The sequence below is a fragment of the Sorex fumeus genome, unplaced genomic scaffold (assembly GCF_029834395.1).
Source record: "Sorex fumeus unplaced genomic scaffold, SorFum_2.1 ptg000030l, whole genome shotgun sequence".
Taxonomy (NCBI): domain Eukaryota; kingdom Metazoa; phylum Chordata; class Mammalia; order Eulipotyphla; family Soricidae; genus Sorex; species Sorex fumeus.
In genome coordinates, this window is record NW_026606087.1 from 16,616,324 (window position 1) to 17,762,535 (window position 1,146,212).

Below are 1,146,212 nucleotides of genomic sequence, written 5' to 3' on the forward strand. Positions count from 1 at the left end.
TTATAAAATTGGTTACAAAGTTTGTCCTACCAGTGCTCTATCTGATCTCTGAGACTCTTGGTAACTAAAATTTCTAGGGCTACTTAGTAATAAGTTGTATTGAATTAGTCTCAGATGTCAGCCTGACAATTTGAAGCCATAGCATTGCTTGTCTAGTGCTTGAAAGTGCATGCTATTATTTTGATAATTTTATTTTATGCCAAGGTTTGTCTCCAGGTATCAACCTAGCCCTGACCTGAGATGCTTTCTGTTTCATGGTAATATATGAGTGTTTTAATCTTTTTGTATTTGTGTTTTCCTCTAAATCAGAATTTTAAGATGTCTCCTGGTTAGTTTCTAATGTAAAGTGATCTTTTGCCCAGTGGATATACCTTGTAAAAGCTTTAATTGTGAGCATTTTTAAGCATTTTGAATATCTATGGAACTGATCTAATGCTTTTGAAATAGTACTGCAGAGTACAGTTTTGTCATGTTAAGTGAGATGGTTGGTAACTTGTGTCTAAATTTGGGAGATCACATTGTACATTGTACTACTATAGATGTATGCCATAAGTCAGAAAGATAATGGATGGAGATATGGTCAGTGGGAAGAAAGGAAAGGAATTCTGTTAAAGTGAAATTGATTTTTAAATGAATGAAAGTTACAGAATGTATGTAAAGGAATGTGTAGAAGGTTTGAGGTTGTTCTAAAGAAAAGGAACTGGTCAAACTGTTATAAGAAACGCTTTAAATCACATGCAGAATTCTTCTAGCACCTTTGTGGTAAGATCTATGGTAAAGATGATTGATGGATTATCTGGACTCCTGTTACAGTGCTCTTAAGATCATTGAATTTTTCAAAAGTTGCAGAAATCAAGGGTTTTGACATGGGATTAAAAACATGTTAAACGGTATGCTTTATCTCTACAGATTTTAGCTTCTCTGACTAGGACCCACAGCAAACAGGTGTATTACATCTCTGTGAGTAAAGTGAAATACTTGCTTTTCTCTTCTTTTGTACCTTCAGTATGTTTTTTGATGTTTCATGGCACTATGTTGGTTTGCATAAATCCAGATAAGTCTTTCCTCTCTGTAATAGGGTCTACCCCTCATGCAGACAGGAAAAACCAGCCATGGGACCCCAAAGCCCTCTTCCAGGGAAACAGTCAGGGGATCTGTCTAAATGACAGGAGCAGGGATTTAACAGGTACTGTTTCAAGAACCCTACAAACCTCAGAGCGACCCTAGAGGCAGGCTGGCTCGAGAAAAGACTGGAAACCATCACTGCTATGGAGAATGAGGAATCTAGGACTCTGCAATGACTAACTCAGTCTGGGCCTACTCTCAGCGTCAAGGAAAAACCTGGAAACCAGGATTTCTCCCAGCCCTGAAGAAGGGATGGGATGGATTCCTTTCTGCCAGGACATCTCTGTGGAAAACGAGGACCAAAGCCACAACCCAAGGGCTCGAGACATCGCGGGACATCTTCTGGCCAGGCCTGGGTAGCTCTGATGTGCCAGATAAGATTAATGAAGATTAATGCCACTATTGTTGTGTCTCCTGTCTTTAGCTGATCCCCAGGACTTCTCAGTAAATAATTGGATATCCCAAATGGAGAGTTCTCTAATCTTACTGTGTTTATGCAAAAGAACAAGCCAGGTTTGTTAAACTATCTTGCAACGTTTTAAAATGAAGGTGGAGAGAAAACCATGTTTCTGTAACTTGCTTTTTGTAAGAATCAGATTCTAATTCTACAGAGGTGATTGAATAAATGTATTCTAATCTTGATCTAAAAGGTACCCCCTTTGGGGAAATTTAGATAAAACTTAGTTTACTGTCTGTAGGTAAAACAGCCTAATCTGTAAAGGGAACTCAATATTATACATGCTGTCACTAGTCTGATACGAGCATTGAAAGCCAGAGCTTTACTAGGGTGAAGCTCATCTCAAAGTGCAGAATTGCTTTCCCCCGGTCTGAATTGGCCAAAGTGTCGAGAAAGGCATCTAAACTGATCAAATTAGAGTAGATTAATATCTAGTTCTAAAATACTGTGAATTTTCTTTCTATACTTTATTGCATCTCATTTTCTGTGAACAGTCATTTGGAGAGAACAAGAATATTATCGGCTCTTAATTTCTGTTGCATCATGGGATTAACAACTCCTGAACCAATGCAATGGAATATTATTAAAGGGTTATGTTTTAACACTAGTGAGAACCATCTTCCATGGGGAGGAACTGAACAGCAAGTAAGATAGAAGTAATTCAGAACTGTGCTTTCTGTGCCATTAATGAACCTAGTGGAAATCCTGAGCCTCCTCTCCTAACACCTGTTCAGCATCAAGGAACTTAGAGGTGAATCGGCAGCTTGACCTTATACAAATGATCAAATGTTCATATGTTCAAGGTATAAATATATGTTGGTTCTCATTGATAGCTTCAGTATATGGGCAGAAGCTTTTCCAGTCTGTACTGAGAAAGCCAGAGAATGGCTTGGTGTTTCTGTGACCATTAGAAAAATCTGAACACAGGAAGTTATATTATCAACCAAACCTGTTTGTAGAGTTAATCCTTTTCATTGTTTTAATGATAGAGATGGGTATGGCATTATGTTGCTTTGGTTTCTGTTGCTTTAACTCTTTTTAAGACCTCATCGAGAAATCTCTCACATCCCTGTTCGAGATAGTCTCCCAAAACCTGAGAGGACTCGACCTTCGACCTGTTGTTCCTCAAGAACAGAGGGCTTTGCTCTGATCTGGTGGAGGGATGCTGTTTCTACGCAGACCACACTGAGGTTGTCAGAGACTCTATAGCCAAGCTACGGGAAGGCCTTGAACGACTGAACGACGTCGGAGAAGCCTGGGAGAATTGGTTTGAGTCTTGAAGATCCTCCTAATTCGGGGCAACAATACCAGACTCTACCCACTGAGGGAAGCTACTCTTAACCACGGGTCCTTGAATTAGGCCCCGACCCCCCCACGATCTCTAGGATTAGAGATGCTCATGAAAAGAAGTGGGGAATGAAAGAATCCATATTAGGGCATCAAATTTTTGTGTACTTTAGCTAACTTGCAACATTGCTTTCTGTAAAACTGCTTGGCTGCTTTGCACCTGGGGGAGAGGGGACTTGCAAAGTGAACAGGGCATAACTTCTTTCTACAAGATTCAGGTGTATTTACTGTCCCTGAAATGTATTGTCTCAGTAAAGCACCCTGCAGATTTGGGTAAAGGCTAACTCAGGATGCTGGTGGTTGGGGGAAATTGCCCTTTCCTGGAATGTATTGTCTCACTAAAGCACCCTGCAGACTTGGGTAACACAAAACTGAGGATGGTCAAGGGAGATTACCTAAGGCTTAATGATTCCAGCTATAACCTTGCTTGTGCTGACAATCGATGTACGTAAATGCTGATCTTTGAATCTATAGGCTAAGGAGTGAGGTACTTTTAAATGGATTGGTTAAGAAAGTATATGTTGTTACAAATCTATTGGCTATGAAATGCGCGGGCTTTGCTGTAACGGCCAGTGAAGGCCTATATAAGATCCCCTTTGAAGAAGTTCGGGGCTCTCAGCCACTGCCCGTTTTTGGGGTATGCTGCGGAGCCCCAGCATGCTGGTCTAAATAAACCCCGTTTTTACTCCTGCAGGAATTGTGTCTATCTGGTCTCTCCGCGCCTCCCAGGGCCAGGGAACTCCCGATCCCAACAGAACAAAGCCAAGTAGTAGGGATGTGTGGGCCATTACCCCAGAAATGCACCCTAAAGTAAGATAGTGAAGAAGGCAGCTTCAGTTTCCCCTTGCCAGTGAGAGAGGAAGCCACAGTTTTCTTTTGTTTTTTGCTTTTTGGGTCACACCCGCCGATGTGGGTGGGTTACTCAGGGGTTACTCCTGACTTTGCACTCAGGAATCACTCCTGGCGGTGCTCGGGGGACCCTATGGGATGCTGGGAATCGAACCCAGGTTGCCCGCGTGTAAGGCAAAACGCCCTACCCACTGTGCTATTGCTCCAGCCCCGGAAGCCACAGTTTTCATTGCAAGATTCCCCCCTCCACCTAACACATACTTCATCCCCAAGGTCCAGTCTTAGCATTCCAGAAATTCCCCAGGACTATAAAATTCTGTCCTGGAGCTTAGGCTCACAGGGAATCCACAATGTCTGAGGCAAATGGCTAGAAAGACAAACCTTCTTTACATACCTTCTTATGTCCTCTGTGATGAATTGATAAGAAATGTAAGGATCCCAATTTCCACCTAAAGGGTCTACAGGAGGAGCCTTTACCTGTAATTTCCTTGCATCCTCTGTAACATTTGTCAATTGACCAGAAAGCCTTTAAAAGATATTACACAAAACTCCCTTTTAACTTAGTCTAAGTTAAACCAAGTTACTCCTTTTCCTTTTTTCTTTCTTTTTTTGCTTTTTGGGTCACACCCGGTGATCCACAGGGGTTATCCTGGCTCATGCACTCAGGAATTACACCTGGCGATGCTCGGGGGACCATATGAGATGCTGGGAATCAAACCCAGGTCAGCCGTGTGCAAGGCAAACGCCCTACCTGCTGTGCTATCACTCTAGCCTCTTTTAATTAAGTTCCTCCCCACTTGGGGAACTCCTTTTCTTTCCTTTCTACTTTCCAATAAACTCTTCTACTTTCCAGCTCCTGAGTCTGACCATCTTTATTATTCAATATTTTCATTCTTGAAAATATTGAACAACCTGGGAATTGCGAACAGAGACCTGCTGTGGCCACTTCTGCCTCCCCTGCATCAATAGTATACAACTCAGGCAGATGCGGGCCAAGGCGGCAAGACAAGGCTCAGAAAGTCTCAGAGTGGAGAGTTAGAAAGAGTGTGAGGCAGGGCACATGCCTTGCATAGGGCCTACAGGGGTTCAATGTCCAGCAGCCCAGATGGTTCCTCCCAACCTGCCAGGAGTGACCCCCTGAGCTCAGATCCAGGAGTAGGGCCTGTACATTGCCAGGTGTGACCCCAAACAACAATCAAACAGAAAAGAAAGTACAAGTAAGTACACATCTAGGAAGGAGATGCAGTCACGTGTGCGCCTCTTCCTCAGCCAAATTTCTAAGTTTCTATAAATATAATTTTCCCAAACTACCCCTCCCCCCCACCAGTCTGTCGCAATAGGGAGACTGCCCGGGGGAGAGGCTGGAAGGCTGGAGCTCCGATGGTCTTTGGATTTTCTTTGCAACGCCTTTGTTCGACATCCTCTCCTCCCTGGGGGTCCAGTCACCTTCCTTCCAGGTGGCCTGGAATTCTGCATCTCAATGGTTTTCCAGTTCCGGAAGACCTAGGCTCTGCTTAAGGTTTCAGATAATGTTTTCCCTGAATATACATTACCAGCCGCACCCGCCCACCCCCCTCCCCTCCACACTCCCTGCCTGTACACAGGTGAGGGTTGTCCACCCTGGAAGACTCTCAAGAGTGAGACATCCCTGACACTCCCATGGGGAACTGTGGAGGGTAGGGAGGGAAATGGTTCTTTTCCTTCTTTCTCAAGCCTATCGCCTCCCTGCTCCGTTTCACACAAGCGAACCCCAGCATTTGTAGTCAGTTTGTGTTTGAGTCACACCAGCTGTGTTCAGGGCTTACTCCTGCCTCTGCCTGCATTCAGGGATCACTCCTGGCAATGCTCAGGGGACCATATGGGATCCTGGGGATTTAGCCTGGGTCAGCCACATGCAGAGCAAAAGCCCTACCCACTGGACTATCTTTCCAGCCTGGCTTCTGCATACTGGGGCCACAGCCTACCCATTTCACTGTGGAGCTTGAGCCTGTGTTCACAAGGACCCACACTTTTAGTTGAGGGGCTCAAGTGATGGTTGTAGTGCTGGCGAGGGGCCATGCAGTGCTCACACTACACTCTCATCTAAGACTGCACTTTCTGTCCCGAGCGCTCCCACAGTTTCATCACTGTGGTGCTCCACAGAGGCCACACACACCTATTTGTGACGTGGCTGTAGATCACTTGTGGCGCCAGAGATTTCAGACGGCAGAACCGCCAGAATTATGTTCCTCTCCTGTGGCACACTGGGAATTGAACTCATGATCACACACCTGCAAAACAGGGACTCTAAGCCTCTCTACTGCTCCCCTGAGGCCACATTTTATTTAGTTTATTAATTTGGGGGGCCATACGTGGTGATGCTTTGGGGCTACTCCCGGTGCTCAGAATCTCTCCTGTAGGGAACCTCGTCCTGCCAGGGATTGAGTCCTGGCAGGGGGATGGTTTCCCATGACTTTGTGTGTGAGCCTAAAGTAAGAGCTGAGCACCACCAGTTTGTTTTGCTTTTTATTTTGGGGGGGGGGGTCACATCCAACAATGCTCAGGGGTTACTCCTGGCTTTGCACTCAGAAATTACTCCTGGCGATTCTTGGGGCACCATATGGGATGCCAGGGATCGAACCTGGGTCAGCCGCGTGCAAGGCAAACACCCTACCCGCTGTGCTATCACTCCGGCCCCTAAGCACCACCAGTTTGATGCACCCTACCTTCTCCCCACTCCCAGAAGCTAATGTCTTAAGTACTTTTTTTTCTATGGAGTTGTGTTATAGTTATAGTAATGGCTATCTGAGTCCATTAAAGTTATAAGCCACGTTGTTACTCATAGTCTAAATAAGGCAATACTAAGTATCATGGTCTTACCAATGACCTAAGTTGCATTTGAAAAAAAAAATCACTTGGGGGGGGGGGGTTTATTGTTGCAGCAGGTTGTTTAGTGGATGAAGTATGATGATAATATATATATATATATATATATATATATATATATTTCTTTTTGGCTCACACCCGGAGATACTCAGGGGTTACTCCTGGCTCTGCACTCAGAAATTACTCCTGGCAAATGCTCAAGGTACTATCTGGGATGCTGGGAATTGAACCCGGGTTGGCCGCATGCAAAGCAAAAGCCCCAACCACTATACTATTGCTCCAGCCTCTGATGAGAATATTTATCAAATGTCAAAGTATCTTCCCTCACAAAAGGAGAATTAATAGCCATGTGATAGAGAAACCATTGCCCTCTCCATTGATTAGGAGCAAGGAGACCTCATGTACCACCTCATGGGTCCCATGATAAGACAGAGAGGGGGACATTGCTTCTCTGAGATTTTTGCCCAAAATACATCATCTCAGTCTATTTATAAGACTGTACCAGTGGCTGGAGGGATAGTAAAGTGGGTAGGGCACTTGTCTTGCACACAGCTGACCTAGGTTCCATCCCTAGCACTACTTATGATCCCCTGAGCCCTGCAAGACTGATCCCTGAGCACAGAGTTGGGAATAAGCCCTGGGCACCCCCGGGTGTCGCTCAAAAACAAACAAAAAGGAATCTATCAGATGAACTTATGATGAGGAGAGTAGCGGATCTAGGGGCCAGGGAGGCAGCTCAGGGGTCCAGTGAGCGTGCTCTGTATGCCAGACACCTGGTTCCACCCCCAGTATGGCACCAGAAGCACGCCCTGAGTAATGCAGGCTCTGACCCCAAACCAATACACACAGACAAACAAGCCGCGAAAATTAACTGCTAATATTTCATGCTTGATGCTTTGTCAGTTTGGAGGCTGAGGATGTGGTTCATTGGTAGGTGGCACAGCCTCACATGCAGACGGTCACAAGCCTGATCTCACCAGGTATGATCCCTGGCACCACAGCCAGTGTGTGAGCCCCAAACATGGCAATGATGACAAAGGGAGAGAAAGCAAATAAATAACAGCAAGGCCAGTGCGCTCTTTGGTTTATAAAAAAGAACAAGGGGGCCAGAGCGATAATATAGCAGATAGGGTGTTTGCCCTGCACATGGCTGACCAGGGTTCGCTCTCGGGCATCCCATAAGGTCCCCTGAGCACCGCCAGGAGTAATTCCTGAGTGCAGAGTCAGGAGTAACCCCTAGCATCACCAGGTGTGACCCAAAAAGCAAAAAAGAAAAAGTGGGGCCAGAGAGATAGTATAGTTGGCAAGTCACCTGCCTTGCTGTGACCGTTCAGGGTTTTATTGAAGTATTACTTGTACCCCCTGAGCACTACCAGAAGTGATCCCTGACTCAAAGTCAAGAGGAAGCCCTGAGTGCTGCTGGGTGTGGGGAAGGAAGGAAGGTAGGAAGGAAGGAAGGAAGGGAGGGAGGGAGGGAGGGAGGGAGGGAGGGAGGGAGGGAGGAGGGAGATGGAAAGGACTGAAGGGAGAAAGAGGAAGGGGAAGAGGGAGGGGGAAAGGAGAGAGAGAATAAGGATGTAAATGTCATAGAAGACCCAACAGTCTGAAGAATCATAAAAGAGGAATCAGGATAGTTACGTATTTATTTATTGATTTGATATTTTTGGACAGTTGTGGTACTCAAGGCTTACTCCCAGCTCTGTATTCAGGAATCACTTATCATGGAACTTAGGGAACCACATGGGTTGCTGAGGATTGATCTCATATTCATTGCATACAAAACAAACACCTAACTGACTAAACAATCCTCCTGCGCCGACCTGATTTCTGTTTTCTTGTTTGTTTGGTTTTTTGGGGGTTTTTTTGCCTTTTTTTGGGTCACACCCGGCAATGCACAGGGGCCGCTTCTGGCTCTGCACTCAGGAATTACTCCTGGTGGTGCTCGGGGGACCATATGGGATGCTGGGAATCTAACCCGGGTCAGTCGCATGCAAGGCAAATGCCCTACGTGCTGTGCCATTGCTCCAGTCCCCTGACCTGACCTGATTTCTTATCCTGTACTTTGGCTTTGTAAGATACTCAAATTTGAAGAAACTCAATGAAAAGTCACAGTGACTCTCTTTACTACTTTTTCCATTTTTTCTGTAACTTGAAGATCTTTTAAAAATACAGACTGAAAATAGAATAGGGGCCAGCAGGGGTTAATCACCAGCCTAGCACACAGCTGCAGCTGCAACAGTTTGAATCTCTGCACCATGCAGAGTGCCCTGAGCACTGCGGGATGTAACCCTGAGTAACACCAGGTGTACCTCACCCCTACCCCGATCCCAAATAGGATAAAACTAAGGTTTAAGGGCGAGGGATGTGGCTCAGTGATAAAATGCTCACCTCACAGATGTGAAGCCAGATTAGATTCCCAACTGGACAAGATTAGGGGCCCAGCACAGCTGAAGAACACCTGCTGGTCCAGGCCCAGGGGCTGGCAGGATGCAGGTGAGAGGAAGATCCTGTGGTCATGTGAATAGAGAGCTCAACATTTGCTGTGGGACTAGGTTCTTGGGAGTGGGAGAGAGGGGCAAGTAAGATGATCCTCAAGCATCTGAGCAGCTGGAAGCCAGGTGCTGAGAAGAAGAGGCTGGGAGTGGGGAAGAGACTGGGAGGCCAGAATATTGAGATTGAGGAAAGTAGGGAATTCAAACAAAACCCTTAGGATCTGGGAACTACGGGGGTGTTGGAGGGAGGGAGAGAGGGAGGGAGGGAGGGAAAAAAACCCAGAGCTATCAAGTTCTTGGTGATGGGGCCATTTTTAAGATAGAGCAGAAGGGAAAGTGCCTGCTGGTACTCCTATAAAATTTGGGAATCAGAAATGGGCAGCAGGAGGCTGGAGCCATAGTACAGCAGGTAGGGCGTTTGCCTTGCACGTGGCTGACCAGGGTTCGATTCCCAGCATCCCATATGGTCCCCCAAGCACTGCCAGGAGTAATTCCTGAGTGCATGAGCCAGGAGTGACCCCTGTGCATTGCCGGGTGTGACCCAAAAAGCAAAAAAAAAAAAAAAAGAAAGAAATGGGCAGCAGGGGGGGCTAAGCGATAGTAGGGTGTTTGCCTTGCATGTGGCCGACCTGGGTTTAATCCCTGGCATCCTATATGGTTCCCCAAGCACCGCCAGGAGTAATTCCTAGTGAAGGGTCAGGAGTAACCCCTGAGCATCACTGGGTGTGACCTAAAAAGCAAAAAAAAAAAAAAAGAAAAGAAAGAAAGAAATGGGCAGCAGGGGCCAGAGCCATAATAAAATGGGTAGGGCTCTTGCCTTGCATGTAGCTGACCCAGGTTCGATCCCCAGCATCCCATATGGTCCCTGGAGCACTGCTAGGAGTGATTCCTGAGTGCAGAGTTAGGAATAACTGAGCACTGTTGAATGTGGCCCCCCAAAAAAACAAAACAAAGAAAAGGAATGGGCAGCAGCTTCCGGAAGTGATAATCATTCCTGTCTGGAAATCTTTCCTCGCGTCTACCTGGCTCTCTCTCTTGTTCCTTTGGGAATCTACCGAAACCTTTTAGGGAAGCTCTTCCTGCACATCTCCTCTGGGTGACGACGGTGTCATCCACTCCAGACCTGGCCTTGGCTGCTTTCGCCCCTGATGTCACTTCCTGTGTCTGCACCACAGTGAGGGGCCTAATAGGAGGGCTTGGTGTTCATTTTCTTTTTTTTGCCTTTCTTTTCTTTCTAAGAAATTTAAAAACATTTTTTTTCCAAATAAAAAAATTTAGAGGGCAGAGAGGTCATACAGCAGGTTAAATTGCTTGCCTTACAAATGGCTGACACGGATTTGATCCCCTGAGCCCCAGATGAGCCCCCAAGGACTGCCAGGAGTGATCCCTGAGTGTTATTCGTCGATTGCCTCGAGCAGGCCCCAGTAACGTCTCCTTCATCCTAGCCCTGAGATTATATTCAAGGCTCTTTAGGAGAATGAGACCCATCATTGTTACTGGTATTTGGCATATTGGGTATGCCACGGGGAGTTTGCCAGACTCTGCCGTGTGGGCAGGCTACATTGGGTAGCCTGCCAGTTTGTCCAACCCCCGAGTACCGCCAGGTATAGCCCCAAAGCAAAACAAAGAAAATTTTTTCCCTGTGTTTTTCTTTTCTGTTCTTTTTCCTCTTCTCTTTATTATTTCTTGTTTGGGGGTCACACCCAGCTGTGTTGGGGCTTACTCCTTGATCAACGCTAAGGGATCATTCCTGGGGACTATATGGGGTATCAGGGATCAAAGCAGGTGAACTGCTGGTCAGGCAAGCGCCATACCCCTATCCTAGGTCTCTGGCCCTTCTGTTTGTTTTTTAATCCAGTCTTGGTGTGCTAAGATGCTATTCCCATCTCTGTACTCAGTGGACCATGACGTACTAGATGTGGACCCTGAGCCTCCTATATCCAATGTCAGTGCTCATTCCATGGAGCTATCTCCTCGTATCTATTTTCCTGGGCCTGGTATCTATTTTCTTCCCATGTTGAGTGATAGCACAGCGGTAGGGCTTTTGCCTTACAAGCGGTCAACATGGCCAACCCGAGTTCGATTCCTCTGCCCCTTTTGGAGAGGCCGGCAAGCCACCGAGAGTATCTCGCCCACACAGCAGAGCCTGGCAAGCTACCCGTGACGTATTCGATATGCCAAACACAGTAACAAATCTCATGATGGAGACGTTACTGGGCCCGCTCAAGCAAATCAATGAACAACGGGAGGACCGTGACCGTTTCTCCCCAGTATCTAGCTTGGTGATTAGCATGGAGGGAGGAGGTTCAGTCCTTATTTCTTGTCTAGTTGAATGGATGAGAAGCCAATCAGGGCCAGGACAGCCTCTCTCTCCCTCTCCCTCTCCCTCCTCTCTCTCTCTACCCCTTCTCTCTCTCTCTCTCTCTTTCTCTATCTCTCTCTCTCTCTCTGGAGTGTGGCCCATACCTGATGGTGCTCAGGGATTACTCTTAGTGGGCTCAGGGGATCATTTGTGGTGCTGGGACCTAACTGGGTCTGCCACGTGCAAGGCAAGAGCCCAAGCCCATCCTATCCCTACTGTCCTGGTTTTACTATTTCTCTGTACACCACAGATGAGTGAGGTCTTCTTGCTCTGATTTATTTTGCTTAACATGGTACCCTCCAGTTCCAGCCAACTTGAAGCAAACAGTTTTCATCTTTTCTTATAACTGTGTAATATTGCATTGCATAAATAAACTACAGCTTCTGTCATCATCCATCTACTCTGGTTCTGGGGAGAGTCTGTAGGTCTCCTGATTATCTTGAGATTATGCCCAGCTAGGTTTCAGTGACTCTGAAAGACCTGGCCCGAGGGGGAAAAGGAGATGTGGGTCCCAGGAGAAAAAAAAAAATGGCCTCAGTGCCCTTGTCCTCTGCCCTGGAACTTGGAACCTAAGAAGGTGACATTGAATGGCAAAAGGAATGTGAGTAAGATACAGATTTTGGTTGGTTTGGGGAGATCATTCAGGACTTTTGGGAAGAAACTGAGAGACTCACAAAGATCCTATAAGGAGAAAAGGCAGGAGAGCTTGGTAGGAAGGATAAGGTGGAATGAGAGGTTGTGGGGATGGGGAAGGGGTGACCATCAACACATTTGGGTGGGCTCTGAGCAAATCTCTCTTGTGTCCGAAGCAGAAAAAAATAAGAAGTTTGGGGGGCTTGGGCCAACAGAGCTCCTGCTTTGCCTGTGAGGGGTCAGGTTTCAATCCCATGTACCTTCTGATCCCTGAGTACAGTCAGGGAGTGACCCAAGCAGCTACCCAGGATTAGCCCCCAGCACCACCAGCTATGGCCCAACCATCCTTCCCCTGATGCCCCCAAGACATAAGTAAAATAAAACCATCACCCCAGAAAGTTTAGAATAGTACAGTACGCTACCATTTGCATATACAGGTTGTAGATGGTGTGAGTGTGCAGGATTTTTCTGAAGGGAAATCAAGGAACTAGAACTATTGGTGGCTCTTGTTGATTTTTATTTATTTGGGTTTAGGGATCACTCTTGGTGGTGCTCAGGGTGTCAGTTTTGGGTACTGACCACGGTTGGCCATGTGCAAAGACAAGCTCCTTAATTTTCATACTATCTCTTCAGTCCCCATCCTGGTTTTTATTATTATTTTGGTTTGGGGGGCCACTTTTGGCAGTGCTCAGAGGCTATTCCCAGCTCAGTCCTCTGGGTACCATACAGAACTGGGGTACCATATAGGGTCTCCTGCACGCAGAACATGTACCCCAGCCCACTGAATTATCTCTTCATTCCCAGGGGAATCCTGTTTTTCACGTTCACAAATACAGTATCTGTAACCGATATGCAGCATTCGTTGGCTCTGACCTTTATTATTGGAATTTCCATAAACGGTATCAAATCTCCCTGGGGCCTGGTCCACCTCTGATAGGTGATTTCCTGGCAGGAACAAAGGGACACGGCCGGCAGATGACACACTGCTGCTTCTGGCTTTGTCAGCTGCTTTGTGGGGCACCAGCCCAAGACTCGGCAGACTGAGACACACCTGCCCCGCCAGCACAGATGCCAAACGCCACAGCTGAACCAGACCCTAGGACAAGCTGTCTGCCAGGAGAGGCTGGAGCAGGCTCCAGGTGGGGGAGATGGCTGGCCCTAAAAAGGGAAGTTAAGGGGATGGGAAGGTCACCTACTTCGTGCTGAAGGCGAGAGGGTGTATGGGATCATCATAGCCTTTCCTAGGGGATCACCAAGGCTAGTCATGGGGAAAGACGTTTGATCTAGTTCCACTCTGAGCAGTGGGTCTGCCCATCTTTTACTGTTTTGGGATTTTTTTTTTTTGGAGGTCACACCTGGCTGTGCTCAGGGCTTACTCCTGGCTCTATACTCAGGATCACTCCTGGCAGGCCTTGGGGAATTATATGGGTGCCAGGGATTAAACCCAGGTTGGCTGTGCAAGGTAAGTGTCCCACCTGCTGTGCTATTGCTCTGGCCCCTTAGTGATCTTACACAAACAAGGACATCTGGGACCCAGGCTCAGGAATTCAGAGGCCACTCGCTTACCACGCCTAGGAAGGAACGGGAAGTGTCTTTCCAATCTGAATGATGTGCCCGGACACTCAAAGCCAAGTTAGGGGAGACAGATGGAGTGCTCATGTCATGATCTGGACGGGCTGGGGCCACGGTTCAGCATCAGAGCATTAGTGTGTGTGAGGCCCCAGGTTTGGTCCCCAGCAGTGCACACAGAAAAAAAAAAAGGAAGAAATTAAACAGGACCAGAGAGGTCAGCGCCCCCACACCTATCACGTTCCACAGAGACAATAACAAATAAGATACTGTAGTACTTCCCAGAAAAAGCTTGGCCTTGAAGGACAAGGAAGAGTTTTCCAGGAAAACAAAGCAGGAAAGGACAACCTGGCAGCAACATTGTGTCCTCTGGCCAGAGGGTGACAGCTAACCTGGGTACTGTGGGTCTGGGGTTTGTTATATTGTTTTTCTTTAATGGTCCACAGCTCTAAAAGTGCTCAGGAATACAGTATCAGGGATCAAACCCGGGCTTCCTGCACACAAAGCTTGTGTTCCAGCTCATGGAGTTACCAAACCAGGCCCTGGTTTGGTTTTGGTGTTCTGCAGTGATGGGGATGGAACCCAAGTTCTCACACATGGATGCAAGTGCTGTACCACTGGGCTGTGTCCCCAGCCAGTGGCAGAGCTCATGTGCCCAGTGAGAAACCAGAGGTCCCTCTTCTTCCTCAAGACCCCTGAAACCGCTCAGGGAATCGGAGCTTGCAGTTCAAGTCCAGGCTATTAGAGACACCAGTGTCTCACTCCTTGGGTTTTCTCTGTGGTTTCAAAAGTTTCACATTGCAGGAAAGCTGGGAACATTCACTGGGAAGAATGTGGTGTGTGGACAGACTCCAGGGGCCTAACATGAAGAGAGGCTGCCCAATAGTCCTGTGACATTTAAGTCACTGCAATGTTTCATCTGCTTTGTGTACGTGAGTGTGCGTGTGCATATGTGCATGTGTGTGAGTGTATGAAGGGTTGGGGTGTTAAGGTAAACATAAAAATTAGGCTGGAGAGTTAGTAAGGCAGAGGGTAGGGCACTTACCTTGCATGTAGCTGATGTGAGTTCGATTCCCAGCATCTCACAAACTTCTCCAAACCTGCCAGGAGTGATCCCCGAGCACAGAAACATGAGTGAACCCTGAACACTGCTGGGTCCCCCCCCCCACCACCACCTAAAAAGATAAATGTAAAAAACATTTCAAGGAGGGTAAAGCACATATCCAGTTGCCTCGTATTTATGACACAACCTCTGATAGGCATCACAATAGAAGAAAAACTTTCTGGTTGTTTGCTGTGTGTGTGGGTGGAGTCTTGGTGATGCTTAAGTACGGCTAGGCCAAGAATGTCTGTCCCACTCACCACACCCCACCCCACCACACCCCCCAAAAAGAGGAACTAGCAAAAAGATCAGCATGAAGTACATTTACACTATTAAACATTGCTTGTTTTGAATTTGGGGCCACACTCAGGGGATCTCCGGGGCTACTCCTAGCTCTGTGCTCAGGTGGTGCATGGGGACCAGATGTTATCGTGCAGGGAATCAACTGCATGTTAGGCAACTATCTTGACGCTGCACCATCTCCACTCCAGCCCCCCAACTTTAGGTTCTAAAGGTGCCTCTAAGCATCCTCTGTAGCAACCAACCAAGAAACAGAACAGACACAGTCATCTGCAGGAGCATGACGTGCTTCATGGGAGCAGCTCTTTCTGTGGGGTCTCTAGTCTAGGCCAGGCAGTGCATTCCATTAAGTCTCTCAAGGGCTGACACTGGCTGACTGGAGTTTATGAGCTAGCGGTTTTGCAAGGAGATGGGAAGTCCTGGAGGCCTAGAACATGTCCTGGTCTGCCCTGTGTCCACCACCCCCAGCTTGATTCAGGGGTCACAGAGAGGTGGGTTTGTCCCTACACCCTGGGGTTTCCTTCCTTTGTCCTGAATGCCCTGACCTGTCGCCTCCCTTTTCTCACTCCAATCTGGGTGCCTGAGTTCAGTTCACATGCACATACAATGTGCACAACATCCACGGAACTGTATGAATGGTCCATGCACCTGGTAATCCATGCACCATGGCGGTCCATGCATCGTTGGTCCATATAGGCAGGCTCTGTCCCAGTTGAACCAGGATCCTGCATCTTCTGTGCCTCCCTCGAGGCAAGCACAGCACTTGTGGGTCTGGGGCCTCTCATGCCGCAGAAGACAGAATGTCTCAAGCCATCTTGAGTTCCACACGCACCCGTGTACACTGTCCCCACAGCAGCTGGGCGACTCTGCTCAGCTGGAAGGCACACACACCACTTGTGTCCGTATCCGTGTCATGGTAGATAGAAAAGTCATCTCGGAGATTTGAAGCAACCGGCTGACTCATGTGTTTGGTTTTGCTTTTTAGTGGTGCGCAGAGATGGAACTCGGGTTTCCTGCATGCTGGCCTGCCTGTACTTCACCACATCCTGGCGCGCAGCCGGTCTATGATCATTTAGCGGTTGAGTCCCACCACAGTGATTTCTGCTACGTTTCATTCCATTTTATTTGAAGCGCCAAGGTTGAAAATACAGTTGATGACGGGGTTTCATATGCTCATATTCCAGTGCCACACCCTCCCTCAGAGTGTCCTTTTCCCTCCACCGTGGTCTCAGGGACCCCGTTCCCACCCCCGACACATGGGCAGAAATTTCCCATTTTACCTGCCTTGGATTTAGTTTTCTCGGGTTGTGTCCACACATGCAGGCCCATGTCTAGGCCCGTAGCAAGTCATCGCACCTCTGTCACCCGCAGCATCCTGGGGCTTCCTGAACATCTCTGGCCTGGAGCGCTGGTCCCCAAGAGAACCGAGCAGCTCTATAGCCATTTGTCCCCACAACCTGGGACTGTGCTCCTCTCCTCCAGGCCTGAGTGAATGAGCATCTGAATGGCTCTGTGTGCTGAGAAGACAGTGCAAACGTCCCAAGAACTGTGCTCGCATCCCTTGGTTCTTTCCTTCCTCCCTTCCATTCTTTCTTCCTCCCTCCCTCTCTCCTTCCTTCCTCCCCTCCTTCCCTCCCTCCCTCCTTCCTTTCTTTCCCTCCCTCCTTCCTTCCTTCCCTTCCTTCCCTCCTTCCTTCCTTCCCTCCTCCCCTCTTCCTTCCTTCCTTCCCTCCTTCTTTCCTCCCTCCCTCCCTCCCTTTCACTCCCTCCCTTTCTTTCTTCCTTCTTTTCTTTCCTCTTTCCTTCCTTTACTATTTTTCTTTCTTTCCTCCCTTCCTCCTCCCCCCCCCCCCCCAATAATGCTCAAGGGTTACTTCTAGGTCACTGCTTGAAGAAGACCTTCAGGGGTGCTCAGGGGATTCTGTGGTGCTGGGAATTGACCCCAGGGCCTCCCCCAGGCAAGGCAAGTGCCCTCCCACTGAGCCACATCTCTGACCTTGCATCTGCTTCTCATGCCTCCAGTGTGTTCCGTCTCCCTGGCTCTCAATAAGATAACCCACCCTCACATTCCCAGCATGACAGCACCTCATGGTAGCATAGGCACTCAATTAGGACTGATTAGATGCAAAAAAAGGAATAATATCAACATCCACAGTGTCCTCCAGTGAAATAATTCTGTACGAGCTGTACTAATATTTGCCCCCAGACAGTGGCTCCCCAGGATTTCCCCGGTGTTACTGTAGTTGGAAACTAGAATCTTAACTGCCTCTATCCTCAGTGGGGGCGCAGGGCCAGCAACAGAGGGGCTCTCTGGATGACCTCCCAGAGGCTGAGGAGACAGAACAAGGCGGGGTGATGGTTGTGGGGAGGACTCAGTGCTATGCCTGCCTACCCAGTGCCACCACTGGAGGAAGAGCACCTGGGCCCAGCACACACATGTGGGAGAGTCAAGGTTGGGCCAGGGCACCAGGGCCCCATCTGCTGCACTCTCAACCCCTGTTCCCCAGACGGCCACCAGGAGTGAGCCCCACCTTTCCTCAGCCCTGGCTGGATGCTCTCTCTCTGCGGACATGGGGAAGTTGAGGCCGTCTTCCTGGCTTGTAAGGACACATCCGAGCTCGGCTCTCTCGGACAAAGGTTCCTGTCATGCCTTGGTCATTGCTTCCAGATGCAAGACGGGTCCCCTGGGGATCCTCTGACAGTCTGTGCTGATAGTCAGGCCCCTGTGTCTTATCTATCTTTTGGGCCTGAGTGGGTGGGAACATGCTGTGTGACTGCATCATTTCTGCAGAGAGGTCTAGAGAGGCACTAGGACTAAGTTGAAGTTCACCAGGAAGTAGGAACTGGAAGTGATGCCTCAGTCAGGGGCTCTCCCCTCTGCACGCCCACACTAGGCTGGGGACTTGCAGATGGCCAGTAGGGTTTGGGATAGCAACAAAGTTTTTTTGTTTGTTGGTTGGTTTTGCTTTTTGGGTCACACCCTGTGATGCACAGGGGTTACTCCTGGCTCTGCACTCAGGGAGGTGCTCAGGGGACCATGTGGGATGCTGGGAATCGAACGCGGGTCGGCCGCGTGCAAGGCAAACGCCCTACCCGCTGTGCTATCTCCCCCAGCAACAAAGTGTTTAAAAATTTTTTTTTAAAAATTTATAAAGTTGTTCGCAATAATTTATTACATTTGATGTTCAAACACCAATCCCACCATCAGTGCACCTTCCCACCAACATACTTCCAATGTTTCCACCCCAAATCCCTAAACCGTGCCCCCCAAAGCAGAAGCAAAATAATTAATTTTGTATTACTCAACAAAAGTTTCTTTTCCCTTCTTCCTCTTTCCAGTCCTGGGCTTAGGTGGGTATATTTGCAGGAAGAGCCCAGAGATGAACAATTGTGTTTTGTTCTTTGTTTCAAAGAGCAAATCATGGGCTGAAAAGACAGTTCATCACTAGCCTTACATGTTGCTGACCCTTGCCTGGCACCACACAGGGTCTCCTGGGCACAGCCAAAAGTCACTCCTGAGTACAGAGGAAGAAAAAACCCTTAAGGGCTATAGCGTGTGGCTACTACCGCCCCTCTCTCCAGCCAAAATGCCACAGACACGGGACGAGAGGGAAAGATAGCACAATGGGCATTACATGTCCTCTGCATGGAGGGGGCCCAGCGTCATGCCCAGCACCACATCATCCCCAAACCAGTCTCAGGAGGCAGCCACCAGAGCACAGGGCTGGGAGTGGCCCTGAGGATGACTGGGTGGCCCAAAGAGCAGAAATAAAGGTAAACAGGGGCCAGGGAGAGAGTAAGGAATTGACTTTGCATGTGCCCCACCAGGTTCCATCCCCAGCACCCCAGATGGTCCCCCAAGCACCACCAGGAGTGATCTCTAAGTGCAGGGTCAGGAGTAAGCCCTGAGCACCATCAGGTGTCACCCAAAACAAGACAAAAGCCAAAAGCCAAAAGTGTTCTACTTGATCACAGTAGAACACTATGCTTAAATTCCAAGTGGGATTTTTGGATCAAGACTTATAATTTTATACTGACTGCTTTCCAGGGGGCTGTATCCAGTGACTCCTGGCCTACACTGCTGGACACTGCTCAAGAGTGACAGGACCTGGGAGTGCTTAGGGGACCAATCGTGGTACCAGGGTTCTAAGGAGGCATCAGTTGCATGCAAGGCAAACACCTCACCTCCTGACTATTTTATCTTGTAAGCTTTTTTTTTTATTAGTGAAAGACAATGAGGTACAGTTGTAGGTGTACAAATTTTCGTGCTTGGGTCTCAATTATACAACGATCAAGTACCTATCCCTTCACCAGTGCCCATTTTCTACCACCACAGGTCCCAGTATCCCTCCCACCCCCCATCTGCCCCATCCAACCCTGCCTCTGTGGCAGGGCATTCCCTTTTGTTCTCTCTCTTGTAAGCTTTCAAACTTAACTTTTTTTTTCTTTTTGGGTCACACCCGGCAATGTACAGGGGTTACTCCTGGCTCTGCACTCAGGAATTACTCCTGGCAGTGCTCAGGGGACCATATGGGATGCTGGGAATTGAACCCGGGTCGGCCGCGTGCAAGGCAAACGCCCTACCCGCTGTGCTATTGCTCCTCAAACATAACTTTCATTTGTCCTGTGTCTTATTGTGAAAACAGTTTCTGAGAGCTTTCCGTATTGATCTATTGAGATGCAGCTCATTCTCTTTAATTGGTGGATAATGGTTGAAGTCAAGGTCACATTTAATTCAATTGTCTACTCATGGATATTTGAGGGAGGAAGGTTCTTTCATAACCTTGAATATCATAGTTTTTGAAAAACACAGAATTCTCTATTGGGTTGGGGTGGAGGCTAGGCCACACCTGGTGGTGGTCAGGGGCTCTGTGCAGTAGTGCTGGGAACCATGTGGTGCCTGGAATTAAACTTAGGATTCTAGCATGCAGAACATACACTACAGTCCTTTTAGCCATCTCCCCAAATCCCCAATAGACGCCCGCTTTCTTGGGTGGGGGGGGGGGGGCTTGAGGGTCACACCTGGTGGTGCTCAGAGGTTACTCTTGGCTCAAAACTCAGGAATTACCTCTGGCAGTGCTTTCTGGATCCTATGGGATGCCTGGGATCAAACTCAGCTTGGTTGCTTGCAAGGTAATTACCCGCTGTACTATTGCTCCAGTTCCTGGATTCCTCCCCTTTAAAAAAAAAGTTTGGGGGCCACACCTGGAGATACTCAGGGGTAACTCCTGGCTCTGCACTCAGGAATCACTCCTGGCAGGCTCGGGAGACCATATGGGATGCCGGAGATCAAACCCGGGTCAGTAATGTGCAAGGCAAGTACAGTATCTGCAGTACTATTGCTCCAGCCCCTATATTTGGCTTCTAGGCTACACCCAGCAGTGCTCAGGGCTTCTCCAGCTCTTCCTCAGGGATCACTTCTGGCAGAGCTCATGGGACTGGATATGGTACCATGGATCAAACCAGACTAGGTTCCATGCAAGGCAAGTACCTTCCTTACCTGCTGAACCTTTTCTTAGTACATCACTCTGTGAGGGGAAACCTGGTTCCGAGACCCAGTAGAGGGAAATTTGTGCCATTCAGCACAGCGGGTAGGGCGTTCGCCTTACAAGCAGCCAGCATGGCCGACCTGAGTTCGATTCCTCCGCTGTGCTCGGAGAGCCCGGCAAGCTACCGAGAGTATTCGATATGCCAGACACAGTAACAACAAAGTCTCCAATGGAGACGTTACTGGGCCCGCTCGAGCAAATCGACGATCAACGGGAGGGCCTTTACCTTTACCTTTACCTGCTTGCCACAATATCACCCTACCTATGTATACGGCCCCCCTGACGCGTTTGTGTATGTTTTGGTGCTACATCATCAACCGGCTCTGTCTCAGCCAGATCATCCTCCTGCCCTAGGATGTGGCCCTGGCTAAGGGTAACCTGAACCCTGGAGGGGGGAAGGGCTGGGGGGATGGGGGTGGGAAGCGGAAGGGGAAACAGCTTTTGGAGGCCTTTACTGATGCTAAATACACATTTTTTTTCTTGTTCTTTTTTCACTTCTTCTCTTTGTTGGGCTACTCCCTCAACAGCTGGAGTGCCCCAGAGCAGACAGATCTCCATCTACCAAGTTTTGAGTTTTGTTTTTTTCTTTTTGGGTCACACCAACGACACACAGGGGTTACTCCTGGCTCTGCACTTAGGAATTACTCCTGGCCTTGCTCAGGGGACCATATGGGATGCTGAGAATCGAACCTGCGTCGGCCTCGTGTAAGACAAATGTTCTCCCCACTGTACTATCGCTCCAGCCCTCCATCTACCAAGTTTGTCACCTGGCTTTTCCCTAACAAAACATACATGTGAAAGCTGGGTCGAGTCAGTACCATTCTGTGCTCAGAGACATCTGTGCTCTCCTTCTGTCCTTGAGCAAGTACCCACTGACAGCCAGCCTGCTGGACCTGACCCGCCAGCAGAGAACAGAGAACTTGGCCCACACTGGCCTCGTGCACACAGACAGGACTGGAGAACCGAGGACTTAGAGGAACAAAGATCTGAGACTTTGCTGGAAGGAAGCACAGAGAATGGGGGGAGTTCTAGTCAAGCCTACAAAGATTCAGGAAGTCTCCCAGAAGAGCCAGTCAAGTTTGCCAAGATGAAGTTGGCCACAGAGAGGGTTCAACAAGTACAAAGACTCGAGGGAGTAGAAGCGTCAGCAGGATTTCCAGGTGTCAAAGACCGAAGCTACTAAGGGCCCAGGAGAGCTTAAGAAAGAGCGTGGGCTGGAGAAAGAACTTTGTGGGTTTGAGCCCAGCACCACATGCTCCCCAGGATGCCAAGCACAGAGCCACAAGTAGCCCCCAACACTCTCGGGTATTTCCCTTCCCTTCCCCCACCTCCTCGAAAAAAGAAATTAAGTTGGGAGTAGACTGGAAAGGAAGGTCACAGAAGAAACTCAGGGTCTGCATCATACCCTAAGTGCTGTCCCCCCACCCCCTTCCTCCCTGGCTCTCTAGCAGCTGTTTCCTGGAAGAAGTTTAGGCTTTGGAATCCGACTCGGAGCTGAATCCTGCCCCTTCCTGCTGGATGGAGATTAGGGACAGCGAGTGTTGTGAGCTCCCAAGAAAAGCTTTTGGGGGGGTTATTTGGGGCAGCACTTGATGATGCTCAGGGCTGGCTCTGCACTCAGAAATCACTTCTAGGAGTGTTTCAGGGATGATATGGGTTGCCGGGGATCAAACGCGGGTCAACCACGTGCAAGGTAAGTGCCCTCCCCGCTGTACTATCGCTCCAGCCCCTCGAGAAAATCTCTGGCTCTCCTGCCTACCACACACTCACTGCCACCGGCTGTGGTCCAGGTACCCACCCAGGCTGCTGCAGCACCTTCCCTGGTCCGGGGCAGCCTCAGTGCCAAAGGATGCCCTGGGTAACCTTGTGAGGATGAAGCTTTGGGGAGGGGCCCGCAGGCCTAGGCAGGCCCAGGCCAGAAAACCTTCAAGCCCTTGCCCCAGGCCCAGACTCGCTGGGAGCTCAACACCGGGCACTCCTGCTTTGGGGACTGGAATCTACTTTCCAAGCTCACACCCTGCCTGCTCGGGGGAGGGCCTCAGAAGCCCCCTGGGGCGGAGGAGGGGCATCACCAGCAGGTCCCACCCAGAGGTGTTCCCACCTTCCTCAAAGACAGCTGCTCGGGGTTGCAGAGACCCGGCTCTGGAGATCTTCAGGAGATTGGCGCTCCCCACACAGGCTGCTGCAGACTCGGGTAAGGCTCGTGGCTGGGCCAGGGGGAGCAGGGCAGAAGCTGGGGCCTCCCAGGGGCTGTTTCTGCAGATCCTCAGACCACCCTCGCTGGTCCTCTGACTTTGATCCATCTGCATCCTCTCGTTCCCAGACCCCAGTCCTGGGTTTCTTAGGGTGACCCCTGCTTTCTCACCACCCTTCCTGGGCTAGTTGCTCCCACTTCTGCCTCCAGTAGCCCCAGCCCCAGGGCCTTTGCCTGCACTGCTACAGCAGGAAAGGCCGGTCTGGGCTAAAGCCGGCAGGCACTGATCTGGGGAACAAGTCCACTTGACTATCCCAGGGAAGAACTTCAACGACAGCCAGAAAGATGCAGACTAGGGAAGGGGGGCTGGGGAGTGGCTCAGAGGAGAGAACATTTATTTGCCTTGTATGTGCGGCTTCCCCACCCCACGCTGCAAAACAAACGGCTTCTTGGAGAATAGGAAACACTCAGGACTCAAGAATGCAGGCCTACTCAAGAACCTGCAGCATGGTTTCTTTATTTTCTGCCTTTTAAATTACTTTGGCTTTGGGACCACAGATGGTGTCAGGGATTACTCCTGGCCAGGGCTCAGGGGAACAAAGGTGGAGCTGGAATTCGTGCTGACTACCACATCACCCCAGCAGCGATGGTGTGAAATAACTCTGCAAAGGAAAAACAAAGACACATAGTAGGAGGGACAAGAAAAAAAAGTCAGCTGCAGAGTCACCTCCAAAGGCTGAGCGCCTGGCTCAGGGTTCAGGTTACACTTATCCCGGGCACATCGGGGCTGGGGAATGAATGGTCTGTGCTGGGAACTAGCCACTGGGAAGGCGTGGGGATGGAGTCCTGGGGGCGGGGAGGGGGCGGCAGAGTTACACGTGACAAGGGGAAAGAGTACGAGGACATGTCTGTGTGATTTAGTACATGGATACGGTCAATGCAGGACCTAGAATCGGGCTCCCCTGATTGTGGTGATATAGTGACGAGTAAAAATCGGGCAGGGGGGCTGGAGCGATAGTATAGCGGGTAGGGCGTTTGCCTTGCACGCAGCCGACCTGGGTTCAATCCCCGACATCCCATATGGTCCCCCGAGCACCACCAGGAGTGATGATTCCTGAGTTCAGAGCCAGGAGTAACCTCTGAGCATTGCTGGGTATGACCCAAAAAGAAAAAAAAAAATGGGGGCAGGAACCAGAGCTTCCTTCCTCGGAATCCGACCCGCCCTCAAAACACCGGTGCTGTAACAAGGGCTTCCCTACACACTGGGCTGTACTCTGTTGTGCTAGGGGGCTCTGTGTTGGGGTGGGGGTCCAGCACTGCTCCGGCACCCCCACTGTTGTGCTACCTCCCACCCAGGTGTCCTGTTTCTAGTAAGGTAGTTCGCTGGAAATCACAGTACACATGCAGAGGCTTGGGGGGCAGCCGTGAGAGCAGCCCCATTTCTCCACACGTTTGTAGGCTTAGACGGGTAAAGAAAGGGATAAGGTCATAAGGGGTGAACTGTGAAGGGATTGTGAAGGGAGAGGTGTCCCCAGAGTCAAGGTTCTAATCATGCTGGTCACTTCTGCAAGTGCTAAGATATCCTAGCTGGGGTGGGCATTGGGTGGGCATGACTTTTATCCTATCAATATTCGAACGTCATCTAGCCATCACTTGGTCCTTCACCTTATTTTGTTTTTGGACCACACCAGTGATGCTCAAGGTTTAATCCTGGCTCGGTGCTCAGGGACCACTCCTGGCTTGGTGACCCTATGGGGATATCAGGGATTGAACCCTACTCTGCCACAGGCAAGGCAAGATAGCCCTACCTGCATATTGCTCCAGCCCCTGGAAAAAAAAAAAAAGATGAATTTTAGAACCAGGGAATTTTTTTTGGGGGGAGGGACATTTTGGACCGCACTCTGTAGTGCTCAGGGCTTACTCCTGGCTCTGAGCTCAGGAATTATTCCTGGAGGGGCTCAGAAGACCATATGGGGTACAGGAGATTGAATGAATCCAGGTCAGCTGTTTTTTTTTGTTGTTTGTTTGTTTGCTTTTGGGTCAACACCTGGCAATGCACAGGGGTTACTCCTGGCTCATGCACTCAGGAATTACTCCTGGCGGTGCTTGGGGAATCATATGGTGGGATGCTGGGAATTGAACCGGGGTCGGCCACGTGCAAGGTAAACGCCCTACCTGCTGTGCTATCACTCCAGCCCCAAACCCGGGTCAGCTGTGTGCAAGGCAAAAGCTATACTATCTCTCTGGCCCCTCAAAATAATTTCTAATTGCAAGAATTTTAGAGAAATTTGAGGGAGAAAGAGATAAATGTTCTAGAGACACGAACTTCTCCCGAAGAAAGTCAGGTCCGAGGTCTTAAGTTCAACTCTGAATAACCAAGAAGTTGGCCAGAGCAGCCCATCTCTGGAGACAATTCAGCTGGAAGTAAGAGCTGAACTCTGAATGCAGATCCTCAGCACTCAAAATCCTTTCTCCTTGACTCAGTCCTAGCGGGGAATCTGATCTGCATAAGAATAGTACAGTGGGTACTATTTGACCAACCTACTTTGATACACTTGACCAACACTTGACCAACCTCCTTGATACACTTGACCAACCTACTTTGATCCCAGATCCCCAGCATCCCATACAGGAGTGATTCCTGGGTGTAGAGCCAGGAGTAATCCCTGAGCATTGCTGGGTGTGACCCCAAAATGCCAAAACAAAAACAACAACAACAAAAATCCCTTGGTTCTAAAAGGCACACAGACGTCTGTGTGTCTCTGCCTGCCTCTCATACTTTTTGCTTTTGGGCCACACCTGGCGTCTTTTGAGGACTTCCTCAGGGCTTAACTTCTGGCACTGTGCTCAGATCTCTCCTGGTGGTGCTTGTTGGTCCATATGGGGTGCTGGGAATTGAGTACGTGTCGGCCGCATGCAAGGCAAGCACCTAACCAGCCATACTATGTCTCCTTACCTTTTATATGTCTGTCTCCTGAAATTCTTTTCAATTGGCCAGGGGATCAGTATTTGAGCTACACCCAGCTGTGTGCAGGGCTTATTCTTGTTCTATGCCCAGGGATCACTCTTGGTGATGCTCAGGGGACCATATGTGGTGCCAGGGACTTCAAGGTGTGGAGGACAATGACAAAGACACTTGGTTAATTGACCATATGTAAATCAAGCATCTTCCGGGTTGTACTACTGTCTCTCAGGGTCCTCCTGAAATTCTTTTCTTTAGGGTAAACTATGAACCTAGGGAAATTAGGTGGAAGTCAGGACGGGCTCTGTCTTCCTGCCAAGTGCAATCCCTTGCCGCTGCCTGAGACCAAGGCTCCCCAAAGATTCCAGCTCCCATGTCCTACAGACTGTGGACATTAGGTGGCCTGATTGAGTTGGTGGGCACTAATGTCCCTGCTGTGCTCACCTCAGGCACCTCGGAAGGGGGGGGGACCCGGAATAGCCAGAGAAGGATAGTGGCACTCTCCTCCAGAGGCTCTGACCTCCCTGCCCCCCAACACCTCCCACCACAACAGCTCCCATTGTTCTCGGTCTCCAGTGGTCTGTATCTCCCTGTCTCGCCTTTTGAGGTATTCAGCCCTTTGTAACTCATTAATTCCATGGACAGAAATGCCAAGCTTTCAGGTTTTGTGTGAAGGTTTGTTTGCAAGAAAAACCTGATCAGAGACGGAAAGTGAGGGTAAGTGGACCGGTTTAAGGACAGCGTAGAGGACTTACCAGGCCTTGTATAAGCACCACGATGCTGCTTGAGGTAACAGCAGAATATTCCATGGCTAAGCTTTGCAGTGTCTGCACACAGGGATCTTTTTTTTTCCCACGAGAAGTCAAGCTTTCTGATTCCTTCCCCACTGAGGTCACTCGTACGTACGTCCTGTTTACAATGACTCCTCCCCGATCCCACACGACTCCAGTCTGCACATACACTCTTCCCTCCTGACAGAACTGGCTCCTTCTCTTTTCTGTCTCCCACCACTGCTACCACCGGTCTCAAGGGTGAGAAAGGAAGGCTTTGGCCGGGCACTGGGGAGGAGGAGATGGCTGGGGGGGAGGTGGGGGGAGTTGAGGCCAGGAGAACTGAGAATTGGGTCCTTAAGCACTAACTGTGTGAGCTGGAGTTGGGTGATGCCTGGGGACTGATAAATTTGATTTTCTCTCTCCTGGGGGAGCTGTAAGCAATTTGCTCTTTCCATAAAGCTGGGAGGTGGGAAGCATGCCCCCAGGCCAGGCACTGAAATTGGCTTGTCCAAGTTCTCTTGTCCACGTTCTCTGGTCATGTTCTCTGGTCTTCGTGACCAGATTGCTGCGGAAATGGATGTGAACCAGATTATCTGAGTGGGGGAGGAGTGAGGAGAAGGCTTTGGGCCACATTTGGCAATGTGCTTGGGGGGGTATCATTCCTGGTGGTGCTTGGGGCATGGGATGCAATGCCAAGGATGGCACCTGGCTGGCTGCTTAACCCCTGTACTATTTCTTCTGCCCTGCACAGATAATTGAGTCATTTATTTTGGTTTTGGGACCATACCTGGCGATGCTCAGGAGTTACTCCTGGCTCTGTACTCAGGAACCACTCCTGGTGGGCTTGTGGAGTGGGGGGAGCATATGGGATGTTAGAGGTTGAATTTGGGTGAGCCGCTTGCAAGGCAAGTAAGTGCCCGACCCACTGTACCTGGGCACCTTTGCCCAGATTATTTAAAAGGATCCCAGTGACACCTCTGTTCTGGGAAGAAAAACAGGTGCTGGCACATTGGCCTGAGGTCTACGCTATTAATCCACCTCCACCTCCAACCCCCCACTCTCCACCCTCCCCACTCACACACTGACTGGTGCCCACGTGCAATAATTAACTGCTGAGCGGGCTTCGCTCCATCCCAAGTTCCACTCCTGGGCTCCATTCCCAGTCGCTGCCCTCCTGCCCGTCTCCTAGGCCACTAAACCCAGCTGTCCCCTGGAGTAAAGTTGCAGGCACTGCAGAGCCTGTGAGAGCCACCACCCCAGGTATGCACACCCCACCCCCATCACAGGCACACCCCGGGGCTTGCAGGTTTGAAGGACCAGGAGGGACAACTTCACTGTGAAGCTGAGAATCCGGAAGTGAAGCCTGAGGGCTAGACGGGGTCTGGCCTGCTCAAGGTTAAACTCCCAGCAGTTTCTATCCAGGATCGAGATCTGGAGCCCAGAGATTCAGGTCTGGGGAGGGCAAGGGTGGGGGTGACTGGTAGGTTGAGGGTGGTTGCTGGCAGGAAAGTGGGAAGGGCGTCCAGAGCAATGAAGGATGCAGACAGGAAGGGAATTTGAGTTCTGGCTTTAGAGGATTTTTTTCTTGGTGGGGGTGGGGGGGTCACACCTGGAGTTGCTCAGAGCTTTCTCCTGGCTCTGTGCTCAGGCATGATTCTTCGGAGGGCTCAGGGGACCAGAGGGGATGCCAGGGCTTGAACCTAGATGGCCTCATACAAGGCAAGCGCCCTCCCCGCTGTACTATCACTCTGGTCCTCAGAGTCCTGGGTTTAGAGAATATGTGGTGAGAATCCCTACTCACCAGGTCAGACACCTTTCTCAGCACTCCTCAGGATCTCCCAGGGACCCAGCTGCTCCCATCAGAGCCTTGGCAGAGCTAAGGAAGCAGGGATAAAAGCTGAAGGAGGGCCCAGGAGATAGTTCAGGGGTTGGGTGCTTACTTGCATGGTAGCCCTGGTTTGATCCCCAGCACCCAGGAACTCTCCTGAGCACTGAGGACCAACATGCAGCAGAAGCTGTTTATAGACTAGACGGCCCTGAGGCAGAGTTGGGGGGCTCCTAGCTGTGTGGGGCTAAGCTGGCTCCCGTTTGTTGAGGCTTCCCCATGAAGTTGGTCCTCCTGTACTGGCCCTTCAGAGGAGAAAAAGTCTAAAAATAATAGAAGTTGTTTTCCCTCAAGGTCAAGTGTGGTCACTTAGCACAATAAAGCCAATCAAACTGGCCCCTTTGCCCTTGGTCCCACAGGGTTAATCTCAAGAAATGAGACAGCTATTGCTGTCATGGCAGCCTGTTGCTCATCCAGGCTGCAAACTATCTCAACAGCCCTGAGTAAGGGGGCTGTGGGGGCCCATGAGCCATTTTAAGGAGTTCAGTAATTCTGCACCCTGCCCCTGCCCACCGTTGCCCCACCCACCCACCCAAATTGTGAGCTGCTGTTCACATTATCAAGTACAGCAAGGACAGTCAGCTGCGATGGTAAGGGTCATCTGGAACATCAAGAACTAACAGGTACATTAAGGCGGGGATTGCCATAGCTGTGGTCCTAGGGCAAAAAACAATCAACAAACACTTTATTCTTGTCCCACAGCAGATGGTGCTCAGTGCTGATTCAGTGGCCGCTATATGCAGGCATAAAATCAGAACCCCAGTGCCTGTCTTTTAAGTTTTCCCTCCATGCTAAAGGATATCCTTCCCATTTATAAGCAAGTCATCAGGCCAATAAAGCCTCCCTCCCTCCCTTCTTCCCCCTTTTCCCCTCCCTTCTTCCCTTCCTTCCTTCCTTCCTTCCCTTCTGGTGGGATTTGGGGATCAAACCTTTATGGGCAGCATTCAAAGCAAGCGCCCTACCTCACTTTCAGATGTCAGCGAGTTCGGTCAATAAAGAGATGACTGGGTCCTAGAAATAATCAGCAAGTAAGAGAATGAATGACTTCCGGGAGAGTAGCAGAAGAATGGGTCAAGTGATGGGGTAAATGCTCTGAGAGTACAGCTGGAAGGGCGTTTGCCTTACACGAGGTTGACCTGGGTTCAATCCCCAGCATCCCATATGGTCCCCTGAGCACTGGCAGGAGTAATTCCCGAGTGCAGAGCCAGAAGTAACCCCTAAGCATCTCAGGGTTTGACCCAAAGTTCCCCTCTCCCCAAAAAGATCACGTCACTTTGAGTGACCAAGTGGATTGGTGAGCAGCAAGGACACAGAAACCTTAGCGACTCCTGGTTGGAGAATGGCTTTAATGGAGACTGATATCAAAAAAGCAGAGAAACGGCTGACTAAAAAAGACGGGCCAGTGGTTAGAGTGTTTGCCTCGAACATGGCCAACCCAGGTTCAATCCCAGCACCATACAGGGTTCCCCAAGCCTGCCAGGCGTGATTTCTGAATGCAGAGCCAGGAGTAAGCCTTAAGCATCAGTGGGTGTGACATCCCCTTCAAAAAAGAAAAAGCGGGGGCTGGAGTGATAGCACACTAGGTAGGCTTTTGCCTTGCATGCGGCCGATCTGGGTTTGATTTCCAGCATCCCATATGGTCCTCTGAGCAGTGCCAGGAGTAATTCCTGAATGCAGAGCCAGGAGTAACTCCTGAGCATCGCTGAGTGTGACCCAAAAAGCAAAAGAAAAGAAAAGAAAAGAAGAAAAGAGAGGCAAGAAAAGAAATCTTTATTGGCATGATGACACGCTAATAAATGGGAAGGATGTTGACCAGCAGGGCTAGAGGGCAAACTTGGAAGAGGAAGTGGGGGTGGGTCTGATAGCCACAGAGCTAGTAGTTAAGGTAATATAAAAGTTTGTACATATTCTAGCAAATTTTCAGGAAATGATGCATTTTTATGAGGAGAAAAGGTGAGGCTGAGCAGCTGAGAATCATGCTAGTGATGTCAGTGCAACTCGGGTGACGTGCCTCACTAGGAACATATCTCAGGAAGAGAAAATGACAGAAACATCCTGGGCTGTGCTGTTCAGTGCAGTCACGTAAGGGGTTAGTGGAGGCGAAGGGGAGCTCCTTGGCACAGGTGCTACCAACTGGGGCTGTCTGTCCAGGGCCTGGGGTCCCTGTCAATACAAAGCTGCTCTTGGTCCTGTTTTGCTCCATTCAGGTCAAAATAAAGCTGTGGAGTGGCTTCTTCCAGGAGAGGTTAACTCACCTCCAAATCAGAGGTCTGAGGGACCTACGGAGCCAACTCAAAGGGCTGGAGCATATTTTACACGTGGGAGCCCCAGATTCAACCTCTGGCACTACATGGCCCCCAATACTATGCAGGGAGTAGCCTCCAGAACTTCAGAGTGTGACCAAAAAAGAAAAAAAATAAGATCTATGGACTGGGGAGAACAGAAGCAATAAGTAAGGCAATAGGATATGGAGCCAAGCACCCGGCCATCATGCAGCAGATCAGGATTCAATTCCCGGCACCATATGCAGTTCCCTGAGCCCAGCAAGGGGTCACAGAAGCACAGAGCCAGGAATAGCCCCGAGAGACACACACACACACACACACACACACACACACACACTCACACACACTCCAGCTTACCTGAGAGACAGCACAAAGCCAGGAAAAGCCCCAAAACACACACCTCCAGCTTACCTGAGAGATAGTAGAGAGGTTAAGGTACGAGTTTTGAATGTAGCAGATCAGTCAGATCTCTGGCACCACAGAACGTCCCCCAAGAATCACCTGGGGTCAATCCTGAGTTCCAGAGTACAGAACCAGGAATAGCCTAGAGCACCTCTGGGAGTGGCCCACAGTTAAAACCGAACAAAGCAAAACAAAACAAAAAAGGGAACTCCTCCAGGCTGCTGGTTTTAGCCTTGCCAACCCTAGAAAGTCCTAAATTTTGAGTGGGATTAGAGAGAAAAGGGTAAAGTCACACCAAAAATCTTGAATTATTTGATTACAAGAGGCAGAGAAAATGCTGAACACTGTAGCCGCTGGCTGTGAATTCTGGAGCCCAGCAAGAGCTCCCTCAGAGTCTGAACTCAGGTTTGGGGTGTGCTGGGGATTGAGGGGAGATGATTTCTGGAAGAAGGCTCTGGACCCCTCAAGGCCCAGGGACTGCCCCTCCCAGGACAGCCCACCTCAGCCTCTGCCCAGCGACTCACCCCAGTTACAGGGTCTTTGGAAATGCTGAGGCCGCAACCAAGGATGTGTGCGCATGTAGCTGGGTTCAAACCCCAAATGAAGCTATTTCCCGAGCTAATGGAAGCTTGATGGTTGAGTGCACGTACACGTAAACCCTGTCACCTTCTATTGTATAACCCATTATGAAATCCCCCCCCCAAAACTGAACTCTGAAACGGGCCTCAAGATAACCAACAAGGGAATGTAGACCTAGAGGACCTGGCATGCCGTCCAAAGTCCAAGCTTAGCTTTGGTTTTTGCCTTCTGTAGACTTAAATGATTCACTTTCTTTCTAGTTTGGGGGTGGGGGAGGGGGTGGGGGGTGCAACTCCTCACGGTGTTCGGGGCTTTCTCCTGGCTCTAGGTTCCAGGATCACTCCTGGCCAAGCCAGGATCCCCACGTGGTGCTGGGGGGAGCCCAGCTGAGCCTCCTGCTACAGAGCCCTACCTGCTGTCCTACCTCTCCCACCCAATTCATTTTCATTGAAGCCCCAGTGAGTTCAGCTACAGTTAATTACAGATATCCCGGTACACAGCATTCCAGCACCACACCCACCACAGTGTCTGTGCCCTCCTATGAATGCCTCAAGGGCCCTTTCCTACCCAGCCCCCCTGGCTCAGTAGATCTTGAGATCACCAGAAGCCTCCCTGGGGCCAACCCTGCGGGTGGTTCCTGCTCCTCACCCCTCCGGGGGCTAGGAGGAGGAGCTGACCACGAGGTGGGGTGTGGCTACGAGGTTGCTCCTCCCAGTGGCCTCTTCCCATACCTGGAGGCCCTACAGCCACATTCCTAAGTGTCACTGACCTTGCCACTGAGCTCTTGCTTCAGGGACAGGTATGGCCCGAGGGGCGACTACGCAGCTGTTGCTCCTGCTAGTGTTGGGGGCCATGGTGTGGGCCACGCAGCCCAGGACGCCCAGGACGGAGCTTCTCAACGTCTGCATGGACGCCAAGCACCACAAGGAAAAGCCTGGCCCTGAGGATAAGCTGCACCAGCAGGTGGGCAGGGGGGGTGGGCGGGTAGGCGGGGCTTTCTACGGAAATGAAGGCGGGAGGTCTGGGTCTGCAGGAAGGGGTGCAGTGCCAGCAGCTCCGGGACCTGGCTGGCCTTGCTGTTCCACATTATGCCCGTCGGAGAGGAGGCCAGCGAGAAGTCTGGGAAATAGCCCAGAGCCTTTTTTTGTGGGATGGAGGCGACGGTGATTTTGGTTTCCGAGTTTATACTGCACTGAGCCCTCCAAGGAAGGGAGGGGAGGATGTCTCTCTCTCTTCTCTCTCCCGCCTCTCCCCCTTTTCTTCCCTCCCTCCCCCCTCTCATTTTTTTTGCCATCATCTGGCGGTGCTCAGAGCTTACTCCTGGCTCTCTTCACTCAGAGGTCAGTCCAGATGGGCTTGAAGGGACCACAGGGGCATTGCTGGGATGAGAGATTACCCAAGATGTCTCCAGCACACTTGTATGCCAAACTGAAGAGCCTTTATTAACCTGCAGGGGCTGTTGAGCCTGAGAACAGTGGTTTAGGCACAATGACCAGCTCCCAACCACACTCCGGGCAAAGTTTTAAACACTCCTTATCACATTCTGCCTGACTACATCAATCAACTTTGTCATTAGCTAAAGTGAGCAAGCACAATTACTGTACAGAAGCCAGATGCTCTCGGTTAGCCTTGAACGATTAAAGAATTTTCTACTTGGCAGCTGAAAAGAGCCATGCATGCTAGTTACTTAGTCTGGACTTGGGTTTTCTCTGAGCATCCTGTCCCTGCATCCTATCCCATCCCGCTTTCCAGCTGTTAGCTTTTGTGCTAACTTTGGGTCATTGTTAAATGGGGCTAAGATCTCCCCAGAGGAATCACACGAAGACAAGTTGTGATGGGTCTATATTGGCTAGCTCGAGCTAGGGCCTTCCTTCGGCTCACTGACCCAGTGGCAGCCTTCTCGGAACGAGCGGCCCCGAGTCTCAAAAGTGAGGGGCTTTTATACCATAACATTATATAACAGGGACTTTCTGTGGACCACCCTTTGGCTGAGGGGCTTTCCACTACTTGTACTTAGCTGATTCGTTATAAGTTGGAGTTACATAAGGGTTACATGGGGTCTTCCCTACCTGCATCTGATCGGTAACCCTTGGCAACATGCATGGCCCAAGCATTCCACCAATCTTGAACTTACCAGAACATTTTTTTGAAATCCATATGATACCATTAACTATAAAGAATAAAAGAAAGTCTGTTTTTAATGCATTTTTTAAATTGTTTTTTGTTTGTTTGTGGCCACATCTGGTGATGTTCAGGGGTTTCTCCTGGCTCTGCACTCAGGAATCACTCCTGGGAGTGTTTCGGAGACCATGTGGGATGTGGGGGAATCTAACCTGGGTCAGCCACTTGGAAGGCAAACACCCTCCCCTCTGTGCTTTCTCACCAGCCCCTTCTATTGTTTGTTTGTTTTTTGCTTTGTTTTGGGGCCACACCCAGTGTAGGGGTCACCCCTGGAGGTGCCCAGGGGACCATATGTAGTGCTGGGGTTTGAACCCAGGTCAGCCCTGTGCAAGTCAGTCACCCTGCCCACTGCACTATTTCCCCAACCCCACATTTCTTTATATAAATGATCCCTGTGACCTGGTTAGCAGATAGTGGTCAAAGTCTGGCTGTGTGGGGCCCTGAACTTAGCTGGAAGGGCAGGAGCTGGAGCAAATGCTTTGTAAGCAGGAACACTTCTGTCTTAAGAGATCCCTGGGTATGACCCCAAAGCTAAAACTCCAAACTCCAAGACCGAAACTCCCCTTCTGTACTCATTTTAAATTGCTTAGCCCAGAGCTGCGTGTGAAACGTGATTGGTGAGATGACTTGGAATCCTTCCAGCAGCCTTGACTTAGAAGTTCCTCAGAGCCTCTTTTTCTTTTTTCTTATCTTTTTTCTTTTTTTTTTTTTGCATTTGGCAATGCTCAGGGCTCACTCCTGGCTTTGCACTGAGGGATCACTCCTGTTTTGGTGCTCAGAGATCATATAGTGCTGCCAGGAGTCAAACCCAGGTTGGCCACATACAAGACAAGTACACAACCCACTGTACTATTGCTCCAGCCCCCCTCCCCCCTTTTGGGGGTCACACCCAACATAGAGCTCACTCTTGGTGGGACTCTGAGAAGAAAAGGACTCTCATTCATTTATTGTTGGTGGTAATGCTGACTTCTCCAGCTCCATGTAGAACTTCTCGATTTCTCTTTCATCATAATGAGATGTTGGTGCGTAGACAACGAAGATAGAAACTGCAGGCAGTGAGCCACATCTATTCAAATGTAAACGTCCGATTCAGGTTGTTAGGTATTCGAATGAATCAATACTCATGGCCAAGTTTGTGTTGACAAGGACACCGACGCCTCCAACACCTCTTTTATCGTATGTTCCGAGGAACAATTCTTCTCCAGTGTCGAAAACGGCATGGTGAGATTCGTGCCTTCTTGTCTCGGTCAGACCAATGATGTCGTACTTGATCATTCGCGCTTGTACCATCAGGTCCTCGATGGATGCATCTGATGCTAGCGTACGTGCATTGAAAGTACAGACGATCATTTTTGACTTCCTTCGTTGTGGCAGCCTAGGTTGGCCTTGAGATTTTGTCGGCCTCTCCTTTCTCATCCTTCTCAGTGCTGCCATGTCGGTGAAGCCTTCAGGGTCAGGTGAATGAGACCAGTTGTAGTTACTGGTTTTGGCATATCGAATACACAACGGATAGCTTGCCAGGCTCTTCCATGCGGGCAGAATACTCTCGGTAGCTTGCCAGTCTTTCCGAGAGGGATAGAGGCTTTTGGGGCGACCTCTAATCACCCTTGTAGGTGTTACCATATTTGAACCCTATCAAATATGGTATGACAATTCCGGAAGATGGGTATTTAGTGTCTTATGATGTGTCGCGCGGCCACGCGGGTCCGGAAAGCGTCCTGGAGTGTGGCGATGGCTGGGTAGTGGAGGTAGTGACTAGAGCTGTTACTGACTGGATTCCACGGGATGTCAAAAGACCGCGTGGCCGCCCACCTACCAGATGGTCAGACTTCTTCGTGAAGATCATGAACGATCGGTTTGAGGCTCTTCATGTTCTCAGAGCGAACAGATGCCATTGGGCTACACTAGCACGCCACAGGGACAAATGGGGACGTTACTGGCGCCCGCTCGAGCAAATCGACGACTAATGGGAAGTGAAGTGATTAAGTGAATGCTGACTGGTTCAGCCTTCTTGGAAAACAATATGGATGTTCCTCAAAAAACTAGAAATTGAGCAGCTATACCACTTCTGAAATTACCCGGGCGGCCCAAAAACACAACAGAAACACCATCTGCACTTCTGTGTTCATTGCAGCACTATTCACCATAGCCAGAATCTGGAAACAACCCAAGTGCCCAAGAACAGATGAGTGGATGTAGAGACTATGGTACATTTACACAATGGAATGAGAATTTGCTTATGAAACGTTATGAAATTTGCTTATAAATGGATGGACATGGAGATATTATGCTGAGAAAAATGAGTCAGGAAAGGGACAGAGAATCATTTTGGGATATTAAAAAAAAATTGTATGAGACGAATCTTAGGCCAGGAGAACGGGGATCAGGAGGACTGACCAATGGTTGGAAACTCACCACAAGTGTGTGAGGGATGAAGGGCAGTTAGGATAGAGAAGGGACCAGTATGACAATAATAGCTGGAAATGATCACTTTGGATAGGAACTGATTGTTGAAAGTAGGTAAAGGGATATATCTGATAACCTTTCAACATCTGTATTGCAAACCATAATGGAGAGAGAGAGAGAGAGAGAGAGAGAGCCTGCCATAGAACGGGTGGGGGTGGGAGGGAAATGGGACATTTTTTTTCTTTTGGGGTTATACCTGGTGATGCACAGGGGTCACCCCTGGTTCTGCACTCAGGAGTTACTCCTGGCGGTGGTCAGGGGACCATCTGGGATGCTGGAAATCGAACCTGGGTTGGCCGCATGCAAGGCAAATGCCCTACCCGCTGTGCTATCTCTCCAGCCCCGAAATGGGACATTTTTAAAGAAAGGTATTAAATATCAATAATTAGAACTAGTCTCAGGTTCAGCTTGTTTTCTCCTTTCAATATTCCTAAATCTTTGCCACATTCCCCATGAGACTTAATTTCTCCACTCTGTAAAGTGCTTTCCTCATCCCAAGTGTCTCCTCTTTTCCCAAGCGATTATCCTGACATAAGTGGTCATGGTTGTATTCCCAGTATCTAGAAATGCACCTGGATTTCAGTAGTTGTTTAATGATGGTTTGAGTTAGTTTTGTGATGGTTGTGTCCCTGGACTCTCAGTCTCAAGAGAGCCTTCCGCCTCCCCCAGATGCCCAGTCCACTGGAGATTATTCATACAGAGTGTCCTACACCATGTGCGGCGTGCGGTTCAGATTCTTGTCTTCTCTGTCCAGTGCAGTCCCTGGAAGAAAAACGCCTGCTGCTCCGTCAATACCAGCCAGGAAGCCCATAAGGATACTTCCTACCTGTATAAATTCAACTGGAACCACTGTCCCGTCAAGATGACACCAGAGTGCAAGCGGCACTTCATCCAAGACACCTGCCTATATGAGTGTTCCCCCAACCTGGGGCCCTGGATCCAGCAGGTCGACCAGAGCTGGCGCAAGGAGAGGATTGTGGACGTGCCGCTGTGCAAGGAGGACTGTGAGGTCTGGTGGGAAGACTGCCGCACCTCCTACACCTGCAAGAGCAACTGGCACAAGGGCTGGAACTGGACCTCAGGTGAGGGTCAGGCTGGCCCAGGAGGGAGGAAGGCGCTGGAGGTGGGAGTGTGCGGGCTTTGGCCAGCGCGGGTGAGAGGCGAGGGAGCCGGGGGAATGGTGCAGGTTGAAGTCGACTGGCTGAAGATCTTTCATTCTCTTCTAGGCTCTAACGAGTGCCCGGTGCAAGCCGCTTGCCACCCCTTCGACTTCTACTTCCCCACCCCCGCTGCCCTGTGCAATGAAATCTGGAGTCACTCCTACAAGATGAGCAACTACAGCCGAGGCAGTGGCCGCTGCATCCAAATGTGGTTTGATCCAGAGCAGGGCAACCCCAACGAGGAGGCGGCCAGGTTCTATGCGAAGGCCATGAGCGGTGCTGAGCTCTGCAGGGCCCCTCTTTTCTTGCTTGCCCCTGCCCTGGTGCTGCTCCGGCTGCTGCTTTGAGATCCCTACACCTTCAGACCCGAATAACCTCACCCCATCTATCGCCAGCTCTAAGCCCTTCCGCTCTAGAACCACGCATAGATCAGCCTTGTGAATAAACCAGAAGCCCCACGTGTGTCCTGTGAATTATTGGGTGGGAATGGGGATGTAACAGCTTTGCCTCCTCGTGCCCCTTCACCGAAGTCGGGAAAACAGACTGTTCTCAGCTGTTTGCATGAACTTTGCAGATACTAAGCCATCCTTCTGACCTTGGGCGTCCACCATCCTATTTCGTCCTGTTGCAATTTTCGTGATAGCTCTAATCTAGAGGCACATCAAGGATTTGTTTTACCATTGGAATTGCAGTCTCCCTCAGCTGACTGTTCTGCCCTATGCTTAAGCTGTCCCGAAAGAGAGGGGTAGGGGCCAGTGAGGTCTGTCTGGGGGAGAGGGCCGGCCTGTCAGCAGGTGCTGTATTCACCCGACAGTGGATATCTGCCTGGTATTGTACCAGCCATGGATTCCTCAGAGATGTCTTGACTGTTAATTGCAGTTCACATGTGTGGAAACAGGCCCATACCTTAAGGAAGGTGATCAGAGCCATCCCCTGAACTCTATTTTGGCAGGTGGGCACACTCAGCCGTTCAGGCTTTACTCCTGGTGTTGTGCTTGGGTGCTGGGGATTAAACTGGAGTCTGCTACATGCAAGACAAGTGCCTTACCCGTTGTACCCCCAACCCCCATACCAATCTCTTGAAAATAAGCTTTTGCTCTGGAGCAGTAGGTAAATGTGGTTTCTTTGTTTTTGTTTTGTTTCGGGGACATACTCTGTAGTACTCAGGGCTTACTCCTGGTTCTGCACTCAAGAATCACTTCTGAAGGTGCTCCGGGACCATAAGGGAGTCAGGGATTGAACCAGACAGACTGCGTCAAGGCAAGCACCTACCTGCTGTACTATCACTTATAGGCCCCATTACAGGGATAATGGATGTGCACTGAGTGGGTGTGTCAAGTGCACAATCCCAAACAGACTCTGAGAGCAGGTGTCAAGCTAATGATCTGGCAGATCTTTATTGTGTGTGTTTTTTTGTGTCCTGGTTTTTGGGCCACACCCAGTGAAGTGCAAGGATTACTTCTGACTGTACTGAGGATTTACTTCTGGTGGAGTTTGGGAGCGATAGCACAGCAGGTAGGGCGTTTACCTTGCGCACAGCCAGCCTGGCCGAGCTGGGTTCGATTCCTCCACCCCCCTCAGAGAGCCCGGCAAGCTACCGAGAATACCTAGTCCGCACAGCAGAGCCTGGCAAGCTACCCATGACGTATTCAATATGCCAAACACAGTAACAAGTCTCGCGATGGAGACGTTACTGGGCCCGCTCGAGCAAATTGATGAATAATGGGAGGACCGTGACCGGAGTTTGGGAGATCATACAATGCCGAGTCTCAACCCTGAACTCCTACAGGTGAAGCATGTGCTACTATCCTTTGAGCCATTTCCCCATTCCCAGTTCCACTTTTTTATGGGGGGTGGGGTCTAGGGGATTGGGTCATCCCTGGCTGTGTTTAGAAGTGATTCTTTGCAGCGCTTGGTGACCATATCTGGTGTTGCAGATTGAGCTAGGATTGGTATCGTATAAGGCAAGCACCTGAACCCTTGTACTGTGTTCCCAACCCCCAATTCCACTTTTCTTTTTTTTTTGGCTACAGCTGAGTATGATCAGAGATTACTTCTGGCTCTGAGCTCAGGGATCACTCCTGGTAGGGCTCAGAGTGGTACCAGAGACTGAATTTATGTGGACCACGTACAAGGCAAGTGCCATACTGCACTATATCTCTGGTCACAATTCAGCTTACTATATATTCAGGAGGAAGAAAAATGTAGATCCCCGCAAAGTCTGGCTTGTGAGCATCCTTAACCGCTAATCAAAGTTGCCTCAAACAGATAACCAAAAGGTTCAACAACTACACAAAATGAGCTCTAGCCACATGCAAACAACTTGTTACTTAATGATCAAAAGGAATAGATTTGGGGGCTGGAGCTCTAGCCCAGTGGGTAGGGCGTTTGCCTTGTACATGGCCGACCTGGGTTCGATTCCCAGCATCCCATATGGTCCCCTGAGCACCACCAGGAGTAATCCTGAGTGCAGAGCCAGGAGTAACCCCTGAGCGTTGCTGGGTGTGACCCCAAAAGCAAATTAAAAAAAGTAACAGATTTCTGGGGTCAGAACTATATAGTACATCAGGTAGGGTGTGTGCAGCTAACCTGGGTGATCCATGGCACCCACTATGATCTCTGAGCCCTGTTGTGGATGACCCTTGGGCACAGACCAGGAGTAAGACCTGAGCTCAGCCGGGTGTGGCCCCCAAATAAATACAATCATCTGAGACCAGCTTTTTTTTGATACAAACTTTGAGCAATTGCTTGTAACAACTCAGTATTCAAGAAGAGAGTTTCTTACTGGTGCAGATTTAGACAATACAAGGAGAAATTTAGCACACTGTCCCAGTGACCAAGCATTTTTAAAAAAAATAATGTTTGTTCCAGTTGGCAGAAATAAGGTCTGCTAAATTGCGGGTTAGAGACTAGAGCCAGGGGAAAGGAAAAGTCATCATATGACTATTCAGAAAAAGAAGATGAAGCATATTGCCAAAAACACCAACACAATAACCACAATCATATATTATTAACTAACTTTGCTCATTGTTTGAAAATTATTTCTTATTAACCTGTTTGTGTGTTTGCATCTCTCTCTAGAAGTCTTCTCTTTGGCCACTCAACCAACTGGAGCATAGACTCTGCAGGTTGAATTATTTTCACTGTATGGTCCCCAAGCACAGCCAGGAGTCAGGAGTAGTCACAGATCACACCAATACCTCACCTTCCCCCCCCCCCCCAAAAAAAAAGGTCTACTGTACTGAGGCTGGAATTTCCTTTACATCTATCTCAGGGCTCGGATAGGTTGGTGATGAGTATGTTTTCCTGATGATTAATTATGGTAGGATTGTTAGGACTACAAAGGGAAAAACTGGAAACCACTGGGGCCAGGGATGAAGTTCATTGCTGCAGTGTTTCATCTGCATGTGAGAGCTCCTGGGTTCATTTCTGGCAAACAGCCCCCATCCACATGTATACGTGTGTGTGCGTGGGCACACAAACACACACACACACACACACACACACACACACACCTGATTTCCACTATACATATACATTTTTCAATATCAGAATGAAAGAAGAATTTTTGTTTTGACTTAATATAAAAGAGAATGAACCAACTTGTAACTGCAGTTTCTCATGAGGCTATTATTATTATTATTATTATTATTGATTTTTGGGTCACACCCAGCGATGCACAGGGGTTACTTCTGGCTCTGCACTCAGGAATTACCCCTGTCGATGCTCAGGGGACCATATGGGATGCTGGGAATAGAACCTGAGTTGGCTGCATGCAAGCTAAACGCTCTACCCACTGTGCTATTGTTCCAGCCCTCTCATGAGGCTATTGTTGATGACTACTTTAAGGAGACTATATTATTAAAATTTAAAGAAGAAGAGATATATAAGGAGAGTTAGTCTTCTCAACCAATTAAATCAGCTTATTGTTGTGGTGGGAGGTGGGGTTGGGGATAGGTGTTTCAGGTGAATGTTGTTGGGGCCATTCCTGGCTCTGCACAGGACTGACCCGTACTAGTGCCTGACCATATACAGTTCCTGGGAGCCAATCAGTGTCAGCTGCATGTGGGGGAATGATCTCTTCTTTACCTCAACCATCTAGTTTTGAGGAGGAGGAGGAGGAGGAGGAGGAGCCACACCCAGTGGATCTTAGGGGTTATGCCTGGCTCTGCACTCAGGAATCACTCCTGACAGCTTTGGGGAGCCATATGGAATGCTGGGGATCAAACCAGGTTGGTTGAGTGCCAGGCAAGTACCCTACCCACTGTACTATCTCTCCAGTCCTTCAAAACCAGGTAATTTTGGGCAATTCCATCTTTACTTTGCATTTTGGAGGTGATATTATGAGTGGATGTACTTAAAAATTTTGTATGCCCAAACCACTATACGCTATAAAAAGATTGTGCATGTGTGGTTCTGAGCTCAGGGATCATTCCTGGCAAGCTCAAGGAACCATGAGATGCCAGGGATTGAATCCAGGTTGGCTGCGTGCAAGGCAAGTGCCTACCACTGTGTTGTCTCTCTGGTCTCTGAATTTAAACTGGGTTTGATCCCCAGCACCATATAGTCCCCTAAGTCTTTCCAGGAGTGATCCCTGAGCATAGAGCCAGAGATGTAAACTTTCAGAACAGCCAGGCATGTTCCCCCCAAATGAAACAGAATAAAATTACCTGGTAAATAAACTTGTTGAGATCTTCATGGATGCCCCCACATGTGACCGTAAGCCTATCTGTTGCTGTCTGTGAAGACCCGATCACAGGACACAGTGTGCCAATGCATTCTCTTCTCTGCATTGTCTTTGTTGCACTGAGCGAGGGTTGCACACGTGCCTGGCTGTTCTGCTTTCCCTTCTTTGGGGGCTTGTTTGGGGATCACAACCACTGGTGCTCAGGGGCTCCTCTGGTTCCTGTGTTCTGGACTCACTCCAGTTGTACTTGGGGGACTATGTGGTGCTGGGAATCAAATCTGAACCTCCAACCTGCAAAGTGCTCGCTCTAGCCTGTGGCACTTCTTCTCTCTGGCCCTGGTGCTTGCACATTTTTAGTGCAGCGTGCATTAGGGTCGGGGGTCGGGGATCACACAGCAGGTTGCAGTGCTCACATACCGCTTGGTCACGGTGCTGAGGTTTGCAGACTTTGAGTTGCTGGTGCTCCTCTGGAAGAGCACTCACAGTAGGGGTACACACAAGTCATGGTGTGGGGCTGGTCACAGAGGGTCGCTTGGTGCTCAAGAGGTTGTACTTCTTTTTTTTTTTTTTTGCTTTTTGGGCCACACCCAGCGATCCTCATGGGTTACTCCTGATTCTGCACTCAGGAATTACTCCTGGCAATGCTTGTGCACTGTATGGGATGCCAGGGATCGAACCTGGGTCGGCCATGTGCAAGGCAAATGCCCTATCGGCTATACTATCTCTCCAGCCCCTGAACTTTCTTTTTGTTGTTGTTAAATTTGTTTTTAGGCCAAACCCATCAATGTTCAGGGCTTACTCCTGGCTCGCTCTGTGCTCAGGAATCATTCCTGGCGGGATCCAAGAACCGTAAGTGGTTCTGGGGATCGAATCCCCGGGTTGGCTACAAGCCAGACAAGTGCCCTTCCTGCTGTCCTGTGAATCTCTGACTGTGGTACTGCTCACATACATAGTGGCTTGTGCCAGTGATTGGCAACAGCAGAGCTTCCGGGAGCAAACTTCAGGACCTTTGTCTCATGCTGGGGGCAGGTGGGAGCACAGGGACTGGAACCTTGATCACAGGCTGGCAAGGCAGGTATCCTCAGCGCCTGCACTATCCCTCACAAGGCCACTGTCATAGTGCTTTAGCTCAGAGTAAAATCAAGAAGGGATGAAGTTCTCCCATTCACTTTGACATCTTTCTCTGCATGGCTAACCCTTCTTACAATCCTCATCATCTCATTTTGTTTGTTTCTTTTTTTATTTTTTGTGGTGCCAGCATCATGCCCAGCTCTCCTGCCGAGAAATCCCCTGCCTTGCTTCTGAGCCATCTCCAGCCCTGCTAATTTTAAAAACATGGGGCTTACCAAATCTACCTGATTATTTTTAGCATCTCTCTTATGAGTGCCAGGCTGTGAGGAAGCAATTTTTTTTATGCATTCTAGCAGCTGTCTGGGAAATGCCAAGATGATTTTGGTATAAACTATGTCTTGATGGTTTTGTAGGGCCTGAAGGAAGAGAAGGGGAAACAGAAAAAGTGTATTTTTTCTTCTTTCTTTCATCCTCCTCCTCTTACTTCTCCTCTTCCTTCTTTTTTGCTATAAAACTATTTTAAAAATAATATTCCCCTAAAGGGATGAATGTTGGAACATTGTATGACTGAATCCCAGTCAGGAACAACTTTGTAACTGTGTATCTCAGGGTGATTCAATTAAAAAATTATAAAGTTACATATTTTTTCTTCTTTCTCTCATCCTCCTCCTTTTCCTTCTCTTCCTTCTTTTTTACTATAAAACTATATTTAAAAATAATATTCCCTTAAAGGGATGGGTGTTAGAACATTGTATGACTGAATCCCAGTCAGGAACAACTTTGTAACTGTGTATCTCAGGGTGATTCAATTAAAAAAACTATAAAGTTACATATTTTTAAAAAATCCCCCTTGGGCTATGACCAGCAGTTCCTAGGGATTATTCCTGTTGGTGCTCAGGGGCCTTACCATGGACCTCCTGCTAGCAAAGTATCCATTTCAGCCCTTTCAGTTATTTTCCTGACCCTTTACATTTCCTAAAATAGAATTAATCTGAAGAAGTACTTCTGAATGGAAAAGACCGGACCTCTCTTTCACAAGCCTGAGCAAAAGTGGTTATGTCCAGTACTCCCAGGAGCAACAGTACAGCAGATAGTTTGTCTTGCCTGTGGCTGACCTGTGTCAGTTCCCCATGTGGTCTCTCAAGCACTGCCAGAAGGGATCCCTGAGTATCCAGACAGGAGTAAACCACGAGCACGGCCCTCAAATAAATAAATAAATAAATAGTCTAGTACTATTCGAACTTACATTTCAAAAGCCTAGGAAAAATTTAAAAAAAAAATGGCCAAGGGCCAGAGAGATAGTACATGGGTTAAGGGGTTTGCTTAGAACGAGGCTGACACTGATTAGATGCCTGGCATTGTGTTTGGTCCCCCCAAGCACTACCAGGAGTAATCTCTGAGCTTAGCCCAGGAGTAAATCCTGAGCACCCTGGACCTGGACCAAAAACAAACAAGAATAAGGGGAAGGGGAAAAGGAGGAGGAGGAAGGAGAGGAGGAGGAGGAGGGAGAGGAGGAGGAAAAAAGAAAGAAAAGAAAGGAAGGAAGGAAGGAAGGAAGGAAGGAAGAAAGAAAGAAAGAAAGAAAGAAAGAAAGAAAGAAAGAAAGAGAGAGAGAGAGAAAAAGAAACCCAGTTGAATCTCAGTAAAATAGTAAATTTTTGTGTACTCTGAGTTACTTTTTACCCCAGCCTCTGGGTCAACCTTAGTTACTAGAGTAATAGTCTAGTGACTGGGTAAAAGTCACTATCTCAATGGTCTCATCAGAGTAAATATGGAAGCCACTGGACTAGCAGCCACTAGATGGGCAGAGTAGGTTAGTAGTGCTGCACCTAACTTGATCAGTCAAGAACAGTCATTGTTCGACTTGTCCCAAAGGCCTCTTGAAGAGAGGCAGCATTGGAAATGATCTGCCTGACCTAACTCTGAGCTTATGTGAGAGACCCTATTCCCCAGATGTGTGTCCCAACAATCAGCCGTCAACTGTTCAACCTCAGCTGCCTGGGTAGGAATATCTGTGGAGCTGAACAAGAGGCTGGCCACAAAAGTCATAAGGGGCGTTGGGAATACGGTGTTAAATTGGGGGCTGGAGAGATAGTACAGTGGGTAGGCGCTTGCCTTGAATGAGGCCAACCCAGGTCCCATCACTGGCATCTCATCTGGTCCCCCAGAAATGCCAGGAGTGATTCCTGAGCACAGAGTCAGGAGTAAGCACCGAGCAATGCCAGGAACAGGCCAAACAAAACAAAACAAAACTAGATGTTAAATTGAAGACTGAAGACTTTGAGAAGTTCTGACATCTATCTGGGCATCTACAGAATCACATGTATTCCTTGGAAATACCTGAGCCTGTCCTAGTCTCTCCACACTGGTGACCCAGGGGTCCTGCTCAAGCAGGAAGTGAGGGATAAGGCAGAGGAAATGGCCCAAGGCTTGCCTGACCAATGCGGAGTCTCACTTTAGTGACTGCATATGGCAAAAAAACAAACAAACAAAAAAAAAAAACAGACTTGACAAAATTAAGCCAAGAAAGCCAATAAACAAGCAGCAACAATAAAAAGCATCAGTTTGGGAGACCCTGATTTCCAGAAGTACCATATTATATTAATAACCAGATTTCAACAACAAAAAAGTTGTGACATTCTCTGTAGCATATTTGGGGCAGGAAGCAGGGGCGGGGTTAGGAAACTGTCTTTGAGGAAACCCAGACTAGGGTGAGGAGGAGTGAGAGAGAAGCCAACGTTTGGGCATGGATGAGGCTTAGTGGTAAATGTTTTCCTTGCTTATGTAAGGAAGTGCCTGCACGCGCGCACGCGCACACATACTGCAGCGCGCGTGTGTGTGTGTGTGTGCGCGCGCGCGCACACACACACACACACACACACACACACACAGAAGTCCAGCTGTAAATTTAATAAAGAATGCTTTGTTTTGGGGCCACTTCACCTAACTTTGCTCAGGGCTTGCTGACTCTTGTCCTCCCATCTGTTGTCAGAAATCACTCCTGGGTTGGTGAGAGGGACCATATATATGTTGCTAGGGGTCGAACCCCAATCAGGCACATTTTATTTATTTTATTTATTTATTTATTTGGCTTTTTGGGTCACACCCGGCGATGCTCAGGGGTTATTCCTGGCTTTGCACTCAGGAATCACTCCTGGTGGTACTCAGGGGACCATATGGGATGCTGGGAATCGAACCCGGGTGGGCCGCGTGCAAGGCAAACGCCCTACCCATTGTGCTATTGCTCCAGCCCCCCAATCAGGCACATTTAAGACAATGTGCTCTACTATCTTTATGGCTCCGATATATAAAGATTTTTGGGGGACTGTCGTACCTGGCTGTGCTCAGGGAAGTGCTCATTGAATCACTCCTGGTGGGGCCCATATGGGATGCTGGGGATTAAATCCTTATCAGCTGCATACAAGGCAAATACCCTACCTACTATACTATTTCTCCAATCCCTCAATAGATAAAGACTTTATTTTTATTTATTTATTTATTTATTTATTTATTTATTTTTTGCTTGTTGGGTCACACCTGGCAATGCTCAGGGGTTGCTCCTGGCTCTGCACATAGGAATCACTTCTGGCAGTGCTCAGGGGACCATATGCGGATGCTGGGAATGGAACCCGTGTCGGCTGTACACAAGGCAAACACCCTACCTGCTGTACTATTGCTCAGGCCCCCTTTATTTTATTTCGTTTTTATGGAAATGCTTCATGTGTGTGGAGAGTGGTCTCAGCATGGTGGTGGCTGGTCCTGGAGGTCTTCAGCTGCCGGAACCCTGGTCGGGGTGGGGAGGAAAGCTCAACCCGCTCCCCCCAAAGGGGTCCCGGCGAGGACAGCCAGGCGAGTGGGCAGGAGACACATGAAGGTACTGGCAGAGGGACAAAGCCACACGGGTTCCGGGGCCGAGATCTCCAAGCCTACATCTTATTATGACATCTTATTATCTCATGTTTTATGAGAAACAGCCTTGTTCCTGACGCCCCATTCGCTCTCAATGGAACGACCATCTCCGAATGCAACAGCTATGTGTACCTAGGTTGAGAGGTCAACATGACAAATGACCTGGCACCCGAGCTGCGCAGGAGGAAGAGAGCGGCTTGGAACGCCTTCAAGAACGTCGAAGAAATAGCTAAGAGGACGAAGAACCTCCGGCTCCGGGCACATCTCTTTGATTCCACTGTTCTTCCTGCATTAACATATGCCTCAGAGACCTGGGCCCTACGCAAACAAGATGAGAACACCATTCAGGTCTCCCAAAGAAGAATAGAAAGAGCTATGCTTGGAATATCACGTTTCACTCAAATGAGAGAAAGAATCCGGAGTTCTGACATCCGTCGACGATCAAGGATCAGGGACGCTGTCTCATTTGCCAAGGTCTCGAAAATCAAATGGGCTGGTCACGTAATGAGATTTAAAGACAACCGTTGGACTAGAGCTGTTACTGATTGGATTCCACGGGATGTCAGGAGACCGCGTGGCCGCCCACCTACCAGATGGTCAGACTTCTTCGTCAAGATCATGAACGATCGGTTTGAGGCCCTTCATGTTCCCGGAGCGAACAGATGCCATTGGGCTACACTAGCACGCGACAGGGACAAATGGAGACGTTACTGGCGCCCTCTCGAGCAAATCGAAGACTAATGGGACGTTAAGTGATTAAGTTAAGTGATTAAGTGATTATCTCATTCCTACTTTGGACAAACTGGCAGGCTACCGTATGTAGCCTGCCCACACGGCAGAGTCTGGCAAACTCCCCGTGGCGTACCCAATATGCCAAATACCAGGAACAATGATGGGTCTCATTCTCCTAAAGAGCCTTGAATGTAATCTCAGGGCTAGGATGAAGGAGACGTTACTGGGGCCTGCTCGAGGCAATCGACGAATAACAGGATGATTTGTGATTGTGATTTGTGATGGAAATGCTTGGGAGGATACTCCCTTCTCTGTGTTCATGGGTGGTTCTTAGGGGTCCATGAGGTGCCTGGGATCAAACATGGGTATCCAGCAGGTAATGCATGTGCTTTGGTTCTTTGAGCTATCTCCCCCAGCCTCAATGAAAGATTTAAAATCAACTATTTGGGCCAGAAAACTAATTAAATAGAGTGGAGTACATGCTTTGAGTGTAGGTGTCCCATTCGATCCATGGCACCACATGGTCCCCTACACAATGTCAGGAGCAGCTCCTGTCAGGTGTGTACAACCTCACCACAAAGAATCACTGTATCACTGTCATCCCATTGTTAATCGATTTGCTTGAGCGGGCACCAGTAGCATCTCCATTCGTCCCAGTCCTGAGATTTTAGCAGCCTCTTTTTTTTTTTTTTTTTTTTTTTTTTTTTTTTGCTTTTTGGGCTGGAGCAATAGCACAGCGGTAGGGCGTTTGCCTTACAAGCGGCCAACATGGCCGACCCGAGTTCGATTCCTCCGCCCCTCTCGGAGAGCCCGGCAAGCTACCGAGAGTATTCGATATGCCAGACACAGTAACAACAAAGTCTCCAATGGAGACGTTACTGGGCCCGCTCGAGCAAATCGACGATCAACGGGAGGGCCTTTACCTTACCTTGGGTCACACCTGGCGATGCTCAGGGGTTACTCCTGGCTCATGCACTCAGGAATCACTCCTGGCGGTGCTCGGAGGACCATATGGGATGCTGGGAATCGAACCTGGGTCGGCCATGTTGGCTGCGAACAAGGCAAACACCCTACCCGCTGTGCTATCCCTCCAGCCCCTTTAGCAGCCTCTTCTTTCTCATTATTCCCAATGCTGCCGTATTGGAGGCTCTTTCAAGGTCAGGGGAATGAAACCGTTATTGTTACTGTTTTTGGCATATCGAATATGTCACGGGGAGCTCGCCAGGCTCTGCCAGGATACTCTCGGTAGTTTGCCGGGCTCTCTGAGAGGGATGTAGAATGTATGTAAGAGAATACAAGCAGGTATGTTAAAACCAAACACACATGTGTTGCTTTAGGTACATCAGTGGGCTAGACTGATGTAGCGGCTGCATGCTTCCAGGAGCTTTGTCTTATAGTCTCTGGATCTTGACCATTGATGGGATTACATGGCGCCAGGGCAGTTTGTGGGTGTGACTGCCAAGCTACTGGAAAATGGGGGATCTGGGTGGAGGAGGCCCAGTCCCAATCTGAGCAGGCTTGGAGATCTCAGCCCTGGGAACCACAAAGAATAATAAAATAAAATCAGCTATTAGACTTAACATGAGAGGAAACTAACTCGAAAGGATTCAAGAAAGACACATAAATTATTTTATACCAAATAATCAATAAAGGAACAAATGATTTAAAAAATTAGGAAAAAGGCCAGAGAGCTAGGACAGCAGTTAAGTCATTTGCCTTGCCTGTGGCCCACTGAGGTTCAATTCCCGGTACTACATATAGTTTTCTGAGAACCTTCAGGAATGATCCCTGAGCACAGAGTCAGAAGCACTGAGCACTGCTGGGTATGGCCCAAACCCAAGCCCACTCCCCCAAACCAAGTAGCATTGGAGAGATAGCTAGGTGTGTTGAGAGTGCTTCTCATATAGAAGGCCTGGTATGATCTCTGGCTCATGGTTCTCTGAGAACTACCAGGAGGGATCCCCAAGCGTCGAGCTTGAAGTAGTTCCCAACTACTACCAGGTATGGTCCAAAAGCAAACAAACAAAAAATTTAAATCGAAAAAATGACAAAAACCAAAACAGGGTGACAGTACAACAGTAGGGCGTTTGCCTTGCACACAGCCGACCCTTGTTCCATCCTCAGCATCCCATATGATCCCCTGGGCACTGCCAGGAGTGGTTCCTGGGTACAGAGCCCAGAGTAACCCCTGAGAATCACCAGGGTTTTGTTAGAGTGACTCTAACAATATAAAAACAAAACAGGGCTGGAGCTATAGCACAGCGAGTAGGGCATTTGCCTTGCACGCAGCTGACCCGGGTTCGATTCCCAGCATCCCATATGGTCCCCTGAGCACTGGCAGGGGTAATTCCTGAGTGCAAAACCAGGAGTACCCCTGTGCATCGCCAGGTGTGACCCAAAAAGCAAAAAAATAACCAAAACAAAACAAAACTAAGCACAACAGTGTTAATGAGGTTCAGTGATAAGAGTGCTTGCTTTGTATGTGTGAGGCTCCAACTTTGATCCCTAGCAACACAAAAATAAGTTAATAAGTATAGAAATTCTGGAATTAGGAAATACAATAGCTGAAATAAAATATGTATTAGAAGTCTCATGAGGTCTAATAGATACTAAAAGGATTAAGGCACTTGCACTGCATGCAGCCAATCTTGGTTTGATCCCTGGCACAGCAGTTAGATCCCTGAGCCTGATGAAAATGACTGATAACTCCTCACCCCCACCTGCCGGTACAGAGCCAGGAATATCCCCCAAATGCTGCCCAGTATTATCCAACACCGCCCCCCCACCAAAATTTACTAGAACTTCCTAAAGTTGACAAAGGGTACAAAAAAGGTACTCAGATAAACAACAGGTCTATGAAAAGGAGCTCAGCATCATCAATCATTGGGACGAAAATAAAATGCAAATAAATGCAAATGAAAACAAACAATGCAAATACAAATCAGAATATATCTTCTTACATTTGTTTGGAATGGCTATTATAAAAAGATGAGAGATACCAAATGCTGTTGAGCATGTGACCAGGGAAACTCTGTCCTTGTTGGTACAATTGTGTATTGTTAGAGTCACTGTAAAAGAGGAAGGGGGGCCCTCAAAAAAGATAAAAATAGAACAATCACATGATCCTGAAATTGGACTTCCATGTATATATCCAAAGGAAATAAAATCACTGTGTTGTAAAGAGATCTGTACCTCTGTGCTCACTATAGCTTCGTTTACAATATCCAAATCATAAAGCAGTAAGCTATCTATCCACAGACAGATAACAGATAAAATAAATGCTGTATGTAGCATAGACACAGTGCACATGCACATACATACGCGCGCATGCACACACACACACACACATGCTAATTCAGTCATAAAAAAAATGGGGTTGGAGTGACAGTATAGCGGGTAGGGCATTTGTCTTGCTAGCAGCCAATTCCGGCCAATCCCTGGGTTCAATCCCTGGCATTCCATATGGTCCCCCAGGCACCACCAAGAGTAATTCTTGAGTGCAGAGCCAGGAGTAACCCCTGAGCCCTGCCAGGTGTGACCCAAAAAGCAAAAGCAACAACAACAACAATAGAAACTACAAAAGTCACGGGACCAGATAAAGCAGGTAAGGTACTGCCTTACACATGGTTGATTCGGGTTTGATCCCTTGCACCCTGTATGGTCCCCAAGTCCTGCTAGGAGCAATACCTGAGTGCAGAGTCAGGAGTAAGCCCTTAGCACATCCAGGTGTGCCCCTAAAACTGAAAAAAAAAATAAAGAAAATAAAGAAAATCCTGCTAGTTATGGCAACTTGCATAGACCATAAAGACACTCTGCTAAGTGAAATGTCAAACAGAAAGGAAAGTGTTGTATGACTTCCATTTATTTATTAATTAAATTGAATTAATTAATTAATTTATTTTGCTTTTTGGGTCACACTTGGCGATGCACAGGGTTACTCCAGCTCTGCACTCAGGAACTACTCCTGGCAGTGCACAGGGGACCATATGGGATGCTGGGGACCCTCTGTGCTACCACTTCAGCCCCTGAAAGTGTTGTATGATCTTTTAAATTTATAAGTGGAATTTTTGTTTGTTTGTTTTGTTTTTGGGCCACATCTGTTGATGCTCAGGGTTACTCCTGGCTATGCAGTCAAGGATTACTCCTGGTGGTGCTCAGGGAATTATTTGAGATGTTGGCCGTGTACAAGGCAAGCGCCATACCCACTATATTATCACTCCGGCCCCCTAGTAGAATTTTTTTGTTTGTTTGAGTCACATCTGGCAGTTCTCAGGGCTTACTCCTGTTTTGTGCTCAAGGATCACTCCTGGCAGGGCTTGGAGGGACCACAGGGGTGCTGGGGGTTGAGCCTAGGCCAGCCGCATGCAAGACAATCACCTTTACCCACTGTACTCTCAGTCCGGCCCCTAAGTGAAATATATATATATATATATATACACACACACATATATATGTGTGTGTGTGTGTGTGTGTGTGTGCGTGTTGTGTCTTGGTTTGAGGACCACATCTAGTAATGCTCTGCACTCAGGAATTACTCCTGGCAGTGCTCAGGGGACACATGGGATGCTGGGGATCAAACCCAGGTTGATTTGCATACAAGGGCAAATACCCTACCTGCTGTACTATTGATCCGAGCCCTAAGTGGAATATTTTTAAAGGATATTCACAGCAGCCGGGGAGATTGTGCAAATGGCTGGAGGGCAGGCTTTGTGTGTCAGTGCTCCGTTTACTCCTAGGGGAAAATCTAGGGGGTCCTTGAGTTTGGTTATGACATTTTCTTGTTTTGTTTTGTTTTTTGGCTTTTTGGGTCACATCTGGCAATGCACAGGGGTTACTCCTGGATTTGCACTCAGGACTTACTCCTGGCAGTGCTCAAGGGACCATATGGGATGCTGGGGATTGAACCCGGGTTGGCCGTGTGCAAGGCAAACGCTCTACCCCCTATACTATCGCTCCAGCCCAGGTGATGACATTTTCAATACAAACCAAAGGCATGATCCATGAAAGAACCCATATGCTAAAGTAAACTATTGCAGGTGACTGACATGAAGCGAGGAGAAGAGAGGTTGTAGCCTGCTGGGGGAGTGCCCCCTTCCCTCTCTGCACAGTCCACTCACCGGAAGCGCCTGGGAACATCAGTACTGGTAAGTTTGCCCTGAGCTCCTGTGCAGCGTGGATGCTGGCATCCCACCAGCTCCACTCGGCAATCATTAGCCTGTGCCTGAGTCCTCCTTCATCTTGGCAGTATAAGAACAATTCCCCACGCCCTGATTTCTCAGAGAGACGTGAAACCCAGTTTGGAATAGGGAACTGCTCTTTGCAGGAGAAGGGAAGTTAGCCTTAACCTTTGTCCAGGTTTTTATCAGGCCCATTTGCTTCCCTCACAGAAAAGAATTTCAGGAGGAGAGGAACTGTGAGACAAAAGAGTTTTTTTTTTTTCTTATTATGAATCACCAGGAGATACAATTACATACTTTAAAACTTTTCTTTTTTTGTTGCGTCATACCCGGCAATGCTCAGGGGTTACTCCTGGCTCTGCACTCAGGAATTACTCCTGGCGGTGCTCGGGGGACCATATGGGATGCTGGGAATCGAACCCAGGCTGGCCATGTTGGCTGTGTGCAAGGCAAATGCCCTATGCGCTGTGCTATCGCTCCAGCCCCTGATACTTACAAACTTTCATGCTTGCGGTTCAGTCATACAATGATCGAGTACCCATCCCTCCACCAGTGCCCATTCTCCATCCCCAATGATCTCAGTATCCCTCCCACCACTCCCACCTCATCCCCCCTTCCTCAAGGCAAAAGAGTTTTATTTGGAGATTATAAACAGGGAGAGAGAGGAACATGCTCATGAAAGAACACAGGCTCTTCCAGAAAGGAGAGAGCACAGGGTGCCCCATAAAGTGAAAAAGAGGAATTACACATCACAAGCTGAGATGTGGGTGACCTCCCAAAGAGGGAAGCATGCCATTTGCTTTTGAAAAATTGGTTTCATAGGCTTTCTCTCAAACCACACATATGTTGGAGCTTTCTACGTAGAAAAGAGTTGTATTAGGGCATTTTGTGTATCAAGGGAATAGAAACTAAATGAGTGACCCAAAGTACCAAGTACCCCGATAACCAAAAACCTAATAAATAGAGTCTTATTAACCTCAGATCCTGTGTTGACAACATGTTTCTGTCCTTCATATCTTTTTCATTTTTTAATTTTTTGTAGGGGATGGTGGTTTGGGCCCTTCTTGGTGGTGCTCAGGACTTACTCCTGGCTCTGCCCTCAGGGGTCACTCCTAGAGGGACTTGAGGGACCAAATGTGATGCCTTGGATAGAACCCGTTTGGCTTCATGCAAGGCAAGTCCCCTGTCAGCTGTATAAAGCCCCCACAAAGTAATTTCAATGTTTTGAGGTCACCCCTAGCTGGGCTCAGAGGTGGCTTCTGACCCTTCATTTAAGACTCACTCCTGGCTGTGTTTAGGTGCTAGGAGTAGGAGCTGGGTTGGTAGCATTCAAGACAAGCACCCTGCCTGCTCTGGCTCCAAATCACATCTTAGTTTTATTATTTTTTGAAAACTCATTGCCACAGCCCCTAACTACGTCATTAATAAACATTAAAGATTTCTGTTTTATACAAGATACTATCAAAATAAAGGCATCTGCCTTATATGTGGCTGACCCTGGTATAGTCCCTGGTACAACAAGGTCTCCTGAGCACCACTGGGAATGACGCTTTGGCACAGAGCCAGGCGTAGCCCCTGAGCAACACGAAGTATAACAATAACAAAAACAATAATAATAATATTGACTGAAAAGATGTTTGAAACTCAAACGGCTGAGCATATGCTTTGTATTTGGGAAGCCTGTTTTTGACCCCTGGCCCTGTTAGTTCTTCTGAGCACTGAACTTGGAGTAATTCCTGAGAACCACTGAGTGTGGTCAACCCCTCCCCCCAGATGCTGATAAGACAAACCTCAGACTAGGAAAACTAATTTTCTGTTTGCTTGTTTTTGTTTTTTGGGCCATCCCTACCTCTGCACTGGGGGATCACTCCTGGCAGGGGAGGGACGAGCATGTGTGGTGCTGAGGATCAAGCCTGCGTCAGCTGCGTGCAGGGCAAGTGCCCTTCCACTGTACTGTATCTTCAGCCCCAGGAATTTTTTTTTAATGGTGACTGAGATCACACCCAGGGACTGACACACACCAAATGAGTGGTCTACCATTGAGTCACATTCCAGTCTCGGTGGGGGGAGCGGGGGGAATGTCAGATAAAGGACACTATCCAAAATATACAAAAGCTCTTTAAACTTCACAGCTAGTGAGACAGAGAGATGGCTCAATGGGATGAGCAAGGACTTTGCCTGTACAAATCCTGGATCTGATCCCAGCACTGCACGATCCCCAGAGCACTGCTAGGAGCAACCCCTGAACACTGAGCCTGGAATAACCCCTTAGCACTACAGAGTGAATTCCAAAAGTCAAAGACCAAACAAATAAAACTATCTTTGCAAAAAGAAAACAAATAATCTGATATAAAAATGGACCAAAAAAAAAAAAAAAGGACCAAAGGAGCTGTCGAGATAGTACAGTGGGCAGGGCCTTGCCTTGTATATGGCTGATTTGGGATTGATTCCCGGCACTATAAATGGTACCCCAAGGCCCACCAGGAGTGATTCCTTAGTGCAGAGCCAGAAGTAAGCCCTGAGTATCAGTGGGTATGGCCCAAAACCAAAAAAAAAAAAAAAAAAAGGAGGGGAGTAAAGACCTTAATAACAGAATCCTCAGAGTCAAGACATAGCTCAGTGATAGAGTTGCCTTGCATGTGTGAGTCCCTGGGTTTCATCCCCAGCAATGCAAAAATGAACAACAAGAAAAAAATCAGAAACACTTTATTTTTTTAATCTCTGTGAAAAATATGGAACGCTTCACGAATGTGTATGTCACCCTTGTGCTGGGGCCATGCTAATCTTCTCTGAATCATTCCAATTTTAGTATATGTGCTGCCGAAGCAAGCACAAAACCAGAAACACTTCACACACACACACACACACACACACAAATCTACAGACAAATAAAACATAAGGAAAGATGCTTTGAGGCCAGAAACATTGCAGAGGGGGAACGGTGCATGCCTTACCTATAGCTGAGCCTGGCTTGAATCCTCAGCATCACATACAGTCCCCTAAGCACCGCCACTGATTTCTGAGCACAGACTGAGCACAGAGTCAGGAGTAAGCCCTCAGCACAGCCAGGTGTGGCCCCAAAACCAAAAGAAAAGATACTTCATATCATACGTGACCAGAGAAATGCAAATTAAAACAACCACGAGATCCTATTATCCACCTTTTGGAATGGCCTGAATTCTCTTCCAATGGGGATTGGAGCCAAAGGCTCATTCACTGCTAACCGCCCTAAGCCTGTATCACCACTTTGCAAGACAATTAGGCAAATCCTTCTTTTTTTTTAGATCACACTTGGCTGTGCTACCACTGCCTTAGTGCCCAGCCTGTGCTCAGAGATCACTCCTCATTGGAGCTCTGAGGACCACATGCAGTACTGAGAATCAAACCAGGTTGCCTACATGCAAAGCAAGTGCCTTAACTTCTATGCTACCTCTCAAGCCCCAATAAAACCTGCCTATGAATTTCTTTTCAAATTCTAATGCAAGTGCAAATAATCCTTAGAGACACATAATTTCCATTCTCCAGACATCATCCTCAATCCAGGCATTTTTTTCTTTGGTTTATATGCCCAGTTTAGCAACATGTATCTCATTGGATCACCTCACTGAACTATAACTGTGGGCAGCATGGCAAAAAGGAAGCTGAGAAGCCCAAATTGTTTTCTTGCTAACATTCTCTTATCCAGAATCATGGGAGGTTGACAAACAAGATTTTAAAAGAAGTTCTCTTTGTGTGTGTGTGTGTGTGTGTGTGTGTGTGTGTTGGGGGGGCGTCAGAACAATAGTATAGCAGGTAGGGCACTTGTCTTGCATGTGGCCAAGCTAGGTTCAATCTCCAGCATCCCATAGGGTCTCCCAAGCACTGTAAGGAATAATTTCTTTTCTGTTTTTAATTCATTAAAATTTTTAAATCGAATTACTGTAAGATAATTACAAAGCTTTCATGTTGGAGTTTTAGTCATACCATCATCACACACCCATCCCTCCACCAGAGCGCATTTTCCACCACCAATGTACCAGCATCCCTCCTGCCTCTGTGGCAGGCAACTTACTTCTTTCTCTCGCTCTACTTTTGGGCATCATGATTTGCAGTACAGACACTGAGAGGCCATCATATTTGGTCCTTAGTCCACTTTCAGCACACATCTTCCATCCTGAGTCACCCCTGCCAGAAGTAATTTTTTAGTGCAGAGTCAGGAGTAGTCTTTGAGCATCGTCAGGTGTGGCCCCCAAAACCAAACCAAACCAATAAGCCAAAAAAAAAGTGGGGCTTGTTCTTCAAACCAGCATTCTCCCTTGAACACGTATCTCACTTGCATCTCTGTTTCTTTGCCTTTTTTAAATCACTCTGGAGAAGCTCTGTTTTCTCTCAAACACACACTTCTCCCTTTTTCTCCCCTCTTATCTTTCAAACTTAAGTTTCAATAAAAACGGACTCTTTCATCTTCCTTCCTTCCTTCCTTCCTTCCTTCCTTTCTTTCTTTCTTTCTTTCTTTCTTTCTTTCTTTCTTTCTTTCTTTCTCTTTGGGTCACTCACCCGTTCTTTCCTTTTTTTTCTTTCTTTTTGAATCACACCTGGCAATGCTCAGGGGTTACTCCTGACTCTGCACAAAGGAATTATTCCTGGAGGTGCTCAGGGGACTGTCCCTAAAAGAAAAGAAATAAAAAGCATGGAAACAGAAACTTTTTGACAACTGTATGGCAATAACACTCATGGAATGAATAAAATCCTAGAAAGACACAAACTACTAAGGATGGCTAAAGAAGAAGTAAAAAATATGTAAAATAAATATTGAATTAGTAGTTTAAAAAAACTCCCAGAGGGGCTGGAGAGATAGCACAGCGGGTAGGGCGTTTGCCTTGCACGCTGCCAACCTGGGTTCGATTCCCAGCATCCCAGATGGTCTCCTGAGCACCGCCAGGAGTAACTCCTGAGTGCAGAGCCAGGAGTAACCCCTGTGCATTGCCAGGTGTGATGTTCGCATCACAAAAAAAGCAAAAACGAATAAAACAAAAACAAAAACAAAAACAAAAAAACCTCCCAGAGACTGAAAAACTAGTACAGGATTTAAGGCACTTGCATTGCATTTGACCAAGCCCAGTTGGATGCCCAGCACCACATGGTTCCCTGAGCACTGCTGGGTGTGATCCTAGAGGCGTTCACCACCAAGAGTGACCCCCAGGTTACCTGAGCATGTTTTGGGAGACCCCTCAAAATAAGTAAAAATAAAAATTTCCTACCAAAAGATGTTCAGTCCTCACTGATCTCAGTGGTGCATTCTACCAAAGAATTAAATAACAATAATATAACAATAATAATTAAAACCAATTCTTCACAAGTCCACCACAGTAAAGGAGAAGGGAAATACTTCCCAATTCATTTCATGAGACCAATGTGACCCTGATACAAAATCAGACAAAGGTATCGCAGAGAACTGGAAGGATTGTGCAACAGGTTGAGGGGCCCTTTGCAAGAAGGAGCTCCAGGTTTGATCCCTGGATACTGCCTGGTATCCCCCATACTTGGAGGGACCCCTCTGCACTGAGCTGGAAGCAGTCTTAGCCATGTGTGGTCCCCAAACAATACAAAATAAAAAACATAAAAGAAAAATGAGAACCAGTGTTCCTTTTGAATAAAGACATGAATTTCTTCAACAGGGGCCAGAGTGGTACGGAAGGTAGAGTACTTGCCTTGCATGTGGGTTTGACCCCTGATATCCCATGTGGTCCCCCAAACTTGTCAGGAGTGAAGTCCAGGAGTAACCCCTGAGTACTGCCAGGTGTGGCCCAAAACAAAAACGAAAACAAATTTCCTCAAGCAAATTAAATCTAGCAACATATGTAAAAATAGTATAGACCATGCCAAAGTAGGATATACTGAATGCAACTTCCAATGTAAGTTAGTTTAACATCCCAAAATCAAAGTCATGTTCCATGTCACTAGAAAAGGGATAAAACCTATGCGAACATCTCAATTGATGCAGAAACACCGCTCTGTTGCACTGTCCTCCTGTTGTTCATCAATTTACTCGAGCGGGCACCAGTAACATCTCCACGGCGAGACTTGTTGTTACTCTTTTTGGCATACCAAATATGCCACGGAGAACTTGCCAGGCTTTGCCGAGTGGGTGGGATACTCTCGGTAGCTTGCCGGGCTCTCTGAGAGGAACGGAGGAATCAAATCCGGGTCGGCCACGTGCAAGGCAAATGCCCTACCTGCTGTGCTATTATTTTACAAAATCCACAATTGCTTTATGATTGAAAAAAATCAAATAAATAAATAAATTGATTTTCTAGACAAACTAAGAAGAGAATTTTCCCATCCTGATAAAGGATCTCTGTAAAAAAAAAAATAACAAAAAAAACAGGGGCTGAATGGATAGCACAGTGGGGAGGGCATTTGTTTGGTCCCCGCATCCCATATGGTTCCTCAATGACTGCCAGGAGTAACTTCTGAGTAAAGAGCCAGTCATAACCCCTGAGCATCGCTGGGTATGGCCCAAAAAACAAACAAAACAAAACAAAACAAAACAAAACAGGGGCCCATAGGAGAAAGTACAGGAGGCAGGGTGTTTGCCTTGCACGCAGCCATATGGTCCTCTGAGCACTGCCACGACTGATCCCTCAGCTCAGAGGCTTGGGTGAGTCCTGGGTACAGCTGGGTGGGTTCAAGAAACAAAAGAGAAGCGTACAACTGCATTCTCGGTAACACAAAAAAGAAAAATGACATAGGAATTCATTGAACAAAATAAAAGACGTACACATGGAAAACTACAAATCATTACAACTTAAATTAATGAAATGAATTCCCTCGTTCATCCATCACAACGTCCTGGGGATGGCTCATGGCTCATGGCTCATGCTCATGGCACCTCTTTGCCAGCTGCGGCCGAGTCCCCGTCCCTGCTGTGACTGCCGGTTACCTCCAGCAGGTGTGTGCGAGCGCGCGCGGCAACGAAAGGGTGTGCCTCCACGTGAGCATCATCACAGTTAGAGAGACTGAAGTGCCAGGAGGCGGCTCAAAAGTAGCGGACTGGCACCGGGGAGGCCCTGGGTTCTATCTTCGGCCCTGCAACAGAAACCAAAAAAGAGGAGCGGACACTGCCGGGAGGATGAGCACGCGCGGGGCGTTCGAGCACGACACCCCGCCAATCCGCCAGAGCAGAGAGCCGACGTGCTGCTCAGGTGTGCAGGCGCCTCTGAGAAGCCTGCGGAGCTGGTGAGCACCTGCGCCAAGAGTGCAGAGTCACCAGGCACCCGTGCAACCCCACGGCACCAACAGAGGGAAAGGTTTGGGCAATGATGAAGAATTTTGTTTTGCCTTTTTGGATTACTCTTTAGTCAATCGTTTATAACAAGCAATACAAAAGAAATTATTTAGTATCTGCCTTTGGGGCAGGCTTGGATGGTGTCGAAAGAATGGTGATGGGAAGGTGTAATGGTTGGTGTTGGAATATTGAATGTAATCAATTACTGTGAACAACCCTATGAAAATAAAATAAAAAAAAAGAATCTTGCTTTGTTTTGTGGTCACAACAGTGCTCAGGGGCTATTCCTGACTCTGTGCTCAGGGGTGACCCTGGTTGTGCACGGGGACCATATGTGGTGCTGAGGATCAAAAAAGGACCAACTAACTGCCTTGCTCACTACGTTTTCCCTCTGACATATCTTTTTTTTTTAATTGTTTTTTCTTTTTTGGGCCACACCTGGCAATGCACAGGGGTTACTCCTATCTCTGTACTCAGGACTCACTCCTGGCGGTGCTCAGGGGACCATATGGGATGCTGGAAATCGAATCCGGGTTGGCTGCTTGCAAGGCAAATGCCCTCCCGACTGTGCTATTGCTCCATTCCCTCCCTCTGACATATCTTGATATACAAACAATTAAAAAATTTTTTTCAGGGGCCAGAGCGATAGCACAGCAGGTAGGGCATTTGCCTTGCACGTGGCCGACCCGGGTTCGATCCCCGGCATCCCATATTCTCCCCTGAGCACTGCCAGGAGTAATTCCTGAGTGCAAATCCAGGAGTAACCCCTGAGCATTGCTGGGTATGACCCAAAAAGGAAAATAAATAAACAAATAAATAAAAAATGTTTTTCGGGGGCCTGGAGTGATAGTATAGCAGGTAGGGTACTTGCCTTGCAGCTGACGCAGGTTCAATTCCTGGTATCCCAGATGGTCACCCAAGCCTACCAGGAGTGATCCCTGGTAGGAGCCAGAAGTAAGTCTTGAGTAATGCCTGGTAGGCATTACAAAACAAAACAAAACAAAATCTTCAGTACTCTATATGTTCCTATTTATTATGTTTCTTCGGGGTGGGGGGAGTGGATAGGAAGGGCCACATCCATCACTGGTCGGCCTCTGGGGCCATACTTGATGCTGGGGATCAAACCTGGGTCACCATTGTGCAAGTCAAGCTCCCTATCCACTCTATTATTTCTCTGTCCACCAATAAGCTATTTTTAGAAAAGACAGTAATCTAAAAGGTGATGTCTAGATTCAACTTAGTCTTTATCAAAAGCCCAGCTGGCTTTTGGAAGAAATTGGCATTCTGAGCCTAAAATCCTTATGGAAATGCAAGCAACCTATAGTGACTAAAACCATCTTGAAAAAAGAACAAGATTGGAGGATTTTGACAAAATTGAAATCCTCCAGTTTTGTTCTCAATTTCAAAACTTACTGCGAGGCAACAGTAATCATGATAATGCAGTAGTAGCATAAAAATAGATCTACCAGTGAAATTGAACTAAGAGTCCAGAGTTTTAGCATATCAGTGCAGGAAAGAACAATCTTTTCAGTATATGGTGCTGGGACACAATTAGTATTCACATTAAAAATGCTAAGTTCTGGAGCTGGAACGATAGTGCAGAGAGGAGGATTGCCTGATATGCGGCTGACCTAGTTTGATCCCTGGCACCTCACAGAGTTTCTCCTCTACCCAGCCCTGTCAGGAATAATTCCTGAGGGCAGAGCTAGGAGAAGCCCCTGAGCCTCTGAGCATTGCCAAGTGTGGCCCCCAAACAAAAACAAAAATAAAAAAGCTAAGATAAAAAAAAGAAAGGTTAACTTTGTGAAATCTGAGTTCAACAGGCTGCATGTATATTTCATACTTGCTGGTGACCCAGGATTGATTCCCAGGAGTGACCCTTGAACACGAAACCAAGAATAATCCCTGAGCACTCCTGTGTGTACCCAAAACCAAAAAATTAATCAGATCATCAATTAATTTTGGGGGGGGGCGACACCCAATGGTGCTCAGAGCTTACTCCTGGCTCTGCACTCAGGAATCCCCAGCACCCCAGATGGTCCCCCTGGTGGGGTTTGGGGGCCATCTGGGGCGCTGGGCATCAAACGTACATCAGCCACATGCAAGGCAAGTGCTCTCCCTGTTGTAGTATCTCTGAGGCCCCCTGGATACTAATTTTATATCAAAATAATTTTAAAATTCAAAATGGGTTAAATTAAATTGTAGGGCAAAGAGGTAATACAGTGGGTAGGGCGCTTGCCTTGCAGATGCCAAGCCGAGTTTGATTTCTTGTAACCACTTATGATTCCTCAAAAACTCCACCAGGAGTGATCCCTGAGCACAGACAGTGATGGCCCAAATCACTCCCCCAAAGCCTAACAACTACTTAAGGAAACAAGGGAAGGTGGATATGCTGCGGAGACCATTTGCTGCTTGTGTCCACGTGGCCAAGCACATGTGTCCCCTGCATCCCCCCTCTTGAGAGGTGTACTTTCATATCTAATGCTGGGATGTGTGTAGAGGCTCTTTCTGTCTCTGGAGAAAACTGTGCTCTCTCTTGAGCACGTTCTCTCATTTTCTCTCCCTCCTCCCCCTTCCTAAAAACCTCCAAATAAAATCAGTTTTTACTTAAAAAAAAAAAGAAAGAAAAAGAAAACAGGGGAAGAGCTTTGTGACATTATATTTAGCAACAATTTCTTGAATATGCCAGCAAAAGTACAAGCCCAGAAGAAACAGATAAGGGCCCTAGAGATAGTACAGCGAGCAGGGCGTTTGCCTTGCAAATCCCTGACCCAGGTTTGCAAATCCCCAGCACCCTATATGGTCCCCCAAGTCTGCTAGGAGCGATCCCTGAGTGCAGAGCTAGGAGTAGGCCCTAAGCACTGGTGGGTGTGGCCCCAAAACAAAGAAGATAAATTGATGAGTTGAAATACATCAAAAATTTTTTTCATTTCAAAATACGCCAAAATTTTAAACTCCTCTATATTAACAGAGTAAAAGGCAATCTACAGAATGGGAGCAAGTATTTGCATTTTTTATCTGATAAGTGGCCTATCTAGAAGACAACAACAAACAAACCTATGAGAAGATGCCCAACCTCCCCCCCAGTCAGTAGAGAAATGTGGGAAGTTATCCACAGCAGTCCATGCCTCAAACCCACCCAAGCATATCCAGCCAAATCTACAGAGGCAGGAAGTGGCTGCCGGGGAGAAGGGGTGGGGAAGAGACAGGGAAACTGCTGGTAGCAATGGAAACTGAGTTTCAGGACGAAAGAGTTCCGTAGGAGGCACTGAATAATTAGGTGAATATATTTAACATTACTGAATTATATACAAAACGTGTTTGTTTCTTGGGTCACAGTGCTCAGGGCTTAGTCCTTTTTCTAGGGGGTGAGGGGGTCACATCCGGATGTGCTCAGGGCTTACTCCTGGCTCTGCTCTCAGGAATTAGCCCAGGCTGGAGATCCTGAAAGGAAGCTGAAGCAAGAGAAGATCCAGATGCCACAATCAGAGCTGAAGGCGGGGCGAGCTGGACTCTACGTGGGAACATTGGCCAGGAAGCCCAAAGGCCCAAGTTCAGCCTGCCATGTGACCTCACGTGTCACACAGGGCCCAGGAATGTTTGGCCCTCATTCTCCAAGTCTTTTTACTTTTTTTTTTCTGTTATTTTTGCCATACCTGGTAATGACCAGGGGTTAACCCTGGCTCTGCACTCAGAAATTATTCCTGGCGAGTGCGTGAGGACCATTTGGGATACAAAGGAATGAACCTGAGAAGGCTGCATGCAAGGTAAGAGTCCTACATGCTGAACTATCTCTCAACCTCAAGGCTTATTCCTGACTCTGCACTCAGGGGTCACTCCTGATGGGCACAAGGGATCATGCATGGTTGGAGATATAACCTGGGTTGGCGGTGGGCATGGTGAGTGCCCTACCGGCTCATATCTTCAGTCTCACATGCAAAGTGTTTAAGAAGGTAGTTGTAAGGGCCAGAGAGACAGCCCGAGGGCTGGAGCACATTCCATGCATGTGAGACTGCATCACACAGTCCTACTGAATGTGGATCCCATGGCCACAAGCACCTCTGAGCAGCGGAGCTGCATCTGGGGGCAAAGCACCTGACTGCCAGGCTCGACACTACTGGATCTGGCACTGCAGGGATGGAAAAGGGTATCAGCTAAGGTAGCACTGTAGCACTGTCCTCCTGTTGTTTATTGATTTGCTCAAGCGGGCACCAGTAATGTCTCCATTGTGAGACTTGTTGTTACTTTTTTTTTGGCATATCCAACATGTCACAGGTAAAGGTACAGGCCCTCCCGTTGATCGTCGATTTGCTCGAGCGGGCCCAGTAACGTCTCCATTGGAGACTTTGTTGTTACTGTGTCTGGCATGTCACAGGTAGCTTGCCAGAATTTACCATGCGGGCGGGATACTTTCGATAGCTTGCTGGGCTCTCCAAGAGGGGCAGAGGAATTGAACCCAGGTCGGCCGCGTGCAGGGCAAACTCCCTACTCACTGTGCTAATGTATATTATGTCAATGTGTATTTGACCATGATATTTTTGGTTTTGTTTTGGGGTCACACTCTGCAATGTTCAGGACTTACTCCTGACTGCGCTCGTGCTTGGGTAACCACACGGGAAGCTGGGGATTGAACTTGGGTCGGCTATGTGTAAGGCAAACTCCCTACCTCTTGTACTGCTATTCTGGCTCCAATGTTAGTATTTTAAAAGGCTTAAGAAAAGGGGGGGCGGGCTGGAGCAATAGCACAGTGGGTAGGGCATTTGCCTTGCACACAGCAGACCCAGGTTCGATTCCCAGCATCCCATATGGTCTCCCGAGCACCATCAGGAGAGATTCCTGAGTGCGTGAACCAGGAGTAACTCCTGTGCATCGCTGGGTGTGACCCAAAAAGAAAAAAAAAAAACGGGACAAGAGCGATAGTACAGCAGGTAAGGTGTTTACTTTGCATGTGGCTGACCCAGGTTTGGTCCCCAGTATCCCATATAATCCCCCAGCACCACCAGGAGTGATTCCTGAGTGCAGAGCTAGGAGTCACCCTTGAACATCGCTGGGTGTGGTCCCCAAACAAAAACCAGAAGGTAAGAAATCATTTCTCAGATTTGAGAATATTTTCCCCTCTTAATTTAGACTTCTGTCTCAGCGTGGACTTGTATCTACCCTCATAAATGAACAGAACCTACTCAGTAAACCTACTCAGTATGAGCCACGCTTTCTCCCATATAACTTTTGTGTTTTTCTTCATTTTGGTGGGGGTGGGGGTGCCACAGTCTGTGGTACTTGAGTGCTTTGCCTGGCTTGGTGCTCAGGGGTTGCTCCCCTGTGGTGCTCAGAGGACCGTAGGTGCTGGGGACTGAATGAAGCATACAGTTTGCCCTGTGGGTTCTCTCTCCAGCCAGTTCCTACATACTGACTTATTTATTTAGTTAGTTTTTTTTTTTGCCATACCCAGCAATACACAGGGCTTATTCCTGGCTCTGCACTCAGGAATTACTCCTGGTGTTGTGGGGGAGGGGGTCGGGGGGGTATAAGAAGCCAGGTCTGCACAGCAAGCACTCTACCAGTTCCAGCAACACCCAACTTCATCGTGTCCTCTGCCCCCCCATCCCAATCCCCGCATAGCTTTTTTTTTTTGGTCACACTCAGCAATGCACAGGGGTTACTCCTGGCTCAGCACTCAGGAATTACTCCTGGCGGTGTTCGGGGGACCATATGGGACGCTGGGAATCGAACCGGGATCGGCCGCGAGCAAGGCAAACACCCTACCTGCTGTCCTATCACTCCAGCCCTAGTTATTTTAAAAAATTTGTTGATTTTTGATGGGGCTGGAGTGATAGGACAGCAGGTAGGGCATCTGCCTTGCAAGTGGCCGACCAGGTTCGATTCCCAGCATCCTATATGGTCCCCTGAGCACCACCAGGAGTAATTCCTGAGTGCATGAGCCAGGAGTAACCCCTGTGCATCGCCGGGTGTGACCCAAAAAAGCAAAAAAAAAAAATGTTGATTTTGAGTCTTTTTTTGGGGGAATTGCAGGGGATTGAATAACATTTGTACTTGTTCAGGGGATGTTCTTGCTTAGTGTCCAGGCATTGCTCCTGGGGTGCTGAGGTCACCATGTGGCCAGGGATAGAACCCAGGGTCTCTGTGTGCAAGGCAAGTGCTCCAGTCCACTGAGTTAGCTCTCGGGCCCAAATTGTTCTGCTGTTGTTGCTGTGTTTGGGTCCCACCCCGTGGGGCTTGGGGGATACCCCTCGCTGTGCTCCTCCCAGACGCAAAGCAGGCTTAGGAAAGATGTCTCGAGAAGGTGACTGAGGGGAAGGAGGATTTAAGCAGAGAGAAAGTATCTCTCTTGTGGAGTTCCTGTGGGGAAGGGGAAGAAAGCACAAGAGGGGAGACCCAATCCCACCCACAGGCAAGGAAATTAATTTAAGAAAGGTGCTTTAGTTTGGTTTTAGTTTTGGCTTGGGGGCCACACCTGGCAGTGCTCAAGGCTTACTCATGGCCTGTGTCCAGGGGTCACTCCTGGTTGTGCTCAGGAGATCACATGCGGCACTGGGGATTGAACCTGTTAAGTGGGTAGGACCCTTGACTTGCATGTGACTCACTCGGGTTCAACCCCAGGCATCCCACATGGTCCCCTGAGCACCACCAAGAATAATTTCTGAGTGCAGAGTCAGGAGTAAGCCCTGAACATCTCTGGGTATGATCCCCCTCCACCAATAAAAACAAACAAAAATTTTAGTGTTTAAGTTATATGCTTATTACCGCCTCTCAACCCCCATTATCCCGTCCCCAATGTATTACAGGTCTATAGCTTGGCTCTGACACTGGAGTTCCTAATTGCTGAAAGTCCCTAAGACCTCCCTCACCGTCTGCACATACAGTGGGTCATCAAGCCCTGGACAGGGTCCCTCCTAACACCCTTCTTGGAATCTGAGAGATAGTTAAGGGTTAAGGAATTTGCCTTGCATGTGGTTCACCCGGGTTCCATCTTGATTCACTTATTTTATTTTTGGATTTGGGGGCCATACCTGATGACATCCAGGAGCTATTCCTGGCTCTGTGCTAATGATCTACCCTTGGTGTGCTCAGAGGACCAGATGTGGTGCCAAGGATTCAAACCTGTCAGCCAAAGCAGCTGTGTTCAAGGCAAGCGACTTATCTCCTCTATCTCGCTGGCCCCTCCACAGAGAACTTCTGCCTTGTGTCTCTCGTGACTCTCGGGCTCTCAGACATGGGAGACATTTATTTCTTTTCGAGTCATACCTGGTGGTGTTTGGGAACCACTCCCATTGGTGCTTGGGGGACCATGAAGTGCCAGAAATTGAACCTGGTGTTACTGAATGCCAGTCATGCATTTCAGCCCTTTCAGCTACTCCAGGCCCACAACAACGTGGGATTTTCTTGTCATCCCTCGGTCCAAAGGGCTTTTAAAATAAATTTATTTATTTACCCAGGTTCGATTCCCAGCATCCCATATGGTCCCCTGAATACTGCCAGAAGTAATTCCTGAGTGCATAAGCCAGGAGTAACCCCTGTGCATTGCTGGGTGTGATCCAAAAAGAAAAAAAAATTATTATTATTATTATTATTTGCTTTTTGGGTCATGCCAGATATTCGCAGGGGTTACTCCTGGCTCTGCACTCAGGAATTACTTCTGGCGGTGCTCGGGGGACCATATGGAATGCTGGGGATTGAACTCCTGTCGGTCGCATGCAATGCAAAAGCCCTACCCACTGTACTATAGCTCCAGTACCCAAATTTATTAATTTTTTTTATTGAATCATTGTGATATAGATCCTTGCAAAGCTGTTCATGATGAAGTTTCAGTCATACAGTTCCAACATCTGTCTCTGAACCAGTGTACATTTCCCAGCACAGGGGTCCCCAATTTCCCTCCTTTCACCCCCCCAATCCCACCCCTCCACCCCCAGCCTGCCTTTTTTTTTCCCCAGCCTGCCTATACACCTCTCTCTCTCTCTCTCTCTCTCTCTCTCTCTCTCTCTCTCTCTCTCTCTCTCTTTCTCCTTCTGGGCATATGGTTTGCAATAGATACAGAAAGGTTTTCATGTATATCCCTTTACCTATTTTTTCAAGTTTCTTTTCTTTTTGAGGGGTGTTGAGTTTCTGTGCTCAGGGGTCACTCTTTTTTTTCTTTTTGGGTCACACCCGGCAATGCACAGGGGTCACTACTCCTGGTTCTGCACTCAGGAATTACTCCTGGTGATGCTCAGGGGACCACATGGGGTGCTGGGAATCGAACCTGGATCAGCCGGGTGGAAGGCAAACACCCTACCCGCTGTGCTATCACTCCAGCCCCATCAGGGGTCGCTCTTGGTAGTGTTCATGCGGTGCTGGGGATCAAATCCGCCTCCTGCCTGCTGAGTTCTCATTCCAGCCCCAAGGGGCTTATGTGTTTGTCTTCCTGATGGATGTGTGTGGGGGGCATCTTCTAAGCAATGCTCAGGGGCTCTGGGGCTCCTGGTAACTGGGTCAGGTCCAGCTGTGATGAGGATCTACCAGATCTACTCCGAGCGTGAAGTTTTCTTGGCAGCCATGCAGTGCTGGGGACCGAAGTTGGGGCCTTGCACAAGCGGGTCAGGCCTGTGTTCCGTTCCTTTGAGCTCTCTCCTCAGCCCCTCAGTTCTTTTTTTTTTTTTTTAAGAGGAATCTGGTGCATTAGTTCAGAGAGAACTGAAGAGGTCAGAGTTACAAAGGGGTAGGAGGGGAGAAGGGGAGTGAGGACATGGTTTTCAGAAGAGGGAAGGGACAGGTTTGAGGAAGCAAAGATTCTTAAAACCTACCACACTTTCTATTTCTGCCTCCTTTAAGCAAATAACATCCTCCTGGTGCTCCCTCGCTGGCTCCCCAGGTCCCTCCGGAGAAGTCAGCAGAGCAGGGGTTGGCCCAGGATGACACTCAGGGCCAATCAGTATTTCCCTGCAGAGCCCGGGATGGGGTGCTGTGCCGAGTGTCCCTGGCTCTCTGAAGAGGAGCAGGGCCTGGACCCGAGTAGTTTCATCACTGTGTAAAGCCCCGAGAGAAGGGGTAGGCATAAGGCGTCTCCTCCAACTCCAGAAAAAAATTCCCTTCCTCTAAATCCCAGATACCTTGTTGAACGTGCTTGGGACCAAATGGAATGGTGTGGACTAAACCCTGTTCTGCCACTTGCAAGGCAAGCGTCCTCCCCGCTGTCCTATCTCTCCGGGCCCTGCTATTTCTACATAGTCTTGGGGAGCCTCACTCAGGTAGTCAGGAATGAAGGCAGCAGGTCTGATCCCATGTTTCCGGTGGACATGGGGAGGCTAAGGCAGGGTTACTGGGGTTCTCTGCATGGTGCTCTCATCCCTGGCATCCTTCAGAGGCAGAGATGCTCCTGCCACTGCTTTGGAACTGGTAGCTTCCCTGGACAGGACAGATGACTCAGCATCTGTACAGACGAACGGACAGACTGACAGATGGACAGATGGGCAGACACCTAGCTCCATGGGACAGAGGCAGACTCTCGGATGTGTGGTGTGACCAGACCCCTCCCCCTCCCCCTTCTGCTCCTCCCACACACACACCCTGAGTTATTGCTGTGGGAGAGGAAGGAAGGGTGGGAGCAAAGGGGTGCCTTCACCGATTTTCTTCAGTGACTTCCTGAGAAAAGAGGATCTGTCAGGTCGGGGCTGGGGAGATTGTTAAAGAGGTGAGGTAGGCAGGCAGGAGGCCTGGGTTTGATCCCTGGAACCGTTCGTTTCCTGAGCACAGTTGGGAGTGACCCCTGAGCACTGTACCAAGAGCATCCCTTCCACCCTGAGGTGTGGTCAAAAGCAAGCAAATAAAAAAAAAGGGAATCTGTCAGCACAAACATCTCCCCCCACCCACTCACCCCCCACTGATCATGCCCTGTGCCCATGGGGCACCAGGCTCTCGCCAGGATTCTATGCTGGGTCGTCTGGGGTGGGGTGGCATGGATAACCTTCTCCTCCACCTGAGGCCAAAGAGGAAACTGAGGCCCACAGAAGCAAACACGCACAGGGGAACTGTGCATGCCTGGCTTGGTGATGGGGGAGGGTATGAGCAGGCTGGTTACCCCGAGGGCTGGGAGAGGGTCAGCCTTTGGGGAACGGGTCCTTTGAGTGTGACCCAGGGCACGGTGGGGACAGTCTCACATTACATAAAAATGTGACCAGTCTTCTGCAGCCCTGCTAGATTCCCTTGTCTCCTTTACCCCCCTATAAGTACAATCTCAATGGTTGATTTTTTTTTCTTTTTGGGTCACACCCGGCGATGCACAGGTGTTATTCCTGGCTCATGCACTCAGGAATTACTCCTGGCGGTGCTCAGGGCACCATATGGGATGCTGGGAATCGAACCCGGGTCTGCTGCGTGCAAGACAAACACCCTACCCGCTGTGACATTCATTGCTCCAGCCCCAATAGTTGATTTTTAATTCCCTCATTTTCCTTCCTTCCTTGTTGTTGTGGGTTTCTTCTTGGATAGGGGGCGGAGGGGGACTACTACCACTCAGGGCTTACTCTTAATTCTCCTGGTGAGGGCCCCTATGTGGTGTTGGGATCAAACCCAGGTCAGCTGTGTGTAAGGCAAGTGCCTTTAACTCTTATACTATGGTTCCCACCCTGTTGATGTTGTTTTTATTGTTGTGATGACTCGAAGTGGTGACACACATCAGAACTCACTCGAGGCACCTGGGCTCACATACCACAGAGCTTCCAGGACTATGTTCTACACATGTGGGGCACCAGGGGCACCAGGGATTTGAACTCATGACCATATGCTTGCACGCAGGTGCTCTAAGCCCCTGGGCTGTTCCTCCAAGTCCTCCAGATCTCTGTTTTTATGTAGAGAGGCTCTCCTTTCTGTCCTGAAGTGAAGCTAAAACCTAATTAATAGAAACTGTTCACACATTTGATTAAAAAAAAATCAACAGAATTCTTTATCATTAATAGATAAATAGAAGAAAAGTAACTTACAATAAGTTAGCATATATTTCAGTATGTATTCTCTGATGGGCTGGAGCGATAGCACAGCAGGTAGGGTGTTTGCTTTGCAAGTGGCCAACATGGCTGACCCGGGTTTGATTCCTCCGCCCCTCTTGGAGAACCCGGCAAGCTACCAAGAGTATCTTGCCCGCATGGCAAAGCCTGGCAAGCTCCCCGTGACGTATCCGATATGCCAAACACTGTAACAATTGTCACAATGGAGACGTTACTGGGACCGCTCGAGCAAATTGATGAACAACAGGAGGACAGGGACAGATGGGACAGTATTCTCTGGTGTGACTAGAAGCCTAATAAAATAGGATGTTTGTGTTTATTCTCAGAGTCATGATGAGACCTCTACAAAGGAAGACAGATGAGCTCTATTGGCAGCTTACATGAGCTAAGATAGAGGCCGGTGCCATAGTACAGTGGGGAGGGCACTTGCCTACACATGACCAACCCTGATTCAATTCCCGGCACCCCATACAGTCCTCCGAGCCCTGCCAGGAGTGATTCCTGAGCACAGAGCCAGCAGTAAGCCCTGAGCACTGCCGGATGTGGCCCCCAAATAAAACATAAATAAATGAATACTGTTGTAATGTTTTAAAATAGCAAGTAAGGGGCCCGGAGTCACTGAACACCAGATAGAGTCTCTTCCAAAATAAAGGGCGAAAGATGAAGGGACCCTCACCACGAGTGCTTCTAGGACAACCAACCAACCAACTCAGGGCAGCCCCTGCTGTTCAGTCAGCTCCAGCCACACCCCCAACAAGGACACCGCCCTCCTGTACAACTTCAAGTGGGACCAGGTTGACCAGAGGAAGCCTGCCTGCAAGTGCCCTTGATGGAGCAGGTACTGGGCATCCCATTAAGTTCCCTCCCGGCAACATCCCTGGATGAGGGTGGCCCTCCCCTTCTTCCCTCTCTGCTTCCCTGCGAACTAGAGCTGGTGTGAGATCCTATGCTGATAAAGAGGATTGTGAGCACTGAGGGAGGATTTCAAGGGGAGGATTGTGAGTGCTGCGGAGGACCTTAAGCACTCAAGGAGGACCGTGAGTACTGGGGAAAGACTGCATGGGGAGGACGAAGGGAGATGAGGGAGGACTCTGAGCGCTGGGGGAGGACTGCCACACCACCTCCACCTGCAAGAGCAGCTGGCACAACGGACCTCAAGTGAGGGTCCGGAAGACTGATGGAAGAGGTGTCTGGATAAAGGAAGCCTGAGAATTTTGGGGTGGAGTGAGGATTTCTGGGTGTGACCATAAGTAAACTTTGGACTTAGATGCTGGACATTTATATCTCCCTTCTCCCTCTATAGGATCTAACAAATGTTCCACAAGAATCAGGGGCCGCACTTTTGAGTCCCTCTTTGCCACCCCTGACACCCTGTTTGGGAGTCTCTGGAGTCAGATCAGCAAGGTCAGCAGCAACTACTGCACGACCTGGACCAAGGCAACCCAATAGTGAGGTAGCCAGCTTCTACGCTGAATGAGGGGCTATGAATGAGGTGGCGATTCCTCATGGGACTGGACATCTCCCAGTATGGATGATGTAGATGTGAGCATTCTGGTTTCATGCCTGAGTCCAGCCCTCCTCAAGCCTGGCCCCACTGGCCTGGCCCCAGCTTTAATGACTAGGCTGGATCCCACAGAGTGCCCACAAATGAGGGCGCCCTATGTGTGCTTCCATCCATTCCCCATCTCTCTGTCATGCAGTTCCTGCTCTGGGTGGGGTTGCTCTGACAGCCAACCTACTAAATAGACTGATACATTCATGCCTGATGCATTTTACTCAGGATGTAGTGGGTGGGTCGGGGAGAGATTCCATTGCTTTTGGATTCCTTCTGATTAGAGTAATGAGACTTGGGTTTGAAGCCCAGTGCTGCTACGTAGGGCATGAAATAGTGCTTGACTGCTCTCAACCTTTGTTTCCTCCTCAGCAAAATAAAGGTAACAGTTCTTCCTTGCTTCAGGACTGTGAAAGATAAAGATGCTTTAGGCTAAACATCTTTTGTTGTTGTTGTTTTCCCATTTGGGGGCCATACCAGGAGATGACCAGCGGTTATTCCTGGCTCCGGACTCAGAATTACTCCTGGCAGTGCTTGGGGACGACATCAAACTGTGCCATGTGCAAGGCAAACACCCTACCTGCTGCACTATCGCTCCTATGCTAAAAATCTTGTGAACCCAGTCTGCAGTAATTCCAAATCCAGATCCAGGTCTTTATAACGAAACTGGTTCTCTCTTATGCCCCTTTCCCCAGTTCTGTCTGTCTGGCTCTGGGCTCAGGTCTGCAATGGAAAAGCTGGGGACGAATCCAGGGAAGGTTCTGAATTCCCACTGGGAGTAAAAAAAAAAAATAGACACTCGGGGGGGGGTGGGGGGGGGTGGGGGGTGCTGGAGCAATAGCACAGCGGGTAGAGAGTTTGCCTTGCACACAGCCGACACAGGTTCGATTCCCAGCATCCCATATGGTCCCCTGAGCACCGCCAGGAATGATTCCTCAGTGTATGAACCAGGACTAACTCCTGTGCATTGCCGGGTCATGGTCACGGTCACGGTCCTCCCGTCATTCATTGATTTGCTTGAGCGGGCCCAGATGTGACCCAAAAAAGCAAAAAAAAAAAAAATGGACATACGGGGCCAAAGTGATAGTACAGTGGGTAGGGTGACAGTATAGTGGGTACAGCATGCAAGGTAGCCTCATGCTTTGGATTCCCGGCACCACATATGCCCCACCCCCAACCCCCAGCCCTCCAGAAGTGATCCCTCAGTGCAGCCAGGAGTACGCTCCTGAACACTGCCCGGTGTGACCCCCAAACAGACAAAAAAGCAAACAACAACAAAAAACGGACACGTGGTTGGAGAGTTAGTACAGAGGTTAAAGCACGTGCCCTGCATCCCTCTGATCCAGGGTTCAAAACCCCGGTATCACATATGGGCTCCTCAGCACCGCTAGGGGTCACTCTTGAGCACAGCGGGGTGTGGCTCAACCCTTCCCCCCCTCTCCACGCCCCCCACCAAAAAGGTGCCTGGGAAGAGCAGAGTTGTGGCTTGGAACCCAAAGAAGGCGAAAGAGAACCAAATGGAGGGAGCAGTTTGGAAAGTCCTAGGAGAAAAAATACTCAAGTAATTGGAAGAGGGCAGGAAACTTTAATTTTGTTTTAGGGTCACACACTCCTGACTCGGTGCTCAGGGATCATTCCTGGTGGGATGGGGGGGCCACATGGGATACGGGGTGGGGGGCGTTGTCAAACCCGGGTAGCCACGTGCAAGGCAAGAGCCCTATCTGAGCGCAGGAAACTTTTAGGGATTTACTCAGGGGGCGGGAACCGTGCCTCCCCAGGGCACCTATGTTCCCTCCCAGGTAGACAAACCTATCTCACAAGGCTGTTCTGTGTCTGCACAACGCCCAGGAGTTAATCTCAGGGTTTTTCCGCTTCCCTTCTCCTGCTGGGGAAATCTCTTGTCTCCACATCTCAACAGCAGTCAATCAGTCTCAGAAGACCTCCGCGGAACTCGTGTGAAAACACCAGGTAAGCCGGTGATGGGTGCAGTCAGGAATACATAAGCCAGCTGCGGGGACTCCAAGTCCAGGACTCTCCCTGCGGGTCCCCGGTGCGCCCGCCTCGTGCCAGACTCCCCTTTCCTCCCCATATGGCAAGGGGTGACTGGTAGGGAAAGTCGGGCAGAGATTGGGAGGTGGAGGAGTTACTGGGCCCCTGCAGCGGCCAAGAGCGACACTACCGAGTATGTGGGCAGGTGAGGTCTCTTGGTCATTCTTTTGCCAGGTCTGGGCGGCCCCTTCCCAAGAGACCCTCTGCGACGTCCCAGGCTTTGTTCCAGCCACTTGCATGCTGGAAATCGACGAAGGTTGCGCCTTGAGACGGGCTCCACTGGGCAAAGCTCAAGCTCCCTCCCAGGTGCCAGGGTCAGCGGCGAGCGCGAACCCGGGAGGCGGCGGCTGCGGCGGGCGCTGCGCCTTTAAGGAACCGTTGGGGGGGGCGGAGGGGCGGGGCAGGAAGCGGGCTCCCGGGAGACGCCGCCCCCGGCTAGGTCTTTTTTGGGGAAGGGGCGGGACGGGCCCCTAGGTAGGCTCGGTCCCGGGTCCGGGCGCCGCGCGCCGCGCGCCCCGCCCACCGCGGCTCAAGTTTGCGGAGCGGGAGGGAGTCGGCGGGGCGGGTGCTAAGAATACCCGGGTGCACGCAGCTGTCACCTTCCGTACTCCTCGGTCCCCCGAGCCGACGGCCGCGGCGCGGGACGGGCGCGGGACCACCGCGGGGCGCCCCCGCGTCACTCTCCCCGCAGCTCTCGGGGCGGGGCGCGGCGGGAGGCTGGCCGCGCGGCCGCGCCTGGCCCCGGGTCACCCGCGCGCGGGGCAGCGGCTCCGCGGCCAGCCCGGCCGAGGCCCGCGCGAGGCGGGGCGCGGCGGGGGCCCCCCGGGGGGCGGAGCGGCGGGCGGGGCGGAAGGCGACGGGGGCAGCGGCGGCTCCACGATGGCCATCTTAAGTGGCCGCTGAGTCCAGCGCCGCTTCCCCGGGGACGGGGACACCGGAGCGGCGCCGGAGCGGAGGGCCTGCGAGGGGCGAGGTGGGGGACGCGGCGCGCGCGCGCGCGGGACCTCGGGGTATGGAGGGGTCGGGGAGCCCCAGGCCCCGGCCTGCGGCAGTGGGGCAGCGGGGGTGGGTGGGTGGGGGGGTCGGTGCCCCGGAACTTGGCCGGGCCGGGGCTGGGGGAAGGGCTCTGGGGAATCCGGGGACACGGGGCTCGGGAGAGGGAATCTGTCCTCGGGACTTGTCGGGAGTTGGGGGGGCTGCGCCCGGTGGAGTTTGGGGCAGTTGGGGGTTCGCCTCTGACTTTCACGGGAATTGGGGGGCCCGGCTGCTCCGATGACGGCGGGCAGGGGGTTCAGCCACGATAGCCGGCGTGCTCGGGGGGTGGAGGGGAATAGGGTGGGGGACCCTCCGAGGCTCCAGGTGGGCCAAGTGGAAAGGATCTGGGGTGCCCCGACATTCATGGGGAGCGAGCGGATTGAAGGGTAGCGACCGCGGGGAGCGGCCCTGGACCCCGAAGTGCTGGGGCGCAGAACGGGAGGGGGCCCGCCTTTAGCGGCTCTCCCGGGGCCGGGGGTGGGGGCAGGGTTTCGGGGGGCCGGGGGCTGGGAGGCCGGCTCCCGTGGGGTTTGGAGCGGCGCCGGGCCCCGCGGGAATGCGGGGGGCAGGGGCGGGCCGGGCGGGGGGCCGAGCGGGGGGCGGGGGCCGGGGGCCGGGCTCCGCGCCGCGCGCCCGCCCCTCCCCCGCCGCGGCCGAACAAACTTTTCTTTCTCTTCAAGTTGGGGCCGGCGCTGCAGGCGGCGGCGGCGGCGGCGGCGGCGGCTGCGCGGCGAGCGAGGCGGCCTGCGCGGCGGAGCGCGGAGCCCCCCCTCCCCCGGCCCGCTCCGGCCCGGCTCGCGGGGGGCCGGCGGCGGCGCCCCGGGGCCGGCGCCCCCCGCTGCCCCCCGCGGCTCCCCCGCGGCCCGGGCGCGATGGAGCGGGGAGCGGGGCGCGCGCGGCGCTGAGCCCGGCGCGGGCCATGGCCTCGGCGTGCGGGGCGCCGGGCCCCGGGGGCGCCGGGCCGGGCGCGGCGCTGGGCAGCCCGGCCCCCGCCTGGTACCACCGCGACCTGAGCCGCGCGGCCGCCGAGGAGCTGCTGGCCCGCGCAGGCCGCGACGGCAGCTTCCTGGTCCGGGACAGCGAGAGCGTGGCGGGAGCCTTCGCGCTCTGCGTGCTGTGAGTGGGGTGCGGCGGGGGGCGGGCGGGCGCGCGACCCCGCGGTGGGTGCCGGGGGCTTTCAGCGCGGGCCCGGGACGGCTGTCAGGACGGAGGGGGTGGGGGTGGGGGGTGCCTCGCTGCCCCGGTGGCTTCCAGAGAAAACGTTGCAGGGAGCCCTTGGCAGACCCTCCCTGGCACGCTCCGGGCAGAGCACCCGCGGGGTGCTAAGTGCATGCCACGGTGGGTGTCCCTGTACTTTTGTGGGCCAGGCTGGCTGAGTGGCAAGCAGAGTGGGGTCGGAGGGACTGATCGGTGCCCGAGGATGTCCAGCAGCTCCTTAGGGGATCTTCCTGTCTCTCCCTAGGACTGAGCTTGGGGGGGGTCTTCCTAAATGTGTGTGTAGCTCGGGCTAAGGGGGTGCGGGGCTGTGGAGTGGGTTGTTCTTTCACGAGTCAATGAATGAGGTGTGTGGGGGCTCAGCTACACCCGCCCCCTCTCCCCCCACAGTTAAGACTTAAGACTTGGAAATCCCCTGGGTGGGCACTCCCAGTTGTGTGGTGGTGGGGTTGGGGCGGGCTTGGGAGTCTTCTCCCTGACCTGTCCCCCACCCAGAACGCACACTCTGGAAGTGCCTGCCTCCCGAAGCGGGGGAGGTGGGAGTGGGAGAGGGCCAGGCTCTTTGTTTAGATCTAGTTCTGTGCCTCTGCTCCTCCCTCTCCCCTTCCCGCTTTGTCCTCACATTTGGTGGGGTACTTTTGCCTCCCCAAGTCGGACCCTAGGGTAAAATGAACCCTTTGGCATTGTCTGGGGACCTGAAATGGGCTGGTACCAGAACACTGTTTCTTCTGGTGGACAGAAGCCAGGGGATGAATCTAAATACTCTCCCTACTCAGGACAGCCCGACAACTGAGTCCCATGTCCCGAAATGTTGGGGTGCCGAGGGGGGTAGGAAACCCTGGTCTAGGCAGTGGACCCAGAGAGGAGGACGGTTGTAAGCCCCAAACCTAAGGCCCAGAAGAGGAAACTGAAGAGGGTCAGCCGAGGCAGACAAATCTAGAATCCTGCCTCCCAGGCCCTTCTAAGGCACACCCCCGGTTAGGGAGGGGAGCAAGGCAGGTGCTGGGTCAGCTGTTGAGTGGGAGGGGGACAGCTGGGCCCAGACTGGGTGAGGAACATTATATTGTCCCAGGAGGGGAGAGTCAGGGAGGGTGTGGGTGGGGCGAGGGTCTGTCTGGGGAGCTTCATCTTGCCCAGCGCTGTTGCAGCCTGGGGCCTGGCCAGCAGGAACCTCCCTGCTTACCTGGATACACACCTGTCTGCAGGGGGAGCGTTCAGACTCACCCCCATCCGGCAGGTGCTGGTGGAGTCTCAGGCCCAGCCAGCCTGCCTCTGCCCTGGCTTTCCAACCCCAGCTCTGGCCCGTTTTGTTTTTTTTCCCCAGGGGTCTTAGGCCCAGCACTTTTCCTCTTTTGGAGAATGAGGGACATAATACTACCTGCCTCACAACATGAGGCTTGCATGGGACCAGGTCGGTAGGACGCAGAGTACTTGGCCTGTCCCAGAGACAAGGCCCAGATGCGGTGGACGCTGTTCCTGCTGTAAGCGGCCCCCTGGGTTCACAAACACATCCGCAGTCACATTCAGGCACTCACACTGCTGGTGCTGATGGAGACCCGGAGAACCTCAGAAGAGGCATTTCTTTCTTTCTTTTTTTAATTTTTTTTTCTTTTTGGGGTCACACCTGGCGATGCACAGGGGTTACTCCTGCTCTGTACTCAGGAATTACCCCTGGCGGTGCTCAGGGGACCATATAGGATGCTGGGAATCGAACCCGGGTTGGCCGCATGCAAAGCAAACGCCCTACCCGCTGTGCTATTGCTCTAGCCCCAGAAGAGGCATTTCTTGAGGGAAGGGGATAGCCGTGCGGACAAGATGGAGAGTCTCCTCAAGCTGGCCTTTGGTTCTCTCTGGTGCCCTCACCCCACTGCCCAGCACACATGTGTTCGGTTGCGTGGGCTGGGTCGGAGTGCCAACCTGAGCTGTGGACTGCAGAGGGAGGCCCATGTCCCCCACCCTGCACCTCACTGAGTCAGGCTTGGACTGCCCGTCCCCCTCAGCTGTTACCTGTCAGCTGTCCCTGCCATCTGTCGGCACCCCACTCGCCCCCTCAAGGCGTGGGCTCCTAGAGTCCTGGACCTCCCATAGAGTACCTCCCGTGGGGTCACCTCATTTCCTGGTACCTGGCGATGGATGAGGAAGGCCTCAGGGTGATCCCCTCATACACTCTCCAGTGAAACTGTCCCGGATACCACCCAACGCCACAGAGCCAGACGCCAACATAAACACATAAGCAAGCGTACATGTGTGAGCGCATGCACACACACACACACACACACACACACACAGTCACACAGAGGTTAGCCAGGCGGTCAGGACGCTGGCAGGGGGCCCAGCCTGGTACCACAGCCCTGAGGGGCTATTTAGACAGCTGTAGAGGCCACAAAAGAGATGCTTGTTGCTTCCTGAGCCCTGCGGTGGGTGTGGAGCCTGGAAAGGTCTGGGTGGGGTGGCGGGGAGGCTGGTCATTCCTGTGGGCCACACTAGACCGGCCCCACCAGTAACCCACTGCAGCCTGGGCAGATGGTTTCGGGGCAGTCAGCTGGGTGCAAGGGCAGAGCCTGGAGGAGAAGGTGCTTTGGGGCTTACACCCCAGGGGTGAGAGGAGCTAATTTTGATCCCCCTCCTTGCTGTCAGGTATCAGAAGCACGTGCACACGTACCGAATCCTGCCTGATGGGGAGGATTTCCTGGCCGTGCAGGTAGGCACCGGGCCCCAGGGTTCTTGCCTCCAGTCCAGCCGGAGGTCTGGCGCTGGTAGGCTGACCCTTTTCCCGGCCCTGCCCGCCCGCAGACCTCGCAGGGCGTGCCAGTGCGCCGCTTCCAGACGCTGGGCGAGCTCATCGGCCTGTATGCGCAGCCCAACCAGGGCCTGGTGTGTGCCCTGCTGTTGCCCGTGGAGCGGGAGCGGGAGCCTGAGTCCCCGGATGACCGCGATGCCTCAGGTGTGCCCGGTGTACTGGGGGGGGGGCACTTCCTTGCCCCCGTCCCATTCTGGAGACCTCCTGCTTCTTCCCTCCCACTTTTCCTAGTCCCCCCCACCCAGCCCTCTGCCCCTAAACATTAAGCCTGAGACTCATGACAGCTATGTCAGGCCCGCCCCCCCCCCATCATGGAGGGCAGGAGGCCCTAACCGCTGCCTCACTGACCCCTGTCCACAGATGGGGAGGATGAGAAGCCCCCGCTGCCCCCGCGTTCTGGATCCACCAGCATTTCTGCCCCCACGGGGCCCAGCAGCCCCCCACCAGCCCCTGAGACCCCCACCACTCCAGCTGCTGAGAGGTGAGACACGGAACCTCCAGTGACTGGAATGTCCCTCTCCCCTCTGAGACCTGGGACCCCCATTTCGGCTGCAGAGGCAGATGCCCACCCCTGGACACTCACTGCCCCTCGGGCTGGGCTGGGGCAGGTAAGCAGGACCTCCACTGACGGGTTTTTCCTTCCTAACTCTGGAATCCCTCTCCAAAGTGCTCCCAACGGGCTGAGCACCGTCTCGCACGAGTACCTGAAAGGCAGCTACGGGCTGGACCTGGAGGCGGTGCGGGGCGGAGCCAGCCATCTGCCCCACCTCACCCGTACCCTTGCCACCTCCTGCCGGAGGCTGCACAGGTACCCGCTGCCCTGACCCATGCACCTTTACCTCTGATCTATCCCCAACCGTTGCCTGCTGATGCAAGTGCCCTGGCCCCTGACCTGTGACTCCTGGCTCAGGCCGGGGGATGGCAGTGGCCTCTGGTCTTCCCGCTCCTGTCCCCTGCGTCCTCCGAGCAGAGGCAGAACTGTGCCCTCTGGCTGCCGTGCTGTTCTCGGGCCGCGGCAGGAGCTCTGGTCCGTTTCCCCTAGTGAGGTGGACAAGGTGCTCTCGGGCCTGGAGATCCTGTCCAAGGTGTTCGACCAGCAGAGCTCGCCCATGGTGACCCGCCTCCTGCAGCAGCAGGTGGGCCACTGGGGACAGCTGAGGGGGACGGGGGCACACCCTGGGCGGGTTTGGTGGCCCCAGGTAGCAGCCCCAACCTTGTCTCTCCACAGAGCCCGGCCCAGACCGGGGAGCAGGAACTCGAGAGCCTGGTGCTGAAGCTGTCCGTGCTCAAGGACTTCCTGTCAGGCATCCAGAAGAAGGTGGCTGACCTCTGACCTTTGACGCCTGACATGCCCTCTTTCACCCCAGTCTCAGTTGTGCCCTGGCCTGCCCCTGCCCTCTGCATGTGCCCTGACCTGTCTTCCCCTCCAGGCTCTGAAGGCCCTACAGGACATGAGCTCCACCGCGCCCCCGGCCCCCCTGCAGCCATCCACGCGGAAGGCCAAGACCATCCCGGTGCAGGCCTTTGAGGTGACTGGCTGGGCAGCCGGGTGCAGCCTCGGGGGCTAAAGGGCAGCTGGAGATAAAGGGAGCCGGCCGGCCTGCAGTTCCCTCTAGAAGCTTCCCCTTGGCGGCCTGCAGGTGAAGCTGGATGTGACGCTGGGTGACCTGACCAAGATCGGGAAGTCCCAGAAGTTCACGCTGAGTGTGGACGTGGAGGGGGGCCGGCTGGTGCTGCTGCGCAGGCAGCGGGACTCGCAGGAGGACTGGACCACCTTCACGCACGACCGCAGTGAGCTGGGGCAGGCCCGGAGGGCGACCGGGTGGGGGGCAGGGGCCGGGGCCTGGACACAGCAGGGTGACACGGTCTCCGTCCCCCCAGTCCGCCAGCTCATTAAGTCCCAGCGCGTCCAGAACAAGCTGGGCGTCGTGTTCGAGAAGGAGAAGGACCGGACCCAGCGCAAGGACTTCATCTTTGTCAGTGCCCGGGTGAGCATGGGGTCAGCTGGGCCGATGGGGCCACAGGGGCCCACAGTGGATGGGAAGATGCAGAGCGCACGATGCAGGTGGGGGCGATTCTGGAGCACGGCTCCTGGGCTCATGTCGTGGTGAACAAGAGGCGCGACCCGCCCTCACAGGGTGTCCCCGAGGATGGGGGTTCCTGGTCGCTTCTGACTACCTGCTGTCCACCCCCCTTCCCCCACCCAGAAGCGGGAGGCCTTCTGCCAGCTGCTGCAGCTCATGAAGAACAAACACTCCAAGCAAGATGAACCCGACATGATCTCTGTCTTCATTGGCACCTGGAACATGGGTCAGGCCTGGGTTCGGGAGTGGGGGATGGGGGGAGTCGGGGCGCTGGGCGGAGGGGGGTGCCTGAACCCCATTTTCTCCCTTCCTCCCCTGCAGGCAGTGTCCCACCTCCAAAGAACGTGACGTCTTGGTTCACCTCTAAGGGTCTGGGGAAGACCCTGGACGAGGTGACGGTGACCATCCCCCATGACATCTACGTCTTTGGGACCCAGGAGAACTCGGTGGGGGACCGCGAGTGGCTGGACCTGCTGCGCGGGGGCCTCAAGGAGCTCACTGATCTGGACTACCGCCCGGTGAGGGGTCATGCGGTCCAGCTTGCAGCCCCCTGCCCGTAGGGACCACCATGGGGGCGGGGGAGGGGCACGCTGCCCAAAGGAGACAGGTACCAGTGCCACATGTGGGACTGCAGGGGCAGTGGCCTCCCCCCCTGCCCGTAGGGACCACCACGGGGGTGGGGGAGGGGCACGCTGCCCAAAGGAGACAGGTACCAGTGCCACATGTGGGACTGCAGGGGCAGTGGCCTCCCCCCCCCCGCCCGTAGGGACCACCACGGGGGCGGGGGAGGGGCACGCTGCCCAAAGGAGACAGGTACCAGTGCCACATGTGGGACGGCAGGGGCAGTGGCCTCCCCCCCGTGTTTACAGAACCCTCTAGAGCACAGGCCAGGGCCCCGCCCAGGGCAGGGGTGACCCCGCGGTCTCCTCCCAGATTGCCATGCAGTCGCTGTGGAACATCAAGGTGGCCGTGCTGGTCAAGCCGGAGCACGAGAACCGCATCAGCCACGTCAGCACGTCCAGCGTGAAGACGGGCATCGCCAACACCCTGGGTGAGTGGGCACTGCCCTCAGTGTGTCACTTTCCCCCTTCCCAAGGCCTCAGTACCCCCATTACGTGGCGCTCCTTGTTGCTTATCCCTCCTCAAAGCTTCTCCAGCCCCACCAGCAAGGCAGGGCTACTACATCCTGTTCAGTGAAAGATCAAACCCAGGCCCCGAGGGACTGAGTGCCCTCTCCAGTGTCACGGCTCTAAAGTGGTGGAGCCGGACATAGTGTGTATCCCCTCCGGGGCCTCAGAATCTGCAGGGCCTCTCAGCTATGCCCTTGGGCCCTGCAGTCACTGTCCAGGGGCTCTGCCCTGACACACACACATTCTTCAGCCCTGGCCTGGACCCCACCCACCCAATGGGGAACCCGGGATGGACTAAGTGTCTGTCCAGGTGGCTGCCCACCTGCAGACACTTGGGGGACACTTCCCACGGCTGCTTGGAGGGGCATAGAGGAGAGTGGGGACCCTTCCAAGGGTGACATGGACCTTTTTCTCTTGCTGACCCCACAGGAAACAAGGGGGCCGTGGGCGTCTCCTTCATGTTCAATGGCACCTCGTTTGGCTTTGTGAATTGTCACCTCACCTCGGGGAATGAGAAGACGGCCCGGTGAGGGGTCCCTCCCTGGTACCCTCTGTCCCCTGCTTCCCTGGACCAGCTGCTCCCTCCCGCGCTATGTCCCGGCCCAGGGCCCTGAGAGAGCCCCCCATCTCCAGAACCTCCCATCTATCCCCAGTCCAGGGACCTGTCTGACCCCAGTACAGCAGTCCCAGGGACCCCACAGCCCTAGGGGCTTCTCCCCAACTTTGTACCTTGCCCCAACTCCTGACCTGGGTGCTCCGTCCCGGCACAGGCGGAACCAGAACTACCTGGACATCCTCCGGCTGCTGTCCCTGGGTGACCGGCAGCTCAGTGCTTTCGACATCTCGCTGCGTTTCACTCACCTCTTCTGGTTCGGGGACCTCAACTACCGCCTGGACATGGACATCCAGGTGCGCCCAGGCCCCCACAGCGTCTGGGGTGGGGTTGGGGGGAAGGCCAGGCGCTCTCCCCCAGCCCTGGCTCGAGAGGGACCATGTCCACCTGTGTGTCCCTGGCCCAGGAGATCCTCAACTACATCAGCAGGAAGGAGTTCGAGCCTCTGCTCAGGGTGGATCAGCTCAACCTGGAGCGGGAGAAGCACAAAGTGTTTCTGCGATTCAGTGAGTGTGGGCCTGATGCGGAGGTGGGGGGGGGTGCCGGGGGGGGGACGCAGGTCTCCCTGGGACTTGGGGCCAGACCCCTCTTGTCCCCTGCTTTCCCCAGGTGAGGAGGAGATCTCCTTCCCTCCCACCTACCGCTATGAGCGGGGCTCCCGGGACACCTACGCCTGGCACAAGCAGAAGCCAACTGGAGTGAGTGAGACTAGTGTGGGTCTTTGGGGACCCACCCCCGACTGCACCCTGCCCCCACAACTGCAGTGAGGTCAAGGGTCAAGGCCTCTGCAGTTTCCTACCCCTCCACCTTCTACCACCTCACGGTAATTTTGGGTCTGGAGAGGATCCAGGGAGGGAGGTGGGCCTCGGGACCTGGCGTGGTGAGAGTGGAGGTCCCCTTGGCTCTGTGTGGAGGCTTACACTACCCTCCACAGGTCCGGACCAATGTGCCTTCGTGGTGTGACCGCATCCTCTGGAAATCCTACCCCGAGACGCACATCATGTGCAATTCCTACGGTGAGATGCTCCTGGGCAGGGCATGGGGCTGTGGCAGGGAAGGGTGTGTGTGTGTGTGTGTGTCTGTGTCTGTGTCTGTTTGTGTGTGTCTGTGTGTGTGTGTGTCTATCTGTGTGTGTGTCTGTGTCTGTGTGTAAGGGTGTGTGTGTGTCTGTGTGTGTACTGTGAGGATTCTGGACAGGGCATGCAGCCGTGGTGGGGAAGGAAGGATGTGTGTGTGTGTGTCTGTGTTTCTGTCTGTCTGTGTATGTGTGTGTCTGTGTTTCTGTGTGTGTGTGTGTGTGCGCGTGTGCGCTTGCGCGCATGCACGTAGACATGTGCATGTGTGTGCTGGTCCGCCCCTCCCTGGGCATGTGGGAACGGCCATGGTGAGTGTGGTCCCCTGACCTTTGTTCCCGGTTGTCTCCTCCCTAGGCTGCACTGACGACATTGTCACCAGTGATCACTCGCCAGTGTTCGGGGCCTTTGAGGTTGGAGTCACCTCGCAGTTTATCTCCAAGAAAGGTGGTGCCTCTGCTTGTGTGCATGGGCTTGGTGCACGTTTGGGCACGTCTGGGCGGTGGCCTGGGGCCATGCCTGGCGCTGGGCTTCCTGCACGTGTCCAGTGGGCTGGTGTGTGAGGGATTCTGGGTATTCGCCTGTGGGGTGTACAGAGGGGGCACCTGGGGCTGCTCTGTGCTGTGTCCCTGGGGGGTGGCCAGTGAGCCAGCCCTGTAGGCACTCTGTCCCGCAGCCCCTCCCAAGTGACCTGGCCTTTCAAGCTTGTCTCTGCCTGGGTCCAAGGTCTGGACCTTGGGGCCTCCCTACAGCTTGTTTATTGGGGGTTTTTTTTGTTTGTTTTTTTGGCTTTTTGGGTCACACCTGGTGATGCTTAGGGGTTGCTCCTGGCTCTGCACTCAGGCATCACTCCTGGCAGTGCCCAGGGGACCAGACGGGAGGCGGGGATCGAGCCCCTACCTGCTGTACTTTGGCTCTGGCCCCCTTCCTACAGGTTGTTTAGGACTAGGGCGGCCCCTCTTTTTTTTTTTTTTTTTATTTATTGAATCACTGTGGGAAAGGTTACAAAGCTTTCAGGTTTATGTCTCAGTCATGCAAATATCAAACACATTTCCCTTTACCAATACTTATTTTTTACCATGAAGAACCCCAATAAAACCCCACCCCCCACCCCTCCCCGTCCCTGTGAGGCAGATGAATTCTAGTTAACACTCTATCTGCTTTGATTAGATTCATTGTTTCAATAAAAGATTCACCACTATTATTTAGAGTTTACCCCCCCCCCCCCAAATCAGACATGCTGAAAAAGCATTGTGAGGTGATTTGCTTTCTACGGCTGGGTTCAAGAATTAAATGTTGGTTTTGGATTTCTGCTCTTTTACCTATTGACCCTGGAAGTATTTCTACTGAAAGTCAGATAGTTAAGAAATTGGTTTCTGTGTTCTGGAGTTCTGGCCGTGCTGGAGAGCCGCTCGCAGGGGGCAACTGGTGGCCTCGGTAGGGCGTGAAGGGCGGAGCGAAACGCCCCCCTTCCCATGAGGTTTTAGTCGCCCCCACACTCCCGGCTCATACCTGCTGTCCACAAGGTTCCCATGTGGCCGTAGGGCGGCCCCTCTTCCTCCTAGTCTCCCTGCTCTTCCTGGGCCTGGTTTCCTGTCCCAGGGCTCCATGTCCCTGTCCCGTTTCCTCGCTGCTAGCCTCTCCCCTTTGCTCCTCAGGACTCTCAAAGACCTCGGACCAGGCCTACATCGAGTTTGAAAGCATTGAGGCCATTGTAAAGACAGCCAGCCGCACCAAGTTCTTCATCGAGTTCTACTCCACCTGCCTGGAGGGTTAGAGCCGGGCCCGGGGTGGGCCGCAGCAGGGGGAGGGAAGCGGGAAGCAGCACTTAGTCGGATTGTCTGCATCCCTGCCCCCGCAGAGTACAAGAAGAGCTTCGAGAATGATGCACAGAGCAGCGACAACATCAACTTCCTCAAGGTGCAGTGGTCCTCGCGCCAGCTGCCCACGGTGAGGCTGGGCGGGAGTCCGGGCCTGGGGTGGGGTGCCTGTCTCCGAGGGGGAGCTGCCTGGGAGCTGTGTGGGGCTAGCAGAGCCCATGAGGAGTGCGTGGGTCAGGGTGGGGGTGGGCATGAGTGAGAGTAAGGACATCTGCTTTATTTGGAGGGGTCGGGGGGGAAGCTGCAGTGTGTTCATTCATTCATTGGTCCATTTCTTGAGCCTTTAGTGAGAGTCACCCTCCATCCTATAATGAAGGATGCAGAAAATCAGTTGCCATGACATTAAGCCATACGGCCCCCGTAGGACTGTGCCTTCTGCACTATGGACTTGGCATCTTGAGCTGAGCGAGCCTGCAGGGAGGGGCGGAGGGCGCTGGGCTGGGGCCTCACCTGAGCCCTGCTCCCCAGCTCAAGCCCATCCTGGCGGACATCGAGTACCTCCAGGACCAGCACCTGCTGCTCACGGTCAAGTCCATGGACGGCTACGAATCCTACGGTGAGGGGCTGGGCATGCCGAGGGGTGCCGGGAGTCGGCCGGGCCCTGGACAGCCTCAGCACCGTGCCCTCGCGCCCCCTCTGCCCACAGGGGAGTGCGTGGTGGCGCTCAAGTCCATGATCGGCAGCACGGCCCAGCAGTTCCTCACCTTCCTGTCGCACCGAGGCGAGGAGACGGGCAACATCCGCGGCTCCATGAAGGTGCGGGTGCCCACAGAGCGCCTGGGCACCCGTGAGCGGCTCTACGGTGGGGGCTCCACGGGAGGGGCGCGAGCGGGTGGTCGGGCAGCTCGGGGGCGTAGGGCGGGCCTGCTGGGATTCCCTCAGACCGTCTGGAAGTCGGGCCAGCACAGCTGGGAGTGGGCCTAGCCCGGGTGGTGTCTGATCTGGACTGCATGCCTCTGCTGAGCCCCCTCGTCCCCTCCCCTTCCTGTCCCCCCCAGAGTGGATCAGCATTGATAAGGATGAGGCAGGCGCTAAGAGCAAAGTTCCCTCTGTGTCTCGCGGCAGCCAGGAGCCCAGGTGAAGGGGGAGGGGAGCTGGCTGGGTTGAAGTGACGACATGAAGGTGGACTTGGGGGCCGTTAGCAACCCCTTCTCGTCCTCCTTGCACCCCGGTAGGTCAGGGAGCCGCAAGCCAGCCCCCACAGAAGCCTCCTGCCCGCTGTCCAAGTTATTTGAAGAACCAGAGCGACCACCACCAACTGGCAGGCCCCCCGCCCCACCGCGAGCTGCTCCCCGGGAGGAACCCCTGACCCCCAGGTGAGAGAGGACATTGGGCCACCCCTTTCGCTCTGCTGCCTGGGGCTCTGGCTGCAGGCTGGAGGTGTTGGGCCTTCTGGGCCTCGCTTTTTGAGTAAAGGGAGTATAGTCAGCCTTTCAGCTCAGGAGTCAGTGTTCCAACACCCCTCCCTCCATTTCCAGCACCAGTGTCCCCAGGTTCCCTCCCATCGTCTCCCCCAGCCTGCCTCTATGGCAGGCGCTTTCTCTCTCCGCCCCCCCACCCCAACTCCCCGTCCAACTCTCCCGTCCAGCTCCCACTTCTTGGCATTGACTAGTCCTCCGATATGTCTTCTCCTGTGTGTGTGTGTGTGTGTGTGTGTGTGTGTACAATTTGTTTTTTCCCCTTCAGAAAAGGTTGAGTTGGGTTTTTTTCTGTTTGTTTTGGGGCCACGCCTGACAGTACTCAGGGATCACTCTCACAGCACGGAGACTAAGTGAGGTGTTTGAGGTGGAATTTGGTTTAGCCCTGTGCAAGGCAAGCGCCCTACCCACTGTACTATAGCTCTAGCCCCCAGAAGAGTTTTTTTCCCCTAAGGGCTACTGCTTTGTACAAAACATAATCTTGAGCCCTGTTTGGAGGAGGCACAGAGCTCTCTGTGGACTTCCTGGGGGCACTCTGTGGGACACTGTCCTTCAGCATGGCCTAGCAGCAGTGGGCTTGTGGTCCAGCAAGGCTGAGGAGAGGTTCTCGCTAGATTCTTTTCTTAGATATCCCCAGTACTTGTGAGTGTTAGCAAAGTTCCGAGCACATGGACAGGAAGGAAACTCTTTTAAACAACTCTGTTTAATATAGTTTCCCAAACTAAATGGGCCAGGAAACTTAGTTTCTACACAATAACTATTAATAATCCAGGGAACTAGTGTTCTGTGGCTCATACTTTGGGAAGGGAAGCTTCCTTTCCACCTGTATCCAATGTCACCTGAACTTAAAGGTTCGGAGGTGGAGTTTGGTGCTTTTATGTTCATCTTCATTGGTCACCTCTCACCTTGGTGTCCTTCCTAGGCCTGGAGGAAAATGAACCTGAGTCCCAGAGTAAGATTCCTCAGTCAGTGGCCCTCAGGGGAGGACTCCAGAGGCAGCCCAAGGGTGTATAGCCCTTCTCAGGAAGAGCTTTAGTCTGCCTTCCAGCAACTGTTTGCACAATCATTTCAGCTGACGCTTCACAGTTAAAAAAGCCATAAATGGCCTTGGAAATTTTTGGGGGGAGGGTGAGTCACATCCGGTGATGCTCAGGGCTTACTCCTGGCTCTCTGTGTAGGACTCACTCCTGGTAGTGCTCTGGAGACTATACTGGCTCTGTGCTTAGGGCTCACTCCTGGTAGTGCTCACTCCTGGTAGTGCTCTGGAGACTATACTGGGTGCTGCGGAGGTCAGCTGCATGCAAAAGCAAGCAAGCACCTTAAGTCCTGTATTACCGCCCCATCCCGCCCCGCCCCCGCCCTGCCAGTCCAGGGAATTTTTGCAGGAAGCTTAAGGGTTATGCATTCTGCTGCTCATCACCAGGGGCCAGAGCTCAGCCTGGATGTGTTCAGGGTGGCGAGCAGGGCATGGAGCCGGGCTCACTTCCCCGACACCTCATGTAGTTCCCTTCCGTGGCACCTCTGTCTTCACCAGGGCCTTCTGGGTACTGACTTCGTTACCCTGCTCCCCAAACCAGGTCCAAGCCAGAGGGGGCTCCAGAGACGGAGGGGGTGGCAGCCCCCCCACCCAAGAACAGCTTCAATAACCCTGCCTACTACGTCCTTGAAGGGGTCCCACACCAGCTGCTCCCCCCGGAGCCACCTTCACCAGCCAGGGCGCCTGTCCCACCGGCCACCAAGAACAAAGTGGCCATCACTGTGCCTGTGCCACAGCTGGGGCGCCACCGGACACCCCGCGTGGGAGAGGGGAGCTCGTCCGATGAGGAGTCAGGGGGCACACTGCCCCCTCCAGACTTTCCGCCCCCACCCCTGCCGGACTCGGCCCTCTTCCTGCCCGCCAGCCTGGACCCTTTGCCAGGGCCTGTGGTCCGGGCCCGCAGTGGGGCTGAGATCCGTGGCCCACCACCTCCCAAGGCCCACCCGAGACCCCCGCTGCCTCCAGGCCCCGTGCCTGGCAGCACTTTCCTGGGGGAAGTGGCCAGTGGAGACGATCGCTCCTGCTCGGTGCTGCAGATGGCCAAGACGCTGAGCGAGGTGGACTATGGCGCGACAGGGCCCAGCCGCTCCGTGCTCCTGCCAGGGGAGTTGCAGCCCTCCCGGGCGCTGCCCTCCGACTACGGCCGGCCCCTCAGCTTCCCTCCACCTCGCATCCGAGAGAGCATCCAAGAGGACCTGGCAGAGGAGGTGTGTGAACCGGGTGTAGCTGGGTATCTACCAGATGTGTGTGCTTGCAGGCCATGCAGTCCCCGGGGTTGCTCTGCTGCCCCCGCTCCCCAACAAGGAAAGCTGGGGGTTGGAGGAACAGGGATTGGGTGGGGCGAGCACTGATCCTGGTGGTGGTGCCTCCTTTCCATGAGCCTGTGGCTGTCAGCAGGTGCTTTTGTGTGTGTCGCCCTCAGTGCTCCCCGTAACATACCCTACTCCCCCAGGCTCCATGCCCGCAGGGTGGGCGGGCCGGCGGGCTGGGCGAGGCCGGCATGGGCGCCTGGCTGCGGGCCATCGGCTTGGAGCGCTACGAGGAGGGCCTGGTGCACAACGGCTGGGACGACCTGGAGTTTCTCAGGTGGGGGCGGGGCTGGAGGCGGAGGGGCGGGGCGGGGGCGGGGCGGAGCGGCGGCATCCCCGCCCCACCCGGCGGCGTCCTAGCCTGGCTCTGTCCCCCCCTTACAGCGACATCACGGAGGAGGACCTGGAGGAGGCTGGGGTGCAGGACCCGGCCCACAAGCGCCTCCTTCTGGACACCCTGCAGCTCAGCAAGTGACGGCGGTGGCGCCGAGAAGCTGCGCGCTCGGAGCCCCGGCGCCCCCACACCAAGGCCCCCCGAAATGTCCCGGGGTGGAAAAGTTCTGAGGGCCAGGGCGGAACCTCCGCTTATTTATTGGGGATCGGCATTCCCCACGGCCTGCCCATTTGAAATGCTCTAATTAGGATGTCCTGCCCCTCATTAGGATGCCTCTTGCTCCCGGGGCTCGTCTTCAAGGACCTCGGTTATTCTTGTGCTTTTCTGGAACCCTCTCCTAGCCCCGGGGGTGCCCGTGGCCCCCCACCGTAACCGCTCTTCTCAGCCAGAACCACAGGGGGAGGGGCTCATCCAGGACCTCTCCCGACCCCCACAGCGGGGTGTCTGTCCGGAAATGAAGGAATCGCCCGAGGACCGGGCTGGGGGTTATTTAAGCTCTTCTGCGTGGGTTAGGGAGGGGCGGGGGGAGGGGAAGCTCTGGGCCGGGAAGGGCCCGTTTCCGCTCGGTTCTGTCTGCAGCTCCCGGACCGCTAAGCGGCGGGGCGTGGCAGCCACGGTTCCCCGCTGGTCTCGAGGGGCACCGGGCCATGCAGGCAGTCTGTCCCCGGCCTGGGTACGCAAAGGGTGCCAGCGTGACGTCTTCAATAAATTAAGTTTTATTTGGATTGAGCAAAACTCACCTCAATAAATTACAAGATTTTCAAAGGAAAAGAACAATCGAGAAAAGAAAAAAAAAAAGAGGAAACGCCTCTGTCCCGTCGCCCAGGCCGCCCCCACTTTCTTCCCGGTCCACGGTCCACCCTCTGCGCCAGAGCGGCTGGGGGCGGGCGGGGACGCGAGGGACACCGTGTTGGCGGGATCCTTACGATCCGCTGAGCCAGGGGACAGCGGCGGCCTAGCCCGGGCAGGGTCAGCGAGGTGAGCCCGAGGCGGGCAGCCGGCCGGTCACCAGGGTGCGGACGGGGAGCCAGGGGAGGGGGCGCCTGGCAGATCCTCGCGCTCGAGACTGCGTGGGGAACAGGCGTCTTTTGAACCCGCTTCCAAAGAAAGCCGAGTTAGAAGGGGCTCCGGGCTCTCCTGGAGGGGGCGGGGTTCCAGCTAAAGGCCCCCCACCCCCGCTCTGCTGGGTGGGTGTGTGGGGGAGAGGAGAGTGGCCCCTATTTATTTGGTCTCCAAAAAAACGAGGGCGGGCGCGCGGCGGGGTGGGACACAGCGGGGCGAGGGATGGGGGAGGGACAGTCGGTCCTGGAGGGGCAGGGACGTCCGTGGGGGCAGCCCGGAGCCTCCCGCGTCCGTCTGTCCGTCCGTCAGTCCGGCGGCTAGAAGAGGTTGGTCTTCAGCGCTGGGCCGGGTTTCCGGTGGAAGGAGGACAGCACCCCCGAGAAGGGCCCGGGTCCGGGCTCCGCCGGCTGCCAGGCCTTGAGCAGCTCGGCCGCGCCCGCGCCCGCGCCCGGCCCGCCGCCCCCGCCGCCCGCCACGCCGGCCCACAGCGGGCCCTTGAGCGGCTGTGGCCCCGCGCCGGGGCCGGGCGCCGCGCCCAGGGCAGCGGGCAGCGGGCTGGGGCTCAGGCGCGGGCTGGCCAGGCCGGGTGCGGGCGGCGGCGGCAGCGACGCGGTGCTGTCGGGCGTGGGGCTGCACGTGGACTCCTTGGAGTCGTCGTCCTCGGACGAGCAGCGCGCCTCGCCCTTCTTGGCGCCCGCCGCGCCCTTGGCGCTGGCCGCGCGCTCCTGCTTGCGGAACTTGGCCCGGCGGTTCTGGAACCAGACCTGCGGGCACAGGAGCCGCTCAGCGGCCGGCAGGACTCCGGGCCCTCCAGCGCTCGGCCCGCGGCCCGCCCCGTCTCAGCGCCCCAGCCCAGCCCGCCCCGGGTCTCCAGGAGCGATTCGGCCCCTGCTCCATTCAACACCCACAGCCCCTCCCCACGCATTCCCTCCTCAAAAGAAGGTCTCCGAGTCCCCGCCGGGATGGGCGGTTTAGGGACCCGGGAAAGCCTTTTGTCCCGGGCTCCTTAGTGGTCGGGCAGCTGTACTCTGGGTCTGTACCACGACCACAGCCCTCCTCCGCGGCTCTCCGCGGTCCTGCGCCTGCCCAGCTTGGGGGTCTCATAGCTGCAGAACTGGCGCCGAACGGCTCCCCTCCCCCGACCCCTTCCACTGCCTTGCCTTGAGGTGGGGGGTCTCCTACGCCGCCCGCGCCCGCAGTTCTCAAACCTCACTGTCTGCCTTGTTCTACCCGGGAAACTCAGGGAAATCCAGTGGCGGGAAATGCAATTCACCAAATCGCTTCAGAACTGCGCAGTCCTGGGCCCCGCCGCCTTCAGTCCCTGCCTCTGCTGCCCAGCCACCCCTGGACTAACCTCGATCTCTAGGCTTCACCTGCCACTCAGCCCCGTGAATCCCCTCGGTCCGGTCCCGCGGACTCCCCAGTATTTATTGGGTGCGACTTGCGCGCGCACTCACTGCCGTCCACCTAAGCGCCAACACGCACCTGCACGCGAGCCTCAGTGAGGTCGATTTTGAGCGCCAGCTCCTCCCGCGTGTAGATGTCAGGGTAGTGGGTCTCGGCGAAGACGCGCTCCAGCTCCTTGAGCTGCGCGCTGGTGAACGTGGTGCGGATTCGCCGCTGCTTGCGCTTCTCGTGCAGGCCCGACGGCTCCGGGAAGAACTTGTAGGGCACTAGGGGATTGTGCGGAGGAAGGGGAGACGAGGGGGCGTGTGAGGGCAGCCCAGGTCGCTCAACACTCCCTGCCCCTGGCCGCGTTTCCACCTCTCAGCCCGGATCGCGCCGGGCCTCCCCGTTATGTCCCGCGGCCTCGGATGCGAGGGCAGGGAGGGAGCAGGAGACCAGAGCCAGGACCAAAAACAGTGAGAGGTCGGATGACCCGGCTCCCTCCACCTGCCTCCACTCCCGTGCTCCCCTGCTCTCCCGATTCAGCCCCTGTCTCCTCGCTTGACCTCAGGCCCTACTCTGTCCACCCTTGATCTCATCACATGTGGGCAGCACAGACAACGCCCAGGGGCCGCTTCTGCCACTGCCAGGTTCAAGCTCAGCCTGGGCGCACTGGCTGCTCCCCCTCTCTGTGCGCCCTCTCCATTTCCCAGGCATCCTGTACTCAGCCCTTCTCAACAGCCCGTGTCCCCCACTTCTCTGGGTATGCCCTTTCCCCAGCCTCCCTTCCCATCCCGCCCCCCCTCACCATTTCTCAGCATTTTCCCCTCTGGACCACCCTTCTTTTTGTTACTACAGAGAAGGACCCTTATTACTTACTCCCCACCTAGCCCCCCCAGCTTTTTTTCCCTGTTTCTTCCCCCTTTTTCCTCCCCAGCATCTGTGTCTCAACTTTCCCAAAGCCGGTTACCACCCACTTCCTGTTCCAGTCTCCTAACTATCCCATGGACCCCCAGGGCCCTACAGTCAGAATTTCTGTCATTTCAGTATTTGACGGTGGCTCAGGGCTCTGTATCCTCCCGGGTCCCCAGTATTTTTTCATCTTTATCTTACTCCCCTAGTTCTGCATTGCCCTCATCATCGCCTCCCACACTCACCCTCGCCCCATCTTTCTCATTCCGGTTTTTCACATTCCTTACTTCCATCTTCTAATAATCCTGGTACCCGTCACTTGCTTCTTATCTCCATCTTCTCAATCCTGGGTTCCCCTTTCTCCCAGAGTTCCTAACCTTCCCATCACCGCTCACAATCCTCAGTACCAGTCCCAATCTTCCCCATCACAGGACTATTTACCTGGGGACCATTCCCCATTTCTTGTGTCCATCTCATGTGTCCATCACCACCGCCCCCCCCAACTCCCCGCTCATCTCAATCTGGCCCAGAAAAACCCACCTCCCATCCCTAGACCAATTTCTGGTTCCAGCGCCCAGGTTCTCATTTCTCCAAATCTGGATCCCTGTCTCACCCCCCATTCCCGCCCCCAGTTCTTAGTCATCTCCTAGGCTCCCAGTGACCTTCCCGGGAGGAAAGAGATAAGGAGGCTGGGTGGGGCAGGCTGCACTCTAACCTGGGGGGGGGGTGCTGAGGTTGAGGGTTCAGATGTGCCCCGGATAGAAGTCACCAGGTTGCTTTTGGGTTCTGCAAGACACTAACTGGGAATCTCCAGTGGGAAGGGGGAAATGGAAGCGGGTTCATGACCTGGACACCTTTTTCTTTGGTGGGTTACGGAAGGGTTATGGAAAGGTGGTACTTAAGCATTTTGGGCTCAAGCAGGATGGGTCTAAAACTTGGGGTGGAGGGTTTTGGGGTTCTAGGAGGATTCCTTTCTTGCAGCTCACCTGCGGTGGAGGTCTCTGCTGGGGTAGGCATGAAGTTGGGGTGGGAATGATTGAGCACTAGGGTCTGAGTAGCCAGAGTGCTCTGTTGGTGGGGAAGGGAGGGCCTGGTGGGGGGCTTGGGGTTAAACCCTGGTTCTAGTTGACCCGCAAGGCAAGGGACCGGGACACATCAAGGAGAGGAGAGGGAAGAAGAGAGGGTGGGGCTCAAGGCGCCCTAAGGGAACCTCCTATTTATTACGGGGACAGGGATCCCGCGGGGTGCTGGAGGGACCGGCCTGGGCAGGGCAGGTGGTGGTTGTTGAGGGCATCGCAGTCCTGGCCGAACAGTGCCCGGGCTGAGTCCCAGGGTCTGGGGGAGAGCCGGGGCGGGTCTGGGCTCACCTGCCGAGTAGGGCGCGGGCTGGTGGTCGCGGAGGGCGCCGAGCGCGCAGTTGGAGGAGCCGAGCGCGGGGCAGGGCGGCCCGGCGGCGGGGAAGGCGGGCCGCAGGGGGCTGTACTGGAAGCCTCCGGGCTGGCTGCAGGCGCCGAAGTCGCCGTAGGCGGACGCCTCCATGGCCGCCACGCACGAGTCGTACGAATTGAGGTAGGAGTAGTCCATCGGCCCGGGGGGTGGAGGGATGAAGGCGGGGGCCGGGCCGGGTCGGGGTCGGGGTCCCGGGCCAGGGGGAGGTCAGGTTTGGGGGTGCGAGCGCCCGCACGTCCCGCAGACCCGAGGCCGGCTCTGAGCGCCCGCACGTCTGCCCGCCCCGTCGCGGCCGCGCTCCACCCGAGTGCAACGCAAGTGCCGGGCGGCCCGGCCCGCGCGCCTTTTAACGCGCAGGACCCCGCAGAGGGCGCGGGGCGGGGCCTGCGCGACCGAGACCCCGCCCCCGGCCCTCGGAGCCCCGCCCCCAGGGGGGTCCCGGCCGCCCGCCCAGGGCTGGGAGGGGCTGGGCGGGGTCCCCATCCCGCCTCCCACCCCGAACCTTCGTCCTGTCCTTTCCATCTCGTGCCGGGCCCGAGGGTCCCGACCCCTCTCCGTGGCCTCCCACCTGCGGCCCCGCAGAAGGGAGGGGAGACGGGCCCGGAGGCGCTCGTGTGAAGAAGTTAATTCGATTCTCCCGGATAACCGAGTTATTCCCATCCAGCCCCTCGGCCCCGCCCCCAGAGAGGTACCCCGGCGGCGGGGACCGCGGAGGCGTCCCGGCAGCGGGTGATGGAGAGGAGGAAGAAGCGGAGCCAGGGACAGGGACGAGGCTGCGGAGCCAGGACTCGAGACGAGCCCGGGAGAGCAAGGGACGGAGACGGGAGCAGGAGACGGACGGGGGCCCCGATGGAGCCAAGCAGGCGGCGTGGACGGCGGACGGCAGCCGGGGGCGGGAGCGGCGGAGACGCGCGCGAGGTGAAACGTGCGGGGGAGAAAGGCCAGACAGGACCAGCGGGGCGGCGCGATGTCCAGCAGACTCCCGGGTGACACCTGCCTGGACAGCAGGACTGAGATGGACACCGGGCGTGCAGTGAGTTGGGTGGGGACAGAGCAAGAGAAACTCGCCGGCACGGAGAGCAGCTCCAGGCAGGGTTGCGAAGGCAGCGAGGCTGAATGCAGGTGTGTGTGGGGGGGGGGGGGCACCAGGGTGACCCCCTCTTTGCCCCTTGTGGTGGAGGGGACAGTGCTGGGAATCAGAGCCCTGAGTCTGACTTATCCTAGAGGCCCCGCGAGACTGCCCTGCCCCATCTGGGTCCTGCCGAGTGTGTCCCCCCCCACCCCGCCCCAATCGCTGAACCCCGCCCCCCATCACTCCCAGAACCCTCCCAGCGGCAGGCATCTGTGATGGGTATACGGATGGGGAGCACGGAGTGATCCTTCCCTCTCCTGATGCCTCTCACCCCCTTTCTTCTGGGGAAGTGTGGCCCTGGCCCCAGACACCCTGGGAGCGAGCCCTCAGCCCAGCCCAGGGTCAGGACGCTACCACTGCCGCCTTTTACAGAGGTGGATTTGGGGCTTCCGGCCCAGTCCCAGTCTCAGCAGGTACTGCGACTGGGGGTATGATGGGACAGGAAATCAAGGAGTCATAGTCTGATGGAAAGAATCCTGGGGAGTTGAGAGAAGGGCCTCCAGCACCCTAGGAAGGTACCTCTTCTCAGCCTCCTCTCCCCACTCCCCATTGTTTGTTTCAGGCAAGAACCACCCTACCCAAATTCTGTAACTGCTCCTTACCAGGCATTTCTCAAAAACATTTTAACCAACTATTTTTTTTTTAAATCAAAACTTATTGTTTCTTTTGTTTGGGGGTTACATATGGCTGTGCTTTGGATTACTCCTGGCTCCCTGCTCAGGGTCACTTCTTATGGAGCTTGGGGGACCCTATGTTGGTGCTGGGGATTCAACCCTGGTTAACCACATGCAAGACAAGCACCTCAAGTCCTAGTGTCGAATTCCAAAACTGCTTCAGAATTTTCCCCCACTGGTATGTGAGGTTCATCTCTCCTGCTCAAGGGCTACTCCTGGATGGATGCTTAGGGACTGCTCCCAGCAATGCTCAAGGGACCATGCAGTGCCAGGGATGAACAGGGCCTCCTGCATGCCAAGCCTGTATTCAACCCACTGACTCTCTAGCATCTATCTTGTTTTAATTTTTTTTTGAGGGGGAGGAGTCACACCAGTGGTGCTCCGGGGTTACTCCTGGATCTGTGCTCAGGGATCACTCCTGGTGCTCAGGGATCAGGGAGCATGTGGAGTGTCGAGAACTGAAGCCAGTTGGCCTTCTTCAAGGCAAGTGCCCTCCCGCTGCAGTGTAACTCCGGCTCCTCTCTCCCACTCTTTTTTTTTTTTTTATTCAGCCACTGATTAGCTGATTGAATTGGGCATGAACTCCACTCTCTCCCACTCTTGACCCACTTCTTTCCGGAGGAAATCTCAGAATTGGGAGCTCAGACAGTCCCTCACTGCTCCCTAGATCCCCTGTAGGTCTCTGTTGCTCTGAGAATCAGATCTATGTCCTCACCATGACCCACAGCACCAAGTGCTCCAATCTGCCTTCCCCTCCTGTGGCTTCCTTTATGGTCCTTGTATCCTGACCAAATTTTAGCTCAGAGCCCTTCTCTCTGACTGGATTATTCACTCCACCCCTATCCCACCCCCCAAACTGGTCTACCCAAGCCTCACTTTGTTCAACACTGCTTCTTGGAAGCCTTCCTTGATGCTCCTAGGAAAGGTTGGATATTCCAGAGTACCTCTTTTTTAGTCTTTTTTGGTTACTCATGTCACCTCATTGAAGCAGTCACAATGAAATGCAAATTCTAGGGCAGAGCTGTGTCCTTTGGTTGATCACTGTCTCCCCAGCCCTGCCAGGCAGCACCCACCCTGTACATCCTTGGTCTTCTTCACACATCTGTGGCTGGGCTCATGAAGGTTAATCTGAAATCTTTATGTTGGGGAATACTGCCTTCATTTCTAGGTAAGAAATCCCTGTGCCTCAACTTCTCTCTCTCTCTCTCTCTCTCTCTCTCTCTCTCTCTCTCTCTCTCTCTCTCTCCTTCCTTAGTTTTTTTGGCCACACCCAGCGATGTTCAGGGCTTAGTCCTGGCTCTGTGTTCAGGGATCACTCTGGGCAGTGCTTGGGAGACCATATGGAGTACTGGTGTTGAACCAAGATCAGCCACGTGCAAGGCAAGGACCGTACTGCTGTTCTATTGCTCTGCCCTCTAGTTCTACTTGCACCCTCAGGAAAGACATTATCTTCTTACTTCATTCCATCCCTAGGAACAGGAAACTTCCTACATCTGGACCAGTCCAGTGCTTGGAAGGAAGTTGTTCCCTAGCTGAGGGATATGCCGGTCACCATAGCTATCTCCAGTGCCACACTGAAGCAAGAGAGCCACTAATTGGCGCTCTTGAAGGAGAGCTTGAAGGTGGGCTTCTGATCCTTGCAACCAGTTTTGACCAGTGCAATCTGCCAGTACTCTCCACGAGTTCACCCCGCAAACAAAGGTGATGGGAAGGGCCTTTAACTTTTTTTCTCTGCAGGGGCTGGAGTGATAGCACAGCGGGTAGGGCATTTGCCTTGCACGTGGCCAACCCAGGTTCGATCCCCATATTACTCCCCCAAACACAGCACTGCCAGGAATAATTCCTGAATGCAGAGCCAGGAGTAATCCCCTGAGCATCACCAGGTGTTACCCAAAAAGCAAAAAAACAAAACAAAATGAAACAACAACTTTTTTCTCTGCAGGAAGCCATTTGCATTTGCTGTGTGGCAAGGAAGCTAAGACCATAAGACCATCCCAGGCAAATGCTCTAAACTCTTTCAGATGTGGTCGTAGGGGACTTTGGCTGTAGTTGAGAGTGTGTGTGTGTGTGTATGTGTGTGTGTGTGTGTAAGTGGAGGCAGACAAGGGGACTTTCTGAGAACCTCCCTCAAAAAGAGGAGCCAGGCAAAAGAGCAAGATGGAGGCCGAAAGGCTCTCATGTGGAGGAGGCTGGTGCTGGAATGTCTGGGGTGGTCATCTCCACAGAGACCCTCCCTCACGTGCAGGCACTCCTAAGGGCATGAGAAAGCACTATGGACTCCTCGTTGTGGAGCCCTGATGTGATGGTGTGACTTCCATGAGAGATTTGAGTCTGATCACTGGATTCCCATTCAGGAACTGTTTGACTTACGGTAAGTTATTAAACCTTTTTTTTAATTTAATTTAATTTTTATTTAAAAAAATTTTTTAAAGGTCTACACCTGGCAGTGCTCAGGGATCACAGGGATTACTCTTGGCTGTGCACTCAGGGATCACTCTTGTTGGCACTTGGGGGAACCATAAGGGGTGTTGGAGTTTGAACCCAGGTCAGCAGTGCAAGGCAAGTGCCCTGCCTGCTGTACTATTGCTATGGTCACTTTTGTTGTTGTCATTTTGTTTTGATTTGGGGGCACACCAGAGTTGCTCAGGGGTTACTCCTGGCCCTGCACTCAGGAATTATCCCTGGCATTGCTCAGGGGACTATATGGGATGCCAGGGCTCAAATCCAAATCGGCTGTATAAAAGGTAAGCACCTACCTACTGTTTTCTCTCTCTCTCAGACCTCCAATTTGCTCAACCTTTGTATCTTCATCTTTTTCCTTTGCACACTGGCTAATTAAATTTTTCAGTTTTGGGGCCATAGTGAGCAGTGCTCAGGGGTCATTTATGGTGGTATTTGTGGAGAACATATGTGGTGCTGGGGTCCAGGCAAGTACCTTAACCCCTGTTCTATCTTTCTGGCCCCAAACTGGCTAATTTTGATAATTAGGTGTATTAAAGTTGTGTTTTTTTTAATTAAAAAAAATTAATCACCGTGAGATACAGAGTTACAAAGCTGTTCATGGTCAGGTTTCAGTCATACAATGTTCCAACACCTGACCCTTCACCAGTGTACATTTCCCACCACCAATGTCCCCAGTTTTCCTACCCCCACGCTTCCCCAAGCCTGTCTCTATGGCAGGCACTTTCCTTCTCTCTCTCTCTCTCTCTCTCTCTCTCTCTCTCTCTCTCTCTCTCTCTCTCTCATTAGAATAGTCATTTAAAAAAGAGCCCGGGGCTGAAGTGATAGCACAGCGGGTAGGGGTAGGGCGTTTGCCTTGCATGCAGCCAACATGGCCGATACAGGTTCGATTCCCAGCATCACATATGGTCCCCCGAGCACCACCAGGAGTGATTCCTGAGTGCATGAGCCAGGAGTAACCCCTGAGCATCGCCGGGTGTAACCCAAAAAGCAAAAAAAAAAAAAAAAAAAAAAAAGAGCCGGGCCCATAATCCACATTGAATAAATCAGTCTCCATTACTTTACTATTCTCTCTCTCTCTCTCTCTATCTCTCTCTCTCTCTCTATCTCTCTCTCTCTCTCTCTCTCTCCCCCCCCCCCCTTTATGGGCCACACCCAGAGGTGCTCAAGGCTTCTGTCTCTGAACTCAGATCTCTCCTGGTGGTTCTGGAGAACCATAAGGGATGCCTGGGATCAAACCCGAGTCTGCCTGCTGTTCCGTGGCTCTGGCCCCACTTCCAATACCAGGTGACAGAGCCCAGTGTAACTACAGCCTCGGGCTGCACCCTGATCTGCCTCACCGCATTCTAACACCTGGCACATCTGGGCACAGATCCATATCTACACCGCAGCACCACTTCTCTTTCACTATCTAGATTGCGGAAGTCATCTAGCCCTTGTGGGTTAGCCAGCCTGACACACTATAAATTTTGTTGATAAAGAGTCTGAGGTACAAGGAGGAGTCTTGTAGGTAGAGTGAAAAGACAGGGTGGGAGGCCAAAGTGCCTGGGGTGTGGGACTGGAGAGATAGTCTCAGGGCTAAGGCATATGACCCGTCTTGGTTTGGCCCCTGGGACTACATATGGTCCCCTGAGCACCACTGAGCACGGAGCCAGGAGAAGGCCCTGAGCCCGCTGGGTGTGGCCTCTCTCTCTCCAAAAAAGAACCTGGGGAGGGAGCTTGTGTGGCGACTGTCTGTCTTCTTGCTCTGGCCCCAGCATCCTCTAGGATGACCCGTGTCTTGAGAACTCCCTGTCAGCGTCTGGAGGGAGGAGCTAGAGCAGCACTTGATCCTGGCTCCCCTCAGGCCTCTGGGCTCAGGTGAGGCACTGTGGCCGATGATGACTCGCTGGGCCCCCTCAGTTCTTCAGTCCTGGGGGGGGGCCGATGGATCACACATCCACGTTAAATCCACGTCACTCATCTATTTTTTTTGGGGGGGGGATCACACCCGGCGATGCACAGGGGTTACTCCTGGCTCATGTTACCCCTGGCTCATGCACTCAGGAATTACTCCTGGCGGTGCTCGAGGGACCACATAGGATTCTGGGAATTGAACCCGGGTTGGCCGCGTGCAAGGCAAACGCCTACCCATTATGCTATTGCTCCAGCCCCCACGTCACTCTTCTAGAGATAACAAATGAAAGGTGAACAAATCGGCCCTGCTGAGAGCCCCAGTGCCTCCTCATCCTCCTCTGTTCTCATCTGCTGTGACTCTCGAGGGTTGAGGCAACCCCAGTGGTGGTTTAGTGTCCCCATTTCTCTCCCAGAACCCCCAGGCTCACGTTTCTCTCCTCTCTGGGAACCAGCCTGGAGGCCATTCTTTTCCTCCTGGGAGGCCCTCAATGACCCAAGCTTCCATTTTTGCTTTTGGTTTCAGGATGAGGCCTTTGCAGAGCCCGGCATGTTCAACCCTCGGGGATTGGTGGGGAGTGAGGAAACACCTCGATCCCTGTCTGTGATAATGTTTCCAGCTCTGGAGAAAAAATCCATCTACTAAATGAAGGAGTTGTTTGGACAAGAGAAGGTAGCCAGGAAAGAGAAGAGAAAGGTCTGAACCTGCCATGTGGCAGCACTCCAGGTGCTAGTGCTGGTTCTTCTTCTTCCTCCTCCTCCTCCTCCTCCTGCTTCTTTTTCTGCTGCTCCTCCTCCTCATCTTCCTCTTCTTCCTCCCATTTTTATCCTTCTCATTTTCCTCTTCCCTCTTCTCTTTCTCTCTCCTCCTCCTCCTCCTCCTCCTCTTTTGTTTTATTTTGTTCTTTGAGTCACACACACCTGGCAGTGCTCAGGGATTACTGCTGGCTCTGTGCTCAGAGATCACTCCTGGGGGACCATATGGAGTGCTGGGCATCCAACTGGGGGTGACCCTGTGCAAGGTGAGTGCCTTACTCACTGTACTGTCTCTCGGCTCCTCATCTCCAAGTTCTGGAGCCGTGGGAAGGCTGTCTAAAGGCCACCATGGTGTTGGCCAGCACGATTCTTTTCTCTTGTAAATGGTCTCCTCCATTCACCTGGCCATCCAAGGAAGCATAGTTGTACATAATACTCCCCTCAGCCACCCCCTTATCTAAAGATGGATTAATAAAAGTTTCCTGACCCATTTTTCTTAGTTGAATTGAGAAACAAGTCAGTCTCTTCTGAATGCTGAAAGCCACAGATGTCTAGTTCAGAAAGCTTGCATGCAGGCTTCCCTCCTGGAGAGAGGGTAAGTGGTCTGTTGTAAAGAAAGAATAAAGAAGCCAAGGCCAGTGACATGGAGATTCAGACTAGAACTAAGAAGCCTCTTCTCAGTTATTCCTGAGACATTCTTGCTGCTTTTTAAGTTTTGTTTTGTTTGGGCCCATACCTGGTGATTCTCAAGGCTTACTCCAGGCTCTGCACTTAAGGATCACTGCTGATGGTTTTCGTGGGATTTTGGGGATTGAACCCAGATCAGTCACTTGCAAGGCAAGAGCCCTACCCATTATAATATTGCTCCCTCTCCACTTTGCTTTCTATTTGGCAAATCAGTTGTTCATCCTTTTATTATTATTATTATTATTTTTGGGGGAGTGACACCTGGCAATGCACAGTGGTTATTCCTGGCTCTGCACTCAGGAGTTACTCCTGACAGTGCTCAGGGGACCATATGGGATGCTGGGAATCGAACCTGGGTCTGCTGCATGCAAGGCAAATGCCCTACCTACCCGCTGTGCTATTGCTCCAGTCCCCAGTTTTTTTTCTAATCTAATACATTCTTTTTTTTATATTTAATCTATTTCGAGTTGGATTTTTGAGTTTGATTCACTTCTGAATCAAACAGTGACCCGAGGTTGGCAGGGATTTTTTTTTTTTCCAGTTTTGGGACCATACCTAGTATCACTCAGGTCTTACTCCTGGTTCTGTGCTCAGGGATCACTCCTGTTGGGCTCAGGGGACCATGTGGTGTTACTGGGATCAAATTCTAGTTGGCCACTTGCAAGACAAGTGCCCAACCAGCTGTACTATCTCTCCAGCCCCTGCTCTCGCCTTTTTTTTGTTGGGGCAGGGAAGCGCACTGGGTGATGCTCAGGGATCACTCTGGGCAGAGGTCAGGGTACCATATGGGGCACTAGGGACCATGCCTGAGTTAGCTGTGTGCCAGGCAAATATACCCTACCAGCTGTATTATCTCTCTGGCCCCAGGCACAGATATTAATGGCAGATTCTGAACCCTGCATTGGGCCTTGTGGGAGGCAGGAGGGAAGGCGGTGAGATCTGCTCCATTCTGAGCTGAGATGGAGATAATAAAGTGTCTGGGAAAACCTCACACGTGGTCTCTGAGAATTTGACCTCAGCCCTCACTTTTCCCTGCAGCCACAGCGTTGGGAGAATAAGTGGAAGAGGGTAATAACCCAAATTCACTGTCTCCATAACCACCTTAGAAGGGTGTTTCAAGAGGGGACATGCTGACTGACAGGACATGACATGCCGGCCAGGGTGCCTTTGCAGGTGTCGGCAGTTTCAGGCTGAAACTAGCCCCAATCAAGTTCTCTGCCACATCCCATATTAGAGTCAGGGGCCGGGGTGATAGTATAGTGGGTAGGACGCTTACCTTGGATGCGGCCAATGTGGGGTCGGTCCCCAGCATCCTGTATGGTTCCCCAAGCATACCAGGAGTAATTCCTGATGCAGAAGCAAGGAGTAACCCCTGAGCACTGATGCGTGTGGCCCATAATAAACAAACAAACAAAAGAATCCCCAAACAAACAAATTATAGTGAAGACAACTGTTGGGAAAGTGTGCACATCCCACAGGGAAAAGAGACAGAGCTAGGAAGATCTAGAGGAAGCAAGGAATGTGAGCCCCAGGCCTCTGCCAGCACTAACAGCAGGACATTTCTTAGTCTTTCTTTGCTTTTTCATCTGGCACCAGAAACCACTTTCTGAGGGGAATCCCCCCGTCCATGAGGTGCCAGGTGCTTGCTTTCGGGACTCCTTCACTGTGTACTGCACACTTGGCCAGTCATGGTGGCTGCTCCCAGACTAAGCTAAGGCATCTGGGAGAGGATGTGAGGATGCGTGGGCCTTGAGAACTCTCTGAGGACCAGTGGGGCTGCAACCACATCTAGTTCGAGGGTTAGCAGAGGCTTGAGAGAGCCTATTCGGGGAGTACCGAGGCTTCGTTGCCAACCACATAGGCTGAACGATGGGCAGGTGGCAGCACTGTCCTTCCCAGAGTGACAGCTGCTTAATCTAGGGCATTGATCCTACATGGTTCTCTCTGTGATTCTCCAGGAGCCCCAAGACACAGGCCCCGAGAAATAGTACAGTGGGTGGAGCACTTGTCTTGCACGTGGCTGATCCATTTTTGATTCCTGGAACTGCCAGGAGTGATCCCTGAGCACAGAGCCAGAGCACAGTTGGGTGTGGCCCCAAGATCAAAACAGGGAGGGGTTATGTGAGATAATCACAGATCTTAGCCACATCTCTGGCCCTTGTTCTGGTTATTATTGTTTTTAGTATAATATTATGTTCTGGAAATTTCAGGAACATTGGTGATATGGGGTTTAAAAAAGATAAAAGGGATTTACAACTATTTGTGGGATTGCTATTCATTCTGCAAGTTTTTGAGGATTTTTTTTTATTGTTGTTGTTGTTGTTGTTTTGGGTCACACCCAGCAGTACTCAGGGGTTACTTCTGGTTTTGCACTTAGAAATTACTCCTGGTGGTGCTTGAAGGACTGTATGAGGTGCTGGGGATTGAACCCAGGTCAGTCATGGGTAAGGCAAACACCCTACCCGCTGTGCTATTGCTTTGAGCCCTCATTCTGCAAGTTTTGATACTGGAGATTTCTTGAATTCTTTTCTAGAAGGTATACAGAAAAACAACTTAGACAGTATCCTAAACTTATTCTCTCTCCTTCTCTCTCTTTCTCTCTCTTTCTCTTCCTCACACCCCTCTGGCTTTGGGGTTACCCAGTGGTACTCAGGGACTATTCCTAGCTCTGTGCTCAGGGTCATTCCTTACTGGTGTTTGAGAGATACTCCCCACTTGGTGCTCCATGGTCTTTCCAGTGGTGGAGACCATGCGGTGCTGGGACTTGAACCCAGAGCTCCTTCATACATAGTCTATGCTGCCTTTTGGGCTATCTCTCTGGCCCCTTAACTCATACCCTTTACTCAGGAGGCCCTCCAATGCTGTTGCTGGAAGTGTCCCAGAGAGGCTTCATCTGGCCATACCACTAGCAATGACAATCATGTTTCCACATGGTCTTTCTGTACTGGCCATTGCCTGGCTGACAGGGGTCCTGATGGATCCTGATTTCAGATTTAGTTGTGAAAGCATGGGCATTTTGGATTTCATTTAAAAAAGAAACTGTAGTTGTCTACAAATTTTAGTTATGTCAACATTCATTTAGACTTTATATCTGAGTTTTGAGTGTATCATATGTGTATCATGACTGCATCAAAATTTTTTTTTTCTTTTTGGGTCACACCCAGCAATGCTCAGAGGTTACTCCTGGCTCATGCACTCAGGAATGACTCCTGGCGGTGCTCGGGGGACCATATGGGATACTGGGAATCGAACCTGGGTCGGCCATGTTGGCTGCGTGCAAGGCAAACACCCTACCCGCTGTGCTATCGCTCCAGCCCCCGACTACATCAATTTTTACTTTGAACTTTTTCTTCCAGAATAATGTTTCATTTTCAAAGTCTGTACACTCTCCTAAGAAATTCTAAAACTTTTTATTTTATTTTATTTTTTTGCATTTGGGCCACACCTGGTGATGCTCAGGGGTTACTTCTGACTTTGCACTCAGGGATCACTCCTGGTGGTGTTAGGGGAACCACCTGGGTTCCCTAGGACTCAAACCTAGGTTGGCCACATGCAAGGCCCTACTCCCCACTATACTATCGCTCTGGCTCAAGAAATTCTAAAACTCTTAGAGATGTTCTATTCCACACAAACAAGTTATCAGCCCCCTTAATTTTTTTCCCTTGAGACATCTCTGATCTCTTTGTTTTGTGAAGCTTTCTGAGGAGACTGGATTAATATTTCCAGTTCTTCTCTTTCCTCCTGGCTATAGAATTTTACCCTCATGTGTTTTGCCATGAAACTTTACGTTATCTCCTGCTAAAGTTGGGGAAGGAATTTTCCTGCCTGGTTGATGTGAGTTTGGTCCTGTGCTAGCGTTGGCCCCCAAATGTTTATAGACATGAGAAGAACCGAGGACTTCAAAGTGCATGTGCAGTTGGCTTGTTTCTAGTACTTCTACAATGTACCATGAACGGGAAATTCCTTGAGTAGCTGTTGGCTCAGGATTTTTTTTGGTATTGTTTTGTTTGGGGGTCCACACCTGGTTCTGTGCTCAGGGGGGGTCCCTCCTGGCTTCGGGGAACACATGTGGATCCAGGTTGACCACAAGCAAGGCAAGCACCTTTCCTCCCTGCTCTGCTGTCTCTCTAGCCCTGCCTGATACTGGTTCAAAGAGAGTAAGAAAACATGGAGGTAATAGGCGAGAGCTGAGCGCAGGTCTGCCTGCCCTAACCCCAGACGGTGTGCATGCAGAGAGCCGTGCTGTGGGGTCTGAGAGACAGGACAGGGTTGGGACAGGTGCCTTTGATTTTTCTTTTAGAGAGGAGGCTATACCCAAAGGTGCTCAGGGGCTATTCCTGGCTCTGTGTTCAGGGTCCCCCTGGTGGTGCTCGGGCGACCATATGGGGTGCCTGGGATCAAACCCGGGTCGGCTGCATGAAAGGCAAACACCCTACTCAATGTGTCATCTCTCTGACCCCAAGGAATATAACTTTCATTCAGCCAACCCCAGTTTGATCCCTGGCACCACTGGTCTTATGACATTGTCAGTACCTTGTCGAAAGTAACCCCTGAGCCCTGGTAGTTGAGACCCTCATACAAACAAAAATCAGTTAGTAGAACTTAAATTAAACAAAAGACTTATTTCTGTTCTGCTATTCTTTTGTGTGTGTGGGGGGGCTGGGGATGGGGGGACACTGTGGTTGCTCAGGGCTCAATCCTGGCTCTGCATTCAGGAATTATTCCTGGTGGTGCTCAGGGAGGTGTACAAGCTTTGATCGATGCTGCGGATCGAACCTGGGTTGTCCTTGTGCAAAGTAAGCACCTACCTGCTTGTATTATTTCTCTGGCTCCAAGTCTTGTTGCATTTTAAAAATGAGTTTTTCTTGGGGGCTGGAGAGATAGTACAGCAAGTGTGGTGCTTGCTTTGCACACAGCCAATCTGGATTTGATCCCCGTCATCCCATATGGTCCCTTGAACACCATCAGGAGTAATTCCTGAGTACAGAGCCAGGAGTAAACCCTGAGCATCGTTGGGTGTGGCCCAAAAACAAAAGCAAAGGATTTTTCTGCACTTCCTCCTTGTTCACCCGTGTTCTCTGGGCACCTGTGTCTCCATACCTGGGTTGTTCTGCAGTTCTGTGTTCTTAGTTGGTTCTCTCACTGGGACAGCCACTCTCTGGAGAGTGGGTGTTCAGTTTTCTTAGTTCTATTCTTCCCTTGTCTCAGTTCTGCTTTTTCTGGTTTTTTTTTTTTGCAGTTTCCATTTCTAACAGGCTACAGACAAAAATTAAAGCAAAGAGGGTTTTTAATTTCACTGACCAAATAATACCAAATAAAAATACAGAAACTAGACTAGATGATTTTTTTTTTGGTTGCTTTTGTTTTTTAAATCACTCCCAGCAGTGCTGAGTGTTTACTCCGGCTCTAAGTTAAGGGATCACTCCTGGCTTAGCTTTGTTGAGGGACCATAAGGGAGTCTGGGGTCTGGGGATCAACCCTGGGTCAGCCATGTGAAAGCCAAGTGCCTTATCCACTGCTGAACTAAGCTGTCTGGCCTCCTGTGTGAACATTCTCTCATTTATCTTTTTCTTTCTTTTTTTTTTTTTTTTTTGCTTTTTGGGTCACACCCAGCGATGCACAGGGATTACTCCTGGTTTATGCACTCAGTAATTACTCCTGGCCGTGTTCGGGGGACCATATGGGATGCTGGGAATCGAACCCATGTCGGACTGCATGCAAGGCAAACACCCTACCCGCTGTGCTATCACTCCAATCCCTCATTTATCTTTTTCCTTCTTCTTTCTTTCTTTCTTTCTTTCTTTCTTTCTTTCTTTCTTTCTTTCTTTCTTTCTTTCCTTTCCTCTTTCTCTCTCTTTCTTTCTTTCTTTCTTTCTTTCTTTCTTTCTTTCTTTCTTTCTTTCCTCTCTCTCTCTCTCTCTCTCTCTCTCTCTCCATTTGGGGCCATACCAGCAGTGTTCTGTCCTCAGGAGTTGCTAAGACGGGAATCAGGGGACCCTATGTATTGCTGAGAGCACAAAAGAATCAGCTGAAAGCAGGGAAAGAGCTTATCTCCTGTACTATCTCTTTGGCCCCAAATCCTATTCTTTTTTTTTTTTGTCTTCAATTTTTTTTATAAGTTTTATTAAGGTACTGAAATTTTTTGTTTTGTTTTGTTTTGGTTTGCTTTTGGACCATATCCAGCAATGCTCAGGGGTTACTCCTGGCTCTGCATTCAGAAATTAATTCTGGTGGTGTTCAGTGGACCAGAAGGGATACCAGGGATCAAGTGTGGGTAGGCCGTGTGCAAGGCAAGTACCCTACCTGCTATACTATCTCTCTATGGGATTTACATGGTTAATCATGTTTTTCATGCACACATCATTCCAATACCCATCACAGAGAGCATGTCTCCCCCCCAGCTAGTGTCCCCAGGTCTCTCCTCCCCACCCCCAGTCCATCTCATTCTTTCTTTTTTGTTTTGGTGCCAACCCAGTGGAACTCAGGAATCACTACTGGTGGGCTCAGGGGACCATATATGGTTCTGGAGGTTCGACCAGGGTCAGCCGCATGCAAGGCAAGCACCTGATCTGCTATACTCTCTCCCAGCCGCTCTTATTCGTTCTTATTAAATTTCTTAGTATTTCTTTCTTTTTTCTTTTTGGGTCACACCTGGCGATGCTCAAGGTATTACTCCTGGCTCTGCACTCAGGAATTACTCCTGGCGGTGCTCAGGGGACCATATGGGATGCTGGAAATTGAACTGGGTCGGCCGCGTACAAGGCAAATGCCCTACTCGCTGTGCTATCACTCCAGCCCCTAGATTTCTTAGTATTTCACTGTAGCATATATTGCAACTTATTGCCACACTGGCTTAAATTTTATTATTATTTTAAAATTAAAATTATTGCTCGAGCGGGCCCAGTAACTTCTCCATTGGAGACTTTGTTGTTACTGTGTTTGGCATATCGAATACGTCACGGGGAGCTTGCCAGGCTCTGCCGTGAGGGCGAGATACTCTCGGTAGCTTGCCGGGCTCTCCGAGAGGGGTGGAGGAATCGAACTCGGGTCGGCCATGTTGGCTGCGTGCAAGGCAAACGCCCTACCGCTGTGCTATCGCTCCTTTATTATGTCATCTATTTTCTCCCTCCTTCCCTCCCTCCCTCCCTCCCTTCTTTCTGGTGTTGACATTGAAATCGTCTCACATGCCTGGCAGTGGTGCTGGCTAGGGATAGAGCATCATCAGATTATAGCATGTGCACACACACACTCGGTCATGGGGGCACCAAGGTTCTCCCTGCAATGTACTGGTTTTGTTTCTTTGGGGGTCACACCCATCAGTGCTGGCTGGGTGCACTCCCATACTCTGGACTTTTTGCTTGGACGTCTTGCTCAGAATGTGCTTGGCAGAACAGGCGGTGCTGGGGATCTAACCCCAGTCTCCTGGTGCTCAGTCCGTTGTGCCATCTCTCTGATCCTGACATGTTGAATTTTATTTTATTTTTTAGAAAGATTTTATTTTGAGTCACAACTGGTGATGCTTATGGGTTACTCCTGGCTCCACACTCACGAATTAATCCTGGCATTGCTCAGGTGAACCATATGGGATGCCAAGTATCGAACTCACATTGGCCAGTGTGCAAGGCAAACGCTCTCTGGCCCCATGTTGGATTTTAAACCACTCTAGTGCACAAGGAAAAATACAGTGGGAAATAGTTCCCTTAGCTGGAGAAAGCAAGAAGGACTGAGTGCAAGTTTTGCATGCAGTAGCACCAGGGTTTTTGTTACATTTATTTTTGGGGGGAATTTGGATCACAGTGGGCAGTGCTCAGGGGTTATTCATAACTCTGCACTCAGGAATCACTCCTAGGAGGTGGGGCTCGGAGGACCATATGAGATGCCGGGGATCCAACCTGTGTTGGCCACATGCACAGCAAATGCCCTACCCGCTGTCCTGTCGCTTTGGCCCCCAGACTCCCTCAGGCCTGAGTGTCAGCACTCACAGTGCCCCCAACACTGTTTAGGCCCCTGAGCGACACAGTGAGAATCCGGAACAGCCTCTGAACTGCTCCCAGAAAGAAATTCTAGGTCCTCTGGACTAAATTCTGTTGATGGGGCAATCACTCCAGTACAGTAAAATATTACCCAATTAATTTATTTATTCTTTTAGGTTTGTAAACTTCTATTTTTAAAAATTGAGAGGGCTGGGGCTGGAGAGATAGCACAGAGGGTAGGGCTTTTGCCTTGCACGCAGCCAACCCAGGTTCGATTCCCAGCATCCCATATGGTCCCCTGAGCACCGCCAGGAGTAACTCCTGAGTGCAGAGCCAGGAGTAACCCCTGTGCATTGCCAGGTGTGACCCAAAAAGAAAAAAAATTGAGAGGGGCTGGAGAGATAGTACAGTGGGTAGGATGATCGCTTTGCACACTGCCAAGCTGGATTTGATCCTTGACATTGCATATTTGTCCCTTAAGCACCTCCAGGAGTAATTACTTTTTAATACTTTTTTCTTTCTTTTTTAAAAATTGAATCACCTTGAGATACAGTTACAAAGTTGTTCATGATTGGATTTCAGTCATACAATGTTCCAACACCTGTTCCTTTACCAGTGCACATTTCCTACCACCAGGAATGATCCCTGAGCGTAGAGCCAGGAGTAAGCCCTGAGCACTCCAGGTGTGACCTAAAAAACAAAAAATAAATAAATAAAAAATTGATTAATTAATTGGGGGCCAGAGAGACTGTACATCAGGTAAGGTGCTTACCTTGCATGCAGCCCGTCTCTGTTTGATCCCTGGCATCCTGTATGGTCCCCCAAATACCACCAGGAGTAATTCCTAAGTGAAGAGCCAGGAGCAATCCCTGAGCGTCGCTGGGTGTGCCTATTTCCCCAAAAATTGCAATACAGGAGCTAGAGAGATAGTATGTGCGTTGGGCATTTGCCTTGTCCACAGCTGACCCAGATTGGATCCTCAGAACCCTATACGGTTCCCTAGACTTCCAAGAGTGATCCCTGAGGGCAGAGCCAGCAGCAAGCTCCGAGCACAGCTGTGTCTCTCCTCACCCCTGAACTCTGATATAATCTACACAAAAACTCCCCGTTAAGGTATAGGGTTCAGCAGTCATAGCATCCTATTACTCAGGAGTCACCTTTCCTGCTCTCCTAGTTCCTGCAACTATCAAACTATATTCTGTGCTTATTGATTTGCCTTTGTGGGCATTTTTCTGTAATGAAACAATATTCTTTTGTAACAGGTTTCTTTCGTTTACTATAATATTCTCGTTATTTATGTTGAAGCAGTAATTGGTAATTTTTTTTTTTTTTTTTTTTTTTTTTTGCATTTTGGGTCACACCCGGCGATGCTCAGGGATTACTCCTGGCTTTGCACTCAAGAATTACTCCTGGTGGTGCTCAGGGGACCATATGGGATGTTGGGAATCGAACCCGAGTCAGCCACGTGCAAGAAGGCAAATGCCCCACCCGCTGTGCTATCACTTCAGCCCCAGTAATCGGTAATTCTTTATGATTGAATAATAAACACTGGGGAACATCACAATTTGCATATTGAATGAATAGGCAAGCTACCGAGAGTATTCGATATGCCAGACACAGTAACAACAAAGTCTCCAATGGAGACGTTACTGGGCCCGCTCGAGCAAATCGACGATCAACGGGAGGGCCTTTACCTTTACCTTTATTCAATAATTAATGAATAAACTAATGAATGAATATTCATTAGTTTGGTAGGCGTTTGGGTTGTTTCTACCTTATTTAAATTTTTTGTTTGTTTTTGGGCCACACCCAATGGTGCTCAGGGGTTACTCCTGGCTCTGCAGTCAGGCATCACTCCTGGTGGGGTGACCATATCCAATCCAGGTCAGCCTCATGCAAGGCAAACACGTTGGCCACTATATTATCTCTCTGGCCCTCTACATTTTTGAAAAAACATTCATGAAACGTGTGTGTGTATGTGCATGTGTGTGTATTTCCGATTTCTTTAGTTGAGACATGGGAATTGTATGTTCAAACTTTTGAAGGTTATTATTGTTATTATTATTGTTATTATTGGTTTGGGGGCCACACGTGGCTGTGCTTAGGGATTACTCCTGCTCTGCACTGAGGAGTTACTTCTACTGGTAACTCAGGGAACCATATGAGATGCTGGGGATTGAATGTGGGTCAGCCACGTGCAAGGACGCACTCTACCTGCTGTACTATTGCTCTAGCCTAAGATTCTTTACATTTTACAATCTCAGTTTTTCCCCATCCATCCTTGCCAACACCTGTTGCTACTTATCTTTTGTCTTTAAAAATTCTTTTATTTTAGGGGGCTGGAGTGATAGCACAGCGGGTAGGGCGTTTGCCTTGCACGCAGCCAACCCAGGTTCGATTCCCAGCATCCCATAGGGTCCCCCCGAGCACCGCCAGGAGTAATTCCTGAGTGCAGAACCAGGAGTAACCCCTGAGCATTGCCGGGTGTGACCCAAAAAAAGCAAAAAAAAAAAAATTCTTTAGGTGCTAACCAAAAAGTGTTTCAAAATAGCAACTGCTTAGGACAACATAAGCCAAGGGTTGGAGAGATAGTAAAATAAAAGAATTTTTTTTTCTGCTGAGATTGTAAAATGTAAAGAATCTTATTCCTGGCTTTGTGCTCAGGAATCACTCCTGGCAGTGCTTGGGGAACCATATGAAAGCCAGGGTTTGAACCTGGGTCGGCTGCGTGTAAGGGCAAATGCCCTACCCGCTGTACTATTGCTCTGGCCCCAACAGGCACATTTTTTTTCTTTTTGGGTCCCACCGAGCGATGCACAGGGGTTACTCCTGGCCTTGCACTCAGGAGTTGCTCCTGGCGGGGCTCAGGGAACCATATGGGATGCTGGGAATCGAACCCGGGTCAGCCGCGTGCAAGGCAAACACCCTACCCACTGTGCTATCTCTCCAGCCCCCAGGCACATTTTTAAGTTCAGTTTTTGTGGTCTAGATCTGCTGTCAGTGTTGTTGACCCTGGTTTGGATAAACAGCTCTACCACTCCTCTACGCCACCAATGTACCTGAGGCCCATGATCCCTACCCTCCATCTTTTTTATTTGTTTGGAAGCCCGGGCCATATCCAGTGTGCTCAGGGCTTACTCCTGGGTCTGTGCTCAAGGATCACTCTTGGAAGGGCTCGGGGTACCATATGGAGTTCCGGGGATCAAATTTGGATCAATTATATGAAAGGCAAGTGCTCTACTTGCTTTACTCTCTCTACAGCACCTTAATTCCATTCAGTTTTATTGCTGAATAATATTCCATGTCATGGGTTGGGGCTGTGATCAGTGGTACCGATTGTGTCTTGTATGTGCCAGGCCCCAGGGTTTGATCCCTGCCATAAAAAACAAATTCAGAATATGGCAGTGCCATACTTGTTTATCCAATGCTGGTCATCCTGGCTCTTGGCTGCAGTAAATAATGCCGTGATGAACAGTGTCAATGTTCCTTTGTGTCAAAACTGCTGACGATCCCTTTTAAAACAATGCCCCAACTAAAGAAATGGATAGACCTATCACATTAAAGAGAGTTTGAAACCCCAAAATAAATTGTTTTGTTTTTGGGCCACACCTGCCAGTTCTCAGGGCTTATTCCTGACTCTGTATTCAAGGATAACTCCTGGAGGCTTCAGGGGACCATATGGGGTGCCAGGGATCAAACCTGGGTCAGCTGTGTGCAAGACGAGCGCCCTGCCCACTGTACTCTCTCTCTCGCCCAGGGGCTTCAACTCTTCTGAGGGTCAACCCATGGAAGAAAGATTTTGCCATTGCTCCCCACCGTCAGAGCTCATTCTCCATTACTTTGTGTTTACGTCGAACTGCAAGCAGCCTCAAAGATTCTGACTTTCCCAGGACTGGAACGGCAGCAGTGACACTCCGTTTTCCCAGCATTCTTAACAGCACACTCTAAGGTTGGCTGTGTTCCAGCATCTGTGTGGAAGAGCTTCGTGAGCTGGTGGAACCCTGGGTACCAAAATGACAGTGTAACTCATCCTTTTCCTTGCAGTGCTGACCTCCACACGGACGCAACGCTGCTGGCGTCTTCCTGCAGAACATACCACAAGGCCCTGGGCTCATCTTTGAGCATGATGTCAGGAGGTCCAATTTCATGCTTTTCCTCATGGCTATCCACTTACCCTGGCCCCATGTTTCCGCTGTCCCCATCTCATTTTGTAATTTTGGGTTGAAAGATGGGTAAAACCAAGATGTGATAACTAGTATTTATGCCTAGCAATGGGCAGCTCCTGTCTGCCGGGCTGTTAGTGTGGGTAATTGAGTTAAACTTGTCAAGAGTTGAGCGGGGTTCAGGTTTTATTGTGTCTGTGACTACCTCCTGTGCGCCATCACCTGAAGACTCCATGAGCATTACCTTACTCTTTCCAGAGAGTCTGGATGGCTGTAACTTGATCAATTTTTTATCTTTTCAAAATTTGATGGCATTCATCATCTTCTCTTGACTCCTTTTCTGTTACTTTTTTTTTTCTTGTGGGTAGTTAAATAAAAGAACTAAAAGATGGCTTTTCTTTTCTTTTTTTCCTTTGGTGGGGTTTAAGGAAGAGAGCATTCTAAGTGTGATCTCTCTTGGGAAGAGTAGAGCATTAAGGCCTTGCACGGGGCTCTGGTAGCGACGCTGACTCCAGTCCCCAGCATTGACTGTTGTTCCGTGGGCACAGAGCCAGGTATTCCCCTTGGCACTGCTGGCTGTACCACCCACCCTCCCTGGCCAATTCCCCCAAGCAAGAGTAATCAAGCTGCCTTTTTCATTTCCCTCTCTTTGCCACTTGATTTTAGGTCATTTCAAACTCCCATCTCAGTGCTGAAGTCCCGGCACGTGGCTTTGGTTTTCAGTCTCTGTTGGTTCCAGCCCTCCACTCACTACATTCTGAATTCATTGGTGACACCTTGGCATTCCCTGTTTCTAGCTGCAAGTACAATATATCTTAAACTCCTCTTACTGTCATATGTTAGCCAATATTTATGTTTGAGGTAGGAAGGCAGTTTGCCTACAACTGTCCTGTGTATTGCACATTATAAGTTGTCCCAAACTATCCCATATAATGCAATCAAACACTTTTTTTTGCTTATTTTGGGGCCACATCTGGTGGGACTTGAGGGCAACTTCCATCTCAATGCTTGGGGGGGTTCTTCCTAGTGGTACATGGGGGACTATGTGGTGATAGGGGTGGAACCTGGGGGCTTCCACATGCCAAGCAGGAGTGCTTTCTCCAGCCTCTCAGAATTTTTTTTTCTTTTTGGGTCACACCTGGAGATGCAGAGAGGTTACTCCTGGCTTTGCACTCAGGAATTACTCCTAGCGGTGCTTGGGGGACCATATGGGATGCCGGGAATCGAACCCAGTCGGCCGCGTGTAAGGCAAACGCCCTACCAGCTGTACTATTGCTCCAGCCCCGCCTGTCAGAAATCTTAACATGAAAAAACTTCTTGGACAGGAGAAAAGAGGAGAAAAGGCACTTGCCCTACATGTGCCCAATTCTGGTCCCACCCTGCACCCACTATGGTCCCTCCCAGGAATAGACTCCTGAGCACAGAGCGAGGAGTAAGCTCTGAGCACTGCTGGGTGTGGTTCCAAAACCCAAATAAAAAAAGCCTTTAATTTTTTTTTTTTTTTTTTGCTTTTTGGGTCACACCTGGTGATGCTCAGGGGTTACTCCTGGCTTTGCACTTAGGAATCACTCCTGGCGGTGTTTGGGGGACCATATGGGATACTGGGAATCAAACCCAGGTCGGCCGCGTGCAAGGCAAATGCCCTACTTGCTGTAAAAAGCCTTTGATATGGTCGTTTAATTCCCTTAGCATGACAAACTACGAAGCACCTGCCATAGAGGCAAGCGGGGGTGGTGGCGGCGGGAGGGAAACCAGGCACATCCATGGTGAGGAATGTACACTGGTAATGGGTGTTGGAATTGTATGACTGAAATCTAATCAGAAGCAACTCTGTAACTGTGTTTCCAAATGAGTCAATAACAGAAACAAAAACAAAACAAGACAGAATGCTTTGCGGGTGGGGGCAATAGTACAGTGGGTAAGGCACTTGCCTTGCATGCAGGCCACCTAAATTTGATCTCCAACATCCCATATGGTTCTCCAGGTCCACCACATGCAGAAGCAGGAGCAAGCCCTGCGCACCACTGGGTGTGGCCCTCTCCTGTCCATTTCCCACCACTTCCTCTTCTATACAACTATGTATAGCCTCTATGCTCCAGGCAGGCAGTAATGCTTCTTCCCTTCATTTCATAACTGAATAGGGTATGTTCATGGTAGTTGAAATGACCCAGTTTGCCTACTAAATGGGATGGGACTGTCGTCACTGGCAGGGTTAGTATCTGTACCCGTACCTCTGGAGCCCAGAGCCTCAAATGGGAGCTGCAGAGGGATCCACTTGGGTACGTGGCAGTGGAACCTGACTCTGCTTAGGGATCACTCCTGGAGGTGCTTGGGGGACCATATGGGATGCTGGGGATTAAACCTGGGTTGCCTGCATGCAAGGCAAGTGCCTCAGCCAGTGTACTATTTTTCTAGCCCCTGACTGTGGTCATTAATTTTTCAATGTTGTCAAGGGCTGGGGATGTGCCTCAAAGATAGAGCACTTATTACTTTTTGTTTTGTTTTGTTTGTGGCCAACCCGGCAATGCTCAGGGGTTACTCCTAGCTCCGTATTCAGGAAATGCTCTTGGCGGGGCTCTGGGGACTATATAGGATGTTGGGGCTCAAACCTGGGTCTGCCATATGCAAAGCAAGTGCCCTACCGCTGTAATATCATTCTGGCCCCTAGCACTTATTTTGCATGAATCAGGCCCTGGGTTCAATTCCTGACACCACAAGAATAAAGTAAAATGCTGTCAAAAGTTAAATTAGGTTTGCAGTGAATTATATATTAATGCAAGAACAGGTATTTTTGGGATACTATTAGTATTGTCTTTTTTTTTTTTTTGACAACATCCAGCAGTGCTCAGGGCTTATTCCTGGTTCTACACTCAAGGTTATCACTTTTGGTGGGCTGGGGGACCACATGAGGTGCCAGGGGTTGAAGCCAGGTTGGCTGCATGCAAGGCATGCATCCAGCCTATTGTACCATCTCTCCAGCCATTCTGTATTCTCTTGGACCTAGAACAAGGGCTCAAGAGGTAAGGTGCTTGCCGTGGCTAACGCCGTGGCCTTGTGTGCAAGAAGCACCCTGCCTGCTACACTGCTGCCCGAGTCCCTCACCTAAACTGTTTACTTTTTTTTTAATAGTAGGTTTATCATTCCTTTAATTATAGTTTATGCCTCCATTTTTTTTTTTGAGTGCTCCCCAGTGACCAGAGACCTTGGTGCCATTGTTCCTTTAAATACAAGGCGCATGCAGAGTAACTTTGAAATCCACCAAATATGTATTAAGTGAATTATATCTAAATATATGAAAATGTAAACAAGCAAACCAACAATTAAAGATAATGATAATCAAAAGGAAGGATGATTTTATTTTTAACTGGGAAAGAAATATCTTAGAAATAAACTGTTTCCATTCAACTGAAATATTATTTTAGGGTCAGGAGAGAGCTCAATGGATTGAGTATATGCTTTGCCTGCAAGAGCTCTGAGTTAAATTTCTGGCACTGCATGTGATCCCCGAAAACCTTCCAGGAGTGAGTCATGAGCACAGAGCCAGGAGTGAGCCCTGCTGGGTGTGCCAACAAAGCCAAAACAAAACAAAAAACTACGGAAACAGAAAAGTAGCAAAAATAAAGAATTCTTGTACACCTTTTATTTAGGTTTCCCAAATGTTGTTACTTTATTTTCATTTTATCATTCTGTGTGTATATGTATATTTAGAAATGTGTATGTATTTTATAATTTAAATTTTCCTGTGTATCGCTTAATACAAAAATGTAAAATTAGTTTCATGGAGCATTTGCAAACTGTTTTTGCATTCAAATTCTAACTAGAATATATTTCCTAAAAGTAGTCTTGTATAATCTTACCTAAAAACATCTCTTAAGTAACATTAACTTTAATCTATAGACATGTAAATAACATACATTAAGTCTTCTGATGCCGAGGTGTGTGTTGCTGAAATAAATACGTGTTCATGGTTTACAGTCCAATTTTATTTTATTTGGAATTTCCACATCTATAGTCATAGGTGAGATTAGACTGGGATATTTTTTTCGGCACTTTATCAGGTTTGAGCATTAATCTGACACTTTAATTTGAAAAATAAATTGAACATCTTAATTTTTTTCTCATTCTCAATTTTAGTCTAAAGCAGCTAATTAACAATGACAACTTTGGCTGTGGGTGGAGGAAAATAGCTCAAAGGATTTAGAAGTGCACGTCTCACAGGCTTGAGGCTTTGAATGCGATCCTTGGAACCCCATCACGGCCTCCCCTGAGCCTCTAGCTCCATTGGGCATGACCCTGGTGGTCTTCAAGTACTGCTGAACAACCCTGCATCTAGCCTGCACGCTCGGGCCCTGAGCACTTCCGGGGAGGGCCCCCAAATGAAGAAAATCATGACTCATCTATTTTAGGGAGTCGGTGATGGCTTCAATGGGTTTTCATTATGTGCTAATTCACTGGATGACATATTTGCAGTTCATAGACTTTTCCAGATATAGTTCAATTAAAAAGTGTAACGGATTTCGGGGCTGGAGCAATAGCACAGAGGGTAGGGCGTTTGCCTTGCACATGGCCAACCCGGGTTCAATTCCCAGCATCCCATATGGTTCCCTGAGCACCACCAGGGGTAATTCCTGAGTACAGAGCCAGGAGTAACCCCTGTGCATCGCCGGGTGTGACCCAAAAAAAGAAAAAAAAAGAAAAAAGTGTAATGGATACCTTTATCACCATTCCAATTTCTTCTTTGGCAATTAATCTGTTTAAACTATATCTTTGTCACTGTTTGCTAGGAAATTACCTACTTGCTGTTTTCAATTCTGTGGATCATCAAGCGCTAAAATAAAAAACTTCACCCAGAAAACAAAATCCATCCATTTATCTGGCTATGTCTGATGTCTTATTTCTAACCTATTTTGTTTTTGCTCTTCTTGCTTTTTTCTTTACTTTTTGATTCTCGGGCCATACCAGGCTGTTCTAAGGGTTACTCCTGGTTCTGCACTAGGAACCACTCCTGATGGGCTCAGGCGATCATATGGGATGCTGGGAATCAAACCTGGGTTGGCTACATGAAAATCAAGCGACCTACTTGTTGTAGTCTCTGCATCCCCTTTCTCTTACTTTTTTCGGTGCTGGGGACAGATGTGAGGGCTTTGTATGTACAAGGCAAGTGCTCTCCTGTGGAATGCCTGATCCTTACTTTTTCCTTTTATCAGGCTGAGATTTTTTTTTTAAAATCTATTTTGATGCCTTCAAAACACTGTTGTTTTCTTTATTTTTTCTCTTTATATTGGGTTTCTTATTTTGTTTACTTTGAGCTTTAATTTTTTTTTTGTTTGTTTTTTGCTTTCTGGGTCACACCCGGCGATGCACAGGGGTTACTCCTGGCTCTGCACTCAGGAACTACCCCTGGTGTTGTTCAGGAGAACATATGGGATGCTGGGAATCGAACCCGGGTCGGCCGCGTGCAAGGCAAACGCCCTACCCGCTGTGCTATTGCTCCAGCCCTAAGCTTTAACTTTATTGGTCGATTTTCTTGTGTTTTTTCTCCCTAAATTTCTAAAACAATCATGTCACACCCTAGAGATCTTCCTCTTTTTTTTTTTTTGGCTTTTTTGGGGTCACACCTGGTGATGCACAGGGGTTACTCCTGGCTCTGCACTCAGGAATTACCCCTGGTGGTGCTCAGGGGACCATTTGGGATGCTGGGAATCGAACCCGGGTTGGCCGTGTGCAAGGCAAACGCCCTACCTGCTGTGCTATTGCTCCAGCTCCAGAGATCTTTCTCTTGAACAATAAGGCAGTTCCTTTTTCTTTCCATGTCCTGGTTCACATTCCAGGATATTCAGGCCTTCCTGGGCCCCATTTGCTCAGGGTTCAGTTTTGATGCATTCTACTGCCTGGCTACAGGTATATGATAAACACATGTGTGCTGGCAGCACAAAGGATAGCATCCTGCCTTTAGGTGCACAGCAAGACATGTGCTTACTGGGGCTGGAGCGATAGCACAGAGGGTAGGGTGTTTAACTTGCACGTGGCCAACCTGGGTTCGATTCCCAGCATCCCATCTGGTCCCTGAGCACTGCCAGGAGTAATTCCTGAGTGCAAAGCCAGGAGTAACCCCTGTGCGTTGCTGGTGTGACGTCCCCGCCCCCCCACAAAAAAAGCATGTGCTTGCTGTGGGGCCAACACCCCTCAATACCTAGGCTCAATACCTAGGCTCCTGGGCTCAGTAATAATGCCAGGCTCTAGAACAGGGGAGTGAGCTGGACAATCGGCTGTCTTGACACTTATATTCTAGTCACAAAACACACAAGTAAAGCAAGGGGTGGGGCACCGCTATGCAGGGGGGCAGGAGGCACCACCTCACCAAGAGGCTGAGCAAAGTGTTCCCAGAAGTAGCAAAGCACAAACACCTCAGAATCAGAGGGTCCACCCTGCACCTTGGCCCCCCTCCCAGGAAGGTGGCCAGTGAGTTTTCCTGTGTGAAAGTTACTCAGATTTAGAGCAATGTTTCCCAAAGGATGTGAGCCTTGGGTGCAACAGGGGGACACTCTGCTTGCTTAAAGAAGACATATTTTGGAGCTGGAGAGATAGTACAGCAGGCAGGGTGCTTGCCTTGCATGCAGCTGCCTGGGCACTCAGGTTCCATCTCCAGTATCCCATATCAACACCAGGAGTAATTCCTGAGTGCAGAGCCAAGAAGATGCCCTGAGCATCACCAGGTGTGGCCCAACAACAACAACACACACACACAGACACAGATACACACACACACACACACACACACACACAAAATCAACTGTATCAACTGTATCAACTGTTCCTGGCCAGGGCTGATTAAACCAAGGGATGGTTAAGCAGGTATAAGAACTTTATCCAGAGGAAATGTTTCATCTAGGGTCACTGAGTTTGGGTTAATCTTTATGAAAAGTCTGAAGACCAAAAACAGGTGAAAGCAGAAGATATGGGGATGGAGTTTCATGATGTGATGTCATGATCATGACTGTTCTATCTCCTAGCTATTGAGTAGGGTCTGTAGCTCTCAATATAAAGTCATGTCGTCTACTAATTAATTTTTAAATGTTGGGACTATATCTAGCAGTGCTCAGGGAGTGACCCTGGTGGTATTTAGGGGATATATGCAATGCTAGCGGCTGCAGCATTCAAGAGGCTTACTTCCTGGATTGTCTCTCTGCCCGGAAGGCCTTGAACAAGGTGCAGGTGCAATAAAATTCAGATGTGTGCATGTGATACAGAAATTTCTTAGGTTTGTGTACTAAAAGGACCCAGAAACAATGTCACTCTAGCAGCAATGAACATATCTAGCACCCAGCTTCTGGTTTCTAAGTACCATTCTCAAGTCACCAGAACAGGAAGTGCTTGGAGAAATGGCTGACATCAGGGCTGGGATGGGAAAGGGAAGAGAGAGCCTGGAAGAGAGACCCCTGTTGCCAGGAAGTGCTCTGTCACTGTCACTGTCCTCCCGTTGTTCATCGATTTGCTTGAGTGGGCCCAGTAATGTCGCCGTATTTTTTTTTTTGAGACTTGTTGTTACTGTGTTTGGCATATTGAATATGTCATGGGTACCTTGCCAGGCTTTGCCGTGCAGGTGAGATACTCTCGGTAGCTTGCCGGGCTCTCTGAGAGGGGCAGAAAAATCGAACCCGGCTTGGCCAGGCTGGCTGCGTGCAAGGCAGACGCCCTACCGCTGTGCTATCGCTCCAGCCCAGAAAGTGCTCAAAAAAATAAAGATAAAAACAAAAAAGAAAGGGAGTGACATGGAAAAGCAACACAGGAGTCAACTTGTAAGAGCCTCTGATGGCCAAAAGTAGGCCAATTTTAGCAACAAAATTAACAATATTCATACTGATCATAAGGCATAGAATAAAACAAATATCCACTGGTTTAGACTGATATGAATCATTATTGAATAAATAAATGAGGGGAAATAGACAGCTCTTCCTTACAGCAGAATACCAGTTAATAAATACCGGCGGAGGAGGGGAGAACATCGTCATCAGGCAAATACAACATTCACTTCCTGGGAGCCAGGCTGAGTTCAAAGGGCACAATTCCAAGGAGAAAGAAGACATGGGCACAGTGCTGCCTTGCATGATTATTAATAGTTTCAAAGGGAATCAGTAGTTTTACAGTGAAGAAATGTAGAACACATCCACTCAGTAAAGTGACCCAATTGTGCCCCCCGCCCCCCTGCTGCTGTGATGGTGCCTTTTGTGGCTGTCTTGTGCAAAACTGATCTCCAACATGTTGGACAATCGATCAAAAGCCAGAGCCAGGGGAAAGTGAACCGGCCCAGTCATTTCCAAAAGTGCCGTTGTTACAAGAGACAAAGATGGAAGAACTGGCACAGGTCAAAGGAGACAAAAGGAATTGCCATATGTGGGATCCTGGACCTCCCCCACAAAAAAAACAAAACAAAACAAAAGAAAACCAAAAATAAAATAAAATAAAACAAAACCTAAGTGGAAAACGGACAAAATCTGAACGTCTCCAGATTAGTATCAACATCTGAATGATCACACTATGTCTGAATGACCACACTGTCTGAATAGTCACAGTATCTGAAATGATCACTGTGTCTGCATGATCACACTGAAAGGCCACACTGCAGGTCTGGAAGCTTCTCTTAGGAGAAGCTAGCTGGTGGGCATGTGGGGACGCTTAAGCCCAAAATGATTTCAAAACAGGACGTTAATAAAAATCTTAAAAAAATAAACTATAGCAGTCACTGAGGTAGGGAGCAGCAGCCACAGTTCCCGAAGGGACAAGACAGTGACAGGTGGAGCACCGCTGGGGTGGCCCCCAGGCTCAGTGGGCCTCACCCCTGCCCTATTGGTGTGACTCTGCTCCACATCCCAAGGGAGTCTGATTCCGGCCCCGCTTTCTGCTTCCTGAGACAAAGCTGGCGCACCAGGGAGGGTTAAGGGAGCGACAGGGGATGCTACTACAAGGGCTCATCTGCTACTGAGGATGGTGTTCAAGCTGGGTGGAGGGTAGCCCAGGGAACACACTTGGGGGATGGTGCCAACCCTGTTCTTGGTACCCCCCATGCACGCGGTCCCCAAAGCTGCTGAGGGCCAGCGAGCTGGAACCGCGTCCAAATAAGGCTGAGACACTCTTCAGGGCGACCTGGGTGGAGCCCGGCCCCATGAGCCCCCTTGGGAGCCCCCACATCAGCAGTTAAGGCTCCCAAAGGAGGCCTCCACGGAGCAGCTACTGCTTGGTTCTGGTACTTCCTGTCCAGTCCCAGAGTGGGGCAAGGCCACGGCCATCAGCCTAGGGGTGCTTCGCACTGTCCGAGCCCCAAGGTTGGAGAATCGCGGTCTCCGCTGGTGTGTTACCTCTGTGCCGGGCCTCTGCCCTCTCCCTCTACTCCCTGGGGAGACCTTTTTTTTTGCCCGAGGACAGCAGATGGTGGCAGGTCACGGCTGGGTCCCCATCCTTCCAGCCAGCTCTGGTCTCAGCGGCTATACTTCAGGGCTTTCCTGGGGACGGGATAATATTCCAGAGACTGGGGGGCCCGGGGAGCATGCAGGAGAAGAGAAATAAGGGTGCCCCAGTTTTTCCTCCTGCCTCAGAGGATGGAGGGGCTGCATCTCTCCCGGAGACCTGTTGGCAGGTTGGGGGGCCCGCGAGAAAGGGGCTGGGGTGGGGATAAACGGCTGCCTCTGCCCGGGCCAAGGAGCAGAGGCCGAAGGGAAGGAGGTCAGTTGTCACGCCTCAGCTGAGGGGCCTTTATTGGCTGCCGAGGGCACAGAGGGGAGGGCGGTGCTAGAGCGTGAAGCACACCTTCTCGGGGTGGAGTGGCGCCTGGATGTCCAGTTTGTGTGTCTTGCTGTCCTTGTCGACGATCTCCAGCCGCAGCTTCGGGAGGCGCTTCTCGGCCTCGGGCGAGGTGTGCTCGGGGCTCTTGAGGAGCTGCTTGTCCGAGTCCTCCACGGTGATGCGCAGCGTGCAGCCCCCGGGCAGCAGGTCCTGCTCGTAGGCCGCGGCCAGCTGGTTTACCACGCGGCGCTCCACCTGCAGACGGCAGGGGCCAGGCCGGCAGCGTTGGGTCCAGGCCAGCCTGGCACTGACGGGCAGCTTTGGGCCTTTCCCCAGTTGGGTTTTGTTTGGGGGGTCACACCCAGTGATGCTCAGGGGATACTCCTGGCTCTGCCCTCAGAAGCCACTCCTGGTGGTATTGGGGGGGACTCTATGGGATGTTGGGATCAAACCCGGGTGAGCCGTGTGCAAGGTCAGTGCCCTCCCTGCTGTGCTATCGATCTGGTCCCTGGCCTTTCTGCACTTGGGCCCCAATGCTCTGAAGTGCAGCTTTCTGCCCTGCAAGGTGGAGCTCCTATGACCACTCAGGATGGCAACCCGAGGCTTGGTGCATCCTTCTGAGGTTCCCCGCTCAGTTGTGTCTCCCTCTTATCCCCCCAGGAGGTTCCAGCCAGAACCTCAGTGCCCTTCTGGGATAAGGGTCTGACTGTCCCATACAGTGTCTGGGCATCTGCTCAGCACATGGATAACCCTAACGGCCAAATTCTAGGGAGATGGGCCAGGAGCTCCGGGAGTGGGTGGGGGTGGGGCGGGGAAGGCGGGCTCCAGGGCTCACCTCGTGCTTGATGGAGCGGGCGCCGTAGTGCACGTTGTAGCCGTCGACCAGCACGTCTGCCACCTCCCGGTCCCAGAGCAGAGTGATGTTGTGCCTTTGCTTGGCCTGAGGAGTCGGAGGGGAGCACGGCTGAGGGGCTCCGCGCTCTCCGTGCTCCTCCTTCTGCCTGAAGCCCCAGCCTGGGGTGCCTTGCTTTCCCATCCCACCCATGCCAAGTCCTGCTCTTACCCTCTTGGCCCAGAAGTTCAGTTCCTTGTTGACGAGCTGGATGAGCTCCGAGTGGCAGAAGGGGAGGAAGTAGACGATCTCATTGATTCTGCCGAGAAACTCGTCCCTCCGGAAGTGAGCCTGTGGCAGAGGGGGGGAGGGCTGAGCACAGTGACCCCATGGGAATGCCTGAGGTCCAGTGGGGAAGTAAAGGGGCTTGAGGAGGTTTGTGGGTGGGTGCGTGGGGGTGTGTGGGGTCTCTCCTGCCCGAGGATGCAGCAGGAAGGACAAAGACCTCTTACCTTCAGGATGGGGCGAATCACATTTTCCTTGAAGTTCTTTGAGATGGTAATCTTGTCACTGATCTGCACATCCCCTGCAGAGAGAATCCAAACTGCCGGCTCCGGGCAGGCTGCTCCTGGGGCCTGAGCCGCCAGGCAGAACCCCAGCCCTGCTCCTACGGGCTGCAGGAAGCTGGTCCAGTCAGTACCATGGGGCCTCACTGTGGTCCCCTCACCTGAACGGGGGCACTGTGCTGGGTTCTCACTGAACCCTCCCAGAGCCTGTGCAGTTCCTTCTGCAGGTGGGCGCTGTGAGAGGGAGCGGGCGGGAGAAGGGCCAGGGCTCAGGCTGCAGTTGCTGACTTGGGTTTTGGTTTCTCTGGGCCACCCCAGTGGTACTCAGGGCTTACTCCTGGCTCTGTGCTCAGGGGTCATGTTTGGCAGGGCTTGGGATCCTACGTGGTGCCGGGACTGAAGTAGGATCAGTCGCATGCCCTGTATTGTCTCTCTGGAGTTGGAAGAATGGGGCTGAGGACCTCACTGGGGCCCCACCCACCCACACAGGAAGTCTTCCTGGGGGGATGGGCAGAGCCCCCCCCCCCCCCTCCAGTTTCTGGCTGTCCCAGTTCTCTTCAGCCTTCAGCCTTAGGGTCTCACCTGCAGTATCCGTGCCCTGTCCACAGTGGGACTGTCACCCAGGAGAGGCGGCTTTCTTGAGGAACCCAGTCTCCTAGTCTCTCTCCCTCTACCCACCCTAGGCTGGGGCCCCAGAACCCCCACCCTCCGCTGCCCAGACACCCCGGACCATGTGGCTCACCAAGGTTCTCTGCGATGCGGTTGTGGCTCATCTCCAGAGCTTCCTGCCTCAGCTGCAGGGCGTGCTGCGCGATCTCATCGCTTGCCACGTTGGAGGTCATGATGAAGATGGCATCCTTGCAGTCGATGGTCTTCCCTTTCCCGTCCGTCAGTCGGCCCTGGGAAGACACAGTAGTGGCATGGCTGGGAGCTGACAGCACTTTTCTGGGGGGGTGGGCAGTGGTTTGGGCCACACTTGGCGGTGCTCAGGGCTTACTCCTGGCTCTGCACTCAGGAATTACTCCTGACAGTGCTTGGGGACCATCTGGGACGATGGGGATTGAACCCCCATCGGCCTTGTGAAGGCATGAGCCCTCCCCGCTGTACTCTAGACACAGCACTTCCCTGACTGCTGGGGGCACCTCTCAGGGTGGCCACCAGCCTCGGGGCTGGGCCTTTGTCATGCAGCCAGGACAGAAGCAATAGCACCAAGGGGGTTAGTGTGAGGAGAGGGAGGCTGGTCGGTGGGGAGCCCTTGGCACAGCCCATGGTGCTGTAGTGAGAAGAACCCCCTGCCAGAAGTGAATGGCAAAAATGCATGTGATGCAGACAAATGGAACGAACCGAAACACGTCCCGTCTCTATCTTTGGAGCTGTTCTCTGGCCTGACAGAACAAGAGAGGAGAAAGGACACAACGTGGCCTGTTTCCATGGACTGTCTAGTGCTTTCTAGAAGCGACATAGGGAAAAGCATCAATAACCAGCAGCATATGCCGGAAGGAGAGAGAAGAGGCAGGAGAGGAGGGAAGGCCAGAAGAGGGAGCAGAGCAAAGTGACTAGGGGATGACTGGCTTGGGACATAGAGCGCGGCTCACTCAGGGACGCCCAGGGAGCCCAGCCTGCAGGAGCAGATGCTCCCGGTAATGGAGCAAGGGCCCCACTGAGATGCACAGCAGGGAAGGCACTGGTCCTGCAGTCCAAAGACACCGGCTCAATCCCGAGTAACTCCAGGGGTGGCCCCACCTCACGCCCATCCACTCAAAAAGAGCAAGGACACAGACTTGGCTGAAAGCCTCTCTGCTCTTCTGGGCAGGACGGGTGGGGAGGCTTCCCCACACCCCCAGACTGGACACAGCGCATGTGTACTCATACATGCCTCGGGGCCGAGCTGCTTCTGCTGCCTCATTCAGGGACAGAGGCAGGGGCGGGTTCGGCCTGGGTCCCCACTGCCCCACATGGGGCCTTGGGCACAGCTGAAGCCCCTGCTCATGTCTGTCTCCTCTTCCTCCAGCAACTCCCTCTTGGCCCCTCTCTGGACAGGTCTCCAGGCTGCTTCCACACCCCTCTGCCCGTCGCTGTCTGCCTGGCCCAGAGACCTTTGCTGAATTAACACTGGGCTTAGTTCTCCAGCGCAGCTGCCCTGAGTTTCTGGACTCTGGGCAGGGCTGAAGGAAACTCCCTTCCTCAGGGCAGGATCAGAGACGGGCATACAACTGGAACCAAAGAGTTCTCCATTGCAGTTCCAGCTCACGTGGTAATGGGAGCACTGTCTGGTCTGGTGATGGTGAGCCTGCAGCTCTTCAGAGGGAAGATTCTCAGGGGCAGGTGCCACTGGCACAGTGATGCCACGACTGGCGCCTCCAAGAACTGGTGGACACCACGGCTGACACACAGATTTCAAGTCCAGAAGGTTCTCGGAACTGGTGCCAGAGGGGTAGCACAGAGGGCAGGGCGCTTGCTTTGCATATGTCTGACCTGGGTTCGATCCCTGGCATGCCATAGGGTCCCCAGGGCACCAATGGGTGTGATTCTTGAGTGCAGAGCCAGGAGTAAGCCCTGAGCATCTCCGGGTGTGGCAAAAAAAGAGAAAAGTCTCAGAGTTTTGGGTTCAGCTTCTTCCTTTGTCCCCCAAACTCCCGAGGCTGAGGTGAACAATGCTGGCACTTAAGACTCTGCGCACGCTCGCTCTTATTCTCTGGCACCTCTGTCACCTCTTGTCTGATGCGGTCTCTTAGTGAGGTGCACCTGGGCCGAGCATGAGGGCGAACACAGCAGCGACAGCTGTGAGCACAGCCAGAACTTGCATGTCTCAGGTAAGAGTGTAAACCCCGGCAAGCACCACGACTGCGGTGCAGACCCCAGTGAGCACAGTGCGAGTGACGGACAAGCACTGTGGCCAGGTGTGCCAAGCTGGTCATTAGGACCACAACAATGAAGGGGATGTGGGGGGGAAATACATCCAAAAGAAGGCACCGGGCCTGGGGAGAGCAGGTAAGAGGCTTGCCTTCCACACAACCGACTGGGTTCGATCCTCAGCACCCCATATAGTCCCTCGAGAGATCCCTGAGCGCAGAGCTAGGGGTAAGATTTGAGCACCTCTGGGTGTGATTCAAACTGGGGCAATACTTAAGTGACCATCTCGGGTCCTAGTCTAGAAAGGGGGCTTAGCTCACTTGCTAATAGGCTGGCCACACAGAGGAGGAGCAGGACGTTGAACGGGACGCAGGTGGGCGGTGAACCCTGCTACTCACAGCCCCGCCCCTCCAATCTCTAGGTGCCCCCCCCACCTCCCAGCCCCACCCGCTTTTCACACCTCGTCAAACAGCTGCAGCATGATGGTGAGCACATCTGGATGGGCCTTGTCTACCTCGTCGAAGAGCACCACGGCATTGGGGCACTGCTTTAGCTTCTTGGTCAGCTGACCGCCCTCCTCGTGGCCGATGTAGCCTGGCGGGGACCCAATAAACTTGGCCACCTGGTGTGAGGAAGGGAGCACGTCAGGGGCCTTTGCATGCCTGCAGCATGCAACGTCCCAGCAAGGACTTGCTGCTAGAAACCCACGAGCATGCCCCCCCCAAAACCCCCAAGCCGCTGGAGCGGTCTCAGGCCCCCATAACGGGACAGGCAGCATGAACAGGCCCTGGGACCACTATGCCGAGGACTCTCACCTCGTGTCGTTCCTGGAACTCGGACATGTCGAGCCGGATGAAGCCCTGTGTGGAAAGGAGACGCTGAGTGTCCTGAGAGGTGGGAAGGCAGAGACAGGGCTGGAGGCGAACAGCGCGAGGGGCCTCGCTGCTTGGCGCCATGCCACCCCCAGACCTACGGGCGCATGTGCCTGCTGTTTCCTTCTGGTCGCTTTTGTCCTGTCCACTCATCCTCACATGAGCCCCTCAGGCCCTGAATGACTAACTAACCCCAACCATGGACCTGGATGAGCTCCTGTCCTAAAATATGACTCAGAAGTTCATTTCATTTTGTTTTGTTTGGGGGACACACTTGGCTGTGCTCAGGGCTTCTTTCTGGCTCTGTGCTGAGGGACTGTTCCAGGCAGGGCTTGGGGGGGTCCATATGGGGTGCTGAGGACTGAACCTCGGTTGGTGACAAGGCAAGCACCCCACCCTTGCTATCATCTCTCCAACCCCAAATGTACAGTTTTGCTGAGTAATGTTACCTCAAAAACAAAACATGAATGGTTACGTTGGGCTCCTTATGCCACTCAGAACCCCAAGTTTTCACGTGGAGCCCAACAGACAAATTTATAATCTACCTTCCAATGTGGCTGAGAGCAAAGGTATTGACAGAGGATTTGAGGCTGGATTCTGATTTCACTTTTTTCCTTGACAAGTGGTTTTGGACCAGTTCCTTCAATGTCGTAGGCCTCAGTTTTTGTTGTTGCTTTTTTTTTTTGTTTTGTTTTTTTGGGTCACACCCGGCAATGCACAGGGGTTACTCCTGGCTCTGCACTCAGGAATCACTCCTGGCGGTGCTCGGGGGACCATATGCGATGCTGGGGATCGAACCCAGGTCGGCTATGTGCAAGGCAAACACCCTACCTGCTGTGCTATGGCTCCAGTTCCTGTTGCTGGTTTTTTATGTTGTTGCTGTTTGTTTTATTTTTGTATTTGCAGGTGGATAGTAGCCACTGTACCCTGTGGTACTTGGGGGCTAATCTGGCCCAGTGCTTAAACAGTGTTGGGCAAATGTGCAGTGGTGTGGACTGAACCCTGCTTTCTGCATGCGAAGCTTGCACTTAGTGACCTCTCTGGTCCCTGTAGGCCTCATCTGAAAAGTAGTTCTCTGTTGGCATCTGAGCTCTGCCTGAGGACAGATCTGAGGAGCAGACAAGACAGCAGTTGGTGAAGAAGTGGTCCTGGGGGCAGCAGGAGTCCACTGGGACTAGTCCACCTATGCTGACATAGGTGCTGCCTTCTGAGAGGCGCAGGGGGTGAGGCTCATATGAAGCACCTGCTCAGGGTGCAGAGCTCAGGGGCCCTGGAGGGGTGGGAGGCGGGGCTACAGAAGTCCGCCCACAGCCCCGCCCCAGAGCGGGGCAGCCAATGGCCGAGATGCCTCCAAGGAAAGAGGCAAGAGGTGTGCCCACGGCCAAGGGACTTGCATCATCAGCCTTTTAACAAGCCCCTTCTCCTTTCCACACCCGCGAGTCAGCAGATACCTTCCTGCTGCGTCTACTGTGGATGAAGACGGATTAGACAGCTCGGATAAGGAGATTATAATTTGTAATTAAATATTAACCTTTCTGACAGTATTAAAATTAAACCACTCAGAATTCAGAATCTTTCATCCCTAATCAGGTGGTCCCTGCCCGTAACTGCATCTTCCTAATAGTCTCGCTAGTTTATGGCCCTTTCCAGAGTGCTAATTGTTTCAATTGCTGCCAACCTGATGAATTATCGTAAGAATGTGATTTCTGCTGAGCCTCCTAGGATGCAGTGGGCGCTGCTTCTCGCTGGTGCCCCGCAGCCCACAGGTGGGCGTGCTCTGGCTTCGACTCTGGGGGAGGTCACACACAGCTCCTGGCAGAACAGAGTGCACAGGAGCCTTTGGCCAGTTGGCAGAAGGGAAGTGGCCAGGGTCAGCTAGGCAGCAGCAGGACACAAGGTGCCCGGGGGTGTTTACAGGACAATCTGTGCTGCTGGGGCCTGGTTGGCAGAGACTTAAGTGGCTCCTCACCCGAGAGGTGTGTGGCTTATTCCTGGCTCTGCATGCAGGGATCACTCCTGGCGGTGCCCAGCGGATCATATGGGATGCCAGGGACTGGATATGGGCTGGTCTCGTGCAAGGCAAAGGCCCTACCCACTGTACTATTGCTCTGGCCTGGGGGTGGGGGTGGGGTGGAGGGGGTTGCTTTTTATAGCAACTAAGCAAGGGTAACTGGGGTGACGGCCAACTTCTAGCACGGGCAGAGGGACCTCGCCTCTGTACGGGTGCGCAGGTGGAAGAATGCTTGGCTTTACTTGAACTACTTTTTTTTTTTTCTCCAAGAACTCCTCTCTCTGACATTTCTTTCTGCAGGAAAGCATTTCTGGTCAGCCCAGAGAGTCCAACTGAGCAGGCATTGGACAGCCTGTCTGACTGGCCCCCATGATGTTTAAAAGCTCAGAGAGGCTGAAGGGAGCAAGAGGATTCCTCTGACCTCCTACTTTTTTCTTCTTACACACCCAGGCGCCCTTGCTGGCACTGGACGGTAATGGTCAATCTCCTGCACTGTCTCCCCCTCTAGTCCGAGTTCTTCAGGGCAGGGTGAGCGTCTTAATAAATTCTGTACTATAGGGTTTGGTTCAGTGACACTGCCTTGCCTGCATGAGCCCACGAGTGCCATCCCTGGCACTGCGGGGGCCTTCCTGGTACCCTTACTATGTGACCGCCATGCCTCATTCTGGCACTATCCCAAGCACAAGCCAGTCCCAAGCACAACAATAAGATGGTTGTTCGCAGCACTCAGCGCCATGTCCAACAGAGCAGAAGCCCGAGACAGCGCACGGAGGGCTCTCGCTGGTCTCCCAGAGGCCCCAAAAGTCTATTTCACAGATGCGGAAACTGAGTCCCAAAGAGGTGGGATGATTAACTGGCAGCTGAGCTGGGGCCTGCTTCCAGGGACAAGCCCACCTTTTCTGATGGCTCTGGCCAGATTTGGGAGTCCTAAGGGCTGGGGACTGCAAGAGTGGGGGGCTTCAGAAGACCTATAGTTTGGGGATGGCCCCCCTCACCTTTTTGGCGTCTTTGTGCATGTATTTGGCTGTCTGCTTGGCCAGCTCCGTTTTCCCTAGTGAGAAAGAAAGGAGAAACGTTTGGTTAGGACCAGATCAGTACCTTTTGAGAGAGAACTGATTCAGATGGGAGGGGACGCTGGGAAGCAAGGTATCTTATGGACAGGAATGTGGAGGCTCAGTGAGGGCAGAGAGGGTGGGTGACGGCCCCCCAGTCACCGCGGGGATTATTGGCTAAGCTATGAGCGCCATCAAAGTCTGTCATGTCTTGATTCTTCTGTGGGAGGCCCTGAGACTTAGACTTCCTCTTATGGCGGTATCCTAAGCCTTAGGGCTTGGCACATGTAATTCAGAGTCAATTTGGTGTTGGAGAGATTGTACAGTGGCTGGCAGCCGACCTGGGTTCGATCCCCAACATCCTGCATGGTCTTCTGAGCACCGCCAAGAGTAATTCTTGAATGCAGAGGCAGGAGTAACCCCTGAGCGTGGCCAGGTGTGACCCAAAAAAGAAAAATCAATAGACAAACAGCACCCCCCACCAAAAAAAACTCAAACCAAAACAAAACAAAACAAAAAACCCCAAAAAACCCAAACCCCCTATTCCAGAGTCAGTTTATCCTTTGAAGCCTGGTCCAAACCTCCCTAGGAGCACTCTGAGACCTCACGGCATGGCGTCTCTCCAGACACCTACAAGCTCGCCATCAGCCAGGCCCTGGAGACACACGCTACAGAGGCAGACAAAACCATCCCTGGATTCCCAGTCTTCCTTGGGACTGTGACAGGAGCGTGGCAGTCCGGAGGAGGGGAGGCTCCGAGGGCACAGCCTCTGGAAGCCAGGCTTCATGGTTCCCTGCTGAGGCTGAGCTGGGCCAGGAAGAAGGGAAACAGCAGCAACAAAAGCACAAACTGCCCCACGGAGACAGTGAGACAGTGGGAGGTGGGGGCGCCAGTGTGTGTGGGTCTGTGAGGGTGAGATGAGGCCCCTTGGGTTATCCTGTCAACAGCCAGAAACGTGCCCAGACCGTAGGATGGCAGCCAACGGGGTCACCCCCACTCCCCCCGCCCCCTGACCACACTGGCCACCAGCGACTTCCATTCACTTACGGAAGACACAGGCCAGGCTGCCCTGGGCAAAGCTGGCATAGGGGGCAGTGGCGGCCTGCAGGGGTGCAGAGTCACTGGACGAGGATTAACAGGCCCTGCAGGGTACAAAGTCCCAACTTTTGGAGGGCCAGATGACCACGACACCAAGTGGTCGGGCTGCTCTGTGGTTTGGAGCTAGTGCACTGGGGGGCTGGAGGGAACTAGGAGTGGGCTGCAGCGCGGTGCCCACAGTGGTGGGGCTGCTGGGCTGGGAGCGCCCATCCCCAGGGGCGGAAATGCTTCCCGTTACCTATTCCCGATGATCCCAAGAAGAGGAAGACCAGAGGGTGTTCTTCGTCATACCAGCCATTCTCCTTCCTCCGGATCGCTACGGCCAAACACACAAGACGGGGGAACGGGGAGGGAGGTAGATAAATCAATGACACAAAAGGCAGGATAATTATCACTAAGTATACAATATGTTTTACTGCTCTGCGCCCACTCAAAGTCCTCACTACCATTAGTGCTGCCTAATCTGATTAGCTGGCAAGGCCCCTAGAGACACCTAATCAGGTTAGCATGGATTTGGAAAGCTGCCCAGAGCAGATTTCGGATAAAGTTTTCCAGGATGAGCACTCAGCGTTGCCAGGGCAACTGAGAGGCGGGTGGATGGTGAATGGAGGTGAAGGGGATGGGGGTTGGTAAAGGAGAATTCAGGGGGAACTTCAGCTCTCGGCTGGTCACCCCTGGACTCAACGGCTGCCGGAAGAGAGGCAGAAGCGCATTGCCAACCCTTGGGTGTATGGGGTCTGCACCCTGGACTCTTCCCCGTGTGGGAAAACCACGGGTCTGGTACGCTGTCTGGAAATACAGCCAAAATGCTCTTTCTGGAAGTAAATCATGGGCAGTGTGGTGTGAGGGGCAAGGGTGGAGGGTTCCCTGGGTGGGAACGTCACTCGGCAGGGTGTCCAGTGGCAGGGGAGTGGGACAGACCCACAGCACGTTCCTTGGAGGCTCAGCTGTGCAAGAATGAGACTGACCTCTCCTCCCCGAGGAACCCTACGGCCAACCACTCAGCAGCTGAGATGAGGATGCTGAGTGCCCACTGCGGAGGGAGGCTGGCGCTCCCTCAGTGGGGCAGAGCTCAAGTCAAAGAGCAGGCAGACGGGTGAGGAAGAACATCTGCCGAAAGTGCTCTCTGCTAGGCACAACAGAGCAAACGGGCCACGCCAGCTCCCCCAGGAGAGAATAGCTACTCCCGACCGAATTCCATGGGCGCTGAGGCGCGAGACAGACCAACCAGCCCAAGTCACACAACCAGCCCAAGTCACACACAGGCAGCAGAGGAGCTTCTCTCTCCGAACCTCTTTTTTTTCAATTTTATTGGTTTATTGCCCCATTTGCCCCCCCCCTTCTCCCAGGACTCCTGAAAAAAAAAAAGTGAATATCCAGTTGGGTTCCATTATTGGAAAACATGAAGGTCAAAAGCAGGAAGGGGGGAGGGGGGGCAGAGTCTCAGGCAGCATGCAGGTTGGGCTGCGGACAGAACAGGATGTCTGGTCTGTCCCAGAATGCCAGGATGAGATTAGCAAGGAGAAATATGTCAGCGGGAAGGTCTGGAACACCAAGTAAAACCAAAGGCAGGCTGGCAGTCTCGGGGCCATGCCGGTCAGTCCTGGGGGGCCGGGGGTGTGGCTGGGATCCTCCAAGAAGCAGCTGCAGGGGTCTGGGAGATACAGGATTGCTGGGCAGTGCCCGCAGAGGGAAAAGTGGCCGGCAAGAGGACCAGTGGGAGGATGCCAGGGATGCATGATGGTGATGATGGACAAGAGATCAAATACCAGGCAGAGTGTTCAGGCCCACACGGGGGTCCCTCTCACCCAAATCTCTGCCGTGACCTAAAATGCTTGCTTACTAGTTTAACTGGAGGAGGAGCCCAGGGTTTCTGACGGAAATGAGGGGACTTCGAGGAGTGGGACTTCGGCAAACACTGTGTGGCTGTGTGCTGGGTGGGGGTGATATGGGCGGCCTGAAAGAAGTCACATTTCCCCCAAACTTGACTAGACTGGGTGCCCAGGGGAGAGGGGAAGAAGCCGGAGCTTGATCCAGACTGAGGCTCTGTGGGGGACCCGGGAGGGCAGTGGGGCTCCCCCGGTGTCTGGAACCTGGGGTTCTCGTCGTGACCTCTCTCTCAGGGCAGCTTCTCGGTGCTGGCCTCTGCAGTTCAGAAGGCCCTGAGCTCGGAGAATTAGATTACGCCTGGGGCCATCCTGCCCCCTTCTCCTCTAATAGGGCACCTGGGAGAGAGCTTTGTAACGCCAGACCAGCTCCACTGCACAGCTGTCCCTGGCCAATTCTGCCAGACCCAGGGCACGAGTCGGGGGTGGGCTCGATCTGAGCCCCCTGTGAAACAGGCGAAATGCCAACCATTAAGCAATTACAACTCGGGACATTTCTAATAATATCTGAAGAGAAAAACGGCCAAGCAGATGGAGTCCGACAGAATGAAAAATGGAAGCAAGAGGCAGGCCCAGGAAGGCTGGCCGCGGTGTGCGGGGCGGAGAACCCAGGCTGGGTGCTGGGTGCAAGGGCCCAGGCAGCGGCTCGGACACGCAGGCCTGGAGGAGCTGAGGACATGGGGCTGGTGACATGGCTGTGGGTGCCTCCAGGGTGGCTCCATGCAGCACGCACTCGGTGGCTCTCTGTCTAGAAGGAATGTCCGCAGGCAGAGCTGCATCTGAGTTTTGTGATGATCCCGAAGCTGGTGGGGCAGGGAACACGGCTCCCACTTTATTGACAAAGAAACATGTTTTTGGGCTACACCAGCAGTGCTCAGGGGTTATTCCTAGCTCTGCGCTCAGGAATTACTCCTGGTGGTGCTTGTGGGACCGTATGGAATACCCGGGGGTCATTTGGGATGCCAGGGATTGAACCTGGGTCGGTTGCATGCAGGGCATGTCCCCTCCCCGCTGTCCTATGGCTCCGACCCCTTGCTGAGGAAATACCTACAAAGCAGTTAGTGAGCTGCTTGAGGACACAAATAAAGTCTGTGGGCTTCACCCCAGCCTGGCTGGCTCCTTGACCCTGGCCTGTGGCTTTGGTTCTTGGAGAGGAGCTGCTCTTCCTGTGCCTGCCTGGGAGCTCTCCTGAAGCAGCCCTGCAGCCTGGGACTTCCGGAGCCTTGTATCTCTTGATGGTCCCTGACCACTGCTCTCAGGGCTCACGAGGGGGCTGGGTCTCCAGAGCACACGGCTTGGTCCCTGCCCATCTCTGCAGGCTCCCACAGGTGCAAGGCCCTCTCCTTGCAGTGCCCTGGCCCTTACCAGAATGTTCTTCCTGGCCATGTGTCCCTTGTGGGGGCCATTGTAAAACTCCCGCCACAGCCCTTTCAGCAAACGCCACCACACTGTGCTCTGCACGAGGGCTGGGCGGGCTGTTAGGAGCCCTATTTGCTGACCTTCTTGTTTTGTTTTTGGGTCACACCTGCCTGAGGGACTCAGCTAAGTGCCGGCTGATGACAAGAATGAACCCTAGGTCTTCTGGGACCACAGAGGGAGAGCAGAGATTTCAGTTCCCATTGGGCGGGGAAGTGTGAGGTCCAGCCCAAAAGACCTGTCTGGCTTCGAGTAAGGCCTTTCTATTTTTCTTTTATGGTGGTGCCAGGGATCGAACCCAGGACCTCACACATGCAAGGCAAGTGGTACTCAGCTTCCCCTCTCCTCCTGACCCCTTTCCACTTTTCCATATCCACTGGTACAGCAATCCAGTCTGCATCTCTGGGGTGACGGCTGCTATGAGCCATTGTGGGCTCCAAGTGGGAGGGACGAATGTGGCAAGAGCCCTTTGTGCCAGCAGCCCTGGGGGGTGATCAGGTGGCCGAGGGGGCCGTGCCAGGGTCTTCAAAGCCAAAGCTCCTCCATCCCTCCCAGGCCTCTGCGGGAGCTCTTGCACCTGAAAGTCACCCCAATGTCTCATAGCCATGTCCCATCCGTGGCGTGGAACCTGGCACAAGAATGAGGGCAAGTGCTCTGGCCGGGCCACCACGTGGCTGCTTAAGGGGCCGCAAGGATGGTTCTTCTGAGGAAGGAAGGACTCATTCTTTGGTTTGAGTTGGGGCTGTTCCCAGCAACGCTCAGGGGCCACTCCTGGGGTGGTGCTGTCGGCTGACTCCCCTGTGCTGGGGACCAAAGCACGCGCCCCCGCCTGGAGTCATCTTCCTGGACATGGTGATAGTGCTAGCCAGAGAGGCAAGCGTACGAACTGTCCAGGGATTGATCTGTGATGAGCCCCTCCACAGGCCACGTGTGTGTGTGTGCGTGCATGCGTGTATTTGGGTTGAGATCACTGGAGGGAAGCCCGGCATCCTCCCAGAACTCTGCTGTCATGTCTTGAGGAAGGTCACAAGGGCGTTTGACTTCATTCACCTTCATTCAACAACCTTCCACTTGCTGTGCGCCCCACCTGGGAGAGGGAACCCCGAGACGGGGAGAGCCCCCGCCTTGGAGGGGACAGTTTGGGTAAAGGAGCCACATGACCCACAACAGACGGGGAGGGGACTGAAGCGAGGTGGTGTGGAGGCGGGAGGGGCCAGTCACCGCCACTCCAATGCAGGGGTGACCCTCCTGGTTTCCAGCTCACAGAGCAGGACTCAACGGAGGGCCCGGAAAGGGGCAGGCTTGGGACGACGCCCTTTCTGGAGTTGGGAGATAGGGAAGGGAAGGATGAGGACAGAATGGTGCCACTTGGGCTACAACCGAGACCCTGAGTTTGGGGTCAACCCCAGTTAGGAGCAGGGGGAACAGAGTTCCCCCAAGGGAGTTCATGGGCCTGAGCCCAGGTGCCTGGGTGTTGGGGACAGGTCTCAAGGCCAGAATGAGCTACTGGGACGCTCCAGGTGGGAGGGCTGCTCCACGGCCCCCATGAGACCTCTGGGTGCAGGTCAGGAAGGGGTGGGTCCAGGTAGGGGTCAAAGGTTAGGTGGGGGTAGCATGATCAAACATCTGGCTGAAGTCACATGGCTAGCTGGCACATGAGCGAGCAGAGAACAGACGTCCCTCTTCTGTCCTTGAGTGGGCACAACTCGGAGAGGAACCAGGACTGCCCCAAAGTCCCTCATTCAACAGACAGCACGGGGCACCTACTCTGGACGCAGTGCTCGGCTCAGAATGGCTCTGCTCTCTGCCCGCAGGATCCACAGCCCGCAGCGTGGGCTGGACAAAGGACACAAGAAGGGACCCCAGCGGAGCCGGGGACACCGAGCACAAACAGATCATGCGGCGTGGAGGTGCAGGGGAGGCTGTGGGGCTGAGCGCTGCTGAGGGCTGTGGTCCAGAGTGGAGGGGGGGGGGGGTGGGTTCCAGAGGCCCCATGAGGGTGGGAAGGCGCTTGCAAGGACTTTTCTCCTGTGGTATCAGAGATGGAACCCAGGGCCTCAAATGTGACTTCCTTGACCCACTTCCCTGGCCCCCCAGGATTTCAAACAGGAGAGCTGTTGTATCTTCCAAACCTCACTCCAGCTGGGGAGATGAGACTCTATGGGAAAGGAAGGAGGTGGGGAGACAATGGGGAGAGGGACGGGGGGATCAGGGGGGTCTGTGGTTAGGGTGGGAGAGGCCGAGGAGCGGATCTGGGGGCTGAAAAGGCCAGGTCTGAGACCTGCTGAAGAGTTGGAGGAATATGGTCTCATCGTGGATGGACTGACGGGAGTGAGAGGCAAGAAGGGGCCGGGAAATGCCTAGGCCTGCGCAGAGAAGACGGGGAGTAAAGACGTGCTCACAGAGGGGGAGATGGGGAGCTGGGCGCTGAGGAAGGCAGTGGGGTCGGGCAGGAAGAGGTGCGTGGACACAGCCTGGGCACTCCCAGGAGTGGGGCCCGGAAGGTCAGCCTGACAGGGTAGGCGCCCCTTTGGCGACCAAGAACAGCTCTGGGTTCTGGAAGGAGAGCCTCAGGTGACTGGTCGGCCTGGCGTGTGGGTGACCCTGGCGAAGGAGGAGGCCAGGGGGCCCGGGCCGGGGGCTTGGTGCGGTGCTGCCACCATTTGCAAGGTGGCAGTCTGCGCCAGCTTTGCTAGAGGCCCCGCAGCTGGGGATCACGCTGATAAATTCACTGTATTACTTTGCACAAATCAATATCCCAGCACTTACCAGGGGTTGATGTGACCGAAATTGGTTTCAGCCAATTCGTGAGGGTAATAAATGGCCATTTATCAAATCAATTCATTCGGCGGCACTTCTCTGGCTGCCCATCCTCATGGTACCCGTGGGGTGCCAGGCTCCACCCGACCCATCCCGGGCACATGCCCGACACTGGCATGGACACACCTGGGAGGACGATAGTTCCCACACCTGCGGGGCCTCGAGGGCCAGAGGCCCCTACTGCTGCCGACCACCCACCATAACCTGGAGGATGCTGGGGTTGGGCGGGGCTCTGGGCATGGGAGCCCGATGTCATCAGGGCGGCCTCACCGCCCGCTTCTCTACACACAGGGGCAGCCCTCGCTGCCAGAGGGATGAGACAGGATCCCCCCTCCCCACCACCACCAGGCAGCTCAGGCCTAGCACCTCACTGTCTTGCCTGGGCACTGCTCTGGCAGCCCTGGCTGGCTCAGGGTCGCTCTGACTGTGCAGACCTGTGATCCGAGGGGGTACTGGCACAGGCTTTCTGGCAGGTGCTGGGAGACCTGCACTGGGCTCAGCACCCGCTATGGCACCAGGGGAAAGGACACACAGGACACACAGGCTACGGAGGGCGTGGAGGGCCGGCAGTGCTGTGACCAGAGCAACAGCTCGAGCAGGTGCTGGGGCAGGATCCGTGTCCACTCCCCAGAGGGTTTGGGTCTTGGCCACTGGGGACCCTCTCACCAGCCCCGCTGATGGGAGCTCTGGCTAGGGGTGCCTGGCCTCTGGGGTCGGGGACAGAGGTCAGGCTGGGCCCAGGTTGGCAGCCGCCTTCCTTATTTCGACCCCTCCTCTGACCAGTGTCCTGGAGCTGATGGTGCTGACCCTCAGTGTCCCAGAGGACACTCCCAGTGCAGCCTGATGTCTCTTTCTACCAGGAAACTGGCTGCTATCCCGGCAGCTGCTGGTCGGTGCTGGGAGGATGGGTGTGTGTGACAAAGCAAGACAGCTCGGATGGAACTGAGCCCCAGGCTTGCCTGCAGCCTCACCAGCCATGGGGCCCACCCTGGGGAGTCGGACTCCACAGGAGCAGGGTGATACATTTCTAGAAAGCTCTCAGAGGATGTGGCTGCTGCTGAATCAGAGGCCATGCTTTCTGAACCCCGTCTCAGGGGCCCCCTCGTCTGAGCGAGCAAGAGGTTTCTGGGCATTGGCTGTGCCTGCCTGAGATCAGCTTCCGAGCCGAGCTCCGAGTCAGGTGAGGCTGCTCTCTTGGGAGAGAGAGCATTTGTTTTCACCAGCTCTAGGGTCATCCTCAGTGGTGCCGGGGACCAAACTCAGCCTCCCCCGTACAAAGCATGTGCTCAGTCCCATGAGTCATGCGTCCAGCCATGCAAAACCCTCCTTCTCTCTCTTTCTCTAGCAGAATGCACTGGGGCAGCAGGGCAGCTCTCAGGCGAGGAGGTACACCAGCTGGCCCCCAGGGTCAAAATGTGGACACAGCAAAGATAAAAACATAGTACAGTGGATGGGATGCTTGTCTTCCTCAAAGCATCCCCTAGGGTCTCCCAAGCCCACCAGAAGTCATTGCCAAGGCAGGAGTAACCCCTGAGCATCGCTGGGCATGACCCTCCCCAACCCTCCCCCAAACCCAAACAAAAGAGAACACAAAAACCCAGTGCTTCTGTGGGGGAGAAGGTACAATCAGGACTTGCTCAGGAAGTGCCCCCCCAGTGCTGAGCAGAGTTCAGGCAAACTGGACTGCGAGGTGGCCGAGTCAGGCTGGGCACCAAGAGCTCACGCTCCAGCTCAGCTGCCTGTGGCTGGCGTCGCTGGGCCTGTGTCCCTCCAGAGGAAGGTCAGAGCTCGAGTCTCAGCCCGGGAGAGCCGCCACCGAGGGGCCCCACGCCTGGGACACAAGCCTCAGGGACATGCTCCTCACATGCCAGTGGCCCCAGCAGCATCTCTCTGCAGGGACAGCAGCATCTCTCTGCAGGGACCCCGCACCACTCACCAGCCCCCACCGAGGCGATGGCGCTCTCTTGGCCGATGATGTGTTCCTTCAGCCGCTGCTCCAGGGGGAAACGGCGCCTCTCCTCGGCCTCTCGCTTTCGCTGCTTCTCCAGGTACTGTGGGGAGAGAGGGAAGGGGGCTTGGGGCACCAGCCTGGTGGTGGCCTCGACCCCACGGAGAAAACCCAGACACGGATTTCCCGGCCTGTCCCTCCCGCTGCACCCCTGTCTCGGCTCTCTCCTTCTGGCCTTCCTTCAGGTAGCTGCCAGCCAGGGTCCTTGCTCACCCCACCAGCAGATGACCCCCTCCCCGCCCCCTGCAGCTCCAATATGAGGCCTGGGCTGGAAACCCCACCCCAATCGCTTGGGTGCTATGCTTCTCAGCGACACTGAGTGACTTGCCTCAGTTTCCCCAGCTGTCCACGGTGTCCCGAGTAGAGAGAACATGTCTCACATGGGGCATGCAGCGAGAGGTGAAGGGATGGGCCTATCCTTTTCCTCCTGAAACCATTTTGGTGTTTAAGCACCAGAATGGGGCACTGGGGGAACCGGGGGCTGCCCCAGGGAGTGTGTGTGGGGGGCTCCTTCAGAAAAGGCAGGGGGAGGGAGCCTGAGCTGCAAACACGGCGAGGGAGAAGGGGACAGCCAAGCCACGCGTGACCTCAGGGAGGTGAGCGGGGCTGGTACGGGCACTCGTATAGGAAATCGTCTCAGGCAGAATCAACCACCTGGTTCAAAGGCCTAAGTGGCCAGTTCTACCCCAGTACCAACCTGAACTCTGAAAGCAAGTCTGCTGCCTGTTTGTGCTTCTGCAGCTCCTGGGGGCAGGAGTCTGGACCTCACGCTGCCTCTGCCCATGTCCAGGCAGAAGGCATCCGAGAGTTTAAGGGGATGGCAGGGAGGGAACCGTGAAGTGTGGTACATGGCACAGCGAAGGGGAGGACCCACAAAGCATGGATATTTCTTCCTCTTTTTTTTTTTTTGGAGGGGGGTACCCTGCAGTGCTCAGCAGTTACTCCTGGCTCTGTGCTCAAGGATCACTCCTGGTGGTTCTCGGGGGAACTTGTGTGGTGCTGGGGATCGAACCTGGGTCGGCCACATGCAAAGGCAAGCGCCCTCCCTTGCTGTGCTATCGCTCCAGCCCAAACATTTCTGATGGGGGCTTCCTGGGAGGGGGCAACTGGAAGCAGAGGAGCATCTGGGGGACCAGGCGGGGAGGCAGGTGAGCGCATCTGAGTGTAGACGAAGGAAGAAGTGGAAGGCCAAGGAACTGGTGACAGTGGGTCTGTAGGAGTCGGCCCGTGCCTCAGACACCGCTAACTTGGGCGGCTTTCTAGAAAGAGCGGCCAAGGTAAGGCAGGCCCTGTCACAAGAGTTGCCGCTTGCAGATTGCTCTTGCGGGCAGAGTGGATGAAAAATCCCTGCTGCCCGGGCAGTGTTTTCCTGTTACAGGAGTGACCTTGACAGAAGTTAAAAAAAATAAATAGCAAACAATCCAATTTTGGCTGTTGCTATCAGTCTGTAACTGAAAGCTCCCATCAGTCCTGGGGTTTCATATGCAGCAATAATTCGGCGCCGATCCCAGTGGAGCGACGCTTGCCGGCTGGAATCCGAAGTGTCACCGTGCAGCTCCCTCAGGCGCCACATACATCACCTGGCGCTGACGACTCCCGCCGTCTAGCTGCTCCTCCTCCTCCTGTGCCCCCCGACCCGGCCGCCTGCCTCGGCCCACCAGGCTGGAAGGCTCTGCACGCAGCTCAGGGCCCAGGCGGCCCACCCAAGCACGGCTGTCCCCCCTGCCGTCCCCTTCTCCCCCCCCCCCCCGCCCGCCACCCGAGGGCGCTCTAGGAACTGGTGGCAGCTCAGAGGGATGGAGGCAGTCTGGCCTACGGAGGACCCGAGTCCTCCAGCACTGCTCAGCCCGAATGCTGGACTGTCCAGCCACACCGAGTGTCACCAGGTGTGGCCCTGAGGCCTCCCCTTGCCCCCTGCAAACCAAGTCTCCTCTATTTCCAGCTGCCTCCAAGTGCTCGCACAGGAGGTCTCAAGTAACAGGTTCTAAGGAGCCCCTGTGGGCCCCGCGCCTGCCTCCGCCCCGCTCCCAGCATTCACTTCACTGTGTGCCGGTCCCTCTGCTCAGCCACGAGGTCCTAAGTGAGGAAGTCATGTTTATTCAACCCTATGGCTCGGCTGGGCACCGGGAAGAACCATGTGCGAGAGCGGCCATGTGTCCGGCGCTAGCCCTGCTCTGGACACGCGGTGGGGGCCTCCTGTTCTTCCGGGGGTTATACCTGCAGCCTGGCTCCCTATGAGCTCGGAGGGCAGCAGGTGTGGGGCAGGAAAAACAAGTTTTCCTAGAGTGCCCTGGATGCCACCCTCCCCTCACCAACTTACTAGTTTTGTGTCCTCCCTGGGGACAGGAGTCCAGCTGTACCACAGGGCCAGGACTCACGCCCGTCTGGGGCCTCCCTGCAGGACACCAGGCTGGCTGGCCTGTGGTTTGGCGCATAAGGGGCGTGGCAGCCTGTGCTGGGAGTGACCAGACTCAGTGGGAGCTGGTCCTCAGGGCTCCGGGACAGACTCTACTTACTGTCTGCCTCCTGCAAGGAGACAACCGCCTGTCCAGGTGTCTTGGAACTCTCCAGAACCCAGAGCGGAGCTCATCTTCCTGAGGCAGCACAGATAGAGAAGAGGGGTCCTGCCCGACGTTCTTGTGGCTGCTCTCCGCTCCTTCTTCCTGGTACCCCTCTGAGCCGGGCACCGTTTCCTCACATGATGCAGAGTCCCAACTTCTCAGCCACTGACCCAAGGGGCTTCCCAGAAACAAGCTTCTTCCTTTCCACGGCCAGAGCCTGATGCGACTTCCCTCAAGATGATGCTGAATCGGGGAGCAAGCCTTGAGGCTGAAGTCTCCTCCAGAGAAACTCCTCTTTGGCCTGTAACTCTTCTTCGGCCGTCACAGCTGTCGGTTAGCTTCGAGGTCCTGCTGTTTTCCTGGGACCAGCGAGGGTGAGCAGGCGGAAAGGTACCACAATCTGCTGGTTTGTCATGAACTTTGTGGATGGCTTGGGAAAGACACCAACGAGGGTCTGAAATGAGTCCAGCCTAATGCTCTCCCACTTGGGAGCCTCAGATATCTACTCAAAAAAAAAAAAAACCCCACAACTTCTGAGGGGCTGGAGTGATAGTAGAGCTGGTAAGGCATTTTGCCTTGCAGGCAGCCAATCCAGGTTCGAGCACCGCCAGGAGTAATTCCTGAGTGCACAGCCAGGAGGAACCCCTATGCATCACCGAGTGTGACCCAAAAAGCCAAAAAATAAAAATAACCCAACACTTCTGAAACTGTTTGGTAAAAATATAAAGTATACTTGAATTAAATCAGGTAGAAAGTTACTGCTTCATCCTCTTCCCAACACTCAATACAGGTTTTCGTTTGCTTTGTTTTATTTGGGGACCATTCCCAGCCCTGCTCCCAGGGTCGGCACTTGGGGGCTGCTCCCAGGGTCCCAGGTGCAAAGAAAATGCCCCAGCGTGTCTAGCTCTCCCAGATCCCTCTTGGGGGCCAGAGAAGCTACTCAATGGGCTGAGCACAGGCGTTGATGCAGGAGGCTCAGGTCCCCTGAGCACTGCTGGGAGTGACACCCCACGGCTCCCGCAAGTGTCCGGGGTTTGCAGCTGAACCTAGTGGGTGTGGCCCCCAAACAAAAAAACAAATGAACCGAAAAGAAGTGCTAAGTGATGTTTACTGATGAGACATGAATCCAGGCTCAGAAAAGGTCCATGGATGCATCTAGGAAAACAATCTAAATGGCTTGTACGGACTCTGTTTAAGGGTGAGGCTCTTGCTAAGGGGCTCCCAGCTGGAGGCCAACACTGTGTGTGGCTCTCCAAGGAGGGGAAAGGGCTACCCCTCTAGGGCAGGCCAGCAGCTGGGCCAGGGCACCGGGCAGAGAGGCGGCAGGAAGGAGCCCCCAGCAGTGCACGGGTGGGGGAGCCATCATCTTCTTAATAAAAGCCAAGTGCAATTAGCTTCAGAAGCCCTCACCTGGAGCCGGCAGCCGCCCGCACCCCGCGCTGTGTCTCCGCTGGATAATCGCGGCCCTGGTTTCCATCAGTCCTGATTTAATATGGCACCCTCCCTCCTGGCTGTGAGTGCGTTTACAGGAAAAGGCCCGGGCGGAGTCTAGCTGGGCTCGTGTCAAGGTGGGTTGCCAGGGGGAGAGGCTCTGGGGGGAGGACGGCGGGGAGAAGGGGTCTGGCGGGTGCCCTATGTGTGCGGCGCCCCTAGGGACCAGCCTCTGCCAAGAACCTGGCAGAGTGCCCTGCTGAGAGGGCAGCTAGGGTGGGGGTGGCCGGGAGAAGGAGACCTGAGCCAGAATGGCAGCGGGGTGGGGAGGGGAAGGGGACGGAGGCCAAGCCACGGGTCGCCTCTCTGGGGATGCCGAGTCTGTCCCACACCCAGTCAGGCCCCGGGCCTGCCCTCCACACGGAGCCAGGCAGCAATGGCTCTACCTAACAGAGGACCAGGTGGGAGGCTGGGGCGCCACACAGTTGGCCCGGCATGTGTTGGGGGATAAGGCGAACCCCCAGCAGGGAGACCGGTATCACGGAAGGACATGGGGGAAGCAGAGCAGAGGGGATCAAAGAGGGACCGAGGGACCCCAGGGGCTTCAAAATCCTTTGTGGTGTTGTTTTGGGGCCATACCCGGCAGTGCTCAGGGGTTACTCCTGGCTCTGCACTCAGGAATCACTCCTGGTGGTGCTCAGGGGACCCGATGGGATGCTGGGGATGAAAGTCTTGGAGCAGCTCGTTAAGTTCCCACCCTGTAGGGGGAGGCGGGGGCGGGTCCCCCCCAGTAGATGTCAGTCCCAGGAGACTGGGCGTGGGGTGGGGGTGCTCACTGCTGCGCCAGCCCCTGACCCCGTTCCCCTCTCTTCGAGGCTGTCCTCCTGCTGTCGCCAGAGCCGGTTGCTGACACACCAGTGGGCCACGGCCCCTCTGCGGGAGGCAGCTCCAGGATGAGACTGCTGAGCGGTGGTTAACAGGAGCAGAGGGGGCTTCCATGCGTGTGCGAGGGAAGGGGGGACGCACGTCATGCCGAGGGGGCTTTGATCCCTGAATTAAGGTGCTGCCTGCCAGATTTTCCCACTGTCGTCTTTTTCCCTGTGTCATTAATAAGTATCTTGGGGTGGGGGTGGGGGTGGGGAAGACAGACCATGGAAAGATCCTGCGATTTCTCAAATTCCCACTCAAGAGCGTCAGCATGGCCTGCCCCTGGGGCCGCTTCTCACATTCCTGGCTGTGTGGAGACAGGGCTGGCCCCTGCCCACTGGCCCTGCGAGTGAGCTCTTCATTCCCGGAAGAGGACACTGCAGCAAGCTCATGGTCCATAAAACCATACCACACACGGGGGGGGGGGGGGGGGGGGGGGAGGGGGGGGCTGGAGTGACAGCACAGTGGAGTGACACCCTGACCCTTCACACACCGCACAGGAGCCCTCGAGTTGGCCAGGAGTGATCCCTGAGCAGAGAGCCAGGGGGTAAGAGCTGAGCACTGCTGGTTGTGGCCCCCCAAACAAAACAAAACAGAAAAGAACCACCATGGTGATGTCCCTACTCTAGCCTTGGGCTCTGTAATGAGTTTATTGCAAATGAACTCCACAGGCGCTTCTTACCAGAAAGGCATATCCTGAGCTGAATCATAAGGAAAAATTAGATAAACCCGAACAACGGAGGGACAGTCAACAAAATAACTAGCTTGTACTTGTTCAAATGTCAAGGTCGTTAAAGACGAGGGAGGAACGGGTCCAGACTAAGGCGACTCGAGAAACAGACCCAGGGAAGGGGGTCGTGGATATCAGGAGCCAAGCATGCGGAAGGCTCTGGGTTTGAGTCCTGACACTGCCAACAAAATAATAAAACCAAATAAATAAGTAAATAAATCCCACAAACCCAGAGGTTGGGCTTAGTCTTTTCATATAAAGATAATATCTGGAACAGTTGGTAAAATCTGAGTTATAGTTACAAATTAGTTAATATCAATGTTAGTGTTCTGATCTTGAGGATAGTATTTCTTTCTGTTAAAGGGGAAAAACCTGTTCTTAAGAAAATAATACACGTTCTTAAGAATAAAGAGCAATCATATGTATAACTAACTCTCACATGATTCAGAAAAAAAGCTGTCCTATATATCCATATAAATTATGTATGTATATGTAAGTAATAAAACAAATGTGATAAACTGTTAACTACTGGAAATCTGTGTGAGGGGCTTGTGGGCATTCCTCATAATATTTCTGAAATGACATGCAAATAAAAGCAAAAAACCCAGGATAACGCTCTTCCTTAGGGCCTGGGAGTGCCTGGAATAGTTCATCTTCTGATCAGGCGGCTGTAGTCTGCGGGAGTCCAGTGAGCTGCAGATGAAAGCTAGGTGCCTCTTAGACAAATATATTTTGATAAAAAGTTTTTCATCCTCGTGGTTAATTAATTTATATTTTATGTTTTGGACCATACCCGGCAGTGCTTAAGAGATTGCTCCTGGTGGGGCTCAGGGTTGGCTGAGCGCAAGGTAAGCGCCTTAACGTCTGTACTAGCTCTCTGGCCCCAACAATAAAGTTTTTAAGGGGAGGTGCTGAAGAGATAGTACAGTGGGGAGGGCGCTTGCCTTGCATGTGGCTGACCTGGGTTCATATTGTCCCCTGAGCAACACCAGGAGTGATTCCTGAGTGCAGAGCCAGAAATAACCCCTATGCATCACCGGGTGTGCCATGCACCCCCCCCCCCCCAAAAAAAAAGTTTTTAAGAAGTTGAAAACAAAGGAGAAAGCAAAAGCATGGGGCCTAAAGCAGGCGGTGCTCTGTGGGGCCCCCGGGCCTGCAGTGGAGGCTGGGCTGGGCACGGGGCACTGGCGGAGATGACCTGGGCAGAGAGCAGGGGAGGCACGGGAAGGCGCTGTGCCGCAGCCGACGGCAGGAGGGAAGGGACCCCCTTGCCCCTTCTTTCCTGCAGGCTTCCCTCAGCGCTGTGGGGGGCACCCAGCTCTCTAGCAGGCGGCCCCCCGGGGAGTACCGCTTCCCTAGCTACCCCTGCAGCAAATGAAGAGCTATGGCGCTCAGAATGGTGCTTGTGATTCTGTCACTGGGATATGCAAATAAAATATATATGATGGGCCTATCTGCCTAATATCCCTGCCAATTCATTCTCTGGGCGTGATTAAAATGAGCAATAAATTCCGCGCGGGTCTCGGCGGAATGAGGATCTGGGAACGGAGACGCAGGCTGGCACCAGCCTGTCCCCCTCAGCTGCATATTCATCACGGACGAGCGCCCCATATTTCTGTTTTATCTGCCATCGTGTGCACAGAGATATATTTCTACCTCTCCTTCCTCTATTAGTTAAGACTCAAAAATGGTGTAAGCTCTCAATATTACACAGCGAGACACTTCAACGGAGACCTCAGGCCGCTGCTGCCAGCCTACTCTGCTCATTCTGCCCAAGGGAAGCCCTGCTTTCAGGGGGCCCCAGGCCCCACTCAGGTGAGTCTCTCTGAAGACACAAGCCAGTCTGTAGGGGGGCCCTCTCCAACCTTCTCTCCCAGATAAAGTCAAGGGGACCCAAGGAGGCGCCTAAAACAGAATGTTGAGAAGTCCAAGAAGAAAAATCCTAAAGAACACGTGAGGGACAGAAATTCTTAGAAAAGCAATCACTTTATTCTATTTTCATTAATTAATTTGGTTTTGGGGGGGCCACACCTGGTGATGCTAAGGGGTTACTCCTGACTCTGCACTCAGGAATTCCTGGCAGTGCTTGGGGGAACTTATGAGATGGTGGGGATTGAACCCGGGTCCGCCATGTGCAAGGCAAGTGCCCTACCCGCTGTGCTATCCCTCTGGCCTTGAAAAGCAACAGATTAAAAAAGGCAGAGTGAAATGAAAAATCAGACTTATGAAGAATTTTGTGAGATAGAAAATAATAAATCACCAAGAAAAACTACTGTGAAAAAAAAAAGTCAGATTCAAAATATGGAACTAGCGTCATAATCCAACACCTCAGGACCAAACAGGACAGAGAAATACCTGACAGGCAGAGATGAATGAATACCACATGTAATGGGGGTCACAATGATAGCCACATCTGAAAAATAAATACTGAGTTGGCAAAATAAAACCTAGGCATAGGGGGCTGGAGCAATAGCACAGCGGGTAGGGCATTTGTCTTGCACGCGGCTGACCTGGGTTCGATTCCCAGCATTTCATATGGTCCCCTGAGCACCGACAGGGGTAATTCCTGAGTGCAAAGCCAGGAGTAACCCCTGCGCATCACCGGGTGTGACCCAAAAAGAAAAAAAAAAAACCACCCTGGCATATATAGTAGGCCATCAACCAGGTTGGAAAAAAAGGTCATTAACATAATATTTATATATATACAGATGTGGCCCAGAGGAGGCAAATAAAGTATCACAAAAGAAAAGACCTGATTCAAATCTCAACAGTTACTTAGAACAAGTGGATTTTCCTGATCTCTTCTGCTTCCTGCTCTCAGGTCCAGCTCCCCCCCCCCCCCCCCCCCCCCCGAAAGAGCTGCTTCATAGGTTTGTTACAGGATTAGGGAGAACCTGGCATGGTGCCCCCACACACTCAGTGCTCGCTCCCTGACACAGGAAGAGACTGAGGACGTGAATGCTGGTTAGACACAGGTGGTCAGCCTTGGACCGAGACTTAGCACAGCTCACAGTTCTTCCGGGAAGTGTTCCCTGATCTCCCCGGCAGGACCAGAAGCGAATGTGGGACTCCTTTGTCCTGGGCTTGCAGAGGCTGGCCATTCTGCAGCAACAGTTCCCTGACTTGTCCCCTGCTGGGACGGGAACTTCTCAAGTGTTTCAGTCACTTGCCTGTTTCCCGCCTAGCCCAGAACCTGGTACACACGTGTCCTGTGTAAAGACGTTCCCACTGATTGAAATTTCTTCACCCTATGAATTTTCACTTTCCAAACTTCCTGCAATGAGACCTAGGGCTTCTATAATGACAAACTGTCTAGGACAAGCGCGTCTTTGATGGCAGGGGGAGGAGATGAAGTAGAGGGCTGCGGGGTGTGTGTGTGTGTGTGTGTGTGTGTGTGTGTGTGTGTGTGTGTGTGTGTGTGTGTAATGGCTCCAAGGGAAGGCAGATAAGATCAGAGTGGCAGAAAACCATGTCTAGACAGAGAGCCAGGAGGAAAGGGCTAAGGCCCCCGACAGCTCCAGGCCTGAGTCATTACGCTACAGACGGAGCCTGCACTCAGTGCAGCAGTGTGGCTGACTCAGGGCAGAGGGAGACAGAACCTGGGTCTAAAGCAGTGTCCCTCCTACAAAAAACCGCTGCCTTCTGATGTGAAGAGTCCCCCCCACCCCCCCCCCCCCAGCTTGGAGGAATGAGGCAGCGCAAAGGACAGTAACTAGGGTGGGGAGATAGTACAGCAGGTAGGGGGCTTGCCTTGCATATGGTCGACCCAGGTTCCAGCCCTGGCATCCCATACAGTTCCTGGAGCACCACCAGGAGTAATTTCTGAGGGCAGAGCCAGGAATGAGCCCTGAGCACATCTGGCCCCCAAAACAAAACAAACAAACAACAAGAGTGATGAGCAATGAGATGATTTTGAGGGGGAGCTGAGAGGAGGAGGCAGGGGTAGAACCTGGCGGGACAGTCGTGCAGGCAGGAGCAGAGCTCAGTGGCTGGCAGGACTGAAGGGATCAGCGAGGACTGAATCAGCGTCTCCCCATGAGAGGCTACAAGAGTCTGGGGTGGGGGGGCTCTAAAGGCCGCCCCTCCACTGTGAGGGAGCTCCTTCCTGTGCTGGCCTTGTCCTGCTTTGGTTCTGGATGAATCTTTGGCCCTCTCACCGAGAGTCCTTCCTGGTCCGTTTTGGTCCTGGGCTCCCCAAGCGCCCTCCTCTGAGCAATCCCTGTACAGATCTACAGAAGCCAGGTCTGGAACTGCCTGGGCTGCAGGGAATGCCCCTGTCCACTCTGTCAGGCCACTGACTGAATGCAGGTGGCCAAGGGCACCATTTGTCAGGTTTTGGTGCAGGTTCCTCACCAGCCCTGCCTGTGTCATGTGACAGACCGGCAGCCACCCTGTGCCATGCCACCTGACAAACCCTGGCTACTACAGGCAAGTGACCCCAAGCATGTCTCTCTCAGTTTTTTTCTCTCAGGATACAGCAGTTTTTTTTTCTTCTCCCTCTTTTGGGCCAGACCTGGCAATCCTCAGGGGTTATTCCTGGTGCTGCACTTAGAGATCACTCCTGGTGGTACACGGGGGATCATATGGGGTGCCAGGGATCAAAGCCGGGTCAGCCACATGCAAAGCAAGCATCCTATCTACTGTACTATTGCTCTGGCCCTATTATGGGCAGTTTCTAAGGGGCAGAGAGTGGCGGGAGGGCAGTCTCCGTGGCTCTTTGAAACCAAGCTGAGAGTTCTGTAGGGGCCACAGGGGGTGGTGGGAAACCCTAGGAAAGGAACACCAGCTCCTGGGTCCCAGCGCTCCCTCTCCACTGTTTCAGTCTTGGGGGGAATAAGGCAGTTATAAGTACCCCAGGGTGAAGAACTGGATGGGATTAGTGCTGTCCAGTGAGTGGAAGTAAGTAAGTAAGTAAGTAAGTAAAGGCCCTCCCGTTGATCATCGATTTGCTCGAGCGGGCCCAGTAACGTCTCCATTGGAGACTTTGTTGTTACTGTGTCTGGCATATCGAAGTGGAAGTAAAGGGTCTTATTTCCAGGGATCCCTTCACATCTCTCAGCTCCTGATGCCTTTATCTGCCCAGGTGATGCTCTCCAGAACATTCTCTCCCCTCTGGCCAGCAACACTCCTGAGGGCTCCAGAGTCAGCTCCCTGTGTGCAGATAATGAGCAGTGCCTCCCGGCCCCCTGCTGATCCACAGTGAACAAGTGCAGGAGGAAAACGGAATCTGTGCTGTTTTAACCCACTGACATTCTGGGTTGTTACAAGAGCTAATTGACTTTATTCTGACTGATACACGGGCGCATGCTGAGTGGAGGCCAAAACACGAGTTAGCCCACTGGTTCCACTTCAGAGGGAAGCGGAGCTCCGAGAGGAGGTGACAAGCCCAGGCCAGTGATCAGAAGCCACATCCTGCTGGGCTCAGCAGCGGCCTGTGCTCTCTGTCCTCAAGACACAGACAGTATTTGCCACTAGGTGGGAACCCGCCACACCGGGTCGGGTCAGAGCCTGTCAGCTGATTTGCCTCTCTCTGTGTGCCGGAGAGGGGGAGAATCCGGGTCCTCAAATTCCAGTCCTGTCACTGAACCTACAGCGCTGGAGGTTTCCATCTTGGTGCTAACACACTTCAGGACTGAAGGCAAGTCACGTGCGGTCCCTGCTTCCTCCGGAGCAGAGCAGGTCAGCTGGTTTAGATTTCAGAGGTTGAAGACATGTGCCCACAGCAGCGCCTCCTGGGAGCTGCTCCGGATGGAAGAGGGGCCAGAGGGCCAGAGGGGGGTGGGGCCGATGGACCTCTGCTTCAACCAGAACTGCCCTATTTCCTTCCAACAGTTCTGTGAAAGTTCGGGTAAGAGTTCCCATCACTGAGCCGGAGAGATAGTCCAGTGGGAATGCACCTGCGGTGCACATGGCTGACCTGGGTTCCATCCCTGATACCCTATATGATCCCCCAAACACTGCCAGGAGTGATCCCTGAGCACAGAGGCAGAAGCACTTATGGGTCTGGCCCCCCAAAAACCAAAAAGAGTTCCCATTGCTGACCTTAATGATTTTGAGGTTCTTGCTAGCTCTGAAATGGTGATTCAGGTTCTTGGGTTCTGTCCAGGAGCTTGTGAATTAGGGCTGGGGAAGCAGAGGGTGGCCCGTTTTTCAGAGTGTTCCAAACTCTGGCTGAGACAATCAAGCCAAGACAGTTTTGGGGCTCTCGGGGTATATGTATAAGAGGGTATACCCAGGATCTGGCCTTAGGAGTGGAGTTGGAAAGGGGTGCTTGATGATGCCATCGAGTGCACGAAGCAGAGGGTTAGAGCACGGTGGGCTAACAGTCTCGTCTTGGGCAGAAGAGATGGTTCATCGGTTAAGGCATTTGTCTGGACCAGGATTCGATCCCTGGCAACCTTTAGTCCCCTGAGCACTGCCAGGAGTGATCCCTGAGTGCAGAGCCAGGAGTAAGCCCTGAGCAATAAAGATTCAGTCCTGTTCTCTCCTCTTCTATGGCAAGGAGCTTGAGGCCATCACCTCACAGACAGAAGCCAGCAGGGCAGCTCTGGGGCCCGCTCCACTCCCTGAGACCTACCTTGACTTCTGACGACCTTAGCAGCTTCATCACCTCCCCCTCGCGGGCATAATCCAAAGGTGTGTGTCCCATTTCATTCCTCTGCACGGGGTTGGCTCCTGGAGGGAGGAGAGAGAGAAACAGAGGCTCAGTCTTCCCTTGGAGGTAAAGGGTCCTGACTTCAGGGGAAGGAAAGTCCACGAAAACAGAGGAGCAAAAAACCCTGTGAGGCAGCAACATGATGGGGAAACTTTCTGAGAATTCTTAGTTGGCTTCCGGAGGTCAGGGGACTGGGGCTCCCATGCATGGGTGCACACGTATGTAGAAATACATCACCTACCTCCCAAAGATGGGTCTGTACACGTGCCAGGCACAAACCATACGCAGCTGAGCATGACAATATCACACACACACACACACACACACACACACACACACACACCCATACTCTAACAGTGCATTATTAACATGCCACATATCAAAATCATTTGCATAAAGATGACATTTATAAAAATCATGTAAGAGTTCCTTTCGAAAGCATAAAATACAGGAAATAACCATAAAAAGGCAGGTCAGGGAGAGACCTCAAAGGGCTGGAGCACATGCTTTGTATACCGGAGGACTGTTTGATCCCTGATACTGCATGGTCCCTTGAGCACCACAGGGACCAACTTTTGAGTGCTGAGTGGGGCTAGACATACTCCCCCCCCCGCCATGCAAACGCTTTAAGGTGTGACCCCAGAGCCAAAACAAAAACAAAAACAAACCCCAAATCCCAGAACACTGAAAAGTGGCAGAGCAGAACTCCTTTCTCCTGCTCTCTGCCCTTTCTCTCCTTTAGTGCTCTCTTCCATCCGGGCACTCCCTGCCTGCAGGTCAGTGAATCCTCTGGTGCATGGGATGCCGGTGAGCTGGGTCACACCAGCCCCTGGTTCCATGCCTTTGCTAAACCAGCTATGTGACTGTGAGCAAGCATCCTCCCAGCCTTTAGTCCAAAAAGAAGGGGCTTTCTGGGGGATACACAGCTCCTTCCTCTTACTTCTGTTGACTGCATATGCAGTCCAGGCTGGGGCATCTTATGCTATGCTTCAAAAAATCCAGCATACAACATGAAATACGTGTGTTATCTGCCTGCCAGGGGCAGGCCGAGGGTAGGAGGGAAGCTCGGCCATTGGTGGAAGAAGGGCACACTGGTGGTGGGGTTGGTGCCAGAACACTGACGACTGACACACTCTCAGGAACTGCTTTGGACATCAGTGTCTCAAGGGGACATTTCTTGATCTTTCTTGCTAGGGAGAAGTTACCTAGAATAGTGGTTTTTCAACTGCCATCCATGGAGCTGATCCAGCCTACAGGAGTGAAAAGGCTGAAAACCACTGGTCTGGTCAAGAAGTGAAAAAGGGTAAAGACTTGTTCAATGCTGTGAGGATGGGGGGCGGGGGCTGGCTGTGGCGACCAGTACATACACAAGAAAGGAGAACTCAGCTTGGGGCCTGGCCCTACTGATTTACTATTCACTGCTGGACTGTTAAATCCCTGTTTATCAGTATTAGGCAGTGAAAACATTTATTTCATTTATTGATGAAGCTATTGGGCTGGAGCGATAGCACAGCGGTAGGGCGTTTGCCTTGCACGCAGCCAACATGGCCGACCCGAGTTCGATTCCTCCGCCCCTCTCGGAGAGCCCGGCAAGCTACCAAGAGTATCTCGCCCTCACGGCAGAGCCTGGCAAGCTACCCATGACGTACTCGTATATGCCAAACACAGTAACAACAAGTCTCATGATGGAGACGTTACTGGACCCGCTCCAGCAAATCGGTGAACAACGGAGGACTGTGACCGTGATGAAGCTATTACTACTGAATCTCTCATTTTAAAGGCCTATCACTTAAAAAATCATATATATATATACATACATATACATATATATGCCTTTCAGAGAGCCTGGCAAGCTACCGAGAGTATTCTGCCTGCATAGGCATAGACTAGCAAGCTCTCTGTGGTGTGTTCAATATGCCAAAACCAGTAACAATAACAGGTCTCATTCTCCTGACCCTGAAAGAGCCTCCAATCGTTGGGAAAGATGAGTAAGGAGAGGCTGCTAAAATCTCAGGGCTGAAAATTTGGAAAAAACCCGAGCGCCCGAGAACAGATGACTGGTAAAAGAAACTTTGGTACATGTACACAATGGAATACTATGCAGCTGTCAGAAAAGAAAAAAAATCATGAAATTTACATACAAATGGTTCTACGTGGAAAGTATCATGCTAAATGAAATGAGCCAGAAAGAGAGGGACAGACATAGAAAGACAGCGCTCATCTGGGGAATATAAAGTAACAGAATGGGAGTTGAACACTCAAGAATAATTGAGATAAGTACCAGGAGGCCTGCTCCAGGGCTTGGAAGCCGGCCTCACATGCTGGAGGAAAAGACAGCTCAGATAGAGAAGGGAACACTGAGTAAAGGGTGTCTGGAGGACTCGCTCGGGATGCGACATGTGTGCTGAAGACGATGGCCACTCAAAACCTCTATTGCAAACTACAACACCCTAAAGGAAAGAGTGAGCAAAAGGGAATGCCCTGCCACAGAGGCGGGGTGAGGTGGGGGGGAGGTGGGAGGGCTACTGGGATTATTGGTGGTGGAGAATGGGCACTGGTGGAGGAATGGGTACTTGATCATTGTATAAATGAAACCCAAGCATGGAAGTTTGTAAGTCTACAACTGTACCTCATGGTGTTTCACTAATAAAAAAAAGAAAAAAAGAAAAAATAAAAAGAAAATCTCAGGACTGGAATGAACAGAGACATTACTGGTGCCTGCTCAAGTAAATCGACGAACAACGGGATGACAGTGATGCAGTGATACAGTGATCACTTAACAATAATAAACATTTATGAAGTGTCTACACAGAGCTGGGTACTGGCTCCCAGAGGATGAAGGATAGGAAGGATAGACAGCATGAAGTACAACCCAGGCCAAGGACACTTATCCATAATCCTCTAATAGGAATATAGTACAAAATATTAATGTATATTATTCTATTGATCATATATGATAGAAGCTCAACCTATACTTCAGTAACTTTAGACATAGTTAAAAGATTATCCAACCATCATCACCACTAATTCCTGATCATTTTCATCACCTTTTTTTTGGGGGGGTGGCTATATCCAGCACTGCTCAGGGCTTACTACTAACTCTGCACTTGGTGGGGGTAAGGGGGATCACTCCAGGCAGTGCTCGGAGGATGACATGGGGAGCTGGGGATCGAACCTGGGTCAGCTGTATGCAAGGCAAATGCCCCACCCACTGTACTATCTCTCTGGCCCCCATTTTTATCATCTCGACAAAAATGGTCCCCTCACCATCCCCAGTCTCCCTAACCCAACCATCTGTCTTTCTGTCCCCACAGATCTGCAGGTACTTGGCCTTGTGGGTCTAAGAGGCACCTGAAGCCTGACATGGGACTGGCCTCTTCCATGAAGTGTAACATTATGTCAACAAGTGATGATCAATTTACTAAAAAGTTTCATTTAAGCATCTGTGGTGGTGGCCTCGATTCCTGGCTCAGGAATCGAGGTAACATGGAGGTAACATACTTAGCAACCTTGACTGCAAGTCAGTGGGTTGCCTGTGGACCTGGCCTTGCGGATGCCCCAAGTCTGAGATCCTTCACCACACTGGGGGGCGGCGGGGGCTCCTTGGCAGTGACACACAGGTTTTTGTTTTGGGCCACATCCTGCAGTGCTCAGGACTTATTCCTGGCTTTTGCCTGCAGGAATCACTCCTGGAACGCTTGAGGGACCATATGGGATGCTGGGGATTGAACCGGTTGCCGTGTGCAAGGCAAACACCCTACCCACTATACTGCCACACTGGTCCCCAGTGATGCAGTTTTGGTAGATGTCTGAACTGGTTCTTTCAGATCCATCCCCTCTGTGCTACTGATCCCAAGTTAGCACACGTGCACAAGTGTTCCCACTGCAGCTGGGGGGAGCCAGTTTAACTCGACCGGTCACTACCCCGGGCCACAGGGTGTCTTTCCATTCAATTTATTATTATTGTAGCTTTTGGGCTACACTCCTCGTGGCGCTCAGGGAACCGTATGTGGAGCCAGGGATTAAACCTGAGTCAGCCACATGCGTGGCCCTAAATCCTGGACTACTCTCTCTTTCCAGTATCTTCAAAAGCCGTGACTATGGTGGCTTCCTGGGAGATTTACTCCTCAGTGACAGAGAGCAGCGGTGACTCTGAAGAGGAAATGACAGCGAGGAGCTGCACAGTATTATTCCATTTTGTGCACACACCCCTTCTGCTTGTCTGTTCACCAGCTTCTGGACAAGTGGGCTGTTTCCCTTCTTTGGTTACTGTGAGTCCTGCTGCTATGAACACGTGTGTCTGGGTCATGTGGATGGATGTTTGCAAGCCCAGTGGGCAAATATCTTTGAGTCAATGATGACGATGATGTAACAGACACTGGTAGTTGAGCACTTATTAGGGGTCAGGCACGGTGTGCCACACTCTATTTACATCTCCTCCTTTCATCCCAACAACCACCCCCAGGGACAGGAATTAAAATCCTCAGGCTACAGAGAGTAATTGGACTCAACTAACCCCAGGCCTGCTAGCTTGGATTAGGAGTCAAATCACACCTAGTCCTTTTTTCTTTTAATTTCTTTTTTTATTTTGTTTTGTTTGTTTCAATTTTTGGATTACATCCAGCTATGCTCAGGGATTACTCCTCTCTCTGCACTTAGAAATTACTCCTGTCAGGGCTCAGGGAACCATACGGGATGCCAGGGTTCGAACATGGGTCAGCTGCATGCAAGGCAAACACACTCCCCTGCACTGCACGAACTCTTCGGTCCTAAATAATTTCATTTTCCGTATTTATTTATTGGGAGTGGTCATAGCCGCAGGGGTCAGGGCTACTCCCAGCTCTGTGCTTGGCTGCTCATGAAGATTTGGGGGACGGGGGGGGGGGGAGGAAACTTGGTAGCCCGCTTGCACATGTCCGCTTGCCCAGAGAGCCAGCTCTCTGCCCTCTCTCTGCCCTGCAGTCACCAATCCCTTGACCAGTCTCTCCCTGGAGTGCTGTAAAAAAATCATGTTTTCACAGGTCACACAGTCCTGTGACCTTCTATCTCTTCTGCGAGTTTCTCTTCCTACCTTCAGAGCTTTCTCTTTGTTTTGTTTTAGGACCACACCCGGCAGTGTTCAGGGACCGTATGGGATGTTGAGGATGGGATCTGGGTCTGCCTTTGCGATTCTGAGCTACTTAAGGCCCGAGTCAAGGCACAACTCCAGCTTTCCAAAAGGTATCAGGGAAAAGCGGGGCCCACACAATAACCCTTCAGGGGAGTGACGGGTGTGCTAGAGAGGGGACAGACGGAGGGCCGCACTGTGGGGGTGCAGGAAGGAGGCTAAAGGGCTCCTCCACCTGGTTTGGTTTCCCAGCACACCCGCTCTCTGGTGAGGGCTGAGGTCTCAAAGCTCCTGGGTCTAAAGGCAGCTCCAACAGCGCAGTGGGCCCACCCACCTTTCTCAGACAGCGCTGGAGTGGATGGAGGGCCCTGGAGGGACCTTGGGAAGGGAAAGGAGAGTTGAGAGAAACGGAAGAGGGAAGGTGAGATGGGAAAGGGAGGGGGAACAGGCCAGGGAGGGAAGGAGGAAGACGGTGGGAGCACCGAGAGGGGTGAGCTTAGCTGCTTCAAACAAGGGCTGTCAGTGATCTATATTTGCTTACAGAATGAAAAATGTGCACCATAAACATTGGCCACTGAGTAATTTCTAGTAGGAGTCACGTCACTTTTCATCAAGGACTGGATGGGGACAGGTGGGACATCCCCGCACCTGGGCCAGGGGGTCTGCAGCCCAGGAAGGTCTGAGCAGATCCCGCCCCAGCCCTGGCCCTGCCCAAGGTGGGGAGTCAGCCAGGGCGACCCTGGTCCAGGCGCTGGAGACCAGGGGCCTGCTCCTGCTAGACAGTCCTGGGGGTGGGTCTTTTGGCTTGTGTCCATCCGATATTAGCCCCCCAGCCCCCGCACCCTTGCTCGGGAGCTCCGACTTGACTAATTGCTGTAATAATTGATAGAACCTGACTTCTACAACTGATCGATTTCACCTCCACGACCAACGGCCACAAACCATTACACTCCAATAAATAACCACGCCGGGCCTCACCCGCCTGCCCTCTCCGGGGGCACCGGGATGGCCCATGCCCTGGCCTGACCTCCCCTTGCCTCCCACCCAGGGCCCCTCCAGGCCGAGCAGCTGGCCTAGAGGGTCAGACCTCTGGGAGCGAGCGCGAGGGCCGGACGGAGGTGGGGTACGCTAATCGCAGGCCATCCGTCACCTCCCACTGGCTGTCTGGGGCCGGGGCCAACACCTGGAGCACCCCAGGCGCTGAGGCGCGGGACCCCTCCCCTCGGCCCCCCGCCGCTCCAGATCAGTGTGTCCCAGCTTATAATATTTGATAAATAGCAGCCCGGCTCCCTGGCAGTGCGGCTGCGGCTGCGGCTGCCCGCTGCCGCCGTGGAAGGTCACTCATTGGGGAAATATGTTTCTGTCAGTGGTATTGAAAAAAGTTTAGTGGAGTGACAGGCCTCAATTTTTCAAATTTTATTAACTCCATCCTCTTAACCATTTGTCTTGAATTCCTTCAGATTCTGGGGGATCTGTCAATAGGGTTTGGGCCAGGAGGGTAGGGCGGGAGTGGGTGGTCGCGGGCCGGTCCCCTGGGTGCCAGTGGCTACTTGGGTGTGGTCACCGCAGAAGATGGGGGAGACGGGATGGGGCGGGGTGGGGGAGAGGCCTGGCCCACTGCCCCCAGTCACGGCTTGCAGCAGGCATGCTCCTGCCTTCAGGACCGTCCAGTCTGCTCTCAGCTGCCCTGAATGTGCCCAGTGCGGAATACAGGGAGCACTACTGGCAGTGCTCAGGGGACCATATGTGGTACCAGGGATCAAACCAGAGTTGGCTGGTTGGGTGCAAGGCCAAGACCTTAGCTGCTGCACTTTCTTCTTGCCAGGCTTGGCTGCTGCAGGAGACGGCCCCAACCCTTCCGGCTCTGGGCTGTCTCCGGTGTCCGCTGAGGAATTCTGAGGAGTGCGCAGCTCTGCCCTGTCCACACCTGCCACCCGCTCTCCATACGGCCGATTCTCCGCATGACCGGGCCTCATTCAGGTGCGTCTCTGCCGGCCAGTGCTGGCCCAGCGTGTCTCGCTGCCCCTCTCTCTGCCCAGGCCATGTTGGCATCCACCAAGCCCCAACAGTTGCTGCAAGCAAAGAGGTGGGGCTGTTGTTTACTTGCAGGGACTCAGCTCTCCCCCAGGGTGGTTGAACAACTCGGAGCCCACCTTTTCTGCCCCTCGACAGACTCTGTTCCCTCCTGCTTTCGTCCACAAGTATCAACGATACTGCCTCTAGGACAGTAAAGAAAACCACCAGGGCTGGAGCAATAGCACAGTGGGTAGGGTGTCTGCCTTGCACGCAGCTGACCCGGGTTCGATTCCCAGCATCCCATATGGTCCTCTGAGCACCACCAGGAGTAATTCCTGAGTGCAGAGCCAGGAGTAACCCCTGAGCATCGCTGGGTGTGACCCCAAAAAGCAAAAAAGAAAAAAAAGAAAAAAGAAAACCACAGCACGGCCCTATGCAGATGTGCCCGGTGTTATTTATGATCCTTGATCTCCACATGCCCCCCCAGCCCCCTCTCCCCTTCACACAGAGGCATGCTGAGGACTAAGATCTACCCCCGCTGCAGTTTCCATGCAGCTGGGGTGTTGTCTGGGTGAGGGGGACTCCCCCTCTTTGTAGGGCTCGGGGCACCTGCTCCAGTTCTCTAGGGATTTTGTTTGGATGGAAGAAGATGAAAAACTTGAAAAATGAGGGAAAGTATTTCTTTGCAGGGGCCAGAGAGACAGCACAGTGGGTAAGGCGCTTGCACCCGGTTCCTGGGGCAGAGACGGTGGGACACACCCACCCCCTCCTCATGGCTGAGGCAGTGTCTGTGCAGGGGGGGAACAGACTGACCCCCCTGGGGAGGCCAGGCGGCTGCCCGCCTCCGCTCACCTGCCCTGCCAGGCCCACCCCTGCTCTGGGCAGCGCCCGGCCTACTCAGCGCATGCTCTCAGTCTTACCCCAAACTCCCGCCTCCCCCTCCTCCTGAGTACATGTTCAGTACCCCGTCCCCCCACTGTCCCTCCCACTCCAGCACGTGCTCTCAGCCCCCCCCCTTTATTCCTCCACACCCCAACCCCCACCCCTGTTGTCCTCCTACCGGGGGCGCATGCTCTCCACCCCTCCCCCCACCCCTGACCCCAATGTCCTCTCCTTGCTCTCCCTTTCCCGGGAGTCCAGGCCTGCCGGGTCTTCCTGGGGCTGGGGTGAAAGGTCACACCTGTCCCCGAGTAAGCAGGCAAGCGGTAGGAAGCACAGCAGCCCGGGCTGCAGCCTGTCCAAATCTTTCTGGAGCTCTCTCCGATGCATAGCATGGAGCATGTATATGTGGGTTTGTGGGGCTTATGGTTCCTCCCCTGAGACCAAGAACCTTTCGAGTTTGTTTATATGGGGGGAATCACCCCGGTGGTGCTCAGGGTTGCTTCTAGAGGTGCTTGGGGAGGCCACGAGGACTGAAGGAGGGACTGTGAAGCATGTGCTGGGCCCTTTGCTCTGCACCATCGCCCTGAGCCCGCAATCAATCTTTACTGAGCACCCATGGGCCATAACCGAAGCCAACTGGTTTGTGCCTCAATTCCTAACAACAGTCTGAGAAAAACAGAAGAAATACCGGAGGGAGGAGAAATACTGTAGGGCCTTTTCTTGGCGGGGGGGGGGGGGGGGGGGGGAGGAGGAACAGTGTTTTGTTGTGATGTTTTGAGCCACAGCTGGCAGTGTTCAGGTGACTCCTGGTGTGGTGCTTACAGAGCCACATGAGGGGTGGGTCAGACCCACTTCTCCTGCATGCAACCTGCATGCAACTCCTGCAGGCTTCTGCATGCAACCCTCTCGTGCACTGGCCAGAAAACTCTTCCCCATAGAATAGATGTTTTGTTTGTAGCTTGCTTGTTTTTGGGTCACACCCAGTGATGCTCAGGAGTTACTCCTGGCTCTGCACTCAGGGATCACTCCTAGCAGTGCTCAGGGACCAGACAGGAAGTTGGGGATTGAACCTGGGCTGGCTGCATGCAAGGCAAGCACTTTGACAATTTTACAGATCTTTTAACAAAAGCTGGTAGAAGAACAGGGCAGAAGGGCAATCGTTGAGAGTAAGGATTTTTCACATGGTATCTGGATTACTCTTCATACAGACTGCAAAAGCAGACTCAGGGAGCTACGATGATTTTTCCACCACCACAAAGAGTATGAATTGTACAGCTGGGATTTCAAGGGGGCCTTATTATACTAGTCTTTCCTTGTATGAGTTTTTGTTGGTTGGGCCACAACCAGCAGCACCTGGGGGTACTCCGGGGCTGGCGCTCCGAGGTCACTGCTGGCATTGCCTGGGGACCATATGGTGATAGAAATGGGGCTCCTACATGCAAAGCCGGTGGCATTCCAGTCCACTGAGTCAATTTCCCAGCCCCTAAGTTTGAACTTTTTACTTGATAAAAGGTTTCTGTTTTTCTGTTTTTGCTTTTAACAGAAGGCAGGTTTGGCTTTCCACCACAGAGGTCCCCTTTCAAAGGGCAGATGACTCAAAAAGAAGGGACATCACTTTCCTGCTGCCTTTCTGGGGTGCTCAGATGGTGTGTGTGTGTGTGTGTGTGTGTGTGTGTGTGTGTGTGTGTAGAGAGGTCTGGGGTGGATGGCTGTGAAGTAAGGGAGCAAATTGGGGCTCCTTTGTGTCGCATTCACTGCTTCCGTCTGGGGCCAGGTGGATGGAGACCTAGGCCGCCTAGAAACCACCCCAGAGTCCAGCAGAGGTGTGTCCACAGACAAAGCGCTGCCCGAATGGCCGCAACCAGCCCTGCCCCTCTGGGAGACAGCACGAGGGGGTGGGGGTTGGGGGGGGTCAGAAACAGTGAGAGCACGGTGTAGGTGAGGGGAGCTTGGAGCAGGGAAGGGCGGAAGTGGAAAGCCACTGCCCAGAGGCATTTCCCCAGTAAGCACCAGGGAAAAGGAGGGGAGGGGAGCGCAGGGAGCGGGGTGGGGCCACATTCCTGGAGGCTGCTCTCAACTTTCCCACACAGCTCCCCCAAGTAGCCAGCACTGTCCCGGGCCCACTCTTGGGTTTGGTTCTAGCACACAACTGGATATGGGGCGGTTTCCTGGGTGCCACACTCGCCCATGCCCCCACCCCCGCACATTTCTACGAACCTCAGCTCTACTGCCCCAGCCCCAGAGCGTCCCTACACTACTACAGGCCACCGCCCAGACCAGTCCTTTCCCCACCCGCCACGCAATGCTCACTCCATCTGCACATAGCACCTGCAGCCTGAGTGCCTTCTCTTCTAGAGGGATGCTGTATGCCTGAGGAGCAGTGGTGATGGGATGGTGGATGGGGCTCAAGGGCTCGGGGACAGGTGTGGCTACAGGGGAGGTCACAAATTCAGTCCCTGGCATCACGTGCCCCCACCCCAGCATTGCCAGGGGGCCCTGACCATCCAACATGGCTGGGCTGAGTACCAGAAATGATGCGGCATGCGGTCAGGCCAAGGATTGCCTGGGGTGCTTCCCAGGACCCCCATGCATGGCCAGGGAGTGGCCCCTGACCCTAAATAAAAGATGAGGAAAGGAATGGTGGTGAGCATGAGGCACGGGGCTGGGTCTGGGGAGCCAGTCACTCCACAGCCACTGTGCTGCCCTGGCTTCTCGGGACTCCCGTGTGTGGAGTCAGGTGTGGTTGGGGAAAACATGGGCCTCACCAGACACCGGACACCGGACAGGATGACTGAGCAACAGGGGCTGGACCCCAGGGTGGTGTGGTGGGAGTGACCGGTGGGCTAAACAGACCATGGAGGGCAGAAGGAACAGACGGGACAGGAAGAATTCTCACGTGGCCGACAGGCCTGCTCCTGTTCAGTGTCTCTCTGACGTGGGTCTATGGGGAGATCAGCCCCCGACCCTGCTCACCACACCTGAAGAGCCCAGGTGAGGGGGGGAAGGGCACAGAGCGTATGAGGGGAGATAGACTGTAAGGCCGAAACAAAGGAGACAGAAATGAAGGAGACATATGGGAAGTCGAGGGTTTTCGGAAGACAGACGGTGGAGATGGACTGGGAGAATGATTGAGACAGGAAAGGGTCAGAAGCTAGGTGAGAATAATCATTTGGAACTGGAGCTTTAGACGGTGGAAATAGAGCTCAGGACATGCCTGCAGTTATAGGTGGTTAACGAGCCATCTGGGGGCTGGAGAGAAGGTACAGGGCCAAGGCTTTGCCCTTGCATGTGGCCAACCCCCATTGATCCCTGGCACCACACGTGGCCCCTAGAGCACTAACAGGAGTGATCCCTGAGTACATAGGTGGGAGCAACCCTGAGCATAGCTGGGAGTGGTCCAACAACTCCCACAGACCCTGTTGTCCCCCCACAGACGGGCCATTCTGTAGACTGGAATTTGATTCATCCTACGTAAGCCTGAAGGTAAAAAATCAAGGCCTTCAGAAACCGATTTTGACCGAACATATGTAAGTTTTAATCACCAGAACATCCCAAGACAGAATCAGAGCCAAGCTTGGAACAAACGAGTTCCCAGCGCCGGGCCCTGTTCCAGCATGGAGCGGATGGTCACTCGGCTGGTCTATTCCACACTGGTTTACAGAAGCTTTTTCAAGACCAGTTGTGAGTCAGCATCCCTCCATTCTCAGACACTCTGAGAGCTTTCTTCTCTCTGCCTGGCACTGTGCTAGGTGCCGGGATGTCCAGGGGCATAAGCAGGCACTGTCCCGGCACCCAAAGAGCTTCTGATGGTGCCAAGAGATGAGCAAGTCCGCGTCAAGAGAATCTCGAGTCCCCGTTAGAGGCCTCCTCGGGGGAAGGCCGGTTCTGCTAAGGCTAGGAGTCCCCGTGGAAACTTAAATGCAGATCGGGTTCCTCGAAGCTCGATCCAGGCCAGACCACTTGCTCCAACCACCTCCTGACTGTAGGAACGAAAGTGTGAACTGAAACACAACTTGGGAACCTTTGTGGATGCTGTTTTCCTGCCTCTTACGGGCTGAGTTTTGGTCTTTGGCTGGGACTTGTTAATGGGCCCACAGATTGTCTTCCAAGTGGCGGTGGTGTCAGGGTGAAGTGATTTAGCCAGCAGGGCTCCCCAACTCTCCATTTCTTACCCAACCTATGGGGACTGCTTCAGCACAGACATAAACATGCTCCTGCCGTTACCTTATTGCACTCGTCACAGGGGGAGGCTGCGAGGCTTGATTCAGGGATATGATTGGATTTTAAATCCCAGTCTCACAGGATTTTAATTACTGGTCTGGGGCAGCAGGGCGAGGTGCTGGCTGCCTTTGGATGGAGGAGGTCGATACGCCACTCCACAACATATTGAGCCACAATGCCTGCAGACTCTATTGCTCTATTTAATCATCTTTTGCAAAATTTACAGTGGAACAGGAGAGATCAATACGGAATTTATCACATTCTCTTGTAAATATGAGCCAGGAAAGAGTTCCAGGCAGTTTGTTACTGAGCGGGAGAGGACAGGGCTGTGTACAGCTGGGCATTAGACGATGAGACAAAATCCATACTTCTTGGCATAAGCGACAGATACCCGGCCGGTCCCTCTTACGCCTGCGGGCTAGTTCAGTGAGAAGAACATGGATTCATTCATTCAGCCAAGCAACCTGCATTCCAGGGCCCCTATCTTATGCAGAGTCCGCAAGGCCCTGGGGACCAGGCTGGCATTTTGCTCTTGAAATCACCACCACAGTGGCTTGCCCCTGAGCAGCAGTGGGACCTGGCAAGTCATGGACCAGCTGAGTGCCTCTGTGCAGGACTGGGGAAAATGGAGGCAGGATGAGTAGCAAAGATGCAGGGTTATTTTAAGGTGTTTTTTTTAAATTCTTCTTTTTTTTTTGGGTCACACTTGATGATGCTCAGGGTTTACTCCTGGCTTGGCACTCAGGAATTACTCCTGGCGGTGCGTGAGGGGACCTTATGCGATGCTGGGGATCGAACCTGGGTCAGCTGCATGCAAGGCAAACGCCCTACCCACTGTACTATCACTCTGGCTCCTATTTTAAGTATATAAGAGAGAGGAAACCTTCGCATAAAGCTTGGAATGTCGAAAGACCTCAATATGAGTTACTGTTACCTTTACTACAACCACTGTTATTCAACATTCAATCCCCGCCTATGGCTCTCACCTGGGCTGTAGGGACAAAATGGTGTGGTGGGCTGGAAGCGGGTCACCCCATTTCTTTAGTAGATAGAAGGGAGCCTGGGTGGCTTCCACAGATTCTAGACCTGGCCTGGGAACTAGCGGCTATATATATATATTTTAAATTTTTTAATTTTTATTAGTGAAACATCATGAGGTACAACTGCAGACTTACAAATTTTTGTGCTTGGGTTTCAATTATACATTGATCAAATACCCATCCCTCCACCAGTGCCCATTTCCCACCACCACGGATCCCAGTATCCCTCCCACCCCCCATCCCCCTATCCCACCCTGCCTCTGTGGCAGGGCATTCCCTTTTGTTCTCTCTCTCTTATTGGGTGTTGTGGTTTGCAAAAGAGGTAACGGGTGACAATCATGTTTGGTCTATAGCCTACTTTCAGCATGCTTCTCCCATCCTGGGAGGATCCTCCCAACACCCTTTATTTGGTGCTCCCTTCTTATCTGAGCTGCCTTTTCCCCTAGCCTGTATGGCTGGCCTCCAAGCCATGGAGTAAAATTCCTGGTACTAATCTCGGCCATTCTTGGGTGTTAGTCTCCTATTTTGTTACTTTATGTAGCAGCTACATTTTGAAGCTTCCACTGTGATCTTCTGTTGTTGTTCTTCAAGGTGCTGAGGTTCCAGCCCAGGGGCAAGGCGAGTGTGCTGCCGCTGAGTTACAGGTCCTTTGGCTGACACTTGGCAGAGGGCCAAGTAACTCACGGCAAGTGGGCAGCCCCGGAAAAGCGCCCTCCAAGCGACAGAAGTGACTTGGAACTTAAAAGCAACGCAGAGGCTGAGAGGTGAGAGATGGGAAAATGATCAGAGAAACAAACGAAAGTAAACGGCTCCTGTGGAGAATGCCGCCCCGTGGGAACATAAGGCAGGGGTTTTCTCCATGTCGCTATGCTCGGAACAGCTTATGACATGGGACTGGAAGATCGGGGCACCTTGGCTCGTTTGCAGCAAGGTTCCTGGAGGGCCAGCCCTGCTCTTCACCTTCCGGTTCCTGACCCCCTGCTCCAGGTGGCCGTGGTGGGCTCTGCCCCAGAAGCAGCTGGGCACGGCTGTCAGGAGGAGAGGGCTCTGGATAAAGCAGAGTCCAAAGTGGACTGTAATGAGACCTGGGTCCCTGGGCTTCTGCAACGCTCCCCCCACCTCCTCCACAAACGCCAGCTGAGACCAAGGCGGCCAGGTCTGGGCTGCATTTGCAGTCATAATTACAGCACTGACGTCGGGGCCAGAGCACAGGCTGCAGAAGGCGGCAGCTTTTGTTCCTGCCTGAAAACACAGCGTCTCCCAACATGCCAATCGCACGTCTGCTTCCGTCTAACAGCATTGAGGGGAGGCCGAGGCCAGGGCACACAATGCCCACACATCTGGCTAATTCGGTTAGGAGGCCAATCAATCTTGATGGGTTGTCTGTAAATTACCAGCCACCCCCCTGGACGGTGCTGACCAGATGTTTAAGTTTCTATTGGCCGGTCCCGGCCGAGTGTCCAGAGTGGGGAAGAGGGGTTAGTGGGGCACGGCTTCTGTTTGCAACCACGTGTCTATTCCCCGTGGAGGAGAAGGAAGGAACAGACACTGAGGCCAGGCCTTCACACAGCAGACTCACTGCCCCAAGGCAGGCACAAGGCCTGAGGTATTTGTGGGTAGCTGTGAGAACAAGCGCTTGTAGACACAGAAACCAGTGACATCTTTTTGCAAGTTGCACTTCCCAATATGGAGAGGAGATATTTTTTTAAAAAAATTTTGAAATTGGTATTTTATTGATTATGTTTAGAATTTTATTGTACTTTAGGTGACACGGCTGTAATAGTGAAAAATTTTGTGGTACTGATGTACAAAGTCACTGCCAACCCCACCCTCCCTCCTCCGACAAAGTGCCCAAGACTGGAGGGCCGTGAGCCTTGATGATAAATGCAACAGGCTCTAGCAGCACAGGGCCAGAGACTGTCCATCTGCCGACACCAGCTTTTCAAACACCCATCAGGGCACAGGGAGTCACTCATCTCCTGTGTATAACTGTTGCTGGTCTCACAAACAGGGCCAGGGATATAGCTAAAAGGGCAGGAGCACCCGTCTGGCATGTGGAGACCCCAAGTATGAGATGCTGGAGATCAAACCCAGGTTGGCCGCATGCAGGGCAAACACCCTCTGGCTGTATGATTGCTCTGGCCCCTGAAAGTGCATCTCTTGAGCATGGCCAGGGTGGACTGGGACCTTCAGCACTGTGGGGTGTGAGTGTACTGCACAGCTGGGTCATGTGGTCCAGAGAGATCCCTGGGTCCCCACGAGCACTTCTTGGGAGGCCTTTTCCCAACAACTTAAAAAAACACACAGCAGCTGGCAAAGATGATTCCAGTTTGTGCTCCCTTCCTTCATGCCCAAACCAATCACCAGGTAACAGTCACCAGGAAAGAAAGCGGGAGAGTGGCGAGAGGTGAGGAAGGAGAAGGGGAGCAGACTGCCAGCTGGGGCCATTCCCAGAACTCCCCTTGGGGCTACTGAACCCAGGATTTTCAACAGCGTGTTCTCCTAACTTATTCTAAGAATTTTGTCGGGAGTGTCCCAGAGGCGAGGCTCCGTGACAAACCAGGAGGATAGATGGGCCAGAGTGACAGTACAGTGGGGAAGGCATTTGCCTTGTATACAACCGACCCGGGTTCAATCCCCAGAAAGGCGAAGGGTCCCCTAGCTCCCTAGGAGTGATCCTTACTCCAGGCTCTGAGCTCTGGTGGGTGTCGCTCCCCAAACAAATAAACAAACAAACAAAAACCCAAACTAACAAAACTAACAACACACCAGAAAGATGGCCATGGGCAAAAGAAGCCTCTAATTTCACAGAAAGTGGCAAATGGAAGATGAGATCCTTGCTGTACCTGGAAGGCCCCCGGGAGGACCTATCTGGGCAAAGTTCCTCCTGTCTCTGTCAGGTGGGGTAGAGCTAACCTGGCAGTCTGGTCTCAGCGGGGGTGAGCGTGTGAAGAGGGAGAAGCTGGACTTCACCATCACCCCTGCAACAACCAATACCGCAGCCAGCCCTGCCTCCCTCCTGTGGGGGCCTCCTGATCTTATTTCAATGATGCTGCTACGACGTTATCTCCGTGGATGTCTTCTCTCTCCAAACACAGGGCCCGGGAGAGGAAGGACAGGGGGCTAGGATGCTAACCTTGCATGTGGCTCACCCTAGTTAATTTTCTTCTTCTTTTTTTTTTGCTTTTTGGGTCACACCCGGCGATGCATAGGGGTTACTCCTGGCTCTGCACTCAGGAATCACTCCTGGCAGTGCTCAGGGGACCATATGGGATGCTGGGAAGTGAACCCGGGCCGGCCGTGTGCAAGGCCAAATGCCCTACCCGCTGTGCTAGTGCTCCAGCCCCTACTTCAGTTAATTCTCTGGAGCACTTCCAGGCGTGAACTCTGAGCTCAGAGCCAGGAGAAGTGCCTGACCATCACTGGGGGTGGGTGGCCCAGGTGATGGGGGCTGGTGTGAGTACACCAGAACCTGACATGTGACTGAAAGCAAGCACCACAGCCAGGCGCAGGTGGGGTCCAGTCACTGCAACCTCACCAACCACAGGTGGGAGGCTGGGGGAAACTAGAACAATCCCCCAACCCAGTCCTATTTGGCACAGTTTCAAAGACCTCAGTAGTTCTCAATTCTTTTTTTTTTTTTTGCTTTTTGGGTCACACCCAGCGATGCAACGGGGTTACTCCTGGTTCATGCACTCAGGAATTACTCCTGGCCATGCTTGGGGGACCATATGAGATGCTGGAAATCAAACCCGGGTCAGGCCATGTGCAAGGCAAACGCCCTACCCGCTGTGCTATCACTCCAGGCCCCGTTCTCAATTCTTGCTATCAACTGGGATTATGCAGGAAGTACTGACCACATTAACCCAGGGCCGGGGAGATAGGAGTGCAAGCAAGCCAGTCATGAGACCCAGGATCCTTGGCACTGCAGGGCCCCCTGAGCCCTATTGGGGGAGGTTTTGGAGGGGGTCCCAGTAAAGCATTGAACCACCATTCTGCACAGTGGGGTCAAAGACCTCTGTGAGCGTCCTGGGTTCCCTGAGCACTGCTTAGGAGGATCCTTTCAGTCAAAAATAAAATGAAAACAAGATGAATATCTTGTTATACTTGAAAATATGGATATATGGAAAAAAGCTGCCCAAATGTGAGACAATTTTAGCATCAATGTAAAAGTGAGGACAGGAATGAGATCTGGAATATTAAAGCAATAATACTGGGGCTGGAGAGACAGTACAGTAGGTAGGATGTTTGCCTTGCACGCAGCTGACTCCGGTTTGATCCCTTATGATCCCCTGAACACTATCAGGAATGATTCCTGAGTGCAGAGCCAGGAGTTACCCCTGAGCATCACTGGGTGTGGCAAACAATCATGCAAACATACAATAAAGCAGCAATAACCATGAGTACATTTTGGCAATGAGCAGCAGATTGGGGGTGAGGGGGTCCAGGTTCACTGTGGAACGTGCCATGGGAGGTTCGGGGCGGCTAAGGTGGCGTGAGAGCTGCAATGAGGAAGATGAGAAATACTTTGCATCCAGTGCCCTGGGTCTAGAAGGGCATCATCAATGGATGCTAAGGGCGCAGCGGGCAATGTGGATGATGAGCAGGGTATTTGCTTGGTCTTAAAAAAGCATCTCCCTGCAGATCAAAACCACAGTGAGATACCATCTCACACCTCAGAGACTGGCCCACATCCAGAAGAACAAAAGCAACCGATGCTGGTGCGGACATGGTGAGAAAGGGACACTCCTTCGCTGTTGGTGGGAATGTCGACTGGTTCAGCCCTTCTGGAAAACAGTATGGACGATTCTCAAGAAATTAGAAATTGAGCTCCCATTTGACCCAGCAATACCACTCCTGGGAATATATCCCAGAGAGGCAAAAATGTATAGTCGAAGTGACATCTGCACTTGTTTGTTCATTGCAGCACTCTTTACAATAGCTAGAACATGGAAAAAACCCGAGTGCCCGAGAACAGATGACTGGTTAAAGAAACTTTGGTACATCTACACAATGGAGTACTATGTAGCTGTTAGAAAAGATGAAGTCATGAATTTTACATACAAGTGGTACCACATGGAAAGTATCATGCTAAGTGAAATGAGTCAGAAAGAGAGGGATAGACATAAAAAGATTGCATTCATCTGGGGTACATAAAGTAACAAAATAGGAGATTAATACCCAAGAATAGCCGAGATCAGTACCAGGAGGATTACTCCATGGCTTAGAGGCCAGCTGGGCACTCTAGGGGAAAGGGCAGCTCAGATAGAGAAGGGAGCACCAAATAAAGGGTGTTTGGAGGATCCTCCCAGGAGGGGAGATACATGCTGAAAGTAGTCTATGGACTGAACATGATTGTCACTCAATGCCTCTTTTGCAGACCACAACACCCAAAAGGAGAGAGAGAACAAAAGGGAATGCCCTGCCACAGAGGCAGGGTGGGATGGGGGGATGGGTGTGGGAGGGATACTGGGATCCATGGTGGTGGAAAATGGGCACTGGTGGAGGGATGGGTACTTGATCATTGTATAATCGAAACCCAAGCACAAAAATTTGTAAATCTACAAGTGTACCTCATGGTGTTCCACTAATAAAAATTAAAAAAAAATAAAAAGAAAAAAGAAAAAAGCATCTCCCCCATGACTTGCTTACTCACTTCCCAGGACAAAGGTAATGATGATAACGTGGAGAAATCTGATGCCACCTGGGAGGAGTTGTGTTGGGAGTAGGGATTTATCACAGAAGGAAGATCCTTCTGAATTGGCTCTTTGCACAAGTACTAACGGTTCAAAGTCAGAGCGGCAAAGCATTTACAAAGCATGTCTGAGAGCATGGAAGGAAGAAATCAGGTAGTGCCCCTGGGATACCAGCCTGCTAGCCCCTGGGATATGGTAAAAGGAACAGCAAAGGAAAACTGAGGCTGCTGACAGCTCATTTTGAGGTGGGAGGAGTACCTAATTACAGTACTCTAATTACAGTCTCAGTAGTACCCGTATTGTGGGGAAGAGTCCACTAAGACCCCCAGGGTCCCTACAAGTGAAATCAGGATGCCAGAGAGCAGTGTACAGGGGAGGCCATGGAGAAGGCCTGGGCTGGGTCTGACTTGCAGATGGACTTGGCCATGGACGAGGAATATGAGCAATTTCTAGCAGCTGGGAAAGGCCAGAAATAGGATTTTCTCCAGCAAGAAACACAACAGATTCTGCTGACACTTTGATTCTGGCCCAGTGAGATCTATCTCTAGCATTGTAAAAAGAAAAAAAATTGGGGCTATAACCTCACAATGCTTTGTGTCACTTGGGGTACCTATGATGCTGGGGATTGCACGGGGCCCAGCATGTAAACCATGTGCTCCATCCACAAATATGTTTTTTTGAGTCACTAAGTATAAGTTAATTTGGTGACAGCCGTAATGGGGGAATATATCCCAGAGAGGCAAAAAAGTGCAGTCAAAATGACATCTGCACTTGTATATTCATTGCTGCACTGTTCACAATAGCCAAAATTTGGAAAAACCCAAGTGCCCGAGAACAGATGACTGGTTAAAGAAACTTTGTTACATCTACACAATGGAATACTATGCAGCTGTTAGAAAAGATGAAGTCATGAAATTTACATACAAGTGGTTCTACATGGAAAGTATCATGCTAAGTGAAATGAGCCAGAAAGAGAGGGACAGACATAGAAAGACTGCACTCATATGGGGAATATAAAGTAACACAATGGGAGATGAACACCCAAGAATAGTTGAGATAAGTACCAGGAGGTCTGCCCCAAGGCTTGGAAGCTGGCAGCACACGCTGGGCGAAAAGACAGCTCAGATAGAGAAGGGAACACCAAGTAAAGGATGTTTGGAGGATTCGCTTGGGATGCGAGATGCGTGCTGAAAGTAGACTATAGAAAGAACATGATGGCCACTCAATACCTCTATTGCAAACCACAACACCCTAAAGGAAAGAGAGAGCAAAAGGGAATGCCCTGCCACAAAGGCGGGGTGGGGTGGGGGGAGATGGAGTGGGGGGTGGGAGGGCTACTGGGATCATTGGTGGAGGAGAATGGGCACTGGTGGAGGGATGGGTATTCAATCATTGTATAACTGAAACCCAAACACTGTATAACTGAAAGTTTGTAAGTCTACAATTGTACCTCATGTTGTTTCACTAATTAAAGAAAAAAAATAGAGAAGTTACAGGGATTGCCTTGAGGAGGTGCAGGAAAGCAGGGAAGCGGAGGGGAGATTTCAGTTCTGCATGTTGTGGTGATGCTTGAAATTTGTGGGTGGGGGGTTGGGGTGTTGGAAATTAAACCCAGGGCCCCAAATATGTGAAGCATTCACTCAGAACTGAGTGAAACTGGGGCCATACCCCCAGCCCAAGTGATTTTTTTTATCTTGTCTTTTCAATTCAATGATCTATTCTGAGGCTACACGCAGCGGTGCTTTGGCTCTGTGTTTAGGGAACGACCCCGGTGGTGTGCAGAGGTGCCCATGTGGTACCGGGGGTAGAACTAGAGTTAACTTCATGTAAAGAAAGTGTCTTAATCTCTCTACTACCTTTCTAGCCCTCCTGTGTTTTATATTTTGGTTTCTGCAAGGGTGCTCAGGAACACCCTGGCTTCATTTTCGGGAATCACTCCTGGCAGGGCTTGGGGGGCCATATGGGGTGCTGAGGATTGAACCTGGGCTGGCCCTCCAGTGGCTTTTTAAAAAAGTGTTCACTGCTTTAACTGTTTCTACTTCTAATTGTTCACTGTTTTCTCCATTTCAGCAGAAAGGGGAGAGTTGGGCTGGAACAATAGCACAGCGGGTAGGGCATTTGTCTTGCACGTGGCCTACCTGGGTTTGATCCCCAGCACCCCATACGGTTTCCTGAGCACCACTAGCAGTAACTCCTGAGTGCAGAGCCAGGAATAACCCCTGAACATTTCTGGGTGTGACCCAAAAAGAGAAAAAAAAAAGTGGAAAGTTTTACATTGCATAGTAAAACAGAAACAAATCAAAAGATCTTCTTAAAATGTGGGAAATGTCTGAAAACAACGCTAATAAAAAGGAAAATGTACTAAGAAACAAAATAAATATTCACTGACCTGCTCTTTCCTCCCCCCAAGCCCCAGGGTTTTGGGGCCACACCCAGCAATGCTCAGGGATCATCCCTGGTGGTGCTTGGGGAACCATCTGGGCTGCCAGGGACCAAACCAGGTGAACTGCATGCAAGCCAAGTGCCCTATCTGTTGGTCCTGAACTGGTTTCTTCCTATTCTTCCCATTCAGTGAGCAATGCGGCCGTTCTCTAGGGTGGTGACTGAAGGAAAGGCTTGGAGCTCTGAGTGCGAGTAATGCCTAGTGTTCTCTATAACGAAACCGATTCACCAAGTATTTTCTGAGCACCTACTAAGGGTGATGAAGAGTGCAGGGGGCTGGGAACAGAAGTAGTGTAGACCCGGATCCCTTGGGAATGCATTACGTGGTGAGAAGAGCACTGTGCACCACAGAACTATATAACTGCACTCTGTGGTGAGTGTGAAAAACCAAGCATCCAGGATGCTGACCATGTGTGTATCAGAGGAAGGGAGATGCCGGTGGTCAGCTGCCGGAAAATAATTAATAGATGCTGAATGAATATGAATACTTAAGATCTGCAATTAGATAAACAAGAGGACGCTCATTCACTTAGAATCACTGATGTGAGAGCGAGCTTTGAGACTGCAGCCCAGTGAACCAACTGTCTGGATGCAGGGAACGTGAGGCGCGAGGCTTGCTGGCGGGGAACGGCAAAGGCTCAGAGTGAGGCACGGTGGGCGCCAGGCCCCCCCGCCTTCCGCCACGCAGGGTTCATCACTTCAGGGACAAGTGCCCCCTTTTTCTGCACGGGTCCACTCCATGCATGCAGGAAGAGTCTGGTGACCACTGACAGTGAGGTCACAGTCAGCCTCTGACTCTGGGGGTAGGAACTTCACCTTTATTTCCTTTTTGTCTTTTTGGGGCACAGTCGGCTGTGCTCAGGGGTTACTCCTGGCTCTGTACTCAGGGATGACTCCCAGTGGGCTCGGGGAACCCTATGGGATGCTGGGGATAGAAGCCGGGATTGCCATGGGAAGGGCAAACGCCCTCCCCTCTGTACTGCTGCTAAGGCCCCTTCGCTCTGATTTTTTTTTTTTGGCTTTTTGGGTCACACCCGGCAATGCTCAGGGGCTACTCCTGGCTCTGCACTCAGGAATGACTCCTGGCAGTGTTCAGGGGACCATATGGGATGCCTGGGATTGAACCCAGGTTGGCTGCATGTAAGGCAAACGTCCTCTTCACTGTGCTATCGTTCTGGCCCGAGGCTCTCTTGTAGGCCTTCTCTTAGATTTAGGGTCCCTCTTAAAGCTGCAGTACTGCTGGCTCTCTGCATCCTGCCCGAGAGTACGCACACTGGAGGCCCAAGGGCAGCTGTTCCAGGACCCTGGAATTGGCCTCAGCTCCTGCTGCAGGCCCAGGGCCAGTGGACGAGCGTGGGAGGCAGAACAGACCTGGCCCCGCCACTGCCACTGCCACTGACCTCTCCCTCACCCAAGGGCGCCTTGGCCCCTGGCTGCTCCTGCGGGTGGTGATGAGGTCATGCCGGATAACAGCCAGGCTCAGCTGAGCACTGCCCAGAGCCGATTAGAGCCTTGATGAAATGCGGGTGCCTGGAGGGAGGTGGCTGGGCAGAGGGTTGGCTGGAAGGTGCTCTGGGGATCAAGAGCTCATCTCAACTCCAACAGGAAGTGGAGATGACTTCCAAGAAGCAGGGTCAGGGCCATAGCAGTGCTGCCTCCGGCACAGGTAGGGGTAACAGTCCTGGGCAGGGGACAGGGAGGCTGACCTCCCACCCGGCGCACACTACCAATGCCACAGACTGTCACTGCCCACTGTGCCCTCCAGTGGCCACTGAGTCCATGGCGGACTAACGGCCACCACGCTCCAAATGGTCTCCTCAAACGGGGTTACAGGCTCCCCATCCCCCCAACTCTGCAGGCCTCCAATCTGTCTCACGCCACATGCTCAGGGAGGACATCCGTCAGGGCACGGAGACGCTCTCAGGGTACCCTGAATTTCGCCCCAGTAATACCTGTCTCAACAGTAGTATTAGCTAACTAATTAGCTAACTGGTATTAGCTAATACTTTTGTGATGTCTTCATTCCTTCCCTCAGCCAGACAGTAAAGCTCCAAAGGATGGGTGAAAGGAAACCAATAGGAAGTCCAGCGTGGGCAAGAGCATCTTGGATGGATATGCTCGGACTGGTTCTCTGCAAGGAGAACGTTTCCCTGTGACAGAGCGGCTTCAAGCCCCCAGCTCAGGGATGAGGCTGGCAGGTTGGCCTCGCTTTCTGGCCAGCCCAGTCTTCCTACTTTTTGTTGTTTTTTTTTTTTTGGTTTTTTGCTTCACACCCAGGGATGCTCAGGGGTTACTCAAGGCTCTGCACTCAGGAGTTACTCCTAGCAGTGCTGAGGGAGGGGGAGGACCATATGGGATGCTGGGGATTGAACCCAGGTCGGCTGCATGCAAGGCATAAGTCCTCCCCTCTGTACTATTGCTCCAGCTTCTTTCCTCGGTTTTAAGAGGCATGGACAATTTCCTTTCCTTCCTTCCATCCTCAGTAAAGCTACAGCAATGATCGTTTTACTGAGATATATTTTACATACGTGGCTGGAGAGATGATCCTATGGGCTGAGCAAAGGCTTTGCTTGCAGAAAGTTGGGTTTGATCCCTGTTACCTGAATGCAGACCGAGGTGGGAGTAGCCCCAGCACCTCCAGGTGTGGCCCAAAGTCCCCCTTCCAAAATTCCCAGTAACAAAGCTCATCCATTTAAAAAAAATTTTTTTTAAACTTTTTGGGTCACACCTGGTGACACACAGGGGTTACTCCTGGCTTTGCACTCAGGAATTACTCCCAGAGGTGCTTGGGGGACCATATGGGACTCTGGGAATCCAACCAGGGTCGGCAGCACGCAAAGCAAATGCCCTACCCATTGTACTATCGCTCCAGCTCAAAGCTCATCCATTTAGACAATTTAATAGCTTTTTTTTTTGTATATTCACAAAGTAATGCTTGTCTGCATCACCATAATCTAATTAAAGCCTCCTCCAACACCTCTCTGCAGCCAATCCCATCCGTCCCCTGAACAAGCGCCCGCTGGGAATGTTTTCAGCTCTGTAGCTAACAATGGGAAGCCTTTGGTGGCTGATCACCCGACACGTGCCCTTCACCATATAGATGAAGAAAGTGCCACCAGCGAGAGGCCAAGATGGGTCGAACATTCTCCAGAATGAGCCAGTGGCAGTGCTGGGCTGAACCCTGGTCCCCGGAGCCCGCCACCAAGTGGCTGTGCCGACCTTGCTGTAGTGCTGTGTGATGGCTTGTCTCCAACTATTGCTCCAACCAGGATGTGAGCCACTTGAGGGCAGAAGCCACATTCTGCTCGTCTGTCTTCCTTCCTGCCCTTAAAGTATCATCACAGCAGCTCGGAAGTATGTGGCAACTGTATCCTGGTTACGGGTCCTCAATAAGGACAGCCGCGAGAGGAACAAACAGAGCCTGGGAGCTTCCACAGCGACTCGTCACGGTTCTGTTATCTGCTGAACCCAATGTCAAATCTGGATGCATTTTGTATGCATTTTTGAGAACATGACATTCTTTTTTGAGGGGTGCAGCTTGGGCCCCACCCGGCGGTGCTCAGGGCCGAGACTCCTGGCTCTGCACTTAGGGATCACTCCTGGCGGGGCCTGGGAAATAAGATGTGATGCTGGGGATCAAACCTGCATCAGCGATGTGAAGAAAAGCACCCACCTGCTGTTCTATCTCTCCAGCCCCTTGAACAGTAAGTAAGTAAGTAAAGGCCCTCCCGTTGATCATCGATTTGCTCGAGCGGGCCCAGTAACGTCTCCATTGGAGACGTCGTTGTTACTGTGTCTGGCATATCGAATACTCTTGGTAGCTTGCCGGGCTCTCCGAGAGGGGCGGAGGAATCGAACTCGGGTCGGCCATGTTGGCTGCGTGCAATTTTCCTAATAACTCAATTTCACTGATTTTTTTTTTGCGACAAACTGCAAGTTCAAACAACAGACACATGAGCTGCATGGCATGCATGACCTCGCCCTGGCGAGCAACCCATCCTGGCTCTCCTCTGTGATCCTTTGCCCCAGGGTTTCTCCCAGCTTCTTACTCTGCCTGACCTCATGCTTGCACCTAAAATGGAGCTCCTCTCAGTTGTGTCCTTGGGCCTCCTTAGGGCTACAACTTGCCATGGACAACTCACACACCCAGTCAGGGTCAGCCATCCCCGTAGTCAGACAATGCTGGAATATTCATGCCCAGCCCAGAGTCCTTTTCTCTCCCGAGCGTCAGACCCTTTAACCCGGCTGCCTGCCACATTGTCCTATGGCACGTTCCCACAAGCCCTTGGCGAGCCACAGTGAATTTCTGAACCCCCCCCCCCCCCCAGCTGCATGCCAGTTGTGAGCCTGCCTTTTCTAGGAGCAGTGATGACAACAACAAAATACAGTGACCACACACTCTGTATGTGGGCTCGGTCCCTAGCACCCCGTGATCTCCTGAGCATCCGGGCTCACACGCTAGAGATAATCGCTAGAGGCAATGCCGTCTCCTATCAGATGGTACACATGCAACAGGTTCATCTTAAGGACCGCAGGAACAAGAAGAAGAAATGGCCAATGCAACAAAAGGTAGCTGGGGAGCTCCTCTGACTGGGGTGTCCAGGGAAGGCATCTCGAAGGCATCACCTGAACTGACACCTGGCTGAGGACTGTCAGCCTGCGTGGACTGTGTTCTGTCACTGGGAAGATGCTGAGTGTCTCGAGACCAGGGAAGAGTGAACGAGGGCAAGATGGTCAGAGGGAAGGAAGCAGAGACAGAGACAGCCGAGTGGGCTCTGGTGAGGAGTTTGGATTTTTGGGCGGAGCGGGAGGCAGGAAGTCACACCCAGCTGCTTAGGGCTTGCTCTGCACTTCGGGATCACTCCTAGGGGAGTTTGGGCAATCAGATGTGGGGCCAGGGACTGGACCCGGTCACTTTGTGCAAGACAAGCATGTTACCTGTTGTACGATCTCTCAAGCCTCACACTCTGGTTGCTGTGGGAAGCTAAGGAAGGTTTGAAGAAGGGATCTCTGTTAAAAGAGACACCCCCCACCCCGTCCCCTGCTGTCACTGCTGGAGGTGGACTTAGAAAAATAAGAATGGAAATGGGCCAGAGAGCGCTCACTGGGCTGAGCATGTGCTGTGTGTGTGGGTTCGGCCCCTGAGCACCATGGGAGCAATCACCAAGCACAGTCAGAAGTAGCACTGCGTCATTGCCCTGACCTGGACAAGTTACAGTAGTGGAAATGGCCAAAAAACACAAGCATGGAGCCAGAGTGATAGCACAGAACAGTGGGTGGATGTGGTGTTTACTTTGCATGCAACTAACCCAGATTTGATTCCCAGCATCTCGTATGGTCCCCCAAGCACCTCCAGGAGTAATTCCTGAGTGCAGAGCCAGGAGGAACCCCTGAGCATCACTGGGTATGACCCAAAAAAGAAAAACAGAAAAAACAAAGGGCCTGGACTCAAGGTGCTCATTAGGGAGACAGCAGTGGCATTTACTGACAGGCTGGGGAGCCAATGCAAGGGGAAGGACACTCAAGAATGACCAGGAGCCAGGACTGAAGAACGGGGAGGTGGTGGTGATCCTTTTCCAAGACATGGAAGATCAGGGACACCAACTCTGGGAGAGAAGTAAGTATAAATTTGCCATCTCTGTACCAAGACTGAGGAAATGATCAAGAGCGGGGGGAGCGGGTTTTTTTTTTAAAAAAAAAAACAACAAATTTTATCATGAAGGAATGCAGAGAAACGAGGGGTGAGAGGACAGCAGATGTGGGGCTTGTGGGGGGGTGTTATTTTTTTTTTCAATTTGCTTTGCTGCTTAATCTGAGTGAGAAATAAGGCATGTTTATGGGGCCAGAGAGACAGTACAGCACGGAGGGCACTTGTACATGGCCAACCCGGGTTCTACTCCTGGCACTCCATTTGGTCCCCTAAGATCTGCCAGGAGAGATCCCTGGCGTCAATCAGGAGGGAAGACAGAGATGCTGAGAAGCAGGGGCTGGCTGCAGGGAAAAGGGCTTTGAGAAGTGACGAAAGTGGAGCCAGACCTGCGTGCAGGGCTGCTTTTAAGAATGCCCGCTGGATGAGGGCAGCTCCCGAGAACATTAGGGGGGCTCGAACCCGATGGTGGGGACAGGCAGGAGCACGCTGCTGAGGTGAAAGCATCGTCTTGGGACAGAAAGGAGAGTGCCGGGGAGCTGAGGAGAAACAAGGTATGGAGCACTGTCCCTGTGGACCGACGCACTGAGCCCGCCGGGTGATAGGCAATGATGATCCCTGAGTCTCATGGCCGGAGCTACAAAGTGAGTCCAGTCAGCATGGTTGGGTGGTTGCTGTGTTCCTTCTCCAGCAGGGAAGAATTGGGAAGGAGGTAATATTCACAACAGGATTGGTCTTTCTGTCAGGACCTCGAGTACCCCCATGCCTCCTCCTGGTTACTTTTCTTTGAGGGGGGTGGGGGAAGGGCCGAGGGGTGACCACTCTGGGCTGTGCTCAGGGCTGACTTCTGGTTTTGCACTCAGGGGTCACTCCTGATGGGGCTCAGTGCGGTAACTGGGATCGAACCCAGGTGCGTGCAAGGCAAGTGCTCTACCCATTGTATTATTTCCCTGACGCCATCCTGGTCACGGTTAACCCCAGGACCAGAGCATCTGAACCCGGCAGGGTCATCTAAGCAGGAACCTGGGCCACAGCTGGTGCTGTCTCTCGCCATCGGGCCAACTGACAGAGCCCTGAGATCCTCTTCTCTCCTTCCCCCCCTGCAGCTGCCTCACCCGGATATTATAGTAGCTCTACAATAAAGTTGTTTTCCTTTTTCCAATTGCTTCTCTTCCAATTCATTTTATTTTATTATTTTATTTTTTTGCTTTTTCGGTCACACCCGGTGATGCACAGGGGTTACTCCTGGCTCTGCACTCAGGAGTTACTCCTGGCGGTGCTCAGGGGACCATATGGAATGCTGGGAATAGAACCTGGGTCAGCCGTGTGCAAGGCAAACGCCCTACCCACTGTGCTATGATCATTTTATTATTTTTTTTAACTTCTTTCATGTAAAACATGAACTCAGTAAAGTGTAACAATCATACAAGGGAGGGGGTGGAGCGACAGTACAGTGGGTAAGGCACTCATGACCAACCTGGATTGGATCCCCGGGACCCCATATGGTTCCCTGAGCACTGCCAGGAGTAATTCTTGAGTACAGAGCCAGGAGTCACCCTGAGCACTACCAAGTCTGACCCCAAAACAAAACAAAGCAAAACAAATATACAAGGGAGCAGCTGATTGAAATTTTACAAGGGGGCATGCCCACATAAGCAGCACTTACATAAAGAAATAGAACATTCCGGTACTCCCTCCCAGCCACTGTCTGCAACCCAGCAGGGCAACCACTATGCTGACTTCTTGCCTCCTTGGATGCTCTACGTTGAACCCCATTAACATACATCAGTGTCGTCACACAATTAAGACTCTTCTGCAACCTGGCTTGGGTGCAGAATGCTGGGTTTGTACTATTCTTCCCTGTTGTCGGGGAGAGCAAGAGTTTGGTTGGTGGGTTTGCTCCTTTGCTTCACTTTATTATTCTGTAGCTAATTTATCGATCCACTCAACTACCGACAAGCATTTCTGTGATACGGATACTATCTTTCACATTAAATCTAAATCTGGCCCTTCTTGCTCTGGAATCTCAGTGGTTTCTGGGTGGTGGGTAAAGACCAACTTCGTGAGCAGAGTTTATGTCACAGGCTTTCATTAGGGGCTTCTGCTTCCCCTCTGACCTCTGCCCCATCGAGGCCTGGCGAGTTCAGTGAGGCTGTCACTTCTCAGCCTCCTCCTGCCACTGGTCTGCTGGCCAACGAGCACTCACCCTTCAGGAGCTGGTGCCATCATGGCCTGTCACTGCATCAGGCTTTCCCTGGCCTCCCTGGAGATTCGGATTCCTCTGGGATCCTGCAGTACCTTGGCCACAGCGCCACTAATGCCAGAGAGCAGGTCTGGTCTCATGGAGCCCAGAGCTCCACAGGCAGGGCTGGCGCCATCTCTGCTTCCCTGGGCAAGATGTGATGAGACACAGTCGTTTTCAAAGAGGGAATGAAACAGATTTGCCCAGGAGTCAGGAGAGTGACATTTTGGGGTCTCGGGACTCAGCTCACTCTGTTTTATTTTCTGGAGTAGAAAAAAGTTGTTAGTAGGTGTCAGAGTGATAGTACAGCGGGAAGGGAACTTGCCTTGCATACAGCTGACCCAGATTCAATTCCTGGCAATCTGGCATCCCATAGGGTCCCCCGAGCATCACCAGAAGTAATTCCTGAGTGCACAGCCAAGAGTAACCCCTGAGCATCACCAGGTGTGACCCAAATAGCAAAAAAAAAAAAAAAAGAAAAGAAAAGAAAGAAACTGCTAGTGGCAGAGTCTGTTAGTAGCAGACTTCGGCTCCTTAGTCCGGCGCTCCTGTCCCTTCTCTGCTCTGCTGTCCTGAGTCAGAGGTCCAGGCTGGGGCACGGGCTCAAAGGGTGGGAGTCTATGCTCTGCATGTGGGAGGCCCAGGGGTGACCCCCAGTACTGTACGGCTCCCCCAACACCACTGGGAGTGACCCAGTCACCGGATAGGGGCACCACTGTCTGTTGTCCCTCCCTCCCCGTCCAATAATGAGAATGAGGAATCAGCGCCCAGATTTCCACCAAGGATAGCCTGAGGCAAAGCTGGTTTCTTCAACATCTGGTAGCACAGCCAGGTGGACAGACAGTGGAGTGGGACAGGAGACGGAGCTAAGAGTTTTGGGCCGTGACAGGGAAGAGAAGACTCTGCCTTCAGTGGGAAATTCAAGGGCTCGTGCTATGACGGCCAGTTCACAGTGACAACTGAGCTGGGTGCTAGGAGAGAAGGTCCACGGAGGGCCTGGAGAGCAAGTGGCAGAGAGGCTGAGGAAGGCGCCACCATGTTCCACAGAGCCCAGTGCTCCTCAAGGGACAGCCCCGGGGGCGGCTGGCACTGACTCTGAGGAGAAGGCAGCTGGGAAAGGGGAGGCGGCTCCTGAGAGCAGCCGCCGTGGTAGAGCAGGAGAGATACAGTGGGGAAGGCGTTTGCCTTGCACAGGTGCAAGCCGGGGTCGATGCCTGGCATCCCATATGGTTCCCTAAGCACCACCAGGAGTGCAGAGCCAGGAGTAAGCCCTGAGCATCGCTGGGTGTGGCCCCAAACCAAACCAAACCAAACCAAACCAAACCAAACAGATAAACAAGAAGGAAATGCCGCCGTGGTCTGGGAGCTGCTGCAGCCCGTCCACGCACCCTGTTCTCTTCACACGCGAGACATGGTGGAAGAGGTGGTGGGGATCAAGACAGTCTCACCCGCAGTCCACCTCAGCCGACGGGGGGCCCACCCACCCGGGACACAAAGATGGTAGCAGAGGGGCTGGAGCAATAACACAGAGGGTAGGGCGTTTGCCTTGCACGAGGCCGACCCGGGTTCGATTCCCAGCATCCCATATGGTCCCCTGGGCACCGCCAGGAGTAACCTCTGAGCATCGCTGGGTGTGACCCAAAAAAGCAAAAAATATATATAAATAAAAAAAAAGATGGCAGCAGAGCAAAAATAATCCACCGGGTGGAGAGACAAAGTCCGAACGGGAAACAAGGGGCATGAATACTGGCCGGGGTAAGGCCTGAACCCGAAGACTCAGGCCACGAGTGTGTTGCTGGAGTGGTGGGCAGGGGCGGGAAAGCTGAAGGAAGCATCGGGCTGGAGTGACCAGCGAGCAGGGGGAATGAGTCGGGTTCTTTCCCCAGTGTGGATAACAACGGACGCTGTGGCACCTACGTGTCCTGATTCTGACCAAACCTTTGTGAGCAGGTGCTCGGCTCCTTTCGGCCCTCAGAGAGATCACACCCCTGCAAGAAAGTGGCCACGGCAGCCCTGGAGCAGCCCAGGCCTATGGTCTGAGAGGACTCCCGAGAGGAGGCGACGGCCACCTTCCCTCACCCTCCTGCCTTCTGTCCCCCAGCTCTCTGACCCTGGCAGCTGGACCAATGTAGGGCCTTCCTGCTAAAGCCTCCACCACAGGTGACGAACACCAGCCAGGCAGGACGCTCAGTCCAAGGGCTCATGCATCTGGGCGTGAGGCCCTGTGTTCAACCTCCATCCCATGAGAAGCTAAATAGACAAGAGGAGCGCAGGGACCCGCATTACTGAGGTCAAACCTGTCTAGAGACTCCCTCTGGGAGGACCTTGCTCCTCTTCCCCACCAGTGGCAGCATCTCTTCCTCCCAGAAACTTCCAGTAACAGACTCACTGCCCAGGACACCTGGAGGAACCAGGTCCTTCCTCCAATTCACCCCCAAAGCCCCATTAGTCCCCTGCTGGTCACCCCAAGGTCCCTGCCTGCTTCCACACCTGCCTCCTCCACTAGTGACAGTCGTGGGGCCAAAGCAACAATGCAGTGGGTAGGATGCTTGCCTTCCAGGCAGATGACCTGGGTTTGACCCACCCCCATATGAGCCACCAGGAGTGATTCCTGAGCGCAGAGCCAGGAGTAACCCCTGAGCATTGCCGGGTGTGGCTCCCCAAACCAAAATAACCAAAATACAAACAATAACAACAAATAACAAATAACCCAAAACAAAACCACCAGTGCCAGTGGCCCAGGGCAGGTGCTGTCTGTCCGATCCCCAGGCCCCTGAACTCCAGGGTCTGAGGGGGCTGGAAGCAAACCAGCCAGTCACAGGCCAGAGCCCAGATTCAGCCCACCCATCTGACTCCCAGACTGATGTCCTGCTCACTCTTAAGGGACCCTGGGAAGAAGTGACCTTCCTGTGCGGACAGCTGGGCCCCACTGCATTAAGAGGGAGTGCACTCCCAGTGGCCAGGAGCTTCCGAGCTGCTGGGCGGGTCCGAACATCTAGAAGAGAGGAAACACCTTGGGGTTGGAGTTGGGGTGGGATGCTGTGGCAGAGACAGAGTTAAGGAGCCTTTAGAGATGGTATAGCACGCAGCCAACACAGGTTCGACCCTGGCACCCGACACGCTCCCCTGAGCCCTGCCTGTAGTGACTCTGAGCACGGAACCAGGAGTAAGCCCTGAGCACCGCTGGGTGCCCTCCCCCCCCCCCCCCAAAGCCTCCAGGAAGAAGCACAATCTTCATCTGGGGAGGAGGGGGTTTGTGGTTGCCCACTAGGGGAACTTTTAGTCCTCTATGGAGAAACAATGATAATCACAAACCAAGGGACAGCTACCACATGCCCAGGACTTCGGGGAACATTATTAATCACCTTCACACTAACCCCATGATACTTGCCAGGTATTTATAGGTAAGAAATGAATGCTGGGGTCATGATTCAGAGACTCAGAAATAAATGTCGAAAGAGATCTACAAGTAGCAGAATTTCTCCTGGATCCCGCACAAGGCTGAGTCTTCCCAAACAACCTAGAGGGGTTGAATCCCTGCACCTGACAAACAGAGCCCTGGCAGCAGAAAACCTCCACACCCTACACTCACTGCCAAGCTCCCAGCCGGATCCCACTTCGGACGAGCCTCATCCAGAAATTAATCTGTGGTAAAACTCAGGTATGCGGGTTTGTGACTGAAATCTTCAGCTTTCACGGGGCCAAGGACAGGCGACCTCCCCCCATCTCCCTGTACTTCCGGAAGCCTGGCAGTCGCGCACAAAGCCACCAGTTAAGAATCTAACTCCAGCTGTATCACTCTGTTAGAAATTTTGGACACCTGGAGCGCGCAGCTGCAATCTGGACCTCGAGACACCTCAAACTCCGTAACACTGATAAGCCAGGAGCAGCACACCAGATTGGCTGTGAGAGAATGTAGAAGGCAGCCAATTTCAATTAACAGGATATAAACACAGAGGCTTAACCTGTAACAGCATCTCTGTAACCTCTTGTACAAGGGCTTAAGAGCTCCATGGTGAGATACAACAATCTTTACTAACTTTCTTCTAAGGAAACATTTTTTTGATCATTCTTTTAGCAAATTATTTATAATAAGCAATGTAAACTAAATGATTGTGAAAACTGGAAATAATGGTAGTGGGGAGGAGGTGGTGGGATTGGTGTTGGAATATTGAATGTCTAATTAAACTAAGGATGTAATAAAATGATTTTTTAAAAAAAGAAATGAAAGCTGGGATGGAACTTAATAACTCATAATTCAAGAGGCTGGAGCACAAGCTTCGTATGCAGGAGGCCCAGGTTCAGCCCCCAGAACCTCCTGGTCCCAAGGACCACTGGGAGCAAACCCAGAGTAGAGTCAGGAGTAGCCCCTGAGCACTGTTGGGTGTCACCCCCCCACACACCTTACTCCCCACAAAAAGCCCCCAAAGACATAAAAAAAAATAAGCATTAACACTATGGTAGACATATGACATAAACAATAATTAATCAATAAAAAAAGGAAACATGAAAAATAAAACAGGCTTAGGGAGTTCAGTGAAACGCTGAAGGGAGCTGGGGCCCAAGCCCAGGAATCTGGCCCGGTGCTTCCGGTGTGAGTTCTGATGCTCAGCCACCTTGGAGCAGGCCCGGAGGTTCTGCACAGCGGTGCTGCTGGGCACTGGGCAGGACAGTGGCCTGCCTGGCTCCAGCTGGGGAAGATCCGGGGACCCGCATCCTGGGGGTTCACACAGCCTGAGGGCACTGGCTGGCCCCTGTATCACTCCCGCTTGGTCCTACAAGAGCACCTCTGCCGGGGTGAGCACTGGCTAAGGAGGCTGGCTGGCCGGAGAGGGGGAGGGAGGCGCTGGCCTTCCTGGAAGCCCTCAGGAGAAGGTCAGCTGAGGTCAGGAGACTTTGGAGAGGTGACTAAAAACAGCCGCTGGGACAAGGGAGCGGGCCCCTGCCTCTCGGTTGGCTGCTCACAGACACAGGCGGGCCAGGAAGGCGAGGGGGCGGGGGTGGCAGGCCCTGAGTGACAGGCAGGGAGGAATCAGTGGGTTAATGTCTTTGGCCCTTGAGGCTGGGCAAACAGGCAGGTGGAGAGCTGGAAAGGTGGGGGCTCCGGGCGTCTGTTCCACGTCACCAGGCAGGAACCATGCGCTGGAGCAGCTCAAAGGGCCCGTCCTGGCCTGGGGGTGAGGGTGGGGAGCGGCATGAAAGACCCTAGCGCCTCTTCATTTCAAAGGTGTCTGATATGGAAGGCTGGGAGAGGCCTCTCGCTCTGGGGGCAGTTCAGGGGCTGAGGGGCCGTGGAAAATGTCACCCCCTGGACAAAGGCTGAGAGTCGATCGATTTTGAGGAACGGCTGAGAGAAGCCCTATGGTGGGAGCTCTGGTTCCAGCTCCGACCGTCTTTTTTTTGCTTTTTGGGTCACACCGGCAATGCACAGGAGTTACTCCTGGTTCATGCACTCAGGAATTACTCCTGGCGGTGCTTGGGAGACCATATGGGATGCTGGGAATCGAACAGAGGTCGGCTGCTTACAAGGCAAACGCCCTACCCGCTGTGATATTGCTCCAGCCCCCAGCTCCGTCTTGCTGGAAAGCTTCCCAAAGGCCAAAGTGAGGTGCCCTGTGCTCGGGGGACCCTTCTGGGGCTTGTGCCTATAGCGTGGGGCAGTTGTCTCGGAAGCAGCTGCCGCTCGGGCTCTGTGCCCGCTCCTGGCTCACTGCCATGAGGTGCATGCTCTGGGGGGGAGGGGGTGTCCTGGGAAATCTCTCTGGTTAGCGGGTGTGCTGGGGGTACCAGGCAGGCTGTCGAGGCGGCAGTGCTGGGGCTGAGAACTCTCTCCCAGAGGCCAGCCAGCAGCCGGGACGGTCTCTGCGGGGTAGGGGGAAGCAGCCCGCAGGCCTCTGCCATGTGTCAGCTCACAGGCGCTCTGAACAGTGACCTCTGCCGGAATGGGGGCCTGCTCTGGTGCCTGGACATGACACACGGTGGCAGATGCTGCCCTCACTGTCCCGAGCAGAGGCTGGCATGGGCGGGCCGATGCGGGGAATGGGGCCTCTCCCCATGGGAGGGGAGCCAGTCACCCCATAGAACCAGGAGGCTGACTGTGTGCCAGGACTAGCCAGGGGTTGGGCATCTGTCAGCCACGGTCCCTTGCCTTGCTCTTGGCATCCAGTCAGGAAGCAGGCCTGCCCCTCCCGCCCCCCAGAGTTCAGGGGCCATGACAGCAAAGGACCACCAGCTTCTGACCCCATATCCAGGAGGAGGGGGTGGGGAGGCAGCCTGGGAGACACAGGCTAGTGGAGATGGAAAGGTCTCCCCTGTCCCCCAGACCTGCCCTGTGATCACCGGGATAAGGGGACACTGGGGCGATCAACACTCAAAAACTCTCGCAGGGCAGGAGTGATGGTGCAGTGGGTAGGGAGCTTGTCTCGCACATGGCAGATCTGGGTTTGATCCCCAGAAACCCATATGGTGCCCTGAGCACTGCCGGGTGTGACCCAGAAACCAACGCAAATCAACAAAAAGAACTCTCCCGGAGCCCACCAGCAAGGGGCTGGCAGGGCAGCGCACGCACAGACCGAACACACCAGGGCCCACCAGTGCTCCCCCACAGTGGCTCCCGTCCTAGGCTCGGCTCTCGGCGCAGCCTGCCCTCACCTCCCTCCAGCAGCTCCTTGACGGTGCGGTAGTCATCGGCAAGCACGGCGTAGTGCAGGGCGGTGCAGCCCTTGAAGCTGGCGCGGTTATTCAGCCGGTTGTTGAAGTCGTCCTCTCTGGTGACCAGCACTGTGGGGAGAGCGACATGGGATCTTCCGTTAGCCAGACACCGCGAGAACCCATCTATGCCCTCTGGCTCGGGGCACTCACCTGCCAAACACACAAAGGCACCTCATAGGCGGCTGACCTGCTGTGCAGTGTGAGGACCAGCTGTGCAGAGGCTGAGAGTGGCACCTGTGTCCACGCACGCATGCACGCCTGCTGGGAGGAAGGGCCACCAGCATACTGGGACCGTCCCTGACCTCCCCCAGTGAAAGGAACAGACAACAAACAGAGGGGGATGGTTCTGCTGCGATAAATGCTGTGTTAGAGTGAAAGGGGCGCTTAGCTCAATGTGGGCCTGGGGAGAGCGTGAGATGACCAGAGATTTGGAAGGGGGCAGGGAGTCATCTGTGGGGAGAGGCGTGTACGGGGCAGAGGAACCACACGCCCTCTGCTTTGGAATGTTTAAAAGCGAGTGAGTCGGGCCTGAGGAGAGTTTGCGGGGAGCCTGCCCCAGCGCCACAGGGTCCTCTAAGCCCTGAGCACACAGCAGCACCATGCACGCTCACGCACACTCACACACACACACTTGTGCGTGCATGATGTGTGCATATGTATAGTGAGTATCAATATTATTTTGTAAGCAACTTTTAAAATTTTGTAAACAACTTTTTTAATTTATAAAAGCCATGCCTAAGGCCGGAACAATAGTATGTCGGGTCAGGCGTTTGCCTTGCAAGTGGCCGACCGGGTTTGATTCCCGGCATCCCATATGGTTCCCCCAGCTCCGCCAGGAGTAATTCCTAAGTGCAGAGCCAGGAGTAATCTCTGAGCATCACCAGGTGTGACTCAAAAGCAAAAAAAAAAAAAAAAGTCTGTACCCATAATATTTGACTATAATCACGGTCCTCCTGTTGTTCATCGATTTGCTCGAGCAGGCCCAGTAACGTCTCCATCATGAGACTTGTTGTTACTGTGTTTGGCATATTGAATACGTCACGGGTAGCTTGCCAGGCTTTGCCGTGCGGGTGAGATACTCTCAGTAGCTTGCTGGGCTCTCCGAGAGGGGCAGAGGAATCGAACTCGGGTCGGTCATGTTGGCTGCTTGTAAGGCAAATGCCCTACTGCTGTGCTATCGCTCCAGCCCTTGACTATAATAAAATTTAAAAAAAAGTCATGCATAATTTTTTTTTTGGAGGGGGTGGTGCACAACCAATTATGCTCAGGGCTTACTGCTGGCTCTGGCCTCAGGAATTATTCCTGGTTGTGCTCAGGAGACCTTATGGAAAGCCAGGATCAAGCCCGGGTGGGCTGCATGCAAGGCAAGTGTCCCATCGACTATACTGTTCTCTGGCTCAGTCATACCTGTTTTGAATCTACATAAAAGTACAACGACAGAGGGATAAATCTCAGAAACCTGAGCACTGACATGATTTGGGCCTACCTCTCTGAGACTGTGTTTATCCTGCATGTCCCACTTACTTTTTTTTCCCTGCTCAAGCCAAGGTCATCGAGCGGTGATGCCTGTGGGACTGGCCTCGGCCCCCTGGCCACAGTCAGCACCAACCTAGGGATGCCGCCCTGCAAGCCTCTGGCAAGAATGAAGTCCAGGACGCACGTCGCCAGAGCACCATCCTACTTTCTTTGGGTCTACTGAGTCACAGTGAACCAGCTGTTCTGCAGTGGAAGGGGGCTCTGTGCATGGACCCCACACACACACCACCACCACGAAGTGTCTGCTGACCTTTCCCATCCCTGTGAAAGTCCCGCAGTGCCTATACACGGGGGCCGAGCCATGTGTGCAGGCACTGAGCTGGGTGGTGCTGTCCAAAGTCAACTGTGAAACATTTCTCAATTTCTGAATCATCCCGGGAGCTGCACCCACTTTACAGAGGAGGAAGGTGAAGTTCTGAAGGGAGCCATGATGCATCGATGGGAGAGCCAATCTGGTCCAGCCCCTGGCAGTAAAGTTCTCGGCCCAGCATCCCGCCTCACGAGCCCTGTCCACATCCTGCAGAATCCTGTGCTCCTGAGCACTCTCGCTCTGCTCTGCCAAACGAGTGACCACGGGGGTGGGTGGGGGTGGGGAGGAGGGCTGAGGCGGGGAGGCACTGCATGGCGGCCCCCCCAGGGCCGCAGAGACAAGGCTGACTCACCAGTTGGCCACCAACGTGGTCTTTTGAGGGCCCACGTTTACAGCTGGCTCTCAGCCAGTGAAGCGTCCCCTCCCCAACAAAGACATCGGGCGGCCTGTCGGCGCCTCCCGTGCTGGCCCTCTCCAGCAGGCCAGAGAACTGAGCCCGGACACTACCCCATGGCTGGGAATGGGATGGGAGCGAAGGCACTGGATCTGGGCTCTGCCACTGACCCAACCCCTCAGTCTGCCAAACGGGTCTGACCTGCAGCGACCTGAGGAGAACTGAACATTTATTTTTCTTGTGCTTTTTTTAAAAAAATTTTTATAGAACCGAACATTTTAAGTATTGTGAGTCTAAATCTGATTGAAGCTTATGAAAAGCATCATCACAAACATTTACTAATGTTGCTTCCTCCCTTGGGTTGGGTTCCGGGGCAAGGCTCCTGTGCTCAGGGGGCTAAGTCTATTAGGGGAGATGTGGGGTGGGGGGAAGGTAACTGAGGGACTGGAGTGGGTAGGATACGTGCCTGGTACACAGAGCCAACTGAAGTCCAATTCTCAGCATCCCATGTGGTTTCCAGAGCCTTGCTAAGGTGATCCCTGAGCATAGCCAGGTGTAGCACAGAAAGGAGGGAGGGAAGGAAGGAAGGAAGGAAGGAAGGAAGGAAGGAAGGAAGGAAGGAAGGAAGGGAGGGAGGGAGGGAGGGAGAAAGAAAGAGAAAGAAAAGAAGAGAAAGGAAAGAAGGGAGGAAGAAAGGAAGAAAGGAAGGAAGGAAGGAAGGAAGGAAGGAAGGAAGGAAATAGGAAAAGGACAAAGGTATATGAATGGTGGTCTCCAGACGCCAAAGGTTTAGTTTCCTAGAGCTGAAGGTGGAGCAGGCAGCTGCTGATTAAAGAACTCCTCTCTCAGGGCTGGAGAGATAGCACAGCGGGTAGGGCGTTTGCCTTGCATGCTGCCGACCCGGGTTCGATTCCCAGCATCCCATATGGTCCTCTGAGCACCGCCAGGAGTAACTCCTGTGCATCGCCGGGTGTGACCCAAAAAGCAAAAATAAATAAATAACTCCTCCCTCTCTTTCTGAGTCATTTCACTTAACATGATACTTTCCATGTAGTACCACTTGTATGTAAATTTCATGACTTCGTCTTTTCTAACAGCTACATAAGAGTGCACTCATCTGGGGAACATAACGTAACAAAATAGGAGACTAACACCCAAGAATGGCCGAGATTAGTACCAGGAATTTTGTTCCATGGCTTGGAGGCCAGCCACACATGCTAGGGGAAAAGGGAGCTCAGATAGAGAAGGGAGCACCAAATAAAGGGTGTTGGGAGGATCCTCCCAGGATGGGAGAAGCATGCTGAAAGTAGACTATAGACCAAACATGATTGCCACTCAATGCCTCTTTTGCAAACCACAACACCCAATAGGAGAGAGAGAACAAAAGGGAATGACCTGCCACAGAGGCAGGGTGGGGTGGGGGGGAATGGGGGGTGGGAGGGATACTGGGATCCATGGTGGTGGGAAATGGGCACTGGTGGAGGGATGGGTATTTGATCATTGTATAACTGAAACCCAAACACAAAAATTTGTAAGTCTAGAACTGTACCTCATGGTGTCTCACTAATAAAAATTAAAAATAAATAAATACATAAAAAAAAAAAAGAACTCCTCCCTTAGGCTCAGCCTCTGCACGCTGGGACGAGCTTAGACTACGGAGCATCTCCTAGTGCCCTGGATGTCAAGTCTTTCCTTGTTTTCTTTTTTAAGAATCAGATAGTGACTAGGGTACTAAGAGCCTAATCATGCAGAGACGTTAATCACGAATCATGTGGACTCCAATCATGATGTACTATCTGCCCCCTGAATGGAGGAATAGGTAAGGTAAGGGTTAACCTACCTGACGATCATGGTTTTTTTTTTGTTTGTTTTAATGGGCCACATATGGCGGTGCTTGGGGTCTGGGGATTGACCCCCAGCCTCCTGTACGCAAGGCCTGTACAGTAGCTCTGCGAGCCATCTCCTGGGTCTGGCCTGGACATTTCAGGATGGGGAGCATGTCCCAGGAGAGTGCCGCTATGGCTATGACGATAGACATGAGAATGGACCCTTCTTTCCATCGGTGCAATGGAGCTCACTGTGGAGCACTGGCTGTGCCCAACTGAGGCTTTGGATTTGATTCTTGACAATGGGGGAAAAATTTTTTTTAAGGATTTTTATTTTCAACAAATCATGTGTGTGCACTTTACAGGCCAGAGAGCACGTCAAGATAAGTGCTCCCTGCCCAGAGGGTGACTAGTGCAGGGGGAACAGTAGATGGTCTCCAGTGAACAGAGGGAGGGAGACAGAAGAGTTGAGTGGCCTGTCCACCTCACACGGCTGGCTAGAGGTGGCCTTGCCCTGGAGGGTGCCCCAGCCTGCTGGTTCTGGGTCCCTCCTGCACAGCCCTTGCCAATGCCTCTAGGGTCAGCGGGGCTGACCGGAATGCAAGCTCAGGGTCTAAGCCAAATTCTTTTCTGTTGTTTTTCTACTTGGGGGGCCACACCTAGCAGTGCTCAAGGGCTGCTCTGTGCAGGAATGAATCACTCCTGGCAGTGGGGCTGCGGGACCAGGTATAGTGCCGGGGACTGAACGTAGGTTGCCTGCTTCTGAGCCAAATTCTCATCTAGAGTCTCCAGAAAGACCAGGGAGACAGTTAGGTGGGCTGAGCGCCTGCTTTGCTTGCGGGAACCTGGGTTTGATCCTGGCACTGCAGCGGGATTGATCCATGGCACAGCTGGGAATGGGCCTAAACACACACACACACACACACACACACACACACACACACACAAACACACAGATACAAAGATATAAACACTGCTGCCAGGGACTGGTCTTAGGGTTGGTGCCTGAACTCATGGCTTTCTCAAAACCAGGCTCACTGATTCTGTCCCTGTGAACACTATCCTGTCCCTAGGCCTGCAGCTGCCTCCTGGGCCTCTGTGCACAGAGACGGCCCAGGGACAGACAGAGACGTCTATTCAAAGCTTATATTCCAGTGAGGACTTGGGTTGTTTTCCACCAAGGGCCGGGTGAGAAGGCGCTTCCTGGAGAGAGCAAGGCCTCCTTCCTCCCCAAGCCCTACCTGTTCTCCAAAGCCCGAGACCAGGCGGCCTCTTCTAGGAGGCTCAGCCCGGGACACTTGTCCTGTTGAAATGTTTTAGAATTTCCCTTTGGTTCTGATTCCCCAGTTCAAGTCTAGGTTCCTTCGGGATGAGAGTAACTTCCAGCATGTTGCCTGAGCACCAGGCACACATGAGACTTCACACAATAAGCCCGAGAGTGTGCGCGGCCAAATACCTCCCTCTGTGCATCCCATGTGAGGAGATGCACATGCCCAGGCTCTGGCAGCAGCCAAAAATGGGCACGCCCCTTGGAGAGCAGTCTCTCAGAACTGACCTGAGGGTGAGGTCACGCTTCTCAGTGGAGAGGACATGGCGTTGGCAAAGGCCAGAGGGGGTTGAGTGCAGAGCCTGAAGGCTGACAGAACAAGTGGGGAGAAAGGAGGTTGTCCAGGCTGGAGAGCACTAACCCCACGAGGGCCCTGGGCTTCCCTGAGAGCACACAATGTGCACACAATGGTCCTTGTTAAGAAATTAAACAGCACTGGGGATAAGATGAACAGTAAACCAGGAATCAAGATAAGTGGGTTCATAAAAAGCGTCTTGACAATATCTGTACCTCAGATACCCAATCTTACTTCGTTAATTTTATCTTTTCTTAGCAGGGTGCAGTGCACTAACCCTGAGGGGCGAGAAATCATCAGGCCACCTGGAGGTGCAGATACCCTGTGTGCACTAGACTCCAAGCTCGCCTCCTTGCGCCACATGGCCCCTCCATCCTAACTAGCTCTAGGTGTGGTCCTAGTGACCCTGGAACCACATATGGGCACTGAACTGTCCAACCTGCACGGCTGGGCTGAGAATTGGAGAAGGTTCCAGATACTCCCCCAGAATGTTGCGTGGGAGGCATCTCTCCTCCCCACAAAACACATTCAATGCAAACCTAACTGAAACATGGATTTAATTAGATATTTATGGGCAATGCATCTAAGTCGATATTTCTGCAAAGAAAATATACCAAAAAAAGCGTGTAAGAAGATGCTCAATATCATTAAATCATTGGGAAATGCACATCGAACTCACATGGAGATAAGACTTCACAGTCACTGTAATGACAACTAAATGCAAATATAGACACAGTTGTCGGAGCTGATCTTTGATGAGAATTTAAATTGGGGAAGCCCCTATGGAAACAGTATGAAAATTCCCTTTTAAAAAAAGGGAGATGGAACTATGCTAGCAGTGGAACATGACTGAGCCATTAAAAAGATAAAATGTTGGGGCTAGGACGATAGCACAGTAGGTAGGGCTTGACTGCTGTACTCAGGAATGATTCCTGAGTGCAGAGCCAGGAGGAAGCCCTGAGCACTGTCGGGTGTGGCCCAAAACAAAACAAAATAGAAAGATGAAATGTGCCATGGGAACCAAAATGACTGGAATTTGGGGTGATTAGGCTGAAACAAGGAAATGAAGTGTGCCAGAGTTCCACTCATTTGTGCAACATAAGTTACAAGGCAAGTGACCTGGCAAACAATGGCAGCGAGGCTGCAGAAACCACAGAGGTTACTGGAGAGAAGGGGATGGTGGTGGGAGGGTCAGGGGAGGGACAGGGGAGTGATCTTTTGGGGTGGGATGGTTCTGGGACTTAGGTGGTGGCAGAGTTGAATCCTGTACACCTAGAGAGGTGTCACGTCATTCTCTTTGAATTCTATAATATTTTAATCTAATAATAAATCCATTTTTATTTATTTATCTATGTATTGCTTTTTGGGTCACACCCAGCGGTGCTCAGGGGTTACTCCTGGCTCTGCACTCAGTTATTACTCCTGGCGGTGCTGGGGGATCACATGGGATGCTGGGAATTGAACCTAGGTTGGCCGCATGTAAGGCAAACGCCCTACCTGCTGTGCTATCACTCTAGCCCCAATAAATCCACTTTTAGAGAAGAAAAAGCAGGGGCTGGAGTGATAGTACAGCAGGTAAGGCACTTGCTTTACAAGCAGCTGACTTGCATTTGATTCCCGGCATCCCAGATAGTCCCCAGAGCCCACCAGGGGTGATCCTTGAGTGCAGAGCCAGGAGCTAGCTCTGACACTGCGGGTATGGCGCCCCCAAATAAAACAAAGCAAAAGAAAAGCATAAGGAAATAATAAAATCAAGCTGTAAAAAATAATTTGCAATAACATGATATGTAAGAGTTATTGATAAACTTAAAATACAGCAAATGCTAGTGAGATTGGGAGAGAGTGAATCCCTCAGACATGGTTGGTGGGAATCTAACAGTGCACTGGAAAACAATCTCTAAAGGCTAAGCACACAGTTACAATATGACCCAGGTAGTCTACTCCTTAAGTGTAAGTCCACGAAAATGGGAAAGATTACATCTACATTAAAAAAAAAAACCTGACCATAAACATTGTAGTTGTATTATTCACAGTAGTGATAAGTAGAACCAACTTAAATGTTCCTTGATTGGTAAACAAGTTGGCAAAATGGATAGACAAAATGCGGTATGTCTATTTGTGAAATATTACTCAGGCATAAAAAAGAGATGAAGTGCTGATAGTAGATTCACACATTCAATATGAATGAAGAGAAAGAAGCCAATCATGAGAGACCACACATTAGATATTTCAGATATCCAGAAGGGGCCAATCTATGGAAAGAACCACAGAAAGTGGGGAGGTATTTGTCTAGGGCTAAGGGGAAGTGGGAAAATGGAGAATGACTGGGGGTAATGAAAAATGTTCTAAAATGGACTATAATGGTGATGTTCTAAAATGGTAGTGGGAGGGGGTAGGAGAGACAGTACAGAGGGTAGGGCATTTGCCTTGAACCTGGTCAACCCAGGTTCGATCCCCAGCAACTTATATGGTCCCCGAGCCTGACAAGAGTGATCCCTGAATCCAGAGCCAGAAGTAAGCCCTGAGTGTGGCCAAATACCCCAAAGTAAAGAAATAAAAAATAAAATGGTGCTAGCAGCCTCACTCTTGCAAATATACAATAAAGCCCTAGATGACATGCTTTAAATGACTGAAATATAGAAACATCAGTGGCAAATCACTTCATCGCAAATAGGAACCTCTGGGTTCAATCCCCAACACCTTCGCCCCTTTCCCTTTCAAGAAAAATGCATGTATGAAAGGAGCTGAGCACGTTACATGGCATGTCATGTGATTCCATGAATGAGAACATTGAAGAATCCTTTCTTCTGTGCGCCACTGTAACAATGGCAAGAACCACCAAATACGTCAGCAGGGGGTCACAGAGCGTCCAGTGGACTAAGCCCTTCTCCAGTACCCAAACAGAACCGTAACAGAGAGGAGCCGGAGAGACAGCACAGTGGCGAGGCCACTTGCCCTGCACCAGCTGACCAGGTTCAATCCCCAACATCCCATATGGTCCCCTGAGCCCAGCAGGAGCGATACCTGAGCACAGGGCCAGGAGTAAGCCCTGAGCAATGCCAGTGCAGCCCCAAAACAAAACAAAACAAAAAAAAACCCCAAAAAAACAAGAAACTCGGGGCTGGAGCAATAGCACAGCGGGTAGGGCGTTTGCCTTGCATGCGGCCAACCCAGGTTTGATTCCCAGCATCTTTCATGGTCCCCTGAGTACCGCCAGGAGTAATTCCTGAGTGCAGAGCCAGGAGTGACCCACAAAGCAAAAACCCAACCAACCAAACAAACAAAAAACAAAAAACAAGAAACTCAACACAGAACTTGAAGTCATAAGGAAATGGCAGCCTTCCTTCATCAACTACTAATTCTACACCAGGGGCTGTGCTAGGCACACCACAACTCTTTTCCTTGCAAGAGCCAACACCAGGCTGTTGTTATTACTGCCGTTGGCATCAGTGTTTGGACTGAACAAACAGAGACGCTGGGGCTTAGAGAGGTGAGGCGACAACCTCAGGTCACACCCCCAGTCAATGAGCGAGTCAGATGCTTCCGCTCTGGAGCCCATACTGGCTCTTGATGTGATTAAAAGGTTTCACCCTTTTACATTTCTCTACTTCCTATCGATCTTCTCTGAATCGAGCAGCTTGGTTTTCGCTGCTTTCCCTCTCCTCTCTGCATCCGAGGAATGTCTCGCCTCTGTCCAACTCGTGACCATTTTCTTTGGCCACAGTTCCGTGTATTTGTTGGCTGCTATGTGGCACGTGCTCGATAAAAACACTGCAGTGAACATGTGGGTTCCCGTGAAGGACAGTCACTGTGCTTCACAGAGAAGCTGACAGGGACAAAAGAGGCAGAGGGCGCGATGAGGAATACGGCCCTGAGGAATCACCCAGGTGGAAGATGGAAGGTCACCGGGTACCCTAGGTTGATACTGGATAGCCTGGATGACTCAAGGACAGCCTTCCCCTGTTTTACCGCCCCCCCCCCCCACTTTATTTATTAGTGGGGGGAGGGCGGGGTGGAGGGAATAGGGCCCTATATGGCAGTGTTCAGGGTTTACTCCTGATTGTGCTCAGGGATCACTACTGGCAGTGCTTGAGGGACCATATGAGATGCTGGGAATCAAACCACAAGCAAGGCAAGTGCCCTGACTGCTGTACTATCGCTCTGGTCCTACCTCACTTTTAAAAAAACGCAATGAGGGGCTGGAGCAATAGCACAGCAAATAGGGCGTTTGCCTTGCATGCGGCCGACCTGGGTTCGAATCCCAGCATCCCATATGGTCCCCTGAGCACCGCCAGGGTAATTCCTGAGTGCAGAGCCAGGAGTGACCCCTGTGAATTGCCAGGTGTGACCCAAAAAGCAAAATAAACAAATAAACATTTAAAAATACAATGAAAAATGCTCACATAGTTCCCCCCACTCCAAAGGGGGAAGGGTTTCTGCCTTTCTCTGGAATCTAGGTTTAAGGAGACCCCACAACCACAAAAAAAAAAAAAAAGACTCCTCCCTGTTTTCCTTTCCCCAGGATCTGTGTGGCTGGGAAGAGCGGAAAGGGTTAGCACCAAACTTGGTGCACACAAGGAGCCATCCTTTCTCTTCGTTAAACAAATTCTTCTATGAATTCCACCACTTTCTCTCTGGTCCCTAACTTTCAATGATGTTGTGCACGCCTGTGCCCGCCTGTGCACACCTGTGCCCACAAAGCTACTGGTGACTCCCAGGAATGGCTGTTAGAAGCTCGTTCTCACAGACCCATGCCCTCTGCTTGGGGGCAGCGAGCTTCCTCCTGAAGAACAGGAGCCCAGGGGCTGGGACCCAGCTCAGAGGCAGAGAGTTTGCCGGGCATGCATGAGGCACTCGCTTTAGTCCCTAGCTCTGCAAGAAACAAAACAAAACAAGAACCTGGGGTGGGGGGGGGGGGGTCAGGAAGACTGGCAAGGGCTGGTGCCACACCTGGCGCACACAAGGAGCCAAATTTGACCTCTGGCACCTCACCACCAGCCCACAATGAAACCAGCGGGTCACACCACGAGGCTGATTGTCCGCGAGAACCACAGACCCCCAGGTACTGCTGGGGAGCCCCCTCTGAAATAAACAAAAGTACCAGCCCCTGCTTATTTCCTTACTACCTTAAACCCAGAGGAGGTCACACACAGTAGAGTTAAGAAAAAAGGTGGGTGATTTGGGGACCAGAGCAGCAGTACAACAGGTAGGGCACTTGCCTTGCATGCTGCCAACCCATGTTCGATCCCTGGTATCTCATATGGTCCTCTGAGCAATGCCAGGAGTAATTCCTGAGCATTGAGGCAGGAGTAACCCCTGAGTATCAGGTATAACCCAAAACCCAAAACAAAAACAAAAACAAAAAACAGTGGATGACTTCAACAGATTTCATCACTCACTCCAGTGACGACACCCCAGGGCCATCTTCCCACTTTCACCCCAAACCCAACTTCTGCCCCCCGCCCAGGAATGGGAAGGGGAGAGTGGGGAGGCTGGCTGGCCTGCAGCTTTAAGGCAGGTGGGAGTCCTGCCCATGACTAAAAAGCTAAGATACTGGCTCTGGCCCAGGTCCCCCCTTTGCCTGGAGACACAGGTGGCACCTTCCATAGTCCAAGTCTCACTTTACAAACTTCAAATCCGAAGAATGGGGGTAACTTCTACAAAGTTTGTTACTCTGGGAGGTGGCAGATGTGGTTCAAGTGGCAGACAGTGTTTTCTGCATGTCTGAAGCTGGGTTGAACCCCCAGCTCCACGTGGCCCCTCAGTAGCCCTGCTGCAAACCTGTGGCTGTTAAGCAGAGCTGGGGGGGGGGTGGCCCCTTCAATGGGAAAAAAAAAGTCAGGGTTTTTTTTTTTAAAACCTTATTACCTACACACCCTTCAATACGCCATGAGTACCCGAACTCCCTGAGCAGTGGCAAGCTCGCAAGCATCTGCTTCCTTTTGATTTGTCTTGTAATTACTCTGAGCACCCCCAGCTGCTCCCCGTGACACCCCCCAGCCCCACTCCCCAGACCCCACCCGAACAGAGGCACTACTCTTTAGCTCCGGGGTCCCAGGGCACGGCTGGTAGAGAGGAAGGCGCAGACCCGCCTGGCCACTCTGCCCGCCTGCTCCTGGCTTAGCCAAACTTGGTCCCGCTGCTCCCAGCCCATGCCCACACCTGCTCGCTCGGCTCTGCCTTTTCTTCAAGATGTTTAAAAACTCCCAATAAAAAACAAATACAAAATGCTGTAATTAATAGCCAATTCCAAGCCAACCCAGCATCGCTACTAATAAACCTCAACACTTGCAAAAAGAACAATAAATTCTGCCCCTCTCTGGTTCGGAGGTGGCCTCTTTTATGCACTCCGTGTGTGTCTGTATGTATACGGGTAAGTGTGTCTACATATATATTTATTTCCCTTTATTTCCCATCCAGGGAGGGGCAGAATAATGAACCGCGTGCGTCAGGGAAGATGAATCTGAGATACTAGGGAGCAGTGCAGTAAAAAGATTAAAGTGTTATTATTGTTGGGTTTTTTTCCCCCATGGTCCATTGTGACAGCTCGACCGTCATCTGTAAAAAATGTCTCGGCGAGAGATAATCATCGGAAACTCAATAAAGCGTCAGGGGGAGCCTCAGCCCCCATCAATCACTGGGTGCCTGGAAAATTTCAGCCCTCTGTCTCCCTTCCTGCTATCCATATAAATGTCTCTAATATATTTTGTGTGGTGTGTGGGACCCATCCTTGACTTGGAACTTTTGATGAAAAAAATATTTATACACAAAATATGTAAATCAGTTCCAAATCAGGAGGCCACTTCTTGGCTACCCAGCCTACTTTTTCTTTTCACAAGTGCATCAAATTTATTAATCAAAGACGCCGACTCGTCTACTCCCTTGCCGAGCCTAATGCGTCCGTGGGTTTGGAGGTCTAAAAGGGCGGCGACAATGAACCCAACGGCTGATACACTTAATCCTGAAGCTGGCCACAGGCTGATGGCGTGGGAGTGCCCAGGTGATTCCTGCTGACTCTGGCGTGGCCAGTGCCGCAGAGACACAGCACGTGGAATCACAGGCCCTGCAGGTGCGACAAGGCTCTGACAACGACGAGGAAGAGATGGGGACGTTATTAGAAATAATAACTTGTCCGAACTGCTTGTGGCCTGGCGGATTCCCAAGCCTGCCCGGCCTTTGGACAAGCGGGGTTCTGAGCTGCCTCAGTGGGGCATACGCAGGCAGGGATGATAGCAAGGCTCTCGACAGGGGCAGGACGCAGTGCCATAGCTCTCTGCCTCAGTTTCCTGTAGTGCTGACATCTGCTTGCTGTGAGCATCAGAGTTCAAGGGCAATTAAGTGTCACCCACTGGAGCCAGCATCTTTCTCATCACCAACCTCACAGTCATCACTGTCACCGTCATCGTCATCATCATCATCATCATCATCATCATCATCATCATCATCATCGCTGTCAGTATCGTTGTTAATATCGTCAAAGCACTCAACACCATCATTGTCGTTGCCCTCATCAGCATCAACATCCACTTCCGTTTGTCCTTCCTTCCCCACCTCCGCCTGGAAGGAATCAGCTCCTGTGGGGGTCTCTGCTCCAAGACCTTGGGGCTTGTCTCTGTCGGCTGGGTCCCATGTCCTAATTTGGCTCTACTGCTAGTTCCTCGGGATGGATCTGGGGGGGTGCATTACTCCCCATCAGGGGGCCACCCGCGGGCCCCAGATGCCTTTTCTGCTTCCCGCCAGAGTGCTCTGGACAGAGCACTTGCTCTCTGCTTACACGCAAGCCCATCCACCCACAGGCCCACCATAAAGCCTCTCAGCAGTCAAAGTCAAAACACAATTTCATGTCTATGAATTGCTTCAGAGTCTCTTCTGAGTTCGGGTCATCCGGCGTCTCCCTCCGTGCCTCTTACTTGATCCTCACCAGAGAGTGTCTTGTTCACATCTCCAGTCCTTTATGACTTCACTGGGGTCACTCCTGGAGGTGCGTGGGGATTACTCCCAGCTTAGGGCTCAGAATGGAACCTTTGCCTTGCTCCCACGGGCCACGCATGTGCTCCAGCCCTTTGAGCTACCAGCCCCATATTATCAGTCTAGGTTTTTTTGGGGGGAGCCTTTAACTTTACATCATGTCGCATTTTCTCAAGGTCTTTCATAAGAGCTTCAATTTTTGTCTTCTTTCATTTTTATTAAATTGTTCAGGGGACCAAATGTGGTACTAGGGATCAGTCATATGGAAAGCTATAGCTCTGGCCCACTCAATTATTATCTTTACAACAGGACTGTCGTGTTGAAAATATTCTGGACTAATGAAAATAAAACAAATGAAAAAAAAGGAGGGGAGAGAGAAAGAGAGCTAGTTGCCCAAGGTCACTACTTTTTTTTGTGGGGTGGAGGGGTGGGGGGCACACCCAGCAGTGTTCAGGGCTTATTCCTAGCTGTGTCCTCAGGAATTACTCCTGGCAGTACTAGGGGGACCATATGGGATGCTGGGGATGGAACTTGGGTTGGTTGTGTGCAAGGTAAGTGCCCTATCTGCTGTACTATCTCTCTGGCCTCCCAAGATCACCCAGTTAAGTAGCAAAACACACCTCAGGCTATAAGAAATCATTGGCTCAGAGTGGATAGCAGTTTGCTACCACTGAAAAGCCTTTGGAAGGGCTGAAGCAATAGTACAGTGGGTAGGGTGTTTTTTGCACATGGCCAACCCGGATTCTATTCCCAGCATCCCATATGGTCCCCTGAGCACTGCCAGGGATAATTCCTGAGTACAGAGCCAGGAGTAACCCCTGTGCATCGCCGGATGTGACCCAAAAAGCAAAAAAAAAAAAAAAAAAAAAACCTTTGGAAGGCTCTATCAGTCTTCCAAATTAAGGAAATGTCATACCTTAGAAAGATTGTGATCATATGTAAAGACATGGGGCCATAGCATTGCACTTGCCTCGCATGCAGCAAACCTGGGCTCCATGCCCAGAACCCCAGAAGTCCCCAAGTCCCATCAGCAGTGATCCCTGAGCACAGAGTCAGGAGAAAGTCTGAGCACCACCACCAGAGCAAAAAACAAAGCAAAACAAAACAAACCCCCAAAACCAAAATAAACACCCCCCCCCCCCATACATACACAAATTCACATGAATGGAATGCCTTCTCTGTTGTTGATTTCTTTTCTTCTTTTTTCTGCAGAGGGGGCAGAGCCAGCAATGTTGGGAGTGGCCCCAGGTCACTCCTGGGGATGCTGGGCCTGAGGGAGCCTTGCAGTGCTGGGATCAAACCCAGGGTCTCTACCGTGCCGGCCACACCCTTGGCCCCAGTGTTCTGTGCTTTTGATTGGGGATAGATCTAGTCCCCCGGCTCTCCCCAATGCTGGAGAACATCTTGAACATGGTTCCAACGTCCACGGGTCTGGACCACCACAATACCACTGCACTACTCGACAAGGGAGGTTTACAGGGGAGAAACAGGGTTTCGGAGAAGGAAACGGTCTTGCCTGGGCATCTGAGAGCCACTGTCTCATGCCCAACACCTGCTGTGCCTGATCACACTGCTCCAAGAATGGGGCCTGTTCCAAATGCACAATCTGGGCCCCACTAGATATTATGATGGAGTTCCGGGGGAAGGGTCAGGCTGACCCTTATCGCTCTCGAGGGCGATTCTTATGAGCCTGGGGGCCTTGTTTCTCCAGGCTGCCTCCAGGCTCCCCAGGGGCACACAAGGGCACAGTGTACCCCGAAGAGATGCGCTAGGACAAGACTGCTCTGGTGTGTCCCACGGGAGGGAACGATGCCACAAGCGCTGTCCCTCCAGTGGGGTTCTGAGCCTCTCCTGGGCCCCAGGGAATATCCCCACCGGCATGTGACAAGCCAGCTTGCTCTGTCCCTAAACCAGCCCCCTGCACCCCAAAATCTGAAGACACAGAGATGGGTGGAGGGTCAGCTGCATGGGCCTGGGAAGTTGGCCTTGGTGTGTCCCACCTGGTGGGCCACACCTTCTCTCTCTCCCTCAAAAGGCCCTCGGCCAACCCTGTTTCTGCCCACTGCCCCCATCTTTATTCAGCTGCCACTCGGAGCGGAGAAGAAAAGCTGATTGAAAGCCTGCTCCGGCCACGCTCCCACCGTGTTTTATTGTTTTAATTGTACATGCGAGAGGCGCTCGGAGTGCTTGCTTGCATCTCTGACAGCCCCAGACACCCAGTGTTTATAACAGTTACTTACAGGCAGCCTGCGGCATCCCGAGCCAGCGACTTGTTTACTCTTGCCATGAATTTATGGCCTCCTCCACCTGAGGATCGGGCCACCCCTCGGCCAGCCACAAGTGGAAGTGTCCTGGAGTGAGTCCAGGTGGGCGCAAGGCACCAAACAGAAAGGAACATGGGCCTGAGCGTGTGTGCCCACCCCCTGGCCCCCATGCTGCACCCCTGCTCAAACTGGACCTCCTGCCCAGAGACCCCTGGCTACTGGCCCCGTCCTTGTCACCTTCCGCAGCTCTGCACGTCACTCGCTTTGAGACTGGACCAGAGGGTCTTGGGTCCCAGAATCACACGGCTGACGGGCCCTGGAGGTCAAAGACTCCTCGGGGCCCTGCAGATCACCGTGGCTCCGATGCAGACACACAGCCTCCAGCGGGGCTCCCGAGGGAGCAAGTTACTCGGGGCTCTGAGCAGGTGGAGATTTGGCTTCATACTGAGCTCGAGCCACCGTGTCTATGAAGAAATGCTTGTCTGGGGCCAAGGCGATAGCTCCAAGGGTTGCAGTGTAGGTGCGAGGTCCGAAGTTGAACCCCCACGACTGTCTAGCCAGGGGGCACAGTCAAGGTGACACCGGTGGCCCCCAGTGCTATCAGACTGCAGATACTCCGTGGCACCAGGCCTGAGCACCGAGTACTGAACCCTCCAGCCCACACTGGGGAGCCCCTACTTCGAGATGGGCTGGGGAAGAGCACAGAGGGCTGGAGCACATGCTCTGGGTGTTTCTCACTGAGTCTCCCACGGGGTGCTGCAGATCAAACAACTCCTGGCCAAGGAACGGAAGCAGAATCGTCCCATTCCCCTCTAGATTTGGACGAGAATGGGTAGTAAAACAGGCCCACATTCAAGAGGGGACAGCGCGGAAGAACAGAGCTGGGTCTGGAGGGATGTGCGTGGGAGGGACACATACGCACCGTCATTCTCCCCAGCCAAAGACACAGCTCTGGCAAATCAAGCTCTTCCGTATGCTTCTGTAGCTGGTTTGCAACCCGGTAAAAGTAACACACAAGACCCTTGGGGTCTCGGCTGGAGTGACAGCACAGTGGGTAGGTCACTTGCCTTACAAAAGGCCAACCCGGGTTCGATCCCTGGCATCCCATATGGTCCCCTGGAACCTCCAGGAATGATCCCTGAGTGCAGAGCCAGGAGTAAGCAAGCCCTGAGCACTGCCAGGTGTGACGCTCCCTCCTTCCCCCAACCAAAGGAAAGAAAAAAAACAGGTATGCTAAGTGAGGGTGGCTCTTCTCACCCCTCCCATAAGGCCCTTCCTGGGCAGTTCCTGGCACATCTCTTTTAACTGCCAAACAAACGCAGATGATTTCGACATCCCCATCTCCAGCCAGACTTTCCATTTAAACTCCAACCCCCCACCTCCAGCTGCTGACTCACATCAGAAGTCAAGGTGTCACCACGGGAGAATCCCATTTCACTGAGAACCCCACCTGGTCCCAGAATTTCTGTCCCATTGGTTGCCTCCAAAGTTCACTTCTGGGAAAGTCCCAGAAATCCTAAGTGCGTTTGGGGGTGAGAGGGGCATAGTTTCCCATCCGATGAGTTCATCATCCCTGAAAGTCCAGCACCACGGCTCATCCCCCACCTCTCTGACGTCACCTGCTGCCTGCCACCAAGGCCCCGCTCCAGTATAGAGGCAAACCGAGCGCAGACCTGCAGAAGATCCTTCCCCAGCTCGAGAAAGCAGATGGCTCTTCTGGGCTGCCTGGGAGGGCTCTCCGGCTGGAGGCCTGCCTTCCTCTGTGCTGTGACTGGCTCCTCCCTCAGAACTGTGCCCGCAGAGTACCCCTGACCGGTCAGTGGTAGCTCTCCTGCTCTGGAGGCGTGAGACCCTGTGAGGTCACGGGTTCACTCTCCGAAACTATCCCCATACCTGGTGCAAACCCAGTGGATCTGTCTGCCGCTTGGGACTCCTGAAAATGTCATCTCTGGCACACAGTGACCAAGCGTGCATGCCAGCATGACCAAACCGTGGGACCCATGGAGAGCACCACCACAAAAGGTGTGGCATGGTAGGAAAGAAAGGAAACGAAGGCAGCTGAGAATCTGCCTGCCTGCCCCGGGTCCCTGCACGAGCTGCTCCTTCTCTGGGGCGTCCACTGCTCCTCACATCTGCCCATCCCGGGCTCTTCCTGGAGACTCAAACTGCAGCCACTGACTCTGCCCAGCTGCCTTGACACCAGCCTGCACCCAGGGCGACCTCTGCCCTTTGCATCTCTGTCTCAGCATTTATCAGGCCGCAGGGCACTCCCGGCTTCACAGGCCGACTTCTTGCTGGCCAGGGAGCGCGGCTGAGGGGCCAGGCCATGTATATTCATTTTTATATTCCCAGTTTCTGGCTGCATGCCGGATGCTCCGTAAGTGCAGTGCTGAATTATACATAAATGAAACTAATCAGCAATTACAACCGTGGAGCTCTTCACAACAATACTGATAAGGTAGACAAGGGATAAATTACTGGGGTTAAGGAAGTCTTGCCAAGGTCACAAGCTACAACTCACCACCTCCTTTCAGTACGGAGGGCCCTGGGCACAGCGTGCAGGGCTTGGCTTTGACGCCGACTCCGCTCCCACAGTGCAGATCATCATCCGATTCTCCCGAGCGTGTGGCTCTCCTGCAAGTTGGTACACACACACACACACACACACACACACTGTCTGGGGGCTCAGCCCCTCCTGTGTCATGCGGCCCTTCTCAGATACCCCCTCAAGCCCGGGAATGTCCCGGGAAAGAGCCAATTCAATCCAGAGAAGAGAAACACTGAATTCTTGGGTCTCTGTCTCCGGCAACTCTGAGACTGACCAGCAGGAGCATACAGGACACTGCCTAGGGGAGGCAGACTATTAATATGGGTGGACTGCCGGGAAGAATCAGCTATCTTCCAGGAGAAAAGTAAAAGAAAAACGGAGCAAGTAAAGAGCAGAAGCGCAGGTGGGAAAGGCAAGAGTCCTGGGTTCCAGTGAAGGAACTAGGTGTGACCAGGCCAGGGTCACAAAGCAGTAAACCTTCCTGGGCTCTACTTTGTGCTCAGGGATCACTCCTGGCCATACTCAGGAGACTACATGAGGTGCTGGGTTGATCACATGCAAGGTAAGCACCCCAACTGCTGCACTGTGTCTGGTTCATGGATTTAAAAAAATTTTTTTTCTAAAGAAGTGAAGGCAGGTAGTCCTTGAAAGCTACAAAATAGAGAGTTTATCAATGATTTCTCCAAATTATAGAATTAGGGGGTGGTATTTAGGTCATATCCGGATGGCTGTGCTCAGGGCTTACTCTCCTCAGAGGACCATACCCTGTGCCGGGATTCCAACTGGGGCCAGTTACATGCAAGGCAAGGGCCCGAACCCCTGTGCTACCTCTCTGGTTCTTAGAATGTACTTCTGGTGGTGACAAGTGTGTAGTGCGGGCACGAGGGGCCAGGAATCAATCAGGGCCTGCACACGCCAGGAATGAGCTCTTCCACTTGTTATCTTCCTGGCTGCAGAACATACTTTTTAATTTTTTCCCAAATGGCTGTCATACACAGAGGTACTCACACTGGGTACCAGAATGAGTTCCCTAATAACTGAAGATTGTGACAGAAAAACTTCATATCCGCCCTTTTAGGAAAGGGACACCATACAAAATATAAGAAAAAATGCTCAACACATTTGAATTTTAGCGAGACATTTAAGAAGGCCATATAAAATTTGTTAGAAAACCTGGGCCAGAGTGAAAAAACAGCAAGTAGGGAACTGCCTTGTTAGGTCAACCTGGGTTCTATCCCCAGCATCCCATATGGCCCTCTGAGCCCACCAGGAGTGATTCCTGAGTTTAGAGTCTGAGCATCGCAGGGTGTGCCCCTCCCCCAACCCCAAAAAAAGAAGATCTGTTCCACAATCCTTTACAATTTTATAGCATGAATGGACGTTACCAGAAACATGAAAGCTGGTCAGTAGTAGTGAACGCTGACTAACGCTTCAAATTCATCCTGATTATGTGCCCCAGGTCTCTGTGCTTAACTGAATTCTCATTGGAGGAGAGAGCTCAAAGGGGTGGGGCACATGCCTTGCAGGCTTGAGGTTCCGAGTTCAGTCCTGTACCCGTCCCGTCCCCCCCACCCCCCCAGCACACACACACACACACACAATACACACACTCAACACCACTCACTGGGAACCTATTTTAAAAAGGCGCCTACAAGAATGTGTTAATGAAGCAGCAGCCTGCACAGCCCTTGGTAACAGAGTCTGTCTAACGCAGCAGAACCCATGGAACAGTACCTCTGGGTGCAAATGCGAGCAACAAAATTTCTGAATCAATCCGTAGAGATTAGTCCCTAAATCTGTGGATTTGACAAAGTAAGAAAAGATCATTCATAGTTGTATTTCATGAGAAATAGCGTGAGTGGCCTTTTCTAATATTTTTGTTCTCTACAATGGATTGATCATTCATTCTATCCACAACATAGGATGGTTAGCATTAAGAGTTAAAAAAAAAATAACTTCAGAGGGGCCAGAGAGACAGTACAGTGGGTGGAATATGTGTCTCAGACACGGTCAATCTGGGTTCAATCCCCACCACCCCAGATGGCCCCTGGAGTCCTACCAGGAGTGAACCCTGAGTACAGAGATGGCCCTAAGCACAGCCAGGTATGGTCCCCCCAAAACAAACAAAAAACCCCAAAAATAAACCCAAAACCCAAAATTCAGAGACTGACCTAAAGAATGAATGAAAGAAATAAAAGGAATGCAAAGAAGAAGAGAGGCAATGAGGGAGAGAGAGAGAATGAGAAAAAAAGGAGAGGAAGGGAGTTGGCAAATTCAGAGGGCCTTGAAGCAAATACAGCTAGTAAGCCCATGGGCACGACTGAGAGAAACTGGCCCAGAAAACCCCAAATGCCAACTCTGGGGTATGTTAAGGCAGATGCTGAACCAGAGCACCACTGAGGGCAGCATCAGAACACTGGGCTCACGCTTCATTCTGTTTACTCTTGGTTTGTTTGTGGGCCACCTCCTAGCAGACTCAGGGAACCATACAGGGTCCCAGGGATCCAACCTGGGTTGGCCCAGGACAGGAAGCGCCCTCCCCACTGTACTACCCGCTGTGCTACTGCTCCAACCCCAGGTGACACGCTTTGAAGGAAGGGGACAGGACTGGCGCAACAGCAGTGTCCGGACAAGATGGCCCCGAGGTGCCTGAAGAGTGACATCAGACACTCCCTGAGCCTTCCTCTGCGGAGAGCAGCAGACATGGCGCATGGACCCCTGTCCCCTTGTCCCCCAGAGCCCGCTCAGCCTAGGCTCCTTCCTGCTTGCTGTTGAGAGCAGCTGAGGAGGCAGAGCTGACGGGGAAAATGCTCTCCCTAAGAGAGGAGGGGACAGCAGAGCAGCTGGCTCCAAGGATCAGGCAGGCGGATGCTCAGAAAACCAGGAAATATGCGATATAGGTCTGTGTGAAACAAAAGGCTGACACAACCCTGACAGTTGCACGGGACGGGACGCTGGGACGGGGGCAGGGCCTGTGCGTGGAACTGTTGGGAGGGGAGTTTAAACAGACTCCAGGGGTGACCGAAGTCCCGGGCACAAGGCTCTGCCCCTTAGGACTACTCCCTCGTGCAGATCGGAGGAACCATCAAGCTGGGCTGCAGCAACGACACCTCCGCTGAGCCCACATCCACCCATCTGGCAGCCTCCCTGCTGCCAGACCCCAACCTGGAGTGTTGGGTGTCCCTGTCTCTCAGAACCTCCCTCCAACCCTCAGGCCAGCCCAGGGGGGCTGCCCCACAGCACTGCCGAGACACACAGGAAAATTCAGCTTCCATGAGTCACAGCAGCCGTGGACAGGCAGAGGGGCCTGGGGGAGGCCGAGCATGAGCTCAGGTGTCTAAATCCTTGCTTTTGCCTGTACCCACATCACCCGGCCTCTTCTCCAGCCCACTCTTGGAGAACCCCTTCCAGAGGCAAAGTGGCTTGATTTGCCTCAGGGACCCTCCAAAAGACACGCCACCAGACCAGTCCGGTGCATGCATGACTTTATTTTTTCTGCAGAAGTAAACACACACACACACACACACACACACACACACACACACACGCCAGAAGGCTTTCGTGAGCTGCTTGCTATGCAAGCACAAATGTCAGGGATAGGGGACTGGAGTGATGGCACAGCAGATAGGACGCTTGCCTTGCATGCAGCAGACCTAGGTGTGATCCCCGGCATCCCATATGGTCCCCCAAGCACTGCCAGGAGTGATTCCTGAGTGCAGAGCCAGGAGTAACCCCTGAGCATCGCCGGGTATGGTCCCTCAAATGAAACAAAACAAATGTCAGGACACAGAAGGCAGATCTATTGTCATAATAGACCAAGATCTAGTATCACTCAGTCATGCAGTATGTGAGGGCCAGAAGCAGGGGGTGGATTTCATTTCACATACAGGGAGGGCAAAGCCAGCAGAGTGTGGAAGAGCAAGAGGGTTCAGGGCTGGGAGAACCAGCGAGGTGGCTTTGGAGACGGGGCAGCGTTGTTCAGGAAGTTGAGGCACGTCCCTCAGTCCATGCAGCTACTTGTCCACCCATCTGAGGCCCTTTCAGGAGGACACAAGGGGACCCCATCCTGTGCTGCTCCCCACTCAGTCCCCTCCCCCAGGTCCTCAAATAGGAACTCCTTACACCTCCCTTTGAAGTGACGAGAAGGACCGCGAAAGGCATCAGTGGTCAGCCCTGGAGGTTCCCGAGGGAGGTCCCTGAGGAAAGGGTACCTGCAGGCTCCCAGTCCAGAGCAAGGCTTCTGGAAGCTGAGGTAGAAGGAGAGGGGAGCCTCCCAGAAGGTAGACGGAGCCCTGCTCACCTTCCAAAGAATGGATCCCCTGCTCCTTGGCGGTTTTGTACACGCTGCTGAAATCGTCTCCAAGGTTAGGGTCAGCACCAGCGGCCAGCAGGACCTGCACCACGCTAGGAGAAATCAGAAAGACCGAGAAGGGTCAGGAGCAGGGACGGCCTGGGGAGCAGAGAGCCAGAGTCTCACAGTGGGGGGGATGCGACCCGCCTCTGCTCTCATGAGCGGCGGAACGGGAAGACCACGAACTCTGGGCGCAGGAAAGCCAAGAGGAGGCTCTGAGCCTCCTAGCAGCGGGGCTCCGGGTGCACTGTCCAACACCCCCATGGGGCTCAGTTCCCACAAGTCTAAGATTAAGTGTTGATTCCACTGTCCCGGGGCGAAGTGTATATGCCCTCCCGGCCTCACAGTGAGGGAAGGGCAATGGTTTAGTGGAATCGCAGCAAAGTCAGGCAAACAGCTCTGATGGGAGAAGCTCCCTGTGCAGTGGGAAACCAGAGTCGTACTGAAAGCTCTGAAGACACGAAGGCTGGGCAGGCGAGAAAGGCCAACAGAAGCCCGGGCTCTGCATGCGGGAGGCCTGGGTTCTGTCTTGACACCTCATGGCTCCCCAATCACCGCCAGGTGTGATCCCTGGGTACAGAGCCAGGAGCAGTTCCCTGAGCACCGCCGGGTGTGGTCCCAAGCCCCCACACCCTCACCCCCATACCTGAAGGAGAGGGGGAACATCTGGCGTGATGAGAGGATCCCAGGCATTTACGATCCCGGAGGCCAAAGAGCACCAGCTCTTCCCCTGAAGAAATGGGGGCTTAGGGGAAGGGAGTAGTATGGAGGGAGGTGACCCTGCCAGCTGGGGGCTGAAGGGGAAGGGACAGGACAGTTGTGTCCTTCCACCACGCTTCGCTAGGGGCCATTCTCACAGAAATGCAGCCTGTGCAGAGAGAAGGCCCATGACAATGATCTTCCATAGCCATCACCTTCATTTCAATGCAAGAGGAACCGCCTGACAGTTTGGAATGTTTCCTCAGCGTAAAGAAGAATCAATCCAGTGGCTGTGTGCGAATGGACTGATGGGCAGGACAAAGGTAGGGCCCGAGGACTGCCATGAGGGTAAATTAGGTGAATGTGTTAAGCTTGATTCAGGAAGTGATCCGATGTCAACTTCTCTTCCATCTCTTTTTCCCTCTTCCTCCTCCCTTCCCTCCTTTTTTTGGGGGGAGGGGTGGGTGGGGAACAATACCCGGTGGTACTCAGAGATCACTCCTGGCAGGCCCACATGGGGTGCCAGGGATTGAACCTGAACTGGCAGCATGCAAGGCAATGCCCTTATTATCTCTCCACCCGCCTCTCTTATTTCTTCCGTCATGTAGTATTCTTGCTCATGGTTTGCCTTGCACACTTCCAACCCAGGTTCAATCTTCTGGTAACACATATGGATCCCTGAGCACCGCCAGGAGTAAACCCTGAGAACTGAGCAGAAATAAGCCCTGAGCACTGCTGAGCCAGGAAGAGGAAGAGGAAGAGGAGGAGGTGGTGGAGGAGGAGGGGAGGAAGGAGGAGGAGGAAGAGGAGAAGAAGAAGCAGAAGCTTTTCTTTTGCTTCTGATACTTTAAACTACTAATGATTTTTGTGGCATAAAAGGCAGGCATTTCAAAAAATTACTCTATTAAAAAGTCAAACAAGAGATTTGGTTTCCCTTTCTTTTTAGAATCGGTTTTCTAATACATACAATTAGCAAAATTAATGGCCTTTACTGTAGCACCTAGTTTGCATTGTATTACTTCAGAATGTCCAGAACCTGGTTGGAGAGAGAGTGCAGAGGAGAGGGAACTTGCCTCACACGTGGCAGACCCAGGTTCAATCCCCAACATGCCATATGGTTCCCCAGGCACTGCCAGGAGTGATCTCTGAGCACAGAGCCAGGAGTCAGCCATGAGTACTGCTGGGTGTGGCCCCAAACCCAGCAAACCAAACCAAACAACTTCAATAAATTTCCTCTCTCTCTCTCTCTCTCTCTCTCTCCGCCCCCCCACCCCCACCCCGCACCACCACCACCACTCCCCTCCCCGGAAAACTGAAGAGGATTCCCCTCCCATGCACCCAGTTCTTCCACATCTGCTCTAACTACCCTGCCCAGGTCAGAGGAGTGAGAATGATCTCTTAAGCAGATAAAATCCACCTCTAAAGCTCTAAAATTTAGTTCATGGCAGAGCCCGCCAGGTTCTCACTTGGAGGCCATTTGCTCCATTTACACACAACTGGGGGAAAATTGGCACTGGTCTTCCTGTTTCCCAGAAGATTAAAAGCTAAGCGGAGACAAGAAGGCAGATTAGCAAACTAGCTGAAGGCAGGAGAGGCAGCAGCCAACAGAGGTAGGATGAAGGGGTTCAGGACATTGGCTTTAGAGCTGGGACAGCCTAAAGCACAATAAATCACGACAGTAATGGATTACAGCCCATTGAGTAAAATAAGATTCCACGAGTTCATATTAAAAATAAATTAATAAGTCAAGGGGGACGAAGGAAAAGCTTTTCCATGCTGTGGAATGACAAATAATGACTGTAGAAAGAATGATGAGATTAGAAAATCATCATTTTGCAATCTCTTAATAATGATCTGCAATTGGCAGAGTCTAGTTCCCATGGCTGTATGAACGCAAGGAGAATGATTGGAACAGTGCCTGACATAGAATAAGTGTTCTCCAAATGTTTACTAGACATTTGTATCTAATTTGTCCTTGCTAGACAGCAGGACATTTTCTTTTTCTTTCTCTTCCCACCAAAAGTTTACTTTGTTAAAGCACCATGAATTATAAAGTTATTCATCCTTGGGTTTTTGACATACAATGTTTCATCACCAATCCCTCCGCTTGTGTCAACTTCCCTCCACTGGGGCCAGAGCAGTAGCATAGCGGGTTTGCCTTGCATGCATGCGGCTGACCGAGGTTTGATCCCTAGCACCCCATATGATACCGCCAACACCTGTCACTGTCACTGTCCTCCCCGTTGATCATCGATTTGCTCGAGCGGGCCCAGTAACGTCTCCATTGGAGACTTTGTTGTTACTGTGTTTGGCATATCGAATACATCACGGGTGGCTTGCCAGGCTTTGCCGTGCGGGCGAGATACTCTCGGTAGCTTGCCGGGCTCTCCGAGAGGGGCGAAGGAATCGAACTCGGGTCGGCCATGTTGGCCGCTTGTAAGGCAAAGGCCCTACCGCTGTGCTATCGCTCCAGCCCAATATTCAGGTGAGGAAGATATTTACCTTTTGCATAAAAGAAAATGGTACCTAAGATCAAGATTATGGGTTTTCGAGGCTGAAGTGATAGCACAGCGGGTAGGGCATTTGTTAAGCATGCGGCCAACCAGGTTCGATTCCCAGCATCCCATATGGTCCCCTGAGCACCGCCAGGAGTAATACCTGAGTGCATGAACCAGGAGTAACCCTTGTGCATCACCGGGGGTCACCCAAAAAGCAAAATAAATAAATACATTATGGGTTTTCAAACTATTTATCAAGTTACTTCCAAAATATTTTAAAGAATTTTTTTTTTTTTAACACCACCAGGAATAATTCCTGAGTGCAGAGCCAGGAGTAACGGGTATGACCCAAAAAGGGAAAAGAAAAAAAAAGTAAAACTACAAATAAAAAAAACTTCCCTTCACTAGTGTTCCCAGGTTCCCTCCTTATTGCCCCTTTCCCCGAACCCCCAGCTTCAGCCTGCCCTCTTGACAGGCACCTTTTAAATCTGGTCATTAGAATTTGAGTTTTATAGTCGAAAGGAGGGATGTCTAGATCACCCTGGCCCCAGAGTTTAGGGAGGAAGAAGGAAAGAAATAGAGTGAAGGGGAAGGGGACGAGAGATAGATAGATGAGAAGCAAGGGGACGGGGTTAAGGGGACTACTGGGGTAGTGTCAAGGAATGTATCACTGTCATCCCATTATTCATCGATCTGCTCAAGCGGGCGCCAGTAACGTCTCCATCCGTCCCAGTCCTGAGATTTTAGCAGCCTCTCCTTACTTGCCCTTCCCAACAGTGCCGTATTGGAGGCTCTTTCAGGGCCAGGGGAATGAGAGCCACTATTGTTACTGTTTTGGGCATATCGAATACGCCACGGGGAGTTTGTCAGGCTCTGCCATGTGGGCGGGATACTCTTGGTAGCTTGCCAGGCTCTCCGAGAGGAATGACAGAGCTAAATGCCCAAGCCACAGGGACAGCAGGACATACAAGCACAGTGAAAGCTGCGTTCAGACCAAAGTTCTGTCACTTACTGCCTGGAACCACAGACAAGTGACCGCAGCTCTGCACCAGGACAATGGCAATGATGAAGTGTCCCTTTTAGGTCATATGCTTGTAAAACACTGTGGTCCCTGGTCCCTAGAAAGAATTCCACAGACACAAGCATCTTTGCCCTTTGCCCACAGCATCTCTAAAATCTCCGTGTGACAGCCTGGGCCTGGGCTGGAAACGGGAACCAGGCTCAACCCGACCGTCACCCCCCCCCACCCTCATGATTCGAGGTGGGCACAGGAGACGGCTCTTCTGTATTCCGCACAAGTTGGCCTGTTTCAAAAATCCAAGTGAGAAGGGTTTGTCGATCTAAACTCAAAGGGACATAATTTGGTTATTCCTCAGCTGCTGGGTCCAATCACCGTTCAATCACGCCCCCTCCCCTGGCAGGCTGTCCCTCCAGGCAGCGACTGTCACTAACCGTGCTACCTGGGCCTCTTCAGGTTCATGAGTATTGATTCCATCTGTCTAATTTGCAGGCTGCAAGACGTGTCCAAGCAACCAAGTCCGCGGCCCGGGGCCCCGGAGGGCAGAGCGTGGTCTGGCAGGCTGGACAGGGAGAGCTGCCGGGGCTCGGCTCTGGGGCTGCTAACCCAATCAAGGGCGATGGGCAATTCACCTCACAGACTCGGAGACCGAAGCGGGTAAGGCATCCAGGCCAGAGCCTCACTCGGCCACCCTGGAGAAGACCCCCCTCCGGATTCCTAAGCCACGAGAGGTAGCAGCCTCCATGGGAGGGGAGCGCTAAGACGAAAGGGGTCTCGGCCAGCGGGAGCCCCGAGTGGCACCAAGCACCTTGCCGATGGCTCATGGCCTTTCACCCCACAGCCACCCGCGCTCACAAAGCCTCGAACCTGGCGCTCAAGGCACGGGCCCTTCTCAGGGAACCAGCCGCAGTCTGGCTCCAGGGCTATGGTGAGGATGTTAGCGTTGGTGCCCCACACAGCTGCAGAGACCTGGGGCCTGAAGCAGGGCAGAGATAGAGTCGGCAGCTGCCAGGTGAGAAAACTATGGCAAGACTGAGGAGGAGAACAGACGTCAGGCACTGGCCCGGCTGGGGCGCAGCAGGGAACGCAGAGTGCACATAAAACAAGGATGGCGACAGTTGGCGGAGGAGAGAGCAGCGTGCCACAAACCAAGTCAGCCGCCAGAGACCAGGAGATAGGCTGGCCCAGGGGACGAAGAGGTACAAGCCAGGTAGCAGTGAGGAGGCCCCAGAAGGGAAGTGATTTCTGTCTCTAACTCTTTGGTTTGGTTTGGTTTTGGGGCCACACACAGTAGTGCTTAGGGCTTACTCCTGGAAGCTCATGGGGAAATCATATGGGGTGCCGGGGATTGGACCCTGGGGGTTGGCTGCGTGCAAGGCAAAAGCCCTGCCTGCTGGACTATCACTCCAGCCTGTCACTGTCACGTCCTCCCATTGTTCATCGATCTGCTCGAGTGGGCCCAGTAACGTCTCCATTGTGACACTTGTTACTGTGTTTGGTATATCGAATACATCATGGATAGCTTGCCAGGCTTTGCTGTGTGGGCGAGATACTCTCGGTAGCTTGCCGGGCTCTCCGAGAGGGGTGTAGGAATCGAACCTGGGTCGACCAGCTCAGCCGCGTGCAAGGCAAATGCCCTACCCATTGTGCTATCGCTCCAGCCTATATCTGACTTTCTTTTTACTTAACAAAAGCTGAAACATATCCCCGGATTTAGAACTTCATCTAGATGGTTTACCCAGGAGCTGATGCGTTTGGGCCCATCTGGCTGACCAAGGGAGTCCTGGGTCCACTATAAAGTCAGAATCCGGAGGAAACAGAAAGGGCACTGCTGTGGAAGAAGAACCCCAGAGGCCAGCAGCCGGCCCCCTGCTCTGGTGGCATGGGAGTCGCCACTGCTCTACTGAGTGTGCGATGTTGGTGCCGGGACGGTACTGGCCAGGCCTTTGCGGTCTAAGGGGCTGGACTAAAAACAGCACCAGATCCCCAACCCACTCACTGCAAAGGGTCCGCCTCTACGCAGAGAACTCCCGGGGAAAGGATCTGCAGCCAAAGCCTCATCCACCAGTGCCACCCTCACCATCAGAGGCCAGAACTCGGCAGCACAGGCCCCACAGCCCCGATGCATCTGGAGCCCAAGAGGATGGGGCTCTGGGTGAGCCTTCGGGTGGGGCTCTTGGCTCTGCCTGCCTGTGGGGAGTCCGTCACAGTCAGCTCTTCTCTTCCACCTCACTTCACCCACAGGCCCAGGCCCGACAGGAAGGTGACAGTGGTGGGGAAGTGTCCAGCAGCCAGAGATCAGCCACAGGAGGGAGCTAATCATGTGTGGAGCGGCCTAGAAATCTTAAGAGTCAGGGCATGAAGGCTGGCATGAAGGTTGGCCTGAGATGGGAGGAGAACACGGGTTTAGAGCCTGCGGCCTTGGCAAGAGAAACCCATGGAAGTAGGAGCAATGAGCTGTTTGTCTCTGTTTTCTTTCTTTTGGGGGGGGGGGGAATGGGGGCACACCTGGCAGTGCTCAGGGCTTACTCCTGGCTCTGCACTCAGGAGCCGCTCCTGTTGGGCTCCTCTGGAGACTGCTATGTGGTGCGGGGGATGGAACCTGGGTCAACCATGTGCAAGGCCAGTGCCCGGCCCCCTGTGCTGTGGCTCCAGCCTCAGCAGCAGTGAGTTCTGGCCCTGCGCAGAGAGCTGTCTTCTCTCTGCCTTGTTTCGACTGCCTGCTGGCATAGACATCTATTTTTACAAGGGGACAGAGTGTGGCTTAGGAGACCAAGAGTCTGATAATGACAGTTAACATTTGTCTCTACAAATGTCACTTCTTACAAACCAGGTGCCGATTTAAACAATGCTGATTTACTGATGCAGTTCATCTTAGCAACAACCTGATGAGGCAGCTCCACGAAAAAAAAATATGAAGGCACTGAGAGACTAAGTTAGGTGCCCAATGCCCCCACGCTGTGGGGACTGGAATGAACTGTGGGCCCAGCACCCAGGCTACAAGGTTCAGGCCACTCTGCTCTCACTCCCCTACTGACCCCCCCAGGGAATGAACAGGGCTGCACACTTCACCTCTGCTCAGGATTCAGCCCCAATTCTAGGAGCAAGAAGCCCAGCAGAAACACGAAACAAGGATAGGACTAGCTAATTCCCAGAGGAAAAAATAATCAAGTGATTGCTAAGTAAATGAGGAGAACCTCAAACTCACTTGTTATTAGAGAAAGGAAAAATCAAAATGATAAGCTATTACTTAAAATCAACATACGAGAGACTCATAAATAAATCACTAAAGAGACTAACATGTTGCAGAGATTCTTCTGACCCTGCACAAGGCTGAGTTGTCTGGGGCACCCTGGAGGGGGAGGGTCAGCCCAGTGCCTGCCCACACTCCACAATTGTCGCCATGCTCCTGGCTGGACTGCCCCGCTTGGGAGGAACCTCACCAGAAATCTTCACTCTCACCCTGAAAAACTAAGGAACGCGAGTTTTGTGACTAAAATCTTCCATGGAGTCAGGGATGGGCTACCTTCTTCCATCTCCCTGTACTCCTAGAAGCCCCAGCAATCACACATATGCCCCAAAGCCATCACCCAGTTAAAATTTGAACTCCAGCTGTATCACCCTGTTAAAATTTTTGAACTTCTTGGAGCAACATCTCAAACACTGATAAACCAGGAGTAGCACACCAGATTGGATGTAGTGTAGAAGGCAACTAATCTAGATTAACAAAATATTTGGAGATGGAGTGATAGCACAGCGGGTAGGGAGTTGCATGTGACCGACCACGGTTTGACTCCCTGCATCTCATATGGTTCCTTGAGCCCCACCAGGAGTAATTCCTGAGTGCAGAGCCAGGAGTAGCTCCTGTGCATTGCCTGGTGTGACCCCCCCTTCAAAAAAAAAGCCAAAGAAGTATATAAACACAGAAGGCTTAACCTATAAATCTTAGTAATCTCTTATATAAGGACGTAAGGGCTCCATGGTGAGATACAACAATCTTCATTAACTTTCATCTAAGGAAACATTTTTTGATCATTCTGTTAGCAAATTATTGATAACAGGCAATATAAAATAAATTATTGAGGACTTGCTATGAGTGCAGGCTTAAGTGGTAGTTGGGAAAATTAGAGACAATGGTGGAAGGAAGGTGTAATGGTGGTGGGTTTGGTGTTGGAATACTGAATGCCTGTAACAAATCATGATTCACAACTTTATAATCCACAGTGTTTCTATATAAAGTGTAAGGGGAGAAAAAAATCAACATATTGGGGTTGGAGAGATAGTCTAGTGGATAGGGTGCTTGCCTTGCACGTGGCCAACTTTGGTTCAATCCCCAGCATCCCATATGGTCCTCTGAGCACATTCAGGAATGATCCGTGAATGCAGAGCCAGGAATAACCCTATAAATCTTTTGGTGTGGCCCCAAAGTCAAATATATATGTACTATATATTTATATAGTATATAGTATATAATATTTATGTATATTTATATACTATACACACATATACATATACATATACATATACATATACATATACATATACATATATATATGGGGTGGGAAGGACACTGGGATGAGTGGTGGTGAATGGGCACTGGTGGAGGGACGGGTACTCGATCATTGTATAACTGAAACCCAAGCACAAAACTTTGTAAGTCTACAACTGTACCTCATGGTGTTTCACTAATAAAAACTAAAAAAAAAAACAAAAAGCGTGAATCTCAAAAAAAAAAAAGTGTCTGTCTAGCGAGTAGCCAACCTGGGTTCAATCCTCAGCACCATATGGTTTCCCAAACCTGATTACTGAGCAGGAATTTCTGAACAGAACCAGGAATAAGCCCTGAGTACTGCTAGGTGTGGTCCCAAAATAAACACACAAGTAAAAAAATCAACATATTAATAAAAGTTAGACAACCAAACAATGCTAATCAAACAGTTGATTCCTGGGGCAGGGATAGTATAGCGGTTTTGGCACTTGTCTTGTATGCAGCTGACCAGGGCTCAATACCGGGCATCCCTTATGGCCCCCTGAGCAGCACCGGTAGTAATTCCTGAGTGCAGAACCAGGAGTGGCCTAGGTGTGGCCCAAAAGCAAATTTAAAAAAACAAACAAATAAACAAACCAGTGAGTTTCTCCAGCAAGTTTCCTCACTGTAGAACATCTCTTTCCAAAACTATCCAGGAAGAATGAAGGACACCAAGAAAGCAGTAAATTCCTGAAGAGAAGTCCAGACTGTCAGACACCTCACTTCCAAACCTCAAACTCCTGCCAAGTGTATCCCCCACTGCCTCAGCTGGCTCCTGCTCACGGACTTCTAGGGCTCCTTATTGATGAAACTGGCACCCTAAACTTAGCTCGGGCTTCCCAGACTCCCAGTTCCTAGCCTGTGTCTCCTTCCTCTTCCTGGGGGGTGTGCCAGGGCCAGACCCCAGAGCCTCCTGCCCGAGGCCCGTCTCCAGCCCCCTGCTCAGACTCTGTCTCTCCCTGGAGAGACTGGCACAGGCCGTTTCTAACTCCGTCTGCAGGGCCTCGCCCAGAGGTTTTCTGAACGAGGGCTGAATAAAATGAACAAGGCGAATAAATGAACTTGTTATTTGGTGGGAAATGGGGCAGAACATGGCAGACAACTGTTGCGGCCCGGCCCCACCTTCTCCCACCCGAGGGTCCAGACCAGGCTGCAGGGGCTGCGCGGTGGAATCCCCTCGGCCCTCCTGGTCTGCAGCGGTCCCCAGACAAAGCTGAGAAAGGAGCGTTTCACTCAGATTAAAGTGGGGGCTGGGGCTGGGGGACTCTCAGGACAGTAGGGAGCCACAGCACATGGGGAGCCGGTGGCTGCCGTCCGATCGATGCTGAGGCTTTCTGCCCTCAGTGGCCGGAGGGGCTCAGGCACATTGTCTGGGGAAGAGCAGGGGGCCGGCGCGTGTCAGGGCCGGCTGCGGGGCAGCTGGGGTTGGTGAAGCAAGAAGGGTGGTGATGTCCGCGCCCGCTCGTCCAACTCCGCCTCCTCTCTGCCCCCCACATACCCGGGCCAGGGTCACAGTGCTGTGTGTCACGGGTCCCAGGGAGAGGACAAAGGGGGACCTATTCCCCAGCCCATGTACACACACCTCGGTGACGGAGGAAGCAGAGAGGTCATAGTTCAGGGGCTCTGCTGCAAAGTCAAATGGGCTGCAGCTCATTCACCCCGGAGGTGGCCAACGAGTGGCCGGGGAAAGCAGGGTGGCCCACCCAACAGCAGTGGCTGGCTCAGGCTGGAGGGCCCGCGCCAGGGATGGAGAGGCTGAGGAGAGTACGTTCCTCCCTAATGCCAGATTCCTTAGGACACGCACAGCCGGGGACCTCTGCTCCGATCCCCTCCTCTGTGCATGATTCACCTGCTGAGCCCAAGGGCCGGTAGTCACAGTCAGATGAACGTGGAGACTTTGCACGGACATTCTCAGAGCTGTCCGGCTACTCACCATGAGGGAACAGTTCCACCCTGCAAGGGTTCCACGGGGGCTTGGTCACAAGGCAGGAGTCACACTAGAGGGGCTGGAACCACCTTTCCCATTGAGGTCTGCACCCCGACCCGCCACCAGGCTGCTTCCCTCCCTGGCACCCGGAAGTCCATCTCCCCATCCTGGAGTTCCCGAGCCCGCGACAGTCACACTGGCAGAGGGCAGTGGAAGAGAGCAGGTCACAGCAGTAAGCTAGGGGAAGCAGGAGCCCGAAGGAAAAGGACACGGGACAAAACCAAAAGCGGGTGGGGACAAGGTGACTCATTTGGGGCCAGGCTTAAGGAGGGAAGTCCTGGCACGACCCCCACCCCCAGCCTGCTCTTCCGCTGGATGTTCATGCACATTTAATCACAAACTGGCCCTTCACACTCCTCAGCCTTGTGTGTGTGTACACCATACTGCGTGCACGGGCCATCATGAGACAGCCCAAGTTCTTGCTGAGACCCAGGCCCGTGCATGCTCCCTGCAAACCAGGAACCACAGCCTAGCAGCCCTCACAGAACCAGCAGCTGACGCCAGGGCCTAGAGTCTCTCTGAGAAGCGGTGCAGGGGCCAGAGCAGTAGCACAGGAGTTCAGGTGCTTGCCCTGCACGAAGCGGACGATCTGCGGAACCACACAACCCCCTGAGCACAGAATTGGGAGCAGCCCTGGAGCAATATTGGGCAAGGTCTAAAACTCCCCACCATACACCCGGCACCCCGCAAAAAAAAATAAATACCCACCCCACATGCCCATCATTGTGCAGCAGACCTGGGCGGGCAGCAGCTATTCTCCTGGCCCCCACCTGCCTGCTCCAGGCAGCTGGTCTGGAGCGCGGAAGCCCAAGAGAGAAGAGAGAGAAGAGGGTGGAGGCAGGGTGCCCCCCCCCAAGACTGTCACGTTAGGCAAATGAGCTGGCCCTGCTTCCCACAGCGCCGTAACTCAGGCTGCGGGAGGTCAAGGCATGCGCCTGCCAAACTAGAAATGGGCACAGGCTGGAACTGGAATATCATTACCACAAAACAGGATTATGCGGAGCAACGACTCCAAATGGGATTAGCAATGACTCTGTTACTCAGAGATGATGGGCCACAGCAGCGGCGGCGGGCTCGGCACACTTTGCGGGGGGCACCGTGCTGGCACCTGGCCAGCCCTCACCCACCCTTCCTTGCTGGGAAATAGTGGGCACTGCCTGCATTCGGCAGGTGGCCATCAGGGACGAGAGCTGGTCCCACGGGGGGGGGGGGGGGGGGGCGGGGGGCCTTTTCCAAGCTTCTCTGACTTTAAGATGTGGAGAAGAAAAATCACCAAAGGCTGCCTTGGTGTCACCTGTGAGGGCAGGTGAGAGACAAGAGCCTCTCCTCCATCAAACATAGGCTTGGTGGTTTGGCTTGTTTTGGCTTGGTTTTGGCGCTGTACCCGGTGATGCTCAGATGTTACTCCTGGCTCTGCACTCAGGACTCACTCCTGGCAGGCTCAAAGGACCATATGGAATGCTGGGGATCGAACTCAGGTCTGCTGTGTGCAAGGCAAGCGCCCTAGCCGCTGTGCTATCCCTCCGGCCCCAGTCAGAGACAGGCTTACCTGCAGGCCCTGCCTGAACTTCCTGCTGGCAGCCTGAGGAACAGCAGTAACGAAGGCACGGCTCCGACTTCACTCCTGTGAACTCCAGGTGACCCACTGCCAGGGCCCACTCTAGGGCCAGGGCTCTTCTAAAGCCTTCCCTCTTATTTCTACACTGTCATTTCCAAACAGCCTCTAAAGGTTCAGGTAGAACTAGAAATGGAAGACCAGAGGAAGGCCGGGGATGGAACCCAGGAGACGGCCTAAGTGATAGGGCACACGCCTAACACCTGATAGGCCCCGAGTTTGATCCCTAAGGCCGCTGCCCCCTAGCCCAGCACTACTGGGTGGAGATGGGCCTTTTGGCCCAACAGTCCTTGAGGCAGCAGCGTCAAAACTGTCCCAGCCCCGCATGGAAGAGCTGCCTCGCTGGCTTGGCTCCAGAAGAGCCTGGGTTTGAACCCAGACTGCTCATCGGCTTGCAACCCGCCTTGAGGGAGGCCGGCCCTTCACACGCTGCAGTTCCTCCCGCTAACTGCGCATGTGTCTTCACTCTCACCCATGGGTCTAAGCTACTCATGTTCCTCGCAGAAACACTGTCCTCCTCCGTCTGTCCATCTGTCTATCCAACAACATCCATTTTTCAGGGCCTGCTCCTTTCATGATCCTCCCGCCTGACCCTCTGAGGCCGGACCACAACCTACCTACCTTATCTAGAGAGAGTGAGTAGGGCTGGTTTCACAGCTCTGTGTATGTGTGTGTGTGTGTGTGTGTGTGTGTGTACACGCACACACATGCAGGACTTAGGCCTGGCTCTGCACTTAGGGATCACTCCAACAGCATCAGGAGACCATCTGGGGGTGTCTGGGATTGAACCCAGGTTGGCTGCGTGCAAGGCAAGTGCCCTCCCTGCTCTGCTATCACTCGGGCCCGTGTAACCCCTTTCTGACAGCTCTGCAAGGACGTGAGAGTGGTTTGCCGGTTATTTCAATCTCTCCAAACTGCCTGGCACCCAGGGGGTGATTTACTCGGTACCAGGTTCTCTGCTCTGCAGTGAGACCCAGCCTGAGCCCACTCAGCTCCGGCGCCAGCCGGACTCGGCCTGGCTTCTCTCCGCTTCTCCGCTGGCTGGCTCTCTGCTCCTTCCTCTAACTGCAGTATAGTCGGGGGGAACGAATGAGGGCTCGGGGTTCAGAGAAGCCTGGTTCCCTCCTTCACAGCCTGGTCATTCATGGGCTATGCTGAGCTCCACACACCTCACATGTGAAACAAGAATGCTAACCCCTTCCTGTCAGGATGGGCATGTGGGTGGTGCCTGCCACGTGCCTGGCTCATGATGGGACCCAAAGAGCTGTGGCAGACCCCCGCCCTGCAAGCCAGGAGGCGGCCAGCACCAAGCCATAAGCCCCCCACTCACTCTGCAGTCCAAGGCCAGGCCGAGGGTGGTGGGGCAGATCTCTATGTGGCAGACCCCGAAGGCTGCATCTAAACAGTGCCCCGTGCTCTCCCTGTTGGAAGGACACCTGTGGTGTGTGGCCACCTTCCATGAAAGGCCTGGAAAAAACTCTCAGAGCACAGCCGCCAACTGGCTTGGGCGCTGGGCTTAACAGACAGGACTGAGGCCCCCCATTCTGTAATAAGGTGGAGGGAAAATACGCAAATGGGGAAATGAATGGCTGCAGGGGTGGGGTGGGGGCGTAATTCAATGGTCATCTGCCAAGGAGGGGAGCATTTTAAAATTAACGAAGCCCAGGTACCACATCCAGGAAGGCCTTGGCACACGCGTGTTATCCACTCATTAGCTCAGCTCCCCGGGAGCCCGGCCAAGCAGGGAAGGCAGTGCCGGGAAGCGGGCTGATGAGATGCACTTGCTCCGGGAGCAAAGGCAGGAGGGAGGGAGACGCTGGTGGGGAATTTCAAACAGTTGGGCTGGGGGGCCGCGTGCTCGCCTGGAGGCTCTCACTTTCTCAGGGCCAGGGAGCGAAGCAATTCGAACCACCCCCCCTCGCTGCGGGGCTGAGCTCCCTGAAGTGCCACTGTCCCCCCAGGGGGCAAGGAGCCCCAGTCTGAAGTGGGACGGGAGGCGAGCTCCCAGTCTGGTGCCCACCGCGTCCTCCCTGCTAAATTAATGGAACTTCACTCCTGTAAGTCCACCGCAAACACTGCAGATGGTGAATTTACCCGGTCTGCTCATCAGTACTAAAGACTTCAAAACAGTACGACTGGTGTGAACCTGCAAATCCGTGTTCACCAGCACACACAGTACTCTACTGTGAGACACACAGAGTGCAGGCTGGCCGTGGCGAGGCAAGTGCCCTCCCCACCGTTCTACTGCTCTGGCCTCCACTGGACATTTCTGTCCGTTAGGGCTGGAGAGACTGTACACCAGCTAAGTGCCTGCCTCGCAGAGTGCGGACCTAGGTCAATCCCTAGCACCCCACATGGTTACCATGAGCCCTGCGTATCACCAGGCACGGTCCAAACACCATTTCCCTCTGCCGTGACAGTAGTTACGCATATTTGTCAACACTAAGTATTGTCAGTTTTCTAAAAGTCTAGCCTTTGTAAGCAGATCTCTGGTGGTAGCTCACTGTGATTCTGATTTGCATTTCCCTAAGTGATTAATCCTGAGCATCTTTTTATGCGATTATCTGCTATTTGCTTTTCCCTTTGGTCAAGTGTCTGCTCCATTCTTTTGTCCATTAAAAAAAAAGTGGTATCTTCCTGTGTTGGTTATATTAGGGCCACAGCCGGCAGTGCTCGGGGGCTATTCCTGGCTCAGGACTCAGGTTCTAACTCAGGCTCCCGCATGCAGAGCGTGTGCTCAGTCCACTGGGCTCTCCCCGGCCCCTGGGCTGTCCTTTTATTGGTAAGAGTTTTCTATGTGTCCTGTATTCTATTTCTTCCTCAGCCATGTACATCATGGTAGGGTCTTTTGAGGGAGAAATTAGAAACCTACTACTTCTCTTCTAAACCACGAGCCCCCCGCACCGTACATGATGAAGGAATAGGAAAGAATTCAGCTTTCCATGGACAAGTATCTCAGTGCCCAGAGCGCCCAGCATCTGCTGAGACCCCCAAGGCTCTTTGTACCTCCCTACACCGGCCCAGCCCACATCAGGCTGGAAGGAAAGCTCCATCTGGGGAAGTGGTCATCCCATAAACAGCTTTTGGCCCCCCAGGCTCTTCTCCTCCTAAAGGCCTGTTCTGGTCGGCCAGGCTCCTGGAATGGTCAACAGTCGTCACACTTCACTGCTGGCCATTGTCCACCGGGGAAGGTAGGAGGCTCCCGGTCCATCCCTCAGTGAAAGAGCAAACAGTGGGCCCCTGCGGCTGCTCGGACATCAAAGTTGAGCAAACAGGCCTGCAGGCTCTGCCTCTTGGCCGCACATCCTGCAAAGGCCCTCCGAAGGGGCTTCCCCGAGGAGGTCTTGACTTTCAGCTTGTCACAGCGCACATCAAAGTTTGCACCACACACGAACTGGGCGCATGGGCTCGAATCAAGTTGCCCAAGAGCGGATACTCAGCTATTGTGCCCAGGTTTAATCCTGTGTTTTCCCAAGTAATTAAGCCTTCTTGCTTATGAACTTGTGACTAAGTAAAAGCACCACGGAGAGGTTGTAACATCAAAGTGACCTTCCACCGTCTGTCCGTGTTTGGTAAAATTGGATTTCTTTCCCTTCTGAAAGGAAAACTAATCGAATTTAGTGGAGGACTGGATAGATCTGCACGAGCCGGTGAAGGCTACGAGGAGCCACAGTGATCATCTGGGGACACCGTGGATAAGCCTCCTTGGGGCTGTGTTGGGAGCAAGGCAGCATGGAGACACGGAGACTCGGGCTGAACCAGGCCTGGGGTGGAGGGGCAGGCAGCAAGGGGTCAGTCCTAGGACTGCTCTTCTGGTGTCTACTATACCCAGGCCGCACTAGGATAGGCAAAAGAACTGTCAGAATCAAACATTTGTAGGTCTTTGGCAGAAAGGCCATCACGTGGCCGTGGTCCAAGTAAACTTCCCAAAGCAAAGACTGTGGCTGCTTATTCTTCAAGGATTCCCGCCCGCCCCCCAATGCAGTGCACACATCGGTACAGAACACAGCCTAGATTTTTAAAAGTTTGCTGAGGGGCTGGAGTGATAGTGGGTAGGGCATTTACCTTGCACGTGGCCCCACCAGGTTGGATTCCCCGCATCCCATATGCTCCCCCGAGCACCACCAGGAGTAATTCCTGAATGCATGAGCCAGGAATAACCCCTGTGCATCGCTAGGTGTGACCCAAAAAGCAATAAATAAATAAATAAATAAATAAAATTTTAAAAAATAAAAAGTTTGCTGGATGCTGAAAAAGGGATGTCAAATAAAGTTCTCTCCTGGAGAACCAAAACTCTCTGGATCCTCTTTCTTTGCTTTGCTCTTTGGGGAATGTCTACCTAGACAATACTCACTTCCAGGGTCTAGAGTGGGTAGGGCATTTGCCTGGCATGTGGCCGACCCGGGTTTGATTCCCAGCACTCCATATGATTGGTCACCTGAGTTCAACAGGAGTAATCATTGAGCACAGAGCCAGGAGTAACCCCTACCCCTGAGCATTGCTGGGTATGCACCCTGCCCCCTAAACAAAATTCAATTCCACATGACTTATAGTGAGAACAGCATGATTTATACATACCTGCGTGCGCACGCACACGCACACACACACACCCACACACACACACACACACACACATCTATCTCTAGGTAGAGGGAATTCAAGTAGCTGCTACTTTCTTCTCTATATTAACAAAAACAATGAACTTATTTTCGGAAAAGAAAATCTCTGGTTCAATCCTGATAAGATTAGCCTTGCTTTTACCGATATGATTTCTGATCTTAATCCAGTTTTAATTCTCTTGTGTACCTTTATATCTGTGTTTTAATTTAAGTAATAGCAAATCCTTTTTGGGGGGAATTAAAAGGAGGGAATAAACTATTAATTAAGTTTCCATGCATATTCTGAATACTGCTCAACGGTGCTGTAGTTGCTAGTGAAAAAAAAGAAAAATAGTATTCTTTCAACTATATTAAAAATAAAATAATAAATATATCCATAAATGAAAATTCACAAGAAGCTAATCCTCTTAAGGGGAGAGAGAATCGTGTTCTCCCTGAACGCCTAAGGACTGAACCATTAACCTGGCACTCACAGAGGCAATTGAGGGAAAATGATGGCGCCAGTTTCAGCATCTCTCCATTGAGCAATGGCTGTCAAGGTGCTAACTGACATGGGGGGAGGGAGGGTCTGTGGTTTCAGCCTTGAATCAAGGCCTGCTATTCCACTACCTTCCCTTCATCCAAATGTGATTCAGAGACAGCGACATTTCAGGTACGGCCAGGGCGATGCCAGAGGGATGTGGTGATACCATACTGAGTACCAGCAAGCTTCCAGGGAGGAGAAACTTGCAGTTCAATGGAATTGCTTTGGCTTTGATAGTCCTCCAAGACCACCTCCTTGGTGCCTCACCTACTTGGCTGTGACCAGCTGCTGCTGGCATTCCTTCACCTGGCTGCATTTTCCCTCTCGCCCAGAGCACTTCTTACCTTCTACTATATTAAGTTTATTGCCCGTCACTGCCTCTCTCTGAGGGAACACTGCCAGGACAGGTATAAGCTTCCTGAGGGTGGGGAACTCTGTCTACACACCACAGTGCCAGGCACAGGTAAGTACCCTGCTAATGCAACACAGTAAGTCCAAGTGGAGATGGTGCTATGTAACGTGGAATAAAATCTGTCCTCCCTGGACACTAAAAGGAAGAGGGCGTAGAATGACCCATCATTCATCTAGGAACTACAGTATGTCACACAAGTCAACACTTTCACTTTGCTCAAGGAACATCACTGATTGGCTAATGACCCTGAATAAAGACAGAGCAGTCAGTTAAACCAACACCTCATTAAACTCGGAGAGGAGCGTCCCCAAAGCACAGCCCTAGCCCACAATACTTGCCAGTACAGGCTCTTTCCTTTTTGGTCTCCTTAACACTGGAAATAAACCAACGACCTAAGCCTCTACCCTGTTATTGCTCTCATTGCACTTTCTTTACCAGATGATGTGCTTGGGGGTCACAGGAGTAATTAAGGAACAGTGCAGTAAAAACAAGTTGATGAGAGAGTATTGAGACTGCGCTCTAGTCTGGCAGAAGGGGGTCTGCACTGAGGCACAGAAACACACACCGATCCTGCAGAGGGGCTCCAGCTGTTTGGGTTCCCCCCTTTCCTCAACTGTAAATGAGAACAGTGTGTACTTTCGGGGGTGGCTGTGAAAATTTGAGGTTACTTTTTGGGTTTGGAAGCCACAACTAGTAGTGCTCAGGAGCTACTCCAAACTCAGTGCTCTGGGGCTGGCTCCCAAAGGTCAGGGGGAAGGAAGGAGGGTGGTGATTATGCAGGGCCAGTGATTGAACCCAGGGCTCCCTCAGGCAGAGCACATGCTCAAGAGAGCAGAAAAGAGCAAAATCTTAAAGGGAGGGAGAGAACTACCCTCCATCTCACACACACACACACACACACACACACACACACACACACACACACCCCAAGGTCTTCACTGGGCGGTGTTTTTTCAGTTTCCACCTAAGATACAATCCAGTGAAGTCCTTGATGGGTCAATTCATGTAACACAGCTCACACATGTTCCCTTGACCCTTTACAACAGCTGCCTCAAGAATGAAAATGACTTCACGAAGGTGACGAAGCCTGTGACAGCCGGAGCTGGGACCCAAAGCCTGGAGCACTTTGGTACCGTCCACTGCACCAGGCGTAGCCCAGTTCCTCAGGCCAAGGCCCCCCTCCCTGACTCTGGGGAACATGGGGGGGGCAAGCAGACAAGGACAAGGTTTTCAGAGCACGGTCTGCCAGGATGGCACAGAGCCGTGTGTGTGTGTGTGTGTGTGTGTGTGTGTGTGTGCCTGTGTTGGGGGTGGGGGGGATGGGGTGTCTCTCACCTGTCATTTCGGCTGATGGCTGCCACCATGAGTGCCGTCCAGCCAAGTTTGTGCCTCGCGTTGACATTCGCGCCTTCTGACAACAGCCTGGAGAGACAAAGAGGAACAATTTCAGTGGAAAGCTCTCCGTGAAGGTACAAGTAAAGAAAAAGGAGCGTCACATAACAGGCAGGCGCCCAAGCAGGTCCCCAGCAGCCGCTCCCACACCCATAGTCCACACACACACCCAGTGTAAACTGTAACTCCAGCCGCACTGCCCTGTTAAGAATTCTGGATTTTCTGGCGTGGATGTGGGGAGAAAGAAACTCTCCCTCACTGCTGGTGGGAATGCCGACTGGGTCAGCCCTTTTGGAAACAGTATGGACGCTTCTCAAAAAATTAGGAATTGATGGGGGTATGGTGCCGCCAGCAGGTCAACCTGTACCTGTGAGGCGAGTGCATCAGCAGCCTGATGACGCCTTCAGACTTCCAGATACCCCAAAATTGCTGCTGTGTCTTTGGCCAGACCTCAAAAACTTGGGGCAAAGTTCACCAACAAAGTAAACGGCCAAAAGTTAGGTATGTGGGAGACACTCACACAAACCACCTCAGGCTCAGCTATATAATTGGAGGCATGGCCTCTCTGGTTCCTGATCGAACTGCTTAATGGCCATGATCCCGGAGACTCAGAGACAAATCTCGGAACCCAGCAGCTTTTGGCAGGGATGCATTCGGTCCCTGCAATGGGTTACCGGCGCCAGACCACCCCACGGGGGAAAGGGTGCTGTCCCTCCACCTGCTCCCACTTGGCGACTCGGTGGCCACCATCCGCCAGAGGCCATTGGACAGTCAGGTCTGGGCCCACAGTGATGAGACACATGTGGCCTCATGGGATGGGGGTGGAGCCAGCCCTTTCCTACCCGCCCCAACGAGACCCCAAGTTGCTGCCCACGAATGGCCTCTCTGGCTCCTGATCAAGCTGCTTAACGGCCATGATCCCAGAGACTCAAAAGCAAATCTTAGAACCCAGCAGCTTTTGGCAGAAATGTGCCCAGACCCCGCAGCAGGTTACTGTCGCCGGACCACCACAGGGGGGAAAGGGTGCTGTCCCTCTGCCTGCTCCCCCTTGGCGTCTCGGTGACTGCCATCCTCCAGAGGCCATTGGACAGTCAGGTTTGGGCCCACAGTGACGAGACACACGGGGCCTCGCAGGATGGGGATGGAGCTGGCCCTTTCCTCCATGCCCCAACAAGACCCCGAGTCACCATCCACAAACGGCTCCTGATCAAGCTGCTTAATGGACATGATCCAAGAGACTCAGGAACAAATCTTGGAACCCAGCAGGTTACGGCAGAAATCCTTCCAGATTTAATTGTTAAAATTTTGGAACACCAAAATTGCGCGGCCACTACTGCAGCCGCATGACATCTTAAGTTATTCATAACCAGCAATAGTAAACAAATTGTCTATGGTTGCCTTTTTGGTAGATCTGAGTGTTGGGGTAAAATTCCAAATAATAATGGTGGGTCTGGTGTCAAAATATTGAATGTAATCAAAGTAGAGAGAGAGTAATGTGGAAATCATCTGCCCCACAGGTAGGGGGAGGGTGTGGGATGGAGGATATAATGGGGTTTTTGGTAAATGGGCACTGGTTAAGGGACAGGTGTTTCATTGTATGACCGAGACTTAAACCCGAAAGCTTTGTAACTGCTCTCACAGTAAATCAATAAATAAAATTATAAAAAAAAGGGGGAAAAAAGTAAGGTGGAGTTCATGTCCAATTCAATCAGCCTAGTCAATGGATGAAAAAATAGCAATACTCCAACATTTAAAAAAAATTTAGTTTTGTATTAAGATTGTGAAAGTGGGATTAAAAAAAAATTAGAAATTGAGCTCCCATTTGACCCAGCAACACCACTTCTGTGAATATATTCCAGAGAAGCAAAAAGGTATAGTCAAAATGACACTGCACTTGTACGTTAACTATTTACAATCGACAGAATCTGGAAAAAAACCCGAGTGCCTGAGTACTGATGGCTGATTGAAAAAACTTTGGTACATCTACATAATGGAATACTATGCAGCTGTTAGAAAAGATGAAGTCATGAAATTTGGATATAAGTGGATCAATATGGAAAGTATCATGTTGAGGGGCTGGAAAGGTAGCACAGTGGGTAGAGCATTTGCCTTGCACGCAGCCAACCCGGGTTCGATTCCCAGCATCCCATATGGTCCCCCGAGCACTGCCAGGAGTGATTCCTGAGTGCAGAGCCAGGAGTAACCCCTGAGCATCACCAGGTGTGACCTAAAAAGCAAAAAAAAAAAAAAAAAAGTATCATGTTGAGTGAAATGGGTCAGAAAGAGAGGGACAGACATAGAAAGATTGCACTCGTTTGTGGAATATAAAGTAACAGAATGGTAGACTAACAGCCAAGAATAGTAGAGATATGCACCAGGAGGATTACTCCATGGCTTGGAAGCCAGCCTCACATGCTGAAGAGAAAAGCAGCAAAGATAGAGAAGGGACCACGAAGTAAAGGGTGCTTGGAGGGCCTGCTCGGGATGGGAGATGCAATCTGAAAACAGACTATAGACTGAACATGATGGCCACTTGATACCTCTATTGCAAACCATAACACCCAAAAGGAGAGACAGAGAGAGCAAAAGGGTATGACCTGCTACAGAAGCAGGGTGAGGTGGGGGTTGGAGTGGGGGTGGGGGAAGGCACACTGGGATCACTGGTGGTGGAGAGTGGGCACTGGTGGAGGGATGGGTACTCTATCATTGTATGACGGAAACATAACCATAAAAGTTTGTAAATCTGTAATTGTACCTCACGGGGATCCATTTAAAACAATAAATGAAATTTTAAAAAAAAATTCTGGATTTTTCTGGAGCCCACTGCTGCATTTGCAGCCATGGAACATCTCCAATATCTACAACACCGACATGCCAGACTATATGGATGGGATGAAATGCAGAAACCCAACAATCTTGACCAACAAACACGATCACAGAAGGCTAATTTGCAACAACAGCTTAGTAAACCCTCACACAAGGACTTAATATCCCCTTGGTGAAATACAACGATTTCCACAAATTTTCAACAGAAACATTTTGTGATCATTTCATTAGTCATTTAGTGGTAACGAGCAATATAAAATAAATTACTGCTAGGGGGGCAGGCTTGAAGGGTGGTTGGGAAAATGGAGACGGTGGAGGGAAGGTGACAGTGGTGGCGGGACTGGGGTTGGAATATTGAATATCTGTAACAAATCATCACGAACAACTTTGTAAACCATGGTGGTAAAATAAGGTGGTGAAAACATTTCAAGAACTTAAAAACAACAGGGGAGGCTTAAAGAGCGTAATAGAGATCGTGGGGGCCTAAGCTCTCTCCAGGCCCCTCCTGCCACTCCCCAACACCCCACCTCAGCCTTCTCCCATCCCTGCAGTGGGCCTGCCCCCTCCCTGCTGTTCCTAGAGGAGGAACTGAAGCTCCTCCCCACCCCAGTACCGGACACTCCCATCCCTGTCCCCTAGGTCCAGCCTAGGCCCAGAACACTCTCTTTCGCCTCCTGACTTACTCATTCCAATCTTTCTGTTCTTTTCTTTTTGTGCTGGGCGGTAGGGAGGGGTACTTGGGCTACACCTGTCAGTGTTGAGGGATCACTCCTGGCTCAGTGCTCAGGGATCACTCCTGGCGGTGCTCGGGGATCTAATGCAGGCTGGCCACGAGCAGGGCAAGCTCTGTTCCTGCTGCACTGCCTCTCAGGCCCCTAATTCCACTTTCACCTTCTCTGGGGCTGCGCGCTCTCGCTAGAAGGCTCCCAGATGCACCGGCTCCCAGATCTCCCCTTGAACCACCCCAGGGCTAAGCACTGAATGCTGCAGCGTTTCTTACCTAGGTCACTCCCAGGGTACTTAAGGATCGCACATCTCCAGTTTATCTATGAGGAACTGTTAAAAATCTGGAATCCTTGAATCCAAGGATGTTAGGAAAGCTGGATGAGAGGAGCCTGACTGCAAATTTGAGATCTGGCACATGACAGAGAGGCACTATATCAAATACAGTCGCTGGAGCGCTGGAAAGAGAGTACAGTGGATAGGGAATCTACCTTGCATGCAGCCGGATTTGATCCCTAGCACCTATGGTCTCCTGAGCGCATCAGGAGTGATCCCTGAGTGCAGAGCTACGAGTAAATCTTACACACGGCTGGGTATGGCCCCAAATCAAACATAAACAAAGTATTTCATTGTTGGATAAGTTGTTGGCCTATATTTTGGTCTGTATTTTGGGGTGGTTGGGCCACACGTGGCTATTCTCAGCACTCCATAGTTGCTGAGGATCTAACCTGGGTTGGTCATATGTGAGGCAAACATTCTACAGAGAGATACTCTGGTTCCATGGGGTATACGCTTTAAAAAAAAACCCTGAAAACCCTGAATAATGGATATCAGGCACAGGGAGCCCGGGGAGTGAGGAGAACTGCCATCCTGTACTGGGGACCCACCGCAGGGACAGGCCTCAGAGCTTTCCATGCATGCTTCTCCTTTATCCTTTGTTTGTCCATAAGGGGCTGACGTGTCCCTCAAGGACAAGGAACTGGCTCAGTGAAGTGAAATGCGGCTCTGAAGGCCACAAACTACTCAAGAGCCAGGACAGAGGCTGGACCCAAGGTCCAGAGTGACAGCCTGAACACTTCTCACCTCTGTCCTCCTTCCCCAGCCACGGAACTGGCTCCAGGCAAACATGAAAGATAAGAAGCTAAACCTATTTCGACCAGGAATAGGCTAATGTACGGGGTCCTGTGCTGAACATGGGAGAGGGGTGAGGAGAAGGCCCCGGGTCTGCCTGAGGGAAGAAGACTGTTCAGTCGTGGGGGGATGGGGGCTCAGGACGGCAGGAAACCGGAGCCTGTAAGTATGGGCTGCAGGTCTGCAAACGGGGACCCTTCAAGTCAAGACACTTCACCAATAAGCATGATCTTCTTTTCTCTGGGGGGAGGGGACTCCCAAGTGGTGCTCAGGAGGTCGGGGAGCCCCATGAGTGATTTTTGGTCATGTGGACTGGCAGTTCAATGCAAGGGCCAGAGGACGTGATGGTGTTTGGGCTCCAAGGGCCGGAGGTACCAGAGTCACCTGGCAGCGCTACAGGCTTCAGGGCTGTATCTGACGATGCTCAGGGGACCATGTGGTGCTGGGAATTCAATCTAGACCTGGTCCTGGTGTGTGCCAGGCACGAACCTAACAGCTATACCATCTACACCACCTCTCAGCCCCAAACGTGATTTTTTCTTTTGTTTGTTTTGGAGCCACACCTGATGATGCTCAGGGTTTACTCCTGGCAAGTGCTCAGAGGACCATACAGGATGCTGGGAATTGAACTCTGGTCGGCCGCATGCAGGGCAAGAGCCCTACCCGTTGTACTATAGCTCCAGTCCTGTAAGTGTGAAATTCTAATGAGGAATGGGCAAGTGACAAATAGGGGAAACTGGGAGCTGTTGACTCTTAAGGGGGGGTGTGCCTGAAAGGGAACCGATAGGGAGTCCACGCACTGTGTTTATGCCAGAGACACATCTACCGGATGTCTCTAGACCAGGCATTTACCAATGACACGTCTGTGCTGAAGGAGCTTAGGGAGGGGAGGAAGGGAAGGTACATGCCGGCCTAAGTGGGTGCAGAGAGAGAGAGAAGGGCACTGTCAATGTGGAGGAAGGCTGCAGCAATGGCCCAGCGGGTAGGGCACTTGCCTCACACTTGGGTTCGAGAGTCACCATCCTATATGGTCCCTCAAGCAGAGCCAGGAGTTACTCTTGAGCACTGCTGGGTGTGGTGTCCAAACCAAACCAATCAGAAACAGGGGACAATCAATGATGATAGCAGGGAGAAGAAGATAGAGGATACAGGTACGTACACTCCTGAGAAGCCTAACCCCAAATTTTAGTCGCAGGGAAATCTCAGGAAGCCTCTCAGAGTTGGGATGCTTGGCCTCACCCTTAAGAAAGAAGAGGGGCTAGAGAGGCCGTGCAGTAGGTAAGATGCCCGCCGTGCATGCAGCCAAGGTGGGTTTGATCCCCAGCAGATGGTCCCCCAAGCCCCGCCTGAGCAGAGAGTGACCCCTACGCACAGAACCAAAGAATTAGCCCTGAGCACTGCCGGGTGTGCTCCCATCCCCTCAAAACAAACAAGCAAACAAAAGCAATCAAAATTAATTACTTTTCCAGAAAACTGCAAGAAGTGCGCCCGCCCAGCCACACACACACAAAGTTTTACATACAATGTTTTACAATGTTTACATACAATGTCTGGGGGTTGACAGGCAGGTCCCATGAAATCAGTAAGAGGACCAAGAGTTAAAAACCATTCCTAAGTGGGCAGTGGGGTGGGGGTGGGGGGAGTCAGCTCCTGCCCTCCCAAAGCCCTCCCCCACCCCACCCCCGCACAGCCGCCATGTCTCTGGCCGAACTCCACCACCTCAGGAATGAACTCCACAGCGATCCTAACCAGCCAAAAATTTCAGGTACATGGAATTTTTTCTGGCTAAAAACTCTGTACTGCAAACCATAATGTCCAAAAATAGAGAGAGATAATGGGGAATCTTGTTTGCCCTGGAGGCAGAGGGAGGGTGGGAAAGGCGGGTATACTGGGGACATCAGTGGTGGGGAATGTGCATTGGTGGAGGGATGGGTATTTGATCATTGTGTGATTGTAACCCAAACATGAAAGCTTATAACTTTCTTGGGGTGGTGATTCAATAAAATAAATAAATAAATAAAAACACTCTGGACCTTCTCAGAGTTAGGCTGGGCGACCTCCCTCCAAGTCCCTGTACTTCAGAGACCTGGCAGCCACACCCACACCCCCCTGCAGCTGCCACGTGAACTCATCATCCGACCTTCAACCAGAGACTCATAAACAAATCTTGAAAGAGGAAAAAAAAAACCCTAAAGGGCTGACAGTGCCCACACCCCACTCTGTCCTATACTCTGCAGCTCGGGGAGGACCCCAGACCCCTGCTTCAGTGGCTCCCTCCCAGGGGGCCCAGAAATGGCCTCTGATCCCTCCTTCTTGCAGTTCCTCTCAGCCACTATCAATCAACCGAAACTGGCACCCAAAAATAGACCCACCTAACATTGCCGCACACAGGCAAGGGGGTCATCACAGAAGGGTCATCACATAGCAACAGCAGGAGGAAGGCCCCGTGTGCAGCTGCCACTCTGGTTCGAATTCCCGAGCACCACTAGTCACTCCTGAGTGAGAGCCAAGAGCAGCCTCTGAGCACCACCAAGTATGGCCCCAAGCTCCCAAATAAACAAACTGGGGGCTGGAGGGATAGCACAGTGGGTAGGGCGTTTGCCTTGCATGCGGCCAACCTGGGTTCGATTCCCAGCATCCCAGGTGGTCCCCCCAGCACCACCAGGAGTAATTCCTGAGTGCATGAGTAACCCCTGTGCATCGCTGGGTGTGACCCAAAAAGCAAAAAATAAACAAACCAAAAAAAAAAAAAAAACAAATAAACTAAAAATTAACTGAAAAATGGACTGCAAACTGGGTGGAGCCAGGACAGAGTAGCAAGGGCTGAGGACAGTGCTGGGGTGCTGGGCTGGTCAAGCCCGCCCTCTCTTCACCCGGGCCGGGGCTCTTGAAGCAGCACCCGTGCAGGCAAGTCACGGGGCACGGGCGCCAGAGTCTCTCCTCCAGTCCCTGGAGCACTGAGCAGTAGGAAACTCAAGACGAGTGAAGGGCTTCGGAGTAACTCAGGCCTGAACTCAAACCCTGGCCCAGCTAGACGGGCCCAAGCCAACCAGTTCCCCCTTCACCAGGGATGGCGAAATCTTACCCCAGAGCCTGCTCACACACCGGTCTGCACCCCAAGCTCCGGGGCACGGTCTGGGGGGACCCTCACAGGCTCAGCACCCCTTTGCTGCTTTGTCTGCGCCTGCCCCTGCCCACTCCTGTCCGAGCTGGCCCCTGCAGACGGGGCATTAGACGGATGGCTTCCTTGCCGGGGCCCCAGACAGCTGCGCTGCTGCTGTGAGGTGCGTCTTTATTACCTCCCGACTCCCCAGCCCCTCAAACATGGTGTCTTCAGACATGCCCACATTGCCTGAGGAAGGAGCACAAAGGGAGAGCAGAGCCTTGAGGGCCTGGCAACAAAATGAAAAAGTTATGCTCAGACTGCTAAGTGGACAGTAATGCCACTGCTTTCAGACTGTTTTGTTTTTTTAAGTGAAATTGTTGTATAGAGGAAATATGAAAGAGAAGACAGGAAAAGGGGAACAGGGAATCCCATAGAGTTTAAAAAAGAAAAGAAATTTCAAGTTAGGATATAGGAGATTCCAGATGAAATGTACTAGTCTTTTCTTTCCCTCCCTCCCTCCCTCCCTCCCTCCCTCCCTCCCTCCCTCCCTTCCTTCCTTCCACCCTCCCTCCCTCCCTCCTTTCCCTCCCTCTTTTTCTTTCTTTCTTGTTGTTTTGTGAGCCACACCCAGTGGAGCTCAGGGATTACTCCTGGTTCTGTGCTCAGGTAGCCCTCATGGTGAGGCTTGAGGGACCATATGGAATATTGGGGAATCAAACCCAGGTCAGCCACATGCAAGGCTGTTACCTTATCCTTATCCACTGCACTACCTCTCCGACCACTTAAATCTCCACCTAATTCCCCACGAATATCTGCCTATGACTTCTCCCTCCCAGCTACCAAAAATGACACCTCAAGAATATCCTCTTAAGGGTTCCTTTGGGGAACTGTGTCGGCATTTTCTGGGCATGCCATACCCTCGGAGTGGGTTCCCAGAACCTAAGGCTTGTGCACGTCTGATTAGACTAAGCAGAGGCAGGGTTCTCTCCAAGGTCCTGCTCCAACTCCTGGCATTCCCAGCGGGACAGCAGAGTTCCTGTTCCCGGGCAGCCCTCTCCCTCTGGGGCAGCAGTCAGCTTTTTAAGTACAGTCTATCAAGAGAGTGCAGAGGGACCCTGCACCGTCCTGCTACTCTACACAAGGGATCCCTCCTGTCGCTGCTTGGGAGACCATATGCAGTGCTGTGGATTGAACCCTGGTGGATCTGTGGCAAGGCAAGTGCTTTACTCACCATGTCTGGGCCCAGCAGTTGTGAGCTACTTAATACTATCAGCATGTGGGGCCGTCTCTTCCCGAACCTTCTAAGGATTTCTTGTCCCAGGAGGGTCTGCTGGGAGAGAAAACCTCTCCAAGGAGCTTCCCCTGGCAGGAGTAGAGCAGGGGAGGGCGCACAGGGCAGCTAAGGGGCAGTCAGGAGCCGACTGCCCAGGGGTGAGATCCCTGCCGGCCCCACCGGCAGAGACAACGGGAGACACGAGCTCTGTGCCCCGCAGGGCTTCTCCCCAGACAGGCTGTCCTGGTGGTCCCCGGGGGCTGCGAGTGCAGAAAGGCTGCCGGAGGCCATTCCAGACACATCCTCCGTAGCCTCATGGGGCTGAGGAGTAAAGGGAAAACCCGTGACCCACGGCCCAAAGGCTGTGCAGATTCTTGCTCTACCACTCACTCAGGGCCAAATGGGGGGGTGACGCTCCCTACTGGGCAAAGTGGCAGTGAGGATTAAGAGACCCCTCAGAACTCCAATGAGGACAAGAGGCACCTGCGAAATCAAAGCAGGGCGGGAGCAAACACTTCCCCTCTGCCTCATTCCAACCCCAAACCACTCTTCCCTTTCAGAGCAGGCCCGACCCTCCCCCACACCTCTCCAGAGCCCCAGGCCGCCCTCAAAGTTAAGGATTTCCCCCACCCAGGTCTCCTCCATTTCAGCCCATTGCTTTGCAAGTGAATGCCCAGCGGGCAGTCCTTTCAAAGTCTCCGGCCAGCTGGGCGGTGACGGCCTGCAGTGAGCCCGCTGAAAGGCCGCTGAGGCCCGAGAGACCCACCCTTGCTCTCCCCTGTGATCTTCACCAAGGGACCCAGCGAGGCAAGTGAATTAATCTCCTTTAAAAAGAGCAATGCCTGTGACAGAGCACGGTGTCTCGGAAAAGGTTAGGATTCCATCATGCGGGAGATGATGGGTGGAATGCTTAATGCAGGCTGCCACTCCGGGCAGGGCGGCCTGTGGCCGGGCCCGGGTGGGGGGACGCCGCAGGCCTTGCTCGGCTCCCTCCAGACCGCACAAGGCCCTGCTCTAATGAACTAGGTCTGCTGCGTGGCGGGGCAGAGGTGGGTGACCCGGGGGGTCTGGCAGAGAGGAACCCACACACTCCCCCGCAGGCCTGAGTAAATTCCAGCTCTGGGCAGCACAGTGCTGTGGAATGATGCCGGGTGGGTAAGGAGGGCAGCTGTGTAGCTGTTACCTACTGAGACCAAGCCCACTGGGTCTCCGCATCCGTGCCCTGCATGACGCCCTACCCTGGCACCCACCCAAAGATGCATGCAGGGAGAGACAGAGCTCCAGGAGGCGACAGAACCCCAATATGAGAACGAATGCGGGCACGGGCGCACGCCTGTTCACACCCCACCATCTTCACATGCAGAAGAGCACCTCAGGAGCCCAGGGGACCAACCCAGTGAGCGGGAGGCCGGGGTCCATCTCCAGCCACCACACTAGTCCCCTGAGCACTGAGCCAAGAGTGAGCCCAGAGTATAACTGAGGCCCGAGGTTCTGGGTGAGGCCCCCAAACAACACAAGTGAACCAGAATGTTCTAGGAAAGGGATACACAGAACTCGGAACCGAGAATGTTCTGTTGACTGGTAACTAAATTCAAATTCCCTGGCAAAGGTATCACGGTATCACGGTCCTCCCGTTGTTCATCGATTTGCTCGAGCGGGCCCAGTAACGTCTCCATTGGAGACTTTGTTGTTACTGTGTCTGGCATATCGAATACGCCACGGGGAGCTTGCCAGGCTCTGCCGTGCGGGCGAGATACTCTCGGTAGCTTGCCGGGCTCTCCGAGAGGGGCAGAGGAATCGAACTCGGGTCGGCCATGTTGGCTGCGTGCAAGGCAAACGCCCTACCGCTGGGCTATCGCTCCAGCCCCTGCAAAGGAGAGGTAGAATAAGACTGTGAGAGGAGAATGATAAAGGAGAGAGGGAGAGAGAGAAGGAGGGGGAGAAGAAGGGAGACAGCGCGGGGGGGGAGGGGGGGCACCGACCACCTGAGGGGAAGGAGCAAGTCTGGCCCCTCCTGTTCTCACTCTCTGCCAGGAAGGCTGCTGTGTTGCTCACAATCTTACAGGTTTTGTTTGCTTGTTTCTGGGGCTCCCAAGAGGAGCTCAGGGCGCAGAGGCCGCTCTCAAAGATCCTCTGCCTACCAAACTGACAGTTCAAGGCGGGCCGAGCATACGGTGCTGGGGGGTCCCCAGTGCACCGCATTGTGCCGGGGCTCCGGGCTACACCCTGGGAGACCATGTGGGGTCAGAGACTGAGCCGGGGACGCGCATGCATGCACCCTGACCTCCTGCGCTCTCCCTACTCCCCCTTCTGAAAGACACACAGTGGCCACACTCTACTACTCTTTTTTGTTAAAAATGAAAAAACAAAACAGATGTTTCTTAGGGAAAACAAACCCATGCAGTTCTCCTAACACTTCCTGAAAACCGGCTAACGGCCTGTGCCAAGAGCTGTCCCACTGTCCCTTGCCTCACCCAGAGCTGTCATTCGAGCAACCAGGAGAGGTCTTCTGCCTTCATGGTGGCACTGGAAGAGGCCACTCCCCCCCCCCCCCCACACACACACACACACACTCAGGGACAATAGTGTCTGTAGCACTTGTCTATATAAACCCTTCGCCCGTTCACTCATCTGGAAGCAACTTGTTCCTTACCTGCGTTGGGGTGCGTGCGTGCGTGCGTGTGTGTGTGTGTGTGTGTGTGTGTGTGTTGGGGTACAGCTTTTCCTCTCGGGGATCAGGACACTTAGACACAGGAGGGACAGGGGCACGGCCTCCAGCCACAGCTCCAAGTTATGAGCAACCATGCAGAATCGGGGCCTCACTTTCCTCTGCAGGAAGGCTGGGAACTGAAGGAAATGACTTCTTTAGTCCGGAGCACTTGTAAGTCTTTGGTTGTAAGCTGGCACCATCAAGGCCGAGAAGGAGATCCCAAGAAGCCAGGCTCAGGGCAAGAGCTCCCCAGCTAAGACAATCCCTCAGGCCAGGTCGAACTGTCTGTGAGAAGGGCAGGAACGCAAGCCGGTTCCAAGCTGGTTCCGGGTGATTCTGCCTCATCAGCTCCACCACTCTGGGGAGGGAGGTGCCACTTGCTTCTCCTTCCTCCTCCTTTAAGTCCTAATCAATACAAAGCGGCCACAGAACTTCAATCACGCATTGTTCCGACTGATTTCCGGATCCTCACAGGACGGAGCCCTCAGCTGCAGCTGGGGAGGGTTGCGGGGTAGGGAGCCCTTGGCCCACCTGCACCAGAGGCCTGGGAGCAGTGAGCCATGCAGACTCAATCATGATTGCTATCTGGGCCACAGGGTCCTGGCTGGAGCCTCACAGAAGGCCCTGTTTACAGTAATAACAGCGCCAGGCCAGCTCTGGGGCAGAGGCAAGCCGCCCGGGGCTACAGCGCGCACACAAGCCTCCATCTGGGCCTTATCTGCCCAGCTGGGAGGGGCGGTGGCAGAGGAAGGCTGCTCCAAGCCCAGGACAGCACTCTGCGAACTCTGCGCAGGCAGACCCTCTCTGGCAGCGCCAACGTTTCCCCTCCCCCACCCCGCCACTAAGTTCTCTTTCCCAGCCTGGTTTAGGACCCTTCCTCCAGGGAGCAGTCCAGGCACTCACACTCCAGGCACCCAGCCCACCCCCATGGCCACGCCCAGGCTGGCGTCTCTATGAACACAGGTGAGTGTGTGCCTTGTGACCAAGCAGTTCTTTCGGGGTGGGGTAGGCGGGGTGGGTGGCCACATCCAGCGGGTGCTCAGGACTTACTCCTGGCTCTGTGCTCAGGGATCACCCCTGGCGATGCTCGGGAGACTAACCCTGGGTCTGCTGCATGCAAGGCAAGCGCCCTCCCCGCTGTGCAATTGCTCCCACCCTCTAAGGCACATCTTTTTTAAGTTTCTGCATTGAAGCACAGTCTGCAGAGGCCAACGTGCCCCACTCTTTCATACACACAGGTGTGGTGGTGTTAAAACAACGTGAAGTATTTGATCCCAGGGTCCCGGGCATGGGCCTCAGTCCCAGGCGCTTGCCAGTGTGCCAGGCCTGTCTAAGAGGGGAATGGGCATGACCACAGGGCAGAGCGGACACACTTAACAAGTGTTAGGCACCATTATTACTAATGTTCGCTTTGTTCCAGGACCACAGTAAAGGGACGGATCAGGTCAGCGAGTTCTGCTGTATTTAAGAGAACCAAATCCAAGGCTGCGGCGAGAACATCCCATGTCACATTTGAGTACCTTTCCACCAGGAACGTGGCACACATTATATACTGCATACATTATTTTTCAAAAAATGATTTCTTTCAAAATACTTTCAAACTTGGGCTGGAGAGATAGCACAGCGGGTAGGGCGTTTGCCTTGCACGCGGCCGACCCGGGTTCGATTCCCAGCATCCCATATGGTCCCCTGAACACCGCCAGGAGTAACTCCTGAGTGCAGAGCCAGGAGTAACCCCTGTGCATCGCCAGGTGTGACCCAAAAAGCAAAAAAAAAAAAAAAAAAAAAAAAAAAATTAAAAAAATACTTTCAAACTTACAGAGCAAGGAGCTGGAGAGATAGTACAGCGGGTACAGTATTTGTCTTGCACATGGGGATCTGGGTTTGGTCCCCGGTATGCCATATGGTCCCCCCAAGCACACCAGGAGTAAATAGTGAGTGCAGAGTCAGGAGTAGTAATGGAACGTCACTGAGTGTGAGCCCCACCCCCCACAAAACCAAAACAAAACAAAACAAAAACCCTTACAGAGCAATTACAAAAGCTGTACAAAAACTGGGGCCAGGGGCTGGAGCAATAGCACAGCAGGTAGAGCGTTTGCCTTGCACGCGGCCAACCCAGGTTCGATTCCCAGCATCCCATATGGTCCTCTGAGCACCGCCAGGAGTAATTTCTGAGTGCAGAGCCAGGAGTAATCCCTGTGCATCACCCAGTGTAACCCAAGAAGCAAACGAACAAACAAAAAAAACTGAGGCCAAAGCAATATTACAGCAGTTTGTCTTGCATGCAGCTGACCCAGGTTTGATCCCTGGCATCCCAGATGGTCCCCTGAGCACTGCCAAGAGTAATTCCCAAGTGCAGAGTCAGGAGTAACCCCTGAGCATCACTGGGTATGACCCAGAGTCAAAAAATAAAAAATAAAAACCCAACCCAGAAACAAAAATTGCACAACCTTCATATAACCTTTATTCCCATTACATTTCACCTTGCAATAGCACGGCGGGTAGGGCGTTTGCCTTGCATGCAACCAACCCGGCCGACCTGGGTGATTCCTCTACCCCTCTCAGAGAGCCCGCCAAGCTACCGAGAGTATCGCGCCCGCACGGCAAAGCCTGGCAAGCTACCCGTGATGTATTCGATATGCCAAAAACAGTAACAACAAGTCTCACAATGGAGACGTTACTGGGCCTGCTCGAGCAAATCGATGAACAATGGGAGGACAGTGACAGTGACATTTCACCGTATTTCCTATTTCCTTTTCTCTCTCTTTTTTTTCCTCGATCGTGTGACAGTTTCAGTTCCCAAAACTTCAGCACACATGACCTACTACAAGAACTGTCTCTTCACATCAATACAACCAACGAAAAAGTCAGAACACTGAACACTGACAAATATTTTCTCCCCAACACTTAGCCTATATTCTAGCTTCTTTAATGATCCCAATAAATGCTCTGGAGCAGTTTCTCCAGTGATATCCCTGTCAGGATCAAGGTCCAGACCGGGCGCTGCAGTCTTTGGCTTCCCCTGGGAAGCTTCTCAGTCTCTTATATCCTGATACTTTGGCAGAGCAACACTCATTCGTCACAGGCTATAACTTTTTGGAGGAACTGTGTCTTATTTATTCCTTCATTCCACAAACTCTTACTAGAATTGGTTATTGCAGTACCTGAGGGCTAAGGCTCTCGACAACTCTGCAGGGTCCTTGTCTCCAAGGCCCTCCTGGAGCAGAGACTGCAAGCAAAGGCCCTGGGGCCCAGGTCAGAGCCGCGGAAACACATGGCACCTTCCAGCGGGCACAGGCCTGAGCAGGAGAACAAGCTGCATGCTGAAACGTGGGGATCCTCCCAGGGAACATGTCTCCCCAGGCCATGTGTGCCCTGCCTGCACTTACAACACAGAAGACGAGCAAGGGGAGGGCAAGGCACAGGGCTCCCTCATGTGGGCACTTCTGCCAGGCTCTGAGCTTGGTCCAGGGGAGGCGGTCAGCGGCTGCCTTGGTGTCAGGAAAGGCCTAGCGGGGAGACGAGCGTGGGAAAGGGCCATGGGCGCCACCTACTGGCACCACAGGACTCCCGGCTGCCTCGCGGGTCAGCGAGGGAGCTGGCACCTTGCCTGAGAGTTAGTCACACTGTGGCAGGGAGACAAAAGTGACTCAAACTTCTCAAACAGGGCTGGCACTCAAGACACCACTTCCAAGCTCCAGAACCCCCCTTAGATTTTCAGTAAAGAACAGACTGTGCAAAGCCGATCCTCACACCTGCCGGCCAGACCAGTGGGGGGCAAAGACGTGACCCTCATTCATTCAGGTTCATTCTTGCACTGAAACGCAAGCTAGAGCGTCCCCAAACTGGGCTGCAAGGCACAGAGATGAATCCTAGATGGCCCGCTCATAGGAGCTGCTTACGAGAACATGGAAGGACTTGAGAGATTATGCTACCAGGAGCCTGTCAGAAGAAGAAACGCGAAACAAAGATGATTTCACCCACAGCTGGAAGATAAAGCAAGCCGGCAAAGCCGCAGACAAAACCAAACCCGTATCAGCCCCTGGGTTGCAGAACTGAGGCTCCCAACGGGAATGTGATGTAGTAACACACATCAGGAGAAGTATGAACCTGGGGCCTGAAACAGACTCAGAGTTTAAACCCATCAGAAGGAGTAGTGAGTGTTTTCAGCCCTGGGGATTCGGGGAGCTGTGTGCTCACGTGCGTGTGTGTGTGCACACTGGCTCTTCCTGTCTTGCACAGCTCCTGATGCTACTCAGGAAGCTGACACCTGTGGGCAGCCTACTATGCACCAGGTATATAAACTTTTGACATTTATAGTTCCAGCTGACCTGTGATGAAAAAAGGAACTGAGTCTCACAGGGCATAAGTAACTGACTCTCCACTGCACCACACTGCTTTTCCAGCACACAGCACATCTTCCTCCCTGCGGGACCCTGGAGCTGACCTGACAGAGACCATCAGATAGAGGAGACTGACCAGCATCATCCGCCCCAATCCAGAGCCCCCCACCCTTTTTCTGACGATAAAGGAAAAACCGGAAGTGGAAAGGAAATTATTTAAGACACAGAAATACTCTTTGATTAGTTCTGCTCTCTACAGCTGTCCTCCTGGGAGAGAACCTCTTCCAGCTCAGGTGAGAAAGGCCGCATCAATCCCTTCCTCGTGGCAGTCTCCATTTTACCACCACTTTTCATCATGCGAACACAATGCTTTAAAAGAGGTCTTGCCTCGAGTTAAGGCCTCAAGGGCGGCAAATCCCACCGAAAGGCTACAGAAATAAGCGCACTGCAAACTTAGCAAACCTTGGCGTACAATGCAGCAGCCAAGATAGGGAAAGCAAATTTAGGGGTATTAACAGAAGCCTAAAGTCTAACCAAGGGAGGATGCCCAGCTCCTCGCAGCAACCGTCACACCATGCACATGCAGAGAGCCAGATAGGTGCCACAATTGGTGGCCACTTCATTAGATGAGGACGAGGAGAGGGGACTTAAGAGTCAGCAAACTGGGTTTGATCCCTGGCACCATCTGTGATCCCTGAGTCCCACCAGGAGCAGTGCCTCGGCAGAGCCAGAAGTAAGCCCTGACAAACACCAGGTATGCCTCCCCCAAGAGACACATATAACACACCGCCAAAAAATCAATTTAAGGGCAGAAAAACAGGTGCTTGCCTTGCACGCAGTGAACCCCTGAACCAAATCTCCAATGCTGCATGTTGTCACCCAAACACCACCGTGTGGCCCAACCCCACTGTCCCTCCCCCCAAAAATTTAGTTTAGGGGAGGGAGCAATAGTACAACAGGTAGGGCGCTTGCCTTGCATGTGGCCGACCCAGGTTCTATCCCTGGCACCCCATGTGATTCTCTGAACCCCACCAGGAGTAATTCCTGGTGTAGAGCCAAGAGTAACCACTGAGCACTTCAGTGTGACCCCAAAACAAACCGTCCCCCTCCCCTGATCAGTTTAAGAAACCAAGGCTTATCTGGTTTACAACTGTGTCCTAAAACTTAAGGGTCTAATAAGAAAAAGAAAGCTGTGTAGTCCCTAAGGACAGACTACAACAAAGAAGGAAAGTTGTGGAGCATGAAGGGACAGTCCACTATGAGTTCAGGGCATTGCCAACCTGCACCTCCAGAACTCCACAGGAGGATGCTCTGAGGGGCTGGAGAGATAGTACGGCAGGGAAGGCACTTGCCTTGCATGCAGCTGACCAGGGTTCGATCCCCAGCATCCCACCCATTCCCCAAGTACTGCCAGGAGTGATTCCTGAATGCAGAGTCAGGCATAGGTCCCAGAACCAAAAAAAAAAAAAAAAAAAAAAAGAAAGAGAAAAAGGAAAAAAATTTTCTTTTCTTTTTTTTTTTTAGGTCACACCTGGTGATGCACAGGGGTTACTCCTGGCTCTGCACTCAGGAATAACCCCTAGCGGTGCTCAGGGGACCATATGGGATGCTGGGAATCAAACCCGGATTGGCCGCATGCAAGGCAAACACCCTACTCACTGTGCGATTGCTCCAGCCCAAAAAGAATAAGTTCTAAGCACCTCTGCCTGCTACCAAAAACAAAAAAATGAAATAAAATGTTAAACAGTGTTACCATACATTCCCCCAGACCCCCACAGGTGACTGTTCGCACAGCATTATTTACCAGAGTCTAACGTGAAAACATGAATGTTCATCAGCTGGTATCAGAGTAAAGTGTATCTACACACCAATTGTCTCTGGGATATAAACGGGAATGAAGCACCGATACACACGACGATGGGGCGAACCCCGAGGATATGAGTGGAAGAAGCCAGTCTGGCAGAGAAGGGAGCACAACATTCGCCTCTGTTCTGGGGCACTGGATGAAAATGCTATGAAATTAGACCGTGGTGATGATTACCTAATCCTACAAATATTCTGAAAACATTGAAACACTCGAAGACTTGAATCTTAAGGTATCTCAATGGGAAAAGGAAAGAATGAATGAATAAATGAATCAATCAATCAAAGCTTGTTCAGTTCCAGTTGTCTTGACCTTCAGGAGGCAGAGACCTCCTATTCCCGGCGATATTCAACGGAGAGCTGAATGTCACCATCAGGAAGGCAGAGATGAGCCAGGAAGGCCAGCAGGAAGTGAGTCGGAGACAAAAACCTGGGTCCTCTGACCAGCGAGAATCCCAAACCATCCTGCCCTGCCAGTCAGATGGACTTTGAACCCCTGGGAATTCCAGAGGTTCCTGGATTGTTCCTGGATTGTTTGCACTCCACATCCTGTCCCGGCTCAGGTTCCTTTGCAAAGCCTCCCCGGGGGTCCTGGGTGCTGCCCCAGGAGAACAAAGGGGCATTGAGATGCAGGGCCCGGCTCCACCCACCCGGAGAGGATTCTTATGCAGCAGGCACAGAAACGGAGGCTCTGGGAGGCTGGTCAGCCGGGACAGCTGCTGTCCAGGGTGAGGAGCCCCTGCTGGGCAGCCTCGGGGAGCAAACAGGGCCCCTTCAACTAATCAATCAAGTAGCCAAACTCTGTTTGTGCTGTGCCGCTCAGTGCCCACCGAGTCTCCTGTGTCATGATATGGGGGGCGGGGGAGGGCAGGGAGATGGGAAGGAGGGAAAGCTAGCAGCCTGTCTCCAGGGATCCTGACCAGAAAGCTGAACACGGGGTGGGGGTGGGGGGCTGGGAAGACGGCTCCCCGAGTGTCCCCGTCCACACCCCAACACAGCGGGGTCAAGCCCTGAAGGCCCTCCCCCACAACACTGCCAGGTGAGGCCCTGGAGACCCCAAGGCTCCCCCCCACCCCCGCCCCCGCCAACCACTTCCGGGATGACCCAGGTGGTCCCCTGATACCTACCACAGGGCCCCAGCTCTAAAGTACATGACCTGGTCTACTGTGTGTCTCCTGGAGAGATCTCCAGGTCAGCTGAGGGGAAGGAAAGGGGATGAAGGAGGAAGGGAGGAAGGAAGAGAAGCAAGAAGGGAAGGAGGGAGAAGGGAGGGAGGGAAGGAGGAAGGAAGGAGAGAGAGGGAGGGCGGGAGGGAGAAAGCAAACATGTTAATAACTAACAAGCAATGATCAAGGCAAGTGCACACTTTGGATTCTCATAGGCCCTGACTCAGAGCTCTGACTTACTAGCTGTGAGGTGAAAACGGGATGAAATCTGACAGAGCCTCAAGCTTTCTCATCTGAAGGATGGACACAACACACCTGTTTGGCAAAAGTGGAGGAGAGATGAAGATAACACGCACATGATGTCCCATACCCTGCATCAGTAAGAGTGGGTGCTCGGTACCTGACAGCCATACTGAGAGGCAGAGTGAGGGCTCTGGTCCCTCATGCGCCACTAGAAGGAACCCCCAGCACCTTGCTTGGTGTGGCCCCAAAACCAAATCAGAAAAGGAAATAAAGGGGGGCGGGGAGGGAGATGTAGAGGACAAAACACATCCAGGGGCTGGGAGATATCGTCGGGAGGCACTTGCCTGCCATGCGGCTGACGCAGCTTGCTCCCTGGCATTAGAGATGGTCCCTGAGCACTGCAACGAGCGACCCCAGAGCACAGAGCCAGGAGTGACCACTCAGCAGCACTGCGTGTGGACCCCCAAACCTCAAAAATTCTGTTTGTTTCCTGAACTTATTTCTACAGGGGCAAAAGTCCTCCCGTCTTTAAGACAATCCTTAAGAACACTGCTAAGGGCCAGCTCGGGCAACACAGTAGCCAGCTTCCTCCGAGGTAACAGGGCCATCACCATCCCCTTTGCAGATGGAGACTCTCAAGCTTAGAGATGCTGGGAACCGTTCCCGAGGACAAGGAGATGACAAATGGCACAGTGGAGACCCAGGCCTTGTGGTCAGATGCGCTCGGGGCTGGGGTAGGGGGTTGAGAGGGCCTCCCAGGAGGGAAACATCGTCTCATCACAGCATCACTAGAGAGGCCTGGAGCCTGGGGGCCAGGATAGGGGAAGAACAGCCTTGGAAAGCGTAAGGGAGACTTTCCAAGACCTCAGACAGGACCCCTATACGACAGGGCCTGGGAGGCACCAGCTAAAGCAAAACAGGCCGGAAACACAGGCCTCGGTCTGGAGTCTGTCTGGGCCTCACATTTGCCACGGGCGCCCCCACGGGGCAAATACGCTGCTGCCTCAGGAAGCCCCGCCCCCTCGGCCTCTCGGCCTACTCCATCCAGGCCATCCGGGCCCTTCCTCCCTTCCTGCCCAGGACTACCAGACACCCTGGAGCATCTCTTGACCAGCCTTTCTCACCCCTCCCCCTCCCAGCCTCCTTTCCTTGTTGGCCCTCCCACTTCCCCCCTCCTCAGCCCCATGCCACAGGTTGGTCTCCTAGACTTGTGCTGTGGTCCCTCCGTTTACACAAACTTTCACCTGTAACCCCTTTGGAATATGCTGGGGGCCCACGGGGGAGAGGGGCAGATGGCCCAGGCTGAGAAACGTGGCTCTCCACAGCGTCTGTCACAGGTGTCCACGCCCATCTGCTCGCTTAACATCTGTCCAGGCTTCAAGTGCCCCGCGGTGAGCCCAGGTGAGCCCTGTCTGTCTGTCTGTCTGTCCGGCCGCACATTGCAGACAAAGTTCACGCCCTCCAGCTCTCAGCCCTCTGCTAACCAGCCTTCAAGGGCAGGAGAAGGGGCTCTCAGGGCGGGGGTGCTTGCTTGGCACGCGAGAGCCCTGGGTTTGATGCCTGGCACCACCAGGTTCCACCAAAGACAGCCGGGAGCAGCCCCCAGGCACTGCCCTTGTGTCTGGCTCCAAAAGCAAGACAACAAAGAAAATGACTAACGGCTGCCTAACTCCTTGCCATTCACGACACATTTATGCACTACTCAATACTTGGCAACTGCTTGCAGAGAGGACAATAAGCAAACGGCTGCCACCTCCCAGATTCTCAGTGCCCTGAGAGAGACAGTGTGTGTGTGTTGGGGGGGGGGGGGGGGCGCTGAGGGGACAGCCTGGCTCACGGGATGTTCCAGGCTGGCAGAGAGAAACAGAAGTCCTGGGGGTGGGGGAGGCTTCCTGGAAGATGTGACCCAGCTGACCCAAAGGATGAGGAATTTCCCAGAACACAGGAGTTTGCCTGCCTGCATGTCCCTGAGACCCTAGAAGGACACTTGGGATCCTCGGGGGCACTTCCCAGTCACCAGCAAGGTGATGACAGTCGAGGCTCATTCCCTAGTGGACTGAGGGAGGACAGTGTTCCTCCCAGGGTGCTCCCCTTGCCACCAGGAGGGGGCACCAACAGTCCTCTGCTTGTGGCCGTGGCCACCCTGCTGGGTCTGCGGGGGCTCTGGACAGCTGTTCACCTCACAACTTACTGGCGCACACTGTTCATGAAACACCAGGTCCGTCTTCCCCACTGCTTCCCTTTACCAGGCAGAGAGGGAGCAGAGATTCAGCTCTTGGAAACCTCCACCAGGGCCCGGATGGTCCTGCTGCTCAGGTCTGCGCAACTCCCCGTGCATCAGGGTGTGACCAACCCTGCAAAGGGGACACAGCTTTCTCTGCCCAGCTTCACTGACACAAGGAACTGTACTGTCAGGCCCTCAGCGGCAACAAGACTCAACCGTATTTAAAAGTTTGGCAGGGATAGGGAGGTGGACGCACAGTGATCGCACAGTGGGGAGGGTGCTTGCCTTGCACGTGGCTGACCTGGGTTCGATCCCTGGCATTCCATATGGTCCTCCAAGTCCACCAAGAGTGATCCCTGAGTACAGAGCCAGGAGTAAGCCCTGAGCCCTGCTGGGTGAGGCCCAATAAAAAAAAAATAAATAAAAGTTCTCAGGAGGCCAGAGAGAGTGCAGCAGGTAGGGGTCCTGCCTTGCATGTGGCCAACCTGGGTTCAATCTCTGGCACCCCATAGAGTTCCCTGGGGGCCTCACCACCAGGAATGAACCCTGAGCACAGAGCCAGGAGTAAGCCCTGAAAGCCGCTGAGGGCGGGCCCCAAACAAACAACAAAAGTTCTCGGTGAAGGTTTGCAAAGCGTGTGCCTCACCAGCATGAAGCCTCGCCACCTGAACCCTCTCCCACCCTTCCCCACTCCACCACAACTAGAACAAGATTTGGAAACGGGGTCAAAGAGAGTACAGGGTAAAAGCTCCTGCCTTGCACATGGTGACCCCTCGTCGATTCCCAGCACCACACACGGTCCCCCGAGCACTACCAGGAGGGATCCCTAAGCATAGAACCAGGACTAAGCTCTGAGCACTGCCAGGTGTGGGTCCGCCAAAAACAAAAACCAAAAAACTTAAGACTGAAAAAGGGTCATTCGAGGTCAGAGAGCCAGCAAGTGTCTAATAAACAGAAAGTAGGTCTCTGTCCTTCTAGAAATCTTCTTTCTATCGTATTAGGCTGCCTTCCAACATTCTAGTATTCAAAGACTGGCCGGGTTATGGTCTAGCTTTCACACTCCAGTTGAGAATGGATGGAATTCTTCCAAGTAGCCAACCACAACCGGGATAATCACGGTACAGTTAGGTCTTGACCTTTGGTCCAGGGTAAAGCTTTATCTTTCTCTACTGCAAACCAGAGGGATATTTCCGTATTTCCTGGTTAGGAGAGCTGGATGTTTTGGTTGCTCTGATGCCATCATTATTATCTTCCCCACCTGCCAAAATGATACAACAATCGATAAACAGACAGCCTCTCTGAGGCGCTGAGACAGCCAAATGTATTTACCAGCCAGGGTTTCTGCTAATCAGATCAGCCCGGATCGATGTGCAGGACATTTACCTATGCTGCAGCTAAGCACATTCTGGACACCTTCATCCTGGCACCCGGACAGCAAACGCCTCGAGCCCAAGCTCGGGCACCCAGGGACAAGAACCCAACCAAATGTCGATGCAAAGTTAGATTAAACATGCTTAGCCCGCCACAAAACCCAACTCTTCCATCTTTCCTGAATTGAAAACCAAATCATGCTGTTTCCAAAGGCAGTGAGGAAAAAAAAGGCAATAGGAGCAAATCTGCACTGGGAAGAAGTCTTTTAAAAAAAAAAAAAAAGATCAAACAAGCCAGAAATCAAAGAGAGACAGCTACACAATTTCTGAATTGATCACTGAGATCTTTTTTTTTTTTTTGAGAGGCAGCAAGATGAGGAAAAGAGACAACAACATGTTCATTTGGCTGCCTTGGTGACATCGCCCTGTGCGCCGCTCACCTGCGTGTTCAACTCAGCCTGCTCAAAACTGAACTCAGGGCCAAAGCAATAACACAGTCGGGAGGGCGCTCGCCTTGCACGCGGGTGACCTGGGTTCGATCCCCGGCATCCCACACGATCTCCCAAGCCTGTAAGGAGTGATCCCTGAGTGCAGAGCTAGGAGTAAGCCTTGAGCACCGTTAGGTGTGGCCCCCAAATAAATAAACAAACACACACAGGGGCATGAGGAAAGGGAGACAGGCACACTTGCTGGGGATGAGGTGACTATCTACAACCAAGACCATAAATATCAACACCATTACAAACACATTAACAATAATAATAAAAACGATGAACCTGAGTCATGTCACCATGTCTATTATTGTAGCATCCCGGCTGCCCAGACATACATCCCCCCTCCACCAACTGTCTCATACACACAGAGCCTTAAAATCCTTCCCACTGCTCTTCAGATCAAAACCTAAATAAGGAACATGCTTCCAGACCTGGCTGAGTTGTCACACTTGCTACTTTTCATACACACACACACACACACACACACACACACACACACATTCTCTCTCTCTCTCTCTCTCTCTCTCTCTCTCTCTCTCTCTCTCTCTCTGAGCATTACCCACTCTCATTCCTCACGCCGCCCTATCTACACTCAGGGCCTCCTTCCTGGCTTCCTCAGACCTGAACATTCTCCTTCCTTTCTCTCCAGCTTTCTGATTCCCTTCATTCTCACCCATCCCCATAGGGGGTGATTCTTTGCCGAGACAGTCTGACTTCCCCTCTCCCCCCTACTCAAAAGCAAGGCATCCCAAGTACCTTGCATGTCACTGCAGAAAAAGCTTCATGAGCCAGAATTCACAAACCCACTCACTGAATGTGTTACAATTCAATTGTCTTTAGTCTATTCGGAGCTGGGCTACATGAACTCCAAACACAAGATTCTCACCATCCCCCAAAGAAACTATTAGCAGTCACTTCACTCCCCCCACCCCCCACCTCCCTGGAAATCACTCCTCTACATTCCATCCCTAAGGATTACCCAGCCATCCCGGACATTCTAGATAAACTAAAGCCAATAACGGAGTCTTTCGTCTGTGACTTCTCTCTCTGGGTATAGATCTGTCGAGGTTCACTTGTGTTATAGTGTATTTATCAATACTGCTATTAGTGAATAATATCCCCTGGATGACAAGAACGTATTTTAAGCCACCTCTGCTTCAGTTAATGGGTTCACAGAGGCTGCTTCCTCTTCGGCTGCTGTGGCATACACACAGAGCCTTAAAATTCTTCCCACTGCTCCTCAGATCAAAAGCTAAATAAGGAACATGCTTCCAGTTGTCACACTTGCTACTTTTCACACACACACACACACACACGCACATGCACACGCACATGCACACGCGCACAAACACACACACACACACACACACACACAAAGTCCACTACTACACATACTTTCCCTTCTCTGGGGACAGACCCAGGAGCAGATTTGAGGAACTCTGTGTTTAATATTTTGAGGAACTGTCAACTGTTTTCCAGCCAGTCACTCCATTTCACATCTCCACCAGCTTCCTCGATTATCCCTCTGATCACAATCATCTAACAGGTGCAAAGGGCACCTCCTTGGGGGCTGGGTCAGTCTCTTCCTAACAACACACACTGCGGAGCACCTAGGCAGGTAAAAATTGGCCATGTGAATATCTTTGAAAAATAAAATGTCATTTTGGATCCTTTGACCAAGACTATCTTTATAAGATAGCACAGCGGGTAGGGCATTTGTCTTGTACGCAGCTGACCCGGGTTTGATTCCTCTGTCCCTCTCAGAGAGCCCGGCAAGCTACTCATGGTGTATTCTATATGCAAAAAACAGTGACAACAAGTCTTACTTCGTGTTCCTGGAGCAAGCAGATGCCATTGGGCTATACTAGCACGCGACGGGGACAAATGAAGACGTTATTGGTGCCCGCTGGAGCAAATTGATAAACAATGGGACAACAGTGCTACAATGCTACAGTGTTGCTTACACAGGGGCTGGAGCAATAGTACAGGGGGCAGGGTGCCTGGCTTGCAAGCAGCCAACCTAGTTGGATTCCCAACACCTAGTAATGGTGCCCCAAGCCCCACCAAGAGTGATCTGTGAGCCCTGAGTAAACCCTGAGCAAAACTGGGTGCTTGCATACATGCACACACACACACACACACACACACACACTCTGCTTTGAGGTATTTTTTTTATAGCCTATATGAATGTCTTTTCACACAAGACGTACAAGAATTCTTTCCCATCTGAGAGTCTTTGACATGATGGTGTCATCCTTTAAACACACAGCTTTTAATTTTTTTTTTTTTTTGAGCCACAGTCAGCAATGCTCAGAGGTTACTCCTGGCTCTGCACCCAGGAATCATTCCTGGCAGTGCTCAGGGGACCATATGGGATGCCGGGGATTGAACTTGGGTCAGCCAAATGCAAGGCAAGAGCCTTACCCCTTGCAATATCTCTCCAGCCCCCACAAGACTTTAATTTTGATGACATCTAAATAATATTTTTCCTTCCAGTTCCTTGTGCTTCTCATGCCATAACTGCCTAAGCCAAGGTCATAGCGACATAATCCTAGAGCTGAGGAGACGGTCTGGGGGTTACCAGCCCATTAGATCCCCAACCCCATTAGACCCACAGCACCACATGGCCTCCCGGGTACCACCAGGCCTGGCCCTGGCACACCCCATCCTCAGGCCCTAGCATGGACCACCTGTCCATTTAGTTTAGCAATGCTTGGAGTGGTCCCTGGGTTCCCTTGAGCACCATCTGGAAGCCCCCTCTCAACAATACAATCCTTTGCTTTCTTCTAAGTTTTACAGTTTTCACTCGTCCACATGGGCCTCTAGAATCTGTTCTGAGTTTATTTCTGTGGCTGGCTTGAAACAGGGTTTCCAACGGCAGGTTTTGCTTAAGAATATGTGTTGCACTGCTTGCTGGAAAACGAAAGTTTTCCTTTACTCTGATCAGCACACGACCAGACCTGTCACGTCATCTGACTTCCAGTTAGACCCTCAGACCCAAGGATGGGGCTGCGTGGCCCGTGCATGCAGCAGTGCCCAGGCCTGGCGGACACCTACTCAGACGCGGGGCGGCCGCAGCGAGAGTAACACCCTGGGAAATAAGAGCCTTCCCATGCCATGGCTGGACTCTCCCTGGCTCTCCGGTGTGGGCTCAGAGAAGTTGGGAGCCCGAGTCACGTTTTGCTAGTTCTTCACTGGTGACTCGTGGTCCCCGGGAAGGGCAGAGGGCAGCCCCTCAGATGAGGACCCCTCCCTGTCCTCACTATGTTGTCAAGGCCAGAAGGACACAGACGGACACAAGGCAGTGACCTCCAACACAGGCTCAGACCCATCGCCTGACTTCTGGGGCTGGGCCAAGATGTGGGAACATGGGGCAGGTGTGCACTCGCCCTGCTCACCACACAGTAGGGCGCTTTCTCTCTCAACACGCAGTAGGGCACTTTATCCCTCACACACAGTAGGGTCCTTTCTCAACACGCAGTGTGGCGCTTTCTCTCTTATGACTCAGTAGGGCGCTTTCTCCTTCACACGCAATAGGGAGCTTTCTCCCTCACCACGCAGTAGGGTGCTTTCTCTCTCACCATTCAGTAGGGTGCTTTGTCCCACACCATGCAGTAGAGTACTTTCTCAACACTCAGTAGGGCGCTTTCTCCCTCACACGCAGTAGGGAGCTTTCTCCCTCACACGCAGTAGGGAGCTTTCTCCCTCACACGCAGTAGGGCGCTTTCTCAACAAGCAGTAGGGTGTTTTCTCTCTGAACATGCAGTAGGGCGCTGTGTCCCTCACATGCAGTAGGGCGCTTTCTCTCTCTGGTCTCCCAGGCTAGCTAGGGCCCTTTCTGGATTCCTGCAGCCCAAGTCCCAGCCCCAGAGCCCTGCTTATACCGAGTTGCCCAGTTACCCCCAAGCCACCAGGGAAGACAGTGATCAGGCCAGATCAGAACCCACCCGCCCTCCCCTCCACCTCACACCCCCTCACCACCAACTCCTGGTCAACCGCAGGATGGGAGCGCATCTACTGCCATCAAAAGAACAGATGAATGCGGAGCATGACCTCCAAATTCGGAGTCTGAGACAGATGCCCTCAGCCCCTGAGTGGTCGGTCACGCCAGGATGAGCACGCGGGAGGGGCATCTTGGGAGAAGGGAAGAAAGGGGGGTGGGTGTAGTCTTTCACCCACTTGGTGCTGGAGGAAAGGTGATCTGGAGGGGAACAGCCCCCACCTGCAGCCCATGAGCGCCCTGGACAGCTCAGCCTGGACAGATGGGGCTGGAGTCTGCCCGGTGACCCAGGTTCCGGGTGAGGGGCTGCTGAGTCTGAAGACCAGGTTTGGGCTGGGGTCGGAAATGGGGTCCCCTGAGCGTGCAGTAAATGGATGGGGGAGGGGCTGCGGGCCAGCTGCCATCCCCAAAATGGCAGAGCTGAAGATTCCAGCCAGAAGAGAATGAAGGCGCCTGGAGAGAGAAGGAGGGAGAGGGGAGAGGAAGGGCCGCCAGGTCCCTCGGGGAGTGCTGAAAGGTTGCCCAGGATGCAGCACACTGGCCAGTGGGAGGGACCATGAGTACAGCAGTTAGGCGCTTGCCTTCACATGGTCCCCACATAGTCCCCCAAGCCCCGCCAGGGGTGATTCAAGAGCAGGGCCAGGAGTAAGCCCTGAGCACCGCCGGGTGTGGCCCCAAAGCCAAACTTCAAACTAAATCAATGCGGTGCGAAGCAGCGGCAAACTCACAGCTGTCGGCGGCCACTGGACAGGACGCTAGTGGGCACTGCGAGGTGAGCACAAGGGCTGAGGCCTGGAGGCATCAGGGGGGCCGAGGCCCAAATCTCAGGGCTGGCCCCCTGTCCTGCCAGTCAAAGCTGTCCCCCACCCCTCCCAGACCCTCCCAGAAGGAAGCACCCAAGAACACGAGGGGCGCCACACCGGGGGGTGGGCTTCCCCCAAGGGCTGCAGCTGTGCTGGGCAAGGGAGTGCCAGAGCCCCAGAACCAGGAGGGCAGATGCCACGTGTCCAGGCGGCCCACAGAGGCACCGCAGGCTTCTAGAAGCACGCAGCTGGCTGGCTCTGGAAGGGGGCAAGGCCGAGACTGGGGGAAGAAGGGGACCGGACGGTCTCACTCTCCAGGTCTGAGTTTCATTCTGAACCCTGACGTCACTGACCACACTGCTCATGTGCGCTGACCCACGGGAACACTGTCTGAAAGGCGGGAGAGGGGGGCTGCGGGGAGCCACACAGGGGCATCTGCGCAGGGCCAAGCCCCTCCCCCGACCTGTTTCCTTCCTGACTGCAGGTAAGGGCATCCCCACCCCCACTCCGGGACAAACTCTGCTGCTGGAAGAACTGATTGGGAGTAAGCCCCCACCCAGCGGTGCTCAGGACTGACTCCTGACTCTGTGCTCAGGGACCATTCCTGGCAGGGCTGGGGGTGGTGGGGGTGGAGGAAGGGAATTGTATGGGTGCCTGGGATTGTACTCAGGTCAGCCGCGTGCAAGGTGATGAGCACCCTCCTGCTGTAGTATTGCTCCAGTCCCCAAGAACAAAGTATTATTAGGTGACACGTCTGTCTCCGTGAGTCTGGGGATCCCCGTCTCCCGCTCACTGGAGCCCAGCCCAAGCGCCCTCTTTCAGGGGTATGCAGAAACTGCTGGGGGTGGCTCCCTACTCCAGGCCTTCAGCCTTCCAGAAATCAGCTCGCCCCTGCCTTCTGCAGGCCCCCAACCCTCATGCCCCTGCTGTGAGCACTCCTAGTCCCGTCACAGCCCCCCATCACCCTGCCACAAATACCACTTCCGCAACACCCACTCAGGCCTCCAGGCCCGGGGTCAGCACGCCTCTCCTGCCGCCCCCGCCCCTGCCCTTCCACTTGCTCCCTGCTCTTTGCTTGCAGGAGGTGCTGCAGGTTAGGGGGGGGAGGGGGTGACCCCCTCACAGGGGCAGAGGGGAGAGTGACCAGGACAGGGGGAGAGGAAGCAGGAGAAATGGGGGTTCGAGTCTGAGACCTGCCACAGACCCCAGCCATGGCAGCAAGAACGAAGGCCGAGGAGAACCCGTAAATTCAAGCACTTCCTGTATTCCTGGGGAAGCAACGGAACTGCATCAGAGAGCCGCAAAGGGCAGCGTTCGGGGCGCACTGGGGACGGGCAAATGCGGCCTTCCCTGGCTTCCAGACACTGCCTGCTGACGCGGGCAGACAAGACTCGGGGTTGCAGGGCCACCAGCCCCTGCCGCGGTGGGCGGCAGCAGGGAGAGCGAGGCGCATCCGTCTGTGGGGGAGGGAGAGATGCGGCCTGCGGTTATGGATGGCTCTGACACCAGAAAGCCGACATCCGCGCTCGGAGTTTAAGATGCATCATCGCATGTTTATTAAACCATTGCTCCGTCGTATTTATTTGGCTGTGAAACAACTCCCAGCCCATTCTTCCAAAAGTGGTTTATTAAAAACTACGCCTCGAACATTAATACTCAAAAGCACCCTAGAGAATCAATAATAATGCTGCAGATAAAATGAAAGGGAATCAAAGCAGTAAGTCTTGACGGTGGGGGGGGGGTTGTGTGGCTGCCTTTCAACATCTCACACGTCCCAGAGGCTGGGCAGGGGTGGGGGTGGGGGAGAGCACGAAGCGTGTGGGGTCAACCCCAGCAACACCCCACTTCCTGTCTAAAATGTGAATGCACGGTCCGAGAGACAGCACGGTGGCTAGGGGGATACCTGCACGCAGTTGACCAAAGTTCAGTCCCCAGCGGCACGCATCCCACAAGCCCCAGATGGAACAGCCCTGGAGACCACCATGCACCCCCAGAGTGCCTAGGCTGATCCTCAGCACCCCAGGGCCTGAGCCGCCCATCCCCTGAAATATCTGCCTGATGGGTGACAACTGCCAGGAGGCTCAGGCTGGGCACCGTGAGCACCACTTGGGAGCACCACCCACCCCCTACAAAACTTACAGTGCTGCGGTGGCAGGGGAGGGAGGGAGTGTCCTAGAGGTCCGAATCTACACAAGAGACTGAGAAGGCCAAGATGAGGCCCAGTGGGGTCCCCAGTTGACCGAGGATAAGCCCTCTGTCCCTGACCAACAGCCCAGACCCACAAGCTAGGCTGCACCCCCAGGGGAGGCCAGCCACACCCAAGTACCAGTCACAAACCCATCAGCCAGCTCTCAGAAGTGACCCGGGGGGCTGAGGGGGGGTGGAAGGTTCAGGGATATTGTGACACCCTGGGGCCGGGCTCCTTCCAACCCCCTGCACCTGTCCTGGGAGGCCCCACAAAACAGGCTCAGCATGGGCATGGGGCCAGCTCCAGGGAACCAAATGCAAAAGTCCCCAGAAACCTGCAGGGTGGAGGGCACCGCGCTGTCTGTCGGGGGTCAGGAAACAGGAAGGAGAGAAGGGGGCGACCTCTGATGGGAGCCCCGATTCTTGCCACAAGAAGGGGCTCAGGGAGCAGAGCCTGGGGTGAGGGGGCCCACAACTCACCTTTCCACCTCCTGGACGTTGTTGGCACGAGCAGCTTCCACCAGGGCTGCATCTGGGAAGAGAGAGGCGCAAGGTCAGAGTCCCATCTGGGAGCACCTCAGGAGCATGGCCTGCATGGGGGCGCAAGGTCGGGACAGGCAAACCCACAGTCCTCTGCTGGCCCGGGCCCAGGAGCTCCCCCTCCGGGTCTCCATCCCTGTGCCTGCACCCACAGCAGCTACCCTGCAGTGCCTGTCTCTACTGCCATCCAGGTCATCTTCCTGCCTCACCTCCCTGCCACGAGTCCAGGCCCAGTGGGAGGGAAAGGATGTGGAGGAGCAGTGGGGAGAGGCCCCTCTGAGGGTGCCCTGAGCTTGAAAAGGGGTCTGGGGGACCCGGGCCCAACACACGCCGCCTTCCCTGGAAAGTGGGCGCTACAGTCATGGCCTGGCCAGCCTAAATAGGGTGCTGAGGGCCTTGAGTGATAGTTCAGCCGGGAGGGTGTTTGTCTTGCACACGGTGGTCCTGGGTTCAATCCCCAGCATCCTACAGGGTTGGCAGAGCACTGCCATGAGTGATTCCTAAATGCAGAGCCAGGAGTAACCAACGGGTGTGGCCTCCTGGGTGTGGCCCAAAAAACAAACAAAAAAAGACACCAGTTGAAATGATGCGTGAAAACACCCCAGTGAAGCAAACGGCTGCAAGTCCTGGGAACTGGGAATCGTGGTCCTCCAGAAGCCGCCCTCACCCGGGCCTGACTGGGGGAACCCGTGGGCTGTTGGCGCCACCTTGTGGCTTTAAAGGAAAACGGCAAGAAGCAAGAACATTCTAAACGGCTAGGGCAAGTTTTTCAACAACTGCAATATTTAGGAGCTCTGGGGACCCGTGGAGCTGCCAGGCACTGAGCTCCATTGTGGGGCACCAGAAAGACTCCTACCCAGCCCTGCTTCCAGGACGCCGAGAGACTCGTAACCGGGAGCCCTGGGTCCAGTCAGAGACTGGCCCACAGCTAGGTGAGGCTGGTCTCCGGGAAGTCAGGCTCCAGTACAAGAGCCAAGTACCACCCACACTGTGAGCCTCAGTTTCCTCATCAGTCCCGCAAGGATGAGAAATCATTGCAGGTCAGGCCAGGAGGTTAGTCAGGCAGGCCAGGAGGTTAGTTAGGGAGTGGGGGCGCCAGGGGGCTGAGCAGGAACCCGCCTCATCACTGATCTGCACACATGTCCTGGGCTTCTGTCCATCCTGTGTCATGCACACTTAGGCGGGCCCCAGCTGGACGCGGATCATCCTGGGGTCAGTGTCCCTGCCCCCTCCGTGGGCAAAGAGGAGCAGCTTCAGCAAGCTCATGAAGGAGAAGTGAGGATGGAAGCCGGGCTGGTTCCACGCACTACCTATTCAGGCAAACAGACTCTGGCACCCTCGGTGGGGGCGTACACGCCACAAAGCCCGGACTGAAACTTTAAGGCAAAAATCTGGGCAACCCCTGCTCCAATCAATCTAAATGCATTGGCTCCGGGACAGATCCTACACAGAACCTTCCGGGCTTCCATGCTGTCTTCTGCAGGAATTTCAAAAAGCCCAGCCATCTGCCTGACAACCGGGCCCCACTCAGTAGCTCATCCCCTTTCTCTCCAAAGCAGCCCCTGACTCTCCAGTCAGGCTAGCCATCCGGGAGCTCCCACCCAATCCCCCCAGTCAGGCCGCTCCCTGGAGGACGGCCTAAGACCCTGGCCTGACCTGCAACTGATTTCTGATCAGGCAGGAGATCCACAGAGTCACCCCCAAACGTCGCAAGTTATAGAATTGGAGGTGCCCTTAAGAGTCTATCTCTGTCTCCTGATCAAGGAGCTAGAGGAGAGAACCAGAGAATCACAACGGGAGCGCAAGATAAAAGCAAAACAGGGTCCCAAGGGTGCCCACTTATAGTCCAGGCCTCTCCTTTAGAGCTGCCCACCTGTTGAATGAATTTATGAACAACAAAGCAACACCCCCCATCCCCCCACCCCCCCCATCCCCAACCATCCCATACTCCTCTGGGGCAGCCCTTCCAGCAGTTGCGGGCTCCGTGAGCACTACCCTCCTATCATCTCGGACCAACACGGCTGCTGGTCAGGACTGGCTCACCGCCTGCTCCAGGCACCCAGGGGAGCTGCCACTGTGCATCAGCTTTGGGTACCCACAGATCTCTCTTTTTCCTGCCACCGCCCCCCATGGCAACATCTGAAACCAGGGCCTGTCAAACCTGGGGAGTCCCACAGCCCCAGACCCCTGAACTAGAGGGGTCCACATAGAAGCCCCTACCGTGGGACCGTGAAGAAAAGCCACTCTTCACATGGAAGGGGGTGAGTGGTGTGGCCCAGCTGGCATTGCCAACAGCTCTTCCCTTCCCTTCTTGGACCATCTGCTAGCCACGAGGCAACTTTCGCTAGCGATTGGTTACACTTTGACACACGCTGAGGTTTACTGGAGGCCTCTCGGGAGAGGAACTGGATCCCTGGGTCAGGGCACAAAACGCTCCCACTGGACAGGTAGACGAGGACTCCCAGTTGTCCTCGGGAGACAACTGGGAGGGCTGAGCTCCCCAGTGCAGCCGTGGGCTCTGCTCCCACCCTCCCGGAGCCGCGAGGTCAGGACGATGCCCCCGCCCAGACGCTCCCGATAATCACCCTTGCTGGACGGGTTCTTGCTGTAACAGTGAGCCACGAGGGCAGTGGCCAGGGCCCACATGCCCAGCCCGGCTCTGCTGGGGACCCCGTTCCAGCCGTCCCGACCGGGGAGTGTTTCTTCGGGGCTCGGACGGTGTCTCCGTGCGGCGGCCGCGAGGTAGCGGGTCTCGGCGCGCCCGCCCCGGACCCCCGCGGGGTGCAAGGCGGCAGGTGTCCGCTGGCATCCCTCGACGGCTGCCCTCGGCCAGGGCGCCTCCACGCCGTCCCCGGGGGCTACACGCCGGCCGGGGGCACTTCCATGGCTCCGGAGTGATGGCGATCTCAGCAGCTGGAGAAGGAGCCTGGACGCCGGCGCTGTTCTCTTCAACACCAGGGAGCCCAGCATCGTGACAGCTGATTACCCCCTGGTGCCGGCCCCGGTGCTGGCCACGTCCAACATGGCTGCCGCGGCGCGTTCGAAGACGCCGCGGAGGGGGCGGAGTGACGCATTGCCTCACGGGAGTGGTAGTCCACGGCCTCGGCGTTTCCGGGAGCGGGAGAGAAATGGAACTACATCTCCCAGAAGGCTGCGGAACGCGAGTCATAAAGGCGGCCGACCTACCGGGGCCCGGGGCATGCTGGGAAATGGAGTTCGGAACGGGAGGCGTGGCACGGAGGAAAGTAACCGGGTGGGGCATGACCATTAGTTTATCATTCGAATCCCAGAAGTCTTAATTTAGAAGCGCGGCGGGAGCCAGCATTGTAGCTTAGCCGTAGAGCCTCTGCCTTGCCTGTATAAGGCTTGGGTGAGGGCCAGAGCGATAGCACAGCGGGGAGGGCGATTGCCTTGCCCGCGGCCGACCGGAGTTCAGTCCCTGGCATCCCGGCATCCCATATGGTCCCCCAAGCACCGCCAGGAGTAATTCCTGAGTGCAGAGCCAGGAGTAAACCCCTGAGCATCGCTGGCTGTGGCCCAAAAAGAAAATAAATAAATAAAAGACTTGAGTGCAAGCCCGAGCACACCATGTCCTTTTCAAAAAACAAAGAAAAAAAAAGCCATCGTAGTTTCTCACTGTTATAAATTAAGCAGGAATATTCAGCAAAGGCCAATCATGAGACTCAGCTTCCCTCCCTTCTTCCCTTCTTCTTTCCTTCCCCCCTGCCTCCCTTCCCTTCCTGGACCCGGTAAAGAGCTTTTGGGAAATCAACTTTAAGAAGCACCTGCCCAGCCCTAAAATAACCAAATGTCATAAAGAGCTCATCAAGCCTTTTAGTTATGCAAATTCTGAGCTTAGCTCTTTATAGAGAAACAGAGACACTACTCAGATATAGAACTGTGAGGCTTCACCCAGAGAAGGTTGGACCCCTCAGAAAAGGAGAAGCTACAGAAGAATTTAAAGGTCCTGATGAGATTCTGAAAGGACCATCAACAGTGCAAGGCTTTCCTGTGACAATGCCATTCCTGGCTGACTTGCTTTTTCAAGCTTGTGTTCTCTCTCTCTCTCTCTCTCTCTCTCTCTCTCTCTCTCTCTCTCTCTCTCTCTCTCTCTCTCTCTCTCTCCTTTCTTTCTCTCTTCCCCCACCTCCTCTATCTCCTCCCCACCCACTTACACATTCCCTAAATTTCTTTCAATAAAACTATTTTGATTTAACATTTAGCTCCTCCTGAAGTTCTTTTCTGTGAAGTAAGTCACTGGACCTGTACTGCCTGTGTCAAGCTCAGGACTGACTTTGCGACTCTGCCTCTGGCCCATCTGCTGTGGGTGTGGAGGGTTCTGCCTGTCATCTCAGACTGAGGAAGAGGAGGAGGAGGGACCTCTGCTGTCCCTGGCTGGGCTCGTGAGTGGGGCAGTGCCTCCCATTCTGGAGTTGGTGTTCTTGACCTGCCCCATCATGCCCCTGGCAGGCATGAACAACTGGAAGGCGTCATCGCCACTTGGAACAAGGATGCAGAATCTGGGGCTGTGCTGAGTCATGGCCTCTGGCTGGCAAAGGTTTGTGGAGGGTAGAGCATGGATCCCCAATTCCACACCCCCTCCCTCCAGTTTGGAATGTGAACTAACCCCCCAACCCCTTCTGCCAGGCAGTACGCCTTTAGGACTGGGTTGTGGCATCATGGGCAGGACGAAGAGACTGGGAGAGTATGGTGTCAGACCAGCCAGCCACGAAATGCAAGCCTACCTCAGCTGCAAACAAAACCAAAGATATCTGTAATGATAGAAAGTATTTTCATTGCATTTATTATCTTACACAGATTTCATTTTGATTTGAAAACTGACCACTCGTCTTGCTTTTTCACTTGAGTTCTTTTTTTGTGTGATTTTTATACATTTTGTTTTCATAAACTAATCTCAAAATTCAAACCTCATTTGAAAGTGAAGGCTGTTGGGGCCGGAGCGATAGCACAGCGGGGAGGGCGTTTGCCTTGAACGCGACCGACCTGGGTTCGATCCCCGGCATCCCATATGGTCCCCCAAGCACCGCCAGGAGTCATTCCTGAGTGCAGAGCCAGGAGTGACCCCTGAGCATTGCTGGGTGTGACCCAAAAAGCAAAAAAAAAAAAGAAAGAAAAAGAAAGTGAAGGCTGTTAACTTCTATCACAGTAAGGGGAGAAATTCTCTGTATTATTTGTAACTGTAACACTGTAGCACTGTCCTCCCTTTGTTCATCAATTTGCTCGAGCAGGCTCAGTAACATCTCCATCATGAGACTTGTTGTTACTGTGTTTGGCATGTAAAGAAATCATTTTTGTTTGTATTTTTTAAAAAATAGTTTTTCACAATAGTTCATTACAGATAATATTCAAACACCCACCCCACCAGCGAGTATCTTCCCACCACAATAAGAGGGAAGTGTGTGAAGGTTGTTGTATTTCATTCTGGAGCCATTAGGCCCGTATATAAGAGAATACAAGCAAGTATGTTAAAACTAAACAAATGTGTGATACTTTAGTTGCATCACTGAGCTAGAGTATAAGGGGTCCCACAGCCCTGAATGTGGTCTCGAGCTCCAGGAAAAACTGCATCGCTCTCTTCCAGGAGCTTTATTTTATAGCCTCTGGATCTTGGCCATTGATACAGCATGGTGGGGGACGTCGAGGGGGGCAGATTGTAGGTGTGACTGCCAAGCTACCAGAACACTGGGGACCTGGGTGGAGGAGGCCCAGTCCTGATCCGAGCAGGCTTGGAGATCTCAGCCACAAGGCCTGCATACCTGGGTTCCCACTTGAGTTATTTTCAAGGAGCTTTTGGCTTATTTCTTCTCATCCTCAGAACAGCTGCATGAGGAAAGCTGGGCAAAACACCGTTATTCCTGTCTCCAGGAAAAAAATTTGGTTTCAAAGGTGAAATGATTTGCCAATAAAGTTCAGGTCTCCTGACTCAGAGAGTCTGTCTTCTCCATGAACATCGGCACCCTCCTGCCCTTTCGCTGCCTGCATGCGCTCTTGCTTCTATATTTACTTAAATCTCAATCCAAATGTGGCTATTCCAGGGACTTTTCTAAGCATTTCCTTTCTCTTCATAAGATAAGGCGCTCAGAACTCAGAGAATAAGTGATTGAATGCTCCCCCTTTGTGGTTATTGCATTAGGGCCCAAGGGCGTGGCACACACTTGGCCTCTGTGCTGTCAGGAGGCTGTCCACCTGTTTTGATGCTCACATGCCTGGCCTCAATGGAAACCATGATCCATGCATATGGGCAGACCTGGGGATCAAACACTCAGCCCCACACTTGCAAGGGAGGCACACTGGCTGGTGAGCCATCCTTCATCCCGTATGAATATTTTTTCTGTTGTTGTGGAGGTCAGGATAAGTCCCCAAGGCACCTCTGAGTGCTTCCCTCAAACTGCCCCTTCAAAAAGAAAAGAAAGTGAAAACACAATGAGATATAATTGAACACTTACTAGGGTGTCTAAAATTTCAAAGACTGGGGCTAGAGCAATAATAGAGCAGGAAGCACACTTGCCTTTGACATGGCCAACTCAGGTACAATCCTCCACACTGCACGTGGTCCCTCGATTTCTCCAGGAGTGATCCCTTAGCACAAAACCAGGAGCAAGCCCTGAACACCATGGGTGTGGCCCACCTCCCACCCTCCTCAAAAATTTTTTGGGAAGATAGACATATTTATGCACATATACAGATTATAGGCTTGGAACGCCTTCAAGAACGTTGAAGAAATAGCTAAGAGGACGAAGAACCTCCGGCTCCGGGCACATCTCTTTGATTCCACTGTTCTTCCTGCATTAACATATGCCTCAGAGACCCGGGTCCTACGCAAACAGGATGAGAACGCTATTCAGGTCTCCCAAAGAGGAACTGAAAGAGCTATGCTTGGAATATCACGTTTCACTCAAATGAGAGAAAGAATCCGGAGTTCCGACATCCATCAACGATCAAGAATCAGGGACGCTGTCTCATTTGTCAAGGTGTCAAAAATCAGATGGGCTGGTCTCGTAATGAGATTTGGAGACGACCGCTGGACTAGAGCTGTTACCGACTGGATTCCACGGGATGTCAAAAGACCGCGTGGCCACCCACCTACCAGATGGTCAGACTTCTTCATCAAGATCATGAACGATCAGTTTGAGGCTCTTCATGTTTCCAGAGCGAACAGATGCCATTGGGTTACACTAGCACGCGACAGGGACAAATGGAGACGTTACTGGCACCCGCTTGAGCAAATCGACGACTAACGGGAAGTTAAGTGATTAAGTGATTAAGTGATACAGATTATATAGATATAGATATACAGATAGATAGATAGATATCACCATATCACTGTATTACTGTCATCCCATTGGTCATCGAATTACTCTCGAGCAGGCCCCAGTAATGTCTCTATTCCTCCCAGCTCTGAGATTTTAGCAGCCTCTTTTTACTTGTCTTTTCTTAGCGATTGAAGGCTCTTTCAGGGTCAGGGGAATGAGACCTATTGTTGTTACTGTATTTGGCATATCGAATAAGCCACAGGGAGCTTGCCAGGCTCTGCCCGTGCGGGAGGGATACTCTTGGTAGCTTGCCGGACTCTCCACTGTCCTCCCGTTGTTCATCGATTTTCTCGAGCAGGCCCAGTAACGTCTCCATCATGAGACTTGTTACTGTGTCTGGCATATCGAATACATCACGGGGAAGTTGCCAGGCTTTGCCGTGCGGGCGAGATACTCTCGGTAGCTTGCCGGGCTCTCCGAGAGGGGCGGAGGAATCGAACTCGGGTCGGCCATGTTGGCTGCGTGCAAGACAAACGCCCTACCCGCTGTGCTATCGCTCCAGCCCGCTGGGCTCTCCAAGAGGCATATATTTATGTATTTTTCTCTATAATTTTGTTAGGGTCGAGATGCTTGCCGCCCGTGAAGGAAGACTCCAAGAGACTTTCTTATGCAACACACACAGGGTTTATTGTCCAAGCATGCTGGGGCTCACTACACGTCCCGAAAACAGGACAGAGGCAGAGAGCCCCGAACCAAAGTACAGTGGGTTTTTATAACCAAGAATAAACAAAGGAATCTTACAGTACAGCAATCTGCAGCTTTACCAAGAACAGCACGACACTTGCACAAGATTAACTTCTTCGGAACATCTGAGCCCATGTCCCCATATCTGGTCCAACCACAAGATCATAGCAGGGTATAAGTGGGAGCTACATTATAACTCTTTCGAAGCCAGCTTTTGCAACTCTAGCTTTCACAGCTTTTACAGTTTTCTGGTTAACTCTTTCCTATCACTTAGCTCTTTAATGACTATTATCTTGGGCGGCCCTTACAATATGTTGCCTACTGTCTGAACCCCATCAGATATGGTGTAGTAATTGTGGAAAATGGGTAGGAAGTGTCTTATAATGTGTCACACGGCCACTTCGCAGAAAGTGGCCTGGAGCGTGGCAGTGCTTGGGTAGTGGAGGTCGGCTTCTGGGGCTGGGTCCCTTGGGCTCTCACCCACCCCACAGCCTGGCGCAGAGTCCGCCATATAATATATAATTGCTGGTTGGTATGAAAAATGGTGTATTCACTTTAGAAAGTAGCTTTTGGAGATTCTTTACTTGTTTGTTTGGGCCATTTCAGCTGTGCTCAGGGGCTACTCCCAACTCAATAACTGGGGGTTGTTCCTAGTGGTGCTTGAGAGATTATGCAAAATATGTGCTCTTACTGATGTCGGTGGACCCCACGGATGATTTATGTGAAATGGGGAGAAGAAAGACATTCACTTTCTTCCGATCCTTTTTGCCGGTCCTTTTTGGGTCCTGGCAAAAAGGAATTTCAGGAGTAGACAAATAGATTTTATTTGAAGGGTTTTTTTTGGGGGGGGGGAGGGAGGGAAAGAGAGAGAATATTGCGCTCAAGAGAGAACGCGCTTCTCCAAGTGTAGAGAAAAGTGCAGAGATGAGGGCTCAGCACATGTGCTCAGGCACCACATGTGCTTGGCCACGTGGGCAGAAACAACACACAGACTCAGGCAGCATATACATGCCCTTCCTTTGTTCAAGGTGTCTTTTTTTCTTTTTTTTTTTTTTTTTTTACCTTTTGGGTCACACCTGGAGATGCGCAGGGGTTACTCCTGGCTCTGCAAACGCCCTACCCCGCCCTATGTTCAAAGTGTCTTTTATAGGCTCTTCCCGGGTTGTCTTGATCCAGAAGTTCTGGAGTCTTCTCGGTGCTGAATCACATTTTAATCAGATTAAGGGAGAGGTCCGGAGCGATAGCACAGCGGGTAGGGCGTTCGCCTTACAAGCGGCCAACATGGCCGACCCGAGTTCGATTCCTCCGCCCCTCTCGGAGAGCCCGGCAAGCTACCGAGAGTATTCGGTATGCCAGACACAGTAACAACAAAGTCTCCAATGGAGACGTTACTGGGCCCGCTCGAGCAAATCGACGATCAACGGGAGGGCCTTTACCTTTTACCTTTAAGGGAGAGGTCCAAGGGTTTGAGGAACTTCCTGGGGAGGAGTCCAACCTCCTCAGGGTTGGCTGAAGATCTTATCAGGTCTGTTTTCTTTATCCACAGGGTCGATCAGTCATAGGATTTTCCTCCCAAAAGTTCTGTTGACCTAAGTTTTATTGCTGAGAGCCTTTCCCTGTTTACCTGCCTACATCATTACCACTGAGCTCTCTCTCTCCAGTGCCTCTGGAAATTTCTCGAAAGTTGAACATACCTACCAATGATCCAGTCATTTCACTTCTAAGCGTTTTTACCCAAGAGAAATAGAGATAACTGTCCATACAAAAACTTGCTCATGAAAGTTTTATTCTAATAATTACAAACTAAAAATAACATAACATGTGAAAAAGAATAGAACCATACAATGGAGCACGCTCGGTGCTAAGACACAGTTTACTGGGCTGGGCCAGGGAGATGATACAGAGGTTAATGCACTTGCCATGCATGCAGCCACCCCCAGTTTAATCCCTGGTACTAGATCTGGAGGAGTGACCCATAACACAGAATGAGGGGTAGCCCAGAGCACTGCCAGGCGTGGTCCACCCTCCCCCCACAGAAGCAATGAACTACTAACTGACACTGAACATGGATGGATCTCAAAATAATGATGAGGACAAAAAAAGCCTGTGTTGTTGTCGCAGTGAGTCACATATCAGCAAGCTGTGGGGTGCACATTCTAAGGAGGTGCTGCCCAGGCAGTCCTATCTGGCCATAGTACTCTATTGAGGCTGCGCCTGCTTACGGCGCCCCCGGGGGTGATTGTGGTGCTCACGCATTGCGCTTGCCAGGATGCACTTCCGAATTTAGTTGTGGAGCTGATTGGGGTTTACACCTCTTTAGGCTTTGGCCGGAATTTGCCTGTGGTGCTGCGGAGTCACACAGAAGGGTTTCCCAGACTGCAGAGCCTCCAGGATCTCACTGCATGCCTGTGATGGTGTGGGGCTATGTGGACAGTCTCGCCCACTGTTTGGACAAACCCACTGTTTAACCTTCTGGGTTTAGTTTGTCTAGGGACAGTCTAAAGAAAAGCTTCAACTCCTAAACGTTTTCCACGCATGACCCCTTTCTTCCCAAGAAATAACTTTGGTTCTTTGTATTATTATTATCATTATTTTGTTTTATTTTTGGCCACGCGCAGCGGTGGACCATAGAAGGTGCTGGAATCTGAACCTACACACATACAAGGCAAGCACCTTACCCACTGTACTATCTCTCCTGCTCACCAAGAAATGCTTTTTTTGTTTAATTTTTTATTTTACTTTATTTTGAGATCCCACTTGGCAGTGCTAGGGGATACTTTAGGCCCTATTTTTGGGGGACCACGCATGACCAAGGATCAAACCAGAGCGTCCTGTATGCAAAGCGTGTGTTCCAACCCATTGAACTTGCTTTTTGGCCCCATGCCCAAGGAACTTTGTGTGACCCTGAGTATACAGGTATACAAAATATCTATATGAGTCAGACATTTATTGACAATAAATCATAAATAAATTTATTTTAAAATAAATACTTAAAAAACTTTTCACATTTTAAGAAGCTGATTCTAAGCCACTGAGCCTGAGTTTTTTTGTTTTGTTTGGGGGACACATCTGGTGATGCTCAAGGGTTACTTCTGGCTCTACACTCAGGAATCACTCCTATTGGTGCTTGGGGACCATCTGGGATGCCGGGGGTCAAACTCCTGTCAGACATGTACAAGGAAAACACTACCGGCTTTACTATCAATCCAGCCCTATCTGAAATATTTTTTTCCTCTGCTAGAAACACTGACATCTTGTGGACTTTTAAGGCAATGCTGTTTAACGTTACTAAAATCAGAATTTTCAGAAATAAGATAATACAGAATTGTTAGATTAAAGGCAGTAGAGTAACTGGTGGGCAGTGGGATACTTGGAGAGTTGGTGACCACAAGGGACTGGAGAGCGCTGTGAAAATTCTTTTTTTTTTTAAACTTGTGAAAAGGAGAGACTCCAGCAGCTGAATTATTCCAGGAAGGCTCAGCCACCCCCGATCTCTGGACCTTAGGCGGTATGGGGGCAAACCGAGTCCCCACCCTGCCAAAGGCCCAAGTTATCCCATCCACATCTGGCTTCTGCTGTTGCCAGAGAAATGGCCCAGCTTCAGGACTGATCTCAGAGAGGCTGAGAGACCCTTGCAGCTGATTGTCCCAGCTCCAAAGCCCCTGAGGCATGCAGCCACATGAGGGATCACATAACACCTCCAAACTTTACAGAGCCACAGCCCAGGAGGAACAAGAAAATTAGATGAAGAAACTGAGTAGAAGCCCGCTGAGCTCAATGAGTGCAAACAATGACACAGAAGGCCCAGCTCGCATCTAACAGCCCAGGAAATCCTCAGGCACGACCATAGCAACAACATTACGAGATATATGTTGTAATAAACAACATAAAGTGAATTAATTAATAAAAGGTAAGGGGGCAGGCTGGCACACTGGCAGAAGGAAGGGCACAATGATGGTGGGACTGGTGATAGAATATTGAATGCTGAAACAACTCGACTGTAACCAACTTTGTAAGTCATGGTGTTCAAATAAAGTTAATTTTTTTTCTTAACTTGTGAAAAAAGAATATGTAACACTTTGATGCCGCGCTCCAAACAGGAGCTCCAAATTGCAGTGGAAGTCGTCATATTGCTCATTGCACATCCTCACAGCCAAACCAATTTTACTTAAGAGTATCCTTGATGAGGGCCCAGGGATATGACTCAGGTGGCAGGTGGCAGAGCACAAGCCTGGCATCTCATAGCCTTAGGTTTTCTCTCTGACCTACATCAGCCCTGAGCACAGCTGGGTCCCAACAGGTATGACACCTCCTCTCCCCCAGCCACTAATAACAAAAGGGTTTTAGGGGTTTTGTTTTGGGTTCATACCCAGGTAGTGCTCAGTGCTACCCAGTGCTCACTCCTGGCTCTGCACTCAGGGGATCATCCCTGGTGCTCAGGGGACCCTAAGGGATGCTGGGGATCAAACCTTGGTCAGCCACCTGCAAGGCAAACTCCTCCCTGCTCTACTATCTCTCCAGCCCCAGGATTACATTTTAAATTCTGAGTTTCAAAATGTATCACAGGGTTGGTGATGCAGTCTTTTGGTGACTGGTTGCTTTGATGGTGCTGCTGTGGGTAGTGAGAAGCTCTTCGGTTTTGAAAATCAGAAAAACAAACCACATTTGAAGTGGTGGTTGGGCGGGGGGGGGGGGGGGGGGGGGGGTGTCGGTAAATGTGGAAATGTGGAGTGCCTTACCCACTGTGAGTTTTTATCTCAGGAAGTAACAAGCCAAATTGTGGATTAAAGAAGTCAGTTTGTATCCTGTCCAGAGCAGCTGCCAAACAGGAAGGCTGGAAACCCACTGAGATGCAGAAACAAAGGTTGGACCTCCTAGGAGGACAGGCCTAACCGAAGCATAAAAGGCAATGGAAGGAGAGGTGGAATGATAATGAGGTGGGTAGGGCACTTGCCTTACACCGGGCTGACCTGGTTTCAGTCCCTGGCATCCTTGGTCATCCCCTAACTACAGCCAGGAGTGATCTCTGAGTGCAGAGCCTTGAGCTCAGCCTTGAGCATTACAAAGTGTGACCCTAAACCCCCCCCCCCCCCCCAAACCAAACCAAACCAAAACAAAACAAAAAAACAAATAAGGAAGAAAAGTACCTCATAAGGAAAAAACCCTAGCAACAGACTCTTACCCACATAGAAAGCCCCACGTGGGGGCAGTTCAGGAAGACCCTATCCCGCTAGCCCTGTGGAACTAAGCAGGGTGCATTCCTGACTGGGTTCCTCCCCCAGTTGAGCACGGGTTGAGGATTCTCAGCTGTGACCCTTCTGGAGCAGCCCGCATTCCCTCTTACACGTTTCCCCCTCTTTCTCTCCCCTCCTATTTTCTAAATAAAGACATGTTATTTTGCTGTTTATCTTGCTAAAATTCTCTTCTGCGCGGGTCGCTGAGGGATCTGGCAGCCGGCAGGAGGCTGCGGGGAGGCCTGGGCTGACTCTCGATGCCTCGTTCCATCCTGAGGCCACAGCTCCCTGAGAACACAGGTGGTGGGGACCAGCTCCCTGTGTCCTGATGACCCAGTGGACCTCGGGTGCAACTTGATAGCTGCCCAGTGGGGCTGGTGGGACATTGGCATCCGCAACAGGTGATGCTTGTGGCTGAGCCCTGACAGGCTCCTTCCCGGTAACACAGATGGACCTGATAGGAAGGCAGTGCCCTCCCCACCCGCCCCTCTTGGGGCTATTTCCTCCCTCGCTCCTCACTTCATCCACGTCACCCACAATGCTTGGTGAGACAGACAGAAGTCAGAGAACCTGGGACTAGAGCTATAGCACAGCAGGTAGAGTATTGCACGCCTTGCACGCGGCCAACCCGGCTTCGATTCCCAGCATCCCATATGGTCACCCCAAGCACCACCAGGAGTAATTCCTGAGTGCATGAGTCAGGAGTAACCCCTGAGCATTGCTGCGTGTGACATACACACACACACAACACACACACACACACACACACACACGAAGTCAGAGGACCTGCAGGAGACCCAGGAGACCTACTCCTTTTAGGGACCCCCCTTCTCCTGCCGCAGCAACTCCAGAATGCAGTGAGTTGGACCACCGCCTTCAGTGTGGTAGGTTTGATGTGCAATACCAAGGGGCTGAGTGACAAAGTCTGAGGTGCGCCCCGTGTCACTCACCTTAGCTGACCCCTGACTTTAGCCTCTGCTGTAATGGACAGCTCCTTAATATTCTATTTCAAGCAGGAATCTATTTGCATTTTTATCAGTGAATTTTTCTTTTTCTTTTTTTGATCTTTACTTTGATAGGTCAGAGAAATGAGTATAAGCAGAGAAATAATAAAATCATATGAGACAAGAGAATGAGGAAATGAAACTTGATTCCACCTAAGAGCAGAGGGCCTGAGATCATCTAAGGATAGAGATGAAAAGATAGGGCGGAGGGAAACAAAGCAGGCTGTTACCCAAACAAACAGTAAAGACAAATGTTTGGCACGGACAAGGCTTTTCCTCCAGATAGTTAGATACTACCTAGTAACAGAGATGTAAATCTACAGTGGTGTACAAGGCAATGTCTTGCATATCTCTGGAGAGTGTTTCCTGGGGAGGGTATTATTTCCTGACCATATGGTATTTGCAAGATGTGAGGTGTTCTAAAGTGACCCTGTGCTTCAGGAGTCTGTTTCTGGTGTCCTGGTGAGAGAATTTATGAGCTTAGCTAACAAGGTTCCATCACGGAGAGGCCCTCTCAATCCCTACCAAATCCAGGAGCTGTTACGATTTGTTTTTCAAAAGAGGGTAATCATTAGAAGAAGATTATCAGACTCCAAACTCAAACTCCTGATAAGCTACACTGATTCTCAAATTGGGGTTCTGCAGAGGCTCCCACACAATTTCTTCTTTCTATACCATTGGACTGCTGGGTCTCAAGACCCGAGAGGGAAGGCAGTTGGAATGACTTCTCAACACGCTGTGGAAACTTTTCTTTCTCTTTTTTAACTTTTTTGGGGGGTTTTGGTCACACCTAGTGATGCTCAGGGGTTACTCCTGACTCTGCACCCTGAAATTACTCCTGGCAGTGTTCAGGGGATTATATGGGATGCCGGGGATTGAACCTGGGTCAACCACATGCAAGGCAGATGCCCTATCCACTGTACTATCCCTCCAGCCCCTGGAATATTTTCTATTCTTAAAACTGGCAGCCTCTTCGATTACTTGATAAATAGGTTAGAGCAAAATGTTCTAATTAATATATGTTGTCTCCAAATTCCAAACTATCCTACCAAGCTTTGTGCTTTATTGATGTTGGTTAAGGCAAGGTGAAACAATCTGTATTTCTTTTGAAAAACTGTATTTCAACATGCCCCAGGCAATTAAACTCCTGGTAACTTCATCTGTGAATTTTCGGGTTTTATCTTCCCATCCTCTGGAATGCATTTGTTATACCAAAGTATCTGGGGTGCTTGCTATTACCTGCTCACCAGGTTCTACTAACATCATGTGATCTTTGTCATGGACTCTCACGCAGTTCTTTGGGTTATCAAGATCACTGAGGCTCACTCTGGCTATGTTATGCTAGAAAGCAGGATGTTGACATAGTTCTGAGAAAAAAAAATCAATACAGCTGTCAAACCACATTAAGGCAGACTGCTTTTGGATTGAAAATAAAACATTACCAGCACCACCAGAGAGATGTACAGTGGGTAGGGTACTTGCCTTGCCCATGACTGAAGGGGCTCAATCCCCAGCATCTCATACGGTCCCCCAACCCTGTGAGGAGTATTTTCTGAGTACAGAGCCAGGAGTGTTAGAGTGTGGAGTCGACCAACCCCTCAAGGACAGAGAACAGAGCAGATAATGCAAATTAAATAGCGAGGTTTATTGTTCCAGCTAGCTGGGGTCCAAGTATCTGCCCGATGCAGCGGGTTTCAACAAGGACCCCAGCACTAGGTTCAGCAAGTTCTTATACTTTCATTTTGTCAAGTAAGCATTACTCAGCAATGTTCTATTACCTACAGAATACACATATATTTTGTTGTTGTTCTGGCCCGCAATATCCAGCCCACCTCCCTGACAGTTACATTCCAGAGACCCAGTCTTATTCTGGATATGTAATCTTTGAAAAAAACATCTGGTTTTTCGCTTTTCTTGTTCCTAAAAGAGGCCTAAGTTACTCAGAACCTGTCATGGCAGTTATTCAGCTAGGTGGGTCCTAACAGGAGTAACCCCTGGGCATTGCCAGGTATGGCCCCCCTGTCCCCCCAAATTCCTAGATGCCAGGCTCTATATTGACTTGCTCCAACAAAGATACCACAACCAGGTTGCAGTTGTAATTCACTACCTTATTATATTTACAATAATAGTCCATAGTCATTCTCCCAAATCCATCACACTTGTACATCTGCCAGAAGGAATGTAGGTAGGAATCTGTGGTAGGAATCTGTTCTAGCCAGGAATACTCTGTCTCTTTTAAAGTCTAGTGAAGGTGGGAATCATTGTAATTCTTTTAGGAATACATTTCTTTTCTAGTGCTGGGACAGGAGTGGGGGGTGGGGGGGTGCATGGTGGTTTTTGTCTTCCCTATAGTTAAAATACAAAGATATGGGCACTGCATGTTAGTAAAAGGTCTTAATTCCCATTACACCCAAATGACCTACATGTCGTTAGGGTGTTATCAAGGGGAAGACTGGACTATTGATGGTCTTCATATATATATATATATATACATATACATATATATATACATATATATAATTAGCTTTTTTGAATCACACCCAGTGATGCTCAGGGGTTACTCCTACCTCTGCACTCAGGAATTACTCCTGGCAGTGCTTGGGGAACCATATGAGATGCCGGGGATTAAACCAGGGTTGATGGGGTGCAAGGCAAACTCCTCACCCCCTGTACCATCCCTCAGGCCCTTCTTTGATATTTCTCTCTTTTTTTTTTATTGAATCACCATGAGATAGTTACAAACTTTCATGTTTGGGTTATGTAGTGAGTGGGCTCTTGGGTGCATAGCTTTCGCAAGAATATTTACAGGGTTAAGAAAGGCATTTTACAAGAACAGGATGGTTGGCCAACAGGAACTTAAAAACAGTACGTGACATTCTTGATGTCGGCCTATGGTTTAATGAGTAGCCTTCTGAACAGCCCCTGACTACCCTTTATTGCCTCTGCCCCAAAGCTATGAGGAACAAAGCTTAAACTTCAGTTCAATATATATAAGTGCTGTTGAATTTACAATAAAGTTTCTTCAGATTTCGGCTCACTATACTCTAATCCTGCTGTCTGTCTCTTTCTTTCATTCTCGCACCCTCTCCCTGTTACCCACGTTGAGTAGTCCCGTGGGACGGGACAGGGTTACAATCACACAATGATCAAACACCCATCCCTCCACCAGTGCACATTCCCCACCACCAATCTCCCCAGTATAACCCCCTTGCCCACCCTCCCCCTGCCTCCATGGCAGACAATATTCCTCCTACTATCTCTCTACTTTTGGGCACCATGGTATGCAATACAGACACTGAGAGGTCATCATGTTGTGGTCCATTATCTACTCTCTGCATGCATCTCCCATCCCAACTGATTCCTCCAGCCATCTTTTTTTTTTTTTTTTTTTTTTTTTTTGCTTTTTGGGTCACACCCGGCGATGCTCAGGGATTACTCCTGGCGGTGCTTGGGGACCATATGGGATGCTGGGAATCGAACCCGGGTTGGCCACATCAAGGCAAACACCCTACCCGCTTTGCTATTGCTCCAGCCCCCAGCCATCATTTTCTTAGTAATCTCTTTTCTATTCCATCTACCTTCTCCTGCTCATGAGGCAGGCTTCCAGCTATGGGGCAATCCTCATGGCCCTTGTATCTACTGTCCTTGGGTGCCAGCCTCATGCTATATTATTCTATACTCCACAAATGAGTGCAGTCCTTCTATGTCTGTCCCTCTCTTTCTGATTCATTTCACTTAGCATGATACTCTCCATATCTATCCATTTATAAGCAAATTCCCTGACTTCATCTTTCCTAACAGCTGCATACTTTGTTCCTGCAGTGGAGTCTCTCCTCTCAGCAGGTCCAGCCTTCTCCAGGGCTAGCACTTCCGCATTTCAAAGGGTTTCCAGCCTTCTCAGTGGGGTTCTGTATTTCAAAGGCTCTCGTGCCTTTGGGCTGGTTTCGCTTACAGAGACAGTGATTTTTAAAAAATTTTCTTCACCAGAATCTCATCTGTCCGCCTGCCTGCAACAAAGCACTGGGGGGTGGGGGATGAGGGGGGCAGGAATCACGAGCTAAGGGATGAATGGAGCATCTCTTGATGCTTCTCTGTGTGGGTGAAGCTACTAGAGGCTACTAGATAGGGATGAACCCCCATGGTAATGAATTCTTGGGAAGTAATAAAATCAGCAGCCCTAAGGCTGCTAAGAACCCACCTTGTGAGCACAAGAACTAAGGCCAAATAAGGTCTTTACCTGGCACCAGCAGGGACCCAGAGAAGACTCCCCTCCCTCCCTCCTTCCGAGGGCAACTCTAGCAGGAACAAAGACCAGGAAAGGAAAATCAAAGACCATCAACTGCTCCTAATCTACCCCCTTGACAAGCACCCTAGCAACGGACTCTTCCCTAGGTAGAAAGCCCCCAGTAGGGCAGTTTGGGAGAAGTTGTATAAAAGCCAACTTGACCAAAGGAAGGGCGTGTGTGTGCTGCTTGTACCCACGTGGCCCCGCACATGTGATGTCTGAGCACACTTGTCGCCTGCTCTTCCCTGCCTGAGATGTGTATTTGATGTAGGCAGGTAGATAGGGCAAGGCTCTTTGCAATGAAACAGTTTCATGGAAGAAGAATTCTAGGAATGACCCACCTTGTGGATACAGAAAACAAAGGCCTGATAAGACCATCCGCAGACCCTCAGGATATAGGCCTCCCCATGAAATTCCTCTTTTTGGACCTCCCTGGTAACCCCCTTAGCAACGGACTTTTACCTGGGAAGAAGCCCCATGTGGGGGCAGGTTGGAGAAATCCTATAAAGGTCACCTGGAACAAAGGACGCACGCGCATATGCTGCCTAAGCCCATGTGTGCTTACGCCCACGTGGCTGAGCACATGTGGTGCCCCAGCACATGTGTCGCCCGCATCTCCCCTCTTGAGATGTACTTTCATGCTTTCGTGTCTAACGTTACTCTCTCTCTCTCTTACTATCTGCTTATCCCTTTCTCTCCCTTTCCAAAAGCCTCCAAATAAAACCTGTTACTTCACTGCTCGTCTACTCCTGAAATTCTTTTCTGCGAGCGAGACAAGAACCCAGTAACCCTGGGTCCCGGGTGGCAGAGGTGGGTGGGGAGAAAGTGACCATCTTTCTCCTCCCTGCTTCACATAAGTCACCCGTGGGGCCCACCGACATCATACTGAGGCTCTCTCCACCTTTGGAGAAGCCCTCGTTCTCACTTGAGCATGTTACTCTTTCTCTCACTTCTCTCCCTCCATCTCCAATGATGGAGCTGCTCAAAGAACACAGAGGGAGAGAGAGAAACCACACTTAGGAGCAAAGCTTATTCTCACACAAGGCATAGCACTGAGGGTTCACAAGCCCAATAGACGTGGAAGCCTGAGGATTGACAAGGCAAACAATCTATACTCTTCTTCAGGTTATACAGCAGGATGCAGCAGATCAAATCTTGTCCTTCCTCATGTCGGCTGTATTCTAGGCTTGCGTAGGGCACAGCAGGTGCAGAGGTACATTCCCACATTCCAAGATTTTTCTCTTCTCTGCTACATAGAGCAGAGAAGCTTCTGCACAGGCATTTTCCACCAGTCCTCCTATCTTACCATCATCTTCAGGGGAACATTTTGTTTTTTTATTGAATCACCATGAGACACAGTTACAAAGCTTTCATGTTTGAATTTCAGTTATACGATGATCGAACACCCATCCCTCCACTCCATCCTTCATATCCTTTCTTCCCAGGAACACTTTCCACAGCTGCTTGACCTGGAGATGGGGGACAGGGACAGCGATGGCAAGGAGGCTGCTGGACTGACAAGCTCAGGGCTCCAGGGCTGTGGAGGCTCCTTCTGCTGGGTCCAAGGGGCGGGTGGCGAGTGTTCAGGAGAGGAGTGGGAGTCATGCACAGAGGGGCTCCTGCTGGCCCCGTGGGAGAGGCTGAGGGGCATGGGGGCTGCTGGAAGCACCATCTCCTCCCTCCCACAGGCTGCAGCCTGGGTACCTCAGGCTGGAACAGGAGCTCACCCAGGGCCATCCCAGGGACAGACATGCCCCCTCCCCTGGGAGGTCTGTCTGCTCTGCGTGCTTTTGACAGAACTCTGCTTCTTTCTCAGATGCCCTGAAATTTAGACAAGCCTCCCATCCTTTTGTTCTTCTTGTTCCCTCGCTGGTTTTACGTAATCCCTTTGTTTCTCTATCTTCTTGTACGGCCTATTTTTAATGTCTTGACATTTCTCTCATAACCTGCTGTTCCCCTTGCTGCTGCTCTGACTCCCTCTCTCACCTCAGTTGACTTTGTACTTCGGGAGTTAGTTCAGCCTCACACAGCTCATCCAAACTGTTCTCTGCTTTCCCCAAGCAAGCGCAGACCCTCTCTTGATGGACTTTTCTTGGTGACTTGTCCGCAAGAAGCGGACAGACTGACTTCTTACATTTTGTTTCCATGAACTAACTTGATGCTCCCCTTCTTCCACGCAGGGAACTTCCTCTCTGCTTCATTGTGGCTTCCATTATGATGGAAAATAATGGAGAGGTTATCCCCACCCACAAAATTATTCTGGTCCTTTTACAGATACCCTTCATTTTCAATCCTCATCCTTCCACCTCTCATGAATAGTTATCATGTTTGTTTTGGTTAGGGGCTACACTGATGGTGTTCAGGGTTTACTCCTGGCTCTGTGCTCAGGGATCATGCCTGGCAGGCATGGGGACCATATGGGGTGTTGAGGATTGAATCCTTGATTGGTTGCATGCAAGGCAAGCATCCCAACCACTGTTTTATCTTTCCAGCTCTAATACTTTTCATGGTTTTTTTTTTTTTGGGGGGGGGGGCCACATCTGGCAATGCTCAGAGTGCTGGCTCCTGAGTCTGCACTCATGAATTACTCCTGAGTACTTCTGGTGGGCTCAGGGTTGCCTGTGATTGAATCGTGGGTAGCTGCTTGCAAGGCACGTACCCTACTCACTATATTAACTTTGTGGTGCCAGGGATCAAACCTGGGACACCAGCAAACTAAGCCTGCACACCAGTTCTCTGAGCCATCTTCCCAGCCCGAATTCAGGGTTCTTTGAAGAGATTGGACTGAAAATGGTCCCCTGGGCCACTGATTCCCTCTCTGGGATGCTGGTCCACACTTAGGCCACTCATCGCCCTGTTTTCAGGCTGGCCTTTCTGGCTTTGCCAGTCCTGTTCAGAGATCTCTGAGTGCAACCTGTGTTCTTGAATGAATGACCAATGCCCCGGGGTCCATTAGAAATGCTTTCAATTCAAAGCAACTGAGTCTGGGTGCTTCTTTCCCAGACTCCTAGCTCATCCTCTGGAAGAAAAGCATTGAAGTGCAAATGGGCAAGCTGGAGGTATGTGTTAGCTGGTACTCCTCTTCAGCTGGACGACATTGATCGTCACTTTGACACCATAGAAACGGTTGTTTTCCTTTTGGTTTTTTTTTGCTGCTTCCTTTTTATAAGACATAAAAAAATTATCATGTTTTAAAGTTTCAGCTTAAGCATCCTCCGATTCCGATTCCAAAGTGTGCATATCTAGATGAACTGACCCACCAGCATCACTGATGGACCAATCTGCCACATATCCACATATAGTGGATAGTACCTACTGTACTATCGCTCCAGCCCCTACACATCTTGTTCAATCAGAGTTAAAAATAGAGTAAGAGAAAAAGTACAGTGGGAAAAGCACTTGCCTTGCACACAACTGACCCAGGGTTCAATCCTCAGTACCACAAATGGTCCCTTTAGCACTGTCAGGAGTGATCCCTGAGCACAGAGCCAGAAGTAAGCTTTCTGCAGAGGTAGGTATGCTCCCTACTAAAAAAATTGGACGCAAATAGGCTTCTGACTCTGCTCCTCTCTGAGTGTTAGTTTCATTCTCAGAAAGCCATTCTGGGAACTTGAACTATACTTGAACAACGGGTAAGTTGTTTGTCTTGCACGTGGTCAACCAGGGTTTGACCCCTGGCCTTCCATATGGTCCCCTGAGCACTGCCAGGAATAATTACTGAGTGCAAAGCCAGGAATAACCCGTGAGCATCACCAAGTGTGGCCTAAAAACCAAAAAAAGCTAAAAGAATAAAAAGCAAGTAAGCAAGCCATTCTGATATGACTGCTAACAACTTTGGTTCATCTTCTTGCTGCATTTGTGGGTGGATTTGTCGGATTTTTTGTTGTTGAGGTTTGAGAGTGCTGTATCGATCTTGGATATCAATCTTTTATCTATGTATTGTGTGCAGATACTTTCTCCAGTTCAGCAGTGTGTCTTCCTATTATAAATCAAGTTTCTTTCATGGTGCAGAATCTTTTTAATTTAATGTAGTCTCATTTATTTGTTTTTGTTTTGTTTGTCATGGTGGTCATCTCATTGAAGACTCCACTGAAGTCAATTTCCTGGAGAGTTCTGCAGATGTTTTCTTCAACGCTTTTTATGAATTCTGGCCTAATCTTGAGATCTTCAATTCACTTTGAGTTTATTTTTGTCACTGGTGTGAGGTACGGATCTAATTTCTTTCTTTCTTTTCTTTTCTTTTCTTTTCTTTTTTTTACATGTGATCATCCAGTTTCTCACATAACTCTTGTCTCTTGAATACTGGTCTTCAGGCAGTGAGTACCTAAACTTGGGAACACTTGGAGATAAAGTTTCTGATTCCTTCTTTGTATAAATGGCTGTTTTGTTGTTGTTGTTGTTGTTGTTGTTGTTGTTGTTTAACCTTGCACTTTACAGAAACTTTAGTTTGACAAAAAATTAAACTTGTTTCCCCCTCAGAACTCCTAGGGGCATTATTCTCTTATTCTAGCTCCTAGAACTATGAATTAGCAGTCTAATGGGAGCTCTTTTCTTTTCTTTTAGTTTTGATTTGGGGGGGGGGCACATCCATATAGTTAGTGCTCAGGGCTTACTCCTGGATTTACTCTCAGGGATCACTCCTGGCAAGCTCAGGGAACCATATGGGATGCTGGGAATCGAATCTGGGTGAGCCATATGCAAGGCAAATGCCCTATTTGCTATGCTATATCACTCCAGCTTCAGCCATAGAAGTAATTTTTAAAAATATTTATTTATTTATTGAATCACTGTGGGGAAAGTTACAAAGCTTTCAGGCTTAAGTCTCAGTTATGCAATGATCAAATAAATTTCCCTTCAACAGTACTTATTTTTCACCACCAAGAACCCCAATATACCCCCTGCCACCCCTCCCCAATGCCTGTGAGGCAGATGAATTCTACCTTACACTCTATCTACTTTGATTTGCTCATTATTTCAACAAAAGACGCACCTTTATTGTTTACAGTTTACACCCAACAATCAGAACCGCTGAAAAGGCATTGTGAAATAATTTGTTTTCTACAGTTAATTTTGAGAACCATATGATGTTGCACAGCCGCGATAGTGGCTGGACAAATTTGGATTTCTGATATTTTACTTATTAAGCCCGGAGGTATTTATGCCACAAGCCAGATAATTACGAGATTGGTTTCTGTGGCTCCGGAGCCATTGCCGTGCTGGAGAGCCGCTCGTGGGGGGCAACTCTTGACCTCAGTAGGGCGTGAAGGATGAGCCAGGAACTCCTTCCTTTCCATGAGGTTTCAGTTGCCCTGTCACCGCGGGCTCATACCTGGCTTTCCAAAAAGCTCCGAGGAGGCTGCCACCTTGCTGTCCAGGAGGAAAAGGGTGGAAGGAAGCAACACCCTTTCCCTCCCAGGCAGGCATGGTACCGTGGATTAACGCATAGTCCATTCATTTTTCTGCCACAAGCTGCTGGGCTCTGCATTAGGTCCTTGTGCTTCTGGAGCCATGGCCATGCCAGAGAGCCGCTCGTGGGGGGCAACTCGTGACCTCGGCAAGGCGTGAAGGACAAGCATGGAAGTAATTTTCAAGTCAACTTTTTTCTTCCATCTTTGAGATCTTTTAGATTCCTTTTTATTCACAGAACTCTGATATTTCACAATTGGGCTGGAGCGATACAACAGCAGGTAGGGCATTTGCCTTGCATGCAGCTGACCAGGCTGACTGGAGTTCAATGCCCGTCTTGGAGACCCCAGCAAGCTACTGAGAGTATCTCGCCCACATGCAAATCCTGGCAAGCTACCCATGACGTATTCCATATGCTAAACACAGTAACAACAAGTCTCACAATGGAGACATTACTGGGTCCTCTTGAGCAAATCGATGGAGGACAGTGCTACAGTGCTACAGTCTTTAAAAAATTAATGTGTTTGGAATTGGGTGGATTCTTTCAGTTTGGTAATTTGGGTCCTTTAGCTCTGGTCAATTCTCCTGTGTTGTCTTAGATTATTTCCCACTGTTTGTTTTTTTTCAATTTGTAAATTCTGGAATTTCTTCTTCAATAATCTTTGTCTTTCCTATTTCCTCTGCCCTTATCATATCATGCTTTATTGGATGGTTAATTCCATCCGTGATAAATATAGTTCTCAGGAGCTCCGTCTGGCTTCCTAGCCATTCTTTCTTAGAGTTCCTACTGCTTCACTCCTTTAAATCTTGCAGACTTTCTCATTTCTGGCAATATTTAGTCATTTATTTTTAGGAATGAGTCATAAAGGCCAAACTGGAGAACCCGCAGGGGCTTGTTTATGGGAGGGCTCTGCTTTAGGCGGACATGCTCGCCTGTTGTCCAGAGTATGGACCTGAGAGCCTGCTCTTCAGACCTATAGGAGAGACCAAGGCCTTCTGGCTCTGCTTTCTGTATGGGAATGGGAGCCGGGAGGGAACAAGGACACAAAGAAGCTTCAGTTTGTTACATTTGGGGCTGGAGGTGTAGCTGGGTGGTAGAACATGTTTGTGGTCCTGGGTTCAACTCTTCATCCCACTCAAAACACACATACACACACACATCACACACACATACATGCACCATACACATGCACTACACACACACACACACACACACACACACACACACACCCCACATAATTTACTTCCCAGTTATCATGTCCAAGACTTCTGGCTCTGCACTCAGGAATTACTCCTGGCGGTGCTCAGGGGACCATAGGGGATGCTGGGAATTGAACCTGGGTCAGCCGCGTGCAAGGCAAACACCCTACCCGCTGTGCTATGGCTCCGGCTCCCCAAGAATTCTATTCTGACTGTTTCTGGTGTTTCGGCTCTTTGGGTTCTTTGGGGTTCTGCCTTTACTCAACATAGTTCCCTGCCTTGTACATTCCAGGCACCATGATTCCTCAGTCACTTCCTTTTGCAGAAATGTTCTGAAATTTCTATTCCATTGATACCCTCTCTGAGGCATTGCTGCAAGTTTGGATCCCCTTCCCATGGGTTTTTAGGTGGAAAAGACTTATATTTGTATCTTTTGTCTTGAATTAGATGGCAATGGATTGCGTTATTGTGCGCACAGGTGAAAAGGAGAACAAAACTGGAAGGACTCAGAGGCATTCAGTACACCTGGCTTCTTAGCGCTGTGTGCATGTGTCCTGCCAACATAGATTTCCCCTAGATTTGGCTCTTTATGGGGATGCTGGTCATGGTGCCCTGAACCCTGGCTCAGCTCATTGGCCTCCATTTGCCTATGTGAGGGAGCTCATAGGAGAAGGTGGCAAGGATCTTCCTGATTGGATAATGCAGCATAAACCCCATGGCCTCGGACTGTCACCAGGACTCAGATACTTACAGAATCTTCTCTGTCCCATGTCATACACCAGCTCCATCCCAGGCACTTGCCTTTTACAGTGTCAACCCAGGTTTGATCTCCAATATCCCTTATTATCCCCTCAACTCACCGAAGCACAGAGCCAGGAGTAAGCCCTGAGAAAATGCCAGGTGGGTCCTCACCTCAACAAATAAATAAATAAAACAGAACCCAAAAAGATACTGCATAAGATGTTTATAGAATATTATTTTTAGCATTGGAAAACCAGAAACAGCCTGACTAATGCTAGGAAAACAGGGGCAGAATAATAATAATGCAGTATTTTAAAATATAGATTCTAGGGAGAGAGAGAGAGGGCTCAGTGGAGCACATGTTTAGTATGTGGGAGCCCTGAGTTTAAGCCCCCACAACACATGGTCCCCCAATGCCTTGAGGCATAGCACTGGAGGCCTCTGAAACTGTCAGTATGACCCCCTTTATTTTATTTATTTATTAAATTTTTATTAGTGAAACACAATCTGTAGACTTACAAATTTTTGTGCTTGGGTTTCAGTTATACAATGATCGAATACCCATCCCTCCACCAGTGCCCATTCTCCACCACCACCAATCCCAGTATCCCTCCCACTTCCCCAAATCCCCCATCCCACACTGCCTCTGTGGCAGGGCATTCCCTTTTGTTCTCTCTCTCTTTTTGAGTATGCCTTTCTTTTAAAAAGATATTTTATTTATGATTATTATGGTGGTGGTTGTGCCTGGATCAAGCCCAGTTCTCATGCATGCAAGGCATCTACTTTACGACTGAGCTATATCCTCGACTCTAAAAACAGGCTTGACATTTTAAAGAACAGTTTTCGATTTACAGAAGAATTGAGATATATGGGGAGTTTCATATAACCCACACCCACTCTCTCAGGTTATTGATATCTCACACCAATCTGGTACATTTGTTACAATTAATGCTTGAATATTGGTACCTTACTCACTAAAACCCCAGCTTTACTTGGGTTTCCTTAGGTTTTTACCTAATATGCTCTTCTATTACAAAACTCACCCTGAACAATGTTATATTTATTTAGTTGTCATGTATCTTTTTAAAAAAATTTTTATTTATTGAATCATTGTGAGATATGCAGTTAGAAATTTGTTCTTGATTGAATTTCAGTCAGCAATATTCTAACACTAACCCTTCACCAGTGCACATTTCCCGCCACCAGTGTCCCCAGTTTACTGCAACCCACTCCCAACAGCCTGCCTCAGAGGCGGTATCTCTCTGTCTCTTTCTCTCTCTGTCTCTCTGTCTCTGTCTGTCTCTGTCTCTGTCTCTCTGTCTCTGTCTCTCTGTCTCTCTCTTTCTCCCCCCCACCCCCATCTCTCACTTTCTCTTTCTCATCTTCCTTTCAGGCACTGGGGTTTGCAATACTGGTACTGAAAGGTAATCATGCGTATTCCTTTACCTCCTTTCAGCACTCAATTTTTTTTCTTTTTGGGTCACGCCCGGTGATGCACAGAGGTTACTCCTGGCTCTGCACTCAGGGATTACCCCTGGTGGTGCTCAGGGGACTATATGGGGTGCTGGGAATCGAACCCGGGGCCGGCCACGTGCAAGGCAAATGCCCTACACACTGTGCTATTGCCCCAACTCTACAGCACTCAATTTTTGTCCAGAGTGATATTTCCAACCATCATTGTCCCAGTGGTCCCTTCTCTGTCCTAACAATACTCCCCATCTCCCTTGGTGGCAAGCTTCCAACCATGGACCAGTCCTTTTGACCCTTATTGTCATGTCTCTTCAGGATCCTTTTTGCTGAGACAGTAGCTACCATGTAATTGCTTTAATGATGAATCAGTAAAAATACAGGAGGTATTTATAAATGGGGGAAAAACTTAAAAGAAATGAAGGAGATAAAAATACTGCATTGAAGCTCTAAGGTTATGGTTGACATGACATAGTTACATTATGTCCTTTTTAATTACTTTCTCCTGCGGATTCTGTTAAAACTTCTCAGTTCCTTACCATTTCACTGCATCACTTTTTTATGTAATTTCTGACTCCAATCAACAACTCACAGATACCACCTCCAGAGTCACAACTGGGCACCTGCCACAGAACTCTAAAGGCTCACAGAAGGCAGTTAGTCTTCAAGCCCTGAGCAGAATAACATTTCCTCCATGCTTTTTCTCTCCTCCCCACTTATACTTTGAGACTGAGATAGATATTTAGTGCCTCAGTTCTGGCAGGGAAATTTTTCCTCAGTTTCTGTTTGGAGTTAGCCCTGAGCAGAGCCATTGTGCTCCCCAACCCATGAATTAAAACTAAATAAATAAAATATAACCTAGAAAATATTTATGCATCCATTTATTTGGGGTTGCACCTGCTGGTATTTGGGGTTTTCTTCTGGCTCTGTGTTCAGGGCTTGTCCCAGTGGTGCTGGGGGACCATTGCGATATGGGTATTTGAAGTTGTGGCTTCTATCTACAAAGCCTGCCCATACTTTCTTGTCAGGTGAAGAATGCACTGTAGCACTGTCCTCCCGTTGTTCATCGATTTGCTCGAGCGGGCCCAGTAACATCTCCATTGTGAGACTTGTTACTGTGTTTGGCATACTGAATACATCACGAGTAGCTTGCCAGGCTTTGCTGTGCGGGCAAGATACTCTCGGTAGCTCAGGTCTGCTGGGCTCTTCGAGAGGGGCGGAGGAATTGAATCGGGTAACCCAGGTCTGCTGGGCTCTTCGAGAGGGGCGGAAGAATTGAACCGGGCTCGACCAGGCCAATGGCTTGCAAGGCAAATGCCCTACCGCTGTGCTATCGCTCCAGCCCAGGTGAGGATGTTAAAAAAAAATAAATAAAAAGAAGGAGATCAAATGCTCATCATGCATGCCTCTACCCCCTTCCCCACATCACCCACATGCCATCTCACACCAGTGGGCGAAAATCCAGTCTCACGCTACTTTCTAACCTGCCCAAGTCATAATCCCTGGGTACTATCTGTCTCAGGCCAGGATAGGTTCTTTGATCCCATCAATTCCTAGGTGAAGTAATAAGGGCACCTTACCGTCACCCAGCAGTTCTAGCCTTGTTCAGTCTGTCACTAGCAACGCACCATTTCTTTCTTATTTTGAGGGGAGGGTCACACTGGGTGATGCTCACAGGTTTACTCCTGGCTCTGTATTTAGGAATTATTTCTGGTGGTGTTCAGGGGGGATTCTATGGGATGCCGGGAATCAAACCCAGGTCTGCTGGGTGCAAAGCAAGTGCCCCATCAGCTGGACTATGGCTCCGGCCCCAGCAATACACTATTTCTGTCATTGATTTCTATATTACAAGTCTTCCTAGGTGACAGAAATCCAAGATGTTTGGCAAAAAGAAAACATTGAGAACATGAGAGAGTTAAGTTGGTTTCTGGGTGTTGTAACATCTGAAGCATTTAAACTTGGGAGCTCAGGGCAGTGATAGAATTCCATAGGGTCTGAGAAACAGGGTGGGAGGTGGGGACACTGAGAGAAGTGAATAAATGAATGGAGAGCACTTAGCAAGCTTATGCCTAGAGCTTTCAGCAATCCCTCCTAGGTGCGACTATGTTTCCCCTCTTGGATTCTGTGAGAAGCTTTGTATTTTTCTCATAACTTAGCTCCTCCTTTCCATTTCCTTATTCTTCTTGGGCATAATTAGCTGAAAATGGTTCTTGTAATTTGTAATAGGAGATATTTTTTAAATTAAAGATGAGACCTCAGTGATAGTACAGTGTGTAGGCCATTTTTCTTGCACAAATCCATCCTGGGTCCAATTCCAGGCACCCCTTATGGTTTCCTGAGTCCACTAGGAGTGATCTCTGAAAGCAGAGCCAGGAGCAAACCCTGAGCAATGCAGGTTATGGCCCCTTGCCCCCCCCGCCCCCCGTCCAAATGAACTGTAGTTTACAAAGTTATTGATAGATGAGTTTTAGGCATATAATATTTCAACACCAATCCCAATACCAGTGTCAACTTCCCTCCACCAGTGTGCCCATATTCCATCCCCACTCAACCCAACTTCAACAGGCACAATACAAAGCTCAAAGTTCAAGTGGTTGAAGCTTAGATCTCATGTTGTTGAGTGTTCTTGAGTCTGTGGTTTGGATCTATGGCTGTACCCCTCACCCATGTCACTTATATAACTGAAGCCCTGATGCCTGTTCACCCATTATTCCCATTCTCTTCTTACCCTCTTTTTTTTTTTTGGCTTTTTGGGTCACACCCAGCTGATGCTCAGGGGTTACTCCTGGCTCTGCACTCAGGAATCACTCCTGGCAGTACTCGGGGGACCATATGGGATGCTGGGAATCGAACCCGGGTTGGCCACGTGCAAGGCAAACGCCCTACCCGCTGTGCTATTGCTCCAGTCCATCTTCTTATCCTCTTGATTCCTTCCCTTTTCTGTCCTTCTCTCTAAACACTGGGGTCAAGGGTGATCTACATATCAGAAAATAGTAGGAACAGTCAAAGAATTCTAACTGATAGAATGAAGTGAACTCTGGAAACACAAAAGTAAGGAGACACCTGCTACTAACAAGATGGTTTTGTTTCGGGGCTGGAGCGATAGCACAGTGGGTAGGGCGTTTGCCTTGCACGCAGCCAACATGGCCAACACAGGTTCGATTCCCAGCATCCCATATGGTTCCCCGAGCACCCCCGGGAGCAATTCCTGAGTGCATGAGCCAGGAGTAACCCCTGAGCATCGGCCAGGTGTGACCCAAAAAGCGGGGGGAAAGAAAAAAGAAGATGGTTTTGTTTCTTTCTTTGACTCTCAGAAAGGATTCCAAAGGCAGATATTTGAAACTCTCTCATACTTTCCAGCTATTTTCTACACTTTAGAAATTTCTTCTTGGAGATTTACGTGAGCTCAATAATATATTTAATTGATGGACATTTCATTAAGTTTAGAGATCCCTGCTAGAAAGTCTTGATTGATTTCAGAAACACTTTAGGTGAAACATCTTTACCATCATTCACTCCTAATAGCCTCAGTTTTGCCGCAAGGACTGGATTTCTGGAATTGAATAGATGCAGAATAAACTAATAGGATAGACTTTGAACACAAAGAATCAAACTAGAATGCAATTACAATATTTGCATTTGTAAATACAAGTATTTTAACTTTTGCAAGGGAAAACAAAAAATGTCTTCTTGATGACAGGAAGGTGAAAGAGGGAGTGGGCAAATGAACAGATTTGGGAGATGAAGGGATAAGCAGCAGTAAGTGAGAGGATTCAACAATGGAGTCGGTGGGAGGCAGGAAAGAGGAGCTGAGTAAATGAGAGCTCAAGCCCCATCTGCAGCATCATTATTGTGTTGCTGCATAATTAAAATGAAGAGTGCCATCACTCTTTATCCTTTAGAGTGGCAGAAAACTAGAACGTTAATTAATGCAGAGTCGTTAGAGACTCTCAGACACTGCTGGTGACAGAACAGACTGGTGCAACCCTTCTGGGGCTCAGCCCTGCTGCACCGAGTAAAACCAAGGTTCCGTGTGTCTTTATTCCTCTGTTAACCCCTTCCTGAGTCTGTGTTCAAGGATATTCTCACACTCTTCCAAAGGGGAGATCTACAGGGGTGTTCATTGCAAGTTATTTTTGCATTTAAAGAAATGAGATGAAGGCTGTCTACTTAACAATCATGGAGCAGAAGGAGGGAGGGAGAGTTGACTATGTAAATGTGGGGGACATATTCATGGAACATTACAAACAAGTTAGAATCTACAAGACACATTTACATCCCGCACCAGACTTAGATCTTAGAGTCAAAGTAATTAATGAAGAAGAAACAGTGAGGCATAGTATCACACCACTGATGTCAATGAAAATGCTTGCACTTAGAATCCTATATTTTACAAATAAAAAGATGCATATGAAACGTAAAAAGATGCATTCTAACTGTTTGGAGAGAAGCATGGGAGTGAGGCATGGAAATCAAAGGGAATAAATTAGCGAATTAACAAAGGGCGAGATGTCAGGTACACCCATGATGGGAAAAAGACTTCAACAAAGGAGATAAATATCTCACAATTAGCACTGAGGCTAGAAGCCTTCATCTGGCGCTCTTCCACGGAAGGTGAGCTTTAATAAATAGGAACATACCATACAAGGCAGGGGGGAAGGCTTGGGTGTCCTACGTTACAAGCAGTGCCTGAGTACAAGAATGTCTAGGAAGCTGAGATGCTGGGCATGATATGAGTGATTGGAGTTAGATGAGATAGACAGAGAGAGACAGTGAGAGACAGAGAGAGACAGAGAGACAGACAATCAGACAGAGAGACAGAGACAGAGAACATGATGGAACTCAGATCCAGATTTCCTGATTGTGTAAAGAGAAAAGATAACATGTCCCTGAAAGATAGCAATATGGGGATACCCAGTTACAAAATTAATTTGAGATGCTTTAGATTTTAAAGAGAGACAGTAGCAATCAAGATATTTGAGTGGATAATTGAGTGAACAAAAAATGACTATAATTCATTTAAATTGAGGGAATGGATGGTTAGGGCACTTGCCTTGCATGCAGCCAACCTGTGTTCTATACCTGGAATCCCATATGGTCCATTGAACACCATCTCTGAGTAAAGAGCCAGAAATAAGCCCTGAACGTTGCTGGGTGTGATCCCCTACCCCACTCTGCAAAAAAATAAAAATAAACCCTGAGAATATCTTTGTGATTCCCTAAGTCTGGTCTCTGGCATTCAACCCATAATAAAATGCCAAGTTAGTGACTGCCTATTAATAACCATTGAATTAAAACTGCTTGAGTATCTCCTACTGAAACTCAGGATTCACTCTCACTTCATGGAATAAGACTCAAAATGCAGTTTGGAAGAACTTGACTGTGGAAAGGGGTTTCAAAGGCTAGAAATGAGGAGGCCTTTTCCAGCTTTAGAATATAGAAATGACCAATGATTGCCAACTTCCCAACTTGCTGTTCACAAATATCTACCAACAATATGTTTACAAAAAATTATCTGTGAAAGCGAAAAGCAAGACGCAGTCTTGACTAGTTACTGGAATCTTATGGAGGTGTTACTGTGATGATGATGTAAAAACTGCATGTGCATATTCATGATGAGGAAAAACTAAAGAAATCACATCTGCATAATACGTAGGGTGTGGTTCAGCAATAGAACACCTGCCTTGCCTATGTGAGGCTCTGATTTCGCCACACCCAGCACTATAAAAAAACAGGAGGAGGGCAAAGAAAACACTCAATTATAAATATTTAAAAGGAAAAAGAATTCACTGAACCCTTTCCATTTTTTTTTCTTGGTCAGAGAACAAAATATTAGCTTGCGAACACCAGGTGAGAACACATTAGAACTACTACTTATTTTATTTATGTGTTTTTTTTTATGGGGGGGGCATATCAGGCAATGCTCAGGGGTTACTCTGAGCTCTGCACTCAGGAATCACTCCTGGTGGTGCTTGGGGGACCATAGGGGGTGCTGGGGATCAAACCCGGGTCGGCCATGTGTAAACCAAACACCCTACCTGCTATACTATCACCAGGCCCCTTACGTTTTTTTGTTTTGTTTTGTTTTGTTTTGTTTTGGGGTCACATCTAGTGTGCTTAATCCTGGCTCTATACTGAGGGATCGCTCCTGGAGGGGCTGGGGACCATATGGGATGCTGGGGATCAAACCTGGGTTAGCAATGTGTAAGGTAAATACCCTACTCCCTATCCTATTGCTATACTATTGCTCCAGCCCCAGGACCTCTATTAAAAAAAATAATAATAACTTGCCATATTCTCTGAATAGTGGTTAGAATATTTCTGACCAATTTTTTACCTCCTCATGTTATTTTTTTTTTTTTGCTTTTTGGGTCACACCCGGTGATGCACAGGGGTTACTCCTGGCTCATGCACTCAGGAATTACTCCTGGCGGTACTTGGGGGACCATATGGGATGCTGGGAATCGAACCCCTGTCAGCCGCCTGCAAGGCAAATGCCTTGTTGTGCTATTGCTACAGCCCCATCTCCTCATATTACCTTGAAGATAAAATAAAAAAGGTTTTTGGCACATCAAGCTTAGGTGGGGATCTTGTTCCGTTGTCTGGGAAGTCAGTGGAAAATGTTTTGTAGCCCACCATCCCACCCCCACCCCAGCCAGGAAGAAGAATTTAGGGAAGAGAGAGGTGCAGGAAACGACCATGTTACCTTTTTTGCTTTCCTCTACCCCTCACATCTGTCTCCACTGGTTCCAGACCCCTACATTCACCTTCCCTTTAGTCACAAACACGTTATTCAACACAAGAGAAGCTGCTGCTGATCTTATCTAATCAAAGAATGGCTTGAGGAACCCTGTGATCACAGTCAGTAGAGAATTCTGACTGAGCTAGGGAGAAAATCTAACCCCCACATCACCTCCCCTGACCCACACACTGTTTGTCTGGGGTCAGAGCTGTTTCACAAGGAGGCAGCACTGTCTCCCCTACAAGGATACACACCCCAGAGACCGCTCTGTCCCCCTTGATCATGTAAAGGGTCACACTGAGATGCCGCAGTGCTGAAGTTTCCTAGTTCTTTTACAGTTCTAAGGAGCACGCAGCTTCATACACAGCATCATGAGATCTCCAAATTTCACAGGACTGACAGCCCAATCAGAGCATAAAAAATGAGATGGGAAGGTTGCACAGAAGCCCACTAAACTCAGTGAGAAAAAATAATAACACAGAAGGCTCAACTGGCACTTCAAAGCTCAGTGAATCCTCAGAAAATGAGGTTAGCAACACCATTTTGAGATATATGCTGTACCAAGCAATATAAAGTAAACTATTTCATGCCTGTGAAGGAGGCAGATTTGGATTTGGGGGGTAGGTAGGAAACTGGGGACACTGGTGAAGGGAAGGTCACACTGGTGATCACAGTCAGTAGAGAACTCCTGACTGAGCTAGCTAGGATTGGTGTTGGAACCTTGAAAATCTGAAACAACTGTATTATGGACAACTTTGCAAGTCACAGTGTTTAAATAAAGTTCCAAACATTTAAAAATAGGACTCGGTCTGCACAAAGGGGAAAAAAAATAAAATAGACTGATATATAGAGCTGGAGAGATAGTACAGGGCATAGGTTACTGGCCTTACGTGAGGCTGCCTCTGGTTTGATTCCTGGAGCAGTGTAGGATCTTTGGAGCGCCAGCAGGAGTGATCCCAGAGTACAGAATACAGCTCTGAAAACAGTCAGGTATGCCCTCCCAAACTAAATAAAATAACATAAAAGTACAATCAACAGTTGTTGGAGCAATCGTACAGCAGGTAGGGCACTTGCCTTGCATGCAGTCGACCTGGGTTTGATCACCAGCACCCCATATGGTCCCCTAAGCACAGCTAGGAGTGATTGCTGAGTGCAGAACCAGGAGTAACTCCTGAGTTACAAAATACACAACTCCTGAGTTACAAAAATAAATAGAAATTCAAATAAAATAAATAAAAAGCACTCCCCTGCTATCCAGTCTGAACAGTTGCTTATCCTTTAGGATCTGCCCTTCATGAGTGAGCTCTAATAAATCTCTATTCTTACCCTCTATCTCTGGTAATTTTATTTTTTTAATTGATAATTTTTTTGATCTATACAGTCTGCCTGTCCTTCCCTAGTTGTCCTGTGGGTGGTGCCCTCATTCCACAAATTAACTCCCAGCTGAACAGAGGCAGGTCTACACTGAGGGGGAACTGGGTGCGTTGGTGGGGTAGGGTGAGAACAATTTGTTTAAGGACTAAGTGATTAGAAAGAAACTTTAGACTTGATGTAGGAGATGTGTGTGTGTGTGTGTGTGTGTGTGTGTGTGTGTGTGTGTGTGTGTGTGTGACCACAGCTGGCTGTGGGCTTACTCCTGGTTCTGAGCTCAGGGATCACTTCTGGAAGGCTGGAGGGGCAGGGGGTGGGGAACATACGGGATGCCGGGGATCAAATCCAATCGCATGCAAGGCAAATGACCCACTCACTGTACTATCTCTCTGGCTCCCAGTTCTTTTTATAGCATAATTTCCTCATTTAATGACTCATCCCTAGATATCTAGAAATCTTTCCCTTTCCATTGAGTTCTGGTTCATAAAATCTTGTTTGAAGTGAAAAACTGCAAACATCTTACATATCTGTGGCTCATAAAAAGAAACTCTTGGAACAGGAAGATAGTACAAGGGTTAAGGCACTTGCCTTGCATGCAGCTGACCTCGGTTTAATCCCTGATACGCAGAGGCTCCCCAAGCATTTCCAGGAGAGACCCCTCCCCACTGAGTACAAAGCCAGAAGTAAATCATGAGGACCCTGGGGACCAAACTCTCCCATAAATAAATTTTAAAACTTGAAGGAAAAAAAAAAAAGTCGAGTGAATCCTGGAAGACAGCAGCTCACTGGAGATCTCTCCGGACCCTGTACTGAGTCCATTCCACCGGGACACCTCAGATGGAGCAGGTGTGTTCCCTCCACCTACTCCAGATGAACTCCTGGTGGCCACATGCTTCCAGAAGAAAAACACAGGTGTGCAGGATCAGGAATTAAGATTCCAGCCACATGGCGGGCTGAGATAGGCCACCCCTTTCTATCTCCCTACCCACTTGGGGTCCTGGCTGTCATGCCCACCAACTGCCTCCAGACGACATCTCAGCACATCAATGGTCTTGATCCAGAGACTCCCAAATGAATTTCAAAATAGATTAGCTCCCTACAGAGATGTATCTGGACCCCAATCACTTACAATTTTAGAATTCCAGAAGCGCGTAACCGCTTTTGCGGCTGCGCAACCGCTCATGATATTCATAGTAAACAATAGAAAACAAATTATCTAGCATCTGCCCCTGGCAGGCAGGCTTGAATGGTGGTGGAAAAATTTGAAATAATGGTGGTGGGAAGGTATAATGGTGGTGAGATTGGTGTTGAAATATTGAGTGTAATCAATGAATGTGAACAACCTTATGAAAATAAAATTAAAAAAAAAAACAGTCAAAGTCTCAAAGGCAGGACCAAGATGTCCAGCAAGAAATAGTCTCAAAGGCAGGGCAAGATGTCCAGCAAGCAACAGTGCTGTCAGCTCTACCATGACATCAATACACACACACATACACACACACACGCACACACACACATACACACATATGCACCCCACATGCCTAAAAGTAAACGGGCCACAGCCTCAAGCAAGAAGAGTCATTCCCTCAGACAGAACTAGGGGCATTCAGAGACCAGGCACACACAGATCCCTGAGGTAGGGGGAAGGGAGAAGCAGAGATTGAAAGAGCAAAGCGGCTGTAAATCGGGTACCCAACAACAGATGCCAACCACAGTGGGAGCTTGCTGAATGCAAAGGACTTCGAGAAGATGGGGTTTCTTCTCACACTCGCTCGCACCACCAACTCCAGGCAGACGTGGTGCTGCAACCCTGTGCTGCAGCTCCTGACAGAAAAAGGGAGTCGAGGGGAGCCAGGCCCAAGTTCGCAGGCTCCAACAGGCTCGCATCACAAGCTGGTCCCACCCCTGCCAGACAGATTCCCACTGAGCCATCAGGCTATTCGAGGCTTCATTTTTGCACTGCATCTCACTGGCTGCAAGAATCTCAAGCTTAAACCCAGCGAAGGCTGGTGAGGTCACACCCGGGAGCAGCCGTTCTGGAGCTGAGCACCCTCAGGCAGGCCTCCAAGCCTCAGGTCTGCCCAGGATTCGGGAGGTGTCCCAGTCACCACCCCACTGAGCTCCTAGCTTCAGCTCTGTCTCTACAGGCCCCACCTTCATATTCTAGCTGTTGTGGCAGCCAGCTCAGAAGGAAGGGAAGCACCTCCAAAGCAGGCCTAAGTTGCAGTACTCAGAGCTTACTCCTGGCTCAGTGCTCAGGGCTCATCAGGGCTCACTCCTGGTGGTGCTTGGGGGACCAATATGGGGTGCCAAGGATCGTACTTGGGTTGGCTGCTTGCAAGGCAAGCACCTTACCCATTGTATTATTGGTCTGGCCCCTCAAAAGTTTTGGTTTTGGGGGCCGGAGTGATAGCACAGCGGGTAGGGCGTTTGCCTTGCACGCGGCCAAGCTGGGTTCAATCCCCGGCATCCCATATGATCCCCCAAGCACCGCCAGGAGTGATTCCTGAGTGGAGAGCCAGGAATGACCCCTGAGCATCACTGGGTGTGACCCAAAAAAGCAAAAAAAAAAAAAAAAGTTTTGGTTTTGCGCCTTTATCACCTTGTCCAAAAGATACTAGAGGCGTCAGTGAATCAGTGAACAACACAGAGTACAGTTGTCTTTGAGCCACCGCTGTGAGCAACCATTGCCGAGAAAGCATCCAAGAGCTGCCATCTCGAAAGACAAACCCCCAGGAGGGGAGCTCCACCCATCAGACCAAGCTTCAGAGGAGCCCCCTGAAACTGGTCCTGGCAAATGCAAAAATCCCCCATCACTGCAAAGATTAGCTTGCCCAACAGTTGTGCTTTGGTATACATGCATATGATCCCAAGACACTGCCCCAGTCAGTTGGATTGTGACACCGGGTCAGCTGTCAGTCCCCGGCAGCTGTGTGACTCTGAGGCAGAGCCCAGGCCAGCTAGATCTGGGTGGCAGAGAAGCTATAGGACACAGGAGCCACAAACTCCCTGTTTTCATATAGTCCCACATAAACCGGAGTCGCAGGCACCAGCTGGGCCTTACAAGCATTTTTTGTTTGTTTGTTTGTTTTAAAATTGGGTGCTGGAGAGTAGTATAGCAGGTAAGGTGCTTGCTTGCACATAGCCAACTTTGCCAGGTTCGATCCCTGGCATCCCATAGAGTCTTCTGAGTATCACGGCAGAAATTTCTGAGTGCAGAGCTAGGAGAAGTGACCCCCGAGTGTCGCTGGGTATGGGTCCCAAACAAAAACAAACAAACAACAAAAAAGTTTTTAAAAAAGGCTCACAAAAATGGGCACTGGTGGAGGATGGGTATTTGATCATTGTATAATTGAAACCCAAGTACAAAAATGTGTAAGTCTGCAACTGTACCTCATGATGTCTCACTATTAAAAATTAAAAATAAATAAATAAATAAAATTAAAAAAAAAAGGCTCACAAAACATTTCATGGCGGTCAGGAAACAATCGAGTCACGAGCAGAGGCTGAATACTGTGAACAAGTAGCACAGATCACTTCACAGCCCCTGCCACTCAGATTCCATCCTCAGTTGTCATGATGCACCAGGAAAAATGAAAAAGAAAACCAAAGGAACTCAGCCACATCAGTAGAAGCCCAAGTCCTCAAGTACATTGAACATCTGGCACCAGTGATCCTCTCAGTGTCCTGCTGTATATCGATCTGGTCCCTCAGCAATTCCATTTCTTCACCACCCACCCAAACACAAAAACATTGATTTAAAAAGATATATGCACATCTATATAGCGCTGAAGACAACAGCCAGGATATGTAAATGACCCAAATGTTCATTGGCAGATGAATAGATAAAAACACTGTGATTAACACACACACACACACACACACACACACACTCACGCACGGCCCGCGCACACACACACTGGAATGCTATACAGCTAATTTTTTTTTAAAAGGGGGAGGGTTAGAGAGATAATACAGTGGGTAGGGTGCCTTGCACACAGCTGATTGGGTTCAATTCCCAGCATCCCAGCATCCCATATGGTCCCTGAGCACTTCCAGGAATAATTCCTGAGTGCAGAGTCAGGAGTAGCCCCTGAGCATGTCGGAAAAAGAAATCAAAACAAAACAAGAAGATAAAACAGTACAGTGCACAGAAAAAGAGGGAATCAGGGGGATATTTGTTAAGCAAAATGCAGCAGAGGGAGAAGACTCACTCTTACTCAGCTGGAGAACAGGGAGAGACAAATGAAGGGAATGATAGTATTGGACAATGATAAAATTTTGCCTTTGGATTAAAAAACTGATTTAAAAATACTCTTTGTTTTTGTTCTGTTTGGGGGCCACAGCTAGCAGTACTCAGGGCTTCCTCCTGGTCCTGTGTTCAGGGTCACTCCTGGTGGGCTCCAAGGATCATACGGGGTGCTGGGGATGGAGCAGGTCAGCCGTACGAAAGGCAAACATCCTTCCACTGTACCATGGCTCTGGCCCCTCAAAAATTTTTATTAAAGCCCCATGACTTACAAAGCTATTTCTAGTTGGGTTTTAGACCTACTACGTTTCAAGCTCACCGCTATGTCTTCTACCCTGCACCACGGTTCCCGGGTTCCCTCCTACCCACCCCCTTACTTAATCTGCCACCTTGGCAGGCACATTTTTAAGCCTGATTTTGAGGTCTGGATCCCTTGTGTTCAGAGCTGCTGTCTCTGTGGCTTGGATATTTAGCCGTATCACTGTCACACCACTGATGAACTCGATCCCCTGCTCGCCATCGCTCCCATCTCTCTTCTTCCCACCTCGATTTCTTCCCTTCTCTGTTCTTCTCCGTATACTCTGAAATCACAGGTGATCCAGGCATCCTCCTTCTCAAACACTCATTCCCTTGTCCAGATATTCTATATGCCACAAAGAAGTGATTACAAAACTGATTAACAAGCAGTGGGTAGACAGGGAATGAACGTCAGACTAAAAGTGGCATGGGGACGGTGGTGGAGGGTCTTGGGCACTTTGGTTGTGGCAGACTAATTTTGTGCATCAGTTTCATAAACTTTAACACTCTTAATTGTTCTTCAGGGGCCAGGGTGGTGCTGGGAATCGAATTTGGGCCTTCTGCAAGCAAAGTTTTGCACTCACTCCAGCGCACTGAAAACACTTTCCAGCTCTGAGAGAAAGATGAGACAGAGTGTTTGTAGGGAAGTTTTGCTTCTGTTCATCAGAGATACTGATCTGTAATTTTCTTGGTGTGTGTGATATCTTTGTCTGGGTTTTGTATCAAAAAATATTGGCTTTGTAAGATCTATTTGGAAATATGAAACAGGCAGATAGATAGGAATCCCTGAACAATGAATTTTGGGGGAATTAATAAACCAAGATGAGACCAAGATAAGTTGCTCTATCACAGGCCTTAAAGTAACCCAAAAGCATGAAGACAAGACCTCCACCCCCACCCCCCCCCTGCAACCTTTGCTTTGGAAATGCAGAAACTGAGGCCTAATAAAAGGCCAGAAAAGGGTGGATTCCCCTAAGAAATCAGTTTCCAGAGGAACAAAAGGCTGTGATAAAAACATGAGAGGCCACCACCCAAAATTCTGATTTTCCGTTTAATAATGTTTTAGCAAAAGACATTGCATAGAAAACCCCAAGCAGGCAAGCAGGGGTGGAGGCAGTTTGGCAGGGGAGGGGTCGGGTGGGTGGGGCGTGAGGCAGGGAAACTAAAGAGCAAACCTTGCAAAGGTAAGTGGCACGTATCCCCTTCCCCATTCTGGGGTCACCCGTGTCTCAACCTGGGATACTTTTCTTTTACTTTATGGGGTACCCTTGGCTGAATACCCTCTGGAGAAATCTGTGTTCACTCCTGAGTAGACCATTCGCTTTCGCTCTCCCTTTCTCCTTCCTCCTATTCCCTAAACAAAACCATTTTGCTTATTATTCATCCCTTCCTGAATTTTTTTTTTTTCCTGTAAAGGAAGCCATTGAAGTGGGAAAACTGGGCAGAGGTCAGAAGTAACTTTCCTTTTTTCTAGGAAGAGAAATCCCTGACTCATGCCAGAGACCCTGGCTCCCCGAAAACTTGCGTGATAGGGATCAAGTCCACTGTGCAGATTAAGTAGATCTCCATCCCATGCAGTGTGACCATTGCCTTGTGGGGTTGGTGGGATGTTAGTGTCCAGGTGCTTGGGTATTTATGACCAGTCTTATTCGCCCCCAACCACTTTCCCCGAAGACCCAGATGGGTTAAACAGTATGAATCTCTCTCTGTCTCTGTCTCTGTCTCTGTCTTTGTCTCTGTCTCTGTCTCTCTCTCTCTCTGTTGCTATCTACCTGACTCTCCACTTCTCCCACAAATGTTAGTATTCATTCCTGATGTTTTGCTTGAGTCTAAGTCTAGGCTTAAGCTCTTCTTTGAAGGATTGGTAAAATCACTGCCATCTGATACTAAACATTTTTATGGGGGGAGGCAGAGGGGTTTTTTTCTTTTTTAATTTTTCAATTTTCATACTTGCGATCATAAAATAAGACCAAAGATGAGGACAACTTTCCTATCCCCAAGACCTAGAGATGAGGACAGCTTGTCTTTTTTCACCCTTCCCCCAAAATTCTTAACCCTTATTTTGCAGTTAAGACAGAATGTGCTTTAGAGAAACAGTCCATGAGAGAATTTCGGTATTCAGTCTGACACCCAGTGGTCTGAAAAACAACCTTTCTCCCCTGTCCTTTTCCTGTACAAATTCCAAATAAAATCTGTTTTACTTCACCGCTTGTCTACTCCTGAAATTCTTTTCTATAAGACGAGACAAGAACCCAGGTGGGTCCTGGGTGGCAGAGGGAGATGGAGAGAAAGTGACAGTCTTTCTTCTCCCCACTTCACATAAGTCACCTGAGGAGGCCCACTGACATCAGGGTCACGATCAAAAGACCACCAGTGGCAAAAATTTAGAGGAGTCTTTATTGATACCTGCTGGCAGGCTGTCCTGCTAGGCATGAGCAGCAGCCTCACAGCTGAAGCACTGCCTTATATTAGAAAAAAAATCACCTCATCTTGGTGCTCTGAGCACTTTCGTAAGTACCTGTAAAATTTGTTTAAACTATTGGAGCCCACATTCTGGTGCCTGGTAAGTTTATGCAAGCGCAGAAAATTGTTACAGAAGCCAGAAAAAGCAGTTATACACAAGTACCTGAAGCAAACAATCCCTCATCTTTAACCAGCTCCTGTTGATGTCAGTGGGCCCACAGGTGACTTATAGGAAGTGAGAAAAATAAAGACGGTCACTTTCTCCCCATCCACCTCTGCCACCCGGGACCCAGGGTTACTGGGTTCTTGTCTCACTCGCAGAAAGGAATTTCAGGAGTAGACAAGCAGTGAAGTAAAATAGATTTTATTTGGAGGGTTTCTGAGGGGGAGAGAGAGAGAGAGAGAGAGAGAGAGAGAGAGAGAGAGTAATGCACTCAGGAGAGAACACAGGCTTCTCCAAGAGCAGAGAGAGAACCTCTACACACATCCCAGCATTAGACAGAAAAGCATGAAAGCACACATCTCTAGAGGGGAGATGCAGGTGACACATATGCTCGGGCACCACATGTGCTTGGCCCCGTGGGTGCAAGCACACGTGGGCTCGGGTAGCATATGAGTGCCCTTCCTTTGTTCAAGGTGTCTTTCATAAGTTCTTCTGGGTTGTCTTGGTCTGGAAGTTCTGGAGTCTTCTCGGGGCTGGATCACATTTTAGTCAGATTAAGGGAGAGGTCGGAGGGTTTGAGGAACTTTATGGGGAGGGATCCGTAGGGTTTACAGAAGGTCTTATCAGGTCTGTTTTCAGTATCCACAGGGTGGATCAGTCTTAGGATTTTCTGCCGAGAAGTTCTGTTGACCTAAATTTTATTGCCAAGGGCCTTTCCCTGTTTACCTACCTATGTCACTGTTAGGACCCCAGCCCACTGCTCCTGTGTGCAATCCATGACGGGCTTTCGGGCCCTTGCAGAAAATTCTGTGTATTTATGGAATGACATAATTAAATCAACTAAAAAATAAATTTCTAAAGAACTAGACTTCTTGGGGGTAGGAGTGATAGTATAGCAGGTAGGGCTTTTGCCTTGCAAGTGGTTGACCCACATTTGGTCCCTGGCATCCCATATGGTCCCCGAGCACCACCAGGAGTAATTCCTGAGTACAGAGCCAGGAGCAACCCCTGAGCATCACCGGGTGTGACTCCAAAAGCCCAAAATTCTTGTTCCTCCCTTTCAGTCTCCCCTTTACACAACCAAAAGTCTCCCCACACACTGTGATTTGCATTTATATTTGTTGTGCTTCCTACCTTGCTCTCCGATTGGTTGACCCTGATGTAAATGCAGATTTCTGGAATTGATGAATGAATTAGGTCATAGGTGCCCTTATGCATTCAAGGATGTGTAACATAATCAGACAGCGTATGTAAACAAGGAACTAACCAAAAATCTCCTCCATATCTTTCTTCTCCCTCCTTTTCTCTGTGTTACAGAGAAATGGAGAGGGGCCTTAAATTGCTTTTAGGGGTATGAGCTAAAGGTCCATCTTCTGAAGCCACTTCCTTCTAGAAAGGGATACTGGTTTTCTTTTATGCCACTTAGAGCATCCCTCCTTTTTCTCTATCAAGGGAGAGCAGTGGAGGTGTTGTCAGGGGCAAATTAGATTTCAAAACAATATTCAAATAGATCATGATTCAGCAGAAAGTGATTCATAACAGAATCCTTAGAAAGGGGCTGAAACGATAGCTCAGCAGGTAGAGCATTTGCCTTGAATGGGGCCAACCCGGGTTCGATTCCCAGCATCCCATACGGTCCCCTGAGTACTGCCAGGAGTAATACCTGAGTGCATGAGCCAAGAGTAACCCCTGTGCATCACTGGGTGTGACCCCATCCCCCAAAAAAGAATCCTTAGGAAGAGACTGGAGAGATAATACAGCCAGTAGGGCACTTGCATTGCATGCGGCCAAACAGGGTCCAATTCCCAGCATACCATATAGTCTTTTGTATCCCATACAGTGCTTCAAGTACCACCAGGAATAATTCCTGAGTGCAGAGTCAGGAGTAACCCCTGAGAGTCATTGGGTGTGGCTCCAAAACAAACCAAAAAACCCCACCCAAACACCTTTAGGGATTCTATGGTTTTTGGTGAGACAAATTTGGTTATAGGACAAGGGGATATAGAGTAGTGGAAAGTGAGGGTGGTACTTTCAAGTTAGAGGATGAGGTCACAGTCAACATCATATACTAATGGGAGGTCGTGAAGGTCCCCTAGGTCTTGGATTTAGTATACTTTGTTGTGCAACCAGTATTGGAGTCAGAATCCTTGATCTCTCTGAAGAGGAGCTCTCTATTCCAGAGTTCTTGGCTTCTGAGTGTGGGAACCTGATGTCGGTGGACCCCAAGGGTGGTCCTTGTGAGTCTGGAGGAGAGAAAGACAGTCAAGACAGTCACCTTCTCCCACTCCGCCTCTGCCACCCTGGTCCCTCTCAGGAGACTAGGACTTGTAAAGTCTGTGATGAGCTCCTGAGCCCCACCAGGTAGACATTAGGCCACACCTGAAGTCCTCTTGGTCTGCCAGGTACGGGAGTTGATCCCACCTCTTGATTTCTCAGGGAAACATGGACTCAGGCTGGAATGAGGATTTGCTCTTTGCAGGAAAGGAGAAACCAGTCCCAGGCCTTACCCAGGGTTTTTAGGGTTCTTGTCTTGCTCGCACAAAAGAATTTCAGGAGTAGACAAGCAATGAAGTAAAACAGATTTTATTTGGAGGGCTTTTGAAGGTGTGGAGGGAAGAGGGTAAGAGAGAGAAATGTGCTCAAGAGAAAACTCGGGATTCTCCAAGGGTGGAGAGAGCCCCTACACACATCCCAGCATTAGATATGAAGCATGAAAATACAAAAAAATAATTAGATGAAGGAAGAGTCGAGGGTTTTCAAGGATTTTTCTTCATGGGGAGGGTCCAATCTCCTTAGGGTCTGCTGAAGGTCTTATCAGGTCTTGTTTTCCATATCCTTAGGGTGGATCAGTCTTAGAATTTTCCTTCCCAGAAGTTTTGTTGACCTAAGTTTCATTGCCGAGAGCCTTGAACCCAATCCACTTCTTTACCTGAGTGGGAAGGGACCAGCTCAGGAAACTTAATGGCTGTGGAAAGTAGAAAGTAGAGGAAAGTAGAGGCCCTCCCGTTGATCATCGATTTGCTCGAGCGGGCCCAGTAACGTCTCCATTGGAGACTTTGTTGTTACTGTGTCTGGCATATCAAATACTCTCGGTAGCTTGCCGGGCTCTCCGAGAGGGGCGGAGGAATCGAACTCGGGTCGGCTGTGGAAGTAGAGAAAAGGAACGGAAATGGGCACTTCCAGAGAGTTTATGCTTCCAATGCATGTGAAATTAGGAAAACACACTTGGGTCTACAGATAATCTCTAATGTTTCCGGGCTCTGAGAAGGGCTGAGTTCAGCCACCTGGGCCTAACATCCTGAGGGTGGAGCCCCAATTTCTGCCACTATAGCAGAAAGAGCTATACCTCTTATAGTCTAGTTCTCCCTCTTGGAAAGCCCGGCAAGCTACTGAGAGTATCCTGCCCACACAGTAGAGCCTGGCAAGCTCATTTTCATTTTTTTCATTTCATCATCCTGTTATTCGTCGATTGCCTCGAGCAGGCCCCAGTAACGTCTCTTTCATCCTAGCCCTGAGATTATATTCAAGGCTCTTTAGGAGAATGAGACCCATCATTGTTACTGGTATTTGGTATATTGGGTATGCCACGGGGAGTTTGCCAGACTCTGCCCTGTGGGCAGGCTACATTCGATAGCCTGCAAGTTTGTCCAAAGTAGGAATGAGATAATAAGAAGTCATAAAAAGATGTCCTGATATGATGTCGCCGCACGGTTCCAGGAGCTGGATTTTATAGTCTCTGAGTCTTGGCCGTTGATGGGATTACACGGCGCCAGGGGGCCAGGTGGTGGGTGTGACCCCTGCCTACTGGAATTTGGAGGATCTGGTGGAGGATGCTCGACTCCAATCCGAGTAGGCTTGGAGGTCTCGGCCCCGGAACCCGCGTGGCTTTGTCCCTCTGCCAGTACCTTCATGTGTGCAGAGAGTGGTCTCAGCGTGGTGGTGGCTGGTCCTGGAGGTCTTCGGCTGCCGGAGCCCTGGTCGGGGCGGGGAGGAAAGCTCAACCCGCTCCCCTCCGAGGGGCCCAGGCGAGGGACAGCCAGGCACGGGGGCAGAAGACTGCCGGCAAGCTCCCGTGGCATATTTAATATGCAAAAAACAGTAACAATGATGTGTCTCATTCCCCTGACCCTGAAAGAACCTCCAGTGCGGCACTGTTGGGAAGGACGAGTAAGGAGAGTCTACTAAAATCTCAGGGCTAGGTCGAATGCAGATGTTACTGGTGTCTGCTCGAGCAAATCGATGAATAATGGGATGACATGATACAGTGACAGTGATAGCAGGGGTTACTACCATAGTTCTGGACCTAAGGGTGCCTTGTTCTACAAAGTTCTCTGCAAATAAAATGAGGTCTGGACTTTCCAATGGCACAAGCATGCTCAAGAGCTTGGAGACAAGAGTTTGAACTATGAGGGGAATACTGGAGTAAGAAAGGTAGCCCAGAGATTCAAAGTTATGTCAGGATTCTTTGTTTTGTTTTGGGGCCACACCCAGAGATGCTCAGGACTTATTCTTGGCTCTGTACTCAGGAACTCCCTGGCAGTGTTCAGAGAACCTTATGGGTTGCCGGGATCAAACCTGGGTTAGCCACATGTAAGGCAAGAGCCCTATCGGCTGTATTATCCCCCCAATCCTCAGACTTTTAAAATATTTTATTTATATATTTTAAATTTTTTATTCATATATTTTTAAATTTATTTTTATAAAGTTGTTCACAATAATTCATTGCATTAAGTATTCCAACACCAATCCCACCATCATTACACCATCCCACCACTATCTTTTCGAATTTTCCCACCACCAACAAAACCTCCCAAAGCAGGTCCTAAATAATTTATTTTTTATGCTTGTTATGAATTATCTGCTCACCTCAGACTCTTTTAAAACAAGTCAGCTGAGACCTTCAATCTCAAGAGAAACTTTGACTACCTTAATTACCTAGAACAATGAAAATAAGGGAGTTACTACCCAGATTTAAGGATTAAATAACCTTTCTATAGTAGAAACCTATCTAATAGGGCAGGACAAATAAGTTATTATAGTGTAACTGGGGCTCTTTTTTCTCACCTGGACCCCCAAGCCCTATGTCAATCCTTAGTTCAGGAAATCTTGTTGAAGAAGAATTCTGACATAAGTCAGAACTTTTTTTTTTTCTTTTTGGGTCACACCTGGCTATGCACAGGGGTTACTCCTGGCTCCGCACTCAGGAGTTACTCCTGGCGGTGCTCAGGAGACCATATGGGATGCTGGGAATCAAACCTCAGGTTGGCTGCGTGCAAGGCAAACGCCCTACCCGCTGTGCTATCTCTCCAGCCCCTAGTCAGAACATTTTTCTTTCTTTAAAAAAAATTTAATTTTAGGGGCTGGAGTGATAGTACAGCAGCTAGGGCATTTGTCTTGCATGCAGCCAACCCTGGTTCGATTTCCAGCATCCCATATGGTTCCCCCAGCACCGCCAGGAATAATTTCTGAGTGCAGAGCCAGGAGCAACCCCTGAGCATCGCCAAGTGTGACCCAAAAAGTTAAATATATATATAATATATATATATATAAATTTTAGGAACCATAGGTACAATTGTGTTAGTGGTCAGGTTTCATGTGTGACACACTCTGGCACTACACCCTCCACTAGAAGCTCCCTACTTAAAATCCCCTCTTGGTTTCTGTCGCCTTCAGGCATTTGTATTCCCCCTACGGGTGTGTTTGTATATCCCATATATGAGAGAGAGTATTCTGTCTGCCCTCCCTCTCCTTCTGACAAATCCAAATCAGCATAATTCTCTCTCGATCCATCCACATGGCAGCAGATTCCATGATTTCATTTTTTTCCCTATAGCTGAGTAGTATTGCACTGGTCCACAGCATTCCACTGTATTCTGAAGTTTCTTTATCCGCTCATCAATAATTCAGCCTTTTATCTGCAAGTGAAAACAAGGTTTTGAATTGAGAAACTGGACACCATCGGGGCAAGTCCATGTAAGTATTCTGATAAGGCAAGAAAAATATAAACAACATAAGGGGTAAGAGTTTGCTACAGGCAAACAAAAATCTTCAAAAGAGAAAAGAATATGGGAATGGGACCAGGACCAGAGAGATAGTACAGAGGGTAGGGTGCTTGCCTTGCACATGGCCAGCCCAGGTTCAATCCCCAGACTCTCCAGAGCCCATTAAGCATGATTCATGAACACAGAGTCAGGAATAATCCCTGAGTACCACTGGGAGTGCACTGCTCTGGGGTGGTGGGGGTGGGGGTAAGCAGAAAGAACACACAAAAGTGAGGGATATTTGCATTCTAGTGCAGGCAAAAGATCATCTTCTTTAAAACTGAGATTGGTCAGTCTTAGGGAAGTTTTAGAGCTTTCTTTAAACTCCATAGCGGTTTGTTGAGAGTGCAATGGCGGGGGGAGATGGGGGAGGATCTTCAATTTGAATTGCCCAACAGCCAGGTATGGTAGATGTGTATAAATTCTCCTCATAGTCTGTGCTTTTTGTTCATTTGTTTGAGGGCTGCACCTGGCAGTGCTCAGGGCTTACTCCTGGCTCTGCACTCAGGGATCTCTCCTGGCAGGACTTGGGGGACCATGCAGGGTGCCTGGGATTGAAAACTAGTCAGTTGCATGCAAGGTAAGTTCCCTACCCCCTGTACATTGTTCGGAAACAGTGCTTTCTATTAAATGTTCTCTTTATCATTTTAAATTTCTTGATTTCTCATTCATCATCAAACTATACTCTCAATTCTCCATTTGTAAATTCCTTGAATATGTCATTAAATTGATCTTTTTTTCTCCTGCTGAGCTGTTTTGATTACTCAACCAGCCTGAAAAGAACCTGATTGGGAGCGTGATGTTTTTTTAAATCTCTGTTTCTACCGTATAGCTCTTAAAAAAAAAAAAAGCACAACAACAACAAACAACTCATGACAGAACATTCCTTGTAAAATTTATATCTGGACAAAATGCTGTCTGAACCACCAAGGTAGTCTGGCAAAATTCTCAGGCTATGGTGTCGGTCGTTCTAGTACAAAAGATGTCCAAGAATGTAGATAATAGACCCAAAGCATCCACATCTTAGCAAAAGTGAGCTTGAACCAAGTAGCACTGTGTAACCCATGTTTTTCTAAGGGTGGTGTGGAGAGTCGGCCAGCAGATCCACATCTAATTAGGGTTGGAGCCCTTGAGGCAGAGACAGCAGAGCAGTGGAGGATGCCACTTCCGTTCTGCACAGTAACTAAGAACAACAAAAAGGAAGTGGGAAGAATCAATACAGTTCTGGACAATAGAACTTGAATATCATCACATACTTATCATTAAAATACATATCAAAAATACCACGAGAGGGGCTGGAGCAATAGCACAGCGGGTAGGGCGTTTGCCTTGCACACGGCAGACCCGAGTTTGATTCCCAGCATCCCATATGGTCCCCTGAGCACCTTCAGGAGTAATTCCTGACTGAAGAACCAGGAGTAACCCCCGTGGATTGCCAGGTGTGACCCAAAAAGAAAAAAAAAAAACCCAGGAGCCATCAGAGTCCTGAGCTTGTCAGTATTTCTCACGTTAATGAAAAACCACAAGAAACCACAAGTTAACCAAAGTTGAGATGCTTTACCTAATAAAACTTTTTTGGGTGAGTTTTTTTTTTATCTGGTTGATGATGAAAACTAGTGAAGTATGGCTCCCACAAAAATCGTTAAAATTTGGGGCTGGAGCAAATAGTACAGTGGGGAGGGTGCTTGCCATGCACGCAACCGATCCAGCCTTGATCCTCAGCATTCCATATTGCCCCCAAGCTCCACTAGGAGTAATTCCTGTGTGCAGAGCCAGGAGTTAACCCTAAGTACCGCCAGGTCTGGAAACAACTTTAAAAGAAAAAAAAAACGCAAAGAATTGAAGTTCCCCATACTGGCATAGCATGGGCAGGACCAGAGCCAAAACAGAAGCAAAGAACAAGCGATATGACAGTGAAAAAGAGAATTCAGCATAGAAGAGTTTATTTATCCCACCTCTATCTATTATTTATTTATTTTTGCTTCAATTCATGAGGCTGTATCTGGTAGCATTTAGGGGATACTCCCAGCTCTGTATTCAGGAGTCACTCCTGGAAGTTCTCGTGGACTCATCCTCTCCTTTGGGTTTCAGCTTATGACTATCAGTTGTGCGCATGCCCAGGCTTGGGGGAAGGGGCAAGCATGAGGTGGGGGTGATTGGTGACCCTGTGCCAGGTTTTTTCACTACCATATAGAATGTCAGTCAGCCTGACCCAAACATGTGGCAACTGGAGTGCCAGGTATGGCTTCTCACTGCTTCTTCAGGTAGGCTGAATCACAAACCTTAAGCTGGTGCAGAGTAGGTGTTCCACAGGGGACATAGTTGGCAAACTTTCATGGAATAAGCCCCAAGTTGCACACAATTGGTGACGAGGATAGAGCAGGACTCAGAGCTCACCTGAGGTTGCAAGCAGGATCTGATGCTGCCTGGTATGGAGCTGGCACCAGAGGAGGGTGGTGGTGGTCTGATGGACTGATCTACTACTGATATTGTGGTACCCAGAGGTCAGTCTCCTGGAAACTGGGGGCACCTCCCCAAACAGAGCCAGAGGTGTGCAGGCCTCTGTTGGGGCAGGGCTGGACAAATCCAGACCATGGGTCATCCTGGCACAGTGGGCTGGGTCCTGCTTGCAGGTTTGCAGTGGGCTTCACACCACTCTGAAGCAGAAAAATGGTCAAGCTTGACAGCTTTCGGCTGGAAGTGAATGTCCTTGATAGCAGATCCTTGTGCTGGAGGCCAGGCATAAGGACACTGATGCTGAGCAGTCCACAATGGAAGAATCTCTCCAATAGGGGCTGAAGACCACCCATTTCACCAGGCTTGTGTATTTGTCATGCAGAAGATGAAGCAGACACAGCCCTCAGGTCCCAGGGGGTGGAAATGGGACCCTGAAACTAACATCACCGCATTTACCCTACACCCAGACACAACTGGTAGACCCAGGGAAGAAGTTCAAACAGTGAGCAGAAGGGCCCTCAGCTGCCTGGGCCCTGCATCTGTGGGCATTGTGATATGATCTATTCAGGTGATGGAAAAGCTGGAGGAAGTTACGCTACAGTGAGCCTTGAGACAGAGATTATGGAATGGCTCCCGTTGTGGCCAGGGCTGTCACTCTCACTGCTTAGCTGGGTGATGGGGACTGTCAGGTTGGGGTGGGCAACTGCGGGAGAGGCTCTGAGGATCTAAGTCAGCGGCGGTCACACACAGGTCTGCTACCGATGATGAGAAAGCTGGAAATGCGCCAGGTCATGTTCCACCCTAACATATTAGGTCCAGATGAAGGGCAGTTTCCAGCAGTAATGAGGGTTGCTATTCTGCACGTGTCCTCATCGCCTCATAGAGCTCCCTGCAGGTTGTGCTTGTGCCCGGTGTGGGAGGCCACGTTAATGAGGCAAACACCATGCTCATCAGTTTCAGTGGGGTGGACAATCAGCGGCCCAGAGTGACCAGCTGAACTGCTCCAGAGGGGGCTCAGATCAAGCAAGGCTGGTGGTGAAGCAGGCCACCCCCAGCTGGAGGGCCACTTGGAAAGGGAGGGGGAAGTATGCCCATGGGAATAGACCCAGGGCTAAAGGACCCAGGGTTCAGGAGGGAATCAGTGCCATATGTAGACCAGCAATCCGCTGGTCCCCACCAACCAGCAGTGCATGTTAGCCTTAGAGGTTACAGGTGCGGGGTGTGCTGTCTTGTATGGGAACCCTGACAAATTTCAAGACTTGTGTCATTTATTGATGCATATGAGAGAAAGAGGGTCACCCAGGTGCTGCTAATAAGTGGTTACCTGTGTATACTTAAGAAGGGGCACAGCACACAGCAGCGGTAGCTCTATCTCTCCTGCCGCCCGCGTTCGGTAGTCTCACCCTTCTTCCCCCACCCCGGGGAGGTCAATGGCAAAGGAAGGAACGAGGGCCAGACTGGTTGATCTTAGTCGCAGTTTATTTCAATCACACCAGTCTCCCTTCTCTGCCTCTGCCTCCACTTCTTCCCCCCCCCCCCCCATGCTACTTCATTCTCCTTCTCCATCCCCCTTCATCCTCCTTCTCTGGAGTCTGGATTCTGATCCCTCTTTCTCTTCCTTCTGATCCCTAGCCCACTCTTACAGTCTAGTTAAATCCCAAAGAATGAGGGGTTGGGGTAATAATTACACATAGGTGTGGTCACAATCAGTAGGGGTAGAATTCTTAGCCTCAGTGAAAGCCACTCCTAGGACAGATCCTCTCTCAGCAGGACGACCCACCCTAGAGCAGAATCCCATGGGTGTGTCTCTCCTCTCCTTGTCTATGCATATAAGCATATATAATATAAATCATTTTGTATGGATACCGTAAGAAATATCTTAAACTTATAGAATTGCCCTCCTAGGGCCATCTCGATCTCAGACTACAGTGCTCAGGCCAGATAGTCTTTCCCACCCCTAGCAGGATTCTAGTCTCGCCGTTACTTTTGGATCATGACAGCATTTGCCTATGATCAAACTCTTAACTTATAGTTAAGAATTGTGGCACTTTGGCCTGGCCCATTTCTATGCCAGGGTAGTTCACCGTTTGCCCTGGGTCCATTCAGTCCGTTGTCGGGACCCTGCTTTTGGGGTGTTAGGAACTAAGGGCAACTGAGGCTTAAGTCAAGAAAGCAGATGCCTGGGAGTGAATAATATTCAAAGCCAATCAAATCCTAAGTTACAAAGTATAATGTTAACGGTCTTCCTGTATCTATACAAAAAGGGCATTGCTTTAAAGTAAACTGTTCATAAGGCATAAGGAGAGGAGAAAGGTAATATTTCACTCATACATATAAAATCATAGATTTCTGAGGAATCTGACCTTACAAATTAACAGAATCTGATTAGGGGGAAAGCTGATTAACTGGGTGGGGAGGAGAACATAGGGAAGACTGTTTACAGATAAACACAATGGAATGGAAGTGCCTCAGGAGCACTGTGATGGGTGTAACCAATAAACCTAAGCTCCTTGTGGAAGAAGGACAAAGCAATGTCATCCTACAGTTACCCATCCTGAAAGCGTTCACCAGACACATCTCCCCAAACCGAGAATACTGGTGATTGGTGTAGTGCACAAGTTACAGTTGAAAGCCACAATTGGTGAGTTTAGGCTGTGGGTACATACTATCAAGGCAATCTTTTTTTATTTTTTCTTCTTAGGTCACACCGGAGATGCTCAGGGGTTACTCCTGGCTCTGTACTCAGGAATTACTCCTGGCAGTGCTCGGGGGACCATACGGGATGCTGGGAATCAAACCCGGGCTGGTCACGTGCAAGGCAAACGCTTTAACCACTGTACTGTTGCTCCAGTCCCTATCAAGGCAATCTTGAGAGGTCATGCCTGGCACCTGATCTTGAAGTTATCCCAGCCATGGCACATTGCCAACACCAAGCAGTATCAGCTCCCTGCCAAGATTACTGCAACTACAGGGGAACTAGAGAAGATGGGGGTATTGCAGCCAGAGCACGTTTCTTACAATTCCCCTGTGTGGCCCATCTGGATGCCGGGCAACATGAGGAGAATGACAGGTCCCTGGAGCGGGATGGTAAATTCTGGGATAGGCCCCCAAAAGCAGTTGCAGCATTTAGAACTGCCAAGGAGAGTTAACGTCATCTACACCTTGAGGACTTTTGTTGTTGTTGGGCCACACCCAGCAATACTCAGGGGTCATTCCTGGCTCTGCACTCAGGATTTACTCCTGATAGTGCACAGGGGACCATGTGGGATGCTAGAAATGGCTGTGTGCTATAGCTCCAGCCCCACACCTTAAGAATGTTTAGGTTGGTACACATGCTAGGGGAAAAGGGAGCTCAGATAGAGAAGGGAACACCAAATAAAGGTGTTGGGAGGATCCTCCCAGGATGGGAGAAGCATGCTGAAAGTAGACTATAGACCAAACGCGATTGCCACTCGATGCCTCTTTTGCAAACCACAATACCCAATAAGAGAGAGAGAACAAAAGGGAATGCCCTGCCACAGTGGCAAGGTGGGATGGGGGGATGCGGGGGTGGGAGGGATACTGGGATCCGTGGTGGTGGGAAATGGGCACTGGTGGAGGGATGGGTATTTGATCATTGTATAATTGAAACCCAAGCACAAAAATGTGTAAGTCTGTAACTGTACCTCATGATGTCTCACTATTAAAAATTAAAAAAAAAATAAAAAAAGAATGTTTAGGTTGGGCTTCTTGTAGTGCAAGTGACTGAGGTCAGCCCAAAAGTAGAGAGAGAGAGAGTATGGGGGAAATTGTTTGCCATAGGCAGGGGGAGGGTTGGAATGGAGGGGGGGGGATACTGGGGACATTGGTAATAGAATATATGCATGGTGGAAGGATGGGTATTCAATCATTGTATGACTGAAACTCAAACATGAAAACTTTGTAACTATCTCACAAGGATTCAGTTAAAAAAAATGAAAAAAAGGAAAGAAAAAAAAAGACAGAAAGAAAAGCAGTTAGCAAGCCCCAAAGTGAGGACATTCTTATGGGAGGGTCCCTGGAATGTATATAAAATAGGGGAAGCTTTTTATTTTTTTACAAAGGAAGGAGACTGCACAAACCCAACACATGCAGAATAATAAGTCATGCTGATTAGGTAAATAACTTGAACAAAGGTTCTCTAGCTCTGGAACCAAAAGACGCCTGGATCCCGACCAGAAGAGGGGCAGGAAAGCCCCTGCTCCAGCAGAAACTTGATTTGCACTGACTCTGGCTGCAGAGGCCAGGGAAGTGCAGCAATCTAGAACCTCCTGATAGAGTGCTACAGGAAGGAGGCTGACACTCTGGTGAAGGGGTGTGGCTCTGAGAAGCCCCAGGGGGAACTCTGGGGTTGATGCCCCTGATAGCACCAATTTATATCCCCATGTGTGGAATAATGTAGATTGGGGGTTTGCATATTGCTCCCACAGGGGTGCCTGGCGGTCTTTGCCAGCACCAAGTGGAAGCGACAGTATGCCATGTAGTGGGGCACATGTCTCAGGCCTCCCGAAATGTATGCTGATCCCAGCCTTTGGTGGGCAACAGTACAGGCTTGGGGCTTGCTTGTGCCCTGGCATATGTGGATGCGCTTGTTGAATCGTTGGCTGTTGGCCAGGTGCTGACCAGAGAAATGCTATTTAGAGACCTGAAAGGACTGTAGGATGGTTGTAGCAGGAGCCTTGGACATAACAGCAGCTGTAAAGAAGCAAAGACAACTGAGATTGCTTTGAGCAAGACCCGAGCAATGCTGGACTGTGCTGGAGAATGCACCTGGTCATCTGAGAAACTGGACGTGGTCTCAAATGTGGAAGCCGAGGACCCACAATGCAAGGGACTGTATTTAAAGCCTGAGGATCTGCTCTTGTGGAAGAGTAAATAGATGGTCCTCAACCCGGAGTGAGGGAGTAGAAGTTCTAGCCCACTTCCCCTTGATAGGGAACATGGGTTGTAAAAAGATATATGTACAGGGAACCTTGTGTGTGGGCCTGGCAATTGCCCACGAAGGGTGGCTGGTGTTGTGTTGAACTCTGACCCTTATGTGCTACCTCTCCCCGTGAAATGGAATGGGCACTGAGTCTGGGGTAGGTGGGCTGTTTCCTCTCTGCCTGAGTTACACCCAAGCTTTAAAGAAATACCCCCAAAACTAAGCTCACTCACCTTCTACCCAGGCTCCTGGGGACTTCCCTGTTGTAGAAAAACTGATAGACAGTGCCCAGAACTCTACCCTCATGCCACCCTTTTTCTAAGACAGAAAAGTCCTATTTAGGAAATGCAGTTAGGACAGAGAAGGGACCACTATGACGATGATAGCTGGAAATGATCACTCTGGACAAGAACTGAGTGCTGAAAGGAGGTAAAGAGATTTACATGATAACCTTTCAGTACCTGTATTGCAAACCACAGCAGTCTGGAAAAAAGGAAGAAAGAAGAGAGACAGAGTCAGAGGCAGGGACAGAGACAGAGAGAGGTGTCTGCCCTATAGGCAGACTGGTGATGGTGAGGGGGTAGGAGAGAAACTGGAGACATAGGTGAAGGGAAATATACCCTGGTGAAGGGACCAATGTTGGAACATTTGTATGACTGAAGCCCAATCTTGGACAACTTTGTAACTGTGTATCCCATGATGATTTAATTTTTAAAAAAATTTTTAAAAGAAAACAAAAGGGAAGGAAAGAGAAAGGAGAGGAAGGATGGTTCTGTCTAGGCCTTCTACAGGGCCCTTTCATCCCCAAGCTCTGAACAACAAGATTCTCTTTCATGTTTCCCAGAAGTATGGCTGATACTTTCCTCTTCCTCATCTCACAGAGAATACATATTAAACTCTTGTAGTGAGTTCACAGAGTTGGAGTGGTTCATTGCCCTTGACCACACCATGATAATCCCAGCTCCAACCACATATTCCCCTAAAGATTCATAAAGGTAGTCATGGTAGTAAAAAAAAAACAAGCAAACAAAAACACACACAAAAAAAACACAGAATCCCAAATTATTTCCAGAGGTAGAAAGTCTTCCTACGGGCTGGAGTGATAACACAGCAGGGAGAGCATTTGCCTTGCATGCGGGCCAACCCAGGTTCGAATCCCAGCATCCCTATGGTCCCCTGAGCACCACCAGGAGTAATTTCTGAGTGCAGAGCCAGGAGTAACCCCTGAGCATCACTAGGTGTGACCCAAAAAGCAAAAAAAAAAAAAAAAAAAAAAAAAGGTCTTCCTGGAACAATCATATGAAACTTCAAACAACTAGTATAATAAAATGTTTGAGGACAAGTTGGGTGGGGAAAGAAGAAAGCAACACTCATCTGAATCCCACAGAGATCTTTATGTCAGGAGGCCAGGGTTAATAAATCAGAAGGACTTTGATGAAGGATTCTGATTTATTAATCAAACTTCCGATGCAATCGGAAGGCAGCACAGAACTCCACCACACTTAATGAGTAAATACAATAACCCATAAGACTGTGCCAGTATTAACCAGCTCTATAACCTCTCAGATGAAGAATTTATAAAGAACATGTTGAATATGTTTAAAAGCTCAAAGAAACATTGGTACAGGTACAAAAAGGAATGTGGTCTGAGTTGAGAAAACTACAATCAGAAATGGTAGAAGGAAAGAATTTGGTGGGTGAAATAAAAAATTTAGTGAGAGGCCTTTGTAGCAGAAGAGCAGCAGTTGAGAATAAAATTAGTGAGCTCCAAGATGGGATATAGAAAAGTTCTAAAAGGCAACAGAAAATGGGGGGGGGGGGGGGAGTCTCATAATCAATGAACAGTACAAACAGAATTATGGGCAAGTTCGAGAAGAACAATATAAGACTCACCTGAGTCCCTGAGGAAGAGGAAGGCAATTTCAATACAAAACAATTGGTCAAATGGCCAGAGAGATAACTCAAGCAGGTAGGGTGCTTGCCTGGAATGCTGCTAACCAAGTTCACTCCATAGCACTTCGTATGATCCCTGGGCCCCTTCAGGAATGAACCTTTAGTGCAGAGTCAGAAATAAGGCCTGAGCACCACTGGATGTGGTCTCCCGACACCCTGACCTCCCCCCACCCACTGCAAAAATTATTAGTCAAATAAATGATAGCTGAGAAATCCCCAGAGTTGAGAAGTGCTTGCAGGCAGATCCAGGAAACCAGAAAATTTCCAGTCAAAAGAGACCCAAATTAAAATACTCCAATATACACCATGATCAGAATGATAAAAACTGAAGAAAGGGATAGAATATTGAAAGCATCAAGTTCGAAGAAGGAAATTACATATAAAAGAACTTCCTCAAATTTCACAGCAGATTTATTGAGTGAGGCTCGGTGAGTCAGAAGATGTTGGAATAAGCAATATAAAGTAAATTTGTTATGTGCTGAAGAGGGCAGGTTGGGGTTGAGAAGGAAAATGGGGATATTGATGGAGGGAATGTCACACTGGTGGTGTTGGAACACTAAATGCTTGAAACAACTGTATAATAAACAACTTTGTAAATCCCAGTGTTTTTAATAAAAATCAATTAAAAAAAAGAAAAGAAAATGGAGATCCGGAGTGATAATATAGCAGGTAGGGTGTTTGCCTTGCACGTGGTCAATCTGGGTTCCATCCCAGCATCCCATATGGTCCCCCAAGCACTTTCAGGAGTAATTCCTTAGTGCAGAGTCAGGAGTAACCCCTGAGCACTGCTGGGTGTGACCCAAATAGCAAAAAAAAAAAAAAACTAATTCCTGAGTGCAGAGCCAATAGTAGCCAGGGAGCATCGAAGGGTATCACTACTCCCCACCAAAAAAAAAAAAACTCATGAAGAATACACTATACAACGAGATTATCATTCATATTTGAAGGAATGACAGAGCTTCATAGATAAACCACAGCACAGGAACTTCATAGCATTGAAACCAAATTTGCAAGAATCATTAAAAGGGCTTAAGACAAGATAAACTTTACAAACACTCATAATCTCTACAAAATAATGAAAATAAGTTCCTTCACCTCAAAGAACTCACTTAACATCAGTGGCCTGAACTCACCAATCAAGAGACACAGAGTGGTAGGATGTATCCGAAAACTAAACCCAACTTTCTGCCATCTATTAGGAAGACACATGAACAGTCAAAACATGGACTCAAAATCAAAGGATAGAAAAGAATACTTCAAGCAAACACTTGCCTTAAAAAGGTCAGTGTGGGCATATAGATAACATAGATTTTAAGTTTAAAAAGTTGTAAGGGACAACTTCTCAATGATCAAGGGATTTATACACCATGAAAAACTCACACTCTTAAACATTTATGCACCAAATGAGGAAATGAAGCACCATAAAATATTTTAAGTAACTGCCAACAGACCTGAAGACCTGAAGTTGTGTTGTATTGGCAGCAACACAAAAGCAATTGCAGATTTCAGCACCACTTATCACTTCTAGATAGATCAATTAGATTAAAACTCAACAAGGAAACACTGGCTTTGAAGGAAGAAGCAAAAGAGAATTAGCAGTCAAATCCAGGGCACTGCAAAGTTGAATAAACAGTCTTCTTTGATGTACATCAGACATTTTCCAAATAGGTTCCATTCTTGGTCATAAAATATACCTCCATAAAATTACCAAAATAAAAATTGTATCAACTATCTTCTCAGATGACACATTAAAAGTGAAATTCATTCACAAGCAGAAATGAGGAAGAGACTTAAATACTTGGAAATTAAATAACTCACTACTGAACAAACATTGGGTCAAAGAGTAAAAAAATACAAGAAATTAAAAGAAGCGGGAAACAAAAGAGAATGAAGACATGAGCTACTAGAACATACAGAACACAACCAAAGCAGTACTGGGAGGAAAGTTCATAGCAATACCAGTATTCAGTAGGAAGGAAAAAAAAGCCCATCTAACTACTCAGCTGCTTCAGCTAGAAAAAAAAAACCAAAAAAACAAAAGGAACCCAAATCAATCAGAAGGAAGAAAATAATAAAACTTCAAGCAGAAATTAATGAAATAGAACAAGAAGAGAAAAAATGAAAAGATTAACAAAACCAAGAGCTAATTCTCTGAAAAAAAAAAGACAAGATTTACAAACCATTAGAAAGATTCATGGGGGAGAGGGAAAGAAAGAGGGTGAGAGAGAGAGACAGAGAGAGCGAGAGGGAGAGAGAACTCTACCTAGTAAACTGACTCAGAAATGAAAGGGGAGATGTCACAACTGATGCCACAGACATTCAAAGGACATCAGGAATTATTTTGAAAATCTTTATGACACAAAACTGGACAACCTCAAAGACATGAACAAATTTTTAGACTCCTATAACCTTTCAAAGTCAAATCAAGCAGAAACAGAGTAACTGAACAGGCCAATTACTATCCAGAAAATCATAACAGTAAACAAAAATTCAAATACAAACCGGTTCATAGTGAGTTCTTCCAGACCTATAAAGATCTACTCCCAATACTTTCCAGGTTCTTCCTAAACTCTGAATAACCAGGAATCCTCCCAAATAATTTCTGTTTTGTTTTTGCTTGGAGGTCACATCTGGAGATGCTTAGAGATGACCCCCGAGACCCAAGTGCCATCCCAAACATTTGTGCAAATAGCATTGCCTTATGCCTTAGCATTGTCATGTTTTGGGTTTTTTGTTTTTGTTTTTGTTTATTTGTTTATTTAGCATCTTTCTTCCTAGTTCCACAATCACCACTGTGATAGTCTTTGTCTATTAGAACTGTGCCCTCCTATTCCCTGAGATATTCTTTTTTTAGTTTTCTTTTTGGGTCACACCCAGAGATGCAGAGGCGTTACTCCTGGCTCTGCACTCAGGAATTACTCCTGGTGGTGCTCAGGGAACCACATGGGATGCTGGGAATCGAACCCAGGTCGGCCACGTGCAAGGCAAACGCCCTACCAGTTGTGCTATCGCTCCAGCGATATTCTGTTTAGACTGAATATTCTGTTTAGACTCTAAGCATCTCCCAACTGCAATAATTCCCCTAAGTAAGGATTTTTCTCTATTACTGTCTGCACTCACAATTTTCCTACCAACATAGCCAGTAGGCTTTTGTCTTTAATTCAATGCTAGTCATTGGAACTACGGAATGGTATGTTCTCTCCCAAATACACTTATGACATTGTATGTCAATGTAAATCACCAAAAATTATTTCTTGGCAGCAGACATTAAATGTGTACCATCAAAATCATTTTGTAGATCTCAAGTTTAAAAAAGTTCAAATTCTTTTAAGATCTATAAAAATAAATATAGCTCCCAAAATGCAGAGACATAAGAAACTTACATACTAGTTCTCTTCCATAACCTATGGTATGTAAGTTCAGTTACAAAAGCTAGATACAACAATTGCCTCTAAGTGTGATTTGGGGATTTTTTTTTTCTAAATATGATGTGACAGGAGGTTTTAGACTTCTTTTTCTTTTTTGTTTCATTTTTTTGTTTTGTTTGTTTTGCTTTTGGGTCACCCAGCAGTGCTCAGGGCTTTCTCCTCGCTCTGAGCTCAGAGGTCACTCCTGGCAGAGCTCAGGAGACCATATGGTAAGTCAAGCATTAAACCCAGGTTGTCTGAGTGCAAGGCAAACGCCTTAACTTCTGGGCTATGGCTTGGGCCTCAGGAGGGTTTAAATTTCTATTGTAGAATTTACCATCTAAAAAGTTACCTAGTAGCCAAGTCTAGTTTCCTATGAAAGCAATTTATTTTAACCAGAATCTTGAAACAATAGAAGCATGATGGTTCCCCAAGGAAATGCTACTGAGAATTAATAATATTTTTTGTTACATTTTAGATAATGAGCAAAGTGCAGTCAGGTTTTGAACTCATACTAAAGAGAGAAAAGGGGAAAAAAATGATCCTTAAAAGTGTTCACCTCTCCACTCTTCTCCTTGACCCATCCCCTCAAAGGGTTCAGGTGCTCTGTAAAATCACAAGGAGTTATAATCCCTACCAGAAATATCTGCTGTTTTGCAGGATCCACCTGTAAGCAACAAGACACACACACACACACACACACACACACACACACACACACACATGCAATTCCATGGACTATAAGGAGGAAACATGAAGATATGAAGATCCTTATCTCTATCAGATCAGACAAGGTAAAACACGAATGGCAACATATGTGGATTTGTTCTCTCCATCCATTCACACGTGAAAAGTGAAAGTATATATCCCCCCAATATATAAGGGCAGAAAACTTCTGCAGCTCTGCTGTCAGACATGAGCAAGACTGACTCAAGGAGCCACGGGAAACAAGGTACCCACACTCTAACTCTTTCCCCCAAAGGGAAATGTCTCTGAAGTGAGGAAAGCAGGAAAGTCCCCTCGTGCTGGAGAAATGATGATGGGAGAGTAGGGAGCGAAGAAGGCAGCAACCTGGGGGGAGGGGAGAGAGAGAGAGAGAGAGAGAGAGAGAGAGAGAGAGAGAGAGAGAGACTGCCTTTCTCCTGGACCCAACTCCTCACCTTGCCAAGTTGGAGGGCAGGGGTGCTAGGACTGGTTAAGTCTGCCCCGAGCACCTGTTCAGTGTGAACACTAGCATTTCACCAGCCCCACAAGGCGGCCACCAAACATCTGGGTCCCCTTGATCTGCTCAGCACAAGGCTTGGTCCCTACCACCGATGTTTTCAGGGAACCGTGCATTTGGGCAGGAGTGAGAAATTGCTCTTTGCATGAAAACGAAAGTCAGTCCTGCCTCTGTCCAGGTTTCCGGGATTTGTCATTTACCCTCACAGAAAGAGAAAGGAGGAAAAAAATAGTCAAGGCAGATGGTTTTCTTTACAAAATATGAGAGCAAAGAAAGACAGAGGAACCCAGAGAGGGGGAAGGGAAGTGAAGCGGAAAGAAGCCTGGTACATGGACATTCTCCTCAACACCTGTTCTGAAGGTATACACGTGACTTTCCATACATGATGTTGTGAAAGGGAAGAGTTTTGAACTTTGAGGGTCTATTTCAGTCTTATCATGACCTTTATTCCTGACAGGTTTTTTTTCCTGAGGGAGTGTCTCACCTCCTCTGGGTTGGGGCTAGCACAAGTTAGAATCTTATCAGGCTCAGTTCCTGCATCTCCAAAGGACCTCAGTTGTCTGATTGAAGTTGTCTGAAACTTCTTTTGTTTGTGGGCTACACCTGGAAGTGCTCAGGAGTTACTCTTGGATCTGTGCTCGCGGATCACTCCTGGTAGGCTCAGAGGACCATATGTGATGCTGGGGATCAAACTGGAATCATCTATGTGCAAGGCAAATTCCCTCCCGCTCTGCTTATCACTCCTGGACCCATAACTTCTTGTTTATAACATATGTCAATTTTATATTACATGTCAGTTTTACTTACTAAAACTCATTATCAGGGGCCCGATAACTACCTGTCTGGACTGGAAGAAGAGCTGAAGTTTAAGGCGATTGTGGGAGTGGGGATGTGTGAGTCACAGATCAGTGGTGCATAAGAAATTTTCCAGGGAGGGAACTGAGGTCAAGAAAAGGGATAATACCTGGAAGGACTGACATTCAATACAACTATCTTAACACTTAAAACCTCCATTTTAGGGACTTGAGTGACAGCACAGTGGGTAGGGTGTTTGCTTTGCACTTGGCCAACCCGGGTTCGATTCCCAGCATCCCATATGGTCCCCTGAGCACCGCCAGGAGTGATTCCTGAGTGCAAAGCCAAGAGTAACCCCTGTGCGTCGCCGGGTGTGACCCCAAAAGCAAAAAAAAAAAAAAAAAGCAAAAACAAAGCTTCATTTTAGATCATGCAATTTAAAGAGGACCTTCACAACAGTACTGTGGGTGCCCACATGCAAAGGGCACTTCTTCTTCCTGTGGTTAGGTGACCCCAGCCCTTAATGCCAGAGCAAGAATTAATACCCCCTCTTTCCCACCTCTTTGCACATACCAATTTTCACCTCTCTCTTAGAATAAGACACCTTGATGCCCCAAAAGTCCCAAAGTCTCAAAGCACATTAGGTCTCCCAAGAGAGTTACTTACTATTGATAGATACTCTGGTTTCAGTTCTGTATAAGGCTAGTTAACAAAACTTTGAGAAGTAGGTTTTTTTTTCCACATTTTGGCTCATACCTGGTGATGCTCAGGGTCACTCCTGGCTCTACACTCAGGAATTACCCCTGGCAGTGCTCAGGGGACCATATGGGGTGCTGGGAATCGAACCTGGGTCAGCCACGTGCAAGGCAAACACGCTACCTGCTGTGCTATAGATCCAACCCTGAGAAGTAGTGTTTTAATACGTGGTGATGAGACCTCCACTATTTCTTTGAGTCAGTATCAGGACCGATGAAGGGGCTGCTGAAACACGGTTGGTCTCTCCACTGGCCATAAGCATAACCTATGGCCCTGTCAGTTACCAGGACAAGGGCCAGGTAGAGCTGCTTGCAGGAACCCCTCTTTGGCAAAAAAAAAAAAAAAGCACCAGGGGCCAGAGAAATACTTCAGTGGGTAGGGTGTTTGCCTTGCATGCAGCAAACCTGGGTTTGATCCATGGTATCCTATATGATCCCCTGAGCAACACAAGGAATGATTCTTGAGTGCAGAGCCAGGAGTAAGTCCTGAGCACGGCTGGGTGTCGCCAAAAAAAAAAAATGAAAAGAGAAGAGGAACAGAAACAGACATAAGAACTAGACTGTATTTATAGCAGAGATTCTTGAGCACAGAACTAGTGGGTCAGCCCACACACCAGAAGCCAGTGTTCACAGGCTGAGCTCATGCTCTTGGATTTTGCCTGCAGCAACTGCAGTTTTGGAGGAGATGACAGCTCTCACAGCCATCGTTCACTTTGTAATCCTAACTCCATGGTTAAGACAGCAGGTAATACAGACCCGCCAGTCCCAACCCCACACTGCTCACCTGGCTCCCCGCTCCCATTCCTGAAACAAAGAGCCCACTCACAGTTGAGTCTGCAGCAAACTCAGTTAGAGGTGGGAATCTGAAATATTTTTAAAATTAGTATCAAGAGGATGGGAGAAATTTCAAGGACTGCATGGCATGTTTTGTAGGCATCCTGGGTTTGATTTTGACTGCACGGTTCTTAGAGTACCACAGGAGTGACACCTAAGTTCTGCTATGTTTGTCTATCCCCGAACAACAGCAATATCAGGATACAAAATAGTCACAACGTTCAGCATTTCCCTTTACACTGCTCATGATGTCATAAACCCATCTCCACTCACGTTCCATACATGGGACTTGTGACAGGAACATGGCATATTTCATGCTGAGCTAGAAGTCCTTGCTAGAGCTCTGGGTACCAATCAGTACATTTTTGATCATTAGAAAATGGGTTAAGATACACCTATTTCTTTGCAGGTGACCGCTGGCCTCGTATGGCGATATCCTCTAGACATGGCTCAAAGGCATTTGATGATCAGTAGGAGGACTGTATAGGGGAAATGCAAAGTAGGGCAACAGTTTACGGTTGCAAAAAGATTGAAAGAAAATGAAATCTCTAAAAATGCATGACAAGAGGCACAGCAACATTGGATGCAAATCAAGAACAAAATTAAGTATCTAGAACTATAAGATGAATACTCTGTAGTAGCTCTAGTGAACTATACTGGCAACAATGATTTTGCAAGGGAATTTAACAAAGCCATAAGAGAATTCTGTAAAAATTCAAAGAGCTTTCAGTTCAGTATCATGTTAAGCGAAATGAATCAGAAAGAGAGGGACAGACTTAGAAAGATTGCATTCATCTGGGGAACATAAAGTAACAAAATAGGAGACTAATACCCAAGAGTAGCCGAGATTAGTACCAGGAATTTTACTCCATGGCTTGGAGGCCAGTCACACATGCTAGGGGGAAAGGGAGCTCAGACAGAGAAGGGAGCACCAAATAAAGGGTGTTGAGAGGATCCTCCCAGGATGGGAGAAGCATGCTGAAAGTAGACTATAGACCGAACATGATTGCCACTCAATGCCTCTTTTGCAAACCACAACACCTAAAAGGGGAGAGAGAACAAAAAGGAATGCCCTGCCACAGAGGCAGGGTGGGATGGGGGGATAGGGGATGGGAGGGACATTGGGACCCGTGGTGGTAGAAAATGGGCACTGGTGGAGGGATGGGTATTTGATCATTGTATAATTGAAACCCAAGCACAAAAATTTGTAAGTCTACAACTGTACCTCCTGGTGTTTCACTAATAAAAATTAAAAAACAAAAACAAAAACAAAGAGCTTTCAGTTCAAAGTCTTCCATTATTATCTGACAAGAAGCCTTCAGCATCTCAGTTCAGGGGAGTGTTACACAGTTTACAGAGGTACTAAGACAAAGTTTCAGTACTCTGGGAGTGGAAGTGTCTGCTTTGGGCAGTTTACCTTGTCATCCTCAAATAAAACTAAAGCCATTGAATTCCAAGGCTATTTTAGGACACTATTCACCATCAGAACCTGTTTGGGTGTTTTTGTGTTGAGCATTTCTCTAGATTTCTAGAAGAACAGGAAATGCTAATTCCAGGGTACAAGGTATATCACAAAGTCACTAAAGTACATAATGGAACTGCACTTGAAAATATGCAAAAGTTTAAGAGTAACTTCAACTGCATCTATCTTTCCTCTGACAACCCAACATTGGCACAGTGCAAACAGCTCATGTGAGTGGAGAATGTGTTCCTGGTGGGAGAGATGGGGCGACCATGAAACAGAAGAGGATGTTCAGCCATCAGAAACTATCAGGGCAGAGAATGAAGGGACTATTGTTCACAATGAACTTTGCTCAGTTTCTGCCAAGTGTTTGGTTCCTAAAAAGAGGCCTAATATCTTGGAATAGAGAACAGTTTGGGCAGTATCTGGTCCAGTCAAATTTTCAAACTCCCTGCTCTGTAAAAAGGTCAGAAAAAAAATTTACTGGTCAGAGCAGAAGCAATAGTGCAGCAGATATAGCACTTGTCTTTCACATGGCGGAGCCAGGTTTGATTCTTGGAATCCCATATGGTACCCTGAGCATCACCTATACCCCTGAGCGCAGAGCCAGGACTATGCTCTGAGCACCACTGGGTTTGACCCCTCCCCCCAAAACCAAAGCAAACCAAAAAAAACCTCTGGAGACCAGAGGGATGATCAAAGTGCTTGGTGCAGGCTTTGTTTGTAGGAAGCCTAGTCTCAATCTGCAGCACTGCACGGGCCCCCAGATACCACCAGGAGTGACACCCCCCCCACACCGTCCTGAGTACTGCAGTAGGATTAGATCAACCCCTAAACCACAAAATATAGCCTCAAATTAAAACCAAAAAGAAGAAAGAAAAATGTTTAAAAAAGAATGAAAATTCTTCTAGTCACTAAGGAATTTGGATAATTGAATTGGCGTTGGGGATGGGCACCTTGGCAGCGCTGACGCTGCTCCCACTCTGTGCTGGGGGAGGGGGGGTACTCTCAGCAGTGCACAGGAATCGTGGTGGCAGGATCGAATCCAGAGACCCTGCAGCAGAGCCTGCACTGCAGGTCATTGACCTATCTCTTGTTGTCATGGAAATGATTAATATGCACAGGGAAATGAGAAATTTATCCCAGGAGATGGGGTGTCCTGTGAAGGAATACTGCCAAAAGAATCGGGAAAATGAAATCAGGAAATTTGCTTATAAATGCGTGGACATGGAGAATATCATGCTGAGTGAAATGACTCAGAAGGAGAGGGACAGATATAGAATAATTGCACTCATTTGCAAGATATAAAAAACAGTAGGACACTAATATTCAAGGACAGTAGAAATAAGGACTGGGTGGACTGGTTCATGGTTGGAAGTTTGCTGCAAGTGGGGGTAGAGTGGTAGGAGGGGGAGGGAAGTTAGAAGAGAGAGAAGGGACCGCTATGACAGTGACAGAAATGATCAGTGATCATTCTGGACAAGAACTGAGTGTTGAAAGGAGGTAAAAGGTTATACATAATAACCTTTCGGTACCTGTATTGCAAACCCAAAAGAAGAGAGAGAAAGAGGAGAGAGAAAGAGAGAGAGAGAGAGAGAGAGAGAGAGAGAGAGAGAGAGAGAGAGAGAAAGTGCCTGCCATAGAGTAGAGGCAGGCTGAGGGAGTGTGTTAGGGAAGGGAAACTGGGGTCATTGGTGGTAGGAAATGTGCACTGGTGAAGAGATGGGTATTGGAACTTTGTATGACTGAAACACAATCATGAACAACTTTGTAGCTGTGGATCTCACAGTGATTAAAAGAAAAAAAGAATTGGGTTCTGGAGTGAGAGGCAGTGGTGGTGAGGGAAGAAAGCCAGGAACTGGTGTTCTTGGTGAGGTTTGCTAGAAAGAAGGGAGTGGAGACTGGACAGACTGAGCAGTGGGGCAAAAATATCAGAAAGATTCTAGAGACTTCCAGGATGGGGTATTTGAGTAACTTGGGATAAATTTCCCTCAAGTGTTTGGCAAGAGATCCGGTGAGAGTGCTGGAAGTAAGGTGAGAGAACTTTCCATCTGTTGCCACACACTACATCACATCACCCAGAAAGTGCCAGGCCTGCTGAGGTTAGAGATGGCAAAACCAGAGGAGACACCCTCCAGTGAGGGCATGAGCACTGGAGGGAAATAGGTAGAGCATCAAGAACCTGATCTTCGTGATGTGCCTCACCATGACAGGTGAGATGGGTCACCAGGAGTAGCCTTTACTTTACCCCACCTTTTCCCAGGGGGCACTGTTCCCTACGACCTGCAGTCTAACTTTGACTTCCTATTGCATTCAGTCTCTATAAGACATGATTGATTTAGTACACAGGTCCTTCTTTCTCTGAACTAAGTTCAAATAGCACTTCTAGGGTGGTAAGTCTTCCATATTACTTTTAAGAAAATTAAACACCAAACCATGGCAAAGGGTTGGAGTCAATTCTCCCTGGTGGTAACCATACTCAACCTCCACATCTTTGTGGTTCTGGGAAAATTACCCGAACAATCTGTCTCTCAGGGCCTCACTTGTTAAAGGAGGTTACAAGCAACATATACCTCTATAGTCCTAAAGGAAAAGTATAAGAGAGTAGTTTACAATTTAATGAGCTGGTACACAGACATTGGTTCAAAAACACTGTCCTTTTCTGTTCCATGTAGAACCTTAATATATAATCCATATTTTCATCATCTCTAAAACAATCATTTGGAGTATAGAGGTCACTGTAGAGATTCTGCCAGAGACTTTGTCTTATGGCAGAATGCAATGGACCCAAGGTCTGATGTTAATGTGTAGCTTGATTCAGGATTCCATAACATATCATTGAGAAACTTAAGTGTATTCTGATGCTGGGATGCAACCAGAAATTAATCTGAACTGCAGAGGCCCTTGGTTTCTAGCAAGTCTCTACCAAACTAAACTGTGTGCACCCAAAAGGTGCTGGAAATAGAGAAACGTTTGGATTGAGACAGGTAGAGAGAATGGTTCTAGGGAGAATCTGGGGTTTCCCATGGGGGAATTTTGTCCTGGAACTAACCTTCTGAGAACAGTAAAGCCAGGTAACTGTGCAGTAGAGGAAAATTGCAGGTTTCATCTTGGGCCCAGTGATCTGTGTTCAGATTTAGGTAGAGAGAGAGAATTCCAGGTGAGGAAGCCAGATTCCAGAGGGACAGACCTGTCAGGAAGAGATCATGTATATTGCTGTAAATTATGAACTTTCATGATCTCTAAACCAAGAAATATTTTCTTCAGAGGTGAATTACCAGCAGGAACAGTTTACACAATGGCTAGGGGCCTGCAGGGCCCTGGTCAGAGTGATTTTTTAGCAAGGTGTCACACAGGACCTAGAAATCAGCACTGAAAGGAGCTGAGGGATCATCAAAGATTGAGATAAAAAATTGAGGGATCATCAAAGATTGACCCCTTGGGTCAACCCAAGGGGACCTTAAGTTAAGAGAGTCAAAAGGATGTGTGTTCTCTCTCAATATCCCTGTGAGGCAGGAGAGTCTAACCAGTCACAGGGAGCCCCTCTTGTTTTACACTTCTAGAAGCTCGAAAAGTTTGAGAGAACCATGTCATGCTCCACTACAGTGTAACGTTCCCGTCTCTCCCTCCCAGCTGCAGGAATGTGGGAATGTTCCACAGTCCTGCTGCTGCTTCCTGGCTTCCTCCTGATGCAGCTCCTCTTTTAAAGCTGTGACCTTTCTGTTGGAGCCTGGCTCTGAGGGTTCATGAGGAGGGTGTCGGAGGGGGGCAAGAGGCTTGGAACTGACTGGCCTGCCAACATCAGTAGCATCAGGAAGAGTTTGGGTGATCCACGTTAGTGCTGACATCCTCCAAGACATCCATAGGACCAACTGGTGTCACCACAGAGGTATATGCTATATCTCAAACTTTACCCCCCAAAACCATTAATGTTATCTGGACATTCTGCTATGAATAAAAAGCAGTATTTCATATACTGTCAGTATTAGCAACCTAAAAATGCAATTTAATCGTGATGAATGTTATAGCCTAAAGAAATAAACCATCTATAATCACACTTGTTAGCTTCTCTGTGACCAGATAATTCTATAGATTAAAGGATTTGCTCAAGAAATTTCCCCAAGATAGAAAATTTGATGTTGTAGAGTTTCATAATTGAGAAAATTCCAAGCTTGTATTTCTCACAAGCAATTCTGGTAGTTCTTGATTGAATGACCCAGAGCTGTCATAGACAAATCTCTCTCCTTCTACAAGTCCATTGAAAATTCAAGTATTACCAAACCTTGAAATTTCACTTTAATAATAGCTCCCAAATCCACGTCTAACTTTCCACTCTCTCTGATTCTCCATGTTTATCCCTCTAATAATTTGCCTAATTATCTCAGGGAATGTCTGGGCGTGTTGTGATGTAAAAGCAACAGGAAGTCTTGGTCCTGAGCCTACTGCCTTGTAAGTTTGACTAAGTTGCTAAGAATTTAACTCATTCTTCATGCCTAACAGTACCTTCTCTTGGCCTACCAGTTATTGGAATAAATGACAAAGATATCAGTGATTTAAAAAGAATTTTTTTAATTCCCCTGAAGGGACCAGAGAGATAATACAGTGGGTAGGTCTCCAAAGCCCTACCAAGAGTAATTCCAGAGCAAAGAGCTAGGAGTAAGCCCTGAACACTGCTGGGTGTGCTCCAAAAAAATTAAAGACTGAAAGAAGAGTTAGACATATAAATGGTTTGGGTGCAAAGGCTATAGAGAGAGAAAGAATGAACTGGGAATTTAGTGCATGGCCTCTGAATAAATCATTCCAAGGATCGAATGGATATAAATAGGTTGTAAATCACAAAACTCTGAAAACAGAACAGATCCGATCTAATTGTGTGAACAGGAACTGGGAAGCTGCAAGAACATTAAGTAAAAGTCTGTATGAGACCTAAAACAGACAACAGAATGCGTTAACCATAGGACCCCCTCACCTAAGAACAAATGTATAAAAACCTTGTGTGAAGTGTGCTCAAGATTCAGCATTTAAGGCCATGGCTAGGTTGAGTCCACATGTGTAAAAAACTGAGTGCCTCTCTCATCCTTCATGAATGCCATCTGTTTCTTGCTCAGAATTTCCAAACAGCAACAAAGATATGGGACAGGGTACACTCCAGCCAAGAGCATTCCAGACACTTCTATCCTTATCCATTAGTTTGTTGACTTCATCATCCTTGGAGGCATCCTGGCCAGAGTAAAGTACACATTCTCCAACTTTAAATAAAGGTTGAATTCCTCTTTTTAAAATTTGCAATCTTTTTTTTTATAATTACATTTTAAAAATTTAAGTCACTAGCGAATAGGGCGGTTGCCTTGCACACAGCCAACTTGGCCAACCTGAGTTCAATTCCTCTGCCCCTCTCGGAGAGTCCGGCAAGCTACTGAGAGTATCTTGCCCGCATGGCAGAGCCTGGCAAGCTACCTGTGATGTATTCGATATGCCAAACACAGTAACAACAAAGTCTCATGATGGAGATGTTACTGGGCCTGCTCGAGCAAATCGATGAACAACAGGAGGACCATAACCGTAACCGTGATTATATATATATTTTAGTGATTTTTTTCCTATTTATTTGCTGAATCACTGTGAGATACACAGTTAAAAGCTGTTCATATCATCTTTCAGTCATACAATGTTCCAACACCCATCCCTTCACCAGTGTACATTTCCAACCACCAATGTCCCTAACTTTTTCTCCTACAATGCTCCCCCATGCTTGCCTCTATGGCAGATACTTTTCTTCTATCTCTCTCTCTCTCCCTCTTCCTCCCCACCCTCTCATCCCCGCCTCTCTCTTTCCTTTGGAGAATTATGGATTTCTGTACAGGCACTGAAAGGTTTTATGGGTGTTTGCCTTGCAAGCAGCCGGCCCGACCCACCTGGGTTCTATTCCTCCGCCCCTCTCAGAGAGTCTGGAAGCTACCGAGAGTAAAGCCTGGCAAGCTATTCGTGATGTATTCGATATGCCAAAAACACTAACACCAGGTCTCATAATGGAGATGTTACTGGGCCCACTCAAGCAAATCGATGAACAACGGGAGGACAGTGCAGTGCAGTGCTATACACACACACACACACACACACACACACACACATATATATATATATATATATATATATATATATACTCCTTTCAGCACTCAATTCTTTCTTTTAAAAATTTTATTGAATCACTGTGAGATGATAGTTACAAGCTTTTATGTTTAGGTTATAATCACACAATGATCAAACACCCTTCCCTCCACCAGTGCACATTCCCCACCACCAATATCCCCAGTATACCCGCCTTTCCCACCCTCCCTCTGCCTCCATGGCAGACATGATTCCCCATAATCTCTCTCTACTTTTGGGCATTATGCTTTGCAATACAGACCCTGAGAGGTTATCATGTTTGCTCCTTTATCTACTTTCTGCACACATCTCTCTTCCCGACCGATTCCTCTAGCCATCTTTTTCTTAGTGATCCCTTCTCTGTTCCAGCTGCCTTCTCCCCTTTGCTCATGAGGTAGACTTCCAGCTATGGAGCAATCTATTTGTCCCGTGTATCTACTATCCTTAGGTGTCAGCCTCATGTTATGTTGTTTTATACTCCACAAATGAGTGCAGTCCTTCTATGTCTGTCCCTCTCTTTCTGACTCATTTCACTTAGCATGGTACTCTCCATGTCTACCCATTTATAAGCAAAGTTCATGACTTCATCTCTCCTGACAGCTGCATAGTATTCCATTGTGTAGAAGTACCAAAGTTTCTTTAACCAGTCATCTGTTTTAGGGCACTTGGGTTGTTTCCAGATTTTGGTTATTGTGAACAGACAGCACTCAGTTCTTGTCCAGAGTGATCACTTCCAACTGTCATTGTCACTGTGGTCCCTTCTTTGTCCTAACTGTAAAAAAAGTAAAGTAAAGGCCCTCCCGTTGATCATCGATTTGCTCGAGTGGGCCCAGTAACGTCTCCATTGGAGACTTTGTTGTTACTGTGTCTGGCATATCGAATACTCTCGGTAGCTTGCCGGGCTCTCCGAGAGGGGCGGAGGAATCGAACTTGGGTCGGCCATGTTGGCTGCGTGCAAGGCAGACGCCCTACCCGCTGTGCTATCACCTTTCCTGATTCCAGATAACATGAACTATAAATTCACTCATGCATCAAAGTGTTCACAACTATTCACAGACAAGAGCTATCCAAATTTAAGAATAAACTTTTAGAAAATCCTTAACATTCTTTTGCCAGCAAACAGTGTATCACTTTTATCACCAGACATGCTTTAACTCTGTGTGTGTGTGCGTGTGCGTGTGCGTGTGTGTGTGTGTGTGTGTGTGTGTTTCTAGTGTATTCCCTGGGCTCTCACTTGACTTGGGAAGAGCAGCAGGAATATAAAGAACAGAGTCTTCCCCACCTGGAGGAAGTGGGAGAGGAGCTCAGTTGCTCTCCTTGTCTTATCAAATTTTTCCACTTTGTCATCTTGAAAAGCTTGCAGTTCTTTTAAAGATTATTTATTTATTTATTTATTTTTATTTATGTATTTTTTGCTATTTGAGTCACACCCGGCGATGCATAGGGGTTACTCCTGGTTCATGCACTCAGGAATTGAGCTCCCAGCAACTCTATTTTTTAGAGAGAAAAAAATAAAAGTCCTATATTCATTGCAGCACTGAGCACTGTCCACAGTAGTCAAAATCTGGAAAGAACCCAATTGTCCAAGAACAGATGACTGGATAAAGATTCTATGGTACATACACACAATGGAATATTACTCAGCAGTAAGAAACAATGAAGTTGGGGCTGAAGCGATAGTACAGTGGGGAGGGCGTTTGCCTTGCACGCAGCCAACCTGGGTTCAATTCTCAGCATCCCATATGGTCCCCTGAGCACCGAGAGGAGTAATTCCTGAGTGCATGAGCCAGGAGTAATCCCTGTGCATCTCCAGGTATGACCCAAGAAGCAAAAAAATAAAATAAAATAAAAAAGGAACAATGAAAGCATACAATTTGCTGCTCAGTAGATGATCTGGAAAGTATTCTGCTGAGTGAACTTAGAGGGAGAGGGACACACACACAGAGACTGATGTCTCAGAATATAAAGGGGAAAACAAATGCTCAAAGGCAACAGAAACAGAGAACTGGTTTTCAATCGAAACTACCACTGGGGAAGGAAGAGGGGAATTAAGATGGTTATGGAGGATGGGACCGGCCACTGGTAGAGGGGAAGTGGATGAGCGTGTGGTGAGGGATTGTGTTACTGACAAGAATTGTAAACCATGATGCTAAAATAAAATTGCAAAAGATTATCGAAATATATAGGGAAAAGACTCTGAAAACAAAAGGTTAATAAGTGAGAGGGGGAAAAACCCAACACAGAATTTATGCAAGTGACATACAAGCAGGAGTACTCTGTTATGAGCAACTCAAAGAAGTCAACAGAATTTAGAGAGAAGCCTGCCTGAGTAGGTTAAGGGGAAAGAAAGAATGTTTACGAGAAAAACAGTTTCAGAGTGATAAATGGGTCCTCACAAGAAAAGGAAGACACGATGGTCTTGTGACAGTGTCTGTTGAATGTGGTGCCAACCACTACTCTAAGATCACAGATGCTACATGGGAAGAGAATTCTATGACTTTCTACTTCTACCTTCAGGAGGTTCTACTACTTCTAGGCAGGTAAGAGATTCCAAGAATGCCAATGATAAGTTTGTCTTTGTTTTGGGGCCATACCCGGCCTTCATTCAAACACTTGGGTGTCTTCCACACAGTGCCACTGAGTTTGCTCAATAACAGTTAAGGCACACAACCTCAAATAAAAACACATGTATTAATTATTCTTAAATTAATTTTAAATCACTGTGAGATACACAGTTTCAAAGTTGTTCATGATTGGGTTTCAGCCATACAACTTCCAATGCCAGTCCCTTCACCAGTGTACACTTCCCACCACCAGTGTCCCCAGTTCCTCTCCACCCTTGCCTCCCAACCTGCCTCCATGGGTGGTACTTTTCTTCTCTCTGTTTCTGTTTGTGTCTCTGTCTGTCTCTGTCTCTCTCTCTCTGTCTCTCTCTCTCTGTCTCTGTCTCTCTCTCTCTCTCCTTTTGGGCATTATGGTTCGTAATACAGCTATTGAAAGGTTATCATGTTTGTCCCTTTAAATACTTTCAGTACTCAGTTCTTGTCCAGAGTGACCATTTCCAACTATCATTGTCATAGTGGCCCCTTCTCTATTCTAACTGCTCTCCCATCACCATCACCACTACTGTGTCAGACTTCCAACCATGGACCATTCTACCTGGCCCTTGTTTCTACTGTCCTTGGTACTAGTCTTATAGCATGTTTTTTTTTGTTTGTTTTGTTGGGGGTTTTTTAATATATACTACAAATAAGTGCAGTCCTTCTTTTGTTCTCTTTCTGACTCATTTCCCTCATCATGATGTTCTTCATGTCCATCCATTTATAAGCTAATTTCATGACTTCGTTTTCCTGGTGGCCATTGTATTCCACTGTGTAGATATACTATAGTTTCTTTATCCAGTTATTCTTGGCCACTTGGGTTGTTTCCAGATTCTGGCTAATGTGACTAGTGCGACAATGAACATAGAAATGCAGATGGCTTTTCTGCATTGTGGTTTTAAACCCCTAGGGTAAATTCCCAAGAGCAGTATTGTTGAGTGTACAGAAGCTCAATTTCTATCTTTTTGAGGAATGCTCATATTGTTTTCTAAAAAGGCTGGACCAGTCCATATTCCCACAACAATGAATGAGTCCCTTCCTCCCGACATCCATGTCAGCATTGGTTGTTCTTGCTCTTTTTGATGTGTGCCAGTCTCTGGTGTGAGATGATATCTCATTGTTTTGATTTGCACCTCCCTGATGATCAGTGATGTAGAGCATTTTTTTATGTGCCTTTCGGCCATTTGCATTTCTTCTTTGAGAACATTTCTGTTCATTTCTTCTTCCCATTTTTTGATCAGGTTGGATTTTTTTTCTTGTAAAGTTATACAAAGGCCTTACATATCTTGAATACTAACCCCTTATCAGATGTGTAGGGCTGGAGCGATAGCACAGTGCGTAAGGCATTTGCCTTGCATGTGGCTGACCCGGTCAGCCCAGGTTTGATTCTTCCGTCCCTTTTGGAGAACCTGGCAAGCTAACGAGAGTATCTCGCCCCCACGGCAAAGCCTGGCAAACTACCCGTGACATATTCAATATGCCAAACACAGTAATAAGTCTCACAAAGTTACTGGGCCCGCTAGAGCAAATCAATGAACAACGGGAGGACAATGCTACAGTGCTATCAGATGTGGATTGGGTAAATAATTTTTCTCATTCCATGAGCTGTCTTTGTATCTTGGTCACTGTTTCTTTGAAGGTTCAGAAGCTTCTTAGTTTAATGCGGTCCTATTTGTTTATATTTACTTCTACTTGCTTGGTCATTGGTGTCTTATCTTTGAAGATGCCTTCAGTTTCAACGTCATGGAGTGTTCTGCCTACATTTTTCTCTATGTCCCATATGAATTCAGCTTGATATTGAGATTTTACTCAATTTTGATCTGACTTTTGTGCCTGGCATTAGAGGTCTGAGTTTATTTTTTTGCAAGTAGCTGTCCAGTTTTTCCAGCACCACTTGTTGAAGAGGCTTTTCTTGCTCCATTTCAGACCCACAGATCAACGGAATAAGGTTGAATATCCTAATACAGACCCTCAAGTATATGATCATTTAATCTTTGTTTTAATTAATTAATTTTTTTTAAGTTTAAATTATTATTATTATTATTATTATTATTTCGCTTTTTGGGTCACACTGGCCATGCTCAGGAGTCATTCCTGGCTCTACACTCAGAAATTATTCTTGGCATTGCTCAAGGGACCATATGGGATGCTAGGGACCGAACCTAGGTCTGCCACGTGCAAGGCAAACACCCTCCCCGCTGTACTATCACTTCAACCTCTGTTTTAATTTAAACAAAAATTATTATTATTTTAAAAAGGGGGAGACTGTAATTATCTGCACAAACAGTCCCGCAGGCAGCCACCAGAGGGCACAGTGTGCTGGTGAACCTGACTTTTCCAGATGTCTGACATGTCTTTTCAGGGGGACCTAATTTGGATCTATGAGCATATTCCGAAGATTATGTGAAACTTCACGTGCGGAGACCCCTTTACAAAAGCTTGGAAGACTACAATAGTGTGATCACAAAGGACAGGACCCAACAGCCGGCATCTCTGTGAGGAATGGACGCAGCTTTCCCACAGAGGGGTGACGGTTCCCTTGGACAAACCTCCAAGTGGGTCCTGTTGATGTTGGATTATGCCGCGTCCCACGCGGCTAAGTCAAACAGAGTCCCGGAGGTGAAGGGAGAAGGGAAACGGGGTCAGGAGAGCTGGACAAGCAACGCTCATGCAGCGTCTTTATTGAACAAGCAACAGACTTTTGTAGGTCTCTAGAAGGAAGCATACACTGGAAAAGTATATAGGCATGTTCAGGATACATAAGTTTAGAATGTTCTGGGTTTCTAGAAGTCAATGATGTTTTTCTATAGTTACATAGTTTCCATGATATGTTCCTTGGTTATATATCCATGTACCTTAGCAACATGTTCTGCTATAAGAACAAGGAAAGAGCCCTCTAGAAAAACAAGAAAGTCAGCCCTTAGGTTGTGTAACCCCAAGACAATGGTTTGTAATAAACCAGCCTTTAGACAACATGTCCCCAGGACAAGAACTTTCTTAATATTTAACTTGCACAGGCTCCCAACAGGATTACATTGAGCTGAGGTCAGCTGAGGCCCTGCGGGCTCACAAGAAACATTGATCACTCCCTCAGCTATTGGAAGAACAAACATTGGCAGTACTGTAATGGGCCCAAGGAGTCTTAGAAATGAAGTCAAAACCAGGAGGTCTTATCAAAGATGGTTGGAAATGTGGAGAGGGAGACCCTGACTTTTTCCTAAAGAGTAAGAGGGTGGGACCTCCAGAACCCAATCGCCACCATGCTCACGGCCAACCTTCACAGGCTTGTCTCAAGTCCCATCCCCCAGGCCCCTCCCCCCCCCCCCCCACACACACACACGAGAATGAATCCACTGAAAAACCCAGGTATGCGGGACTTATAGCTGAAAACTCCAGGCTTCATGGAGTCAGGAATGGGCTCCTCCCCCCATCTCCCCGCCCTTCTGATTTCCTGGCAGTCACATCCATGAACTGTGTGGGTGGAGGACCACACTTCTTCCTCAGATATTGGTTATCTCTTATCTCATGGGGGCATCTGACAAGGGTTTTCCTAAGAAAATCATAGATCCTAGGATTCTGTGATCCTCTGGTCGCCGTTTAAGCGCATTAACAGCCATGATCCAGAGACTCACAAATGAATCTCTGAAGAGAGCAGCACGCCACAGAGATGCCTTTGGATGCCAAATATTTAAAATTTTAGAATTCCAGGAGTGCATGGCTGCTTTTGCGGCTGCGAGACAGCTCATACTATTCATAGCAAACAATCACTGTAGCACTGTCCTCCCGTTGTTCCATCGATTTGCTCGAGTGGGCACCAGTACATTTGTAAGAACAGTAAGACTTGTTGTTACTGTTTTTGGCATACTGAATATGACACAGGGAGCTTGCCAGGCTCTGCTGTGCAGGCAGGATGCTCTCGATAGCTTGCTGGTCTCTCTGAGAGGGATGGAGGAATCGAAAGCAGTTGGCCGCATACAAGGCAAACATCCTACCCACTGTGCTATCACTCCAGCCCAACAACAACAATACTGTCACTGTCACTGTCCTCCCGTTGTTCATCGATTTGCTCGAGCGGGCCCAGTAACATCTCCATTGGAGACTTTGTTGTTACTGTGTTTGGCATATCGAATACATCATGGGTAGCTTGCCAGGGTCTGCCATGTGGGCGAGATACTCTCGGTAGCTTGCCGGGCTCTCCGAGAGGGGCAGAGGAATCGAACCGGCTCAGCCATGTTGGCTGCGTGCAAGGCAAATGCCCTGCCGCTGTGCTATCGCTCCAGCCCAACAATACAAAATAAATTATTTAACATCTGCCTATGGATCAGATTTGGCTGGTGTTGGGAAAATTAGAAATAATAGTGGTGAGAAGGTGTAATGGTGGTGGGATTGGTGTTGAAATATTGAATGTAATCAATTATTGTGAACTACTTTATTAAAATAAAATTCAATTAAAAAAATGGAGAGGAACTAAATAAACGTTTACCCAAAGAAGAGGGGGGAAAAAAAGGTGGAAAATGTCATCATAAACCTTCCTTGGCAATCACATTGGTAGTGTACTCAGGCAAATCAGACAAGGAGGGAGCCATCGATCAGCCTGGACCCACTTGTCAGGAATCCACCCTTCCTGAAAATGTGCTTCCCTGTTCTCTTTCCCTCTGAAAACTCTGTCTATAACAAATGCTAGTGAGAGTCCCCACATGATTTATGTGAAGTGGAGAGGAGAGAGAGGGCAGCCTCGAGAAGGAAATCTATCACACCATTACATTGCCCAAACTATCACCCTTCCCAAACTTTCAATTCTTCTAGTTTCACTCAGATCTGATTATAGCCCTCCAAATGAGCTTCCCAATCTTTATCCTTTGCTCCTGGCTAAGTATCATTGTGAAATAAAATCAGACAGCTCAGATTCTTATTGATATTTGGAATTCCATGGAGTTGACCTTTCCTCAGGCTCTAGAGAAGCATTGCTTATTCTAATGATTTGTGCTTAGAAGTTTTCTCAGGAAAGGATAAAATAGATTAAATCAAGCCTGCCACTTTGATCAGAAAACATATCTTCGAATAAGACCTGAGCAATATCCTGCACTGCCTCAAAACTACCATGAATCAAATGACTAAGAATTGAGATTAGAAGTCCTTAAAGACCTCCCAGGTCATTTCGCACTGTCCAGAGGGCTTTTGGTGTAATGTTCCTGAACTTTATCAACTCCCCCTTCTTTGGACATGAAGTTTTCCTGTGGATCATATGTTTTCTCATTGAGTACAAGGTTTAAATTGTTTTTGCTAGCCTCAGTACAAAAAAATATCATCTATTCCCATTTCATGTCTTTTTTTTTTTTTTTTTGGTGGGGAGGCAGCACCCATTACTCTTGGTGATGCTTGGAGGATCACTAGGCTGCCTGTGATCGAACCTAGGTCAGCAGTATGCAAGGTAAATGCCCTACTCACTGTGCTATCTCTCCACCCCACCCCCACCCCCATTCCATATCTTCACAGGTCACCTGGCATCTTGACAAAGGGATGTCAGAACCCCAGCTGGTTAAGGAGAATTCCTTGCTACTTTGAGGATTCAATCAAAGCCCTTAAATCCAACTAGAAAATTGTTTTAGAGTCTTTGGACAGCATGTTCATTTCAAGATTGGAAGATTTTTTACACTCCATCGTCTGGTACCAGGAGACATTTGCCCTGTGCCAACACATCTGCTTCATCCTGCACCAATACCAGAGCCAGAAAATCCTAGGATCTGTGTTTATAGGAAAACCCTTGTCAGATGCCCCCATGAGATGAGGGATAACCAATATCTGAGGGAGAAGGGTGGTCCTCCAAGACATGGGACCGGGCCGGTATGCATCCACATATGATGACTTATTTAGACTGTCTTTCCATGTTCAGATGAATAATAGAAACCTTGGAAGCTGTATTCACATTCCTAAGCCATTGGAATAATTCCGCTTTCTTGGTGTAAATTGCATACTTCAAAACCACAAAATAGTATTATGAACACGTGACAAACTGTAGCAGTTAGTTAAAAAACGAAGAAAACAGGAGTCAGAGAGAAAGTACAGTGGTCAAGTGCTTGCATTGAACGCAACTGACTCATGTTCAATTCCCATATGGTTCCCTGAGCCCCGTTGAGAGTGACGCCTGAACTCAGAACCAAGAGTGAGCCCTGAGCACCACAAGGTGTGTCGCCCAAATTGAACAACCATAAATAAATAAAACATAAAGAGACATCAAAAATAACTATTTTGGGGCCAGAGCAATAGTGGGTAGGGTGCTATGCACACGGTCGAACCTGGGTTCAATCCCTGGCATCCCATATGGTCCCCCAAGTGCTGCCAGAAGCAATTACTGAGCTCAGAGCCAGGAGTAACCCCTGAGCATCGCTGAGTGTGACCCAAAAAGCAAAAAAGAAAAAAAACCCTATTTTTTAAGAACCAGAGCTATAGTACATGAAGTAAGGTGCCTGCCTTTCAAAATGTCAGCTAGGTTTGATCCCTGACCCCCCCCACAAGGTCCCCCAGCCTACCAGGAGTGATCACTGAGCACACACCCACACCCAGGAGTAAGTCCTGAGCACCTATCACCAGGTATGGCCTCAAAACAAAATAGTTAATTCTATAAAGCAGATCCTCCAATTTATGACTCTGGTCACTAGTACTATATTAAGAAAAGAAACTCTGGCCCCTAAAATGAACTTTTATGCGAGAATTATCTCTCACTGAAGGCATTTCCACCAGCTTGGTCTGGTGCTGGAGAGAAAGTACAGTAGCAGGCAGCTTTCCCTGCATGCAGCCGACCTAGGTTCAATCTCTAGCATCTTATACAGTGACCTACAGAGCCAGGAGCAAGCCCTGAGCACAGCTGAGTATGGCCCAAACACCAAAATAAAAATAAATGCAATATAAAAAAATGTCTGGCCTGTCGAGTGTTAAAAAAAAAAACTGACCTTTACTGGTCATTTGGGTAAGGTCTTGGGTGTCTAAGAAATGGTTCAGCTGATCTACTAGGAGCAACATTACCAAGAGAAGTCTGACTGTGAGGACTAAAAGGACCAGTCATGCTTCCCTCAAATGCCCCTTGTCCCGAGTATGACTGGCAGCCTCTCTGGGGCTGGGCTGCCATGCCAGTGGCCGAGACTTTCTGCTCAGACTTCCAGCATCTGCCCAAGGCACCATTTCCCTTTGACAAGAACTTTCTCTACCAATATCCGCTCTCATGGTTTTTTCTTCCTTACATGCCAGTAGGAGTTTTTGTCTCCAATTAAATCCAGTCATGTGAATCATAGAATATTGTGTTTGTCTGAGACAAACCTATAAAATCTATAAAATTTTTGTGCTGCTCAACAAAAATTATTTGGCAAGGGGAGTGGGGGGTAGGGATGCTGGAGTGATAGGAGACTTGCCTTCCATGTGGCCAACTCTGGTTTGATCTCCATCATCCCATATTGTCCCCCAAGCACTGCTAGGAGTAATTCCTAAGTGCAGAGCCAGGAGTAAACACTGAGCGTTGTCAGGTACAGCCCAAATACCAAAAAAAAAAAAAAAAAAAAAAAAAAAAAGGCCTTGGTAACAGACCAAATTTATAGCAGCAAGCTCATTGGGTAATTTTAGGATAAAACAACTTTGGATACTTGCTTATTTCTTTGTTTGTTCGGGAGCTACACCTGGTATTACTTGTTCTTGCTCTGTCCTTGGAAATCACTGATGCCAGGGATCAATTTCAGGTATCCTGCCTGTAAAAATACACTTAGCCCATTTATCTGACTCACTGACCCCGGATGCTTACTTTTAAGATCTGTACAAGTTACCTCTTCCAAATATAAACCAGGAGGCTTTTTTCACTCAGGAGAAGCTCGTGTTCTCTCTTGAACAGAATTCCTCTCTCTTCTCTCACACTTCTCTAAGTGAATTTCTTTCGATCGAAACTATGTTGCTTTACTATTTCCCCTCCTCCTGAAATTCTTTTCTGCGAGGGCAGATGATGGACCTGGCACAACTGTTCTGAGCTTTTGTAAAGAGCCAGTCAGTAGGATAATACCAGCCATTGAGTCTACATCACCATGACATTTCTCAGATGCCAGAGTTCATATTGTCGGAGACCGTATTGATCCACTTTCCTGGTTACCTGTATAGAGCATTTCGCAGCTTTGCTGATAACACTGAGTGGCTAAAGGACTGAAGGATTGATCACAATATATTGCAATAAAAGTTGTCAAGTGTCTTTAAAAGGCCATGAGATTTTATATACTGGGATAAGAGGACTACAGAGAGGTTTTTCCCCTTCATCTACATATGGAAGTTCAGTTACAAAGACTAGATACCACGATCTATCACTGGGTCTTGTTTAGCTGACATTTCTTTTAGGTTCTTGTTGCAAGTCTGTCAATGATAAAGTTGCTTCTTAGTCAAGTTCAGGAAAGCATCTTGTCAGAGAATTTTGAAACAAGAGAAACTGGGTGGTTCCCAAAGGAAATTGTATAGAAAATCAATAACCATTTAGACAGTTATGAACAAAGTTGCTCAGGTACTGCATTCATAGTAAAGAGAGAACAGTGATGGTCCTTAAAGCATCCACCCTCCTTTCTTTCCCTTGATCTACCTCCTCAAAGGGTGAGGCTATCTGTAAAACCAAAAGTAAGGAGTTAAAGGCTCTACCAGAAATCTCCACTACTTCAAAGGATCTACTTGCAAGCAGCAAGATACACACACACAGACACACACAGACACACACAGACAAAGACACGCACACACACAGACACTTCATGGGTCACAGGCAGGCAACACGAAGACATGGAAGTCCTTAATCTCAGATCAAAGAAAGTTAATGATGCCAAAAAAACACATGGGCTTGTTCCCTCCTTCCATTTAACATATGAAAGTGAAAGTACATCCCCCAAAATATAAAAGGGCATTCATCTCTCAGATGTTGTATCCGAGATGACACGGACTGCATCGGCAAGGAGCCACAGGAAATCAGGTACCCAAGGACTCTTAATTCTGTCCTCTAGAGGGAAGGGTCTCTGAGTGAAGGAAGGTTTGAAAGTCCCTAAGGAGATATTGGAGCCAGGATAGAGAAAGAAGGTGGGAGATGTTGGGAGAAAGGGGGGTTATCAGCCTTGATAAAGGGACTGCTACTGCCCTCCCACTCGAACCCCACCCCAGGCTCCCCAAGGAAGTACCTGGAGGGTTAGGACGGGAAAGTTGGTATGTGCAACTGCAGGGTGTAGACACTTACCCTACAGGTGCAGCCGTCAAGTTGCACCTGATCTACAAAGTGTGAGACTTGATCTACCCTCATGGAAACGTATTTCAGGAGACAATGAAGCAAAATAGGTCAAGTTATGAAATGTGAGGGGAGGAAGAAGAAGTGGATAGTGGACAATTAAAAAGAGACAACAAAGTCTTCTCCAGAGGGGAGACAAGTCCTTTTTTTATTTAATTTTTATTTTTAAGGGCTGGAGCAATAGCACAGCAGTAGGGTGTTTGCCTTGCGTGCAGCCAGCCCGGCTGAGCCGGGTTCGATTCCTCCGCCCTTCTCGGGGAGCCCGGCAAGCTACCAAGAGTATCTCGCCCGCATGGCAAAGCCTGGCAAGCTACTCTGGATTATCAGAGTATTGTGATAGGGGAAGAATTTTGAACTTTGGAGACCTTTTCAGTTTTATCACAGTCTGTTCTTCCTACTGAGGACTTTACTGTTTTGAGGGGTTCCGGTTGTCTAGGCTGATGCTAGTGTCAGTGATATACTTTTCAGGCTCAGTTTTTGCATCTCCAAAGGGGACTTACTACTTTTAGATTGGCAAGAGAGGAAGTTATTTTCTTTACATCAGATCCAGGTTTTATTACTGTCTGAAACTCAATTCCTGGAGTATCATATCTACCTGCGTGCCTCAATAGGACAGGAAGAAGAGCTAAAGTTTGGGGTGATGGCAGGAGTGGGATATGTGTCAAGAACAAAAGCCATAGTCAGCAATGTGTAAGAAGTTGGGGTCAGAGCGATAGTACAGTGAGTAGGGCACTTGCCTTACATTTTGAAGGCTTGATTGTCAACTCGGGTCGGCCATGTGGACCGCTTGCAAGGCAAATGCTCTACCTGCTGTGCTATCGCTCCAGCCGCCCCTCTTGGAGAGCCCAACAAGCTACCAAGAGTATCTCGCCCCCACGGCAAAGCCTGGCAAGCTACCTGTGATGTATTCGATATGCCAAACACAGTAACAATTGTCACAATGGAGATGTTCCTGGGTCCGCTCGAGCAAATCAATGAACAACGGGAGGACAGTGACAGTGACAGTGATTGTCAACCTCCTATATGGTCCCCCTGAACACTGCTAGGAGTAATTCCTGACTGCAGTATTAGGATTAACCCCTGAGAAACACCGGGGTTTAAAAATCATAAAAGCAAGAAATAAGCAAAGAAAACCAAAAAGCAAAGAAAGGAAAAGAAAAGGAAAATTATAGTCCTTGCGTGCAGTCAACCTGGGTTTGATCCTTGGCATCCAATATGTCTCCTGAGCAGGAGTGATTCCTGAGTGCAGAGTCAGGAGTAATCCCTGAGCATCCCTGGTTGTGCCCCCAGCCAAAAAAGAAGAAAGAAAGAAAGAAATATTACAGAGAGGGATGTGAGGTCAAGAATTTGCAAAAATGGTAGAAGTGGAGAGATAGTACAGTGGGTAGGAAGCTTGCCTTGTATGTTCAATTCCCAGCACCCCATATGGAGACACCATATGGTCTTCAGAAGCCACCAGGAGTAGTTTCTGAGCATAGATCTAGGAGTAATCTCTGAACATTGCTAGGTGTGACCCCAAATAAGTTGCAAAAAAGGGGCTGGAGCATTAGTACAGTGGAGAAGTCATGAGTACCACCAAGTATGGTCCCCAAGCGAACAAACAAACAACAAAAAAGAAACTACAAAACAGGAAATACATGAAACAACAGACATACAGCATAACCACCACTTTCAAAATTTAAAACTTTATTGCGAATCATGAAATGATGCAGAGGATCCTGGAAGCTATGCTGTGGGCGCCTGAGTCTCACACAGTCCCTTGTGCAAAGGGCCCTGTCAGAATAAGAAAATGAATCTCCCCTGTCCCTCCCAGCTCCATGCACACATCAACTTTTATCTTTCTTAAAGCAAGAAGCCATCAAAGACTCAATGCATATTAGTTCTCACAGCCAAAGGCTATATCTACAATATTCAGAAGGATTGAGTTCTGCGTAGCCCAGTTTTAATTTGAGGAGCACAGTTTTTAGTAGTGGTGAAGGGACCTCCAGTATTTCTTTGAGTCAGTGTCAGAATCAATGGAGAGGGTTGCAGAAACCTGTTCTGACTCTCCATAGCTTCATGATTCACAGATCTACCTGTTACCAGGACAGGAGGTTTTTCTATCCCATCGCCCTAGTGGACCCTGTCTCTGATGTGGGACCCAGGCAGAGCTGCTGTGGGAAACCCTGACTAGATGTAAAGAAAAGCAACAGAAAAAGGAGCCTGGTTGGTATCTGCAGCAGAGATTCACGAGCACAGAACTCAAGGGTCAGTCTATGCACAAGGAAACTGTATTCGCAAGCTGAATGAATCTATGCTCTGTTTGTCTGCAGTGACTTCTGCTTTGCAGGAGATGGCAGCCCTCACAGCCACTGTTCACTTTGTGATCCTAACTCCATGGCTAATGCAGCAGGTAATACAGAACCTCCAATCCCCACCCTACACTGCTCACCCTACTCCCCCGCTCACTTTCTGAAACAAGAGAGAATTCACAGTAAGTCTGTAGAAAAACCATTTAGAGATGGGAATCTGAAAATATTTTTAATTTGCTTTTTTGGGGTGGGCTGGAGCGATAGCACAGCGGGTAGGGCATTCGCCTTACAAGCGGCCAACATGACCGACCCGAGTTCGATTCCTCCGCCCCTCTCGGAGAGCCCGGCAAGCTACCGAGAGTATTCGATATGCCAGACACAGTAACAACAATGTCTCCAGTGGAGATGTTACTGGGCCCGCTCGAGCAAATCGACGATCAACGGGAGGGCCTTTACCTTTACCTTTACCTTTTGGGGTGGGGGTTTTACTCCCAACAGGGCTCAGGGTTTACTCCTGTCTCTGTGCCTTGGCAGTTTCAGGGCACCATATGAGGTGCTGGGAATAGAACCTGGGTTAACCACGTGGAAGGCAAATATTCTATTCACTGTAGTATCGCACCGGCTGCCCCACCCCCCCTGAATTTTTTAATGGTGTGGGGATCAGGAAGATGATTCAAAGGGCTGAAGTGCATGTTTTGTATGCTGGAGCCCAGGGTTTAATCCTAGCATCTTACGGTCCCCAAGCACTGCCAACAGTAGCCCCTGAGCATCCCTAAGTTATTTCCAGCTCTGAGCATTTTTCTTTATACTGTTTAGAGTGAAATAAGCATATACTCACTCATGTTTCATCTGTGGGCCCTGTGATATGAGCTTGGCACATTTTGTGGTGAGCCAGGAATCCATACCAGGGCTGGGCATCAGCTTTTACCTGCTGGTTTCTTAGCAAATGGGCCCAGGGACACCTACTCCTTTGCAGGTGACTGGGCTGGAACACCAACCTGAATCATGTCATGGCATTTCAGACACAGATAACAATACATTTGATGATCAGTATGAAGGCTGTATCCAACACATGGAAAAAATAGCACCCCAACTGTTGAAAGAAGAACTGAAAATGAATGAAAATTTTCAAGAGGAATGGAAAGATGCAGAGAAACACTGGCAGCAAATAAAGAACACCCAAGTGATCAAAGAGATGATTCCCAAATCATTCCAGGATGACTATGGAATAGCCCTAGTGACCTATACTGGGGAGATTGCAGACGAGTTTAACAAAGCTGTCAGAGAATTCGGTCAAAATCCAAGGAGATTTCACTTCAAAGCCTTCCACTATTATTTGACAAGAGCTCTTCAGCTTCTTAGCAGAGGGGAGTGTTACACAGTTTATAGAGGTTGTCACACCAAGTTTCACTACTCTGGGAGCAGAAATGTGTATTTTGGGCAATTTACCTCAACATCTTTGAGTAAAGATGTAGCCCATCTATCTAGTAAGCCTTCTGGGACACTGCTTACCATCAAAACTTGCTTGGGTGTGGATATTAAAGCCTTTTCTCAATATAAAAATGAAGAGGAAGTACTGCTTCCAGAATATGAGGTCTATCAGCAAGTTACTAAAAAACACAATAAAATTTCACTTGGAGATCCAAAAAAAAGGAGGAGTAACTACAATTGCTTTTATGTTTCCTCTGCAAATTATGATGAGAGCGAGCACGGGAGCAGCACCAGAAGCTCAGGTGAGTCTGGGTCTGTGTTCCAGGAGGGAGAGATGGGATCTCTCAGAAATAGGAGGGTGAGCAGTGGGCCCAGAGGCACAGTGCTGCCAAGTGTTAGAGTCCTAAACGTCCAATGCTGCTAACATAGAGTAGAGAATAGCTCAGGCAGGGCCTGGCTCAGCCAAGCTCCTAAGCTTCCTGCTCTGCAGAAAGGTGAGAAAAATCCACGGGCACCAGGAAACAGGAATCTTGACAATTACAAATATGTCCTGGGTCATAGATCAAAGGCAGGGGGACTTTGAGTCTAAATAAAAGCAGAATGGGGTGCCTCCGCAGTAATTCTGCCAGGAGAAGAGAGGTACCTGGACTGAGGGGCAGCCTGTTGAGGGAAGGTGGTCAGGATCTGGTGTTTCTGGGAGGGATGCTGGGAGGAAGTGAGAGGAGGCTGCACAGACTGAGTGATGTGGTCGGAAAACAGGATGCAGGACCCTGAGAGTTCCAAATTGGGAAATGTGCAGCTTCTGAGTAGACTGGAAGAAATTCCTTTAGAGTTGCTGCGGGGGGGGGGGGGGGCGGGGGGGGGGAGGAGGGGAGGGAGGGAGGGAGAGAGAGAGAGGGAGAAGGTTCTAGAATTGAGATCATAGAATGGAAAGCGATTTTTTTTGCTTTATTTATTTGTTTAATTTGGGGGCTACCCTGGCAGTACTCTGGTGTTGCTCCTGGCTCTTCACTCAGTAATCACTCCTGGCAGGCTCGGTGGGCCTCATGGGATGCCAGGGATTGAACCCAGGTCGACCTCATATCCCACCTGTTGTACTATTGTTCTAGCCCCAGAGTGGGAAGGGTTTGCATGTGCAGGCCACACATTACATTGTATTTCTGGGCAGTGCTTGGCTTAATAAGGTTAGAGAGGTTAAAATCAGAGACAAACCTCAGAGAAGGCAACAGCATTGATGGGAAATAGGGAGAGCAGAGAGGAAGACTGTAAGGCTGTCAGGATCAGCCTCTGCTTGACACAACTTCTCCCAGGCATCCTGGCATCCTGGTGTCTGTCTGTCCCTGATTCACACTCACTGTTCCCTCTGGCTTGGCAGGCTCCAGCTTCCTACAATAATCAACCTAAGACAGGTGGATTTGGATTCAGGTCATTCGTTTTTAAACCCAAGCTCAAATATTACTTCAATGGTAAGCCTTCCTTGGTAGTGTCAAGGAAATTTAAACATCAAATCAAGCTCCATGACAAAGCATTGGGGGTCAGTCCTCCCAGTGATAGCCAGACTCAAACTCCACGGCTCTGTGACTCTGGGTGACAATCTGTCCTCAGAGGAAAAAAAAACCCAACATTGTAGTATTTAGGAGAGTTAAAGGAGAGCAGTTTATAAACCGTGGCACACAGATATTTGTTCATAAACTCTGTCCTTTCTGTTGCATGTAGAACCTTTCATACCTATTCTTTTTTTGGGGGGGGGTGTTTTTTGGGTCACACCCAACAAAGCACAGGGGTTACTCCTGGTTTTGCACTCAGGAATTACTCCTGGAAGTGCTCAGAGGACCATATGGGACGCTGGGAATCGAACCTAGGTCGGCCACATGCAAGACAAATGCCCTACCCACTGTACTATCTCTCCAGCCCCACATACTTATTCTTATCACCTCTAAGGTAACCATTTCTTTGAAGTCTAGAGAGTTGACCAGAGTCATTTGTTTATCTGCTTGTTTGTTTGGGGTCCATTCCCCAGCAGTGCTCTGGGCTTACTCCTGGCTCTGTGCTCAGGAACCACTCCTGATGGGACTCAAGGGACCTTATGGAGTGCTGAGAATCAAACCAGAGTAAGGCAAGCAAGTGCCCTGCCCACTGTACGTACTACCTTTCCAGCAGAATCTTTGTCTCCTCATTCATCTGCTCTCGAAACTTTCATCAGAGTCCCAAGAACTAAAATGTATTGAGTTCCAGAATATAATCAAAAGTGGATTGAACTACTGAGGCCCTCAGTATCCAGGAAGCTTCTACCAAGTTCATTTGTGTGCTCTGAAAGGGTGTTGAAGTAAGAAAGATGTTGGGGGTAGACACAGAAACATAGAGAATCTATGGGTTTCCTCTGGGGGAATTCTGCCCTGGACCCAATCTTCTGAGACTAGCATAGCCATGTAACTGCAGCGCCATACGACTGCAGCGGAGGAAAACTGCAGGCTCCTTCTTGGACCCAGTGATCTGTGTTCAGATTTAGGCAGAGTGAGAATCCCAGGTGAAGAAGTCAGATTCCCTGAGGGACAGAACTATCGGGAACACCTGTTAGTGGGGCAGAGAGCATAGCATATATGCTACTGTAAAATATGGCAGCATATATGCTATGTCTGTACCCAGAAACATCTTACTGAGGGGAGAAAAGTGCAGGAGCAGCTCCACCATAGCCGGGCAGCTGTGGGCCCAAGGAGGAGAGATTTCTTACCAAACCACCAATGCTTATAGTGCAGAGCCTGAGAGGAGCACTGCACGGAGCTTGGGAGCTCACTGGACCTTGAGCATTCACAACTCTAGGAGACCTTAAGTTAAGAGACATGAAACCATGTGTGTCCTCTCTCACGAGTCCCTGGGAGGTGGGAGGATATTTTCACTGCTAGCCTGTCACTGGGAGGTCCCGCTGAGCTCACCCTCTTGATGTTTTTCTGTTTGTTTGCTTGGTTGGTTGTTGGTTTGGGAGCCGCAGCTGGTGGTGCTCAGGGCTTATTCCTGGCTCAGGGCTCAGGGATCACTCCTGGCAGGCTCAGGGGAACAAATGCAGTGCCAAGGATCAAACCCAGGTCAGACACACGCAAGGTAAGCACCCTACCCTCTGTACTACTGCTTCAGTCCAGCCCCTCTCTTGGTTTTTTTTTTGTTTGTTTGTTTGCTTGTTTTGTATTAGGAAGACATTTGAGAGAGTCGCATCCTGGAACTGCCATAGAGTGAGTAACTTTCCCGTCTCTCCCTCTCAGCTACAGGAATGTGGGAAAACTCCAAGGTCCTGCTGCTGCTTCCTGGCTTCCTCCTGACGCTGCTCCTGTGGAGCTGTGACCTTTCTGTTGAAGCCTGGCTCTGAGGGCTCATGAGGAGGGTGTCAGAGGGGGGCAAGAGGCTCAGAGTGGCTGGCCAGCCAGTGTCAGCAGCATCAGAGGACTTGGATGATCTATGTTAGTGCTCGTGACCCCAGGACCTCCAGAGAGCTACTGACAGGGTGGAACCACAGAAGTGTCTGGTCTGTCTCCAATTTTGCTCCATAATATCAGTTTCCTTCTCTGACACTCTTCTAGGATTAAAAAATCATTTTTCAAACACCGCCTGTACTCACAATCTTAAAAATGCAATTTAATTGTGATGGATGTTCTAACCCAAAGAAATAAATGATGATAACCACACTTTAATTGCTTCTCTGCCACTAGATGTTTCTATAGTTTATATTATGTGCCCAAGAAAGCCCCCCCCCCAGGCTTTCAATTTGATGTTGGCATTTTTCATAATTGAGAAAACTGAGACATCTCACTGATAATTCTTGTAGTTCTTGGTTGAGTAAGCCAGGGCTCTCTTTCACTAGCCTGTTAGAAATCTCAGCAATTATCAAGCCCTGACAATTCACTTTAATAATAGTTCCCAGCCCAGAGAGATAGTACAGGACTTATGGCACTTGCTATGCATGTGACAGACCCTCTTTCCAAAAAAATAGCAACTCATATGGGCTCCCCCAGCACTGCCAAGGTCAGTCCTGAGCTCAAAGCCATGAACTGGTTTCCTACATAGCATGGAGTAAAGTGATGCCAAAGTAGTTGAAGTCCAAAAATGTGAGTAAGACAGAGGACAGAGATTCCTGAGTGTATTTGGTCTTCCCCTAATCTACCACCACCATAACAGCTGTTGCAGTACCTCCATGGGGCTCTATTAGCCACTTAGGGAAACACTGATTTGAAGAATATGTTTATAACTTCCCAGTAGGAAGAAATCTGAGTATCTCAGGCCAAGCCACATTAAGCCACCAGGGGGCACTGCCCATGATTATCCAGAGGAGCAGGACGCTGGGTCTCTGCCCACAACAGACTTCCCGGATCACTGAAGAGGGAAAGGGTGTTTGATGAAAGATGGCTTCATCCCTAGAACTTAACCACCACTCTTGGTATTTCCTTCATCAAATGAAGCCACACGACCCCACCTTACTCCAAAAGGGCAAAAAAAAGTGCCTGAGAGCAAGAAAATATATGGGAATCTTATTGGGAACAAATTTCTTCAATAAGCTGAAAAGCACAAACTGTAAAGAAAGTCAGTAAGTTTGACATTATAAAGAACTAAAACCAGTGCTCACTCTGTACCAGACACTCATTACTCTAAACATGTTACATGTGTACTCATTAAAGCTGTGTAATAACCCTATACAATGACTCTATTAATTTTCCATCAAGAAACTGAGAGATGACATAATTGGCTTTGAAAGGCTGATATAGAAGCAAGACCCATGAGGATACCATGCTGTCATTAGAAGATATCATAGTGTCAGGGGCTGGGAGTCTGCACTGGGGGACAGTGACATCATCCCACAGAGGGACAGAGACCCCCCACAGGGTCACACATGGATGAGCAGGAATCCCAAGTGGGTGAGGACAGTCCTCAGTTGGGGTTCAGAATACGGGAGTCTTTGGAAGCTCATGATTTTTACCATCATTCACGGGAATGCGCCATGTGTGATGAAATCAAGTATTTCTCTTTTCATATCTCCCCAAGTGTCCCTGTGAGTCTGTTTTCTTCTTATACAACAAAGCACTGTAGCACTGTACCACTGTCCTCCCATTGTTCATCGATTTGCTCGAGCAGGCATCTCATAACAAATTGTGAGATTTGTTGTTACTGTTTTTGGCATATCAAATACGTTACAGGGAGCTTGCAGGCTTTGCGGTGCGGGCAGGATACTCTTGGTAGCTTGCCCAGGCTTTCCTAGAGGGGCGGAGGAATCAAACCTGGGTTGGCCACATGCAAGGCAAACGCCTTACCCGCTGTGCTATCGCTCCAGCCCAGTGACATAATAATCAAATTACCAAGCTACTGAATGGCGAAAGAAACCCCAAACTTTATCTGCAGAAGTTGATTAGATATGGATGTTTGCAAGATGTAGATAAAATGTAAAGATCATCTATAGATGGGGCTGGGAAGAACTCAAAAGGCAGGAGTGCATTTCTGGCATGCCAGGCACCAGGTTTATGCCCCAGCATGGTCCTCTGAGTCAGGAGGTAACCCAGAGCTCCCCAGCACCCATGGAGGAAAAAATAAGACAAGTAAACTAAAATAGGAACATCTACACATCAATCAAAATCACAAATCATCCTGTTAATCGTCGATTGCCTCGAGCAGGCCTCAGTAACATCTCCTTCATCCTAGCCCTGAGATTATATTCAAGGCTCTTTAGGAGAATGAGACCCATCATTGTTACTGGTATTTGGCATATTGGGTACGCCACAGGGAGTTTGCCAGACTCTGCCATGTGGGCAGGTTACATTCGGTAGCCTGCCAGTTCGTCCAAAGTAGGAATGAGATAATAAGATGTCATAATAGGATGTTAATTCGCGGCCGCGCGGTTCCGGGAGCTGGTTTTTATAGTCTCTGAGTCTTGGCCGTTGATGGGATTACACGGCGCCAGGGGGCCAGTTGGTGGGTGTGACCCCCGCCTACTGGAATTTGGAGGATCTGGGTGGAGGATGCTACACATCAATAAGAAATGACAAAAGAAAAATTTGGAACACAGGAGCAGGCTATTGACCACTAAGAACACGTCTGAATGCTCATTTGAATGGAATTTGAAATTGAAATGCAAACTGAGACAGGAGACCTGGAACTGGCCACTAGACTGTATTAAACTGCTGCTATTTAAATACTGCTGATGCCGGCGGTAGATATGACACCTACCAGCAAAGGAATAAAGTTCCCCAGGTAGCTTTTGTAAAGTGTGGGGGAAGAAAGGTGGCAGAAAGGAACCTGTTGTATCCCTCTCCATCTTCCTTGGTCACCCAGGGAAATCTAGGTCTGATCCTACAAAGAGCAATTCGTCTCAGCCCATTTCTCAAGGAGTCCATGGCTCTCTACCTCCATGCCCTGCAAGAAATTGGGTTCAGGGTTTCTTTCCCTGAACAGTGCAGAACAAGTGGACATCAGGTATAGCTTGACAGCTGCCTCTTGGGGCTGCTGAGATGTGAGATTTGTACTGTGCAGGGGCTCATCACAGATTTTCATCAGTCCTACATTTCCCAGGTGACTAAGGTAGGTAGAGAGAGGAAAGTGGTAGACTCACTGCTCTCTTCTCCCAATGTCACATAAGTCACCTGCAACACTGGCACCAACAAAACAAAAACAGAACATATATATGTGTGTATGAATATATATGTACATATATTCTGAAAGATTAAAATTCAGTTAAATATACTTCTTCACATTTACGTATCTTAAATATTATTGTATATAATGATCAGACTTTTTACCTTTCCATTTACTTTAGCTTTTTGAGAAATTAAAAGGTGTTTAGGGGTCAGGAGTGTTGGGGAGAGAGTAGGTATCTGCCCTGTTGGAGGACCTGAGATCCAGCCGGGCAACTGCACTGACCCAGCACTGCCAGGAGTGGCCCTCTTGGCCCCACATCCCTGCTCCAAGGGCTGAACCTGGTCCATAGTTGGACTGAGCATCATCCAGAGTGACCCCTAAACATATAAAGCAAATAATTTGTTGCTGGTGGAGATTCTTGAGAGAGTTATGTGAAGTGGGGAATAGAGAGATGGCAATCCCACTTCTTCTTTATTCATCTCTGTCACCCCTGGAAGTGGCTGGGGAAATCTCGGACTGATAAAGTTCACCATGAGCCCCTGCACAGCAATAATCTCACGTCCCGCCCGGCCCGCCCTGCCCACAAGGCAGCCGTCCAGCTGCGCCTGACGTCCACTTGTTCGGCTCGGCAGGAGTGTTGATCCCCATCACCCAACCTTTCAGGGAGTCTGAGAGAGATTGCTCTTTGCAGGAAAGGAAAGTCAGTCCTAGGGTTTACCCAGGATCTTCTGGTCCCTCGCCTCTCGCTCTCAGAAAAGAATTTCAGGAAGAGATGAGCAGTGAAGTATAACAAATTTACTGAGATATAAAGGAGGTAAGAAGAAAGATAAGGTAAGGAATGTGCTCAAAAGAGAAAGCAGCTTCTCCAAAGGCAGAGAGGGCCCAAAGTACACATCTCATGAAGAAGATGAAGGTGTCAGAATGCGTGCAGAGCCTGGTCAATTCATATGAGCTTCCTTTGTTCCTCCGCCCCTCTCGGAGAGCCCGGCAAGCTACTGAGAGTATCTCACCCGCACGGCAGAGCCTGGCAAGCTCCCCGTGACGTATTCGATATGCCAGACACAGTAACAACAAAGTCTCCAATGGAGACGTTACTGGGCCCGCTCGAGCAAATCGATGATCAACGGGAGGGCCTAACCCTAACCTAACTTGTTCCAAGCTGATTTTATAGGATTTTTTTCCAAGCTCCCCAGCCTGGGGCTTTCCACCTAGGTAAGACTTGTCTTTGCTAAAGGTTGCCAAGGGGAAGAGTTGGAAGCAGTTGGTGGTCTTCTTTGACATCTCTGGTCTTTGTTCCTGTAGGATAACATTGGTCTGTCCCTTCTCCCTTGCCACATCACAGTGCTCTCAAGTCACTCCCATTCCTTTATCTGTAACTTCTCTGTGCTCTCTTCCCCAACCGGGCTATCACCTTTTCCCCCAATCAGACTCTGCTAACTTGTAAGGTCAGATCCTTCTAAGGACACTGAACTTACATTGTAAGTTAAATATTGCCTTTCTCCTCTCCTTATGTTTTTTGCATAGTTACTTCAGAATAATGTCCTTTTTGTATAGACACAGGAAGACAGTTAATTTTATGCTTTTGTAACTTGGGAGTTAATTGACTCTGAATAATATTCACTCCTGGGCATCTGCTTTCTTGACTTAAGCCTCAGTAGCCCTTAGTTCCTAGCACCCCAAAAGAAGGGTCCTGACAAGGGATTGGATGAACCCAGGATAAAATCTGAGGTACCCTGGCATCGAAATGGGCCAGGCCAAAGTGCCACAATACTTAACTATAAGTTGAGAGCATGATCATGGACAAATTCTGTCACAATCCAAAAAGTAATGACTAGACTAGGACCCTGCTAGGGTTAGGAGAGACTAATCTGGCCTGAGCACTGTAGTCTGAGATCTATAGCAAGATTCCCCCAGGAGAGCAATTCTATAAGCTTAATGTATCTCTTACTATGTCCATACAAAATGACTAATATTATGAATGTTGGACTAAGGAAAGGAGAAACACACCCATAGGTGGAATTTTACTCTTGGGTGGGTCATCTTACTGAATGAGAATCTGTCCTAGAAGAAGCTTCCCTTGAGGGAAGGACTTTACCTCTGTTGACTGTATGACCACACCTATGTGTAATTATTACCCAACCCTTCATGCTTTGGAATTTAACTAAGGCTGAAAGAGTGGGCTGGGGAGACAGAAGCAGAAGGAGAATCAGAGGAGAATGAAGATGAGATTGGAATAAACTGCAATTGATACCAACAAGTCTGGCCCTTGTTCTTTCTTCGTCCACCCAGCGCCATCGGCCACCCTGGAGTGAGGGAAGCAGCCCGAGACCACCAAACACAGGCGGTGAGAGAGAGCCGCCGTGGCCTTTTTAAGAAAATTTTTGAATACACAGTTTCTGCTGGAGCTTCTCTTGGAGAGGGGGTCCAGCCTTTCCTGGGTTTGTGGCACCAGTTAAAGGTCTTATCAGTCCTTAATTCCTGTGTCCACAAGGTGGGTTTTTAGCGGCTTTAAGGCTGTAGCACTGAGCACTGTCCTTCCTTGGTTCCTCGATTTGCTCGAGCGGGCACCAGCAACGTCTCTATTGCGAGACTTGTTGTTACTGTTTTTGGCATATCGAATACACCACTGGGAGCTTGCCAGGCTCTGCCGTGTGGGCCAAGTTACCCTTGATATCTTGCTGGGCTCTCCGAGAGGGGCAGAGCAATCATACCCGGGTTGGCCGCATGGAAGGCAAATGCCCTACCACTGTGCTATCGCTCCAGCCTTATGGAGCGATAGCACAGCGGGTAGGGCGTTCGCCTTACACGCGGCCAACATGGCCGACCCGAGTTCGATTCCTCCGCCCCTCTCGGAGAGCCCGGCAAGCTACCGAGAGTATTCGACATGCCAGACACAGTAACAACAAAGTCTCCAATGGAGACGTTACTGGGCCCGCTCGAGCAAATCGATGATCAACGGGAGGGCCTTATGGCTAGTTGGTTTAATTACTTCCCAAGAATTCTTTGCCATAATGGGGAGGTTGTTGCTTTCCCTATCTGCCCGCCTGCTTCGACTTGATCTACACCAAAGAGGACTCCATTCCCACCACAAAGTTTTCTGGGCACTGTGGTCTCAGGCAGGAAGGGGGATCGATCTTTGCAAGGAACGGGGAGTGAGAGTTGTTTTCTACCCAGGTTCCCCAGTTTCAGAGTCTTCCCTCACAGAAAAGACTTTCAGGAAGAAAAAAACTACCGATGTAAAATCATTTCATTTAGGAAATATTAAGGGGGTAAGGGGGGGAGAGAAACATGTTCGAGAAAGAACAGGGGCTTCTCAGGAGGGCAGAGAGCGCTGAGTGACCTTTAGGAAGGGGTTGTAGGAAGATAGTTTCCATCCTGGCCCGGAGTTCTCTGAGTTTATAAAAGTAAATCAGGGTGTTTTAATGGAGGAAAAGCTTTTGGATTTTGGGTGGTTCTCTTTCAAGTTCTCATCACAGCCTTTTATTCCTGTTGAAATTTCTTCTTTCCCGAGGGGATGCTGACTTCTCTGGCCTCAGTTCCTGCATCTCTAAAGGAGCTCAGGCTTCATGCCTCTGAGCTACCCGAGGGCTGGGGAGCAGGAACTTCTTTAGATTTCACCTCAGTCATCTTGGTTTGAATACTTCAGGAGAAACTCTTCTTGCCAGGGGCCCCTATCTATTAGAAAGAGTGGGAGAAGGAGAGAGAGAGAGAGACAGAGACAGACAAAGACAGAGACAGACAGAGACAGTGAGAGACAAAGACAGAGAGAGACAGAAGTCAAAATGAGGAGACTAAAGTCAAAATTAAAAATCAAAAAAGCCATCTGATCAAGGTGAAAATGTGGAGAGTGGACAAGCCCCCTTTCCTGTTCTGAAGAAGACAGAAACTGAATCAGAAAATTTTAGTTGGGTTGGGGATGGCAGGATGGACACTAGGAACATCAGTCTAGGTAGAGAATGGGCACTGGTGGAGGGATGGGTACTCGAGCACTGTTTGATTGAAACGTAGCACTGTCCACTGTAGCACTGTCCTCCCATTGTTCGAGTGTCTCGAGCGGGTACCAGTAACGTCTCCATCGTGAGATTTGTTGTTACTGTTTTTAGCATATCAAATACACCACAGGGAGCTTGCCAGGCTCTGCCGTGTGGGAGGGATACTCTCGATAGCTTGCCGGGTTCTCCGAGAGGGACGTAATCATGAAAATTTGTAAATCTGTAACTGTATCTCATGAAGATTCATTAAAATTAAAAAAAATTAAAGAAAAAAAAAAGAGAAAACTTATTTGAAGTCACATGGAGAGGTGTCGGGACCAGCCAGGAAGGAAACTCTTGATCTTCCTGCATTATCCACCTGCCTGTAATCCACCTGCCTTAAAACTGTGCTCACCTGTTCACTTTTCCTATTGAAAATGCTCCTGTGACAGGATAATTGTTTTTAGTACACCAGCTTTCAACCTGCTGACTTGTTGCCAATTAACTTCTGTCACCTGTCACCCTTGATTTGGCCTAGAAAAGCAGTGGAAACAAAACTTCATAGCAACCAAATTACTTTGGATTGGTTGCTGCCAAAAATAAGTCTTTTGTTACAGATAGGAAGATTGTGTATTGCGGGGAGGGTGTTGGGGAATGCATATTGCGGGGAGGGGGGAAACCATAGCCTGGAATATAAACCAGCCAAAAGGCATGAAGGTCTTTGACACAAAAGACTCATTTGTGGGGATGGAGGGATAGCATAGCTGGTAGGGTGTTTGCCTTGCACGTGACCTGCCTGGGTTTGATTCCCAGCATCCCATATGGTCCCCTGAGCACCGCCAGGAGTAATCCCTGAGTGCAGAGCCAGGAATAACCCCTGTGCATTGCTGGGTGTGACCCCTCCCCCAAAAAAGACTCATTTGTGTGTGTTTGGAGGGGGGCGGAATTGGGCCAGGCAGAGCATAGAATGGGGGCTGAAGAGAGAAGCATTGAGATGTAGAATTTCAGATCAGAATAGAAGGTGTCCAGGGATGTGGAGTGGCTAGATCCCCTGGAACCAAGGCTAAGGGAACAACCATCAACAGCTGCAAGTCAGGAACAGGTGGTAGTTTGGGAAAACTGTATATAAATTAACTTTAGGATATACTTCCTGTTCTGGAGAAACAGCCCACGCATTCCTGCTTGAAATACGTACTCATGCTTCTTCCACTGGAGAGAGAAGTCCATAAGCCCATGTTCTCTCTTGAGCATCTCTCTCTCTCTCTCTTTCTCTCTCTCTCTCTCTCCCTTCTTCCCTCCCTTTATTTCCCAAATAAAAATGTTTTACTATTCTTTTCTATTCAGGAAGGGCGATGGACCTGAAAAGCCTGGGAAAGAGTAGAACTGGCTTTCTTTTTCTTTTTTCCCCTTACTTTATTTAAACACGAAGGTCTACAAAGTTGTTCATGATGATTTGTTACGGCATTCAATATTCCAATACCGATCCCACACCACTGTCACCTTCCCTCCACCATTGTCTCCATTTTCCCAACCATCCCTCAAGTCTGCGCCTGTAGCAGAACCGAGGTAATTTATTTTATATTGCTTCTTACCATTAAATGGCTAAGAAAATGATCAAAAGATGTTTCCATAGAGGAGAATTTGGGAAAATTGTTGTATCTCACCATGGAGACATTAAACCCTGAGGGTTTACTTAGCTGCTATTGCAATTTAACCTTCTGTGATAATTGTTTTTGCTAGTTGAGATTGGTTGGATTCTACATTACATCCCATCCATCTGCAACTGTGATGTCAGTGTTATAGACATTGGAGATGTCATGTGGCCACCATTGTGCCCCTCAGAAAATCCAGAATTCTTTTTATTTTTTCATTTGTTTGGGGTTTTTTTTTTTTTTGGTGTTTTTTCAAATTTTTATTTCTTTATTAGTGAATCACCGTGAGGTACAGTTACATACTTACAAACTTTCATGCTTGCGTTTCAGTCATACAATGATCGAGTACCCATCCCTCCGCCAGTGCCCATTTTCCACCACCAATGATCCCAGTATCCCTCCCAACACCCCCAACGCATCCTCCCCACCCTACCCTGCTTCTGTGGCAGGGCATTCCCTTTTGTTCTCTCTTTCCTTTTGGGTTTTGTAGTTTGCAATAGAGGCATTGTGTGGCCATTGTGTTTGATCTATAGTCTACGGTCGGCAAGCATCTCTCAACCAGAGAGGGTCCTCCAAACACCCTTTACTTGGTGTTCCCCACTCTTTCTGAGCTGCCTTTCCCCCAGCATTTGAGGTCGGCTTCCAAGCCTTGGAGTAAACCTCCTGGTCCTTATCTCAACTATTCTTGAGTGTTGGTCTCCCATTCTGATACTTTATATTCCACAGATGAGTGAAATCATTCTATGTCTGTCTCTCTCTTTCTGAGTCATTTCACTTAACATGATACTTTCCATGTTGATCCACTTATATGCAATTTTTATGACTTCATCTTTTCTAACAGCTGCATAGTATTCCAAATGGAATAGATGTACCAGGGTTTCTTTAACCAGTCATCTATTCTTAGGCCCTCAGGGGTGTTTTTTTTTCCATATTTTAGCTATTGTAAACAATGCAGCAATGAACATACAAGTACAGATGTCATTTCTACCACTTTTTTGCCTCTCTGGGATATATTCCCAGATGTGGTATTGCTGGGTCAAATGGGAGTTTAATATCCTTCGCTGTTCCTTCTGATCTTTTTCAATCTGAAATCTATGTTGTCAGATACTCGAAGAGCCACCCCAGCTTTTTTGAGGGAGTTATTTGCTTGAGGGAATGTTTTCTATCCTTTGACTTTGAATCTGTGTTTGCTTTGACTGTTCAGATGTGTTTCTTGTAGGCAGCAGAATGTTAGGTTCAGTTTCTGAATCCATTTTGCCACTCTGTGTCCCTTAATTGGTGTATTTTGACCATTGGCATTGGGAGAGATTATCGTCATGGGGTTTTGTGCCATCTTTCTGTAAGGGTTTGCTGTGCTTGTGGGGTTTCTCTTGTCTTACAGTAGCCCTTTTAGTCCTTCTTTTAGGTTTGGTTTTGAGTCTATGAAGTTTCTGAGCTGTTGTTTATCCATAAAAGTGTATCATTCCTTCGAGTTCCTTTGAGTGAGAGTTTAGCTGGATAAAGTATTCTTGGTGAAGCATTCATTTCATTGAGTTTTTTTTTTACTATATCCCACCATTGTCTTTGGGCTTAGAGGGTTTCCTCTGATAAGTCTGCTGTAAATCTAAGGGGTGCTCCTTTGTATGTGATTTCCTTCTTTGACCTTGCTGCTTGCAGTGTTGTGTCTCTATCCACGGCTTCCATCATTCTGACTATGATATGTCTTGGAGTCTTTTTATTAGGGTCTCTTTTAGCTGGCACCCTTTGGACTCCTTGAATCTGAATGCCTGCATTCTCCAGCTCTGGGAACTTTTCAGCAATGATTTCTTTAACTGTGACTTTTTCACTGGGGTTTCCTGCCTGTTGGTCTGGTACTCTGATGATTCTAATGTTCTTCCTTTTGAAATTATCTCCTAGGTCTATGATTCGCCCTAGAGCTATTTTGAGGTCTTTTCCCATTGTATGTTTTGCCTGTAAGCTTCCTGTAAACTTCATCTTCAAGCTCACTGATTCTGTCTTTGGCTGTAGCCATTCTACTGTTGAGGGCACCCACTGAGTTTTTTATTTCATCTACCGAATCCTTTATTCGTGACACTTCTGTATGTAGCTTTCCAATTTCTGCTCTTATTTCTTCCTGTATGTTCTTTACTATCTGTTCCATTGTTTCTTTCATGTCCTCCTTTAATTTACTGGGTGTCTATTCCACCGTTTCTTTGAATTCATTGAAAAACTTCAGTATTTCATCTCTGAATTCTTTGTTGGAGAGCTCATATTTATGGGTAACACCCATTGAGGCTTCTGGACTCTTTTCATCATCCTCACCGCATGGTGGGGATTTGCGCTGTTTCTTGCGCTGTTTGTGGTTTTATGGAGTTGTAACCTTTCAGTTCACTATCACTGTTCCCTTTTGTAGCAAGAAAGGAATCTGGATGATCTTGATCAATGGTGGTCACCTTTTTTTTTCCCCTCCCCTCTGTGTTCCTCTGTGCCTTATATGGAGCCTCTAGTGAAGCTTTCAGAGGCTGTGATCTTTAATATTGGGTCTGTACAGCTTCTCTTATTCACTAGTATTTTGGTGCCAGTGGAAGAGACTAGTGGACTATAGGTCTATTGTGTTTGAGAAAGCTAGGATGTTACTTAAAGATTTAGGTGATGAAGATTGAGAAGTGATTCCAGGTGGCTGGGAATGGGGAAAATAACTTCAGCCGCATGAGCAGCTGCCCACCCAGCCAAGGTCATGACCACTACTGTAGAAGCCACGTGACCTGTTGTGCAGGCCACACCCCCTGCCGTGCTGTAAGGTGGGTATCACAGACCTGTTTCGGGGGGCAAGGTGGTGGCGATGGCGAATGGCGCACACCTGTGGGCAGGATAGAAAATCCAGAATTCTTTTATTTATTTATTTATTTATTTATTTATTTATTGAATCACTGGGGGAAAGGTTACAAAGCTTTCAGGTTTAAGTCTCGGTCATGCAATCATCAAACACATTTCCCTTCACCAGTACTCACTTTTCACTACCAAGGACCCCAATAAACCCTCCTCCCAATCCTCCCAATGCCTATGAGGCAGATGAATTCTAGTTAGCACTCTATCTACTTTGATTAGATTTATTGTTTCGACAAAAGATGCACCATTACTATTTAGAGTTTACACCCCCAAAATCAGACCTGCTGAAAAGGCATTGTGTCAGGCGAACGTGATAACTACTACACTACGGAAACTGAAAAGGCATTGTGAAATCATTTGTTTTCTACCGCTGGTTAAAAGAACCAAATGATGTCATGAGGCCGCAATAGCAGCAGCGTGATTTTGGATTTCTGGTAATTTACTTATTAAGCCTGGAAGTATTTCTGCCGAGAGTCAAGATAATTATGAGATTGATTTCTGTGGCTCTGGAGCCATGGCCTTGCCGGATAGCTGCTCGTGGAGGGCAACTCCTGACCTCGGTAGGGCGTGAAGGACGAGCCGGGAACGCCCCCCTTCCCATGAGGTTTCAGTCGCCCATCACGACCGGCTCATACTTGGCTTTCCAAAAAGCTCCAAGGCAGCTGCCATCTTGCTTTCCAGAGGGAAAAAGGCGGAAGGGAGCAACACCCTTTTCCCTCCAGGCAGGCATGGTGGCATGGGAAAATCCAGAATTCTTAACAGGGCAGTCCGACTGGTGTTATTAACTGGGTTAATAACTGGTTTTGGGGTGTGGAAGCAGCTGCTAGGTCTTTGTTTGTGAAGGAGCTAGCCCATACCCCTCCAAGAGCAGCCCAGAGGTCCTAGCAGGGAACAGGTGTCTGAGAAAATTTTGTGGCTAGTTGATCTCTTTTAAGATTTATTTATGAGTCTCTGGGACAAGGCTGGTAGATGAACTTACGTAGCAGAGATGGTGGGACATGGGCTTGGCTGCCAGGTATTCTGGAAGTACTGGGAGGTGGGGGGAAGGTCACCAATTCTGGCTCTGAGCAGGCTTGGAGTTTTCAGCCACAAAGTCCCGTGTATCTGAAGTTTTCTGCAGGTTACATTCTATGTGGAGTTCCGTCCTGAGGCAGTGGGATTTAGCCAGAGACATGGCAGCAGCTTTGCAGTGTAGTAGCAGCTGCTGGGGTTTTGTTTGGGGGGAACTGGCCTGCCTCCCTCCAAGTGTGGCCCAGAGGTTTCAGATGGGAAAGGGTGTCTGAGAAATTTTTTTTTTTTGGCTAGGTGATCTCTTTTGAGATTTATTTGAGTCTCTGAAACAAGGCTGGTAGATGAGCTTACATAGCGGCAGCCATGGGATGTGGGTGTGGCTGCCAAAGCTCCTGAAAGTAGCGGAAGTGCTAGGGAGGTCGCCCATCCCGACTCCGAGAGGGTCTGGAGTTTCAGCCATAAGGATCCGTGTTCCTGAAGTTTTCAGCAGATCAGGTTCTCCATGAGGCTCAGTCCTGAGGCAACAGAGTCCAGCTAGGACTGACTTTTCTTTCCTGTAAAGAGCAATTTCTCGGAGGGTATGGTGCCGCCAGCAGGTCAATCTGTACCTGTGAGGCGAGTGCATCAGCAGCCTGATGGCGCCTTCAGACTTCCAGATACCCCCAAATTTCTTCTGTGCCTTTGGTCAGACCCCAAAAACTTGGGGCAAGTTTTACCAAGAAAGTAAATGGCCAAAAGTTAGGTATGTGGGAGACACACCCACAAACCACCTCCAGCTCAGCTATATAATTGGAGGCATGGCCTCTCTGGTTCCTGATCAAACTGCTTAACGGCCATGATCCAAGAGACTCAGAAACATCTCGAAACCCAATGGCTTTTGGCAGAAATGCGTCCAGTCCCTGCAGTAGGTTATTGGCTCCAGGCCACCCCAGGTGGGAATAGGTTTCATGCCTTGGCCTGTTCCCCCTGGCGGCCCAATGGCCATCATCCTCCAGAGGCCACTGGACAGTCAGGTTTGAGCCCACAGTGATAAGAGACGCAGGGCCTCATGGGATGGGGGTGGAGCCGGCCCTTTCCTCCCTGTCCCAATGAGACCCCGAGTCGCCACCCACGAATGGCCTCTCTGGCTCCTGATCAAGCTGCTTACAACCATGATCCCAGAGACTCAGAAACAAATCTCGAAACCCAGAGGCGTTCGGACCCTGCAGTAGGTTACTGTCGCTGGGCCACCCCAGGGGGGAAAGGGTGCTGTCCCTCTACCTGCTCCCCTTTGGCAGCTCAGTGGCCACCATCCACCAGAGGCATTGGTCAGTCAGGTTTGGGCCCTCAGTGACGAGACATGCGGGGCCTCATGGGATGAGGGTGGAGCCAGCCCTTTCCTCCCTGTCCTAACAAGACCCCGAGTTGCCAACCACAAATGGCCTCTCTGTCTCCTGTTCAAGCTGCTCAACGGCCATGATCCCAGAAACTCAGGAACAAATCTTGGAACCCAGCAGGTTTTGGCAGAAATCCCTCCAGATTTAAGTGTTAAAATTTTGGAATTTCAAAATCGTGCGGCCATTACTGCAGCTGCACAACATCATATGTTATTCATAACCAGCAATAGAAAACAAATTGTCTACTGTTGCCGTTTTGGCAGATCTGAGTGTTGGGTAAAAATCCCAAACAATAATGGTGGGTCTGGTGTCAAAATATTGAATGTGATCAAAGGAGAGAGAGAGTAATGTGAAAATCATCTGCCCCAAGGTAGGGGAAGGGTGTGGGAGGGGAGTATATTGGGGTTTTGGGGGGTGGAGAATGGGCACTGGTGAAGGTACGGGTGTTTCACTGTACGACAGATACTTAGACCCAAAGCTTTGTAACTGCTCTCACAGTGATTCGATAAATAAAATTATAAAAAATGAAAAAAAAAAAGAGCAATTTCTCACTCCAGTCTGGGTTCTACTTCCTGCCCTGGAAATCAGGTGGCAGGGATCACCTCCCTCGCTGAGAAGAACAAGCGGAACCTGGGACTGGAGTGACAGTACAGTAGGTAGGGTGTTTGCCTTGCACGCAGTCGACCTGGGCTCAATCTCCCAGGAGTAACCCCTATGTATCACCAGGTGCGACCAAAAAAGCCAAATAAATAAATAAATAAATAACAAGCAGAACCCATCTGAAAACCATCTCGGGTTGGTGAGACATGAGGTCTGCTCTCTGCTGGGCCTTATCACAGACTCTTCTCAGTCCTAGGCTTGCCATGGTGACCAAGGTGGGGAGAGAGGGAAGTGGCCAATTTGCTTCCTGAGGCTGCCTTCACTCTGCTCCCCACTGCGTGTAAGCCACCTGGGGAACCTACTGCTTCACTGTGGGAGTCAGCCCTCCCACCAGCAACAATTAGATGCACTTTCCAAACTGCCTCTTTAATGGTGGTTGATACAATGGAAGTAGAGCACCAAGTGAACTCAGTTCATTGGCACTGGGGTGATTGATAGTACAGCAGGTAGGGTGTTTGCCTTGCATGCGGCTGATCCAGGTTTGATGCCCACCCCAACATTGCATATGGTCCCTGAGAACTGCCAGGAGTATTTCCTGAATGCAGAGTCAGGAGTAATCCCTGAGCATTGCTAGGTGTGTGTGTGTGGGGGGGGGGGGGGGGTGAGGGCAAAGCAAACAAGTAAACAAATCTGGCCCGGCAAAAAGGTATCTGCTCAAAATAGATAATGGGTTGGCTTGGGGGTGGGAGATGACAGAAGATAGAGGGAACCCCCACCCAGGAACTCTCTTTCTCTGTCTCTCCGTCTCTCTCTATCTCTGTCTGTCTCTGTCTCTGTCTCTGTCTCCCTACATTCAGCTACCCCGAGCCAGACTGCAAAATTAGGCAAGGATCTTTTTTTTTTTTTTTTTTTATTTATTTATTGAATCACTGTGGGAAAGGTTACAAAGCTTTCAGGTTTATGTCTCAGTCATGCAAATATCAAACACATTTCCCTTTACCAATACTTATTTTTTCCCATGAAGAACCCCAATAAAACCCCACCCCCCACCCCTCCCCGTCCCTGTGAGGCAGATGAATTCTAGTTAACACTCTATCCGCTTTGATTAGATTGTTTCAATAAAAGATTCACCACTATTATTTAGAGTTTACCCCCCCCCCCAAATCAGACATGCTGAAAAAGCATTGTGAAGTGATTTGCTTTCTCCAGCTGGGTTCAAGAATTAAATGTTGGTTTTGGATTTCTGCTATTTTACTTATTGACCCTGGAAGTATTTCTACTGAAAGTCAGATAGTTAAGAAATTGGTTTCTGTGTTCTGGAGTCGTGGCCGTGCTGGAGAGCCGCTCGTGGGGGGCAACTGGTGGCCTCGGTAGGGCGTGAAGGGCGGAGCGAAACGCCCCCCTTCCCATGAGGTTTTAGTCGCCCCCACACTCCCGGCTCATACCTGCTGTCCACAAGGCTCCCATGTGGCCGCCATCTTTCTTTCCAGAGAGGAGAGGGCGAATGGGGCAACACCCTTTCCCCTCCGGCAGACTTGATGGGCTGGATCAACGCATAGTCCATTCACTTTTCTGCTCCAAGCTGCTGGGTTCTGCATTAAGTCCTTGTGCTTCTGGGGCCATGGCCGTGCTGGAGAGCCGCTCGTGGGGGGCAACTGGTGACCTCGGTAGGGCGTGAAGGACGGACCGGAACGCCCCCCGACCCATGAGGTTTTAGTCGCCCCCACTCCCCCGGCTCATACCTGCTGTCCACAAGGCTCCCATGTGGCCGCCATCTTTCTTTCCAGAGAGGAGAGGGCGAATGGGGCAACACCCTTTCCCCTCCGGCAGACTTGATGGCCTGGATCAATGCATAGTCTGTTCACTTTTCTGCTCCAAGCTGCTGGGTTCTGCATTAAGTCCTTGTGCTTCTGGGGCCGTGGCTGTGCTGGAGAGCCGCTCGTGGGGGGCAACTGGTGACCTTGGTAGGGCGTGAAGGACGGACCGGAATGCCCCCCTTCCCATGAAGTTTTAGTCGCCCCCACACCCCCGGCTCATACCTGCTGTCCACAAGGCTCCCATGTGGCCGCCATCTTTCTTTCCAGAGGGAGGAGGGCGGAAGGGAGCAACACCCTTTCCCCTCTGGGCAGAAATGATTGCCTGGATTAACACATAGTCCTTTCACTTTTCTGCTCCAAGCTGCTGGGTTCTGCATTAAGCCCTTGTGCTTCTGGGGCTGTGGCCGTGCTGGAGAGCCGCTCGTGGGGGGCAACTGGTGACCTCGGTAGGGCGTGAAGGACGGACCGGAACGCCCCCATTCCCATGAGGTTTTAGTCGCCCCCACACCCCCGGCTCATACCTGCTGTCCACAAGGCTCCCATGTGGCCGCCATCTTTCTTTCCAGAGAGGAGAGGGCGAATGGGGCAACACCCTTTCCCCTCCGGCAGACTTGATGGCCTGGGTCAATGCATAGTCCGTTCACTTTTCTGCTCCAAGCTGCTGGGTTCTGCATTAAGTCCTTGTGCTTCTGGGGCCGTGGCTGTGCTGGAGAGCCGCTCGTGGGGGGTGACTGGTGACCTCGGTAGGGCGTGAAGGACGGACCGGAACGCCCCCCTTCCCATGAGGTTTTAGTCGCCCCCACACCCCCGGCTCATACCTGCTGTCCACAAGGCTCCCATGTGGCCACCATCTTTCTTTCCAGAGAGGAGAGGGCGAATGGGGCAACACCCTTTCCCCTCCGGCAGACTTGATGGCCTGGGTCAATGCATAGTCCGTTCACTTTTCTGCTCCAAGCTGCTGGGTTCTGCATTAAGTCCTTGTGCTTCTGGGGCCGTGGCTGTGCTGGAGAGCCGCTCGTGGGGGGTGACTGGTGACCTCGGTAGGGCGTGAAGGACGGACCGGAACGCCCCCCTTCCCATGAGGTTTTAGTCGCCCCCACACCCCCGGCTCATACCTGCTGTCCACAAGGCTCCCATGTGGCCGCCATCTTTCTTTCCAGAGGGAGGAGGGCGGAAGGGAGCAACACCCTTTCCCCTCTGGGCAGAAATGATTGCCTGGATTAACGCATAGTCCTTTCACTTTTCTGCTCCAAGCTGCTGGGTTCTGCATTAAGCCCTTGTGCTTCTGGGGCTGTGGCCGTGCTGGAGAGCCGCTCGTGGGGGGCAACTGGTGACCTCGGTAGGGCGTGAAGGACGGACCGGAACGCCCCCCTTCCCATGAGGTTTTAGTCGCCCCCACACCCCCGGCTCATACCTGCTGTCCACAAGGCTCCCATGCGGCCGCCATCCTTCTTTCCAGAGAAGAGAGGGCGAATGGGGCAACACCCTTTCCCCTCCGGCAGACTTGATGGCCTGGATTAACGCATAGTCCTTTCACTTTTCTGCTCTAAGCTGCTGGGTTCTGCATTAAGTCCTTGTGTTTCTGGGGCTGTGGCCGTGCTCCAAACTTAACTCTGACTTTCAGGGAGAAAGATTGGGTGGTTTACTTCTCATTGATCACTTTGTACGCGGCCGCGCGGTTTTGAGAAAAACTCCTCGTTCCCGCATACTCGAGCTGTGTTTGTAGAGGCTTCTGGTCACCGGGGTTCCATCTGGGGGAGGCGAGATGCGGCGCCTACTCCATCTGGAACTTGCGGGTGAACTTGGCTCTTTTTGGAACCTGTTTTTTCTTTTTTTTTTTCCTCCGGGATCCCGCACCCTCCATGTGTTCTTTCTCTTATGCTTAAGGCTTCAAAGATGGCGCTGGGGGGCGGGCTGTGGGCATGACTTCCGGAATCAGAGGTTACCTGGGAGGTGTAGTTCGGCAGATTTGAGAAAAACTCCTCGTTCCCGCATACTCGAGCTGTGTTTGTAGAGGCTTCTGGTCACCGGGGTTCCATCTGGGGGAGGCGAGATGCGGCGCCTACTCCATCTGGAACTTGCGGGTGAACTTGGCTCTTTTTGGAACCTGTTTTTTCTTTTTTTTTTTCCTCCGGGATCCCGCACCCTCCATGTGTTCTTTCTCTTATCAGGCAAGGATCTTAAGCCCAGACAGCGGCAACTGAGCACAGAAGTCTCACCCATCTGTATGTGCATGTGTGTGGCTGTGGCTAGAAACTAGAAAAGCTGGGGTGACAAGGAGCTGCTGGGGTACAGTCTGAGAGAAATCCAGCGACAGGGATGGAGCACAGCAATCTTGCCCAGGAGCACACGGCTGGAGACGAAGGGAAATTGAGACCCTAGGGTGCAGTGCAGGGGAACAGTCTGAGAGAGACCCAGCAAGATTTCAGACTAGGAAAGCATAGAGTGGGTAGAGAAGGGTCAGAACAAGACCAGACCACGCACACTGAGTAAGCCACGAGTCCTTAGCCGCACACAGGGCTTATTTATCCCTACAGGAGTCTATAAAACAATCTTCTCAGGGAATCTGTCCCCGTACAACTACACCTGTGCCCAGTGTGGGGAGAATTTATGGAGTTAGTCACACAGAAGAAATCTTACAAGGGACCATAAATTGGGTAATAATTTTTCACCATAAATTTCATGATTCTGGAATTCTCCTCACCATAAATTCTGGCGTTGCTCTGCTAGACAAAGTGTTTAAATACTAGGGCAGGACTTAGGATATACTAAAGGGTTAAGGCACTTCCCTTGCTCATGGCCAACCCTGGTTCAATTCCCAGCATGCATATGGTCCCCCGAGCACTACTAAGAGTACCCCCTTGAGCATAAAACCAGGAGTAAGCCCTGAGAACCGCTAGGGTGGCTCCAACCTCCCCTCTCCCAAATAAATACTAAAGCAATTTTGTTAGCCTACTTTGCTTCTCCTCATCTTTTCTCAGCCTCTCAGGACCTGCCCCATATGATCCACCTTTCCATGGGCATCATTCAGCAATGTCCATCAGAAACCAACCTCCTCAGTTAACCGTAAGTCATAGAGATTCAACAGATGTCTTCATTTTCTTGTTAATACGCCTATATATTCTGTCTGTCATCTGAAAAAGAACAGAGACAACTGATGAAACAAGAGAGGTTTTATTGGCAAAAAACTAAGCTGGGAAGGATGTCCGCCAAGCTGGGGGGCAAGCTTCAAAGAAGAAGTGGGGCTCTGGTGCCAAGGGGGAATACATCTATACATATTCTTGCAGTTTTTCCAGGAAAGACTTGCATCTTCATGAGGGAATGAGGGGAACAGCTGAAGAACATACAATGAACATACATTGAACATATAATAAACATATGCTGATCATACAATGAATATACAATGCATGTACCGAAAGTGGCAGAGAGATGTCCTGGGTGTGAACTCAGTGCAGTGACGAAGGTGGAGGGAGAGGAGGCCTTCCCTGGACAGTGTCCTTTAGCTGGAACAATCTGACCAGGGTTCTGAGGTCCTAATCAGTACAAATATGTAAGGGTCTTTTTTGACCTAATCAAAATCAGAATGTCACCAGGTAATCCTGACCAGAGACCAGGGGAGGGGGGATGTCATACTAAAACAGGTAAAACAGGCGGGTGGGGGGACTCACAATTGCTTTCTCTTCAAGTAATAAAATCAAGATGAGATCCAAGGCTGGAGAGATATCACAGTGGATAAGGTGCTCTCCTTGCTTGCAGCCAACTAAGGTGCCATCCCAGGCACCACATATGGTCCCCTGAGTCCTACCAGGAATCATCCCTGAGCACAGAACCAGAAATAAGCCCTGCCAGGTGTGGCCCAAAAACAAAAACAGAAATAACAAAAAAGAAGAATAAAGAAAAAGAAAAGTTGCTCTTTGACCAGCACTAAAGCATCCCCACGGCATGAAGCCTGGACACCTTTTGTTGATGGAGAAACTGAAGTCTCATAAGACTTTAACTGGCTCCAGTTCTGGCCCAGAATAGAGAGGATTTCCCCCCACCTGGAGAGGAAAGGCTTCAATAAGAACCAAGTTCCATCCCTGGCATCCCATAGGGTCCACCACACCTGCCAGAAGTAACCCTGAGTGCAGAGTCAGGAGTCAGCCCTGAGCAGCTCTGGGTGCCTCCCCCCAAAAGAGAAGGGTCCAGACCCATAGTACAGCAGGTGGGGCACTTACCTGTGTGTAGCTAACAAGGATTCAGTGGCCAGCACCCAATATGGTACCCTGAATCCACCAGGAGGGATCTCTGAATGTAGAGGATCACTAGATGTGACCCCAAAATAAACAAACAAGAACATTAAAAAAATAAAAACACCAAAAATCTCCTTCCCTTGACAACGCCCTAGCAAGACTTTTACCTACACAGAAAACCCCAAGTAAGGGGCTGTTTGGGGGAAAACCCCATAAAACTCATTTTGCAAAGGCAAGTGATGTGCATTCCCATTCTTTTACTTTATGGCTCCTCTATGAAGAAGTCCTTGTCCTCTCTCTCTCCCTCTCACGGTCACGGTCACAGTCCTCCTGTTGTTCATCGATTTGCTTGAGCGGGCCCAGTAACATCTCCATTGTGAGACTTGTTGTTACTGTGTTTGGCATATCGAATACATCACGGGTAGCTTGCCAGGCTCTGCCGTGTGGGCGAGATACTCTCGGTAGCTTGCTGGGCTCTCCGAGAGGGGCGGAGGAATCGAACTCGGGTCGGCCATGTTGGCTGCTTGTAAGGCAAATGCCCTACCGCTATGCTATCGCTCCAGCCCATCACTTGTTCTTTTCCGTGGCCTCTGGTTTTGAGCCACACTGGCAATACTCAAGTTACTCTTGACTCTGCACTCAGGAATCACTCCTGACAATATTCAGGGGACCTTATGTGATGCCAGGGATCAAACCTTGGTTGGACACATGCAAGGCAAGTGCCTTACCTGTTGTACTATTGCTCCAGCCCCCTGTTCTCTCCCACTCCCTCCCCATATTGCCTAAATAAAAAATATTTTTCACAACTTTTCTCTTCTGAAACTCTTCTCTGTGAGTACTCTCACCTTCATGTGTGCGGAGAGTGGTCTCAGCATGGTGGTGGCTGGTCCTGGAGGTCTTCGGCTGCCAGAGCCCCAGTCGGGGCGGGGAGGAAAGCTCGACCCGCTCCCCTCCAAGGGGTCCCGGCGAGGGGACACCCAGGCGCGGGGGCAAAAGACTGTACTGGCAGAGGGACAAAGCCACGCGGGTTCCGGGGCCGAGACCTCCAAGCCTACTCGAATTGGAGTCGAGCATCTTCCACCCAGATCCTCCAAATTCCAGTAGGCGGGGGTCACACCCACCACCTGGCCCCCTGGCGCAGTGTAATCCCATCAGCGGCCAAGACTCAGAGACTATAAAATCCAGATCCTGGAACCGCGCGGCCGCAAATGCGGCCGCGCGACATCTTATCAAAACTTTTCTTTATGACATCTTATTATCTCATTCCTACTTTGGACAAACTTGCAGGCTATCGAATGTAGCCTGCCCACAGGGCAGAGTCTGGCAAACTCCCCGTGGCGTACCAAATATGCCAAATACCAGTAACAATGATGGGTCTCATTCTCCTAAAGAGCCGTGAATATAATCTCAGGGCTAGGATGAAAGAGACGTTACTGGGGCCTGCTCGAGGCAATCGACAATTAACAGGATGATGAAATGAAATGAAATGATGAGTACTCTCACAGACTAACCTGGGAAACCTGGGTGGATGTCAGGACTGACCCCTCTTACTTCTGCCCAAGGCCACCCTGAGAATTGAGGGGCAGGAAACAGATTCTGAGCCATAACTATCAAGTGGACCCCAGGTGCAGCTTGACAGCTTCCTTATAGGGCTGGTGGGACTCAAGTGTTCACTCATGTGACAACCTGTGACCCACACTACCAATCCCCATCCCCACCAGCCACTTCCCCAGGGGGACAGAGGTGGGTAAAGTGGGTGGGAGCAGCTCCAAGGCCTCTCCCTCTCCATACCCCACTTCCGGCCACACCCTGTCATCAGCATCTGCCGCAGCCCGCCCCCACCCCCAGTCTGTTTCAGCTTTTCCTAACACCAAAATTTTCAGAGGGGGTGGAAAGAAGGGGCAAAGCTGCAAAACACTTCAATTACTTGGTTACACTGTACCCGTTATTTACCAACATAACCACCATGCACCCCTCCAGCACAAAATTCTCGGCAGAAGAAACTAGAAGGGTGTTGTCTGTTGCTCAGAGAGCGGCAGGGTTGGTGCCCGGTTTCTCTTTTACCAAACTCTAAACTCACAGGGCCAGAGATGAAAGGGGCAGTTTGGAGAAAACCCTCTAAAATCAATTTTGCAAAGGCAAAAAAAAAATCCCCATTTTGGGCCCTGGGGGTTTCTGTTAAGTTTTTTAAGAGTTCCCAAAACTAGAGACTAAGAGATAGTACTGTGGGGAGAGTGTCTGCCTTGCACACGCCAATTCAAATTAGATCCCTGGCACCACATATGGACCCCAAGTCACCAGCGGTGCAGAGCCAGCCCTGAGCACAACAGCATGTGGCCTTGTAAAATCAAAAATAAATAAACTCTGAACTCACAGCATAGCAGTGATAGTTTTGGCCAATGCCAGGCTTACTGAGATTTAACAACTAGGTTGTAATTGCAATTTCATTCTCTCCCAATTTGGAATTTTAAACCTGGAGCGATAGCACAGCGGTAGGGCATTTGCCTTGCACGCAGCCAACATGGCCGACCCGAGTTCGATTCCTCCACCCCTCTCGGAGAGCCCGGCAAGCTACCGAGAGTATCTTGCCCGCACGGCAGAGCCTGGCAAGCTCCCTGTGACGTATTCGATATGCCAGACACAGTAACAACAAAGTCTCCAATGGAGATGTTACTGGGCCCGCTCGAGCAAATCGATGATCAACGGGAAGGCCTTTGCCTTTTACCTTACCTATCAATCAGGAGTCAACATTTTTGAGAGACTGCTAGCCAAGAGCCTCCAGGCCTCCGCTAAGAAGAGTGACTTTGCCTCAATCTTCCATTCTTTTTCCCACCCGTGACTCTGAAAGTCCTCTACTTTGCTGGTGAATCTGATGTCAGTGGGCCCCAAGGATGGCTCATATGAAGCGGGGAGGAGAAAGACGGTCACTTTCTCCCCACCCGCCTCTGCCACCCAGGACCCGGGGTTACTGGGTTCTTGTCTCACTCTCAGAAAGGAATTTCAGGAGTAGACAAGAAGTGAAGTAAATAGATTTTATTTGGAGGGTTTTTTAAGGTGTGGAGGGAGAGGGAGTGAGAGAGAGAGAGAGAGAGAGAGAGAGAGAGAGAGAGAGAGAGAGAGACACTCAAGAGAAAACGCAGGCCTCTCCAAGGGCAGAGAGAGCCCCTAGACACATCCCAGCATTAGACACGAAAGCATGAAAGTACACATCTCTAGAGGGGAGATGCAGGTGACACATATGCTCGGGCACCACATGTGCTCGGCCACATGGGTGCAAGCAGCACATGGGCTTGGGCAGCATATGTGCGCCCTTCCAGTGTTCAAGGTAATCTTTATAGGGTTTCTAGGAAGACTTTTACTTCCTAGGTAAGTCTGTTGCTAAGGAGATTACCTGGGAGGTTGGGAGTGGTGATGGTCTTCTTTGGGCTGAATCACTAAAGTTAAACAGATTAAGGGAGAGGTTCGAGGATATTCCAGGAATTTCCTTCATGGGGAGGGGTCCAATCTCCTCAGGATCCATTGCTGCTCAAGGTCTTATCCATATCCACAGGGTGGATCAGCCTTTGAATTTTCCTCCCAGAAGTTTTGTTGTCTCCCAGAGTTTCATTGCTGAGGCCTTTCTCTGTCTACCTGCCTACCTCAAGACTGGATGCTGTCCATTTCAGGAGCTGATTAATAAATTGGTCTCTGCACTTATTCAGCTGGAAATATTTCTTTATCAAAGATCGTTTTGATTCATTAGGTCGCTTTTGTAGATGTGTAGATAATACTTCCGTAATGCCTCTTAGCCTTAGTGTGTTTCCTGTTTGAATTGGTTTCAAGAGGCTGCTGAGTCTGCATAAATTTATGATGCAAGGATTCTGCATCTCCCAGGAGGAAAAATGAAGAAATCAAGCCCTACCTCCCAGGCTTTAAATGCACTAGGCCTTTACAAAAGCATTCCAGGCGCTGAGGAAAATTGAGGAAAGCCTTCCCGATCTCAACTCAGCATGTTTACAAGGAAATGGGGACTGTAAATCACACTCAGTAATTTATGTTAATACATTTAAATAGATTAAAGAGATGAGTCTTTTAGCATTTGTTTTTCCTTAGGGGAGGAAAAAAACAACCTTCTCAGTTGGGGAGAGGAGCATTGAAACTGCTCAATTAAGTATTTAAACCTTTAGGTGAAAGATCAATTTTGCCTTCTTATAAGCATACAATAAAATATGTATAACACTGGAGGATAAAGCTGCTTGTTACATCAAATTAAAGCACAATTCCTGTTTTCGGATCTAAGTCTTCAAAATGCTTGGGATGAGAAACTGAAAATCTAACTTTGCTTTAATGGCTTCCTGGTTCCCGCTGAGTTACAAAACAAGTATGCAGATCAGGCCCAATGATATGCAAATCTACACCAGGCCCATCTTCCGTAGTCACAAAGTCTCAGCGCTGAGACTTCCAATCAAGGTTGGAGAATTCCGTTATTCTCAAATTAATATATGGAAGCTCGGCTCAGCTGCCTGGAGGCCGCACAGAGCCAGGCCCAGGTGCTGCATACGGGAGTCCTCTGCTATATGTGACTCCTCACTCAACTGATTCTAGCTCAGGTTCAACATCCTTTTGGATTCTCATCTTGGCACCCCCTACATGCCCTCATTTCCTTTTCAGAATTCCCTTTTTTTCCCCAAAAAGCAATTTGTCCCTTGTTTAATGATCTGGAGACTGTTACCAGTCAATTGGCCCCTAGCACACAGATCACAAAAGGTGATCTTCTATGTAGGCAGGTAGACAGGGAAGGGTCCCATGGCAGTGGAATTCCTTGGGAAGTACTAAAATCACTAGCCCCAAGGCTGCAAAAAGCCCATCTTGTGAACTCAGGAACTAAGGCCTGATAGGACTTCACCTGGCCACCATTGGACCTAGAGAGGGCTGGACCCTCCTCTGAGAAACCTCCAGCAGGAACAAAGGCCAGGAAAGGAATTTCAAAGAGGACCACTCCCAACTCTAACCCCTTATTAACCACTCTAGCAACGGGACTAGGACTCTGACCTAGCTAGAAGCGTCATGTGGGGAAGTTTGGAGGTAAACTCCTATAAAAGCCAACTTGAACAATGCGGTGGCCAAGCACATGTGTCGCCCACATCTACCCTCTTGCGATGTATGCTGGAGGGGCTCTCCCCGCCTTTGGAGAAGCCCACATTCTCTCATGTGCGCATTACTATCTCTCCCTTTTTCCCCTTTCTCCAAATAAAATCTGTTTTTACTTCACTGTTCCTCTCCTCTTGAAATCTTTTTCTGTGAGAACAACAAGGACCCAGAAGCCCTGGGTAAGGCCTAGGTCTGACTTTCCTTTGCTGCAAAGAACAATTCCTGAGTCCAGCCTGAGTCCACGGCTCCCCAAGAAATCAGGTGGTGGGGGATGAACTCCCGTGCCGAGAAGAACAAGTGGACATCAGGTGTGGCTTGATGGCTACTTAGTGGGGCTGGTGGTGATGTGGGCAGGTAGGCAGAAAGGAAAGGCCCCCTCCCAAGGCAATGGTGGGAAATTTCCTGGGAAGTAATATCCCTGAAGCTGTGAAGTTGCAGAATACAGGAATTAAGGCCTGATAAGACTTTCACCTGACCAGCAACAGACCCAGAGAAGGCTGGACACCCCCTCCAACAGAAGCTCCAGAAGGAAAAAATGGCCAGGAAAGGAATTTCAAAGAAGATCATCACCACTCCCAACCCTACATCCTTAGCAACCCCCTTAGTAATGGACTTTTACCTAGGTAGTGTTAAGACTGAGACCACCCCTCAGTATTCAGAGAGACAAAGAGTCCAGCGGGAATGCAAACCACACACTGAGACTTTATTGTTCCAGCTAGCTGGGGCCGAGGTGTCCTGACTTCACAGTCAGGTTGGAGCTCGAAGTTCAAAGAAAGACAATTCGAAAGGCAAAAGTAACTTACAAAGAGTCCAAAGCGAACAAAGGTATACAGAAGTAAATTATCAAGAAAACAAACATTTCCAATTAAGAAGACATTTCCAGTTCCCATACATCAAGAAAGCATCTTATCAGCTAGAGAGGAAAGCATGAAAGTACGCATCTCAAAAGGGGAGATGCGGGCAACACATGTGCTCGGGCACATGTGCTCGGCCACGTGGGCACAAGCAGCACATGGACTCGGGCAGCATATGTGCTCCCTTCCTTTGTTCAAGGTGGCCTTTATGGGGTTCCTCCAACCTGCCCCCACATGGGTTTCTACCTAGTTAAAGTCCGTTGCTAAGGAGGTTACCAGGGGGGTTGGGTCATTGGAAGGCTGTCCCCTGCGTGAATACTTGGGAGAAACAGACGCAAGACACGGGGGGAGGCCCGACAAAGGGGCCCACTCAGGTGCTTGTCTGGCCAGTGGGAAACTTAGCCGTAGTGGATCAGCCAAAGGTGACTTACGGCCGACGTCTAAGTCAGCACCACCATAGACCATATGTTTCCCGTGGAACCACAGACAGTCCAACCGGATTCCGTAGCCTTTTGGCTACGGAATGGTGATGGTCTTCTTTGAAATTCCTTTCCTGGCCTTATGTTCCTGCTGGAGCTTCTCTGAGTCTGTTGCTGATAGCACAGCAGTAGGGTGCTTGCCTTGCACGCAGCCAACATGGCCGACCCGAGTTCGATTCCTCTGCCCCTCTCGGAGAGCCTGGCAAGCTACCAAGTGTATCTCGCCCGCACGGCAGGGCCTGGCAAGCTCCCCATGACGTATTCGATATGCCAGACACAGTAACAACAAAGTCTCCAATGGAGACATTACTGGGCCCGCTCGAGCAAATCGATGAACAACGGGAGGGCCTTTACCTTTACCTTTACCTCTGGACCAGAGCTGCCCCCTACAACTTTTACAACTAGGGTGAGAAGAGGTGAGCTAGCTGCTTCTCACATTCCCCTTTTCCTAGCATCTCACTGAGGAATCTTCTGCTTCTCACATTCCCCCCCCCCCTTTTCTATGATCATATTGAGGAAACTTCTGCTTCTCACAGTAGAAGCCCCACGTGGGGGCAGGTTGGAAAAAAAATAATAAAAGCCACCTTGAGCATGCATCTGCTGCCCGAGCCCATGTGCTGCTTCTGCCCAAGTGGCCGAGCTCATGTGGTGCCCAAGCACATGTGTTGCTTGCATCTTCCCGTGTTAGAGTCTGGAATCGACCATCCCTCAAGGACAGAAAACAGAACTGATAATGCAAAACACATAGTGAGGTTTATAGTTCCAGCTAGCTGGGGTCCAAGTATCTGCCCGATGCAGCAGGCTTCAACAAGGACCTTGATGACTAAATTCACGAAGTTCTTATACTTTTTTTGGCCCATGACATCCAGCTCACTCCCTAACAGTTACATTCTGGAGACATTTGTCGTAGACATATAATCTATGACAAAAGCATCTGTATTTTTCTGCTTTTTCTTTGTTGTTGTTGCTGTTGTTGTTGTTCCTGGAAGAAGCCTAGGTCACTCAGAAGGCCACAAAGCCTCTCATGACTGTTCTCTGGTTCACTGTATCACTGTCTTCCTGCTGTTCATTGATTGCTTCGAGCAGGCCCCAGTAATGTCTCCTTCGTCCTAGCCATGAGATTTTAAAAAGTGCCACACTGGGGCTGGAGAGATAGCACAGCGGGTAGGGCGTTTGCTTTGCACGCGGCTGACCCGGGTTCGATTCCCAACATCCCATATGGTCCCCTGAGCACCGCCAGGAGTAACTCCTGAGTGCAGAGTCAGGAGTCACCCCTGTGTATTGCCGGGTGTGACCCAAAAAGCAATAAATAAATAAATAAAAAGTGCCACATTCGAGGCTCTTTCAGGGTCAGGAGAATAAGACCCATCATTGTTACTGGTTTTTGGCATATTAAATACGCCACGGGGAGTTTGCCAGACTTTGCTGTGCGGGCAGGATACTTTTGGTAGCCTGCCAGGTTCTCCAGAGTAAGAACTAGATAATAAGATGTCGCACGGCCACAAATGCAGCTGTGTGCTTCCGGGAGCAGGGTTTCATAGTCTCTGGGTCTTGGCCGTTGATGGGATTACACGGGCCGGGGAGGGGCAGTTGGTGGGTGTAATGCCTACATACTGGAAGTTGGGGGATCTGGGTGGAGGAGGCCCCAGTCCCAATCTGAGCAGATTTGGAAATCTACACCCTAGGTCCCGCACATCTGTGTTCCTCTGACAGTTCCTTCATGCGTGAGGCTCGTCTGAACATGTGGAGAGTGGTCTTAAGCATGGCTGTGGCTGGAACCGGAGGTCTTCAGGGACCTACTGAGCCATTTCTCTGGTTAAGTGGGCCCTAATATTCCCCCCTTTAGTGGTTTGAGAGCTTCTGGTACTCCTGCCTGAGAACCATCAATTGTACTGTGCTTATCCAACCTTTAACAAAAGACACCAACTTATTCAGGATGCAGAAGCCCAGTCAGGAGCAAAAGCAGTAGTACCAGAGGTCTCAGGGGGGGATGGGCTCAGGATGACAAGTAGACTTTTCCAGCTCTTTTCCTATAACAATATTCCTGTAGCACAATCTTTACCGGTTAAAACACAATTCAGGAGGACTGGAGTTGGCAAAGTAAGAAGGGGACAAGCAAGGTTACATGGGCGACAATAGGCTCAATAGGTCCCTGAACAAACACACGTCCCAGTGTGGGTCATAACTGGCACAGACCAAGGTTAATTCTACTTGTCAGAGCGTACCCTGTGCCCAAACTGGGGCATGTAAGAAGCTCACTCTGCAGCTGTCACTACGAGCATGTAGAAACAGAGAACTGCTGCCCTTCCCATGGTTCCTTTGAGCCACTTTCTTCAGTCTTATCTGGAGTGGGGTCATCTCCCGTCATCCGGACTTGCCACTGGTCAGTGTCATTCTATCTCCAAAGGGGGAGGCAGCTTTTACATGTGAAGCATGGACCCAGATCTTGATTCCATCTACCTTCAGAGCAGTTGCTGTGGTCAGGATCATGGTGTAAGGACCTCGCGGGTGGCAGTCTCACATTGCCTAATTCAGGTCAGATCTCCCAATGTGTGCATATGAGGAGTTCACTCTGGCCGTATGCTCCTAGCCCTGCATGGAGCTGGGCTTTGATATCTGTAGGGCCAGTAATGACTGGATAAGAGAGAGATCACACATTCTGGCCTAGACTTCATTTTTCAAGGCTAAGTTGGAGTAGTGCCAGTCGACCCAAAAGAATTTAATTTTATTTATTTATTTATTTTTGCTTTTTGGTGTCACACCTGGTGATGCACGCTGGCTCGTGCACTCAGGAATTACTCCTGGCAGTGCTCGGGGGACCATATGGGATGCCGGGAATCGAACCATGGGTCGGCCACATGCAAGGCAAACACCCTATCTTCTGTGCTACCACTCCTGCACCCAAAAGAATTTTAAAGGGAGCAGAGTTCCTCTGTAAAGGGGATTCACACTCTCAACAGACCATTTGAATTTTCAGGGGGTCTTCCTTAATCTATCTACCTACATTTCCCAAATGCTAGGGTATTCGAGGAATTTTCTTTATGGGGAGGGGTCCAATCATCTGCTGCTCAAGGTCTTATCTGTATCTACAGAGTGAATAAGCCTTAGAGCTTTCCTTCCCAGGAATCTTGTTGACCTAGGTTCCATTGCTGAGGGCCTTTCCCTGTCTACCTGCCTACGTTACCCTCTTGAGATGTGTACTTCCATGCTTTCATGTCTAATACTGGGATGTGGGTAAGGGCTCTCTCAGCCCTTGGAAAAGCCTATGTTCTCCCTCGAGCGCATTTCTCTTGTGCAGTTCCTCCCTCCTCACCTTCAAAAACCTCCAAGTAAACTCTGTTCTACTTCACTAATTGTCAACTCCTGAAATTCTTTTCTGCAAGGCAAGACAAGAAAGAACCTGGAAACTCTGGGTCTTGGGGTGGCAGAGGTGGATTAGGAGAAAGTGATTGTTTCTCCTCCCTGCCTCACATAAGCCATCTGTGGGGCCCATTAACATCAGCGGGACTTGTGGTCCATCCAAGAAGGGGCTCATCACAGAGCATGAGTCCTAGCCTTCCTCGCCAGTCCCAGGTGGCAGAGGTGGATCGGGAAAAAGTGACCATCTCTCTCCTCTCTGCTTAACATAAGCTGCCCATAGGGGCCCACCGACTTCACTCTTCAACTTGTAGTTTGACTCTCTAGCTTAAAATGCTTCCCCCTGGGGCTAGAGTGATAGCACAGTAGGTAGGGTGTTTGCCTTGCACTCAGCCAACATGACCGACACAGGTTCGATTCCCAGCACCCCATTTGGTCCCCTGAGCACCGCCAGGAGCAATTCCTGAGTGCATGAGCCAGGAGTAACCCCTGAGCATCACCGGGTGTGACCCAAAAAGCAAAAAAAAAAAAAAATGCTTCCCCTGGTGTTATAAGTTAGTGATGCCTCTTTTCCATGTCAGGGGAAATAAGAGGTTTTATTTGAAGGCCACACCTAGCAGTGTTCAGGGCTTTCTCCTGGCTCTGCACTCAGGAATCACTCCTAGTGGTGCTCGGGGGACCATATGGGGGTGTCAGGGATTGAACCTGGGTCAGCCACAGGCAAGCAAGCACCCTATCCGCTGTGCTGTACTAAACTCCAGGTGCCTAAAAGCACCTGGTTCTGTGCATACTTCCCCCTAACAAAAAACCCAAGGATGGAATATGCCTATAGGTTAAATAGTTTGGGTCTGAGAATGTAAAGATTTTGCAAATGTGCACCGAGGAAAGAATAGTAGAAAAAGAAGAGAACAGGTGACAAATATCTACTGGTTGTAAATGTAAATCAAAGAAGCATTGGATAAGACTGTTTGGGGTCCTTTAGACCTTAGGAACAGCATGGACAAACATTGGATAGGAACCTATCATGGATTTTATTTGTTTAAGGACACGTGCTGATAGGCAACAGGCCCAGTGAAATACCCCAGTCTCTGCTCTATACCTATTGATTGTTGTGCTTATTAACTGTTCTTAAGGTCTCTGTCAGCTTCAAACAATGACTCACCTGTTGGGAGCCCAGTGGAAGTAGGCAGCGATATTGTATTAAATAAATGATCAGCCTGTGAACCCACTGGTGTCTGCCCAGGTGACCCTAAAGCTCAGACAGTCTGTATGTTTGTCTCCTTATGTGTGCCTTATTCTCTGTGACCTACTTCCATCCAGCAGAATGGCATTAGAACGACTGGCATTAGATTGGCATTAGAATTCGATTGTATTAGACCCCTTGCTGACATTGTTAGAGTCCGGAATTGACCACCCCTCAAGGAGAGAGAACAGAGCCGATAATGCAAATCACACAGCGAGGTTTATTGTTTCAGCTAGCTGGAGTCCATATATCTGCCCAACGCAGCGGACTTCAACAAGAACCTCGAGGAGTAAATTCAGCAAGTTCTTGTACTTTTTTTTTTTTTTTTGGCCTGTGACATTCAGCCCACTCCCTAACAGTTATATTCTGGAGACCTAATCTTATTCCGGGGATGTAATATTTGAAAAAAAGCATCTGGTTTTTCTGCTTCTCTTGTTCCTAGAAGAAGCCTAGGTCACTCAGAAGGCCACAAAGCCTGTCATGGCAGTTCTCCAGCTAAGTGGGTCCTAATAATATGAAGATGGGTCCTTGTCTGATGTTTCTGTTGCAGGCCGGAAGCTAGGGAGACCCTGGTTGAAAGGTCTGGGAACAGGTTTGGGAAAAGAAAGAAATAGAGACCAAGAGGAGAAACAGGTTGAAACTGGTTTATTGGAAGCGTCCACCCCCACACCTTGCTTCCCCTAGCAAGGTCTATAAAAAAGAGTCACATCCCACCTGTGTTATAGGGTGAGGTTATAGGGACATAGAGGAGATCTGGGGTAGGGAGGAATGAGCTCAGAATAGCAACAGGGCCTGTTTCTGCCTGAGGGCTCCAGGGTCTGGAGGTAGGAGGTCTTTGTTGCCAGCCCCAGGAACTCTGTGGTTTTCTGAGCTGCAGGTTTCAAGGTGTCCTCCTGCCCTAAGCCCCACCCCCAGCTACCCAACACTGGTGAAGTGTATTTGGGGAAAGCAGCCTCTGACACTGGAACCAGCCTGAAAGCAAAGACCCATCTCAGGACCTGGGAAAACCATGAAGAGGCAGAATTTCAGGCCAAGTGCAGGAGGTGTCCTGAGAGGAGGGGGGCGGCTGGACCCCTGGGAGAGAGGCTTGTCTCTGCCACAAAGACCAGGTGCAGAATATCAAGAGACCAGCAACTGCCCAAACTCCCTTGGCAAACACCCTAGCAACGGACTGGAGGGTGGGGGGCAGTTAGGGAGAAGCGTGTCTAAACTGACTCAGACAAAGAGAGCTCGCACATGTGTTGCTGCCGGGAGCATATGTTGCCCAAGCAGACAGGGAAAGGCTCCATGGCGATGAAGCTCCTAGGAAATAAAGCCTCCTGAATTTACAGTGAAATTTCTGGGAAGCAGAGTCCTAAGGTTGACCCATCTTGTGGATGCAGAAAATAAGACCTGATAAGACCTTCAGCATCAGACCCCAAGGAGACTGGATCCCTCCCCATGAAAAGGGGGCCTGAAGGAAAATCCTCAAAAACCTCAGACCCCTCCCTTAATCCAATTAACTTTGGCAGTTCAGCCCAAAGAAGACTCTAGAACATTCCAGACCAAGACAAAGAAGAGAAGATATCCATATAAAAGCCAGTTCAAAATCTCATTCAAGGCTCTCTCCATCCTCTCTCTCTTGGGCACATAACTCTCTCCCTCTCTTTCTCTTTCGGTTTCTCTCACTCTCCTCTCTGTCTCTTTCTCCTCTCTGTCTCTGTCTCTCTGTCTCTGTCTCTCTGTATCTCTCTGTCGGTCTCTGTCTCTTTCACTATCTCCCTCCGCTCCACACCTTCAAAAACCTCCAAATAAAATCTGCTCTACTTCACTGCTCATCTACTCCTGAAATTCTTTTCTGTGAAGTAAGACAAGAAAGAACCCAGTAACCCAGGGTAAGGTCTAGGACTAACTTTCCTTCCCTGCAAAGAGCCATTCCTTGTCCCAATTTGAGTTCATGTCAATTGGGTGGCGGGGATCAACTCCAGTGCTGAGAAGACCAAGTGGACATCAGGTGTGACTTGATGGCCACCTGGTGGGGCTGGCAGGGCTTTGGCCCGTGCTGAGCAGGGGCTCATCGCAGACTCTTATCAGTCCTAGTCTTTCCAGCTGGGTCTTGGGTGGCAGAGGTGGTTTGGAGAAAGTGACCATATCTCTCCTCCCCATCTCACATAAGCCACCCATGGGGCCCACCGACATCAATGCGGTCCACCTCTCTCTTGAGACATGTACCCCTCTGCTTTCTCTCTATTCTGGGGAAGCCTGTGTTCTCTCTCTCTCTCTCTCTCTCTCTCTCTCTCTCTCTCTCTCTCTCTCTCTCTCATTTAATGTAGGAAAAAGTGAAAGAGAAAGGTTTCAGTTTACCCTTGCCAGCTGCTATGAGCAGTCCCACTTTTGGCTGGCCCACCCTACATTTTCTTTTGTGTCACACCCTGCAATGCTCCTGGCTCTGCACAAAGGAATTACTCCTGGCGGTGCTCAGGGGACCATAGGGGATGCTGGGATTCGAACCTGGATTGGCCATGTGCAAGGCAAACGCCCTACCTGCTGTGCTGTCACTCCCGCCCCCATCCTACATTTTTTACTCACTGAAAATTCCTGGACTTTTTCTGATAAACAAGAGTTAACTATTGTTCATCATAAAATTCTGCCCCAGGGCTTAGGCTCACAGGGAGACAAAGACAATGGACATGCCTGAGGCAGATGTCCAGAAAGACTCAATCTAGCCCAACCCTCCTGTAGATTCCCCGAATTCTCTGTAACACAAAGACGTGGTTTTTCTATAAAAATCTCTCAAAAAGAGGCATAGTTAACTTAGTCCTATACTAAGTTCCTTCCCACTCGGGGAGCTCCTTTTCTTTTCTCTTCTACTTTCCAATCGACTTTCCCACTTTCCAACTCTGAGATTGAGCACGCTAATTGTTCAATATTTTTATTCTTGAAAATATTGAAGAACCTGGGAATTGCGAACCAACACAGATGATGTCAGTGGGCGCCACAGGGGGCTTATGTGAAGCAGGGAGGAGAAAGACGGTCACTTTCTCCCCATCTGCCTCTGCCACCCGGGACCCAGGATTACTGGGTTCTTGTCTTGCTTTGCAGAAAAGAATTTCAGGAGTAGACAAGTAGTGAAGTTACACAGTTTTTATTTAGAGATTTTTGAAGGGAAGGAGGGAGAGAAAGTGGGAGAGAGTGGAAAGTAACATGCTCAAAGAGAACCTGGACTTCTCCAAGGGCAGAGAGAGCCCCTACACACATCCCAGCGTTAGACATGAAAGCATGAAAGTACACATCTCAAGAGGGGAGATGTGGGTGACCCTTATGCTCAGCCACATGGGCTCGGGCAGCATATATGCACCCTTTCTTTGTTCAAGTTGGCTTTTATAGTGTTTCTCCAACCTGCCCCAAGTGATGCTTCTACCTAGGTCAAAGTCTCTTGCTAAGGAGGTTATCAAGGGGGTTGGGAGTGGTGATTATCTTTTTTGAAATTTCTTTCCTGGCCTTTTGTTTCTGTTGGAGCCTCTGATAAAGAGGGGTCCCACCTTCTCTGGGTCTGTTACTGAATGGCGCCAGGTGAGGGTCTTATCAGGCCTTAGTTCCTGTTTTCTGCAAGGTTGGTTTTTGCAACTTCAGGGCTATTACTTCCCTGGAAATTTATTGCCATTGCTTTGGGAAGGGACCTTCCCTACCTGCCCCCCCTGCCTACATCACATAGATCCTCTGCTTAGCCGCAACAACATCAAAAGCGGCAACCGTTGATAAAATTCTGTGATTAAAATTGATTAGATAACAGAGCTGAAATACTAAAATCAATAGATCTAGAAAATAAATGTATGTGAACATTGTTATATCTGACCGCAGGGTTGGTAAGTCCTTGTCTAAGAGTTTATTAAGCTTTCTGTTGCTTCAGGGTGTGCCATGCCCGAATGCACTTCCAGAACATGGTCTGGGCCAGAGTGGACAAGGTGAGAGACATGGGTACTGGTTGGGGGCTGGGGGAGAGTCTACCCACCCCCGACTCTGAAGAAAAAAAAAAAAGAAAAAACCCAGAGATCACCAGTACCTGCAATTATTCAGGATGTCTCTGCAGAGAATATTTGTAAGGCAGTGGACTTGAGCCCTTGGCGTAGTTGTAGCAATGGGGCAGGGGTTGCAGCCTGAATCTTGGTGCAGCCTGAGTCTTGGTTTGGTGGGTGTTCAGCTTGACTACCTCCCCTGGGCGCTCCGGGGATTCCAGCTGCACAAGCAGCAGTTCCATAGACGTTAGCTGCTTGCATGCAACTCCTGGGAGATTTGGAGGGGAGGGGCATTGGTACATGGACATGGTGGAAGATGTGGGTGGAGGACCGGATGTTCTCTCTTTGAAAGAGGAAGCCTCAATTTACCCTTATCAGCTGCTGAGGGTAGTCCCATTTTTGTTGGCCTCATCCTATATTTTTGACTTGCTGCCAATTCCTGGGCCCTTTCTGATAAGCAGGGAGTTAACAATTGTCCATCATAAAATTCTGCCCCAGAGCTTAAGCTCACAGGAAGACTAAGATAATGGGAAAACTCTTATGTTTAACTTCCCTGCATTTCCTATAACACAAAGACCCAATTTTCCTATTAAACACACACACACACACACACACACACACACACACACACACACACACCAATAAAGAGCCATAGTTAACTTCGCCCTAAACTTAGTTCCTCCCCCATGGGAAATTCTTCTTCCTTTCTCTTCTACTTTTCAATACACTTTTCTATTTCCAACTCCGAGCACCCCTATTACTGAATATTTTCATTCTTGAAAATATTGAAGACCCTGGGAATCGCTAAGGAAGAGAGACCCGCCCCACGCTCCAGCCACACCTGCATCATCATCGTCAGCACCATTCATCTCCTCCAGAATTCTTTCCTGACAGAGAAAGGCCATGGACCCAGAAGGCCTGGATAAAGTCTAGAACTGATTTTCCTTTTCTACAAAGTGCAATTCCTCGCTCCAACCTCATTCCACTGCTTCCTGAGAGATCAAGCCGTGGCGGGCAATTCCCCTGCCACACAGAACAAGGGAACGTCGGGTGAGCTGGACGACTGCCTGGATACTAATGTCTCACCACGGCAGAATCTGCAGTCCTAGAGCTCCCAGGCATTCCTGGCCAGCAGAGGTGGAGAGAGAGAAAGTAGCAGACTTCCTTCTCTGCTGCCCCTCCCCTCCCCACTTCACCTAAGTCACCCCAGAACCATCACTGGAACACTTCTTCAGCTTGGAACGGGACCCGATGGAGCTCAGACTGTGGACTCCGGAGTCTTCTCGCCTGTAACTTGGGGTCTGTGTCACAAAGCAAAGGTTTGTCAAGCCTGGACGGGCAAAGGTGGACATTCTCAAACCTAGTAAAATGCAGATTTTTTTTTTCCTCTCCTGCCCTCATTTGTTTTCTTGGGCCATATCCAGCTGTACTCAGGGGCACTCCTGGTGGGGTCAGGAGAATTGAACCTGTGAAAGGCTGCGGGAACTAACATTAGGGACTCCATTTCAGTAATGGTTCCATTTACTGAACTGAAAATCGGGGTTTATCTTTAACTTAGCTGAGACAATCACTGGCAGAACAATCACTGGCAGATTCCAAGGAAACATGAAAGCAGAGGGATAAACCACAATGCAGGACCATATAAGGACAGCCATAGCCTGAAGCCTAAAAAGAGAAAGGAAGTCAAGTTAAGTAATCTGAGTTGAGGCACACAAATGAATCGAGGACCTGAGCAACTTGCTGCAGAGATGGCTCTGGACCTTTTTCGCCGGGCCACTCCAGTTGGGGCCAGGTGCTGTCCCTCCGCCTGCTCCCTAAGAATCCCGGTGGCTACCATCTTCTAGAACTCAGTGAAAAACTCCAGGTATGGGTGTGGGTAGCAGGAAATGCCAGACCTCACAGGACAGGGAAGGAGTCGGCCCTTCTCCTTCCCCCTGTCCGGATGGGACTCTGAGACGACACCCACATACAGCCACCGTCTACTTAAGCTCCCACACAGCCATGATCCAGAGACACACAAATGAATCTCAGACCTGAGCACCTTGCTGCAGTGATCTCTCCAGACCCTAATTATTAAAATTTTAGAATTCCTAGAGCATTATTCTGTGGACATTATATTGTATCCATAACTGTACATTATACTGTAGACATTATTTTGTATCCATAACAAACAATACAAAACACAATGTCTAGCATCGCATTTTCGGCAGGTATGAGTGGTGGTGGGACCTGCCGAAAATGCGATGCTAGACATTGAAGGCAAATATCGAAGGCAACCGAAGTAGAGAAAGAGGTAAAGGTAAAGGTAAAGGCCCTCCCGTTGATCGTCGATTTGCTCGAGCGGGCCCAGTAACGTCTCCATTGGAGACTTTGTTGTTACTGTGTCTGGCATATCGAATACTCTCGGTAGCTTGCCGGGCTCTCCGAGAGGGGCAGAGGAATCGAACTCGGGTCGGCCATGTTGGCCGCTTGTAAGGCGAACGCCCTACCCGCTGTGCTATCGAGAGAGTATTGTGCAAATTGTCTGCCACACAGGCAGGGGTAGGTGTGGAATGAAGCGGGGCGGTGGTGGATACTTTGGTGGTGGAAAACATGCACTGGCGACGGGATGGGTGTTTGATGATCATATGATCGAAACTCAAACATAAAAGCTGTTTTACTGTACCTCACGGTAAATCAATTTAAAAAAAAAGTAATCTTAGTTGACAGACTAGGGATGTAAGGGAGAAATAAGCCAATCAGAAAAAAACACAACTGGGGCTGGAGCACAGGGGGTAGGTCATTTGCCTTGCATGCAGCCGACCCGGGTTCCATTCCCAGCATCCCATATGGTCCCCCGAGCACCGCCAGGAGTAATTCCTGAGTGCATGGAGTAACCCCTGTGCAATGCTGGGTGTGACCCCAAAAGCAAAAAAAGAAAAAAACAAAACAAAACAAAAACATGACCATAGGGTCCTGGGAAGGAGCCAAACTGGGATAGGATAAGGGGATGAAAAGGGGACATTTACCACAAGATATTGTCACCCTCTGTGTGTGTGTGTTGGGGGGGGACCCTGGTCGACAAGTTTATGTGTGCTTGGCACCAATAAAAGATTTCTTTTCTCACAATTTGACTGTCTCATTCCTCCAATCGCAGACCTAACATCAGGGATTCAATATAGGATGCCAGGACTTGAACCTGGTAAGCCACATGCAAAGCAAGTGCCCTACCCACTGTACTATCTCTCTGGTTGCCCCTTTTCTTTCCTTCTTTCTCTTTTTCTTCCTTCCTTCCTTCCTTCCTTCCTTCCTTCCTTCCTTTCTTTCACTTAGGAATTATTCCTGGTGGTGCTTTAGGGACCATATGGGATGCCAGAAATCAAACTCGGGTCAGCCACGTGCAAGGTAAGTGCCCTACTGAAGTCAGTGGGCCGCCATGGGTGGCTTATGTGAGGTGAGGAGGAGAGAGACCATCACTTTCTCCCCACCTGCCTCTGCCACCCAGGACCCAGGGTTGCTGGGTTCTTGTCTCATCTCGCAGAAAAGAATTTTAGAAGTAGACAAGCAGTGAAGTAAAACAGATTTGATTCAGAGGTTATTTTGAGGAAGGGGAAGGGGGGGAGAGAGAGAGAGAGAGAGAGAGAGAGAGAGAGAGAGAGAGAAACGCGTGCTCAGGAGAGAATGTAAGCGTCTCCAAAGTCAGAGAGAGAGTCTACACACACCCCAGCATTAGATATGGAAGCATGAAAGTGCTTATTGCAAAAGAGGTGATGCAGGCGACATGTGCTCAGCCACATGGGCACAAGCTTCACATGGGATCGGGCAGCATATGCACCCTTCCTTTGTTCAAGGTGGCTCTTATAGGGTTTTCCCAAACTGCCCCACGTGGGGCTTTCTGACTAGGTTAAGTTGTTACAGTGGTTGCCACGTGGGTAGAGTTGGGAGTGGTCTTTGAAACTCCTTCCCCTGACCTTTGCTAAGATGCTGATCAGGCTTCAGTTCCTTGGACTTGCCACTCCTCAGAGCTACCAATTCAAGCACAAGCCTTCTAGGATTGAACAAGGGGAGAAAACTTCTTACTCAAATCTCTTTTTTAATTTTTTTTGAGTTATTGGGCAATGTTAAAATTAAGCAACAGCACTTCCCCTTAAGGAGAAGGCACCATGCACACTTTCATAAAAACAAAATAAGTCTACTTACCTGAACCAGGAGGACAGTGATACAGTGCAGTGCTACCTGGCAGGGGAGATATCGTAATCATAAAAGCAAAACAAGCTCATGTTCATCCATCAGGGGGCAGTAGCCTCCTGTTTCTGGGAGAAAATCACCTCTGGTCCTGAATTTTGCCTCTCTGAGCATTTGGGGTAAATTCACTTACTGGAGTCTTAATTCAAACAGAATCACTGCACTGTCCTCCCGTTGTTCATCGATTTGCTCGAGCGGGCCCAGTAACATCTTCATTTTGAGACTTGTTACTGTGTTTGGCATATTGAATATGCCACTGGGAGCTTGCCAGGCTCTGCCATGCGGGCGGGACACTCTCAGTAGCTTGCCGGGCTCTCCGAGAGGGGCGGAGGAATCAAACCCGGTTCAGCCGGACTGGCTGCGCACAAAGCAAATGCCCTACCGCTGTGCCATCACTCCAGCCCACAGAATAAAAGCAAATAAATAAATAAACAAACAAATCACTCCAGCTTGGAATCAAATTAACATGCAGCCCAGGCGCATGGTGTACTGGATTCAATTCCTGGCATACCACACGCGAAAATAACTCATTATGGTGCCCTGGAGACAGAGCACAAGAGCATTTCCATCACCTCTGACCCGGCAGGTTCACAGATGAGGCCACTGGGATCATGGCAGGGAGGAGGGAGTTACAGGGTAGGGGCTGGAGGTGTTGTTGAGTGGGGACACCTGGTGGAGAGTGTGTCCTTGGAACACTGTATGTGTCACTCCCTATCATTAACAGTATTGTGAATCATGGTGCTTCCGCTGAAAGGCTTTTTCAAAAGAAACCCACCTGGGTTCCCTGGATTCCAAGCCAGGATCATCTGACACAGGACAATAGAAGCTGAAGCCCCAGTCCCCCTCCCGGTGCTCTGGAGGTTCATTGCCAGCTGCAATGGGAAGCAGCATCTGCCACGCTGGTTAGAAACAGACCAAGGTGGGTGCAGGGAAACCCTGGTGAGTGTCATCATCTGGTTCCTTCCTGAAACGGTCTGAGACACAGGCTGGTCTGGGGAGAATTAATTTGTAGTAGATGATTTCAGAGTGCTGGGACTGGTAGGGCGACTTGTGTTTTTTTGTTGTTGTTGTTGTTGTTGTTGTTTATTTGTTTTTTGTGTGGGGGCCACAGGAGGCTGTGCTCAGAGTTTGAACTCCTGGTTCTATGCTCAGGGCTCGGGGGACTATGCACGGTGCAGGAGATCAAACTGGATCAGCTGCATGCAAGGCAAGTGCCCAATATACTGTGCTGTCTCTCTGGCTCCCAGAACTATATATATATATATATATAGTGTGTGTGTGTGTGTGTGTGTGTGTGTGTGTGTGTTGCCAGGAATCAAACCTAGGACCTCACGCATGCGATGCAAGTGCTCAGGTCCCCAACCCACAAGCTCTGCAGGACAAGCAGAGAGATATATATATATACCCTTTAGTCCAGATACAGCCCCAGCAAGGGGACTAGCATCCTCCAGCATCTCAGTTAAAGGACTTGGTGACTATCAGTTATTGGGGTGTGTTGGGAGTGGGGAGCCGGGGGCCACGATAGAGTGAGTGCTACTTTTTATCCACCCCACCACCCGGCCTCCACCTCAGGTGGGAAGTGCCTGAGGGGTGAACTCCTTGCCTCTTGTACGCTAGGGTCCCTCAGCCCCACGAGGCAGCTGCCAAGGTACACCCGAGATCCACAGGATGTACATGGTGCAGGAACGGGTCCCCATCACCCGAGTTCTTAGGGAGCTGCAGCCTCAGGCAGGGCAGAGGGTTTGCTCTTTGCAGGAAAAGGAAAGTCCTCCCTGACCTCTACCCAGGCTGAGCAAGTTCAATGTCTGCCCTTGCAGAAAAGGAGATGAAGGGTGAAGAATTCCATGAGAAGGGGAGGAGCAAAAGGGAGGATTCAAGTAAGCATGTGGGCTTCGGGCCTGGGGGAGGGTTATGTTCGATTTTACTCCAAATTGCCTTAGTCTGATGTTCTCTGTGCATAGGAGGCCTGTTTTCAGGGTGTAGTCAATCGGAAGGACTTAGAGCTTTGGGGCAGGAGCGGGGGAAGAGGGGCCGCAGTGTTCTTTCAGTCTTATCATAGCCTTTTTGTTCCTACTGAGAGTTCTCCTTTCCTAGGGGGTCCAGCTTTTCTGGGCTGGGCTAGAGTGAATCAGAGTCTTAGAGGGCATCGGCTTCTGCATCTCTGGGGTCCAACTTTCATGCTTTGGGAGGGAGGAGTTGGCAAAAGGACTGCTGGTAAAAAAAAAAAAACATCTTTGTAAATCGTATTGTGTTTTTATTATCGCCCCAAGCTCATGGCGACAGGTCCCCACCCTGACCACTGGCCTGCCTTGCCACCTCAGGCCAGAAACACCCTAAGCATGGAAGCACAAACACCAAGAATGATTTGTGTGCGAAACACAATCAACCATCCTCATGACTGTCCAGCAGAAGGGAGGGAGGAATACACCAAGCAACTAAAGGCAGGAAACAACTGATGTGACTACGAGCACTACTTGTCTCAGATAACACCAGCTCTAGAGGCAGACACTCAGGCTCCTGTAGAACTGGATGATGGCTGAGATCTCAGTGCCTTTTGTGGCTTTGGTTCTCCTTCTTTGGACTATGGTTGCAAAATGATGGTTAAGCGGCCAAAAATTGCACCCTTGTTCCAGAAGGAGGAATTAGGAGAGGATAGGAAGTACCTACAATCGTACCACCTGCTTCTGGTTCCCTTTGAAAAAAAAAAAAACGCTTTGTAGGGGGTGGGGGAGCCACATGATCCCTGTGTGCCGTGAAGCATTGTGGGAGGGGAACAGATTTGACCTGGGACCACAACCACCCGGGACCACAGCCTGGTTCTGTGTATTGAAAAGAAGCAGCGTTTGGCTTCCCCGCTCCATCTCTCTCTGCTTCGTGCAACACCCCTCCTTTCCACAAAGATTTCCAGGAGTTTCCAGAGCCTCAGCTTCCCTTTCCACAGTCTTCATCCCCAACAGTCTGCTGCGGCCGGAAAACACTGCAAATGAGAGATCACTTTTACATGACCTTCACTAGGGTGCATTGTGATGATCTCTTTATTTTATTATTTGTTGTTGATAGCACAGTGGTAGGGCGTTCGCCTTACAAGCGGCCAACATGGCCGACCCGAGTTCGATTCCTCCGCCCCTCTCGGAGAGCCCGGCAAGCTACCGAGAGTATTCAATATGCCAGACACAGTAACAACAAAGTCTCCAATGGAGACGTTACTGGGCCCGCTCGAGCAAATCGATGATCAACGGGAGGGCACTGTAGCACTCTCCTCCCGTTGTCATTGATTTGCTCAACCAGGCACCAGTAACGTCTCCATTGTGAGACTTGTTGTTACTACTTTTGGCATATCAAATACGCCATGGGGAACTTGACAGACTCTGCTGTGCGGGCGGGATACTCTCAGTAGCTTGCCAGGCTCTCCAAGAGAGATGGAGAAATTGAACCTGGGTCGGCTGTATGCAATGCAAACGCTCTACCCGCTGTGCTATCACTCCAGCCCTAACTTTTTTAAAATTATCTATTACTGTGTTCATCTCTCCTGAATGCTATTTACTGATCAAGTTTTATCATAGGAGTGTGTGTAGAAGTGTTGGAAGGGAGAGCTGGAGAGATAGCACAGCCGGTAGGGCGTTTGCCTTGCATATGGCCGACCCGGGTTCAATTCCCAGCATCCCATATGGTCCCCTGAGCACCACCAGAAGTAACTGCTGAGTGCAGAGGCAGGAGTAACCCCTGTGCATCACCAGGTGTGACCCAAGAAGCAACAACAAAAAAAAGAAGTGTAGCGGGGGAGCCATAGACAGAGGGTTTGGTAGTATCGGCGATTTCAGGCTGTCACTGCAAAGTTTGGGAACTTACCCCCCAGGATAAAATGGGACTCCAGAACTGAATACTCCAGACTGACTCCTGGGACTCAGAAAGCAATAGAGGGTAATGTTTGTTTGTTTGTTTTTTTCTTTTTGAGTCACATCAAGCAATGCAGAGGGGTTAATCCTGGCTCTGCACTCAGGAATTACTCCTGGCAGTGCTCGGGGTACATATTATATGGGATGCTAGGAATCGAATCCAGGTCGGCCGTGTGTAATGCCCTACCTGCTGTGCTATTGCTCCAGCCCCAAGGGTAGTGTTTGTTGCTGAAGAAATCCTGGTCTATTCTCTAGCAGGAAGCAAGCCCATGATATATAAACTTGATAAATGGAGGCGCACACAAGCATGATACTTAAATACATGAAAGGAGGGGCCAGAAAGACAGCCCAGCTGGTAGGGCACTTGTCTTGCAGGTGGCCAAGCCAGGTTCCATCCTCCATATGGTCCCCTGAGCATGGACCACTCAGGAGTGATCCCTGAGTGCACAGCCAGAAGTAATCCTGAGCACTGCCAAAGGTGACTCAAAAACAACAAAAAGAAGGTCTTGCAGGAGAAGTGGCTCAAAGGGACTGCTTAGAATAGGAAGAACAGAACTAGGGGGTTGTTGATCCCTTACAAGCGTTCCGCCCCTCCCTCTCTCACTCCTCCCTTCCTTTCCTTCCTCCCCTCCTTCCTTTCTTCTTCCTCTCTTTCTCTTTCTCTTGATTTTCTTTCTTTCTTTCTTTCTTTCTTTCTTTCCTTCTCTTTCCTTCTGTCTGTCTCTTTCTGTATGTCTGTCTGTCTCTTTCTCTTTCTCTCTCTCTCTCTCTCTCTCTCTCTCTCTCTCTCTCTCTCTCTCTGCGGGTCAAACCCAAAACTTTACACATGCAAGGCAAGTGCTCTACCACTGAGCCACATCCCCAGCCCCAAGGCTTTATAAACATTTTAAAAATAACCACATGCCTGCCTAACTTTGAAGAAGCTTAAGAAATTCTGAGAAATAATACTGCAGTAAACATTTTTATGCATAAAGAACGGTTGCCATTTTGGGTTATGTTTTCATGATGTATTCTTAGAATTTGCATGTTAGAGATTACAGATACCAATTTGTTTCCAGAAAAGTGGTCCCTGCTGTGGAAGAGTTTTAACCCAGTGACATAAGTAAACTACCAAGCAAGCACTCAGCACTTGCTGGTTAGAAACAAATGATTTTGTCGGTGTGCCAGTCCCCCACCTATAGCTGCAGCAAAGGACAAGTCTCTTGATCAGGATGGCCATGCCCATCGCTAAGACACAGCAGACATACACAGTGTGCTCTTGTTGACCGTGTGTTAGCGATAGATCCCTAGAAATGGGCAGACGTGTGTCATTTTGCTAAATGTTGCCATATGCCCTTCATGGGATCATACCAGTTTGTACATGACATACATGGGGTACCACAATCATACACACACACACACACACACACACACACACACACACATACACAAGTGTCTTTCTCACAGACTAGGGAAAGCAATTTTTGTTTGTTTGTTTGTTTGTTTGTTTGTTTGTTTGTTTGTCTTGGGGCCACACACAGCTGTGCTTGGGGCTTCCTCCTGGCTCTGCACTCAGGGATCACAGCTGGTGGTGTTCAGGGGACCATGTGTGGTGCTGGAGATTGAACCCAGGTCGGCCACATGCAAGGCAAGTGCCCTCCCTGCTCTGACCTGAAAGCGATTGTGACCCAGCTGGAACGGATACTTAGCTGATGGGTGAGAAGTGGTCTCTCGGTGTGCTCTGGATTTGCATCTTAAGTGGATCTCCTCATTCCCCTTTGCCTCTTCTTCCCTTGCTCTTGCTCAGCACCTCAACTAGCCTAGATGTTTGCCAAGGAGATGACCCAGACCTTCGTAGGAGTGGAGAGGAAATGTCCCCTTCGCCCCTCTTGGTTCATCTCAGGCTAGTTGAGCAAGAAAATTAGCATCAAACAGATTAGTAGAAGAAAAAGAACAAATTTCATTGCATATGTATGGAGACTTCAGATGGTTACAAATTCTAGAGTAAATGGAAAGGAAGAGGGCTTCTATTCAGAGCTAGTGAGTGGGACAGAGGCCTGGACATCCAGGGAGAGAAGAGGGACTCTCATAAAAAGGAAAGGGATTTATAACAAAGTCTCTCTCTCTCTCTCTCTCTCTTCTTTTCTTTTTTTTTGGGGGGGTGGGGTCCTTACCTGAGACCCAGGGATTACTCCTGCCTTTGTACTCAGGGATCACTCCTGGCTAAGGGGACCACATGGTGTGTCAGAGATAGAACCCGAAGGCTTAATGCAAAGCAAGTGACCTACCTGCTATACTATCACTCCAGCCCCCACTCGCGCCCCCCACCAGATTCTATTTTTTTATTTGGTTTTTGGGTCACATCTGGTGATGCTCGGGGCTTATTCATGGTTCTGTGCCTAGGAATCATTCCTAGTGGGACTTGGAGGACCATATCGGGTGCCAGAATGGGTGATCTGTAAGGCAAGTGCTTTCACCCCTGTACTCTCTCTTCAGAACCTAAAAACCAGATTCTTGGGTTTGGAGACAGTATAGCAATAAGTCTCATACTCAGCAAGTGATCCAGGCTGGAGTCTCAGCACCACAACGTCCCCCCAGCACACACACATCCAGGTTATAGAGATCCCTGAGCAGCACCGACTGTGGGCCTCGACCCCCCCTCCCCCAATACTGCAACACTGCTGAGGTGGCCCAGGTATCCTCAACACTGCAGGGCTGACCAGCACCACATCCTCAAGCCCTTGCATAGAACTGCCTGATTGGCCAAGAGTCACCTGTGGGATCCCAGACTTCCTGGGCACCTCTTGGGAATCCCCCACTACCGGGTTCTCTGTCAATGCATGTTTGCCTTTTCACAGAGATGAATTTCTTTAATAGAATTCATGGACTTGCCCTTCCACTGAGAAGTCCGTCTTTCTTCTCTTGGTTAAGGGCTTGGTGAAAATTGTCTCATGCAGCCCACAGGGCCTCAAAGGTTTGTACCTCGAGAGCATTCTCAGACCCAGATTAGGCATCTTGGAAACACGGTGCAGGACAACTTGGGGTGGGGGAGGAGGCCTCTCCTTCACATCATTGTCCCTTGATCACTTGATCACTTGACATCCTGTTATCCATCGATTCGCTTGAGCGGGCGCCAGTAACATCTCCATTCCTCCCTGTAGTGTGCTAATGTAGCCCAATGACATCTGCTCCCTCCAGGAACACGAAGAGCCTCAAATTGATCGTTCAGGGTCTTGACAAAGAAGTCTGACCATCTCATAGGTGGACGCCCACGTGATCTTTTGACGTCCGGTGGAATCCAGTCAGTAATGGCTCAAGTCCAGCGGTCATCTCCAAATCTCATTACGTGTCCACCCCATCTGATTTTCGATACCTTGGCAAATGAGACAGTGTCCCTGATTCTTGACCGTCGACGAAGGTCAGAACTTCGGATTTTTTCTCTCTTTTGAATGAAGCATGATACTCCAAATATAGCTCTTTCGATTCCTCTTTGGGAAACCTGAATAGTGTTCTCATCCTGTTTTCATAGGGCCCAGGTCTCTGAGGCATATGTTAATGCAGGAAGAACAGTGGAATCAAAGAGATGTGCCCAGAGCCGGAGGTTCTTTGTCCTCTTAGCTATTTCTTCGACGTTCTTGAAGGGTTCCAAGCCGCTCTCTTTCTCCTGCACAACTCAGGTGCCAGGTCATTTGTCATGTTGACTTTTCGACCTAGGTACACATAACTTTGCATTCGGAGATGTTCGTCCCATTGAGAGTGAATGGAACATCAGGAATGAGACCATTTCTAATAAACATTATCTTTGTTTGATTCAGCTGTAGTCTGACCCTTCCACACTCACGGTCGAAGTCAGCTAGCATTTGTGCTGCTTGGCTGATGTTTGGTGTTATAAGAACGATGTCATCAGCAAAGCGAAGGTGGTGTAGTTGCCGACCGTCTATCTTCACTCCCATTCCTTCCCATTTCAGTCATCGCATGACGTACTTGAGGGTGGCACTGAAGAGCTTTTGTGAAATAGTATCACCCTGCCAAACCCCTCTCTTGACATCAATGATCACCTCCCTGTAGAATGGTGAGATCCTGGTAGTGAATCCGCAATACAGCTCACGGAGGATCCTAATGTATTGACTTTGAACACCCTGTTTGGCTAGGGCCTCAATGACCACTTCCGTCTCAACAGAATCAAAGGCCTTCTTTAAATCAATGAACGTTAGACAGAGCGGCATCTTGAACTCCTGAGAAACCCCAATGAGCTTGGTTATCATGTAGATATGGTCAATTGTGCTAAATCATTTTGGAAGACCGGCTTGCTCGCATAGTTGTTCTTCATCTAGTGTTCTACTAATCCTGTTCAGGATGACTCGAGTCAACGGCTTATAGACGACAGACAACAGGCAGATCGGGCAATAGTTGCCAATGTCATGGATGTCTTCCTTCTTGTATACAGTAGTACAGTCCTGCTGGTTTTCCACTGGGACGGAACCTTGCATTCAGACAGGTAGTGTGTGAAGAGCCAAGCCAGTGTATTGATGAGTGCTGAAAGCAGGTTCTTCAGGTGTTCGGGTCTGACCTTGTCTGGGTCAGGTGCTGTTCGATTCCTTACCAACGAAATGGCGTGTTGGATTTCGGAAGGGAAAACCTTGGGAATGACATATCCATCCTGTGGAATTTGGTATGTGGGCAGGTGGACGTGGCTATCAAAGAGATCCGAGTAGAATTGTCTCTAAGTGTAGGATAACATTGGTTTGTCCTTCCTTCCTGACTGCAGAGAGTTTAGGTTTACTGAGTAATACCCATCACAGTGCTCCTGAGGCACTCTCATTGCTGTGTTCTTCTGTAACCAGTTTCTTTGTGCTCTGCTTCCCCAACCAGTAAATCACCTTTATCTCCTAATAAGACTCTATTAACTTGTAAATATTGCTTTTCTCTTCTCCTCCTGTTCTTTGCATAGTTACTTCAAAGCAATGTCCCTTTTGCATGGACACAGGAAGGCAGTTAATGCCATGCATTTGTAACTTGGAAGTTAATTGATTCTGAATAATATTCACTCCTGGGAATCTGTTTTCTCTACTTAAGCCTCAGTTGCCCATAGTTCCTGGCACCCCAAAAGCAGGGTCCCAATGAGGGACTAGATGGACTCAGGGCAAGCTTTTAGCTACCCTGGCATAGAAATGGGTCAGGCTAAAGCACCATACTACTTAGCTATAAGTTAAGAGCATGATCACGGACAAATTCTGTCATGATCCAAGAAGTAACAACCGGGGGACTGAAGCGATAGCACAGCAGGTAGGGCAGTTGCCTTGTATGTGGCTGAATTGGGTTTGATTCCCAGCATCCCATATGGTCCCCCAAGCACCGCCAAGAGTAATTCCTGAGTGCAGAGCCAGGAGTAACCCTTGTGCATCGTAGGATGTGACCCAAAAAAGCAAAAAAGCAAAAAAAAAAAAAAGTAACAACTGGATTAGGACCCTGGTAGGGTCAGGAAAGATTAATCTGGCCTGAGCACTGTAGTCTGGCATCTATAGTGAGATGTTCCCAGGAGAGTCACCCTACAAGCTTAATGTTATCCCTTACTGTGTCCACAAAATGATTAATATTACTAAGGAGTAGAATTAAGATGAATGTTTAAATAGCTATTGGACTAAGGAAAGGAGAAACACACCCTAGGTGGTATTTCGCCCTTGAGGGAACCTCCTGGCTGCAGGAGATCAGGAAGGGCTTTCTACCGCCAAGGTTTGGAGGGTGGGAAAGACTAGAGAGACCAGGTGGGAGAGTCAGAACGTGGAGAGACTAGCAAGGGACACAGGAGGAGACAGGAATGAGGGGCAGTGTGAGACTGGAACCTGGAAGGCTACCAAAAGTATCCTGCCCGCACAGCAAAGTCTGGCAAACTCCCCGTGGCGTATTCAAGATGCCAACAACCAGTAACAATGATGGGTCTCATTCTCCTAACTCTGAAAGAGCCTCGAGTGTGGCACTTTCTAAAATCTCAGGGCTAGGACGAAGGAGACATTACTGGTGCCTGCTCAAGGAAATCGATGAATGACAGGATGACAGTGATACAGTGATACAGTGAGACTGGAATGGGGAGCTTAGTGAGACTGGAACAGATGCGTGCGGAGAATGGAATAAATGAACTGATCACCAACCAGTCTGGCCCTTGTTTCCTCCTTTGTCCGCCCGTGGCATTAACTGTCCTGGGTGGGGAAGCGACCCAAGACCACCGAACGCAGGCGGTGAGAGAGAGAGCCACGGGCTTCATATTTGTTTTATGAATACACACTAAGGAGCCTGAGCTCGTGGTGGCCTTGTCTCTTGACGCCAAGGGTGTGACAGATGCTCACACACAGCAGAGGCACCCAGAGAATCCCTGTACCATGGACATCCTCCTTCCTGCCCCACTCAGAGCTGTCACCCTACCTGGGTGAGAAATCAGGCTCAGTGACCCCGTCACTGCGCTCAATCCATTGGCCCCTTCGGAGCTGTGACTCGAGGCCCAGACACAGCCTGGCAACACCTGCAGCTTCAGCTCTCGGGTCTGTCCACAGCAGAACTCACCCCTCCCTGGGAACCGGAGCTGCCCTGCAGCAAAGCCCTGCGAGGGCCCCGGAGGGAAACTTCTGCAAGGGCATCGCTGGGAATGGCAGAAAAGGACCCTGCTCCTCCCACCCGCTCCTTCCAGAGCCTCTGAACTCAAGAGCCCAGCGGACCCCCCACACAGCTGGGTGACAGCCCCCGGGAACCCCTCACTGAGCCTCGGGCAGAGGCCTCGGGCCCCCCTTCTTTAGAGGAGGAGTGGATTTTCTGGGACAGTGCCCCTGAGTATGCCATTTTAACCATAAGATGAAGCTGCAGGCTGCAGTGGTGGGTTCAGGGTGCTCCTGAAGTCCGTGGCAGAGGCCTGCAGGCTGGGAAGTCCTACCCAGTGCAGACCTGGGTTCAGTGCCTGCAGGGAAGAAAGAACAAACAGAGCCAATGTGTGCGGTCTGGAGGGATGAAGCCAGTCCAGAATTCTGTTGGCAGCATGTGAAGGAATCCGCCAAGAGGGCAGCTAGGCCAGCGATGGTAAGCAGGAGACACGCCATCAGCCTGGGCAGAGCCCGTCTCTCTGCTCACACAAGCCCCAATTCTCCTTTTATGTTGTATATATATATATATATTTTTTTTTCTTTTTGGGTCACACCCAGCGATGCTCAGGGGTTACTCCTGGCTCTGCACTCAGGAATTGCTCCTGGCGGTGCTCGGGGGACCATATGGGATGCTGGGAATCGAACCTGGGTCGGCCATGTTGGCTACGTGCAAGGCAAACGCCCTACCCGCTATGCTATCGCTCCAGCCCCTATGTTATTTATATTTTATGTTTGCTTTTCTCTTGACCCACACCCAGCAGTGCTCAGGGGTTACTCCTGGCTCTGTGCTCAGAGATCACTCCTGATGAGGCCCGAGGGATCATGGGCAGCAGGAGATCAAACTTAAGTTGACGGCATGCAAGGCAAGTGCCCTCCCTACTATTCCATCTGTCCAGCCCAATTCTGAGACCATGGCTCCAACCCGGAAGTGGCCGGGACTAGCTTCCAACACCCCAGAGGACTGTGGAGGATTGTGGGACTGCCCTGTGCGCTTCCCGGGGGGCCTAGATGAGAGGCTCCTACATATTTGCCCATGCACTGACGCTCCCCATGCCAGCCGGCTTCTTTATAGCATGTTCTTCCCGTTTAGGGCCACACTGGGTGGCACTCAGGGAATGTACAAGGGATGCAGTGTCAGGGATCAGACTCGGGCCAGCTTGGAGAGTCAGCTCCCCCTCCCTCACCTCATTTTTGTATGTATGTATGCATGTATGCATGTATGTATTTAGCTTTTTTAAACTGAATCGCTGTGAGATAGAGTTTCAGAGCTGATCATGTTTTCAGTCATACAGTGTTCTGATACCCGTCCCTCCTCCTGTGTACATTTCCCACCACCAATGTCCCCTGTTTCCCTCGGGCCACCCTCTCCCCCACAACCTGTCTCTATGGCAGGCACTTTCCTTCTCTCTCTCTCTCTCTCTCTCTCTCTCTCTCTCTCTCTCTCTCTGTGTGTGTGTGTGTGTGTCTCTCCCCCTTCTTCCCCCTTTAGGGCAGTATGGTTTGCAAGACAGGCACTGAGAGGTTATCATACTTGTTCCTTTACCTGCTTTCAGCACACAGTTCTTATCCAGAGCGATCATTTCCAACTCCTTTGTCATGGTAGTCCCTTCTCTGTCCTAACTGTCCTCTCCCATAGTACTTGAGGCAGGTTCCAATCCTGGACCAATCCTCCTGATCCTTGTTTCTACTGTCTCATGTTACTTTTTTTTTTAATATCCCACAAATGAGTCCAATCATTCTAAGTCTGTCCCTTTCCTGAGTCGTTTCACTTAGCATAATATTCTCCATGTTCATCCATTCATAAGCAAATTTCATGACTTTATTTTTCCTAATAGCTGCATAGTATTCCATTGTGTAGATGTACCATAGTTTCTTTAACCATTCATCTGTTCTTGGGCACTTGGGTTGTTTCCAGATTCTGCTGCAATGAATATAGAAGTGCAGATAGCATATGTTTTGGGGCCCCTGGGGTATATTCCCAGAAGTGGTATTGCTGGGTCACATGGAAGCTCAATTTCTAGCTTTTTAGGAATGCCCATGTTGTTTTCTAAAAAGGCTGGACCAATTGGCATTCTCACCAACAATGAAGAAGAGTCCCTTTCTCCCCACATCCATGCCAGCACTGGTTGTTCTTGTTCTTGTTGATGTGAGCCAGTCTCTATGGTGTAAGATGATATTTCTTTGCTTTGATTTGCATCCCCCTCATGATTAGCGATCACAATCACGATCATCCTGTTGTTCGTAGATTGCCTCAAGCAGGCACCAGTAACGTCTCCTTCGTCCTAGCCCTGAGATTTTATTTTATTTTATTTATTTATTTATTTATTTATTTTTTAAATAGTAAGACATCATGAGGCACAGTTGCAGACTTACACATTTTTGTGCTTGGGTTTCAATTGTACAATGATCAAACACCCATCCCTCCACCAGTGCGCATTTCCCACCACCACGGATCCCAGTATCCCTCCCACCCCCCAGCCCCCATCCCACCCTGCCTCTGTGTCAGGGAATTTCCCTCTCTCTCCTTTTGAGTGCTGCGGTTTGCAAAAGAGACATTGAGTGGCAATCATGTTTGGTCGATAGTCTACTTTCAGCATGCTTCTCCCATCCTGGGAGGATCCTCCCAACACACTTCACTTGGTGTTCCCGTCTCCCTCTGAGCTCCCTTTTCCCCCCAACATGTGTGGTTGGCCTCCAGGTCATTGAGTAAAATTCCTGGTACTAATCTCTGCCATTCTTGGGTGTTAGTTTCCTATTTTGTTACTTTATGTTCCCCAGATGAATGCAATCTTTCTATGTCTATCCCTTTCTTTCTGAGTCATTTCGCTTAACATGATACTTTCCATGTAGTACCACTTGTATGTAAATTGCATGACTTCGTCTTTTCTAACAGCTACATAGTACTCCATTGTGTAAATGTACCAAAGTTTCTTTAACCAGTCATCTGTTCTCGTAGCCCTGAGATTTTAAAGTGCCATATTCAAGGCCCTTTCAGGGTTAGGAGAATAAGACCCATCATTGTTACTAGTATTTGGCATATTGGGTACGCCACGGGGAGTTTGCCAAACTCTGCCGTGTGGGCAGGTTACATTCGGTAGCCTGCCAGGTTGTCCAAAGTAAGAATGCGATAAGATGGGGGCAGGAGACTCTGCGCTGTTCTCTTCTGGGAGCTGGGTTTTATAGTCTCTGGATCTTGGCCGTTAATGGGACTACACGGCGCCGGGGGCGAGAGGTGGGTGTCAGTTGGTGGGTGTGACCTCTGCCTACTGGAAGATGGAGGATCTGGATGGAGGATGCTCAGCCCCGATCCAAGCAGGCTTGGAGATTTCAACCCCAGGACCCACATGCCTTTGTTCCTCTGCCAGTACCTTCATGCGTGTGGAGAGTGGTCTCAGCATGGTCATGGCTGATTAGCAATATAGAACATTTTTTCATGTGCCTTTTGGCCTGTATTTCTTCTTTGAGAAAGTTTCTATTCATTTCTCCTCATTTTTTTAATAGGGAACAATTCATTTTCTTGTAAATTCATTTTCATTTTCTACCAGTGCCTTATATATCTTTGATATTAACCTCTTATCAGATGGGTATGGGGTGAATAATTCCGTGGGCTGTCCCTGAATCTTGGCAGCTTCTCTCTCTTGCAGTCTCATTCTTCAACAGCCACTGAACATCTTCTGGGGAGCAGGAGCAGCTTCAGGTGCTGCAGATGACACAGAGGGTAGAATTTCAGACCGTGCCAAGCCTCAGAGACCGGCTCCCGGGGTAGAGGAAAGGAAACTCAGGGCTGACTAGGGAGCAGCATGGATGAACTCAGGACCTCACTGTTGGTTCCTGACACCCAAGCCAGCCACTGGGCAATCTGCTTGGGGGGTCCCGGGAAAGAGTGGCGGGCCAGCCCTCCAGTTCCTGGGACCCTGTGTCTGTCCCCCAAGCCTCTGCCACTCCCTTCTGCCCCAACACGGATCCCTGCCCCCTTTCCATCCTGGGCTTCTCAGAAGCCCTCATCCTGCTCAAGAGCCTGGGCGCCTGCAGATTCGGCGGCACGTGGGAGGGCCCCACTTCCTCCTCACCCCAGAGCATCCTCCTCCACAATCTCCTCCGGAGCAGCTCATCCTTGCTGGGATGCAGAGAGGGAGAAGCATTCTCAGCCCCTCAGAGCAGAGGTGACCCCTCCATCTCCTTCCCTGGAGCCATCAGCACTTGGCCCAGGCCCGGCATATCACAAGCATTTACTAAATATTTTTTTTTGAATGGGTACATGGGAACAGCTGATATTCCTGTAACCGTCTGGTTTACAAAGAACTTTGTCTGGATTTAGGATTTTCTCCCCCAAACCTGGTCCTCTTCCAGGGAGCCTTCTCCCAGCAGATGGCACCAGCAGGCACGCAGTTGTCCAAACGAGAAAACTCGCCACCACCCACGCCCCTCCCGCACTTCCTGCCCACAGTCACCGAGATATTCACACATGCACTTCCCTCCGGCCTCTGCCGGGGGTCTCAGCTGACCGGGCCCTCACTGCTCCAGCTGCCCGACTGCCCTGCTCCTCCCTAGCTCACGGCGACAGGGCCAGATCTGTGCCTGACTGCCCATCGCCGGCCTCACCCTGGCCTCCGTTTATACAGCCTCCCCCGCCTCCACTGCCTTCTTCTTTTCCTCCTCCTTTTTCTCTTCCGTCTCCTCTTCCTCTTCTTCTTTCTCCTTTTTTTCTCCTTTTGTTTCTCTTATTCCTTTTCTTCCTCCTCCTTTTCCTCAACTCCCTCCACTCCCTCCTCCCCACCCCTCTTCACCATCGAAGGACTCACGTACTCAGGGCTCACTTTTGGGGTTCTCTGGGGTCTATATGCGGTGTTGGGGATCTATCCCAGGCCGTCCCCATGCAAGACAAGCACCTTGGCCCTTGAACTATCTCTCCAGCCCCATACAAGCTTATTCTTTTTCCTATTGTAAAGGTGAGGAATCAAAAACACAGGACCTGACACAGCAGCGCCCAGCCAGGAGACAGTGTGCAAAGGTCTGACAGGAGACGCCAGGCCCTCAAACAAGCATGGACACCCATTGGCTCTTTAGAGGGTCCATGCAAACTGCCGTGAGTGTCATATTCAAAACATGCTCAGGACCGAATGATTGAATAGGGGTTACAGCACTGGCTTTGCTTGTGGCTGCTACAGCCACGACTGGGTTGAATCCCAGGCACCACATAGTATCCCCAAGCACCACTAGGGGTCACTCCTGAGCACAGAGTCAGGAATAAGCCAAAACCTGAAAAAAAAAGAAAAATTGCTCAGAACAGAATTGGGGGCCAGCTGTTGTCACTAGAATGACCCAGGGATAAGGAATCACAGATCATGTGAAGGCAAGTAGAGATTTAGGGGCCGTTTGGAATGACGTTTCTTTAGGAGGACTTTCCAACTGGGAACGTTTTAAGGTGGACTCAACGCTAATAGAACGTGGGTGATTTTCCTCTGTCCTACTTTCACCATCTCCGACGCTGCCTGGGTTCTGGAAGGAGGTTTGGGGTTGGGTGTTCGCGCTGGTCACGCCTGCCTGATCCCACTGGGAACACCACTCCCTCTGGGGAGGTCTGGGATGGCTGGTCACACATTCCTGGCCCCAGGAACAGACTGTTTCTCAGGAGAATGGGGGTATTTTGGCGTGTCCCCGCTTCACCTCCTTGGGTACTCTTCAAAAGAGGTGGCTTGCGGGGCTGGAGTGATAGCATAGCAGGTAGGGCGTTTGCCTTGCACGCGGCTGACCCAGGTTCGATTCCCAGCATCCCATATGGTCCCCTGAGCACCGCCAAGGGTAATTCCTGAGTGCATGAGCCAGGAGTAACCCCTGTGCATCGTCGGTGTGACCCAAAAAGCCAAAAAAAAAGAGGTAGCTTGCAGGGGCACGTCTGCAGCTGTAGCCCCTCAGACCGGCTTTTCCAGGATGTGTCATTTGAGCTGGGTCACAATGTCTCCCCATTCAGTGTCTCTTTAGTTTTCAGCCTCTCTTATGCAGGCAGGGAGGCCGAGCTGGAAGGGGATGGGCAATTGGGTATTGGTGTCCTGACACCAGGAAAGGCACAGAGGTCTCATCGGGCTCAGACATGGGTGAAAGTGGTGACTGAAGAGGTGACAAAAAGCCTTGCACCCTGACAGCTCACAAAGTGCTCAGACAGCTGCCTGATGCCTCCAGACCCCTGGCCTGGGCTTACAGCTAGAGGAAAAGCAAAGAGAAGAAAACCAGCTGGGCAGTGAGTTGCTGGTTGGAGTTGCTGAGTGAGTATTGAGCACCCGAAGACCCAAGGACACAAGGGCATGAAGGGAGTTCCCTGGGGTCTGGAGTCCTGTTATGACCTGGTGTTCTAAACCATGCAGTCATTGTTTAGAACTGTCCCGTGCTGCATTACACTGTGCTAGGCAAAGGGCCAGAGAGAGAGGACAGTGGGTAGGGCGCTTGCCTTGAATGAAGCTGATCCCCGTTCAATTCTCAGTTCAGTCCTCAGCACCCTGTAGGGTCCCCCAAGCACTGAACTCAGAGAGTTTAGAGTCAGGTATAGGTCCTGAGAACCACTGAATATGTCCCCAAAACTAAAAATTTAAAAAGAAAATGAAGTTTAAAAAATTAAATGAGGGGCTGGAGCTATCGTACAGCAGGTAGGGTGTTTGCCTTATGTGTGTGGCTGAACTGGGTTCGATTCCCAGCATCCCATATGGTCCCCCGAGCACCGCCAGGAGTAATTCCTGAGCGCAGAGCCAGGAGTAACCCCTGTGCAATGCCAGGTGTGACCCAAAAAGCCAAAAAAAAAATGAAATGAAATGTGTCGGGTAAAGAGATAGTACAGGGGCTAAGGCAGTTGCCTTGCACATGGCCAACCCCAGTTCAAATCCCTTCACCCCCTTTTGTCCCCTGGGCACAACAAGGAATGATCCCCAAGTGCAAAGCTCAGGAGGAGGCCCTGAGCACTGTCAGGTGAGACCCCAAACAAAACAAAACAAAACATATATTGGTCTAGAAGCAAAAATAAGCTAGAGAGGGTCCAGAGTGATAGTACAGAGGGTAAAGCGTTTGCCTTGCACTCAGCCGACCCAGCATCCCATATGGTCTCCCCAGCACCTCCAGGAGTAATTCCTGAGTACAGAGTCAGGAGTAACCCCTGAGCATCGCTGGGTGTGACCCCCCCCAAATAAATAAACAAACAAGACACTGTCCTCCCGTTGTTCATCGATTTGCTTGAGCAGGTCCAGTAGCGTCTCCATTTTGAGGCTTGTTGTTACTGTGTTTGGCATATTGAAATACGTCATGGGTAGCTTGCCAGGCTTTGCTGTGCGGCGAGATACTCTCGGTAGCTTGCCGGGCTCTCCGAGAGGGGTGGAGGAATTGAACCAGGCTCAGCCTGGTCGACTGCACGCAAGGCAAACTCCCTAACACTGTGCTATCGCTCCAGCCCAAATAAATAAACAAACAAATAAATAAACAAACTAGAGAGACCTAGTTGAGGTCCTAGAGAGGGACCTAGAAAAGACCTAGGGAATGTCATCTTTCCTTTCTCAACTGCCTCTAGAGGCGGAGCCCTGATCCCAGGTAGAGGTGTCTGGCCAGGGACTGTCCTGAGCTATAGATCGGGAGGGAAGGAGAGATCACCAGTGACCCTGATCTCCCCAGCAGGCTGACAGGGGTGCCTTGGCATCCCCAGGGGAAAACATCTTGTGGTTGATTAAAACAATTTCCCCCGTCTCTGCATCACGGTTTCATCCCAGCATTTCAGTCACACTTGCAGAACTTCCTTGCCTGCTCTGGGAATGTGGGAAATGATCTTGTCATCATCTGAGGATGACTGACATGAAAAGGGGAAATTGTCCCCAAGTCAGAATCTATTAGGAATCTCCAGCAGGATAAAGACAAAGCAAACCCATCCCTGAGCACGCTGTGATGGAACCGCCAAATCCCAAAAACAAAGATAAAATCTTCAAAGCAGCCCAAGAAGAGCCAGATGTGTTTCTTTCCGAAGATCAGTCATAAGACAGAGAAACAGGGAAGTCCAAGGAGAGTTTAGTGCACAGCAAAATCTCTCTAACCTAAAATTCAGCGTCTGCAAAAAATATCCTTTGAGGATAAAGGAGACACAGAACATTGTCAACTGAACAGGAACCAAGAGAATTCAGCAGCAGCAGGCCGGCATTTAAGCCAACACAAAACATCATTTTAAATTGAAAGGAATGGTCCAGGTGAAGGATGAAGATATGCATGAGCAGGAGAAAGGGGAAATATAGTCAGAAGTGAACTCATCAAAACATGCACAAGAATGTCCATGGGAAATTGTCCTAGGAGCCACACTTTAATATCTAAATGTCTACCATGGTTCATACCTGGAGTTCTGTTTTGCAATGAGTTAAAACAAAAATACTTATATTCCCACCCGACAGGAGTGATTCAGACTATATTTATCTCCTGCCTGCAACAGCAACAATAAAAGAAAACAAAATGTGTGAGTGAAGGTTTCCAAGCCTCTGGCTATCAGGCCAGGAGTGGGACCCCAGGAAATGAGATTCCAGGAGGACTTCTAGGAATAGCCTGGGCTTGAACTAGTTCCCTTCACCACCACCCTCCCTCCATCCCCCCCTCCCCGCCTTTTAAAGCGGTTACAAATATTCAGATGTTTTCAGAAACGAAATGCTGGATTTTGTTTTATTTTGTTTGGGGGCACATATCCGGCAACGCTCAGGACTTACTCCTGGCTCTGCACTCAGGAATCACTCCTGGTGGGCTCAGGGGACCATATCAAATTCCGGAGATCAAACCCTGGTCAGCCGTGTGCAAGGTAAGGGCCCTACCCGCTGTTCTGTCGCTCTAGCCCCAACAAAATACGGTTTTAAAACAAATAAAGAGGGTATTAAATGCCCAGTGTTGCATTTTCTTCATTAACCCAGATAGCCAGCCTGCAGGAGTTTAGGGAAACAGCTAATGTGAAGGCACAGACTGGAAGGCCACCCCAGGAACCCCTCGGAACACAGGCTGGCGGCGATGCCCCGCCCTCCGCAGCCCCCCTCGGCTCTATTACATAAAGGCAGGCTGGAGAGTGATGCAAATAAAGTCCATGACTATGGCAAGCAGATAATGAAGGTGTTGTCCCAGAAAGAACTTTTATTTTAGAAATAAACTTCCGTTTAAAAAGATTCTCCTCCGGGCGGGAGGCTCACTCAGCAGATGTCTCGCATGCGTGAGGCTCTGGGTCCTCCCCTCCCCCACCCCCACAGGCACGTGAAGACATGCAGGGCAGAGAAAAGCCCACAGAGCAGTAAGGACATTCCCCAGCCTCAGTGGAATCCCCCGCCAGGGGAAGTTCCTGTCCCATGCACAACCTCCCAGCTGGTCCACACCCACCCTGGACCCTGTGGTTTGCGGGGGCCGAGGCTGCGGCTGGGGGAGGCAGGAATCTGACCGTTAGCAGGAATCTCACCTCCAGCTCCCAAGGAGGTTTCAGCGCTGGGAACACCCCTTGCCCATCCTGCTGGTCTCCCTCTGGGATGAGATTCTGCCCCTCCATGAAGATTTGTGGTTCCAGCTTCTTCCATAGTTGGGGGGAGGACACCCATCCCAGGGACCTTTCAGAGCACCAATCAGCCCTGCAGGTGCCTCAACTGTTCTTACCTGCGGTCAGGCTGGAGGGGCGAGCAGAGAAACCAGGGGTGGGATCAGCACCCCCCAGCCCCTACTGTGGCCTCATGGACAAGGACATGCCTTCCACAGAAGCAGCAGAGTCGAGCCCACACACAGAGCCTGTGTAAGGTGACAGTCATAGCTCCCTGCCACGTCCCACCTCACTCCTTCCCAGTGAACTCACCTGCTCCCAGGTGCATGGAGCCCCACAATCACTTCCACATCCATGGCCCGTTCATCCATTCACTCCTTCACTTACAGAGTTGGCCACCTGCTCATCTTTTTGTTGTTGTTTTTTTGTTGAGGGGAGATACACCCATCAGTGTTCAGGGCTTATTCCTGGCTCTGTGCTTAGGGATCACTCCTGGCAGGGCTCAGGCATCAGTGTGCAAGCGCCTTACGCACTGTCCTTCCTCTCTAATCCCTTCATCTCTTTTTTCTCTTGCACTCCACCCTCACCTCCAACTGGCTCCTTCATGCTCCCAGGAAGCACCTCAGGTGTCCATACGTCTATGGGCCCGGTGTAGGCTACAACTGCCCCACAGTCTGGGAGTAGAACAGTTCTACTGAGTACAATGGAGCAGGCTATGGGGTGGGGTGGGGAGAGTCTGGGATGCTATTTCCTCTCACTTGCATGGAAAACTTGGGGCATTCCCAGACCCAACCACTTACTAGCACATCAGCACCTTCTTCAAGAAGGCTAAGGAAGGGCTGGAGCGATAGCACAGTGGGTAGGGCATTTGCCTTGCATGCGGCTGACCTGAGTTCGATTCCCAGCATCACATATGGTCCCTCGAGCAAGCACCTCCAGGAGTAATTCCTGAGTGCATGAGCCAGGTAACCCCTGTGCATCACCGGGTGTGACCCAAAAAGCAAAAAGAAAAAAGAAGGCTAAGGGAAACTGGACTTGGGGATCAGATTATGTTCTCAACAGTGGCCACTAAGGACCTGGGGGAGCTGGCAGCGGCCAGGGGCCGTGTGGGCAGGTCAGGGATAGAGGGAGTCTAGCTCTCTGCTCAAGGCACTGTCCTGTCTGTAGTCTCTGCGCCCCTGTGTGTGTCTGGGGTGGGGGGTGTTACTATTTCCTCTGTCCCACTTCCCAAAGGCAGCTGAACTGGGGTCTGCCCTTGTTTCTGGGGGGCTTTAGACCAGGCTGCAGCACTGGCAACTCTGGCTTCAAGCTTCAGCAGTCCAGCTGCACTGATTTGGCCTCTCCCCACCATCTTTCAGTTTGTTCTGTCTTTGTTCGGGAGCCACACCCAGCAGCGCTCCTGTTCTCCTGCGCTCAGGGATCCCTCCTGGCCAGCGGAGACCGGTTGGGACCTCCAGCCTGCCTACCTCCAGCCCCTCCGTCTTGTTGCCCCCTCTCTCCATCTCTCTCTTCTCTCTGAGCAGGGGCTTCCCAGAGCCCTCAGGGGCTGCTCCAGCTCAGCTCGCCTCTAACCCTCGCCTGCCTCCCGTTCCAGGCTCCTGCAGTCGGGCTGTGCAAGCGGGTCTCCCGCCACCCCTGCTCGCGCCCGCGCTGGACACCAGCCCACGGCTCCTTCCCTCCCGGCTCCTACCGGCCTCACCTCAAGGAGCTCTGGGGTGGGGGCGCTGAGTCTGGGGGCGCCGAGCTCTGGGCGGCTGAGGCTTGGACACCCCCTGCACCTCCCAGCCTCCCCCCAAGCCACCTGCTGCCTCACCTCCAGCCGGCCCCGCCCACCCGGAGCGAAGATGCTGCGGCCGCAGCACCTGCCGCGCCCGGCAGCGTCCCCTCGCGGTGACTCCCTGCCTGCAGGAGGGACTGCAGCGGCGGGGCCTTGCCGGGTCCCTCCTGGCCGGGGTGTCCGTCACTCGGCTGGACCTGGGGCACGCGGCCCTGCCCGATTGCTGCATAGAGGGCAGGACCCCCGAGCCACGGTATTCCCTTTCCCCTACGGCGTCGACCCGCCCCCGACCCCGGGAGCGCTGGGGGGCTGCGAGTCGTAGAACAAGCGTGTGTCGGCGACAGTGCCCCGCTGCTCAGTTGTGTGAGAGGAACCTGAGTGGGCTTCGCGCGGCCGTCCGGCACCCCCAAAACGCAGACCTCTGGGGAGGGATGCGCAGCGGGGGCGGGCGCCACCTGGTGGCCGTGATGGGCACTGCGCGCCCTCCTCACCCCCTCCCCTCACGGTGCACGGCGTTCGGAGCTGGTTCTACTGGGCTCACTTAATGTGGGGGCAAGGGAGGAGGGGAGGGTGCTCCCTTGATACGATGGAGGGTCAGACCCGGCCGTGTGTGCGCATATGTATATGTGTGTATGTGTATGTGCACACGTTTATTAGTGTGTGCACGTGTATATGTGTGCATGTGTACACATGTGTATGAGTATGTGTGTGCATGAGTATGTGTATATGCATGTGTATGTATGTGTGTGCATATGTATGTGTGTGCATGGGTATACATGTTTGAGTGTGTGCATGTTTATATGTGTGCATGTGTATGTGTACATTGTGTGCTGTGTACACATGTGTATATGTGTGCATGTGTATGAGTGTGTATATGTGTATGTATTTGTGTGTGTGTGTGTGTGTGTACACAGATGAGGGACAAAGCTGATGCACCAAGACTCCCTCAGTGGGGAGGCTGCACTCAGGGGTGGGGGGTGGGCAGGACAAATCCCAGAGTCCCATTCACAGAGCTTCTCTCTGCCCCTTCGGCAGGATACAGAGATGTGGACCTCTTGGGGACACAGGCAGACATTTCTGAGGGCAGGAGGAAGTCCAGAGATCCAGCGTCCATCTATCTGGTCACCCAGCCAGTAAGCCAGCTGACAACAAATCTGGGAGTTGCCCAAGGCCACCTCCTCCAGGCAGGCTCCCTGACTTCCCTGACTGGCCCAAAGTCCTCCCTTCTCTTCCTCCTCCTTTTTGATTTTAGTTTTCGGGCTACACCTGGCCATGCTCAAGACATGCTTCTGGCTCTGTGCCCAGGGACCACTCCTGCTGGTATTTGGGGGGTCTTATGTGATGCTGGCATTTTTCACTGGTGCTGGGGTTTGAGTGAGGGCTGGTCACATGCTATCTTGACACTGTCTCTCCCCCACCTTCCCTTCACTATTGTTGTTGCTGCTGCAACCCAGGCCAGACGTGTTTTCCGCTGCGGTGCACGCTGGCTGAGCTTTGCTCTGAGTGCTGGTGCTCACACAGTGCTCCCTGGACGAGCTCTCTAAACTGAGGCTTTCAAGGTGCAGCCGTGGTCCCTGTGGCCAGGGGCCACCGATGTTGCACACATGAGCTCTCCAGACCAAGACAACCACACCACTGCTGAGCTTCAGTGCCTGCTAGAGGAGGGGGGGAAGGGTGCACCTCTTTTTTCTTTTTCTGATGTTCACACACCTGACTGGTGCTGCCGGAAATGGCTTATAACACCAGAACCCCAGACAGAAGGAGCTGCTGGGCTAGCACGGGGCATATGTGAGGTCCTGGGGGTCTAAACTCATGACCATATGCTCCCAAGCCAGGTGCTCTCAGCCCTCTGCTGTTCCCCCAGGTCCCCTGATGCTCCCGCTCCAGTCCCCAATCTCTGCCTGCCAGCATGCCCCCCTGCTCCATGTCCAGAGTTCTTCATTTGCCTGCACCCCCCAAGCCCCCACACTATCTGGCACCGGACTGACCCAGGGTCCCCCAGGCAAGCAGCTAGGCGCCAGGTAGCCAGAGTGCTGAAGGGTTTGCCACTGCCGCTGTTCCGATGGCTCCCAGCCCCTCTACACAGGCTGCAAACAGCCACCGGCGAAGGGCTGGTAGAAAGAAATACATTTATTCTCATGTACAAAGCGGTCAGCCCACAGGACCATGACGACAGTTGCACAGAGTCCTAGAAAAATGCGTCTCTAAAGGCAACTCAGAATAGGTAAGGCAGGTGGCCCCCCTCCCCCCAAAACACAGACAGAACAGAGGAGGGGGGCTGAAGCCGCTGACCCGGGGGGCCGTGGGGATGTCCCCCGAGCCCGGGAGCAGGGGTTATGGCCTTGGTGGGGAAGGAAGCCTTGCTGGGGCAGAGGCCAGATTCCTCTCAGGAATGGGGGGCACTCAGGAAAAGGGGTACTCTAGGGGCCACTGAGGGGCTCGGGGTGGATTCTGTCCTGGGGGGGCAGGGTCTTCCAGGGCCTCTCCTGGGGCCCCACAAAGCAAGGGGTCTTTGATCAAAGAGGGGTCTTCAGGAATGGGCTGTCCCCCTCTGGCCTTGCCCAGAGTGGGGGGAGGGACAGGTCACGGGCGGGAAGAGGGGTCCCCACAGTCAGTGACGCCTGCCCACCTGAGCCCAGCTTGCTTCCTCTCCCAGGTGGGTGCCTGGGGAGGGTGTCCCTGCAGTCCGACCCCCCCAATATGCTCAGAGGGCCCCGTCCTTGTCCAAGGAGCCAGGAGAAGGTCACACGTATGCAGGAGTGGGCGGGACTGAGGAGGATGTCACGCTCTCTCAGAGGACAAATGACAAAGTCCGGGTGAGGCTTCAGTCTTGTTCCCAATACACAGGCGAGAAAGAGGAGGCCCAGGACGACAGCTGGCCCGGCTCCCGCGGGGAGTTCTGCTCCAGAGCCCCCGGAGGGCCTCCGGCCAGGCCTGGTGGGCGAGGCCTGGGCGGGATAGGGCACTCGGCGGGCCTCACTCAGCATCCAGGCTGCAGCAGCCATTGACCGGGCCCCCGGAGCCGTCCAGCCCGGGCACCTCATACTCCTCGTCCAGGAAGTCCAGAGAGTTGTTGCTCGGGAGGCCGCGGATGGTGAACTTGTGCGACACCTTGGTCCAGTGCTCGCGGTTGGAGGCCACTCGCTCATACAGCTCGGCGGCCTTGGGGAACAAGTCCTGCAGCAGCCTGCGGGTGGGTGGGCGGCCGACGGTCAGTGGTCAGGAGCGGCTCTGCGGGAGCCAGACTCCAGGAAAACCCATGGGGAAGAGTGGAAGAGTGGGCGTGGGGGGCCGGGGCGATAGCACAGCGGGGAGGGCGTTTGCCTTGCACGCGGCCGACCTGGGTTCAATCCCCGGCATCCCATATGGTCCCCCAAGCACCGCCAGGAGTAATTCCTGAATGCAGAGCCAGGAATAAACCCTGAGCATTGCTGGGTGTGACCCAAAAAGCAAAAAAAAAAAAAAAAGAGTGGACATGGGACTGCGGGCTGGGGGAGGGTAGGACGGTGACAGGGAGACAGCTGTGCTGGGAGCCAGTCTGGGCTCTGTCGTGGGGACCCCTACCCCCGCCCCGCTCACTTGTAGATGGGCATGGCAATGTGCTCCATGAAGCTGATCTGCAGCTCGGGGATGTAGGCCTTCTCCCGGTCCATCATCTCCATGGGCCGGTTGCCCATGGCCTTCTCCTGTGGGCACCCCGCAGTCAGGCCCGGCTCCTCCCGGCCCCTCCCAGCCCAGGCGGAAGCCCCCCCTTCCTCCCCCCCACCCCCAGTCGCTGCCCACATACCAGGTCTCCCTGGGAGAAGAACTCTTTGTAGATGAGCTCCTGAAAGGCCAATAGACAGGTCACATCCCAGCAGGACCCCCACATCCCCTCTCCAGGGCACACCCAGGGGCCTTCTCTCTGGCTGTCTCACCCTCCCCTGCCGGGCGGGGGTGGGGGGGCCCTGGGGGAGGAGGGCAGGCTGGGGGGTGCTGTCCCTCCCGCCTCCACCGCACCCAGCCCAGGGAGGGACTGAGCCTGGGGGGCGGCCGGGGAGGATGGCCTGACGCACCGCGATCTTGCGGGTGGTCTTCCAGCCCTTCGTCTGGTCCGAGAGGTCACAGGAGGTCATGAGGAGGCAGAGGAGCAGTTGGTGGTGCTGCTTGTTGGTGCGGTCGTAGCCCACTGCGGGGAGAAGGTGGGTCAGAGCGAGGCGGACGGGTAAGGGAAGCCCGGCTGGGGGCAGGGGGTGTGGGCGCCCGGACCGCACGGGCTCACCTTCGGCCATCCGCTGCAGGTCCTTGAAGATGCGCAGGTGGTGGGCCAGGTCCGTGGCCAGAATGATGTCCCGCATAAGGTCCAGCATGCGCTGATAGTCCTGGGCGGGGCCGAGAGGGGGGCGGCGTCAGCCTCCCGCAGGACAAACCCCGCCCCCCGCAGCCCCCTAGCCCCTGGGCTTGCGCCTCCAGCCTGCCTGACGCCCGGCACCTGCTCACCTTCCGCGAGAAGTGGTCAAAGATGTTGCACCCGTGGGTGTTCAGGATGGCGATGGCCTGGGCGAAGTGGTGCCTCTGCGGGGCGGGGGGGGGGGGGGGCGGGGGTCAGTGACGCAGGGCTCTGGGGGGCTCCCGGGCTGTCTGCAGCAAGGCCCTGCGAGCCTCCGGGCCTCAGGCTGTCACACGGCGACAGGAAAGACGCCCCCAAGCTGCTCTCTGGGATGATCTGCCAAATTCTAGATGCACAGGGTGGTGGGGACTCCGGTGGCCTGTGGCCCCACACCCGCACCCAGCAGGAGAGGCCTGCAGATGGCTGGGCTGTGCGAAGGGGACCCTCTGGAGTGGTGCTGGGGCGTGGAAGTGGGGGGGGGCGGTGGGCCTCAGAATCTCAGACTGCACTCAAGGAACCCCGTCTGGGGTGGGCAGACCCCAAGCAAACTAGGGGAGGAAAGTTGGCTTGGGGGCAGTGGGGCCCACCCAGGGTGCTGAGAACCCGGTTCAGGGCGGGGGTGGGGGCTCTTCGTAGACCAGGGCTGCGGCAGGACCCACCCACCCGTCCAGGCCCCACCTACCCTGGGGCTTCTGCCTCAGGGCAGGATGTGGGGTCCTAAGGACCCGAGTCTCAGTGTGACCCACAAGTCACTGGGTTTTGGGGCATGGGGGGGGGCGTGCAGGGACAAGGGCTGAGGCAGAGTGGGGGGTACCTCCATCACAGAGCCCTCGGAGCTGTAGAGCGCAGCCAGCACAGATTTCTAGAAAAGTCCAGGAGAATTCTATCAGGTCCAAGGCATGGCTGGAGTTACCCTTTCCTCCTCATCCCTCCCCACCCAGCCCTCCCTCCTCTCCCTCCCCTCCCCACCCGGCCCTCCGTCCTCTCCCCCCCCCCCCCCCCCCCCCCCCGCCCAACCCAGTCCCTGCCTCTCTTGAGGCCCTGCTCAACCCCTGAAGCCCTGGAGTGACTGCAACCACCTCCAAACTCCCTCCTGGTCTCTCGCCATCTGCTACCATCCCTGGAGGGCTACTGCCCGGACACCTGGGGGATGTGCCGGGATGAAGAGGGTGTGGAGGCTCACCGAGGCCACCTGGAAGGAGTTGTTGGTGCCTCTGTGGTCCAGGTCGTGACACATGCAGGAAACAAACAAGGCAAAGATCTCGATGTCCCTGGTGGGAGCAGAAGGTACAGAGGGGTGTGAGAGGGCTGGGTCCCGTCCCTGCCATGGGAGAAGTGTCCTCTCTCTCTCTCTCTCTCTCTCTCTCACACACACACACACACACACACACACACACACACACACACACACGGTGCTCCCGGTCCAGGGCCGCTGCCGCATGTGGCAAGAAATGCAGCCACTCACTCGAGGTAGTTGGTGAGCTCCAGGTTCTTGTAGAGCAGGTAACAGAAGTGGGAGACAGAGAAGGCGTGCATCCAGTTGTGGTAGGGCGGGTCCCGGTAGCCCTTCTTCACCATCAGACAGAACCTGGAGGAGAGGCGAGAAGGGCACAGGGGACTCAGCACTCCTCCTCCAGGAAGTCCTCCAGGCGCCACCCAGCAAGGTCTGGGTTTGCTCCCTGGCACCGAATGGTTCTCCAGCATCACCAGGAGCAACTTGAGCACAACCCAGGGTGGGCATCCAAGCCCCAAAATTGGGCTCCCCAAGTCCCCCTGGGAGTGATCTCAACTCTCAGAGGGAGGGAAGACGGCCCACAGGTGGGGGAGGGGGTGTTGGGTTGGTTCCGGAAGCACATACCGGGCCAGCGTCGGGCAGTCGATTTTGTAGTTATTGATGAAATTCATGTCCTGCAGCATGCTCAGGATGGCCTGGCGGGGGAAGCAGAGTCAGACGCACTGTCCCCTTTAGGACGCGCACCCTCACCTTGTCCCTTCTGAGGGGGCCACACTCATAAGCTGGGAATCTTAGACCTTTACATCTATACTAAAGACCCCTAAAATTGTGAATTTCACATCCTCCGTGGGGAGAAGGGGGGGTGTCTCGTCACTCTTAGAGCCAGTCACCCAGAAAACTCTAGAAAAGCAGCGTCAGACCCCGACCAGGGCCCCATGCTCTGGGCTTGGGGGTTTCTGGGGTAACCCTTGGTGGGGGTCAGTGTAAGCTCCAGTCCAGGTTGAGACCATGGCCCCGGAGTACAGGGAGCCAGGGAGGCAGGGAGCAGCAAGTCACGAAGCTTCTCGCGAGAAGCTGCGTCCCCCAGCCGACAGCTCACCATGGAAGTGTCGTCCTCAGGCAGAGAGCGCGGCGTGTAGGTGAAACTGGCAAAGTTGGAGTCAATAGCAGACACAGGCTGGATGCCGTCGTGAAGCAGTTTGGTGTACTCATCATCAGACACCTGCAGGGCGTCAGCCAGGGCATTTGAAGATGACCCCCACCCCCTCCCGCGCCTGCACCCTCAAATCCCCAGTCCCGAGGACCTCCTCCCCCAGCATGCGTTCACTTGGACCCTCCGCTCTGGGGACAGCTGTTGATCACCCCCTTCTCCCAACCCTTCCTGTGTCCTTTGCCATGACCTAATCCTTCCAGATCATGCTAGAAACACCCCACCCTGTTGTGACACCCCCCAAAACACAAAGGCTTTTCATAAACACTCCTCCGTGCACGTGTGTGTTAGGGAAGAGGAGGAGGCATCCTCATCACTAGCCGAAGCTCTTCCCACCACAGCTGTGACTTATGCCAGCAGCTCTGGGATAATCAGGCCAGGACACATGCGAGGCAATGTGGGAATGAACCGTGGTCACGACATGTGGGAACAAGAACCCGGGCCAGTGTTGCTGCCACGAGGGCATGACCCCATCATAAAGAGAACTCTGGGGAGGGGTCTCCTGCCTTCAGGAATTTCCAAGATGAGAATTATCCCTAGAAGTGGGGAGTGGGCTGGCTGCCCAAGTCCCTCCCTGGGCTTGGCAGTTCTCTGACCCGAAAACTAGGCATCTGCCCCAGCCTCATCCTCAGCCCCATGGAGATGCAAGGGGTCTGGGAAGAAGGGCAAAGACCAGATGGATACTCTGCCTGGGACCCCAACCAACAGGGCAGAAGCTCTCTGCAGGCCTTACCTTCATGTGGTACATCATCATCTCATTGGCCAGGTGGCTGCGATACTGGGCCTCATTCACTTTCTTGTACAGGAGGGACTGGGGAGACGAGAGGGAAAGGTGGGGAGGACATAAGAGGGCTGTCAAGTCTCAGGATGCCTTTCCTGCCCTGCGCTGGCCCCCCAGTCCGAGCCTCCAAACCTTAGTTCACACTAGGGACCCCTTCAAGCTTGTGTGCAGACCTTGCCTGCTCCCTTCCCTGTGTCCTCCTAGCATGTGCTCCTGCCCCATGCACTCCTGCACAGCCAATCCTCAGTGATGGAATCTGAGCCCACTATTGGTGGTGAGCAGCAAGGAGGATGGGACAAAGTCAAGGAACATGGGGGTTGGATTCCCAGGCCCAATATTTCCTAAAAAGAAGTCAATCAGGGGTACTGGGTTGAGGCTTCTTCCAGAGAAAGCAGAAAATGACAAACGAGCTTTCCCCAGATCCTGGGGATTGACTGATAGGATAGCTAATAATATCCCCAATTTTCAGATGGAAAACAGGCCAGAGGTGTCCAGGGTGAACTGAAGCTTGGCCAACCGCCCAGCATGGGGCTGCTGAGACTCAGGCCAGGAGAGGAACCATCTGGACAGAGCTGAGGGGTCAGTGCCAGGAGAGCAGAGGGCCCGCCCGTGTGCTGTCTCACATGGGCGATGCTGATGCCACAGTAGATGGAGAAGGCGGTGGCCAGGTCCTCGTCGAACTTGCTGAACCATGGTCCGTTGATCTTGTTCACCAGCTCGGCCACACCGATGACCTCTGGAAGCCAGAGAAGGGCTAGGACTGGCAGGTGGCTGTGTCCACCACAGGGGCTTGCCCTCCCGGAGTGTCCTCAGGGGACACGGCAGCCCTTGGTTCAGGGACACTGGGGCAGAGGCAAAGAGATGCCAAACCTTCACTGACTCCGCCCCATCCTTCTCCAGCCCCGCCCACGCACCCAAGCCCCGCCTAGTTCCTCCAAGGCCCCGCCCACCCCGCGCAGGCCGGGCCCCCGCCCCAGCCAGTGCGCACGCGCAGACACACCCTGGTTCTCATTCTTGATGGGAAAGCAGAGGATGTTTCGCGTGCGAAAGCCGGTGCTGTCGTCCACACCGCGGTAGAAAAGCGGGTGTGCATAGGCGTCTGGGATGTTCAGTATCTGCCCGGTGGTCGCCACGTGACCCGCGATGCCCTGGTCGGCGGGGATGCGGATTTCGTAGGTCTGCGGGGACAGGGAGAGAGAGGAGAGGGGCACGGAGGAAGTTAGTGACCCAGCTGGCAACCTCACCGGGCCGACCCCCAGCGCCCACCCCACCCGGCCCCTGCAGCGCAGCCGGCCTCACCTCGTCATCCACCACGCCCCCGTCGAACACCTTGGCCACCAGCTCATTCTGATCCAGCAGGAACACGGAGCAGCTGCGGGGAGACGCGTTCGGTTCACAGGGCCCCGTACCCCGCTTCCACGACCCCCACACTTCTCTGTGGCTTGAGGCAAAGCCCAGATTTCGGAAGCCTGGAAAGAGCCATCCGTGGTGGCTCTCCTTGGCACTAGCCGCCTCCATCCCTGAGTTACCACCCCCCCTTTTGAAGACCCTCCTATGTGCATGGTTCTGTTACGAGCAGGGGGCCTGTTGCCAAGCAAGTCCCACCCCTGTCACTGAGGTTACAGCCCAGTGAGGGAGACAGAACTGGCATGAAGGGTCACACAAAAGTGGCCAGGCCCCAGGGCTGGAAGAGAGAGTACAGCAGGTACTGCACTTGCCTTGCATGCGGCGGACCCTGGTGACCCTGGCTCCATCCCCAGCATCCCATAGGGTTCCCCAATCCCACCAGGGGTGATTCCTGAGTAGGGAAGGGCAGGAGGGGACAGAGCCTCAGCCACCAGCTCATTCTGATCCAGCAGGTAGATGCACTCACATCTCAGCTTTGCTGAGGTTTCTGGCCTCTGTGATGATCTCCTGGAGCAGGACGGAGACGTCATCTGCAGGAGGGAGACGCAGGAGGGAGGTGAGCGACAGGCTGGGGGGTTGGGGGCACCACTTCCCACTGCCCTGCCCCCGGGCATCAGCTCAACATGCACCCCACATCTCCTGTGCAGAGGGACCATGCACTCACCCAGGTGAGTGAAGAGGTTCTTTGCCACTTGGAGAAGCGCCTAGAAAGAAGAGAAACAGATTTCAGGGGGGGGGGCGGTCGCATGGCTGGGGCCACTCTCTCCTGCTTCCTGCCTCCAACAGCCCGGGGAGCTCCAACTTGTCCTCTGTGGCCCTCCAGACAGGCTGGATGTGGGTAGGAAAGTGGAGGAGCGGGAGGAATAGCGCCAGGGGCCACGTGCTCCCGCCAACCAGGCGTCGCTGTAGTGCAAAGTTTGAACACTAGAGGGAGCTTGTACACAGTGCCCGCGTCGGGTGGGATTCAGGCCCCCACAGGCACTAGGCCCTTTCCCTGGGCAGGGGCTGGGGCTGGGGATAGGGAGCCTGCTCCTGGCAGGGCACCGGGGCAGGGCACTCACCTGGCACTCACACTTGAGCTTCTGCTCCTTCTGGAAGGCCAGGGTGTTGGTGAGCACCGTGCTGGTGTAGTGGAAGCAGTGCTGGATGAGGCGCTCCTCCTGCTCTGTGAACCTGGGGCAGGAAGAAGGCTGTCTGTGTCCTCCCGTCCTGTCCCCCCAGGACCGTCAACCCAGCTTCAGCCCCTTCGGAGGAGCCCCGAAGGGACGTCACACCTGCTGGCTCTCCCCACCCTGGTCCCTCCGCCTACCTTTCCCACTCTCCTCCCTCCGTGTCCTGAGAAGAAACTTCGTCCCGGGCCAGGGACCATGTGCCCCTCACCCTAGGTCCAGATGCTAGTGCCAGGAAGTCACTTGGCAGGTGTTGGCAAAAGGTCCTCACTCCACCTGCCCACCTCTGCCCTGGCCACTGACTGGCCCAGCTGCAGGGATCTGGGCCCCTGCTTTCTGGGTTTGAGGCAGTGTCTCTGCCCCCTGTCATTGGCCCCCGCTCTGACACAGGTGGGACACAGAGATGTCCAGGGCTCGGCTGTCACCCAGATCCCTTCTTGTTGTCCCTCTACCATCTCTCCTCCAGGGTCATCCCAGAACCCTGTCTCACCACCAGCAGCTCTCTTCCATGTGAACCCCCACGCACTCTGCAAGGGCCTTCCCCAAGGCCCACTGGTCCACCAGGCTGGACACAGGAGTGCTCACTAGGTGCTTCCTGAGTGGCATCAGTGCTCACCATGAGGGTGCTTCTCAGTTCAAGCTGGCCAAGACCCCACCTCCTCCCTGCCTCTGCAGACTTTGCTTATATAGGTGCTTCCTGAGTGGCATCAGTGCTCACCATGAGGGTGCTTCTCAGTTCAAGCTGGCCAAGACCCCACCTCCTCCCTGCCTCTGCAGACCTTGCTTATATCTAGATAGTTTCCTGGGGCCACACACGGTGATGTTCAGGGGTTAGTCATGGTTCTGTGCTCAGGAATCATTCCTGGTGGTGCTCGGGGGATCATGTGGGATGCCCGGGGTTCTAAACCAGGTTGGATGCAGTGAGTGCCTGGGAGTGGATAATTCAAATTGCAGAAAATGGGCAAAGAGAAAGGGTACCGAGTTAAATCTCAGCATGACTGAAATAACCCCAAATAGATGGTGGACAGCCACCAGTTACTATACCTTGCCCCCACAAGGCCTAGCACCCCTACAATCCCCCAGACTTTGTTTTAGGGCCAGTGGTGCTCAGGGGTCACTCGTGACCCTTGCTCAGAGAACATGCCTGATGGTGCTGAGATTTTAATGAGGGTGAACACTGCCCAGGCATGGTAGGCAAACACCTCAACCTTCACACCTTATCTCTGGCCTAATCACAAGGACTTTTTTGTTCTTGTGTTTTTAAACCACATCCCGCATTCAGAATTAAATTCTGGCACTGTGCTCAAGGATCAACTCCTGGCGGGGCTCAGGGATTCCTATGGGCTGCCAGGGATTGAACGTGAGCCTACCACAAGTAAGATGAGAACCGCCCCCCCCCCCCCCGCCCATATCATCTCTCCAGCCCCTCCCATATTCTTTTATCCCACAAATGATTCAGCCCACCACAACAGGCCTGGAACCTCTGTTGTCCCAGGAGAGCTCTGCCCAGCCCCGCAGCTCTAGGAGGTCCTCAGCCTTGGTCCATATTGCCCCACCCAGACTCACAAGGCTCCTTCCGGCTTGTTGAAGGCGCAGGCCAAGGCTACCACCTGGTCAGTGGCCCGGCTGATGACAGGGACGCAGAGCATGGCCTGCAACTCACAGCCCAGCATGCTTTGCAGCTGCTTCACATCCTCCTGACAAAGGGCATCGGGTCAGGGTGGGGTCAGGGAGAATGTGATTCCTCCCTCGACTCTGTACCCTGAAGTTCCTGCAGGGCAGGAAGCATTAGGACGTGGGGAGGTCGGCTGCAATTCCCCCACACTCCGGGTCTTGCCTCCTCCATCCCTGGGGTCCAGGGAGCTTTGAGGTCGAGACCGCAGACTGCCCCCTGCCTCCTCCCCTGGCCTGGCTTACCGAGGTGAGGTCCTTCAGCCGGATGGACTGCTTGTCTTCTACCACCTGGCCCAGGCGTCCTGTGGTCAGCTGGGGAGTGACAGAAGTCTGAGCTAGGGCCCTGCCCTCCCCAGGTCAGGGGTCTCAGAAAGTCTCAATACCCTCCTCTGCTCATTCCCATGATGGGTGGGGTCCAACTGAGGAACAGAGGGAGGAAGGCGAGTGTGCCCTCCCCCAACTCCTGCCTTTGGTGAGAATAGGTCTGTGGTTTTCTATTTCATGAGATGTGAGGGATCAAAGCCAGGACCCCAGACATGCCAGGCACTAGGTCACACACTGAGCCACCTTTCTGTAGAGGGCTGGGCCAGGGCAGCAAAAGCTGATCCCAAAGACTCTCATGGATCTCAACAGAGCTCCAAGTCCAGAGTGACAGCCATAAGGGTTAACAGGTCCCAAATGAACCTTCTGTAGATGAAAAGAGATCTCTCCCAAGGAGCCCAATCACGGAGGTTTAGTACCAATCCTAAGTAGACGGGCCGGAGAGATAGTACAGTGGGTAAGGTGCCTGCCTAGATGCAGTGGACCCGTGTTCGATCGCTGGCACCCCATACAGCCCCCAGAACCCCGTCGGGAGTGATCCCTGAGTGCAGAGTCAAGAGTAAGATCTGAGCAAACCTGAATATGGCCCCCAAATAATAAAATAACAATTTTAAGTAGACCCCAAGATCCAGTTAATTCTCATGTTCCAAGAAGAATTCCACAGTCAGCCTTAGGTGCCCTGCAGACACCTGCCCAGTCCCCGGCCCCGGGGGATTTACCGGAAAGCTGATCTCTTGTTCCAGCACTTTTTCTCCCGTGACCTGAAGGGGTACAGAAGAGGGGGGAGCTGAAGGAGAAGCAAGGAGGCGTTCCTCCAGGGACAGCCAGGTGCAGGGGCCTGGGTTCTCACCTTACAGGAAAGTTGGAGATTGTCCTCGGACACCAGCAGGAGGCAGCAGCGGGAGGCCTGGGTCTCCTGCTGCACCTGTGTGAGTCGGGGACAAAGACAGGGGCTGACGGAGGGTCTGGGGCACCCCCGTTCCCACCTTCTCACTTCTCTGAGGCTTCTCAGGTTGGAGGAGAGATCGGGCGGGATGGGAATGAAGGAATAAACTGAGACAGAAAGGGCGGGAGGAAGATGGGCCAGGGAGGAGGGCGTGCACACATGGGGACTCACGTATTGGAGTATTTTGAGCTGCAGGGAAGAGGCGTCCAGGTCGTAGAGTTCCCCTGTGAGACAGACAGCAGGATACAAGTGAGAGAAGACACACAGACTCCCGCGGGATCCACCTGCCAGTTCCGCCCACAGATCACCCTGCAGCTCCCCGTGGCACACCTGGCCACGCCTCTCATCAGAGGCCCCGCCCACAACACGACCACGCCCACCACCCGGGCCACGCCCATTGCCTACAGTCACGCCCACCACTCAGGCCACGCCCCGCGGGCCACTCCCTTGGGTGCCAACCCACTTTAGCCCTCACCGCATAACTGCAGAATCTTTTGGTCCTGGTCGGTGTAGGCCACGCTGTCCTTCTGGTCTCTGCCATCCGCCACCTCTGGGGGGTTCTGGGCTGCGCAGCGCTCACGCTGCTGCAGGGTCTGCACCCTCCGCAGGGCAACCAGGGTCTAGGGCGGGCAAGGGGTCAGTGAGCCACCTCGATCTAGCTGGCTGCCTGGGGCTCCTTAGCTTTGCTCATGCCTGCATGCCTATTGCCCCCTCCCCTACTGGGGGCTTCCAAGGTCCTGGAGTGCCCCTCGGTGTATGCACAGGTAAATAATACAAGGTTTGCCTCCAGCCCCAGCCCCAGATTCTGGAAGAGTATAGTCCTTGAAAAACAAAATCATGAAGTCTCAGGCAGGAAAAAGCGTCAATATCACTATGGAGAGCAACTTTCTATAAACAAGGTGTTTGGGATTATCTGCCTAAGTAGGTCAGCGGCTAGCCCTATTCTTGCTGGGAGAAGTCATGTGACTTAGCCCAAGGGTGGCAGAATGGAACCAGGCCTGTCCAGACACACCCGGCCCCCTTATCTGTGTAATAACCCCATCTCCCCCAGCCCCACTCACATGCTTCTCCACAGCCTGCAGGCTCCACTCCTCATTGTCACTCAGCTGGCCACAGTGCACCTGAAGGGATGGGGGGGGGGGGGAGTGTGTGACAGCTATCCTCACTGGCCGCCTCGCTATGCCAGCATGCCCAACACAACAGCTCTGTCCCCACCAACACACCAACACACACACACACACAACTCTCTCTCTCTCTCTCTATCTCTCTCTCTCTCTCTCTCACACACACACACATACACACACACACACACACGCGCGCGCACCCCTCAGGGATACACTTATCCTGAGCAAGCAAATAGCACCAAGTAAAACCCCTTCCTCCAGGAAGTCTCCGAGGGCTGATCCAAAGTGGAACTTTTCCAGTGCCTGCCTTTCCAGTTGGCCCTCGGTAGCACAACCCAGGAATCCCGGAGGGGAGCTGGACCCCTTTGGGCCTGGTTATGAACCACTGGCTTTAGCCTCGGCTCCATCCTTTCTGAGCTGGGGTTTAAGTTGCTCCTTTGTCCGGGTAAGGGAGGAGGCGCTACATTTAGGGTGCAGTGGCTGTGCCTCAAGGGTGCGAGAAGGAAGTGACAAAGTACTCGCCTCCCATGAGGCTCTCATCACCTCAGCAGGCCGGCTTCCACCCTGCAGCAGGCCTAGAAAGGCCCAGTGACTAGACTAAAGTCGCACAGCAGAAATTAGCAGAGCTGGGGTGCACCTTCCACTCATTTCTCCACCACCACCAGCCCCTCCCAGCCCCACTCTCGCCCTGACCTCCCCTTCCACACCCCTGCCCATCGTCCGAACTGCAGAGCCCCTCCCCATTCCTGTGTGAGTACTTAGAGAGGAAAGGCAGGGAAGGCCTCGGTCCCAGGGCTCCGTGCCTGCAGGCCGCCCCCCAGTGCCCGCCCTGGGCTCCCTCCCGCTTCCCTCTGCTGCAGGAGCAGATGGGGAGAAGGCCGCCTGCGGGTTCTCAGAAGCTCACGGTCGGGGGGTGTAGGGAAGAGCAGGGTGTAGGGTGTAGGCTTGATTTGGGGGTGCAGAACCTCATACCTGAGGAAGACGAAGATGAGACTGAACGGGGGGAATCTAAAGGCTGAGGGAGAAAAAAGGGAGCACCTGCAGGGAAGCTTCTAGAACTGACCTCGGGTATGGGGCAGACCATCAGAAGCCTGGAGAGAGGCCAGACAGGCAGGAGGCAGTGCTGGCAGTGCTGGGTGGGACCCCCAAGGACCCAGGAGGGCTGGTGTCCCAGGGAACATGCTTGCTCCCTTCCCTCCTCTTCTCTCCCCTCCTCTCCCCATCTCTCCCCTCCCCTCCCCTCCCCTCCCCTTCCTTTCCCTCTCTTCCCTTCCCTTCTTTCTGAACCACACCCAGCAATGCTCAGGGTTACTCCTGGCTCTGCACTCAGGAATCACTCCTGGCAAGTGCTCAGGCTACCATATGGGATGCCAGGGATCCAACCAGGGTTGACCGTGTGCAAGGCAAACCCCCTACCTGCTGTTCTACCATTCGGGCCCAGGGTGTGTTTTCTGTGCCAGGCTACAAATTAAACATTAGCTCCATAGCACTGGGGATCCACAGCGACTACGGCGGCGGGTATAGCATACACTGAAGGGAGGCTCCGGGGAGGGCTGCAGGAGGCTCAGGCTGCCAGGACGGGGTAAGGGTGGACGCTGGAGGGTCCTGGGGGACAGGCCTGCGTCACAAAACCCCCTGAGCCCCTGACCGCTAGGAGTGAAGGGCGGGTTATGGTGAATCCTACCATCTTTTCTCACCTCCTTGTTTGTTTGTTTGTTTGTTTGTTTGTTTGTTTGTTGGGGGGGCTATACCTGCGATGTTTGGGACTTACTCCTGGCTCTGAGTGATCTAACTCAGGGGTCACTCCTGGCAGGGTTCAGGGAACCATATGGGATGCCGGGGACTGGACCTGGGTTGGCCGCATGCAAGGTAAACACCTTACCCGCTGTACTATCTCTGGCCCCCTTCCCCCCTCCTAGGAGAATGGAGAGTTGGGAACCCTCCAGGGCCACGTGGTCCCAGCACTAAGCTGGAAACAGCATGGGAGCCGCTGAAAGCTGGGGGCAGCAGGCAGCCCTGGTCACACTCCTGGACCATTCGTGTGCTCATGAGACCCTGCGTGCTCCTCCACACATGCCTCTCCCCCAGGGATGCTCAAGCTTGCACACAACAGTCACTCTCAGTCACACTCATGCACTCAAACTCAGTCACATGCACACACTCACACCCAGTCACACACAGTTACACTCACATGCAATCACACATACATACAGTCACACACGCACAGTAGCAATAGTCACATTCACAGTCATACAGTCACACACAGTCACATGCTCAGTCATACTCGCACATAGGCATACCCACACACAGTCACACGCATCCTAACACAGTCACATTCACGCACTTACAAGTCACACTAACACAGTCACACACACACTCACAACTCACACTAGCACAGTCACATTCACATGCACACATAAGTCACACATATACAAGCAGTCATATACACAGTCACACTCAGTCATGCTCATACACACAGTCACACTCTCACAGGTACAGCACACTCAGAGTTACACTCACATACAGTCATATTCACACAAGTCACACACAAGCAGTCACACACACAGTCACACTCATGCACACAGTCACATGCAGGCAGTCACACTCACATAGTCACACACTCACATGCTCACACAGTCACATTCTCACACAAGTCAGTCACACACAGTCATGCTCACACACGTAGTCACACTCACATGGTCACACACACAGTCACCTGCACACTCATACACGCTCACACGCACGGTCACACAGAGCTACACTCATGCACACACAGACACAGTCACATACTCACATGCCCGGTCACACTCACACAGTCACACATGCGGCTTACACACGCTCACCCCAGCGCTGGCTCCTGGGGGCTGTGGGCGTCAGCACTCGGTAACGGGCACCAGGGCCACCCCAGCCCATCCCAGTCCCCCATCCCAAGCTCAGCATGGCTGATTGCACAAACATTACCCATAGAAGGAGGCAATGTGGCTGGCACAGCTGGGGGCGTGGGGGGGTGGGCACAAATCACGCATCAAATGCCAGAGACCAAGGGCCGCCCACTCCTCAAAGGGACTTATTATCCCAGAACTAGAGAGCACAGCCAAAGAGTCTTTTCACACAAAGAATCTGTAATCAAGGCGCTGGGAGCTGCGAGCTTCAGGCACCCCTGCGCCGGGCTGAGGGAACCCACACCCACAACCCCCACACACACACACTCACACTCACACAACGCCCGCTTGCCTTCCCCCCTTTTCTTCCCCCGTGTTCAGCGCCACCTCCCGCAGCACAGCCAACCTGGGCTGCGAGCAGAGTGCTCTGCACCCTGTAGCAAACAGCCTGGCCCGAACTCAGCCATATCCACAGTGGGTGGATGAGGAGGAGTGGGTGGGAAGGACCCCCAGGGACACAACTCCGAGAGGGGATGGGGGTTTGATGAAGCAGGAGGTGGCGCGGCAGCCCCCCCTCCCCTGCAAGGCTTTTTCCTACCCCTAAAGACGGCTGGTACCGGCCTCCTGGCCTGCCCCGAGCCTTGGGGGCAGCATCATAGCTGCCATCCTGCCCTCTGCATGCACAACTGATCAAAGGTACGCCTGGAGGGGGGCGCGGAACCAAAGCCACAGCACAGCAGGAAGGATGCTTGGCCGACTTGGGTTTGACCTCTGCATCCCATATGGTCCCACGAACCCACCAGGAGTGATTCCTGAGAGCAGAGACAGGAAGCCCTGCGCACCGCCAGGTATGTCCCCCAAACAAAAAACAAAAAAGCAAAGATCTTCCCAGGAAGCAGGAGGTGCCTCCCTTCTGGCCCCACCCTCAGCACACACACACACACACACACACACCACCGGAAATCATTCTAAGAACCTGGAGCAGCAAAGGCAGCGTGTACCCCCACCCTGATCCTCTTGGAAGCCACCAGCTCCCCCAGCACAGCTCGAGAGGGCTGGGAGCAGGGCCGAGCACGGTGCCAACTGTGGCTTCGCTCCCCACGGAACAGAAGCTGGGGGGGGGTGAGGAGCAGCTTGTGGGAGAAACCAAGCAGGGGTGCGCCTCCCCCTGTCAGGCAGATGGGCGCCGGGAGAGCAAGCCAGAGCCCCTTCCTCCCGCCTCCCCCTCCTCCTCCACCACTGGCCCCCGCAGCCAGCCGCTCCGGAAAGGTCAGGCACCTCGGAACCTTTAATTCCATTTTAATGAGCTCAGGAGGCGGCCCCGGGACACACCAAGATCTGTTCATTTATCTCCGCCCCCCACGTCGGCCTCTTACGGAGGTGGCGGTCACCTGGCTGGGATCCAGCCTTCCCAGCAGCGATTTGGGGGTGCTAACCTTCTACTCCTCAGACAGGACGAAGATCTGGTTGGGAGGGATTTTATTTTTTTTTAAAGCATCTATTTTCATTGTTGTTTAGTTTGGGGGCGTAGTTGTTGGTGTTTGTGGGCTACTCCCTGCTTGATGCCCTTGGTCCATCCTGGCAGTGCTCAGGGGACCCCGTGGTGGCAAGGACCAAACCCCCATTTCCTGTGCTCAGGACAAAGATCTGTCAACCCAACTCACCTGAAGTGAGTTGCACGTCACCCCATCGCCTGACTCAGCTGAGGGTGGGCCCACGCAGCCCGTGGGAGGGGAGCATCCTCAAGCCCCCCCCCACCCAGCTCCTGCCACTGAATCTGTGAGAGTCAGGGTCACCAGGTTTGGCAGTGCCTCTCGGTTCCTTCCCACCCCACTGTTCCTGTCCCCTCAACCCTGCGTATCCCACAGGGCACCCTGGAGGAGGCAGGACTGGGCCGGCCAGGGCTCCATCGCAGGCAGAAGGTGCCCACGGGGCTCTACGACCCTCCAGGAATTGTTAAGGAGGCAGCAAATGGGATCTACCCACAGAGCTGGGGCACCCCGGAATGGGAGAAGACCAAGAATCTTTCTGTACCCCTCCCAGCCCCCCAATCCCAGCCCAACTCACTGCTTGCTCTCTCTCAGTGCAGCACACACACACATGCACACACACACACACACACACACACACTTACACATATACATGTGCACCCTGAGCAGTGTCTCTTACCAGGATGACAGCTGCCACAGCCTCGGCCTCCTTGTCCAGCAGCGGGATGACCAGCACTGAGGGGGAGAGGGCAGTGAGGTAGTCCTGCAGGGCCGGGACCCGGGGAGGGAGACAAAGACAGAGAGAGAGAGAGAGAGAGAGAGAGAGAGAGAGGGAGGGAGGGAGGGAGAGAGAGGCCGGGACAGCGACACACAGAGACCCCGAGGCCCAGAGAAGGGGGGCGGGTCCTGAAGTCATCGACATCCCTACATCAGAAGGTGCCCCCTCACGCGACAACTTCCTCGCGATCCCTGGGAGGGAGGGAGGCAGGTACGGCTGAACACCCCTATTTTACAGATTGGGAAACTGAGGTCTTGAAAGGGGAAGTGACTTGCCCAAGATCCCCTGGCAAGTCAGGGCTCCTGCCTCCCAGTCTTGTGCACTTTCCACAGCGAGACAGAGGACAGAGACCTAGAGAAACTGAGACACGAGGCAGAGACGTGGAGGGCAGGGGGCACGGAAAGGAAGGGGTGGCGGGGAGAAACAGCATGACAGAGAGCAGGACAGCTCGGGTGCCGCAGGCATAAGCACATCCTCCCTACAGCCACGAGGGCCTGCAAGCCCTAGGATGTACCAGGCCCTTCACATGCGACAGCCCCTCTGCTGGGTTCTACTGTGCCCATTTCACAGGTTGGCAAGTCGAGGCTCAGAGAGGTTAGGTACATGAGAGAGAGAGAGCGTTGGATGGACTGCGAGAGATTCAGAGCCAGAGAGAGAGAGCGACAGAGGTGACGACGGGCTGGGAAACCCACGTGCTCTGGGCCCAGGGCCCGCAGCCCCGCTAGCCCAGCCTGGTTCCGTCCTTACCTTGGGTGTCAGGGGCCAGCGGAGCCCCCAGCTCAGCCAAGGGCTTCCCCAGTCGGTCCGAGTTGACCAGTCCATTGCAGGTCAGCCTCTTCCTGGAGGTCACTGCCTCTCTGAAAAGGGTACACGAGCCACCTGGGTGAGCCGAGGACCTTAGAGGGTTGGGCCCCACCCGGGAACACAGCAGGTGGGGTCCCGACACATCACTGACGAGATGGACCCTTCGGGCCTGGCCTACGGGGTCCCGTCCTTCCTCTACCCTTGTTTTTGGTTTTTGGGTGCTCCAGAGTGCTCATTCCTCGGAGGCTGAGATTGCCCGCAGCCCAGATTCAGTTGGGCAGCACCCAATTTGCGGCAGGCAGGCACGAGTGGAAACGTCGGGGAGCCCCTGCGCCCTGGCTACAGGGACAGACAGGCCCAGTGCAGCCTCCAGAGTCTTGCTGGAGGACCTGGGCAGGAATTCCCTAAGGGCACTCGCCCCCTAGGACAGGGGAGGCCACGGCACTGAGCCAGGCTGCCCAGTTAAATCCTCTTGTGTTCTTTGACCCCCGACGAGTGGCCTGACCTCTCTGAGCCTCTGAGCGAGAACGTGGTAGGGAAACCATCGTCCTCCTCAGAAGACCATTTGCTTAGCAACGTCTGTTGCTCAGTGGAGGAGAGGCCCCCAGACAAAACCATCAGAAAGTTTCTCAGAGGTTGCTCCAGGCAGAGTCCCAAGAATTCCTGTCCAGAGCCATAGTACAGCAGGCTGGGCACTTGCCTGGCATGCAGCCCACCTGGGTTCGATCCTTGACATCAGAGCCCCTCCAGGAGAGTGATCCCCGAGCACTGCTGAGTGGGCCTGAAAACTCCTGCCCCTACCGTGGTTGAAGGGATTCCTGTCACCATCTCCATCTTCAGCTGGAGAAATTAAGGTGGCAGGAAATCCCCCAGAGTCCCCCCACGAACCTGCCCATGGCCCCAGCACCTACACTTTGAGCCTGACCTGCAGGGTGCGGCTGGAGGGGGGGTGAAGGGAGAAGGAGGGGAAGTGTGGAGGAGGGGGCAGTGGGGGCGAGAAGGATTGAGCTGCCCCCAGCCCAGCCTCTGGCGCTTCCTGTTTAATTAAGCGTCTGATTCTTCACCAAATGTCACTCCCTGATGATTAATCGTCTGCACCTCTCCTTTCTGGGTGCCTATCTCCACCGAATGGTGCTTGTGAGGCAGGGTAGAAGCCCGCCCGGGGGACCTGGGGCTCTGGTGTGTGCACGTTGGGGGTCCCCGGGGAGCCCTGCAGACCTCAGGTGCCCAAGGCCAAGGGCGGGGGTCGCTGGCCCAGAACACAGCCTCCAGGAAGGCAGCACCCAGCTGGGAGGCTCCGAGAGGCCCGCGCGGCTCTGAACGTGACCGATCTCTCCAGGATCCCGGGACGCACCAGTTCCAAATCCCTAAGAACCATGACGCGTCCCTACTTCCCACCTGCACCGCCTGGGCCTTCGGGCCTGGCCCGCGGGGCCCCGCTCTTCCTCTGCCCTTGTTTTTGGTTGTTGGGTGCTCAAGAGTGCTCATTGCTCGGAAGCCAAGGTTGCCCGCAGCCCAGGTTCAGATGCTCCTGAGGGGTTGGAGGTCTCACCCAGAGCTCCCGCGGGCCAAGCACGCGCCCCTGACCTCTGAACCATCTCCTTCCGGCCCCGGGCTCCAGTTCTGCCATCTCTCAGTGAGGCAGAGGCGTGGGACACCCGAGGGCCAGTGAGGCCACTTCCGCGGCCCCTGGCTGAAGACAAGGCTTCGAGCAACTGGGTGACCCCAGATGCACCCTGGACATTGGGGAACCACAAGGGGGCGCTGCCGGCCCTGCCAGCCAGTGAGGGCCACAGCCCATGCCCAGCCCCACCTGCGGCCTTTCTTCTGCACCAGGCCCTCCGCGCCTTGCATGGTGTCATGGCTCTCAGCCCCTCACCAGCGCCAAACCCGAGGCATGGGAAGACCTCCTGGAGACCCATCTCCGGTGTCCCTGGGGTGGCCCTGCACAGCCTCAACTTGTACTCTCCACTTCTGCCCCCAAAGTGCCGCCCCCACCCCCACCCCGGACCCTGGCAACCCTCTCCCCGTTCCGTGCGCACCTCACTGCCCCTCCTCACAGTAGCTCTGACCACTGTCCCCTTCCCACTTCCAAGATACTGCAGAGCCCAAACATGACACCTGAGCCCTGGGCCTGCAGGAGCCTCTGCCCTAGCTCCATGCCCCACCCCCACCCCCAGCCACCCTGTGGGTCACTTAAACCCACCCTCCTGGGGCTGCAGTGCATGCTGTTCACAAGATACGCCCCGAGTCTGATTCCCAGCACACCACTGAGACACCACCAGCCCCGGCAGAGCTGGGCTGTGTCATTGGGGGTGGGTCCCAGCGCTTCCAAGCACCCCTGGGGAAGCCGCCCCATACACCCCATGCTGCAGGGGAAAAAAAGGCAGGACGGTATGCTGCATGCATGCAGAAAGCTCGAGTGTGCTCTCCAACACCACCAGCGACCCCCCATGAGCACCGGGCAGGAGCAGTCCCTGAGCATTCTCAGGTGTGGCCCAAATCCTATCACCATGCCCCCTCCACACCCCCCCAAACCAGAGCCATAGCGTGTTTCCCCAGCTGCACACTGCCTCGGGAGCCTTCCACGGGAGGTCTGCCCTGCCACACGCAGACCTGACTCGGGGTGCCCCGCGGCCACGTGAGCACCAACCGTCACGCAGAGGCCCACGTGAGCGCAGGGCCAAGGGGCACGACAAAGGGAGGAAGGGCAGCCCCGGCCTTTCTAGGGAAAGGACGGAAGTGGAGTCCCAGAAGGCTTCCTGGAGGAAGGGACGCCTGTCCTGGAGGAAGGGCAGAGGTTGTCCGGGCAGGCCACGGAACGGCGAGTGCAAAGGCTCAGAGAGGAGCCGGCAAGTCTGCGCCATGTGGACTGGAAGGAGGCTGTCACGGGATGGGGAGAGCCAGTGTCCTGGGGTGGCGCCAGCAGGGTCCTGCGGGTGGCAGGACCCAGGGAGGGGCTTGAGCTGGAGGGCGGGGGTGGATAGTCAAGTTCAGGTTTGACTTCAGGCCGAGGGGGAAGGAAGATCTGAGAGAGCAGAAAGCGGCCTCAGCACGGCCCCGTTAGGCCCAGTCAGCAGCAAACACCACAGGACCCGCCCAGCTGGGCTGCTCGACCCCCAGCCTGGGCACCCAGCCTCTGCCCCCAGCTGCTGGCCCCAGGGAGCTCCAGTGGCACCCACAGACCGGGATTCCCCCCTCCGGGGTGGAGGGGGCTGTGTGCCAACACCCTGCTTCCGACCCCACCCGCCGGGCGGTGGTAGATGGGGGGGGCACGAGGGGACTCCCCGCCCGCCTGGGCCAGCTGTCCAGGTGCGGGCTGGTGACCCAGCACAGCACCGGGGCCATGGTGTACCCTGGCAAAGACAGATGGGCGCAGAGCGCGGGGGACGGGCGTGGGTTTATGGCCTCTCCGTCCTTTAGCAACTATTTGCTCAGCCGAGATGAGTAAAGGGAACGGCCAAGCGGGGAGCCGAGTGTCCGGCTCCCCGGCCCCTCCGAGGGCCCCGTCACCAGGCACCCCTTCCTGGAGCCATGGCCTCGCGCTGCCCCTTCACCTGTGTCTGGTGTGGGGGTTGGTCTGGGGTCCACGTGATGGAAGGGTGAAACTCGGGGCTCCTGCCCTCACAGCCACCTCCTGTTCTTGGAGCTCCCACCCCACCCTGTGACACCCGGCCCACCTCGCCCCCCACCCCCACCCCCAGCCCAGGCGGGGAGCTCAGACAAGCAGCTCGGGCGGGTGTGGGCGGCGTCTCGCTGCAGCTGGAAGGTTCCAGGTCTGCTGCGCTCAGCAGCGGGTAATCAGCAGCTTGGAGATGGCAGGAGACACAATAAGGAGGAGGCAACTGGGGCAGGGGCCTGAAATAGGCTGGGAGACCGGGGGTGGAGGTGTGATGTCAGCAAGCAGGAGGTGAAGCCTCCTCGAGGACACCGCCCTCAGGCAGCCTTCCAGGATTCCCCGTGTTCAGGCCCCGGCAGCCCTCAGGGTTCAGAGCCGAAAGACCCCTCTGACGGCGTGTGGAGAGGGGGCAGCCAATGGGCGCAGCTCAGGCCTCTGTCCTCACGACCCTGTGTGGTCTGGTTTTGTTTGCTTCTGGTGTGAGGGCCGCCCCCGGCATTGCTCAGGGCTTCGTCCCAGCTCTGCACTCAGAGGTCAGCCCTGGCAGGCTCAGGGATGGTACGGGGTGCTGGAAATTGGGTCGGCTGTGTGCAAGACAACTGCTGTTGGCACGGCCCCATCGCCTGTCTGAAGTCGTGGTGCAGAACCGGGCTAGGGGCTGCACAGGGCCACAGGAGGGGCAGACGCGGTCTGCACAAGTCCAGTGCAGGGCCGCTGGTGAGGGGCTGCCGTCCTCCCTCCACCGCGTCAGCCCCATCCCTGCCCCAGGCCCTTATCAGTCTGATGGTCGCACTCCACGTCCCACCTGCCCTGCTGTGTGCCACCCGCCCCAGGGCCTCAGCCTCAAAGTGTACTGCCGCCACACCCATTTGATAGGAAAGAAGATGGAGGCTGGACACAGGCCTCCACACAGTGACCACAGGACCACCAGCCGGTTCTGAGCACCTCCTGTGTGTGTGTGTGTGTGTGTGCATGCATGCATGTGTGTGTGCATGCATGCGTGTGTGTGCATGTGTGTGTGCGTGTGTATGTGCAAGCATGTGCGTGTGTGTATGTGTGCACGTGCGCGTGTTGGGGTGTGGGGCTGGGTGCTCTGGACCCCTGTCAGCTGCTGTGCTGACAGGCCCTTTCATCACCTCCATCCTGTAGGTAAGACCCAGCAGATCCTCAGACTGTCCTGGACGGGTGTGCGGGGTCCCCAGCACTTCACGCACCGTGGGAGGCAGCCCTCACGGCCCCCGGCACACCAGGAGGAGCTCCGAAGGTTCCCAGCACTGCTGAGCCCTGAGCACGCTGGCAACAGGCCATCCTACCCTGCCCTGACAAGGGCCTGACACTGTGGCCCCTGTTGAAAATGAAAGTAGGGGCTGAGGCATCAGTACAGCAGGAAAGGCATTTGCCTTGCATCCGGCCAGCCCTGGCATCCCATATGGTGCCCTAAGCACCGCCAGGAGCGGTCTTGGAGCACAGAGTCAGGAGTAACCCCTGAGCACTGTCAGGTATGGCCAAAATAACAAAACAAAACAAAAGAGAGGAAAAGGAAAAAAAGGATAAGAAAGAACCAGGTACGACAGAGGCTGACTCCCATTCCAGTGCTTTCCCTTCCACGCCCCTCTGGTTCTCCCTCTGGAGACCATCCTGCTGGGGGGACCTAAGTGTAGTGGTGCCCAGCAGCCCTGAAGCTGGGGGCTGGAGCAGGCAGGATGCAGCTTTCCCCTGAGGACCAGCCCGAGACCTCCCCCAGCCTGGTCCAAGCTGCCCCTTTGATCCCGGCTCCTGGGCCGCTTCCCTCAGCCTGGGCTCGCACCCTGCAGCCGTGGCCCAGGTGGCCACCAAGAGCCAGCATTCCTGCCCTCAGCACTCTCGCGGGGCCATTCTGCTCACGCCAGGCCTGTGCCCTTGGGCACGGTCCACCCTGTTCAGCCGCCTGATGAATTCCGAGGGCTCCAAGGGAGGGGCAGGGGGCTGGGGACGCGCAGAGCAAGCAGAGCCCTGGCCTAAGATTCCATGACCACCCACATTCTCTCAGAGAGGAGAGTGTCACAGTCGCTACGGAATGGGTGCTCAGTACCTCACGTGGATCGGCTCATTCCACCCCCCCCAAACAGCCCTCTTGTGTTTGGGGATCACCCCAGCAGTGCTGGGCAAGCAGTGCTGGGGTTCGAACCCAGGGCACCGGCATGTGCCAGCCCTTGGTGCCATCCCCCGGCCTGCATCTCCTTACAGCAGCAGACAGAGGCCCAGAGAGGTGGACAGTGCTGCCCATGGCCTAGAGCTCGCTGCTGGGGAACTGGGGTTTGAGTCCAGGGCGCCGGGCACCAGGCTGGCTCTAGACACCGGCTCACAGCCTGCCCACCCGTCCAGCCCAGGCTGTGAGCATCCCCACGCTTCTCCAGGCCCTGACACCCCAACTGCTCTCAGGAGCAAGTGACAATGCTGTTGGGCAAACACCGTCCCAAGAGACTTTCCCCTCCGCTGGAGCTGGGAGCCAGCACAGGGCCCTCTGGGGCAGGGCACTCCCTGGGCAGAAGAAGCCTAGCCTGGCCCTGAGAACCTGGCTGGCACAAGAGGGTGACAGGGCAGAGGGGGCTCACCGGATTTGCCCCTCCTGAGGCAGCTCATGTTGGGGGTCCTCACACACCAGCCGGGACTGGCCGTCCAGCAAGTAGGTGTAGACAATTTCCTAGGACAGAAGGTCAGATGGTGAAACACTGGGTTGCCCACCTGGCACAGGTGCCCAGTGGTCTCTCTCTCTCTCTCTGAATAGAAATTAATGTACATTTCTTACCTATACCCCCAAACCTGGCATGCACACATGCTCGCTCGCACACACACACACACACACACACACACACACACACACACATTTTCTTGCCCAACTCAATCTCGGCAAACAGTAAGCAAGTATCATCTCGGGCCCACGGGAGGGAAGGAGCTGAGGATGCCCCAGAAATTTCCCGCCCATCTTTGGGACACAGACAAGTCAGCCACACACTGTGACACAAGCTAGGAGGGCGTTCTGGAGGCCGTGATTGTCCAGCAGGGTCTGCAGCAGGGAGGACACCCTTCCTGGTGTGGGGGACAGGGAGGAGACTGGCTCCTGGCTGCCGAGGAGGTATGTAGAGATAAAGAGCTGGGGTACTTGGTACACTGAGCGTGAGGGTCTGAGTTCCTAGGGATGAGCTAGAGGGACCAATCAGCGGGGAATGCTGAGCCCGCCAACAGTTTTTTTTTCTTTTTGGGTCACACGCTGCGATGCACAGGGGTTACTCCTGGCTCTGCACTCAGGAGTTACTCCTGGCGGTGCTCAGGGGACCATATGGGATGCTGGGAATCAAACCCGGGTCAGCTGCGTGCAAGGCAAACGCCCTACCTGCTGTGCTATCTCTCTAACCCTTACCAATGTTTCTGACTGATGACTCCACCCCACCGGGCTGCCCAGAGTCACCTCAACCCAGCAGGAACCCTGCCCTGATGCTTCCTCCAGGCAGGACTCCCCAGTTCTGTGCAGCCAGGCATCCCGCTGACCCCTAGGTGCATAGTGGCCACTCTGCGCCCACTCTGTTCTGCAGGAGAAAGGGGTCTCGGGGAAGGTCAGGGGCAGGTCTCCATGGCTCATGCACACCCCGGGCAGGGGCCTCGCGGGTCCCAGGGCAGGGAGAGGCGGTCAGGGCAGAGCCTTCCGGAGTCCCTGTCTCCATGCTTGTGGGGGGAGGGACCCAGCCTACAAAGGCGAGGAGAAGCCCCCACCCCACACAGGGCCCCCCACCCCCAGAGGGGCAAACTTCCGCGTGTCCGTCTGTCTCCCGCCCCCTCGCGCTCAGCCCCGCAGGATAAAATTAGCCCGAGCTGACTGCAGGGAAGGGGGTGCCGGCTGGGCTACGCCATCTGCACGGGGCTCGGGGCTCGCTGCTGGCACAATGGTGCTGATGAGAGGGCCAGGTGCTGGGCGGGGACCTCCCCCCACCTCTTGGGGCGCAGAGCTGACCCCAGCTTCTGGGGCACGGGCGATGACTCCCCAGCTCCCCACTCCACCGGGTGTGTTTGCAGGGGGGAAGGGAGCGAGCGGGACTCCCTGCAGCTGGGCTGCCCTGGCCCTTGGCAATCTCCTGGTGGCGGAGGGAGGGGCGGGCACCAGGGAGCACTTTGCCATGTCCAGGAACCCAATTCCTGGCACAGGCTCTCCACAGCCTAGCCCTGGGGACACACTCAGTGCAGGCACATGCCCAGGGCACCCAGCCTGTGAGCATGGATGGACGGGCCGGCCGGACAGCTGCCTACCGTTCCATCTGCCACCGCCCTGTCTGCGTTTCCAGATGTGCATGTGCCCGGGGACAGATGTTGCCTCCGTCCCTTCCTTCTCCAGGAGGAATTATTTTTGGGTGTCAACACCGCCCCCCCCTACTTCCTACCAATTTCACGCCCAATAAAGCTCCCTCATTAGCCTTCCTCCTGGGCTCTGAATGTCTTCGTGGAGGAGGGTTTTTCCAGAAGGCAGAGTGGAGGGAAGGGAAGGAGGATGTGGGGGTGGGGAGCCCCAGTTGCCGCTGGCCCCTCTCCTGTGTGACCTTGGGGAAGTGTCCTCCCTCTCTGAGCCTCTGGGGGCTCATGCATCAAGCCCAGCCAGGAGGCACGAGTCGGGGAGAGGAGGAACGTTCTGAATGGGCTGCAGTGCCCAGAGCAGAGGGTGTCCAGCATGCGCTGGAGCAGAAGGAGGGCATGTGGGCAGTGTGCTTCCGGCCCCTCATCTGCCGGTGCCCCCACCACCAACCCCAACACACCCCAGAGGCGCAGGGGTCTGGGGGAAGGGTGGGGGGATGCACTGGCCACGGGAGCCCGAAGGGGGGCACAGGCCCTGTCTAGGGCTCAGAGAGAAGCTCTGCCTCTCCAGAGCCGATGCCCACTCTGGAATCCAGTCAGGGGGACGCGGCCACTCAGGCTAGGCCCCCAGGCAGCAGGGAAGTCCTTCCCTAAGTCCCCCGCTGCTGTGGATGTTCCCGCACAGACTCCACCACGTCCTCTCGCTCTTTCCTGGGTGCTGTGATCTTCCCAGTCAGCATCAAAGTCCCTGCTTGGCTCTCCCATGCTGGGATTCCAGTGTGAGAGCATCCTTCCTCCAGGAAGCCCTCCAGGAATACTCTCACGAGACCTTGCAGAGGGGCAGGCTGGATCTCTTGCTTCTCAAGCCCGGGTGAGGCAGTGCCAAGCAGGGCAAAGATCTGAGGAGCAGCAGGGAAGGCGGGGCGAGGCACCTACCACTTTGGGCAGCACAGCTGAGAGGGCCTCCTTGATGGCGCGTCGCAGGCCCGCCCCGTCGATGGCCGAGCCCAGGTTCAGTAGCGCATCCTGGAAGAGAAGAAATAGCCGTGAGGACATTGGCCAGCCCCATCGGGGAAGCCCCTCCTGCCGCAGCACCCTGAGCTCCCACTCCTGGCTTAGAGCAGGTCCTGGGGCTCCCAGACTCGGGAACCTCAGGACATCGGGATGCCCCGAATCCGACAAGTCTCTGAGTCCCAGAGTGCCCAAGTCCCCTCATATGTACTATTAATGCTGTATATTAATTACAGATTTATGATTATCATATCATTCGATGACACCATTATGTAATAAAATCATAAATTATATAATTCAGTGTATTGATTAACGCTCTCCCTGCCAACTTCTCAGCTCCAACGTCTTTCCCTCTCCCACCCCCACCTGGTCATCAGTCCAAGTAGAGCTCAGGACAGCGGGGAGGGTATTTCCCCTACATGCACTCAATCCGGGTTCGATCCTCGGCATCCCATATGGTCCCCCGAGGACCGCCAGGAGTGATCCCTGAGTGCAGAGCCCGGAGTAACCCCTGTGCATCACCGGATGTGAGCCAAACCAACCCACACCCCTGACAACAAACAAACAAAAAACAGAAGGGCCCAGGACTTAGCAAGAACAGCCAAGAGGCCAAGCCTTGACTAGACCCCAATCTCGAGTCCTGGCATACCAGGGAAGGCATGAGCAGCCATATGTAAGGAAGTGTGTTGTCACCACCCATCCAATCTGCACCTTCCCTTTGTTTTCACAGCCTGTCGCTGGCTCTCAGTCTCTGGGCCATGGGGGCAGCGAGAAGGGGCCTGGCAGAGTGGACAGGTGCAGGCTGGTGGCAGCAAGATCCCCAATACACTCCCCGCAGGGCTGGTCTCCTGTCTCATGTTTTCAGCCTAGTGATGGGCTGGGCGTGAAATGCAAGAGGCCAGAGGCTGGAACCCGAGAGACAGCACAGTGGGTAGGGCGCTCGCCTTGGACGCGGTTGACCTGTGCACAAGGTTTGATCCCCGGCGTCCCATCTGGTCTCCCCAGCACCATCAGGAGTGATTCCTGAGCATCGCTGGGTGTGGCCCCCACCAAAAAAGAAGTCAAAGGGTGCTGGAGCGCCCAAGATGAAAAAGTCACAACAGAGCCAGCCCTGGGCATGAGGGGAGAGTGGCATTAACCTTGACTGCCTCCAGCCTTGCTCAGGCCCTGTCCTTGCAGAGCCGGAAAGGGGACAACAAAGCTCCCTGCTCCTCACTCTGTTAACTCGGCCGGAGCCCGGGGGATCAAAGAGGAAGGTGATGGAGCAGGGGACCCCGGGCCAAGGCAGGCCTGTGACTCATGTCACCGCTCAGCCGTGCCGGCCCTCCCCACCAGCCCTCAGATGTTCCCTCTGCTGTCTGCCCCATGGAGAGCTGGATCTGTGCTCAGAGCGCAGGACGGGCCAGGGCCAGAACATGATCAAGGGGCCCGACCAAGTGCCCAGGCCCGATCGCGGCCACCACACGGTCCTCTGAGCGCCACCAGGGAGGAATCTGGCCGCCCCCCCCACACACACACACGCACACTGTGGCCCAAACTATCCTCACCCAAATACACAGTGATTAACTGGAGGATAACTGAGACACAGCTTGAGAGGGAGGGTCTCCCGGGGACCCCGAGCACGAGCCCATTGGGAAAGGGTGGCTGGCCAAAGCTACAGTGCTGGGAGCACCAGCTAATAAAGCTCTCGTGGAGGTGACTGTGGCCTCACTTCCACTGTCAATGGCTGTCTCCAGGAGGGAGTAAGATGAGACTTGTCCAGAGGAGGGGACCCACACAGGAGGGGAGAACCGGAAAACCAAGCACTCCGCGAGATTAAGAAGGAAAGGGAGAGGGTGCGCAGAATACACTGGGTCCAGGAGACGCACGACTCGCAGTCTTGGCTCTGATCTTTCTTCTGGCAAGGCCCAGGGATAGCTTAGGGAGTGAGTGAGTGAGTGAGTGAGTGTGTGTGTGTGTGTGTGTGTGAGAGAGAGAGAGAGTGAGAGAGAGCGAGAGAGTAAGAGAGAGCGAGAGAGATCTCTTTCCAGGTAAACTCGGACTACACAAACAGAGGCCACAGGGAGAAATTGTGGAAGCAAGCGGGTGTGCAACAATGGGGTAAATGCCTGTTTTTCAGGGCATTTGTGGGTGGGGGGACCCCTGCATTAGCATCACGAGGAGGCTGGGGTCGAGCCTTCACCTCCAAATGCCACCCCCACCAAATATAAAGTAACAAAATAGCAGACTAACACCCAAGAATGGCCGAGATCAGTACCAGGAGGATTACTCCATAGCTTAGAGGCCAGCCGGGCATTCTAGGGGAAAGGGCAGCTCAGATAGAGAAGGGAGCACCAAATAAAGGGTGTTGGGAGGATCCTCCCAGGAGGGGAGAAGCATGCTGAAAGTAGGCTATAGACCAAACATAATTGCCACTCAATGCCTCTTTTGCAGACCACAGCACCCAAAAGGAGAGAGAGAACAAAAGGGAATGCCCTGCCACAGAGGCAGGGTGGGATGCGGGGGGGGGGGGGGCGGGGAGAGGGATACTGGGATCCGTGGTGATGGAAAATGGGCACTGGTGGAGGGATGGGTACTTGATCATTGTATAATTGAAACCCAAGCACAAAAATTTGTAAGTCTACAACTGTACCTCCTGGTGTCTCACTAATAAAAATTAAAAACAACAACAACAACAAAAGCAAATGCCACCCCCACCAGCATTTTCTCAGCTCCAGTGTCCACCCCCACTTCCACCTGGCCCTCAGTCCTGGGTTTGCAGGAGGGGATAGCAGGAGGGGATTTCTCTGCCAGTGCCCACTTGGCACAGCCTAGAATCCCTCTCTCCCCCCTCACCTTTCTGTCTTGGGGCTCTGTCTCTGTCCTCAAGAGGGGAAGTCACTGAATCTAATCAAGACAATCCCTCGGGGACGAAGCGATAGTACAGACAGCAGGTTAGGTGTCTTCCTTGCACACACCAGCCCGAGTTCAACCCCAGTCGTCACCAAGCGTGACCCTGAGCACAGTCAGGAGTCAGCCCTGAGTACTGCTGGGTATGGGCCCCAAACAACAACAAGAAAGACAATCCCCACACGGGTGGGCCACTCCTCCTCACACTTCCCACTCTCAGAACCATCATCCACCCTCAGCCGCACAGCCTCCTAGAACCCGCAGGTGCACCCGGGCATGACTACCTCACAGCCCGCCAAAGCTCAGCGTAGACAGCACCCCACAGCACACAGTGTGGCTTCCAAAGATCCCCGCTTAGGTCTGCCAACTGAAGCCATTCAAACAAGGAAAACCCAGATTGGGACAGGGGTGGGGTGGGCTGGAGCGATAGCACAGCGGGTAGGGCGTTTGCCTTGCACGCGACTGACCCGGGTTCGATTCCCAGCCAGGAGTAATTCATGAGTGCAAAACAAGGAGTAACCCCTGTGCATCGCTGGATGTGACCCAAGAGGCCAAAAAAAAAAAAAACAGATTTGGATGGGGGTCGGGAGAAAGGGGCGGAGCAGGGGCACAGAGGCTCTGAGGGGTCCCCCTCCATCAGAGAGGGGGTGTCTGCTATGTGTGCGCTGTGGGGCTTGGAAGAGAGGAACAAGGCGGGGAAGCACATTGAGCAAGGCCCCAGGCTGGGCACAGTGGAGTCTCCCCATTTGACAGATGAGGACACTGATGCCTCTCAAAGAAGCCACAACATCCCAGGCACAACCAAGTCCAGAACCTCCGGCCCTTCTGCTCTACGCTGCCTGCTCCCTGGCCAGGGGCTCAGAGAGAACGCTGTGTCCTTTGTTCTCATTGGTGGGCTCTCCACCTGCCCTTTGCTTGGATTGGGCGGCGGCCTGACCTGTCCTTTACCACCATTGGTGGGTGTCTCACTGGCCTTGGTTCCGACTGGTCTGTCTCCCCATGGCTCCCTGAGACCAAAAAGAAATGATTCCACCAGGGAGCAGAGGGCTGGCCGGGGGCAGGAGAGAGAATCTGAGGGGAGGAGTGGGAGGGAGCGAGTTCCTGAGGTAGGGGTGCGGCGTGGCTCAAGGCCCAGAGGCCCAGAAGGAGAGGAAGAGCAGACTCAGGCGCCTCCACACTCGTGTTGCTGCTCCACGCACCGACCTACCCACCACATGCACACCCTCACAGCCATACGCACGCAGAGGTAAAGCACACCCCCATGCACTCACATGCACACACACACGCACACACATACACATACACACACTCTCACACACCTTCACACTTTTATGCATGCACACACACACACACACACATTTTTTTCTCTCTCTCTCACCTACAAACACACACCGCCCAGGCTTTGAGGGGGGCAGAGATCACGTTTCGTAGGCTGGCAGCTTCTCTGAATGTGCATCAGCATAAAGATTGGCATGACCACCAGGCCCTGCCCAGCACCAGGGAGAATGCAGAGCAGCTTGTTTAGTTTGACGGGACAGGGGGCGGGCAGGTGAATGGTTGGAAGGAGGAATGAAGGATGCGGGGGTGGAGGGGCTGGTGAGTGGATGGGTGGGTGAATGAGTGTGGGGGGTGAACGAGTGGGTGGGTGGGTGACCGGATGGTTGGTTGGGTGGATGGGTGCATGGGTAGGTGGGTGGGTGAGTGGGTAGGTGGGTGGGTGGGTTGAGTGGGTGGGCTCCTGGAACCGATAGCATTCTCAGCTCCCACTCCCCCCCTCCGCCCTGCAGCCTGTGACCAAGAGTTGAGCCGTCAGCACCATAGACAGAGCCGCTGCCCAGGTACCACCTAGGAGAGCCAGACTGGGCAGGGCGGGGCTGGACCAGCAAGTCTGCGCTCACCGCTCACCTGCCCGCAGGAAGCTCTAGCATAACAGGTTCCTAATGCCTGAGCGCCCAAGACCATGGAAAACCAGAGGCCGTAGGTTAGCTTTGGGGCCTTCTGCAGAGGGACAGAAGCCCTTCTTCAGGCCAGGCAGGGCACTGCTACCCCCTGCTACCCCGTAAAGCCCCCGACTGCCCTCATGTTGCCTGGATTTGCCCCCGTCTTCCCTGTGGGGAGGAAACCTCCCAGTCTTCCTAGGAAAAGGAAGGGTCTGAGTGATAGTACGGCAGGTAAGGCGCTTGCCTGGCATAAGGCCGACCCGGGTTGGATCCCCAGCATCCCATATGGTCTCTGAGCCCCACCAGGAGTGATCCCTGAGTGCAGAGCCAGGAATAAGCCCTGAGCACAGCCGGGTGTAGCCTCAAAACAAAACAGAACACCAAATGCAACCACGCAGTGCCTCCAAAGGCCCAGCCTGTCTCAAGAATGGACCAGGGAGACGCCCACACGCAGCCAGCGGGTCTCCTCTCCCTGGGGGCTTTAGAATCGTTCCCCTACAAGCAGGGCCTCATCCCCCAGGGCCTTGGCACCCCCCCCTGCACCTCTCCCTCTCCTCTTGAGCAGGTGTCCCCCAGGCTGTCTCCCGGCCTCCTGACTGGCCTGCCCCCCACCCCCAGACCTCCCTCGTTCCACAGCTGCTTCTGTCCCGGTGCCTCAAGTCTCCTGGCCTCCTGCCTCCCCTCCCAGATGCTTCTGTCCTTCCACCCGCCCACTCCTGCCTCCCGCCCCCACCTCCCCTTCACCCTAAGAACACAGGGACACCGTGGCTGATCAGCCACTGACTGGGGGAACCACAGTGGAGGCGATGAGATTGCCAGGAGCAGAAATCCAGAGTGCCTGGGCAAATGACATTTACGTTCCTCTGCTTCCGGATCCGGCGGGTGAAACTCACATCCTCGTATCTTCCCAGAAAACAGGGTCCTCCCAGGACAGGGGAGAAGGGACGTTATCTGTGTCCAGAAGGTGCCCGGGTGCTCTCCCCGAGAGGGGGGCTTAACTTTACCCCCAAGAAGCCCTCCTGGTGCCAACCAGAGGTGCCCCCTTTGGTGATGTCTCAGAGCTCAGCCCCCCTGAGCAGTGGCTCACAGCTCCCGTGGAGGCAGGTGGTGGTGAGGAGGGAAGGAAGGAAGGAAGGAAGAGGAAGAGAAGGTGTCTTATCCCCTCATATGCCACTGCCAGGAGCCGCCTCTGCAGACACAGGGCCTGAAATACCCCAGGAGCACTGCCTGGGGGATGCAGAGGGCTACAGCTCAGGACCCCCACACCACACACAGCTTCCCTCGGGCAGGAGAAGAAAGCGCTGGAGAGGGGCTGGAGAGAGAGCACAGTGGGTAGGACACTTGACTCGCACGCAGCTGACCTGGGTTCAATCCCCAGCATGCCCATGTGATGACCCCCCTGAGCCCCACCAGCAGTAATCCCTGAGCGCAGAGCCAGGAGCAAGCTTGAGCCTCGCCAGGTGTGGCCCAATTTTTATTTTTTAAATCCAAGAAAAGAACGAGCTCATGATTCCCAAGAGATTTGGGGGTTGGGGTTGATCTGGCTACAGTAGCACTAGCTCAAATGTTTACACACACACACACACACACACACACACACACACACACACACACACTCTGGGGCCCCAGACAAAGGGAGAGGGGAAAAAGCTAGAGACATCCAATTGGGGTGACCCCGGGAATCCCCGAGGGTGCATTTATACGGATTCCTGACCCCACCCCATTTCCGACACAGAAGGTTCCAGAACTCAGCTTCTCGCTCGCTCCTCCACGCTGCTGAAGCTGCCGGCAGGGGCATGCAGAGCCCCCAGCCCTGCGCCCTCCCCAGCCCTCCCACGGGCTCTAGGGGTGCATGCTGGTCTCACCCTGCTCACTGCTATTATTCTTGGGGCAGTGTGTGTGTGGGGGGGGGGGTACTGACTACCACGCCTGGGGCTATGCCCGGCCACAAGAGAGGCCACAAGACTCAGGGCCCAAGGGGAGGTGCCACAGGCAAAGGCCCCACCTCTGACAGGAGGTGACTGCCCTCCCAAAGGGGGTCCTGGCAGAGACCCCCCAGGAGGAAGAGGCACTAGGAAGACAGAATGAGGGTGACAGGGGGATGACAAAGAGGCCACTTGGAGCACAGGAGTTCTGTCCGTCCCTCCCCCCAGGACTGCCTGTCCTCTTGCCCTGCCCCTGTCCCCCACCCTTGGGCCCCCGCAGACTCCGGCTTCAGTTGTTACTCCGACAGGCCCGCGTCCCCAGCCTCCGAGCCACACTGGAGACACGTGCACTGTAGAATACACCTGAGCCCAGTCCTGGCGCCCCCCAGCCCGTGGGGGACCCTAACGACCCCCCTCCCTAGACTGCCACCCCTCCCCCAGTGTTCCTCAGCCCAGCTCACCGCCTCCAGGGCCCATCACCTCCCAACCCCCTTCCCAGCTGTCCCAGGCTTCCAAGTCCAAGGTGAAGGAAAAATAGAAAGGAGGACTTGGGAGAAAGGACATTGTTCTCGGGGGTCCCTGCCATAGGGTCTCTGGTCAGGAAAGTAGGGACAAACAAACCAGGGGGACCGGAGGGGGGCGAGGTGAAGGAGGCAGGATCGGGGAGCACAGATCTCGGATTAAGGGGTGGCATCTGGCAGAGTCAGGGTGACCTCCCTTCCATCGCCCCCCACTTCTCCACCAACCCTCCCAACACTGTCCCTCCCACTCAATTCTCTAGGGCCCTCTGCTGTCCCTGCCCTGAGCAGGTCGGGTCTCGTGGCAGGAGGGAGGCCTGAGCGCCCCATCCCTGGGCGGTGCCCACAAGGACGAGGGCACCTCGATGAAGGATCCTCCCCTAGCCTTTGCCATGGATTACAAATTGGTCCACACGGGTCCAGGGGCCTGAGTGAGGCAGACACGGTGAGCCGAGCCACACGGGAGAGAAGGGTGCTGCTGTGTGAGTGAGCAGAGGAACCGGCCCAGTCAGGAGAGAGTCTATGCCTCAGGGGGCGACAGTCAGGGGAACAACCAGGCAAGGAGCCAGAAAGAGTGACGATGGTGAGCGCGTGGACAAGTGAGGGAGTGAACGAGCAAATGAATGAGTGTGTGAGAGAGGGGGCGGGTGAGTGGGAATGAGTGAGTGAATGAGTAAGATGAAGAGGGGCTGGAGTGATCGTTATAGCAGGGAGGGTATTTGCCTTACACGTGGCCAACCCGGGTGCGATCCCTCGCACCCCTCAAGTGCCCTGAGCCCTTACAGAGGTGATGCCTCGGTTCAGAGCCAGGAGTGAGCCCTGAGCAGAACCAGGTATGGCCCCCGCAACCACCACCATGAGAGGGAGAGAGAGAGAAAGTGAGCGGAGAATGAGTGAGTCAGTGTGAGAGAGGGAGGGAGGAAGGCAGGGAGGAAGTAAACAAGTGAGGGAGGGAGTGAAGGGGCAAGCAAATGAGCTAATGAGTGATTGAGGGAGTTAGGGAGTAACTGAGGGACTGAGTCTGTGATTGAGGGACCCCGTGAGGGAGGGAGGGAGGGAGGGAGGGAATCAGGGAGTGAATGAGGGAGAGAAGGAGGGAGGGAGGGAAGGAGGAAGGGAGGGAGGGAGGGAGGGAGTCAGGGAGTGAGTGATTGAAGAACTTCGGGAGTGAGGGAAGGAGAGAAGGAGTGAGGGAATGAGGGAGGGAGGGAGGGGGGAAGGGAGGGAGTCAGGAAGTGAATGAGGGAGAGAGGAAGGGAAGGAGGGAGGGGAGGAGGGAGGGGAGGAGGGAGGGAGGGAGGGGGGAAGGGAGGGAGTCAGGAAGTGAATGAGGGAGAGAGGAAGGGAAGGAGGGAGGGGAGGGGGGAGGGAAGGAGGGAGAGGGAGCACCTACAGCTGCCCCTCTCCCCTGCATGTCTGCCATTCCTGAGGTGGGACCCCTGAGCTCTGTCTCTGCCAGGTCCTGGCAGGTGTAAACCACCCCCACTCCATTCTCCCCGTGAGACTCCTTAGCGGGCAGAGGTTGTGTCCTGCTCCCCTCCAGGTCCCTGGACAGCAGGTCTGCTGAGCTATGAGTCACCAGATGGTGCCTGGGGCTGGACTGTGCAGGGTACTTGCCATCACCACACAGATTCCCAGGGCTGCATGAGCCCTGAAGACCCTCGGGGAGACAGCTGAACTGTGCCCAAGAGAATTCACACCGAGACCCAGGGAGAAGCCCACCACAGTCAGCAAGCAACCTTGCAGACTCTCTGTGCCTCAGTGTCCCCTAGCACAGAATTGTGTCAGGAGGGAGAGGCTCTCACCCAGATGATCACTCACACCTTCCAAGAATGAACGGCCTCCTCCAGGCAGCCCTTCTGGATGAGCCACATGCCTTCCTCCCAGAACGGAGAATTCCCATAGGTTCTGGGTCAACAGGGCCCAGGCCTCCTGGATGATGGGGGTACACTAACGCCAATGCTCCCCTCACCACCTCCATCATGTCAGGAATCTCATGCCCCAGCCCAGAGCCCATCGGGACATTCTAGGCTCCCATCCTCCCACGTTCTATTAGTCTTCGGCCCCCACCCCCACCCCAACTAGCAGGTTCGGCCAGAGGAGAAGCCCGACCCCTCTGGGGCATGGATGGGGCCAGTACCTCTCCAAGTCAGGGGCAGGGCCACTTGTTTCTTCCCTCTGTGCCAGTGTCCAGAGGGGACGACAAAGTCTGGGGGAGAGCTGCCTGGCACGGGGTCCGTATGGGCCTGGTAGAGGGTAGCCGAGGGCCCCTTTAGCGTGTGCTCCCGTGAACCAGCACCGCAGCGGATGTTGGGGCGCCGTCAGGCCCATGTTCCAGGTCAGCCCTGCCTCCGTCTGGGCAGGCGTCACTCCCAGGCTCCCTGGCGGGCCCCCATGCCTGTATTTGGTTCTCTTCAGGGCCTGGCCCGGCCCAGTTGTTCCCCAAGCCCCAGGGGCAGGGCTGGGAGGGGAAGAGGAGGAGGGGCAGGCAGAAAGTGGGGGACCCCGGGAACAGGGCTGCGAGACAGGGTCCTGGGGTCCTCAGATTCCCCCCAGGCCCTGGGGAGAGCACCTCCAGGGTTGGGGGCAGCAGTGGGGTGCCCACGCGCCCTGGTCAGTGTGAGCCCCGGGCTCCCCCCGTCCTTCTCCCTGCCCTGGCAGGAATGTGAGAGCAGTTTTATTGTTCCTAAGAATAGCTCTCCTGGAGGGGGGCTGGGGTGCAGAATCTTCTGGGCCGGGTGCCCTCAGGCTGGCCCCGGCTCTGTCCACTGCGTGCCCAGAGGGGTCTCCTGGGCGCATCCCCACCTGCTCTGTGCAGACAGGCAGCCACTGTCTTCGTCCCCGCCAGGACGAGCTTCTGGTGGGCTCTGAGCAGCAGGCGGGGGTGGGCGGGAAAGCAGGGCCCCTCGGCACGCAGACGCCCTTTGCTCTCGCCTCCATGCAGCCCTCCAGCCTGCTCCCCCCGTGAGCCTCCGCTCCACACCCATCTTCTGCACCCTCGGGGCTGCTGTACCCCTTCTGTTCTGTTCATCCAGGTCCGGTGGGGTCTGGGACTACCCCACCCCCTGCCCCTGCCCCTGCTCTGTCGATGCTTCAGCAAGGACCTGCACCCAAGGGACCCTCCAACGACATTGCTTTGGGTTGCACATCTGCACTCCAGGACACAGCAAACCCCCTCCCCGGCTCTTTCCCATCCCCCACCCCCGCTCTATTATTTTATTTTATTTTATTAGGTTTGGAGCTACACCTGGCAGTGCTCGAACTTACTCCTGGCTCTGTGCTCAGGAATTACCCCGAGTGTGCTCAGGGGACCTGATCGAATGCCAGGGATGGAACGTGGATCAGGCAAGGCAAACGCCTACCCACTGTACTATCGCTCCGCCCCCCTCTCTCTGCGCAGAGCAGGTGGGGGTGCGCCCAAGAGGCACCTCTGTCTCTGTCTCTCACTGTTTCCAGGGGACCCTCCCCAGCACCGCCTGCACTCTCGAGATGGGGGTGCCACCCTGGAGGAGGGGGTCCCACAGGCAGGGGCCACAGCAGGCCCAGGGTCTCCGTCACGCTGTCATGCAGCGCCACCACCCCGCCCCGCTGCCCAGCAGACTGACAGGAGGGCAGTTATTTGCCTTTGGAGGGCCCAGGACACAGAGAGCAAACATCCGGAGTCTCACTACTCTCCCTCACGGGCAGGTGCCTGAGTCCCTGAGCTGAACACACACTCACACACAATCACACTCACACACACACACTCTCACATACACACTTTCACTCACACCCTCACTCACACACACTCACACACTCTCACACACACAGATGCACTCACACACTCACTCACACACACTCACACACTCTCACATACACACATGCACTCACACACTCACACATACACACACAATCACACACACACACTCTCACACAAATCACACTCACACACACTTTCACATACACACTTTCACTCACACCCTCACACACACTCAGACTCACACTCACACACTCTCACATACACACTTGCACTCACACAATCACACTCACACACACTTTCACACACAATTACACTCACACTCTCACATACACACTTTCATTCACACTCACACACTCAGACTCACACACTCTCACATACACATACACTCACACACTCACACATACTCTCACACACAATCATACTCACATACTCACATATACTCACACACACTCACTCACATACACTTTCATGCACACCCTCACACCCTCACACACTTATACTCACACATTCTCACACACTCTCCCATACACACTTGCACTCACACAGTCACACTCAACATACACTCCCACATACTTACACTCAAACACTCACACACACTCTTACACTAACACTTTCACACTTACATACTCACAATTTCACTCACACTTTCACTCACACCCTAGACACTCACATTCACATACACATACACTCACACTCTCAGACATTTTCACTCTCACACACCCTCATTCACACACACTCACACTCACAATTACACTCACAACAATACACACCATCACACACTCCCTCACATTCATACACACTCACACGCCCTGACATACACTCTCACACACTCTCACTCTCCTCCCTCACACTCTCACCGACACACAGTCACACACTCACTCACACTCTCTCCTCCCTCACTGACTCACTCTCATCTACCCACACATACTCTCAAGCATCCACTCACACACACTCACACACTCTCTTACTCACTCTCCTCCTTCACACGCATCCATTCTCATCTATCTTTACTTACTCAGTCTCCTCCCCTCTTACACTCACACACCTTCCCTACCCTCACACACACACTCATCTCTCCTCCCATCACACACTCTCCTACACTCACCCTGTTACTCACACACATATTCACATTCACACATTTATACACTCACATTCTCTCTCACACATGCGCTCTTACCTTCTTGGACACACACCCACACTCACATTCTCACTTAAACTCACACAACCTCGACATTTCCATACACACTCTTACCTTCGTACACACATTCACGCTCACACTTAACATTCTCACAAGTCTACCTCCACGCACTAAACCACACGCTCACATTCACAGACTCTTACATACTCACACGCTCACTTATACACACTTACTCATACTCTTACACACAGTCATTTACACACACACACTTAACACTCATACCCTCACACTCTCACCGTTCACATCCATACTCAAATTTGACCAGGACTGGGGAAAGTGGGTCCCGAGTCTCACAGGCCTTCAGAGACCACAAACCCTGAAGACAGTGACGCCCCCACAGGTCCTATGTAAACTCTTTTCAAAATGAATATTCAAACCACTTCTACAGATCTTCTGCAAATATATGGATACACTCATCAAAACCAGCTGCTTTTGTTGGAGTTCACGTCTTGCTGGTGATCTAAACAATCGTGTATTCTGACACTAGTCATCTCCAGTGCCTGTCCTGGGGCCACTGTGTGACCAGGGCCGGAGTTGAGAGAAAAGAGTGCACTCTGGGTCCTGAATGAAGCCCAAGGGGTTGGCGGAAGCAGGGAGGGGACGCTCCCAGGACGCATACTCAGTCCGCTAGGAGATTGTCTTGGGAAAGCACATGGACAAGGATTCTGGGAGAACATGTGTGAGTGTGGACCTGTGTTCACATTTGTGCATGAACTGCTGCACATGCTGGGCCTGCAGGCCTTGTGTCCAAGCATTCAGTGTGACCGCATCATCGGTGTCTGGGGGTCTGGGAGTGCATAGGGACTTCGCGGCTCTCTGAGGGACTGTGGGTGTATTGGCCTCCCTGCTCCATCCTCCAGCACTTTCCCGCTACCTCCTCATCCCCTCCTCCATCACCTTCCCCCAACCTCCTCCACCGTCTCCTCCACCCCCTTCATCATCTCCCCATCACCTCCCTCATCACCTCTCCCATAACCTCTTCCATCATCCCCCTCTTCACCCCCGACCTCCTCCACCATCTCTTCCATCCCCTTCTCCATCACCTCCCCATCACCTTCCCCATCACCTCTCCCATCTCCCCCTCCTCACTGCCCCATCATCTCCCCCAAGGCCTCCCCCATCTCCCTCATCACCAATGGGTTCTTCCATTCCTTCTCTTGTTCTTCCATTCCTCTCCCCAATAGCACCCTCATTGTCTCCCTCATCACCTCCCCCCCCCCCCGTCACCTCCTCCATCATCAACTGCAATGAACCTGGGCCCCCACCACCATACCCCACAAATGACACCAGACACATGTCTTCACCTTCTTGGACTCAGTTCCCTGTTTTCTCCCAGCGTTGCTGCAAAGGCACCATTGGAACCACACGGTCATGACTAAGCTGACTTCCGGCAGGCCCGTGGATACCCCCAGCCCTGAGGAGCAAGGCTGACCCAGGCAGGGCAGGCTGGTGTTAGCACCCCACCCCCATGGGAGCCCTGAGCAGGGTAGAGCCTGTGAGGCTGGGAGCAGCAGCCCTGCAGGCAACCAAGAATAGCAGTGTCCTGCTTGTCTGCCCCTGGGGTTTTTTTTTTTCTGTTTGTTTGTTTTGCTTTTTGGGTCACACCCGGCGATGCTCAGGGATTACTCCTGGTTTTGCACTCAGGAATTATTCCTGGCGATACTCAGGGGACCATATGGGATGCTGGGAATCGAACCCAGGTCGGCTGTGTGCAAGGCAAACACCCTACCCGCTGTGCTATCGCTCCAGCCCCCGCTACGAGGTCTGATTCTAGACTATTCCAGAGATGACTCTAAAGATACTTTCGCCCTCCAACTTCCCTGGGGCTGTCCTTCCCAAAGAGAAGGCCACGCAAGGCTAGCCAGCGGCTCAGAGTCCCTCCAGCCCCACTCTTAAGGCAGGGAGAGGCCTGGATGAGGGTCAGGGTCCATTTTCTGGGGACATCATTGATTGACAACCCGAGCTCCTGTCTCAAGGTCTCTATGGCTCGAATTGGAAGAAAAGTGTAGACTCTGGGTCCTAAGTGGAGCCGAAGGGGTTGGGGAAAGCCGGGGGGGGGGGGGGAAGCTCCCCAACACGTCCCTCAGAGTCTAGGCCCTGAGCTATGCGGAAGGGCCTGCGCCCACCCCCACAGCCTGCCACGGCCAGATCCCCGACTGGTGTGGGTAAGCGCATCATGTGGTTTGTTTGGCTTATTATTTTTTTTTTCTCTTGAGCAAATTACATCAGGCTCATTGAGTGGAACTGCAGGAGCTGAGGCTGGAGGCTGCCGCGGGTTGGAGGGCAGGGTGGGAAGAGGGGGGCATGGGGCATAGCGGAGGTTGGGCACTGAGCAAGCTGCGCTGGGGACAGACAGGGTGGAGAGAGGGAGACATACTGTCACTCACTCAGTCTCTCATGGGCACCCACGGGTGCCTGGGCAGGGGGATGTGAGGGCTGCGCCTGTCACGAAACCACAGAGTGTTTGCAGATGCCAGGCCTGGGGTCACTGTCCAGTGCCAGTTCTCCCAATGCCCATTGCAGACCTGAGGGAGCAGGCTCAGGAAAGCAAGGGCGTGCTGGTGGGAAAGCCGACTGGTCCAGCCTTTCTGGAGAACAGTTGGGGCATTCTCAAAAAACTAGAAATTGAGCCTCCGTATGACCCAGCAATACCACTTCTAGGAATCCACCCCGCCAAAAACACACTGGAGAAAAGCCATCTGCAGTCCGGTGTTCACTGCAGCACTACTCACAATGGCCGGAATCTGGAAACAATCCGAGTGCCCAAGAATACATGAGTGGATAAAGAAATTTTGGTACATCTACGCAGTGGAATACTATGCAGCTGTTAAGAAAAATGCAGTTATGAAATTTGCTTATACATGGATAGACATGGAGAGTACCCTGGTGAGTGAAATGAGTCAGAGAATGAGGGACAGACATAGAATGACTGCACTCATTTGTGGGATATAAAAAGATATAGTATGAGACTAATAATACCCAAGGACAGTAGAAATGAAGGACAGGAGGACTGGTCCATGGTTGGAAACTTGCCACAAGTGGAGTGGAATGGAGATGGGGGGCAGTGCAGTTAGGACAGAGAAGGGACCACTATGACGATGATAGTTGGAAAAGATCACTCTGAACAAGAACTGGAAAAGGAGGGAAAGGGAGATACACGATAACCTTTTAGTAACTGTATTACAAACCATAATACCCAAAAGGAAAGAGAGAGAGAGAGAGACAGAGACAGAGAGAAAGTGTGTACCATAGAGACAGGGGGCAAGGGGTGAGAAGGAAACTGGGGACACTGATGGTGGGAAAGGTTCACGGGCAAAGGCACAGGTGTTAGAACACTGTATGACTGAAACCCAATCATGAACAACTATTAACTGTGTATCTCACAGTGATTCAATAAACTGTGTGTGTGTGTGTGGAGAGAGAGAGAGAGAGAGAGAGAGAGAGAGAGAGAGAGAGAGTGCAAATGAGGCTCCAGAGAAAGTTCAGTGGCAAGCAGACAAGATAACGTTGGGAGGGAGTAATATTTTTATAGGGATGTACCTGCAGTGCTCGTGCCAGTCAGTGGCCTATGCATGCAGCCCAGGGTCAAACGCAGGGCCTCACACATGCTCACGAATGCTGCCCGGGCCAGTGCTGCCCCACACGGATGCTTCACTTGCACCACGCATGACCCCTACAGCACTGCCCTTTCCCCGGGCCACGATAAGAATGTGCTGTCTGGGAGCTGGAGCGATAGGTAGCACAGCGGGTAGGGCATTTGCCTTGCACACGGCTGACCCAGGTTCGATTCCCAGCATCCCATATGGTTTGATAGGTTCCATATATCCCTGAGCACCGCCAGGAGTGATTCCTGAGTGCAGAGCCAGGAGTAACCCCTGTGCATTGCTGGGTGTGATCCAAAAAGCAAAAAAATAAAATTAAAAAAAAAAAGAATGTACGGTCTGTGGAACATCACCAGCTCCACAACCAAGTGTGGGCTCCCTCTGGTCATCTTAGCAATAACAGAAAGGAAAAGGAGAGAATAAGGAGGGAAAAAAAGGGGGGGCTGGAACAATAGTACAGTGGGTAGGGAGTTTGCCTTGCATGCTGCCGACCCGGATTTGATCCCTAGCATCTCATGTGGCATCCCATTTGGTCCCCGGAGCACCGCCAGGAGTGATTCCTGAGTGCAGAGCCAGGAGTAAGCCCTGAGCATCTCCAGATGTGGGCCCTCCGCCAAACCAAAACAAAACAATGGCTAAATAGGGGCTGGATAGAGAGGATGCTTGCCTTGCTTGAGGTTTACCAGGTTTGATCCCTGGCATCCCATATGGTCCCTGAGCACAGAGCCAGGAGTAAGCCCTGAGCACTGCCAGATATGACCCCGAATCCCAAAAAGGAAACCGAGAAAGAAAGGAAGCTGCTAAGCATGGGCGCCTAGACAGGGCTGTGTGGCAGACACTGCGGCCCTTGCTTTCACCCGATACCAACAGGCTCCCCCTGACGCAGTCCCATCCACAGCGGGCTGGATGGCTCAGACATTCCATCCCTCTCAGAGTTTCTCCTTGGGCATGCTCCATCCTGAGGTCTCTCTGCCCTCTGATGGTCAGAGGTGGAGGCTGAGGCTGACCCCATGATCACACTCCACCCCACCGCCCCAAATACACCTAGGACCCCTGCACAGCAGCCCCCACGAGTGTCACACTCCTTCTGGGAGGACACACAGGGACCTCATTACTGTCACTTGCCTCCACCTGGCTGAGTGGCACGGTCAGCCCATGCATGGGAGCTGCCGTTATCTGCAGCTCTCCGAGTGACAGGGCCCCTCTAGGGTGACATTGCCATCAGCCCGACAGGTCTCACAGGGTCAGTGCCACACTCTGGGTCCCCGTGTCCACGCCACCTGACATCGTATGTCACGCTCAGCTCCAGGCCAGCCTTGTCAGGCAGAGGCATTCTGCATTATAGGAAGGGCTTCTAGGCTTCCAAAATATATATAGCTACACTGGGTGAAATGACATAATGACACGATAAAATGACAGACGATGTCCGCAGAGGCTGGGGACAGAGCCGAAGCATAAAAAAACATGCCTGGCACAGAGACCCAGAATTCTAGCCCCCCGCACTGCACGGTCCCCCAAGCACTGCTGGGTGTGACTCCGAAGTTAAAAAAAAAAAAAGAAAGAACAAGATCATAAACTATGTCAATAAAGTACCCTCTGAAATGAAAGTAAATCCACGCAAAACAGACGCCTGCTAAGAGATTAAGATCTAGGATATATAAAGAACTCAACTACATAACAACTCAACAACAGAAAACATGCCAAGTAATCTGATTTTAATATGGGCAGAGGACTTGAATAGACATTTTCCTAACAAAAATACACAAAAGGCCAACCGCACATGAAAAGATGCTCAGCATTAATGGTCATTAGGGAAATGCAAATCAGGGCTATAATGAGATGCCAGCTCACAGTCATTAAAATAGCTAATATAAAACAAGGAGGGGGCCAGAAATGACAGTGTTCACACAGAGATGGAAAAATTTGAACCCAGATACACTACTGGTGGGAAGGTAAGATCAAACCACTGTCAGGGAAAGCCACACAGAGGCTCCTCAGAAAAGAAAAAATTTGATTACTTTATGATCCAGAAATTCTGGGCATATACCCAAAATCATTGAAAGCACGAGCTTTTTTTTTTTTCCTGTACCAGGTATTGAACCCAGAGTTTCAGACATGCAAGGCAAGAGCTCTACCACTGAGCCACCCTCCCCCCACCCCACTGCCTGAAAGCATTATCCTGGAGAGGTATTTGTGGCCCAATTTTCATCCATAGCTGCGTGATTCCCAGTGACCCAAGGAATAGTAGCCATCAATGGGTGATTAACAAATATGGAATTTTTTTTTGAGCGATGCACAGGGTTACTCCTGGCTCTGCACTCAGGAGTTTCTCCTTCCGGTGCTCAGGGGACCATATGGGATGCTGGGAATTGAACACGGGTCGGCCATGTGCAAGGCAAACGCCCCACCCGCTGTGCTATCTCTCCAGCCCAAATATGGCATTTTTATGCCACAGATTTATAACAAACATGGCAAGGAATTTCACTCAGCTCATAAAAAGAAACTATGACACTTGATACAACCTGGATGAACCATAAGGACATCAGGCAAGGCTGGAAGAATTAAAGCACAGAAAAGTTCATGATGCATGATTACATTTATCTGAGGTAGTGAGAGTACTGAAAATCATCAAGGTTCTATAGACTGGGGCTTGTTCAGGGTTAGGAAGGGGGAAGTTCAAAAAGTTCTAGAGGTTTTTGGATACGAGTAGGTGTTTTAAAAAGATAAAACGAAATCAGCACTTAGCTAAACGAACAAAGGAAAGGAAAAAACAAATAACTCAAATGATCAGAATTATATAGAAAAAGGAGACACTATAACTGGTATCACACTCAAAGGATCCTTATAGACTACTATGAACATCTATAGGTCCACAAATTAGATAACCTAGAAGAAATGGAAATATGCTTAGAAATAATTAATCAAGACTGAATCAGGAAGTCATAGAAGCTGTGAAAAAAAAAAACCAATAACTAGAGAGGAGTTTGAATCAGTAAAGAAAACTCCCAGTGGAGACTAAGTTTGGACCAAATGACTTCACATAAATGTTACAAATGTTTAAAGGGGTACTAACATCAATCCTTCTCAAATGCATTCAAGATATTGAAGAAGCAATATTCTAAATTTATTTTACAAGGTTCGAGTTATACTGATACCAACATCAGAAAAGAATACTACTAGAAAAAAATTTTTTGTTTGTTTTTGGTCCACACCTGGAAATGACCTGTGTTTACTCCTGGATCTGTGAACCCAGGTTGTCCACGTGCAAAGCAAGTACCCTACCTGCTGTACTTCTCTCTGGCCCCACCACTGATCAAATATTATATCACTGATAAATATAGGTGCAAGATTTCTCCAAGAAAATCTTTTTTGTTGTTTTTGTTTTGGGACCACACCTAGAAGTGCTCAGAGCTTACTCCAGGCTCTGTACTTAAGAATCACTTTTGGGCACTGGAGCAATAGCTCAACAGGTAGGGCGTTTGCCTTGCACACGGCTGACCTGGGTTCGATTCCCAGCATCCCATATGGTCCCCTGAGCACCTCCAGGGGTAATTTTTGAGTGCAGAGCCAGAAGAAACCCCTGTGCATCGCCGGGTGTGATCCCCCCAAAATAAAAAAAAATCACTCCTGGTGGGTTGAGGGGGTCATTGGAGTACTGGAGATTGAACCCAGGTTGGCCGCGTGCAAGGCAAACAGCCTACCCACCATACTATCTCTCTGGCCCCCTTCTGAACTAAATTCTGTAAAACTGAATTCAACAATCCAATAGAGCAGGTAGGATTTATTCCCTAAGATACTAGGATGGGTCAACATATGCAAATCAATCCATGTGATACATCACATTAATAGAGTAAAAGAAAACATATAATTATTTCACTAGATGCTGAAAAGCATTTGATTAATTCTAACATGCATTCATGATTTAAAAAAATGGGATGGGGCAGGGGTGTTGGACCATACCTGGCGATGCTCAGGGCTTACTCCTGGTCCTGCACTCAGGAATTACTCCTGGCAATGCTCGGAGGACCATATGGAGTACCAGGGATCAATCCCAGGTTGGCCATGAGCAAGTGCCCTATCTGCTGTACTATCGTTTCAACCCAAATTTCTTTCTTTTGTTTTTTGGACAACACCCAGCAGTGCTCAGGGTTCACTCTTGGCTCTGCACTCAGGAATCCCTCCTGGCAGCCATGGGGGGGACCATATAGGACGCTGGGAATTGAGTCCAGGTTGACTGCATGCAAGGCAAGTGCCTTACCTGCTGTACTATCTCTCTGACCCCTCCAACTCAAAATTCTTAGTAAATTATCAAAGAAGAAACATACCTCAAGATCCGAAATGACATACAAGACAAGCTCACTACTAACATCTTCAAAGGCTTAAATACTTTTATCTAAGATTTGCAACAGGCCAAGAGTGTACTTCATCAGGCAAGAAAAAAAAAATAATGGGCTGGAGAGATAGTACAAGGGTTAAGGCATTTGCCTTGCATGCAGCCGACCCTGAGCACCACCAGGAGAGATCCCTGAGCATGGATACAGGAGTGAGTCCTAAACAAAGCCAGATGTGGACCCAACACTTATAAAAAAAAAAAAAGGATAAAACAAAGACATAAAATGGTCACTTGGTCAAATGGAGATTTGTGATGACAGGGTTATCTATGTAGAAACTTCTAAAGCTGCAACCAAAACTTTCTAATCAAGAAATCCAGAAAAGCCGTAGGGTACAAAATTGACATATAAAAATAAATATTGTTTCTAGAAATTAACAAAGAGTTTCTGGGAAAAAAATAAAGAGGTGAATTTGACCCAGCAATACCACTCCTGGGAATATATCCCAGAGAGGCAAAAATGTATAGTTGAAGTGACATCTGCACTTGTTTGTTCATTGCAGCACTCTTTACAATAGCCAAAATCTGGAAAAAACCTGAGTGCCCAAGAACAGACGACTGGTTAAAGAAACTTTGGTACATCTACACAATGGAGTACTATGTAGCTGTTAGAAAAGACGAGGTCATGAAATTTACATACAAGTGGTACAACATGGAAAGTATCATGCTAAGCGAAATGAGTCAGAAAGAGAGGGATAGACATAGAAAGACTGTATTCATCTGGGGGACATAAATTAACAAAATAGGAGATTAATACCCAAGAATAGCCAAGATCAGTACCAGGAGGATTACTCCACGGCTTAGAGGCCATCCGGGCATTCTAGGGGAAAGAGCAGCTCAGATAGAGAAGGGAGCACCAAATAAAGGGTGTTGGGAGGATCCTCCCAGGATGGGAGAAGCATGCTGAAAGTAGACCATAGACCAAACATGATTGCCACCCATTTCCTCTTTTGCAAACCACAACACCCAATAGGAGAGAGAGAACAAAAGGGAATGCCCTGCTACAGAGGCAGGGTGGGTGGGGGGAATGGGGGGTGGGAGGGATACTGGGATCCGTGATGGTGGGAAATGGGCACTGGTGGAGGGATGGGTACTTGATCATTGTATAATTGAAACCCAAGCACAAAAATTTGTAAGTCTACAACTGTACCTCAAGGTGTCTCACTAATAAAAATTTTTTAAAAATTAAAAAAAAAATAAAGAGGTGAGAGGATGTGACTCTGGTAACAGAACACACTCCTCTCATGTGTGAGACTCTGAACCCCCCCGCAATGCCCCCGCACCCAGCACTGTGGGGTATGCCAACACAATAATGCAATAAAATAAGATAAAACCAAGAAATCAGTCCCATTTATAGCAACATCAAAATAATCAAAACTTAGAAAAAAGTGTAACTAAGAAGGTGAACAATCTCTGTACTGAAAAGTATGAGACAGTTAAGAGGCACAAAAATAAATCACATATTCATGCACTATAAAGAATAAATAATGTCAACATAGTAATATGTGATTCCTATCATAATTTCAGTGGCATTTTTGTTTGCTTGCTTGTTGGGGGGTCACACCAGGCAGTACTCAGGGCTTACTCCTGGTGGTGGGCTGGGGCGATAGCACAGCGGTAGGGCATTTGCCTTGCACGCAGCCAACATAGCCGACCCGAGTTCGATTCCTCCGCCCCTCTCGGAGAGCCCGGCCAGCTACCAAGAGTATCTCGCCCGCATGGCAGAGCCTGGCAAGCTACCCGTGACGTATTCGATGTGCCAGACACAGTAACAACAAAGTCTCCAATGGAGACGTTACTGGGCCCGCTCGAGCAAATCGATGATCAACGGGAGGACAGTGACAGTGACAGTGACAGTGATTCCTGGTGGTGCTCGGGGTATGCGAGGAGTTGAACATGGTTGGCTGTGTGCAAGGCAAGTGCCTTAACTCCTGGACTAGTTCTTCAGTCCCTCCAATGGCATTCTTTCATTTTGTTTTATCTTTTGTTTGGGGGCCACAGCCAGTGATGCTCGGGGGTTACTCTTGGCTTTGTACTCAGGAACCACTCCTGGCAGTGCTCAGGGGGCCAGGTGGGATGCCAAGGACTGTATCGGGTTTGCTGTGTGCAAGGCAAGTGTCCTACCCACTGTACTATCCCTCAACCCTTCCAATGGCATTCTTTACAGAAGTAGAAGACATCCCTAAAATGTATTTGGAACCAAAAAAGACCCTGAATGCCAAAGAAACTCTGACATTAAGAAAGCAACACAGGAAGTATTATGCTTACTAATTCCAAGCTATGCCATAAAGAATAGTCATCAAGGGGCTGGAACAATAGCACCGCAGAGAGGGTGTTTGCCTTGCACGCGACCGACCCGGGTTCAATTCCCAGCATTCCATATGGTCCCCCGAGCACTTCTAGGAGTAATTCCTGAGTGCATGAGCCAGGAGTAATCCCTGTGCAATGCCAGATGTAACCCAAAAAAGAAAAAAAAAATTAAAAAAAGAACAGTCATCAAAATAGTGTGTTGTAAGGGCCTGAAAGATAGTAGAGCAGGTAAGATGCTTATCTTGCATAGGCTGACGCAGGTCAGATCCCTGGCACTGCATACGGTGCCCTGAGGCCCACCACAAGTGCTCTCTAAGCACAGAGCCAGGAGTAAGCACTGAGCACTGTTGAGGTTGAGTGCAGCCCAAAACCAAAAAAATATGAGTGTTGGGGCTGGGGGGAAGAAAGAAAAGAGAAAAAGGAAAAAAAATAGGGCTGGGGACATAATTCAAAGGGCTGAGACATAATTCGTAGTGGCCAGGCCAGGCTCAAATGTGTGATACACTTGGTCCCCTAAACACTGCCAGAAGTGACCATCGAGCACACAGCTGGGAGTAACCCCCAACGCATCCAAATGTGGCCCTAAAACCACAATGAAAAAGAAAAGAAGAATAACCAAACTCAGTCAAGTTCTTGACTATCAGAGAAAGTAAGGGAGGGGAAATTAGTGACATGGGAACAAAAAGATACAAATTTCTAATTAGAAGGAAAATAATAATGTTGGTCTAGCATATAGTTAACACTGACCCGGGACAGTAAAAGAAAACTGTTAAGAGATTAAATTCTAGGGCTGGAGCAACAGCACAGTGGGTAGGGCATTTACCTTGCACGTGGCCAACCCGGGTTCGATTCCCAGCATCCCATATGGTCCCCTGAGCACCACCAGGGGTAATCCCTGAGCGCAGAGCCAGGAGTAACCCCTGTGCATCGCCAGGTGTGACCCAAAAAAGCAAAAAAAAAAAAAGAGAGAGATTAAATTCTAAGGGTTCAGACCACTGGGCCCATGCTACGGGGCTTGTGGGAACCGATAGGTTTGGGGCTCAAGCTCAGGGCCTCTACCCTGAGTGCAGAGCCAGGAGTAAGCCCTGAGCACCATTGGGTGTGGCCCCCAAACAAAATAAAACAAACTTAGGGCCTTGACACACGCTCTAGCACAGAGTCCTATCTTAGCACTGCTTGGGTTTTGGTTGCATCTTCCCCCTTCCTCTGTTGTTGTTTTCTTTTGTTTTGTTTTGTTTTTTATTGCTTCTACATCTACATAGGATGGATGTTAGTTTGTTTCTCCCATTTTTTGTTTTGGGGCCACACCAGTCGGTGCCCAGGGCCTACTCCTGGCTCTGCACCAGGACTGGGGAACCAAGAAGGATGCGGGGGGCTTGAACCCAGGCTGACTGCATGCTAAGCAAGCACCTTTCCTGCTGACTATCTCTCTGCTCCCCCCCCCCCCCATGGATGCTATCCAAATCGACTGCAGTAATCATTCCACAAGATACCATTAAGCCCCGCACCTGAAACGTCTCAACAGTCAGATATGCCCGTTACTTCCCAGTAAAATTGGAAACATTTAAAATAAAAAATAAAGCCCCTGAGGTTAAGAACAATGGGGGAAACAAGGTGGGGGACGGAGAGAGGAACTAAGCACAGACAAAGCTTGATGACTTTTGAATTCGGGTGACATCGGGATGTGGCAAGTTTACTGTATTGTTCTCTCTGCCATTGTGTGTGTTGAAAATATTCCATAGGAAAAAAAAATGTTCCTCTCTCCTGACCTCACACACTTCTCCCCAGCAGCCGCGCCCCTCCTCTGCACCCCTTCAGGGCCAAACGTCTCCAAAGGGCCGACTCGGCTCCAACCTCGCCTCCTCCCCCACACCCACCAGGCCCTCCGACTTCTGGCCTGGCCCTGTCCCAGCCATGGTTCTTGAGGTGTGTGCTCCGTGGGGTCTTTTCTCTCCCCCCTCCCCCCGAAACACTCTGTACCCTTGGTTCCTAATCCTATCTCTTGCTCCCCTTCCCCACCTCTTCGGCCCCAGCCTCCAACAATGGAGCATCCAGGGCTCGATGCTCAGTCCCCACCTTCCCCTGGTCACTTGCCAACTCATCTCTCCCAATGTCATCCCAGTCAGGCCTGTGACCCAGTTGACAGCTACTGTCCACGGGCATCAACCTGCACGACCTGCACAACCTGCACGACCCACGTCCTAAACAAGCCCCTGTCTCTGCCTGCTGGCCCTGCCCTGTCCTGCGCCGACCCTGCCCTGGTGGTCACCGTCATCATCACCACCATCATCGTGGTCGTGGTCATCGTCACCTGTGTCAATCACTCCTCTGCCACCATCCCTTGCTGCCCAGGTCTCCGAGTATGTTTGGAGCGTACTCTGTGCACCGCCACCCCCGATCTGCAGGCTGCTGGGGTCTCCTCCCGGCCCCCTGCTCAGCCCCCACATGCCCTGCACCAGGTCTATCTTTCATTCCCTCTGGGCCTGCCCCTCTGCCACCGCCCACACCCAGCGGGCCTTTGCCCTTCGCGTCTCAGCTCATTCCATGAGGGGACACAGGAGCCGTGCCGTGGTGCATGGCAGACTCCTGGCAGACTCAGGTCACCCGGCCTCATCGCTATCGCACGTCTGACGCCCCCCAACGTCGCCTCACTGGCTGGCCGGGAGCAGCCTCAGGGCACGCACTCGGGGCCGCGAGGGTGAGTGTGCACGTCATCTGCTTGTGAACGTGTCACACCCTCCCCGTCACATCCGTGCTCCCTCAGCATCCCCGGGGCACACGGGGTCTCACGCACAGGACACACACCGCGGCACCCCACCCCCCATCTCTTGTTCCCCGTGTGCCAGGTCTCCCGGGGATCCCAGGGCTGAAGCCCAGGTGCGGTGCCAATGTAGCTGGGGTCTCCGCCTCACCCTCAAGCGCTGGGCTCCCCCCAGGACCCCCTGCCCCGCCCTGCCCTGCCGGGCGCCATCGCCAGAGCCGCTGGCCCATGTCAAGGCTGTTTCCTGTTGTGCTGAGAGGCCTCGGCCACTGCTGTTCCTTCAAGGATTTCCGGTTGTCAGGGCCCCAGGCGGAGCCGGCCCAGTGTGGGAGACCCAGCCCGTGGCTCAGGAGCCGCCAGCAGGAACCCCAGGGCCGCTGCCCCCCTTCCTTCTGTCGGGCCCTTGGGATTCCCCCTGATACACATGCATGCAGCCCGGGCCTGCGCTGTGCAGGCTCCACGGCCCGCCTGCTCCCGGGGGCTCCGGCCTGCCCTCCCCAGGACGGGCCCGCTGGGCACCGGCCTGCGCTTGTCACAGGGCCTGTGGCATCCAGGAGTGCCAGGATGGGCAGGCAGGCTTGGGGGGCGCTGAATGCAGCTGCCGGCAGCCAGGGGAGACCGAGGGGTGAGGAGGGACAGCAGGGGACAGCAGGTGCCCTAGAGGACTGGGCCCTGGAGAAGCCCAGGAAAGAGGAGGGAAATCCTGCCGGGGGGTGTGGGGGGGGGTGCAGGAGCACAGGAAGGATCCGGGGCAGGAGCAGAGTCGCAGGCCCTGCGCCCCCAGACCGGCACTCAGATTGCAGCAGTGAATGCAGGGAGGGGAGCCAGGCAGACTCCTGACCCCGCCAGGGCACGGGGGAGGGGGAGCTGCCCAACCTCCCTCCCTCCTGCCCCGGGCCAGCCCGCAGGAAGGACACGGCGAGGCCAACACACGCTCCCCACACGGCCTGAGATAAATATTTCCCGGGAAACGGAACTTGTTCTCTCAGTGTTTACAGCCAAGGGCCAGGCAGGGCGGTGGGGGAGGGCCACAGAGGTACCTCGGGCCCAGGGCCTGGAGCACCAGCCCACACCGCCCAGAGCACTGGCCCAGAGCACTAGCCCAGAGTACTAGCCCAGAGTACTAGCCCATACTGCCCAGAGCACTGCCCAGAGCACTGGCCCAGAGCACCAGCCCACACCGCCCAGAGCACTGGCCCAGAGCACTAGCCCACACTGCCCAGAGCACTAACCCACACTGCCCAGAGAACTAGCCCAGAGCACTAGCTCACACTGCCCAGAGCACTAGCCCAGAGCACTAGCCCAGAGTACTAGCCCATACTGCCCAGAGCACTGCCCAGAGCACTGGCCCAGAGCACCAGCCCACACCACCCAGAGCACTGGCCCAGAGCACTAACCCAGAGCACTAGCCCAGAGTACTAGCCCATACTGCCCAGAGCACTGCTCAGAGCACTGGCCCAGAGCACTGGCCCACACTGCCCAGAGCACTAGCCCACACTGCCCAGAGCACTAAACCAGAGGACTAGCCCAGAGCACTAGCCCACACTGCCCAGAGCACTAGCCCAGAGTACTAGCCCATACTGCCCAGAGCACTGCCTAGAGCACTAGCCCAGAGCACTGGCCCACACTGCCCAGAGCCCTGGCCCAGCATGGCCCCTCTCACCGCTGCTGCACACAGGTGTCCCTGGCTCTCTGTGCGCCCGTCCAGGTGTCAGCCCCTGTCCGTAACAGGTCCTGCTTCAGACGAGAACTCCTGGGTGGCAGGATTTGCAACTGCCCATCTCCTGCTTGTCCTGTCAGTCAGGGTGGGGGGCAGATGGAGGGACGGCCAGCCGGAGAGACAGCTGAGACAGCTCCCCAGTCTGCACACAGCAGGCCCGCTGCCCAACAGGTGGGCACAGACAGATGGCAGGGCCGCAGGGCCCCACGGATGCCAGGTGCTCGGGCCAAGCTGTCGGCAGCAGCGCCCAGCCGCGGGGCAGTGTGAGGCCAGCAGATGCAGCGAGGGTCCCTGATGTCAGAGGCCACGCTGTGCTGCTGCGCGCCCTTCTGCCTCCGATGCCTCCGGCCCGGCCCCCTGGAGACCAGGGTCAGCCTGCCACCCCCCTGATGCCTCACGCATGCATTCTTCCCAAGACCCTCCTCCCAGCACCAACCTGGCCCCACCCATTGGCCACCAGCTCCCATGCCCACCCCAGGTGCCAAGAACCAGCCTCCCCCCAGCTCAGGACAGATATGTCTCTGGAGTCTGTGAGATCAGCCCAGAGTCTTCCCCACTCCCACCCCTGCGTCCTGCCCTCTTCTCTGGGTGGAGCCTTTCATTATTTGTTTCAGTTTGGGGTCCATACCCAGCTGTGCTCAGGGATTACTTCCGGTGGGACCATTATGTGGTGCCAGGGATCAGCCCAGGCGAGCTGCATGCAAGGCAAGGCAAGAGCCCTACCCACTGTGCTATCTTTCCTGCCCCTGATCAGGGCCTCTATCTGCTGGTCCCCACTGGGGATGGTGTTGGTCACCCTTAGGATGTGACCAGAGAGACCAGAAGACTCTCCAGCAGATCAAAGGTCCCACTCCATCTTTCCAAGTTTCCAGGGTGTCTCTTCCAGGAAGTCTCCCAGAGTGTGCCCCCATCCAGCTTTCTTAAAACTACCCTGACCCCTTCAGTCATGCTCACCATATCAAAAAGTGTTTGCTGAGCACCTACTATGCTACACCTGTGCCAGGCTCCATGTGGATTGCAAAGAGACTCGACTTTGGTTCCTATGGCCCTGGTGTGTCCTACCACATCTGGGGAGCAGGCAACAGAACCGCATGGGCTGACTAGTTACCGGGCCATACGCTGGGAGAAGCCTGGGGACTGTGTGCCCAGAAAGGGGATAGACATGAGCAGTTGCCTCAGAAGGGCTGGCGTCAGAGGTGACAACTGGCCTGGGGCTGGCAAAGGGAGTGGGTGCCAGAGAGCGTGGGGTCAGGGCCAGGAAGAGCCCGTGTCCTAGGGAGCTGGCACTGCCGTGCAGGGGTGAGGGGCAGACCTGAAGGGCCCAGGAGGCTGGGAGCGCCGCAACAGCGCTGCTGCCCCTTATTCCCTGGGAGCAGCCCCTCATCTTCCTGTCCCCAATCAGGATCTCTATCTGCTGGCAGCGCTGCAGCCACTTATCCCCAGAGAAGCCAGCCCCGGGCAGCCCCGGTGCAGGTTTCGTGTGGGTACCTGTGCCCTTGTCTGCACTGGCTCACTCCCAGCCCAGCTAGAGTGCCCGGACCCCTGGGAGTCAGCACCCAGAGGGCACCCACCGGCACAGACTTGCACGGTCGGCCCCACATCTGTGAGCAGAGCAGCCTGGCCCTGAAGGAGGCTTCCAAGCTGAGTCTGTGCAGCTCCACCAGAAGGCTGGCTGGAGACCAGAGTGCCTGTGTGAGGGCATGTGCGCACGCATGTGTGTGTGTGCATGTGTGCATGTCTGAGTACAGGCCTGCATGTGTGCCCATATGTATGTGTGAGAGCATGTGTGTACATGCCTGCCTGCACTGCACATGTGTGCATGCATGAGTGCACTGTGCACGCATGTGTGTGCATGTGTGAGTGCATGTGTGTGCAGGCCTAATGTGTGTGAGAGCATGCCTACCTGCATCCCTGCATTGCACATGTGCACATGCTTGTGTGAGTATGTGTGTGTGCATGTGTGTGCAGGCCTACATGTGTGAGAGCATGCTTGCCTGCAAGCCTGCATTGCACATGTGTACATGCATGAGTGAGTACATGTGTGAGTTATCGTGTGTGCATGTGTGTGCAGGCCTACATGTGTGTGAGAGCATGCATACCTGCATGCCTACATTGCACATATGTATATGCATGTGTGTGCATGTGTGTGTGCAAGCCTACATGTGTGTGAGAGCATGCATATGTGCGTGCCTGCATCGCATGCATGTGTGTGTGCATGTGTGACAGATGCCTACCAGGAGAGGACCAGTGCCAGCAGCTCTCCCTCCTCTCTGCTGTCCTACAGGCCAGTCCGGGCCATGCTCACAGCCCGCCTGGGACCTGTCCAGCCCTGACCGCCCTGTGGCTCCTAGAGCTGACCAGCCCTGGACTCCGGGACAGGTCCCCTGCCCGTGTCCCTCCTCACATACGCTGTCCTGCCCCGTGTCCCAAAGAGCGATCAGATGGAGCTTTCTGGCAGGCGAGAAAGCGGAGGCCCAGGTTCACAAGGAGGAGCTGGCTAAGACCCTTTCCTCCAAAGCAGGGGCGCCCAGGGCAGCCCTGCTGCATCTCTCCGCAGGTGACACTGCACTGCCTGCCAGCCCTTCAGTGGGACTCTCTCCCCTCCTCCCCTCCAGATGCCCCCCCCCAAGTCTGGAAGCCTCTAGGACAGAGGTCTCCAAACTGATCCAACCTGCACCCGCTTTATAGAAGAAAAATCTCTTGGTGCCTCCCTTGTGCATTCCTTTAAGGTAACAAACAGGAAGCCCCCACCTTTGCCCCACCACCACCTAGCCCCCCTCCCCAGGCTACTACCAGCCCTGCCTGGATCATTCCAGTTCTTGTCCACCCCCCCTCCCCACAACCCCTCACCCAGGGCAGCAGACCACCCACTTTGGGAAACAACTGCCCTCCAGTATCTCCCTGCTCCAGTCCTACCCACTCAACCTCCAGGAAACCCCACTGAACCCTGAAACACAGCAGCTCTCCGGGAAGATGGGCAGACCCCTGGGGACTTAGGGGTGGCCCAGGATTAGGGGCCAGGGAGGAGCTGAAGATCTCATGGCCTAAAACTTTCAGCTGAGGGAGGAGGCAGCAAGGCGCTGACCCAGAGGGAAGGTGGGGAAAGAAGAGAAAGAGGGGAGCACAAGCGTAGGGGGGGGGGGGCCAGGAGCAGGAGAACTTGACCTTGGGCTGCTTGATGAAGGCCCAGGCCAGGGCTTTGTGGCTGAGACTTAAGCCAGGAGCCGAGGCCCAGAGCCCCTCAGCAGGGGTCCAGCTGCTCCAAAACCCTCTCCCTGGGGAGGGGAGGCAGACCCAGCCGTTGCTGGCTCCCAGATGGCCATCTGTCCCCGCTAGGGAGGAGCCCCACCCCACCGGGAATGCCAGGGCAATAAATGAAGACCTGCTAGGTCCTGCCCCGCCCTCCCTCCCCCCAGCCCAGTGCCGGCCCTGTGTATGTGGGCGTCTTCCTTCCCCGCTCTGGCCCAAGGGTGCAGAAAGTGGCTCGGGTGCCAGACGCATCTGGAACACGCTCTCAGCTCGGCCCCACTTCACTCACTGCGAGTCCCACTGGGCCTCGGTCCCCAAATGCCGGAGGACACCAGCCTCTCGTGGGTGCACAGGGAGGCGGGAGGAGGTTGGGGGGCGTGGAGGGAAGGGGCATGGGTCCAAACCCTTCTTCACACCTGCTCCAGTCACACCACTCTGTCGGTCCGTCTGTCTCACATGCACACAAACAGCATCCTTTTCTCCTTTTTTTTTGTGGGGGGCACACCTGGCAGTGCTCAGGGCTTACTCCTGACTCTGCACTCAGCAATTACTCCTGGTGGTGATTACTTACGGGATGCTGGGGATGGAACCAGGGTCGGCCACATGCAAGGCAAGCGCCCCACCTGCTGTGCTATCATTCTGGCCCCCCCAAACACCGTCTTTGTGCACACTCCTCACGATCTCCAGCCCACCCCCTTCCTGCTGCTGGAGGCCCATCCAAGTTCCGAGCACTGCTTGGAGGCACTCTGCAGGCATGTCGGGGCTGAAGGCAGCACCCCCCAAAATCTAGGAAACACACCCTCTGAGCCTGCGTCCGCGAGTGAGGATGACCAAGGCACCCTCTGGACACCAGGGAGACGGTCCATAAGCATGGGCCCTGGCACCACATGGCCCACAGGCAGAGCATCACTCGGGGAAAGCCCTACCCCCCACGCCAGCATCCAGGCCACATCAGGTGGTGGCCTCCCCACCACCCCTAACAACAGACCAGGCAGAGTCGGGTCCTGGAGCCAAAACAGAGTAAGGGGTGTCGGCAGCAAAGTCCCCATGGAGCAGAAGAGTTCAGAGCAGGGAGCAGGGAGGGCTTCCTGGAGGAGGAGAGGCTAGAGCAGAGCCCAGAAGGACAACTCAGGAAAGAGGTTCCAAGGAGAGGTTCTGGGCAGTCAGGCAGGGTGACGGGGAGCACAGGAGAGGGTCGAGCACAGGACGGGATCAAGTTGTTACAGGCTCGAGGCAGCCACTGGGAGCCCTGGGAGCAGACGGCCAGGGAGCACGCTGGGAAGGAGTGCTCAGGGCGGAGGAGCGCAGGGGAGAGGAGAGGGGGCCCGGGGGGCTGCGGAGGGGTTCTGCAGGAGGAACAGGGGGAGGGAGGGCAAAGGGGCCTGGTGTGGGCTGGGATTCAGCTCTAGCCTCCCGGCCTCCCGGGGGTGGGGGCCATGCTCAGACTGCCCCCGAGTCTGCGCCCCCACCCCCCATGCCCACCCGGCCCCCCACCCTGAACTCTCACCTCCAGGCGGCCATCTCTACTCCTAGAGTTCACTGGCTCTCTGCCAAGGAAGTCCGGGCCGGCTGCAGAGACAAGAAGGTAGGGGGCTGAGGCAGGCCCGCTCGCTTCCTCCCTTCCCGCCCATACCACACCCCCAGCAGGTCCCAGGCTTCTTGTGTCCCACCCCCCCCCCCGCCCCATCACCCCCCACCCCACACACACACACACACAAAGAGCAAAGGCCACCTCCTCCAGGAAGCCTGCCTGTTGCACCCTGCTCTCTCTGCACACTCCCTCCTTATGGCGTGCAAACAACCTGGTGTTTACCCTCTTCCGAGGCCCTCTCCTCCACTTCTGTATCTCTTCAAGAGACCTCACTTAGGCCGTTCACTTCCCCCATCCTAGAAAACGAGGGTGTGTGTGTTTGGGGGGGGGGATCTATCAAGGCCCCGCTCAGTCATGGTGCTGGGCTCTCGGCCGGGTTCCTATAAAGGGGATCCTTGTGTGCATCCTGCCTGCCTCCCGGTCCTCAGCTCCCGCAGGACCCCCAGCCCAGCAGCACCCACCGCTGTGGGCACGGGAAGCCGGCAGAGGTAGCCGGAAGCCCTCTCTGTTCCTAGGGCACCCCGGACCCCGGCTCCCCGCCCCCAAGCCCGTCCCCCTCAGGTCGGCCACCCCTCCCCGCCCCCAGCCCCCCACACAGGCGCACCCAGCTCGGACAGGCACAGGCGGCAGGATATTCTGAGCCTGGCTCCATGCCCATCAGCTGCTGGCCGCCATGCCAGCCTGGCGCGGACGCAGGGGCTGATTTGATTTGGCAGCGTTGGAAGCGGGTGGTGGGGAGTGGGGGTGGGATGCGACTCTCTTGCCCGCTGCTAGGAAATAAACAGTCTCGGGCACTGGGGACTTCGGGCAGCGCGCAGGCGGCCAGCAGTGTCTGGGTTCCCGGCTGGGCGCACCCCCCTCGCTCACCCTACCCTGGACTCCTGCCCGTGCCCGCGGGGGCCACGGGGTCGGGAGAGGATGGCTGGACAGCACCTGGCGCGTACATGCCGATGTCTGGCAGGCCACGTGTCACTGTGCGCTGGTGTCATTACCCTGCTCAGCCTGGCCTGCAGCTGGGCCCGCATGCCACGGCTGGGGTGTCTGCAAGTGGCTATCTCCCGGGGGGACTCAGGCCTATAGCATGGACCCTGAGTGCGTGCAGGGCCCCGCCGTGGACACTGGTTCCCTCCTGCTCCTTCCCTCTGTGCCGTGGCCCCGCTGACCGAGAGTCCGGACAGGATATGACGCGGGTGCAGATAAGTACCTGACCCCGGGGCTGTCCCTTCTGTCCCAGGGCTGTCCCTCCTCACCCCACCACCCAGCCTGGGTTTTTCCTTTCCTGCCTCCAGCGGGACCACCCGCTGCCTGGCCCTGGGGGGCAGTCCCCCCCTTTCACGATTTTTTTCCAGCTGCTCCTCGGGTCTCTCCACCACCTGCTGGAATGTGGGGTGCATGAAGAGAGGGACTCCCCCGTCCAAGCCAGCCTCCCTGTGAACCACTGACCACACTCGGTCCGCTCACCCCTCCCAGAGACCCCAGACTCAACCACCCCATAATATCTGCCAGCACCTGAGGGGATCGCGGGCGCTGACCCTCGGCGAGAGCAGGAGCCCAGGCCCGGACGATGCCCGCGGCCGGCGGCCAGCATCAGGGCAGGGCGGAGCGCGGAGGGGGAGACGCTGTGTCTCATCTGTCACCGCCTCTCATTGTCCGTTGCCCTCTGGGGACCTCCTGGCTCGCCCGCCCGTCACAGGATGCCAAGCCCCTCCTGGTCTGGTGCTGGAGGAGGTGACACTCCAGGAGGGCTCCGGGACTCGGGTCACGGCAGATGGAGTCGGCCACAGAGGCCCAGGGTTGGGGGCAACTGTGTGTCTGTGCCCCGGCAGGGCACTGCCTGGTGAACACTGGGCGTGAAGCAACTCCTCTGCTCCATGACCCAGGGCAGCTGTGCTCGGGATGGGGACAGAGGCTGTGGGTGGTGAAGCAGAAGGGGCCACAGGACTGACCACAGAGCCCAGGTGCCCAGCAAAGGTGGCGGATGGAGGGCAAGGGTGGAAAGTGACGGGGGTGGGGTGGAGGGGGTGGGTGGGGGGTGTGAGGTAGACGCGGATTGGGGTGTGGATTTTGGTGATGGGCTGGGGGAGCGGGCTGGGGTGTGGGTGGTGGGTGTAGGTGGGGGTGGGGAGAGGCGTGCACCCTCCCCTCGCCCTGCGGTCCTGGAGAGAGCAGAGAAGAGGTCTGTCCCCCAGGGCTCGGGAGAAAGGGGGACCTTTCAGGCAGGGGGAGCCCTGTGACCCCTCGCCCCAGGCTTTGTGGCTACTGGGATGGGCCTCTGACTTCCAGGGACACCCCTGGAGCACAGTAGCTTGTCCCCATCAGGAGAGTTTGTCCCGTTGACCCTGCTGGGAGCCCCAGGAGAGTTCAAGGGTGCCACAGGCAAAAACCCTGTCAATGAGGGGCCAGGCCCCAAGACTGGAGGCCAGCAGGTGGCAGGCAGGGAGAGGGCACAGGAGACACGGGCTGAGTTCCTGTGTCTCCTCCTTTGTCCCCACGTGCCCCCCTGGCCCAGCTCCCACCCTTGGCACCTCAGCAGGGGGCAAATAAGCAGCCTCGGGCAGGCTGGCAAGGAGGGCACCTGCTCAGCCGGGTCCCAGGCCTTCTCGTCTGACACCCCCCTTCCCTCAGCCCTTCCCACTGCCGCCTGGTTCAAGCAGGGTCCTGCCCCCCTCTGCTGCACACACCAGCCAGGGGTGCTGAGCACTCCAGCGGGGCCCGTCCATCCCTCCGCCTGCCGGGCTCCTGCCCAGTGAGCGGGGCTCGTCCACGCGTTTCCGAGTCCATGCAGGAAGCGCTCACGTCCTGTTTTCCCCCTCAGGCCAGGCTTCGGGGGAAGGAGGGGTGAGCTGAGCAGGCAGCACTCTTCCCTGGAAGCAGGGGACCCTGCCAGGAGCCCCCGGGGCGTGTCCTGGCCCCTCTCCCACTCCCCGCTGTGGCACGGGGGGGGGGGGGGGGGGGGGCGACTCGTATTCCCCACGATCTGTCTCCATTGCCTCTCGTTATGTTTTTAATAACCGAACACTGACATTAACAAGGCAGGTGGCTGCAGCTCTTCCCAGCAGCTCCATTTAGAATCATTGAATCATCAAACCATCAAATCCTAGAATCCTGGATTCACAGAATGTCCGTGTCTTTGGCTGCTGATGCCTCGGCATCTTAAAGTCACAGACTGTCGGAATCACGGCACCCGCCCCGCCCCCCAGGCCCTCACACACGGACCCCAGCACAACACCCTGTCCCGGGGGCTCCAGCGTCGTCTCTGGAAACACGGACTGCAAGTTCCCCCTTTGCGAGGCGAGAAAGTGCGGCCCCAGGAAGGGCCCTGTGCAAGAAGCCCGAGTGTGGGATCCAGCCTTCCCACCCCCGGCCTGTGAGCTGGGCGCCCTGGTGAGCGGAAATGGAGCGACCCTGAGAAACACCCGTGTTCACAGGGGGGTCATGCTGCTCTTTTCACTTTGGTCACTTCCCTCACTGTCCCTCCCCTACTCCTCCTGCCCCAGCTCTCCAACTCTCACCCTCACCACTACAACTTCCTCATCTCGGTGCCCACCCCCGCAACGGAGGCCTGCATAGGTGGTGTGTGTGTGTGTGTGTGTGTGTGTATGTGTGTGTGTGTGTGTGTGTGCGCACGCGTATATGTGTGCCTGTGTATGCGTGTGTGTGCATGTGTATGTATGCCTATGCACCCATGTGTGTGTGCACGTTTGTATTTGGTTGGATGTGTGTGTCTCCGTGTGTGTGTGTGTGTGTGCGCGCACGTGCATGCAGGGACCGACTTCTACACAGTGAGGACACAGTACCAAACACCTTGCCAGCCTGCCACAAGAGGCCACAAATGGGGCAGGGGCTGGCATGGGGGTGGTGCCCCAGCAACAGGACACCCAGGCGAGAGGGAGGCGGCTACCAGTGTGGCGGGAAGGGCTAGGGCCTCTGACTGATACTAGGATCATCATGTCTGCTGAGCATTTTCATAAATTTACATTTTAACTCATTTTGGAATGTGCGCAACGTGCTTTTTTTTCCCCAGTGAATTTTATTAAAGATCACATTTCACAGATTGTTTTCATTTTTGAATCCTGAAGACTGCCCAGAGCAGAGCCTGAGTCTCCTTACTCCCTAGTCCCTGTTACAGAGGAAACTGCAGTGGGCTGGGGGCTGGGGGTGGCCTGTGGCACTGCTGGCCTGTTATCCTGTTGGGGACCCCCAGGAGGCCTTCCTGAGACCTGGGGCCCTCGTCTTGACTCCCCCGCATGGCTGTCTGGGCGGTCAGCAGCATCCTCTCCCTCCTCCCCTACAGCAGGCAGGCACCCCTGCCCCATCCTGGCCCACCTACCTCATCACCCTTGCCAGGTCCACCAGCCTCCTAGGGGGCTTCTTCGCAGACAGAGCCCTGCAGACAGTGGCCCTGAGCCCACTCACCTGTGGGGCCAGTCCACGCTTTGCCCAGCCTCTAAACCCTGTGCCATCTGGCCTGGCCAGCCTGTTCCCTTGATGCAGCACCTCCTGCCCACCCCCGATCCATCCCCCGCAATTCAACCACCCCCACCAGGATCCAGAGCCCACCCCGGGGGCTCACACCAGAAGCACCAGCCCCCCTCCCTCTGCCTGTGCCCAGCTGCTCACATAGTTGCCCCATCTCCTCCCTCCATCCAGTCTCTCCTTCTGCTTCAGCTCTTAGCCCTCTGTTCAGAGATGTTTCACCCGGGAGCTCCCGAACTTAACCCTCCATCCGCTCTGAAACGCAGTCCCTGCTCTGCCCAGCTCGGCCCCCGGCCACGCTCTCCCACCATTTTCTGTATTGTCCAACAGTCCGAGCACCCCCCCCATCATCCCCACCTGCCACAGCCAACTGGGGGGTTGGTAAATCATTCCTTAAGGGGAGGCATACCAGGGGTGCTGCTTAGGGCTTACTCAGGGATCACTCCTGGCAGAGCTTGGGGGACCAGATGGGATGCCAGGGATCCAACCCAGGTCCTTCACGTACAAGGCAAGTGCCCTCCCTGCTGTACTGTCACTCCGTCCCCTCGGTCCCTTCTTGTCTTGGGGACAAGGAGATGGGAGAGGAGAAGACGGAGTGAAGCTCGGGCAGGACGGGGAGCCCGCTGTACCCATTGTGGGCCAGGCCGGGTAAGTGCTGGCAGGGAGCAGGCCCCCAGCAGGAGCTGGGAAGCGTTTCCTGTCTCCTTGCCAGGGGGGTCATTAATAATGGTTTCCCCGCCACAGGCAGCGAGGAGGCCAGCCAGGGAGCAGCGCGGTGCTGGGGCCGGAGCACAGCCCAGCCTCCGGGAGCCAGCCCTGCCACCTCGCTTTCACGCCATCTGACCTCGGGGTCCTGGTCGTGTTGATAAAAGGAAGGTCTAGAGAGAGAGAGTGTGGCCCAGGGAAGACAGTCCCCAGGCTGAGCTTCTGCGTTCCATGAGGGAGGCTCGGGGGCAACCCCAGCTGCACATAATCCCCCGAGCATGAAGCAGGGAGTAGCCACCGGATGTAGTCCCAAATCCCCCCCCCACCACAAATAAATGAACTAAAGCAAAAGATCAATACTGCAGTGGGTAGGGTATCTGCCTGCATGCAGCCACCCCAGGTTCAATCTCCAGCCCCCTCTATGGTTCCCTGAGCCCCAACAGGAGTGATCCCTGAGCACAGAGTCAGGAGTCCGCCTTGAGTACTACCAGGTGCATTCAAAAAACTAACAAACAAACACACAAACAAAAGACCTGGCAACCCTACATCCTCTCCACTTGCTTAGATGCCACCGACCCTCTGGAGTTAGGGACAACGGTGCAGATCTGAGCATCTGGAGCGAGAAAGCCCAGGCGGAGGCCTGTCGGCTCTCAGAGGAGGTGGACTTGTGGCACAAGCTCACAGATCAGGTGGGACATCATATAGCGGGGGACGGGGCGGGGGGGGGGGCGTCACACAGCAGGAGGGAGAGCCATCTGCCCAGGACCTGGGCCGGAAGACACCGCTGGGAGCATCCCAGGAAACCTGTTTGCCCATGGCTACGACCCCACACTCAAAACAGTGCCAGGGCCTCGTTGGTGCTCACGGGTGGCTTTCAGACCATGGAATGTGCTCATCTGCCGAATGAGACATTTCTGAAAGGACATGGAATTTGAAAAGGGCTGTCTCAGAGATGGCAATGGTGGCGACAAGAAGGACACTAATCCCAGTCAAAGATAGCAAGATGGGAAAAGGGAATAAGGGTGGAGAGGGTGGGCCGAGGCCACGCGGCACTGCTGGGGAAGAAACAGCTCCCCCCCACCCGGACCCCTGTCTCCACTGGGGCCAGAATCCTCCACAGTCTCAGGCCCACCAAACCCCCTCTCCCCTCCTTCAACACCCAGCTCAACACCCAGATGATTCACTCTCCAGAGAACCTTCTGGAACATGAAGCTGAGGCAGCCGGCTCAAGCCCCATGCCCAGCCTGTGAGTCTGTGCCTTCAGACCTCAGTCCAGGCTCCTGGCTGGGAGGCCACCCACCTGCTAAGGTCAACTTCCCGATTTGTTTAGAGTATGTGACCTGGTGCCTCCCCAAGATGAGAGGGTCCCCAAGGGGCAAGCGGGCCTCTGTGAGGACAGGCTCTGTCCTCGCCCCATCAGCTCAGGACACCCAGGTAGAGCCGGGCTTAGTGTCTGCAGCCCAGGGGGGCTCTCCAGGGGGCACAGAGAAGGGGGACTAGCCAGTCTGCAGAAGGGGGCACGGCTGACATCTAGCAGCCCTGCGGGAGCTGGGAGCCGAGAAGGACACTGGGCGACTCATGGGACAAGAAACATGGTTGTTGGGGCTGGCGTGACAGTCTAGCAGGTAGGGCACTCACTTGCCTTGCATGCGGCTGACCTGGGTTCCATCCCTGGCATCCCATCTGTTACCCTGAGCACCGCCAGAAGCATTTCCTGAGTATAGAGCCAGGAGAAATCCCAGCGCATCACTGGGTATGTCACCACCCCCCCCCAAAAAAAAACAACAATAAAACAATGAAACAAACAGAACCACATGGTTGGCAAATGCACCCAACTCCCAGCCCAACCCAGATGGCTCTAGCACAGAAAAGGGGCCCACTGGGTACCACCCTAGACCCCTCCCCTCTGTGGACCACTGGGTGACAACAAACATAGTGACCCTGGGACATGTGCATCCTCTCCCCACCCCCGCCAAGCCCCGGCCCCCCGACACGAGACAGGCTGGAAGGAAAAGAACAAAGGTTCCTGGTTCACGACATCACCCGCCGCCCGCCTGTCCAGGGACTGCGCCGCCGGAAACGCCAGACAAAGGCCTTGGTCAAAGCAAGGGAGATGAAGGGCAAAGGGGAGAGTGGCCCAGGCCCGAGGGGTCACGGGAGAACGTCACTGGGCATCTCTGGGGACCTGACTGGAAGTGAAACAAGGACAGGAGGGCCACGGAGTCCTGCCAGCAAACACGTGGCCCTAGGCTACGTCGATGGGACAAGCCAGCTGTATCCCCTCACCCCCCCATCACATACCTCATTCCTCTCCCCTCTCGCCTCCGGAACAAACTCTCTCACCCCTGTGGCACATTCCCCGGGCCCCAGCTAGTGCTCACCCGACACGCACCCTGAACTCACAGGCAGACCCTCAGCCAACACCCACACACAAGAAGGATCACACAATCCACATTCAAACAAAAAAGTCACCCGGATCATCACACACCCAGCCCGCACCACACTCACACCCGCCTCCCACCAGGGACCCGCACATTCCACACTCACATCCCGGCTGCAGACGCACGCAGCTGATGTCATTCAACACAGGCGCGCACACACACATACACACAAACACACACACACACACACACACACACGCACAGGCGTGCGCCACCCAGACACAGAGGCACAGACTGAGGAGAGACTGTGCTCAGCGAACATCACACCGAGATGTCACACGCTGGTGGCACATTCTGTCCCCTTCCCCCACGCAGGCGCGCACACACTTGGAAGCGCAGTTCCTGGCTCCGGGCCCCCCGCGGCCACCTCGGACACCCCCGCCACCGCACATCTCGGAGCCGCTGACTTAGGTGGAGAGGGCTCCCCTCACCCCCACTCCCCGTGGCCAAGACATCCCACGGAAGCTTTCGTCAGCCCCCTCTAGTGCCGCTTTCCCAGTAACACAAGCAGCCAAGAACACACAACCACACACACAGTCCCCCGAGCAAGCTGGCCCAGCACAACCACACAGGTTGCCTACACACATGACACTCCACACGCCTCGCAGCCTTTCCAGCAGCCCCTTCGCCGCGCTCCCCCCACGGGTCCCCCCAAACCCTTCTGCTCTCAGTGATAAGGCCCCACTCTGTGACACAACACACAGCATACGCCCAGCAGATGCCACCTACCCCGTCCTCACAGACACACACCCCACACTCCCCCACCACGGACACCGCCCCGCAGGTGACAGAAGCTGGTTGCTGTCTAACCCCCCCACCCCTGAAGCCCCGGTCCAGAGCAGCACAGCAGACAGAGATGAGGGGCTTTGCCCTATGTCCCCCATCTTACGGGGGGCGCGATCCCCACGCGCCTCTAACCTGCGCCCCGCTCCCGGTTAACCCTTTAACTAGCACCCAGATGGTGCCCTGCCTGCGGGCACCAACCCGCCCCTCTGAGCCTGCCTCTGTCCAGGCCAGCGCACAGGCAGGGGTGAGGGGAAGGGAAAGACCCTGCAACAAAATTAGAAACCTCGATGAGAGAGTGGTGGGCAAGTGGGCAAGAGTCCAAACGAGAGAGATGGATGGACAGACGCACAGATAGACGGACAGACAGAGAAGCCAAGCAATAAAGTGAGACCCCCCGCCCCCCAACACACACACCCAGAGAAACAGAGGGAAAGACAAGATGAGAGAAGATTCGGGACCTTTCGGCCGGAGGGAGGAAGAGAAGGTGGGAGGTGAATGGGGGTCCTGCAGGGAACCGGACGGGGTGGAGGGGCGTCTGGGCTGAAATCCCAGGAGCGGGGGCTTCCCCAGCTAGGGGAGGGGTCCCCACTGCCGAAGCCGGGGAGAGTGGGGCCCTTGGGGCCGGCGAGGGCGCGCTCCGGTGCTCGGCCAGAGGGGGGGCCCCCCTACCTGCAAGCTGTCGGCGCATGGCTGCGGCGGCGGCGGCGGCGGCTCGTCCGGCTTGAGGAAGACCTGCTGGCCCCGCCTGAGGAATTGGACAACAGCGATGAGGATGTGGTGCAGCACCAGGACCATGCTCGCAGCCGCCCGCCCGTCCGCCCGCCGCTCCGGCCGCCGCGCGCGGTCAGCGCGTCCGCAGCCGCTCCGCCGGGTCCGCGGGAGAGTGGCCGGCCCCGCCCCTGCCCGCCCAGGCCCCGCCCCTCCCGCCCGGGCCCCGCCCCAGACCCGCCCGGGCCCCGCCCAGACCAGCCCGGGCCCCGCCCCTCTCCGCCCAGGCCCCGCCCCCGGCCCGCGGCCGCCGACTCGCACCGCTCCTCCGGGACCCCGAGGCTCCCACCCCACCTGCTCTCACTCCATCCTCTCGCCCCTCTCCAGTGTCCTCCAGCTGCTCCTCTTCCCGGAGTCCCGCCAGGTAGCCCCCTCGTCACTCCTGTCGCTAACTAACCTCGCAGGGGGCCCTCTCGGCTCTGCTCACGACCCTCATTGCCGGTGCCCACCGTGCCCTCTTAGTCCTGGGGCCGCGCTTCTAAGAGCCTGCGGGCAGAGACCAGCCCCGGGCGCGGGTGGGGCTGGGCACCGGCGGGGAAAGAGGGAGGCCGGGCCCGCTGAGATGACGCGGGGAGCCCTGGATTCGCTCCTCTACGCGGAGTTTTTTGTTTTTTGTTTTTTTTTTAAGAGGGTGGGTGTGGAAGTCGGGGAAGTTCTGCGAGGTCGCGCCGGGACGGACAGTTGCTGGGGTCAGTTGCTAAAACGCGCAGCTGGCACGTGCGCGCCGGCCCCCCGGGCGCTGCCGGACGGGCTGCCGCTCCCGCCTGCAGGCAGGAGCCCCGGGCCCGCCGCGCTGGCCGGCAGCCGCGAGCGCGAGTGCCCGGGGGGCGCCGGCGGGGCAGGCCAGGGCCCCGGGGCGCAGCACCGCGGGCGGACCCGCGCCCCGCGCGCAGTTCTCCGCAGAGCCGCCTCGGGCTCGGGCTCCTGCGGCAGCCGTGACGCTCCTGCGCCCCCTGCTGTCCGCACACCGCAGCGCGCCGCGACCCTGTTTGCGGTCGGCCTGGCCTTGGGGGGCTGGCGTGAGGGTCCCGGGGATGAACTCGGGGGTCCTGGCGCCCCCCCGCAGGCCCTCAGGCTTGGCCAGGCGTGCTAAGAGTCACGGGAGGCGTCTGAACGGGAGGGAGAGCTCGCGTGGGTCCAGGCTGGAGACCTGCTGCGTGACCTTGGCTAGATTCTCTTCAAATTTCTGGGCCTCAGTTTCCCCTCTCCCACCCAGAACTGCGGAAGAGCCCAACCCTACGACGTGGGAGGGCAGCCAGGGACTCTGACACAGTCTTGCCGTGTGTACGTACCCTACATTCATCCCACTGTCCTGGGAAGGAGGGCTTTCTTTCTTTCTCTCTCTCTCTCTCTCTCTCTCTCTCTCTCTCTCTCTCTCTCTCTCTCTCTCTCTCTCTCTCTCTCCTCTCTCTATCCCTCTCTATCACCTATCACTCTCCTCTCTCTGTCTCTCCCTCTATCCTTTTCTCTCCCTCTCTCTCCCTCTATCTCTGTCTCTCTCTGTCCCTGTCTGTCTCTCTGTCTCTGTTCTTCCCTCTCTGTCTCTGTCCCTCTCTGTCTCTCTATCTCTGTCTATCCCTCTCTCTCTCTCCCTCTTCTCCCTGTCTCTGTCTCTCTCTCCCTCTCTCCTATCTCTGCTTTTCCCTCTCTCCCTCTCCTCTATTTCTCTCTCCCTCTTTTTCTCTCCCTCTATCTCTGTCTCTGTCCCTCTGTCTCTATATCTGTCTCTGTCCCTCTCTGTCTCTCTCCCCCTTTTTCTCCCCCCCCCCGTCTCTTTGTCTCTGACTCCCTCTGTCCCTCGGTCCCTCTATCTCTCCCCCTCTGTCTCTGTCTCTCTATCTCTGTCTGTCTCTCTCCCTCTAACCCCCAGTGTGACTCAGTGGGCCCCTCTCCTCCCAGCATCCCCACCACCAGGCTGATTCATCTGGGTGCTTTCTCCTTGGGGAATGACTTCCTCAACATTGAGTCACCCAGCCCAGCTCTGGACACAGTCCAGGCACCTGGCACCCCGGCTGGGCCGCGTCCTGGTTGTGTCCCCTGCACAGGGGGCGGCTCCTGCGTCAGCCTGTCTCTCTCCAGAGCAGGGGAGATGTTCATGGCTCTGGTGACTCCCCACCACCAACGCAATGAAGCTGCCACCCCCAACCCCCCGGATGCGCAGAACCTGCTATTTTTATTTATTTTGTCTCGTGTGGGGGCCACACCCGGCAGTGCTCAGGGCTTACTCCTGGCGGGCTCGGGGGGGGGGGGGGGGCATCTGGAATGCTGTGCCGAATGCAAGGCAACAGCCCTACTGTCACCCGGGCCTACAGGACTTTAGCCTCTTCTTTTCCAGCGTGGGACCTCTAGCCGTCACCCCTTAAATGTAAACGTCCTGCTGTGTGCAGAGGGTGACTGACTCCTTACCTTTGGGCCTGTCTCCACTTCACCTCACCCCGGTGCCGTCCAGATCCTGCCAGCCTGCCCACCACTCGGGCCAGCCACCTCCTCCAGAAGGCCTCCCAGAGTCTACCTGGCCTGTGTCTCCCTTCTTATCTCTTTCCTAAGAGTCAAGGCAGGGGTAAGGGGGTGGGACGTGGGGCAGTTTGTGGAAGAACAAATAGTATGCCTGTCCCAGGGAACCCCGCCAGGTGGAGGGGATTGGACTCGGGACAATGTGCCCTACTTATGAGCACTGCACAGAAATCCTCTGGGCTGAGATGTGTAAGCGAAAGGCTCTGGCCCACAAAGGGCCTTCCTCTCCCTTTTAAACTTTATTGTTTTGTTTTGTTTTGTGGACCACACCTGGTGGTGCCCAGAGCTTACTCCTGGCTTCTGTGCTCCAGGACACCTCCTGTCAGACCTGAGGGAACCCTATGGGGTGCTGGGGTCTAACCAGGGCTACTGCATGCAAGGCAAGCGTCCTACCCGCTGGACTATCACTTCAGTGCCCTCTTATTTTGGTGGTTTTAATTTTCTTCTCTGAGAAAGGGGGTAACGAGGGTAGGAGCTCTTGTAAGAACTGCCTCTGAGCCCGGTGTTAAGGGGGTTGGTAAATCCCGAGACCCAGATGGACTCAGTCCTGAACTTGGGACAGGGAGGCATGGAGTGGAGATGCAGAGTCACCTAGGGAATGCCCATTACAGCCATGGATCTGGGGCCTTCAGGGGCGAGTTCTGGGATTTTTTTTTGGTTGAGTTTTTGATTGTTTGCTTTGGGAGGGGGGTGGGGGGCACATACCCAGCAGTGCTCAGGAATCACTCCTGGCTGGCTCGGCGAACTATATGTGGTATAATCCAAATGGACTGAACCTGGGTCAGCCACGTGCAAAGCAAATGCCCTACTGCTGTACTATCTCTCTGGCCTGACTGATATTTTGGGGGAGTGCGGGGGGTGCCACACCTGGTTGTGTTTGAGGATCAATCCTCGTGGAGCTTGGCGGGCCATATGGAATGCAGCATAAAGCTGCGTCCAAGGCAAGCCCTCAGCCTCTGGCTGTTTCATCTCAAGTCCCAGGGGTGAGTTTCTTTCTCGTCTTCATGATGTCCCTGCACTGGACCTTTCCCAACTAGGCAGAGGCATTCTGCCTCACTGCTGCAGATTCAAGCCTTCCCTAGGGGGTGGGTGTTCCCGTGCTGTGGGACTCTGGGCAGGCCGCTGTGCCCCACCTGTGAGAGGCTGGACACCGGACACTGTAAGCAGTGGGGACTTGGCATGAGACAGAGGCTTCCACACATTCTCGAGACAGCCCTCCATGGGAAGAGGCCAGTGAGGGTCCCCCAGGTGGGAAGGCGACAGGCCTTGTCTCATTAGGAAGGACCCTTTATCCCCACACTAGGACTCCTCCACTCCCCACAACTTTCTCTGGGTCAGTGCCGGGCCCCCGGCCCCAGCTCTCTGTCCTGTGATTCCGTGCTGGGTTATGTTAGAATCCTGGGGATTAGGGGGTGCCTTGAAAGAGACCTGCGCCTGGACCTCCCACATCTGACCTCTCTGGAGGACCTGAGGTCACTCCTGGCAACGTTTGGCCTGGCATGGTGGGCTTGTTGGCTAGGTGCTATTTGAAAGGGCCTGGTGGGGTTCGAGGACCAAGTGGTACAGGAATGGAAGCTGGGTCTTTGCATGTTCATAAAGCCTGCAGTCTTCCCCTTTGGGCGAGCTCCCTGGTCTCCCTGACTGAGGTCCCTGCAGAGGGAAGGGAGCCCATGGGCCCACCTCTGTTTGGTTTGGGGCCATCCCCGTGCTCTCTGCTTAGGAGTTGCTCCTGGCGGCTCTGGAGCAACCCTGGGACCTCCCACGTGCAAAGCACTCAGCATGTAGAGCCCATGCCTTACATTCCCGTCCTCGTTCTGTGACCCCAGAGGGTACGAATTTTCTGCCAGGTCTGAGAACCCTGGATTCTGTGCATCTCCCCCACTAGGAAGCATCAGTTCACTGGAACGTTATCAGGGGCTGGAGACTCTGTGTCTGAAGGGCTTTAATATTTACTGAGCACTTACTATGTTCCTTACTTTGAGTTTCTCAAAGATATTCTAGGGTGTGAGCTATTCTTTGTTTGGGGTTTTGTGTGTTTGTTTTGGGGCCTTACCCAGGGATGTTCAGGAGTTATTCCTGACTCTGCACTCACGATTTACTCCTGGCAGAGCTCAGGGGACCACATGAGATTCCAGGGATCGAACCTGGGTCAGCCGTGTGCAAGGCAAATGCCCTACCACTGTACTATCACTCCAGTCCCGGGTGCAATTTGTTCTTAGCCAGATTATAAATCACTTCCACAGTCGCTGAACTGTCTAGCAGTGGAGTCAAAGTTCAAGCCTAGAGGACCTAGAGGAGCAGAAGACAGCACCCCTGGGGCTGGCGTGCTAGTACTGCAGGTAGAGCACACGCCCGCCCGAGTGATTCGATCCCCTGCGCCGCATATGGTCCCGTGAACCCCATCAGGAGTGATTCCTGAGCACAGAGTCAGGACTGAGCCCTGAGCACTGCCAGGTGTGGCCCCAAATCCAAAACAAAGAAGACAGTTTCCCTGGGCAGACAGACAAGCCTGGCAGACACCCATTCAGTGACTGAACAATGACCAGATCCCACCAAGGAGACACTGCCATGAGGTGTGTGTGTGTGTGGGGGGGGGGGCTCAGACACACCTCAAACAGAGGCGCTACTTGAGGTCACTAACCAGGGTTGGCTTTCTCTGCCAGCTTGGCCCCAGATGTGGGGGTGGCCACAGCAGAGAAGACAGTAGGGTGCAGTTCGTCTTTGGGGAAGCAGGTCTGCCACTGATCCCCAGCAGCGGCTCTGGATGGGACAGATTGGCGCAGGCGCCCTCGGCCTGCTCCAGAAGAAGAGGGAAGGGAGCCCGCGGGCCTCATGCCCGAGCCCTGACAGCCCTCCCCAGGGTTAAGACCCAGAGTGTTCGGGCTCTGGCACACCCCTGGACTTGGCACTTGCCCCTTAGCTTCCTCCTCCCAGCAAGACTGCACCTGAATGCAGCAAGCACACACAGGCCTGCATACACACACGCAAACACACATGCACGGACACTCGTAGGCACACACAGGCACAGGCATGCGCACATGCGGACACGTGTGTGCACACTCAAAGCACATATGCACAGGCAGGCCTACGTACATGCATGCACTCACAGGCACACACTGTGTTTCCGCATATACCCACAATCCCATCACTCCAGGCACACACACACACACACACACACACGTCCTCATGCACCTGCTCATAACTCCAGCGCACAACAGAGCTCAGGTGGGCACAGCTGCCCCAGTGGCCCCTTACCCACAAAGCCCAGAGTGGCGAGAGTGACCTTCCTGGGTGAAGTCAGACTATGCCCAAGTCGGCCGTGCCTCACTCACACCCCCATGGACCCACTGCCTGCAGGACATGCTGGAACCCCGTTCCCCCCTCCCCCTCCAGGCCCTCAGCACTCCTGCCTGGCCATGCGCATTGTCCGACTATGCTGAGGACGGCCTCAGGGCACCTGATGGGCCTAGGATGGATGTACCTAGCACCAGACCCCAGGGCATGGCCACCCTTCAAATAAGCCCAGGGGCACCAGAGCGACAGTACAGCCTTGCACACAGCCGGTCCAGGCTTGATCTCCGGCATCCTATACAGTCCCCCAAGTCCACCAGGAGTGACTCCCGAGCACAGAGCCAGGAGTAAGCCCTAGCACTGCTGAGTGTGATTCCCTCCCCCCCACACACATCCTAAAAAGGAAAACCAAACACAAGCAGCCACAGAGCTCACCTGTCCCAGCAGACGCCGCTGCAGGCCTCCCTCAGCTCGGCCCAAGGGTCCTGGCCCCGCAGCTTCCCAACTCCCCAGAGCAGCCCCCTCCACAGGGCTGTCCCGCAGCGTGTCCCCATGGACACAGGAGGGACAATGAAAGGGAGCATCCGCCACCGCCCAGCAGCCCTGCCGACTGCCCGAGTGGGAAAAGGGATGCTCAGTCTCCAGGCTCCAGCAAGTGACTTAGGTGCTCAGGCCCCTCCAGAGAACCCCCTCCTTAGAGCCTCAACCTCCTCTGAGCCCCAGCCTTCCCTGCACCCACTCCTCAGGGGTTCCACCCCTCACAACCCCACCCTCACTGACCCCACCTCCACTGAACCCCCTCCCCTCAATGAACCCCACCTCTCACTGAACCCACCCCTCCCTTCACGGATCACACCCCTCCCCTCTGACCCCACACTCGCTGAACCCACTCCTCATTGACCCCACCCTCACTGACCACACCCCTCCCCTCACTGTCCCCACCCCTCCCCTCACTGAACCCCCCCCCTTACTGAGTTTCCCACCTCACCTCCTCCCCACAGTGGCACCTTTCTTGTCTGTTCCACAGGACCCTGGGGGCCGGCTGTGCCTCCAGCGCTCAGCGCCAGTGACACCTCCACAGAGCCCGGCCCGGAGGGGGACAAGTTCTCGGCTGAGTTACCCCCCACGAACTGCCCAATTTCTTGTGCCGGGTTCCTCCGAGGCCTCTCACTGAACCCTCTCACTGCATCCCTGCATCCATCACTGACTCTGGGCCCCCCAAATACCCCCGCACCCTTGCAGGTACATATATGTATCCGCACACGAATGAGCACACACGAAGGTGTACACAACACACACACACGGACGCTCAGAGCCGAGTCCATGGGGGATGAAGAGGAGAAAATCTAAGCAAGAGGGCCCAGTGCCCGCGACCTGCAAACTGCCTGGCAGCCCGAAGGCCTCCGGGAGGCCCCACCTGAGGCTCGCATCTCCGGAACCCCCGCGCGCTTGTGTTCTGAGCGGACCCGAGCCCCGTCGGAGATCCCAGTCGTTTCCCAGTAGTTGAAGCCTGTGCCGCTTACACTCCTCCGGGGGGTGCAGAGCCCGGAGGATGGAGGGCGGCAGGACCCCAGATTTCAACCTTCGTGTCTTCTAACTTCCTGAGCGGCCCCCAGGGCCTCCGCGCCCCCTCAGAGCGCCGGCCTCGGTCCCGCTGCACCCCCGGCCCCTGGCCCTCCTCTCCTCCAGCGCAACCCTGGACCTCTTTAAAGGGAAGGAGGGGAATAGTGTGCGGCCAATCCCCCAGTCCTGTCAGCCACCATTAGTTCTCTGCATTCGATCCTCAGGTCATTGCAGTGATTTTACACTTATAAAAGTAAGAACAGGAGGCTCCCAGGCTGGCTCCTCTTGCACCCGAGCGTGTGCTGACACCCCTGCGGGCTTCAGGACACCCCCACTGCTCCCAGCCCAGCGAACCCCCAGCACCAGCAGGCGGGACCGGGCCTCCGCCCCTCTCTCTCGCCCCCCGCCCCCAAGCTGGAGCCGGCCCCGCTTCCTGTTCTGATTGATCGCGAAGGCGCAGACCTGCGAGTCGCCGCGTCTGTTTCCAAGCACCCGTTGCCATGGAAGCCAGGTGCTACCAGCCCGGAGCCTAGCAACGGCGGAGGCGTGGTGTAGGCCCGTGGCGGAGAGCAGAGCGGGGTGGACCCCTGGCTTCTCAGGGCTGCGGACTTGACCCGCTGCCCTGCCGGAGGTGGGGGGGGGCGGGGCAGTGGGCACGCGACCACGCTGCCAGCCGGACAGTCAGGGACTCGCCCAGAGAGACCAGTGGAAGGCAGACGGGCCGGGGAGGGGCATCAGAGGCGTGGGGGAGACCGTGTAGAGGGACATTGGCCGGGCACCCACTCTTAGGGGAGGCAGGGGGCATCCGTGAGCGCAGGAAGAGAGGGAGACACAGACAGGCAGGGAGACAGCCAGAGGAGACAGGAGAGAGAGAGATAAGGGAGTGAGAGAGAGAAGAAGAGAGACAGAGGGAGTGAAAAGGGAAGAGAGCAGAGAGAGAGAGAGAGAGAGAGAGAGAGAGAGACCCCAGGAACAGGTGAGAGAAACTAAGATGGGGTGGATGCGCCACTCAGTGGGAGGGGGACAGATGACAGCCAGACACACACGCACACTCATGCCCCCAGACACTGGGTCTCTGAGCGCTCTCTGTGGCCTGGGTATCACTGAGGCACAGATTCTCAACAAAGTCGTGAGTCTCAGAGGAGACTGCAGGAAGCAGAAAGGTGTTCCTTGGAACTGCAGCCAGCACTGCCTGCTCCCCCTTCTCTACACACACACACACACACACACACACACACACACACACACACACACACACACAGAGCCAAGGGCTGCTGCCCCACATTGGTCCCTTAGCACAGAGAGCACACCTGCCCCCCTCCACCAGGGACAGACAATGACAGGGCTTCCTTTCTTCTACCTCAACCTTAGACCCCGTATGGGTCCACCGGGACCGCTCCCCCCCACCCCGCCCTGCCCCGGCCAGGATGAGCAGACTGCAATCATGGGAGAAGAACCCAGGGTCCATGAGGAATCCACCGCAGCCGAACCCCATGGGCGCAGGGAAGGGGCAGACACATGATTGGCAAATATCACTTAACCCTCAGTAACTTACACAGGAGAAAGACGCCATATCCCTGCACCCCAGCGATGAACCCAGGGGAAGCTGAGGCCCTTGGGAAACAGCCTACCCCCCCCACACACACAGCCCGGAGTCTCGCCTCCCCACCTCAGGCAGATGACGGGCACTTGGCTAGACTGTCAGGTACTAATCTCTCGCTCAGCGCTGAGTGTTCCTGGGACGGTTCACACTGTCAGAGGCACCTCACAGCCGCCTCCGGAGCTCACATGCCTCTGAGGCGCCCAGCCACCCCCAGCAGCCTCCCTTGCTCCGGGATCCTAAGGCAGGAACCAAACAGCAGCGAAGCCCCCCTCCAGGCCAGTGGTGAACCCTCTGCTGTTCTCGAATCCTCCTGGGGCTAGGGGTAGCATGCTCAGTGCCCACCCATCCCTTTCTGGGCAAGCCTCAGAGGCAACCTCACGAGGGGTCTGAGAACCAGGAGTTGGAACACAGGGTCTGCAGTGGCATGGTGGAGGCAGTGTGGGGAGAGGGAGAGAGGCAGAGGAATGGGCGGGGAGGGGCGGGCTGCTGCACTCACTCCACACTCACCCCTCCCTGTGCCACAGCCTAGAAAATCGACCCGAGCTCCCCCGGGACCCCAGTTCCTGGAAGGTAGGTGATGCTGCTGGCCTGATCAATGGCTCCCCCCTTCCCAGCCCCCTCTCACCATCACTGCTTGAAGGCTGCCACCTCCACGCAGACCCCAGCTCGTCGGGGGTGGGAGGGGGTACACCAGCAATCTCTCTAGGGCTCCTGCAAAGGCTCATGTCTGCACATGCGTGCGTGGCTTGCGTGGACACAAGGTTGGTGAGGGCATCAGCAGGGGTGGTGCAAGCTGTGAGCCCGATAGACCTGGTGCAAATCCTGGCACTCCTACACCCTGGCCCTGTGACACCCAAAGTCACTGAACCTCTAGGAGATCAGACTTGCCCTGATCCGTGCCCTGGAGTTGCCAATGGTTCCAGACAAATGAGCGAGATCAGACAGAGGAGCTGGCATGATGCCAGGCACACGGCATGCTGGTGACATGTGAAGCCTCTTTTTCCTGTGCTGTGTGTGTGAGTGTGCGCACGTGTGTGTATGTGTGTGTGATTGTGTGTGTCCATCCTTAGGGGGTCCCCGCAGGGCTGCATCCTGGCTCTAACTCCCTTAGGATCGGGTCCTGACAACACACTCTCCGCTCTGCCTCTGCTGTCTACGCACCCTCCCCAAAAGCCCCCTGTGCCAGGCGAGGCCATGTGGGAAGATGGATGGCGGCGGCCACGGGCAGGCTGTGATCAGGGCTCACAGCCCGGCATCCGGAGAGGCCGGGAGGCGGCTGTGCCGCGGGCATCCATCACAGCCAGCAGGCCCAGGCATTGCACAGTAGGCTGGAAGCGAGGCCAGGGGGCCACTGCCGGGGGAGGTGGAGGCACGCGGAGGGGCAGGCAGCCCTGTCACAGATCCTTGGTCAGCCCGAGCGAGTCACCATTACTGTGGGAGCCGTGTCTTCCCCAGAACAGTAGGGTAACACTGGGTCATGCCCCAGTACCAGGAAGAACCCTGGGGGGCTAAGGGAGGGTCTTAGGGGTTCAGTGCCAGCTCAGATGGAGGCCGCTAAGGGAGTGGACTAAGGGGATGGGGTGGAGGGTGCTGGGTGTCTTAAGATCCATGTCTGCAGCCACATGTGACCTGAAGCCCCTTAGCCAAGCCTTCCCTGGTCCCCTGAATAGCCTCTGTCAATACCACCAATCACATGCCAGCCTGTCGGTCCATCTGACAGATCCAGATCAGGTCTGAGGCAGAGCCCTGCCCATGTAATCCCATTCTGGTTTGGGACAAAACTCCCACATCCCCACACATAAAAGCAGCACTCCAGGATTAGTCCCAGCCAGCCAGCGTGAGGCAGGAGGTCCTAGCTAGGACTCAGGGCACCTTGGCAGCCTCCATCTGTCTCGAATGACCTCACTGGGCTGGAGCAAGTTCCTGTGCTTCTCTGAGCCTCAGTTTTCCCATCTCTAAAATCAAGCCACAGCAGAAGTCTCCTGAGTTCTGTACTTCCGGTCTGACCACCAGGTCCTCCCCACTGTAGACACTACCCCCACCCTAGCCTCAGCTCCCAGGCACTCAGGCTGCTCAGGGTTCTGGTCCCCTGTAGTCTGCGTGATCTCGGCCGGGGGGATCTCTGCTTCTCCAGCCTGAAGCCCTCCTGGCTCCTCCTCGCTTACCGTCAGACCAGAAGTCTGGTTTCTACATAGCTGAGCTAAGCCAGACCCCTCTGCAGAGCCCCTCTGCACCCCCAGATCTTCTCTGGGGCTCCCTAGGTGCCCCTCTCACTCTGAGCTCCCAAACATGAAGGTCAGGCTAGGCTGACTTCCTAGGGCCAGGGGAAGAGGTGGGGAGTTCAGGAGTTCCAGGAGAGGAAAACCTAGGGGGAAATGAAGGGCAGGGAAGGAATGAGGAGTAAAAAAAGAAACAGACAGGAGGGAAGGATGGAAACAACTGTCCACACCACTCCCCCATCCTCTGGATCTAATAACATGAACCTCAGCCCGCCACAGAGACTGCCCCCATGCCCTGGTCCCTGTCCCTTGCCCACTCCCCGCTGCTCCGCACTCCCTTATCGGGTCTCAGCCCCTGTCACCAAGACCGAGGGCCAAAGAGGAGGTGGGGTCCAGCCTCTGCCACTGAGCCCCTATTGGGAGGCCAAGCACTTGCTGGTCGTCATGGCAATGTGAGATGGTGTCATTGCTAATTCATCGCCAGGGCCCTGGGAGGTCGGAGGTGTGAGGAAGGCAGGTGGGAGCTGATCTGAGTGGCCGCTGGGGACATGAGTCTGCGGGGGCGTGGGGGGTGACTCCAGCCTGCCACCCCTACCCATCCTGCTGGGTCCTTTCATCAACCTTCAATACCCATGAAGGGAGGGAGGCAGAGCTCAGCCCTTCCCAGTCTCCTGCAGAACTGGGGTCTGCAGTGTCTGAGAGGAAGCAGTGAACTGGCATCCAGGCCCTGCCTTCCTCAGAGGGGCAAAAAGTTCCTCCTCAGCTCACGAGGTGGAAAAGGTAGGGGTGGGGGGTAGGGGTTGAAAGCGAGCCCACCTGGGTCCCCTCTCCTGAATACTTCCCAGAAACTCCAGAGTCCCTAAATCCTCCCAGTTGGACCCATCCTTTCTTCCTGGAATGTTCTGAGGACAACCCACTCCATGGTCACCCCCAAACCCCCACTGTGAACAGCTGGAGATGGTGGGTGGCGGCTTAGACTCCCTAGCCAGCCACGCAGAAGGATCCAAATGCCACAATGGCAAGGCCATGCGCACCAGTGCCATTGGAACTGTCCAGTGTCCTGAACGCCCCCTTGTCCTTCCTGGCCACCTTTTACTCCGTTCAAAACCACCTGCTCCTCCGTCGTGGGCGGGAGAAAGGCCAGAGCACCTGCAAGGGCATCTCTGCCCTCTTCTCATCAGGTCCTACATTCACAAGCGCTCAGAACAAGGGGCCCATTTGGAGCAGGAGAAAGCGGCTGAGGTTGTTGTCTGTGATGTGCTCAGCAAGCCTTTATCTGAATCTCCATGACATTCACTGGTGACACGATAGTGAGCAGAGCTAACCTTGTTCGTTCCCCTCCTTTTGGGGAAGTCAGCACCTGGCTGTGCTTGACAGGCGTTGCCCCACCAGCTCCCTAGGATCCGTGGGAAGGTGGAGCTTATTATGCCCATTGCGCCCTGCGAGACAAGGGTGGGGTGCCAGGAAACTGCTGGGGCCACACCGCTCACAGGAAGTGAAGGCAGGCTTCAAAACCAGCATCTGACTCCAAGTCCCTCTCCTGGCCCCTTCCTGCAGCGAGAGGAGGTCGGCTATCTCGACCTGCCCTCTGGGAGCTGGTGGTCCAATTTACCTGCTCAGTTCTCCAGGAAGCACCCTGCAGTGGATCCCAGGGTGTCACCTGACACCTGCTGCCGCTCTGACCTGGCCTTATCCGTGGCGGCCCGGGGGTGAGGGATCAGCTTTCATCTCACACAGGCACCTGGGGTGCCTCCAGGAGCTCCCAGCCCATTCTCCACCCCCACCTCGTGCTGAGGCCTCCCTCCACAGGAGGGAGCGAGGTGTGTGCTCTAAAAATACCTTAATCCCTCCCTGCTTGCGCTCTAATTAAGCTGAGTGAGTCACTACTTTAAGTAATTTATTGCTAGTTACATAATTGCTTTAATATTTGGTTCTAGAACTGGGGAACAAAGGTGCCCCCATCTTTTCAGGGAATTGCTCATCCAAAGAGGGGCTTATGGTCTCTGGCAGGGAGAAGACAAGTGGAGTCGACTGGGAAGGACCCTGCTCAAGTTTGGGCTGAGGGTCAGCCACTGACACCGGGGCCATGTGGCACCCTGGACCAAGGAGAGGACCCTGACTCTTCCTGGAGGCCACCATCCCAGCTGGCCTAGCTCTCGGGGGCGTGGCCTAATCCTCGGGGCGTGGCTTATACCTCAGGGGTGTGGCCTAGCCATCGGGGTGTGGCCTACCCTCGTGGGTGTGGCCTATCACTCGGGGTGTGGCCTGACCCTCAGAGGCGTGGCCTGAGCGTGCCACTGCTCTGCCTGTCCACAGGCACCAGGCTAGAAGTGGCCAACAGATCTCAGCCTCCCCGCCATACACCAGAAGCACCTGGCCCTGTGCCCAGGAAACCCAGCACCTCTCACATCCGTGTTAGATATCGCCCCAAAAAACAGAACAAGGGTCTGGTGCCCAGGGCACAAAGGGAGTTTGAGCACAAAGGGAGTTTGAGCTGATGACTGAAAATCTTTTCTTGATGGAAATGATGGTAACCTGAGTGCATTTATTGACCAGAGAGCACTGATTCATCTAGAAAGGGCCGATGTTACTGTATGCAAATTATGCATCCATAAACCTACGTTAAAAAAATTCTAATGATTCAAAAAGGAGGCCACAGCTCCGTCTTCTGGGTGCCCTCTCCCCCCGACCTCCGGCCCAGGGAGGGGGCTGAGCAGCTGCAGGGGGCTGCAGTGTGGGTGCCCAGGCAGCGAGGCCTGTTTCCCTCGGAACCAGTCAGAAGAAGGGCAGCACCTCCTGCCCTGCGCATGTCCCTGATCCATCAACTGCGTCCCTGCTTGCAGGAGTGAGTGGCCGGTGCCTGACCCTGACCGCTGGCCTCAGCTCATCCTCAGCTGCTATCATCCCTCATCCCCGAGGAAGGAACAGAGGCGGCAGCGCCCGCCCAGGCCCTTCAGCCGAGAAGCAGAGGAGCTGAGAGTCACACCAGAGCGTGCGTTGTGCCTTCTGCCTCCTTGTCCCCAGACTCCAAACAGCACAAGGGTGGGAAGCCGGGACCTGGGGCCTGCCTCCAACCCCAGGCCTTGAACAATGAATGGAGCTTCCCCCAGAAGTACAGGCAGGTGCACCCTGAGAAGACAAGTGAGAGTGTGGGAGCTGAGGAGGTGGCAGGGGGCAGGGCTGGCTGGGGAAGGAGGGAACTGGGTCAGGCCGCGAGCAACGAGGCAAAGTCTGAGAAAAGGAGGCAGAGGGCAGGTGCCAGCCCCAGGGGTGAACCGCCCCAGGCCCCCGTGAGTGCCTGCTCTGGACTCCTCCCCCCACCTGTAACTCTGCCTGTCTGAGCCTTCCTCACCCATCGCAGTCACAGTGGCCGGAAAGGTCAGACACGCCTTGTAGGTCAGGGAGGGCAGAGCATGGGAGGAGTGATGGAAGCAGCCAGACCGGCAGGAGAAGGGGCCGCAAGCCAAGGGGACCCACCAGGCCCCCACCCCACGGTGAGAGGCTGCGGGGTGCAGGGAGGGGTCAGCGTTCATTCCTCCACTGCCACCTGTGTTGATGCCTGTGTATCCGAGGGGGTCAGCACAGGGGACAGAGGGTGAGGTGCAGCCCTGACCGCTCCTCTGGGCCTTGCTTCTCCATCGGTGGGTGGTCAGGGCTCCTCCTGGGCCGGGCAGTGGTGGTGCCTGTTTCAGGACTGGGCTTCCTGGGAGCGAGCGTCGGGCCTGTTGGATGCTCCTGGCTGGGTCTGGTGTGGTCTTTTCTGCCTGGAGCTTTCTGTTAGTGGCTGGGACTCTTGCTCTTTGAGCTCAAGCAGCCCGGGCTGGAGAAGCCCAGAGTGGGGGAAGGGGCTGGGGAGGGGGAACACTTGAGCTGAATTCCGTGGCTGGCAGCAGTACCTAATGGCCGCCCGGCACTTCATGGGCCAAAGGCGGGCGCTGGAGAAGCTAATTGCGGCGGTAATGAGTCAGCAGTGGGAGGCCAGGGAGGGGTGGCTGAAAGTGGCCCCCCGGTACTCCGGAGCGCTCTGATGAGCCGTTCAGGGGCTGAGCCCCATAGCCCCAGCCCCAGGAGGGAGTCATCTCACTGACTCATCACCCAGGGAGCCCCAAAGCTCAGGGTCCAGAGAGAGCCACACAGATTGAGCTCAAACTCTAGGCGGAAGGTGTTTTTCAGAAGAGAGAACTTTGATTCAACTCGGCAGGGGCCGGCCGCAGCCTGTCAGAGATGAAGCTGCCGCTGGCTTTGTTCGAGGGCTGAGGGCCACGGTCTAGGGATGGATGGCAGGTGGCTGCAGGTGTGCAGGCAGGGAGAGATGGTTCTAGAATGACCATCCCCTGCTGCTGCGGTACCAGGACTCAGGGGAGCGAGGGCCCCCCAGCTCTAGGGATGACCTTTGACCTGTCCACACCTCTCACTGGTCCCAGCTACCCCTGCATCCTCCTTGCCTTTCACCTGGGCTTGCATACCAGCTCCTCACTGGCCTCCATCACTCCCCCTGACCTTCCTGAATCCCAAGTGAGCTATGGCGGGACCCCCTAAAGTCCTGGGGAGTCGCTGTGCCCAGCCCCTGCGCCCACATGGCCTCCACCACCTGTCCCCTGCTCATCCTCAGCTCTGCAGCCCATCCTGCTGCCCTGCCTCACCGAGGCTCCCCTGGGAACACCCGGAAAGGCCCTTGGCTGCCTGCCCTCCTGGAAAACTCCCACTGGTCTTCGCAGCCTGGGACCCTGGGTCACCCCCCCCCCCCCCCCAGGGAAGGTCCCTGATCAGGTATCCATCCGGGCCTGGGTTTCCGTCCTTCCCTGCATGGGCCTCACGAGGAGGGCAGGACCCTCTGTCCAGGTGGCCCTGGAGCATCTGGGGACACTTGGGAAGCACAGTTGGGATTTAGGTTACCCCCACGCCTCAGCAACTGTGACAAAGTGGATGTTCGGAGCCAGAATCCAATGCCACTTGCGGCCAATCAGCTGTGTGATTTCAAGGAGAGGAGGGGACCCTCTCTGCGCCTCCCTGTCCTCACCTCCATTTGTCCCCGCTCATGACCCCCCCTGGTCTGCCCCCAAGCTGACGATGGCGGAGGCAGGTGGGTCTAGCTGCCCGTGTGTGTGTGTGTGTGTGTGTGTGTGTGTGTGTGAGAGAGAGAGAGAGAGAGAGAGAGATGCCCTCCACCCTGCCCTGGGCCTAGCCTCAAGGAGGCCAACCCTGAGTACCTGCACCTGCCCTGTTGGCGCCCTCTGCCCTTTGCACCCAAACCCGTCACTTCATCAAACAGTCTGCTTCACCCCCAGCATAACTGAATTCCAAGTGAGCTATGGCGGGACCCCCTGGAGTCCTGGGGAGTCGCTGTGCCCAGCCCCTGTGCCCATGTGGCCTCCACCACCTGCCCCCTGAGGGCCCGCAGAGGCCGTGGATGGGGTGGCTCTGAAACAGAAGCGTGCTCTGGGGAGCGCCAGGCCTCTACCAGGCCCCGCCGGAGTTCAGAGACGGCCACGGTGATGAATGAGTGTCTGGCCGGCAGCCTCCTGCTTCTCTGCTCTCCTGTGCTCTTCCCAGCTGCCCCAGCGCCAGGCAGCCTCCAGCCCTGACCCCACCCCCAGCGCTGATGTCTGAGCCCCAGCCCTGGGCTTCCCATCTGGACTCAGACCCGCTTGGTCTGCTCCCAGTGGGGGCTGAGCCCAGAACCACAGCAGTCCTGGTCCTCCCCATTGCACCCCCAGCTCCACCAGGGTCCCGCTGCCTGTGCCTAGGGGAGCAGCCTCCATGCTGAGCAGGTGGGGGCATGTCCTGGGGCTGCTCTGGCCCCTCCCGCTTGAGGGTCCAGCCTGCCCAGGACCCCCGTCTGGAGCCCCATCTGCAGCCCTTCACAGGCAGCTTCTTCCTCCTTCCCAGGGCCGCCCTTAGGGGGCACTGTCCCCCCTCTCACGGAACCAAACTGGGCCTCGGGCTGCTCCAGGCCCTTGGGGCTGAGGAGGAGCCCACAGTGCAGAGAGGCCAACGACAGTGTTAGGACAGCGGGAGCCCCGAGCAGAGCAGAGCAGAGCACAGGCCAGCTAGGGGGACACCGAGTCTCGCAGGGAGGCCCTCCTGCTGAATTCTCCCCAAGACTGGGCTCCCCAAGGAGAGGGCTGTCCAGCGGGCAAGAGCCTGAGAGAGGCATCCGGTCTGACGGGGGTGGGGGTGGGGGGGTGGGCAGGAATGCTGGGGAAGAAGGGGCCTCCTCCCACAGACCTGCATGTCCCCTGGGAATGTCCCCTGCTCAGAGCCTGGAGGAAGGGGTTCCCTCAGCCACACATGCCCCTCACTGTCCCCATCCTGCTCTCTGAGCTTCAGTATTGGCATCGCTACGGAGCCCTAGAAACTCTTTTACGGGGTACACGGCTGGCCGGGAGGGTTCCTGGGGACAGGATTCTGCTCAGCTCCCTCGGCTGCTCCAACAGAGGCCCTGTTCCTGCAGCCTGTTCCCCCAGGACCCTCACTGACAGGGAGGCGCCCTGAGGGAAGCAATGTAGACATGACACCCCTCCAACCCAAGCCCACACACCCTGCCCGGGGGGAGGGGCTGGAGAGGAAGTACATAGTGGCTAGACCCCCCGGTGCGGCAACAGACTGGGTCTGGGGGGATCACAGATGGGCCTTCACACACGCGTACCTGTCCCCCCTCACACTTAGACACAGACAACCATATACAAACCTACACATGGTTCTCCTAGAACACATGTACACACACACACACACACACACACCACTGACCAATAGGTACAAAAATGGAAACTGGCATATTCACATACAAGAGTATGTCCATATTTCCATACAAATACAGGTCTACATCCTCACACCCTCTCACAGCGAGTGTATGAATGTACAACTAGACACTCCTACACACACACACACACACACACACACACACAGACTCACATAAACCAACTGGTCTCACCACCCCCATCTCAGTGTCCAGCGAGCTACCCTTCTCTAGAAGCCCAGGGCCCAACTGCGATGTCCTTCTAGATCCGTGTTCGAGCCGAGCCTGCCTGGGACCCGTGAGAAAAAGTCTGTTTCCTGCACTGGCCTGCCCTGTGCCTCCGTCCCTGCTGTGTGGGGCCCAGCTTCTCTGCTTCCTCCCTCCAGTGCTCTTGCAGCCGGCCCTGTTCACCCCTGCCCGGTGGACAGAGAGTACCATGAGCTGCCTTCTCCCCATCTCTCCTCCTCTCTGCTTCCCGTCCAGACTCTACCTTTCCTCTGGCCCTTCAAACACAAGGCTGGGGCAGATGGTACGTGACAGGACCCCTGGTGGAGACAAGGGGCATTACAACTCAGCTCTACCGTGTAGTGAGCACTTGGCAGCTCAGAGAGCAGAGAAGCGGCAAAGAAGAAAGGGAGAGGAAGAGGGAAAGCAGGAAGCCAGACAGAAGAGAGCAAGGGGCCAGGGACATGACTCAGAGGGCTGGAGTGCCAGTCTCACATGTGCTACATTGCGAGCTCAAGTCCCAGCACTGCACCTGTCACCTGCCCCAAGTACTAGTGGGGTTTAGACATGGGGCTCCCAGCACTGCTGGGTCTTATATGGCAGGGTCAAGTACTGCCCGGAGTGGCCCTGAGCATTTTAAAAGACAAACATTTCTCTTGGCTTTGTTTTTGGGTACACCCGGTGATGCGCAGGGGTTACTCTAGGATCTGTGCTGACGAATCACTCCTGGCCTCCTGGCGGTGCGGACGGAACCCTAGGAGATGCCAGGGATCGAACCTAGGTCAGCTGCATGCAAGGCAAACGCCCTCCCTGCTGTCCTGTTGCTCCAGGCCCCATAAAACTTTTGTTTTAAAAGATAAAAATAAAAAGGGGGCTGGAGAGAGTACAGCAAGAAGGGTGCTTGGCTTGCATGTGGCTGACCCGAGTCTGATCCCTGGCACCCCATATGGTCCCCTCAGCACTGCCAGGTGTAAGTCAAGCACTGCCAAGCTACCACTAACAAAATAAAAAAATTAGTGGAGGAGAACAGGGAGCCACATGTTGGCTTGGGAGCCGCAAGAGGGAATCGGGCTGTCTGGTTTCTCCACTTGGTGAGCCCAGGGTCAAGGTCGGACCGACCTCCTGAGGCCATACAGGTTAGGCTGGCCAGTGCTCCTCGAGTCGCTGCCGCAGGGAGCCTGTCTCTCCGTCTTCCCATCTCTGAGCCAGCTCCGAGCTCTTCCGCTCCCGCTGAAAAGCCTCAGCCCTAACTTTGATGGTCCGGCTTGCACCTATTGTTCAGGGCTTGGCTTCTCACCTCTGGGAGGCTAATCCTCGGGAAGAGGAGGTGCTCCGGGCGGGCAGGCCAGCTCCCAGCTTTGCGGCTGGCAGCCAGCTCGCTCCCGGCTCTGATCCGGCTCCTTCACCCAGCAAGCAGCAGTCTCCAGGGCCGGGGGAGGATTACAGGGGATCAGAGCTGTGAAAACAATGCTCCACAAGCTGTAAATTTTGATGCGAATGTGCGAAGAGTCATAATTATGGCTTAATCCTTTGATCCCTGCCCTCACCTGCACCCCCCAACACTGAGCAAACAGGGGTCCCGGAGGGAAGGGATTGAGGACCGCTGCATTGTGGCTCCTGCTGCCCCCCCTCCCCAGCACCCCCCAGGGCCTTCCCCGGGCCAGCCTGGGCAGCAGGTTGTGGATGGAACCAAGTGCAAATCCGCGCTGAGCTGCAACCCTGGCTGTGACCTCAAGCTTAACCCCTTCCTGGGGCTGGAGAGATAGCACAGCGGTTAGGGCGTTTGCCTTGCACGCGGCCGACCCGGGTTCGATTCCCATCATTCCATATGGTCCCCTGAGCAATGCCAGGAGTAACTCCTGAGTGCTATGCCAGGAGTAACTCCTGTACATCGCCAGGTGTGACCCCCAAAAAACAAAAAACAAAAAAAAAGAAAGAAAAAAAAGCTTAACCCCTTCCTCCCCAGGGGGCCCTTCACTCCACGGTACTCCCCCAGAGATTTGGTCTTGGCATGGAGAGGCAGCCTGGGGAGGGGGCCCCCTGTTTCTGCGGCCCCTCGGCCCCTCCTCCAGAGCCCCACCTGGGTTCTGTGGCAGGATTCCTCGTCTCTCCCACACAGTGACAGCGCCGGGCTCGAGCTCGGGTCTCTCCCCCTCTGAATCTTTCTAAAAGTGGAGGTGAGTGTGGGTGTGAGCAGCTAACTAACCTCTGAGCACCTGCAGCAGGCTGGGCGCTAAGTCTGCACTGCCACCCTCCTCCCTTCCTCCTGCTGGGCAAGGAGGCCCGGCCCTACTCACCCTGCCGCACCCAGCTCAGAGAAGTCAAGGAACTTTCCCTGGAACACCCAGCTTCAGAGCCCTCGTGCCAAAATGAGAACCGGTGTCTGGTCTCCCTGCCGCCCTGTCCGTTCCAGCCCCCCCAATGGGTGAGGACCCGCTTATTCCAGCATCCCAGTCCTCCTCAAACACCACTCCCCACTCCAAGACTCTCCTTTTTCTTTTCTTCCTTTCTCTTTTTTTTTCTGGGGGGGGGGGAGTTGGGTCACACTAGCGATGCTCAGGGGTTACTCCTGGCGGTGCTCGAAGAACCAAATGGGATGCGGGGGATCAAACCCGGGTTGGCTGCATGCAAAGCAAGCACCCTAGCCACTGTACTATCCCTCCACCCCACCCCTCATTTTTTTCAGGGTTGGGGGAGCAGTCAGAGGTGACTTCAGGGACTTCCAGAAATGGGTCACGTCCCCGGGGCCCTGGCCTTTCCCAGGGAGTGGGCAGCTGAACAATGGGAGATAAATGTGTGGAAAGCATCTCTGTTACTAAATATATCAGCTTCCCCAGAGATCGGGGTGCTGGCAGGAAGCTCAGGGATCCGCCCTGAAGGTCACAATCTTGAGGCTTAAACAAGCTGAGGGGCTCAGGGCAGCAGACAAGGTTCCCCCGTCTGCCCCGCTCCACCCCAAAGGGCAGGGGCAGCCTGGAAGGGGGGGACAGCTCATCCTCCCGGCCCAGAGCTGCCAGCCCCAGCCAGCTGATATGCATATTCCTTTGCATTCATTTGCATGCCGCTTTTTGCAGGTGGCCCACATTCCACAGCCCATCTCTCTCCCATTTCCGGGGTCTCTGATGAACACCCCACTCTCAAGCAAGAAGGCTGGGGGGGCCCAGGGAGAAACTGAGAAATTGCAAATTGACAATGACCCCCCACACACACACACACACAGACACACATGACACTTCGGTGGCGTGGCGGACAGTGCTTCATGTGGTCTAACCTCAACCCTCACTCTGCGTCTGCTCCATCTCTGTCCAACTCCTGCCCCTGAGCACATGGACATGACCCTTTATTTAGTCATGTTTTGAGGCCACGCTGGGTGGTGATGCTCAGGGGTTGCTCCTGGCTCTGGGCTCAGGAACCACTCCTGGCGGCGTTCAGGGGACCGTATGGGATGCCACAGGTCGAACCCTGGGTTAGCCGCAATGCAAGGCAAGTGCTTTACCCGCTGTACTACTGCTCTGGCCCGTTTTATTTTTACCCAAGGGGCCACACTCATTGGGTGTGCTCCCAAGGATGCCCAGGCTCGCTGGCCTGGTGCTCTCACCTAGTGGTGTGGTGATTGGCGATCATGGGGGCTGGGCCCTGGCAACAGAACTCAGGGAGCCATGCAGAGCTCTGTCCACGGTCGACAGGTGCCCTGCCATGTGCGCCTCCCCTCCCCCTCCCCCCGGCTCCCGTACAGGTCACTGCAAGAGCGGAACACACACACAGATGTCACTGAGAGAAGCAGACAGACAGACAGACAGACACACACACACACACACACACACACACACCACGTCCTCCCAGCACACACCAACCCCCCCAGCCTAGTCACTGGCATCCCCCCTCTTCCTGGAGCTGCCCCTCCCTTCTGCCAGAGAAGCAACTCTGTCCCCTCTCCTTAAATGCCTGCCCCTAATGCTGGCAGCAATGGGTGGGAGCATTCAGGGGCTTCCTCCCCGGGGCCACTAGCCCCAACCCCCTTTCTTGCAGGGCTGTGGGGCTGGCCAGAGGCTGCTAAGTAACCGAATAAATGAATGAATAAATGAACGAGCCTGCTGCCCTCCCAACCTTCTTCTCCCTGGGTGATTCCTCTCACCCGCAGGAGGGCCAAGAAGAGAAGGGCCTCTGTCTCCACTGCCCCTCCTGGAGGGGACTGCCCCTGAGACCACAGCCCAGCTCTCTGAGCGCGAGACTGCCCACCTGCTCTGTACAGCGAGAAGCTTCTTCCTGCTTCCCCGCACTCCCCTTTCTGTCCGTGCTGTTTCTCCATCTCTGTCTGGAGGGGCACGTGCCTACCTGCCTTTCACCATCTCTGGTGGAAGCAAAGGCTCTGTCTCTGCCGGGTCCCAGGGTATCTGGAGCCCTCTGGAGCCATCCTGCCCCCTGTGCCCAGGGGAAAGGGCATAGGAGGCCCTACCAGGGTGCCCGAGAAGCTGCACATGAATGAAGGGCCCGGGGAAGATGCACTCTCTAGAGCAGGGAGGGAATGGGTGCCTGGCCCCCAGGTAGGCAAGCGAGGGCTGGACAGGCCCCTCATCTGCTCGCCCACTCAGAGGCTGCACTAAGCACAGGTGCCCGTGGCCATGGCTGGAGAGATGCTTCTGCCTTCAGGGACCTCTTGGCTGGCCCAGTAAGGCTCTCACACACAGGGGCTTCAAGGGAAAGGCAGCCTGGGAGGCATCCTTGGGTAGGGGGCACACCTGGTGGGGCTCAGGGCTCACTCCTGGTTCTGCACATAGGTGGTGACTCTTGGTAGGGCTCAGGGGAGCATATGGGGTGCTAGGGATTGAACCAGGGTCAGCCACGTGTGAGGTCAGTACCCTACCCACTATGTCTCCAGCCCCTAGGAAGCATTCTTGATTCTGTATTATGAGAGAGAGAGAGAGAGAGAGAGAGAGAGAGAGAGAGAGAGAGAGAGAGAGAGAGAGATCAGGATAGATTATGGGGGTCAGAGGGAGGGAAAATCAAGGAGGGCTGCCTGAGGGGGGGGACTTTCTCTTCAAAAGGCCTTTCCCAGCTCCTTATTCCTGTAGGGTAACTCCCAGCCTCTCTGCTTGGCATCTCAGAGACCCTAAAGAACTGCGTCCCCAGGGCCCTGAGACAGCTCAGAGGGTTAAAGGGCAGATTGTGTGCAGGAGGTCTGGCTCTATCCCCAACATCACTTAGCCCTGGCCACTACCAGGCATAGCCCCAGACAAAAACAGACTAACCCCTTCCCCTTCCCCCCCCCCCACACACACACAAAAGAAAAAGAAAAACAACAACCAGTTAGGTCCAATATTCCTTCCTCCAAAGCCCTGGCCAGGTGTGTTCAAAGCCCCTGACTCCCCACGGCCCTGCTCACATTACAGGACTGGGTGGTCTCCACTGCCGTTGCCCTTCCTGGGCCTGATACTCCCAAGAGCAGGTGGGGCCAGGGCCATCTCTGTCCCCAGGACTGGCCGGCAGCCCCGGGGAGCTGTGTGGAGTGGAAATGGTATATGTGGAAGGATGGGGGTAGGGACAGGGGCAATTATGGGGCAACCAGGGAGGATGGCAGCTCTGAAGCATGCTGTGATGGCCCGGGCTGGACAGCAGCCTGTGTGGGGTGGCGGTGGTGGTGGTGGTGAGGGCGGGGGGGGGGGGGGACTCCCAGTCCATTAAGACTGAAGGGGCACTGTCTGAGCGGAGCGCTGCCTCCCCCATTTGGCCAGATCCCAGCCAAGCCATCAGCAGCCCCCGGGGGACAGGAGGCTGTAGTGGGAAGCAGGAAGAGAGGCTGGAGCTACAGGGTGGGTGGGGGCTGGGGTGCAAAGGAACACACGGAGATTAACCCTCCCAGCACCGGCGAAGGTGGCCACGAGGTCTAGGAGTGCTGCCTGAGGAGGGCACCGAGGCTCAGGTTCCAGGAAGCGCCTCAGCCTTGTAGCCAAGGGACGGTGACAAAAGACTCTGCCTCAGTTTCCCTGTCTGGGAAGAGCCCTGCTGAAACCCTCCGGGGGTCTTCCCCACTGCCCCGCTGCTCAGATCCTTTAGTTTCTGGTTGCTGAGCCACACCCAGTGATGCTCAGGGCTGATTCCTGGCTCTGCTGTCGGGAATCACTCCTGGCAGGCTTAGGAGACCATACGGGATTCTAGGGATCGAACCCGAACCCGGGTGCGAGACAGGCACCCTCCCCGCTGTGCTATTGTCCCGGCCCAGTCAGAGCCTTATAAGGGCTCCAAGGCCCCACCACTGTGCCCTTCACCCCCGTCCAAGTAGTCCAAAGCACCCCTGAGCCCCCTTTCCCACCCGGCCCCCCAAGTCCTTTCGATATCTTGCTTTGGGAGGCTCTCGGGAGCTCAGGCTCCCCCATGGTCAGCTGGGGGCAGCTGCCACCCGCTTCTTCCCCAGCTCAGTCTTCTGGGGGGGGCATTCAGAGCTTACATCTGCGCTCAGGCATCATTCCTGGTGGAGCTCAGGTGCCAGGGATCAAACCCAGGTGGGCTGCTTACCGGGAGCACCCCCGAGCCAAGTCCCCACTCCCCACACTTCAGTCTTCATGGTGCCACTGAGGCCGTCTCCCCCTCAGCATGGAGCCCAAGAGGCCTGGGGTTCAAAGTCCTGCAAGAAGGGACCCCTGCGCCCCCCACCCCGCCCCGCACGCCCCAGCCTCCCTGCTCAAGCTCATGCTGCCGCCATTGCTGTTTCCTTGGTCCTGGTCTCTGTGGCTTATTATTCTCAAGCTACTTCGTGTCCCGGAAGTTTAGCAGGCCCAGGAGGCCCAGCAATGATGCCTATTTCTTTCCTCGTCTCCCCCCCAGGGTGTAGAATGAATTGTCCTGGACTCCTGGAGGTGCTGAGGCATTCAGTCACCCCCGCCTGCCTGGGGGGCCGTGTCCCAGCTGCAGCCTCAGGCACCCAGAGGAGGCAAACATCAACCCCCACACTCAGGTGAACACACGCGCACACACACACAGATGCCCGGGCCCCCACCACGCGGATACCTGTCAGCACCCGTGACCACCACAGAGTCGCCACACAACAACCCTAGAAGGTTCCCACTAACACAGCAACACACAGGCACCCATACAGCAAAACTGACAATCACACACGGCCCAGTATCTGCACACACGTGGACTCGGGCGACAGGCTCAAGACTGAGCTGCGCTTTTTGCAGACACAGCATCCGTACTAATATGCATGCCACAGAAACCAAATAAGCATGCACACACACGTATGCACACACACGTATGCGCACACGTACACATACACACTCACACATGCATACAGACATGCACACACACGTGCATGCACATACAAGCATACACAGCACGCACACATGAGCACACACATGTACACACAAGCACGGACCTGTACACACATGCACACACATGCACGTATACATATGTATGTGCATACACACGCACACACGCATGCACACACATGCGCACACACAAACTGCATCCAGGCACCTGCAAACTCTTGCTCTGTGGCCAGGGTGCTCGCATATTCCGACAGCCTGCCGCAAGGTGACCAGCCAGGACCCTAGCACTCCATGGAGCCCTGCCACCCGGGTCCCCGCGCACCCAACACCTGAACAGCCACCTGTCCCGAGGAGCCTGAGGACACACACCTGCCCCTCGGGACTCGAAGACACACACATGTAGCTGGCCTGACCTCTTGGTGGCGCCCAGAGGAGCCCCCCTCCGCCCCATCCCCCCCCCACTGCAGCCCACGCGATCCCTGCACGTGCACGCACACGAGCTGGCACATGGGGCCTTGTTTCCACCAGCCGCACGGCTCTCTCTGGGATGGTGCTGGGGGCAAAGTTGCCTAAATGGGTGGCTGTGAATCCACGCCAGCTCCATGCGGCACAGCTGGCCCCTCTCCTGCCCAGGGTCACTGTTATTCCGGTTTCCTGAGTTCTCCCTGACCCACACACACACACACTGTACACATGCATGCATGCATGCGTACACAAACAGGCGCGCGCGCGCACACACACACACACACACACACACACACACACACTTCCTTCCCGTGGCTGAGATATCATTCCTGTCCAGGGTCCTGATTGAGTCTGAGCCCCCAGAGCTCCTGAATCCCCTTTTTGTTGACCCCCCAATACCTGAAGGAGAGATTTCATTACCAATCCCTTCACGAACCAGTAGCCCTTCTGTGGGAACCCACCCCTAGGCTGACACCAGGCGCCCCTTGCCGGAGAGACCCCCCTGCCTCCCACTCCAGGCTACAGTTCTGTAACTGGGCGCCTCGGCGGCATTGCTCCTCCCACGTGGCTCAGCTACACGCCAACCCCAGCGCAGAGGGCTCACGGGACCCTCTGTGGCACCCCGTGCAGCGCCGCTTCCCGGGACAGCCCCTCCGCCCCGTGCCCCATAGTACTCACGGCTCAGCCGGCCGTGCCGCTGGGTACTGCTGGCTCCTGCAGAGGATGGAGTGGCCGCACGCCTGCCCCATCACTCTTCATCGTCTGCCTCCCCAGCCAGAGCAAGGTGGCACCTCGCCCCGTGCACCCCGCCGGGGATTCCAGGCAGGGTGCCTTGCCCGGCTGGCGCAGGGACCGGGAAGAGGCGTCTGTGCCCTGCTCAGCCCGGTCTCCACCGCCCGATCCCCAGCCCTGCTTCCCCGGGCGCTCCCGCCTCCCTCTCTGGCTGCCTCTGCCGCTAGGCGGGCTCTGGGAGGAGGCTGGAGCAGGTCTGATAATGCAGAGGGGGAGGGGGAGGGCGGGGGAAGGGAGAGGGAGAGAGGTAGGGAGGGGGGTGGAGACTCACTGGGAGAGAAGGGGAGAGACACACACAGGCAGAGACCGAGGCCACGGGCCGAGCAGAGGGGGAGAGGGCGGGAGGGAGCAGAGGAGAGTGGGAGCAGAGCCCTGCAGAGCCGATGCTGGGAAGGGGAAGAGATCAGAGAGGCAGCGGAGGGAACAAAGACCGCAAAGAAAGGCAGAGGGGAGAGGAGGAGGGGTGCCTGATATGGGAACCCCCTTTCCCCCCACCCCCAGGTGAGGAATCAAAGGCGCTTAGGAGCTAGAATGGAAATGGTGTTCTTGGGGCAGGGGACAGAGCCAGCACCCTCTGCTATTCCATCATGGGGACCTCAGGGTGGGGACACCCCATCCCCTTAATTTCTTGGTGCCAGGTCTCCAGGTCAGGCCAGCTGCGATCCCCTGGGCTCCTGTCATGGTCTGACGTTGTCTCTGAGGGTCACCCCCACAACGGAGCGGCCACATAGGGGTCTGGAGGGTTGCTGCTGCTCCCACCCGGGGCTCTGCATGGATGCAGAATGGGAGCAGAGACTCGATGGGGGGGTCCTCGGGCCTCCAGGCAGCGGGAGGACCCAGGGGCAGCCCCAGCCCAGCCCCGGCAGCAGCTTCCTCTGGCTCCCCTGAACGGGAAGGCAGGGAGGTGCACTGGGCAGAGCTTCAGACAGGCAACGGGGCTGGGACTCGGTTCCTCCACTTACGGGTCCACTTGTTCACCCACAGCTGCCACTGTCCCAAGAGCCGGCCTCGCCTCCAGTGGCTTCTGACTCAGGGAAGCCACAGGCATGGGTTGGTGTGTGCATGTGCACGCATGTGTGTGTATGCTGTGTGCATGTGCGTGCCTGTCTGTGAAAAGGGGGCACTGGCTCTGTAGGATGCAGAGGGGACCCTTGACTCAGATGGAAGTTGGGGGCGTCTTCTGGAGGACAGGAAATGAGCTGGGCCATGAAGGGTACAGAGAAGATCCTTAGAAGGGGAGATTTCCTACAAAGGAGCATCATGAGACCCCCCACTGCCCCCGGCCCCTCTGCTGTGAGCTCAGCACCACACCCAGGCAGTCGAGCTGAGGGGCCAGAGGTACAGGTGTGGGTGTGGGCGTCGATCCTGAGCGCTATCCAAATGCAGAGCAGTTGCCCTGACGCTAGGAAGATCCAGAAAGAAAATGTCCACGGCTCTGCTTTCTCCCGGGGCCTGAGGAGGTGGGCTCTGAGACCCCTTTGCTCTGCTTCCTCAGCAGGAATCAGGGTGGGTCTTTGCTTCTCTGCCCAAGCCCCCCTGCCCCACCTGGGCTCTCACTATAGACTGGCCCGGAGTGGGAAGGTGATGGGAGGCTTGGGGAAATGAGGCTGTCCTGGGCCAGGCTGCCACACAGCTCTGATGCGTCCTACTCCGCCCCCCCGCCCCCGACCTGATGAACCAGAAAGTGGAAACGAAGGTTGCCCCTGGGTGTGTGTGTATGTGGCAGGGGTGGGTGTCAGAGCCTCCTTTCTGCCCTGCCATTCTGGAAACGATGGCGACGGGGCCTTGGCACTCTCCGGGATGGGGCTAAAGTGATGATACAGCAGAGAGGACATTTGCCTTGCAAGTGGCTGACCCTAGCATCCCATACGGTCCCCCAGCATTGCCAGGAGCAAATCCCAACTACAGAGCCAGGAGTAACCCCTGAGCATTGCTGGGTGTAAAAAAAAAAAAAACACTTCCCTGAAATGTATTCCAGCCAGACAGGTGCAGGGAGTGGGAAATGTCAAGTATCCTCTAGACTTCCCTTTCCCCCACTGAAGAGAGACCCAGTGTTGGGGTGGGGGGACAATCCCGAACATGGGAGATGCAGAGGGGAGGGGGCCCAGACGACACAGGTCCACCTGCTCCGGGCCGAGGTAGGCCACGCAGGCCCCCTGCCCGGAGCCCCGACTCCATGCCGGTCGCTCTCCGTGGTGCTGATCGGCCCAGCTGGGTACAGTCCCGCAGTCGGCCTCGTTGTTCCCTTGGGTTTTGCTGTCTGCAGTGCCCAGTCGGCTGCCGGCTCCCGAGCTCCATCCCCATCATCATCGCCAAAGGCCCCCAGCCACCACCTGCTCTCCCCAACAGGCCCTCCTCTGCCCAGCACACTGGCTCCCCCTTTCATGGGGCAGAACCCCACACCCCAACAATTTCCAGGGGTCACACTCGGCGATGCTCAGGGGTTACTCCTGGCTCTGCACTCAGGGATCACTCCTGGCGGTGCTCAGGGGGCCCTATGGAATGCCGGAAATCGAACCCAGGTCGGCCAGATGCAAGGCAAGCGCTCTCCCCGCTGTGCTATCGCTCTGGTCCCAAAAATTTCAAGGGATTTCCCACCCTGCCCAGGCTTCTGACATTCAACACCCGACACACCTTTTGTCTCTATCAAAGATGACAACTTAGAAGTTCTAAGCCAGTCTGGAAGCTTCAGTCACTTTGCCTCTTCCTTCTTCCCAAAGGCTGTCAGTCCCCGCTGCCCTCCATGATGCTCCAGTGTCTATTCCCTTCAATGCCTCCTGCCCACCCGCCAGCCCAAGCCCAGCCCAGCCCTCTCAGATCCCTCCTGCACCTGCCTCCCGAAGATCCTTCTCCGGGCACTCCTCAAGCCCTGGCAGGATCCTGGAGGCTGGCCCCGGGACAAAGGGCAAACTTCAGCCTGGCACGTGGGCGTCTCTTGGTCCCCTGCCTAGGCGCCCCCTCCCCTCCTCTGAGATGGCTGGCCTTCCTCCCCGGCTCCCTCCCAGCCTCAGTGATGCTCTCCGCACCCCACTCTTTCTTCCTTCCTCTGCCAGCTCCGCACACACCCGAACCCGAGAGCCTCCAGCGGGGAGTCTCTGGCCGCAGCCCTTCTCCAGCTTGGCATGTGTCCACCGCCTCACCACCCCCTGCTAAGGGTGCGTGTGCACATACGTGCGTGGATGTGCATGGCTGTGTGTGTGTGGCGTGTATGTGGTATGCGTCTGTGGTGCATGCATTCTTGGGTGTGTAGGTGGTGCTCTGTGGACAGGAATGCTTGGGTGTGTATGCGTAAGCGTATGTGTAGTGTGCACCTGATGGTAGTGTGAGCGTGCGTGGACATACATGTTTGGGTGTGTGGGGCATATTATGGTGTAAGTGGTGTGTGTGTGTGTGTGTGTTGGTGTGTGTCCACATGTAGACAGGCATGCATGGAGTGTGTGGTGTAAGTGTGGTGTGTATGTGGGGGAGGGTGGACAGGCATGTTCGGGTGTGTCTGTGGGGGTGTGTGTGCGTGGACACACCTGCTTAAGTATGTATGTGGGGTGTGTGTGCTGTGTGTGGGGTGCCACACCCTGGGCCTTCTTCCTATGGTGCCAGACCACGTCCTGCTCGTGCTCTTTCACGTCCTCCACCGGCTCATTATTTCCCTGACGACAGGCCGCAGCCCCATGTGCTCAGCCGGCCCCAGACTTGGAGCCGCCACACCAGGTCCAAGAAGGCTGGTGAAGAGGTGGAGGCAGGAAGGAGACACGGGGTGAGGAGCCCGCACAGCTCCCCGGGGAGCAAGAGGCTCAGGTGGATGCGGGGACCCAGGTGGGGTGGGGGCTCTGAGCTGCGCCCCACCTCAAGGGCAGGCTGAGGCCATGAAGCATGAAAGCGATCATGGCTCCCCCGGGGGTGACTGGTAATTGGTTGAACATGGATTTCACACAGGGCCGGCCTGCAAACCCCCGTGACTGCTGGGGCCAGGGGCCGGGCACATCTTCTGGGACCTTCACAACAGGTGCCGACTTGCCTGTTGGTGTGAGGGGGTGGGGCAGAGTCACTGTGGGGGGCTCAGTGTTTCTCCACCTCGCCCTCTTCAGCCTAGAGGCTGCTCCCCATGGGCCCCCCACTAACCTGAAGCCCGCTGCTCCCTGGATGGCCAGGCCCCCAGCCCCCAGGCCAGTCCGAGAGGGGCAGTTTCTCCACCATGTCAGCCGAGGGGGGGGGTTTGGGAGCAGAAGCAGGGAGTCGAGGTGAGGGGGCTCAGTGGATGGGGCAGGGGGCATCTCGGGGGCCCTACCCAGCATCTCCAGCCCTGCAGACGGGGCGTGCGAGGCCGGCCCAGGGAGGATGAGCTGATCTGGGGAGCGACGGTGAAAGGCAGGAGCAGGAAGAAAGCCTAGGGGTGGGCCAGGTAGGAGTTATCTTGGGGACCTGGCCGCAGACACCCTGTCACAGGGGCTAGAGCTGCGGCGACAGAGGTCAAGCGATGCGCCCAGGTCACACCCGGGCAGGGGCAGGGCTGGCCTCGGCCATGGCGTCTCCACACTGCTCGCCCCCTTGTCCAGCAGAGCTGGAGACTGAGGGGACACACCCCAGGCGGGCAGTCCCCGAGGAAGGTTTGGCCCCATTCCCTCCCTCCCTGCTCCCCCGGGCACCCCGAGTCCTCCCTCCTAGGGGCCCCAAGCCCTGACTGGCTTCTCCCCTTCCCCGACCCCCAGACTCCCTGGCGGAGGCTGCGGACTCTGCGGGGGGATGTGAGTGATGCCCAAGGAGGCTGCAGAGGCAGCGACCCCGCCCCCCCAGGCTCCCCAGGCGGCCACAGACGCTCTGTCTGACCCTGGAAGCTGCCTCTCTCCACGTCCTTCTTCCAGAACAAACATCCCGGCCTCCAGACACCCGAAGGCCAGAGTGTGATCAGGGCCCAGAACTTCCCAGAACTCTCCGGAAGGAAGCCAGGACTGAGAGACAGAGTGGAGTTTGCCTCCTGCTGGGAACTCAGGTGCCGGGGAGGGGGGGCAGCGCGAGGCCTCGGCATCCCTGTGCCCCCCCAGCGCCCCCAGCCGAGTCACCCAGCATGGGCCGGGCTGGCCTGTGGGTTTCTTACTGAGGAAACGGAAATAGTCCCCCAACCCACACCCCTGCAAAAAACGCTCAGCAGGGACTCGGGTTGGGAGCTCCACCAGACAGGCTGTGGGCCCTGAGCACCCCTCGGCCTCAGTCTAGAAATGCACCTCAGGCCCCTCTGAGTCTGGGAAGATCTTCCCAACATACGCACACACACGCACGCACATACGCTGGGCTAGACACTGGCTGCTGTGGGGGAAGGGGGGTGTCCGGGGGGGGGGGGGTCCGCGGAGCTGAAGATGGGGGTGGGCGACCATGCCCAACACTTGGCTCATGCCCACTTAACTGGGGGGTTTGCGCCCACCCAGACGGTGTTGCCATGACACTGGTCTCCACAGTGGCAGCGCACAAGCCTCTCATCGGGGAGAAGGGACTGACGGTGACAGGAACGGAGGCTGCTCAGCCTCCTCAGCCTCCAAGAGGCCCCTCCCGCGCCCCTGCCCTGGCACCGCAGAGGAGTGAGTGAGAGCATGACAGAGTGGGGAGGAGGCTCGGGCAGGGGTGCAGGGAAGCGGGGTGGGGGGGGCGGGAGGGGCGGCGTGGGGGAAGTTTGGAGGCAGAAGCAGCAGTATCTGGGGGTGACAGGCGGTGGGAGGCCCAGCCCGGCCTCTCCCCCACCTCCCTGTTCTGGGGTGGGAGGTGGGGGGAGGAGCAGGGGTGGGGGGTGCCGTTTTCCTCGAGAGCTCCGTGCATGAGGGTGCCCTGCCTGTGCGCACGCGTGTGTGAGTACAGGCACCACGCGTGTGCAGGCCCGTGTGTGTGTGTGTGTGTGTGTGTGTGTGCGCGCGCGTGTGTGTGTGCGCGCGCGCGTGTGTGTGCGCGGCATGGGTGCGCCTGTGCCACTGTGTCTCCAGGGTGATAAATACAGCAGTAGAAGCTGTAACCAGGGCAGAGAAAGTGTGGAAATTTCCACAGGCTCGGAGTGGGGTGGGAGAGGGGTCAGACTGGGGTTGGGCCAGAACGGGCTGATGGGGAGCCGAGCCCTGCCAATGCCCCTGGCCAGACCTGGGCTGCGCACGCCGCGCACATGCTCACACACACACACAGTGCACACAGCAAACACGCACGTGCACGCACACTGAACAACAGGATGGGGGCGGTGCGGGGTGGGGTGGGGCAATCCTGAGCTCCCCGAAGGTGGGCTGAGGGGCCGGGGCCGAGGAGATCCTGCCACTCTGCCTTTCGTGTGTGGCAGACGGGCCCCGCCTCGGGGATGCGTGGGAGAGCACAGAGCTGAGGACAGGAACGACTCCTGGGAGCCTGTGGCTGGGGGGCACGGCCACAGAGCCCCGAGAGCGACGGGGCGGATGGCCCGCGGGCACAGGCCCCCACACAGCCCTCCCTGCTGCAGGAACAGGGCTCGAGGTCAGGAAGGTGCCCTCCGCGGGCCGCACCGCCCACTCTGCTCCCAGTGTTCGGGAGCGACCAGAGAGTGCCCTGCTGTGTTTGGGGAGATTACGGGGATTAGAGGGATCATCAGAGATGGTCCGAGGCACTTGACACGGGTTGCTCATTGTATCCTGCCTCAGTCGGGACTAATTAGCCTCTGCAAACTCAGGTGAGAGCCGGATTAGCCGTGGGGCCTGCCACCACCAGCTCTCACCCCCCACCTGCGGTGCACAGGTCTTGGGAGAGGGCCAGGTCAGGGGCTCAGATTCAGGGCCTGGCCCCCAGCCTCTGCTCCAGGATGGTGGGAGAAATGGGGGAGAGACCCCCCCATCCTCACCCCATTGATTTCCTGTGGAGCCAGCAACGTGCCGGGCCCAGGGGTCTTCACTGGCTGATGAATGCCTTATAGGAAAGTGGGGGAGACACACCCCAGCCCCTTCTCCCCACAGCCTCCTCAGCCTCACCACCCCTCCCCACCCCCGGCTATGCACTGCTGTGACTTGGCTCCCTGGCGCCTGGCCAGGCTCAGAGCGGGCACAGCCGGCCCCCCCCCCCCAAGCTCTCTCCTTCTCGAGAGCTGCTGCCCACCCCCAGCAGGCCCAGCCCCAGGGGGACCTCACCAAGACCCCCGATCCTACCCCAGATCACATGGAAACGAACCTGCAGGGTCCCAAGTAGACTCTGTGTTTAGGAATCCCCCTGCTGGGAGCGGCATTCCTGACTCCCTCAACGGGGAGACCCATGGGGTGTCACTTCTAAGAGCAGCAGGCAAGGCAGTGAAGTGGGTCTCAGCTTCTGGTCCCTGAGGGCTGTGTGTCCTCAGGCAAGTGGCCTCCCTCCTCTGGGTCCTCTCCCTGGCTGCCAGGAAACAGCGCCTCCTGTTGTCCAGACCACAACCCTGCACTGTGCCGGCTGCAGGGGCAGAGGCCCATCCGACAGAGCCATGCTCCCTGGCGCCCTGTGCTGCGAACAGCCACGCTGAACTGTCCGAGGCTGCCCCCCGGTGGCTTACTGCGGTCACTGCAGCCAGTCGCAGCACAGGGAGTGGACAGCCAAGCCAGGCGAGGGCGGGAGGGGAGGGGAGGGGAGGGGAAGGGCAGTCCTGACTCCAGCCTCCCCTCCCCTGCTCAGAGATCAGGTCTGGGAAAGAATTCCAGCGCGAGAACTTGGCCAAGTGCCTTGCCTTGACTGCCAGCAATGGTGGAATGGTCAGTGCACCCAGAGCTGCTCACCAAGGCTGGGCCGGGGCAGGAGGCTCTTGGGGGGATCCTGGCCCCAATGTCTGGAGCTCAGGCTTTAGGCCCTGGCGGCCCACCTTTCCGGGGATCCCCATGCTTCCATCAGGACCCACCCCAGGCTCTGCACTGAGCAGCCCCAGAGATTGCTCACCCCACCCCCCACGCGCCCCTAAAGTAAGAGTGGTAGGACACTGGGGGCTCAGGAACCAGGCCCCTGGAGCCCAGTGCCCGCCCCCATGCCCAGACCCTGGCGGGAGGGCAGCCTGTCCATGCCTGCAGGTCAGGAGAGGTGGGCAATGAAGCTCTGGGCTAAGGCGGCACCCTCCGGGAGTCCAGCCCTGAGCAGCTCCTTGGGCCGGGTAGAGTGGGTGGCAGAGGGGACAGCCACTTCCGGGGGGCTGAGTCGCGAGGCCATGGGGGACCCCCTCTCAGTTGAACCCACCCAGCGACCCCGCGCCTCTGACCTCCTCGCCAGAGTGTCTGTGGGGCTGCCCGGCCTCAGACCGTGGTCCACAGGACACCAGGGGTCGGAGGGAGGCAGGCGCAGGGCCCAGGATCTGTCCTGTCTCCACAGGCCCTGGACCCCCTTCCCATCACAGACCTCAGCGGCACAGGGTAAAATATACGGATGTATTTATATTATCAAAAGGTCCCCAAGTGTGGCGGGGGCAGCAGGCAGCCTGGGCCACCTGGCCAGCGCAGGCCAGCAGGGGGCTGCCGTCCCCGAGTCCAGTTCTCTCCCTCGTAGAGGGCTGGCCCCCAGTCCTGTCCCCGCTGATGTCCCTTTGTAACCTCTGTGCAGCTCTGGAGATAGGGGCGGGCTCCCTTCCAGCGGGGGCCCCGGGGCCCAGGCCTCTGTATGGACGGGGGTCCCGCAGTCTGTGATCTCTGCCCCCCTGACCCCCATCACTCTGGGAAGGGGGCCCTGGACGAGGGCTGAGCCCCCAGGCACAGCAAGCGGGCGGGTCTCCCCAGGCAGGCCCGGCTGGACCCAATCCCGCCAGGGCGGCTGTAGGCGTGGGGGTCTGCTGGCGCTCACCAGGCCACCCCTGCTCCAGGCGGAGGGGCCAGAGGCTGGAGGGCAGCCAAGTCAGGCTCCTGCTCTTGCTCCAGTGCTCAGGCGTTGCGGAGGAGCTGTGGGGGTGGGGAGGACACAGGGGTCCCGGAGGGGAGTCAGGCCCAGGCGGCCCCGGCCACGCCCCCAGCCCCTCCCCTCGGGCCACTGGCCACGCACCGAGAGGGGGTCGTTGGTGAAGGCGGCCACGCTGCGGCGCATCTCGTTCTCGCTGCCACGCAGGGGAATGAGCGACACGCTGCCCAGACGGACTTCGGGGGCCGCCCGGGACACTCGCGAGGGCTCCGAGGGCCACACCTGCCCGTTGTGCTGGCAGGGGAGAGGAGGAGAAGGGGGGCCCCCGCTGGCCTTCCGATGGCTCAGACCCTCGGCCCGGACCCACCCACCCTTCCTGGAAATGCCTGCAGCACTGGATGCCGCTGTGAGGACAGGACCAGCTTCCCGGCATCCAGCGTGAGACTTGTTACTGTGTCTGGCATATCGAATATGTCACGGGGAGCTTGCCAGGCTTTCCTGTGCAGGCGAGATACTATCAGTAGCTTGCCAGGCTCTCCGAGAGGGGCGGAGGAATCGAACCCGGCTCGGCCGGGCCAGCCGCTGCAAGGCATACGCCCTACCCACTGTGCTATCGCTCCAGCCCGAAAACCAAAGAAAGAAAAAAGTGCTGAATGGAGTCTAGGGCGCTGGAACTATTTTGCCAATCGTTACCCTGAGCACTTCTCAGCGATGCTTAGTGAGCTGTGGGAGTGACGGGGAGAGTCTTCACCGCCCAGCTGCTTCCTGGCCACAGCACCTCTGGCCACCCGACTCCTCCTCACCTCCCGGCCACCCCCTCACCTGCCAGCCCACCTGCTGCCTGGGAGCAGCCTCTCAACTCACCCTGCCTGCCTCCCTTCTCGCCTGGACTCCCCCCTCACTCTGCACCAGGTCAAAAACGGTTCCCTTAGCTTGACCTTCCAGGCTCTTCGGGGTCCTGCTGCCTCCCTTCCGGTGCCAGCTCTGGCCGTCTGGCTTCATCCCTTCCACCCACCCCTCAGCCCCACAATCGGACACTCGGCCTCACCTCGACGTGTACTGAACCCCCATGGGCCTTGTTTCTGCTCTGTCTTTGCGGAGCATTCTCCTCCCCAGAGACCTCGCTCCAGGACACCCGCCCCTGCTTGCTCCCAAAGGCCCCACCCAGGACACTGGCTCCTGCTCGTCCCCCAAGACCCTGTCCCAGGACACGCTCCTGCATCTGAGGGCAGGACTAGGGCTGGTACCTGCACAAAGAGGAAGGTGGCGAACCACTCGCGGAGCTCCATCTGCGTCTCACAGCAGAGGTACCTGGGGGGGTGGGGCACAGAACTCTGGGTACTGCCAGGGGCCGGTATGGGGTCGCCCTGCCCACTGCCACTGCCGGCCTGCACCTCCCCAGCCGGGCCCACACTCACCACTGCTGCTTCTCGTGCTTCTCCGTCTCATGCACCACCGTGAAGCCCCAGCTGCAGGGAAGGGACAGGCGGCGTCACGGGAGGGCCCGGGCGCCACATGGCGTGCTCCAGAGCCAGGGCCAGCTCGGGGACCCTCCTCTCCGCCACGGCCCTGCCGCCCCCCCTCCCCCCAACTTCCCAGCCCAGGCACGGCTGGGGTCTGTGAGCAGAAGCAGGAGAGCCAAGTTTAGGCGCCCGTGAATCGGACTGTGAGGAGGGCTGGTGCCGAGAGGGAGGACTGCCTTGCGCTCCCCAGCACCGGGCCAGCAGCCTCTGTGCTCCAGCAACTCTCGCCAGCCCTCTCGGTGTGTGGCCAGGGTCACCCGGGGGCTGACTCCCCCTGTGTCCTCCTCTGAACCTGAGCGAGGGCAGGAGCCCAGTTCGGCTGCCCTCAAGCCTCCGGCCCCTCCACCCTGCTGCACTGAGGCCTGGTGAGCACTGGTGGTCCCCACACCTACGTCCTGATGGCAGCTGGGGCCCTGCCCGGGGTGGGGAGACAGGCGCTGACCCACCAGAGCAGCCAGGGTCGGCCAAGCCGCCCTACCGGGACCCCTGAGCTCACCCCTGTCCAGTTCAAAGGCCCCGGGAATGAGCCAGCGCCCCGATGGCCCCGCTCACCAGGTGGGCGGCCGGAGCTTCTTCTTCACCCCCAAGTAGATTCTGAGGCTTCTGACGGGCCACTCTTTCTCAGGCCGGTGACTCTAGGGGTGGAGAGGACAGCACAGGCCCTGGGGTAAGTCTGGGCCAGGGCAGACCCTGAGGCCCCCCTCATGGGGAGCCTCCTCCAGGAAGCCCTCCCTGCCCCCGCCTCTATGCGGCAGTGTCAGACAGTCAGCCCGCAGCCGCAGGCCTGGCCAGGAGCATGGCCAGTGGCCCGTCGCGGTGCTGACCCAGTGCCCTGGGCCCTCCGCAGCCCCCCAGCTCAGGGCTGACTGTGTGAGTGGTTGCCTCGTGGCCAGCAGGTCCCCCAACCCCCCGAGCTTCCGGGGTAGGGGACCGGTCAAGCTGAAGCAGGGCAGCGGTCTGGAGGCCAAAGACGGAGCCTCGCGGAGACCGGTGTCCGGGCGGGCACAGCGACCCATGAGCCCTAGCGTCAAGCTGATGACATCGCCCCCCTGCTCCAAGAGCCACCTGCTGGTGGCCCTGCCCCCACTGGGCGTCCCCGGTGCAGGGTGAAGAGCAGGGAAGGGGGGACTCACTTACAGCCGACACTGGGGGCCAGCGTCCAAGCCGCCTCTGTCCACCCCCGCCACCCCCAGGCATGGCTTCTTGGCGGGACAGAAGAGGTCGGGAGGGAGAGGGTCGGAGCCGGGGGCTGTCCTGAGAGGCTCTGAGAGGACAGGCAGCTGAGGGGGCTCAGGGGTGAGGTCCAGAGGTGCTGACCAGGGGCCTTTCTCTGCAGCCCTTAATGACGGGCCCGGCGGGGTGGGGGGGCTCTGCGTCTCCCCCACTGACGCCTGCTCTGGCCATGACCGAGCAGCCCAGAGCGCTGGGAACAAGGGGACACAGGGTGCGATGGGCCTGTGAGTGCAGTGAACCCAGAGTGGCTGCAGGAAGGAAGGTTCCAGAAAGGGCAGGGAGAGAACCACGGGTGATGGAGGAACGCACACCCCAGGGGTCTCCCAAGGAGACTTGGGAAAGTGAAGACAGCTCAGGCCTCGCTTCCTGGAGTTGGGCGGGGCCGCCGGGAGCATGCGTGAGCCCTCGGGTGCCCAGGCGTGCCCCCACCTCTGGGGTCATGGCAGAGGGGGTCGGATGCTTTGGTGTTCGAAGGCCTCTGCTGGGACCATCTCCCTAGAATGTGCCTGTCCTAGTCTCAGGGTCCCGAACAGGGAGCGACCATCACCCCAGGACCGAGGGTCACTGATGGGAGGGGTAGAGAAGCCTTCAGACCAGGAGTGGGGGGACGCTCCCCACGGGCTGGGCAGGAGCCCAGGCTGCATTAACAAAGATATGGCGTGCAGAGGGAAGGAGGGGAGGGTCTAGCTTGGCTGCTCTGCTCCCCCTCTTCCTGCCCGCAGCCTGGGCAACTAGGGGTTGTCAGGGGCTGAAGCAGCTGTGGGGACTCAGGCGAGACCCCTGGGAACATGCATCGTCTGTCCTCATGGGGTCTGTGTTCAGGGCCTTTTTGAAAAGCAGATTTTCAGCTGAACCTCAACCAGGGCCTTCTCCCAGCTAAGCGGGCCCCGGGGAGAGGCTACGCTCTCCTGGCTGGGCTGCTAGTAAGGGTGCCCCCCCCCAGGAGGAGGGACAGGGGCGTTCCCAGGGACTGTGTCTCTGCAGGGCTGGGAACCCCGACGCGGTCCCATGTGCAGACGCTGGAGCTCCGAGACCTCAGCCACCGGCCGGAGGAGGATGGAGGGGAGGAGGGGGAGCACAGACGACGACTGACAAGGGCGGGAGCCATGCCTAGGGAGCGCGGGGGCGCAGCCCTGCCCGTCCCCCGCAGGCTGGCCTGGCCCCCAGGCGGTGGAAGGCAGCTGCCCCACTACTCACGGCGTCGGGGGCCCCGCTCCACGGCCTCTGGCTCTGTTTGATAGAGGATCGGGGTTACAGAGGAAGGCAGGCAGAGTCGGGGTGCAGGTGTGTGGGGGGCAGGATGGAGTCGGGCTTGGCGGACACCGAGAACATGGCCAGGGTGAGGGACGGGGAGGGGAGGGCCCGTCGGGTGAGACAGGGGCTCAACCACGCGGAATATCGGGGGTGGGGCTGACAGGCTGTGACTGGCAGTGCAGAAGGACGGTCTCCAGAGACCAGCCGCCGTGGGGCTCAGCGCTCAGAGGGCGGCCGCTGGAGCCACTGCAAGGGGTCCTGAGGGCACACAACTGTCCTGCCACCCAGCCGTCACCTGACCCTGTGATGGGACTCGGTGCAAGTGAGAGCCCCGCTATAGCCCAGGGGGCCAGGTGCAGGAGTGTGGACACCCTCTATAGCCCAGAGCCCAGTGTGCAAGGGTGTGGACACTCTCTATAGCCCAGAACCCCATGTGCAGGGCTTCAGATACCCCACAATAGCCCAGGGACCTGGTGCAGGGGTGTAGACACCCTCTATAGCCCAGAGCACAGTGCACAGGAGTGTGAACACCCCACTATAGCCCAGGGAGCCCAGTGCAGGGGTGTGGACACCCCGCTATAGCCCAGAGCCCCATGTGCAGGGGTGTGGACACCCTCTATAGCCCTGGGAGCCCAGTGCAGGGGTGTGGACACCTTCTATAGCCCAGAGCCCTGTGTACAGGGGTGTGGACACCCCACCATAGCCCAGGGGGCCCAGTGCAGGGGTGTGGACACCTTCTATAGCCCAGAGCCCTGTGTACAGGGGTGTGGACACCCCACCATAGCCCAGGGGGCCCAGTGCAGGGGTGTGGACACCTTCTATAGCCCAGAGCCCTGTGTACAGGGGTGTGGACACCCCACCATAGCCCAGGGGGCCCAGTGCAGGGGTGTGGACACCTTCTATAGCCGAGCCCTGTGTACAGGGGTGTGGACACCCCACCATAGCCCAGGGGGCCCAGTGCAGGGGTGTGGACACCCTCTATAGCCCAGAGCCCCATGTGCAGGGGTGTGGACACCCTCTATAACCCTGGGAGCCCAGTGCAGAGGTGTGGACACCTTCTATAGCCCAGAGCCCTGTGTGCAGGGGTGTGGACACCCCGCCATAGCCCAGGGGGCCTAGTGCAGGGGTGTGAACACCCTGCTATAACCCAGAATCCTGTGTGTAGGGGTGTAGACACCCCACCATAGCCCAGGGGGCCCAGTGCAGGGGTGTGGACACCCCACCATAGCCCAGGGCCCCGTGTGCAGAGTGTGGCACACTCAGTGCGGCCCTCCTGCCCCAGGGCCCGTGTGCAGGGGTGCGGCGCTCACCCGGATCTCCCTGTAGAGCCGCAGGTAGGTGCTGTTGAGGATGAAGTAGCGGTCGTGGAAGCCACCCGAGGGCAGGCCCAGGCCCAGCAGGCTGCGGTCCTCGCGGAACTTCATCATGCCGTGCTTGGTGTCACCCACGTGGCTGGCTGGGGGAGGAGCGGGTGGGCATGGGCACGAGTCCCGGGGGAAGGGCCCGAGAGCGCGAGTGGCACTGCGCACCTACCCAGGTACAGCAGGATGGCCTCCATGGACTGGTACTTCTTCACCACCAGGTAGCTGTCCGTGCCCAGCCCGTGCAGGATGGGCAGCACCTTCTCTGCGAAGTGCAGGGGCCGCTCTGGGGAGAGGTCACCCCGCTGTCACAGGCCCCGGACCCGGGTCACGGGTCCTCCCTCCACGCGCCAGAGCCTCGGGCCTGACTCAGTGCCCCAGACTGGCCTGACATCTGCTGTGTGTCCATCCGGAGCAGGCCCCGGGCCTGTGGGCAGGGGTGCTCCCGCAGAACCCAAGCCTGCTCCCTCCCACCCTCCCGCCCCCGACTCACTGCCCGAGTCCTCCTTCCTCTCCTGTCTGTGCTCCCCCTGCCCCTCCTTTGCCACCCCCCTGTGGGGCCCTGGACGGTGCTGCCCTGGCGGGCGTGGTGAAAACCATCTCCATCTCCAGCCCAGCCCTGCCACAACGGTGTCACTCCAAACTCCTTGCATAAGGTTGGTGTCCCACCACCCAGGGCACCTGCCTCCGAGGCCCAGAAGCTCTTCTCTGAACAACTCCTTCACCAAGTAACCCACGCCCTCCCCTCCAGGGACTGCCTGGTTGGAACACCAGCTCTCTGGCGGCGAGATTTGAGTGGTAGGAGGGGGCGAGTCACACCCAACAGTGCTCAGGGGTCATTCTGGGCTCTGTGCTCAGGGCTTGGGGGATCACTCTGGGGGGTGCAGGGGACTGGACCGGGGATGACCCTGCACCACTCTCTGGCCCTGGGAGACTATTCTAAGCTCTTTTGGCGCCGAGGCCCCTTCCAAGGCAGCAGTTAACGTGCTGCACAGCAGCGGGCACCCAGAGGTGTGACCACAGGATGAACGTGTCTGCCACAGCAGACGGCTTGCAAGGGGAGGATCTATGTCTGCGTCAGTCCAGGGCAGGCCCCCGGGCCTACTGAATGGCAGGCGATGTCCGCGTAGCAGCCAGCATGCCTCCCGTGCCCCTCGTGCCTCCAGCACCCTGCCCCTCGCTGGCACCGAGCAGCAGGGGTGTGGCTCAGGAGCCAGGCATGTGCTTTGCATATCTTTTGTTGTTAGCTGGGGAATTCTACTGTAGCTCATTTGGTTTGGGGGCCACACCCAGCTATGCTTAGGGCTTACTCCTTTTGTTCTTTTTGGTCACACCCGGCGATGCACAGGAGTTACTCCTGGCTCTGTACTCAGGAGTTACTCCTGGCGGTGCTCAGGGGGCCATATGGGATGCTGGGAATCGAACCCGGGTCGGCCGCGTGCAAGGCAAATGCCCTACCCATTGTGCTATCTCTCCAACCCCAGGGCTTACTCCTGACTCTGTGCTCCGGACCACTCCTGGGGGACCACCTGCGGCCCCAACTCTCTCTTATCCCCTGCACTGTCTCCCCAGCCCCCGGATGCCTGCCTTGCGTGTGTGAAGCCCGGGCTCCAGCTCCAGCACCACACACGAAACAAAATCCCCAGGCTTATCTGCACCGAACTGCACTAACACCCTCCCAAGCAGCCCACACCAAGCCGTCACCCTCCCCTACTCCGCACAATCCCACAGGCAAAGCCAGTCTCACCATTCAGGCGGAGGACACCAATCCCCCCTTCACTGTGACTCCGCCAGCCCCATGTCAGCCAGCCCCTGCCTCTAACACGCTATTGCCCTCAATGAGGACATTACCTGTGTCCACGACCTGCCCTCTCAGCTCGGCAGGGCAGGCCCCGGTGGGCGAGTGGGCAGCACCACCACACCCCACGGCCCCTCCAGCTCACTCACCGGCCTCCTCCCTCTCGTTGACCTCGAAGCAGACCCAATAGTCCTTCTCCCTGATGCCCACGTTCCGGCGATCCAGGATCTCCAGCGTGAGCTCCTCGGCCGTCATGGAAGCCGGGATCTGTGAGAGGCAGACAGGAGGGGAGATGAGCCATGGCCATTCCGGGCACCCCCACCCTGCAGGGGCCTCTGGAGTCCCCAGCTGCCAGGGAAGCTCTGACAGGCCCTGATGGTGAGGGGCCGGGAAGCCCTAGGCCCAAAGGCTGGACCAGACCAGAGCAGGCCCCTGCGGGGGGCGTCCCCGTGGCCACATCCCCACGCACCTTGATGTGCTGCTCAGCCTCCGCCTTCTTCTCCTCCAGGTACACGGTGCAGATGAAGTCACCGGCGTGCTGTGGAGGGACAGGCCCCGCTGAAGACCGAGGTGGTGGCCACGACAGGGCCAGCTGACCCGATCCCACCCCAGGCCCTGTCCTTCACCTGGGTCCCGCTGGCTGTGCCCGCCACGCGCATCTTCACGATGGCGGTGACTTCCTCCCGCTGCTTCCTCAGTTCTTCCTCATCCACCTGCATGTCAGGCAGGGGCAGAGATGAACAGTCACGGCCGCCCGGCGCTGGGGGGGTCTCTGTTCTGTCCCCACCCTGCAGCTGCCACCCACAGGCATGGGACGCACATTGAATACCGCCACGTAGTGACCGATGAGGTCCTCCACAACGTGGCCTGCCTTGGAGTCCTGCCCGTCCGTCTGGAAGAGTGTGGGCCCGAACACGATGGCCAGGTTGTGTGTGTTCATCTGGTTCGTGTCTGAGAAGCACTGGACACTGGGGTGGGGAGGAGGGAAGCCCAGAGGGAGGGGTCAGCCTGGAAAGCCCCCCCCTCCTTCCCGGTGCCTGAGAAGCCCATGTCCCGCGCCTGGCATGAAGCCAGGGAAGGTCCTGGGGGTGGGGGGTGGGAACACCAGAGCTGAGGAGATGTGGACAGTGTTTCTGGCCGGGCTCTGGGTGCTGGCCAGCAATAGCGCTGGGAAGCTGGGCGATCTGGCCAAGATCCCATGACCCCAAGCAGAAGTCCCTCCCCACCCAGCCAGAAGCAGGAAGGGGGGCGAAAGACCCCACACCACGGTGCACATCAGGCAATGCTCAGCCCTGGCGGGCCTGGGCCGGGCTCTGAGCTGACTGGAAGAGGGCACTTCCCCAGCGCCCCCCAGAGCCCTCACCAGTACAGGTGGCTGATCAGGGCCTTCACGGTGGCCCGGTTGACTGGAGGCAGACGTGCCAGGAGCTCTCGGTACCTGGAGACTTTGCTCTCTTTCTCCTCAATCTCTGGGAGGGGAAACAGAGGTCAGGAAGCGTCTCATCTGCCCTGTCCTCGGTCAGGGCCCCTGGGGAGCCAAGCCAGGCCTGGCACTCCACAAGGGAAGTCCCTAACTCTGACTCTGCAGGGACAAAATGAGGCGGTGGCCAATCTGCAGAGGCAGGTCCAAGTGTGTGACAGGTGAGAGGGCAGGAATGCTGGGACGGATGGGCAAGGGGTTGGGGCGAGGGTGGGGGTGGGGGAAGGCGCGCCCTGGCGTGGACCCCGGAGGCAGGGGCCTACCTGATGCCTCCAGCCAGGCGAGGCGCTGGACTCGGGTGAAGAGCCCATCAGGTAGGTCCCGCAGGAAGCGCTTGAGCGCGGAGGAGACGTCATCCACGTGCTGCTCGCCCTCCTTGAGGCGCACGGAGCGCGCATCCTGCCGTAAGCTTTCCAGCAGCCGCTGCGTCTTCGACGTCTGCCCGCACTTGCGGTAGATGCCCTCGGAGGTCAGGCCTGGGGAGGAGCGTGGCCCAGAGGGGCGTGGCTCAGGGGGTGTGGTCTTGAGGTGGGCGGGGCTCGGGGCGGGACCCTGCTGCTCTCAGCCAGTGGGGAGCGGAGGCTCCCTGGTGGGGCGGGGCTTACGCCGTGGGGGCGGGCCTCACCGCACTGCGTGATGTAGTCCACGCAGCGATACACGATCACCGGGATATCGGAATCTCCCAGCTGTTGCTCCGACAGCGTGTCCCCTGAGCTGGCCGCAGCTTTCTGGATGGCTCCCAGCCAGCCCGTGAAGTCCAGCCGCCGCTCCCCCTGGATGTAAAGCGTCCTGCACAGGGGATAATCAATTACTTTGCAGTGAGGGGGACTCTATTCTTGAACCATCCCCCCTAATCCTGTCCGAGAAGCTGGCCTTACCTCCTGCGCTCCACCAGCACTAGCACCTGGTTCTCATTGTCCCCTTGGATGGCTGTGGAAGGGCCGGTGCAGGTGAGGCCCAGACCTTGTGATGATTCCCAACCTGCTCCCTCCTGAGGGTCAACAGTGGGGACCCGCAACCCTCCTCCCCCCAAGACCTGGTTGTGAGATGGGAGAGGCCACCAGAGGGCGGGCTGGTCAGGCCAGGCCAGGGCAGAATTCAGTCTTCCAGGGACTGGAAGCCCCAGAGATGGGGCTCTGGGGGTGGGGCACCCGGGTCTGAGGACACGCACAGAGCTCCTGCAGCTTCCGAAGTTGCAGCGGCTCCTCGCAGGGCCCCTCCGGGAAGACGGTGTGGAGCTCCGAGCCAGCCAGGGAGAACCAGCCCTCCTGGGCCCACTGCAGCCTCAGGCTGGCTTTATAGGGCAGACGCCCTAGCCGCTCAAAGTCCCGGGCCAGCAGGTCCTCAGCCAGGGGAGGCACGAACGCCTGGGAGGAAGGCCAGGGAAGGGGAGGTGGCCAGGGAGACCATCAGCCCGCAGTACTGCAGGCCTGGACACCCCAGCTCCGTGCACAGGGGCCCCCTGCCTTCTTCCCAACCAGCCGCCTCTTCTCTGGACAGAGCCAGGCAGAATGGTGAGCAAACTCAGGAGCTGTGCACCCCTTCACAGTCCCTCAGCTCTGCTCTCCTCCAGAAAGTCCCCGGACACCATCAGTGACATTCCTTCCGGGGCTGGAGTGGACGCCTCCCAGTGGCACTAGTTACACTGTCACTGCTGTCTGGCCAGCCTGACAGCTAACTGCAGAGCTAACACCAAGCTCTGAGGGGGTACCTGGCCCCCAGGACAGCCTTCCCACCCCCACCCCATCCCAAACCAGAGCCCATTCCCCCTAGAAGCAGTGCTAGGAGCCCCCGCCCCTTGCCCTGCTAGGCACTGATGCTGAAACCAGGAGGAAGGCCAGGGTCCTCCAGAGGGACACAGTTCTGACTTCCCGCAGGGGCTACAGACTGGTCAGCCTCTGCTCCATGAGGCAGGGAGCAGAAAGTACATGGGATGGGCCAATGGGGTCCCCTGGGGCCCTGCCAGACTCTCCCACACACGCCGGCCAACCCAAGCCCACCTTAGCGAGGCACTTCACCCACTCACGAGCCTGCTCCGCACTCTCCAGTCCGAACAGGTATAGCCGCTCGCCCTCAGTGTATACCTCGAAGGTGTGCTCAAAGCTGTGGGCACAGGCACCAGGATTCAGGCCCGTCCCGCCCCGCCCTCCAGACTGTCCCCGCACTCTTGGGAGACAGCACAGCACTTAGGGTGCCTGCCCAGCACACACTTGGTTCCATTAGTAACACCGCTGTCCCCGGACCATGGCTGAGTGCAGCCATGGAGGATGCCCAGCACCACTGGGCACTGTGCCGGGAGTCCCTGAGCATCGCGGGGGGTGGTCTGGGTCTCCGCAGGGCCCAAGCAGCGTCGACTCCTTGCTTCCAATGGCCAGCCAGGAAAAGAAAAAGTAGCAGCAGGCTGGAGTGATAGTGGGTGTCCAGCGGGGGGACAGCAGGCTTGGCATCCGGGAGGTAGGGGTTTCAGCACCTTGTGGTCCCCCAAGCACCCCAAGCACAGATGTTGCCCCCCTCCCCCAGCCCCACTAAAAACAAGACCAGGAAAGCTGAGCCGACAGCTCACGGCCTTGGGTGCTGGGGTCCGTCACGCTGCAGGCCCCCAGCATACATTGCCAGTAGAGCCCAGATCCCCGAGAGTGGCCCCAAGGCCCCCCGAGCACTGTCTCATCCCAAGACGGGCAACCGTAGGGCTGCAGCAGGCCGTCTGCGATTCTTCCCAGGGGCTCACCCGTGGGTGTCAGGAGGAAGTACAGCAAGGCACACGATTTCGATGGCCCGAATCTCCCCGTTGGGGGTCACTGCCCGCTCATTCTCGTAGTAGCTCAGGACCCCGTCGGCCAGCACACACCAGCGCCGACTGAACTCTGGGGAGAAGGAGGGCGGGGAGGCCATGAGGGAACCGCCACCTCTGCAGCTCCCCCGATCCCCACCTCTGCCCCAGCCTTGGCTTCTTCACTCTCACGTGCCAGCTTCCCCCAGAGCCATCCTTCTCTCTGGGGTCCAGCCCAGACCACCCCCATCCCCTAAAGCTCAGCTCCCTTCTGTTCATTTTTGGCCCATACCCAGCGCTGCTCAGGGCTAACTCCTGGCTCTGCACTCAGGGGTCACTCCTGGGAGGGCTCCGGAATCATATGGGAGAACAGGGATCAAACTTGGGTCAGCTGCTTACAAGGTAAGAGCCCTACCCCTGCACTCCCCAGAAGCCCAGCTTCTTAAACTGAGGGTCCAGACTCCTCAGTTCAGACCCCTGGGAGGAGGGGGGATTCACATAATTTTCCTAAAAATGTACTTGGAGGGGCTGGAGCAATAGCACAGTGGGTAGAGTGTTTGCCTTGCACGCAGCCAACCCGGGTTCAAGTCCCAGCATCCCATATGGTCCTCCGAGCACCGCCAGGAGTAATTCCTGAGTGCAGAGCCAGGAGTAGCCCCTGTGCATCACTGTGCATCACCAAAAAAATAAAAAAAAAATAAAAATGTACTTGGAAATAAATTATGATTATCAGTAAATGGACTGGAGCAATAGCACAGCAGGTAGGGCATTTGCCTTGCACGCAGCCGACCTGGGTTCGATTCCTCCGTCCCTCTCAGAGAGCCCAGAAAGCTACCGAGAGCATCCCACCCGCACGGCAGAGCCTGGCAAGCTCCTCGTGGCGTATTCAATATGCCAAGAACAGAAACAAGTCTCACAATGGAGACGTTACTGGTGCCCGCTTGAGCAAATCGGGATGACAGTGCTACGTTGCTATCAGTAAATAATGCCTGATGGGGGAAGGGTGATGCTGGCACAGCTGGGGCTTCCAGCCCGGCTCTGTAGGAAGTGTCACTCCCAGTGATGTGCAGTGTTGGGGATCGAACCCAGGCCTCCCACACTCAGCACATGAGCTTAGCCCTTTGAGCCATCTCAGAGGGAAGAGGGAGCGCCATGGACCGCAGCTGTGTGCCCGACCCAGTGGGGCCGTGGGTGGTGGACGGACATACAGGGGTCTGCGGGTGTGGTCCCCACTGTGGGTTTCTCCGAGGAGGCAGCGGGTTCGAGATGCAGCTCAGGCTTCAACCTTCCCAGTGCTGCTAGCTCCAAGGACCGCACGCCCGGGCCATGCCCAGACGGCATCATCAGCCTCCAGGAAGTGGGTGGCGACCTGTCCTGCAGCCCCATGGTCCATCATCCCCTCGGACACACTTATTTGGTATCTGCTGGGTACCCCATACCACATCCTAGAAGCCCACCAGGGACCCCGAGCCTGGCTGCCCGGATCCCCTGGTGATGGCTCTGGTGCAGTTGGCACCCACCTTCCCGGGCACGGCGGTCCTGTAGGGGCTTGCCAGCGGAGGCCGTCTTGTAGAGGAAGCCACTGTAGCTGACCGTGGGCAGGACCACAGAGTAGTGCTTATCCAGGGGCCTCCCCAAGTCCAGCCGGGGGACCTCTTTGGAGAAGTAGGGCAGAGATTAGCTGGGCTTGCTCCCTCTGGGGTTTCCCCCACCTGACCCCTCCACCCCCCACCTTGGTTGGGCATCCAGGTCACCAGCCTGACTCTCAACCCCACCCTCTGATCCCCAGAGTTCCACCCAAACTAGGCTCCCTTCTGCCCACCTATGCAAACCCCACCCCACTCCCCAGGGCCCCTTCACGCCCTCCCCTTCTGGCCAGCCCCTCTGACTCCACAGCCCCAAAACAAGGAGGACTGGGTCCAGCCCAAAAGCACTCCTGGGAGGTGGTTCCGATCACACAAAGCCCCAGGACACAGTCTGGATCCAGCCCCGCTCCCAGCGTTCCCCAAGCCAGGGCTGGCTGGGTGGTCTCCGTACCTCCCTGGACACCTGGGTTCACTCCAGTCCAGCATACCCCACCCACCATGGCCCGAGCCCAGAGCCCTGGCCGAGCTACGCCCTCAGTCCTGGGATGTGGTCCCCAGGCTAGGTCTGGACCCTCATCAGCTCTAATCACCCCCACTCCCAGCCCTTCCTCACCCACCCGGAGAGGGAGAGAGAGCGGGAGCCAGCCCCGGTCAGAGACAGAGCCCCACCCAGAGACTCAGAACACAGGGCTGCCTGGCTGGTCACCCACGCATGGAGAAATGCCACCCCACCCCCAACTAACACATGCGCGCGCGTGCACACACACACACACAGGCATGCACGCAGGCACGCATGCACGCACGCACGCACGCACGTGCCCCTGGGTGCCAGGTCACACAGCCACAGCAGCTACGAGGCAGGCATGCTGCAATCCTGGAGAGAGACAGACGCCGACGCGCGGGCACAGGCACCCAGCTCAGCCGTGGTACGTGCACTGTGCCAGCAGGCAGCAGGACTCACACCTCAGGAAGGCCCCTGGAGCCCCCCGCCTGGGGGGAGATCTCACCCCCCACCACACCCTGACTCCCGCTGCTCACCCGTGGTCCGGTTGTTCCGGAGAAACTCCATCTGCAGTGTCTGGCCCGCCTGCTCAGCTAGCGCCAGTGGAGTGGGGGCCGTGGGGTCCCCCGAGAAGCAGTTGACCCCAGCCCCGCAGCCCAGGAGTGCCTGGGTCTCGGCCAGATCCGAGGTGGTCACTGCCGCACACAGGGCCTGGGAGGAAGGGACAGAGGGTCAGCCTGTGCAGAGAGGAGGGGTGGGAGGGGAGAGGAAGGAGGAGCCAGGTCTAAGGGGTCCATCTGAAGGAGGAGGAAGGCCGAGGGGCAGGAGGCCGAGTGGGCAGGGGCTCGGCCGCCCACCCCACACAGATCCGCCCGTCGCCAAACCTGCTCTCGAGAGGCTCTCCGGCTCTCCGGCTGGTGGAGGGACGGGGGTGCTTTGTAGCTAATTCCTCCCACATTTGAATTCCTCGCCGCCTGCCCAGCCCTTCTAACCAATGGGAGTTGCCGCCCCTCCTGGCTGGCGGCTGGACTGGGCAGGGCCCGGGGCTGGACGCCTGGGTTCCCGGGAGGTGAAGGCCCGGCTCCCGCCCGCCCGGGCGGCTGTGTGGGGCTGATTTGGGCGGGCAGCCGCAGGCTGACCCAGGGTCACGAGAGGCATCCCCCAGCCCGGGGCCGCCCGCCTCCTGCTCTGCGGCCAGACCAGGGCCTGTGGGGCTCCCGCCTGCGGGGCCTCCTCGGAGCAGGGTGGGGACGGGGTGGGTGGGAGAGCAGCTGTTTTTCATGAGCCTGACAGGAAATAGCATCCCCGTCAAGCTCCCTCCTTTTGGCAGCGTCCAGCAGGAGCAGGACAGGGTGCGGGAGACAGAGGGATCGGGAGGGGAGGAGCCAGACAGACGCTGGGGACGTGGCCTTGGCCCTGGGACCGGGACTGTCTCCTCCCTGTTCTCCCCCAGCTCCACGTACACCCTAGAGGGGGTGCATCCACCCTCTGGCCTCAGTTTCCCCAGGTGCTAGCTTGCTGAGCTGGCGGAGAGACGGATTGAGAAGGAATAGCAGACAGAGAGAGGGGGCAGGCAGGAGGCAAGGGGGTGATCTCACGGAGCCCAGAGCAGGGCGCCCTAACCTTGTCCAGCTCCTCCTGGTTGCCGAAGAGCAGGTGGTAGCGGCGGTACTTGCCCTCACGGTACTTGGCCTCCAGGTGGCGCCGCCGGGCTCCGGGGCTGCTGCTGGGCTGTAGGGCCTCGCTCGGGGGCACATTGGCCGCCCAGAAGTGGTTCCCAGCACCATTGCCCAGCTGGAGGAAGAGCTGCGGGCACGGGCAGGGGCTCAGAAGGGCAGCATCTGACCAGGGGCTGTGGTTCCTCTGGGGACTAGCCTCGTGCTGGACTCCGGCGCGCTGGACCCAGGGCCGGGCCACGGGGCAGTGAGCTGGTGTCCGAGTGGGCGCTGCGCGTTCCGAGGCTAGCACAGGTCAGGGTGTGGCTGGCCCAGGAGCCAGTGTGCGGGCCAGGAATGGAAACACCGCCTGACACTCATTCCTTGGGGCTCAGAGCATGAGGGGACCTGGGTGCCGGCGCAGAGGGCCCTGGAATCACTGACTCATTTCCTCCAGATCCAGAGCCGCGGCCCGGGGCGCCGCCTGGCCTCTCACGGGGCCCTGTGTGGGTTGCTGGGGTCCCAGCTGCCACCACTGAACCCTCCGTGACTGGGCAAGCCACTGTCTGCCTCTGGGTCTGAGTCCGCCTGCCTGTAAGCCAGGGACTCTAGGCCAGACTCCTGGAGAACCTGTCACTCACTGCCCTGGGGGCTGAAGCTTGGCTGCTCTCTGGGAGGGCTGGGGTCCTGCCTCCTGGGCCCAAGTGCACATACGCAAGTGTGTACCACCCCACCCCCGATTCTGGCCTGCCTACAAACAGCCACAGGAGACAGACGGAAACGCTTTACTTTTAAGGAGATACAGTGTCTGCTGCCAGGTACTTTGTCTCTCTTACAGCCTCTACTGTATCTTCTTGGTTCCCCTCCCCCCAACCCTGCAGGGGGCAAGCAAGGGCCTTCTCACCTGGATGAGTGTTTCTGTCCACACCTTCTTGTCCATCTTCAGGCTCCGCACCTTGGAGATGCCAGCACCCAGGCCACGGTGCTCCCCTGCGGACAGAGCGCCAGGCCCGGAGTCACATTCCCGTAGACGCCCCCCAAGCCTGGAATCTATGCAGAGGCTTGGCTGCAGCTCCAGAATTCATACACGCCCCACCTGGAACCTCAGCAGGCAGGCTACTCTCAAGGTCGCCAACTAGGAGACTCTCGGGCTTAGAAGGCAGGAGTTGAGCCATATCCAGTGAAGTTTGGTGTCCCTCCCAGTAGTGCTCGGGGAACCAGATGGGGTGCCGGGATCAAACCTGAGTCAGCAGCATGTAAGACAAGCGCTCCTGTACTTCAGGCCCCGGCAGAATCTTTTTTTTTGTTGTTGTTTCTTATTGTTTTGGAGCCAAACCTGGCAGTGTTCAGGGGCTACTCCTGGCTCTGTACTCAGGAATCACTCCTGGCAGTGCTCAAGGGACCATATGGGATGCTGGGGATCAAACCCGGGTCGGCCACATGCAAAGGCAAGTGCCCTACATGCTGTACTATCACGTGGCCCCTCTGGCAAATCTCTTAAATGAAATCCTCCTCTTTCAAGGGCTGGAGCGATAGCACAGCGGGTATGGCGTTTGCCTTGCACACAGCCAACATGGCCGACCCGAGTTCGATTCCTCCGCCCCTCTCGGAGAGCCCGGCAAGCTACCGAGAGTATCTTGCCCCCACGGCAAAGCCTGGCAAGCTACCGGTGACATATTCGATATGCCAGACACAGTAACAAGTCTCACAATGTTACTGGGCCCGCTCAAGCAAATCGATGAACAACGGGAGGACCGTGACCTCTTTCAAATCCCGCCTCTAATGAATTATCCTTAAATCCTTTACCTGGCTCTCCTTAACATCATCTCAGCTTTCCTTCTTCCCCTCTCAGTCTCTTACAGCCGCTCCTCCCTCTCCTAACTTCTCAGCTCCTTCCTGCCCCAGTGCCTTTGCACCTACTGTCTTTTTCCTCTCCTCTCCTGCCCCCGGATCTCACCTGTACGCCCCAGAACTCTGATACATTCCCTGCCTGGCTCTCGTGCTGTGGGCTCCTGTATGTCTTTCCAGCTGTGCCCTCAGAACAGGAGCTGAACCTGACTGTGGGTTGCGCCGCAGCCCAGAACAAAGCCTGCTCAGGGAACACAGGCGAGCGAGCGCACCTCTGGGGAGGGAAGGGCTGGTGAGGCACTGGGGTGGGAGGGAAGGAGCCTTGTTTGGCTCCAGGAGGCTGGAGCACCTGACTCGGAGTCCCAGGGCCTGCACCCACACTAGGTGCTTTGCCTTCCCTGAGCTTCTGCCATTCATCTGAGACGCTAAACAGGCCTGGGGGCACAGCCATGTCAGAACTGTTTCTTCCCTGATCCCCACCTCCGGGCATCCAAGGCGCCACCTGGGCACATCCCTAGCGAGGTGGGCCCTCTGTGAAGGAAGGTGGGTGAATTGGGGCTCCTGTGACTGATCCTCCTCCCCCCTCTCCCCTGCCACTAAGACTTTCCACCAGCCAGGGTCTGAGGACGTCCCTCCGACATCCGTCCCAGCTCCCCGGGGACATGCCAGCTCCTCCCTCATATCACTTCCTGTCCTTTTTTTTTCTTTGGAGGGGGCACATCCGGTGTTGCTCAGGGCTTACTCCTGGCTCAGTACTCAGAAGTCACTTTTGGAAGGGCTTGGGGGACCATATGGGGTTCCTCGATTCCTCTGTGTGTGCAAAGTGGGTGTCTAAGCCCCCGTACTGGTCCTTCCGCTCTCCTGCTCAGGTCCGGGAACTGAGTGTCAACGTGCCTGGGTTCAGACCCACCTTCACCAACTTCCAGCAGTGCCTGAAGGTGCCACTTTCCCTCTCTGTGCCTCGGAGCCCTGCCTGGCACTAGGGAGCCCCTGACTGGTAATGTGGGGACTGCGGGTGGGAGAGGGGCTGTCCCAGGCAAGGGTATGACCTCCCTCTGCCATCCAACAGACCAGCCCCCCGCACACCTTCCCCACCTGCCCCTGCCCCTGCACACCTGCACAGCGCTTGCAGATGACGATGCAGAGGTTGATGGAGGCCCAGTCGGGCTGGGCTGCCCCACAGTCCGCACAGAACCTGTTGGGGTCTGAGGTCCAGATGCGCTCGGCCACCTCCGAGGTGGACAGGGCCTCGGCGATGGCGCCCTGCATGGCCTCCAGCCACTGCTCCTTCTCGGGCTCTGACTCTGCAGAGAAGCTGGGGGCACAGGAGAGGGGGAGCTGGGGCGGGGTAGGGGACGCTGGGGGGAGATGCCGGAGGAACGAGGAGGCAGCCTGGGTCTGTGCGGAAGGCGGGATGCAGCAAGGATACCGCGGATGCGAGACGCGGGGCAGCCAGAGGGGTCCCCGGGGTCCTCTCGGCTCTGCCCACCCAGGAGTAGAAGGGAATTCCTGGGACAGCGATGCCTGGGCTAATACTTGACAGATGAAAAAGGCTGAGCCCGGAAAGAGAACCAGGCAAGGGGACGGCATGTGCCAAAGGCCAGATTAGGCAGGCTGGAGACCAGAGGTTGGGGACAGGTGGCGACAGGCTATGGCAGGCAGTGGAGATCGCAGTGCACCCAGCAGGCTGGGAGGAGGCGCCAGGGGCCGGAGCATGTGCCCAGCGTGCTTGGAGCCCAGGTTCCATCTCCGTACCCCAAGTCTTCCAAGCCCTCCAGGTGGAGTCCTGGAGGCCCCAGCACCTCTGGGGGCATCCCAAGAGCCAAGCGACTCCCTGAAAGTACACCAAAGGGCACCGGCCAGGCAGCTGGGAGGGGACAGGGAAGGAGTTTTGCTCAGAGAAGTCTGCAAAGGTGACAAGAGGCTCCTGGTGTCACAGGCAGCAGAAAGGAAAGGCTCCCAGGCAGGGACGGGGTTGCGAGGGGGCACATGGGTGGGAGCAATGGAGGGAGGGTTGTGGCGGGAGAAGCAAGTGTCCCCTGGCAGGACAGGGCAGTGAATCTGGAAGGTAAATGGGGGTGGGGGCACAGTGGCCCTGAGCTGGAGACAGAGCCCAGGCTAAAGAGGATGCTGGCTGGGGCAAGGGGTGCCCGTGCCACGGACAACCCTGCTGCTGCACTGCCTGAATCACGGGGAAATGAGGCACGGAGTGGTCACGCGACCTTCTCGGGTCACCTGGGGGCCCCGGGAGGACACAGATGCATCTGTGTCAGAGATGCTTTGCGGGGTGACGCTGACTGCCGTTCTGGTCTGCTCCCCACTCCTGCTGGGTCAGGCCTAGGGCTCTGTTCCTGCAGCCGGGCCCCTCCTGCCTGTCTGCAGGCACAAAGCCAAGGCACACTTAAGACTACTTAGACCACGGCAGAGCAGAAACACCCCCTTCAGGCGCTGGGAAACAGACAATTCTCGGAACGCCTCCATGGAGATGGCAGCACGGAACCTGGTGTGTGTGTGTGTGTGTGTGTGTGTGTGTGTGTGTGTGTGTGTGTGTCTGAGGTGGGGGGAGGGCTCATCTGAAAGGCCGGTTTCCCCAAAGACACGGGCAGAAAGGCCAGGCCAGGTCCTTGTCCAGGGCTGAGGGAAGGGCGTGTGTGGGAAGGCCGGGGGTGGGAGGGGGCCCTGCCCACACAGAAGCCCACCATGCCGCAGGCCCCGAGCCTAGAGGACAGGAACCCGCATTCAAGGCCCCGGGTGTGGTCTGTGTTGTGGCAGTGGCGCCGGCTACGCCAGAGGACGGGATCAGGGCCCAGACGCCGCAGGAAGGCCAGGCAGGAAGGCGGGCCGTGGGCAGGCAGCCCGGGGCGGGGTGGAGGCCAGCAAGAGGCCTGAGGGACAGGCGAGGTCAGAGGGGGCCTGGACGGGAGAGTCAGGCTCCAAAGGCGTGTCCAGGATGGCCCCAGGAGACCAGGAGGGAAAAGCAGCAGAGAATTCACACAGCCACTGGGGCACTCTGTAAAGGCTAAATGGGGCCCTTCCTGGGGCTGGAGAGATAAAACAGTGGGTAGGGCGTTTGCCTTGCATGCAGCTGACCCGGATTCGATTCCCAGCATCCCATATGGTCCCCTGAGCACCGCCAGGAGTAACTCCTGAGTGCAGAGCCAGGAGTAACCCCTGTGGATCGCCGGGTGTGACCCAAGAAAGCAATAAATAAATAAATAAATAAATAAATGGGGCCCTTCCTGGCGTGGGGGCAAAGCTGGCGGCTCAGGCTGGACAGGGCCCACGGGCCACCAGGCTGGAAGAAACAGTTCTGACATAGCTGTGCCCCCAGGCTGGAACCCGGGGCCAGGACCAGACGCCAGGCTCGGCTAGCGTGTGCTGTCCCTACCCCGGGAAGGGCACTGGCCTGCAGGCTCAGAGGTGGTTCCCAGTATGCTGTTCGGGGGCCACACGGCTGGGGAAACACCCCAGCCCACCGAGGCAACATTCCTGGCAGGGGGCAGGCCGCAGAGAGCAGCAGGAATGGGAGAGGGGCAGGGGGAGGTGGAGCGAGATGAGGCCTGGGCACCCAAAGCAATGACCGGGCAGGGCAGGGCAGGGAGGGGAGAGACCCGGGAAGGGGCAGCTCCTCTTCCTAGACTAAGGGAGCACCAGGGGGAGGACGGATGGTGCCGGGGTGGGGGAGGCGCACCTGAAGATGCGGTAGGGCGTGGTGAGGTCGAAGCTGCGCCGGTCGGCTTCCTTCACGTTGCCCACACTCATGTCAATGGAGGTGATGCCGATGCCCAGCTGGTACTCCTGCAGGGGGCGGGGCGGGCGGAGGCCAAGGGTGGGAGGTGGCGCTGGGGCCCAGGCAGGGGTGGGGCAAGGGGCGGTGGGGGTGGTCCCTGGCAGGGCTGCACAGTGCCCAGGGAGAAGGCAGGGCTCAGGAGTGAAGGCATGTGGACGTGGGTTCAGGGGTTCAGGGGATGGGCAAGGGGGGGAGGGGTCACAGGGGAGGTGGGAAGGGCGGGGCTCAGGGCTCAGTGGGCATGGGGAGGGCTGGGGGAAACAGGCTGAGTACAGGATGGGAGGAACAGCTGGGCATGGGGGAGGGGAGGGGGAACCAAGGGGAATAGGGGAGGGGGGACCAGGGGACCATGGGGGAGGGGGGGGACCAGGAGAGCATGGGGGAGGGCTGGGGGACCAGGGGGCATGGGGGAGGGGAGGGGGGCCTAGGGGAGCATGGGGGAGGGTAGAAGAACCAGGGAAGCATGTGGGAGGGGAGGGGGGAACCAGGGGAGCACGGGGGAGGGTAGGGGGACCAGGGGGGCATGGGGGGAGGGTAGGGGGGCCTAGAGGAGCATGGGGGAGGGCTGGGGGACCAGTTCAGGGCTCCAGCCAACCCTGTCATACCTCCAGATTCTTGTAGAGCTGCACCTTGTCCCCAACCACGGCCACATAGAGTTTATTCTTGAAGCCCCGCAGCTCCAGACTGCCGGAGTGGTCGGGCAGCTCCAGGCCTCGAACACCCAGCAGGGAGGCACTGGACAACCGGGCCCGGGACCGCTGCTCCGCCACCGCCTGTTGCAGGGCCTGCAGCCACTCCTTCCGCTCCACTGGGGGCAAAGGGCAGGAGTGGGCTGGGCCGGCCTGCACGAAGCCCCCAAAAGGTCCCTGCCAGGCCGCGCGGGTGACACCTCTCTAGAGACGGGCGTCGCCCCAGTCACCTGTCATGAGGTCCCGGCTCGCCACACCCTGAAAGGGGCCGGTTCTGAGGACAGCTGGGGCGCTGGTCCCCTCGCCCCAGAGTCTGGGCTGGCCAGAGGGGCCCGGATGCTGGGTTCTCTCCCCCACTTCTCTGGCCAAACTGCCCGTCCTGTCCCCTCTGCTCACGCGCTGCACACCGCCCATTCCCTCCCTCCCTGCGGGGCCCACGCCCCTCCCACCATCGCTGTCTGCTCGGAAGGTGAAGGTGCGGTTGTGCGTGATCACTTCGAACTTCTGGTCCCCAATGGCAGCCACGCGGGAGATGCAGGCCACGGAGATGAAGCGCTTGGAGTAGACGTCCTGCAGAGGAGGATGGCTGTACTGGGCAGTGGACACGGGCCCTGCTCCCCAGCCCCCCATTTTCGGGGGCTCAGACACCACAGACAACCCAGGGCTGGCCGCTGGGGTGGGAGGGCCCAGAGCAAGGTGGGGCCCAGGGAAGCCTCACTGAGGGAGGGGATCCCCTGGGCCGTGTCGGGGGGGGCTGTCGAAGACTGGGGCTGGGGGGCCGCTCACCCTGTTGTTATCAAAGTAGCTCAAGTACTCGGCGTCGAGCCTCACCCATCGCTTCTGATAGATGTAGGATCTGGGGGGCGGAGGCGGCACAGAGCAAGGATGGGGCTTTGGAGAAAGGCTGGAGCCAGGGGACCCCGCCTCTGGAGTCACCCGCAGAGTGGACAGGGCCGGACCCAGTGGGGGGAGGGGCTGCGGTCAGGTGGGGACAGCAGTGCTCGCAGGCCCCTTGAGGACGTGCTCCCCATGGCACGGGCCCGGCGGAGCCTTACTCACCCCTGTGGCGGGTTCTTGTCCAGCCAGCCGGCCCTGAGCACCGCAGGCGCAGGAGTGGTGCCCCTGGGCAGCCCGTCCATGGGGTGTGGCGGGAGCTCAGAGATCAGGAAGCTGCGGACAGAGGCAGAGGTGGGCTCAGGCTGCACTGTCCCATCCATCAGGGCTGTCCCGTCCATCATGCGGGGTGGGGCGGGGGGGCGGGGCGGGAGCACCGGGCCGGGGGCACTCACTCGGGGATGCCCTCGTAGGCATGGTCAGGCTCCTCCTCGTCCTCCGGCTCGTCCCCAGACAGCTCCTCCCCCTCGCTCAGCAGACTGGCCACACGCACAGCCCGTGGCAGCAGGCGCAGCGGGCCCTCGTGGGCTTCCTCCTGCCCCCCACAAGCCCCCCAAAATCAGACCCGCCCGCACCAGGCCCCGACTCGGGGCACTTGTGCTGTTTCCGTTCCCTCGCCTCTCCTGCCCCACCCCCCACCCCCAGCAGCGTGGTGCACGGGAGGCCCGAGGCAGCGTCCCCAGGCCGGGAGGACAGGGCTCAGGGCTCACACAAAGACAGGCTAGGGGGACGGAGAGCCGAGAGAGAAGCTCGAACTCAGCAGGCGGGAGTCCGGGTCTGATCCCTGGCACCATACACAGAGCCAGGAGCAGCCCGGGCACTGTCCCCACATTCCATCACCACAACCGACGACACCAGGCATCTGTCTCTGCTTGAACGGAGACACAGGACAGGTACCCAGAGGGACACTGCACGATGCAGGGAGGGGCGGGGGGGGCAGCCCACCAGAGCCCTGCCCAGCTTTCTGGGGCTGCGCTTGCCCTGGGCCCCTGCGAAGGGCCAGGGGACTCCCCTGAGCACAAACCCCATTCTCTGTCTTGTGGCCCCCCACCCTCCACCCCACTGACCCGCAATCCATACCCTCCCCGCTGCTCCCCACCTTCTTGGTCATCACGCCGCCGCCGGCTGGGGCCTGGGGCCTCTCCTCTGGGACCTCATCATAGTCGGAGTCATCTGTGGGATAAAGTGGGATTAGGGAGACTCAGGCAAGCCAGGCAGGGGCTCTCCTCCCTCCTGGGGGCACCTGACCAACCCTCCTGCACACAGGCTACCTAAGAAAGTCCCCTCCCTCCCCCCACAGCCCCAACAGGAAGTGCCATTTACACATTTACAGGGAGGACTGCAGGGAGGGGGCGGCCACAGGGTGGCTGAGGAAGTGGCCAGCCTGGGCGGCAAGGCAGGGACCGCCCACGAAAGGCAGAGCTGCAAGCTGGAGGTAAGGAGAAGGGAGGACCCGCAGCCCACCAGGGCGAGCCAGGGTCACTCACCTGGCTCAGGGGGGCAGGGCCCCGTGGGAAAGGAGAGTGTGAGCCCTGCACCCCAACCCCAGATACCCCTCCCCGGCGGTGACCTCACCGAACTCTGGTCGCAGGCGAAGAGGCTTCTGGGGGACTATCGGGGGGCTGGGAGGTGGTGTTGGGGGCTCTGCAGGCTCTGGCTGGGGTGGGCTCGGCAGGGCGGGGGGCAGCGGCTCCTCCTCAGAAGGCAGGCTGGGCCGGGAAGAAGGCGGGTGGCGAGGGGTCAGCTCTGGGCGTGGCCCAGCCCAGGAAGTCAGGCCTCCAGGGCCCAGGGGCCCACTCACTCACTGTTCCAAGAGGCCGTCCCCACCTCAGCCGTGGGCCCACACCCTTCAGGACACTGCAGGGGGCCAGGCCCCTTCGAGGGCCTTCGGGAGCTGCCCCAGTGCCAGCTTCCAGTCAAAGGGGGGTTCTGGACCTCTGTTCCCCAGGGGGATGGAGCGACCTGGGCGTGGGGTCCGAGAAGGCCGCAGGGTGGCTGACTGGGGAGGGTTGCTTCTGGTGAGCGGGGCCCCACTCCTGGCAGCGCTCAGGAGCCGTGTGGTGCTGGGGGTAGAACCTGGGGCCGCACACCTGCCAGGCCTGTGCCCTGACTGGGAACCACTTGCATCCTGGGCCCCGGGCGAGCGCTTATGACAAGAAGACACTGTGTGGCACAAGGATGGGGCAGGAGGAAACAGGCCATGAAGCCACAGGCCCGCCTTTGTGGGGCTCAAGACGTGTGTATTCCCCAGTTTCCTCAAGCCCATGCTATGACACGCCTCTCGCAGAATGCCAGCTCCTCACATCTGCTCCCCCTGCAGGGACAGGTCTTGGCCTTCGCTGGGCTCCTGCAGACACAAGTGCTGCTGGATTGTCCCTGGAACAGCGTGGCCACAGCATGGGGAGGTCCTGGTCTGGTTCCCTGTGTGTCCTGGGACAACCTGGGGCCTCCCGGAGCCCCGCAGCCCCCTTCTGCAGAGGGGACGGTTTCTCTGGAAGCACCTCCCGGGTCCAGAGGAGGAATCGTGTGGGTGTTTAGAGAGGCTGTGCTATGGCATATGGTCACCATCCCCAGTGTCTCACGTGGACCCACTGTGTGGCTGCGTCAGACCCGCAAAACCTCGGGCCCCTCAGCACACGGGCCAGCACCGCGACATGAAAGATGCATGAGTGCACATTAGAAATGCGTGTCCCAGGGCTGGAGCAATAGCACAGCAGGTAGGGCGTGTGCCTTGCACATGGCAGACCCAGGTTCGATCCCCAGCATCCCATATGGTCCCTCAAGTACCGCCAGGAGTCATTCCTGAGTGCAGAGCCAGGAGTAAACCCTGTGCAACGCTGGGTGTGACCCAAAAAGAAAAAAAAAGAAGTGTGTGCCCCATGTGGGCACATTGTGTGTGTGTGAGTGTGTGTGTGCATGTGGCCGCGACCCCTGTGAGCACAACCCTCACCCAGGGCCTGCACTAAGAGGGCAAAGCAACAAGCAATGTGTGGTCCCTGCAACCAGAGCAGTGTGACCCCAGTAAGGGGCCCCTGGGAGAGTGGCTGCACAGTGAAACAAGCGTGTCCTTCGGGACATCTATGCCAGCACCAGCCTGCCTCCGGGACTCGCCCCCTCACCCAAGCCAGGACCAACATGCTGGCTCCCAGGTCCTCGTGCTTTAAGGCGCAGCTACTGCCATAAGCCCCTGACTCCCGGTCTCTTCTCCTCTCCACACAGGGTGAGGATAAACCAAACTCATGAAGCAGGGCTTTGGGCTGCCTGGTGTGGGCACAGCCTGACCATGGGGCACATCCTGTGCAGGGACCTCAAGTTGCCCCATGTGGCTGTCAGAGGGAATATAGGCCTCACGAGGCCACAAGAGAGTGGACAGGCCCCGTGAGGCCATAAGAGAGTACACATGCCCCCTGAGGCCATGAGAGTATATATGCCCCATGAGGCCATGAGAGTGTATATTCTCTGTGAGGCCGTAAGAGAGTGTATATACTCTCTGAGGCAGAGAGAGAGAGAGAGAGAGAGAGAGAGAGAGAGAGAGAGAGAGAACTGGCCCCGTGAGGGCAGAAGAGGGGGGGACACGCCCTATGCTACAGTCAGAGGTTAAAAGCCTCATGGACAGAGTCTTGCCAGCTGTGGGTGCTCCCATCCCGTGCGCTGAGTCTCCACCCTCCCTCTCACCTGACCCCGGGAGGGCTGCATGGGGGGTGGGCAGTGACGAGGAGCCCCGGGAGGAAGCCATGCAGCTCCTTTGAAGGGAACCTGGAGCATGTGGGTGGGCAGGGCGGAGTCGGAGCTCTCACAGGCTAGGGGGCCCGCTGGGAGGTCCCAGGGCCGGGGGCTGCTCCCTGCTATCTTGGGCACCTGCAGGAAGGGGCAGATGGATGTTGGGTGATGGGTGGATTGACAACGGGTAGGTGGATGGATGAATGGATGGGTGGGTGTGAGGATGAACAGATAGATCAGCAGGTGGACAGTGGGTGGCGCAATAAGTGCATGGACAGATGGACGGACAGGTGGATTGATGTGTGAGTGGATAGACGGATGGATCAATGGATGGAAGGACAGAAGGACGGAAAGACAGATGGTAAGGGGTGATGGATGAATGGATGAGTGGGGGAAAGGGCGGATGGACAAATGGATGGATGGAGAGATGGATGGACAGACGGATGGACAGATGAATGATTGGGTGGTGATGGATCCACTGCATCAGACCAGGATAATTTGGAGGGGGGTTAGTCAGACCACATCTGGCAGTGCCCACAGGTCACTGGCTCTACTCTCAGGGGTCATTCCTGGCAATGTTCAGGGGGACGATATGCAGAGCCAGGGATCAAACCATGGTCAGCTGCATACAAGATGAGTGCCTATCAGGGAGAATTTTTTTTTTTGGCTTTTTGGGTCATATCTGGTGATACATAGGGGCTACTCTTGGCTCTGAACTCAGGAATTACTTCTGGAAGTGCTCAGGGGACCATATGGGATGCTGAGAATCGAACCCGGATTGGTCACGTGCATGGCAAACGCCCTCCCTGCTCTACTCTACTCCAGCCAGGGACCAGTGCAGAGGGGAGGGGGGGCAACATGCTGCCCCCACTCCTCCTCACCCCCAGGCTGGCACAGTGCCAGTCTCCCAACCCCTCCTCCATGACGTCTTTCCCGCCCATCCTGGGGCCACCCAGTCCTGTGGGATCCCCGAGACAAGTGCCACCCCTGCCTCCCCCCCCACCCCGCTGTGACCCCGACTACTTGGCAGGGAGGGAGCCGTGATGAGGTGGGTGGGGAGGGAATACATGAACAAAGAGACTGAGTAAGGAGCTCTGTTTGGGCTCCCCATGTGCTCCGAGCACTCGCCACAAGCTACACCCCCCCCACACACACACCCAGGCTCCTTGCAAGGGTCCCCAGGAATCTTACTGCCGAGAAAACAGGTTCAGAGAGGTGCTGTGTCCTTGGTCCCAGGGGTCTGAAGTCAGGCAGTCCCGGTCCCCCGCCCCCCACCTCGGCTGGCAGCAGGGGCCAGTGGGGCTGTCTTGGCTGCTGGGGGCCTGACCTTCACTCAGGAGGGCACCGGCTCGGCCCCCGTGCCCCCAGCAGGGAGGAGACTGGTGTAGCCTTCGCCGAAAAGACTCCACATACCGAGAAAGTAGAAGCAAAGGGTGCCTTATGGATGGCAGGCTGACCCCCGACACTGCCTCCAGGAAGCCTCCTGGCTGACCCCATCTGCCAGCCACAGGGCAGTTGTGGGGCTCTGCTGAGTCAGGGCCAGACAGGAAAGGAGAAGTGGCACTGAGGCCCAGGGTATGGGAAAACCCCAGGAAGAAGGGAGTGCCCAGAGGCCCCAGCCCGGCCCCTCTGCCCTGCCAGCTGGGGGCCTCCCCCTGCCTCTGACCGGACCTGGGCCTGCCTGGGCACTGACCAGTGGCCTGGCCTCCAGGCCTCTGCTACACTCCTCTTCTGCTCCCCACCCCCGCCGCCACACCCCTCGTCCTCCTGCTCATCTTCCTCCCAGTCCTGGTGTCCCTCCTCTTCTTCCTCCCAGTCCCCCTCCTCACCTTTTATCTCCTGCTCCTCCTGCTGCTCCTCCTCCTCCCGTTCCCCTTCCTCCCCATCCTCCCCCTCCTCCCCTTCCCATCCTCCCCCTCCCCTTCTCCCCCCATCCCTCTGCTCCTCCTCTTCCTCTCCCTCCTGTTGCCCTTCTCGATCCTCCTCCCATTCCACTTCTTTCCTCCTCACCTTCCTCCTGTCCCCCCAACAGCTCCTCCTCCTCCTAGCTCCCCCTGCCCCTCTCCTCATGACTGTCCCCTCCCTCCGGGGCAGCTCAGCCACCTGAAGGCCACCTCCACCTCAGTCCCGGTGACACGCTGACAGGCGCCCTCTTGCCCCAGCCTGGCTCTCGGGTTCTTCTGGGAGCCCTTTTTTTTTTTTAATCTCTCCACGTGACATGGGAGCCCCTCTGCTGTCCCCTCCATGGCCCCGCAGCAGGTCTGAGCAAGTCAGGGCCGGGGCCACCCGTCTAGTAAGAGTCACTTCCCTGGCTCGGGGCCAACACACCTGGCTGCCTTCTGTGGGAGCCGAGGGGGGTGTGCGCAGGGGGAGAGTGGGCCGGGCCCCTCATGTCCCCTAAAGCCCGAGCATGATGCATGCTGAAAGGGACCGTCCACGGCTGTGCCAGCACAGCGCCCCACAGTCCCCACGCACGGCACTGGACAGCCCAGTACCAACAGTAACGACCCAAACACCCCCCGACCCGGCCCCACTCTAGAGATGGGAGGGCTGCCGAGGGGGGCCTGAACTCCAAGCCACCCTCGAATATAAGCTGCATCCCCAAAGGTTTTGCTGATGCTGTTCCTTCTCCCCATCATGCCCTTCCCTCGCCAAGTCCTGTTCCTCCTCGGAAAGCTCAAATCAGTGTTCTGCAAAGTGGGCAATGGCCCTCTGCCCAGTGCTGGACCCAGCCGGGGCAGCAGCAGGCAACCGGAGGCGCTCTGTTAGTTTGCTTGAGGAAGGTAGTTAGCTGGGGGGGGGGGGGGGGGGTGGAGGGGGGCAGAGTGGTGGTTGGCCAAGGAGATTAGGGAACCTCAGATTTAAACCACATATTCTCCCTTGGCTGTGGTATCTACCCCCTCTGGCTCAGGTTGGGCTGGGGCCTCCCTGGGACTCCCCCTGCTTCCTCACTTCCACTCAGAACAGCTGTTGTCACCAACATCTGCTTGACAAAGCGATGTCGGTGGGGGGGGGCACCCAGCCTGGAGCCAGGACCATTCCCAAGGGCATCACACAGGCCCAGAGGGGACGCTGCCCAGGCCCAGGGCCACGAGAGCAGGAAGGGCACACAGTGATCTGGACGGATGGTCCCCTTTGGGCCCTTCCCAGGTCATTCTCCTGGTTGTCCACTTCCGCATTTGTGTTCTGATCGATCCACGGGGCCCACGTCGCGGCCTGGCCCCAAGCTTCCTCTGTGGCTGCCCTGGCTGGCCCTTCCTCTCCATCATGAGACCCGACATCAGCCCCCAGGGTCCCCTCTCTGCTCTCATTGCCGCCCAGGACTCAGTGCCAGGAGCCCAGCCTGGCACCACTCACCTCGTTGGGGGGGGGGGGGGACCCTAAGCTCCAACTCCCACTTCTGCACGGGCTGTGAGGCCACAGAGCACCCCATCTGAGGCCCCCACAAGGCAACCCCATTTTAGTGGCCCCTGCAAGGCAAGCACAGAGAGGGTGCTGCAGGGGGCGTGGGCGGACCACCGGGCTGACCACGGGGGCACCCATTGATGCGCCCCATTCCCCCGGCAGCCTCCCATCAGGGCTTCCCCCTGCTCTCAGCGTCTCTCCTGCCTCTGTGCTTTCTGTCTGGTTTGGGCCGGGGGTCACCAGGGCCACCTACACCGGATGGTGCTGGGGGAGCCGCGTGGCACAGGCATTAAGCCCAGGGCACCCCCGGGCGTGAGGCACCGCCCCTGCCCCTTGTCACTGGTCCCCCAAACAGGACCTTCCACTTGCTAAACATTCTCGGTGTGCGCTCTCTGCCCTGAGGGCCTCTTCCACTTAACCCCGACAGCAGACCGGACTGGCCATCCCCAGTCGGCAGGACACGCCTCCTCCTCTTCCTCGGCATCCTCCGGGGGTCCCTGGGCTCGGGGCTTGGCGGCCTGCTGGGCTTTCATGGCCCCTCGAGCTTCCCCACAAGCCGACAGGCGGTGGTGGGCAGGAGAAAGCCACGGCCTCATTTCCTGGCACAGCTCTGGGCCTGGCTTTGCTGGCTGCCGAGGGCTGCGGCGGGAGGGAGGCCAGCCCGGGGGCGTGCAGGGCTCTGCCGAGTATGCCCCATTTCGAGTGCCCGGCCCTGGCCTGGCCCTGAGGAGGGCAGAGAGGACGGTGTGCGCTGGGCCCTGGGAAGGTGAGCCGTGCTGGGGGAGCACCTGCGAGCCCTGGGCTGCAGGTGGCTGGCCGGCTTCTGCGTTTACTTGAGAGCCGCAGCAGCCGCGGGCAGGGGCGGCCGGCAACACAGGCCCCCAGGAACCCGAGCAGCAGCCTGGGGAGGAGGGCGAGACACCCCCCACCCCCCCACCCCCCGCAGCTCTCCCCAGCAGAGCTTTGGGCAGGGACCGCCCTGACAGGACACATCCCCATCCCCCTGCAAAGTGGCAGAGTTGCGCTCTCTGCATCTCCCGAGGAATCCCTCAGCGGGGCACCCCAGAAGTGCCGAATGACATGCAGGGCACAGGAGGGACCGGCCACAGCATCGGGTCCAAGAAAGGCCCAGGATGGGGAAATGGAGACCAGGCAGCCCGGAGCAAGGGAAAAGGAAGGAGCAGGAGAAACACAGGAAAGGGGGAAAGTGAAAGGAGAGAAACTTCTGAGTGCAGAGAGCGGCTGGCGCCACGATCAGCAGCGGAGGAAGCCCAGCCCGGGCTGGGGGCCACCTCCAGGCAGGACCCTGCCCTCCTCGGCCCCAGCGGCGCCCCCCAGCCCCGGCCCCAGCTCACCCTCAGGTGCCGGCGGCTCCGGCAGGCGGCAGCGGGTGCTGGGGCCAGCTGGTGGCTCCTGCGGGCTCCGGGGAGTGGGGGGCAGGGAGGGCTCTGCCCGGCCAGGACCCTGGGTCTCTACGGGCTTGGAGGCAGGTGTCTGGGTGTGGGCCTCCCAGTGTCACCGTGGCTCTGCCCAGAGCCAGCAAGCCAGGGAGCCTGAGTGACCGCGTCCAGCTCGCTCTCCCCCAGCTTCCTGCTCTCTGCTCCCCACCCCCTGCAGCCGTGGCCAAGACACACACTTCCTGAAAACAGGGCCTGAGAAACAGAAAAGTCACCCAGAATCCCCTGGGGCTCACTTCCTCCCCGCCCCCAGGCTGCCCCCCACCCTGGCGGGAATGGGACAATGGCCACAGTGGGGCCTGCCTCACGGTGGGGACGCCCAGGAAGCCCTGGCTGCACCCGCCCCCAGCCACCAGGAGGCCCCCGGGAGGCTGGGAAAGGACTCCAGGAAGGGAGCGAGGTCTGCCCGGCAACAAGTGATGCGCCTCCAGGAGGAGCAGGGATTGGCCGGGACAGGGAAAGGGTCCAGGTAACTACGGCCCAGGCACCTGCAGCTAGCAGAGCCGGGCCACTGGCGGGCACAGAGGGCTCGCTGGACTAAGGGGCTCGGAGGGTCCTGAGCACCCCTGGACACCCCAGCACGGTCCCATCACCAGATTCAAAGGTGCTGGGGCCACAGCAGGGCAGCTGGAAGACGCTCAAAGGACCTTGGTGCCAGAGGTGTGGGGTCCAGCGCCAGCACGGCAGGGTCCCAGGGCAAGGAGCAACCCCCAAGCATTACCACCAGACTAGGCCCAGCACTGCGGGCGTGGCCCAACAGCACAGACTGACACACACGCTGACACACAAACACACAGACACAATGCAGACACACAGAGGACACACACACAGACACAGAGAACACAATACAGACATATAGAGGATACACATATGCACGCACACAATCATTCTCACAATCAACACACAGAAACACACACATACATACAGACACATATACAGACTCACAACACATAAGACACATAGACACACAACAGAGATACAAAAAGACACACAGACACACATAACACACAGACTCTAAGACACATATACAGCCACACAGGCACACAGAAACACACACACACTCTCACACACAGACACACAGAAATATAAGACACGCAAAACACACATACAGACACAGAGAGGACACCTCTCACACTCACTCTCTGGCTCCCTGGCTCTCCCTCCTGCATGCGGGACAGTGGCCACTAGAGGGCGAAGTGCTACCAGGAAACGGATCTGGGCTGGGAGCCCGGTTCTTGGCTCCTGGGGAGTCCTCCTGTGGGGTTCCTGGTTGTGCGAACCCAGGAACATCTTTTGGTGCTTCTACCAATCACAACTCTGCTTGGCCTTCCGGCAGCCCTGTCCCATGCCCTTCCGCGTGGGGGCCCCTCACACACCCTGTCTCAGGGCTCCCTGAGCAGGCACTGAGGAAAGCGTGGGCAGGGTGGCCCTCCCTTCTGAGCCTTAGATTCTGTTTGGAAACAGGACACAGGAGCTCTGTTCCCCCAGGCTTGCTGCTGGGAGCAACAAAGGCCTGGTCCCTGCCATGTAAATCATCCAACGGGGCCGGGGAGTGATGGCACAAGGAGGAAGGGACCAGCCTTGCACGCGGCCAACCGGGTTCAATCCGCCACCCTCCCCAGATGGACCTCTGGATGATTCCTGAGCACAGAGCCAGGAGGAACCCCCAAGTACCACTAGGTGTGACCCCAACCTTCGTCCCCCGCTAAAACAAACAGGGACCAGGTGAGCTCTCTGCAGGGCCCCTTCCTCCAGGAAGCCGTGCCCAGATGATGGGGCCGAGAACCCTAACCCTCAAGGGAGGACCCTGAATCAGCCGCCACCGGGCAGGCGTCCCAGCCAAGGGCAGGCAGCAGGGCCTGTGTGAGGTTCAAGCAGGGCGGGCACAAGGGCGGGAGAAACTCAAGGAAATGGAGAACCAGGAGGCAAAGGGGAGCGCAGAGGAGCACGGGGAGCAGCCCTGGGCCCCGCCGGATGAGGCTGAGGAGTGTACAGGACTGGTCCATTGCAGCACCCAGTGTCGGCTCAGGGTGCCCCCAGAAGGAGCTTCCCAGTCCCCAGCCTGCTCAGGATGCTCCTGACCCGCCCCGACCCAGCTGCCCTTTCAAAGGCTGCATCCTGCACCCCCACCTCTGCCCAGCCCCCACTCACCTCACTAGTAGGCAGGGGGGCCCGGTGCGAGGGGGCACGGGCGGGACGCTGGGCTCCGTCTGATGTCTCTTGGCGGGCAGCGGGGGCAGCGCAGGGGCCGGAGCGGCGGTGGGGGCTGGGGCCGAGAAGAGGCTGGGGGGCACGCAGCTCCTCCGGGGCGGGATGGGGGGCGCGGTGGGCGGCCCCTCACTGGCGGGGGGCGCCGGCTCAGGCGGAGAGGATGCTGCGGGCGGCGAGCGGAAGATGTGCCGCTTCATGGGCACGGGGCGAGGCGCGGGGCACGGGGCGGGCGCGCGGGGTGCGTGGGCCCGGTGCAGGCCCGCCAGGATGCGGCGGCGGTGGCCGGGCAGCTGCAGGCCCATGTCCAGCAGGCGGGCGTCGCTGAGCCCCTGGCACTCGGCGGCCCACACCAGGCCGTGCTGCTCGAAGAGCCCCGTGTACTGCTCCAGGTGCAGCGCCCGCAGCCACTCGGCCACGGAGAGCACTGCGTCCGCCGCCTCTGCCATGCTGCCCTCCGGCCAGACCTGCGGGGCATGGAGGGGCTCGGTCAGGGGTGTGGTCAGGGGCACCGCGGCCTGCTCCCTCTGCAGGGCTCCAGCCCACATCCCTGAATACAAACGCCTGCCGAAACCTGTCACCCCCAGCCCCCCTCCACGACGTGTGGACCCCGCGTCTTGTCCAGCACACAGGCCTGCGACTGGCCTCGGCAAGTCCAGCCAAGAGAAGACCCAGCTTGAGTTGAGGGTCAGGGCCCCGGTGTTGGCTAGTACGAGTGGGACCGAGGCCTGTGAGCGTCACCCTCTCCTCCAGCCCTGGGGAAGCAGGAGTCGCCCCTGCATCATGAGACTGAGACCTCCTCCGCCCCCACCAAGGAGGGAGACGGGCGGGCACACAGGGTGGGAAAGTAACCCACCCCCCCGTACCCTCCTCCTACCCCCAACTTGGCCTAGGTTCCTGGACAGTCTGGCAGGCACTGGGCACCGGCCACTCAGGCCCCAGGCGTATGCTCAAAAGCTCCTGGCCTGATACGAGTCAAGAAAAGATGTAGGACTGCAGTGATAAGCTAGCAGGCAGGGCACTCACTTGCCTGGCACACAGCTGGCCTGGGTTCGATCCCCAGCAACCCCAGCCCTGCCAGGAGTGATCCCTGAGCTCAGAGCAAAGAGGAAGCCCTGCGCAACGCAACCGCCAGGTGTGGCCCAAACCAGCCTCTGCCAAATAAACAAATAAATGATGCGACATATACACGACGGAATACTACTCGGCTCTAAGAAAAAAAATGAGATCAGGCAATCTGCTGCTACATGGGCAGATCTGGAGAGTATCAGGCCGAGCGCAGTCAGGCAAAAGGAGAAGGAGAGGCACAGGGTAATTTCTCATATGCAGGATATAAAGAAACATAGCTGGGAAAAAAAAACCCACAAATGCCCAAAGGCAACAGAAACATTGCTGGCCATGAGTAGGAAGGGATGGGGTGGGCGTGGGGGCACCGGCACACGGTCAGGGGAGGTGAACACTGGTGGGGGGTGCAGGGGTGCTTCGCACAAGAAGCACTGCCAGGAACAGTGACATAAAACCCAGTGCTAAAATGAAGCCTTTTAATTAAAAACTGAATAGTCCACATGGGCTGCACCACCGGGGACGGCCCTGGAGGCCCCCAAACACCACTGCAGTGGCCCGGGGGACCCCATGCTGGAGGGCCAGAGTAGCACTGTGTCCTCAGCCCGCACACTGGGCCACTGGCCTGGATGGCCAAGGATTGTCGGGAGCGGCCCCTGGGATCCCCTGGGCACCACGTGGGAAACTATGTACCCCCAAAAGGAAGCAAAGAGAAGCTGATTATCTGTTCAAGAGGCATCTGAACCTCACCAGATACCAAATACAGGACATACGACTGAACTCAAAGGGCCGGAGAGATAGCACAGTGGGTAAGGCGCTTGTCTTGTATGTGCTCGGCCAGGGGTCAATCCCCGAGACCCCAAGTGGTCCCTGCAGCCCGCTGGGAGTGATCCCTGAGAAAGCTCTGAGCAGAGTCGGTGTGTCCCAAAACAAAATGATCAGACTCAACCGTCGGTCTACTTGAAGAACAAAAGTCTTGCTGAAGGAGAAATAGGTTGACACTGCCGTATGCCAAACGCCAACACCCAGCTCAATAGGAAGTCCTCCATAAAGCCAGGAATGAGAAAAGGAATTCCATTTTATTATTATTTGTATTAATCATATTACCCTGAACGTTCTAGACAAAAATAAACCGTATAAACACTGGGCAGGAAGCAGGGTCAGAAAAACAGCTCAATGGGCCTAGACATGCCTCGCTTGTGGGGAGCCTGGATTCGGTCTCCGAGACTGTTGGAGCAATCATACACACACACACACACACACACACACACACACACACACACACACCGTGCTGGGAGTAGACTGGCCACCACCAGGTGTGGCCTTTCCCTCAGAAGGAAGTGGGGAGAGAAATAAGCCGCTGGTAACCAGTACTAGGAGCTCAGAGGAGGAAAGCCCAGGAAGTTCAATTGAGAATTGATTACAATCAAAGAATTCAGTACGATAGCTGGGCTCAAAGGGCTGGAGCAACAGCACAGCGGGTGGGTGTTTGCCTTGCACGCGGCCGACCCGGTTCAATTCCTCGGTCCCTCTAGGAGATCCCAACAAGAGCCCGACAAGAGCCCAACAAGCTACTGAGAGAACCCTGCCCGTAGGACAGAGCCTGGCAAGCTCCCCGTGGCACATTCGATATGCCAAAAACCGTAACAAGTCTCACAATGGAGACGTTACTGGTGCCCGCGCGAGCAAATCGATGAACAATGAGAGGACAGTGCTACAGACAGTGCGACAGTTGGGCTCAAAATGAACATAATAGAAACTGATTCGTATAAGAATGAAGAAACCAGGATAAAAGACCCCACTTATAACAGCATCCCCCAAATTTACAAACCAGTGAACAGCAGTTGGGCCAGAGAGATAGTACAGGGGTCAAGGCTCTTCTTGTCTTGCATGTGGACAGCCCGGGTTCTATCCCAGGCCCCACAGATGGGCCCCTGAGACCCTGAACACAGACTGATCTCTGAGCACAGAGCCAGGAGTAAGCCCGGGCACTGAAAGGTGCAGCCCCCAAATCAAACCAAAACAACCACCCCTCCAGAAAAAAACAAAAAACAAATGATCATCTTAAGTGAAGTCCGAGAGGCCTATGGGGCAATGTGAGGGCTGTGGGTGAGGGAAGAAGGCGCTGGGAAAGGTTCTGTGGAGGGGGTGGTCACAGCATCCCAGAGGACTCTGAATTCTCAGTGAATTTCTAAGTGTGCTTGATCCTGCTAAGCGCACATGTGAGTTTTGGGATCTAGATAGCGCTGTCCTCCCGTTGTTCATAGAGTTGCTCGAGCGGGCCCAGTAACATCTCTTTTGTGAGACTTGTTGTTACTGTGTTTGGCATATCGAATACTTCATGGGGAGCTTGCCAGGCTTTGCCGCACAGGCGAGATACTCTCGGTAGCTTGCCGGGCTCTCCGAGAGGGGTGGAGGAATCGAACCCAGCTAGGTGGGGCCGGCTGCGCGCAAGGCAAAGGCCCTTTTTTGCTGTGCTATTGCTCCAGCCCGGGATCTAGATAAACTATGAGAAAATTCATGTGAAAAAAAAAAACCAAAAAACAGAGAAAGAAACAAGAAAATTCTGAATGCAGGGGTGGGGAAGGACGAGGGTGGGGGAGAGAATGGGTACAGCGTGAGAATCAGCCTTCTATGCGTGAGGCCAGGACCCCCCGGCCTACACTGAAGGAAAACACAAAGCGAGATTCGCCGTCCATACATCACAACCATGAACTCGGGCCCGAGCGATACATAGTGCAGCAGGGAGGCACTTGCCTTGTGCGCGGCTGTCCTGGGTTCGATTCTCAGCACCCCACATGGTCCCCCAAGCCCTACCAGGAGTGATCCCTGATCCCTTACCCAGGAGTAAGCTCTGAGCACAACCAGGTGTGGCCCCAAATCCAAAACATAACAAACAACCCCAATACCATTAATTCAGTGATGATAATAGGAGTGTCTGGATCTACTGAGGGAAAGAGTTTTTTTTTTTCTTTTTGGGTCACACCAGCGATGCTCAGGGGTTACTCCTGGCTTTGCACTCAGGAGTTACTCCTGGCGGTGCTCAGAGGACCATATGGGATGCTGGGAATCGAACCCGGGTCGGCTGCGTGCAAGGCAAACGCCCTACCCGCTGTGCTATCACTCCAGCCCCAGAAAGAGATATTTTTTGAAGGGGGTGAGGGTGGTGGGCCACACCCAGTGATGCTCAGGGGTTACTCCTGGTTCTGTACCCTGGGGTCACCCCAGGTGGTGCTTGGGGGTACCGTATACGGGGTGCCGGGATGAAACCCAGCTCAGCCATGTGTAAGGTAAAAGACAGATTATTGAACTGCTCGGAGGCTGGGCACAACCTAGAACCGCGGGAACTGGGAACTGGGCTCCACCTGCCGCTCGCTGACAGCAGGATAAACTATAGATGAAGCAAAGTTTCATTGCAAAAAATAAAATCACAAAAGGATTTTAAAAATCATTCCTGGGGCTATAGCGATAGCACAGAGGCTAGGGTGTTTGCTTTGCAAGCTGACGACCTGAGTCCAATTCCCAGCATCCCATATAGTTCTCTGAGCATTGCCAGGAGTAATTCCTGAGTGCAGAGCCAAGAGTAACCCCTGAGCATCGTCGGGTGTGACCCAAAAAGAAAAAAAATTATTCCCTAAACCTCTGGCAACCCAGAGAATTATCAGTGAAATATTCAACCAGGGAGAGGGCTCGAGGGCATGGCCAGGAGCCCTGACTCCATCCCCACCCCATCCAGCACTAGGCAAAGAGCAGCCCCAGAGAGCCAGAGAGGGGGTCAGGTCAAATCCACCAATTAGTCAAACATTCCTGCAGGATGAAAAAAAAGAAACCATCAAAAGGCAAGAGGAAACCACACACTCAGATCCAGAGCACAGAGTGTTCTTTTTTTTCTTTTTTTTTTTTTTTTTTTTGACTTTTTGGGTCACACCCGGTGATGCACAGGAGTTACTCCTGACTCTGCACTCAGGAATCACTCCTGGCCGTGCTCAGGGGACCATATGGGATGCCAGAGATCAAACCCGGGTCGGCTGCGTGCAAGGCAACAGTCTACCCGCTGTACTATTGCTCTGGTCCCCAGAGTGTTCTTAAAACTCAGAAAACACCTAGAAATAAGAACTAGATCAATTAACTTACAGAAAAAAAAGATGGCCAAAGAATATGAACCAAGAGGCTGAGAGGGTCTGGAGCAGGTACTAGGATAGGTACTACAAAGTGCCCCAATACTGCTAGGAGTGACCCCAAGGACCGAGTCTGGAGTACCCACAGAGCACCTCTGAGTGTGGTGTCCTCTCCCTGATATACATATGTATACACACATTTATACCCGTACCCATATCCATATCCACATATATGAGAGAAAGAGAGAGAGAGAGAGAGAGAGAGAGAGAGAGAGAGAGAGAGAGAGAGAGAGAGAGAGGCTCGTAAAAAAAATTAAAAAAAAAAAGTAAAAGGCCCTCCCGTTGATCATCGATTTGCTCGAGCGGGCCCAGTAACGTCTCTACCATGAGACTTGTTGTTACTGTGTCTGGCATATCGAATACGTCACGGGGAGCTTGCCAGGCTTTGCCATGTGGTCGAGATACTCTCGGTAGCTTGCCGGGCTCTCCGAGAGGGGCGGAGGAATCGAGCTCGGGTCGGCCATGTTGGCCGTGTGCAAGGAAAACGCCCTACCGCTGTGCTATCCCTCCAGCCAAGTATCAACTGAGTCTTGGACAAATGGGAAGGAACTTAACCTCCATAAGAAGAAATGAATTTGGATGCAAACTAGACTGAGGAACCACTTCCCACCTGACAGACATGGGGTGACCAGGGAGGTTCCCGGACCCCTGTGGGTGTCTCTCTGGGGAGCACGGAGACTCTCCTGCCCTTGCTCTTCCTGCCACCCTCCACAGTCAGCACCCGGCCCTGCCCACTGCACCAAGGTTCTGCCCCTATCACCTTTGCTTTTCTGTTTTGTTTCTTGGGACACCTGGCGGTGCTCAGGGGTTACTCCTGGCTCTGCACTCTGGGATCACTCCTGGTGAGCTCGAGGGACCATATGGGATGCCGAGGACCAAACCCTGGTCCATATGAGATGCCGAGGATCAAACTCTGGTCGGCCATGTGCAAGGCAAGCTCCCTATCCACTGTACTATCTCTCCAACCCCCTTTCACATTCATTTTAAGCCAAGTGAAAAAAAAAATTCAGGGTACTGAAGGACCCAAAAAAGATGCAAACCATCAGAAATACAGTAGAGGCTCCTGCTCCTGCCACAGCCGGCGATGCTCAGGGGCTACTCCTGGCTCTGTGCTCGGGGGACCATACAGGGTGCTGGAACTGAACCCCGGTCCACTGTGCACAGGATGGCAAAGCGCCCTGGCCCTGGCTCCGCAGCCTCCATCTTCAAGTGGAAAATGGGGCCTCAAGCTTCCGTGTCCACAGCCTCCCCGCCCTGCTGCTTCCCCGCGCGGGCCCGTCCCCGCTGTACTCACGGCTGTGCTGCCAGGACGAGGGTCCCACACGTGGCGGCTACTCCCGGAGACTCCGCATGGCCCAGGCAGAGCTGCAAGGACAGAGGAAGAAAGTCCGTGAGGCAGGCCCTGGGGTGCGCTGGGGGACCCTGAGGGGAATGTGAGACTCTCTGAGACAGAAGGGCCAACGGGAGACAGACCCCTACCCCAGGGGCACAGTGACCCCGGCTGCAGTGTGGGTCAGACCACCAGACCATGGTGAGCAAGGTGCCAGGGGGAGGGAAGGGGAGCAGAGAGAGGGAGGGAGGGAGGGAAGGAGGGAGAAAAGTCAGAGCAGGAACTGGGGACCAGGGAACCCAGAAGCTGGCAACGGGGCCTCCTACCAGCTCCCAGCAGTTGGGGGCACTGAGAACGGAATGCCAGGGGGGCCATCCAGGTGAGGAGGGGGGTCAGGATCCTCATTCTCTGCCCCTCGGACAGGGCAGGGGGAGCTGGACATGTGTGGGGATGGACCTGTGTAGGGATGGGGCGGACACGTGTGACACAGACCTGTGTACGGATGGGGGAGGATATGCATGGGATGGACCTTGTCGGGATGGTGGTGGACACATGTGGGGTTGGCTAGGAAGGGACAATGCAGCTCTGTGACAGCAGAGGCCCCTCTCAGTGGGACCCTCTCCACTCGGCCCAGTGGGGTGAGGAAGGCCTCTTGCAATAGGGCACGATACCACAGTGGCCTGCTCTCCTAAAAAAGGGGTGTTTGCAGCTGCCAGGGACGTGGGTCAGAGCACAGGAGGCATGTGCTGCCCTGGGCTGAGGCAGATGCAGGCTCGGCAGGGGGCTTGGGGGTTGGGGAGGGGCCGAAGTGGCTGATGAGGCAGGGAGGGGTTCTCTTCAGAAGCCACACCGCTTCTCAGGATGCGCCCGAAACAGGTCAACACTGGAGAACATTTTCAACATGTCCTTCAGGAAAGGATTCCGTTCCCTCCCTGGAACCCCACATGGTGCCCGGTGGTGCCCAGGGGGAGACAGAGCGTAAGAGATGCCAGGGAAGGAACCAGGGTCGGCTGCTCGCAAGGCAAGTGCCTCAAGCCCTTGTGCTACCACTCTGGCCCGGAAATGCATTTTAATTCGTACTTCAGAGGAAGTTGGCAAAAAAAAAAAAAAAAAACCAGCAGATCTGCTCAAACAGAAGGGCAGATGACAGAGACGACCCTCTCCACCCACCAGGCGCTTTATACGAACTTACTCCCTCTTCGCAGCCTCCTCTGCGGTACTTTAAGGGAAAGGCATTGAGACACAGAAAAGCAGTCTGCGTGAACCCCAGAGCCCGGCAAGGGCAGTCTGAGTGTGGTCGCCGCTGCTTGACGCAGCATGACAGCCAGGGGCGACCCTGCCAGAGCCGAAGGGACCATATGTGGTGCTGGGATCACTCAGGGTCAGCTGCGCGCAAGGCATGCCTACCTGCGGTACTGTCTCGGCCTCTCACCTAGTTATTATTATTTTTTTTTTTGGTGGGGGAAGGTGTTAGTTTTTTTCAGGGACCATAGCTGGTGCTGCTCAGGGCTTACTCTTGGCTCTGTGCTCAGGGACCTCTCCTGGCGGGGCCTGGGAGACCATATACAAGGCTTGGGGACTGGCTCTGGTCTGTTGTGTGCCAGGCAAGTGCCTGACCTGCTGTACTATCTCTTCAGTCCCTCCTCTGGGTCTTTTCATTTTTGTTTTATTTGGTTTTGGGGTGGAGCAATAGCACAGCGGGTAGGGCGTTCGCCTTGCACGCGGCCAACATGGCCGACCCGAGTTCGATTCCTCCGCCCCTCTCGGAGAGCCCGGCAAGCTACCGAGAGTATTCGATATGCCAGACACAGTAACAACAAAGTCTCCAATGGAGACGTTACTGGGCCCGCTCGAGCAAATCGACGATCAACGGGAGGGCCTTTACCTTACCTTTTACCTTGGTTTTGGGGACACATCTGGTGATGCTCAGGGCTCAGCACTCATGCCCCTCAGGCTCAAGCCCCTCCCATTTGAGGGGATCGGGATGGTCCAGCCCCATTCCAGGGATCACTCCCGGCAGGGCTCAGGGAACTATATGGGATGCGGGGGACTGAACTTGGGCTGGCCGTGTGCAAGGCAAGTGCCCTCTGCACTGTCCGATGGTGTCAGCCCCTAGCCTGATTCTTTCTAACGGAGGGTAGGCTACAGAGCCCACTCGTGGCCCACGTGGTGCTTCCACCGGATGGTGGGGCTCCCGTCTTGCAGCCATTCTGAACTCACACAGCTCAGGCAGCGCAGGGGCCTCGGCCCTGACAGAGGACGAAATGGGAAACAGGAAACCACTCTGTCCCTGAGAACGGCGGGCTCCTCGGGGCCTCTCCCAAGGTCCTGCTCAGGCCGTGGGCAGGCCCAGGTTCTTCCCAGAGATGCCCCTCCCATTTGAGGGGATGGGGATGGTCCAGCCCCATTCCAGCCCCTGGAAGCAAAAGCCAGTCACAGGCAGCTGAGACAGCAGCTGGGCAGTCAGGGAGGGCTGCCGGGAAGAGGTGCCCAGCTGAGTCACACCAGCGCCTGCAGGAATCCACGGGGCTGAAGCGCCATTGGAAACGTCTCCGGCTGCAGCACATCCCGGCCCTGTGCGGTTCCAAGCACTGCTGACAGCGGTCCCCGAGTAACCCCTGAGCACCACCAGGTGTGGGTACAAAAGAAACAAAATGGCATTGCTTTACCATGCACTGTTCTTTGCATTAATTTTTACTTAAAAATATATTGGGGGGCTGGATTGATAGCACAGCTGGTAGGGCGTTTGCCTTGCACGCGGCCGACCCAGGTTCGATTCCCAGCATCCCATATGGTCCCCTGGGCACCACTGGGAGTCATTCCTGAGTGCAGAGCCAGGAGTAACCCCTGTGCATCGCCGGGTGTGACCCAAAGGTAAAGGTAAAGGCCCTCCCGTTGATCGTCGATTTACTCGAGCGGGCCCAGCAACGTCTCCATTGGAGACTTTGTTGTTACTGTGTCTGGCATATCGAATACTCTCGGTAGCTTGCTGGGCTCTCCGAGAGGGGCGGAGGAATCGAACTTAGGTCGGCCATGTTGGCCGCTTGTAAGGCGAACGCCCTACCCGCTGTGCTATCTCTCCAGCCCCAAAAAAGCAAAAAAAAATATATATATATATTGGGAGGGGAGGGGCGGAGACATCGTACAGTGGATAGGGCACTTGCCTTGCACATGGTTAACCCAGGTTCAACCAGACACATATATTGCTTGGGTCAGACAGACAGTTCAATGCTTTTGCATTCAGGAGCCAAGGGTCTGATCCTGGGGACTGATACCTGTGGTCCCCTGAGTACTGCGAGGGAATGACCCCTGGAGCACAGAGTTAGGAGTACTCCTTGAGCTTCTGAGTGTGGCCCCCAAAGCCAAAACATAAATAAATAAATTAAAATTAAAATTAAATTTAAAAAAATAAATATATTCCTGGGGCCAAAGAGATAGGACAGGGGTTAAGGTACCTGCCTACACCCAGCTAACCCCAATCCAGTCCCCGGCACCCCAGATGGGCCTCTGAGCCCCACCAGGCGTGATGCCTGAGCACAGAGCCAGGAGTGAGCCCTGAGCACCAATGGTGTGGCTCCCAACGCCAGGCTACATTCCGGCTGGCATGACACACATACGCACATATCCGTGTTCTGACCACAGGGCCCTCGCCCCTCCCTCAAGCAGAGCAGGCACAGACAAGGCCCCGCCTCCTCCTGCCCAGGCCTCCGGCGACCCCCATGCACCCTGGCTGCCCCCAGCTCAGGGTAGCAGAGGCGAATGTCACCCTCTCCAACAGCATTGCCACAGGAGGGGCTCCCTCTCCCCCCACCCAGGTGAGACGGCATTACCCCAACAGACCCCCTCACCCCAGTTTCTCCCCCATTCCTCCCCTCCAGCCCCTCTCCGGAGTGTCCACTGTCATCCCGCCCCGCTGCCCTCAAGTCCTGCCCACCATGAGCCCTGGGCCCGCCCTGTCGTTCACAGTTGAAGAAACCCACAGGAGGAAGTGGCTTCTCTCTGACACCCCCCCACCCCATCCCAGGCCTGGGCCGGGCTGGGCCAGCCCCGTCCACAACTCCGTTTCACTTTTGTGCACCAGGAGTGGCACCGGGGAGCCCCCCCAGGTTAACTGCTGACGGTGAGTAAGTAAACCACATCCTTCCACCTTCTGATGCTAATTCCAGGCTGCCTCCTCCAGAAAGTCCTCGGGGCTTGCTTCCGGGGCAGGGGTCCTGGTGACCTCAGAGACCGAGACTTACAGCTCAGCACTGTCCCTGAAGGCTCCGTGTGTGTGTGTGTGTGTGTGTGTGTGTGTGTGTGTGTGTGTAGGGGGGTATTCATCTCTACTACCCAGGTTGGCCCAACTCCTAAGCTGGAGTATTCTGAACCCCTGCCTATTTTCTCCCCTTCCATAGTAAAGGCCAAGATCTGGCTGGGATAGGGGTGCACAGTCCCGAGGAAGGAACGGTCACCTGGAATGGACCCGAGCCCTTCTGGCTGGAGCCCCCAGGGGGGAGCTGCACCTCCACACCCCATCTCCGTCCAGGCCTCGCGGGTCCCTTGGGCCATACCCGTCCACGGCTGCCTGTGCGGCAGGAAGGTGACCCCACGTTTCAGCTCGGGACAGGCACACCCTCACTTCCTCTCCTAAGTGGCCACCCCGGGCCGTCTCCTGCAGGGTTCCGCCTCTGTCCGGGCCCCGGATGCTCACCCTGCTTCACACAGCTCCTGTGAGGTCCAAGCTGGCCTGGCCCTGGGCGCAGTGTGTGCAGCAGGCTGGTGGGGGACCTGAGGGGGTGCCCTTCTGCACGCACCCCCGGGAGAGTCGGGGTGAGGAAGCCAGGGCAGAGCAGGGGGAGCTGAGCAGGGGTATGGAAGGGCAGCAGGAACCCCAGAGGCGGGGGTGGGAGGGAGCACTGTGCAGCCCGAGCCTGCCGGGCACAGTGCCAGTGCACGGGATCTGCATGAGTCAGGCTGGTCAGGCCCTGAGGATCCCTCCCAGGGCGCTGGACACCCCTCAGCAGCTCCCCGGCCCTCTATCCCCCCCCCCCCAACCCTGCTTTTCTGCTCTCCCTGTCTCTGCAGAACCCAGCCGGGGTAGGGGGCGTCTTGGTGCCCTGCAGGAATGAAGAAGGGGAGGGTGGCAGCAGGATGGGGTGGGTGGGCTGGTTCTCCCATGGCACCCTCTGCCCCCATCCCCCACTGGGTGTCCTGGACCCCTGTGCACAGACCTCAGGAAACCCCTTAGAGCTCCCCTCAGGGGAAACAGACCTCCAGCTTGGGCAGGTCCAGCCTGGCTGCAAACCACATCATCCCCACACCACAAATGCACCCCATACAGCCTCAGAACACATATACACACACACACACACACACACACACAAACACACACACACACACAGAGCCCCAGCAGCCACCCAGCAGGTCCACACCATCCCCACACACAAATGCACCCCATACAGCCTCGGGACAGACAGACAGACAGACAGACAGACACACACACACACACACACACACACACACACACACAGCCCCAGCAGCCACCCAGCGGGTCCTATCTGTCCCCAAGAGACCCAGGTCCATCTCCCATGCACCCTGCCAGACAAGTCTAACCCAGAGTCCTGGGTCCCGAGACCCCGCTACCCCAATGACTGCCCACCCCACCCTGGGGTACCTGTGGGGAGGGTCCCCGGGGCCTCTGAGCTCCCCTGCAGCTCTCGGGGCTCCTCCCAGGACTCGGCTAATGCAGGCCGCAGGCCTGGGAAACACTTCCCGTAGCAATGAGGAACTGGGTGGGGGCTGGGCTCCCAGCCAGGAGGGTGCAACGGCAGCACCCCCTGCCCTGCGCAGGAGACGGCTCCCCCAGTCCCCTGGGCTTCAAACAGGCAGCTGCTGCACCCCTGGGCCGAGAAACTCCACTTTCCGTGTCTCAGGCATTGAGGACCACTGCATACGGTCCCAGGGAGCCTGCTGGGGTGCCCTGACCCACCACGTCTCTGCCCCAGCCCTGTTCCTGGCACCCACTGTCCACAGGGTGGCCTTGGGTCTCCGTGGAGAGGCCAATGAGGTGCAGTGGGCAGTGGACACTGGGTCAGGCTTGGGGACTGGGTGCGGGTAGGAGGGCTGGAGAAAGGCCCAGCAGACCCCAGGATGCAAGTCTGGGCCCACCCCTGGCTCCCCGCACACCCTGAGCCTCACTGTGCCCTGCTGTCCAGGTGTGTCCCGGGGCCTCACTCCCTCTCCTGCTGCCGACACACACACTTCCTGTGCCCCCCTCTGCCACCCGGGCCAGGCCTCTTGACCACAGTCCATCCTGAACAGAGGCACCTGGGCGAGCTGGGCCAGCCTTGCGTTCTACAACTGTTTTGCTGTTGTTGTTGTTTTTTTGGGGGGTCACACCCAGCAGTGTTCAGGGGTTACTTCTGACTCTGCACTCAGGAATCACTCCTGGCAGTGCTCGGGGGACCATATGGGATGCTGGGAATGGAGCCCAGGTCGGCCGCATAACAGGCAAACACCCTCCCTGCTGCTGCACCATCACTCCAGCCCCACAGGCTGGACCTGTTAACCCAAATACCAAGGCTGCCACACCCTGCCTCCAGCCATGCCCCCGGCCCCCCACCCACCCCACCCAGTGCCCCAGAACCCTTGCCCCCCATTCCTCTCTGAACTCACCAGCTCCTATCCTGGGGAGACAGAGCCACCTCCAACCTAGGCCAGGGCAGGGAGGGGGACTCTGAGTAAATCAGAAAAAAGTGGTTCTTCCTTCAGGAGCCCCATGGGGCCGCAGCTCAGCAAAGAGAACAGCCAAGTTTCGCTCCTCCCACCCTCCAGCACACACACACACACACACACACACACACACACACACACACACAACCAGGCCCCGGTGGAGGCAGGATATTTCAACAACCTCCCCGCCGCAGCCCCTTCAGCATCACCCTAACAGAATTTGAAACCAAATTTATTCATGACCCAAGATCATTAAGAAGAGAGAGTATCGGGGTAAACGCTTGCCTTGCACTCAGCTGACCCTGGTTCGATCCCCACACCCGTATGTTCCCGCAGGGCCACCAGGAGTAAGCCCTGAGCACAGAGCCAGGAGCAGCCCTGTGCCCTGACAGGTGTGGGCCTCCCTAAATCACAGTCATTTTAAAATAACAAAAAATAAATAAAGGGAGCTTTTGCTAGTTGCTCCACCACCCCAGGTGAGACCTGCCTCCTGGTTACCACTGGGCCTATTCTGGAATGGGAGGCAGACCCCCTCTCTCCTGGTGGATCCCCGAAGCCTCCACACCCGACCTACTCCGGAGTAAGGGCCCACACCAGGGCTCCTGAAGCATGCGGCCACTTACACAACCACATGACAGATCTACTTGAGAAATTCCACGCTGCTCACTATTATTCTTCCTGACACTGCTGAGGATGGGCAGAGAAGACAGAGCGCAACCTCCGGCTTAATCCCCCAGCACCTTCCAGGGCAGGTAACTACAAAGACTTAGCAATTGTATAGCAATTCATCATCACAAATTGACTTTTACTGATTTGTCCTCTGATAATTGTAGTTGCCATTCGCAGCACAGCAAGAACACTAGGAAACCAATGGGGGAAACATGTAAAAGCCCACCAAGCTCAATGAAAGAAAATAGTATCACGGAAGACATAAGCAACACCGGTAATTCCTCAGACAGTGCCTCGAGAGGTACCAGGATGAGGTTCAGTGAGTTCAAAGAAACAATAGCACAGGCAGTCAGCAAAGGGCAAGAAAGTGTGAGAGTCAGAATGAAAAAAAAAAAAACTACTACGATCAGATATAAAGGAAATGCAGCGCATGGTAGGTGATATATGAAAAGTCAACAGAAGCTCTGAATAGCAGAATAATAAGCTGAGCAAAAGGATCAAAGAGCTCCTAGATCCCAGATAAGAAGGAAACCACTAGGAAGTAGCAGAAAGTGGCAAAATAGTCCAGAAAAAAAAAATGAACCAGCCTATCATAAATGAACCAGTTCCCTTCATAACAGAGAACTATGGAATGAGTTCAAGAGGAAAAATATAAGAATCATTTGAGTCTCTGAAGAAGAGGAGGGCAAATGTGATGAAGACACAATAGGTTAAATCACTGATAAGAACCTCCCAGAGTTCAGGATTACAGGCACTGAGATCCAAGAGGCCCAAAGGGTCCCAGTGAAAACAGACGCAATCAGGAAAACTCCAAGACACATTAGACTCAAAATGATAAAATTCAAAAACAGAGACAGGATATTGAATACAACAAAATCAAAAAAGGAACTTATACACAAAGGGAAAATGTGCAGCAGAGTTATCAAATGAGACTCTATGAGCCAGAAGAATATAGAAGGATACAGTACAAAAACTCAACAGAAGGAACACCTTCCCAAGAATACCCTCTCCAGCCGGATTATCATTCCGACTTGAATGAATATGCCATCATTCATTTATTATTCAGAGTACACAGAGCTTCATGGGCGGGCAGTGGCTTAGGGAATGCATAGCCTTGAAACCAGTTTTGCAAGAAGCGTTGCAAGGGCTCCTTAAAGGACAGGAGAAACTGCCCATCCTGTGGCACTGAGTAGGGCATCACTAATGGCGCATGTGGTTGTCCTCTGCTAGAGTAAGAAAGGTTTAAAATGTACAGCAATTCATCACCACGAATTGACTTTTATTGGTTTATTTTCTGATAATTCTATTTGCCATTCCTTTAAGTTTTATTGGACCAAGTAATAAGAACTAAATTGCTATATGCCTGCCAGAGGGATAGGCTGGGGTGTGGGGGAAACCTGGGGACAATGGTGGCAGGAAGGGTGTTGGAATGTGTGCCCGAAACATACGTTCATTACTTTATTATCAACAATAAAGTCCTAAAAAAAAAAAGGCTCAGGCCAGAGATACAGAGCTGAGTGCATGGCACGCGGGAGGCGTAGACCAAGCCCCAGCACTGCACAGTTCACTGCCAGGAGAGACACCCCCTCCACCACCACCACCCTAGCGACAAGCCAGCAGGTGCCCTGGAGCACAGCTGAAACAAAAACAAAAGTCAGGGACAGTGGACAGACACTCCCAGCTCACTCCCGGCCACCTAGAAGACTATCACCTTCCATCACCTTTTAAAACCTTCCTGGAAACTTTCATACTGGGTTAACACTTGAATAATTAGGGGAAAAGGGACTTCTCAAGTCTATTAGAACTGAGTTTGTTCCCTAACATCATCACTACAAGGAGGGCTGACAGTTTGAACAACATAAACAGGAGGAAGAGAACCATTTACTGTGAAGGAGACTGCTGGCTTCCTGGGCCATCTGGACTGGACAATGGCCCCCACCCTGACTACCTGCAGCGACTCTGGGCCAGCGGCAGAGCCCTAGAGGGGGAGGGGCCTGAGGTCCCTGCGACCACCAGAAAGCACCAGACCCTCACCTCAGCTGGCCAAACCCTCCCCCCAGCCTGCCAGACCCTCACCTAGCACCTCCTATGGGAGGTGGGGAGAGAAGGGTGGAGCGTGTGGTGACGTCTGAAGTATTTCACTCACAAATAATGACACGGTCAAATGGCCTGGACTTTAGACCTTGTCCCAGTCTATAACAGATTAACTCCCACTCCTACCACGTAAGCCCCAAATGGACCTCTCGGGACCATGCCAACCTTCCCCCTAACTGTGCCCCTCCCTTACCAAGCTCTGGACATGCATCCCCTCCTGCACCCCCACTTCCCATCCTCCTCACACTCCCCCAGCCTGCTTAGACCCCTGAGCCTTCCCGCTGCCCGCTGCCTGTCCCCCACCTGTGGCCAGGACCCCTGCCCAACCCCACCCTGACCCAGGCTACCTTCACACCCACACCTGACTCCAGGTCCCAGCTCAGCACCCTCCCAGGCTCCCCACTCTCCCCACAGCACCCGACACCCAGGCAGACCCAGACACCCACGCCCAGGATGCAACACTGCCGGGGGAGAGGGGTTCCCCAAGAAGGGGCTGGCCAGGAGTGGGCAGCAGAGGGGCCGCGGGGCAACCCCAGGAAGATCCTCTGCAACCCCCACTTTCCATTGGGTGGGGGAGAATCGAGAGTCAACGGAGCCAAAACAGGAGGAAAGGAGGAGGCCGCAGCAGGTGCTCCGGTGACCTCAGAATTCCTGCCCGCCCCTGCCCACTGGGAAGGGAAGAGAACGTTGCTTGAGGCTGCCCCACTCCTCAAGCACCCCCACCCTGAGGCTCCACTGCATCCCAGGAGGGGCAGCCCACCCAGGAGATCAGGAACACAAACCTGTCCTCTCCCAAGGTGGTTCTGGGGGGTAAGTGGCACCTGGCAGGTACAGCACCCAGAGGAGGGGACTGGGCCGGAAGAGACGGAGGTGGGGGGCTGCGGCCTCTCGGGCTCAGCCTCCCACTAGACAGGACAGACCTGGCGCTTTGCCCTCACCCCGCTAAGGTAACCAGGGCCTGACTGTGGCCACTGCAGAAAGGGGGACACGAGGCTGTCCCCCAAGTGGCTGGCTTCAGCCAACCCTCCCTCCCGCCCCCAGACAAAGGTGCACAGCCCCCGAGGCCAGTAGGCACTCAGGTGGACTGGAGCTCGGGATAGACGCTGGGCACCACCCAACCTCCCATACTCCCAGTGCTCCCCCCTGCCCCCCAGAAATAGCCTCAGGAAAGCTGAGGTTCACTTGCCCAGCATCACACCACAGCCAGAACCCAGGCCCGTAACTGGCCAGGCCCTCCACTTTCCAGGGGACAGTGCGGAGACAGCCAGGGGCCCGAAGACCTTGCTGAGAGACCCTCCCCCCACGTCAGACCAGTGCTGCTGCTGGCGGTGATTTCTTCTTGGGGGTGGGGGACACCGGACAGTGCTCAGGGCTTACTCCTGGCTCTGCGCTCGGAAACCACTCCTCGCGGGCTGGGTGGGCCAAGGGGGGAGGTTCACCCAACTCCTCTGCCTGGGCTCCCACACCTGCACTCCGAGGACCAGAGCAGCTCCCGCCTGCAGGCGAAGGAGGAACAACTGCCCACCTCCACGCAGACCCCGTCCCCCTCCTGCAGGCGCCCCAGACCCAGGCTGCTGTGTATACCCCTGGGCACCGCCCCTGGGGCTGGGTTGCCACACTGCAGGTCGATCTGCAGCCCTCAGCCCCACCGCATGAGTCCTTCCCCATTTAGGCGCAGGCTTTGAGGCTGGAGGCCCGAGTTCCAGACACAGTACTGCACGGAGCAACCCGCTCAGCCCAAGACCCAAAGGAAAAAGCGCCCCTGGGTCTCAGGTCTCCTGCCCTGTCCCACTCCGCAGCACCCCGCCAGGGCGGACCATGGCACACAGTTATCTCAGAAGCGCTCACTGTCCCTCTGCTCGCCCGTGGTGACACCTGTCCTGCAGATGCCCGGTGGGAGAGAGAGCGGGACGCTGTGTGAGGCCAGCGTCAAACCTCTGGCCAGAGATCCCACTCCCAGCCGCCCCTCCCCCACGCCGCGTCCCCCAGTACACACCCTCTAGGTTGAGTTTGCCTCGTCCTTCCCGTCCTGAGCTTGCCCTGCCTGGCCACTTCCTGCTGTGCAGGCCAGATAAAGCACTGCTGGGGGGGTGCCCCTGGCCCGCAGGGATGTGCAGCTTGCGGCCCCCTCCACGGTCCCTGCAGGCCCAAACCACCCCGGACATCCCGGGGTGAGGCCTGAGGCCAAGCACTCCCAGGTCCCTTACCAGGCAGCCCCTCTGGTGCTTGCCCACCCTTCCTGTGCCGAGGCCCCCGTGTGCCAGTGGGGCTCAAAGGGCCTCAGGCCTGCCTCCTGCCACCTACCCCTCTCCTCTGCCACTCCCCTCTGGGGCTTTTTCCGAGGGACTTTGTCCACCACACTCCTGGGGCCCATGACACCTACCTGGTGACACCTTCCTCCCCTCCCCCTCCAGCGCCAGCGATGGATGAGTCCCAGGTCCCAGGTCTAGCACGCCAGGGTGTCACCTGCTGCGACCGTGTCACTTACATGTGCCATGAGCTTACACTGAGCCAGAGCCCCTGGCTGGGGTCTGATGCCTGCCCCAGGTGGGGAGCCGCTGACAGAAGGAACCACCCCCAACTGGACAGAGGGGTGGCATGGCCCAGGCAAGGCGTGGCCTGATATGGGCCACGGTGCCCCCTGGGGCCAAAGCATGATGGGATGGCGACCACCACCACCCCCCCACCCCCAGGCAAGGCGCCTTCCCTTTCCTGATGCTCACCCCGTTACAGCTCTATCCTCTGCCTGCAGGCCCCAGCACCCATGCCCCCAAACGCCTGTTCGTTACTCATTTAGGAACCCCTAAATGCAACTCTCTCCCCTTCCAGAAGAGGCACGAGAGCTCCAGGAAGTCCAGGAGTTGCACCCCCATCCCCACCTGCCCAAGCTTCCATGAGTCTGTTCCTTGGAGGAGTTGGGAGGAGAGGAGGAAGTGGAGGAACCCCCACCTGCAAATGGGTTAGGTGGCCCCTGTTGAAGAGATGCGGTTTTTCAGCCAAGCGTGGGTAGAAGGGTGCCCTGCCATGTCCCTGGAACAGAAACTGGAACAGAACCACCAGAACCACAGAGCACCTCCTGCACCTCCTGCCCTAGAGTGCCAGGCCCCGCGCAGCAGGCCCGGGCTGGAAAGGAGAGAGGAGGGGAAGTCGCCCCCAGAGTGAGGGAGAACCCCCACGCCGTCATCAGGCAAACCTCAGCCACTCCCACCAGGCACGGGAGCCAGCAGAGCTTTTCACCACAGACCCGGATAAGTGACCCCACTCCGGCTGGGGGAAGCCTGGCCCCGGGTCACCACAGCGCTGGGTGCAGAATCAGGCCCCTCTTCCCCCAACCAGTTGGACGTGGGGTACTGAGCACACCCCACGAAGATGGAAGCCCAGGTCCTCCCAGGGAACTCCAAGACCAGCTCTGCAGCAAGGGCCACACAGCCCCGAAGACACACAGACACATGCACAGCACCGCCCCAGAGGTAGGCGGGGCAGGTACGACCTGGAAAGTATGCATTAGCGACAACACACACACACACACACACTCTAACACTCTCACAAAGCTCTCCCACACATTCTCACAACACTCTCACACCCCATGCACACTCTCACACATTCACATACACTCTCTCAACACATATTCATACACATTCTCACATACACACTCTCACTTTTATAATTATACACACTCTCACACACATTCCCTCATACACACATACTCTCACACATACACATACACACACTCACACCACACTCTCATATATACATTCTCACTCTCTCACACACACACTCTTACATATACACTCTCACAAATACTCTTTCACATTCTCTCACACACACTCTTTCACATGCATACTCTCTCACACTCTTACAACACACTGACACACACACACACACACACACACACACACACACCCCTACCTGATGCTCTGAGGAGGGCCTGTCTCCCCCATCCCGTCATTCCCTCCCCAGAGTAGCTGGGGAGCCTGTAGGATTCCCCAGGGTGAGACCCCAGCCCTGCCCCCTGAGGCAAGGCCCTGGCTCCCTATTTGGTCTCCATGCTCAGGTTCCCCTCCTCTCTGAACCCCTTGTCCCTCTGGGCCCCCCTGGGCTGGAGTTCCAGGCTCTTGGCCATGGTCATCTCTGCGTTCTTGGCCTCTGAGCTCTGGAACTGCCTCCTAGGCTTGCCCTGTCGGACACCCCCGGCCGTAACAGATCCAGGCACCTTGCGAGTTTGGGGAGAGAGACTCGGAGCCCGGGACGAGGCGGGCGAGGGGTGGGTCCAAAGGAAGGTTAGGGGCTTCAGAGGCCCGGCAGGAAAGGGGTGTGCTGACCTGAGCGCCCCCCTCCCTTCCCACTCTTCCCTCAGAGACTGAAAGCCCACACCTTTGCCTCTGCTCAAGGGTCTTTGTCAGCAAAAGTCCCCAAGATCCCCCAGCCCCAGTCACGGGCAGCGAAAGGACAAAGGATGGACTGGACAAGAGCAGAGAGCTCAGGAGAGGCTCATCTTGGGGTGGGCTGACGGGGCTCAGCTCACGCCAGTGTCAGCCCAGTCTCCCCTCAGCAGGTTGCAGCCAAGTCACCTGAATGGGCGCCCCAGGCCCTGCCCTGCCTGCCGCCCCTGTGGGGACTTCCCGGAGTGGAATAGCGCCGGCTCCCTGCTGTCTGGGGAGGCTCCTGGGGCTCAGGGTTCTTTCTGCACAGCAGATATCCAGGTGCCCCTCCCTCCTGGGGGGGGGGGAGGGGGAGAATCTCAGGCAAATCACAGAACCCACCCCCACCCCCAACTGCTCTGTGAAATGGAACAATGCGCTTCCCCTGCCAGACAGCCCTGAGACACAGCGACACCCCGGAACTGGCCCAAGCAAGCCTTCAGGAACAGTTCCACTGTAGCCAGTGCTCAGTTTCTTACCCAGATCACTCCTCAGCCCGCAGCCCCTCCCCGCCACCCTGTCCCCATGATCTACGACAGTCGTCCTGACCGTGGGGCAGGATTTTCCCTTCTGAATTATGGCCCAAGCCATGAGACAAAGAAGTTCCACAGGAAGAACGTGCAGACGGCCAGTCTCGCACTGTGTCCCGCCAGCCCCCCACGTCTGCTCCCGGCTACCCCTAACCTGGGGTCTCCTCTCAGAGTTGGTCCAGCCCCCCAGAGCCCGGCTGCAATGTGAGGGTCTGGGGGCCTGACAGGAGTGGGCTCAAGTGGGCGGAATGTCCTTTCTCCTTTCTGATCAGGGAGGTGGGGGTGCAATCTGCATCAGGCCCTGGGGGGTGTCTATGAGGACCCCACACACAAGAGCCCCCTAAACACAGACTAGAGGACACGATGTCCCCACAGAACTTCTTGAAATATGTACCCCCGTGCAGGGCTATGGAGGAGCTGGGTGCAGCCTGAGAGAGACGGGAAGAGGGTCACCCCCAGAAGTTGGCTGTTCCCAAAGGAGAGGCCAGGGTCTTTGCTGCACGGAGTCACTCTCCCAGGGAGGCTGGGGACACCATCAAGGGAAGATTCCCTGCCTGGGCCCACCTGATCTTGAGCTCTTGTTCAGGGGGTGAGGTCAGACTTGGGGAGAGAAACCCAGGGTCCTAATCCAATGTTGACCACTGACTTCACCAGGGAGCACTCGCCTCGCTGTGCCTCAGTTTCCTGCTCTGCACAAAGGCACCTAAGCCCCACGGTGGCTGGGGGTTGGCAAGACGGGTTATTGCCCATGGAGATGTGGGCACCGAGCAGGCTCCTCGCACCGTCGCCCCTCCCTCACCCTTGGTTTCTTCCCCGAGCTCACAGGAAGGTGACCCTTACCTCAGGAACCGAGGCCAAGGAAAGCCGCCACCGTGCAGGGGCAGGCGGGCACACAGTTGGTCCTCAGGTCTGAGCACGCTCCCGCAAGTTCTTTCCCTTCCCCAAGACGGCTGCACTGAGCCCGCCACGGTCCAGCCCCGGCCTGGGACCTCAGTCACCCAATCTTTGAAAGACACTTCCGGGCCCAGGGGCCCCTGGTGGGGCAGACCACATCTGCTCCTGCCGTCCTCCCATGCCGCAGCCCCATATCTAACTCCTGCTGCACCAAACCCTGGGGTGCCTGCAGTGGGCTGGGGAGGGGGGGGAGGGCAGGGGATGGGGTGGACAGCTGGAGGGAAGCACATTAGCCCTCTAGCAGCCCTGGGGCCAGTCCCGACGCCCAAGGGTTAAGATGCAGAGGGAAGGCGGGGGCCCGGGGTCAGTGCTGGACAGGCGGGCCTGCAGCCCAGTGTCTCCTCCCCTCCCCCTGCCCTGGGAACAGAGGCCGCTTGTCTGAACACCAGCCGGCTGGCTTTGAGCTTGGCCAAAGGGAGAATGGGGTGGGACGGGGAGAGGGTCCCCTAGAGCGGAGGGGACTCCCTTCTCTCTAGCCAATGCTCTGGGCTCATTTCCAGGCTCATCCACCACTCGCCCCACAGAGTCTGAGGCCTGGGACCCCTTGGAACTCACCCCTCTTCCCACCCAGGTACTCCCTTTGCTCGTGAGGAAAATCCCACTGGGGCAGGATGGTTCGAGCAGGGCCCATGTCTTGCTCCCACAGAGTCTCTCTGGAGACTGGGACCAGAAGCCCCCCCCCCAGGGGAAACTGAGACTTCAAGAAGTTTGGAGACCCCCCAGCTCCTTGTGTGTGGAGGCTTGACAGGACCCCTTGGTCCTGCAGGTCCCCCCCCACCCTGACCCCCGCAGCTGCAGGAAGACCCTCCCTCTCCTGGAACATCCAACAGGGAGGAAACTGGTAGGCAGGCAGGGAGAGCAGCCTGCAAGGAGCGCTGGAAGCACGGCTGGAGCCCCGGGGTAGGGGGTTGCCGCTGGGGCTGAGTGGGGCAGTCAAAACACTGCAATGAAGCTGGGGGCAATGTGGGCTGTGGCGGTGGGGGCAGCTTGGGATGCCTTGCTGCTACCCCACATTAGTGACCAATCAGCAAATGGGGAGGGGGGGTGTCTGTCCAGAGGCTGTGATCTGGGCAATCCCCAGTCAGGCAGGCGGTGTGGGGGTGAATTCTCTCGAAACCCTGTCTGGCCTGTCTTCCTGCCACATCCAACTTCCATGCCTCAACAAGAGGGAGTCCCTGCCCTCATCCTGCTGAATTACCACCTCCCAGTCACCTCCCGCATGCCAGCATCCCTCGGTCCTAGCCCTTCATTCCCTCTGGACCTGTCTGCACCCGTCTTCCTGGAGCAGGGCTCCTTCTACCCTGTAATGAATGAGCTGCTGGCTGGGAGGCCTCCCCTAGACACTGCTCTCCAGGGTACCAGTCTGGAGGGGCCAGGATGCGGTCAGATCCTTAGCAGACGGCTGATCCCCATCTGCCAAGCTCCCCCAAGTCTCCCCAGGCCAGAGAGGGTTCAGGGCCAGGGGCACATGCATGCCACAGAGGCCAGACTGTGAGGGCTCTAAAGCAGAGCTGGCGCGCACACCACCGCCCCCCCCCTGCCCCCAGGACCGGACGGGACCCTGCCCGCCCCCCGTGTCCCAGGCTGCTTCCCAAGCCGGTTCTCTCCCTTCCCCACCACCCAGGGCCGGCTTGACCCCGTTCTGTGAACACACTTCCTCTTCCCAGCAACTGGGCCAGGTATGGGGCTCTTGGGAGGCCGTGCCCCCCTTTACCGGCGGGGACCTGCGGCGCCGAGACCGGAAGTCATCTGCCCAAGGTCAGCGGAGCCTCAGGTGCAGACAGACACGGGATCAAGTGGATGTGCGGAGCTGCACGGGGGTCGGGCGCTCAACCGGTGGGCGCCCTCGGTTCATCCAGGGGGAAGAGCAAGCTTCCCGGCGCCCGTCACCTTCCCGGCCCGGGCTGACGGCGGCGAGGCGCTGATCTGCCGCCCGACGTCAGGGGGCGACCCCCAAGCCAGGAAACAGAGCACCCCCCCCGCCCCCCGAGCACGGCGACCCGGCCGCGGAAGTCGGCGCCCCGCGCAGAGTGAGTGCCCGCGCGGCCTCGGCGTTCCCGTCTGCGGAATGGGGAAATTCGGGCCACACCTGCCCCACGAGCGGGGCGCCCAGGTGGCTCCGGCCGCGGCACTGACCTGTCCGGAGCGAAGACTCCTCGCAGGGGCCCCAGGTCTCGGGGTCGCCGGAGAATCACGCCGCCGCTGCCAACTCGCGGCCAACAAGCCGGGCGCGCCCACCCCGCCGGGCGCTTCCGCCAGCCCCACGTGACGCCCCGGGACGGGAGGGCGGGGCCACGCGAGGCCCCGCCCACTCTGGCCCCGCCCCGCCCGCCCGCCCGCCCTCCCGCTGGCCGTGCGGACCGGTGCCGCGGCGTCTCTCTCGCGTCCCGCTCCCACCACCCGCTTCTCTCCCAAGTCTCTTCCTGAGTCTCCCAGCCTCATGTCACCCCTCTCTGGGCGGCTCTGCTCCAGGGAGTCGCAACAGACACAGCCGGGGGCTCTGTCTCCCCAGGGCGGTAAGGGGTGGGGAGTTGGACATAGAATGATCGAGACCCTCCCTGGACCTCCTCCCGAAGTCCTTCCTTCCTCATCTCGTGCTGGGAAAAGATTACCCTCTCTCCTGGGCCCACAACTCTCACCGACAGGCTGACAGAGGGAGTTGCACCTGTTAATGGAGCCCCCCAATACTTCGGGTGAGAGTCCTGCACCCAGACTGACACCACCGCTGGCCCAGAGAAGGGCAGACCCCAACTATCCCGCCAGCTCATATACAGAGCAGGTGGGGTCAGGTAGGATCTGCAGAAATTCCTGAACGCCAAATCAGGGACCCTCACTTCTCTGTATACTCCTATTTTCCCCTCTGCCTGGCAGTTCCCGCCAGGGTAGAGGATGTGGGATAGATACACTGATTTTGGAAGGTGCTCATTTGTCTCCAGAACGTCCCAGTCCCAAATTCACATGGGGTATAAAATCACTGAAGACGGGCTGGAGCGATAGCACAGCGGGTAGGGTGTTTGCCTTGCACGCGGCCGACCCGGGTTCGATTCCCAGCATCCCATATGGTCCCCCCAGCACCTCCAGGAGTAGTTCCTGAGTCTGTGAGCCAGGAGTAATCCCTGTGCATCACCGGGTGTGATCCAAAAAGAAAAAAAAATCACTGGAGGGAGGCAGAGGGGGTTGCCCTAGGGTTCAAAGCTGCCAGTTAAACAAGGACCAGGACACCAGTATCTGACCACAAGCATGGGACTGGGGCCCCTCCTCCCCTCTTCCCCATGCCCCACTTTAATACAGGACAGGGTCCGAGGATGTGGTTGAGTGTAGAGGACTTGGCTTGCGTAAGTCCCTGGGCTTGATTCTTCCAAGACATAAAACAACTAAAGGAGGGCTTGAATCACTGCTCCCAGTCCTGCCATGGCACTAGAGTCGACGTCTTTATTGCAGAACAAGCTGGACCCAACTTTCAGTCCTGTTGCACTACGACCCAGGACCCCTCCCTTTCCATTCTGCAGTGACAGGAGTGTTGGTTCCGCCTCCTGGACCAAGGGTCAGGAGCTCACACAGCAGAACCCCATCCACTGCACCCGGGCCAGAACTGCCCTCTTAGAGCAATGCAAGGTCACCCCCACAACCTGAGCAGAGGGTGGAGTGAACACCGTGGGCAGGAATAAGAGTGACCCAAACCCCAGCTCCACGAGGGGAAATAAAAGACAGAATCAACAATAAAGTTAACAAAATGAACTTTTCCAAAGGGGCACAGCGAAGAGCCGGCTGAGGCTGTGGGATTGTTTATTCCGGGTTGTGTCCAGTCACACCGCGGCGCCAGCCTGGACAGGAGCCCAGGGTCCCCCAGAGGCGCAGGGTGGGGGAGGGGGAGAAAGCCGGGAGGGTTCACCGCTCCGGGGCTCCGCCCTGTCGCCCTGTCTCGTCTCGGTCCCTGCCGTGGTGCAGGGCTCAGGTGAGCGAGGTGTCGTCGTCACTGCCCTCGCCACCTGCACCCCCCACGCGCTCCTCCTTGCTCTCCGCCACCGTGCTTTCATCGATGTTCTCCAGCGAGTCCGCGTGTTGCACTGACAGCTCCGACAGCGCCAGGCTCGGCAAGGGGCTCTGCTCCGGGTGTAGCCAGGGCTTGTAGTGCGGCTGGTGCTTCTGCTTCCACTCGGGGTACTTGACGCACGCCTTGTACATCTTCTTCATGGCCTGAGAGCCCGCGGCAAGGCCGGAGTCAGAATCGGACAGGTCAAGGGGCGAGGAGTATGGGACTAGGGCTTCCCCATTTCCCCGGCAGCCCAGTTGCCCAGCCCGCGGAACCCGGACTCGGTCGGGTTTTCCCAACTCGGCCCTGGGTTCTAACCCCGCCCCTGGGCTCTAGCCACGCCCCTGAGCCCTAAGCCCGCCTTTCCTCTCTAGCCACGCCCCGCCTCTAGCCCCTCCCTCGGCTAGCGACGCCTCTCGCTCTAGCCACGCCCCTTGCTCTAGCCACGCCCCTCACGCCCCAACTCCCTCGCCGTCCGCTCCGCCTCCACCCGGACTCCTCTGGGCTTCCACATCCCACCCAGTCTCGGGGCCACTCACCTTGGGAGCCAGGAACTGAGAAGATTTATTCACCACCCACTTGGGTAAGGAGCCTGTGAGGGCGGGGAAGGGAGTGAGGACAGAAGGAAGGTGGGGCGTCTGGAAGCCAGCCCCCAGCCCCAGCCTGGGAGGATCGCCCTCGTCCCTGGGGGAGGGGGCCCTGGGAGAAAACCTCTGACTCTATTGGCCTCGCTCTCTTTCCACCAAAGCTCAAAGCTGTCGGGGCTAGAGTGATAGCACAGCGGGTAGGGCGTTTGCCTTGCACGTGGCCGACCCGGGATTGATTCCCAGCATCCCATATGGTCCCCCGGGCACCGCCAGGGGTGATTCCTGAGTGCATGAGCCAGGAGTAACCCCTGTGCATTGCCGGGTATAACCCAAAAAGAAAAAAAAAAAAGCTCAAAGCTGTTTCCTCCGTGCCCCACTCCACCCCCCACTTTGCTGAGTCCCAAAGGACACAGAAGAAAACCACAGGGTCCCTGCGGATCCCGGCTGCGTGTGGGTTGCAGTTCTAGCCCTCGGGATCCCCCCTCACCACCCCTGTCGACTGACAACCCTTGAGTTGGCCAAGCCTTCACCAATACCCCAGAGGCTAGCACTCCTCTGCCCCCTGCCCCAGGAACCCCCCTGCCTGCTGCCTGCCTGACCTCAGGGGCATCTGAACCGACACCCCAGCCTGCTCTGGCCTGAAATCCACAGCCTGCCTGTCCACCTTTTCATTCCCACTTGCCCTCTGGCACTCCACACACTCAATCTGGGTGGGCCCTGGAGACAGTAGTACAGGGATAAGGCATTTGCCTTGCGTGCAGCCACACCTCCAGCAATCCACGTTTGAATCCCTGGCACTACCTATGGTCCACCCCAAGCACACTCCTGAGCAACGAGCCAGGAATAGCCCCTGAGTAGCACTAGTTATGAGCCCAAGACCAAAATTAATAAATAAAAATGTTCAGGGTGGCTGCACAGATGTGAGTCAAGTACTGTGCCTAGTAATGCTATGTGCATCTGTCCTTCCATCCATTCACTCACTCCACAGTGCCAGCCCTGGGGACTGTCTGAGGGGTCCCAACAGTGTGGCAACTGCCCTGCGAGAGAAGAATGGGCCCACGGAGCCTGGAGTCACTGCCATCCTGGGTCTCTGGGACAGGGAGGTGGTATCTGGAGCAGCCCGAGAGGGTGCATCAGCAGGTATTTCTAGGCTACACTAGAAATAGGTGTGAGAAGGTCTACAAGAGTCCTAGCCATCTAGCACGAGATTCTTGCCCCTGCAAGAGTCAGGGCATAGGAGCAGTTTGGAAAACTTCTTCTGGTGAGTGGTCTGGCCAGACAAGGTGGCTAGGTGGGAAGAGAATCAGATTCTGAAGCTACCCAGGAGCAGAATCAAAAAGAATCAGAGTTGCTGGAGACAGTACACGGTTAAGGCTCTTCTCTTGCACACGGCTGACCCAGGTTCGATCTCTGGCATCATATATGGTCTCCTGAACACTGCCAGGAGTGATCCCTGAGTACAGAGCCAGGAGTAACCCCTGAGCATCGCCAGGGGTGGCCTCAAAGAATCAAGGGCCATGTTTGTGGACTTAAGAGAGCTGCCTAGGAACACACGTTGTTCTTGACCTGGGTCGGAGCAAGAGGCGAAGACACAGGTGCAGGGCCAAGCTTGGTGGGAGAGAGTGAGGAACTTAGCCAGGGACACGGGGACTGATTTCAAGATCCAAAGGGAGCTGCCCAGGAGACCCGCAATGCTAGACCTAGAACTCAGCAGAGTGGGTGATGTGGTCCTCACACCAGTGACATCGCGGACAGGGTCTTCCCAAAGGGGTACGAGGACTGGGGCTGGAGTGATAGTACAGCGGGTAGGGTGTTTGCCTTACACGTGGCCAACCCAGGTTCGATTCCCAGCACCCCATATGGTCCCCCGAGCACCACCAGGAGTAATTCCTGAGTGTAGAGCCAGGAGTAACCCCTGAGTATCGCCGGGTGTAACCCAAAAAGCAAAAACAAACAAACAAACAAAAAAATGGGGTAGGAGGACTAAGGCTTGTAAACTGCAGCCTCCAGATGGGCCCAGAATGTGGACCAGGTGGACAGTAGGGAGCAGGCCAGAGAAGGGGAGTCAGGTGGAAAGCCTGAACTCTTTTGGGGTGCAGCACCCACACCCTGGCCCTGCTTTTCAGACCACTGGGAAGTCTCAGTTCAAATGGTGTTTGGGACACCTGTGCCCTCACATATAGAAAACTGCTCCTCAAAGAGGCCCTGCTGACTCCCTAGTCGATCAAGCCCATCTCCAGTGGCACAGGGAAGGGTCCTGCCTAACTGGGCTCAGGGCCACACCCTCCCTCACCTTTGGGGTCCACCTGAGCCAGGTAGGTGATGACGCAGCTCTTGGGCCCCGTGCTCTGGATGAGGTAGCCCGTCTGGATGGACACGGCTCGGACCAAGTCTTTCCGAGGCGGGTATTTCTGGGAATGGAAGGTACAAGGAGATGAGATGAGACCGGAGGGGAAGTGGGGTGTCTGTGGGTACACACACATAGCACACATATGTGCACACACACATACGCGCATACATGCACTGACACAGTTTCCACTCCCACTGGAGGTCTGACGGGGAAGGGAGAGGAAGCAGGAGTCGGGCCAGGGCAGGTGGTCCTCACCTACCTTACGCTTGTCCTGCTCTCCTGGGGAAGGTTATTGAGCACACAGAGGGGCACCTGCACTCACACCCTCACCCTGGCCAGCTACTCCTGCCCATCCACCTGCATGGCAGTCAAGCGGCCTCTCCTCAGAGGGCACCATCTCTCACCTCTTACACTCCCCCACCCTGGCCAACGCACTGGCCCACCGTGGGGGCCCCTCGACCCTGTCCTCATGGGGTTGAAAGTCCCCGCGTTGGGGAAGGGGGAGAGTGTCATCATTCACACTGTGCAGGGAGGAATCAGAGTGTTCTCCCCATGCCAGTCTGGCCGGCGCAGCAGGGAGCAGGCAGTGCGACTCACGGGATGCTTGACCGAGTAGTTCATAATGATGTAATCGGTGCCCATGGGCAGCCAGGAGCGCAGGGTAATGACGTCGCGGTTCTTCAGGGGCTTTGGACACCTCCCTGTGGAGGGCAAGTGACAGGTCAGATCCTGCCTGCTTGCTTGCCCGGGAGGGAGTTGCCAGGCAGAGAGAGATGCCGGGACACCTTCGTAACTGCCAGCTCTGCATGCCAGCAGGCACCCTCCCAAAAGGGACAAAGAGTTCTCTCCCTTCCCACCTCTGCCATGCTCCTCTTTACCGCCTCCCCTGCCCTTCCTTTGCAGGCCTGGCCAGTTGTGTTGTGTTGTTTCTTGGGTTGGGGGGTGGGGGGGGAGCCAGATGTGATCTGTTTAGCACCAGGTGATGCTAAGAGCTTACTCCTGGCTCCGTGCTCTGGCAGGGCTCAGGGGACCATCTGCAGTGCCAGGTGGGTTGCATGCAAGGCAAACACCCTACCTGCTGAACTGTCTTTCCAGCCCTAGCCTGGCTGGTGGCGATGTGAATGTACGTGTGTGTGTGTGTGTGTGTGTGTGTGTGTGTGTGTGTGAGAGAGAGAGAGAGAAAGGGTGTGGGTGGGGGGCCCGGGCAGCCAGACTGCATTCCCGCCCACAGACTGTAGGAGTGTGAGTGCGAGAGGACCAGCCAGTGCAGCAGAGGGAGGGTGGGAGGCCTGGACGGAGGTGAGGGTCGCGGGGGGGGGGGGGGCAGGCGCGCTGGTGCCCCCTCACAGGAGTAGTAGCCCACGTCCGCGTTGACTGTCAAGCGGGCAATGTCGAAAGTCTCAATGACGTTGCTGTCCCATTTCTTTCGGTACTCAATGTCGTGTAGGACGTCGTAAAGGGTCTCGGCAGGCACATCGCGACACTCCATCCGGCACTGCAGAGAGACACACGGTTGTTAGGGATGCACGGCACAGAGGAGGGAAGACCAGAGGGATGACGGGAAAGTGGAGAGGGAGAGGGCAACAGAGAGGATCAGGGGCCTCTGAGGCCTGTGGGCTCACCTCTGGCCACAAGTCCTGCCCAAGGCTCCAGAAGCTGCCTGAGCCAGAACCCAGGGAGCCCCTGTACTCAGCATCACCTCCCTGTTCTCAGCCCTCATAGACCTCTCCCCTCACCCCTATACCCTCCCCTCTCTCTGCACTTCCCCAGACTTGTGCCCCGAGAACTTCGTGGGTAGAGGATTAGCACAGAGTCCGGTTCTGGGTACATGTTCAGTGACAGCACAAATGAACAGCAACAGCCAAAGCCTAAATGGATGATGTCCCCCCCCCCCCCCCCCAGGCTATGTATCACCTGGTCACAGTTTGTTCTTTTTTATTTATTTTTGCAATGCCAGAGTGTCACACATGCCGGGTAAGTGCTTCACCACCACCACCCTCCTCCCCTTTATGTTGTCCTTGTTTTTCTCTTCATTCAATGAACATTCCAGGATTTATTTATCTTTATTATTCTGCTCTCAGAGAGGTTCCCAACTAAAACAGGGGAAAAAAATAGCTACTGGTGCCTTTGCGACTTAACGCTCATAACAACTCTGTAGGACAAGAAATCCAAGGAGGAACTTGAGGGTACAGAGAGGTTAAGTTGCTTGTCTGAGGTCACTCAGCTGGAAAACAGCAGCGCTGGGAGTATTAAAAAAAAGACCAAGCTTCCCTAGTTTTGTACTCAGCAAGCTGAAACGCAGCCTGTGTACTTGTGAGATTTGTTTTCCTTCTTGCGTTAAGTGCTCAGGCTGCCCCCTCAGCAAATTAAATCAATCTTCATGGATCATTTATTTACAATTTATTTTGGGGGTCACACCTGGCAGTGCTCAAGGCTTACCGCTGACTGTGTTCAGGGATCACTCCTGGCGGTGACTGGGGTACTGTGGGGTGTGGGGATTGAACCTGGATTGGCCATATGCAAGGCAAGCACCTTAACCTCTGTTCTAGCCCTCTGACTCTTCTTGGGTCATTTATTTATAAGGCCTCTCAACACTAGGCACTCACCCGGTAGCCAGGGAACTTCATGTTTTATTTTACTTTGAACACAGAAGGAGATGCCTGCACGCTGCCATGAGGGGGAAGGGATCACTCTGACTCCTCAGCCTTGGGAAAGGCCTAGGTAGGACGAAGGGGAACTCAGGGCGGGCACCAGTGCCTACATCTCGAACATTCTCAGCCTCCAGGATGCAGCAAGTCCCAGTCCTTGCTCACCCTTTAGCAGAAAATGCAGGGGACAAGAGATCCAGCTAAATGACACCAAAACAATACCATATCTGCAGGACAAGTCAGGGCAGGACACCAGCTGCAGGGCTGGGCCACCAGCACCTCTGCGGGCTCATAAGGGAGGGACCAGACCAGCCTGGCTGACAAAACACTGTGAAATAAAAGGAGCGGCTTGGACACAACAGCTTTTAGGGCTTGTAGCTGGGACAGATGGAGAAATGCGCATATGGTCTGAGTATCAGCTGCGTTGAAAATGTACTAAAACAAAACGCGAGGTGGCTGGCTGCAAACAAAGCAGGTTGCGAAACAGAATGTACAGCGTCATTTCTTGGTTTTCTTGCTGCAGTTCGTGTTTCTTGTTTTCTACAATGTACAGGACTGCTTCTGCAATCATGGGGGGGAAAAAAAAACCCTTCAATGTAAAGGCCCCCTGAGGTTCTGTGAGGACAATGACCCATGCCAGCCAGGCGCTCTGCCACGGGCCAGCCACCGTCCACCACAGCACCGCCATGACAGAATCCCAAGCTCCAGGACACTCCAGCCTGGACACCTGCAGGACCCAAACCAGTTATCTCCCTCTACCCTCTTCTCTGTGAGGGGATGTGAGGAGCCCAGCCCCGGAACCACATCCTAGCTCCAGCCTGTGTGGGCACCCCTGAGGCTGTCCCTGAGAAGCCTCCAGTTGGGGGGAGATCAGTGGAAATAGGAAGGAGGCCAGCAGGGATACAGAGGTGGTGGTCAGCCATGCCAGGGAAAGTGGGAGCATCAGGCTTCCTGGAGAAACTCAGTATGAAAGGTGGGTGCCCTAGTAGTGAGGACACGTTGGGCAGGGGCAGAGGGAGGACACCCAGAGCATGGCCCCAGGGGAACTGTGGGACTCCTCTCTGCCGCCTGATATCAGAGGGCCACCTCAGAGAAATGGCAGCTCCAGGGACTGATTGGAACAAACAGATGAGCCTAGGATGTGTGTGTGTGTGTGTGTGTATGCGCATATGTGTTGAATCACACCCAGCAGGGCTCAGTGATCACTCCTTGCAGTGCTGGGGGACCAGGTAGGGTGTGCAAGACAAATGCCTTACCCCCATTCCACCTTTCTGGCCCCAAGACTGAACATCTGATTGTTTCCGAAAGAAAGGAAGTTCCCAGAGAGAACGGACCTTGCCCAGAGCAGACAGGAGCTAGCCCGAGGCTCACTGACTCCAGGATCCATTGCCCGTGGGTTTCCCAAGGCTTTCTCAAGGGAGAAAGGTCTGGTTTGGAGGTCCCACCTTGTGGTGCTTAGGGGATATTCCCTGCACTTACGAATTTAATTCCAGTGATTGCTCCTGGGGTTCTTGATTTCAAAGCATGCACTTCAGCCCTTTGAATTCTGTCCCATACATGGACTCTTCAATGAGGAACAGGGTCTTTACATAGCTTCATGGTAACTTCCAATCAGAAGTTCATTACAAAGAGAACACGAGTTACTTCAGAGTAGGGAAGTCTGGCAGGGACCACTTCGATCATATAGTCAAAGTGGAAGTCCCTGCTCGGGTGCCTGTTCAATCGGACACAAAGCAAATATTCCCACCAAAGAGGAATGATCTCCATCTAGGATTAAGGAAACACCACACACACACAAAGAGCAGTGAGATGCCTAAGAGATTGAGCACAGGCCTGAGCCATAGTACAGCAGGTAGGGCATTCGCCTTGCATGTGGATGACCCAGGTTCAATCCCCAGCATCCATTATGGTCCCCCCCCAACCCCACCCCCAGTACTGCTAGGAGTGATCCCTGAGTGTAGAGCCAGGAGTAAGCCCTGAGGCCAGTCAGGTGTGGCCCAGAACCAAAAGAAAACGAAAAACAAAAAGAGGTTGAGCACATGCTTTGCGTCAGAGGCCCCAGATTCCATCCCCAGCACTGCCTGGTTGCTCCCCTGAGAACCGCTGGAGCAACCCCAAGCACTGCTGGATGTTGTCCCTCACCCCAACATCCAGCAGACCAAAACAAAAAAGAAAATTGGACAAACCCAAAACGAGGGTTAGTTTTCAACATAACTGGTCTCAGTGTCAGGGGTGAGAAAGACCAGGAAAGACTACTTGGAGCCTCATGAAATTTGAGTAAACGAAGGAGAGTGAAAGTTAGTGAATGAGTGTGAGTGAATTAGTGAATGAAGGAGAGTGAATGAATGTGACTGAAGTGTGTGTGAGTGTGAATGTTTTGAGTGTGTGCCTGTGTGCATGAATGGATCAAGGGAAGTCCAGAATGGTGAAAAAAAGCACAGGAGAAGACAGACTGGGGTTGTCACTGCTGTCAGCTTCCACGCCTGCGCAGAGGCTGTGTGGCCAGCCAGGAACTGCACCTCCAAGGCCCCTGAGCCCACATTATCCTTGTCACAGATAGGAGACACTGGGGATTTGAAGATGGAGGGGATTGCCCGATCATGCAGCGGGCCAGCGGCAAAGCAGGGAGTGAAAGTGTCTTCCTGCACTCTGCACCATCCAGGGGGAGTGGGGAACTCGGCAGGGAGCAGAACTAAAACCAAGACTGGAAGCTGGTTTAGCTTCATTGAGGCCATGAGCACATTATCCTAGACAGGGGTGCATGGCGGTGCGCGGGCCCAGAACCATGCTTGGTAGGACCCTCAGGCACTGCAGAGAATGACCCCCGAGCACGGCCCCTTCCCCCTGTGGACTCCGTGATTAGGGCTGTGGAGGTGCCTGGCTCTGAGGCTCTCTCTGGGACTGCAGACCGACCGTAGCAGAACACGAGGAACTGCAAGACCCTGAGTCAAAGCTCTGCATAATGTATTGTTTGGTGGGAGGGTTCAGCTCGGTACGCGGGAGATTGAACTGGTGTCAGCCACTTGGAAGCACCTTAACCCTTATACATTTCTCCAGCCCCTGGATATCATTTGGGGGCACAGAGGTGGCCATCACCCAGCAGTGCTCAGGCTTCTGCCCTGATCACTCCTAGTGCTGCTCAGGAGATCATATGCATGCAGTGCCAGGGATAGACCCGGATCCTGCAAACAAGCCCCTAACCCATTATACTATTTCTTCGATATTTTTAAGGGGGGGGGGGGGCGCTGGGGCCATACCTGGCTGTGCTCAGGGATCGCTCCTAGCAAGTCTCAGGGGACCATCCAGGGTGCTGGGGATTGAACCCTGGTCAGCCATGTGCAGGCAAGTGCCTTGCCCGCTGTACTATCTCTCCCGCCCCCTTTTGTAACATTTTAAGAGTGAGAACCCAGAAAAGTCTTCCAGGTCGGTGACAGAATTGTGTGTACGTGTGTGTGGTGCCGGGGATGGAACCCAGGGCCTCTCACCTGCAAGGCAACTGCTGTGCCACAAGCCACCCTCTAGGCTGCTGGCAGACTCTTCAGGAAACAGGCAGCAGCAGGGAGGTGCTGGGGCAGTGGGCCCCTGGGCCTGGCGGGTACAGCAGGGAGGTAACCGAGACAGGCCTGCAGCCCGTTTCCGAGAGTCCTCACACGTACTCAACCCTCCCGCGTCACCCTGGCTCCCAGCCTGTCTCTCCCAGCAGACCCCAGGAGGCAGCAGAGCCAGGCTGGGTGGAGAAAATGACATCCCGCATTGTTCCTGCCCAGCCAGCCTGCTGCCACACCTGGGCACCAGCAAGGTGAAATTCTAAGAGGCCCGGGGAGTCCTGCGTCACCTGAGAGCACCCAGTGGGCGGGGCCATACGAAGACAGGCATAAGTCTCTGTTTTTCCCCTCTCTGTTCTTGGGTCGCACCCAGCAGTGTAGGGAGCCCTGCTTCCAGCGTCACCTTCAGGAATCCTTCCGAGCAATACCTGCAGCACAGAGGATGGAGCCCAGGCCTCAGTGCTTTGAGCTCGCTCTCCCCTCCAAGTCACGGCCACTGGGCCCTGAGCAGCACTCAGTCATTGTGGTCAGCGGCCAGGGAGCCTCTCCTGCATGGAAACCAGATGGGAGGAGGGGAGCGGAGGGAGTAGCCCAGCCAAGGAACCAGTCTCAGCTACAAAGACTCTTCTAAATTTTATTTATTTATTGTTTGGTGAGGCTGGAGCGATAGCACAGCGGGTAGGGCGTTTGCCTTGCAAGTGGCCAACATGGCCGACCCGAGTTCGATTCCTCCGCCCCTCTCGGAGAGCCCAGCAAGCTACGGAGAGTATCTCGCCCACACGGCAAAGCCTGGCAAGCTACCCGTGACGTATTCGATATGCCAGACACAGTAACAACAAGTCTCACAATGTTACTGGGCCTGCTCGAGCAAAATCGATGAACAACGGGAGGACAGTGACAGTGATTGTTTGGTTTGGGGGTCACCCATGTCAGTGCTCAAAGGTTACTCCTGGCTCTACACTCAGGAATTACTCCTGCAGGCTCGGGTGGACCAAGATGGGATGCCGGAGATCAAACCTAGGTCTGCCATGTGCAAGGAAATTCTCTACTGGTTGTACTATCGCTCCGGCCCCACAATTTTATTTTGTGAGGGTGGGTCGTGTAGTGGGTTGGGCAACTCGGTGCTCAGGGCAGCGCTCGGGAGACCATATGGGATGATGTTTTGCTGGCACTTACTGTCACTCCAGCTCTAGACTTTAATGCCTAGGACAGAGCAGGGATGCTGATCTGCAGCCATTTCACAGCTGCAAAAACTGAGGACCAGATAAGTGAAGCCAGAGAACACTACAGAATGAGCCCCCCGCCCCCCCCCCCCGCATCTGCTGTGGAACAGAATTCCTCGAATCCCAGCACCCCATGTCCCAAGAAGCCCTGAGGACTAGGGACTGGGGAACCCTGGCAGCTCAGCTCTTGCTCCGGGGTGCCAGGCCCATCTCGCCAAGCTTCCTGTCCTCTAATGAAAAATAGGGATGATAATGGTCTCCTCACTGGGATGCTGGAATTACAGAGGGCTATGGGCTGGAGTGATAGCACAGCGGTAGGGTGTCTGCCTTGCGTGCAGCCAGCCCGGCCAAGCCGGGTTCGATTCCTCCACCTCTCTCGGAGAGCCCGCCAAGCTACCGAGAGTATCTCGCCCGCAGGGCAAAGCCTGGCAAGCTACCCGTGACGTATTTGATATGCCAAACACAGTAACAATAAGTCTCAAAATGGAGACGTTACTGGGCCTGCTCGAGCAAATCGATGAAAAACGGGAGGACAGTGTTTGTGTTTGATGTACATGAGATGCCTGGGCCATAGAAATCCTCAAAACCAGTTTCCTGGGGGGGAGGGGAGAGAGTTCATCGGGCTGGAGCACAGGCCCTGGGTTCAGTCCCTGACTCTGCAGCTTCCCTGAGCACACCTGGGGCAGCCCTTGTGGCCGGAGCCCCCAAACCGTCAGGCATATGCAGCCTGACCAAGTATCCCAGGGAGTGCACCCCAGGCCCGCTGTGCTGGGGAGCTCCCTCCCCCAAAGCATCCCGTTCAGTGGCACCCGCAGGCAGCCAGCCCCTTCCACTGGATTCACCTCATGTGCCACCTCACACGCTGCAACCCAGGCACCTCCTGCCTCACACTGCTCCCAGCCCTCCCTTATCTCCCTTCCTCTATTCTGCCTCTGGACTCTGAGTGCAGTGGGGCCCTGCCCTTATGAGGGGCCAAAGGCTGGGGGGGGGGGGAGTGGAAGAACATATGCCTAGCACAGTGCACAGCCAGGCTGTGACCCAGGTGGGCCCTGCACCAGAGGGGGCCCCTGTAAAAAATACAGAATAGCAAGTGGAGCATTTGCCTTGCACACAGCCAGCCGGGGTTCGAGCCCCAGCATCCCATATGGTCCCCTGCCAGGAGTGATCCAGGAGTAGTAAGTCCTGAGTACCGCAGGGTCTGGTCTAAAACCAAAAAAAAGAACGGGAGAAGGGCCAGTGGGCCAGAGCATAGGCTGTGCATGCCTGAGGCCCAAGGTTTGATCCCCGGCTCTGTCTGGCCCCGTGAGCACCACGGGGAGGAGTCCTTAGCCCTGCCAGCGCTGCCTCAATCCAAAGCTACCAATCATATAAACAATTACTTTAAGGAAGGCAGAGGGGAGAGAAGGATACAGAATCCCCCTGGAGCACGTACAGAGACGGGAGCGGAGCCAGCAGGAACAGGGGAGAGAGAGAGACACTGGGTGTGAAGGCAGAGGCCCTGAGGGCCAGACAGGGGGCTCCAAGGCTGAGCTCCAAGGCTTCCCTGGTAGGAGGCCCAGGTGGGATCCCCAGCAGCGCACGGTCCCCCAAGCATCATCAGGAGCGAGCACCAAGCCAGGAGTAGCCCCTGAGTGACTGAAAAAGAAAACAAGAGCTGGAACTGCTGAGGGGGGGAACCGGGGCATTTCTGGCTGAAGGGCTGGTGGCTGAAATCAGGAAGGACAGAGGTGCCCGGAGTGCAGCCTGTCCCCACCCCCGCCTGTGTCCTCCCCACCCGGTGCTCCTTCCGCTCAGACTCTGGTGGGAGGAAGAAGACCAGGCATGGGGCCATGGGGGCCCCTGGCACAGGGGGGCAGAGGAGGGGGTGCCGGGGCACTCGGAGGGCTGGGCAGGGCAGTGGCGGGCGGGCAGGCTGTCTGACGCTCATGCCAAAACCTCCCCCTGAAGATTCCCAACACTCAGGGGCCCAGATGACCTTTTCTGCCCCCAAGCTGCACCCCACTCTGCAGATCACCCCTTGGGAAGCTAAGGCCAGAGAAGGATAAAGACTCTATTTGTGGGGCTGTGGAGATGCCTCAGAGGTCAGCTGCTCCTGTCTGGGTTTGGTCCCCAGCACTCCATGAAGACACCCCCCCACCCCCCGCCTTGCCCCGACCCCTTTCCCCACTGGGCCCGATCAGCACCTTATGACTGGACTCAAGCATGGACCCACCTGGCCAGGTTGGCTGTGAATCCCTGGCAGTAACCCCAGGGCCCTCCAAACACTCCCTAAACCAAGCCTCCCTGGGGCTGACCCGGCCCACAGCCATGCTGACCGCTCACCACAGCAGAGAGTTCTGGGAAAGGCCAACAGCTAAGCAAATCACCCTTTCCCAGCAGAACCAAATTCAAATCACAGGAAGTGGTCCTGCCCAGCGCGGGGCGGGGAGGGAGGAGGAACACAGCACACGGCCTAAGCCACAGCCACGGTCTCAAAACCATTGGCTCCCTGAACCCTGGATCCCATGGGGCTCGGCGTTCTGTCCAGCCATCTCCGCCAGCTGTTAGGGCACCAGGCCACTCTCCGAGCAGACACCAGCTCTTCTCCAGAGTGTCAGCCCCACTCTGCAGATGCTATCACTGAGGCCCAGAGAGACCCGGTGCTTTACAGAGTGCCAGAGCCTGTGCAGGGCCCGGCTGGCCCAACTGAGACAGAGGCGCTGCCGCAGGGTCTGTCTCATCATCGTGGATTCCAGAGATCGAGGATCCCACAACGGAAAGGAAGAGAGATTAAAATGAACGCCCCCCTCCCCCCACCCCACCTCCACCACCCCCACCACCCCCCACCAGCCAGGATGCGGGCAGTTCCGGAATGGAGCTCTGGGACTGTCCCAACAAAACTCCCCACCCCATCCTCCAAGCTCACGGGGCTCAAAGGCAGGGCCCAGCTGCTCCAAAACTCAACACTGGTCCACACAGGAAGCCCCCTCTGAGATGCCGCTGGCCACTGCACTGTCCCACCCCAGGCCCAGACAGATCACGCCTGAGAATTTCCCCTCAGAGAGGGGCTGGGGAAGGCAACGAGAGCTGAGACATCGAGCCCCTCACAGAAACTGCCCTTCCTGGGGCCCCAAACCTGGGGGCTCTTCCCGTTTCTCAGCCCCTGCGGGAGTGGGGGCATCTTCCTGCTAGGCCCTCAGAGAAGGCAGCACATAGATCAAGGGGCGGGACCCTCTTTTCCGCCCAGGGCCGTGGATCTCCATCACATCCTCCGCAGGCCGTACCATCTGGGCAGCCGGGCTGCGGGCAGCCGATGACACACACCCGTGTCTGTCCTGTGATTTCACAGGCCTGAGACAGCCCGTGGTCTGGACATTCCCCACCCCTTGCCTGATGCACAGGGACAACAAGCAACGCGGTTTAACACAATTTAAAAAAAAAAATGCCCCGATGGCTGCCCTGACCTGCCCACTGCCCCTCACTACCCACAGCCAGGAATGGCCCGCCAGTCTGCAGGCGGAAACCGAGGCTGTGGCAGATGCAGGCAGGGCCACGCATGCCGTCCTCCTAAGCTGCTCACTGTCACGAGGTGCCACGAGGCCAGGGAACGGCTGCCCTTGCCTCTGCAGTGTGGGGTAGGGGAGACGTGTGCGATTGAGCCCCCAGGATGGTGCAGAGGCCAGGGAGGTGGTCTTGCCCGTGCCCAGGGCAGATGAGAAGAGCGGCTGGTAGGTGTGAGGCGCTGAGGCCCTTCCCCCCACCCCCACCTTCCTGGGACACTCCCCCCCCCATCCCCCATCAGCCCGTGGCTATTTGGCTATTTTCGTCCTCAGTAGCCTCTTGGTTCCCCGAATGCCTTCAGGCTGGGCGAGAGGCCTCCTTCGTCTCTCCTCAAGTCCACCTGCCTGTCTACGTACGCTGCAGTACTGGGAGAAGCTTGTTCAGCCGGGCACAGAGCCTGCCATGTAGCCAGTGCTCAGGAGAGCTGCCCCCGGAGTGGAAGGACAGACAGGGGAGTCACCAGGAGGTGCCACGAGCTGGTGGTGCTCAGGGACAATCTCTTGGTCCGTGTCCCCAGCCCCTTCTCTGACTTTGTGGGGGGGGGGATGGGGTTGAGACTTACACTCAGCCGGGCCCAAGGGGACTCTCAGCTCTGTGCTCGGGGGTCCATATGCAGTGCAGTCCTGGGGGATTGAACCGGGGTCAGCCAGCCACATGCACCTGTCTGTGACTGAGAGCTGGAACTGGACCGTGGCCCTCGATGCTGCTGCTTTAGAGAGAAGCGGCGGCTTAAAGCCCCTGGGTTCCTGTCAGAGTCTCTGGCTTGAGATCTCAAGGATGAAGCTTTTAAGCCACTGTAAAATGCATGGTGGGGTGGGGGGGCAGAGGCTGTTTTGGGAGCTCTTGATTTAAGATCATTAATAGTTCTGAGAGCTAAGGACAATTATAATTGTACAGAGATGCCAAATGATACTCAGCTAATTAGCAAAAATGCCCACAGCTTATGAAGACAAACTGCCACACAGTTAGGGGCCGTAAAAACAGGGTGAACAATGGGGCTGAGGAGTGGGCTGAAGGGCTGGGGTGTCAGGGTTCAATACCCAGCACCATATGGTCCCCAGAGTACTTCCAGGTACGGTTCCACCCTCCCCCTGCATAATAAAACACACACACACACACACACACACAAACACACAAATTGGCTCCACTACTCTGAATAGCAATTTGGCAAACATTTAAAAAAAAAAAAAACCATTAAAATCTATCTTTCAACTTAGTTCCTGGAACCCCGGGAACAGAAATTTGTTTTCAGGGAAAAGAGGAAAAAAGTCTATTACCATATCCAAGACTATATTATTGAATTTATCATTCAAAGAACAGATCGGACAACCATCGCCCCAGCAGGGCCTGGTTGGTGACGAAGGCACATCCCCAGGCGCTTTTCTGGCCAGCTGCTGGGCGGTGGCGGTCCAGCCGGTACTGACCGCGTGACACAGGCTGACGGGGAGAGCCTGGAGGTACCCAGTCCTGTTTTCTGGAGCCCACAGAGCCTGCTGACCGATGGCTGGACAGCAGGACGGGGTTGCACTGGAGCCATAGCCTAGGCCAGAGACGCCTACCACCCTCCTCTCAGAAAAAAAAAAAAACACCCAGCGGCGCCCCTGGAAATCCCTGTTCTTTAATGAGCCCGCATAAATCATCTCCCCCGCAACTCTCCCCCGCAACTGCACCAGAGGCTAGGCTACTACCCAAGGCACCCCTGGATGGGTCCAGTGCCACCCGCCCCCTTCCCACCATGGTGGGGGGGGGGGTCACCCACTTTGCAGAAACAAAGGCTCAACTCTGTATGAGTCAACAATCCGGACCTGGCCGTGTGAGCCACTGAGAACCAAGAGAAAGCTCGACTCAGGAACTGTGGCTCGGAGGCAGTTTTCATTTTCAGGAATGGCCCTTCACCTTCTAGTTCAAGAGGCTTGCAGGGGCCTGGGGAGAGCGTTGGGGCTGCGGTGCAGGCTTTGCTCTGTTTCCATCCCCTGGACACCACAGGGTGTGCTTCGGTACCAAACAAACCAAAAACAGTCTCTTTCCGGGACCTGGGAGCCGGGGCTACCCTGGGGCAGGGCTTGGGGAGGGAGGGGCAGGGCTGCCTGGGAAAGGGAGGTTCGCCCAAGGCTGTGACCGGGAATGGAGTCAAAGAGGATCGGACCCCTCCACCACCCTCGACCTGGGGGTCAGGGCAGGGCAGAGGGAACTCCTGCAGGATAAGCAGGGAAGCTCCCAGTGCAAAGGAGGGGAAGGGGCAGAGGAGCTGGCTCGGCCTGCCTGGTGTGGAGCAGACGTAAGCAGGGCCACTCCGGTGACCCCGGGGGAGATGTCAAGAGGCCAGAGGAACTGGAGCCGTTTCCTGGGAACTTCCCACTCTTCTGCTCATTCATTCACCGCTTCTGCAAGTGGTTGCAGGGCACCAGCTCGATGCAAATTGCCCTCCCTGGGCCTCCCTGGGCCGAGGTGCCCAGGGAGGAAGGAGGAAGACTTCGCCCATTTGTCAGTGGTGGCTTATCAAAGCAAGAGGCGGAGCCGGCCATGCATCAGAGTGACCCAAGACCTACCCTGAGGGGCACCCCTGGGGGACTGTGATTGGTGGAGGACCCAGAGAATCCCCAGGAGGGCAGGGTTTGGGATGAGGCCTGTCCCTGAGGCTCCCCTTCCCCCACCCCTCCTTGCACTGGCTTCCCAGCTGCCGTGGACTGGCCTCTTGTCTGCAGGGAAGCAGGTCTGGCCCCACATGTCCCATCTTTCCCCACATTTGTGTGGGGTTTGTTTGAGGGTAGGGGTCCACACCCAGCAAAGCTCAGGGGTTACCCCTCATTCTGCACTAAGGAGTCACTCCTGGCGATGTTCAGGGCACCATACAGCATGCCCGGGACGGAACCCGATTCAGCTGCACGCAAGGCAAGTGTCCTACCTGCTTCGCTATCACTCCAGCCCGCCCCTTCCCCACTTGAGCTGTTCTGAGGCCGGTGGAGAGTGAGGGGCTGCCATACCTCCCCAGACAGCTGCCCACATGCCTGCTCTGCTCCCCTCTCCCCCCGCCCCCCACCCTGGGCTCTGATCTCCAGCCCCTCTGCTTCTGGCTGGGGAGAGGCCGGGACACATAACAAAACAGGCTGACGCTGACACGACATGGAACCAGGTGCAATCAGAACTCCCAGGCCTGACTGCCAGAGAGCTCCTGCCCCAAAGTTCTCGGGAGCCCCAGACCCCCTTCAGCAGCCGCCAGGGCACCCCTGTCTGGCCAGTGGTCAGCCGCCGGCCACCCCTCCTGTTGTCTCATCAGCTCCACCCTGTGGCTGGGAGTCTGGGCTAGGTCCTGTCTTGCCCTCACTCCTCCCTGCAACATTTCCTCCCCAACTCCTGGGCCAATCCTGCAGCCAGGGAGCCTTCTAGAACTCAGAGCTGCTGCCAGTACTGCCCATGCAGAGAGTCTTGGCACTCGGCCCGCTGCCTTCAGCATCTTCCCTCCAACGTGTCCTGGGCTCTGCTATCCTCCCCTCCCGTCAGCCCGCACGCCTCCCTCACCGAGGGGGCACCGACCTTCCCCGCCTGCCACCTAGCTCTGACGCCAAAGGACCAGCGCCCTCCACCCCCGCCCCACCGGGCTGAGTTCTTGGGAGGGCTGTCACCAGAGCCGCTAGTCCCCCACTAGGCTGGAGAGCTGGGCCGGGGGCTGAGCCATCCCACGTCCCTCGCACCAGTATAGACGCCGGCAGTGCAGGTGGAGGCAGGGGAGGGGGCTGCAGTCAGGAGCTGAACAGGGATGGGGGCCAGGCAGAGACAGAGGCCACAGCAGCCACTAGGACGGGCAGGCACGCCCAGAAGAAAAGCACCCCATTAGGGGCAGATGCTGAGACCAGGAGAAGCCAGAGGCCGAAAGGGAGGCTGGAGGCAGGGAGGGGAGAAGGGCTGCAGAGCCAGAGCAGAGCCAGGGGGCGGGAGGCACCGGAGACAGCTGAGGAGACATAATTGGATCAGAGACAATTCTGCTGCAGTGAGGGGGTGTGACTCACACACAGCAACCCAGACCCGGCTCGCACGCGGAGGCACACACACACACACACAACTTTAGGGAGGCGCACGCACAAACACGCACACACAGACATGCACACATCACGCACACACATACATGTACACATCACTTGTACACACACACATGTTCACACATATGCACACACTTATACAGCACACATCTACTTACACGCGCATGTACACATGCACACATACATTTACACGTGCACACAGGCCATGCACACACACACTCACAGACACATGCACACATACACACACACTTGCACACACACATATGCACACATACTCACAGGTATGCACACATGCACATATACACTTATCCATGCACACACAGATATGCGGACATACACTCATAGGCACACATAGCACATGCACACAGACACTTATATACAGACATGCACACATATTTACACACGCACACATGCACACACATGCACATACACACTTATTATGTACACATACACTCATAGGAACAGGCACACATACACTTGTAGATGCACACACATGCACACATATGCTCACAGGCACGTGCACACATACAATACACTATACATGCACACACAAATACACAGGGACACACACACACCTACAGATCCATGTACATTCAGCAGACACACACACACACACACATACACACACAGATGTTGTGCTCCGGTGTCAGCAGAGGTCCAGAGGCGCCGTCCAGCCCAGCACCTGCCGTCCAGCCCTGCGCACAGAAGGCGCCCACAGAAGGCCAGAAAACCCCACCACACCCTCTTCCCTCACAGCCACCATCTGCTACCTCATCTCATTGTTTATTTTACTCGTCTCCCCCTTGGGATGTCAACCCACGACAGCAAGATCTGATCCGTCTGGCGTGCCACTAAATTCCTGGCTATCACACAAATCTTGGCGTACAGTACATGCTCATTAAAGATCACCCGCAGCGTGAACGCTGGACACAGTGGGACCCCGCTCCCTCTGGGGCTCAGACCTCTGCCTCCGTGAAGCCTCCTCACCTCCCTGCTTCAGGGCCCGCCGACTTGGAGAGGCTCACAGACATTCCGGGCAGGCGCTGGCCGGGAGAGCCCAGCGCACCAGGGGCATGAAACCCAGAGGGTGAGGGGAAATGTTTCAGGCACCCCAGAGGAGACAGCGGCGGTAACTCATCCCCCATTTCCTGTGTGCATAGGGGGCTGGGGGATGTCCATGTGCAGCCACTGTCTGCTCCAGGACGGGATTCTAGAGACATCAGCCAGCGTAAGGTCAGGGCTGGGAAGCAGAGCGGCGGAGAGGGCAGTGTTCACTCAGTGGCATCCCTCAGCCATCCCCCCCAAGTCTCCCCACCCAGGCCACCTGCCCCCTGTCTCCACAGGAGGTTTGGTGCTGCCCCCTCACACAGCTCTGGGCCGGCTCCTTCCTTCCCCCTCCTCCCTGGAGCACTCCCTTAAAGTGTGCCAGGGAAGATAAAGTGAGGCCCCAGGGGACAGGGGGCGCCTCACACCTCTACATGCCCCCACAGCATCCTCCCCTGCAGCAGGACTCACTCACGCACCCAGGGACAGGGTGAGGGATGGGCTGGATGGGGACAACCCAGCTTCTTAAACTCAGGGTGCCCCATAACTGACTGTTGGGGGTGGGGGGCTAGCTTAGAGTAAAATGACATATGATTCATTCGCAGCAAATCTCTGATTTGCATACTTGTTTTATACGCCGCTAAACCCTGTTCGTGTAAAACTTTCTCAGGCAAGGGAGCACAGAAGAGCTCAGTGGGCCACCCGGGTTGGGCCCCCGATTCTGACCCACTGTTCCCTGAGCAGTGCCGGCAGCGACTCCTGAGCACAGGGCTGGGAGTAGCCTTTGAGTATCACAAACCCCATAAATGCCCATAAATGACAAGGCACAGAGCTTTGAGAGACATCCCTGGTACCCTGGGCTGTGGCTGTCAGCTTCCAGGCACGGGCTGGACTTTGGGGTCCCAGCACCGACAGTCAAAGGGGCCCAGTCGGGCATGGAGACAAACGACAGGTGCAGGCAGGACAGCAAAGCCATCTGTCCCCAGGCCTCCCTCCTTCCCTCATCTCCTGAAACTTTAAAGACTTTCGGCTGGAAACTGAGCCGGCTCGGCTCTTTAAAGTTTAAAAGCCAGAGCAGAAGCCGGGGCACAGAGCCTGCGGGGCTCCCAGACAGGACACCCACCCCCACCCACTGGGGGGCCACACAGCCACACGGGGTCACAGCCCACCGGCACCCCCTTCACAGTTTACACACTACAGAGCACTATACCACCAGCCCCGCCCCCGCCATGGCCTCCTCACCTCTCTGGGTGCCATCCCTGCATCTCCGTACCCCTGCACCCTCCAGGAATCCTAGGTTGAGTTTTCTCTTTTTTTTTTCAATCCCCCCTTTTTTTTTTGGCTTTTTGGGTCACACCCGGCGATGCACAGGGGTTCCTCCTGGCTCTGCACTCAGGAATTACTCCTGGCAGTGCTCAGGGAACCATATGGGGTGCTGGGAATCGAACCAGGGTCGGCCTTGTGCAAGTCAAACACCCTACCTGCTGTGCTATCACTCCAGCCCGCCCAGGTAGTTTCTAACCCCCTCAGCCCTCACATTGTACCCCTGGCAGCTGTCTTGCCCTTCCCCCCTCTCCCGTGGCCCCAGGCCTAAAAGGGTGACCTGAGCACCCCTCAGCTGAGTACACTTAGCTCCCGGGGAGGAAGAAGCCACCTGGAAATGCTCCTAGGCAAGGCTCGGGGAGGACCCCTCTCCTTATGCTCCCTGCATTGTCCCCCTGTCCCCAAACCTGTACAGAGGCTATTGAGGGAAGTGAGTGCCAGGCCAGCTGCGTGGGCCCCTTTCATAGCCCAGGAAGCTTGAGGCGAGCATGAAGGCCCTGGGATTATGGTTGTGTGTGTGTGTGTGTGTGTGTGTGTGCGCGCGCAGGCTCCCTCTCCTCCAGCCTCAGACCAACCCAGGAACCTCCCAAAAGAGGCATCCCTGAAACCTTGGCCATCCCAACTCCCTCCCCTGCCCGTCTACTCTGAAGCCTGCCCTCTCAGCCTGGCTCTGGGGGGGAGGGGGTCTTGCCTTCAGCTGCCCCCACCCAAATCAGAGTCAGACCCGCCCAGTTATGAGCCTGAGACCTAACCCTGGGACCCAGGGCCCATGGAGCCCTGGATGACGCCCAGACTACCAAGACCTTCCAGAAGCCAGAGCCATAGTACAGCGAGTTGGCTATTTGCGCTGCATTCGGCTGGCCAGGGTTCAATCCCAGGCATCCCCAAGGGTCCCCCAGCAGGGCCAGGAGTAATTCCTGAGCACTGCCGAGTGTGGCACACAAACAAAAAAAAAACCTTCCTGTGTCTCCCCCCCCCACCACCACCACCACCACCCTGCCACTTCCTGGAGAGGGGGAAGCTGGGGCGGGCGGGCCGGGCCCTAGGACTTGTGTGGCTAAGGTCTCGGGGGTCCGTCCCTGCCACCACCTGGCCCCCAAGTACTGCTACAGCAGAAGTAAGGGGTGAGGGAGAGCTTCCAGGGCTGGGTGCAGGCGGGTGGGTTCCCCAAACACCATGGGAGCGTTTTCTGACCTCCGAGAATCGAGCCGGGAGTGGTCTCAGGCACTCATAGGTGGGGCCTCCCCAAAACCAATAAACAAGTAGATAAGAATAAGAGGAAGAAAGCCAGCCGCAGGGAGGAAGAGACCCCTGAAATGGGCCAGTCCCAAGAGGAACAAACCAACGAGAGGGAGAGGCCGGAATGAGCCCCGCCCCACCACCACAGATAAGGGGACTGAACTGGAAAGGTGGGGTGACCCCCAAGGTGACAGGCAGGCTCTGGGCTCTGGCCCAGCTGGGTGGCCTCCAGGCTGCCTCCCATAATGACACAGCACAGGCCAAGCACAGCAGGCGCGGGCAGGCGGGCGAGTCCCTGACAAGGCCCCAGGGAGCCAGGAGAGTCCCCAGTCCTGCCACAGCCTGACCTATGCCCCTCTGCACCCCTACCCTCAGGGACTCGTGAGGGACAGTTGTGAAGATTCAGGGGAAAGATGCTACCCGACCCAGGTCCCCCTCAAGACTCAGAGGCTGGGGCTGGAGTGGGTAGGGCATTTGCCTTGCACGCGGCCAACCCGGGTTCGATTCCCAGCATCCCATATGGTCCCCTGAGCACTGCCAGGAGTAACTCCTGAATGCAGAGCCAGGAGTAACGCCAGTGCATTGCCGGGTGTGACCCAAAAAGAAAAAAAAAAAAAAGGACTCAGAGGCCCCTGAGGTGGTTCTGCCTTTTGGGGGGGGGGGGGGGGGAGAGGCGAAGGGTCCCCCCTGGGGGTCAGGAGGAAGTGGCATGGGAGTTTGGGTCTCAGTGGGGGCCTGTGGTGTGGGACAAGTAGACAGTGACAGGGGGACGGAGAGCCCTGCAGAGGACGTGGAGTCACAGGACAGGAAGTCAGCAGGGATAGGTCCTCGCAGCACAGCTTCCGGTGGGCCTCAATCACAAGCCCCCCAGGAAACCCTCCCCCCCTCCTCTGCCCTCCTGCCCAGCCCCTGAGGGCCCCAGTCCACCCCGACAGCTTCCCACTGAGTCTCCGCCTCTGGGGACATCTGCCACACAGCAGGCAGGGATGCTGGGACGGTCAGGCCGCACTCCGGTCAGCACTGGAGATGTCTGGGGACAGGCTGTCAATCTCCTCCAAGCACACAGCAGGACCCAGCACCGCCAGGACAGACGGGCCCTGTGGGATGATGTCATCTGCTCTCTCTGTCCCCTGCTCCTCAGCCCTCCCCCAGGGCCCACAGCTCACAGGGAGGAATGGCCAGACCTTCACTGCCCCCCCTTGTACCAGGTCCAGCCTAGCCCAAGGTCCTGGCCTGCGACAACGATAGTGTCCTCACATGAAATACCCATAGAGAGGGACACGGAGTCCCAGAGGGGCACAGGCCAACCTGAGCTGTCCCAGGCCCCTTGACAAGACTAATCTGCAGACTGCCATAGGTAACACAACGGACTGACACACACACGGCGGAGCGACAGGACAGCGGCAGCACTTGCCCTGCACGCAGCTGACCAGGGTTCGATCCCTGGCATCCGGCACGGTTCCCCCAAGTCCCACCAGTAGTGATTCCTGAGCACAGAGTCAGGACTAAGCCCTGAGCACTGCCAGATGTGGCCTCCCTCATGCCCAAAACAAAAATCAAAAACAATGACTGACTCAGAAGGAACGGTGACACCCCACCCCCACCACTCGCTGCCACGGTCACTCACAGAGCCAGAGGCCACCAGGAGAGAAACTGGAGCCTAGCCTCCACTGACCACCCCCCCCCCCCCCAGCAAATGACAGCCCCTCACTTAGTATTCTTTTAAGGAAAGCTGTCGGGGAGCCTGAGACCCTGAGGCTGGAGACTCAGGTTCAGGGTCCATGTGGCCCTTAGCTATGGGCCCAGGATCAAGTCCAGTATCTGCCCCAGAACAGGACCTGACCTCGCTAACGTGCCCAGTGCAGGCCAGGAGTAGGCCAGCGGAGAGTCAAGGAAGGAAAGGGATGCTGAGTAGAGCAGCAGGCCCTGCCTCTGTCCCAGCTCCAAGAGGCCCCCAGGAACCCCTGGGAGGGGAGCAGGGAGAGGAAGGGGAGACACGGAGCCGACAGGCAGGCCTGCGCCCCTCCTTATCCCCCTCCAGGATCACGCAGGGCTGTATGGCTCAGCAGGCAGGGGCCAGGGCAGAGGACGGTGGGACTGGAAAAATGTAGATACAGCCCAGGAGAGGCCCCCTCATCCAGGGACGCTGGCTTCTGGCCTGACCTTGGCCAGCAAGCCACGCCCCTCTCGGGGCCTCGCTTTCTCGCTCCTCAAACAAGAAAGGGCTGATGAGAACACAGCGTCCTTCAAAGAGTTCTGCTGGGGTTAAATGTCATCCTGTTGACTAAGAGGTGAACCCAAGCGGACAGCCAGGCTGCCCACTTTGGGTGCCCCATGACCTCGGGCATATGGCGCACCCGCTCTCGGCCTTGGGTGCTTGTCACAGGGGAAGTCAAGCCCACTCGCCTCAAACTGGCCTGTGACCAAGCTGATGGGGGACATGCCTGGCTCCGAGCAGAATCTGGGAACCGTGGAGACACAGGGTGGGAGAACTCAGAGAGCAACCACCACTCCCAGTGTTGAGGGGTCCATCCCCAGTGCAGGGCTGGCCTTCAGGATGCCCATAACCAAGGGCATCCTTGGGACCCTGTTTTGCTCACTTCCTGTCCCCCACACCCTCCCACTTCTGTGGGAGCAGAACTGGAGTACCGTAATGGCAGAGAAAACCGGAAGGGGCTAGGCTGAGAGGCTGGAGATCCAGGTACCAAGACCAGCTCTGCTGGGACTTGGTTCTGTGCCCTGGGGTGAGCTTCGCTGAGCCTCAGTGTCGTCGCTTGCACCCCAGAGAAGAGTGGGATGGGGAGGGGCAGAATGGAATGCTAAGGGTCATCTGGTGTCGTCTCCAACCTCTGTTCAGCCTAAAAGGCTGGGGTCCGGCCATGTCACCCACGCCAGATTTTATAACAGCCCTCACTTCCCAGGGGGGTGCCCGACGATGGGGCAGAAGAGAGAGCACAGCGGGTGAGGAACTTGCCTTCAATCCCGGTATCCAACAGGGTCCCCTGAGCCTGCCAGGAGTTAATTCCTGAGTGCAGGGACAGTAGTGACTCCTGAGCATCACCGAGTATGACCCCCTCACCCCCCCACACACACACCCAAAAACAAAACAAAACCAAAATATCCCAACAAACCAAGGGAAGTTCCTGCCAATTCAGATTTGGTGGTCAGAGGTTTGGTGGGGCAAGGCAGCCCCCAGACCCGCCAGGGCCAGGCCTGGGCAGGCAGGTGTATTTATTAACCAGGGCAGATGGAGGCGGCAGCTCCGCCCTGTTGACACAGGGGTGGGAGTGTTGGCCTGGCTTCAGACCTCCCCTTCCCTCCCTTCTGGGGAGCCGGCACTGGGAAGGTGCACTGGGCCTTCAGCCTCTCCCTGGTAGCCCTGCCCTCACAACTATCTTGCTCACCGTCCAGTTTGTCCTTCTGCTCCTTCCTGCCTTCCCTCCCTCCTTCCGCCACTGTTCCTAGGTTGGATGCTGGAGTGCAAAGAGGTAGGGCCTGTCCATGTCCTCAGAGGCACAGCGCGGTGCTCAGACACCAGCCAGGTCCCCCCCCCCCTCCCCAGGAAGTGCTCAATCCAGAGTCCTTGGGGCTGAGCAGGGAGGCCCCCAAGAAGGGGGGAGGCAGAGAGACAGTCAGGCTGCCAGGTGCAGATGGGGTCATAAAGGCAGACAAGCAAGCGAAAAGGCACCCGGGGACAGATGGACCAAGCTGGAAATGACTAAGACAGCGTGAGGCATGGAGACAGGACGTCAGACTCTGCAGCCAGCACAGGCCCTGCAGGGAGGCCAAGAGGCCCGAGCTAAGTGCAAGACCGGGGCTGAGCGGTGACGGGGTGCGGGCTCTGCTGCGGGGATACAGCCCCCACCCATCTGAGACTGCAAGACTAGGAGAAGGGAGGGGAGGGAGGCCCTCTGCCACCAGTGAGGGTCAAGCACAGCAAAGGCAGAGCTGGGGCGGCCCCCAGGCCTCCAGACCGCAGTCCCCAGGGCCTCTGTTCCATCTGCACAGCCCTGGGAGGAGTGGGTCCACAGCTCCCCTCCCCCTCCTGCTCCTGTTCTATAACGGGGCCTGGGTTAGTGCTGGCGGGGTCACAGCACACAAGAGCTTCCCTCCACCTCGCCTCCCAACACTCTTCCCAGCCCTGGGGAGTCCCACGGGAGCCTCAGGGAGCAGCCAGAACAGGAAGAAATCAGAGACCCCGGCACCCTCAGGTAGACAGTGTGGGGGACTAGAGACCTAGTTTGGGGCACGAGGACCAGAAATGAGGGCATCAAGGGCTCAGGATCCCACCTGGAGTAGCAGGGGCCCTGAAGCTATGAGCAGGGCAGAAGTAGGCACAAAAGCCAGAGTTCTCCTCTCCTCTCCAGGCCTGGGGTGGGGAAGGGGGAGGGGGGGCGATCTCTGTGCCATGGGGGCTTGCCAGGCAAACTGTGTCTCCTGGTGTCTGGCAGGTGCACAGCCAGGTGTCGGAGGCCCTGCGGGGACCCCCGCCCGTCCCGCACACCGACTCCCAGGCTGCACCTGCAGCGGGCACCCTACCTTGATCTTGTGCAAACTCCGCTCCATCTCCAAAGCCTGGACCCACACAGCCACGCCGGCCTTGCTGTAGGTCAGGTTCCAGCCCTCCTGGGCCTCGCACTCGGACCGGAAGCTGCGGAAGTCCTGGTCGTCGGGCACCTGGACACTCTCGCGGCCCAGGACTGGCCGCGGCCCTGGGGGCTCAGTGGACGCGGCTGCCTTCTCCATGGGGAAGCCCGGGGCCCAGGTCCCAGAGCCCGGGCTCTCTCGTGGGTCCTCCTAGGAGGCTCTGACACCGCCGACGCCGCTGCAGATGCTGACGCCACCTTCCTGGGACCTGTCAGACCGGTTTGGGGACCCGAGTCAGCGCGGCCGGCCGGGGGCGCGGGTGGGGCTGTCCGGGGTCCCCGGAGGAGGAGCGTGTGTGGTGGGCAGGGGCCGACCCCCCTCCCGCGGCGCGGAGGGGGCGCGGAGGGGGCACGGAGGACGGGCTGGCACAGGGTCATCCCGGGGGCGCTACTCGGGGGGCCGTCCCTGGGACCGGAGTGGGGGACCCCCCCGGTGACAGCCTCTCCGGAGGGGCCCCGCGCGGCGCGGAGCTGCCGGACGCGCTCAACTAAGTCGGAGGCGCGGGGGGTGGGGGGCTGGGGTGCGAGGGCGGGGGGTGCGGGGGGTGCAGGGGTGCGGGGGGTGCAGGGGCGCGGGGGCGCGGGGCGCGGGGGCACGCGGGCCGGCCGGCCGTCCGGGCTGCGGGGTGGGGCGCTCACCTGTGCCCGCCGCGCCGCCGCCGCCGCCGCCGCTGCCCCGGGCGACCGGGAGGAGCGCGGGGCCCCCGCTCGGCGCCGGGGCTCGCGGGCTCCGCGCGCCGGGTCGCTGTTTTCCAGGCTGCGGAGGGAACCGCGGCCCGAGCGGGGAGCCCCGCCCCGCCCCGCCCCGCCGGGTCCTAGCGCCCGCCCCCGCCCACCCCCGTGCCCGCGGGGACCTGGCCTCGGGCGGCGCCCCGGGGGGGGGGGGAGGCCCGAGCTTGCCCGGAGGGGACGAGAAGGCGTGGGCTCCGCGCAGGGGGCCGAGGAGGTTCCGGAAGAGGGGTCCTGGAAGTTCGCAGCGAGAACCTTGCTCTCCGCTCCCCCCCCTCCCATACTGAGAGTCATCTCTGTGTGGGCAGAACCACCCCAGGTGCTCCTCCCCCGCGTACACCAAAGACCCCCCCCCCCCCCCCCACCACCACCACCAAAGACGGCCGGCCTCGTACCGTCTCCCATCTAGCTCAAAAAGCCCACCGGGTCCTTGTCCAAGTCAGTTCCCCTTACGGCGGGCAGACCCGGTTGGAAGTTGACCCAAACTACAAGGTTCACCGGCTTGCAAAATCTCCACTCCATTCTACCTGGCCTCTCACTCTGGTCTGAGTACACAGACGTAAGTCCCATGAATAGCACCCCCAAAGTCATCAGGTCCTTAAGCTGTGGTCCCCTGTGCATCCCCAGGCAGCAGTAGCAGTCCAGGAAGCCTTGGGGAACAGGGGTCCCAGAGGACTCCAGCCCTGCGCTGGGGCCAGAGGCCCCCCTTTCCTGGGCCCTAGTGCAGTTCTGCCGCTCTTACCCTTGAGCCGGAGCCAGGAGGCCAGGCGAGCAGGAACATGAATGAGGCAGTGGGTCCAAGGCTGCGCGGTTCCACCCACGGCCCTTGACCACACTGACTCCCCTGCCTCCATGGGCAGCTAACGGTCCCGCCCCTGCGCAGGGACTCCATGAAGGCAGGGCCTCCGGTCTTCTTTCCTGCCCTCTCAGTGTTCTCAGCTCTCTGGACCTGTTTCTCATCGGGAGGATGAGGGAATCAGAAAGTGTGACCTGCCTTGGGGTCAGAAGGTCAAGCAGCACTAAGTAAGACTCTCTTGCCTTGCCTATAGCTGACCCAGGTTCAAATCCAGCACCACATATGGTCCCCCAGCACAGACAGAGATCATTCCGGTACACAGAGCTAGGAATAGCCCCTGAGCACCCACCAACACACACACACACACACACACACACACACACACACACACACCCCTTCCTGTACACAGAGCTAGGAATAGCCCCTGAACACCCGACACACACACACACACACACACACACACACACACACACACACCTTCCTGTACACAGAGCTAGGAATAGCCCCTGAACACCCAACACACACACACACACACACACACCTTCCTGTACACAGAGCTAGGAATAACCCCTGAGCGCTGTTGAGTATGCCCCCACCAACACATACACACACATATACCCCTTTCTCTACACAGAGCTAGGAATAGCCCCTGAACACCCAACACACACACACAGCCACATACACACACACACACACACACACACACACACACCCCTTCCTGTACACAGAGCTAGGAATAACCCCTGAGCGCTGTTGAGTATGCCCCCACCAACACATACACACACACATACCCCTTTCTCTACACAGAGCTAGGAATAGCCCCTGAACACCCAACACACACACACAGCCACATACACACACACACACACACCCCTTCCTGTACACAGAGCTAGGAATAACCCCTGAGCGCTGTTGAGTATGCCCCCACCAACACATACACACACACATACCCCTTTCTCTACACAGAGCTAGGAATAGCCCCTGAACACCCAACACACACACACAGCCACATACACACACACACACACACACACACACACACCCCTTCCTGTACACAGAGCTAGGAATAACCCCCGAGCGCTGTTGAGTATGCCCCCACCAACACATACACACACACATACCCCTTTCTCTACACAGAGCTAGGAATAGCCCCTGAACACCCAACACACACACACAGCCACACACACACACACACACACACACACACACACACACACCCTTCCTGTACACAGAGCTAGGAATAACCCCTGAGCGCTGTTGAGTATGCCCCCACCAACACATACACACACACATACCCCTTTCTCTACACAGAGCTAGGAATAGCCCCTGAACACCCAACACACACACACAGCCACACACACACACACAGCCACACACACACACACACACACACACCTTCCTGTACACAGAGCTAGGAATAACCCCTGAGCACTGTTGAGTATGCCCCCACCAACATATACACACATACACACACACACACACACACACACACACACACACCCTAGAAGGTGTAACCTTCCAGCCTGGCTCTCCTAGAATCTGCGATGGGATATAACGGCGTTTCTTAAAGGCACTAGAGAGAGACAAGGACTTTCAAGGTATGTTCACAAATAAAGGTGTTTCTTCCTGAAGTGCTCACGACTCAGGTGTTTGCAAATCAGTGAGTGGGGTGCGCCTGCACCAGGGCCATTCTGCACAGGCTGTAAAGTAAATCCAGGCCTCCCTGAGGTCTCCAGCCTCCCTACCCCATCCCCTTCTGCAGCAAGTGCTAGGGCCGCGGGCAGAGTCCCATCTCAGCCTCCCTCTTCTCTGTCTCTTAGCAATGTGGAGTAGGTGGCAGGAGCAGTTGACTGTGGGTGCTGGGCAAGGGGTCCAGCTCTCTTCTCACACCTCCTGCCCAACTCATGGCAGGTGAGGAAGCTCTCTGGCCTTAGGGGTTTTGTCCCCAGAGCTCCACTTTCAGACTTGGGGGGTGGGGAAGACGTTTGAGATTCGACTCCAGGAGAGGTCCACAGAGCTCTCTTGTGACTTGAAGCTTCTGGGATTCCACCCAAAGGAAGAGGAGCATGAGCCTGGCACATCCTGCCTTCAAGGAGCCCAGCAGCCCACATCACAGATGCCAGGAAATCTCTCAGGCTCATCAACAAGTCCACAGGATCAAGGAGATAATGTTGGGAGTGACAGAAGGAGGTAGCCAAGAGAAAGACTGACAACTTCCCCACCCCCAGGAAACTGCCATTTTGAGGGAGACTCAAATTCACAGAACAGAGGGCTGCAGCCAAGCATGCATTCAAACCCAGAAAGGGCTAGAGAAGTAATAGCAAAAGGGGAAGATCTTGCTTGTGGTGGGGGTGCAGCGACTTTGCTTCCAGCCTGGCGCCTCATAGCACCGCGTCCCTCTTCCCCCCCCACCTGATCTGAATCTCTCCTCATGAATTTGGCCCCTCGCACTGACACTTCTCCCCACCCCCAGGATTTATTTTCTCTAAGGACAGAGGTGTTGTTTCAGGGCAAAAGGGGGAGCCTAGGAAGAATGGGGGTGGAGCCCGGGAAGGCTGGAGGTAGATGCCTAGGGGGTTGGGGGCGGAGCCCTGGGATCGGCTGCCCCTGCTTCCCACAGCCTGTGAGACGCAGGGTCCAGGTTGGCTGCACCATTTCCTTGAGGTGTGATCAAGGCTGGGGATGTGTCCTCACTGAGCCTCAGTTTCCTCGTGTAGAGTAATCTTGTGTATTCCCAGAGTTATAGCAGTGAAAAGAGCAATATCTGTCAATCCTCCCCGCCCCCAAATAAACAAAAGTATAGTGGGTGGGGGGGAAACTTTCTGAAAATGATATGTCATGTCCCCACCCCCTCCACAAAAAAAAAAATACCTGGCAAGGTAGTATCATGATGGATTAGTGGTTAAGATTCAGGTGGAAGCATAAAACAGAGGGAAAGGTTGGGGGTGTGACGCTGCTCTGCACCCCAGCTCCTGGCCCAGCCACCTGGGTGCTCTGCAGGAATGAATGGAAGTTCCTCTCTGACTCCTTCTCCCCAATCAGGCAGAGCCTGGCCCATCTCCTCACCAGTCAGTCCCAGGCAGGACTGGGTGTGCAGGGAGATGAGATCACCCAGGAGAAAGCTGGGAAGTGAGGGCTCATTCCTGGGGTGCTGGGTGGCCCCGAGGAGAGAGCCCAGGGACACACCCCGATCCACAGCAAGCAGAACCCCACAGGGAACTCCTGGGTCCCTCCTGTGGCTCCTGAGAAGGGAACATTTTAGAGAGTCACAGCCACTGACAGCTGTCAGATTAGGACATCCGGAACCCCCCGGACCTGGTCCCTACCAGTCCTGCTCTGTGCCCTCATCACTTGCCTCGCCCTGAGAGCCCCGGCTGGCCGAAGCAAACACAGACAGCAGAGCAAGGTGGAGAGAAGAACCGAGCTCTCCAGTTCCGGACCAAGGCTCTGCACCCCATCCCATGAGACGTACCCTTTCCCCTCTCCTCGGTTGCTCCTGGAGCATTCATCAGTCTCAAGACTCGGGCCCCACCTCCCAGACCCTCCAGACCACCGTCACCATGGAGGGACCCCCAAGTAGTGCTTTGCTCCCAGGCATCCCTTCCCTACTCACCATCGAGTTAGACAGACGTTCTCCTCTGGGGCATGAGGAGAAGGTCCCCCTTGCCTCTTCTCCCAGTCCCCGTTTAGGGGTCACTGGGCCTGCCAGCTTGGGGGAAGAAACTTTCCAGACTGCCTGGGGCAACAAAGTGGTATCTGGAATCAACGTTCTAGAAGACTGGGCAGGACCAATGTGATGTCATCAGGAAGCAGGAGAATGGTTCTCGGGGGGCCCTCTGGAAAGAGGACAGAGCTCTCTGAGTCCCCAGGGCCAGCTGTGCCCTGGAAGGACGTGTCCTTTCCCGTCCCACGCATACCCGGATCTGTGTGTTTGCCCAGGGCGACTCACCTGCCCGGGTCGGGCCTCAGTGAGCAAACAGCCCCGACTCAGCCCTGAGAAAGCTGCTGGGACCCGGGGACATCCACGTTCTGCCTCCTGGTAGCACTGTCGTGGTCACAGACCATCCCCCTGAGATCCTCTCATAGTCCCCCATAGCCACGTGCCGCCTCATCTCAGGGTGGCACGTCCTATGGGGGCACGGCTCAGCCATGCTGGGCCACACAGAGCACTGGGTGAAAGAGTGTGGCCGGGCAAGTCAGAGGCATTACATTGTCAGAGAAGCTGAATACGTGCTTTGCATGTTAAGTTACAGCCCCAATATTAGCTAAATCCCGCGACCTGATATCCCAGGCATCTCCACACCCACCTTCCAAAGCCTCAAAGTGCCGCCTTGGCACTCACCGGTTCCCACCCCCACGGCAGGCTTCGACCTGGCTGGGAATGCAGAGATAGGATCCGGGGTATGCGGTTATGCAAATCCGGTGCCTATACACCCATGCACACATTCCATGTATCTCCTCACTGTGAAGAGACTCTGGGTTTCCTGTTATTTGTTTGTTTAGGGGCACACCCTGCAGTGCTCAAGGGCTGGAGATGCTTGGGGCCACGTGGTGCTGAGGATCAAACCAGGGCTCCTGCCTGCAAAACATGCGCTCTGGCCCTGGCCTGTCCTCATTCTGTCTGACCTGAAGAGCCCTCAGTGGGAGGTGGGGCAGGACAGTGAACCCCATTTGATGGAGGTGAGGAGGCCCACCAAGGAACCCCAGGTGCCAATTATTTGGTGCCTGGGGAGGGGGCGGAAAGTGGGAGGAAGGCCTGCACCAGGCTGTCCCTTTTGAACAACAACCTCCTGGGGCTTTAGGTAGGGGTGGAGCCCCCGGGTCCTGCAACCATCCAGAGGGTGGGGCTCAGCTATGCCACAGGTGTGAGTCTCTGGGTTCATCCTCCAAAATAAAATTTCCGTGTCCCCAGGAGGCAAAAACTCTCCTGAAGGAAGATGAAGGAAGGAAGATTAAAAAAAAAAAACTCAGAAACCAGGGCTGGAGCAATAGCACAGTGGGTCGGGGGTTTGCCTTACACATGGTCGACCCGGGTTCGATTCCCAGCATCCCATATGGTCCCCTGAGCACCGCCAGGAGTAATTCCTGAGTGCATGAGCCAGAAGTAAGCCCTGAGCATCGCCAGGTGTGACCCAAAAAGAAAATAAAAACTCTCAGAAACCAGAAGGCAGAGATGGCACGGGTGTACAGGAGTGTCTGCCCTGGGTGTGGGAGAAGTAGACCCCCTTTCCTGAGGCCGCACAGAGAGCCCCCACCCCCCGTTTCTCAGGTCAGTGTCTGGAGCAGAGACACAGGGCCGATGGATCATGCAGATAGATTTGGAGCTTGTGGCAGGAAACTCCAGGGCCTCTGGAAGGTTTTATTGATCCAGAGATCGAACTGGTTCCTGCTTCTGCAGACTCTAGCACGGGGACAGCATGAAGCAGGGGTGGTGGCCAACAGGCCCGGGACCCTCCACTCCCCCACAGTGTGGCTCTGGGCATTGCCCAGTCCTGCACTCTTTGCAGTTCCAGAGCTGGGTTCAGGCTCTTCTCTCCCAGATCCTTGAGGTGCCCTGGACAGCAGGTCCCTTAAGGGACTGTAAGAGAAAAGGACATGAGGAGGATGGAGGAGAGGCAGGTCATGGTGTTCCAGCCCAGTAATCTAGTGTCTGAGAGCCAGGAGCCAGGCTGTCTGGTCTGGAACCCCTCTGGGTGATACCGAGCTCACAGCTTAACCCCTCTACGTCTCCGGGAGCACATCTTGGTGTACTGGTCGGCACAGTGGGATGCAGTGAGTCCATGCGCGTGAAGGCAGCTCTGGCAAGCATCAGGAGCCAAGTAAACACCCCAGCTGCAATCAGTTCTTATCCCCAACCCCTCATCCCCCAAGACGGGCACCGGTGCCCCAAAGTGGCTTCTAGCCTGTGTGCTTCTGGGCTGGAGGAAGCCTCTTCCTTTTCTGGAAAGCCTGAGGTGTCTGGGCTTGGAGGAGGGCTGTGTAGAAAGCAGGGCTGGGTGCTGATTTTTTTTTTTGAGGGGGGCGCATGCCTGGTGATGCTTTGGTGTTACTCCTGGCTCTGCATTCAAGGATCACACCTGGAAGTGCCCAGGAGACCCTATGCAAGCAAGCACCCTGACTGCTGCACTTTTATACCACGACTCCTGCTCTGACTTTTTTGTTTGTTTTTTTGGGGTGGGCCACACCTGTTGGTGCTCAGAGCTTAGCCCTGGCTCTGCATGCAGGGATCACTCCTGGCAGTGCTCAGGGAACCATGTGGAATGCCGGGGATTCAACTGGGGTTGGCCGCATGCAAGGCGATCGCCCTCCCCGCTGTGCTATTGCTTCTGCTCAGACATTTCGATCCCTGCCAGCACTACCAAGTTCAAAGCAGCAAACACAGGCCCTTGCATGGGTCCCTTTGGGATGCCTTGTAGGCCAAGAGCGGGACGCAGGGAGCCTAGCCATGCCCACCTAGCAGGGGATCAGCACTGAGATGCCCACTCTTGGTCTGACACACAGGGCAGTGATGCATGGCGTGGGGAAGGTTTGAGGGACCCGGATCTGAGGATAGGGCTAATGGAGCTTCTGGGGAAAAGATCTTTTGGGGTGAAAATCCACAGCAGGAGAGCAGCCTCAGGGGCTCCACCTGGTGGACTCCTGCCAACCAGTGTCCCTGGCCGGAGGCTCTGGGTCAGCAGGTATTGCATGGTGCTCCCCGGGGAGCCGGCCTCCCTCAGCATCTTCTAAATTTAGGGCCCAGGGGCTCTGTGACTCATTCTGGAATCTCCTCTGCTCCCTCCTCCAGGAGTGTGCTCCCGCGGTATTTTTATCCTCGGCTGGCTCCCACGGATTCCACAGGCCCGGGAGGGAGGCCCGCAGCACCCACTCCCACCACCCCTCCCCCAGCCCCCAAGAGCTCCATCTCCCAGCCCGGCTCAGCTCCAAGCTTCCATCCAACCACATCCTCTACTCACCCCCTTCTCAGCAACCCCCACACACTCCTTCCTTGCTGCTCCCCAGTCAGAGCCCAGTCAGGGGTCTCCTGGGGGCGGGGGGGGGGGGGCTCAGGAGACACTGAGAAGTGACCCAGACTCACCAAACTGGCATCAAGGCCGAGCGTCTGGGAGTCTCTGGGCTTCTCTTTCCTCTCAGAATAAAGGGGCCTGGTCCTCCACTGGGAGGCTTAGGCCAGAACTGAGGCTACTGGGGGCCAGAACCCCACTGTGAAAGAGGGTGGGTAGGGATGGGGTCTCTGAAGTCCAGGCCCTCCCTCCTGCTCAGCTCAAGCTCCTGCTCCATCCTTGCTGGACGCTCTTCAATGGGACAGGGGACAGAGAGGTCCCCACAGCCTGAGGAATTGGGGAGAGCCTGGGGTCAGGCTCTTGCTTCTGCCCGTTACAGAAATCTGACCAACAGACTGGCCCTTAGAGAGATGAGAGTGGACCTGCAATTTATTCACACACACAGACTCCATCTGGCTGTTGTCAAGAAGGATGGAACCTCCACACCATTAACAAGTGCCTTTATAGTCGATTTATGGACTATATTGCTTCTAGAGAAACTTTTTTTTAAAAATTTTTTGCTTTCTGGGTCACACCCGGCAATGCACAGGGTTATTCCTGGCTCTGCACTCAGGAATTACTCCTGGCGGTGCTCAGGGGACCATATGAGATGCTGGGAATCGAACTCAGGTCAGCCGTGTGCAAGGCAAACATCCTACCCGCTATGGTATCGTTCCAGCCCCAACTAGGGAAAATTAAAAAAAAAATCCAACACACACAGTGGTTGCTAATGTGATCGCTAATACACACAACAATTGTACAATCAGCGACAACTATAGTTCGTTTGAAGTTCCACCCTGGGTCCTGTTCACGCAACCCGGTCAGGCTTCCTCTCTGGCTGTACTCTTGTTGTGCCTTAGTGATTTATGAACGAGTCATCTTTGTGACTCCTAGCTCATGCAGAGGTCCTGCCTCTAATTTTCCTGTTTCATGGTCTGGGCTGGAATATGCAGCTTTGGGCACAATTCACCTTCATTCGCCGGGGAAGTGACTCAGAGGCATAGCATTTGCCTGGCACATGTGAGGTCCCAGAAACCCTGGCACCAAAAACCAAAACAAGGGGCTGGAGAAATAGTACAGCAGATAGGGGGCTAGCCTTGAATGCGGCTGACCCCGACACCCCATCTGGTCCCTTGAGCCCGCTAGGAATGATTCCTGAGCTCAGAGACAAGAGTAAGCCCCGAGCACCACCTGGTGTGGCCAAAAAAAAAAAAAAACCAGAGAGAAAGAAAAAAGCAAAACAAAACCTCTTCAGGCGCCATCCAGATGGGTCCCATATACATGCTGAGGTATAAAGACTCGGGTATCTGTTCCATCTCGGTTCCCAGTCCTGGAGGAGGAAGAGGAGCTTGGGGTAGCCAGCAGAGCCCAGGACCGTAGCCAGACCCAATTTTTATTATCTTAATGCATATATTTATTAGCGGTAATTTTGATTTATGGGAGTGTAAATGTCTACATGCTTTAGGGGTGCATTCCTTCCCCACTCTCCCCAAGACCTGCCTTTTTTGTTAGTTAGTTTGGTTCGGGGTCATACCAGCAGTGTTCAGGGGCTGCTTTGAGGAATGCACACCTTTCAGGAATGCAGGTTCCAGGGTACAGAGCAGCTGTATTGTGAACCCAGAAACCTTTGGGGCTCCAGCTCCTCCACAGACGTCTGACTCAGACTCCCTCCCTTCCTCATCCTCGCAGCCGGAACGCCAGGCCAGGGAGGGTCTCAGACATCTTGTGTTTGAAGCCAAGCCAGTCCAGTTAGGGACCACGGGAAGGAGTCAATCCCAGGAATCTTCCGGAGACTGGAGGGGGTGATGTTGGTCATGTGATCTCAGAGTTCTGCTAGGAACAGACCAGCGACACCCCATGATTCATTAAACCACTGATGCCAGGCGGACGAGAGATGGGACCCCGCCCTCCCCCTCACCTGCTCACAGTTTCCATTCTCACAACCCTTTGCCCAGCCCCCAGTCCTGTTTGGGAAGCCAACCCTGCCCCCCATCTTATGTTGCTGCACGCCAATAAACCCTGAGTGTTTTCATACTGACCCTCAGCTCCCGAGTGATGGTCTCCAAGTACGTGAACTCTGGGTTCAGTAAGAAGAGTGTCCTGGGGCTTTGGCCTCTGCCATCTGGAGCTTCCTGGGAATGGTCAGAGATGGGACGAGGGGATAGAGTGTGAGTCCTATATGCAGAGCACGTTCTCAGCCCCTTTGGTCCACCCCCTCGGACCTCGTTCCCTCCAGCACTTCAGCTCCCCATGAAGCCTTGGGGGGTACGCCACTGCCAAGGGACACAGCTTCGTCACCGGGAGTGTTGGTGAACAGCAGAGTGTCGGATTCGGACATGGCTTGGTTTAGACCACTTGCCTGCATGTATGAAGTCTCTGGTTCGATCCCTGATGCTGTAGGAGCCCTTGAACCCTGGCCAGAGCAGCCCCTGAACACTGCTGGTGTGGCCCCCCAAAAAACCAAACAAGCCAGGTCTTGAGCAGAGTGTGGAAAGGCATACAGACATTTACACTCTTGTAAATAAAAATTACCTAACAAAATGGATTAAAATTATAAAAACCGGGTCTGACTGAGGTTCTGGGCTCTGCTGGATACTCCGGGCTCCTTCAGAGTATACATCAGACACTCAATAAATGTTTGATGAAGCCCTTTGATCACGGCCACGTAATGGAAAGATCTCTATCCGCGTCCAGCTCTACCCACAGCTCCCTGCGTATCCTCAAGAGAGTCCCTTCCTCCTTTAGCCTCAGTTTCCCCCTGAAAGCAGATGTGGTGAATGAGCTGCAGGAAGGAGGTATTTGGAGGTGAAGGATCTGGGATATTTTTTCTCTTTTTGGGTCACACCTGGCGATGCTCAGGGGTTACTCCTGGCTCTGCACTCAGGAATTATTCCTGGTGATGCTTGGGGGACCATATGGGATGCTGGGAATCGAACCCGGGTCGGCCATGTGCAAGGCAAACACCCTACCCGCTGTACTATCGCTCTGGTCCAGGGTCTTGGATTTCTACATCTAGAAAGCCCTGTCTTTAGAGCCTTGTCTCCAGGGAGGTTTTTGTACCATACCTGCCTATGCTTAGCAGCTCTCAGGGGATCCCAACCCCTCCCCACTATGCCCCGAACCCTAAGGGCACTGCAGAGAGGAAAAGCTGAGTCACCACAAAGGGCAGAAAATCCCCTTCTGTCCACAGGGGGCCCTGCCTGGTTCTGGCCATAATGATGATGTTGGTTGCCCCACTTGGCTGGCGGGGGTAGGGATGGTTCCTTCAGCCTCTCTCCATGCTTATGACATTCTGCCCTCAGTCACCAAGCTAGCAAGTGTATCACATCTGTTCTCTCCCAGCACTCATTCCTCCCAGACTCAACGCCCTCGGCCCCCCAGGCCCGTAGCCGTCAGCCTGGACTCCTTCCCTTACCAGGGCCGAATTCCAGCAAATCCAGTAATACACTTTTCCTTTTTTCAGATTATTCTGAGTTTGTTGGCTTGGGGGTCACAACCAACAGTGCTCAGGGGCTACTCCAGGCTTTGTGCTTAAAGTCACTCCTGGCAGTGCTCAGGGGACCCCATGGTGCTAGGGCTCAAACCCCGGTTGGTCACATATAGGGTAAGCACCTTGACTCCTGTACGATCTCTTCAGCCCTTTAAGTGAAAAAAAAAAATTATTTCCCTAGGCCAGAGAGATAGTACATGAGTAAGGCCCTTGCCTTGCATATGACTGACTTCATTTGATCCCTGGCACCTGAGTTCCTCTAGGAGTGACTCCTGAGCACAAAGCCAGGAGTAACCACCACGTGAGGCTCAAACCCAAACAAACAAAAAATTATCCCCCTTTTCTTTTCTTTTCTTTTGGTGGTTGTTCCAAGGCCAAGAATTTCCACAGAAACATTGGTGGTAGAGGTGTCAGAGAGAGTACAGTAGGATTGCCTTGCACGCAGCTGACCTGGGTTGGAACCCAGTATGGTCCCTTGAGCCCATCAGCAGTGACCCCTGAGCTCAGAGCTAGGTGTAATCCCTAAGCACTGCTGGTTTTGCCCTCAAAACCAATAAAATAAAATTGGGATTGGAGAGATAGTACAGCAGGTATAGCGCTTGCCTTGCGTACAGCCGACCTGGATTCGATCCCTGGCACCCCTTTTTGTCCCCTGAGTTCTCCAGAAGTGATACCTGAGTGCAGAGCCAGGAGTAACCACTGAGCACAGGCAGGTGTGGTGCAAAAACCTAAAAGTAAATAAATAAATGTATTAAATAAACACTAGTGTGGGGCTTGCACAGTGCTCCCTGGACTTGCATCTTTAGCTATATTGAGTGTGTACTCTTCAGTCACAGTCACAGTGTTTGCCGGGAACACATGCTTGCAGTGCTCACAACACTCTTGTTTCAGTGCTCACAAACATTTGGGTTCTGTGTGTTGGCATCACAAACTTTCGGTAGTGGCTCCAGGTACCTGAGATGGCAGTGCCTCTGGACAGTACTCATCACCCACGACTTCATCACTTCGGGCTTGCAAGGCCCGCACTTGGCCACTGAGCTCTTTCTCGGCCCCTTGCAGCAAGACTCGTCTGCACTCCCCAGCTCCTCCTTAGCTTCCCGATTCATCCATCCCAACAGAACAGGGCCCTTCTGCATCAGGCCCAGGCATGGCAGGACCAGCACTGGGAACAGGAGCTCCCCCACACCCTCAGAATAGAGCTGGTCTCCCGAAGCCAGTCCAACAAAGACTGATCAAGACTGAGTCAAGACTGATCGGAGTCAGCCCTTGCTCACAGCCTGCAAGAGAGATCTGAGCAAGACAGTGCCCGTCTTGGGGCCCATAGTTTGGCAGTTTGTAGAATGAGGACATGGGCCCCTTGATCTGCAGTCATTTGCTTATAATAATCTTTTGCCTTTATAGGCTATTTGGGAATTTAGTTTCACTCCTAGATCTCATTTGATCCTCCCAACAACCTATTTTCATTTACAAAGTAAGCAGGCTTGGGTTCTCCAGGGGACAGAATTACCCATCATCACCCTGGAACTGAGAGGCAGAGCCTCCACCGAATCTCATCCTTCACATACTATTCGCGCTGGGACGAAAGGCTGTGGGGCTTTTCCCTGTTTCCTTGCCTTGATGGTAAAAAGAACTGCTGGAGGAGCCAGATAAGGCGCTTGCACGCGTCCAATATGGTCCCCCAGGACTGCCAGGAGTGATCCCTGAGTGCAGGAGTTACCCTGAGCACCACCGGGTGTGGCGCCAAAACAAACAAAAAAGAACTTCTGGGGATCGTATTAAGAGAGGCAGTGAAGGGTGCTGTGCTGTGCTGTGCTGTGCTGTGCTGTGCAAACCGACGAAACAACAGAAAGATGTGACAGCACGGGTACAGTTATGAGATTTCACTGTCCCCTTCACTAAGGCGCCCCCACGTGTCCATCCCTAGACGCTCTGTTTGCGCAGGCGCTCTGGGGTGCTTACTGGGTCCCGGTGGACCTGCTGCAGCGCGTGCGCTCCCCACCGGCTGCTCGCTTGCTGTCCCCCAGCGCTCTGTTGCCACCAGGTCCCCTGGTGATGGTGGCCTAGCTGTAACCAAGGCTCCCGTGGGAGGCGTCTCACAGCCCCAGGGCAGCGAAGATCCGTGGAGAGGCAGGGGCTGCACAGAGCAGCTGGACGTGGCTTTCCTCCTCTCCAGAACACCAGCAGCCCAAGTCACGGCAGCTGCAAACCTTGGGCGTCGATGAAGGTTCCCCACCACGCGACCAGACCGGTCCAGGCGCTCGCGCACTGCTTCATGGGAGTTGTAGTTTTACAGCAAGGACTTTTCTGGAGTTGGGACGATATAAGAACTACATTTCCCAGAAGCCCAAGAGCCAGCGTCTCAGAGTGGAAAATGGAATTTGAGGATCCGAGGGGTCTGTGTTGGCAGGGAGACTCGCGCTTACAATGAAAGCTTACAAAGCCAAGAGATCCGAGCCTGAGCTGTGGACTCGGGCACGCCAAACAGTAATAGTAGGAGAGTAGCGTTGTTGAGACAGAGTTTTGGAAAGAATGGTAGAATCTGCTGTTCCCACACGTCTCCCACTCGACTGTGCTTCAGAGACTGTGAGCACTGTGAAGGACTCTTCTCCCTGCCGTCCGGTGGAACGTTGCCATGGTGGATGTTATCTATACCTGCACCTTCTAGTATGGTTCGTGCTTCTCAATAATCACACTGACCATGGAGCAATTAAAAAAATACTCTATTGAATTAATTTAAAAATAATTTAATCAGGGGCTGGAGCGATCGTATAGCAGCAGGTAGAACAATTTCTTGCCTGTGGCCAACCCCTGTTTGATCTCCGGCATCTCAGAGGTCCCCTGAGCACCACTAGTAGTTATTTCTGAGTGCAGAGCCAAGAGTAACCCCTGAGCATCGGCCGGTATGGCCCTCCTAAAACAAATGTAACTATCACCCCCTACCTTCCCTTCCTTTCACTGTTGCTCACTCTCCAAGGGTGCTTAGTAGGGATCCCACAATTTTAGGTGTGGCACCTGCACACATACTCCCCAGGGGTTATGATGCATAATAGTGTGTGTGTGGGTGGGGGGTAAGAGAGACCTCAGCAAGCAAGAAACTCGCCTTGCATTCAGGAGGCAAAGTTTGATCCTTAGCATTGCATGGTCCCCCGTCTCCAAGCTGAAAATAGCCTCCAAACAAAAATTAACATACCTGCTCCCTAAGGTGATGACCAGGGGCCCCACACTTAGCTGCCATGCTTGGACACTGCCAGGAGCTGCAATTTAGTTGTGCATAAGAAAATTGGGATTGTAGCGCTTGCCTAGGGTCCCACACTTGGTTGATGTGTGCTAGAGGTTGCTGGAGAACGCCCCACGTATGGGAGCACCCAAGATCCTAAAGGGAAGTGTTCCAGATCAGGTATGTAGGATGGTGTGCAGGATGGAATCCTTGGCCTCATGCTTCCTGCCTGCAAAGCACATGACCTGCTATGACTTCCTTGTGTTTTGGATGTGGTTTGTTGTTTTTGACTTTTATGGCACACTTGGCATCATCAGGGATCATACCCAGCTGAATCTGGGGGACTATGTAGTGCTGGAAATTGAACACAGGGTTCTGTGTTCAAGACATATGCTCCCTCCCTTTTTAAAATTGCAATAAAGTTTACTTATAAGAGTCTACATGTCTACATGGTGGGGGAGATTGGAGGGACATGGGCACTGGTGACGGGGTTGGTGTTCTACAATGTATGCCTGAAACCCAATCATGAATAATTTTGTCATCTCATAGTGATTAAAAATTCTTTTGAAAAATAAAAAAAACTTTAAAAGTATGCATGTTATACATGTTTATATGTCTTAGGGGATGTTACCACACTGTGCCTACCAGAAAGTACTACTTTCTTATTCGTTAAGCAGCTTTGATTTTGTGAAAATAACAGTCTACCAGAATTATAAAAGAAAGATTTGAAATGCTTTCCTGAATGGTGATCTAAATGTCTAAGAGGACAGGAATTACAACCCAGTAGCAGAGCTTCATATGAGCTCTTACTGAGCAAAATATTTCATATCTTTCTTCATTTAACCGTTTTCCTAAAACCAGGACCCAGAGCCCATTAAGTAGCTCAGTCCCAGTCGTATTTTCCTTATACACAGCTCTGCTTTGTACCATCAAAACATGCCTTTATTATTTGGAGGCTGGAGTGATAGTACAGAGGGTAGGCACTTGTCTTGCATGAAGCTGATCCAGGTTTGATCCCCAGCATCCTACATAGCCACCTAAGCATCACCAGAAGTGATCCCTGAGTGCAGAGCCAGGAGTAACCCCTGAGCATTGCTGGGTGTGCACTCATAAAAAAATAAAAAAAAGAAAACAAACAGAAAGCATACCTTTATTTCTATTTCACCTGGAGAGGCCTAGAGGAAATCTGTAGCGACTTCAAGGATCTGCCTTGCAAGTGCATGATGAGGAATTCAAGTATTTCTTGTGCTGGAGGTGTCCAGTATGATCCTGGGAGTTCTGTGTCTATTATTCCCCAGGTCTGCAAGCAATTTTTAGCCACACTGCAGCCAGGTGTGTGTGACCACCGCAAGGAGGTACCCCTCCCATCTCATGAGTGCTTAAATGGTTTGTGATTATCAGAGCCAGAAGTGTGGCATCCGGAGAACACCAGTATGAGTGCCGTAGTGAGCCTGGCAAAACTCGATCATGACTTGTGTGCCTCAGCCACAAAGCATGCAAGCACCACATGCAGCCACAGGAGGGTGAACCGAGGCCCGAGAGAAAGCACCGGGGTTCCGGCACTTGCCTTGCACACAGCAGACCCGGGTTTGACACTAAGTTCCACTGGGAGTGATCCCTGAGCACAGACATGGGAGTAAGCCCTGAGCTCTTCTGGGTGTGGGCCCCAAACCAAAAAGATAGTTAAAAAAATAGAAGAGTGAGAGGCTCCGTGAGCACTGTGCCGAGTGTGTGGACTCCACGACCTGATGTACGGCCCTCAGCAGGCATCACCGTCCAAAAGGTGTGAGCCAAACAGCCTGGCATGTCTGGTCGTCACAGCTTCAGTGGCAATGCAGAGAAGGGGAGGCAAGGAGGAGATACAGATAAAGCTTGGAAAAAACTCACTTCTCTTGAAATATAGATAGAACCGTGCGTTTCATAGGAACTTAATGCAGTGCATATACATGTGACTGTCAATGATGTATACCTCAAACTTACATAATTTTACAATGCTGTGAGCCCTCAATTTAAAAAAAAAAACCTGTGTGTGTGTGTGTGTGTGTGTGTGTGTGTGTGTGTTTTGGGCTACACCCTGCGATCCTCAGGGGTTACTCCTGACTTTGCACAGAGGAGCTACTCCTGAAGATTCTTGGGGGACTATATGGGGTGCCGGGGGTTGAACCTGGGTCAGCTGCATGTAATCAAACATCCTACCTGCTGTACTATTATTCCAGCCCAAATAACTTTTTTTTTCTGCTTTTTGGGTCACACCCGGCGATGCTGAGGGGTTACTCCTGGCTCATGAACTCAGGAATTACTCCTGGCGGTGCTCGGGAGACCATATGGAATGCTGGGAATCGAACCTGGGTAGGCCATGTTGGCTGCGTGCAAGGCAAACGCCCTACCCGCTGTGCTATCGCTCCAGCCCCCAACTTTTTTTTTAATATATGGGAAAAATCTGGGTTCAGGAGATGGCTCAAAGTGCTGTGGAGTGCATATTTTGTGTGCAGGAGGTTCATGTTCAGTTTTCTCTGGCACTACATGGTCCCTAAGTACTACTATGAAGTAACTCCCAGGCACAGAGCCAGGAGTAGCCCCTGAGTACCTTCAGGTGTGGCCTCCAGACATACAAGGCTCCATAAAATGCCTGGATGGGGTAAGAGAGTGCAGGGTGAGGGTGCTTATCTTGTATGCAGCCAGCCCTGATGTGACCCAGGTATCACATGGTCCCCCAAACACTGCCAGGTGCTTCCGTGGAGGTTTAAAAGCACCCCTGGTGTGACCCTGGAGCCCCTGAGCTACCAGATTGGCAGGGAATCCCCAGTACTGCAGGGCCCAAACAGTATCACCTCCTGGGGCCCTTGCCTTGAACCGTGGGTCAGGTTGACTGAGAATCTCTAGGAGTGGCTCCTGGCTTCCTAAGCTCCATTTGAAAGGACCCACCCCCACCCTATCTGTTAAAATAAAAATAAAAAGACTGAAACCCAATTGTGACCATCCTTGTAACTTTATATCTAGTGGAGATTCAATTTTTTAAAAAAGAGAAAGAAATATTATGAAAAAAATAAAATAAAATAAAATCTCACCTCCTTTGATGCAGATCAGGACAGGTGTGAGTCTCTGTGGTGTGAGTGGTGTCAAATAATCTTGGGTTTGTCCAAGCTTGCTGAAAACTGGTTATAGGACATGAGACTCAGAGTGAAAATTTCTTGAGAGTTGAGATAGGAAGGATCCCGAGGGGTGGGCATAGAGGAGATAGCGCCGGGGCGGCCAGCCTTAGGGACTGTCTTCATAACAGCACTAGCCTGGTCTACTGCTCTAGGGCTAATGATACATCTGTTTATCTCTTAGTTTTCAGACTGGCTAAGGGAACTCTGACATCTCCAGACAGGATTTTGAGAGCAGTAGCTGACATGTCACTGGTCTGCAATGCAGTTCTGGGAATACGTTAGCTAAATCCCCCAGAAGCTTCAGCCTCTGCTAGTGGCTCCTTGGAGTCTTTGGAGGTTGTTGACATTTTCTCTCCCACAGCGGCTGTACTCAGGGTTTACTCCTGGCTTTGTGCTCTGGGATCACTCCTGGCAGGGCTCAGGGGACACTATAGGGAGCTAGGGATTGAACCTGGGTTGGCCAGGTGCAAGGTAAGAATCCTATTCACTGTATTATTACTCTGACCCTGGGTTATTTATGTTTTCTGGCCGAGGAAGAAGGTTGCCTTTTAAAAAATTTTTAAATTTTTAAATAATTTGGGGGCCATACCCAGCTGTGTTTAGGGATCACTCCTGGCACTATTTAGAGATCAGATGGAGTGGCAGGGATTGAACCCAGGTCAGTCGCGTGCAAGGCACATGCCCTACCTGCTGAAGTCCCATGGGTATTGACTTTCCCTGCCATGGCCTGTGAAGAATTGTAACCAGTGTCACTGGCTGTCCGAGGAGCCATCTGCAGAGGCCGCTGGGTCTGAAGGTAGCAGAGACATGGGCTTTGGGAATAGGTTTAAGTGGAGTGTCTTTTGAACAACTGAGAAATCCTTTCACTGTGCTAACAAACTCCAGCATCACTCTCTTCCTTCCATGCTCTTCAGAGCAGAGGATCTACGACCCTGGCTTCAGTGGATTGTGTGTTGCTCCTGCTGGTCTCCTCAGAGGGGTCAGTCTCTCCCGAAATGCTGGCGTCCAGGGCCTCTGTCCCAAGCTCTCTTCAGCCCACGTGTGCTTTTTGCAGCGTCATTCACTTCCATCCAGAAGCAGAAGTTTCCTCGCCCTCTGGCCCACCTTCTGGGTTCCTTAAAGTGTTCAAAAGGGAACTCGTTGTTGATATTGTGATTTTGGGATCGCACCCAGTGGTGCTCAGAATCTCTCTTAGCAGTGCTTGGGAGGCCATGCTGTCCTGAGGCTGGAACTCTGGCCTTCAGCAGGCACTGCTTGGAGCCCTGTAAGCATCTTCCTGGCCTTGAATTTGCTTTTCATAGTGTTTTGGCACTACTCCTGATTCTAACCAAACTCTGACCAAGACAGCTTGGGACTCCCCTCGGCCATCCGTGTGTGTGTGTGTGTGTGTGTGTGTGTGTGTGTGTGTGTACACTCACCCCGGTCCTCAAGCAGCTCTTCATTTATGGTTTTCACATAACTAAGTTTTCAAAACCCTTCAGAAACCAGGAGTGATAGTACAATGGGTAGGGTGATTGCCTTGCATGCGGCTGATTTGGCTCAATCCTGGGCACCCCATATGGTCCCTTGAGCCTCCCAGGAGGGATTCCTGAGTGCAGAGCCAGGAGAAAGCCCTGAGCATTGCTAGGTGTGACTCCAAAAAAACTTTCAGAAGCCAGGGAAGGATGGAAGGAAGACTTGGCCCTTTGACTAAGAGTATGGGGGTCTCAGGAGGAGAATGTAAGCAGATCCCCCATCTCCTTCTCACTTCTCAGGGTCCCTTCTGGTCAGTGTCTCCACCCCTTTAGAGACTTTGGGGACCTGGAGCCCCATCTCTGTGCTGAGCTCTCTGCTGGGAGGTGGGGTGTGTGCATGGGGAGAGGGCGCTTCCTCGTGAGCACCAAATACACTCAACCCTCATGCAAATCTCAGTCCCCTTGAAGGGTCCTCCTGCCACTTCATCCTTCTCCACCTCTGCCACTACTCAAGCCCCAAGCAGGTTTATGCTCCTCACCAGCCTTTGCTGAGCGAATAAGATAGATTGATTCAGTTTAGGGGCCACGAGATTGGTGACTGCACAGCAGTTAGGGCTCAGGCCCGGCCCGTGCCCGAGCTGAGTAAGTTTCAGGCACCATGTGGTCCCTGAGCACTGTCAGGGAGACTGTGGTGTCCCCAGCACTGCAGGGTCCAAGCAGTGTTATAGCACTGGGCCCTTACATTGAACACAGGGTCCAGATAGCTAAGAATCTCTGGTGGAACCCTTGGTTGAGAGGCCCCTAAAATATATGGCCCCAGTTAGCTCTTGCCTTGCATCCTGTGGACCCTGGTTTGATCCAAGGCACTGCACGTGCACCCCTAAGCACCAGCCAGGATAACTCCTGAGCCCAAAATCAGGGGTAGCCCCTGAGCACCAACAGATGTGGCTGTCTGCACCCTCTCAAAACAGGTGATCCTTTTAATCAATTTACTTATTTTTGGTTTTGGGGCCACACCCAGTTGTGCTCAGGGCTTACTTCTGACTCTACACTCAGGGGTCACTCATGAAGGACTCAGGGAACCATATGGGGTGCTTGGATTAGTTGCATGCAAGGCAAACACCCTGACCACTGTAGTATCACTTCAGCTCCCCAAAAGGGTGACCCAGTTTAACAAAATGGGTCAACAATGATACAGCAGGCAAGGTGCTTGCCTTGCATACATCTGACCCAGGCTTCCCACATGGTCCCTCAAGGAGTGATCTCAGAATGCAGAGCTAGGACTAAACCTTCCCTCAAAGTCCGAGTGTTTTGACCATGCCACACTTTTCAGATGTTTAATTTATAATCTGGGTGGCCACCGGTTACAGGCATAAACAACATAGACCTCTTTACGAGACGCCTAGGCCAGGGAGCTAGCTGAGTGCAGGTTGTTCATTGCAGGAGGTCAGGGTTCGAGCACAACACTGCATGGTCCCTGAGCAAATGCACAGTTAGCTCATGAGTATCCTGGATGTGGCTCACTCAAAAAAAGAAAAAATAAAAGGAGAGAGAGAGAAAGGAGAGAGAGAGAGAGACAGACAGACAGACAGACAGACAGACAGACAGAGACAGACAGACAGACAGACAGAGACAGAGACCTAAAACTAAACCTATGAATTTGCCTCCAGTTGCTACCAAATTCTGCCATTTATCCCATTTATCCATACAGAGCATACACAGATATCCCTAAGGCTACAAAACCATGGGTAAGGAAGAGAAAAATTCCTTTTTCTCACATCCCTTAGTTGCTCACGTGCCAATCCACTCCCACGGGTGTCATTTGTGAAAATTGCTTGCAAATGGCAGTTGTAACTTTTGAGCTCATCATTTAGAAACAAATAAAAAAAAACATTACAAACAAAACTATAAACCTGTGGGATTTTAAGAAGTTCTACGAAATATTGCAGATCCATAATTCCAGTGTTGGGACACATGAATCTATCTACTTCTTGGGATGGAATTCCAACTTGCTGATGTGCCAAGCTACAGGGACCCAGCAGGGTAAGTGAGTGCTGTGTTCCCAGCGTGTGACAGGGCATGGACACGTGTGTATGTGCATGTGTGTGTGTGTGTGTGTGTGTGTGTGTGTGTGTGTGTGTGCATGCATATAGTGCTGCCAGAACTCCTTTCCTCCAGTTCAGACCTATTTATCCTTTTGCATGTAGAAATGATCGGCTCCAGGGACCAGAGCGATAGTACAGTGGGTAGGGAACTTGCCTTGCATGCAGCCAAGTTGGGTTTGATTCCCAGCATCCTATATAGTCCCCTGAGCACTGCCAGGAGTAATTCCTGAGTGCAGAGCCAGGAGTAACCCCTGAGCACCGCTGGGTGTGGTTTCCCAAAACATAAACAAAATCCTCCCCCCAAATCCCCAAAAAACAAAAAAAAAAAACAAAAAAATATGAGCTCCATTGCCCCTCACCCTTACCAACCCTGATTATTCAGTTTCTTATTGTTTGTCAATCTGAAAGTGATCTGTCACTTTTCTTCAGTTTACGCTAATTTCTCTGGTTTGTATATCATTGTGCGTGTATGACTTCTCCTACTCCTCCTCCTCCTCCTCCTCCTCCTCCTCCTCCTCCTCCTCCTCCTCCTCCTTCTCCTCCTCCTCCTCCTCCTCCTCCTCCTCCTCCTCCTCCTCCTCCTCCTCCTCCTCCTCCTCCTTCTCTTCTCTTCTGCCAGCAATGCTCAGGGGTTACTCCTGGCTCTGCACTCAGGAGCTATTCCTGGCGGTGCTTGAGGGACCATATGGGATGCCGGCAATCGAACCTGTGTCGACAGCATGCAAGGAAAATGCCTTACCCACTGTATTATTGTTGAGCCCTCCCACCTTTGTTTTCTTCTGATGAATAATATCATAGCCCATTTTTATATTGAGTATTTTTTGTGTTTGTTTTATTTTTTATAGCACCAGGCACAAAGCCCAGGGCTTCACACAAGCTAGGTGAGTGTTCTCCCATGGAGACACATTCTAGCCTCTATATTGAATGCTCTGTCTTTAATAGTTTTATATCTACTAAATCCTACCGGTGTATATTATATGTTGCAAACATATTCACCCCATCTATTGCCTCTCCTTTTATTTTGTGTATTCTATCAGTGTTTTTTTTTTTAAATTGTGATAGGGAATGCATAACACAACAATTTCCATGTTAACCATATATGGTTATGCATTTAAGTGACATTGTTACATTCACAACTGTTGTGTAATCATCACAGGATTTCCAAAGCTGTTTCATCACCCCAAACAAATTCTGTCAACTTTGACAGTTAATTCCTCACTCCTTTCTCCCCTTAGCTTCTGGTAATCTCCAGTTTGCTTTCTGTTTCTATGAATTTATTTATTCAACATATTTCTTCTGAGTGGAACTATGCGCTTCATCCTTTCATGCATCTTGTTTGATGTAGTCAAAGTTTTCTAGGTTTATACATAATAACCTGTATCAGAACGTCCCTCCTCTTAGTGATTGAATTTTCCAGTTAACATAAATACTACATTTTGTTTACTCATTTGTTTGTTGATGGGCACTTTAGTTGTTTAGCTTTTTTCAAAAGCTTTTGGCTTTTTTCCATATAATCTATCTATGAACATAATCATACGAATATCTGAGTTCCTGCTTTTAATTCCTGTGCTTAAGTACTCTGGAGTGTGATTGCTGAGTCATATGGTGGTTAGTTCTGTTTAACCCTTTGAGAAACTGTCAAACTGAGTTGCAGGACAGTTGTACCAATTTTACATTCTTGCAAGCAAAGCACAATGGTCCTAACTTTTTTTCTATTTCTTGGGGGGCTCTGAAGTGGGAGAAGGACACACCTATTTCCACTATATCACTGTATCACTGTCATCCCATTGTTCATCGATTTACTCGAGCGGGCTCCAGTAACATCTCCATTTGTCCCGGCCCTGAGATTTTATTATTTATTTATTCTTTTTTATAATTTTATTTATTGAATCACCGTGAGAGCAGTTACAAAGCTTTCGGGTTTAAATCTTGGTCATACAATGAAACACCTGTCCCTTCACCAGTGCTCATTTTCCACCACCAAAAACTTCAATATACCCCCCCATCCCACACCTTCCCCCAGCTGTGGGGAGATGATTACTCTCTCTCTACTTTGATTACATTCAATAGTTTGACACCAGACCCACCATTATTATTTGGGATTTTACCCCAACCCTCAGATCTGCCAAAAAGGCAACAATAGACTATTTGTTTTCTATTGCTGGTTATGAATAACATATGATGTCACTCAGCCGCAGTAGTGGCTGCGCGATTTTGAAATTCCAAAATTTTAGCAATTAAATCTGGAGGGATTTCTGCCAAAACCTGCTGGGTTCCAAGATTTGTTCCTGAGTCTCTTGGATCGTGGCTGTTAAGCAGCTTGATCAGGAGCCAGAGAGGCCATTCATGGGCGGTGACTCAGTGGTCTCTTTGGTGCGGGGAGGAAAGGGTGGGCTCCACCCCCATCCCATGAGGCCCCATGTGTCTCATCACCGCAAGCCCAAACCTGAGTGCCCAATAGCCTCTGGAGGATGGCAGCCACTGAGCCATCAAGCCAGCCCTGAGATTCTAGCAGCCTCTCCTTACTCGTCTTTCCCAATGCTGCCATACTGGAGGCTCTTTCAGGGTCAGGGGAGTAAGACCAATTATTGCTACTGTTTTTGGCATATCAGATACTTCATGGGTATCTTGCCAGGTAGCTTGTCATGTGTACCTGTGACACTTATTTTATATATGAAAATCCAGTTGTCCTAGAACCAACTTCTTTTGTTGTTGTTGTTGCTTTGGGGTCACACCTGGCTGTGCTGGTGGATTCGGGGGGACCATATGGGATGCCTGGGATTGAACCCGGGTTGGCAGTGTGCAAGGTAAACACCCTACCTGCTGTACTATGGCTCTGGCCCCAGAACCAACTTTTGAAGAATTCTTTTCCCATTGAGTGAACTTGATGCTCTTTTCAGTAATGAAAATAGGCCTTGGGCCTCTCATTGTCTGTAATCTGTATTGTAAACCATAATACCCATAAGTAGAAGAGGGAGCCAGAGGGCAATTGTCTGCCATAGAAGCAGGGGGAAGGGGGGAGTGATACTGGGGACATTGGTGGTGGAAAATGTACACTGGTGGAGGGATGGGTGTTCTATCATTGTATGACTGAAACTCAAACATGAAAGCTTTGTAACTGTAGCTCACAGTGATTCAGTAATAAATAAATAAATAAATAAGTAAAGTAAGTAAAGTAAAGGCCCTCCCGTTGATCATTGATTTGCTCGAGCGGGCCCAGTAACGTCTCCATTGGAGACTTTGTTGTTACTGTGTCTGGCATATCGAATACTCTCGGTAGCTTGCCGGGCTCTCCGAGAGGGGCGGAGGAATTGAACTCGGGTCGGCCATGTTGGCCGCTTGTAAGGCAAACGCCCTACCGCTGTACTATCGCTCCAGCCCTTTATTTATTTATTTATTAAATAAATAAATAAATAAAAACAGAAATTTGGGGAAAAAAAAGAAAATAGGGGCCGGAGTGATAGTACAACGGGTAAGGCTTGCATTCGCCTGACTGGGGCTTGGTCCCCAGCATCTCATATGGTCCCCCAAAGCACCGCCAGGAGTAATTCCTGAGTGCAGAGCCAGGAATAACCCTTGAGCATCGTTAGGTGTGTTAGGTGTGACCCAAAAAGAAAAAAAAAAAGGAAAAGGAAAAAATAGGCCTTGAAATCTAGGGATAGTTCAGTGACAAACGTGCTGTGTTCACAAGTCTGGGACCACTGAGGCCACAAGGTCGATCCGTGGCACTGTCCGATGTGCCGAGTTGCCGTCTCCATGGTGTCTTAGTTATTTGGAATCCCTGGCACCACAACAGGGCATATATGCTCTGGACTACAGCTCTGAACAAGCACTGTGTCTGAGTGTGTGTGATCTCCAACCATCACGACCACCAAAAAAGGAGCGTGGAATGGGGCTGGAGAGATAGTACAATGAGTAGGGTGTTTGCCTTGCATGTGGGAGTTTCGAGTTCAATTCCCTGCTTCCAATATGGTGCCCTGAGCACTGCCAGGAGTAGTTCCTGAGTGCAGGGCCAGGAGTAATCACTGAACACTGCTGGGTGTGATCTCCAAACAAACAAAACAAAAGAAAGGAAGGTGAATACATAAAATAAGTTGAAAATTCTTATTTAATTTTGGATAGAGAAATACTACATGGTACTCCAAGCACAACCCAGAGAGATGCCTCCAAGCAGGGAGCAGCCCCTGAGCACTGCTGGGGGTGGCCCAGATTCACTCCTCACAGAAAACTCCTACAGTCATGCCTCACAGTATGTTTACTACTACATTTCTGGGGTGTATCTTGAAATGTAAATTTTTTGTCATTCTTTTTCAGGATTGTTTTGCTATTGTTTTGGACTTGCAAGTCCACACAAATTTACTTTTTCTTTCTGAGTTTGAGGGATCAAACTCAGGGTCTTGCACATATAAGGCAAATACTCTACCATTTTATTTTGTTTTGTTTTGGGACCACACCTGGCAATGCTCAGGAGTTATTCCTGGCTCTGCCCTCAGGAATTATTCCTGGTCTTGCTTGGGGACCATATGAGATGCTGGGCACCTTACCCACTGTTCTGTCACTTCGGCCTCTATTCTACCATTTTTTGAGATTTTTTTTTCTTTTTGGGTCCTCTTGGCGATGCACAGGGGTTACTCCTGGCTCTCCATTCAGGAATTACCCCTGGCAGTGCTCAGGGGACCATATGGGATGCTGGGAATCGAACCTGGGTCGGCCGTGTGCAAGGCTAACGTCCTACCCGCTGTGCTATTGCTCTAGCCCCCATTTTTTGAGATTTTTGAGACTGCCTTCTCCACGTGAATTTGAGGATTGGCATTTCCATCTCTGTAAGAAATTCTGTCGGCATTTTTATAGGGCACAGTGGCCTTTATTCAGAAAATGTGCACAATCAGATGTTCTCAGGGCTTATTCCTGGCTCTGCTCAGGGCTCACTTCCTGGCTGGGCTCAGGGACTATACTCAGGATCCAACAGGGGTCAGTCAGTCATGTGCAAACTAAGCACCTTACTGGCTGTACTATCTCTGGCTTTGGAGGGTTTTGGTTTGTTTTGGGGCCACACCCAGTGAAGCTCAGGGGCTACTCAGGTTATGCACTCAGGAATTACTCCTGGTAGTGTTCAGGGACCCTATGGATGCCATGGATAGAACCTGGGTCAGCCACATGCAAGGCTAGCATCCTACCTGCTCTATATTGCTCTGACCCTGCAGGTTTTAATTGAGTCACACTGGCTGAGAATCAGGGAACCAAGTGGTGCCAGGGGTTACAACCATGACTTTTAATGAAAAACATGTACTCAGCCCTTTGAATCTTCTCCCCAGTTTTAAGTAGGAGATTGGGACAAGAGATGCTCGGGGGTGGGGCACGAGCAGTGCCCCAGGAATTGGCTCCCATATGCTAGACATCCACTCTACCATTTTTTATTTGTTTTTGGGTCACACTTGGCAGTGCTTAGGCTTACTCCTGGGCTATATTCAGGGCTTACTCCTGGCGGGGCTCAGGGGATCTTAGGGTGCTGGGGATTGAACTAGGGTCAGCCATGTGCAAGGCAAATGCCTTACCTGCAGTACTTTCTCTCTGTCCATCCACCCAAACCCTCTTAGCACCCCCTTGAATGCACTCCTATTCCTTCTGTGGTGTCCCCAAGGGCCTGAGGGCTTATCCAGTGCTAAGGTGAACCCTTAACACTGTTGCCAAAAGCCCTCAGGGATGCTGAGCCCTCTCCAGAGCACATCCTCTGGGACCCACACCTGCAAAAAGGTCGAGGCTAGGGCAGCACTGAGTTCAGAGCAGGAGTCCCTCTGGGCAGGAATGCTTCCCTTGGCCCCTGACCCATGGGGAAAAGTGTCCTTCCTACACGGCATGGACAAATGACGAGCTGGGAGCTAAGCCTAGTTGCCTGGTTTTAAAGCAGGGCAGGGTGATGGCCTGGGATGATATTGCATTGACTGCTTTTTGTGGTAGGTGACCCATCCATGTCTGCACCTCACCAGTCCTGACACGCCCAGGGCCAGCAGAGGCCCCCAACATCATCCATATTGCTCTGACCCTTGCAGGTTTTAATTGAGTCACACTGGTTGAGATTCAGGGAACCAAGTGGGACTAGGGGTTATGCCCATGACTTCTAATGCAAAACAGGTAATCAGCCCAACAATATAGAGCAGCATCCAGTGTCTGCTCTTCCCCAGGGAGGTGCAGGCTGTATTCACTCCAGTAGGGCCTGCATCTGCCTGACATGAAGGCCCCACTGAATCCCTCCTTTCATTCTGCACCCAGCTGGCCGCTTCAGAGCTCTGCACAGAGGTCTTGCTGTTTAGCGCAGCTGCTTCCAGCTCATGATTCATGGTCAAGTGTGCGGGCAAGCCCAGTGGCAGGTCCCTGGAACAGCCACATCAGGCGACCCTTGAGCCTAGGAGATGTTGCAGATGGCAGGTGCTTGGTCCCTGCTGAGCCAGCGCCCACACGGATTGCAGGATGAAATCGGCTTAGCCTCAGGGACCGAAGATTTCTGCGAGGAGCCCTGCTCCTGACACCGGGTGGGGGTGTGGGTGGGGGTGGGGTGGAGGTTCCTTCAGGCCTGAACCCGCAGTTGCTCTTCCACATTCTTTTTTTTTTTTTTTTTTAACCCTTCCACATTCTTTTCCAGCCCAAATCCTTATCTGGGCCCTGGCAGATCATTTCAGGACAACGTCCAAGGATTCAGGCCCCTCGGGGAGAGCGGAGCCGCTTCCCGACAGCCCTTCCATCCCCATTTTGTCATTTTTTGGGTGGCTGTTGTCGTCTGATTTGGGGCCACACCGGCGGCGCTCAGGGTTTAACTGCTGGCTCTGCGCTCAGGGCATCACTCCTGGCCGGTGTCTGCGCGCGGGGCGGGGGGACCATATGGGATGCCAGGCATCGAACCTGGGTCGGCCCCGTGCAAGGGAAAAGCCCCGCAGGTGTCCCCTCGCTCCCAGTGCGTTCCTTCTCTGCATCACACCGAATGTGCCTGCTGAGTGCCCGGAGAGCAAGGGTGTGCGCGCGCGCGGGGGGCGTGCCTCCGGTCCCTTGGCGATCCAGAAGGGGCGTGGGCCACGTCGGTCAGGGCTCGGGGCGCCCGCGGGTGGGCGGGGGGTTAAGGAACTGGGTTCTGGAAGCCCCGCCTGCGGGGCGCGCTACGGGCGCGGGGGAGGCCGCGCTGCAACCTCCGCCGCCGCCCGGCTTTAGGATCCCTGGGAGCGGCGGACGCGCGTCTTTGCACGCGGATCCCGGTGGGGTGGCCGGGCCGTGGCCCCTCGGGACAGTCCCTGCGCCCGTGTGCGCCCCACTCTGCGCCCCCGCGCCGCGCGCCGTTGGTGCGCTCCGGGGCTTTCCCGCCCCCGACGTCACGGAGTCCCCGCGAAGCCGCGCCCCGCGGGCGACCGGCGACCATGGCGGGACCCCACGTCCCCGGCGCCCCGGCCGCCCGATGGAAACGCCACATCGTGCGGCAGCTGCGGCAGCGGGACCGCACGCAGAAGGCCCTTTTCCTGGAGCTGGTGCCGGCCTGTGAGTGCGCGCCCGGGGCTTGCCTGGCGGCGCCGGACGGCTCGGGGTCCGAACTGCGCGCGCGCGCGGGGACACGCTGGGTCCGGCGCCGCCGGGTGGACCCAGGTGCACCCGACGCCTTCCGGCTTCCGAGGCCCCGCCGGCCGGCCAGCGTTCTCGCTCTTTGCAAGCCGGGCTCGAGTCTCCGGGAGTCTGGGCGCAGGCTCTGCGCCCCTGGGTTTGCGCTTCCCTGGCTTTGTACCCCCTCCCGGGAGGTCCCCAGGGGCGAGGAACCCCAGCCCGGCCCCGAGAGCTGCTGGTCGGCCCGCCCGGGCATCGGGGGAAACTCGGAATCTCTAGGGAAGAAGTGCGCCCACAGGCCTCGCGGGGCTCAGGGTCCTGCACCTCTGAGCCCTGACCCCCCCCCCCCCAGGGAAAAGCAGTGACCCCCAGGCTGCAGCGGGGGTGCCAGATTTGCACAGAGTGGTATGTTCATAGGCAGCCGGCACGGGGCTGGGTTCAACAGGTGAACATCTGTTCCCGCTGCCCTGAGACTTCATGTCTGAGTTCAGAGTGGGGCTGGGGTCGTGCCCCCTAGGCCGCCAGCGCAGTTTAGTCACTCACTCGCCGAAGCTCAGCTGCTGGGAACTGCTGCCCCACTCCCACCCCCCCCCCCCCCCCCAGGCCCTGTCCCCATTTGCTATCCCTATCCCCGGTTTTGGGAGGTTTCACTGCAGACTTTCAGGATGAGTGTTCAGCCTGGTCCCCTCCAGGCATCTCACTTCTCTGGCCCATCCTCTTGTGGGACTCATTTGAGGGAGAAATCGGCCCCCTCACCCCAAGCAGTGGGGAGCCAGAGATCTGGGTGCAGTCCTGGGTGGGCTTCTCTGAGGTTCCGGAAGTCTCAGCTTTCTCCCTTGAGAACAGGACAAAGAGCACCTTCCTTAGCTTGGCGGTGTCCTGTATGGGGTCATCCAGTCCCTACTGGGTGAGGGAGCAAGGCCGTTCCTCACCCACCCGGGAACTGGGGGGAAAGAGGAAGTGACAGGTGGGTGAGGGTGCCACGGGGGGGCTGCATTCTAGAAACTTGCCGAACTCCAGGCGTGGGGTAATTTCTTAAGGACTATTGCCCATGCCCCTCCTCCGCCCTCCGCCTTGTTCCCAGCTGGGGAAGTCAGGATCGGTTTTTAGTCCAGAAGTTAGAGCCCAAGAGGGGAAGGAAGTTGTTGAAGGCATGACCCGGTGGAGGGGGTGTGATTACCCCTGGGGCAAGGATGAGGGGTCCTGGCACCTGCCTTCCCTCAGGACCATCCCCTGCACTGCCCAGTCTGGGAGAGCAGCCTTCTCCTGGGGCTGGTGCCCAGTATCTTTCCCCAGAACCCCTCATGTGAGAGGCAGGTGCGCCCCCTTCTGCAGCCCTCCCAGCTGGAGAGCCCCAGCCTCACCCTCTCGCACCCCCAGATAACCGTCTACTGGAGAAGGCTGCACTGCTGGCCCATGTCTCCGAGAAGCTGCAGCCGGAGCCCGAGAGCCTCCCTTCTGCCCCGCGCCCCTGGTGAGTGCATATGCCAGCGGCGGGCACCACGGCAGCCCATGCCGACCGCCTGTGCTGGCCTTCTTCGAGGGTGTCTCCAGCCTTTGCTGCTGCCCCGGGAGGGGGCTACTTGGAGAGCCTTTCTCGCCGCACCCATCCCTTTTGCTCCTCCCCTGTTCCCTTCCCTCTCTTGCTGCTGGTGCCCTGACCCGGCTTGCACCATTTCACGCGTGGCACTTTCACGTGGGCTTGTGGCTTCAGGTGTGGTACTGGCATGTGCCCACAGGGCGTCACCCCGGCGCACTGTCTGGTGGCAGTGCCCGCCAGCTGTTGCATACCCTGGTTGTGGGGGCTCACACAGGTGCTCTGGGTGTGTGTGGGGGGGCACACCGTGTGGTTTGTGGTGCTCGCACACACTGGGCTGCGTCAGTTAGAGCCAAGCAGCCAGGACTGTGGCTGGCATATGTGGAAGCCCCAGGGATCGAACTCACAGCCTCACAATGCAAGGAGGCTGCTCTAGCCTCACAACTGGCTCTAGGCACCCCCCTCCCCCCACCCACACCATGTCTTTTCTCTCTGCTCCTTCCTGAAGCCTGCAGTTGGGGTCTTTTATCCTCCCCAAGACAGGAAGTGAAGGTGAGGACCAGCCATGGGGTGGGTTATAGCTGGGAGCTGGTTCTTGGGGAGGGCTGCTTGGTACCAGGAAGCCAGGGGTGTGGGGGAGCCCCAGTGCAGAGGAAGCGGAGCCAGTGGAAGCTTCTGGAGGCTTGCTCTTTTCCCTGTTGGCCTTCTGCCTTCCTTGGAAGTTCTGGCTCTTGTTTCAGAGGTACCTGGGGAGCAGGGATGCTGAGCGCCTCTCTCTGATTGGCTGGCAGGGAGGAGGCGCTGGGGGCTGACTCAGACCAGCATCTATCACCAGCCACCCTGAGGGAGAAGTGGCAAGCGGAGGAGGAGAGGCTCCGGCTGGTGTGTGGTGAGGTAGGTGGGGGTCAGGATCCAGGACTGTGGGGTGTGAAGTGTGGTCTTAGGGAGCCTGAATGGGGCCTGGGGAGATGCTCAGCGCTCCCCTGGGCTCCCCAGGATGAAGTGGACCTTCACAGCAGCTGTAGGAGGGGTCGTGGGAGCCGGGGGTGGGGGGGGAGTGAGTGTGGGGAAGCCTGTACCCCCATGGGAGAGTCAGTCTGCTTGCCCTCTGCCCGCCCCCACCTCCAAGGGGGTGTGCCACCTTACCCCTCTTCCCCCACCCCCCCACACACTGTGGGACCCAGACCTGTGTCTCCTGGCTTGGTCTTGTCGCGTTTTCTTGGTGTTTCTCTCATGTATGAAGCTTCTGAATTCTCTTCTTTGGCTCTTGTCCCCTTCCCTTCCCTTTATTTTTATTTTTGCTTTTTGGGTCACATTCAGTGATGCTCAGGGTTACTCCTGGCTCTGCATTCAGGAATTACTTGGGGTAACTCCAGGCGGTGCTAGGGGGACCTGATGGGATGTGGGGATTGAACCCAGGTTGGCCGTGTGCAAGGCAAATACCCTACCCACTGTACTATCACTCCGACCCCTAGTCCTGTTCCCTTTAGATGGGGACTGGTGTGTCCCTTGGAGCCTGGAGGGGTCCGCCGTCCCTCTGACTGCCATCGAACCCAGCTTCCTTTCTGAGCTCCACCCTTATGCACTGAGCCATCCTTCAGGTGACATCTTGGGCACTTAAGAGGTGACCCCTGAAGACACTGTCATTCTGGGTGCCAGACGGGAAGCCAGGGCGGCCCAGGTGCTGAGCACGTGCTCTCCTCTCCATGCCTAGAATTTCATTTCAGCGTGTCCTCGACAACTTCCTGGTTTCCAACCAGGAAACCAAGACTTGGAAAGCTGAGCCAGGATTTGAATGCCTCCCACACAAAACCACCTCCGGTCCACTGCCACTCACGTTCAACAACTGCTTGCGGCACTCATCCCAGGCGCAGGGGACGCAGCAGTGAGTGAGACCTGGCTCCATGGAGCATCCAGGCCCCACAGAGACCGTCACAGTGTGCCCAGTCAGCAGCCCGCTAGCGTGGGGACCGGGGATCTCAGGGAGAACCCCAGCCCTGCCGTAGTGGAGATCCGACTTCTGTGAGGGAATTCCAACATCCCAGCTCACTCAGGGCTTGGGTGCCCCAAGGCCTGGGGTGCCTTTGGCTTAGCTGCCATGGTAACTTGGGGTGTGGGGGGGGACTGTCTCCACAGTTCATGCTAACAAATATCTCGATGGTGTTTAGTGCGGTTGGCGCCTCTAGTAGTCACGGAACTAGAAACCAGGGGCACCTCTGACCCCTCCTATCCCTCCATCCTGAGCTAGTCTACTTATGTGGCTCCTGCCTCAGAATCCTCCAGCTTCTCTTTCCTGGGCCATATTTGGCCTAATCCTGGTTACACTCATTCCTTTCATGGATGACTGCTCTCTTGGGGCCCCAGTCCACTCTCCATACCACACTGAGTTTGCTTTTATTTTGTCTCTTTGGCTCTGGGGCTACTCCTGTCCCTGTGCTCGCGGGTTACACCTAGTGATGTTCAGGGGATCAAACTGGGATGGGCCACATACAAGGTGGCCTTAACCCCGATAGCATCTTGCTAGCCCTAAAGGTGTTTGTTTTTTTTTTCTTTTTGAATCACACCCGGTGATGCACAGGGGTTACTCCTGGCTCTGCACTCAGGAGTTACTCCTGGCGGTGCTCAGGGGACCATACGGGATGCTGGGAATCGAACCTGGGTTGGCCGTGTGCAAGGAAAATGCCCTACCCACTGTACTATCGCTCCAGCCCCGTGAAGGTGGTTTTGATAATGAAAATGATCTCCATTAAAAAGAAGTAGCCAAGGGGCTGGAGAGATAGCACAGCGGGTAGGGTGTTTGCCTTGCACGCGGATAACCCAGGATTCCCAGCATCCCATATGGCCCCCTGAGCACCGCCAGGAGCAACTCCTGAGTGCAGAGCCAGGAGTAACCCCTGTGCATCACCGGGTGTGACCCAAAAAAGAAAAAAAAAAGAAAAAAAAGAAGTAGCCAAGTATGTGCTTGCTGTGGGCATGTCAAGAGAACAGAAGCCGGCAGGAAAGTCCCTCCGCTAGCTCTCCCCGTCCATCTGGGATAGCTGTTCCCAAGTTCCCGAGTCTCCCGCTTCTCCAGCTTCTGGGGGTTTTCCTGCCACACCCTTGCCTCTGGGTTCACAGTTCCCTTCGTGGGGTACTTCATGCATCCCTTGCTTCCTCGGATACACCAGTTCATTCCCATTGGGTATGCAAGGCAATATGAGGAGCAGTTTTGCCTCCAGTCTTGGAACTGTTTCGCTCTGGCAGTAAGCCTGGGTCCTTACAGTGCCCTTTTATCTGGAAGTAGTTGCAGAGCCACAGGAAGTTGCAAGCGCAGTGCAGAGAACTGCAGTTCCCTATACCTAACCCTCCATTGCAGTGTCTTCATAGGCACAGCCGCACAACTGGGGAGGCGTAAGGCCCGAGGGCAGTCTTGCCCCCCCACCCCCAGCAAGATGCAGCATGCGTCACTATCACGCACGTCACCCTCTTGCTGCCCCTTTTGGTCACAGAGCATTCCTCTCCCTGCCGAAACCTACCATGAATCAAAAAAATAAAGAGGGTCAGAGAGAGAGAAGGGGAGAGAGAGAGAGAGAGAGAGAGAGAGAGAGAGAGAGAGAGAGAGAGAGAGAGAGAGAGAGAGCAGGGCACAGGGCTTAAGGCACTTAAGCCTTGCACGTGGTCGACCTGGGGTCGACCTGGGTTTGATTCCCAACACTGCATAAGGTCCCCCAAGCCTCATCAGGAGTGATCCCTGAGCCTGGAGTCAGGACTAAGCCCTGAACACCATCTGGGTGTGGTTCTCGAAGCATCCAGGTGAAAATGCACACAGACCTGCGGGAGCTCCCTGGGGGCCCTCTCCTTCAGATCCCTAAGTTAGTTAAGCTTATCTTGGAGGTCTCCTGGCACTGGCCATTTTTGTTGTTGTTTTTGTGTTGTTTGGGGGCCATCCCAGCAGAGCTCAGAGCTTATTTCTGGCTCTATGCTCAGGGTGCATTACTGGTGGACCATAAGTGGTGCTGGGGATTGAACCCGGGTCAGCTGCGTACAAGGTAGTACTTTTAACCTTGTGCTGTTCTGTCTCTCAGGTCCCAGCTTTTGGCTGAAGGACTATTGAGTGACATAGGGGACAGATGAAGTGACCCTCAGCCCCTTTCTTGGGCAGAGGCGACTCCAGAATGCATCTGGACCCTTTGCTTCCACATCCATTCCATTCTGCTGTAAGCCTGTATGTCTCTGGACACAAGGAGGTTGGGCTCCTTGTTGCTCTTGGGGGGTCTAAGTTTGGGTGGGCCAGGGACCGAAGAGGTGGGGGACATAGTGCCCCCCACTTTCTGTTCAGTGTCCTGGCTTCAGTCAGCACTGCCACTTTCCTGTCCCAGTAATTTTGGGAGAGCCTCCTAACTTTTTTTTTTTTTCGCTTTTTGGGTCATACCCGGCATTGCACAGGGAACCATATGGGATGCTGGGAATCAAACCCATGTCAGCCACGTGCAAGGCAAACGCCATACCCTCTGTGCTATCGCTCCAGCCCCTAAGCCTCTTAACCTTTTTACATCCTTGTTCTTGTCTATAAAATGGGGTGAACAGCAACACCTGCCTCATGATGGTGGTAGTTTTTTTTTTCTTTTTGGGTCACACCTGGCGATGCACAGGGGTTACTCCTGGCTCTGCACTTAGGAATTACTCCTGGCGGTGCTCAGGGGACCATATGGGATGCTGGGAATTGAACCTGGGTCAGCTGCGTGCAAGGCAAATGCCCTGCCCACTGTGCTATCACTCCAGCACCGGTGGTAGGTTTTTTTTTTTTTTTTAAAAAAATACCTTATGGTACTGGACAGACAGAACACTGGGTAGGGCATTTGCCTGGTGCATGGTGACTCAGGTTCGATCCTCTGTGCTTGGTCTCCCGATCACTGCCGGTAGTAACTCCTGAGTGCAGAGCCAGGAGTAAGCCCTGAGCATCTCTGGAGCACTGTTTTGCAAACAAGAGCCCGAGAGTCCTGCTGGGAGAAGACCCTGAGTGCTGCAGATTGTCCGGCCGGCCCCCCCCGCCCCCCCCCCAGTGCCCCAAGAAGATCAGGCTGCAGTGATATAGTGCCGGGGTTAAGGGTTAAGGCACTTGCCTTTTAAGCAGCAGACTCTGGTTCCTTTCCCTGCCTGGCACCGCATATGATTACCTGGGCACCTCGAGTGACCACTGAGCTCACTGAGCACTGAGCTCACCGAGCAGTGAGTGAGCAGTGAGCACTGAGCTCAGTAAGCCCTGAGTGGTCCCCAAACAGACAAAGTTTCATGTGCCAAGAGCCCCCATAAGGACAGGGCATGCATAAATGCTGTATAAATGTGTGTGTGTATTTTTAATATTTTATTTTTTAAGGGGGACGTTACATCTTGCAGTACTCAAGGGCTGTTTTACCTGGGCGCGCCAGCCCTCAGTGTTTTTGCCATTATTCAAAATCCTTATCATCCTTTCTTGTTCCCCTGCGAGGTTAGCACTGTCACTCCCAATTGACAGGCGGGAAAACGGCAGCGCGGGAGGTTGCGGAGGAAGTTAAGTGGCGAGTCAGGCTGGCGGGGCTGCAGGAACCCGCAGAGGGTCCTCGGCTCGTTCGGGAGGGGAGGCGACGGTGCGTGGCGGGCCGGGCGCGGTGTGACCTCGCGCCCCGGGGTGGCCCCTCCCCAGATGGCCTACCAGGTGGTGGAGAAGCGCGCGGCGCTGGGCGCCCTGGAGTCGGAGCTGCAGGAGCGGCGGGACACGTGAGGCGGGGCGGGCCGGGCTCCCACGCGGGGCTGGGGCTGGGGCGGGGTCCGGGGAGACGGACGCCGGCGGACGGTGACCGCCGCGCCCTCGGCTCCCCCAGGCTGGCGGCCCTGGAGGCGCGCGCGGCGCAGCTGCGGGAGGCGCGCGCTCAGCACCGCGGGCAGGTGGCGGCGCGCCGGGCGCGCAACGAGGAGCAGCGCGCGGCCTACGAGGAGCTGCGCGCGCGCGCCGGGCTGCAGGAGGCCGCGCTGCGCGGGCTCGAGGAGGAGGCGCGCGAGCTGCTGGAGCGCCTGGTGCAGCGCAAGGCGCGCGCCGCGGCCGAGCGCAACCTGCGCAACGAGCGCCGCGAGAGGTGCGGGCGCGGCCGGCGGCGGGAGGAGGGAGGCCGGCCCTCGCCTGGGCCCCGACGAGGGCCGGCCCCGACGCCTTTCTCCCCGCAGGGCCAAGCAGACGCGCGTGTCCCAGGAGCTGAGAAAGGCCGCCAAGCGGACCGTGAGCATCAGCGAGTAAGCACGGGCCGCGCGCTGCCACCTCCCTGCCGGAGTCTTCTCCGCCTCGTGCTTTCAGGCCTCCGTTTTCATCTCCCCTGCCCACTCCGGGACATCGGGGATCAGACTTCATAGTTGCAGGGCCAGGAGTGACGCCCCCCTCCCCCCGCCCCCTGCACCTGGCCGCGCGGACCCCGGAGCCCCGCGTAGTCCCAGCCCACAGGACACCTTTGCCACGCGGAGCGCGGCGCAGGGAGGAGGCGGTCTGACTTTTGTGCCTTCCTGAGCACCTTTTCCTCTCCTAGGAACCCCGAACCCCCCGACTCCCCAGGCGATGGGGTCAGGGAGGCAGCCAGGAGTGTGGCCCCGGCCGTGCAGCCCCAACCCCGGGAAAGAGAGGCTGGGGAGACGCGGAGGAGACCCTTTAGGTGAGCGCTGGCCTGCGCGCCCCATCCGAGGCTGCCTGTAGGACCCAGGACAGCTAATGAGTTGGGGTCCGCATCAGACCCCCTCCCCCAAGCCCAGGTCGTCTGCTTTGTAGTCCCTAGCGTTGCGGAGGATCAGTGCCTGCCAGGGACCCCAGATGGCAAACCCACCCCTTTCCTTCCCGAGACTAGCGGAGCTGCGAGGTGCCCGTTAAGGGGGTTGGAAAGCGTCGCCGGAGGAGTTGAGGCGCCCTCTGCTGGGCATCTGGAGTTTGAGATTTCCCACCGGCCGCTCTCCCTATCCCAGCCAGGGGCCACCCGTATCCCTCTGGTCCCCACACATTTTATCCTCCTGGGACTTTCTTTGGGGGAGCGCTTGGGGGATGAGGCAGATCCAGCCATCGCGGTGGACACTTCTGGACTCCACCTTTCTGGCGTGCTCTGGGCCACCGCGCTGTCCTGATCTGGGAGTCAAGTTCCTGTCAAGAGGCCGTGAGCCTCAGGGGTCCCTGGTGGAGGGTCCCGCCTGCAGCTCTGTTTGATTCCGCTCAGGTCAGCCTCCGCCACGTCCCTGATGCTGTCCCGCTGTGTAGGTGTGGTGAAGGGCCTTGTGGAGTAAGTGCGGCCTGTGGCAGCCCCTGGGCCGGGCTTGGTCTGTGTGCGCCTCTGTCCACGTGCTGCCTGGCTGCTGGGCCTGGGTGGGGCTGAGAAGTAGGGCACTTGCCCCCGCACGGCACCGGTGAGGCCCTGGGTGCCTTCCCGGGCATCCCGAAGAAGGAACAAGACCCAGCGAGAAAGCAAAGCTCCGGAGTCTCCCGGTTGTGTGTGTGGGCTGGTGCTGAGCTGGAGGCTGGGGCTGCAGGGGGTAGGCCTGGCACCCCTCCAGGCTCACCCCCGAGCGCTGCCTGAGACCTCCTAGGACCTGCCTGCCCGCTCTGGGACATCGGGGATCAGACTTCATAGTCGCAGGGCCAGGAGTGATGCCCCCTTCTGTGTCTGTCTGTCCTTGTCCTGCCTTAGTCCCTGTCTCTGAGACCTCCTCCTTGGGGGGGCGGGGGGTGCTCGCTGCACTTCCAGGCCACGTTCTGTTCCTGTGTCTGCCCTTGGGGCTTCCTGTCAGAGGTGGGAGCTGAATGCTCTCCTGCGTCCCCCTTTGCCCTCAGCTTCAAGAAAAGGAGAGGCCACTCCATTGGGGGCGCACCCGAGCAGTGCTACCAGAGCCTCCCCGTGTGCGTGGTCGCCCAGCTCCCTACCTGGGCCCAGGATGTGAGGGTAAGGGTGTCCCGGCCACAGCCCTGGGCTGTGAGGGGGAGCTCACGCCCCGTGGAAGGGGAGGGATCGAGGCGGCAGCCCTTAGTGCGGTTCCTTCCACACGTGTGGGAGCCACGTGGCATGGTCTAGCGGGATGGCCTGGAGAGGGTGAGAGGGGGGCAGCATGGGTGGGTGTGAGGGGACAGCAGAGGCACGGTGCTCAGTGGACCCCGAGTTTGCACAGACACCGGCCATAGCACCCCGTCCCCGCAGGATGCCCACCTGTCGGAAGTGAATGCCGTCCGCTTCGGTCCCCACAGCAGCCTCCTGGCCACCGGCGGGGCCGACTGCCTCATCCACCTCTGGAACGTGGTTGGCGGTAAGGATCAGCCCCACAGCCAGGGCCCCCCCCCAACCTCCCCTCCCCCACTTCCATTCCTCCCAGAACATCTTGGGGCTGCTCTGTCACTGCTCTGATGGTGGCTGGCCACCAGCCCCAGGGGTCCCGACCCGCAGGGTGTGGAGCGCTGAGCTCAGATGGCTCCTGTTGGAGGGAAGGCAGGGGGCCATAGCACGAGGTTGTACAGGTTCTGGAGAAGCAGGTCCCTGAGATCTGCCGGGCCACCTCCTCAGCCCGCATCCCTGGAACCTTCAGATTGAGTTAATCTCATCCAGATTAACTGCCCTGTGCTCGGGAGGAGGGTGGGTGGTGGGGAGTCTAGTTGGCTCCTGGAGGCTTCCTGGAGGCTTCCTGGAGGAGGAGAGTGTCCTGCTGGCCCAGCTCCCGCTGCAGCCCGTCTGTCCTGGTGCCCCCTGCTGGCATTTTAGGAAGGTGCGACCTCCCACCCAGACTCACTTCCTGCCTGTAGTGTCAGGGGGTGCCCCAGTTCTAGCTTCTCCTTTCAGGGGGTTGGTGACCTTCCACTGGGCCATCCCCTGCCCCTAGGTCGCCTGGAGGCCAACCAGACTCTGGAGGGGGCTGGCGGCAGCATCACCAGTGTGGACTTCGATCCCTCGGTGAGGGGCGCCCGGCCCTGCCCAGTCCCAGCTGGGTGGGTGTGGGGTTCGTAAGTCCTCTGGGTTCGTAATGGGCCTCCGGGGGGTGACCCTTCCCCAGGGCTCTGGTCAGGCCAGGCCTGGGACCACCCCCTTTCTGCTCCCCTCCCCAGGGCGCCCAGGTCCTAGCAGCCACTTACAATCAGGCCGCCCAGCTCTGGATGGTCGGGGAGTCACAGTCCAAGGTGAGCCCTCGCTGACGAGGGTGGGGGGGCTGGATAGGCTTTCAGGGCTCTGGGCCATGCCCTTGACCCATCCCTGGGTGGGGACAGGAGACACTGTCCGGACACACAGACAAGGTGACAGCCGCCAGATTCAAGCTCACGAGGCACCAGGCGGTGACGGGCAGCCGCGACCGGACTGTGAAGGAGTGGGACCTGCACCGTGCCTGCTGTGAGCCCCAGGCTGTACCACAGGGCGTGTGGGGTGACACCTCCCGGGGGTCTGCCCCACCTTGGGGCCCTCTGTGTGGCCTCAAGCTGTGGGCAGGGTGCTGCTAGTTTGGGGGTGGCGGGTGCCCCGTGGGTGAGTCTCAGCCCTGCTCTGAACCTGTCCTTGTCCCCAGGCTCCAGGACCATCCAGGTCCTTTCCTACTGCAACGACGTGGTGTGCGGGGAGCACGTCATCATCAGCGGCCACAATGACCAGAAGATCCGCTTCTGGGACAGCAGGTGAGGGCCTGGGCCTGGGGGTGCGCGGGGAAGCTGGACGGGCTCCCCTTGAGGAAGCAGTCCTGGGAGTGACTCTGGGTCGCTGCTGGATGCCTAGCCCACGCCTCCTGGGAGGAGCCCCTTTGCCTACTCCGTCAGTACTTTTCAACTGCCAGAATCAAAAGTGTTAGTTCATTATTAGTTCTTGCTTTTCTTTTTTTTTTTTTAATTATTTTGGGGGCTGGAGCGATAGCACAACGGGGAGGGTGTTTGCCTTGCATGTGGCTGACCCGGGTTTGATTCCCAGCATCCCACACGGTGCCCTGAGCACCGCCAGGAGTAATTCCTGAGTGCATGAGCCAGGAGTAAACCCTGTGCCTCGCCGGGTGTGACGCTCCCCCAAAAAGTTATTTTGGGGCCGCAGTACACAGGGCAGTACACAGGGCTGACTCCTGGCTTTGTGCTCAGGGATCACTCCTGGCAGAGCTCAGGGGACCCTAAGGGGTGCTGGGGAACGAACCCGGGTCTGCCACATGCAAGACAAGTGCCCTGCTGCTCTACTATCACTCCAGCCCAGCTCTTCCTTTTTCAAATTTTTTAAATTTTGTTGTCTGGATGGAGCCCTGGGCCTCCTCCATGCAAGGCGAGTGCTGCCTGTACCCCTGGCCCTGCCCCCTGCCCCGGGGGCCCCGGCCCTGCCTCTCCATGAGGCTGTGGAGCCTGAGGACTGAAGCAGCCCATTCCGCGTTGCCCGCTGGCTCTCCTCACTGCCCTGCAGTGACCACCGGCCGCACTGGGCTTAGCTCGTCTGTTTGGAGGGAACCCACACTGGCAGTGTTTGGGACCATGGGGCGCTGGACCTGGGTCCGTGCTCTCTGGCCTTCTCGGTCGTCACCCTGGCCCCCGGGACCCCTTTGCTTTCTCTTCTCCAGTTCTACTCATCCGCAGCTCCCCCTACCCGCACTTCTGTGACCCGCAGGCTGCTCTGGCCTCGAGTCCTGGCAGCCAGAGGTTCCTGTTCCCCCCACTGGGCCCTCCTCACCGCCTCTGTGTCTCCACCCTCAGGGGGCCGCGCTGCACCCAGGTCATCCCCATGCAGGGCCGGGTCACCTCCCTGAGTCTCAGCCAGGACCAGCTGCATCTGCTCAGCTGTTCCCGCGACGACACGCTCAAGGTCATCGACCTGCGCGCCAGCAACATCCGCCAGGTGTTCAGGTACCTCCCCAGCAGCTGGGCCTGCCCGGGGCCGAGGGCCAGGCCTGACCCCCGTCCTGTCTGTCTCCAGGGCCGACGGCTTCAGGTGTGCATCTGACTGGACCAAAGCTGTGTTCAGGTGTGTCTCTGGGGGGTGGCACCTTGGCCTGGGCACCCCCTGTGCCAGGTCCCTGTCCTTACCCTGCTTGCTCTGCGCTGACCCCGGCAGCCCTGACAGACACTATGCTGTGGCCGGCTCTGGGGACGGAGCCCTCTACATCTGGGATGTTGACACGGGCAAGCTACAGAGCAGCTTGCGGGGACCCCACTGGTGAGCACGATCAGCCCACCCTTCCCCACACCACCCCCCCCCGACCCGGGAGCCAGGAGGGAGGGCAGGAGGCAAGCTGACTCCTGATGCCCTCGACCCGCTGCTCCTCAGCTCTGCCATCAACGCTGTGGCCTGGTGCTGCTCCGGGGGCTACGTGGTGAGCGTGGACCAGGCCAGGAAGGTGGTGCTCTGGAGCTAGGACCGCGAGCCGCCTCGCTTGATGCCCAGGCCCCGGGGAGTGGCCCCTGCTCTAGGGGGGGCCCCCTTGGGGCACTCGAAGGCCTGGCAGGACCTGGCCCGTTTGTTCAAAGACTCAGTGTGGGTTGGGGGGGGCGACAGTTTTTTTTTTTTTTAAATACCTCCTCAAAATCTCTCCCTTAGAAGTGAAAAAGAAATTGCATCCAAACTGGCGTCTGTTTGTCTCTCTGCAGAGTGTGGGGAACAGGCTCTGGGACCCTCCTCCACCAGAAGCCGGGCTATGCAGGCAGCATGCAGCTGGTGGGGTCCTGGGAAGCCCCTCCTGATGGCCGAGGGTGTCCCCGGCCACCACACATGCCGGTCCTCAGCGTCAGGCTCCCTGGCTAGACTGAGGTGGAGGCAGGGCTGTGGGGCTGAGAAGGGCCTGGGGAGAAGCCTGGGAGGGTCCTGGCCAGCCAGGTGGGCTGTCCAGTGCAGGGGACTCCACTGCAATGTCCACTGGCAGCTTTCTTATAGACCTAGAGAGGGTGGCGTGGCCTCTGGGTGGCTGTTAGGGTGGGAGGGGGTTTCCTGGAGTCCACTTCAGAGTATCGGGTATTGGGTAGCCCCTCAGCCCCGGAGGGCCGCAGAGGAGCGTGGGTTCTTCTGGGTGAGACCCCAGGGCCTCACTCTAGAACTCCCATCTCCTTTGGGGGCCTTTCCTGTCTGGGGTTTGCAGTTCAGTTCCAGGATGGGCTGCAGGAAGTGTGTGGTGGGGAATTGAGCCGCACCCTTTGGTAGTAGAGTTTTAGGAACCCCTCCCCTCCTTGGTGCTAAGGGGTTGCTCCTGGCTTGGTGCTCCCAAGTCGTTCCCCATGTTGCTTAGAGAACCAGGTGTTACTGGGGATCAAACTCCTACATGCAAAACCTGTGTGATCTCACGTGTTGAACTCTTCCCCTGGCCCTGAGTTGATTTTTTTTGGGGGGTGGGGTGGGGGCATTTTGGGTCACACCCAGCAATGCTCAGGGCTTACTCCTGGCTCTGCACTCAGGGATCACTCCTGGCAGGCTCGGGGGCCGTATGGGACGCTGGGGATAGGACCCAGGTCAGCCACGAGCAAAGCAAATTCCTTACCCGCTGTACCCTCTTCCTCGCCAAGAGTGGATGTCTCTGCTTCCCTTCCAGCCTTTGTAAACAGGATAACGTCAGTATCCCCCTTAAAGGTGGCGGCAAAGGCCCGGTGCATTCACATTTCTAGAGCTGGCCAGAGGCCTCACAAAGTGTTGGTGAAAAGACCCGGATCCATGCCCTGCCAACCCCCATGTGTGACACGCTGCCCTCTCCTTCCATGCCGCATTCTCCAGCACCAAGCCTGGGGTGATCTCTCCATCCCTGCCCCACCCCACACAGGCTGCCGCCTCCTCGCCTTGCTACGGTCCCAGCTGCTCTTTAATGCGGCCAGTGTGACTTTCAGATGGGCCCGTTCACACGCCCGCAGCCCCTGCTGCCTCGGTTGCTTCTGCCTCTTCCTGCTTTCTGAACACATCCCATGAGGCATGTTCCCTCCACCTGGAACCTTCTTGCCCCTCAGCTCCCAACTCACCTTCCGGATTCGCAGGCAGGCTGTGTGTAAGGGCCCTTCTTGGCCCTGTGTGCCCTTCGGGGTGTCCACTGCCCTCTGCTGGCACCAGGGAGCTCTTGGGAGAGGCACAGGTGGGAGTGAAGTATCCCCCTGCCAGGGAATGGCACCGAGAAAGCCCCAGAAAATGCTCATCACAATGGCTCAGTTCTCTTCAAGGACCTAGTAGGTCTAACAGGAGACGGGCCCTGGTGCCCCTGACCAGTCCCTGCCCTGGTACCTGCTGGCCAGAAGGAGCTGCCTGATCCCTCGGGCTTAGAGGAGTGGCATGTGCTGGGGTCACGTGTCCCCAGAGCGGGGCAGGGTGCTGTATGACTGCTTCTCCCCTCCCCCAGCCTCTCATAAAGGTCAGTGATGTTCAACCACACAGCTTCACCATCACCTACACTTCCGTTTCCGGGCCACACCCAGTGGTGCTCAGGGCTTAGTCCTGGCAACCCTGACCATATATGCAGCACCAAAGCTCGAAACTGGGAACCCTGGTTCCAGGGAAGCTGTGCCAGGCAAGCGCCTTCCCCACTGTACTCTCCACCCCACTGAAAACGTCTGGAACAAACACATCTACTCCCGACTAGGGCTGCAGGGCGCGTGGGCTCCCACCAGCTCCCAGGTGACGTGACAGGTCTAGTTTGGTGTCTAACCCACATCCCCCCTAGCAGCTTCCTGCTCCATCTGGACCCGACCCACCCCTGGCCTGGGAGGGCAGAAGCCTCTGCAGGGGCATTAGGTGCTTGGGGCCACAGGAGCGAGTGACCAGAGTCCAGCAATACCACTGGGAAGGAATCATCTAGCCCAGAGAAGGTGCTCAGGAAGGGGCCAGCTGGATCCCTGGAAAGTGACCCCTTCCCCCATGAACTTTTTTTTTTTTTTGCTTTTTGGGTCACACCCAGTGATGCACAGGGGATACTCCCGGCTCTGCACTCAGGAATTACTCCTGGCGGTGCTGGGGGACCATATGGGATGCTGGGAACTGAACCTGGGTCAACCACTTGCAAGGCAGATGCCCTACTCGCTGTGCTATCACTCCAGCCCCCCCTTTTTTTTTTTTTTTTGGTGGTGTATGTGTGTGTGTGTGTGTGTGTGTGTGTGTGTGTGTGGTGCACATCTGGCAGTGCCCAGAGCTTACTCCTGGCTCTGCACTTAGAAATTACTCCTGGCAGTGCTTGGGGGTCCACGGGGGACACTGGAGATTGAACCTGGGTCGACAGAGTGTGACCCAGGAACCCCCACTGTCCTGGGTCACTACCCCCATTCTTGGAGATATGCTTGGGTTCCCGGGGGTGAGGTCTCAGTCACCCAGTCTGTGGCCTGTGCCCCAGGGACACAAGTGTGCCTGAGAGCTGCTGAGTGATCAGGGTTTCTTGCCCCTTGTCAGGACCTCTGGAGGATCTCTGGGGGCACCAGGTGACCCCCCTCCACCCCTGTTGGATAACATTGGCTTGTCCTTGCTCCCTCCAACTCCAGGGAGCCTAACGTTTATTGAGCCACTCCCACAACCGTGTCCCTGAGGCACATCCAATTCCATCAGTCACTAATAATCTTCTATTGCTTTTCTCTTTCCTTTATGTCATTTCATGGTTTCTTTAGCAATGTCCTTTTTGTATAGACACAGGAAGGCAGTTCATGCTACGCTTTGTAACATGGGAGTTAACTGACTCCAAAATAATATTAATTCCTGGGCATCCATATTTACTTGACTTTAAGCTTCAGTTGCCCTTAGTTCCTAGCATTCCAAAAGCAGGGGCCCAACGAAGGGGCTGGATGGACACGGGGCAAGCTGTAAGCTACCCTGGCATTGAAAGGGGACAAACTAAGCGCCATAAGTATAATAAGTTAAGAGCACGGTCATCCACAGAAAGATTGCATTCATCTGGGGAACATAAAGCAACAAAACGAGAGACTAACGAATGGCTGAGATTAGTACCAGGAATTTTGCTCCATGACTTGAAGGCCAGCCACACGTGCTAGGTGAAAAGGAAGCTCAGAGAAGAGAGCACCAGATACAGAGTGTTGTGAGGATCCTCCCAGGGTGGGAGAATCATGCTGAAAGTAGTCTATAGACCAAACATGATCGCCACTCAATGCCTCTCTGGCAAAACACAGGACCCAAAAGAAGAGAGAGAGAACATGGGGGAATGCCCTGCCACAGAGGCAGGGTGGGACGGGAGGATGGGGGGTGGGAGGGATGCTGGGACCCGTGGTGGTGGAGGATGGGCACTGGTGGAGGGATGGGTACTTGATCATTGTATAACTAAAACCCAAGCACAAAAATTTTTAAGTCTACAACTGTACCTCATGGTGTTTCACTAATAAAAAAAATTAAATTAGAAAAAAAAAGAGCACGGTCATGGACAAACTCTGTCATGATCTGAAAAAAAGTAATTGAATAAGAATCCTGCTGGGGTTAGGAAAGACTAACCTGGCCTGAAGACTGTGGTCTGAATATACAGCAAGATGTCCCCAGGAAGAGCCAGTCTTTAAGCTTAAAATATCTCTTACTGTGTTCATACAAAATGACATTGCTAGAAATATTATGAGAAGTAAATTTGCTATGATTATTTAAATGAATTACTAGCTGAGGAAAGGAGAAAGCAACTCAGCCCGCATAGAATCCCGCCCCTGAGCGGATCTCCTAGTAATCTGGAGTGCTGATCCTTTAGATGAGATTTTGACCTTGAGTTAATCTCCTGGAACTTCCCCAGAAGGAGTGGCTTTACCTCTGTTTGTTGTTACAACAATGTTCAAACCCACCTTTGTGTATCCCCACCCTTCACAATTTCTATATAACTACGCTGTAATGGGTAAGAGGGGATTAGAGGATGACAACTGAGACTTTGGAGATTTTAGAACTTTGAGTACTAGAAGGGCTGGAGTGATAGCACAGCAGTAGGGCGTTTGCCTTGCACGCAGCCAACATGGCCGACCCGAGTTCGATTCCTCCGCCCCTCTCGGAGAGCCTGGCAAGTTACCGAGAGTATCTCGCCCGCACGGCAGAGCCTGGCAAGCCACCCGTGATGTATTCGATATGCCAAACACAGTAACAAGTCTCATGATGGAGATGTTACTGGGCCCGCTCGAGTACTAGAAGGAGGACTAGATGACGATGATGACTGGAAGTAGAGACTATGAGACTACAATGAGAAAACAAGGAAGGAGATAATGAAGGAGAGGATTTTGAGGTCTACCAGAAGACTAGGGATGATGGAACTATGATTACAGGGGCTACGACCGCCGTAAGGGGAGATTGGACTACGCAGGGGAGGAGAAAGAAATAAACTGTCTACTGACCAGCATGGGACCCAGGCCCAGTTTGTCCGTTCTCCCAGTTCCTCTTCTGTCTGCTGCTGTGGGGTCAGCCAGGGGAGGCGGCTCTCAGCCACCAAATGCTTGAGTTCCCCTCCAACCCCCCCCCAACCTGCCTCAACAAACAGCAGCTCATCACAAATGTGTCTGGTTTCTCTGCACATGGCCTGAATCGGGCCTCCTGAAGTTGGCAGGGAGCAGAGAAGCCTGGCCCAGGTCGGTAAGGGACAAGCCTCAGACACACCCCGATGCGGCCAGGTATGTGGGCTCAGATGTGGGAGCCCAGAGGGACTCTGTGAGGAGACGGGCAGGAAGCCGAGGTGTTTACTATAGAGTGGAGGGCTGGGAACCCTGTGTGTGGTTCGCCTCTGTTGTTTCAGGGTAACATTCCAGGGGAATATTCCCAGGCCCCAGCGCCCAGACATGGCAGCAGGGCTGACTCGGGTTGTTTTTGGCCAGCGGGACCAGGGTAAGGAACAAGACGCTCTCTGGCAATGCCGGAATGGGCAGACCCACGTCACAGAGCAAACATGGGGAAACCGAGAAGAACCAGACATCGGGCGTATCAAGTGTTAGGGGTTGGGGATAAATGAGAACCCCCATTTTGTAGCTTCTGCTGTGGGGGGCACCAGAGCCACAGCCACCAGCACTGTGGGGGTCCAGCAGCGCTCTCCCCCTGCCCCAACTCTTGCTTTGGCAATCCTCCCTCTGCTAAAGGAAAAGGCAACTTTAGTACTTTTTTTGTTACAAAAACAACTTCATGAGAAAAAAAAAAAAGCAAAGGTTTAGAGCAGCCTGACTCCCTGGAGCCCCTGCGTAGAGAGACTTGCCAGGCAGCTGAAACTGCAGCTTCTGGGGCAGTCAGTGAACACACAGTGGTACAGGCAAGGTCGTGCTGTCCCTGTGTGGTCTTTAGATTATAAATATGTATATATATATGCTTTTGGGTTACACTGGATTGTGCTCAGGGATTATTCCTGGCAGGGCTTAGGGGACCACATATGGTCTAAGGTCAGCAGTACAAGGCAAGAAAGATCTTATCCTTTATCTCCTGTACTATCTCTCTGGTCCCTTAATTTTTTTTTTTTTAAACAACTTCTGGTAAAGAGTCTTGGAGTATCTGTGTTAGTATTCTCAAACAGACCTTCATTTAGGAGGTTCTTATTCTGCATCTACCAATAATATATCTAGAATTGTAAGAGATGGAAAAGGTCTTGGGAGCCATCTTATTCTAGTCCTTGTATTATTTTTCTTTATTTTGGGCCAAATCTGGCTAGTATTCTGGTCATTTCTAGGAGTACACTCGGGACCATGCACTGCCAGAGGTGAACGTGGGCCGCCTGCAGGCAAGGTGTGTCCCCATTCTTTGTGTTTTTTTTTTCCCCTGTTGGGCCACACCTGGCGATGCTTAGGGGTTGATTACTCCTGGCTCTGCACTCAGGAATTACTCCTGGTGGTGCTGGGGGGACCATATGGGATGCTGGGAATCGAACCCGGGTCAGCCACGTGCAAGGCAAACGCTCTACCCGCTGTGCTATCTCTCCAGCCCCTTACTCTTAACTCTTTTAAAGCTACAGATGTACGGGACACAGAGACAGCACAGAGATTAAGGGGCTTGCTTTGCACCCAGTTGATCTGGGTTTCATCTTGGCACTGCCTATACCCTCAGAACACCATCGGGAGTGATCCCTGAGCACAGAGCTAGGAGTAAGTTCTGAGCACAGCTGGCCCAAATCCCAAACCCAAACCCAAATCCCAGAAACAAATCAAAGCAGATTAAGCTCAGAATGTGGCAGCCCAGAGGGAACGGGGAGCCAGCAAGGGAGAGTCCTCCACCCTGTGTGGGGCTGGAGAGAGGCTGGGGCCTGGGGGCTGCCCGTGTCATAGTCACTCCTGTGGTGGCCCTCGAGTGCCCCCCATGGGAAGAGCCTCCGGGGCACAGGTCACAGACTGTCTCCAGCACCCAGCCACAGTTCCTCTAGGCGGGCTGCGCGGGCACTGCTGGCCCTGTGGATGGACCCTCTCCTTCCTTCCTAGCTGCCCGCAGGCTTCCCGGGGGAGCCGGCTGACCTTAAACTCTTCGTAAAGAAACATGGAAAATGTAATTTCATTTTTTTTATTCAACAATTTTACATAATAAATACAAACTTTGTACAGCCACTGTAAAGAAAGCACATTTGCACAGAGGCGCCTCGGCGCTGCCTGTGGCTGACGCAGCGTTACCTGTCCGGAGAGAGGAGGGGATCTGTTTATAAAGGAGGCATTATTTTTTTTTTACAACTTTGTAATTTTTCTCTTAAAATAAAATTAGCAGCTCTTCCAAAAAAATATTTTAAAATATAACAAAAGATTTCAAACCACCCTCTGAGGATGTGGAACCCAGGCTGAAGGGCAATTTGGCTAGCGAGGAGGAGGGCAGAGGGGCTGGGGGTGGGGGATGGGGGGATGTCGAACACGTTGGCAAGTTTTCAGTCTCGGGAAAAACCACCCTCTCAACTTGTTTTCTGTTTTTTAAACTTAAGAATAAGTTTGATAAACACAAAAAGACCTCAAATAGATCAACAGGTTAAAGAAATGTGAGGAAAAAAAAAAGCCCCCAGTCGTGGACCAGAGCCCCTCATGAGCATCACAAAGGTGATGGCCTGAGGATGGCTTAAACTGGGACATCACATGGGGTTTTAAAACCCCACGGGGGCATTTGGCAAGCATTTCAGGTCTCCAAAGATTCCTAGAAGGCATGGAGTTTTCAGCCTAAGGTACTTTTTCTGATTAAGTCCTGCAAATTCAATTTTATCCAGAAAAAAAAAAATAAGGGGAAAAGAAAAAAAAAAAAAGAAACTGGCAAAGTCCCTCAGTTCCGGGGCAGTGCGTGCCTGAACCCGTGTGATTCCGAGCTCCTTGGGGACGCACACAGCCCCTCTTTTCCTTGTCATTTTGCACCGGGGCAGGATTTACAAACTTCTAGTCCTTAGAAAACTGGAGCTGGTTCTGCCCGTGAGCTGCACGCAGGGTCTTCCTCCCATGAAAACGTCCAGAAGCTGCTTCTGTACGGGGAACAGTGCCCCGGCTCTCGGGGTCAGTGCTCCGACGGGGACCCCGCCGTGTGCAGGGTCTTCCTCAGCAGGAGAGAACCCAACGGTGTGGGCCGCGTCCTCGACTTCTCCAGACGCTCCGACAGCAGGTGTACCCGTCGCCAGAGTATGTGCTGCCCAAGTTAAGCTGGGAGAAAAAACAACCCCCCGAACTCAAAGGCTAAAAGAAGACGATGCTGGCTCCCTGCTGCCCAGGGCGCTCACCGCTGCTGTCTGCTGGCCAGTGAGGTGGACACGGCCTGACCGCTAGTTCAGACTCCATGTGAGCTCCACTAATACTAAATGCACGGCATAAATATTAATACAAAGGATACTGTTATTGTTTTCCACCTGTTAGTTGCGGGAGGACGTGCATTAATGCAATCGACGCTACACGCACGCACGCACGCAGGGCCATCTGCTGTTCCCTGCGAGGTTTCCCTTTCCAGTCCGGGGGAGGGGGCCAACTGTCGGGAGGAGCCAGCCTCTCCTGAAATCCCTCCTTCAGCTTCCCGCTGGTGCCACCAGGATCCGATTAAACCCAATCAGGCCAGAGGAAGCCACAGGGAGAGAGGAGCAGGTGCCGCTTGGGGCGGCCACAGTAATATACTGTACGAGTGCACTGAGCAGTGTCTCTGGAGCTGAGCCTGACCCGGGCCTGGCGCGCCTCTCCTGAGAGCAAGGACATGTGCTATGGCAGGAGAGAGGACGTAGAAAATGACAGCAACAACCAAGATGGGGGGGGGGGGGGGGAGAAAAAAAAAAGGCACAGAAGATCGGAACACGGGAGGCATCCGCCAGGCCAGGCCGGGTCACGGCTCGCCCTCGTGGCTCTTGCTCCAGTCAAGAGGCAGCATCATGCAAAGGTGCCGAAAGAGAACGCGAGCGCGGCCACACTCCGCCGAGCCTGGCCCTGATTGTAGCGATCGTGGAACGGGCGCGCGGTGGCATCACACCAGCGTGATCTCCACGTCTTCCAGCTTCTCGGCGGGCCTGCGTTGGCTCTGCGTGGGTGGCGGGGGAGCTGCCCGGACCTTGGCGGGGAAACGATGACAGGGACCCTTAGCCAGCGCCTGTGACCGACACGGCTGACCACTCACCCTGCAAGGGCGTGCCCTGGGCACGGCCTGGCAACCTTGTTTTCACCATTTCCGTATGTGTATGTGTGTGTGTTTGTGTGTGTGTGTGTGTGTGTGTGTGTGTGTGTGTGTGTGTAAGGGGGAAATGTGAAACCCAAGAATCTGGTTGGGCACAAGAGCTGCGACAGCCTACAAAGCCCTCTCCTCCCCACAGCAGGGGCCTGGAGCTGGAGGCAGGAGAGCAATGCTTAAAAACCTTCCAGTGTATGGGACCGTAATAATACTATAGTGGGGAGGGCACTTGCCTTGCAACAGACCCAGGTTCGATCCCCAGCATCCCCATACGGTCCCCTGAGCACCGCCGGGAATGACTTCTGAGCACAGAGTCAGGAGTCAGCCCTGAGCACTGCCAGGTGTGTCCCAAACCAAAAAAGAAAAAAGAAAAAAAAAAAACCCAAAACCCCTTCTAGAATATCTTTCAAGAGAGATGCAAGAGATAAATCAGGCTGAGGATGTGTCTTGAAGGGTGTAGCTGAGCCACCTTAGGAAACCTGAGCTTTACTCTGTGGGCAGAGGGGAGTCTGGGGGGCTTGAAACTGCACGCCGGGCCCGTGGAAAGGTGGCTCGAGGGTGACAGTCTGCCAGAAGAGGGGTGTGAAAGTGGAGGGAAGGAGACCACATGGGGGCGTTTCTGGAGGTGGCTGGAAGGGGGCAGACCAGGCAGGTCTCTGAGGGAGGCCTGGCAGGCCGTGCTGGTGCCCTGCGGGCCACAGTGCCAGGGAGGCAGCGAGAATGGCACCAGCGCACCTGGAGGATGGGGTCCCTGGGGCCAGGGCAGGCAGTGTGGGAGGGGGCAGGCGACAGGTAATTCCCTCGTGTGTGCCGAGTTTGGGGTCTGGCATGTACACCGAGAGACACCCCCGAGAGGTCTGTGGTTCTGAGAAGAGCTTGGGCTGGCGGTATAAACCTGGGAGCGGTCAGTGAAGGACTGGGCATGGGGCTGGAGAAGGGCAGGGAGCGGAGTGATTCCAGAGAACAGAGCTGGGCGAGGCCCCAGGGGGATGGGAGAGCGGATGGGACCCCATCGGTAACCCACCTGTCCATGCTCCCGCCCCCGCCACTGATGACTGCTGAGCCTTCCTCCTTCCTAACGTCCACATTGCCCCACGGTGTCTACAGAGCAAAAGTGCAGACCACCTCGGAGTGTGAGACAGTGTGGGGGTGGGGGCCAGGGCACTACCCCCTGCACCATCACGAAGGAGGAAGAAAGCGACAGGGGTGGGTGCCACCAAAAAGCAAGAAAAAAAATATTTATTTTGGGAGGGGGATTTTGGGCTATACCCAGTGATGCTAAGAGGTTACTCCTGGCGTGGCACTCAGGAATTACTCCTGGCAGGCTTGAGGGACAGTATGGGATGGCAGGGACAGACCTGGGTTGGCCACATGCAAGGTGAACACTTTATCCGTTGTACTATTGCCCCGGCTCATGGTCTTTTTTTTTTTGTGTGTGGCTTTTTGGGTCACACCTGGCGATGCTCAGGGGTTACTCCTGGCTCATGCACTCAGGAATTACTCCTGGCGGTGCTCGAGGGACCATATGGGAAACGAACCCGGGTCAGCCACGTGCAAGGCAAACGCCCTACGTGCTGTGCTATCGCTCCAGTCCCCAGCCCATCGTCTTTTAAAAGTTTTGCTTTCAAATTGCAGTATAACCAATAAAAAAATGTTGGTTTTATCTACTTTCTTTTTGAGGGGGCACATGTTGTACTGGGAATTGAACCCAGGGCTTGACACAAGCAAGAAAAGTGCTGTTACACTGAGCTGTACCTCCAGCCCCTCAAGACCCCTTTTCTTTTGTTTTGTGTTAGGCCACACCCTGCGGTGCTCAGGAATTACTCCTGGCTCTGTGCTCAGAGGACCATAAGGGCTGCAGGGAATTGAATCCGGTCAGCCAGCTGTATGCATGGCAAGTGCCCTACGCACTGTACTATTCTGCTCTGGCCTCCACGAGCTTTTAGTTTCGGGGCCACACTTGGCAATGCTCAGGGGTCCTTCCCGGCTCTGCACTGAGGAATCCCTCCTGGCAGTGACCCAGAGCTCTTCTGATGTTCTAAACCCACCTCATCCTTTACATGGGGGCTGCGGGGACACGCCACAGGGTGCCCAGGGCCCCGCATCTCTACCGTCCCATCTTGGGGGGGGGGAGGAGCATGTACTCCTGGCTTCCCAGATGGGAGACTTACAGGTCGCAGTTTGCCGTAGGAGGCGTCAGGCGTGTGCCGCGGGGCCTGGGAGAATCCTGGCGACTCGGCGTGGAAACTGTTTTCTGGGAGAGTGAATGAAAGCCGCTCACTGGGGGGCCGCACTGGGCAGTGTGTGGGTCATGCGCCTGCCCATGCACTACCTGTGGGCAAGCGCCTGGCCTCAGTGGCTTGTGGGCCCCGTTTTTACCTGCTGGCTTTCAGGACCAACCAGCTGTCCTCCCTCCGGGTTCGGCTTCTGCCCCACACTGCCCTTCTGTGTCTTCGTAGCACTGATGCTGGCTGGGGGCTGCCAGCACTTGTGGCACCAGATTACTACTGACGGTGCCCTGGGGATTATTACTCTAGGAGAGGTGGCGATGCCAATGCCGGGGGGCAAGCCCACGGCCTCAGGCCTGCCAGGCAGATGCTCTGCCTCTTAGCCTTGGCCCCAAGTCCCCCCAAGCAGCCATTCTTGTTTTGTAGTTCTGGGTCACCCCTGGCTGTACTCAGGGCTTACTGGCTCTGGATTCAGAGACTGCTCCTGGAGGCCGTGCTTGGGTGGACCATATGGGGTGCGGGGAACTGAACCCAGGTTGGCGGCGTGGCAGGCAAGTGCCTTATCCTCTGTACTATTGTCCTGCAGCGACACTTTGTCTGGCCTTCAGGGGAGCCTCAGAATTGCCGACTGGGAGCGACTGCACCCCAAGCCCAGGAGAGCGCTTACCGCTGGCTGAGGGGGAGCGGGGGAAGAGCTGGGAGCCCCTCTTGTCCGGGCTGGGGTAGGGGCTGCTGGGCGGCTGATCATACAGTGGCAGTGGCTGCAGGGCGCTGGCCGGCTTGGGAGAAGGCGAGACCTGCCGGAGAGGAAGGAGGTGACTGAGGGCTCCCCCCGGGACACTGACTGGGTCGCCCCTCTGCCCACGCCAGACAAACTGCTTCTCGCTGGAGCCCAGACAACGGCTGCTTCTCTCCTCAGCCTCGTCAGAGAGCAAAGGAGCCTGGGACCATCACCCTCCATCCCCACGTCACACTTCCCCCTTTTTCTCTTACGGAGCTAATTTCAGTTTATCTTGAACGGTCCCCAAGTCAGGCCATTCTCTGCAAACATGCCCGATGAACCAATCCGACAGACAAAAGAAAAGAAAAAAGGTGGTCTGACTTTCTGCATAGAGAAAAAACGCAGGGCCGAGTTTCCAGGTTCCACGCACATCGGGCTAAGTGGCTGCAGCACCCTGTGTGCCTGAGGTCCCCCAGCGGGGTTCCTGGCCAGGCAGCTGGTGGGGCCGAGGGAGTGGGGGGCTGGCATGCTCGGGAACTCTAGGAAGTAAACTGGAGGTCCCAGGGCTGGGCAGGGCGACCATGGCCGTGAGGGCAAAAGCGAGCTGGCATCTTCGCTCCTAGCGTGGACCGTGGGGAAGGTGTGGCCTCTCTGGTTCTTTTCCTCCTGACACGGAACCATTCGGTGCCTGTCACATACAATGAAGCCTTCTGGCCAGCCACTGCAGGGTGGAATGGGGCCTCTCTGCAGGACTCCCCCAGTCTACTTTTTTTTTCTTTTTTCGTTTTGGTTTACACTCAGTGATGCTCAGGGGTTACTCCTGGTTCTGTACTCAGGAATTACTCCTGGCGATGCTTGGGGGACGATACAGGATACTGGGGATTGTACCAGGGTCAGCCGCATGCAAGGCAAATGCCCTCCCCACTGTACTATCGCTCTGGTCCCCCCGTCTAGTTTTGTGGGCCGCTGGTAGCTGGGATGGAGTGGTAGGGAAGGTGGCGACCACCTGACTAGTCCACGGACCCCCACCCCCCACGGGGTTCCCTTTCTTTGAGCCATCCTTTCCTTCACTTTGCGCCCTGCTCCTGTTCACCTGGGTCTCTCGTGCCCACGGGGCATCCCCGTTTTCCGGGGCCGACAGCTCTTCCACTAGCACCGAAGGGAAGACGCCAACCCGCCCGCTGAACTCTCCTTCCCAGAAGCCGTCGTCGTCCTGGTTTTCTTTGTTCAGGATTCGAATGATGGCTCCCTCAGGAAAAGATAATTCGTCGTCGGTCTGGCCCTCGTAGTCATAAAGTGCTTTCACAAAACAGGCTGGGGAACAAGGGAAAGGGGGAGAGAGAGGGAGAAAGAGAGAGAGGGAGAGAGCACCAGCCAGTCGGCACAGTGGCAGGCAGGGGATGCCCTCTGCAGCCTCCCCGCTGCCCAGGGAGAGCCCGAGAGCCCTGTCCACTGATGCTGCCTCTACTCATGGGAGGAGCAACCTGAGGCTCGAGGCCTGGGATAAAAGTGCCCGAATCAAGGATGACACTCTAGAGTAATGCTGTGTCTTTTAACCTAGTGTGGCTGACACCAGGGCAGTACAGCGCAGGCCACACGGGACCAAACCAAGGGCGCCTCGGTTCCGTTTTTACCGCTGGCATCTCCGTTGAGGCTGCCGGACACGAGCTCGGCCTCGGTGGAGTTGCTGGAGGTGTGTGAGCGGCTGTCCAGGGCGGCCAGGGACTGCAGCATGCTCAGGAGGCTGTTCGAGGTGGGGAACTGCAGGTACTTTTCCGGCACATAGCCCACTTGGCCGACCTTGTTTCGAGCCTGCGTGAAAGACACGAGACAAAGCAGGTTGGCGTGCACACCTTTGGACAGGATCCCAAGGAACCCAAGCACACGCCTGACGCAACGTCCCAGGCAGGGGCAGTATGAGCAAAGGAGTATACCTTTACCCAGTCTTCCATATCGCCATCTTCAATCACTTCCAGCACCTCGTGTTCCTCAATGGTCAATTCGTCGGGCTGAGAAGCCTGCAGTGGAGGATGGGCATGGACAAAGTGTGAGAGGTTAGCCACGGAGCAGATGAGGCTTGGGCGGAACAAAATCGGGGAGGGGGGGAGGGAGGGAGGGAGGGCAGGAGGTGGGTCAAAGTAGAGAAATGATTCCGAAAAATGCAGTGAACATAAATTTAAGTGCCGTAAAACTCTCAGAATGAGGGGAGGTTTCACTTAAAAAGCACTGTCCTCCCGTTGTTCATCTATTTGCTCGAGTGGTCCCAGTAACGTCTCCACTGTGAGACTTGTTACTGTGTTTGGCATATCGAACATGTCACGGGGAGCTTGCCAGGCTTTGCTGTGCGGGCGAGATACTCTTGGTAGCTTGCCGGGCTCTCCGAGACGGGCAGAGGAATCGAACTCGGGTTGGCTGGACTGACCGCATGCAAGGCAAAGGCCCGACCACAAAAAAACAGAACAAAACAAAACAAAAACCAAAACAAATAAAAAAAACCAACCAAAACCAACAAAATTCAACAGAGTAAGTCACAGCAGACATGGGAAGACACGGACCCCTCCAGGGGCAGTGCAGAGCTCAGCTTAGGCCTCTGCAGGCCCAGCCATCCCTTGAGGTCTCCACTTCTTGCAAATGACAAGCCTGTCATCTGCAGAGGATGAGGCGGGGTTGCTGTGGGGTGAACAGGCACAGAGCCATGGCAGTCTGGGAAGCTCAGGGGGCTATCGGGGTGGCAGCTGTGAGATCGTGGCACATGATGACAGCTCGAGCAGCGCCTTGCAGGGTCTGGGTTGCTGTGAACGAGTGGCCGAGAGCAGAGAGCCGAGGGCAGGGAGGGAGCGTGATCCAGTCCAGTTATGGATTTATGCTGCACCAACGTAAACACAGAGATGGGACCAATCCATCTTCGTGCCCTGTGCAGACCACTGGCGGGCGGTGTGATCGACCCTGACGGGAAGGAGGCCAGGAGCACCAGCCCCCCAGATACCGACCCCCCCACCCCCCCGAGACTGGAGCATCTGAGCACAAACTCTCAGGGCTTCACGGAGCAGAGATCCGGTGTGCTTCTGTCTGTCACACAGAGCCGTGAGGGGCCTGCTGGCATCCCCTGGCTCTTTTACGCCTTCAAAGCCTTCCCTAAGAGCAGTGAGAGCTGTGACCCAGGGCTGTGTCACTGCTCAAGCCAGACCAGTTTCAAAGTGTGAAATATGTCCTGGTCCTAGAAGCAGGAATAAGGCAAGAAGATGAGTCGCCTTCCTCACAGACTTGCTTCCCATTTCAAGTGCACTGGGACGTTGCATCAAGCCCAGGCTCGACGTTGCGACAGCGGCTCGGGGTGGAAGACCAGAACCGTGGCTGCCCAGACGCACAAACACACCCGGGTCGGAATTCTAAGCAAGCGACCGCTTGGCCTCAAAAACACGAGGTAAGAATCAGCTTACTGGCAAGGGACAGCTTGCGGGACTACTTTTCCCGGGGAGTTTCTTAGCTGGTTGGAAGCCACATGATGCCCTGAATAGAGCCACAAAAAGTAGCTGTGACACAACTTCCTCCTTGGTTTTCCTACTTCTATGGCAAGACTTACAAAAATGTACCAAAGTTTCTTTAACCAGTCATCTGTTCTAGGGCACTTGGGTTGTTTCCAGATTTTGGCTATTGTGAACAGTGCTGCAATGAACATATTGGTACAGATGTCATTTCTACTGTGCTTTTTTGCATCCTTGGGATATATTTCCAGAAGTGGTAATGAGGGGTCATATAGAAGCTCAATTTCTAGTTTTTGAAGGATTGTCCATATAGTTTTCCAGAAAGTCTGGACTAGTGGGCATTCCCACCAACAGTGGAAGAGTGTCCCTTCCCCCCCACATCCACACCAGCATTGGTTGCTTTTGTTCTTTTGAATGTGTGCCAGTCTCTGTGGTGTGAGATGATTATCTTATCATTGTTCTTATTTGCATCTCCCTGTTGGCTAGCGATGTGGAGCACTTTTTCATGTGCCTTTTGGCCATTTGTATTTCTTTTTTGAGGAAACTTCTGTTCATTTCTTCTCCCCATTTTTTTATGGGGTTGGAGGTTTTTTTCTTGTACAATTCTACTAGTGTCTTGTATATCCTGGATATTAATCCCTTATCAGATGGATACTGGGTAAATGTCCTTTCCCATTCTGTGGGCTCTTTCTGTATTTTGGTCACTGTTTCTTCTGAAGTGCAGAAGCTTCTTAGTTTGATGTAGTCCCATTTGTTAATCTCTCAGGGTCTGTATTGCAAACCATAATGCCCAAAAGTAGAGAGAAATTATGGGGAATGATGTCTGCCATGGGCTGGAGCGATAGCACAGTGGTAGGGCGTTTGCCTTAAGTGCAGCCAGCCCGGCCGAGCCGGGTTCTATTCCTCCGCCCCTCTCAGAGAGCCTGGCAAGCTACCTGTGACGTCTTCAATATGCCAAACACAGTAACAAGAAGTCTCAAAACTGGAGATGTTACTGGGCCCGCTCGAGCAAACTGATGAACAATGGGAGAACAGTGTTTTTGTTTTTGTTTTGATGTCTGCCATGGAGGCAGGGAGAGGGTGGGAAAGGGGGGGTATACTGGGGATATTGGTGGTGGGGAATGTGCACTGGTGGAGGGATGGGTGTTTGATCATTGTGTGATTGGAACCCAAACATGAAAGCTTGTAACTATCTCACGGTGATTTGGTGATTCAATAAAATTAAAACATATAATATATATATGTATATATAAATATATATGTATATACAGATAGATATATAGATATAAAGCCTTACAAAAATGTCGGCGCTGGCAGATGTGAGCGTGCAGGAGTCAGGCAGAGGGATACTGTGAGCACCCTCTATTTCTGCCCAAGTGAGAGTCTCGGGGCCCGGACCAGGTGCCAGCAGAAGCTGGTCTCCATCCGCTGGTCCCTGCCCGCCCAGCTCTGCGGACTCTGCTCTTGAGGCCCTGATGCCAACACACTTCTCCTTCCTGTGCTCACCCGGCTGTGCGTGAGTCTAGCCTGCTGCAGCTGCAGTTCTGGCTTCAGATTCTATTCTGTGGGCAAGCAGCACCACAGTCCTCTCTGTGCTTCATTTCTCATTCCTGTAAACTCTGGGGGGCGGGGGGGCAGAGACTGTTTTTTTGGGGGGGGGGGTTCTGTTTTGATCCGGTCTCTATTTGCCAGTGGAAAAGAGCATAGCATTCTACGTGGAAGGCGTTCACGTAACACTAGCTGAACAGGGGGCGGGCTGATAATCTCCTTCAGCCGTCAGAAAGACTGGGGCACCGTGCGTGGGTGGCAGGCACACAGAGGTTCCGCACATGAGCTGCTTTATTGCTCCTGGTTGGTTGCCGGGCTCATGGTTCTCTGGCCGCCCTCACGAGCCGCGGCCGCCTTTTGCTCTCTCGAGGCTTGTGTGTCCCACCAGCCCCTGCTGCGCCCTGGGGAGCTGTCTGCCTCGCGGGGTTCTGCTCGCAGTGACTTACTGAAGTCAGGGGTGTCCCCTGTGCTCGCCCCAGCGAAGGGCCAGGGGTCAGGGAACGACTGTGAGATAAACTCAGGCCCTCACGCTGCCCGTTGTGAACCCATGCCCGAGCCAGGACTCGAAGCAGCCCTGCCCTCCGTGCCTACCCCCAGGCTCTTGGATTCTTGCCTTCCTGGTTGTATGAGTATTTTATGTTCACTGGAGAAAAGCTGGAAAATAATATGTAATTGGAAATGGGAAATTGGAAAATAATTACATACTAAGAAAATAATACGTGATTCTTTTACAGAACACATATTCTGATAACTTACTTTTAAAAAAAAGAGAGAGCTTTTCCTCATACATAAAAAAAAATCTCTAAGATAATTCCCAATTATATTCATTATATGTTAGGGTTCTATACCATGAGTGATTTCTCTGGTTTCCCCTTGGTGGACTGTGAACTTATGTTTACTTACTGCGGGCCCAACCCAGCGGTGCTGGGGGGACCCTGTGGGGAGTTGGCATCTGAGTCAGTGCCATATGCTAGGCGAGCACTTGACCTTTGTGCCACCTCCCCAGCCTCTGGACTGTGAACTTTAAACTATTAAGGAGAAGTGGTATGATGACAGAACATTATATATACACAGAATGACTCTCTATATTGTGGTGGTTTCCTTAGGACAGATGCTATTAGGGCCAAAAGGTATGAGCATTTTTTGGTTTTGGGCCACACCTGGCAGTACTCAGGGCTCTATCCTGGCGGGTCTCAGAGGACCAGATAAGGTGCTGGGGATCGACACCAGGGGCCAGCCGTGTGCAAGGCAAGTGCCCTACCTGATGCATTATTGCTCCAGCCCAGTTATGAGCATTTTAAAGGCACTAAATCTCTTTAGCTTTTGTTGTGTTTTGGGGAGACATGCCCTCTGGTGTTCAGGGGTCATTATTGGCTTTATGCTTGTGGGACGATGTAATGCTAGACATCCCATATGCAAGCATGTACTCCAGCCTGTTAAGGCATCTCTCAGACCCCTCTAGCCATTAATTTTAGGGTTTCTTTGCTATTTGGGGGGGTCACACTCAGCTTTTTTTTCTGAGGGGTGGGGGGACCAAGGGGTGCTGGGAACCCAACCCTGAGCCTTACACACGCAAGGCAAGTACTTGTCCACTGAGACACAACCTCAGCCCATCATTTTAGGTTTCTGTGGTTCTCAGCAGATTAATCCAGGTGTCCCCTGTGGCTGTGATCTCAGGAATTACTACAGGCCTCTCTCTCCTGCCCTCTGCCGCCATCAGGGCTCCCTGTTCGGATGCCCCATCTGGTTCTGGGACATCCAATCTCTCCTCCCAGCCAGCACAAAAGCCAAACCGAAGTAATCTCGAGAAGTCCTGGCGACAGGATGAGCAAACGCCTCTGTGCCCGTGGCTTTGTGCCTCACACTGGCTGCTGAAATACCAATGAATTTCATATTTCCTGAAAAACCTCATCAAGTTTTGTTTTTGGGCCACACTTGGCGATGCTCAGGGGTTACTCCTGGCTCTACACTCAGGAATTACTCCTGTCAGGGTTGAGGGAACCATATGGGATCGAACCCGGGGACTGAATCCGGGTCAGTCAAGTACAAGCAAGTGTTCTACCCGCTCAAGCCTAAAAGCCTCATTGTTTTCATCCACTGTATCCTTTCATGTTCTTTTTGCTTACAAGGCTCTTTCCCTGCCCTACCTTCTCTCATGACCTAATTTAAATGCCATCTCAGCTGTAAAATTTCTCACAACTATTACAGGAAGAATTATGGGTTTTACTTCTCACTGTAAATGCTTTCAAACACAATATTATGTTTCAGTTTAATATTTACTGCCCCCAGAATATCCATTCCCGAGGGGTAAGGATTCTGTCAAATTCTTTCCTACAACCCTACAACTCACATTGGGCACCCGATAAATGCTCAGAGATTAACTACATTTCACAGCCTGAGTCACCAGAAAGCTATGCCTAGAATATGCCAATAGAGGAAACACCGGACAAATCACTCAGAAAATGAGAATCACTTTCACTTAAGGAATCGAAATTTTGCAGGGATGGGGGTCTGGGGGACCTTGTGGTGACAGGACAGAACCCAGGGCTCCCACATGCAAAGCTTGTGTTAGGCCCTTTGAGCCATCTCCAGATTTTAATTCTAGAACATCAAAGTTAATATAATACTGAGTGACATAAGGAAAATGTTTCATCCTTAGTCTTAAGAGTCACTCTTGAACACCTTCCCAAAAACTTCAGAAGGTGACTTCATGGTTTCAAAATATTATTAAAATAGGGCCCGAAGCGATAGTATCGTGGGTTAAGGTGTCTTGCACGCGGCCAACCCGGGTTTGATCACTGGCATCCCATATGTCCCCTGTGCACTGCCAGGAGTAAGCCCTGAGCATCGCCGGGTGTGGCTATCCCCCCCTAAACCCAAGGGGAAAAAAAAACAAACACAAGCCCAAACCCAAAACGTTTAAACCCCCCAAATATTAATAAAATAGTTTACATTGAAAAAAACATACCAACTTTTCAGGAAAGAGGAAGTGTTAGTAATTTAAATCAAGTAACAACATTTAATAAAAGGTCTGGGGATCACTGAAGCGTGAGGAGTAAATGCTGCTGACTCGTGCACCTGGGGACGGGGACAGAGATTACCCTGTCCCAGGCCTGATCAGGGGGTGTCCTCTTGACGCTTCCTCCCTAGAGGCTCTCCAGCACTGGCCTGCCTCAGCACGGCAGCCGGGAGTGCTCTGCAGCCTGCCCGCGTCTTAACTACAACTGTCCTTCTTCCTTCCACATCTGTGGAGCACCTAAGGTGCCAGGGCTTGATCCAGGTGCTGAGGACACATGGAATGGGATGGACAGGGGCAGGTTCCTGCCTTTACGAAAGTCTGAGGTGTATGGACACAAAATTCAGCGTGGCTGGTAGTAAGGGTCATAGAGAAAATTCAGGATGGGCCAAAGGCCACGGAAGAGAGAGCAGGGGTGGAGGGATGGCTATGCTGTAGGCAGCCCTTGAGCTCGGGCACAGCAGTGGGCAGGCAGTGGGCTGACTTCTGGGAAAGGAGAGTCTGGGGCAGCGCAGCCCAGGAGGGAAGGAGCCCGGAGCCTCTGCAGAGGGCGAGGCAGCCAGAGCTTATGCAGAGAGGAGCCAGGAAAGGACACGAAGGCAGGGGTCCACTCATCCCAGTTACAGAACTCAACAGAGGGTCAGTGTTTCGATGTGAGGTAGAAAACTTGCAGTGGGGTTCAGGCAGGGGAAGGCAAGAAACTCATTTATCTGTTGAAGACAATGGACTGCTGGGAAGCAAATCTGAGGAAGGGAGAGCAATCTGAGGGTGGTCCCCCTCCTGGTATCGTAATCAAAGCGAAGCCTTGGGTTAAACGGGGAGACTGGGCGCCTTCTGGATCTGCTCTGGAGATGAACGCAGAGGACTGGCTGCAATCGGGAGGAAATGCAGTTCCGGTTGTATGTGTGAAGAGTCCCCGTGAGCGCAGGGCAGGGCTGAAGAACCATGACGCCCAAGGCAGGCTGGAAGCCTGGCGTTGGTTTCTCCAGACCTTTGCTTAAAATGGAAAGAGGAGGTGGATACAGTAAGGGTAAGAAAGGTGAAGGCAGGACTGGAGAGAGTACAAAGGCTGTGGCTGCAACTCTGGTTCAAATCCTGACATGGCCAGGTGTGGCTCTGTGAGCACAGAGCCAGCAGCGACCCCCTGAGCACTGTCTGGTATAGCCCGGAAACAAAAACAAAAGAAGGGTAAAGGTTAGAAAAAAGTTTTGTAAAGAAAAAAAAAATCTCATTTTTTAGGGTTGCCCTTGTGGGCACTGGCTAGGATACTGGCCGTGACAACTAGTTCTATAAAACAGGTTTACAGAAGGAGGCTGGAAGTGGCTCAGCTGGGTGCGGTCAAGACGCCCCCAGAGCAACTGAAGAGTAACTGATGGCATGTGACGGGGAGTGGGGTGGAGGCAGTTACTCGGACCCGGGTGCACAGACCTTGTAGGAGTAGACGACCTTGCAGGTGAGCGGGTAACTCCGTAAGGTGCCGGATGGGCTGGAGCTGCTGTCATCAAACACGTCCATGCTGTCTTCCAGCTCCTCGCCCTCTTCCCTCTCGGCGTCGGCGTGAACCTGGGGAACACCAGGAGACACTGGCTAGCCTGTGTTCTTCAAGAAAGCAGCTGGAAGCGGGGAAAGCACTTAAAACCTGAGGGTTCCAAAATCTGATTTCACTGCAGGTAGAAAATAGCTATCTGGGGCCGGAGAGATGGCACAGCAGGCAAAGCACTTGCCTTGCATGTTCCACCCCCAGCATCCCACTTGGTCTCCTGAGCACCACCAGGAGTGATTCCTGAGTGCAGAGCCAGGTGTGGTCCAAATGTAACCCGCCCCTTGGGGGGAAAAAAAAGACGAAGAAGAGAAAAGTATCTGCTCTCATTTGTATTTTAGGTGAGAGGACAGAGACTTTAAAAACCCAACACCCAACAGTGAAATATTTTCTCAAATATTAAACAAATAGGTATCACTATTTTTTAATTTGTGTGGTTAAATATTGATGAATAAAAGCCTCATCATTTTATTTATTTTTGGGCCACACGTGGTGATGCTTAGTGGTTACTCCGGCTCCGCACTCAGAGTCACTACCGACGGTGCTTGGGGGACTGTACGGGACACTGAGGATGGAACCTGGGTTAGCTGCATACAAGGCAAGATCCTTCCCTGCATACAACCTTGCCTGCTGCACTATCCGTCTGGCCTCCAGGTCTCATCATTTTAAACTGATTATATTGCGAAGAATTGAAAAGATTTCTAGACTGCTGATTCTAATCCTAATCCTTGGGAACTGGGGAGAATTTTTAAAAGCTATCTAGGACCGTCCCTGGCTGGCAAAAATATAATGGATAAATCTTTTTTAAAAGAACCTCCATCCACTGAAATAGAAACTAAACCTACAACTTAACCCAGCAATTATATTTCTGTGAATCCACTAAAGAGATTTAAAAAATCAGGATATATGATACATTTTAGGCTCTTTGGTCTAATATTGCTGGAGTGGCAAAATCCAAGACACAACCTTAATGCCAGCAATGGAGGTATGTTTGAATCAACTATGATGTGTCCACATTATAACTAGCACCCACTGAAAATGAGTTTGGAAACAGAAAGCCCAGAAGGGGCTGGAGAGAGAGAACAGTGGGAAGGGCTCTTTCCTTGCACACAGCTCATTAGTTCGATCCCCGGCACCCCACGTGGTCTCCTGAGCCCTCCAACAAGCCCTCCGAGTGCAGAGCCAGGAATAACCCTTGAGCACCACTGGGTGTGGCCCCCCATCAAAAAAATAAAGTCCAGAAATAAACCTTCACATAGAAGATTAAGTGATTTTTGATGAGAGTTTCAAGAGTGTGGAATGGGGAATGGGCCAGTTTCTCAACAAATGGCACTGGAAAACCAGACATCCATGTGTAAAACTAGACCCTTACACCTTCATAAGAATGAATGCACATGGATTAAAGAACAACGAAAATTAAAAATATAAAACTCGCAGGAGCAATAAGGCCTCCATGCACTGTATTTGGTAATGATTTGTCTGCTTGGACACCAAAAGTATAGCCAACACGATATTGCAGTAACTGAATAAATGAACACAAAGCTAATGAGAGAGCAGGGTAGATAGGGCTGAGAGAGATTAAGGACTATAAATCAGGCCGAAAACCCTGGCAGTGATTTATCCAGGCCTTGCTGAATAAGGAGACAAGAAGTGGTTATATTTAAGTTAGGAAAGGTAAAAGAACGAGACCTCATCAAGTTAAAATCATGTGTGGCAAAGAACAGAGTTAAAAGGCAAACGTCACACTTCTGATAAAGGATTCATTTCTAGAATTTGCAAACTATTCCTAAGACTCAGAAAGAAAGCCCAACTCAAAAACTGGCTAAGGACTTGAAAAGTCCTTTGAGGAAGACATACAAGTGGTAAGTGCTGCCCAGGGACACACAACATCAGGGAAATGCAAACCCAAATTACAAGGGAATAATGCCCCACAAGCACTAGGACAGCTATTTAAAATAAGAAAGGCGGACTGGAGAGCTAGCACAGTGGGTAGGGCACTCGCCTCACCCAGGCTGGATCTCTGGCACCAGATATGGTCCCTCCAAGCCGTGCCAGGAGTGATCCCCGGGTACAGAGCCAGGAGTAAGCTCTGAGTACCACCTGGTACAGTCCCAAATAACAAAAATTAAATATAATAAATAAATGAAAAACGGGCTGGAGAGAGAGTCCAGGAGGCAAGGTGCTTGCCTTGGACGCAGCTGCACTGACCGCAGCCCTGCATCTCACTTGGCCCCCTGAGTTTGCCAGGGGTCACTCCTGGGCTCAGACCTCCAAATAGCCTGAGTACCTCTAGGTGTGGCCCTAACACACACACCCACACCCACACACACACACACACACACACACACACACACACACCCATACACCCCAAACAAAAAAGATTAATGAGTGTTGGCAAGGATATGGAAAAACTGGAATACTAGCATACTGCTTGTAGAAATACGGTGTAGCTGATGTGGAAAATGTGGTGTTTCCTTATGATCCAACAAATTCCACTTCTGGAACTAAAAACAGGGGCTTGAAAAAATATTATTTTCGATGGTTTACAGCCCTATCAGTCACAACAACCAAAAGTTGGCTGCTCCGTGCCCACTTCAGATGAACAGAAAAACAACCTATGTATGCACACACAGCTACCAATTTCCGACTTAAAAACAAAATTCTGACGCAAGCTGCAATAGGGATGAGTGTGGGGCTGTTAGCATTAAGTGAGACAATCCGACCACAGAGACACACTGCATGCTTCCTCCATGAGGCCATCCACTTCTCCCGGTCAGGGTGGAGGTGCTGGGAGAACGGGCCTCTGTAGTTAATGGGTACAGTGTTTTTTCGGCACGCGGGGTGGGTATGGCTGGTAAGTAACATATGCACTCAGTACCGCTGAACTAAATGGCGAATTTGTTAGAAACATTTTATCTTGAAAATACGTCCTTTGAAATGCAGAAGGAAAAAAAATTTTTTTTTAACCCAGTCTCAATGTATATTATAACAGCTGACAGGTAAATTGAAATGGTAAAGCATAAAATATTTATTTTGTAGATTATCGTCATGATATTCAGGCACAAATGCTATCCATATAAGCGTAAATATCGGCGGGAGCAGAGGAAGGAGAATGCGAACAGAGACGACTGGGCCTGGAGGACGGCACAGCGGCTTACAGCCGAGCTGCTTCATCTTCAGTGTAACTTTGTCCCACCACCCTGGTGGGCATCCCGTACCTGAATGTGTGGGTCACTCTCTGGGTACCATGTGGGGAAATTCAGCTCTGCCCATCTGCCTTGACCCCAGTTTCCCAGTTTCGCCTGGACAGTTTTTGGAAATGCAAGTGCAGCTCCCACAGGCTTTGTGTGTGGCCCGTCACCCTACACCCCCAAACGGCATGGCTGCATAAGAGGCTGCACCACAATTATAAACACTCAAAGTTCTGTTGGATAGCTCAGACATTAGCCCAGACACACACACACACACACACACACACACACACACACACACACACACTGTGTCACTATCCTCCCGTTGTTCATCGATTTGCTGGAGTGGGCCCGGTAACGTCTCCATTGGAGACTTTGTTGTTACTGTGTCTGGCATATCGGATACTCTCGGTAGCTTGCCGGGCTCTCCGAGAGGGGCGGAGGAATCGAACTCGGGTCGGCCATGTTGGCTGCTTGTAAGGCAAACGCCCTACCGCTGGGCTATCGCTCCAGCCCACACATACACACAGAAAACAAAAAACTAAACAACTACAAAAGTCATTAAAACATGGCACCGAAGCACACTTGCCATGGGAACACAGGTCCCAGGGGTTTCCAGACACCTGACCCCTCCCAGCACCAGCCCAATCGTACTGCCCCAACAGACTCAGCACCGAGCCAGCCTGGCCTTTGTTAGTAGCGAACAGAACATCAATGGGAAACAACAGAATACAGAGAGGCCGGAAGACAACGAAGCCCCCATGATTCCCAGTGACATCAGACCTCCGCAACCTGCCCAAAGAACCTTCAGGACAACCATCCTATCAGTGCTTAATGATCTGAAAATGATGTTTCTAGCAAGGACTCAATAAACTCGAAGAGAGCTTGATGGAAAAAGTGAGAGAAATCATTCAGATAGAAGTAACAAAATTTAGTGCAGCAGTAGGTGCTGAGGAGATAGTACAGTCGGTAGGGCATTTGTCTAGCATGCGGTAGCCCCCAGTTCAATCCTGGTATCCCATATGGTCCCCTGAGTATAACCAGGAGTGATCCCTGAGTACAGAGCCAGGAGTAAGTCCTGAACAAAGCTGGGTGGGACCCCTCTGCACGTCCCCACCTACAAAGGAATTCATAGTTAAATTTTAGAAGTATGGATAAAGCTGAAAAGTGAATCGGTACATTCCAAGACTGGTACACAGTAAACAAATCCAGAGAGAAAAGGAAACAGAACAGAGAAAGAAAAAAAAATGAAGACACTTTACGGGAAATTATTGCCAATGCCAAGAGGAGCAATTTCAGAATCAGGAATTCCAGAAGGAGAAAGATAAAGAGAAAGACAAGTTGGGGGTCAGAGATATTACGGTACAATAGAAATGTGTTTGCCTTGTAGGCGGAACCAACCCGGGTTTGATTCCTAGCACTCTATCTGTCTCCCAAGTCCACCAGGAGTAATTACTGATTGCGGAGCCAGGAGTGACCCCTGGGCATCGCTGGATGTGGACAAAACCCCCCAAAACTTTTTTTTTCAAAAAGAGAAAGACAAGTTGGAAGAAAAAAATTGGGGGTAATTTCCCCAACTAAAGAGCAAGAGAGAGAGATGGATGCAGAGACACCAGAGGACCAGAGAATACCAACTAGAATAAGCCCAGATGAAACTACACCGAGAGATTCTGTAGTCAAAATGGCAAGAACAAAAGATAGACTCCTTACAGCTGCAAGAAAAAAGTAAAACCTAACATACAAGGGCCAGATTCACAGAAGATTCCTCACAAAAAAATATGCAAGTGAGAAAAGAAGGGAACACATTTGAAATATTGAATAAAAAGTTCTCCCAATGAGAATTCTTTTACCCAGCAAGATCATCACAGACGGGATGAAAAAACTCTAAACAAAGGGCAGTTGAAGACATGTCTGGAATCTGCTCTATCCCTGGCAAGGACAATGAAAGGCCATGCATGGAAAGGGAACAACCGAACTCCACACACACACACACCTGGCAACAAATTCTATCACACTGAGACATGATAATGGGATTACTTCCTGTGTATCAGAGGAATGACATTTCTCTAAATGTCAATGGACTTCTTCATAAAATAATACAGAGTAGCAGGATGGATCAGGAAACAAAACCCAACTTTCTGTTGTTTCCAGGAGAGGACGCGCTTAAACTCCCATGATAAACACAGGCCCAGAGGCAACGGTTGGAAAAAAATTATAGGCGAATGGCAGAATGAACAAAGCAGGGATAGACACACTGGTTTCTGATCAAACAGCATTCAAACTAAAGGTGATAACAAAAGATAGGGAAGAATATCACATACTTAATGGTTAAGGGATTAGCAGATCTACAAAGCAACTGCTAATAGACCCAAGGAAATATATCAATTACAGAGCAGTAATAGTTGGAAACTTCAATAGACCCTTTTCATCACTGGATAGATCAGCCAGACAAAACATCAATAATAAGAACCTTAAATGAGAAACTAGAAGAACTGGGTCTTAAAGACATATTCAGGACTCTCCACCCCACCATCCCCAACCTGAATACACATTCTTCTCTACTGTACATGGGACATTCTCCAGGATAGATCACGCTGGGACACAACTCAAACATTCACAAAATCACAACCTAGACAACAAACCAAGTATCTCTCTCTCAGAGAACAAAACCACAAAAAATAGAAATCAATTATCAAAATGAAGTGGGGGGAAAAAGATGAAATATTTGGAAGCTAAGCAACATACTGTTAAATAACAATTAGATCAAAGAGAAAATCAAAGAAGAAATCAAATTCTCATTTGTTTCAAGGAAACAAATGAGAATGAAGATTCTCATTTGTTTCAAGGAAACAAATGAGAATGAAGACGCCAACTACCAGAACCTATGGGACACAGCAAAAGCAGCACGCAAGGGAAATTTTATAGCTATTCAAATGCACACCAGGGAATAAGAAAGGGTTTAAATCAATGATCTAATCTTTCAGCTAGGGAAACGAGAAAATGAAAAGCAAATGAATTCCAAAGTAAGTAGAAGGCAGGAGATACCAAAAATTAGGACGGAAATCAATGATCTAGTAAAGAAGAAAATACAAAGGGTCAAGAAAATAAAGATTGATTCTTTGAAAGAGTAGAATAGGCAAGATTGCTAGACTCACCAAGAAGAAAGAAAATCCAAATAAATGAGATCAGAGATGACGGGAGCAACAGCAACAGACACCTCAGAAATACAAAAATTCCTACGGTTATCATGAAGAACTTTATGCCAAGCTCGAAAACCTAAAAGAAATGGAAGAATTCTTAGAGTGACACAGAGTGTACTTTAAGTCTGCATGATTCAGCAGCACCTTTGATTTGTATGGTTATTCTATACACCTATATTTGAGGTAGTACAAAATTTCCTGAGTGAAAAGGGGCCATGGACGGAGAACATTCAAGAAGCCCTGGACAGAGTACCTGAATGCCTTGCATCCCTGCAAGAGTATGGCTGTGAGTTTGAACACCATATCCCACAGTGCCGGTGTGACCAACCACAGGCCTGTTGCCCGTGAACCTGGTGCCGCAAGGCATTTCTCAGGTGAGGGGAAGTCTCCCAGAAAGGGGCGTGGCCACCAGGGGGCGCTGCACTCAGTGGCCTGAAGCTGCTTCTGGGGCCAGTGACGGCGCAGGCCCCAGCCAGCAGGTGTTCCAGCACCTGGGCGAACCACTGACAAGCACCACAGGCAGGTGTCCTTGGCCTCCGACTGCAATGCCAAGAACGGAGGGAGGGGGAGTGGGAACACAAAAAAGTAAGCATAATGAAAAACATGTTTAAAAACATGCGAAGCACTTAAAAAACAAAAAGGGATTGAATGACTTTTTTTTTTTGATATGCTTTTGAACTTATTAAAATAGACTAAGCATGTTTACTTGGGATCTGTGTTATATCTGGCGGTGCTGCGGGGGGTGGGATAAACCCAAGGCTCTGTGCTTGGGGGACCAAATGTGGGGCTGAGGACTTAACAAGGGTCTGCCGCACGGCAAGGCAAATGCCGTAACTCCTGTACCGTATATCTCCAGCCCAGCATGTTTTATTTTTCTTTCTTTCTTTTTTGGGGGGAGAAGGGGCGGGCATATCCAGCTGTTCAGGGCTTACTTTTAGTTCTGTGCTCAGGAATCACTCCTGGCAGGCTCAGGGGACCATGGAGGTGCTGTAGGACCATGTAGGATGGAACCTGAGTTGGCCCCATGCAAGCAAGCACCCTGCCCACTGTACTAAGGCTCGGGCCCCAAGCATGCATGTTTTATTTTTAAATTCCAATCAAGAAACCTAAGCGTGGGCCGGAGCGATAGCACAGCGAGTGGGGCATTTGCCTTGCACGCGGCCAACCTGGGTTCTAATCCCTGGTATCTGATATGGTCCCCAAAACACCACCAGGAGTAATTCCTGAGTGCAGAGCTAAGAGTAACCCATGACCATTGCTGGGTGCAACCCAAAAAAGAAAAAAGAAAAAAGAAAAAGAAAAAGAAACCTAAGCATGCAAGCCAGTGAACATGGAAGAGTTGATGGTGATGGTGGAGGATCATTTTCTGGAATTCAAAGAACTAAAAACTAAAGCTACCAATATGGTCATGGTTAACTATTTGATTTTTACATTTTTTGCCTCACCAGAGTGTGCTGAGTACTTACTCCCAGCTCTTTTTATTCTTCCTTGTTTTGTTTTTGGGAGCTGTGTGCTGAGTGTGCTCAGGCATCACTCAGGTGGGCTCTGGACCATATGTGAGGCCAGGAATTGAACCTGGGTCAGCGGCCTGTGAGGCAAGCATCCTATTCACTGTACTATCTCTTCGGCCAGGTCACGATCTGCTTTCTAATGAATTAGGTGATTTCTTTTCAGTAACTATCACTGACATTTTAAAATGGACTCTCCCTGTAATTGCTATTTCCTCAATAAAAATGTGAAGACTTATGTTCCTGAAGAACAGAGATCACATTTATTATCACTGCATTATTATTATATGAAATTTCCTTTCACACGTATTGTTACATTTCAAAATCTCCGTGATCTCATTTTAACTGTTATTTAAAATTCTCTTCGGCTGAGGTGGCTGTGTGCCTCATCTGGTGTGCAGCGGGACAGGGAGAATTAGACTTTTCTCTGGATGTCTCAGAACCACCTCAGGCATATGATGCTACTGTTTTCCTGGGTGCTGTGTCATTCGGAGGATGAGGACCACGTGATAGAAACTGCCATAAACTGTATTTAAACTTTTTAAAAATATATTTATATGTAGGTACGAGAGACATCACTTTCATATCCTGGCGAAGGTTAAGGATTAAAAACACTGTGGGCATCTCTCTCTCTCTCTCTCTCTCTCTTTCAGCCCCCCCCCCAATACCCCTAAATCAAACACACCGCCCTTGCAGCGATAAAAGTTAAAATTGAAACCAATGTGGCCACAGGACAAGCTTCCAGAATACATAAGCCAAGTTAATGTGCACTGAGTGCTGGCCCTGGAATCCACCAGAACATTTTCTCTCAGCAGTGTGGTGGCTATCTAATGCTGCGCCATGCCCCATCGTTGCGGGTTTGGTTCTCAGGCAAGGGAGGAGGCTGCAGTGACACCCCATGGGTCACTGCCAGCGGCTTCTGCTCTGCCAGCAGCTCCCAAAGCATGTCATCTCAGAGCGATGGCCTCCTCGTCCCTCTCTCTCCGCCCTCTGGATCTTCATTGTTCCCTGCTTTCTCGACCCCCCTGTTTCTGAAACCACGTTCCTCCTCTGTTTTTCAACAACTGCTCTTATCCCTTTCCTTCCTGCCACTCGACAGAACTTCCATCAAAGCTATTCTTCCGAACTGCACTTGTGTCTTTCCTTTTTCCAGATGCTGTAAAATGCTTACTCTTAGGCAAGGGCAGATAAGAAGCAGCTCTCCTGGTTGGTTTTAGCACTCAGCAAAATAGCTTCTGAAGGGCTGTGTCAGCATTACAGCACGGTGGTGAAGAGAAAGCCCCGGGTCCCGGGCTGTCCATGCTGACCATGCTGCGTATGTGCTGTGAGACCCTCTGACCACACTGCGTACATGCCATGTGACCCTGAATAAGCGGGTAACTTCTCAGCTTCTGGGGCCTAATCTCTATAATGAAATGTGTTCACAGGGTTACCAAGGTCACACACTTACTCTCCTCATATACGCCTGGTTTCTAGGAGGCACTTAATAAATCCCGACTCTTATTTTTAAAAAGGAAAACAAAAGAATGCCGCTAAGGAAACCAGCAATATGTAAAGGAACGGAAGGCAGCCCTTTCGAACAGACTAGAATATTCTCCAAATTACATCTGAACACAGTTCATAAAAGATGATCTTGAAAATATCAGCAAAATGGAGGCTGAAGCAGTAGTACTGTCCCCGGCACCCCATAGGATTCCCTGAGCACCGCTGGGAGTAATTTTTGAGCACAGAGCCAGAAGTAAATCCCAAACGCTGCTGGATACGGCCTCCCCCCCCACCCCCCAAATAACAATAAAGACAAAATTTCATCAAAACATTCTGCCTTTAGGTGAGATGGAGTATCGGGGCAAGTTTAAACTCCTAGAAATAATATCAAAATATATTGAGGGGGCAGTTTTGAAGACGCCTGACACTGAACGAGGAAGCTCTAGAGGATTAGAAACTGCTTCCCACACATACTGTCTGAAGACAGCTGGGCTGAGACTGCGGGAGTGAGGCTGGGCAGGAGACGGGTCCTTGTCCTTCCCATCTAAGGATTCAGAAACAGAGAATGCAGAATGGCCAAGGCGGACAGAGTTCAGGGTGACAAGGGAGAGAGAAATGCACTGGGAGAATTCCCCCGGCGAGCACCAAACTAAAATGTGTGAGCACCACAGCCAGGTTTGTGTGCAAGCCCCGGTCCGTACAGTAGCATCCCAACAAGACAGTAACATCCTGAAACAAACTATACCACCCTAACAACATCACAGCAGCAGCAAGGAAAGAAAGGGAAGTGGGGAATTAAGAAATTAAACATCTTTCTGACCTCACTTAAAGGGATGCTTTCTTAGCTACCATATCAAAGCACAAAACATAGCAATGACACAGCAGGTCGGGCGTTTGCCTTGTACACAAAAGACTTGAGTTTAATCCCCAGCACTCCACATGTTACTCCGAGCACAGAGTTGGGAGTAAGCCCTGAGCACCACCAGGTGTGGCCTCCCCCCAGAAAAGGAGCATTTTATTTTGCCTTTCAAACACATTATTCAACATGGTTTTCCATGAGTGGTTGCAGAATTTGCCTCTGTGAACCTGCAAAATGCTCAACTTTTAGGGAAGCACATGACCAGCCAGCCTGCCTCTGCTGTGGCAGGAGCTGAAGAAAAGCAAGACCTGTACATACTACTGGGGTAGACGGAAAGTCTAGAAAATTCAACTGTAGCACTGTCCTCCCATTGTTCATCGATTTGCTCGAGCCGGTACCAGTAACTTCTCCACTGTGATACTTGTTGTTACTGTTTTTGGCATATCGAATACGCCACAGGGAGCTTGCCAGGCTCTGCCATGCGGGCGAGATATTCTCGGTAGCTTGCTGGGCTCTCCGAGAGGGACAGAGCAATCGAACCTGGGTCAGCCGTGTGCAAGGCAAACGCCCTACCCACTGTGCTATTGCTCCAGCCCAAATATCCTTATACATACCAAAGAAAAATCAACAAGAGTTTAAAAAATGAATAGAGGCACAGGGGCATCACTGGGTGTGACCAAAAAAAAAAAAAAGAATAGAAAGAATTAAAAATAAAGCATCTTTGGAGGACTGTAGATTTCAGACCCAGTAATTCCACCGTTTTGGGGTGGGATGGGTAATTTCATTCCTGAAGTTCAGGCAGGATCATATGTGGTGCTGGGGAGGGGTCAGGGTCCACTGGGTACAAGCATGTGCCTTAGCCCCTGTACTCTCCAGCACTGCGTGCTTCCATTTTTAAAATCCTATCTTAAAGAAAAAGAAATCCCCACCAGGGAAAAGACAAATATGTATACAGATGTTTTGAGAATAATATTTAGAAGATCATCCAGCAAGACAGAATGTTAGATGAAAAAATATACAAAAGTGGGCTGGCGTAACAGATAATGCTGTGGGTAGGACACGCCTTACATGTGGCCAATCCAGGTATCAATCCTTGGTACCACATATGGTCCCCAGAGCACTGCCAGGAGTAAGCCCTGAGCAAGCTCAGAGCCAGTAGTAAGCGCACAGTCAGTCAGGTGTGGCCTAAAACACACAGAGACACACACACACACAGACAGACAGATAGACACACACACACACACACACACACACACACACACACTTTACCCCATGCCAAATATTTTTTTAAGAGTAACAAGGAATTAGACCAAGTTGCTAATTTGGTCTATGGAGGCAGCAGCTACTGACCACTTCTTTCTCCAATGGGCTTTCTAAAACTGGTGTAATCTACAATTCTGTAACTTCGATTCTAAAATGAACATAATCCCCAAATTAGGCTTTCAACAGAGTATATACTTTTGAGTTAGAGAAGACTGGAAAGTAAGAGAAAGGAAGGACGAGTGACAGAAGGGATGGTTGGGTCACTGGCCCAAAGCCCGCCACAGACCACACAGTGAGAGTCCCGGCTAACCACCAACTGAGAGACTGTGCGCTGGTAGGCTGTTCTCCATAAAAACAGTTTTTTTTTTTTTCGTTTTGGCTAGATTCTGTGAACTTTTTCCTTTTCAATTCTAGATTTTGTCCCACAGCATAATACAGAAGGCCAAATAATACAAATATAGTACAAATAATACCCGAATAAGTACTGTTCATCTCTTTTTAAAATAAGGTAAATACATAAACACACATCTTTTTATAATATATGTGTACACACATGTCTTATAAAAATATATATACATTTTTAGGGGCGACTTCCCCCATATGGTTGGGGGTCTGAAGGCCACTCCTGGTCATACTTGGGGTGGGCCTGAGGGTTTAGTGCCAAGGCTGGGCAGTCAGTGCTGCTCAGGCCAAGGGAGGTTGGGGACCACCAGGGATAACCCTGCTACGTTCAGGGGGCCACACAGTGCGGGGATCAAATGTGGGACCTTCTACGTGTAAGTAATGCGCTCCTGTCCTTTCAGCTATCTCTCCAGTCCCAAGAGGCCATATGTTAAAAAAAATCTATTTATTGTCTATTAAGACATTTTACACAGTGAATGTCTAATGGTAGTATTAACCATGTTTTCCAGATGGAAGGAAATCTACACTTGATGACTAGTGCTTTTGTTGGCATCAATAATGGAAGAAATAATTTGGTCCCTGGAATGTATTCCTGTTTCAGGCCCCTCAGCCAGCTAGTCGTCTGTATGAGGAGACACAACTCCCTCCACATGATTTCAGTGCTGTCATTAAGAGCAGGTTAAATAAACATGGGACTTTTATTAAGCCAGGTTTTCTGTGGACATCTTTCCTTTATTTATACTATGAGGAGACCTTCACGAAATATAACCGCTCAGTTCAAAGAGGATGGACACAGGCCCCAGAACGAATTAGAGGCAAGACACGAGTGGGATGGAGTTGCTGAAGGCTCCCTACACGAGCTGGTGTCTTTACAATGAGCTGGTATCTTTAAACAGTTTTCACAAAAGTTCAACACGGTCAACACTCCAGCCAGGTTCTGCCAACTCTGGACACGGTGCCAGGCAGGGCTCCTTGCTCCCCTTCCTATCAGAAGAGCTTTCCGCCTGCTAAATTCTTGGAGTACTCTCAAAGGACCTATCCTTCTTGGGCGAAGCTACTTTTTTTTTTTTTTAAATGCTGGTGTGGTAAAGGTAAATGTGAGTCTTCCTAGTTATTTAATTCTAATTAATACTTTTCTAAGTATTTACAAAACAATGGAATTTTGAAGTTGAAGGGGCATTTTAGAATCATCTAACCTGAACTTTCTTCCTAAAACCCAGAAAGCGACTTTCTCCCCCAAGTTTTATGTGTGTCAGTCAGTTAGGAGTAAGAGATATTCTGAGTTTACCGCAGTAGCCCACATCTAAACACACTGCCACAATTCTATAAAGGTCTTTGAGAAAACCAAATTTTGTCCATCTCTGATCTACCAAGAAAGCAGGTACAACTGTCCTCTCAGTTGACTTAGAAAATATACTAGGTCCAAGCAAAATACATGATTTGATTGACTGCCAATGATGCTGCTGAAAAAGCCAGAATTTGCTGTTGTCACAAATTTGCTGCTGAGTCTAAAAGAATGATCTGAACTAGACAGAAACGGACTTAAATGATATAATAGGGAGAAACATTCCATAGCATGGAGCAATGCCGCTGTAGTGAAAACATGGTATGCTTAACTGCTAAGCTAAGTGGGTAATGTGTGCTTATTTATTTTTTGCTTTTTTGGGTCACTCCTGGCTCTGCACTCAGGAATCATTCCTGGAGGTGCTCAGGGGACCATATGGGATGCTGGGAATTGAACCCGGGTTGGCCGCATGCAAGGTAAATGCCCTACCCGCTATGCTATCACTCCACCCCCGAAGTGTGCTTATTTTTACCAGTTAAGAGTGAATCTAATAAATTAGGAAAAGGAACACTAGGACAGAAAATCAGATAGGGGAAAAGTGACCGCTAGAGACACAGGCTTGGGGGCAGAAGGGAAACTGGGAACATTGATGAAGGGCAGTGTACACTGGTGAAGGGATTGGTGTAGGAGCATTACGTGCCCAAAATTCAATCACAAATATCTTTGTAACTTTGCAATTCATGGTGATTCGATAAAAAGTTAAATAAATCTTTAAAAAAAAAAAAAGTTGGGGCTGGAGAGATAGCACAGCGGGTATGGCGTTTGCCTTGCACGCGGCTGACCCGGGTTCGATTCCCAGCATCCCATATGGTCCCCTGAGCACCGCCAGGAGTAACTCCTGAGTGCAGAGCCAGGAGTAACCCCTGTGCATCGCCGGGTGTGACCCAAAAAGCAAAAAAAAAAATAAATAAAATAAAATAAATTAAAAAATGAGTGAATCTAGAATGAATTTATTTTCTATCAATTTATTTTTGTTAGCAATTATTTCTATTAACTATTGATTTGTTTTCATTAACAGTGAAATCAGAATAAACCTCCATGAGACTCTTTCCCCTGAAAACACTCCCCCACCACAATCCTTTTCAAATGTGCGTTCCCATTCTAACGCCATGTGAGAAAGCTAACAAAACTTCAAGGAATGCTCTTACGCAGGCATTTTCTCCAGTCAGGCTATCTTCTATCTCGAGAGCACAAACACGACAGATAAGAGTTGAGAGATCAGGGTTTAGCTTTCAGCTTGCCACTGTCGCGTGTGCCCAGCCCTTCATTCACATTTGCCTGCAGAGATACGGACTGAGAAAGTGCCCTGCCAAGCACTCTGCCGGACAGCCCGGAGCCGGGAGAGGGGGACACGGCAGCTGCCCTCCAGAGAGGAAGCCAAACAGTAAACCACAGAAAACAAATGCAGACAAGCAAAGAAGATGACAAATATCACACACAGGATGGGAGGGAAGAGAGGGCGTGGTGCGGAGAGCCAGCGCGCCTTCAGACCTGTGCTTTTAACCTCGCCACAACCCAGGGAAAGCCGCCGCGCGTTGGCCCCAGTGACTAGCCATCACGCACTTACAGTGTCAGGCTGAACATTTCTGTATTCAGAGCTCCTCCATGGAAGACGAAAGGGAGCCAGAGAGAGAGCCCTGTCAGCTGAGCACATGGCGGGAGCAGCCCCCAAGCACGGAGCTGGGAGGAGCCCCTGAGCACTGCTGGGAGTTGTCCCAGTGCTCCCCCCTTGCTTCCCTAAACCTTTAAAGACGGACGTGGAACTCGCTGGTATCAGAGAGCCCAACACCTGACGCAGACACGCAGATGCCGACCAGACCCAGGTCAGATGAAGCCACAGACCAACAGCTCAATCCCCTCCTCACCCAGGCTGCTCACAACTTTATGTGCATTTCCAAACCACTGGATTGAAATGCTTATTCTTGTACTTGCAGACAAGAAGGCTATCTACCTCATGAATGAAACAATTGAGTTTGGGAAACTTGTACCAATTAGTTATAAAAAAACCCCCATATATTCAACCCTACAACAGGGATAGGGTGGAAGGAGGGAGAAAGACATGGTGGAAGAAGGGACAGGGACAGGATGGGAGAGGAGTAGAAGAAAATCCAAACCACTATCAAAATCATTATATATGTGTGTGTGTGTGTGTGTGTGTGTCTGTCTGTCTGTCTGTCTGTCTGTCTGTCTGTCTGTCTGTCTATCTATCCATCCATCCATCCATCCATCCACATATACATCACTGTCACTGTCCTCCCGTTGCTCATCGATTTGCTCGAGCGGGCCCACTAACGTCTCCATTGTGAGACTTGTTGTTATTGTGTTTGGCATATCGAATACGTCATGGGTAGCTTGCCAGGCTCTGCTGTGCGGGAGAGATACTCTCGGTAGCTTGCCGGGCTCTCCAAGAGGGGCGGAGGAATCAAACTTGGGTCGGCCATGTTGGCTGCTTGCAAGGCAAACGCCCTACCTGCTGTGCTATCGCTCCAGCATACACACACACACACACACACACACACACACACACACACACACATAATTTTTTTTCTTTTCCCCTTTTCAATTCTGGCTTGGGACAGAGAGATAGCAAAGTGGGTAGGGTGCTTGCCTTGCATGTGGCTGACCTGGGTTTGATCCCCAGCATCCCATATGACAATCCTAGTCCCACTGAGAGTGTTTCTTGAGTACAGAGCCAGGAGTAACCCCTGAGCATTGCTAGGCATGGTCAACCCTCTCCAACCCCCCCCCAAAAAAAAAAACAAAACCCAAACAAACAAACCCCAAAAACCAAACAAAATGAATTCTGGCTGTTTTCAGACTTGGCCATGTCGTCAGAGAACCCTCAGTGACATCAGAGAAAAGGAGTGGTACCGAGTGTAAAGTGCCATTGTTGGTCACCGCAGGGAGGCGTGCCCATCGCTCGTTCTCCAGTTCCTCCATCACTTGGTTCATTGCACTCTTCAGCCATGTGTCCACAGAAACGCCGATCTGTTTTAGCAGGTCCAGCCGGGCTTCTGCTTTCAACTTAATTATCTAGGAAAACCACAGTAAAGGCCAGAGATCAAGGCGTGTCCCCCAGACCGATTGCAAGTTCTTCCTTATTTATTAATCAGAACAATCTTGATATCCACTCACACGGCACAGGGGCTAATTCTTCACTGGAGAGAGAAAGAGAGACGGGAGGGAGGAAGGCAGAGGGAGAACACTTCATTGAAGTTAGAGGTGTCTTCAATGAGTCAGTGCCACTGACCAAGCAAACGGAAGCAAACGTAAAAACAAATGGGACCGACTACTCGAAGATAAGCAGCTTCTGCACTGCAAAAGAAACGATGACCAGATGACCAAAAAGTCACCCCACAGATGGAGAAAATCTGAAAACAGCCCAAATGTCTAAGAACAGGTGACGGGATACATGCACACAACGGAGTACTGCTAGGCTCTAGGGAAAGAGAGCATCATGCCACTTGTCGCTCTGTGGATGGGTCTGCAGAGTACCATGTGCAGTGAAGCTAGTCAGGAGAGGGACAGTCACATAATCATCTCTCTGGAATGTGGGATCTGGCAGTAGAATAACAAGTGCTCGAAGGCAGCAGAAAGAGAGAGCTCATCCTCAGTAGGAAACTTGCCAGGGGGGCATGGGGAGGGGGAATGGAGTGGGGAGGTACTAGGACAGTGAGGTACTAGGGAGCACCTTCTGGTAGAGAGCGTGGTGCCAGAACCTTTATGAATGAAAGCCTACCAATAACAGCTTTATAAACTGGTAAAGAGGTGACCCATCCTACAGGAAAAAGTTCTATCACTTTAGCAGTTATATTAGTTTTTTTTAAGCTAATTTTTTAATTTGATGGGAGGGGAGGGGGTCTAAATTCCTTCTTCTGCTTATGGATGTTCCGTTATCTCAGCAGCATCTTCTTTCCCGTTTAACTTTGTGCTCAGGGGCTACCACGGGCTACTTCCAAGGTGCTGGGGAGGGAAAGGCACAGATGAGGTGTCGGGGATTGAACCTGGGGCCTCACACATGCTAGGCTTGTACTTTAACACTTGAGCTATATCCCTGGCCCTTATTTTATCTCTCTTTTTTAAAAAAAACAGATCTCATTGATTTTATCATTGGCTTAAAATACTATAAAATCTCAGGAGAACAGCTTCCATGCCCCTGTATATCGAAGCCCGAGCACATCCACTAAACAAGTTTGAATGCCAGCACACTATCAAAAGAACAAGCACTTTAAGGGCTTGCTCTTCAAGCCCGCACTCCGCTTTGAACACCTGTCTTGTTTGCTTGCTTTTATGATTCTTTGCTTTTTCCACTCTGGAGAAGACTGTATGCTCTCTTAAACATGTACTTCCTCTTTCCTCACATCTTTCTAAGTTAGTTTCAATAAAAGCTATTTTGCATCACAAAAAAAAATGCATTTTAGGGGTCGGGGCTGGAGCGATAGCACAGCAGTAGGGCGTTTGCTTGTGCACAGCCAGCCCGGCCGAGCCGTATCTCACCCACATGGCAAAGCCTGGCAAGCTACCCGTGATGTATTCAATATGCCAAGCACAGTAACAACAAGTCTCAAAATGGAGACACTGCTGGGCCCGCTCGAGCAAATTGATGAACGGGAGGACAGTGATACAGTGATTTTAGGGGTAAGAAAGATAATACAGGGGTTAAGGGGCAGGCCTTGCCTTGCATGCAGCAGACCCAGGATGGATCTCCTGCAACACACAGAATCCCTGAAGCACCTCCAGGGGTGATCCCTGAGTAGAGGCGGGAATCAGTCTGAGCACTGCTGTGGATGGCTCTCCCTCCTCATTTTTTAAAAAATACGCATTTAAAACCAATAAAGGCAAGGACATTTAATTGAAAGAAGTAAGTTAACAAGTCCTCTCTTGAACCCAAATGTAAGTCATTTAAATGTTGAAGCAGAGACAAAGGGTGAGAGATCAGCCTGTATCCTCAGTTCCCAATTGTCTCCACACCAAGTAATTGAGTTTCATGAAATTTCTGTCAGCATTTTATCAAACAGCTGATGAAAGTGGTATTTGCAAACTTAGACTTTTTTGACTGAAGTTCCAGAATAAGCACTGCTATCTTTCTTTTAGAATTCCAACTGTCTATATATTTCAACAACTGTTTAAGAGAAAAATTTTCCAGTGTTTTCAAATGGATTTTGATAATTTGCCAACTGATTAAAATTTTGTAGGGCACAGTTCTTTGTGAGCTGATGGCATTCTAGGTACTACCTGACTGAGTATTTTTAGAATTTGTAACTAGCTAGGCTTTTAAGAGCATTATTTGGAAAATCCAAATCTGTTAGGACACAATCTTGGTGTATTAACAATGTCAACTAATTTTAATATAAAACGTAACATAAGCATATCTGAAATGTCAAGCCGCACTGAATCTGTGAAGCTTTTTGATAGTTCTAAACTCTAATTTGGTGTCAGAAGTTAATTCGTTGACTTTCAAACATATGCTCTCTCAGGATAAGAGATGGGGCTAGTCTAACCTACTACTCAGGACAAATAGGAAATGAGCAATAGTAGATGACAGTATTATTCACTCTCAACTGACCTTTGCTATCTTAAGAAAAAAAAATCACCCAAATGGTCTAGAAATGACCTATTTATACTATTTCCGTCAATTCACATAATGAGGTGGAGGATGGCTATCAAACACTCCACTTCATGAAAGATAAATGATCTAGCCAAGGTCATGTCTTTCCTGGCAAATTTACCTAAATCATGCCTCCTGCTGTCTGAGGAGCCCTCCAACACAGACCCGGGGCTCGTCTGTGTGACTTGCTCTGCCTAATGGGACACATGAGAATAAGTTAATGCAGTGCTACTAGGACCTGACTTCTTAGACTGTGCAACGGCCACGTGAGGAAACCTCGGGCAGCCCACCGGAGTCTCAGAGACCAACTGGCTGACTAGCAGGCTCTTTACTGAACATAGCTCGAGGAGCAAACTCAGGCAAGGCCTGCAGTCAACGGCCGGAACAGTGGGAGATACCAAATCACTGCTATAAATCTGGGAGTTTTCTTCAAGGCAAGAAACCGAACTTGCACATACCTCGGGATTTCCAGGAATCTTTGTTATTAATTTTGGATGTAATTCTGAGGAATCAGAGATAATATTCTTTTTAAAACGTACTGATACTAGCTTATGTCCTAGGACATGGCCTTGCTCTCCCTTATCTAGCTTACACAGCTGTCTGTCTTATCTGTTTCGGTGCCAACCAAACTCAGGGGCCTTATATGCTGAGTGGAAGCATGTGATCGAATACTGAGCAACACCCTGAAATTTTCAGGAATGCTTAACAGGTGTTTTTTTTTTAATTGTCGTGGGGGGGGGGGGTCACACCTAGAAGTGCTGGTGGGGGCACACCAGGGTCACAACTGGAGGTGTGGGATATGTGTGGTCATATGGTACCAGGCTCAAAAACAGGTCTGTCTACGCAAGACATGTTCTCTCCCTTTGGCCCTCAGATGTACTTTATTATTTGTTTTTTTTTGTGCCACACCTGGAGGTACTCAGGAGCAATATCTGGAGGCACTCCATGCTTCGGGGACCATTGAGGGGCTGAGATGGCCTCAGTGTTGCATAGGCGAGATCCTCCTTACGGAAGAAGTTATACCAAGCTTACAGAAAAAAGCCAGGAGGAAAATAAGAGACGGTGTGGGAATTTCCTAATTGACTTTATAAAGACAAAACCCTTTAACAAAACATTAGCCAACTGGATCTAGCAATATAGAAAAGAATCTTGATCAAGGAGAAATTCAAGATTGGTTTAATGTTTGGATGACAACCAGTAAAAGAAAAATAAATGAGATGTCGGAAAGGTATTTGGTGACATTTAATACTTGGATTAACCATCAGAGATAAACGAACCTCTTCTCAAGTCAGTGAAGGACACTGACCAAAAAGTTACAGGCAATATTGCACTTAGTGATGCAAATCTAAATGTTAGGGAGAAAGGTAGGATGCTGGTGCTCACCTCTTTTATTCCACTTTTATTTATTCTACTAGCCAGGGCAGTAAAGCAAGAAAAATTAATAAAATGCTTCAGAAACAAAGTAAAACTGCTTTGTAGGATTGAACACATTCATATGATTGACCTATGGAATCTATGAAAGAAAGAACTAGTGAATTTTAGCAAGTTTATCTGACACAAGGACAATATAAAATTTCTTTCTGGGGGCTGGGGAGCTAGTAGAGAGGTTACACTGCAAGCCTGGCATGGTTCTCAGTCTGGCTCTGCTGGGTGTGGCCTGAGAGGCCCCTTGAATACTACCAGGGGGGTCCTGGTGGTCCCGGCACCACAGCACCATGTCCTTAGTCCAGCTTTGGGGAATGGCCCTCCAGCCCCCTGAGGGGTTGCTAGGACTTAGGGAGCAGACGGTGACACCATGGATGGAGTTCGGCCATGGAGAATGAGTACACGCCTTCCGAGTACTTCTGAGACTTGTTCTGTTCCACCCAAGGCTCTGAAACAAGCTTTCCCGGTGCCTGGAGCAACAAACAACAGGGCAAAGCTCTTCTAGGCAAGCAGCGAGCCAGGCTTCCCAGACCTCTCAGGGCTGCCAGCGGAAACTGGCCGGCACCCTCAGGAGTGGCTTAGCCACAATTTGGGGTTCAGAGAGGAAAGTGGCTGCTCACTGCACAGCCTGCTCTCTTCACCACGAAGGCTGCGGGTGGGGATGACTGGGGCTTCTCCAGGCCAGGCAGACAGCAAGCCTTCCCCGTTCTAACCGTCCCCCAAGCATGCTGGATCTCCTCCACTTGCGTTCCCCACAACAGGTCCGACCACGAGAGAACGCTTCCTCATGACCTCCAGAATCCCAAGACAGTCTTGGAAAATCACTGGTTTAGATAAACCTTCAACTAGTGCACGAGTTCCTGATTGAGAGCTCCTGGTAGGAGAGAGGCTTGCCCAGAACTTCCTGGTACATTCCTGGTGCACACTATAGCCCACTATATTGGTTCTGTCCAATCTAACTCTCAGCAATACCAGGCCACAGGCTCAATAGCAAGCTCAGGCTGACCTCCCCCGACTAGATCTTTGGTTCAAGTTCTGCCTCTTGAGTGGGGTAAATCTATGCTACACCCTTTTCACTGACCAATCAGAGACAAAATCCAAGTCCCATTCCCCTGTGTCACCTGTGCTAACAACTCTTCCCATAGTGATCGAAGTCCTCTGGGTTGCTTAGGTATTCAGTTAGCTGCTCAGGTGGCGGGGGTTCCTCCTTGGCAATTCTGTGTTATCGTCTTTGTTATCTTTGGCAGTCTTTACGGTTTCCTAACAAAAACATGTACGTCTTGGAGGCTGGATAGTTCTGCTCTTTGTACTGAAATTGGGGGTATTTTTCGGGGGCAGGGTGTACACTTGGTGGTGATCATGGGAACCGTAAGTGGCGCTGGGATTCAAACTAGGGCCGCAGCCGCCACATGCCAGGCTCAAGGGTCCTTACCCCAGTACTACCTCAGGCCCCCAGGAAGTGAATTTTCAAGATTGTATCAAGTTTTGATGTCTCAGCAATGTAAGGCAGCACCACCGGCTGCCCTCTCACCTCTGCTTTGCGGATATTTTCTCTGGCTTCATCGATCTTCTGTTCCAATTCGGCTCGGCTTTGATCTGATACTGCAGCTCCGTGACATTCCAGATCATCTAGAACCTATAAAGAAAAGAGGAAAACGATGACTTTTTTCCCCATTTCTCTTTTTTCTTTCTTCTCTTTATTATATTTTAGGTAATGTGGTTACTATAGTATTTTTAGTTTTAGTTATGTGGTGTATGATGAAATAAAACAAGGGTATAGACAGTATCAATAGATAACAGGCCTGGGTACTGGATTAGTTTCCCTTTTTCTTTAGTGACTACAATATTTAGATAATCCCGAGGACTTTTACTGACAAGTGACTGTATTTACTTTTATTAGTCTTTTAACTTTTTTTGCATAAATCTTTTACAAGATAAAACCTCACAAACTAACAACCTGGCTCTGGGCTTGGGGGACCCCATGTGGTGCCAGGGATCAAACCCGGGCAAGTTGCGTGCCAGGCAAGAGCCTTACCTGCTGTACTGTCACTCTGGTGCCCACCTTGTCTTTTACTAAGGGGAGGCTCACACTCAGGAATGCTCAGCGGTCACTCCTGGCTTTACACTCAGGAATTACTCCTGGCAGTGCTCCGGGGACAAATGGGATGCTGGGATCGAACTGGGTTAGCCAAGGCAGACAACCACCCTGCTGTACTATCACCCCAGCCTCCCACCTTGGTATCTTAAAAATGACACATCTATTAAGGTAAAATAACACTGCCAAGATGGCAAACAAGCTTCTGATGTCACCCTTTGCCCCACTTTAAGATAATCACTGCTCTATACTTTACATGTACTTTTTCAAATAATTTTTTCTCAATTGTAAGTACATATAGTACTTTTTTTTCCCATAAAATAGGCTATTAATAAAATCCCAAAGGATTTCTGACAACAAAAGATACAACTATCTTACAAAAGTCAACTTATAGAGCCATTTTTTCAAAGTTCCTATAAAATTTATTATTAAAAAATATTTTTTTTAAATTGAGGAAATATGGCAACAATCTCTCCGTTGTCTTTATGTCTGAGTCTGTCCTGTTCCTTCCTGCCTCACCCCTGACTTTCAGTCAACTCGGGAACCTCAGTTCTGTTCTCATAGTTCAAGCGTGCATCAGGTCAGTTCTCTCATGTTTCCACCATTCTTGCACACAAATGTCTTGTTTTTAAAAATAAACCAGATTACCCCCTCCATGTGTCTAAGGAATCTTTTTATGTTTTTATAGATTCTCAATAAATGTTTTTGTTCTCTACTTATTCCACTGAGCAGTTTAACTATACCGTATTTTATTTACTTTTACTCTATTGATATTTGTTTATAAATTCGAAAACTTCTTTTGAGACACCAGGTGTCAAATCTAAGGTAAATACTTTACTACTACTGAGCTACACCCCCAGAAGCTCTCTAAATTCTGGATAAACCACCTAGTCAATGACACTCTGAATGCACAGAAATGTTTAAGGTGAAGATAATAACACAGAAGTAGACGTTATAGATCTTAATTTTAGTGAAGGCTGTGAAAGTATGTTTTTCTAGTTCTCATCAACACTGGATATTGTTAGTCTCTGAAGTTTTTGTAAACATGACACGTAAGTAAAATATTATCTCGTGGCTTCAGTGATCCTTTCCCTAACAAATAGCATCATTTCATATGTGGCTATATGTTTGTATTTTTATTTTTACAAATTGGGCAGTTCAGATCTTCTATGTATATTCTTTTTCTTATTTAAATATAAATATATTTCTATGCATGTTACATCTTTTTGGATATTTATATTACTTTGTTTGCTCTATTTTATTCCCTTTACTTTTATTTTTTGGGGGGAAGGGTTTTTAGGCCATGATTTTCAGTTCCCAGGAACCACTCTATGCTCTGGGATCACTTGCGGTGGTACTCCGGAGACCACATGTGCTGCTGGAGACTCCTGCCGGGGTTTCCTGCATGCGGGGAGCAAGCAGAGCACCTTCGTCACTGTGGCATTCTGAACACCCTCCAATTCCCTTGGTCGAAACAGCTGTTCTTACAGCAGAACTACAATGCCTCACATGTAAGTCCAGAGACCCAGCCTCTGTAATAGGTTCTGCAGTCAGGAAGCGTGCACGTGTGGTTCACTGGGTTCTTTTTCAAGATCGCCTATTTGGGAGTCTCGGGGGATTCCGCAGGAATTTTAGGGCAGACCTTTCTGCTTCCGTGAAAAACACTGTTGGGATTTTGATAACTCCTTGGAAACTGTCATCAAGCTCTGTGAGATGAACTCCAAAGTATTCCTGGTCTTGGGTCCATTTAGCCTCACTCCAGCAGTTCTCTGCAGCCCCCTGAGGGGTCCAGCTGCCTCCGACACTCTCAGGTCTGGTAGGTCAGAACCCAAAGCTACTCCAGCCTCAGGCATGCTCTGGGGATGGTTCTGTTTATAGTCCCAAGATCTTTTTTCATCCTGCCCAGTGGAGTTTCACCCTTTACTTTCTTGTGCAGTATTTAGCAGTATTTAGGGGGAAGCTGAGTCTGTGATTCTCTCTCTGCATCACCCTGGTCTATGCAGCTCAGTCCAGAAAAATCTGTGTGTTACTTCAGTCTCTCTTAACTCTAATCTTTATCATCCCCCCCCCCCCCCCCCCCCCCCCCCCCCCCCCCCCCCCGTGCAATACAGAAAGGATCTCTGGGCAGAAGGCCTAGGTGGCCATATAGCAAACTTCATCATTTTTTCTCGGGTTTCATATCCTAGGATTCCCTGTTAGATGCCTGAAAACTTTGTTTCATATACTTAGGCCCGTTGTATGGCTGTTTATGCAAAGGGCAAACGTGACTGCAGTTACTTCAGTTACCCCCTTCTTTATGCAAATGAGGGACAGTAAAGGTTCAGGGCCGCCTTACAAGTGGCCAACACCAATTTGCTCCACAGCCCTCTCCATGGTCCCCTGAGCACCACCCCGCCTGGAGTGAGCCCTGAGCACAGAGCCAGGAGTAAGCCCTGGGCACTGCCAGGTGTAGCCCACAACCAAACCAAACCAAGCCCGACCCCCTGCTTTTTAATCCTTAAGACAGAACTTGATAGATTCAAGTCGATAATAGGTCATGTTATAAAAACCTGCAACAGTTGTTGAAATCTCCCTTTTTTAGCAGAAACACACGAAATATTTTTTGACAACAGAGAGGTTTATTTTTAGTATCTGAAAGTTTACTTCCATATATAGTCAAGCACTCCAGCAAAAAAGAAGTTTTTATGTACCTTATATTCAGATATATAAAATCTGCAGTAGCTGATCCATCTCGGTGCTATGTACTGGGCGCATGATGGGAAGGTAATTTGTGTCTCTGGTTCACCAATACTTTGAGATAATTTCTATCAGAGGAACTATGTCCAAGAAGCTTCTCTGCCCTTGAATCTAATTTACGTGAGAATCAGAGTCTGGATTTCAAGCTCAACCCTGATGTCTGAGTTTGGGGTTGGAGGCTGGTGTGAAGAAGAGAGTTGTATTTTGCATAGAAGTGGGATGTGAACTGCTATGGTCAGGTTGGTAGATTGTGTTTTTTATTAAATAGCTACTGGCTGAGAATGTGGCTCAAAGGAAAAATGTCTGCCCTGCACGCATGCATGAGTCCTAGGTTCAATCCCTGGCACTGCAATAATAATAATACAATAAAATAATGATAATGATAGTAAAAGCTACTACTGCATTTGACATTCCATATTTTCTTTCAGAAACTTACTACCATTTCCCCACCAAGAAGTGAGGTTCAAGTCCTTTCCTTAAGAACTTAGATAGGCCTTTGAGACGGCCACAAGGAAAACACGACACAAACAAGCTCAGGGGAAAGAGATCTCTACAGCAGAAAGTAGTTGCTTTGCTAACACGAGGCCATGAGTATTACTCCCCGGAGTCTTAGCAGCATTGCAACTAAGGAAAGGTGTGATTTCTGGTCCATCACAGCCTGAAACTGAAACCAAAAGTGTGCTTGACAACCCTCCACCCCCCACGAGCACTATGCCAGAACGTGCGGGACCACCACAGTCAGAGGAGTGTGATGCCTGGCAAGCACCACTGCCAGGCAGGCAAGCACCAGAACCATGCATGGGTGTGTGGCCCTGGTCATCACAACAGCGGTGAAGTGAATGGAAGGGAGAAGAACACAGAGTAAGTGATGCCTAGTGATATGTGCGGCCGTGTCAGAAAGCCTGACACAAAGCTCCTTCGGGGCCCAATCCGCATTCCACACCGTGGGGACCCTGTGTTACCACGTAAGAGATATAGTGAACCTGAAAATGTCATGTTGGAGAGGCCATAAGGACAGAGCACAGAGGCAGAGGGCTGAGGCATTCTGGATGCTCTTGAAGTTTTGAAGTTTTCCTGGTCCAAGCACCAGCTATTTCAGTGGGGGAATCTACAAGATACACAAATACACAGAAGAAAGGCCCAATTCGAGGAGGTTAATTTTTCATTTGTTGGAAAGTACAGCCATGGCAGTGGCTGGGACCACCCATAATGAGGATACGGGATAAGAGAGGAAGACAGCCTCGTACAGAAATCTAAGGCATTTCCTTACTTATGTGGAGACATTGGGGCCCACAGAAGAACCCAGGATAGGCACCATGGAAAAAAGAAACCCAGGACAAAGTTAGTCATGGATGACTAGAGAAAAGACTGCTTTAAGATGAAGGAAGTGGTCCTTTTACCTATGATGTTTAAAGTAAGTGGAAATTAGAAAATGCTTACCATACCTAAAATAATCTTTCTGTGCTTAAGAATTCAGTTCTTCAGGCACATGTTTCATGGAATTGATTCAAATTGAGTCTTCAAAAGGTTTGTCTTGGGGATGAATATGTGTGTCTCTCCTCTTAGCCTGAAAACTAGCCTATTAGGAAGTGTGTGTGTGTGTGTGTGTGTGTGTGTGTGTGTGTGTGTGTGTGTGTGTGTGGTGACTGGGATCGAACTAGGCCGCACACATGCAAGGCTTGTGTTCTACTGTTGAGCCACAACTCCTGCCACACTTGGGCAATTACGTGTTGCAGTTAATTGCAGTTAGTTGCAGACTATTTAAGGAATTCTCAAACTGGGGAGATAGGTGACAGTTTCTACCAAGTGCTGAGAAATTCTGGGGAGGGAGGTAAGGGGAAACATATATAGGATACTTTTAACATCCATAAAACTTAACTCTTTAAATTGGCTTGACATTTGGTTTAAGATACAAGTTGCCTCTCACACTTAAGATGAAAGTGGACTCTGGGCCCAGTGAGATCGTATAGGGGGTAGGGAGGCTTGGGTTTGACCCCTGGCACCCCCAACCCCACCTGCCCCCCACCCCAGCACTGCCAGGAGTAATTCCTGAGTGCAGAGCTAGGAGTAACCCTGAACACCGCTGGGGGTGGTGTGGGGGGGGGCCCCAAAACCAAAACTCAAAACAGTAAAACAGTAACAACAACAAGATGAAAGTGGGCTCTCACTTACCCGTTGTTGGTGGACAATGTTTTTGTGCTCACGTGCAACCCGTGTGGCCCATTTCCGAGCCTCCTTGTTTAGACTGTGCTCCTCGGTGGTCCCGGTCTCAGATTCTAGCTGTCGGCTCTAGAGCATAAGAGAGGACAGAGAGGAGAGCGTCGTCACTGGAGCCATGTTCCGTAGGTACAGCAGAGGCCGTGACTTCGCGGGCACTCAGACACAAGGCCTTCTCCACTACAGAGCAGCACGCGCGCATGCCACAAAACTGAGCAGAAGACGCGACCATGGCTTTCGTTTTGTCTACCACTGCTGCACGTTAAAGCTTCATCTTGAAGATCCACTTTGGGTGTGAAGCGAAGAAGAAAGCTCAGCAAAGAAAAAAATTATTCACATCAACCTCCTGTGACATTAAAGGGGTTGCAGAGAAATAAATGGAAACAAGCCAACACTTTCAGTAGAATTAAGAAATTGTGAAAAACCAGCGAGTAAAAAAAAAACGGAAACAAAACAAAGGCAACACAAGCTCTCTGGCCCTGAAGAGACGGGGTTCACTGAGATAAACGCTCATCAGCAACTTACCACCAAACCGCAAAACTAGATTCTGTTCTGGGCTTGACTGGCACATGACAGCTGGGGCAGTTGGAGCAAAAGCCACTCAAGGGGCCTTTCTACCTATAAAGTGCTTTGATTCTATTTCACAAAGAATACACTGGAGAATCTATTTTTAATTTTTGGGGGCCACACCCAATGATGCCTAGGGCTGTTACTCTTGGTTTTGAACTTAGGGATGATTCCTGGTGGGGCCTGCGGACTGGCTCGGGGTGTTAAATATTGAATTTGGAATGGCCATATGCAAGGCAAGCGCTGTAGTACCTACTGTACTATCTCTCCGGCCCTTCATCTTTAAATTTTTACTACAAATTCATTCAAAATGAATGAAAAAAAAAATGAAAGCATTTTTTTTTGCTTTTTTTGGGGTCATACCTGGAGATGCACAGGGGTTACTCCTGGCTCTGCACTCAGGAATTACTCCTGGCGGTGCTCAGGGGACCATATGGGATGCTGGGGATCGAACCTGGGTCCACTGAGTGCAACGCAAACGCCCTACCCGCTGTGCTATCACTCCAGCCCCGAATGAAAGCAATTTTGAGGTTTCAAATTAAGAACTTTTTTTGGGGGGGGGGGGTGGTGGCTAATGTACTTTTAACCTCCTCTCTGGACTTCAGCTTCCTTACATAAAAACCAAGACATCTGCTCATGGCAGAAATATTTGCGACAGCCAAGATACTGTGAGAATTCCTAAGTGTACTATTCATGGGTAAAGAAGAGGTGTACAATGAATGTACAATGGAATACTACCCAACTTAAAAAAAAAAGTAATTTTGCCATTTGTGGCAACAAGGACGTATTATCCAAAGGATATTATGCTAGAAATACTAGATGGTTTTGTTCATGTGGAATTAAAACAAAACTGAACAAAAGTGACAGCAAATGAACAGAGAGAACAAAATTAAAAACAAACTCAGACAGGTATTGGAAAGAGACTGCTGGCTCCAGAGGGGAAGAGGGGAAGGGGCAGGCCAAACTGGGAAAGGGGCGAGTACATGGCGGGCAGAACCCAGACTCTGGTGATGTTCACCACACAGTGCGATGTAGCAACTAAGCTCTAATGTGGCACATCTGAAACTAACATTATAAGCCAATCTACCTCAAACATTTATGGCGTTAGAAAAAAAAAATCAAGATATTTGGTAAGATGAAATCTCCAATTCTTACTAGGGCTGCAATTAATGTTAAGAAAACACACAGACAGGTGCGTGCCTTGGCTGTAACAGCGCTTCTCTGGCTCCGAAACCCAGTAGGCCATTCTGCTACTGCACTGAACCCATGTTCCTTTTTACCATGATCTGAAGGTCTGGCCTAACCAACGGGCAGAAGATCCTCCGTTAAAAAATTTAAAAATATTCTTAAGGGGCTGGAGCAATAGCACAGCAGGTAAGGCGTTTGCCTTGCACGCAGACAACATGGCCTACCCAGGTTCGATTCCCAGCATCCCATATGGTTCCCCGAGCACCGCCAGGAGTAATTCCTGAGTACATGAGCCAGGAGTAACCCCTGAGCATCGCCGGGTGTGACCCAAAAAGAAAAAAAAAAAAAAGAAAAAAAATCTTAGAACATAATTTCAATTTACTTGAAAATTTTAAGTTTATGATGGGTATAGTTTCAGAAGGTTCTAGAGATAAATAAGAAAAAAAATTTACTTTATGGGAGATGTGTGAGAAGGACAAGGTCAAACTCCTGAGATTGTCAGGGACTAAGGGTACCACAAGTATCATATCAGAGAGAACAATGTTGAACAGAAAAAGTTTAAACTTATCTGTATACTATAAATTGATATGTAAAGTTGTCTCCATATCTACCTATATCTACATCTACTTCTTCTCAACCGTGCCCAAAGAGATATTCAGAAGAGTATTGATCAAAATATTATCAAGTCAGAATTCAGATGAAAACATTCCATGATATTTTTGTTTTTGAGGGGGGTGGTGTGTTATAATTAGAAAATGTGGCACGTACAATGGAATACTACCCAACTTAAAAAAAAAAGCAATGCTAATCTGGTATTTTGCTTTATTATTATTTTTTAGGGGGTTGGGCTACACTCAGCTCTATTCAGGGGCTACTCCTGGCTCTGTGGTCAGCAGTGTTTGGGGGATCATATGTGGTGCGAAGGTCTAAATTTGGGTCACGCCATGCAAGGTAAGCAATTTAACTGCTGGACGATAGGGAATTGCTTATTGAATGGCTAAGCTCTGAGCCAATGCTTTACAACATTATTTCAGTTAGTACTCAAAACAATTGTAAGAAAGAGTATTCTCAATGTGTGAGTGTGGAAGGGTTGGAGTGATAGCACAGCGGGTAGGGCGTTTGCCTTGCACGCGGTCGACCCGGCCGACCCAGGTTTGATTCCTCCGCCCCTCTCACAGAGCCCCGCAAGCTACCGAGAGTATCTCACCCACACGGCAAAGCCTGGCAAGCTACCCGTGACGTATTCGATATGCCAAACACAGTAACAAGTGTCACAATGGAGACGTTACTGGGCCCGCTCGAGCAAATCGATGAACAACGGGAGGACAGTGACAGTAAGTGTGGACATCTAGACTTAGTGGCTTTCCTGAAGCCACGAAGCAGTGGATCACAGAGGTTGCCAAATTTGCTCGGTCTACTATCCCCTTCCCAGGAAAAAAGACCATCAAGTGCCTCCAACCCCTGGGGCTGGTATCACCCATCTGAGAGACTCTGACCTAGGCCTGTGCTAGGTGAAAAATTATTTCTTTACAGTGTTATGGATGGTCCTATTCAGCTAATGCTAATATTGAAAACACAGAGAGAAATATTGGAAATTTGCTAAAATATAAAATATCTTCCACGGACATTTTGACTAAGGTTTTATTTAGAAGTGAGGTATGTTTTGATTGAATTTTATTTTTAGGAAAAAACAAAACAAAACAAAAAAAGCCAAACTGTTTCCAATTGAGTTTAAAAACACTTTGAGGCTAGCTGAGTTTCAGACACAATTCCCAATCCTTTCAGAATGTAGTACTAAATTGCAGTTTTTTTTTTAAATTTTAAAAATAATCAACTCATTTGAAAGAATGGCATCACCAACATAAATATTCTAATATTATCAATGTATTAGTCTTTGCATTCTTTAAATTATTTTGTCCTGGGGCTGGAGGTAGGGCATTTGCCTTGCTATGCTATCAACCCGAGTTCGATTCCCAGCATCCCACATGGTCCCCTGAGCCCCACCAAGAGTAATTCCTGAGTGCTGAGCCAGGAGTAACCCCTGTGCATCGCCGGGTGTGACCCCCCCAAAAAAAACTATTTTGTCCTTAGAGACCTCAACAAGATAGGATTTTGGGGCCAGGGGGTGGCTCAACTGGCTGGAGAACATTCTTGGCATGTGGGCGCTCTGGGTTCCATCTCCAGCATGACATATCCCCTGAGCACTGTCTGGTAAGCCCAGAAAACAAAACAAACAAATGTACTCAGTTCAGATACGATTCTAGTTATCCTATGAGGGCACAGAACTGGACATATATGAACATGTGCCCAGGCAGGCAAATTGAGTTGGAGAGAAAAACAAGAAACAGTCCTTATTTTTCAAGTCTGTAACTCAAATATAACCCTCAAATATAACCACGTGGAAGAGAGAGAGAGAGAGAGAGAGAGAGGAGAAGAGAGAAAGAGAGAGAGAGAGGAGAAGAGAGAGAGAAAGAGAGAGGGAGAAAGAGAGAGAGGAGGGGGGTTGTGCATGCATGATGAACAAATACCATAAACATAGCAAAACATTACCAATTCCAGCCCAGTTTTTAAGAAGTTAATGTTAGGGTTGTCATGCCAGTATCACGTGCCAGGAGCAACGTTTTTATTAACCCTCATTCGAGGGATTTGTACTACTTGCATTTTTCAGTTTATTGGGAGATTAGTTATGCACTGTGTTAAATCTGTGATCGTGTTCCTCTTTATGCAACTTAATAATATACTGATAATTATTTTTAGAAAGTTAATTACTATTTGTTCTCAAAAGAACCTCTTTAAATAAAAAGCATCTCCAAGTAAAAAGCTTTATAGAAACTCTGTAAGAGCGTGTATTCCTAGCACTCAGTGCTTAATATAGCTTGGATTCCTGTAATTCTGATATTCAGTATGTTCTGAAAGTCACAGGTTTGGGGGGTGGCGGTTGCTAAGTTTGGCACCCAAATTCATTTGTAGCAAAACTAAATCTGAACTAAAGAGAGCTTTTTTTTATAGCTTTTATTTTTTTGGCCACCCTTTCACTTAGTTTGACTATTCAAAAGTTTTACTAAAAAACCACTGTTTGATCATGGAACTCTTCATCAGGTTGAGCTTAGGAAGTTATACAGTACCGAGGTAAGTAAGTCCCCTTTCTGACACATGAAATGTAAAGCATGTGAGTTTTCACACACATCCTGCTCACAGGGCTGTTTAAGCGGTGGGCCTCTGAGTTTCGAATTTTACGGGCTTTGCAAAGGAGCAGACCCGTGTCCCCCCAAGGCAGAATCGACTCATTTTGTGTATGTAGGCTTGGGAGCAGCTGCTCGCTCACTCAGAGAAGAGGAGAACAGAGAGAATGGGCTCGGCCTGTCTGGGCTCTCAGGGGCATCAACTGGAGGACAATGAGTTGTGGCTCCAGCTTTCAAATATTTCTGGAAAACTGCAGATAGCTGTGGACCAGGATCTACAACTCTAGTAAGGACGGGGTGAGGTGCAGATGAGACTTCTCAGGGGCACCTTCCCTGGTCTTGGTTTGGGAACATCAAAGGTACATCTCGGAGAAGAGTCTGTCCCTGAGTAATGACAAAGAGACAAAAGCAAACCCAACACAACCTTGGCGCTCGATACTCTTTTGATCCTGGAAAGGACTGTGTAACTGAAGGTGGGGGCTGGGTAAAATTTGGCAATGGTTGAAAGGTCTCTGAATGTGCGTCTACCCAGTGTGCCACAGTGTGGATGGCCGGCTCCAGCTGTGGTGCTGCCCGGCTGGGGGACGCCAGGGCACAGTGGAAGTATGTGGGCGTATGTGATGCCAGGTACTCAGGACCTCGTGCTTTGTCTTCCCATATACTTTGATTTCTTACATTTCTATTACTTAAACTTTTTTTTTTTTTGGTCATCTCTTTTGGGGGTTGTTGTTGTTTCGGTTTGTTCTGAGGCTATACCTGATGGTGCTTTGGGCTCTGCCCTTAGGGATTACTCTTGGCGGGGGGACTCCAAAGATCAGGTGGGTGTCAGGGATGGAACCCAGGTGGGCCGCATGCAAGGCAAGTGCCCTGCCTGCTGTACTATTACTCCGGCTTCTAAACTTCTCTTTATTGATTGAGGCACTGTGATTTACCATAATTTCAATGATCGTTTCCCATGTATGTAATTCAAGCATGACATCCACTGTAGGGGGAAGCCACCCCCCTAAATCCCCAATGCTTCTCCTCTTTCACTGCACCCCACAAAAGAAAAAAAAATCAACTTAGTTCTGTGGATCAATTCTCCCGGACAAATACTTATTTTTAACAGATGTATAAGATGCTCCACTTAAGCAAAACTTTCAACATTTAAAAACCTAAATTACAGCAACTAGTTATCTTGCTGAACCTGACTGTTAATCTACAGAAGGCGAGAGAAGCCACAGAACCAGTTGTCCAAACAACAGTTTTATTATTTCCAGTTCACGGAAGGTAAAGAGGAAAGAGGAAAGATCTGTCATCTCCACCAGGAAATCTGGGGGGAAATTCCTGAAGTTTTTCCTCCCTGTATACCCCATACTTCCGTGCTTTGTGTGGCCGCGGCTGTTTCTCCCATTACGTGCCATTCTGGCATCCTCTGAGAGGTAGAGTGCCAGCCACAGACTTGGGATACAGGGAGCAGGCAGGGCCCTGACGGTCAGCTGTGGGCTGCTACTTCACCCACTCTGCAGAGGCTTATAAACTATGAGAGGATGAGATGGACCCTTCAGAAAGTGGCAGGTCAGCAGGAGTCCAGGGGCCTCTACAGCTCACGGGGGCTCAGGGCTGGGGAGGCTTTGACTGGAAAACTGAAAAACTGCTGCAAGAGCCCAGCAATCTTTGCAATGATGCCTTTTGTATCTGATATCTTGGGATTTCCTGTAGCTATGGTGGTAAAACGTAGTAAAACAACATAAGTGTGTCTTGTGGAAAGGAAGAAAATTTTTAAAAAGGCAGGAAATATTTATTCTGCATTTGCTCTGTGCCAGGCACTAAGTCAAATGTTTATATATCCCATTTAACTTTCAAACCTATAAACTGGCCATTTTATCCATAACGAAACAAAACAGAGTCAAGCACTGGTACTCTGCTGAAAGGATGTATTTCTTTCTTTGGTTTTGGGAGCCCCACCTGGCAGTGCTTGGGGGAGGAGCCATGTGGTGCTGGGGTCCCCACACCATACAGACGGCATATACTGCAGCACTGTGAGCTATCTTTCCAGTTCCTCAATATTTCAGATAGAAACAACAATGAGAAGTTATTTCATGCTCATTAGGATGGCTGAAATCAAAGGATGGAGGGGCTGGAGCAATAGCACAGCGGGTAGGGCGTTTGCCTTGCACGCGGCCAACCTGGGTTTGATTCCCAGCATCCCATATGGTCTCCTGAGCACCAGCAGGAATGATTCCTGGGTGCAGAGCCAGGAGTAGCCCCTGTGCATTGCTGGGTGTGACCCAAAAAGAAAAAAAAATCAAAGGATGGATAATGACAATGGGCAGTGAAGAAAGGGAACACGAGAACCCACGACAGTGACGGAAACAGAAAATGGTACTGGCACTTGGAAAGAGTCTGGCAGTTTAATAAAAAGCAAAACACAAAACACAAATTCATCCTATGAAACGTACAACTGCCAGCAACGTAAGAGGAAAGAAGGCAGGCCAGGGAGATGGCTCGGAGTGCTGGAGTCAGGGGACTGATCGGGCAGCACATGGGCCTCTGAGGACTGCCCAGGATAACCTCCCCAACCTTCAGAGAAGAGAGAAGCCAAAATATATTTGCACAAAGACTGGCAACAAATGACAACAAAAGCATTATTTGTAATAGCCCTAAGTGAGTGATAACCTAAATGTCAATTTACTGAAGAAAACAACAAACCAAATATGGTGGACTTACAAGATGGAATACTCTCACACACTTAACGAACAAACTTGGGATGGGGACGTGGCTCAGTGGTGGAACTCAGGTTCTGCATGTGTGGGGCCTTGGGTTTGATCCCCAGCAACACACGCACGCACGTACACACAAACACATACGCACAAACACACACACACGCGTGCGTGCATGTGAACAAATCTGATACAATACAAGACATGATGAGTCTCAAAAATAAGATGCTGAGGTGCTAAAAGAAGCAAGACATAGGAGACTTTATAACATATAATTTATGTGAAATGTCTACAAAAGGCAAATCTATAGAGAAATAATACAGATCTGGGGTTGCTTAGGGACTGGAACCATATATGAGATTAAGAGTAATTGGCCATTACTCTTAATCTCATAGACTCATTCAATGAAGGATATTATTTGAATCATGAAAATATTCTAAAACTTATTTATAATAATGACTATGTATATCAACAAATTTCAAAAAAACATACCAAATATTTTATTTGTTTGTTTTTTGACCACACCCAGGGCTTACCCCTGGCTTTGTGTGCAGGGATCACTTCCTGGAGGGGCCCAGGGGACTGCATGCATCAGCCAGCACTCTAACTGCTGTACTATCTTTTTGGTTCTCCCTGCAAAGCATACATTTTGAATGGAAGCATTAGAGGATGATAGACAAAACATACCCCAGTAAAGCGGTAAGAATGCTCCCTACACGAGGATGCTGCAATCACCTTCACCACTGCGTGCTAGGGCACACTACCATACCCGGCAATTGGCTGACTACTGACAGATTCTGTATACATGCTGGTGAGCTCATCCAGTCTGGGGTCTGCAGTGACCCACCTGGCAGGAAGGATTAATTAGTGGGCACTGACTGGCGCTCTGTAACAGGCTTACATGCTAGTAACTCCAACAGGAAGCCACCAAAGCCCTTAACTGGCCGCCCCATTCTCACATGAAAGAACAGGGTTAGTCTACATAGAACAGAAATAATCATTTGGGGCTTTACTCTCTGTGGGCAGTAAGTCAACAAAACAGTAATTACATGTAAAAATAGTCTGCAGTTAGAGTCAGTTTCAGAACCATTAAGAACTTTTTTCCCAAAGGTGAACAACTGGGGTGATGTTTATAAAAATGTGAGCATTCATCTTTTCCCAAGATAAAAAAAATTAATTGTTCCCCAACCTCTAACATTTCTTCTCAGAAAACAGAACGACACTGTTTTGGTTTGTTTTTTGTTTGGGGACCAGGCCTACTGGGCTCAGGGATCACTCCTGGCAGGGCTCAGGGGAGCATGTGGAGTGCCGGGGATTGAACCTGGGTCAGCTTGTGTGCAGGGCAAGTGCCCTACCTGCGGTACCAGCTCACTCTGCATGTCATTAACTCACTCTATGACTGGGCTCCATTCACCATATGTCCTCCTTTCTAGGCTTTAACTTCCCTCAAAAAGGACTGGATTCCACTGGAGTTCTTTCCAGCATTCCTGCTGAAGGGAGCGTGAGGTGCTTCAGACAAGATGGAAAAGGCCACATTCAAGTTTTCACTCTGAACAGTAAAGGAAATCCCTAATTTTTACCCTCATAAACGGAAAGGCGCAGTGGACGCAAAAGCAGTGCCTCATACATAGATCTATGCATACATATAATTTTTGTCCCAATACACGGTCCCACCCAACATTAACATGCAAACCACACACCCAACCCTCCCACCTTTGACCCCCATATACCTCAGCTATGGTCATTCTCAGAGCACTGACAGGGGAGAGCTCAATATCCACCAGTTGGGCAGCTTTTAAACTCTGCCCAGTAAAGATGGCACAAGGACAGAAAACAGCACAGAGTTAGAATTGAAGGCAAACAGGGACACACAGCTAAGCACATTTAGCACATTGTCTAGAAACAAAGGGTTAAGGTGGTCTTGGGCTTTGGAGAAGAGAGAGCAGAGTTACTGTTAGACTGAGGAAAAAGGCTAGGATTAAACGGTCTCATCAGCTGGATTCTATTTCTACTGGGTACCCTGCCCGTGCCCTGTCTCCCCCATTGCTCAGCTGTACTCTGTGGGCTTCCAATCGTAAGACAGGGCTAGTGGAATGGGGGAAAAGACACTACTGTGAAGGACCAGGGTAATGGTCGAGAGAGAAATAGCAGTTTCCAAAGGCTTCATATAGGCCAGCAACAGTTTAGTAAGAAAAGTGATGACATCTCCAGCAAAGATTTCTATTAAATTAATACCAGTATATTCTGATATCATAAATTCCTGATTTTACCAAAAGAGTGCAAGAATTTGACTTCTCCCTTGCTTCTCTGCATTGAGAGACTATTTTAATATGCCAAACTGCTTTTTTGTTTCGTTTTGTAGAAATTAAACATATACATATTTTTGTGTTATCAAATCAGCATTCTGCTTTTCTTTTTTCTTCGTTTTGGTGCTGCTCAGGGGTAACTCCTGGTTCTGTCTTCAGGAACTAACTCTTGGTGGCACATGGGGTGCCACATGGGATGCCGGGGCTCAAACTCGTGCACAGCAAGGGCCTTTGCCACTGTGCTATCTCTCCAGCCCCAGCACTCTGGTTTTCTGTCTCTTTTATTTTGAGGAGAGGGGTTGGCTCACAGCCAGTGGTGCTCAGGGGTTCCTCCTGCTACTATCTCTCTGGACCTCTCGGTATTTTTTGAACAGATACCAGGAAGCCCAGAGAGATGGGGTGTCCTCAGTGATGATGGGGGACCTGGAGGCCATTCTGGTGGTGGACCCGAGAGGTTCCAGAGGACACAGGGCCTCACCCAGTGTCTCTGGGGGCTGGGGCGACCACCCCCCCAAGCCTATCGCTCCAACCCTTTTTATCCAAGAGCTCCCAAGCAGTGCCCAAGAGACCTGGGGACTCCACCAGCAATTCTGAGCCAACCCAAAGAGATGAGATACAGAGGCCTGACGATGCAACTCTGCTTGGAGCCCCGTGGTGCTGGGGGTCACCCAGGCCGCCCCGACAATGCAACGGGACCTCTGGGGCTGGACCATGTGATACTGGGGATCCAAATGGGTCAGGTGCTCTATCTGGAGTTATTTCCCGACTGCTTGATTCCTTTTCAAAGAATCACATAATGGCAAATACTTTTCATAAACCTGAAGATAAGTGAATGATCAATGCCTGCTTAATGCAAATCGCCAATCTGGGGGCTACGGATATGATGTGAGCACAGAACACACGCTCAGCATGTGTGAAGTCCTAGGTTTGATTCCTGGGACTGCAGATCCCCTGACAGTGTAGCTGTGGCCTTGGTGGCCACCTGAGCACCACAGAGCTGAGCACTGCCATGTATGGCCCTGTAACAATAGCACAGAAAAACATGAAAATGGCCATTCTGGTACTTACCCACTGGACTACTGCTCCACCCCCGCTAAAGGGCTTATTGTTTTGGTTTTGGGACTATACCTGGTGAGGCTTAGGGGTTACTCCTTGCTCTATAATTGGGGAATCACTCCTAACAGTGCTTGGGGGACCCATGTGGGCTGCTCGGGTTTAAATTTGAGTCAGCCACGAGCGAGGCAAGCGCCCCACCTGCTGTATAATTACTTCGACTCCTAAAGGGCTTATTTTTTATGAGACAAATATTTGCAAATACATATGGATTATATTTATTAATTGTGTTCTGGCTAAAATTTCGCCACTGGTTTCTCTGAAAGAGCATATACATGAAGAATTTCACTGATAGAAAAGAAAATTTAATTTTAAATTAAAAAATTCTTATTGTGGAGTGGGGAACTCAAAGGGCTAGAGCCCAAGTTTTACGGGCAAGAGTTCTGGGTTTAATCCCCAGCACCGCATGGTCCCCCAAGCATACAACACTTAGGGAATATTTTTTCCTTTTTTTCAGTGTATCTGCAGGTGGTCAGTTACCTGACTTATAACTTAACCGCACCTAGTCAAAAGTTGTTAGCATAAAATTTTGAGTACTATTCGGAAGAAGAAATGTCATAGCATTTCCGTGGCCTTACAGTTGTGCATGAAATTACTGAGACATTATTAGCTTTTCTGGTTTCTATTTCAAGAGTCACAGTTGAACACAAAAACAGTGTAACAGCATATTAAATGAAAACCTGAAATTCCCTTACAGTATCACTGTCACAAGGCTGGAACTGGAAGGGCTGGGGTTTATGAAATACAGCATTCTCTTGTAAAAACAACTGGAGATTGTAGTCCCGGACCACCTGCAGAGAAAATAAAAATAAGTTTGTAACAGGATTAAAATGTTCAGTAATAACATTGAAAACTTTAATATCTGCTCTTCAGTTTTTCCAAAAGTAAGAATCATCCACCTCTATGCAGTCAAAAAGGAATACTAATTAATCTCCTCCCCTTTCCCACTCCTTTTAGGTTCTGGGAATTAAACCCAAGGCCCCACAGAGGCCAGGTCCCCTCCACCCTTTTTAGATGACGGTTGTTATTTAAATATCCTCTTTTCTCCCAGAGTCTAAATTTGGAAAATACTAGTTTAGAAAGTAGTTCAAATATTGGGATTAAGCTACATGAATTCTTGCAAGTGCTCAAAAAAAAATATATAGTACTTTTGAATAACATAAAGAACACAAATCTTATTTCTTTAAAAATGATTTAAAAAGTTTAATTTAAGGGGCCAGAATGACAGTACAGTGGGTAGGGCGTTTGCCTTGCCCGCAGTTGACCCGAGTTCAATCCCTGGCATCCCATATGGTCGCCTAAGTGCCGCCAGGAGTAATTCCTGAGTACAGAGACAGGAACAACCTCTGAGCATCACTGGGTGTGACCCAAAAAGAAAAAAAAATCTTAACATTAAAAAAAAATTAATTAAAGAAACGTGATCTCCAAAGATACTGATTACTCCTGGCAGTGCTCAGGGGACCATATGGGATGCTGAAACTCGAACCCAGGTCGGTCGCGGGCAAGGCAAATGCCCTACCCGCTGTGCTATCATTCCAGCCTCCGCATATAATATATCAAGACCAGCCCCCAACCAGTGTCAACTTCCCCCACTAGTGTTCCCATATTTCATCCCCACCCCAACACCTGCTCCATCCTTCCTGTCACCTTGAGAGGCACATTATAAAGTTCCAGGGGATGCAGCTTAGATCTCATGTTTTCAGTGTTGTTGAGTCTGTGTTTTAGGTATATGCTACACCGCTGTCCCACATCACCAGTGTAACCAAAGCCTCAACCCCCTGTTTGTTCCATTACTCCTTTTCTCACTTTCTTCCTCGCCCCCTTGATTTCTGTTTCTGTCCTTCTCTCTAAACTTCGGGGTCATCCCACTGTTACTACATTTCCTCATTCAGTATTCTATACACCACAGATAAATGAGATCACCCTGTGTTTGTCTTTCTTTTTCTGGATTAGTTCACTCAACATGATTATCTTCCAGTTCCCACGAGACTGCCGAAAGTTGCATGATTCTCTTGTTCTTTGCAGCTGCATAGTATTCCACTGAAGAATACTATTCTTTTAAATGTGCAGGTGCACAGTTGACATGTGCACCTTGTTCCTCTGCTGGTTCTAAATTTCGGAGGACCTCTTCAAGTCTAGAGTACGGAGAACTGCCGCCACAGCACAAAATAGTATATCATAGGATGGTCTAATCATGCCCAGGTCACCTTCAAGCAAAAGGACGTCTGAGTAAAGGAATATATCCAGAAAAGAATCCTAGTACCCTGAAAGTAGGAAAGCAAATACATGGAAAGATGGTCCCTGGAAAATATTTATAGCATTCCATATTGGAGAAAGAGGAGAGAAAGCAGCATTTGATGGATGGTGGAGAAATGCATTTGCTAGTTTGTTCCACTGTGCATATTTTTCTAATCTTTCATTTGCAGTATGTTATTGTCCTGCTCACTCAACTATCACCTGTTGAGAGAGCTACCAGGACAAAATTTCAATATGAAAAATAAATAAATGTGTATGTGTGTGTATGAATTAAGATGTATAAGTAGAGATTCCAAGATGTAGAACTATGAAATTCCATAATTGAGTAAAACACACATATATAATACAGACTTAAGAAGTGGGATAGGGTTAGCAGTGGTTAGGAGAAGCTGGCTGGGAAAAATGAACTGAATAAAAAGCACATTCGCAAAAAGAAATATGTTTTCTTCTTTTCCTGAAGGTTCAGTTTTCATACACAGTAGCTAGTATCAGCCCTGAGAACCTCCAGAATCATCATGTGGAAGAAGCTAAGTGGATCAGCTGTCTGTTTGCCAAAGCTTTCTCTTCATGCACTACACACTGCAAACCTTTCATTTTTTGAAAATGCTCCAGCTAAAAAGTTCAACATTCCACGATGAAAAAGTGAAAACAGAAAAGCAAGACACAACAGCCTGTTCTCCCATGCCCACCCCCATGTCCTCATCACCAGCTTCTACAAACACCCCCTCGCGGCTGATGGGTTTCATCACTAAGCCCGCCTACCTCTTCCACTCTAGCTATATCATTTCATCCATAAATATTTCTCACGTATGAGACCAGAACTTAAAAAAAAAAACCTATGTTCTAGAGTAACAGCTGTTGTGTAATGATTTCCTTACTTTCTATTACGGCAAACTACCTAAGGTTTATCTGATGTATTTCAAGCCCCCAGGCATACATTCAGAACCCCGCCTCACCCCCATTTTTTTTTTTTTTTGCTTTTTGGGTCACACCCAGCAATGCTCAGGGGTTACTCCTGGCTCATGCACTCAGGAATTACCTCTGGCGGTGCTCAGGGGACCATATGGGATGCTGGGAATTGAACCAGGGTCGGCCATGTTGGCTGCGTGGAAGGCAAACGCCCTACCCACTGTGCTATTGCTCCAGCCCCTCCTCACCCCCATTTTTCAAAAAGCTCCAATTTCTAAAAGCATTTAGAACCTAAGATCTGGACACCAGAGGCATGGTGTTAGTTACCAGAATTCTCTCTCTCCAATATTTTATTTTGAAAGGTAATTGCAATGAGGATCTGCAAACTTCTTATGAGCATCTTTCACAACTATGGTAAATACCAATCCAGGAAATCAACACGGGTGCAAAAGCACACAGTTTATTTAGATTTCACCAGCTACTCACACACCGAGAGAGAGAGAGAAAGAGAGAGAGAAAGAGAGAGAGAGAGAGAGAGAGAGAGAGAGAGAGAGAAGTTTGGTGCAATTCTTATCACAGGTGCAGTTTCATGTCACAACCACTATACACTATAGCCAGGAATGAACTAAAACATGGTCGAAGACTCCCTCCTGTGTGCTGCTTCATAAAAGCTACTTTCAAACTCCCTGCCTCAAACTCCTAGCGACCACTGATTTGTTTTCTATAAATATTATTTCATAAATGTCATATAATGGAATCAAGTGGCAAACATGCACACACACGCATGCAACACACATATATTTGAGACACCCTTTTCCCACGAAGCATCATTTTCTTGAGGTTCATTCAAGCTGTTGCTTGAACTAATAGTCTGGTCCCTTTTCTCATAGAATACCATTTTACAGTTTATTGGATTCTATCTGCATTGATGTTCATTTAAGCAAATTTAAGGGTTTTGACAACTATGAATAAAACTACTATAAACATTTGTATGCATGTTTCTATGTGAAAATAATTTATTGTCTCTGGATTATAAGCCCAATTACTTTCTAAAAAAAGTGGTATTATTGAGAGGGCCAGAGTGATAGTACAGTGAGTAGGGCATATGCCTTGTATGTGGCTGACCATATGGTCCTTTGAGCACCGTGAGGAGTGATCCCTGAGCACAGAGCCAGAAGCACTGCCAGATGTGGCCCCAAAACAAATAAATAAAAGTGTTAATAAAGTATAACTGACATATAAAAAAAACCATATATATTTAACCTGTGTAACTGGTAAGTTTTAACCTGTCCGTATACCTGTAAAAAAAAAAAAACCCAAACTACAAGATGATTAAATCTATTCTTCTACATCAGAACATGCCATCTAGGGCCAGTGTGGTAGCTAGTGGGTAAGGTGCTTCTGGCTTCCATCCCTGGCTCCCTGAGCTCAGAGCCAGGAGTAAGCCTAAGCAAAGCCGAGTATGATCCTCCCACAAAAAAATGCACTCCAGCCCTTTGACCCAGTCCCTAGTAGGTTTTTATAGACTCCCCACCCCCATTTAATTAAATTTTAATACGGGGAACATTGGGCTGGAGCAATAGCACAGCGGGTAGGGCGTTTGCCTTACAAGTGGCCAACAAGGCTGACCTGAGTTGAGTTTGATTCCTTCGCTCCTCTCGGAGAGAGCCCTGCAAGCTACCGAGAGTATCTTGCCCGCACGGCAAAGCCTGGCAAGCTCCCCGTGGTCTATTCGATATGCCAAACACAGTAACAATTGTCACGATGGAGACGTTACTGGGCCCGCTTGAGCAAATTGATGAACAACGGGAGGACAGGGACAGTGACAGGGAACATTCTGCATATATAGATACTGTGACCTACTGCAGTATCTCCTGCTGCAGCAAGATTTACTCCCTTGGAGGAATAGTGCTCCCTTTGAGAATACATGCTCTCTAGCACAGGGCACTGAACTTAATCATCCTGCTCCTACCCCTCCCCTGGAATTTTAGCAGACAAAAAGAAAGCAGCCCTGGCACTTGATGCTCTGACCACCCTGCCCCCAATGCCCAGTGTTCCCACACCCCTCAGGGTCAATCGCCCGCTCTGGGAATCAGAGCTCTCCAGATGATTCTCCTGGAGGAACTCTAGCATTCTTGCCGTCCTACCCTCAAATACTGTTATTAATCTTAATGTATTTCAAAACGACAGTTTTCCTTTAATATTTTTGTACTGCCTGGACAGCATCTTAGAGAATATATTCTTTTGCAACTTTAAGACATTTTTTCTTTTCTGTTTTGGGCCATACCTAGCAGTGCTCAGGGGTTGCTCCTGGTGGGGTGGGGTGGTGAGGGGATGCCGGGGATCAAATCTGGGAATGGCTGTGTGCAGAGTAAATGCACCACCCACTGTACTATCTCTCTGGATCCACTACTTGTTATTTATTTATTTGGCTCAACAGTATTTTGTCTTACCTGGATGAATGCGCAGACCTAAGGTCTCGCATTATACTGCTGTGTGGTAGCATGACTTTGCCCTGCCAGTAGGGCACAGCCAGAAGTTTTCCAACTCTTTTCCTTTTTTTTTTTTTTGAGGAGGGGGTAAGCATTTATTTAAGGGAAAGAAAGAGTAGCACAGACACGCCCACCAACATGGGGAGTGGTGGTGGTGGGGCCCAAGGGGAAAGCAATCCTAAAGATTCATTGCGCACATATGCAAGCCTTTTACCTCGACATGATTTTATGAGAACTGCTGGTCATAAACGGAGTCATCTTTAAATGAACTCAGTAGCACCAATTTCCCCCCCTAATTGCACACACCAATTTGTCTGCTGTAGAGAAAAGTGCATTGAGTTGCTGTTAATCCAGATTCTCCTGGCACTTAATTCTATCTCGATTTTGTCTATCTCCTAGGTGTGAAATAGATTCTCACGGTGATTTTAATTTCTATTCCCTTGACTGAAAATGAGGAGCGGCATCTGTATCAGCTTTCTGGTGTGGTTACAACGTAACACCATGGTCTGGTTGGCTTATACATCAGGAATTTTTTTGACTTCCATTATAGCTCTAGAGACGGGAAGTTTAAGATGCATCAGGAGAGGGCTGGCCCCTCTAGGGGTGCTCTCCCTGGCCTGCAGACGGCCATCCTCCCGGAGTCTTCCCCTAGTCGCCTCTGGGCAGGTCCGTGCTCTGCAATCTCTTACAAGGCCTGGACTACAGACCCAAGGGCTTCCTCCCCCGTGATCTAACTAAAGCCTTACTTGTAGAGTTGGAGAGAGAATACTGTGGCTAAGGAGCTGGACTTCATGCAGCCGACCGCGATTTGATCCCTGGCACCTGAACACTGCCGCGAGGGATCCCTGAGCATAGAGATCCAGGATCGAGCCCCTGAGCACAGCCGGGTTTGCCTTAGATGTTTGGGTTTATTTCTGGACTTTCAATTTTATTTCACCAGCAGCCGAAATATCTATTTCTAGAACAATATTGATTTTTTTTGGGGGGGGGTGGGCCACACCTGAGGTTCCCTGCTTTATGTCAGCACCTCGTGGTGCTCAGAGGAACTAATTCCGGGGCTGGACCCAGGCCTCCTGCTCCAGCCTGCCGACCTCCCTGGGTTACTCAGTGTGGTGCTGACTATCTGGGCCCCTTGGGAGCTCCACAAAAGAGCTGGGTTTTCCATGTCGATGGTACTGAAATTTTGAGAGAGACTGCACCAAATCTGTAAATTTGAGGAATTTAGAGATTATGAAATAATCCGATCCATAAGAAAGCAATGCCATTTACTCAGATCTTTAATTTGTTCCGGTGCTGCTTCATAGCTTTCAATGTACAAGTCTTTTATCCCCTGGGCTAATTCACAGATATTTTATTCCTTGGATGATACCATATAGTTGGATTTGTTTTCTTAATTTGAATTTAGCTCATTCATTGATAAATCATTTTTGTTTGTTTGTAGGGCAACACCTGGCAGTCCTCAGGGCGTACTCCTGGCTCAGTATTCAGGGATCACTCCTGTCAGGGCTTCGGGGACCCTATCTGGTCCCGGGGATTGAACCTGGGTCAGCTGTGTACAAAGCAAGCACCTTCACCTTACCCACTATATGAGATAGTAGCCTCCAAAGATGTGGAGCAGGGTGATGGGCACTGGAGCAGGAAAAACCTGACCTTGCAAACGGCCCTGAAGTGAAACCTCGCAAGAGGGAGTAACTGGGCAGAGATAGCAAAACAGGGCGCCTGCATCATGTGGCTGGCCTTGAGCCTCACTGGAGCCCCTAGCCACATATGCCTGAAACGCAGAAACCATCATGTATGCCTTAAGCAAGTCATCCTAACTGCAACATGTAGCCTTGAAGGGGATTGGACCAGGGACAAAGATGATAGGCCAAAAGTGTTGAGAGAAAAAGATGATAGGCCAAAAGTGTGGAGCTCTGGGGGCTGGAGCAATAGCAGAGCAGGTAGGGTGTTTGCCTTGCATGCGGCCAACCCGGGTTCGATTCCCAGCATCCCCATATGGTTCCCTGAGCACCGCCAGGAGTGATTCCTGAGTGCAGAGCCAGGAGTAACCCCTGTGCATAGTTGGGTGTGACCCAAAAAGCAAAAAACAAAACAAAACAAAACACAAAAGTGTTAAGCTCTAAGCTCTATGTCCTGTAAGCCAAGACTCTCTATAAAAATGTGTGTATTTGGCAATAAAGTGAGCTGTGATCAACTGTTCCCGGACGGGTTTCTCCATGTGCTCGTCCTCCTTTACCCCATGGCCAGGCTCCTGCCTGACCCAGTGCGCAATGTGTCCAGGCATGTTGGGGATAACTGTTCCCCAACATGAAGTCAAAAGATTTTTTTTTGAACAGCTTTTTCTGTTGTTAACACCTGGCAATGCTCAGGGTTAGTGCTTGGGGGACCATATGGGATGCTGAGATAGAACCTGGGTTGGACAAGGTAAGTGTCCTGCCTACAGTACTCTCTCTCTCCAGACCCCAAAGTCATGATTTTTAATTCTGATCATATAGCTGCATGTTTTAGTGAAATTAATTAGCTCCAGTATTTTCTTTCTGGGGGTGTATTTGATGGGATTTTCTCTTTATGTCATGTCATCTGCAAATACAGACTAATTTTATTTCCTTCTTTTCAGTCTGAAAAATCTTCTGTTTCTTTGTCCTGCCTAATTGCTATCACTAGGATTTCCAATACAAATGTGAGCAGCAATGGTAAAAAGAGGGGATCCTTGTCTTGTTCCTGATTTTGTGGGGGGAAGACTTTAGTCTTTCACCATTGAGGATATTGTCTGAAGGCTCTTCATAAATGTTCTTTGCCAGTAAAGCTCTTTTCTATTCCTCAACTTTTACTGTTTTGAATTCTGTAAAATGCTTTCCCATTGTCTTTTGAGATGATCATGTTCTTCCTTCTTACACCCTTTATTTTCTAAGTTTACTTTTTTTGGTAAGCCTTCAAGGTGTTATGAATGACAGTTTAATTTCTAAAGAAACAGAGAACACTGCAATCTTCTGAAACATTAAAATGAGTTTTGCTACTCACTGGCAGAAATTTTCAGACGCATATAGAAAGCAAGCAGACATAAAGTACAAGGCCAGCAGAACTACCTTTGGGTTTATTATCCTAGAGAAAGTTATCTGTGATGATATCAGCTTCAGTTACATATACAAAGCATTTTATAAAATATTAAGGAGCAAAGCAAGCTCCATAAATAATTAAACAAAAGCGTCTTTCCCCTTGGGGGATATGACTGAGAGAACCATACTATTTACTTTGTGTTGGTATAAATGACCTCCCTTAATACATGCAGTTACAATTTAGAGATGCATGTGTTGAGGGGTGGGGTGATGAGCCCCTTCAACAGAGGCAAAGTAAACATGGTGTACAACTTAAAATCTAGATTTTGAGTCTTCCTTTTGACTTATCACCTCACTAGACTGCTCTCCGCAGCATCAGTTCTTTGTAACAGAGAAGCATATGGCACACAAGGTGTGAGCTCTCCTGGTACCTGGAACAAAGAGCACATCTAGTTCCAACACACTTATTAAACTTTGATTCCTACTCCTCTGAGCTACACAGAAGAGTATCTCAGGAGATCTTTATTTCTCATCCCCAAGGAGCAAGTTACTCAGGTGAATGCAAGCAAGGGAAAAAAAAAAAACTTAAGTTTTTAAGAGTCCAGACCAATTTATACATTTTAAATTCATTTCCCGAACTGAATATATGATAAGAAGGTAAAAGAGTCTAGTGGTGGAGCACGGAGAGGGTCAGGGGGTGTGTGTGCGTGTGGATTCAGGTAGACCACAGAAGTTCTCTCAACAAAATGAACCTGGTAGTATCAGATTTGGAGGATGGGTTCAAACATCTAGAAGACTGTTAAATACTGTGCAAAATGGCAGCTACTTTTAAAGACTATCAACTTCCCATCGTATAAGGTGAATACTGTATCAAATCTAGCTTTTTGAAAGCTTTGAAAAATCTCGATATTTCAAAGATCTAGATGAAGTGAACTTCTTTGATAAAATTGGAATAGACAAAGGCTGGAGGGCAGACCCAGGGACATGTGAGGCACACACCTGTCCGGGTTTGATCCCCAGCACCATAAGGCCACCCCGCCCCCTCACCTCTCTGGGTGCAGTGTGAGAAGCCGAAGCAGTTGCAGGGCCGGAGCAGTAGCGCATCCTCAGGGCCTTGCGTGGAACTGGATGGCCAGCTCCATGCCCCAGGGCCCCTGAGCACTGCTTAGGAGACGCCCCACCTCCTCAACTGGAATGAGTGCAATAAAACAAAGTGAAATTTCTAATAAAATTAGAATGAGAAACATTGCCCCATATATGAACCCATGACTGGGAATCAAAAAACTTAAGCTTAAATTATTCATGGGTTAATGAAAGAGCAAAAAGCAGCAGAAACAGCAAAAAAGCACAGTATGTCACAGAATGCACTTAAGGCAGAAAGAGGCATTTTTTTAAGGCTTAAATTGATTTACATGAAAATAAGGAATGCTTAAAGTATAGGATCCAACAGAAAAAGAACCTGGAAAGCCAGTAAAAAAACACAAATGTTATAAAGTAGGAAGAAATAATGAATATGCAGACAGAAATTAAGGAACTAAAGCAACATTGAGAAGCACAAAAACTGGGTCTTGGAAAAGATTAATAAAAACAATCTGTAAGTCGGGAAATAAGAGAAACCACAAATATTATAAATAAACAGGGAGAAAACTACAGGGGTAAGCCAAGTTTATACAAACTAAAAAAATCACGAAATATCATGAACAAAAGGGAGAATTGACTAAGAAAGCATAAGTTAATAAATCAATCACTTCTTGATTTTAGAGGCTTTATTTTTGTTTTCTGTTTCTGGGCCACACCCGGCAGTCAGTGCTCAGGGCTTACTGCTGGCTCTGCACTCAGGGATCACTCCTGGAGGTGCGCTGGGAACCATATGGGATACTGGGGATCGAACTTGGGTCCACTACATGTAAGTCAAGTGCCCCATCCATGGAATTACTGCTCTCGCTCCAATATTCTCTCATGAAAAATTTCCAACATGCATATATTAAGAATTTCACCGAAACCACCATCTACCCAGCACTGAAGACACTCCAAAATGGAGGAGTTTGTTGTTGTCCACCCCCCTCCCCCACCACTCTCACTCAGGTCCTACTCTTGTCGCTTGGGAGAACACCTGGGTGCCTCAGCTGAGCCCGGGATGGCCTTATAAAGATGACAGGACAAGTGCCTTAATCCCGTTCTACCTCCCTGGACAGCCAATGAGAATTTTTACTCCACTTGCTATCACGTGACTATCCCATATCCTCTCTTCCATATGTTAATTCTTTTATTCTGAATCTTGAGGGCAAAAGATACGAGGACACAGAAATATGACAGGACTTCAAAACGCCAGGTTAGTAATCTTTCTATTTCTTTACCAGCATTTAAAATGGTTTTCTGAAAACATATAAAAGACCCAAAACAAAAGAAAAACCAGAGCTGGACTCTAGTGCACTGAGCACTTCTCAGGAGAAGTGGGCATGGCTCCTCCCGTGTCCAAGCGCTGGGCCGTCGTGAGAGGGAACGTCATTCCTTTCTGAACAATTCCTCAGCTATCGCCTGGTTCCCATCTCCCTGCCAATATAGAGCATCTGACTGCTGCAGCTTTCTGAAACAGCAGTTATAAAAGAAAGACATTTTTATAAAGGCATTTATTTGGCCTGGAAACACGTAACATTTACTAATCACAGAAACGAATTATCTTTTAAAGGGCAGTTCCTTATACTGGGGAAAAAGTTTCATCTGTGGCATCCAGAAGAAAAAGCGCTGTCATTTCTTGTCTTCTTTGTACAAAGTGTTCATGCCAGCAAAATAGACGGGTCTCAATGTTTTTTCATGAAAAGGTTACTGCCCAGAAATGCCAACATAATGAATGTAGGGTTAATTAAAAAAATAAAGCCCACAGAATTCATTTCTCTATTGATTATATAAAATGCTACTTTCCCCTTTGTGTCACACTTGCTCTTTCACAATCACAGATCACCGCATCAACCCCTGGTTCAAACGGAATACGTTCCAATTCCATGGGAGATGAAAGAAAACTCTTTCAAAACCATTCTTCTCAAAAATGACATACAGGCTGATCCACATCCCATAACCGCTGCCAGGTAAGCTCATTTATTGGTCCAGCTTCATAGACTCTATATTAAATCTCATCAACGGATCATCAAGGCACAGAAAGTCATGGGTACATGGGCTCCCGGCAGAGAATTCTGGACCTCCCTTAGGAAGTGTGTGTGTGTGTGTGTGTGTGTGTGGGGAGAGGGGAATCCCAGCGCTGTCAAAGCCCCCAGCAGCTCCCACCGTGCCAACAGGTTGGAATACTGAATGCATGAACAAATGCATCATGAATAACCTTGTAAACCACAGTGTTTAAAGGGAGCAAAAAGTATCCCAATGAACAGAAACTTTCTCAAAGAAGAAATCCGAATGGATTTGATGGCTCTGGCAATGAACCAATATCCTGAGTTACCCTGGACTATTATCTCTCTCTCTCTCTCTGCTTTTCATGCAAACTTATCAAGGAGATCAAGGAGAACAGAAAATCCTCTAGCTTCATTAGAAAGAAAACTGTTTCCAGGAAACTTGTCTTTGAAAACATTCTTTGAGAGACAGGGCAGGACCAAGACGGCCGGAAAAGCAATCCCTCTGCAAGCACCGTGCGGCATCAACACCACGAACGCATGAAAACTGAACAGAGGGCCTGGAGAAAAATTCACGGCTTAGGGAGATCCAAAGCCGTGTGACACAGAACTGAGGGCAGGTTCAGACTAAGGAGCACATCCCCTGGGTGCGGGGGAGGAGAAACAGGCTGAAAGGGCAATAGGACTTGTGAGTTAAGCTAAGTACTTCAGCTTCATGTCGGCACGCACTGAGTTGAAACAGACCTGCGTCTTGCTGAACCCAACACAACCCAGCTGGGGGGCAGCCGCTCCTGAGGTCAGTGGGCCTGGACTCTTGGCCAGACCTGGACAGGCTCCTTCCCTGAGTGGACAGAGTCCTATCCCATAAAGGCTTATGCTGGGCTACTTTCTGAGTGTGATTTAACGCAACTCAGCTTTGTATTTCAGTGTGCTGAGTCAAAAAGAGTCTTGAGGCGGGTTAAACCCACTGAAGGGTGTGGTCCCAGGTGGCCGGATAGGGTGCAGCTAACCTGAGGTGAATGCCTTAATCCTTTATAGTCAAATAATTTAAATTTAAGTAATCCTTAAATTTAATCCACCAGGTATGGCCCCAAATCCAAACAAACATAAAAACCAATCAGGGATGGCGATACATGTATCACTAGAACAGATTTCAAGCTAAAGAAAGTAGTAACACAGGGACAGAGCGATAATACAATGGGGAGGGCATCTGCCTTGCACGCGGCCAACCAAGGTTTGATCCCTGGCATCCCATATGGTCCCCTGAGCACTGCCAGGAGTGATTCCTGAGTGCAGAGCCAGGAGTAACCCCTGAGTCTCTCAATAATATAGAGAGACAAAAACAAGGAAATGGTATCAAAGGACGACAAATGCTTAACATCTGTACAAAACTGAGATTACCACGCGTTGTGGGAGAGGACAAGGAGGTGGACTGTAGGAGACATGGGGACAGTGGTCGAGAGTCCGGGGCATTCTGCCCAAGCAGATGAAGGTGCAGTAACTTCCCACATCAAAACTATAGACATTAACATCACTGTAAGTGTGTTACCAAAACTACAGTAAAATGTTTTATATAAAAGCTTAAGATTCCCTCATTTGATGGGTATCTGATCATTGTTAATTGAAACCAAAGCACAAAAAATTGTAAATCTACAACTGTAAAAAAAAATAAAATAAAATAAAGGGAAAAAAAAAGATTCCCTCATTCTTCTACTGTTACTGTTCCTTCATTTTATTTGTATGCAGAGACATTTTAGATTCCAAAATGGGTGACACCACGTATTTCATCAGAGGCAACTTACTTTGCTGGAGGTTTCTAATAGAAACTGGAATGTGTTCTGCACAGCCTGGCATGTCTCCAGCTCAGTACGGGTGAAGGCTATTAAGTAATCCTTGAGGTGATCATATACATTCCCATCAAGAACCTATAAAAGAGTAAAGGAGAACAAATTATGTCACAAAGACCTACTGTCTACAGAGCAAGTTCCAGGTTAAATATTTATTAATAATAAATGTATAGGGCCGGAGAGATAGTACAGCAAATAGGTAGCATTTGCCTTGCATGTGGCTGACGCCAGCTGGATCCCCGGCATCCCACATGGTCCCCAGAGCACCACCAGGCGTGATTCCTGAGTGCAGAACCTGGAGTAAGCCCTGACCACAGCTAAGTGTGACCCCAAAACAACAACAAAAATGAATAAAGGATATGTATTGCTATGTGAAGGTAAATACAAAAAATACTGATTTCAATCCACTGAAAATAGGTAAAATCCTTTGTTGGGAATAGAATGAAACTGGAGGAAATAATGGTTGGCTATGATCTTTGCATGTCTGGTTATTAGCTGCATCAATTTCTGTAATCACTTTGTAACAGACAAAGAGTGAGTCTTAAATGAAATAAGAGACACGAAAGGAGCCAACAACAAACACAAATCGCCCATTTTCCTTCCTTATCCACTGGTGATAGGATATCACTAGTATACTCTTACTTCAGGATATTTAGGAAAACAAGGTAGAAAGTGTTTTTTAAAGGTGTGTCCACATAAGGCTCAACCTGTAACAACCTGTTAGTGATGTCTTACACAAGGCCTTCATGTCTCCAGAGTGAGAAACAACAATCTTCACACACTGTCTTCCAAGGAAACTGTTTTGGATCCTCTTTAGTGGTTTATTCATAACAAGCAATACAAAATAAATTATGTAGGATCTGCCTTTGGGGCAGGCTTGTGCGGTAGTGGGAAAATTGGAAATAATGGAAGTGGGAAGGTTATAATGGTGATAGGATTGGTGTTGGGATATTGAATGTAATAAATTATTGAACAACTTTGTAAAAATAAAATTAAAAAAACAAAAGTGTCAAATTCCTTTTTTGGGGGGAACAGCAATGTGATATCTATGAAGAGTTTATTTTTCTCTATTAAGAGATTTTAAACTTTTCATTGTTTAAGCATTTAGAGGAAGGCTCTCAAAAGGAAAAGAGAAAATGACTAATCATTTGAGAATGATTACGCTTTTACCTGCTGAGTAAAACAGATACAACCACCAAAATAGAAACAGAAAACTGAAGACGACAAAGTATATATCAAATAAATTTTGGGCTAAAAATGCGGAACAGGGCCAGAGAGATGGTACAGTGGGTAAGCACTTGCCTTGCACGCGGTTATTCTGGGCTTGATCCCTGGCACCCCACATGGTCCCGAGGCACTGCCAGGAGTAACCCCTGAGCACAGCCAAGTGTGGCCCCCAAACAAAACGGAACAAATTAAGAACAGCTGGAGCCAGCTCTCTGGAAAGAAAGATGGCGGCTGCACGGGAGCCTTGTGGACAGCAGGTATGAGCCGGGGGTGTGGGGGCGACTAAAACCTCATGGGAAGGGGGGCGTTCCGGTCCGTCCTTCACGCCCTACCGAGGCCACCAGTTGCCCCCCACGAGCGGCTCTCCGGCACGGCCACGACTCCAGAGCACAGAAACCAATCTCTTAACTATCTAACTTTTAATAGAAATACTTCCAGGGTTAATAAGTAAAATAGCAGAAATCCAAAACCATCATTTAATTCTTAGGACCCAGCTGTGGAAAGCAAATCATTTCACAACGCTTTTTCAGCATGTCTGATTTGGGGGGGGGGCGCGTAAACTCTAAATAATAATGGTGCATCTTTTATCGAAACAATGAATCTAGTCAAAGTAGATAGAGTGTTAACTAGAACTCATCTGCCTCACAGGAACTGGGAGGGGTGGGAGGTGGGGTTCTATTGGGGTTCGCGGTTAAAAATAAGTATTGGTAAAGGGAAATGTGTTTGATATTTACATGACCGAGACCTAAACCTGAAAGCTCTGTAACTTTTCCCACAGTGATTCAATAAATAAATAAATTATTTAAAAAAAAAAAAAGAACAGCTGGAGCCAGAGAGATAGTACAGGGGGTGGGTGCTTGACTTGCATGTGCTGACCCAGGTATGACGTCTGGAGCCCCAAAGAGTCCTTGAGTCTGCTAGGAATGAGTGAGTGCAGAGCTAGGAGTAAGCCCTCAGCACTAATGGGCACTGTCCCCAAACAAAACAAAAACAATAAAAAACCAAAGCACACACATACACAATGCAAAACAGGGTTGGAGAGACAGTACAGGGCCATGTGGCCAACCCATGATCAATCCCTGGCACCACATATGAGCTTCCAGGAGTGACTCCTGAGCACAGAGGCAGGAGTAGGCCCTGAGCACTGACAGGTGCGCCCAGCCACCTCCCCAATGAAAAATCAAAGAAAGAAGAAAAAAAAACATAGAACGTACACATTAGCAACAATTATGGGAAACATATTCATAATAAAATAATCATAAAAGACTGTGGAGTCTAGATAATGAAAGGAGATAAACACTGAAATAAAATTCATACACAAATCACCTATTTAACTTGTATTTACTTATTTAAAAATTCTTTTTTACTGAGATTCTGGGCTTTACAATACTGATAATAATGGTTTCTCATGCATAAGTGGTTTCTCTCCCCGACTTCAAATTGTGTCCATTAGTTCTCCCATTGTTACCTTTGGACCTTTGTTGCTGCCTTGCTGTGAATCATTAAGTCTTATACAAATTTAACTATTTTAAAGTTGACAACTCTGGGCTGGAGTGACAACACAGCGGATAGGGCGTCTGCCTTGCAAGTGGCCAACACGGCCGACCCGAGTTTGATTCCTCCGCCCCTCTCAGAGAGTCTGGCAAGCTACCAAGAGTATCTCACCTACACGGCATTCGATATGCCAAACACAGTAACAACTGTCACAATGGAGACGTTACTGGGCCCGCTCAAGCAAATCGATGGAACAACGGGAGGACAGTGACAGTGACAGTGAAAGCTGACAACTCAGTGGCTGCTTAGTACCCTGGCCCTGTTGTGAAACCAGCACTACTATCTCACTCCAGGACAACTGTGTCACCCCCAAAGAAATCCTACACCAATTATTTGGCCATTCACTTTTTTTTTCTCCCTTTGGCAGTCACTAATCTACTGCCTACCTTCTATAGATTTTAAACATTTCAAGCGGATGCATGTAATATTTGACCTTATGTGCCAGTTTCTGTTGCCTGGCCTGTTTTCAGGGTTTCTCAGTGTATTAGCACTTCCTTTCTTCTTATCTATTGGAGAGCCATCTACATATGTCCATTCATTAACTGATGAACATGTGAGTCACTTCCACTCTGAGGTGTTATGGGTACTGCTGCTATAAACTATTGTGTACATGTTTTTGTTTGAACAATTCCAATTCTCTAGGGTATATACTTTCTAGGGGATTGCTGGGCTCATAGATTGCTATGGCAATTCTATGACTATTTAAGGAAATACCAATTTTTTTCCCAAAGCAACTGCACTATTCACCTACTGTGTCACTGTATAATTTTCCTGCATCTTTGTTAACATTTGATAGTTTCTTTCTCTCTCTCTTTTTTAAAAAATTATTCAAGTCAATCTATTGGTATCCCTTTGAGGTTTTAATTTCCATTTCTCTAATGACTAATGATGCTGAACGTCTTTTCACATGCTGGTTAGTCATTTATGCTTTTCTTTGGAGGAATGTCTATTCAAGTCCTTCACAAATTTTTTTACTTCATCTTTTTGTTGGTTTCAAGTTCTTCATCTTATGAATTCTATCTCCATGTAAACAGATTTTTCAAATATATTTTGGGGCTTTTTGATACTATTTTTCTATTTGGAGGCATCTTTTCAATTTTCCAGTGCGCTTTGATGCATAAAGAATATGCTTTAACTTTAATAAATAATTTAGATATTTTCCTTTTGTGATTTGAGTTTGGGTTAAACACCTAACAATTTTCCTGGAAAGCTTTATGCATTGCACGATAGCACTGTCCTCCCGTTGTTCATCGATTTGCTCAAGCATGCACCAATAACATTTCACAACAAATTATAAGACTTGTTGTTACTGTCACTGTTTTTGGCATATTGAATACGTCACCGGTAGCTTTCCAGGCTTTAAAAAATTTATATCAAATGAAAAGTTGCATATCTTATACTTGAAGTTCCATTAAAGATAATCTATAAAACTTTTATGTATTCATTTAGGTTGTTGTTGTTTTTTTTTTTTGGTCACACCTGACTCTGCTCAGGGCTTACTCCAGGCTCTGTGGTGCCTGCGATCAAACCCGGGTAAGACGTGTGCAAGGCAAGCGCATCCTATTCCCTGTACTATCTCTCTCTCCAGTCCTAAAACGGACTTTAAAAATTGAACAGCCTGAACATAATCAATGCACGGGGTAATAAAGTAGCACAAGCTATAGAGGTTCTACCACTAGATGGCACCATTGAGCACCTCAACTATAGGCCGTGCAAATTCCCCTGTAGCTGTATCACATTCCCAGGGTTGTGCTGGTGTTTTCTAGGAATACAAATTCAACACCTAGGACATGCATTTTTCAACTCTGTTTCTGGGCCACCCTCGGCAGTTCTCAGAGTTTACTCCTGGCTCCGTCTTAGGGATCACTCCTGGCGGGCTCCAGGGATCATACGGGATGCCAGAGGTTGAGTGCATGCAAAGCAAGCACCCTATCACTCCAGCCTCAGGACATTAAAAAATAAAAGAGTATTGAAAAGGAAACAACGAGGTAGGGGGGTACATAGGGGAGATAGTATAGGAGGTAAGCTGCTTGCTTTCTGTGAGACTGGCCTGGTTGGAGGCACAGCTGAAATAACCCCTGAGCATCGAGCCAGGAGCAGCACCTCTGAGTGTGGGCCCCCCAAAAAAGCAATACGAAAAAAATTCCACTAAACTTCTGACAGGAGTTTTTCGCCTTAGAAGTGCTCTTGGTAGATCTCTACCTCGTGTTTTTAGGAAATTACTGGAGTGCAAGGTCATAGGTGACAGGAGTACAGTAAGCTCCTGACAATGGGGCCCGAGGATTTGTATTTCCTCAGACCAGCCCTTAATCTGGAGATCACGCTTGGAGGAACTCAGGGCGAAACTAGCCACTTCAGATAATGGTAGTGGAGCATTTGGACAGAGTTGTTACTGGTGAGCCTGCAGGAGAGAGTGGCTGGAAGAAGCGGGGAGGTCTGCCACCCAAGACAGGGTCAATGGAAACAACCTATCCAGAAGCGGATGGACAGGCTCATTTCTTTAAAACAACTGAATATATTAGGGGGAAAAGTCACACAATTTCTATTTCTTTTTAATACTTGAATATAAGATTAGGGAGGAAAAATTCACAAAGTCCCCACCCCCTTCAGTGATCCTGCTACATATTTTGAAAAATAAAGGGCCAGGAGCTTCACACATGCAAGCTAAATGCTCTATTGCTGAGCGACACATCCCTAGTCAGAAAAATAAACATTCTCTAGCTCATAGCTAAAGCCTCATCAGGTGTCATTCCTACCTACTCCTCATCAGCCATGCCATCTCTCACCACTGCACTCCACACCACCATATACCGCCTGCTCTGAAGAATGGCAATCGCTTTCACAGTCATCCCAATTAACTTCACTTGGTCTCCTTTTATCTCTCCCTCAGTAATACGATGGCTAACTTTCTTTCTTTCTTTTAAATTTTTATTAGTGAAACACCATGAGGTACAGTTGTAGACTTAGAAATTTTTGTGCTTGGGTTTCAGTTATACAATAATCGAGTACCCATCCCTCCACCAGTGCCCATTTTCCACCACCACTGATCCCAGTATCCCTCCCATCTCACATCCCCCCATCCCACCCCGCCTCTGTGGCAGGGTATTCCCTTTTGTTCTCTCTCTCCTTTTGGGTGCAGTGGTTTGCAAAAGAGGCATTGAGTGGAAATCATGTTTGGTCTATAGTCTACTTTCAGCATGCATCTCCCATCCTGGGAGGATCCTCCCAACACCCTTTGTTTGGTGCTCCCTTCTCTATCTGAGCTGACGATGGCTAACATTCTTACTCATGGCTTACTCTGTTCCTAGAGCTTTCTAAGAATGGTTCAGTCAGTTTCTCTCTAGTGATTCCACAAGACACCCTGTTTGTTGCATAGGTTTTACTGCAAGGGATGGGGTGAGTCTTACTCAGGCACAGTGCAGGGCAGACAGGAGTGCTCAGAAACATTTACAGACAAAACCAAGTGCTCTCCTCTAAATTTTAATGGAGCAACAAATAGGCACTGAGCTGAGAGGCCAACTGCACTCCAGCATATTTCAGTTAATAGAAAATATGCCAGAAGTCATTGTGCATCAAATACAGAAAGAGCTTCTCTGGGCTTTAGCAACCCAATTAAGGCAGAGCCAGATGGCAAGAGGTGGGAGGGGGGCCAAGTGATTAGAAGCCTCTTTTAACAAGACACCGGCTCATCTTCAAATATTTCTTTCGCCGGTTCAACACGGAGAATTCCCTGAGTGTTAATGATCACCTTCTCAGCAATACAGTACTCATTAACCTGCACATGCACCAATTTTCCCGGTGGCTAAGAATAAGATAGCTGGAGGCCTTCAAGTCTAGATGGCCTATTGTTAGTCTGTACAGAGTTAATACAGGAGGTACAAAAAAAAAATTAAGAAATGGTTGGAATTCAAAGCACAGGAAGTGGATGATTACCCTGTGATCCGCACAAGCCCCCACCTCAAGTGACTGCGATTGTTTGAACCAGGGAAGGAGCCTCCAGATGAAGTTCAAAGCAGCTCTGGGCAGTCCCGCCTCCATGGAGTTTGTGATTAGAAGGCAGACGGCATAAATATTTATACGGACTCTGATTTAAAAGCAATAATTAGAAAAGAAGTCCCCACCCCAAAATAGAACAAAATACTGGGGAACTACACAAGAGCACTGGAAAGATTTGGCACCGTCTCCCCCACCACAGACCTTATCAGTGCCTATCTGTGTCTCTCACAGGGGGACCGTGACAGCAACCCTTCGCTAAGCTGCACCCAGGGGCCCTGAGTGCCCCCACCCCCGTTTCCACACTGCAGCAAGAAGAATTCTTCTCTACCCCAACACCTTGTATCTGTTCGACTTTCCCAGTGGGCCACTAGAGTTCAGAGCAGACAGCGCTCAGGGCCAGGCAGCAGGAGAGTGGGCAGGGCATTGGACTTGCAGGCGTCTCACCCAGGCTCCATCCCAGGCACCCCTTATGGTCCTCTGCGCACCGCCAGGAGTGCTCTTCTGAGCACAGAAGCCAGGAGTAAGCCAGGCGTGACTCAAAAACAAAAACCAACCAAACTGAAAAAAGGGTAAAAAAAGGGTAGATGGCGCCTGCCTTTTCCCTGTCCGCCCCCCCAACCTTAGCAGAGAAAGTCTGCAAGAAATAATCTCCGAACTGAACTGAACTGAACTGTGAAGAGGTGGGGGCGGCTAACAGAGATCCCAAATGTCTCAGAGAGACAGCACCAAGGAAACAGTTTGAGAGTCTAGCATCTACTTTATCTCAATGGGATGAGCATTATTCTAGAAATAAAATATGCAATTACTGTCACTGTCACTGTCCTCCCGTGGTTCATCGATTTTCTCGAGCGGGCCCAGTAACGTCTCCATTGGAGACTTTGTTGTTACTGTGTTTGGCATATCGAATACGTCACGGGGAGCTTGCCAGGCTCTGCCGTGCGGGCGAGATACTCTCGGTAGCTTGCCGGGCTCTCCGAGAGGGGCGGAGGAATTGAACTCGGGTCTGCCAAATTAGTTGCGTGCAAGGCAAACGCCCTACCGCTGTGCTATCGCTCCAGCCCATGCAATTACTGAGGCTGTCTTAAATTTTGACCAGTTGCCCCTTCCCTCTCTGGCTCTCCCATCTGTGTATCAAACTGCCTCTTCTTCCACGGGACCGTTCTCTCGAACTGCTCTTGGTGCCTTTCTAGCTCAGTGTGCAATGCTATTAGCCACTCACCTGCCAGCTCAGACCTTAAAGGAAAGCATCACTTTCCTCTGCTCATCACTAACATTGGTTTAATCACTAAATATTGATTTTCGGCGGAGAGGGGCGTGGAGGGCACACCCGTAAGCACTCAGGGCTTACTCCTGGCTGGCACTCAGGGATCACGTCTAGTGGTACTCTGGAGACCAACGCAGTGTCAGGGACCCATCTGGGGTTGGCAGCAGGCAAGGCAAATTGCCCCAATCCCTGTACTAATCCTCCATCCCAAAATCTTGAATTCTACTTTTTTTCCTTTTTCTTTTTTATTAATGGCAGGAATTGAATGCAGGGTCAGACATGTAAGTTATTGGCTCTCCCGCCAAGCACAGAAGCCAGGAGTAAGCTGGGTGTGACTCAAAAACAACAACCAAGCAAACTGAAAAAAGGGTAGATGGCGCTTGCCACATTACTGGCACATGAATTTAATTTCTTGCATATTTATTAAATTCAACCTCTCACATCCTGATTCCCAGAGCTACTACCTTCTGGCCATTTTGCCTCAGTGGGATCTGGGAGCCATCTCGGGCCTGGCCATCCAGCACCCATTTCCCAAGGGGCTTTCTATAGCCCCCACCCTCTTCTTGGTCTGGCTAACTCTTGCCCTCAGCATCTCTCTAGGATCTATTCTGGACCATCTCTACCTCGCTACTCGCAGTCGCAGCGTATCAGCTCGCTCGCTCTGGTGATGGACATGTGCATTTCCCCCCACTCTGGACTGGTGTGAATAATGCCTTGAACGTCTGTGTTGCGAGCTTTGTGTATACCTGTCCGCAGTTCTCTTGGGCATAAACTCAGGCCATTAGTGATTCCTGTTTGACATTTTGGCACTGATGGCACCGCTTTTCTCCCAGCCCTGCAACTGCTTGTTATTATCCATATTTCTTCTTATAGTCGTCTTAATGAGTAGGAAGTATGATCTCAACAGTTAATTTAAGGAGCTTTTCTCTAGTCTGAAGATCAATGAAATACCTTTCAGGTGCTTATTGGCCATTTGCACATCTTTGGGGAAGTCTCTGTTCAGACCCTCTGCCCACTCTTTTTCTTTTAGAAACAATCACCCTGTGGAGCATTTCATTTAGGTCCATAGAAAAACTGAGCAGAAAGTTCTTATGTACACTTAATATCCCCCAAATCCCTTCCTTTATTGACATCTCAACAGTACAGCAGGTAGAGTGCACATGGTCCAAATGGCTTCAATCCCTGGCCCCCCATGTGGCCCCAGAGCCCATCAGGAGTGATCCCTGAGTGCAGAGCCAGGAAGAAGCCCTGAGCACTGCAGGGTGTTGCTCAAAAACCAAATAGGAGGTCTGGCACATGGTTGGAAGCATGCCACAAGTGTTTGTGTGTGGGGTGGGGGGGTAGGGGTCATCCCATCGGACAGTTAGTTAGATGGAGAAGAGACCACTAGGAAAATGGTAGTTGGAAATGATCACTCTGGTCAAATCTAAGTGCAGAAAGGAGGTAAAGGGACATATTTGGTGGCCTCTCGGTACCTGTATTGCTAACCAAAATGCCCAGAAGGAAAGAGAGAAAGAGAGAGAGAGCAAGAGAAAGAAGAAAAGTATCGGCAGGCTAGGGGGTGTGGGTGAGGTGGTGCAGGAGGGAAACCAGGGACATTAGTAGTGGGAAATGTGCACTGGTAAAGGAACGGGTGTTGGAACACTACATCTGAAACCCAATCCTGAACAACTTTCTAACTGTATTGCATGGGGATTCATTAAAAACAAGCAAAAAACCAACCCCCCCCACAAAACACCCCCTCCCCAATCTTGCATTAATGTGGAAACAATTTTATCGCTAAGTCAATACTGATAATTACCAATAAAGCCCTACATTAGTATATCCTTCTTGTGCTTTGTTTTAAATGGCCAATGAAAAGCTTATGCCAACATATATCCATCATTATAATACCATATAAAATAGCCTCATCTTCCCTAGGCTTCACTATTTATCTTTCCTGCCTGCCTCTCCTCAATTTCACAGAAACCACTAATATTTTTCACTATCTCCATCATTTAGACTTTTACAAAGTTCACATAACTGGACTTAAAATACATGGACCTTTTATAGTCAGTCTTCTTGCTATACATGTCTAAGGTTACTCAATGTCTTTTTGGCTTAATAACTCACTGAAAAAAAAAACTCTCTGAATTAAAACTCTCCCTTTGTCTGGACCTACTCAGGGTTATTTTGAATATACATGAAATGGCTAAAAACACGTAAAAATATGAATGCACATCTAGATTCAGATGGCAAAAAGCAATGATTTAATATATGAGCGGACTATTCCTAAATTCTCTTTGAGCATATCTAAGAGCTTGAAGAAGAACATTTTTAATTTCAAAGCTGAACCACAAATACTATGCAAAAGCTACACGTGTTGCTATAAGTTTAAATTATGGGCAAGAACTACTCGAACCTTACATGAATTAGGAAATGGTCACAAGTATAAGACTGTGAGCAGGGCATGCTCTCTAAGGAGACATGCTTATTCCATGCTAAGGGGGCAGACTGACACCCACGCCACCTCACATGCAGACCTGTGTGGTCTTTGTGAGTCAACAATGCACTCAAACTTGCATGTTCTAGTGCACTGCTGCTACACTAAATCAGCACATGTCTCAACAGTCTGGCTCAGAGAAGGTCGGAGGTGTCGTCTTGTAAGATCTATGCAAACAGGAGTGATACAGCGGTATGAACTGCTAGGTATCTTTACTATGCAAAAAGAGTAAGTGGGTGAATCAGTCAAATGTATATTTTAAACAAAGTCATCCTTAAAAAACTCACTGAAGACCTCGGGAGAGAAGCGTGCATTATCTGAATGGTGACATCAGAGGCAGGCCTCTGACAGGTAACGCTTCAGCTGCCTGAGCCGGAACGTTCTTAAGCACGCACGCCCTGTTCAGCCACAGCCCACTCAGGCTCCCTTACAAATTCCCTCTGCCTTCTCTGCTGCCTGCCTCCCTCTATCTGATCTCTAAACTCAGCTGAGCAGAGAACCCAAACTGACAGACAGTACTCAAGAGACGGGAAGGGCAGGGTGTGTGTGTGTGTGTGTGTGTGTGTGTGTGTGTGTGTGTGTGTGTGTGTGTGTAAACCCCAACACGGTGGCATAGCCCAAGGGCAAGCCGAGAAACTTAGAATTCTAAGATGTTCCAGTGGCACCGTACAGTTTGTTTTACAGGAAAGTAGAAATTTCCTGGAACTCATTTGAGTCGGAAAATTAAGATGAATTAGGAGCTGGGAGAGAATGTGTGTCACTTTTTCTAAGCATGTGGTGCCGCTTCCCCTGAGGTGAGAATGGGGCACAGTGGCCGCCTTATTCAGATCCGGAAGGGCCGAGTCCAGAGTCAGAGTGAGGCTGAAATCTTGCGAATTTCCTTAGTGTGGTCTTGGAGAAGCAAAGTTCTCTTCTCGGAGAGCAGGGGCCATTCTAAAATAGCTCTTGGTAAAAGTCCTGGGTGTAAATATAAAAAATAGGAGTGGTCTCAAATTTAGACCGTGAATGTCTGGAGTGCCTTCGACTGCTGAGGAAGGAAACAGGGATACACTGGCCAGTCCTGGCTGATCTTTCTGAGGAGACCCTAAGCTGTACCTCAACCAGGGTACAGAAATTTCAAACATGGATTTGGACAAATTTAAAAAGATTAAAAAAAAAAAACCCACTGGTCTGTCTTTGCATCATGACAAATATCTTAATACTGATAACTGATATAAATTAAAATTAGAAACAGCTCAACTAATTTTCTCCTTCATCGTTAATCACTGATTCTGTGAAGGAGGGAAACAAATGAGAAAGTCTCTGTCTACGAATTATAAAGCCAGGACAGGAAAGTGCAAAACTGCGTGCTTTTCTAGAAATCTGACTTTTCCCCCTGAGTTCTTTCCTGGGACCCTGTCTGCAGCTGTGAGTGTGCTGGTGCCACCTCACTATTCAGCTGAAACCCCAAAGTAGCCCCGTCCAAGGGTCTTAATTCTAATATGTATGAAAGTGGGACAACTTATTTTGGCCCCAGTTTCCTCATCTGTATCATAAAGAGATAATCCCTCTCCGGGAATCTGTAAAACAGATACTCTACTGTGTACTATTTTAATCCTTTTGTTTCTTTTACTATGTATATTTGCATAACTGAGGAATCTGCACTCAAATTTTAATCCAGAAAAACGTATTGATCTGGTACTACTCTCTCCTTTATGCTATTACTGTCATACAAATATATTTTTACACATTATAAGCCCATCAACAATGTTCTGCGAGGTCACAGTCTTCTGCCTGCTTGATTTCGCTGTTGAATCTAGCTCTCTAGTGTAATAATTGAGCTACTGTGCTTTTCAAGTCAGAATTTTTATTTGGTTCCTTTTCCTTTGTGGGTGTGAGCAGTTCTGGCCATATCCGGCAGTGCTCAGGGTGAACTCCTGGCTCTGTGCTCAAGAAACATTCCAAGTGCTTGGGCACCCATAGGTGGTACTGGGAATCAAACGGCGTTGGCCACATGTAAGGCAAATGGTTTTGAACTATTGCTCCTACTTGGTTCCTTATTTCTTTTTCTTTCTTTTTTTTTTTCCAGTATTTTCACAGTCAAATATTACTCTAATGTTTTGTTTAGTTTTTTGAACATGGCTTACTTTCAGCTTTATAAATGTGAAAAGCAGGTTATTAGAAACCTTTGTCTAGTGAGCTGGGTTGATGGTACAGGAGGTAAGGCACTTGTCTTGCATGTGGCTAATTTGGCTAACGCCAGTTCGATCCCTTGCATGGCATATGGTCCCCATGAACATCACAGGGGTCATTCCCATGCCAGGAACAGCTCCTCAGCACCACTGGGTGTGAACTCCGGAATCTTGGTTAAGTTAGTTCAATAGGTAGGTTTCACTGTTATAATCAGTTTAATTTTAACTGGGCTGGAGCGATAGCACAGCGGGTAGGGCGTTTGCCTTGCAAGCGGCCAACATGGCCGACCCGAGTTTGATTCCTCTGCCCCTCTCGGAGAGCCTGGCAAGCTACCGAGAGTATCTCGCTCGCACGGTAAAGCCTGGCAAGCTCCCCGTGACGTATTCGATATGCCAAACACAGTAACAATAAGTCTCACAATGGAGATATTACTGGGCCTGCTCCAGCAAATCGATTTTAACTGATCATGTATTATCATGATCAGCTTATAATGATAGTCTGTATAACTATTTATGCGCATACTTTCCTCCTGTGTAATCACAAAATAAATGAGTGGTGGCAGTGGTGTGGTTGCTCTCGCCGGCCACGTGTGTTCAGTGGCCATGAACTGCTTTCCAGTCCCAGCCTGCCGCCAGCAGATGCAGGAAGGAGGAACCAGGGCTGCCAGGCTCGTTGGTCACCAGTTGCCGTTTATTCCATTCTCCCCATGCGCCTGTTCCAGTCTCACACTGCCCCTCATTCCCATCTCCTCCTATACCCCATGCTAGTCTCCCTGTGCTCCTTCTCACTGCCTTAGTCTAGCGCGGAAACACATGAAGGCCCTTCCTTCTGAGGGAAGCTCTTCTAAGATAAGACAAAGATCTCCTGCAGCCAGGAGATCCCCTCAAGGGCAAAATACCATCTGGGGGTGTGTTTCTTCTTTCCTTAGTCCAACAACCATCTTAGATTTACTTCTAAATAATCTTTCTAGTCATTTTGTATGGACACAGTAACAGATATATTAAGCTTGTAGGATGGTTCTGGGGACATCTTGCTATAGATCCCAGACTACAGTGCTCAGGCCAGATTAGTCTTTCTTAACCCTAGCAGGGTCTTCTTACTCCAGTTGTTACTCTTTGGATCATAACAGAATTTGTCCATGACGGTGCTCTTAACTTTTAGTTAAGTATTATGGTGCTTGGCCTGGTCCGTTTCCATGCCAGAGTAGTTCCATCCAGTCCCTTGTCGGGACCCTGCTTTTAGGGTGCTAGAACTAAATAAACTGAGGCGTAAGTGGAGAAAACAGAAGTCCAGGAGTGAATATTATTCGGAGTCAATTAACTCCCAACTTACAAAAGCATAGAGTTAACTGTCTTCCTTTGTCTATACAAAAAGGACATTGCTCTGGAGTAAACTATACAAAGAACATAAGGGAAGGATAAAAGCAATATTTCACTTACAAATACAAAATCAGAGATTTCTGATGAGTCACAGATACTTCTTAGGAGAAATGAGTGATTAACAGGTAGAGAAAGCAGAGCACAGAGAAGTTAAAGATGAACACTGAAAAAATGGGAGTGTTTCGAGAGCATTGTGATGGGTATTATTCAATAAACCTAAGCTCCCTGCACCAGAGAGAACTGACAAACCAAAGTTACCCTACACTTTCCTACTTTTTCTTTTTTGCCTGTATCCAAATTTTGGTAAAGAAACATTTAAAATAATGTGGTGATTCTGAAAATCATACTCCTGTTCCTTCTGAGAACTTGTTTCTGCTGCGGCTGTTTATTTTGTGACCTTATTAATTTTTTACCCTTGTTTCAGGGAATCCCAGTATTTTGCAGGACTTCTCCAAACCCCCGAAGTGCTAAATTTGGAAGTTTTAACATGGATCAGTTTAACAATTAAAACTATTTTTGTCATCATTCATTACTGCTCATCACACCTTAGGAACATTGTGAAATGAACATTTGAAATGAACATTCAGCTTCATTTTTAACAACTTAGCAGAGTTAGCAATAAAGTAAAATTATGTGATAAAGATGACCAACTGGTCAGGCAAACAGAGGCAAAACACCTCTTCCCAAGAGACTCAATGCAATAGTCAAGTCACTATCCATACTGTGATCCCACTGACGTCTTTTGCTCCTTTTCCAGTCCCAGTAATCCCAATGTCATTTGTACTTCACACAAATATTACACAGATTAAAAACAGTAAGAATAGTTTTCCTTAAATAAGGAACAGAAGGTATCATCACATAGTCTTTGCAGCCCATAATTTTTTCCTGGGAATTTATTTTTTTTCATTTTAATAAATATCTTATAAAATTATATTTAAGCCAGGATTATATAAATGATCAACCTAGGTGTTGATCTTTCTCCTTTCTTTCTTTCTTTCTTTCTTTCTTTCTTTCTTTCTTTCTTTCTTTCTTTCTTTTTCTTTCGTTACAACCAGTGATTACTCCTGGCTCTGCACTTAGGAAATCACTCGTAGTGGTGCTCAGGAGACTTTGGGATGCTGCTGGGGACTGAACCCAGATTGGCTGCTGGGGACTGAACCCAGATTGGCTGTGTGCAAGGCAAACACTCTACCCACTACACTATCGTTCCTTACCCATTATCAATGTATACTAAGTAATAATATCATGGGATCTCTGTACTTTTAATTGTATTTATGATAAATATGCCAAGTAGTTTTACGCTAATGGATCCTAAGACAATGAGAATCAATCTTGAATGTAAAGTGTAAATTATATAGTTTGGCCGCACAGAAAACAAATGACATCAGTGATGTTGCAGTGACCAAGTGTAAGAGTGGTGAGCAAATCAATGCAGGGTATGGGAACAGATGCTCTAGAATAAAGTTGCTATGTTGTAACACTGATGAAAAAAAAGAACAGATCCCAGCCAGGGCCACTGTCTGTATGAAGTTTGTGTGTTCTCCCTGTGTCTCAGTGGAATTTGTCAGGGTGCTGCCGCATCTCCTTCCCCCCCACCCCCACCCAAAGATGTGCACATTAGTTTCACTGATATTTCAACACTATCCCAACCTGAAAATAATTTTACAGGCAAAGAGTAATCTACAAAAAGACTGGATGAAGATACATTTATCAGAAAACACAGACTTCCAGTTTAAAAATGTTATAAGGGGTCAAGATGGACATTATCACGATCAAGAGATCTACACATCAGGACTTAACATTCATGAATATAAATGGACCAAATAGAGGTCCATCAAAATATACAAAATCACTATTAACAGTCCTCAACAAAGATATCAACAGCAAGAGTGAGAGAGGATTTTCTTTTCTTTTGGGGGCAGAGGGGTGCACCTGGCCAACACCTGGCTGCACTCAGGGTGTCAGGGATTTATGGTGCCAAGAACGGAGCCTGTGTTGGCCACATGCATGGTACCCAATTACCTATATTTCTCCAGACCAAGCCATAGATTTTAACTCCCTCCCCCCACCACTGTCTTTAATTATAGAGAGCAAATAAACAAACAAAAATCAGTAAGGAAATACTGATGTTACTCTTCACCCCCTCAAAAATTGAGCAAACATTCCTCTCTAGTGCACATGGCACATTCTCCAAATAGGATACATTCTGGGACACAAAACCAGTATCCATAAAAATCAAGATAGTAGTCATTTCAAGTGTCTTCCCAGACAACAATGCTTTGAAGGTGAAAACAAACTACAAAACAAAGATGGGAACAACTCAAATACTTGAAAACTACGTAACACACTACTGAATGGATCAAAAAGGAAATGAAAAAACAAAGAATCCAGGAAACAAATGAGAATGAAGATGTGACATATGAAAACATTTGGACAACAAACACTATTCTAAGAGGAATTTCATAGCAATGCAAGCATTCATCAGGAAACAAACTGTCACTGTCATTGTCCTCCCGTTGTTCATGGATTTGCTTGAGCGGGCCCAGTAACGTCTCCATTGTGACACTTGTTACTGTATTTGGCATATCAAATACGTCACGGGTAGCTTGCCAGGCTTTGCTGTGCGGGTGAGATACTCTCAGTAGTTTGCTGGGCTCTCTGAGAGGGGCGGAGGAATCGAACCTGGGTCGGCCTGGTCGGCCGCATGCAAGGCAAACGCCCTACCCACTGTGCATCGCTCTAGCCCCAGGAAACCAAAAAAAGTCCATATAACAAAACAAACAAAACAGATACACTCCCCTAAAACAAACAAAATATCAATGAAACAAACAAACCTTTTTTTTTCTACAGAGTAAACAAGATGGACAACAAACCTTTATCTAGATTAATAAGGAAAAGAAAGAGGAAGTAAACTGGATAAGAAAATAAAGGGGGAGGGGGAGGAATTATAACAGATACCACAGAAATGCAAAATATCATGAGAATACTATGAGTAACTTTATGTCCCCAAATTTAATTCAAAGGGAACTAAAGATCTCAATATTAGACTCTCATTCATAAGATGTAGTGACGGAAACATAGGCAGAACCCTCCCTGACAGGACTTTAGTGTCCTCTTCAATCAGTCAATAGATTGGTTAGGAAAATGGAAGCAAATTAAGCAAATGGTATCATCAAGCTCTATCAAGCTCAAAAAGTTTCTGCAGGGCAAAAGAAAGAGTAAGTAAAAAAAAAAAATGACCCCCTACTGAGTGGGAGAAGAGGATTCATTCACCACACATCTGACAAAGGGCTAATAGCCAAGACACACAAGCACTCACAAAACTGAACAACAATGACAACAGACTAAGCAGTCCCAAAAAAGTGGGGAGAGGAGATGAACAGCGTATGAGGCCAATGGACATATGAAAAAATGTTTTATTGTCACTTGTTTTATAAGGGAAATGCAAACCAAAGTGACATAAGATATTACTGCACATCAGTGACGACACATGGAATATATCAAAAAAACTGGAAACAATAAGTAGTGGTGGTAACCCATAGTGGCTGTTGGTGGGTCTGTCACCTGATTGTATGGAAACGTCTCAAAAAGCTAAGAGCGGAGGCCACAGAAACTAGAATTCCGCTTCTTGGCATCTAAGGTAGGTATCTATACTAAGGGCTTAGTGCAGCACCATAATTTACATTTGAAGTAGTAATTTAAGTTAATTATCATATTTATTTTGTCAATTTAAATTATTGATTTAATATGTACTTTACATAATAAGTATAAGTTTATTTCATCTTACCAATTTGAATTTTATTGATTTTTATAACATGTTATATATAATTAACTGTTTTGGTTTCATGCTTGTACAAAAGCCATAAAAGCAAGTTTTTAGCTTATCTTGTTTTTACATATTTAAATAACATTTAAGTAAAAAAAAAAAACCATGAGCTCATAAAAACTTTTACCAGTGGGTCAAAGAGCCAGGAAAGGGCTCAGGCTGAGGGTTAAGATCCCCAGCACCTCGTATGGTCCTTCAACCACTAACAAGACTGACTGCCAGGAGAAAAGCCTTAGCATCACTGGGTGTGCGGGTATGGTCAACCTTCCAACTTTTGTTACCTCATTAAAGAGCACCCAGATATTCTCAAAAGTAAGTTTCAACACTTTCCCTGTTTACATTCAACTCCAAGACTGTTCAGAAGTGCTGGGCTTGCTTGCTCTGTATATGGCAGACCCAGGTTTGATCCTCAGTATTCCATATGGTCCCAGAGCACTTCCAGGAGTGATCCCTGAGCATAGAGCCAGGAGTAAGCTCTGAGCATCACTGAGTGTGACCCAAACACAAACAACAAAAAATCAGAAGGGTGTGCCATCTGCTTAGTTGAGTATTGAGTATTTCTACTTATCAACTCTAATAATACCCATGGGAGGGAAGAGGGCTCTGCCGTACTCATGATGCTGATGACCTGGAGTACTAATGTGGGCATGGCTGGAGTGCTAACAGGCCTGCCGGAGAAACCGAAAAGGCATCTGGAGAAACTGGCAATAGAAATCCACACATTTAGGTATGTAATTCAGGGAAATATATCAGACTGTAGAGAGAACTACTGGAAATAGAGGAATTTCTGCATTCAAATTAAGGCCTAGAATCCCCTCCCCCAGCCAGACTCATCTTCTAGTTTTGTTATTCAAATGGAGTCTTTTGTCTGTATTTTTTTGACATTAAAAAATCATGTCAAATGCCAAAAGATACTTAGCACAAAGACTATTTCAGGAAGTGATAATCTCGATGTTGGCAACCTTGAAGTTTCTTTTTCTTTTTTTAGGTTAATATTTTTATTTATTTTTATTTTTAAAAAAATTTTTTTAATTTTTATTAGTGAGACATCATGAGGTACAGTTGTAGACTTACAAATTTTTGTGTTTGGGTTTCAATTATACAAACCTTAAAGTTTCTTACATTGAAAAAAATTAATTTTTTTTCAGGCAAGGGACACATCTGGCAGTGGTCAAGGGCTCTTGACCTGGCTCTGCACTCAGGGGTCACTACTGGTGGGGCTTGGGGTTGGGTCTGGGCTGATCGAACCTGGACTGGCTACACACAAGGCAAATGCTATAACCACTGTATTTTATCTCCAGTCCCTTAAGTTAAAATTTTAAAGGACTGTTAATATAGATGTCCTGGATATACAGACCAGTGAAGGAAAAGGAAATACTCATGCCTGAGACGCTCCCAGTGCTTTCCTCTGAACAACCATTGGTAGATGCACTGAAACTGGTTCTTTATGGCTTCAAGATAGCCTCAGACAAGGACAATCTTAGATATAGTATTAGACACGTCTAAAATAATCTTAGACACGTGACAGTTCTTTGCATTTTTTTGCACATGAATGTACTCTCTCCTTTCTCTCTCCCTCCCTCTTCTGCTGTGGTGCTGGGGAGTCAACCTACTGCTTCCTACATGCAGGGCAATTGCTCTACCACAGAACAATGTCACCGGCTCTGCACCCAAATTTCCTATGTGATTTAGAATCCTATGGCAAAAAGCAACTTATGATGAGCAAACTAATGAAATAATAATTCAAGAGTTCAACTCAATAAAATACTTGAGAACCTACTCTGTGCTATGAACTGTTCTAAGTGTTGAATGTTGAGTCTGTGTTTCTGTGTGTGTTTGAGTACATGACCATGAAGGAGCTGACCAAGCACTAGAAGATCATGCTATAGGGAAATTTCAATTACACAGAGTGATAGAAGGGAGGCACCTGGACAACTGTGCATGCAAATTATGTCTGGGTGCATCTTAGAGTTCTTAGGAATTATACTAGTCACATGTTCTATTAAAAGAATGGTTTAAATCTAACTACTGAAGTCATTACTTACCAGTCCACCTAAAACGAGTTTATTATCTTGATTATTTATGTCTTAATATATGACTAAGCTGTACTCAAAGCAGATTTAAAATTATAAATATTTTCGGGGCTGTAGCGGTAGCACAGCGGGTAAGGCATTTGCCTTGCACACAGCCAACATGGCCGACCCAGGTTCGATTCCCAGCATCCCATATGGTCCCCTGAGCACCGCCAGGAGTAACTCCTGAGTGCATCAGCCAGGAGTAACCCCTGAGCATCGCCGGGTGTGACCCAAAAAGCAAAAAAAAAAAAAATAAATAAATATTTTCTACAAATACTGTAAAGTTAAGAGCCTCAGAGGTTTTGGACTTTATACTTGAAAATGTGTCCTGAGCTAAACTGAGGAAAAGCAGCACATTTTCAAGGTTTAGTACAGTAACTAAATTGTACTTTTGGGAGCAGAGTTATTCAGAATATCAAAGCTTTTAAGTACAGAGACTACGAAAATAAAAGTTCAGCTTTTCTTAGTATAAACACATGTCTACAGCCAACTTCAGAAACAACCTCTGCTGTGCTCAGCAGTATTTGAAACACAGAAAAAGCACTGGCTAAGTACATTCAGGAAGGAAGGAAGGAAGGAAGGTCAAGAGACAGGATCCATTGCTCAGCAGCAGTGACAAGTATTCCCTTTAAAAAGAGTTATAACTAATCCCCACCTGAGAGTAGAGCTGGGACTGACCAGGACTCCAACACCTTTCAAAGTAATGGGCTTTTAGTTATTGGTAGAAACTGTGTCTGCTTTATTATTTCAAAGTTTAAAATTGATAGCAATGATCACTTAATTCTCTTTGCAGGGGTCTAAAGGTTTATTCAGAATTTAATAGCTGCTTATTTGATATAAAAAAAAACACTCTAATACCACATACAAAATTAATTTAAAAAAAGAATGAAAATAAAAATCGGATGTTAGGCCTGAAACTGTAAAATACATGGAACAACATACACAACAACAACAAACACCCAGCACTCTGTGATCAGGGAAGCCTTCATAACTCTCTCATCACAGAAAACAGAGAAACAAACAAGTGAGGTGGGGGAGATGGTTTCCTGGTTTGATCCATGGCATGTTCTGGCCTCTCGAGCCTGGTGCCCCCTAGCATGTATTCGGAGCCCTTGCAGAAAACCACTGGTCTAGTGGGCTGAGAACCTTGGAGTGGTGTCTGGACCCACTGAGTACCACACAGGAGGCCCCCCCAGGAAACAAACAGGTGGGATTACATCCTGGGAACTCACAGTGCAACAGAAAGAAATCCTACTGAAAGGAAAAAACAGACACCATACATCTTACACGGGGCTAATATCCAAGATATATACAAAACTCACAAAACACAACAACAACGACATCAACAACACCCCACCAGGAAATAGAAGAGCTGAAAGACACGTGACCAGGAACCCATATGTGTAGAGACAGTCCATGTTTGTGGAAAGACAGATACTGTAAAAATAAGAATTTTTTTCCAAACTAGCCTGGAGATCCACTACAATGCCATTTAAAATCTTAGAATGCTTTAAAAAAGAAAAGAAAGGGACAAGATGATCTGAAACTTTACATGTAAATGTAAGAATCTGAGAAGAGTCTAAGCTGTTTTTCAAATGGGTCCCCCCACCCTTCAAAAAGGTATCTATAAAACAAGCTTGCCATCAGTTATCATCAGGGAAATGGAAAGCAAAACAATGAACTATCATCTCATACCAGCCGAGACTGGCATGTATCACAGCACACAGAAAAGAAACAACTAGTGTTGGTGGGGAGGCGGGGAAAAGGGGTCCTCATTCACAGCTGGTGGGAATGTCACTGGTCGGGTGCTTTGGAAAAACAACAGGGACACTTCTCAAAACACTAGGAACTGGGCCTCCGCGTGATCCAGCAATTTTACTTCTTGGCATTTCCACCAAGGGCCTGGAAACTATTCAGAAAAGACTTCTGCAATCCTATGTTTACTGCACCACTACTCACACAGCTCAAATCTGAAACAACCTAAGTGTCCCACAACAGATGACGGGATAAAGACCTGGGGTGGGGGTGGGGGTCTTAGCAGGTGATCCCGAGATCTGAGCTGGTGCTGGGGGGCAGGACCTAGAATGCCATGGGTCAGAGCCAGGGACTGACACATGGACACATGCCAGCCATGTGCTCCACCACTTTGAACTTCCTCCCTGGCCCCTGGTCAAAATACTTTTGGAAAATAAAAAAAGCAAGTTGGATAAAGCAGAACACCAATTAAACCAATTATGTAACACTACATCAAAACAGCATACTAATGATGTGAAAACAGGCATATCTAGGTAAGGGGAATATAACTGCTGGTTTAGAAACAGACTTACATTTATGTCAACTGATTTTGGACAAAATAATCAAGAAAATTCAATGGCAAAAAATGGGACCAACTACAACTATGAAAAGGTAAAGATGTTTCAGATATGACACTAAAAGCATAAGCTTTCAAAGTAATGGACTAGTTGAGTCACAAAAATTGGTAACTTTTGCATTCAGAAATCACCATTTTAAAAGTGAAAAGTCACACAATGGGAAAAATTCCTACAAGTTATTCCACAAGTAAATTGAATCCAGTGTCCATAAACTCATAACTCAGTAATAGTTACTAGTATCTACTTAGAAGAAACACAAAAGTGGGGGTCTGGAAAGAGAGTACAATGGGTAGGGCTCTTGGCCTGGGTAAGATCCCTGCCAACCCATGGGGTGGGTGTCCCGGGCACTGCCAGGAGTAATTTCTGAATGCAGAGCCAGGAGTAACCTCTAGGCATCACCAGATGTGACTCCAAAATGAAAAACTGAAAGAGAGGAGAGACACACACAAAAGATCTAAATAGAAAACATTTTTCTCATCTGATGACTGAATGAAGAATTCAGCACATGAAAGAAGCCCAAAGTCACTGATTATTAGGAAAACCTACATTAATATCATAAAGACACACCATAACATGAGCGGTCATTATGAGATAAAAATGCAAGAGCTGGCGAAACTGTGGAGAAACTAACACCGTCATCAGCTGCTGGTGGAAATGAGAAATGCAAAGCCAACTTGAATGGTAGCTTCATAAACATAAACTAACCACATGACCCAGAAACTACGCCCAAGTGCTTTGTCTCTAAATGATCATTTTGCGGCAGGTCCTCCCATACTGTGCTCAGGGATCTGGGGATGTACTTCGCAGTGTGATGGGTCCAAGAGAGTCATGCCAAGCAGTGTTGAAGGGGTAGTGTCAAATGTCAAATGCCAGAGATGCAGCCCGGGACCCACCAAAACAAGACATGCCTCTCCAACCCTCCGAGTTATCTCCCAACCATCTTGGGACCTCCTAGTCTGAAATAGAAGTAATGGTCCACACAAAGACTTGAACATGAATATTCTCGGCGAAATAACTCATCACAGTCAATATCTGGGAAATACACAAATAACAATGGACTGGTGGCGAATTGATAAAAATTCAATGTATCTACAGTGTGAAGTATTATTCACCTGTAAGTAGAATAAGAAATGTGAATAAAACTAAAAAAATATGTGCTAAGTCAAAGAATCCAGATATAGAAGATCACCTGTGGGATGCTGGAGAGAGAGTACAGTAGGCAGGGCACTTGCCTTGCATGCAGCCAACCTGGGCTCAATCCCCGGCACCCCCCATAAGACCCCCCCAAGTCCAACAAGGGCTGATTCCTGAGCAAAGAGCCAGGAATAAGCCCTGAGAATCCCTGGGTGCCTGGCTCTCAGCGCAACTCCAGAAGCAACCCCCAAGGCCCAAATCTATCATCTTCTTCTTCTTCATCATCAGTAAAAGCTTCTTTTTTAAGGAGAAAGTTTACAGGGGTAAGAGCGCCTGGTTTTGTGTGCTAAAGTCCCAATTTCAATCTCTGAAACCGCATGACAACCCAAGCACAAACAGGAGCGACCCCCGCCCCCAAACATGGCTGTTTGAGTATGATCCCAAAACAAAAAAGGAACAGAAGCTGCAGACTGAAATGTGAATAACTTGTTCTACCATGGCAAAATGGCAGGCAACTCTGTTGCTTCATAACTTGGAAAAGCAGGCTAGACACTGAAGCTCAATAAAAACAAAAACAAAAGTAAAAAAGTGAAAAGCAGACTAGGGCTACATATCTCTTGGGTAGGGTAGAACTTCTCAGTTTTGGTGCTCTGATTTATGAAGAAAGCACTTACTACAAGGGTTGACACACAACTCTGTATGATAACATTGGTTTGTCCCATCGGTGAACTCCGATGGTCAAAGCCTATGATAAACATAAGCTCGGTTGCACATCTATGACTGCCTGTGAACCTGACCAGAGAATGGCTGCATTCCCCTGCTGAAGAACTCCTGCCAGAAGTTGTGATGCTCCTGTTCTAGTGCTCCCTGCCTGATCCAGTTATCTAAAGTTTATTGGACTCTTAAGAGCTGCTCCCCTGGGACTCATTGCTGTGATCACTACTGCTGCTGTTGCAGGAACAACTCTTCAAATTTTGATTCAGACACTTCACATTTCTTCAAAATGTGAATAAATAAATGACTCTCATCACTGGTGACTCTCATCACCCCTGGACAGTGCAGGACAACCGGATGCTTTACTACAAGCACTGCTCTGGGACCAGGAGCAGGCTGAAGTTTTAGTACAACAAATGAGACTGTTTTGTGATTGGAATTGTTCCTCATTCTATTTCAAATTTTGTGTTTTTGTAAAAAGAAAAGGGGGAGATGTAGGATAACATTGGTTTGTCCTTTCCGCCTTGCCACAGGTAGCTTAGGTTTAGTGGGTTACTCCCATTACAGTGCTCCCATTCCTCTGTGTTTACTTGTAATCTCTTTCTTTGAGCTCTGTTAACTTGTAAATACTGCTTTTCTCTTCTTCTGAAGTCCTTTGCATGGTTAATTCAGAGAAATGTCCTTTTTGTATAGACACAGGAAGACAGTTAATGCTATGCTTTTGTAACTTGGATTACAATGTTATGTATGACATTAACTGTTATGTTATGACATTAACTGTAATCCTTTTGTAACTTGGAGTTAATTGACTCAGAATGATATTCACCCCTGGGCCTAGTTACCCTTTCTTCCAGCACCCCAAAAGCAGGGTCCCAATGAGGAACTGGATGGACCTAGGGCAAGCAGTGAGCTACCCTGGCATCAAAATGGGCCAAGTCAAAGTGCTATAATACTTAACTATAAGTTAAGAGCATGGTCATGGACAAATTCTGTCATGATCCAAAAAGTAATAACTAAAAATAAATAAATAAATAATAACAACAACAACAAAAACCCAAAATGTAATAACTAGATATGGGCCCTGTTAGGATTTGGAATGATTAATCCGGTCTGCACACTGTAGTGTGAGTCTGTGGCGAGATGTCCCCAGGAGAGGCACCCTTTAAGCTCAATGTATCTATTACTGTGTTTATACAAAATAACTAATATTAAGATGTAGAATTAAGATGTTACTTATGGTGTTAATTAAGTTATTGGACTAAGGAGAGAAGAAATACCGCTAGGTGGTATTTCCTGATTGGGCAATCAGGACGGGCTTTGGATATGTTGATTTTGCTACAGGACTGGGTGTGGTGTCTACCCTCAATGCAGGGAGTTGGTAAGAGAGGAGAGAGAGATGAGGGCAGCAAAATGGAGCCCAGAGAGACTAGCAAGGGGAAGAATGCAGGAGCAGGTGCGCGGAGAGACGAGAGATGCGGCTGCGGAAGGGAGTGTGGAGAGATGAGCAGGAGAGACTGGAGGAGACAGGAGTGAGGGGCAGTGTGAGACTAGAATGGGGGGATTAGTGAGACTGGAACAGGCACATGGGGAGAATGGAATAAACGACAACTGATCACCGACCAGCCTGGCCCTCGTTTCCTCCTTCATCCGCCCATGGCATCACAGTCCCGGGTGGGCGAGAGGCTCGAGATCACCGAACCCAATGGTGAGAGAGAGGGTGAGAGAGAGAGAGAGAGAGAGAGAGAGAGAGAGAGAGAGAGAGAGAGAGAGAGAGAGAGAGAGAGAGTGTGTCATCGGGGTTTTCACCAGTCGCCTGGTGACTACACACAACTCAATGTCAGCTGTAATTGTTTTTATTATTTTGAACATACTCTAAAAATTTGGGATTATCAAATCTAGTATTTCTCTTTTGTGTTTGCCTTCAAACACTTGAAATCTCCCCAAGCTAAGACATTTCCCCCTGTTTTCTATGTTACATTCGTCTTTAACAATCTATAATTCAGTCAGGTATGATGTAGGGATCAAATCTTTTCTTTTCCAGAGAGCTGTAACATTATAGCCTTCACTCCCCCACTGATTGGAAGTCTACCTTTTAGCTTGTTTATGAGCTCTTAATAGCTAACTGAAATCAGTCATGCTTGCGGAGGAAATGGGGCTAGAGTTCAGTGTAGCAGATAAATTTTTAACTTTATAATAGCACAGGGAAAGTTCTAGTTGACAAGAATACTATAACAGACACACTTTATTTCACGCGAAAGATCCAAATAGTGCCATCACTTTCGACAAGCACACTTTAGAAATTTCTATTTTTTGACAAGAACTAAAAACTCCCTAAATCTTTAGGGTATGCCTGTCTATGTCTTACCCAAAGAAGATAAAGTTAGGGAGAAAGAGCACCCGTAAATTTAAAGCTTAGAAACTCCCAATGCACTTTCACATATAATGGACTTGCTTGATCACTCAGGTGAAATAACGGTTTCTTCTATATTTCAATTCCAGGGAAAAACAAAACAAAACCATATATATATATATATATATATATATAGAGAGAGAGAGAGAGAGAGAGAGAGAGAGAGAGAGAGAGAGAGAAATAGACCTTATAAGGTCTGTAAGGGGGAAATACTAATCTAATATTAGCCTTTGGTATTTTTAGAGCAAAAACAATTCCATACATGTTTTTTGGTTTATCAGATTTAACTATTTTGGTAAGAAAATTTGGTTAAGATTTACATAAGTGACTAGTAACATAGATTAAAATGTTCAGGAAAGGTGGAAGGAAAAATACACAACTAAAGTACACTTATTATGTCCTAATACTTCTATTTACAACTCATGAAAATGAAATGATTAATCCTAATTCCACAGATGAAGACAGGATCACACAGGTAAAGAAAGGCAAGGAACTCTTAGAAGGAGGCTTTCTGAATTATCTGCTTTGTCTTAACATAGTTAATCATTTTAACAGAATTATCTACTTTTTCTTAACATCATTTACCTTTACCTTATCTAAGGCCTCAAGACTGTCCTGAAAAAACAGAATCAGGCACTTAAAAAACAAAACAAAACTGGTTTTAATGTACTCAATTTCCAAAATCTCATTACTAGAAGTGGAAAGAATAAGCGGGACTCTGAACTTATTGTAAAAATGAAAAAAAAAATATGGCATTTGGTATTAAGAAAAGTTAAATACACCAAACACCATGAGAAGCTTAACAGTTGCGGGTTAGAAAGGTCACAGCCAAGAAAGAAGGGACACTTTTATTTTGTTCCTGGGCCACAACTGGTGGTACTCAGGGCTAACTGCTGCCTCTCAGGGATCACTCGGGAAGGTGCTTGGGGTCCACATATGGTGCTGGGGATTGAAACTGGGCCAGCAGTGTGCAAGTCAAGCACCTTATCTGCTGTACTATCTCTCTGGCCCCCAAAAGAAAAGCAGTTTTTGAAAAACAGTCCTGAGCGCGTCTACCAAGCAATAGAAATTCAGGCAGGAAGATAAACTCCAGATGGTTCAGTCCTATAATGTGATGAGAAACATATTCCTTTTATGAATTACATTAACAGGCTCTTTTTTTCAAAATATTGCTAATGTCTTGTTTTTTGAAAAACATTTTGAAAAATGAACTTTCTTTTAAGGGCAAAGGAGACCTTACTTGACATTAATTCTTCCCATAAAACAGCTAATTTAATGCTATTATAAAATAAACCCTAATACATGAACTTCAGCCAGATGAATTTATTCAGACTGAACCCACAAAGAGTCACTTAACCAGTCTTTATCATGAGTCTACTTGGTAGCAGACATTACTCCAGGTGGTGGGGGATACAGTGTGTGTGTGTGTGTGTGTGTGTGTGCGCGCGCGCGCACGCGTGTGCGCATGCATGCATGCATGCGTGGTGCAGGGAGAGGGGAAGACTAAACCCCTATACTTAAGTATACCTAGAATTTTCACTTTGGGGGCCTGGAGAAATAATAGCAAGTAGGGCATTTGCCTTGCATGTGGCGCCAACCTGGATTTGATCCCTGGCATCCCATATGGTCCCCGGAGCACCGCAAGGAGTAATTCCTGAGTGCAGAGCCAGGAGTAACCCCTGAGCATTTCTGGGTGTGAACCAAAGAGAAAAAAAAAAGGAGAGAAAAAGAGAATTTGACTTTTTAAACTGAGTAAGAAAAGCTAATAGTAGAATCTGAGCCTCAGCTGGAATTTTTTTATTTTTAATTTCTATTTATTTATTTCTTGCTTTTTGGGTCACACCCGGCAATGCACAGGGGTTACTCCTGGCTCATGCACTCAGGAAATTACTACTGGTGGTGCTTGGGGGACCATATGGGATGCTGGGAATCGAACCCGGGTCTGCCATGTGCAAGGCAAACGCCCTACCCGCTGTGCTATTGCTCCAGCTGAAATTTTTAAAGAATCACTTTGGTGGTTGTGTGGAGAACAGATATTGGATAGACAAAAGCAGAGTCCAATGGATGACTTGTTGGAGTATATGCAACATAGTAACGGGTACTGGGTTAGAGTAGCAGCAGGGAGGTCGGAGAAAGTGGTTCTATTTAAAGGTGCAGCTGAAGCAGTTCCTGCTAGATAAATGTGAGGCCACAAGGACACTAGGGCTTTTAGGGCAGGAATATATTTGCCATTCTTGACACTGAAGATTCAAAAGTACCATGTTTAGGATAAAAAAAAAAATCAGAGGCTAAGGAGGTAATAAAAGTGGTCAGGAAATAAACCAAACTGAGCAAATTAGTAAATATTCTGAGGACAGTGTGAGCCAAATTCTCACTGCCAAGGATGGAGCATTTACATGCCATAGGGAAAAGGGAAAGCTAGAAAGAATCCTGAGGCAGTGAACTGGAATGCATCTCAGTATGCGTATATCTGAATCTCGGATACAGCACGATACATAGTGAGGGTGGACAGGTAGCTCAAGAGACTGAGCAGAGCCTCCCCTGCAAACACTGACAGCCATATATGGAAAAAAAGGATTTCAGAACAGCAAAACTTCACTCTGATGAGGCAACTGAGATTAGTCTCCCTAGTGCTAAGGGCAATTTGAGATAACATGTGTTTTTGTGTATGTGTGTATATGTACGTGTGTGTGTGTGTGTGTTTGCTTGTTTGGGGGCCACACCCCACGGCATTCAGGAATCACTCCTGGCTCTATACTCAGAATCACTCTTGGAGGACTCAGAGGACCATATGGGATATTGGGGATCAAACTTGATTGACCTCATGCAAAGCAAGTGATCTACCAGCTGTACTATTGCTTCAGCCCTGAGATCACACTGCCTTTGACAAGGTATACTGAGACTCACTCATCAAACCAGAGGCAGTTTTGCCATGAAGGCATGATCTGAGACTGGCCGCAGAGCAATACTGGGAAGACCCAGCACAAGGACAGCCCTGAAGATCAAAGGTCTTACTTTTCAAAAGTCAGGTCAGAGTCATGAAAGACAGGAATGAGCAAAGGAGACAACAAAACGGGAGCAAATGACATGTGAGAGGATCTCAAGTCAGAAATCAAAGCCATGTCAGTGGGACAGCTTGTAACATCTGGCGTTGTGTCTTTGCGATGGACAGTGGGGCTGTATCAATACAGACTTCCCGATCTGTCTGCAGGTCTACATGGGTAGGAAGGCAGGAAGGAGACCTGCCTTATGTTCGGAGGTTATAAGTTCTGGAGTATTTAGAAATAAAGATGCATCATATGTGCAATTTTCTCTCAGGTGAAGGAAAATAACAAGAATGCACACACTCGCACACAGAGAGACAGAGGCTAAAGGAAGAGTGAATTAATAAAAAAAAAGTAACTGCTAAAAGGGATATAAAGAAATAAGTAATAATTCTGTGATTTTTTTCTTCGAAATACATGCTACCAATTTGTTAGATATTATTTTGTATAATAACAAAAATTAACCTACTTTTTTGTTTTTGAGTAACAAAGAATATATGTCATGCACATGCACACATTTTTATATGCACATGCTAATATCTATGCACACAAACAGCTTTCTATATTTGTCATTCAACTGTTTTTTTTTGGGGGGGGCATCCAGTAGTTTCCAGGGCTTACTCTTGGCTTTGTTTGTACTCAGGGATCACTCGTGGCGGAGCTCAAAGGCCAATAGGGGGTGCCAGGGACAGAACCTGAGTCTGCTGAGAGCAAGAAAAGCCCCCTCCCCATTGTACTATGGCTCCAGCCCTTTAACTTCTTTGAGGTAGTTAACGTTTAGACAAAAGGTTTTGGCTTCATTTCACCTACAAACTTTAGTAGTAACTTTTTCACTATTTGTATAGGGGAAAAAATGGCTTGCTTTATGTCAAATCACAGGAGAGCCTTAGGAACTGAGGCGCTGAGTGCGAAAGCAGGCCTAGAGCAGGAAAGAGAATGCAGGGACAGGTGCTTGGCTTGCCTGCAGTCGACCCTGGCTCAATCCCTGGCAGGGAAATCATGTTGCTCTAGAACGGCAAGCGATCACCCTGGAGTGCAGTACCTGAAGTAGCCCGTGAGTACCAGTGGGAATGGCTTAAAATCCCCCCACAGATATAAATATAGTTTCAGGATTTAAATGGGGTTTGAATGGGGGTTGGAGGGAATGGTAAGAGAGGGAGGGAGGGAGGGAGATATGCCTGGAATACACAAAGCTCTGAAATATCACATGTTCACTGACCCCAGTCCTGTTATATGAGACCCTGGTAACCAGCCATCAGGCCCACACCTCCAAACTGAGCATCACTGGGTGAGTCCTCACTAGAAAAAAAAATTAATCAGTGGAATATGTACGGGATGAGAAACAACTGGTTAGAGGCCTAATCTTTTTGTTTGCTTGGGATCATTCCCAGTGGTGCTGGTAGGAGATACTCCCAGCTTGGTGGTAGAACAACACTACCAGTGGTCAGTGGTGTTCAGGGGACCACGAGGTGCCAGGGTGGGTCAAAACTGGGGTTCCCAATTCAAAACATATGCTCTAGTTCTTTGAGCCATCTTGCTGGCCCAATAGCTTTAACTTTATATACCAATCACAGTGTTCAGGAGGAGGCACTCATTTTTTTTTTTAATAGATGTGCCATTTTTCTTTTTAGTTTTTTTAAAATTTTATTTTCATAAAGTTGTTCACAATAATGGATTACATTCAATATTTCATCACCAATCCCACCACCACTACACTTTCCCACCGCCATTACTTTGAATTTTCCCACCACCACTCAAGCCTGCCCCACAGGCAGATGCTAGATGATGCTAGATAATCCATTTTGTATTGCCTGTTATGGATAGCACAAGCTGTCGTAAGGCTGCTTTCATGGCTGCACACTCCTGGAATTCTAAAATTTTAAATAACTAGGGTCTGGAGGCATCTCTGCAGTGAGCTGCTCGGTTCCAAGATTCATTTGTGAATCTCTGGATCATGGCCCTTAATGCACTTAAATGGAACCCAGAGGCAGTTTGTGGTTGTGACAGCCAAAACCCCCTGAAGATGGAAAGGAGTGGCCCATCCCCTATCCCTTGAGATCTTCTTGTACTGTTTTTCCCTCTGTTAAACATGCCACTAGACTTCCTTGAGTAAGAAAAGTCAACCTACCCATCCTTCCACGTCAGCACAAGTGACCCCATCTTTGAGAATCTGACTTCCCTACTGCCTGAGATGGGCTGGTCATTCCTTCCTCTGGACTCTTGCCACACTATGTACAAGCTTCTAAAGGTCAGGGGGAATTTTGTGTCCTTACTCTCATCTGAAGTCTAACAGTTCCTTACAAACAGTAGCACTCCCTAAGTGTCAACTTTTACCATGAATCAAAAAATCAACTCTTAGTAGAACCTTTAGAGTAATCTCTGAATCTATCCTCTCAACCTTTGACAACTCATGGCTCCTGAACACTCTGGAAATATTAGTACCCTTGCTTTTAGTGTCCACTTCTCACAAAAATTCACACAAATCTTACTACACGTGAATCTGACCCTTTCACATCCTGATTCCAAAGTCCTCAAAGGTCTCCCACTGTCTACAGAACAGACGCGAGTTTCCTTAGCAGGACACATGAATGTATTCAGAAGCTTTCCGACAATCTTCTTCCATTAGTAGTCCAGAACGATTATTTCTTTGATATTTGGAATGTTCTCAATTTGTCAGTCTGCCACGAAAGCCGAAATTGACTCAATTCTGTATTTACTGAACTCTCTTCTAGGAACTAAAACATAATAGTAAACAATATTCAGTTCCTCTTTTCAAGGACTTACTTGTTACTAAGTGGGGGAAATAAGCTTTAACTCAAAAACTGCTTCTCGAAGCCTTTCCTGACTTCATGTCTGTTTCCTCTAGTATCATCACCACTGCAAGCTCCATTTATAGCATGTTCTATTGCAAAATAATTTACTTGGATGCTTTATCCTGCTTGGAAAGTTCTGGGCAGAAACTGGTTTTCATTTTTGTGTCTCTGATATATAGCACTGTAAACAGAATCATGCATTAATACAGTCAACTAATCTCTCTGTGGTAGATAGGTAGATAATACAATTGAGAGTAGAAACAGACAAAAAATTTCTTTTTTGTGTTTTTTGGACCACACCTGGCAGTGCTTAGGGCGAATTCCTGGCTCTGGTTAGGGACCACTCCTGAAGGTGCTCAGAGGATCATATGCGGTGCTAGGGATCGAACTTTCTTAGAGCTGCACAGAATTCTATGGTGTACATATACCACAACTTCTTGATCCATTCATCTGTAGTTGGGCATGTGGGTTACCTTCACATCTCTGCAACTGTACCAAAAGTGGTGACATACTCTCAGTTTGAATTAATGACTTTGTGTCTGGGGGTCAGATTCCAAGAAGTGGTACTGCTTCTTGATGGTATAGGAGTTCTCTTCTATCTTTTGGAGAGATCTCCATATTGCTTTCCAGAGAGGATAAACCTCAGCAGTGAATGAGGTTCCTTACCTTTCTCACCACAACCCTGACAACACGATTTCCAGACTTTCTGGTACGTGCCATGCTCACTGGAGTGAGGTGACATCTCAATACTGCGAGTGAAGCTGGACACTTTTTCCTATGCTTGGTGTCCTGGGCACAATTTTCTGGAAATTGATTCATGAGAATCAACCAGGGTCTGAATTGCAACAGGTGGATCAGTATTCCTGGCCCGAGATTCTCACTGGGCAGCTCCAAATCGGCCCTTCAGTATTTACCTCCAACTTTACTGATAGATAAGGTTTAATTTCCTAAATGAGATTTTGTTCCGATTTCCAAAGTGACAGGGCTGTGATGAAAAGAGAGTCCTCCAAACTTGCCACTGTTCTTGCCACTATCAAGCGGTTTCTGATTGATCCTATTCCAGAGGTCCACTTGAGCTCTTATATACCTGAGCTTCATTCTCTGACCAACATTTGAGAGGTGTATTGGTTCTGAGAGTAATTACGTTAAAGAAATTTTTATAAATGGGTGAAAAAAATATAAACAGAGATCAGCTGGTGTTCCCTTAAAAAATAAACAAGTAATAGCATTAAGGCCTTACCCAAGGCTCCAATACCAAATAACAGTTGTTCATATACACACACTCTTTTAGACACTGATATACTTGGAACAATCACCCAGGAGGCTGTTTTTTAAGCCTCATCTGCATTTTGCACTACAGGGGCCAATCCTGGAGATTCTCTGTCTGGCAGTGTGGGTCTCAGAGTTTGCTGCGAGGCAAATTCAGTTGCTTGGTCCTGGTAGTGTTCTGGGGTCACCAGAGTGACACAGTGGCACAGTGGGGTTCAACGGCCACCAGGGAAATACCTGGTGGTGATAGAAGTTGGGAGAGGGTGTTTGGGGCACCTATGCTGGGGATCAAAATCAGAGCCTCACAATGCCAAGTATGGGCTTTACCACCTGAACTATCACTCTAACCTCTTTGAAAGCTAAGCTAATACTTGAACTCAGCCTTGAAAAGTCAAATTCAACGGTAATTGTCTTACTCTCTTCAAAAACTGCATCCTTTTATAACTGATAATTGTTATTTTCATCTACAAATTTTCTTATTGGATCATGCTAAAGTGTTTTTAATTCAATTCCATGTGGGTCTTTGAGTCATTCATATCTGGGATAAAAAACCAGGTAAGTGAATTGTGCAAAAACAGTGACTAGTTTTAGGGTTATACAAACTACACATTTTGAGTCAGTGTATGGAGTGTGTTAGAGAAAGAGAAAGAGAAAAATAATAAAACACATAAAAACAGGGGAAGAAAGAAAGAGACAAAAATCAGCCTTAGTTTAAAACTTTTCAAGGCAGAGTTTTTCATCATAATAAATATTTTTCTTGGGGCCAGCCAGAGAGATAGTACGGGGTCAGGGAATTTGCCATGCATGTGGCTGACCTGGGTTTCATCCCCATCACTGCATATGGTCCCCTGAGCACTGCCAGGACTAATCCCCGATCACAGAGCCAAGAGTAATCCCTAAGCACTGTAAGGTGTGACCCCAAACCAAAAACATTCTTTCCCTTTGTCTGTTCCCCTTCCTACAAGGCAGAAATTTAGGAACATTTCTCTTCCCTTTTAAGGCATGAGAGTACAAGAAGCATTGCTGATGTCAACATGATAAAACGAAACAAACAAAAAAAAAACACCCAACAATCCAAGGTAAATGTGTTGACTTATCCATTTAATAAGAAAACAATGAAAGTGACTTGATATGCAACTGAATTAGAAATTTTAGTGCTCTGATTGAAAATGGAGTTTCATACACTCCACAGTGTACTATCTGTGAAACAAAAACACATTTCTTAGGTGTGACTGCTTCAGTGAGTGAAACATCAAAGCTAGACACTGGCCACACTAGATAAAATGCTAATAAAAAATGCGCAGGTGAGATCTGACTTTCACGGATATGGAGCACCATGCCCAGGAAAATGAATCTCATCTATGATTGAAGCTATTTTGAATGGAAGCACCTCTGTGACAGAAATCATCTCCATTATATTTTGCCACATTATTATATCAGCTTACATTATAAAATCACCAAAATTTGCTGCCACCAAAATGCTAGCAAAATGGATGGGGTGCTTACCGAAGGGAGTGACAGGCGACAAAAATCCCACATCCTGATAGGAACGACGGATACATGCTAATTCTAGGTGCAAGATTATAGAGATATTTGAGGGTTACATAATATCAAAAGAGTTAAGCCAAAAGGTAACTTTCACCCCAAAAGAGGAGGGAGAGGTGAGTAAGCTTGAGTTGGGGAGGCAAGGGCGCAGGGGGTGGGGTGGTGGGGGAAGGGGGGCTGCCAGGCTAACTGTAATTAGGTTAAATGTAAAAATGATTACTAAGTTAACCAGAAGAACAATAGTTAGAAAGATGCGGGGAAACAACATGACCTGAAACTGAAAACAAAAATGATGAGTTGGTGAATGAGAATGACTTTTGGCATAAATAGTGCCTATGCAGAAAATCTAAAAAGCTAGAAACGTGGAAAACAATAATAATTTTCTCTTTATCCAAAATAAATTTGTCCACAAAAGATACTCAAATATTACCATATTTTCTAATTTTCTATCACATAAAAAGATGTTAAGCTTTTGCCCAATTATCAACTCGTTCATTTATGCTTAGTTTTCACTGAAGACAACCAACATTTGTTTAGAAACAGGAACCTAACTAACGTAGTACAGATCTTAAAGGTTCTTTATTAGAAGATTTAGTACAGGTATTAAGGCACCTGCCTTGTTCTGCTGTGATCACTGGTGTGACATACGGTTGGTCCCCTGAATACCTTCAGGAGAGGGACAGACACAGAATGATCTCTTGTATGTGAGGTGCAATGAAACATAAAGGGAATAACAAGTGGTCAGAGAAAACACAACCAACGACCTGTCTACAGAATTGAGCTGACCACAGTGGATGGGTGGAGGGAGGGGAGAAACTGAGACAAAGATAGAGGGAAGCGGACACTGGCAGAAGATGTGATGTCAGAACATCCTATGTATGAACCCTGTCATTAATAGTATTGTAAACCCCAGTGACTAAAGTTCACTGTCACTGTCACTGTCCTCCCGTTGTTCATTGATTTGATCGAGCACGCCCAGTAATGTCTCCATTGTGCGACTTGTTACTGTGTTTGGCATATCGAATACGTCACGGGGAGCTTGCCAGGCTTTGCCGTGCAGGCAAGCTTGCCGGGCTCTCCAAGAGGGGCAGAGGAATTGAACCTGGGTCGGCCAGGTGGCCTGCGTGCATGGCAAACGCCCTACCTGCTGGGCTCCAACCCTGGTGACTAAAGTTAAAAAAAAAAATTAAAGAAGAGAGAAGCGCTGAACAGACACATCATCAAGGAAGGCAAAATGGCAGAGGAAACAAATGTCAACAAAACTGTTTAATATCACAGCACTTAAAAAAATGCTCATCACTCACTGTCAGGGAAATCTAAATGAAAACCACACTGACAAGCCTGTGAGAACAGTTATGACAATTACCTCCCCAAGGCCAGAAATAAGGGCTGGCAGGGCTGTGGAGAAAAGGGAACCCTTATTCACCACTTGGGAATGTGGTTCAGTATGGAAACAGCATGGCTATTTCTCAAAAGTTAATAAAGCTACCAAGTAGAACTGCAGCACTGTCCTCCTGTTGTTCATAGACTTGCTCGAGCAGGCCCAGTAACGTCTCCATCGTGAGACTTGTTGCTACTGTGTTTGGCATATCGAATACATCACGGGTAGTTTGCTGGGCTCTACTGTGCAGGTGTGATACTCTCGGTAGCTTGCAGGGCTCTCCAAGAGGGGCGGAGGAATCGAACTCAGGTCGGCTGGGTCGCCGGGTGCAAGGCAAATGCCCTACCCGCTGTGCTCCAGCCCAGAGCTACCAAGTAATGCAAACAATTCTACTCAAGGTATCTATGTAAAAAAAAATCTTGTCTTAAGGGCTAATGTCTTGGGTCTGGAGCCATAGTATAGTGGAAAGGGCATCTGTCTTGCACACGGCTGACCAGGGTTCAATCCCCGGCATCCCATATGGTTCCCTGAGCACTGCCAGGAGTAATTCCTGAGTGCAAAATCAGGAGTAAGGGCTGAGCACAGCTGGGTACGGCCCAAAAACAGAGAGAGAAAGAGAGACTGAAAGAGAGGAGAGATAAGAGAGACAAAGAGAGAGAGAGAAGAGAGATAGAGAGAAGAGAGAAAGAGAGACAGAGTCTTAAAAAAACGCACACATGCTTACTTTAGTGCTGTCTACAACCCAAGGGCCTAATGGTGCCTGTGTAGGCAAAGATGATACAAAACATACCCACGACTACAAGAAAGAGGACTTCTTGCCTTCTGTGGCACACAGATGAGACTGGAGAGGTCAAGTCAAGCAAAAAAAGGGAGGAGACCTGTGCTCTCCAGAGACCTAAGACCAGCTCTCTACTTTCAGGCTACGGCAGCAGATGTTTTTGGTTTTAAGTTTGGAGTTAAAGAAAAAATCTTACGCTATACAGACACAAATATAAAACAAGAATCTGTTCTAATCAGGACTGACATAAGGAATGTAAAAATATTCCTTGGGGAGTAAGTCTAAATACAAGTATTTAGATACTGACAACATCTTAATATTTAGAATAACTGGAGCAGAACAGAATTTGCAATTTTCAGCTAATAATTTTATTTTATAACTCTGAATTTATGACACAGTGTGCCAATGTTTATACTAGTCTTTGCTACCAGGAAGACTGTAATAGACATAGAAAAGAACACAGTATGAAACTGAAGAGAGAATACAGACCTTAATTTATGTCACACTTTTACACATACTGAGTGAACAACACTCAGCCTCTGATATTTGAATTTTGTTTTTGTTGGACTTGTTTGTAGGGCACAGTTGACAGTGCTCAGGGCTGACTCGTGGCTTTGTGCTCAGGGATCACTCCTTGCCGTACCTCTGGAATCATATACACTTCCAGGGATTTGAACCCAGGGAGGCTTGTAGGTAAGGCAAGTGCAGTAGCTCTCCAGCCCCAGCCTTTGAGATTTGATCGGCAAAATAGTGATGATGCTATTACACTTAAAGACATTATGGAAATGAAGCATGGTAAAAGTTACCCAGAGGAGACAGTGTTAGGCACCGAAACACTGCACCCTCATCTCCAGAATGTAAGATCTCTTCCATAGTCTTCCTTCCTCGTGCCCTGAACAAGTTTTCAGATACAGCATTAATAGAATTTCTGTTATTTAAAAAGACAATATATGGGCTGGAGCAGTAGTACAGTGGGTAGGTAGGGTGCTTGCACACGGCCAACTCAAGTTATATCCCAGGTGGTCCCCTGAGTCCTGGCAGGAATGACCCCTGTGCACAGAGCCTGGAGTGAGATCTAAGCACCTCTGGGTGTGAGACCCATCCCCCCTTCACTATAAGACAATATATGCCCCAATGGAATATTCTGTAGCTCCAATAAAGAAAAAAATAATGCAATTTGACACAACAGGGATAGAACTAGAGGATATGCTGAATGAAGTTAGTCAGAAGGAAAGAGTTCTCTCAGTTACGGAACTTAAAGATGCACAGCAAGCTAGCCACAAAGTATGGAAGGCAACACAGTGGGAGAACTGACCCACACAACTGAGTTGGGGGGTTTGAGTGGGAGAGGCATTGGGGTCCTTCTGTGACGGGTTGGGTGTTGGTATTACGTGCATGAGAAACCATCATTACCAGTATTGTAAATCACAGAACCTAAACCAATGAAAGAAAAAAAGACAATACATGACATTCACCAAGCTTCAAAATTAACACTTCTCATGATCTCATTTGCTCCTCTCAGATAGAAGCCAGAGAAGACAACATTATGAGGGTTACCCCCCCACCCACCCACTTAACAAGAGAGGAGAGGAGGAGATAGGTCCAACACGGAAGCATCACATAAAAAGTGAAAGGCACCCTCGGATGGCTAAGAGACCTACCAGACTTGAACCCAGAACTTCATCCCAATTTCTTAATTTGAAAAATGGAAATTCATTCTGTGAAAGTTAAAATGAGATTGCTCATTCATTCCTAGACACCAGTTTACAAAGGTTAACACAAATTAAGTGTCATAGACTACGAAGGTAGCAAAGATAAGTATTCAAGAGGAATGTGTAATTAAGGCATTAACCATATAATCACAGATCCATGGGAAATTGCAGTTGTGTTTAGGTGCTTGAGAGATAAGATGAGCTGTTTATAAAACCATCATACTAGACTGGGTTATGGAGGGAATTCTTCAGAAAACAACATGGGAGATCTGAAGAAGTGATATTGGAATGAAAGAGGTGTTTTAACTAGACCAAGAGAGGAGATCTAAGGACACTGGTAGTACAGTTTTTCCCACAGTCTACTAGATTACCCAAGACTAAACTCATCATCAACAGGGTCTTCCACCACCTACAACAGAGACTATGAAGGAATGAGGAAGCATTAAAAGAGTTAAAACACACAGACACCTCCCAGACAGTAGAGCACAGCTACAAAATGGGGCAATAAAAAGAGCAAAGAAATTTAAAGAACTAAGTCGGGAGATGGAACATCTTAATAAAAGGAATTCCAGAAAGCAAAAACAAGAAAGAATTAATTTGGTTTAGTGGGGCTATTTAATAAACTTCTTTTAAAAATAAAGGGTACTAGATGAGACAGAATTAAGCTGGCTTTGGATTCTTAGCGCTTACACAAGAGGTAAAAAATAAGATTATTTACCCAAGAATAGCCGAGATCAGTACCAGGAGGATTACTCTATGGCTTAGAGGCCAGCCGGGCATTCTAGGGGAAAGGGCAGCTCAGATAGAGAAGGGAGCACCAAATAAAGGGTATTTGGAGGATCCTCCCAGGATGGGAGATGCATGTTGAAAGTAGACTATGGACCGAACATGATTGCCACTCAATGCCTCTTTTGCAGACCACAACACCCCAAAAGGAGAGAGAGAACAAAAGGGAATGCCCTGCCAAAGAGGCAGGGTGGGATGGGGGGGATGGGGGTGGGAGGGATACTGGGATCCGTGGTGGTGGAAAATGGGCACTGGTGGAGGGATGGGTATTTGATCATTGTATGATCAAAAGCCAAACACAAAAATCTGTAAGTCTACAACTGTACATCATGGTGTTTCACTAATAAAAATTAATTGAAAAAATAAGATCATTGGGCTGGAGAGAGAGCAGAGCGGGTAGGGCGTTTGTTTGCCTTGCACACAGCCGACCTGGGTTTGATTCCCAGCATCCCATATGGTCCCCTGAGCACCGCCAGGAGTAACTGCTGAGTGCAGAGCCAGGAGTACCACCTATGCATCTCTGAGTGTGACCCAAAAAAGAAAAAAAAATAAGATCATTAATTTTACAGTTTAAATTTAAATAAGTTTTACTTAAAATTCTGTATCCAATTATAAGGATAGGATTTTCATAAACAAAGTATCTGAAACACTTGCCTCCTATGTCCACTCTCATGAGGATGCTACAGGATGCATTCTAGCAAAGAACAGAGTGAATAAACGGGGGGGAAAAACAGCTGAGAAGGGAAAATTGGAAGGCTAACACAGGAGGGAGACTAAGGCAGATCTCAGAGTAACTGCACTGCTTCGGGGACAGAGGGCAGCTCATGGAGAGTGGGGGAGTGTGACGCAAAGGACGGGCATAATGAGGCCGCTCATCACCAAGATCCCATCAACTGTGTACCCCAGAATAGAGCGTCCGAGAGGAAAAGATAAAATAATCGATTGTTTCAATCACTTGAGAAGGCAGGAGGGGATGAGACAGGATCCAAAGCTCAGATGAAAAGATCATCTTCAGACAGGAAGAACAACTCTGCTATTGAGAGAGCCCCTGGAACAGGCTCAAACACAGCTGAATGGGAATGGGGTGATGAGGGGGCTCTCTTTCAATGGCTTCTGTTTTCTCTACAGGCAAGGAAGGAAGACCACTTGCTAGATGTGGAAGGAAGGGGGGTTAGTCCTGCTCCTCTCTACTTCTCCAAGCCGATACTGCGGTTCCCACAGTACAAGGGAGTATTAAGTTTGTTTAAGTCAATAAAACAACTCTCCTGTTTTTGAAGCTAGCCATATAATTCTATTTTTTTTTTAAGATTCTATCTAGAGAATCACAACCATAACAAAAATTCAGAAAACACATTTCAAAGACAGGCACACAAGATCAACCTGCCAATACAATAACAGAAACTTAATTGAGTTGCTGTTATATAGCAGCTAATAGACCAAGAAATATCTTAATCGCAAAATTGTTTTCTTTCCTTCTTTGCTCGGGCTAGAGCAATAGCATAGTGGGTAGGGCGCTTGCCTTCCATGCAGCTGACCTGGGTTGACCCCGGTTGATTCTTCCGTCCCTCTCGGAGAGCCCGGCAATCTACTCAGAGTATCGTGCCTGCACGGCAAAGCCTGGCAAGCTAACCGTGACGTTATTTGATATACCAAAAACAGTAACAAGTCTCACAATGGAGACGTTACTGGTGCTTGCTTGAGCAAATCGATGAACAACGGGAGGACAGTGCTACAGTGCTATAGTGCCTTCTTTGGTCACTGCCCCAAATCCCCTTTTCCTAGCTCTGCCCTCACCTGACTTCAGTTTTATTTTATTTTATTATTTGCTTCCTTCTTGGGTCACACCCAGCTGTGCTCAGGGCTTACTCCTGGCTCTGTGCTCAAGGACCACTCCTGGCACTCCCGGCAGGGCTCAGGACCATACAGGGTACCAGGGATTGAACCCGGGTTGCCTGCAAGCAAAGCAAGCACCCTACCCACTGTTATATGTTCCTGGTCTCTGACTTCTGTTGATTAGAATCAGGTGGTGAGAGAAATAAGGAATTATTCTCATACTCTAGTGAGAGCCCTGCGCTTTCCCATAAAATACTGGACCTAGAAAACTCAGCATTTTAGTACATTTTTGAGTAAAACTTTATGCTTCACATATACAAGGGCCACCTGGAGACTTGGCCTCCCAGAAGCACCAGGAGTGTCCCCAGAAAGCAAAAGGACATTTTTTCACACAGTAACAACCACCAGTCAGTCAATAATACAATCCTTTACTGTGATTTGGCTTTAAAGATTTTCGCACACTAAAAATTAATTCAGAATAGCCTGAAACAGAGATTACTCAAGCAATATCAAGTATATACCAATTAAATATAAATCATCTAGCGGTATTCCTCAGAATACCAAAAGTCCACCATGCGCTGTTTCTGTCACAATCCCACAAATATTGAGGCTGCGTTACCTTCATGATGTTAACTAGATCTGTCTGATAGTAGCGATCCTGGTGTGCATTCGCTGCTGCTAACGTAAGAAGATAATCATTCCTCGCATGGGTAGCTTTGGAATTACACTCAGATCTCCGGGCTTTTAACTAAAACACAGTAAAAGAGAAAAAAAAATCAGTTCAAATTGATAGTGCACTGCAAGAGATATCTGGATACCACTCTTGGTTGGTAATGAACTCCTTCAAAGAATAAAAATAATTTGAGACAGAGAAACATTTACATGCTTATAAAAGACAACACTATTGAGAGGTGCCAAGGAAATAAAGGGTTGGAGGACAAGCTTTGACGGAGGTCAGACTCTCTAATTCTGCCTCCACATGGTCTACCCACCACTGCAGGAAATAACCCAAAAATTAAAAAAAAAAATTAACAATGTTGAGGAATTAAACAGGGATTAGAACTATTACACAGGGTAGGGGTATTTTTTAAAGTTACTATTTAACTTAACATAATTCCAAAAATTATTTTATAAGAGAAATTAAAAATGTCCATTTTATTCAGGTAGGAAAATAAAGACTCCCCAAATTAAGTACTCTCAAGTCACAGGCTAGAGTTAGAAAAGAGTTAAAACAAACAACCCCTCCACACACATCCTCCCAACATCCCTTTCAATGTACCAGCAGATCTGAGCGACCCTGGGAACCTGGCACCTGGGCAGCACTGGCTGGCTGCCTTCTCAGCGCCCATAGCTGGGGGCCCACGGGATGGAAACAGTTGCACTGGATCCAGACTATCTACTCAGGGGTGTAAGTAAGTGTCAGGGAAACAGACTTTGTAAAGCTTTCTAAAGCTCATAGACTAACTTGGGCTAACAGTTAAACACGGCAGACTAAAGTATAGAAACCTATCTCTGAAGCATCCTTGAGAAGCAAACAGTGCTAACATGAGTCTTTAAAAAAAATCTCATGGAGCAGGAAGGAGAGTACTTCTGTACATTCTGTGTGAATGTACAGTGTAAATGTAAAGTGTTTTTTGAAATAAAGTGGAAATAACTGACCTCTGTCCTCAGAAGACCCACCTCTTTTTTTTTTTTTAAATAAGCTAGTAAGGCAGGGCTGGAGTAATAGCACAACAGGTAGGGCGTTTGCCTTGCACGTGGCCAACCTGGGTTTGATTCCCCGCATCCCATATGGTCCCCTGAGCACCTCCAGGAGTAATTCCTGAATGCAGAGCCAGGAGTAACCCCTGAGCATCGCTGGGTGCTACCCAAAAAGCAAAACAAACAAACAAACAAAAAAAGTTAGTAAGGCTTTTCCACTACGGAATGATTTTCAAACACTCACCTTTACACTTGCCTTCTGTAAACTGATTCTTGACTGAAAAAGACTAAGTTTAGATCTATAAAAAAAAAGGACGGTAAATAAAATTATCAAATTATATCACAAAACAATTCATACAGAGATATAATTACTAAATTTTTAAAAAGTGACTATTCTCTATAATGCTACCTTTAAAGAGAACTAAAATTGGAAAACGAAGGAATGATTTTTTAAAATTTTCTAAAGAAAATTTTCATATGGTAAACAGAAAGTATTAGATTAATAAAACTAAAATAGCAACAATGATAGAAACATAGTTTGACAAATTCCATATACTGGTGGACTCTAATGAACAAGAGTCATCAGACTATAGTTTATTCTCATTATCAGATAATTCTTCAAGGAAAATGACAGTAGCCCATGAAAAGTTAACATATCGAGGCAAAAATTAGCAATGTAATTTCAATGCTATGTAATTTCAATGCTAAATTACATAGGCTATCACCCAACCAGGAATGGAATCTACAACATGATATTGAATAGGCTATAAGAAGTTTTTTTTTAAATTCCATTATTTCTCCCATCAAACCTTCTTATGTATTAGTTGGATAATATTTATCTCAGTATTTTTGAAGCAAAATAATTTTATTTAGGAAATATGAGAAAGAGAAGAGGGAACCCCTTAAATTGAAAGAAAGGAATTACTCCAGGTGGGGATGCAGGCAATTTCAAAGTAGAATGTGTTTCCCCAAATGCCTTATTTATTTATTTATTTATTTATTTATTTGCTTTTTGGGTCCCACCCGCTGATGCTCAGGGGTTACTCCTGGCACATGCACTCAGGAATCACTCCTTCCTGGCGGTGCTCGGGGGACCATATGGGATGCTGGGGATCGAACCAGGGTCGGGCTGCGTGCAAGGCAAATGCCCTACCTGCTGTGCTATCGCTCCAGCCCCTAAATGCCTTTTTTAATGAACAAAATGAAAAAGAAAAAAATTAGACATCATCTCTAATACCATTTAAAAGGAAATCATGAAAGAAAGAATAGCTTTGGTATTTGCAAAATTCCATTTTGTGACCTGGGTGGTGGTTACACTCCTTTCAGTGAGTTAAATATGTTACATTATATCTTTGTCCTGTGTACTTCTGCATATAGGCTTCATAGTAAAAACAGCAAAGGCTAGGTATACCTTGGTTTAGAAATACTATGGAATAAGATCTAATCCATGAAAGAATTACTTAAAAAATAAAGTTTCAGAAAGTCCTTGCTTGGGCGCCTGCCTCTTTGTCCCTCTACTCTTTAGCATGGTGGGTTGAAAGAGACAATCCCTGCATTCTCCGCGGCATGTGATTTACTCTACTGAAATTCCTTCCATTCTGGTGTCCTTATTTCCCTCAGTTCCTTTCAGTTCGGAAGAGGATCCATCATCTAACAACCGGTCGTGAAAAGATGATGCTTTTTACCCAAACAACTAGAGATAATCACAAGGGCAAAGCCACCAGAAAACACTAAGGAGCAAACAACACTCCCACAACCAGTCAGTCTGGGAACGGCAATGTTTGTCTTGAAGGCAGTGCCATGGTGATGCCAGGGGAGAATTCGATGCATGTGCTGGCAGCTCTGCTGTCACAGGAAGTCAGGCTGCAGACCACTTGGGAGTGGGAGAGCCAGCAGCCAGCATGCAGAGAAAAACGTCAGGGGGCAAGAAGAGTGGCTCATATTTCTTTTTTCTTTTGCTTTTAGCATCACACCTGGTGATGCTCAGGGGCTACTCCTGGTGGTGCTCAGGGGACCATAAGGGATGCTGGGGGTCGAAGCCAGGTCAGCCGCGTGCAAGGCAAATGCTCTGCCCGCTATACTATTGCTCCAGCCCCAGGGCTCATCTATCTAATGAGAGAAACATCCAAAGGATATAAGCCTACGCATCCCAATGCCTACCTACTGCTGGGGGTGGGGGTGGGGGGATGAGTCTAGGATATTCCTGTTGTTTGCCACCTTGTCAGATTTGTGATTTCCTTTGATTTTATTAATCAGACTCTTAATCATTTGATAAAGAAAAGTGAAGGCCACAAATTTTAAATGGTGAGAGTGCCTGGTCAGAAATACAGGAAGGATGTATTTGGGCACTTGCCAATTCTTCATTTTCTTTCGTCATTATCTAAATAGTCTGAGCTGCACCTGATTTTCCAATGTAAGGTTTCCAGTTCCTGGCTTCTGCTTTATTTGTTAATCCTCATATGCTTCTTAAGTAGTACTGAAGTAGGTACTAGTAATTGAGTATTACAGTTCCTGTCCTCAATTTAGATTACAATCTAGAACAAATAAAGAGATATTCAAATAATGAACTGTACTGCACACACCGGGGTTTCATCTACCTTCCAAATGAAGGAAAGTGCTCCACTCTAATGACAATGTTCTTTAGGGTCCAAATTCAACTTCTCTCATTAACAGTATTATTTAATTCCCATTACTACCATCTGATAAGTAACTGAACCTGACGGAGGTTTTCAGGTTCAAGCTCTCATCTGAGAGCCATACACTTGACTCCCTAGTTTCTTCACCCCAATGTTCTACAGGTTCTATAAAATTTACCATCCATGTAGAAATCCTCCTTCTAGCCACATCCTTCCTCATTCTGTGCTCTCACCTGATGTGCACATTTTAGCACCTTTCAATAATCTATCAAAAAATAAATGTTGCCATGTTTTCATTTCCTCCTTGTACCTTCCTCCTTTTGCCCTCACTTAGAAAAATCACATTTGGGACTGGAGAAATAATAGTATAGCAGGTAGGGTGCTTGCCTTGCATGCATCCAATCCAGGTTTATGCCCTGCCGTCCCATACGGTTCCCAAATCCTCCAAGAGTAATCCCTGAATGTAGAGCCTGAAGTAAGGAGTAAGCCCTGAATGCCACTGGGTGTGGCTGTCCCCTACCCCCACCATGAAAGTAAGGAAGGAAGGGAGAAAAAAAAAGAGAAAAAAGAAAAATCATATTCTTCCTTTGGGCCCATCCAAAAGTCATTCTTCTAGGAAGGTTCCCTTTTTCGCTAGCGGAAATTAATTTCTTCCTTTGCTTATATAAGAGTGTTTTCATCCTACTACCACATGTACATTAGTTCTTAGGTTAAGTAACTTAGGAACTCAATTTTAGTTTACTGTGAATAATCAAATCATAAAGTTACTTTTAAGTACATTTATGTCTAATTCTAGCTTTTAAATTTCTTGAGGGAACAAAATTTATCTTACTCATTTCTGTACCCAATCAATATAATTATTCAATAAATGTTTAGAGTTAATGAAGATAAAAGAGGCATTCCTTACTCTGTAGTTACTTACTTTTCCAGGAAAGATACTTATATATTGAGTTAAAAGTCTGATTTGCTGTACCCTTTGAATCTGGGCCTTATCAGAAGACATTTTCTTTCTTTCTTTTTTTTTTTGGAATTAGTATCTGTGATTTCGACGGTCAAAGCTGCATTTCTCAGGAAGTGCTTTGCAACTATCCTCATTTTCACCCTGGGGTCCTCAGCTAATTATTTATATGCTCCATAAACCCGTCAACTTTCTAGAACCCTGAGAACTTTTAACAAAAAAGTTCCTAAAAACTCCCATGACAGGCATTTCCTAAAGAAGATCACTTTGTTGAAAAACTTTTACTCACTTATTCTCCAAAAGCAAAGGAAATATAGAGAGATACTTACAAGAATCCAAAAGAAGACAAGTTAGGGAAAACACGGTTTTCTATGTCTTAAGGACTGAGTAGTTACTATCTCTGGGTACTAAGAAACTTTCAGGAAGCCCTGAGATGCTTATGAGATGGTTTCATTTCTTGCAGATAAAAGCATACAATATAAACACACTCACACACACACACACACACACACACACACACACACACACACTCTCTCCTCTCTCTCCCTCTCCCTCTCCCTCCCTCTCTCTCTCTCTCTCTCTCTCTCTCTCTCTCTCTCTCTCTCTCTCTCTCTCTCACCCCCCCCCTTTCCGGGCTAGTTTTTTTTGCAGTAGTTCAAGGCCCTTTTGACTTCATGCCTGGGATTTCAGATTCCTAGATTTTGCGTCAGCGATCTCCTGGAAAGGGAGTTTCAGCTCTTCTCACATTTCTTCAGAGTCACGCTCTATAATAAAGTCTTAGTTTAGGAAGGATCCCTAAACTAAGGGAGGGAAGGAGGGAAGGAGGGAAGGAGGGAAGGAGGGAAGGAGGGAAGGAGGAAAGGAAGGAAGGAAGGAAGGAAGGAAGGAAGGAAGGAAGGAAGGAAGAAGTTCTTATCTTCTTCAGTTGTCCTTGCTTTCTCTTTTGAGTACCAATAGTCAGTTCTTTCTTTTCCAAATCATTCTCAAAATACAGGAATGGTTGTTCACATGTACTGAAAGTAAAATCCTAAATTGCCAAAGCTTACATTAAAAAGTACATGTGGGGGGCTGGAGCGATAGTACGGGGGTAGGGTGTTTGCCTTGCACACGGCCAACCCGGGTTCGACTCCCAGCATCCCATATGGGCCCCAGCACCTCCAGGAGTAATTCCTGAGTGCAGAGCCAGGAGTAACCCCTGTGCATCGCCAGGCGTGACCCCCCCCCCCAAAAAAAGTACATATGGAAATTTTCACATTATAGAAAAAGCTGCACCTAGAGCAGGGTTTCTGCCTGAACCAGTGCCTGTGCCCACGTGACCTGGCCATGCCCCTTCAGTGGCAAGCTGAGGACCAGGGATTTCCATCTCATCATTAACGGATGTGAAGTCTGTCATGAGAAAAATGTAGCTCATAAACCCTGATGTTCAGGCACCACTGCCATTTTAAGGGACTTTTTGCTAAGATTTAAATGAAACGTTCATTTAATTTCCTTCCTTTCTAAAATTCAAATCAATGTGAAAACTGACCAAATGTCTCTATTTAACTATGTTAACTAAAACCAGTCAATATGAAAGAAAAATGTGATCTAAAATACAAGTGTAGGTCAAATGAAGCCAACATCACCTAAGAAAAAACCAATGCCTTATATTAACAGAAAACAAAATACTGGCAAAGATAACACTGATTTGCATAATCACGTTTTCAGAAATGATAAAACATACTTTGACTCAATGTCAGCTTTCTCTCGTACTGCATGAGCCATCTGTTCGGTCTCAAAGTACTTCTTTTTGCCTTTAGCTAAATCTTTCACCGTCTCTTGTAACTCAGCTTGGATCTTTGTCAACTGGTCCACACACTGTAAAATACAAAGAGCAGTTATTACAATTTCAGTTTTTCGTCTGACTGAGAACGAGCTTGTCCCAAGGACGAGGCACCGTATCTTCAGGATGAAAACCCAGGAGAAGAATCAGCACTTTCAATGTCCTTCAAATTGCAAATCAGAATCCAGCGAGCAGCTGGTGCTCCCTCTCAAGTAATGTGCTGAAGATTGTCGGTTTACTTAACAACTCGGATTTAAGAGGAGGAAAAAAAAAATCCTCTAAATGCTGCCCATGACTGATATTAAGGCAAGGCACAGAAGAACATCAGTGAAAATTCTCTTAAAGACAGCACTGCAATAAAAACAAAAGCAAAGAGCATTTCTTTATTCCTTTAACAGTCTTTATAAAGCCTCTTTACATTTCTGGAAGCCAAAGACGCAAAACAGTGCTGAAGAATTCATTGTGACAAAGGACGGGTGAAATCTGACAAGTGTGACTGAGTAAGACCGAGATAAATAAGAGAAGCAAGAAAACCGAGTACCACATAACTGTTACTTCAAACACCCCCAAGTCAAGGCTTTAGAGATACACACAGACATTCCAGAAGGAAGAAGAGGCATAATAACGAAAAATGCTTCATCAATAAACTTTCAGATCTGTGTGGCAAAGTAATACTGCACTGGAGCACTTGAGGATATCTAAAAGCAAATCACTGCCTCCAGTCTGAAACAAATCACAGAGAAATTTCTCCAGCTTGACCCCAGTTCAAAACAGGCAACTCCCTCACAGTGTGAGTCTGGAACGGCAGCCAGTTATTTGGTGGAGAATAGTCAAGTCTTTGAAGAGGTAGGAGGAGATATTGATGAAGGAGGACCAGCTGAACACTGGGGAGTAGAGCAAGGACATCAGAAGGATAAAAATAAAAGGGAAAAAACCCTAAAAATGGGATACATGGGCTAGAAATTGGTTGGTGGTATAAAGGAATGCTTTATAGGAAATGAGAGATCTGGAAGATTGCTTATGGGCATATTTACTGAGCACTTAGTGTCTACCTTTGAATAAAAGGCAGAAGGAAAAAAAGCAAAAGAAAAATAACAGCTCCGAATAGGCTCTTTTCCCTCTGCCTAAGAACTGGCCCTTTATACTTAACTTCTTAGGTCTGAGTTTCAAAAGAAACCTAATGAAGACACAATGTCAACTGTGTTGGTTAGTAAGATGGCCTAATGAGTCCAGAGAGATAAACAGTATTTAGGTGAAGCTACAATGCACCACACGTATGTGATGCTTTTGGCACTGATCACTGGGTCTGTAACATGGGACTCATGGACTTGGCCATGTCCCTTGTAGAAACCTGGGGAACTTTCTATAGAGTTGGAAGAATGGATTTCAGCTTTCCTGAGGGCCGGGCTACTGCTAAACCTCACATCCTTACCTTGGGGGAGAGGGGGAAATCACAAAGTCCTAAGCTTATCAGTTAAGCCTTTGTACAATTAAAAATTGAGTAATAGGGGGTGGCCTGAAAAAGTTAACTGTGTTTAATGAGAAGATGGGCTAGGCTGCTTTAAAAAGGAGTCATACTTAGTTGCCAAGCAAGATGAACTCGTATTTTCCGTGATTTATATTTGATTTCCACTTTCTTCAAATGAAAATAAATGCTGAGTAGAATTGAAAAAAAAAAAGAAAGAAAAACAGAAAAAGGAGTCATAGAGTATCTATGTTCAAAATGTTCCTCCAGAACAGTGAAGCCAGACTTCAGAAAACAAAACAATGCTTCTAAACTGAAGGTCAGCGCAAAACCTCTACAGGGATAGGCAGGAACTAAGCAGGGAAGCTATTTCAAATATTTTGAAAGGGACCTAAACACTACAAGTAAGAGGCCTTCTTGGGACTGAAAACCGCAGGCAATAGGGTTAGTTTAATCTTCGATGTCTGCGCATGCAGACACACAGCCACTCACTTTTTACATCCTTACTCTTTGAAGAACAAAACATCTCTCCTTAGACCTGGGTAATCAAACATCCTAAAAAAGATAATTTAACTCATTTTCATCTATAAAACGCTATTAAATTTCTTTCTATAGGTGTAACAACATCAAGTGTATTTTGTGAGAGATTGTATCTAATAGGATTTCCCCAAGACCTAAAAAAACCCTGGTTGATTTGATTCCTACTCAATTTTTACTCTTGACGTATACTTCTAAGACAAGCATATCAAACATTATTAGAGAAAGCCTGTGTGAACACTGAGATTTCTCACAATCTTTTCCAAGATTCAGTTATTCTGCAACCAAATGTACTCCACCACAAGTAAACTGTTTCAAGTCGGAATGTTTTCGGTTCTTCAAAGGAGAGTGCTCTTCACATAGTAAATTACCAGAAATATTTGTAAAATAAAAGCTATCAGGCTTAAGTTATGATTTTAAAAATAGATTACTTGAGCACTGCCAGGTGTGACCCCCCCAAAACAACAACAACAAAAAATATTACTTGAAATTTCTGTAGTCTTTCTAAACTTTTATTGTTACTATCACTATTATTATTTTGGTTTGGGGGCAAAAGCTGGCGTTGCTCAGGGAACTGAGGGCCCAGGCATTGCTGACGACTGAACTCCCACATGCAAGGCACGTGCACTGGTTCTTTGAGGATATCTCCAGCCCAGACTTTCAAGTCTTTAAAATAAAATTTTCCTGTAGAAATCCAGTTTCCTGGGATTGACAGGTATATTCTTAAAAGTAAACTTAATAATGCTTATGTTAAGAAAAATCTTTACATGATACAAGCCTAGCCCCTTCCCTAGGCTTATCAGTACTCAGCAGACACAGAAAGAAGAGCCTACACTTACACTAAGATGATGAGAGCAGGGCTGGGGAAGACAGCTCAAAGGGCAGAGGATATGCCTTGTATGTGCAAGGTCCCAGGTTCGATACCAGGCACCACATACCCTCTGAAGTACTGCTGGTGCCATTAGCACCACTTGGGAGGATTCCCCCCCACTTCCGCCCTCCAAAATAAAACCAGAAAAGAAACAAAAGGCAAAAAAAGAGATGAGAAAAATTATGTACACATATTATTTAAAAATATGTGAAATATCTACACATACACACGTATAGTGAATATGTGTGACAGACCCAAGAGATATAACTAAGGGAAAAGAAAATTTGGGCCACAGGGAGAGTACAGTAGATCAAGTGCTTGCCTTGTTTGTGGCTAACTTGGGCTTGATCCCCTCATCCCATGAGGCGAGCACAGCTACGTGTGATCCAAAAACAAACAAAACAAAAAACAAAAAGGAAAAAACAATTGCATAATCCCCATTGATGCAAGATACTGAGAGATGTACTTGCTACTAAGTTGAAGACAGTAACTTGAATGATATGCCAAAAGTTCAAGAAACCAACAGGTTCTCTGACTTTGTAATAGAGTCCAAGAAACACATCCCCCAAATAGCTTAGAAGGGAACAGGGAGACGGCTCAGAGGGCAGGGGTGCATGCTCTGTCTGTGGAAGCCCCAGGATCAATCCCTGACATCTCATGGTTCCCCAAGCATCACCAGGTGTGATTCCCAAAACAATAAATGAAAACAAAAACTTTGGGAAAAATTAATTTTACTGCAGATTTAATAATAATATCAAAAACATATTTATTTATTGTTGTTTTTTGTTTGTTTGGTTTTTGTTTGGGCCACATCTAGCCATGCCCAGGGATTACTTCTGGGAGGCTTGGAAGACCGTAGGGGATACTGGGGGTCTAACCCAGTTGGCTGTGTGCAAGGCAAGTACCCTACCCTCTCTTCTATCATTCCAGCCCCGAGAATGACTTAAAAAGCAGAAGAAAAACTCACCCATCGATTAAAAAATAATAAGCATAAAAATTGTAGAGAAACATGACCATTTAATTGGGAAATAGAATAACCTAAAACCAATTACTGATGTATTAACTAACACTATTTCTAACCATTAAAAGGATAAAAGAAATAGGAGGATTAAGTAGCACACCACAGCAAAGGAATTCTCCTCAAGGAAGGAGGGAGCAGTCAACTGAGGTGAACAGGCTTGAATATTAAACCTCAAGTGTTTTCTAAAATTTGCAGAGGATTTGGAAGCAGTATATTCAAGTTCCTGCCATGTCACTTAATAGTTAAATTTAACAATTTTTTGCTTCAGTTTCATTTGCAAAACAGTATTTCTGTGCCAATCAACTAGAATGGATTGTGAGAGTCAAGTGAGAGTACAATGAATACAGCAGCATTCCACACACCCCACGACATTTCAAAGATGTACATCAGTTATATCACGGAAGGTAAGCCAGAATAAACGAGAAATACACGGATAAAAGCTTGAGTAAGTGTAAAATGCTAGTGACCTTGGCTGTGGTTTTAATTTATTACCGACTGTGCACATACAGAAATGATGGAAAAAAATGCTATGCAATTCTCATTATAATCTCCACAGCGCTCAGACCTGTCACAAATGAAACGTGTCTGGGTTTATCCTCAAGTATTAAGAAAGGAAAGGGTCAAAACAGAATTTTTAAATGAACATGAATGCAAACATTCAGTTATTAGAGAAGGCGAATGGAAGCTAGTTACTCTGCTTAAAACTGGCTGTGCCTGCTAGATGCTGGCCCCGGCTTGATCCCTCACACATTTGGTCCTTGAGCACTGCCAAGGGTAAGCCCTGAGCACAGCAAGTGTGACCCAAAACACACATACACAAAATACAATAATAACAATGACAACAAAAAGCAGATGACTGGATAAAGAAACTGTAAAACATTTACACAAGGGATGCTACTCAGCTATCAGAAAAAAATGGAAGCGTGCAATCTGTGATTACATGGATGGCTCTGGAGAGTATCATGCTGAATGAAGTTAGTCAGAAGGAGAGAGACAGATACAGAAAGAGCTTCTCATACAGTGCAATATAGAGCAACACAGTGAAGAACAAAGACTCAAAGGCGACGGGAGCTGAGAACCGGTCTTTCATAGGAAGCATATCGCTGGAGGGGAAGTGGGGGACAGGACAGTGCGCTGAGGGGGTGGGTGTGTGAGAGGGCGGTGAAGGGGGAGACCCTGGGATGACGAGGAGGGCTCAGAGCACTGAGGGAGGGTGTGGCGTTGCACCTAGCAAGGCAAGACTTAACTCAAATGGATTAAGTTTCAAGACAGGCGGTCAGTTCCCTGACATGACTGTTGGTGGTGATTTTTTGGATTTGACTCCCAAAGCAAAAGCGACAAAAACAAAAATATAACACCACCACAACAAAAATAATAATAAAACTTGTGTTCACCAAAGGAAAGTGTCGACAAAATTAAAAAGGCAACATATCATTTAGAGGGAAAATATTTGCAAGTCATTTATCTATCTGAAAGTGAGTTAACGGCAAGCAAGCAAGCAAGCACTCACACAACTCTACAGCAAAAACAAATCAACAAAAACAACAAAGCTGCGTCGAAATTTAAAAACAGGTGATCTCAATAGACAGTTCTCCAAGGACAGACAAGGAGCTACAGGTAAGTAAGAAGGAAAAAAATAAAACCCCACTCAATATCACCTCTAGCCAATAAAATGTAATCAAAACCAAGAGAAAGGGCAAGAGAGAAAACAATGGAAAAACTAAATTTTTTATGCCTTTTCAATTTCTGAAAAGGCATAAAAAAATTACATACCTCAGATGGGTCAGATTTGACTCAAAAAATGCAAGAAAAGGGTTCAGAGCAGTAGAACAGCAGGTAGAATGTATGTCTTACATGCAGCTGACTCGGGTTCTATCCTCAGTATCCCATATGGTTCCTCAAACCCTCCAGGAATGATTCCTGAGTACAAAGCCATGACTAAAACCACAGCATCACAGGGCATGCTCCCCCCAACAAAACAAGGAAAAAACTCAAATGTCAAAGGGGGAGTAGAGAAAAGAGACTCCTTGGAATCATTGTTTTCTGCAGCTGCTATAAAAAGCAGCATGGAAGTGTCTCAACAAAGTAAAAACAGAACTACCATAGGATTCAGAAATTCCACATACTTTTCTTTTTTCCCAAGTATTTTTTTTTTAATGACAGATGTACTCTCACATTCAGTATTTGTTATTTACAACATCCAAAATACAGATGGATGAATGGATACAGGAAAGTGGTATAAATATATAGTGAAATACTAACTGGCCATGAAAAGAATGAAGCCATGCGATCTGCGACAACATGAACCTTGAGAGCTTGTTTGGAGGTTCTAGCAGGGGAGCGCAGCTACTGGTATACTCTCGACCGAAGACCAGTCCGTCTCTATTTGGGAAAGGCCGTCCTCTTCGACCGAGCGCGCAGCTTCGGGAGGGTCGCACATGGAGCGGTGAGGGAGGAAGGGGACACCCGCCTAGCCAGCCAGGTCAGCCAAATCAACCCTGGCGATCAATGGGGTGACAGATGTCGCAGCCAGATCACCCGCACATCCTCTGCGACAACTTGGAAGGGACCTCAGGAGCATCGACTTGAATTAATCAGTGGAAAATAAAAGCCATGTGATTTTACTTATGTGGAATCTTAAAAATAAATAAATGGGAAAAAAAAACGCCAAAACTAAAGCATGGATATTATGGTGTTACCAGTCAGTGGTGAGAGGTGGGTGAAATGCGCAGAGGACTAAGAATATATATACGAACCCACAATCGTAAAACAACTCATGGAAATGAAATATAAAACATGGTGACTATGGTAATAATACTTTAATATAGGAAAGCTGATTAAACTATAAATATGAAAATTTTTATCATAAAAAGTAATAAGAAAAATAATTTATAACTGATCAAGATGTCAACTAGCTTAATGCAGTGCTCTATTATTTCATAATATAGGCAAATACTGAATAATTATGTTTTTTATCTGAAACTAATATGCTACCTGCCAATCAGACTGCAATGAAATAGATGAAAATGAAAAAAGGGAAGCGCTGGTGAGGTTCTGAAAAAAATCAAAACTCTTGTGTACCGTTTATAGAAACAAAAATGGTGCAGCTGTCACGAAAAACAGTATTCTCAAACTACAGTTTTTTGAGTCATTTTTTCAAAATACTGAAAACAGCCCCAATACGTGATCTAGCCTTTCCATTTCTGGGTATTTATCCGAATAAACTGAAATCAAGACAGCATTCTTGAGTACAATGCAGTACTATTTATGATTTACTGAAGAAGTCCATTTTAGTGTTTATTTTTTGCTTTGGTTTGCTGTGTTCCTATTTCTCTTGTTTTTAACTTTGGGAATCCAGCTCAATTTTGCCATACAGTCTACCTAAGGACTACGACCCTCTGGTGTCGCGTCAGGGACCCAAGAGAAATCACAAACTTTAATTTTGATAGTTCTGTTGACCTTTTTGTAAAACTTAAAATTGCTTGTTGTAAGATATGCAAATTTGGGCCAACATGTGGAGAGAGTTGCTTAAGAATAAAGTCACTGGGAGCCCGAGAGATGGCAAGGGTTACCTTGCACGATGCCAACCCCAGTTAGATCCCTTAGCACCACATGTAGTCTCCCAAGCACCATGAGTGATCAATGAACACAGAGCCAGGCGTAAGCTCAGAATACAGCTAGATGAGGTCCCAAAACAAAAGAATGATGCCATCTGAGAAAGTAGAATTAATGAATGGGATAAAAAAAGAAATCCCTTCATTTGAGAATCATTTAACCATCAGTTAACCTTCATTTAACTATCACTTGAGCATCTAAATCTATCCCTGCCTAGATTTGATCCATAATGAAATTTCTAGTTATACATTCTCTTCCTGGCTAAAATCAACTGGGAGTAGAAGTCTCCTGTCAATTGTGACCTTAGAGTTCTGACAAGTGTAACATTTCTTTCTTTCTCTTGTTTTTTTTTTCTCTTGTATTTTTCATTCAAGATGGGCTATCCCAATCAGACAGGCAGAAAGCATGAGAACACTTTTTTTTCTCGTATCTGCAGTGGAAACCATGCGTAACAGTTCTTAGATGGAACATGTGTACTGTTATTATCAGTTATAATATAAAACAAATAAATTCACAAATAATGAAAATACGCCAAATTTCATTCTTTGAAATGTTGAATTCAGGTCAGAGACTATTCTACTGAAGAAAGTATGGCATCAACTCCTTCAAAATATTTGAATATTGAGAAAGAAGGGGGCTGGAGCACAGTGCGTAGGGCGTTTGCCTTGCACGCCGCCGACATGGCTGACTCGAGTTCGATTCCTCCGCCCCTCTCTGGAGAACCTGGCAAGCTACCGAGAGTATCTCGCCTGCATGGCAAAGCCTGGCAAGCTACCCGTGACATATTCGATATGCCAAACACAGTAACAATTGTCACAACAGAGATGTTACTGGGCCCACTCGAGCAAATAGATGAACAATGGGAGGACAGTGACAGCGACAGTGATTGAGAAAGAAGAAGCTTTCCAATTCAATTAGATCTGGTGAGAATGTGTCGACAATTTGAGACACAGTATTTCCTATCAAAGTTACATCAATACTAATTCTTGGTCCCTAACTCCTACCCTTTCTCTGAATACAAAAATGGGTACACATGAACACACACAAAATATATTTTTCTGACTGGAAAGCACCTGTTTTGTCTTGACTATGTAGTTTATTCACCATGTCTGCTTGGAAAGACGCACTTTTGAGCAAAAATAAAATACATGCATTAATTATGCTTAAACCAATTAATAATCTGTAAGTGCTTGAAATTGAGATTTTATATACATACAGTATGTAAGTAACAATTAATATCACTCTACTAAAACTGCCTTTCTCTTTTTTGAATTCTGAGTCACACCTGGTAGTGTTTACCTATTTCAGCTCTGCATGGAAGCTGCTTCTGGTGGTACATTGGGACCAAGTGGTGGAGGGTTCAAACCACAGTCAGCATCATGCAAAGGACCAATGTACTATTTCTCCAGGTCCTAAATTTATATTTAGCCAACAAGGAAGGTTTTTGTCCCCAGTTTCATTTGTAAAATAAAATTAAAACTGTGTCTTTAGTATTTATCTGTAAAAAAGTTCCCAAAATCCAAATGGCAATTAGAACAAAAACACTGGATGGCTTCTAAAATAATTTTCTTAAACATTTTAACATTGTCCAGAGTATTAATACTTTCATAATAAAAACCTAATTACTCATTAGGCAACATGATAATCTATTTTTGAAATAATTCCTACAAGAGTACAGTTCAATCGCCTACTTTTAAGAGTGAGATCTTATAAAAATAATAATGACTCTTTACTATAAAAATCAAATTAAACTTCAGAATATACTGTTTTTAGAAATGAATTTTCTTTGTATCAGTCAAAATATGTCGATATTCTTTAGTTATTCAAAATGGCTAACTGAAACTAAAATTTTTTAAGACTGGATTGGTAACTTTGTAATTATTTTAACATAAAAATTAAAACAAAACTGTGAACTGCTTATTTAGATCTAGTTATCTGAGTTACACTGAAAAGTAATCATTGTGTTAATAGAGCTTCCAGAATCAAATTAAATGTCTGTCATTGGCTGTCAGTAAAAGACACTAGTTAGAGGAAACATGTTGAAATTAGGAACAGTCTGACCACAAAGGAAAAGCACAAGTTGCTAAATGCCAATGGACAAAATCTTAAATATTATAAACATAGCACCCCAAGTTAAAATGCATATAAAAAATAAAAAATCAAACAATACCCTTTTAAGCTGCTGTTCTTTTAAGCTTCGCACAGTCCTTGCAGGCTCAGAAATGAAGTTTTTGTAGTTTTCACATATATTGATCCGAGACTGGGCTACTTGCATTGTTCCCTCAAGGAAAGACTTCCAAACAGGATACATGCTCCTGAATGCAAAGAAAGAGAAACGTATCAGGCAGTGAAAAGAAAGAAAAATTGACTCACCTTTTGCTCATTGGCACAAAAGGAGGAATGTGTTCTTAGTGGTTGTAAGGATACTCAGAATGGTCTGTAGAAAATAATACGTTGGTATTTTAGGATCCATAGGTAGAAACGCAGATATACTCTATTCCTCGACTATCGTTCAGCAATGGATCATTTTGATTTATATGATTTAGTATCAAAAGTTATGCAAGGTTTTTAGTTCTGGACAAAGCTGATTCTGATAAAAATAAGCAATTCGAACTTTCACTATCTCAGGATCATTATTGTGAACATCGGCTTCACATCTTTATTAAGGCATTTCCTAATTTTGCAGATAAAGTAACTGAGGCTCAGAGAGATTTTGGAGAGTCACTGCATACCATGCCAGGATGCGGCAGGACTAAGATAGAATGGTTGGGCACACTTCCTTAAGTATTCTCTCACTGACATCCTATTATATCCAATAAGTTATTGTAACTGGGGAAAATACTACGAGCAACTGCAAATGTGCACGAGAAGCCTTATTCAACAGAAGAAAGCAAAGGCCTCATAGCTCTAGATCTCCCTCTCAGTGGGAAGAACTCTTGGCCAGCATCACCTGGTGGCTTGGAGTCATTTCAAACATTTGCTTAATCAATGGGATCAACAATTTCTCGATAAAGTCAAAGAATAAATTAGACTTGTCTTTCTGGAGTTACCATACCCTCCTTTATACCTTTGCTAAATGCCTCGGTCTTCCTAGTAAATGTGCCTATGCTGATTACGTCATAGCTGACTGTAACAATGGATGGAGGCTACTCTGTCTTTAAAACTGGGACACTAGCACTAATAGATTATAATAGCCATCCCCTGAGAATTCCCTTCCAGCATCACACAGTTCCCAGCTATAGCATCTTGAGGAACCATCACGGGTCACGGATATCACGGTCCTCCCGTTGTTCATCGATTTGCTCGAGCGGGCCCAGTAACTTCTCTATCATGAGACTTGTTGTTACTGTGTTTGGCATATCGAATACATCACGGGTAGCTTGCCAGGCTCTCCGTGCGGGTGAGATACTCTCGCTAGCTTGCCAGGCTCTCCGAGAGGGGCGGAGGAATCGAACTCACGCTGGCCATGTTGGCTGCGTGCAAGGCAAACGCCCTACCCACTGTGCTATCGCTCCAGCCCCTTGAGGAACCATATGTTACATAAAGTGCTAGCTGTGGTCAATGGAAGCTGGTGTAAAAAATGGCGGGGTTCTGATATTATACTTAGAACTTGAAGAACTGGAAACTGTAATTTTTCAAGCAAGGAAATTATTTTCCACAAATTAAGGAAGGACAAATCTATTTAGATGGAAATATCATTTATTTGAACAGAAATATGTCACCATCCTCTTTAAGTCAAGAACAACATGCCACACCAGCAAAAAATTTCAGCAGGACACTGACTGACAATTATGTTCTCTATGGTCTTACTGCATCGATCAGAGAAATCTAGGATGTAAATTCACTACATGCCCTCCTAAGCAATACCAGTATTTGATTTTCTCAGAGAACGCACTGAGAGAGTCAGTAATAGTCATGTAAACTGCATGTGAATCTACGACAATCTCAGGATAAAAAGTGGAAAAAAAGAGAAAAACTCAAACAAAAAAACCCCTCAAGAAGCCATAGATCTAACCCAGGAACATAAATACAGCACACCACTAGCACCACATACTAAGGCAACTCTGGAAAACGTAGTAAGCACATTTATCGTCTAAAATTAGGGGGACAGAGAAATAGTACAGTGGGTAAGGGTTTGCCATGCACGTGGTCAACCTGGGTTCGATCTCTGGCATGTACCAGGAGTGATCCCAGAGTGCAGAGCCGGGACTAAGACCTACACACTGCCAGGAAGTTGAAACAAAAAATTACAAACAAAAGTAATTTATATAGTGATGATGACAGGGTCAAGTGCTGTGTTGAGTTTAAGTGTTCATGTATAACTTCTGAGAGTAACCAGGAAGACTCTTCGAAGCCTCAGGAACTTAAAGTAAAGGTTGGGAGGGGGACCAATGTGACTTCTGCTGAGATGTGCTAACAGCAGCAATGCAGGACCAGGAGATGGTACAGCCATAGGGGGTGTGCCGAGCATTGCCCAACCTGGGTTCTATTCCTCGCACTAAAAAGCCTTCCAAGAATCACAGGGTGTAGCCGTGCTGAGCTACCAAGTGAAGCCTTTGGTCCCCCACCATGGCCAGGGGGCCTAGAGAGTCCTGAACTCATCGCACTGAACCCTTGCACTAAACAACAGGGCCAGTTAGCCAAGGAATTGCTGGTGGGGCCCCCAGGACTCCAGAGCACTACTTGGGAGTCACCCCACACAATGCTGCCCCTCAAAAAGAATAGCAATGCAACTGTAGTTTGAGAGTTGAAGACTGAACAAAGAATAAAAGAAGTGGTCAGAGGGGCTGGAGTGATAGCACAGTGGGTAGGGTGTTTGCCTTGCACGCAGCCAACCAGGGTTCGATTCCCTGCATCCCATATGGTCCCCTGAGCACCGCCAGGGGTAATTCCTGAGTGCAACGCCAAGTGTGACCCAAAAAGAAAAAAAAAGTTGTCAGAGATTAAATGGGGAGAGGAAAGAGAGAAATGAGAATAGATTTGGGTCCAGATATCCAAGCTGCCTCCAAAATCATTAGTTTTTATTTGCTGGGGCCACACCCAGCAGTTCTCAGGGCTTGCTCCTGGTGGAACTTGGGGAACCATACAGGATGCACTGTATGGTTGAATTTGAAATTGAACCCAGGTCTGCTGTGCATGACAAATGCCCTTTCTGCTGTACTAATGCTTCAGCCCCCCCCCCCCTTTTATTTGTAAAAAGATTTTTGTTATAGGGGCTGGAGTGTTAGCACAGCGGGTAGGGTGTTTGCCTTGCATGCAGTCAACCCAGGTTTGATTCCTCTGTGCCTCTCGAAGAGCCCAGCAAACTACTGAGAGTAGCCCGCCTACACGGCAGAGCCTGGTAAGCTCCCGTGACGTATTTGATATGCCAATAACAGTAACAACAGGTCTCAAATATATGAACAATGAGAGGACAGTGCTACAGTGCTATAGGGGCCGGGACGATAGTATAAGTAGGTAGGGCACTTGCCTTGCATGCGGTAAACCAGCGTTCAATCCCTAACATACCTGAGCCTGCCAAGAGTGATCCCTGAGTGCAAACTAGGAAGAAACTCTGAGTATTGCCAGGTGTGGGTCAAAAATTTTTTTAAAATTTTTTTTTTATTGTAGCTAGGCAAAGGTTATAGTAGTGTAAACGTTTATGGTTTAGATGTATAAAGTTATACATCTGCCCCACACCAGCAACAAAGTGCCACAAATCCTCCACCACTATCCTGTCACTTAATATCATTAATTGACAAAAAAGTTTGATCCTATTATCAAGGAGAAAGAACAGAAAAGTTTCAAGCTAGGGAAGTGAAGTAGTCCAACTTTACAAAGTTATACAACATTGTAGCAGATGAAATTGTGTATGACAAAAAATAAAAACACAGGTGCAGCAATTAAGAGAATGTGAGACTTAAAGAGAAAAAGTTGAGGGGGCTGGAGAGACAGTACAGTGTGTGGAGGGCTTGTGTTCCATGAGGCTGACCATGGTTCGGGAAAGAGAGAAAGAGAGAGAGAGAAAAAGAGAAAGGGAAAGGGAAAGAAAGAGGAAGGAAGGAAGGAAGGAAGGAAGGAAGGAAGGAAGGAAGGAAGGAAGGGAGAGAGAGAGGGAGAGAGAGAGGGAGGGAGGGAGGGAGGGAGGGAATTAGGTTGGTTAAAGCAGCTCTCTTTTTCTGTGCCCAAGCTGAACAAAAGGTCTGTGACTGCATAGAAAGGACATCTATGTCATGGATGTCTGTGTCTCCCCCCAAAAACCACTGCTGCAATTCGAACCCTTAAAAGTGATGGCATTATGCTGAGAGTAGACTATAGACCAAACATGATTGCCACTCAATGTCTCTTTTGCAAACCACAACACCCAAAAGGAGAGAGAGAACAAAAGGGAATGCCCTGCCACAGAGGCAGGGCGGGGTGAGGGGATGCGGGGTGGGAGGGATACTGGGACCGTCATGGTGGAAAACGGGCACTGGTGGAGGGATGGGCTCTGCACCCAGGAATTACCCCTGGTGGTGCTCAGGGAACCATATGGGATGCTGAGAATTGAACCCCGGTTGGCCGCGTGCAAGTAAAAGGTCCTGCTCGCTGTGCTATATCGCTTCAGGCCCTCAGCTGTACTTCTCTCTTTTTTTAGCTGTACTTCTAATAGGCGCACATTTCTATTAAAAATAGGAATTCTTACACTATCAATATGAAGATGGATTTTTAAAAGTTAAAAGGGGCTACAGAGAGAGCTTAACAGTTTGGAGCACCCGCTGTGCATGCAGGAGGCCTGGGTTCAATCCCCAGTACTGCATGGTCCCCCAGGCACCAATGGGAACAAGCCCATCCCCAGCACTGAGTAGCCACTGAGCACCGCTGGGATTGGTCCACAAACAGAAACAAAAGCTGAAAGTTCAGGGGAGAGTTCAAACAGTAGGCATAATGCCCCAAATTCAATCCCTGGTGCTGCACGGGCCCTTCCGCACCCAATGTCACTGAGGTGGCCCTGGGTGCCCCCAGCCTCACTGGCCCAAGTGGTATCACACCACAAAACCCATTTGGCCTGGACTCCAAGACTAGGACAGGACAGGAATGAGAGATGCTCTGCTGAAAAGGAGGGAAAATCAGGTGAAATTTTAAGGGGCAAAAACCCGAGGCCCTAATAAACAAGTTGGCAAATGCCTTTTTCTCCTTCAATTATCTTCCCCCGCTTCACAATGGCATCACCACCCTCTCAGTTGTCTGAGTTAAAAAATCCTGGAGCCACTTATAGCCCCCACTCTGTCTCCCTGTAGACCATTATTCCATCAGTAAATATTTAACAAGTGCTTTCTAAGTTCCATGAGTTATTTCACATACAAAAAAAAAAGACTTTATAGTTTAATAATTTATACAGAAACTTTCATAGTTACAGAAAACTGTCTATAGTTTGCTTCAGAACAAATCTGATAAGCTCAAAACACCAAACTCTGCCAAATCAATTGTAAGTCTTCCAGTTTTGGTTCCCTTAAATATCTCTGAAATTTCCTCCACAATCTAATTTTGACTACAATTTTCCCGGTTCAAATAAGAGATGATAAGGTATTAAATTACTATAATTCTATCCTTTCCAAATTCTTCCTCACTTTTCTCTAATCTACCTTTCATGCTATTATTAAAGCAAAGTTGAACTTGTTATATTCCTCTTGTGGAAATTCTTCAATGTCTTCGTTGTGTGTGCAAAGAGGGAAGCTAACATGTGTACCCCTTTATGACAGCTAACTAAATATCCCCATGTCCTCCATTGCCCTCACCCCCAGCTCACATACATCACACCAACCATCTGAACTGCTCATGGTTACCTAATAGTCATACTTTCTCATGACTCCATGACTTTAAGGTGCTATTTCTGCTCCACATTCCTTTTGTCCAACACTGGCACTCTGCTCACATTCCTTAAGACAGCCTTGGAAGCCAAGGTTTTCCTCTGCAGTTCCAACAGGGCAAGTGTTTAAAGGGATACTTTTCCGTAACTCCATCAGGATAGGCTCTGTAGTCTACTCTCTGCAATCTCAATGGCCAACCACAACGGCCAGCACATAGCAGATATTTCACCTCTATCTCATGAATAAGCGAGTGTTTACATAGCCTTGTGACTCACAGGAAGGCATATAACCTGAGACAGTTTTTGGAATAGAGAGAGAATGATTTCCTGTATTTCACAGAGTTGCCTGGATAATCCTGAGAGATAAGGATTATCTCTCACAAGGTCCAGGCATACTGCAAGTATTTTCAAAATTAAATTGCATGAGATAAGCAGGGAGCAGAGCTTTTTGATTCTTATTTTTTTGGTCAGCAGTATTTAAAACAAACTTGGACTATAGCCTATCTACAATTTGGAATCTTTTACTCTGCAGCAAATTCTTCCTTGGTCAGGATGATTATTTCATGCCAACAATATCAATCATATCACGTTAGCACTGCAAGCCTCTGCTCTACTTGTCTCTTTCTAAACACTCTAAAAATATATTTTTGCCACATTGAGTGGTGCTCAGGGTTTACCCCTGTCTTTGTATTCAGGGATCACTCCTGGTCAGGATCAAGGAACCAGTAGGTGCCAGGGGTCAGGTGACACAGGTCAGTGGCATGTAAAGCAACTACCTTACCCCAGGTAAGGCTTCTCTTTCATGTAGAATGTAATCTCTTCCATATAATTTAATCTGAACTGTATAGATACTCGAAATCTATGAAAGAATACCTATCTTTGTTCCTTTCTGATTTCTCTATATTGCATTATACAATAAATAGCACAGCGGGTAGGGCGTTCGCCTTACAAGCGGCCAACATGGCCGACCCGAGTTCGATTCCTCCGCCCCTCTTGGAGAGCCCGGCAAGCTACTGAGAGTATTCGATATGCCAGACACAGTAACAACAAAGTCTCCAATGGAGACGTTACTGGGCCCGCTCGAGCATTATACAATACTCATCACTATCAGACCTTCTTACCAGTTATCCAAGAATCCTGCAACTATAAAGGACTATTAGGGTGTCTTGCATATTATTTAGTTTTCTAACTCCATTAGGAAATTATCTGATGGTATTAGCTTTTAGGAACAATAGCTTGGTTTTAAATTCAGATTCCTGATCAGCAGCTACAATACTGAGGGTATTCAGGGACCTTAATTTCCATGGATTCTCTGCTGCTGCTTCATAGGCACTGTTCATAACTCTCAACCAACTGACAAACTCTGAGATTCTGCTTCAATGCCTGAGTCCCTCAGCAGTAAGGGCGGTCCTCAGCATAAACAACCACTAAATGCTTTCTTAAATAAGTCAGAAATACCTTGAAAGTGATCTGTGTATCACTGAGGACAAAATTTATATTTCATTATCTCCTATCTTTATTTCTGGGCTTAGGGCCACAACCAGCAGTGCTCAGGGCTTACTCCTGGCTCTGTGTCCAAGGATCACTTCTGGGAGGTCTCAGGGAACCAAATGGGTGCTGGGGATAAAACGCAGATTGGCGACATGCAGGGCAAGTGCCCTTCCTACTGTATTACCTCTCCAGGCCCTCCAATCTTCTGTTTTTGGAAAAATCTGTTCTTATGACACTGACTTCCCAGGTTCGGGATAGCTTGCCCTACATATGCATGAAGTCACAAACTCTTTCCCTAGGTTCACAAAATTCCATCTCCGGGCTGGAGTGAGAGCACAGTGGTAGGGCGTTCGCCTTGCATGCAGCCAACCCAGGTTCGATTCCTCCGCCCCTCTCGGAGAGCCCGGCAAGCTACCGAGAGTATCACGCAAAGCCTGGCAAGCTCCCCATGATGTATTCAATATGCCAAACACAGTAACAAGTCTCACAATGGAGATGTTACTGGGCCCGCTTGAGCAAATGGATGAACAATTGGAGGACAGTGGTAATTAGTGGTAATTCAGAAATAAAGGCTCAGTGGCCATGGCAGGACAGAGAATAAGGTTTCACTGCTGCTGCAACAATATGTTTCATTTTCAGGTCACTGGGGAAAGATGTGTGTCCCACTGACATCTGACTTCTTTAACATCTATAGGCAGGTATCCATTGGAGAGTAACAAAATCTTGGCATAAGACATGAAAACTTGCTGGTTTACGTAGATTACATGTTTCATGAAACCAATATTTTCGATACTCCTGAAGCCTAAATACTTTATTTAAAACAGAAGAATGAAGCTGGAGTCTCCACTCCACCAGTGTGACATGGCTCTGGGGTAGATCGTTCTAAGCAGTGCTCAGCACGTAAGGCGGGGTCATGCTGCTGGACCACCAGGGCTACACCTGCCGTGCTTGAGGGGCCACGCGGCAGTGGGGACCATATTCATGCTATATTCCCTCTCCCAGAATGAAGATATTCTGGAAGAAATGGGCGAGAACTACACATTTATTTACCTGTAATCATTCCGTTCCTCAGCTTTCATTCCAGGCCAATCTCTCTTTAGATACTGACTAGCCAATTTCTGGATACCCTGTTAAAAAAAAAAATAAAAAGATAAACAACCATTTTATGAAATACATAACATGGCATAAAGTAAGCTCATCTTCCTTAAAAATATATTATTTACCAAATCCTCTATTTCCAACTTATTAAATTTAGAAGTGAAGAGCGAATGACACACACTAAGAATACAATAAGCTTGTTTTGTTACTGTCACAGTCTTCTCGTTTCCATGCGCTGGAAAAGTGTACTCAAAAAATGAGAGTAATAAGATTTAATTAATGTGCTTCTCGTTTCATCAAACTCTCTGGTCATAAAAATAATCCATTTCTGGAACTGGAGAGATAGTACAGCAGGTAGGGGTTTGCCTAGTACATGCATGGCCCAGGTTTGATCCCTGGCATCCTCTATGGTCACTTGGGCCCAATGGGAGTAATTCCTGAGCGCAGAGCCAGGAAAAAGCTCTGAGTATTGACAGGTGCGCATCCACCCTCCACTCCCCAAAAAAGAAAGGAAAAAAAACCCAATAATCTATTTGTGTTCCATCACAGGGTCACACTGCCTCCTCCACATGTACCTCCACAGAGCTCTAACAGAGTCTGACCATCCCTCTGCCGGTGGCATGATCTGCATTTCCAAAGCTGAATTCTCATAGACCAGGAAAGGCAACAATATATACAATTTGGAGCAGACAGGTATACATTGGGTTGTAAAATTAATAAATCAACCTTGGTACTATTTCATGTTAGTGCATTTTAAGCATTTTACTTTTTAACAATACAGGCTGAACCTAACAGCCATTTTTATTTTTTAAATGCTCGGTAAATTTTTCAAATTTGGCCTTTGTTATAGTAAGCTAGTATATAGCTCACTGTAACAAAGGCCAAATTTGAAAAATCCATAGCATACTCACTCAGTGGTTTAAAAAAAAATAAGCAAAACACTAAAGCTTTTCCACTAAGACCTGTAACTAGACAGGGATGCTCACTCTCACCATTCCTTTCGAACATAGTTTTGAAGTCCTAGCTGAAACCAAAGTGATTGGGGGGTGGAGTGTGATATGATAATATATATAGAAAATTCTAACTATTTCATCAAAAAGTTACTAGAAATAATTGAAGAGTTGAATGAAATGAGAGGATACACAATAAATACACAGGCCAGGGATGTTTCACAGGGGTAGAGCTTGTGTCTATCCTGAATTCAATCTCCAACAATGCAATGAAACAAAACAAAAAACAAAATCTATATATACACAAGTCTTTTGTGTTTCTATACACAGTGAGTTAGAGCAGACTAATTTGGCTTACTAATTTGTGCAGAAAAAAATCTCCCAGTGACCCTCTATTCCACTCCCCACCCCCACCCAAGAAGTCTTCTTTACGTGAATAAACAGAAAGCGCACCTGTGGACAGCAAGCGAGGCTCTTATTATGTCCTGGACTGCTCAGTGGTGCCCGAAGTGATATCAGCCACTTTGAGCAATGCTGAGTTAGAAGAAAAGGAAACTAGGAAAATAATTTACATTGGAGCCATTTACAGATGCCTCAAAAAGATAAAATACCTGAAAACACCTAAGAATCAATATGAACAAAGGATCTGAAAGGCTTATACACTAAAAACAGTATTAGTAGAAGACACAGATGACACAAAGAAACAGAAACACATCCCATTCATGGGTCAGAAGAATCCCACACAGTAAACACACACAACCCACCTTACCTAAAGCCATGGACAGATTCACATGTCCCTATTAAAACAACAATGGCATTTCTCAAGGTAACAGGGGAAAAAATCTAAAATTCGTATGAAAGCATGAAAGACTCCAAAGAGCCAAAAACAATTCTGTGAGAGGAAAAAGAAGAAAAGGAAGAGACGTCATGCTCTTTAACTTCAAAACCTATTACAAAGCAATAGTACCTGATGCAGCATGACACTGACATAAAAACAGGGACACAGACCTATGGAGCAGAAGATAAGAGAGCCCAGATACAATGTAAATCTATGTGGACAGACATCAAACACCTGTGACTAGGGAGTTGTGTCCATATGGTAGAGAAAGGAAAGCCTCTTCAAAAGCCTTCTTTCCAAAGGAGATGGAAAAACTGGACAAACATTTAGATAAAGAAAACAGACCTTGGGGCTGGAGTGACAGCACAGTGGGTACGGCGTTTGCCTTGCACGCGGTTGACCCGGGTTCGATTCCCAGCATCCCATATGGTCCCCCGAGCACTGCGAGGGGTAATTCCTGAGTGCATGAGCCAGGAGTAACCCCTGTGCATTGCTGGGTGTGACCCAAAAAGCGCGCGCACACACACACACAAAAAGAAAATAGACCTTTACTCAACATTGTACATGACATTAACTCCAAATGGATTAAACATCAGATATTAGAACGAAACCTAAGAGGCAGACAGGAGAAGACGTCAGACGCATCCCAGACGTCACCATCACAGATATATCTGGAATCTGCACTGGCAAGAACAAACGAGCCAGGGAAAGGGAGGCAGCTCAGAGAGAGCACCTGCCTTGCAATTCTGAGGCTCTGAGTTTAATTTCGATACCACCCTATATGCCAAAGCGCAATCTTGGAGGCACCGCCACTTAGGATCCCTTGGCACCACAGCTGAGTGCATGACGCTCTGGTGTGCCACAAGCAAGCAAGGGCACATGAGTAGGTGATGCCCAGTGAGGACTGCACAGATGTGCGTAGTAGGCCAGCCACAAGCATGAAGCCCTGGGAAGCACTGCAACCCAGAGTGTGCAATCATGTCCATTTTCCAATAACAGCAAAGAGAAGTGGGGGTGTGGTTGGGAGAGGTAGACAAATGGGATGACATCAAATTATTAAGCTTCCTACACAGCAAGAGAAACTACCAGAAAACCAAAATGTCGACCTTACCAACTGGGAGAAGAGAGTTGCACATCCGACACCTGACAGGAGCTGAATCTGCAAACACATACAGAACTCACACAGCTCAACAACTAAAGCAACCAATCATAGTTTTAAAAATAGAGGTGGAGGTACTGGAACACTATATTACTGAAACCAAATCATGAACAGCTTTGTAACTCTCTCACCGTATTTCACGGTGATTCAATTAAAAAATAAATTAATTAACAACAACAACAAAAGGCAAGAAAAAAATTTGAATTCCCATCCCACCCCCAAATAGACATTATGCCAAAGAAGACAGAAATGCAGATGGCCCACAGACATATGACCGAAAGCTGCAGTTGAATTCCTGACTCTACCAAGGGAGGCAGGATCTTGGAGTGCTTCTCCAGTCAGTACTCTGATGCACTTGTTGCATCCGTGCCCAGTGGGCTCCCTCCAAGATGTCACCCCTACCTGGTCTGCAATAGACTCTGATGGGTTCTTTACGGTCTTTGACAGTCCTAATTCCAATATGCAGTAAACTAGTTTCCCAGGGATTTGTCCGATTCCTTTCAGAGAGAAACTGTATTAAGAGGTCACAATCTAGACACTTTCTTATCTTTGGGTTCTTAGCTTGTGTCTTTCTCTAAGAGGCCAGTTTCTACTCACCAACAAACAGCTCACTTTGTTCCCACTCTCTCTCATACCATGCTTCTTTTTTTTCACCCCCAGAAAGGAGGAAAAAGAGCCTTTATTCCAGATAACCTGTCAAGTACACTTCCACATAAAATTTTCTCTCTAAGACCAGAAGATGCAATATATTTAGGTCCTTCTTCTTACTTAATCCTTGATTTCAGTCCAAATGAAGAATAAGAAATAGGATCCAGAGATGGACAGATGGCCCTGGAAATATCATCTGAAATGGCTTCTTATTCAACATTCTTACCACACTGTTATTACTCAGTTGAAGTGAATTTTGTTTATTTACTATTAATTCCATTAGTAAAAATCTTCCCTGACTTTATTCTTTTAAATAACTGTGTCTCTGGGACTGGAGCAATAGCACAGCGGGGAGAGCGTTTGCTTTGCACACAGCCTACCCAGGTCTGATTTCCAGCATCCTATATTGTCCCCTGAACACCGCCAGGGGTAATTCCTGAGTGCATGAGCCAGGAGTAACCTCTGTGCATCGCCGGGTGTCACCCAAAAAGCCAAAAATAAAAACAAACAAACAAACAAAAATAAAACCTGTGTCTCCAAGGCAAACAGCCTAGGATTTAACTGATGTCAAAATACTCACTGACTGTATGAATGATAATCACTTATATTATTCTATGTCTAATGCACAATACCCAAATTCCTTTTGTGTTTTTGCCATTCTGAGCTAAGAAATATTAGGGTTGAAATTTACCTGGCTCCTAATTTTCATATGTTCAAATGGGAAAAAAAGAAACCACTTAACATGGTCCAAGATTATGACTATGGTTTTCACAAATCACACATCACAAATCATCCTGTTAATCGTCGATTGCCTCGAGCAGGCCCCAGTAACGTCTCCTTCATCCTAGCCCTGAGATTATATTCAAGGCTCTTTAGGAGAATGAGACCCATCATTGGTACTGGTATTTGGCATATTGGGCACGCCACGGGGAGTTTGCCAGACTCTGCCGTGTGAGCAGACTATGGTTTTAATGTACTAAAAATGTCTCCTAGAAAAAACTGCAAACTTGACTGTTTTTACTGTGGAAAGAAAACGCATGTGCAGAGAGATAATGGAGAAAAACAACCAAAAATTAAAAATTCATTCCATAGTTAGGACTCACTACACATTAATTTCCCTGCAGGTGTAGCTAAAGCTGAGATCCCTGAACTGAAAGAATAATATTTATACAGGAATGGAAAGTGTGCACCATAAAATGGGTTATTCCAAATCAATGGCAATATATAAATTCCCAGTTAAGATAAAGATCATGTGGTATTTTTTTTAACAAGGCACATTTTTAAAAACATGGTGAAACTCCGTTTAAATCACTGCTAAATTGGTCACATCTATAGCACAGCGGGTAGGGCGTCTGCCTTGCACGCAGCCAACATGGCCGACCCGAGTTCGATTCCTCCGCCCCTCTCGGAGAGCCCGGCAAGCTACCGAGAGTATTCGATATGCCAGACACAGTAACAACAAAGTCTCCAATGGAGACGTTACTGGGCCCGCTCGAGCAAATCGACGATCAACGGGAGGGCCTTTACTTTACTCATAGAAAACATGGGATCTGATGAGTCTCAGATGATAAGGAGAACTAAAGTGATGGCAGGCACACTTAGTAAAACCAATGAAGGGGGCTGGTGCATATGTACAGCAGGTAGGGTGTTTGCCTTGTACATAGCCGACCCAGGTTCAATCCCTGGCATCCCTTATGGTCCCCTGAGTACTGCCAGGAGTAATTCCAGAATCAGGAATTCCCCTCAAGTGTGATCGAAAAGGCCAAAAACAAACAAACAAAAAAAAACTCAAAAAAAAACCTGATGAATGTCAGAAGCACTTTCACGTGCTTCTATAACTTCACCGGGCCGCCTTACAACCACAGAGAAAATGGGCACTAAGAGGCCATACCACTGGGCACTGCAATCACTGCCCTTGTGAAAGTTCCATTAAAATCCCAAGTTATCATTCCAAATCTTTGCAACCCTTCCCCCTCATTTTCTAGTAAATTTTACCTCATATTATTTTCTTCTGAAATTACTTGAATTTATTTCTTTTGTGCATTATAAACCGTAAGAGCAATCTCTAGCGCTCTAAACCACAATTTACTTCTTTTGTGCATTATCAACCATAACAGCTATTTCTAGGGCTCTAAAGCCACAAAGTTGGACTGTATCAAACTGAATGAGCCCTTCAGCGATGAGACGAGGGATTCATGAAATAGACACACAGTGAGATCTTTAGATGAAAGACTTCATTCAGGACCATTCACAGAGGCAGGAATCGTGACGTGTGCGTGCGCTCCACGCAGCTGCTCAAGATCTAATCTGCAGGATGCACGAGAAACAGCCCCTAGCCACCGTGGTCCTGAAGAACAGCTCAGTCCTCGGACGCATTTTATACTTCACCTAACTAGTCTCCCTTTGACACTTTGCTTAGAGTTACACCCTGTGAACAAAAACATTATTTATAAAAAGATAAAGTCCACTCCAAGGAAGTAGCTAAGGAAAATCCAACTGTGACAGGCATTTTTTTTTAAGTTTTCCTGAAAGTATTCTTAAATATTTCCCCTAAGTTTTGTTCTGTTTTTTTTTAAACCACACCATCACACCTCGTATTATATAACATCTTCTTTTTCTTTTTTCTATTTTTTGGGGGTGGGGGGAATACCTGGTGATACTCAGGGGTTACTCCTGGCTCTGCACTCAGGAATCACTCCTAGCGGTGGGGAGGGGGGTGGTACGGGATACCGGGAATGCAACCTGGGTCGGCAGCGAACTAGACAAATAAATACGCTACCCGCTAAACTATTCCTCCAGCCCCACACGACATTATTTTCTAAACCTGGTATGACTAAAGATGCAATAATTATTTTTAAATCTGAACGTCACTGATGTTCAATGCCAGTGATTTGGCTTCCAATACGGTCTACTCTGGGGCAGTGATTTCCATAAAAACGTACTGCCAGTGTACTCTTTTACTCTTTGCAACTGCCTATAACATCCCTGTACAACTTTTGAAAAAGCCACCAGTGTCGGATGTAAGCCTGGCTTTGTTTTACTGCTCAAAAACACTTGCTCTATTGCTCTAACAGTGAAGCAGCACAAAGCAGGCCACTGTTCTGTTGACACAGGGAAATGGGCTGATGGCTTAACCTTTTGCCCACGGAGCACAGCGCGCTGGGCGGGAGAGTGTGGCAGTGTCAGGGCGCAGGTGACCGCACACCCATTTCTCCCCACAGCGTACAAAGAAACTAAGATTTGAATTTCACTAAGGGTTTGACATCAGAGAGTGCTTCAAAATTATAGAAAACCACGCAGCTGTTTCTGTGTGTTGTTACATTTTTGTCATAAAATGCCCAGTGTTATGCAAATTAATTGTCTGTACCTCCCAACTCCATCTGGGGAACTCGCCCAGCAAGCAGTGCTCAGGCCTTACTCCCAGCTCTGACTCGGACATCACTCCTGGCAGAGTTCAGGGGACCATACGTGGTGATGAGGATCAAATTAGATTATCTGTGTACAAGGCGAGTGCCTTAACCCATGAACTACGTCTACAGTTCAGTAAATTAATGCCTCAATCCACATATGATCTCTAATTACTTTCATTTATAATTTATTGTTATTATAGTTTAGGTAACAAATGCTCACAAATACTTATGGTATTGATGTCCAAATTACATCAAAATTACGTAATGTGAAAATTTCTTAAACTGGTGTAAATTAGGGGCTGGAGAGACAGAGCAGCAAGTTAAGGCACTTGCCTTCCACGCAGCCAGCCTGGGTTTGACCCCCAGCATTCCATATGGTTCACAAAGTCCGCTAGCAGTGAGTCCTGAGTGCAGAGCCAGGAGTAAGCCTTGAGCATCTCCAGATATGGCCTCAAAAGTGAAAAAACCAACCAAACAAAAATAAACTGATGTAAATTATGCAATGATTATCTTTACTCTTCTTAAATAGGAAATGTCCCCTTCATTGAAATCCAAATTAAAATTCCAAAGTTTCTGGGGGCAGATTTTAAGATGTATAGAGAAAGATAAAGGTATCAGAATGGCTAAACTCATTTTTTAAAAAAATAAGGAAAATGAATGAAGTCAAAAGTCTACCATTGGGGTGATGGGAGAGAACCTGGGGGCACTGGTACTGGGTAATGTACACTGGTGGAGGGATGGGTGCTGGAATTTTGTATGATTGAAATCCAATCATGAACAGCTTTGTAATGGTCTACCTCGCAGTGATTCAATAAAAAAGTTTTTTTTTTAAAAGTCTACCATTATATGAACTCAAAAATGACCACTGCACCTTAAAGCTAATCATGACAGTAAGGATTTAGCAAAAGAATAATAATAGAGCTCAAAAGAACAAACAGGGCCTAGAAATAAATCTACACTAAAGCAGTAAATGAGGGGCTGGAGCACAGTGGATAGGGCGTTTGCCTTGCACACGGCAGACCCGGGTTCTATTCCCAGCATCCCATATGGTCCCCTAAGCACCACCATGAGTAATTCGGAGTGCATGGGCCAGGAGTAACCCCTGTACATTGCCGGGTGTGACCAAAAAAAAAAAAAAGAAGCAGTAAATGGATTTCCACTAAAGTAAAAAAGCAATTAAATGAAGAAAGAATAGTTTGTACTTTATATGGACATATAATACTGGGACAAATGGATTGTCTTATGAAAAAAAAAGAAAAAATATTAGCATATACCTCACAACTTACACAAAAATCAACTTGATAGTTAACATACCTAAATGAAAAGTACAATTCCCTAAAATGTGTAGCATGTCACCAAGCAGGCTGACATACATTCTGTGGGAATCCCAGGAGAGGAGAAGAGTCCAAGAAGAGAGAAGAGTCCAAGAGATCACAGCAAGAAACGACAGCCCCAAACTCCCACACGTGGAGAAAAGGCATGACTACAAACGGTTCAGAAATTCAACAAATTCCATGCAGGATTCACTCAGAGAACCCTGCACTGCTAGATATGATAATCAAACTGTCAAAAACCAAAGACAAAGAATCTTAAAAAAAAACAGAAAGGAATTGAAAGAAGTGAGAGAGAACAGATCACACAAAAGGATGCTCAGGAAGAGCACCAGCAAATTTCTTCACAGAAGCCCGAGAGGTCAGAAGACAGTGAACTGATTTATTCTAAATACCAGAAGCGAGGGGGGGCAGGTGGGGAAATCCACCAAGGATAATATATCTGACCTTCAAACACAAGAGAAAAATGAAGACAGTTCCCACTAAACAAAAGCTAGTTCTATTTTTAACAATTTATGACTTTATTTTCTGAATGATTTTTAAAAAGTGAGTGTCGGGAGTAGCTCAGTGGATCAAGCGCCTGCCTTGCAAGCCTGTGGGGACTGGTCTGATGCCGCACCGGCCATGTGCTGCACCAGATCACAGCGACTCTGCAGTGGGTACCAGCCGCTTCAGGGTTTGTGTTCCCTGGCACCACAGTGACTCCAGCTGCACCATCGTCTGTCTGTGTGAACAGTACAACTGAAAAAGACGACAACCCCTGGCAAACACTGCAATTTGCAAAAAATAAAATAAAATAAAATAAAAAAGTATATGCACTATGGCTAGAACTATGGCACCACCCCGACAAGCAAGACTTTATAGGGTGTAGCCCTCAGTGAGCATGTGTGCAAGCACAGCTGAAGGAGTTTGATAGCTGGCAAACATGCAGCCCAGTATGCAAGATCTCAGCCTGACACCGCAACAGAGTGTGTGAGAGAGTGTGTGTGTGTGTGCCCTTGGTCATCAAAACAACACCAACAGAGGGAAGAGAAAGGGGACATAGGCACTATGTCTAAAAGTTTAAAAGCAAGGATCACTGGGCTGCAGTGATAGTCCAGGAGGTAAGGTGCTTGCCTTGCATACAGCCAATCCTGGTTTCAAATCCCTGGCACCACATACGGTCCTCCAAGCATCACAAGGGGTCACTCTGGAGAACAGAGCCAGGGGTCATCTCTGAGTGCTTCCCAGTGTGGTCACCAAACAAAAACAGAACAAAAGACAAAAACAATACAAGCAAGCATTACTGTAGCTCTAGTTTGTAACTCCACATGTTAGGTTTTATTTTCCCACATAATTTAAGAGACTAATAAACTTAAAACATTTTTATACACACAAAGATGTATTGTCTGACATCCATCAATGAAAAGAATGGGGATATGGCTGCAAAAGGGGAGTTTTTGTATGTTTCTGAAGGCAAGCTCTTATAAATTCAAATCAAAATCTTGTGGCTTTACAATGTTAAATGTAATCACAAAGCAAATAGCTGTAATATACAGAAAAGAGAAATAAGAAAAAAAAAATATTTTATTACGAAACAGCACAGAACAGATAGAAATGCAAAAATCACAGAAATACTCCGTCAGTAATTACTCTTAAGTGTAACGAATTAAACTCTTCAGTTAAAGTCAAAGACTGACGAAACAGATTTTGTTAGATTTTTTTTTTTAGGGGTGGGGGTGTGTGGCACACCAGGAAGTGCTCAAGACTCCTGGCTCTGCATTCCAGGGAGTGGGACTAGGAGGACCGCATGAGGTGCTGGGGATCAAACCAGGCTGGCTGTCACCAAGGCAAGTGCCCTGCCCACTTGTACTATATCTCCAGACCCGAACTGATTTTAGAAACATAATTCAAATATAATCTGCTTGGATGGCGGGGGAGGCAACAAAGAGACAGAGACAAAGACAGATAAACAAACTCTTTTGATCCAAGGAAAAATAATGCAGAATTCTGGCAGAGATGATGATACTTTGAGCTGTGGTGGTGGCATCAGAAAATGAACCAAGCTGGTTACAAGGATATTTTGCAGAGAAAACTGACACAGTTGGCAATGATTTAGCTTCTGGAAAGAAGAAAAAGAGATGATCTGATGACCTTTGGATTTGGGCCTTGTACAGCTGGGTACACAGTTCTCTGTGAAGATGAGCACTGTGGTGTTATGAAGCAATATAAAGGATTGCTGGATTATAATACAAACATTACTAGATTTAGTAGACACATATATATACTGGAAGAGAAACAGCTACTAACTCATCGACAGTGACATATGCAGAAAAGTCTACGTAAAAGATTAGGAATAAGATTCGAAAGAGCAAAGAGGAATCAAATCAACTGAGAAAGGTCCTGGCATAAATTTATATGAAAATATTAATTACATAAAAATAGTAGGGGAATGTGGGAGATAACTGGGGTCAAACTTCTTATCAGGTAAACATTCAACTTGTTCTTTGAAGGTTACATCACACATATGTAATGAATTTTCTCTCTCTCTCTCTCTCTCTCTTTCTCTCTCTCTCTCCCTCCCCCCTGCCGTACCCAGAGGTGCCCTGGTTTTGTACTTAGGGGTTACTCTCAGCTGTGCTTGAGGGACACAAAGTTCCCTGCAGGCCAAGCATGCACTCCAGCCCACTGACTGTCCCTCCAGTATCAACTTTCATTCTTTTAACAATGTAACTTAGATTTTGTTGTGGTTGTTGTTTGTTTTGTCTTGGAGGTCACACCTGGCCGTGCTCAGCACTTACTCCTGGCTCTGTGGCACAAGGATCACTCCTAGAGGGCTCAGGGAACCACATGTGGTGCCAGAAATTAAACCCAGGTTGGTGAGGTGCGAGACAAGCACCCTACCCACTGTCCTATCACTCTGGCCAAGAAGCTTTTTATTTAACACTGAGTTCTCATAAATTAAGTTTCAGAAGTCTTTAGTCCTTAGGAACCATATTATTGAAAAGGAGAAAAACTAAGATTTCATGGTCAATTCTGACAACAGATTTAAGTATGAAACTATGTACCATTAGTGCAGTGAATATATTAAAAAATTACAGCTAGTATAAACTTTGTGGAAAGTGAAACAAAGAAGCCTAAACTGAACTCTTTCATCATCAAAGGAGGAATTTTTAGACTAAGCACTATTTCATATAATCTGGCTGCTCTCAAGTCACCATCATGTTATTTTAACATCAGGGTAGTCTATAAGGATGTACCATTTTCTATAAATAATATTTATTCTTAATGCCTCTAAGCAATACTATTAAAGAGAATTTCCAACAATTCAATTTGATATCTGTTACAGAATAATCTTATCACTTGTTTTTGAATGGTCTTTTATTCACATCAGAGCTTGTTACAGTTATGTCAAAGTGCTCTGGGGTGACACAAAACTAGTTGTCTCTTTATTTTGCAATAATGTGGTATTTGGGAATTAATGGAGCACAGGTAACCAATACCCAGGGAAGAGCTGGCAGTCTTTATACCAGATAAAACATGTCCATTACTAAGCAAATATTACAGATATCAATGCCTTGGTGAGGCTTATATTATCCCTGGGATGAATTAAATTAATTCATATCCATCAAGAAGAATTGGATAATTAAATCATAGTTCCCACTACTCTGTAACATTATACAACTATTAAAAATAATGTTCCACATGGTTGATCACAAACATTAAATACTAAAAGAGAATTTAATTAAGATGCAAGCTGCAGATAAATATGAATACTGCTATTCTGTTTTCATTGAAAACACAACACAGGTAAGCACTAATGGTCTAGAATTACATAGGAGCTTGGAATTGTGAGAGGCAAGAACTTTTAGCTACTGCTGCCTGTACCACTAAACTGCTGAGTTGTTTAAAAGAAAATGTTTTTAAAAGTAAAAATTAGAGGGGGGTAAATTAAAGATGGCATGTATTTGTATTACGAGAAGAAATTGGCAAAAAAGAGCACAGGGATCTTAGGTATAGTCAGGAAAGGCTTCCCCCAGAGAAATGAAAAGAAAATGTTCAAAGGGAGTTTATAAAGATAAAGATAAAGGGGGAACAAGAAGTTGTGTCATTCAAATGAACCTTGGACCCGAGCAACTTGCTACAGAGATAGAGATGGCCCTAGACTTCGCAATAGGCCGTTTCCGCTGGGCTGCTTCAGACGAGAGTAGGTGCTGTCCCTCCGCCTACCCCCTAGGAATGCCAGTGACTGCCATTTTCTAGAAGTCAGAGATAAGCTCCAGGTATGAGCAGCGAGTGACGGTGGCACCAAATGCCAGCAGGCATCACGGAACAGGGGAGGAGTGGGTACTCCTCCTTCCCCCCCCCACCCCGCCCTGATGAGACTCTGAGATGATGCAAAACCCAACCACTTAAGCTCCCACACGGCCATGATCCAGAGACACGCAAATGAACGTCAGACCCAAGTAACTTGTTACAAAGATCTCTTCAGACCCTAATTATTAAAATTTTAGAATTCCTAGAGTGTGTGGCCGCTCTCGCAGCCATGCAACATCATACTGCATCCAAAACTAACAATACAAAACATATTGTCTAGCACTGCCCTTTTGGCAGGTATGACAGGTAATCTGTTTATTACTAGAGGGTCTGGTCTCAAAATATCGAAGGTAACTAAAGTAAAGAAAGAGAGTATTGTGCAAATTGTCTGCCACACAGGCAGGGGGAGGTGTGGAATGGGGGGGGGAAGGGGAATACTGGGGATTTTGGTGGTGGATAATGTGCACTGGTGAAGGGATGGGTGTTGGAGGACTGTATGATCGAAACTCAAACATGAAAGCTTTGTTACTGTGCCTCACGGTGAATCAATAAAAAAACAAAAAAATTGTGTTATTCATACACAATGGAATAACAGGCAGTTGAAAGATGAAATCATGCAGTATAGTGCATGGTGGTTGGAAATGGAGGGTATCATGTTAAATGAAGTGAGAGAGAGGACAGATACTGGATGATCTCACTCTATATTTACAAAATATAGAGTCAAAAATAAGAGAAAAGATAGTACTGAACAAATGAAAACCCCTTGGCACTAGAATGCTGAATCAATGGCCACACAGTGGGGTGAGCAAATTTCTCCAGCATTAAGGATAAGGGTAGCACGGTAGCACTGTCTTCCTGTTGTTCATGGATTTGCTCGAGTGGGCCCAGTAATGTCTCCACTGTGAGACTTGTTGTTACTGTGTTTGGCATATCGAATACGTCATGGGTAGCTTACCAGGCTCTGCCGTGTGGGCGAGATACTCTTGGTAGCTTGCCGGGCTCTCTGAGAGGGGTGGAGGAATCGAACCCGGCTCGTCCAGGCCGGCTGCGCGCAAGGCAAATGCCCTACTGCTGTGCTATCACTCCACACTACCACTAACTACAAGTACTCTAGGTTGGGAAACCTAAGGAAAACTGTAGAAATCAAATACCCAAACTAGAGAATACTATACAAATTCACATTATGGTTATTGGCAACGGTAAAATATATTAGGATGCTGATCTCAACATTAGAGATTGAGTACTTACTGTTTTTGCTGTGTATTCATTGTGAATATTCTGAGATTAAGTCACCAAACTAAAAACGTTTAGTTATGTTTCCCCTCTCCAATTAAAAAGTAGTATAGAGGCTGGTGCAATAGCACAGCGGGTAGAGCGTTTGCCTTGCACGCGGCTGACCTGGGTTCGATTCCCAGCATCCCATATGGTCCCCTGAGCACTGCCAGGGATAATTCCTGAGTGCAGAGCCAGGAGTAAATCCTGTGCATCGCCAGGTGTGACCCAAAAAGAAAAAAAAAAGTAGTATATTGGGACCACTCATGTGGTCTGCCCCAGTCTGATCCCTGGTACCACATGGTTCTCTGTTTATCACTAGGAATGACCCCCAAGCAAATAGGCGGGAGTGTGCCCCAAACATCACCAGACGTGGCCCAAAGCCACCTCCCAAAAATTTAAAAACAATAATAATAAACAACCCATGTTGCATTACAAAAACCAGAATATGTACTCATCAGATTCCATCATTAATACTAAAATCAGGTACTAGAGACTGAGTTTGTAATTAAGTATACTCTGTACCTCATTGATCTAAATTATGTAAACCTAAAATGAATTTTTAAGTGACTATTTTTTAAAGTGCTTCTTTTAAAATACCATCTATCACAAAAATAGACTGCGATAAAAATGAAATAATATGTGAACTATTTGATAACATATCATTATACTTTATATAAAGTATTTGATACATATACATATATATCATGTACTCAGTAATATCTCTCAACATTATTTAATCTTTCATTCATTCACAAATCACATAATGTTGCCCCCAAATATGTCTTTTTTTTGGCCACCAAAATAATTTTTTTGCAATGTTCACAACTTTCTCATTGGATGGAATGAGACATCCAGTTTATCTTACACTGGCTACCATGACTCATCATTCTTGGGCTTTTGAACTCAAACGAAAATGTATGCCATCAGCTCACTTGGCTCTCAGTATTTGGAATAAATTATATGTTCCTGGTTCTTCAGCTTGTAGCTGACAAAGGGATTCAAGGCTTCCACAATTCCTAGAAAATCTTTCTATCTACAAGTCAGTCTGACATTCTATTTGTTGTTTCTCTAGCAAACTCTGAATAGAAAAAATAATGACCATATTTGTGAATAAATAAAAAAGCATTATAAGTTGCATACCCTGATAACCCTGAGGGGCTCTATTCTGAACACAGAACTACATTTGTGCAATTGTTGATTCAGTATTTTCCTATTAATCAATTTTGGTCTCATTTGACTAAATATATTTGAAACACAAGAGATGTATACAATTCATTTCATGTTGAGAATTTTCTTCGATATGGAAGAAGGGAGAAAGAAAAGAAGGAAGGAAAGATTATATCATATATAATATTAAAAAGTTGCTAAATCTCCCATCAAATTGAATACAGAATGAAATTATTAAACATAGCTATGCTTGCATTATTAGAACAGAAACTTCCTAAATGCCCCATGAAATTATTAAGGAAAGTGAGTAAAACAGACTGGCTACACTTTCAAAAAATTTGTGTATTATTTCTTCCTTCGCAGGCTTTAAATGTTCAGCTATCCCACCTACATGAAATGAAGCCCTAGAAACAGTAGACGCCACTTAATTTATAATTTATATAAGGGTGAGTACAAATCATTTGGAAGCTTCTTTTAAAATTCCCACATCCCTAATTAATATTCATGAGGATAATGTCACAAAAGCAGTCACAAAACTATGCCAGAGGGGCATGGAAATAGAAGGCTGTGCCAGTGGCAGAGACGGGAGATGTCTTTCTCCCCAGAAGGAAGGTTTAAGTTCAACACCAACATTTACTCGAGAAGATCTTTGAATATTTCCATCAAATTACTCATCACACAGCAAGAACACTAGGAAGACCCAGATAGCGTGGCACAAAAGCCGGGTTCATTTGTTCTGGACAGGTGGCCAGTGTGCAGCTCCGAGTCAGCAGTCCAAGCCCGCCCACAATAGGCCTAAAGACGATTATGCAAATGCCAGCCTGCCCGGCTATTTTCCCAGGAACAGGAGAAGGACTCCTAGTAGAAGCTAGGATTGTTCTGCAGTCATGTGGAAAGCAAGCAGGTTTTTATTTATTTATTTGGGGGGCTGGCAGGAGAGTGCCTTCATTAAGGGCACTACGACAATATGTGTGAGATGTATAAACACACACTTTAGGAAAAGACACGAAGAAACCTTAAATGCATTATTACTAAGTGAAAAAAAGGCCAGTCTCAATAGGTTATACAATGTACACATGATGTGGTGGGAGAGTGGTGGGGTGTGTGTGTGAGTATGTGCGAGTTGGTGTGTTTGTGGTGGTATGCGCCATGCACAGTTAACTCTACTCCCTGCTCTGAGCTGTCCTTGCTGAAGACCTCTGCTTCTTATCAATACTCAAGTCTTCTCTTGGTTATACCTTCTCTTGCCAATGAGATACATATGGACTTGTTCAACTTTTGACTGCTGCATCTTATGAGCAAAAGATAAATATTCAAAAAAAAAAGAAATACCTTCTGGCAAAGCTGGGATAAGAAATATTCTTATTCCATATGTATCTATAAAACTTTTTTTTTCATCGAGGGACATAACGAAACAGATTAAAGGGTAAGATCCATCTGATTAGAATTACAACATTGACAAGGGAATACTACCCCCCAACAGTTATTAACAACCATTATCAAAGTATTTGGGGTTGCCTTTTTGGTTTAGGAAATGTGATTAGGGACTTTGGTTTCTAGGGGCCAGAGAGTTAGTACTGCAGGTAAGGGGTGTGCCTTGCTTGTAGTTGACCCAGATTCAATTCCCAGCATCCAATATGATCCCTTGAGTACTGCCTGTGGGGATTCCTAAGTTCAGAGCCAGGAGCAATCCCTGAGCACCGCCAGGTATAACCCAAAAACAAAAACTAAAGAAAGTAGGAACCTTAGTTTCTAAATGATAGTTTTAAAGCTACCTGCTCTAATTTCTGATTTCACAATTCTGTCTAAAATTAGTTGTTTGTTATTATCTATTAATAGAACTGATCAGGGTGATATTGTCTCTGGATAATATGAATATTGATGGCATATTATTGCTGGTGAGTTTTTACTCTACTGGATTCAAAAGGAGGATTTCTCCCCTTTTCTTTATCTCTCATCCTGTTTACGCAAGTCCCTCCTCTGCAAGCAAAAGAGACAAGTACCTGTATTTTATTCAGTAAAAGGTATAAAAATGCTAATACTAGGGCCAGGGAGATGGCTCAAAAGATGGAGTACCAGAAATACCATTTCTGGAAATATATTCCAGGGGTACAAAAAAAAGGCACAACAGAAATGAAATCTGCACTTGTATGTTGACTATAGCACTGTTCACAATATCCAGAATCTGGAAACAACCCGAGTGCCCAAGAACAGAGATGACTGGTTAAAGAAACTGTGGTAAATCTACACAATGGAATACTACGCAGTGTTAGAAAAGATGAAGTCGTCATGAAATCTGCTTATAAGTGGATGGACATGGAGAGTATCATGCTAAGTGAAATGAGTCGGAAAGAGAGGGAAGAACATAGAATGACTGTACCCATTTGTGGAATATAAAATAACATGAAACTAACACCCAAGGACCGCAGAGACAAGAGCCAGGAGGACTGGGGACTGCTCCATGGTTGGAAGCCTGCCTCATGTGCTGGGGGGAGAAGGCAGCTGGGAAAGAGAAGGGACCATTTAAGTAAATGATGGTTGGAGGGATTGCTTGGGAGGGAGACAGATAGGTTCTGAAAGTTGACAAAGGACCAAAGATGATGGCCTCTCAGTATCTGTACTGCAAACCATAGTGCCCCAAAGTAGAGAAAGAGTAAAAAGCAAAGTGCCTGCCATAAAGGAAGGGGGTGGGGTGGGGTGGGGTGGGGGTGGCGGGTAAGGGGCACATTGGTGTGGGTAAAAGAGCACTGATGGAGAGATGGGTATTCAATCATTGTATGACTGAAACTCAATCATGAAAGCTTTGTAACTGTCTCTCACAGTGGTTCAATTAAAAAATAGTAATTTTTTTAAAAAAAAAGAAAAGAAAAAAAAAAGGTGAAGTCCTTTACCTGCATGCAGGAGCCGACCCCCAGCACTTCCCACCTTTGGGAGGGACCCTCCCACCCCACACTGGGAGAAGTGCCCTGAGTAAGGCTACATGTAGTCCAAATCACATCCCCTCAAAAAAGTGCTACATTACCTACCCTGCATAGAAATGAATAGTTTATAGGATTCTATATGGCACAAAATATTTTATATCAAATTCTAAAGTTCAAATGATTATATCAATTTATTGAATACTAATAGCTGTTTTTCTTCTAATTTAAACTATACATTTAAGTTTGTGTTGGGCCAGAGCGATAGTCCAGTAGGTAGAGCGCTTGCCTTGTACGCAGCTGACCCGGGTTCAATCCCCAACATCCCATATGGTCCCCTGAGCACCACCAGGAGTAATTCCTGAGTGTGGAGCCAGGAGTAACCCCTGACCATTGCTGGTGTGACCCAAAAAGAATAAAAAAAAAGTTTATTTGTGTATATATGATTACACATTTGAATGAAATTTGTCATTATTTTTAAAAAGTTTCTAGGATTCACACGGAAAAAGTGGAACCTGCATATACTACTGTAAAATAAAATAATGAAATAGTCACCTTCTTTTTTTTCTTTTTGCATTTGTTTTGTTTTTGAGGGTATCTGGGGACACACATCGTGGTTCTTATTCCTAGTTCTGCATTCTGGGGTCACTCCTGGTAGGGCTCAGTGGTGGGGTATCAGCAAATGGGCCAGTGTTGGCTGTGTGCAAGGCAAGTGCCTTACCCAGTGTACCATGGCTCCAGTCACTGAAACAGTCACTTTAGAAAACAATCTGGAGTGTTCCTGAAAATGTTAAGCATACAATTACCAACTAAATGATCCAACAACTCTACTTTTAAGCATATATTCGAGAGAACTGTAAATGTGTATCTATTAAAAAAAAACTTAGACATGTTCAGCTTATTATTCATAATGGTTACAAAGCAAAAACAAACCAGAGGTGGAGTGATTACAGAGAGTAGGGCATTTGCCTTGCATGTAGCTGATACAGGTTCAATCCCCAGGATCTTATATGATCCCCTGAGCACCACCAAGAATGATCCCTGAGTGCAGAGCCAAGAATAGGCCCTGAGCACCACCAGGTATGGCCCTAAAAAAACAACAACAACAACAAACAAAAGCAAAGTAAGAAGAAACCAAATGTCTTCAAGTGATGAACCGATAAATGGGGTATGTCTATTCATTATTTAGCAATATAAAGGAAGAAAGCAGACACTTACTACAAACATGAACATTGAAGTGTGTGAAAAGTAAAAGAATTCTGTCACAGAAGATCATGTTATATTATTCCATTTTTATGAAATATCTGAAACATGAAAATCCATTGAACCACAATATAAACTGGTGGTTGCCCAGAATTGGGGAGGTTGATTGGGAAATTATATATATAAATGATACAGTGTTTCCTTGGAAGGTGGGGTTGTCAGGGGGGATAGGATTGAACCTAGGGCCTCATGAATTGTACACTCTCAAAAAATGAATTGTACAGTATGTGAATTTTACCTCCATAAGATTTTTAATTAAGAGGTGCCCCACCCTACCTTTCCATAAGGAAAAAGTATACTTTCCTATCCCAGTAATATCAGGCTTGATCATTTAACTTCCAAGTAGAAAGTATGCATTACACTCCTTCCAAGTAGAAGCTTTGAAAACTAAAATATATGGAACCAGAGAGATAGTACGGCGAGTAAGACTTGTACATGGCCAACCTGGGTTCTATCCCCAATGCCCCACAAGGTCCCCTGAACCTACACAGAGCCAGGAGTAAGCCCTGAGCACCAGTGGGTGTGTCCCCAAAACCAATCAATGAATGAAAATTAGGATACAGTTTACCATGTTCCTTTCCAATTACAAGTATTCCAAGTAGAGGTCATTTCATCAGACTGAGTCTTGCGCAAGAGCCAACATATGAGATTCATAAAATAAGCAAAATACCAACCTTAGTTTTGTATATTAATGAAATTTTAGGTGTGTGTGCTACCAAAGAAGTGGATGGCACGGTCCATGGGTGGGTGCTGGAATCACCTGGGGGCAATAGGAGCTTTGGGGGTTGCCTGGGGCACTTTGTGTTTGTTCACTTAGAGATTTTCAGGTGGGGGAACTGGGTGATTGCTTTTCTAAAAAAGTGGAGGTAGGATAAATTAAGTTTTGGAATCTCTGCTGTACTGCAACCAATTTTAGGAAAGAAGAAAAATATAATTGATATGCTAAGAAAGCAGAAAAATGGAATCATAAAATGCTCAAACCATAAAAGGCAGAAAAAGTGTGGGAGATAAAAATAAAAACAAAGAAAATAAGATTAAAATATATAAAAAGTTAAACAGGAGAGTAGATTTAAATTCAACTTTATCAATCTTGTTTTAATATCAGTAACTTCATAAAAACAATACTGTCAGAATGAATCAATCAACAAAATCCAACTGACTTAAACCAACACAAAGAGCAACAACAGATTAATGAGATTTAACCATTAATCCATATCCCCCAATTTATTAGTATTTAATAAAATTTTAAACACTAATTTAAAAAAAACAACAGGAGTAAATATATTAATTATATTTAATTTTAATTTTAATTTTTTTTTGCGTCACACCCGTCAATGCACAGGGGTTACTCCTGGCTCTGCACTCAGGAATTACTCCTGGCAGTGCTTGGGGGAACATACGGGATGCTGGGAATCGAACCCGGGTTGGGTTTGCCATGTGCAAGGCAAACGTCCTACCTGCTATGCCATCACTCCAGCACACTATATTAATCTTAGACAAAGCAGATTTCAAAACAAGAAAAGTTGTTAGGAATAATGGCAGACATTACATGACAATATTAGGATTTACTCTTCAAGAAAACACCATGACCTCTAATGTGTATCACGAAACAAAACTAACAGATCTGCAGGGAGAAATGGGTCAATCCACTATTGTTCTGGGGACTTTGCACCTCTCTATAAAAAGTGGGAAGACTGAGCAGACAGAAATTCAGTAAGAAGGGCAACAAACTGACATAAGCTATAAATAACATCTATAGCCTAATTCACCAAAAGCATTCCCTGAGATATGTGGTGTGTCATAAACACATCTCAACACATTTAATAGAAAACAAACTATACAATATATTCTCTTACACCACGGTGGTATTAAGCTATGAATCAATACTGGGGAAGCTAACTGGGAAATCCAAAAATAAGTGAAGACCAATAGACTTCTAAATAACACACTAACCAAAAACACAAATGTACAGACAAATTTAGGGATGAAGGTTGGACCATACCAGTCGTGCTCAGAAATTCTTACAGTCTCTGAGCTCAGGGGTCATGACTGGCAGTGTTGGAGGGACCGAGGTTGGCTGCCTCAAGCAGGCTGGTGCTTAGAGGGAAAGTGTAAGCACCTTAACCTTCTACGCTCTTCTCTCCATTCCCTCAAGATAAATTTTTATTTTTTAATGAATGAATTAATTAATTTTTTGGTATTGGAGCACACCTGGTGATGCTCAGTGCTCACTACTAGTTCTATGCTCAGGGATCTCTTCTGGCAGGCTCAGGAGATGATGTGGGGTGCTGGGATAGACCTGGGTGAGCCGCACGCAAGCCAAGCACCCTACTCGCTTTATTCTTTCCAGGCCAAGATAAAATTTTAAGTGCTAAGTAAAAAAAAAAAACCATAATCTGTAGGATCATCCGTTCAGACGGAAATGTATAAGATTAAATGCACATAACAGAAAATATCTAAGATCAGTCACCAAAATTTCACCTTAGGAGATAAGACAGGAAATTCAATCCAAAGTAAGAAGAAATGAAAATCAAAGGAAATTTAAGTAAAAAGGTAAAAATGTATACAATGAGAACTATAAGCACTGATGAAAGGAGTTGAAAACACAAATAAATTGACATTCTTTATGCTGATGGACTGAAAGAATTCATCTTGTTTAAATGTACACCATTACCTGAAGCAATTTATAGATTCCATGAAATCCATATCAAAATTTCAGAGGTTTTTGTTTCACCACAGGAAAAAAAAATCCAAAAATTTGTGCGAAACCTTGACCAAAGAAACCTTGACAAACAAAGAAGATAAAGGTATCACGACCTCTGATTTCAAACTATACTACAAAATGATGTTAATCAAGCCAGAGAGATAGTACAGCAGAAAAGGAGCTTGCCTCATCCAATCCCTGACATCCCATATGGTCCCTGAACTTTTGAGAAGGGATCCCTGAGCACAGCTGGATGTGACCCAAAAATAAAAACAAGAAATCAATAAAAATAAAAATTGGGGCAGAGGAACAGCACAAAAGGCAGGGCGCTTGTCTTATAAGTAGCCAACCTAAGTTCCATCCCTGGTACTACATATATATATATATATATATATATATATATATATATATATCACTCATACATATTTCATTCAGGAGTGATTCCTGAGCAGTCAGGTGAGACCTCCAACCCCCCCAAAAAAAATACCAAATTAGTATTGTATAGGCATTAAAAGAGTCAATAATCAATAGAACAGCCTCTTCAATAAACAGTGTCAATAAAACTGGGCATGCATATAAAAAAGAATGACGCTGAATACAAGACTTAAGTCAGAAACTGAGGAGGTTGTTCAGAAGGCTGGTGTGCTAGTCCCAGTTCAGGCTCCAAGTACAGCCTGGGAAATAACCACTTAGTACAAGCAGTGAAGGAACCTTCAACACCCAGTCAGGACCAGGCAGAGCACCATCATGCAGACAGAGCAAAACAAAACAGATTCAATTGACATATAATGTAAAACCTGGAACCACAAACTAATAGAAGGAAACAGTAAGCTGCTTAACATCTTAGTGGGTTTTTTTTAATCTAACTTCAAAGGGATGGGGGAATAAAACAAAAACAAAACTTTACCAAACTAAATGCTTCTAGAGAGCAGAGGAAACCATTAACAAAATGAAAAGGCAAGCTATTCACAAAGATCACAAACTAAAGATCTTATGCTGGGTTAGCATCCAAACTACATTAAAAAAAAAACTTAAACAACAAAATAATACTCCAGTTTAAAGAAACTTTGGTACATCTACACAATGGAGTACTATGTAGCTCTTAGAAAAGATGAAGTCATGAAATTTACATACAAGTGGTACAACATGGAAAGTATCATGCTAAGCGAAATGAGTCAGAAAGAGAGGGATAGACATAGAAAGATTGCATTCATCTGGGGGATATAAAGTAACAAAATATGAGATTAATACCCAAGAATAGCTGAGATCAGCACCAGGAGGATTACTCCATAGCTTAGTGGCCAGTCGGGCATTCTAGGGGAAAGGGCAGCTCAGACAGAGAAGGGAGCACCAAATAAAGGGTGTTTGGAGGATCCTCCCAGGAGGGGAGATGCATGTCGAAAGTGGACTATGGACTGAACATGTTTGCCACTCAATGCCTCTTTTGCAGACCACAACACCCAAAAGGAGAGAGAGAACACGGGGGATTGCCCTGCCACAGAGGCAGGGGGGAATGGGGGGATGGGGGTGGGGGGGATATTATCCATGGTGGTGGAAAATGGGCACTGGTGGAGGGATGGGTATCTGATCATTGTATAATCAAACCCAAGCACAAAAAATTGTAAATCTACAACTGTACCTCATGGTGTTTCACTAATAAAAAAAATTAAAAAAAAAATAATACTCCAGTTTAAAAATGGGCACTATATGAATAGACATTTTCCCAAAAAGAACAGATCATCAACAGGAACATGGAAAGATACTCAAGATCCACCACTAATCAGCAAGAAAATGCAAAACGAGGCGCGCGAGTCCACACCTGTCAGGATAAAAAACAGAAAGTGCTGGTGAAAATGTGAAGAGAAGGGAAGCCTTATGCACTGTTTGTGAATATAAATTAGCATATCCACTAAGCAATTTTTTTATTTTAAAAAATGTCTATCTATAATAAATCCACAAAGCCACAGCAAGCATCATTCTCAATGGTTAAAAAAACTGAAAGCAGAACCTCTGAGATAAAGCATAGGGAAAGAATATCCACTGTCTCCACTTTTACTCTATATATATCACCACAGTTCCTAGCAACAGCAGTCAGCCAAGAAAAAGAAAAGGATACAAATTGGAAAAGAATAAATCAAATTACTATGATTTGCAGGTGACACTGTAATATACACAGAAGGCCTAAAGCATGCACTAAGGAGCATAAAACAATAAACCAATACAGCAAAGTAGCTAGCTACAAAGTCAATACCAAAAAATCTGTCACATTCCCATATGCAAATAATGAAGAGAAAAGAAAGATCAGAATCTACTCGATACAAAAGAGTGTTCAAAAACATCAAGTACCTAGGCATCAACTTAACAAAAGATGTTAGAGAGTCATACCATGAAAACTATAAATCACTTTTAAAGAGAAGATTTTAGAAAATGGAAAGAAATTCCATGTTCATGGATTGTAAGAATATTGTCAAATGATAGCACAGTGTGTAGGGTGTTTGCCTTGCACGTGGCCAACCCGGGCGACCCGCGTTCGATTCTTCTGCCCTTCTTCTGAAATCCAATCATTAACACCACTATTCTTTGCAGCATTTAGCACAATAGCTGAGATACTGAATTTTCATAGGTGTCCAATGACAAGCAAGTGGATAATGAAGGTGTAATATATCTATAAAATTGAGTATTACGCAGCAAGGAATGGTGAAATTATGCAATTCTCTGTGACTTGGGTAGAATCAAAGAATATCATTTATTTGAAGTGAGAAAGACAAATAACTGAATGATCTCATTTATTAAAAGGTAAAGGCCCTCCCGTTGATCATCGATTTGCTCGAGCGGGCCCAGTAACGTCTCCATCGGGAGACTTTGTTGTTACTGTGTTTGGCATAACGCATACGTCACAGGGAGGGCTGGAGCGATAGCACAGCGGTAGGGCGTTTGCCTTGCACGCAGCCAACATGGCCGACCTGAGTTCGATTCCTCCGCCCCTCTCGGAGAGCCCGGCAAGCTACCAAGAGTATCTCGCCCGCACGGCAGAGCCTGGCAAGCTCCCCGTGACGAATTCGATATGCCAAACACAGTAACAACAAAGTCTCACGATGGAGACGTTACTGGGCCCGCTCAAGCAAATCGATCTCATTTATCTGTGGAATACAAAATTACAGGATGAGGGAATACAAAGTCGGAGTACCTAGATTATCCGTGACCCTAGATTACTGAACTGAGAAGAACAGGAGAGAAGAAAAGGTCAACAGAGGTAATAAGTCAGGGTTCAGGGGCCTAAGCCACAGTGGTAGTATAGAGGTGGTGGGTGTGTGTGTGTCAACTACAGGGACAATAACCCCGAAAGCAGGAGATCCAAGAGATGACAAATTTTTAAATGTGCCTGTCAATGAGACAGGCTAGGAACATTAGTAGAGGCCTGTATACAGAGAAACACAACTATAAATAACTCTATAAATCATGATGCTTTAATAAAAAAAATTTAAGAGGCTGCCACATTCAAGGCTTACAATAACATTTACATTAGTATTTTAAAATTAGGTATAAATCTAATAAAATAGATACAAGAGATATGAGATAATGCATAAAACTGGTGAACGAAATGAAAGAAAGAAATTGAAGGGAGCTCTATGTTCATGGATAGACTCAAAATATCAAGATGTTAGGTTTCTTTTGTTGATTTTATTCTGGGTCACAGTCAGTGGGGCTCAGAGTTTGCTCCTAACTCTGGGGATCCCAGGGGATTTAGCCCAGGTTAGCCGCGTGCATGGTATGTGTCTTACCTCCTATACTACCACTCCATCACCAAGATGTTAGTTCTTGACCTATAGACTTGAATGATAGATTTACTGCAGTTTCAATTAAAATCCCAATATGCTATTTTATGGATGTCAACAATCTAATTCTAAAGGTTATAGAGAGGCAAAGGCTTAGAAGAGTCAACACAATACTAAAGAAGTGAGCTGGAGAACTGACAATATACAAGACAATCTAGAGTCCAGTGGTAGAGAAAGCACCTGCCTTGCAAGCCCAAGGTCCTGGGTTTGATTGCAGCATCATCCCACAAGCGGAGTGTGATTCCAAAGTGTTATTTGTGATCTCAGCTTCACAACAAAGTGGGCAATCTCAAACTGTGTGCAAGCATTACAACTAACGCGTATCAATCCCAAAGAGCACTGCAACCAAGAATTCTTTTTAAATACTGCAGCTTAAATGTGTGGACAACACCACAATCAGGTACGCAAGCACCGAACCACATGTGTGCAAGCTTCCCAACTATTGCTATAGGAGCTCAACCAAAAGGAGAAAACACTCCTTTTTTCTTTTTTTCCTGAAAAAGACGGAACATGTTTTATTTCAGATACTGTTCCAAACACTGGGTGATAAAAAATAAATGGTATATACAACATGTAACTTCTAAAACCCAAGCATTACTGAAACACATCTGACCTGAAGAGTTAGAATTAAGATGAAAAAGCACATTAAGTACACAGAAAAACCACATTAAGTACCAAAGGATTAAATTCAACAAGAATGCCAAATCCTCCGCTAAGAGAACTGTAAAACTTTTATTGAAAGACATTAAAGAATATCTTTAAAATGTAGGAACATAGAATCATGTCAGGTAAGCTGATCTGACATTTCATATTATTGTTAAGAGTTGTCAATTCCTTCCAAATGGAGCCATAAAATAATCTCAATCAAAATTCCAACTATTGTTTTCGGCAAAAGTTGAAAAGTGATTCTAAAATTTGTATGAAAGAACAAAAGGTAAAGAACAAAAGATAATCAAAACAAAGAACTGTAAGAAAGGACTCGATACAAGATATAAAATAGAGAATTATATGTATAACAATGTGAGACCAGGGGCTGGAGTGATAGTACAGCAGTAGGACATTTGCCTTGCACATGGCCGACCCAGTCCCCAGCTTCCCAAGAACTTCCAGGAGTAATTCCTGATGCAGAGCCAGAATTAACTCCTGAGCCTCACCAGGTACCACCAGCCACTGCCCCCCCACCCCCTCCCACCAAAAGAGAATGTGAAACCAAAAAAAATAAAAAGTCCTAGAAGCATACAGTAAACAACCAACATACAACGAATAGTTCTGAAGCTGAAGAATAGTACAAAAATGACTTTTCAATAAATGATACTAGCACAACAGGGTACCCATATATGGAATAATGAAACTGAACCTGTACTTTATACTGTATACTACATACTAAATAAACTCTAGATACAGCTACGAATCTAAAATATTACATGGATTTGAAGATACCATAAAACTTTTAGAAGGGAACATTGGAAAATATCACTTACAAGGAGAAATAATAGTGATGCAAAAAAGATAAACAATGTGAAAATGAAAAAATTTTGCTTATTTAAAAGCCATCAGGCATTCTTCTATGAAACAACACACACTGCTAAAACGTATAAAAACCCATTAGTCAATGCAATTTAGAGAAAAAAAGATGAGAGATATTGCAATCTCCGCCTTCAGTCTATACCATAAAGCCATAAAAATCAAAACAAAATGGAATTAGAATAAAAGCAGTCTTTTAGAACAATGGAATAGAATTTGAATCTAGAAGTAGACTCCAAGATGTACACAGTTAATTAAGGACAAGGGAGAGGAAGAGAATCTTGCTACAGAAGAAAAAACACATTGAGTTACTGTATATGGTAAGAAAAAAGGAAAGAGCTCTCTCCAGAGCAAGTGTGAGATTTACTTAACATCAAGGTTAAAGATGAGGCTCCCTAAATAGGGTTCCTCTCTTAGAGAGACTAAGCACCAACCACTGTGGCATGTGCCCCTCATCTAGTATGAAAACTGGCCCTCATAGAAGTAGCACCTGGGCGTGGACAATGGCCACTGCTATCGCCACTGATACTCAAGACCTTAGTGTGTGAACCAGGAGCCCCATTTCTTCTTCCAACATCTCGGGGAAATCCTTAGTTTACAAGCAGGAAGTATCTCAGATCCTTCATCATGTTCTTGACAATTACTTCAAGTGATCAAATGATCAAGTGAAATTTTTTTAAGCACAAACTATACAATTTAAAATTATTTTGACTCATGCTGTGGAGTGATAGCACAGCGGTAGGGCGTTTGCCCTGCACGAGACCAGCCCGGCCAAGCCGGGTTTGATTCCTCCACCCTTCTCGGAGACCCCGGCAAGCTACCGAGAGTATCTCACCCGCATGGCAAAGCCTGGCAAGCTACCCGTGATGTATTTGATATGCCAAACACAGTAACAACAAGTCTCATGATGGAGACATTACTGGGCCCGCTTGAGCAAATCGATGAACACCGGGAGGACAGTGTTACAGAACAGTGCTACAGTGCTACATGTTATCTAGTCCTTTATCTCATATATTAAACTACAAATAAGAAAAAAATAATGGGGAAAAGGTTACTCAAAGAGGATCTTAAAAGATAGTGAATCCAAATGGCAAAAAAAAAACCTATTAAAAGTTTCAATTGCACTAATAATAAAGAAACTGCCAATAAAAACAAATAACATACTAATTCATCTATTCCAGACCATCAAATATACAAAATTTTAATAGAGGATCCCTCCGGTGAGTCTTGAGACCTGGGGGCCACTCCTGAGGATGCTCTCCTCATGCTCTCCCACGTGCCCGATGGTTCTGTGCTCAGGCCGGGGGGTGGGGTGGGTAGGAGGGTGTGTGGTGTCTTAGCATTTGAGTTATCACCCTAGCCTCTGGCAGACGAACATCTGAAAATATTAAGTATACTGACAACGTATACTGTACTAAACAAGAACTCTCACACATTCTTGGTAGTATAAAGTATTTACCTCAACTACTTTGGAGATTATTTAGAAAAATTGAATACACATTTAACCCTATGATTTAACAATTCTCCTGCATATGTACATATTCTTTAAAAATATGCACATGTGTGTAAGAAATCATACACAAGTTATCATAGCAATGTGTTTCATAAAACGCAACAAATGGAAACAACTCAAAAATGTTGCCTGAACTTTTCAAAAGTAAGAACTTTTCAAAAGTCTTTGCAGTTTATTTCAAAAGTCAAACTATTCTACTTATTTATTTACTTTGGTTTCTGGGTCACACCCAACTGTGTAGTGCCAGGGATCAAATCTAGATCAATTGCGTACAAGGCAAGAGACTTACCTGCAGTATTAGCTTTCTAGTCCCCAAAGAAAACAATTTTAAAAGCAAGTAATTAAAGAATTTACATGAACAATATAAACTATGATGTTGATAATAAAACTGAGACTTGGGGAGGGAGAGATAGTACAGGATAGTACAGATAGTACAGAGATAGTACATTCCTCACATGCAGAGAAACCCAGCTCTATTCTGTCCCTAGTACTACATGGTCCCCTAGGTGTGGGCCTGGAGGCCCCCAATACTACTGGGTATGGCCTTGAAGGCTCCATGAGCATCAATGGGGTGGTCTAAATAATTAAATTTTATATTCTGAGTATAACAATCTTCCTATACTTTACTTTGGGCTCGTGTCTTGAGACACAACAAAAAAAAATAAAGAATACCAGTCACTGATAGGATCTATTCATTGCCAAAAATAATGTGAAAGAGTCCTGAAATAAGGCATTAAGCCATGAGGAAACATAAAACTCATTTGCAAAAGTTTTCTATGATTGGGGCAGAGGGCAGTTAGGATAGAGAAGGAACCAGTATGACAATGACAGTTGGAAATGATCACTCTGGACAAGAACTGAGTATGGAAAGTAGGCAAAGGGTCTTCAGTATCTGTATTGCAAACCATGATGCCTAAAAGGAGAGAGACAAAGAGAAGTGCCTGCCATAGACAGAGGCAAGCGGGGGGCTAAGGGGCCTGGAAAACTGGGGACACTGCTGATGGGAAATGTACACTGGTGAAGGGATGGGTGCTGGAACATGATATAACTAAAATCTAATCATGAACAACTTTGTAACTGTGTACCCACTGTGATTCAATTTTAAAAAACCCAAAATTTCAAAATATAATAAAATTAAATATTTGTACTGTATTTTAAAAAATAAAAATAAAATTCGCTTTCAAAAAAAAAAGTTTTTCATGATTTCCCGTAGCAAATACCTTCTGTTTCTTCTCCCATAAACAGAAATGGAACTCTCCTTTCTTTTTACTTGGTTATCAATATCATACTAGCAAGCACTTTCTGAGACTATGATGATTAAAATACCATAAAATGTATTGACTTTGTATGCTATGTGAAGTATTATGCCTCTCTGAATTCGCTCAGTATTTGTTAAGTGACTGTATATACAACTGTTGTGGAGTTAATGGCTTTGTCATCTTGTTTCAACCTGAGTAGCAACTGCTAAGTAATTTATTAACCCTACTGAGGAGAAGAGGAAACGGGTTAAGTAACAGGGTGACTATTAACAAATGGTAGCACCAGAACTAGAACTGCAATGGCCTTTATTCTGTTATTTCTTCACACAGAACCAAACCATCTGTAAAAATACGGGCTACTTCTAAAAGGGGGGGGGGGGGAGGGGAAGAGCCCAAAGGACAAGTAGTGTACAGAATGGAAAACGATAAGCAAGTCAAAAGCAAATCAAACTGAAATGTGAAGATTTGGGGGCTGGGAAAGACCTCAGAGGGCTGGTGCCTAAACAGCCGTGGAAGACTCCCAGGTCCAGGACCACATGGCCTCAGGACCATGACCACAGGACCACATGCACTACCCAAGTACCAAGTAGGGTGGAGCCCCAAGCACCAGCCTTAAGTCCCCTCCCCCAAACAACAGTAAATAACTGACCCAAAGCATGAAAGCTTATGCAGCTACATACTCTATGTGCATGGGTCCTGTGTAATAACTGCTGCTCCCTTCCTCAAAGAGGACCTCACACCTCATGCCACGTACCTCAGCATTGCAGGAAACCCCACACGGTATCTCAGCTCCCTTTATCCAGAGTCCACGATGGGCCAACACTCCCTTAACTGTTATTTACAGGTAACAGGCACTTTGGAGATAATTCCCCCCACAAACAGAATGCCTTGCTTTAAGTCTCCAAAAGTGTACAAAGGACAACTTAAAAATATCCAAAAATGTATATTACGAATTGCCACTGACTCACTCATGAATCTCAGGTCGGCTGTAACTCGGTTTCAGGTCAAATTCATGCCCCTGAACTTTCATTCTGGGGGCATGCTCAAGGCACCAACTCTGGGGTACAGAAGAGAAAGCCCCAAGACCAGGGCTGGCCAGTCAGAATGATGTGGGCAGGTAGACAGGGAAGGGCCCCCATGGCAAGAGAATTCCTCTAAAAACCAATGACCCTGAGGCTGCAAAAAGCCCACTTTGCAGGAACAGAAACTAAGGCCTGGTGCCAAAAGACCCAGAGAAGGCCAGACGCACCTGGAGAGAAGTTCCAGCAGGAACACAGGTCTGGAAAGGAATTTCTAAGATGAACATCAACCACTCCCAACTCTACCCACTTGACAACCACCCTAGCAATGGACTCTTCCCCTAGGTAAAAGCCCCACACGGAGGCAGGTTGGAGAAAACCCTATAAACGCCACCTTGAACAAAGGAAGGGGGCACATTGCTGCCTAAGCCCAAGTGCTGCTCTGTGGCCAGGCACAAGTGTCACCCGCATCTCCTCTCTTGAGATGTGTACTGAAAGGCTCTCCCTATCTCTGGAGAAACCTGCATTCTCCCTTGAGCATGTAATCCTCTCTCCCTTTTTTACTTCCTTCTTCCCCTTCCTAAAAGCCTCCAAATAAAATCGTTTTTACTGCACTGCTGTCTACTCCTGAAATTCCTTTCTGTGAGTTAGGACACAGACCTGGAAACCCTGGGTATGGCCTAGGGTTGGCTTTCTTTTCCTGCAAAGAGCAATTCCTCGCTCCAGCCTGAGTCCTTGACTTCCCAAGAAATAATCGAGTGGTGGAATCAAGTCCCTCGCCGAGCAAACCAAGCAGATGTCAGGTGTGGCTTGACAGCCCCCTGGAGGGGCTGGCGGGACTCTTGCCCATGCCATGCAGGGGTTCATCGAAGACTTTATCAGTCCCAACATTCCCAGCTGGTCCCAGGGAGGCAGAGGCGATTGGAAGAAGGTGACTGTGTCTCTCCTCTCTGCCTCACATAAGCCACCCGGAGAGGCCCACTGACTTCAAAGAGGCAAGTACACAGCAGAACAAATGGATATCGCAGGTCACCAGAGGGCAGGTAATGTTTGAGCCTCATTCTTCACTGCACTGAATGATGGGACTACCAGCCGGGGGTGGGAGGGCATGAAGCCCCTCCTCCCTGTGGACAGCACTGCTCCCGAACCGAGGGACCAGCCCTACATCCGCCGGGAAATGCAGGTGGATGTAGGACTGGTCTCAGACTGGAGGACTTCTGAAGAAGTTGCCCCATCTCCACCCCACCCCCTGCCTGCCAACAGGCTGCCTGACCTGTCTTCCTGTCACTCATCCGTATGCTGGAGGGTGGTAGTTGGGAGCAGGTCCCTGCCCGAGGTGGGCTCTAAAGCAAAAACACCTTAGGACTACCACCCTCTTGGTACAAGAGGCACAAGCCCCATCTTGGACTTTGTGCAGCGTCTTCACTGGGAATAAATTTATCTGCTCAGACAATTTAAAAAAAGAAAAGAAAAAGAAAGAAGCAAACTCGGGCTGGAGTAGATAGCAAAGTGGGTAGGGCGTTTGCTTCGCATGCGGCCGACCCAGGTTCGATTCCCAGCGTCCCATATGGTTCCCCGGGCACCGCCAGGGGTAATTCCTGAGTGCATGAACCATGAGTGATCCCTGTGCATTTGTTGGGTGTGACCCAAAAAGCAAAAAAAAAAAAAAAAGAAAGAAGCAAACTCTTCTTGCAGCAAATGGCAAGAAGTAAAAGAAGCAAAAAAAAAAAAAAAGCCATACGCAAAGTCTTGCATCAAAAAAACAAGTCTTGCCTGTCCTGTCCATCTACGTTCTATTAGCCCAACTAGGCCACACGTCCAAGTCCAAAGTCAGTGGGGTCAAGGATGCAAATTATACGCCAAGGGAAAGAACAGGAAAGGATTTTTTCTGAACAATAATTCACTGTACCCCTAAACTCTAAGAGAAATCACCAGAACAATTTCACTTGTGTTCAACAGTGAATCTGCAAGCTTAAGATGCTGATCAAGGACAACTATCAAAGTTTCACATGACCTAACAGGAACAGTAAGTATGTGTAGTCATAAAAACTTTCAACAGATGTGTCACTTGGGTTAAATTCAATACAGTGGAATCTCATCGGAATAAATGTCCTGCCAATAATTCAGTCGGATACAGAAAAGATCTGACTTGGTGGCAAGTTATAATCCCTAGTATCAGAACATAGACCCTCCAACTGGTATGCTTAAATAAGTACAGGGATTAAACGTAGGTGCTTAGATACTTTTACAGAAATATGGCACTGGTTAGCTTATTAACAAAAACAACAAAAGACAGAACATCTGAAAAACTATTTCCATAATGTCATTTCATGAACGTTAAAATTTTTAATCAAGACGTAACTTTTTCTTAATATTTTTAGTTAAATTAAGAAAGAAAATTAGTATTTTAATCTCTACACACAGCAAATATCTTCATCAGCCTCTTTTGACAAAGATATACCTTCTCTGAAAAAGCGAAGTTAACCAAATGATACAATTTATACTAATTTAAATGACAGTGAAGTGCTAAAACCACATTATGTTATTGACAGAGATAAACTCACTATGAAATAAATAAACAAAAAATCAGATCAGAACGCATTCTAGCTGCTTTTGTATGGAAAATACAAAGACGTTCAAAACAAAATTGAGTTACAGAGTCAAGAGAAGCAGATGTTCCTTATTTCACATATAAACATCACAGCTTTCCAGGCCTCATATAAAGTAGCTCTCCAGGATACTGGGACTGAGAGCCAGGCTCATTTATAGTGGGGGGGCGGGGGGTGGGGAGGTGGTGGTAAAAAAAAAAATCACAGAGGTTTGCTTGGAAAAATTCAGTGTATCAGCAACAAAGAACCAATTTCAAATGATAACATAGTTTAAAACATTCAAAAGCTGGCCAATGATATGGAAAAATAATTAATAAGACATATGAACCTAGCCAAGTGTTTACTGAACCCTAATAATTCAAATAAAGGCCCAGGCGTGTGGCACGGTGGCAATGCACATGGCCTGCTCGCATGAGACCAGCACTGATCCCCAGCACTGCAAAATATTTTTTGAAAGATTCAAAGATAGCATGGCATTTTTTTAGTGTGTGTGTGTGTGAGTGTGTATGTGTGATTTATAAGCATTATAGTATTGTAAAGGAATTTTCTTCAGTTTTACTGCCAAAGTTAACTAACTGAATTGTATGAGGTTTATGAAGGATTATATAGCCAATAAATATGATTTGCCATTTAAATTTTATGTAATGTAGATTCTGACGAACTTTAATGAAAGGAAAATATCCTGTTACCCAGATTAGCCAGTTTACTCCAGAGTATGATGGAAATAATGAAAAAAAAAAAGTCATATGTCCAAAGAACATGATTAAGTGATACAATGTAAATACAAATTATATAAAAAATAATCTCAGAGTGGTAATATGGGCTCTAATAAAATAGCATCTGTTACTATAAAGTGAAGGCCCCATGGTTTTTAAGGGGTAACCAAAACTAATAGTGAGTTTGAAAAGATAGTTACACTCCTGTGTTCAGAATAGCATTATTCACAAGAGCCAAAACATGGAATCAACCTAAATAGACACACTGGCAGATGTCCAGATAAAGAAGCTATACTATTCAATGGAATGCTACTTTGCCAGTAAAAATGAAATAGTTGGTGCCAGAGCGATAGCATAGTGGGTAGGACGTTTGCCTTGCTGCGGCCAACCCGAGTTGGGTCCCTGGCATCCTATATGGTCCCCTGAGCACTGCCAGGCATGATTCCTGAGTGCAGAGCCAGGAATAACCCCTGAGCATTGCCGGGTATGACCCAAAAAGTCAAAAAAAAAAAAAAAGTTCTTTGAGAAAAAAAACTGATAGAACTTGAAGTGATTATGGTAAGTGAAAGACTCACGTGGAACATAAATAATGAAAGCAAATGAACTGGAGGAAAAAATAACACAGAATTAGGAAAAACACTCTGGTGGTTACCAGAGGGAAAGGGGGAGTAGAGAGAATTTGGGGGCCTGTTACGATTGAATGCTGGTGATGGCTGCAGTGAGTCCCGCATACAGAAGGATGTCAGGGGCAGGGGGGCAGGGGAGCAGTGGGGATATGATGTCTTAGTCCCAGTGTTTTGAAGACACGAATGAGAAAACCAGGCTTTAATTTCATACTTTCATGTAACAAAGGTATATAAAAGTTTCTCGATGGACAGAAAGATTAAAGCAAAAAAGGGAAGTTACGGCATAATCTGAATCCCTATACATATTTATATAACACACTTCATAAAACAATAGTTTTAATTCAGTAGTATGATCAAATATTATGCAATCGAGAGGTTTAGCCCTATATATTTTAAAAATTCGGCAGAACATCATCCCCCCACCACCAAAAAAAAAGAGAAACAAAAAATGTCAAAGATCCCTAATCCATTCATTGATAAACACTCTGAACTTTATAATGCTACAGGATAAATTATTGAAACTACTGGTCAAACATTAAATTCTGAAAATAAAACTGGCTTTATTTGGGGGGGAAAAGTTGGAAATTAATATCCTCACTTTCCTTAAGTTTCTTTTAAATTTCATCTCTAACCCTCTGTAAATCTGGTTTTTGCTGAAACCAAGGATGAGAACAATTCCCACACATTATCTCTTGTCAGAAGCATTGGGATCTACCCAGCTGATATTAGCACTGTAGCACTGTCCTCTAGTTGTTCATCGATTTGCTCGAGTGAGCCCAGGAAAGTCTCCATTGTGAGACTTGTTATTACTGTGTTTGGCATATCCAATACGCCACGGGTAGCTTGCCACACTTTGCCGTGCGGGCGAAATACTCTCGGTAGCTTGCCGGGAGTATTTCAATAAAATATGAAGTTAAAAAAAATTCCTCAATGAGTAAGAAAGATGACACCAACTTTGAGAACCAATGGGTCACAGCAAAAACAGTACTAAGAGAGGAGGTATAGCAGTACAGACTTAAAAGAAGTAAGAAAAAATTAAATAAGCTAAATTTACAACTTGAGAAAATAGAAAAAGAACAACAAATCATTCCAAAGTAAGTCTGAAAAGGGAATTTAATTTGAGGTGGACTCAAGAAAATAATGAGTCAATGATAGCAAGAGCTGGTTTTTCAAAAAGACTAAAACTGTATTAACAGGCCCTTAGCAGACTTACAAGAAAAGAGCAAAACTAATAAATCTGAAATGCAGGTTTTGGGATATCACAACAGATACTTCAAAACTATGAACAACATCGCGCTTCTGAGTGGGAGAACCTAGAAGAAATGGATGAAATTTTGGAATCACAGACCCTCCGAAGACTGAATCAAGAGAAAATAAAAAAAAAAACATGAACAAACCAATTATAAGGAAATTGAATGAGTAATAAAAAATCTCCCCCCAAATAAAAGACCAGGTCTGAAAAGGCTCACTCATGAATTCCACCCAAAACTGAAAGACTTATTACCCATACTTTTTTTTGTAGTTTTAATCTATTTTTTTTACCCATACTTTTTAAGCTCTCCAAAATACTGAAGAAAATGGTAATCCTTCCTAACAGCTTCTATGAAGTCAAAATTATTTTACAACAAAATCAGATAATACTTACAGAAAAAAAAAACTATAATCCAACAACCCTCATGGATATAGATGCAAACATTCTCTACAAAATCTTGGCAAACTAAATTTAAAATAAATATATCAAAAGGATCATACACCATGAATGAGTGGAACTCATTTCAGAGATACAAAGATGGTCCAATATACTCAAATCAATGTAAAACACAAAAGAAAGATTAAAATCATGCGCTCGTATTGACAGGGCAGGGAAGTACCCAAAAAGATTCAACATCTATCTATTATTAAAACTCTCAACAAAAAAGGAATACATGCCTCATCTCAGTGATGTCCCTCTGCAATACACCTACAGCTAACACCATACTCACAGCAAAAAATGAAAAGTCTTCCCTCTCCTTTGTCCACCGCTATCCAAGGGATAGCACTAGAAGGAAATCCAAATTAGAAGAGAAGAAATTAAACGATCACTCTTTGCAGATGGCATGAAAAGTTACACAGAAGACCCTGGGGGCTGGGAGGGAATCTGGGGACCACTGGTAGAGAGAAGCCAACACTGGCAGTGGAAATGCTTGTTGGAACACTGTGTGCCTGAAATATCTGCTGTAAACAACTTTGTACATCATGGAGCCTTAATTTAAAAAAAAAATTTTTTTTAACTTTAGGAAACTGACATACTAAAGCAGCAAGTTGTAAAATTAAAACACAGAAAAAATCTACTGAACATCTGCATGCAAACAGGCTAGAAGGGAAAGAAATGAAATCCTTGGAACCAACTTAACCAACTGAAGTTTTACATCAAAAATGCTAAGTCAGTATTACAAGAAATTGAGGAGGACACAAAGACATGCAAAACCCTTGAGAGGAACCATGTTGTTAAAGTGACTGCACCGAGCCAGAGAGCCAGCTCAACTCAGGGGGCTGCGCACGTGCTCTGCATGTAGGAAGCCTGGGTATGATCCCTGGGATCACATGGGCTCCTGGGCACTGAAGATGTGACTCCCCAAACCACATCAACCAAACAAGCAAAACACAAAACCAAACTAAATGGCCACACTACCCAAAGCATTGTACATATTCAATATAACTCCTATCAAAATTCCAGTGCATTCTTTAAGGACTCAGAACAAATGCTGTTAAAATTTGTATCAAGTCATGCAACTTCCGGAGAAGTCAAAGCAAGTCTGAGGAAAAAAGGAGATGGGGACAGCACTGCATTTTTTTTTGACTTTTTTTGTTTTTCCACAGATTTATTTTACTTTTGGGAAGTCCAACGCTGTACCCTGGGGGGCACTAATGGCTCCTCACAGTCATTCTTGGCAGACAGGGTCACAGATACTGGGAGCCACACCCAGCAGTGCTCAGGGACTGCACACATCAATATCTAAGGGACCATGTTGTACCGGGAATAAAGCAGAGCCAGCCACATTCAAGACATGGCCACAGCCCCAGGACTATCCCTGCAGCCTCTCATGCTCTGGCTGTAAATTATGCCATACAGTAGACAAAACTCTGTGCTACTCTCAGACTAACTGAATAGAAGGGATAGCCCAGAGCAACTGAATAGAAGGGAGAGCCCAGAAACTAATCCTCAGACATACGGACAGAGGGAAGGGACAATACTGGACAAGCTCGCTCGTGCAGGGCACAGAAAAAAAAGCCGGAGATCTACAGCATGCAGTGAGAGTGACCCTTGAAGTCTGGCTACTGAACTGAGGTTTCCAAGGAGCTGGAGAAGCAGACAAGGCCGGCCAGGAGTGGCACAAGAGATGGTGGTAGAGGGTCTTTGGCATTGTAGTGGTGGTGCGGGCTCAATGACTAGGCACATCAATGCATGAACTCTCTATGTAACTGTGCTACCTCCCCTACAGTAAAAGGGGAAGGGGGTGGAGCTGAGAAGAACCCCAGTAGTCAAGGCTCAAAGAATGAAGCTCACGACTTCCAGGAGCTAGGACCCACGTGCCATCACTGGCACTACATGGACTCCCACATACACCGCTGGGTGCGGCCTGACTGCCCCACCCCTACCAGGCCCAAGCAACACTGCATCACTGGGTATAAGCACTGAACTCACAGGCCCACAGAACCAGGTCACGTGTCATTGGTGATGGCTTCTGGACTTCCAAAAACTGCTGGGGGAGGCCTCCCAAAACAGCAAAGAAAAAAAAAATCCTATTTGATTTGAAGAAACATTGAAGAAAACAGTTTTATTTTTTAAAAAATGCTTTTAGTTAGATGTACTTTATATTTTACTTGCTACTTGGAATCCAATCTTAAAATAACTGGTTAAAAACATAGTGGTTCAATTATTTTACAATAAAATTATTTTTATACAAACATATGCCCGGAGTAGGTAATTATAGTCTTTTATGGGTTGGAAATGCAAAGTCTATAAAAATGAAAGGACATCCTGTTATTCCTAGAACAATACGTCGCTATTACACATGTCTCAAATAATTTCCTATTACAATTTTTTGAATTCCATTATAATACACATCATGTATATAATTAATATAAATTCTTGAAAGCTGCTAAAAATTATAAGTCAGTGTTTGTTTTAAACTTTTCAACATTAGAACAATAGTGCTAGGATATTTTGAGCAATGATGTCAGTATCATGTCAACAAATATTTGTGCTCTTCCTTTGAAGAAATTAAGAGCCACGGGAACAATAATGCACAATTCTAGGCTACAAATAATTCACAACCTAGTTGAACATAACTTACATAACTTAAAAGCATGCAATGCAGGCCAAAGAGATAGCACAGGATTAAAGCACTTGTCTCGTAAGTGGTAAATTAAGGTTCAAGCCCCAATAACTGTGAGCCCCTCCAGGAGTGATCCCTGAGTACAGAGCCAGAAGTGAGTCCTGAGTACCATCAGGTGTGGCAGCAAGAACAAACAAACCAAAAACAGCACAAAATGCTCCTAATGTCTGAAGATACGAAAGTCTTCAAAAATGTGTATCAGCAATCACATGCTAAAGTAATGCAATAGTAAGAGAGAAACTTAGAACTACATGTCACAAAATTCTCACAAAAATTAGTTAAAGTGACTATGAAGTGACTTTTCTTTTAAAGCTAAAATCAAAAAGAAAAAATTAAAAAGATATTTAATTTTGAGTATCGACAATAAGCAGTCTCAGTTACATAACAAAACCCCAAGTTACAATCAAATTAAAATAAAGCAAACAGGGGACTGAGCAACAGAACATGACCAACCTGGGTTTGATCCCTGGCATCTCATATAGTTCCCCGAGCATCACCTGGGGTGACCCCTGAACACAGAGCCACGAGAGAGCCCTGAGCACCACCAAGTGTGGCCCCAAAAACAAACGAACGAAAAAGAATAAAACAAACAGAAAGCAAAGCATTAAAACAATAATTCTGAATTAAAATTTTTTCAAATGAAGAAAATGGAACTTTCCTAAACAAAGCATGTTCAAGGTATTTGGAGCGAGCTATCACAGCATATGCAATATTCTTTGAAATACGCCAGAAATAAAATGGATTAATAAACAGAAGGAAAATCAACAGATGGACACGAAGGTGACAAAGCAAGTATTCTAAATGTTAATGGTAGGACGTAGGTGGTGTCATATGGGCCCTAACTGCAGTGTTCTTCCAACTGCTCTGTATTTTGCTCGGCTTTGAATGGCTGTTTGGAAATATTCATCCAAGAACATAATGAAGCGCATTACTATCTTGTCCTTTCAGTACGATGTCAGTTGAATAATTAAATAAAACATACTTAGCTACAAGAGGAAAAATAAAATAATGTGGGCCAAGAGATGGCTTAAAGGTTTGGGAGTTTGTTTTGCATGCAAGAGTCTCAGGCTTAATCCCTCGCACCACCTGGTCCCCCAGCACTGCCAGGACGTGACCCTCAAGCACAACACCAGTGGTTGCAATGCACTGGGGGGTGTGACCCCCAAAACCAAAACAGAAAAGGACATGGGACTGGAGAGACTGTACAGAGATAGGGCACGTGTCTTGCACATGGGTCAATCCCCACCACTCCAGTCCCCCAAGCCCCTCCAGGAGTAATTCCTAAGCATCGTAGGGTGTGGTGAAAAAAAATAAATAAGTGAAAACCCAAAATAAAGGAAAGGACCTTGGACCAAGTCAGATAAACTTGGTTCCCAAGAACAAATAAATGATCTGAATCAAGTTGCCTGGCATGCAGCCTACCCGCATTTGTTACCTAGAACCAGAAGAAAGCCCTGAGCACTGCTGGGTGTAGCCCCCAAACCAAAAATTACCTGAATTACTAAAACAGAAATATACCCCGGCACTGCATAAGGTCGCCTGAGTACTGCCATGCCACCAAGAGAGATCCCTGAGTAGAGTCAGGAGTAAGCCTTGAATAACACTAGGTGTGGCCCAAAACCACTCAAAAGTAAATAAAAATGCTAAAACAGAAATCCAAAGAATTATTAACACAAAGAATATTTGAAACGTGGCCCAAAAGCACATATCAGAAAGGACATCTGCATGCCTATGTTCATTGCAGTGCTGTTCACAATAGCCGAAATCTGGAAACAAACCAAATGACTGAACAAATGACCAGATAAAGAAAGTATAGAACATATACACAGCAGACTCCCATACAATCTTAAGAGAAGAAAAAATCATGTAATCTGCGGCAACATGGATGGATCTGGAGATTATCTCGTTAAGAGAAATCTGCCAGAGAAAGCAACAGGCTCAAATGACTTTTCTCATACGTGGGATATAAAGAAACCTCATGGGGAAATAACTAACGCCCCCAGCTTGCCTCTGGGTGGGGCTGGGGGTTATGTTAGGGAAGTGAACACCAGGACAATGGGGAAGGGGGAAGTGCCTGCCAGAAAGGGAGGCTGGGGATGGACGGGAAAGTAGGGACACTGGGGAAGGTAGTGGGCACCGGTGAGGGGATTGGTGTTGGAACAAAATACACCTGAAACTCAAATATCTTTGTAATTTGGGAAGTGCCAAAAGACAGCGCTCAAAGGGTACGTGCAGAGTAAAAGTAGGGATTTATTTTTAAGTGGATTTAGGGCGTTTGCCTTGCCGGCAGCTGACCCGGGTGGGTTTGATTCCTCCGTCCCTCTCAGAGAGCTCATGCTACAGTGCATAATTTTGGAATCTATGGTTATTTAATTTTAAAAAATATTGGACAATGGGAAAAATAAAAACTACATGTGGCCCAGAAGAAAGTAAGAATCTGAAGACTAGTACGGGACCAAAGAAACAGTATTGGATTAAAGCACTTGCCTTACATGTGGCCAGCCCAGTTTGATTCCAAGCACCACCTATGCTTCACCATGTACTGCCAGGACGAGTGACAGCAATGCCAGGTGTAGCCCAAACTCTCACCTTCGCCCTCAAAATTGAGGAGGAGGGGCAGGGAAGATGACCCCAAAGGCTAGAGTTACATGATCTGCATGTGGGAGCTCCAGGGTCAATCCCCAGCACCACATAGTACTTTGTGCACAGCTGGGAGTGATCCCTGAGCACTGAGCTAGGAATAACACTGTGTGTAGCCTTAAAGCACTGTAGCACTGTCCTCCTGTTGTTCATCAATTTGCTCCAGCGGGCACCAGTAACGTCTCCATTGTGAGACTTGTTGTTACTGTTTCGGGCATATCGAATACGTCATGGGGAGCTTGCCAGGCTCCCTGAGAGGGATGGAGGAATCGAACCCAGGTCAGCTGCGTGCAACGCAAACGCCCTACCTGCTGTGCTATTATTGCTCCAGCCCATGTAGCCTTAAATACACAGAAAAATAAAATCTGAAGCCAAAGCAATAATACAACAGGTTGGGTGCTTGCCTTGCATGCAGTCAACCTGGGTTCATTCCCTGGCATCCTATGGTCCCCGGAGCCCGCCATGAATAATCCCTAAGTAAAAAGGGAGGAGTAATCTCTGAGCATCACGGGGTATGGTCCCAAAACAAAACAATACAAACCTTCGGGTGAAAATAGACTAACTTATTATTTCTGACTTTTTAGATAATAGATTTATTCTTAAAACCCATAAGGTTTTATATTTTTTTTAAAGTAACAATGTTTTAAAAGAATGATTTTATCCCTGCATCCTACTGGATTCATGTTCACTAAAAAAACTACAAATTTGATACATTTGCCTTTGATACTTTGGTTAAATGCATCAAATTGGACACTTCAAATGGGTCAAATTTCACCTAAAGACTATTTTCTTTAAACCTAAAACTACATTCTTCATTGATTCACTAGTTACCACAAAAAATAAAAAAAAGCACTCACCAAGAAATTAACACATTCTAGACTATACACAAATGAGTGGAAAGGAGTACAATAGGTCAGGAAGTGAAACGACAAAAATAAAGCAAAAGGGTGTTATTAGAACATACTTAAGGGCTATCAAATCCAGCAGCAACTGAGGAGGTAATAAAATCCAGAAACAGTTTAAGACTTAATCTGCCCTTGAAAGACATACTAAAGCTACCAGGAAAGGCAGAAGGAACCTAGAAACATTTTTTAAAATAAAGATCAAGTGAAATAGTAAAATAATTCCTTAAGTGTTTGGGACACATCCTAGAACACAATATATGAATTCCAAGACTGTACACTGAGACTACACTAAGTCAATGATGGTTGCAGGGGTCGCTCGGGATGGGAGACATGTGCTGAAAGTAGATAAAGGACCAAACTCTCATTACCTGTAATCTGTACTGCAAACCATAATACCCATAAGTAGAGAGAGAGAGAAAGAGGACAATTGTCTGCCATAGAGGCAGGGGGAGGGGTGATATGTGGAGGGGGGGTATACTTGGGACACTGGTGGTAGAAAATGTACACCGGTGGAGGGATGAGTGTTCGATCATTTTATGACTGAAACTCAAACTCATGAAAGTTTTGTAACTGCATCTCACGGTGATTCAATAAAAAAAAAAATTTTAATATATATTTTAAAATAACCAAAAGGGAGCCAAGGCAACTATTATGAGACAAATTTTTTTCAACTATGAAACAAAGAAGGATATTATATAGTCAATTTCAAGAGAGTGATGAGATTTGTACTTGAAAACATACCTAATGGCATACCAACAAAACATATGAAGCAAAAAATGACAGAACTGTGGTGCCAGAGATATAATAGAGGGGTTAAGGCCTCTTTTGCAGCTGACTGGTTTTATCCCTCACCTCTTAATCTCCAGCACAGTTTGGAGTGATCCCTGAACACAGAGCTAGGAGTAAACCCCGAACACTCATGGGTGTGGCCAGCCCCCCACTCACCCCACCCCCGCCACACAAGACAGTACTGAATGAACTAGAGTTCTATAATAATAGTTGGAGACATCAATATTCCATATACAACCAGATAAGAACAACCAGTTAAGAGCTAGAGAAACAATAGCTGGTAAGGTACTTACTTTGCCTCACCCGAATTGAATCCCAGCACACCAGATGGTCCCCTGAGCCCTACTGGGAGTGATCTCTGAGGCCAGAACTAGAAGTCAGCCCTGAGCACAGCAGACAAGTCTCCAGCCCAATAAAAGAGTAAGCAGGGAAGCAAACACCTACTGAAAGATTTAGGTCTCAAACAAATGGATCTAACACCCAGACAGAAATGCTACTCTGAAACAAAAAGAACATATTATTTTTCTCAAAGCACAGGGGACACTTCCCAAAATAGTCAAAGGCATATGTTACTCTATAAATTAAGTCTCAGTAATTTAAAAGACAAATTTCTACAACATATCTTCTCTTGCCACAATGACAAGGAAAAGAAACAAAAAGCATTTAAACCAGAAAGCAAGGATTTAAAGTATCGGTAGATGATACTATATACATAAAAAAATCCTAATGATGACACATCTGAAATAACTTTGATTTAAATAAATTCAGCAGAACTGCAAAATACAAAGTCAATACACAAAAATCAGGCACATTTCTACACACTAAAATAAAGAATCTAAAAGGAAATTTTAAAAAATTCCATTTACAATGTCTCCAAAAGAGTAAAATATTTAGGAATTAACTAAGAGAAGTGAAAGACTAGAGTATACAATGAAAACTACAAAACACTGTTGAAAGCAATTAAAAACATAAATTAAAGGAAATATAGAACATGGCCATAGGAAAATTACTTCTGAACATTTTTAATGTTAAATTATTATCCAGACAACTATTACAGATTGCGATCCCTATCACAGGACAATGAATGGCTTTTTTTTCCCTTTTTTCTTCTGATTTTGGAGCCACACCCAGCAATGCTCAGAGTTACTCAGGATAACTCCTGGCAGTGCTCAGAGGACCATGTGGGATACCAGGGATGGAACCCCAGGTCAGAGGCGAAGAAGGCAAGAGCCCTACCTTGCCTTCTACTATCTCTCTCGCCTCTTTTTTAAATTTTTTTTCTTTAATTTTTATCAGTGAGACACCATGAGGTACAGCTCTAGACTTACAAATGTTTGTGCTTGGGTTTCAATTATACAATGATCAAACACCCATCCCTCCACCAGTGCCCATTTCCCACCACCACAAGGTTCCTCTTAACCTGCCTGAGCCACTCCAGCACCACAGGCCTGAAGATTCTGTGCCCAGGGTGGGCAGTACAAGGCTCTGGGCAGGCACTGCCACTGCCGGAGACTAACAATGGGCTCCAGCATATGCCCTTCCCCACTGAGCCACAGCCCTGTACTCAGACACTTCTTTGGGTTTGGTGTGTGTGTGTGTGTGTGTGTGTGTGTGTGTGTGTGTGTAGGGGGCAGGCTTCCAGTATGCTCAAGGGGCACAGGGGCCACTCTGGGTCAGACAGCTAAGCGAGCTGCTTCTCCTGGCCATGTGGTACCTCCAGGGCCGCGCAGCTCCAGAAGACACCCCAGTGTCCTCTGACAGGCCCCCAGGCCTCCACCTGGCAGTGCTCGGCCCAAAAACTTTGGGGGAGGGGGTAGAGCTTGGCTCACAGCTGGCAGTGCTTAAGGGCGCAGGCTACAGTCAAGGGGGTCACTCCCGACAGTGCCTGGGGAACTGTGCAGTGCTGGGAACCAAACCTGGGTCTCCTGCCTGCAAAGCATATGCTCAGTCGCCACTGAGGCCTCTCTCTGGCCCACCAAACACAATTATTTTCAAAGAGCTAGAAAAAGTCATCTTTAAATTTAATGGAAATTGTGGGGTCAGAGAAACAGTACAGTAGGTAAGGTACCTGTCTTGCATGCAGCTGACCCAGGTTCTATACCCAGCACCCCATACGGTCCCCTGAGCGCAGGGCCAGAAATAAGCCCTGAGCATTACTGAGTGTGGCCCCAGAAAGAAAAAGTTAAGGGAAACTCAAGGTCCTTCAAATAGCCAAAACAATCTTAAAAGGAAAAAGCAAAACTAGAGAACTCAATTCTTGATTTCTAAACTTATTCCAAAGCCACAGAGATGAAAATGATGTGGTGTTGGCACCAAGATAGACATATAAGCCGGTGGACCAGAGCCGAGAGCAGAAGCCTCCTTCACACATGGGGCCTAAATGCCTCTGATAGAGTATCGAGACCATTCAGCCAGGAGAGGATTGTTTTTTTCCACAAATGATGCCAGAGAAACTGGATATTTATATGCAATGAAATTAAATTACTTAAAACCATATACAAAAGTAAACTAAAGAAGGATCTAGGGCCTAAATATAAGATCTAAAAAAAAAAAAACTCATACAAGAAAACAGTCTGAAAGTTTTACAATGAACTCTTGGATATGGACATTAAAATTATAGGTCTCCCCTCACCCAAAACTAGACAAATTGGGTTTCACAATGTTTTTAAATTTTGTGCATCAAAACGCAGTATCCAAAAGAGAAAATGTTAGTCACAGAAGAAAAATGGGGAATTAGCTGCAAAATAGGCATAGAACTTCCACTCTACTAGAAACACTTTTAAGGGATGGATGATGGTAAGGACTTAACAATAGTCCTGAACGCATTTAATATCACTGAACTGTGTACTTAAATCAGAAAGAAGAGACTTAAAAGGACTTCAACCTAAGTGTGCTAGAGGTCCTCAAAGAGAAAAATGAAAAATATAATTTCCTTTAAAAAAAATAAATAACTTAAGAGCCAGAGAGATGGTTCAATGGGCTGAATGTGTGCTTGCACAGCAGGGGCCCACGTTCAACCCCCAGCACCGCATGGTCCCCCAAGCACCACCAGGAAGGTGAGCCCCACCCCATGTATGAACCCAAGGCCAAGGGTACAGAACCCAACCCTAGTACAGAGCAAGGACTATTCCCTAAGCACCACCAGGTAGCCCCCAAATCAGGAAACTGATTTAATTTAACAAGTTATCGTCAGACTTCTTCGTCAAGATCATGAACGATCAGTTTGAGGCCCTTCATGCTCCCAGAGCGAACAGATGCCATTAGGCTACACTAGCACGCGACAGGGACAAATGGAGACGTTACTGGCGCCCGTTCGAGCAAATCGACGACTAGTGGGAAGTTAAGTGATCAAGTGATCATGAAAACACACAAGTCAAACTGAAACTCCTTTCATTTGTGAGGGGCCTTCCCAGAAGGGTTAGGGGCCTGCAGGCTACTCCCACTTACACATGACTGGGCGGTATGAGTCTCCTATGGAGCTCAGGCCCAGGGTCTTCTCCACATGTAAGATACAGACTCCAGTCCTGTAGCTATCTTCCTGCCCCCCTTTAGATCTTTTTATTTTCATTTAATGCTTCACCAGTTCTTACACAGTTAGCATTTGGGGGAAAAACACTGTTTCCGAGTAAATCATTTATATAGAACAGTCTTTTTTTTTTCTTTCTGGGTCATACCTGGCGATGCATAGACGTTATTCCTGGCTCATAAACTCAGGAATTACTACTGGCCTGGCGGTGCTCAGGGAACCATATGGGAAGCTGGGAATCAAACCCGGGTCAGCCAACTCCAGCCCCTATATAGGACAGTCTTACAAGTACAAGGCTACCCAAAGAGAAAACATTTTACAAAAATTTCTAGTTTTAAAAGTATAACTATAGGATCCAAGAGATAACTCAATCCCAAACTTTGCACTCAGGACTACGTTCAATCCAAAACACCACCAGCAGTGACTCCTGAGAACTGATCCAGGTGTTGTTTCTGGATATGTAGCATTGGAGATAGCCCAAAAAACAAACCAACCAAAATTACCATTTTAAAAGCATAAGCATGAAAACAGAGAACTTAAGCAAAAATTTATGATTACACATATAATGCTGACATATATACATATATCTGGAAAAGAACGAATCAGAAATCCTAGACACAATGTGGTTACTAAGAAGAAATTATTTTTTAAATGTACAAAAGCAGTGAACAGACATGAAGCCAGAAAATACTCAACTTATCACAAGTTTGAAAATAAAAGAATGGGGGAACAGAGCAATCCCTGGCACCCCATACAGTCCCTGAGCTCATCAGAAATGATCTCTGAGCACTGAGCCAGGAGTAAACCCTGAGCACAGCCAAATGTGGTAAAAATAGGAGAGACAGAGAGAAAGAGAGAGAGACACAAATGATTGTAAGGAAGCAATTTTTGCAGAAATAATAACAAATTTCTCAAGAAATAAAGAAGAGGCTTAAGCTGAAAAATGACTGTGGGGCTTCCCAGCAGGGTAAAAAAAACATCTAGGTTCATAAATCGTAAATTACACATACTTAGTTCAGATACAGATGGGGGAAAAGAAGAGGAGGTGAGAATATTTATTCTACCCTACTGGGAAACTTAATTTATGTTTTAATGCAAGAATTCTACTTTTATATGGCTGTACTATACGAACCAAAAAGAGTAAAGTGTATGGCCTTGGTTTCATTCCACAAAAAAACTAAACAATTTATACTACAAAAATCTTAAGTGGAATCAGAGGAAAACATATATAATAGGAATCAAATAAAAGGTTAGATTACAGATCAAGCTACAGTTCTCAAAATGGATTTCCAGGTAGACAAAAAGCAAAAAGAGGAAGCTACCAGTAACAATAGCAGTGTTCCCACATCAATAAGAACAAGAACAACCAGTGCTGGCACGGATGTGGGGAGAAAGGAACTTTCTATCATTGGTGGGAATGCCGACTGGTCCAGCCTTTTTGGGAAAAAAATATGAGCATTCCTTAAAAAAATAGAAACCAAGCTTTCATATGACCCTGCAATACCATTTCTGGGAATATATCCCAAGGGTACAAAAAAGCACAGTAGAAATGACATCTGCACCTGTATATTCATTGCAACACTGTTCAAAATAGTCAGAATCTGGAAACAATCCAAGTGCCCAAGAACAGATGACTGGTTAAAAAAAAAACTTTGGTATATCTACATAATGGAATACTATGCAGCTGTTAGGAAAGATGAAATCATAAAATTTGCTTATAAGTGGATGATCCTGGAGAGTATTATGATAAGCGAAATGAGTCAGAAAAAGAGGGACAGACATAGAATGACTGCACTCACTTGTGGAATATAAAATAACATAGTATGAGACTGACACCCAAGGACAGTAGATACAAGGGCCAGGAATACTGCTGCATAGTTGGAAGCCTGCCTAATGAACTGGGGGAGAAGGCAACTGGAATATACTGAAAGGATCACTCAGTCAATGATGGTGGAGGGATCGTTTGGAATGGGAGATGTTTCGAAAGTAGATAAGGACCAAACATGATAGCCTCTCAGTATCTATATTGCAAACCATAATGCCCAAAGAGAGAGAGAGAGAGACAGAGAGAGAGTATGGGGGAAATTGTCTGCCACAGAAGCAGGGGGAGGGCTGGGTTTAGGGAACGGCAGCGGGATGGGGGGATACTGGGGACATTGGTGGTGGAAAATGCACACTACACTAATGGTGGGATGGGTGTTTGATCATCGTATGACTGGCACTCAAACATCAAACATGGAAGCTTTGTAACTGAACCTCACAGTGATTCAATACAAAAAAAATTTAAAAGGAAAACAATTAAAAATTAAAAAAAAAATAGCAATGTCCCAAAAAGAAAGCATTGGGTGAACAAATGTGTTCTAGACTCAAGAAAATGAATGGCCTGTTAATGGGTGTGAGGAAGCTACTTGCTTCACAGGGATTTTTCTTACAAGCCTGTTACATGACAAAACTGTTAGTTCCTCAGTCTCAACTGACACCACTCACTTCCTGGATTATCTAATAATATAGCAGCACTAACCCAACTGATGCCCCAATCCCCTGAACAAAAAGCACTCCATCGTTTTCACATTCCCGCACCTAGTATTCATGCCAATCAAAAGCTAAGTACCTGATTAAAAAAAAATCTCAACATTTAACATGCTGAGATTAAATCCAGTGTTAAGTGAATGGAAACACACTGACATCTAAGCATTACTAGTGAAGGCAGTTCTGCAGGAGGTGTAAATAATGTGGTCCAAAAACTCAGAAATCCGTTTGATTCCGAAATAAACCTAGAATAACAACTGGAGGTCACAAGTTGACCCATTTTTAAGAGAGTAAAAGACTCCTAACAAGCCTGATACTTCAGACAATGTTATAAGCAGTGAGGGCCATTTTTTATAAAACTTTTAAAAATATATAAAAGCTGGTCCAAGGGCCGGAGCGATGGAACAGCAGGAAGGACATTTGCCTTGCACACAGCTTACCTGGGCTTGATCCCTGGCATCCTAAAGGTTCCCCTGAGCACCGCCAGAAGTAACCCCTGAGCATCGCTGGGTGTGACCCAAAAAGAAAATAAATAAATAAAAGCTGAACTAGGGACCGGAGAGATAGTACACTGTTTTCCTTGCATGTCTGGCCAACCTAGATTTAATCTCACACACCTATACAGTAAGTCCCCTGAGCACCAACAGGAGTGATCCCAGAATACAGACCCAAGAGAAAGCTCTTGCAGATCTAGGTGTGGCCCAGAAAAAAAAGCAAACAAACAAAAAAAATTGCTCCATTATTATATTTCAACACTTGGAGAGGACAAAGACCCTTCCATTCTACATCTGCTCTAACTCAAGATGATCTTTTGTCATCCTGATCACTCCACCCCTTGGTCCTAATTTTATACTTCAGAGTTACAGGAAACTGGGATTCAATTCACATACACACACAGGAATTCTAAACTGCAGGATACAGAATATCTGTTGTTACTTCAAGGGGCTGGATTGGTAATTTAGAGGGTAGGGTGCCTTGCAAGCTGCCTGCTGACCCAAGTTTGATCTCCAGCATCCCATAAGGTCCCCCAAGCCTACCAGGAGTGATCCCTGAGCACTGCTGGGTATGGTCCCCAGCCCCTTCAAAAATGGGAAAAGAAAATCTCTTGTGCCTTCATTAATTTTCCCAAACAGCATGATTTCTGGTCCCACCACAAGCAATGGTCATCTTCTTACAACATACAAATGCCCTTCACTTTCTAATGTCTTTTTCAAAGGTGCCCAGCACTAGATATTTCTTGTGTGGTACGGTGGGGAATGAGGAGAGGGGCTGCCAGGGACTGTCACCAGGAATGCACATACTTGGAAGTGTGCATTCCACTAAAGCATATTCCGTGTCCTACAACTCCATTACCAGGAGGGCAAAGAGTGGAAGATTCCAAGAAAGTGAGTTTACTTTACTTACACATCTGTAAAACGGAGGTAACAGTGATAGTCCCCAAAGGTATACTGGGGAGACATGCAGAGTGTTTGTATCAGCCCCCAATGCAAAACACCTCAATATAAGTCGTTTAGTCTGCAGTATAGAAAAACTTAAAGAATCTTGGACAAAAACTAAAGCTAATGAATGTGGAGACAAGACAGAGGAATTTTTTTTTTATTTTAAAGCACTGGTTCGAATCACTAGTTGGAGAAGGGAACTCAAATTTCAATGAGTAAGATCATCAGGTAAAGAACAGAAAAACAGAAAAGGAAGATGTGCACCCCTGTCCTATGCACATTAACATGTAAAAAAGTTCAGAACCATAGTTTGGATTTGCCTCTCTATAAACAAAGGAAAGGAGGGAAAGAATGGCAGCAGAATAAGCCACGAATTTCACCCTCTCAAGTGTGCTAAGAAGTAGCCATGGGGGGCGGGGGGGCAACACTTTACCAGGAAAATCATGTGCCTAAATTTCCTGACATTTACTAACAGCTATCATTTCTTCTTTTAATAAAGTTGTTAAAACTTTAAAAATAAAACTCTAGGAAGTATTCCCAGGGAAGAAAAAGTAGCTTCCCCCAAATGTATTGCTAAGCATGTCTGCAAGCTAAAACCTTAAAAAAATTTTTTCTTAAGTATGGACATGAACACAGAAGACAACTCAATTTTGCCTTGATGGACTTCTGAGGCAACAGTTCTTGTTGCTGTACAGAACAAGATCAGCAGAAGAGAAAGCTCTGAGTATTCAGTCTCCATTTCAAACAGCCTTACAAATGCTTCCTTAATAGCAATGGCCATAAAAAGCTAACTGCTTATAGCTAAATTAAGTTACATTTAAAAGCTTCCCTGCTGACGAAATTTACCAAAATATAACCCAGCCCATAAACTTAACACTAACTTATTAGGTAATATGTCTAACTCTTCATAAATGCATTTCTTGAAAGAATAAAAATAGCAAAAACTGTAGGTGCGACAGTCTGACACCACTGGCCATTCGGCCATTTGGCAGGGTGTCATGTTTGCTCTGAGTTTGTCCTCAGGCAAGGAGCCGCCCTTAAAGTCCACAATCTTTTCCTGCTTTCTCCCCAGCCACAGTAACCTTTTGTATCCTTCCTTCACTAGCAGCATTCTGCCAAAAACTACAGGAAGTGTATGACTCCAAACGCAGAGCCATTTCAGCCTGCAGAGCCCTGCAAATGATTTCACTAACACCTCGGCAGCAAGCAAACTGCAGGCGGCCAGACTTGATTTTTTTTACCCTGACACCTAAGTCCGGTCAGGGATTCTTATGTGGCTTCTGTGTTTTAAGAGATATACATATTTGTAGAAATAGATACGCAACACATGTATGACTTCTGAAGAATTTCCAGGATAAATCAGAAAATTTGCTTTTAAAACATTAATAGTCTTGTAGGAAACAAAGTACACGCAACTGGGAAAATTTCAGAGTACAAATCTCCTCAAGAATAAATAAAGTTCTGCAACATTATTTTCTTTCTTCTGACAGCCCCCCTAAAAATACATTACAGGGCTGGAGCAATAGTACAGTGGACAGGGGCACTTGCCTTGCATGTGGGTGACCTGGGTTCGATCCCCAGCATCACATATGGCTACGAGCCTGCTCAAGCAAGAATGCACATTCCTGGCACATATAAAGTCCGGGGTCAATCCCCAGCACTGCCTGACTCCACCCCATAAACCCAACACTGGGTGTGGTCCACATAACAGTAGCAAAATAAAATAAAAAGATTAAAAAGCAAAACAGGACAGTAAAGTCTACCTTATACATGAATAAAGAGAGGAAAGCATTTTCCTATCTGTAAGGGAATCTGGTCTCCAGAATCCGGCCTGGGAGAAGAGGCATGAACAGCCTTCACTCTCATATGGAAAAATGAAGGGGAAAAGAGATAAGAAGTAATTGTCCCAGTATCATTAATGTGATGTATTTCTGCCTGAAAAATTCCTTCCATTGAATTGGTGCCTCATTTCCTGTCTATAACTGAATAATGTGTCCTTGGTGGCTACAGTCTCATGAGTACATAAGAAGCAACCAGAAATGTAGATCCTACACACACACACACATACACACACACGCGCACACTGGCACAGCCAACAGGATATAACATTATACATGATGTGTGTAACAGTGATACAAAGAGGGGTTTTTTTGCAGTATATTCTTCCTTCTTTTATAGACATATAAGAGGAAGGCACCATCACAAGTATCTTTCCCTCAAGGTCCTCTTCTAACTTTTCTTTAACAATGAAATATCTAGACAGGGAAAGTAAGGGTAGAGGGATAAGAGAGAGACCTAGCTATTAACAAGACACATTTTTTCAAGATTTTAAATCCTCAAAGCAGGACCATCTAATCACTGACAACATTGCACAACTCCTGTCAGCACACATAAGAAACTGGTGGTTTGTTCAACTGGCTTAAGGATCCAATCCTTCCATATTTCCATCAACAAACATTTTAAGGACCATCTGACTGCTTAAAAACCTTCTGTTGACACTTCTGAGATCAAGAAACCTCCCGCATGAAAACTTGGAAGGAGGTGTTAACAAAGGAGAAAAAATTCTGGAAGCCATAGTAGGGTACCGTTAAGAAATGTCTCAATGCTAATATACTTAGTACGGAAGTAATGCAGTGGAAAAGCCAGTAAATGAAAGACTGGATCAAAAAGATATTCAGAAAAGTCAGACTCTGGAAATAAAGATGTTTTAAAGAAACCTTAACCAGCTTATTACACTGATATTTTACTTTCCAAATATAGCCAAGGGATGGATGAAAATTTTAATACTTCTAATTAATTCTAGAAGCACTCTTCCAAAATATGTAAGCAAATAATAAAGCACAGTTTCATAATGTGCTTTTAAGACATTTAATTGGGAGTTTTTGTAAAACACAATACCAAAGTTCTCCTAAAAGGGACCTGTTCCCCCAATTTTAATAAAATCTCCTCATGGTAGCAAAACACAAAAATAAATACTGTCCTATACTGTTGTAAGGAACAGAATTATTTTTTGCTGCATATTCATCAGTATTACCAAAATCTTTAAAATGGACAAACATTCTGAGCCAGAAAAATTTTAAGCTATAGGAACTGGTACAAGGAAAAATTAGAACTGTATGCAAAGTAATTTTTTTTATTAGTGAAGCACCATGGGGTACAGTTGTAGATTTACAAATCTTTGTGCTTGGGTTTCGGTCATACAATGATCAAATACCCATCCCTCCACCAGTGCCCATTTTCCAGCAAAGTAATTTAACAATATTATTTATATAAAAAATTTTTAAATGGAAGCGAATTATTTTACATCAGTTAAAAGATGGTACCAACCATAGTTAGGGCCAGAGACAGAGCACAGTGGTAGAGCTTTACATGCAAGAGGCTTTGCGTTCAATCCCCAGCACCCAAAAAACAAAAAGTGAAACTAAATTGGGGCTGGAGCCAAATTATAGCGGGCAATGTGTTTGCCTTGCACATGGCAGACCTGGGTTCTATCCCTGGCAGAGACCAACACCAGCAGTGATCCCCCAAGAAAAGAGCCTGAGTACTGCTGGGCGTGGTCCAAAAACAAATCTAATTAAAGGTAATTATCCCAAATTATAATTATTTCAAAGTATATCTATTATTTCAGACAATATGGGGGGAAAACAGCTCATAAAATGCTGATAACTAAAAAAGAGATACACTGAAATTTTTTATTATTTTTTCCTTTTTTGTACACGTGGTATTATTTCCTTATTTTTTTTTTAATTTTTTATTAGTGAAACACCATGAGGTATAGTTGTAAACTTATATATTTTTGTGCTTGGGTTTCAGTTATACGATGATCACTCCACCAGTGCCCATTCTCCACCACATGGAATTTTTTAAACTCTGAATTTTAAGTAGATTTACTCAACATATTTATATTAAACACATTATCTGAAACAGTATTAATAATAAATCATCTCTCCAAGATGGAGGGAACATATCTATTTTATTTCCACAATCTTCTCCCAAAAAATCATCTTACCCTTCTGCTATAACCATACAAAAGAAAGTCTGCATCTCTTTAAAATCAATTCAGGGGCGCAGAGGGATGGTTCAGTAGCAAAAAGCCCTTGCCTTGAGAGCAGGATGCCCTGATGGGATCCTTGGTGCTGCCCCCTGGCACAAGCACAGCCCCAACACTACTGTCGGGGGGGCCCCCAGGGTCAAAGTGCTGTGACCTCCACCCAGGTATGTGCACACACCCCAACTGAAACTGTGTGAGCCAGGTGTGTGACCCCTGGGTGGGCACCACACCTACGGAAGAGCAAGTCCTGGCAAGCACCTATGGAAGCAAAGCGCCACAAGAAAAGGATGAACCTGGCAAGTATCACAGCCAACACATCCACCCCCGACACCACAAAGCAACAGCAGAAAGGGGGTGGGGAGGAGGGCAGTCAACCTATTTATTAAAATCTTAAATTAAGTTATAGAAGACAACCCCATAAAAATGTCCACTTCGTATTAAATTTTAAGAGCAAGTCATGTGGGTGTTTCAGAGGCAGGGGGTGGGGACAGCCCACACTGGTGGTGCTCTGGGGCCAATCACGGCAGTGCCAGCGGGACCAGCCACTCCTGCGGGTAAAACCCAGGGCTCCCAAGAGCAACACAGACTCCGGCCTTTGGAGCTACCGCCTCGTCCCGGCCCGCAAATTATTTCAACGGAAACAGATCCATAAAAGGAATTAATCTGTAAAGGCCACAATAACTTTGTATTTAACTGGACTGTTGAAGAGTTCAAATTAGATGACACATGTAAAATGATCAATAAAGTGCCTGATACAAGGATTCAGTAAAGGTTAGCCATCAACACTTATATTTATTATATCTGCAGAGAAACCTTGGGAGGAATATTAAAATTCAAGCTATTCATGCTATAAAGCTCCTGATACATCTGAGCCCTCCACAACTAATGGCTGAATTAATAAAGTTATCAGTCTACCTACTGATAAAGGAAGACAGCAATGTCCCTGATACCCTCAAATGAAGTACTGAGTGCCACCTGGTTAACTACAATGAAACTGGGATAAAACTAAAATCAACACCAAACAAAGCATAAAAAACAATCACACCCCATTTCATTCCTTATAATACAAACACGGGCAGCTGCAGCAATCTGGTTATCATTTCCTTGGTACAGCATTTCCTAGCTGTCAAATACTTCCTTCTAAGGTTCTCCTATAGTTTATTATTGGGGGTGGGGGGAGAGGGGGGTTACTCCTGGCTCTGCAATCAGAATCACTCCTGATGGTGCTCAGGGAACCGTATGGGGTATCTCAGGGTTCCAAATCAAGTCAGCTGCGTGCAACGCAAACACCCTCCTATTATGTGACCTCTCTCTGGCTCTGGCTCACCTATATTTTAGATTTTAGTCACAAATACCTCTCCTTTAATTTTGGGAGATGAAATCAATTTTAGATTCTACTCTACAAAGAAAGTAATTGCTTGTAAGGCAAAAAATTCCAAATTTTATTAAACTTTTTGTATATGAATAGCTATTATTTCTTATATATCGGCAAAATGATTCATCAACACTAACCTTTTCTTGGCACATTTTTCTATCTGAGAGCAAATAAAACAAAAGAAGGAAATGCTTAAATTTCCCTGAGAAATAGCTCTATGCAACTCAATGAAAGTATATTATTCTCTATCAACAAAGAATGAGAAATAAATGTCTGATAGAACAAAAATAAACTTTCATAAACCTGCACAAGATATGACATATGAGGTAGACTGACTACATATATTTGTAAAATGTACTCTTTACTATTTGTACTTATTTTTCATAAATATTGTGATTCCTGTCTTTAATCATCAGGTTCTCTAACTTCTCTGCGGTAAGGAGCCTCCTCAAGACTGAAATGGAGTTTAAGGGAGACCAAAATGAGATGATGAAAATAAGGAGCCTGGCAGGTATGTTAAGGATTCTCTCCAATAATCATATCTGCCCTCAAATTACAGAGAACATATAGGGGCTGGGGATGTAGCTCAGTGGGTAGAGCCCTTGCCCATTCCTTAAAAGTGGGAAGGCACGTGTTCCCTCACACACACACACACACACAGACACACACACAGACACACACACACACACACACACACACACACACAGAGGAAGTATACCGCGAGTGGGGGATCTTCATTTCCAAGCTTACCTGTGCATATTCTCTTTCAATAGCAGCCTTCTTCTGACTGAATGTCCTAAAAACACAAATAAAACTTCATTATGAAAAGTATTACAATAATTCTATGTCAACTTACCCACAAACCTCTAAATACTGACAAACTGTGCTGAGGGAACAGATACTATTTCACTCATTATGTGGCCAGGACTGCTGAATGCTAACATGATAGACTCTGAAGGCAGACGACCTACACTCAAATCCTAGACTCCCACACTGACCAGCAATGTGACCTTCATCAAGTCATCTAGTTTCTCCTTGGGCAAACGGGGGTAGTAAAAGTTTACTGAATTAGAAATATAAAGTGCTCACTATATTGCCTAGCCAATGGTAAGAGCTACATAAGTGTTAGCTACTGTTTTTAAAATGACTATACATTGTGCACCAAAACTGCATGTTGAACTTAACCATCCCAGAGAGCAGACCACAGGAAACAAGGAGAAAATCTCACTTCGATCAGTTCTTCAATACGAAAATGCAGTCAAATCATTTCCATCCTTCAGTTTTTTTACATGAATTAGTAAGTTTAGTAACTTACTACATCACTATATGTAGCATGTCATGAAAACACTTTCCAAGCACAGTTTATATTTCATAGATCTAAAGTAAACACTTTTTATACTTTCATTATTTATTATGCTGCTATTCATCTTTTGGCATACTGACCAATTGGCAGTATTTTTCTTTTATCTGAGCAGGGCATAAAACAACTGTGTACCTTACAATCAATAGGCAAAGCAAAAAATCAATGAAATAGGAGCCAGAGAGATAAATAGTACAGCAGGTAGAGCATTTGCTTTGCACGCAGTCAACCCAGGATCAATCCCTGGCATCCATATGGTCCCCAAGCCCCCCCATGGGTGAGCCCTCACTGCCAGGTGTGCCCTCCCCACAAAAAATGTTACGGTATACTACAGTTTCAAATATTTCTAAAATGTTTGTGTATGTTGAAGTATGATAGTCAGAATACATCCTGGTTACAATAATCCCTCAAATGAAAAATTATGCAAATACCTACAGGAGTATCTTTAGAGATCACTGTAACTGGCTTATATAATCAATAGTACACCTTTAAAGGGCAGTCTTGTTTGTGTTCTGTAAATTTACAACACACGTGCATGCACGTGTGTGTGTGTGTGTATGTGTGTGTTTCAATATATCTGAAGAGAAACTTACATTCAATGAACTATCTTTTTTTTTTTTTTTGAGGGTCAGGGGAGTTGGGTCACACCCTATGATGTTCAGGCGTTACTCCTGGCTCTGGATTCAAGAATTACTCCTGGTTGTTCTTGGGGCACCCTATGGGATACCAGGGAATATAAGCCTAGGTCGGCCCATATGCAAGGCAAATGCCTACCCACTGAGCTATCATTCTGGCCTCCAATGAATCATTTTGAAGTCTAACTCAACAGCATTCACAATGTATGTGACCTCCACCATCTTTACATACTCTAAAACTTGTTAAGAGACTGGAGTGATAGCACAGCGGGTAGGGAGTTTGCCTTGCACACGGCTGACCTGAGTTCGATTCCCAGCATCCCATTTGGTACCCCGAGCACTGCCAGGAGTAATTCCTGAGTGCAGAGACAGGAGTAACCCCTGTGCATCGGCAGGTGTGACCCAAAAAGAAAAAAAAAATAAAACACCTTGTTAGTGTCTCTATACTCATTAATCATTAAGTAAGTAATCATCTACTCACACACTCTGTCTCCTTGCAACAACTATTCAAATTTATCTCTAAAGGTTTGCTTATGCTGGGTATTTCATATAGAAAAAAGCGTATGATCACATGTGGCCTCTAATGTCTGGCTTCTTTTACTTAGTCTGTATTTAAGGCTCATGCCATCTGTAGCATGTACGAATACTTCATTTCCTCAGAACTAAGTAATATCCCACTGCATGGATATAGACCTGTGTGACTTTATAACCTAAGTAGGTTCTAACAAATGCAACATTCAATGGTTTTCACTGCTATGCAAACAATGTATGTTACTCTTCAAACAGTACTTCATATCACTGTCAAGAAATGCACGAGAGCATCTTGGGCATGAAGGTGGCATATCCATGACTTCTTATTGCTCCTGGAGTACACTAGCGTACACTAGCATGTGTGCTACAACAACACTAGACAACAGTAATTTGGGAATTACATCAGATGGATGGTTGGTCATTGGCCAAAACATCTTTATACCACATATAACTGAACTGCAGAAGCTTAATCGGTCATTCACTGACAGACATTTACATTCCTTCCGTGTCTTCACTACTATGAAAAAGGCTGCTATAAACATTCATTTGTAAGTTTCTATGTAGAGGTATTTTAAGTTGTCTAGAAACAGAATTTCTAGGTCATATGGTAATTCTATTTTTAAAGTTCAAGAAGTGTCAAAGTTTTCCATAACAGCTGCACCATTTTATATTTCTACTGCACATTTAAAAAATTAAGTTAAATTAAACAAACTTCTCAAAATAAACCATATTTTATTCGTTCACATGACTCCTATACGGCTCTAAAAAGAATATGGTGTAAGAAGTATGGAAAGACAAACATAATTGTCTCATGCAATTAACCAGACAAACTGGTTATCATGGCCCAGATATTGTATGGGTACTAATGATATTGCAATGAGTAAGACTGATATCAAGTAACAATAACAGATTGTAAACAAATCATTACATGAAGACTTATTTAAATGACAGATCGTATGTATAAGTACTACAAAGGAAGTCACATTTTTAGCATTCCTAAAAGTTTATAGACAATATCTAAAGCAAGATCTCACTTTAATGTTAAATGTAGGTACCTGCAGATACAAATATCTGGAAAATACATAAAGAGGAAGGAAACTCAAAGAATTATTTGCCAAGGGCGCAGAGGAATAGCATAGTGACTTAGAGCAGCTGCCTTGCAAACATGAGGTCCCAAGTTTAAAAGCCCAGAGACCCACATGATTCAAGCGTAAGCTTCGTATTTCTGCAGCCTGAGTCTCATGGTGCCATTGTGCTTGGCTATACCACAGCATATTTTAAGAGGAGTGAATATTTCTGCCTGGTGATTGTGCAAAAGAAATTCAGGTCACTCCTTCTGTAATAACAAAGTCAAAGGCATTTGCGCACCATAAAAAGGGGTGCTGGACTGAAGATTTAAACCACTGGGAAGAACACACACTGTAGGAGGCCCAGATCTCATCTCCGGCACTGCATGGTTCCCTGAGCACTATCAGGAGACACTCCTGAGCACATAGCTGAAGGTATCACCCACTCCCCAGTATCTTGGGGCGTGGCCCCAAAGCAGCAAACAAAAAAAAGGTGGTGCTCAATATCCATCAGAAAAGGGTATATAAGGCACTGGTAGAACTTTACAAGAAAAAAACAACTGACCTCATCAAAAACAGGGGAGAAGAAATGAACAGACACTTCCAAAGAAGAAATGCAAGGGCTAGAGCGATGATACAGCAGATAGGGCACGTGCCTTGCACAAGGCCAACCTGGATTCAATGCCCAGCTTTCCATATGGTCCCCTGAGTACTGCCAAGAGTAACTCTCTCTTTTTTTTTTTTAATATGCCCCAAGCATGAAACAGCTCTTGCCACCAACACAGCCACCAAGCTAGGATACACAAAGGACTAACTGCTTTTCCCCTGACAGATATAAGAGCAACACCACCAATGAGAAGTCTCTTTGCTTATTGCCAGGGGTTAGGAATAACTCTGGAGTGCAGAGCCAGGACTAACCCCTGAACATCACCGGGTGTGGAAGAGAAGAAGAAAGAAGGAGAAAGGAGGAGGGAGGAGGGAGGAAGAATGGGAGAAGGAAGGAGGGAGAAAGAGGAGGAGGAGCAGCAGCAGCAGAAGAAATACAAATAGCCAAAGGGCGCATGATAAAAATACTCTACATTGCTAATCATCAGGAAGATGCAAATCAAAACAACAATAAGGTATCATCTCACACCAGAGGCTGGCACACATCAAAAAGGACAACGAGTGCTGGCGCAGATGTTGGGAGAAAGGGACTCTCGTTCATTATTGGTGGGAATGACAACTTGTCCTGCGTTTTTGGAAAACAAAGTGGACATTCCTTAAAAATGTAGAAACTGAACTTCCATATGACCCACCAATACCATTTCTGGGATTTTGCACAGCAAAATGCTATCTGCACTATGTACACTGCAGCACTATTCACAACAGCCAGAATGTGGAAACAACCCGAGTGCCTGAGAACAGATGACTGGATAAAGAAACTATGGTACATCTACACAATGGAATACTATGCAACTATTAGGAAAAATGAAGTCATGAAATTTGCTTATAAATGGATGGACAGGCTGGTGGGGGGGGTGGGGGGAGGGAAACTGGGGTCATTGGTGGGAAATGTACACTGGTTTAGGGACAGGTGTTGGAACACTGTATGACTGAGAACCTCATGAACAGCTTTGTAACTGTGAATCTCTTGGTGGCTCAATAAGAAAAAATTAATAATTTTTTAAAATTTTAAGGCGGTGCTACTGTCAACAAACACTGCAACTAAAGAAAGCGGCAGACCCCTGGCCCAGAAGCAGATGCCCTAGTGAGCATGTGTGAGAGCAGGAGGATTTTAAGGAGTGCAACTCTTAGTGCACATGGCAGCTGAGTGAGCTGGCACCGAAACCTGGAGTGTGGCCTCACCCAGTGAGCACCACGGCTGAGGAGTGTGAGCATCACAGTCAAACACATGTGCAACCCCCAGGGCATCGCTGCAAAGGGAAGGAGGAGGGGAAAAGAAGTACATAAACACATCGACCATTGAATGCCTTTTTAAAAAGGCGTCTGGGGGATGGCGAAGGAAGCGGTTCATTACAAGTGACTTAAGAACAGTGGTGGGGGGTCGTTAGCACTTTGGCACTGGTGGAGGTGTGATATCATGGCGCACTACAAGCACATATGTTAACACTCCTGCTAACCAGCTGTAGCATGCACCAATACTCCATTCCTTAATAACTAAATAATAATAGTTACAATATTTATAAATACTTCATTTCATTACAACTAAATATTACAACTAAATAATAATATCCCACTGCAATGGCATAGTCCTCTATTGTTTTATAACCTATGTAGATTCTAAGAAATGCATCATTCAAAGCTCCTCACTACTTTGTCAACAATTTGTGTTAACAGCAATGAAACAGAAGAATCGGGCTGGGGATGTAGTCCAGAGGTTACAGTACTTGCCATGCACGTGTGAGGGCCTGAGTTCAACCCCTACCACCACCCCACCCAGAAAGAACAAGTGCCATATTTTTTGTTCCTAAGAAAAAGGGGTCTGGTCTTAACTCTGATTCTTGCTGTCACTCTAGCCTCGGAAAAAAACAAAACACACAAACCAAAAAAAAAAAAAAACAACAACAACAACAACAAAAAAACCAATATCTCTTCTTTACCAGACTAAAAACCTAAGTTCCTTTAACGTAACAGAAGAGACTGCTGCTAAACAGGGCTTCAGTGCTAGTGTGACTTCATTCCAGTACTCCCCCTTTCACACTCCAGGACCCAGTTAAATTACTTATAAAGGACTGGGGGGGTCTCACATTTCCACACTCCAGCAAATGCGGTCTTTGATGCATGGATGCCCTTTCTCCATTATTGGACCTAAGTCTTCCTCATCCTTCAAAATTCGGGTTAAGCACAAACCTCCACTGAGAAGCCTTCCTGAGTCCCCACTCGAGACTGAGATGGTCCTCCCCTGAAGTTCTCCAGCATCCTAAAATGTAGAATCTGCTCCAGGTACCATAATCATCTGTGAACGTGACTGCGGGGCTCCTGGAATGCAACATGCGTGCTTGCATATATGCAAATAACACAGTACCTAAATGGTGCAAAAGGTCAATAAATGTTTCTGAATGGATGGAAGGAAGGACGGGTGGATGGATGGATAGATGAAAAACTATAGAATCAGGGCTCAGACTCTTTGTAAGTTTGTATTAAATAGCTCAGTAAAGTAGTTCCTGAGTGATTTCCGGTCAGCAGGTCACAGATTCAGCACAAAGGCCAGAGGACGACACAACACTGGCTCTGCTCTGCTCTGCTCAGGCCTGACAGCACCAGCGGTCACTTCGGCAAGCTGGCAGTGGTTCGGGCTTCCAGAGGTGCCGTCAGCACTGCTCAGGATGTAGTCCTGGGAAGTGAACCCAGGTATCTCCCAGAACACAATCAAGATTGTTCGGTTTTAGACCACATCTGGCAGTGCTCAGGATTTCCTCCTGGATCAAGGATCCAGTGATCACTGCTCAAGGTCACTCCCAGCAGTGAGCAGGAACCGTGTGTGGTGCCAGAAACTGGACTGGGTATGGAGCCAGGGTTAATGGCATGCAAGGCAAACATCTTACCCCTTGTACTATACTAACTCTCTGACCCACAATCTACATTATTGGGGGAGAGGGGTCATTTTGTTTCTGAGCTTGGTCATGGACAATATGAAGTAAGACAACTATTCCATGTGATTCAGTTTTAAAAATTAAACAGTTTTTAAAACTCTCCGGTTTGGGTGCCACACTCCAAGTGAATGTACAGTAAAGAGTTAACCTTGCCCAGAGAGGGCTCTGGTTCTACCCTGGGCTTCTGGTAGCTAATCTCTAACCTGTGCAATGCCATACCTGATAAGACTGATTCTCTTCACCTAGGGAACTGGGCCGTGCCGGACAGTCTATGATGACAGCAGTAAGATTTATAGCAGTAGGGGTGGAAGAGGAGCCTATGAGATCAACTCAACTTCTGTAGTGGTACGTCAGTCATATCTGACTGACGAGCCCGCGTTTCTTGGCTGCTCTTGTACTTGCCTTCCTAGTAATATATCATAATCCTGAAGAAATTTTCAGGATGATCTGTGAGTTTGTCAAGTGAATTATCAAATCCAAAGGGGATCATGGGATCTCTGATCTTACAAGTAATGACAGAAAGAAGTCAAAGAGACTTCCCAACTCATAATTAGTGCCAGAAGTACAAACTATTGGGCTAGAAGAACAACTGAGTGAGTAAGGTATGTGTCTCATACCCAGCCGACCTGGACTCAATCCCTGGCACTCAATTACGGAGTGGACACCACCAGGGGTGATCCCTGAGTGCAGAGCCAGTAGTAAGCCCTGAGTATCACTAAGTGTGGCCCAAAAACCAAAAGAAAAAAGGAAAGAAGGAAGGAGGGAAGGAGGGAGGGAGGGTGGGAGGAAGGGAAGAAAGAGAGAGAGAGAGAGAGAGAGAGAGAGAGAGAGAGAGAGAGAGAACGGTCTGTCTTGGTGACTCCCTAACTCTGTTGCAAGGATAAAGAGAACATCTAAGAATGATTTGCTTTTGTTTTTTTGACACACCCTATGATGTCCAGGGGTTACTCCTGATTCTGAAATCAGGAAGTCCCTCCTGGCAGTGCTCAGGGAAACTATATGGGATGTCAAGGATTGATCCCTGGTCAGCTACTTTTAAGTCAAATCCCCTATCAGCTGTGCTGTTTCTCCAACCATTACATCTAAGAATGTTTGAATTAGTAACGATGCTAATAAGACAGGATATCAGTAACCCATTATGATGAAGGTTAAAAATAAACAAATACAACACTGTCACTGTCACTGTCCTCCCGTTGTTCATCGATTTGCTCGAGCGGGCCCAGTAACATTGTGAGACTTGTTGTTACTGTGTTTTGGCATATCGAATACGCCACGAGGAGCTTGCCAGGCTCTGCTGTGTGGGTGAGATACTCTTGGTAGCTTGCCAGGTTCTCCAAGGGGCAGAGGAATCGAACTCAGGTAAGCCAGGTTGGCTGCATGCAAGGCAAACGCCCTGGTCACTGTGCTATCACTCCAGCCCAAATACAACACAATGGCTTAAATTTTAAAAACTAAAAATTCTAAGTACCTATAAAGATACTGAACAACAAAACATGCTGGTAGGAATACAAAATGGCACAACCACTTGCAGGGGGTAAGGGGAGGAAATCTGGTATTTCTTATATAACTAAATATACATCTACCCTGACAACAGCAATTCTAACACTTGGCATTTACCAAGTAATCTAAAAACAGATGTTCACACATTTCTAGAAGCCTGGGATACAGCCCTGCAACAGACACATGCCTTGAATGTCTGAGGACCCAGGTCTGATAACCAGAAGTACACACATATACATACACAAAATTATAGCCCATTTATTATTCATAGCCCAAGGCAGGTATCCACCAGGGATATAAACAGTGATAAGATTCTTATGATGGTATATCATTTAGTAATAAAAATGAACTACAAGATGTAAGTAAAGTAAAGTAAAGGGAACTACAAGATGAGAACTACATTTTTACTCTACTAGTTTACTTGTTATCTTACAAATGAAATATAACTAATAATAGAATAATAAATTAATAAAATTATAGAATAATAAAATAATAAAAAGAAAAACACTGTCCTCCCATTGTTCATCGATTTGCTCGAGTGGACCCAGTAACATCTCCATCGTGAGACTTGTTGTTACTGTGTTTGGCATATCGAATAGTCACGGGTAGCTTGCCAGGCTTTGCCATGCGGGCGAGATGCTCTCGGTAGCTTGCTGGGCTCTCCAAGAGGGGCGGAGGAATCGAACCCGGCTCGGCCGGGCTGGCTGCATGCAAGGCAAACGCCCTACCACTGTGCTATCGCTCTAGTCCAATAAAATAATAGAATGATAAAATTAATTTTTTTGTTTGGAAGGGGAGTTTGGGTCACAGCTGGAGATGACTGGGGCTTACTCCTGGCGATGCTCAGGGGACCATATGTGCTGCTAGAGATCAAACCTCTAGAGTTGGTTACATGCATGGCAAATACCTTAACCCCTGTACTATCTCACCAGACCTAAGTGATTTTTTAGTACGAGCAGAAAACTGGAGAAAGGGAGTAAGTACACTGACTCTTCCAGAAAGAAACATTTACAATTTCACTCAGGAACATGATGACTGTTTTAAGAGGTATCATTAACACACATATGGGAGCATCATTAAAACTATGACCTGAGAATGTGAAACCTTTTTTTTCCAGTTACCCTGTACTAGGATAGAATGGACAACCTCAGAGCATCTAAAGTCCTTACATTTCTGTCACAGTAATTACTTTAGCAGAACTGGTATGCCTCCCTTCTGAGTCTCTTCTTTTGAGTTTGCGCCCAAAGGGGAAAAAAAAATATTTTTCTAAGCAAGGCAATTCAAATGAACAACTTAAGCTATACAGTCTGGCAGACAAATTATTTGGATCCTAACTTGAAATATTAATTCATAAATAGCATTCATTGAGAATCTTCTGGATTTCAGATATTCTACTAAATACTCTCAGAACATAAAGATGACTGAAGACAGGAAGTTGGGCTCTCGAGGAATTCGTTAGCCGAAGGTATAAACACATGATGCCAAGCCCTACGAACGGCTACCGTACAACAGGTAGGGCCCGTGCCTTGCACATATCTGGCCTGGGTCCAATCCCCCGCACCACATATGGTCCCCCAAGCCCCACCAGGAGTGATCCCCGAGTACAGAGCCAGGAGTAAGCCCTGAGTACCACCAGGTGTGGCCCAACAAGAAAAGGAAAAGGGGGTGGGGTGGGAAGAACATGTTTTGTTTTGTTTTGTTTTGCTTTGCTTTTTGGGTCACACCCAGCGATGCACAGGGATTCCTCCTGGCTTTGCACTCAGGAATCACTCCTGGCAGTGCTCAGGAGACCATACGGGATGCTGGGAATCGAACCCGAGTCAGCCGCGTACAAGGCAAACAAACAGGTTCTTACGTCCTTTCCTCTTCTGGGGGTGGGGGAAGGATAGTGCCCTCCCAGGTAGTGGTCAAGGGGCCTGAGAACTCTTCCCAGAGATTCTCTGCCCACAGTTCAATTTGGGGAACCAAGAATGCCCTAACTGTTCCAGCTCGACATGGCCCTGGGAATCCAGGCCACTTGATTGTTCTGAGGTGGGGGCCTCGAGGGCCACATCTGAAGGTGCTGGGGTTTTGGAGACCTCCTGGGCTCCATTCAGGATCAAACTGAATTGGCCACAGGCAACGCATGTGCCTTAACCCCTGCACCACCTCTCCGGACCAGAGGTTATGCTCTTGACTCTATTTACGGTAACCTTGAGCAAGTTAAATTTCCTGACTATGCAGCAGTTTCCATCGATTCAATGGGAATAAAAAGAACTCTTACCTCATAAGATTATTATGAGGATTAAATGAGTACATATTTGCAAAGCACTTAGAACAGACTTGGCACACAGCAAACATTAGAAAAGTTATTTGTTAAATAAGCGAACATATTACATTCCAGTCTATAATTATGAGCTTTAATCCAGTTTTAAATATTTGACTAAATGAATATGCAAAGCACAAACCAACAAAATGCATCTTAAGTATTTCTGGTCTTAGATGACAGAGCAAAATCTGAAATCTCAGAAATGACCAAAAGCAACAAAAAGAATAAATGTGAACACTATCGCCAACAAAAATAGGAAAACATGAAATGTAAGAGGAAGCTAGGGAAGACAATTAAGTAGAGAAAGAGGGTGAAATGCACCCCCAGAAACACATGGGGCCTGGGGCAGAGGGAGTGCCATTTCCTCAAGCACGCTTCCCAAAACTGAAAAGTCTGTGTACTAAAGTCAGGAGACTGAGTGGTGGAGGGACTTGCTACTCATCATCCAAAGAAGTACAGAACAACACTAAATTAGGAATCCCACAAAGTGCCACTGGTAGAACTGAGGCGGCTGGGGTGGCAGGAATAAGAGTGAGAGCCTTCACTTGACCCAAAGCTGTCTCCTGTGGCTCAGTTCACACAGTGCAGGACACAGCCCTGGTCGTAAGGGAAGTGACTACGGACTCTGAGGGCAGTCATCATCCTGAGACACCTACTTCTGCGAGCCTAGGGGGGAAAAAACGTGGTATTGGAAAACTCTCCATTCAAAAGCAGCCAAATAGGAAGCAAAAATGGGATCAACACATATTCAAACTTGAAAACAAAAAAAAGTGACTTGGGAGATAGCATGGTGCCCAGGAACACCTGCTTTGCAGGCGTGGGACCCTGGTTTGATCCCAGCACTTAATGACCCTCCTCCACCCCTGCACCTCAGCACTACCAGGTATAGCCCTGGAGGGCCATGATCACCACAGGTGTGGTCCTGCTGTGCCCGAGCAGACTCACATCCTTGAACCATCTGACTGGTTGGCTGAATGTGGGCCCTGGGTCTGCTGAGCATTACTTGGGAGGAGGCCACATAAAGATGAAAACATAGTAAGAAAAACAAATGCTATAGGACACCCACACCCCCACCCCCCCAAAAAAATTCAGCCAGGGAACAGGTAACATAGATAATCGAGTATTTCAAGTGAAATATTCTCCAGGGGCTCTGAGGGTCACTCCCACTCAGTCCAACAGTCCCAGCCTGGCAGCTCCGTGAGTATGCTGGGACACTGAGGCAGTGTGCAGGGGCCACCAGGGTTAACGGCCCTAATGTGATATGTGATGGGTTCAGACTCAACACCTGTCAGGCAGGTGCTCAATAACCTGAGCGATCTCCCTGGCCTGCAACTGAATTTTTTTTTTTTTTTTTTTGCTTTTTGGGTCACACCCGGAGATGCACAGGGGTTACTCCTAGCTCTCCACTCAAGAATTACTCCTGGCAGTGCTCAGAGGACCATATGGGATGCTGGGAAATGAACCCGGGTTGGCCGCGTGCAAGGCAAACGCCCTACCCACTGTGTTTATCGCTCCAGCCCCACAACTGAAAATTTTTGAACTTCAATAAAAATAGTAAACCAGTAAAACAAGTAACACTTCCAGGTAGAATTACAGAATGTCAAAGTCACAGGAGTATCTCAGTGGTAAAAAAAAAAAAAAAAGAAAGAAAAAAAACACGCACACACAAACAAACAAGGATCTCTGCCTGGTTCCTAATATTCAGGAATAGCACCTGCCGACATCACCAACCGGCAAGTGTCGGTAGTGCCCTTGATCATGGTAGCCTTTATTCACAGGGTTAGTGGAAACATAATTACTTCACCAGTGTGAAAAATAATAGAGGGGTTACCCTAGATCTTAAAGACAGAACTACCATCTGCGTGATTCATCAGCCCCACTCTGAGCCTGTATCTGGAGGAAATAAAATCACTGCCTCAGAGAGACAGCTGGACTCCCATGCTCATATGCGTGATGCAACAGTGTTCACAATAGTCAAGACATAAAAACAGCCTAAGTGTTAATAGTTATGCAGATAAAGAAAGTGTCATATGTGCTTGCAAGCATGCTCTTGCACGCGCTCTCTCTCTCTCACACACACACACTCTTTCTCTCGTTCTCTCTCTCAAACACACACAAAGAGGAATATCATTCAACCATAAAAGCAAAGGAAATCCTGGAGGCATTTGCCTTGCACATAGCCAACCCGGGTTTGATCCCCAGCATCCCATATGATCCCCTGAGCACCGCCAGGAATGATTCCTGAGCATCACCAGGAGTGTGGCCCAAAAACAAACCAAAAAAAAGAAATCCTGAAATTTCGATAACACAGATAGACCTTGAAGACATTATACTGAGCAAAAACATTCAGGACCAGAGACATTCAGCACAGGGGTGAAGGCACTTGCCTAACCCAGGTTCAATCCCTAACACCCGGTACGTTCCCCTGAGCAGGAAGGAGAGGAGAGGAGAGGGGAGAGGAGGAGAGGCCTGAGTGTAGTCCAAAAATGAAAAAAAACAAAGTTCTGGGCACAGTACAGTCACTGCAGTTAGGAACACTATATTACACACTAGACACTGCGAAGAGAGAGACCTTAAATATTCTCATCACTTAAAAAAAAATCAAGATAATTATGTGATATGATGAATGTGTTAGTTCAGCTTACTAGATAATCATTTCATAATATATACCCTAAACTTCAACAATGCTGTATGTCAATTATAATCCAAAAGCTCAGGGGAAAAGGTCAACACTGTAACTAATAAAACCCCCTTAAGAAACTGCCGCCGTGTAAGCTCATCCGTCAACCCCGCTTCACAGACTAAGGATTAAATCCTGGAAGAAATCAGCCAGCTACAGAAACTCATGATACGCCAGCCTCTGGGCTAAAAACTCTGGGATGCTCTCGGGAGGGAAGTCTGCCAAGTCCCCGTCCCGCCAAAGCTGGGCAGCCACATTCATACCCCCACAGCTGCCACCAGGCCATCAGCTCGACCCCACCGCCTCATGGCAAAGCTCTGCAGAGATCCAAACTGCCCAAAATTCCAGGTACACAAATCTCCAGGCTAAGAACTCTGGAGTCTTCTCAGAGAGGAGGGTAGGCAGCCTCCCCTCCTCCCCTCCCCCAGCACTTCCGGAAGCCCCAGCAGTTACACCCACATTCCAAGCCACCACCATATAAACTCAGGGCCCAGTTAAATACTCTGGAGTTGCTGGAGCACATGGCCACATGGCACCTCTAAATTCTACAGTATCAATCTCAATAGGACATCTCAATAGGAGCACACCAAATTAAATTGGAAAGTCCTATAGAAGTCAACTAAACTCAATAAGCAAAAACATTAACACAGACGGCTCAACTAGCAACAACTTAGTAAACCTTCTTCAGTCAAGGGCTTTATGACCCCATGGTGAGGTATAACAATTTTCAAAATTTTCTTTTACTAAAGCATTTGTTGCTAATTCCATCAGCCATTTAGTTGTAACAAGCAATGTAAAATAATTTTGTGTCTGCTAGGGGGGCAGGCTTGGGGGTGGTTGGGGAAATGGGGACAGTGGTGGAGGAAAGGTCACAGTGGTGGTGGGATTGGCTGGTGCTGGAATACTGAATGCCTAGAACAAATGAATCGTGAACAACTTTGTTAACCCCTATGTTTAAAAAAAGGTAATTTTTAAAAAAGAAACTAGGAAAATTACATAGAAATAAACAAGAAATAAAATGTTAATAAGTGCAACATGTGTGAATCTCAAGAACATTACACTAGGGGGCTGGAGTGATAGCACAGCGGGTAGGGCATTTGCCTTGCACACGGCCGACCTGGGTTCGATTCCCAGCATCCCATGTGGTTCTCCTGAGCTACCACCAGGTATAATTCCTGAGTGCAGAGCCAGGAGTAACCCCTGTGCATCTCCAGGTGTGACCCAAAAAGCCCCCCAAAAAAAATTACACTAAAAACAAATTAAGTAGAAAACATCAAACACAAATAACCTATACTATTATCCATTCACGAACTTCTAAGAAAAATACAATTATAATGGCACAAAGTAGATCATTCAGTAGTTGTCTGAGGCTAGACACAGAGAACAAAAGGAAATATTTTAGAATAATGAAAATATCCTGTATCTCAAATCACATCATGATAACTCAACAACATAGTTACTAAAATGCATTAAGGTATATACATATACATTTAAATGAATACATGAACAGGATAAGATTGGAAAAACATGAAACAAAGTGGCAAGTATACAAGTAACCACTGTCCTTTAAGTCAGGTTTTATCCCAGTACTACATGGTTCCCCAGGCACCATCAGAAGCAAATCCAAGCAGAGAGCAGGGAGCAGCCCTGAGCACCATGACACTAGGTGTGGCCATAAATCAGTAAATAAATAGTTTAAGTCTGAACAAACGGCTTAATGGGCTAACCACACGCAAAGCATGCAGGAGGCCCATGTTCAGTCCCTGAGCACCACCCAGAAATAACTGCGTTTGTGTCTATCTCACACAGCTGAGATCACCACACATTCCACTATGTAATGTGGACAATGGGCACTGGTGGAGGGATGGGTACTTGATCATTGTATAACTGAAACCCAGTTTACTTAGATACCTAACACATGGCTCAATTAAATGGAAATGAAGCTATATAAAACCTACACATAAGATATACGCAAAATAAATGCAGAATGCTGCCAAGAAAATTACACTTCTTGGGAGGGAAAGTAAGGGCCAGGGAGAGAGCCCAAGGGGCCAGAGCACAGGCTCTGCATATGGGAGCCCCAGGTCCAATTCCTGGGCAGTATGCTCTTCACAGCAGCCAGGAGCGATGCCCTAGCACAGCCCAAGTACCACTAGGCATGACTCGAAAGAAAAAAAAAAGTGGCTGAAGTACAGGGGTTAACACACTTCCTGTTAACACATCCTGTTAACCTTGGTTCAAATCCCTGGCACCACATGGTCCCCACAGTACCACCAGGATCATTCCTGGGAACAGAGCCAAGAATAGTCCCTGAAAATGACCTGTCACAAAGGAGGGGTGGGTGGAGGAGATGGGGTGGGGGGTGGTGGGAGGGATACTGGGATCATTGGTGGTGGAGAATGAGCATTAGTGAAGGGACGGGTACTCGATCATTGTATGACTGAAACGTAAGCACTACAGTTTGTAAGTCTGTAACTGTATCCCACAGTGATACATTAAAACAAATAATTTTTTTTAAAAAAATGGAAAAAGAAAAAAAAAGAGATAGAGAATAGTACCTGAGTAGTTCCAGGTGAGGCCTAAAACTCCTCCCCCCACCCCACCCTCCAAAACAAGATAAAGAAATACCCAAAAAGGAGAATTAACACCAACATCCTTCATGTGATTTTAATGTATGCTAATTTCTTTTATATATTCATAAAATCTAATCATAACAAGCTACATTAACTTGACAAGCTATTTTTTTTCAAGAATCCCACAAATGTAGCAAATTCTACTCCAGAGATTTGTTAAAAAAAAAAAAAAAGACTCAATTTTTCAATGTATAGTGTGCTTTTTTCAGTGTCTGAAATACGGTACCTATGGTCTAGTACAAAAAACCAATGCAAAGGCCAAGATAAAAAATGCAAAAAAAGTATTCTGTTAGTCAACACTTCACCATCCCCCCAAGGATCTACCGTCTCCCCACTGGGCGCACAACTCATCTAAATGCAGGCTATGATGCAGGTGCCAGCAGCGACACTGTAATTCCAGCCCAGTTCACAGGCTCACCATTTGGCATTAGGAAGAAAACACTATGCACAATTCACACCTGATAACTAAGTAACACACAAGCTATTATCACTTACACTGCTTCTCCTGGTGAGAAAACTCACTACTGGGAAGTGGGAGGATGGGGAGAGCTAGAGATCCCAAATTAAATAGTAAGTTTTGTTACATTTCAACTAAATACATACACTAGAAACAGTCTAGCAGGGAGAGACGGTAGGCTCTTTTAGTACAACACTCTTTTAGTACAACACTTCATGTCTTCAAGTCCTTTCCTAAAATGCCCATCTGTACTATGCAACTCTGCAAAGAGGAAAAGGTTTTTTACATTTCACAAATGGGGAGAGTATGGATCAGAGCAATTAAAGAACATCATTCCAAAAATAAATAAAAGGCACACATAAAACTGCAAATAGCTCAAGTTTGGTGGGGGAAGGGGGGAATTAAAGACAATTTTATCCAAATTTTTTACACAAACACGCACACATGCACACAAAAGCTATAAGAAAGTAACAAAATAGGAGACTAACACCCAAGAGTGGCCGAAATTAGTACCAGGAGTTTTGCTCCATGGCTTGGAGGCCAGTCACACATGCTAGGGGAAAAGGGAGCTCAGATAGAGAAGGGAGCACCAAATAAAGGGTGTTGGGAGGATCCTCCCAGGATGGGAGAAGCATGCTGAAAGTAGACTATAGACCAAACATGACTGCCACTCAATGCCTCTTTTGCAAACCACAACACCCAAAAGGAGAGAGAGAACAAAAGGGAATGCCCTGCGACAAAGGCAGGGTGGGATGGGGAGGTTGGGGGGTGGGAGGGATACTGGAACCTGTGGTGGTGGAAAATGGGCACTGGTGGAGGGATGGGTACTCGATCACTGTATAACTGAAACCCAGGCACAAAAATTTGTAAGTCTACAACTGTACCTCATGGTGTTTCACTAATAAAAATTTTTAAAAAAGAGAGATATTAAAACCCCAGGGAGACCGCTAAAAAAGCTGAGCGTGCACGCTTTGAATGCTGGGCTCATTCAAATGCCGGGAGCCTGGGCTCAATTCCTGGCACCTCAAAGTCTCCTGAGCACTGCTGGAGTGATCCCTGAGCATCCTCAGGAGTACCCTATGACTTGCTAGGTGTAACCCAAAGACAAACAGACAGCGAAAGGTCACCTCTGAGATAGCACCAAGTACAAATCACAACAAAAAGAAGCAACTCCAGAAGACACAGGGAAAGTGAATGGAACTAACCATCAAACAGTCTAGGGGAGCTGTCCTACAGGAACCTGGAATTACCAGCAGTTCCATCTGTGTGGCCCCAAGGTCAGAGCAGGGGCAGGTAACAGCAGCCTCATGAGGTCTGGAAGGGAGGCTAGACTCGAGGTAGAGTATCGGGTCCACACAGCTGCAGCCAGGCAGGGAGGAAGGCAGCCTAGAACAGTGGTGGAATGGACATTCCACTGGGCCAGGTGATGAGAAAAGCTGTGTCCTCCTCTCGAGGCATCAACCCCGCACAGGCCTCCCTCGGGCTCAGAGAGGAAGCTGGGTCCAAAGGATCAGGAAGGCGAGTTCTGTTGCGCACAGCTGCCCGAGCTCCAGAACCGCAGCCAGGAGGCCAGGCTAAGGCATCCGGGGAGGCAGCGCTGCCAGTACTGCAAATTCAAAGGCGCTGCAACAGAAGCAGCATGTATGCAGCCCCACGATGTAGAACAGGGGACTGTGTCAAACTCCAGAATGCTACCCAAGCCAGCATGAGCCCAAACCCTTACCTCCACCCCCACCTCCCCACGCACATAGCCCCAGCAAGCCCTCACAGCACGTCAGACACAACCAAAGAGGAGCAAGGGAGGCGCCCAACCAAATGAATGGGCAAGGGTGAAAGGCTGGAAAAGATCCCCCAGCACCCAACAGCTCTCTAACCTCTCAGGATACAACTTCAGAGAAAGCCTGGTGAGGCGGTTTAACAAGCTGAAAGAAATCCTAGTACAGAACCCCAGAGAAGAGACAGTCTGAGTAAGGACATGAGAAAAGTCCAGAGGTCACAGAACTGGAGAGCGAGGGACAGAACTGAGCACTTGGCGGACGGGCTCAGCAAGAGTCAAAGCTGAGAGTGGAGAGCAAAGTAGAGAAAACCATCGATACAGAACAGAAGGGGAAAGCGTGAAGTCAAATAAAGGCAATGTATTGTGGCATAATTTCCAGGGAACAAATCAAAACCTTATGAGTCCCAGAGGGATTGGAGAGAGAATCCCAGGAAGAGGCCCATGTAGCTGAGAACTCTCCCATTCTGAGAACTCAATCACGTACCCAGACCCAAAGGCTCCAAACTTTCCAAGCCAAATAAACCAAACAGATGAGCACACACTTCCAGACACACTGTAACTGACATGGCAAAAGTCAAAGGGATAAAATCTTGAGAGTAGCAAGATTAAACAAGAAGAGTAACATATAAAGGAACCCCACCACTTCCACCCATAAGACTTTCAGCAGATCTATCAAATGAAACTCTGCAGGTCAGAGGAAAACAGTTTGACAAAGCAAACATGCTAGATGATGAAATAAACATCCCATCAAGAATACTCTACCCAGGGGCTGGAGCAATAGCACAGCGGGTATGGCTTTTGCCTTGCATGTGGCCGACCTGGGTTCGATTCCCAGCACCCCATATGGTCCCCCAAGCACCGCCAGGAGTGATTCCTGAGTGCAGAGCCAGGAGTAATGCCTGAGCAACAGCTGGGTGTGACCCAAAAAAAAAGCAAAAAAAAAAAAAGAATACTCTACCCAACTCTACCCAGCCAAGTTATTAGCCAAAGTTAGAAGAGCGACTTAAAACTTTAAGGACAAGCAGCATCTAAAGTAATTCACAGTCACTTATCCACCTTTGCAAAAAGCATCAATGATCTCCATGAAAAGGACAAAGAAACACTACTTGGGAACGGCAAAACACTAAAAAATGAAGTGAGGGAAAGGAAGTGAGAATAACAGTCTTGCACAATGCACACCAGGCACACTTGCTTTAAACTTAAGAGGAGATACAGACTTCTAATGCCAGAGATAAACTATGCCCTAATGCGTAGTTTGGGTTTTTTGCTTTTTGGGTCACACCCAGAGATGCGCAGGGGTTACTCCTGGCTCTTCACTCAGGAATTACTCCTGGCGGTGCTCGGGGGACCATATGGGATGCTGGAAACCGAACTCGGGTTGGCCGCGTGCAAGGCAAACGTCCTACCCGCTGTGCTATTGCTCCAGCCCCCCAATGCGTAGTTTTAAATACGCTCTCAGGGCACACATGAGAGTATACCAACAAGAGGCAAATGGATCCCAACTACATATAAAAGGCAGATATCTAAAGACTGAAGAAAATAAAGAACAGCAAAAGAAGATAAGACAAACTTCACAAGCACTCTTAAACCACATATAAAGTGGCAGTAAATTCCCTCACTATTAATCTCGCTGAACGTCAGCAGCCTATTCTCACCAATCAAAAGGCACAGAGTAACCAGAAAACTGCACCCCATCTTTTGCTGCTTCTAAGAGACTCACGTGAACAATCCTACAGGCAAACAATCGTCTAAAATAGGACAGGACACTCAAATATTAAAGGCAGACAATACCCTTTCAAAGGTTTGAATGGGACTTGGAGAGACAGTACAGCAGGTAAGGCACTTGCAAGCACTAGACCTGGGCTCAATCCCCAGCACCCCATACGATCCCCTAAGTACCAGGAGGAGTAACCCCTGAGTGCAGAACCAGGAGTGATCCCTGAACATCGTTGGGTGACCCCAAACTAAAATAAATAAATAAAAAAAGACTGCGATGGCCACACAGACTTCAAATTTTAGAAGGCTAAAAGGAATAAAGATGATCATTTCTTAATGATCAAGATATCAATACATCAGGGGGGTCATTTTTAGCAGATTATTTATAACAAGCAATACAAAATTGTTTCAGTTCTGCTTTGGGGGGGTCACGGTTTAGGACTGTTTCCGTTCTGCTTGGGGGGGCACGGTTTGGGATTTGGGGTGGAAACATTCAAAATACGGTGGTGGGAAGGTGGAATGGTGGTGGGGCTGGTGTTCAAATATTAAATGTAATGGATTATTGTGAATAACTTTATACACTATCCTCCCGTTGTTCATCAACTTTATAAAAATAAAATTTTTTTAAATATAAGAAAAAAAAAATACCTGGCAATGTCGCACACACCTAACAGTAACCGCTTGTGCTGGGGGCCACTAGGAACACACCTACTGGTGCTGGGGGCAGCCATACAGTGCCAAGATTTTATTCAGAATCTGGCAAATGCCAGGCATACACGCTACCCTTGAACTCTCTCCACAGTGCAACACCATTTACCAAATAGTCAATCAATTACACACTAATTTATAATGTTACTGCGGGATTAAACTCTAATGCATATCTGAGTTAATTTCTGGACTCCCTAAATCCTTTCTCTGATCTGCTTGCCTATGCCTATGCCAATGCCATATGGCTTTAATTTTTAAGGCTTTTAGGCACCTGGCAAGGTAATTCTCACAAACACTACCTAATATCAGACACACTACCTGTCTTGGCTGTCCTTATAGCTCTCTCTCAGTGGAACAGAGAATGTGTGAGAAATCTGACAGGAAAAGGTGCTGAGTGTCCGTCCTGTTCCCCCCAACCCCCCCACACACACCCGGAATCACACTAAATCTAAAGGATGAAGAACTGACTTAATGATCTGAGTATCCATGAGCAAGCATGTGTGCATGGGGGCTGCAGAGGGGAGAGAATATTCAGATTCTCATTTATGTATTTCAAAAATAAATATTTCAATTCTTTTAATAAACTTTTGGCATAATTCAAAGGGCTGCTTGCATGTTTTGCATGTGGGAGGCCCGGGTTCGACCTCTGGCACTGCATACGGTCCCCAAGCATCGCCAGGAGTAACTCCCAAGCAGAGTCAGGAGTAGTCCCTCAGTATTGCTGGATGTGCCCTGACCACCACCACTACCATCTCCCCCGCAAAAAAAAAAAAAATCAACCACATAACCTTGGGTCTTTATTACTGCTATGTGAATGGAAACTTTCTCTATTACTATTATAATTGGTAATTTCTAGGGTATAAAAACAATTAATGGTTTTGTTATAATTTTATTTAAAACTGTGCTAAATTCTTACTAGTTTTGACAGGTTTAAGCTGCTCTGAGATTTATGTAACTATTGAATTGCTTTTAAATGATGAAAATCCTTTGTCTCTTTCCTAATCCTATGCTCTTACTCATATATTCAGTATATATGGCCGTCAGGATTCGTCAAAGAAACAGAAAAAGAGAAGTGAATGGGAAAAATAAAAAGTCCAGGAACAGATGGGTGTTGAAGACAGAAAGAAAGAAAGAGAGAGAGAGAGAGAGAGAGAGAGAGAGAGAGAGATTGACTGACTTTTGGCTTATGCAACTGTGTAGGCTGACGAGTCTGGAAATTTAGGACTAGCAGAAGGCTACACTCAAGCAGTTGGTGCTGCTGTCTTGAGGCAGAATATTTTTTCTTCCAGAAACCTCATATGTTGCTCCTACAACCTTTCATTGATTAAATGATTCACACCTCCTCAATCAAGAGGAATATCCTTTACTTGCATTCAACTGGTTATATATGTTAACCTTAGCTAAAAAATACCTTCACAATATCATGTTTGATTAAGTAACAGTCTCACAGCCTAAGGAAGTTGACACATAAAGCTAACTATCAAAGAGGCCTTTTATTATTTTGTCTTATTCATGACTTCAATGAAAATACTTCTAAAGCATCACCACGAGGAATGATTATTGCAATTTTTAAATAATTCTTTAGAAAAAGAATCCTTCTTTTCAAACTTAGAATTTCCCCTTCGGTTTCTAATCTGCTAATTAAAGAGGCTTTATCCTGACTGAGGACTGAAGTTGACCACCTTCTTTTCATGTCACGGTTTCTATATATTAATGTGATGACTCAATACTTCGATTACTCCGCCCCTCTCGGAGAGCCCGTCAAGCTACCCAGAGTATCTTGCCCCCACGGCAAAGCCTGGCAAACTCCCTGTGACGTGACACATTCGATATAACAAACAAAATAACAAGTCTTAAAATGGAGACATTACTGGGCCCGCTAGAGCAAATCAATGGACAACGGTAGGACTGTAACAGTGACAGTGACTTAATACATTTGCTAATATTGAACAATACTACTTAAAAAAAATACAGTTAACTTGTTTTTGTTTGAGGCTGGAGCAATAGCACAGCGGGTAGGGCATTTGCCTTGCACACGGCCAACCCAGGTTTGATTCCTAGCATCCCATATGGTCCCCTGAGCAATGCCAGGGGTGATTCCTGAGTGAAGAGCCAGGAATAACCCCTGTACATCGCCAGGTGTGACCCATAAAGAAAAAAAAAAACTTATTTTTGCTTGGGGGCCACAGCTGGCAGTGCTCAGGGCTTCTGGCTCAGCACTCAGGGATCACTCCTGGCAAGCTCAGGGGAACATATGGGGTGTCGGCAATCGAACCCAAGATGGTCACAGGCAGGCCAAATGCCCTACCCACTGTATTATGTCCCCAGTCCTCAAAATAGTAGTATGTTTAAAAACACAACTTGAGAGACAGCTCAGTGGGCTAGAGCACATCTCTGTACAGAGGCCTGAGTTCAATCCCCAGTACTGCATAGACCCCCTGAGCACTGCCAGGAGAGACTCACGAGTGATGAGTCAGGAGTTACCTGCTGAGCACCACCACCAAGTGTAACCCAGAACACAAACAAAAACAACTTTTCTTATATACCATCAGATTCTATTTCTAGTTGGCCATTTTGTTGGTTTGGTTTGGTTTCTGAGCCATACCCAGCAATGCTCAGGGGTTACTTCTGGCTCTGTGAGTGCTCGGGGAACCATAGAGGATGCCGGGGATAGAAGCCGGGTTGGTCGCGTGCAAGCTGATGTTTTATTATTTAGGATTTCTGTACTTAAAAAGATTGGTCTATATTTTGATTGCTTACACATCTTGTTTCTGGGGCATCACACTGACACAGATGCATAGAATTAGCTGGGATATACTCCCTCTTTTCTTACTCATTGGAACATCAGATATAATTGGTACCTATAGCCCTGTAGCACTGTCCTCCTGTTGTCCATCGATTTGCTAGAGCGGGCACCAGAAACGTCTCCACTGTGAGACTTGTTATTACTGTTTTTGGCATATCAAATACGCCACAGGGAGTTTGCCAGGCTCTGCCCTGCGGGCAGGACACTCAGTAGCTAGCCAGGCTCTCCAAGAGGGATGGAAGAATCGAACCTGGATCGGCCGCATGCAAGGCAAATGCCCTACCTGCTGTACTATTGCTCCAGCCAACTGGTACCTAGCTTGATAATTTTTAACTGTAAAAATACCTGTGTAGAAACATGTAGAAATGGCTTCACGGGGTGGAGGGATTAAGGGATGCATGCTTTGCATAATCCCCGGCCACCAGACCACCCAGAATCTTCAAATATATACCTGGTAGCCCCCACACACCAGCAGGTGGCCCTAACGGTCCCCAGCATAACAGGATCCGAACAGAACTGCATCCCTGAGTCCTAGCACTGAACTACTGGCATAGCTGTCTGAGCGCCGCCAGGAATGGCCCTGGACCCTTTGAGCAATGCTTGGGAGGTGACCCATGCTGAAAAAATAATGACTTCACTTGCCACTTCTCACCCGATGTGCTCTCCAGACCAGAGACATGGCAGCTACTGAGAGGTACCTGAGGCAGAGATACACCCTGTGGCTAACAAGTGGAGAGTTTTGTTTTCCTTATAAAATTAAACAGGCAAAATACAAAAAGTTCTGTTTATGCCAGAAAAAAAGGAAGGACTACTTCATGAAGAGTTTATTAATTCCATTCAATATATTAAAAGAATGAAAGCTTGGTGGAGGGGTGGGGTCATGGAGTGGTGGATTAGAGGTGTGAAAACCATATGCCTGAAATGCTATAAACAACATTGTAAATCGTGATGTCTAAATAAATATTTTTTAAGAAAGAGAGAGAATTACCACAGTCCAGGGACATCCAGTGACAAGACATTTTTAATATCCCAGAGATGGTACTTTGGAAACACAACACTTTGGGGGAAAGCATCTGGGCTGAACTCTATAAAATAATTAAGAATGAATGTGCCAACCTCAAGTGGACTACACTCTACAAGAAAAGCACAAACAATAACGTTTTAGTATGGCTGACATACAATGTACATGAATGGCTCTTAGTCCATTGTTAAATGTCTTAACGCTAGCTATAATAATTATATACAATACACTGATACACAATCCAACTGAACTGAATTGTTACATACAATCCAATCACTAACTATTTAAAAAGTTATATGCAGCCTCATCCTTTATCCTACATATACAAGGATATTTATTTTAATATGTACTTTTTTACAGTTTGCTGCAGGTTGACTTTAGGTTGACCTTGCGACCACTCACTACTTTTGGACTAGCCTGTACTTTTTTAAGCATATACAAAGATTTTTTTTCAAATAACCTCTTATAAACAAGCCAAATCACTACCTTCTTATTCATCTAATAGGGTTCATCTAATAATTCATCTAATAATTCATCTAATAATTCATCTTATTCATCTAATAGGGTTCTACCCAAAATAAAATATAGTTGAAAAAAATCTGAAAAAAATATAGTTGAAAAAAATCTGAAAAAAATGCTGGGAATCAAACCCAGGTTGACCGCGTTCCTACTTTGGACAAACTTGCAGGCTATTGAATGTAGCCTGCCCACAGGGCAGAGTCTGGCAAACTCCCCGTGGCCTACCAAATATGCCAAATACCAGTAACAATGATGGGTCTCATTCTCCTAAAGAGCCTTGAATATAATCTCAGGGCTAGGATGAAGGAGACGTTACTGGGGCCTGCTCGAGGCAATCGACAAATAACAGGATGATGAAATGAAATGAAATGAAATGAAAAAAATCTATTATTTCATAGACATTTTTTTAATTGGTTTTACCACTAGTAAGAATTTCAAAGGTCTGGCCTTGAAGGAATATCTTCATATTCAAGACATTCAAGACAGTTTCCACTTCAAATCCACTCTCAATTATTCAAGATTGATTATCTAATAGATAGCTTTCTACATCTTGAAATATTTCCTAGAAACCTAAAGTAAGGAAGAAGCCTTGAGCTACATCATCAAACAATTCTCTTAACTCTTGGAAGAGCAGTTCTCTAAGAATTAATTGCAATGCTTTCAAAATCACCCTAAGCACAGGTCTATCCCCAGATCTCCTTCCTCTGACTTGAGAGCAGGGTCAAAGCATATGTAATATTTAAAAAGTATACAGGTGACTTACTTTCACCTACATTTGGATACACTGTCTTAATTCTGGGAATTCAAAATATTTCAAGAAAGGAAGTTTTACCACATTACATTACATGGAAATATTCAGGTATTGAAAAGTACTTGGGCCGGAACGATAGTACAGTGGTTAGGGTGTTTGCCTTGCACGCGGTCAACCTGGGTTTGATTCCCAGCATCCATATGGACCCCTGGGCACCGCCAGGAGTAATTCCTGAGTCCAAAGCCAGGAGTAACCCCTGTGCATAGCCAGGTGTGACCCGAAATGAAAAAAAAAATGCTCTATCATCTTCACATTACATAACCATCATTGCCCCTCTTTCCCACCCCAACCCATTCCTAGTGTCACAGAGGTTGGAAAGCTTCATCTCAGACTCACCAAAAAGAAATTGTTTTTGGTTTTTGGGTCTTGCCCGCCATTGCTCTTGCCCAGCTCAGTGCTCAGAGTCACTCCCAGCAGTGCTCAGAGGAGTATGCAGAAAAGGTAACTCAGGTGTCCCACACACAATGTGTGCACGCCAGCTCTCTAAACTGCCTCCCTGGCCCTCAGACTGAATCAACAGAAATGATTGTTCTCCAGCAAAAAGATAATACTGAAGATTACTATGTTCTCTCATTTTTTAGGAGTGGCTATGTTAAAAATATTGATAAAATGGCACATACAATGAAAGGGACTAAAACTTCAATTTCAGGAGTCAGAGAAGTAATTCAGTGAGGAAGGTGCTTGCCTTGCATGTGGCTGTCCCAGGTTCAATCCCCAAAACTCCACTGATTCATTAAGCCCCACCAGAAGTGATCTCTGAGCATAGAGCCAGGAGTAAGCTCTGAGAACTATCAGGGATGGACCCCCGCTCAAAAAGAAAAAAAAAACCCTGCCTTCTCCCGATGGAATCCCGGTGACCATGAGCTTCTACAAGCATGGCTCTGGTACGCAGGCACCAGAACTATTTTCCGAACCACGCAGCCACAGCCGCGTAGACGCAAAGTGATCAACGGAAAGTAAATGATCTAGTGTTTGTTCCTGAAAAACAGGCTTGAATGGTGGTGGGAAAATCTGAGCAAAAGATAATGCCCAACCAAAATGCATCTGGACTGTGCTTTTAACTATGGTGCTATGCCGCCCTGGGAGGGGAAGGGTGTCTGTCCCGCTGCCCGTCCCTCCTTGTGGCGGCGACACAGTGGCCTGCATCTTTTAGAGCCTAATGAACAGCCAGGTATGAGACTGCATTGGCGAGGCACGAGGGGCCTCGAGGGATGGGGGGTGGAACCGGCCCTGCTCCCCGCCAAGACAATGCTCCTGGTTGCCACCCTCAAAGGCCTCCTCTGGCTCCTGAACCACCATGATCCCAGAGGCACACAAACCAATCTCAGAACCCAGGGACTTTTGGCAGTAATCCCTCTAGGTTTATTACTAAAATATTACAAATCCAAGTTCGCATGGCCGCTATTGTGGCCACACGACATCATATGCTCTTCATAATCAGCAACAGAAAACAAATTATCTAATGATGTCTTTTTGGCAGGTCTGAATGTTGGGGAAAATTCCAAATAATAATGTTGGGTCTTTTGTCATAATATTGAATGTGATCAACGTAGAGAGTGAAGTGGAAATCTGCCACACAGGCAGAGGGAGGGGTGGGAGGGGGGTAGACTGGGGTTCTTGGTGGTGGAAAATGTGCACTGGTGAAGGGACGGGTGTTTGATCATTGTATGACTGACCAAGTCTTGAACTGAAAGGCTTTGTGACTGTTCTCACAGTGATTCAATTTAAAAAAAAAAACTTCAGTTTTTTTTTAATTCACAGTAAATTACAAAGTTATTTATGATCAGGTTTCAAGAATACAGTGTTTCAACACCAATCCCTTCACCAGTGTCCACTTCCCCCCACCAATTCCCCCTCACACTCTCATTCCTTTCTCTTTAACTCACCAACCTGCCTTTGAGGCATTTTTTTGGGTGGTGGGGGGAGAGGATTGTTGGGTCACACCTGGTGAGGCTCAGGGTTTATTCCTGGTTCTGCACTCAGAAATTACTCCTGGCCGTGCTCAGGGGATTGAGTGCCGAGGACTGAATCTGGGTCAATCACATGCAAGGCAAGTACCCTACCCACTATACTACAGCTCTGACCCCTTTAAAAAAATTTTTTTTTATAACTTTTGACACTGTAGCCAGCAGGGATTCATGCTGACATTTCACTGTCTTTCAGCCCCCTCTCTTCCACTGGGATAAACACTAAGGATCTGTTCTCACTTTCTTTGTTGCTGCTGCCTTCGGGCACTTGTTATTCCACTCCTATGTTTCTTTATATCTCACATTTAAGAGAGATAATTCTATGTCTGACTAGATCTGACACTCTAGCCTCACTCAGCACATTACTCTCTGGATGCGTCCACCTGGCAGCAAACTGCATGACTTTATCTTTTTTTACAGCAGAATAATATTCCACTGTTTATATGTACCATAGTTTCTTTATCCAGTCATCTGTTCTTGGACACAGGGGTTGTTTTCAGATTTGGGTTCTTGTGGATAGTGCTACTAGGAACGTAGGAGTGACGATGTCTTTTCTCCATTGTGTTTTTGAGCCTTGGGGTAGATGCCAAGATTTGGGATTGCTGGGTCAAATGGGAGCTCAATTCCTAGCTTTTTGAGGAATGTCATCATTTTCCAGAACGGCAAGACCACACTACATCCCCAACATCAGTGAATAAGAGTCCCTTCCTCCCCGAGCCAAACCCACGTGAATATTGGTTCATGTTCTTTTTGATGCATGCCTGTCTCTGTGGTCTCATTATTGTTTTTATTTGCATTTCTCTGATAATCAGTGATGCAGAACCTTTTTCAATATGCCTTTTGGATATCTTCTTTGAAGAAGTTTATATTCATCTGTTCTCCCAATTCTGTCATAGGGTTGGATGTTTTGCTTTTTTGTTTGTTTGTTTGTTGTTGTTGTGTGTGTGTGTGTGTGTGTAGTTCTATCAGTGCTTTATATATTTTGGATATTAACTCCTTATCAGATGAGCCATTGCAAATTAATTTCTCCCAGTCTGTAGGTTACCTTTATATGTTGGTCACTAGTTCCTTTGAGGTACGCAAGCTTCTTAATTTAATACGGTCCCATTTGTTTATCTTTGCTTCTATTTCCTGGCTAATGGCATTAACTCCTTTAAAGGTGCCTCTAGCTTCAATGTCAGAGTGTTCTGCCTACATTTTCCTCAATATTACTTGTGGATTCAGGTCTGATATCAAGGTCTTCAACCTTTTTTTTTTTTTTGCATGTTACTGATCAGTTTTCCCAGCACCATCTGTTGAAGAGGATTTCCTTGCACCACTTCATATTTTTACTCCTTCGTCAGAAGTTAACTGTTCATATAACTGAGGATCTGTCTCTGGGTTTTCAATTCTATTCCACTCATCTGTCCTATTCCAGTACCATTCTGTTTTCATTACTGCTGCTTTGCAGTATTGTTTGAGGTTGGGGAAAGCAATGCGGCCCATCTTCTTTTTCCTAGGATTGTTTTGGCTACTGGGGAGGGGAGAGGGACAGAAAGACTCTTATTCCATATGGATTTCAGGAGTGTTTGATCTATCTCTTTTTTAAATGTTATGGATATTTTTATAGGATTTACATTGAATCGGTATAATGCTTTGGGAAGCACTGCCAGCCTGACAATGTTAATCCTCCCAATCCACAAACAGGGAATGCATTTTCCATTTCCTGGTATACTCCTTTATTTCTTGCAGTAGTATTTTTTAGTTTTCTTTGTATAGATCTTTCATCTGTTTTTGTTAAGTTGAGCAGTACTAGATTTTCTGAGGCATAGTTGTAAAGGGGATTTTTTTTTATTTCTCTCTCTTCTATGCCATTAATTGTATACAGAAAAGCCACTGACTTTTGCATGTTAATTTTGTAGCCTGCCAATTTACTATCTACTGTTTCTAGGAGTTTTTGTACAGACTCTAGGGCTTTCTAAGTATAGTATCCTGTCATTCATAAATGGAGAGAGCTTGACGACTTCTTTTCCTGTCTGGATACCCTTAATATCTCTTCTTGCCTAATTTCTTTTTTTTTTAAATTTTTATTAGTGAAACACCATGAGGTACAGTTGTAGACTTACAAATTTTTGTGCTTGGGTTTCATTTATACAATGATTGAATACCCATCCCTCCACCAGTGCCCATTCTCCACTACCACTGATCCCAGTATCCCTCCCACCCCCCAACCCCCCATCCCACCCTGCCTCTGTGGCAGGGCATTCCCTTTTGTTCTCTCTCTCCTTTTGGGTGCTGTGGTTTGCAAAAGAGGCACTGAGTGTTAATCATGTTCGGTCTATAGTCTACTCTCAGCATGCATCCATCCTGGGAGGATCCTCTCAACACCCTTTATTTGGTGCTCCCTTCTCTATCTGAGCTGCCTTTTCCCCTCGCGGGTGTGTTCTTACCTAATTTCTATGGCAAGAGCTTCCAGTATTATACTGAACAGAAGTGGCAAGAATGGGCAACCTTGTCTTGGTCCTGTTCTTAGAGGGAAGGCTTCTAGTTTTCTCACCACTATTACGTTTATTGTGGATTTGCAAAACCTTTATTTTCAAGAGAAAATTATTTTCTAGTAAGATTTATCAATTTTAAACAAATTTCCAAAATCGTCTTGTCAGGAGATCCACAATCGTGTGTGTGTGTGTGTGTGTGTGTGTGTGTGTGTGTGTGGCCACATCTGGCAGTTCTTAGGACTTACTCCTGGCTCTGCACTCAGGGATCACTCCTGGCAGGCTCAGGGGATCACATGGGGTGCCAGGGACAGAAACCAGATAGGCCAGCTACATGTAAGGCAAATGCCTTACTCGCTCTATTATCTCTCCAGCTCATCAAGTTTACTTTTGAGCACCATGACTTTAAATGATTTCATCTACGATTATATGATAGTTAACATTCATTTTAAATTCCAAGGTTTATTTCCCAGGAAACCAGGAGACATTCAATAATCTGATCATCTTAAATGAAACATACATTCCTTTGAAATCATGCCCCCCCCCAAAATAATAATAAACAAAATTATTCTAAGCTATTTGTAGAACATATTTCATTTTATTTTAGGTACATTATTTTAGGTACATTGTCAAAACATTGAAAATAAATATAATTATGCAGTCAGGAAAAAAACTGGCTGAATTTCAAGGCAGTTTTTTATTCCCAAAGTGTACTTCTATTCCAAGAGTTTATATACTCCTCCTATTAACCACAAAACTGTCTGGTCTTAACTTACAATGAAAAAGGCATCTGTGACTGACATTTATAATCCAAACCCCAGATAAAATTATCGAAATAGCCAGGCTAGTCCCAAGAGTCCAGTCTTTCACACAATTCTTTGGTAATCATAGATCTGCAGAAACAATGAACTCCAGAGCCTGGGTCTCCAGCCGGGTCTTCTTCTACTCCTGCCCTAATCAGCTAGACTGAAAGATGGACGAAGCACAGAATCTCACAGTTCTTCTGTGAAATCCATTCATTCTTGAAACTAAATATTCTGTCTATAATTCCTGGACATGGCAGTCACTGCTTGAGCGGGCCCAGTAACGTCTCCATCATGAGACTTGTTGTTACTGTGTTTGGCATATCGAGTACGTCACGGGGAGCTTGCCAGGCTCTGCCAAATAACCCCCTGAGGGACTGGAGACACAGCAGAGCAGGTAAGGCCTGATGATGAATGAACTGATAAAATGTGGTATATACAAATAACAAGAGTATTTAGCAGCTTAAAAAAAAAAAGGAATAAAGTGGTGGTAGGTGCTGTAATAGGGATTACCCATGTAAACGTCCTGCTACGTAAAAAAAGCCAGGGTTGACAGAGCACAGAGCGCATGTATGGTCCCATTTACATGCAATGTTCAGAACAAGTGAACCTACAGACAGTAGATGAGCGGTTGCTAAGGACAGGTAAATGGGCGGAAGAGGTCAGTGGCTCAGGGGTCCAGCTCTATTTTTGTGATAATAAAAAATGTTCTGACACTGATTGTAATAATGGATGCAAAATTTTGAAAGTAAAGTAAAAGCTACTGAATGACATTTTACCTTCTTGTGCTGGGGTGCTGGGGTGTGGGGTCTACCAGCTGCTGCAGGGGGAGGGTACCAGCGACTGAACCTAGGGCCTTACACAGGCGTGTGCTCTGCCACCTCAGCCACACCCCCAGCCCAAATTATACACAAACAAGTCATACAGGATACGAATTAGATCTTAGTAAGGCTGTGGAAGAAATTCCTGGGCTACAAGCAAACCTACATTTACATATGGATTATCCAAACATCTGTATCTGAAAGCAGAGGATTAACATGTGCACATATGGGGGGGAAAGGGGCGGGAGTGCATGCCCTCTGTGTGGACCAGGCCCCAAGTTCAGTGTGCTATTTCACATGCTCTTTCTCCCGCACAACCCCCAAAACACCATGTGTAACCCTAATCCCTCAAGCCCTGGAAAAGTAACTCACTGGTACCAGGCTGGCCCTCCAGTGACATCTATACACCGGGACAGAATACTCGCCCCTCCCGTTGCAGGTACGGGCCGGAATCGTGGCCAGCACAGAAGGTGTGCACCGCATTCATGCTGGCTTTCTGCCCAGCAGCGACACAGGGCAGTGGAGCCTAAATCAGTTATGATTATCTCACTGACTTAAAATGCAGAGATAGGAACTCTGCGATACTGGAATAGCTAGAATTTCTAATGCAGGGCACCGGTCAAAGGGCACCCCAGATAGCTGCACAGGGGAACCATAGAGGTGGGGGTGAGGCTGAATTCTGGGCTACAAGTGCCAGGAGAGACTGGATCAAGCAGAATCACCTCTGGACAGATACCAGGGGCAGCACACTGCTGGGAGACGCTGGAATTTCAGTTCGGCCAGAGTGGGACAGGTCTATAGACCCTGGACACTCAAGCTGCAACTTCAGAAAGGTCATACTCGAGCGAATAAAGAAGAAATCCTGGACAGATTTTAGCATGACATTTAAAAAAAAGAAAAGACAAAGAGCAAAACAATGTTAGTAAGGGTTGAGGCCAGCCCAGCGGCAGAGCACCTGCCTTGCAGGCATGAGGTCTCAAGTTCAGTCCCCGGGACTTCCCACATAACGAGTGAGATCCTGGCAGGCTCTGCCCTTTCACAATAAAAGTGTGTGGCCCCAAGCATGTCCAGCAACTAGGAGTATGACGCAAGCACAGCAATCAAGTCTGAAGCTGCCCAACCAGCCAGGATCAGGACCCAGTGTTCAAGTTTTGCCGGCAGCAACCTCAAGTCATTTAAACAGCAGCAACAATGGAGAGAAGGAAGAAAGATTTTAAGTAAAAATTAATTTGAACAAACAATAAAGAAAGTAAAGCTATATCTCAGAGGTTGGAGTATATACTCTGCGTGCAGGAGCCCTGGTTTATCCCCAGAACTGTATGAGATTAAGCAACACTGGAACTGACCCCTGAGCACCAAATCTGGAGAAGCCCCTCAGCCAAGGCTGAGTATGTGCGGACACGTGCCCACATGGGCGCGCGCGCGCACACACACACACACACACACAAGTGACAGAGAGATAGGGCTGGAGCACATGCATTGCATGTCAGAGGCCCAGGTTCAATCCCAAGCACTACTTTGGTCCCCAGCAGCATCAGGAGTGACAACCCCCCCCCCCAGAACCAAATCAGAAGGAATCACTCAGCACCAGTGGGTATGTCCCAGACACAAGCAAAAAAGGGATTTTCTTTTTTATGTCTGCCAGAACAACACTCAAACTCTTGAGAGAATGACAACGTAACTGTCACCTATAATATTCACAAATAAAAAGTACAGATAAGCAGAAAAAGCAAGAAAGGCTGATCCATGATGGGATATAAACAGACCAACAGATAACCTGGTCTATAATGTTTACAATATTAATAATAATGTTTACAAAATCAAAAGCAATAGGCAAGAGGGTTTGGCGTGGGGGTTGGGTTTTTTGTTTGTTTTGGTTTGGTTTGGTTCTTTGGTTATGGGGCCACATTTGGCAGTGCTCAGAGGTCACTCTTGGCTCTGCACTCAGGAACTACTCCTGGTAGTGCTTGGGGGAACATATTGGATGCCAGGGATCCAACCCAGATCAGCTGTGTGCAAGATAAACACGCTACCCCCTGTACTATCGCTCTGGCCCGCAAAAGGCAAGAGTTTTAAAACAGGGCCAGAGAGACGAAACAGTGGGCAAGATGCTTTGACTTGCACGCAGCCGACCCGAGATCCAGCACCCCATATGCTCCACATATGCTTCTCCGAGCACCACCAGGACTGATCCCTGGAAGTTAGCCCTAAGCACCTCCAGGTATCGTACAAAAAGAAAAACAAGAGAGCTTTAAAACAGCTACGGAAAATATGCTCAAGCACTTAAAAGTATAACAGAAAAATATTCAAACTTTACTAAGTGGAATTAAAGGTAGATTAAAAGTACAGAAGAATCATTGCGCTAGAAAACAAATCAACATAACTGAGGTAGCATAATGTATAACTTGGAGTCCCAAAAATACATTAAGGGAGAAAAGGTACATGAGACAGGGAAAATATTCAAAGATATAAAGGCCCCCAAATTCCCAAGTGTATTGAAAATATCACCTATGGATCAAGAAGCTCTAATGATCAAGCCCCAAGCGTGATCATTACAAAGGTAATGGTACAACTAGTAACATCGCTCAAAATGCAGAAAACTAAAGATAAAGGGGAGAAAAATAAGCAGAGGAAAAGACAAGTTATATGGATGGAGGAGGAAAAATACGTTTTTAAAAACAGCTCATCGGGAACAGTGAAGACCCAAAGGCAATGGAGTGACCAAGAGTCAACCCAGAGTTCTATATCCAGCAATGGTGTCTTCCAAAAATGAGGATGAAATACTACTGAAGCTTAGAGTCTGCAGCACAAGGTATGGGAGGGAGTGATTGAGATTCGACTTATGCACAAGTCTGATACATAGGGGCAAAGTAGAGGCCAAGGGTACAATACCCAGAACAACCACTTGAAAGTACAAAAAAGACATATGTAAAATTACAAAAGAAAATGGAACACTAACAATATCAAAACAGCACAGAGAACTATTACATAAAATACCCCTAAATAAAACAAATAAAGCCATTGTTCAAGGGGAAAAGTTGGCTGATAATGCATAATACATTTTACCACAGAAACAATGTCTTAGAAGATGGTGGTGAGGTAAAGCCCTTGAACAGAGTTAGCTAAAATAAAATGTGAGGCCAGATATGAACCTACCTACCTAGTATGTCTACCTGTTGGAGGACAAAAGAATTTCCCAAAGCAGAAAGACTTGAGTGTAACTTTGTAAAGTGACTGTTTGCCTGACTCTGAACTATAATCAGCTGGAGATCATTTTTATAAAGTTTATAAATCAAACATTCTTATCTGTCCATGTCAAAAATGAACTGCAAAGTCTGCTGATAAAAATACTTTTACAAAAACTCATTAAAAGTCAAAAGTGACACTTTGGCACTAACACATTCTTTTCAAATTTTTATGTTTACAATTTTGTTGTATTGTTATGCAACAAAATGTTTACCAATGCTTTTGTTTTGAGAGCAGGTAAAATTCACTTAGATAAAAATTAAAAACATACCAAAAAGTAAAAAAATATAAAACAATGTACACGTTAAGCAAACAAACAAACCAAAAAAAATAAAAATAAATAAAAAAGCAAAGTCTCTGCCTCTAACTTCCATTTTCCAGCCTCCAGGAAAAAAAAAATACCAATAAAATATAATCAAAGGATACACATTCCCAATTGTTCCCCATGGACACTCTTCATAATACCAGAAATAACCTTTTCGAGTTGGGATTATTTCAATGTTCACAAACAGAAAACATCTGGATGACAAGAGATTCATACATGAATGCCAAAAAGGAGATCAAATGGAATGTTAAAATAAAGCGTGACTGAGAAACATTTCAACAATGAAATAAAATGAAGCACAAATATCAGCTCTCTGAAGTCGCACCTGACTAACATCAGGGACAGGCTGAGCACGGGAACAGGGTGCAGGTGACTAGTCGCGGAGCCAAGCTCCTGAACTCCACACTGACAAAAGCGCAGCACACACCAGACGCCAGCGTACGCCCACAGGTGCAGCCAATCCTTCCTGAAGGCAAACACCAACAATACAGAGTGACATCCAACTTGCTCTGAACAGTAAGTTCCTCCAGCAGACAGCTTCATACTTGATACTTTCAAGTATAAACCAGGCCAAAGGGCGGGAGTACAGGCCTCACGTGCACAAGGCACCCCAGGACTCCCACTCCCATGCACCAGTGGGTATGACTCTGGTGGGGTGGCTCCCTTGCCACCTGCACCTGGGACGCAGGCAGCATCACACTACCGGGTCAAGTATTCAGTGGCCGGAGAGACAAGTACAGTAGGTTGGGTGTTTGCCTGGGTCAATATCTTGCCAACTGTTTTTCTGATGGCCAACCCAAGTTCCATCCCTGGCATCCCATATGGTCCCCCAAGCATTGCCAGGAGTGATCATCCAGTCCTGTTACTAAAGTATTACTGAGAGTGGCCTCTGAGCACCCCTTGGGAGGAGAGAGAGGAAGAAGAGGGAGAGGGAGAGGGGGAGGGAGAGGGGGAGGGAGAGGGGGAGGGAGAGAGAGAGAGAGGGAAAGAGAGAGAGAGAGGGAAAGGAAGAGGGGAGAGACTGCCATTTCTCAATTATTAAGGGGTAAGTTATTCAGCTAGTAGTAATCCTAGCTCTTAATTGTTCTTCTCAGCTTTCAACTATACTTTATACTTTATACTTTACTACCTATTAATGCTTTAACGTGAGAAGTTAAAAGCAGATCAACAAAACCAAGATTGCCTGAGGAGCCCTGTACCACCACTTCCCCCGAGTGGCAAGATACTGACCTGTTCCTGGGGAGAATGTGAAAGAAGACACTGGCCTATTAGTCTAGATGGCAAATATAAAAACATACTCTTGCTCTAAGATTCTAAATTTAAAAGGAGTGGGGAAGCAGAGAGATGGCCCTATATGCCAGGCGCATGCTTTGCATGCAGGAGGCCCAGATTCAATCCCCAGAACCACATGGTTCCTGAGTACTGACAGGAATGACACCACCCCCCAAGTACTGAGCCAAGAATAACCCCTAAGCACTGCCCCCTCCCCCCAAAAGATATCCCCTCCTCCTTGGGATATATATTATTCTTGTGCATGACTTTTGAAAAGATGAAAAAACAAACTGATGCATAAACTGATCACATTCAGAGTCTAGCTCTTTGGAGTCACTTTTTGGAATCAGTCATCAAACCCCATGTTGGCTTCACCATATACCATCTCCTCTGTGCCATCAAACACCCAAGTAATCCAACATTTATATCCCAATGAGCGTCTCTAGGATTTTCTTCCAGGAATTCTGATGCCTATTCTGCAAGCATTATGCATGCAGACACAATGACAACAGTATCCTGGCCAAAAACAATCTTAAAATGGTTCTGGATTTCAGAAATGGAAGAATAAAAAAAATAGTTCTTGGAACTAATGAAACAGAATAACTTCCTGTGTTATCTTGACTAAGACAACATTCTTCCCTGCCTTCAAAGTCCAATAATAATTTTAACTACCAATGCTGAATACTTACCATGCTTGGCATTTCACACATCCCAGAGAAACAAAAAGGTAGGGTTTTACCTCGACGAAATAGCAGGCTCTGAGAACCTTAATGACATACCTAGTATTACCCAGCTAATAAGTTTCAAAGCTGGGCTTCAATCTATGGTCTACTTTCAAATACCCTATTCTTCCCACCACTTCAGTTGTTCTTAAGATCAAAAACATATTAAGAATCACCACAAGTGATTCTTAACAAACAGTACATTTACAATTATATGGCTTATATATATATATATATATACACACATACACACACAAATACAGAGAGAGAGAGAGACAGAGAGAGAGAGCTCTCTCTCAACTCAGTAGGACAAATAACCCAGTTTAAAAGTAGGTGGAGCTACTGGGGCAATAATACAGCAGGTAGGGCACTTGCCTTGCACCCAATATAGTTTCCCGAGCCTGCTCCTGAGCACTAAGCCAAGAATAAAACCCTCAGCACTGCCGGGTATAGCGCCACCCCCCCAAAAAAAAAAGTAGATGGAGAGTTACTGTCACTGTCACTGTCCTCCCGTTGTTCATCGATTTTCTCGAGCGGGCCCAGTAACATCTCCATTGTGAGACTTTGTTGTTACTGTGTTTGGCATATTGAATACGTCACGGGTAGTTTGCCAGGCTCTGCCATGCGGCCGAGATACTCTCGGTAGCTTGCCAGGCTCTCCGAGAGGGGCAGAGGAATCGAACTCGGGTCAGCCATGTTGGCTGCATGCAAGGCACACACCCTACCCACTGTGCTATCGCTCCAGACAAGGTGGAGGGTTGGGGATAGGATATAGTTTATTAGAAGTGCATTTACTTGCCTCACATGTATGAGGCCCTGGGTTCAATCCCGAGCACCACATTACAAAGTAAATATTTTTTTTAAAAAAATTAAAAGCAAACCTAAGCAAATAAATAAAAATGGGCAGAGCCCAGGGCTCACTCACTCAGGGATCACTTCTTACAACCATAAGGCCTGAGTTCAACCCTCAGTGCCACCTGCATGCACCGGGCCCCACTGCTTCCCACCTGGCAGCTCTGCAGTGTATTGACCCTCAATGCTATGAATCATTCCCAGCCACAGCAGAGCCCCTGGCAGGCATGTGTGTGGGCACCATAACCAGAAAATGCAAGCCCTGGGCAGCGCCCGAGCCAGAATGTACACGAGCACAGAGAAAGACGCCATCCCAGCTCACCACAACAAAGGAAAGGGAATGAGGGGGGCAGGCAGAGGGGCAGAAGGGCTCAAGACACTTCTCCAGAGATGATCCAGAGGCCAATAAGCATATCTGAAGCGTTCAACATCACAAGCTGTTGGGGAAATGCAAAGCCCCTCGAAGATACCACTTTATACCACCTAGAATGGACCTAGTCAAACACACAGGGCGAGGACCTGGAGGAACAGGAGTTTCTGTCCAGTATCCTGAGACTGTAAACAGCTCAGAGCCCGGGGCTGACTCAGACACAAAAGGCACCTACTGTGCAAATGGGAGACACCGAGTTCAACTCCAGGTGCTAAGCACGGGCACCAATCGAGGTACAGGCATCTCCACTGTCAGGGACCCCACACACACTACAGCAGAGGGTGTGCAATCCCCAAGGCTCGGCCAGGATATGTGAGCACAGCAACTTGATATGCGACCCCCAGGGGCATCAGAAAACCAAGAATATGGGACCCTGCCTGGCTGTTGCAACAATCGCAACAAGGAGAGAAAACAAGACATTACAAAACAGATAACATCTTTACAAATTAAATCAATGAATGCAATCATCTTTGGAAGACAGTTTGAAACTTCCTCAATAAGTTTAACATAGATCTCAGTGCATCGATGGCCGTGATCCAGAGACACAGCAGTGAATCCTGGAAGACAGCAGCTCACCGGAGATCTCTCTGGACCCCATATGGCGTCAATTCCACTGGGGCACCTCAGATAGAGCGGGTGTGCCCCCTCTGCCCACTCCAGATGAAACCCCGATGGCCACAAGCTTCCAGAAGAAGAACCCAGGTACATGCGTTCAGGGACTCAGACTCCAGGTCACATGGTGGCAGCAGAGACAGGCTGTCGCTTCCCATCTCCCCGCCCGCTTGGGGTCCTGGCTGTCATGCCCACGAACTGTCTCCTGACGCCATCTCAGCACATCAACCGCCTTGATCCAGAGACTCCCAAATGAATCTCAAAATGGATTAGCTCCCTACAGAGATGTCTCTGGACCCCGACCACTTACAATTTTAGAATTCCAGAAGCATGTGACTGCTTTTATGGCTGCACGAACTCTCATGATATTCATAATAAGCAATAGAAAATAAATTATCTAGCATCTGCCCCTGGCCGGCAGGCTTGAATGGTGGTAGGAAAATTCAAAATAATGATGGTGGGAAGGTGTAATGCTGAGACTGGCGTGAAACAGTAAATGTAATCAATGAATGTGAACAACTTATGAAAATATTTTTAAAAAAAAATTAAACATAGGCAAGATAGCTTGGGCAAAGGGCTAAGTGTGTGCTTTGTATGTGGGAGGGCCCTGGGGCCATCCATGACACTACGTGATCCCTTATCACCTCTGGGAACAATTCATGAACCATACTCAAAGTAGCCCCCCTGTGACACTTGGTGTGCACCCCAAAAAAAAAATCAACAACAAAAGTTAAATACAGCTATTAGACCAATAGTTTCACTACTAAGCATATTCCCAGGATAAATAAAAAAAAGTCTCTATATAAAAATTTGTACACAAATGTTCAGAGGCATTATTCATCATAATAGACCAAAAACAAATGAAATGATAAAAATGACGTATCAGATACAATGGAATGAATACTATTTGGCTATCAAAAGTTATGAGGAGCCACAGGCCACAGCGATAGTACCGTGGGTAGGGTGTTTGCCTTGCACGCAGCCAACAGGGTTTGATCCTTGGTGTCCCGTATGGTTCCCTGAGCACTGTCAGGGGCACATTGCTGAGCACAGAGCCAGGAGTAAGCCCTGAGCACTGCCAGATGTGCCTCCAAAAACAAAAAAAAAATTTTTTAAAGAACAGAGAAAAGGATAAGAAGTGATTGCTATTGGTATGAAATTCTATTTTTTTTCTTTTCTGTTTCAGTTTTGTTGGGCCATACTCAGTGTTGCTCAGGGCTTACTCCTGACTCTGCACTCAGGGATCATTCCTGGCAGTGCTCAGTGGATCACATGGGGTGGCAGAGATAGAATCTGGGTTGGCCATATGACAGGTAGCGCCCCATCCACTGTACTACAGCTCTGGCCCCTTAAAAATTTTTCAGTGGGGGGGAGGGGCTGGAGCAACAGCACAGCAGGTAGGGCGTTTGCCTTGCATGCAGCCAACCCGGGTTCGATTCCCAGCATCCCATATGGTTCCCCAAGCACCGCCAGGAGTACTTCCTGAGCGCAGAGCCAGGAGTAACCCCTGTGCACTGCCAAGTGTGACTCAAAAAAAAGGAAAAAAAAATTTTCAGTGGGGGTTTTGGGTCACACCTGGCTATGCTAAGGGCTTACTCCTGACTGTGTGCTCAGAAGGAATCACTTCTAATGGGGATTGGGGGACCATATGTGGTGCCAGAAATCAAACCTGAGTCAACCTTATGTAAAGCAAGCATCCTACCAGTTGTGATACCTCTCTGGCTCCCAGAATTTCTTTTTGGGGGGTTGGAGAGAAATGTTCTAAAGCTAAATTGTGTTGGTTGTACAACCCCATGAATACACTAAATAACACTTGACTTATACACTTTAAAGGAGTTAATTGTAGGGTATCTGCATTACATCTCATAAACCTGTCTTTTACAGCCTTCTAGTTCAGACTACCTCCAAGGTTCCTTTCTAGACATAGCAATCTCTGAGACAATGAAAAGAAGGTCTTCCTTACAACTACAAACAGCTTTCAGAATCCGATCCTGATTCTCTTAGCGTGACAGTTTAAAGGAGGTAACATACACGCAGTCAATCCTTACATGAGGTCACCAGATCTCCAGGAAGCGACAAAGAAAACCCAGGTGCTTTGGAGTCATTTTAAATTTTTTAGAATATTTGCAAAAAACATATGTCAGTTTTCTCCGAGATGAAACTGAATATCTTTGCCTCAGCTGGAACTTGTATGATTTGTATGACCAGCTTTAAAATATTTTGACAGGGCTGAAGAGATAGGACAGGAGGTAAGGCACTTGTCTTGTGTGCCCATGATCCTGGTTTGAATCCCCAGCACCACATATGATCCCCAAAGTACTGCCAGGGCTCACCTCTGAGTTGAGCCAAGAATAACCCCTGAGTACTGTGGGGGCAATTTGAGTCTAGAGACAAAAAAAAAGCAATAAAAATTAAACTTTGACAGCTCAAAGTACAATATATACATATGTGTGTGTGTGTGTGTGTGTGTATATATATATATATATATGCTATTAGTAGTGGGTAGGGTGCTAGCCTTGCATGTGGCCAATCCAGGTTTGCTCCCCAGCATCCCATATGGTCCCCTGAGCCAGCCAGGGGTGACATCTGAGTGCAGAGCTGGGAATAAGTCCCATGCACTGCTGAATGTGACCCAAAAACAAAAAAGAAAGGATGTACTAATTTAAGTGTATTTTTCTGAAAGGCAAAATGTGTCAAAAACTGGTACCCATGGCAAGTTTCTAGGTTAAAAGTTTAGGAGATGGTAAGGGAGATATTTAAATGGAGCACATGCTTTGCATGCAGGACCCAAATTCAATTCCCAGAGCCTCATGGCCCGAAGTACCACCCAGAGCAGTTCCCAAAGGCTAATCTGGGAGAAGCCCCTGAGCACACTAGATATGACCCCCCACTGCCCTTCCCCCAAAAATAAAAGCCTGGAAATACAAATGAGGAGAAAGTGTACTGGTATACTGGTAATAAAGTTTGTTTTTTGCTTTTTGAGTCACAGCCGGCGATGCACAGGGGTTACTCCTGACTCTGCACTCAGAAATTATTCCTGGTGGTGCTCGGGGGACCATATGGGATGCTCGGAATCAAACTTGGGCCAGCCTCGTGCAACGCAAACGCCCTACCCACTGTGCTACCATTCCAGCCGCGGTAATAAAGTCTGACAAAAACAATTCACCTCATCTAACTGTGAATCCTACTCTCAGTTTCCATTTTCATCTATAAAAAAATCAACAAATGTGGCCCTGACACCACAAAAATAAATCAACAAATGTAATAGCTATTATCAACGTACTATAAAATTTATGATTTTCCCATATTATATAATGACCTCCTTAAAATGTCTGCCAAGAAGGTAGTTCTCTAAATTCTGAGTTCCTACAAGGAAATTTCTTTATTGACATATCATAAAAATAAACAATACTGGGACCAGAGAGATAACACAGTGGATAGGTCATTTGCCTTGCATGGGGCTAAACCAGGACTGATGCCCGGAACTCCACAGGGTCTCCAAACCCCTGTTAAGAGTAATCCCTGAGCAAAGCATTGAGTCGGCCCTCAGTATCACAGGTGTGGCCCAAAACTACCCCCCCCCCCACAAAAAAAAAAGAGGAGGAGGAGGAGGAGGAGGAGGAGGAGGAGGAGACAGTACTAAATACCAAACACTAATAAACAATAAACACAGGCTTAAAAGTAGCTTTAGTGGGCTGATGTGTCTCAGCAATAGGACACTTAACCTTGCATCTATGAGGGAAAAAGGGGGAAAGGGAAAGGGAAGAGGAGGGGTAAGGAGGGGAGGAGAGGGGAGAAGGGGAGAGTGAGGGAGAGAGGAAGAAGGGAGAAAGGGGGGGAGGAGGGAGGAGAGCCTTATAAAGCAATGAGAAGAAACTAAAACAAAAGCAATGAGGAAAACTAACTAAAAAGAAAGTAAAGCGTGTTTGTCTAATGCTGACAGCAAAAGTCAACAGGAAACACTTCAGTAGAAAGCCTCCCTACATCATGGAATGTCCCTCATTAATAATAGCTAAGTCATCATTCCTTCTCATACTTTAAGCCCAGCATGTCAGCTCCCAACTGCATCCCTGGGAGAAGAGAACTGTGGAAAAAGACAACAAAGAGAACAATCTTCATAATAATTGATCTCTGGCCCTCAAATTCCAGAGTGGAAAAGGGAGAGAAGGAGGCAATGACCATAAACCAGCATAAAATCATATTTATAGTTAATGCATTGTGGTATTCCTTTTAAAATTTTTTTAAGTATTAACAATTTTTCTGTCTGTTTTGTTGAGGGGGGAGGGTTGTTTTGTTTATTAATTAAGAACAAAAAGCTAAGGCCCTAGTTCAAAGCCTTTAAATGCTCCCCCATCATGCTTAAGGTGATGAGTTCAAATGCTGGTGGGGCCACACAGGCCAAGGTGATGAGGACATTTCCTCTGCAATTTCCAGCCAGAAGGGAAGATGACTCAAGTGCTTCAACACACAGACACCAGCACTACAACTTGTGTTGACTGAACCACATTCCCGAGTGAGCCGTGGATATAGATTGGCAGCCTTGAGTTAAAGTGCTTGCCTAGCAAGTGCCAAGTCAGGAGCTGAAACCCGGCCACTGCTCAGAAAAAAAGGAGGGAAAAAGCATGACAGCTGGGCTGTTAGAAATCCTAGCCAGAAAAATTGGAAGAAAAAGTCAGTGGCTCAGACAAGTGTGAGACCCAGAGCTTCATCCCTGATGCCCTCCAAACACTGAGGGCAGTCAAGGTCCCCAGAAGGGGAAAAAATAATAATTTAAAAAAATAACTGAAAAAAATAAATAAATAAAAATTTAAAAAAAATAACTGAGGGTTGTAGCTCAGTGGCAAAGCACTTGTTTTGCCTATGTGAAACCCTGGATTCGGCCTCCAGCACCCCCAAGAAACTTAAATTTGTAAACAAAATGAAAAGCTAAGGCCAGTGATGTGGCTGAAGTGGTAAGAACACATGCCTAGCATGTGCAAGGTCCTGAAACTAATCCCCCACCACTGCAAGCTTTCTACCCCCAGTACCTGGAGGGCCCAGAGAGATAGTATGAGGTTCAGTCACTTCCTTCACATGAGCCAACCCTGGTTTAATCCCCAGCACCTCCCAAGAGTGAGCCCTGAACACAGAGCCAGGAGTAGCCTAAGCTCTTCTGGGTGTGACTAAACTAGAGAGAGAACCAGAATGAAAGCAGATAGGGCATTTGTTTTGCAAGCAGCCCACCCTGCTTCAATGCCCACATGGTCTACAGAGCCTGCCAGGAGTGATCCCTGAGCCAGAAGTAAGCCTTAATTAAGCACTGGCAGGTGTGGTCCAAAACCCAGAAACAAACAAACATACAAAAACCCAGAGAGAGAGAGACCAGTACAATGAGGGCCAGAGAGATAGGACATCTAATATTCTTGCTCTTGCCTTGCATACAGCCAACTGGGGTTCAACTGTGCCCCGCCCCCCAATTCCCAACAGAAGTGATCCCTGAGCCCAGGACCAGAAGTAAGCCCTGAGCACCACCAGGCATGATCTCCCAAAAATTAAATACATAAATAAATAAATCAGGATTATGGGGGCCAGAGCAAGAGCACAGTGGGTAGGGTACTTGCCTTGCACGCAGCCAGCTGGGGTTCGAGCTCCGGTACTCCTTATGTTACCCTGAACCCTACTAGGAATGATCCATAAGCCTGTAACAAGGAATAAGTCCCGAGTACAGCTGGGTATGGCCCCCCCAAAGAAAGGGAAAAAAGAATAATTCGCACTCTTTTAAAAAACAACTGCTTAGTGTCCAATGCTTGGTGATGGTCAGCGGCACTTGCCAACTCAGTCCTCAGGCCCATTCCTGGGTGACTATGTGGTACAGGGATCCTGTAGGCAAAGCATGTGTTCCAGTCCACTGTCAAGCGAATTCATAGCTGTCAAGCGAATTCTTAACAACAACACTTGTTGAGGGCCATCAACAAGAAAGAGGGCTGTTTATGGTATTTCTGGAAGGAAGGGGATGGTTAAAGAAAAAGAAGGCAAAGTATTTTACAATAAAGTTACATTCTGGCCAGAGAGAGCACAGGGGCTAACGCACTTGTTTTGCATGCAGCCAATCCTAGTTGGATCCCAGGCTCCACGCATGACCCAAGAATGATCCAAGACACCGCCAGGGATCATTCTTGAGCAGAGTCAGGAAGAGCCTATCAGTACTACAAGCTGTGCACCTGCCCCCTCAAAGAAAATAGGAGATTTTTTTTTAACACATTGAGAGACTTGTAAAGAATGTTTTAAAAGTTATTCCACTTGCTAGGTAGGATAAATCAGAAAAGCCAAACTACTATCATCCCTTCTCAAGCAACATAAGTTATCCCAAATACCGAAAGCGGGAAATTTTCTATTTCTAATTCAGTACCGTCATGGAGAGAGAAAAAAGAAAATCAGAAAATAAACTCATGTTTAGGAAGTAACAGAGAATCTGATCACAACTATACAGGAACAAAATGATTCACCAAGAGGCCAGAGATAGCACCAGGGCTAATAAGGCACATAACTCTCCCAAGAGTCCCCAATTTTTGCCAGGTGCAGCTCAAGGAAGCCCACAGTACCCGGGGAGGGGGGTGGGCACCTTCTGACCCAAGCAGCAGTGCATCCATAGGCCCAGCCGGCTGAGAATCCAAGGGAGGAGACCCCTTGACTTCCTGCGTGGGAAGCCCTCCTACCCCCTCCCCCCAAAAAAGGGGGAGGGGTCAGAGGGATAGTGCAGCAGGTAAGGCACTTACTTGCCTTGCAGATGGTCAACAAGAGCATCATCCTCAGCATCCCATATGGTCCCCCAGCACTGCCAGGGGTGATTACTGAGAGCAGAGCCAGGTGTAACCTCTGAGCAGCCCAGGTGTGTCCCCCCCTCCCAAAAAAAAAAAAAAGGGATTCATCAACTAACTCAAAAGAATATATTGAAATTACATTAAAATAAAAATACATTTATCCTTGAAATATTTCTCTATTTATATAATATATATACAGATAAACTAAATCAGTTAGCCCACTCTAAAGTATACACATGCATCAAAGTATAACACAAATTCAAAAGACATCACCCATCACCCATTTCTGAACCCTACAAAAGCTTATAAAACTTCTCACTAAAAATAAACAAGGTACATTTCAATATAACAAGCTACAGTCATGTAACAATTCTGCCAACTTATACAAAGGTTACAAAGATACAAAAACCACTTAAGACTTGGCCCCTGGCTATAAAATTGACATTGTTACAGAGAACAAACTTGCAAACTTTGTGGGAACCAAACTTGGCCAGGTAAAAAAAAAAGCTGGCTAATGAGAACCAAGAAACAAAGAGAATAACCAAAGGCAGGAACAGAGAGCGCAATTAGAAAATCAGAAGTGCTGAAGTGGAGCCACAGGGAAAGATGAATGAGGTGGTAGTGGTCCCAGGCCCCACAGGGCATTGACACTGAGCCATCAACTTAGCATACCACATCCCAAAGCACTCTGATTTTATTTCAGCTCGAAAACGCTCACTAAGAGACCATTACTGCTCCATTACACAACTGAGAAAAATGAAGCTGAGAAAGGTTCACTTGATATCCAGATGTCAACACAGCTAGTAGGAGACAGAGCCCGGACACACATTCAGAAGCATTTGACTTAATTTCACCATATGCTCCAGCAAAAGGAGAAATGAGTAAAGAATGCAAACAATTTTTTTTGGTTTTTTTTTTTTTGGGGGGGTGCCACACCCAGAGATGCTCACGGGCTACTCCTGGCTCTGAGATCAGGAATTACTCCTGGTGGTGCTTGGGGGACCATATGGGATGTTCAGGGATCAAACCCAGATCAGCCACATGGTAGGTAAGTGCCCTACCCACTGTACTATAATTCTGGCCTTGCTAACAAGAAGTTTTATTAAAGACAAAAGCAACGAACCTCAATGACCATTGACACAGAGGGTCTTCATTTGCACACTAAATTGCCTTTCTTAACTGCTTCTGACATTACTTCCTTCATCTACAGCTTTCTATTAAAACAAACAATTATAAAAACAGCAAGGGAGATGGCTCATGTAGCATGCCCATGTTTGATCTCCAGTACCAGCCACATGCCACTCCCACCCCCAATGCTTCTAGATGTAGTTTTAGTGGACCCCAAGCATTGCTGGGAATAGCCCCTATTTCTCAAAAGAGCCGAGTTCATTAAACAGGTGTCAAAAACTTGAATTTTAACAATATGAAGACTTCCAAGTATCTTGCATAGAAAATACTTAGCTAAAAATTTCTTCATGACCACGAGAAAAACAAAAACAAAGTTTTTCCAACAGAAAGCAAAGATCTTGGTATACCCAATTAGATGCAATTAGACTAATATGCTTCAAACACCCTGAAAGAAGGCCAGAGAGATGCTACAGCAATTAAGGTACTTGCCTTGTATGTGGCAAGCTATACAACAGGTTTAATCCCTGACACCACATATGGTCCTCTGAGCACAACTAGGAATAAATCCTGAGCACAGCCAAGTGTCGCCCAGAAACAAAACTAAACAAAAACTGAAAAAATAGGTATTCTATAGAAATACTTATAATGTGTATCTAAATTAAATATGATAGATAGGAACTTTAAAAAAAATCTTTGAACTAGGAATAAACTCAGTTACTCAGACACTTATTCAAACACAATATACAATTAACTTTTCACAGGAAACCTAGAAGAAGTTGAACTCTCCAGGAAAACTAGGCAACTGATAAGATTTATAGACTTAATTCCTAATTTGATAAATCTATTACTACTACAAAATAAGAATTGCAGTCACTTTGTTTCAACCTGTAAATCAACTTCTATGCTTTACAAATATGTTTATTGAACTGTCAGTTTTCATTACAGAATTGTTGATAAATGTCATTTCTTTCAATAATTACTCCAACTTTTCTCTATAAAGAAAATACAGGTCCTAAGTCACTTGCCTGGCATACGATTGACCAGCACCACATATGATTCCCCCAATACCACCAGGCGTAATCCCTGAGCACAGAACCTGGAATAACACCTAAGTATAGCCAGGTGTGGCTAAAAACTGACAATAGAGGAAAAAAATATACTGACAACGGTCTTACGTATTAAATTCTAGTTATATTGATTATAAACAGGTAACTTAAATGATCAAATAAATAAATGTCCCAGTACACTGTCAAAGTTGTGTTTACATGTGAGGTAAACTATACCAGTCCCAGATATTAACCATTAACCAAAACAGTCAGTTTTTAAATCTGCATGAAATCCTTCAGGTCGATAAATGTCAAAATATGGTATTTTATATAAATAAGAATTTCTACTTCAGTGGCTATAATTTGACTGCCAAGCTTTTAAGGCCCTAATTTTTTTCTTAATAATATATGTACACTGTAAGTTCCCCCATTAAATGAAAAATAGTTTGCATTGTGTTAGTTCCAGTTATAATTTCTAGCTGAGTCAAAGTTCTAACAGACTTAAAGCAGGAAATCCAAAAGGAAATTCCATCATCAGTTCCTGGGGCTTGGTAACTCAAAGGTTCTTTGAAACAGAGATACAGAAGTTCTCAAACTATTCATTATAACCTTACCTCATATCTTCAAGCAAATCACATTCTGCTTGATGTTTGGCCTGAAGTTTGGTCATCTGCTCAACTTGAATGTTTTTCAGTTCTTGTGTAACCTTCACCTAAAATGTATCATATATTTATGAGGGCCTTAAAAACAACCAAAATAAAATATCTAAACTTAATACTTATATAAACAAATATCTTGCTCACAGCTTCCCTGAAGGCTACAAATCCATTATTAGTTGTGAATATTAAAGATAGTCAATGAGGGGCCGGACAGATAATACCATGTACAGGAAACCTTCCTTGGGCTGATCAGGGTTCGATCCCCAGCATCCCATATGGTCCTGAGCATGAGCACAGTCAGGAGGGATTCCTAAGTGCAGAGCCAGAATTAACCCTTGAGTATTGCCACGTGTGGCCCCAACTTTCTGCATCCCCCCCACACACACACACACATACACACACACAAAGGACAGTCAATGAAAAAACTAGGCAAAAGCTACAGATTGAAGGGATGCAAAATAAACCGCCAGTTGGTCTCTTTCATACACAAGGTCAGAAGTCTTAAGAGTTTTAACAATCACTCTATCTCTCTTCCAGAAAAGAAGGCAAAGGCATTAATGCCCTAAAGAGGTGCGCAAAGCTTGGATGGGATAAGGGTATGCTTAAGGACCAGATCGGACACAATCATGGGATAAATGCATGAATCCACTACATAAAGTAATCTATAATGGCTGCAAGAAAGCACGTTTCAAGATGATACCCTCCCCTGGCCAGCAGCATCAAATCACAAACCCTTTCTCACAAAGGAAAAATAGCAAAAGTGACCTTCCAGGATATGTGGGGCTTTTAAGTCACCCCAGCAAGCTGGTTCCCGTGGCGGCTCTACTTTCAAATGGCCCAGAGAGAACAGCAAATGCAAGCTGGCCGCTGTCTCGGCAGGCCGGACCCAGGCTGGACCCGGACATCCAGTTTATAGGGGGGTCCTGGAGTCCCCCTCTCCGGCCTCCAGCGGCTTAGGGATGAGAGGGGCGAGAGGGGAGGAGCGTGGAAAAAAAAAAGGAGGCTCCTTTAACTAGAGAAACCCGGGTTAGGAAAGAAAGAAGAGGGCGCTGACACGAGTCAGTTAGACATTTAGCAAATGTTTGCCCACGAGGGGAGGACAGAATAAGCCTCCACCCGGCGCCCAGGGAGACGGTCAGTAACCATCTGCAGGATTCAAAAGACAAGGGCACAGGCACAGCCCCAAGGAAAACTGGGGATGGGGACAGTGAAAGGGGGTCCGAAAGGTCTTAAGGCGCCGCCGGGATGCTGCTGACACTGCCCCGACCCCAACCCCTGTCACCCGAGACCAGATCGCGGCACACACGCCACGCACTGGCCGGTTCTAGGCGCCACAGCTTCCTCGCCCCCAAGCCAGAGGAGCGGCGAGGCAGGAGAAGGGGGCCTAGAGGGGGGAACCGGTCAACCCTTCATTTCTCCTTTGCCCTTGGGGCGGGGGTGGGGGGCGACGGGGACGTGTCCTCCAACTTCTCTTGGGTCGCCCCGTGGGAAAAGCAGGCCGAACGTTAAGGTTGGGCAGTAAACCAATTCCCAGCAAACGTGCAAACGTGCAAACGTACGAACGAGCGAGGGTGGCGACCGGCGGCTGGAGAGCCCAAACCTGGAGCAGACTAAACAATCCCCCAAGCACAAGGCTCTCTGCAAAGCTGCTGGGGCGCCCCCCCCCCAACGCCTCCCCTCGCCGCAGCCCCGAGAATGCACTTTGCAGCGAGCAGCGCGGGCGCGCGCCCGGGCACGCGCGCACACACACACACACACACACACACACACACGCACATGCACGCCCGAAACTCTGGTGAAACATCTGGGGGCTGGCCGGCGCGGTGGAAGGCAACCGAACCCCGGCCGCTCCGGCGTCGGAAGGCACCTCACAGGCTCACCCCGGAGCCTGGAGCCAAAGGCAACTGGGTGACAAGTCCCAGGCAACGGCGGTCACGGCCCCTGGCGGAGGGGAGCACGGGAGGGGAGGAGGAGGCACAGCGGGAGCCCGAGCCGCGTTGCAGGGACGCATCTCCCCACCCCCGCCCCCCCCCAGCCACAAAAGCCCCCCTCCCCCCAAAATAAACTGCACCCTCACCTTCCTCGGCGGCGGCTGCATGATGCTGATGGGACATCAATCCTCCTCCCCAGACGGCGGCCGCAGCGGGGACGAGGGCGGGCCGCGAGGAGAGGCGGCCCAGGGAGCCGGGGTGCGTGCGGACCGCGCGCCCCGCGAACCAGGACTCGCCGTGGAGGGAGCAAGGCCGGCGAGCTGCAGGAGGACCCGGGTCGGAGGGCGAGTGCGAGGAGGAGGAGGAGGAGGAGGCGGCGGCGGCGGTGGCTGCGGCCGAGGAGGAGGAGGAGGAGGAGGAGGAGGAGGAGGAGGAGGAGGAGGAGGAGCAGCGCCGGGAAGGCCTGGGGCTCGGGCGGCCCGGGGGGTGTGTGAGGCAAGGAGGCGGAGACGGCGAGGGGGCGGGGGCTCGGAGCCGGGGCGCAGGGTCTCCCCGCGGCCGCTCGCACGCGCCGACCGCCCGGCCCCCCGCCCCCACTCGGGCTGCCCGGCCCGGGGAGGGGGAAGGCGGCGCCGCGCCTCGGCCGGCCCGGGGCTCGGGCGCTCAGGCCGCGGGAATTTCCGGCCCCGGCGCGCGGCGCAGCGCCCCGCTCCGGCGGCGGCGAGGACCGCTCGGGCCCGAGCCGGGCTCCCGGGGGCCGGGCCCCAGGGCGCGGGCAGGGAGCGGGGCCGCGGCGCGGGGCTCCGTTCCGCGGCGGGGAACGCTGGGGGAACCTAACGGATTGGCGCGGGCGGGTGGGAGCGGGGGCCCGCGTCCGCCGAGCACCGGAATCCCCCCGCCGCCTCCCACAGTGGCACGTTCCAAAGGCCTCCCGGCCGCCCTCCCCCACCCCGGAGCCCGCCGGGGGCTTCCCGCGCGCTTTCCCGCCAGCCCGCCGCGGCGCGCGCCGGGGCTCGGGGGCGCGCACGTGGGCGGCGGAGGGCCGGGCGCCGACGCACGCGCACAGGCCGCCCACGCCGCGGGCCCGGGCGTCTGCGTGTGCCGGGCCCCTGGGCACCCCCGGGGAAGTTTGGGCGGGCCGGAGCGGGGGCCGGGGGTGGGGGCCGTGCGGGCGGGGGTGGTTTTCATTCTTCTCGTCCTCCAACGCACCTCTGCCTCGAGCTGGTGGGACCCGCCCCAGAGAGAAGGGGGAAAGGGATGCGCATGGACACATGACCCTACCTGTCGCAGGTGTCCGTGATTCTGCCCTCCCGCACAGGAGCCCAGAGGCTCGGAGCTACCTGGCATTCAAGTCAGAGAGCAGGAACTCAGGATGGTGTGGATCTGGGATCCCTCCTGCCCCCTTGCTCTGAAAGGGAGACCATAGGGGAATGGAGATCCTGAAGGTTACACCCCACATTAGGATCTCCGAGGTCGGGAGGGTTACAAAGAAACAGGTGCAGGTTTCTGAGCGAAAGTGCGGGCCCTGCCAGTCGCTGAGGTAGGGGGCTGAGATTGGTTCACCCAGGACATCCCCCTCCACACTGCTGTCCTCTCCATCTCAATGGACAGCTATCTGTTTGCTTTGCCACCCTTCAAAGAACAAAAATCTCTCTTTTCTTGTCGAGTGAGTTGATTTGAGACACAGGGCTCTGGACTGGGAACGAAATTGTTATATATTTTCTTTTCAAAAGTTGGGGGCTCAGTTTGTTTGTTCCCAAATGTTTACTCCAGGAGGATCAAAGTGACTGAGACTTTGGGAAGACTCAGGAAACTTACCCCCAAGACCACATGGTCAGAAATTGGTAAGTGGCCCAAGTGATAGTACAGTGGGTAGGTTACTTGCCTTGGGGGGGAGGGGGACAACCTGGGTTCGATTTCCGGCATTCCATATGGTCCCTTATGCACTGCCAGGAGTGATCCATGAGTGCGGAGCAGGCGTAAGCCCTCAGCACTCACAGGCCCAAAACAACAAAAATTGGGAAGCTGTGACTTGACCCTAGGTTGTTGGTTTATCTAGATTCTTGTACAATAAAATGATAGAATCAGAAGCTATGCTAGAGTCAGATTATTCTAAAGTGATACATGAACTCAGGAGGTCATTCTAGCATACTCCTAATTTCCTCAGAGCCAATCATTTAAAAGCCAGTCATTCCTGAGAGTTCTTGATTACTATCAGAGAAGGCCTAGGGCTGGGAGCAGGTAGGTGGAGGGAGCTTGGGACAGCCTGGGGAGATGGACCTTGGTCTCACTCCTCCCTCAATTCTTTGTGTAGCCTGGAGTTCCTCAGTGGCTCTTGGCACCTCCTAATTCCCTCACCTATAAAACAGAGATATAATGCCAGACTTGTTATAGTAAATTGAATTTCTCCTGTCACCGGGCAGTATTCCATGCTCAATAAATGCTCACTGATTTGTTGTTAATTAAAAAATATTTACTAAGGTCCCAATTTGTGCCAAGCCCTGCCCCAGGCCTTGAGGGAACTGGAGGTGGACAAGACAACATCAGCCTAGGCCAGAGAAACAGTTAGCTGTCATGTTTGCAGCTAACCCAACTGTATATGATTCCCCCAAACCCTGCCAGGGGTCATTCCTGAGCACAGAATCCACCTAGACCTTCACCCAGGCTGTATTCTCCTCCAAATGGCACTGGTTCACAAGGAAGGGAAGCCCAGATGCAGAGTCCTTCACATAGTAGGTGGTGCTTAACAGATTTGCTTGAGCATAGGTAGCTATAGAGATCATCTTCGCTTCGTCTCCCTCCTCTGAAGGGAGCACTGGGAATATAAATGCCCTCTCTGGGCATTTGTCTCCAGTTGCAGAGTAAGGGAGATGAATGAGCATGGGCGAGAGTGGGGTCTTCACAGTTGAAGTCCGGCCTTGCAACTTCCTTTTACGAGGTTAGTGGAACATCCATTTGTTATTATTCTAAAATGAGGAATGGCATTAGCTTTTCAGAATGATTTCCTTCTAAGTGTTTGGAAGAGCTGGAGCTGAGGGCAGAGCTCAAAGGGCTTAGAGTGCGTGCCTGGCATGTCCTGGGCCCGCCATCTGATCCCTGGCAACATAACTGCCTAGTCACCTTTGCAGGGGAGTGAGGAACAAAAATAAATTAACTGATCAGAGTGTTATGAAGAGCTAGGAGGCAACAATGAATGTGTTTGCCTTTTAACTGTTTTCCCAAAAAAAAATTTTTTTAAATGTTGTGTCTAATATTTACCAAGTGCCTTTTCCAAAACCCCACCTTTCTGATTACTTGCTTTTTCCAAATTCTCTCTGCACTGTAACCCTGTGAGGGAGTGTTATATTCTTTACTTCCCAAACGAGGAACTGGAGCCTTAGCCAGATAAGGGGCTTGAACTGAAGTGATGGGTTTAGAGCCAGAACCTCAATTGCCTCTAGGAATGTTGTAAGGAATTGCAAGAGCTGACCAAAAGAAAAATACCCAGCAGACTCAGAATAAGCCAAACTCCACAGGGAATAGAGCAAGGAATTTCCATGGCTTCTACAAACCCTGCTTAAAATGTTCCTCTTTGGGGCCGGGATCATAGTACAGCAGGTAGAGTATTTGCCTTGTATGCAGCTGAAACCAGGGTTTTATCCCCAGCATTCCATACAGTCCCCCAAGCATCACCAGGAGTGATCCCTGAGCACATGGCCAAAAGTAACCCAGAGCATTGCCAGGTGTGGCCCAAAATAAATAAATAAATAAATTTTAAAATAAAATGTTCCTCTTTGAACAAGGCTGGGGATGTGGGAGTTTGACTAGTGCCAGGCAAGCAAGCTGTGTGTCACCAGAACGATCTGAAAATTACCTGGGAAAGCACCACAGAGACTATGGCCCCAGAGACAGACTGGGATGAGTCTAAGTCCCATCCCAGGAAGGAGGTTCTCCAGGTAGAGCTGCCAGCAGTGGGTGTGGCCTCCATCCCTATGCGGAGGCTGGGCTTCCTTCCATCCAAGAGCCCACAGCTGGGATCCTCACCCTGGGAAGAAATCAACGTTGGCTCTGGCTTTCTAAGCCCCTTTCATCTTTCAAACACTGATCCAGGCATGTTCTTTTCATGGCTTCTAAGCCTCACAGTCACCACTGAGGATATATATATATACATTTGAAATGGGCACATATATATATATGTGTCTATATATATATATATATATGGTCTGTGCCGTATATGTACCCATTTCACAGATGGCACAGACCAAGGCTCAGAAGAGAAATGAGCTGCTCAAGATCAGGACCAGCAAGTGTGAGACAGAACTAGACCTTTCATTCCATCCAGCACCACTCAAAAAGTGAAATCAGTTTTTTTTTTTTTTTTGTGAAATCAGTTTTTTTCCCAGGCTTTAATTTTGTTTGGGGGCTATACCTGGCAGTGCTCATGGTTTGCTCCTCACTTTGTGCTCAGAAATCACTCCTGGTGGGCTCGAGGAACCATATGGAATGCCACGTATAATGCTCTACCTGCTATATTATCAGTCCAGCTCATTCCCAGTTTCTGACCATGGGGCCTTGAGGATAAGTTTCCCGAGTCTTTCCAAGTTCTCACTAAAGTTGGAAGTATATCTCTGGGGTAAGAGCCAGACCCAGGGAAACTGGGGCAGGGGGAGTGACAGGCAGAAAGATCAATACAGAATTTAAAGCCTTGCACAAGGCTGAACCTAACCCAATCCCACACACTACATCTGGTCCCCTGAGCTTTATCATAAGTGACCTCTGAGCACCAGCAGGTGTGACTGAGCCCCTGACCCCCGCTCCCATAAATAAAAAAAGCCAACCCATGTCCAGGAGCTCCCACTTTCTACACAAAAACCAAAGGTTCCAGCAGTGAGTACAGGAGAGTCACAGAGACCCCAGTTCCATCAGGTAGAGGTGAGTATCTGAGACACAAGCTTGGCCCTAGGAATGATCCAGTCAGCTAGAGTCCTTGCCAGGCCGTGATCCAGCTGGGGCACCGCCCAAGCTGAAGAGTGGACAGCCTGTCCCGGGGCTGTGGTCGGAGCTGGCATACACATGGTTCCAAACAGGAGGCAAGAGAACAGAGTTCTAGTTCTGTTTTTGCCAGGCATTTGCCCAGTGTGACCTTTGGTGCGTCACAAATTCTGTCCTTTGTCCCTGGACAGAACAGGGCTGCAGGTGAGAGGACTTAATGGGAAGCTGCTATGTGGCCAGCTGAGAAGTTAGGGGTGCCCATCCTTAAATGGTCCAAGGAGGTGGAGGAGCTGGGCGTGCCCATCCTGAGATGGTGCAGGAAGCTGAATGACAGCTGAGAGCCTGGGAGAAGCACTGGGATCTCGCTCAGGGAAAACCAGACTCAAGTATAAAATAGGAAGTTGGGGCCCAGGAACCCTCTTGGATGTCCTGCTCCTCTGCTACCTAGATTTGAGTTGGGGGATTTTGTTTTTTTCTGTAGAGGTCACAGCTGGCAGTGCTGGGGACTTGAGATTATTCCTAGAAGAATTTTGTTTGTTTGAGGGCCATACCAACAGTGCTAAAGGCTTACTCCTGGCTCTGTGCTCATCGATCAGTTCTGGTGGGGCTTGCAGGCTCTCCAGCACCCTCACTCCTAAAGTAGGCCCTTGGTGCTCAAGGGCCACCGGGATGAACCTTGCAGTGCTCAGGAAGCCAAATGGTGCCGGGGATCAAACCCAGGGCTTCACATATACCAGGCATGTGTTCCTCACCTTGCTTGGGCTCTTTTTTTTTTTTTTTTGCTTTTTGGGTCACACCCAACTATGCTCAGGGATTATTCCTGGCTCTGCACTCAGGAATTACTCCTGGCGGTGCTTGGGGGACCATATGGGATGCCGGGGATCGAACCCAGGTCGGCCACGTGCAAGGCAAACGCCCTACCCGCTGTGCTATCGCTCCGGCCCCTGCTTGGGCTCTTGATCCAAGAAAGTGCTGAAATCTCTTGGGTATTTCGTTGATTATTTGCTTGGTGGTGTGTGTGTGGGGGGGGGGGTACTCCCTAGCGGTGCTGGTAGCTACCAGGGCTACACCCAATGGTGCTTGGGAGACCATGAGGTGCCAGAGACCCAACTTGGGGCTCTGTGCATGCCAGGCATGCACTCCAGCACTTTGAGGTCTCTCTCTGGCCCCAGTCCTGAAACTGTTTTTCAAGTTCCCTCCTCTCTAAAGAGGGTCTAGGGGCGGCTGGAGCGATAGCACAGCAGGGAGGGCATTTGCCTTGCACACGGCTGACCCGGGTTTGATTCCCAGCATCCCATATGATCCCCTGAGCACCGCCAGGAATAACCCTTTGCATTACTGAGTGTGACCCCCCCCCTCCAAAAAAATGGGGCCTGAAGAATGATTCTGTACAGGGCTATGGTGGGAATCAAACCGGAATGTTTATATCAAATGTCTGCTCCCGTGCTGGCTCACAAAAATGTGCGTTTTCTTCGTGCACGCATATGTTTGCTTTCAGCTTCCCTTCATTTTGTTCTGGCTTTGTTCGCAAATTAAAAAAAAAAATTAAGCACACAGAAAAAATAATTCCCGGGGCCAGGAAGGGGCCAGGGGGGGAGGTTGAGTTCAACTACAGTCCCAGTTCTGCCCCTGATTGGCCTCAGGGACCCAGGAAGTGTCAACCCCACACCCCCACACCTCAGCTCTTAGTTCCTCATCAGTCACAAGAGTTCTACCTGGGACTTTCTCCAGAGACTCTTGATCTGGGAAGCCCCACCAAGAAGAGGACCCTCCAGGTTGAACTGAGGAATGGGGAGCAGGCAGGCACCAGTGGAATGAGACAGGGATGTGGGGGAGGGTCCCCAGGCAGGAGAGGGGTTGGCGATCACTGTGCACTGGCCTGGAAAGGGAGCAGCCCCCACTCGGCAAAGGAAACCCCCTGCCGCCTCTTTCCCATAGCCTGCCCGGTTAATACCCAAACAAAACACTTGCTCCCGGGCGGCCCACAGGACTGGCAGATGCCCTGGCATCCTGCCTGTCCTCCCTGGGCACCCGCCCTTCCCCTGTCTGCAGCACGTCCCCAGGCCCCTTTCCTGCAGCCCAGCTTGCCAACCCCACCCTCCACCAAAAGGAGCTCCCCAATGTCAGTGTTCCCCCTCTTCTTTTGAAATATGTGTGGCCCTTTCCGTGGACGCCTGTTCCCAGGCCAGCCATGGCCCCGGGATGTGGCTGGTTTCTCCCCAGGCGGTGCAGAGCGCGTGGCATCAGGAGGCGGCGGGGAGCCGCTGTGAGTCGCTAGGGGAGGGAATTCCCTGGCTCAGGAAACTCTTCCAGCAGAGGGGAGCAGGTGGTATGTCTCCCCAATGAGACAGATGCCGCCAACGCTGGAGGCCGAGCCAATCCTGGGATAAAGACACACCAAATCCACCACCCCCGCCTTCTCTCTGATGTTTGTCTACGCTGGGCACAGGAATAATAACAGCTCGCACTTTATAATAGTTACTATGTGTCAGCATGTCACATAAATAAGTTAATTCTCACAACAACTTTGAAGTCAATACTATTATTAGCCCTATTTCCCCCTAAGGTCACACAGTCAGTAAGTGGCAAACAGATTTGTACCCTATTAATGGGGTTCCCAGATCTTGCTGTTAGGTGCTATGCCAATCTGCCATTGGGCGACAGATACCCCATAAAACCCAGCCTCAGTCTTGGGATCTTGCAGCCTACTTGCCCTGGCAGCCTGGAATCCAAGCCTTTTCCCAGTCTTGCCTGAGACTAGATTTGCCAGAGGTACTTGCTTAAAGGGCTGTGCCTTCAGCCCCTCCTCTGACAGTCACTGAGTTGGATGTGAGAAGAGAGGCAGTGAGAGACTTGGAAAATGCTCAAAAAAAAAAAAAAGAGTGGGGGCCTGGAGCAATAGCACAGTGGGTAGGGTGTTTCCCTTGCACACGGCCAACCCGGGTTCAATTCCCAGGATCCCATATGGTCCCCGGAGCACTGCCAGGAGTTATTCCTGAGTGCGTTAGCCAGGAGTAACCACTGTGCATTTTCAGGTGTGACCCAAAAAGGAAAAAAAAAACATGAGTTGGTTTGATAGGGTTTGGATTTGGGGACACACTGGGTGATGTGTGTATGGGGGCTGGGGTGGGGGTGGAGGGGTGAGTCAAGGCGAGGGACAGTCATTCCCAGAGGTGCTGAGGAACCTCTTGGTGCCAGAGATACACTGGGACTCCTACATGCAATGCCTGGGCTCAAATGCTTGCTCACATTTGTTAGTGGGTGAATGCCCCCTGCCTTCTCTGAGCCTCTGCTCACCTCAAGATTGGGACCAAGCTCCCCACCCTTCCCCACCTCCAAGCGTGGCTGTCTGCTACGCTGGTGTGTATCAGCACCAGTTTTGCTAGGGTGTGCGGAATTGTTTACGAGCACATGGTGTGGGCTCTAATAATAGCTGTAATAATAATAGCTGACATTTCTTGCATGCTTATGGGATACCAGCCATGGCTCTCAGGACTCTGTTAACCCACTGTGCCTCACAACAGTCAGTGCTCTGGATTTTATTTTGTTTGTTTGGGGGCCACACCTGGCAGTGTTTAGGGATCACTCCTGACAGTACTCAGAGAACTATACATGGTGCCAGGGATTGAATCGGATTGATCATATGCAACACAATGGGGTTCAATCCCTTGTACAATCTCTCTGGCCCCAATTACCCGGATTTTTAAAGATAAGAAAACTGAGCTTTAGACAGGCTAGGTGACTTTCACTTAGATCATACAATGAGGGAGCAGATGTGAAGCCAGATGTTCTCTCTTTTTTCTTTTTCTTTGTTTTTTTTTTCTCTTTTGTCTTTTTCACACCCAGAAATTTCTCAGGGTTACCCTGGCTCTGCACTCAGGAATTACTCCTGGCAGTGCCCAGGGGACCACATGGGATGCAGGGATCGAACCTGAGTCAGCTACATACAAGGCCAATGCCCTACCCTCTGTACTATCTATCTCTCCAGCCTCATGAAGCCAGATATAATATCCCAGCATGTAGAAGTAACTACTCTTTCAGTGACTAGAATTATTCAGCTGTTGTTTCATATTAATAAATTCCAAAGCATCATGGTAACTCCACATCAAGAAATTGGCTTTTGTCTAAAAGAGGGGACCCTGCTGGAGAGATAGCACAGCGGGTAGGGCGTTTGCCTTGCACGTGGCCAACCCGGGTTCGATTCCCAACATCCCATACGGTTCCCTGAGCACTGCCAGGAGTAACAACTGAGTGCAAAGCCAGGAGTAACCCCTGTGCATCGCCAGGTATGACCCAAAAAGAAAAAAAAAGAAAAGAGGAGACCCTTGGGTCCAGGGAGATAGTTCAGCTGGTAGATCACATATCCGGCATGTGTGAGGTCCAAGTTGGGCCCTAGGACCATCAGGCCTCCATCTTACATCCTCAGACCTGAGTCCAGAAACCTCTGGCTAACACAGCCAGACTGAGCACCACTGGAATGGCCTTGAGCCCTGAGCACTCCTGTGAAGAAAGCAAGTAAAGCAATAAAATAAGGGAGGAATCTCCACAAGGCTTCCCAGGAAGAGGTCTTGATGTCAGGGAGGTAGAAACTCACAGGTGAGCATAAAGCAAGCACAAAAGCCATGGGCCAAATGGCCCGTAGTAGTTCAGGAGTAATCCGAACCACACGCCTGTGGAAATGGGTCCCCTTGGGCAGCCTGCAGCCCCAGATGTTTGTTCTGAATATTAAAAGGGAGCCGGAGAGATGGTTTAGGGGTGAAGGCGCTTCACATGCCGACCTACCCTTTTCCATCCTGGCACCGCATATGATCCACCAAGCCCTGCCAGGAGCGGCCCCTGTGCACAGAACCAGGAGTAAGCTCTGAGCACCACAGACGCGGCTCCAAACCAAACTGAAAATAAATGGATAAATAAATAAAAACATTTCAAAAAGTGAAACTGCTAACTCCTTCCTGGTGTTTTTCATACTCTGGTGTTTCCCATCTTGCCCGCTCGCTCAGGGTCCCTGGGCGGAGATTTTGTGCATCACTGAGTCCCCGGCACCTAGGAGAAGTCACAGTGCCCTGCGGGCTTGAATGAATGGGTCTAAGGCCCAATGGTCAAGGCTCACCAGTAATGGAACATTAAGGGTGGGGAGCCAGGTCACAGGAGGAAATCCCGGCGGGAGCGGCAGGTGGGAGAAGCGGAGTATCCCCCCATGGCCTCACAGACATGTGGGTTCGTAGCCTCACTGCTCCTCCTCCCAGAGGCTGCCCAGACTGTCTGGACCTAAAGGGGAGAATGGGAGGTCTCTAGGGCTAAGGCCTGGGACTATTCCCCACAGACCGCCCAAGCCTCCCTCCCTGAAATAGAGTCCTCGTCTTGGGGTCTTAGTGAAGAGCAAGGGTCTAGGTTTTCTTTGGGGAGGTGGAGGAGGGAGAGGTTTAGGTCATACCCAGTTGTGCTCAGGGCTTATGATTTCCTCCTGGCTCTGTACTCAGGGTTTGAGTGGGGATCAGGGACCATGGTGGGGATCAGGGACCATGTGTGGTGCCAGGGATCGAACCCAGGTCAACTTTGGGCAAGGCAAGTGCCTTACCCTCTGTTCTATCTCTCTGATGCCTCAGGTCAAGTTCTAAGAAATGCAGGTGGTTTGACTGTCTGAGCGGGGGCCCTGTTGCCACGCACTGTGTGCCCTTTGCTTCCTAATCTGCAGGCTTCGAATGCCTCCAACAGCGTCTCAGCCCCAGGCCACTCTGGGCCTCAGTCATGTGTGTGGACAAGGTTACCCCAGGGGTCCTGTGGCCTGTGATGATGTCTGTAATCATCAAGATCAGATAGTGCCTTCAAGATGGTAAGAGAGCCAATGCAAATGTGAAGCTTGGTGGGGAAGAGTAGGGGATGGAGAGACAGAGCAAGAGAGAGAATATACAGCAGGGAAGGTGCTTGTCTTGCAAGCAGCTGACCCCTGTCATCCCTGTCACCATATATCCCCCGAGTGCACCAGGAGTGCAGAACCAGGAGTGAGTCCCAAGCACCCTGGGTAACCCTAAAGACCAAACCCAAAACCAAACAGAGAAATAGAAGTGGCACTTGGAGCAGCCAGATAAACCTCTCACTCTGCATGGATAACTGAGCAATCATTGGGTGAAACCCATTGGAAGCCTCCAGATAGTCCACACAGCAAATTTTCAGGTGCTATGGAGATGTGAGTCTGCATGTGCACCCCTTGCAAGGATCCCCTGTGCCGTTGTGTGCCCCTGGAGACTGCATCCCCCGTGCCCCCTAGCCTGCTAGCCTGTTTGGCTTTGGGCAAGGAACAACAGGAAACTTGAGGATGAGAGAAAGGGGAGGTGAGATGACTTCTCCCCCTGCCCCTTCCTGCCTCTGTCCCTGTCCCTCCCCATCCCTGAGCCCCTTCTTGCCAGGTAACAGGATCCCTACTGGCCTGGCTCAGGCCCCTCCACCAGAATAGGCTGCCTTGTCATGGTCATGTCAAGGCTTTGCCCAGGACCGAGCCAAACCTGCCTGGCCCAAGACCAGCCTCCACAGTCCCTGCTCTAGGCAGACGTGCACAGGGGGCCTTCTCTAGAGGGACCCAAGGTCCAATTCTGACATCAGCGCTCAGGAAAATAATAAATAAAGGCTCATGGGCAGAATAGAAGGACATGACCACCTGCAGCAAGTGACAGAGACCAAAGTGATGAGGCAAGACCACAGGACAAGACAGGCATCCGGGCAGAGCACCAGCATGGAGGGCAGGGCCTGGGTGCCAGCCATGTGGAGGAGAGGGAAGCTTTGCTTCTTTCACGGGAGAATTGAGCAGAAGGGGATCCCCGAGAGCAAGATCTGGGGCTGGGTGGGCACTCAGGGAATGGGGCAGCCAGAGTCCAAACCTTGGCTGGCCCCAAGCGGGGCTCCTGCATCCTCTCATAGGCAAGCCCCCCTCATGTGCTATGTTACAGTCACCCAATCTTTCACTTCCCTCACTCACTAACCACACCTGTCGGGCCACAGCTGTAGTCCAGTTTCAGTTCTCGTTTCCTCTAAGCTCTGGCAGTGCCTGAAAGGTTTCACATTCTTCACAGGGGTTGGGCGTGATGCTAAGCTATGTACCCCGAGTCCTCCATCACTGCCGCCTTCCGTCCAGCCTCCCCCAGGATCCTGGTCCCACTCACCCTCGCCTTCCCAGCAGCTAGATGACTGGCCGGCCAGCCTTCCTTTTCGATCGGCTATTTTGACCAAACACAGAACTAAATAGCTCAAGATCTTCCTACGGTTCCTTCTCCCTCCACTGCCCAACCTAGAAAAAAGGCTCAAGCTTCTCCAGGTGGCATCATGCCTGCCCCCTCCATGAGCCCAGCTCAGCCCCCACCTCATCTCTCCGTCTCACCACCCAGGTATCTTTTGTTCTTAGTACCACATTGCCAGCAACTCAGCTGCTTTTTTTGGGGGGTTGGGGGGTCACACCCGGTGATCCACTGGGGTTACTCCTGGCTCTGCACTCAGGAATTACTCCTGGCGGTGCTCGGGGGACCATATGGGATGCCGGAGATCGAACCCAGGTCAGCTGCGTGCAAGGCGCTACCTGCTATACTATCGCTCTGGCCCCTCAGCTGCTTTTTAATTTCTTTCTGTTTGGTTTAGCCTCGGCTTACCCCCTGTGCTCTCTCTCTCTGGCCCCATGTTACCTCCTCTTAGTCAAGTCACCCATCCGCGTTGGCTATTCTCCCCACCTGTGCCTCCAGCCTTCCCCACTGGGCTGGGTCTGACTAACTCCTCCTGTTCCCCCTCAAATCCCAGTTAAATCTCCTCCCTCAAGGCTTTGGAGCTACCTCCAGTGGTGGAGCACATTTCTAGTGCCTGCCTAGCAGGCCCCAAGTTCAATCTCCAGCGCTAGGCTGCCCCACCCCTTCCCTGCCCCGGCGCTGTAGGGTGTGGCCATAGTGGACCCCAGGCACCCCAGGGTCTGATTCTGCTCAGTCAGGTGGTCCCTCCCCAGCCCTTCTCTCCAGCACCTCTGGGAATGACCCCTGTGAAAAATAACCAACATCTGACCACTGCTCCACACACAGGCTCTAAGTCTCATCCACAGCACAGCAAGTCCCCTAAGTACCACCAGGTGTGACCCCAAAACAAGGGGGAAAAAGAGAGGTAGAAACCAACTTCCTCCCTCCTTGCCCCCAGTCAGAACTAATCCTCCTATAGCACAGCGGGTAGGGCGTTCGCCTTATAAACGGCCAACATGGCCGACCCGAGTTCGATTCCTCCGCCCCTCTCGGAGAGCCCGGCAAGCTACCGAGAGTATTCGATATGCCAGACACAGTAACAACAAAGTCTCCAATGGAGACGTTACTGGGCCCGCTCGAGCAAATCGACGATCAACGGGAGGGCCTTTACCTTTACCTATCTGTTGCGCCCACTGGACTGTTTAGTTCTCTAAGTCTCCTTCCTTTCTGGCCTCAGAGGTTCTGCTTTAAGACTGTGGCCTTCAGGAAGATTGCTCCACGGTTGGAAGCCTGCCTCGTGAGCTGGGGGAGAAGGCAGCTGCGATAGAGAAAGGATCACTAAGTCAACGATGGCTGGAGGGATCCCTCGGAATGGGAGATGTGTGCTGAAAGTAGATAAAGGACCAAACACGATGGCCTCTCAGTATCTGTATTGCAAACCATAATGCCCATAGGTAGAGAGAGAGAGAGTAAGAGGGCATTTGTCTGCCATAGAGGCAGGGGGAGGGGGGAACCGGGAGGAGGCATACTGGGGACATTGGCTGTGGATGAGTGTTTGATCATTGTATGACTGAAACTCAAACATGAAAGCTTTGTAAGTATAGCTCACGGTGATTCAATTAAAAAAAAAAAAGACTGGCCTCGGGCCAGTTTGGGCGCCCTCTCTGGAGTACTGCCTGAACCTACACTGCGTTAGGTACAATCTGGGCATTTCTAAGCACCTATGTGTGAGTATGTGAACAATGATTCCATCCCCTGATTCTAGAAGTTCCACCACGACCTGAGATCCCGGTCGGTAGGGCAACAGGCCAGCCTCCTGCAGAGACTAAATGGTGTATGACCTCAGTGCCAGCTAATCTAGAAATCTTTCTGTTTTTTTTTTTTAAAGGGGGTGGGGGCATGTCAAGCAGTGCTGAGAGCTTACTCCTGGCTCCTGGCTCTATAGTCAGCCACCCCTGCCAGCTGTATTGGGGGGCCATATAAGGTGACAGGACCTTCCTATTGCCAGGTCAAAGCCTTAACCCTTGGACTATCTCTCCAGCCCCACGAAAATTCTCATGGAGTTTGAACTGGCGGGGGTGGGGGGCGAGGGGGTTGTGACACAAAGGCACAAAGCAAGTGCCTTACCTGCTGTGGTATCTAGAATCAGGGGTCCCAACTGAACCCAAACACCATTGCTTGCGAGTGGGAAAAGTGACTCTGAGCTGTGGTCCTCTTGAATTTGGCTCAGGAGCTGAGGGCAAAGGGCAAGCCTCACCTGTGACTGTCCCCCTGCTGTCAGGGTGGAAGCAGCCGGCTGCCCGACACTTCTACTTCCCTTGGGCTGCTAAGCGCAGAGAGCAACCGTCAGATCTCGCAGAGAGCAACCGTCAGATCTCCACACTTGTTTATCTCGCAGCCAGGCTTCCTTTTCAGCCCTGGGTCTGCAGTGAACGCAATGGGGGCAACAACCTCTTAATCATTGCCAGCTCCTGGGAGTGGCCCAGCCCCCAGATAGAAGAGGTGGTGGGATCCTTCTGGGAATGGGTCTCTCGGCCCTGCAGCCTCTGTGACAGCCAAATCTGATTGCCCAAAGCCTGGAGGCGGAGGTCTTGACCTTGATAAGGCTTGGCCTGTTTGCTAAGGAGGCAGGTGGGGAGGGGGAAGGGAACAGGGAACCTCAGGCCATTGGTGGCAGGACTGACGACTGACGGTGGGGTGGGGGGGAGGGGGTTGGAGTCAGAACATCGAATGCCTGAAACTCTATTTATCATCTGCCTTGTAAATCACGGTGCTTAAAGAGAGGGAGGGGATGGGGGTGAGATAGCCCAGCAGGTAAGGCACTTGCTGTGTGCCTTTATGTCACCCGCCCCAGTTCGAACCCCAGCACTGCATACCCCCCCACGCAGCCCCACCAAAAGTGATCCCCAAGCACAGAGGCAGGAGTAAGCCCTGAGCGCTGCCAGGTATGGCCCCAACCCCCTGCCCAGCAAAAATTGAAAATATTGAATTAGCTACACCATGAATAAGCTGATGTAAATAAAAGTCTCTCAAAAGAAAACAAGAAAAGAAAAGACGTAAGCTCCATGGTGAGGGCAGGAAAGACTCCACGTGAGGTCACTTTTGTGGACCCCGATGGAGTCTGCTCAACTACCCAGGGGCAGCCTACGCACGCACCGGGGGCTTCCACGCCAGAAAGCGGGTGTGAGGCATTGACGCGCAGGGCGGTGGGAGGGAGCCACGTGACCTGGCCCCGCAGAGCTCGGACGTGCCCATGTGATCCTGTCTTGAGTTTCTGTTTCGTCCCTCCGTCAGGTGCCACCCTTTGCTGCTGTGGGCAGCTACCTGCCCCCCACCCCGCCCCGCTCTTGCAGCTTCTTGCCCCTGACCAGGCTGCGGTTCACAAACTGTTCCCACCCCCAACGGCCAGAACGAACACGTCCAACGCAACACACTGCATACAGGAGCTCGTTCCAGAGTGGGGACATCCTGGGGAGCGCCGGGGCCTTGCGGGGCTCGTGTCTGGTTTCACTGATCTTCTTCCAAGTCCTGTGCAAAGAGCTGGCTGGGGCCCAGAGAGATGGTGCCGGGGGTTAAGGCACTGGCTGACTTGGGTTCAGTCCCTGGGCACCGCACAGGCTCTCTTGAGCACCAGCAGTGATCCTTGGGCATAGGGCCAGCTATAAGCCCTGAGCACTTCTGGGTGTGACGCTCCCGCCCCACCCCCCCCAAAAAGAGAGGAGACTAAGAGAGTATATTTTCCTTGCTTTTAATCCATTTCCCCAGCTCCCACTGAACCCACCCGTGTCACGGGGCCTTTGCAGTCACTGCTTCTGTCATGGCTAAGAGAGGCAGTAAGAGTCAGGCTGCTCAACCCCCACAATGAACTCAAAAATCATCAGCATTATTATTATTTTTTAATGTTTTGTTTTAGTCCATACTCAGTGATGCTCAGGGGTTACTCCTGGACCTGTGCTCAGGAATTACTCCTGAAGGCTTGGGGAACCATATGGGATGCTGAGGGTTGAACCCAGGTAGATTGCAAGTAAGGCAAATATCTACCCACTATACTATTGCTCCGGCCCCTTAGAAATCATTTCTTCCATCTCCATGGTCCACGGTCCACGGTCCTCCCGTTGTTCATTTGCTCGAGCGGGCCCAGTAACGTCTCCATTGTGAGACGTCTTGTTACTGTGTTTGGCATATCGAATACGTCACGGGGAGCTTGCCAGGCTCTGCCGTGCGGGCGAGATACTCTCGGTAGCTTGCCAGGCTCTCCGAGAGGGGCGAAGGAATCGAACTCGGGTCAGCCATGTTGGCTGCATGCAAGGCAAACGCCCTACCGCTGTGCTATTCTTCCATTTCATCTTTCTCTATTTCTCAGCCTTGTCTCATCTCCTGCTCCATGCTCTTCTTTTTCTTTTCTTTTTAAATTTTTTTTTGGGGGGGGGGGTTTAGGCCACATCCAGCAGTGCTCAGGGCTTACTCCTAGGTCTGCACTCAGGAATTAATTACTCCTGGCAGTGCTCGGGGGACATATGGGATGCCAGGATCCATTTGGATCGGCTGAGTGCAAGGCAAGCACCATGGCTCCTCCCAGGCCCCTTTTTGTGCAGAGGCCCAGCAGGGAAAGCCTCACCTAGCGGGGCGACAGAGCTGCACTGTAAAGAGATCCCATGGCATGGTGCAGCGTGCACCCCACAAACAGGGCCCAGAAGTCCCAGGGAAGGACCCTTTTCTAGGATGTGGCAGGAAGAAAGTAGCAGAGAAGGAAGGGGCCAAATCGTTTGCTACGGGCTCAAACACAGGGATACATTTTAAAGAAATGCCATTAGGCAATTGTGTGGTTGTCCAAACGTCTGGAATGGATTTCCACACGACACGTGGTATAAGTACTGCACACCTAGGGCTGCCACAGATCAGGGCTTCAGTCCAGAGTGGCAGATGAGACTGTACTCTTCTACCCTGAGCCTGGTTGTGGGGGGTGGAGAGGACGGGGGTGGGGGGCGCGGAGGCCCTGGCCTAGAGGGGCCCCAAACCTGGGAAGTGCTGCAGAGCACCTAAGGGTGTGAGGGGAAGGAGATAACTGAAGGGACCACAGACGCACCACAGCCCTTCTTGGAGGTCAGGAACGCTGTCCAGCCGAGGTCGTAACTTGGAATCCGGCTGTGGAGTGGCCTTTGGTTCTCTAACATTCCTGTAGGTGGATCTCATTATCTCCCTGCTGCCAGGCCATAAACTTAAGGCCCAGAGAAGGTCAATGCATCCACGGTCACCGGGTTAGGAAGTGAGGGCGGGGAGGGGCGTGTGCATCCCCAGACACAGAGCAGGTGAGTCAGCCATTGGCGCTGCAGGAAGAGCCTGGCCTGGGGCTGGGACCACAGGTGGGATGGTCTGAGGCCAGGGGGAGCCTGAGCCAAGATTCCGAAGAAGCCGGTGGAGCCATGAAGGCAGTCCCTGCCTGTCCTGTCCTCTGTCTGTCCATTTCCCCCACCCTCCCACAGTGGAACAAAGGAGGCAGGAATCCCCAGCCAGGCATAGGTGAATGCCTTCAGGACAGCAGAAGGGCTAGATTCTTGGATACCAAGTTATCTAGTGTCCCCCTCCCCGAGGTTCTGGAGCTCAAAGCTGGCCATGGTGACCTTGTGTGTCCTCACAAGTTGTCCTGGAGAAACTTTAGTTTATTTTTGTTTGTCTTGGGTCACACCCAGTGGATCTCAGGGCTAAGGCCTTGCTCTGTGCTCAGGGATCACTCCTGGCAGTGCTGGGGGTCCATGGGGGGATGCTGGGGATCTAACTCAGATTTGGACGCATGCAAGTCCTGTCCCCCTGACTAGGACTCATGATCAGCATGGGCGTCCGCTCCATCCCTGACTCCAGCCTGTATCTCCTGAGCCTCCAGGTGCTGGGGGACCCTGAAATGCTCCCCACCACTGCCATGCTAACAGCTGGAGTGGAGAAGTCAGCTGTCACTCACAGACCTGGCCTCAGGCACATGTGGGAAATGGAGGAATAGCAGGCATGTACAGCACAACTGGGAACGGGGTACAGAGGACAGTCGTGTCCCCAGTGTCCAGAGCCAGGCTGTGGAACTCAACAGTCCCCAACAAGGGACTGCAGTGTCCAGTCTCCTTGGGTTCTCAGATCCGGAGGTCCTGCCTCTCCCCTCCCTCTTGTCTCGCGAGTGTTGGGAAGTGGGGCTGGTGGTGGGAGGCAGAGGAAGTGGCCGGAGCTGCCTGGGCCACCCTTGGCTGCCCTAGATGGTGCCTAACCCATCACCAAGAGAGAAATCATAGACTCAGCACCCAGACATCTGGGAGGCATTGGGCAGCTAGGATATTTTTAGATGGTCAGCAGCAGACATGCCGGAATCCTGGGTGCTGCTGAGCCAAAGAGGCAGGAAGCCAACAGAGAGTGACCAGAAGAGGAGGCCCTGGCCTGGGGCTCACTTCCTCAGGGTCTTGGGCCGTCCCTTCCTCCGAGGCCCGTGAGCTGCACACTCAGCTTCTCCTGATGCACCAGCCTGGTCCACCGCCACCTGGGGGAGCTGGGGAGGAACTGGCCCCGGGAGGGTGGGGGGTGGGGTGGGGACTGGAGGTCTTCAACACTCACTCTGCATTGGCTGGGATACTTTCACAGTCCAGGTGAACCGCTGGGCCCTGGGGGGCGAGGATAAAAAGGAGGTGCCCCTGGAGGACTGAACTATGGACCCAGGTCACAGAGAGTAGCATCAGGAAGGAGCGACCTGGGGACTGGAAGGAAGGGACCTGCTCCAGGAGGGATGTCAGATCATGATCTTCTGTTTTGTTTTTGGGGGCCACAACCAGTGGTGTTCAGGACTTCTTTCTGGTTCTGCACTCAGGAATCACTCCTGGTCAACTCAAGGAACCATAAGGGGATCAAACCCAGGCCGGCTGTATGCAAGGAAAGCTCCCTACCTGCTGTGGAACTCAACAGTCCAGTCCCAGAACGATGGTTTTCTTTTTCTTTCCTCTCTCTCTCTCTCTCTCTCTCTCTCTCTCTCTCTCTCTCTGTTGCTTTTTTGGGTCACACCTGGCAATGCTCAGGGGTTACTCCTGGCTCTGCACTCAGGAATCACTCCTGGTAAGCTCAGGGGATCCTATATGATGCCCAGAATCAAATCTGGGCGGGTGCAAGGAAAGTGTCTTACTTGCTGTGCTATGGCTGTGGCCCCAACCTCAAGCTTTCAATGTTGCACTTTTCCTGCTTGGCGGCTCTGGTTAAGTGCATCTCTCCCTCCCAGAGCAGCTGGGGAGAGAAAGCAGGCTCTTGGCTGGGGCTAGCTCTCTCCATTCATGCTCACCTACTTACTTCCCTCCCTGGGGTCTAAGTCTAGGTTTCTTCCTTTGAAAACAGAGAAGTTTGCACTTAACCCGCCTCTTAACCCTGTAAGCTCTCATAGGAGCCCACCTCCTCACTGCATCGCCATCATCCCGCTCCCACCCCTGAGACCTCACTGCACCCCACCAGGCAGGGAAGTAGGGACAGGAGCAGAGAGTGGAGGATGGCTGAGGAGAAGGGTCAGAGGTCATAGGAGAGCTCATGAAGGGGGACGAAGGTTTTTCAGTCAGCCAGGAGGCCAACAGAGACTGTCCACCCAGAAGACTGGAAGCTCGTCCTGGCTGGAGGATTCCCACACTCCGGGGTCTAAGGAAATCAGGGATGCGCAGCTGTGTGGGATTCTCTGGGGCTCTCAGTGGTCCAATCTCTATCCCATCTCTTCTCTCATGTCCCTCATCCCCCAGTTCCAGAGGCCTAGAACTACCATGCCCTATCATACACACACACACACACACACACACATACACACACACATTCACAAACACTCCCACATAGTCACTCACATAGTTACGCATGCTCACACATACAGTCACATACTCTCACACACACTATGCTCATTTACACACATTCCCCATATTCTACATGGGCTGGAGCGATAGCACAGCAGTAGGGCGTTTGCCTTGTGTGCAGCAGGCCCGGCCGAGCCGGGTTTGATTCCTCCGCCCTTCTCGGAGATCTCGGCAAGCTACTAAGAGTATCTCGCCCGCACGGCAAAGCCTGGCAAGCTACCTGTGAAGTATTCGATATGCAAAACACAGTAACAACAAGTCTCACAATGGAGATGTTACTGGGCCCGCGCGAGCAAATCGATGAACAATGGGAGGATAGGACATATTCTACATGATCATACATTCACTTTCTCTCATAAAATCACACACACTCACATATTCATACACTCACATATCTCACACATAATCACACACACACACACACACACACACACACACACACACACACACACACCTGGGATCAGTCTAGCTCCCTTGGACTGCCAGGATCTCAAACTTGAAGTCCTCTCTGTCAGGAACCTTTCAGGTTTTCCATCTGTCAGGGTCGGGGTCCCCAACAGTCTGAGTTCGCCCCTGTTGCTGCAGCTGCCCACCATTCTCCGGCCCTCTCCCCCTTAAGGCTGCCTGTGTCCATTCAGACTCTCAGAGATGACATTTGGTTGTGGCAGAGAACTTTCTAACTGAGCTCGAGTTTCTACAATCACTCTGTGCGGGCCTTTTTCCTAGAACTGCCCTAATGTCAACTTGCTGTTTGCCCTGGGATTGGGGAGGGTTCTGTAAGCAGCCCCAGTCTGCAGGGGGTGGGAAGGTTGGCCAGGGTGCAGGGGTGGCCAGCCAGCTGGGGCAGACGGGGTCTGTGCCACAGGACCCTCCAGCACGTTAGCTCCCGTGTCCATGTTCCCAGACCCTTGGACAGGCTCTGTCTGCACTCAGTGTTTGGATGCACTTGTAGGCACCGTCCCCTTCAGGTCCATTCATTTGCCTTTTCTTGTCACCCTGTACCCAAGGGGCTCTCTTGGGGACTCAAGCTAGTGAGTGAGGGGAGGTGATGTCAGGTTGAATGAAGGGGAAGGTCCAAGGTGGGTAAGAAAATGCTTGGGGACTGGTGGCTGTCCCCGCCCCCAGTGGAGGTGATTGTCTCTTCATCCAGTATACTGTGGGGCCATCCTAGCTCTCAGTGACTTGATCTCCATGTTAGCCCAGCTTCAGAGTTCAGAAGTCACAGGTCATCAACTGCCAGATAAAGAGTGTGTCTATCCCCCAAAGGAGTTTGTTCTCGGCACCTCCCCCAGGGATGAGGCCTGTTGGGACAGTGAGTTGGGGTCATGGGTGACATAGAGCAGGCCACACCCTGTCTCCAGGTCTCCAAAGCTATCAGATGTCCAAGTGTAAGAAGTGGTTTCTGGGGCCAGAGCAGTAGTACAGCAGGGAGGGCATTTGCCTTGCACACGGCCAAACCGGGTTCTATCCCCTGCACCACATATGATCCCCTGAGCACCACCAGGAGTAAACCCTGAGTGCAGAGCCAGGAGTAACCCCTGAGCATCCCTGGGTCTTGCCCAGAAACTAAAAAAAAAATTTTTTTAAAGATGACCTCTGGGAACCCAGAGAGCAGGAGGACAAGATGCAGCGACAAGAAGATTCCAGCAGGGGATGAGCCCCAGGTGTCCTGTCACTCGCTCCATTGGTTTTGACCCCAAGAAAGCTGTCAAAGAAGGATCCACCTGGGTCCCTGCCACCCCCAACCCACCCCAAAAGCACAGCCATGGGCAGTTAAGCTGAGATGTGACTCCAAGTTTTGGCTCTAGGCAAATAAGCGTTCTTCCACGCATTCTGTGATTTATCATCTACAACCTGACTTACTATCATGAGTGCATGCGGGCCTCCACCTCTGTGGCATTAAGGACGTTCATAAGTTCTCTGACCATTGCTACTATCTCTTTCCAAAATTTTTTCACTCCCTGTCAACAGCATCTCTATATTCATTAACAGTAATAATGTGGGCTGGGACTTAGGAGTAAGGCTCAGTCTTTGCATGCAGCAAGCCTAGCTTCTACCTCTAGCAAAAAATGAAGAAATGAAAATTTACTAAAATAATCACTTCGCTTATCACTTAATCCCCGTTATTCATCGATTTACTCGAGCAGGTGCCAGTAACGTCTCCATTCATCCCGGTTGAGTGCTAGCGTAGCCCAATGGTATCTGTTCGTTCTAGGAACATGCAGAGCCTCAAACCGATCATTCAGGGTCTTGACGAAGAAGTCTGACCATCTTGTAGGTGGGCGTCTACGTGATCTTTTGATGTCCCGTGGAATCCAATCAGTAATGGCTCTAGTCCAGCGGTTGTCTATAAACCTCATTACGTGTCCAGCCCATCTGATTTTTGATGTCTTGGCAAATGAGACAGCGTCCCTGATTCTTGAGCGTTGACAAAGATCAGAACTCCGGATTCTATCTCTCATTTGAGTGAATCGTGATATTCCAAGCATAGCTCTTTCGATTCCTCTTTGAGAGACCCAAATAGCATTCTCATCCTGTTTTCGTAGGGTCCAGGTCTCTGAGGCATATGTTAATGCAGGAAGAACAGTGGAATCAAAGAGATGTGCTTGTAGCTGGAGGTTCTTTGTCCTTTTAGTTATTTCTTCAACGCTCTTGAAGGCATTCCAAGCCGCTCTCTTCCTCCTGTACAACTCAGGTGCCAGGTCATTCATCATGTTGATTTCTCGACCTAGGTATATATAACTGTTGCATTCGGAGATGGTGGTTCCGTTGAGAGCGAATGGAGCATCAGGAACAAGACTGTTTCTCATAAATATTGTCTTCGTAAGATTCAGCTGTAGTCCGATCTTTCCACATTCACGGTCAAAGTCGTTCAGCATCCGCTCTATTGAGGATTCACTACCAAGATCTCACCATTCTACAAAGAAGTAATCATCCATATCAAGAGAGGGGTTTGGCAGGGTGATACCATTTCACCAAAACTCTTCAGTGCCACCCTCGAGAACATCATGCGACGACTGGAATGGGAAGGAATGGGAGTGAAGATACATGGTCGGCAACTACACCACCTCCGCTTTGCTGATGACATCGTTCTAATAACACCAAACATCAGCCAAGCGGCACAAAATACTAAAATAATACATATGTAAATTTTTTTATTGAAATAATGTAGCTCTCCACCTCTCTACCCCAGCCCCTGACTTCCTGTCCTCTATTAGCCTATTCTAGGGTCTTTGTTTTGGTTTTGTTTTGTTTGGGGGTCACACCCAGAGCCGCTCAGGGGTTACTCTTGGCTCTGCACTCAGGGATCACTCCTGACAGTGCTTGGGGGACCATATGGGATGCCAGGGATCGAACTCAGGTAGGCTGCAGTAAGGCAAGTACCCTACCCCCTGCACTATCACTCCAGCTTAGCCTGTTCTAGATTCTCAGGAAGGTAGACGTGGCCAGTATTTGGCCCTGTTTGTCTGACTGCTTTTACTTTACATAATGTTTTCAAGCTTTGCCCATGTTGTTGCATGAATCATGACTTCCTGTTTGAGGCTAAATAATATTTTGTTGCATGGAGGAGGCACATGTTGCTTAACCATTCATCCGTGGAGGGACACTTGGGTTCTTTCCACGGCTGGCTGTTAGGAAGGCGATAGCTTTGGGGGTTGGTGGACAAGCTCTGTGCAGGTCTCTGCTCTCAGATGCTAGGGGCTGCATCTAGAAGAGGAATTGCTGAAGCCCTTGTTGGCGTCACTGTTGGAGGAACCATCAGAGTTTTTCTCAGCAGCTGTCCCTTTTATACTCCATCGGCAATGCACAGGCCTTCCCATCTCTCTCCATGCTTCCTAAACTCATTATTTTCCTTTCTGGTGTTTAAGAATCGCCCTTCAGTGCCTTTATAGTGTGATCTTGCTGTGGTTGAGCCTGAATTTGTTGAAAAACTGTGTCTGAATTGTCATGTTCCTCTTTCAGAGGAAAACTCCAGAGAGTCATGTGAAGTCTGGTGAGTTGCTGGCAGTGGCAAACAGAGAAAGGGACTGGCAGGATGTGTGTGTGGGTTGCGGGGTTGGGGGATGAGGAATTTGGGGGTCGTTTGTGAAGGCACTTTTGGGTCTGAGAATTAGCTCAGTGTTGACCGTGCTTTTTGCGCACGAAGCATTCAGTTTTTGTTTTGTCTTTCTTTTGGTTATTGTTTCTTTGGGGCCATACTTGATGATGCTCAAGGTTACCCCTGGCTCTGCCCTCAGGAATTACCCCTGGAGATTCTTAGGAACCATGTGGAAGGTTCCGGGGATAGGATCTGGGTAAGCTGCATGCAAGGAAATGCTCTATTCACTGTATTATTGTTCTGACCCCAAAATGCCCAGGTTTAATCCTGATAGTACATGGTCCCCCATGCAGAGCCAGGAGTAACCCCCGAGGACTGCCAAGTATGATCCCCCACAAACAAAAAAAAACAAACAAAACCCAATCGTGAGGCTAATTTCTCTTGCCTCCGCTTCCCTATCCTGCATGCCACAAGGTTCCTGATGTCTTTCTGAGGAACCTGGTGGCCTTGACTCATGACCACTGAGGTCACTTCCCTTCTTGGGAATTCAGTGGGTGAGGCTGGCTTCAAGAATGGCAGGAAGCATCTTACTCTTGCCTTCGGGGAGGACCTCGCTGGGCTACTTGGAGGAGGCCAGATTTCATTTTTGCAGTGCCTTGGTTATCAGATGCTAAGATGCCCCCCAAAACAAAGCAGAGTGGGGAGGCCTGAGCCTTGCTGCCCTCCCCGCTCCACAAGAGGCAGAGCAGGGAGGAGACAGCTCACAGCTAGGGACCAGGAAGCTTCCAGGAACTGAAAGAAGAAGATTAGGTCCCTTTCCTCGCGAGGTTGCAGACTCCTAAGGTAACAGTACAGTAGGAGTTCCTAGGGATCTCAGTTGATCTGGGAAGGGGACCTTGCATTGAGGCCTGACTCAACTTTGGACCTTTACTCCTACAAATAAAGAGATCAGGCCGAAAGGATAGAAAGGCTGGGACTTGTCAGCTTGGTTTGATTTGGGGGCCACCCCTGCAGGGCTCAGGGCTTACTCCTGACTCTGCACTTAGCAATCACTCCTGGCAGGCTCAGGGGACTGTATGGGGTGCCAGGTGTCAAACCCTGGTCAGCTGCGTGCAAGGGCAACGGCGTACCTACTATACTATCTCTAAAGATTCTGGGACTTTTGGGGGGCTTTGTTCAAGGTAGCAGGGTGTCTGAGCAGAGAGATGGGGCCAGGGGGGTATTTGACAGTGACATTTACAGACAAGCAAGTCCCTGAGGGTGCTGAGCACTGCGTAAAAAGGGAGATGGGAGGTCTTGTGGGCGTTTCTGCAGTTAATAGACAAGTGGGTCGGGGGAATGTGGCTGTAACTTGTATCTGAAACTGGGGAGAGGCCATAACTCTTGCATCTACAGTGCAAGCTTCTACAACTCCTGGGGTGGTGGTGGGGGTGGCAGCAAATGATGGACAGACAAGTGCATGATCCCTCTCGGCACCCACGAGGGAGAGTGAGGACAGTCCTGGCCTCTGTCCCACAGGGTTCCTGGAAAGCCTTCCCAGGTTGCCTTCTAGAGCTCTCTGCCTGCCTGTTCCCCAGCCTAGGTTCAGAGCCAGGCTAATACGACAGGTCAATTCCTCTGTCAAAATCCCAGCCCCTGTGCTTCAGCTTCCTTTGGGGGCCAGGGAGGTAGCTCAAAGGGTTGGAACACGTGTCTTGTGTTTGAGGTCTTGAGTTTGATCCCTAGCCCCATGGGGCCTCTGAAGCACCTCTGGGTGTATGCCTAGTGCTCAGGACTCCCTGAGAACCATTTGGGAGGCCCTTGGACACACGGACACAGACACGGTCCTCCCGTTGTTCATCGATTTGCTCGAGCAGGCCCAGTAACGTCTCCATCATGAGACTTGTTGTTACTGTGTTTGGCACGTTGAATACGTCACGGGTAGCTTGCCAGGCTCTGCCGTGCGGGTGAGATACTCTCGGTAGCAACCTCAGGAGGCCCTCACCCAATGGAAACTCATTACGGACCTTGAGCTCCATGATAAGTGCAAGAGTCACTTACTGAACCCACAGACTTCCATATACATCTCTTTCCTGGCTCACCTTTTTCCAAGGTTCTCCCTCCCAAGACACCTAGCGGCTACTGGAATGGGTTACACCAACAGTCTTGCAGCATTGCTAGGGGGAACAGAAAAAGGGGGCTGTCTCTATATGGCTCTACTTATTTAAAAATAAATAGTCTGCATCTTTAAAGGTGTTTGGAAAAATGTTTTCTTGCCAAATAGGCATTCTGCACTCAAAACCCCACCCCCCAGAAGGCAGCATTTCCTGCCCACGTGTGAGGGGTCGAACAGACCCAGTCCCAGCTGTGACCTTCAGCTCCATTCCCTGGCCCTGATGGCAAAGTCAGATCTGCCATCAGCCCTGAAGCAGGTTCAACCAGTTACCAAGGCACGTGCCTGGGCAACCAAATTTGCCTAAGAAGAAATTCTGATTATGCAAAAGGAATCCTGAGCCTGCAATGTTTTTCATACCCAACGTGCAAATTCAAACCTTTCTTCTTGGCTAAACCTGGAAGGAGAAAACAAACAGGATAAAGGGCGAACTCAGAGAGGGGAGCAGAAGCCAAGGAACGAAGAGGCCACAGCCCTCGCAAGTCCGTGATGTCTGTGATCACTCAGCATTTCATCCTCATCCATTTCATCAGTGATGAAGCGGCCTTGGTTCAATCTAACACCCCACATTTATAGGGGTAGCACTGTAGCACTGTCCTCTCGTTGTTCATTGATTTGCTCAAGCGGGCACCAGTGACGATTCCATTGTGAGACTTGTTGTTACTGTTTTTGGCATATTGAATACACCACGGGGAGCTTGCCAGGCTCTGCCGTGCGGGCGGGATACTCTCGGTAGTTTGCCAGGCTCTCTGAGAGGGATGGAGGAATCGAACCTGGGTTGGCCGTGTGCAAGGCAAATGCCCTACCCCCTGTGCTATCGCTCTGCACTAATATTATTCAGTCATTTTCTTTAGCAAATCAATCTCCACTCAAACAAAAAAGTAATAAGTCATAATTCAACTGTCACTCATTCAACAAGTGATCCAAAAAAAAAAAAACCAAAGTTCTGGACTGGAAGAGACCTCCAGGGTCATCCAGTTTGGTCAACCCCACTTGTAGACATCCTCTCCTGCGCCACCTTGCCGGATATTTGCCCAGGCTTTTTTTAGCCTCTCTGATAAGGGAGTGCTCGCTATCTTCAAAGCCTCCCAGGTCTGTTGTGGAACAACTCTGATTGTGAGAAAATATTTCTCAGCCCCGTGCCGTATACATATGCTTCTGGAGCTGCCTTCCAGCCACCCAGATAGCTAACTCACCCCCTGGCCGAGAGCCTGTCCCTTACCCTCCGGGTGCCACCTTCTCCCCTCAATGCCCCCTGTGGGTGAGGGTCCCTCTTTGCTCAAATCTCTTCCGATCAGGTGGGTCTCACTCAGCCCAGGGAGGTCTCTAGGTTTGGGCTTGAGGTGGGAGCCCACATTTCATGTAGCCCTGAGGTCAGGGGATAGTTACCTACCACCTGGCGTGTTGGAGAGCCTGCCACTTTGCTGAAGGGGCCACCCCTAATTCACATACTCTCCGTCCTTCCTTACAACTGTGTGGACCAAGAGCGGCTAGTCAGGCTGGAGTAATAATACGGCAGGAAGGGCACTTGCCTTGCATGCAGCTGATCAGGTTCGATCCCCATATGGTCCTCCGAGCACCGCCAGGAGTAATTCCTGAGTGCAGATCCAGGAGTTAGCCCTGAGCATCTCCAAGTGTGAACCCCCAAACCAAAAAAGAACAAAGAGCAGCCGGCCCACCTCCAGCTCTTTCGGGTTGCTGAAAACACGTTTTTGTTGAGGCAGTGGTCTTCCCGCACACAACCTAGCATGCTGAGTGAAGAGGAGAAGTCCAGGGATGACTGTGGTAAGGTAAGGGCAGGGGGAGCAAGGTGGGGAGGAGCACCTGGAGCAGGGTGACTTAAGCGGAAGGAGAAGTGCTCTGGGGCTGCTTCTTGTGAAATAGCGTCTAAACTAAGACTCCCATCTGCCCCGCTGGAACGCTTTGTGGTGAGGATTCTGTGGGGTCCTCACAGGAGTGCTGAGTCTTGCTTCCTGGCAAGGTCCAGGTGTGGAGGCTGTTGGGAATTGTGTTGGGGAGCAGGTACACCTGGGTTGCGTTTTGTACCCCCACCCCTGAGTTTTTGTGGGAATTTCAGTTCTCAGCTAAACCTTTTGGTATTGTTTGGGGCCACCCCTCTCTGCTCAGGGCTTACTCCTGGGAGTATTCAAGGGACCGTGTGGAGTGCCGAGGATTGAACCTGGGCTGGCCGCCTGCAACATAAGTGCCCTACCCACTGAACTATCTCTCTGACCCCTCCTGGCTGAATCCTGGTTTTAATCATCGCTCCAAATAAAGAGTCAAGTGCACAACAGTGCACCTGCACTTAACGTAACTGTATTGTGCTCTTAAAACTTGGCTAAGAGGGTCAATCTCATGTGATGTGTTCTTACTACTGTAAATAATAAAAAGGCAAATGTCCGTCCTCCCACAATCCTACCGGAGGGACAGTGCAAGCTGCACAGAGATGGCCTTGGACGATTACCTCAGCCAAGGAGTGTGTGTGTGGGGGGGGGGGGGGGAGGGCTGTCGCTCTGAGGTCAGCACTAGGGCCTGACCAGAAATGGATTTTTGTAGTGAGCCTATGAATCAGGAACTTTTTGGTTTCAAACCTTGGAAATTCTTTTCTAATTTGTTAAGAGAGTTGAATAAAAACATAAAAGGAGGCAGTTATTTAGCTCATGTGACATGTGAAGCCTAGAAGAAACTTTAGCTTCAGGAATGGCTTGTTCTAGAACACATGTCAAGTCACCAGAAATTTGTCACCCTCTCACCACACTGCCTGCCTCCCTCTTGGCCTCTCTCTCAGTTAACACTTCCCATGTGGTGGCAAGGTAGACCCCAAGGACCCATCCCGATACCATCAGCCCTCCTGAAAAGAAATTACCCTCCGGGACCTTCCTTCCTTCCTTCCTTCCTTCCTTCCTTCCTTCCTTCCTTCCTTCCTTCCTGCCACCCCCATCTGCTCAGGACTTACTCCTGGCTATGACTCAAGGATCACTCCTGGTGGTACTCGATGACCATATAGGGTGCTGGGGATTGAACCTGGGTCAGCCACATGCAGTATAAGTGCCTCCCTTCAGTCCTTTCTTTATCTGCCCTCCCCTCCTCCCCCCTCCCCTCCTTTCCTCCCTAATCTTTCTTCCCCTCCCCTCTCCTCCCCTCCCTTCCCCTCTACTCCTCTCCCCCCCAAACCTCCTTCTCCCCTCCCCTTCCCTTCTCTTGTCTCCCATTTCCACCTTTCCCCAGAGATTGAAATCCCCGCTCCCCACCTCACACAGTGAGGAAAGCACTCTGCCACTGAGCCACACCCCCAGACCTCCCCAGCACTTCTGAGGTGAGTACCAGCCCCGTGTCACACGGGCCTGGCTGGCTCACTTCCCCAATCCCAGCGCAGAGGGTGGGGCCGAGGAATTGGCCCCCCCCCCACGGAAACCCCCTGCACTGAGAGCTCTGGCAGAAAACCTCCCGCAGGACCTCGAGGTGCTGATCCCAGGGAGCAGAGTGACCCAACAAGTGGCACGTGGAGGCCCTTTTGGAGACCCTTCACGGAGTGAGCTTGGGAGGCTGAAGTGAAACAAAAGCAACAGCAGAAAGGCCACCCCAGGTTCCCGTGAACCCCGTGCAGCCCCATGCAGGCCCCGATGTTGAAGCCTCTGAAGGACACGTGAGTCATTAAAAGGAGAGTGTCCCAGGAAGGTGGGGGTGCCGATGCCCCTGGTCATTGGGCCCCCACTACTTTCCCTTTCAGCCTCAATACTCGAGACAGCATTTCCTGGGGGTGGAGCTCCTGGCCATGGAAGAGTCCTGAATTCTGGGGTCAAGGATGCATGGCCTAGGTGGAGGAATTTTGCAGGGAGCATTGCCCCAGTAACTGGGGGTACAATCATGGTTAGAGGGTCCCACTAAAATGGGGCATGAGAAAGAAGCGACAGAAGTGATGGGATCTGAGACCCTGACAAAATGAAACATTTTCAAATTGAATCCAACATGATTGGATGGAATTCAGAAATGGATGGAAGGGGCCAGAGAGACAGTACAAGGGCTGAGGCGTTGGCCTGGCACACAGTCAGTTCGAGTTCTGTCCCTGACGCCAGGTCTGGTCTCCCAAGCCTTTCAGGAATGACCCTGGAGTCTAGAGCCTGGAGTAAAAAGTAAAGCCTGAGCTCTGATTGCTGTGCCCCTTCCCTCAAAACAAAACAAAATAGAACAAAAAAAAAAAAAAACCCAAAAAGAGTGGAATAATATAAGGAATCCAAGCATGCATGGATTCAAATGGACTCAAAGCCATAAATCAATGCCTCCCTCTCTGCCAGGGTGGCCAGTGTGGGCTGCAGAGATAGTCAGGACTTTGGATGCCCCGCCTTGCCAGTGGCTTCTACCCCGGAACTGCTTGCTATTCCCCAAGCACCACCGAGAGTTTTCCTGGCACACCGAGCCAGGAATAGCCCATAAGCCCTGCTGAATATGGCCCCCAAGCAAACCAAAGACCCCCTCAGAATGACAGGTGTCTCTTAAAGGAATCTACAATGACTTGGGGAGATGCCAGAACGTAGGGACAGCAGCGGGGGTGGAGGGGGGATGAGGACTGCCCACCTGTATGGAGATCAGAGACCTCAGCTCTGAGTCATGGTTCTTGGAGACGTACGAGAGGCAGCAGCTCTGCGCGCCAGGCCTGCTAACGGCTGCTAGTGCTGCGGACTCCTCACTGGGAGAGGAGGAATTCCCCAGAGCCCGGGATCCTCTGGGGGACATTCTCTGCCTTCTCTATCCTGAGCTCTCGGGCCTGACTGCCCAGGAGGCTCAGCTTGACTTTGTCAACGGAAAGCTCCAGGCTGAGGGGGGAGATGGGGTCGGTCCCTTCCTGTGGCAGTGCCGTGGGCTGGCCGTGTCCCTCCACCCAAGGGGATCCCACAGCGCTTGACTTTCCCATTCCAGATTCCAGAACTGTCCCTGCCTCCCCCTGGTCTTCCCTTTCTTGAGGGAAGGGGCACAGCAATCAGGCAATCAGGCTCTAAACTCCGGGGTCAAGGCAATAGGCCTGGCCAGCTCCAGCGGATCACACCCGACACCTGCTGAAGGGCCTTCAAAGGAAAATCTCCTTCCAACTGCAGTGGGGAGCCGTGTCTGTTTCTTACTGGCCCCTGAAAGACACTGTTCCTGAATGTGCCACAAGGCAAACAGGGTTGGGGAGCCGGGAAGAAAGAGGGGGAGCTCGGGAATTGGGACTGGGGGTGCTGAAAGAGGTACTGATGGGGCTGCAGCGGGCACAGCGGGCAGGGCGTTTGCCTTGTGCATGGCTGATCTTCGCTCGATTCCCAGCATCCCATATGGTCCCCTGAGCACCGCCAGGAGTGATTCCTGAGTGCAAAGCCAGGAGTACCCTGTGCATTGCCGGGTGTAACCAAAAAAAAAAAAAAAAAAAGCTACTGAGAACCCAGTAGGTATATGGGGCAGGCTGGAGGCCTGTGACTCATGGAAGGGTCTTCAGAACCAGCCTAAGGCCCCAGCTAAAGGCCTGACCCCGGTTGACTCCTAGTAACGGGCCCTGTACATGCCCATCTGGTGGAGCAGCAGACCCAGCGCCCCTCCAACCCCAGCATGTGAAACAGCATCGCTCTCACCATGACTGTACAGGTCACCTTGGGGCAGGGGTACTCTGAGGGGGCGCAGTCAGCGCCCTTCTGAGGAAGTGGCCACCCCGGAGTGGAGACAGGCTAGGGTGGACCTGGGGGTGCAGGGTTGAGGGGAGGGTGGTCCCGGGGTGCGGGAGGTCTGGGACTCTGCTGAGGACAGAGGAAGTGAGAGCAGGGTCCCCCTGGAAAGCCCACCGGTTCCCTGTCCGTGATCACCCCCAATAGCGGTTCAGGATGCCCCGCTTTCTCTTCCCCATCTCAGCTGACCAGAGCGGAGAAGGCAAATCGGAGGCTCCTGGGGGAGACTGAGTCTGTGGAAGCCGGGGGTTCCCACACGCTCACTGAGCTAGAACCCTGCGGTGTGCCAGGGTGCTGAGGGGATCAGTGGTGGGAAAGGGGGGCTGTGGCAGGGAGGGGTGGTGGTCCGGGGACATGGGAACCGGTAAACACTGAGCCCTGGAGAGCCCCAAAGGTTAAGCAGAGTGGTGTCAGCAGGCTTGTCAAAGAGAGCACTTGGAAATTAGGGTACCACTCAAGTTTTCCTGCTTCCTGGGGCCCAGGAAGAGTGTGAAGGTGAGAGTAGGGCCGTGACCCGCAGGGCAAGTCAGGGAGCCCAGCTTGGAGGAGGGCCCAGAGTGTACAGTGGGCAGGGTACTTGCCTTGTACATGGCCAACCCGGATTCAACCCCTGACATCCCCACATGGTCCCCTGCGGCCACTGGGAGTGATCCCTGAGTGCAGAGCCAGGAGTGAACCCTGAGCACTGATGGGTGTGCAGCCTCCCCCCAAAAAAGGGGAGGAAAAAGGAGGTAAAAGGCCACTGTTTGCACTATCTCCTTTTAACAGACTGAGATTCTCAGCGACCAGTTGGCAGCAACCAAGTGTCCTGGATCTGATCTCACGCGGGGGCATCCTGCCACTGTGCCCAGGATTGCCAAGGAACCTGGCTGCCGCAGAATTCCTGGGACTCATTCACTGTCATGGGCAGTCTTGGGTGACAGACGGGTCCTGGGCAAAGGCTGGATGGTGCTGAGTGGTCAGACCTGGAGCTCCCAGCCTTGGAGCCCACCCCCTAATGCAGGCTTCTAATAGAAGAGGGGGACTGTAGGGAAACCGGAAGCAAGGATGACTTGGTGGGAAAATGGTGTGGACACCTCCCCCATCCACTCCCCTGAGACCATCAAGTTTCTGCCCCTCCAGGAGAGCGGAAGCTGAACTAAGATTTCAGTACAGCGAGTAGGATTTTCACATTGTATGCTGCGATCCCCGGCATCCCATTACGATGCTCTCTGCACCGCCAGGAATGATTCCTGAGAGCAGAGCCAGGAGTAACCCCTGAGCGCCGCTGGGTGTGGCCCAAAACCATACACAACAACAAAAAGATTTCGGGTGTTTTAAATTCCCTGGTATAGTCGCTGCAGGCACGCAGAACGGCAGTGTTGGATGGTAGGAGAGACAGGGCAGAACTAAATACCAGCGGACAGGAGACAAGAAGGGAGAGGAGAGGGAATTCCTGAGGGTAGCTGAGGGGTCTGGACGAGGCGTTTCAGGGAGGACCATGGGGATGTTTAGAGGGGACAATTGTGAAAGTGAAAGTAAAAAGCCACCTTCTCAAAAACCCCCCTTCTCTTTCCCAGCAGAAGCTGGAAAGTCAAATTTCTCCGGGAGTTCTGAATCATGACACAAGACTGCGGTGTCGTCCTTTGGACTGGATCCTAGGATAAATGGGGACATTGCTGGGAAAATGGGTGAAATTCAGCAGACCTGTCATTAATCACGATCTCCATCAGTAATGGGGAAACTGAGTAAAGGGGTGTGGGCAGGGGAAGGGAAGGGAGAAAAGGGGAGGGGCAGGGAGGAGAGGGGAGGGGAAGAGAAAGGAGGGGAGGGGACAAGAGGGGAGGAGATGGGAGGCGATGGGTAGGTAAGGGGAATGAAGGGGAGGAGAGAAGGGAGGAGAGGGGAGGGGAAGGGTCGAATAGGGGAGGGGAGGAGGGGAAGGGGAGGGGTGGGGTGACACCCATACTCCAAGGCGGCTAGCTATGGGCAAGGTGACTATCACTCACCTCCACTGGGCGCTAGTTCTGTGCCAGCCCTGCCAAGTGGGTTCCAGCTCCAGCTCACACAGCCACCCCACAGGAGTTGGCACAGCAACGAGGGTCTCCCCACAGCCCCACACCCTACCACTGACTCCACAATTAAAGGCATGTGAGTGTTTTGTAGAACTCTATCCTGGAGATGGTGCTTCCCACGCAGAGAGGTGAATTTACACAGGCAAAACAGACTTTTGTCTCTGATGTGTTTTTTCCTGGTGTTCCTCTCCCCACTCATTAATGCGGGGGTCTCCAGGGCTAGCACTGGCATGAGGGATGAGGGGCAGGCGGTGCCCCATGCCTGACTGGGGCGGCGGTGCCCCATCTCTCTGATGGGGCACCTCCACCGTCCCCTTCTGGCTAGCTCAGGTCACTTCAGCTGCTTTGTGGAGCTCGTGCTGGGCTGAGGAGCCCAGTCTCCCGCCCTCTGCATTCCTGCTGCGGCTGTTCAGGGCTCACACAACTCCTCTGGCTCTGTGCTCTGCTCCGGGGCCATCTCTTGGCTTTGTTTGGGGGCTGTGCCCAGCAGTGCACCTTCACCTCTGTACTGTCTCAGGCCCTGGGGGCAGTCTGGAATGAGGGGTCCCTGTCCCCACTTTACAATGGGAGCACTTGAGTCTGCAGAGGCTCCTCAGAGCAGCTTCCTGAGACAGTCCAAAGGGCACCAATGACAACTCAGAGTCACCTGAGCTGCCGACAGAACAACGGGGAGTGCTGGTGTGTTTGTGTGCGTGTGTCAGGGGTGGGGGTAGGGTTTAGAGAGTACCAGGGCCCACCTCAAGGGACTCCGGGGTGAAGAGCACCCCCATGCTGTCATGGAGCCCCAAGACTCACAGCACTTTCCAGGCGTGTGTTGGGGTGGGCTGGAGTCAGGGGTTCCTGGCCACGGGGGCTGTGTGCGCCCTCTCCCGGGGCTACTTCCCGGCTCTGGGAAGGCGACATTAGCATTCGCCCTCTGGAGCCAACCCGACTCTCCAAGGCTCTTTGTTTCTGTTGGAACAAGGTCCCTGCTGGGGCCTTTATGGGTCAGTGCTGGGAGGACTCAAACAGGCCAGAGAGGGGACAGAAACCATTTAGTGGCTGTTTTGTGCCAACCCCTCTTCTGGGGTCGCCCACATCTCAACTTGGGACATGATGTTCTTCCTTTCGTTTACTTCACGGCCCACTCTCCTCTCTGCATGTTCTCTCTCTCTCTCTCTCTCTCTCTCTCTCTCTCTCTCTCTCTCTCTCTCTCTCTCTCCCCTCACAAGGGGCAGGGAGAGCTACACCCTGTGGTGCTCAGGGGCTATTCCTGTTCTGTGCTCAGGAGTGACCCATAGTGGTGCTCAGGGGACCATATGTAACTCTGGGGATCAACTGAGGTCACTGCTGCACACAGGCGAGTGCATTACCTCCCATGCCATTTCTCTGGTCTCTCTACTCAATAGTTTCTTCTTATATATTTTTTTTCCTTTTTTGGGCCACACCTGGTGATGCGCAGGGCTTCCTCCTAGCTCTGTGCTCAAGGATTACCCCTGGCAGGGCTCAGGAAATCATACAGGGTGCTGGGGATTGAACGTGGGTCAACCGCATGCAAGACAAATGCCCTACCCATTGTACTATCATTCCAACCTCAATTTTATTTTCTAAATAAAACTTCTTTTGACAGATTGAGCACTTTGCAAGCAGGAGACCAAGCTGGATCCCTAGCAGGCACCACCTGGGCCTCCTAGAATCACTGGAAACAACTCCTGAACATCAAACTGGGACCACCACTGCGTGTGGTCCGCCAATGAACAAAAACAAGCAAAACTATTTCATTAAAAGAAAAGATGGGGGCTGGAGCAATAGCACAGCAGGTAGGGCGTTTGCCTTGCATGTGGCCTACCCAGCCTACCCGGGTTCGATTCCCAGCATCCCATATGGTCCCCTGAGCGCTGCCAGGGGTGATTCCTGAGTGCAGAGCCAGGAGTAACCTCTGTACATCTCTGGGTGTGACCCAAAAAGCAAAAAAAAAAAAAGGTGGCTATCTATCCAAACTACAGAGCTAACGACACTGAAACCGTGAGATTCGAACTACGGCAACCAAACTTCATATTGCTCCTGCTAAAATGGCAGGTGGGGACCCCCACCCCCGAAACCCCCTGCCTTGGGGACACTGGTGGAGGAAAATTGACACTGGTGGTGGGATTGGGACAAAAATATTATATTTCTAAAACCCAAAAATCAGTATCCTTGTAAATTATGGTTTTAAAATTAAATTTTAAGTTTTTTTTTCTTTTAATAAGGGCTGTGTGGAGGGCGGACTTGGGGCGCCCAGTCCAGAGAGTCCAGGGTCCCCAGCACCGTGCGGACAAACAGCCCCTAGAAAACCAGCTCCAGCCTGTCGGCACCCAGATGGGGCATCACCTCCATGGGGGCCTGGTGGCCGGGCACCACCTTGGTCCACAACCCCAGTGAGAGGAACCTTGGGTCCCCGCTCTGCTGTGTCACCATAAAGCAGCAGGACAAGGACACAGCCTTGAGGTCACCCCCAACCCTGACCTCCCGGCAGTATCTGGGCATGGCTACAAGTGGTGGTGATGCTGCCCTGGGGCCACTGTCCCAGGTGACCTCTGGAGTTCACACCCTGGGCATGAAGCTGAGAGCAGTCTGGAACCAGACTAAGCCAGCCAAGACTTCTCACCTCACAAGTACAGGTTGCTATCGCGGAGGGGGGGCAAAGGTCCTGGGGCTTCTCTGCAGCTTCAGGAGAGGGATACCCTGGGTCAGGGACGTGGGCCTGTGGCAGGGACATAGCACCCGTGGAGGCTATTCCCTTCAGCACACCCTCCTGTTTTGTGAGATGAAGTGACGGTTTCCTGGGAAAGGAAGCCCCCCAATTTCTGAGCTGGGACTCATGGCACCCTGAGCACTGGGAGGGCGTCATGAAGAGGACATCTGAGTGACACTCAGGGTCTTAGAGGAGATGGGAGGAAGGGCCCTTGGGGCTAGATCTGGCCCCTGAAAGGCGAGTTCTGCCATCGGTTGCATGGGTTGGTGGTGTGTGTGGGTGTGTGGGTGGGTGGGTGAGTGGGGGTGGGGGTGGGACCGACGTTTCCTGTCTAGCAGTGCCCTGATGCTGTGGGCATCCTGAATCCCGGCTCACAGGGTGGCAGATACCACCCAGCCTGCCACACGCCTGTCTGCTGGGTCTGGAGGGCAGAGGCCTGTGTGACGGGTGCGGGCCCAGCCTCCCAGAGGGCAACATTTCCCACGCAGGTCCTGGCAAGTCTGACCCAAGAAGTGCTCTGAGGGGGCGGGGTTGGGGGGCATTTCAAGAGGCGCTGGCAACCCTGTGTGACCCCCTCAGTGAGAGGAGAGTGGGGGCACCCAGCCTGGAGTCACAACAGGTCCTCTTAGCCCCTCATCCCTAGATGTAGAATCTCGCTGACAGTTAATTCGAGAACAGGCCTTAAAGAGGCCACTGCCCAAGGCCACACAAAAGCAGGGGCCCAGCTCTGTCCACTGCCAAAGCTCTGGCCCTTGCCCAGACTTCACTAGGTTGGGGACCCAGGGCTGACAATCTAAGGAAATGGGGTGGGGGGGAGGGAGCCAGGGCAAACTCCAGGCACTGCCCAGCCTCCCAGCTGTCCCAGAGACAAAGATCAACAGAAGTGACCTTGAGACAGCAGCCCCCGCCCTCTCCTCTGCTGACAGGTTGGTTTTTTTTTTTTAGATGTATTGATCCACACCCAGCAACCAAGCAGGCAAAGCAAACAGAGCTGGAGGTTCCTGAGCGGTCACTTCCACGTGGCCTCCGGCCAGGCCTTCATTGACTTGAGAAGCCAGGTTGATTCTGCACTTTGCATTTTACAGTGCCAACATGGAAGCCCTCCCTAGCCTCCTCCCCAGCCCACCAGTGGTGGAGAAGCAGCCAGCTCTGCCCAACTCTAGAAGCAGTCCCTTCACTGTGGGGCGATGGCCTTTGGTGCTCTGAGCCGAAACCAGCGTCTCGAGACAACTTGTAGCCTCCCCGCTGGGGCCCAAGTCATAAGTCCTCTCGCCCCTGTTCACCTGGGACGCTGGTGAAAGCACTTGCCGGACTCTGAGGTTGACATTCCTCTGTCCGGGGCTTCTGGGAAGCAGGATTTCCCAGAAAGAGCATAAACTTTGCCTAAAGCAGGCAAAGTCAGCCCCTCCTTCATTCTAGACTCCATGCCTCTAGTAAATGCAGCCAGATAGCAAATCTATCCTTGGATTGGCCGCATTCCACTATGTTTTAGTGGTTGAAGACCCCAAGTCTTTTAAAATTTGGCCCAACACAGGGCCTTGCTATTTTTTTTTCTTTTTGGGTCACACCCAACGAGACACAGGGGTTACTCCTGGCTCATGCACTCAAGAATTACTCCTGGCAGTGCTCAGGGGACCATATGGGATGTGGGAATCAAAACTGGGTCGGCCGCACGCAAGGCAAACGCCCTACCCACTGTGCTATCACCCCAGCCCCAGGCCTTGCATTTTTATTATTTTTTGGGGGGCACACAAGGATGTGCTCAGGGGTTACTCCTGGTTCTGCACTCAGGAATCACTCCTCGCAGGCTTGGGGAACCATATGGGAAGACGGGGATTGACCCCGGTTCAGCTGTGGGCAGGGCAAGCGTCTCACTCGCTGCACTATGGCTCTGGCCTGAGCCTTGAATTTTGTTTTCATTTCCACCTTGTAAATAGTAATCCAGAGTGGCACCGTGCTTCACAATTTACACAAAGCTCCTTCACATGCATCAGCTCTTTGGGCGGAGGTCATTTGGCTGGACCTCATGGGGAGAGTGGGCACGATGTGTCCCCTGGGAATCTTGGTACTGGCAGGGGTCCCAACCATGGCAATTCAGGTGACCAAGAGGGAGATGGACTCTGTCCTCTGAGGAGAGAGGGCCACAGGGAAAGCTGTCTGCAGCCCTTGGGGGGCCCTGAAGGGAACTGGCAGGAGGAGGGGACTCCCTTCAACAGTCCTTCCCTCTTGCTAGGATGGAAAGAGCTGGACTCAACCAGCACTAAATAGGGTGCCCCAGCCTAGCTGTCCTTGGGGTGGCCTGCTCTCTGGCGGGGAGGGCCGAGCTTCCCCTCTGCAGTGTGGTCATTCCAGGGAGGATCCCACGTGAGCAGCCCTGCGCCCTCCGCCCCTCTCCGAGCAGGCGCTCTCTGGTCCTGGAGCACGGGCGGGTCATCTGGGAGCTGGGCCTGGCTGCAGACCAGAAAGCAGGGTCCACCCTAGCCCAGCCGCTGCGCCTGCGGGTGGGTCCCCGCGAAGGCTCCACACAAGAGTCCATTGTGGTCGCTCCGCTGGCCTGGGCTCAGCCAGCCCTTCCGGCTCCCGGAAAATGTTTCCCGTCTGGCAGCTCCCTGGGCCGCCTGGCCTTGGCCGGCCCCACGCCCAGGCTCCTGCTCCCTGGGGTTCCCAGGCGGCCCCATTCCCGCGTGCACAGTAGAGCCCCGGACCCCCTGGCGCTGCCGCACGAGCACGGGCAGGCCGCTGACCCCCTAGGCTCTGTACGGAGCATGTAGGGTCTGGGGTCCAGGACAGGATTTGAGGACCCATCATGCAGCCGACGGGGGCAGGAGGGCTGCAATAACGGGCGGCCCGGCAGCCTCCCCTCCCCTCCCGTCCCCTCCTCTGAACTCTAGGATCTGAGCGCCCCCTGGGAGCACGTGGCCATGTGTGCCTGGTGTTTTGCTGCAGTGGGGATGGGGACAGTGCCCACAGTCAAACCAGCCCAGACCTCCTACAGGTTTTATTTCGAGTTTTTTTTTTTTCGGTCCTCAGAAGTGCTCAGGGGCGACTCCTGGATCAGTGCTCAGGGCAGGATCCTGGCGGTGCTGGGGTGTCAGGGTTGAAACCCCATCTCTGGAATCCAGTCCTCTGGGTTCTCTTCTCGCTGCCCGTCCAGGTGCAGACACAGAATGGAAGCAAGACACGAAGCTCGGGAGAACTGGTGGGTGGTTGTCTCATACCCACGCAGCTGACCCGTCCACGTCCTCGGTATCCCGTGCCCGAGCCGACAGCGCCCCCTGGAGCCCAACGGAGAGCAAAGCGCTCCGCTGTGGGAACGCCCTGGACTCTAGCCCTGGGAGAGGAGGGGCTCCCAGAGGTGGGGGGCTCCCTCCCGGCTCCCTCCCACGCGGAGGTGGGGGGGATCCCTCCCGGCAGCTCTCACTAACCAGCCCCGCAGGCTCCACCCCTGCAAGGAGACACTGACCCGCCAGTGTAGGGATTAGTGGTTTTCCATGTTTCCACACCCACTGATGGTGGAAACCGGGGTAACTGTTTCACAGACTGGCAGAAATAAAAGCCGTTATTTACAGCAAGAATACTTAGACATCAATGTTGTAATAGTACGACCTGCGCTGTAGTGCAGACGTGCTGCCTGGCAACATTGTGGCAAACTTTCTGCGGCTGAGAGTGGAGGCGCCAGAGACCAGAGGGAGAAGGCGCTTGCTTTGCTGCTGGGAGCCCGTTTTGATCCCCAAGGAAGCGCTCTAGCAAAAGCCCCCCAAAAAGATGCCCAGCTTACCTGAATCAAAGGCCTGGCCGGCTGAGACCGTCCTTGCCAAGACAATCAGCTGTGCCCAGGAGCTCTGCGGGGCGGGGGGGGGGGGGGGGGTGTGGCACAGCTGCTCCATTCTGCCCCACGGTTCCTAGAACTGGCCTAGGCACTCCTGCCCCGGCCCAGCAAGACCTGCATTCTGTCTGTGCCTTTGCCACCTGAATTCCTAGATTTGGCCACATTACCCCCTTCCTGGGACAGTCTAAAATGATCTCATGTGCATTTTAGAGCCTGGCAAACTATCCGTGGTGTATTCGATATGCCAAAAACAGTAACAATAATGGGCCTCACTTCATGTTTCTGGAGCAAGCAGACACCATTGGGCTACACTAGCATGCAACAGGGACAAATGGAGATGTTACTGGCACCCATTCAAGCAAATCGATGAGCAACGGGAAGGCAAGTGAAGTGATACAAGTGCATTTTATTATCTCTATATGATTGGCTTAGAATATTTCGTAGTTGATCCAAGTTATTATATGCGTTTCTTACTCTTTTTTATATGATTGACTTAGACTGCGAGGTACACGTATATGTATATGAAATTTACTTTCTTCTAAAATTGGTACAGTCCCTGTTCGCCCCCTCCCAGGAGTAACATCTCTAGAAAACAGACATTTACCACTGAAGGCACCAAAAAGTTATGCTCTAAAAATAAAGAATGCCAGGCAGCACTCTTCCTATGGAAGCCTCCACTGCACGGTCGACACAGTGTGGGGGTCGTTTGCTTCAATACATTTGCTTTTCTCTTGCTTAAGCCATCTCACCCTTGGCAAATTTAATTTTTTTGGTGTTGGGAGCCACACCTGGCTAAAAATACTCAGTCCTGGTTTGGGTTGACACCAGGTGAAGATTCCTTTCTGGGCCAATTCCTTCTAGGAGAGAGAGAGTTTGGGAACTCCAAACTCATTGCACTCCACGCATTTGAATCCATTTTGATGACTTTTTGTTTTGTTTTGGCTTTTTGGGTCACACCTGGTGATGCTCAGGGGTTATTCTTGGCTCTGCACGTAGGAATTACTTCTGGCAGTGCTCGAGGGACCATTTGGGGTGCTGGAGGTCAAACCCAGGTTGACCGCATGCAAGGCAAACACCCCACCTGCTGTATTATCACCCCGGTCCCACATTTTGATGACTTTCATGCAGTACCAAAATGGTTTTGACTTTCTCTTCCGATATTTAAAATAAAAATTGTTTTAATCGAATCACCATGAGATACACAATAATTGAATCGGGTTTCTGTCATACAATGTTCCAACATCTGTTCCTTCACCAGTATATAATTCCTTCCATTAATGTCCTCAGTTTCCCTCCCTCCAACCCCCTCTGCCCTCTCTTAAGATTTTTTTCCTTTGACTTGCATTTTTGAGAGGTGCGTTACCTAGTTGGATGTATTTTAGGAGTTTTCCAGTTATTTTAAAAGATTGTGTGACTTCCTCCCCATTCCTTTGTTGCTGCAGTGACTGTGATGACTGAGGCCACACACACACACACACACACACACACACACACACACACCACATCTGCCCATGAGACCTGCATAGGTTTTGCAGAGCCGTTTGCCAGCAGGTTGCCCACCAGGCTGCGGTGCTCACCCACAGTGCTCACTGACATTTACACTCCTCTCAGAGCAGTGCTTGCACACATACTCTGCTCTGGCTCGCTCTCCTTGATGAGGCTCAAAAGCTTGGACTGCAGTGCTCACCAGGGCCAAGCCCCTTCCTGTGGTGATCACACACAACTGACTGCAGTTTGGATGCAAGTTGCTTGTGGAACCAGTGACTGCAAGAACCAATGCTGCCAGTATCAGGAAGCAGGACTGCTGGGCTCACTATGGGTGCATGTGAGAACCTGTGGATTTGAACTCTCTACCACATGTTTGAAAAGGCAGGTTCTTTAAGGCACTGCATTCTTTCTCTGATCCCTAGTTTTCTGTTATTCACTTATTCTTTTTTTTTCTTTTTGGGTCACACCCAAAAATGGGATGCACATGGGTTACTCCTGACTTTGCATTCAGGAATTAGTCCTGGCGGTGCTCTGGGGACCACATGGGGTGCTGGAAATCGAACCTGGGTGGGCCACTTACAAGGCAAATGCCCCACCTGCTGTGCTATCGCTCCACACCCATATTCACTTATTCTTTTAACGTGTAGGGATGTTTTGTTTTTAATTGGGGGGCGGCATACCCAGTGGGACTCAGAGCTGACTTCTGGCTCTGTGCCCAGGGATCACCCCAGGTAGGGCTCAGGGGATCATATATGATGCCAGGGATCAAACACAGATCAAGTGCATGCAAGACAAACCTCAGCCCTGGTACTATCTCTGCAGCAATATTTTATTTAAACAATTTAAAAACATTTTTACATGTATCTTTATAATATTTATTTATTTATTTATTTATTTTGTGGTTTGGGCGCCATACCCAGCAGAGTCAGGGATCAAACCCAGTAAGCCACATGAATGGTAAGCACCTTGCCTACTGTACTATCTCTCCGGATCCCAACGCTTTTTTTTTTTTTTTAACATTTTTATTTGCATTGTGGGCTGGAGTGATAGCACAGCAGAAGGGCATTTGCCTTACAAGCGGCCAACATGGCCGACCCGAGTTCGATTCCTCCGCCCCTCTCGGAGAGCCCGGCAAGCTACCGAGAGTCTTTCGCCCGCACGGCAGAGCCTGGCAAGCTCCCCGTGACGTATTCGATATGCCAGACACAGTAACAACAAGCCTCATGATGGAAACGTTACAGGGCCTGCTCGAGCAAATCGATGAACAACGGGAGGACTGTGACTGTGATTTGCATTGTATTATTATAACATTTCCTGTTGCTGTGGGTTATTTTTTGTTTGTTTGTTTTGTTTTGGGGGCCACACCTGGTGGTACTCAGGGGTTATTCCTGGCTCTGCACACAGGAATCACTCCTTGTGGTGCTTGGGGAACCATATGGGATGCTGGAGATCACCCAGGTCAGCCACATGCAAGACAAATGCCCTATCTACTGTGCTCTCTCTCCAGTTCTATTTACGGATTTTTGTTTTTTTTTTTTTTTTGCTTTTTGGGTTACACCTGGCAATGCACAGGGGTTACTGCTGGCTCTTCACTCAGGAATTACTCCATTGCTCCTGGCGGTGCTCAGGGGACCATATGGGATGCTGGGACTCTAACCCAGGTCGGCCACGTGCAAGGCAAATGCCCGACCCCCTGTGCCCTTTGTTTTTTTTTTTTTAACCATCACCCCCCCCACCCCCCATCAATGTAGGTTCACCTTGTCAAAGATTTGGGAAGGAATAAAAATAGTCCTAAATTGCCTCCAGATAACCATATTAACATTTGTATAGATTATTTTTAGTTCTGACTTCTATAGACATATATTTTTATAGCATTGAGATCACACTGCATAAACAGTTGTAAAGGCTGCTTTTAAAAGATCTAACATTACACTAACATTTTCCATGTCATTAAAAATTACACAGGTCACACCCACTAAGAATTTAAAAAGACAGATAATGACAAAGGTGGCAAGGACGTGGAAAAACATGTGTCAGCTGGTGGGAATGGAAAATGGTGCAGCCGTTTGGAAGAGCAACGCAGCAGTTCCAGATTCAGTTCAAGTGACAGAAAGGGGCAAAAACCTGCCCCCTCGAAGTCTCTGGAAAAGGTTAATTTTATGGGGGGAAAAAACTGAAAGCAGAATGAAGTTGACCTTTGAAAAACTATTTCTGAGAAATAAAGGTTTCCAGAGCGTTAGCACAGTGGGTAGGGCGTTTGCCTTGCATGAGCCCAACCCAGGTTCGATTCCCAGCATCCCATATGGTCCCCCTGAGCACCGCCAGGAGTAATACCTGAGTGCATGAGCCAGGAGTAACCCCTGTGCATCGCCGGGTGTGACCCAAAAAGAAAGAAAAAAGAAATAAATGTTTCTGAGACTGAACGTATAGTACAGAAGTTAATGCATCTTCCCCACACGGGGCTGACCCTGAACTGTTTCCTGGCACTGCATATGGTGTGCTGAGCACTGCCAGGAGTGAGCCCTAGCACAGAGTCAGGAGGGGCCTCTTAAGCATGATTACATATGGAGAGGAAGGAAGGAAGGAAGGAAGGAAGGAAGGAAGGAAGGAAGGAAGAGGGGAAGGGAGAGAAGGGAAGGGAAGGAAAGGAGAGAAAGGAAAAAAGAGAGAAAAGATGAAAGAGAAAGGAAGAAAGAAAGAGAAAGAAAGAGGAAGGAAGGGAGAGAAAGAGGGGGAAGGGAGGAAAAGGGAAGGAGAGAAAGTCAAAAGAGAGAAAGGAAGAAAGAGGGAAAAAGGAAGGAAGGAAGGAATGATGGAAGGAAAGAAGGAAGGAAGGAAGGAGGGGAGGAAGGAAGGAAGGAAGGAAGGAAGGAAGGAAGGAAGGAGAAAGGAAAGCTCAATAACTCCTATAAAAGAGTCTCCTTAGAGAGAGAACAAAAGGGAGTGCCCTGCCACAGAGGCAGGGTGGGATGGGGGGATGGGGGGCGGGAGGGATACTGGGATCCGTGATGGTGGAGAATGGGCACTGGTGGAGGGACGGGTACTCGATCATTGTATAACTGAAACCCAAGCACAAAAGTTTGTAAGTCTACAACTGTACCTCATGGTGTTTCAATAATAAAAATTAAAAAAAAAAAACGAGTCTCCTTAGAAAAAGACCCCTGTTCACTGGGCCTGTTTTGGTAACTCCCTGAGCTCACACTCCTGCTCCTCCGTGGCCTTTGCGTTAATGAAGCGCACCTGAAAATGACTTCTGGGCTGTGGAGTGAGTTGCTGTTGCCCGGCTCTCCTGTGCAGACTGGAAGTGCACCTTTACTAGGGAAGCTCTCCTGACTGGCTTTTACAGCCCATCTGATGCTTGACTTTCCGCCCAGCCTCTGAAGACCCCAGAGGAGCACAGAGTGTTTTCCTCTGCACCTGAACTTTGATCACAATTTCCCAACAGCTTCACTCCTAAGTTATTCAATAGAAACCAAAACACATCCACACAAAAATTCATGCATTATTATGATCGTCCAGTTTTCCATCAAGTAATTATAATGTGGTTTACAACAGAATATTATTCAGCCATGAAACGGATGAGTCTGCACAGGCTGGGTCAGGAACAGACCTTGAGATTTTCACAGAATCCCATGAAACAAGATAGCCTGTTCCATGCATCTGTTATCACTCAAAGTCCATGACAGGCAGATCTATATAATCAGAAAGTAAATTGGAGGGTGGGGGAGATTTCATTTCATTTCATCATCCTGTTATTCGTCGATTGCCTCGAGCAGGCCCCAGTAACGTCTCTTTCATCCTAGCCCTGAGATTATATTCAAGGCTCTTTAGGAGAATGAGACCCATCATTGTTACTGGTATTTGGCATATTTGGTATGCCACGGGGAGTTTGCCAGACTCTGCCCTGTGGGCAGGCTACATTCGATAGCCTGCAAGTTTGTCCAAAGTAGGAATGAGACAATAAGATGTCATAAAAAAATGTTCTGATAAGAGGTCGCGCGGCCGCGCGGTTCCGGGATCTGGATTTTATAGTCTCTGAGTCTTGGCCGCTGATGGGATTACACGGCGCCAGGGGGCCAGGTGGTGGGTGTGACCCCCGCCTACTGGAATTTGGAGGATCTGGGTGGAAGATGCTCGACTCCAATTCGAGTAGGCTTGGAGGTCTCGGCCCCGGAGCCCGCGTGGCTTTGTCCCTCTGCCAGTACCTTCATGTGTGCGGAGAGTGGTCTCAGCATGGTGGTGGCTGGTCCTGGAGGTCTTCGGCTGCCGGAGCCCTGGTCGGGGAGGAAAGCTCAACCCGCTCCCCTCCAAGGGGCCCCGGGAAGGAACACCCAGGCGCGGGGGCAGAAGACTGCACTGTTCTCGTCCGGGATCTGGATTTTATAGTCAGGAACAGACCTTGAGATTTTCACAGAATCCCATGAAACAAGATAGCCTGTTTCATGCATCTGTTATCACTCAAAGTCCATGACAGGCAGATCTATATAATCAGAAAGTAAATTGGAGGGTGGGGGAGATTTAGGAGGAAAAATGAGTTAGTGGAGGACCAGAGAGATAGATAGTATAGTCACTGTCCTCCTGTTATTCATCGATTTGCTTGAGCGGGCCCAGTAACATCTCCATCGTGAGACTTGTTACTGTGTTTGGCATATCGAATATGTCACGGGTAGCTTGCCAGGCTCTGCCGTGCGGGCGAGATACTCTCGGTAGCTTGCCGGGCTCTCCGAGAGGGGTGGAGGAATCGAACTCGGGTCGGCCATGTTGACTGCGTGCAAGGCAAACACCCTACCTCTGTGCTATCGCTCCAGTATAGTAGACGAGGCATTTACTTTGCATATAGTTGACCTGGGTTCGATCCCTGGCACTTCAGATGGTTCCCAAAGCCCCACCAGGAGTGACCCTGAGTGCAGAGCCAGGAGTAAGTCCTGAACACTGCTAAGTGTGGTCCCCCAAAACAAAAATGAAGTGAAGTATTTGGTTTGGGGTTGTGTGGTAGGCTGATGGCGATGAAGAACTGTTTTAAAATATGATTATGGTAGGTGCCAGAGTGATAGTACAGTGAGTAGGGCATTTGCCTTGCATACAGCTGACCTGGGTTTGATCTCTGGCACCCCATATGGTGCTCTAGGCACCACTGGGAGCAATTTTTGAGTACAGAGCCAGGAGTAACCCCTGAGCACCCCCATGTGTGCCCCCAAACAAAAACAAAACAAAAATATGGTTATGGTAGTGATTGCAAAGTTCTGTGAATACTAAGGTCCACTGAATTGCACACTTGAAGTGAGTAGATTGCATGTTATGCAAATAATGTATCAACAAACCTGCTGTAATTTGGGGGACAGCCTTTTTGGGGGAGCCACGCATGAATGGTGCACAGGGTTACTCCTGGCTCTGCACTCAGGGATCACTCCTGGCGGTGCTCATGTGCCCATATGAGATGCCAGGAATCAAACCAGGGTCTAGTGTGTGCAAGGCAAACACCTACCCGCCGTTCTCTCTCTTTGGTGTCTGTGTTTTCTATTAATTTCTTTGTTTTAAAACATTTCAAATGGAAACACAGATGAATGAACAGTATAATGAGCCCCTGCCCACTTGAACAAGTATCAACACAATTTTCTTTTGAAGACACGCTTTGCATAAATATTTATCCACATTCCACACGATTGCCTTCCATTTATACTCAATTCAATTCCGTTCAGCCCATTTCCTCGCCCTCCCAAGGCCTTCCCAGCATTCCCGAAGGATAGGATAGATTTCACCTTAGCTCTGCTCTTGGGCGGCTTCTAGTCCCATGGGGGAGGCAGAAATTGAACTGGGGTGACCAGAAGGAGCAGAGGCCGCGTAACTGGAGAGCGTCCAGGTACCATCCTAGCATGGCATCACCAAGACGCTATTATCCCAGCTGACCAACCGGGGCCAAACCTCCATCCATGCCTTTCCCCTTGTTGACACAAGGGGGCACCAGAGACAGCCTTTCACAGCCGCCTCTGCGCCCTCCAGCAGGGTTAGGCTTTGTCGCCTTGGTCCTGGGGGTCCTGGGTAGGACCCTCTCTGGCTTTTAGCAGCCTCCCACGGAAATGAGAGCCGAGGATGGTGTGAGAGATCAAGATGACCCAGGGCCACAATCTGGGCCTTCCACCTCCCTCCAATTCTCATCAGCCGCGTGTGTCCATCGCTGCATCTGTTTCCGGGTGGTCTGGGGGCTTCATGTGGGTGCAGGCTAGTGGCCACCAAGGCGACTTCCTATGTTTGATGGGGCCCAGGAGGCAGCCTAGGAGTGACTTGGGGAGAAAACAGCGGCCTGCAATAATTACGGTGCGCCCGGGCTAGGTAAGGGGTCTCCCTCCGGATGCCTCCCCCCTCACCACTGTCAATCTCTCTGGCGAGGGACACCCCAACTCCTGCCACGACATTAGAGAGGTGGGTGGAGGAAGAGCAAGTGGATGAGGGGACTTCTGAAGGCGGTGTCCCAGTGTCCGGCGCCCTGCCACGGCCGTGGAGAGCCACAGAGGCGGCAAGGCTGAGCGCAGGGCCCTGGGGTATTTGCTATCTTGAGCTGGGGATCCGGGGCAGTGGGCCGGACTTAGCTCTGTCTGCCTCTGCTGGGGGTGTCCCTCTGCTGGTAGGTCAACATACCCCACTTGGCGTGGTCCCTTTTTGTCTCAGCATGCGCCCTCCTAATCTCGGGAGCTGACGCAGCCGCCAGGACAGAAGCCACGCCCCACATAGCCAAGCAGGAAGGGCGAGTTGACGCACCCTGAGGCCCCCAGAGCCCCTACTGTGTGCGGGGGGGGGGGGGGAGGGGGGCTGGCGGTGGGTATCGCTTGCAGCCTTGAACTTTCCTTTATCACGTCCTTGCCCTCGGTAGGCAAGTCACACTCACTTCCCCGTGGAGGAAGTCAGACTCAGTGATGTGGTTGTAAGCATTGGCCCAGGCTTGCCCGATCCAGGGCTGCATCTCTGTCCTTCTCCCTGCCTGCTCTCTGCTCCAGCTGGGAATCACCACTTAGGGTCCTACCACAGCGCCCCTTCCCACTGCAGCTTGAGTGGCACCTGGCCCAGCAGCTGCTGGTTTCCCACCCAGCTCACTGGACTGTCTGGCACAGCCCAGCCTCAGGGTCACGCATCAGTGACTGCAGTCAGTTGTGTCATGTTTGTGCGTGACACACACACACACACACACACACACACACACACACACACACCTTGCCCCTAATTTCCTTAGCTCAGTGGAGTCATCTCAAGAATTAAAGTAGGCAGCACATGTCATGTTTTCAGTTCCTAGCCTGACCCAGGGCACTCACCAATAGGGCCACACCTGGAGGTGCTCAGGGGTTACTCCTGGCTCTTGCACTCAGGGATCATTCCTGGCAGTGCTCAGGGAGCCATATGGGATGCGTGGGATCAAATCCAATTGGCACATGCAAGACAAGTGCCCTACCCGCCATACTCTTTCTAGCCCTAGTTAACTTTATTTTTATTTTTTGGTTTTTGGATGACACCCTGGCTCTGCACCCAGGAATTACTCCTGGCAGTGCTCAGAGAAACATATGGGAACCCGGAGATTGAACCCCGGCCAGCTGCATGTAAGGCAAGCGCCCTACCTGCTGTGCTATCTCTCTTGCCCTGGCTATCAACTGTCAATGTTCTAGTTTCTTGCATGATTCTCACCCAGTGGTCCCATGTACACTCTCTGCCATGTACCAGACCACACGCAGTAGGCGTGGGCTCACTCAGACTTGCCTACACACCTACATGCTCTCCCAGGGCAAGGAAACAGCCTGCCACAAGCTCAGTCACACCCTCCGGGGTGCTCTCTGGGGTGAAGGCAGCTGAGATATCCGTGTGGCAAGCACAGGGAGTTGGGCCCCAGGGTCCACCCAGGCTGGCTGGGAAGTTAGACTAGTGGTCGAAGTGTGGCCTGCTGACCCACGGGGGAATTGGACGGGGTCTAGAAAACCCTCACACTCCACCCCAGACTTTCTGATCTGGAATATGCAGGGTTTTTTTTTTCTTTTTTCTTTTTTGCTTTTTGGGTCACACCTGGTGATGCACAGGGGTTACTCCTGGCTCATGCACTCAGGAATTACTCCTGGCATTGCTCAGGGGACCATATGGGATGCTGGGAATCGAACCTGGGTTGGCTGCGTGCAAGGCAAACGCCCTACCTTCTGTGCTATCACTCCAGCCCCCTGGAATCTGCATTTTAGTCAGACCCTCAGAGCATCAAGCTGGACAAGACGGGGGCCTCTGGGGGCTTGTTGCCAACCCCCACCTTACGGCCGCCTGACAAGATGTCCCACCTCCTCCTCCCAGCCTGAGCCCCTGTCTGCAGCCCTGAACAAGACTATAAATAGCACAGGCCCTCCCAGGGCTCTGAAGGACTGGGGGCTGGTGGGGACAGGTGGGCCCAAGCAACCAGAGCGAGTGCCCACCTGTTGGTCCCCTCCCAGGGTGTGTCCACACTCGCATGGCGGAGGGTCCCCGCCTGGCCGCCTCTCTGGCCCTGAGTGGGCCGCAGCTCTGTCCCTGGGGCCGTGGGAGCAGACGCCTGGGCTGGTGCCCTCTCCTTATCCCCGCTGGGGCTAATTTTAGGCCTGCCCTGACAGTCGCCTGAGCTCACCCTGGGTCAGTTCCCAGCCACTCGGTCTTGGGGTTGATTGGGGTCATCTGGGGAGTGGGCCAGGCCGGCCCTGAGCTGGGACTCCCGCCAAAGAAACAAGACTCCTTCGCCCCTGGCCGCTGTCTGAAGTGTCCAAAGAGTGGGGCTGGCTGGGACATGGTGTTGCTGTCACCCTGACGCCCCCCCAGGGAACCCTGCAGACCCCAGACCCCATGGAGCTCAGGGCCCTGACCTCGCCTGTCCTGCCACAGAGCCCAGCCACGGCTCGGCACCGCCCAGCAAGGGGCACAGACCTGGGCACACCAGGCCGAGCCGCACCCCAGCTCTGTGGCAGAGCCCTGGAGCCACATCTGAAGCAGCCCGTAGAGGTCAACCCAGGGCGGGGGGACCCCCGTTCAGAGGGTACAGAGAGGGGAACCTTTCTACGTTCCTCCCTTAATATTTTGCTTTGGGGCCACAGCTGCAATGCGTCGGGCTTCCTCCGGGCTCCTCTGTGCTCAGGGGTCACAGCGAAACTTAGGGGATCCATATGGCTTGCCAAGGATGGGACTGGGGTCAGCGACCTACAAGGCAACCTGACCCGCTATGCTGCCTCTCTGGCACACCCTGTCCCTCCTCGATGCCAACCAAACACAAGCTTCTGCACCCCCAGCAGTGCCAGCAGGTGGCAGCGGTAGGGAGGGTCTGCTCTGTCACCAACATGCTGCCTTGGTTTCCTGCCTGCCGTGGAAGGGGCTACATCCTCAGGGTGGGGGAGGGATGAGGGACAGAATTGATATGCTGGGGGGTGGGGGGGAGGGCCTGGAGCAATAGCACAGCGGGTAGGGCGTTTGCCTTGCACGTGGCCGACCCGGGTTTGATTCCCAGCATCCCATATGGTCCCCTGAGCACCGTCAGGAGGAATTCCTGAGAGCAGAGCCAGGAGTAACCCCTGTGCATCGCCGGGTGTGACCCAAATAGCATAAATAAATGAATAAATAATAAATAAAATAATAATAATAAAAAAGAATTGATATGCGGGCTGCAAGGGGACTGGGAAGGTGCAGAGCTGTGCTGGAGAGAGAGAGAGAGAGAGAGAGAGAGAGAGAGAGAGTGTGTGTGTGTACCAGGCTCCCTTCCTCCCCTTTGCCACTTGAGCCTGAGTCTTTCCAGGCCTCACCGCACCATGCCCCACACTCAGTAAGACTGCAGAGCAGAGAGGAGGAGGATGAGGGCTGGCCTGGCAGAGAGGGGGAAGAGAGGGGCGGGGCCTGGGGACACGGGGCGGACGGGGGGGGGGGGGAATCCCCACCCCCATCTTGCCCCTAACCCCGACCCTTGGTCTTTCTGTCCCTGCTGTTGTGCTGTTGTGTTCTTCCAAATGGCTCCTGCATCCCGTGTTCCTGCCACCAGCTCCAAGCTCCCCTTACCTTCCTGCTGGGGCCGTGGACTCCCTCACCTGGACCCTGGTCGTCTCCAGGACTCCCTGGTCTCCCATAAGCGTCAGCAAGGGCACCACTGCAGAGTTGGTTGACCTGCCACCAATCTTTTTGTTGTTGTGGTGGTGGTGGTGGTTGTTTGTTTGGGGGCGCCAGCTGGCAGCCAGGGCTTACTCCTGGCTCTGTGCTCAGGGATCCATGAACCACACGGGGAACCTGGGTCAGCCGCGAGCAAGTATAGCTCTCCCGCTGTACTATCACTCCGGTAAATCTCTCTTGAAACCAAACTGCAAATATCACAATCACAATCAATCACAACCATCCTGTTATTCGTCGATTGCCTCGAGCAGGCCCCAGTAACGTCTCCTCCGTCCTAGCCCTGAGATTCTTTTAAAAAAGTGCCATATTCAAGGCTCTTTCAGAGTTAGGAGAATGAGACCCTTCACTGTTACTGATATTTGGCATATTGGGTATGCCACAGGGAGTTTGCCAGACTCTGCCGTGTGGGCAGGTTAGTTTCAGTAGCTTGCCAGTTTCTCCAAAGTAGGAATGAGATGATAAGATGTCGCGCGGCCGCAAATGCGGCCGCGCACTTCCGGGAGCTGGGTTTTATAGTCTCTGAGTCTTGGCCGTTGATGGGATTACACAGCGCCAGGGGGCCAGTTGGTGGGTGTGACCCCCGCCTTACTGGAATTTGGAGGATCTGGGTGGAGGATGCTCAGCCCCGATCCGAGTAGGCTTGGAGATCTCAGCCCCGGGACCTGCGTGCCTTTGTTCCTCTGCCGGTACCTTCATGTGTGCGGAGAGTGGTGGCTGGTTCTGGAGGTCTTCGACTGCCGGAACCCTGGTCGGGGTGGGGAGGAAAACTCAACCTGCTCCCCTCCAAGGGGCCCCGGCGAGGACAGCCAGGCGCGGGGGCAGGAGACTCTGTAAATAAGGGGCTGGAGCATATGTGTGCACCTGAGATGTGCCCTGTTACCAGCCTCCCCTGGTCACCTGTGGGCCCCCACAGAAGCTGTCTGGAGGGCTGGGGCAGGGTGACATTGGGGCCAGGTCAGGGCCCCTGCCCAGGTGGAGGGAACAGCACTCAGTTGGGGCTGGGGATTCCAGTGGCCAGGGGAGTAGCATTAGTGAGGGGGCAGTGAGGGAGCTGGTGAGGGGGCAGTGGCCAGATGAAGCGAGACCCGATAGAGAACACGCCAAGCACCTGGCATATTCCCGAGGGTGAGGGGGCCCTTGGGAGAGTTTTAGGCAGGAGAGTGACAGGCTGGTTTGCTGGCGCTTCTCTGGCCGCTGCTGGGAGCTGGGACTGACGTGGAGAGAAGGTTCGAGAGAGAACTGGTGGACGAGGCTAAGATGAGGGTGAAGGAAGCCCTCTTCAGGCTATCACAGAAGGTGGACAGGGCATGAGGGAGGGCAGGAGGGGAGCAGGAACAAACAGGCGCTGTGAGTCTCGGGGCCCAGCGAGCTGTGCGAAGCTGGGAAGGGCAGGCCGGGGGGGGGGAATCCAGTCTCAGCTTGGACACCCCAGGAAGACGACTGGCTGGAACAGACACATCTAAACTGATCTGAGGGCAAGCTGGGGCCCTCTGATAATGGTGTCTGAGTAACTTTCTCAGGACCACTTAATTTTTTAAAATTATTGTATCAATTTTTTCAATTAAATAAACAGTTAAATGAAATTAAATCAAACAGTTACAAAGTTATTCTTGATTGGGTTTCTGAAATACAATGTTCCAACACCCGTGTCCCCAGTTTCCCTCCTGACACCTCCTCCAACTTCAGCTGGCCTCTACGGCAGACACTTTTCTGCTCGCTCTCTCTCTGTCTCTGTCTCTCTGTCCCTCTGTCTCTCTCTCAGTCTCTCTCCCTCTCTCTCTCCCTCTCTGTTTCTCTGTCTCTCTCTGTCTCTCTGTCTTTGTCTCTCTCTCCCTCTCTCTCTCTCAGTCTCTCTGTCTCACTCTCTCCCTCTCTGTTTCTCCCTCTCTCTCTCTGTGTCTCTCTGCCTCTCTCTCTCTCTCTCTCTCTCTCTCCCCCCCCCACTCCCACCCCCACTTTGGGCATTATGGTTTACATAGAGGTACTGAAAGATTATCATGTGTGTCCCTTTGCCTCCTTTCAGCACTCTTTTGTCCAGAGTGATCATTCTCTTTCAGGACCACTTTGAAGAGTCCCCTTTGGTCCTGAGACAGTCGTTAAGCGCCAATCACCCTTGATCCCTGACAGGACTTGGGAAGGACGGTGCAGTCGGCAGGGGATGGGCAGGGAGGGCTGCAGGCCTGGCCCCGGGCTCTGGCGGAGAGATGAGCGGGAATAAGAGGGAGCCCAGCCTGTAGGTCCGGGCACAGTGAACATTGAGCCCCTGGCCAGATGGACAGTTCAGAATCCTTCCCACTCCATGCTACCCCCTGGGTCATCCCTGCTGGGAGGGGCCAGTTACACGTGACTCGGGAATTGGGCTTCCCTGCCAGGCCTTAACGGAGCTGCTGGGGCACACGGATATAGCCTGCACCCTCACCAGGCAGCCTGCCTGAGCCCACTACGGGCTGCAGTGGGAGGGAGGGCTGGCATGCAGGAGTCTTCTCCGCACCCTGAGACGGCACCCGGTGAATTTTCTTTCTTCTTGGTTTTGACCCACCCCACCGCCACCCCGGGACGGAGTGATTTCCTGCTTTTCTGGCTCTCTCCCAGGCAGGTGGCATTTGGCCTGGGGTCTCCAGGGGAGTTGAGCCCTGGTTATACAGGAGACTAATTGGGGCTGGAGGATAGCACAGCAGGGAGGGCGTTTGCCTTGCACGTGGCTGACCCAGGTTCCATCCCGGCACCTCTTATGGCCCCCCCAAGCACTGCTGGGAGTAATTCCTGAGTGCAGAGCCAGGGGTAAGCCCTGAGCATCACCAAGTGTGAGCCAAAAGAAGAGACTGACCAACAAATGCCAATAGAGATAGACAGAGCAGGCAGTTTCAGCTAGGAACCCAGGGAGGGCATTAGACAGATGCCCCCTTCTGCCAGATCTACTGTCCTATCTCCCCCCTGGAGTTGAGGTACTCAGACCTGGGGGCAGGCAGTGCAGTGCAGGTGGTAGGGGGCTGGCCAGGCGGTGAGCCCCTCCCATGAGGCCCAGCACCCGTCACCCACTCCTGCCCTCTGCTGCCTCTGCTCTCCCTGGGAACTGAGCTGAGAAACCCTCTTGGCACGGTGCTAGATGTCAGGAGGTGACTTGGGGACGGGGTGACACAGCAGGTCTGCTTGCCTACCCATGCGGGACCTCCCCCAACAGCCCCTTGAGACCCTGACTCCTCTGGGTCTGCGTCCCTGGAGCACACAGGGCAGGAGGAAGAACGGAATAAAGAGTGTTTCTTCTGATCCAAAGTTCCTAGTCTGGAGTCAGAGTGACTGACAGGCGAAAGGGCTGTGTGAGTGCCAGGCACACAACACCTTTTTATTGTGGTTGTTGTTCGGGGGCCACACCCATCAGTGCTTAGGGTAACTCTTGGCTCTGCACTCAGGAATTACTCCTGGCAGAAGCTCAGGGGACCATATGGGATGCCGGGGATCCAGCCCGGATCAGCTGCGTGCAAGACAAACACCCTACCCGCTGTACTATCACTCTGGCCCACTGTTTTGTGCCCTGAACACCACTGGGCACCCCCAGATCCACCAGGCTCACACCACTGCCACACAGGGCCAGAGCATCGGCAGATGGCTGCCACACCTCCCCTGCAGTGGCCTCTGCTCTCCTGAGCATTTCCTGGGTGCCACACCCTCAAAAATAAAATCCTTGGTGTTTCATCAGTGTGTTGCAGAAGCCCCAGGATCTCCCTGAAGTCTCGGGGGCCAGTTCTGGGCAAACTGAGATGCAGGGTGGGAAACGTTCTGAAATGCGAGATGTTTTTGTCACATCTAATTTTAGACAATCTAGGAATGACTTTGATATCAGCAGAGGTCAGATATGCGTTTGCTTAAGCATTGTTCATTCTTTGTCTGAGCTTCAAGTCTATCAGGGTGGCTTGTACTTTCCCTGGCAGCTCCAGCAGGAAGATGATAGGAGCCAGGACGCCAGCAGAGGAAGACCTAGGCTCAGCCTGGGTCCTCGCCCTGGCCTTCGTGATGCCTGGCAGGAAGGCAGGCATCCCCGGGAGGGCGAATCCGTGTGTGGAGGAACCCACCGGCTGTTTAGAAAGAAGGTAGAGAGACCCCCGGGCTCCAACTCCTGCGCCTGCCCAGCTAACTCAGCACCCCAGGCCCGGCCTCTCTGTGTGCTCCATATCCTGCTCTTCCTGCTGGACTCTCAAGGCTCAGGACGCACCCTGGGGACGGGTCAGACGCAGGCACACAGGCACCAACCCAGACGACAGGCTTTGCCAGGTGACTGTGCTGCGTCCTGGACCCACACAACGCTGTGACCCGCTCCGCTTTGGTCATGTTCTTGAAGATTAAGGTTGAGGGGTGTAGGGGATGAGCACAGGTGCAGAGCTGTGCCGCGCAGAGAGCAACAGGGAGGGTGTGACTGGCACACAGCAGCAAGGAAGGTCACCACCCTAAGGCCTGACCCAAACAGCTCCAAACCCGGCTGCAGTGGGGAGGTTGGGCAAAGCAACCTGTTGTGGGCATGCTGGTGTGTGTGCGTTGTGTGCAGGCGTGCTGGTATGCGTGATGCTGTGCCCGTATGCATGCGTGACAGTGTGTATGTGTGTGTGTGTGTGTACACATCCTGGCATGCTGCTGTGTTGGCGTGTTGGCGTGAGTGTGTGTATGCGTGCGTGCATGTGTGCATGCAAGCGTGAGTGATGGCATTCTTGTGTGCAGTCATACTGGCGTGTTGGCATGCGTACATATGTGTGTGTGCACATGCTGGCATGCTGATATGTTGGCGTGTTGGTGTGAGTGTGTTTATGTGTGCGTGCATGTGTGCATGCAAGTGTGAGTGATGGTATTCTTGTGTGTAGGCATGCTGGCGTGAGTGCAGGCATGTGTGATGATGTGTAGGTGTGCAGGTGTCCATGGCAGCATCTGGGTGCAGTGAAGGGGCCCACGTGCTGGAGGTTCTCAGAGATCGGTCTTGGGGAAGGTCTTGGAGGAGGTCTGTATCACCCAGGGCAGGGGCCGGACTTTCTCCCACCCCTGGCCTTGAGGACTGGGCTAAGGACACAGCTGGGAGCAGGGTTGACAGCGAGCTAGGGACAGCTGGCCCGGCTGCTGGGTAGTATGTGGCTCGGTACCCCCCCACTTGGTTCTCTGCCCTCAGGTCACTGCATTTTGTGGGTGCAGTTTTAGCAGGTGATCATAGTCTCTCAGCAATCTGAGAAGAGAGGAGGGAGTTTCTGCCTGGCTCTGTTCCTTGATGAGGTTCAAGCTCGTGTTACATTTGCTACCTTTGCATTTTATTTATTTTTTAAAATTAAACCTTTTTTTTCTCTCTTTGGCCTCTGGGCCACAGCCTGCAGTGTTCAGGGATTATCCCTGGCTTTATGCTCAAGGATCACTCCTGGCAGGCTCAAGAGACCCTATCCAGTACAGGATCCAACTCAGGTTGGCCACATGCAAAGCAAACCCCTTACCCCATGGTGCTGTCTCTCCGGCCTTCCAGGACTTTTAGAAGTCCTTTCTTTCTTTCTTTCTTTCTTTCTTTCTTTCTTTCTTTCTTTCTTCCTTCCTTCCTTCCTTCCTTCCTTCCTTTCTTTCTTTCTTTTTTTCTTTTTTGGGTCACACCGGCAATGCACAGGGGTTTACTCAGGAATTACTCCTGGCAGTGATTAGGGGACCATATGGGATGCTGGGAATTGAAGCCAGGTCGGCCACATGCAAGGCAAACGCTCTACCCGCTGTGGTATCGCTCCAGCCCCCTAAAAGTCATTTCTGAGAATAGGCCATGGTGGTAGTACAGCGGAAGAATGTTTGCCTTGCACGTGGCCGACCCGGGATCCCTGGCATCCCATAGGGTCTCTGAGCACCGCCGGGAGTAATTCCTGAGCACAGAGCCAGAAGTAACCCCTGGTGGTTACCCAAAAGTCAATAAATAAATAAATAAATAAATAAATAAATCTTCTCTGAGACGTCCCTTCTTTGGGGCCCTCAGACACCCACTTAGCCTCTCTCCCAGGCATCCTTGCTCTGTCTGCTGCAGGTGCTGTCGAAGCTGTTGCTTGTCTGGAAGCTTGTGCCTTGGCCTTGCTCAGAGCAGTAAACCATGGAAGGGGGAAGGAAGCAGGAAGCCGGGACGAGGCGGTCAGGTTTCTCCTGGGCTGTACAGGCCGTGGCTCTGGAGCACCCCACCCTTCTTCCAGCCATTGCCCTGCCCTCCCTGAGTCATTCGGCTCCCCGCGTTCACTTGCCCTTGCTTGGCCAGCCACACCTCATGTTTGCCATCAGGCCTCCCACCGAGGGACACAGGCACTCTCTGTGCTCCCCCCTTCACCCTGGAAGGGCTTTATGTCCTGGAGGTATTCAGGTGCAGCCTGAGGTGCAGCAGACTCCTCTTGGCTGGGTTTCCTTGCAGGACTGGGCAGAATGTGGATCCGGGACCCTCTCCCTCTTTGTGGGTTCACTGTGTACTCACTGTGTCTAGGTTCAGTGCTCTAGTACAAAAGTGGTATCCCTGGAGGATTCCAAGGGTTTCACCACCCCTCCTTCCCATGTGATAGTCTGGCGTCCTCACGGTCGTCTCTGGAAAGGGCTAATATCTGGGTCCCTGGGGGCTCCACTCTTGGACTGAACCCCGGTAGATGTGTGCGTGGTACAAGGCAAGTTCTCCCAGGGGTGCTGTGGGACAGTTTTCCTGAGAAGCAGTGGTGACCCTAAAGATTACAGAGTACTGTGGGGTGCAGCAATGCCAGAAGCCACATCCCTCTCCATCCAGTGTGGCTGTTGAGAACTCCCTTGTCACCCCTTCCTCTCCTCCCCGGCCTCCAGGGTCGCGCCATGCCACCCTCTCTCTGCTCTGGCTTCTGCAAGATGACTTGGGGCTGGACCCCCTTCTTAGCGCCATCTTTGAGCCCCTCTTAGAACCATCTTTAAACCCTTCTTGGCGCCATCCTAGAACCTTCTAGGAGCCCGAGGCCTGGGGCATGTACTAGGGACTAAGTGGATTCACAGATGGTCTCAACAATCTTCCAAAAATCCTACGACATAGGCATCATCTTGTTCTCCTCTTATAGCCCTGCAAAGGGAGGAGTTAACCAAATAAGGAGTGGAATGAGGGTGAGTCCACAGTTGTCCATTCCAACCTTTGCTCTTAACCTCTCCGCTGCCCTGCCCTGTGTTTGTATTCAGGAAAGGCCTCAGCCAAAGGCATCCTCAAGACCTCTGGTCCAAATGGAGAAATATTTGCCCTGCAGAGAAGAAAGTGACTCCTGGGTGGGGGTTACATACTCTGGTGTTGGGTTTATTTATTTAGTTTGGATTTGCTCGGGACATGCTCGGGACTTACACCTGGCCCTGGGCTCAGGGATCACTCCTGGCAGGGCTTAGGGGATCCTATGAGGTGCCAGTGATTGAACCCTGGCCAGATGTCTGCAAGGAAAGCACCTTATCCCCTGTACTACCTCTCAGGCCCCATCTGCTTAGGATTTACATAGCATTCTACAGGTGACCTAGAATATAACCATTAGGCCATAAAACTGAACCCTGGCAAAGCCAGGTGCAGGGGCTAGAGAGATAGTGCAGGGTTAAGGCATTTGCCTGTCTACAACCAACCCCAGTTATATCTCCAGCACTACATGTGGTCCCTTAAGTCCCCCCAGGAGTAAGCCCTGACCACTGCCGGGTGTGGCCCCCAAAGAAAAACAAAACAAAAAAGAAGCAGATACAAAGGCAATTTTGCAGAGGTCTTTTTAGTCAACCATAAAGAAAAAGAATAACCCTGGGTGGGGGGTGGAAGGTGGGGATCAAGTACAAGGGCAGAATGTTTGGCTTGCGTGGGACTAGCACCCCTGTATGGCTCCCCAAGCCCTGCCAAAAGGGTCTTAAGCGCAGAGCCAGGAGAAGCCCTGAGCACTGCCAGGTGTGGCCCAAACCATATCCACACCATCCCCCAAAAGAAAAAGAACAAGCCCTTATACTTTTGGCCTGGGGCAGCCTCCAAGCCCATTTTTAAAATTAATTAATTATTTTTTAAAAAAATATTGAAACACCATGAAATACAGTTACAAAACTTTCATGTTTGAGATTCAGTCATACAATGATCAAACAGCCATCCTCTACCAGTGCAAACTTTATACCACCAATGTCCCCGTTATCCACCCCCTTAACCCCAGTCCTCACCCTGCCTCTATGGCAGACAATTGCTCAGATACTCTCTCTCTCTCTCTCGGGGCATTATATTTTGCTCAGATCTTCCCACCACCATTCGAGCCTGCCTGCCAGGGGCAGATGCTAGGTCATTTATTTTCTATTTCTCATTTTGCACATCATAAAAGGTTGCACGGCTGCATAAGTGGCCACGTGCTTCTGAAATTCTAAGATTATAAATGGTTGGGTTCCAGAGACACTCTGTAGGGAGCTAATCCATTTTGGGATTCAATTGGGAGTTTCTGGGCCCAGGGTGTTGGTATGCTAAGATGGCATCCGTGGGCAGGTTGTGGGCGTAATATTCAGCCTCAAGAGTGGAAGGAGGCTGGGCCAAGACTGCCCAGCTCTGCTGCCACCATGCAGTTTGGAGATTTAGTCCTGAAACCCACATACCTGGGCCTTGCTTGTGTAAGCTCATGGTCGCCAGGATTTCATCTGGAGTAGGTGGGGAGACTGCACCTGCTCCTTCTGGGGTGTCCCAGTGAAATTGGCTTGGTCTGGGGCCCAGAGAAATCTCCAGTCCTATGGTGCCCTCTGGGATCCATTGCTGCTGTGTGTGCAAAGATGGTGCCCGAAGACAGGTTGTGGAAGCCCCTCTTTTAAAATTTAATTTTATTTTTATAAAGTTGTTCACAATAATATATTACATTCACGGTCACTGTCATGGTCCTCCTGTTGTTCATCGATTTGCTCGAGCGGGCCCAGTAACGACTCCATCATGAGAATTGTTACTGTGTTTGGCATATCAAATACGTCATGGGTAGCTTGCCAGGCTCTGCCATGCGGGCTAGATACTCTCGGTAGCTTGCCGGGCTCTCCAAGAATATTCTAATACCAACCCCATCACCATCACACTTCCCACCACCATATTTTGAATGTTTCCATCCCTCCCCCCAAAGCCTGCCCCCAGAGCAGGACCTAAATAATTTATTTTGTGTTGCCTGTTATGAGTAACACTGTCCTCCCGTTGTTCATCGATTTTTCTCGAGCAGGCCCAATAACATCTCCGTCATGAGACTTGTTGTTACTGTGTTTGGCATATCGAATAGTCAGCTATGGGTAGCTTGCCAGGCTTTGCTGTTCGGGCGAGATACTCTCGGTAGCTTGCCGGGCTCTCCGAGAGGGGCAGAGGAATCGAATCCGGGTCAGCTTGGTTGGCTGCGTGCAAGGCAAACGCCCTACTTGCTGTGCTATCGCTGGTATAGTGGGCATTTCAATAACAGAAAAAAAAATATACTAAAGAAATTGCAACTGATTATATATTGGAAATGTCATGACACTGTAAATTTATACAGTAAAGAACTAATTAATTGGAGGGGGATTTTTTTCTATGCAGAAATCGAAGTCTAAGGGTTCATTCATATATAAGTTCTGGATCATAAACCATCCTCACACACACAAATGGGGAGGAAATCTCTTATTTGGAAATGGCCATTATCTAATTATAAATTCCAGATGCAGTTCTCTTCTGGACATGTAATTTTAGGGAACAGAGTAAGTTGCTAAAAATGATCCAAAAAATTTCCTTAGAGGAAAGTGCGTGAAGATTACAGAGCTCAACCCTGGGACTGTTAAGCCCTTCTCTTGGTACATCAGTGTTGTAGAGTACGAGATATTGCACAGCCACAAATGCAGCTGCAGCCTCCAGGAATTCTAAAATTTCAATATAGTGATACAGCTGAGGTTAGTGATTCAGCTCTCATGTTGCTCTCTCCCGAGATTTTTTTGTAAGTCTCTGGATCATGGCTTTTAATGAGCTAATAGGGCGCTAGAGGCAGTTCATGGCTGTGACTGCCAGGCTAAAGGGAGATGGGGGGAGGTCGCCCATTCCCGACTCCATGCAAGCTCAGGCTCTTTCTGAACGTGCCCTGCACCTAGGCAGGTGGTGATTATAAAAGCCGGAGAGCTACCTTGGAAGACCTGCTTGGCCAAGTGGCCACGTGAAGAGCATTTGATGACCAAAATGTCTCCCTGCATCTCCTCCCGCTGACCGTAACTCCTGCTTGAGGCGTTCATCTCCAAGTTCAAGGGCACCAGAGAACCACCCACCCTCCTGCTTTCTCTGCCTTTACCATCTTATTATTTGAAAGATATTTAATTTAATTTTTTGCAGTGCCCGGGATGGAACCTGGATCTTATGATGCATATGATGCATGAGCTTTGCTGTTAAGCCATCCCCCTGGCCTCCTTGAACAGATTGCTGTTGTTGTTTGTTTCATTTCGGACCATTCCAGACATGCTCCATTGCTTTTTTTCAAACTTGGTGCTTGGGGGACCATGTGGCACTAGGGATAATAGCTGAACTTCACACACAAGATGCATCCATCCCTCTGCACTATCTTCCCAGCCTATTTGTAAAGATATACTTTTATTTATTTAAAAGAGTGAGTAAGCCCACACCTTACAGAGCTCAAGAATCACTCACTCCTAATTATGGTGCCAGGGATCTGACCCAGGTTGACCACATACAAGGCAAACACCCCAGCTGCTGTTTGAGTTCTGCAATCTCCTCTTATAAAGATTTTATTTATTTTTATTTTTTTATGTAGGAGTACTGCTATTTATTCAGTCACTGATTAGCTGATTGAATTAGACATGAACTCCACCTTACTTTTTTTTATATATATAATTTATTTATTGAATCACTGTGAGGGCAGTTACAAAGCTTTTGGGTTTAAGTCTCGGTCATACAATAAAACACCCGTACCTTTACCAGTGCACATTCTTCACCACCAAAAACCCCAGTCTACCCCCATCCCACACCCTCCCCCTACTTGTGGGGCAGATGATTTCCACATTACTCTCTCTCTCTCTCTACTTTGATCACATTCAATATTTTGACACCAGACCCACCATTATTATTTGGGATTTTACCCCAACAGATCTGCTGAAAAGGCAACAGTAGACAATTTGTTTTCTATTGCTGGTTAAGAATAGCATGATGTTGCGTGGCTGCAATAGTGGCCATGCAATTTCGAAATTCTGAAGTTTTTTTTCTTTTCTTTTTTTAAAAATTTTTTTATTAGTGAAACACCATGAGGTACAGTTATAGACTTATAACTTTTTGTGCTTGGGTTTCAGTTATACAATGATCAAGTACCCATCCCTCCACCAGTGCCCATCCTCCACCACCACAGGACCCAGCATCCCTCCCACCCCCCATCCCCCCCATCCCACCCTGCCTCTGTGGCAGGGCATTCCCCCTTGTTCTCTCTCTCTTCTTTTGGGTACTGTGTTTTGCAAGAGAGGCATTGAGTGGCAATCATGTTTGGTCTATAGACTACTTTTAGCATGCTTCTCCCACCCTGGGAGGGTCCTCACAACACCCTTTATTTGGTGCTCTCTTTTCTATCTGAGCTTCCTTTTCACCTAGCAAGTGTGACTGGCCTTCAAGTCATGGAGCAAAATTCCTGGTACTAATCTCAGCCATTCCTGGGTGTTAGTCTCCCTTTTTGTTGCTTTATGTTCCCCAGATGAATGCAATCTTTCTGTGTCTATCCCGCTCTTTCTGACTCATTTCGCTTAACATGATACTTTCCATGTAGTAAATTTGTATGTAAATTTCATAACTTCATCTTTTCTAACAGCTACATAGTACTCCATTGTGTAAATGTACCAAAGTTTCTTTAACCAGTCATCTGTTCTCGGGCACTCAGATTTTTTCCAGATTCTGGCTATTGTAAAGAGTGAAATTCTTAAATTTTAACACTTAAATCTGGAGGGATTTCTGCCAAAACCTGCTGGGTTCCAAGATTTGTTCCTGAGTCCCTGGGATTATTGCCATTAAGCAGCTTGATCAGGAGCCAGAAAGGCCGTTCGTGGGCAGTGACTTGGGGTTTCATTGGGATGGGGAGGAAAGGGCTGGCTCCACCCCCATTCTGATAGGCCCCATGTATCTCATCACTGAGGTCCCAAACCTGACTGTCCAGTGGCCTCTGGAGGATGACAGCCTCCAAGCCGCCTAGGGGGAGCAGGCGGAGGGACAATACTCTTCCCCTTGGGGTGGCCCAGTGACAGTAACCTACTGCGGGGTCCAGATGCATTTCTGCCAAAAACCACTGGGTTTCGAGATTTGTTTCTGAGTCTCTGGGATCATGGCTGTTAAGCAGCTTGATCAGGAGCCATAGAGTTCATTTGTGGGTGGCGACTCGGGGTCTCGTTGGGGTGGGGAGGAAAGGGCCGGCTCCACCCCCATCCCGTGAGGCCCGCGTGTCTCATCACTGTGGGCCCAAACCTGACTGTCCAGTGGCCTCTGAAGGGTGGTGGCCACCAGGCCCACCAGGGGGAACAGGTCAAGGCACGAAACCTCTTCCCACCTGTGTTGGCCCAGTAACCTACTGCAGGGACCGAACGCATTTCTCCCAAAAGCCATTGGGTTTCGAGATTTGTTTCTGAGTCTCTGGGATCATGACCGTTAAGCAGTTCAATCAGGAACCAGAGAGGCCATGCCTCCAATTATATAGCTGAGCCCGGGGTGGTTTGTGGGTGTGTCTCCCACATACCTAACTTTTGGCCGTTTACTTTCTTGGTAAAGTTTGCCCCAAGTTTTTGGAGTCTGGCCAAAGGCACAGCAGCAATTTTGGGGTACTGGAAGTCTGAAGGCGCCATGAGGCTGCTGATGCACTAGACTCACAGGTACAGATTGACCTGCTGGCGGCACCATACCCCCTCTTCTTATAAAGATTTTAAAGGCTGTGTTGTTTATTTGTTTTGTCTTTTTCTTCCTGGTTTTTAGCCTCACCTAGTTCTGGCCATAGGGAACATGCCTGGCAGTGCTCCAGGGGCCGTAGATGGCGTCAGGATCTGAATCAGGGTTACGGTGGCAGTTGCATGTCAGACAAGTGCCTAAACACATTGAGGTTGTCATGTACCATGGTGGCTCACAGATGTAGCTTAACTAGCACAAACCGTAGCACCAGTATCAATGTGCTAACCTTCGTACTGTCCTTATGGACCAAGGCTACATTGTTTCGGTAACATTTTTTCCCCCTACTAATCTTTAAAATAAATAAATAATTATTGCAAGAGAAAACTTTCATGGAAGAAGAGATAATGCAAGAGATGAAGCATTGCCTTGCATAAGGCCACTTCAACTGCAACCCTGGTTCAATCCCCGACACCACATGGGTCTTCTGAGCAGGGCTGAGAGTGATCACAGCATCAGGAATAACCCCCAGCACCCCCAGCAGCACTTTGGGGTGTGGCTTCCCCTCCACCAGAGAGAGAGAGAGAGAGAGAGAGAGAGAGAGAGAGAGAGAGAATAACTTGGTACAGAATAGTTGCATTGATAGTACAAAGGATTTCCTTACAGCCCTGCCCATATCCTCTATTGTAATACCCTATATTAGTTACATGAGCCATTATCGAAGCATTAGCATTAACCATGAAATCTATATTTGGGGCTGGAGCAATAGCACAGTGGGTAGGGCGTTTGCCTTGCATCCGGCAACCCAGGTTCAATTCCCAGTATCCCATATGGTCCCCCACCACCGCCAGGAGTGATTCCTGAGTGCATGAGCCAGGAGTAACCCCTGTGTATCACAGGTTGTGACCCCAAAAAGAAAAAAAATCTATATTTTACTTGGAGTATCTACGCTTTTTACTAAGTTCCCTTTTCTGACTTTATTTTTGGCAGCCCAGGATGAACCCAGGGTCTCACGCAGGTGAGGCAAGCCCTCAACCATTGGGCCACATTGCAGGCCAAGGTCCCTTTTCTGCACGAGAGCCCACATCCGTCTTAGCTGTCACGACTCCCTGTCCTCTTTCTGCTCCGGGACAGGAGCATACATTTTCCTTATGATTGGCCACTTTGAGCAGTATTTGGTCAGGTATTTTGGAATAAAACTGGGTGCAGCGAGGTTATTTGCAAAGGTTTATTTGAGTCCACCATAAAGAGGGGGGAAAAAGTCCTTTTATGCTACAGAAGGTCCCAAACCATCAGATTTCAGCTATTAATGCAAATACTATCTCAAGATAGATAGACTCATCAGTGCCATAAAGACAGAACAAAATGGGGCCAGAAAGACAGTACAGTGGGTAGGACTCTTGCTTTACACATGGCTGATCTGGATTTGACCCCCAACAATCCATAGGGTCCCCTGAACCCCACCAGGAGTGGCCCTTGAGTGCAACACCAGGAGTCCTAAGCACTACATGTTGTGTGTGTATCCCCCCTCCCCCCACACACACAAAAACAGAACCAAACAAGTATCCATATCTTTTGTTGAAGCATTATCTGGTACCTGACTCAGAGATAAGACCTTGAATTTAAAATGTAGATTTTCGTGGGCCAGAGACATAGTACAGGGCTTAAGGTACTTTTCCTTGCATACATCTGACTGGTTTCCCAAGCATCACCAAGAGTGACTCCTGAGCACAGAAAAAAGAGTAAGCACTGAGCACTGCAGGTGTGGCAAATCCCCCACCCAATAAATTAAGTTAAATATATTTTCTTGACCTGGGGAAATAGCACAAAGGACTGGAATACATGTTCTATAGGAGGTCTGGGTTCAATGCCTAGTATCACATGGTCCCCAAAACAGAGCTGTAAGTAGACCCTGAGCATCACTGGGTATGGCTGAAACATTAAAAAATTAAATTAAAAAATTAAAAATGATTAACAGGGCTGGACAGATAGGGGCTGGAGTGATAGCACAGCGGGTAGGGCGTTTGCCTTGCATGTGGCTAACCTGGGTTCGATTCCCAGCATCCCATATGGTCCCCTGAGCACTGCCAGGAGTAACTCCTGAATGCAGAGCCAGGAGTAACCCCTGTGCATCGCCAGGTGTGACCCAAAAAGAAAAAAAAAAGAATAACAAATTACTGGATTACCTGCTATTCGGGTCTCTCAAAGAGGAATCGAAAGAGTTATGCTTGGAGTATCACGCTTCACTCAAATGAGAGAGAGAATCCGGAGTTCCAATCTCTGTCAACGCTCAAGAATCAGGGATGCTGTCTCATTTGCCAAGGCATCAAAAATCAGATTGGCTGGACACGTAATGGGGTTTAGAGACGACCGCTGGACTAGAGCCATTACTGACTGGATTCCATGGGACGTCAAAAGATCGCGTGGACGCCCACTTAAAAGATGGTCAGACTTCTTCGTCAAGACCCTGAATGATCAGTTTGAGGCTCTGCATGTTCTTAGAACGAGCAGATGCCATTGGGCTATGCTAGTACGCAACAGGGATGAATGGAGACGCTACTGGTACCCGCTCAAGTAAATCGATGAGTAATGGGGTATCAAGTGATCAAGTGAATAACAAATAAATAGAATAGAGATTTTCTTATTTAGCCCAGATATTAGAATCATATGTTTATCAAAGGCAAATGCCATCTTGCTTTATTTAAAATTTTTATGTATTTGGGGATGGGGGATTGGAGGTTGAATCATACCTCGTGTTGCTTCGGAGTTATTTCTAGCTTCGTGGTAAGGAGTGACTCCTGGCAGTTCTGGGGGAACCATACACGGTGCCTTAGCTTAACTATCTCTCCAGCTGCCCTTTACTGAAAAATTTTCTTCTGTTAATAGTTGCCTGCCTGGGGGCTGGAGCGATAGCACAGTGGGTAGGGCATTTGTCTTGCATGCGGCAACCCAGGTTCGATTCCCAGCATCCCATATGGTCCCCTGAGCACCACCAGGAGTAATTCCTGAGTGCAGAGCCAGGAGTAACCCCTGTGCATCACCGGGTGTGACCCAAAAAGAAAAAAAAAAAGAATAACTGGCTAAACTGGAGGCCCCCAGGGTGGTGAGGGTATGCTGCTCCTCAGAACTCTCTGTGTTTAACATCTTCCTCTGAACAGCCCTAACCTCACACTCCACTGCCCATCTTCCTTCCCGCTATGCCTCAGGGGTATCTTATTTCAGCCAACAGGTGTGTAGGAGGGTAACCTTCTCTTGGCTCCAAAGTGTCTGAGCTTCCCCAGCTCTGCTGGACAGCAGGGCTCATGGATCAGGTTGTGTCCAATATTCAGCCCAAGACCATAGTGGAAGGCACTGGGCATTGTCCTCTCTGGCAATTGCTTTTTTTTTTCTTTTTGGGTCACACCTGGCGATGCACAGGGGTTCTGCACTCAGGAATTACTCCTGGCGGAGCTCAGGGAACCATATGGGATGCTGGGAATCGAACCCAGGTCAGCCGCGTGTAAGGCAAACGCCCTACCCGCGAGACACTCGGTAGCTTGCGGGGCTCTCTGAGGGGGATGGAGGAATCGAACTCGGGTCACCCGTGTTGGCTGGGTGCAAGGCAGACACCCTACCCGCTGTGCTATCGCTCCAGTACCCCCCCACCAAAACTAACCATTTTAAAGTGCTGCATTCAGTGGCATGTATACATTGATACCTCAGAATTACAAAAACTGCCACATCTGTCTAGCTCAAAAACATCTGCTTTACTGCAAAAGAGAACCTCATACTCATTAACTCCTCCCCCCAGCCCCTTTCTTCCCTTAACTGTTATACCTGCTTCAGAAATTTCCTATCAAGGCCATCAGATAATAGTGAATCTGATCAAGAAGAAATTAAGACCTGAATTTAAAATGTGAAAAACAAAAACAAATACTGTGAAGTCTTCTGGGACAAGAGTCCGTTGTCCTTATCTTATCTTTGGTCCAAAAGCCAAACCCTTATTCACAAGCTTTGGTGAGGGTTTGCAGATAAGATGAAGGGTGCCGCAGGAGGGAATTTATTGCTTTTCGCCTGCTGGCCTGCGACCCATTTATTCTCAAAGTGCATGTCCAGTTTCTCTTTCTCTATTAAAAAAATACATATTGTGGTCCAGCCTTTGGAAAACCATAGGGACATGCTTCAAAAAGCTAGAAATTGAGCTTCTATGACCCAGCAATACTGCTCCTGGGAACATTCCCTAGGGACCTAAAAAACAAACTGCAGAAAAGCACTCCTAGATTCATTCCAGCACTCGCCATTCCTAATAGCCAGAATCTGGAAACAACACAGGTTCCCTGAATCAGATTAGTGGATAAAGAAAATATTTTACATCCACAAAATTTAATACTGTGAAGCCATTAGGAAAAATAAAATCATGAACTTTGCTGATACATGGATGGAGGGACATGGAGAGTAGCATGCTGTGCGAAATAAGACAGAGAGAGAGAGAGAGAGAGAGAGAGAGAGAGAGAGAGAGAGAGAGAGAAAGAGACAGACAGACAGACAGACATGAATAACTGCACTCATTTGCAGGATAAAAACAGAAACAACATTATATAAGAATTATACCCAAAGACAGTAGAAATGAGGGTCAGGAGGAGTCTCCCATGGTTGGAAGCTTGCCACAAGTTGGGGCAGAGTGGAAGGGAGAGCAGTTAAGGACGGAGAACCAACCACTATGACAATGATAGTTGGAAATGATCACTCTGGACAAGAGCCTAATGCTGAAAGGAGGAAAGGGACAAACATGATAAACTTTCAGTAACAGTATTGCAAACCATGGTGCCTGAAAGGAAAGAGGAGAGGGAGGAAGAGAGAGAGAGGCAGAGGCAGAGAGGGAGAAGGACAGAGAGAGGGAGAGAGAAAGAGGGAGAGGGAGAAAGACAAAGAGAGCGAGAAAGAGAGAGAGAGAGACAGAGAGAGAGGGAAAGAGAGGGAGGGGGAGGGAAAGAGTGAGGGAGAGAGAGGGGGAAAGAGAGGGGGAGAGAGGGACAAAGACAGAGAGAGGGAGAGAGAAAACGAGAGACAAGTGCCTGCCGTAGAGGTAGGCTGGGAGGAGGTCAGCGGAAGGAAACTGGGGACATTGATGGTAGGGAAATGTACACTAGTAAAGGCATGGGTGATGAAACATTGTATGACTAAGACCCAATCAGGAACAACTTTATAACCGTGTATCTCACGATAATTTTTTTTAAAGCATATTGTGACTGTTTCAGCAGCACAGTTCTTTTAAGGACATGAGTCTGTCATCTTCCAACCTGACAGCTTGTTGGCGATAATGCTCTTTCTCAACCTGTCACCGTGTCTCTCAGTGAACTGGTCCTCCAGGGTCAGTAGAGCCAGAAATCCACAGGATAATGTGTGACCTTTTATGCCTGGCTTCTTTCATAGAGCGTAATGCTTTCAAGTTCATTGTAGAATGTAGCATGCCCTCATTCCCTTTCATGGCTGAGTAATACTCCATTGTATATACACACATTTTGTTTCTGCATTCATCCATTGATGGGCTTGTGTTCACTCTTTAGGTATTGTGAGTAGTGCTGCTATGAATATTCATGTGATAAGAATGTATTCTAGTACCTGTTTTCAATTCTTTTAAGTCATGCCTATACCTGATTGGATTTATAAAGGTGATATTTCATCACAGACTTTTAGGAAGCCGGTAAAACTTAGGCAGTGACTCTGGTTCTGTGCCAGGACTGTGGGAAAGACATTTCTGTCTTGAACCAGGCTATTATCTTAGTCAGAGTCTGAATAAAGACGAAGCACACATCCCAAATTCATCCACCACAAAAGGCCGAGAGAGGAAAAACATCGCAAGGCAAATAAATAAAAAATATCTGATCTTGAATCCTGCATTTGGTTCCTTCAGATGGCTCTCCAGGCACAGGATGTGGGAGAACTGGTTTACCAACAATATGCAAAAGGTGTTCAGCATCTGGGCTGACCTCAAGCTTTCTATGACCCAACAGCATGGTTGCCAAAGAAGCAAATGCAAATACAGGCTGCATCAACCAAAGCACAGTGTCCAGATCAAAGAAGATCTCAACCTGGCCCACCTAGAGCTCTGAGGCCTTTCTGGCATGCTGGTTTATGCTCTGGGAATAAGAGAAAGTGACTGTCCTATGGAGTTCTGGAAACGCAGTCACTAGAGAATAGTTTGTAAGTAACTGCATGCAGGGTAGATGGGGCCTTGTTTGCTCGGAAGGTATAACCCCCAGAAGAAATCTTTTTATTTTTTTCTGCTTTGTGCTCCGTCTTGAAGTGCTCCAGTGGTACTCCCAGTTCAGTGCTTAGAGGGGATTATTTTTCTCTCAGAAATGAGCTCTTTTTTAGGGTGGATAAATGAATAGAGGGAATGAGCAGGGTAGGGTGAGGATTGTGGGCAGGCCCAGGTCAGCTGTGTGTGGATGAGTAAGTACACTCTGGCTTTTCAATGCTGAGGAAAGGCAAGCCTGGGGAGCAGGGAAGGACAGAAAGTGCACTTGGGGGCCTTGGGGTGTTCTCCTTTTCCTCTTCTTTCTTGTCTCCCCTTCTTCTCCTCCACCTCTTCCCTCCCGCCCATACTCTACAAGAGGAAACCAAATCCCAACCTAAGTTAAGCATTTCTGTTCAAGTTATGGGTTAAAACCATCAGGGTAGGGCTTACCCCTGTGTGCTGCTGATGGGGATGGAAAAGCGCAGGACACAGAACCGGATCAGGCTGACGGCCAAAGCCATTGACCGTCTAAAACACATGGAAAACCCAACTCAGGTCCTTGTGTGAATCCAGAAATGCTTGTTTTCCATTTTCTATTTTTCTGTATTTTCCAAATATTCTGTAATGAAGATGCATTATTTTTAGAGTTAGAGGGGTAAAAGAAAAATAACAAACAAGCAAACGAAAACCTTGCAAATTTGGGCTAGAGAGATAGTACAGTGGGTGCTTGCCCTGCAGCCGGCTGACCTAAGTTCCATATCTGAGTGCCTCATACGAGGCCCACCAGGGGTGATCCTGAGCACTGAGCCTGGAGTGAGCTCTGAGCGCTCAAGCAATGCTGGGTATGGCTCAACTCAATGCCCCCCGCCACCTCCGCCCCCCCAAACAACCAACCAAACATCTTGCAAACTTGAGAATGCATTTATGGGGACAGACAGGTGCAGGTGCCAAGGGAGAAGTGCCTTGGCACTGGGGCCTGCTACTATCTCCTGCCACGTCCTACCCACTTGTGCACACCCCACCCCCATCTCCCACCCCCACCTCCAGCCCCAGTGGCAGTGTCTCTTATGGCCCCTGGTCTCCCACTCAGGTCCTGGTCCAGGGACATGGGAGACTGAAATCCACCCATGACGAGTCTGGAGCAGGGAGGGGCGCACAACTCCTTCTTGGGTAGAAAACACCCTGAGGGTGGGGAGGCCACAGCTTGGACGACTGCCAGGGCAGGGCGGTGGTGTCTCCCCAGGGACCCGCAGGCACCATCAGCAGGAACTGGCACCAGTGGGGAGCTGGGTGGGTGGGGCTTACAGCAGCCCCCTCTGGGAAGACCCCGGTGAGAGGCCTCATCCACTGAGCACCTCCCTGGGGTTTCAATGGACCCTCACTTTTTCCCTTGGAGACAGGAGTTGGGGTGCACAGCCGGCTCTGTGCTTGAGAGCGTGTGCTATTTTTCCTTGTTATGATTTTGTTTGGTCTAGTTTTGGGGCCACACCCGGCTGTGCTCAGGGCTGTCTTTTACTGGCTGAACACTCAGGGATCACTCCTGGCAGGGACCTTACAGGATGCTGGGGATCAAACCCGGGTCAGCTGTGTGCAAAGCGAACACATTCCTGCTATACTCTCCCTCTGGCCCCCAGTTCTGTACTTGGGGGACCCTGTGGTACCTGGATTGAACCTGGGTCAGCTCTACATGCAAGATCAGTGCCCTGAGCCCTGGTCTGCCTCTACGACCCCATTGGGCCCGCATCTATACACAAGTTTAACACACACTCCAAGCCCGCTGGGTCAGCATGGGGACCCCATTACCTACAAGAAAATACCCCCTCAGAGAGATTAAACATCAGGTCGCTCAGCGAATCCATGAGAAGATTCAGGTGTCTCCGACAGGCTTTGGGTGCTGTAGCTTCCCAGGAAGGACCCCCACTCACTCATGTCTTATGGTTGTGGGGTAAAGAGACCCTCCCCCAGTCCTGCCTCAGTGACTGATTTTGCACCTGGGGGTCGTGGGGTTCCCCCTGGCATGGATGGTGGGACCCGGGCTGGGATGAGTTCCTGTCCAGGTTGAGCAGGACCTGGACAGGACCACTGGGCTCTTCATAAGGGGAAAGTAGGTAAGAGTCTGAGATTCAGGGATTCCAAGATCCTTGATATGGAAAGGGCAGGGGACAGGTAGAGCAGACAGTTGCTACCTTCTTCCACTTGGTTGGAAGCTTCCAGAGCTGCAGCCCTCCTGCCCAGGGCATCCTTTACTCATTCTAAGAATGGCTGGTATTTGTGTGATGTGGACACATATGCCTTCTGCCTGCAGGGAACTGTAGCCCTTGGGGTCAGGGGTTCCAGAAATATATTCTCTCACGTGCTTGGAGGTAAGGGACAGTCTGGGCTGAGTGTGAGACACAAGGGGGACCACCCCACTCTTCACTTTGACCATGGGAAGACCCCAGAGGAAGGGTTCATGGCAGCTGGAGAGCCCTGAATTCTGGGGACATGTACTGGGGACTCTGTAGGCCTGGTTCTTGCCTCCCGTGACTTCCTAGAAGGCCTTTACCAACCAGGGGACCCACACAAACATCTCAGAATAGCCCAGGATTTTCAGCCCAAACCCCAAACTCCCAATCACGGCTTCCTGATCTCAGGAGAGTCACAGTTGCCCTGTGTGGCCTGTGGGGTCACTGAGCCGTGGCCGGTGGCTTGTGGGTATTGTGTAACCCTTGGACTTCCTGAAACTTCCAGTTTCCCTCTGGATCGCTGCCGACCTTCCTCTTTCAGGGTCAGCTTGGGGGACAAGAAAGAGCCACATGCCCACATTGACTTACTCACCCAGCAGTCGCTCACACCTCTGCAGTCTGGCTTGGAAGGATCCAGAGACTTAGTCATGGGGTTCTGCCTTCGTGGGTTCCCTGGGTCAGATAAAGGAGCCACCACCTTCTTCTGTAGCCAGATCCAAAATCTGGGCCCTGCCCTGGGCACCTCCCTGAGCCGGCCGCTCACATCTGCCTTCTGCTTTCACTCAGGGCCCAGCGCTTCCCTGTCGTAACTCATGGTCTTTGACTGCAAAAGCCCCAGTTGTCTCTCTTCCCTTTCTCGATAGACTTGATTTGGTTTCTCGCTGCATTCCTGGCACCGGCCACAGTGCCTGGCACCTAGTAGATGCTGATTAAACATTGTTGAATAAATAAGTCCCTTTAATTTTATTTCCTTTGCTCGAGTGGGCCCAGTAACATCTCCATTGGAGACTTTGTTGTTACTGTGTCTGGCATATCGAATACGTCACGGGGAGCTTGCCAGGCTCTGCCTTGCGGGCGAGATACTCTCGGTAGCTTGCCGGGCTCTAATACTCCTTAATACTGTTCCTCTTTTCCTGAGGTGCCTCGGCTCAGATCTCCTGGCTGTGCTATGGCCTCATGTCCCTGTTCTGTCCATCTGCTCCTGTCCCAGTCATAGTGCACATTGTAAAAGGACTGTCTGCTGAGCACTGCCAGCCTTCCCATCACTCACAGACATGACACCCCATTTCTAGAATTAAAAGAAAAAGAAAAGGTGAGATAGTGCAGAGATTAGGGCATGTGGGTTGCATGCGGCTGTCTCTGGTTTGATCCCCAGCCAGAGGACCAGGTATATGGTTTATTCTACTGCACAGGGTCTGCCGAGCACTGCCACAAGTGGCCCCGAGCACAGAGCCAGAAAGAGCCCCTGAGCACTGCTGGGTGAGGCCCAACTCCCTGCCCCCCAAACAAAGCAGTGATCCCTTGTAGGATAACATTGGTTTGTCCTTTCTCCCTTGCCACAGGGAGCTTAGGTTTATCGAGTTACACCCATCACAGTGCTCCCGAGTCACTCCCATTCCTTTGTTTATCTGTAACCACTTCTCTGCTCTCTTCCCCAACCAGTTAATCAGCTTTTCCCCCTAATCAGATTCTGTTAATTTGTAAGCTCAGATCCTTCTAGGACACTGAACTGGTAAGTTAATATTGACTTTCTCCTCTCCTTATATCTTTCGAATAGTTTACTTTAAAGCAATGTCCTTTTGGAAGAAGACAGTTAATATTATGCTTTTGTAACTTGGGAGTTAAGACTCTGAATTCCCTCCTGGGCATCTGCTTTCTTGACTTAAGCCTCAGTTGCCCTTAGTTCCTAGCACCCCAAAAGCAAGATCACGACTAGGGACTGAATGGACCCAGGGCAAGCTGTGAGCTACCCTGGCATCGATATGGGCCAGGCCAAAGTGCTAGGATACTCAACTATAAGTTGAGAGAAAGATCATGGACAAATGCTGTCATGATCCAAAAGTAACAACAAGATTAGTACCCTGCTAGGGATAGGAAAGATCAATCTGGCCTGAACACTGTAGTCTGAGATTGAGATGACCCCAGGACAGCATTTCTATAAGCTGGAGCAATAGCACAGCGGTAGGGCGTTTGCCTTGCACACAGCCAGCCCGGCCGAGCCAGGATTCGATTTTTCTGCCCCTCTCGGAGAGCCTGGCAAGCTACCGAGAATATCTCGCCTGCAAGGCAAAAGCCTGGAAAGCTACCCGTGACGTATTCGATATGCCAAACACAGTAACAAGAAGTCTCAAAATGGAGACGTTACTGGGCCCGCTCGAGCAAAATCGATGAACAACGGGAGAACAGTGACAGTTTTGACAGTGTATCTCTTACTGTGTCCATACAAAATGATTAATATTATGAATGCCTATATGGGATTCCCACACCCATGGGATTCTGTTCTTGGGTGGGTCGTCCTGCTGAAAGAGAATCTGTCCTAGAAGAAGCGTTCCCTGAGGGAAAGACTACCCCTATCGATTGTGACCACACCTATGTGTAAGCCCCAACCCCTGATGCTGTGGGATTTAACTAGGTTATAAGAGGAGCTGGAGGAGAGAAGGAGAAGGGAATCCAGAGCCAGAAGGAGAATGAAGTAGCATGGGAGAGGCAGAAGCAGGAGGAGAATCAAAGAATGGAGATGGGAATGGAATAAACTCCAACTGACACCAACCAGCCTGACCCTCGTTCCTTCCTTTGCCTGCCCATTGACATCTGCATCCCTGGGAGGGGGGAGTGGCGTGAGACCACCGAATGCAGGCAGCGGAGAGATAGAGCGCCATTGCTCTTTAGTGAATATACAATCCCTGTATGAATGAGTCAAAAATAAGTAACAGTTGGGGCTGGAGTGATAGCACAGCGCGTAGGGCATTTGCCTTGCATGCGGCCAGCCTGAGTTCAATTTCCAGCATCCCATATGGTCCCCTGAACACCACTAGGAGTAATTTCTGAGTGCAGAGTCAGGAGTAACCCCTGTGCAGTGCCGCGTGTGACCCAAAAAGCAAAATAAAAAAAAAGTAAGTAACAGTGGACACCACTGATCAAGGCCCCCTCTGCCCCCAACAAAGTGCTCAGGAAGATACGTGGGAAGGCGGCAGCTTGCGGCAATGCTCCCTAAGAGAAGAGAAGCTGATGGGTGGCGCATATCACTGGTCGGTGGGCAGGAGCAGACTGAGGAGCTTGGGGGACACTTTGCCCACTCTTTCCTCCGGAGCAGAACCCCATGTGGCACAGTGCTGTGAACCAGCCACACGCCCCTTTCCTGCAAGGACCTTGGCCCTACCCTGGGATTGCTGGCACTCGGCATGGGCCTGGCACGGAGAATGAGCTTTGTACTCTTGGCAGGGCACTTGCCTTGCACACGGCTGACCCGGGTTTGATCCCCAGCATCCCATCCAGCTCCTTGACACATGCCAGGTGTGATTCCTCAGTGCAGAGCCAAGAGTAATCTCTGAGAACCACGAGGTGTGGCCCAAACACACACACACACACACACACACACACACACACACACACAAAGAAAGAAAAGAGAAAAAATGTGATGAATGAATGAATGATGTAAGGAATGAAAAACAATCGTACCAAAGTAGATGAATCAGACCAATCCCCACTGCTCACCCAGGTGCTGGGGTCAAGAGCCAGGGGTCAAACCCTAACCTCTCCTGAGCCAGTGTGAGTAGCTAGGGGCCAAGGCAGGGATTCTGGGGCCTTGAGGCCTGGGGAGAGTCCTGATTCCTCCGTTACTCACCGTGGGAGCCTGGGGGAATGATCTCAGCACTCTGCACCTCACCTTTGTGGTAATCATATCTATCTTAGAGGGTGGTTGTGAAAACTAAATTTGCATGTGTATATATACATACATAGATATCATCTGTTTCTTTATTCAATGTCCCAGGGGCCGTAAACTCCCAGCTCTGTGATTAGGGATCAATCTGGCAGCACTCGGGGATCAATCAATGCCAGGATCAAACCAGGCTTCCTGCATGCAAGGCATGTGTGTGCAGAGAGACAGCACACTGAACTCTCTCCTCTATTCACACATACGCAAGAGAGTTTGGAATTCGGACCTTTTTATATGTAGCTATATCTATATCTTTGCACCTATCCATCAAGCAAAAAAATGGAATTTTTTTTCATAGAGGTCCCCCTGTTAGGGGTGAGGGTGGTATGATGATGGAGGGGGGCAACCCCCAGGGCCACAGCCTGAGAAATCTATGGTGCCAGGACTCTTTACTGGGCAGATGGGTGCTCTGCCCCTAGCGCTATCTCCGGTGCCTACGCGTATTCCTCGTCAGCTGTGCTCAAGATGATGCCGAGGCGGGTTCTCCCACTCCCGCCATCAGCTTCTCTTCTGTGTCCACACCAGCGGTATACAGGAGAATTCCAGAGAACTAGTACAGCGGGTCAGACGCTTGCCTTGCATGTGGCTGACTTGGGTTCAATTCCCGACATTCCATATGGTTCCCTGAGCACTTCCAGGAGTGATCCCTGAGTGCAGAGCCAGGAGTAACCCCTGAATATTGCTAGGTGTGGACCGAAACCCAAAACCAAACCAAACTAACAAAAAATTCAGCAGCACAGGGCCCAAGGGGTAGTATAGCAGGTAGGGCACTTGTCTTGCACGCAGACAACCTGGGGTCGATCCCCGGGATCCCAGATGATCCCCTGAGCCTCATCAGGAGTGATTCCTGAGCACAGAGTTGAGAGAAAGCCCTGTGGACTGCCAGATGTTGCTTAAACCGCACCCCCCAAAAATAAGTAAAAGCACAAGGTTGAAAAATTCAGAAGTGCTGCCTACACTGGCTGTATTTTTTCTTTCAAAACAATTTTTATTTTCTAATTTATTTTATTTTTATTTTATATTTTGTGGAGGCACACGTGGTAATGCTCAGGGCTTATTCCTGGTTCTGTGTTCATAGGTCAGTCCTGGCAGGGCTCAGGGGATCATTTGTGGTGCCAGGGATTGAACCTGGGTCGACCACATGCAAAGCAAGTGCTGTGCCCTGTTTTTCTGTCTGATCCCAAAGCCTTTGGGGGGGGGGGGGAGGGTTTGGCCACATCAGCAGGCTCAGAACTTTCTCCTAGCTCTGTGCTCAGGGGCTACTTCAGGTGAGCCTTGGGGGACTACATGGAATGCCTGAAATTGAGCTCAGGTTAGCATCGTGCAAGCTGAGCGCCTTATCTCTCCAGCACTCCCTAAAAAAAAAAAAAATTTTTTTTTTTTTGCTATAACATTAATGTTGCCCTTGGATGAACTCCTACGCAGTCACAAGAGAGTGAAGGGAACAAAGACCTGGGCGCTGTGGACTTGGCCACAGAAGAACTGACTCAGAAACTTCAGATGAAGAGTTTATTTTTGCCGGAAATGATTTTATATGAGAACAGAATAAAATGCTACAAATTATCCTTTTAGTATTCTCAAAACAAACCCACAGGGATGGGGAAGAGAATAGAGATTGGGTGTTTACCTTGCAGGCAGCTGATCCTGGTTCCATCAGTGGCATCACAGTGGACTCCCCGAGCATCACGGGGCACAGCCCTGAGGTCCCTGAGCACCGCTAAAATGTTCCGGGGAATCTCTGGCATCACAGGCACCAGAAGCACCATGTATGTTCTCGGGCCTTTACAATGACTGGCCTCTGATTGGAAGGGGTTCGGAGAGAGTAGAGTGGCTATGGTGCTTGCCTTACATGTGGCCAACCTGAGTTCACTTTCCAACTCCCCATATGGTCCCCCAGGCCTGCCAGAAATGATCCCTGAGCTCAGAGCCAGGAGTAACCTGAGCACCACTGAGTATGGACCCAAAACCAAATCTAAAAGCAGGGCCAGAGCTGTAACACAGCAGGGAGTGCGTTTGCCTTGGTGCAGCTGACCCAGGTTTGATCCTTGGCATCCCATATGGTTCCCCGAGTACCACCAGGAGTAATTTCTGAGTGCAGAGCCAGGAGTAACCCCTGAGTATCGCTGGATGTAACCCAAAAAGCCAAAAAACAAAAACAAAAAACCCTACAAGAATAAAATTAAGTAGAATAATACTTAAAAAAAAAACAACAACAACTAAAAACAAAACCAAAAGAAAAAAAATTATTGGAGGGGATTCCCTGAGCACTGCTTAGGGGATCATTCTTACAAAAACAAACAGATTCCCTCCCAAGTCTAGGAGGCTTTGTGGCTATTTACTGAGTATTGCCAAGTGGGCAAGGCCTATGAATAGGCAAATTCACAGACATGGAAATGCAAATGCTATTCAAACATAGGAAGGAGAAACACACGCACAAACTAAGAGAGACAAGGTTCTCACCTGCCGATTGGGACTTTGCTATCACAAGATCAGAGGGTCCCTGGGAAAGAGATTTGAGGCTAGGAGGGGGACTTGAAATCCTTGTGGTGCTTTTGCTTTGAAGATTTGTCCCCTCCCCTCATTTAGAAACATTATTTAACTGAGAGTCCTCGACCCTGACTGAATTTGCCCTGCGACTTCCAGAGATGATCAAAATTAGTGGGTGACCTTAGGCAAATTCCTTAAGCACAATGGGCATTATTGCCTTATCTGTCAAACACGGACAATGGCAGAAGCTAAGGGAAAGTGACCAGTCTCATATCTGGCACAAATCCAGTAAATGACAATTTGTATTAACTTTGGTAACTGGATACAGATAAATTTAAATATATGGACTTGATTAACCTAAAGCCTGATAGAATTACAGGCTGGTGCTCTACTTTCTAAATCCTTAGAAGATTAAAAACAAACAAAATCTAGAATGTAGAGCAAGAAACACAAAATATAAAGATGCAAATATATGCTGAGAATGCATCAGATATGAAGTTGATACATATTCCTTAAGTTATGCTATTGCAGACAAAATTCTCATGCATAAAAATAAAACTTGGGGCTAGGGATGTGGCTTAGTGGTAGAGCATTTGCCCTGCAAATGTGAGACCATGGGTTCAAGCCCCAACACCGCAAAGAAAAACAAAGAACAACATTTAGCTAGTCTTGCTGCTTCTAAAAATACTTAAATTAACACAGATAAAAGGTAAAGGCCCTCCCGTTGATCGTCGATTTGCTCGAGCGGGCCCAGTAACGTCTCCATTGGAGACTTTGTTGTTACTGTGTCTGGCATATCGATAAATTAACACAGAATGTCCAGATATATAAAAGACTGAGGAGCAGGAGATAAATCAAGTTGTATAGAACCTGTTTAGCATCCACAAGGCCCTGAGTTTGATCCCTGGCATTATATGGACCCCAGAATACCACTGCGGTGGCCCTAATAGCCCGCCCCCCACACACACACCCTCCAGCACTGCCAGGCACTCCCAGGCCCAATCAGATCACCAAGCTCAAGCCCAGAATCATCCGGCCCACACTTCCATGCCCACAGCACTGCCCCAGGACCCTAAACTTTACTGGGAGTGGCCCCTATAAGGAATGAGATATCATGCATTAGAAGTAAGCTTGGGGAAGAAATCTTACTGTGGCAAGCGCTTTGTGAATCACAGTTCAAAATCCAGAAGTCCTAAGAGAAATGAGCTTGAAGTCCAAACAGGAAAACAAAAGTTTCCACACTACAAAACAAATTTTAAAAAAATCCTCAGTAAAGTTAAAAGACAAATTATAAACTCGGGTGGGGGGAAATCACTTTAATTCAGGAAACAGACAAGGGATAGATGATCTTTCTAAAATATAAAAAGCTAATAGGAATCAATGCCAGACAATCTAATAGGAACATGGCTGAAGGGTGTATTAAGAAAGGAACTACAAATGGATCTTAAATGTCTCTTTTGTTGTGGAAAAACGCGTTCAAAGAAGAGAAATGCAAACTGAAGTTACTCTGAGACTGGTTTCCCACCAATTAGACTGAAGCTCCCACAGTGTCCTCTTGGTGTTAGTGAACTTGGTGGGGCAAGGAGAAGCAAGTTTTTGTTTTGGGGTCTTGGGGTCACACCTGGTGTTGCTCTGGGGTTACACCTGGCAGTGCTTAGAGAGCCACATAGGATGCAGGAGGGAACCGAGGTTGGCGGCAACCAAGGTGAGCACCCTTCCTGTTACGCTATCACTCTGGCCCCCAAGGAAGAAGCAAGTTTTCTCTTACAGTACTCATGGGAAAATAACAAGTTATGACCGGGGAGGAGCTGTCTAGCAGTAGTTGTCAAACTTAGAAATATGCAATCCTTTGCCCTAGCAATAACATTTCTGTGAAAATTTCTTACAGGAATGCAAAATGGTATACGTACGGTTATTCACTGGAGCAGTTTGTTCCAGAAAATAACTGGAAACAACCCAAACGACCAGGAGAAGCTTAGTTAAGTCCCTTTAACAATGATACAACAGAATGCTATACAGCCCCTAAAAAGAATATGGAAACTTCTAGTGTTCTAGCTTGGAAAAGATACAGCTGTAATAAACTACAGAATCACTGTGAAGTTTGTGCTATTTTATAAGTCTTAAAACAGTAGGACTAATTGTATTTGCTAAAGAAACCCAAGAATACACAAGAAAGGTTTGAGAGATGATGCAATAGGGTGGGTGCTGTTTTCCATGGAGGAGGCACCATCCCCTGAGCATCAACAGGAGTGACCCCCACCATCAAGCTGGGAATAGCTCTGAGTGGTGCTGGGTGTCGCCCCCCTCTTCCACCACTTCCACCAAATAAAAAATTAAAAAAAATTTTTTTTTCAATTATACGAGAGGGACCAGGAGGTAGTACATAGGTTAGGGTCCATGCCTAGCATATGCCCAACGGCTTTCATCCCAGGTACCATCTGGTCCCCTATGCATCATCGGGCACAGCCCTGGAGACCCCCAGCCCCACTGGGATATTGTATTTACTTTGGTAACTGGATACAGATGAATTTAAATATATGGACTTGATTAAGCTAAAGCTTGATAGAATTACAGAAATGCAAACTGAAGTTATACATACTCCCAGCCCCACTGGACGGCCCGTAGACCCCCAGCCCCGCCAGATCCAAGCAGCATCGCGTTTTCAGACCCTCGCATTGACCCGACTACCCTGTTGGTCAAGAATCAGTTGGAAACCCAGGCCTCTGGAGCTTCTACCGCTTGGGAACCTCCCCCCAAATATATAGGAAATTAATAAAACCAAGTTAGTGGTGCAAGGAGGAGTGGAAACTGGGTAGATAAAGAAAGGGGATGGGGGAATATTTTGTTCTGTGTTTCTTTTTTTCCTTCTGTCACTGTCACTGTCCTCCCATTGTTCATCGATTTGCTCAAGCGGGCCCAGTAACGTCTCTATTGGAGACTTTGTTATTACTGTGTTTGGCATATTGAATATTCTTTTTTTCTTATCGTTTTAATTTTTGAAACACAGAATACTCAGAATTTTGTACCCCAAAAAGTTGCATTTTAATTTACACTTAAAAAGTTTAAAAAGCAAAGTGGGACCAGAGAGATAATACAGGGTATGATAAGGCACTTGTTTTGTACAGCCTACCCAGATTTGATCCCCGGCATTCCATATGGTCCCCCAAGCACTTCCAGGAATGATCCCTGAGTATAGAGACAGGAGTAACCCCTGAGCAATTCTGGGTCTGACCCCCCAAAAAAAGCAAACAAAAAGGTAAAGTAGCAGATAACAATATTGATATAAGAAATAATAATAATTGCTGCTCAAAATCATAAATGAAGGCCAGGGAGATAGCTCAACTGGCTGAGCACGTGCTTCCCAAACAGGAGGCCCAAGTTTAGTCCCCAGCAACACATGGTCATCCCGTGAGCACCAACAGGGGTATCCCTGAGCACCACAGGCTGAGGCCCCAAAGCCCAAACAAAAGTAAATCCAAACTCCAAAATACATCCAAAAAAATGAAGAAACTTTATCCAAACATTAAATGATACACACTAGGGACTTTTTAAAAAGATAAATATATATTCTGTAATGAGGAAGACTTTTATATGTTGAATAGGAGAGCATCAAAATAGATGAAATAGAGAGGTTGCTTTGAGCAAAAAGGTAGCGAGAGACATGTCATTATCAGACTGAGAGGCTTATAGGCTAAAATCAATATGGATCTACATTATTTTTCTAATATTATTACTATTATTATTGCTGTTGTTGTTTAGGGGGCCACCCTTGGGGGTGTTCAGGAACTATTCCTGTCTCTGTGTTTGGAGGTTGCTCTTAGCAGTGCCCAGGGGGCCATGCAGTGTTAGGGTGGAACCCAGGCCTCCTGCCTGCATAGCTTGTGTTTCAACCTCTTGAGCTCTCTCTCTGTGTCTCTGTCTCTGTCAGCCTGTCTGTCTCTTACCTCAGAACTACATTACTTAAAAGCATATGTATATGAGCTAGGGGAAAAGGAAGCTCAGATAGAGAAGGGAGCACCAAATAAAGGGTGTTGGGAGGATCCTCCCAGTATGGGAGAAGCTTGCTGAAAGTAGACCATAGACCAAACATAACTGTCTCCCATTGCCTCTTTTGCAAACCACAACACCCAATAAGAGAGAGAGAGAGAGAGAGAGAACAAAAGGGAATGCCCTGCCACAGAGGCAGGGTGGGATGGGGAGGATGGGGGGTGGGAGGGATGCTGGGACCCGTGGTGGTGGAGGATGGGCGCCGGTGGAGGGTTGGGTACTTGATCATTGTATAATTGAAACCCAAGCACAAAAATTTGTAAGTCTACAACTGTACCTCATGATGTCTCACTAATAAAAAAAAAGCATATGTATATGGAACAACCCAAGTGTCCAAGAACAAATGACTGGGTAAAAAAACTATGATGTGCACGTGCGCGCACACACACACACACACACACACACACACACACACACACACACACACACACATACACACACTGGACTCTTCAGCTAAAAGAATAGATGAAATCCTGATGCAATTCGCTGCTATGTGGATGGATCTGAAGTGTGTCCTGAGTGGAGTTAGAAGGAAGGATTAATATAGAATGAGCCCTCTCATATGTGTGATATAGAGTCTAGTGAGATAGTGAGAGACTATAGCAGAAGGACACTTGCCTTGCAACCGACCGACCCAGGTTTGATCCTAGGCATCCCATATGATTCCCTAAACCTTGCCAGGGGTAATCCCTGGGCACTGCCCAGCGGGGTCCAAAAACAAACAGGCAAAATCATATGTGGTTTATAAAAAGCATCACGACCATGATCATCCTGTTGTTCGTCGATTGCCTCGAGCAGGCACCAGTAACGTCTCCTTCTTCCTAGCTCTGAGATTTTAAAAGAGCCATATTCAATGCTCTTTCAGGGTTAGGAGAATGAGACCCATCATTGTTACTGGTATTTGGCATATTGAGTATACGACACAGGAAGTTTGCCAGACTCTGCTGTGCGGGCAGGATACTTCCAGTAGCCTGCCAGGTTCTCCAAAGGAAAAATGAGATAATAAGATGTCGTGCAGCCGCACGCTTCTGGGAGCTGGATTTTATAGTCTCTGTGTCTTGGCCGTTGATAGGACCAACCTGGTGCTGGCGGCAGCTGGTGGGTGTGATGCCTACCTACTGGAAGATGTGGGATCTGGGTGGAGAAGGCCCAGTCCCAATCCGAGCAGGCTTGGAGATCTCAGCCGCGGGACCCGCATGCCTGGATTCCTCTGCGGGTTCCTTCATGCATGAGGCTTGTCCGGACATGTGGAGAGTGGTCTCAGCATGGCTGTGGCTGGTTCTGGAGGTCTTCGACTGCTGGGGCTCTGCTCGGGGGCGGGGGGAGTGGGAGGGAAACTCAACCCACCTCCCTCCAAGGGGCCCCAGTGAGGACAGCCAGGCGCGGGGGCAGGAGGTTCTTATAAAAAGCATAATAAGGGAATATCAAATGACCAAAGGCCATTTGAGAACTGTTCTAAAGAACTGAGCTTATCATGGTGGGGAGACAGTGGGGGGGGGGTTCAGTTGGGAAATGCTGAGACAGAGATGGAGGGAAGCTGGCATACTAGTGGGGAGCTTGGTGCTGGAACATTGTATGCATGAAACTCTATCATTAAGTTAGTAAAACACAGTGACTAAAATAAAATTGTGTGTGTGTGTGTGTGTGTATGCATGTACGTATGTGCAGCAGGTAGCAAAGTGGGCAGGGTATTTGCCTTGCATGTGGCTGACGTAGGTACAATCTGTGGAACCCCACAGAGTCCCCCAAATCCTGCCAGGAGTGATCCCTGAGTGCAGAGCCAGGGATAAGTCCTGAGCATCGCCTGGTATACCACCCAAAAACAGATAAATGAAAGATAGTAAAACTAGACTAATAAAATATTAAAAGATGGATCCTATGGAAAAAAAAGAGAGAGAGAACACACGTGTCCTCTTTTTTAAGAGTAACAAAAAGTACTGAAATTCTGATTTTTAAAAAAAAAAAAAAGAAAACCCGGGGCTGGAGCAATAAGTAGGGCTTTTTGCCTTGCACGGGGCCGACCCGGGTTTGATTCCCAGCATCCCATATGGTCCTCTGAGCACTGTCAGGAGTAATTCCTGAGTGCAAAGCCAGGAGTAACCCCTGTGCATCGCTGAATGTGACCCAAAAAGCAAAAGAATAAAAAAATTAAAAAAATTTTTTTTAAATCCAAACTACTGGGACTGGTACAGTGGGTAAGGCTCTTGCTTTGCATGCAGCTGACCAGGTTGAAGTCCATCACATCATATGTTCCCTTGAGCCCCACCAGGGCTGGTGGTGAGGGGCATGACAGCTCAAAGCAGGTCAGAGGAAGCTGGGGGGTGCTGGTCTCAGCGGGCTTGGGTATGGGTATGGAAAGTGAAATTTGGGGGGTGAGTGTGGGGTCTGTTGCACAGGTCACAGATGACCCAGAGCCTCCCCCTGTCCTCTGCCGGGGGGTGGACAGTGGCCCTGACTTCTCATCAGGACAGTGGCACTGACTGCCCATGGCCACTTGTCTGAGGCTCCCTCTTACTGAAGTGGGGCCAAGCAGGAGTGGCCTCAGGAGTCCCTTAAGCATTGCTCAGGAGGAGCTGGAGGGGCAGAGAGGGACAGGGGATCACCCCTGAGTCCATTTCTCCTTCTTGACCCATTTCCCCGCTCCCACATGATACTCCCCCACCCGCACCCTGGCCAGGGAGGGGCTGTGAGGCCATTTCTGGCACCTATCAAGTCCCCACGGGACCTTCTGTCCACCCGTCTGGCCTGGCCAACAGGGCCTCTGTGATCAGGTCTTTGTGTCCACACAGTGGCCCTCTTTGTCCTAACAGCTCCCTCCACCTCCTCTCTCTCTCTCTCTCTCTCTCTCTCTCTCTCTCTCTCTCTCTCTCTCTCTCTCTCTCTCTCTCTCTCTCCCCACCCCTACCCCATGTTACCAAAAACCAACAGTTTTGCAGTGAAAGTAGCCCAGAATCTTGGCTTTGTTCCCACTGAGTCTGTAGTGTGATGCTGGGCAAATCATTTTCTTGCTCTGAGCTGCCGTTTTATTTTTGCTGGGGGGAGAGACACCTGGTGGTGTTCAGAGGCTACTCGGGGTCACTCCCATAGGTGCTCTAAGGACCATGCAGTGCTGGGGCTCAAATCCGGACCTCTGCATGCAAAGCATTTGCCCAGCCTGTGGCGCTTAGCCTCCAGCCTGGCGCTGTCCTTCCGAGATCTTTGGAAAGGGGCTGTGTGGGACGGAGAAACACAACTGCTACCGGGTTGAGACCTACATGGCTGACGAGCTCCAGGGGCTCCCTACCCAGCTCCATGCTGTTCACTCAAGCACCACCTTTGAGCGCCAAGCCAGCTGTATGGGTGGCATCTGCATAGAACCCTGCCCCTAATTGAGGGCTTTTCTCTCTCATCTCAAAATATGATTTTGTTGGGAAAGGATACAGTGGGGAAGGCCTTTGCTTTGCACACGGCCAACCCGAGTTCGATCCCCAGCAATGCATATGGCCCCCCAGCACTGCCAGAAACAATTCCTGAATGCATAGCCAGGAGTAACCCCTAAACATTTCTGGACTTGGCCCCAAACCAAGACAAGGCAAATAATATATATTTTTTAAATGTTGGGGGCTGGAGCGATAGCACAGTGGGTAGGGCGTTTGCCTTGCACGCAGCCAACATGGCCGACACAGGTTCAATTCCCAGCACCCCACATGGTCCCCTGAGCACCGCCAGGAGCAATTCCTGAGTGCATAAGCCAGGAGTAACCCCTGAGCATCGCCAGATGTGACCCAAAAAGCAAAAAAAAAAAAAAAGTTGTTGTTGGAGTGATAGCACAGTGGGTAGGGCTTTTGCCTTGCACGCGGCTGACCCGGGTTCAATTCCCAGCATCCCATATGGTCTCTGAGCACTGCCAGGAGTGATTCCTGAGTGCAGAGCCAGGAGTAACCCCTGAGCTTCACTGAGTGTGACCCAAAAAGCAAAAAAAAAATGTTGTGGGGTGCCACATCTGACAGTGTCCAGGGGCGCATGTGATGCTGGGGACGGAGCCTGGGGCTCCAGCATGTTGGACATGGGCTCCAGCCCACCCCCCCCATCTCCCTGACCCATACTTTCAAATTCTTAAGAGGCTTTGAAGGGTCCCGGATATTCCTTTTGCCCAGGGTCCCTGCAATCACATAGCTGGGCCTGCTGGTGGGGTGGTGAAGCAGAGGCTTGCCAGCCCTGGGAGCTGAGTCCTGACAGACCGAGACCCAGAGCTCCCGGCTGGCTGCATTTGGCCTTCGCCTGGGAAATCTGAGAGCACAATTCCAGGCGGCGAGGGAGGGAGGGTGGTGCGGGCCTGGCCGGACTGAGGATAAGCTGCTGGAGCCAGCCCCATCCTGTGGGACTGGAGCCACCGGTGTGGGTCCCCTGGCCTTCCTTCCCAGAAGGGAGCAGCTCCAGAGCCAAAGGCCCCCCCAAAGACACCGCACTCTCACCCCAACCCCACCACCAACATGGCTTTAACGTTCACTTTCTCTTCCTGTATTCATTTCCCTCTACGGAAAATGGAAACGGTATCTCCACCTCCCAGGCTTCGGGCAAAGATTGAATTAGATTCTTGACGGGGGAGGGGGGGGGGGACGAGGGGTGGGGTGTTTGGGGCGCTATCCCACAGTGCTTGGTGACTACTCCCAGCTCTGTGCTCGAGGCTTGCTCCTGTGGTGCTGAGGGGGCAGACTATGCAGTGCCCGGATCAAAGTGGGGTCAGCTGTGAGCCAGACGAGAAGCGCCTTAAGCCCTGGATGATCCCTCCTGCCTCAGTGAGGTACTTGAAGCCAGGGCCAGCACCAACAAGATCCGGGCAGAGTTTGCCCTCACAGCAGGAGACCAGAAGACAGTGGCAGGTGCTCGGATGGGCCTACCCTGCCCTAGGAGAGCCAGCTGGGACCACAACGGGTAAGGAGGAGCAATGGTGAGGAGTCAGGGAAAAGGGGGCAGGCAGAGAAGCAGGAAGGGGGCGTGCAGGAGGCGCTCAGCAAGCAGCAGCAGGGGAGCGACGGGCTTGTGCAGGCAGGCGGGGAGGCAGGGAGCTGGGGGACGCCTGGGCACAGAGCTGATGAGCCCCGAGGCAGAGCTGATGGCTGGAGAGGGGTCACAGAGACACCCCTCAGTGTGCAAAGGCAGACTTGGAGGCGTCCCAGCCCCCCACCCCCCCAGCCCCGCAACAGCACAGGGCTCAGCCTGCCAGAGCAGCAAGTTTCCTCGGGGGGGGGGGGGGGGGGGGGGAGGGGGGGGAGCTGAGAGAATCAAGAGAGGGAAGACGAGAAGGCCCGAGGGAATCCAACGCCTCCTGGGCTAGAGACCAGAAGCTCCTAATGCACCAAGCTCTGGTGGGGGCTCTTCCCTTCCCCAACCTGCTGCTTAATGGGCCCCGTGCAGGGCCCAGGGCTCCATTACCCCCCCTCCTGGGGGGCCATTACCAAGGCTGCCTTGGCTGCTGGCTTCCAGGGAGGCTCCCTCGGTGCTACTCCGTCTTCCAGACCCGGCTGCTACGGGTTCGTCAGGGGACTCCCTGGGCCTCAATTCCTGGCCAGATCAATGTTTCTAAATCTTTCAGCCTTGAAAAGTGTCTAATCTTTCAACAGTGTCTTAGCAGGAAATGCAGAGAAATTCAAAGACAAAAGCGAAGAAGTTGGAGTTGAAGTGGGGCGGGGCAGGGCTCCCCAGGCACCTCCGAGTAGCTGGGGGGTGACTCACCAGGGGGTTGGTGCCACTCAGCTTGATCCTTTCCCAGGGCTGGGGCTGAGTGGGTATGCGGACTAGGCCTCCAGCACCCCCTCCGCCCCGAGACACGAGACATGATGGTGAGACGGTAACACTGCTTACTGGGGCAGCTCAGGTTGAGGTGCCTGACAGGGGGGAAAGAATCTCGGGTCGGGGTAAGCGATTATTGCCATTGTGCAGATGAGGAAGCGGAGAGTAGAGGCGCAGAGAGGGGTGACAAGAGTGACAACAGGACTGTGGAGCTCAGGAGCAAGTGCTCTGCTCCAGGGCCTTGCTGGGCCACCAGGGGTGGAGGCCAGACTGTTTGAAGATGCAGTTGCTTTGGTTGTAGTGTTTGAGTCCAGGGGACATTTCCACCCCACCCCAATGGGACTCTTCTTTTGGGGGGACAGGAGTTGTCCTTACCTGGCAGTGCTCCTCAGAGTTTCCCTCTGGCATTGTGCTTAGGGGTCAGGGTGGTCCTCAGGGGCTATATGAGATGCTGGGATTGAACCTGGGTGGGCCGCATGCAAGGCAAGAGCCTTAACCCCTGGACTGTCTCTCCAGCTCTCCTGGGCCTGGACAGACAAATCAGGGGAAAAGTGAAAATGAATAACAGATATCCTGAGAGTTCATAAGGCTGTAATTGTGTTTTAGGGTAAAAAGAGCATATCTGGCCTGTTTCTTCTGTATTAAGGGACCTGGGCATCAAGGAGAGATTTTCCTATGGCCAGGAAGGAATGACTCTGAACAACCAGTGTTACTGCATGAGGCAGTGGGAGATGGGGCATGCTCACGGTCACAGAACCCAGGGATGCCCAACAGATGCCTTCTGGGTTAGAAAGGAAAGCTGATTGCTTCCTCCCTCCCCTCCCCTCATTTCCCCTCCCCTTCCCTCCCCTCCCCTCTTCGTCCCTCTCCTCCTCTTCCCTCCCTCCTTCCTTCCTTCCTTCCTTCCTTCCTTCCTTCCTTCCTTCCTTTCTTCTCTCCCTCTCTCCCTCCCTCCCTCCCTTCTATCCTTCTTTCCTTCCTTCCTTCCTTTCTTCTCTCCCTCTCTCCCTCCCTCCCTTCTATCCTTCTTTCCTTCCTTCCTTCCTTTCTTCTCTCCCTCTCTCCCTCCCTCCCTCCCTCCTTTCTATCCTTCTTTCCTTCCTTCCTTCCTTCTTTCCTTCCTTCCTTCCTTCTTTCCTTCCCTCCCTCCTCTCTCTCTCTCTCTCTTTCTTTCTTTCTTTCTTTCTTTCCTTCCTGTTTTTATTCTGTTTGAGGGTTCCACCTGGCAGTGCTGGGGGATGCATTCCCAGCAGGGCTTGGGGAGTTATGGGGTACTTAGAATGGAACCCAGACCCCCTGCATGCACTTAACCCATGGGACTATCTCTCTGACCCCTGGCGTCTTTTTCCAATTAGGAAAAAATCAAAAGGAGCTTTTTTTTTTATTATTGTGGTGCCAGAGACTGGACCCAGGGCCTCACACATGCAAGGCAAGTGTCCTAGCCCTGAGCTATGCACCTGGATCAAATAACCTGCATTCCTATGTCACAGTAACAGTTTCTTGGATTCTTGGGCTCTAGGTGGACTTGACCTTTAGTTCTCCTTACTAAGGTGACACTTCCAGCAAGAGGCCTAATCTGGGGATACTGAGAAAAGCCTCTCTGTGCCTTTGTAGGAGGCAGATCCCACAAAAGCCAGGGACCTGGACAGGAGCCGGAGCAGGGCTGAGTACTGCTTCCCATTCACTTTACCGGACGCTGAGACAAGGTCACAGTCTTTTAGCGTCTTCTTCTGACCACACATAGGCAGGCTCAGGGCTTACTCCTGGCTCTGTGCTCAGGGATCTATCCTGGAGATGCTCTGGGGACCATCTGTAGTGTGGGGGATTGAACCTAGGTTGGCAGGATGCAAGACAAGTGTCCTACCCACTGTACTTTCTCTCTGGCCCTTCTTTTTATTAATTTTTGAGCTATACCCAGTGGAGCCAAGGGCTGCTCCTATGTCTGTCCTCCGGCAGTTGCTCCCCAGCAGGGCTCGGGGGATGGAACCCAGGCCTCCTACACACACAGCACACACTCCAGCTCACTGAACTGTCTCCAACCCTGTTGGTTTTCTTCTAGACATAGTATCTCCATAGGGCAGTAATAGCCAAAGGATGAGGAACGAGGGCCTAACTGGTGCCAGGGGAACGTCCTCACATGGAGGTCAGAGGCCAGAGCCCCATAAGTAGCCCCCAGAACTTAGAAGCTGTGTGGCATTGCTTGGACAATAGGTGGAGGAGGTTGGACAAGGGGCCTTTGTGTCTCAGGGCGGAGGTCCCCAGCACAGAGGCGGTCTGGTCCCCAAGGCTGTGTGTTCACTCTGTTTCTGCTCCTGCAAGGCTGCACCCCCTGCCTTCCCAGGCCCTCTCGGGCCAGCTGCCAGCCCTGTCATTTGATGTGCTTGCTGCCTAGCACAGCAATGCCCGGGCAAGCTAGTTAACCACAGAAGGGGCCGCTTGTCCAAATATTGATTGTTCAAAGTCTCAGGTGGATGCACGGACACTGGCTGGTGGGGAACTCCAGAGCAAAGGAGGCTCCTAGAGGGGTACCGCGGGCCGAGTGTTTGCCTTGAACGTAGTGCACCTGGGTTTGATCCCGGCATCCCATATGGTACCCCCAGCACTGCCAGGAGTAATTCCTGAATGCAGAGTCAGGAGTAAGCCCTGAGCATTGCTGGGTGTGACTCAAAAAAGAAAGAAAAAACAAACAAACAAAAAAAAACCCTGGAGGTTCCTAGACGGACTGGACCGAACAGGAGCAAGGTCGCCCCGTGGGTGCTGAGGACAGGATGAGAGAGGGACATTCTCTCAGACATCTGTGCCTTCTTCACCAAGCAGCAGGATCCGGGGCGCAGTAGGACGGCCAGCCCCTCCCTGCGCACAGTCCCGGAGCGCGGGGTAGAGGAGCCGGGAGCCCGCGGGACTGTGAGTATCTGAAAAGTCTGGGCTAGACGCCGGCGGACCCGCGGCAGACGGCTGAACGGGCTGCAGCGCGCAGGCTTGGCACACGGGCCCCAGCACCCAGCACTGCCAGCAATGGCCCGGGAGCACCCAGCCCACAGTGGCCACCACTGGGTGTAGCCACAAAACAAAATAATGAAACAAAACAGGCAACTCAAGCGAAGCATCTTCAGAGGCTGCGGTCAGGGGCCGGGCTTCAGGGTTGAGAGAAAGCAAAGGGGGCTTAGGGGCGGTGCCACGCTCCCCCCCGGGAGCCGCGGACGGCGCCGGGAGGGGTCCGAAACCCCGGCGGTCTCCGGAGAAGTCCCGCGGCGGCCGGGGAGCCACAGGGCTCGGCCCGAGCTCCGGGGACCAGCGCCCCTGTCCCAGCAGCTCAGTCTCGGGGCCCCTCCCCGAGCACCCGCGGGGACGCGCTGACCCGCGAGCCTTGGGCGGGGAGCGGGCGGTGCCAGGGTCCCCAGGGCGCCCCGCCCCCTGAGCCCGCGGGTGGGGAGCGGGGCGCGGCGTGCCCGGCTCTGCACGTGGGTCCGGCGGCGGCGGCGGGCGCGGGCCGGGCGCCCCGGAGCACCGCGGGGCCCACGGCCGAGGAGGAGGTGCGGGCAGGGAGCCGGCGCGGGGGGCTCTCCGGTGGCCCGACGCGGTGCCCGCGGGAGCGCGTCCTCGGGTGAGTGTGACCGCCAGTGGCGGGGGCGCCCTGGTCGCTGGGTGAGTGCGCGCGTCCCCCGACCAGCCGTGTGGGTGTCGCGCGCTCTCTGGGGGGTGCGCTAGGTGACTTCCCGCAGCCGAGGCGTGGGGCGGCGGGGGTGGGGTGCCGGGGAGGCGCCCGAAGGACAGTTAAGCCTGGTCAGGGCACTTTGAAACTGGCAGGCGGTTGCTGGAGGACTGTCCGGAGGGAGACAGGCAGCGGCCCACTCACCTCTCCAGCTAGGGCTGCGCTGGGCGCGCTTGGGGTTCCCCAGAGCCAGCCCGGGAACCCGGAGATGTTGGGGGTTCGGATTTTCCGATTGGGGCCAGCAGCGACTCGTGTTGCGTCCCAGCTCCCCAGCGCCCGGGACTCTGGACCAAGCCTGGAATAACGGAGAGCTCTGGAAGGACAGCGTGGGGCCCGGGGAAGTCTCGGTTAACAGTGAGACAGGTGTGGGGAGAGACACGCGCTGAGAGGCTCTGGGACCCCAAAGACAGCACTGCCCCCGGGGCCCACACCTCTTCTCGGCCCGCCTGTGTTTTATAAAGGGAATGATCAGGATGAGGATATCGGGGTCCGGAGGCACCCACAGTGGCCTCCTCCTCAGAGACCCCCAGCATATTCACAGCTTAGAGATGAGCTGCTTTTGTTGTGTTTGTTTGGGCGGGCGGGTGGGGGTTACATCCAGGGTGCTCCAAGGTTATTCCTGGCACTATGCTCAGGGATCACTCCTGGAGGTTCTCTGCGGCGTGAATCAAACCCGGATCAGCAGAGTACAAGGCAAGCACCTGACTTATGTACTATCTCTCCAGCCTGCCTAACAGACCAGAACTTCTTCTTTAAAAAAAAATTCTTTTTTGAAAATATTTTTATTTTTGGGCTCACACTCAGAAATTATTCCTGGCGGTGTACAAGGAAGCATATGTGATGCTGGGATCGAACCTGGGTCGGCCACATGCAAGGCAAGCACCCTACCTGCTGTACTTCAGCCTCCAGACCTGAATTTCTCAAACCATGACTCATCACCCCATGTGGGCTTATATATGAAGGGGGGGGGGGGTTGCAATTAAAATAAATGTCTTGCGGGGCTGGAGCAATAGCACAGCGAGTAAGGCGTTTGCCTTGCACGCAGCCAACATGGCCGACACAGGTTTGATTCCCAGCATCCCATATGGTCCCCTGAGCACCGCCAGGAGCAATTCCTGAGTGCATGAGCCAGGAGTAACCCCTGAGCGTCGCCGGGTGTGACCCAAAAAGCAAAAAAATAAAAAAAATTAAAAAAATAAATGTCTTGGACAGAAAAATAGCACAAGAGGTAAGGTGCTTGCCTTGCATGCCACCAACCCCAGTTCATTCTCCAGGGCCCCAGGAGTGATCCCTGAGTGCAGATCCAGAAGTAAGGCCTGAGCACCACTGGCTATGGCCCAAAATCAAAAAAGAAAAGAAATGTATTATTTCCAATCAGGAAATGTTTGACTTGTAGGCCCATTTTATATAGCACTCTAATGGGGTCCAGGTAAAGGTGTTTTTTAGTGAAAAGGGGTACAAGTGGATAATGATGCAGAAATTCTGGTTTCAGGGTGGGGATGGGGGCCCTACTCAGCCCTCATCTCCCCCGGGCTAAGCCTCTGCAGAATTTCCTCCCTGAGCCCGGGACTCCAGCTCCAGGACTGCTCCTTGCCAACCAGCCCCTCCCACCTGCCCAGCTCATCACCCTCGAGAAGCCCCCCAGCTTCCCCACAGGCTGTCAAAATGCCCGCCTCCTTTCCCCTTCCTCAGCGGGAGGGCAGAGCTGCCCTGCTTTGGGGCTCAGCTCTCATACCCCCTCCACCAGGCGACCTTGCTAATCCCTGGGTATGGGAACCTCTCCTCGACTTTTACAGCCCCAGGCCAAGAGCTGTTCGCACCTCTGCCCCCTCTTTCCCTCTCCCCAACTCTGGAGTGCCTTGGAGGATGGAATTGGGGTTCCCTCATTCTGTATTGCCAGCAGCTTTTGCAGGGTGAGGCCTGAGAGCAGCAGTGACCCCTGCTCTCACCCCAAGGAGAGTGTCCGCAGTGGCATCTCTTATCACTACCAAGAAGCGGACATAAGAATCAGGCCACCCAATTGGGGGATGCGGTCAGAGCACTGTGCCAGAGGACCACAGGATTTGGAGCATGCAGGTCGTAAGCTCAGTCTCATCCTGCAGACGGAAGGGAGCCGGGCAGGGGAGCCGGCGTCCAAGAGTGTTTTAGACACTGACCGCAGAAACATCACGGTGTTGCGTGATCTCTGAGCCCCTCCTTACCTCCAAGACCAGATATTTCCTTGAACTCTGTGATGCTTCTCCTGGGAATTTGGAGGACGTTCAGGATTCCCCAGTGGCTTCCAGTGGGAGCCAGAGGCCTGTGATAGATCTCATCCCAGGTGTTCCCTCAATTTGCTGAGTGACCCTGGGGAAATTACAACATTTCATCTTTTGGGGAGCAGGGAGGGTGTTGCGCCATGCCCAGCCATGTTCAGGGGCGTCTCCTGGCTCTGGTTATCACTTCTGGTGGTGTCAGGGACCATGCATGGTGTGAGGGGACCAACCGGGACAGGCACATCCAAGTATTACCAGCTGCACTGTCTCCCTGGACCCCGTCCAGCTTACTTTATTTATTTTTTTAAGTAGAACAGGTTTTATTTGGAAAGGTCTTTTAGGGGGGTGGGGTGAGGGTGGGGGTCTGGGAGAATAACATGCTTAAGAGAGAACACAGGCTTCTCCCAAGTGAAGACAGTCCCCGTACACATCCTAGTGTTAGGGTATGACGGTTATGAAAGTGCACATCTCAAGAGGGGACATGCGGGCGACAGGGGCTCGGGCACCACATGTGCTCGGAAGCAACACAAGAGCTCGGGTGGCGTATGCCCCTTTCAACTTTTGAAAGGGCAAACTGGGGGCAGGGGATGTGACTCAGTGGTATAGTGCATGCCTTGTATGAGTGAGGCCCTGGGTCAGATTACCAGCACCACAAAATAAATAAATGAACTTAATGAAATTAATGGCCAGAATGGCCTTTGATGCAGCGCAGTGGTACGATGCGTGCCTTGCATTCTGAGGCTTTGGGTCTGATGCCAACACCGCCCCCACCCCAATAAAAATACATTGTAAATGGCAAGAACAAGTCAGGTCCGCGTCCAGAGGAGGCCCTGGCGAGGGCCCCAGTGAGGGGTTCATGCTGTGGCCCTCAAACTGGGGCACAATTCTCCTCCTCCTCCTCCTCCTCCTCCTCCTCCTCCTCCTCTTCCTCCTCCTCCTCCTCCTCTTCCTCCTCCTCCTCCTCCTCTTCCTCCTCCTCCTCTTCTTCTTCTTCTTCTTCTTCTTCTTCTTCTTCTTCTTCTCTTATCCTCTTCCTCCTCCTCCTCCTCCTCTTCCTCCTCCTCCTTCTCCTCCTCCTCCTCCTCCTCTTCCTCCTCCTTCTCCTCCTCCTCTTCCTCCTCCTCCTCCTCCTCTTCCTCCTCCTCCTCCTCCTCCTCTTCTTCTTCTTCTTCTTCTTCTTCTTCTTCTTCTTCTTCTTCTTCTTCTTCTTCTTCTTCTTCTTCTCTTATCCTCTTCCTCCTCCTCCTCCTCCTCCTCCTCCTCTTCTTCTTCTTCTTCTTCTTCTTCTTCTTCTTCTTCTTCTTCTTCTTCTTCTTCTTCTTCTTCTCTCCTCCTCTTCCTCCTCCTTCTCCTCCTTCTCCTCCTCCCTCGCCTCTCCCCCTCCTCCTCTTCATCCTCCACCCCTCCCCCACCTCTCCTCCTTCCTTCTCCCCCTCTTCCTCCACTTCCTCTATTGTCTTCTCCTCCACCACCTCCTCTTCTTCTCCTTCTCCTCTTTCTTTTTTGTCTGTTTTGTTTTTAGGCCACACCCAGCAGTGCCCAGGACTTACTCCTGGCTCTGTGTTCAGAAATCACTTCTGGTAGGCTCCGGGGACCATTTGTGGTGCCAGGGATCAAACCTAGATCAGCTGTGTGCGAAGGCAAGCTTCTTACCTGCCATACTATCTCTCCGGCCCCTACTGGGGCTTCTGAAGCCCAAGGAGCAGCTTCAGAGTGGGAGAGTGTGGTCAAAGACTTCGGCAACTCTGTGAAGGCAGTGCTGGGCCTCTTCCCTGGCTGTTGTCCTCCGGAGGGCTCACTGCCCCTCTCATACCAGCTTTGTCATCTGCACATTGGTTCTGATCATGCTAGCTTCTCCCGTGCAAGGCTCCAAGAAGCCTCCAGATGGTTCCCAGGATAGGGCTTTGCAAACTGTAAAGCGCCATGCGCAGGGGAGGAATGTGACTTTTGTGGACTTAAATGCATCTGAAGACAGTCATGGAGCACGATGTGGTCCTGACAACCCACCTGTGCCTCACTGTGGTCTTCCCCCAGCAGTGGGTAAGACAGTCAGTGCCAGGGAAGGGCTGCCTTGCAAGTGCAGTGAGAGGAGCTGGTGGACCTGCCTGGTGCCCCCAAGACCCAGACTTTTCCGCAGAGCAGTCTGAGCTGCCCGGTCACAAGGCTTCCCCTCACCTCTGTCCTGGCCTAGGGGTTAGAGGCTGTCAGGTCAGGTCAGGCCCACTTTCTCTGTGTGCCCATGCCACACAGTCCAGGGCAGCGGGGTCTGGGGACAGCTTGTGGTGCCAGAAGGAGGCCTTGCTCCCTCGAGGGCATGGGCACCTCACTCCCCTGCCCCCCTTCTTCTGGGGAGAGCCTGAGTCTGGGAGATGAGCTCCTGCTGGGCTGGTGGACAGCCAGGATCCCTGGGCACGCCTCTCCCTACCCCTGGGCCCCCGTCCCTGCCATTGCAGAGACTTGGGTGGGGGGTGCTGGCTGCCATCTGGGCCCACGCGGGGGCGAGAGGGCGCGGTTCCTCCCATTGTGCCTTGAGTCTGGCCGTGCTCACCCTCCCGCACACGCCTCCGCTCCATCCCCAGGGGCACCATCTTTGCAAAGGTCAGTTTTGACTGTGTCCTTTCTGCTCCCGTCCTGCCAGCCTCTCCATTGTCCCCCAGCCAGGGCCCGAGCGCCACAGCTGTCGCATAAGCCTTTTCACGTGAGGCTCTCCCCGACGCTGGCTGACATCCAGCAGTCTCTCTGGCCTTGGATTTCCCCAGACTGGTCACAGTATCAGACACCTGCATGTGCACGTGACCCTTGGTCCATCTGGGGGCTCACCCTGCAAAGCCTAATCACCCATCAGATCCCACCTCAAAGACCCTCTTCTCCAGGAAGCTCTCCCTGACTGCCTTCTTGGGGCTGCTGGTGGTGAGATCGGCAGCCTGGCTCCTTGCTGGCCCTTGCTGAGACTCAGTCCCACGTCCTTTCTCCCCACCCCGGCTGGAGAGGCCCAGGACTCACTTTGCCTCATCCGAGACAGGGAGCCCGTGTTTGCCAAGACTGCGGCTCCTGGGAAAGTGACTGGTGATCGTGACTGTCGCTCAGGGAATGCTCAATCCCCACAGCGATCAGAGTGACCAGTCAGGGACGAGGAGGCCCTGAGTGCTCACTCCTGGAACCAGAGCATTGGCAGAGGCCTCGGACCCTCAGGACGAGGACACAGACCCCAGGAGGGTGGGTGCCCAGCTGGTGGGCACTGTTCCCTCGCTCCCCAGGACCTACCCCCCTTCTTTTCAGGGGATCCTTCCTGCTTTCCAAATATCCTGCATTTGCTCTGTTTTTAGTGGGGGTTTTAGTTGGGGGGGGCGCGGGTGGAGTGAGACCCACACCTCAAGCTGTACTCAGGGCTTACTCTTGGCTCTGCACCCAGAAATCACTCCTGGCAGTGCAAGAGGGACCATACGGGATTCTGGGGATCAAACCCGGGTTGGCCACGTGCAAGGCAAATGCCCTCCCTGCCATCCTATCACTCCGGCTTTTGCTCTTTTTAGCTGGTGTGAAATAGTTTTACTGAGGGAGGAGAGAGGTTCTAAGGTAAGCGTGGGATGACAGAGGGGTCTCCACGCCCCTGTGCTCCTGAATGCCCCTGGCAGGAGACTGTTCTCACCGCTCTGCCCTGGTGCGGGCCGACCCCTGCTGAGAAGCGTCCCCTGTGTGCAGCTCACCAAGGACAGTGCGTGCTTTCGCCTGCCCTGGAGCACTGCCCACTCATCTCACCCTTCCCCACCAGTCTCAGTGGGCCCGTGAGGCTCAGAAAGGGTAATGCACTTAGCCCGGACTGCACAGTCCCTGTGTTGCTCCATGCTGGTTTTTCCTCTGGCATCTGGTTGGGTACCCTTGGGTGCCCGGGGTTGGGTGCAGCCTTGGCTCCTGCCATGTGGTCCTGAGCTGCGTCTGGGGAGCAATGGGGTGCTCTAGCACACCGGGTTTGGTCGTGACTTAGTAGCCCTGCCCCGGGCCGGGGTGGGGAGGAGGGGCGGTCAAGCTTGCTTGAGTAAGATCCCTTCCTCTTGAGGATTCTGGGTTGCCTGGTCAGAAGTGAGGCCCCTGGCCAGGCTCACACAGACCCGCTGAGCTGCATGCATCTGGTAGAAGACCCCCACAGACAGGATCCTTGGAGCCTCTGAGGTGGGAGAGAACTGCTTGGGGGGGGGGGGCGGGAGTCGGCAGTAGAGCCCCCCAGGCCCTCTGTGTGAGGCTGTGGCCTTCTACCTGCAAGAGTGCTCCGGAGATAACATCTGAGGTTTCCTCCCGCCAGCGCTCTCCCCAGACCAGCTGAGCACTTGTGGTGCAAGGCCAGGCCACGGGGCTGTTTCTGCCCAGTGGGGCGGGGAGCAGGTGTGTGGGGGAGGGTGCGCTGCCCTGTCCTCTCCACAGCTGCGTCCTGTCCCCATCCAGCTCTGGCCTCTCCTCTGCCCTCAAACCCAGGGGTATTGGTCCTTCACATACTATATGAGTTCATTTCTGTTTTTATTCTGTTTGGTTTGGGGAGGGGGAGGCTATACCAGGCAGTGCTCAGGGGTCACTCCTGGCTCTGCACTGAGGAATCACTCTTGGCTGTGATGTTGGGGGGTGGGGGGAACCATATGGGGTGCCGGGAATTGAACGCAGGTTGGCCACGTGCAAGGCAAGCGCCCTCTCTGCTGTGGCTGTGCTGTCGCTCACTGGGCCTCTTCCCTCTCCACCCACCTGCCTCTGCCCCTCCCCCAGTGCAGCTCCTGTGGGCTCTTTCAAGAGGCCTCCCCTCCCCCCAGGTTCCCCTTAGGGGCGCCCATTCCTGATCACCCTGTGTTGTCCGTGCTGGTTTCTGAGCCCCCCCCCAACCTCGGCACAGCTTCTGGGCTCCCAGACATCCTGCGCATGCCCAGACCTGCACCCTCGGGGTAGGGTGAGGAGAAAAGGGGTGTGGTGACAGCTGGTTCCTGTGGGGTCACCCTGCACAGGCCTCCCTTCTGAGGGCGCCCCGCATTCCTCAGAGATGCAGGCTGTCACTTTATGACTTTGTGCTCAGCCTGTCATTGTGGGGGTTGCCCCCCCTCTGCCTTCCTGAGACTCCCCCCCCCCCCCTTGACTGTATCTTTCTACCCTGATTTCACAGGATGAGTCTCAAGGAGCCAAAGCTGGGGCCAGAAGGACATAAGGGGTCAGGCTTTTGCCTTGCATATGGCTGATCGGGTTCAATCCCCGGCACCCCATAGCTCCCCTGGGCCCACCGGATGTGACCCCTGAGTACAGAGCCAGGAAATCAGTCCTGAGCAGCCAGGTGTGTCCCCAAACTCCCCCATCAAATAAACGTAATGAAACCCATGGCGCGGTGAGACAGGCGCCCTTCTTAGGCTGACGGGAAGTGAGACTGTGAGTTGTGTGCCTGCAGCCGGAAAAGGTGCGCCAGGAGTTCCCAAGCCCACCTGCCCCAGGCCCTCCCTGCACTCACAGCTGTTTGTGGCTCAGGGTCTCCGTCTGCCCCCATAGCACCCACCCCTGCAGGAGGAAGGGAGCTGGACTTCCAGAATGGTGACAGTTCCTCTGCCCGGCCAGGCTGGACAGGGCCAGTGGTGGGTGTCAAGGGGGCAAGCAGAACATTCCAGAGCCACCCTATTCAGGAGCTGGAATGTGGTCCAGCCACCCTGGAAATTCCCCAAGAGCCTGGGAACTGCCTGGCCCCTCCTCCCGGCTGTGGGTTGTGACGGCAGCCACGGGGAGAAGGCAGAGCATAGAGCCAGCAGGAGCCAGTGTGGAGCAGACCAGAACCAGAGCCGCAGGCGAGGGCCCTGCTCGGCATTAGTGACCTTGGGCTGTGCTCTCTGGCCTTAGCGTTCCCACCTGTGAGATGGGCACAAAAGCCCTAATGACCATTTCCTGTCTCTATGAGGGCAGTCAGGAGGATGCCTCTTTGCCCCCCGCAGATAGCCAAGCAGACAGACAGAGAGAGCCAGGGAGCTTCCAGGAGGACCCGGGGCCTGGCGGGCTGGAGGCTGCGATCTGTGCCCTGAAAATGCTCAGCGCATCCTTGGAGGAGCAGTAGAACCCAGGCATGGGGTTAGCGCCAAGGCTCAGCACTTGCGTTGCAGGTGTCAGAACATGGGGCGGGGCTCCTGGAGTGGTGTAACCTAGGACTGTTTTGCTGGGCTCAGTTTCTTTTTTCTCTTCGTTAGTGCTCGCGGTGCGCGGGGCTTGGCTCTGAGCGTGGATCACTCCTGGCGGTGCTCAGGAGCCTCTGTGTGGTGTGAGGGATGGGATGAGGGTCAGCCGTGTGCAAGTCAAGGCGCCCTTCCTGCTCCGCTTCTCCCTGGCCCCACTTTGCTGGGCTGGAGACAGCAAGATGGGCTTCAGGCAGAGACTTAGTGGGTCTTGGCGGGGATTAGGGGGACACACAGCCAGGATCCTATCAGTTGGGGCTTGAGTACCAGGCTTAGAATTTGCCTGGCAAAAGAGAACGTAAAAGAGAGGGTAGGTTTGGGGATCTGGGGGTTTTGATCTTATTTTGTAATTTTGGGGTCACAGCGGGTAGGGCGTTTGCCTTGCACGCAGCCATCATGGCCGACCCGAGTTCGATTCCTCTGCCCCTCTCGGGAAGCCCGGCAAGCTACCGAGAGTATCTCGACCACATGGCAAAGCCTGGCAAGCTCCCCGTGACGTATTCGATATGCCAAACACAGTAACAACAAAATCTCACGATGGATACGTTACTGGGACCGCTGGAGAAAATCGATGAACAATGGGAGGACAGTGACAGTGACAGGGGTCACATTCAGCAATATTCAGGAGTTACTCCTGGCTCTGGAGCGATAGCACAGTGGTAGGGCGTTCGCCTTACAAGCGGCCAACATGGTCGACCAGAGTTCGATTCCTCCGCCCCTCTCGGAGAGCCCGGCAAGCTACCGAGAATATTTGATATGCCAGACACAGTAACAACAAAGTCTCCAATGGAGACGTTACTGGGCCCGCTCGAGCAAATCGACGATCAACGGGAGGGCCTTTACCTTACCTTACCTTTACTCCTGGCTCTGTGCTCAGCAAGCACTCCTGGCCGGGTAAGGGATCATATGCAGTGCCCGGGATCAAAATCAGGTTGTTTGCAAGGCAAGTGCCTTCCCCGCTGTACTATCACTCCAGCCCCAGTTTTTGGTATTTCCTTAATTTATCTTTCTTAAGACAACATGACTTACAAAGCTGTTCGTAATAGAGCTGTTTCAGGGATACGGTGTTGCAGGAACTATCCTACCACCAGTGTGACCTCCGCCATCACTGTCCTCAGGTTCCTTCCGCCCTGCAGAGCTTGCCCCCTTGGCGGGTGTATAACACATTTATTTCACGTTGCTTTCTCTGATTTTTTCACTTTACTGTTTGGTCGAACCTTGGGCTTCACTTATGCAAGGCACGTGCTTCATGCTCGTATCCTTAGCCTGGAAGAGCCTGGAGCTGACAGTTTTTCAGGCTAATCTGTGCTTTTGGAAGACCCGAGTCTACGCTTAGGCAGAGGGAGAGGAGGGGCGGGTGCAGGGTGCTCTGGCCTCCTGGAGGGAGAGGAAGGCCTGAGTGCCAGGGTGGAGAGGGGCACCTCAGCCCCCTCACTGGTTGAACTCTCAGGCCCAGGATGGGAAGAGACGTTGGCCAGGCACACTGGCGGTCGGGCCCTGGCAGCATGGCGACGGAGGCCTGTCTGGAAATGGGAGGGTGGGTTTTAGGAGGCGCTGATTTCTGCCACTGTAGGAAGCAGACTGAAAAGGCCATGAGCCTTGGGCTGGAGTGATAACACAGCGGGTAGGGCATTTGCCTTGCATGCGGCTGACCTGGGTTCGATTCCCAGCATCCCATATGGTTCTCCCAGCACTGCCAGGGATAATTCCTGAGTGCAGAGCCAGGAGTAACCCCTGAGCACCGCCAGGTGTGACCCCCCCCCCAAAAAAAAGGCCATGAGCCTGGGTGGAAAGGTGGAATTGTCACCTTGTCCCTCAACTGCAGAAATGGGAAATGGCTCCCAACCGTCTGGCCCTATCAGCCTGAGAGGACTATGAGGTATATCAGGAAAACAGCGGCTGGAAGGCACTGCCCAGTGCACTCACTGCCTCCCCCCGTCTTTACTTTTTTCTCCTTCCCACCCCCTACACACACACACACACACACACACACATGCACGCACACTGCCTTTCTAGCTTGGGAACCTGACCACAGAGCTCAGACCCCACCCTCCAGTGCAGGAGCAAGGCAGATAGAAAATAAAGGAAAGAATGGAAATAAAAAACCACCTTGTGATGTGCTGAGGTTCTCAGCCTGGGAAGCATCCCCTGGTGGGAGTCCAGGGCCTGGACTCTTATCTGGTCTCTATCCCCAGCTTCCTGTGAGGCTGTGAGCCTCGGGGCTCTCCTGCCCATGAGAACTTGTTGCGGGGAATTGTGAGGGTGCCTCAGGCCCTGACTATCGAGGAATGTGAGTATGTGTGTCTGTGAGTGACAAGGGTGCCCTGCCCGGTGCCGTATCTGTGCATCAGGGCGTGGCCAGGCCGTGAGTGTTCATGGGGGTTTGCAGCACCTGTGCGGGTGGCAGGGTCCCAGAGGGAGACCCGGCTGGGGCAGAACTCAGCTGAGCGTGTGCACCGGGCTGGGGGCGACACAGCCCCTGAGGAACAGGCCCTGGGGACTCTGCTCCCCCCTGCAGGATATAGGGGTACCACCCTCCTGTGAAAGCAGGGGACCTAGGGAGAGAGGTCAGAGAGCTGGAGGACCTGAGTAAGGGTAGACAGCTGGGCTGGGGGTGGCTCCCGTGGTCACCTCTGCCTCTTCCGGCGCAGGTGTCGCAGCCTGGCTGGCTTGTCCCAACCTAGTGCCCATGCTTTACCCACCAGGCCGGCCTGCCTGGAGAAAGGCGGCAAGCTGGGCAGGGCCCCGACCAGGGGACCTGTTTTTCCTGTTCGCCAAAGGGTCCAGGCGTGTGCGTTCATGAGTGAAGAGGCTGAGCAGGCGCAGAGCATCCTGACGCGAGAGCAGGGCCTGGTCAGGTATGGGCAGGTGCGTACGGGAAGGTGCGGCCGGTGGTCAGAGCCGGGGCGGGCATGCGGGAGCAAGTGTATGCACTGGAGCGGGGGTGGATCAAGGCATCCCTGCCCGCTCGCCCCTCCCTGGCCGCCAGGAGGCCGTGAGTGCATTGGAGCTAGACAGTCCTGAGTGGCAAACCCACTTTTTTTCGTTTTGGCTTTGGGGCCACACCCAGCAGTGCTTGGGGGTTACTCTCAGCTCAGTGGTGTTCAGATGGACCCCAGGGCTCCTGCGTGTAAAGCACGTGCTCCAGCCCTTTAGGGCATCTCCCCTACCCCAACCAAGGTTTGGATCCCTGGCACTGTGACCCTGAACAGGCCCCTGACGCTGGGAGAATTGAATGACGGGTGAGTGGGAGTGGCATGGCCAGGCCTGCTCCCTGGCAGGAAGTGGGGTAATGTGGGGGCGGGTTCCTGCATGGCCTGAGTCACAGCTGGACATGCCATAGGCTTTTGGGTGACCATGACAAGACCCGGAGATTCTGCCTCTGATCTGACTGCTGAGTCACAAAGGTCGAAGGGATCCAGAGACCAGAAGGCAGAGGTGAAGGGGTACTGGCACTCGGCTACAGGGTGTGGTGACATTCTTTGCCTGAAAAATTAACACGATTGCAAGTCACGGCACCTCCACTTAAAAAAGAAAAATAAAAGTAGGGGCCAGAGGGCTAGTACAGTGGATGAGGCACCCTATATGGTCCCTCGAGTTCCTTGAGGGGTGATCCCTGAGCACAGAGCCAGGAGAGCTGCTGGGTGTAGCACAAAAATAAAAACAAATCAAAAGTTGTTGACTCAGGCAGCTGACCCATCATCTCCTGAAGGCCCGGGTCCAGTTCCTCTCCTGCCAATGTTCCCAGGCCCGGCCCTGAGGGGCTGTCCCCCAAAGAGCAGAAGGCCAGCGGTGACCCCTGCCTGCCTCGAGGCAGCAAAGAGGTATTTGCTTGTGTGGGGCCACATCCAGCCAGTGCTGGGGTTACTCACGGCGCTTCTCGGGACCAAGTGAGATCAAGCCCAGAGCTCCTGCAGGCAAAACACATGCTCAGACTCTTCAGCCCTGCGGAGAAATCTCTGGGTGTAATCGTTCTCTGAGAGCCACTCAGAGGAAGAACGGGGAGAGCCTCTGTCTTAAAGGTTTGTCTCCTCTGGCTCCCACTCCTCTGGGCTTGCCTCATTCACTCACTCAGTTACTCACTCACTCACTCACTCACTCACTCACTCAGTCACTCATTCACTCATTCAGTCACTCATTTACTTAGTCATTCACTCACTCATTCATTCATTCGCTCACTCACTCATTCACTCAGTCACTCAGTCTCTCAGTCTCTCACTCAGTCACTCATTTACTTAGTCATTCACTCACTCATTCATTCATTCACTCACTCACTCATTCACTCAGTCACTCAGTCTCTCATTCTCTCAGTCACTCATTTACTTAGTCATTCACTCACTCGGTCACTCATTCTCTCACTCACTCAGTCACTCATTCACTCACTCAGTCACTCATTTACTTAGTCATTCACTCACTCATTCATTCATTCACTCACTCACTCATTCACTTAGTCACTCACTCACTCAGTCACTTAGTCTCTCATTCTCTCACTCAGTCACTCATTTACTTAGTCATTCACTCACTCACTCATTCACTCAGTCACTCAGTCACTCATTCACTCAGTCACTCACTCATTCAGTCATTAAGTCACTCACTCAGTCACTTAATCACTCACTCACTCATTCAGTCACTCACTTAGTCACTCACTCACTCATACATTCACTCACTCACTCACTCATTCATTCAGTCAGTCACTCACTCACTCAGTCACTCACTCATACATTCACTCAGTCACTCAGTTACTCACTCATTCATTCACTGTCATTCAGTCACTCATCCATTCACTTATTCACTCTCTCACTCACTAATTCACTCATTCATTCACTCATTTACTCATTCATTAATTCACTCACTTATTAATTCACTCATTCACTCACTCATTCTCTCACCCTTATGCGTTCATTTGCGCATTCATACACTCACTCTCTCCCTCTTCTCCTACTTGCTTTTTCCCCCTTTTTTGGGGGGGGGGTCACACCTGGCGATGCACAGGGGTTACTCCTGGCTCTGCACTCAGGAGTTACTCCTGGCTGTGCTCAGGATGCTGGGAATCAAACCCAGGTCGTCCGCATGCAAGGCAAACGCCCTACCCTCTGTGGTTTCTCTCCAGCCCCAAGTCCTACCTGCTTTGAATCGGGTCTTTTGCGAGATGACAGGGACAAAGAAGCAGATTAACCCAGTCCTCAGAGAGCAACTGGAATGTTGGGGAGGAGGAAGATAAATGTGTGGAAAGACAAATTCCCAGCGACACACTGAGCGTTGGTGGGAGGTGGTGGGAGCGCCTCAGAGATGAAGTGACATTTGAAAAGAGGCGTGAGGAGTGGGTCGGAGGAAGTGCAACGTGGTTGGTTCTGGAAAGGCTTTTGAGGCCCAAGGGAGAGCATGTGGACAGGCAGGGAAGCCTGGCAGGGCCCTTACGGGGCTGTGGCCTCCTCCAGGCCAAGAGCTGCTCAGAGCAGGCTGAGCACGGAGCAGCTGGGGGTGGGAGTGGGGTTAGGGGGAGCCAGCACTGTCTCTGGAGGGGTGCAGGGGGCTAGGAGAAGCAGAGAAGAGGGCTGGGGCTGGGGACCGCTACCTCTGTGAGTGGGCTCTAGGGGGGAGGGATGCACCTATTGGCAAGCAGCCCTGGAGGGAGAGGGCGGGCAGGGTCAGTCTGGATGTCGGCCACGGTGATGGAGTTGCCAGCTGGCCGGGGCGGGCGAGGCCGGATGTCTCCACACAGGTGGAAGGGCAGCTCCCTGCTCCGTGGGCACCCGGGGAAGTCGCCGCCCTCCATGTCAGAGATTCCACTGAGGGGGATGAGCGAATCTTCTGGGCGAAGCCCCCGGCCCTGCACTGGGAGAGACCCCAGGCCCACCTCCTGGGTGTGTGCCTCCTGGGAGCACGGAGTGGGGAACAGAAAGAGAGCAATTTCAGGGTTTGAGGCCAGGGTATTCAGACCTCAGGAGTCCCAGAAGCATTTGGGGTGGCCTGAGGATGTGGGAGGGAGTTGGGCATGCCCACCGGTGTCCCTAGCTGGGGCTGGGACCCTCTGCAGCCCCTCAGACTCTCCTCAGGTCTCCAGGCTCTTCCTGGTACGTCCCCAAATGCCAGGACCAGCTTCACTGCTCCCCTGATGCCTCTTTGCGCTCCCCATACTCACTGTGTCCAACATGACACGAGTTCCTCCCTTCCCCTCATGCACTCCTCCTGACCCCAGAGCCAGCCCTCCCACTACCTCTCTCTCCTGCCTCCTTCATCAGGGCCAACTTCTCGCCCTCACCCCCCACAGCCCTCTCCCCTCAGGTCCAGTGATTTCTCAGGAGAGGAGTGGCTGCAGGCCTCAGATGGACACCATAAAACTCAGAGCCAGTGAAGATGGGGGGTAGGGGAGGCAGGGAAGAGTGAGTGAATGAGTAAGTGAGGGAAGGAGGGAGTGAGGGAGTGAGGGAAGAAGGAAGGGAGAGAGTGAGTGAATGAGTGAGTGAGCAAGAGAGAGAATGAGTGAGGGAGTGAGTGAATGAGGGAGTTAGGGAATGAGTGAGTGAGGAGGGAATGAGTGAGGGAGAGAGTGAGGGAGTGAGTGAATGACTGAATGAAGCAAGTCCAGAGGAACGGGAGCCAGAGGAGACTAGCCTTCAGATGCAGTGGAAGGGTGACTGGCTGATGCACCTGGTGGGGAGCACCACTGAGCGGGGCTTGGAGCACGTCAGTCCTCCCCACCCCTTCACACTGTTCAAAGTGTGTTTAGCTTCTTTCCAAGTCCTAGCTAGCATTCCTCTAATTTCAGCCTGTACTCTGGATTTTTTTTGGGGGGTGGGGGGCGCCACACCTGATGGTGCTCAGGGATCACTGCTGGCCTGGCAGGACTTGGAGGACCACAGGAGGTAGTGGGGATCGAACCCAGGTCAGCCACATGCAAGGAAAATGCTTTACCAACTGCACTATCATGCTGGCCCCTATCCCTCTGGGATCTTTGGGTCCATTTTCCGTCCCCAGACTTCCATATCTGTCCCCATCCTCCTGCCCAGAAGAGACTCATTGGTTCTGTATTGACTTTGGGGGGGAGGTATGGGGAGAGGGGAGGGGGGAGGGGGGAGGGAAAGGGTGGAGTGAGGCAATGGTTTGGGCCACACCTGGTGGTGTCAGGGCTCTTTCTGTCTATGTGCTCAGGAGTGACCCCTGGTGGTACTGGGGACCATATGTGGGCCCCTACTGCTGAGCGGGGCGACTCCCCAGTGACAGGGCTGCTGGTGAGAGAGGAAGGGGCGGGGGCCTTGTCACTGGGCAGTCAGATCCACAGCCCATTACATACCATTAGGGACAAGGTAGGGGTGTTAATCATGCCTGGTGGGTGTAGGCAGCTCGGTCAGCCCAGAGGAACTGATAGTCCCACAAGAGAAGCCCCCTCTGTCTTCTTTGCCTTCACTCCCATCTTCCGATACTCTTCAGAGGCACACTGTTTTGTATTTTTGGCTTTTTGGGTTTTTTGAGAGGAGGCTGGTGGTTTGGTGTGGGGCCACACCCGGAAGTACTTAGAGTTATATTTGGCTTTGCACTCAGGAATCACTGTGGGCAGTGCTCAGGGGACCATATGGGAGGCTGGGGACCAAGGTTGGCTGCATGCAAAGAAAACGCCCTCCCCGCTGTATATGGCTATGGTGCAGAGGGACATTCTTCCATCTGCTAGTCTCATAATACTGCTATTTGAGGGTACGGAAAGTGCCAGAATACAGGATACTTTAAAGAGTATTTGCTTGTTGTTGAAGGGAAATACACACTGGTGAAGGAAAGGGTGCTGGAACATTGACTAAAACTCAACCATGAACAACTTTGTAACTGTATCTCACAGTGATTCAATAAATTAAAAAATAAATTAAAAAGCATTTGCAGCAGGCCTGGCAGATGGCTCAGTGCACTTAGCACTGCATGTGGGAAGCCCAGGTTCGACCCTCAGTGCTGCGTAGTGCCCTGAGCACTGCCTGGTGTGACCGCTGGGCACAGAGCCCGGAGCAGCCTCTGAGCAGTGCAAACCAAAATCAAAAACAAAACAAGCAAAATTGCTGAACAATTGAATGAAAGTCTGCAGAGGGAGAACTCTGGAAGTGTGCCCCTAGATACCAAAATATCAGGCACGGAACCAGAGCCTCCCCAGAGGGCAGGGAGACGAAAGAAGGCAAAGAACTTTCCAGGGTTCCATCCTGGACACGCAAAACAAAAACAAACAAAATTGTGGGAGATAATGCCTCCAGGAAGCCACGAGATAGCAAATGCCCCAGCTCTGAGACAGGTGTGGGGTTTGCCAACATCCAAGGTCCCTTTCCATGAGTCTGAAATGGTGCCCTTAGGGGCCTCCAGATCTTCAGGATTTAGAGTCCAGAACTCCAGATCTAGCAATCTGAGACCCTAGAGTCAGGTAGTTTATTTTAATGTAAAATGTAAGAGGCCAGATGGTAAGTATTTTAGACTTTTTTGGTAGGAGGGAATGTTTGGGGGCCCCACTCGGCTATGCTCAGGGGTTACGTCTGGCTCTGTCACTCCTGGTGGTCCTCGGGAGCATGTATGAGATGTCAGGGATCAAACCCAGGTTGGTCAGGTTGGTCACACGCAAGGTGAGTGTCCTACCTGCTGTTTTATAGCTCTGACCCCCAGTATTTTAGACTTTGGTGTGGTTGTGTTCCAATAAATCTTTATCAACAAAAACAGATTAGTAGGCCAAACCTGCAACAAGATTAGAACTGCTGGCCCCCGGGCTCCCGAACACCAACTCAGGAGGATCCTTGCTCAGAAAAAAAAGGGGATAGTGGCAGGGGGAATAGCAGCTAAGTAGAATATCTGTCCTTAGGATGTAGTTTGCTCAAAATTTTGTGCTAAAATTTTAGACAGGTAGGACCCTGACTTTCATTATCTCGTTCCTTCTTGAGGTTCCAGGATTTGGAGGGTCTCCGGGGAGGGCCAGGTGAGCTGGCAACAAGGTCTTAAGACTGGACAAGACAGGTCTTCTCTGGGGGGTGCAAGAGTTTGGATAGCTCCTGGCCATGCTCACGGGGCCATCTGCACTGCTGAGGCTCGAACCCGGATCAAACCCCATGCAAAGAAGTGCCCACCTGCTGTAGATCTCTCCGGCCCAGGACGGGCAGGTCTTTCAGGGAATCGCAGGCCCTTGGGGCCCCTTGGTCGCCGTTCTCATGGCTGTCTTCCCCACCTGTCCCTTGCAGGGTGATGGCCTCGGGCCCCTGGAATGGCACCTTCAATGGCACCTGGGACGGAGATGAGCTGGGCTACAAGTGCCGCTTCAACGAGGACTTCAAGTACGTGCTTCTGCCCATGACCTACGGGCTGGTGTGCGTGCTGGGGCTGGGGCTGAACGCGGTGGCGCTCTACATCTTCCTGTGCCGCCTCAAGACCTGGAACGCCTCCACCACCTACATGTTCCACCTGGCCATATCCGACGCGCTCTACGCGGCCTCGCTGCCGCTGCTGGTCTACTACTACGCGCAGGGCGACCACTGGCCCTTCGGCGTGGCGCTCTGCAAGCTGGTGCGCTTCCTCTTCTACACCAACCTCTACTGCAGCATCCTCTTCCTCACCTGCATCAGCCTGCACCGCTGCCTGGGCATCCTCAGCCCGCTGCGCTCGCTGCGCTGGGGCCGCGCCCACTACGCGCGCTGGGTGGCGGCCGGCGTGTGGGCGCTGGTGCTGGCCTGCCAGGCGCCCGTGCTCTATTTCGTCACCACCCGGGCCCGCGGCAACCGCACCACGTGCCACGACACGTCGGCGCGCGAGCTCTTCGGGGACTTCATGGCCTACAGCTCCGTCATGCTGGGGCTGCTCTTCGCCGCGCCCTTTGCCATCATCCTGGTGTGCTACGTGCTCATGGCACGGCGGCTGCTGAAACCCGCCTACGGGACCAGCGGGGGCCTGCCGCGCGCCAAGCGCAAGTCGGTGCGCACCATCGTGCTGGTGCTCATCGTCTTCACCCTCTGCTTCCTGCCCTTCCACGTCACGCGCACCCTCTACTACTCCTTCCGCTCGCTCGACCTCAACTGCTCCACCCTCAACGCCGTCAACATGGCCTATAAGATCACCCGGCCGCTGGCCAGCGCCAACAGCTGCCTCGATCCCGTGCTCTACTTTCTGGCCGGGCAGAAGCTGGTGCGCTTTGCCAGGGACACCAAGCCGCCCACAGAACCCGGGCTCAACAACCAGAACTTCCAGCGGCTCAAGTCCAGGAGAATGAAGACGCGGAGGGCCACCGAGGCGCTGGCCAACGGTGAGGAGTTCCGGCAGACAGAGTCCACGCCAGCTGGGAGCGAGAGCACCAAGGACATCCGGTTATAGGACCTCACCGTGCACGCCTAGGACAGGGTGGAGGCGGAGGGGTTAGCGTTTGTTGCAGCGGGGTGGTCTCCCCACGTGAGACCATCGGGACTCATGCTTCGGTTTGGTAGGAGCTTAGGATCCCCTCCGTGATCTGGAGAGACCAACAGGCCTCCAGCTGCCCTCCCCCAATCCCATTTATATGTGTGAGCTGGGCAACGCGGCTTTCAGGGAGGCAAAGTTTCAGCCCCCGTGCCCACGTCAAGGTCTGGGGCTGGAGGCCCCGCACAAGTCAGACAGAGACAAGCTGAGAGAGGGCCGGGAGGTCTGGGCCCGAGGCCCCAGGCACAGGGCCCTGCAGCTGCCCAGAGGACCATGGTGAGGAGCAAGGACTGACCCAGAGGAGAACTTTGGGCAGGGCTGGGTGCCCCAATGGGCTCAGCTCTGCAGCGCACCCCAGCCCGAGAGATGAATGTCTGCTTGGCCCTCTGGGCCAGGGCCTGGGACGCTGTCACTTTTACTAAAGATGTTATTCCTGCACCTTCTTGCATGCTGCGTGTTGGTGGGCTGGGTGGCATCTGCCCCCTGCCCCTCCCCCAACCGAGCTGCCTTCCCACTAGCTGCCTCCATGGTGGGCTCACGTCAAGGTGGGTGCAAGTGGAAGCAGGTAGGGTGGCTGGCACCCTGGGGTCCAGGAGCCCGTCCCTGCCCGCCTTTCCTGATAATGAACTGGCTCCTGGGTGACCCAGGCCCACAGCCCAAGGTGCTGGGGGAGGAGGGCTGGAGGGGCAGGGGGTGCAGTGCGGGGTTCAGACTCGGGGCCCGTGCATGCCAGCATGAGCCCTCACCCCAGTCCATTAGCTTCTAGAAGGTTCCGCTCCACTTCCTCTGCTCCTGCCCCTCCCACCTCCTTGGGCCCCTTCTGCGGATCACAATGGGGCATCCTGGGGTGGCTCCTCTTCAAGCCAAGCCCCACAGTTCCCTCAGGTGACAGGTCAGCCCAGACCCTTGTTGGACTGAGATGTGCCCTGGGGTGCTGTTCCCTCCCTGCCGCGGGAGCCCCTCTGAGCCTCCTCACCGTCACCCCCACTCTCCCTGGGTCATTTTTCTGATGCTCCAGCAAACTGCTTAAGTGATCCCCACCCCAGGTCGCAAGGACCCCTCTCCAGGGGACCCTGTGTACAGTGTCACTATGACTTTGGGTGCTCCTGAAATGTGATTGGGTTATTCCCCCACCTTGCCCAAATTCTCGTCCTTTTTTCTTCCTACCCCTCTGCCCTGGGCTGGAGTGATAGCACAGTGGTAGGGCGTTTGCCTTGCGTGCAGCCAGCCCAGCCGAGCCAGGTTCGATTCCTCTGCCCTTCTCGAAGAGACTGGCAAGCTACCGAGAGTATCTCGCCTGCACGGCAAAGCCTGGCAAGCTACCCGTGACGTATTCAATATGCCAAACATTGTAACAATAAGTCTCACGATGGAGACATTACTGGGCCGCTCAAGCAAATCGATGAAAAACGGGAGGACCGTGACTGTGATCGTGACCCCTCTGCCCTGGAAAACCCCAAGACCCCAGAACCCTGTGGCATGGAGTGGCATCATCAGGCCTCCATACCGGCCTCCCAGGACCCCAGTACCTGCTGGTTTTCCAGGACAGGGGGGCAGTTGGCAGGGCTGGTGAGGGTTTAGGGACGAACGCACTAAAGGAGCCAGGGACAGGTCCCATGGGGCCACCTGGCTGAGGTCTGGCCCTCAGACTGCTCGATGCCAGCGCCCGTCTGGCGGGCGAGGCCCCCGGCCCGGCTGCATGTACATTTGCACCGGCGGGAGCAGGATTTTCCACTGCTGGCCCCATTGTCCCGTGAAGACGCAGGGGGACTCGCCAGATCTCAAAATATCTCCTCACTCCCTGGCTCCCTGCCCCCCCTGACTTCACTTCCTGGGGCTGTTGACACCGCGGCCAGTAAAAGGCCACAGCCACCTGACAGGGACCCCAGGGACCGGCAGTCCAGATGTACACTCAGGGCTCGCTGGGGGGGCGGGGGGAGGCTGCTAGGTCACGCGGCAGGTCAACTCAGCCCCTGGACCCACGCCCAGGGCTCTGGCCGCCCCAGGCTCTGCTGCCCGGAGTGCCCGTGGGGAGACTGCACCCGAGCACTTCCTGCCCTGCTGGGTGGAGACAGACAGAGCCTGTGTGAAGTGGGGGTCGGGGGGTGCGGGGCGCGTGCTGAATTCCCACAGATGCTCTGCAATGGCAAGCTGCACAGAGCCCTGGGTGGCAAGCCATCATGCCAGGCTCTATAGAGACAGAGAGCCCCAGGGACACACCCACTCTGACCCCCTGAGGCTGAGAAAGACCCAGAAGCTCCAGAACCCCCGGCTCCCTCCCCAGCTCCTCTGGCCTGGGCCCAGGTCGGGCTTCTGGTGCACACAGCTCTGGGCTCTGCATGTCAGACTTGGGGATGCTCGTCCCAGGAGCTCACCCATGTCCCCAGCATCATGTGGGACCCTCACACCCACCCAGCCTGAGTAACGTGGACATGATCACCCCTGAATGGCAGACTGGGGGGGGGGCACGGAGCCCCTGCCGGGAGTGGTGGGGTCGGCTGCATGTTGGTGAGCCTTGTCCAGGCCCCTCTGAAGCCCACTTCTCCCCCGCTGCCATGCCTTGTGAGTGGGGCTGGAAAGAGAACATCGGGCGGTTCCGGGTGGAGCCCAGAGCCCAGAGGGACATCCGTGGGGTTGGACAGGGTGCTTGATTCTCCCAGCAGCGGCCCCTCCCTAAGGCCCTTCAGGGAATCCTCCACCCGGCAGCACCTCGGCTTCTTCCTTTCTCAGAGGACGCAGCAGCCAGGGTTCAGGGTGCTGGGCGGTGCCACATGGACACATGCAGCACTTGGACCTCACCGCCATCCCGCATGTCTGCATCAGGCTCCGCCCAGGCAGGTTCTGAGCCAGATCCAGCATCAGAGGGAAATGCCTGCCCATGAGCCCAGGGGTCCCTGGCGGCCACGAAGTGCCCAGGGCAGAGGCAGGTGCACAGCCCCTTCCCGCCCTGCCTGGCACTGGACACATGTGCCTGGGCCTATTTGCAGGATCTTGTCCCAGAGCCTGGCTGGGGGGCCGGGAGCGGTGACCCTAGGAAGGGAAGCTGGCACTAAGTGCTCCTGGACACAGGGCACTTCTCCCAGGCTGGCCCCTGGAGGTCCAGCCACATCTGGATGCAGCCAAAGGAGTCTGGAAACCCAGCGCCAGAGGAGAGCCTGAGCTGAACAGGGAAGCCAGTGAAAGGGTGGGTGGCTTGTGCTGTGTGACCTGAGGTCAGCTTCCTGCCATCTCTGGGCCGCCCTCTGGAGCCTGGAGACTCCATTCTGCATTCCAGCCCTCTGGACTTCAGTCAAGGCTTCTGCCCCTTGCATCATCTTCAACAAGGGCACAGCACAGAGTGGCCCCTGTGTGTCCCAGCATGGCCTGGGTTCGGTTTCTGTTTTGTTTTGTTTGGGGATCATACTCAGCGATGCTCAGGGAATCACTCCTGGCAGTGCTCAGGGGACTCTAGGGGATGCCAAGGATCGAACCCGGGTCACCCGCATGCACGCCAAGTGCCCTGCCTGCTGTACTGTGTGTCCAACCCCTGGCCTCTCTGTATGAAGATGAATATGTCACGTGACCAGAGAGTCCCAGCAGCGGCACTGGCCCACACAGCACCTCAGAATGGAACAGGCCAGAGCTGCCGCTTCTGCCTCTTGGGGGTGGACCCTGGATCCCGACCAGGCCGCAGGGCAGGGCTGTGCTCGCCTTCCTGAGGGCTGTGTGCTGGCGGAGGCAGGGTGGGGACAGCGAGGCCTGGAGCCAACCCCTCCTGACCTCCCGGGGGTGCAGTGTCCCACTGGGTGATACTCCTGCCATCTCTGGTCTCTGTTTCCTCCTCGACAGCAGGACCTGGCGCTGTCCCTCCCCGTGTCATGGCTCCCACACAGCCAAGTTGTCCACGCAGCCCTCCCTGGCCAGGAACAATGGGCCAGGCGGGGCCAGTCCCTCCTGGGCCCCAAAGGCAGCTCTCGGGTTCCCAGCCACCACCCTGTACTATTTTAGTCCGTGGAAACAGAGTCAGGAAAGGGTTTTCCAGACCCAACACAATGACTGTCCTGGGCCATTGTCCAGCAGTGACCAGGGGGCCCGCCTGCTCCAAATATCTGTCTGCCCCTGCCCTCTGGGCTCCCCTGGCCCTGGCCTCCACTCCTGACCTCACATCCTGGGGCGCTTCCCCCATCACCACTCCGTGGGAGACATGAGGCATTGGCTTCCGGTTCCCTCCTGGCATCAACCCCAGGAGTGAAGGGCCTGTGCCCTGTCCAGGCTCACAGGTTCAGTCTCTGTCGGCCCTGGGTGGACAACCCAGGAGGAAGCCTGAGGAATGTCAGTGATGTGGTCAGGTTCTGACCCTGGCCCTGACCTTTGACCCCTGGGCTCAGCCCAGGAGTGATCATCATGCCCACTCTCCCCCTCAGAGTCTTGTTTTTCCCAGCTGCAGTGTTGGGCGTGTGAGTTGCACCCTTTCTGGGGAGAGGAGGTGGGAGGTGCGGGGGAGCAGGGTCCTGGCCCACATTTGCAAGCCCAGCTGTGTGTGATCCCCAACTCAGCGTCTCCGTCTGCAACATGGACCCAGCCCCTCACGGACCTGGGTCTTCCCTTCCCTCCCTCCACGCTGCCTGTCCGGTTCCTCTCGCTGATCCCCAAACGGCACACTTGCCAAACACCAAACTTGCCAAACACCAAAACTTTGAGTCACTGCTGGGTAACCAAGTTCATTCCTGTTTAAAATTCAAATCCCCAGGGCAGGAAGATAGAGCAAAGGGCAATGGGTGCCCACGCAACAGCTTTGCTGCAGGGACCTTGACCACATGGTGCCCAAGAACGGTCAGCGGGGAGCCCTGAGCACAGGGCCTGGAGTGCCCCCCGCCAAGCACCCACCAGGTGTGGCCAACAAATGAAACAAAAGCAAAAGTACCTTCAAGCCCCTGCTGAAGAGGCACTGGGTCCCCGCCCCCGGGGCTGGCAGGACCCTCCGCAGCCCCTCAGCCTCTCAGGGGCTCTGGGTGTTGAGGAAAGGGCCCAGCGTGCGTACTGCCATGAACCTCTCCCCGTCCTTCTTCTGCTCCTCAGGGGTGCAGAGGAGTCTCCCCTAAACTCTGCCAGCCCCCTTACCCCTCTCCTGGGACTGAGGCACATTTTCTTTGCTGGCACACTGATACACTCCAAGCTTCTGGGGGTTTTTCCTGGAGCATCCTTCCCTGGATGGGGGTCTAGAGCCCAGCCGCAAGGTAAGGAGCTACAGAGATGCTGGAGAGCCCCGGGCAAGTGGTAGAGCTCCAGACTGAGACTCCGAGCCAACGTCCCCGCCGGCTGCTCCCCCTGGCCTCAGAAACACGGGGCTGTCCTCAGATGTATGTCCTGGGCCCAAATTCCACATCAGCAGTCGCTGGGAAAGTCCATTTTGTGAACTTTAATCCCATTTTGGGGATTAAACTGCTCCACCAGCCTAGGGGAGCAAAGTAATTGCAAAATACAGAGAGGGAGGAGAATGAAAGCCCTCACATGCAGTGCCCTGCAGGTGTGTGTGTGTGTGTGTGTGTGTGTGTGTGTGTGTGTGCGCGCGCGCGCATGTGTATATATGTGTGCCAGCATGGATGCACATATTCCTGTGTGTGTGCGTGTGTGTAGACCTAGGTCTGCATGCGTGTGTGTGCATATACATGCTTACATGTATGTATCTGCATAGGTACTCGTGGCTGTGTCTAAGGGGAGGGAGGTCCCGCAGGCATGCTTTGGAAACCCAGAGACAGATTGAGCCCAGACAGGCACCCAGCCTGTGGTTGGCCGAGAGGGCCAGGAAGCCAGATGAAACCAGCAGGTGGAACTGAAGGCCCTGACAGATTTGGGATGAGCCGGGCTGCAGGAGACTCCCCACAGACCTCTGTTCTGCACCCCTGTTTTCGTCCCTCCTGTCCCATTCTTCACCTCCACTGCCCATTAGTTCTCCCTTTTCTTTGCAGGGCTCCCAATAGTGTTTGGGGGCCTGGGGGGTCCTCGCAGTGCTAGTCGGCCAGCCAGGCTGTCTGGGCAGTGCTGGGCCAAGGTGTCCAGGCGAATGGGGTTAACGGTCAGGTGTCTGCCTTGCAGCCAACCCTGTACTAAGTCCCTGTCTCCACTCTCTGCTTCCAGTTCCCTGAGTTCCTGGGAGAAAGGGTAGCAGAGGGGCCTGCTCAGAGCCTGGGGCCTCCTTCCTTCCTCAGGCAACTCTGAGTTGTCCCAGGCCCTGAGAGGCCAGCTGGGATCCATGCTACTCTGCTGCCCCCTGGTGGCCAGAACTGGTAGCAGTAGAAATACGATGGGGACCGGGGCCGCTGAAAAGAAAGAAGAAAATAATCTGGAGGACAGGCAGGTTGCTGGGGGTGAGATCTGGAGGTCGAGGTGAGGATGAAGCAGGCAAGAGCCCTCAGACTAAAGCAGACTTGTGAGCACCCCCGGTACAGACCCGCAGGACCACAGCTAAGCCACCTGCTGGGAATTGCTCTCTGGTCTCGGCACAGGATCGCTGCTTTGCCGGTGTCATGATTCTCCCCCCAGGACTCTTCTTGCACCAGCTACAGTCCCAGCCTGATAAGCTCCCCTCCCTAGCTGCCTTCTTGGAGACCCCCACGGCCCTGACAGGAAGCTTGTGACAGCCTGGTTAGCCATGGAGTGGTCCTCGTGGAACTGTGGCCTGGCATGGACACTGAGGGCACTGCCTTTTCATGGGTGAGAGGAACATGTGATGGCCGGGAATCCCAGTCCCCTCTCAGCTTGAGGCCCCCAGACACCCAGATTCCTCAGTACACCCACACACACTCATACACTCACGCCCACACACACTCACACCCACACTCACACACGCATACACACTCACACACACTCTCACACACACTTTCACACACATACACACTCTCACACTCACAGTCTCTCAGACACACACACACACGCTTTCACACAATACACACTTCCACACTCTCACACACACACTCTCTCAGACACACACACATACTCACATTCTCACCCTCATATTCACACACTCACATACACATTCTCACACATTCACACACTCACACACTCATTCTCATACACACTCACACAAACTTATACCCACATACCCGCCCACACCCACACACTCACGTACTCATACCCACACACACACTCACACTTACACACTCACACACACATACACACTCACACACATACACACTCACACATACTCACACACACTCTTTCACACACATACACACTCCCACACTCTCAGACACACACACACACTCACATTCTCACCCTCATACTCACACACTCACATACACATTCTCATACATACACATACTCACACGCTCATTCTCATACACACTCACACAAACTCATACCCACATACCCACCCACACCCACACACTCACGTACTCATACCCACACACACACACTCACACTTACACACTCACACACACACATACACACTCACACATTCACACACACAGAGCATCTGGTTGTTGGATCCTTCAGATAATGCTTCAGCCACACGAGACACTGACCCTCCCAATCTGGGGGGTCAAAGTCGCAGCAGAGCCCCTCTCGATTCTGTCAGAGGCACGTTCTGGAGGAGCCTCAGGAAGGCTTCTGCTGCCCTCTGACCTGATTACCTTCAGAGATGCCCTGAGGTCAGGGCTGAGCGATGAGGCCCCAGTTCCAACCAGCACTTCACACGCAAAAGCAGGGAGACCCCACTCGGGGTGCCCCACATTCACCCATAAGCCCTGGTCCGGGGACAGAGTTGAATGCTGGGGGCAGAGGTTCAAGATACACCCTCAAAGGTGACCCCTTTGCAGAGGTCACACAGAGTTGGGATGGACAACTAGCAACCCCCCATCTAGAAGCCCTCCAAGGATAAGACCTCTCTAACTGGGGTCTCCCCTAACAAGTCCCTCTGCACTCCATTAGCACCTTGACTTCATTTGTACTATCATCCCTCCTAGGACCCTTTTCGCTGCAGGAGAGAACCCCCTCCCCCGACCCGCTGCCCCCTGCACTTGTTCTTTTGCTGGACCCCTAGTGGCCTTAAGATGAGCCTGAAAACCACTCAGCCCACATGACTGGGAAGCAATGACCATGACCCTAAGATGACCCTTCTCCAGACCAACATCCCCAGTTCCCACTCCAGTCCCTCCCCAATTACACACACACACACACACACACACACACACACACACACACACACACGACCTGGTCCTCCCAGATGCCCAGATGTCCTTGTCCCCTTACATGGGCCCCATCCTCTGGGGGTCGGGGAGGGGACAAGACCAAGCTGCGCTGGGAGCAACTTCCAGGAAGCTTCTTCAGAGCGTCAACAGGGTTCACCAGCACCCCGAGAGATCGTCATCTGGACCCTGGCCTTGAACCAAGTCTGATTCTGAGGCTTGGAGACAGAGCGACGCGGGCACAGAGCCCCTGGAGTGGACAGCGAAGCATGGGTGAGGGGCACCCAGGCAGCCTTCCAGCCCAGTGTCACATGCATGCGTGTCACAAGCCTCGCCCCCTGACACCAGAGGCCATAATTCTCAGAGTCACACTGCACTTGAACCCTGGTTCGACCACATGTTCATCAGGAGACTCTGCTTCCTCATTACAAGGGAAGAGACAGCTACACAGACTTCAGGTAGATATTGGAGGTCATGCCCCGAGGTGCTCGGGCACTGCTCAGGACTCATTCCTGATAATGCTCCGGGCTACTCAAGTCTCTGTGCTCAGGGATCACTCCTGGCAGTGCTCAAGAGACCATTTGGTGGTGCTGGGGATTGAACCAGGTTGGCTGCGTGTAAATGCCTAAACTCTCGTTCTACCTCTCTGATCCCAGGCCTCATATTTCATTTGGCTGTCTCCTCCTACTAGAATGAAAGCGTCAGAGGACAGGAGCCTTTGTCTGGGTGACTATCTCACCCCCGGGCCAGGTCTGCGCCAGCACAGAGCAGATGCACGGCCATTATTTGTTAGCTAAGTGCATCAGACCCATGGTCAGGAATAAGTGAGATAAGCTGTGTAAATGGGTTGGCTTCATAGGCAGCACCAGAGAACACTCATTAAATGTTAATCCCTCTCCTTTTGCAAAGCAAATTCAATCAATTATTTCACCCAAGTGTTGCAATGGCCCTTTGAGTCATGTTGCTATTGATTTATTCATTTATTTATTCAAGCAGTAGTTACCAAGTGCCTACCAAGTACCATTCTAGGTACTCGGAAAACATTGGTGAATAAAAGACAAAGGAAAGGGAGCATTCAAGGTGGGTAAGAGAGAGAGAGACAAAACGCTGTGGACATACCACCAGGTGACCTCTCCAAAGTGCTAGAGGGTGAGGGGGCATTAACAGAGAAGGAAGAAGGCAGGGAGAGTGAGAATTTATTTTATTTTATTGATTGATTTGTTTGAGGCCCATGCCCAGCTCAAGGCTCACTCCTGACTCTGCAATCAGGGATCACTCTTGGCGGGGTTCAGGGGATTGTACGGGGTTCTCAGAACCAACCCCGGGTCGGCCACGTGCAAACACCCTTCCTGTTGTACTATTGCTCTGGCCCCAGGGTTGTAATTTTAAAATAGTGCAGTCAGGAGAATGACCAAAGACAGAAAAGAGGGTTCTGAGCGGTCTTGTAAGGGCGGTCGGGGCCCGTGGCTGGGAGTGCTGCCAACAGAGGGACCGTGATTGAAGGGTGGTGGAGACGAGAATCCAGTGGGACAGAGCTGATGGGGACCAGGCGGGAGCCAAGGCACAGATGCATCTGACCTCCTTTTAGGAGGCTCCTGGGTCCAGTTGCTGTGTGATGTATAAGCAGGAGTGGAGGTGAGGAGAGGGGCAGCACAGGGAGGAAGACCTACAGAAATCCGGGAGCAAGAGCTGGGGGCAGGGCCTGGGCTGCCAGGAGGTGGAGCCATATGGACAGTGCCCGGTGCATTTGGGGTTTTGTTTGGTTTTTTTTTTGTTTGTTTTTGGTTGTTGTTGTTTTGTTTTGTTTTGTTTTGGGGTTATAACTGGTGGTGCTCAGGGCTTACTGCTGGCTTTGCACTCAGGGGCACTCTTGGCTGGGCTCAGGGACTCTCAGGGGTGCTGGGTATTGAATTCTGCTCAGCCGTGTGCAGGCCAGTGCTGTGCAGGTGGGATTGGGAGGAGCAGACCCAGCCGGACACTCCCTCATATTTTTCCTTCAGGATTTTGCAGACAGGGAAATTGAGATGCAGAGAAGGTCAGGTTGGTGGTGGGGGCGGGGGGTGGAGGAGCAGGAGAAGGTGCCAGGCCTCAGGCAGTGTCTGGGCAAGGACTGGGCCAAGTGGGAGGCTGGAGTCTGCCGCATCCCAGGCCAGCTGGACAGCGGCGCCGGCCGTTGATTTTGATCAATGGCTTTTTCCTCTTCCCCTGAATTCCCCTATGATGGCCTTTTAATTGGGTGCATTTGTCCCACGACTGTGGCCTGAGCAGGCGCCAGAGTGTTTGCCTATTATTAAGTCGGTTAGGAAATGGCCTTGGATCTGGAGCTGCTAGCGAGGAGGCAGGAGTCGCCTAGCGTCTCTGAGGAGTGACCCTGGCCAGGCCGGGTGCAGGCCTGCTGGCCAGGGCTGGCCCAGCCTGTGCCGCTCACATGACCTTGCCCGCCTGAGGAACGTTCCTCCCTCTCCAAGGCGCCCTGCAGAACTTCCCCCTGGCCGTCCCTGCCCTTGGGCTCCCTCCTGTCCCCTCCAGAGCACTATGGCCTGTACCCCATGGATTCCACAGAGCAGGTGCCAGGCTCTGTTAAAGGACCCGCACCCCATAATTACTGAAGTACCGTGATTTCCAATATCGCTGATGATATTTTCATGCACACCTCGTCCCAACACCACACCCACCATCAGAGTAGCCGCTTCCCTCCTCCAGGGTCCTCCAGTGCCCGGGACCCTCCCATCCCCACCCTCACTTAATCACTTAACTTAACTTCCCATTAGTCATCGATTTGCTCAAGCGGGCGCCAGTAACATCTCCATTTGTCCCTGTCACATGCCAGTGTAGCCCAATGGCATCTGTTCGCTCTGGGATCATGAAGAGCCTCAAACCGATCGTTCATGAACTTCACGAAGAAGTCTGACCATCTGGTAGGTGGGCCACATGGTCTTTTGACATCCCGTGGGATCCAGTCAGTAACAGCTCTAGTCCAGCGGTCGTCTTTAAATCTCATTACGCGACCAGCCCATCTGATTTTCGACACCTTGGCAAATGAGACAGCGTCCCTGATTCTTGATCGTCCACGGATGTCGGAACTCCGGATTTTTTCTCTCATTTGAGTGAAACGTGATATTCCAAGCATAGCTCTTTCTATTCTTCTTTGGGAGACCTGAATAGCGTTCTCATCCTGTTTGCGTAGGACCCAGGTCTCTGAGGCATATGTTAATGCAGGAAGAACAGTGGAATCAAAGAGATGTGCCCGGAGCCGGAGGTTCTTCGTCCTCTTAGCTATTTCTTCGACGTTCTTGAAGGCGTTCCAAGCCGCTCTCTTCCTCCTGCGCAGCTCGGGTGCCAGGTCATTTGTCATGTTGACCTCTCGACCTAGGTACACATAGCTGTTGCATTCGGAGATGGTCGTTCCGTTGAGAGCGAATGGGGCGTCAGGAACAAGGCTGTTTCTCATAAACATTGTCTTCGTAAGATTCAGCTGTAGTCCTACCTTTCCACACTCACAGTCAAAGTCGGCCAGCATTTGTGCCGCTTGGCTGATGTTTGGTGTTATTAAAACAATGTCATCAGCAAAGCGGAGGTGGTGTAGTTGCCGACCATCTATCTTCACTCCCATTCCTTCCCATTCCAGTCGTCGCATGATGTTCTCGAGGGTGGCACTGAAGAGTTTCGGTGAAATGGTATCCCCACCCTCACCCCAGACAAAGCTCAATCCTGGAGATCAACTCTTCAGTTGTGTTGCCTGTGGCCACTTGTGGTTTTCTGCCTTCCTTCCTTCCTTCCTTCCTTCCTTCCTTCCTTCCTTCCTTCCCTTCCTTCCTTCTTTCCTTCCTTTCCCCTTTCTTTCTTCCTTCCTTTCTTTCTTTCTTTCTTTCTTTCTTTCTTTCTTTCTTTCTTTCTTTCTCTTCCTCTTCCTTCATCCTTTTTTCTTTCATTCTTTTCTATTCCCTCCTTCTCTCCTTCCTTCCTTCATTCTTTCTTTCCTCTTCCTTTCTTCCATCTTTCCTTCCTTCTTCCTCTTCTTCTTTCTTTCTTTTCTCTTCCTTCCTTCCATCCTTTCTCTTTCTTTCTTTCTTTCTTTCTTTCTTTCTTTCTTTCTTTCTTTCTTTCTTTCTCACTCTCTCTCTCTCACTCTCTCTCTCTCGGTACTCAGGGGTTACCCTAGCTCTGCACGCAGGGATACTTCTGACATTGGTTGGGAACTATATGTGTTTCTGGGGGTCAACCACAAGTTGGCTGCAGGCAAGGCAAGTACCCTACCCACTGTACTATCACTCCAGTCCCCTTCCTTCCTTCCTTCCTTTCTTTCTTTCTTTCTTCCTTCCTTCCTTCCTTCCTTCCTTCCTTCCTTCCTTCCTTCCTTTCGTTCTTTCTTTCTTTCTTTCTTTCCTTCTTTCTCTCTCTCTTTCTTCCTTTATTTTTTCTTTCTTTCTTTCTTCCTTTCTTTCTTCCTTTCTTTCTTCCTTCCCTTCCTCCTTCCCTCCTTCGTTTTTCTTTCTTGTTTCTGTTTTTACTCAGAAAATCCTTATTTATTTTTTAATTTCCAAGTCCTTGAGTATCACCCCTTTCTGATGGTGATTAATTTCCATTATCACAGAATCATGGCCTTGTAAAGAAATTTTTTAAATTCTCCCTTTCCTTTCATTATTGTATTTGCCTCTGCTGCTGTGGCTGTGTTTTGTTGATGTTCTTGCTGTGGTGACCGCGTTTGTGCCCACCTCCTGTTTTAGTGGTTTTCAGTTGCACACTGAACTGTGCTCTTTGCACACATGCTTTCTGGAGGTCCTTAGCTGTGAAGCTCACCCACTCTTGGGTTGCCCTGCTTGCTGGAAGGCAGAGGGGTGCACATCGCACCTGTGTTGTGGTGTGTAAATATACTTGGTCACAGTGCCCAGAGATCACACACTTCATGGAGGTGCCAAGGATTTCCAGTGACTCAGTGCATGTTGAGCTGTGATTTACCAGTGTGCTGTGGCCCACCTCCAACTGGCTCCTGAAGAACCCCACAGTCCTGCGTATGTGAAAAAGACTCCACCTCACCCCTCCTTCTTACAGGGGAGCTCAGAAGGGGGCGGGGTGGAGGAGGGAGGGAGAGGAGGAAAGGAATTCATGCAAAATTCGGGTAATGGAAATGAGGTGGAAATAGGAATTTGGAGAACAGGAAAATGGGGTCAAGGCAATAGGAAATCCAAACTGTTCTTAAAGGGATCTTTTCCGTTTTAAACTCTACTGATTTCACGATTTTCTTTTCTTTCTTTTTTTTTTTTTTTTTTTTTTGCTTTTTGGGTCATACCCAGAGATGCTCAGGGATTACACCTGGCTCTGCACTCCTGGCAGTGCTCGGGGGCCCATATGAGATGCTGGGGATCAAATCTGGGTCAGCCAAGTGCAAGGCAAACGCCCTACCCGCTGTATTATCCCTCCAGCCACTGGCCCAATTTTTATTTTATTTTATTTTCTTAAAGAAAAATTTTGATGGGCTGGAAAATAGTACAGAGTCAGGGTGCATGCCTACCGTGTCCCTGAAGGAGGTTTGATTCCTATTATCACAAGGTCCCCCCAGGGGCTGGGTGCACCCCCCGGAGGCCCTCAGCTCCACTGGGAGAGTTCAGGTGACCTCCAGCAGGCACCGAGGGCTGGAGCAGCATTTAACCACCAAAGTGCTTGACCAGGATTCCCGAGCAGTGCCCCTGAACCTCCTGAGCACTGTTTGGGCAGCGCCCCTACCCCCCGCCTCCCCAAAAAGCAAGCAAAACTAACTTAAGTTCTATTTTCTGTTTCTTCTATGTAAAAACATCCTTACAAACACATGCAGCAAACAACGAATGAATAGTCGCAATCAGTATCCAAACACAGATCCCGGTCAAATGCTCTAGAATCTTCTATGAGGAAGTCTGCCCTAACTTGACACCTGCCTTTCAACTCCACGGAGGCTTCCCTACGCTCTCAAGGCCTTTCAAGAGAACCCAAAAATACGCTAGTCTGCAGAGAACCTGGTGGCTTTCAGCACCACGGAGGAGAGACCGGCGTCCAGGCTTCCTGGATGCTGGTCTCCCTGTGCCTCCTCCCAGGTCATACCCCGTGTGCTCAGGCTGTTCATGTAATGAATGATGTCCAGCAGCTGGACGTCACCCTCCAGGGATGCGGAACACCAGGGGTCAATCTTGCTGACGTACACCATCTTCTGCAGGCTGTCATGGCATCCTGACAAGGAAAAACCTTGAGGGAGAAGAAAGGATGGGTCTCAGAAAGTGAGTCTGCTTGGTCGCGAGTTCCTGAGCTGCTGGGAGCAGGGTCTGCTTACCCGGGCCCTCGCTCCCACCTGTCAGGGTGATGTTGGGCAGCAGGGTAGGCGGCATGGGCTGCCAGGGCACTTCCAGGACTCACCCGAGGATGAGGCGCACCGTTTTGGGTGCAGCGCGCAATAGGTTCACTGCATCGGTGTGAGTCGTGTTGGTGATATCTGTATCATTGACCTTCAGAGAGGAGGACCGGGTGAGGCACAGTACGATATTTAGCACACAGAAGTTGCCAAGCAAACGTGGCAATGTTTTTGATTTTTTACACACCAGCAATTAGGCGGAAGAAGATTTAAGACAAAGAGGAATACCTAATTTATCGAATAATTCCCTTTACTATGGAGATCAAAAGCGTGGTGATCAAGTAATTTTGCTAATATAAGAAATTTATTTTGATACCTGGCTGACCCGAGTTCTATTCCTCCGTCCCTCTCGGAGAGCCTGGCAAGCTATCGAGAGTATCTCGCCAGCATGGCAAAGCCTGGCAAGCTCCCCGTGACGTATTCAATATGCCACACACAGTAACAAGTCTCACAATGGAGACGTTACTGGGCCCGCTCGAGCGAATCGATGAACAACGGGAGGATAGTCCTAGTGCTAGTACTGATTTCCTGCTATGAGAGAAGAAGACTTACTTCTCTTCCCTCAGCTTCTCATTGTAGGTCTTGGTTAGATTAATAGTCAGAACTGAGGCCAGAGCAATAATACAGCAGAGAGGGAGCTCGCCTTGCATGTGACTGACCTGGGTTTGATCCCTGGCACCCATGTGTTTCCTCGAGCCTGTCAGGAATGATGCCTGAGTACAGAGTCAGGAGTAAGCCCTGAGCATTGCCAGGTGGCCCAACAACCAACCAACCAACCAAACAAACAAACAAAAAGTCAGTGATGACATATTTTATGGGAGCCATTCCCAGAAGAATTCAGGAGACCTAGCACTCCTGACAGTGCAGGTCTGACCAGTTGGTGCTCACGTGGGCAGTGATGGGGTCCTATCCCAGCTCTGCAGTGCTACCACCATGCCACACTCAGTAATGCTAAACACAGAGGGAAAGGTCCACGTGGTCACAGGTTCCAAACTTGGGGCTTTGTGCCTGCCAGGCCAGTACTTGACCAGTTCAGCAATGTTCCGGGCCCAGTGCTTACATGTTTATGACTATGAAAGTGGTTTGCAGGACATAGTATTCTTTTTTTTTTTTTTTTTTGCTTTTTGGGTCACACCAAGCGATGCTCAGGGGTTATTCCTGGCTCTGCACTCAGAAAATACTCCTGGCAGTGCTTGGGGACCATATGGGATGCCGGGGATCGAACCCAGGTTGGCCGCGTGCAAGTCAAACGCCCTACCCGCTGGGCTATTGCTCCGGCCCAGGACATAGCATTCTACGATTACATTTTCATCCATAACTTTCAGGTTTTTCCCTGGATTTGGCAATAGTCTCAATATGCATTCCGAAGAGGGGCATGCCCTAAGGACAAAGATAACTGTAAATGAAAACCTCTAACATACACAACCATAAATCAGAGCCTTCAACAGTGCTTGCAATCATATCCTCAGTGTCTCTTGCACACTCAAAAAGTGGTTTCTCTGAATTGGAATGTCATGGAAGTGGAATGCACACTAGATCTTTAAGAATCCCCACCAGCACTTCAGGGATTCCTGAGACTCTTCCGCTTCCCCCCTCCCCCTGCCCCAAAGCATTTAGGTGTCATGTGAGACCCGGGGTGCCACCCCTGGTATTGAAAACAATCAAAAACAATTGATAATCTTTGTATCAAAGAACATCATCTTCTGTCTTACATGCATGATTCAGCTGACTTTCTTTTTGTGTGTTTGCACCACACCTGCTGATGCTCAGGGGCTACTCCAGGGATTGGGGTCCCCACAGCAAAGCCTGTGCCCTTACCCTTTGAACCATCTCCCAGACTCCTGTTTTTCTTTCTCTTCAGGAGTGATAGCACAGTGGTAGGGCGTTTGCCTTACACGCAGCCAACATGGCTGACCCAAGTTCGATTCCTCCGCCCCTCTGGGAGAGCCCGGCAAGCTACCGAGAGTATCTCGCCCGCATGGCAAAGCCTGGCAAGCTTCCCGTGGCATATTTGATATGCCAAACACAGTAACAACAAAGTCTCCAATGGAGACATTACTGGGCCCGCTCGAGCAAATCGATGGACAACAGGAGGGCCTTTACCTTTTCATTGTCACCTCTAGATACTTTTTGGAAGACACTTCATTCTGGTGTGTGTAAGTTCTCTTCCTTTATTTATGAAGACTTGAAGTGTTGTGCTAAAAGAGATGATTACCAGGCAGGAGTGATAGTACAGTGGGTAGTGCGTTTGCCTTGCACACGGCTGACCTGGGTTCGATCCAGCATCCCATATGGTCCTCCAACCACCACCAGGAGTAATCCCTGAGCATCGCTGGGTGTGACCAAAAAAAATAGAAAAAAAAGAGAGAGACAGATGACTATCATCTTTACATGACAGACTCTGGGGTTCAGTCCTTGCTAGGCTGTTTCTAGTATTTAGCTGAAATGAAATAAAACTTACTATTTAATTTAGGATCTCTAGTTCTCTCTCACTGTCTCTCTCTTTCTCCCCTCTCCCTCTTGTATTTCCTTAAATAAAGCTATTTACTTCACTAAGTAAATACACAAATAAAAATGCTTGGTGTTGGAACTGATGCCCTTTGATTGTTCCGGTGCCGTCTAAAATCCATCATTGCATAAGTTCATCCCATCCATTCTCACCAGATTTGTCTGGTGTTACAGCTTGATGTGCTTGTGTGTGTGTGTATGAGTGTGTGTGTCTGTCTGTCTGTCTGTCTGTCTGTCTATCTGTGCATGTATGCTGAAATCACTGCTCACATGGACACATGCTTTAGTCAACCCTGTGTGGTGCCACTGGTATGAATCATCTGAATCACGCTTCATGACTTCTGATCTTGCACCAGCTCCTGCACCAAGGAAGTAGTAAAACTTTCCTTATAGTGGGTTTAAATATCCCAGCACCTAACATTCATGTCTCTCATTTTCTTCCCATCTTCTCAGACAAAGCAAAGCCCTTAGCCCCTGTTAATCTCATGTCAAGGCCATTTCTCTCAGGGGTGGATAGGTTTCATGTGTCTTAATTTTCTTTCTTCTCCAAGGTTCTCTGAACCAGCATCTATACACTGGTGAGTTTCTATTCCAATGAAGAGTCTATACTGAAACCCTATTTGAAACCTAAGAAAAAAGGAAAATGTTGGTTAAAATATGCTTGGATGAGCCTCACCCATGAGTGAATCTATTTCTGGACCGTGTGACTGCATTCTCAGCCGTGCAACATCTCATACTTTATACCACTAATATACCAAGAGTAGCACACCACATTTGATGGGGTTTAAAGTAGAAGGTCAGGTGAATGAGACCAGTTGTAGTTAAGTGAAGTGAAGTGAAGTGAAAGTAGAAGGTAAAAAATCTTAGGGGGAAATATATTTATACAGATATATATATACATATGTGTGTGTATATATATGTATATATATATATAAAAGTACACAAGGCTTGACCTTTAAACAACATGTTACTAATCTCTTATAGAAGGGCTTAATGTCTCCTGGATGAAATACAACAATATTCACACACTTTCCTCTAAGAAACATTTTTTGGTTCATTTTTAGAAGATTCTTCAAAACAAGCAATACAAAATAAATTATTTCGGTTCTGCTTCGGGAGCAGGGTTTGGAGTTCAGGACAGAAACATTCAAAATATGGTGGTGGGAAGTGTAATGGTGGTGGTATTGGTGTTCAAATATTAAATGTAATCAAATATTGTGAACAACTTTATAAAAATAACATTAAATTTAAAATAAAATAAATTCTATAAAATAAATTCTACAATGTTGTAAACTATTGATAAGTCAATAGAAGAGATCCTGAAATCCTTCCCAAAAAATGCAGGCAAGCACTTATAATGTCAAGAAAGTCTATTTATATATTTATTTTTATTTGGGGGTGTAAGGGATCACATTTAGGGCCTCATACATACACACTTCCACCGCAACATCTTCGTTCCTCCATTTTTTTTCATGGAGGGACTTTTGTCCCTATGTTCATTCCATACATGGAAGAATGTTCATTCTTTCTTCAAATAGTCTTTGTTTCCACTCCTTTGGAGGCAATCTTGGCTTGTCCTTTGTTTGCTGTCTCCTGAATACTGTGTCAACAGGTATGACAAATTACAGTTGTTGACCTACTAGATTTTGTTTCATTATTATTTGACACCCTTTTGTCTGCTGCTCTTGTCCAAATCCTGGACATAGATTCCACTGGACACCAAAGCTCATTTACCTTCCCACATGGTCAAAACAGCCTGGAAGGTTCTAACCTTTGTTTTCACTGGAAGAGGCAGAAGGATTCCAATGTAGTGCTCTAAGCCATTGAAGTGCTCCAAGTAGACCAAATGCAGAGATCCAGACCCTACCATCCTCGGTTCAGTATTCTTGCTCCCCTTGTGACTGGGGCCTGATTCTGGGCACTTCCTGTGGGAGCCACACCCCTGGGCAGCTGCTTCAGACTCCTCCCTCCCAGAAACTCTGACATTCCCTTGTGCTCAGCCTTCTTGGGGGAAGGGGAAAAGGGGAGATCTATTTTGTGGTTTCTTTTTCTGTTGTTTTGTTTTTGTTTCTTTGGGCAACACCTGAGATGTTCAGGGGTTACACCTGGCTCTGCACTCAGGCATCACTCCTGTTGGTGCTCAGGGACCATATGGGATGCTAGAGATGCCCTGTGCAAGGCAAACGCTCTGCCTGCTGTACTATCACTCCAGCTCCTATTTTATAGTTCCTTCGAGAGTATTTGTCAGTGAAGAGCAGCCTTCCATAATCTGTGAGTGCCATCATAATCTAACTCTGGCAGAAACAACATTGAACATCGTGTGTACCAATGCAATGAAACATTAGCCGAGGAGAAAAACTCAGGACAGCACCCCAGGATTGGCACCGGGCATGCCCAAACTGGGCCAATACAGGATGACCCAGTCCTCCCAGTGGAGGATATAAAAGTTGCCTACAATGTTGTCTTAAAAAATAAAAATAGTTGTCCATTTGAGCTTTGTCATTTGTCACTGAAAACAACATAAAATTGAGTAGACAATTTGCTTGCTCTTTGACTTTACAATGAGATTGGCATGGAAAAATCAGCTCACTGTGACAATAACAAATAAACTGAGGGCTTTTGAGACAGTCCAGCAGACCAGACATGTGTGTTCCACATAGCTGACCCAGGTTCAGTCCCCCCATCCCATGTGTCCTTCCCAACCCTACCAGGAGTGATCCCTGACTGTAGAGCCAGGAGTAAATCCTGAGCATGGTAGGATGTGGCACCCAAACAGAAAAAAATTAACTAATTCCTAGAGATCTGAAAGCTAATTCATTTGTGTTTTTGACTGTTGTGGGGTCATCACTTGGGGTGCGGGGGCAGGGATAGTGCTGGGGATGAAACCCAGGATCTCATGATTGCCACTCAATGCCTCTTTTGCAAACCACAACACCCAAAAGGAGAGAGAGAACAAAGGGGAATGCCCTGCCACAGAGGCAGGGTGGGATGGGGGGATGGGGGGTGGGAGGGATACTGGGATCCGTGGAGGTGGAAAATGGGCACTGGTGGAGGGATGGGTGTTTGATCATTGTCTAATTGAAACCCAAGCACAAAAATTTGTAAATCTACAATGGTACCTCATGGTGTTCACTAGTAAAAATTGAAAAAAAAGAAAAAAACCAGGGTCTCACACACGCAAGGCCTGTGCTCTTTTGAGTCACATCCCCAGTCCTGTGTGAACAATATCTAAACTTCATTGTTTTTTGGGTTTTTCTTTTTTTTTTTTGGTTTTTGGCGGGGGCCACATCTGCAGATGCTCAAGGTTACCCCTGGCTCTTTGCTCAGGAATCACTTCTGGCAGACTTGGGGAACCATATGGATGCCAGGGACCAAAGTCGGATTGGGGAGGCTGTAGCAATAGCACAGCGGGTAGAGTGTTTGCCTTGCACACGGCCAACCAGGGTTCGATTCCCAGCATCCCATATGGTCCCCTGAGCACACTGCCAGGAGTAATTCCTGAGTGCAGAACCAGGAGTAACCCCTGCGCATCGCTGGGTGAGACCCAAAAAACAAACAAAAAAAAGCATTGAGTGCATTTAAAAAAAAAAAAAGTTGAATCAGTCACATGCAAGGCAAGAAAGAGCCTTACCCGCTGTACTATTGCTCAGGCCCCAAACTTTGTTTCTTGTTTTTAAAGCAAAGATTGTTTCCTGTACTCCCTCCTACTCCCCAGTACTTCCCCTATTCTTCATTTAAGTGACAGACATAAAAGTACTCAAGAAACATCAATTGAACTGGAACATCTCGTTCTGATATTTAAATTAAAACACTGCATTAGTTTAAGTTTTGGGTTTTCATTTAACTTGATTTTTGTTTGGTTTGGGGGTGCCACCACACCCATCATCAGTGCTCAGGGGCTTCCTTAACCTGGTATTCAGGAGTTAAGTGCTCTTGCTTGGGGCCCCCTGCGTGGTGCTGGGTACCCAACCCAGACCTACCACAGACAAACAGGCCACTGGGACCCATTGAGCTAGATCTCAGGCCCTGCTAGATCAAAAAACACTGACTGCTTTCTCTTTGCACAGCCGTGATGAGTCCTGTGTATGTTATCCTCAGTTGAACCCCCAGGTCAGTCTGAGGTTCAGAATTCTCATGCCTGTTTACAGATTATCAGACTGTGAATGGTGAGGGTGGGTATTTGCTTCCATCTTTCGTTCCTGGTCTCTGGTCCCTGAGCTCCAGATCTAGCTCCTTTGCTAGAAGAAGAAGAATGGATAATTGTGCACCCAACCACTAGCCTCTCAGAGCTTTATTTTCTTCCTCTGGAAAATCAATGTGACAGGATTAACGTGGAGAAGCCTAGAATATTGCATACTGAATTCTGTCGACAGCACCACATGGTTCCAGGCAAACTGTCCCCAGGAATGACCCTGAGGCCCTCACCCCCACCAGAGCACTGCTGGATGTGGTCCCCATAAAAAAAGTGACTTTGGGAAACAGTAAATCCCTATGAGTACATTTTGTAATTCCTATGGGTACATTTTGTTTTTTGGGGGGGCCATACCCAGTAGTGCTCAGGGCTTACTCTTGACTCTGTACTCAAGATTCACTTCTGGTGGGGCTCAGGGACCATATGAGATGTTGGGGATTGAGCTAGAGTCAGCCATGTGCAAGGCAAACGCTGCACTGTACTATCGCTCCGGCCCCCTATATGCATTTTATTTATGGAAATTTCATTTTTCTCAGTAGCTGGACCACTCTTTTCTCAGCATTTGGAAAACGTTTATTTTAAAAACTGATTTAATTTTTATTCAACTGGGAGAATAGGGGTGGGCCATACTGGCAATGCTCAGAGTTCACTCCTGCCTCCGTGCTCAGTAATGACCACCCCCTGCCCCCCACCCCCCCACCCCGCCCCCGACAGTGCAGGGATCTAACAGGGCCCAGCTGCACCCAAATGCCTTCCCCCTGGTACCATCTATCCTGCTCCCATTTTTATTTAATTTTCAACTAAATAGCGCAGTTTACCCAGTCTATTTTCTGCTGTCTGATTGATAAATGAGTTCTTAAATGACCATTTGGACGTTTCAGTTATCTGGGCCTCCTTTCTCCCTTCCCCCATCACAACAAGAGACTGTAGACACACCAAGTGAGGGCCAGGCCAGGGACAGAGAACAAAGGACTGGATCAGGTTTGATCTCAGCTATCAGACAGTTCACCAAGAATTGCTGGAAGCAACCCTCAAATACCAACCCAGGAAAAGCACCCTGAGCATCTTCGGGGGGTAAGAGGGGGGGTCAGAGAGAGAGAGGACAGGAGCTCAGGCACTTGCTTTGCCACGTGGTCCCTGACCTGAGCTTAAGGTATGCTCCCCTTCCTGGGGAGCTGTGTCTGCATTCATGCCTGAACTCTTCCCAGCTGGAGCCAGGGAGCATCTGCGGATCTGTCAGAGCAGGTGTTCTACCAGTAAGGCTTTTGCAAGTCACTATAACAAACACCAGGAGAGGGTAGAGCTAAATAAAGCTGGTTTTCTGACCCCATATACCAACATTTCCATTGTCCCCGGTGTTTTGCTATCAGACACATTTTAATGCTCCTGCCAGAGTCTCTCCCGCTTCTGCACTGAGGTGAGACGCCGTCTGTAATCCTGCAGCCTTGCTGAATACAGACCAGTTGCCCCTCATCTGGTTATTTCAATGTCTAGTTCCAGCGGCAGCCCAGGAAAGGCTCCGTCCACCCTCAGGAAAGATGGCATTGTCAAACTCTTTCACTTTTGTCAGGTGGATGTGAAGAATTGGTAACTCAATGTAGTCTCGTGGAAATGTTCCCAACTGATAGAAGTTTGAACGTATTTTCACACATGCATTGGCCCTGCTTACTTTCTCTTCTGTGAAATGCCTGTTGATCAAAAAACAACAAAACAAACAAAAAAAAGACGACCCTCACCAAAAAAAGTCTGCTCATTTTTCTATTGAACAGCTTTTTTTTTCTTATTGGCACATGAATTATTTATATATAATGAATAATAAAATTTTGTTAAATGTGTTAAAATTATCTTCTCAGCCCATGGCCTTTTTTTTTTCTTTTTAAAATGCATTTCAGATGTTTTTAAATTAACAGGAGTTTGGGTGGGAGGGAAGTGTCATAGAATTTTTTTAGATGCTTTTTTTTTTTTTTGCTTTTTGGGTCACACTCGGCAATGCTCAGGGGTTCCTCCTGACTTTGCACTCAGGAATTATTCCTGGCAGTGCTTGGAGAACCATATGGAATGCCGGGGATCGAACCCGGGTCAGCGTGTGCAAGGCAAATGCCCTACCCGCTGTGCTATCACTCCGGCCCTTATATGCTTTTTTTTTTTGGTAGTTTAGGTAACATGATTACAATAGCATAAAGGTTATATGTGTGTGTGTGTGTGTGTGTGTGTGTGTGTGTGTGTGTGCGCGCGCGCGCGCGCATTTTGGGTCACACCTGGAGATGCAAAGAGGTTACTCCTGGCTCTGCACTCAGGAATTAGCCCCTGGCGGTGCTCAGGGGACCATATGGGATGCTGGGAATCGAACCTGGGTCAGCGATGTGCAAGGCAAACGCCCTACCTTCTGTGCTATTGCTCCAGCCCCAGGTTATATGTTTTAAGGTTATATGTTTTGGGGGGCATATCTAGCTGTGCTCAGGGGCTACCCCAGGCTCTGTGCTCAAGAATCACTCCTGGAGAGGTTCAGGGGGCCATATGAGGTGTCGGGGATTGAGCCCAGGCAAGCACTTTCCCCCTCTGTGCTATCTCTCTGGCCCTGGTTTTCATGTACAAAAGCACTTCACCTGCACCAGCGTGAGCAAGACCCTCGCCATAGTCTCTCTGTTCATCTGTAAAGAGTCGCTTCCCTCCCTCCACTAAACCAGAGTGCCAAGACCCCCCACCATTACCCTGATGTCCCTCCCCTCCCACACTCCCAGCACCCCAAATCAGAGTGAATCAATAAACTTACCTTTTATTATTGTTGTTTTTGTTGTTGTTGAGTTGACCAGTTTCGGGGGTTGTTTTCATGCTGGTTTTGTTTTGCTTATGACATCCCTTGAGGCTTAGGGATAGCTTCATGGCAAAGTGCCCGCCTGTGCTGTAAGGCGGCTCCTTTGACCTGAGCACCAACCCACAAGTTCCCGGCAGAACTGCTACTTGGGATCCCCAGCACCCCAACAAAGCATCCTATCTCCAGTGCACCACAGCCAGGTGAGTGCAAGCACCAAGCTAAAGTGAACACCCCCCACAGTGAGCCCCACAACCTGTGCTGGAGCAGCGAAACCTGGCGGAGGACCCCGAGAGTAGGACAGCGGGGAGGGCACTGGCCTCGCACACAGCCAACCCAGGTTCCCTCCCCAGCACCACATACCCCCTGAGCACAGAGCCAGGAGCAGCCCCTGAGTATTGCTGAGCATGACCTGCCCCCTACCACCAAAAAAAAAAAAAATTACAGTCACAACAGTAAAGGGGTATATGCAGCCTCTGGTTATCACAACAGTGACCCAAAAAAGCAACGGGGGGGGGGGGGAGGGCATGAAGGAATTTATATTGGAAATATCCCTCCTTGGGATATTGGAGCTGTTAGTATTTGGGGTGTGGTGTGTGTGTGTGTGTGTGTGTGTGTGTGTGTGTCTGTGTGTGTCTGTGTGTGGTATGGTAACATTTCACTCCTAAAACAGGAACATCTATACTAGGGTAGAAGAAAAAGAGGGCCAGGGAGAGTACAGGGTTCAGGTGCTTACTCACTCTGCTTCGATCCCGGGTACCACATGGGCCCTAAGCATCACCGTGAAGGAGGGAGGGGAGGGGAGAGGGAAGGAGAGGAGGGGACAGGAGAGGAGGGGAAGGGAAGGGAGAGGAAGAGAGAAAGGGATAGAAGAAGGGAAGAGAGGGGAGGGGAGGATAAGAGAGAAGGGGACAGGACAGGAGGGGGAGAGAGGGGAGGGGAGGGGAGAGGAAGAGAGGAGTGGGAGAGAGGAAAGAAAACAAAAAAGAGAGGAGGGGAGGGGCAGGCGGCCCTTAGGCATGGGGCAGGGCTTCCACAACTGCTATGGGAAAGAAGAGGGGCTGCCTTGGGCCCCTCTTGAGTGTGGAGGTGAAAGGACAAGCTGGTGTCATGGGGGGGGAGGGTATTCCTGCAGAGAAGAGGGTGCTCTGGCCATGGAGGTCAGGGAGCAGCAGGTCAGGGAGCAGCAGGGCTCGGGCTGCGGGGGAGGGCCTGTGGGTTCCAGAGATGCCACCCTATGCAGGGAGAGTGCTCAGAGGAAGGAAGGGGGTGCAGGAAGAGCCTTGAGGGGTGCCTGGGCACTGATGCCTATGGTGTCACTGATTTCTGGGCCACTCCTTCATGAAGAGCAGGAGGCTACCAGGTCCTTGAAAGGTGTCCTGGAGGTACTCTGGGGGCAGAGACCAGGGACGGGACAGAGGAGGGAAAGGGGAGCATGCCCGTGGGGTGACTGCAGGCAGGCATGTCCCAGGCCATAGGCCACAGGGCAGGTACCCCCAAGACAGTGGGACACACAGGGCGGGTCCTGTTGGCAGCTCTAGAAAGACTGGGCCCTACACCCCGACCTGTGTTTCCCAGTTTCCCAAATTGGTGGGTATGACCTGGGAGGGGCTGGAATGATCCGGGGGACCAGGGGTGGACTTGGGTGCAATTGGGAGGTGTGTCTGGGGCTCACTGAAAGAAGGTAGACTTCCATGGGGGTACTGGTGCTCAGTGATTTTTTTTTCTTGAAAGGTTAGCAGGAGTCCAATTCAACATGGGAACCTCAACTTCCATGAAAGAGTGGGGTAGTGCCAAGAGGTCAGTGAGCTCTCCCTGGAGACCCCGAGCCAGAGGAGAGCCCAGTAATCTGAGGCGAGTTTTCTGGGTGAACCAGGGAGTGTGAGCAGCCAGGATTCGGGTGTCTCTAACACAGGCTGTAGTGAGGGAGGGTGGAAGGACCATCATGAAAGAAGAGGCGAGATGGGACCGGAGCGATAGTACAGCAGGTAAGGCACTCACCTTGCATACAGCCAACCTGAGCTCAATCCCAAGCATCCCATATGGTCCCCCGAGCACCACCAGGAGTGATCCCTGAGTGCAGAGCCAGAAGTAAGCCCTGAGCATTACTGGCTATGCCCCCAAAAGAGAAAGACAACCAAAAAGGAGAGAACTTTCTCGGATTCAAGTTCCTTCAGTCATAAGCAAATGCTCCCTGTCTCCCGAAGGGCTGAATGCTCTCCTCACCTCGCCTCACCCCAAGGCCCCCTCAGACAGGGAGAGATGCACAGTCTATGGTCCACACCCCACGCCTCCCTGTGTCTGCCCCACCCCTCCCTGGGCCCCCCCTCACCTCTGCCAGACTGCATGGGGTTCCCTGAGAGGGGCTGCCACCATTTGCCCCTCATGCTCTCATGCTCCCGCCACCAAAGGGGGGAAGATCCATGAAAATGGTCCATGGAGGAGCCTGAGTTTGGTTCTGGTTTCACAGTGGAAGGTTCCATCCCTGGTGCTGCTCACTGGTTCTGAGGACTGTGCCACAGCTCTCGGGACCCCTAGCACTGCCATGGAATGTGGTCTCGGGCACACAAGGGAGCATAGAGCTCACAGTGAAAGTACGATCTCATGCGAGCACTAAAGATGCTGCGAGCACTGTGACCAGGAGCATCAGTCCTGTGAACACCTCGCCAGGTCAGCAAGCTGCACAGCCAAGCATGTGTTCTATTCTTGGTCACAGAAACCACAGGGAAGGAAGAGGGTGAGAGAGATTTGATAGTGTCGTGTGCACAACCACATACTTTGGCGACTCCCACGGATTTTCAAAGGCCAAAGTCCTGAGCAACGGCCATGGAGCCCTGGTGGGCCCATGTTTGCAGCCCCCCAACCCCTCCTGGCTTATGCAGCACCCCCACTCTGTGGTGCTTTCCTTTGTGGAACGCGCCTCCCCCGTTCCTGCCTCCAGCCCCGTGTGCGGCTCCCTCTGCTCCTCACCTTCACAGGCTGAGGCCCCGGCACTGCCTCAGGGGAGTTTTCCTAACGCGCCCTATTCAAGTCTGATATTCCTGACCTATTACACACGTTTTTCCGCACTCCCACAGCATCCTCACACACATTCACTCACACTCACATCTCCACAGACTCATACAGTCTCACACACACTTCCTCACATTCACGACCTCTCACACACTCACACACTCACACACTTCTAGTCACTCACATACCCACACACTCACACAGCTACCCACTCATACATTCTCACACATTCACTCACAGACCCACAAGTCTCTCTCTCTCACACACACACACACACGCCGGCACATCCACACACTCATCCACTCACATTTATTCATACCCACAACAATCACGTACTCACCCACTCTCACACACATTCTCTCAGCTACATACACCCTCACACACATGCTCCCCTTGAGCTCGAGTGTGGAGTCTGAGCCCCCTTCTACTCCCTCCCTGCACCCTGGCCTCCCCACAGCCTGAGTCGGGTGCGATTCTATCTCCACTTTCCTTCCCACACTTCCCGTCATGTGTGATTATGTACTCATGGCTACCCTGTTTATTTAACTTCTGTTCGCTCTAGCTGACCCATTCTGCGTCAGCACGCCCAGCTGTGGGGTTCATGCACCCTCAGCCTGGCACACGAGCACCCACACTCTCTGGGAGTCCAAGAGGCTGGGGAAGCTGAGGGGGCTGGCCTGGGTGCCCAAGGGCAGGGGCAGGAGCAGGGGCACTTCCAGAGATTGGCAGGGAGGCCCTGCCCCCACCTGCTGGGTGAGGGTTTGGAGAAGGGTTGGCACCTATGTGCATTCTAGTCCCTTGGTCCTCAGTGGCTTTTCCTGCAGCCATCCCCAGCACCCCACACCCCACCCCCTCTCCTCACCCAGAGACTCCTGGGGAAAACAATCTCTCTGAAATTCATGTCTGACTCCTTAAAGAGGAACTTGTTGTCTCAAGTGCCTGAGATTAATTTTTTTTTCCTGTTTTTTAATTTTTGAGCCACATCCCTGAGTGATGCTCAGGGTTTACTCCTGGCTCTGCAGCAGGGCTTACTCTGGGCTCTGTGCTCAGGGATTACTCCTGGCCAGCTCTGGAGACCATATAGGGTGCCAGGGGTGAGCTTTGGTAAGCGCCCCACCTCTCTATCTGCCCCGAGCCTGTTACCACCGCCTGGAAAAGGAGCTGTCCTGGAGGCTGGGGAGTCTGCCTGTCTGTGTCCCGGACTCCTGCTTCATCTCTCCCGCCTGGGTTTCCCACCAGGGAACGGCTGAGAATAATGGTGCCCTGAACTTGCTGTGGGAATTGAGTGAGGTTAATGTGTTAAACCCCTGGCGCGGCGCCCAGCACATAGTGCTGAAGAAATAACGCGCTTTATTATCCTCCTCCTCCGCGTCCCGGCCCGAAAGGCGGGAGCGCCCACCCCGCAAGAGGGAAACCGAGGTCAGGGAGGGCTAGGAGGAGTGAGGCTAACTGGAGTGCGGGGTCCCAGCCAGCAGCCCAGGGCCCCTGGCGCCCACCACCCTGCAGGTCGCCACTGGGGCTGGGCGGGGCGCCCGTGTCCCCGCCGCCGGCCACACCCCTCGCCCGGCTGCTCGGCGGCTGGGACCGGCTGCCTCCCGCCCGCGCGCGCGCCCCTGGGTGCAGGCTGCGGGGCTTCACTTGCAGCGCCCCGCGCCCAGGTGAGGGCTGTGAGCGGGAGTGGGGGCAGGGCGCGGGGCGCGGAGTTGCTGGGGGGGTGGGTGGGGGCCTGGGGTGAATGCGTGTGTGAGAGAAGTGCGCAGCGCGGACAGGATCCCGGGCGCTGTGGGCTGCCAGCCGGCTGTGTCTGTATGATCAGAAGTTGGGGTTGCGCTGGCTTCTCCTCCGGGAAGACTGCCTGTTCTGCAACGGGTGGCTGCCAGACACGCCAGGGCGCCCACCTGTGCTCTGGTCTGTGCGCCCTGTAGGAACAGAGCCTTTGCGCCCGGGGTCTGTGTGTGACACCCTGTGTGTGACTCCCTGTATGTGACTCCCTGTGCGTGACTCCCTGTGTGTGACTCCCTGTGTGTGACTCCCTTTGTGTGACTCCATGTATGTGACTCCCTGTATGTGACTCCCTGTGCGTGACTCCCTGTGTGTGACTCCCTGTGTGTGACTCCCTTTGTGTGACTCCATGTATGTGACTCCCTGTATGTGACCCCCTGTGTAAGACATCCTATCTGTGACTCCCTGTGTGACTCCCTGTATATGACTCCCTTTGTGTGACTCCTTGTATGTGACTCCCTTTGTGTGACTCCTTGTATGTGACTCCCTGTGTGTGACTCCCTGTGTGTGACTCCCTGTGTGTGACTCTCTGTGTGTAACTCCCTGTGTGTGACTCCATGTATGTGACTCCCTGTATGTGACTCCCTGTGTAAGACATCCTGTGCGTGATTCCATGTGTGTGACTCCCTGTGTGGGACTCCCTGTGTGGGACTCCCCTGTGTAGTCATGTAGTCTGCATGAGAAATGCCCAGGGAATTTGTGGGCCATGGGAGTGGGAGAGGACTTGGGTGCCCCTCATCGCTGCTGGCACTTTCCCCAGGACAGCGGGTGCCTCTGACTTTCCTCCCCAGCTCCCCTAAATATTTCAGAGAGTGAAAGCTCACCCTAGGTCTGAGTGAAGGAAGTACCACTACCACTAGTCCCAGGTGTATACACACTAATATGTGCTCACACACACTAACACATTCACGCGGTCACACACATGCTCTCATACACTCATACATACACTTATTCACATTCTCTCACACACTTTCAACTCTCACACACTAACACACACATTCACACACTCATACACACACACTTTCTCTCACACACACGTTTTTACAAACTCACGTTCTCTCACACAGTCTCTCTCTCTTTCTCTCTCTTTCACACACACACACACGTGCGTGCCTGCATGCGCAAATCTTCTTTGAAAGTTCCAGTTTTGAATCTTCAGCATGTGGGCATTCCTGCGGGTTTTCACTCTCCTCTGGGATGTTTGTGCATTGATTCTAATGTGAATTCAGTCTGTTGGTGACTTACCAACCTGTGCCGAAACTCAGGCTCAGCCCGTGGTAGAGCCATGGGGACTGTGGTGAGGTTTCCCCTATCTGCCCCCCGCCCCCCACCAGACTATAACTGGGGCTGAGTCCCCAGGGGTGGGGCATGAAGCTATGCTCTGTGTGCGTGCCTGGAAGCTGAAGCTACACTGTGTGAAGAACCTGGGTCCTGGTGGTGGTGGTGGTGGTATGTGGGGGTGGGGGGGGGTTCTGCATGGCAGGGACTGTGGTGGGGTCTGTCTTAGTCATTTCTGGGGCAGCATCAGGGGAGCTGACCCTCCATGACACTATCCCCTCTCTCTCCTGACTGGGCAGGAACAAGCCTAGGAATCCCGCCATGCCTGAACTGGTCGGAGGCTGCATTTTCCGGGTTGTATTCCAGCCCCGGCTCTGTACCCCTCCTTTGTTCCTTGTCAGTGGGAGTGTTTACAGTGACTGTGAGTGTTTACTACATGGCTGCTTGTGAGGATAGGATGAATTCCTCATGAATTCAGCCTCTGGCCCCTAAACACTCTTCCCAGCTGATGGCAGGGAATTCATGTCGAGATGGAACCCCCGAACATGACATGGTTGTGTCTCTGCCCGGCTACCCCAGGAGCCCCAGGTCCAGGGATTTCCCACAAGCTGGGCAGGTGGGCCTCTTGGAGTGTCCCCTTGAAGTCTGAAGTCTGCCGGGGTCCTGCAGCCCCAGGTTCCATCCGTGCTGATTTGCAATGACTGTCTCCCTCCTGGGAAGATGCAGCCAGATGGGGCTGAGTCTCTGGCAAGATGCGTGGGAAAGAGGCGGGGGGCTGCCATAGGGCTTGGAGAGAAGCCTGGTCTCCCGACCACCGCCAGAGGAATAGCAAGATGCTCGCCTGTGTCCGTGTGTGCGCGTGTGTCTGTGTGTCTGGGGCTTGGAAAGGTCAGGGGTGCCTTCTGCTTGGAATGAGGAAAGTCCAGAAGAGCAGGATCAGGACTGTTTGGTTCCCAGACCAAGGAGCAGGAGGTGCTGAGATCCAGGCTGCCTGGGCCAGGAGAGCCCCTCAGGCAAGACTTTGCTTTGGGTGGAGGAGCAATGTTTGTGCTGGCCGAGCAGGAGTCCCAGTTCCCAGTGACGTCGTGGGTCCGTTTCTGAAGGACCGGGAGGCCTTGGAGGAAGAGGAGACATAAAAGGCAGTGTTGGGAGCTGTGGAAACATAGTGAGGGAGGGCACCTAAATATATCCCTCGGGGTGGCGGGCTGAGTGATGGGCTGATGGGAGGCGAACACGGGGCCAGGAGGGTCACTGTCCCCTCAGTCCTCAGGCTGAGTCCTCAGCTCCCTCCTGAGGCCTCAGTGACATTCCAGAAGGGCTGGAGGTTGCAGCCCTGTTGGGTCTCTGGCGGGGTGACAGGGCCGCTCTCTGGGGCAAAGTGACCGCATCACATCTGGTCTGATTTCCTTAGTCCCAGCTCTGTTTATGATTTTGCAGCCCCACTTCAAAGAGACTCTCACTCAGCTCAAACATTCGACAAGCCTAGAGCTCAAAATCCCCGCTGTCTTGAGTCTGACAATAACATGTTCTAATCCTGGTTGTTTCAGAATACGAATTTGGGCTCTGGCAATCAGACACTTGCCCGCTTACCAGTGCCAGGGGGAAATGTGCTATAGGTCCTTGGGGGCAGGATCACAGGGGAAGCCCCGGGAAAGGGTCCTGCTGCCCCTCATGGCTACTGCAGCTACTTCTCTGGGGATCATTGGGACAATAGTTGCATGCTCGCAGCAAGGAAGTCAGGGAGCCCCGGAAACCCTTCCTCACCAGGGCAGTGGAGGGGCGCAGAATACAAGATGCTGGTCCAGGAAAGGGAGAGATTCATGTGTGTCTTGTCATCGCTCTCCTCGGGGTGAGGGAATTTTAGAATCCCTGGACTCTTCTCTGTGTGTGTGTGTGTGTTTTGGGGGGGGGGGGGTGTCACAAAGAGAAAGAGAAGTGGGGAGGCACCAAGAAATGAAACTGAGAAAACCTAAAAGGCAAACCCTGCTCTGAGACTTGACAGCATCTTCAGTTGTGTTAAGGCAGGTGGGTGGGAATGACAGGGCAGGAGCAGATGGGGAAATGGGGCAGCACCTAGGAGAGATGGTGGCATGAGCAGGTGAAGGAGTTTCACTGTGCCAAGTATATGGCAAACAACTGATGCTCATACATCACACTAAATCTTGACCGTTAAAGAGACCACTATTAGCTGCATTGAGATAGTATAGGGCCAAAGACACTTGAACTGTGTGCATTCAACTCCGATCCATCCTGGCACCATGTAGCCTCCTGCACATCACCTAAGGGTGGGCAGGGCCAAGCAACACCACATTCTTGGGTTCTCAAATAGAATCTCTTGGTTAGCCTATGTCCAGCCCTTGTCTCCCTGCTGCTCATCCTCCAGCTGTCCTGGCAGGAGGGGCTTTGGGGCCAGCTTCTCCCTCCCCTTCTCCCTCCTCTTTCATGTTCTAATTCTGATATCAAGCCCCCCACTGTCTCTCCCCGGAACCCGACTCTCCTTCCCTGGGACTTTGGCCGGTATCTGAGCTTCGACACCAGCTCCGTCTTGGTTTCTGCACCTGTGTCTCTGCCTGGAATCTGCTGGAATTGTGTGGCATCTGAGCCTGCTGCCATTCTCTCTGCGGCCACCACCCTTTGTGGACATCAGAGCAAACTCCGAAGGGATCAATAAGTAGGATCAGATGTTGCCTAGATCTTTAGGATCCCCGGCTCCTTGGGGTTTCCAACTTTTCTTTATTGTCTGCCCAGATCACTGGCTCCTCCCAGATGTGGAGGAAGTGGTGGCTGTGCAGCATTTCACCGTGTGCAGTTCTGCTACGACCAGGCACATGAGCCAGAAATTTTCATTGTTTTACACTTTTGTGACTTCTGGAGGTCTCCCAAGAGGATGAGCATGGGAACCCTTGCAGTGGTTCTTTTTTTGGGAGGGGGGATGGAGGGAACCCCACATTCAGCAATGCTCAGGGCTTACTCCTGGTTCCACACTCAGTGATGACTTTTGGTGGTGCTTGAGAGATCATACGGGGTGCTGGGGATTGAACTCCAGTCGGCCAAGTGCAGGGCAAGTGCCCTACCTGCTGTGCTGTTCCTTAGCCCAATCCCAGCAGCCCCGTCCCAGCAATTCTTGGCCAACCAAGAGATTCTATTTGAGAACTCAAGAATGTGGTGTTGCTTGGCCTTGCCAGCCTTAGGTGGTGTGCGGGGGGCTACATGGTGCCACGATGGAACGGGGTTGAATGCACACTATCCAAGAGTCTTTGGCCCTATACTATCTCAATGCAGCCAACAATGGTCTCTTTAACAGTCCGGATTTAGTGTGATGTATGAGCATCAGTTGTTTGCCATATACTCATGACCTGGATGAACTCAGCCATTTGGGAAGGGCAGCGGGAGGGACAGTTGGCTCTATATGGGAACTGCTCTGTGTGGTGGCTGCTTTGTAGGGAGAGCTGTTCTGTATAGAGGGGCTGGTTCTGTGTGGGGGTTGGTTCTGTGTTGGCTGGTTCTTTATGGGGGCTACTCTGTGAGGGGGCTGGTTCTGTATGAGAGCTGGTTCTGTGTTGGCTGGTTCTGTGTGGGGGCTGATTCTATGTAGACTGGTTCTGTGGGGGGGCTGCTTCTGGGTTGGCTGGTTCTATGTTGGGGGCTGGTTCTGTGTGGAGCTGGTTCTATGCTGGCTGGTTCTGTATGGAGGCTGGTTTTATATGGAGGCTGGTTCTTGGCGGGGACTGGTTCTATATGGGGGATGTTTCAAGTGGGCTTGTTCTGTATGGGGGCTGGTTCTTTGTTGGCTGGTCCTGTATGGAGCCTGGCTCGGGGTTGGGGGCCCTTGTTCTATATGGGAGCTGGTTCGGGAGGGGCTTGTTCTGTTTGTAGTCTGGTTCTGTATGGGCATTGCTCTGTGTGGGCACTGGTTCTGGATGGGGGCTGGTTCGGAGAGGGGGGCTTGTTTCTGGAAACTTTGCTGCTGAACTAGCAAGTTCTCTATGTGTGGATGCAAGTGCTTGAGATGGACGTGGGTGCCAGCTTTGGCCTGGGGTGTCCGGCTGTGCCAGCCTTGAGCACGGATGCAGTTCCATGAGGGGTTCTAGAGTCTGTCTCTCTGTGGGCCCCTGTGGGCCTGAGGAAAATAGAGGCCCGACACGGGGGTGCGGGGATGGGAGAAGGGAGGTAGAAGTGCTGGAGAAGGACCCAGGCCCTGTCTGCGACTACCAAGGGCACTACCTGCCCATCTGAAGCCTGCCTGGGGGCCTGGGGGCCTGGGCGGAGGTGCCCTCTGGGATCTCACCTGAATTCCAAGGTGACCAGTCCTGGAGAGGGCGAGGGCTCCCTGCTGCCCTGCAGCCTGGCTGCCCCTCAGGCCACAGAGAACCATCTTGGCTCTGGTGCCCAGCAGAAAGGAAGATTTCAGGGGCTGGAGCGATAGCACAGCGGGTAAGGTGTTTGCCTTGCACGCGGCCGACCCGGGTTCGATTCCCAGCATCCCATATGGTTCCCCGAGCATTGCCAGGAGTAATTCCTGAGTGCATGAGCCAGGAGTAACCCCTGAGCATCACTGGGTGTGACCCAAAAAGCAAAAAGAAAAAAAAGGAAGATGTCAGGGGGAAGTGCAGGATTGGGGGCCAGGAGGGGGCTAGAGGTGGGGTCTCGGGGGCCAGAGACCCCTGGGTTCCACCTCCCACAGACTTGTGCGCTATAAAGAGTTTGGGCTGCGCATGGGACCAAGGGATTCCTCCTGGGAACTGTGAGGGGATGGGATGGGGGGAACAGGTCAAGGGTCACAGGCAGCAGGGACAGAAGAATCGGGAGGCAGGGCTGCAGCCTCGGGGAGCTCCCCCGTCCTCCAACACACACACCCCAGCGAGAAGCCCACGCCCAGGCCTGAGCTGGGTGCAGCACCTGGGCCCGAGTTAGTCAGCTCAAGCTTCCTGCTCTTACGTAACCGCTTTTGTTCCGGGAGGAATCAAGAGCCCACAGCGACCTGGAACCCCACAAATCTCCCCAGGCATCCGGAGAGGCTGGCCTGACGTTGCGGCCAAGATCGCGAGACCATGGACGAGGGCCAGGAGGCTCTGTGGGCTCCCTGGGTGGGCACCCCGGTAGCAACACGGACTCAGGTCAACGTGCTCCAGGTTCTGTAGTGGGGTGGCTCGCCCCACTCCCCTCTCAGGGAAGTGCTGTGGCTTCCGGGACAAGCCCCTGGGGCTTTCCGAACAGGGCCTTGGGGCGTGGGTCCCACAGTCCTGTTTTCTGCCCTGGAGGAGGTGGGGGGAGGGCAGTGGTTGCCTCACGGTTTTCTCAGAACTGTACCTCCGGGAACTGCTTCCCCAGGGCTTCCCTGCACCTCACCTTCTCACTTGAGGCCAGTGAGGCGCCTCCCCGCCTCCTTGAACCGGGAGCAGGGGGGCTTTGTTCGGAAGACCTGGTTCTGTAGAATTTCCAGTCATTTCCCTGTCTGGGGGCAGCCTCCAGGCTGGCATTTCCCAGTCCAGCCCAAGGGCCACCCTGCAGAGCCCAACACTGCAGACCACAGACCGCCCAGTTCCCAGCATCTTCCCACAACAGTTTATCACGCCGATGTTCTCCCTTTGACGCTTGAGGGAGTCCAGGCCCAGAGAGGAATGGGACCTGCCTGAGGTCACACAGCAAGTTAAGACAGAATTGACCCAGCCATTCCCTGTCTCCTGAAGCTTGGGCTGGTTCTAGCCCCTGGGACTTAGAGATGGGGGAACCCCCTGGAGAAGCAGCTCTCACTCCTTTCCCCCAAGCTGACAGAGAGACCCATGACAGTTCTGTGCTCTACTGTGAGGCCGAGTCCTTTGTCCCCCTTAGGGACATGCCAGAGGACAGGGAACAGGACGCCGTGCCTGGCTGTGTGACGTAAGCCCCGGCCCTCGCAGTGGTTGGAGCTTTGGCTCTGGGCCTGAGGGGCACTTCCGTGGGCTGCAGATGGTCCCCTGGGCCCTATGCTGCAGCCTGACGCCTGGGCACAGAGCAGGGGGTGCTCCCAGCTGGGCGGGGGTGGGTGCTGAACCTACAACCAGGCTCCCTCACATCACTATAGCTTTGTTGGGGCTGTCGGGGTTTTGGTTTGGGAGGGCCACACCCAGTGATGCTCAGGGCTTACTCCTGACTCTGTGCTCAAGGTTCATTCCTGGTGGGATGCCAGGGATTGAACCCAGGTCGGCCACGGGCAAGGCAAGTGCCCTCCCCGCTGTCCTCTCGCTCTGGCTTCCTCTCTGACACTCTTGACCTGGGGCACTGGTCTTAGCGTTGCCAAGTCTCCCTGCCAGGATGGTCAGTGCCACAGGGACTTTGTTTCATCTCTCAAGTGCCTTGAGGGTCTCGAGTCCCTGCACGGAGCAGGTAGCTGGCGTGCCCCTCTAGGAGGAGGCCGGGTCCTGCCTTGGGGATCCCCAGTAGCTTTGTGGTGGGGAGCAGATGAGAACAACCCAGGTGGGAATCACAGGGAGGGTCCGGGAAGTGCTCCCCTCTGCCCTCTGCTGGGTCTCATGCTGTAGAGGAGGAGAAGGAGGTGGAGAAGGAGGAGGAGAATGAGGAGGAGGAGGAGGAGGAGGAGGAGGAGGAGGAGGAGGAGGAGGAGGAGGAGGAGGAGGAGGAGGAGAAGGAGGAGGAGAGGAGAGAAGGAAGAAGAAAGTTGAGCTTCTGGATGGGGGGGACCCAGACCTACTCTTGGCTGGGCCAGAGCCCCCCAGACTCACGGGGAGATGGGAGCAGGAAGGGGAGAGTGGCCAGGTCCAGCTCTTCCCCCAAATAGCCATCAGTCTGCAGAGTTATCCTCATATCCTCATTCCCTGGGGTGGGGGAGGAGTGGGAGCACCTGGCACCCGACTGGGGCGGCGGGGGCGGCACAAACACAGTCCCCAGAGCTGCTCATGGTGGGTTCTCTTAAAGTCTCCTGAAGGACCTTGCAGATGCATCTTAAGTTTGTGTTCCTGACGCCCAGGTGCCTGGCCCAGACTCTCAGGCTGAGCAGGGGGGGGAGGGCGGCTGGTGGAAGAGAGAAGCTGTGTGATGAGTGACCTGTGCCAAGCCCTGGTGCTTAAAAGCCATCTCTTGCCCTGCCCACAGCCCTCGGTGCACACCAGTCGCAGCCTCCAGACACACAAGCCCGGAAACCAGACAGGCCACTCGCAGGCAGCTGTCACTGCGCCTAAGCCTCAATATCCCCGGGACTTGGGCCCCATCACTCCCAACTCCGCACTGCCACAAGCAACTTCCCCTCCTCAGATGACTTGGTTTCTTCATCCGCTGCCACCCGGGACACGTGACACCACCCGGGGCGCAGGAACTGATCCTCAGGAGGGAGCCAGCATTTGTTCCACACTCGGTGGAAGGACGGCAGCAGCAGCAGTGGTGGCAGTGGGGCACTCACTGACCCCAGGTGAGTGACCGGGTCGATGCCCTGTGGGTGCTCATGCCTCACCACCGTTGGGACCTGAGCACTCCAGATCTGCTGGCAGTCACTGGGGCTCGCTGTGGGCTGGAGAGTGGGAACGGGAGCAAACCGAGATGTGGGGGGCTGGTGTGGGGAAGAAGCAGATGGGAGGGCTGGGCTGGGCAGGGTACAATGTAGCATCCCCGGGCAGGGAAAGAGCTTGGCAGACAGGAGAGCAGGCTTTGTAGGTAGAAAGCCGGGTTCCATCCCGGCACTGCATGGTCACCAACGCACTGTCAGGAATGTCCCTGAACACTGAGCCTCCCCCCACCCCCTGCCTCCCAATAAAAGAGAGAAGAATGGAATAGTGGAGGCAGGACTTAGAGCTGTTCTTCTGTTTTGGTTTGGTTTTTTGAACCACACCCAGTGATGCTCAGATGGCTCTGCATTCAGGAATTACTCCTGGCAATGCTCGGGAGACCAAATGGGATGCTGGGGTTCGAACCTGGGTCCACCGTCTGTAAGGCAAAGGCAAATGATGGCGAATACCCGTGCTGTACTATCGCTTGCACCCAAGGAAAAGTTGTTTTTTTTGGGGGGGGTCACACCCGGCAATGCACAGGGGTTACTCCTGACTCTGGACTCAGGAATTACTCCTGGCAGTGCTCAGTGGACCATATGGGATGCTGGGAATCGAACCGGGGTCAGCCACGTGCAAGGCAAACTCCCTACCTGGTGTGTTATCACTCCAGCCCTGGGAAGCTGGTCTTGAGTACCACAGAACGCTTTGCCTCTCTGGATCTCAATTCTTCACCCAGTAAAGTGGTGCTAACAGTGATCACCCCATGAGTATTTGAAACTGGCCAGTGCCCCTCAAGGAGGCTGGATCCTGCTCTCAGAACCCCCAATAGCTTTGTGGTGGGGAGCAGATCAGAAGAATCCAGTGGCCAGATGGGAATCCGCAGAGGGGGGCCGGGGAGTCCTCCCCTCTCTTTGGGTCTTGAAACAGCCAGAACTGAACCCAAGGTGAGGGTGAGGGGAGAAGGGGCTGGGGGTACCTCAAGTCCAGGCCTGGCTGCTAGAGGGAAGAGGCCTGGGGTGTTTGGGGACCTGGATGAAAATGTTGCTAGAGTCTCTGCTCTGCCCCTGCTGTCCAGCCTGTGGGATGAGCTTTGGGCTGGTCAAGACACCCAGGGGTTCTTGGGCTGTGTCCTAAGCTAACTCAGAGACACTCTTTCCACCCTTGGTACCGAGATGATACAAGGGGGTTTTGTTATTGCGAATTGTATGTTTGCTTGGGAGCCACTCCTGGTGGTGCTCAGGGGGATGTTATAGGGTGCTGGGGATCAGGTCTGGGTCAGCCAGGTGCAAGGCAAATGCCCTACTGGGTGTACTGTCACTCTGGCTCTTGTTTCTGCAAGCTGTAAACTTGTGCATGTGTGTGCAAATCCTCGGGGTGTGCAGGAGGAGGCGTGCAGCTGTGGATCACGTGCACTGGTGAGTGGGGACACAGCTGGGCAGTGCACCTGCCCGCTCCCCGTTCGCTGGACAGGACTCCTTTCTGAGCCGCGGCCAGTCTCTTCATCAAGTTCGGAGTCTCTTCCCGTGTTTCCTCACAGTTTCTTGGCTTACCAGAAAGGGAGCGGGCCCTACGTGGTCCGGAAACCTAGCAATTGTCTCTGGCCCTGCCGACTTCTCTGTTCTGTCCGCCCTTGCCTCATCCTGTGGCTGTCCCTGGGGACCAGCAGGCCTGGCCTCCAGAACAGCTGACCTGCATGCTGGCCGCATGCCTGGCTCCCAGGCGACCACCTACCTCTCGAACTCACTCTGCAGCTCCACCCTGGCTTTTCTTGCATCTTCATCCAGGGACTCGTGCATGTTTCAGCGGCCCTGGCAGGGCTGTTAGCATCCCCTTTACAGACAAGAAGAAACAAAGGCTCTTCTGGGGAGAAGGCTTTCAACTGGCCTCGGCTCCTGGTTGTCTCCAAATCTCTCTCTCTCTCTCTCTCTCTCTCTCTCTCTCTCTCTCTCTCTCTCTCTCTCTCTCTCTCTCTCTCTCTCTCCTTTTCGGTCATATCCAGTGGTACTACTAGCCCAGTGCTTGGGGACTGCTCCCTGCTCAGGGCTCAGGGGATCAAACGGTCCTGGGGGCTGGGCCCTGCCCCTGCATGTAAAGCATCACTGCAGTTCATTGAGCTGTCACTCTGGATCCAGGGTTTTTTTTTTTTTCCAGTTTCTGGTTCAGTAAAGGCCCTCCCGTTGATCATCGATTTGCTCGAGCAGGCCCAGTAACGTCTCCATTGGAGACTTTGTTGTTACTGTGTTTGGCATATCGAATACGTCACGGGTAGCTTGCCAGGCTCTGCCGTGCGGGCGAGATACTCTCGGTAGCTTGCCGGGCTCTCTGAGAGGGGCGGAGGAATCGAACTCGGCTCGGCCATGTTGGCTGCATGCAAGGCAAATGCCCTACTGCTGTGCTATCGCTCCTGCTCAGGGGTTATTCCTGGCTTTGCAGTCAGGAATTACTCCTGGTGGAGTAATTGGGATGCCGGGGATCAAACCCAGGTCAGCCGTGTGCAAGGCAAATGCCCTACCCGGTGTACTAAGGCCCTGGCCCCAAATATTGCATTCGTAACTGCCATTGTAAGCTGTGCTGGCGGAGTGAATGAGTCTGAAGCTGCAGGGTGAAGGGCAAGGAAACAGCAGTTCTCCTTAACCGAGCACCGCCCTGAAAGCATGTGCACAGGCAGGGGCGGGGGCCAGGGACCCAAGAGCTGGGGTCTTAGTTCAACCCGTTCTCATGGCTCATCCCAAAACAAAGGTTCACCAAGCATCAGGGTCCCCCTGAGGATCCCCAGCAGCGCAAGACTTTAGCAGTTCCATATCCTGGTGCCCTGATATTAAACTGCCTAGCCCCAGAGCCCTTGAGACCTGTTTATGAGGCCCCTCCAAGAAGATAATGAAATCAGATCAAAGCAAAGCCAGGGCCAAAGGGCATCTGCATGTAGGCAGCCTGGGTCTCCTGAGCACGGCTGGGCACCATCCCTCCCCAGCCAACGCAAACCAATCACAGCAAGCACAGCCTAGATTATTGTTAGCCCATTTGGCAGATAAGGAGACTGAGGCTCGGAGGAACAAGAGCACCTTGTCAGGGCAGTCTCAGACTCTAACTTGTGTCCCTCGGAGGAAGGTGAACAGCCAAGCCTGGAAGCTGTGCCCTGTGAGGCATAGAACAGTCAGGACTGAGGGAGCTGAGGACAGACAGGCAGTTCTGAGTGCCCTGGGCATACACCCCTATTCCATCTGTGGGGGGACTGATCCCCCCTTTTCTCTGAAATGGGTTTCTAATTGTAGGAGTAGGAAGCTGCACGCCCAGCTCTGCCTCTTCCTCTCAGACTGTTGGCAGGTCTGGGTGGACCCTGTTTCCCTGCACCCCTCCCCAGGCCCTCCTATCACTAACAGAACCCACAGGAGACCAGTGCTGAGCCAGATGCAGCCAGTCTGCAGGGCTGCCGTGCACAGCCCTGTACTGGAGGGTCCCAGGACAAGTGGGTCAATACCCCCACCCAGGGAATAGCAAGTGTCCCCATAAAACAAACAAAAAAAAGTTTTAAAGAAAAGTAAAGAATGAGATGAATCATAATAAGTGAATAAGTGTTGGCGAGCATGTGGAGAGAAATGGGAACTCTCACTGCTGTGGGGGAAATGCAAAAAAAGAGTCACTTTGGAAAAATTAAAATTCTGGCAATTTCTCAAAATTAAATATAGAGGGGCCAGGGAAATGGCTCAGAAGAGTGGAATTCCTGCCTGGCATATGGAAGGCCCTGAGTTCAATTGGCAACACTGACACCGTTGGGTGTGGCCCTCAGGATCCTCGGCCCCAGTGGACACAAGCACTGAGCCATCAGGCCTGCACTGCCTGGTCGGTCCCGTCAAATATCACCGGAAGTAGGTCCTGAGCCCATGAGCAAAGTGGGGTATGACCTCTATAACAAAAGTTAAACATTGGAGTTACCATGTGACTCAAAGTTCCTCTCTTTGGCATATGCCCCATATTACAAACATACATTCCACAAAATTCGTGCGTAGAGTCCACAGTCATGGTCTTTATAATAACTCAGAGGCAGAGAGATGGTACAGCAAGTAAGGCACTTGTCTGGCACACAACTGACCCAGGTTCTATCCATGGCACCATAAAGACCTCCCTTGAGAGCAGGAATGATCCCTGAAGAACAGAGACAGGAGTAAGACCTGAGCACAGCTGGGTGTGGGTCCCTCCACAATAAATAAATAAACAAATAATCACAAAGATGGAAACTACCTAACTGTTCTTTGGTTGGTGAGAAGATAAAGAGGAGCCAGAGCTACAATGGTTAGTGCCTTGCATGGTCCTGAGCAGAGTTTGGTCCCTGGCATCACATAGGGTCCCAGAGCCCAGCCAGGAGTGGTCCCTGACAGTGGTGATGGCATTGGTATTGGAAAATTGTAAGCCTGGAATTTGATCACGAATGACTTTGTAAATTTGCAGTACTATGAATAACTGTGTAAATCAAGTTACCTCAATTAACACACACACACACACACACACACACGTAGATAAAGGATTGGAGCGATACCACAGTGGTAGGGCCTTGTTTGCAGCCGGCTGGGCAGAACTGGGTTCAATTCCTCCGCCCCTCTCAGAGAGCCCGGCAAGTTACTGAGAGTATCTTGCCCGCACGGCAAAGCCTGGCAAGCTACCCGTGCCGTATTCAATATGCCAAACACAGTAACAACAAGTCTCACTATGGAGACGTTACTGGGCCCGCTCAAGCAAATTGATGAACAACGGGAAGACAGTGCTACAATACAGATAAACAAAGGATGACATTCCCAGATCATAGAATATAATTTAGCCATAAAAATGAAATTCTCATCCATGGGCCGAAGTGACAGTTCAGTGGGGAGGGCATTTTGCCTTGTATGCAGCTGACCCTTGTTCAGTCCCCAGCACCCCATATGGTCCAGGAGTGATCCCTTAGCACCACCCGGTGTGGTCCAAACACTAAAAACCAAAACAAAACCAAACAAAATAATATTCTCATCCATGCTGCCACATGCATAAACCCTGAAGGCGTGATACTAAACAAAATAAACCAGAAAGGAAACAGAACGCAGGGTATGGTTGCATTTATTTCAAGAGTCACAAAAACCAGATCCATAGGAAAGAGGAAGAGAAGGATGAGGCGTAACGCTGATGAGCTCAGGGTTTCTTTTGTGGTCATGAAAGTAGAAATTAGATAGTAGTGATGATTGTAATAGTCAAAACCACTGAGCTGTATATTTTGAAAGGGTGAGTTTTTTAGTAGGTAACCTACATCTTTAAACACAGATATGCAGAAGCAGGATCATACAAATTACATGAAATGTTGAAGCCAACATTGATGGTGTGTGTGTGTGTGTGTGTGTGTGTGTGTGTGTGTGTGTGTGTGTTTGAGCCACACCTTGGCTCTGTGCTCAGGGACCGCTACTAACAGGCCAAGGGAACCACATGGGGGTGCCAGGAAAGGAATCTGGGTGGACCACAGGCAAGGCAATTGATATAACCCCTGTATTATCTCTCTGCCCCCAACAATGATCTTGAAGATAAGAAAATGGGGAAACAGTGAAAGGGACTCCCTGGGGCTGAAGCAGAAAGGGAAAAGCGACTTCCTGGAAAAAGAAAGACCCAGCTCCTTGGCGATACCAACTCCGCCATCACTTATCTTATGAGCAAGAGTCCCCCCAAGTCTGACTGACTACTGTCTTGAGTGATCAAAAACACAAGTTTCCTCTATCTCCCAGCTGAGCTGTTTGTTGTTTATTTTTTAATCACGAAAGAATGCACAGTTACAGAATTGTTCAAGATTGAATTTCAGTCATTGGGTCTTTTCTTTTAATGCCAAGACTTAAACAACAACAACAACAAAAAAAAGCAAATTAACCCAAGACCTCACAAATGAAAGGCATGCACATTACCATTGAAACTACATTGCCCAACTGCAGTCTCATGGGAAGGGAGGTGGTACCAGCACGTCCTTCATGCCCTACTGAGGTCACGAGTTACCCCCCACGAGCGGCTCTCTAGCACAGCCATAACGCCAGACACACAGAAACCAATCTCTTAATTATCTGGCTCTTTGCAGAAATCCAAAATCATGGCCGCATGACATTATATGATTCTTATAACCAGCTATAGAAAACAAAATATTTCACAATCACTTTTCAGCAATTCTGAATGTTTGGGGGGAAATTCTAAGCCATAATTGTGCATCTTTTGTCGAAATAATGAATGTAATCAATGTAGAGAAGAGTTAAGCAGAAATCATCTGCCTCACAGGCATTTGGAGGGGTGGGAGGGTGGATATACTGGGGTTCTTGTTGGTGAAAAATGAGTACTGGTGATGGGAAAGGTTTTTGATCATTGTATGACCGAGACTTAAACCTGAAAGCTTAGTAACTTTTCCCACAATGATTCAATAAATAAATATAAAAAGAAAAAAATAAATAAAATTAAAAAAAGTAAAGGTGGAGTTCATGCCCAGTTCAATCAGCTAATCAGTGGCTGAATAAATAGCAGTACTCCTACAAAAAAAAAAAAAACTACATTATCCAGCATGAACTATTTTTTTTTTTTTGCAGCATTTGGGGTGGGCATATCTGGCGGTGCTCAGGAGCTACTCTTGGCTCTGTGCTCAAGGATCACTTCTGGGGGTGTTAGGGGGACAAATGTAGTGCCAGGGATCAAATCAGGGTCAGCTCTGTGCAAGGCAAGTAACTTAACCCCTGTGCTATCCTGCGCCCATAGCCCCCCCCCAAAATTCTGATGCAAGAGGCAGTAAGAACTGTGAAGGGGTCTAGAGCAATAGCACAGCAAGTAAGATATTTGCCTTGCACAGGACCAACCGGGTTCAATTCCCAGAACTCCATATGGTCCCCAAGTCCCTCCCGAAGGAGAAATCCCCGAGCACAGAGCCAAGAGTAAATCCTGAGCACCACTGGCTATGGCTCAACACACACACACACACACACACACACACTCACACACACAAAATAACCCAAATCAACAAACACAAAATCCTGTGAAATGCTTGTGATGTCACGACAGCTGCAAACTAACAAGTTAGTTGACTAGTCTCTGGGATGCTCAAGAATGAGTCCTGGCCAGAGGCGAAGGAAGGGCTTGGCTTCTCCCAGCAATACCAGCAGCCAGAACATTACCATTAGCTGCTTCAAGCCCCAGTTCCCACGAGGCAGTGAGGAGAGTCTGCACTATGGGTCACGGTGCAAGCACAAACCTGGCCTCATGCCACATCTGACTCCATCGTGCCCAGTGTCCAGGCCCCCTCTCAGCCCCTGTCCCCTACCCGGATGTTTGAGTGTGCCGCCAACAGCTCCACGCCTCTGCTCAAGGTGGGGTCTTTCTGGCTGGCATCCCCCATCCTGCACTTTTCCAGGGGGCCTGCCAAGAATCAGCTCGGCAGAACAAAAGATGCTCCTATCATTCAGGAAATGACAAGGGACGTCGAAGCTGTGTCAAGGAACCAGGGTGAAGACCAAATATGTGCATTTTCAAAATATCGCTATATATTAGCCAGAGAGATAATGCAGGGCTGCCTTGCACGCTGTGCATACAATGCCAACATTGTCTGCTGTCCCCTGAGCACCTCCACGAGTGGTCCCTGAGCACAGAGCCAGAGTAAGTCCTGAGCAACATTGCGTGTGGCTCAAAAACAAAAAAAAAATTTTAATCAAATCAAATCAAAATGAAAAGATATAGATGCACATATAGTCATGCATTTCTTTTGCCACACTGAAAATTGACCGCATTCCTCCCTTTCCTGTATATTGTGGGGACATTCCAGCCATTCCTATGGTTGCATAACCAGGAGGAGCAACCATCCCCAGAACTGTTTTGAAAATACAACTTTCTGCTTTGTTTTATTCGTTTGGGAGCCGCTCCCAGCCGTGCTCAGGACATACTCCTGACTCTGTGCTCACGGATCACTCCTGGCAAGGCTTTTGGGACCATATGGGGTGCCAGGGACTGAACCCAGGCTGTGTGTGCAAGGCAAGCTTGCCACCCACTGTACGATCTCTCCAGCCCGCAAAATACATCTTTTTATCACCCCAAAATAAAATGCTGAACCCCACTAAGCACTAACTTCCCAGTTCCCCATCGCCTGGACCCTGTTTACGCCTTTTCAGCTTTCTGACTCTGAGTTTCGCTCTTTGAGGGACTTCCCAGAAGTGAGATTACACAGTATGTGGCATCTGGTTTCCCTTAGTGCAGTGCTGTGAGGTTGTGCAGATCACAATGCCCTGCACACAGGCAACTGAGGGGTGGGAGGGAAGGGTCATGGACTGTGGTGGAGGGTGAGCTGGCAGTGAGCGTGCTGGGCAACATGGTCCCCCTAAAACATGTATTTACAATCTGGGGGTTTTACACCAAGAAATTGATATGTATGCATATGTATATATGCGGGCTGGAGTGATAGCACAGTGGTAGGGCGTTTGCCTTGAGCGCAGCCGGCCCGGCTGAGCCGGGTTCGATTCCTCCACCCCTCTAGGAGAGCCCGGCAAGCTACTGAGAGTATCTCGTCCACACGGCAAAGCCTGGCAAGCTACCCATGAAGGATTCAATATGCCAAATACAGTAACAACAAGTCTTATGATGGAGATGTTACTGGGCCCGCTTAAGCAAATCGATGAACAATGGGAGGACAGTGTTTTGTTTATGTATATAAGCGTGTATATGTATATAGAGAGTTCATGTGGTACCTGTATATGTATATGTATATAGTTTGATTTGGTTTTGGGGCCACATATGTTTATATTTTGGTGTGGGAGTCATACCCACTATTGCTCAGGGGCTATTCCTGATCCTCTGCTCAGGGATCACTCCTGGTGGGGCTTGGGGGATCACATGCAGTGCCGAGGATTCAAACCAGGGTTGGCTACATGGATGGCAAGCACCTTACCTGCTGTACTATCTCTCTGGCCCCTAAATTGACAATTTTTTTTAAAGATTAAGCAATATTCTCTATGTGCATGCCGCCGTTTATTTATTCTTCTACCCACAGACATGTGGGCTGTTTCTCCCTTTTGACTATGTGACTGATGCTGCGGTAAACTGTTAGGGACCTGTCTGCTCGCTTCCTTGCTTACAATTCTTTTCACCTAGAAATTAAATTGCTGGGTCATATGGTGACTCTTTGTTTAGAATGCATTGGTAATTCTTTGTTTCTCTCAGAACTGTCATCACTTTTTCACAACAGCTGCTGCATTTATCAGTGCCCCCAGCCATGCCCAGCGGTTCCCATTTTTCCACACCCTCACCAACACTTAGCACTGTAGCACTGTCCTTCGGTTGTTCATCGATTTGCTCGAACGGGTACCAATAACGTCTCCATTGTGAGACTTGTTGTTACTGTTTTTGACATATCGAATACGCCACGGGGGGCTTGCCAGGCTCTGCCGTGCTGGCGGGATACTCTCGGTAGTTTGCAGGGCTCTCCGAGAGGAACAGAGGAATTGAAACCGGGTCGGCCACGTGCAGGGCAAACGCCCTACCAGCTGTGCTATCGGTCCAGCCCCACCAACACTTATTCCCTGATTTTTGAAGGAAGGGTCACGCCCATTATTGTTGGATGTGGGGGTTTCCGAAACTACTCCCAGCAATGCTCAGTGTTCAGGCCCGGTGGTACCAGAGAAGGCTACACCCGGCAGTGACCATGTGGTACTGGGGGAAGCAAATTCACTCTGGGCATGTGCCCCGCCCCTGGCTCTCCCTCCAGCCTTCCCAGCCTCTCTTCACACTTGCTATCTTAAGGGGCATGAGATAACACCCCAGCAGGGTTTTGATTTGCATTTCCCCAGGAAATAGGGTTAATTGAGCCTCTTTTCATAGGCTTACTCCTCATTTGATTCTGTTATCTATAGAAAAAAATGTCTCTTTGAGTCTCCTCTTGCCAATTTTCATTCTGGTTATTTGTTTTCCAGTTGTTGAGTTGAATTATTTCTTTATATTTCTGGACATGAATCCCTTATTGGAATAGGTGTTTGGCTCACAAATATTTCTTCCCGTTGCATCGGCTCATCTTTTCAATCTAGTGCTTTTGTTTGTTTCACTTTTTTAAAATTATTTTAAATTCTTTTGTTTATTCTTGGGGAGTCACATCCAGCAATGCTCAGGGTTTACTCCTGGCTCTGCACTCAAAAATTGCTCATGGCAGTGCTCAGAGAACCATATGGAGGATGCTAGGGATCAAATCCCTGTTGGTTGCGTGCGAGGAAAACACCCTACCCTCAGGACTACTGTTCCAGCCCCCTCAATCTGCTGCCTTTGATGCACAAAAGGTTTAATTTTTTTGGGGGGGGGGCAGATGCACCCAGTGGTGCTCAGGGGTTTCTCCTGGCTCTGCACTCAGGGATCACTCCTGGTGGGCACGGGGGACATATGGGGTGCCAGGCATCAAACCTGATTATCAGCATGCAAAGCAAACATCCTACCCACTGTACTCACTCCAGCCCAAAAGGTTTAACTTTTTGTTGCCATCAAATTTATCTGCATTTTCTTCTGTGGTCTGTGCCTCTTGCTGTTACATTGATGGGGTCTGCTGTGACTCTAAGTCCAAGTGCAACCAGCTTGGGCAAGAAAGGTATTATTAGTTCCTAAAAGAAAAAGTCCCAGGCAGCCTGAATTGACTGTGGGAGATCCAGGAGTTCCAACGATGCTTCCGGTGCTCCTGCTGTCTCCTGCTCCCTACAACCTCCTACACGTTCCTTTTGGAGGCACCAGGCTTCCCCACCCTCCCAACTAATGATCCTAAAGAAAGGGGAGAGAACCTTCCATGATGGTTCTACGGAGAGTCCTGGAGCCAGTACTAGTTGGTTCCCCTCAACCTGTTAGTCACTGTCGGGGTGGGGGTGGGGGTGCTCTGACGGTTCTGCTCTGGGTCAGTGCTCACCTAGGATGAACAAGACTCCCAGGTAGGCAGGCAGTAGGACTTGCCTTGCACATGGCTGATGCTGGTTGATCCCTGGAATCCCGAGCACTGCCAAGAGTGATCCCTGAGCTCAGAGACAGGAGTAGACCCTGAGCACTGCTAAGTATGACCAAAATTTAAAAAAAAAAAAAAAAGGAAAGAAAATTCTCAGGGAAAGGGAGCAAGAAGCATTTCTCCCAGGGCCAGAGACTGTGTGAAAGGCCCACCCCCTCACTTCAGACGTCCCATGGAAAGCACTGGAAGAGTGAAAGAACTCTCGTGCTTTCATCATCATTCTTTCGTTGGAGACTGGGGATGGAACCCATGGCCCCACGTTCTCGCACCCAGTCACCTCCCTGGCCCTCCCAAAGAAGCACAGTGAGTGGGGGCGGGGGAGTCCAAATGGGCCCTGGAAGAGCAGTGCCTGCCCTGCCCCCCTGGACCTGCTCCCAAGGCTGAATCCCAGCAGGAGCCAACCCGCCTGGGCTCGGTTCCTTGCATTTGCACTTGGGCCCGTCTGCTCCTGTCTCTGTCCCCGTAGGAGGTATAGGTGAGTTAAGAGCAGTCCTACCTCCCAGGGCCGCTGGGGCATCAAGCGGAATCATGTTGGCCGGCACGCAGACCCAGCAACAGGTGGACCCGCGTTGAGGGCAGCTGGGCCTCTTGTCCAGTCATGCTTTTGGCATGTGGGCAGCTGTGGCCCTGCTCACCTCCTCAGCGTGCCCTGTCCTCGGGGCCTCGCAGCCTGCAGAACCTTCCCTCCCTGCCTGGGCTCTGCAGAATCAGGTGCGCTGACCGTGTACAAAGGTGGGTCTCCAAGATGTCCCATGTCCAGGGGGAGCTCCCCAGGGCAGGCCCAGGCTCTCTGGTGTGGCTGCCTTCCCCACAGAGTTTGAGTGCTGCCATGGGGGCAAGGACAGTCCAGGGGCTGAAGTAGCACTGACCAGACGCGTTGGCCCAGGAAGTGAAAGTAGCTGCTGGGGGCCCTGCAGATGTCCTGCTAACTGACCCACCATGACCCCTTATGATTATTTTTTTCGGAGGGGATGGAGGGGTTTGAGCCATACCACAGTGCTCAGGAGCTACTCCCAGCTCAGCGCTCGGGGATCTTTCCTCGCAGTGCTCAGAGGATCACAGGATCCTGGAGGTCGGGGGCGCCTGTGTGCAATGCTTATCTCTCCAGCTCCGGCGAAGGGAGTTTCTTTTACCTTTTCCTTTCAGTGGGGATTGGGGTACAGTGCTGGGCCTCTCCTCAGCTCAGTGCTCAGGAGTAGCTCCCTGCCTGGCTAGGGAAATACGTGATGCCAGGATGAAGCCGGGTTCTTGCATCAAAGTATGTGCTCAGCCCTTTGAGCTGCCTCCCAAACCCCATCTTTTTCTTTGGCGCCTGGAGCTCACCAAGGCAGGGATGGAGGGTGGAGGAATGAGGTCAACTTTCTGTTCAGCAAGCACCTTCTAGCAACAGAAAAGAAATGCACTGGCCAGGGAGGATGAAGACAGACAGAGAGGCAGTGCCTGCAGGTTGAAGCAGGGACCGGCGGGTGAGAAGGGACAGTGTGAACTGTGTCTCAGGAGAGGACAACAGCCCTGGAGGGCAGCTGGCAGCAAGGTCTCAGGCAGTGATCAGGTCCTGCTCAAGGGCCCAGGTCCTGCTCAAGGGACCTCGCCAGGAGACGATGAAGGCAAGCGGGTGCCTTGCGGTGACCCCATGTAACAGGACCCAGCCCGGCAGAACTAAGGAGCTGAGGACAAGAGCACAGCTGGAGATCAGGACCGTGTGGTTCCTGGGGTGGGGTCACACTCAATTTCTTGGAGCAGATGATACAAGACTCCTTCCTGTTTGTGCTTCTCGGCCAGGCCCTGCAGAGACACGGGCTGTCGGGAGGGGCCCTGTCTGGGGGACGTGCTGGGTACAGAACTGTACAGTGCCAGATGCGGTGACGCTGGAATGCCACCCTTCCCCAGCCGCACAGGCTCATGAGTCATAGACCCTGAAGACGCTCAGTACCCGGGGACAGGGACCCGAGAATTTGGTGGTTGTTTTGTTTTTTCCTCTTTGGGCCACACCCGACAATGCTCAGAGTTATTCTTGGCTCTGCGCTCAGGAATCTCTCCTGCTTGACTCAGGGGACCAGATGAGATGCCGGGGATTGAATTGGGTTTGGCTGTGTGCAAGGCAAGTGCCCTCCCCCCTGTCCTATCTCCAGCCCCGGACCCAGGCACTGGGTCCCCCACGCTGACACTGTCCCAAAACCCAAGTGACTGTGTTTGTCACAGACGTTGATGCTTTTCGTTCTCAGTCGCAAGGTCAGTGTGAAGAAGGGGTGACTCCGGCAGCTCCACAGGCTGCCCCAAATCTGAGAGAAAAGGCCCTGAGTGAATAAGCAAGTCAGCCCAGCCTCCTCTGTCTGCTCTGACTCCCCCAGAGTCTCATCCCATGTCCAAGCAGGAGAGTCCTGGCATCTGTGGCCTGAGCATAGGGGCACTGGGGAATTAGTGATTGCCTCCCCCATCTGTCCTCCTCACTGTCCGGCTTTCAGGACTGGGCTGGGGGTGCAGAGGAGCTGCAGGCTGTCCCCAGGCCAGGACCCCACTGCACCTTGTGGTGCTTGGGCTGGACTCAAACCCCATCCATCCAGTGTCCATCCCATAGCACAGGAAGCCCCCATATCAACAGACCAAACTTTTTTTTTTTTGCTTTTTGGGTCACACCCAGAGATGCACAGGGGTTACTCCTAGCTCATGCACTCAGGAATTACCCCTAGCGGTGCTCAGGGGACCATATGGGATGCTGAAAATCGAACCCGGGTCGGCCGTGTGCAAGGCAAACGCTCTACCCACTGTGCTATCGCTCCAGACCAGAACTTTTTGAACTTTTCTTCTCACAACTTCTTTATGCCTGAAAAAAAAAAAAGTTTTTAAATTTTTGCAGGGGAAGAGGGAAGGGGATAAGGTCTCGGGGCCACCCCTGATGTGCTCAAGGCTTACTCCTGCCTCTGTGCTCAGGGATTACTCCTGATGGGACTAGTCCTGCGTGGTCTCAGACAGATAAAACAAGCAAGCACTGACTGATAACAACTCATTAGTTACTGATTTATCTTGGCTGAGGGATCATGCCCGTGGGTGCTCAAGGCTGCTCCCAGCTCAGGGTTTGGGGCTTGTTCTGGAAGTTCTCAGGACCGTGGTGGGGCAGGGATCTAAAGTCAGGTCTTCTCCATGCAAGGCCTGTGCTCAGTCCACTGAGCTCTCTGGCCCCAAAAAAGATTTTAATTTTGTGCGTGCGTGCGTGCGTGCATGCGTGCGTGCGTGCGTGCGTGTGTGTGTGTGTGTGTGTGTGTTTCCTTGTTTTTTGAGCCACACCTGGCACTACTCCAGGCTCACTCCTGGCAGAGCTCAGATCACATTCAGGCCAGGGATCAAACCTGGTCTTCTATTTACCAGGCGAATGCCTAAATACCTGTATTATCTCTCCGGATCCAAAAGTTATTTTGAAACAAAATTTTGACCCCACGTGACCCCACATGGGGTCATGACCCACAGTTTGAAGAAAATAGGAAATAGAACACTTCATGGTCTGCTCTCCCTGCCAGTCAGAGAGAAGCCAAACGTGCAGGCTGGCCTCTGCAGCCGGCGGAGACTGGCACAATGTCCTCTCAGCCTCTATTCCTGCTGACACAGACACTGGGAGGAGGCCCCCACGCCCTCCCATCTGCCCGATGCTGCTGGCACTACTCTTCCCTTCTGCATCTGTACCCAGCAAAGCCCTGCCTCCTCTAGGAGGCCTTCCTTGATAATCCTGGCAGGGAGAGGGGCCTGCTCTGGTTTCCCCCTTTGCCTTTCTTTACCTCCATGCTGGCTCCTCAAGGACAGGGGCCTGTAAAGACCCCATCCACTGTGTGTGACCCTCACAGATGCAGGTCAGGTGAACTGATGAGTGGGTGAGGACAAGCGTTGGGGCCTGGACCAAATTCCGGGTGATCACAGCAGCCCACTGAATGTCTGCTGCCCTCCACGTGGGGCTGACACATCACTGGGGCCCCCACAGCACCGGCAGGAAGATCTGTGACCTAAGTGTGGCTAAGGGACGAAGGCCAAGAAGAGCAGGGCTAGCCAGGGGCCAATGAGGGGACACAGAGGCCGCCTGCTGGGAGTGGGCGCTGGACTTACCACCCTGGACCTAGTCGGGAAGGGGTGAGGGGGAAGGGGTGCTGCATTGCACAGAGATAGTACAGCAGGTGGGGCTCTGGCCCCATAACTGGCTGACAGGGCTCATCCCCAGAACCCTTTTTGGCTCCTCAAGCCTGCCTTGAGTGATCCCTGAGCACTGCTGAATGTGGCCAAAATAATAATAATAATGTTAATAGCAACAACAACTAAAGAACAAAGGGGATGGGCAGGACTGACAGCACAGTGGGGAGGGCGCTTGCCTTGCCTGTGACAAACCAGGATTCAATCCCCAGCATCCCATATGGTTCCCCTGAGCACCACCAAGAATGACCCCTGAGTGTAGAGCCAGGAATAACCCCTGATCATCACCCAGTGCGGCACCAAAAACAAAAAACATAAAAGAAAAAAAAGAACGAAGGGAGCTTAAAGGAAACACCAAGTCTCCTGGGAAAACGAGGAGACCCCCCACTAACGCAGTGGTTCCTCACCTTTCCTGAGAGCAGGGCTGATGTCAGGGGTGGTCACTGGTGACATTGGTTTCCCCGCCGCGACCCTCACGTCCTATGATAGATGTTGGCTCAGACCCCGTCCACCGCCCCCTCTGGGACTCCACACTCCAAACTGTTCTGAGGTGCCCCTCCCACCCCGAGTCCCACCCCACCTTCCCGGCTGAGTCCGTCCCTTTCCTGGAAGCCGAAGAAGTGGCCCCCCTCCCGCAGCCCTTCACCAGCCCTGACTGACCGACAGGAAGGGGGTGGCGGGGGTCAGACAGAAGTCACCGCACAGGGGCCGGCGAGGCCAGCTCTGTCAAGTTCATGGCTGAGGCTTCCTGGGGATGGATCCCAGCTGGCCACTACCTGCCCCAGTCCCATGCCACAAACCACACCGACAAAGACAACCGGGTGTCCACCTACCTGCCCTGAGCTCTGCCCCACTCTGCAGCCAGGGCTGAGAAGCGGGGACAGGTAGGGGACGTGAAGGCAGAGCAGCATGGAAGCTTCCAGAACCTGACAGGGAAGGGATAGAAGCACAAGAGGTCCCCCTGAGCGGCAGCTGAGAGGATGGAGGGCTGGGAGGGGGGCTGATGGGGAGCAGCAAGGGGACAAGAGTCAAGGCAGGACACAGCCAGGGAAGGCAGAAGGACGGGGTGCTCAGAGCAGGGCCAGGGTGGTGGTCCGGGGGAGGCTCCCTCGCACCCCAGCTGTCCCCACGAGCACGTGCAGATCTGCCTGCCTTTGGGGCTTTGAGGTGTGTCTGTGAATCAGGAAGGGCCACAGGAAGCACTTGGCCGGTCATAGCTTGGCTGGCCTTTAGTGAGTCTTGGGGACAGGAGACCCATGGGCCTGGAGGTGCTACTGACAAAGCTTCCCCGTTATTAGTCTGGGTGTCTGTCTGTCCATCTGTGTGTCTGTATGTCTGTGTGTCTGGGACCAGTGATCGAACAAAGGGTCTCACCTGTGCAAAGCTGGCATGCTGTGCCCCAGGTCAATCTGACGAGGCAGGCAGGACCAAGGACAGGGCCTGAGGCTCATCTGCAAAGGCCCCAGCCTGCTTGCCCTGAAGGCAGAGGGATTGTCTTCAGTCAGGGTAGGGGAGTGGGGTGGGGGTGGGGGACTCCCTGTCCTAACCACCGGCCCCACGTTTCTCCATCCTGGCCCAGGCCCCTGGGTTCCGGAGAGATGGGCTGACTGGACGGATGCAATTCTTCCCTGGAGAAAACGACGGCGTTCCAGCCCCCAGTCGTAGCCCCCCTACACGCCCGCCCCCCCCCCGGGAGTGTCACTTCTCTTTTGAGCACAAATTTGGTCATCATTCAGATGTGTCACCCTGTACAGACGAGTCATCAGCCTTTTTTAAGCCTGTTCCTTGATCTGTAAGATCAGGCTAGCGCAGCCCAGCCCGGGTGCTGAGGGAACACATGAGAGGCCACAGAGCAGGCTCGGAGCTCTGAGAAACCGCAGCCAGACAGAGCAGCAGCCTCCTGGGCTGCCCAGCAAGTGGGCGTGAATCCGGGACTGGAAACCGCGCTTCCCGCTGACCAGTTTCCTTGCAGAGATAACACAATGGGCAGCCTGGGAGCTGCCAGAGAAGGGGCTCTCCCCCGGAGAAGTCACTGGCGGAGGGGCTTCCTGGCCGTCCCCAGGAGGATCAGGCTGGACCTGACTTGGTCCCTGGTGGTGGCCTCCACGGACACAGCCCACTCCAGCTGCCCTGCGGGGACGTGAGGGACCCGTGTGGAGAGAATGTAGCGGGAGAAATCAGGTGCAGGCTTAAAAGCAAAACTCCTATTCCTGGGGACAGGACCCTCGACTGATCTTGGGTCTTGATTCAAAGGGGCACTGTACCAGCTCATGCCACCAGAAAAGTCCAGAGGAAAGAAGGCTTCAGGCATCGCTGGATTCGGGCGCTGTTGAGAGTTCGCAGGAACCCGTGGGCTTCCAGCTCTCTGCTCTGCCCTTGCTCACCTGCTAGGGAGCCTATCATCAATGCCTAGGACTGTGACTGACACACCACTCACCTGGCTCCAGGGTGGGGGACGCTGGGACAGAGGAGACTGGAGCCCCATTAGCTGGGAGGAGAGGCTGGTCCTGCAGTCCTATTCCCCACCCCACGCAACCCTGCTGTCAGCCACCCTCATCTCTAAGCTACAGGCTCTTTTCCTTGTTCATAGGGGTCACACCCCCTGTTTGGGGGCCACTGGGGCTGGACCGACACTGAGGGATCCGATTGTCACAGATCACAGCAGAGCTCAGTTTATCTTTGCAACTGACAGTCATACCCACGTCCACACCAGCTGCCCCACTCACATCTCCATAAGCAAGGCCTCAGGGTTACCACTTTCCCTCAACACCCACTGACTGATTTTGTTAAGCAAGGACCATGCCCAGCAGGGCACAGCGGGGCGTGAGCGGCCAGGGGTGGGACTCAGGATCTGGTATGTGCCAGGGAAGAGTTATATCTCCTGATGCAGCACATTCTCTGTCTTTCATTCTCTGCAATTTTGGGGCAGGAGTTGGGGCCACACCTGGTGGTACTCAGGGGCTCTGCCCAGGCAGTGCTGGAATTTACTCCCAGTGGTGCTCGGGGAAACATACAGTGCTGGGGTTGGGACCCAGGGCACCTCAGAAAAAACTCAGCCCCCTGAGCATCTCCCCAGTATGGAGTCCGCCAGGCAGACACCCCAAAGGCGCCTCACACAGAGATTCATAGAATGGTCTGGCTTAGCCACTCTGGATCTAGAAGTGGTCTGGGGTCTCCCAAAGCCCTTGGTGGGAGGTGCTGTGACCCCGCCAGCATGGACTGTCCCCTGCTGTCCCTGTCCCTGATGCTCCCCACCCCCACGCCCCAAGGCCAACCTGACACTTTGGGCCCTGCCACACACCACGGCTTCTTCCTCACGGTCCATTTTCCCGAGAAACCCCCTTGTCCATGCGGCTGGACCATCAGGCTGGACCTGACTTGGTCCCTGGTGGTGGCCTCCACAGACACAGCCCATTCCAGCTGCCCTGTGGGGACGTGAAGGACCCGTCCATCTCATCTCCTCTAGGGCTAAGTGACCCAGAGCCAGGGCCGATGACAGAGGGGCCAGGCAGGGAAGACAGGGAGCCCATGGCCACACACTCGCAGGGGAGAATGCACGGCAAGGAGGCTGGCACACAAGAACACAAGTTCTGCTCGGATGCTAGAAGCCAGAGAACAACCAAAGGAAGCAGCCTCAGCCCCCCGCCCTCAAACATACTTCCCCTTCCTCACACCCGGAGCGACTGTTTCGGTTCCAGTTTTAATTCCAGTGAAGCAGCAGGGAAGAAGGGGAAGTAGGAAAAGAGAAGAGAAATCAGATTTCCTGCCCTCCGCCCGCGCTGGCCCGGGTTGTTGGCTCTCATCGCCAGCCTGTGCCACAGCAGGTGAAACCGGAACTCTGCCAGGCGGGGCCCTGCCTGCCGTCCCCTGGGTGCCAGCAGATGCCCAGCTCCTGGGAGCGCCCCTGCTCCTGCTTCCTCGCTGCCTGAGGCCTGCCCGTCGGTCTGATGCGTCCGGGGACAGAAGCGGGGGCTCGATCCCCCACACCCGGTGCCCTGGACACATGACGAGCAGCAGGTCTGGGGGTTTCCAGGTCCTGTTTCCCAGCAAGCCAGCAACCGCAGGCCGGGAGACCTCTGCCCACGTCCAGCCCAGTCTGGGCTGGTTCCTGGCTGGCTGTGAGTCAGGCTTCCAGCTCCTGCCCAGCGTCTCATCCTTTCCAGCCGCCGGGCAAGGGGGTGAGGCTGATACTCCCCTGCGCGGGTCCCAAGAGCACAGGTTCCTCAGGGAGGCTGGTTCGGCTAGTCCTTCCTTCCCTCTGAATGCATAAGCTGACCCCACGGTTGGTGCCTGACCGGACAGAAGCACCTGGGCAGGGGGGTGCAACCTCTTTGTGGGGAGGGACTTCGAGGGATTCCGGGAGCGGGTCTGAGATGGAAGTGGACAGTGGGTGCCATGTCCCTGGTGACGCTCTGCCTCCGGGCTCAGCACTACCGTCTTACCTCGCCAGAGCTGACCAGAGGAGGGTCTGAGAACAATTGCGAGAGTTTATCTATGAGTAAGGAGAAGTTGGGGCGAGTGGGACCCTGTCCCCGGATTTATCAGGGCAGCCGCAGAGCAGAGGGGAGGCTGTGGAGGGTAGAGCCGCTCTGGGCTGGGCTCGGGGCTGGGCGTGGGCGCCCTCTCCTGGCCTCGGGACTCAGTGCAGGGAAGACACTCACTGAACGCAGGCCTGGGGACCACAGGCGTGAATTTGGGGAGTACAAAGGTCACCTCTGGGCTGCTGGGCCAATGGCCAGACCCGTGTGGATCAGACCAGGAGGGCCTGGCCCTTAGCTGGCTAGGGGACCCCCCCCTCAAGCACACACCAGACATGCAAGTTGAGTGCAACCAACAAAACGTTCACTGGTGTTCAAACATGGTTATCTCAGCTACAGACCACAGAAAAAGTGCTACAGACTTTTGGCCCCAGCCCACCAGAGTCCGATTGCCCGGCATCACATAGGTTCCCCAAGCACTGCCAGGAGTGATTCCTGAGTGCAGAGCCAGGAATGGCCCCTGATCCTCACCAGGCGGGGCTCCCCGAATCAGAACAAAACAGCAAACCAGATTGTTGGCCTTGGTGACTCTGCCACCTCCCTCCCCTTCAAAAGGACTTGGGGCGAGCTCAGTGCAGCTCAGTGACTGCACCTTACAGTAAGAAGGGCCCCCCTTCCCCACCATCTGGCTGAGAAACTTGAGAAGCTGCAGACCATTTGCCCTAGAAGGGTCAAAGAAGGACTCAGGGGGGCTGGAGCGATAGCACAGCAGGTAGGATGTTTGCCTTGCATGCAGCCGACCCGGGTTCGATACCCAGCATCCCATATGGTCCCCCGAGCACCGCCAGGAGTAATTCCTGAGTGCAGAGCCAGGAGTAACCACTGTACATTGCCAGGTGTGACCCAAAAAGACAAAAAAAGCCCAAGACCCAGGGTACTGTTTCTACCCTGCACCGCCCTGTCCCAGACCCCAGCCCCAGTATCCCATCCTCCTATCCCCACTGCTCTTGGGCCCCACCTCCTGGTCTCCTGACAGGCCGCAGAGCTTCTCAGGGTCTTCCCGTAGCCCCCGAGACCCTTCCCAGGGACTCTGGTCTGTTGTGTGCAGGAAGAAGGAGCAGTGACTGCTAACCTGGGGTACAGATGGGCAGGGGCTCCATGCACACATGTGGAGGACAGGGCTGGTGGTGAGAGGGAGACATGGGAAATGAAAGCATCAGTGTACGGTCAGAGGGCAGGACGGAGGTCAGTGGGGGAGTGGACGAGGGCAGAACAGAAGAAGGAATGAGGGGAGGGAGAGACAGCTTGAGCTCGGCAGTCATGGTGACAAAGGCTGGCCAGGCCCCAGCATGCCCACTGGACCCAGGAGAAGACTGGGAGGAGGGGCTTGGGTTCTGGACTGCTTCTTGACCCGACAACTCAGAACCTCCCCGCCTGCTCCCTCTCCCTCTCCCTCTCCCTCGGGCGGCGGGGGGGGGGGGGGGGGGGGAGAGACGCAGGGCCTCTGCTGGGGATGCTCAGCCTGGGAGGCCCACAACACAGTGCTCACTCAGCTCACTCACAGCCCTTCCGTTCCCGTGAGGGAGGAGAGTTCCAGGAAGCGCTTCTCTCCGCCTCCCGGTTCCTCTGGGCCTGGTTCCCGCCAGGCCGTGCTATTGGGGGTGGCAGGGAAGGGGGTGGCCCCCGAAGGGGCTATTTCAGTCCAAGACGGCCCTGCCAGGAAGCAGAGGAAGCTGGCCGCCATCCTGAGGGGCTGCAGTCCCTGCTGAGGGAAGGAGACTGGGGACCCTACGCCTGGCCGTCTCTCGCCCCACCACCTGGGGCCACCGGGGTGCTTCAGGGACAGGAAGCTACATGTGAGTGTTGGCGCATCTCGGGGCCATCAGCTGCGGGTGCGACAGGGAGCAGGGGGGCGCGGACAGGACACCAAGAGTTGGAACTCGGGGTCAGCAGGCTGCATGCAACCAATACAGACTTAAAGGAGGTTCACAGACTTGGGTGGTGCAGGCTCGGGAGTCTTCTCCATCAGTTGGTGAGAAGGAAAGGAGGGGAAGGGGCTGGGAGATAGCACGGCAAGCTGGAAGGTCCCAGGTTCAATTCCCCTGCTACTGTGTGGTCCTCGGAGCACTGCTGCAAGTGGCCCCCCACCAACCCCAGCACTGAGCCAGCCTGAATACCACTGGGAGTGGCCCCAAGACTAAAAAAATAATGAGAGACTGGAGCAATAGCACAGCGGGTAGGGCGGTTGCCTTGCACGCGGCGAACCCGGGTTCGATTCCCAGCATCCCATATGGTCCCCTGAGCACCGCCAGGGGCTAATTCCTGAGTGCAAAGCCAGGAGTAACCCCTGTGCGTTGCCAGGTGTGACCACCCCCCCAAAAGAAAGCCAAAAAATGAGAATTTATAATCAGAATGAAAATATGAATGAAAATTAAAGAAAGTGAAGAGGGCCGGCAAGACAGTCTGGACTTAAGGCGCTCTCCTGGTGTGTGGCCGTCCCAGGTTGGATTCCCGGCACTGAGGGTCCCACGGGCACCTCCAGAAGCATAGAGCCAGAAGTAAGCCCTGAGCAACACCTGAAGTGGTTCTAAAAACAAAAGTCAAAAAAAAAAAAAAAAAAAACAGAAAATGGAGGGGCTGGAGCAATAGCACAGCGGTGTTTGCCTTGCACACGGCTGACTTGATTCCCAGCATCCTATATGGTCCCCTGAGCACCACCAGGAGTAATTCCTGAGTGCAGAGCCAGGAGTAACCCCTGTGCATTGCCGGGTGTGACCCAAAAGGAAAAAAAAATTGGAAAAGGGTGACCGGACGCTGAGGAGCCTGGGTTCAGCCGTCCATAAGTTGGTGGCAGGCGCTTCGTGTGACAGCAGTGGGCGGGGATGGCTAAGACGGTGGCTGGGAGGCGCGTCTGTCTCAGGACAGGGGAGAGCCCAGAGGCCTTGAGCAAGGCTGGAAGGGTAGCTGTCCAAGGGCAGGACGGGTGCTTGGGCTTTTCTCCAAAGGGCTGAGGGACTTGGGGAAGGGTGTTGCCAGAGCTGTCTGCAAGAACAGAGCTGGGGTCCGGAAAGAGGCTGACGGCCTAGCCAGCCCAAGAGCTGGAGAGACCGTAGGGCTGGCGGGCAGTGCTGTGGAGACCTCGCTGCCCTCTGCAGCAATGCTGAGTGGGCAAGGGAGGGAGCCCGGGGCACAGGCGTTGGCAGGTTGGCCCTGCTCCCCCATCTTCTGCCTGTGCCTAAGAGGACAGGTCCCCTAGGGCATCCCCCGCCTCGGGGACAGCGGGGACTCCCAAGGAGGGCTCTTCCCTTCCCAGCCTCCTCCTTGCCCTGGCCCTCCATCCAAGCTGGCGGGAGCTCCCTTAGACCTACCTCCTTCCTCCCCTGGAACCCCCCTAGGGCCCTCGCACCCTCTGCACCCATGGGAACCCCTCTCAGCCACCAAGGTCCTGCTTCCTCCTTGCTCCTCCTCTGAAAAGTCTCTGATCTTTTAGAGTCTCCTCCATGAGGCTCATGTGGGTAGAAGGACGTGCAGGCATCCGCGCATATATGTACATAGGTGGCTTACATACAATTTTCTCGGGCACGTGTGTCTGCCATGCCGCCAGCTTCCGACAGACAGCGAGCCCTCAGTGTGAGAGAGTGGGGTGCACCCGTGAAAACAGTTTTCTGGCTACGTTGGGGGTCCTGCTGTGCTTCCTCTTCTCTCCCTGCTCCCCATGCCTAACTGTCCAGCTGTGCACCCTGCGCTCTAGCCCAGGGGTTGAGCCCCCCCCCCCACCTCCCGCACAATCTCTGACTCTGGTTCAACCTGATGCAACCAGGGACTGAACCCAGGTCAGGCTCACGCAAGCCAAGCAGCTTACCCATGGGACTCTCCCTTGCCTGTCTGTATGTCTCCTTCCAGGAGTCTTTAACTCTTCTTCCCATTTTTTTTTAATTAAATCACTGTGAGATACATAGTTGAAAAAATGTTCCGGGTTGGGTCTCTATGAGTAAGTCTCTGTGTCATACAATGTTTCAAAACCCATCCCTTCCCCAGTGCACATTTCCTGATGCCCCCAGTTTTCCTCCCACAAGCCGCCCCCAACCCCAGTTTGCCCTCCCCCCCTCTCCTCCTCCTCCTCCTCCTCCTCCTCCTCCTCCTCTTCCTCTTCTTCTTTTCTTCTTCTTCTCCTTCTCCTCCTCCTCTTCTTCTTCTTCTTCTTCTTCTTCTTCTTCTTCTTCTTCTTCTTCTTCTTCTTCTTCTTCTTCTTCTTCTTCCTCTTCCTCCTCCTCCTCCTCCTCCTCCTCCTCCTCCTCCTCTCTTCCACTTTTTTGGATGGGGTTGTTTGGATTTGTTGCTATTGTCACATTTTGCTGGTGCTTTATAAACTCGGATATTGCTTTTTGTTGGATGTATCATGAGTAAATATTTTTTTTCTCCCCGTTCGTGGAGCGTCTGTTTATTTTAGCCATCAGTTCTTTCTCCGTGTAGAAGTGTCTTCACTTGCTATAGTCCTATTTGTTTGTTTGTTTGTTTGTTTTAATTTTTATTAATGAAACACCATGAGGTACAGTTGTAGACTTACAAATTTTTGTGCTTGGGTTTCAATTATACAGTGATCGAGTGCCCATCCCTCCACCAGTGCCCATTTTCCACCACCACGGATCCCAGTACCCCTCCCACCCCCCATCTCCCGCTATAGTCCAATTTGTTTGCTTTCGCTCCTGTTTGCTTGACCGATGGCATCGAATCACTGAAGATGCCTCTACAGCAGTGTTTCTCAGCCTCTCTCTATGTCTTCTTCCAACCTTGATTCCTTCCTATTGTCACCTCCACCCCATCCCTGGCCCCATAGTCTCATGCCATGGCACCTTCTTCTTCGGTTTTCATTTGCAACACCTTGGAATATCCTAGGGGCTTACCAGTGGCCATCTGGTCCCAACTGAGAAATGTCTGTAGAGTTCTGCCTGTCTCCTTCGATGTACTTTATGGACTTGGATCTATTATCAAGGTCTTTAATCCATTTTGAATTAATTTTTGTCTGGTGTAAGTTAAGAATCCTATATATATAATATTATATATATATATGGTATGGGCTGGAGCGATAGCACAGCGGGTAGGGCGTCTGCCTTGCACGCAGCCAACATGGCCGACCCGAGTTCGATTCCTCCGCCCCTCTCGGAGAGCCCGGCAAGCTACCGAGAGTATTCGATATGCCAGACACAGTAACAACAAAGTCTCCAATGGAGACGTTACTGGGCCCGCTCGAGCAAATCGACGATCAACGGGAGGGCCTTTATCTTTAATATATCTTTATGTGCCTGATCTATCTAATCTATACCTGTTGGCCTCTCTTTTTTACAGGTAGTATCTTCTATTTTGTAAAACACATTTAGTAGCAATACTATTACCCGCTGGAGCGATAGCACAGCGGGTAGGGCGTTCGCCTTACAAGCGGCCAACATGGCCGACCCGAGTTCGATTCCTCCGCCCCTCTCGGAGAGCCCGGCAAGCTGCCGAGAGTATTCGATATGCCAGACACAGTAACAACAAAGTCTCCAATGGAGACGTTACTGGGCCCGCTCGAGCAAATCGACGATCAACGGGAGGGCCTTTACCTTTACTATATATATATATATATATATATATATATATATACATATTGCATGTGGCTAACCGATCTTCCCAACACCATTTGTTAAAGAAGCTTCCCTTGCTCTGTTACACACCTAGTTCCTTCGTCAAATATTAGCAATTTAAATCCCCGAAAGTCTGTCTCTCGGATCTCAATTCTATTCCATTGGTCTTCGAGTCTGCCCTTTTTTTTCTGTTTTTGTTTCAAAGCACCCGGTGGTGCTCGGGGCTTACTTAACTCTGTGCTCAGGGATCACCCCTGGCAGTGATCAGGGGACATAGGGGAAGCTGGACATTAAACCCGGGTTGGCCACTTGCAAGGCAAATACGCTATCTGCTGTATTCTCTTTGGCTATTATTTGAGAGTCTGCTATTATTTCAATGCCATACAGTTTTGATGATTGTATGTAGTTTTCTGTAGTATGATGCAAAGTTGGAGAAAGACAAGCCTTTTCCTCCTCTTTTTTTCTTCTCCTCCTCCTCCTCCTTCTCCTCTCCTTCCTCTTCTCCTTTATTATCTTATTCTTATTCTTCCTCCTCCTCCTCTTCTCCTTCCTTCCTCCTACTCCTCCTCATCCTTCTTCTTGCTGTGCTCTGGGCTTATTCCTGGCCCTGCACTCAGGAATCAGTCCTCGTGAGCTCAGGGGACTATATAAGACCATATGGGGTGCTGCATATTAAACTTGGGTCAGCCACATGCAAGGCAAATACTCTACCCGCTGTACTCTCTCTTCAACCCCATCCCATCTTCTTTTTTCTTTTTTTCTTTTTGGGTCACACCTGGCAATGCACAGGAGTTACTCCTGGCTCATGCACTCAGGATTACTCCTGGCAGTGCTTGGGGGACCATATGGGATGCTGGGAATCAAATCTGGGTTGGCCATGTGCAAAGCAACTGACCTACCCGCTGTGTTATCACTCCAGCCCCCTCATCTTCTTTTTTCTAGGATGACTTTAGCTATCCAGGATTCTTATCACTCATGATAAATTCTATTGGTCCATGTCCTTTAAAAATGCTACAAGAGGGCTGTAGCAGTAGCACAGCGGGTAGGGCATTTGCCTTGCACATGGCTGACCTGGCCGACCTGGCCGACCCGGGTTTGATTCCTCTGCCCCTCTCAGAGAGCCCGGCAAGCTACTGAGAGTATCTTGCCTGCACGGCAAAGCCTGGCAAGCTCCCCGTGATGTATTTGATATGCCAAACACAGTAACAAGTGTCACAATGGAGATGATACTGGGCCCGCTCGAGCAAATCGATGAACAACGGGAGGACAGTGACAGTGTCAGTGACTTTAACTATCCAGGATTCCTATCACTCATGAAAAATTGTATTGGTCCATGTCCTAAAAAATGCTACAAGAGGACATAGAAAGATTGCATTCATCTGGGGAACATAAAGTAACAAAAGAGAAGACTAACACCCAAGGGTGGCCGAGATAAGTACCAGGAGGTTTACTCCATGGCTTAGAGGCCAGCCGCACATGCTGGGGGAAAAGGCACCTCAGATAGAGAAGGGAGCACCAAATAAAGGGTGTTGGGAGGCTCCTCCCAGGATGGGAGATGCATGCTGAAAGTAGACTGTAGACCCAACATGATTGCCACTCAATGCCTCTTTTGCAAACCACAGCACCCAAAAGGAGAGAGAGAACAAAAGGGAATTCCCTGCCACAGAGATGGGGTGGGATGGGGGGATGGGGAGATGGGGGGGGTGGGAGGAATACTGGGATCAGTGGTGGTGGAGAATGGGCACTGGTGGAAGGATGGGTACTCGATCATTATATAACTGAAACCCAAGCACAAAAATTTGTAAGTCTACAACTGTACCTCATGGTGTTCATTATAAATAAATAATTAAAAATAAAAATGCTACAAGAGGGCTGGAGCGATAGCACAGCGGTAGGGCGTTTGCCTTGCACGCGGCCAACCCAGGTTTGATTCCCAGCATCCCATGTGGTCCCCTGAGCACCATCGGGGATAATTCCTGAGTGCAGAGCCAGGAGTAACCTCTGTGCATTGCCGGGTGTGACCCAAAAAGCAAAAAAAAAAAAAAATGCTACAAGAGTAGTGGGAGAGCAAATGTACAGTGGGTAGTGCACTAGGCAACTGAGTTCCACCCCCAGCGCTCCATATGGTCCCTGAAGTGATCCCTGAGCTCAGAGCCAGGAGTAACCCCTGAACACAGCCAAAACCAAAAAAATCGGGAGGGGGGAAATACCACTAGAATTTAATTTGTGAAGTGCTTTGGGGAAGAGGATTATTTTACCATTAATCCTTCTAATCCTGTAAACAGGGAGTTTGTTGCCCGTTTCCTTGTCTTCTACTTCTTTTAAGAGTGACTTAGTTTTCCTGGTATTACTTTCATCATCTTTGTTGATTCCCGGAGACTCATTTGCTCTGAGTCTTCTTGTGTTAAATGGGGAAGTAGAGGGACTGACTCACTATCTCAAAGGCCTTGCTTTACAGGTCCCTTGGATCAGACTTGTGAATTCTCTACAGACCTCAGAAACTACAGAAATGCCCATTTTCAGGTGAGTGCCAGGAAGTTGTTATGCCAGCAAGGAGCCAAATCAGCCTCTCTGATGTAAAACCTAGCCAGAGGGGCGAGTGGAGGGACAGCCAGGTCTGGCTCGCATTAAGTACCCACCATAGGCCAGGCCTTGGTGAATTTTGCTGACCGTGACAGGGGCCCCAGAGGGCATGTGCAGGGCCAGGGTTGGGGTAGCGTGAAGGAAAGAGCCAGGGCTTGAACCAGCTGAGGCCGGACTTGTAATCACTACATCTCATGTCCGTAGACTGTCCTAACTTGCTTCCTCTGAGAGGTGGTTGGGATCTGCTCTTGGCTCAGCTTCTGACCCACTGAGTAAGAGGAGACCTCGCTGACTCCTTGTCACTGGGCATCACTGCCCATCTCTGAGCTGAGCTGTAGACCAGGTTAGCCCAAAACTTTTAGGGGGCGCTGCTCTGACTCTAGCCACCAGGGGGCGCTGTGGCTTCAGCGGCTTTGCCTCTGGCCAAGAAGCCCTAAGGAATCCTGAATTCCCTCGTTCCTCCCTTTTTTTTTTTTTTTTTTTTTTTTTTTTTTGCTTTTTGGGTCACACCCAGTGATGCACAGGGGTTACTCCTGGTTCATGCACTCAGGAATTACTCCTGGCCATGCTCAGGGGACCATATGGGATGCTGGGAATGGAACCCGAGTCGGCCGCGTGCAAGGCAAACGCGCTACCCGCTGTGCTATTGCTCCAGTCCCAAGGACCATGACTTTGGAAGGTGGAGTCCAGGGCGAGGAGGTGGGCACTGCCTCTGGTCTGCTCCCAGCGAGTGGATGTTTCGTTCCTGTTTGTTATGGTTAAGTGCTGCTCTCTGCGCTGGACCCCACACTGGCCTCTCAGACCCAGAGAAGCACCAGACCTGTGTCTCAGGGGACCCACCCAGCTGCAGCCTCTAAGTGCCTATTGTGGAGGGCGTTTGGATTTAGTGCTCTAACCTCCTGGCATCCTGAGATGGGGTGGGGGTGGGGGACTTCCTTCCCCTGAGGTCCCATAGCTCAGAGACAGCAGCATTGAGCTGTAAACCCACATTTATCCACCCCCAGGAGACCTCTGGCCAGGGTTCGAGGGGTGAATAGACATTCACCAGGAAGGTTGCTGGGCCAGGAGTGTTGGGAAAGAACGCGAATTGCATTTCTCCCACGCTTGAGCTGTCTGGGACCCCAGGTTTCCTCGACGTGAGGGGGGTGGGCCTCTATAGGGTGGTGAGCGTAGAGACAGAGCTGGTGACTGGAGGGGGACAGGGGCCTCCCAGGTGGCTTGCGTGTGCTCACCAACGGTGACGTGCTGCTTCCGCAGCCTCCGCGGGTGTAGAGGACGCGGCTGAGCAGCCATGGAGTGGAACAACGTCACCCAGCAGGCACCGGGCCTGCCCCCCACCACCTGCGTCTACCGGGAGAACTTCAAGCGCCTGCTGCTGACCCCCGTGTACTCGGCGGTGCTGGTGGCCGGCCTGCCGCTGAACGCCTGCGTCATCGCCCAGATCTGTGCATCCCGCCAGGCGCTCACCCGCACGGCCGTCTACACCCTGAACCTGGCCCTGGCTGACCTGCTGTACACCTGCTCCCTGCCGCTGCTCATCTACAACTACGCCCGCGGGGACCACTGGCCCTTCGGGGACCTCACCTGCCGCCTGGTGCGCTTCCTCTTCTACGCCAACCTGCACGGCAGCATCCTCTTCCTCACCTGCATCAGCTTCCAGCGCTACCTGGGCATCTGCCACCCCCTGGCCCCCTGGCACAAGCGGGGGGGCCGCCGGGCCGCCTGGGTAGTGTGTGGGGCCGTGTGGCTGGCGGTGACCGCCCAGTGTCTGCCCACGGCCGTCTTCGCCGCCACGGGCATCCAGCGGAACCGAACCGTCTGCTATGACCTCAGCCCACCCGTGCTGGCCACCCGTTATATGCCTTACGGCATGGCGCTCACCGTGGTCGGCTTCGTGCTGCCCTTCACTGCCCTGCTGGCCTGCTACTGCCGCCTGGCCCGCCGCCTGTGCCGCCAGGACGGCCCCATGGGCCCCGTGGCCCAGGAGCGGCGCGGGAAGGCGGCCCGCATGGCGGTGGTGGTGGCGGCCGTCTTCGCCATCAGCTTCCTGCCTTTCCACGTCACCAAGACGGCCTACTTGGCCGTGCGCTCCACGCCGGGCGTCTCCTGCCCCGTGCTGGAGGCCTTTGCGGCCGCCTACAAAGGCACGCGGCCCTTCGCCAGCGCCAACAGCGTGCTGGACCCCATCCTCTTCTACTTCACCCAGAAGAAGTTCCGCCGGCGGCCACAGGAGCTGCTGCAGAGGCTGACGGCCAAGTGGGAGCGACCGGCTCATTGAGGCCCGATGCCTGGCACCCGGCAGCCATCCATCACGGGTGGGGTCGATCAGAACCCACCCCCCCCTCGGCCCCTAACCACATCGAGAGCTGAGCTCAGCTGGGTGCGGTGAGGTTCCCGCAGGGCCCAGAGTCCCAACACCGACGATTTATTGAGCCTTTTTCTGGCCGAGGGCCTGGGGCACAGAGACAGATGGTGCCATGTGGACTCCCCACTAGGCCCATGCTAGCCATGGAGAGCTGGGTGAGCCATGTACAGCTGCTATCAATATACCTGGCATAGCATGCCCATGAGGAGGGTGATGCTTGGGAGTCAGCAGGCCAGGCCGTGAGGGAAGGTGGGAAGGAGAAAGCGGGGTTGAGATGGGTTTTGAAGGGTGGATACCAGCTCTGGGTAGAGTGGGACGGGGAGATGTTCCATTCCGTCAGCAAAGTTTTACTTAACTCAGAAGAACCTGCCCCAGCGCTGCCCCCGACCCCAGCTCCCAGTTACCAGATATGCAAGCACCAAGGTATAATGTCAGCGCAGGGGCCGAGGGAAGCATGGCTGGGGGAAGGGGATCCAGACAACCATCTTGGCCCAGTTTGAGACGTCAGAAGAGATCTCTGTAGAGGTGGGGCTGAGCCGGGAGAATCCCCAAGGGGATGAGGAGGAAGCCGCTCCCACTGCTCGCTGACCAACTGAGGCAGGAGCCAGGCCTTCCAGCACTTGTCCATTTCCACGAAGCCCTGGGGTGGGGCTGTGCAGAGGCCACTACAGGCAAAGGGGCTGGCAGAACCAAAGCCTTCCCCCCTCCCTTTTTTGGGCCATACCCGGTGATGCTCAGAAGTTCCTCCTGGCTCTGCACTCAGGAATTACTTCTGGTGGGGCTTGGGGGAGTATACGAGACCCTGAGGATCAAACCTGGGTCAGCCACATTCAAGGCAAGCACCATGCTGGCCGTGCTCCAGCCCCCAGAACTGGAGCACTCGAAGCGGGAAGAACAACGTTTCCCTCTCTTCCACCCACCTCTTCTAAGGGCGCCTCTTTCAGGGTGTCTCTGCTCCCAGGGGCATCTCCACTCGCCTCCACACGTGGGGACTTGGTTCTCACGGGGCTTCACTTTAAAAGAAGCCAGCCGCTGAGCCCCAGGAAGCTGCTCTGTGGATAGATCCTGGGGTCAGGTACCCGAGTCTATGCCTTCTGGCGCCATCACCACTGCCCCCAGCTCCACAGTCTGGCCCACAGACCCCTGGGCACCATCACTTACAGAGGAATTGCGACCCTGTCTGATCACTGAGTCTCCAACACTGACAGGAACGGAAGAAGAGAGAGAGGACCAGCTCTGACCCTGTGGTGGAGCGCCAGTACCTCGGGGAGGGCATTTGTCTTGCATGTAGTGGCCCTGGGCTCTATCCCCAGCATCCATGGTGACCACCCAGTACCGCCAGGAATAATTCCTGAGCCTTGCTGGGTGTGGCCCAAAATACAAAACAACAACCCAAAAAGAGCTCTAAGGTCCACTTTTAGGGGTCCCCAGGAACCAGTGTGCATTTGTAGCCGCCAAGGAGGGGGGCCCCAGGCCCAGCACCCTTGTGAGGGGACTAGCAGTGTGAACCGAAGGGACCCTTGATTCTCCGCCCCCCCCCCCCACAGGCTATCGACATGGGGGGGAGGGCGTGAGAAGACAGACGGGTGCTTATTCCCTACTCGATGCCACGCCCCACAGGTCAGATGGTGCCCCTCTCCCCTTTCCTTCTTGTTCTGAGCCCAAAAACCTTGGTTGCCCCATCGGGTGATGGGGAAAAGAAGGCACAGGGTCATGGCCACAGCCCAGGCTGAGCCCTGTAGGCTCTCGGATGAAGGTTCCAGCAGTCAGCCAAGAACTATGATGCTGCGGGTACTTCTCCATGAAGGGGGAAAGCCCCTTCCCAGCCTGCCTTGGGGAGCAGAATGGCCTAGAGGCTGCAAACTGGAGTCTCAGGCACCCGGAGGAGTGAGTGACCCGCCCAACCGCTTACTAATCATGCTGCTCTGGGCTCATTTTGTAACCTTTTCATGCCTTAACTTCCCTGATGGTAAAATGGGAACAATAATAATAATAATAATAGCTATTTTGTAAAGTTGTCGTGATTATTACATCAATACGGTACAAAGCATGGGGAACAAAGTGGGACCATAATCTGCAGGGCTTGGGGGGCACACGATCTCCTCAGCGCCTGTCTCTAAGAACAGGCATAAAGAGGTTTCAAAAACAAGGGGCTTTGTAAGAGCGCGGTGTGCCTTGCACGCAGCCAACCTGGATTCCATCCCTGGCATCCCATATGGTCCCCCCAGCACTGCCAGGAGTGAGTCCTGAGTGCAGAGCCAGGAGTAAGCCCTCAGCATTGCAGGTGTGACCCCAAGACAAAAACAAAACAGAAAATAAACGCATTGTACCAATTTCCTTTCCTCCCTCACTCCCTCACTTGAAAGGCGGCCCAAGAAACAAAAAGCTCAGAACACTTTTTGAAAACAAGAGCCCGAATCTCTGGGCCCCATCTGTTCTCCTGAGAAGGAAAGAACCATTTAGTGCACACCCATCTTTGGGACTTCAAGTACTGCTTGGGGAGGCTGAGTTCCTCCCCCCTCCAGCCTCTTTCCTTTAGTCTCTTCCCCACCAACCACCTTCCCCTCCTCACGCTCACCCGGAGCACACTTGGGGTGGGGGTGGGTTGTCGGGACTTCCCCTGGGGACATCTGCTTGTTGGGGTGAGACACACGGGGACGGGGATGGGGCATGTGGGGGTGGAGTGTGGTGGGGATGGGGGCCCTAGCCAGCTGAAAGGGGTCCAGGCTGGGTCTTAACGGTACTCCAGCAGGAGGGGAGAGGCCCAGGGTGTTGCTGGTACGAGAGCCGCGCAGGCAAACCCGGGCAGCGGATAGAGGGAAGGATGGAAGGACTGAGCCCTGAAGTGAGGCTGGAGGACGCTAAATGCCACAGGGACGCCTGCGGTGACCGTGACTGGAGACTGCAACACACTCTCACAGAATCCTCATGATGTCACCTACGGTGGGAGCAGAAACAGATATGCCGCGGGACTTGCCAAGGTCCCACGCAACCTCCTTCATCCCACCCTGCCCTCCGTTCCCTTCTGCATCCGGCTTCCTTTGTGGTTTAGACCCCAGGAAAGGCGTGACAAGAGACAGCCAAGTGCTCAGCAACCGCAGCTCTCAAGGCCCGGGTAGCTGGGATACGAGGGGTATCAAGCAGCTGAGTGGGAGCAGGGAGGTCGGCTTGTGGGAGGGAGGGGGTGTCCGTCCTTGGCCCGTCTGTCCTCCTAGTTGCTGACAGCAGGGACCTTGTGGCGGGAGCAGCATCTTGGACTAAGAGGACCAGGTGCTTTCCACAGCTCATGGGACAAACCCTGAAAGTGGACCTGGTCTCCCATCACTGCCGTCGGGGCTGAACCTGGACTCTCTTTTGAGAGAGAGGTGAGTGTATAGAGTCCGGAGCGATAGCACAGTGGGGAGGGCATTTGCCTTGCACACGGATGACCCAGGCACCCCATATGGTCCCTGAAGCACCGCCAGGAGTGATCCCTGAGTGCAGAGGTAGGAGTAAGCTCTGAGCACTGCTAAAAACCAATAATAAACAAACAAAAACAAGGTTTGGAGACACCGTGGGGGCTTCCTGAAAGAGTGGCCCCGAAGCAGCTTCCAAGCAACTGGGTAGGTGGGTTTCCGAAGGGATAAGAGTTTTCTAGAAACCTAGCCTTAGGACAGTGAGGCAAGCTGCTGGGGTCTGCAGAGTGGAGACATGAGGGGCCCAGCAAGTGGGTGAGTAAGGGGGAGTGGACGTGGGGAGGAAAGGAGAAAGAAGCGTCCCTGGGGGCCAACCTTGGGAAGGTGCTGTTGGCACCTGGGGTACTGGCTGTTGGTCACTAAGGCAGGGTAAGGCCAAGGGTGGGGGCGCCCAGGAGTGTTGGGAGAACCCCTCTCCAATCAGGGAAGGCCAGCGGACATTGGCTCTGTCCTAGCCAGCTCCACCCTCCCGCCTTCATTTGTTCAACAATTATTATTTTGTGCTGGGTCCACACCGTCCCGAGAGTAGTGGGGGCTACAGCAAAGAGACACACAGTTCATCCAGGAAGCGTTTATTGAACCCCTGCTGTATGCCAGTCCTCAGACCCCTAGCCATGGGTCTCTCCCTACCCTCTGAGAGCTCTTAGGCTGATAGAGGACAATAATAATCTAAAACAAAACAAAACAACAACAGCAAACTGTACACCTGAATCTTTACAGCTCCCTGGAACATAAGGGGGTTGGAGGTGAGGGGCGGGATCTGGAGACTCTCTTTAATTAGACAAGAAGTAGAGGAGAAATGTCCAGAAAATGGGCTGGAGCGATAGCCCAGCAGGTAGGGCATCTGCCTTGCACGCAGCAGACCCAGGTTCGATTCCCAGCATCCCCTATGGTCCCCTGAGCACCTCCAGGAGTAATTCCTGAGTGCAGAGCCAGGAATGACCCCTGTGCATTGCCGGGTGTGACCCAGAAAGCAAAAAAAAAAAAGACAGAAGAGAAGCATGGAGCATTTTTTGCTTGTTTGTTTTGGGTTACACCTGGCAGTGCTCAGGGATCACTCCTAGCATGTGGGATTCCGGGGCTTAAACACAGGTCGGCCGCATGCAAGACAAAAGCCCTACCCGCTGTACTATTGCTCCAGCCCCCCAAGCTTGACGATGGGAGAAGGTTTCTCTGCTGAGGCGCTCTGAAGGCACAGCTAGCTCAGCGGGGAGGGCCTCACTGATTGGCGCTTGGAACACTACCCTCCCTTTCCTTGAGCTCCCAGCTAGTAAAATAGTGACAATTCTGGCTCTCGGCCACTAGGGGAATTGAACAGAAAAATCAGGGCAGAATGTTCACAAACTACCAGCAGTATCCTAACCCAGAAGCAGCAGAGGGAAGGGGTACACACTGGTATGATCCATAAACAAAGGAGGGGGCTGACCCCGCGGCCTCCGTGCAGGTTTTCTGTGCTCTACCTGTGCCCCTGGACGCCCGCACGGACCCTGGAGCACAGCTGATCTGCAAACAGCCAAATGCCCCTCAGCATGTGCGTGGGTGACACGCTGTAACGCCCACACAGCCAGCACCCGCCACACAGATAAAAGTGAGCACCCTAGTGTTAAGTAAGGACCCGAGATACAGCACAGCGGGTAGGGCGCTTGCCTTGCATGTGGTCTACCTGGGTTTGATCCCAACACCTCCTGAGCGTGCCAGGAGTGATCCCTGAGTGCAGAGTCAGGAGTAAGCCTGAGCACCATTGGATGTGACCCGAACACAAGCATAAAACCAAACAAACATAAGGTTTCGTAGAAAGAATTCCAGGGACTGGGGTTGGAGGAGAATACAGGCGTTCAGACACTTGATTTGCGTGTGACTGCAGCGGTTGTAACCCCAGCTTGAATCCCTGGCACCACATAAGGCCCCCTGGGCATCACCAGGGATGACTCATGAGCACAAAGCTAGGAATATCCCAGGAGCACCGCAGGGTATGGCCGGACCTCCCTCTTCCCCCAAATAACCACAGCTTCCCCACGAGTTGGAAGAAAATTCCAGAGAAGCCAGCCTGACTTCCAACAGGCAGAGAGAGAGGTGCCCGTGCAGAAGCTTGGAACTGTACCCCTTTCATTTCCAGTGAGGCGGTGATTTCCCCAAGGGCCCAGAGCCCGGCACAGGGGAGAGAGGCCCTCTCTGGGCCTGGCTGAGCTCTCTCCCTCCCTCAGTTTCCCTGTGTGGCGGGACAGGCGGGATGATTGTTGGAGGCAGAGACTAGGTTGACGTGAGGAACTTAGAGGGGCTAGTGGAACTTAAAGGGGAGCCTTCTCCTGACAGCCACTTCCCACAACCCAAGGGCGGGGGGTAGCACGCAGGCTGTGGGGGCCTGGCTGGACCCTCCCTGTTGCTCATGCGATGGCTGGACAGTCCCTGTGTGTCACCCACCCCATGCCCCTCCAGATTCAGCCTCCTCCCATCGCACTGCCTGCCTCACCTGGCCCAGACCAATGCTCTTGGGTTGAAGGAAGTTGAGTCAGACCAGCTCTCTTCTGTGAGGAAAGAGAATGCTGGGGGAGCAAAGGCAAGGGAAACACCCTTCTTCAGCAGTGACTGGGGCAGAGAAAGTTGTGAGGAGGAGCTTGAGGTGTGCAGCTGCCCAGAAACGTGAGCTTGAGTCACAGCAGGAGCTGCAGTGCCCTGACCCAGGCAGTGGTGGAAGTCAGCTCTTTGGGACTGACACAGGAGCAACAGAATCACCCTCCAAGGTTGATTCAAGAATTAAACTGTCCTCGGGTCTGGACTGATAGTACGGCGGGTAGGGCGTTTGCCTTGCACGTGGCCGACCCGGGTTCGATCCCCAGCATCCCATATGGTCCCCGAGCACCGCCAGGGGTAATTCCTGAGTGCAGAGCCAGGAGTAACCCCTGTGCATCACCGGGTATGACCCAAAAGAAAAAAAAAAAGAATTAAACTGTCTTTCAGAAAGCAATCCTGGGCTGCAGAGATAGTATAGTGGATAGGACACTTGCCTTGAAGGATCTCCTGCACTGCATATGAGTCCTGCCAGGATCCCAGAGCACAGAGCCAGGAGTAGCTCCTGAGGGAGTAACACCCACCCTGCAACCAAGATGTAATACAACAATAAAAAAAAAAAGCAGTGTTACCCATACAGCCATACTCTAAATGACCACTCCTACATTCAGGTGTGTGGGAGTTAGCCTGGCTTGAGTCGGAGCTGCTTGAAGGGGCCCACACCTTTCCTGCCTGCAGGATATGATGTGATTTTGGATTTCGGTGATAAGTTGGGGGAGAGAGAGTGGGATGGAGGGAGGGAAGGAAGGAGAGAGAAAGACAGAGGGAGAGACAGAGAGAGATCTAATGAAGTACTTTGGTCAGCTCAGGGGCCACACCTAGCAGGGATTCAGTGCGCCTTATGGGTGTCAGAGATTGAACCCAGGTCAGTAAGGCAAGTGCCCTACCTGCTGTACTATCAATCCAGCCCCGGCCCCAGGAAACGACTGATTGGAAATGAAGGAGTGAAGATTTCCAGCGATGTTCAGGGGTTACTCCTGGCTCCGTATTCAGGGATCCTTCCTGGCACCCACACTGTGGGGTGCGGGGAATCGAACCACGGTCGCAGCGTGCAAGACAAACCCCCTTCCCGGCTGCACTCCCGCTCCAGTCTTTTTACCGGTGCTGGGTTCCTGGGCTTGGGGGCGGTCGGTGAGAGTGAGTGAGCGAACCCAGCCGGGAGAGGGCGCAAGAACCGCGTGCCCGGGAGCGCGGGGGACCCGGGGCGGGCCGCAGGGGCGGAGTCCGAGGCGCGGGGCCGGCGGGGGCGGGGCCGTGGGCGGGGCCTCTGGCGCGGCGGGGGCCGGGGCCGGGGGCGTGGCCTGGGCGCCGTGCGCGCCCGCGGCTCCCTCCCGCTGGCGGCGGTCCCGCCCTTTTCCCCGGGCAGGTACCGTGCGTGTCTGCGTGTTCCTGAGTGTCGGCGTGTACCGGTGTGCAGGGTCCGCGGCTGCCATCGCGGGCGCTTGCGCGCGAGAGCAGCAGCGTCCCGTGCAGGGGCTCCGCCCGGCCCGCGAGTCGGGCGGTGGGGTGGGGGTGCTGGGGCTGAGCGCTTCCTGGGATCCGGCCGGGCCCCGGGGAGGCGTCTCGGCGCGCGGGGTCGCGGCTCTCGCCCCCGCGCTCCGGCGAGGCCCCTTTCTCAGCCCTTCGACTCCTCCCCGATTTCCTCCTCCCCCCCCCCCGCCCCTCCCGCGGTTCCCCGCCGAGCGCTCGCCCGGAGCCCACCCCCTCTTTGGGGCGCGAGGCCCCGCCCCCCGCCCCCTTTCCTCCGCCACAAAGTTTATTTGCAACAAAAGGGAGCGAGAGCGGCGCGCGGCCGAGCGGGAGGGAGCGGAGCGGAGCGGGCGCGGGCGGGCGGGCGCGGAGCCGGGGAGCCGGTGCTGGCTGGGACCCTGCCCGGGCCGGAGCGGGCCGCGATGCCGCGGGTCGCCCCGCGGGCCGCACTGGGGAGGGCGGGGCGGCGCGCGATGGAGCCCGAGACTTGAGCGGCGGCCGCGCCGTCGGGCGGGCCCGGGGCGCGGGGCTTCGCGGCGGGCCGGCGCGGGGGCGGGTGGGGGGGCTCGGCCGCGGCCGCGCGAGGCCGGCCCCCCCGGAGGGAGGGCGGCCGCCGCGATGGCGGACGGGGCGCCCCGGCCCCCGCTCGCCCGCAGCGTCTCCTTCAAGCTGCTGGAGCGCTGGAGCGGCGCGTCGGGGCCGCGGGAGGAGGCCCCCGACACGCCCGGGCCGCGGCGCCGCGCCGCGTGCCGGCCGCCGCCGTCCCGGCGCGTGTCCAAGCTGGCGTCGGGGCCCGCGCCGCGCAGCCTCTCGCCGTCCGTGCGCCAGCTCTCCCGGCGCTTCGACGGCCGCGTCTCCCCGGGGCCCGCCCAGGAGGCGGCCGAGGGCGCGGCGCGCGGGGCCTGGCCCAGCGTCACGGAGATGCGCAAGCTCTTCGGGGGCTCCCGGCGGCCCGCCGGGTCGCCCGGCCCGGACGGGGCGGCGTGGGAGCCCCCGGCCCGCGAGCCCCGCGAGCCGCGGCAGCCCCCTCCGCCCCCTCCGCGGACCTGCTTCCCCCTGGCGGGGCTGCGCGCGGCGCGGCCGCTGCCGGACCCGGGGACGGAGGGGAGGAGGTGGCGGCGGCAGCAGCAGCAGCAGCAGCAGCAGCAGGAGCGGGCGCAGCGTCCGGAGGATGGTTTACATTCTTGGCATAACTTCTCCCAACCGCAGGCCGGGGCCCGGGCCTCCTGCTCCTCCTCCTCCTGCTCCATCGCCTCCTCCTATCCTGTCAGCCGCAGCCGGCCTGCCAGCACCAGCGAGGAGGAAGTGGAGGGCCCGCCGCCGCCGCCGCCACCGCCGTCCGGGTCGCAGAGCCCGGCCCCCCGCGGCGACCCCTGCTCGGGCAGTGACGAGGACCGCGACGGTGAGCGCAGCCACCGCGGCGGAGGGAGGCCCGGAGCCAGGCCCGGAGGCTCCCCTTCGGATCAGGACTGTAGGCCGGACAGTTATGGGTTAAATCTGGGCGCCATGGACTCGGTAGGTGGTGTGGGGGTGCGGAGCCCTGAGCCCCCGGCCTCCCCCAGAGCCTCGGGTGGTGAGGAAGGCGCCCAGGAATGGGCCTCCGGCTCGCCTCCCTGTGGGCCATGTGCCCAGGAGGGACTTCGGCCCTTGTCGGACTCGGTCGGGGGAGCGTTCAGGGTGGCCAAAGTGAGTTTCCCCGCGTACCTGGCCAGCCCAGGGGGCTCCCGGGGCAGCAGCCGTTATTCCAGCACGGAGACGCTCAAGGATGAGGACTTGTGGGCCAGCCGGGGCTCAGGGGGCTGGGGCGTGTATCGGTCCCCTAGCTTTGGAGCCGGGGAAGGCCTCCTCCTGCGGGCCCAGGCTCGGACTCGCAGCAAAGGGCTGGTGGGCACCTCCAGGGTCCTGAGAGATGGTGGCCTGGAGCTGGACAAGAGCCGGCAGCGCAAGTCCCTGTCCAACCCAGACATCGCCTCCGAGACCCTCACACTGCTCAGCTTCCTGCGCTCGGACCTCTCCGAGCTGAGGGTCCGCAAGCCTGGGGGGCTGCCCGGGGACACCAGCAGCAGCCTCTCAGGTGGCAGAGCCTCACCAGCTGTAGGTAGCCCCGTGGGACCCCTGGGGCCCATCTCCCCGCCAGCGCCAGCATCCCCGGGTGGACGCCCCACCCTCAAGGACCTGACGGCCACCCTGCGGCGAGCTAAGTCCTTTACCTGCTCGGAGAAGCCCGTGGCCCACCGCATCCCCCGCACCAGTGCCCTGAAACCCAGCTCCTCTGAGCTCCTGCTGGCTGGCATGGGGGCCGAGGAGGACCCCCTGCCCCATATCATCCAGGACCAGTATGTGCAGGAAGCCCGGCAGGTGTTCGAGAAGATCCAGCGCATGGGTGCCCAACAGGACGAGGGCAGCGAGGCGCCCCTGGGGAGCCCGGATTGGGCCTCCGAGGGGACCCAGGGTCAGCGGTCTCAGGAGGAGCTCTCGGGCCCCGAGTCCAGCCTGACAGATGAGGGCATTGGGACTGACCCCGAGCCTCCCATTTCAGCCTTTTCCAGCTTGGGGAGCACGGGTGTGTGGCGACCTCTCTCCTCATCCTCAGCCCCACGGAACCACCATGGGCCTAGCGCTGAAGACGGTCTGGGGGCATGGGCCCTGGTATCCCCCGACGCCCCTCCCACACCGGGTGCCCTCCGCCGGAGACGCAAAGTCCCCCCTTCGGGTCCCGGTGGGACAGAACTGAGCAACGGGGAGGCTGGGGAGGCCTATAGGTCCCTCAGTGACCCCATACCCCAGCGCCACCGGGCAGCTGCCTCCGAGGAGGCCTCGGGATTCTCTGTGGACAGCAACCTGCTGGGTTCTCTGAGCCCCAAGACTGGGCTTCCAGTGGCCCCGGAGGTGGATGAGGGCTTGACCGGTGGCCACAGTGACTGGTCTGTGGGCAGTGAAGAGAGCAAGGGCTACCAGGAGGTCATTCAGAGCATCGTTCAGGGACCCAGTGCCTTGGGGCGAGTGGTGGACGATAGAGCAGCTGGCAAAGCCCCCAAGAAGAAATCTCTGAGTGACCCCAGCCGGCGTGGGGAGCTCGCTGGGCCGGAATTCAAGGGCCCTGGAGGGGAGCCCATCCGAGAGGTGGAGCCGGCACTGCCCCCGTCCAGCAGTGAGCCCCTCCTTGCTGAGCGGCCAGCGGAGCCCGAAGAGCCCAGTCCTGCCAGGGGCCGGGCACAGTCTGAGAGGGTGCTTGGGGCCCCGCCCGCCCCTGCCGCCACCCCTGGTGACTTCCACCTCGACCCTAAGCTGGCTGACGTCCTGTCCCCAAGGCTTCTCCGCCGCGGCTCCAAGAAGCGGCCAGCCCGGAGCAGTCATCAGGAGGTCCCGAGGGAGGGCCAGGACCACTCCGGCGGCCTCTCTCAGGCCCGACCCGGCTCCAAGCACGTCCGCCATGCCAGCGTGCCCGCCACCTTCATGCCCATCGTGGTGCCCGAGCCTCCCACTTCCACCGGCCCTCCGGTGGCCGTGCCAGAGCCCGTGGGCCGCCCGGCCAGAGCCCGCCCCATGGTACAGGTCCCCTCGCTGGAGGACGTCACGAAGCAGTACATGCTGACCCTCCACGCCGGGGAGACGCCCACACCCGTGGATGTGCCCACTTTGACTCCGGTTGTGCCGCCCTCTGCAGAGACCAAGCCCCCCGAGGCCACCCGGGCTCCGGACGAGCCCACCCCAGCCAGCAAGTGCTGCAGCAAGCCCCAAGTGGTGAGTTCTTTGGGGTGGGACTGGAGGAGGGCCTTGGGCACTGACCCTGGTGCCCCTGGAGTAAGCGCCCGCCTCTGAGGGCTCTTCTCTGGCCAAGGAGGTTCCAGGCGGGTTGTGAGAGTGTTAATGGCCTGGGGCGCCCATCTCTTCATGCCCCAGCGGCGACCGACTTTCAAAGCTAATCTTGCAAGGGGTTCTGGTCCGCTCCTAAGTGTTCTGGGTAATACTTCCAAAAGGTTCTTAATCTAGTCGCTGTTTGTCAGGGACAGGCCTCCACATTTCCTAAATGACTCTTGGTTACAAATACTCTAAGAGATGTGAGAGGGATAGAACTTTCTGGAACCATGCTGCCCTATTAGCCAGACCCCTTGTAGGCGATTTGGGTTTGGGTTCACGGATGACATGGGTTTGGGTCTTCTTCATGTGGCCTGAGTCTGGAAAATGTGGCAGAGCATGGGGAGGAGGGTTTATAGCTGAACTCAGGGATGAGCCTGGGGAGGAGGGTTCGTGACAGATCAGGGAGGAGGGTTCGTGGCTGACCTTGGGGAGGAGGGTTCGTGGCTGACCTTGGGGAGGAGGGTTCATGACTGAGCTGGGGAGGAGGGTTCGTGGCTGAGCCTGGGGAAGAGGGTGCGTGGATTGTGCTGTGGGAGCCGCACCTGGGCAGTTCCTCCCCTCCTAAGAGCCTGGGTTCACAAGTGAGGTGGTGCTGGGCTGGTTGGTGGGAGTCCGTGGAGTTGGGGCGTTCCTGGGGCCTGAGCTCTGTTGCTTCTTAGGATGGGCTCGGATGGGAATGCAGGGTCCCGAGGTGCTCCTGAAGCCCAGCCACCAGGACCTCTGGGGACATTGGCCACCTGTGTCCTGCCCTGGTACCTTCTCCCCCACTGCCCACCTCCTGGCTTCTCTTGAGGTGCTGTCGGCAAGACTCCATGCCCTGGAATATTAGCTCTTCTTTTTCGCTTGTTTACTTGTTTGGCTTTTGTTTGGGGGTCACACCCAGCAGTGCTCAAGGCTGCTCCTGGGCTCTCTGTGCTCAGGAATCACTCCTGGTGGGTTCAGGGGACTCTATGGGGTGCCAGGGATCGAACCTGGGTTGGCTGCTTGCAAAGCAAGTGCCCTCCCTGCTGTCGTGTACGTCCAGATCTGACCCAGAATCTTGCTCTTCCTGATTCCCCCTTCTCCCTCTGGCTGTAGCTGCCCCTGGAGTTTGGACCGTGGTTCTGCTGGTTTCTGGGCTCATGACTCCCTGGCGCCTAATGAGGTGCTGGGTTTTCGGGGACACGGGCTGTGCGTGGCTGGCCTGAGGCGACTCCAGCCCAGGAGCCTGGGTGGGAGCCGGGTTCATTTGTCAGCCTGGTCCCAGTGCTCTTGGGCCCATGCGGCCGCTCCCTTCTCTGCTCTGTTGTTGCCATCCCGGCCCCATCCCCGTGGCCCCCTGCCCCCAGTCTGGGCCTGTGTCCTGCACAGAGTCCACCGATGGGTCACTGTGGGAGAGGGGCCAGCCTGTATGTCCAGGGGAGCCCGTAGGACACCCCAGGGAGTGAGCAGGGGAGAGGGGGGTCCTCCATACTGCCGTGCCCTATCATTATCTCCTCTTCGTGCTCAGAAGGCTAAATTAGGGGTGAACCAAGCTCCTGGGGGAGTGTGGGGGGGGTGGGCCGCTTCTAAGAAAAGCCCTTGAGATGGGGGAGGAGGGGCGCGGCTGAATTTTGCTGAATCCAGCTCCCAACTCCCTTCTCCTCTGGACTGTCCGACCCCTGGGGACCTGTCTGCCCCAGCCTGGGCTGGACTCAGCCCTCCTCGCCCCTCCCCCCTGTTGGGGGCGGGGGGAGAACCTGGAGGGTCTGTCCCCTGAAGATGGAGGTCTGGGCTACGGCTCCCGGCTCTTTCCCGGGTGGCCTGTCTGAACACTCCGTGCTCTTGCCTCGCTTTCTCCTTCTGTCCCCCTGGGAGGGGGAGGGGAGGGGGCAGCGTGCTCAAGGTCTCCGCGGGCCCCCCTCATCCCCCCCTTCCAGGCCAGCATGGGGCTGGATGCGGGGTCTCAGCAGGCCCCCAGGGACGGGAACAGGCCCAGGAGAGACTCTTCAGCCCCCGCTGTCCTCCCACTCGGGAAGCCCGGAAGTTCTCCCATCTGCTCGCCCGCGCCCTCCTGCTGTCCCCTTCCTCCCGACTCCAGGAAGATGGGTGCAGCCCCCCCCCTCCGGCTGGCCTCCCCGGATACAGTGTTCCCTTGTTTCAGGCCGCCCGGTCACACTCCCCGCCGTGGGTGGAGACGGGGTGTGGGCTCCCAGAAGGGCCGGAGAGCAGCGCCCGCCGCGCTTTGCTGAGGAGGCAGAAACCAATGTGAACCCGCCAGGGGCCGCCCGGAAGGCCCCTGACCTGCCCCCGGCCCTCGGCTGGACACGCTCTGCCCCATGGTTGGGAAGCTGGGACACAGGTGCCCTGAGGTCTGGACAGTCCTGGGCCTGGGGTTTCGTTTACGATCGTGACCCCTCCCCCTTCCCCTGCCCCCCCCCCCTTACTGGGGACTGGGGGACGGAGCTCGGCCTGGCCAGGCCTGTCTCGCATGGCTCTCCCCACCCTACCGCTTAGCTGCTCTGTCTGGCCTGCGTGGTTGGAGCCGCTGGTCTTTGAGGAGCTGTTGGCAGGCCTCGGCCTGCAGGCGGCTGAGGCTGGTATGGGGGGCGGCGGGACCGGGCAGGAGGGGAGGAGGCCTGGGCACACGGCCTGTGTTGGCGGGGGAGGGCCGTGTGGCCCCCCTCCCTCGAGCTCGGGGTGTCCGGCACATCTCCCACGCCAAGACCCCCCCACCCCGGCCTGAACGTGCAGTTTCCTAGCGCCTGTGGGCCCCTGAAGACCACGGGACTGTGTGGGGGTGACTGTGGACACACCCTTCACCCCTCCGCCCTCCACGCTGCGGAATTCTCAAGCTCCCAGCCCATTTCGCCAGTGGGACTGACCCTCCCTCCTGGGATGGGGGGGGGGGGGGCAGTCGGAGGGCCCGCACACCCTTGACAGCCTGAGCACCTCATGTGCTGCTTATTCGACCTGTCGAGGGCTGCAAGGCAGGAGCCCTGGGACTTAGAAGTGAGGAGAGTCAGCATCTAGGGAAGCCCCCGGGCCCAAACCCCAGCCCTGCCCAGCCCTGCCCAGCCCAGCCCAGCCCAGCCCAGCCCAGCCCATCCCACCCCACACTCCACGGCTGGTCCTTGTCTGTCCCTTCCTTTCTTCTCTGCCTCCCCTTGGCCTGGGATCCACGGGGGTGGGGGTACCACTTTTCCCTCCTTGGCGCTCTGCTATGATTTTTCCATGGAAACTGGTTCTGGGAGGGGAGGCGATTAGGACATTTGGAATCCTGAGCAGTACCAAATATCTATAATTAAATGTCTTGTCACCCAGCAGGAGGACGGGAGGGAGGGGGGCAGGAAGGGCACTCTCCCTTTCCTCTCCTATCCCCTCCCCTCCCCTCGTGTTCCCAAGGGCCCTGGGCTGCAGGGGTTGGTGGGTCGGGGGGGATGGGGACATGGATGGTCCAAGGACAAATCCACGCGCCCCAGACAAATCCACACGCCACGGCTGTGTTGGGGGGTGAACCCTGAGTTGAGTCTGACATTTTCCAACCCCGCGTTTCCGGGAGCAGCTGGGTTGGGGCTGGAGGCTGCTGCTAATCCTGTCCCAGCCCCCTCCCACCGCGGGCCTTGCCCCCTCCTGCTTCCCTCCCATCTGGGATCTCTCTGGCTCGGCTCCGCAGCAGAGATGGGGGAGGCACCCCCAGGAGGCTTAGCGTGCAGCAGCAGTCTGGGAAGGGCCTTAGATATTGGGGGGCTGGGAGGGACGTTTCCCCGAAGGGCAAACCTGGCCTGGAAAGCTGCAGGAGTTTGGACGGCGGAAAAGAGGGCTGGGAGGTGGGAAGGAGCAGGCGGGCTCAGGGCAGCGGGTGTTGTGGTCACGGTTGACCCTGCAGGGCAGGGCCTTGCTTTGTTGTCTTCAGCAAATACGGAGGCGCTCGGGTCCTCTCAGCCCACAGATACCGTAGCCAGCAAGGCAAGGCTGCCCCTCTGGTAGGGGGCCGCAGGTGAGGCCTGTGAGGCAGGAGCCGGGAGAGGTCGGATGAACGCTGGACATCGGCTAGGAGGGTCGCTATTTTATTTTAACTTCTTTTTTTAAAAAAGTGTTTTGGCCACACCTGGCTTTGCACAGGGGTTACTCCTGGCTCTGCACTCAGGAATCACTCCTGGTGAGCTCAGAGGACCCTATGGGATGCCGGGGGATCCAATCCAGGCCGGACGCATGCAAGGCAAGTGCCCTACTAGCTGTACTGTCTCTCTTTCCCTGTTTTAACTTTTTTTTTCTTTTTGGGTCACATCCGGCCATGCACAAGGGTTACCCCTTGCTCTGCACTCAGGAATGAGTCCTGGCGATGCTCAGGGAACCGAATGGGATGCCGGGGATCGAACCCGGGTCGGCCCCGTGCAAGGCAAACGCCCTACCCACTATGCTATCGCTCCAGCCCCTGTTTTAACTTTTTTCATTTTTTTGTTTTGTTTTGGGGTCACACATGCCTGTGCTCAGGAATTACTCCTGGCGGGTCTGTGTTGGCCATGTGCGCTACCCCTTATACTATCACTCCCGCCCCTTAACTTTTTTTTTTTTAATTGAGATTCTGTGATCTATGATACTGATCCCGTGCGCAGGATTCCAACACCTACCCCATCACCTGTGTTCCTACCTCCTCCCTCAAGGACCCCAACGCCCCTCCTTTTCCAGAATCCCCCCCCCCACCACCACCACCAACCACCACCAACTCAGTTGGGCTCAGGTCTCCCTCTGTGTTGCCTTTGGCTCTTTTTTGCTGCCTTGCCGTGTGTCTTTAAGCCCACATTTGGGAGGGATCATTCTGTATCCGAGGGGCACTATTTTAGAAGGTGAGATTTGAGCAGAACCCCACGGGGGAACATTCGGGGCCGCCTCTGCAGTAACCTGGCCACCGGCTGTGGTCCTGCCTCCCAGGAGGACGTGGGCCTGCTGTGTCGCCCCTTCGTGCACTGGGGCGGGAGGCAGGGGGGCTCTGCTGAGGGTGTGGAGGGGGATATGGACAGAGACCCCAGGGTGGACTGGGTCCGGGTTGCGGAGTCCCCAGGTGTCGGTGCATGTCCCTCTGGGGGCTCCTCTGTAGCCCCAGGACCCCAGCAACCCCTGCTTGCTTGTGACGGGGGACAGGGTGACCGCCTGTCCCTCCCCCTCGGGTCCTCCATCTTGGTGGGCACAGCTGTGGCCGGGACTGGGCCGTGGCCCCACGTCTGAGCAGGGCCAGTGGGGCTGGTGGTGTCAGGACACAGGAGGGAGCCCCATTTCCCAGAAAAGCTCACGGGCCTGGCACAGTCTTGGGAAACGTGCCCAGGCAGCCTGGCGCCTTGCTGGCAGCCCTGCAGCAGGAGGCCACCGGAGCCCAGGCCTGTCCCCGTGGGAGTGGACGCCCCCGCTCTGCCTTCCAGCCCCGGGTCTCTGGGGCAGAAGTGGGGTGAATGGGCAGAGGGCCTGAGCAGCCCAGACCCAGCCCCCACAGCCGACCTCGTGTGGGGCCTCTTCCCCGGTCAGAGTTGCCATGTTTGGGGGTGCCAGGCCCTTACCCTCCACCACAGCGCTGAGTGGAACCCCACTGCAGGGCAGAGGGCTGGTCGTGGTGTGGGGGAGCCCCCAGCTTCACCAGGACACCGGGAGACGGGGGCTTAGTGGGGGTTCTGAGGAGGAATTTGCCCCTGGGAGCCAGGCTGGGCCCTAGAGTTGTTCCCCACCATCAGCTACTGCTCGGCCCCCTGGTACCTGCATGGGGGGGTGGGGAGGGTGCCCCCACACTTGAGGCAAGTGTGGGGTTCATGCAGGGGCCTGTCCCCTGAAATGCTGCTGCTCTTGGGGTGTTTGCACCTGCCGGTGGCGGGGGCCAGGTGGGGCACCTGCGTCCAGGTGTGAGGCCCTGAGCCACCCCCAGTAACAGCCACGAAAGCTTCCTCAAGGCCTGGGGCTGTCGGCAGGCTCTGAGAGAGAGGGCAGCTGGCCCCGTGACTCACGCCTTCACAAGCCGCTTCCCTTGGCTGTTGCTGTTACTGCCGTGGTGATGATGATGATGATGATGACAGTGATGATGATGACCCGTAGGGGAGGGATGTCTCATGCACCAGCTGTGGTGCTCGCTAGGGGGCGCACTCGTGCTCCATTGGTTATACTGCCTGGACACTTGTGGCCGCATGTGAGTAGGCCTGGTTGTGGATGGGGTGGCTGCATCCTGGGAATTCGAGACAGCAGCGCCACTGGATCCGTACTCGCTGCGCGTGTGTAGTGCCGGTCTCCCGCGTGCAGTGCAGGCTTTTAGCCCGGAGACACCCCCTGATCTCACAGCTGGGGAGGTTGTGCGCTGTAGGTCTCCCTGGGCTAAAGTCTGCCTCCTTGCCTTTCCCGTCCTCTGCTGACCGCCGGCATTTCTTGGTGGTGACCACTCCTTCCTCCTGCAAAGCCAGAGGCCTAGACTTTCCAAATCACTCTAAGCTGAACCTCCTGGGGGCTGGAGACACAGCACAGTGGGGAGGGCGCTTGCCTCGCGCACAGTCGGCCCAGCTTCGATCCCCGGCTTCCCATAGGGTTCCCCCCGAGCACACCAGGAGTGATCCCTGAGTGCTCAGCCAGGGATCCCTGAGTGCTCAGTAACCCCTGAACATTGCTGGGTGTGGCCCTGACATGAACAGAAGTGAGATGGCCCAGTAGCTGGACACAGGTTTTGCATGCAGAAGCCCTGATTTGAGTCCCCCACAGCCCCAGAAACTACTGCGTGTGACCCCAAAACCCAGAAGAATAATAACAGTCACTGCCACTGTCCTCCCATTGTTCATCGATTTGCTCGAGTGGGCCCAGTAACATTGTGAGACTTATTGTTACTGTGTTTGGCATATTGAATACGTCACGGGTAGCTTGTCAGGCTTTGCCTTGAGGGCGAGATACTTTCTCGGTAGCTGGCCAGGCTCTCCGAGAGGAGCGGAGGAATCGAACCCGGCTCAGCCAGGCTGGCTGCGCGCAAGGCAAACGCCCTACCGCAGTGCTGTCGCTCCAGCCCGATGATAATAGTAGTAACACTAAGCCTCCTGCTTCCTTAAAAAGCCCCTGTGGTGGGGCTGGAGAGAGGGTACAGAAGGTGGGACACTTGCCTTGCACATGGCTGACCCGGGTTCTATTCCCGTGCCCCATACGTTCCCCTGAGCCTTCCGGGAGTGATGTCTGAGTGCAGAGTGAGGAGTAACCCCTGAGTATCACCAGGTGTGGCCTGGAAACAAAATTAAAAGGAAAAACCAAAGAGCCATTGACCCCACGATACTCAGCATTGCTGACGGCCACAAAGTCCAAGCCCTGGACCGGGGCAGGTGGGCCTCCTGCCCGCCCCCTGGGGAAGGCCAGTGCCCAGCTACTGGAGGCCTCTGGGGGTGAGAAGAGGAAGTGGAGCTGGCAGTGTGGGGGAGCCCAGCCCTCTCTGGGCTGAACCAGGTGGAACAGCGAAGCTAAGTTTATCCCCTCTGGTTCCCTTTCAAGCTCCGCGCCGGCGGCTCTGGGGTCTTGGCGTCTCTGAGCCTATTTCCTGCTTTGTCAGGGGCAGGTGTGAGGCAGTCCCGGAGACAGACCAAGAGATGATGCCCACAGCCTGGGCACAAGATGGCAGGCAGGCGTAGAATCTCCGAGAAAGACGGCGCTTCAGAGAGCGTGCGCCGAGACTGTCAGCTCTGGGGCTAGGCTCTGTTTGGTTTTGAGTTCCTTTGGTTTTTGGACCATGCTCAGATTCAGGGGCTACTCCCAGCTCAGTGCTCAGAGAGTGCTCCCGGAGGTACTCGGGAACCACGTGGTGTTGGGGATTGAACCCAGGATCACGCTCACACACGCTTACGCTCTAACTTGTTCCTCTGAGCCATTTCCCTGGCCCCTGTCAGGATCTTAAAATGAAGGAGGTGCCGGAGAGGGAACACAGTGGGTAAAGGGCTTGCCTTGCATGTGGCCGACCTGGTTAGGTTCCCCAGCATCTCCTGCGGTTCCCTGAGCCTGCCAGAAGTAAGCCCTGAGCACAATCGGGGCGGCCCCCTAAAATCCAAAACAAAGCCAAGGACTCGCAAGGGTTTGCCAGGAGCGCGTAGCTCTCCGCCCGGTTTTGCCAGTGTCTCCGACAGTGCTGTTCCTTGGTTCGGAGGGATCTGGGAGAGGCGGGCTCCATCCCAGGCTGGGGGCGGCCGTGGGGGTGGGGCGGGCGGAGGAGCCAGCGCCAGGTTGGCGTCTGTTTCCTGTTTATTGGTTCCCAGGGGTGAGCAGGCCCGCAGGGTCCTGGCTGCCCGCCAGCCCCACAGTCCGGCCTCCTGGGACCGCTGAGCCCCGGAGCCCTGAACCCCCTTGCACAAACACACGGTCCTTTCCCAGGACAGGGCACTGGAGGTCGGGGAGCAGATGTAGGAGGGAAGGGTGGAAGGACTGGGGGAGCCCCTTCTCCCACTGAATCCTCCTCACTCTGCCTCTCACCCAGCCTTGCTCCTGCTTTGCTCCCTGTCCCCCTCTCGGCACTCTGTGTCTCCCCGGGGTCGGGGTGGGGGCCTAGGAGGACAGGAGGACCGGAAGAGGAGCAGGAGCATGTGTGTTGGGGTGGTCTAGAACTGCCCCCAGACTCCCAGTATTCAGAGGAAAGACAGTTCTCCAGAGGGGAGGGAGTTGGGAGTCTGGCTGGACACACACAGTAGGATTGCAGTTCCCTGCAGGGGAGGGAACTGGGTGTCACTGTGGCCAGCAGCACGCAGTAGGGCTACAGTTCCCTGCAGTGGAGGGAGTTGGGAGTCTGTGACTGGACACGCACATTAGGACTGCAGTTCCCTGCAGGGGAGAGAGCTGGGAGTCACTGGGGCCAGCCGCACGCAGTAGGGCTATAGCCTGGCACTGCCTGGTGCCTTCATTGCTGCGGCAGCCACACACTGGACTGTTGGCTTTAGGGAACAGAGAGAAGGTGGCCTGGCACTGGGCGCTGTGCCCTGCTGTGGGCGGGGGCAGGCAGGAGGGAAGCATCGCTCTGTGCTGGAGGCTGAGTGCAGCGGGCAGAGGAGCGTGTGCGCAGGTGCCAGGCCCCAAGTGCTGGGTTCAGGGCTTGGCTTTGTCCTGCGAGCACTGGGGAAGCCACAGATGGACCCTTGATGCCAGGCGGAGACCGGGGGCCAGACCAGACAGAGGGCAAGGGTGCGAGGTTGGTGAGCGCTAGCTTGGAGGTCACCCCAGGACCTGGGCAAGAGCCGAGAGGGCTGGGGCGTGAGGTGCGGCCACTGTCTGAGTTCAGGGTCTCTATCTGGGACTCAGTGCGGGGGGGGGGGGGGGGCATCTTGGCCCTCCCCCTGCCTCAGACCCCTGTCGTCACCCCGCCCCGCCCCCCATTCCTCACCCCTGCCTCTGAACCCACGTCTGCTTCTTGTCTCAGGAACGTCAGACTCCTGCTGCAGCGGAAGTGCCTGCTGCTTAGGGGGTCCCGGGGGGGCTGCGGGATCCCCTCCACCCCCCTCTGCCAGGGGCCTTGGTAGGACCATGTGGAGGAGAGGCTGGCTGTGCATTCAGGCAGCTCCTTGCCTCAGTCAGTGTCTCCATGTCTGGGGTGTGTGGAGGGGGGGGGTCTCACAGCTCAGGAATCTCAGGTCGTCAGAAGCCGGGAGACATCCTGACAAAAAGGACCTTTGGCTTCCAGTGGCCCTCCTGGTCAGAGAATTCCTCTTTGCTGATATGCATCCCACCAGCATGTAGTCCTGGAGTCCTTCCTGGAAGAGAGAGCAGGTGCAGTGGGGATGACCTGGTTGGAGGGGATGGGGGGACAGGCCGGGTGTTGCTGAGGTCTGAGGCCGGATTGAGCGTGTTTTCTCACCAGATGCCTGAGTTCCCTCCTAGCTCCTGCTGCTTCTGGGTCCTCCCCTCCTTCCCCCCAGGCTACTCCCCAAGGCCAGAGGGGGCGTTACCCAGGGTGGGAGGAATTTCCGAGGGAACAGCTAAATTCAGCCCCACGCTAAAAATAGTCTTGGGCCTGGCCCCAAGGCTGGAGGAGGAGAAGGAGGAGGAGGAGGAGGAGGAAGAGGAGGAGGGATGGGCAAGCCTCAGCCCCACCTGCCTAGACTCCTCACCTGGCCTGGGGTTCCTTCCTCCACGGGTGGGGCCCCCAGCCCCTCCCTCAGCCTTGCTCCTTCCGCCCATCTCTCCTCTGTGGCCTCTCTCACTGTCCCTGCTGACCCTGCCTCCGACAGAGCTGGCCAGAGGCCATGGTCAGGAGCAGGCGTGGGAAGGAACCTTGCGGAGGGCCAGTCCCCCTGCTTCCCAGCTGGGAGGCCGAGGGGCCCCTTCCCCCAGGACGCAGAGTGGTTGTCACCCGCTGCCTGAGGAAGGACTGGTTCTGTGGCTGTTATTTCGCTTTCTCCCTTTTGGAGCCGTGCCCAGTGGGGCTTGTGGGCGACCCTCAGGCCCGCACCCAGAGTCCCTCCTGGCAGTGCTCAGGGGACCGTGCAGTGTCCAGGGTCAGATCCGAGGCTTCTTCCTGCGGAGCCTGTCCTGGGCCCTTCGTTATCTCCCCCGCCCCAAAGGACTGAGAGGCTCAGGCGCGTGGGATGTGGATGGGAACCCCCACCCCTTCACCCTGTACCCCGACTCTTGCTTCAGGTCTAGGGGGCCCAGCCTTGCCTCACCTTCCTGGCCTGGACTGGGGCAGGGACATCCAATATGTCTGTTTAGGTGGTCGGTTGGTTGGTTTTGGGGTCGTGCCCTGCTGTGCTCAGGGATCACTCCTGGTGGGCTCTGGTGACCATAGAGGGGCCTGGGCATCCAACCCAGGTCTCCCAGGATGTGACTAGCATCCTGTCCACTGTATTATCCCTTCTGCTCCCTGCAAGCACATTTTATAGTTTATCACTGGATAATTAGATCAATCATGTGAGAGTTGGGCGCAGGGGGAGACCAATTCCCAGGCTTCTCTGCTCTTGTTCCTCACCCAGGCCTGACCCCCGGGGAGTACCGGGGGGCTGAGGTGGGGAGCCCCAAGACGTGAGGAGAGGTGCTAACTGTGATCCTGGAGCCGGAAGAGGGCCTGGTCCCAGGGGGCGGCGGAGGCATGGAGGGAGATGGCCTGCCTCTTGGGAGGTTTGTTTCACAGCCCTGCTGGACAAAGGCACCGTGAGGGGCCATCCAGGCTGCAGATGCTCCGGGCAGAGCTCTGCATGCTGTAACCCTTAGCCCTCGTCTGCTTGGTCCTGGCCCACCCTTGCCCATCGTCCGTCTCACAGACAGGCACACTCAGGGTCGGAAAGTCCACTCAGAGGCGGAGTTGGGGTTCGGCCCCAGACAGTTTGGCTCCGGGGCCTGTGTGGTCATCACTCAGATCCAGGAGGTCCAGCGGCCCAGGCAGGCACGTGGAGGAAAGGGTGGGCGCTCCCACACACAGCAAGCTCCTAGGTTCCTGTCCACGCCGCCCCTCAGCGTGTGTGTGTGTGTGTGTGTGTGTGTGTGTGTGTGTGTGAGCGTGAGCCTGACTCCGGGCTGCTGGGCAGACAGCAGCGGTTCTGGCCTTCTCGCTCCTGCAGCACAGCCGTGCGCCCGTGCCGGGGACTCAGGGCTGGCCAGCTGAGATGAGCAGAGGCCAGGAGAGGGGCCGGGGCCCGCCTGGCTGTGCCGCTGCAGTATCTGGAAAGCAAATCTCTTGGGCCACAGCCGGCATGACTCAAATGGAGACAAAAAACCTCCCATATTTGGACAAAGAGCCCTGAGCGGCCCGGGCGGGCAGCCCCCCCCCCCCCCCCAGCCTCCTGCTGCTCCGCGGGCCCCTCACCCAGAGCTGTGGGGTCTCGGGCGGCTGTGAGGCCAGGCCTGGCGGGTGCGGGGACGGCCCCACAGCCAACTCTGAGACGCGAGCAGGGAGCTCCAGGACAGTGCATGGACTGGGGTGCAGGTGAACAGAAAGCCACGGCTCCCCTGCCTAGAAGACCACAGCCCCCCAAAACCCCACAGTTTCCCAAAAACCCACAGTTCCCCCCAAAAAAACTCCCACAGTTTCCATGCTGAAGAGTGGGGTGCCAGTGGAGCCCCCCATTCCATCAGGGAAAAGCTCGGGGTGCTTTCACTCTTTCCCCCCTTACCAGCCCTGTTCACATTTTTGCACCCACAAAGACATCCGTGCAGCTCCCTGGGGACCCCTGCCCGCCCCCAACCCCGCCCAGCCTACTTTGAGGACACCAAGGCTGGGAAAGACGGGCAGCCTCATCTCGTGGACAGATACTAGTCTCTGGGGAGCTCTGAGCCCCAAGCACCCCCACTTCCTGCCCGGAGCAGGACCCCTGCCAGTAGGGAAGGCCTGCAGCTGGAGAGCGGGGTGCCCCTGTCCCTGTGCTGAGGTCTGGAATCCCCCCAAGACCCAGGCAGCCCCACCGCCCGCAGGCTTCGTGTGTGCCAATATCCAGCCCCGCTGGAGTTGGGGGTTTCGGTGCTGGTGAGGGCCCTGGCTGGGGGCGGCTGGGGTGCTCCAGGCAGGCAGAGGCCTGTGTGGGGGCAGCTGGCGCATCCTGGGTGCCAAGACACCCCCGGATCTGAGGGAGAACTGGGGAGTTGGGGAGGCCAGGCTGAGTCTGGATGTGATACTGGGATAGAAACTTCCAGGCTTTAAAAAATACTGAAGACCTTGGGACTGGAGAGATAGCACAGCGGGTGGGGTGTTCGATTCCCAGCATCCCATATGGTCCCCTGAGCACCGCCAGGAGTAACTCCTGAGTGCAGAGCCAGGAGTAACCCCCGAGCATCACCAGGTGTTACCCAAAAAGCAAACGCAAAAAAATAAAAATACGGAAGGCCTTTATTCCTTGGGAAACCTTGGCACCCGAGTATAAAACAGGTCAGCTTGGGATCCTGTTGGTTTAGGAGGTGGGGCGGGCAGGTTGTCTTCCTCCTCCCCGAGAAGGAGAGCCCTGCTGGGGGCAGACGGTGGCGGACAGGGGCCTGAGTCACACCAGCCTCAGTGCCTCTATGCAGGCCCAGCCGCCCGCCAGCCTTGGTCAGCTGCAGGCCTATCTCGGGCACGCACTGGCCAGCGGGCCCCTGGAGTGGTCCTGGCCCTGCTGTGGGGTGAGGAGAGCCTGGCGCCTCCTGGGAAGGCCTGGACCTTTGTAGGAGGCAGCTGCTGGACCTGGCTCCTTCCTGCTCCTTCCTCCAAGCCCAGGGGCTTCTGGCCAGCATCCCCAGGATTCTGCTCCAGGGAAGGGAGGTGGGACTGAGCTTCGGCAGGGGAGAGGAACCACTCTGAGCCCGCAGCTCTGAGGCCCTCAGTCCAATGCTTGTCCCAGCCTGCCTGGCCTGGCCCACAGCCTGGACCCCCACTCTGACCCCAGAAACGTACAATGTATAGAAAATTTGCCTGACAAAGGGAGTGCATTGAGGGAGGGAGGGAGGTGGGGGGGCAGGAGGGAGTGAGTTACGCCAGCAAACACCCCCGCCCTCTGCAGCTTCGGGTTGTGACCCACAGGGCAGGCATGATGGGGGCACTCTGGTGATAGGTTGGTAGTGGCTGTGGTGGCCCAGCTGGGCCGCTGACCACTGAGCTCCTGTGGTTCAGCCTACAGTGAGTGGGGGTGGAGGGTGCTGGCCTGGCCTGGCTGGGGAAAATCCCTAGGGTGGAGAAGAGTGGTTGTGGTCACCCAGAGTAGCCTCAAAAGTCCTACGGGGGGTAGACGCGGTTCCCAGAAGGGGTCATTCCCCCAGCCAGCAAAGTGGGAGAGAAGGAGAGGGAGGGACCGCAGGGCTGGAGAGGGCCCCTGGGCTGGGGTGATGCTCAGGGCTCCCTCCTAGCTCTATGCTCAGGGCTCCCTCCTGACTCCGTGCTCTGGGACCCCTCTTGGCTCTGCACTTAGGGATCACTCCTGGCTCCGTGCTCAGGGATCACTCCTGGCTTCGTGCTCAGGGATCACTCCTGGCTCCATGCTCAGGGATCACTCCTGGCTTCGTGCTCAGGGATCACTCCTGGCTTCGTGCTCAGAGATCACTCCTGGCTCCGTGCTCAGGGATCACTCCTGGCTTCGTGCTCAGGGGTCACTCCTGGCTCTGTGCTCAGGGATCACTCCTGGCTCCGTGCTCAGGGCTCTCTTCTGGCTCTGTGCTCAGGGTTCCCTCCTGGCTCCGTGCTCAGGGATCACTCCTGGCTTCGTGCTCAGGGTTCCCTCCTGGCTCCGTGCTCAGGGCTCTCTTCTGGCTTCGTGCTCAGGGTTCCCTCCTGGCTTCGTGCTCAGGGATCACTCCTGGCTTCGTGCTCAGGGATCACTCCTGGCTCCGTGCTCAGGGATCACTCCTGGCTTCGTGCTCAGGGTTCCCTCCTGGCTCCGTGCTCAGGGCTCTCTTCTGGCTTCGTGCTCAGGGTTCCCTCCTGGCTTCGTGCTCAGGGATCACTCCTGGCTTCGTGCTCAGGGATCACTCCTGGCTCCGTGCTCAGGGATCACTCCTGGCTCCGTGCTCAGGGCTCTCTTCTGGCTCTGTGCTCAGGGTTCCCTCCTGGCTCCGTGCTCAGGGATCACTCCTGGTCCGTGCTCAGGGATCACTCCTGGCTCCGTGCTCAGGGATCACTTCTGGAAGGGCTCAGAGTTTTGACCATCTGCGGTGCTGTGGATCCAACCTGGGTCAGCTGCAGGCAAGGCAGGCACTGAACGTCTCTCCGGTCCCCCACTGGGCGTCCCCACACTGCTGGACAATCGCCCTTGCCAGCGGTCTCACTGAGCTGATAGTGCTTGTGGCCCAGAGGAGCAAGATTGTCACCAGGGGCACCCAGCAAGTTCTGGCCTCAGGCAGCAGGCGTGGGGGTGGGGAGGGAGAACTTGCCCAAGATGGTGGGGAGGGCTGGTGTCAGTTGAAGGAGGCTGTGGGGGTTGGGGGATCCTCCCTAATTTAAGGGTCTCCGCAGAAGGGACTGGAGTGCAGTGTCACACAGCCAGCAGGAAGAGTGTCCTACAGGCCACTGCAGCTCACAGGGGCCAACCAGAAAGGAGGTCGAGCAGGAAATGGCAGGACAGAGGGAAGAGGCTCCAGACCCAGGGCCCAGCAGCCCGCAGCCCCTTTGCTGGTTCTTCACCCCTCAGGACTCCTGAGGGCTGATTCTGTGGGGGAGGGGGGGCGTGGGGCTCAGGGCAGAGCCCACAGGGACCCGGAGAGGTCGGCAGGACAGAGGTACTGCAGGTCGGCCAGGGGAGGCCATGCAGAACTGACACACCAGCCTGGGCAGGCAGCGGGGGCCTGCGGGGTGAGCTGATGCTTAGAGAATGCAGTCTGGGCCCCAGGCCCGAGTGCTCAGCGCCACGTCTGGGCTCCTGAGCACCACCAGGGATCCTGAGCACAGAGCCAGGAATAACCCCGCCCAAACCCCCAAATAAATAATAAACTTAAATCCAGTTTGGGGGCTGGAGCGATAGCACGGCAGGTAGGGCGTTTGCCTTGCACATGGCTGACCCGGATTCAATTCCCAGCATCCCATATGATCCCTGAGCACCACCAGGAGTAATTCCTGAGTGCAGAACCAGGAGTAACCCCAGTGCATCGCCGGGTATGACCCAAAAACGAAACAAAGAAAAGCAGTCTGAATATCCAGTATTTTAATAGATCCTTTATGTGGTCAAAAAATCAAAAGGATGAAGAGTCCTTCCCACCCGCCGCCCCACGCCAGTTATGTTGTCAATGACTCCTTGATGGAAATCCCGGACTTGTTTCCCTCCTCCCGCACTGCACAGTCTCCCTGTGACCCCAAGTCTTTCCTCTGAGTGTCCACTCCAGATCTCAGCTTAGCCCCCTCGGGCTGTGCTCAGGAGTCGCTCCTGGCAGTGTCCAGGGCACGCTATAGGGGGCCAAGCATCACACCTGGGTCAGCCACATGCAAGGCAGGCGCCCTACCCCTGGGCTGATAAAGAATCTGGTAAAGAGTCCAGGCCTTGTCATGGCCCGGGGAGAGATGGGGCCACACCTGGAGGTGCTCAGAGGCTATTCCTGGCTCTGTGCTTAGGACTGAGCCCTGGCTGTGCTCAGGAGGTCCTGTCTGGTGCCGGGGTTGGAACCAGGCTCCTGGATAACAGACGCATGCAGGGACAGTATGTGCCTTGCCTCCAGCACAGTTTCTCAGCCCCTCATCCTAGTTTTATCCCGTCCTGCTGTGCGGGTTCCCTTGCACAGATTTGCAAACCTTATTAACCACGCTGTTAGGGTATTAAGGGCTGTTCAGGTCCATTTTTGACTCCTACAAATAGCACTTCAGTGAACTAGCTGCTCCCTCGGCTTGTGGTCTGGGGTAGCGCGTTGGGAGTGGAATTGTTGGGGTGAAGGGTGTACTCTGGCCAGGCCTGTGATCACTCTCCTAGGATGGCAGTTGGCATACGCTGTCTCTACTCTTCATTGGCTTTTGTCCTGTAATAGGGACGGGCATCTTCCCTGCATCCGAGAGGCACTAGGATTCTTTTTCCTGTCACTTTTTCTTTTTCCTTTCTTATATTTTTGGCTTGGGGGCCAAACCTGGAGATATTGCTCAGGGCTTACTCCTGGCTCTGTCTGTGCTCAAGAATTACTCCTGGCGGTGCTCAGGGGACCATATGGGATGCCGGGCATTGAACTCAGGTCAGCCGCATGCAAGACCCGCTGTGCTTCCTGTGACTTTCTGTCAGACCTTACGACTATCTGAAACTCGTTCTCAGCCCTTGCTGTTCTGTTGTGTTTATCGTGACCTTTTTTTTTTTTCTTTTAACCAATTTCTAGGAACCTTTTAATTATTAGGGAGGTTAATCCTTTGGGTTGAGTTGCAAATGTGTTTTCCTGTTTTGTCACTTGACTTTTGACTTTGTTTATGGTGTATTTTTGCCTTGTGGGAGATTTGTTTTTATGTGCCATAATTTATTGAGCTTTCTGACTTGTGGATTTCGAGTCCTAGTTAGAAATGCCTTTCCCACCCCAAACTATCCCTCCCCCTCCCCCCTACTCCCAGATATTTCCCTCTGGTAGCTTGTGTTTTCTTGTTTTGTTCAGCATTTAACTTTTCGGTCCCTTTGCAATGAACATGCGTTAGAGCTGCCAGCCTGTTTCCCCCAGATGGTTGGCTTTTCAGCTAAGGAGTGATTTGGGGTGGGCATGAGGCCCGCACGGAGGAGGGGCCTGTGGCTGTTTCAGGTGGTGGGCAGAGGAGTGAGGGAGAGGCTGGGATGACCCAGGTGTATAACATGAGACGGAGTGGCAGCTCGGCAGGGAGGGCGCTTGCCCTGCACACGGATCGACCCAGGTTCGATCCCTGGCATCCCGTATGCTGCCTGAGCACCAATAGGAGTGATTCCTGAGTACAGAGTCTGAGTAAGCCCTAAGCACCACTGAGTATGCTCCATCCCCTCCCCAGCCCCCCCCCCCCCGAAAACAAAACAAAACACGAGACAGATGGGACTATGGCTGGTAACAGCTTCCCAAAGCCTCCTGTGTGCTGTGTCACTTGGGACTGCTCCCATGCCCTCTCTGGTCTAGAGCACCACAGCCAAAGGAGTCTTCAGATCATCACCCGGATCCCTGGGCTGGCTGAGGGAGGCCTGTGCTAAGGGCGTCCCTGTGTATCACACCCACTCAGACGGGCCCAGGACGAGGAGGGTGGAACTGGCAGCCGAATGCACTGTTCCTGGAGTGGGCGGGAAGTGCCCATAGAAATACCCGCTGAGCCTGGCGCTGCAGGCAGGCCAGCTGGAGCCGGCTCCTATGGAGGGAAAGGCCAGGGGCTGCCCTGCCCAGCCTGCCCATGGCCTTCCTTAGAGCACTCTCGGGTCAGCAAGCGCCCTGTCCTCTCGGGGACACACGCGGGAGCTCGAGAGGGCAGGGTACACTCCAGAGGCCTGCCATGGCACTGCCCTGCACTCGCTCTCCCTGGGGCTAACTGCCCATCCCAGGGGGCAGTGGCCATGCTCCACCCCACCCTAGCCCGCAGCTCGGTTCCCATTTGGGCGAGAGCAAGAACACTTGGAGGTCCATGCATTGCTCCCTTTACAGAGGGGGAGACTGAGGCCCTGGACGGGCCCCCAGACACCGGCCTCTGCTCCTCCTGGCTTTTCCTGGGCCTCTGGACCCTCAGCTCTGGCCCACAGTGGCCTGTGCTGGCTCCCCACCCCACCCCCCACTCCTGGCCCCTATGGTCAAATTCCAGGACTGCGGTTGCCATGGCAACGGCCTGCTCCCAGGGCCCCTCCCCGGCCTTCTCTACCAGGCCAGCCCCACACTGTTGTCCACTGAGGAGCCTCCAGGCCTCCCCGCCAACCCCGGGATTGGAGTGGGGGCGGGGGGGTGGGGGTGCAGGAGGGAGGCCCCCCTCCGCCCTGCACCAGCTGGTTTCTCATTTGTTTTCCAGAGGAGAAAAGTGAAAAGGCACAAAGTTTGCCAGCAAATGCCACTGCGGTCCCAGAGAGGGCGTGAGGGACAGGGGCACCCGGGGGGTGAGGGGGGCACCACGTCACCCCTGGACAGCCACCCCACAGGGCCAGGGCGTTCACACAGGGGGAGCTGGTCCTGCCGCCCCTGTGTCCGGCCGCAGCGGTGCAGGGGCTGCCCCAGAGCTGGGAGCCCTGTGGCTTCCTGGAGGGGGAGGGGCACGCTGCTTGGACCTGGGGGGGGTGCTGTTTCAGCCCCCCCCCCACACCCCCCTGCGCTGCCTCTGTGACAAGACTCTGTCCTAGCCCATGGGGCGCAGTCCATCAATCCTGACGCACATGGGGCCATCCCCGGCGCCCCTAGCCCCATGCTGTCCCTTGGGGTGACGAAGATGCCTTCCTCTCGGCATAGAGGGGTCTCAGCTCTAGTCTCCCGTTTCCTTGGAATATGGGGCCATACGGGGAGGAGGGGGTGCTCCTGGCTCTGTGCTCAGAGGTCAGGTCGTTCCCTGCAGTGCCTGGGCTCACTGCTTGCTCTCCCACCCCGCGTCCCCCTTCCCCAGGGCCCCTGCCGGCATTCAGCACCCTGTGCCTGGTGACTTTCCTTCCAGGTTTTCCTCCTCATGTGCATATTACTTCAAGATGTGCACTTGATGCAGACTGTATGCATCATGCTGCCTTTTTTTAACCTTGTTCCAGAACTTTCTCGGGCATTTTTGGGTCTTATTCCCCCTCCCTCCACCACCACCCCCAGGGCCCAGGAGGTTTTTTTTTGTTGTTGGCTTTGGGACCTCACCCGGGGACCTGAGGACTAAGGCCCTGCGCTGCGCTGCCCCACCCCATGTGGTGCTGGGGTGGGATCGTCCCTGTGCCTGTGCCCGGCCTGTGTCTCTCTAAGCCCCGTTCTCGGACGTTTTATTTATTGGTTGGTTTGGGGAGGTGGGTCGCAACCAGTAGTGTTTTGGGGGACCAGAGGTGATGCTGGCCATTGGCCCCGAGTCATCGGTGTGCCGGGTAAGCCCCTCACCCCTCTGGACCATGCTCTGCCTCCCTGCAGCCCTGGCGGCCCTGGCAAGCCTGGCATTGGGCCCCGTGGCTCGGCCTCCTTTGGGAGCATCTCCCTGGCGCTTGTGAGTCAGACCTGTGGGCTGCACCCTGAAGCCTCCCCCAGCACCGTGGGCCAGATATGACGTCGGCCCTGAGGCCCAAGCCCCTGGATCAGCCCCGGGAGATGGGTGCCTGCCTGCTTCTGAGGCCTGGAGCCAGGCTCGGAGGCGCCTTTGGGCACGGCTGGTCGCCTTCGGGGAGCCTCCCACGCCCCCCTCGGTCTGTGTTCACCCCTCGACCTCTAGATTGGGAAGCTGAACAGGTCGGCTGCTCCGGATCCCCCGGATCCCGACAGTTGCTGCTGGCTCTGGAGTCCAGGGTGGGCTGGGTGATGCCGCCAGTGGCCAGGAGGCTTGAAACCTGTCCTTACGGAGGCCCAGAGTGTACCGAGAAGGGCCGGGCATGGGGATGGCAGGCAGGTCTGGGCCGTCAGAATGGTCTCCACATAAACTGGCTTACGCACGGTCAGTGTCACTGCCCAGCGCTAGGTCAGGCCCTTCCTTGTGATACAGAGTGGCTAGGCCTGGAAGCCCACCTGGCCCCGGAGAGCTCCCAGGGCCACCGGATGGGAGGACTGAGCAGGATATGGCCTGTCCCAGGGCATCACCACCGCGGGCTTGTCTGGTGTCCTGGAGGAATTTTCTGGGACCAGGGTCACAGGCCAGTGTGACTGACCAGCGGCCAGAAAGTGCTTTTCTCCAGGAAGGCTCCCATTCTAACCTCTGCTGCCTGCTTGCTCTGGGGGTCACGGGCCACTGCGCCTGTGTCCAGACAGGCAGGAGGGTCCTTCTCCGCCTGGCTTCTCAGTTGAGGATGGGGCGTGCTTGGTGGCCGCCCGCTGGGCTTCCTTGTCACCCCATCGCTGCTTCCCAGATGCCCAGAGGCTTCTCCTGGACTGGTTCTGACCTGAGCCATAGAGGTCCAGCTGTATCCATGTCCTCTGCCCATGCCCTTGGCCCTCTGTAACTTCTACTGTTAGGGGAGTTAGCACGGGCAGCTTGCTCAGTGTCGGGTCTGGGGGCGGGGAGGGGTCAGAGATAGAGGAAGACGTGGGTGGGGGAAACTGAGGATGGACAGATCACCACCCCAGATGGTGAAGGGCCAGTTAGATGGGACTGGGTGGGGCTGAGAGCAAGAAGAAGAGCTGGGCCGGGGTGAGGTAGGGGTGGGGCCCTTGGAGGAGGAGCAGTGTGGGAGGGAACCCCTACTGGGAAGTGGTATAAGGAGGACAGCCAGGGGCAGAGGGGTGGGGGTGGGGGGTTGGTAGGAGCCCAGGATACCCCAGCTGGCCTGGGTAGATTGACAGAATTCTAAATCGAATGTCTTCTTGGTGCTGGTTTGATGGGGGGGTCATACCTGGCTTTGCTCAGACCTGACTTCTCTCTCTGTACTCAGGGGCTGTTCCTGATGTGGTGTTGGGGCTCGGAACTCTGTGACTCTGTGACTCTGTGACTGTGTGTGTGTGTGTGTGTGTGTGTGTGTGTGTGTGTGTGTGACTGTGTGTATGTGACTGTGTGTATGTGTGCGTCTGTTGTGTGTCTGTCTGTATCTGTCTGTATGTGTGTGTGTTTGTCTGTTTTAGGCCACACTTGGCGGTGCTCAGGGGTTACTCTTGGCTCTGCACTCAGGAATCACTCCTGGCCGTGCTCAGGAGTCCATGTGGGGGTGCCAGGATTGGGAATCATACCCAGGTTGTTCTGTGCCTGGGGTAGAGCCTTGTCTGGTGCCATGAGTGGCACGGGGGCCAGGTGCAGCATGCCAGGCAAGCGCCTTACCCCAGTTTTGTCTCAGGCCCTGAGAAGTCCTGCCACGGGGCTGGTGGGGAGGATGGCCTCTCTTGGATGAGGGGCCCCCAGGATTCTGTTCTGCTCCCCAGGCCCTTGCCCCCTCCCCTTCCTCTCAGCTCCCTGGGGCTCTGGCCTGGCCTTTCCCAGGGAGTCTGGCCACCAGCCCAATGACTCATCTTCCGCTCCTGAGGCAGGACACCCCATCCCACCCTGACAGCCAGGCAAATGCAGCCCCCTCTTCACTTGTGCCTGGGTTCAAGGGCGGGAAGGAGCAGGCCAACTTCCGTTCCCATGACCCCTCACCCCAGCTCCCTTCTGCTGGAGAAGGAGGCAGAGGTGAAGGCGGGTGCCCCCTTTCCCGAGCACTTACTGTCCAGTTGGGGTTCACTTTCTTCACTCAAGTGAGAAAACTGTAGGGAGGGGGCATTCACCGCCGTAGAAGGTGGTGCCAGCTCACACTGGCAAGGTCGTTCCGTGTGCCGTGATGAGCTTGGCTTGGTCTCTTTGAATGAAATAATGTGGGGAGGCTGGGGAGTGACCCCCCACCCCCAGGCCTGGGACCATAGGCCAAGCAGCGCACAAAGGCCGGCAGAAGCATATTGGGCGGGTGGTGAGGGGTTTCCTGGGAGCTGGGTTAGCACATTCTACTTTAAAGCTTCCTCTGATCCCCGGGGGTGTCCCTGCCTTGTCCCTACCCCCAGACTCAGATGATCTGTGTTTGTGTGTGCGTGTCTGTAAAATGGGGGTGACAGTTCCGGCCCCTGGGGCCCTGGGGATAAGTGGATCCAGAGCTCATTTACTGCTGGGGGATGTTTTTCCACATCTGTTGGGATCCATCCATCCACCTACCCCCACCCACCCCCCACCTTATGCTTCCGGCCATGATCCATGATGTGGAGAAATTTTTCCTTCTCAGGCTGGAAGGTCCAGCTGTATCTTCTTGAAATTAATGGGTGTGGGGGGAGGGGGGAGCGAAAGAGGAGGGAGGACCGAGCAGAAGAAAGGGAAAAACCCCCACATTAAAAAAAAAAAATTCCTGCAGTTCAATTCAAACCACATGCCCCGCAGGCGGGCCTCTGCTGCCACCTGTGGGCATATGGCGGGACTGCAGTTCCCAGAGGAGCACCGCCTCCGGGCTATGGGGAGCCCCTGGGTTGTGCATCCCCCTCTCTGCCCAGCACCCCCCTCACTCCCGCCCTGCCCTTGGAGAGCCTCTTGGGAGAATTTTGAGTCTTTGCATCTTTCTCCACTTGTTTGTTTACGCTTGGGGAGGCTGGCAGACACAGGAGTCACAGAAGAACTTGGCTAGTCACAGAAGTCAGTAAGGTCAGCAGGATGATGTCAGCCAGGATGTCAGGACCCAAGTGTGGCCCTCGAGACGGACAGTGGGGAGGGAGTGCAGGCACGGATGCCTTCCCCCCTATTTCAAGGTCCCCTAGGAAAGAGCAGTCCCAGTCTCCAGCCACCGCCACCTTCGGGGCCGGCTTGTTTCATCCTGGTGGTACCCAGGACCCCAGTGTGGCCCCTCCATGCCACTGGCAGGCAGCTCACAAGGGGCCAACTGCCGGCCTGTCCTACGTGTTCAGAGCCGCAGGCCCATGGCACCGCCCTCGTTCCCTCTCTCCCTCATGACAGGGGACGGTTCAGAGACAGCTGTCAAAGGACAGCTTCTCGGCAACTATGGCCAGCAGTGGATATGGGTCCCATTAGGGGGTAGACAGGAACATCCTGCTAGAAAGGTCCAAGGGGCAGTGGTGGGGTGTCCCTGGGGCTGAGGCACAGCCGCCACCACTCACTGCGGGGGAGGAGCCCTCGTGCTCCTGCTCTCTGCCCCTCCAGGACCGTTTCTGGATGAAAAGAGATTTCCTAGTCCGGCAGACTTGTGGGAGGGTCTCCCAGCTGGATGCCCATGGCCAACCGCTGGGAACTGAGCACATGCAAAAAGTGTCATCTGGCCTCTCTTCTCTCATTGAGACTTTCAGGACTCTGTGTTCCTGTCCCAGCTCTGCCGCTCGCCATGGACCCATGGCTGGAGCAGGTGGCCTTGGTGATTTCTCTCCCGAGAATTTTGCAGCCATGGTCAGATGCAGTTACGTGGAGTCCCCTGCAGCCAAACTCACTCATACTGACTGTTGATGCTGACAGTAGAGGGGACACTGAGCCAGGACACTCCATGTGTGGTCCTGTCTCTAGTGGGGCTTCCTCGGCATGTGGGAATTGGGTTTAAGAATGAGTGACATTTGGGGTCTGCAGAGATTAGTACAGCGGGTCGGGCGTTTACCTTGCACGTGGCTGGCCTGGGTTCGATCCCCAGCATCCCATATGGTCCCTTGAACACCACTAGGAGTGATTCCTGATGGTAGAAACAGGAGTCACCCCTGAGCATTGCTACATGCTCACAAAAAGAAAGACTGATCCCACTTGGCACACTAGGTGTCAGTAGAGCATTAGTGTGGCCAAGTCTGAACTGTCACTTAGTAACATTCCATGGTCTGAGCAGTCACTTAGTAACATTCCGTCAGGGTATCTAGGGAGAGATGATCATAGCCGCTCCCCCTCCCCCCCATCTCCTCGACATAAACAGCCTCCTCGTTGGAGTTCACGAGGGATGCATGGAATTGAAAGTGCATTTCTGTCTGTAGAAAACGCATCTTTGGGGCAAGAGAGACAGTAAAGGAGGTTAAGGCACTTGCCCTTCGTGTGATCGTCCCTAGTTCCATCCCTGGCACTGCTTATGGTCCCCCAAGCAGAACTGGGAGTAGCCTCTGAGCATCACCACATGTGGCGCCTATGCCAAACCACCCGGCTCCCAAAAGATACAGAAAAATACATCCTGTACATGTATGGGTTGGTTTGGGTTTGGTCCCCAGTACCAAAAGAAAAAAAATGACACCTGCTGTACCTTTCTGAGATGATTATGGGGATGGAATGTGGTAGGAACACAAGGACTTAACTACCTGCCTTGCCTATAGTGGGTATTCAGTAAACAGCTAGAGCTATTGTGCTTTTATGTATTATGGGGGAGGGGAGGGGAGGGGAGGGAGATTGTGGTGCTCAGGGCTTACTCCTGGTACTATGCTCAGGAATCATTCCTGGTGGTACTTGGGGGACCATATGTGGTGCCAGGATTGAACCCAGGTCAGCCAGAAGCATAGCCAAGCACCTTATCCCTTGTACTATCTTATCCCTTGTATATCTCGTTGGCCCCAGAGATATTTTGGAGATATTTTGGAATCTTTTCTCATTGGCTCACACTAGAGATATTCCAGGGCTACTTCTGCCTTGGTGCTTGCAGACCATGTGGAGCTGGGGACGCCACCCCGGGCTGCAGCCTGCAACATGGCACCCCCGCCCTCCACCTCCCCCCACTTTCAAACTAGAGAGAGCCCTCACGGTCTGCGGAAGCAAGCTCACTACAAGAACCTCCCCCCCCCCCCCCGCGCCCCCCATAGACGTGCGGGTGTATGGCCACGGAGAGGAGAGCGGTGCGTGACCCAGCCCACGGATGGGACCCATAGTCCCACCTCCAGGCACACGGAGTCCAGCCTGAGCAGGGCCTTGACCTCGTGGCTAGAGGATCCCAAGGCTCCGGGGGCCCTTGATCTCATCTCAGTCCCAAGGCACATTCCTGGAACTCTGGGATCGCTGAGCTGCGGGTCCCTAGGGAGCCCATAGCCAGGACTCTGCTCTGGTAGCAGCCTGGGAACTCGGTGCAGCCGGCAGAGCTCCTGCTGCCAGAGGGGTGGGCCTGGGGGGGGGGGGTGGGGGACAGGACATGACCCGGGAGAGCAGGGGGAGGAGCAGACACTGGGAGGAAGGGGGCAGGGTGTCAGCCCGGAACAGATGGAGTGGCTGAGGCCCCAGGAGGGGACAGGTCTCGTACAAGGTCAGCTCGCCCGCCCGGAAGTGGCAGAGCTGAGGTCTGCGTGCAGGTAGCCCCCTCCTCGCCATGCCCGGAAGACCCCTTTGGGTGTCACCGTGGGGAACCCGGGGAGCTGGAGGGAGGGTGCAGCTGTCAGAGGAACGCTGAGCACCCAGCTTTGGTTGAGACACCCAGTACACATCGGGGAGTGGCTGATTGGGTGCAGGGGAGGCTGCAGGAGGACATGGGCACTCCTCCCGGGTGTGGGAGGGTCAGAGCAGGCGTCCTGGGGCCGAAGCCATAGTACAGCGGGGAGGGCGCTGGCCTTGCATGCGGCCAACCTGGGTTCGGTCCCCAGTGTCCCATATGGTCCCCGGCGGCCCGCCAGGAGTCATTCCTGAGTGCAGAGCCAGGAGTAACTCCTGAGCATTGCCAGGTGTTACCCAAACCCGAATCCCTGTCCCCATTCAATAAAGAGTAGGGGTCCTGGAGGCAGCCGCTGGGCATCACCCTTTCCAGTTAGGTGACCACCCCTGAGCCTGTTTCCTTGCATGTGAAGTGTGTGTGTGGGGGGGGTGTCAGTAATCAAGCCTTAGGTGGCGGCCTATGGACGACTTCTAAAGAGCTGCTGGACTCCGGGGGCGCAGTGGGAAAGGGGGACGGACACTGGTGGCTAAAACCTCACCATGAAAGTAAAGAACCTTAGACTGTGGAGCTCCCCTCTGCATCATTGGGCAGCTCTGGGCAGCACTCTGAGCTAGTGACCTGGAACCCGGAATCTGGAACTCGCCTTCCTCCTTCTCAGCCAGGTCAGTCAGGGCACAGTCCCTGAGTCCCTGTCAGCCCCTGCGCAGGGCCAGAGGGAGAGTGCCACAGCCCGGGCTGCATGCTGGAGGGCACAGGGCCTCCAGCATGCACAGGGCACGTTGCATGCTGGAGGCCTGGGCTCCATCCCTGATACCACAGCGCCCCCCAGGCACCTCTGGGAATGACCAAACTAATAATAAGAATAATTATAATAAAGGAATTCCGGCATGGCACCTGGAACCTGTCCGAGGGACTCCATCCGCTCACTCAACAGATCAGCCAGCAGGTGCCGTGAACCCTCAGCCGGCCACGCCTGCTGAATTGCGGGCCTGTGTGTTCATTTACACCCCCGCCGCCTGTCATTCCGGCTTCGCCTCCTGCCATTGACCAGTCATCACTCAGTAGCTGTCCATCTGTCCGTCTGTAAGTTCTTTCTCATCTGGCACCAGCTGCAGGACCAAGTGAGCCCACGAGGGCAGGACGTCTGGGTGGGCCCAGCTCAGAGGTGGGAGAGGGCTTCAGAGGCAGGTGTGGGAGGGACTAGGTCCACTGCGGCAGAGCTGTCACCAGCTTTCCTGGGTGGGGGGGGGGGGGCAGGTGGCCCCCAGGGAGAACAGAGACCTCGGGCTAGAACCTGGTCAGCTTCACATATGGTTTCCCCAGCCCCACCAGGAGTAACCCTTGAGCGCTACTGGGTGTACCCCTCCCCCCCAAAAGAAGGGTGGTTTCATAGAGCTGGGACACCCGATCTGCCTCTCACAGTGGGATCCTGGGGGACAGAACCATACCCTAGCCCCTGCCCCTTCCTCTGACTGAAGGGCTGGGAGGAGCTGCATGGTGGGTTGAGCCAGAGATGTGTTTGGGTGAGGTGTGGGGTGCGGAGAGGAGGGCGGCCCCTTCCCAACACCTCACACTCTTGCCGACTCTTCAGAGCCACACGGGATCCTAACCCCAGTGCCCTGGGGGAGCCCAAGAATCCAGCCTGACCGGGAAGCTGGGACAACAAACACCGCCACTGCAGGCTGGATGCCATATGGGGTACCAGGGATCGAACTCGGGTTAGCAGAGAGCGTCCTCCCCTCTGTACTGGGGCTGCGGACTCTGGCTGGATTCTTACTACATACCGAAGGAGAAGTGCGCACTGGCTGCTCCCGGGGGTCTGTACATCCTGGGGGCAGGAGGGGCTGAGCACAAATGCTTCCTGCCAGTGGCTCTGGCTGACAGTGCAGATTGGTGGGTCTCACCCAGGAGTTTCAGAAGCAGGAACAGAGGTAGTGGGAGCTGAGAATGTGCCTTTCAAACAAATTTCTGGAAGGTGTGGAGGCTGGGGAAGGACCAGCAAGGCTCTGGAGTGGGGTCTGTGGCACTCAGCCCCATGCCATAGTTTATTCTCTTATTATTATTTTGGCTTTGGGGTCACACCCGGCAGTGCTCAGGGCTTACTCCTGGCTCTGCACTCAGGAATCACTCCTGGCAGTGCTGGGGGACCATGTGGGATGCTGGGGATCGGATCGGGGTTGGCTGCATGCAAGGCAAGTGCCCTATCCATTGTACTATCAGTCAGGCTCCACTTGGTGGATTCCAGAAAAGCCAATGCCTTTCTGACGGCTTCCAGGATCCCAGCCACTATTGTGGGGTCCTAGAAAGCTCTTGGGGGGGGGGGGAACTGCCTGTGGTGAAAGGAGTGCAGGGTGGGGTGGAGTGTGGTGGTAGGACCATGTGTCCTGGGGGTAAAATGCTCCTTACTGATTTTACTCAAATTCCTTTCTCTCTCTCTAGTTTTTGGGTCACAGCCCATGGTACTCAGGGGTTACTCTTGGTTCTGCACTCAGGAATTACTCCTGGTGGTACTTAGGGGACCCTATGGGACACCAGGGATTGAACCCGGATTGGCTGCGTGCAGGGCTAAAGCCCTCCCCGCTGTACTATTAATCCAGCCTCTCCTTTTTTCTCTTGATGCCACCACCATTAATTATTTTATTAATTAATGTAGGAGTACTGCTATTTATTCAGCCACTGATTAAACGGATTGAATTGGGCATGGACTCCACATTGCTTTTTTAAAAAATTTTTATTAGTGAAACACCATGAGGTACAGTTGTAGACTTACAAATTTTTGTGCTTGGGTTTCAGTTATACAATGATTGAGTACCCATCCCTCCACCAGTGCCCATTCCCCACCTCCAATGCTCCCAGCATCCCTCCCACCCCCCTCCACATTACTTTAAAAATTTTTTTTAATTGAATATCCATGAGATAGACCATTCAAAAGCTGTTCATAATTGGGTTTCAGTCGTACAGCGATCCAGCACCCATCCCTCCAGTGTACACTTCCCACCACCAGTGTCACCATCCCCCAACACCCGCCCCCCAACCCCAGCGTCCCTCTATGGGAGGCACTTTCCTTCTCGCTCGCTCTCTCCTTTTCCTTTTGTGCATTATGGTTTGCAATGCATGTGCTGGAGGTCATGGTGTTTGTTCAGGGCAAAATAACATTCAGTATTTTTATCCGGACGGTAAGGCTGGGGTAGCTTTCCAATTGGGTGGCAGCTTTGGGGTGTGGATGTGACTGCCAAGGTTTCCGGAAGTGAAGGGAGGTGGGGAGAGGTAGCCCATACCTGACCCCGAGAAAGTCTGGAGATTTCAGTCACAAAACCCGCATACCAGAATTTCCAGCAGATTATGTCTTGTTGAGATCTGTCCTGAGATGGCGGAGTCAGGTTGGGGGTATGGCAGCGATTGGGGATTGTGGAAATGAGCGGCTGCCAGGGGCTCTGCTTGGGCGGGCCACCAGTCCAATCCACCTCCCCCCCCCACACACACACACCAGTTTACCCCTGTCTGTTCAGCCATGCGCAGGTCTGAGATTGACTGTGGTTTTTGCGCTCTTTCGAGATTTATTTATGGGTCTCTAATAAGGCCAATAAATGGACTTGCATAGCTGAGCCAGAGGCGGTTTGTGGATGTGGCTCCCACATACCTAACTTTTGGCCATTTAATTTCTTGGTAAACTTGACCCCAAGTTGTTGGGGTCTGGCCAGAGGCACAGCGGTATATCAGGAAGTATCAGGGTATCAGGAAGCTTGAAGGCACCATCAGGCTGCTGAGGCATTCGCCGCGCAGTCCAGGTCGACCTGTTGGCGGCACCATACCCGCAACCACCATCAGCTTTAAACTTAAGAATTGCTGCACCATCTTCCCGGGATCTATATGGTGTGCGGACAGAGGCTGAGCACAGAAGCGCCAAACCCTCATTCAGATGAGTGAGAATGGAGAAAAGGGCGAGTCCAGACAGGGCTCAGGAGCGGCCCGGGGAAGATGGGGGCAGGTGCTGCTGGGTGAATCGAGCATCCCTGGGGTGTCCTGTCAGTCAGCACCCACATGCTGTGGATTTCAGAATGGGTATGGGCCTTGTCCCCGTGGAACCCGCGTCTCCCGGGAGGAAGGAAACGGCAATCTGGAGTCTGCCCAGACGTTCACCAGCAGGCTGTGAGGCATGGTTGGGGAAAACAGCCTCTTGGAGCACTGAGCAGGAGCATCTGACCTGACCCTCAAGGAGGGCTGCCATGAGGTGGAGACACCCGCCTTGAGACTGGGGTGAAAGCACAAAGTAAAGGCATTGCTCAGAGAGAGACACAAGCCGAGGGGAGAGCTGGCGACCGTGTCTAGGCACTGAAGCAGAAGCGACTGCGGTGTGTGGCCGCAGGGGCACAGAGGGCTAAGGTAGGACAGGCTGCCTCCTAGGCTGATAGAAATGGGTGGAGGAGGGGCTGGAGCCATAGCACAGTGGGTAGGGAATTTGCCTTGCATGTGGCTGACCCGGGTTCGATTCCAGCATCCCTTATGGTCCCCAGAGCACCACCAGGAGTGATTCCTGAGTGCAGAGCCAGGAGTAAACCCCTGTAAACCCAAAGAGGAAAAAAAAAAAACCGGATGGGGGAGTAGATTTGGGGAAGGGGTTTCCCCTGGCAGCTTGGTGAGAGGGGGAACCCTGTTTACACAGCCTCAGAAGGGGACCCCTGGTTCTCCCTGACCTACCCCTGTTCTCGAGGGTCTGAGAGACTTCAGCATCAGCGAGAGCTGGGTTTCAGGCCCCCGGCTTGCAGGGCAGGCCTAGATGTGCAGACCTGGTGGGGGGCTGTGGGTCCCCAGGCACAGGACATGGGTCACATGGGTGGAGTGCTGGGGACTGAGGCTGGGCGGGGCCCTTTCCGTGCCCCCCCCCACCCCCCACTGGGTACCGGCTACAGGTGGGTGGCCATAGCAACACGGTCCGGGAATGGGGTGGTGGGGGGGGAGGGAGGGGTCCAGCACTCTGTATATGACCCAAGCAGCAGGTGGCTCTGGCCCCGCGCCTGCCCGGTGCGCGCCCCTGCGCGAGCCGAGCGTGCTGACAGTGCCCAGGAGGTGCGCGTCGCCTCCGCTGCGCACCGGGCCGCGCAGGGGGGGTGTCGGGGCCAGGCGACCCTGAGCGGCCGGGCCGGGCCGGGCGGGGGGGAGGCGGGCGCGCGGGCGGGGGCGCCGAGCGAGCGAGCGAGCGAGCGGCGCTGTGCGCGCGGAGGAGGAGGGCCGCGGGTGGGCGCGCTCCAGGACGGCCGGGACCCGGCCCCGCGAGCCCCCCTCCCCGGAGGGAGGCCGCGCCCCCGCCGGCCGCATGCTGCACATGGTGAAGACCCTGGCCCAGTTCACCATCGCGCTGGAGGACATGCGCGAGCTGGGCCCCGACGCTGCCTCCGGGGAGCCCGCCGGCGGCGGCGGTGGCAGCGGCAGCAGCAGCAGCAGCGGCGCGGAGGCCGCCGCCGAGGAGCCCGGGGAGGCCCAGGTAGGGGGGAGGGGGAGGGGCACCTCGGAAGCCGGCCGAGCTGGATGGACGGAGGGGGGGGGGCCGCTGGTTTGTGAGCAGGCGCCGGGCTTCGGCAGCACCAGGATGGTAGAGGGGCCTGCACCCGGGGAATGGGAGACAACCCAGCCCCGCACCCAGGCTTGTTCCTGCTGGTCCGGCCCTCCCGAGCCCCCGACCTTTTGGGGTGCAGAGAGAGGCCCGCTAGGTGGTGGTCCCACCTCCCGCTTGGGCCTGAAGCGGACAGCCCCCTGTGTATGTTCTGGATTCCGGAGAGGCTGGCTACCGTGTGTGTGTGTGTGTGTGTGTGTGTGTGTGTGTGTGTGTGTGTGTGTCTCCCCTCCCCCACGGCCCTGGCCTTGCCTCCGGGACTTGGAGGCATTTCCCTGGTGGCGATGGGGTTCCCCTCTACCAGGGTGTGTTCTCCTGCAGGGGATGGGGTCTGGAGCTCCTTCCCTTTGTGTCTCTGCCTGGCCATTCTCCTGGACTCGAGTGGGGGTTCTGTCCGCTACCCTGCTTCCCGCTGGGACACGTGGTGTGTCTCCTTGGGGTGTCTGGCCTCTCCTGGGTCTCCACAGGCCTCTGCTGTCACGTCCCAGATTGGGGCCTTGGGCCTTGGGTGGCGGCGGAGATGCCCTAGTCTAGTCTCACAGGCCCATCTCAGTGGCTTCCTCTGCCTTGCAGTGAAAGTCCGGGATGGGGCCACCGGGAAGGGGCTGCTGCTGAACTCTGCCCTTCCCTGCACTCTGCCCCAAACGGCAGGCAGGCCCCCCTCCTATGTGAGTCCCCCTCACAGGCTTGGCCGGGTCAGGAGTGGGGCAGAGGGCCGGCAGCTGGAGATAGATGGGCTTGCCGAGATGGAGTCGGAAAAGGGCCTGGTCGTCATTGTTGCTTTGGAGTCAGCTCAGAAGTGCTCAGGGCCTACTTCCGGCTCTGGTAGTGCTCAGGGGACTATAAGGTACTGGGGGTCAAACTCAGGACCCTTCTCCGCAGCCTTCTGAGCCATCTCTCTGGCCTAGCTTGGGTGTCTGAAGGCCCCTGTGTGAGAAGCAGGCTCTGGTGTGTTGTTTTGTTTTGTTTTTTTCCTGTTGTTTTTGGGCCACACCCAGCCATGCTCACGGCTTACTCCTGGCTCTGTGCTCAGGGCTTACTTCTGGCTCTGTCCTCAGGGATCACTCCTGTCGGGGCCTGGGGGACCGTATGGGATGCGGGGATTGGACCCGGGTCGGCCGCGTGCACCTTCCCCTCAGTGCTATTTCTCCTGGCCCCAGACCTGTGCTCTGCTCCCCTCCCTTTGCTTGTATGCCGGGGGGGCTGGGGAAGGGCTGGTTGGCTGGGAAGGGTTACTGGATAGAGGACAAAGTGGACTCCAGGATGCTTCCGTGCTGGGGCCCTCAGTCAGCATGGTCGGTTGAGGAGACTGGCCCTACACTGTGTGCCTGCCCTCTCAGGCCGTGCCCACGGGAGAAGGACCCTGGCCCTGAGCTGTGGAGCTGTGTGTGTGTGAGGCCACTGGAGGCCGTACCTGAGACCTCTCAGGGAGGTCCCCCTGGCCTTGATGTGCCCGCCCCCTCTCTGGCTCATGACACCTCCTACAGGAAGCTGCCCTGGGTTTTTCTCCCTTTCTGGTGTTTGGACCTGGTGTGCTCCTTAGGCAGGCAAGACTCCCAACCTGGTGCTGGGGCCCATGCTAGGGATCGAGCCCAGAGCTCCCCCGTGCAAAGCATGTGCTCGCCCAGCCCTGGTTCCTCATTCCTCAGGAGCACCTAGGGAAGCAGGAACAGTGAGGCAGGCTCCGGGCCTTCTTACCCCTCACCCAGGACCCCCTCCACAGTGGGTCTCCTTTCCACCCCACCTTAACTCCCAGCATGGGCACCCACTTTCCCGGACTCCCCTCACTGTAGGGCGGGTCTGAGTTGTTTGGTTGGTGTTTTGTTTGTTTTTTGGTTGGGTTTGAGGGTTTTGTCTTTTGTTTTTTGTTTTTACCTAAGTTTAAAGTTTATTAATGTCTTTCATTTTAAAAATTTGTATTTATTAAAGAGCCATGATTTACAAAGTTGTTAGGTGTAAGTTCTGGGGTCAGAGGGAGGCTTACTCTGGGCAGTAGGTGGACAGCAGCTGGCGCAGGCCAGTCCCTTAGCCCACAGTGGTGATCAGGTCAAGCGGCTGCCTGTCTGCAGGGCCCCTCAGCTCGGGGGCTGGACACCCACCAGCTGTGTGCAGAGAGTGTCCGCTTGACCAGCAGGCCTTAAGGCTGAAGCTCAGGATGGGGGGGGGTAAGTCCCAGAGGAGACAGCAGTGGGGCCCATATCCAGGAAGACTAGTGGTCAGTGCTATCTGGGAAGGCATGTGGAGGAAGCCCGGGCCAGAATCCCCAGAGGTCCAGGTAATAAACTGAGACCCAGGGAGCAGAATACTCCCAGGCCTGCTTCTGGCAAGTCCTCCCTCAGAACCAGGGCTGCCCACCCATTCAGGGGGTGACCCTGGAGAGTGGGCCGAATCTGGGCCTCTTTGAAAGGGAGGAGGATATGAAGGCAGTGGGAGGGTAGGGAAGGGGGTATACTGGGCATATTGGTGGTGGGGAATGTGCACTGGTGGAGGGATGGGTGTTTGATCATGTGTAAGCCAAACATGAAAGCTTGTAACTGTATTTCATGGTGATTCGATAAAAAAAATAAAAATAGAAAAATAAAATAACATAAGAATAATTAAAAAAAAAAAAAGGCAGGAGAATGAGAAAATGTCCATGCCCGTGGGGGTGGGGGGTCTCCTTGACTGCATTTCACTGACACCCGTGCAGGGGGGCTGAGGGAAGGTCAGAGGCAGGGGTGCTGAGGGGCGATGGGGGCAGATAACCTGTGGATGTTGTCCAGTGAGGAGGAGGCAAGATTGGGCCCAGGAATCCTGGAGCCGATTTCCCAGGATGTGCACGGGGGTGGGGGCAGGTGTTAACAAAGCTGCACTCACCCTCCCTCTGCCTCTGCCCCCCAGGACATGCGGAAGCACGTGACCATGACACTGCTGGACACGGAGCAATCATATGTGGGGTCTCTGCGAACCCTGATGCAGGTGAGACACGAGGACGGGAGCGGGAGCCGCCTCCTAGAGAAAGCAGAGACAGACCAGCCCCCACAGCTCAGGCAGGGGCCCCCACTCGCTGCCCTTCACCTCCCTGGGTCTGAGACCTGGGACCACCGTCTCCCATACCCCGTCCTTTCCTTCATGGGAAGTAGGTGTTGGGTGGAATTCGGGGGAGACTCCGAGACAGGAGGCGCAGAATTCACTCATGCATATGACCCAGCCCAGCCCTTCCGGGGCCGTTGGGGGACACGTGATGGGGTCCCCACAGCCCATACACACAGTGGAGGGTGCAGACTGTGCCGAAACCCTCACAGACTCCAGAAGCCTGCTGAGCACTAGAAAGCGGGGAGCAGAGATGCCGAGACCAGGGGGTGGGGGTGAGGGTGGGGGAGCTGGTCTGCTGTGGGGAGTCAGAGGGGGTGAGCCCAGGCCAGGCCGGGAGGCCCTGCGGGGGGAGGGCGCATGGTGAAAGGCAGGGCTTAGTAATCTCAGTCACACAAAAACAACACCGCCCGTGAAAATGAGCGGAACTGCAGCGTGGGGGGCCGGGGAAGCCCCAAGTCCTTCCCTAGTTCCATAGGCGCACGGCCGTGGTGGCCCCAGAGCCGCTGGCAAGACAGGGCTGACCTGAGCCAGGATGTGAAACCATCAAGGGGGCCGGAGAGAGTAGATAGCTGGCCTGGCGTGTGGCCAACCTGGGTTCAATTCCCACACCATATATGGCCCCCCAAGCTCTGCCGGGAGGGACCCCTGAGCACAGAGCCAGGAGTAAGCCCCGCACATATGCAGGTGTAGCTCCAAAACACAGACACACAAATGAGTAAAAATTTATGTAATTTGTGTTGTTGTTGGTTTCGGGGAGCTGTACCTAGCATGCACAGGGCTGGCTCTGCACTTGGGGATCACTCTTTGTGGACTCAGGGTGACCGCATGGGATGCTGGGGACTGAGCCTGGATCACCTTGTACAAGGCCAGCATCCTACCTGCTGTGCGATCACTCCAGCCCCCTTGTCTAGTTTTTTTTTAAAGAACAAAACATGAAGGGGCAGAATCCGCTTTGGAATCGCCCACATCCCAACTTGGGGGTGCGTAGTTCCTTTCATTTTATAGCGTTCTCTTCTCTCTTTCTTACTTCTTGAAGAAAACTATTTTGTTTTCAAACCAAAAATATTTCTCAGAATTTTCCCCAAAATGAAGGGGCCTGGGGCAGCTCAGATGGGCTGAGGCATTTGCCTTGCACATGACCGACCCTGAGTTGACCCCCAGCATGGCAGTTGGCCCTGCAAGTGCAGATCCAGGGGTAAGCCCCCGGCACTACTGGGTTGACAACCCCATCCCCAAATGAAAGGGCCGGGGAGATGGCTCAAAGGGCTGGCATGCGCTGCTGTGGGCCTGATGGGTCCCTGTGTCCCTGTGTCCGCCAAGCCCTCGCAGCTGGGCTCAGGATCCTGGGAGTGGCCCCCAGTCCCCCTACGTACTGCTTGTTAGGTCTCCCCCCCAAAAAAAAAGAACTACATCGTTTCTCTTTGGGCATCACACCCAGCAGTGCCTGGATCTGTGTTCAGTGGTTAGACCTGATGGAGCTCAGGGGACCATATGGGGTACCAGGTTGCGTTCAAGGCAGGTGCTATATCCACGGGCCCTGGTTTCTCCAGTTTGAGTTTTGTTTTTGTTTTTGAGTTCCACCTGGCTGTGCTCAGGGCTGACTCCTGGCTATGTGCTCAGGGATCACTCCTGGGGCTGGAGTGATATAGCACAGCGGGTAGGGCGTTTGCCTTGCATGCAGCCAACATGCAGCCAAACCCAGGTTTGATTCCCAGCATCCCATATGGTCCCCCGAGCACCGCCGGGAGTAATTCCTGAGTGCATGAGCCAGGAGTAACCCCTGAGCATCGCTGGGTGTGACCCAAAAAGCAAAAAAAAAAAAAAAAAAAAAAGAGATCACTCCTGACAGGGCTCGGGGGACTCTGTGCAGTGCCAGGGATCAAACCTGGGTCGGCCTCATGCAAGGCAAGTGCCCTGCCTGCTTTTTTCTCTGTAGCCCCCAGTTTCTCTTTGTAAAACACAGAAAGGAGAACTCCAAGTGGGGCCTGTCTTGGTGGTGCCGTCCTTCATCCTGCCCTCTGCTTCCTGACAGTAATGTGGGGCCAGAGAGATGGTTCAGCGGGCAGCGAACTTATCTTGCACATGGCCAGCCCCAGTTTAGTCCCTGACACTGAAGATGGTCCCCTGAACTCCTCCTGAGCACCACTGGGTGTGACTCAAAAAACAAAAACAACAAAAACTAGAATATCAGCTTCCCAAGGAAGAGGTAATACAGTGGTTAGGGTGCAGTTGAGGGTCAGTCCCCAGCACCACTGGGTGCACGTGCCTGGAGACACCCAAGCAGAGAGTGACATGACAAGACTTGAGCAGCATGGCATCCTTGGGCCCTTGCACTGAACCACTGCCCCAGTTACTTGAGGATCACCAGTGGGCCCCTGGGCCTCCTGAGCACTGCCTGAGAAGCCCCCCTCACCCCCACCCCTAAGCCAGTTCCCATGGGGTCAAGCAACAGTGCGGCCGGTAGAGCATTTGCCTTGCCTGCAGGTGACCCAGATTTGACCCCCAGCATCCCTTATCCCTGAGCACACCAGAAATAATTTCTGAGTGCAGAGCCAGGGGTGAGCCCTGAATTCCTGTTGGGTGTGGCCCAAATTCAAACAAACAAACAAACAAACAAATCAGCTCCTTTGGGGCCAGAGATAGTATAGCCTGCAAGGCATATGACCCACACTTGATCCTGGAGCAAGCCCTGAGCTTTTTGTTTGGGTGTGGCTCCCACAAAAAAAAATAAGCAAAGCAAAGTAAACAAGCAAATAAGGCAGCTCCCTAGGGTGGCCTGCTGTGTGCCCCCCCCCCCCCCCCAAGCCGCATGAGGCTCCCCTGGTCATGCGAGTGAGAGAGTGTGCAGGTCAAACCCCTCCCGGCCTCTGCCTCTGGTCTCCATTCATTGATTGTTCAATCCCCCACTACGCCTGCTCCTAGGCAAACTCCTCCCCCAGCAAGCGAGAGGATTCTGTCCAGCTCCTTCTTGAGCTCCTTTTCTAAAATAGACCAAACAGACCGGATGTGTTACAGTGTTTACTTTGAAATGTATTCCAACGTGGGACTGTGCCACACATCCGCCTTGCTTGGGCTTGTCGTTACAGCTTTGGCCAGGAGGGGGCAACCACCCCACAGCACACGGCACCTTAGCCGGGATGTCGGATGCTGCAGAAATGCCACAGAACGCAGATTTGTGTTGGAGAGTAGGTGTGTTAGTTACAGCTGACCAGCAGAGTGAAAAACTCTTAGGACGGTGTTCAGATATGAAACTGAAAGCCTCCGTTCTGCTCTAGCAAATGCTTGTCATGTGCGGTCCATATTTTAACAGGATATCGAGAGATGCCACCTTCCAATTTAATGAACAACATATTCTAATCAACGGCATATCCCAATTTAATGATCAGCATATCCGATTTTTATTGACAAGCAATGTTTAAAGACAAAAATGGGGGTCTGGGGAGATAGTACAACAGGTAGGGTGCTTGCCGGGCATCTGACTGATCTGGGTTTGATCCCTGGCACCCCATATGATCCCCCAAGCACTGCCAGGAGTGACCCTTCAACGAAGCTGGGTGCAGCCCAAAACACAAAATAAAATAAAGACAAAAATAATGACACATTTGACTTTTATTTGTGTGTTTCCATTACATGGTAAACTAACAGAGCAGGGATATTATTTTCATTTATTTTGGGGGGAGGTGGGCCATACCCAGTGGTTCTCAGGACTCACTCCTGGCTCTATGCTCAGGGATCACAGAAAATAGAGGTGATCGGGGGACAGTATGGGATTCTAGGGGTCGAACCCAGGTCATGCAAGTGCAGGGCAATCACCCTTGTACTCTCCAACCCCAGGGCAGGGATTTTAATCTCTTTGGTTCAGTGATGTCTCCCAAGTCTTTGGTCAGTGCCTGGCGCATAGTTAATGCTCAAAAAATGCTTATTGAATTGGCACCGGAGAGATAGTGCAGGGGTTAAAGTGCTTGCTTGCATCCACCAACATGGTTTGACCCCCCCTGGCACCATATATGGTTCCCCAAGCACCAGCAGGAGTCACTCCTGAACACAGAGCCAGGATGGCCTCAACCTCCTGAAACAAAGGAGGTTTGCCCAAATGCTAAATCGCCCAATGTGGAGGGTGGTCTTCCAGAGAACCCAATCTTTTCTTTTTTTTTTTTTGCTTTTTGGGTCACCCCCAGCGATGCACAGGAGTTACTCCTGGTTCATGCACTCAGGAATTACTCCTGGTGGTGCTCAGGGGACCATACGGGATGCTGGGAATCGAACCTGGGTCGGCTGCATACAAGGCAAACACCCTACCCGCTGTGCTCCAGCCCCCAGTCTTTTTTTTTTTTTTATCTTCCTCCCTCCGAGCTCTGTTTGCTCAGGAACTCCACACACCTTTCCTGAGCCTCCTCCCTCTTATGCTGAGCTGTGACTTGTACCGTGACGGGTCTGGGCTTGGTCCTTTCCTCTCCCTCCTAGAACTCCAAGGCCAAAGGGTCCCCTAAAGGTGGGAGCTCTGAGCCAGGGGCGGGCACTGCCGTGGCGTGGGGACCTCCCTAACCCTGCGGTACCCACAGGGCTACATGCAGCCGCTGAAGCAGCCCGAGAACTCCTTGCTGTGTGACCCGGCGCTGGTGGACGAGATCTTCGGCCAGATCCCTGAGCTCCTGGAGCACCATGAGCAGTTCCTGGAGCAGGTGCGCCGCTGTGTGCAGACCTGGCACGCACAGCAGAAGGTGGGGGACCTGCTCCTGCAGTCGGTGAGTGTCCCTCCTGCCCCCCCTGCACGCCCCAGCCCTGGGCCGGGGGTGGGAGGCTTGGCTTAGCTACATGGGCTGATCCTGAGCCCAGCCCCAGCTCCTGGCACTGCCCTCCCGTGTCCTGACCCCGAGTGGATGCAGAGCCCGACCACGTCCGAAGATGGAGGCTGGGCCTCCCCCGGGGACCCATCTGGTCTCGCCCTTTTCTCCATTTTCACCATCTGAATCAGTGTTAGGCGCTTCTGTGCTCAGCCGCTGTCCACACACTATGTTGATCAACAACTCCGCGAGGGAGTTGCAGTTATTCCCAAGTTTAAAGCTGATGGTGGTGGTATCAAGAGAAAAAGGAGAGACTGGAGCAATAGGACAGTAGGGAGGGCTCTTGCTCTGCATGCAGCCAGTCTGGGTTCAATTCCCAGCATCCCATAGGCTCCCCCAAGCATCGCCAGGAGTAATTCCTGAGAACAGAGCCAGGAGGAACCCCTGAGCATCACTGGGAGTGTCTCAACAGTAAGAAAGAGAGAGACAGAAAGGAATTTGAGTAAAGTCAGTCAGTAAGGGGGTGTTTCACCCCAGGTCGCCTGGTCCAGCACACTCCACCCCACCCTGCACTGCATTTCACCACAGGCAACACCTTTCCCGGGAGCCTTCTGGGATCCCACAGTAGTGTTAGGATTCTGGAAGCCATAGAAAAGGCATTGACTTTTCTGAAATCCACCAAAAGGGGCCTGACTGACAGTACAGTGGGTAAGGTACTTGCCTTGCAGAGCCAGGAGTAAGCCCTGAGCATCACCTGGTATTCTGTACCCAATACTTCCTCCCCCCCCCCCCAAAAAAAAAAGAAATCCAACAAGAGGGTAGAAAGAGGGGCAAGGACCCAGATTTGAGCCCTAGCCCCATGTGGCCCACCCCAGCACTGCCAGGTGACTGCTTGGTGGTCCCCAGCATCACCAGGCTGAGCACTGAGCAGTCCAGCCTGGTGGGTATTACTGGGAGTGGCCCCCCAGGACCCCTGAGCACTACTTAGAAATTCCCAAAAAATTTTTACAAAGAATGCAAAAGCAAAACTTATAAACATGTAATTAAGTGTCTGTAGAGCTAACATGCCATTTTCAGTAATTGTTCAATTTAGTGCTTTTAAGAATATAATTACACTTGAAAAATTTTTTTCTTTCTGTTTTTGTATTTTGGCCCACACCCAGCAGTGCTCAGGCCTCTCTCCTGGCTCTGTGCTCTGCTGGGGTCACTTCTGGCAGTTCTCTGGGGACCATATATGGTGCCAGAGATTGAGCTGGGGTCGGCCGTAAGCAAGGCAAGTGTCTTAATCTCTGTAATATCTCTCTGGCCCTCATTTAAAAAAAACTTAAGTTACGCTTTGTTATTCAGCCAAGAATTCCCAAGTCTGTGTGATGACTGATAAATCATAGCTAAACCGAGTAAGCAAACTGAGCATTAACTCAGAGCCAACTCATTGCAACAGCAAAATTATAAAACTCCTTCCAAAAGTCTTCCTAGCTGGGAAGAGAAAGCGTCTGTTTCTGTGGGCTGTGGGTGTGTTTGGGGGGCCGCGGTGGTGTCTGTTGGCTTTGGGCCTCAGGTCTTAGAAGGGTTCACTCACCTCGGATCGGGATGCCAGCCCTCAGCCCCTCTGCATCTCAGCCCCAACCCCAATGTTAACTGTGATGCAGCAGGAGCCCTGGGCTTGAGAGGGGGCATTGAAACCCACCCCGTAAGGGGCTCCAGTCCTGCCGCTGCCCCTGAAGCGTACCTGAGGGCAGGAGCAGAGGAACACAATGGCACTTTAAGAGATTCGGAAACCAGAGAGGACCAGAACCATCACCTCAGGTCCACCAGTGGGTTGCTCATCACCAGTGGGTACTGCAGAGACTAGAACTGGGGGGCACCCACTTTTAGCCCAGTTGTCAACCAGCTAGTGGGTATCAGCATCCCCCACTGGGGCCCTGTGTGTCAGGAGAAGCCAAGGCCATGTGCAGTTCTGGGCACAATGCCTGGGCTGGCAGGGAGTGCTTCCTGGAGGAGGCAGACATGGAACCAGCCGTGAGGACGGGTGAGATTTGAAGGCAAGAGGGGCTTCTCAGGGAGGGAATTAGGTGAGCAGAAGCCCCCGTGTCTGGAATGAGTCTGCCAGACTGGAGGAAGGGGAGGGAAAGGCCTGGCAGGATTCAGCAGGTCAGCGAGCAGGGATAGAAGTGCTGGCAGCCAGGAAGAGGCCTGTCAGACCGCTCTGGCCTCCAGCCACGTGTGTGCATGTATGTATGTTTTATGTATATGCATGTTATGTGTATTCATGTGTTCACATTTGTGGCGTATGTGTGCATGTGTTATGTATGTACATGTATGTGTTGTGTGTTTGGTTGTGTGTGTATATATATGGTATATGTACCTGTATATATATGTGTGTGTGTGGTATATGTACATGTATATGTGTGTGTACACATGTGTGTACTTGTATGTGTGCATATCAGTGTGCACATGTGCATGTGTGTGCATAGTTCCATCCACACGGAGCCCATGCTCTGGCCTTTGCAGACTGTGTCTTGTTAAATTAGAGGGAAAAGATTCTGACTGGCATGATCAGTGGAGACCAAGAGAGTGAGACCAAGAGAGTCCCCAACCTAACTCTTCCCCCACAGTTCTCCAAGGACGTCCTGGTCAACATCTATTCCGCCTACATTGATAACTTTCTCAACGCCAAGGATGCCGTGCGTGTGGCTAAGGAGGCCAGACCCGCCTTCCTCAAGTTCCTGGAGGTACTGTGGTCTGTGGCCAAGACCTGGGCGGGACCCCACCTTGGTCGAGTTGCGAGGGTCCTCTGGGGCTCCCACCCTAGTGGCCAGTCTCTGCTGTCAGACCGAGCCAGAGGGACCCGTTGAGGACTGGCCCTGAGCTTTGCCTCAGCTGCACGCCGTTCCCTCATGGGATGACCCACCCCTTTCTGGGTTTCAGCAAAGCATGCGGGAGAACAAGGAGAAGCAGGCGCTGTCTGACCTCATGATCAAGCCTGTGCAACGCATCCCACGCTACGAGCTGCTGGTGAAGGTAGGTATGGGCTGGGGTGGGGGGCACTGGGGAATGGGGGGGGGCACCGCAGCCCCCTTGGCTCTCAAGGTGCCTGGAAAGGAAGTCTGCTCTGGAGGCTGCCCCAAGCAGGCCCGTGTGGTCACTCTCGCCCCCCCATCCCCCCTCCACCGCCCTAGGACCTCCTGAAGCACACTCCTGAGGACCACCCAGACCACCCCCTGCTGCTTGACGCGCAGAGGAACATCAAGCAGGTGGCCGAGCGCATCAACAAGGGCGTGCGGCACGCTGAGGAGGCAGAACGGCACGCACGGGTGCTGCAGGAGATCGAGGCCCACATCGAGGGCATGGAGGAGGTGCGCCCCCTACCCTGGCCAGCACCGCATCATGGCTGCGTCCCCCTCGCCTTGCCCTCCTCATGAGGGTCAGGGTGCCCCCCCCCCCCCAGTGGCCCCAGACGTGACAGTGCCACAGGAAGTCATCTGGGGAGGGACCTGGCCCTGGGAGTGGTCTCCTTCGTCTCTGGGGTCTGGGCAGAGATGGAGATGAATGAGGCACGTCCCCAACAGTCTGTCCCCCAACCCACAGCTCCAGGCCCCATTGCGGCGCTTCCTGAGGCAAGAGATGGTCATTGAAGTGGTAAGAAGTGCCCTGGGGTTTCCCCAGAATCCCCCTTCCCCCCCCCCCCCCCCCCCCCCGCCCGCACCAGCTCCGCCTCCCTACCACCCTCCCTGCCGGGACACTGACCCTGCCTCTGGGCAGCTGCCTCTTGCTCCCTTGGGCCTGAACCCTGCCTCGGCCCCACAGAAGGCAGTAGGCGGCAAAAAAGACCGGTCGCTCTTCCTCTTCACCGACCTCCTGGTCTGCACCACCCTGAAGCGGAAGTCAGGCTCCCTCCGCCGCAGCTCCATGAGCCTGTGAGTGACCGGGCCGGGCTGCGGGGCTGGGCCGGGAGGAGCCGTGCTAGGAGCAGCCTGGCCAGACCACCCCCCTGGGCTCCCCACAGGTACACGGCCGCCAGCGTCATCGACACGGCCAGCAAGTACAAGCTGCTGTGGAAACTGCCCCTGGAGGACGCGGACATCGTCAGAGGTAGTGCGGGCGCAGCGCCTGGCCACTTCCGTCCCTGCAGCCCCCGGGGGAGCAGGGGCCGGGCCTTTGAGCTGCGGCCAGGCTGACCGCCTTCAGGCCCTCACATTCCACCCAACAGGAGGGCGGGTGGCACCCCCAGAGCCAGGCCAGCCCTAGCCCCTGACCTGGGTGCAGGCAGGCTGACATTGGTGATCAGCATTGATCCACGGGGGCCAGCGCGATAGTACAGTGGGTAGAGTGTTTGCCTGGCACGTGGCTGACCCGGGTTTGCTCCCTGGCACCCCATATGGTCGCCGAACCAGGAGTGATCCCTGAGCACAGCATGGAGTAAGCCCTGAGCATCGCTGAATGTGACCCGAAATAAACCAACAAAACCCACACTGATGCCCAGGGTCTCACCTGAGCACCCATGTTAGAGGGTGGGGTGCCTTCTGTCCCAAAGATTCTGCACAGGGAACAGAGACCCCCCTCAAGTAAGTCCAACCAGAAAGATGGTGGAAAGGGCTGAGACTGGAGTGTGGGCCCCAGGAGGGCCACCTGCGTGTGCGTGATGATGTTCCTGGGTGCCAGCCTCTTCTCTGTGGCCCCTGTGGTCCCTCCTGGCCTTTCCTGTGTCCAGGCTTGCCCCCTTGGCTCCCTTCCAGCCTAGGTACTCCGGGATCTGCATTTCTTCTCCCGCAGCATATGAGTGGGGTGGCGACAGGAGTGAGGCCCACAGCCTGCCCCAAGCTGCTTCCCAGAGTGGGCAGGGGGCAGGGGAGGTTGCTCAGCTGGGCCAGGCTGAAGGCCCCCTGCGGAGACACAACCAGCACTGGGTCAGTCCATCTGAGCACAGGCCAGAAGGAGAAATGTCCTTCAGGCGGGCGTCCAGGCATGGTCCAGTCAGCTGTGCAGGACAGGGGCAGAGGAACTTGGCGCCGGGGGTGAGATGGGGCTGGTGGCATTTCCCATAGAGGAGCCGGGAGAGCCCTGGGCTCGGATGGTCGCTGAGGGTCCACTGCTGCCTGATGGGCCTCAGTTCAGGCAGTGCCGGCTGGGGCGGGGTGCTGAACCATCAGATATGGGGGTAGCCATCAGATACGGGGAGGAGCCGGCAGATATGGGGGTAGCTGTAGATATGGAGAAGAGCCATCAGATACAGGGAGGAGCAGTCAGATATGGGAAGAGCCATGAGATATGGGAGGAGCAGCCAGATACAAGAAGGAGCACAGAACTCCCAGCGTCAGCTCATCGTTTCCTTCTTTGTTGGAACAAGTTCCTCGGTCAGCAGATGTGCCAGCCGGAGGCTCCACGCGCCACCGCACAGGCGGCGTCAGCTGCAGCGGGGCCTGCGGGGCCATCTGCTGTTGATTCAGGCCCTCTCCCGACACAGACGCGTGCATGCACACACACCATGACTCACATCTCTCACACGCGCTCTCTCCTGCAGCCCCGTGGCTCAGAGCTGGCCGCGCCTTGACACCAGGCGGGGCTTTCTCCGTGAGCTGCTAGTGGTGGTGGGAGGCTGGGGCCCTGCAGCCCTACATTGTCAGGCCTCCCCTTGCTGCAGGCTGTCGTGTGTCCCCGGAGGTCTGTGGGGTGCGTCTGTCTCTGATGGGCGTCCTCTCTCGCCACCAGGGGCGACTCCAGCCACCAACAGGGAGAACATCCAGAAAGCCATCAGCCGCCTTGACGAGGACCTGAGCACCCTGGGCCAGATGAGCAAACTCTCTGAGAATCTCACATTTCCCCACCAGGTCTGCGCTGCTCCCCCTGACTTTACTGGGGGGGATCCCACGGCATTGTCTCTTGCCTGAGCAGGAGACACCTGTCACTGACCTGCCTGCTGAGAATGGTGGGGTTGGGGATGGGGGTATGGCGAGGACCTGTCCCCGTCTCTACCGAAAGGGCATCCAGGCCACCTCTTGCTAAGGCAGGGGTGGGGAGAGACAGTCCGTGTCCTGTCTGAAGGAAGGGAAGGGGCAGCAGGCCACATAGGGAGCTGGGGCTGAGGCCGGGTCCATCCCGCAGAGCCTGGACGACGCACTCCGAGACCTGTCGGCTGCCGTGCACCGGGACCTGTCCGAGAAGCAGGCGCTGTGCTACTCGCTCTCCTTCCCGCCTACCAAGCTGGAGCTGTGCGCCACGAGGCCCGAGGGCACCGACTCCTTCATCTTTGAGTTCCCGCACCCTGACGCCCGCCTCGGCTTTGAGCAGGCCTTTGATGATGCCAAGAGGAAACTGGGTAAGCTGAGCCCGGCACTCAGAACCTCCTTGCAGAACCTCCAGGAGGTGGGCAACGGGCAGTGCCTTCTGGTTGGTGGTGATCAGGAGCTGGAAAACCCGGGACTGTGGGCGGCCAGTATGCCGAGGCTCTTTGGGGAACAGAACTTCTCCAAGGTCTCCCGGTTGAGAAGAAGGGTCAGCCTAGTCGTGGGGGAGGGGAGAGGGATCCCCGTTGTGGGTGAAGCGAGGACCTCCTGTATTTGCACACACAGAGCAGGAAATGCTGGTGATTAGGGCTGGAGCGATAGCACAGCGGTAGGGCGTTTGCCTTGCACGCAGCCAACATGGCCGACCCGAGTTCGATTCCTCCGCCCCTCTCAGAGAGCCTGGCAAGCTACCGAGAGTATCTCGCCTGCACAGCAGAGCCTGGCAACCTACCAGTGACGTATTCGATATGCCAGACACAGTAACAACAAAGTCTCCAATGGAGACGTTACTGGGCCCGCTCGAGCAAATCGATGATCAACGGGAGGGCCTTACTTTACTTGGGTCTGTGCCTTCAAAGAGGCTCAGAGACTCCACTTCCTTCTGCATTTGGGCATATTGATGCCAGGGTCTAGCAAGTTATAAGGCACAGTTACCTCCTCCCTCCAGAGACCCCGAGGGGCAGGAGAGGAAGGCAAATGGGCAAGATTAGGACCAGGATGCTAAACTGCCTGTCTGTCCATGCATCTGTAGCGTCCAGCAAAAGCTGCCTGGACCCTGAGTTCCTGAAGGCCATCCCCATCATGAAGACCCGGAGTGGCATGCAGGTGAGCGCAAGCGCACCTGGCTCAGGGTGGACTGCTTTCGGTGGCTTTTGCCATGTAGAAGGTGACTGTCCTGAACATGGCAGTTGCCTCCAGCTCTGTACATGGGTGTGGACACTTGCCGTGGGTGGGAACCTGCAAAGGCTTACAGTGGATCCACGTGTCTGGCATGTGTGCCTGGACAAGTGTGTGGATAAGGACAGAGGCCACCCCCTTTTAGCCTTCCTTACACTCACGCACAGGGAGGACCCCATGCGTGAAGCTCCCGCACACAGGCGTTGGGCAGCATCGCGTGTATCCGTGTTTGCAGTGGGTTGAATCTGCATGCGAGGCGCTCCCTTTCCTCTGTTGGCTCCCTAAGACTTGCTGGCCGGCCTGGGGTGTTGGGGGGCAGGAAGCAGTTCCCCTCTTCATCTCGCTCTGCTTTTGGTATCCTCTGTAGTTCTCCTGCGCAGCCCCAACTCTGAGCAGCTGCCCTGAGCCCGCACCCGAGGTATGGGTATGCAACAGCGATGGTTACGTGGGCCAGGTGTGCCTGCTGAGCCTGCGCTCTGAGCCGGACGTGGAGGCCTGCATCGCTGTGTGCTCGGCCCGCATCCTCTGCATCGGGGCGGTGCCCGGCCTGCAGCGTGGCTGCAATCGGTGAGACGCTAGGAGTGGGTAGGGCGGCAGGATGGGCCTAGGCTGGGGGCCTGTGGTCCAGGTGGAGAACGCACCTGAGAGCGCTTCGTGCTAATATGGGCGGAGTCTCTGTGGCCAGGGGGCGGGGCTTTGGGCGGGACCAGGGTGTGGCCCGCGATTGGCTGCTGGTTTGGGGGCGTGGTCAGGGCGTGCCCCCCCGGTGGGCGGGGCCTCGGGTAAGCCCTGCATCCCTTTCCCTCCCAGGGAGTCCTTACAGAGGAACCCCGCAGAGCCAAACTTGGAGTCCGCGGGACCAGAACTGGACGGGGAGGCCGCTGATGAGGAATCAGCTCCGCTGGCAGAACCAGGGCCCCAACCCTGCCTGCACATCTCCATTGCTGGCTCAGGCCTGGAGATGGCCCCAGCCCCCACCGAGGGCGACCCCCGCCCAGAACTGGTGCCCTTTGACAGCGACTCGGACGATGAGTCTTCTCCCAGCCCCTCGGGGACCCTGCAGAGTCAAGCCAGCCGGTCCACCATCTCCTCTAGCTTTGGCAGTGAGTGCCAATGTGGGTCGTCAGGCAGGGTGGACTTCCCAAAGGAGGGGGCAGTTGCACAGGCGGAAGGGTGAGAAGGGACTCCACAAGCAAAGGCATGGACCTCAAGGCCAAGCACCAAGCAGTGGGCCTGGGCCATGCTACACAGCAAGGTGGGCAGGGGTCGAATGCCAGAGACCCTGAGGGCAGTGAGGCAGTCAGGATGGACCCCAAATCCTGAGACCTCTGGAAGGGCGAGTTTTAAATAGTTCAAGGGCTGGTTCCTTGGAGGCAGTGAATTGGGGAGGGCCGGGTTAGCACCGGCCCCTATGTCATCCAGTCCCGGTCCTGAACGGATGTGACAGCCTCAGGGATGAGAGAATCAGGGGTCGTACTGAGGGGAGACTGAGGCAGAGAGAGAGAGTGCGCGCGAGAGAGAGCAGGTCTGCAGCCTGGCAGAGAGGCATGAGGACAGAGACTTCTGTCTCCCACAGACGAGGAGAACCCGAGCTCCAAGGAGGCCACCGCTGAGACCACCAGTTCTGAGGAAGAGCAAGAGCCGGGCTTCCTGCCCCTGGCGGGCCCCTTCACCCCCGGCGGGCCCTGTGGCACCGGCCCGATGGACGGGCGGGCCCTGCGCCGTTCCAGCAGAGGCTCCTTCACGCGGGGCAGCCTGGAGGACCTGCTGAGCGTGGACCCCGAGGCCTACCAGAGCTCCGTGTGGCTGGGCACTGAGGATGGCTGGTAGGTGCAGAGCGGGCGCCAGGGACAGCCTCAGAGTCCTCTGCTCCCTGCTGGGGCAGTGATGCCGCCCTGGAGCAGCAGGAGGCTCAGGGTTCGGCCCCGCGGGCAGGGACCAGCAGGGAGAGACGGGGGTGAGCGCAGGGGCCGCGTGCCCGGCGCTCGTCACAGCTGCACCCCGACCCACAGTGTGCACGTGTACCAGTCCTCCGACAGCATCCGGGACCGCAGGAACAGCATGAAGCTCCAGCACACGGCCGCCGTGACCTGCATCCTGTAAGCCTGGGGCCACCCCCATGACCCTGCCACCGCCACTCCCGCCCTTGCCCCGGCCTCTGCTCCCTCCTTCCTGTGGCTGCCACCGGCACTGGCCCTTGACTTTGGGCAAGTCCGGCCCCGAGAACAGGGTGGGAGGGGTGGCCCCGCTCTAGCTGGCTGACCGCCCCCTGGGGCCAGGTGACCTGCTCAGGTGTCCTGAGGCCTCTGACGGGGTCTTGTCGCTGCCTAGCTACCTGAACAACCAGGTGTTCGTGTCTCTGGCCAATGGAGAGCTGGTGGTCTACCAAAGAGAAGCAGGTGCGTGTCCCTCGCCCTCCCCCCAGACCGCATGGTGCCCCTCACGGATGGGTGCATGCTCCAGAGCCCGCTGGGACTGTGCGTCTGTAGGTGTGGCCTTGGGCCACCTCCCAGCCTGCCTTGAGCCTGGCTGTCCTCATTCATATGTGGGGCTGTCAGGGGTGAAGTCAGATGCAGGACTGAACTGAACCCACTCTTTTTTTTTTTTGTCTTCTTCCATTTATCCCATTCCTTCCCCCACCTTCCCCACCCCTCCCACCCCCCACAGGCCGTTTCTGGGACCCTCAGAACTTCAAGTCAGTGACCCTGGGTGCTCAGGGGAGCCCCATCACCAAGATGGTGTCTGTAGGTGGGCGGCTGTGGTGTGGCTGCCAGAATCGAGTCCTTGTCCTCAGCCCTGACACACTGCAGCTGGAGGTACTGGGGGTGGGGGCAGGTCAAGGATAGAACTGGGGGGGCTGGAGCAATAGCACAGTAGGTAGGGCGTTTGCCTTGCACGCAGCCAACATGGCCGACACAGGTTCGATTCCCAGCATCCCATATGGTCCCCTGAGCACCGTCAGTAGTGATTCCTGAGTGCATGAGCCGGGAGTAACCCCTGAGCATCGCTGGGTGTGACCCCAAAAAAAAAAAAAAAGGACAGAACTGGGTGTGCCAGGCCCATGCAAGATAAGACTATAGGGGACATATAAAAGTTTCAAGAGGCCAGAGTGATAGTCCAGTGGGTAGGGCATTTGCCTTGCATGCTGCCAACCTGGGTTTGATCCCCAGCATCCCATAGGATCCCTCAAGCACTGCCAGGAGCAATTCCTGAGTGCAGAGCCAGGAGAGAGCTCTGAGCATCGCCGGGTGTGGCTCCAAAACAAAAAGAATCCACCCTTACTATCCCCCCAAGAGGCCAGTGGTTCAGCTAGAACCCTTCAGGCTTTGAGGCCGTCTGGTCACTAGTTTCGGGGGGGGAAGGGCCTCTCCTTTTGGATCCTCAAAGACTGAGAGCTGGGCGTCTCGATGAACTGAGCCTGGAAAGGCTGGTCAGTCAGACCCGGCCGCAGGTCCTGGGGGCGTCCTAGAGGGGCTTGTGGAGAGTAAAGAGGGCAGAAGGGGCTGGGGGACCCGCTGCAAGCAGGTGCATCCCTGAGCAGGGACCCTGGAGCCACGTGGTCCCCCAAACACTACTGGGCCTGCTGCCCGAGAACCTGGGGCCCGGCAGCTTCTGGCGTGACTCCTCAATGAAAGAAAGGGCAAAGAAAGAAAGGGCAGGGGAGCCCGAGAGCTGGTCTGCAGAACCGAGCGACCGGAGCACTGTGAATCTGAAACCTTCTCAAGGGTTAATAACACTGTAATAGTAAGAATATTGAAAATCACACCACCTAAAATAAAAATTTTGAAACCGGGACTGGCATTTGCCATGCACGCGGCTGACCGGGGTTCGATTCCCTGCATCCCATATGGTCCCCTGAGCACTGCCAGGGATGATTCCTGAGTGCAGAGTCAGGAGTGACCCCTGTGCATCGCCAGGTGTGACCCAAAAAAAAAAATTTTGAGACGTTGGGGAGGTGCTGTGGGATGGACCCTGGCAAAGCATAAGGCCTGGAGGAAAAGGTCGGCCGTGCCCTCATCTCCCTCCCCCTCTCCGTCCCCAGCACACCTTCACCATCGGGCAGGATTCCAGCCGCAGCGTGGCCTGCATGGCGGACTCCAGCCTGGGCGTGTGGGTGACACTGAAAGGAAGTGCCCATGTTTGCCTCTACCATGCGGAGACCTTCGAGCAGTTGACAGAGGTGGACGTCACGCCGCCGGTGCACAGAATGCTGGCAGGTACTAGCCGCTGCGGCCACGGTGCCCACCCCAAAACCTGGGTGGGCCGGGTCTTGTGGCGGTGGCGGCGGGGATGGGCCCCAGCTCTGGTCTGTCCCCCACCCAGGCTCAGACGCCATCATCCGGCAGCACAAGGCCGCCTGCCTGAGGATCACGGCTCTGCTGGTGTGTGAGGAGCTGCTGTGGGTGGGCACCAGTGCCGGCGTCGTGCTCACAATGCCCACCTCACCCGGCTCCATCAGCTGCCCCCGGGCTCCCCTCAGCCCCGCCGGCCTGGGGCAGGGACACACTGGCCATGTCCGCTTTCTGGCCGCCGTCCAGCTGCCGGATGGCTTTGACCTGCTCTGCTCGACCCCACCGCCTCCCTCAGACACAGGTGGGTTGGAACACCCCGCCCCAACCCTGGGGTCCCTGATACGAAGGTCGGGGCTCCCCACTATCCCGGCAAGGAGGGCTCAAGGGAGGGAAAATGTGACACAGAGCTGGAAGTGTCATTTTACTGGAAGTAGGCAATACAGTCAGGAACCAACTCAGATTTGTGTGTGTGTGTGTGTGTGTGTGTGTGTAAGAGAGAAAGAGACACTGAGTTAGAATATACCACAGGAATATACCACAGGAAACAAAACAACTAGAAATGATGTAAGGGCAGGAAGCAAATCCGGAAGCATTGTCTAGAGCAGGAAATAGAAATAACACCAGAAAACAGAACCGGGAGCATGGAGGAGAGAAAAATGGTCTCTGAGCCTTAGAAAGTGAAAAATGCGAGGAAATGATATACAGCGAGAAGGACACAATTAGCAAAGTCTTGCTTGGTCGGGGCAGGAAGCCGTATTCCCTAGAGTCAGTTGGGGAAAGCCCGAGGGCCTCACACAGGAGCCATCTGGGTGTAGAGAAAACCTGAGCCCTTGGCCCTGGGGAGGGCTACTGGGAGCCGGAAGTGAGGACCTGCACTGGGACCCAGAGGGAGAGGATATGGGGTGGCCCTGGGCTATTAGGTCATTGTTGACTGTGACTTAGGAGGGGAGGTAAGAAGCCCTGGAGGGCCAGGAAGTGGACATTTCTGCCCTCATAGGAAGTTCCTGGCCGGCAGGAAGTGAATCCCCCACAGGAAGCAGCCGTGTCTCTCCTGTTTTCGGGGGTATGAGCATAGAGCATGGTGTAGGACAGGGAAGCCTCGGGCCCCCAGCCTAACGGGTCCTCCCCTGCCACCCCCCAGGCCCCGAGAAGCTGCCGTCACTGGATCACCGTGACTCCCCTCGGCACCGAGGCCCTGCATCAGCCCGGCCAAAAATGTTGGTCATCAGTGGAGGGGACGGCTACGAGGACTTCCGCCTCAGTGGCGGGCCCGGGGGCAGCAGTGAGACTGTGGGCCGGGACGACAGCACCAACCACCTCCTCCTATGGAGGGTGTGACCGTAGCCCCCGGGGCCCAGGATGTGGCCACCCACCCACCCTCAGCCTGCTTGCCTCTGCCTTGCCCACACACAGACTCTGGCCAGGAGTGGTCCCCCTTGGTCCTCTCCCAGCCTTGCCGAAGCATTCCTGATGGATTCCCGCTGGCCAGCTGGGCCCAGGACTTCCCCGACCTCTGGCTGCTCCGGGGCTCCCGGTTGTGAGGGGGCTGTGGGGCGCACGGGCTGCCCAAGACCTCCGTCCCTGGAGCTTCTACCAAAGACACGGCCGGGCCCGCACCCCACGGGGCTGGGGAGGGCCATGTGCAATATTGGAGGGTTTTCTGGGGGCAGCGGGAGGGCCGAGGGACGGAATCCTTTCCCGTGTACAGTATTTATGTTTCTTTTTAGATGTGTACCTTCTCAAGCACTTATTTATGCAGTGGCCTGGGGCAGGGGGTGACTTGAGAAAATGGCAGAAGGAAAAAAAAAAACCCTATTCCTGCTCTGGGGATTGCCATGGGACCCTAACCCAGACTTCCTGGAGGGACCTAGACCCTCTCACATCCGTGTGTGTGTCTCTGTGTGTGTGTGTGTGTGTGTGTGTGTGTGCGCACACACACACATACACACATGCACACACACAAACCCAATACCCTCTTATTACATCTGCGTGCATGCGTGCACGCACACACACACACACACACACACACACGCATACACACATGTTCAGGGCCCTCTAACACTGCCGCTTAATGTACGTGTCCCATAGCCCTGTCCTGAACAGAACCTCCAGTACCCAGAGCCAAGGACCAAGCCACGTCCCACCCCAGACATCTAAGACAAGATGGTAACTATGGAGTGGGTGGGCATAGCCTCTGATGAGGGGGGAGGAGGGGCTGGCAGTGCCTTTAGTGGTCTCCTGGATTGGGCCCCGGACAGGGCCCTCTTGGGGCCCTGACTCTCCCCCAGTCTCCCCAGCTCCCGCCCCGTGTCTCATGCACTGGCACAAGAAGGTCACCTTGGGAGGGCGGGCTTAGGAGCCCCTCCTTCCCCTCACTCAGACCACTGAAGTTTTCCTCACACCCCTCCCTCGAGGGGCAGCTCGTCCACGAAGGACGCCAAAGGCAGGGCTGGCGGGAAGCTGGAGATGGCCTCCGCTTTGCACCCCGGCCACCCCAGACGGCAGGGAGCCAGTGTCCAGCCCCTCGCTTCTTCAGCTGTAGTTCCAAAGGTCCTGTTTCCGATGGGGTTGGTTTGGTTCTGGTTCTGTTTGGGTTCGTTGCGGTCTAGATTATGTTTCTCTTGCTACCAAACAGTCATGTATTAACTTTCCTTGGATGATGACGTCTGATGAGTCAATAAATAGAAACACCAAACGCCTGCTCCCCAGCGGCCTCCCTCCTGCCACCACGGTCCGGGCAGAGGGGCAGCTCGGAGGCCCAGGGTGTGCTGACTGCTGCTGGGTGGGCCACGGGACGTTCTCTGGGCTCTTCAGATGAGGACTTGCATTTGCTTGGCGCTTTGTAACCAGAGCTGTGTGCGCGGATCTTTTCCCTCCGAGGAACGTAGAGAACACAGCGGAAATGATCTACGTGTCGACACACATTCCTGGGCTGCCCTTAGCTTCCGAGTCAGAGGGCCTGGAGCAGGGCCTGGGCCTCTGAAACTGACTGACCAGGCACCCCCCTGATCCCCTGGGAAACCAGGCTCTCCAGCACAGTTTCACGGAGGCTGGGCACTCTTAACACAGGCCAAGCTGGGTTCGGGACCAGGGGCCAGGAGAATCCGTGTTTGATTTGTGGTCCAAGAGCGGTCACTGGATCAGATGCCAGGACCTGGGGCTGAGTCCTGCTGGGACCAGGGCCTGCGGGACCAACAGTGGAGCGCCGGGAGTTATCCACCTCAGCAGAACGGGGCTTGCTCAAGCACGGCCCAGTCCAGAGAGATTAAGATACAGAAAAGGCGCTGCTGGAGGGCTTGCAGGCTCAGGCTTTGCGAACTGGCACATGCGCCTCTTGGGCTGACTGTTGCTTTGAGAGGAGCCTGGGCACCTCCCCACAGTGGAGGGGATGCTTGCTTTGAGACAGAACAGAAAGGCGCCCTTTGCCACCATGTCGCCCCAAGACTAGGGAAAGGTGTCGTGTCCCCGCTGAGTGTCCATTTCCTCATCTGTCTGGGACTTGGATGTGCCCAGCCCTGCGCCCTGAAATAAAAGGGGGGAGTAAGTTAGTGGAGGCGAAACCGTGGCAAGAAGCTGCCGCAGAACATGGTGGCCCAGATGTGTGAGGCAGAGGGATGGGGGGTTTCCCACCCCAGGAGCCCGGATCTCTCCACCTTGGGTCCACAGTTTCCTTGCTGCCTGCAGGGTCTCCTTCCTGTGTCCATGCTGCTTCTTCCAGCCTCTCCCACTCAGTGTGGGCCCTGGACCCACTTCACTTAGCACCAGTTTGCACCACTCTTGGTTTCCAAAGCTGAACCTCATCTCTCTCCCTCTCTCTCTCTATCCTTCTCCCTCTCTCCCTCTCCCCGCCCCCCTCACCCTCTCTCTATTTCTGGGCCACACCTGGCAGTAAGTTTTCAGGGCTTACTCCTGGTTCTGCACTCAGGGATCACTCCTGGCAGGCTCAAGGGACCATATGGGATGCTGGGGATCGAACCCAGGTCAGCTGCATGCAAGGTAAATGCCCTCCCCACTGTAGCCCCTGGGCCTCTGAGCCTCATTGTTTTCTCAGTGCAAGTTTCTCCATAGGAAAGGGGCTGTTACTTAGCGACTTCTAGGACATCACCAGCCTGAGGCCAGGCACTCAAGGAGAAGGTCCTGGATGAGCAGCTGTCCGCAGCAGGTCAAGTGACTCTGGGAAGAATCGGATCCTCTGGAGCAGGGATTTTTGTTTCTGTTTCTTTGTTTTGGGTCACACACAAGTAGCTCAGGAGCTGCTCCCAGCCTGTGCTTCTGGGGCCTCCCAGGGTGCTCAGGGGACCATGTGGTGCCGGGAATTGAACTCGGACCCCCTGCATGCGAAGCTGCACTCCAGCCTCTTGGGGTGTCTGCGGCCCCAGATCAGGACTCCCCAGACATTTTTCACTGCAACCACTTTTGCCTGATACAACATAGACGAACACTGCCAGAAACGCCCTGGATTTGCTGCTCATTTGAATTAGGAAACCTTTTCCAGTTGCCAAGTTTTTTCACAACTTCCATATTTGACCCACAATTTCAATCACAGAAACTTGGTTTAAATCATGGGCTTTGCTACCTCGGCTACACATTATAGTGATGTGAGGGGCCCGGTCCCATCCAGACCAACCCCATCAGAACTCTGAGGGCAGGGTCCAGGGGTTTGTTTTGGCTTTTTTTTTCTTGGTGGGGGCGGGGGACGATATTGGTGGGGAGGTCCAGACTATACCTTGAGGTACTCGGTATTCCTGGCTCTGTGCTCAGGGGTCACTCCTGCTGGTGCTCAGGGGAACATATGCTGTCTAAACCAGGGTTGGCCTTGTGCAAGACCTTGAACTATCTCTTGTACTATCGCTCTGGTCCCCCAGTTTTATTTAAGATGCTTTTATTGCTGTCTAACATTTGCACAGAAAAGTACATAAATCATTAGCGTGCAGCTTGAATTTTTATGAAGTGAACACACCCAGATAAAGAACAAACATCACCATAAGCTTCCTGTGTGCCCCTCCCAGACTCTGATTCTGCCAACCAAGATACAGAATTGCTGTGGTTTCTAACTTCACTGCCAGGGACTGAACCCAGGGTCTCTCCCTTTCACTATTTTTTTTTTTTTGATCCATGTCCTATAGTGCTCAGGGTTCCTCCTT

The 1,146,212-nt window shown here is 51.6% G+C and overlaps 12 protein-coding genes, 2 non-coding genes and 2 pseudogenes across 18 annotated transcripts; 6 read left to right on the forward strand and 10 right to left on the reverse strand.

Annotated features, from left to right (window-relative positions):
* Positions 1-27,737: 27,737 nt before the first annotated feature.
* On the forward strand, positions 27,738-37,989 carry LOC130025180 (folate receptor alpha-like). The gene is made up of 4 exons (XM_056116127.1): positions 27,738-27,839; positions 32,524-32,693; positions 37,132-37,459; positions 37,604-37,989. The coding sequence occupies exons 2-4, from the start codon at positions 32,532-32,534 to the stop codon at positions 37,882-37,884; spliced, it is 771 nt and encodes a 256-aa protein (XP_055972102.1). The 5' UTR covers positions 27,738-27,839; positions 32,524-32,531; the 3' UTR covers positions 37,885-37,989.
* A 17,850-nt stretch (positions 37,990-55,839) lies between these two features.
* Positions 55,840-55,946, reverse strand: LOC130025594 (U6 spliceosomal RNA). The gene has a single exon (XR_008792730.1). It is a non-coding gene; the product is annotated as a U6 spliceosomal RNA (small nuclear RNA).
* A 20,989-nt stretch (positions 55,947-76,935) lies between these two features.
* On the forward strand, positions 76,936-91,694 carry INPPL1 (inositol polyphosphate phosphatase like 1). Its single transcript, XM_056115983.1, has 28 exons — positions 76,936-77,132; positions 79,869-79,932; positions 80,025-80,175; positions 80,392-80,512; positions 80,699-80,839; positions 81,074-81,167; positions 81,260-81,349; positions 81,462-81,560; positions 81,672-81,822; positions 81,913-82,019; positions 82,239-82,341; positions 82,437-82,633; positions 83,049-83,166; positions 83,675-83,771; positions 84,016-84,154; positions 84,265-84,364; positions 84,468-84,556; positions 84,793-84,874; positions 85,289-85,378; positions 86,590-86,703; positions 86,793-86,881; positions 87,280-87,367; positions 87,458-87,613; positions 87,810-87,888; positions 87,987-88,127; positions 89,807-90,473; positions 90,719-90,852; positions 90,960-91,694. The coding sequence occupies exons 1-28, from the start codon at positions 76,936-76,938 to the stop codon at positions 91,048-91,050; spliced, it is 3,789 nt and encodes a 1,262-aa protein (XP_055971958.1). The 3' UTR covers positions 91,051-91,694.
* Positions 91,695-92,348: 654 nt separating this feature from the next.
* Positions 92,349-95,913, reverse strand: PHOX2A (paired like homeobox 2A). Its single transcript, XM_056116295.1, has 3 exons — positions 95,697-95,913; positions 93,517-93,704; positions 92,349-92,795 (listed from the first exon to the last, which is right to left on the reverse strand). Exons 1-3 carry the CDS (start codon positions 95,911-95,913, stop codon positions 92,349-92,351), a joined length of 852 nt encoding a protein of 283 aa, XP_055972270.1.
* A 27,498-nt stretch (positions 95,914-123,411) lies between these two features.
* On the reverse strand, positions 123,412-267,172 carry CLPB (ClpB family mitochondrial disaggregase). Its single transcript, XM_056116115.1, has 16 exons — positions 266,716-267,172; positions 264,071-264,122; positions 233,072-233,158; positions 213,787-213,890; positions 190,959-191,087; positions 154,937-155,034; positions 142,639-142,753; positions 134,819-134,896; positions 133,426-133,481; positions 130,363-130,407; positions 130,008-130,169; positions 127,437-127,593; positions 126,641-126,714; positions 126,360-126,479; positions 126,132-126,236; positions 123,412-125,551 (listed from the first exon to the last, which is right to left on the reverse strand). Exons 1-16 carry the CDS (start codon positions 267,098-267,100, stop codon positions 125,303-125,305), a joined length of 2,016 nt encoding a protein of 671 aa, XP_055972090.1. The 5' UTR covers positions 267,101-267,172; the 3' UTR covers positions 123,412-125,302.
* LOC130025624 (U8 small nucleolar RNA) lies at positions 194,970-195,105 on the reverse strand. The gene has a single exon (XR_008792757.1). It is a non-coding gene; the product is annotated as a U8 small nucleolar RNA (small nucleolar RNA).
* A 152,552-nt stretch (positions 267,173-419,724) lies between the features above and the next one.
* PDE2A (phosphodiesterase 2A) lies at positions 419,725-514,493 on the reverse strand. Its single transcript, XM_056115989.1, has 31 exons — positions 514,322-514,493; positions 487,661-487,736; positions 446,677-446,766; positions 444,015-444,103; positions 437,745-437,854; positions 436,899-436,954; positions 431,785-431,844; positions 431,199-431,343; positions 430,895-430,947; positions 430,628-430,702; positions 430,497-430,538; positions 429,700-429,768; positions 429,349-429,479; positions 427,675-427,786; positions 427,278-427,317; positions 427,080-427,143; positions 426,506-426,578; positions 426,207-426,384; positions 425,830-425,942; positions 425,159-425,236; positions 424,315-424,437; positions 423,840-423,910; positions 423,447-423,569; positions 423,165-423,252; positions 422,796-422,843; positions 422,092-422,166; positions 421,874-421,973; positions 421,668-421,780; positions 421,400-421,438; positions 421,192-421,298; positions 419,725-420,799 (listed from the first exon to the last, which is right to left on the reverse strand). The coding sequence occupies exons 1-31, from the start codon at positions 514,390-514,392 to the stop codon at positions 420,589-420,591; spliced, it is 2,823 nt and encodes a 940-aa protein (XP_055971964.1). The 5' UTR covers positions 514,393-514,493; the 3' UTR covers positions 419,725-420,588.
* Positions 514,494-522,790: 8,297 nt separating this feature from the next.
* On the reverse strand, positions 522,791-580,559 carry ARAP1 (ArfGAP with RhoGAP domain, ankyrin repeat and PH domain 1). The gene is made up of 35 exons (XM_056116007.1): positions 580,526-580,559; positions 562,972-563,042; positions 556,381-556,904; positions 547,223-547,356; positions 546,747-546,820; positions 546,043-546,182; positions 545,813-545,923; positions 545,540-545,609; positions 545,203-545,323; positions 544,670-544,872; positions 543,966-544,072; positions 541,390-541,589; positions 539,331-539,416; positions 538,395-538,577; positions 537,308-537,482; positions 536,204-536,338; positions 534,642-534,777; positions 533,914-534,016; positions 533,085-533,280; positions 532,792-532,843; positions 532,539-532,702; positions 532,177-532,389; positions 531,797-531,902; positions 531,254-531,401; positions 531,060-531,146; positions 530,903-530,971; positions 530,583-530,700; positions 528,808-528,921; positions 528,585-528,730; positions 527,218-527,250; positions 525,340-525,422; positions 524,683-524,733; positions 524,512-524,575; positions 523,409-523,558; positions 522,791-523,308 (listed from the first exon to the last, which is right to left on the reverse strand). The coding sequence occupies exons 3-35, from the start codon at positions 556,884-556,886 to the stop codon at positions 523,291-523,293; spliced, it is 4,296 nt and encodes a 1,431-aa protein (XP_055971982.1). The 5' UTR covers positions 556,887-556,904; positions 562,972-563,042; positions 580,526-580,559; the 3' UTR covers positions 522,791-523,290.
* Positions 534,179-899,934, reverse strand: FCHSD2 (FCH and double SH3 domains 2). 3 transcript variants are annotated; one of them, XM_056116009.1, is made up of 22 exons: positions 899,657-899,934; positions 897,535-897,632; positions 849,048-849,093; positions 791,556-791,632; positions 783,357-783,501; positions 773,579-773,712; positions 768,509-768,563; positions 767,183-767,311; positions 724,753-724,875; positions 711,811-711,906; positions 709,427-709,498; positions 700,013-700,129; positions 694,541-694,645; positions 688,848-689,009; positions 672,612-672,746; positions 665,069-665,152; positions 664,769-664,946; positions 664,228-664,448; positions 663,081-663,210; positions 662,357-662,439; positions 659,981-660,068; positions 534,179-534,189 (listed from the first exon to the last, which is right to left on the reverse strand). In XM_056116009.1, the coding sequence occupies exons 1-21, from the start codon at positions 899,675-899,677 to the stop codon at positions 659,985-659,987; spliced, it is 2,295 nt and encodes a 764-aa protein (XP_055971984.1). In that variant the 5' UTR covers positions 899,678-899,934; the 3' UTR covers positions 534,179-534,189; positions 659,981-659,984. The 3 variants fall into 3 exon arrangements, with proteins under 3 accessions (XP_055971984.1, XP_055971983.1, XP_055971985.1); XM_056116008.1 differs by lacking the exon at positions 534,179-534,189 and having other exon boundaries at positions 659,860-660,068; XM_056116010.1 differs by lacking the exons at positions 534,179-534,189; positions 709,427-709,498 and having other exon boundaries at positions 659,868-660,068.
* Positions 582,110-609,407, reverse strand: STARD10 (StAR related lipid transfer domain containing 10). The gene is made up of 7 exons (XM_056116017.1): positions 609,244-609,407; positions 608,498-608,813; positions 586,707-586,854; positions 585,957-586,060; positions 585,303-585,420; positions 582,962-583,014; positions 582,110-582,586 (listed from the first exon to the last, which is right to left on the reverse strand). Exons 2-7 carry the CDS (start codon positions 608,702-608,704, stop codon positions 582,341-582,343), a joined length of 876 nt encoding a protein of 291 aa, XP_055971992.1. The 5' UTR covers positions 608,705-608,813; positions 609,244-609,407; the 3' UTR covers positions 582,110-582,340.
* On the forward strand, positions 637,968-651,052 carry ATG16L2 (autophagy related 16 like 2). 2 transcript variants are annotated; one of them, XM_056116012.1, is made up of 18 exons: positions 637,968-638,111; positions 639,552-639,645; positions 640,500-640,602; positions 645,371-645,444; positions 645,549-645,800; positions 645,889-645,954; positions 646,242-646,364; positions 646,914-646,976; positions 647,525-647,633; positions 647,886-647,991; positions 648,559-648,629; positions 648,782-648,853; positions 648,941-649,061; positions 649,234-649,339; positions 650,384-650,533; positions 650,604-650,651; positions 650,742-650,843; positions 650,955-651,052. In XM_056116012.1, the coding sequence occupies exons 1-18, from the start codon at positions 637,994-637,996 to the stop codon at positions 651,040-651,042; spliced, it is 1,866 nt and encodes a 621-aa protein (XP_055971987.1). In that variant the 5' UTR covers positions 637,968-637,993; the 3' UTR covers positions 651,043-651,052. The 2 variants fall into 2 exon arrangements, with proteins under 2 accessions (XP_055971987.1, XP_055971988.1); XM_056116013.1 differs by lacking the exon at positions 646,914-646,976.
* On the reverse strand, positions 852,634-852,774 carry LOC130025646 (uncharacterized; annotated as a pseudogene).
* LOC130025628 (uncharacterized) lies at positions 858,107-858,227 on the reverse strand (annotated as a pseudogene).
* Positions 899,935-992,619: 92,685 nt separating the features above from the next.
* On the forward strand, positions 992,620-1,012,151 carry P2RY2 (purinergic receptor P2Y2). The gene is made up of 2 exons (XM_056116014.1): positions 992,620-992,774; positions 1,010,517-1,012,151. Exon 2 carries the CDS (start codon positions 1,010,521-1,010,523, stop codon positions 1,011,637-1,011,639), a length of 1,119 nt encoding a protein of 372 aa, XP_055971989.1. The 5' UTR covers positions 992,620-992,774; positions 1,010,517-1,010,520; the 3' UTR covers positions 1,011,640-1,012,151.
* Positions 1,012,152-1,070,726: 58,575 nt separating this feature from the next.
* On the forward strand, positions 1,070,727-1,079,598 carry P2RY6 (pyrimidinergic receptor P2Y6). Of its 2 annotated transcripts, none has more exons than XM_056116015.1 (3): positions 1,070,727-1,070,835; positions 1,077,045-1,077,123; positions 1,078,441-1,079,598. In XM_056116015.1, the coding sequence occupies exon 3, from the start codon at positions 1,078,475-1,078,477 to the stop codon at positions 1,079,459-1,079,461; it is 987 nt and encodes a 328-aa protein (XP_055971990.1). In that variant the 5' UTR covers positions 1,070,727-1,070,835; positions 1,077,045-1,077,123; positions 1,078,441-1,078,474; the 3' UTR covers positions 1,079,462-1,079,598. The 2 variants fall into 2 exon arrangements, with proteins under 2 accessions (XP_055971990.1, XP_055971991.1); XM_056116016.1 differs by having other exon boundaries at positions 1,070,734-1,070,835; positions 1,077,059-1,077,123.
* An 8,017-nt stretch (positions 1,079,599-1,087,615) lies between these two features.
* ARHGEF17 (Rho guanine nucleotide exchange factor 17) lies at positions 1,087,616-1,142,976 on the forward strand. The gene is made up of 21 exons (XM_056116006.1): positions 1,087,616-1,090,785; positions 1,124,617-1,124,694; positions 1,129,374-1,129,556; positions 1,132,211-1,132,327; positions 1,132,524-1,132,616; positions 1,132,775-1,132,951; positions 1,133,184-1,133,234; positions 1,133,403-1,133,512; positions 1,133,602-1,133,687; positions 1,135,305-1,135,423; positions 1,135,698-1,135,911; positions 1,136,631-1,136,704; positions 1,137,144-1,137,343; positions 1,137,587-1,137,879; positions 1,138,353-1,138,602; positions 1,138,789-1,138,875; positions 1,139,108-1,139,175; positions 1,139,444-1,139,592; positions 1,140,819-1,140,993; positions 1,141,100-1,141,369; positions 1,142,210-1,142,976. The coding sequence occupies exons 1-21, from the start codon at positions 1,087,660-1,087,662 to the stop codon at positions 1,142,404-1,142,406; spliced, it is 6,117 nt and encodes a 2,038-aa protein (XP_055971981.1). The 5' UTR covers positions 1,087,616-1,087,659; the 3' UTR covers positions 1,142,407-1,142,976.
* Positions 1,142,977-1,146,212: the final 3,236 nt, after the last annotated feature.

Excerpts from the sequence above, each read along its gene's own strand:
- FCHSD2 (XM_056116009.1), bottom strand. The coding sequence starts at position 899,677 with ATGCAGCCGCCGCCGAGGAAG. Across the intron at positions 724,876-767,182 it reads ATCTAGTTAACATCATGAAG|GTTCTTGATGGGAATGTATA; the intron begins GTAACGCAGCCT and ends ACTCTTTTATAG. Across the intron at positions 660,069-662,356 it reads CCTACGGCAAACTGCGACCT|GTCCGGGCAGCTCCCCCGCC; the intron begins GTAAGTCTCCCA and ends TTCCCCGCCAAG.
- ARAP1 (XM_056116007.1), bottom strand. The coding sequence starts at position 556,886 with ATGGCAGAGGCGGCGGACGCAGTGCTCTCCGTGGCCGAGTGGCTGCGG. Across the intron at positions 533,281-533,913 it reads GGGTGAAGTGCCTCGCTAAG|GCGTTCGTGCCTCCCCTGGC; the intron begins GTGGGCTTGGGT and ends CCTTCCTCCCAG. Across the intron at positions 528,922-530,582 it reads CAACGAGAGGGAGGAGGCCG|AGCGGCCCCTGCACTTCGCA; the intron begins GTGAGTGAGCTG and ends ACCTCTCCCCAG.
- CLPB (XM_056116115.1), bottom strand. The coding sequence starts at position 267,100 with ATGCTGGGCTCCCTGGTGTTGAAGAGAACAGCGCCGGCGTCCAGGCTC. Across the intron at positions 233,159-264,070 it reads AACGTCCAGGAGGTGGAAAG|GCTGTTGTCAGAAGGCGCGA; the intron begins GTGAGTTGTGGG and ends TTGTCTCTCCAG. Across the intron at positions 191,088-213,786 it reads GGGGATCCATTCTTTGGAAG|TGCTGGTCACCAGAGAGGAC; the intron begins GTGAGCAGGGCT and ends CTCTCCCCACAG.
- P2RY2 (XM_056116014.1), top strand. The coding sequence starts at position 1,010,521 with ATGGCCTCGGGCCCCTGGAATGGCACCTTCAATGGCACCTGGGACGGA.
- PDE2A (XM_056115989.1), bottom strand. The coding sequence starts at position 514,392 with ATGGGGCAGGCGTGCGGCCACTCCATCCTCTGCAGGAGCCAGCAGTAC. Across the intron at positions 429,769-430,496 it reads AACAAGAGATCAGCTTTCCG|CTGACCACAGGACGCCTGGG; the intron begins GTAAATCCCCCG and ends GTCACTCCCCAG. Across the intron at positions 424,438-425,158 it reads TGATGATGTACCACATGAAG|GTGTCTGATGATGAGTACAC; the intron begins GTAAGGCCTGCA and ends GACGCCCTGCAG.
- ARHGEF17 (XM_056116006.1), top strand. The coding sequence starts at position 1,087,660 with ATGGCGGACGGGGCGCCCCGGCCCCCGCTCGCCCGCAGCGTCTCCTTC. Across the intron at positions 1,135,424-1,135,697 it reads ATCTCACATTTCCCCACCAG|AGCCTGGACGACGCACTCCG; the intron begins GTCTGCGCTGCT and ends TCCATCCCGCAG. Across the intron at positions 1,138,603-1,138,788 it reads CTGGGCACTGAGGATGGCTG|TGTGCACGTGTACCAGTCCT; the intron begins GTAGGTGCAGAG and ends CCCGACCCACAG.
- STARD10 (XM_056116017.1), bottom strand. The coding sequence starts at position 608,704 with ATGGAGAAGGCAGCCGCGTCCACTGAGCCCCCAGGGCCGCGGCCAGTC. Across the intron at positions 586,061-586,706 it reads GGACGTGGGCTACTACTCCT|GGAGGTGTCCAAAGCCCCTG; the intron begins GTGAGGGGGCAC and ends TGCCCTCCACAG. Across the intron at positions 585,421-585,956 it reads ACTACTCGGTCAAGCATCCC|AAATACCCGCCTCGGAAAGA; the intron begins GTGAGTCGCACT and ends TTCCATTCCCAG.
- LOC130025180 (XM_056116127.1), top strand. The coding sequence starts at position 32,532 with ATGGCCCGAGGGGCGACTACGCAGCTGTTGCTCCTGCTAGTGTTGGGG. Across the intron at positions 32,694-37,131 it reads AGGATAAGCTGCACCAGCAG|TGCAGTCCCTGGAAGAAAAA; the intron begins GTGGGCAGGGGG and ends TTCTCTGTCCAG. Across the intron at positions 37,460-37,603 it reads GGGCTGGAACTGGACCTCAG|GCTCTAACGAGTGCCCGGTG; the intron begins GTGAGGGTCAGG and ends ATTCTCTTCTAG.
- INPPL1 (XM_056115983.1), top strand. The coding sequence starts at position 76,936 with ATGGCCTCGGCGTGCGGGGCGCCGGGCCCCGGGGGCGCCGGGCCGGGC. Across the intron at positions 81,350-81,461 it reads TGTCAGGCATCCAGAAGAAG|GCTCTGAAGGCCCTACAGGA; the intron begins GTGGCTGACCTC and ends CTTCCCCTCCAG. Across the intron at positions 83,167-83,674 it reads GGGCATCGCCAACACCCTGG|GAAACAAGGGGGCCGTGGGC; the intron begins GTGAGTGGGCAC and ends CTGACCCCACAG.
- P2RY6 (XM_056116015.1), top strand. The coding sequence starts at position 1,078,475 with ATGGAGTGGAACAACGTCACCCAGCAGGCACCGGGCCTGCCCCCCACC.
- ATG16L2 (XM_056116012.1), top strand. The coding sequence starts at position 637,994 with ATGGCGGGACCCCACGTCCCCGGCGCCCCGGCCGCCCGATGGAAACGC. Across the intron at positions 645,955-646,241 it reads CGGACCGTGAGCATCAGCGA|GAACCCCGAACCCCCCGACT; the intron begins GTAAGCACGGGC and ends TTCCTCTCCTAG. Across the intron at positions 646,365-646,913 it reads ACGCGGAGGAGACCCTTTAG|GTCAGCCTCCGCCACGTCCC; the intron begins GTGAGCGCTGGC and ends GATTCCGCTCAG.
- PHOX2A (XM_056116295.1), bottom strand. The coding sequence starts at position 95,913 with ATGGACTACTCCTACCTCAATTCGTACGACTCGTGCGTGGCGGCCATG. Across the intron at positions 93,705-95,696 it reads GCCCGCGCCCTACTCGGCAG|TGCCCTACAAGTTCTTCCCG; the intron begins GTGAGCCCAGAC and ends ACAATCCCCTAG. Across the intron at positions 92,796-93,516 it reads TCACTGAGGCTCGCGTGCAG|GTCTGGTTCCAGAACCGCCG; the intron begins GTGCGTGTTGGC and ends CTGTGCCCGCAG.